The following is a 1153433-nucleotide window of genomic DNA, read 5'->3' as shown; positions in this document are numbered from 1 at the left end:
GCACGGTCTCCATCCCAAGTTGGGGTTTATCTCCTGTGGGGAGCTACTCCTTAGTCGCCTGAGTAGCTCATACTCTGAGGCACGTGCAGGCTGTGTTTCTCTGAGCTCCAGCTGCTTCTGGCTGAAACCCAGCTTCTGGACCTGGTGTGTTATTCTGTATGCTGGCTGTATTTTCCTGCCTTTGAAACCTGGACTATGGCAAGGGAGAATGGTGCAACGACCGGTTAAATGGAGGAAGAGGTGCTTGTTGCTGCTGCCAGGTGCATGCAGGAAGAGGGAGAGGAGAGAGACCCGGTCTCTCTGCAGTTGCATCGCCTGGCTGCCTTTCTGTTTATCGGCTGGGAGTGGAGCACGGGGCCGATTTTGGTTGGCCTGCTGCCGGGCTACAAGTGGAGGAGAACGGACTCGCTTTTGCAGTTTTGGACTGGATGGTGTCCGGAGACCGGATGCTGGAATTGTGAGAGCAGCAGGGCAGTGGTCCAATTGACTTGTACTGATGTTGGTTCTGTTTTATTGTTGGGGGATTGTATGGTTATTATTTTATTTTTGCATTTTTCTTGTGCATAGCGGCTGGGTGCTCTCCACTTGTGACCCTACTTCTGTGCAATGGGGGTTGAGGGGACCCTCCTGGTGCTAATAAGGGGGAGGAATGTTATCTCTCTCTCTCCTCAGCCGCGCATTGCCTGTCCATTTCCGGTGGATTCCGTTGCTTGCGGGCTTGTTTGTACTTAATTGTTTGTTGTGTTTCTTGTGGTTTTCTGTATTCCGTCTTGTTATTTGTAAATGGACTTTTTGCTCTCTCACTCTTCTGCCATGCCCCGTATAAGTGTATCATTTTTCAATGATCTGCCCGGCTTGTTTGGGCACGTTTCCATCAACGTGGGGCTGCTGTTTGGGAAGGGTGTCAGTTTATTCTTTTCTGGTGGTTTCTGCTGCTCACTTGGATGTCTTTCGACCGATGTGGGGTACCGTTGGGGAGGAGTGGAGGGGGGGGGGGGGGTGGAAGGTGGCCGTTTGCTGGCTTTGCTGCTGCTGGTTTGTTTAAAGGAACTGTTTCTGGTTGAATTCTGCCCCCTCTTGGGAAGGGAGGGGGTGTTTTCTCTTTCACACTGTGCCCTGCACCAGTGTGTCCTTTTCTGGTGGGTCTGTGCTGCTCGTTTGGGCGCCTTTCCGTCAATGTAGGGTTATCGTTGGGATCGGGTGGGGGGGGGGGAGGTGGATGTGTGCTGGCATGAGAGCTGGTGGGGGGGTTTTCGTGTCTTGTAAATGCTTTTAGCATATTACTGATTTTCATAACTGCTTTTAGCATGTTGCTAATTCTTTTGTATTCTTGAGTTGTTAATAAACTTATGATATGTGTAGGAGGGGAAGCTTTCTCTGAGATCCTGCTGCTTCTGGCTGTAACCCTGTTCCGGACCTGGTGTGTTATTCTGTATGCTGGCTGCCTTTTTCGAACATTGAAGCCTGGACTGCAGCAATGGTACGGTCCCCTATGACTGGTTGGATGGAGGGGAAGTTGCTTGCAGGGGAGAGAGAGGATAGAGCTCACCTCCCTGCAGTTTCCAGGCCTGGGACTCATATTTGTTACTTGTTACCATTCTGCTTCTCGGCTGGGAGTGGAACACGGGGCAGATGTTGGTTGGCCTGCTGCCGGACTGAAAGTGGAGGAAAATGGACTCGCTCTTGCAGTTCTGGACTGGATGGTGTCTAGAGACCAAATGCTGGAACTGTGAGAGCAGCAGGGCTATGTGTACTGCTTGTTTTATTATTGGGAGATTGTCTGATTATTACTGTATTTTTGTTGTGTTTTTTCTTTGTGCCTAACGGCTGGATGCTCGCCAGTTGTGGCCCTCCTGCTTCTGTGCATTGGGGATTGAGGGGTCCCTCCCTGTGCTAGTGTGGGGGCGAGGTTTTGTATCTCTCTCTCCTAAACCGCATGCTGTCTGCCCTTTTCTGATGGACTGTGCTGCTTGTGGGCACCTCTTCACTGACATGGGCTGTTGCTGGTGCCGGGAGAGGGTGGGGTGGGGGAGGGGGAGTGGTGCTGGCTTGAGTGCTGCCAGCTTTGCCTTGTACTTAATTGTTTATTGGGTTTCTTGTGGTTGCTCTGTATTCTGTCTTGTTTTTTCTTGTAAAGTGAGTTCTCTCTCTCTCCCTCTTCCGCCAAGCCCCGTATCGGTATGACCTTTTCCGACTGTGCTACTCATTTGGGTGCCTTTCCCTCAATATGGGGTTACCATTGGGGAGGTGTAGGGGTAGAAGGGGCCATATGCTGCCCTGCAGCTTTGTTTACAGGAACTGTTTTGGGTTGAACTGTGCCCCCTCTTAGGAGGGGAGGGGTGTTCTCCCTCTCTCACACCATGCCCAGCATCAGTGTGTCCCTTTCCAGTTGTCCCTGCTGCGAGCGGCTTTCTACGGATCTGGGGCTACCGTTGGGATTGGGGGTGGGGGGAGGGGGTGCTGGCTTGAGAGCTGATGGTTTTGGTTTTTTGGTGTCTTGTAAATGTTTTTAGAATATTACTGATTTTCATGACTGTTCTTAGCATTTTGCTGATTCTTTTGTATCCTTGAGTTGTCAATAAACTTAAAATATTTGTAGGAGGTGAATTGGATGCTATGCAAGTGTCGCCCCTGTGGGAGGGGTCATAACACTATCATTTAAGATTGCTTTTCAGATATACTGTAAGAAACAATTAATGACCAAACAAATTACCTTAAGTTTAAACTGACAGTCATTATTATCAGCTCTGGTCCTTTAAGAATATAAGTGTGTTTGCAAAGAGAACGGTGCCCTTTCCTGCAGTGACAGTGCCATTTTCTGGTTCCAGCTATTGGCTGATGAATATGTGACTAACACCTAGCAGTCGAGTAACCATGGTGAGTATGTGACCCTGCTTGTCTGAACCTGCCACGGCGTCTGAATATTTTCTAAATCAGGTCTTTCAAAGCCCAATATAATTCCCACAATCTTCAATTTTCAGAGTGAGAAAAATGTCAACCTCTTTGGTAACCATGGGCAATAATTTGACAAACCCGTCTTCAACTTTCATATGCATTCATATGTACTGATACATTTGGACCAAAATATTTAACTTTATTGGCTAAAGATGTGCCACTTTGCAAACTTTTTTTGATAAAATAATTGTGCATCTTTTGACATCGATGCCCACAGTGATAAGTAAACTGAGATAATTGGTATCTGGTCCCACACGGCATGGGCTGCAGCCTGCACAAAACAAGGGAATGTGATAGATTTTCATCTTCATAACTTGGCTGTACTAAAAGGCCCAAGTGTCTATCTTGGCTTAATCACAGCCTCGCAAACTGTCACCTCTGAATCAAACTGCACTCCAGGAACTTGAACACATTAATCCGGGCTGACGTTTTTGAGGTGCTGTCCTTCGAAGGACTATTAAATCAAGGGTCTCTCGGTCTGTCCCCACAGGTGGGTGTAAAAGATTACATAGCAGCACTTAAAGAAAATCATGGAAGTTTTCCCGGGATCCTCGCACAACATTTATTCCTCAGTCAACATAGAACCAATTATCTGGCCGTTTATCTCTTCCTGTCTGTTTGACCTTGCTGTGTGTACAAATTAGCTGCGGCATTTCCCGACAACACTTCATCCAATTTTAGGCTCCTGGCGACATTTTGAGGGCATTGTGGGTCTGTAACAATGGAAAACCTACAATGCTGGAAGGAAGCTTCCAGCATTGTGGTTGTCCAGCCAGAAAAGAGCGACCTAGCCTTATCTTAGTCGTGGAGACGGCACTTCAAGTGCTCATCCAAGTAGATTGTAAATGCAGCAATGGTTTTGGGTTGGTTTTAGGGCTGGTTTAGCTCAGTGGGCTAGACAGCTGGTTTGTAATGCAGAACAAGGCCAGCAGCGCGGATTCAATTCCCGTACCAGCTTACCCGAACACACGTCGGAATGTGGCGACTGGGGGCTTTTCACAGAAACTTCATACTTGTGACAATAAAATATTATTATTATTATTATGAGTTCCAGAGTCCCATCACTCTCTGACTGAAACAAATTCTCCTCAATTCCCCTTTAATTCTTCCACCAACTCTACACGCCCTAGTTATTGATTTCTGCGCAAAGAGAAATGGGGCCTTCCTATCCACTCTATGAGTAGCCCCTCATAATTTTATACACCTCAATTGTTTTCCACATAACCTCCTGATTCGAGAGTGCTACGAGTGAGTAAAGGTTGATGCTTGAGCACAGTATTGAATGACACTGTGCAGCTGGAGCTTGTTAATTAGTTAATTGGATTAGGCCAGTTTTCAGAGGCTAGAATCACAGTATAAAGGTGAGCCAGCTACAGTGCAGACTTTGTTTGCGCTGAGTGCTGAATTTGGGTGCATTTGAGTGCTATAGTGAGAGTTTGGTGACTGAGGGATTTAGGTGAGGAGGGAGCAAGGTGCTCCTTTCATTTGATTTCCTCAAAGAGCGAGAAGGGAGCCGGGAGTTTACAGAGAGTGCAGCTGACTGGGAGCAGAGTCGACGGGCTGAGTTCCAGTTGGTCCACAGGGCAGCTACATTCTGTAAGGTAAGAGGCGATGGAGGCTAGGGCAGTTGCATGCTCCTCCTGTAGGATGTGGGTGGTGAGGGATACCACCGGTGTCCCCGCTGACTATACCTTCGGGAAGTGCACCCAAATCCAGCTCCCCAGAGCCGTGTTAGGGGACTGGAGTTGCAGCTGGATGTACTTCGGATCATCTGGGAGGCAGAGGGGGTAATAGAGAAGAGTTACAGGGAGGTAGCCACACCCAAGATACAGGGCAAGAATAGCTAGCTGCGTTACAGTCAGGGGAAGGAAAATGAACGGGCAGACAGTGCAGGGATCCCTCGTGGCCATTCCCCTTCAAAACAAGTATACCGTTTTGGATGCTGTTGGGGGGGATGACCTACCGGGGGAAGGCCCTAGCGGCCAGGTCTCTGGCACTGAGTCTGGCTCTGTGGCTCAGAAGGGAAGAGGGGAGAATAGAAAAGCAATAGTGATAGGAGACTCAATGGTTAGGGGAATAGATAGGAGATTCTGTGGTCACGAGTGAGACTCCCGGAAGGTATGTTGTCTCCTGGGTGCCAGGGCCAGGGATGTCTCAGATCAAGTCTACAAGATTCTTAAGGGGGAGGGGGAGCAACCAGAAGTTGTGGTGCACATAGGCACTAATGACATAGCTAAGAAAAGGGATGGGGATCTAAAAAGTGATTTTAGGGAGTTAGGTTGGAAGCTAAAGAGCAGGACAAGCAGAGTAGTGATCTCAGGATTGCTACCGGTGCCACGTGCAAGTGAGGCAAGGAACAGAGAGCGAGTGCAGCTGAACACTTGGCTACAGGGCTGGTGCAGGAGGGAAGGCTTCAGATATGTGGATCATTGGGATATCTTCTGGGGAAGGTGGGACCTGTACATGAAGGATGGATTGCACCTAAACTGGAGGGGCACCAATATCCTGGGTGGGAGGTTTGCTAGAGCTCTTCGGGAGGGTTTAAACTAGTTTGGCAGGGGGATGGGAACCAGAGCTATGGATCAGAGCATAGGGTAGCTGTTGAACAGGCAGAAATAGTATGCAGCAAGTCTGTGAGGAAGGATAGACAGTTGATAGGACAAAGTTGCACTCAGTGGAATGGGTTAAAGTGTGTCTGTTTCAATGGACCGAGTGTCAGGAATAAGGGAGATGAACTTAGAGCATGGATCAGTACTTGGAACCACGATGTTGTGGCCATTACGGAAACATGGATTTCACAGGGGCAGGAATGGTTGTTAGATGCTCCGGGGTTTAGATGTTTTCAGAAGAATAGGGAGGGAGGTAAAAGAGGAGGGGGAGTGGCACTGTTAATTAGGGAATGCACCACAGCTGCAGAAAAGGAGGTAGTTGAGGAAGGTTTCTCTACTGAGTCAGTATGGGTGGAAGTCAGAAACAAGAAAGGAGCAGTCACTTTATTGGGAGTTTACTATAGACCCTCCAATAGCAGCAGAGAGATAGAGGATCAGATTGGGCGGCAGATCTTGGAAAGGTGCAGAAGTAACAGAGTTGTTATCATGGGTGACTTCAACTTCCCTAATATTGGCTGGAACCTCCTTACTGCAAATGGTTTGGAGGGAGCAGATTTTGTCAGGTGTGTACAGGAAGGATTCCTGACTCAATACATAGATGGGCCACTAGGGGGGAGGCCATATTGGACTTGGTGCTCTGCAACGAACCAGGTCAGGTGTCAGATGTCTCGGTGGGAGAGCATTTCGGTGACAGTGACCACAACTCCTTGACCTTTACCCTAGTCATGGAGAGGGATAGGAACACACAGTATGGGAAAGTATTTAATGGGGAGGGGACATTATATTGCTATTAGACAGGAGCTGAAGAGCATAAAGTGGGAACAATTGTTCTTGGGGAAATGTACAACAATAATGTGGGGATTGTTTAAGGAGCACTTGCTGCGAGTGCTGAATAGTTTTGTCCCACTGAGACGAGGAAGGAATTGTAAGGTGAAGGAGCCTTGGATGATAAGAGTAGTGGAGTTTCTAGTCAAGAGGAAGAAGGAAGCTTACATAAGGTTGAGGAAGCGAGGATCTGACTCCGCTCTAGAGGGTTACAAGGTAGCCAGGAAGGAACTCAAAAATGGACTGAGGAGAGATAGAAGGGGGCATGAAAAAGCCCTAGCGGAAGGGATTAGGGAAAACTCCAAAGCGTTCTACACTTATGTGAGAAATAAGAGGATGATCAGAGGGCCGATCAGGGATAGTGGAGGGAACCTGTGCCTAGAGTCTGAAGAGATGGGGGAGGCCCTCAATGAATACTTTGCTTCAGTATTCACTAGAGAGGGGGACCTAGTTGCCCATGAGAACAGTGTCAACCAGGTTAATAGACGCAAACAGGTTGATATTAAGAAGGAGGATGTGCTGGAAATTTTGAAAAGCATCAGGATAGATAAGTCCCCTGGACCTGACGGGATATACCCAAGGTTACTACGGGAAGCGAGGGAGGAGATTGCTGCACCGTTGGCGATGATCTTTGCGTCCTCACTCTCCACTGGAATAGTACCGGATGATTGGAGGGAGGCGAATGTTGTTCCCATATTCAAGAAAGGGAATAGGGAAATCGTGGGAATTACAGACCCATCAGTCTTACTTCTGTGGTGAGCAAAATATTGGAAAGGATTCTGAGAGATAAGATTTATGATTATTTAGAAAAACATAGTTTGATTAAAGATAGTCAGCATGGCTTTGTATGGGGCAGGTCATGCCTCACAAGCCTCATTGAATTCTTTGAGGATGTGACGAGACACATTGATGAAGGTCGGGCAGTGGATGTGGCGTATATTGATTTCAGAAAGGCATTTGATAAGGTTCCCCATGGTAGGCTCATTCAGAAAGTTAGGGGGCATGGGATACCGGGAAATCTGGCTGTCTGGATACAGAATTGGGTGGCCGAAAGAAGACAGCGAGTGGTAGTGGATGGAAAATATTCCGCCTGGAGGTCGGTGACCAGCGGTGACTTGGATGAGGAAGTGGATGGCTGGGTTAGTAAGTTTGCCGATGACACGAAGGTTGGGGGAGTTGTAGATAGTGTTGAGGGTTGTTGCAGGTTACAACAGGACATTGACAGGATGGGCTGAGAAGTGGCAGATGGAGTTCAACCTTAATAAATGTGAAGTGATTCATTTTGGAAGGTCGAATTTGAATGCTGAATACAGGGTTAAAGGCAGGATTCTTGGAAGTGTGGAGGAACAGGGGGATCTTGGGGTCCCTCAAAGTTGCCACCCAGGTTGATAGGGTTGTTAAGAAGGCGTATGGTGTGTTGGCTTTCATTAACAGGGGGATTGAGTTCAAGAGCCACGAGGTTTTGCTGCAGCTTTATAAAACTCTAGTTAGACCACACTTGGAATATTGTGTCCAGTTCTGGTCGCCTCATTATAGGAAGAATGGGATGCTTTGGAGAGGGTACAGAGGCGATTTACCAGTATGCTGCCTGGACTGGAGGGCATGTCTTATGAAGAAAGGTTGAGGGAGCTAGGGGTTTTCTCACTGGAGCGAAGAAGACAGAGAGGTGACTTGATAGAGATGTACAAGGTGATGAGAGGCATGGATAGAGTGGGCAGCCAGAGACTTTTCCCCAGAGTGGAAATGGCTGTCAGAAGGGGACATAATTTTAAGGTGATTGGAGGAAGGTATGGGGGAGATGTCAGAGGTGGGTTCTTTACACAGAGTGGTGGGTGTGTGGAATGCACTGCCAGCAGAGGTTGTGGAGTCAGAGTCATTAGGGACTTTAAGCGACTCTTAGACAGGCACAGGGACAGCAGTAAATTGAAGGGGTGTAAGTTAGGTTGATCTTAGATTAGGATAAATGGTCGGCACAACATCGTGGGCTGAAGGGCCTGTACTGAGCTGTACTTTTCTATGTTCTATGTTCTATGACACCCAGTATGTGTGCAACTAAATCACAGTTCAGTCAGTTCCTTGGAGAGAAGTGAGTGGAGAATGTAAACTTCAACCTGATTTTAGGTCACCCACCTATCGAAAGGAAGTTAATAGATTAAAACATAATGCAATAAATTTCACCATAAGAAATAACAGTGGTAAGTTATATCATAACATTGATTCTTGACCAAAAGAAAGGGGATTCCTTCCTCTCCTCAATTAGGATTAAACTTTTGGAGTTCTTAAATTTCCACAGTTCCATTTCTTTGACCAGGCTACACCTTCCCTCTAGAACATAGAACATACAGTGCAGAAGGAGGCCATTCGGCCCATCAAGTCTTCATCGACCCACTTAATCCCTCACTTCCACCCTATCCCTGTAACCCAATAACCCCTCCTAACTTTTTTGGACACAAAGGGTAATTAATCATGGCCGATCCACCTAACCTGCACGTCTTTAGACTGGGAGGAAACCGGAGCACCCGGAGGAAACCGACACAGACACAGGGAAAACGTGCAGACTCCGCACAGACAGTGAACCTGCGGGGAATCAAACCTGGGACCATGATGTTGTGAAGCCACAGTGCTAGCCACTGTGCTAACGTGCTGCTCTAGCATTCTGTCCAGTGGCCAACATCAAAAACAGTTTCCCATATTGACTGCAGAGTAGCTGCTCCCTGGTTCTCTCTCTCTCTCTGTTCAACGTCTCCAAGACAGTCTGCAGTAGTGAAAACATCCACTTCTGCCTTCATATTCTGATTTTATACCTGACACGTGCATTTCAATAGCACTTGACCTGGGCCCTTTAGTCCCACTGGCAACCAACCCAATAGGCCGGTTCTCAGTCAGAAGTCGTAGCAGATCTCATACTTCCCTTCATTACGCCATTTCCTTGAATTCAAGAAATTGTTTAAAACATAACCACCTTATAAAACCTCACATGCATAACGCAATAAACTTTGGCACAAATTAATTTGGAAAAATACCTTCTTGTGAAATAACCTTCCTGAAATGGGAAATGAACTGGAGCTTTGAATATTTCAATATCGTATTCTTTTAAATCAGTTTCTTGAGGCCGCACTTTGAGCATAAGCGTTTATTATGCACAACGTTCTCCCTGAAGCTATCCCAATTTGTCAGCGAAAATATCCCTGTCTCTAAACTATGCAGTTTAAGAATATTCCAAGTTTGATGTCCTGTCGATACGGAGTCACCTAATGATGGTTGTGCTGTAACAGAGAGATCACAGTAACTCTGGGATGGAAAAGGGTAAATTGGCTCGTGTTTGCTGATTGGTAGCATAAAGTTCCTCCTTTTAGGAATGTGGGGCTGGATTCTCCGCAACCCGATGCCGAAATCGTGCCTGGCGCCGAGGCGGAGAATCCACTTCCGCGCATGGAATCCGGATTGGCGCCGGGTCTACGATTCTCCAAGCCACTAAAAGCGGCGTGCGCTGCGTATCTCCTACCTGCGGCCATTGCTTGAGGCCTGCCTCGCCATTCTCCGGCCCGACCGGCCGAAGTCCTGACGGCATGGATCAAATGTGGTCCTGCTGTTCGGGATACTCGCATGGCAGCTGCAGACACAATCCGCGGTCGCCATGGGCAGGGGTGGGCTGACCGGAGGACAGGGGGGCCTCATACGGGACCGGGCTATTTTTGGAGGGCAGTCGGGGTTGGGCGCGTGGCCGATCGGGGACAATATTTTGGAAGACCAGCTCTGCGGTCTGAGTCCGCAATGGAGCATGGTGCGGCCGTTGGGGGCGGCCGCCATGTGCATGCGCAGCCTCTGACCCGGAAGTGCGGGGGCCCGGATCGGCAGCTGAAGCTGCGAGCTTCCCGACAGAGCCCTCTAGCCCCCTGCAGGGCTATGAATAAGCCAGGGATGGGAACATAGTCCCAAAAACGGAGAATTCAGCCCGTGAAGTACAAATAAAAATGGAATCTGGTTTGATTGCAACATCCTCTACAATTAAAAGGCCTGCAGAAACTCATTAATAAAGCCACCTTGGCGAGGCAACACCCACCAGTGAAATCAAACCTCAGTTAATAGCTTCAGAAGGATCGGCAGAAGGGAAAACCGGAGAATTAAAATAATTGCTATGTGAACAATCATGTGGTGATTAGAGCCGAGCTGTACAAAGTAATAATGGAGTAGCTTCTGCGAGGCACATTATAATCCTGAATTACCGCATTTTAACTCTTCGAATTCTCAAAGATCCGTGCGGTTGCATTCTCCGTTCCTGAGAGTAAGTGTTGATGCCAGGGCAGGATTCGCGGAGTTCTCAGAGAGCAAAACTGGCGCCACACCTGCACTGATTCAATGACCGTTGAGGGGCTAGCACCGGCACCACGTGGAACCCGATCGATGCCAATTAGAAGTCGTGTGGGATTAGCCGGGTCTATGATTGACATTCGGGAGGCTGGCAAGCTGCAGTCGCATAGACACACTGCACTCCCAACACACACCATCCCAGCCAACAAGTTGGCAGCGAGGAGAGCCATACCCCGTTTGATGAACGCTGAGCTTGAGACCCTGCTGGGCGCAGTGCAGGAGAGGCGGGCAATCCTGTACCCTGGCCCGGGAAGGAGTCCACCTGGGTCTGAGCCACACCATGTAGCTCATGTGCCACCACCTTCTGGGTTTGTGCCTCATCAGCCAGTTACTGCGCCATCTCCCTCTGGGACTGGGCCACCTCCCTCTGTGTTTGCGCCTCGTCGGCCACCGTGTCTGGGATAAGGTGGCTGTAAGCGTCATCAGCAACATCGTCCGGACCGGCCAGCAATGCTGTAAGAAACGGCATGACCTCTTCACGATGGCCAGGGTGAGTAGGCAGCACTGTGCATTGTGCATCTTGCCTTGTGTCTTGCAGGACCTCCTGGTGATGGGGCCGGCCCTTCTGGTGTCCCCCACTCCCAGCCACTGCCAGAACCCCAGGTGCTGACTTGTGATGAGGACACTGACACAGACGCAAGCCATAGACCCAAGACCCAGGACAACCCGGACCTCAAGTCTGACTTCCCGTCACAGCTGTGTCCAAAACCCTCCACCATTCCAGAGACACTCACTTCAGTTGGGCAGTTTAGTGAAGAGGCTCCTGGGACACTATCTGGTGCGCACTATGCAACTGATCCGGTACAGCAGATGGAGGTAGGAGCACCCGACGGGGTAGACAGTCGGAAGGCAGGCCGACCCCAGGGACTAGCTGCCATCCAGGCAGGTTTCCGGCTTCTGGAACGGACAGTCCCATCGATCGTGGAGATGCAATCTCAGAGCCAGGGACTGCATGAGGGTTTGTCAGCGAGCATCCAGTACCTGCAGGTACAGGTGGAGGTGTCCAACAGCCGCAGGAGCAGGAGGTGGTGCTGTCCATGCGTGCCACCCAGACCAACACCGTATGTCTGGCGTCCACGGTGGATGCCTTGGGGGCGTGGGTATTGGCTATAGATTAGCATGCCATAGGCCTGGGGCAATCTGTGCAGGCTGTGGCCGAATCCAAGGACAGGGCTGTCTTCTCACAGGCAGCCATGTGCCAGAGCCACCTAGACATTGCAGCGGCGCTCCTGAGCGTGGCCCAGTCACAGCAGGACATGTCTGGGAACGGCAGCGGCATTGCCCAGGTACTGGCCGACATGGCGCAGACACAGAGGGAGGTGGCCCTGCCCCAGAGAAAGATGGTGCAGTAACAATGTGGTGTGGCGCAGACCCAGACGGAAATGGTCCACTCCCTGCGCTACATGTGACTTACTGAGGAATACAGAACAGAACAAACAAAACGAATGCTCATAAGTCCAGTCTCTGAGGCTTGCGTATGATCCTCGTCGACCGCCGGAGAGGTGCTGGAGGGGATGACGGTGTCTTGACTGGCTAGTGGGAGGCACGATTGGTGGCCTCTGGTTCGAGGTGTCTGGAGGTGGCAATTCAACATGTGGAAATGGAGGGGAAAGTGGTTGTGGGCAAGCAACTTTTCGCAGTGCCCTTCGATTACTTTGCACAATGGAGCATTCAGCCATACGTATGACATAGGATCTGGGCGCGTCCCGAGGAACATCGACAGCCAGAGCAGACCACCCACCATCCGGTATCTTGATCCTGACCGTGTCTGCCAGGGATAGCACGTCCAGATCGGTGGTATGTGCGTCATAGCCCTGCTTCTGGCTGTCGCGAAGCTGCTGCATCTTCTGCAGCACCGGGAGGTGGTCAAGGTTGGGCAGGTGTATGACTGGAAGCGTCGTCCAAAGGTCCCTGTTCATCAGCAGTTGAACTGGCGACATGCCAGTGGACAAGGGAGTCGCCCGGTACGCAAGTAGTGCAAGGTGTATGTCGGAAGCGGAGTCTGAGGCCTTGCGGATGAGTTGCTTAATGATGTGCGCCCCTTTTTCGACTGTGCCATTGGATTGCGGATAGTGCGGACTGGAGGTGACATGCCTGAATTGTAGCTCTTGGCAAACGTGGACCATTCTCCACTGTGGAAGCACGGGCCATTGTCGCTCATGGCGGTGTTCGGGATGCTATGCCGTGAAAGTGTCTCTTTACACGCTTTGGTGATGGTCCGTGACGTGAGGTCAGGCAGCTTCAGCACCTAATGATAGTTCGAAAAGTAATCGATGATTAAGATATAGTCGTGACCATTCGCGTGGAATAGGTCAAAGCCAACTGTCATGTGAGAGTACCTTTAAGAAATGGGTGTTTATAAATGGATGTGTATATAAGTATCTCTAGTGAGAGTACCTTTAAGAAATGGGTGTTTAATACTGCAGTGATGTCAGAGAGTGGGTGGAACTGGGCTGTCTGTCAGCTTATTACTTTCGTTTTAGGCTGTTTGCTGCAGGCTGTGTTTTAGTTTCGTTTTCAGAGCTGGATAGCTGCAGTCACAGCCAGAAGGTTTATTAGAGTCTCTCACTGTAACCTAAAGATTGTAAATCGATCCTGGTGATTTAAAACTAATAACAGTAGTGACTTTAACCTGATGTGCTTCTGGTAAAAGGTGTTTTAAGTCTTATGGATGTTAAAAGGAAAGCTTAAAGGATTACTTAGTGTATTCGTTGGGGGGTTGTATTTGAATTAATGGTTGCTAAGATGTTCACTGTATGTTTTAAAAAGGTTAACTTGAGTTCATAGAATAAACATTGTTTTGCTTTAAAAAATACTTTTCATTTTCTGTTGTACCACACCTGTAGAGTGGGCCGTGTGCCCCCCATACCACAATCTATTAAACGTTGTGGGTCAGGTGAACTCCATGATACACTTTGGGGTTCTCTAAACTCTGGCCCACAACAAATTGGGGGCTCGAGATAAAAGTCTATCTATTGGATTGGCTTTGTGAACTTAAAGACAGTGAGGGGTGAGCATATTGTGGATGCTTTTCAGGTGTAGTGTGTTGTGGACAATGGCTCTGTCAGAGACTCAGAAGTTTTTGGAGGTGGAGACGGTCACACGCAGTACCTTACAGACAGAGACTAAAAGCAGACTGTTAGATTTGGCAAAAACATTGCAGTTGACGTTACCTGACAAAATGCGAAAAGGTGAGGTCATTATGGCGGTGGCTAAGCATTTAAAGTTGCGTGAGATACAGTTTGACTCATTGGAAATAGCAAAAACTCAGTTGCAAATTAAACAAATGGAACATGAGAAAGAATTAAAGCAACTTGAATACGAAAGAGAGAGAGGGGAAGAAGAAAGAGAAAGAGAGAGAGAGGAAAAAGAGAGAGAAGAAAGGAAAACAGAAAGAATAGCCCTAGCAGAACAAAAAGAAAGAGAAAGGGAGATACAGATCAGGGAAAAAGATAAAGAGAGAGAGTTTGAACTTCAGAAAATGGCCATGAAACATGACAATCAGTTAAAATTGGCAGACGTAAAGGGAAACGTACAGTTAGTGGATAGTGATGAGGATAGTGAGAAAGAGCGTCATAGTCGAAGGCTTGGTGAGAATCTATTTTAATATGTCCAAGCATTGCCAAGGTTTGGTGAGAAGGAAGTAAAAGCCTTTTTTATTTCATTTGAGAAGGTGGCTAAACAAATGAAATGGCCACAGGACATGTGGGTATTACTGATTCAAACAAAGCTGGTAGGTAGGGCTAGTGAAGTGTTTGCATCACTACCGGAGGAGTTATCTGAGACGTATGAGGATGTGACAAAATCCATCTTAGGTGCATATGAACTAGTGCTTGAAGCCTACAGACAAAGGTTTAGAAATTTAAGGAAATAATTTGATCAAACATACATGGAGTTTGAAAGGCTCAAACAGAGAAATTTTGATAGGTGGATAAGGGCTTTGAAAGTAGACCAAACGTATGAAGCTCCCAGAGAAATTATACTTTTGGAGGAGTTTAAAAATTTAATTCCTGATGTAGTGAGAATTCATATGGAAGAGCAGAGGGTTAAAACTGTGAGATTAGCAGCAGAAATGGCAGATAATCTGGAATTAGTTAATAAATCAAAGCTTGGATTGCAACATCAGTTTCAGCCTGTGAGGGATAGAAACTGGGGACATGAGAAATACTCAAGTGGTAAAGGTAAAGGTGATCTGATGGGAGATAATAAGGAGAGTGTACCTCAGTTTAAAATAGAAATCTAGGAGGATGGAAAAGAAATGAAAAGTTTCAAATGTTTTCACTGTAATAAACTAGGCCATGTAAAGTCACAATGTTGGTGGTTGAAGTAAAGCACAGGGATGGCTGATGTGGTAAAACAGGATAAGACAGTGGGGTTTGTTAAAGTGGTAAAGGAAAGCCCAAGTAAACCGAAGGAGGTGCAAAAGATTGTACAGCCTGAGCAAGAGGTGATTGATAAGAAGGTGCCAGATCTCTTTGAAGAATTTACTTGTGTGGATAAAGTTTACTCATATCTATCAGGAGAAGCAGGTAAAGAAGTCACAATTTTAAGAGATACTGGAGCTAGTCAATCTTTAATGGTAAGAGATGAGGAGTTATGTAGTTTGCGAAGAATGTTGCCAGAAAAGGTGGTAATATGTGGAATTCAGGGTGAGAGGAGTAGTGTTCCATTATATAAGGTAAAGTTGGAAAGTCCAGTGAAGAGTGGTGAAGTGGTAGTAGGAGTAATAGAGAAATTATCTTGTCCAGGAATACAGTTTATCTTGGGTAATGATATAGCTGGATCGCAGGTGGGAGTGATGCCTACTGTGGTTGATAAGCCAGTGGAAAATCAGACAACTGAAGTGTTGAAGGACGAATATCCTGGGATTTTTCCGGATTGTGTAGTAACAAGGTCGCAAAGTCACAGGTTAAGACAAGAGGAGAAATCAGAGAGTGAAGATAAAGGTGAAGTGCAATTATCAGAAACGATTTTTGATCAGAAGGTTAGAAAAGAACAGGCGGAGGATCCCGCCCGTGATCTCTGATCTGGCCCAAAGATGTGCAGGTTAGGTGGATTGACCATGCTACAAATTGCCCCTTAGTGTTCAATGATGGGCAGGTTAGGTGGATTGACCATGCTACAAATTTCCCTAGTTTTCAAATATGTGCAGGTTAGGTGGGGTTATGGAGCTAGGTGGGGGAGTGGGCCTAGGTGGGGGAGTGGGCCTAGGTGGGGGAGTGGGCCTAGGTGAGGTGCATTTTCAGAGGGTTGATGTGGCCTCGATGGGCCGAATGGCCTCCTTCTGAACTGACTCCCTTCATATTTTAAACTAGCTCTTGAATTCAAGGAAATGGAATAATGAAGGGAAGTATGTGATCTGCTCCAAGTTCTGACAGAACCGGCCTATTGGGCTGGCTGCCAGTGGGACTAACGGGCCCAGGTCAAGTTCTGTGAGAACAGCACCAAACTGAGTGGCAAACAGCCCTGAAATGGGAAGGGATTCGGTTTGGCTGAACTAATTGTGATCTTTCATCATCCCAGCTCAGCGATGGACTGCATTGCTATTCCAATTATACTTAAAAGTCAGGATGTGTATTTTTGAAAAAAGGTTACAGCTCAGAGAATCAAACCCACAGCCCTGCCCTGTAATCTGTAACATTTTCAGCATATAAAAGGTTACAGAATGTAGAAGCCAACTATTTTCTAATACACCTGATAGGTAAAAGATAGCTATTTAGCATAAATATTAAGCCCCAGTCTTTCTAAATACCCATTTAAAATTCACTCATAACCTCAGGTCATTTCAAAACATACAGCTTCAACAAAACAGCATAACACAGCATAATTCCATTATAGATTAAAACAGCACGTTTGCAAGACAGTTTGACACTATACTTGTGCTGTCGGATCAAGGACATAGCAACACCATAGCAACGCCACAGTAATATGAAGGCACCATTATTCATAATGGTGATAACAACCAAGTCAGCAGAAGACCAGTTTAAGCTGGTCGCGATAACAGCACAATATCGCATTCCATAACATGTACAAGAATTCAGACATGAAACAATTAAAGCCAATGTTGCACATTGAAGACTGACAGCTAACAGTCAAATCAAACTCATTTGATTCCAACCCAAACCAATTAGGATTGCATAGGGGTGTAGATAGATGGCTAAAGGCTGATATGATTTAGTATAACCGTGTGGGTCCGTACGGCCATTTTTATCCGGATCATTCTATACTTTGATCTAAACTATTCTCTATCTCTATACTTTCACTTTTCCACGCTAACTCTTGAAGTAAATGCAAGCTGTTTTCCGTAAGCAAGAAACCATTTCTGTATTATTTTGAAAGTTAAATTGTGTACAAGTTGCTTCTCTTTAAGTCCGTTTTGCTAGCCGGACTTATTAGAGAATAGGATTTAAGTGACTCTCAATTGTAATCAAAAAGAGGCAATAAACGATTCTTATTTGCACCTGAGAAGCTTTAACTCAAATTTCTACTGAGTTTTAGTGTTCGCAAGTGCCACTAAATCCACATGGTAGATCTCTTTCAATTGGCGTAGTTGGCAGGATGGGAGGAGCCAGCCAGGAAGAAATCAGAAGACCGAAGAAAGGCCAGAAGGACGAAAGACCGGAAGACCCAAAGAAAAACGGTTCGACTGGGGTAAGAAACATTTTTTTCACCCATTAAAAGTCTTAAAGCCGCATTAAGCAGTGCTTCGACCCCTTAGAAAGGACCTTTTTCAGACTGTGTTAATTCAATCGGGTGCCGGTCATTGAAACTAAACTAAAACGGGACTGAAAAAATAGTCGCAGTAGTGTACACAGATTACACATAGTTGACGACCAAAGATTTGGGTGTAAGGTTGAGTTTATGGCGGAAATGAATCCTAAAATAGATTCAGAACCTTCAAATGGGAGAGAAGTACTTCCCACAATGTCCAAGGGAGGTTGCGCTGTACCGGATGTCTCTATTGATGATATGTTGGGTGATCTTAGATCTTTGATTTGTAGACAATTGGACTCTCTGACGTTGCAAGAAAAATTGAATCAAAATATGATATCCCCAAAGGACGGTGGTCCCTTGATAATATCAAGAAGGCATGGGGAAAAACCACACGCTTAAATAGAGGAAAACATATGAAATGGTCTTTTGCAGTAATGGCACAGCTCCAAAAACATCAAGAGACAATCGCAAAAACTAAATTTGATCATGACCTTAAGTCCACTAAAGACCAACTAGCAGCAATTGTTGAAGAATTATGAGATGCAAAATCTAAACTTGAACAATGTGATCAGATTAAAACATTATTGGAAAATTAAACCTTTAAAGTTCAACAACAATCATTTCAAATCGGTGAATTACAATGTAAAAATACTGACTCAGAATCCAAACTTCAACAGTTAATATCAGAAAATGATGGTCTTAAAAGTCAAAATTGCCAGTTACTTGAGGAAAAATGTATTTTGGAAAGTGACATGGACACCATGAAATATCATAACAAATTACTGACAGACAAATTAACAGCTCAAAAGCCTTCAAATCTGTCTTTAAAAAATCAGCTGAACTCTCCAAAGCAAACAGCGCCACCAACGGGAAGAGTTGAAATGATTTTAACTAAAGCCCAAGATGTACCAGTGATATCTAAACCAAATCCTACATTATTGCAAGCTGCTACTGACATGAAAACAATGAATACACTGGTCGAATTTCCACAGGGGGAGTCTGGCCAAATGAATTATCTGTCAAGGACACTTTTACCCCAGAACAAACCGTTATCTTACTCTGAGACCGACCATGAAATGCCGCTGGCCCCGATCCAAAAGCCTCTCATGGCAGCTTTCATAGACTGTGAGATTTTTAAACAAGAAAAGCCTATTCGGTTGAGCAACGAGCCTCGTGGCAAATAAAGTGTAATACAACTTAACCCATTAAGCACCAAACAGCTTGAAGTTGAAGTGATAAAGACAACAGCCTGGGTTCTAAAACATTTAAAAGATCTATCAAAAACCCATTTTGTCACTGGTTTAAAACCAGAACTGTCTGCAGCTTTAAACTTGATCCTACCCAGACCTCAGTCCGAAACCAAAACTACTAAAAAAAGCACGTCAATCGTTGCCTCTCCTCCTCCGTTAACGACAAATCTGTCCAGAAGAGATATGAAATATGTTTCTCGTGTTGAAGATGGCCATTTTGTGAGTTTCATATTTCATGATTACAAACTGGTCTCCTACGATGAAGGCCCGCCTCCTGGCTACAGGGATATTTCCCAAGTCATGTATCGCTAAAAAGTTGCCAAGAACTGTTAACTTGAGAAAATTGTCATTATTTTGAATGTTGCTTTATTAATTTTAAGAAATTAGCATATCTTGTTAGCTGCGCTTCCTTTAACAGAGTCGACAAATTTATCTACAGAAAACCAAGTACATTCAGCGCAAGTTTGGTTCAATCATATATTCAATAAGTTTTTGTGTTTGATATTTCAAGATAAATGTTTAAAATTAGCTTGGAAATTAAAACTTCCTGTTTTTTAAAAAAAACACACAACTATTATTAGAAGCAAATCTATGTTCTAAGAGAACATATTGTTCTAAGACAATTGATAACGGGAATTTGGCAGCAATCCAACTTTTACTCCCAGTCCATTTGAGTGACTTTTTTTTTTTAATTTGAGAAAGATGTAAAATGGCATCATTCCAAGCTTGACACCTCTTCTGCAGGAAAATTAACCCTTTCAGCAGGCTTTTGTGTATAATCCAGAAGATGTCAAACACTTGGCAATTCACATCCAATACAAAGTTTTTTTTTAAACTTGACCCTTTGATTACACTCTTTGGCGTTGACTTTCCAATTGGTTGGGTGGTACAGAAATTAAACATCATTAAGGGACTTTTCCTATTTTCCTATTTTGCATATTTGGACTTATTTATGTACTAATGTTGCTGATCAGATACTTTAGCTAATGCGTGCCTACCCATAGTGCCCCACAGCTAGAACAAAGACGAAAGATTTTCATTTATATACCATCTACCTTGACCTCAGGATCACCCAAAGGGTTTTATAGTCAAGGAAGTACTTCTTGAAATGTAGTCACCATTCTAATGTCGGTAACCTATTTATATCCAGCATAGTGCCACAATAAGCAATGAATTCAATGTTCAGATCCGTCTATCTTTGTCGGTAATATTGGCAAAGCCATGAGGGAGAACACCGCCCCCCCCCCCCCCCCCCCGCCCCCCCCCCCCCCCCCCCACTACCTCTTAGCTTTCCATTGAAATAGTGCCATGGACGTTTTAACAAAACAATTGAGAAGGGTGGCAGAACCTCAATCAGTTTAAGTTAATGCAAATTGTCAGGGGATAGACCAAACTTTGACTGTCCCATTCATCCTTACCTAGGATTTTCTAGCTTCTTAGATATTTTCCATTAGAATTACATAATATTCTGAATAAAGTACCTGCTGCTGGCACGGCTGGCTGGTGGCGGGGGGGGGGTTGCACTGCCAGGGTTGGAGGGAGAACTGGGGGTTGATCAGGGGATGGGCTGTGACATCGGGGTGACCCCTGGGTCCAGTGTGTCCAGGCACAGACCGCTATTGCCAGGTAGCCACCTTGCTGTGCACCCCACTGACCACCCGCCTTGGCCCGTGGTTGCATAGAGCGACACCAGCCAGATGAGTGCATCCACCCCACCTCCAACTCTCCCTCCACCCCCTTCACCCCACCAATCTCCCCCCCACCCACAACTGGGCGCCAGCAAGTAGGGGATCATGGGTGGGGCATCATGGGGCCCACCCAAGGGCAACGCCTACGGTAGCTCCTATAGAAGGGTGCAGGATGGGGGCTGCGGAGCGTACGTCTGGCATGGGTAGCGCCAGCAATCGGTACCCCTTCCGGCAGGGATGGGTGCCAAGGCACAGATCCCCATGGTGCCGAGCACCAACAGGGCCAGGGGTGCAGTGCAGAGGGCAGAGTGCCAGGGGTGGGTGTGGGGATGGGGGAGGAGGGAGGGTGGGTGTGAGGGGGGACATGGGGGAAAGGGCTGCAGTGCAGTGTAGCCTGTTGATCCTGGTTGAACACAGGGGTATGTTAACATGTCTGCCTTTCACCCCCTGCAGACAATGGATTTTGGAATCCAACCAGGAATGGTTGCCACCACCCAAGTTGCCGCAGCCCTGGGTGATGCACTGAGGCTGTACGAGCAGGAGCTGCTGGGGGAGGGCTGTGCAGCAGTGGAGCCTGTCCCAGAGGAACAGGCGCCAGCCAGTGAGGATGGAGTGGCAGCCACCAATAGGCTGAGGAGGAGGTGGGATGAACGCCAGGCCTCGTCCGACGAGGAGGAGGCGAGGAGGGACAGGATGGGCATGGGGCCCGAGTAGGCACAGGAGGCTGCACAATGTGTGCACCAGGGCCGGCGCGCATGGTCTCCAATCACCTCCAGGTTCACCGATTAGGGGGCCTGGCCAACGGTGGCACGAACATCCCGTCCCAACCCCCCCCCCCCCAGACTACCACCATCTCCCATGTTCACCCTCCCTGCGCTCCTGTGTCTCGTCCCCCACTCCTACACCCCTCCGTGATTCTTACACAGCTCACTAAGAGGTGCAGGCCCTGGGTGGGCAGTAACATCATGGGATGGAGGATGATGACGACTCGCTCTGCGATGAGCACTGGTCCTCCACATCGTTTGACAATGTCTGACTCCTGCCCACGGTAACACTTTGCACCAACCACCTGGGTGATCCCTGCATGCGAGCTGGCCATTCCATCACACTGTCACACCAAACCCTTGGGGTGATGGACGTGGGGATGGGGTGCAAGGGGGGGGGGAATGGGGGCTGGGGGCTGGGTACCAGGTCGGTGGGGCCTTGTGTTTAACTTTCTGGCCTACGGGCCCTAACGCTATGTCTGGGTGGATCCCCAGGCGCTACATCAGTGGCAGGGGCGGCCTGCTGCAATTCCAGGCCTGTGACAAGGGTCCCCTTTGGCGGCCGTCCTCTGGAGTGCCCGGGCCTGGACGGGCCCGGCAGTCTCTTGGGCTCCCCAGGTGGAGTGGTGCCACCCTGTTCTGCCTGCTGCCCAGTCGCAGTGGATGATGGAAAGCAGAGCGCGTCCTTTTTATTCTGATAAACTTCAGCAGAGCCATTTAAAACTTCGAGCTCCGCCTTCAACAGCTGCATGTTGGAGGGTTGGGTGGGGGGCAGGGGCAGGGGGGGGGGGGGGGGGGGGGGGGGAGGGAGGGGGGAGTCCGAGGCACTGCAGTGTTCCAAGACCACCCCTGCGGGGGTCACTGGCACGGGCCCCCGGCTATCCTGGGACAGGGATGCGGCCAGAGCAAACTCGGGGTCTCCCCTGCCACTTTATGCTGCCAGTGCTGGAGGTCCCCTGTCATAATAATAATAATCTTTATTAATGTCACAAGTAGGTTTACATTAACACTGCAATGAAGTTACAGTGAAAAGCCCCTAGTCGCCACACTCCGGCGCCTGTTCGAGTACACAGAGGGATAATTCAGAATGTCCAATTCACCCAACAAGCACGTTTTCTTTGGGGGGGGAAACTTGTGGGAGGAAACCGGAGGAAAACCACGCAGACACGAGGAGAACCTGTAGTCTCTGCACAGACAGTGACCCAAGTGGGAATCGAACCTGGGACCCTGGCGCTATGAAGCAACAATGCTAACCACTGTGCTATCGTGCTGCTCATATTGACCGGGTCTCAATGCTCGTGCCATTGAACATAGGGACTGGGCCACCTCCCTCTGGGATAGTGCCACATCCCTCTGTGACTGCCTCAGGTAAGCTAGCACCTGGGCAATGCCATCGACGCCAGCAGCCGTACCGAGGCCAAGCACTGGAGCACCGCTGCAATGTCCAGGTGGCCCTGGTACATAGCTGCCTGTGACAGTGCAGCCCTGTCCTGTGCCTCAAGCACCACCCGCATAGAGTACCCAAGGCCTTGGACATCTTGCTCCATGGCCTATACGTCCCCGTCCCCAAGGCCTCCACCAGGGATGCCACCTGTGCAGTGTTGGGCTGGGTGGCATGCATGGTCGGCACTGCCTCCTGCCCCTGCAGGCGCTGGCTGGATGCTGACCATCCCTCATGTTGTTCCCAGCTCTGTGTTTGCATCTCCAGCATCAATGGGACCACCTATTCCAGAAGCCTGAGACCCGTCTGGACAGGAGCTAGTCCCTAGGGTCAGGCCGCCCTCTGACCATTCGCCTCCTCGGGGGTCCCTACCTCCACCAATGGAGCTGTCCGTGTGTGGTGCGCACCAGATAGTGCCCAAGGAGCTTCTTCACGAACATGCCCAACCGACTGTCTCTGGGGTGGTGGAGGATGTTGGAGACAGCTGTGATGGGAATGACCCTGGACTGGTGTTTTGGGGCATCGCGGGCTGGTGCTGGGGGCTCGCGTCACTGTCCATTGCTGCCGCATCCTCACTGTACATGCCCTGAGTTTGTGTCCGGGAGCGGGGGACACCAGAAGGCCTCGACTCGTCACCAGGTCATCCTTTAAACATAAAACTTGATGTACGGTTGGGTCGCGGGTTGAGGTGTTGTGGAGGTGGTGGGATTCAGGGGTTGGGGTGGTGCAGAGGAGGTGGGGTGCTGTGGGAGATGCTGGGGTATTGTGTAGGTTGCACGATGCGTGCCATAGGGACACCACACTCAGCGGGGGCTCACTTGGTTCATCGATGCTGACATCCACATGACAACTGCCCGCTCCACTGGCCTGCTGACCAGGTCCAGTGCCCACCGCTCCACAATGGTGAGAGGCCAAAGGGCTGGTGGACCCCTTCCAGTCTTCTCTCTCTCCCTGTGCCGCCTTCTGTTTGGAGTGGGGGGGGGGAGGGGGAGTAGAAAATGCACAGTGTTAGGCAGTCAGATGCGGGCAGTACAAGGGGGGGAACAGGGCAGCCGGCCATGGAGGGCGGTATGGGTGTTGCCATGTGGTGCAGGGTGGGGTGCGAGCAGACGGCCAGCGGGTGGGGTTTGGACACCCCCACCGGTTGGTGGAGGGGGTGGTTATGGGTGTGTGGGACGAGGGTTGGGGCGGGGTGCTGTCTACCCACCGAGGCCGCCCTGAGTACGTCGTGCAGCTACTTACAATACTGCTGGCCAGTCCTGGCAGTGGGGCCCACAGTGCTCATGGCCTCCGCCACCTGCGCCCAGGCCCGATGTACGGCAGTGGGTGGCTGCCTCCTTCCCACCCCGGGGAACAGGGTGCCAAGCCTCTCCTCCATGGCATCCAGCAAGTCTCGAGCTCCTCATCTACGAACCGCGGTGCCTCTCTTTGGACTGCCATCTTGTTGGCTTGAATGAGAGTGTGCAGGCTGTTGGGCAGCACGGTAGCACAAGTGGATAGCACTGTGGCTTCACAGCGCCAGGGTCCCAGGTTCGATTCCCCGCTGGGTCACTGTCTGTGCGGAGTCTGCACATTCTCCCCGTGTCTGCATGGGTTTCCTCCGGGTGCTCCGGTTTCCTCCCACAGTCCAAAGACATGCAGGTTAGGTGGATTGGCCATGATAAATTGTCCTCAGTGACCAAAAAGGTTAGGGAGGGGCTATTGCGTTACAGGGATAGGATGGACGTGAGGGCTTAAGTGGGTTGGTGCAGACTTGATGGGCTGAATGGCCACCTTCTGCATTGTATGTTCTATGTTCTATGAATGAGTGTGTGCAGGGTGTTGGCTGGAATGAGTGTGTGCAGGGAGTGGAGTCTTCATATGTGGCTGCAGATTGTCAGCCCCTCGAGTGCCAATCCTGACCCCAGCGAATTCATTGGAATTGCTCTCATTCCACGTGGCGCCGGTGCTAGCCCATTAATGGATCCTGAATTGCTCGGGATCAGCTCTGATTCCGTGGTCATAGAATACCACCAAATCAGTTCCGGCTGTAATGTTCTTGCCGGATGGCCTGATTTATATTACAAGAACACTTGTATCTAAAGCTATAAACGATTTATTAACATTATCTGTGGGTCAAAATAACAGATGAATAACAGTATTAACATGCACAAGCAAACCTCTCTCTTCCAGCTCTTCAGTCAGTCTGAGATTACCTGTCTCTAACATTCACTGAAATACTAATGAGACACCTAGTGGTCAGTTGGTGAATCGCAACACAACCATGATATCACGACACTGGCATCAGCACTTTGTCCCGGAGAGTCCACCCCTTGGTCTTTCAATCCGTGACACAGTCCATCACACCTTATTTCAGTTCTTTCAAAATGCTCAATTATAAATTCCATTCAATTCTGCCAAAGAATTGCTACAGTTGTACCCCGGGGAAAGAGAAAATGTTTTATATTTTAGCATAGTATGAAGGGGGTCTTGTGACGCAGTGGGTAGTATCTCTGCCTCTGAGCCAGAAGCCCCAGGTTCACGTCACAACCCAGGACACGATGGCCAAGGAAAGCAAAATAGTTGATGGTAAGAGCAGAAGAGACTTCTTGTCAGCCATGCTTGATGTGAAGTGGTGCTCCTCAATCTATAAGCCCCAAATACAGACTCGTGACCTGCTCTGGGAATGACTAATATGGAAACAGATGAACGTCTGCCTGAGTGCACCACTAGGTGTGGGAAGAGAATTGGATTGGACGGTATAAAGGTACAACTAAAGATACATTCTTTTGTATTCTTTGCACTCTTGCTCCAGTCCCGAGAACCAGCAGCCCAAAACCTCAGCGGATAAGATAAAGATAGATAGTTTTTTGAAGAATAAAGGGATTAAGGGTGATGGTGTTCGGGCCGGAAAGTGGAGCTGAGTCCACAAAAGATCAGCCATGATCTCATTGAATGGTGGAGCGGGCTCGAGGGGCCAGATTGCCTACTCCTGCTCTTAGTTCTTATGTTCTTATAACGACTTTGTACTTACTACCTTGAACACAACTGAGCTTTGAGAAGGAGACCACAGACACATTTCCCTTGTTCTTCAAAGCAGATCTGATCTTGCTTGTCGGAGGGAACTGCAGTTGATGGGATGGCCAGGACACGGACGCAATAGATGTGGGTGATCAAATCTGTCAGAGCAGAAGCAGGCTTTTGAAAAAGGGCCTGCTTGTTGCTCTGCAGAAAACATTATAACTGCACACTTGATAAAACAGAATTGCATTTACTTATATGGGCAAGGAGAACAGTTAATCACTTCACAAGCAGTTATTGAAAATAAGGGCTCCTTTTTCAAACAGGCAACAGCTAAAACTAAAGACTTCTAGCAACCACTCATGGTAAAGTAAAAATTCTTGATTATGAGGGTAATGGATGATCAGGATATTAAATTGCGACAAATAAACCTCTAGTTTTCAAGGAGCTTGACTATTTGGTAGCTAAACCTGAGCAGCATATCAAGTAAGGATCATATTAGATTCATTAGTCAATATTACCCAAAGGCTAAACACTTGACTCGATTTAATTGCATGTAAATTATTCCTATCCCCATAGCTGAAGAGTTAAGCTGCCTAGAAGCCAGGGATCGCACAATGGTAATTAAAATTTTATAGTGAGATTCCTTGATCATCACAACAGTCTCTGTAGCTCAATCATTGGGAAAATGACTGCTGATTCTTAACAAAGGAAAGATAATCCATTGGGCTTGACCAGAGGAGGTTAATAACCTTGAACTCTGGCAATTAGAGTATATGGAAATTTCACTCCAGATGTGGCTAGAAGCTAGCTTCAATGCATTCGGACCAGTCAAGACAGATGTTATCAGGGCAGCACGGTGGCGCAGTGGTAGCATTGCTGCCTCATGGCGCCGAGGTCCCAGGTTCGATCCCGGCTCTGGGTCACTGTCCGTGTGGAGTTTGTACATTCTCCCCGTGTTTGCGTGTGTTTCGCCCCCACAACCCAGAAATGTGCCATCTAGGTGGATTGGCCACGCTAAATTGCCCCCTAATTGGAAAAAATGAATTGGGTGCTCTAAAATTTAAAGATAAAAAAGAAAAAAAAAGACAGATGTTATCACTGCAACTCAGAGACTAGCTAATTAATTCCTGTTCTAATCACAAGATTTTATGGAATACATATTCTCACTTCGAAAGAAAAGGTAGCTGATAATTTTTTTTTAAGTGAATGGTGTCGACTCCTCTTACACAAAGATTGCCACTACAAGAGAGATATTAAACCTTTATCTGCAAAAAACCAGAAGCAAAATTACATCAAAGCTTTCCAGTCCAGCTCTAACCACAGCCATGTTGAATCCTCGAGGAATCCCATTTCTTTTTAATGTTACCTGCCAAAAATGTAGATGCACTTTAAAAAAAAATGAGCCTTCCTTATCGACTTGTGCAAGACGCAATTGTTCTTGTAACAATATTTAAAGAATATGGGGTTGCAGATTTAATTAAGCAATTAAGAGAACTATCCAACTGGATCATAAACTAAATGATCTGCTGTATACATCATCCCCTCATTTTCTCTGAACTTTTCTCTCTCTCAACTGTTTTAGTTGTATCTTTAAGTGGCAGTATTAATTCATTGGTGCGCTGTAAGAGTGGAGGGGAAAGTTTTTTTTATTCGTTCATGGGATGTGGGTGTCGCTGGCTGGGCCAATATTTGTTGCCCATCCCTAATTGCCCTTGAAATGGCTTGCTGGGCCATTGAAGAGGGAATTTAAGTGTCAACCACTTTGTTGTGGTTCTGGAGTCACATGTAGGCCAGACCAGGAAAGGACGGTAGATTTCCTTCCCTCAAGGACATTAGTGAAGTCACCAGATGGGTTTTTACAACAATCGGTAATGTTCATGGCCATCATTGGACATTTAATTCCAGATTTGTATTGAATTCAAATTTCACCATCTGCCATGGTGAGATTGGAACCCGGGTCATCAGAGAATTACTCTTGGTCTCTGGATCACTAGTCCAGAGACAATACCACTACGCCACCATCTCCCGATGGGTGAGGTAATAATCAAAAAAGAGATCTGAGTTCGACAAGTAAAAAAAGAATATCCTGTCATGTTACTGGGCAAAGTCTCAAAGTGCTTTGCACAGAGGGCCTTTGAAGTACTGTAACGGCTGCTATTTAGGGATTTTCATCTGCGAGACCAACAAACAACAAATGAGATGTAAAACCACTTGGAGCTGTTTGCGGCTCACATTGAAGAATCAGCCAAGATATTCCCCTGCTCCTTTCTAATTACTCAGATGGAATATTTATCAGCCAAAGTTTTAGTCGGGTACGGTGTCAAAAACAAACCCGGCCTGTTTGAACCTGCCCACTTCTGATTTGAATGGAGGCAGGATGGAAAACAACCTTGCCTTAGATTTGATCCCCATTCCAGCTTTTACACTGACCAGGTCTTGGGAAATCTGGAAGCTGAAGAAAGACAAAGAGGCAAGTGGAGAAGGTAACTGCTTTTCCAGCACTGCTTGTGGGTCAGGGACAAAAGAGTGCTTCCTCCCAGCCCAGTAAAGTAAGCTGCTCCCCTCCTATAAGTAGACACTACCCCAACAATATAATCCCCAGTCTCTGCCGCAATCTCTCTCTGAAGCCCCTGATCACCATTGCCTCTCCACACCATGCTGTACCAACACTCCATATCCACCACCGCCACAATAGACTCCTATGTATTGACTACAGCTCCGCCTTCAACACCATAATCCCAGCCAAGCTCATATCAAAGCTCCAAAACCTAGGACTTGGCTCCCCACTCTGCAACTGGATCCTCGATTTTCTGACCAACAGACCACAATCAGTAAGAATGAACAACAACACCTCCTCCACAATAGTCCTCAACACCGGCGCCCCGCAAGGCTGCGTACTTAGCCCCCTACTCTACTCCCTGTACACACACGACTGCGTGGCAAAACTTGGTTCCAACTCCATCTACAGGTTTGCTGACGATACGACCATAGTGGGCTGGATCTCGAATAATGATGAGTCCGAATACAGGAGGGAGATAGAGAACCTGGTGGAGTGGTGTAGCGACAACAATCTCTCCCTCAATGCCAGCAAAACTAAAGAGTTGGTAATTGACTTCAGGAAGCAAAGTACTGTACACACCCCTGTCAGCATCAATGGGGCCGAGGTGGAGATGGTTAGCAGTTTCAAATTCCTAGGGATGCACATCTCCAAAAATCTGTCCTGGTCCACCCACGTCGACGCTACCACCAAGAAAGCACAACAGCGCCTATACTTCCTCAGGAAACTAAGGAAATTCGGCATGTCCACATTGACTCTTACCAACTTTTACAGACGCACCATAGAAAGCATCCTATCAGGCTGCATCACAGCCTGGTATGGCAACTGCTCGGCCCAGGACTGCAAGAAACTTCAGAGAGTCGTGAACACCGCCCAGTCCATCACACGAACCTGCCTCCCATCCATTGACTCCATCTACACCTCCCGCTGCCTGGGGAAAGCGGGCAGTATAATCAAAGATCCCTCCCACCCGGCTTACTCACTCTTCCAACTTCTTCCATCGGGCAGGAGATACAGAAGTCTGAGAACACGCACGAACACTCAAAAACAGCTTCTTCCCCACTGTCACCAGACTCCTAAATGACCCTCTTATGGACTGATTTCATGAACACTACACCCTGTATGCTTCATCCGATGCCAGTGCTTTTGTAGTTACATTGTATATGTTGTGTTGCCCTATTATGTATTTTCTTTTATTCCCTTTTCTTCTCATGTACTTAATGATCTGTTGAGCTGCTCGCAGAAAAATACTTTTCACTGTACCTCGGTACACGTGACAATAAACAAATCCAATCCAATCCAATCCAATCTCTACCCTGGCAGCTGAAATTCTACCTCCTCCAGGGCTCTGATCTCTTCTGCAGTTATCCCCACCAAACAGGAAGCTAAGCCAGTCAATCAGAGTGGCTTTTGGGTAGGAAACCAACAAGAAAGATCATGCTCGCTGTGGAGTTAAAATTCTGCATTAATTGGAGAAACGCAGACGCAAACGCGTCCCAACTAGAAATACTCATCCCAGCTTGGAAATCTCATGCCAGTGGCTCAGTTTAATAATAATCATCTTTATTAGTGTCACAAGTAGGTTTACATTAACACTGCAATGAAGTTACTGTGAAAAGCCCCTAGTCGCCACATTCCGGTGCCTGTTTGGGTACACAAGAGGGAGAATTTAGAATGTCCAAATTATCTAACAGCACGTCTTTCAGGACTTGTGGGAGGAAACCGGAGAACCCGGAGGAAACCCACGCAGACATGGGGAGAACGTGCAGACTCCGCACAGACAGTGACCCAAGCCCGGAATCGAACCTGGGACCCTGGCGCTGTAAAGCCATAGTGCTAACCACTATGCTATCATAATCTTTCTATGAAGGCCATCATCTAGTAATGGAGCTTTCCTCCAATTTTGCTTTCGGATATCAGCAAAAGGCCTTATCTTGAAGTTGAGTCAAACTGACTCAGTGGTGAGAGTGCGACTAATCCTGTCAAGTTAATTCAAATGTGTAATCTGGTATGATCCCTAGTTAAGAAATTTTTCAGAGCTCTGGGTGAAAACAAATACTAAGCTGCAATCTGACCGAAAATAATCATAGTCTGTTCTGGGTGGGATTAGCAGGTCGTTCCGGGAGCTTCTAGCACCAGGAGCGACCCCGCTATCTAACAGCAATGTGTTGACATTTCAGCTTCTGGGAGGAAATGGCCCCCGGGGCTGCACTTAGTGTCATTTCCTACACTGAGGAGCGCCACTGATAGGAAGAGTTTGGGGTGCCATTTCTAAATAAAACTTTCATTAGTGGACAGTGACTTTGTAAAAGGTGACCTGTGCCATTGTATCCATCTTGTTTGCTGACCTTTTTTCACTTCAATTCTTTCAGTTAAAGGGCAAAATCGGAACTATGCAGTATACCTCCCCAGAGGGTCTCCCGCTTTGTTGTGGTCTGCTGTGGTCTCCACAACCTGGTACATCAGCGGCACAACATGCTGGAGAAGGAGGAGGAGGCAGACCGGGAGGGGTTGGAGGATGAACCCAGGGAGGAGCCGGAGGAGGGGCTGGAGAATGGAGGACAGGCAGTGTCAAGGGTCTGACTCACCCGGAGCTCCAGGGAGGCCCTTATCCTCACCAGATTCTCATAGGGCATGGTTTTGTTTGTCTGCTCACCCCTCCCCATTTTCCTCCTTCTCCCCAATCCCTGCTCTCTACATTTCCCTCCTTCCCCCCTCCCTCCATTTCCCTCTTTCCCCAATCCCCCGCTCCATTTCTCTCCTTCCCCCAATCCACCCTCACTCCATTTCCCTCCTTCGCCCCAATCCCCCGCTCCATTTCCCTCCTTCGCTCCAATCCCCTGCTCCATTTCCCTCCTTCGCCCCAATCCCCCGCTCCATTTCCCTCCTTCGCTCCAATCCCCCGCTCCATTTCCCTCCTTCGCCCCAATCCCCCGCTCCATTTCCCACCTTCGCCGCAATCACCCGCTCCATTTCCCTCCTTCGCTCCAATCCCTCGCTCCATTTCCCTCCTTCGCTCCAATCCCCCGCTCCATTTCCCTCCTTCCCCCTCGCTCCATTTCCCTCCTTCCTCCCTCGCTCCATGTCCCTCCTTCGCTCCGATCCCTCGCTCCATTTCCCTCCTTCCACCCTCACTCCATTTCCCTCCTTCGCTCCAATCCCCCGCTCCACTTCCCTCCTTCGCTCCAATCCACCGCTTCATTTCCCTCCTTTGCCCCAATCCCCCACTCCATTTCCCTCCTTCCCCCCTCGCTCCATTTCCCTCCTTCCTCCCTCGCTCCATGTCCCTCCTTCGCTCCCATCCCTCGCTACATTTCCCTCCTTCCACCCTCGCTCCATTTCTCTCCTTCGCTCCAATCCCCCGCTCCATTTCCCTCCTTCGCTCCAATCCACCGCTTCATTTCCCTCCTTTGCCCCAATCCCCTGCTCCATTTCCCTCCTTCCCCCCACTCCATTTCCCTCCTTCCCCCAATCCCCCACCCCATTTCCCTCCTTCCCCCAATACCCCTCTCCATTTCCCTCCTTCGCCCCAATCCCTCGCTCCATTTCCCTCCTTCCCCCAATCCCTCGCTCCATTTCCCTCCTTCCCCCAATCCACTCTTGCTCCATTTCTTTCCTTCCTCCAATCCCCTGCTCCATCTCCCTCCTTCGCTCCAATCCCTCGCTCCATTTCCGTCCTTCGCCCCAATCCCCTGCTCCATTTCCCTCCTTCGCCCCAATCCCCCGCTCCATTTCCCTCCTTCCCCCAATCCAGCCCCGCTCCATTTCCCTCCTTCGCTCCAATCCCTCACTCCATTTTCCTCCTTCACCCCAATCCCCTGCTCCATTTCCCTCCTTCCCCCAATCCCCTTCCATTCAATCCCCTCTCCCCGCCATTTCATCCTAACACCCAATCCCTGCTCTATCCCACCTCCCCCCGCCCCCCCCCCCCATCATCCTGCCCCCTCCCTGACCGACGTGTCCACCTTCCAAGAGTCTGTGTAACATCACTCCTAGGTGAGGGGCCTATGTTGACACTGTCAGCGGGTCCCTACACAAGGGAAGAGAGTGATGATCACTCGCTGTGATGAAAGCTCTGGTGCTCCTCACTTTCTGCAAATGTCTGACTCCTGTCTTCTTGCTGTCAGCACGCTCACACCCATCAACGGGTGGGGTACATACAGGCCACTGTGAAGATTAACATGACACAGGTGTTTAACGTGATTAATGTGACCTCATTATCAGGTGTTACATTTTTGAATAATGAACATTTTACATTTCCATTCCCCCTAACTACAGAGAGTGACCCCCCCCTCCCCCCCAGTGCTCCTCAATCTTATTGGTCTTTCATGGTCTACTGCTATGTTTAGGTGTGTTCCCAGAATGCACATCAGAGGTGGCCTGCTGCTTTCCAAGTCCTGTGGCCTTTGATGCTCTTGGTGGACATCCTCACAGGGCCTGGAGCTGAAGGGCCCCATCGACTTACTGGCGCCACAGTGTTGCCATGCCACTCTGTTCTGCCCTTGAGTATCTGTAGCGGAGTATTTGGAAGAACTGGACACGACCATCGTCTCCTTGGTCAAAAACCCCAGCTTGGCCTCCAGAGCTTCTTTTTGCTGATGGTAACCATAGGGCCCTCGGGAAGTCCATGGGATGGAGGGGCAGCTGGAGTGAGCTCCAGAGGTCTCTGTGTCATCTGGCTCTGCCAGCCCTGGTGGCTCCCCATTGTCTGCACCATGGTGTCACAGGTGTTTAACGCAATGGTCCACAATGGCTAGGCCATGCTCTGGAGTGCCTCGGCAATGTCCACCTGTGTCTGGGACATGTCCCTCAGTGACTGGGACATGTCCCTCAGTGACTGGGACATGATGTCGAGGCCCTCAGCCATCGTCATCACAGGCTGTGCCATGCCTTGGACACCACCACTCAAGATGCGTTTGTCGTGCTCTAGGTTCTCCACCGCAGTCATCTAGCAGTGTTGGCTTGGATGCCACACATTGTCGGCAACATCTCCTGCAACCGAACCCTACGGCATTCCTCCAATCGGCAATGCAGCCACAGGATTTTACCTGACATCCCCTCCTGAATGTCATGGTTCTGGTCTATCATCTGCATCAGCTCTGGGAGAACATTGTCCGGAGGCCCGGCAACTGACTGGGACTCAGCTGAGTCCTAGGGTCCAGCAGACCTCTGACTGTTGCATCGCTTGGATGTTTCTGCCTCCACCTGATGTGCATTAGCAACTATGTGGTGCTCACCAGATTGTGCCCCAGAAGCCTGCCCACTAACGTCGCACAGAGGTGTGTGTCTCTGTGCTGGTGGAAGGTGGGGGTGAGAGCTATGACATTGGCCTCTTCGTAGTACTCCTCTGAGTGGTCTCTTGATTGGCGGTGGGAGTGGGGGGTGGGGGGCATGAAATGACTGGAATGATTCCGGATGGCCTGGCCTCATCAGATGAAGATCCTGCGAGACAACAATGGACATGTGGTCCGTGAGAGGGCAGGAACATTTTGTCTACTCGCTTAAGTCAGGTCATCTGGGTGAAGGGGCAGTGGCTCCTCACCTCTGTGCCAACCTCACCTTCGCTGACCGCTCTCTTCTCAGTCAACCTCATGAACTCTAGGGCCCGTCCCTCATAGTGGGTGAGGAATCGGATCTCTGGGAAGTTTCCACCCCCCTGCCCCCTGCCTTGACCCATTCCTGCTTATGATGGGCTATCTTTTCCTGCTGGAACAAAGCGAGGGCATTGTGAGCCACACGCTTGATGGGTTAGGAGGGTCAATAGCAGGTGGCATGTGTGGGCACCGCACCTGGACACGAAGTGCATATGCTGCTGGGTGCTAGGGGGTTCTGAGGAACAAGCACGAAGATCGGATGTGGGGCTGGTGCTAGGTGTCAGTTAGTGATCTATGGGCGGGGAGGGGGTTTGGGAATTTGAGGGATGGCAGGCGGAACTGATGCCAGGACAGAGGTGGTAATGTACTCTTGCAGTTCGGTGGAGGTTGTTTGACTTCTTCCAACGTTGGACGGCGGTCCTCCTGGTCATGCTGCCCGCACTGATAGCTGCTGCCACTGCCTCCCAGGCGGCATTGCTGACCCTGCTACTGGTCCTCCCACCCCCTCAGAGAAACAGCACTCTCATCCACAGCGTGAAGAAGCCTGGTCAGGTCAGCATCCCCAAAGTGAGGAGCAGGTCTGCACGCTGCCATGCTTGTGTGTTGACTGGGAGTGAGTGGTGAGTGTAAAAGCAGGTCCTCCATGTTAGCGGCGGAAGCTGCGGTGCGAGACAGGCAAATCAAACGGCAAGATAGCCAGCAATGGCCAGAAGCTGGTGGGGGCTCATTTTTGGCACTGCAGCCATTGAGAAACACACTGCCAAACCCACCCAAAATGACATTTAGAAATGTTTCCATTGAATCGTGCCCAATTTGTTTTATGCTATTTGCAGTTTTGTGTATTTATGTTCTAACAATCTACATTGACCCAAATGTTTTGTAATGTCTTAGGTCACAATTTATGTTTTCAATGTTTAAATAGTCTAGCCCAATGGGCAGGGTTTAATCAAATTAGGACATGGTCTGCAGTCTAGGGGAGGGTTGGGTGTGGTCATGGAGTCTGACGCTTACAGAGCTCTCGCTTGAACCAACAAAGTAACACGTCATTATCTTTGAATATATGTAGATGCTTTTGTATGTTTTTCCTTCCCCTTGCACCTACTGTGTTTTTTTACCCCCTCAGACATTCACTATATGTATGGGCTTCGGGGGGCAATAAAACATCCAGAAGAAGACTGTTTAGCACAGGGCTAAATCGCTGGCTTTGAAAGCAGACCAAGGCAGGCCAGCAGCATGGTTCAATTCCCATAGCAGTCTCCCCGAACAGGCGCTGGAATGTGGTGACTAGGGGCTTTTCACAGTAACTTCATATGAAGCCTACTTGTGACAATAAGTGATTTTCATTTCATTTTTCAAGATTCGCGTTCATCCTACCTTCTTGCCAGCTCTGTATTGGAAGAGGTATTTTGAACACGCTGCCTGCAGTTGGTTTCCCACACTCGGGTAGTGGTGTGACACCACATAAAAACTCAATTTGAATTTGCATATTCGCAAGCTGTGAAAATAAGTGACCACTAGGCCCCTCTTAGATACTGGGCACACCACAAAATGCCCGGTGCCTTGACTTGGTGGCGTGTGTATTAGAAAGAAACCAAAGAAAATGATGAAATTATCTGACCTTCCTGAAGCCACATTGCTTGACTGGAAATAAAATTCCATGACCACTGAAGCCTGCAGATACTGAGCAAGTCATTAAGCAAGAAGATTAAAGCTCGCATGAGCAGTGGAGAGCTCTGAATCATTCGTGCACCCAGATTTGCATTTTTGTGAGTTAATGACTTAAATCTGATCAGCCGCTGTCGATTAATCTGGTCAACGCTCAGTGTAAAGTATGATCAAAGTTTAAAGTGCTCAGATCATCCAATGCCAACTTGGAGAATTAAAAGGAAAATTTACAGATTGAGCATCAGGTCTAATCTATTATGGCAAGCAACATTGTACAAAGTGATCCGGAGCATGAAAATAAACCTGATAAGAAATAATGATCCTTAATCCTTATTAAATATAGTGAGAAAGTGTTCCTTAATAAAATATATAAAGTTCATATTCTGCTTCAACACTTGAAAGGTCCAGTTTGATAGAACATTTGAGAGTGCTATTCAATTAGGGCTAAATATCATCAAATCTACTTGCTTGAACTAATGTATATTTACATATTAGAATATTGAGAAAGAACACATATGTTTTTTTTAAATTTTCCATTGGACATGAAGGTCGCTGCCAGGACCTGCATTGGCTGCCGTTCCCTAATGCCCTTGGGTAGTTAGTGGTGAGACATCTTGAGCTGCTACAATGCATGTGGTGGGGTACACTCAGAGTGCTGATCGACAGGGAATTCCAGGTGACAATAAAGGAACAGCAATTTACCTCCAAGTTAGGATGATGTGTGTGGTTGGGAGAGAAGCTTGCAAGTGATGGTTTTCCCAATAGTCAGTTGCCCTTGTCCTTCTGGATGGCAGGGGACGGTTATGGAAGGTGCTGTCAAAGGAGGCTTGGCAAGTTGTTGCAGTTGCAAGAGTCCATCCTGTTCATTTTCTTTGTTTCTCTTTCCTTTTATGTTATTTTATTATTTTGGTCCGTGGACCCATAATTGGAAAGTGCCTTTAAGATTAAGAGTTTTCAAAGTTAGAGAATCCTGCTTGTCAGGACATTGTGTTCCCAGGTTTTGTTTTTGGAAAGGAGACGTCGGACTTCCCGGCACTGAGGGGATCTTGGGAGCCAGGTTTAGATGGAGTGGGATTGATAGGTTGGCTAGCAATCGGTGGGTAGGCCAGGGACAGTGTTCTGCCTGATAATGGTCAGTGATTGGTTCCTGCATGGTGCTTTCTAAGAGAACTGAGCAGACGTGTTTAGACTTTAGAAGCAAAAGGAATGCTTTATCTCTCACCCCTGCTTGCTGAAGTAAAAGGACTGCTTTACTGTTCTGAAAGCAGTAAGTGCCTGGCACATCCTTTGCTGCAAACCTGGAGTGGTGCTGAGTCTGCAGAGAAGGTAGACAACCTTACCAGAGAAATCCACCTTGAACCTAGAAGGAAGAAGTCTCAAAAAAAAAAGCTGAACTACAGAAAGACACTAACTAAAAATCATCCCAGTGCAACAAATGACCTTATCCTTATATTTTTATTAATATTTTGTTTTCCTTTCCACCATCATTTCCCCTCTGTGTTGTTTGTCTGTGTGTGTGTGTGTGGAGAGTGGGGGTATTTATGAAAGGGGTGTTGGGAAAGGGACATAAGATAGTCAGTTATGTTTTCTGTCCACGTTGTGGAGGGGTGATCCATAATTCCCATGGTGGGGGAGAAGAATGCCCCTACTTATCAGCATGGGGGGAGAAGGATTTGCGTGGTAGGGAGAGGGGGGCAGCTTCCCAGACCTTGGTATCGGGCCATCCACTCAAAATGGCGGCACAATAGCGGGATTCCAATCTGAATCGTGCGAGCTCCCCGCCATGCATAAATGTACATGGCAAGGGAGAGCCAAACGCTCCTGGGCATCGCTCCTAGCTCCAGCACAGACCAGGCGTGATTCTATGCCAGTGGGAGAATTTAATCTCCCAATGGAGAATCCTGCCTAATATCGCAATTCCATTAATATAAATGTCCATTAAGCATCCATGGATCAAAATTATAACAGGAAAAAAACAGGGATACGGACGCAGGAAGTGCAGAAGATTTTAGTTTAGTCGGGCAGCATGGTCGGCACGGGCTTGGAGGGCCGAAGGGCCTGTTCCTGTGCTGTACTTTTCTTTGTTCTTTGTTCTTTTTAAAGTATGGGGATACAAGGGAATCAACAGGAAGGGCCCTTAAAAGGACCATTGCCTAAAACGAAGGCAGGGCATGAGTACATTCTTACGGTCATGGATATGACCACACGATTTCTAGAAGTTGTACCTTTAAGAATAATTACAGCTTAGGTAGTATGGAAAAGTTGACACAGTTCTTCACACACCATGGCCCATCCTTAAAAGTACAATCTGATCAGAGTTCTAACTTTATGTCTGAAATTTTCCAGGGCATAATTCACAGTTTAGGTATCAAACAACTAAAGCCAACTCCCTATCACCCACCACCTCAAGGAGGTTTGGAGAGATATCATCAGATTCTCAAAACTATGATGACAGCCTATTGCCATGAATATCCAAGAGATTGGGACAAAGGATTGGATTTTTTACTATTTGTCACCAGGGTATCTCCAAATGAAGCTATGTGGTTTGGCCCATTTGAATTGCTTTATGGCCATGAAGTACGGGGTCCATTAAAATTGATGAACGAGAAGTTTCTGAAACAAAAAGATAAATCCTCTATGCTGGATTATGTGTCCACATTTCTGGAAGGACTCACGGGAGCTTGTCAGGTAGCTCAAGAGCACTTAAAGCTTTCAGGAGCAAGAATGCAAATGTGGGCAAACAAACATGCCAGGTCCAGGACATTCCAAGCTGGCGATGAGGCACGGGTATTGTTGCCTTTGCAGGGTGAACCTCTGAAAGCAAAATTCAGTGGCCTCTTTAAGGTAATTAGGAGGGGGAGTAAAGTGACTTACCGAATAGATACTCCAAAGCGTAGGACGAAGGGACGATTGTGCGGCATAAATATATTGAAGAAATGTCATCATGGGGGGGAAGATAGGAAGGAACAAATGTTTCAGGTGGGAGAAGTAGTGGAAGAGGATAGAGATGGGAAGAATGAGGTAGGGGAAGCGGTCGCTAGTTCACAGAGTGACCCTCCTGTGGTATGACTCGCAAATACAGTCACACTAGAACAGTTAAATACTGAGTTTTCATACTTTTTAAAAAAAAAATTTAGAGTACCCAATTCATTTTTTCCAATTAAGGGGCAATTTAGCGTGGCCAATCCACCTACTCTGCACATCTTTGGGTTGTGGGGGCGAAACCCATGCGAACACGGGGAGAATGTGCAAACTCCACACGGACAGTGACCCAGAGCCAGGATTGGTCCAGGATCTCGGCGTCGTGAGGCAGCAGGGCTAACCCAGTGCGCCACCGCGCTGCCCCGAGTTTTCAAACTTAGAAGGAGAGCAATGAAAAGATCTCAAAAGGGGACTGCAAAAGCAGAAGATTTGTAGGGACATACCGGGGTGCACTCTGTTAACTGAACATGATGTAGACGTAGGTGACTCTAACCTGATAAAACAACATCCATATCGACTGAGCGGACAGAAACTAGCTCAGGTAGAAGTGGAAGGACTTTATCCAAAGGATAGGCAGTGCCTCATGCCTTTCAAAAATCAATTTGTTAAAGGGGTATTGGCAGGTTCCTTTAACGCACAGGGCTAAAGAGATATGTGCCTTCATGACTTCAAGATGATTGTAAGGTATAAAGTGATGTCGTTTGGATTTATAAATACACCAGCTACATTTCAACGACTCGAACATCAGGTATTGGCTAAGGTACCTAACTGTGTGGTCTATTTAGACGATGTTGTATTTTGGAATGGCACATGGAAGGAGCATGTAGGACAATTGGAGGGGTTAATTGAACAAGTGCAGTTAGCTGATTTAGTCATCAATTTGACCAAAAACGAGTTTGTCAAATCAAAAGTGACCTACCTAGGCCTTGTGGTGGGACGAGTGTTAGCCATGACAGCTAAAGTGAGGACGTTACTAGATTTCCCTGTTCCCAAAATTAAATGGGATATTATAAGGTTCCTGGGCATTTGTGAGTTCGATAGAAAATGTGTACCTAACTTCAGTAATATAGCAGTATCTCTGACTAATGTATTGTAGAAACAAGCAAACATGGTATGGTCCGCAGAATGCCAAGCCGCTTTTGAGAAATTGAGGGTCGTGTTGGTAAGTGGACAGTGTTGGCCGGCCCTGGTTTTTCCAAATCTTTTAAAATAATCACGGATGCCAGTGACCTGGGGGTGGGGGCAGTGTCACTACAGGATGATGAGTCAGGAATAGAGAGGCCGGTGGGATACTTTATAAAGAAACTAAGACTGTGCCAAAGAAAGTACTTCACCATTGAGAAGGAAGCCTTAGCATTGCGACTAGACTTTCAGCATTTTGAAGCTTATTCCGGCAAAATCATAAGCAAAGCCTAGTCTATACTGACCATTTAAATTAAATATAATTTCACCTCTTTTGCGACTCTGGGTCAAGTGGGGCTGGATTGATCGTGTACTAGCCCAAGGGGTCATGACACAGTACATCTTGTATTTGGTATATGTGCACATTGGTAATGGGAGTGAGTATTTCAAGTGGTGGATGGGATGTCTATCTAGTGGGTTCCTTTGTCCTGGATTGTGTCAAGCTTCTTGAGTGCACTCATCCTGGCAAGTGGAGGGTTCTCCGTCACAGCCCTGACTTCTGCATTGTAGATGGTGAACTTTGGGAAGTCAGGAAGTGGGCTGCTCCCCTCAGAATTTAGCCACAGTATTTTTGGCTGGTTCAATCAAATGGAAGAGATTGTGGTATAGAGGTAACATCACTGAACTAGTAATCCAGAGGCCCAGGCAAATGCTGTGCTGTTGTGCATTCAAATATGAATTCAATTAATAAACCTGGACTATACAGCCATGAAACCATAATTAGTTGTTATATCTTTGCACTAAAACCACAAAATAAATAGATTGAAAATGTACGTGGGTTGAAATCAATATTAACTGAGGTTTATTAAATAGGCCTTCACTGTACAAAGACTAGTACTGGACTAAGAGCAAAAACTCACAAAGTCATGTCACTTGACCTGGTTCTTGAAGAGACATAACTACAGTAACTGTTGTAAAAACACACCTGGGTCACTAATGTCCTTTTGGGAAGAGGACCTACCTTTACCTGGTCTTGGCACGTGACTCAAGACCCGCAACAATGTGGTTGAATCTTAACTACCCTCTGAAATGTTCAGTCAAGGATAATTAATGAGGGGCCATAAATGCTGGCTTTGCCAGTAATACCCACATCCCATAAAAGGATTAAAAACACCCAGGATTTTGATGGTGGAGTTTCACCAATGGTAATGCTATTTAACATTGAGGTCAGATGGTTAGATACTCTCTTCTTCAAGATGATCATTGGAATATCACATGGAGTGAATCAATTGGTTGAAGACTAGTATTTATAACCTCAGGGCCTCGGGAAGAGGCCGAGATGGATCATCCACTCAGCACTTTTAGCTGAAGATGGTTGCAAATGCTTCAAATGTATCTTTGTCACTGATGTGAAGGGGCGAAGGGGATCAAAGGATATGGAGGGAAAGCGGAACACGTTATTGAGTTTGATGATAAGCCATGATCACAATGAATTGCGGAGCAGACTCACAGGGCTGAATGGCCTCTTCCTGCTCCTATTTTCTATGTTTCTGTGTGCTGGGCTCCCACATCATTGAAGATGGCAGCACAGTAGCATTGTGGATAGCACAATTGCTTCACAGCTCCAGGGTCCCAGGTTCGATTCCGGCTTGGGTCACTGTCTGTGCGGAGTCTGCACATCCTCCCCGTGTGTGCGTGGGTTTCCTCCGGGTGCTCCGGTTTCCTCCCACAGTCCAAAGATGTGCAGGTTAGGTGGATTGGCCATGATAAATTGCCCTTCGTGTCCAAAATTGCCCTTAGTGTTGGGTGGGGTTACTGGGTTATGGGGATGGGGTGGAGGTGTTGACCTTGGGTGGGGTGCTCTTTCCACGAGCCGCTGCAGACTCGATGGGCCGAATGGCCTCCTTCTGCACTGTAAATTCTATGATCTATGATGGCGGATATTTGCGGAGCCTCCTCCTATGGTTAGTTGATTAATTGTCCATCACAATTATAACTAGAATATGGCAGGACTGTTATCTAAACCTTTGCTTATGGGGTCAGTCTTCTCTGTCTATTGTGTGCTGCTTCTGTGCAGTGTGAATGAGTAGAGTACATTCATGATTCTAAGGAACTTCTATGTACAACACACATTCTTTATTAGCCAATCAAATAAAGCTACGCAAACCAACTTTGCTATCCCCATAAAGAATACAGTCCCCCACTTCACAGAATCCACCCCAATACATTTTGGCTCCTACCCTGTAAGAACTCATCCAATGCTAAGATGCTTTTCATGAAATAAATTCTACTCTTCTATCACGCCCGAAATAAAGTTAGTCCATCTCCAGCCTTCTGCTTTACTCTAAACAGGGAGATTTTAGTGCATAATCAAATCCCAGGGGCAATTCTAAAGACCAGGGCATTTGTTTTGCACCAAAATTTCATTTTAAAATGTTTTTCCAATTAGGGGGCAATTTAGCATGGCCAATCCATGGTTGTAGGGGTGAGGCCCATGCAGACATGGGGAGAATGTGCAAACTTCACACTGACAGTGACTCGGGGCCGAGGCCGAACCTGGGTCCTTGGCGTTGTAAGACAGCAGTGCTAACTACTGTGCCACCATGCCGCCCCTTCCACCAACATTTCCCCCCCTCCCTTTTATTCTGGACCAAATTTGAAGGTTAATTTAATAAAATGTATTACATTTATTATAATTTAATCAAAGCAATAGGTAACACTGAACTTCTCATCCACCTTCTTGTATGTCATGTTTTTCCTTAATTAATAATATAATTGAATATCAGTGATCGATGAACCTATCATCCTTATAAAACCCTTAACCTGCAATCTAAATTTATATACATGGATTAGTTTGAAGCTGCTTAAGTCTGAATTCTTCATGGGACGCATTTTTATTCATTTTAGCACCGTCAGATCCTGGGTACCAAGTTAAAATGTCACTTTTGGCCCAATACTGCTATCTGTTGAGGCAATACCATAACAGGCCCTGCTATACAGAAACGTTGTCCTGGGCACTGATCTCCTTCATTGCTTAGATATGTGTGATTTGTTATGTTGTAGGTGTAACATAAGCAGCTTCCTTGTGGTGCACTTGACAAAGGAAGGTTCAGACGTGGAGATAACTTCAACACGTTTATTAAACTATTTACACTTCTATTACTCGGGTTCGACACTATTGCTAATCCTACTATAGCTACCCAGACTGACTAACCAGTTGCTGCAATCCACATGGTGGGTGTGATATTGAATCAACCCTGTCTCTGTACTCACTGACTGTCTCCACTGGAAAGAGGCAGGTCATGTGTGTGGTGTCCTTTATACATGGGTTGGTGTAATGCCCCCCTGTGGTCGTGTCACCTCCGTGTGTATCGTGAATATTCATTGGTCGTGTCCTATCTAACTGATCTATTGGTTGAGTGTGTGTGTGATGTCTCTTGTGCTCCCTCTAGTGTCTAGCAAGCCTACATGCATTTACATTGATGTGCATCCCCACATCCCCCCTTTTTTATATGTTACATATTTTCTGCACACTTTGAGAAAATTGAACAGAAAACAGGTAGATAGGTTAAGGTATATACAAGTCATGGGAACAGTGATTCAACAATAAGTCCAAATCATTCGTGTGAGTCCAAAAACCATCAATCATCATGGCCAAATGTCTCTCTTGGTTATGAACACCATCAACGTCCCTGTGCCACAGGAACCAAGAAGTGATCAAATCACTTCGCTGTCTGATTTGGAGTCTTTTTTTCGCCGTTTGTGATGGTGCTGTCGGATGGCATCTTGTAGCTGATAAGGTGTTGACGTTGAAGAGGTACCATCAACAGTATCATTCGATGTCATGGATGTGCCATATGTTGAAGTTGGATACTGGTTCTGGTCACATGCTGTGCAGGAAGGGTGATCCTGCTGAGAACCGTTGAAGCTTGTCGAATTGGAAACAGAATTGCTGCTCGCATAAATACCTTGTGATGGTGCGAAACTAAAATCTTGCATCTGATAGGGATATGTCGTCTGGCCAGGCTGGGGTGCAGCAAATCCTGGGCTGTAACTAAGGCATCCAGTCTGTAGTGCAGATTGCGCTTGCGGTAGTCCTCCTTCGGTCTTGATTCCATTAGTGGGCAATCCGTAGTGCTGGCTTGTTTGAGAATATGCTGTATAGACTGCTTGCTGCTGCATGCCTGAATACTGGGTTTGTCCAGCATGAGCTGTCATTGGCTGCACTGCTGGTGTGGAAAAAATGTGTGGATATAGCTGTGGTGAATATTGGTGTATTCCTCTTGGACTGTAGCCGCTGCTTGTTATTACTGACCCAGTGTAATTGTTAAGTGAGCCATCTCCTGTTGTTGTGGCGTCTGCTGTCACCCTGAGCGGCCATCAATGAGGTTGCGGCACTCCCTGTCTGGAGTAAAGTCCTGCTTACGTGAATCAGAGTCGGCGTTTGGTTGCTCCCCATCTGGAGTCTGGTCTGTTTTAATTGAGTCAGTGTTGGTTTGTTGATGCTTCCCGACCGGAGTCTTAGCAGGTTCACTGGAGTCAGCTGAGATTTCTTGAAGCTGCACGTCTGGAGTCGGAACATGCAGGAATGCATTGACTTGTGGAGAGATTCGAGCAAATGAGGGTGGAAGTATCATGGTGTCACCAGAGTCACCAGTGGTCTCACAGTGATCGTCGACTGCCTCTGTACACATTAGCTGAGGTCTGTCACTTTGCACATCTTACATGAGAAGTGGGATGCTGTCGTCACTCGTCTCACATACCGTGGGTAGATCCTCAGTAGCTGCTTGTTGTTCACTTGGGTTGGGTAAATTGTCAAGAGTCTTCATCTGATGGTGCAAACAATGTGGGTGGATTGTCATTGTCTTGCTGTTGTCCTTCATTTGGGTTTGGACTGTCATCGTCGCTTTGTTCTTCACTGTAGCATGATAGACCGTCATGGTCGTCCTGCTGTGCACTGGAGCGTGGTAGACTGTCATAGTCTTCTTGCTGTTCACTTGAGCATGGCAGACTTGCATCATCCGCCGCTAGTTGGTCAGAGGAGGTTGCTAGACCCTCATGGTCTTGTTCCTGCAAGGACTGCACGTCGGAGTCTTCCGTTGCTTCTATCGTGGAGACTGTCCACGAGCTCGCTGCGGAGGCTTGTGACACTGGAGTCACATCTTGTGTGTGCAAGGACTGCGGTGTGGAGTCTTGCGTGTCTTCTTTCATAGAGTCGGGAACCCTGAGCGGTGCATGGACCACGCTCTGTGTGGCAGCAGGCCGCTCTCTGTGGGCTTGTACCACTCTCTGTCTCTTGGTGTCAGGCCGCAGCATAATCCTGCACTCACGAGTCGGGATGTCATATCTGCTGGGCTGAAGATCCTCAAATCCGAAGAATTTGTCGTCGGGGTCGTCAATGTGCAACACATCTAGTCGTGGTTCGGGTTTGGTACTGGGGTAGCCTCCCAAGGTGAAAGGTTCGTCTGAGTCGTTGTCTTCTAGGACTATATCATCACTGTTTGCGTTGGAGCTATCATTGGGCTCGCGAGGTCCAGAGAAAACGTAAAGGTCGGTATCGAAGTATTCAAGGTCGGAATCATCGGTTTGGGAGTAGGTAACTGCTTGTTGCAGGGTTCTTCGGAGGTTAATTTCATTTTCTGGTTCAATTTGAGGCATTGTGCTGTCATTCCAGGTGAAGGAAGGTTGTTTTACGGCTTTAAAAGATTTTTTCTTTGATTTGGGACGTTTCCCCTTTAAATGGGCGTGGTCCGGGGCCTCTGACGTCATGACGCATGTGACGTAGCGCTTAGGAAGCGATTGCGCATGCGCAGATCGCGGTTCCTTTACTGATGGGCATTTTCGTGATTGTGCATGCACGACGTCTCGCGCATGCACAAACGGACCTTCCCATTCTGTGTGCTTCTCGCGCAACTGCGCTAGTGTAGTCCCTTTAGAAAGATGGCCGCCGATCAAAACTGTTCTCTGCTCCGGGATCTCGGCCTCGTGGTGAGTACTGGCGCTTCTCTTATCTTATTTGCTGGTTGGAGTGTGTTTTCCTCACAGTATTTGCCGAATTTGTCCAGGACTGCCTGGAAGTCGCTCCTGTTTTGCCCCTTGGAGAACTTGAATTTTTAAAAGATTTCTTCTGCTCTGGCACTGGCGATGGTGAGGAGAAGCTCTGTCTTTTCAGCATCGGCCAAGTCTTCCAGGTCGGCTGCTACCAAGAAGAATTCAAACATTTGCCGGAATACCCACCAGTTTTCGCGGAGATCTTCATGGCACCAGAGCTGCTGCGGAACCCAGATCTCGAACATCTTGCCTGGGCATTGCTGGTTGTCACTGTACGCTGAGGTATGGCTATATGGATTGAAACAGTTCAGTCCTGGTACCATGATTTGTTATGTTGTAGATGTAACATAAGCAGCTTCCTTGTGGTGCACTTGACAAAGGAAGGTTCAGACGTGGAGATAACTTCAACAGGTTTATTAAACTATTTAGACTTCTATTACTCGGGTTCGACACTACTGCTAATCCTACTATAGCTACCCAGACTGACTAACCAGTTGCTGCAATCCACATGGTGGGTGTGATATTGAATCAACCCTGTGTCTGTACTCACTGACTGTCTCCACTGGAAAGAGGCAGATCATGTGTGTGGTGTCCTTTATATATGGGTTGGTGTAATGCCCCCCCCCCCCCCCCGTGATCGTGTCACCTCCGTGTGTATTGTGAATGTCCATTCGTCGAGTCCTATATAACTGATCTATTGGTTGAGTGTGTGTGTGTGATGTCTCTTGTGCTCCCTCTAGTGTCTAGCTAGCCTACATGCATTTACATTGATGCACATCACCACAATGTGCATCTTGCTGAGAATACTTAACATTGTCTCTCTTCCTTGAATTGAGGCAAAACCATGATCAACTGGTACAGGTGACTGGAGAGAAGATGCAGTTCAAACTCCCACTCTCTACATATAAATAATGGTCATGTGACACAATGCAGCAAAATGGAAATTGCCCATTAAATGCCTTTTAACATTAAATTGAACTCAGGTTACTTAGTGTATGATGTACTGATCATCTGAGGCACATTGTATTAAAGTTGAAACAATTTAATTTAAATAAAACACTAAAGTTAGACATATTTGGGTTGATTCTGTGGTCGCTATTCAGTGGCAGGTACTAGCCCAGTGATTGACTTGCGTTTACCTGTTTGTGAGGTTAACAGATTGCCTTGCTGTATTCATGTCTTCCATGAACTGCACAAACACTGCCAGGTCTCAGTTTATGCTTGCGGTAGCCATTGAGGAACATCCGTATTTTGAGAAACGAAACAGTGCAGTTACATTAAACAGCCATGTCCTGCAATGCAGTGAGAAAAGAGATGAAATGTGACTCAAACAAGGATGTCATCAACAATGATCTCACTGGGTTGACTTTCAAAGAGTTCCTCAATTGCCATTGGAAAACCTCACGACCTGTGGAGATTCCATGGGGCACAAATATCTACCTATCGGAGACATGAATCATAGAATCATCGAACTTACAGTGCAGAAGGAGGCCATTCAGCCCATTGAGTCTGCAGGGGCCCTTGGAAAGAGCACCCCACTTAAGGCCATACCTCCACCCTATCCCCGTAATCCAGTAACCCCACCTAACCTTTTTTTGGACACTAAGGGCAATTTATCATGGCCAATGCACACAACCTGCGCATCTTTGGACTGTAGGAGGAAACCGGAGTACCCGGAGGAAACCCACGCAGACACGGGGAGAACATACAGACTCCGCACAGACAGTGACCCAAGCCGGGAATCGAATGTAATTAGTTTTGAGAATGCTGAACACCTTGGCATTTGGCATGTCTGCTATCACTGTTCTCCTGTCTTCATAGGGTGATACGGTCTGAGGAGAACTTTTTTCAAGAGCCATAGGTTAATGTATATCCTTACTGCGGCCACCATGGCTCGAACCTTTTCCATGGACTCGTCAATGGGAGTTATGACACCGAGTGCCATCATTTGATGCAACTCATTAATGACCGATACCCTTCTCAGAGCACAGACCGATGGTGGTACCGAATCATCAACTCTCATGTGGTAAACAACTTACCAATTATGTCACAGTTGAAGAGGTCTCCATATGCTTTCATCTCTGGGTTTGGAGTTGTACAGCATGCACCTCTAGACCAAATTGAATGAGCCCCAATGCAATGCTGTCCCAAAGCCCAAGTAGAGGCTTTATATTCTGGTCAACTATATAGGACTTGAGATTTGTGTGTGCAGTGGAGGGTTGCTACACCCTCAGTGTGTATAGTCTGTGCGCCTAAAGCCACAAGGTGCTTAGAGGTGCTGGAATCTGGTGCTATATATGGGTATACTTCCCGCAACCTATGGCAGGATAGTACATTGTCCTTCACTCCATTATCAATCTGAACTTTAAGCCTGGTGTTACTGTTAATTATGTTAAGAGTGGTGAAGATCTCACTCTTTCTTGTGACATTGTTAACACTGTCACAATAGAGTGTTGTTGGAGGCTCTGTGGCTTTACTACTTTGGTGGAAGTCAAATTCATTCACCTTACTGATGCTCCACCCCCTGGAGGATCGAGCTACTGCCATGTTGCTGATGGCAGAGGAGGGCTGCTGTGGTTTGGATCTATAGCATTTAGCAAAATGGTTCCATTTCCCGCATTTGTTGCATCTTTTGCCATGTGCAAAACCTGTTTGGTGGGTGCTGGCTGCTACAGTTGGTGCAAGGCACCTCCTGTACCGCAAATACCTCGGTTTCCCACCTAAAATCACTGCCTTGTTTCTCAGCTTGTTCGTTTAGCATGTTGGTCGCTGCTTGTAGCATTAAGTCTTTTTGTCGCAGCAGTTGTTTGTGGACTGAATCGCTATATATCCCACTGACAATTCAATCCCTGATTAAATCAGTGACAGTTCTGAACGCACATGTCTTTCCAATGTTTTTAGGTTGGCCGGGTAGGATTGTATTGACTCATCTGCTTTCTGGTTCTGTTAACGATTATGGGCAGGATTCTCCGTTTCTAAGACTAAGTAAGAGTTGATGCCAACGCAGAATCCGTGGACTTTTACGACAGAAAAACCGGCGCCGCCCCTGGACCGATTCCACTTCCGTTGAGGGGCTAGCACGGTGCCGCATGGATCACAATCGACTCCACTGAAAAATGATGCGGGATTCGCCGAGTCCGTGATCGACACTCGGGAGGCTAACAAACCGCAACCGCATATACACATTACACTCCCCACACACACTTATCCCAGCCAAAAAGATGGTACTGGTTGTGCTGAACCGTGCCCATACAGCTGATGGGTCAGCTGGGGCCAGAGGGCACCCAGGGGATTGCCCTGGGGGGGACATCTATACGACCAATGGCACTAGGTTCAAAGCGGGCTGTTAGCGGTTTGCACAGCTGCATAGCTGTCTTGCCGGCTACGGCAACGGTGTTCCGTGCCTGTCTACCCCGACACCACAGCCTACCTCCTGGCCACTCCCGATACTACCCCCAGCCCTGGCAGAAGGTCGCCCGCCAGCAGCACAACTGTCAGCAAACTCTGGCGATGTTGGACACTTTCCGTTCCCCCCTCTCTCTCCCTCAGCAGCCGCCATGCCAGTTTCACGATTTTTACAAACACAAGTTAACGGCGCCATTGGGAACTTGGCCCCTTTGTTTTGCTAGTGTCACACGGGAGGGTTTAAACTAGTATGGCAGGGGGTGGGTACCGGAGCAATAGGTCAGAAGGTGAAAACATTGAGAGAGAACTAGGGAATAGGGCCAGTATGGCTCTGAGGCAGAGCAGACAGGGAGATGTTGCTAAAAACAGCGGGACTGGTGGCCTGAAGTGCATATTTTAATGCAAGAAGTATAACAGGTAAGGCAGATGAACTTATAGCTGGGATTAGTACTTGGAACTATGATGTTGTTGCCATTATGGAGACCTGGTTGAGGGAAGGACAGGATTGGCAGCTAAACGTTCCAGGATTTAGATGTTTCAGGCGGGATAGAGAGGGGTGTAAAAGGGGAGGCGGAGTTGCGCTACTGGTTATGGAGAATATCACAGCTGTACTGCGGGAGGACACCTCAGAGGGCAGCGAGGATATATGGGTAGAGATCAGGAATAAGAAGGGTGCAGTCACAATGTGGGGGTTTACTACAGGCCTCCCAACAGCCAGCGGAAGATAGAGGAACAGATAGGTAGACAGATTTTGGAAAGGAGTAAAAGCAACAGGGTTGTTGTGATGGGAGACTTTAACTTCCCCAATATCGACTCGGACTCACATAATGCTAGTGGTTTGGACGGGGCAGAATTTGTAAGGAGCATCCAGGAGGGCTTCTTAAAACAATATGTAGATAGTCCAACTAGGGAAGGGGCTATACCGGGCCTGGTATTGGGGAATGAGCCCGGCCAGGTGGTAGAGGTTTCAGTAGGGGAGCATTTCAAGAACAGTGACCACAATTTAGCAAGTTTTAAAGTGCTGGTGGACAAGGATAAGAGTGGTCCGAGGGTGAATGTGCTAACTTTGGGGAAGGCTAATGATAACAATATTAGGCAGGAACTGAAGAACCTAGATTGGGGGCGGATGTTTGAGGGTAAATCAACATCTGACATGTGGGAGGCTTTCAATTGTCAGTTGAAAGGAATTCAGGACCGGCATGTTCCTATGCGGAAAAAGGATAAATACAGCAAATTTCGGGAACCTTGGATAACGAGAGATATTGTAGGCCTCATCAAAAAGAAAAAGGAGGCATTTGTCAGGGCTAGAAGGCTGGGAACAGCCGAAGCCTGTGTGGAATACAAGGAAAGTAGGAAGGAACTTAAGCAAGGAGTCAGGAGGGCTAAAAGGGGTCACAAAAAGTCATTGGCAAATAGGATGAAGGAAAATCCCAAGGCTTTTTACACGTACATTAAAAAGCGAAAGGTTAGCCAGGGAAAGGGTTGGCCCATTGAAGGACTGGCGAGGGAATATATGTGTCGAGCCAGAGGAATTGGGTGAGGTACGAAATTAATACTTTGCATCAGTATTCACCCAAGAGAAGGAATTGGTGGATGTTGAGTCTGGAGAAGGGTGTGTAGATAGCCTGGGTCACATTGAGATCCAAAAAGACGAGGTGTTGGGTGTCTTGAAAAATATTAAGGTGGATAAGTCCCCAGGGCTCAACCCCAGAATACTTGATGAGATCAACCCCAGAATACTGAAGGAGGCGAGAGAGGAAATTGCTGAGGCCTTGACAGAAATCTTTGGATCTTCACTCTCTTCAGGTGATGTCCCGGAGGACTGGAGAATAGCCAAAGTTGTTCCTTTGTTCAAGAAGGGTAGCAAGGATAATCCAGGGAACTACAGGCCGGTGAGCCTTACGTCCGTGGTAGGGAAATTACTGGAGAGAATTCTTCGAGACAGGATCTACTCCCATTTGGAAGCAAATGGACGTATTAGTGAGAGGCAGCATGGTTTTGTGAAGGGGAGGTTATGTCTCACTAACTTGATAGAGTTTTTTTCGAGAAGGTCACAAAGATGATTGATGCAGGTAGGGCAGTGGATATTGTCTATATGGACTTCAGTAAGGCCTTTGACAAGGTCCCTCATGGCAGACTGGTACAAAAGGTGAAGTCATTCGGAATCAGGGGTGAGCTGGCAAGATGGATCCAGAACTGGCTAGGTCATAGAAGGCAGACAGTAGCAATGGAAGGGTGCTTTTCTAATTGGAGAGCTGTGACTAGTGGTGTTCTGCAGGGATCAGTGCTGGGATCTTTGCTGTTCGTAGTATATATAAATGATTTGGAGGAAAATGTAACTGCTCTGATTAGTAAGTTTGCAGATGACACAAAGGTTGGCAGAATTGCGGATAGCGATGAGGACGGTCAGAGGATACAGCAGGATTTAGATTGTTTGAAGACTTGGGCGGAGAGATGACAGATCGAGTTTAATCCGGACAAATGTGAGGTAATGCATTTTGGAAGGTCTAATGCAGGTAAGGTATACACAGTTAATGGTAGAACCCTCAAGTCAGAGAGATCTAGGTGTACAGCTCCACAGGTCACTGAAAGGGGCAACACAGGTTGAGAAGGTAGTCAAGAAGGCATACGGCACGCTTGCCTTCATTGGCCGGGGCATTAAGTATAAAAATTGGCAAGTCATGTTGCAGCTTTATGGAACCTGAGTTAGGCCACACTTGGAGTACAGTGTTCAATTCTGGTGGCCACAATACCAGAAGGATGTGGAGGCTTTAGATATGGTGCAGAAGAGATTTACCAGGATGTTGCCTGGTATAGAGGGCATTAGCTATGAGGAGAGGCCGAATAAACTTGGTTTGTTCTCACTGGAATGACGGAGGTTGAGGGGCGACCTGATAAAGGTCCACAACATTAGAACAATAGAACATTACAGCGCAGTACAGGCCCTTCGGCCGTTCATGTTGCGCCGACCTGTGAAGCCAATCTAAAGCCCATCTACACTATTCCCTGATCATCCATATGTTTATCCAATGACCATTTAAATGCCCCTACTGTTGGCGAGTCTATTACTGTTGCAGGCAGGGCATTCCACACCCTTACTACTCTCTGAGTAAAGAACCTACCTCTGACATCTGTCCTATATCTATCTCCCCTCAATTTAAAGCTATGTCCCCTCATGCTAGCCATCACCATCCGAGGAAAAAGGCTCTCACTCTCCAACATATCTAATCCTCTGATCATCTTGTATGCCTCTATTAAGTCACCTCTTAACCTTCTTCTCTCTAACAAAAACAGCCTCAAATCCCTCAGCCTTTCCTCATAAGATCTTCCCTCCATACCAGGCAACATCCTGGTAAATCTCCTCTGCACCCTTTCCAATGCTTCCACATCCTTCCTATATTGCGGCGACTAGAACTGCACGCAATACTCCAAATGTGACAGCACCAGAGTTTTGTACAGCTGCAACATGACCACATGGCTCCGAAACTCAATCCCTCTACCAATAAAAGCTAACACACTGTACACCTTCTTAACAACCCTATCAAGCTGGGTGGCAACTTTCAGGGATCTATGTACATGGATACCGAAATCTCTCTGCTCATCCACACTACCAAGAATCTTACCATTAGCCCAGTACTCTGTATTCCTGTTACTCCTTCCAAAATGAATCACCTCACACTTTTCTGCATTAAACTCCATTTGCCACTTCTCAGCCCAGTTCTGCAGCTTATCTATGTCCCTCTGTAACCTGCAACATCCTTCCGCACTGTCCACAACTCCACCGACTTTAGTGTCATCCGCAAATTTACTCACCCATCCTTCTACGCCCTCCTCCAGGTCATTTATCTAAATAACAAACAGCAGTGGCCCCAAAACAGATCCTTGTGGTATACCACTAGTAACTGAACTCCAGGCTGAACATTTCCCATCAACCACCACCTTCTGTCTTCTTACAGCTAGCCAATTTCTGATCCAAACCGTTAAATCACCCTCAATCCCATGCCTCCGTATTTTCTGTAATAGCCTACCGTGGGGAACATTATCAAACGCTTAACTGAAATCCATATACACCACATCAACTGCTTTACCGTCGTCCACCTGTTTGGTCACCTTCTTTCATAGAATTTACAGTGCAGAAGGAGGCCATTCGGCCCATCGAGTCTGCACCGGCTCTTGGAAAGAGCACCCTACCCAAGGTCAACACCTCCACCCTATCCCCATAACCACGTAACCCCACCCTACACGAAGGGCAATTTTGGACACTAAGGGCAATTTATCATGGCCAATCCACCTAACCTGCACATCTTTGGACTGTGGGAGGAAACCGGAGCACCCGGAGGAAACCCACGCACACACGGGGAGGATGTGCAGACTCTGTACAGACAGTGACCCAAGCAGGAATCGAACCTGGGACTCTGGAGCTGTGAAGCAATTGTGCTATCCACAATGCTACCGTGCTGCCCCTAAAGAACTCTCAAAGAACTCAATAAGGTTTGTGAGACACAACCTACCCTTCACAAAACCGTGTTGACTATCCCTAATCAAATTATTCCTTTCTAGATGATTATAAATGCTATCTCTTATAATCCTTTCCAAGACTTTGCACACAACAGAAGTAAGGCTCACTGGTCTATAGTTACCAGGGTTGTCTCTACTCCCCTTCTTGAACAAGGGGACAACATTTGCTATCCTCCAGTCTTCTGGTACTATTCCTGTATACAATGACGACATAAAGATCAAAGTCAAAGGCTCTACAATATCCTCCCTAGCTTCCCAGAGAATCTTAGGATAAATCCCACCCGGCCCAGGGGACTTATCTATTTTCACACTTTCCAGAATTGCTAACACCTCCTTATGAACCTCAATCCCGTGTAGTCTAGTAGCCTGTCTCTCAGTATTCTCCTCGACAACATTGTCTTTTTCCTGTGTGAATTCTGATGAAAAATATTTATTTAACACCTCTTCTATCTCCTCGGACTCGACGTACAACTTTCCACTACTGTCCTTGACTGGCCCTACTCTTACCCTAGTCATTCTTATATTCCTGACATACCTATAGAAAGCTTTAGGGTTTTCCTTGATCCTACCTGCCAAGGAGTTCTCATGTCCCCTCCTGGCTCATCTTAGCTCTCTCTTTAGGTTCTTCCTGGCTAACTTGTAACTCTCAAGCACCCTAACTGAACCTTCATGTCTCATCATTACATAAGCCTCCTTCTTCCTCTTGACAAGTGATTCAACTGCTTTAGTAAACCACGGTTCCCTCACTCGACCACTTCCTCCCTGCCTGACCGGTACATACTTATCAAGGACACGCAGTAGCTGTTCCTTGAACAAGCTCCACATTTCAATTGTGCCCATCCCTTGCAGTTTCCTTCCCCATCCTATGCATCTTAAGTCTTGTCTAATCGCATCATAATTGCATTTCCCCCAGCTCTAACTCTTGCCCTGCGGTATATATCTATCCCTTTCCATTGCTAAAGTAAACGTAACCAAATTGTGGTCACTATCACCAAAGTGCTCACCTACCTCCAAATCTAACACCTGGCCGGGTTCATTACCCAGTACCAAATCCAATGTGGCCTCGCCTCTTGTTGGCCTATCTACATACTGTGTCAGGAAACCCTCCTGCACACATTGGACAAAAACTGACCCATTTAAAGTACTCGAATTATAGCGTTTCCAGTCAATATTTGGAAAGTTAAAGTCCCCCATAACAACTACCCTGTTACATTCGCTCCTATCCAGAATCATCTTTGCAATCCTTTCCTCTACATCTCTGGAACTTTTCGGAGTCCTATAGAAAACTCCCAACAGGGTGACCTCTCCTTTCCTGTTTCTAACCTCAGCCCATACTACCTCAGTAGACGAGTCCCCATCAAACATCCTTTCTGCCACCGTATTACTGTCCTTGACTAACAATGCCACCCCTCCCCCTATTTTACCACCTTCCCTGAGCTTACCGAAACATCTGAACCCCCGGGACCTGCAACAACCATTCCTGTCCCTGCTCTATCCATGTCTCCGAAATGGCCACAACATCGAAGTCCCAGGTACCAACCCATGCTGCAAGTTCACCCATTTTATTCCGGATGCTCCTGGCGTTGAAGTAGACACACTTCAAACCACCTTCCTGCCTGCCAGTACACTCCTGCGACCTTGAAAATTATGAGGGGCATAAACAGAGTGGATAGTCAGAGGCTTTTTCCCAGGGTAGAGGGGTCAGTTACTAGGGGGCATAGGTTTAAGGTGCAAGGGACAAGATTTAGAGGAGATGTACGAGGCAAGTTTTTTTCACAGAGGGTCGTGGGTGCCTGGAACTCGCTGCCGGAGGAGGTAGTGGAAGCAGGGACGGTAGTGACATTTAAGGGGCATCTTGACAAATACATGAATAGGATGGGAATAGAGGGATACGGACCCCGGAAGTGCAGAAGATTTTAGTTTAGACAAGCAGCATGGTCGGCACAGGCTTGCAGGGCCGAAGAGCCTGTTCCTGTGCTGTACTTTTCTTTGTTCTTTGTTCATTGGAGGCGAAGAATTGCTGAGGTCCCAGAGAATACTGGGTCAGGCCTGCTAATGATATGCAAACGGTGTCTACTGCGCATTCCGGAAAGCATTGATATCACTGTTGAGGTGCTGGAGCATTACGATTTGGCGTCAAATCGGTGTCTGCCGCGGTTTTGGCGTCGGAGCCGATTCTCCGCCCTATCGCCTTGCCCGATTTTGCCGTCGGCTAACGGAGAATCCTGCCCTATGTTTTTAATCAGGAGGCAAATGTTTTCGAATTGTTTCAGGATCATCTCGGGGTCTTCTTTTCCTTCCTCTGTCTGGAAGACAAACAATGCAAATTATTCGACAGCCTCAGGGCCCACAGGTTTAATGGGGTAAAAACCTTCACCTTCTCTGGTGTGTCTGAGAGTGCAGCACCGCAGTAAATACGCCACTCCTTCTGGAACTTTTCAAAACTATGTGCAATATTTTCATCAAAGACAAGTGAGTCAATGCAACAAATTCTTGTGTTATACTGCCAACACCATGCAGAAATTGTGGGTTCCTTAAATCAGCAAGATTAAGGACTTTCAACAAATGTAGTTTATTTCTAGACTCACAGCTACAAACAGCAATTGGGCTCGGCCCGAGATCCTGGGATAATTGCTTCCCGCGCTCCCACTACATGACCTCTTATGTAGCCTTGTCATCACATGACCACTCAATCTACAGAATAGACAGGAGAAATTATTATGAGGACGTGGCAGAGGGATTGAACAAATAATTTGTGTCTGTCTTCAGGCACAAGTTGCACTCTAGAAATAGACAGTAACCTAGTGGCTGATACAAATGAGGAAATTAAGGTAAATAATAATCCCAGAGGAAAAGGAGTAGGGAAACTTAAGGGACAAAAATCCAACAAATCCTGGGACCCAATGACCTACACGTATGGTTCCGAAAGAGATAGTGGCTGAGGTAGTGGGAGAGTTGGTCATGCTTTTCCAAAATTCCTAAAATTTGAGATCAGTCCCATCAGTTTGGAAGTTGGCAAATGTAACACAATTTTTGCAAGCAAGGAGGGGGAGGGAAAACAATGAACTACAGACCAGGTAACCTCACATCAGTTATTGGGAAAATTCTGGAAGCTATTATTAAGGAAGTCTTAGCAATGTACTTAGAAAAGTATGGTATGATTAGAATACATCAATATGGCTTTGCTAAAGGCAATTCCTGTTTGAAAAATGTATTAGAATTTTTTGAGGATGTGACTAGAAGAATAATGTTTCAACATTTTCTGATTATATAAAGCTGGGTGGAAATGTAAGGTGTGAACAGGTTAAGTGCGTGGAAACAACATGGCAGATGAAGTATAATGTGGGGAAGTGTGAAATTATTCACTTAGGTCTTAAAAATAGAAAAGCAGAATAAGTTTTAAGTATGAAACTTGTAAATGTTGATGGAAACATAGAAAATAGGAACAGGAGTAGGCTATTCGGCCCTTTGGCCCTGCTCCACCATTCATAATGACCAGGGCTGTTCATTCAACTCAGCAACATATTACCGCTTTCCCCCCATATCATAGAATGATAGAATCCCGACAGTGCTGAAGGAGGCCATTTGGCACATCGAGTCTCCATCAACCCTCTGATAGAGTATTCTATTCAGGTTCACTACCCCGTCCATGCCACAACCCTGTAACCTCAACTAACCTGCACATCCCTGGACACTAAGGGGAAATTTACCATGGCCAGTCCACCTAACCTCTGCATCTTTGAACTGTGGGAGGAAACCACGACACTCGAAGGAAACTGACGCAGACATGGGGAGAACGTGCAAACTCCACCCAGACAGTCACAAGGCTGTAATCGAACCTGGGTCCCTGGCGCTGTGAGGCACCAGTGCTAACCACTGTGCCACCATGCTGCCCATTGATCCCTTTAGCCCCAAGATCTAACTCCTTCTTGAAAATATGCAATGTTTTGGCCTTAACTGCTTCCTGTGGTAGAGATTTCCACAGGCTCGCCACTCTCTGGGTGAAGAGATTTCTCCTCACCTCAGTCCTAAATGGTTAACCTCATGTCCTCAGACTGTGACCCCTGGATCTGGGCTCCCCTGCCATCAGGAACATCCTTCCTGTATCTGCCCTGTCTAGTCCTGTTAAAATGTTATAGGTTTCAATGAGATCCCCCCTCATACTTCTAACCTCCAACGAATACAATCCTAATTGACTCAATCTTGCCTCACACATCAGTCCCACCCTCTCAGAAATCAGTTTGGTAAACCTTTGCAGCACTCCTATCCATAGCAAGAACATCCTTCTTCAGATCAGGACACTGAAACTGCCACAATGTTCCAGACACGGTCTCACCAAGGCCATGAATAATTGTAGCAAGATATCTGTGCTCCTGTACTCGAACCCTCTCGCTATGAAGGGCGTCATACTGTTTGCCTTCTTTACCGCCTGCTGCACCTGCATGCTTACTTTCAGCAACTAGCGTACAAGGACACCCAAGTCTCATTGCACATTCCCCTCTCTCAATCTATAGCCATTCAGATAATAATCTGCCTTCCCTTTTTGCTACCAAAATGGATAACCTCACATTTATCCACATTATACTGCATCTGCCATGCATTTGTCTATTCACACAACTTGTCAAAATCACACTGAAGCATCTCTGCATCCTCCTCGCAGCTCACCCTCCCACCAAGCTTTGTGTCATCTGCAAATTTGGAGATATTACTTTTAGTTCCCTCATCTAAATCATTGATATACAATGTGAATAGCTGGGGTCCTAGCACTCATCCCTGCCACTAGTCACTGCCTGCTACATGGAATTCAACTTGTTTATTCCTACTCTTTGTTTCCTGTCTGACAACCAGTCTCAATACACTACCACCAATCCAACACACTTTAATTGTACACGCTCATCTCTTATGTGAAACTTTATCGAAAGCCTTCTGAAAGTCAGAATAAACCACATCAATTGGCTCCCCCTAATCAACTCTATTAGTTATATCCTTGAAGAATTCCAGTAGATTTGTCAAGCATTATTCCCCTTTTGTAGATCCATGCTGACTGTCCGATCCTACCATTGTTTTCCAAGTGCTCTGCTATTCAATTTTTGATAGTGGACCCTTACATGTTCCCTACTACCAAGGTCAGGCTGACTGGTCTATAATTTCCTGTTTTCTCTCTACCTCCCTTTTTAAATAGTTGGTCACATTAACTTCCCTCCAATTTGTAGCAACTGTTCTGGAGTCTATGGAATCTTGTAAGATTACCACCAATGCATCTATTATTTCTAGGGTCACTTCCTTAAGTACTCTGGGATGTAGATTATCAGGCTCGGAGGATTTATGAGCATTCAATCCCATCAACGTCCCCAACACCATTTCCCTAACTGATTACCTTCAGTTCCTCCCTTTCACTAAACTCTGTGTTCCTCAACATTTCTGGCATGCAATTTGTGTTCTCCTATGGGAAGTCATAACCAAAGCATGTATTTCGTTGTTCAGCCATTTCTTTGTTGCCCATTATAAGTTCCCCTGTTTCTGACTGTCTTCTGTCTTCACCAAATGTTTTCTCTTCACGTACCAATAGAAACTTTTACAGTCAGCTTTTATGTTAATTAGACCAACATGTCTGGAGTTTAGAAGAATGGGGTGTAATCTCTGTTGCGATCCTAGTTGTTGTTACTACTGGACAGGAAGGCCCCAGAATGGAACCCTGGCACAGGAGACCATAATGTTTTACATTTTTTCAGAAAAAATGGAAGAATAAAGTCATAGGACTGCAAATTACTTTTTTGAAAAAGAATTTTTAAAAAATTAAACATGAAAAGTTTGATTAAAATACAACACTCCTTCATTCCCCTTATCTTCACCAACGTACACAGATTTGAAGAACACCCCACTCTGAAACCAAATGACAGATGTCGTTCAATCAACCTTCTGTAGATTTCTCCTCAGATTCCCTCAAGATGATTAGCACATGAGTGTTTCCAAAATCTAATCTCAAAAATACATCCTTCAAAATGTTATTTCAAATAAGGCTTTCCAGCAGCTGTTTTCATCAATAACCAACCTCCAGGTTTTATCAAGGATCTGCCTTTGAGAGTTCTAACTTTCCTTTCAGGATTCCCTTATCTTTAAGGTTTGTACACAGTCACTGAAATCCAGCCACCGATTGCTCCACAATTAGTTCAACTAATGTCTCACAAACAGTAATAATACATCACAAACTTTAGAACCACTTCAGATATCTTTCTGGCTTCTCACTAGTTGACACATTTCCAGCTCTGGCTGTGGCTTGAATGAACTATTCTAGTTCCAGTTTCCTCTGCTCCTTTAACCTCAAAATTCCTGGAAACTCATCTTCATTTATCCAGTTTCCTTAACTAACTCTTCTTTATTCTGGCACTTGCATTCTTTGTCCCTTGTTCCATGGTATGGCTTTTCTTCTAGAAGAGCTGAGAGAGCTGTTCCCTCCCTAGTTGTTGTAAGGGTCCTTCTTGTTTATTCCCTGTTTATTCCTCTACCCCTTTCTTTTATTTTTTGCCATTACATTGTTGCTTCAAGGATGATTAATGGACACGAGTCTTTAAGGCAGCTTGTATCTTTAATTCAAGCAGAGGATTTCATCTGCAGAAGAGATCACTGTGCTGGTTAAAACTAGAGCTATAGACTGACCAGCACCAATGACAGATATTGGCTAGTACTCAGTTTGATTGGCTTGTGGCCAATGAATTGGCCCAAATGCTGTGTTCTGCCCAGTAACAGGTGGTGATTGGACCTGATCCCACTGGAGTATTTCAGAGCTTCAAGGGTTTGACTCCTAGCAGCCCTGAGAAAGGTCTGCGATCCTCTCTCCTCTCCATTTCATCCCAGAAAGGCTGTGTTTCTGAACTGGCAGGGAGCGTGCGTGGATCTATGTACAGGAGAACCATTACAGGCTGTGAAGGCAGGGCAGAACATTCTCTAACATGACTAACATTATCTGCAGAAAAGACTGATGTGAACCGATCAACTTGCACTTCAGAAAAGGCAGGGGACTGGAAATAAACCACAAAATGAAAGCAAAGTTTGAGGTCAAGCAAAGGGACCTCTCCAGGAAAAGCTGTGAATAATACATCTCTAAACTACAGAGAAGATCATTACAGGCTGCAAACCAAAGACTTTAATCTACAAGCTGACCATGAAGAAAGAGTGCTGAAGAACCACTATCTGACGCAAAGACTCTTATCTTTTGATCTTCATTTTTATTTTTTCACACCTTTTCATCCCCCTCTGTGTTTGTCTTTCTCTGATGTGTGGTAGAGTGTAGGCCAGTTAAAGTTGGTATTATGTATTAACTTGACATTAACCAGCTGTATTTACTGCATATTTCATGATAGTTATTGGTATAAATAAACAGTAATTGTGTTAACATTTACAAACCTGGCAACTGTAATTATGAGGCAGCCAAGGACCGAAGACTTCGGGAATTTTTATAAGAATTATTGGTTAATTCGCTATGTGTTGTGACTCCGGGGCACAAGGGGCTGAAATTGATAGCGCACATGCCCAGGGTGGCGTAGCATTGTGCAGTTTCTACTCTTCTGGCTCAACTCAAAAAGTTATTTTTCCGAAAGGTTTCCTTGGTTGCTGGGAAATATCACTTTCCTTTTCCAAGCTTTTATTTACTTTTCACGCCATAAATTTCTTTGAGCACAATAAATTAAATACATCTAAATCTGTACCTTATTTCTAATATTTAACAAATACAAATATAGCTTATCTAAAATTACCTTTGTTTTCTTGACATCTCATTGAAACATACAAGATTTAGAAGGTGCCTGGTAGGGTACATGCTGCGATATTCTTTCCATTGCTCTGCAAACACCGGGCACAGTCTTTGGATAAGGGGTTCATCATTTAAGACTGAGATGAGGAGAAATTAGTTCATCCAAAGGGTTGAGAGACTCCCCACCCCTGAGGGTTGTAGATGCTCCATTGTTGAATATAGTTAGGCTGGGATAGAAAGATTTTTGTACTCCTGAGGAATGAAGGGATATGGGGAGTAGGCGGGAAGGTGGAGTCGAGGCTTATGATCTGCCATGAAGCGCAACAGTTTCGATGGACTGAATGGTCTACTCTTGATCCCATTCCTTATATGTTCCGGTGTGTGCTTGTGTGCTTCACCCCAGTAGAAAAGAAATGCCAGCCCTGCGCTCGGCAGTTGTTTGATCTCTCTGCACCTGCTGCTTTGGTACACAACACTTCAGGATAAGTCCCGTTCTTTGGCTGCTCAGCTATCACAACCTCTTGTGCATTTTTTATTGAAAAGGTGTCAATTAATTGAAACTTAATGTTTCAATCACATTGCTCTTCAAGGATAGGCTTCATGCTAGGGAACCGTGATTGATGTTAGGCTTGAAAGAAACATCATTTTTCCCCAAGAATGGCAAGAAGCTTGCTTCAAAATAAATTAGACACATCTATCCTTCCAATTATGTTTGGTCTTTGAGCCTCTGGGGTTGTGTTTTTGGTTTTACCTGTGCCAATCAGGAGAGCAGAGTGCAGAAAATCACAGAATGAGCAAACAGTCAATTTGCTAATGCACTGTGATCTTACAGACTCCTACAATTTGCATGCTAGAATGCATGCTCTCATTTTAAGCCTCATTAAGGCCCCTGATTTGATGCAAAAATATTTAAAATGACTCGTAGTACAAATGTGTCTTTCCCATTTTGTTAATTATCTCTTCAGCTCACAAACTCAAAACAACTTATGGGGTTATTTGAATAAAATGAAAAGGAATGGTTATCTGGAAGTAATTGCAGGACAGTAGCAGTAACCAGGGAAGGTTCAGATATGTCATGGGTCAGGGTTTAGAGAACCCCAAAGTGTATCATGGAGTTCACCTGACCCACAACTTTTAATAGATTGTGGAATGGGGAGCACGCGGCCCACTCTACAGGTGTGGTACAGCAGAAATGGAAAAGTATTTTTTAAAACAAAACAATGTTTATTCTATGAACTCAAGTTAACCTTTTTAAAACAAACAGTGAATATCGTAGCAACGATTAATTCAAAGATAACCCCCAAAGAATACAACACTAAGTAATCCTTTCAGCTGTCCTTTTAACATCCAAAAGACTAAACAACCTTTAAACAGAAGCACATCAGGGTTTACATTCAATACTGAAAACATTTAAATTTCTGAATTCACCAAATGATCAAGAGATAGTCCTTCATGGCAGAGAGCTCAACAGTACAGCTGCTTTGGCTGACTTCAGCTGCAACACACTGAAACACAAAACCAAAAAGACAGAGACACTCCCAAGCTTTTCTCAAAGTGAAACTAAAAAGCAGAACCAGAGCTCAGCTCCACCCACACTCTGACATCACTGCAATAACATGAGAAGCCAAACATTTTTTAAAGGTACCTTTTTTAAACACCCATTTCTTAAAGGTACTCTCACATGACAGATACTGCCATCAACCAAGACTGAAATTCAAATGGCTTATTACTTTTTTTTTCCATTTGATCATGGATTGTAGTTAAAGGTGGAAAAGCTAGCTTTATATTGCACACTAGGTGCCCCGTGAATATTGTAGTGGAGCTCCTACATAAACTTCGAGAAACCAAGGAATGAAGGAGCTGCCACAAAGGTCTTCGAAATTCCATAAATTTAGTCAGTGACTGTAAAGGATCAAACATATAGAAACAAATGACGGAATTTATATGTGGTAAAGGCTGTAGTGCTGGAAGGTGATGTTGAAATAATCTTGTTGAATTTCCATAGCTAATCCTGCAGATTATACATACTGTAGCAATAGTGACCCAGTGTAGGAGAAAGTGGGTATTGAGTACGTTGTCAGAGGCACTGATGAAGTGAACTGCTCTATCCTGGAGACCGCCACACTTCTTCAGTGATATTGTGGCTGTGCCCACCCAGATTTGTGATGAGTATTCTATTATCTTCCTAACTTGTTGATGGCGAGCTGGGGGAGAGCTGGAAAGAGTAGAGGCTCAAAGAGACTTGAGTGTCCAGGTACATGGATCATCAAAATGTCACAAATAGGTACTGGAAATAATCAAAAAGTCGACTGGAATGTTAGTCTTTACATCAAGGGGAATAGAATACAAGGGTGTAGAAAGTCATGCTGCATCTATACAAAGCCCTGATTAGGCAATACCTGGAATTATCCTGAGGAGCTCTTTGGAGGGATAACTAGATTTACCAGAATGATACCTGGATTCTAAGAATTAAATTCCAAGGAGGGATTATACAAACTAGGATAGTATTCTGAGTATCTAAGAAGTTAAGGGAGAAGTTTACAGGTATTAAGGGAAAAAAATAGAAACTATTTATGCTGGTAGGGAAGTCTAGTACAAGGGGGTATAGACTGAAACCTAGAGCCAGGACTTTCAGGACTGATATTAGGAAACACACCTACATGCAAAAGGTGATAGAAGCTTGGAGCACTCTTCCATAAATGGCAATTGATGTTATGTCAATTTTTAGTCCAAATGTATTAAGGAATATGAGCCATAGGTGGGCATATAGGTACTGATTGCAGATCAGCCCTGACTTTATTGAATGGCAGAATAGGCACAAAGATCCAAATGGCCTTCTTGTGTTTTTATTATCCTATGTTCATATTGTTACGGACAGAGGAGGAAAGATGAACTAAAAAATTAATTCCCTTAGCTTCTGCCCATGAGCACTGTGGTTTATCTTTGAAAAGGTAGATACATGAGTTTCCAAGTGCCCGTTAGTGTGTGGTCAATTTATTTGGGTTTCGTGAGTTTTAAATAAAGAGGATTGTTTATTCATAGTTTCATGTACCTAAGACATGGAAGAGATAATAAACTATTTCAATCAAACCTTACCTTGTTGCTAATTTTGTTTTTTTAAATGGCCGCTACAGGTCACATGATTCACAAGGTGGCTAGATGTTCTGGAAATTTCCAACAGCAGTTGCAGGACAAAAGCTCAATCCTGACCCTTGTGAAATCTCACACATCACATTGTGAGGTCACATTACAATCAGCGTTGCCAGGAACCTGGCAGACAACTATTCTCCCCAGCTTGGGCAATAAAGAGAGAGCCATTAAAACCCATTATACTTGTTGGTGTGCTAAAAACCACCATGCCCGAAGATAAACAATGGATTTTGACCAAAGGCATAGAAACTGCTTGTTCGCCTCCAATTGATTCATTCATGAGCAGCATCACATCGCCTAAGGTTCTGGCGTTTGGAAAGTTTTAATATTACATTTCTAGACTTGCAACTCAATCTGCTGTTTAACCTCCAGCCTGAAAACATGAAAACAGAACTCCAGGATAACCAACAGCCTTCATCATATCTAAGCCTCCTCGGAGCCTGTTTCTCTGGAAGATTCTGCCATCACCTGCTGAGCAGACCAAGGCTCTCAATACCAATCTCATCTTGCTGCATCACCACCAACTTTAAAGGAAACTTCTTCATCAGTGAGCTGAACACACCTGACCCCTAGCTGCTCCATGAAGAAACCTTCACTGGACTCTGACATTTTGAACTCTGATAATTACATGAACTCATATCCACATTTGTGGTGCTTTTTTAAAAAAGTTATTCATCATTGTAAAAACTCATCTTTCCTATCTTCATATTAAATGCTTGTGTATGTTTGAGGTTGTGACCATTCCCAGGTTTGAATGTGTGAGTAAACTATAACTCTGATTTAACCCGAAAGTGAGATTGCTGCAAGTCACTTTCAAGTTTGAGGATGCATGAAAAAGCCTATTTCAAAAAATAAAATACTTCTGCTTACATACAGATGGTGAGAAAATAAAGAAGGTCAGTTTTGCCTCTCTCCCCTGTCCGTAACAATACACTCACTCCAAAAATTCTAAATACTAATACAATCACACACCACGGCCGACATTCTACCCTACCCGGCAGGGCGGGGGGTCCCGGCGGGATGGAGTGGCGTGAACCACTCCTGCGTCGGGCCGCCCCAAAGGTGCGGATTTCTCCACACCTTTAGGTGCCAAGCACTCACCATGAGGGGCTAGGCCCGCGCCGGAGTGGTTTCCACTCCACCGGCTGGTGTGGAAGGCCTTTGGCGCCACGCCAGCCGGGGCCGAAAGATCTTCGCCGGGTGGCAGAAGTCCGTGCATGCGTGGGTGCATCAGCGGCCGCTGACATCATCCCAGCGCATGCGCAGGGGGGTGTCTCTTACACGTCGGCCATCGCGGAGGCTGCGGCCAAGGCGGAGGGAAAAGAGGGCCCCCACGGCACAGGTCCGCCCGCGGATTGATGGGTCCCGATCGCGGGCCAGGCCACCGTGGGGGCACCCCCCGGGGCCAGATCGCCCCGTGCCCCCCCAGGATCCCGGAGCCTGCCCACGCCACCTAGTCCCGCCGGTAAGAGAGGTGGTTTGATTCTCGCCGGCGGGACAGGCATGACAGCAGCGGGACTTCGGCCTATCGCGGGCCGGAGAATCGCCGGAGGGGGGCCCGCCGACCGGCGCGGCGCAATTCCCACCCCCGCCGAATATCCGGTGCTGGAATTGTATAAAATGTGGTTAGGCCACAGATAGAGTATTGTGTGCAGTTTTGCAATCCACGTTACAGGAGGGACATGATAGCACTTGATAAAGTGCTGAGGAGATTTGCCAGGATGTTTCCTGGGCTGGAGAGTTTTAGTTACAAAGAGAGATTCGATACACTTGGATAAAAGCAAATTACTGTGGATGCTGGAATCTGAAACCAAAGAGAAAATGCTGGAAAATCTCAGCAGGTCTCGCAGCATCTGTAGGGAGAGAAAAGAGCTAACATTCCGAGTCCAGTTGGATAGACTTAGATTGTTTTCATAGGAGCAGAGGCGCCTGAGAGGGGACATGATTGAGATGTGCACAAATATGAGGGGCATAGTGGGGCGGCACAGTAGCACAGTGGTTAGCACAGTTGCTTCACAGCTACAGGGTCCCAGGTTTGCTTCCCGGTTTGGATCACTGTCTGTGCGGAGTCTGCATGTTCTCCCCGTGTCTGCATGGTTTCCTCCGGGAGCTCCGGTTTCCCCCACAGTCCAAAGATGTGCAGGTCAGGTGGATTGGCCATGCTAAATTACCCTTAGTGTCCAAAAAAGGTTGGGTGGGGTTACTGGGTTACAGGGATAGGATGCAGGTGTGGGCTTGGGTAGGGTGCTCTTTCCAAAGGCCAGCGCAGACTCGATGGGCCGAATGGCCTCCTTCTGCACTGTACATTCTATGATAAGACAGGAAAAAAAAAATCCCCTTGGTGGAGGGATCAATGACCAGGAGCATAGATTTAAGGTAAGGGGCAGGAAGCTTAGAGGGGATTTTTCAACCAGAGGGTAGTGGGAGCCTGGAACTTACTGCCTGAAGGGGTGGTGGCAGCAGAGACCCATATAACATTTAAAAAGTATTTAGATGTGCAATTGCGATGCAAAGGCATACAAGTCTATGGGCCGAGTGCTGGAGAATGGGATTAGAATAGTCAGTTGGTGTTTTTGACCTGTGCAGACTGGACCGACGGGTCTTTTCTGTGCTGGAGATTTCTATGACTCTATGACTCATATGTAAAATTATGAATATGACACACCTTTACTGGGAATGACACTATGGGGTGAATGTTCCAGTTCCGCCTACCGCGGGAATCGTCGTGGGCTGGATGACAAATTTGACGGACTATTGAAAGGTCCGTTGATCTTGGGCTGGAGTTTACGGTCTCTGTGACAGCGTGATCGGAAAATCCCACCCTATGTTGCTATTTTGAGGAGTCAAGAGATGAACCATTCAGGTAACTTATACCTGTAGCCATGTTGTTTACATGGCTTTACATGATTTTACCACTTCCTTAAGTTTAGTGATCAAGAATGAGGATTGACGCAATCTCACACAATCTCACACTAAATTCAACAGTTTTATTAAGAATTAGAAACCAAACATTTTCAATTATTATCTTATTGTTACCCCTCAGGTGGTCAATCTGAGATGACTGTAGGGTCACTTAGGAGTGTTCTTTGATTGAGATATTCCTGCTTGGTTCACAAGGACTCTTCTCATTGATAGCTATTGTGATGAATGTGGGAATTTCAGATGTATTGTATTATAGGTATTTGGTGAAGAGAGGGTTAAAAATCTGGGTTAATGTGTGTGTGACTGCTGCAGTCATGTTTTAAAAGAATCCTGTTTTGAAAGGTTGGGAGCCAGGGGTGCTATTAAGGCATCGTAAAAAGCTTGGGCCAATGAAGTTTTGTTTTGATTAAGGGGGTTCCCTGTGGATTAATTAGATTTCAACATGGTAAGATGATGCAGTTAATGGGTGGAGCCAAGGTACGAGGCATTTTGCAGAAAAGCAAGTCAGTTAAGTTTTAGATGAAGCTGTTTAGTTAAAGATATGTCTGTAGACAGATTAGCAGTTTCTTTTCAAGCAGTTCAGAATTGTCTGATTAGAAGGTGAGCTGAGACAAGCTGAGAAGCATTTTCTGAAGAAACACAGCCAGAGTTTCTGCATGGTGCTGACAGGATTCTGGTCTTTTCTTTAAAGCAATGTCAAAAGATTTCTCCCTCAGAGTATCCAGACATCCCTGTACAGTAGGAACTCCTGAGTGCTAACTGTATTTAACAGTGGACTGAGACTGAGATTTTTTTTGTTGCTGTTTGCGTGGGAATAAAAATAGCAGTTAAGGGTTACAGTGCCCCTGCATTGATTAGTATTGTTTAAGGAGTAATTATAAGCTATTTACTGGTGTGATGATAAACATATTTAAATACTGTATTAGTAAAAAAAAGTTTGTTTTAATCTGCTATATCCCTAATTTTTCATGAAATTACTTCTGGAGGGAGGTATCCTTACCTCAGTCTTACAAAATTAAAATAAAATATTAAATATCCCAGTCATTGTTGGGGTCGGGTTTGGGATGGTAATATTCTATGTTCCTTCTTGAGTACACTCCTGTGGGCACCTTTTTCATGCGTTTGCATAAAAAAGACAGTTTTTGAAACAGCAGGTGCGCAATCCGCTACCTAATGCAGATTGAGAAGTTGGGGGTTTGATTATTTGTTTGTTGGTTGGTGTGTTCCCAAGTTATGTTCCTTTGACTTAGCCATATAAAGCTATATATATTTGTGCTTTCATTAATACCAGTGGTGGCCAACCTACGGCCCAGGGGCCAAATGCGGCCCATCTGGATTCTGAGTGTGGCCAATGAGACATTTTGTTGACCGTTGCCCACATGCAGGTTTGCCAAATTCTGCTGATGTCCACCTGCCTATTTTGTTTTCCACTGGTATGACTGAAACGATACGCACGTGAAGCAAGGACAAGTGAAGTGAGGTGCATGCTGATTATACACAACAGTGAATGTGAGAGCCGTGCACTCCTTCTGTGTCCATAGTGTAAATGCATCTTTTGTTTTTATCATTTGAAGTTGATGACAGTTCTAATACAAAAAAATGATTAAGCATTTCTATAATTCGTTATTAAATATTTGGTGTGTATGAAATATATTTAATCTTATTCATGGGGTCATGGTTAATGAACAAGCCTGATTTAAACCTTACGGTCCACTGGGGTGAAGGAGGGCCACTCATGCAGCCCACTCACTAGCCTAGGTTGCCCATCACTGATTTATACATTTAGAAGAGAATAATTTACAATGTTATATATCTTTATATGTTATATATCTTGACAACTATCTTACCACATGCAATACACAAGTTTCATTCCCCCTCACAGTGTCCAATCAACCTCACTAGTACATCAACACCCTGCTGAATTACACGTCCAGTTTAACATGTCAAATATTACATTTTGCAATGTTTTCTGAAAGACGTTTCTTACAGTAATTATGGTCCAAAGTTCTGCCTGCAAAGGAAGATTCCTCTTTGTATTGCACAGGTGAACTTTGAAGTTCAATCTTTAAAAAGCTCTGGTACTGATATCAGCTTTTGAACATTACTGGCCTCCATGACTGTAAATTTTTCATCGACAAAGAATATCTCAGTTCAGTCCATAGCTAAATTGTCTCCTTCTCTTTGGTTGTCGGCATATCTTCATTTTTAAGTTCATATTCTAGGTTCAAACATTTAAAGTTCTCATTTTGAGAAAACAAATTCAAAATGGCTTCTTTTTCTGCCAACAACTTGTTCCTTCTTTGATAAGAATCATTTTTGAATGCTCTTTATGTTCAAGCATAAATATTGTTGTTTTGTCTTATCTTGAAACAACTGGTAACCTTTCATGCTTTTCCTGATTACATTCAGCTCAAATTTTATTTAATTCTTTTTCGTAATATCAACAGCTTCCACATTTTGGACCTTGAATTTTCTTTCTAATTCTGTGAGTCTTCCACTCAATTCACAAATTATATCATTCCAATAATTTTGATGTTGTAACTGGTCTTTTGAACTTACTCCAGCTGTGTCAATTTTTGCAGCTGTGTCCTGGATCTGATCACTAACAGGCATTGTTATTCCTAGTATTGTCCCAGCATTGGCACAACCATTAACCTCAGGGCCACTCAGAGGTCTCAGTCCTTTCTGTGACAAATTGTAGTGGTAATGCTGACGGGGGCAGGTGATTATTGACAGGTGTAGATGTAATGCTGAAGGGGACAGGTAATTATTGACAAATGTAGGTGTAATGCTGAAGGGCTCAGGAGATTATTGACAGATGTGGATGTAATGCTGAAGGGGACAGATGATTATTGGCAGGTGTGGGTGTAATTCTGAAGGGGACGGGAGATTATTGACAGATGTGGATGTAATGCTGATGAGGACAGGTGATTATTGGCAGATGTGGGTAGACTGCTGAAGGATACAGGTGATTATTGACAGGTGTGGGTGTAATGCTGATGGGGCAGGTGATTATTGACAGATGTGGGTGTAATGCTGAAGAGAACAGGTGATTATTGACAGGTGTGGGTGTAATGCTGATGGGGCAGGTGATTATTGACAGATGTGGGTGTAATGGTGAAGGCAACAGGTGTGGATGTAATGCTGAATGGGAGAGGTGATTGTGCAACTAAAGGTCAAGTATGTTTGAAGGCCACATTCTTACTGTATTCCAACAAGGTCCACATGAGATGAGACTCTGCAGAGAGCGTGAGTGCTTTGACCTCTGCCATACCGCTGCCAGACGCTCCCAGTTCACTATCTTGTGCTCTCAGGAGAGTCCTCATTGCATCCCATCATCCTCCTCACAGAATCTTGCAGATACTAAACCTAGTCTGTCCAGCACAATGGCCTCATGGACTGCATCCATGGCTTCCAGGACCTCAGAGAATTCCTACAATGCAGAAGGAGGCCATTGGCCAATCGAGTCTGCGCCGACCCTTCAAAAGAGCACCGTACCTTGGTACAATCCCCACTCTAGCCCTACATCCCCACCCAACTTTTGGACACTATGGGGCAATTTAGCATGGCCAATCCACCTAACCTGCACATAGAATCATAGAATTTACAATGCAGAAGGAGGCCATTCGGCCCATTGAGTCTGCACTGGCCTTTGGAAAGAGCACCCTACTTTAGCCCCCACATCCACCCTATCCCCGTAACCCCACCTAATCTTTTGGACACTAAGGGGTAATTCAGCATAGCCAATCCACCTAACTTGCACATCTTTGGACTGTGCGAGGAAACCGGAGCACCCAGAGGAAACCCACCCAGACACAGGGAGAAAGTGCAAACTTCAAACAGTCACCCGAGGTCAGAATCAAACCCAGGTCCCTGGTGCTGTGAGGCAGCAGTGCTAACCACTGTGCCACCATGCCTCCCCTCATACTTTTCCTTCCCTTCCACCTCCTCCTCATTGGAGCTGAAATGCAGCTCCTCCATCTCTGCATAACTGAGGACCTCCCCCCATCTGCATTGTCAGGGTATGCAGTGTGCAACAAGCAATGAAAATATGTGGTGCTCTCTGGGGAGTGCGCTGCCGTGTTCTGCCAGATCTGTTGAGGTACCAGAACCTCATTATCAGTATCCTAATGAATGTTCCACCAAAGTCCACATTGCAGCATGAACCTCGTTATACGTTACCTCGCCCGGAGTCTCGCCCAACCGTACGAGCATCATCAACTAGGTCATCTGTGGATAGCCCTGGTCCCCGAGGATCCAATCCTGAAGCCTTTGCTTCATCCCTTGCACCCAGTACAAGGAACTGGTGAGTAAAGCATCCATTTTTAGCTGACTACTAATACAAGTATCGTGTAGCTGAGAATTCTGGCGGGGTGGGGGGGTCGACTTACACACCAAGTATATACAAAAACATGCTTTTAGTTGCCAGATAACAACGGGGTCACCTTATACCCCAGATTGATTAATATGGCGTGAACTTTAAAATATCAAATGTATCCCTGTCTGCTAATCAATCCTCCGCCCATGGTCCTATATTAAACGCACCACAGAGCCCTTATTTTGTACAAAGGTTTATTACATTTGCTATCTTTCATACTGCTGGGATCATTTCAGAATCTAGTGACTTCTGGAAAATCATAATCAGTGCATGCAGGGGCAGTACAGTGGCGCAATGGTTAGCACTGCCGGCTCACGCGCCGAGATCCCGGTTTCGATCCCGGCGCTGGGTCACATGCCATATGGAGTTTGAAAATTCTCCCGTGTCTGGGTGGGTCTCACCCCCTGAATCCAAAAAGATGTGCAGGGTAGGTGAATTGACCATGCTAAATTGCCACTTAATTGGAAGAAAAAAGAATAGGGTACTCTAAATTTATAGAAAAGTAATAATAATAATCGGTGCATGTGCTATCTCGTATTTAGAACCCTATGCTGTAGGCCACTAGTTCCTGGAGAATTGTCAGATTTTATTGCATTAAGTTTCTCCAATATTCTTTCTCTGCTGATATTAATTACCTTGGGTTTCTCATTTTGATCAGTTTCTTGGTTACAATCTGTTTTTGGGATGTAATTTGTATCTTCTACTGTCTACAGACGCAAAGGGTGGAATTTTACAGTCCCACAAGCCTCAGGGGGGACGGAAAATTAGACGGACCAATTCAAAGCCCGTTGACTTTGGTTTGCGGCAGGTGGGTCCAGAAAAGCTCCCCATTGTAAAAAATGGGGCTATGTGCGGCCTTGGCCGCGCATTCCCATTCAGGCCCCTTATTCCACACGGGTAGCGTTGAATATCGGGAGACAGGCGGCTAAGTGCGCTCGCTAGGGAACTTTGTTCTCTTTTGGGAAGATCACGCCCATTGTCTCTGCCATTTCTTCATCCCTCATAATTTCTGCCCTCTTTGCCTCCAAGGGAGCAATGTTTATTGCCCTTACTTTAAACTAAGCTGGCACCCTGTTAACACAGTCAGCTGTTACGGATATACTAAGATGGTTCAAATCAGCTTGTCATCCTTAATTATCTTGTGACCTTAATCAGACAAACCTGTAGCATTTCCACAAGCTCTTAGGGTGGAATTCTCCCATCTGGGATGAAGTCCCATGGTGGGGGTGGGAATGTGGAGTGTTTCCTGCTCTAGAAGATGGGGAAAACCACACCTTATTATCTTGCCCCGACCTCATTCATTATGCAACCTGGTCTTTCACACCGTTTTTCATGGCGGGGCAGCCCTGATGGCGTATAGTCCTCTGTATCTGGACACAGTATTGAAATGGTGCCCAACATCACTGATCTCCTCTTGAAGAAAGAAGATGCACCTCCTGATACTGAAGGAACACTCTGAGGCTGGAAGATGGATCTCTTCGATGCCAATGAACCTGGAGGATCTATCAGTAGATGTCCAGACCACCCACTGCTGTGGTATTCCTAGTTCCAGGATTGCTGGTGGCCTCAATCTGAACTCCAGAGGCAGCCCCAGACATGTTTCCTGTGAGTCCAGACATCTGCACGTCACGCTGTTCCAGATGTGTTTTGCACCTGTATGTTTTCCCATTGGCATTGCAGGGAATCAGGCATGGATCATAGAATTTACAGTGCAGAAGGAGGCCATTCGGCCCATGGAGTCTGCACCGGCCCTTGAAAAGAGCACCCTACTTAAGCCCATGCCTCCATCCTATCCCCGTAACCCAGTAACCCCACCTAACCTTTTTGGGTACTAAGGGCAATTTATCAGGGCCAATCCACCTAACCTGCACATCTTTGGACTGTGGGAGGAAACCAGAGCACCCGGAGGAAACCTACGCAGACACGGGGAGGACGTGCAGACTCCGAACAGACAGTGACCCAAGCTGGGAATCGATCATGGGATCCTGGAGCTGTGAAGCAACTGTGCTAACCACTGTGCTACCATGCTGCCCTGGAAGATTGAGGTCAGGCATTCATCTGCATCCATTAGCGGGATGCAAATCAGTTTCATGCTGGTCTTAAATGGGATTGCCGATCTGCCATGGGGGGCACCAGTGGAAGATCCTGTGGGAAATCCACGCTGGCGTGACACCAATTTTTGCACTCCTGCCAAATTCCCCTCCCCTACCCGGCATTGAACACACCGCGCGTCAATATCCAACAACATAGTTAACACTCAGGTGTTCAGACACAACCAGCACTGGTGATCACCTTTACCATTCCTTTCTGATGAATTGTTCTGCTTTATGGGAATAACTCCCAGTATTTTCAGATAGTTCATTTTATCTGTTAATCAGGAAAACAACCATTGATATGCAAAGCATGCGGCAGTATCCGTTCTAAAATTAGTCTAAGTGTTGATAAATATTTCTAAGACGTGAAGGAAGAACTGCACATTCTGTGATTAATCGACTATGTAGTGATATTTCAGCTCAAACATAGATGGAAGCTGGCTGCCCTTTCTCAGAATTGCTAAATAAGAAATTCAGAAACATTAATTACATAAAAGTTTGGTGCTGACGTCTTTCATAAATCTTAGGCCCGAAGAATCCTCAATATAAACTCTCTGGATACCCACAATACTGTGAAGTTCAGCGCTTCCAGAGTGATCAAACGTATCTTCACAAAAGATTTTCATTAACCCAATAAACACCGTGAAGCAGTGACGGGCAACCTAGACTTGTGAGATCTTCATCTCAATGGGCCACAAGATTGAAATTGGGCATTTTCACTAACTTTGAACCTTGAATAAGATTGAATACATTTGACACACAGCAAATATTTCATAATAAGTTATAGAAAATTCTTAATCATTCATAAATGCTGGGGGGTTTTCACAGTAACTTCATTTGAAGCCTACTTGTGACAATAAGCGATTTTCAAATGAATAGAACTGTTGTCAACTTCATGTGGGAAAGACAAAGGAAATATTTTCGCTACATTGAAAGGAGAGGGAGCACACATTCACTGTTGTGAGCAATCAGCTCGCACTTCACTTCACATGTCCTTGCTTTACGTGCGTATCACTTCAGTCATTCCGGTAGGAGAAAAGCTACGGAGAAGGAAACCAGCGGAATATGGCAAATCTGCTCGTGGGCAACGGTCAACAAAATGTCTCGTGGTACGTACTCAGAACCCCGATGGCGGGCATATGGTCTCCGGGCTGCAGGGTACCTGCCACTACCATGAAGCATAATTGTGCTCATATGAAAAAAAAACTATTTATTCTCTCCTCTTCTCTGTAGTTTGAACATTATATTGTTAAGAACTAACTTTAATCACAAAATTGAGCTTGTATCAGGAAATTCAGGTCAACAATTAAGGTCATTGTAAAAAATGGGATTCACAGTAACCTCTCCTTTTTTTTAAGGATCATAAATATAGACAATAGTTCTTGTGGCGCTCTCTCTCAGGATTGATGCAACATAACGTAAAGGAATGCAGCTCTGCACACTGCGGGTGGGGTTTTCCAGTCCTGCCTGGCCTGACACCAGAAATTGTCGCCTGAGGTTAACGGACCTTTCAATGGTCTGTCAAATAGTCCGTCCCACCCACGACTGGAGGGACCAGAAGATTTACCCCTATCAGTTCCCTGAATTCAATCGTGCCACTCTCAATTGTCAGTTGAGATTGCCCTGAAGAGAAGAAGGAAAATGGTGAGGCCATTTGTTTTATTGAATACATTATTAAGAGTTTTTAAGTTAAGAGACAGTAAAAGGATTTTTGAACCTGTTCGGCGCAAGGCAGCCACAAGGTTTTTAACCTGAATATTACAGGTCAGGAAGGTAACCCACCCTGATGTCACATTTTCTTATAGAAAAGTGATTTTCATACAGCACATTTTCATTTAAGATGAGTTTTCAAGAACAGATTATCATTGATAAATGAGGGATAGTTGCATTTCTATTTAAAGGGAAATTCAACTTGGCATAGCAATGTCACCTGACAGCACTCCATTGTGTCAGTCCACAGGACAGCAAAGTAGAAACAACATTGAAACCAGATGAAGAAAACATTCCACATCAGCAAAGACGATGGGGTGGATTCGCCACCACCCCTCAACAGTACTGGGGTTCCCGAATCAGCGGAGAATGAAGCATCGGGCAAATGACGGTGATCGCCGTACGCCACCGATCCCAATCCAATGCTCCAGTCATTTGAACCCATTTGCATCTGATTAATGGGCTGGTAGCCCACTTCTCCAACCCCCATGATGCCCCAGGCGTCGCAGCTGGGGTTCACGTGGCCGTGGATTGGTGCAGGTGAAGCGCGACCCTGACATGATGGGTCAAGGGTGTAAGTATTCAACATTGGTGCCCCCAAAGTCCATCAGGGAGCTCCTTAGTCCTCCACAATGCAAATTTTGTCCACCTCACCACTCAGCCCCCAGCACCCCATCAGACCTACAACAGAAACCCCCCATCAGAGATCCTCATATCAGAGGGCCCCATGTCAGAGACCCCCATATCAGAGACCCCTCCATCAGAGAGACCCCCTCCCACCATCAGTCACTCCTGCCTGGAATCTAAAGAGCAGTCCAAGCAGAAACAGTGGAAAACCACTGTCATTTCATTTACCAACTCTTACAACTACTGCCTCAGACAGAAGTGTTGAAAGCAGCAGCTGTTACTTCATAGAAAGCCAAAACATATCACAAGACTTTAAACCCCCTCAGATCCCTTAATCTGTGAGGTTTCTATTCACTTTCAAAGAGAAATAGCTTTTAGTAAGCTGTAACTGAGAGGGAAATGGCTTCCAGTTAGCCAGGTATCTGGGTTGTTTATTTTATTTCCCTTCACACTTGACTGCTTTGAAGCTACCCACAATGTTTATAAACATTTAGCTATGATTGACAGGTCCTGGCCACAGCAAAAGTAGTTAAGTGCTTTCTGCTGAGGAAAAGAGGAAATGAAAGCACTAGATGTTTATAAACATTGTGGCGAACCCTGCACTGTAATCCAATTATATAAATTGTTTCCTGTGTGTGATATTTTTTAATATCAGATGGATTATAACCTGGAGTACTTCAAGAGAATTAACTGGATATATGTTTATGGACATCTTTAGGAAATCCTTATTGGTGGGGCAGTGCCTGGGCTTGGAGCAGAGGGAACATGAAGCCAAACTATAAAATCAACAAAGTTAACCAAAGAAACGATAATCTGGTCAGGCTGGCAACCATCCTAGAAGAAGCTTTAGAAAGTATCTGAAGGAACAGCTGACGAACCAGCTCAAGCAATACAGAACTGCAAAAGGAGACTAGCATGGTCTAATGAGCAGGGGATTGTACCTGATGAATATCGTGAGGAAACAATACCTTCGTAGTCAGCTAAAATTAAAGTGACGGTGTTTATTACAATTACTGCAAAGCTTTAATGCTTTAACAGGAATTTGATCCACAATGCTAAAATGCTTGGCAAACATTGCAGTGCCTCTGAAAGGGATCACAGCTTGTCTGAAATACCGGAAACATTTGGGGCGGGATTCTCCGAACCCCCGCCGGGGAGGGGGGTGAGATCGAGTGCCAGGGAGGGGGGGAGAGTGCGAGTGCTAGGGGGCGGGGGGGGTGAGAGTGAGGGATGGGGAGGGGGGGGGAGAGTGCCGGGGAAGGGGAAGGAGTGCCGGGGAGGGGGGTGAGAGCGAGTGCCGGGGAGAGGGGTGAGAGCGAGTACCGGGGAGGGGGGGTGAGAGCTGGGGAGGGGGGGAAGAGTGCCGGGGAGGGGAGGTGAGTGCGAGTGCTGGGGAGGGGGGGGAGTGCCGGGGAGGGGGGGGAGAGTGCCAGGGAGGGGGGGTGAGTGCAGGGGAGGGGGGAGAGTGCCGGGGAGGGGGGAGAGTGCCGAGGAGGGGTGGTGAGTGCTGGGGAGGGGGGCGAGGGCAAGGGAGATCGTCCGCCTGGCCAGGTGCCTTCCTCCAACATGCAGCCCATGGCACCTGGCTGTGTGGGGGGGGGGGCTACGGACAATGATGACATGTTGTTATTTCCCCCCCCCCCCCTTTGCAGGCCGTCATGTTTTCTGATCAGCCAGCGATATTGGCCGCCATGGCGGCAGCCGCTATTCTACATGTTGCCCTGGAGGAGGAGCATGCCAGAGAGGCGGCGCAGGCTGCCGCAGAGGAGCATGCCGCAGAGGGGCAGGCAGCAGCCGCCCAGACTGGAGGGCCGCCCGCCCGACAGGACGAGCATGAGGAGGAGCAGAGGGAGCATGAAGAGTAGGAGGAGCACGAGGAGAGGGAGGAGGACATCGTGGCGCCACGGCGACGGAGACGCCGGAGGAGGCCCCGTGTGTACTGGCCCCGTTCGTCGTACCAGGACCTCACGGACCAGGAATGCAGGAGGAGATTCCGGATGAGCCGGGAAACCGTGGCACACATCTGCCACCTGATGGCACACCTGGCACCACGTGGCACTGGGGGAGGACACCCTCTCCCCGTGTCCGTCAAGATTACGGTGGCCCTGAACTTTTATCCCATGGGGTCATTCCAGGCGGCGAGTGGGGACCTGTCCAGCATCTCGCAGACATCGGTGCACCAGTGCATCCGGACAGTGACAGACGCCCTATATGCCATTGCGGACCGCTACATCCGGCTCCCTGTGGACCGGGCCAGCCAGGATGCCCGGGCGTGGGCTTCCCTGCCGTGGCCGGTTTTCCCATGGTCCACGGCGCAATCGATGGGATGCATGTCGCCGTGCGGCCACCTGCAGAGAACAGGGTCGTGTTCACCAATCGGAAGGGGACCTATTCCATGAACATCCAGGTGGTCTGATTATCCTGCACGTCTGCGCCTGGTACCCGGGAAGTGGTCATGACTCATACGTGTTGTATTACATCCCCGGCATGTTCGAGGGACGCCACCCCCGGCTGAGGGGCTGGTTGCTGGGCGACAGGGGCTACCCATTGCGGCCGTGGCTGATGACGCCTATACGGAGGCCACAGAATGACGCGAAGAACAGTTACAATGATGCCCATGCAGCGACAAGGGGTGTGATAGAGAGGTGCTTTGGCGTGCTCAAAATGCGATTCAGGTGCCTGGACCTCTCTGTGGGCACCCTCCAGTACCCGCCAGATATGGTCGGCCGCATCAATGTGGTGTGCTGCGTCCTGCACAACATAGCCCAGCAGAGGGGCGATGTGCCACAGGCAGAGGAGGGGGGAGTGGAGGAGCAGCAGGAAGAGGCGCAGTCCTCCCCAGATGAGGGGGATGGGGGCAATGGTGAGGGCAGACGGGCTAGACATGGGCGGGTGGCTGCCCACCGTTACTGGCTGGGCCAGCGGGCACTGACTAGGAGGCGTGGGAATCACCGAGTATGGCCACATACCGCACACCATGTCAACATCCGACCACCCTCACCCCCCTCACCCACCCAGCACCAACACCCTCACCCCCCTCACCCAACCAGCACCAATGCCCACACCCCCCCCCACCACCCAAGCACCAATACCCTCACCCCCCTCACCCAGCCAGCACCAACACCCTCACTCCCACACCCACCCACCCACCAACCACACTCACCCCACCCGCATGCACACCACCCCTCCATTGCAGATCCACCTGCGGCACGACGGGCCAGTCTCACACGGTTGCCGGTGGAAGCGTGTCTATTGCAGGCCATGGAGGATGACGACGACATGCTCTGCGATGAGCTCCTGGCTCCACATCGTTGGACAATATCTGACCCATGGCCACAGTACCATCATCCACCCAGACCATCCCTGCATGCAGCAATGACACTGCAGAGCACGGTCCCGTCCTCTGCCCGGGGGGATGACGAGGGCGGCCCAGGGGGAAGGGGGGCACACTCACCTGGGGCCGACATAAGACCACCCCTCACACACACACTGGCGCTCAACGTACATGACACCCCCGCACGCTTTGGACAGAGCACAAAGGCAGATTCTGTAGATGTGAAAGTGATTTTAATAACAAACAGTCCATACACGTGCCCTAGCCCCTAAAACTCGTCTGTGCCCTGTAGCCATGCCAACCTTCTCAGTGTCTAATTGTTTGGGCTTACGGGCCCTTTGACTATGCCTAGCTCAGGGAGTTGCCAATCCCTGTCTACGACCATGCACCGGCCAGCACCTGGGCAATGGCGCTGATGCCCTCAGCGATGGCCTGCTGAGACTGGGCCATGGCCTGCAGAGACTGGGCCATTGCCTGCTGAGACTGGGCCACGGCGTTGAGCGTCTCTGCCATCTGCCGCTGGCTCGGGCTCATGGCTTCCTGTGAGAGGGTAGCCATGTCCTGGGCCACACACGCCGCCTTCACGGAACGCCCCAGGCCTCGCATCCTGCTCCCCATGTCTGACACCGTCGCACCCATTGCCTCCACCGCGGATGCCACACGTGCAGTTTCGGCCTTGGTGGGACGCATGATCGGCACTACTCCCAGCTCCTGGACGCGGGCGCACTCCTCCACCTGCGTCCGCAGCTACTGCAAGCCAGCCGTCATCCTCTTCCTTCATCCCAGGTTCAGTGGCTGCATCGGGTCTATGGGTGGGTGAGATAACTCCAGCAACCCGGGACCCGTCTGGGCGGCAGACGTTTGCTTGCACCAGGATTCCCTTCGACCTCCCAGCCCCTCTGCTGCTCCTACCTCCACCTGCTGTACCGGTACGGCTGTGTTGTGCGCACCAGTGAGTGTACCAGACACCTCATCACTAAAGTGCCCAACCGAGGTAAGTGGCTTTGCGATGGTGGAGGGTGTTGGAGATATCAGTGGCGTTGTGTCAAGAGCATCGTCCGACTCAGAGTCCATGGTACTCTGGGGTGGAGGTTCGTCTCCACCCGTCCCCTGTGTGAAAGTGTCCTGTGTGTCGGTGTCCCGTATTTCGGTGTCATGTGTGTCGGTGTCCTGGGTAGGGCTGTCCTGGGTAGGGCTGTCCTGGGTAGGGCTGTCCTGGGTAGGGGCTGTCCTGGGTAGGGGTGTCCTGGGTAGGGCTGTCCTGGGTAGGGCTGTCCTGGGTAGGGCTGTCCAGGGTAGGGCTGTCCTGGGTAGGGCTGTCCTGGGTAGGGCTGTCCTGGGTAGGGCTGTCCTGGGTAGGGCTGTCCTGGGTAGGGCTGTCCTGGGTAGGGCTGTCCTGGGTAGGGCTGTCCTGGGTAGGGCTGTCCTGGGTAGGGCTGTCCAGGGTAGGGCTGTCCTGGGTAGGGCTGTCCTGGGTAGGGCTGTCCTGGGTAGGGCTGTCCTGGGTAGGGCTGTCCTGGGTAGGGCTGTCCTGGGTAGGGCTGTCCTGGGTAGGGCTGTCCTGGGTAGGGCTGTCCTGGGTAGGGCTGTCCTGGGTAGGGCTGTCCTGGGTAGGGCTGTCCTGGGTAGGGCTGTCCTGGGTAGGGCTGTCCTGGGTAGGGCTGTCCTGGGTAGGGCTGTCCTGGGTAGGGCTGTCCTGGGTAGGGCTGTCCTGGGTAGGGCTGTCCTGGGTAGGGCTGTCCTGGGTAGGGCTGTCCTGGGTAGGGCTGTCCTGGGTAGGGCTGTCCTGGGTAGGGCTGTCCTGGGTAGGGCTGTCCTGGGTAGGGCTGTCCTGGGTAGGGCTGTCCTGGGTAGGGCTGTCCTGGGTAGGGCTGTCCTGGGTAGGGCTGTCCTGGGTAGGGCTGTCCTGGGTAGGGGCGTCCTGGGTAGGGGCGTCCTGGGTAGGGGCGTCCTGGGTAGGGGCGTCCTGGGTAGGGGCGTCCTGGGTAGGGGCGTCCTGGGTAGGGGCGTCCTGGGTAGGGGCGTCCTGGGTAGGGGCGTCCTGGGTAGGGGCGTCCTGGGTAGGGGCGTCCTGGGTAGGGGCGTCCTGGGTAGGGGCGTCCTGGGTAGGGGCGTCCTGGGTAGGGGCGTCCTGGGTAGGGGCGTCCTGGGTAGGGGCGTCCTGGGTAGGGGCGTCCTGGGTAGGGGCGTCCTGGGTAGGGGCGTCCTGGGTAGGGGCGTCCTGGGTAGGGGCGTCCTGGGTAGGGGCGTCCTGGGTAGGGGCGTCCTGGGTAGGGGCGTCCTGGGTAGGGGCGTCCTGGGTAGGGGCGTCCTGGGTAGGGGCGTCCTGGGTAGGGCTGTCCTGGGTAGGGCTGTCCTGGGTAGGGCTGTCCTGGGTAGGGCTGTCCTGGGTAGGGCTGTCCTGGGTAGGGCTGTCCTGGGTAGGGCTGTCCTGGGTAGGGCTGTCCTGGGTAGGGCTGTCCTGGGTAGGGCTGTCCTGGGTAGGGCTGTCCTGGGTAGGGCTGTCCTGGGTAGGGCTGTCCTGGGTAGGGCTGTCCTGGGTAGGGCTGTCCTGGGTAGGGCTATCCTGGGTAGGGGCGTCCTGGGTAGGGGCGTCCTGGGTAGGGGCGTCCTGGGTAGGGGCGTCCTGGGTAGGGGCGTCCTGGGTAGGGGCGTCCTGGGTAGGGGCGTCCTGGGTAGGGGCGTCCTGGGTAGGGGCGTCCTGGGTAGGGGCGTCCTGGGTAGGGGCGTCCTGGGTAGGGGTGTCCAGGGTAGGGCTGTCCTGAGTATTGGTGTCCTGGGTAGGGGTGTCCTGGGTAGGGGTGTCCTGGGTAGGGCTGTCCTGGGTAGGGCTGTCCTGGGTAGTGGTGTCCTGGGTAGGGGCGTCCTGGGTAGGGGCGTCCTGGGTAGGGGCGTCCTGGGTAGGGGCGTCCTGGGTAGGGGTGTCCAGGGTAGGGCTGTCCTGAGTATTGGTGTCCTGGGTAGGGGCGTCCTGGGTAGGGGTGTCCTGGGTAGGGCTGTCCTGGGTAGGGCTGTCCTGGGTAGGGGTGTCCTGGGTAGGGCTGTCCTGGGTGGGGGTGTCCTGGGTAGGGCTGTCCTGGGTAGGGCTGTCCTGGGTAGGGCTGTCCTGGGTAGGGCTGTCCTGGGTAGGGCTGTCCTGGGTAGGGCTGTCCTGGGTAGGGGTGTCCAGTGTAGGGCTGTCCTGGGTAGGGGTGTCCTGGGTAGGGCTGTCCTGGGTAGGGCTGTCCTGGGTAGGGCTGTCCTGGGTAGGGCTGTCCTGGGTAGGGGTGTCCTGGGTAGGGGTGTCCTGGGTAGGGGTGTCCTGGGTAGGGCTGTCCTGGGTGGGGGTGTCCTGGGTAGGGCTGTCCTGGGTAGGGCTGTCCTGGGTAGGGCTGTCCTGGGTAGGGCTGTCCTGGGTAGGGCTGTCCTGGGTAGGGCTGTCCTGGGTAGGGCTGTCCTGGGTAGGGCTGTCCTGGGTAGGGGTGTCCTGGGTAGGGGTGTCCTGGGTAGGGGTGTCCAGTGTAGGGCTGTCCTGGGTAGGGGTGTCCTGGGTAGGGCTGTCCTGGGTAGGGCTGTCCTGGGTAGGGCTGTCCTGGGTAGGGGTGTCCTGGGTAGGGGTGTCCTGGGTAGGGCTGTCCTGGGTAGGGGTGTCCTGGGTAGGGCTGTCCTGGGTAGGGCTGTCCTGGGTAGGGGTGTCCTGGGTAGGGGCTGTCCTGGGTAGGGCTGTCCTGGGTAGGGGTGTCCTGGGTAGGGGTGTCCTGGGTAGGGGTGTCCAGTGTAGGGCTGTCCTGGGTAGGGGTGTCCTGGGTAGGGGTGTCCAGTGTAGGGCTGTCCTGGGTAGGGGTGTCCTGGGTAGGGCTGTCCTGGGTAGGGCTGTCCTGGGTAGGGGTGTCCTGGGTAGGGCTGTCCTGGGTAGGGCTGTCCTGGGTAGGGCTGTCCTGGGTAGGGCTGTCCTGGGTAGGGGTGTCCAGGGTAGGGCTGTCCTGCGTAGTGGTGTCCTGGCTCGGCTGCGACGGGGGCCTGTGGCTGCCCCCCTCATCGCTGGGTGTCACACGCCTGCGTTGCCGCACCCGCTCGAGGCGGGGTCGTCGTCTCCCTGTTGCACCAGGCCTGTCCTGCGGGCATTGCATGCCAGAGGGGCCGGGTCTCTCCCTCTCTCGTGGCCGCCCTCGGGCATCCTGCATGCGTCGCATGCCAGAGGGGCCGGGTTTCTCCCTCTGTCATGTCCGCCCTCGGGTGTCCTGCGGGTGGATGGGTGCCTCGACGTTTGGTCCTACAATACACAATACAGCATGCTTGGTTCGACATGCGGGCGGTGATCGGGGGATATGGGGGATAAGGAGGAGGGGGGATATGGGGAGGGGAGATATGGGGGAGGGGGGATATAGGGGATATGGGGGAGGGGGGATATGGGGGAGGGGGGATATGGGGGATAAGGGGGAGGGGGATATGGGGAGGGGGTAATGGAAGGGGGATATGGGGAGGGGAATATGGGGAGGGGGATATGGAGAGGGGGGATATGGGGGGAGGGTGGATATGGGGAGGGTGGATATGGGGGAAGGGGGATATGGGGAGGGGGATATGGGAGAGGGGGATATGGGAGAGGGGGATATGGGGTATATGGGAGGGGGGATATCGGGGAGGGGGATATCGGGGATATGGGAGGGGGATATAGGGCGTATGGGGAGGAGGGATATGGGAGATATGGGGAGGGGGGATATGGGGAGGGCGGATATGGAGGAGGGGGGTTTTGGGGAGGGGGGATATGGGAGATATGGGGGAGGGGGGATATGGGTAGGGGGATATGGGGAGGGGGGATATGGGGAGGGGGATATGGGGGGATATGGGGAGGGTGATATGGGGAAATGGCGAGGGGGGTTATGGGGAGGGGATATGGGGGAGGGGTGATATGGGATGGGGTATATGGGGATATGGGGAGGGGATATGGGCGAGGGGGGATATGGGAGGGGGATATGGGGGATATGGGGAGGGGGATATGGGGGATACGGGGGAGGGGGGAATATGGGGGATATGGGGAGGGGGTATATGGGGAGGGGGGATATGGAGAGGGGGCTATGGGGGAATGGGTAGGGCCATGGGTGGCTCACTTGCTGGTGGGCCCCCGACCTCTGCATCGGCAAACACCCGGTCCTCAGGTCTGCCTGCCAGTTCCAGGGCCCTTTCCGCATGAACGGTGAGTGGTCTCTCATCAGCTGGGCCCCCTCCAGTCCTCTCATGCTCCCTGTTGTTGTGTGCGCGCTTGTCCTGTGGGGTGGGGGGGGGGGCGGGCAGGTGTGTGGCAGCAGTGAAGGGCAACAGTGTTAGACAGGTATATGAATGCAGGCCAGCGGTTGCACGTATATTGGCAGAGGTGCGCAGCACATTAGAGTTAGGGTTAGGGTTAGGGTTGGTTGCACCTGGGGGTGTGCCGCACATCGGGGGAGGGGGGTACTAACCCTGGCTGCCCTGATGAGGTCGTTCACCTTCTTGTGGCACTGAGTGCCTGTCCTTGGTGTCACAGCCACAGCGCTGACGGCCTCTGCCACCTCCCTCCACAGGCGCCGGCTGAGGCTTGGGGCGACCCTGCGGGCATGGCCGGGTTATATGGCCTCCCTCCTCTCCTCTACTGCGTCCAGGAACGCCTCGATGTTGCGCTCCTGGAACCTAGTGCTGTGCGGCTAGTGGCCATCTTAGTGGGTCTTCCGGGGGCGGGGGGGCCGCATCTTTTGTGTCAGTGACGTGGCGCGTCCACGGTGGGTGACGCCGTCGCGAATGGCGTCACGCCGTTGCTAGCCCATTCGGGCCCGGAGACATTGCGCCGTTTGGGGGGGCCCGACGCCGGAGTGGTCCGCGTCGTTTTTGGCGCAGGGTCCCAGCCATCGTGCCGGTTTTCGCAGAATCCCGCCCATGGTAGTTGTTCGGAAAGCCAAATTAGTATGGAACAAAATAATTAGTAGTGTGTCCACTGGGATCAGTCCCCACAACATTGGTGTTTACAGCACACATACATGGCTTGGAAATGGGGACAGAAATAAATCTCTCCACATTTACTGACCACAGTAAATTGGGAGCAACTGCAAACATCGGGAGGCAGGCTGATCAAATATAGAAAAAGGTAGATCGATGGTGCAACTGAACTGATGAGTGACAGATGTAATTGAGTGTGATATCAGGAAAGGGTAATAAATAATAGCAAAGCCAACTGAGTGTATATTGCTCTCCAGCGCACGACACAGGGAGAGAGAGTTGTTAGTGCTGCTGCACAGCTCAAAGAAGCCATCTGCCTATGGCAGCATGAGATGCAGCAAGTAGAATTTTGGGTTGTATGGCCGGAGAGATGGAAGATAAATCTCAGGAAGCTATTTTCAGTTTGTACATGGTGCCCCTTTGGCCTTTTTTTAACAATGATATGTTGTCCTGTTTGTATCTGCCTAAATATTTTTCTGATGAGAAAGCTGGTGATTATGCAGCCAAGGAAAATAAATTTACTAATTCGGCATTTGAGCTATGAAGGGAGACCGGGAATGTTTACTGAAGTCTTCACGGGTATGGACAAGATAAACATCAGTGTTTGCAGATCATCGACACTCTATGAAGAGGTATTGTCTCAAACTTAGAAGGTTTAACAGTATTACATGGAGGACTGTAAACGTATGGAAAGGTTGCTAAGGCATTGGTCGCTGATTATGTTAGACAATTTAGGGCAGCATGGTGGCGCAGTGGCTAGCACTGCTGCCTCACGCATTGAGGTCCCAGGTTCAATCCCGACTCTGGGTCACTGTCCGTGTGGAGTTTGCACATTCTCCCTGTGTTTGCGTGGGTTTCGCCCCCACAACACAAAGATGTGCAGGGTAGGTGGATTGGCCACACTAAATTGCCCCTTAATTGGAAAAATGAATTGGGTACTCTAAATTATTATTTTTTCATTAAAAAAAAATGTTAGACAATTTAACAGAGTTCAAAAAAAAAATTTGACTGTGCATGTCATTTTTAGACATTTTGGTTATTTGGCCTGAAAGGATTTGGAGTATTAACAATTTAAATAGTGTTTCTATGAAGTTAAATAAATCAGATCTTAAACTGATAAAACTTCTGTAAGGATCCTTCTTGTTTATTCTCTTATTTCCCCTTTCTTTTATTTTGCCGTTATCATTTTTGATCCATGGGTGATTAATGGACATGCGTCTTTATGTCAGGCAGCTGAGAGGATAAGGAATTCAGAAGTTACCGGAGAGAACACTCTGCTAGTCTCTGCTAATTTGAACAGGAGCTTCAGAATTTCCGGCACCAGAGAGATGGCTGGGCTGGTATTCGGTTTTATTGGTTGGCTTGGGGGGGGGGGGGGGGGGGGGGCAATGAATTTGCCCAAATGGCTGTCCTCTGCCTGGTAGCAGGCGGTGTTTAGGCCCTGTCCCAGTGGAATGGTTTTCAGAGTCCCAAGGCGTTTTATGTTTGGCTCCTGGAAGTGGAGGTACAAGAATTCCCTCTCCTCTGTGTTTTCTCCAGAAAGGCTGTGAGTGCTGTATTCCTAAAGTTGCAGAGAACCTGAATGAATTAAGCTACAAAAAAACAATCACAGGCTGCAAACAAAGACCAGACTCTGTCTCTCTTCAGAAAGTCTGTGAATTCTATATTCCTGAAACCACAGAGACCTGAATGAATCTACAGTAAAAGCCTCAAACTGAAAGCAAAGTTTGAAGAGGAGTAAAATGCTAAAAACCACCATCTGAATCAAAGATTATTTTTCGTTTACTAATGTATTTTTACCCCTTTCTTCATCTCTGTCTTTGTCTGTCTTGTGTGTGTGTGTGTATGTGTGTGTGTATAGAGGGTGGGGGGCAAGTTAAAATGGGGAATTAGTAATAAGATAATAGTTAACCAGTTGTATTTGAAGCATATTTCATTACAGTTTTTGTTAGTAAATAAAAAGTAATTGTGTTTACATTTACAAACTTGGTGACAGGAATTATTGGTCAGCCAAAGGCCAAAGACTTTGGGTATTTTTCTAAGAATTATTGGTTACTTCGCCTCTGGGACGCGTGGGGCTGGAATTGGCCGTGCACTAGCCCAGGGTATCGTTACATTTCCAAGAGCATACAAGCTGTTCAGGACTTCTAAAAATTCATTCTGGGGATGTGCACATCACTGGCTAGGACAGCATTCATTGCGCAGCCTTAATTACCTTTAAGAAGGTGGAGAGCCAACTTAGTGAACCATTGTAGTCCCTGTGGTGTTAGTATACCACCTTGCTGTTTGGGAGGGAGTTGCAAGATTTTGACCCAACAACACTGAAAGAAGAGCGATATATTTCCAAGTCAGGATGGTGCAGCTTGGAGGGGTACTTGCAGCTGAAGGTGGCCCCATGTGTCTGCTGTCCTTGCCCTTCTAGGCATTAGACGTTGTGGCTTCAGAAGATGCTGTCGAAGGAATCTTGGTTAGTTGCTGCAGAGCATCTTGTAGAGGGTACGCACTGTCACTGTGTGTCAGTGGTGGAAAGTGAATGTTGAAGTTGTGGACATCGCTGAGGGTCTTCAGCTGAGGAACCAAATGAAGCAACTACCAGAATTACATCAGTTTGAAACAAGGGGGTAGGAAGTCATTAGTACATTCCAGTGATGACAGCACATATCATATTTATCAACTTTATATTTGGAGCTTTCAGCATGGATCTTAACTAAAAAGACAGTTGCTAAGATTCCTGAAAGGGAACTAGAATCAGATTCAGAAGTAAATTTTAAAAAGAAATTGGATAAAAACTTGTAAAACAAACATTTCCAAAGCAACAGGGAAAGGGTTCAGGAAAGTCCAAAGATGTGCAGGTTAGGTGGATTGGCATTGCTAAATTGGCCCACAGTGTCCAAAAGGCAAGGTGGGGTTACGGGGATAGGATATGGGCCCAGGTAGAGCTCTCTTTCAGAGGGTTGGCGCAGATGTGATAGGCCGAATGGCCTCCTCCTGCATTGTAGGGATTCTATTATTCTGTGATAGCAGATTTAGACTAATCGGTTGGCTCCTTAAAAATGCGGACACAGATACAATAGGCTGAAAGCCTCCATCTGTGCTGTTGAGATTTTACGGGCTGTATTTTGGGGGGGCAACAAGAATTCCCCACCAGCATCAAAGTCAGGGGTGAGCTCGCTTGTGCTTGGCTGGTTTGCCCTGCTTCCATTTGACAGAAATTGTGCCCTTAATTGGCATGAAGTGTGAGTTCTGCCCACATCCGGGAAGACGTCCCGTCTCTGAGCTGCCGGCCAATCAAATGGCCAGCAGCTCCCCTATCCAAGCTGCGCCACCGGGGATATCTTGCCATTGCTGGGACTACAGGAGGCCCTAAAGAAGAGGAGTCTTGGCACCCAGACTTACAAGGGGGGAGAGAGGACAGGAAACGTGGGAGGGGGAATACATGGGCTAGGGGCTCCAGTGGGTATGAGGTAGTGCCCAGCTGCAACATGTGGTGCTAGCCTCCACCCCATATGGGTAAAATCTCAGTAGAGGAGAGTCACAATGCCTCTGACATGGCACCCAATTTTACACACCCCTGCATCCCCCCCCCCCTCCACAGAGTGTGTAAAACTGCAGCCAGTGATTCTATGACCCCCTACACTAGAGCAGAAGTTTCCTCTTTCAAGGCAATAATTTTGACTATTAGCCAAGTGAGACAATCTCTGATGGATACCCGAGGGAGGAAAAAGACGTTTAGCTTTCTTCCAATGTAGAAACAGTCAACCTACAGGATACTTGAGTCTGAAACTATCAGTGAAGAATCAGGGCCTTATTATCTAAGCATTGTACCAGACATAGTTCCAAGATTCCTGACTGATAAAGTGAGTTTGGCCTGTTTGCATATATTCAACATTAAACAAATAAGCAGGTGATTAAAATTCGCTGATAACTGTGCTCTGCATGCAAATTAAACCAGTTAATAAGACCAATTTTTAAAAAACTGTTTATTTCTAGATGGATAGAATTGAAAAGCAGAGAACCTTGTAGAGAAACTTGATTAGATCAGATTTTTGAGTACTGTGGATAGCTCTGATCTCCATCTTACAGAAAGTATATGGAGGCACCGCAACAGGTACAAAAAGATTGATTAGAATGACACCAGCACTGAGAGGTTCTATCTATCAGGATAGTATAAACCCACTGGGGTTAGAGAAAAAGGGAAGACTGAGACTATCAAAGTGCTTGATAAGATTGTGGTAGTCGGTATTAGGGGTATTATGGTACCCAGGTTGATGCTGTAAGACCATTGGTGTGGGAGGTACCTGAGACAGCAATATCATTGGTGAAGCCTGCCTGCTGGTTCCGCCCACTAAGGCGGAGTATAAGAGCCTGTGTCTCCCTAGCAGCTGCATTCTATACCTGCGCTGCTGGGGGAAACATCTAGTCCAATAAAGCCTTCAATAGTCATCCAATCTCGCTTCTGGAGTTATTGATCGAGCATCAAAGATAAATGTAGAAAAGATGGGCTGGATATTACTGGGGGCTTTGGGTCCCTGATGATACAACCAAATGGGCTCCTGAGTCCACAATCTCTGGAAATATCCCCTCTGGGGCATCTGCCTGGAAACAGCCTCCTAATTGGCTGCTTCTGCATTCACCAACCAGGGCAGGGCCTCAGTTATGCCAGCCCAATCAGAGGGCGAGTAACTCTGGAACATAGCGGCACCACTAGGAGAGGTGGGTGCTGCTGGGGCAGTTCAGAGACTAGAGCACCTCAACACCCATTGAAAAATCAAACAATCGACAAAATAAACCATAGCCAGAGCTACTAGGCCATCATTGCAGAGGTGGTAACCCTTCACAGCTGGGCCTGTGGCTCAGCTGCAGCTCTTACAGCCTGCAGGATGCATACTGGACTGCTTCACAGGATGTTTCTCTGGCCCCACTCAGCCTGTGTTGGGAGGCTGTCAGGCTCCTAGCTTCAGGCCTTAGCCTCATTGGAGGCCTGTCCCCCATCTGAAAAAACCCAGATGTGAGCAAAGAATACCCTCAATTGGTCTGAATGGTTACCCGCGACTGGTGGGCAGGTTGCCATCAATCCCCAAGAACGGCTTCCCTGCCAATAGGCCTTGGCTGGAACATGGTGGAAAGAGATTCCTGCTATACGTGCTTCCAAATCCACCTTTGCCTCTATAGCAAAATACAGGCTGATGTAGGAGTAGAAATGGGAGCTGAAGTCGGCCACTTGGCCTCTCGAGCCTACTCCGCCATTCAATAAGATCATGGCTGATCTGATTGAGTATTTAGTTCCATTTTCCTGCCTGCCTCCATTTTAAACAGGAGGTCTTTTACTTTAAAACTATGCATTGGTCAGGTACCCCTGAGAATCTTATATATTTCAATAGGTTTGTCTCTCATTTCTCTAAACTTCAAAGAGTAGAGGCTCAACCTTTCCTCATAAGACAAACTCCTTAAACCCAGGAATTAACCCAGTGAAGCTCCTCTGCAGGTATATCCCTCGCTAAAAATGGAAACCAAGGGCTGGGATTCTCCATTGTGAGTCCTACCCGCTACCGCTGCTAATGAGGATGGAGATTTTTGCGCATCGTTCACTGGTGGCAGGATTCTCTACTCTCGCCACTTGTCAATGGGATTTCCCATTGAAGCCACCCCAAACACCGGGGAGACCCGTGGGCAGGGATACACTGCCGGCGGGACTAGAGAATCCAGCCGCCAGCGAACGGCTGAAGAATTCCACTCGAAACTGTAAAGTAGGTGTTTGGAGTGGAATTCTTCAGCTGTTCGCTGGCGGCGGGATTCTCTGGTTGTATATTACTTAGCAGGTGTGAGGCAGAGTAGGGGCCATAAATATAAGAAGTCACAAATGAAAGTTGGGGGAAGTCAGGTCGTAGGGCGAGACAGGGAGAGTTGGGTGGGAGTCAGATGACAGTGGCTAGTCGTGTCAGATCTAGGGGGAGCCGGGGTGGTAGGGAAGTGTCAGGAGGAGTGTAAAGTGACCAGGATTAATCAGGTTAGGGTGGAGGGGGGTGGTGAGTGGGGGAGAAGTTGGGGGAAGGTCAGGGGATCAAGGTTGTCAGGGGGTTGGAGGGGAGATGGGGGTCAAAGGGTAATCAGGAGAGCTGTAGGTGAAACATGGCAACAAAGGACTTAGGATCAAGAGTATCAAGAGTAGGTCTTCAAGCCTGCTCCGTCATTCAATATGATGGCTGATCTGGTTGTGGTCTCAACTCCTCTTTTCTGTCTGCGCCCCCAATTACCCTTGACTCCCTTGTTTGTCAAAAACCTAACTCTGCCTTGAATAAATTCCATTACCCAGCAGCCACTGCTCTCTGTGATAGAGAATTCCACAGACTGACGACTCTTTGAAAGAAAAGATTCTCCACATCTCCATCTTAAATGGTAGACCTTTTATGTTTAAATGTTTCCTCTGGTTCTAGTTTCTCCCAGAAGAGGAAACATCCTCCTGGTGTCCACACTGTCAAATCCCCTCAGGATCTTATTTGTTTCAATAAGGTCACCTCTCATTCTTCTGCACTCCTGTGGTTATAGGTCCAACCTGTCCAACCTTACTTCATAAGGCAAGCCCCTCACCCCAGGAATGAGTCCAGTGAACCTTCTCTGTACCGCTTTTTAAAAATAAATTTAGAGTACCCAATTCTTTTTTCTCCAATTAAGGGGCAATTTAGCGTGGCCAATCCACCTAGCCTGCACATCTTTGGGTTGTTGGGACAAGACCCGCGCAGACACGGGAAGAATGTACAAACTCTACATGGAGAGTGACCCTGGGCCGGGATCGAACCAGTGTCCTCGGCGCCGTGTGGCAGAAGGGCTAACCACTGCATCACCATGCTGCCCTCTCTGTACTGCTTTTAATGGAATTGTATCTTTTTTCAAATAACGAGACCAAAAGCTGTACAAAGATTTCCAAATCTGGTCCCACCAATGCACCGTACAGTTGCAGTAAAACCACCCGCCTTTTATGTTCAGGTGTCGGTTGCATAGTTACTCAGGTGTTTGACTAGGATTTTCCTATGAATTCCTGAGTAACTATGCAGGTAAATCCCACGGAGAGTACAAATTCGCTGATTCTAACTCAGGGTTGGAGCTTTTCCCAGGTGGTCCAGAGAGCAGGGGCACTGCCCAACGGAAGTTCAAACTTCCCGGGAAATTCCCATGGAGTCATTGCGTCAGGTCATCCGCAAGGTTCTGAAGTGTATCATGGTGGGGTACATCCGGGCACCACGGTTCAGAGACAGGAAGATCTGGGCCAGCATTTTCAAAATTACGCATTGGTGAACCGCTGACCGAAGCATTTGCAAACATTCCTCGCACCCTCACCACCCCCACCCCGCCTTCCCCCAAGTGCTGATTGGTTTGTGAGTTAACCAGCACTAGTATTGTTATAATCCTTGCCTTTTCCTCCAAGATAGCCAGATATGTAGAGTTGACAAAGAATATAAAAATAAGGAGTTTGAATCAAAACAAATGTATTTTACACTACTAAACTTGATTAGGTTTGCACACTTTACTAAGTAACAGATACTAAACTAATCATACTGAATCTGTAGTACAGTAATCAATATTCTCTCTAACTATTAAACTACACTATAACTTGACCTCGTGCTATATATCTACAATGAATCATCACTCTGCTCTCTTCAGCTTCTCATCATCTTCTCCCTATATTCCTAGAGATGCTACTTTATATATAATAACTTAGTAACGTCATCTAGTGTTTGATTTACACATAATGTCTGATGTTAACACTTTCCTACACTTACAGGTCAGCTGCTGCAGCAGCTGACTGAAAGCAGTGAGGACCTTGAGATATGTAACCGGGTCCTGGTAAATACTGCTGTTATGCTGAATAAACTTGTTCTTTGTGTATTCTTTGGACTTATGATAACATTGCCGTTTACTCCACACATCATTGTCACTGATGATAAACTGCACCAGAGGATGTTGACATTGCCATCAAATCCCAGGAGCGTAAAATGCTTGTCCTCCTTAGTTGTTTAGAAATTTCGATTTGAGGAAAACTGCCTTACTCTCCAAACCGTCAAAATGAAAATGGTCTGTGTTAAAATGCCAAAATCTTTCACAGCTGGCAGCAAGTGTGTTGCTGGCACCGATCGTCTCAGAGCGGGTTTCACAGTACTCTTTGCTCCTCATTTGGAACAAGGCAAGTCACTAGCTCCCTCAGCTGGTAAACTAAGAAAATGCTTAACTAATCAATGGGTAAACATTGGCAAGTCAACATGAAACCAAATATCAAATGAATTAATAGGCAGATGTTGCCAGAGGTTCAAACACCAAACTTTTGTGAATTACACATCGTGCGTCACTGGGAATAACGCTGTATATATTATATAATAACACACAGTGCATCACTGGGAATAACGCTGTGTATATTATATAATAACACACCATGCGTCACTGAGAATAACGCTGTATATATTATATAATAACACACAGTGCATCACTGGGAATAACGCTGTGTATATTATATAATAACACACCATGCGTCACTGAGAATAACGCTGTATATATTATATAATAACACACCGTGCGTCACTGGGAATAACGCTGTATATATTGTAGAATAACACTCCGTGCGTCACTGGGAATAACGCTGTATATATTATATAATAACACACCGTGCATCACTGGGAATAACGCTGTGTATATTATATAATAACACACCATGCGTCACTGAGAATAACGCTGTATATATTATATAATAACACACCGTGCGTCACTGGGAATAACGCTGTATATATTGTAGAATAACACTCCGTGTGTCACTGGGAATAACGCTGTATATATTATATAATAACACACCGTGCGTCACTGGGAATAACGCTGTATATATTGTAGAATAACACTCCGTGCGTCACTGGGAATAACGCTGTATATATTATATAATAACACACCGTGCATCACTGGGAATAACGCTGTGTATATTATATAATAACACACCATGCGTCACTGGGAATAACGCTGTATATACTATATAATAACACACTGTGCGTCACTGGGAATAACGCTGTACATGTTAAATAATAACACACCGTGCATCACTGGCAATAACGCTGTATATATTATATAACACACTGTGCGTCACTGGGAATAACGCTGTCTATGTTATATAATAACACAACGTGCGTCACTGGGAATAACGCTGTCTATGTTATATAATAACACACCGTGCGTCACTGGGATTAACGCTGTATGTATTATATAACACACAGTGCGTCACTGGGAATAACGCTGTGTATATTATATAATAACACACCGTGCGTCACTGGGAATAACGCTGTCTATATTATATAATAACACACCATGCGTCACTGGGAATAATGCTGTATATGTTATATAATAACACACAGTGCATCACTGGGAATAACGCTGTATATATTATATAATACCACACCATGCGTCACTGAGAATAACGCTGTATATATTATATAATAACACACCGTGCGTCACTGGGAATAACGCTGTATATATTGTAGAATAACACTCCGTGCGTCACTGGGAATAACGCTGTGTATATTATATAATAACACACCGTGCGTCACTGGGAATAACGCTGTGTATATTATATAATAACACACCGTGCGTCACTGGGTGTAACGCTGTGTATATTATATAATAACACACTGTGCGTCACTGGGAATAACGCTGTGTATATTATATAATAACACCGTGCGTCACTGGGAATAACGCTGTGTATATTATATAATAACACACCGTGCGTCACTGGGTATAACGCTGTATATATTATATAATAACACACCGTGCATCACTGGGAATAACGCTGTGTATATTATATAATAACACACCGTGCGTCACTGGGAATAACGCTGTATATATTATATAATAACACACCGTGCATCACTGGGAATAACGCTGTGTATATTATATAATAACACACCGTGCGTCACTGGGAATAACGCTGTATATATTATATAATAACACACCGTGCATCACTGGGAATAACGCTGTGTATATTATATAATAACACACCGTGCGTCACTGGGAATAACGCTGTATATATTATATAATAACACACCGTGCATCACTGGGAATAACGCTGTATATATTATATAATAACACACCGTGCGTCACTGGGTATAACGCTGTGCATATTATATAATAACACACCGTGCATCACTGGGAATAACGCTGTGTATATTATATAATAACACACCATGCGTCACTGGGAATAACACTGTATATATTATATAATAGCACACCGTGCATCACTGGGAATAACGCTGTATATATTATATAATAACACACCATGCGTCACTGGGAATAACGCTGTGCATATTATATAATAACACACCGTGCATCACTGGGAATAACGTTGTATATATTATATAATAACACTCCGTGCATCACTGGGAATAACGCTGTGTATATTACATGATAACACTGTGCATCACTGGGAATAACACTGTACATATTATATAATAACACACCCTGCGTCACTGGGAATAACGCTGTGCATATTATATAATAACACACCGTGCGTCACTGGGAATAACGTATATATTATATAATAACACACCGTGCATCACTGGGAATAACGCTGTGTATATTATATAATAACACACCATGCGTCACTGGGAATAACGCTGTATATATTATATAAGAACACCGTGCATCACTGGGAATAACGCTTTGTATATTATATAATAACACCATGCATCACTGGGTATAACGCTGTGTATATTGTATTATAACACACCATGCGTCACTGGGTATAACGCTGTACATATTATATAATAACACACCGTGCGTCACTGGGAATAACGCTGTGTATATTATGTAATAACACACCGTGCATCACTGCGAATAACGCTGCATATATTATATAACACACCGTGCGTCACTGGGAATAACGCTGTATATATTAAATAATAACACCGTGCGTCACTGGGAATAACGCTTTGTATATTATATAATAACACCGTGCATCACTGGGAATAACGCTGTACATATTATATAATAACACACCATGTGTCACTGCGTATAATGCTGTACACGTTATATAACACACCATTTGTCACTGGGTATAACGTTGTACATATTATATAATAACACACCGTGCGTAACTGGGTATAACGGCGTATATATTATACAATAACACACCGTGTGTCACACGTCATAACGCTGTATATATTATATAATAACATACCATGCATCACTGGGTATAACTGCGTATATATTGTATAATCACACAACGTGTGTCCTTGGGTATATCGCTGTATATATTATATAATAACACACCGTTCGTCACTGGGTAGAATGGATATATATATATCATTTAATAACACACCATGTATCACTGGGGATAACACTGTATATATTATATAATAACACACTGTTCGTCACTGGGTAGAATGGATATATATATATATCATATAACGCACCATGCATCACTGGGAATAACACTGTATATATTAACACACCGTTCATCACTGGGTATAACGGCGTATATATTATATAACACACTGGCTATAACACTGTATGTATTATTTAATAACACACCGTGCGTCACTGGGTATAACGCTGTATATTAATGTCAGAGGCCTGACCTCGCATGACTATTTTTTTCTAGCCAAGGATTATTAAGCGAAACCATTGCCGGTGGGATTATTATTTACCTTTCCTGAAATACGACGGAAATTCTAAGGGTGCAGAACTGTCATCGTCCCATGTTTGCTCCAGTTTCTGCCCCTTACCCACTCAGAGTACAGTGTTGGAAAACATCGCAGAGTTTCAATCCCAGCGTGTTTGCCATCTTGCATCTTAAACTCAACCTCCTGACTCAGAAGCAATCGATTCGAGCTGACTTGACACTTCCATGAATTGCTGAATGAAGATGGAAACAGACTTGATTCTATTGCAACTCCCTATTCCTTGGATTCAATAGCCTGACAATATGGTCACTACGTCAAGAAAAAGGTGAGAGAGGGCTGCAGGTATTGGTGGAGTCAAACCGAGTTAAGGGTAGTGCTTGATAATTGTTGAATCTGCGGTAAGCAGGATGCACAAATGAGAAGTAGAAATTAACGAACAAGGTTCAGTACATAACCTCTCCACTTCCCAAGGGTCTCCCGAGTGCAGGTCGGGGTTTCTATATGTGTTGGGGAGTGCCTTTTAAAGGGGAAGCCCACCCCATTGAAGGGGAAGTCTATATCCCGGGGAGGTCATGGGAAGCCGTATGGCCCTGATCCCAGGACCTCCATTGGGGTTATAACATTCCTCCCCACAAATCTGAAGCAAAGTCCATATCCATGGAAAAGCACGCCAGGCCTTGTAACAGTTTAGCCTGTGGATGGTGTTCAGGCGCAGACCTATATCGGACTGGGGAGTAGCGTTTGCGTGATGAGTGTCTGGGCGGTGATGGCGTTGCCGGTGCGGCCATGAGAATCGGCACGGGTGACTTTGGGGGTGGCAGAATGTCCATCTTGATTGCTGAGTGGAAGCACAGGAAACACACCTGAGGGAGAGAGACCGACAGCGGGTAAGGAAGGGCTGGGCGGGAACAAACGTTTCACTCGTGTTTCGATACCAGGACGAGGGAAGTGGCCATATTAATTGGCAGGACAGTTTCATTTACGGCACCGGGCACAGTGATGAACCCAGGGGGCGATTCATTATGGTTAGCCTGGAAGGGGCACCAGTAGCTTTAACAAATATATATGCCCCAAACTGGGACGATGCAGAGTTCATCATGAAAACAATGGCTGAAATCCCAGACTTGGACACCCACCGACTAATCATGGGGGAGCGACTTTAACTGAGTGCAACACCAAACATTAGACAGATCCAACCCCAGCACAGGTAATGTGTCAGGCTTGGCATGTGAACTGAGCGCCTTCATGGAGCAGATGGCAGAGGTAGACCCATGGAAGTTCCACCACCCAGGGAAAATGAATTGTCCTTCTTCTCCCACGTGCAAAAGGCTTACTCGCGGATTGACTTTTTTGTGATATGGAAGTGGGTGCTTACAGTGATAACAAAGGCTGAATACTCCACCATTGTAATCTCCGACCATGCGCCATATTATGTCAAGGTGTGGCTGGAGAAGGGGCAGGTCCAACACCCGCTATGGAGGCCGGATGCAGATTTCCTCGCCGATTGTGTGGAAGATTGTAGTTTAGTCGGGCAGTATGGTCGGCACGGGCTTGGAGGGCCGAAGGGCCTGTTCCTGTGCTGTACATTTCTTTGTTCTTTTTGTTCTTTGATAAGGAATTCAACACTAAAATATCCCCAAGCCATCAACGATTATGTATCCTGATCCAGAATGGGGAGGTGTCATCCTCCATGTTCTGGGAGACACTGAAGGCAGTAATCGGGGAGAAATCAAAGCTTATAGAGCCCTGAGGGACAGGAAGGAGAGGAAAACCAAGCAGCGGCTGATCGACTCCAAATTGAAGGTGGATCGGCAGTACTCCATGGCCACAACCATGGAACTTCTGCCGGAAAGGAAAAAACTGCAGATGAAATTTGACCTGCCCTCCACATGGAAGGCAGTCCACCCGCTCCGCCAGGCAAGGGGGGGGCCATTTACGAACATGGAGACAAAGCCAGTCACCTGTTGGCACACCAGGCTGAGAAAACAGGCTGCCACGAAAGAGATAACTCGGATCAGGGACAGTAACGGTAGGATGGGCCCAACGAGGTCAATAAGCCTTTACAAATTTTTGCTGTGGGCTATAGATCTCCGAGCCCCCGGAGGGGGTCTCAGGGACTGAACAGTTCCTCAATAGGTTGTATATACCGACAGTGGGGGAGTACAAAAATCAGGCGCAGGGAGCACCCCTAGGGCTGGGCAAAATTATGGATCAATTCCATGCAGTCAGGGAAAGAGGGCGGGACAGGATGTAGACTTTTACAATAAATTCTCAGCAGCGCTGGCCCCGTACCTGCGGGAGATGTTCAGTGACTCACTGTCTAAGGGGGCGCTACTGCCACGTTGACCCAGGCCTCCATTTCATTGGTCCCCAAAAAGGACAAAGACCTGACCTAATGTGGATCATACAGACCCATCTTTCTTAAACACTGACGCCACAATCATGGTGATAGCTCTGATGAGGCGACTGGAGAGCTGCCTGCCTTTTGTGATCTTGGAAGATCAGACTGTGTTTGTAAAAGGAAGATAACTAACAACAAACATCAGATGCCTCTTGAACGTAGTAATGACCCCACCCATGCGGGGAGAGGACCAGAGATGATTGCCTCGTTGGACGCTGAGAAAGCCTTCGATCGAGTAGAATGGAGATACCTCATGGAGGTTTGAAAGGTTTGGGTTCGGAAAGGGATTCACCACGTGGGTGAAGCTCCGTACAGCGCTCCTATGGTGAGCGTACGGACAAACGCCACCAGCTCTGAATATTTTCGACCGGACAGGGGAACGAGGAGGGGTGCCACTCTCCCCGCTCCGGTTCACACTTTCAATTGAGCCACTGGCTATCGCCCTTAGATCGTCAGGTTGGTGAACGAGCGTCCGAAGAGGGAGAACAGAGCATAAAGTTTCACTCTACATGGATGACCTGCTCCTCTACGTGTCGAACCCCCTTGCCAGTATTGGAAAAATAACCGGATTCCTCAGGGAGTTCAGCGTCTTCTCAGGTTAAAAGTCAATCTGGGTAAAAGGGAAATCTTCCCGGTAAACTCCTGAGAGGGAGGAGCAGAGCTGGAGGAACTGCCGTTTAATGTAACCCAGACCAAGTTCAGGTATCTGGGAATCCAAGTGGCCCACACCTGGGGAAGGCTCCACAAATGGAACCTCTCCAACCTGGTGGAAGAGGTGAAGAGAGACCTGCAAATTTGGGACTCACTCCCTCTTTCGCTAGCTGGATGGGTACAGATGGTTAAAATGAACGTACTGCCTAGGTTTCTCTTCATTTCTAGATTGCTCTAAATCTTCATCCCCAAATCCTTCTTCACCAAGGTGACAAACTAATCATGGCCTTTGTCGGGGGTGAAGAGTTCCAAGAATACGGGTGTCCATTTGACAATGGAGGCGGCACGTGGGGGATCTGGCCATACCAAATCTTCTCTTCTACCTCTGGGCAGGCAACGGGGAGAGGGTGAAGGGGGTAGCTAAGGGAGCTGGAGGCGGATCGGGTCCGGATTGAGGAGGCCTCCTGCATGGGGAGCTCTGTCTGAGCGCTGGCCACTGCACCACTCCACCCCCCCACCCCCCCACCCCCCCCCCACCCCCCCACCCCCCCCCACCACTACCACCACCACACACACTCCAGTTTACCGGTGATAGTGGCCACCCTGAGGACATGGAACCAGTTTAAATGCCATTTTGAATTGAGTCAGATGTCGACGGGGGCCCCCATCTGCAATAACGACAAGTTTGCACCGGCATGGATGGACGCTATCTTTGAGATGTGTGGAGTGGACGGAGAAACGCTGATTGTACAGAACATGTACGTGGATGACAAACTGGCAACCCTGGGGGAACTCACAGACTCCTGAAAGGAAACAAGCTCAGATATTTGCAGCTCCGTAACTTTCTCCACAAGGAGATGCATGAGTTCCCCCAAAGACCCATGCACACACCCCTGGACACGATGGGAGGGCTGGACTGGTTAGGGGAAAACAAGTGCTGTGACATATACAGGAGGCTCATAGAAAAGGTTAGGACTCCACTCGATGAGATCAGAGGAAATTGGGGAGAGGAATTGGATACAGAGATAAGGGGAGGACTCTGGTTCGAGGCACTGCATACAGTCTACTTCACGTCCTCCTGCGCCAGGATAAGCCTGATGCAGCTCAAGGTGGTGCACAGAGCAGACATCACCAAGACATGCATGATCGGGTTCCTCACAGAGGAGGAGGACAAGTGCGAAAGATGCCGGGGGGAGGGAGGGGGGCGGGGGGGAGCCAACCACACCCGCATGTTCTGGACATGCCCCAAACTCAGGGAATTCTGGACAGCCTTCTTCAAGGCTTTATCCAGGTGGGAGTCGAGATTGAGCCGTGCCCGTCTGTGGTGGTCTTCGGGCTGTCAGAGCACCCAGAGCTCTGGACAGGAAAAATGGTGGATGCCTTGGCCTTTGCCTCACTGATCGGCAGGACGGACTTCTGCGAGAACGGAAGTTGTCAGCACCGCCCTCGGCCTCGGAATGGCTCGCAGACCTGGCCGAATTCCTGGGGCTGGAACAAAATCTAATTGAAAATATGAGGGTCCAAGCAGAGGTTCAATACCACTTGGAGCAAATTCACAAACGTTTTCCCGGACCTGTTTCCAACCAACAGCCAGTCCGGCGGGGGGGGGGGGGGGGGGGAGAGATGGAGCGTCCAGGGGGATAGGAAAGGAGGGAGAGGAGGAGGAATAAAAAAGGGGGGTGAAGTGTTGGGTACTCTGATACACAGACGAACCAACACGGTTGCGAATGGTACAACGCAGTTTTATTTCAATCAACTATTAACATAGTAAACTCTGGTACTCAGCACATGGTGAATGTCTGAGTGTCTGGCAATGAGGTCTGTGCCCTGAGCCGTCTCCTGCTCCAGTGCCCAGGAAGTATCGTGTTCCCTGTTTTGTACTGTGTATGCTCTTGTCTGTGATTGGCTGTCGTGTTGTGTGTGTTGATTGGTCCGTTGATCTGTCCATCATTATGTATGTATGTATGTACTATTATGTTCACCTGAATATCATGACAGGGGGTAGGGATACAGAAAGAGGATAGCTACAGAAGAATAGGGGAGGAAGGAGGAGGAAGGTCATCTATTGAAGAGAGCTCAGGCCTCCCCAATATGGGGAGAAACAGGGGTAACAAGCAAACCAACCCGCTCTCGAAGGCCTAAAGACCAAGGAGGGAGGGGAACCTTCCCCACCAACAGAATGAAGGCTCAGACAAATGGGGGACACCCCAAACACACCGTGATACAGCAGGGGGAAACCAGAAACAACTCCTACCACTAAGCAACAGGGACCCTAATGAAATCCGACAGACTGTTCTGCAAATTGAACTTTGTTGTACAAATGTAAATACTATTCAGCATTAGAGCCCCAGACAGGGCTATGGTGACAGGAAGACGCCCAAGGTTGGCCGTTCAAACCTATGTCATTGTCCGATACTTTATATGTGAAATCCAGTTTTTTTTCTCTCGTCTTTTCTTGTTTACTCTGTGTAGCACACAAAGACTCCGAGAGACGAATAGAGTGAAGTCGATGAGGCTTTATTAAGCGTGACTGTTCCCCCGCAGTTCAGTAGTAGACTGGCTGCGGGGGAGGGCTCCTGGTTCTTATACTCCGCCTTCAGGGCGGAGCTAGAGGTCAACGGCCAACCAGGACCCGGGATCTGTCAGCCAATGACATCATGGCTTCACAGTCCCACATGACCCCTAATGCATACTACCACATTCACCCCTTGTTAAAAATGAACCCGGCGGGGTGATGCTTCGCATGGTGGTAAGGGTTTACAAGGCTGGTCCTGGGAGGAAAACTTTCACATGTTATTACAGTATGTACAAGGTTTTTTTTTTGTTTCGAACTATTTACAGTAATCGTCAGGAGAAAAATAACAAAATGTTCTCGTTAAAAGTCCACATATTGTAGTGTTAGACCGACGCCACGAGTCGGTCGGGCGGTCTGGTCATCCGTGTCGATCGCCTCAGCCCCGGTGGTGGTGGTGGTGCTTGTTCCGGTGTTGCCGTCTCCGGGAGCCTTACGGTTTCAGCTTGGGCTTTACTCCTGGTCGGTCCTGGGAGGAGGACCGATCCTCCTGGGAAGGGGGTGGTCGCAGGGTGCGGCGGTGGCAGGGAGGGGGTGATTGGTGTCGGGGGTGTGTGTGTGTTGCCGGCGGGCGCCAGATCTCGCAGGGAGACCGTGTCCTGTCGGCCGTCGGGGTACTCCACGTAAGCGTACTGCGGGTTCGCGTGAAGGAGGTGAACCCTTTCGACCAACGGGTCCGACTTGTGCGCCCGCACATGTCTTCGGAGCAAGATGGGTCCTGGGGCCGCCAGCCAGGTCGGCAGCGACGTTCCAGAGGAGGACTTCCTGGGGAAGACAAGGAGGCGCTCATGAGGTGTTTGGTTAGTGCTAGTACACAGTAGTGAACGGATGGAGTGGAGGGCGTCCGGGAGGACCTCCTGCCACCGTGAAACTGGGAGGTCCCTGGACCGTAGGGCCAGTAGGACGGTCTTCCAGACCGTGCCGTTCTCCCTCTCTACTTGCCCGTTCCCCCGGGGGTTGTAGCTGGTCGTCCTGCTCGAGGCTATACCGTTGCTGAGCAGGAACTGGCGCAGCTTGTCACTCATGAAGGAGGACCCCCTGTCGCTGTGGACGTATGCGGGGCAACCGAACAGTGTGAATATGGTGTTCAGGGCTTTAATGACTGTGGCCGCGGTCATGTCAGGGCAGGGGATGGCGAATGGGAAGCGGGAGTACTCGTCCACCACATTAAGGAAGTATGTGTTGCGGTCGGTGGAGGGGAGGGGTCCTTTGAAATCCAGACTAAGGCGTTCAAAGGGGCGGGAAGCCTTAATCAGGTGTGCACCATCCGGCCTGAAAAAATGCGGTTTGCACTCTGCGCAGATGTGGCAGTTCCTTGTGACTGTACGGACCTCCTCCAAACAGTATGGGAGGTTGCGGGACTTAATAAAGTGGTAGAACCGAGTGACCCCCGGGTGGCAGAGGTCCTCGTGGAGGGTTTGGAGGCGGTTAATTTGTGCGTTGGCACATGTGCCGCGGGATAGGGCATCGGACGGCTCATTCAGCTTTCCGGGACGATACAAGATCTCGTAGTTGAAGGTGAAGAGTTCGATCCTCCACCTTAAGATCTTTTCGTTTTTGATTTTGCCCCGCTGTGCAGTATCGAACATGAAGGATACCGACCTTTGGTCCGTGAGGAGAGTGAATCTCCTGCCGGCCAGGTAATGCCTCCAATGTCGCACAGCTTCCACTATGGCTTGGGCTTCCTTTTCCACTGAGGAGTGGCGGATTTCTGAAGCGTGGAGGGTTAAGGGTGGCCGCTAGAGCTACGTCGGAGGCGTCGCTCTCGACCTGGAAGGGGAGGGACTCGTCGATGGCGCGCATCGTGGCCTTTGCGATATCCGCTTTGATGCGGCTGAAGGCCTGGCAAGCCTCTGTCGACAGAGGGAAGGTCGTGGTCTGTATTAGGGGGCGGGCCTTGTCTGCATACTGGGGGACCCACTGGGCGTAGTATGAAAAGAACCCCAGGCAGCGTTTCAGGGCTTTTGAGCAGTGCAGGAGGGGAAATTCCATGAGGGGGCGCATACGTTCGGGGTCGGGGCCTATTATCCCATTGCGCACTACGCAGCCCAGGATGGCTAGCCGGTTGGTGCTAAAAACGCACTTGTCCTCGTTGTACGTGAGGTTCAAGGCTTTAGCGGTCTGGAGGAATTTTTGGAGGTTGACGTCGTGGTCCTGCTGATCGTGGTCGCAGATGGTTACATTGTCGAGATACGGGAACGTGGCCCGCAAACCATGTTGATCAACCATTCGGTCCATCTCTCGTTGGAAGACCGAGACCCCGTTTGTGACGCCAAATGGGACCCTTAGGAAGTGGTATAATCGCCTGTCTGCCTCGAAGGCTGTGTACTTGCGGTCACTTGGGCGGATGGGGAGCTGATGGTAGACGGACTGGAGGTCCACGGTGGAGAAGACCTTATATTGGGCAATCCGATTGACCATGTCGGAAATGCGGGGGAGAGGGTACGCGTCTAGTTGTGTGTACCTGTTGATGGTCTGGCTATAGTCTATGACCATCCTTTGCTTCTCCCCTGTCTTTACTACTACCACCTGTGCTCTCCAGGGACTATTGCTGGCCTGGATTATGCCTTCCTTCAGTAGCCGCTGGACATCGGACCGAATGAAGGTCCGGTCCTGGGCGCTGTACCGTCTGCTCCTAGTGGCGACGGGTTTGCAATCCGGGGTGAGGTTTGCAAACAAGGATGGGGGTTGAACCTTGAGGGTTGCGAGGCCGCAGATAGTGAGTGGGGGTATTGGGCCGCCGAATTTGAAGGTTAGGCTCTGTAGATTGCACTGGAAGTCTAATCCCAGTAATGTGGGGGCGCAGAGTTGGGGAAGGGCGTAGAGCCTGTAGTTTTTGAACTCCCTCCCTTGCACCGTTAGGTTAACTATGCAGAAGCCTTTGATCTGTACGGAGTGGGATCCTGCAGCTAGGGAAATCTTTTGTGCGCTGGGACGGATGGTCAAAGAACAGCGTCTTACCGTGTCGGGTTGGATAAAGCTCTCCGTGCTCCCGGAGTCGACCAGGCATGGTGTCTCGTGCCCGTTTATCAGCACCGTTGTCGTCGTCGTCTGGAGCGTCCGGGGCCGTGCTTGGTCGAGCGTCATTGAAGCCAGACGTGGTCGTAATGGTTGAGCGTCTTCTTCGAACCCCGTGGAGCCGTCGACACTGGGGTCCATTGTTGCCATCCAAGATGGCGTCGGGGGTGAACAAGATGGCTGCCCCCATGCATCGCACATGGCTGGGGGGTCACAAGATGACGGTGGGGTGGACAAAATGGCCACCCCCATGCGTCGCACAGGTCTGGGGTGGTCCAAGATGGCGGCGCCCCTCCTCCCTTCGTGGTGGCCGGGACCCAAAATGGCAGCGCCTGCGGGTCGCACATGGGGCGCTGGGGGGGTTGGGGAGCGTTAGGAATACGCAGGACTCCCTCTTCTCTGGGGACAGCGGTGGCCGGGACCCAAAGTGGTAGCGCCGGCGGGTCATACATGGGGCGCGGGGGGGGGGGGGGGGGGTAGGGGAGCGTAAACGGCGTGCAGGGCTCCCTGTTCTCCGGGGAGAGCGGCGACCTCCCGGGACCGGCACACAGCCGCGAAATGGCCCTTTTTCCCGCAGCTCTTACAGATCGCTGCGCGGGCCGGGCAGCGCTGCCGGGGGTGTTTCGCCTGGCCGCAGAAATAGCAGCGGGCTCCCCCGGTGCGACTTTGCGTTTGGACCGCGCAAGCCTGTGGGGTGTCCGGGGGGGGGGGTGGGTTTGTCGCGACGGGTGCGTACAGAGCCCAATGGGCTGCCGCGCGGTCGGGGCCGTAGGCGCGGGTGTTTCGCGCGGCCACGTCCAGGGAGGCTGCTAGGGCCCGTGCCTCTGAGAGTCCTAGCGACTCTTTTTCTAAAAGTCTTTGGCGGATTTGGGAGGAGTTCATACCTGCCACAAAAGCATCTCGCATTAACATGTCCGTGTGTTCATTTGCGTTCACCGGCGGGCAGCTGCAGGCCCGTCCCAAAATTAGTAGCGCGGCGTAGAATTCATCTATCGATTCTCCGGGACTTTGCCGTCTCATTGCGAGTTGATAGCGAGCGTAGATCTGGTTTACTGGGCGAACGTAGAGACTTTTTAGTGCTGCGAACGCCGTCTGGAAATCCTCTGCGTCTTCGATGAGGGAGAAAATCTCCGTGCTTAACCTCGAGTGCAGGACCTGTAGTTTTTGGTCTTCTGTGACCCGGCCGGGGGCCGTTCTGAGGTAGGCCTCGAAACAAGTCTGCCAGTGCTTGAAAGCTGCTGCTGAGTTCACTGCGTGGGCGCTGATCCTCAGGCATTCCGGGATGATCCTGAGCTCCATAGTCCTTTAGTCACGTTTAATAAATTGTAGCGCACAAAGACTCCGAGAGACAAATAGAGTGAAGTCGATGAGGCTTTATTAAGCGTGACTGTTCCCCCGCAGTTCAGTAGTAGACTGGCTGCGGGGGAGGGCTCCTGGTTCTTATACTCCGCCTTCAGGGCGGAGCTAGAGGTCAATGGCCAACCAGGACCCGGGATCTGTCAGCCAATGACATCACGGCTTCACAGTCCCACATGACCCCTAATGTATACTACCACACTCTGTAACTGTTATTTGAAATACCGATAAAAATATTTTTAAAGGAAGAGATGCTAAGAAGATTCCAAGAGACTGGGACTCACCTCAAGAAGGAGAAACATACTTTCCATGCCAATGAAATGGCTGTGGTGAATGTAATCACCATGGTACAAACTGTCTGTATAGTACTGTGGCCTATGGCCAGGAAATGGTAATACGATCTATCCTGTCTGTATAGTACTGTGGCCTATGACCAGGAAATAGTAATACGATCTACCACCATGTATTGTACAGGAGCCCCGGTGGGCTCTGCCCCTGGCTCCGCCACCCCCCCCCCCACCTCCCCCCCCGCGCCACCCCGGGGCTGTATATAGACCTGGCCACCTGTGGGCGGCACTCATTGTTACTGAACTCACAGGCAGGCAAGTTCTCTGTTAATAAAGCCTCTGTTCACTCGTTCTCATCATCTTGCAGTGAATTGATGGTACAACAATTTATTAACCGAAGACATCACCATGGAAGCCGCTCTAAAGCCTGATAGATCGACCTCGATGCACGAGCGACAGAAGATAAGGAGATCTTGTCCCACTGGCTCTGCTGTTTCGAGGCCTACCTCGACTCCTTTGAAACGCCTCCCTCTGACGCCGTCAAGCTGTGCCTCCTCCATGCCTGGGTGTGCCATCAATTCTATGTGATGATTAAGAAAGCCGACACGTACGATGAGGCTGTTGCGATGCTGAAGGAGCATTTCGGGAAGCCCGTAAACGAGGTGTTCGCGCCACCTTCTCACTATCCACCGTCAATGCGCCGGGGAATCGCTGGACGATTACCTGGAGAACCTGACCCTACTCGCCAGAAACTGCAACTATCAGGATGTGAAGGCCAAGGAGCACATGAAGCTGCAGATCCGGGACACCTATGTGGCTGGGGTCCGGTCTAACTACGTCAGGCAGCGACTGCTGGAAAATGGGGCTTCGGACCTGCAGGACACGGTAGAGGTGGCCTACCAGAGCCTCAGCGCGTTCCCCGCAGACCCAGCAAACCCCTCGTGGGCACCACCGACACGGCCCTCACCAGGTCCGACTACATCACAGGCCTGTGCTGCGCGGCTGCCCGTCCAGACCGGGGGTCCGCCGTGCTACTTCTGCAGTCAGAGCCAACACCCCCGGCAGCATTGCCCAGCCCGCACCGCGACATGCAGCGACTGCAGCAAAAAGGGACATTTTGCCATGGTCTGCCTGGCCCGACATAAAGCTCCGGAGTAGAAAAGACAGGGGGTCTCGTGCTCGTTGACCCGGACGACCATCGTTGAATTTTTCAGGTGCATTAGCTGCAACTGGTCGAGGGTGCTGCGCCGAGCTGTGGGTAGTCTGTGTGGTCGAAGGTATTGGAGTCACAAGATGGCGGCCCCACGAGTCGCACGTGTCGGGCTGCGTGAAAGATGGCGCCCCCCACGAGTTGCACGAGGCGAATGACATTGCAGGGTCTGTGGGCCTGTGAGTCCGTGGATCGGGCCTGGTACGCTTTAGACAAACCGCCCAATCCCTCAACCTCACATACAACAAGGAGAAGTGCGTTTTCCGCACAACCCAGCTAGCCATCCTGGGCTATGTCGTGGAAAACGGAGTCCTAGGGCCCGACCCTGACCGCATGCATCCCCTCACGGAACTTCCCCTTCCCCACAGCCTCAAGGCCCTCAAACAATGCCTGGGGCTATTCTCCTACTATGCCCAGTGGGTCCCCAACTATGTGGACAAAGCCCGCCCACTTATTAAAGCCACGATATTCCCCCTGACGGCTGAGGCCCGCTTGGCATTCAGCCGCATCAAGGCCAATATCACTAAGGCCGCAATGCACGCGGTGGACGAGTCCGTCCCCTTCCAGGTAGAGAGCGATGCGTCAGACATCGCCCTGGCCGCCACCCTCAACCAGGCGGGCAGGTCAGTAGTCTTCTTTTCATGAACCCTCAACACCTCCGAGATCCGACACTCCTCTGTCGAGAAGGAAGCTCAAGCATTGGAGGTACTACCTAGCCGGTAGGAGGTTCACCCTCGTCACCGACCAGCGGTCAGTCGCCTTTATGTTTGACAACGCATAACGGGGCAAAATAAAAAATGACAAAACCTTGAGGTGGAGGATCGAACTCTCCACCTACAATTATGATATCAAGTATCGTCCTGGGGAGCTCAACGAGCCCTCAGGTGCCCTGTCCCACGGCACATGCGCCAGCACGCAAGATGACCGACTTCAGGCTATCCACGATGACCTGTCACCCGGGGGTCACCCGGCTTTCCCACTTTATTAAGGCACGCAACCTGCCCTACTCCCCTACTACACCGAGGAGGTCAGGGCCATGACCAGTGTCATAATATACACCAGTATATCATGGTGCAGACACACACACTGATGGACACACAGTAAGACCAATCAACACACACACCACAGCCAATCACCAGTTAGAGCACACTCACTATAAAGACAGGGGGCATCAGAGTTTCCGCTCATTCAGGATGCAGCCTCTCAGAAGGACAGAGCTTACAGCACAGATCTTCACCATGTGCTGAGTGCACACACTGGTTAGGACAGGCATAGGTCTTTAGTTTAATCTAACATCCTGTTAACCCACAGTGAAAGTATGTTCAACAGTTTCTAACTTAATAAAATAGTGTTGTACTATTTTAAGTGTTGGTGGCCTGTATGTGTTCCACGGATCCAGAGCACCCAACACATCAACCAGGGACTGCCACGTCTGCGCAGAGTGCAAACCGCACTTCTATTGGCCAGACAAGGCTCATCTGGTAAAGGCCTCCTGGCCCTTTGAGCGCCTCAGTATTGACTTCAAAGGGCCCCTCCGGTCCACCAACCGCAATATATACTTCCTGACAGTCATTGACGAGTACTCCCGCTTCCCCTTCGCTGTCCCTTGTCCCGACATGGCCTCGGCCACTGTTATAAAGGTACTGCACAGCATCTTCACCCTGTTCGGTTTCCCTGCATACATCCACAGTGACCGAGGCACATCGTTTATGAGTGATGAGCTGCATCAGTACCTGCTCAATAAGGGCATCGCCTCGAGCAGGACTACGCGCTACAACCCGCAGGGAAACGGGCAGGTGGAGAGGGAGAACGCAACAGCATGGAAGGCCGTTCTTCTTGCCCTCCGGTCTAGAAGTCTCCCAATTCCCCGCTGGCAGGTGGTCCTCCCCGACGCGCTCCACTCCATTAGGTCGCTCCTCTGCACAGCCACGAATGAGACCCCTCACGACCGTGTGTTTGCCTTCCCTAGGAAGTCCATCTCCGGGGTCTCGCTTCCATCCTGGCTGACAACTCCGGGGCCCATCCTTCTCCGGAAGCATACGAGGAGCCAAAAGACCGACCCCTGGTCGAGAGGGTCCAGCTGCTGCACGCCAACCCCCGATACGCCTACGTCACGCACCAAGACGGACGTCAAGATACGGTCTCCCTACGGGACCTGGCGCCTGCTGGTTCCCCGGCCAATGTGCCCCTCCCGCTGCCTACCGCCACCCCCCATGCTCCTTGCGCCCTCCTGGAGCTCCTGTACTGTCCAGTGCCTACACTGCCGCCATCCACCACCCCCCTGCCTACCCCCTCCCCTCAACCGACGGCGGACTGAAGCTCCAGTCAACACGCTCTCGGAGTCATCAACTGCAACGCCCGCACCAGCCACACCGCCAGATCTGAGGAGGTCCAAAAGAACAATCCGGCCTCCAGACAGACTGAATATATGATGACCCCACTTCACCCCCACTGGACTTCATTTTTTAACAGGGGGTGAATGTGATGAATGTATTCACCATAGTATAAACTGACTGTTTAGTACTGTGGCCTATGGCCAGAAAATGGTAATACGATCTACCCTGTCTGAATAGTACTGTGGCCTCTGACCAGGAAATAGTAATGCGATCTACCACCATGTACTGTGCAAGAGCCCCGGTGGGCTCCGCCTCTGGGAACGATTTACCAGCCACGTTCTTCCAGAATCGGGACGGGACGCGGGCAGTAGATACCAAGAGGCTCCTCCCTGAATTCCTGACAGTTGTTACGCCTCGCAAGATCTAACCAGACCTCGTGAGATGTCGCAATCTGGATCACGGCCTCAATGGGTGGGACCCAGGCGCGCATAGTTAAGTGAGCTTAAAAGCCCATTTAACTGTGTTAACGCCGGATTGAATGGCACCCCAGCATCTACCGGCCTCGCTGAGGAGATCCCAGCTGGGTGCCATTTAGCACTGGCCCCCACATATGGGGACCAGGCGGAAAGGCACTTTGGGGGGTCTCCCAGGCAATCAGAGGACCCCAAGTGGTCAGCCTCTGGGCAGGGTGGCACCCTAGCTCTTCTGGTGCCACCCGGGCACTGTAATGTGTTGGCACCCTGGCTCAGGAAAAGTTTAGAATATCGTCTTGAAACTCAGATGCTGTAAGTGAATTGCATAAACTTTTCTGCCACAGTGTGACAACTGAAGCTCCAGATTGACGCCATAGCTCCCTTCATTTTTCTGTCTAGTTTTCAAATAATCTTCTCAGGGCCAATGTTAAGTGGTTTCTCGTGCGGTAAATACATTTTAATCTTTAGATAATTTCCTCCGCTCTCATTAGGAGTTTCAAAATGCTATGACACAGATAATTTAACTGACATTATCTTCCTCATGAAAACTGTGAAGTGCACTCCAATAGAAAGCACAGAATGAGCAACTGCTGTAGCGATTAATTCTGGATATTGAAAAGAAAGTCCTGTCTTGTCTGTCTGTGAATCCATGGGTGACCAACTCGAAAGTAAACAATGAAAGTAGTTACGAAAAATATCAGACGAACACAGTGGAGAAACCAAAGCAGATCCACTGGTAATATTTCAATCTTATAATTTGGATTAATTACTTAATTATTGAGACTGATGAAGCACTACAGCTGTGGAGAAAGTTGCTGCACACATCTCAGTTGTCAACATAGGTCCTTAGAAGCATTGGCTTAAATGTTTGAAGACAGTTAGAAAGCAACAGGAAATTTGACAAATGCTCATGATTAAAGTAAATGTCCTTCACACTTAAGTAAATATGTACTAATTGTATTCATGCTTGTACAACCCTCAGGTTGATTTAATTCAGAAATGATAAACAGAAGAACATACGAGTGTGTAATCACTGCCCAGTCTAATTACTCCAGTGATGTCAATGTACACATCATCTTTATTGTTTTAATCAGACAGAAAAATGTTTCCATCTGAAAGTTCAGAACATGGTTGTAGATAGCATGATGACGCAATGAATGACACTTAGTGAGAAAGGAAAGATCTATATTTGTAGGGGATATCACTGTTTATTGCGAGGCAAGTGATAAATCACAACTGTTAAATCACAACGGTGATTTATTTAACTGAGAAGCACTTTATATATCTAATAATACAACTACTCGACTCCCAGGCTTACTTTGAACAAACCTACAATATTCACGGGGGTCCCGAGAAGGATTAAACACATAGGTTTATTATGTTAAAGAAAAATAAGGCCATAACGCGGCATGCAATGTACCAGTCCCAGCTGGGACCATCCGAAGATGCCGGTTCCAATGCTGGCCTGCTTTCAACAATCCAATTCAACAAGCCCCACTGATAGGCTTCCACCCCTCAGCGGGGGAGCTCGCACTCCATGAGCCCCAAGGGAAGATCAATCAGATCATCCCCGTGGGTCTCGTGGGAGTTATTAAAATAACCCCAACAACTAGGGCTGCACACAACCACCTGATAGGCTAACGTTCGCACATTCTGTCCCCATAGGCTCCGGGCAGGTCAGGTGACCCATGAAGGATCGCCCCTTAAAGGGGCCACGGTACCACAATCACAGCTTTAAGAAATACTTCACATTCAATAAATTTAAACGGTAGTGACTGAATGACGGCAATATTTCCTGTCATGTGAGAGTAACTTTAAGAAATGGGTATTTATAAATGGGTGTGTATATAAATATCTGTAGTGAGAGTACCTTTAAGAAATGGGTGTTTACTACTGCAGTGATGTCAGAGAGTGGGTGGAGCTGGGCTGTCTGTCAGCTTTTTACTTTCATTTTTGAGCAGGCTGCAGGGTGTGTTTTAGTTTCGTTTTCAGTGTTGGAGTTGAAGCCAGACCAAGCAGGTGTACTGCTGTTCTCTCTGCCATCAAAAGACTATCTCTTGATCATTTGGTGAATTCAGAATTATAAATGTTTTCAGTAGTGACTTAAAGAAAAGCTTAAAGGTTTACTTAGTGTTGTAGTCTTTGGGGGTTGTATTTGAATTAATAGTTGCTAAGATGTTCACTGTATGTTTTAAAAAGGTTAACTTGAGTTCATAGAATAAACATTGTTTTGTTTTTAAAAATACTTTTCCATTTCTGCTGTACCATACCTGTAGAGTGGGCAGTGTGCTCCCCATACCACAATCTATTAAAAGTTGTGGGTCAGGTGAACTCCATGATATACTTTGGGGTTCTCTAAACCCTGGCCCATAGCATTCACAATATGTAGGGGGAGCAGCCCCAAGTCGTGGTCCACATTGGCACTAACGACATAGGTAGGAAAGGGGACAAGGATGTCAGGCAGGCTTTCAGGGAGCTAGGATGGAAGCTCAGAACTAGAACAAACAGAGTTGTTATCTCTGGGTTGTTGCCCGTGCCACGTGATAGTGAGATGAGGAATAGGGAGAGAGAGCATTTAAACACGTGGCTACAGGGATGGTGCAGGCGGGAGGGATTCAGATTTCTGGATAACTGGGGCTCTTTCTGGGGAAGGTGGGACCTCTACAGACAGGATGGTCTACACCTGAACCTGAGGGGCACAAATATCCTGGGGGGGAGATTTGTTAGTGCTCTTTGGGGGGGTTTAAACTAATGCAGCAGGGGCATGGGAACCTGGATTGTAGTTTTAGGGTAAGGGAGAATGAGAGTATAGAGGTCAGGAGCACAGATTTGACGTCGCAGGAGGGGGCCAGTGTTCAGGTAGGTGGTTTGAAGTGGGTCTACTTCAATGCCAGGAGTATACGAAACAAGGTAGGGGAACTGGCAGCATGGGTTGGTACCTGGGACTTCGATGTTGTGGCCATTTCGGAGACATGGATAGAGCAGGGACAGGAATGGATGTTGCAGGTTCCGGGGTTTAGGTGTTTTAGTAAGCTCAGAGAAGGAGGCAAAAGAGGGGGAGGTGTGGCGCTGATAGTCAAGAGCAGTATTACGGTGGCGGAGAGGATGCTAGATGGGGACTCTTCTTCCGGGGTAGTATGGGCTGAAGTTAGAAACAGGAAAGGAGAGGTCACCCTGTTGGGAGTTTTTTATAGGCCTCCTAATAGTTCTAGGGGTGTAGAGGAAAGGATGGCGAAGATGATTCTGGATAAGAGCGAAAGTAACAGGGTAGTTATTATGGGAGACTTTAACTTTCCAGATATTTTCCAAATATTGACTGGAAAAGATATAGTTCGAGTACAATAGATGGGTCGTTTTTTGTACAGTGTGTGCAGGAGGGTTTCCTGAAACAATATGTTGACAGGCCAACAAGAGGCGAGGCCACATTGGATTTGGTTTTGGGTAATGAACCAGGCCAGGTGTTGGATTTGGAGGTAGGAGAGCACTTTGGGGACAGTGACCACAATTCGGTGACGTTTACGTTAATGATGGAAAGGGATAAGTATACACCACAGGGCAAGAGTTATAGCTGGGGGAAGGGCAATTATGATGCCATTAGACGTGACTTGGGGGGGGATAAGGTGGAGAAGTAGGCTGCAAGTGTTGGGCACACTGGATAAGTGGGGCTTGTTCAAGGATCAGCTACTGCGTGTTCTTGATAAGTATGTACCGGTCAGGCAGGGAGGAAGGCGTCGAGCGAGGGAACCGTGGTTTACCAAGGAAGTGGAATCTCTTGTTAAGAGGAAGAAGGAGGCCTATGTGAAGATGAGGTGTGAAGTTTCGGTTGGGGTGATGGATAGTTACAAGGTAGCGAGGAAGGATCTAAAGAGAGAGCTAAGACGAGCAAGGAGGGGACATGAGAAGTATTTGGCAGGAAGGATCAAGGAAAACCCAAAAGCTTTCTATAGGTATGTCAGGAATAAGCGAATGACGAGGGAAAGAGTAGGACCAGTCAAGGACAGGGATGGGAAATTGTGTGTGGAGTCTGAAGAGATAGGCGAGATACTAAATGAATATTTTTTGTCAGTATTCACTCAGGAAAAAGATAATGTTGTGGAGGAGAATGCTGAGCCCCAGGCTAATAGAATAGATGGCATTGAGGTACATAGGGAAGAGGTGTTGGCAATTCTGGACAGGCTGAAAATAAATAAGTCCCCGGGACCTGATGGGATTTATCCTAGGATTCTCTGGGAGGCCAGGGAAGAGATTGCTGGACCTTTGGCTTTGATTTTTATGTCATCATTGGCTACAGGAATAGTGCCAGAGGACTGGAGGACAGCAAATGTGGTCCCTTTGTTCAAAAAGGGGAGCAGAGACAACCCCGGCAACTATAGACCGGTGAGCCTCACGTCTGTAGTGGGTAAAGTCTTGGAGGGGATTATAAGAGACAAGATTTATAATCATCTAGATAGGAATAATATGATCAGGGATAGTCAGCATGGCTTTGTGAAGGGTAGGTCATGTCTCACAAACCTTATTGAGTTCTTTGAGAAGGTGACTGAACAGGTAGACGAGGGTAGAGCAGTTGATGTGGTGTATATGGATTTCAGCAAAGTGTTTGATAAGGTTCCCCACGGTAGGCTATTGCAGAAAATACGGAGGCTGGGGATTGAGGGTGATTTAGAGATGTGGATCAGAAATTGGCTAGCTGAAAGAAGACAGAGGGTGGTGGTTGATGGGAAATGTTCAGAATGGAGTACAGTCACCAGTGGAGTACCACAAGGATCTGTTCTGGGGCCGTTGCTGTTTGTCATTTTTATCAATGACCTAGAGGAAGGCGCAGAAGGGTGGGTGAGTAAATTTGCAGACGATACTAAAGTCAGTGGTGTTGTCGATAGTGTGGAAGGATGTAGCAGGTTACAGAGGGATATAGATAAGCTGCAGAGCTGGGCTGAGAGGTGGCAAACGGAGTTTAATGTAGAGAAGTGTGAGGTGATTCACTTTGGAAGGAATAACAGGAATGCGGAATATTTGGCTAATGGTAAAGTTCTTGAAAGTGTGGATGAGCAGAGGGATCTAGGTGTCCATGTACATAGATCCCTGAAAGTTGCCACCCAGGTTGATAGGGTTGTGAAGAAGGCCTATGGAGTGTTGGCCTTTATTGGTAGAGGGATTACGTTCCGGAGTCGGGAGGTCATGTTGCAGCTGTACAGAACTCTGGTACGGCCGCATTTGGAGTATTGCGTACAGTTCTGGTCACCGCATTATAGGAAGGACGTGGTGGCTTTGGAGCGGGTGCAGAGGAGATTTACCAGGATGTTGCCTGGTATGGAGGGAACATCTTATGAGGAAAGGCTGATGGACTTGAGGTTGTTTTCGTTGGAGAGAAGAAGGTTAAGAGGAGACTTAATAGAGGCATACAAAATGATCAGGGGGTTGGATAGGGTGGACAGTGAGAGCCTTCTCCCGCGGATGGATATGGCTGGCACGAGGGGACATAACTTTAAACTGAGGGGTAATAGAAAGAGGACAGAGGTCAGAGGTAGGTTCTTTACGCAAAGAGTAGTGAGGCCGTGGAATGCCCTACCTGCTACAGTAGTGAACTCGCCAACATTGAGGGCATTTAAAAGTTTATTGGATAAACATATGGATGATAATGGCATAGTGTAGGTTAGATGGCTTTTGTTTCGGTGCAACATCGTGGGCCGAAGGGCCTGTACTGCGCTGTATTGTTCTATGTTCTATGTTCTATGTAGTATAACGGGTTAACGCGCCAAGGACCCAGGTTCGATTCCCAGCTTGGGTGACTGTCTGTGCAGAGTCTGCGCCTTCTCCTTGTCTGCGTGGGTTTCATCCGGGTGCTCCCGTTTACTCCCAGTCCAAAAATGTGCAGGTTTGGTGGACTAGCCATATTAAATTGCCTTTAGTGTTCAAAAAGGCTACGTGGGGTTACTGGATTACGGGCATGGGGTGGAGGGGTGGCCTTAAGTGGGGTGCCCTTTTCAGGGGCCAGTACAGACTCGATGGGCTGAATGGCCTTCTCTGCACTGTATATTCTATGATTCTATAAGTCCCGAAAGATGTGCTTGTTAGGTAAATTGGACATTCTGAATTCTCCCTTGGTGCACCCGAACAGGCCCCAGAATATGGCACCTAGTGGATGTACCACTGACACAAGTCAGTCATGTGTTAGATACTGAAGAATGAGTGAGATTTGAACACCATGCCTAGGAGCATCATACCTACATTGTAACATGTTTAGAAGTATTACTCATAAACAAATATTCAGCAATGTCTACAGTCCAGCGAAGAACCAAATCCCATGCCTAGAGTACAAGATAGAAGAACCATCTCACAACGCAATGTAGCCTTCTTGTTTGTATACACTCATCAACCATAATTTGAAAGATTATAAACAACTTCTCGTATTTTTGTAAGTGCTTCCAATGTAGTTAAATGCCAAATGTGCCTCACTAGAGCCTCATTGAACAAAATTTGATACTGAGCCACATTCGGAGATACTCGGACCAAAATGATCAACGTTTGTGTCAAAGAGAAAGGTTTAAAGGGGGAGAGAAAGTAAGAAAAATGGAAAGGTTTAGTAAGGGAATTCCGGGCTCAGGGCCTCGGCAACTGAAGGCACTGCCGCCTACAGTGGAGCGATTAAAATCAGTGATGCACAAGGGCCAGGATTGGAGAAGCACAGATGTCTCAAAGGGTTGTGGGGCCGGAGGAGTTTACAGAGGTAGGCCATGAAGCAATTTGAATACAGGAATGCGATTTTTAAAATTATAGCCATTTTCTGTACAGATTATAAAGTACCTCACTTAAAATTAAAAGTTGTTGATTATTACAATCCCAGACCAGACCCCAACAGTGGCTAGGATACTGAACAGAAACCCCAATATTTAATTTTAACATTGGAAGACCGTGCCGTGAGGAAAGAATACCAAACTCCAGGAGTGATTTCATGCAAAATAGGGATATGATATATTAAAACAAACTCTATTACTTACACAATATTAAAATATCTTGAACATCACACAAGAAAATAGTTTACAATTACCCTTTAAATAATGCTAATCAATAGTGATACAATAAGCCTTAACTGCTATCTTTATTTCCACTCAAACAACAAAACCATCTCAGATCCCAATCCACTTTTAAATACAGTTAGCACTCAGGAATACTTGCTGTAAAGAGATGCCTTGAATACTCCACTTTGAGAAAGGGAGATCTTTTGAGACTTCTTTAAAAGAAGAGACCTGTTACCCTGTCAGAATAATGTAAAATCGCTGGCTGTATATTCCTCAGAAACCTTCTCAACTCACTTTCCAGCCAAAAACTAACCCCAAAAACACCAACACCTGACTGACTCAACCCTTGTTCCTCCCATTAACAAAGTTGTTTTTGTCCCTGTATTGGGATCCAACTTGCAGGCTCTGAGGCTAGCTTTCAGATTGTTTACATATCTACATTTGAGATTTTCTATGGCACAGGTTCCCCTGCTCAGCTGGCTGCTGAGTACACCTTTGGTATGCAGGGGTCCTCCATGTGAGCCACATGACAGGCCCGCTAAACCGAGTTCTAATAGGCATGCTCTCAATGCCAGGTATGCAGCATTTTGCAAGAACCTTGGTGTTGGAGATTTTGTCCTGCCCCCTGACATTGCAAAACAATCCCAGACAGTGGAGATGGCTTGCTTCTAGTTGCTTTATGTGATGTCAGTACATTGCCCATGTCTCATACCAATTATGATTCCTGACCAGACCCCAACAGTGGCTACGACACTGGACAGAAACCCCTAGATTTAATTTTAATTTTGTAAGATTGCGAAGAAAGATTACTTCGCTCCAGGGGCGATTCAACGTAGAAATAGGATATGGTATATTAAGACAAACTATTACTAACGCAGTATTAGAATCTTTAACATCATACCAGAAAATGGCTCACAATTACCTCTTAAACAATACTACTCAATACAGTGACTACAATACCCTATTTGCTACCTTTATTAGCTGTTTCAACTGGCTTGTTTCAGCTTCCCCTTGTCCTCAGAAAAGTCTGCACTGCTTTAAAGACTGTTACTCTCTTTTAACTAAACTGCAGAGAGTAAAACCTGACTTGCGGTCCCAGCTTCAGCCAGAGCAGACAGAACTGAAATGCTTTCTCAAAAAGCCTGTGCCTTAGCTCCACCCAGCAATGACATCATCTCACCAAGCTGAAAATGATTAACTCCCCAGGGGATCACCTTAATCAAAACTAAATTGCACGGACCCAAGCTTTTACAATGATTAATTGCACCTCTGGCTCCTAAAAAGCTTTGTTGTCTTTTAAAGCAAAACTCTTTTAAAACATGACATCAGCAGCAAACACACTCTAACCCAGGCTTTTAACCCTTACTTCACCAAATACTTCTAATACGATATATCGGAAAGTCCTACATTTATCACACACCCAAAAAGAAAAGCTGAACCACTGCCTGATAGATTTTAATCTTTATTCTGAGACACATTCCTGCTCTGAGTAAATAAGGACATGTAGTGCCAGAATTCACCTGTAGGAGAAAAAGTAAACTTTATACTGACTTCTTTCTTTGAGGAAGAATCCGTTTCAGACTAAGAGGATTGACTTACTACCGAAAGTGAGGAGTATAATACTGACACTACTCCACGGCCTTTGTTATGACAAAATGTTGCTTCATCGATGCAGTGCACAAAGGAGGGTTAATCCATTTGACTCCAGGATCTGTAATCAAGTGACCAAACTCGAGTAATGCAATAGAAGTTGCAATACTGAACAACCCTTACAAAATATCTTCTATATTCAAATTCAGGCTTCTGGTGATCTGCCCAATCCTATTAGGGTAACTGTAGCGCAGTGATGAGGTTACTGGACTAGTAATCCAAAGGCCCAAACTAATGCTGTGGAGACTGAGTTCAAGTCCACATTGGCAACTGGGGGAAATTAAATACAATCAATGAATAAATCTGGAATTAAAAAGCTTGTCATGAAACTAACAGATTGTCACTGAAACAAACCTGGTTCAGTAATGCCCCTCAGAGGGGGGAAATCTGTCGTCCGTCCTCAGTCTGCCCTACTTGTGGCTGTGGATCCACTGTAATGTGGTTGCTTCTTACCTGTCTCTGAAATTGGATAGCAATCCAGTCAGTTGTATCCAAACTGCTACACAGAAATTGAATAAGAATAAAACTAGGTGGACTATTCAGCATCGACCCTGGTACTGGAAATGATGAAGCAACAAACTGTCCAGTCACCCCTGCAAAGTACTCCTCACTAACATCTGGGGCCTGTACCAAAATTTGGAGTGCTGTCATACAAACTAGTTGAACAACAACTTGACAAAAAGTGGCAGCAAAGTTAAACACAGTTGAGAGGGAGTCCTCAATATTGACTCCAGACCACATGAAATCTCAGTGCATCAGGTCAAACCATGAGCAAGAAAACCTCCTGTTGAATGTTACCTAACATCCCTCCTCCACTGATGAATCAGTTCTCCTCCATGTTAAACGCCACATGGAAGGGCACAGAATGTACTCTGGGTCGAGACTTTTACAATCATCACCAAGAGTGACTTGGCAACACCACAGCTGACCAAACTGGGCCTGGAGCCCGTGTTGAGGGAAAACTACTAGTCATCATCTTTGCCAGCTACCTGTCAAAGATGCACCTGACCTCATTACATACAGCCTTGGCCCAAGCATGGACAATAGCGCTTAACTCCCAGAGGTGAGAATGACTGTTCTTGACCATTAAAGCAGCGTTTGAGTGCAAAAGGAGTCAAAACTGAAGTCAATGGCATCAGGGGAAACATCTCCACTTTGAGTCATGCCTAGCACAAAGGAAGATGGCTGTGGTTGTTGGAGGTCAATCATCTCAGTCCCATGACATTTGAGGTCAATCATCTCAGTCCCATTACATTGGTTTGACGTCAAGGGCAGTCGCTCTCACTTTACCTCTTGAATTTAGCTCTTGTGTCCATGTTTGAAGCAAGGCTGTAACGAGGACAGGTGCTGAGTGGCCCTGGCAGAACCCAAAATGAGCATAGATGAGCATGTTATCGCTGAGTAAGTGCTACTTGATGGGACAATTCACACTAGCTTCCATCACTTTGGTGATGATTGAGAGTAGACCGATAGGGTGGTAATTCAACAGATAGAGTTTGTACAAATTATTTTGTGAACTTTCCACTTCATGTCACCTAACATCCTGATTGGGATCTTCAGCTCAAAGCTTCTGACACAAGAGATGTGAATACTGCAGTGACAGGCAGTTCACAGGGGCATTATAAGAAATAAAGCTTGCTAAGTCAAAAAAGGAGCTATGAGAAAAGGTGGCAAACTTGGTAAGGGGGGTTCCTCAAAGGTTATCTCAAAGGTGAGGTTCATAAAGGAGGAGAAGGAGTTGAAGAGGCATAGAAGTTAAGGAGGGAATTGCAAAGCATGAGGCTCAAGAATTGAAGATCATTACCAATGGTGGGGTGAAGGGTGGGGACAGGCACATTGGCCAGTTATAGGAACAGACTGTTCAAGGTAGCGTATGGGCTGGAAGAGACACATGATTAAAGGGTTAACTCTAATAAAAGATACCGAGCATGTCTGGAAGGAGTTATGTCATATTCATGTCACTCACTGAGAGGTGATGAGTGAGGAGCGCCTGTGACAGGAGCTGTAGAACTGTCCTGATGTTCTACATCTGAGTAAATAGCCTGTGATGTAAATAAAGGTATTTTGAACAAAAGACCATAGCCTCCCCAGCAAGATCTCCTCTGGAGTAAGAAACTAAGGCCGGAATTTTCAGGGTGGCGAGTGCTTGGTCCCTGCTATCCTGAGGGTCAGCGGGAAATGCATCCTCGCTCACTCCGACAGGCCCGCAGCCGTTTTACGTTTAACTAAGTGTTGGTTGGCAGCAGGCGGGACTTCAGTACGCCCTTGGACAGAAGTCCCTCCAGGTGCAGCAGTGCAGTGCCCAGAAGAAGTACCGCAGCACTGTGCTCGAGCCCTTGAGCCTAAGTACTGCGTACCACACTTTAGATAAGTACTTGGGGTCCCAGAGATGGCAGGTAGGGGTGAGGGGAGAGGTGCAGGATAAGGGGGTGGGGAAATCTCAGTGCCAGGATGGGTAGGCTGGGAGGGGGGTGGGGGAGCAGAATCAAGTCCCGAGGAAGGGCCCCTCCCCCACATTCACACACAACCCTCCTCCCCCCACAGATATTAAGGTTCTTAACTTTTTCTATTCGGTGCCCTGATCCAACTGGTGCCCTCCAGCCCATACGTTGAGGCTGGGCAGGAAATAGCCCTTTTGTGGACATTCAGTGGCTACTTAAGGACTTTAATACTTTAATAGGGGCAAGAGCAGTCTTCCCATCCGAGGCCCTGTCTGCTCTACCATGAATATGCATCTGGGCTGGGACAGGCAGCATCCTGGAGGGGATCCCGTACATGCATCTTTCCGCTCCCCGCACCACCATCCCTCCCGCCTTGGAATCTGCCTGCGGGGGCGGGAGTGTAAACCTCTGGCCCAAGTAATCTTGAGACAAACCCACCTGTGGTGACTTGAGAGAGAGCAGGCTGGAGACTTCCAGTAACAGAAAAGGGGGTTTATTAATAGGCAAAGGTAACTATGTACAGGCACAGAGCAATGATGGCTAGGTCTTAACTCTCTGGCTCTGGGGTTCACACTGCCGGAACCCTGCTACCATGGTTCTATGCTTTCTTACCATTGGTCAGGGTTCACAGGCTCATGGGGGATTGGACCGAAGTCCAGCGGCTGCTTAAGGAGGGTATTATCGAGGCCAGCAACAGCCCCTGGAGAGCCCAAGTGCTAGTGGTTAAAACTGGGGAGAAACACAGGATGGTCGTGGACTACAGCCAGACCATCAATCGGAACACGCAGCTCAACGCGTACCCCCTCCCACGCATATCTGATACGGTCAATCAGATTGCACTGTACCGGGTCTTCTCAACAATTGACCTGAAATCCGCCTACCACCAGCTCCCCATCCGGAAGTCGGACTGGCCATACACGGCCTTTGAGGCGGACGGCCGCCTCTTCCACTTCCTTACAGTCCCTTTCGGTGTCACAAATGGGGTCTCAGTCTTCCAAAGAGAGATGGACCAAATGGTCGACCAGTACGGTTTGCGGGCCACCTTTCCATACTTAGATAATGTCACCATCTGCGGCCATGACCAGCAGGACCACAATGCCAACCTTGATAAATTCCTCCGCACTGCCACTCTTCTCAACCTGACCTATAACAAAGAGAAGTGTGTGTTCAGCACAACCCGGTTAGCCATTCTCGGCTATATAGTCCAAAACGGACATCTCGGGCCTGACCCCGACCGCATGTGCCCCCTCATGGAACATCCCCTCCCCCACTGCCCCAAGGCCCTCAAACGCTGCCTGGGGTTCTTTTCTACGCTCAGTGGGTCCCAAACTAAGCGGACAAGGCCCGCCCACTCATTCAGTCCACCCAATTCCCCCTCGCAGCCGAGGCACAACACGCTTTCGCCCGCATCAGAGCTGATATTGCCAAGGCCGGGATGCGCGCAGTGGACGGGTCACTGCCTTTTCGCCAGCTGCAGCAGGAGGCCATGCATCTGACTGTAATAAACTGATGCACGATCAATTGCACAAAGACTAAAGTTGGGTACAACTGTGGCTTTATTACAGTCAGATGTGTGGCCTCCTGCTGCACCTGGCAAAATGGCAGGACACTGGAGGTCATGCATATTTATACAGTTCTCTGTAGGCAGAGCAAGCCGGCAGGAGCTACCGGCGAACCTGTAGTGCAGGTCCTACCTTACATCTCCTATTACAGTGGTTCACCACAGTCTGCTCAGGAAGGGGGGTTGTCGTCCCCCCCTCTTTTCACGTGATTGACATGCTTCCGCACTGTCCTGACATTCACATTTAGCGGCATGGTAGCACAGTGGTTAGCACTGCTGCTTCACAGCATCAGGGTCCCTGGGTCAATTCCCGGCTTGGGTTACTGTGCGGAGTCTGCATGCTTTCCCCGTGTCTGCGTGGGTTTTCTCCGGGTGCTCCGGTTTCCTTCCACAAGTCCCGAAAGAAGCCCTGTTAGGTAATTTGGACATTCTGAATTCTCCCTCTGTGTACCCAAACAGGCGCCGGAGTGTGGCGACTCGGGGATTTTCACAGTAACTTCATTACGGTGTTAATTTAAGCCTACTTGTGACAATTAAGATTTTTTTTTAAAATACAAGACCCGTTCCAGATTTGGACACAACCCTCCCTTGTAACCAGAGGCTAAATTTTCAACAAGATCCCAGTCATCCACCTAGAATGACTGTCACCTTTTTGTGAAGTATGTTAGTTCCTCTGGGAGGCCTGACATGCCTCGACCCTCCCCCTTAAATTTGTGAATATCAAGTCCAGACGAATCCGGAGGCAGCTGTCTATAAGAAATTCACCTGAAGTGATCCCTTTGATAGCATAGAGGATCATACTGTAGGACAAGAGTGATGCACGATCAATGACCACTAAAGCGAGGTTGTAGTCCAACTGAAGGCTTTAATAAGCTAGATGTTTCCCCCAGCAGCTCAGGTACAGAATGAGGGCTGCTGGGGCGGCACGGCTTCTTATACCCCGCCTATCAGGGCGGAGCTATCATACACTCTAACCAATAGCAAGCATACAGTTTCCACCAATGGTGCTTTAGCCTATCAGGTACCGTAATACCTATAATACCACAAAGAGAAAGTTGATCAACACATGGTGCAATAGGCTGTCTGATTGTTTCTTCATTGCATTTTTAAAAGTTTGGACGCCTCTTTCGCCAACCCATTTGATGCAGGGTGGTATGTTTTGTTTTGTTGAATTCATTTGTTTGAAGGAACTGTTGGAACTCCTCCCCAGTGTTGGACACAAGGCTGTGGCTGCCGAGGTCGTCGCTCCCATCTCTTGTCTGGTTAACCATTTGGAATGAGTGTCGAACAAGCCGAGGAACATCCTCCCCCAAAAAGGGTCTGCAAAGTCTTTGTGTACTCTGGTCAATGGACAACCCGGGCACTTCCAGCAGTGGAGATTAGTTGTAGGAGGCAACGATCATTGTCTGACAGGGGATGCACTGGCGGAGCATGTTTTCAATATTTTTATCTATCCCCGGTCACCAAACATAACTGCAAGGTAGCATTTTCATTTTCATCTGGCTCGGATGGGCACTGTGTAATTCTTGTAAAAGGGGTTCCCTCACTGGGGGTGGTACAATGATTCGGTATCCCCAGAGTATTACTCCATCCTCGCAGGTGAGCTTGTCCCTATGGGTGAGGTAGGACCTCAACTGTTCAGACTTCTCGTGGTGTCAACCTGTTTGTGCCATACGTTTAACCTTAGATAATACAGGATCTCGCTGAGTCCAATTTTGGTATATGCTCCCTGCCAACTCTGGCGAGGTGACAAAGAAGTTCAGCACCAAGACGATTTCCTGGGTTACTGGTGGTGGCGCCAGCTTTTTTGGCAAGGGGAGTCGACTCAATGCATTCACATTGCAGAACTGACTGCCTGACCAGTGTTGGAAAGAATAGTTATTTCCTGCTCGCAGCAAGGCCCATTGTAGCAACCTGGCAGAGGCAATTGAAGGTATTTCCTTCTCTTAGGAATGCCAACAATGATTTGTGGTCAGTTATTATTGTAAAGAGGCACCTGTAGACGTATTGGTGGAACTTTTAAATCCATAGATAATGGCAGATCCCTCCTTTTCAATTTGGGTGTTTTTCGCTCAGCGTCTGAGAGAGTCTTCAAAGCAAAAGCAATTTGCCTTTCTGATCCATCTGCCTTTTTATGGGAAACAACCACCCCAGACTGTACGGTGTTGCGTCTAGCACGATTGGCTTTCCTCGGTCAAAATAAAGGCTTGAAGATTGTAAAGCTTGCTTTACAAAGTGGAAGACTTGCTCTCCTTGCTTCTTCCAGGGCCAGTGTTGGTGCTAACTCAACAGCAGGTGTAGTGGCACCAATGTTGTGGCTAGGGTGGGGATGAACCTACCATAATAGTTCACCATCCCCAGGGAAGACCCCAACTCGGCCAAGCTCCTGGGTGCCAGGACCTCAGGTATGGTTCTAACTTTCTCTTCGAGTAGGTGCAGACCTGTGGCATCCACGCTGAACCCCAAATTTGTGACTTCTGTAGCCTGGAAAGTGCATTTCCCATGTTTAAGATAGATGCCGGCATCTGGGAATCTTTGTAGTACCTCTTCCAAGCTTGACATGTGTTCTACGTGTATTGTTCCAGTTACTGGTATCATGTGAGAGTACCTTTTAGAAATGGGTGTTTATTAAATAGGTGTAGTGCATGTACCTTTAATAAATGGGTGTTTATCGAATAGCTGCAGTGATGTCAGAGTGTGGGTGGATCTGGGCTGTCTGTCTTTCACTTTCGTTTTTGAGCTGTCTGCTACAGGGAGTGTTTTAGTTTTGTTTTGAGAGCTGGATAGCTGCAGGAAAAGCAAGCAGCTTCATAAGGATCTCTCTGCAATCTAAAGACTGTCTCCAGATCATTTGGGTGATTTCAAAGTGATAACTGCTCTCAGAAAAGAATTTGAAATGAAATGAAATGAAATGAAATGAAAATCGCTTATTGTCACAAATAGGCTTCAAATGAAGTTACTGTGAAAAGCCCCTAGTCGCCACATTCCGGCGCCTGTTCGGGGAGGCTGGTACGGGAATTGAACCATGCTCCTGGCCTGCCTTGGTCTGCTTTCAAAGCCAGCGATTTAGCCCTGTGTTAACCCCGCGGGGCGGGATTCTCCCCTACCCAGCGGGGCGGGCCATACCAGCACCAAGGAGTGGTGCGGAATCCTCCGCATCCTCAGGAGCTAGGCCGGCGCCAGCGTGGAAGGGCTTGCTGCCATGCCTACCAGCGCCAAAGGGCATCATCCCAGCGCATGCGCAGGGAGGTTCTTCTCCACGCCGGCCATGGCGGAGGTGGACTGCAGCCGGCACGGAGGAAAAGAGTGTCCCCATGGCACAGACCCGCCCGCGGATCGGTGGGCCCCGATCGCGGGCCAGGCCACCGTGGGGCACCCCGGGGCCAGATTTCCCCCGCACCCACCTGAGGACTCTGCAGGCCGCCCATAGAGCCAGGCCCCGCCGCTACGGACCTGGTTTGATTTACGCCGGTAGGACCGGCCGAAAACGGGCGGCCGCTCGGCCCATCGCGGATCGGAGAATCGCCGGGGGGGCCACTGCCAGCGGCCGCCAACCGGCGGGGCGCGATTCCCGCCCCCGCCAAAACCCCGGCGCCGGAAAATTCGGCAGCCAGCGTCAGGGCGGCTGGTCGGGATTCACGCCAGCCCCCCCGGTGATTCTCCGGCCCAGCGGGGGCTCGGAGAATCCTGCCCCGGATCTCTGTGTTAAAAAGGGTCTTTTGTCTTATGGATGTTGCAAGGAAAGATTAAGGGTTACTTCTAGAATATTGTATCTGTGGGGATGATTGGTGTTGATACTTGTTAAGATGTTTACTGTGGGTTTATAAAGTGTTAACTGGATTTATAAATAAACATTGTTTTAATTTAAAAGTACTTTAACTCTCTGTTGAACTACACCTGTAAAGTAGGCACATGTGTTCCCCATAACCACAATCGATTAAAAGTTGCGGGTCAGGTAAACTCCACGATACACTTTGAGGTTCTCTAAACCGTGGCCCATAACACTAGCACATATTTAGGTAGACCATCACTTTTGGGATACCTTGAAGTAGGTTCTCCATGGTGCAATGTAATATATTTCAGGCTGAGGAAATGGCGAAAGGTAGCCTAGTGTATTGGATTAAGCCCTTACCTGTGTTGATAATGGTGAACATTTAGGACTCTTCATCTAATTCCAGCTGCACGTACATGTGACTGAGATCCAGTTTTTGGAGTATTTATGACATCCCGCCAGCTTAGTGTAGAGGGCCTCGATTCTGGAAATTGGGTACTTACCTACTTGGGCTGCTTGATCAGTCGTAAACTTGTGGTCCACACATATCCTCATTGATCGGTCTGGCTTCAGTACGGGTACTATGGGGGCTGCCCACATGGAAAATTGTACAGATTTAATAATTTCCTGTTCCTCCAATCATTTGAGTTCAGCCTCCACCTTTTTGTTCAGAATGTATGGGACTGGCCTTGCCCTGAAAAACTTTGGCATTGAGTCCGGACCAACATAAATCTGAGCCTTGACTCCCTTTATCTGGCCTATCTCATTGTGGCGCACATCCTCGTATCTATACAAGATGTCCTGGACAACACTGCTTGAAATCTTACAAATCTCCACCAGTTTAGTTTAATTTGCTGCAGCCAGTCTTGTCCGATCAGCACTTGGTCTGTGCCCCTCCAAGATGATCAAAGGCAGCTGGGCCTTTTGTTTCTTGTAAGACATTGGCGTAATGGTAGTCCCCATAATCTTCAGTGTTTCCCCCGTATAGGTCGACAATCGACAACTTGGCCATCGTTTTGCTCAAATTCAGAGACTGCACCCCTTCTCGAATGTAGTCGAATGTCTGCTCCCCCACAACCAAGACCGACGCCTCGGTATTGACCTCCATCTTCAAGGTCTTCTATTCACTTGCAGGATTATTTTGATCGGGGCTGTCTTGTTCACTTTGTTGACATTTAGTCGGTACATGTTGTACACCTCATTAGAATTCTTCTCCACTTGGTTCAGTGGTGTCGCGACTTGCTGCTGCTTTTTTTTAATTGCCGATTTCTGCCTAGCATAGCAACGTGTCTGGATGTGGCCTCTTTGATTGCAAAGAAAACAGGCAAACTCGAGACAATGGCAGGTTTCCTGGGGATGGTCTACCCCCACATCGGTTGCAATCCACTTCATACCCGCTCTTGAACCCATTCTTCATACCCACCTCATCTTGGGCTGACAACTCATTTTTTTCTCAGTTCTCTGACTTTGATCCCATCCTGAGGACCATGGTTGGTTCTCTTCAGTGTCTGTCGATACTGATGCACGCCTCACAGCCATACTGCACCACAATTAGCTTACTTCCCCTTCGGCTATGCTTTGGAGCTCAGATGCACATTTTTCAACACATTCAGTCACCTGAGCTATCTCGATCGCTTTGTCTAATGTGATTTTTATTTCAGCTAGGAAATTTTTCTGGATGCTTAGTTTGTTAATTCCACATACTAAACAGTCACGCAGCATATCTCTGAGTACTGTACCGAACTCACAATGCTCTGTGATTTGGTAGAGCCTGGCTATGATATGGACTCTCTTGGGTCCCTTACAGCAGAGTTGAATTTGTACAGCTGTAAAATGATTGAGGGCCTGGGATTAAAATGCTCCTTGACCGATTCCACTAACTCGTCGAAGGTTTTGGTGTCCGGAACCTCCGGGATCATAAGGGTGCGCGATCTAACGGAAAGATTTCTAAGTGTCATTCCAGGCGGATGTGGCTGGGAATTTCTCCCCAGCTGTTGACGAGTTCCGCCTGCTATCTAACCACAACTCGTCACTTTTTCCAGCCATGGGGTGTTTCTCTCCGGGCTAGCCCATACTTCGAATTATTTTTATCACAGGGGAATTGAACTTGCTTGCCAGACCAGCTCCTCAGAGATCGGGCCACCATTTTGAAAGGGTGCCCCGATCTCTAAATGAGCTTGAGGAGCCCCTACATTCCCCCATCCATGGGCAAAGTCACCCTCCACACACATGGGCAATACCCCACACCCCCCAAAGTGAGGAAACACAGCTATGGGATTGCTGAGGGCTCCCCTCTTTCAGGCCTTCCACATCCCCCTTTTGGTCCCCTCTCCCTTCCAAGATCCCCATCCTTCATCCCCCAACTTTCCGGAAGCACATTCATACCCACTCTTGAACCCATCCTTCATATCCACCTAATCCCTTCTTTCATGGGCATGACCCCCCTCACGCCCTGACCTTTGGCACTGGGCACCTTGACACGGCCACTCTGGCACCCTGGCAGTGCTCCTGCCAGCCTGGCAATGCCACCCAGGCCACCTTGGCTGTGCCAGTGTGGAGTGCCGAAATGCTCAGGTGTCAGAGGGAGAGCCAGGATGCCACCCTGCCCTGCGCCTGACCACCCAGGGATCTCCAGTGGCCAAGAAAAAAAACCAGGTGCCGTGATGCCTGGCCCACGTTTGTGTGGACCAGCGCTAATTGGAGCCCACGTGATCTCTCACTGTGAAGCTGGTTAAATCACAGGAGGCCATTAGATTGAGTTTCCATCTCGCTAATGAGATGGAGATTGCCTTTAATTGGCCTCAATTAGCTTTACGCTTCATCTGGGCGGGATCGGGATCCTGCCGATGGAAGCAGGCCGGTTAGATCACAAACCGCTCAGCACAGTTCCCAATTTGGCCCTTTCCCCCCCCGATCTAACCGGCCAGCACGGAACCCCGCCAGACACAGCACGGCCATTAGATCGCAACCAAGATTCCTTATCAGGTTGCATGTTTGAAGCTCACAAACCATCAATAGCATCACCTTCTATTTGTTATTCTCTGCTGTTTCATTCGCTGTGAATAAGTAGCAGAAACAATCGATGTACTGGTTCCAGTTTTCAGCCCCCTGATCGAAAGGGTCTCACTTCCCTATTAGCGGCATATTCACTCATTCTTCTGCTGAAAATGCTTCACAATTTTTTTTTTGGTGGCTTCTCCCTTTCCCTTTGGAATGGCAAACTTCTGAGAACTAGCGATCGATCCGGTTTACACTTGTTGCCAATGTGGTGGCTTGAGACAATATACCAGAGACTTCCAATAACAGAAAAGGGGGTTTATTAACAATCGGCAAAGATAACTATGTACAAGCACAGAGCAATGATGACTATGTCTTAACTCTCTGCCCAAGCCCTTGCTCCCAGGTCCCCGCGCTTTCCCTCTATTGCGCAGGGTTCCCACACGATTGGCCCTGAGCCAGTCATGTGAACCAGAAGGCCTCCCCCCTTAAAGGGGCCACGCTACCACACCACCGTAACAGATTTATCTGCTCCAAATGTTCCATATGAAATTTTCTCAACTTTTCTTCAAATTCCTTGGGGGAAGGAAATGTCACCTCACATGCTAGGGAAGGGTATCTAAAGTCTTCTGAAATCTTTCCAAAATAGTCCACTCAGTTACTATCTGCAATATCCTTTACATTTCGGGGGAAATGTTGAAATGCAAGAAGTATGCAGAAATACAAGGCATTTCTTAGTGTGGTCTGTGTAAATAATCTTTGTGATAATCTGGCCATTTTGTATGCTGACTCTAAACCTAATTAAACATTGCATGAACACATTTTTGGAGTCACATCAACATTGCTGATAATTAGCCAACTTTTTTTCTCCAATTTTTACTCCTGGCAATGGTTTTCAGGGACCTTTATTCTTAAATGGTTGTTAAAATAACACTGCAATTGCACATGAAGGCAATGATGTGTTCATCTGAATCTATTGCACAACATAATTTCACCCCTTGTATCACTGACGGGAGATTCTGTTGTTTTCAAGGCGGTGAGGTTCCTGGTAAAATCCTAAGTATAGGTGTTTAATTAAATTCTGGAGCATTGCTTACTGCTGCTGACCATGATTAGGGGCATCAGAAAGAAACTTGCCACCAGTGAGACGAGTGTGGCAAGATAACCAAACAAATGGGGAGTGACCCGAACACCTCCCTCGCACACACACCTTTTGGTGATTAAACAGAGAGAGGCACACAGATGAAGATGAGTGAATAGGTCGAGTGTCGCTTGAGGGAAGATGGTAAAGGAGAGATTCATCTTTATTCATATATGGGATGTGGGAGTCGCTGGCTGCGCCGACATTTATTGCCCATCCCTAATTGCTCTGAGTGGCTTCTTCAGCCATTTCAGAGGGCATTTATGAGTTAACCAGATTGCTATGGGTCTGGAGGCACTTGTAGGTCAGACCCGATAAGGACGGCAGATTTCCTTCCCTAAAGGACATTAGTGAAGCAGATAGTTTTTAAACCTTTGTACTCCACAAATGAGTCCAGACCGAGTAGATTTATGAAAACTTGGTTTATTAACACGCACTTAGGGTGTCACTGCTGCCTCACATCGCCAGGGACCCGGGTTGAATTCCAGCCTTGGGTCACTGCCTGTGTGGAGCTTGTACATTCTCTCCGTGTATGCTTGGGTTTCACCAGGGTGCTCCGGTTTCCTCCCACAGTCCAAAGGGGTGCAGGTTAGGTGGATTGGCCATGATAAATTGCCCCTTAGTGCCCAGGAATGTGCAGGTTCGGTTTTGGGGTAACGGGAATATCGCGGGGTGGACATGGCTCGTTTCTATTTACAATATACGGCAGATCCCAAACAGGTCTGAGCTGTCGGTACCATACCTGGCCAACTTATATTGAACTTAACTATGGATGATTTAAGGTTCCCCGCCCCTTTAGTGGGGGAGATGTGGTGAGGTTGGGGGGGGGGGGGGTGGGGGGGGTGGTAGTTCTGATTCGGCGAGATGCACAGGGAAGTTGATTGCTCCAACCCTGTAGGTCTCATGCGGGTTATGGGTTATAACAACAATTGACAGTGGTTTCAAGGTCATCACACCATCTGCTGTGTTGGGATTCAAAGAGCAGTCTGTGGATTACTACTCCAGTGACAACACCATTACGCCACCGCCTTCACTGTGAAAGAGCAGCTTTTTTATTTTGTTGCATGATAATTGGCTGAAGAGTACTTCATCCAATCACATATAAAATGAAATGTGTATCATTATCTCGTGCAGCCTAACCTTTCTGATTAATGAACGTATGGTCTTACAGCAATTTCCGAAGCATGTAATGTACCCATCTCTACTTTCCCTATTATAGTTGTAAAACTTAGATTGCTATTTCTTCCGTGTGGAGCTGAACATTTGATTATGTTTAATTTTCCATTAGAATTATCATCTGCCCCTCGAAAGGTGATTGTGAATCGAAGCCATTCGCTGTAAGTCAGCTTGCCTCTTCAGGTTCCTTGGTTTATTATTTACGTCCACAAGCAAAATTTTCCAGATAATCTCGGCACATAAAAGCTTTCATTTGACTAGCTTAGAACTGCACAAGTTTTTTCGGAATTGCATTAAGTCTTTTGGCCAAAGCATGAATTTGTGAGCGTCTTCATGGGGGCCTCAAGGTATTTTGTTCTTTCAAAAAATTAATAATGTTCAATCTTATTATTTATTCTGTTCTTTTTCATTTCTTTCTAGATTTTTACCTATTTGTTCTCTGTGTGTATATTTGTATCATGCTCTCTTGGAGTAGTTCTTCATCAGTCAAAGTCTCATAACTGACTTTGTGTTTTCCATCTTCTAATTCACTTTTTTAACAAACTGGTATTACTTACTGTGATGAAAGCAAAATACTGCAGATGTTGTAAATCTGAAATAAAAACAGAAAATGCAGGATAAACCCAGCAGATCTGCCAACATCTGTGCAGAGAGAAGCAGAGATAACGGGAATGATTCTACCATCGCCCTGTACCAGTGAGGTCTCACCTGGGTGCCGATTAGTACTGGGCCAGGATTCTCCCTTCTGCGGACTAAGTCCCCACGCCGGCGGGTGAACCGGTGCTAACTGCTCCGGTGTCAACAGCCACCGAAAGTGCGGAATTCTCCGCATTTTCGGGGGCTAGGTGGGGGCCGGTGGGGTTGGCGCCGCTCCAGCCGGCGTCGAAGGGATGGCGCGATTTCACGCATGCGCGGAACTGCCAGCATTGTTCCGTGCATGCGCAGATCGGCCGGCATATTTTGGTGCCTGCGCAGGGGATTCGCTTCTCGCGCCGGCCCCTGTCGGACTCAGCCATGGCCGGCGCGGAAGGACGAAGTGCCCCCACGGAACAGGCCTGCCCGCAGATCAGTGGGACCCGATCGGTGGGCCAGGCCACCGTGAGGACCCCTCCCCCCACCCCCCCCCACCCCCCACCCTGGGGTCGGATCTCCCCGCGCCTCCCCGAGGACCGCCCCTGCCGACTTACCTGCCAGGTCCCACCGGTACGTGAGTTGAGTGATTCACGCCGGCGGGACTGCCGAAAAACGGACAGCCTGGAGAATTGCCGGGATCCGTCAGGGGGTCAGAGAATCCTGCCCCTGGTCTCTACAAGTGGGGACCAGGTGTGATGGCCACTCGGGGTCTTAGAGGCCATTGGAGCCCCCTGGGTGGTCGGGGACAGGCAAAATAGTATCCATGCACTCCCTCCGGCACCTGAGCAGTCTGGAAATGCCAACCTGATATTACCAGCGCATCCAGTTGGCACTACCCCAGGGTGCATGGGGCACTGTCTGGGTGCCAAGTTGGCAGAACCAACTGGGTTCCCAAGTGCCATGTTGGCACTGCCAAGGGTCGGGCCTGAGGGGGCCATGTCCATGAAAGGTGGCTGGGGAGACTGAAAAGGGGGTCCCTCAGCAACCATAGCAGGGTGTCCTCACTTTGGGACGAGGCAGGATATGCCCCTGTTGCGGGGGCAGCATTGTCCGTGGCTGAGGTTGTGGGGGACCCTCAAGCTCACTTAGAGCCCTTCCAAAATGGTCCCCCCATCTCTGAGGAGTTGGTCTCGCTGGCGGGTACAGCTGCCCACTGCTGAAAAACTTTCGAAGTGTGGGCTAGACCGGGGTGAAACTCCCCAAGGCCCAGAAAAAACAACAAAGGATGTGATTTAACGGCCCCATCGTGCTCTTGCTTAAGCACTACGCAGCTATTAGATCGCGAGAGAGGCCAAAATTGAAGACTGCCCCTGCCGTCAATCAGTTTGCAATCTAACTGGCTCGCTCGCGATGGCAATATCAGGATCCCGCTATGGTGTGGCGGAACACCAATAATCATCACTTACAGCCAATCTCCATACAATTAATGGGAAAGACCCCCCATCTAACGGCCTTCTGTGATCTAACCCTCTGCCCAGCAAGTGGTCATGTGGGCACCGATTAGTACTCCTCTTTAAAAACGTCAAGCTGGCAGAATGGCTCCTGTGGGGACCCAAGGAGGAGAGTAGCCATCTTCCCTCCCAGGCCTGGAAGAACTGGGGTTGCAGCCCCGGTGCTCTGAAGAGAACGGGGGCGAGTGAGCCCCCGGGGGTGGCCAGCCTCAGTTGGAGTGGTCCACCATCGTTGGGTGCGGTGGGGGAGCACTACTGTGCTGGGGAGGGTGGGTAGGTGTCTCAGCGCCCATGGGGCCGCCCTGCCACCCCCGTGAATCGTATGTACCCATTATGGGAGCAACCCATGCTCCTGCCTGTCTGTCCTACTGACAAACATTGGACGGGATTCCCTGCTTGCCAATGCCGATATCGCATTTGCCGATCGAGCGGAGAATCCCATTTGATGCCGTAATCGGGGTGGCGCCGGTTTTCAGAAGCTCGGTGTGTTACCGCCCCCAATGCTGCGCCCTGATGGGCCAACTTCCCAACGGCGTGGGACACATGAGCCGGGATTCTCCGAGCCTGCGCGGGGTTCAGAGAAACGCTGTTGTTGCCGAAAACTCCTGCCACGCCACTCTGAAGCCGGGACGCGATTCTCCGGCGACCGGAGAATTGGCAGCAGTCGGACGCACGGTCGAGTCAGTGCCGGTCGGGGCCGTTGAAAGAGGCCCCCGCAGCGATTCTTCGCGGCCGACTAGCCGAGTTCCGCCAGCGTGGTTCACATATGGTACCACCCGGCAGGAGCTCGGACCCGCGGCCGTGGTGGCCGTCCTGGTTGGGGGGGGGGTGCGGTCAGGGGGATCAGACTCAGGGGGTGGGCCTCTACGTCAGCCAGGCCTGTGATCGGGGGCTACCGATCGGTGGGTGCGTGCGATCTGGGGGGAAGACTACTCCCTTCCACACGGGCCTGCTGTGTCACGCAACCATGTTGTGCGGCACCGGTGCGGAAATGGCCATCACGCGCATGTGCCGATGTGGAAACGGCCACCACGCGCATGCACGGACCTGCGCCGGCAGTGCAGGGCAGCGTATTGGTGCTGGAGCAGCGCGGAGTTCTCCGGCGCCGTGCTGGCCCCCTGTGGGCCACTGAATCTCTGGGCCAAGAAGCCCATTGACACTGGTGTGAAACACTCCGGTGTTTACGCCGGCGTCAACACCATCAGGCCAGGGAAGGTTCCAGATAGGGAGGCCCGTGACGGCAAAAGGTGCACAGGTGTTGCTGGTCTTTCGAACAGATGATGGACAGCCTGTGTCGCAGGAGGCTTTGCCTCAACAAGAAGATGGACTTGGCACCACGTGGAGGGGGATTCCCGCTCCTGGTGGCCGTCAAGGTCACGCAGCCATTGTGGCAGCACAGTGGCGCAATGGGTTAGCCCTGCTGCGTCACGGCGCCGAGGTCTCAGGTTCGATCCAGGCTCTGGGTCACTGTCCGTGTGGAGTTTGCACGTTCTCCCTGTGTTTGCGTGGGTTTCGCCCCCACAACCCAAAGATGTGCAGGCTAGGTGGATTGGCCATGCTAAATTGCCCCTTAATTGGAAAAAATGAATTAGATATTCTAAATTTAAAAATGAAAAAAATGTCACGCAGCCATGAATTTTTATGCCTCAGGGTCATTCCAGGGCATGAGCGGGGAATTGTGTGGCATCTTACAAGCTACTGCTCACAAGTGCATCCGAGAGGTCACGGATGCCCTGTTTTCCCAGGGAAACTTTGACATGGACCTGACCCAACAAGATGCCCCAGCAGCAGGATTCTCCTCCATCGCTGGGTTGCCCCAGGACCGGGGATAATAAATGTTGCCTTTCGCACACCAGGCCATCAGGGAGTGCCCTATATCAACAGGGAGGCGTTCCACTTCTTGAATGTCTAACTCGTGTGTGGCTACCACATGAAGATCATGCACGTGTGTGCACGCTTCCCAGGAACCATGCATGACAGCTGTATCCTTGGGCAGGCGGACATCCCCGGCCTCTTTGAGGACCACCCCAGGATGACCGATTGGCTCTTGGGAGATAAGGGTACCCGCTGAGGACCTGGCTATTGACGCCAGTACAGAGGCCGGTGACCAAGCAATTGACCCGATACAACGAGGCCCAAGTGGCCGCCTGGGCTGTCATTGAGCAGTGCATCGGACTACTCAAATTGCGGTTCCGATGCCTCAACCACTCTGGTGGTGCATTGCTGTATACCTCCCAGAGGGTTGCCCGCTTTGTGGTGGTCGGTTGAGCCCTCTACCACCTGGCACAGCAGCATGGCGACATGCTGGAGGTGGAGGGGAGGAACATGTGGCCACCGAGGAGGAGGAGGACGAGGTGGTGTCGGACAAGGGAGGCTGGAGGACGAGCCCAGGGACTACCCACAGGACTAGCAGGAGGACAGAGCGCAGAGGGTCCAGCAAGCTTGAGGGTCAGGTAGGCCCTCAACCTCACCTGCTTCACATAGGACGTGGCCTCGTCCGTCAGCGCACCTCCTTCAACAGGTTGGCACCCAACACCCCATTCTTCTGGTTTGTGCCTATAAGGTCTTGGGATTTACTTCGGAATGGAGGGCAGCTGGATCGAGCCCCGGCTGCCCCTGCATCATCAGTCGTTGCCACCCTGGTGGCTCCTCAATGTCTGCAGCATGGCGGCGACGCCCTTGGCGATACTTCTCCATAAGAACATAAGAACTAGGAGCAGGAGTAGGCCATCTGGCCCCTCGAGCCTGTTCCACCATTCAATGAGATCATGGCTGATCTTTTGTGGACTCAGCTCCACTTTCCGGCCCGAACATCATAACCCTAAATCCCTTTATTCTTCAAAAAACGATCTATCTTTATCTTAAAAACATTTAATGAAGGAGCCTCTACTGCTTCACTGGGCAAGGAATTCCATAGATTCACAACCCTTTGGGTGAAGACTTTCCTCCTAAACTCAGTCCTAAATCTACTTCCCCTTATTTTGAGGCTATGCCCCCTAGTTCTGCTTTCACCCGCCAGTGGAAACAACCTTCCCGCATCTATCCTATCTATTCCCTTCATAATTTTATATGTGTATATAAGATTCCCCCCCCGCATCCTTCTAAATTCCAACGAGTACAGTCCCAGACTACTCAACCTCTCCTCATAATCCAACCCCTTCAGCTCTGGGATTAACCTAGTGAATCTCCTCTGCACACCCTCCGATGCCAGTACGTCCTTTCCCAGGTAAGGAGAACAAAACTGAACACAATACTCCAGGTGTGGCCCCACTAACACCTTATACAATTGCAGCATAACCTCCCTAGTCTTAAACTCCATCCCTCTAGCAATGAAGGACAAAACTCCATTTGCCTTCTTGATCACCTGTTGCACCTGTAAACCAACTTTTTGCGACTCATGCATTAGCACACCCAGGTCTCTCTGCACAACAGCATGTTTTAATATTTTATCATTTAAATAATAATCCCTTTTGCTGTTATTCCTACCAAAATGGATAACCTCACATTTGTCAACATTGTATTCCATCTGCCAGACCCTAGCCCATTCACTTAACCTATCCAAGTCCCTCTGCAGACTTCCGATATCCTGTGCACCTTTTGCTTTACCACTCATCTTAGTGTCGCCTGCAAACTTGGACACATTGCACTTGGTCCCCAACTCCAAATCATCTATGTAAATCATGAACAATTGTGGGCCCAACACTGATTCCTTGATGGACACCACTAGCTACTGATTGCCAACCAGAGAAACATCCATTAATCCCCACTGTTAGCTTTCTATTAATTAACCAATCCTATCATACATAGAATTTACAGTGCAGAAGGAGGCCATTCGGCCCATCGAGTCTGCACCGGCACTTGGAAAGAGCACCCGACCTACGCCCACACCCCCATCTTATCCCCATAACCCAATAATCCCACCCAACACTAAGGACAATTTTGGACACTAAGGGCAATTTAGCATGGCCAATCCACCTAACCTGCACATCTTTGGACTGTGGGAGGAAACCGGAGCACCCGGAGGAAACCCACGTACACACGGTGAGAACGTGCAGACTCCGCACAGACAGTGACCCAAGCCGAGAATCGAACCTGGGACCCTGGATCTGTGAAGCAATTGTGCTAGCCATCATGCTACCGTGCTGCCCCTATCCACGTTACTACTTTACCCTTAATGCCATGCATCTTTATCTTAGGCAGCAACCTTTTGTGTGGCACTTTGTCAAAAGCTTTCTGGAAATCCAGATATACCACATCCATTGGCTCCTCGTTATCTACCGCACTGTTAATGTCCTCAAAAAATTCCACTAGGCACGACCTGCCCTTTATGAACCCATGCTGTGTCTGCCCAATGGGACAATTTCCATCCAGATGTCTCGCTATTGACTGGGACATGCTCTGGAGCACCACGGCAATGCGATGACATGCTCTGCAGCACCTTGTGAAGGTTCACTTGGGATTGGGACACGTCCCCCAGCGACTGTGACATGCCGTCACTGACTGAGCCATGCCTTGGACACACCACTCGTACTGCCGACATCATGCACCAGGCTCTCCACTGCGGTCGCCACCATAGCAGAGTGGGCCTCGATACCCTGCATTGCCACTGCTATCTCCTGCGCCTGTAGCCTCTGGGACTCCCTCAATCGGCTATGGACCTGCTGGAGTGTCACTGACCCCCCTCTGAATTTCACAGCGACACTCTATCAACTGCAGCAGCTCTGGGTAAACCTGGTCCAGAGAGAGAGAGAGAGGGGGGGGGGGGTGGTGAGAGAGATGGGTAGTAGAGAGAGAGGGGGGGGGGAGAGAAATGGGTAGTTTGGGAGGGAAGGGGGAATGAGGAGTATGGGGACAGGAAGGGGAGGTCGCCTGGGCAGCACTGTTGGACACCGGAGCACGGTACGGTGCTGGATGGGGGCATGCCAGGGGCTCATTGATTTTCATTGGGTGCCGGTCCTCCTGGTGACACTCCCATTGGTCGCTGCTACTTTTTTCCAGGTGCCACTGGCTTCCCTGTGGCTGGCCCTCCAAGCCCCTTGGGGAAACAGGGCATCTAGTCTGGTCTCCACCGCGTCTAACAATCTGGCCAGGTCGGAATCCCAGACCCGTGGGACTGGTCTCCTTCGTGGCATGGCTGCGAGCTGTGTGGGGTTTACTCTGCAGGATTGGTTTAAGTGCTGCTGTCCCTTGTTAGCAGGGAGCTGGCAGATGTGGTCCTGGCGAATCAGCCAGTGGGACCATCATTTGCAGCGTGAAGCCCATGAGGACTTGTTAAGTGGACCAATTAACGCTTGATACTGGTGACATCTTTCCCAGGTCAAGTGCCCGGAAGCTCATAGAAGTTCCCGCTCACTACCAAACATTTTTTTCTCTTTATAAATTTAGAGTACCCAATTCATTTTTTCCAATTAAGGGGCAATTTAACATGGCCAATCCACCTAACTTGCACATCTTTGGATTGTGGGGGCGAAACCCACGCAAACACGGGGAGAATGTGCAAACTCCACACGGACAGTGACCCAGAGCCGGGATCAAACCTGGGACCTCGGCGCCATGAGGCAGCAGTTCTAACCACTGCGCCACCATGCTGCCCTCGCTCACTACCACACATAAATATTTCCATTAAATCGTGCCCTAAATGTGGTGGGTCCAAGTCTGGATTTCACCCAAAAGGCCAGTGGGGAACACCCTGTCAAATCTGCTCAAATTTACACTTAGAAATGTGTTGATTTAATCACACGCAATGTTTCAGATCTAAATGATCCTTCCTAAGAACCCAAGAAAGTTAGAAATGTGCAAAACTCTATAGGTGGAAAGGGGGCAGAGGAGGTGGGGCAGTATAAAATAAAAGGGATGGAAAAGGTTCAGGACGAATTTGTGAGGGACATAAAAAAAGGGGAGTGTTCATGGTGCCATTTTTGTATAAAGAGTGCAAATAGTGTCAAAAGGTCAGGTAGCAGAAGGTGATCATTGGTGTAACTGAGCAGCCAGGACTGGTGGCCAAGTGGGGAAGGGATGAGGTTGTGTTGGGGCAGGCCAGGAAGCTGAAAAACAACAGACAACACACTACAAATGGTGAGGGGGTAGATGGTTTAAGATAGAGGGGGAAGTTTACTGCATAAAGTTATTGTACTCAATGTTGAGTCCAGAAATCTGTAACGTGCCTAATCGGAAGATAACGTGTTGTTCTTCCAATTTGCTATCTCACCAGCTGGAACATCACCAACAGCTACACCATCACCAACAGCTACACCATCACCAACAGCTACACCATCACCAACAGCTACACCATCACCAACAGCTACACCATCACCAACAACTACACCATCACCAACAGCTACACCATCACCAACAGCTACACCATCACCAACAACTACACCATCACCAACAGCTATACCATCACCAACAGCTACACCATCACTAACAGCCACACCATCACCAACATCTACACCATCACTAACAGCAACATCATCACCAACAGCTACACCATCAACAACAGCTACACCATCACCAACAGCTACACCATCACCAACAACTACACCATCACCAACAGCTACACCATCACTAACAGCTATACCATCACCAACAGCTACACCATCACTAACAGCCACACCATCACCAACATCTACACCATCACTAACAGCAACATCATCACCAACAGCTACACCATCAACAGCTACACCATCACCAACAGCTACACCATCACCAACAGCTACACCATCAACAACAGCTACACCATCACTAACAGCTACACCATCACCAACAGCTACACCATCAACAGCTACACCATCACCAACAGCTACACCATCAACAACAGCTACACCATCACTAACAGCTACACCATCACCAACAGCTACACCATCACTAACAGCCACACCATCACCAACATCTACACCATCACTAACAGCAACATCATCACCAACAGCTACACCATCAACAGCTACACCATCACCAACAGCTACACCATCACCAACAGCTACACCATCAACAACAGCTACACCATCACTAACAGCTACACCATCACCAACAGCTACACCATCAACAGCTACACCATCACCAACAGCTACACCATCAACAACAGCTACACCATCACTAACAGCTACACCATCACCAACAGCTACACCATCACCAACAACTACACCATCACTAACAGCAACATCATCACCAACAGCTACACCATCAACAGCTACACCATCACCAACAGCTACACCATCACCAACAGCTACACCATCAACAACAGCTACACCATCACTAACAGCTACACCATCACCAACAGCTACACCATCAACAGCTACACCATCACCAACAGCTACACCATCACCAACAGCTACACCATCACAACAGCTACGCCATCACTAACAGCCACACCATCACCAGCATCTACACCATCACTAACAGCAACATTATCACCAACAGCTACACCATCAACAGCTACACCATCACCAACAGCTACTCCATCAACAAGAGCTACACCATCACCAACAGCTACACCATCAACAGCTACACCATCGCCAACAGCTACACCATCACCAACAGCTACACCATCAACAGCTACACCATCACCAACAGCTAGACCATCACCAACAGTTGCATCAACAATAGCTACACCATCACCAATGGCAACACCATCACCAACAACAACAATCCGACAGCAGCCTTCATCGCAGTCACATGCCATAAGGCAAAGGGATTAGACAAAGAACTGCAGCTCAAAGGAGGATACATTCCCAACACTTGCTGAGTCAGAGGAGGCAAAGATAGTTTTCCCAAAATCATTAGCAGGTAGGTATAACTGGTACTTGTGTAGTTGATGATGTCTTGGAGCATTTGTCCAATCAGGTGTTGCTCAAACCTTCTTCCATGCAGTATCACTGAAAGCAGGACATGTGCAAATACTTCCAAAAATCCAACAAGCATTAGGATTTTCTTCAACTCTTACAATCTGATCGTGTCATTTGTTCACATGATGTTTGTAAAGTAATGGGTTAATGAATATGATAATGATATGACTGTGGCGTCAGATGACCGAGAGAGCTTGGAGCAATATGGTCTGTCTCCTGTATATCCTGCTTACTCTGAGGTCTTTGTATATAGTTCTTAATAAAAGGTCTGAAGTTAAACTAATGCAGCTATCTCAAGTCTGCCAAAGGTTCGCTAGACCACAAAACATGGTATCTGTGAAACCTCACTAAAGCTCGGCTACAGCACCAAAGATGTCAAAACAGTGTTGGCCATCCCAGCATGGCTGCATTCATTGCCAATCCCTTGTTGCCCTCAGAAAGTGGTTGTGATGAGTCTCCTTGAACCACTGTAGTCCTTGTACAGGTAGTGCTCCCTAACAGTGGCATGCAACAAATTCGAGGACTTTCACCCAAAGAAGATGAAGGAACAGAAATGTATATTCAAGTCGGGTTGCAACTTGTAAGCAACCAGAACATGCTGGGGTCCCTATGATCTTGGTACTATTGTCTTTCATGGTGGTGGAGATCATGTGCAAGGAATTTTAGCCAAAGTAAACTTCTTGTTACGCTACACTGAAACCTGTAGATAGTATCTTGTTATGCTGCACCTATCAGTCATATGGTGAATGTTCAAGTTTGAACCTTGTAGATGGTGGAGAAATCTTCAGGGATCAAGAGGTGAGCTATTCATCATAGAATTTACAGTGCAGAAGGAGGCCATTCGGCCCATCAAATCTGCACTGGCCCTTGGAAAGAGCACCCCACTTAAGCTCACACCTTCGCCCTATCCCCGTAACCCAGTAACCCCACCTAACCTTTTTGGACACTAAAGGGCAATTTATCATGGCCAATCCACCTAACTTGCACATCTTTGGACTGTGGGAGGAAATTGGAGCACCCGGAGGAAACCCACGCAGACACCTGGCAGAACCTCTGACCTACTTTTGTAGGCATAGAGTTGATATAGCTCGTAGAGCCTTAATTATAGCTGGTCTGATTTGACGACCTGCAGATTTAAAAAAAAATATTTCATGGGGTGTTGCTGGCTGGGCCAACGTTTATTACCCATCCCTAATTTCCCTTTAACTGGGTGGTTTGCTGGGGCATGTCAGAGGGCATTGTAAGAGTCAACCACACTTCTGAGGATCTGTAGTCACAAGTAAGCCGACCAGATAAGGACGGCAGATTTCCTTCCCTCAAGGTCATGAGTGAACCAGCTGGATTTTCATGGTTATCATTAGATCGTTAATTCCAGATGTTTTCAACATAACATGAAACTCGTGCTTTATGTATTTGTTGATTTCTTAGCATTATGAATCACTTCCTGGATTCTGTGATGTAGTTTCCGAAATCAGCGGAACAATCAAATTAAGTGACATCTGCTGTCAGTGAGGCAAATAGTCTGTGTTAGGTTGGGCGCATAAATAATCAACATATAATCACACTATATTGTTCTAAACATGACCTTTGATCAAATAAATCAAAATTACATTTGAATCTTTTAATTAAAAATAAACTTTCCATTGGAAATAAAATTTGATGTAACAATCGTGCAGTATGCAATGGCCGTAGTGTTAAGGGAATGTTAGGGAAATGCTAAGATATAATTTAGGAACCAAGTTACAGTTAAAGTGATCAATTTGATGAAAGAACTAATGATATTTTTTGCCTCTAGGCCTCTTGTAACCAGTAGTAAGCGGTTCAATCCCAGTGAGGTATGGGTTAATGACTTCTTCAGAATTAATTTACTTTCTACAATCCTTCCTAATATTGTCCATTTACATGTTACAATCAGCCTGTGCAATGGTGCATAAATGAATTTCAAATATAATCTGTTGCAAATCTTAGGTTATTGTATAAGATTTAAATTATTTTCCTCATTGTTGCATGCACAGTATTGACAGAGTCTTTTTGCTAGAGATTGAGGCAGCCAGCAACTCTATGCCCGAGGAATGTCAAAGATTGCTAGGAAGAATCTTATTATACTTAATTTAACATCAAAATATAAATCAAATATATTTCCAAACTTCCAGTTGATTAGTAGATAATCTTTCATTCATTCGTCGTGGGGCTTTCAAGGCTGTCAATCACAATTATAACACTGTAAAATACATTCCTTTCAGGCACTGTTCAGCACTGGAAAGTTTTCAATCTTCCAGCACTCAATCAGATGCCAATGGGATTAACCTTCCTCCTCCTCCTCACAATCATCACACACACACACAAAAGTTCAGGCTTCCAATCAAGCAAGCCTTAGGTTACTGCAGCCCAATGCATGTGTACAAATGTCACAGTTCTGATTGACCAGTTCATAGTGAGACCACACAGGACTACTGAACTGCCTGCCATGATACAAAGAAACAAGCTACTGAAACCTGCCAAACCGTGTTTTAGCCATTGGTTGTTTGCTCATACGGAATTTTTTATATGTTCACTCTGAGATGAGCTATTTCTGAATTTCTCCATTACAAGATTTACTGCCCTGTGCTGCAAGCCGTCACTCCAATAATTAATCGTCTCTGCTGAAATTTAAGTTCCTTGTATTGTTCTCCAAGATAGCCAAAGTTGTAGTGTTGACAAAGTACATAAAGCCATATGTTTAAATCAAAACTAGTCTATTTTACACTACTTAAATTGGTTCACACACTCTACTGAGTAACATTTAACAAAATAATAGTATTGAATCTATGATACAGTAATTAATTATCTCTACCATATATAACCTACACTCTAACTCAACTTCACACTATCCTTCGACATCAACTTCTCCAACAGCTTCTCCCAGAATGCCTAGAGATACAGCCTTTCATAAGACTACTCAGTGATGCCATCTAGTGTTGATATACGTGAACATCATCTTGTTAACCCTTTACTCTCTTTAGATTATACATATCATTACAAACTTGTTACTCTTGAATTAGTCTAATGTGGTTCACATGCTGGTAAGGAATTATGGTGTCCTGCCAAAAATGTTGGTACGCAAATTTAACATAAGAGGTCAAGAGTACTGTGCATTAGCTAATAACTGGGTTCAACTCAAATTCACCATTTAATAGGGGGTTTTGAAAACTATACTGGCTAATCTAAAGAACAATGGAATATGAGGACTATAGAATGGCCAACATTTCTTACATCAAATAATTTCAAAATGGGATTTTAATAATTTATTTTGATAGAAGTGAAATGCTAATTAAGTAATTTAGCGAGGTGAAACAAAAATGTTTCACAAAATGGTGCAAATCTTCAGTAAAAGGTATTTGCCAAATCATCTTTTCTTTGATTGCAAACGCATGGTGCAAAAAACTAAATCACATTTTGCTACACCATCGTGTCTCCTGCATCTGATTATGTCAGATTACATTGAACATACAGCTAAGAAATGAGGCCATTTAGCCCAACAGAGTGTTTATACGCCACACGAGCCTCCACCCAGCCATCACCAATTAACCCGTGTGCATCTATATGTATCTACGCTATCCGCCTCAACTACTCCTTGTGTTAGTCAACTCCACATTCTTACCTTGCATATGGTAAAGTTCCTGTTGAATTCCTTATTGGATTTATTATTGAAGATATAATTACAATCTTTAGTTTTGGACTACTCGCAAGTGGGGATGATTTCTCTACCTCTACCCCAGTAAACCCCTTCATAATCATTGAGACATCTACCAGGTCAAACTCTCGATCTTTTCATTTGCATCACAAAAAATCTTAGCCTGTTCAGTCTTTCCCAATCAGTTTACGCTTTCAGTTCTGCTATTATCCTTGTGAATCTTTCTTTTACACCTTCTCCAAAGATGCAATGTCCTTTTATATGGAGACCGGAATTCTTCACATCATTCCAAGTGTGATCTAACTAAGGTTCTGTACAGGTTTAACGTAACTTCTCTGCTTTGCTATTCCCTCTCAACCTCAGGGGTTGCTTCTTTTTTTTCTCTATAACCTTATCAACCTACTTTCAGCGATTTGTGATGACAATGGTGCACAGCTCCTTCCATGATCAAAATGGGAGGTCTAAGAAATGCTACTGTTATGGGTCCGGGTTTACAGAACCCCGAAGTGTTTCATGGAGTTCAACCGACCCACAACTTTTAATAGATTGTGGTGTGGGAAGCACATGGTGTACTCTCCAGGTGTGATACAGCAGAAATGACAAGTAGTTTTTAAAACAAAACAATGTTTATTCTATGAACTCAAGTTAATTTTTTAAAACAAACACTGAATATCTTAACACCCATGACTTCAAAGATAACCCCAAAAGACTACAACACTAAATACTCTTTCAAACTGTTCCTTTAAACATCCAAAAGACTTCGAACCTTCAAAAATAGGAGCACATTAGGTTACATTCAATATATTTATAGTCTTTGGATTGCAGAAATCAACAGACCAACTCTGTGTTTCATCCTGCAGTTCACAGCAAAACACACAGACACTCCCAGCTGCCTTCTCAAACTGAAACTCAAAAAGCAGAAGTGAGCTCAGCTCCCCCCACCATCTGACATCACTTCAGTAATATGATCAGCTCCATTTCTTCAGGTACATTGCTTAAACATCCATTTCTTAAAGGTACTCTCACATGACACTACCCTTGTGATTAGATTTTAACTTTGTACGATGGTGTTAAACAGTGAACAGGCAGTTTGTTTTACATCTCCCCAATTTTTATTTCCATTGTTTCATATCATCGCACAAAGTCAAAATCAGCCCCATGAAGTCAGAGCATGTTTAAATGGATGATAATAATAAAGTAATTAAAGACTGCTGGTAGATTTCCTGCCCTTTCCCTGCCTTTTTTTGGGGCAAAGCTGAGGGAAGTCAGCACAAAAATGAGTGAAATACATGTGCTGACGAGTTGCCACCTAATATTTTTGACTAACATTCAGCTGGTGGCGCTAGGTGGCATACAAAAAGCCTGCCCACATATGGTACAGATATTGTAATAATTTTCAAATGACAGGGCAGCACGGTGGCAAGCACTACTGCCTCACGGCGCCGAGGACCTTGGTTCGATCCCAACCCCGGGGCACTGTCTGTGTGGTGTTTGCACATTCTCCCTGTGTCTGCGTGGGTCTCGCCCCCACTACCCAAAAATGTGCAGGGTAGATGGATTGGCCACACTAGATTGCCCCTTAAGAAAAAAAAAACTTTCAAGTGACGTAAGCAAAAAACATACACTTCCATCAGCACGGGCAGCACGGTAGCCTTGTGGATAGCACAATTGCTTCACAGCTCCAGGGTCCCAGGTTCGATTCCGGCTTGGGTCACTGTCTGTGTGGAGTCTGCACATCCTCCCCGTGTGTGCGTGGATTTCCTCCGGGTGCTCCGGTTTCCTCCCACAGTCCAAAGATGTGCAGGTTAGGTGGATTGGCCATGATAAATTGCCCTTAGTGTCCAAAATTGCCCTTAGTGTTGGGTGGGGTTACTGGGTTATGGGGCTAGGGTGGCGGTGTTGACCTTGGGCAGCGTGCTCTTTCCAAGAGCCGGTGCAGACTCGATGGGCCGAATGGCCTCCTTCTGCACTGTAAATTCTATGATCATTTTGCTACAGTAGTGCGAGGCAATGGTTACAACTGTTCACTCTTTTGCATCATTTTGCATGATTCCCGTAACAGCCTCCCCGAACAGGCGCTGGAATGTGGCGACTAGGGGCTTTTCACAGTAACTTCATTTGAAGCCTACTTGTGACAATAAGCGATTTTCGTTTCATTTTCATTTTCAGTTCATTTAAATTGATTTTTGAATCTTTCAAATTTAAGCAGAGCTATTTATTGACTTAGAAATAGCTTTAAAACAAAATAAAACTTTGCTAAAGAAAATGAACTGGCAGCTCAGTGACTGTTGGCTATGCTACTCCGAGACCTGCCAAAGCCAATCTCTCCTTTGTTCCCTCAAAGGGTGGACTCCTGCCTAAAGCAATTCAAACAACCCCAAGGGTAGAAAATTGGTCAGGGTCTGCAGCACGTCTTTATATTGGGGGTATGCTGAGAATGTATTTGGACGTACTGGCGCTGGAGGGTGTGCAGAGGAGGTTCACTGGATTAATCCCAGAGCAGAAGATGTTGGATTACGAGGAGAGGTTGAGTAGACTGAGACTGTACTCGTTGGAATTTAGAAGGATGAGGGGGGATCTTATAGAAACATATAAATTTATGAAGGGAATAGATAGGATAGATGCAGGCAGGTTGTTTCCACTGGTGGGTGAAAGCAGAACTAGGGGGCACAGCCTCAAAATAAGGGGAAGTAGATTTAGGACTGAGCTTAGGAGGAATTTCTTCACCCAAAGGGTTGTGAATCTATGGAATTCCTTGCCCAGTGAAGCAGTTGAGGCTCCTTCATTAAATGTTTTTTAAGATAAAGATAGATAGTTTTTTGAAGAATAAAGGGATTAAGGGTTATGGTATTCGGGCCGAAAGTGGAGCTAAGTCCACAAAAGATCAGCCATGATCTCATTGAATGGCGGAGCAGGCTCGAGGGGCCAGATGGCCTACTCCTGCTCCTAGTTCTTATGCTCTTATGTTCTTTTGAATCTGCAATAGCTGAAAATGTGGCTCATGAATGTTAATCGTGGTATCAGAAAACATAATGATCTAAATGAGATTTGATAAGGCATAAATATGAAACCACAGCAATTTGTAATTATGGTCTGAATTTCAGTAGGAGAGTACAGTTTTATTGTTGTTGTATTTTTAAAAATGCTATTTGTGCATTTTGACTTCAACTTTTAGGCACCATTTGCACAGCAGCTGGCTCTCCATACACCTAGCATGGTCAGTGTGGTCCTGACTTTGGTGTATATTGACATTCACCAAAGAGCACTGACGCCTTGTAACACAAACAAATAGACATGAAGAAGTGCTTAGCAGAACTTAGTGCATTCATTATGTGTTAGTCACGATCAATTGAAAGACACATAAGATAAAGGCATTTAATCTCATTGCAGTAAATTTGTTCTCTGGTAACCTAGTTACACATACACACAGTGCTTAAAGGATGGCTATGTTCAAAATGAAGGTTATAGATGAAAGACACAGTACAGAATGTTCCCAAATAATACAATTACTGTGAAACAATGAATTCTTATTGTTAGTAAAAGAACCTCACAATTTACAAGGAGATGGCTTTTTGGCTAGCCTACATTGACTGCCCATTACATAACATTACCAAACTTACACGGGAACCTTTTATACAATCAAAGTCCTATCAAAATGTTATGAGAATTAGGCTATATAAAAAATTATTCACAAAAAGAGTCACAGTCACGATGCTTACATTTACAGTGGAATTACTTTTTATGCTGAAAGCAACTATGTTAAAATAGATTATATCAGATGGCTTCTGTATCCTCACAAAAACATTATTATTAGTCTACATGTAAGTTAATGCTATCAAAGGACTATTCCTTGAAGAAAAAGGCAGGGCTTTTCTTAGGTTAAATTATTTGCCCATTCTATCTTGAAAACTAGTATATGAATATCTTGTTCCGGATTACTTAGGAATAATTCTGGCATTTTTCCTGATAAAGTGGTTATATCTTCTGCTTCAGCTTTAATTGTATCCGCATCCCAGACTAATATCCGTATTCAACCAGCATCTATTTAGGTAGCGTGAGCTAAACCAGACATGCCTCGCTGAAATAGTAGTCTTGATAACGTAAACTTTTAAATGGAAATAGTTTGAAAATAGTCTAAAACTGATGGGGCTGTGATTAGTTCCTTTGGCAGCTTGTTCCATTGTAGGATTTTCCTTAGGAGGAAAGATTGTTGTTACACTGTCTTGGAAACATGATTTTCTTAGTTTGTGTGGATCATTACCTTGTGTTCTGTCATTGCCAGAGGGCACCAGGTACCTTTTTCTGTCCACTCCATATTTTATAGTTCAGTCTCTTTTCTCACTCCTTTGCTGTAGTGCTTCCCATTCCAAATCTTTGATCAAGGATGTGACACTTGTATATTTTCCATAATGATCGGACTGACCTTAGTGATCATCTTCAGATCACTTCAATCTTATTCATATTTCTCACCATACAAGGATCCCGCACCTAACGTTCATACTCCAGGATTGGGCAAATAAATATTTGATAAGTTATAACTCTTGATAATTTTGTTGCAAAGCCAAAGATTCGTTTGGATGTTATCAGTTGAATGTGAAATCCCCATTGAAGATTACTCAGATTGTTACGATGCACTCCCAGGTATGATTCTGAATTTACCTGTTGGAGAATTTGACTAGAGAACTTAAAGCTATCTGTTGCTGGATCTTTTTGGTGAGTGATGAACATCACACAGCACTTTATGGCATTGAATGCCATCTCCAATTGGCTCTGCTATTTTTGCACTTCCAAAAGATTATCTTACAGTGAACTGATATGATCTTGAGTTTTCCTGATGCATAAACCACACAACCAACTGCAAAGAGTCACACCCTGTTCTTTAACTTGTCGGGAAGGTCATTTATGTACGTGAAGAGGAGTAAAGGTCCAACACAGTTCTCTGGGGTGCTCCAAAGAGTACAGCTCAAGGAGAGGATGATTCCCCACCACACAACAATCTTTGTCTTATGTTGGTAAGGGAGTATCAGATCCAATTTAATAAATATTTCCCCAATTCCATAGTAGTGGAGTTTAGACAAGAGCTTACGGAGGAACTTTGTTAAAGGCTTTTGAGAAATCTTGGCCGGGATTCTCCAATATTGCGGCCAAATGTTGACACCGGCGTCAAAACCGAGCTACGTTGGCGTCAACGGGCCTGCTGGACCAGTAATTCTCCTGTTCTTCGGGGGCGGCTAGAACGGCACCGGAGTGCCGTGCGCTGCTCCAACACTGAAAGCCGGCTCTGCACGGCTTGCGTGGGTCCACGCATGTGCGCAATGGCCATCTCCGTGCCAGCGCATGCGCGTGGTTGCTGTCTCCGCGCCGGCGCGGAGCAACATGTCGGCGACCGAACAGTTGGCTCACGTGGAAGGAGGTAGGCCCCCTCCAGATAGCACCAGCCCACCGATTGGAAGCCCCCGATTGCGGGCCTGAACCCCGTGGAGGCCCCCCCCCCTCCCCGAGTCAGATCCCCCCGCCCCCCACCAGGCCACATCGGCCGCGGGTCAGGGCTCCCGGCGGGTGGTACCAGATTTGAACCATACCGGGGGGAGTTCGGCCCATCGCCCGCGGAGAATCGCCGTGGGGGCCTGTTTCAGCAGCCCCCACCCTGCGCCGCGGCAACCATGCGGGTGTGATTGGCGGGTCGGAGAATCGGCAGCCCGGCATCGGAGCGGCGTGGCGAGATTCTCCCGAGCACCCCTCCCCCCCCACCCACCCCCCCGCCCCGCCCCGCCGATTCTCCGACCCGGCGATGGCTCAGAGAATCCCGGCCCCAGTATGGTCATCTGAGTAGTTCCATCTCTTTCGAGAATGTAAAAGCTATGTTTCAGCAGATTCTTTTTGCCTGGAAAACACGCTGACCACCTCCCAGAATATTCTGAGTTTCAAACTGTTTCCTGAATGAACAATTTGTTCAGCCAATTTGAAAATCTGGGGCGAAATTCTCCCCAAACGGCGCGATGTCCACCGACTGGTGCCCAAAACGGCGTCAATCAGACAGGCATTGCGAGCCCCAAAGGTGCGGAATGCTCCGCATCTCTGGGGGCCGAGCCCCAACATTGAGGGGCTAGGCCGACGCCGGAGGGATTTCCACCCCGCCAGCTGGCGGAAACGGCCTTTGTTGCCCCGCCAGCTGGCGCGGAAATGACATGTCGGGGCGGCGCATGCGCGGGAGCGTCAGCGGCCGCTGACAGTTTCCCGCGCATGCGCAGTGGGGAGAGTCTCTTCCGCCTCCGCCATGGTGGAGACCGTTGTGGAGGCGGAAGGGAAAGAGTGCCCCCACGGCACAGGCCCGCCCGCGGATCAGTGGGCCCCGATCGCGGGCCAGGCCACCGTGGGGGCACCCCCGGGGCCAGATCACCCCGCGCCCCCCCAGGACCCTGGAGCCCGCCCACGCCGCCTTGTCCCGCCGGTAAATAGGTACTTTAATTTACGCCGGTGGGACAGGCAATTTATCGGCGGGACTTCGGCCCATCCGGCCCGGAGAATCTAGCGGGGGGGACCGCCAACCGGCGCTGCCTGATTCCCGCCCCCGCCGAATATCCGGTACCGGAGACTTCGGTAACCGGCGGGCGCGGGATTCACTGCGGCCAACGGCCATTCTCCGACCCGCTGGGGGGTCGGAGAATGACACCCCACGTTGGTGAGAGATACCAGTCTGTAGTTTTCTGGCTGATGTAGATTCCCCATTTTGAATATGCCACAGCTGTTAGCTTGTCTCCATTGGTCTCGAAAGCAGCTGGTGTTGATTGACTCTTGCTCACTGAGATACCCTTAATTACGACTCAGGAGAGGAGTTTGATAATACAAAGGCTTTAATAACCAGAAAACCAGACAGCTGCCGAGAAGTGTGCTCACTGCACGTTGCCTACTGAACATAACCTTATATACAGCTTCCTGGGGGCGGAGCCAGAGGCGGAGTCCCCCAGGGTTCCAAACCCGGTCTTAAAGGGGCCTACGCATTAAAGGTACATATGTTTACAGATATCATTCATCAAATTCACCCCCGTTAAAAAAAAAAACGCATAGTCCGTCGGGGGTGAAGTGGAATTACAAGTTCAGTCTTTTGGGTGGTCTGATTGCCCATGTCGACCTTCTCAGCCGGCTGGGGGGAGGGGGGCGCTATGGGGGGGGGGGGGGCGCTGTCAGTGTGTTCAGACTGGAGTCCAGTTACTAGTGGTGTACCACATGGATCTGTTTTGGGGCCACTGCTGTTTGTCATTTTTATAAATGACCTGGAGGAGGGCGTAGAAGGATGGGTGAGTAAATTTGAAGATGACACTAAAGTCGGTGGAGTTGTGGACAGTGCAGAAGGATGTTACAAGTTACAGAAGGATATAGATAAGCTGCTGCGCTGGGCTGAGAGGTGGCAAATGGAGTTAAATGCAGAAAAGTGTGAGGTGATTCATTTTGGAAGGAATAACAGGAAGACAGAGTACTGGGCTAATGGTAAGATTCTTGGCAGTGTGGATGAGCAGAGAGATCTCGGTATCCATGTACATAGATCCCTGAAAGTTGCCACCCAGGTTGAGAGGGTTGTTAAGAAGGCGTACGGTGTGTTAGCTTTTATTGGTAGAGGGATTGAGTTTTGGAGCCATGAGGTCATGTTGCAGCTGTACAAAACTCTGGTGCGGCCGCATTTGGAGTATTGCGTGCAATTCTGGTCGCCGCATTATAGGAAGGATGTGGAAGCATTGGAAAGGGTGCAGAGGAGATTTCCCAGAATGTTGCCTGGTATGGAGGGAAGATCTTATGAGGAAAGGCTGAGGGACTTGAGGCTTTTTTCGTTAGAGAGAAGAAGGTTAAGAGATGACTTAATTGAGGCATACAAGATGATCAGCAGATTGGATAGGGTGGACAGTGAGAGCCTTTTTCCTCGGATGGTGATGTCTAGCATGAGGGGACATAGCTTTAAATTGAGGGGAGATAGATATAGGACAGATGTCAGAGGTAGGTTCTTTACTCAGAGAGTAGTGAGGGCGTGGAATGCCCTGCCTGCAACAGTAGTAGACTCGCCAACACTAAGGGCATTAAAATGGTCATTGGATAGACATATGGACGATAAGGGAATAGTGTAGATGGGCTTTAGAGTGGTTTCACAGGTCGGCGCAACATTGAGGGCCGAAGGGCCTGTACTGCGCTGTAATGTTCTATGTTCTATGTTCTAGAGTCGACCGCCGGTGCGAGGAGGGGAGCGTCGATGGAAGGGGGGGAGTCGGTGGGCGAGCCAGCGGGTGCCAGGTCTCACAGGGAAACGGTGTCCTGCCTGCTGTCGGGGTGCTCGACAAAGGCGTATTGAGGGTTTGCGTGTAGTAGTTGGACCCTCTCGACCAGTGGATCTGTCTTATGGCTCCTCACGTGCCTCCGGAGTAGAACTGGTCCCGGAGACGTCAGCCAACGTGGAAGCGAGACCCCAGAGGTGGACTTCCTGGGGAAGACAAACAAATGGTTGTGAGGGGTCTCGTTCGTGGCCATACAGAGGAGCGACCTAATGGAGTGTAGGGCATCGGCTAGGACCTCCTGCCAGCGGGTGATTGGGAGACTTCTTGACCGTATGGCTAGAAGACCAGCCTTCCAAACTGTTGCGATCTCCCTCTCCACCTGCCCGTTACCCCGCGGGTTATAGCTGGTCGTTCTGCTCGAGGCGATGCCGTTGTTGAGCAGATACTGACGCAGCTCATCGCTCATGAACGATGTACCCCGGTCGCTGTGGATATAAGCGGGGAAACCAAACAGGGTGAAGATGCTGTGCAGTGCCTTGATTACAGAGGCCGAGGTCGTATCGGGGCAGGGGACAGCGAATGGGAAGCGGGAGAATTCGTCGATGACAGTGAGGAAGTAGGTGTTGCGGTTGGTGGACGGGAGGGGCCCTTTGAAGTCCACGCTTAGTCGCTCAAAGGGCCCAGAGGCCTTTACCAGGCGAGCGTTGTCTGGTCGATAGAAGTGCGGTTTGCACTCCGCACAGATCCGGCAAGGCTTGGTCATGGCCTTGACCTCCTCGGTGGAGTAAGGTAGGTTGTGGGACTTGATGAAATGGGCAAATCGTGTGACCCCTGGGTGGCAGAGGTCATCGTGGATGGCCCGCAGATGGTCTTTCTGCGCATTGGCGCACGTGCCGCTGGACAGGGTATCTGGGGACTCGTTGAGCTTCCCCGGATGATTTGTAATATTGTACGTGTAGGTGGAGAGTTCGATCCTCCACCTCAGAATTTTATCATTCTTTATTTTGCCCCGCTGTGCGTTATCGAACATAAAGGCGACCGACCATTCGTCGGTGATGAGGGCGAACCTCCTACCGGCTAGGTAGTGCCTCCAGTGCCGCACAGCCTCCACTATGGCTTGTGCCTCCTTCTAGACTGCAGAGTGTTGAATTTCCGAGGCGGTGAGGGTTCGGGAGAAGAACGCTACCGGTCTGCCCGCCTGGTTGAGGGTGGCAGCCAGGGCAACGTCTGATGCATCGCTTTCTACCTGGAGGGGAATGGCTTCGTCCACCGCATGCATGGCGGCCTTGATGATATTGGCCTTGATACGACTGAAGGCCGACTGAGCATCAGCCGTTAGGGGAAAAACCGTGGTCTTAATGAGTGGACGGGCTTCATCCGCATATCTGGGGACCGATTGGGCATAATAGGAAAAGAGCCCCAGGCCTTGAGGCTACGGGGAGGGGAAGTTCCTTAAGGGGGCGCATGCGGTCGGGGTCTGGCCCTAGGACCCCGTTTTCCACAACGTAGCCGAGGATGGGTAGCCGGGTTGTGTGGAACACGCATTTCTCTTTATTGTATGTCAGATTGAGAGCCCGGGCGGTCTGGAGGAACTTCCTCAGGTTTTCGTCATGGTCCTGCTGGTCATGACCGCAGATGATAACGTTGTCCAAGTACGGGATGTAGCCCGTAAGCCGTACTGGTCCACCATTTGATCCATTGCCCTTTGGAAAACTGAGACTCCGTTTGTGACCCCGAAAGGGACCCTGAGGAAGTGGAAGAGCCGACCGGCTGCTTCGAAGGCTATATAGGGGTGGTCCTCTGGGCGGATAGGGAGTTGATGATAGGCCGATTTTAGGTCGACCGTGGAGAATACTCGATACTGGGCGATTTGGTTCACCATTTCTGCTATGCGGGGAAGTGGGTACGCATCGAGTTGCGTAAAGCGGTTTATTGTCTGGCTATAGTCCACCACCATACGTTGTTTTTTCCCGGAGCGGACTACCAGTACTTGTGCCCTGCAAGGGCTGTTGCTAGCCTCTATGACCCCTTATTTTAGTAGCCGCTGAACCTCTGACTTGATGAAAGTCACTTTAAAGGCACTGTACCGCCGACTCCTGGTGGCGACGGGCTTACAGTCGGGGGTGAGGTTCGCGAAGAGGGGGGTAGTGCAACTTTGAGTGTCGCCAGGCTATATACTGTGAGCGGGGGCAGGGGTCCGCCGAACTTCAGGGTCAGGCTTCGGTGGCAGCACTGAAAGTCCAGACCGAGCAGCAGGGGAAGTGGAAGTGGGGCAGAGGTGAGGGAGGACATAAAGTTTAAAACGGGCGTATTTGGCGCCTTGGATAGCGAGGTTCGCGACACAATACCCCGTGATTTGGACCGAATGAGACCCAGATGCGAGGGCGATAGTTTGGGATGCGGGATAAGTGCGCAGGGAGCAGCGTCTTACCATGTCTGGATGGATAAAACTCTCCGTGCTCCCGGAGTCAAAAAGGCAGGGGGTGTCGCGGCCATTGATTTGAACCTGCATCATTGAGTTTCGCAGGTGCTTCGGCCGAGATTGATCGAGCGTGATCGCTCCTAGTTGCGGGCAGTCAGAGTCCTCGGTTGAATCGGACTCGCAAAATGGCCGCCGCCATCGGTCGCACGTTTTGGGTTTTGAAGATGGCCACCGCCAAGATGGCCGCCCCCATGACTCACACGAGGCCGATGACGCGTTGGAAGTAGGCGTGTCTGGCCACCGCGCGGCCGCGTTGCGGGGCCTGTGTCCCGGGAGTTCCATTTCTGGGCCCGATGAGACTTTTGTTTCTGGCCTTTGGGCCCAGCCAGTCAGACCTTCGCGAAGTGCCCCTTCTTTCCGCATTCATCGCAGATAGCGGAGCGGGCTGGGCAACGCTGGCGTGAGTGCTGGCCTTGCCCAAAGAAATAGCATTGGGGGCCCCCAGTGTGAGCGGGTCGCCGCGCGGAGCAGGCCTGAAGCGTGGCCGAGTCTGGAAGGGATCGAGAGGGGTTCGCAAGGTCCGCGGAGTACGTGCGGAGATTATGGTGGGTCGCTTCCAGGGAAGAGGCGAGCGTTACCGTGCCTTGGAGGTCCTTCGCTCCGTCTTCTAGGAGCCGCTGCCGGATGTACGTGGATCGGATACCGGACACGAAAGCATCCCGAATATGTAAGTTCATGTGGACTTCTGCCGTCACCTCTTTATGGTCGCAGTTCCTGGCGAGCGCAGTGAGTCTCTCCAAGTATTCATGTAGCGTTTCCCCAGAGCGCTGGCGGCAGGTCGAGAGCAAATGTCTGGCGTATACCTCGTTTATCGGCTTTACGAAGCGCTTCTGTAGGATTTCAACCGCCGTTTCGTACGTCGTAGCTTTCTCGATCACGGAGGATAGTTGGTGGCCCACCCGGGAATGTAGTAAGCTCAGCTTGCGAGGTCCGTCAACTTCAGTCTCTGAGGAACTCCATTTGGCCTCAAAGCACCGGAGCCATACTTTAAAAATTTCAGTGGCTTCCGGTGACCGAGCGTCCAAATTGAGCTTCTCCGGCTTTAGACCGCTGTCCATCTTGATGTAGTCTGGTTATTAAATTGAGATACCCTCAATTACGACTCAGGCGAGGAGTTTGATAATACTCCTTTAATAACTAGAAAACTAGACAGCTGCTGAGAAGTGTGCTCACTGCACACTGCCTACTGAACGTAACCTTATATACAGCTTCCTGGGGGTGGAGCCGGAGGCGGAGTCCCCCAGGGTTCCAAACCCAGTCTTAAAGGGGCCTACGCATTAAAGGTACATATGTAAACACATATCATTCATCACAGTCACGATTGGAGCCAGTTCACCACCTGCTAACTTTAAAATTCAGGGAAGCATTTCATCTGGACCCAGACCTTTATTTGGATTTATTGCTGACAATATGTCTTGAATTTTAAAAACTCGCCTTCTTTTTAATGTTCTGTTCGATTATCATAATCCATTATTATGGGTGATGTGCTATTACTTGACACACTACTTGCCATTATGTCACTGCTCAATGTAACAGCCTGTAATGTTACAGCAACTAACTGTGATGTGGCAACTTTTAAAAGTGATTTTCAAGAGGGTCCCAGTGCTGAGAGAAGTGACCTCTGTGTAAATACATGAGTTACAATGAGAAAATGAACGCTGAAAGGTAAAAATACATACGTTGGTGACATTGTAAAAATAGCAACACTTTTCATATTTATTAGAATTTTTAAAACATTAAAGACAGGCCCATTAAGTCCAACTGCTTTGATCAACGTTTCCTCACATTTAAACGAATAATTCCTGACGATGTTTCTGCCTGGTTTCGAACCGAGGACCTTTGGTGATAACCACTATACTACAGAAACAGAGCACAAGCAATTAAAGAATTTGTACTGGCTGATTCATGTTGCCCAGTTTCATGTATTTGGCTTCCTTGTTAACTCAAGTGGGCTAAGTACATTCCAAAAAGGACGAAAGATAGAGAACCCAACCAGAACTATTTAGATGATGAGGTAAAATGCGAACATGATGAAACGGGGGGGGAAAAAAGAGGGTGTATGATACAAGTCAGATGAATTCTTCAAGTGAGAACCTGGTCAATCCAGTAAATTGAGATATGGATATAGGAATTTGGAACAGGAGTAGGCCATTCAGCCCCTCGAGTCGGCACTGCCATTTGTTAAAATCATGGCTGATCTGATTCTGACCTCTACTTTTCTGGCTATCCCCCCTCCCCATACCCTTTGACTCCATTGTTGGTCAAGAATCTATCTAACTCAGCCTGAAAATATTCAATAACCCTGTCTCCACATAAAATAGAAAATAAGATTGGCATGGAGAGAATATGAGAATAGCAAAGGAGTTAACATAAAGAGGAACCCAAAAATCTTCTACTGGCACGTGAATAGTAAGCTGATAGTAAGAGGCAGGGTGGGCCCTATTCGGGACAAAGAGGTTGATATATGCTGAGAGACACAGGGCAAAGCTAAAATAGTTAATGAGTACTTTGTATGCGTGTTTACTGATAAAGAGGATGCTGACAAAATATCAGTTGAAGCAGAGGTGGTAGAGGTATTTGATGGGATGAAAATTAATATGAAGCATGTACTGGAAAGGTGGCTACATTTAAAGTAGATGGTCCAAATAGCTTGCATTCCAGGTTGCGCAAGGACGTGGGAGCGGAGATAGCAGAAGGGTTTGCCATGATCTTCCAATCTTATTGTGGTACAAGGGAGGTGGGGGTGGGGTAGGTGCCAGAGGATTGGAGAGTGGAGAATGTGACACTTTTATTCAAGAAAACACATGGGAATATTCTGAGTAACTGCAGGCCTGTGGGTTTAACATCGGTGATGTCCAAGGTTTTAGATACAATAATCAGGGGGAAAAGATTAAGCACGTGGGGAGGTTTGAATTAATTAAGGATTAATTAATTGGATGGATTTGTTGAAGGTAGATAAAATGGATTAACCTAACTGAATTAAATTGTATTAATTTTTTGATGAGGCAACGGAGAAGGTTAAAGAGATGTCGAAAAAGATTTTAAATGCCGTTTGACCAAAGTACCACACAAAAGGCTAGATCAAGATTATGACAGGTTTAGTTAAATTAGACAAAGAAAAGTTAATCCCATTAACTGACCATATAAGGATAAGGAGAGACAGATTCAAGATTTTGGGCAGGCGATGCGAGGAAGAATTATTTTTATACTGTTAATAGTTAACAACCAGGAGCTTGTTGCCTAGACGGGGTGGGAACAGAGATGATCAATGATTTCTAAAGGGAATTGGATGGGCACTTGAGGGGAATAAACTTGCAAATTGACATGGGTAGAGCGGGAGAATAGGGTTGATTAGATTGCTCTTCAGAGAGCCAACATGGACCCAATGGGCTAAATGACTTCTTTCTTTGCTGTGAATATGACTCACGTTCATCTAGTGAGTAGCTGAGTCATACTAACCAGTAAGTTCACAAACTGAATCTCCAATCTCTGCTGAGTTAGTTAATCTCAGTGAGAGCAGCTGAAGAGGCACTGCACATGCCCTCAGCACTCCTGTGTAGGAAGAAATAAAATCAGCTTGAATTCTTGCTTCTGATCACTATTACCAAGTCTCGTTAGATGTGGATTGTGGGAAGGAAAGGATTGTCCCCTCCAGGTTGTACTGTGACAGTCTATTTTCAAATGCTTTTGAATATGCTTTGCTATTAACCTGATAACACAAACTGCAAGCTTAAAGAGGCCGAGGTAGGAGGTTCAGATTTGATATTACTCTGAAGCACATTTACTGCTTTGGAATTGTTTTGGGTGCAGCAATTAGTTTACAGATAAGGGATAATTGTAAGATTTGGTATTCCACTAGAATGCATTACACCTCCCAATGTCATGTCCATGCTTCACAGCTGATAGATGGCTGTTGGAGAATCGGCATGCATATGTTTGCAGCATTTGCAAGGGCACACCATGGCATTTACACAATATAGCAGCTCTTTCCGGAATTTGGGTTGTGTACATGCGTATAGGTACATGTTAATTGCCATATTGGTCAAGTCCAGCATAGAACCAATATCAGCAACAACATTAATGGTTTGCGAATAGTCTGCCCGGTCAATATCATAGTATGCGATACGCAGAATAAGCTGTGTGACTAGTCTCGTAGCACATAAGAGTGCAAAACTCATTGAAACAGTAATCAGGAGGACAACTGATTTCCTTTTCTGAGCCCTGAAATAAAGAGAACTTGCTGAGTTGCCCATTCCCTTCACTTTACTGGAGTGGTGCACCTTATTGCTCCGCGCAATTAGCCTAAGTGTTAAACCATTCAGTGTGAAAATAAGTATGAATGGAATAATGTAATCTAAAATTGTTTGAAACCACACCAGTCCATGAACAAAACAATGTGAAATGTTTCGTTTGTAAACACATGCATACCGAATTTCAAATGTCTCTGTTACATTGTTAAAAATCTGCATCGTTTGAGAGTGATTCGACCAAAAATACGGAATAGCGAGCAAATAACTTAAGACGAAAGTGAGAGTTATAACCATGATGGCACATCTTGAGGTACATAATTTAGTTTTGAGTCTAAAACCACTTATAGCAATGAAACGTTCAACTGTGAAGGTAACCACAAGCCAGACAGAAGCATTGTACGCACCATAATTTAAAATATCCCTGATAGTACACCATGGATCTCTCGCCCAAAATGGTTCAAGGATGTGGAACCTGAGAACTAGCTCAATTATTACAATGAGAAGAAGCACCAGGGTGTCCGCAACTGAAATTGCCATCAGATAATAAGTGCTTGATTTGGAAACCAGGCAGTTTCTTTGCCAGAATATTAAGAAGGCCACGATGTTTGCTGAAAAAAAAACGTAAAAATTAACGCTGTATTTAGCATTACTCACGATATTACAGATAAAGATTTCACAATACAGATATTAAGAATCATTGTTAAAATGTTCAAGACCGTAGATTCAAGCCCTTTTTCAATGGTTTGAGCACACAATTTAGACAATAGTCCCTGCGTTACTGATGGAGTACTGTATTGTCAAAGATGCATTCCTATTATGGGCAAATAAATTGCAGCTCTGGAAGGGATTCTCTGGTCCTCGGCTGCACGCCATTCGCTGGTGGCGGGATTCTATCTTCCCGCTGATTGTCAATGGGATTTCCCATTGTAACCACCCAACCCGGTCGCGAAATCCACTGCCAGGGCTGTGCTGCCGGTGGGGAAATCGCAACGATCAGAGAATTCCGACCTCTGTCTAGCCCATGTTAATTATTCAGATAGATATGAAGATCCTATAGCACTATTTGAAAAAGAGCAAGGGTTCACCCAGTAACCCATTGCTTACCCACATTCTCTCTTCTCCCAATACCAGCAAAAAAAAGATGTCATTCATCATATGACTGTTGAGGGATTTTTCTATCACAAAAAAATAGCTGTTGTTTTCACCTGGAGAAAGAAAGTCATACTTTGGTATGTCTTTGAGAGATGCGATAAGGAGAAATATAAGTGCAAGTCTGCAAGAATGACACTTTAATGAATTCTCTGTTGGCAAATTTACTAACTAGTGATAAGTACAAAATCTCATGAATATCTTGTGTCAGTAAAATTGGAATGACAATGGGATTTAATAGAAATAAGATTGCAGCCTGTGATGTGGTGAAACCTGTAGTTTATAGAATACAGATGAATAATTATAGCTAATAATAATCTTGAAAATATGAATAATCTTGAAGTATTTTCAAGGGGAATAAGTGGTATTTTCCGATGCCACATTCGGCCTTTTTGCAATGACAGCTGCAGGCACACTTATGAATTTTAATCATGTCTTTTGGTGAGTTTGTCTTTGATGAACATTACTTTAGATATGATCTGTTTTTGATCTGACATTTGAAGGCATCAGTACTTTTGGAAGTCATGACTGGAGTGGACAGAATGTAAAGGATGCCCTTAATGTATCACACAAAGATCCAATGATACAATCCTCTCATTTTGAACACTGTAATACTTGAAGAATTTATATATTTCCATATAATATTTTAAACAAAATAGTATTAACGGATTAATGCTGTAATACATGTGTAATTCATTCCAAAATCAATACAAATGCTTAAAATAACTTTTTACACACGAGTTCCCTGCTGAACCATGACTCCCAGACCTTTGAACATATTGAGAGAATAGCCTTCATATAATCTGAACCGCTTGGTTAATTAGGTTTGGTTAACATCATAATTTTACCCATTTGCATTAAAGATTTATTGTCTGGCTGAGTTCATTTTAAACCCCCAAAAACCTCTTCAAACTTTAAATAGTTTTAAAGGCCACAGTGTCCCCATATTGCTGAGTTTGCTGTTGAGGTAATACCCCAAAAAGCAGGCAGGGTTTAACCCCCAGCCCCAAACCCCAGCCGTGAAGCTGGTGTACGGGCTGCCTATGGAAGCCCATTTTGCGGCAGAGCAGCAATTTCAATGTAATTTTCTTGTTTTAAATTTTCATTTTCAGAATAATGATAAAAATGAATCAGCTTGTGGCACACTTAACAAAAGCGATTTGTCATTGCAAAGCCTGTCAGTGTTGCAAACCTTCTGCGTAAACATACCTACAAAGACACAGCGTTATGTTGGCATTGTGGTGTTAAATGAAGCTTATTTCACTGAAGTCTTCCAGGCAGGCATGTACTCACATGGAATTCCAATCACCGCAAGAAGAGGGTAGAAGACTTTCTGCAGTTTCATCATCCAGTGCTCTTCATCCATTTTTAATAACAGAGCTCCCAGCTTCAGGAAGGTCTGTTCAATGTTCCTGTAGACTTGTCATTGCTGATATCTTAAGACACTTTATTGCTTTATTTCATTTTGTCATTTCTCTCAGTAAACACAGCAGTGCTGGCTTTCGTTTTGGTATCTGCAAGTAATAGGCAGACAATATGTGAACTGAAGTGTTAATGATTACCTAGACAATCATTAAGGTGGACAATTTAATGCTGGATTTCCAATATAATGATATCATAAAGTTCTTCATGATTAAATTCACTCAAACTGTGCCACCTTCTCATTACTGAATATTCCTGGCTGCAGCTGTTGTGGTAATAAATTGGCTACTGTGTGTCTTTCAAACAATTTTGTTTATTCTGGCTTTATTTTTCAACCTCTTCTGCCATCTAACTTACTCCGGATATTGAAAGGTTAACTTTTATGAAGCCAAGTTACTTTATACTGTGGGTCACTGAAACTTAATAAAGGTCTGGGGCGGGATTCTCCGGTCGGAGTCTCCGAAATCACGTTCGGCAATCGGCCGGAGAATCCTCGTTTGCGTCGAAATCTAGGGCGGCGCCATTTTTGTGATGCTCCGTCCCCTCGAAAACGGCATACTCACAGAGTACGTCTCACGCCAGCCTCAGGACGTCACCTGAGGCCCTCCCTCAATGCTCTGCCCCCGATGGGCCAGTTCCCGACGCCATGGGTCACTCATGGTATATTTTTTTTGTGAACCCGGCGTGGCGGTTGCGGACTGTGTCCAGCGCCGCCACAGTTGGGTGGGAGCCATTCCGCGGGCAGGGGGCGCTTTGGTGGGGGCTAGGAGCATTGGTGGGTGGTGGTCCAGAGGTGGAGAGCCTGGTCAAAGGGGGGCGTTTTTTGGCAGGGCGGGTCCACGCACGGCCGGCACCATGTTGCATGGCGCAGCTGCCTCAGGCCGCCACCGTATACATGTGCAGCCACTGACCCGGCAATTCTCTGGCCATATCCACAAGTAAAGCCGGGGGCTTTCCGCTGCGTGGCTGCTAGCTCCCCACCCGAAGGAGGATCGGTGCTGCTTTTGCACTGTTTTTTTCTGGCATAAAACGCCACTGTTCCCACGCCGGCATCAGCACTTAGTTTGCAATCGGAGAATTCAGCCCCTGTCATATGAATCAGGAAATCTATGGGCCATTTTTCTTGTCAATAATGGAGTGCAATAATATCATTTTTAAGAAGGTATCCGATTCCTGAAGAAAATAGGTTAGTCTTCATGAATCTACTGGAGCGCGGGATAATTCAAGGGCAAGACATCTATTTGTAATTTCAGAATCACTCTGAAATGTAGCATTCTCCTCAGTCAAATATTCTTCACCGTACACAGTTGATATCCTGTGGCACTCATCTAAGACTCAAATTTAATAAAGTTGTGTGATTTTTCTCCTGCAACTGTTTCTCTGTCACATTGAATCTAATTCTTCATGTTTTTATTTCCGTAGGTATGTTTATTTCCCACACTTTCTATCTGCCTTTCTTTTCTCACAGACCTCTCTTTGTCATGTTTGTATGTCCCTGAAGCTTTCTCGCATGTTTTCCCTCCCTTTTCTCGTCTTCCTTCTGCACCCGCTCTCTGAACACATCCTACACGTTGCTTAAACGTCTACTTTGCTTTCTGTGTGAACTTCCCCCCCCCCCCCGTTTGCATGCTTCTCTCTCAATGCGCATTACTATTTTTATGTTACCGGTCCTGAAGTGTTGGGTACTCTGATACACAGACGAACCAACACGGTTGCGAATGGTACAACGCAGTTTTATTTCAATCAACTTTTAACATAGTAAACTCTGGTACTCAGCACATGGTGAATGTCTGAGTGTCTGGCAATGAGGTCTGTGCCCTGAGCCGTCTCCTGCTCCAGTGCCCAGGAAGTGTCGTGTTCCCTGTTTTGTACTGTGTATGCTCTTGTCTGTGATTGGCTGTTGTGTTGATTGGTCCGTTGATCTGTCCATCATTATGTATGTATGTATGTGCTATGATGTTCACCTGAATTTCATGACAGGTCCCAAACAGGTCTTTTCACAATAGTATGTGCACCGAATTGACATCAGGTTGAGAAGGTAATATTTAGTATAATTGTCCCTGTGAAATGTAGGGGCCCCAAACCAAATCTTTGCACAGGGCCTCCCACAAGAGTCTGTTGTATTTCCTATTGTCTGGCTTGGTAGACATCTGGTAGACATGTTGTGGACATTTAAGTCCCAGAGTTTCTGCATAATTCAACATTGACCTTCATAACACAAGAATAAATCGATGAGAAACATGACTTTAATGAAGTTGTCATCTCCTACAAATCTATGCTAATTCTATTTTGTCCCTTGTTTATTACTTTATTTGCCAGTAAACCAAATAAAGGTTTTACTTCATGTACTATTGTCAACTGCCTTATTTCCTTTCACTTCTTCAAATGCTCATTTTGTATTCCTCAACTGACTTTTGTATTGCTCCTGACTTTTCCATCCATTCATTAAACTAATTCTAATTGACTTGAACAAAAGTTTATTACAGCACACATCATGGGCGAAATTCTCCCCCAACGGCGGGATGCCCGCCGACTGGCGCCAAAGCCGGCACAAATCAGATGGGCATCGCGCCGGCAAAAAGGTGCGGAAGTCTCCGCATCTTTGGCGGCCTAGCCCCGACATTGAGGGGCTAGGCCGACGCCGGAGGGATTTCCGCCCCGCCAGCTGGCGGAAATGGCGTTTGTTGCCCCGCCAGCTGGCGCGGAAATGCGGCGCATGCGCGGGAGCGTCAGCGGCCGCTGTCAGTTTCCCAGTGCATGCGCGGGAGCGTCAGCGGCTGCTGTCAGTTTCCCGCGCATGCGCAGTGGGGAGAGTCACTTCCGCCTCCGCCATAGTGGAGACCGTGGCGGAGGCAGAAGGGAAAGAGTGCCCCCACGGCACAGGCCCGCCCACGGATCGGTGGGCCCCGATCGCGGGCCAGGCCACCATGGGGGCACCCCCCTGGGTCAGATCGCCCCGCGCCCCCCCAGGACCCCGGAGCCCGCCCACGCCGCCTGGTCCCGCCGGTAAATACCAGGTTTGATTTACGTCGGCGGGACAGGCAATTTCTGGGCGGGACTTCGGCCCATCCGGGCCAGAGAATCCAGCGGGGGGTCCCGCCAACCGGCGCGGCCGGATTCCCGCCCCCGCCCAATCTCCGGGAGCGGAGACTTCGGCGGGGACGGGGGCGGGATTCACGGCGGCCAACGGCCATTCTCCGACCCGGCGGGGGGTCGGAGAATGACGCCCCATGGGCGGGATTCTCCAATAATGGGTCTATGACCCCCATGCCCACAAGAAAACAGGCGCGAATCACTCCGGACATTTTTCAAGAAAGTCCGTGGCGATTATTTGTTTTTAAGGGGGCTTGCAGGGCCCCGGAGGGCTCCACGCAGCTCCGGCTGCCGATACGGGGCTCTGCACTTCCGGTTGCGGGACCGCGCATGTACGCGGTGGCCGCCTGTGGTGCCGGCCCCGCGCGACTTGGCAGACCCACACAGCGGGCCAGCACCGAAGACGTAGGTCCCCCCGCCCCCCACCAGGACGGCCATCGTAGCCGCGACCCCGAGCTCCCGCCGGGTGGAACCATACATGAACTACACCGGCGGGAACTTGGTCGGTCGTCCGCGAAGAATCGCCGCGGGGTCCTCTTTCAACGGCCCCCGACCGGCGCTGCGCGACCACGCATGCGCGACTGGCGGTGATTCTCCGGTCGGCAGATAATCGTGGGAAGGCATCGCGGGCCCAACGCTCCATTCTCCGCTCCCGCGCCGGGCGCGATTGTTGCGGAGAATCCCAGCCATCATGCCTTCTGGAGATCCCAAGACATTTAAAAACTTATATTCATGAAACACCTGCAACATAATAAAAGATGCCAGGAGCTTCTCAGGAGTGTTACCAATCAATATTTATACTGAGATACATAAGGAGATAGAAGGACAATGGCCAAAGGTCAGAGATGTAGGTTTAAGGAGCATCGTAAAAGAGGAAAAGGAATTAGAGAGAGCGTGAGCTTCAGAGGGGGAATTTCACACTTAATTTGTATTGATTAAGTCACCATTAAAAGTATGGTCAAAAATATGCGAGGAATTAACTTTCTTAATCAACCTTTGGTGTCTTACACCTTACTTTCTTTTGTTTTTTCCATGCACATATTTTCTTTCCTAACTTGGGAAGTCACGGGCCGTAACTTCCTTTCGGATCCCCGACTTAAGCACATGTTCGGCGATACAACCCAGAAGTGCGGAAGCATGGGCATGCGTGCTGGAAGTGCGTGGCATTCGAATTCCCTGCACGCTTTCATTAACAGATTGAACTCATGTGCTGCGTTGGACCTACTGCATTAAAAATTCAGGGACAGCACTAACTTGGTTGACATGCCCTGATGTTAGGTAAATTTTTACACCTTTTTATTTGCACATATATTTCTGGTTCCAGGATCATCGAGCAGAGGTAGGAGACAATGGGTGCCATTTGTTTGGTAAGTTAATGTTTTATATTATTAGTGTTTAGCGTGTATAATTATGTTTAAAAAGCAAATAAAGTGGAAGGAAGATTTCTTTTAAACTTTGGTTTCCCATGAGGCTGGTAATTCCATTAAAAAGATACTTTACTGTATAAAGTGAGTTTGGAGTCAGAGAAAGTGATTAACTTTGGTCTGATATGAGGATTATTCCATTAAAGGAACTATAATGGGTAGAACGGTGATCACTCGCTAATGGGTATGATCGTCCACCTAAGGTACAGTGTTACTGGCCATGGGTTCTGTGGGTCTTTGTCTGATTGATGAGCCCGATCCTAGAGCCGTATCTTCAATCATTCACTTGGCAGGAATTTCCAAAAGGTGATATCGGTCCTTGGACTCTAGGTCACGGGTATTCCTTTCTCAAGTTCCTTCTTCCGGTCTCCTCTAGCCGTCAGGTGTTCTCAAAGAATTGTGTCCCTTCAATCAGGAAGTTCCTCTAAGTAGGTCTCTTCTGAGCAAAGGCCTTGCAGGCATTGATGTCTATGTTCCATTTCTTGAGGTAAGCCTTCAAGGTGTCGTTGAAGAACTTCCTTTCTCCTCATGTTCAGGTTCCTTTCATGAATTGGGTGAAGGTTTGTTTTGGCAGTTGGGACTCTGATATCGTAAGCATATGGGCGGCACAGCGGAGTTTGTTCATTTCAGATGATCATGGCCTCGATACTGGTGCTATTTGACTCCTTCAAGGCCACTAGTGTTAGCACGCCTATCCTCTCAGCTGATTCAGAGCTAAAGTATGTTTGGATTTTGCAAAGTATTTAAGCTGTGTTGTCTAAGAGTCTCCCTGATGTAATGTTCATCCTTACATGCCTCAGTAAATGCTTTAACAAAATTTAATGTCTTAGTTGACATATACAAGCCTCCTGCAGGCTAATGTGAACTATCTGTCTGGCAGATATAGCAGAATGCAGTGCAGATTCAAAATCTGTGGTTATGCTTCACCTCCGCTGGGGCATCACACTCACAGTTTTGCTTTTTAAATCATTACACTTCTTTGAGGCACTGACACATGCGCAGGGATCATGAGAGAAGAGTCAGGCATCATCTCCGCCAGGTGATGCAAGGGGCATTTGAGATCACCTGGCAGCTGTTGCTTTCGGACATTGAGCTTGCAAAATTAACAATCAATTGGTCAAAAGCCTCCCTCCCCCCTCTCCCTCTTCCCTTCCCTCCCCTCCCCTTACTCCTCTTGCCCCTTCTTTCTTCCCGTCCCCTTTACAAATAGACAAAACCATTGTGTTTAAGTGAGAAAATACATTTTATTGCAAGAAATTTGCAAAAGTTGAGGTAGTTTTATGTCATTGTTCAGCTGATAAAGTTAAAAGTTAACTGGTTTCAAAGTTTTGTGTTTATAAAATTATTTTTGTTAATAAATGTTTTACATTAAACTTCACAAGCTTTGACAAATGTCTTACTGAAACATCAAAACACAACATTTAATTCTGAGATAATTATAAATGAATAAGATAATTGAAGTAAACAAGGCAGAAACATAATAACACAGTGGCACATTGATTAGCACTGCTGCCTCACAACACCAGGGACCCGTGTTCAATTCGGACCTTGGGTTACTGTGTGGTGTTTGCACATTTTCCCCGTGTCTGCATGGGTTTCTTGGATCCATAGAATTCTTACAGTGCAGAAGATGGCCATTCAGCCCATTGAGTCTTCATCGACCTTCTGAAAGAGTACCCTACCTGGGTCCACTCCCTCGCCCTGTTTCCGGAACCAAACCTGTACATCCCTGGACCCTAAGGGACAATTTAGCATGGCCAATCCACCCAACCTGCACATCTTTGTACTGTGGGAGGAAACTTGAGCACCCGGAGGAAACCCACTCAGATGTGGGGAGAGCATACAGACTTCACACAGACTGGGCGGCACGGTGGCTCAGTGGTTAGCACTGCAGTCTCACGGCACTCAGGACCCGGATTCGATCCCGGCCCCGGTCACTTTCCATGTGGAGTTTTCACATTCTCCCTATGTTTGTGTGGGTCTCACCCCACAACCCAAAGATGTGGAGGGTAGGTGGATTGGCCATGCTAAATTGCCCCTTAATTGGTTTAAAAAAAAAAAAATTGGTATTCTAAATTTTTTTTTTTTTAAACTTCACACAGTCACCCAATGTCGGAATCGAACCTGGGTCCCTGGCGCTGTGAGGCAGCAGTGCTAACCATTTTCCCCCCCTGCTGCCACCTTTGCCACTGTGTGTTTCAATTTCCTTCTGCAGTCTAAATATGTGCAGGTTAGGTGGATTTGCCTTGCTAAATTACCCTTTAGAGTCCAAAGGTTAGTGGGGTTACGGCGATAGGGTGGGGGTGTGGCCCTGGGTAGGGTGCTCATTCGCAGCGTTAGTGCAGACTCGATAGGCTGAATGTCTTTCTTCTGACTGCAATGATTCTATAACTCTATAAACAAAAATCATAAAAATATCAGATGTTACAAGGACAGTAGGACAGTGACAGCAAAAAACCCTGGGACGCTTTCAAAATCTTAAATTGAAACATACGAATACTTTTAAGCATGTCACATGTAAAGTTAAATAATAATATAGCGCAGATTTAAATAGTTCCACAGATTTAAAACAAATAACCAACCTATGCTCACTTATAAATAATCATCTTTGACCATAAAATATCAAATAAAATTTACTTCAAAAGAACCAATAGCAATGCAATGCCTGTTTAAAAGAAAGAGCAAAAGAACTCTTCTCCATACCTTTAAAACACTTGTCAAACATGTTGCTTGTTGTGTTCAATATAAATCTGCTGTTTAAATGCCTGCCCTCAAAGGACGTTCGAAAGCTGGCCTCGTCATAAGGAGGCAGAGCTGCACTCCTGCTGCGCCACAATGGAGCCTGAGCAGACCGGGGCGCTAGCGGCCCCTGGCTACTGCAGCGAGAGGACGTTTCTCTGCGATATCCAACCACAGGTAAGAGCGCATTTTTCAATTTCAAAATCAGCAGCCTGTGGCTTTCTGCCACTAGCCAGAAGTTACAGGTCATTGTTTGTGCAGATCTCCCCTATTTGTCCCCTAAATGACAACGTATGCAGATGCCGCAGCTGAAACTCATGCGCACTAACCCCCCCACTCCTTACTCAGCTTCTCATAGATGCATCCACTCTCCTTTCCGCTCGGCTTCTGATCTGACTGGCCTTCATCCTCTGATTTCAACATCCATCTGAGCTCTCCATCGAGATTCAAGTCTCCATCGAGATTCAAGGGTGGCACGTGGCACAGTGGATAGCATTGCTACCTCCGGCGCTGAGGACCTGGGTTCGAATCCCGGCCCTGGGTCACTGTCCGTGTGGAGTTTGCACATTCTCCCCGTGTCTGTGTGGGTTTCACGCCCACAACCCAAAGATGTGCAGCATAGGTGGATTGGCAACGCTAAATTGCCCCTTAATTGGAAAAAATGAATTGGGTACTCTAAATTTATATTAAATTTTTTTAAAAATGATTCAAGGTAGAATTAGACAGATTTTTGTTAGGTGAGGGGGAGTCAAGGGTTATGGGGGGAGGGGCAGAAAGGAAAGTGGAGCTGAGACCACAAGCAGATCAGCTATGAATGGTGAAGCAGGTTCGAAGGGTCAAATGTTCTACTCCTGATCCTATGTTGCTAATTCACTGCCTTCCTGTTCTCCGTAAACCTTTCCCTCAATATACACTCTTGTATCCGTATTTCCAACCACTCCTCGACCGTGCCATCTCTACAGTCTCTGTAATCCAAAGTTTTACAGACGTGCTAGGCCATTTCTATCTGGTTCCCTAATCACCCTACCCCCTTCTAATACCACTTCCCTCTCTACCCACTGCAGAATAAAAATCCTATCCCATTCACTTGCGATTATTTAGAGCCACTTCTACAACACCCTATTTTTTTCAACCAATCCATTATCTCCACTTTGATCCATCGCCAACAAAAACATTTACACTCATCTATCCTGGCCATTCCTCCTAGCATGGCCCCCAGTCTTGCTTCCTCAAATTCAGGGAACATTCAGCATATCTTGTACACAATTGGATTAGCATCCATCACCAGTTCTAACTGGATGATATCAAGTGCTACTGGCCCTCAGCCTCCTCTGACAAAACCACCAGCTACTCCAGGGTCATCCTGCAGGGCAAATATGACCCACAGATTATTTTCTACACTACCAACTGTTTCCTAAATATCGCTCCCCTACCTCTTCTACCCTCCCCTCCAATGATACACAGGATTTACAAATTCCTTGGTCCAGCTGCCTCCACCATGCCAAACCTTCCCTCAGGCATTCTTCACCAATCCCTAAGCCCAGATGTCTCCATTTTTTCCTAAATCTCCCCTCATGCCCAAAGCTCACCCGATCAATGCTGCTTCCTGGATTACCCCAGATTCATCACCGCTCCCTTGACACTATTCCCATTAAGTGCATTCTGAAAGGTATTATAGGTGATTAATTATCCAGATTTCAAATATTTTGGCCAGCAAGAAGCCATCAGAAAAATGGCATTGCACAGTATTAAGTTTGAAATAGGGAATGCATATGGAACAGAATTTTCCATTTTTGAGACTAAGTGCGGTGGCATACTGGTTTCACAGCACGTTTACCACTGGGAGGTATTTGTATGCCTGTTAATTATGAATAGCTGAATTTCTCTCCATATCACATGGCATGTCGGGCACTGATTCTCTCACCCCGCCATCACCTAATGGGCCTGAAGGCCTGGGATCTATATTTAAACGCAACCTTTGATAAAAATTGGGAGGCCAGACAAGTGTATTGGAATAGTCAAGTCTAGAGGTAACAAAGGCAGATGAGTCGAGGTAAGGATGGATTTCAGTGATGTTATCAATGTGGAAAATTGGCAGTCTGAGAGGTGATGATGCAAATCTTTAGTTGGTCACTTACCTTGGAGTCAAATAGAATGTTTCCACCATAGCTGGGACATAAATGGAGTTGGTGGCAAAGGAATGAAGTTTTCTATTCAGTCTTTCAGCTTGATCTTGTACTATTGCTGGTATGTTTTGTTTGTCACAAATAGGCTTACATTAACACTGCAATGAAGTTACTGTGAAAAGGCCCCAGTCGCCACATTCCGCTGCCTGATCGGGTATACAGAGGGAAAATTCAGAATGTCCAAATTACTTAACAGCACATCTTTCAGGACTTGTGGGAGGAAACCGGAGTAGCCGGAGGAAACCCACGCAGATACAGGGAGAAGGTGCAGACTCCATCCAGACAGTGGCCCAAGTCGGGAATTGAACCTGGATCCCTGGAGCTGTGAAACAACAGTGCTATCCACTGTGCTACCGTGCTAGTCACTTTAGTGCAATTTATCTTTCCTTATTCACGAGAAGCCCAGCGAATCATACCCATATGTTTTGTCATGCCCGGCACTACAGAGGTTTTGGATGGGGGTGACAAAGGTGCTTTCAAAAGTAGTGGGGGTCCGGGTCGAACCAAGCTGGGGGTTGGCTATATTTGGGGTTGCACAAGAGCCGGGAGTGCAGGAGGCGAGAGAGGCCGATGTTTTGGCCTTTGCGCCCCTAGTAGCCCGGCGCAGGATATTGTTAATGTGGAAAGAAGCCAAGCCCCCGGGGGTGGAGACCTGGATAAATGACATGGCAGGGTTTATAAAGCTAGAGCGGATTAAGTTCGTTCTAAGGGGGTCGGCTCAAGGGTTCACCAGGCGGTGGCAACCGTTCGTCGAATACCTCGCAGAAAGATAGATGGAATGGAAAAAAGAAGGCAGCAGCAGCAGCCCAGGATCGGGGGGGGGGGGGGGGGGGGGGGGGGAGGAACCAGAAGGACTCTCAGGGGTGTTAATATATACTGTATAATATGTATAGGTCGTTGCGACAGATAATTATATATTGGACTGTTAAATTATATTTTTGGAGAGTGTTACTTGTGATAAGGCAGTTGCCAATTAGGGTTAGTTTTCATTTTTGTTATTTATTATTTATTCATTTTTTGTTTATAAAATAGGTCATTGTTATTTGTGTTGTTATAATATTGTGTAAAGGATGCACAATGTACTGTGTTGGTTGACCAAAAATTTTCAATAAAATATTTATTAAAAAAAACACAACAGTTGGGATGGGATAACAGTCTGTTTGCACGGAGGAACTTTACCTTATTAGCTCTTGAATTAAGATTATAAATAGGAAACCAGGACCATATTTTAATATTTTATCTTCCTGTAATATTACAAGGGTTTCTTCAAATTAATATAGACGTGAATTATGTCACATTCATGCTGCATCAGAACATGTGGCACTTGTTCCAATGCTCTTCCCTTCCATGGTGATGATGATGATATCCTTTAGAAATGTTTTAAAGAATAATTACTTCAGAAATATATATTTCACCACCTTAAAGTTGTCTTTTAATCACCAAGAGCAGTGACCTTTCAGGAATCACTGGAGTCAGGGACGGACCAGAGCAGTGTTCTTCAAACTATTTTTCCGGGGACCCATTTTTACCAACCGGCCAACCTTCGGGACCCAACCTGGCCGACTTTCGCGACCCACGCCGGCCAACCTGCGCGACCCACCATTTTCTCTTGCCTGGTTTGCTGCTGACAAAAATGGAGGAAATGGTTTTGGGTCCCTTTGGCCCTTGTACACACTCCTCCGATGGAACCTGTTGGATGAAGGTGAAGCCTTCTGATGTCGGAAAGGATGGCGGATTTGGTTTTCTCCATTTGGAGAGATTCCAGACAGCCAGTCTGTAGCTTTAGGTGGTGCTGCTGACCGCCAGCCAAACAGGATTCTACGGCGGGCGATCAGGGAGACAAAGGCAAGGGCATCTGCCCTCCTCCCCAGGAATAGATCTGGCTGGTCTGAAACCCCGAAGACCGCCACTGTTACAAATTAAACTTAACAGATATGCAAGTACTTTTCAATTTCAGCTTTACAAAAATAAATCAGCACAATATACCATGCTGTATCCCGAGAGATGGAGAATAAGTAGCTATCTCTGGAAATAAAAGGAAGCAATTGACAAGATAGATGGGGAACAAGTCTTCCCTCTGCAAACCACTGAACACTGTAAAATTAGAGACAATGTAATTTTCCAAAAAGATGCAACGGCTGGAGTATGCACTCGTTAGCTATAAATAATGTAGCATCAACTGAATTGTTTAAAGTAGTAGTCAGCACATATTTGGGAGTATGGTGTGGCCATCTAAAATGGCCACCCGCAAAGGATAATGGGAATTGTGGTCAGGTTGGGACACAGACGATGCACAGCCCCTGTGTATTGTGTAGAGGAAAACCAGACCTGGACAGAAACTCACACCTGCTAAAGGTCAGTCACCAATTTCCCCAGGACAATGGGACACAGATTGAAACATAGCAGCAGTAACAGACTCGGGGGCGCCTAATTACCTTATTTGGGAGTGCATACGTGCCTTGGACAATAGCAGCTAGGGTCCGCCCAGCCATCGAGGTACCTGCCCCCAATTGGCCAGAATCGATTAAGGTGATCAAAACCCTATTGATCCATTGGATCCAGTTGGGACCGCCCAAAAGACCGGAGGATAAGAACAACTGCGCAAACAATATTCTGTCTCTTTTGGGACCGGCCTCTGCCCCTATCAACTGCAGCAGCTTGATCAGCCAAGTTCAATGACCCACGATCGCTACCTGAAGGACAAGCCGCAGCCTAGACATACCGGACGACTTCCAGCCGCCACACGTGGGGATTCAGACAAAGACCTTGTCTAACCTGCACAGAGCCAGTGACTTGAAAGTTAAGTAAAGGTCATTTAAGTTGTTAGGTATAGTTTAATGTTTAGCCGCGTGTAGATTATGCAAAGAACCACACCTGTGTTTAATAATAAACAATAATTGAACTAATATACTGGTTGTGTCCAATACAAGAAACATACTTGCGTCTTGTGGTTATTAACAAAGATAAAAGAGCAACAATGGTTAAGAGATTTGGATAAATGGCAGGAATGGAGGGATTAGGGAGCCAGTTAACTGTTGTCAACAGCATGATGCTTTCTAACTCTGGCCAAGTTCAGTCTCCTGACTGGCGGAGGTAGCTCTTGGGTGGAGAGCCATGATTAGCAACACTCAATGAGAACACCATGTGAGGAGACAGGGATCAGCAAGGTAGATTCCTCAGCTAATAAAATGACAAAACAGGTTTGATGGACAAGAGTTCTGTTCACACAGGTTGAGCAGCAATATATTAAATTAAAATCTCATTTACCTACCAATATCCATTCAACTCTTTTTTTTCTCTTCCTCAACCGAGACAATTCAATCTTGAATGGTGTTGATGTTTCTGTTTCAACCATTAACGCTAAACATTAATAACACCACCCACAGATGTTGGGCGAAATTCTCCCCCGACGGCGTGATGTCCGACGACTGGCGCCAAAAACGGCGCCAATCAGACGGGCATCGCGCCGGCCCAAAGGTGCGGAATGCTAGGGGCTAGGGGATTGAAGGGCTAGGCCGGCGCCGGAGGGATTTCCGCCCCGCCAGCTGGCGGAAATGGCGTTTGTTGCCCCGCCAGCTGGCGGAAATGGCGTTTGGTGCCCCGCCAGCTGGCGTGGAAATGCGGCGCATGCGCGGGAGCGTCAGCGGCCGCTGACAGTTTCCCGCGCATGCGCAGTGGGGAGAGTCTCTTCCGCCTCCGCCATGGTGGAGGCCGTGGCGGAGGCAGAAGGGAAAGAGTGCCCCCACGGCACAGGCCCGCCCGCGGATCGGTGGGCCCCGATCGCGGGCCAGGCCACCGCGGGGGCACCCCCCGGGGTCAGATCGCCCCGCGCACCCCACCAGGACCCCGGAGCCCACCCACGCCGTCTGGTCCCGCTGGTAAATACCAGCTTTGATTTACGCCGGCGGGACAGGCAATTTCATGGCGGGACTTCGGCCCATCCGGGCCGGAGAATTGAGCGGGGGGTCTCGCCAACCGGCGCGGCCCGATTCCCGCCCCCGCCCAATTCCCAGTACCACATGTAAATTAGGATAAGAGAATGGAGCAGATGAATATACGGCAGGAGAGATGGTATAGGAGGGCTTTTGATCTTCTTGGGGAGTTGGGACATGTACGGGCCAGATGGGTAACACCTAAACAGAGCCGGGACCAATTTCCTTGCAGGTGATTAGCGAGTGCTGTTGGGGATGGTTTAACCTAACTTGGCAGGGGTGTGGGAACCATGAGGTAATTGGGATATGTTGACTAATATTTTCTGAACACTTTTAAAGCATTCATTTACAATTCCAACTTCTGATTTTTTTAGTTCCAAATAACACAAAAGTCAGTTTGGTTGACCTATCCACATCATACTGCAGGTCCTCCGAATACACAGCCCCACTGAAAAAGTCTTTCAATAAATGTGATATTCCCTTTTTCTCAGAAAACAATCGCCTGTTCCATCCTGAAAATGTCAACATCCTTAAGTGGACAGTTCCACAGTGCCAGTCACCCTCCAGTATCCTGGCCAACTGCCTGCAGTTAAATCTTTGTATCTGCAAGTGCATTCACATCAAGCTCAACCTTGTCCATACCAAATATCTACACGTATACTCCAGACAAGATATAATGGATAGCAAATCAGACCAGAAACACCAACTGTCATGATATTCAAACACACACATCATGATGGACACACTAACAGGCAAATCAGAGTACACAACACCACAACCAATCACAGACAAGAACACCAACCACATAAAAAGCACGAGCACGACACCTGGAGGTCAGTAGGTCTGGGGAGAAGGAAGCATGAAAGAGCTGTTGAAACACCACAAGCAGGGAGCCCCCCACGTGCAGAGTGCAAAGACCAAGTTGTAAATAGTGAGTTTAAATAAACAAGTGTTGTACCATATGCAACTGTGTTGGCTCTTCTGTGTGTTAGAACACCCAACACCACATGGTACAGGAGTGGATCGATACCTGCCTACCAACCTGCCATTCTGGACATGGACCACACCGGCAAACCGCAGCCGATGCAAGTCACGGGGAACCTAGGCACCAACTGGAAGCTCTACAGGCAGCGATTTGACCTGTACATCCGTGCCACCGAAAAACAGAATGTCTCGGATGATTCGAAGATTGCAATGCTCCTCTTCTACGCAGGCCCCCACCCAAATGATGTCTTTAATTCACTGGTGTTCGAGGAAGGCGAAAACCAGGCCAAATATGACACGGTCATCCTCAAAATGGACCAGCACTTTCAAACTGAAGTAAACGAAACTTTCGAAAGATACATCTTTCAGCAACGCCTGCAAGGTAAGGAGGAGCTTTTTCAACCCTTTTTGACGCACCTCCGGATTCTAGCGCAGTCCTGCGGTTACGGCACCACCACAGAGTCCATGATCAGGGACCAGATTGTTTTTGGCGTTGCCTCCAGTGGCCTACGCCAGCAGCTTCTTAAAATAAAGAGCCTCACCTTAGCGTCTGCTGTGGAAGCCTGTGTCCTCCATGAAAATGCGACCTGCCGTTTTGCCCGATTCCAGGCGTCCGAGTTGGCACGGAGGGGGTCCCCAGCCGTCGAATCGGCAAGCCAGGCCGCCCACGACGTTGAACGCATCCAGGCCGTCGATTTCTTCCCGCCCCACGGCCCGGACGACAGCGGCCGCTTCCCGCGCTTTTCGCGGTCTCCCGCGCAGATGCGCGCCAAGAATAACGGCCACAACGAGGGACGCACTGCGCAGGCGCGCCCACCGCAAGATCGCACTGCGCATGCGCAGTGGCGCAACGAACGCCGTGACGTCATGACGTGCAGCAAGTGTGGAGGTCTACACTTAAAAGGGCAATGTCCTGCAAAATACCAACAGTGCAACAGATGTGCCATGATAGGCCACTACGCAGCCCGCTGTCGTGCGGCTCAACCCATGGATCCGGCGCATCCTCGACAACCTCGCACACGAGTCAGGACCGTCCAGCCCACGCATCAAGACTTCCAGTTAAGTGATGCAGATGACCAGGATGACTTCAGAGTTGCCGTCATTGATGTCAACAAGGTCAATGCCATCAATCCAGACGATGAGTGGTGTGCCACCCTGACGGTCAACCGATCGCGCGTCGCCTTCCGTCTGGACACCGGCGCATCCGCCAACCTGATTGCTTACTCTGCAGTCCAGGCCATGAAGGTCAAACCACTCATCACACCATCCCGGCTTAAGATGGTTGACTATAACGGGAACGTTATCCCGTCCGTAGGATCTTGCCAGCTACAGGTGACTCACAAGGGGTACACGGCCACACTCCCCTTCGAAGTTGTGGGCTCATCAAAGGACTCGTTACTGGGCGCACAAGCGTGTAAGGTCCTTCACCTGGTACAGCGCATCATGTCTCTCTCTCCAGATGAGATATCCGACTTCCCGGATTCTGAGTTCCACGCGAATCTCCATTCCCTCCTCGCTCACAACCAGGAGGTTTTTGAAGGCATGGGGACATTGCCACACACGTACAAGATTCGACTCAGACCGGACGCCATCCCTGTCGTTCACGCACCTCGCAGGGTTCCTGCGCCTCTCAAAGACCGCCTCAAGGCACAACTGCAGATTCTTCAGGACCAAGGGGTCCTATCCAAGGTCACGGAGCCCACGCCATGGGTCAGCTCCATGGTCTGTGTAAAGAAGCCCTCTGGCGAGCTCCGTATATGTATAGATCCAAAAGATCTGAACAACAACATCATGCGGGAACACTATCCCATCCCAAAACGAGAAGACCTCACCAGCGAGATGGCGCGAGCCAACATATTCACTAAATTGGATGCGTCCAAAGGATTCTGGCAGATCCAACTGGACCCGGCCAGCCGAAGACTATGCACATTCAACACCCCTTTTGGCAGATTCTGCTACAACCGGATGCCATTCGGCATCATTTCGGCATCTGAAGTATTCCACCGCATTATGGAGCAGATGATGGAAGGCATCGAAGGGGTACGTGTATATGTGGACGATATCATCATTTGGTCCACCACTCCGCAGGAACACATGCATCGTCTTCGACGTGTCTTCACCCGCATACGGCAAAATGGCCTGCGTCTCAACCGTGCGAAGTGTGCTTTCGGCCAGACGGAGCTGAAATTCCTCGGGGACCACATCTCAAGGTCCGGGGTCCGTCCCGATGCAGACAAGGTTAGCGCCATCACAGCCATGCCACGACCGGCTGACAAGAAGGCTGTCTTAAGATTCCTGGGCATGGTCAACTTCCTTGGGAAGTTCATTCCCAACCTGGCTTCTCATACAACAAACATGCGCCATCTCGTAAAAAAATCGACGGAATTCAACTGGCACCAGTCGCATCAGCAGGAATGGGAGGAGCTCAAGCACAAACTGGTCACGGCACCAGTGCTGGCCTTCTTTGACGCGACTCGCCCTACAAAGATCTCAACAGACGCCAGCCAATCTGGTATTGGAGCGGTACTCCTGCAAAAAGACAGCACGTCATCATGGGCCCCGGTTGCGTATGCCTCACGAGCCATGACCCCTACCGAACAGCGCTACGCGCAAATCGAAAAAGAATGCCTGGGCTTGTTAACTGGACTGGACAAGTTCCACGACTATGTGTATGGCCTGCCACGATTCACGGTCGAAACTGACCACCGCCCCCTGGTCAACATCATTAACAAAGACCTGAACGACATGACTCCTCGCCTCCAGCGCATCTTACTCAAACTCAGGAGGTACGATTTTGAACTGATCTACACTCCGGGGAAGGAACTCATAGTGGCGGACACTCTTTCCCGAGCAGTGAGCACACCACCAGATGCGGAGGGGTTCGTGCGTCAAATTGAGGCACACGTGACTCTGACAGCAGCAAATATGCCAGCTGATGATCCTTGTCTGGCCCACATACGCGCAGAGACGGCGACTGACCCTCTGCTGCAGCGAGTGATGCGCCACATGACGGAAGGGTGGCTAAAAGGGCAGTGCCCCCAGTTTTACAATGTGCGAGATGATCTCACCAATATAGACGGGGTCCTTATGAAATCGCATAGGATCGTCATTCCACACAGTGTGCGCCAGATGATTCTTCGTCAACTACACGAAGGCCACTTGGGTGTCGAAAAATGCAGACGAAGGGCCCGGGCGGCGGTATATTGGCCGGGTATTAATGAAGACATAGCCAACATGGTGCTCAACTGCACAACCTGTCAGAGGTTTCAGCCGGCGCAACCTCCGGAAACACTTCTACCACACGAGATGGTGACGTCCCCCTGGGCGAAGGTGGGTGTTGACCTATTTCACGCGCTCGGCAGAGATTACATTGTTATTATAGACTACTTCTCAAACTACCCGGAAGTCATGCCTCTCCATGATCTGACGTCGTCCGCAGTCATTGGGGCCTGCAAGGAAACGTTTGCTCGCCATGGCATTCCAAGGACTGTCATGTCAGACAATGGACCTTGTTTTGCCAGCCGTGAATGGTCGTCCTTTGCCGCAGCATATGGTTTCACTCATGTGACATCCAGCCCTCTGCATCCACAATCGAACGGGAAGGCTGAAAAGGGTGTCCACATCGCAAAGCGGCTCCTGTGCAAGGCGGCTGATGCCGGATCGGACTTTAACCTTGCCTTGCTGGCCTATCGATCGGCCCCGTTATCCACGGGCCTCTCGCCAGCGCAGCTACTAATGGGTCGCTCCCTCAGGACGACGGTACCTTCCGTCCTGGCACCGACAACAGACCATGAGGCGGTTCTTCGGGACATGCAACTGCAGCGTGATCGCCAGAAAGGTCGGTACGACACACGAGCGACGGACCTGCCCCCCCTGTCCTCCGGAGACAAAGTACGCGTCCATCAACCGTATGGTGGCTGGTCAGCACCGGCCGAAGTCCTCCGACAAGTGGCTCCCCGCTCGTTCCTGGTTCGCATGCCGGATGGTTCCGTGCGTCGCCGCAATCGGCGCGCCCTTCGCCGACTTCCACGTTCACAGCCACACAACACGCCAGATCCTCAACAGGCTTCCGAGGATGACTTTGTGGAGCTGCCGCACATCACGCCCTTTCCATCGCCACCCATGGCCATGCCTGCACAGCAGCCGGTGGTTCTTGATCCACCCTTAAGGCGGTCAACCCGAATTCGTCGCAAACCCATTAGAATGGACTTATAATACAGTTCATATGTTTAATAAGTTGGACAATTTTACATGATAACCTGTTGTTGTTTATCGTTCCAGATGTCGTCTGACTGGACAACTGTTCAAAATTTTTTTTCTTCTTCTCTCGTTCGCATTTCTGTTATGTTATGGTACAACTGGATTCATGTGACGCACTCGACATCGCCCCATGTACATAGTTCCGTCATAGACACATGCTGCACACGACACACACACACTCTTAGATGCACTCACGTCACGATCATATTTATTACCACGTAGGCACATATCTTTGTAAAAAGGGGGGATGTCATGATATTCAAACACACACATCATGATGGACACACTAACAGGCAAATCAGAGTACACAACACCACAACCAATCACAGACAAGAACACCAACCACATAAAAAGCACGAGCACGACACCTGGAGGTCAGTAGGTCTGGGGAGAAGGAAGCATGAAAGAGCTGTTGAAACACCACAAGCAGGGAGCCCCCCACGTGCAGAGTGCAAAGACCAAGTTGTAAATAGTGAGTTTAAATAAACAAGTGTTGTACCATATGCAACTGTGTTGGCTCTTCTGTGTGTTAGAACACCCAACACCACACCAACAATTTTCCTTCTCTTAAAGGAGTGCTTGTGACCAATTGGGATACCTCTACAGCACAGAGGCCCTTCAGCCCACCATGTGTGTGCCAGCATCAAGCACCCATCTATTCCAATCCCATTTTCAGCTCTTAGTTTATAGCCTTGTATGCGATGACGTTTTAAGTGGTCATCGAACTGTTTCTTAAATGTTGCGGGGCTTTCCGCCTCTACCACCCTTTCAGGAAGAAAGTACTAGATTCCCACTACCTTTGGGTGAAAAAGCTTTTCCTCAAATCCCCTTGTCTGCCCTTACCTTAAATCTATGCCCCCGGGTTATTGACCCCCCCCTCTACTCACCCCAAACAACACAAAACAAACTATGGGTACAATTTCCATTTTATGCGGGCAACCTTACTTAACCGAATAAGCTATATACTTACAACACCAGTTGCTCAGTAAAGCCTGTGTGCAGAAGCTCATTACTGGTTGGTTGGATTAAACGTTCTTCCACTTTTATTTTGAAAAAGTATACTTTATTCATAAAATATACAGTGCCTTGACTGGATATAAAAAAAATAGCAACAACTTAGATGGTACCTTTTAACATAAAACACCCACGACTTTTTTTTAAAAAAAAAAGTTTATTCAGAATTTTCCAACAAACATTTTCAACCATTCAACCCCCCCCCACCCCGGAACAAAAAGAAAGAAAAAAGTAACAGAGCAAGACATAAACATATCAATCCAACATAATACAGAACTTGTAAAATGGGTTCCTCCCGCACATATTGACTTTCCCATATGTTTATGTTTTTCCTTTCTCAAGTGCACCTAGGAAAAAACCCTTTCCCCGCCCACCCTTATACCCCCCCCCCCCGAAAGAAACCCCCCCCCCCTCCCTGGGTTGCTGCTGCTGCTGACCGACCTCCATCTAACGCTCCGCGAGATAGTGTACGAACGGTTGCCACCACCTGAAGAACCCCTGCGCAGACCATCTCAAGGCAAATTTAATCCTCTCTAGCTTGATGAACCCTGCCATGTCCTTTATCCAGGCTTCTACACTGGGGGGCTTCGCGTCTTTCCACAATAGCAAGATCCTCCGCCGGGCTACCGGGGACGCAAAGGCCAGGATACTGGCCTCTTTCGCCTCCTGCACTCCCGGCTCGTCCGCCAGTCCAAATAGTGCTAGCCCCCAACTTGGCTTGACCTGGACTTTCACCACCTTAGACATAGTCCTCGCAACACCCCTCCAGAACCCATCCAGTGCCGGGCACGACCAGAGCATGTGGACGTGATTCGCCTGGCTTCCAGAGCACCTCCCACATCTGTCCTCCACCCCAAAGAACCTACTCAGCCTCACCCCTGTCATATGCACTCTGTGAATAACCTTAAACTGTATCAGGCTAAGCCTGGCACACGAGGAAGAGGAATTAACCCTACTTAGGGCATCAGCCCACAGACCCTCTTCAATCTCCTCCCCCAACTCCTCCTCCTATTTGCCCTTCAGCTCCTCTACCAAAGCCTCCTCCTCTTCTTTCATCTCCTGATACATTGCCGACACCTTGCCCTCTCCGACCCATACCCCCGAAATCACCCTGTCCTGAATCCCCTGTGCCAGAAGCAACAGGAATTCCCTCACCTGCCGCCTCACAAACGCCCTCACTTGCATGTACCTGAAAGTGTTTCCCGGGGGTAGCCCAAACTTCTCCTCCAGCGCCCCTAGGCTCGCAAACGTCCCATCGATGAACAGGTCCCCCATTCTTCTAATCCCTGCCCGATGCCAGCTCTGAAACCCCCCGTCCATCCTTCCTGGGACAAACCGATGGTTATCTCTGATCGGGGACCACACCGAGGCTCCCATTGCACCCTTGTGTCGTATCCACTGCCCCCAGATCTTTAGCGTTGCCGCCACCACCGGACTCGTGGTGTACCTTGTCGGCGAGAGTGGCAGCGGTGCGGTCACCAGCGCCTCCAGGCTCGTTCCTTTGCAGGACGCCATCTCCAACCTCTTCCATGCCACCCCCTCTCCCTCCATCACCCACTTACGGATCATCGCCACGTTGGCTGCCCAATAGTAGCCACCCAGATTCGGCAACGCCAGCCCTCCTCTATCTCTACTACACTCCAGAAACCCCCTCCTTACCCTCGGGGTCTTGTTTGCCCACACAAAACCCATAATGCTCCTGCCTACCCTCTTAAAAAAGGCCTTGGTGATCATAATTAGAAGGCACTGGAACACAAAAAGAAACCTCGGGAGGACCATCATTTTAATCGACTGTACTCTGCCCGCTAGCAAGAGTGGCAACATGTCCCATCGTTTGAAGTCCTCCTCCATCTGCTCCACCAGCCGCGTCAAATTAAGTTTATGCAGGGCCCCCCAACTCCTAGCTATTTGGATCCCCAAGTACCGAAAGCTCCTTTCCGCCCTCTTCAACGGTATGTCGTCTATCCCTCTTCCCTAGTCCCCTGGACACCACGAAGAGCTCACTTTTCCCTACATTGGGCTTATAGCCCGAGAAGTCCCCAAACTCCCTTAGGATCTGCATGACCTCCACCATCCCCTCCACTGGATCCGCCACATAAAACAACAGGTCGTCTGCCTACAGCGACACTCTATGCTCCTCTCCCCCTCGGACCACCCCCTCCATTTCCTGGACTCCCTTAATGACATGGCCAAAGGTTCAATTGCTAATGCAAACAACAGGGGGGACAGGGGGCACCCCTGCCTCATCCCTCGATACAGCCGAAAATACTCCGACCTCCGCCGATTCGTAACCACACTCGCCACCGGGGCTCTATATAGGAGCTTAACCCAACTGATATACCCCTTCCCAAACCCAGAGATACTCCCACTCTACTCGGTCAAAGGCCTTCTCCGCGTCCATAGCTGCCACTATCTCCGCCTCTCCCTCCACCGATGGCATCATTATCACGTTTAGGAGCCTCCGCACATTGGTGTTCAGCTGCCTGCCCTTTACAAATCCCGTTTGGTCCTCGGGAATCACCCCCGGGACACAGTCCTCAATCCTCGTAGCCAGCAATTTTGCCAACAACTTAGCATCCACGTTAAGGAGCGAAATCGGCCTATACGATCCACATTGCAGTGGGTCCTTATCCCGCTTCAGGATCAAAGAGATCATCGCCTCAGACATTGTCGGGGGCAGGGTCCCCCCCTCCCTTGCCTCATTGAAAATCCTCACCTTCAACGGGGCTTAACAGGTCTACGTATTCCTGTAGAACTCAACCAGGAACCCATCTGGTCCCGGGGCCTTCCCCGCCTGCATGCTCCCCAGACCTTTAATCAGCTTCTCCAACCCAATTGGCGCCCCCAAACTAGACACCTCCTGCTCCTCCACCCTCGGGAACCTCAGTTGGTCCAAAGATCGTCACATCCCCTCTTCCCCCGCTGGGGGCTGAGATCTGTACATCTCCTCATAGAAGACCTTAAATGCCACATTTACTTTCACCGCACTCCGCACCGTAGTTCCTCTTCCATCCCTGACTCCACCTATCTCCCTTGCTGCCATCCTCTTACGGAGCTGATGTGCCAGCATCCGGCTCGCCTTCTCCCCATACTCGTACGTCGCCCCCTGTGCTTTCCTCCACTGTGCCTCTGCCTTCCCTGTGGTCAACAGGTCGAACTCCGTCTGGAGACTTCGCCTCTCCCTAAGTAGTCCCTCTTCAGGGGCCTCTGCATATCTCCTGTCCACCCTTAAAATCTCCCCCACTAACCTCTCCCTTTCCCTGCCCTCTCTCTTCTCCCTGTGAGCCCTGATGGAGATTAACTCTCCCCTGACTACCGCCTTCAGCGCCTCCCATACTACCCCCACCTGCACCTCCCCGTTGTCGTTGGCCTCCAAATACCTTTCAATGCACCCCCATACCCTCCTGCACACCTCCTCATCGGAGGGCGTTGGTCCCTCTCCTCTCCCAACTCCAGTTCCACCCAGTGCGGGGTGTGGTCTGAGATGGCTATGGCCGAATATTCCGTTCCCTCCACTTTCGGGATGAGTGCCCTGCTCAGAACAAAGAAATCTATCCGGGAGTAAGCTTTGTGTTCGTGGGAGAAAAAAGAAAATTCCCTGGCCAGGGGCCTGGCAAATCTCCACAGATCCACTCCCCCCACCTGGTCCATAAACCCCCTAAGCACCTTGGCCGCAGCCGGCCTCTTCCCGGTCCTAGATCTGGAACGATCTAATGCTGGGTCCAACACCATGTTAAAATCCTCCCCCCCCCCATTATCAAGCTTCCTACCTCCAGGTCGGGGATGCGCCCCAACATACACTTCATAAATCCAGCATCGTCCCAGTTTGGGGCGTATAAGTTTACCAATACCACCCACGCCCCCTGCAGCCTACCGCTCACCATCACGTATCGACTTCCATTGTCCACTACTATATTCTTGGCCTCAAACGACACCCGCTTCCCCACCAGTATTGCCACCCCTCTATTCTTCACATCCAGCCCGGAGTGGAATACCTGTCCTACCCATCCCTTTCTTAACCTGACCTGGTATGCCACCTTCAAATGTGTCTCCTGAAACATGACGACGTCTGCCTTCAGTCCCTTTCAGTGCGCGCACACTCGGGCCCTCTTAACCGGCCTATTCAGGCCCCTCACATTCCAAGTTATCAGCCGGATTGGGGGGCTTCCACACCCCCCCCCCCCCCCCCCCCCGCCGACTAGCCATCTCCTGTTTTAGGTCAGTCCCGTGCCCGCGCTACCCGCACCCTCCAGTCCCCCAGAGGGAACCCCCGCCCCGACCACATCTTCTGTTTTCAGTTCCCCCTCGGCCAATGCAGCAGCAACCCTATTTGCCCCCCACCCCCACCCCGCTAGATCCATATCTAGCTCTTTTGCTCCCCCCATAACACTCCCGTAAGTCAGCTGACCCCGGCTTCCCCCGCCTTCCCGTTGACCCCCCCCCTGTGGAAATCCCCCCCCCTCCTCCTCCCCAGCAATCGGTGTGCGCTCCTCCATCCCACCACCCCACCCCCCACCGTGGGAAAAAGCCCGCGCTTTCCTGAGCCAGCCCCGCCTCCTCTGGCGCAGCTCCTGTTGCGGCCTTATCCCAATTCCCCCATCCCCGGGCCACCCTTCCCTCCAGCACCGGCGCCCACATTCCCCACAGTCTCCCCATTAGATCTCTTCCCCCATCCATCGCCCCACCCGTGGAACATTCCTTATGCATAGTTAAAACCCTGTATACAACCGACAACTCCCCCACAACCACAGACCCTCAGTTTGAGTCCAATTTTTCACTTTGAATAAAGGTCCAAGCCCCTTCAGGCGTTTCAAAGTAGTGGTGTCGATCCTGAAATGTGACCCAGTCGCGCTGGCTGCAGCATTCCGAATCTCACCCCCTTCCTATGCAGCACCGCCTTGGCCCGATTAAAACCAGCTCTCTTTGCCACCTCCGCGCTCCAGTCCTGGTAGATTCGGATCACCGCATTCTCCCATCTACTGCTCCGCTCCTTCTTGGCCCATCTCAGGATACACTCTCTGTCCACGAAACAATGAAACCTCACCACTACCGCCCTTGGCGGCTCGTTGGCCTTGGGTCTCCTCGCCAGGACCCGATGAGCCCCATCTAGTTCCAGGGGACTCGGAGAGGCCTCCCCATCCATCAGCGAATGGAGCATCGTGCTCACATACGCCCCGGCATCGGCCCCCTCCACCCCTTCAGGGAGACCCAGAATCCGAAGATTCTTCCTCCTCGACCTGTTCTCCAGGTCCTCGAATCTTTCGGCCCACCTCTTGTGCAGCGCCTCGTGCGCCTCCATCTTCACCGCCAGGGCCAAGATCTCGTCCTCGGTCTCGGTGGCTTTTTCCTGCACCTCTCGGATCTCTGCCCCTTGGGCCTTCTGGGTCTCCTTCAGCCCCTCAATCGCCGTCAGCAGTGGCGCCAGCACATCTTTCTTAAGCTCCTCCATGCAGCGCCTGAGAAACTCCTGCTGCTCCGGCCCCCATGCTGCTCGATCTCCGCCCTCCGCCATCTTGTTTTTTCTCCCTCGTTTCTTTCGCTGCTCCAAAGCTGCTTTTTTTAAACCGCTCCACTCCATATACTATGGAAGGGAGACCTTGCTCTCACCGTCCCACACGGGAAGTCGTCGAAAAATTTCCGTTGGGGCTCCTCTGGAGAGCCCAAAAGTTTGTTCTAGGGGGAGCCGCCAAAATGTGCGGCTTAGCTACCGGAAGTCCCCCACCCACGACTTATTACAGCATTATAAAACATGACATTGAGCCACATGTTAAAGAAATGGAGAGATGTTGGGGGGGGGGGGGGGGTTATTCCAGAGTAACCAATGGTGGCAGGATTAATAATAGAAGACAGAGTAGCAATGGAAGGATGCTTTTCTAATTGGAGGGCTGTGACCAGTGGTGTTCCGCAGGGATCAGTGCTGGGACCTTTGCTGTTTGTAGTATATATATAAATGATTTGGAGGAAAATGTAACTGGTCTGATTAGTAAGTTTGCAGACGACACACAGGTTGGTGGAATTGCAGATAGCAATGAGGACTGTCAGAGGATACAGCAGGATTTAGATTGATGGAGACTTGGGCGGAGAGATGGCAGATGGAGTTTAATCAGGACAAATGGGAGGTAATGCATTTTGGAAGGTCTAATGCAGGTAGGGAATATACAGTGAATGGTAGAACCCTCAAGAGTATTGAAAGTCAAAGAGATCTAGGAGTACAGGTCCACAGGTCATTGAAAGGGGCAACACAGGTGGAGAAGGTACTCAAGAAGGCATACGGCATGCTCGCCTTCATTGGCCGGGGCATTGAGTATAAGAATTGGCAAGTCATGTTGCAGCTGTATAGAACCTTAGCTAGGCCACACTTGGGAGTATAATGTTCAATTCTGGTCGCCACACTACCAGAAGGATGTGGAGGCTTTAGAGAGGGTGCAGAAGAGATTTACCAGAATGTTGCCTGGTATGGAGGGCATTAGCTATGAGGAGCGGTTGAATAATCTCGGTTTGTTCTCACTGGAACGAAGGAGGTTGAGGGGCCACCTGATAGAGGTCTACAAAATTATGAGGGGCACAGACAAAGTGGATAGTCAGAGGCTTTTCCCCGGGGTAGAGGGGTCAATTACTAGGGGGCATAGGTTTAAGGTGAGAGGGGCAAGGTTTAGAGTAGATGCACGAGGCAAGTTTTTTTTTATACACAGAGGGTAGTGGGTGCCTGGAACTCGCTACCGGAGGTGGTGGTGGAAGCAGGGACGATAGTGACATTTAAGGGGCATCTTGACAAATATATGCATAGGATGGGAATAGAGGGATACGGACCCAGGAAGTGTAGAAGATTGTAATTTAGTCGGACAGCATGGGCTTGGAGGGCCGAAGGGCCTGTTCCTGTGCTGTACATTGCTTTGTTCTATATAGTCACAAGTAGGCTTACATTAACACTGCAATGAAATTACCGTGAAAAGCCCCCAGTTGCCACATTCCGGCGCCTGTTCGGGTACAGAGAATTCAGAATATCCAATTCACCGAACAGCACGTTTTCCGGGACTTGTGGGAGGAAACCGGAGCACCCGGAGGCAACCCACGCAAACATGATTAGCTCAAGAAGTCAGAATTAGAGTAGCAGATATCTCAGATAGTTAGGGGTTCGGAGGGTGCTACAGATAGGGAGGTTATGAAGGAATTGAAAACAGGGATGAGAACTTTTAAGCTCAAAATGTTGCTTATCTGGGACCCAATGTAGGTCAGTGAGCACAGGGATGAAAGGGGAACACGGCTTGGTGCAAGTTAAGATACAAACCGCAGTTTTGAATGGACTTGCGTGTATGGAGGGTAGAATGTCGGAGACTAGCCAGAAGAGCATGGGAATAGTCAAGTCTAGAGGTCACAAAGGCATGAATGAGGGTTTCAGCAGGAAATGAACTAAGACGGGGTGAAGTCAGGCAATGTCAGAGGTGAAAATTGGCATGACGGTGAGATTAGAAACTTATCCTAGGGTTAACCATGACACCAATGCTGCAAGCAGACTGGTTTAATTTCGGACTGTATCCAAGCAGGGGGATGGAGTAGGTAGCTAGGGAATGGATACGGGACAGGGACTGAAAACAAAGGGACGGATCGAAACGTGCATCTTCATGATTTTAAGGACGTCATTCACTGAACAAACTTGCTGAGCCATCACAAAACATTGATAAATTGAACAAGAACCTCCATACATTTTACAGCAATTGAATAATATTACCCTTTTTGCACCAAGTCCTGTTTCCCTTTCATCCCTGTGCTCATTGACCTACATTGGGTCCCAGATAAGCAACATTTTGATCTTAAAAGTTTTCGTCCCGGTTTTCAACTCCTTCATAACCTCCCTATCTGTAGCGCCCTCAACCCCCTAAATATGAGATATCTGTGCTACTCAAATTTTGACTTCTTGAGCTAATCGTGTCTGCGTGGGTTTCCTCTGGGTGCTCCAGTTACCTCCCAAAAGACGTGCTGTTAGGTGAATTGGACATTCTGAATTCTCCCCGTGTACCCAAACAGGTGCCATAATGTGGCGACTGAGGGCTTTTCACAGTAACTTCATTGCAGTGTTAACGTAAGCCTACTTGTGACAATAAAGATCAGGACAATATATTTCAGACTTGAAAATTTACATTCATGCAAATACCCATGTTAGTTGATTTGCTTTGATGTACAAGGCACCTAAACAATCTTTTACTTATGGGCTGTCCTTGGAAATATTTCAACAGAGCAACTATAAAATTGAATCTCAACTGGATTTGTAGAATATATACTCAGTAATATGGCAGTGTCTTTTTCCTCAATTCCCTTCAGAGGATACCTATACAGTATAGGATAAATTAAGTTGCAGTAGAAGGTGGAATGTAAGCCAAGCCATCATCGTCTTGAGCCAGGAAGATAATGTATTTGAAACTGTAGCAGTCTGCCACCTAGGGATCGCTTTCAGTAACTGATTATAAAATGTTTATTTAACAACTTCTACTTGTACAGCATCTTTAATGTATTAAAAGATCCCACTGTTGAGGGCATCCACAAGTTTACAGAAGACATTGAGGTCACCCCTGTTGTGGTATGTTCACATAAGAGCAGTACAAAATTAAGCAAACTTGTGCATTCAAATGTTTCTCTCGTTTTTACTTGAAAACATCCATTTTCCCTCCTTGGAAAATATGAAAAGTGCTTTCAAACAATAGTCTAAAGTGAAGAACAATATATTCCAGTAGGTTGCTGGCCCGAAAATTTGTCAACTAAGTTTCTTCGGTGGGGAATTGAGTTTGCCTCAGATACAATGTTGCCTGATGCTCTAGTCGGAGATGCATTGATAGTTCTTATAGCAAAGACGAAAGAATTTAAGCTTTTACGCAAACTTTATTGGGCTCATGAAATTGTACAGAGTAAAAATACAATCCATCTGAAAATGATTTAAGTTTTGCACAGAAGCATTTCAACTTGTGTAAAATTCAAGGTTTTACTTTTTTTTTTAAAAATTGAACATTAGAATCTTAGGTTATGAAAGAAACAAATTCAAAAATGTATTTCAGGCAATCATGCTCACTTGTCAACCTACATCAAAGTTAAACATTTACTTAAAGTCCAGTCGAAGGAGCCAGGATATATTTCAATACATTGGAGTGATACTTTACAGGACATTAGCAATACATTGCTGAAGTAGAACTAAACAGCTTGGAATATAATTCATTGATTTCTGCCTTGCTATAAGTCTTGCAGCATTGTTCAATAGTGGTACAATTTTGGTGTACACCAGTATTTTATCCCCGTTCGATTTTCTACTCAGTAGCACGCATTAAACATCAAATGTCAACAAGTTTACTCACCAAAAAAGGGCATTTTCTAAAAGTGTGCAAGTCTCAATTTTAAATGGTCAAGGGTATTGATAATCAACTTCCAACATTTCTACTTGCAACTATATTTGATGATCATATTTCATTACTTCCTCCAATGTCATCCCATCACTTTTAAGGGAAATGATGGCAGTGTTTTATGGCTATATAATAGGCAAGTCTCAACGCAAATGTCACAGCAGAAAAACTGGAATGCAGAATCACTGACATTTTTTTAAAGTTTCAATATATTCTCTTGCTCTTAATGCACCATGTAAGCCTGCATATATGACTGTACAACAAAAGCATTTTGATTCTGAATTATTAAAAATTTAGACAGTCTTCCTATTTTAACTGCAAAAATTGGATCAGAAAAATAATATTTATATTAAAAAGACATCTCAACAAAGCAATTAGGTTTTTGGGAAGAAACAAGTTCCATGTGAAAACTTGTTTGAATATATTGGACATGGTGCTACACTTGGGGCCCTGGCTCTGTCAATGCTTGCAAGTGGAATTGTCCAAATTATTTGGAACCCGTGCCTCACCCATCTCTGTAAAGTAGCTGCATGGGAGCAATCAACTACATTTCAATTAAAGCAAGTTTCTGACTCTCATGAACTTACAAAAGAAATTATTTTGCTTGCAGGAAATTCACATTTGAATACCTATAAAGTATAGGATAAATTAAATTACAGTAGAAGGTGGAATGCAAGCTAAGCCATCACAATCAGGAACTTAGTGCAGTAATTTCAAGAAGTCCATTTCGGTAAAATGCAGCAATGGCCAAACCTAAACCTAGAAAATCTGCATATTTAAGTACAGGCTTAAATACCGTGTCTGAACTTTTCTGCACATTCCACATTATTTTGGGACCACTGCATCTGTAATCTGTCCACAAAATCGTCTCTTAACATGCTGTGCTTTTGCATATTTAATGAGAAACAGCTTTAAGAGCACAAACTACATTGGCTATAAGACAAAAGAAACTCAAAATACTTGAACTTTTACATTTTCACACAAGTGTCCATTTGGGGGAAAGAAAAATATCACTTTGCACAAGCTTCAAGCTACACTGAAATATTTATGTTATTAGATCCAAGCAAGCCGAAATTGTTCTGTGCATAAATCAGTTTTGCTTTAGAGAGTAATGGCCTGTTGTATTCAAATTTCTCAACCTGAAATAGTAGACTCATCTGCATACATGATATTGTATTCAATGATTATTTTTGAATTTCATAATTCAAATCTCACAGTATTTGATCCCGTTTAGAAATGTAATGCTACTTTGAAATTTAACTTATTATTTTACTTCATTTAAGCAGCATGTCAGACAGCATTCCAGGTTAGATCATCACAATATTCAGTCTCGCCCTGTGTTTTAGTCTTCAGAGGACTCCGCCTGTGGTTTAAGTAGTGAAAACAAAAGTGTACAAAATACAGCTCAATAGACTTTCCCGAACAAACCGTGAACTGCACCAAGCTACAGGTTTGCAACGGAAACAAGTTTTGCAACTTTTTTAGATTCTGGAGTTCAATAATAATCAGCGTCTCTCTCAATTTGTGCACAGCTACCACTCACTGCAATTCCTGACCTGTGACGGCAAGTAAAATGTTTAAATTACATTTTTTTGAGAGAAAATCAAGGAAGATATTGTCGCCATCCACCACCTACAAAAATGTGATCAGACTATTTTCCAAAGTACCATATGTGGCAATGAAAATGGTGTTCCATAGACGTAATGGCCCAGACATGGAGCGGATGTGTTCAAGTTTACATCCTCACAATTCCAACTCATTTTGCTCACTTCTAAGGCTGACAACTAAGTTAGTGTCCCTACTCTAGGTACTGTCTGGCAAACACCGCTTCCCCTCAAGTTACACAAAACGAAAGCTAAGACACTATTTCATTTTATTCCATGTCTGATGCTTTAGAATTAAAATAGTGGAAGGAGTGAAAAGGGCAAAAAAACGTCAAATTTCAAAACAGTGTTCTTCAAATATTTTCTAGGGAATGAACTGACTGGGGACGCTAATTTTTCTTGCGATTCATGACGATCTGAGACACATTGTGGTTTATAACCTGAGCTACATTTATTGCCCTCAAAAGTAACAAAGCCTTGTTTCGAGGTGGTGCAGCAAATCAATTTCATAACAATCTTTAGTGGAAACATTACAAAAAGAACATTTTATATTGGTTGTCATTCGGACTAGAGAAACAAAGCCTATTGCACGAACGCACCCCAAGTGAGGGGATAATTGCGGGCTAGCAACTGTCCTACTCTTTGTACATCGGTTCAAGTGTTTGAGAAATAATTTCATTACATTCCAAGACATGAGAAAACTGGCTTACACCACATTTCAAACATTCTGAAAAGTTAATATAAAATAAGAACAGAGAGTTGTAATGTTGAGTGCATCCTTTATATAAATTCCATTCAGAAGGGAGACTGGTTTTCTCTTTCTCAGATCTGGGGTTCCAAATAGTGTTAACATTCCAGCTTTCAATTTTTACACTTCAGTTGCTAATTCTACCTTTGACATAACAGAAACATGAATTTCAAAATTCCATAAATCCTTGCTCTAAAAACTGAACTCATTTTCCATGTCTACCATGTAAAGCACTTTCCAGTGCCCAATTTTTGTCCAACATTTTCATGTTATGTTGCTCCAAAGGGAAATAGTACTAAATCTTGGCAGAAAAGGGATACTGTGGGTGCCACCAGTCCAGTAAACGCACACTATGCACAGGGTCCAAGATAACCTGGAGTCCTTGGTCCTTTTTCGGCTTCTTCCCATGTGGAAGTGGAGAGTCTTGGAACAGCATCCTGACACGGTGGTGCCTCATATCAGTGCTCACACTTATTGTAAACTGCAAGAGAAAAGAAAAGGACTTGCGATCTACAAGGTTTGTCACAATCTCATGATTACAGCCAAGTACCTTTGAAGTGCAGTCACTGTTGGAATGCAAAATAAAATGTGTAATCTGTCACATAATAAATAAATGACAGCGTTCTAATAAATTTTGGTGAATAGATTTTGGACTTCAGAAGCAATGCGATTATTCCTTCAAAGCAAAAAGAAATCAAGGGTTAAGATCTGGGCTTCCAGTTATTTCTCATGACCAACACAGAAGTCAGCTCAAATAAGAACCCTATGCTTCCCACAACTTGAAGGAACCATATAAAATCTGGGATAGCAAGTCCTAGATAAACAAGCAACCTCAAATTTCATGGAGGATTTCGATCATGGCCATTTCATAACACAAGATAAACGACCATCAGTCACTTTTTTCCCCACAGCAAACTAAAGCACAAAACTGGTTTATTCGTAACTTTTTTACAGAATTAAAATGATACCAATCGTCGAAGTCTGTTTAAACAAAACAACTTTGAACCATTTTATGCAATGGTTAAACAGAAAGGAAGTCAGTGAAGCTCCTTTCCGACTAGTCCAATTCTATATCAAAACACTGCAAGCAGTTCCAACGACATAACCGCAGGCCAGTATGTCATTTGCAACTAGATCTCCATAACTAACTGGAGCGGCTGCTTCTTATATCCATGAGAATCTTGAGAAATCAGTCTGGGAAACAGGTTGCTTTTATTCAATGAACAGTATGCCACACAGATTGTGCACAAAAGCATTTGGATGATATATTCAGTGCCTAACTGGTTGATTCTAGGGCTACCTTGATTACATACTAGTATGTTACTGAATAAGAGCTTAAGGACACAACCATTTTGAGCATTTCCGTGTGCTTGACATTTCCTGTTTGCAATTAAAAATGTGTTTTATCACCCTTGTACAGAGTTGAAAGAATTAAAGATATACGAAGTTTAAGAAATATAGTGCAAAGAGAGAATTCATAAATGTTCTCGAGTGTAGATGGGCTTTAGAGTGGTTTCACAGGTCGGCGCAACATCGAGGGCCGAAGGGCTTGTACTGCGCTGTTATGTTCTAATGTTCTGTAACCTATGGCAAATGTGATTCACACAATACACAAAACTTTAAAAATTATGAGCCAATAATTTTCAACTCCATCTGAACAATCTACAGGAATTTGAGATTTTTCCAGTTATCCCTCATCCTGAGAAACAATAGTTAAGCTGCAAAGGCGTGGACTGAGTGATTTAGAACAGAAAGTTGTCATTTCCCTCAATGATGATTTCTCTCTCTCTAATTGTTCCTGAATGTGTGGTCAGTTCACTCTTTCTGTGAACTGGGGTCAGAGGGAGGAAACAAAACAGTTCAACATCTCGCACACTATTTTGCTTTCAAATTCACCTTTGGAATGTTCAGATTTGCTCTTACCAATGCGAGAGTCATTCCCATAACCACTGGCGTGAAGATGAAATTGAGGGTAGTGATTTGCAACAAGTAGCAGTCTTGGTCAGGGTTCTTGTGTACCTGTTCATATTGCCTTGGAAACTGAAGCCCATTTCGAGAGCCATTCTTTAACTTGATAGACTGGAGGAGACAAATTGTGATATATACATATACTGAGCAATTTAAAACCGAATTGCTTCCATTCCAACCTCAACTCATTTATTGCAATACAACAAAGGTTCGACAGCAAATTTTGAAACATAAAACCAAAACATTTCAATAAGTATTGTTCTTACAAAGCTTACCAATGATTGGATATTTAATTATTTTGGTAAATTTCCTTTCACGTATCCTGAAGGTGTGAATACTTTATTGCATATGCGATTCACACGTAATCACCCTCTAGCAACATGTTGAAGAGCCTAATATGCACCGCAGCTTTAACAATAACATATTTGATTCTGAAGGGTATTAGAGCCAAGTTGTCCTAAACCAACGTCTTCTATTAAGGGAATCTGGATAATGATATGAAATTGGAATCCTGGCCAATTATTAGCTCCTAATCCAGCGGTGGCAAGGCCAAAAATAAGATTTATGTCAGCAAATTCTTGTCAAATCAAACACGGAACTTTTTTGGGATATTGGTCTCAGGTACTCCCTGCAAAAATCTGATCTACTTGGGAGGTGGGTAAAGTACTTAAAATATCTATTTGAAGTTAACAAAACAGTTCAGGATTTATACATAAGAACAGTCATATAGCAGGAGAACAGAAGCTGGAAAGTTAAGCAAGAGAAATAGAACTCTGTTCAGCCCATGACCGAATTTTGGCTCTTCCCATCACCACAAAATAGTTCACCTCCCCCTAAAATATACATCTCACTGCTCTGGCCCAAAAATCACCTCCCCCTAAAATATACATCTCACTGCTCTGGCCCAACAAAAAGACCCCAGGGAGCAAGTTGGAGCTTGCTTGGCATTTTCTAACAGTGCCATTACTGCAATTAGAAATTAAACAAACCTACATTCTATCATTTTGTGATCCACATTTCTGGGACCATGCCAGAATGATTCAGACATTTTGTAGAGGTGAAAAGTGGAAATACAGCTTCAAAATAGTACCATAATTTAATATCCTAAAGATTCTGAAGGAAGCACTATTACAACTGAGAACTCACAAAATGAAATGATACCATCTTTAGAACAAAGCAATAATCACAAACTTAAATTTTCAATTGCACACCTGTTTTTTGAATTTGTAGTTGAACTCCCATCTTTGGTCTGATCTATTCCCACTTCCCTTCTTGCACCAGTAGAGCAAGCACTAGAAACAGAATATATGAAATGCTCAGTCAGCTTAACACACAATGTGATTTATATCAGAGAAGACAGGAAAGAATGAAAAATTGCAGCCTCAATGACTACACAGTTTGTACAAACATGATAATGTTTTTCGTTAACCAAATCATTTAACAGGTGCAGTGAGCTTCAATATAGATTTGCACATTTCCATTGACAGCTTTTCTGAATTAGCAAACACATTTTTGTAGCCAGTCAGAAGAACACATATCACTTAATTTTGCTTCTTTTGCTGCACCGAAAATCTAAAGGATTGCCTCAAAACAAACCTACTTCAACGCATTTTAAGTTTCAACAAACCTTCAGCTTTAAAACAGAAATGTCCATGTGTCATTCTGTGAAAGCAAGATTTAGGAAATAGGTGTAATTTTAAAAAAGGCAAGCTTTAAAATTGCAAATTCAATTGGAGTATCAAAACTAAGTGTTAACAGCATTTGCAAAAGCATGGCCCAGTGATGGTTTTAAGCGTATCTTACAATGCACTTTCATCTACATTAGATTGTTATGCTTAGTATGGGGGGCAAAAATCTAGAACTCACTCCACAAGTTTTTGTAGTGGCAACATTGCAACATTAAAAAAAAAAATCAATTTTATTCCATTAATATCTTTCCAGTATGTTAGCTTTTAATTAAAAGTTTTCATAAACAAAACAATGCCGTTTTGGTAGCTACATACATAATGAAATCTTCTTTTCACAGTATTGTACAAAGTTAACACAATCAAGAGAACTTTCGATTCGGGTTTTAAAATCACAAGCGAAGATTTCTAATTTAACCAAAATGTACTGGTCTAAACAATGGGATATATCAAAGGATTAAGTTTCCACTTACACTACAGTTCTGTAATGTGTTTGGAGTAGACTCGGGAATTGCAGGTTTGTCTGATACACGAGCACGAAATGGTTCATACATGTGGTACAAAGAACGGATCACACAGGCACGCAGGGAACCCAACTTTCCTATGACCTCGCGTTGCAAACGTACAGGCAAGTACACATCTGAACAGTAGTACCTGTATATTGCGTATATTTATAGATCAGTTAAGTGAAAGCACAGCAAATATGACTTCAAAATTGACTTGTATGTTTAAAAAATAGATTCTTAATGTACACATAGTGAAACCTATATAAACAGGCACTCCCAAAAAAAGGACAGTAGCAAACAAAGACACTCAATAGGCCTAAATAACTTAAATGGTAAAATGTGCAGGAGGCACTCTGAAACCACATACAGTTGCAAATTATAAACTACAAACAACCTTCAACACACACCAGGCCCTTTGCAACCTAAAACATAGGAAACACATATTGCACAAGGTGGCAGCAGGTTATGTGAAATAATTGGCTTTTGCAGAATGCAAAACTCTTTACCCAGCGTCCTAGCAGTAGAGAATCTGCTCTATTGCTGGGACAGGATGCTTGCACAGCTCGAACCCAGGGAAAGAGCACTTACTCTGCCATGATGAATGTGGAATAAAAAATACTCCATTTGGCTGAATTTCTTTTGAACACTGAGGATACAATGATCATCTGGAACATAAAGATATCTGTCAAAAAACAGCTGCTGCCCCCAAAGCAGTTTGTAATTTATAGGTTTCACTATATCGTACAATTTAGTTCCTGGACAGATCAAGAATTTAGAGTGGCTAAAATTAGACTTATCCATTATTTCCATAACCAGCGGCCAAACTAGTCACTGTTTCTTTTTTTTTTAAATATATTTTATTCAAAATTTTTGGCCAACCATAACAGTACATTGTGTATCTTTTACACAGTAATATAACAATATAAATAATAATGGCCAGTTTTTTTTAAACAAGAAATAAATAATATATAAACATCAAAATTAAAAAAACAAAACTAAATGGCAACTGCCTTGTCCCAAATAAATACTCTCCAAAAATACAAGTCAACAGTCCAGTATACAATTACCTATAACAACAACCTATACATATTATACTTATACACTAACATCCCTGAGAGTCCTTCTGGTTCCTCCCCCCCCCCCGGGTTGCTGCTGCTGTCTTCTTCTTTTCCATTCCCTCTATCTTTCTGTGAGGTATTTGACGAACGGTTGCCACCGCCTGGTGAACCCTTGAGCCGATCCCCTTAGGACGAACTTAATCCGTCCCAGCTTTATAAACCCTGCCATGTCATTTATCCAGGTCTCCACACCCGGGGGCTTGGCTTCCTTCCACATCAACAGTATCCTGCGCCGGGCTACTAGGGACGCTAAGGCCAAAACATCAGCCTCTTTCGCCTCCTGCACTCCCGGTTCTTCTGCAACCCCGAATATAGCCAACCCCCAGCTTGGTTCGACCTGGACCTTCGAAAGCACCTTTGTCACCCCCACCCAAAACCCCTGTAGTGCCGGACATGACCAGAACATGTGGGTGTGATTCGCTGGGCTTCTCGAGCATCTCGCACACCTATCCTCTACTCCAAAAAATTTACTGAGCCGTGCTCCAGTCATAAGGTGTAACACCTTAAATTGTATCAGGCTTAGCCTGGCACACGGGGACGATGAGTTTACCCTACTTAGGGCATCAGCCCACAGCCCCTCCTCAATCTTCTCCCCCAGCTCTTCTTCCCATTTCCCTTTCAGCTCATCTACCATAATCTCCCCCTCGTCCCTCATTTCCCTATATATGTCTGATACCTTACCGTCCCCCACCCATGTCTTTGAGATCACTCTGTCCTGCACCTCCTGCGTCGGGAGCTGCGGGAATTCCCTCACCTGTTGCCTCGCAAAAGCCCTCAGTTGCATATACTGGAATGCATTCCCTTGGGGCAACCCATATTTTTCGGTCAGCGCTCCCAGACTTGCAAACGTCCCATCTACAAACAGATCTCTCAATTGTGTTACTCCTGCTCTTTGCCATGTTCCAAATCCCCTATCCATTCTCCCCGGAGCAAACCTATGGTTATTTCTTATCAGGGACCACACCGAGGCTCCCGTCTTTCCCCTATGCCATCTCCACTGCCCCCAAATTTTCAGAGTAGCCACCACCACCGGGCTTGTGGTGTATTTCTTCGGCGAGAACGGCAACGGCGCCGTCGCCATAGCTTGTAGGCTAGTCCCCCTGCAGGACGCCCTCTCCAATCTCTTCCACGCCGCTCCCTCCTCTTCTCCCATCCACTTACATACCATGGAGATATTGGCGGCCCAGTAGTACTCACTTAGGCTCGGTAGTGCCAGCCCCCCCCTATCCCTACTACGCTGCAAAAATCCCTTCCTCACTCTCGGGGTCTTCCCGGCCCACACAAAACTCACGATACTCTTCTCAATCCTTTTGAAAAAAGCCTTCGTGATCACCACCGGGAGGCACTGAAACACAAAGAGGAATCTCGGGAGGACCACCATTTTAACCGCCTGCACCCTCCCTGCCAATGACAGGGATACCATGTCCCATCTCTTGAAGTCCTCCTCCATCTGTTCCACCAACCGCGTTAAATTTAACCTATGCAATGTACCCCAATTCTTGGCTATCTGGATCCCCAAGTAGCGAAAGTCCCTTGTTACCTTCCTCAGCGGTAAGTCCTCTATTTCTCTGCTCTGCTCCCCTGGATGCACCACAAACAACTCACTTTTCCCCATGTTCAGTTTGTATCCTGAAAATTCTCCAAACTCCCCAAGTATCCGCATTATCTCTGGCATCCCCTCCGCCGGGTCCGCCACATACAACAACAAATCGTCCGCATACAGAGATACCTGGTGTTCTTCTCCTCCCCCGAGTACTCCCCTCCTGGAACCCCTCAATGCTATTGCCAGGGGCTCAATCGCCACTGCAAACAATAATGGGGACAGAGGACATCCCTGCCTCGTCCCTCTATGGAGCCGAAAATACGCAGACCCCCGTCCATTCGTGACCACGCTCGCCATCGGGGCCCTATACAGCAGCTGTACCCATCCAATATACTAATCTCCAAAGCCAAATCTCCTCAACACCTCCCACAAATAATCCCACTCCACTCTATCAAATGCTTTCTCGGCATCCATCGCCACCACTATCTCCGCTTCCCCCTCTGGTGGGGGCATCATCATTACCCCTAGCAGCCTCCGTATATTCGTATTCAGTTGTCTCCCCTTCACAAACCCAGTTTGGTCCTCATGGACCACCCCCGGGACACAATCCTCTATCCTCATTGCCATTACCTTGGCCAGAATCTTAGCGTCTACGTTCAGGAGGGAAATAGGCCTATAGGACCCGCATTGCAGCGGGTCTTTTTCCTTCTTTAGAAGCGATTTTGTTGCCTGTGACATAGTCGGGGGCAGCTGTCCCCTTTCCCTCGCCTTGTTAAAGGTTCTCATCAGTAGCGGGGCGAGTAAGTCCACATATTTCCTGTAAAATTCAACTGGGAATCCATCCGGTCCCGGGGCCTTCCCCGCCTGCATGCTCCTAATTCCTTTCACTACTTCCTCCATTTCGTTCTGTGCTCCCAGTCCCACCTTCTCCTGCTCCTCCACCTTAGTAAATTCCAGCTGGTCCAGAAAACACATCATTCTCTCCTTCCCATCCGGGGGCTGAGCTTCATATAATCTTTCATAGAATGCCTTGAACACTCCATTAACTCGCTCCGCTCCCCGCTCCTTCTCTCCCTCCTCATCCCTCACTCCCCCTATTTCCCTCGCTGCTCCCCTTTTCCTCAATTGGTGGGCCAGCAACCTGCTCGCCTTCTCCCCATATTCGTACTGTACACCCTGTGCCTTCCTCCACTGTGCCTCTGCAGTACCCGTTGTCAGCAAATCAAATTCTACGTGTAGCCTTTGCCTTTCCCTGTACAGTCCCTCCTCCGGTGCCTCCGCATATTGCCTGTCCACCCTCAGAAGTTCTTGCAGCAACCGCTCCAGTTCCCTACTCTCCTGCTTTCCTTTATGTGCCCTTATTGATATCAGCTCCCCTCTAACCACTGCCTTCAGCGCCTTCCAGACCACGCCCACCTGGACCTCCCATTATCATTGAGTTCCAAGTACTTTTCAATACACCCCCTCACCCTTAGACACACACCCTCATCCGCCATTAGTCCCATGTCCATTCTCCAGGGTGGACGCCGTTCTTTTTCCTCCCCTATCTCCAAGTCCACCCAGTGTGGAGCGTGATCCGAAATAGCTACAGCCGTGTACTCCGTCCCCCTCACCTTCGGGATCAACGCCCTTCCCAAAACAAAAAAGTCTATTCGCGAATAAACTTTGTGGACTTAGGAGAAAAACGAAAACTCCTTACTCCTAGGTCTGCTAAATCTCCATGGGTCTACTCCTCCCATCTGCTCCATAAAGTCCTTAAGCACCTTGGCTGCTGCCGGCCTCCTTCCGGTTCTGGACCTCGATCTGTCCAGCCCTGGATCCAGCACCGTGTTAAAATCTCCACCCATTACCAACTTTCCCACCTCTACGTCCGGGATACGTCCTAACATGCGCCTCAAAGTTGGCATCATCCCAGTTCGGGGTATATGCGTTCACTAAGACCACCGTCTCCCCCTGTAATTTGCCACTCACCATCACGTATCTGCCCCCACTATCCGCCACTATGGTCTTTGCCTCAAACATTACCCGCTTCCCCACTAGTATAGCCACCCCGCTGTTTTTCGCATCTAGCCCCGAATGAAACACCTGCCCCACCCATCCTTTGCGTAGTCTAACCTGGTCTATCAGTTTCAAATGCGTCTCCTGTGACATAACCACATCTGCTTTAAGTTTCTTAAGGTGTGCGAGTACCTGTGCCCTCTTTATCGGCCCGTTCAGCCCTCTCACATTCCACGTGATCAGCCGGGTTGGGGAGCTCTTTACCCCCCCCCCCTCTTGATCCAGCTCCTCACCCGGTTCCCACGCAGCTGTGTCCCCCCCAGGCGGTGCCCTCCCGCCCCGCCCACCCCACCCCATACCAGCTCCCCCTTCTCCCCAGCAGCAGCAACCCAGTAAATCCCCCCTCCCACCCCCCTCGCTAGATCCCCCACTAGCGTAGTTACACCCCCCATGTTGCTCCCAGAAGTCAGCAAACTCTGGCCGACCTCGGCTTCCCCCCGTGACCTCGGCTCGCACCGTGCGACGCCCCCCCCTTCCTGCTTCCCTATTCCCGCCATAGTTATCATAGCGCGGGAACAAAGCCCGCGCTTCCCTTTTGGCCACACCCCCAATGGCCAACGCCCCCAGCTCCTCCACCTCCCTCCCCCACAACCTGTGGGAGAGAGAAAAGTTACCGGGTCGCAGGATTAACAACATAAAAATCATCTCTCCCCCCTTTGTCCCCCCTCTTCGCCCCCCATATTCGCCCCACCACTTAGTCTCAAACGTTCTTTTTTAATAACCCACTTATTCCAATTTCTCTTCAACAATAAATGTCCACGCCTCATCCGCCGTTTCAAAGTAGTGGTGCTTCCCTTGATATGTGACCCACAGTCTTGCCGGTTGTAGCATTCCAAATTTTATCTTCTTTTTGTGAAGCACCGCCTTGGCCCGATTAAAGCTCGCCCTCCTTCTCGCCACCTCCGCACTCCAGTCTTGATACACGCGGATCACCGCGTTCTCCCACCTACTGCTCCGAGTTTTCTTTGCCCATCTGAGGACCATCTCTCTGTCCTTAAAACGGAGGAATCTCACCACTATGGCTCTGGGAATTTCTCCTGCTCTCGGTCCTCGCACCATCACTCGGTATGCTCCCTCCACCTCCAACGGACCCGTCGGGGCCTCCGCTCCCATTAACGAGTGCAGCATAGTGCTCACATATGCCCCGACGTCCGCCCCTTCTGCACTTTCAGGAAGACCAAGAATCCTTCAATTCTTCCTCCTCGCATTATTCTCCAGCACCTCCAGCCTTTCCACACATCGTTTATGGTGTGCCTCGTGGATCTCCGTCTTCACCACCAGGCCCTGTATATCGTCCTCGGCAGCCGTTGCCTTCACGACCCGAAGCTCCCGCTCCTGGGTCTTTTGCTCATCTTTTAGCCCTTCAATCGCCTGTAATATCGGGGCCAACAGCTCCTTCTTCATCTCCTTTTTAAGCTCTTCCACGCAGCGTTTCAAAAACTCGTGTTGTTCAGGGCCCCATATTAAACTGCCACCTTCCGACGCCATCTTGGTTTTTGCTTGCCTTCCTTGCCGCTGCTCTAAAGGATCCACCGCAATCCGGCCACTTTCCTCTCCTTTTTCCATCCGTATCCAGGGGGGATTCCCTTCTGGTTTACCGCACAGTGCTTTTAGCCGTTAAAATTGCCGTTGGGGCTCTTATTAAGAGCCCAAAAGTCCGTTCCACCGGGAGCTGCCGAAACGTGCGACCTAGCTGGTCATCGCCGCACCCGGAAGTCCACTAGTCACTGTTTCGAGGGATAGAAATGTAAAAGTGAAAGTAGTAATCTAATTAAGTCAAAGCTGATGATTGTGTTTAATTGTTCTCACCACTGCTGACAATCAATGAAAAAGCGTTGTGTTTTGTCTGTCAGATACATGTTTATACTTCTGACCCACTTTACATTGGGAAAAATAACTAGATTAGATTGTATACTTCAGTTTATAAGGAGCTACTACCATCAGTATCAACTGAGCAGTTTTGGAATATAGGGTATTAATGCTCACAGTAAACCATTTAAACCCACACGGCAAAAATCCTGATTTGAGCTGGGTGAACATATTCCGTTTCAAAGTTGCAGCCAATTTAGCTGGTATGTTTCAATAAAGAACCGGATAAAGATCGTACTGCAAGCAATCAGTACAGAATTTCAGTGTATTTGGAATGCTATACTTTTATGAAGTTCAAAGCTGTAAGCACACAGAACATAAATCACTGTTTGGGAAGTTCAGAGAATTCTGGCATCAAATAGACCAGTTTGCATGCACATCAAAAAATTCACATTCTCAAACATGACTTAACCTCAAAGAGAATGCTTGAAAATATACAAAATTTAAAAAGCTTTGTCTCAATTTACATTAGAGCATTTCTTACCTTGCACTACTATGGACGGTTTTGGTCCACCAATCATAGGGAAATTATTCCCTCAGAAAGAGCAAAGAAAAGCAACCAAAAGAGTTCCACGTATCAGAAATGTAAGTATCACAAGGAATAGGAAATTGTAAATGCTATCCTTATGGAAGAGTGAGGCTTCCGGATGACCAAATTAAATCAGAGGGTTTTTGAAATGAGTTAAGCACCCTCTGCGCCATATCATGGAACTGATCCTGATGTTTCTCCTTCTGCACACCTCCATTGTGTGTGTGGTTGCACCTCTGTTAGATGGTGCAAGCATCCAATTAGGCAGCTTTATTCAGCTCAACTGAACCTGTTTTGCTGTGGAAAATTCCAAATAAATTTTTAAAATATAAAATTCCAGAGAGGAAAATGAACATATACTGATATTATGAGGAAACTGAAAGATAACTGAAGGTTTGGTCAAACATACAGCATTTCTGAATGCTGTTAAAGACAGGAGTTTAAGAACTAGTTGCAAACAGTAGGGCTAAGAGTTGGTTCTTCCACTGAATGCAGAGGAAAGGCAATGGCGATCTAATGAATTCCATGGAAGGCTGGAAACAGCTGCAGAGCTGGGAGGGATGGGCTCATGTGACAGTTAAAGTTCAATAGAATGCAGATGGCGGGATTTTGAATGAGCTGAAATCTGTGGAGGGGTTTGGCCAGCAAGGAGAGAAATTGAACCTAGATGTGACAAGGCAAATTTTGGCAACAGTGGGTAAAGAAGTGCTGGATTCAAGCAAAGTTGTGAAGGTTGTGAAGAGCACTTTTAAATGAATAGGATACAAGATTTGAAACACAATTAAGGAACCAGCGCTACAGATTCTCACAGATTAGTTGTAAAGTGTATGAAGCCATGGAAAGTAAGGAGAGGTTTGGCTGATCAACAATTTGGTATCAGCCTTGAAGCAGAAGTTGTCATTGACACTAGGAAAATGTTAGAGGTGGAGAACTGGACATCTGTTCACTATGACTCCATTTATTATTCCAAGTACTTGATATGCAAATAAAAACTGAGGCAGACAATTTGCAAGTGCACTTGAAAATTTCATTTCATTTGTTTCATGAGTCTTTGATAAATAAGTATGTTTGCTGTTCTGAAAATACACTAAATTCCTTTTATAAAAAGAAAATCATCAAGCTCCTTTACTGCCTCTGTAAATAACTTCTGATATCAATCCCTACAGTTGGCAATAGTTTACAGAACAAAAAGTAATCAAAGCATCTCACCTCCTGTATAACCTGGTCCAAAATGCAGCAGTACAGGTAACAGTCCAGGCATTTTTACAAATTAGAGCAAACTTCGCAACATCCTCAGGTCGTATGTAGGATGCCAGAAACAACCAAATATCTATAGGGTACTGTTGTCCGCAGTGCTCTGCATTATCTATTAGGGAAGGGGAGGAAAAGATTCCAGCAAGTAGAAACATATGATTCAGTGATGCTGTAGCAAGGGGATAATATAGCACGCTACATTATAAAACTTCCTTTCCATAATGATGCACATGTATATGTTTAAAACATAATAATTTTGCCCTGGACAAGATGAGTTTAATTGTTTCACAGGCCTGACAATTGTAACCGACAGTCGCTTGGCATTTAAGACGATTCAGCTTCTGTACCAAAGGATCACTTTTGTTCAGTACTTTTTCTGACCTATGACAGGAATTTGAGCATGGTACTTGACTTGTGGGGAAAGGTCTGAAGGAGAGCAAATATAGCACACAGACTATTTTTATACTATTTGAGGTAGATATCGATCAAAGCATCTGAGAATTACAAATTATGCAACATTGGGATTTTACAATTACATCAATCTGCTTGTGTGATTGCACATCCATATTCCCCCGAATGCCAAGAATTTTCAATGATACTGTCAGCTATCAGCCTTTGTACAACACAGCTCGGAGTTGAAGGTGTTGGGACATGTTGGAGAAGAGTTAATCAAACTGAACTGTATAAACCATAACTGGTCACTGGGACACTAGGCTGTCTAGATAAGAGGAGAGATGGAAATGTAGGAATCTGCCTGTGAGCAAGGGGGAACTAATTATATTTAATTCCAGAATTATCAGCAAGGAAATAAGTGACTCAAACATTGAGCATTAGAGATGAATGTATAACTTGAGTGATAAATGTAACAAATATAAGCAGAGGGATCAATTAACTAAATTATAGAGTGGATCTATGTCATAATTTGGGTAAACAAGCAAGCCTTGGGAAGGTCTGGAGCAAAATCATAAAATTTGGACGTACTTAATCATGAAGGAGTTAGATAGGGTTATTTGTGAAATTTGAGTTTATCGATGAGATACACTTTGCAAGGCATATAAAGGAGAGTTTCCAGGGCTGGTCAGGTAGCTGAAGAGAGTGAAACCCAATGATATTCTTGGACTTCAGAGACTTCATATTCCATGCTGTGAAAAAAGTTGGTTTCTTATGCGCAATTGTCTTGTGCTTGCTCAATCTAATTCATGGTTCATGTTAATATTTCAGAAATAATTCTTAGTTCTCGGAAAATTAAAGTGGAAATGGGATAAATGCAACTAAAGCGGTTTGGAATCTATGACATCCAGAAGCTTGGGGACACGCTGACTTGGAGGGGTCGACAGCTAAAAAGGTAGGATCTTATAACAGCGGGAGAGCTTACTTAGCTGGTAATGTGATATCTACACTGCTTGCAAAACAGTGCAGCCTAGATGATTTTTTTTTAATGAAAGTTATTGCTGAATAAGTTTAAGAGCATTCAGTAAACCCTGGAAGGCTACATTGTCAAGATGGGTGGTACTTAAGAAGGTTCTATGGTTTCAATTTATCTCAGTGTTCTGCAACAGGGCAAGAGGCTCCATATTAAAAAAATGGACCGCCGTTCGCAAGCTTCAAGCAGTGAAGGAATGAGGAAGCTCTGGCGCCACTGTTACAGCTGAGGGCACCAGTTTCAACCTTGTGCGCTTTAGATGTTAGCAGGATCCAGCAGTTAGGGCTTATAGTCATGGGGAGCTGAGAAGGTGGAAGGTCACTGGTTTTGTGCCTGGCAGTCAGGGCTCAGAGAAGCCCTGGGAGCCATTTATGGAGAAGTACAGCCAGGAGACTGGAATACGGAGAAACACTGGGGCAGAACCAGCTTAGTGAAGCTCGTAGTCTGCAAGAGACTTGGTAGTGTGCTGATAAGAGATCGGAGTTCAGTGTGGCAAAATGGCCAACGGCCTGAATCTTAGGCCCAATACAGGATTGGACACTTAAATTAAAGCCAGTCAGAACCACAGACAGACCTGATGGGAAGTCAAACAACCAAAATCGAATTCACTGGACAGAGACAGACAATTTGGGCATGTCTGGGCTTGCGGAAGGTAATCAGCCCCATTCAAATGGATCAATTGTTGTGGATTGCGCAGATGAAACCAGACTTCCTGGCACCTAGACCATCTTATATGGGTTAAGATTACGCGCAGCCAGCACACCTAAGGATGGACCTTTGGGGAGAGTTCCTGGTGTCCTGCAGAGTTGCAACCGGCAACTCGATTGGGTGTTGCAAACCCCGCCCAGTGACCTCATGGCTGAGGGCCAGATAAGCTTCTGGAAGGGGGCGAAGAGGGGGATAAGAAGGAGGCGCCCAGAAACCATCCCCAGCCAAGACTCGATGCTGAGGCAGCGGAGAATTCTCAATGGTGGACTAGAGGTCAGAAGGAAGCAGCATACGAGACTCACCTTCGCAGACAAAGGCCATGAGATGACCGAGACTCAGAGGACTGGACCCACAGCTCGATCCAGTTTATCGGTACAGTTAGTATTAAGTTATATTATAAGGCATATTATAGTTGGGATAATTTGGGGAATAAACTGTTTTACTGTGTTTGAAAATAAACTTGGTTGAATTGTGAAACAATAAAAGCAAATTACTGCGGATGCTGGAATCTGAAACGAAAGAGAAAATGCTGGAAAATCTCAGCAGGTCTGGCAGCATCTGTAGGGAGAGAAAAGAGCTAACGTTTCTAGTCTGATGACTCTTTAACAGACAGAGAAAGTGGGAAATATTTATAATGTGGAGTGAGAATGAAAGATGAGTCATAGCCACAGAAACCCAGGGAAACCGGGTGCTAATGGCCACAGAAACCAAGGGGAAAGAGTGCTAATGGCAGTCCCCAGAGAGGACAAAAGATGTGAAAGGTCAAATAGCATGGAAACTAACATCAGAGGATGAACTGTAGTTGTGGGGGGTGGGGGTGGGGGGAAGGGGAAAGCAAAGGGGAGAAAGGTGGATAAGATTGGTGGGGAGGGGGGGGGGAATTAAATATATATATATTAAAAAATAAATGGTAAAAGACAGTTAAAATGAAATGAAAACAAATGGGTCGAGGTGGGGTAGAGCTGATCATCTGAAATGGTTGAATTCGATGTTCAGGCCGGAAGGCTGTAGCGTGCCTAACCGGAAGATGAGATGTTGTTCCTCCAGTTTGCGTTGAGCTTCACTGGAACATTGCAGCAGGCCAAGAACAAACAAGTGGGCATGGGAGCCAGGTCTTTTGTTAAATTGTGAATTGTGAACTTGTGTCGGTCCTTTGTTCATCTCGCAAAAAAGGGCTCCTGGGTAAAACATTTGAATAATAAACTGGTCGAAGAGTTTGAATTTTACAGACAGCATCAGCTTTGTGAATCCCATGGATTGCAGTCAGAGGAGAGGAAATTGAACAATCGGGAGGTGAACAGATATTGAGGAAATCCAAGTTGAAGCTGCTTTTCAAGGAATTCAGAAGCTAGATCATTGAAAATGAGAAGTTGAAATCTCATGTGAGGGAGCCAAGAGTTTTAATGTGATTCTGAGACTCACACTGGTCACTGACGTCTGGGTGGGTGGGTGGGTGGCTGAGAAAACCATGGGATCTGTCTACATCTGCCATTTAATGTGCAATGTGATGTGTTTAACCACAGTTTGTCTGTTAACCACATTTACCCCATGTTAATTCTGAATCTTTTAGAGTACAATGTAGATATTGTAGATTACAAATAAAAATCAACGTTTATTTTGTTTGTTTAAAACTGAATCTTGTGGCTTTATTTCCTTGCGGGTAAATGGGAATTTAAATTTTGTCTACTTTAAACAAACATTTATTGGTCCCGCAACATACGCATGCAGCATATAATCACAAGACAAGTAAAAAAAAAGGCAATAAAGTTAACTTGAATTGAAAAATATACCATCAAGCGTTTTGAACAAAGAACAAAGAAAATTACAGCACAGGAACAGGCCCTTCGGCCCTCCCAGCCTGCGCCGATCCAGATCCTTTATCTAAACCTGTCTTCTATTTTCCAAGGACCTGTTCCCCGCCCGTTCATATCTGTCTCGATGCATCTTAAATGATGCTATCGTGCCCGCCTCTACCACCTCCGCTGGCAAAGCATTCCAGGCACCCACCACCCTCTGCGTAAAAAAATTTCCATGCACATCTCCCTTAAACTTTCCCCCTCTCACATTGAAATCGTGACCCCTTGTAATTGACACCCCCACTCTTGGAAAAAGCTTGTTGCTATCCACCCTGTCCATACCTCTCAATTTTGTAGATCTAAATCAGGTCCCCCCTCAACCTTCGTCTTTCCAACGAAAACAACCTTCCAGCCACATTTACAATTTCCTTGTTGCAATATTAAGAGTGAATTACCTTGCTGTCTTTTGCTTTTCTTTTTCCTAGAAACTTTCAACTCATTTGAGTGGCCATCAGCGTCTACTTCATCACTGCTGTTACAGTCCAAATGATCGTCAGGAACAGAGGAAAGAGCCTCCTCTGTCACAGGGACTTGAGACGCTTCCAAACCACACAGCAACTTTACTAAAATAAAACCACTAAATTGTCAGTGTTTGCTTATCATTAAACTATACAAACCTGTAATTCTGAAGGGTTTACCACAACGAGTTATATTTCATGAAAAATATTTTAAAGTACAACTGATATAATTAGAGCTAGTGGTGTCACTAATATTTCAGTGATATATAAAGACAGTGTGTACATTTTTAAATTATATCCATATGAACTTTGTAAATCACCCAGGCAGTACAATTCTACACGATTCCCTCTCTTACTCCCGGGTTCAGTCTGGAAAGAACATCTTGAAAATACAACACCAAAGCTGTTAACATTCCAGAGGTTATAGGACAGGCACTGGTTGAGCATTAAATATGACAAACTAAAGGATATTGCACATTAAAAGGAGACTGGCTTGTGTACAATGTTTTCAAGGAATTTGGATACTGGCTTAAATAAACCCAATTATATACAAGATTGTATAAATTGTATAAATCATCCAGAATGGGTTGATTGTTGCCACTCTAACTATTTCAAATGCAATGTTATACAATAACCAGTTACCAGAGCTGCTAGAAAAAAATGCAATAGAAACTCTGTAAATTTATACTTAATAAAAGCATTGTAACAGATCCTTTCAGTTAACACAAGTTTAAAACAGCTGGATTTTATGTACCACTGCAAATAAAACTTTTGTTTCACATTTGTTCAGTGCCTGGTTTAGTTTTAGAGTCAATTCTACATGTAAAGAAAATTCTGAATGATTCCTCTGTAAGCCAACCCTTCCACAAAAGTAATGTCTGGCAAAACATTCAGCCACTGGAATACATGAATATACAAGGAGAAAATAGAACATTTTCAAATCCAAATTTATTTTAAATGAAGTATGATTGATGAGGCAAAGAGGGTTGAATTAGGGATTATTAAGGATATACATCTGGTAAAAAGCTCCTGAGATTAACCAGGTAAACTTAATTTGCCATGAATTGTTTCATTCAAATTGACCCAGCATAAAAATTGAGCCCATTTTCTAACACCAAAAACTGCTTTTGCCTATACTGGCATACAAATTGACCCTTCACAGTCACAACATGCCATATTTATATTAGTAGTCAGCCTCAATTGTTTTTTCCTCTATCTTATAACTGGGTGCAAGCAGGGTGGCACAGTGGTTAGCACTGCTGCCTCATGGTGCCAAGGACCCGGGTTCGATCCCGGCCCCGGGTCACTGTCCGTGTGGAGTTAGCACATTCTCAGTCTGCGTGGGTCTCACACCCACAACCCAAAGATATGCAGGGTAGGTGTATTGGCCATGCTAAATTGCTCCTTAATTGGAAAAATAAAAATAATTGGGTACTCTAAATTTATAAAAAATAAATAAATAACTGGGTGCAAGCAGGCAATATGGGCCGTGTTGCAAAGATGCACAGGAGCTTAGGACAAGCCCACTCTTTGCATTGGATGCCAATTACATTTCAACGTGGCAACCACGAACACCAGCGGTTCAATTTTCTACTCGCCGTAATAAGTCAATCCCCATAATGGAGAGATTTTTTGAGGTTTCAAAGATCGACTTATCAGCCAATATCTACAGTATCTATAACAAGCCTTGCTCATGTGTACATGCAATATTTTATTGAATACCCCTCTGCTCTGTCTCCCTCCCCTTTCCCTCAAATAATCTGTGCACATTCACTGAGTAACTTCAATCTATTAGGCTAGTTTTGCCGTCCTTATGCTTGCTTTAATTCTTCCACTATGCATACATAGATCACTAGATTACAGGCTGCATATGGAGAATGGAAGAATTGAAGCTATATATTACACAACTCAGGCACAGGGCAAGAGATCCCCTCCCCTATTGTTAAACTTCAAGGGCCTTTCCATGCTCTTTCCAGACCTGCTAATCAAGCAACAAAATACATTCTGCAGTTGGACGTCCAGTGGCGTTATGTACGGGGAAAACGTGCACGAGGTGGTTCCTGCTAGAGTACTGCACTTCTTGCCCTTTTCTCTTAGTTTAAGGGGCATCTTCTTTTGAAAATCCACAGAATTAATGGATAAGGATCCTATATAGGTGAAATGCCAGAAAAGCCAGGGGGAAAAAGGCAGACAATAGAAGTTCGTCAAAGGAATCTGAGGCCTCTTGGAGCTTGTCAGTAGATAAAATGGCAGAGGTAGCCTTTGGGGCTCTGGCCATTCCACTAACAGCCGGGGTACTTTCAAGTACCTTGGCAAAAGAATTCGATAAGCACTGGCGGGTTGTGTCGGAGGACTTCCGCATATCAATGGGAGATCTTGGCTCCCATCCTAGTGGCTCTGGAGAAGACCAACAAAACTGTGAAAGCCCACAGAGCCACGATAAAAGACATGGATGGGGCCCTTTCGAGACATAGTGATCAGATTGCCTCACTGGAAGTGGAGATGTCACTTGGTAGCCGAAGCGAATAAATCGCTGAAGCTGAGAATCGGCCCAGGAAGTGAAACGTTTGAATTGTGGGGCTGCTAGAAAGAATGGAAGGTCCAACGCCCACAAAGTACTTTTCAGAGATATTTGGAGAGGTGACGGGGGAGGGTGGATTCATGTCCCCTCCACCGTACACGCCAGCAAAGGCCTTGTCCAGAGGATCCACCGTGTGCAGTGAGTGAAGTCTCATAGCTTCAAAGAGAAAGAGCAGGCTCTGAGATGGGTGAGGGAGCATCATGATTTCAAATGGGAAGATAACGCCATCAGGTTTCACCAAGAAGCAGGAGCGGAGCTGGCAAAGAAGGGGACTGCGTTCAACAAAGCCAAGACTGCCCTGTACAAAGGTAGAGTCCGATCCGGTGTGGTGTACTTGGCGCGGTTAAGAGTGACTTTCACTGGAAAGGACTATTTATTTGATGTGCCGGGAGAGATGGACTCCTTTGTAAAGAAACACGGGTCGGGTGCTGTGTGATTGGGGTTGGGAGTGGGCATGTTGTATTGTTGGGGTTCCATGTTTATTTTTGCAATTTCCTGTTCTTGATGGGGTTGACGTTTTACAGATTGGGTTTAGATTTAGGGTTTACTTGCATGTGGAATTCTGCTCAGATTGTTATGAAAATATATAGCTCCCAGTTGGAGCTTTAATATTTTGTTGCTCGTAACCATTTTTCTTCACTCTAGTTGGGAACTGTCCTGCTAACTTGTGGGTTAGCTAACGGGCATGTGTTGAAGGATTAACTGCAGCGAATTACAATAGGTTTTTAGAAAATGAACGGGGAGTTCTTGTTTTGTTTAGGTTTGTTAGAAGTGGATTTTAGTTGTTTATGTTCACCTTGCTGCTATCCATATGTGTATTTGGGTGGGGCCGTATCAGAGGGCGAGAAAGGGGATAGTTTGCTGACGAGGATAAGTGAATTTTTCTCGGTGGTGGAGGATAAGTATGAGTGTTGCTCTTGGGGGCCGGCTAACCGCACTCATAAGTTCTGGTCTTGTCCCAAGTTGGTAAGCTTTTGGATCTCTTTCTTCAACACCATGTCAGAGATACTCAAAGTTGATTTGGATCCATGTCCCTTGGTGGCCGGTGCTTCAGACGGGGGGTGAAGGCAGACGTCCTTGCCTTTGCCTCGGTAATAGCGAATAGACGAGTTCTGTTTGAGTGGAGGTCTCATACTCCACCCAGTCTTCAGCTTGGTTGGGTGACCTCATGTCTTTCTTACATTTGGTGAAGGCGACGTACACCATTAGAGTGTGATGGAGGGGTGCTACCTAAGATGGCAGCCATTCATTTCCTTTTTTAAGGAGCTAGTCACCGTCAGCTGTTGGAAAGTTTAGTTTAGTTTTGGGGGGCTCAGTTAATATGTGCTTTTGCTTGTTGAATGTGTAACTTTGGTTAATTGTTTTGTATGATTTGGTTTATTATGAATTTTAATCAACTTTTTTTTAAAATTCTGCAGTAAATTATATAATCCACAATGGTGCTCTCTAAACACGCTGTTCCACAAATAGGAGACAGACCCAAACCCAGTGTGCCAAATGCCAGGAATCCCTAGTCTTGTTGTTTCAGACAGGAGGGCCCAAGCTATTTTTTAAACTGCAATTAGCTTAAATACAACAGTGGAATAAATTTGGAAATAGCATTAAGCAAATTGTGGAACCACCCAGATCACTCAGCAATGACTCAGTGGCAGCATTCCACCCAAGTCAGAAGGGATAGAGTTTAATCACAATCCAGAGTAAACCTCCTGCTGATTACCATGTACCAGCCACCATCAGCTGATGAATCAGTACTCCTCCATGTTGAACACCACTTGGAGGAAGCACTGAGGTTGGCAAGGGCACAGAATATGCTCTGGGCGGGGAACTTCAATGTCCATTACCAAGAGTGGCTCAGTAGTACCACCACAGATGAAGCTGGCCAGGTCCTAAAGGAAATAACTGCTAGTCTGGGACTGAAGCAGGTGGTAAGGGAACCAACAAGAGGGAAAAACATACTTGACTTCATCCTGACCAATCTGCATGTTGCAGATGCATCTGTCTATGACAGTATCGGTGACCACCGCATAATCTTCATGTTGAGGATACCCTCCATCGTGTTGTGTGGCACTCCCTCCCTCACAGCAGTGGGTGCACCTATACCTCAAGGACTGCAATGGTTCAAGAAGGCAACTCACCACCACCTTCTGAAGGTCAACTCGGGATGGGCAATAAATGCTGGCCTAACCAGCGACACCTACATCCTTTGAATTAATTTTTTTTTTTAATGTTTTAAATGCAAGGAGGAAAAGGGAGCTATCCCAGTGCTTTGGTCAACATATATTGCTCCACCAACATCAAAATAGATCTATTGTTGTCTGTGAATATTTGTTGTGTGTCGACTGGCTGCCATGTTCCCTTACTTACCACTGCAACAACATTTTTAAAAATGCTTAATTGGCAAGCACCTTGAGTTTGTGAATGATATATAAATAAAGGCTCTTCCTCTCTAGGTGACATTCTGAGTGTGTATGCTTCAACAGAATTGAACACTAAATGACAAGCATTTCACTCATCTGGAGGGGGGAAAAAATCTTCTCTCCAAAATGGCATTGTAGACAGCCTAGATATTGACAGACGAGGTTAATGGGCAAAATTGTGGCAGATGGAATTGAATGTAAGCAAGTGTGAGGTTATCCATTTTGGGACCAAAAATGGAAAGAGGTTAGGTACAGTGGATGTCTAAAGAGACTTGTGGGTTCAGGTACACAGATCCTTAAAATGACACAAACAAGTGCAGAAATCCAAAGATGTGTAGGTTAGATGGATTGGCCATGTTAAATTGCCCGTGTCCAAAAAGGTTAGATGGGGTTACTGGGATAGGGTGGATGTGTGGGCTTAGGTAGGATGATCTTTCCATGGGCCGGTGCAGACTCGATGGGCCGAATGGCCTCCTTCTGCACTGTAAAAATCTTTGAAATCTATGAAAATAATCAAAAAGGCTAATGGAATGCCAACCTTTTTATCTAGAGGATAGGAGTATAAAGACACAGGGGTTATGCTGCACCTACACAAAACCCTGGTTAGACCCCACTTGAGTACGGAGAGCAGTTCTGGGCACCACACCCGAGGAAGGATATTTTGGCCTTGAGGTTGCAACGTAGGTTTACAAAAATGATACCTGGATTACAGGGGTTGAGTTATGAGGAGAAATTACTCAAATTAAACCTGCTTTTGCTGGAAATTAGAAGGTTAAGGGGTGATCTGGTCAAAGTGTTCAAGATATTAACAGGGAAAGACAGGGTAGATAAAGATAAACTATTTCCACTGGTTAGAGATTCGGAAATTTGTTTACAATTTACATAGATGATCTGGAGTTGGGGACCAAGTGTAATGTGTCAAAGTTCGCAGGTGACATTAAGATGAGTGGTATAATCAAGTGTGCAGAGGACACTGAAAGTCTGCAGCGGGATATAGATAGTTTAAGTGAGTGGGCAAGAGTCTGGCAGATGGAGTTCAATGTTGATAAATGTGAGGGCATCCATTTTGGTAGGAATAACAGCAAAATAAATGGTAAAATATTGCAGCATGTGGCTGTGCAGAGGGACCTGGGTGTCCTTGTGCATGAATCACAAAAAGTTGGTTTGCAGGTGCAGCAAGTAATTTAAGATGACAATTGGAATTTTGTCCTTCACTGCTAGAAGGATGGAGTTTAAAAGCAAGGAGGTTATGTTGCAGCTGTGTAGGGTGCTGGTGAGGTCACACCTGGAGTAGTGTGTCCAGTTTTGGTCTCCTTCCTTGAGAAAGGATGTACTGGCACTGGAGGGTGTGCAGAGGAGATTCACTGAGTTGATTCTGGAGTTGAGAGGATTAGCTTATGAGACACTACGTAGACTGGGACTATACTCATTGGAATTTAGAAGAATGAGAGGGAATCTTATGGAAACATGTAAAATTGTGAAGGGAATAGATAGTATAGAAGCAGGGAGGTGGTTTCCACTGGTGGGTGAAACTAGAACTAGAGGCATAGCGGGGATCGGGTTGAAGTAAGGGCTTAAGTGGGTCAGTGCAGACTTGATGGGCCGAATGGCCTCCTTCTGCACTGTATGTTCTATGTTGTATAAGGGGGAGCAGATTTAGGACTGAGTTGAGGAGGAACTTCTTCACCCAAAATGTCGTGAATCTGTGGAATTCCCTGCCCAGTGAAGCAGTTGAGGCTACCTCGCTAAATGTTTTTGAAGCAAAGGTAGATAGATTTTTAAACAGTAAAAGAATAAAAGGTTATGGTGAGCGGGCGGGTAAGTGGAGATGAGTCTGCAAAACGATTAGCCATGATCTTATTGAATGACGGAGCAGACTCAAGGGACCAGGTGGCCTACTCCTGCTCCTAGTTCTTATGTAACTAGGGGGCACAGTCTGAAAATTAGGACTAGACCATTCAGGAGAGATGTTAGGAAGCACTTCTTCACTCAGAGTGGTAAAGGTTTGGAACTCTCTCCCACAAACAGCAGTTGAAGCTAGATCAGTTCATTTTAAATCTGAGATAGGTTTTGTTCAGCAGATATTAAGGGATATGAGCCAAAAGCAGGTATATGGAGTTAGGTCACAAATTAGCTATGATCTCATTAAATGGCGGGACAGGCTCGATGGACTGAATGGCCTACACCTGTTCCTATGCACAGAACCAGAGCTTTTGTTCACTTATGCACTTAAACTGAAACATTAAGCACATGACAGGAAAAATGTCAACAACTATACAGCTAATTTGCTTGTGGTTTTTTAAACTCAAACCAGATGACAAAGTCATTGATCAAGATAAAATTGAATAATTAATGGCAGAATGTAGCTAGCAGCCTTAAACTTGGGATTAAGAGAAATTAAAAGCTAGACAAAATATTTAAATAATATTTTGAAAAATATTCACAAACTAACCTTCTTTCTGAATTGCATTCGCTACAGCTTTCTTTACTCTACCAGACTTCACGATAGCGGGATCTGAATCGGCATAATCTGCCACAGTAACTGAAATAAAGGTTAAAGGTTTAAACAATAGCAAATTAATACAAAATAAAAAGGTGAAATTAAATATTATCTGCTGCCACTACAATGAGTTTGCAAGGGTGACTGGAGGGTCTGTGCACAGTAGAATGTGTGTAGAAGCCTAACAGAAACTATTTTTCTACGTACAAAGAGAGAACAAGCACAAGAAAAAAAATTCTACTGCATGTTTCCAAATCTCAACATACATCATACACCTTTACTTTCTTCCTCTGGATACAAACACTTAAAATTGGATAGACATCCCAAACTTATTTCACATAGGATGGCGAATGGCCTCTCTTTCATAAAAGGTGGACAAATGCATGGAGTTTCAGAGGAATCATGAAGAACTGGTCTGATGAGATTAAACACCACAGAAAAAGGAAATTAATTATTGTGGCAAAGTTATAAAATCAGATCACTGACAGCTCAGTTTTCAATTATGTAACACCTCCAAACCATCCGGTCAAACTACATAAATACTTAAAGCTAATTCTCCATTACAATCAAAAGCTGATAATGACTCAAACTGAATGCAGAAAAACTGTTAGAACAGGGAATACCAGCACACACAAACTTAAACTTTGCCCCTATTTTTTTAGGGCACCAGACCTTGACTCCGTCCCAACAATTAATTAAATTTACAGAATATGCATTATTAATGGACAGCATGGATTGTGGAGTCAATCGAGGATGATTTAATATTGGCATCACGGAAGATAAAGTTCCGCACACATGAGTACGGCCTCAACCGGGACCATGGATTCATGTCGCATTACATTCACCCCCCACCATCTGGCCTGGGCTTGCGAAATCCTACCAACTGTCCTGGCTTGAGACAATTCACACCTCTTTAACCTGGGGTTACCCCTATCTCTGGATCTGTAAAGACTTAATTACCTGCAAATGCTCGCATTCAAAGCATAGTCTTGCATCTTTGACTTTGTCTACATATATATGTTTCTGGAACATACCTCTTCATTCACCTGAGGAACAAGCAGAGCTCCAAAAGCTATTGTTTGAAACAAACCTGTTGAACTTTGAACTGGTGTTGTAAGACTTCTTACTGTGCTCACCCCAGTCCAACACTGGCATCTCCACATCAAAGATAAAGTTTGACAACTGTTCTGCCACATCATATGGGCGAAATGCACTGTTCCTAGAAAGTTTCTTGCTGTGCTACTTTCCTCACTATTCGGCAAACACTCATCTATAAAGCAGTACTGCTTTGTGTACGTCATGAATCTGCATTGCGATAGCGGTAGACAGTACTCGCAGGGCCTCGTTTGGTATGCATCTCTCCCGGTAACAAGGTTAAAGCAGCAGTTTAGATAATAATTAAGTGTGAATAGTTTATGGAGGACAGACAAATTATAGATGATTAGGAAGGTCCATGAGATAAGTTAATGTATAGTCGAATACAACTGAAAACACAGAACGCACAAGGTAAAGTCACCATAATCCCAGATTACCATAGGCTTCTTCCCCTTCGGGGGGGGGGGGGGGGGGGGGGGTGGCCTGACCAGTGGTGATATAACCCGAGGATCACCATACCTCAGGCAAGGGGCAAGGTTGAGAAGATGAGCCTTCATGAATAACTTCAGCCAATACAGAAATTGAACACGCCCTGCTGGCCTTGCTCTGCATCAACTCAGCCATCTAGAAACAAAGATATAATTGCCCAGACCCTGAGAAGCCACGAGAGGCACTTACAATCTAGCAGTCTCAGAAAGTGGACAGGCCAGTTCCCAGCCACCAAGCCTGAAGGATAGGTTTACAGTAAACAAGCATCTAAATCTTAGAGCCAAGACAGTACAGAAAACCTTCATAACAGCAGTTTTAAAATATCCTTGCTGGACCAGGAAAAAGGCAGTTCCCAGATTTGAGTATCATCCTTGCATTATGTGGGAACTACAGCTGGATATTCAATTTGGCTGTTGTTTGCTGAACACGGGAAGTCTACAGATACATTTATCTATCGTAGATACATTTTGTAATAGGTGTATGTCCAGTAGAAACTGTGTGTTTAGTAATTCATGGCATTAATTGCATGAGATTAGAGTAGTCTTGTTTTGGTATGTATTTGTCTTTCCTTTACTAAATAGTCTTTAATAACTGCTGCACGACGACTGGGCTATTTATTCTCATTGGGGTTTCACTCGTCTCCTCACACCAAAACAAAACTATATACCCCCATGAACTTGTGTTTCCAAGTTGGGATACCCTCACAGATAACACCAGCATGCTTCGTGACATACAGCAAGCTAAAAGTCAAGAATCTAAGTAAATTCAAACATGAATTATTTGCAGCTGCTCTCGAAAATTATTGACAAACAGCCACAGCTCAGGGCAAATCTCCGGAATGCAGGCATGTATTCAGTGCAACTTGTATGGTGCTTTCTTCCTAAATTATGTCACATTAAACAAGCCCAATCTCATTCTTAGCAGCCATGGGCAGGTAGCACAAAAGTTCAAAAAACAAATTACTACAGATGCCGAAAAAATGAAAAAAAATAGAAAATGCTAGAAATATTCACCATGTCAGGCAGCATCTATGAAGGGGAAACGGAGTTAACAATTCAGGCCTGTGACCTTTCATCCAACCTTCAGTTGTCACTAATTAACAGCACGTACCATGAGGTTGCAAGAATGGCTGATAAGAGAAATACCTAATTAATGCAGGAGAGAGGCATTCCTTTGCAGTTTGGAGATAAAGCATATTTTGAGAAGGTACTGCAGTGGGTTATCCCGACAGCTGAATTTCAGAAATACCACTGAAGCAGTACAGTATGCGCTGTCAATGTCAGTTAAGACTGTAAGAGAAATGGAATCCCTACATTGCAGGCCATTCGGCCCATTGAGTCTGCTTTGAACCTCCGAAGGAGCACCTCACCCAGGCCCACACCTTCAGCCTACTCCCATAGCACCACCTAATCCTTTTATTTTGGACACGAAGGGGCAATTTACCATGGCCAATCCACCTAACCTGCACATCTTTGGATTGTTGAGGAAAGTAGAGCACCCGGCGGAAACCCAAGCAGACACGGAGAGAACGTACAAACTCCATGCGGACGGTAACTCAAGGTCGGAATTGTATTTGTGTCTGGTGCTGAGGGGGAGCTGGTTTTTGACAAAGATCAGAAACTGGAAAGCAAACTTGCATCTAAAAGTCAGAGAGGAAACAGCTTTTTTTTGTTAAATTTTAGTGTACCCAATTCATTTTTCCAGTTAAGGGGGCAATTTAGTGTGGCCAATCCACCTAGCCTGCACATCTTTTAGGTTGTGGGGGCGAAACCCACGCAAACACTGGGAGAATGTGCAAACTCTACACGGACAGTGCCCAGAGCCGGGATCAAACCTGGGACCTCGGCGCCGTGAGGCAACAGGGCTAACCCACTGCGCCACCATGCTGTCTGAGATGAAACAGCTTTTGACCTTTTGTGTCCCACATTATAGAAGTTATTACTTTTCGACATTACATAGCCTCAGAACACATAATAATGGTGCTGGGTTGGGTAGCCTTTTGCAAAACGGCAAACAATCTTTTAATGCAGTAAAAAATCCCAAAGTCCTTCAAAGAAGCAATATCAGGGAAAATGTGATACAGTGCCTCATAAGGAGATATTAGATGGCCAAAAGCTTGATCAGAGATAGGTTTTAAAGAGTGCCAGGTTTTAAAGAGTGCTTGGAGTGCCTTGAGGAAAACAAATTAGAGAGAAATTTAGGGAATTCCAGAGCTTAGGACGGAGGCAACTGAAGGCACTGCCTGTAAGAGGTCAGTCATTTTTGGAAACATCAGAGGGTTGTTGGGCTGGAGAAGATTAGGGAGATACACAGGATTTGAAAACAAGGATGAGAATTTTTAATATTGAGTGCAACAGGATCAGGAGCCAATATAGGTCTTCAAGCATTTTTTTCAGGGGGGGGGGGCAGGGGGTGATGAATGTCTGGGACTTGAGACTCTAGATACAGAGCTTTGTATGAGCTCAAATTGCTTAATGTAAGGAAGGTGGAACAGAAAATGCTGTAAATAAATCAGCAGCCAAAGTAACATCTGCAGCGAAAGAAACAAAATGAACATTTCAGACCTTTGATCAGAACTGGGAAAGGTTAGAAATGTAAGGATGTACAGGTTGAGAATCCCTTAGCCGAAACTTGGAGATGCGAAAATCTCTGAAATCTGCACTTTTTCTTTTTTAGCACCGACTTGATGCCATGAGTGGCTCTGGGAAGGTGACGAATGTGATATAAAATAGTTACTTTAGAGTTACTAGTTAATGTAATGTAGAAATAAGCCACTTTGATTCTTGCAGTTAGGGACAAAGGAATTTGAGACCGCATGGAAAAAGCAGGAAGAGGTGGGTCTATGAGAGTGATGCTGCATTGATAGGGGCCAGAGAAAGGGATTGGAAGTGAGCCAATCAGAATAGATCTAACAGGTCAGGAGGGACATAGGCTGACCTATGTCCGTCGAGTATGTGAAACTTGATACCATTTGAATTGATTTTGCAGAGATCCCTTTGTCTTTTAGTTCAGTCGTTTTCTGGGATGTAAGAAGCTGGATGTCTCTTACATTTCTGTAAGATGATTCAAGCTTGCAAGCTAAATAAATAACTTCTGTTTACGTGCGAATCCGTCTCAACTTTTATTGAGGCCAGACTGACAGAGAAAGAAATTTGGAGATTTACATTTGGTGCCGAAAACCGGGATTTCTCTGGGCGATCCTGATCCAACTGCGAAATCAGAATTAGACTGATTATGAACAGGAAGATGGGGAACAAAGGGCCCTCAATGTAGAACTGGAAAACGACCGCGCATTGATTGTTCCCCTCTTCTTATCGTCTGATTAGTCTGGTCACTCGCGGTTGGCACAGAAAGACCGCCTCGACGAAATCACAGGTCAGTCTGGGGATTAGCACTTTAATTGATGGGATTTCATATTGTTGTTTCGGCTTGGGTTAGGGTTTTGGGCTGATGGGACTTTAATAATGAAGGTTCAGTCTATTATCAGGGTTCAGAGGCTGATGGGACTTAAATAATGAAGGTTCAGTCTATTATCAGGGTTCAGAGGCTGATGGGACTTAAATAATGAAGGTTCAGTCTATTATCAGGGTTCAGAGGCTGATGGGACTTAAATAATGAAGGTTCAGTCTATTATCAGGGTTCAGAGGCTGATGGGACTTAATTAATGAAGGTTCAGTCCAGTATAACTGTTTTTAAATCTGAAGATGGTTCAACTCTATGTGTGAGTGTTTTAAATATATAGTTGATTAAGCTAAAATTGTCTCCTTGGACTGTAAAGTTCCGAGGTCTAGTTGAGATTGTGAGGAATGCTGCATATTGGTTGAAGCAGAAGTCTCTCAAAGGGTTAACAGCAGCAGGCGGAGTTGAAAACAGACAGTGCTTCTCACTCAGGCTTTGAGATAACAGCAGCAGCCATAGTGTAATCGGATACCTTTCCTTTGAGTCAGTGAACACCAGCAAAGTTACGTTTTGAATTAATTAAAGGAAACCAGTGGGTTTCTCCACCTCTTTGATAAAAGTTATTATTTTCGAAAGCAATTGATTGAAATTGCCAGAATCTTAAATTTTACTTACTTGAAATAAGGTTTATCTCATTTTATCTGGAGATTAATAGAAACTTAAAGAAGATCATGGACACCATTTTAAAAAGTGTCAATCTGGAGATGATAGTTGATTTTGCTAATACTTGTGTATGTAACAGAAAAAAAACTTGTTAAAAGAAAAATTGTTAAGATAAAGAAATAATTAAGTTGTAAATGTTATACAAGTTTGTGTTAAGCAAATTGTAAATTTAGTTCTGAGTTGAGATCAGAGCTAAGCTTGCAAGTTGCAGTAATTCAATTTGAATTTTCAAACATTTTTAAGTTTAAAAAAAAAGAGAGCAAATAGAGAAAAGAAGGACACAGATCTTGAATGCGTTGAATAGCACATTTCAAAGGCCCATAAATCTTTCTGTTATCTTAGACCTAAAACCTAGGAAGATTGACGAGCCATAGGAATTTCTGGGGCGTTTTAATGAAATCTACCGGGGGCAGTCAGGCGATTTGCTGTATCAAAATGGTCAGAATTCCCCTCAATACTGTGCTATGTTAATGCATTGCCTACCACCTTCTGTGGTTACTGCTGTGAAATGTAATAACATGAATTGGACAGAGAACGACCCTTCCCAGATGGCAAGGGCAGTCAGATTTTACTGGAAGGAGGGTGTAGGCCAAGAAGGAGGCTCAGTTACAAAGGTTAAGACTGAGTATGTAATGAAAAAGGATGATCTGCGATCCCAACAAGCGGCAGAAATGGTAGTTTACCAGCAGGAGCTCCAATATAGTGACTTTGGGTGGGTGGATCAGCGAAGAGGAGGATGAGACAACAGTGCTATATTTCTATCACCCCCCAGTGGTGGACGTTAGACATTGAACAGTCACTGCATCACGTTACCCTGGCCTATGACAGAACTGGACGAAACAGGGAGTTGGAGGACAAATACCGGCCATTACTTGAGACCGAATGGCCAGTCAAGGTTACAGCCACAGTCACGGGAAAAGAAGGTACAGCCGATTTTGTTACAATATCACCACATTTATGGCCACAGTCAGCTTCGGTAAGCCCTCATATTACACGTCAGGTCCATAACCAGTACCATGCCAGGGATATGGGGCGAATGGTCAGCATCTTACCGCAGCTCGTCAGAATAGGTATGAGATATACCTTTTGAACAATCCACGTCTGACATTTAAATACTGTACCACTATCAATCCAGCCTGTTTTCTTAGTGGTCCCCCTGTCCATGAAGACGCACCTGGCCACGACTGTTTAGCCTTGATTCAGGAAACTACCACAATAAGGGGCGATTTGAGTGACATTTCGTCAGAACAACCTGACATGATTATGTGTGGTCAAATATCCCACCGGGGTTTAGTTAATGACCTACTGCAGGCCCTCCTTCTGCCAGCGCAGATTTCCGTTATTAAATGCGCTGCCCACACAAATGGTACAACCCCAGTTGACGTTGGTAATGAACGAGCAGATTGTGCAGCGCGCACAGCCGCACAAATTCAGCAAGTGATGGTGCCTAAAATGTTAAGTCAGACTAAACGATCTACTATGAATGTGTCTGCTTCTGACAAGCCAATGCCAGACGTCATAAGGTTACAGGAGGACGCTCCTGAGAGTGATAAACAAATGTGGAAACGGTTAGGTTGTACATATGATTCTGTTTCCTCTTTATGGACCACGCCTGCACATCAGACTTGTATGTCTGATGTACTGGCTTTATGGGTCATCGAATGTGTACACTTTGCAACTCATTGTGGGGCTCGAGGGACTAGTGATTTGTTGCTGGACACTTGGTGGCACCCTAAAATGCAGGGGTTGGCCCAAAGTATCAGTAATCGGTGTTTGATTTGTCAGCAATATAACACCGGAGAAGGTATCCCTTGTGGGAAGGGGCAAACCCCGTTGCCCAGTGGTCCCTTTGAGACGCTCCAAATGGATTACATTGAGTTGGAAAGGTGTCAATGTTACAAATATGTTTTGGTCATTGTGGATGTGTTCAGCAGATGGGTCGAGGCGTATCCGACTATCTATAGTAAAGCTGCTACTGTGGTTAAAGTCTTGATGAGGGAAATCATTCCCCGGTACGGTATACCAGCTCAGTTAAGTTCTGATAATGGGCCTCATTTTATTGGACAAATTAACAAGGAGTTTTGCTCCCAGTTGGGCATACGCCAGCAGTTACACTGTGCTTACAGACCGCAGGCAGCCGGGGTGGTTGAGAGACACAATCAGACCCTCAAAACTAAATTGGCTAAATTAAGAGCAGACACGGGACTGACATGGCTTAAGTTGCTCCCCGTTGCCCTCTTCCAGCTGCGGGTTACACCTGCGGGACCAGCCCGGCTCTCTCCCGCCGAGATTCTTTATGGCAGGCCTCTTAGAACTCCTTGGAGCCTGCAGGTTCCCAGACGGGTTCAGTTTCATCAGATGACTGAAGAAATGACCACCTATGTTCTAGCCCTTACGCAAGTGCTCAAGGAACTCCATGGCCCAGTCCGTGCGGCTCACCAGCCATTGCCCCAGTACCTAGCTCACTTTCAGTCCAGCCCGGTAGTTATGTCATGGTCAAAAAGTGGACTAGGAAGGGGTCGGAGCCGCGATGGGACGGGCCCTTCCAAGTTCTCCTTACCACCCCCACAGCAGTTAAAGTGGAGGGGCGAAGTGCTTGGGTCCACCTACATCACTGTAAATTGAGTCCATCTCCACTACTGTAAAAGGTCGGATACTAACCTGCCTCCCTTCTCCAGTGCTATTTTACAGGTGTGGAGCATGATGGAGTGGCTACGCATCGTCTGTCTGATATTTGGCCTCACTTCGCTTGGCGTGTTATTGGCGATGGACATGGAAAAGGGGAATATTATGTATCTGTGTAGCCCCAACCAATCTACAAGGATACATCACCTATGCAAAGGTGATGTTCTTCACTGCCCCCATATACGAGGACATGGTATCGACTCATGGAAGGTCATCAAAGTTAAGGAGAAAATGATTTTGGATGTGTTAAAAGTGGTACAATAAAGGTAACATCAGGCTGTCAGAAGAGTGTAGGAAGAGACCATGAGAAAGAGAAAGGGACTAGAGAGAGGACGGGGCGTGTGAGAAGGGAAGTACAGCTAGAACGTAGGTTACCGGGAGATGCACTTAAGTTAATTAAAGGCCAAACTGAGGAAAACCCGGGTAGTATGAATCTCTTCTACCAGATTTACCACCGTCTGTATGGCCAGGGACGGGTTGTCTGCTACCCAAACCCCGCAGCGGTGTCTAGGTTATTTTCTGTTTCACCGCTTTGGGGCACTCCCCAAACGGTGGTTCATTGTCAGCGTTCCGAGCCATTGCCCGAGCACGTCACTCTTCCTTACGATCCGGATTCAGCACCACCGGCTATTTGCCTTCCCCTCCCTCGGGATAATTCCCATTCACAGTACGATAGGCTGCGACGGTGGAGGGCGTACATACCTAGCCACTTCACTCCCAATAGGGATTCCCGGTCGTACGAGAATTGCTTCAGCAGTGAAGGATATGGCTGTTTGCTGGTAGAGGTGGACACAAATATAACATGTCTGTTTCCCACCTGTACGGACAGGAGGTGCCATATCACCCAGGCGTCTGGCCAATGCGTTTGTTATAACACCACTTGCGTTCCATTGAACGCTGGCCTCCAGCTCCTTTGTGGCTGGGCGAATGTCTCTCATATCACTGTTGGGAATAGGGCTTTCTGCATTGCTGGGCGGCCCGAATGGGCATTTCAAAATTGGATAAACTGGGCTACTGGGAGGTCCTTACGCAACCGATATGCTGATTGTGATGCTAGTCTCCACACGGAACAAGGATACTACTTTTTATTTAATGGTACGGCGACCAACGTTTTGTCACCCCATTTCCCCGCCGAATTGCTATAGGGACTCTAGTCCCTACCAGTCCCCTGCCCTTCGGCGTGGAACCTGCATAATCAGTTAGCACGCCGGGCAGTCTCTGCTGAATTTTGCGAGAACTGGAAAAAACCTCAGGTTCTTGCACCCAACCGGGGCCACTCAGCCGGGTGGGGCATTCTGAGCGTATTGACACTGGGAGGTGTGGGGGGTTCCTTGGCTGTTAGTGATCGGAATTATTTTATTTGCGGCCTTACCATCTTGGGAAATGAAACCTTGGGAGCCCTCGGGGCAATAACTAAGGAGTTGTCTCAGCTACGGTTGTTTGCAATGCAGAACCGGTATGCTCTTGACTATCTTCTGGCCCGTGAGGGTGGGGTATGCGCCATAGTACAGGGCAAGTGTATCATGGGTGTTCAGGACTTGACCGCTAACATTACTACATTTATGGATCGCATACGGGATCACTTGGACGGGATGCAGGATCCTGACTCTTGGGGTAACTGGGGATCTGGAGGATGGAAGGACTGGTTGATAAATATGGCCATGTATCAAGTGGTAGCTATCGGCTGCATCTTTGTGGGCCTGGCCATCCTTAAATGTGTGATGGGTAGAAAGCATAATACTGTTGAAATTGTCAAAAAGGTCTATGGGTAATAGTGAAAAGAAACAAAGGAAGCATTTGTGCACACAAAATCAAGTTATTGCAAAAACTTGACCATGGTGTGTGAGGGGTCTTAGTGAGTATGGTGTTGGAACGACCACCTTCTATGAACTGAAGAAAGTGAAGGACAAATTGTTAAAATTTTATGCTGAAAGTGATGAGCAGAAGCTAATGAAAAATAGAAAAACATTGCAGAAGGCGAAAAATAGAGATCTTGATTGTGTATTGAAAGAGTGGATTCACCAGCGTTGGAGTGAACATATGTCGTTTAACAGAATGCTCATCATGAAGCAAGCAAAGATCTATCATGACGATACTTAAAATTGAAGGTAACTGAATATTCAGCAGGCTGGTTCCAGAAATGAAAAGACACGGCATTAGATTTTCAAAGATTTGTCGTAATAACCACAATGTGCTGATCACGAGGCAGCAGAGAATTTCATTGATGAGTTTGCCAAGATCACTGATGGAAATCCAATGCCAGAATAAATCTACTAAGCTGATGAGACATCGCTGTTCTGGCATTATTGTCTCAAGAAGACACGGACTACAGCTGATGAGACGGCCCCTACAGGTGTTAAGAATGCCAAGGACAGAATGACTTGTGCTGGGATGTGCTAATGCAGCAGGTACTCAAATGTAAACTTGCTGTATAGGCAAGGGCATGCGTCCTCGCTGTTTTAAAAGGAGTGAATATCATTATTACACAAAAAGGGCATGGATCACCAGGGACACCTTTTCTGATTCACAAACATTTCGTACCAGCAGTTTCGTACTGCAGGGAAGGTGGGCTGGGTTGTCGACTGAAAGATTTTATTATTCCTTGACAACTGTTCTGCACTTCTCCCAGCTGAACTTTCCATCAAGAATAATGTTAATGCCATCTACTTTCTCCCCTCCCCCAAAAGTGACTTCAGTCATTCAGCCAAGGGCAGCACGGTAGCATTGTGGATAGCACAATTGCTTCACAGCTCCAGGGTCCTAGGTTCGATTCCGGCTTGGGTCACTGTCTGTGCGGAGTCTGCACATCCTCCCAGTGTGCGCGTGGGTTTCCTCCGGGTGCTCCGATTTCCTCCCACAGTCCAAAGATGTGGTTAGGTGGATTGGCCATGATAATTGCCCTTAGTGTCCAAAATTGCCCTTAGTGTTGGGTGGGGTTACTGGGTTATGGGGATAGGGTGGAGGTGTTGACCTTGGGTAGGGTGCTCTTTCCAAGAGCCGGTGCAGACTCGATGGGCCGAATGGCCTCCTTCCGTACTGTAAATTCTATGATAATCTATGATGTGACCAAGGTATCCTTACATCAGTGAAGAGTAGATATAAAGACTGCTTCTTTCACTGCATGTTGGCAGCAGTGAACAGAGTCGTTGTTTAACGTGAAGGATGCCATATATGTCGTTGCTAATGCATGGAACCACATGAAGTCGCCCTTGTGCATGTCTGGCACAACCGGTGGCCTAAGACTATGTTCAATGATGGTGATGAACAAAGTGATGAGTTTCAAGGATTCCGTGTGCCAAGTGAGGAAATGTTGATATCGGACGTCCTTGAATATGCAAACGGAATACCCTTGGATGCCATCAGGCTGGAGGAAATGGACATCGAAGAAGTTCTCAACATTGATAATGAGGCTCCAGTTGTTTGTTCAATGACTAATGGTGAAATAGCTGAAATGGTTCTGAACAAAGGTGATCGTGATGGTAACAGTGAACATGAAGATGACATTGTTAACAGTGGAAAAAGTGCCCATAGACGTTATGGTGAAAGTGTGCAACGGACTTATTGACGGGCTAGAACAGCGTGCTTTCACAATGGAACAAGAAATCATATCAGTTTATAAAATCAAAGAGAGACTGCTGTGACAAAAACCACTGTTAATGATGCAGAAGACTCTATAAGAAACATTTAAGAAAGCCATCCAACACAGTCCATCCTCATCCTTTTGCATGAAATTTGAATTTAATCCCCATAATGAATTTACTAAACCTTGCTTGATTTGAGATAAATAAATTATGGTTCAATGTACATCTTATTATTGAATAATTTAAAATATTGCATATTGAATTGTGGTATCTTGTTGAATCTGTAAATGAAATGTAAATGAATTTTGTGCTTAGACTTGGGTCCCATCCCCTTTGGGGTGAGCATTATATAGGTAATTACAGGTATTCCAAAATTAGAAAAATTCCAGAATCCGAGACACTTTCGGCCCCAAGTATTTCAGATAAGGAATGCTCAACCTGTACATGCAAAAGGTATTAAACACAGTCCCGCACAACACACTTATGAGAAAGGTTATAGCTCATGGAATAAAAGGAAGTTTATAAGAATGCTTCCAGGAATGAGGAATTTTAGTTATCATAGAATTTACAGTGCAGAAGGAGGCCATTCGGCCCATCGAGTCTGCACCGGCTCTTGGAAAGAGCACCCTACTCCATCCCCATAACACAGTATCCCCACCCAACACTAAGGGCAATTTTGGACACTAAGGTAATTTATCATGGCCAATCCACCTAACCTGCACATCTTTGGACTGTGGGAGGAAACCGGAGCACCCAGAGGAAACCCCGCACACACGGGGAGGATGTGCAGACTCCGCACAGATAGTGACCCAAGCCGGAATCGAACCTGGGACCCTGGAGCTGTGAAGCAATTGTGCTATCCACAATGCCACCATGCTGCCCGTTATGAAGTAAGAGGGGAGAAGTTGGGATTCTCTTCCTTGGAGAGGTGGCTAAGAGGAGATTTGATGTATTAAAAATCATGAGGGATTTGGATGAGAGTAGAGTAGATAGGATCAAACTGTTCCTGCTCATGGGCAGCACGGTGGCTGCCGGAGTGTGATGGAAACTGGTTCATTGGAGGCATTGATGGGAGCATTTGATGATTATTTGAAAATAAACAATTTGCAGTGTTATGGAGAACCGGCAGAAGAATGGCATTCTGCGAAATGCTCATTCCGGCAGCCGGTGCATGATGGGTCGGGTGGTCTCCTTCTGCATTGAAACAATTCTGTCAAGTAATAGAGAGCGAAGTTGGATAGAAAACAAACATAAAGGTCTGTGAAAAGACAGGAGACAGAATAGAACCCTCTTCCCCCCGCCCCTAAGGTAGCAGTTGCTCGTGGCGATTTTGTTTTTGTCATTTTCAGCTCCTCTTCGGTGCGGTTTTTGTCCCTCTACTTATCCCAGTGCCACTTTCAAGGCAAAAGTCTCGCCCCATCATCCTTCCTTTGCCGCTTGATTCCCGCTCCCAATCACCCCTACGCCGATTACCTCCAGAACGGGTGCGGCTGGAGTATTTGCGGCATTTTCTGTTGCCCTTTCAGATTTCCAACACGGCATTTTACTTCCCTGAAAAGGGGAGGTTGGGCCTCTCGGAGTACGGTTTGCCTAATGCGAGTGTATTTGTGCTTCGCTGCAAGCAGGCTTCACTCCAGGGCACCTCTCGGCACAGTTTGTAATGACAACGCTTCTATCATGCATCACTTCCCTCCCGCTCCCCGTTTAACCGATTACAGCGACCGGGAGAGACACTGAGCCGGAGTCCCAGAGTTCAGTGTCAAGACCGAGCTCAGAGCACCTAACTCAGAGCTCAGCTCCATGACTGACGCCTCCCTCAGCCAATCGACCGACGCGGATGACAATGGGAGTGTGGAACGAGCCAATGGGAGCGCGACATGGGGAAGCTCTGCCCCCTCCCGCGGCCAGCAGCAGGTTCGGCTTCACCTCGCCTTTTTCTTCTTTCCCCACCTGCTTCAGAAGAAATGTTTCCCCGGTATTTCAGCCGTTTTCTGTTCCCTTTCTTTGGCATTGCGACGACGACAACACGAAACCGAAACACGCTATCGAGAGTTCGTCCATGTTGCGGAACCGACAGGAGAAAGGAAAAGAGAAGGGAAAGCGATTGAGTGATTCAAAGTCACTCCCCCGGGATCTTCAGCCATATTGGATCTGAGCCTCCCATCAGTCCTCGCGCCTGCTGCAGGGCGCACGCGCGACACTCTGACGTCAACGCCATCTTCACCCATTAAAGGAACAGGACTGCAGCTAGAGTTGCATTTACATAGCATCCTTTGCTACCTCAGGACCTTCCCAAAATGACCCATGAACAGAACCCCAAAGGTTCACAACACTTTGTGTGGAGAAATGTCTCCTCATTCCAGTCCTAAAAGGGAGGAAGGGATAAACCAGGAAACTGCAGGCCAGTCAGTCTAACTTCAGTGGTGGGGAAAGTATTGGAAGCAATTCTAAGAGACAGAATTAACCCGCATTTGGCGAGGCAGGGATTAATCAAGAACAGTCAGCATGATTTTGTTAAGGGCAGATCATGTCTGACCAACTTGATTGAATTTTTCGAACAGGTGACGAGGTGTGCAGATGAGGGCAATGCATTTGACGTAGTCTACTTGGACTTAAGCAAGGCTTTTGATAAGGTCCCACATGGGAGATTAATAGTGAAGGTAAGAGCCCATGGGATTCAAGGAATTTGGCAACTTGGATCCAAAATTGGCTGAGTGGTAGGAAGCAGAGGATGATGGTCGAGGGGTGTATTTCTGATTGGAAGCCTGTGTCCAGTGGGGTCCCACAGGGATCAATGTTGGGCCCTTGCCGTTTGTGGTTTATATAAATGATTTCGATATGAATGTAGGAGGGTTGATCACTATGTTTGTGGATGATATGAAAATTGGTGGGGTGGTAAATAATGAGGAGGATATTCTTAGATTACAGTGTTATGGGCCAGGGTTTAGAGAACCCCAAAGTGTATCATGGAGTTCACCTGACCCACAACGTTTAACAGATTGTGGTATGGGGAGCACACGGCCCACTCTCAGAACCACCAAGGATCAGAGGGACCTTGGTGTGCATGTACACCAGTACCTTAAGCTAGCAGAGCAGGTGGACACAGTGGTTAAGAAGGCATATCGTGTACTTGCCTTTATTAGCCGAGACATAGAGTTTAGGAACTGGGAGGTTATGCTGGAGCTGTATAAAATGTTGGTTAGGTCATAGCTAGAGTATTGTGTGCAGTTATGGAATCCATATTACAGGAGGGATGTATTAGCATTGGAAAGGGTGCAGAGGAGATTTACCAGAATGTTAATGGGCTGGAGAGTTTTAATAATGAAAAGAAATTGAATAGATTTGGGTTGTTTTCCTCGGAGCAGAGGAGATTGAGGGGGGACATAATAAAATTATGAGGGGCATAACTAGAATAGACTGGAAGAAACTTCTCCCCTTGGTGGAGGGTTCAATAACCAGGGTCATAGATTTAAGGTATTGGGCAGAAGGTTTAGAGGGGATGTGAGGAAAAGCATTTTCAACCAGAGGGTGCTGGGAGTTTGGAACTCGCTGCCTGAAAGGGTGGTGGAGACGAGACCCTCAAAACATTTTAGAAGTGCACTTGTGATGCCAAGACATACAAAGTTGTTGATCATGTGCTGGAAAATGGGATCATTATAGGATATGGGTGGCCAACACAGACCCGATGGGCTGAAGGGCTTTTTCTGTGCATTTCAACTCCAGGACACGATTCTTTGCAAACGAGCAATAAATGTTGGCCTCTAGATTATTGTGACTTCTAGATTATTGCGAGACAGATTCAATATACCTTTATTATTTATTATAGCTCACTAGTGGTACGAACTTCATTTAATTAATCGTTATCCAATAAATTATTTTTGATTCAATCTAATGATTGGTGGTTTCTTTGTCATCAACTCATCGGACCATTCTGGATCAAAAGGCAAAGAACAATGACATATTACCACCATGGGTAATATAACATGCTTCCAGGGGTGGAAAGCTTTAAATATTAAGGTACCACGTAATAACATGGTACCAGGGTGTCGACTGTAGCTAATTAGATAGTTTAATGAGGATCTAGTATGAAAAACTAAGGCGCAATTCGAATTTCGAAGCACCAACCTGTTACTGCGGAACAATGACGAATCCAGGACTGATGGACAAAGCTTAAGCTCCACAACAACTCCAGATCACCGGTAAACTTGATGTTAACTGGAGAGTGTTCAAGCAGCAGTTTCAATTTTATTTAGATGCTTCAGATTTAACTAATGCGAGTGATGCACGTAAAATAGCTCTGCTTCTAACTATGGGTGGTCCACAAGCCATTGAAATCTATAACTCTTTTCAATTTGCTACGGATCAAGATAAAACCAAACTGGAAGTAATCAGAGCAAAGTTTGAACATCATTGCAAAATTCAGAAATGAAACTTTTGAGCCATTTATTTTCTTTTTAAAAAAATATTTCTTTATTCTCCTCCTTTTTCACATTTTCTCCCAAATATACACCCACCAACAATAAACAATAATCAGTAACAAACATGTCAATCCCCATATCAATAACAACGATCCCATCCTCCCACCAAACCCCAAACAGTAGCCCACATGTTCACATAATCAAATATCAAAAAGGAATCAGGACTCACCCATAGTCACCATTAACACACACAGCCCCCCTCCCCCCAACCCTCCCACCTCCCCCCCCCCCCCAAAACTAATGTTCGATGTTATCCAGTTCTTGAAAGCGCATAATGAATAATGCCCTTGAATTGTAGAACCCCTCCATCCTTCCCCTCAGTTCAAACTTAACCTTCTCATGAGTCAAGAATTCCAACAAGTCTCCCCCCCCCCCCACGCCAGGGCACAGGGTGGAGAGGCTGCCCTCCATCCCATCAGGATCCGCCTTCGGGCGATCAACGAGGCGAAGGCTACAACATCTGCCCCCGCACCAGTTTCCAACCCTGGCTGGTCCGACACCCTGAATATGGCCACCCGGGGGCCCGGGTCCAGTTTCACGTGCACCACTTTAGAAATTACCGACTTCTGGTTGCGGCTATGCGGAGCTAAGCCGCACATTTCAGCGGCTCCCGCTAGAACGGACTTTTGGGCTCTCCAGAGGAGCCCCAACGGAAATTTTTCGACGACTTCCCATGTGGGAAGGTGAGAGTAAGGTCCCCCTTCCATAGTATATGGAGTGGAGCGGTCAAAAAAGCGGTTTTGGAGCAGCAAAAGAAGCGAGGGAGAAAAAACAAGATGACGGAGGGCGGAGATCGAGCGGCATGAGACCCGGAGCACCAGTAGTTTCTCAGGCGCGTGGAGGAGCTTAAGAAAGAGGTGCTGGCGCCACTGCTGACGGCGATCGAGGGGCTAAAGGAGACCCAGAAGGCCCACGGGGTAGAGATCCGGGAGGTGCGGGAAAAAGAAGCAGAGAACAAGGACGAGATCTTGGGCCTGGCGGTGAAGATGGAGGCGCACGAGGCGCTGCACAAGAGGTGGGCGGAAAGATTCGAGGACCTGGAGAACAGGTCGAGGAGGAAGAATCTTCCGATTCTGGGTCTCCCTGGAGGGGGCAGATGCCGGAGCATATGTGAGCACGATGCTCAATTCGCTGATGGGTGGGGAGGCCTCTCCGAGTCCCCTGGAGCTAGATGGGACTCATCGGGTCCTGGCGAGGAGACCCAAGGCCGGCGAGCCGCCAAGGGTGGTAGTGGTGAGGTTTCATTGTTTCGTGGACAGAGAGTGTGTCCTGAGATGGGCCAAGAAAGAGCGGAACAGCAGGTGGGAGAATACGGTGATCCGAATCTATCAGGACTGGAGTACGGAGGTGGCAAAGAAGAGAGCTGGTTTCAATCGGGCCAAGGCGGTGCTGCATAGGAAGGGGGTGAGATTCGGAATGCTGCAGCCAGCGCGATTGTGGGTCACATTTCAGGACCGACACCACGACTTTGAAACGCCTGAAGAGGCTTGGACCTTTATACAAACTGAAAAGTTGGACTCAAACTGAGGGTCTGTGGTTGTGGGGGGGATGTCGGTTGTATACAGGGCTTTAACTATGCGTAGGGAATGTTCCACGGGTTGGACGATGGATGGGGAAGAGATCTGATGGGGAGACTGTGAGGGAATGTGGGCGCCTGTGCTGTAGGGAGGGGAGGCCCAGAGATAGGGGAATTGGGATAAGGCCGCAACAGGAGCTGCGCCAGAGGGGGCGGGGCTGGCTCAGGAAAGCACGGGCTTTTTCCCGCGCTAGGGAAGGACGGAGGGGGTGGATGGAGGAGCGCACACTGATTGCTGGGGAGGAGGAGGAGGGGGGATTTCCACACGGGGGAGGGTCAACGGGACGGCGGGGGAGGCCGTTGTCAGCAGGTGTCAGCTGACTTACGGGAGTGTTATGGGGGGAGCAAAAGAGCCAGATATGGATCTAGCGGGGGGGGGGGGGGGGGGGGGAGGGGTTGGTGTTGAAGGGGGGTGGGGGGAGTAGGGCTGCTGCTGCATTGGCCAAGGGGGAACTGAAAACAGAAGAAGTGCTCGGGGCGGGGATCCCCTGTCTGGAGGGTGCGGGAGGCGCGGGCACGGAACTAGCCTAGAAAAGGAGATGGCTAGTTGGCCGGGACCAAAACATATGAACGTGATTAGCAGGCCCCTCCCCCCCACAACGTTCACACACATCTTCTACTCCTTCAAAGAATCGGCTCATCCTTGCCCTCATGAGGTGTGCTCTGTATACCACCTTCAGCTGTACCAGCTCCAACCTCGCGCACAAAGTGGAGGCATTCACTCTCTGGAGCACCTCACACCAGAATCCCTCCTCCATATCCTCTCCCAACTGTTCCTCCCACTTTGCTTTGATCCCTTCCAGTGGTGCCTTCTCCTCTTCTAAAAGAGCTCCGTAAACCGCTGACACTACCCCCTTCTCCAGTCCCCCTGTCGTCAGGCCCTCCTCCAGCAATGTGGAGGCCGGCTCCTCCGGGAAGTTCTGTATCTCCTTGTCATGTATCTAAACATTTCCCCCTGCTCCAGCCCATACTTCACTTCCAGCTCCTTCAATCCTGCAAACCGACCCCTGAGAAACAAATCTTTCAGTGTCTTAATCCCCTTCTCCTCCCATTTCTGAAAATTTCCATCCCACCTCCCTGGCTCAAATCTGTGGTTCCCCCGAATCGGCATTTCCCTTGACCCTGCCCCCAACCCGAAGTGTTGGCAAAACTGCCTCCAAATTCTCAATGAAGCTATTGTTACCGGACTCCCTGAGTACTTCCCTTGGGCTATCGGGAGCGGTGCTTTCAATCCCGATGAGCGTTTTATTTTCAAAAGAAGAATGCAAAACAAAGGTGAATCAATTGATTGCTTTGTAACTGATCTCAGACTGTTAGCTCAATCTTGTAACTTCTCTGTGTTGAATGATTCAATGATCAGGGATCAAATTGTCTGCGGTATAATCGATGACAAACTCAGGGAATGATTGCTGAGACATAAAGATCTCATGCTTGAACACATGATTGAAATGTGCCGTTTACATCAATTATCCAAAAGTCAGTCTAATGAATTTTTTATCCGAGAAAAAGGTGCGAAAATGAACCTCGAGGTAGAATGTGTTAAGGCCGTGTCGCAGACGAAGAAAATGCACGTTTTGGATGGCAGCCATCTTGCACGCACGCATTCTAAACCTACACATGCGCACTTTGCTAAAAGATGCGAGACGGAAAAAAAACGATCTGCGCATGCACAAAGAGGTTTAGTGCGCGATGACATATACGTAATGATGTGTGGCATGTGTGGAATCATCCACCCGCAAAAAAAATGCCCTGCTCAAGGAAATATTTGCTCACAATGTGGCAAACACAACCACTTCGCTGGTCATTGCAGATCCACTCACACATTTAAATCTGTGAAGTCAAATTCAAAGCAGATTAATGTTAGAAGTGTGGATACAAAGGAAAAAGGTTTTGAAGAAAATTTTTCCAATGATTTAGATGCATATTCTTTGGAAAATTTGTTCTTCGTTGGCATCATTGAGAAGTGTGATAGAACCACAGAAGTCTCATCACCTCTCAAGATCGTTCACTCCATCAACACTGATGTGGAATGGAACACAGTATTACAAGTTAATAATTGTCCAATCAATTTTAAGCTTGATACTGGCGCTTCTGCCAATTTGCTCAATAGGCTTTACTTCTCAAAGCTGCAGCAAATTCCGAAAATCGATCAATCAACTTGACAACTGCGCGACTACAATGGCAATGTCATCACTTCAATAGGACCTTGCTACTTGTTAGGTACCAATAATGACATAGAGATTTTTCTAAGATTTGTGATTGTTGATTCAAACAAGTCTTCAGTCTTAGGTGCGCAAGCCTGCAAGGATCTACACTGAATTCAGAGGATTCATAGTGCGAGTTCATCTCAACCAATGATTCAAAGCGACATTCAAGGGATTCTGGATCGTTTTCCAGACGTCTTCGAAGGCATGGATACTCTTCCCTACCATTATAAAATTCAGTTACGACCGGATGCCAAACCTGCGATACACCCACCGAGAAGTGTTCCTGCAACACTTCGAGAGAGATTGAAACTTAAACTGGCAAGATTACAAAATCAAGAATCACAGAACCGACTGACTGGGTCAGCTCCATGTTTGTGTGAAGAAATCTTCCAGTGATCTGAGGATGTGCATCGACCCTAAAGATGTGAAGTGAAATTTGCTGAGTATGATGGATGAGTAACTTTCGGTATAAAGTTGGGGATTATTCCCAATGGTTTGGGTTTATTATATTTATATTGGGATGAGCAAGGAACAAAACTGCTGCAAAGATTTTGATCAAAAGAATGGGAAGATTTGAATGTTGCTTCTCTGCTGGTTGCTCATTATCATGAGTTGCTTATCACTGATTTCTTTCCCCCAAGAAATAGTAAATGTTTTTGTAAAATGGTGAAAAGAAGGAACTGTGTTTTACAAGTGGCAGCTTTTGATTGGTGTTTTTTTAATGATTAAGACATTAGATTTAATTAACTGTCAGTATTTTGGACACATTCTCATGCCTTATAGACAGTTGCCAGAGGCAAGATTCTTAATTTAAAAAAAAAAAATTTTCACTTTGAAAATCAAGCTTTATTAACAGATGTTTCACAGGGGAAAAGTAAGGCACAGAATTAGATTACAGATAAAGGAAGCAAACAGGACAACATTAAAGTTAGTAAAATGTAATACTCCTCTCCTTCCTCATCAACTTCAGCACTATCAGCACCAACTTCTTCATAATCTTTCTCCAGAGCAGCCATGTCTTCACGGGCCTCAGAGAACTCACCTTCCTCCATACCCTCACCAACATACCAGTGAACAAAGGCACGCTTGGCATACATCAGGTCAAACATGTGGTCTAGGCGAGCCCAAGCTTCAGCAACAGCTGTGGTGTTGCTCAGCATACACACAGCCCGCTGAACCTTGGCCAGCTCACCTCCAGGTACCACAGTGGGAGGCTGGTAGTTGATACCAACCTTGAAACCAGTTGGACACCAATCCACAAATTGGATGGTACGTTTAGTTTTAACAGTAGCAATAGCTGCATTCACATCTTTTGGCACCACGTCACCACGGTAAAGGGGACAGCAGGCCATGTACTTGCCATGGCAGAGGTCACATTTGACCATTTGGTTAGCTGGCTCGAAGCAAGCATTGGTTATCTCAGCTACTGTCAGCTGCTCATGATAGGCTTTCTCAACCGAGATAACTGGTGCATATGTGGCCAATGGGAAGTGGATACGGGGGAATGGCACCAAGTTGGTCTGGAACTCTGTCAGATCAACATTCAGGGCATCATTAAAGCGGAGTGAGGCAATGATAGAGGACACTATCTGGCTAATGAGACGGTTCAGGTTGGTGTAAGTTGGCCGTTCAATATCTAGGTTTCGTCGGGAGATGTCGTAGATGGCTTCATTGTCAACCATGAAAGCACAATCAGAGTGCTCCAGGGTGGTGTGAGTGATCAGGATAGAGTTGTAAGATTCTACTACTGCAGTCGACACCTGTGGAGTTGGGTAGATGGAGAATTCAAGCTTGGATTTCTTGCCATAGTCAACAGAGAGACGCTCCATCAGCAGGGATGTAAAACCAGAGCCAGTGCCACCACCAAAGCTGTGGAAGACCAGGAAACCCTGGAGACCTGTGCATTGGTCAGCCAGTTTATGGATTCGGTCCAAAACCAGGTCAATGATCTCCTTGCCAATTGTGTAATGCACACGGGCATAGTTATTGGCTGCATCTTCCTTCCCGGTGATGAGCTGTTCAGGGTGGAAGAGCTGGCCGTAAGTACCAGTACGAACCTCATCTATGACAGTTGGCTCCAAGTCCACGAACACAGTTCGCGGAACATGTTTGCCTGCTCCTGTTTCACTGAAGAAGGTGTTGAAGGAATCATCTCCACCTCCGATGGTTTTGTCATTGGACATCTGCCCATCAGGCTGGATGCCGTGTTCCAAGCAGTAGAGCTCCCAGCAGGCATTCCCATCTGGACTCCAGCCTGGCCAACATGGATACCGATACACTCACGCATTTTTTCACTTTTAGCTTTCTTTCAAATTTTCCACCAAGGAAAAAGAATCACTTTGACTCGGCGTCAACGCTTGGGCTCTTACACGCAGACGACAAGGAGTCGCTGTAAGAGATCTCTCACAAAACTCTCAATTATGCACATTTGTATTGGTTTCAAATTTGTAAATTCGTATCTAACAGACTTACCAGCATGTAATGTTTATTTATATCGCTATGTCTCGTAATTGCCCATGAAAAATTGAGATGACAGAGGACAATAGAACATAGAACATAGAACATTACAGTGCAGTACAGGCCCTTCGGCCCTCGATGTTGCGCCGACCTGCGAAACCACTCTAAAGCCCATCTACACTATTCCCTTATCGTCCATATGTCTATCCAATGACCATTTGAATGCCCTTAGTGTTGGCGAGTCCACTACTGTTGCAGGCAGGGCATTCCACGCCCTTACTACTCTCTGAGTAAAGAACCTACCTCTGACATCTGTCTTCTATCTATCTCCCCTCAATTTAAAGCTATGTCCCCTCGTGCTAGACATCACCATCCGAGGAAAAAGGCTCTCACTTAGCGGAGGAAGTGTTTTATTTGGAGGTGTCTCAATTCCTGTCCTTTGCTAGTTTCCACTTCCTTGTCAGTTCATCCAGTGTCGCTAGTCTGTGCCCTACATAGAAGTCCCCCACCGTCAATGAGCTCCCGTCCCGCCTCCATCTTTTGAAGGTGATATCCAACATGGCTGGGGGGAATCTGTGATTGCCGCAGATGGGGGCCATGGGTGACATTTTGGTTATCCCGAAGTGCGGTGTCAACTGGGTCTACGTTTTCAGTGTGGCCGGCTACCACTAGGATTGTTGTGTATCTTGTTGAGGAGGACGGGAGTGCTGCCATAGCCAGGGCCCGGAGGGTCGTTCCTTTACAGGATGCCTCCTCCATTTACCCCCAATCTGTGTCAGGTTCTTATACCCATCCCCTCACTCTTTCTGCCGTTGCTGCCCCGTATTGGCTGCTTAATGTAAGGCATAGGACATAATAAATCCCCGATTGCCCATGGAGGTTTCTATTCATGTTCAAACACTAAACAATGATAACATCTGAGAAACAAATGCCAATATGAATGTCACTACACAGTTTCTGAAGCTGCAGACTTATATTAAAAAAAAGAATATATAGTTGGCAGGTGCCACTAGACCATATAATGATGTAAAAATGTTCAAAACTACTTGAGAAATGAAGTACGAATGTTTGTATACCCATCTGGTGGCAAAGACATGACAATGATTTTTAGACCTCGTCTCAGAATTCTTTAGCCGATTCTGAGTTCAGGATCCAAACCTCTGCAAGTTGCTGCTCGTTGGCCATTATGTCTTACTCTCTACAGACCTTTGCAACCTCATGAAGGCCCATATCCACTTTCCTCATCATCAACAGGTGTAAAGTTCTGCTTCGTACAATGAATAGTTAGTATATTGCCTGGGGGGGGGGGAGGGGGAGATCTTGTGATACAGTGGGTAGTACCACTGCCTCTCTTGACCCCATGGCCTTGGAAGATTGTGGCGGGCATCGTCTGGCATTCCCAGTCCAGGGTGATCCCGAATAACTGAGGGTCTCCAGCACAAAATCAGGAGGGTCCTCTGTGCCACTGCTTTGGAGGGGTTCAAGTCACTGTCAAAGGAACTGGGGAGTTCCTATCAATGCTCAGAGTGCGTTGAAAGAAACCCTCAAGTATGTCAGTTTGTATCACCCTGGCCTCTCAGTGCAAGATGGCACCTGCCTGCTTCCATTGATTAAGGTGCACCTGGAGGGATGTCCAGGAAGATTGTCAACCTTTCACGAACATGAGACATCCACTGTGTGGTCCTCAAGGCCTCCTTCTCTATGATGGTTGTGAACCTCTTGATGGAAAAAGCAATGCGTTTACCGACCTGGGAGATGGGAGAGTTCATGGCCTGCGTTTACACTTCAATTACCCATGCATGGCTGCCCAAAGCCACAGGCAAATCTACTAAATTGTCCTGTTTCCCTCTGCAACACCAGGCCTCATCTGAGGCCCTTCATCATTCTTGGGCACAGCAAGGTCCTTGATTTTCAGTGGTCTGGACTCTCACAGCCTCTGATATATGCATTTGCTTACCTGTGAAGTGCTCACCAGTTTCTGACCCAGAACTGAGTTGTGAATTTCTCACCGAGCTGAGTGTATCTGCGCCAGTGCTGAGTGCAGGGGAAAGAGGTGACACTGTGCCCTCAGACGCCATTGGACTGTTATCATTTGAGGAGATCACCTGAGGCTGAATGGTGGACTGCTCATACATCTCTGCTGCAGTGGAACATGTAAAGGAAGCACAAGCACTATTAGATGAGTGAAGATTAAATGGTCTGCTCCCATCCATTGGTGCAGTGATCTATCTAGGCGGCTCCATGAATAACTGAAAATCCCTCTCACTCTCCATTCCAAATCTCAGCACATGAAATGGAGTGACTGCACTGTTCCCTGCCAGCTCAAGTGCCTCCATCTTGGCGGTGGTCAACGGTCTGATGTCTGGCAATCCTCCACCAACTTCATCCTCTCCTTGTTGTTTTGGGACCATTAGTGGTAGCCAGAATGAGGCAGACATCAAAACGTTAAGAGCCACAGTCACTTTGACAACCACAGGTAATGCATTCCATGCTCCACTTTGAAGTCCCAGTTATGACTACAGCAGATGGCAGCTTTCAGTTACAATTGCCTTTGTGAAGCAAAGATATCTCAAGCCTTTGACCACCCTGAAGTTGATATAAGAGAGGTTCCATTAAGTCTCTGGGTGGATATGACTTCCATGCTGGGAGCCCTTCACCTCCTCCCTCTTCTAGCAGCTTGTCCTGTTCTTCATGGTCTCTCTTAATTCTCCCAGATCTTTTGAATTACAAGAGGAATCCCTATCAGGCCACCCACATCTAGACACAACTAATTTCAGCACAAGAATAAAGATGACAAGAAAAGTACTTTTGTAACAGACAGGCCATTCCCTGTAGTCAATATTTTGCAAAGTATAAGAAAGCTCAAAAACCACACATAATTGCACCAAAAAACAGAAGAAATATTCCAACAACTAACACGGAAGTAGATACACTTCATGAACCCTTTAAAAAGCACTGGTGTAAGTAGTGCAGGGGAGGGTGCTCCATTCTATTTAATTTCATGTTCAACTATGAGACATTAAGACAAGGACTTGGTTTGTGCAGTTTAAAAATGGCAGTGGTGGTGTCAGATGAGCATTGCACACTGATTTGCATCATGATCTTCTTGCTCTGCATGTTACCAGTGGTTGTTAGATGAGCATAATAAAAAGAAACCTTTACTAAAGATGGCATACTGTGCCCTTCCGTGTGGAACTTTGCAGTGACCTTGAATTGCATTTTTGAATATGCAGAATCCAACGGATGAGATGAAGCAACGCATGGTAAGATAGGAATGACAAAGGTTTATTATCACAAAGCTATGATCACAAAGCTACAACTCCTCTCCCCAAAGGGCCATCCTCCCTGTCCTGTACCCAGGTCAGGGTTTTTATACTGAGATGATCCCTCTTGTTAAGGGGAAACCCTGCCCCCAAATATCTGGGTAGTTCATACTCTGAAATGAAAGGGGGAATCATATAGAGCACAGTCCTTGGCTCTCAAGGAGATCATAACAACTCTCCCCACACGTCCGGAGAAACATCCATGTCGTCTTGTCGAGGCCCTTTTGTTCGTTTGGGGAGCAGCGACTGTCCTACACCGACGGGAGAGATAACTATGTCGGGCAGGCCTGTGTCCATGTTGGACTCAGTTTTGGAGTTTTCCGAGGAGGCGTCGGACACCTCAGCCTCCTGGGTCTCGACGGGCCATTGTGATGGTGATCAATGTGGCAATCCAGGCGGTGCTTTTGGGGATGATCTAGGCAGTGACGGAGACCGCAGGCAGTCCTGGACTGGTGCATCCTGAGCCTGTTCTGGAGGTTTCTGCGTGCGGCGGCGGATGTGATCCAGGTGGCAGCTGGCTTCATGTCCCTGTGCCTGGGCTGAGTAGGAAACTGGACCAGTTGCCCGGAAATGAAATGAAATGAAATGAAATGAAAATCGCTTATTGTCACAAGCAGGCTTCAATGAAGTTACTGTGAAAAGCCCCTAGTCGCCACATTCCGGCGCCTGTTCGGGGAAGCTGTTACAGGAAAGCACCACGCCCGGGATCCACGTGGTGCTGTCACTGAAATTACGAATGTACACAGCGTCTCCCGGCTTGAAGTCACATAGCTGCCTGAGCCGACCAGTGGCCATCATCAGAGGTCCTGTTGCTGACAGATGCGAACACCTATGCCCGGAATGATGAGACTGAGACGATCAGTAACTCCACCAGTGTCATTCCCATATTGGCATGAGGGGTCATGTGGGAACTGAAAAAGAAACCACAAGACCATAAGACATAGGAGCAGAATTAGACATTCAGCCCATCGAGTCTGCTCCGCCATTCAATCATGGCTGTTACTTTTCTCATTCCCATTCTCCTGCCTTCTCCCCATAACCCCTGATACCCTTATTAATCAAGAACCTATCTATCTCTGTCTTAAAGACCTGAGGAAGGAGCAGTGCTCCGAAAGCCAGTGTTTGAAACAAACCTGTTGGACTTTAACCTGGTGTTGTAAGACTTCGTACTGTCTTAAAAACACCCAGTGATTAGGCCTCCACAGCCTTCTGTGGCAAAGCGTTCCACAGATTCACCAACGTCTGGCTGAAGAAATTCCCCCTCATCTCTGTTTTGAAGATCGTCCCTTTAGTCTGAGATTGAGTCCTTTGGTTCTAGTTTTTCCTAAAAGTGGAAACATCCTGTCCAGGCCTCGCAGTATCCTGTAAGTTTCAGTAAAATCCCCCCTCATCTTCTAAACTCCAAAGAGTACAGACCCAGAGTCCTCAATCGTTCCTCATATGACAAGCTCTTCATTCCAATTCTCATTCTTGTGAACCTCCTCTGGGCTCTTTCCAAGGCCAGCACATCCTTACTTATATATGGGGCGAAAAACTGCTCACAATACTCCAAATGGGGTCTGACCTTGTATAGCCTCAGAAGTACATCCTGGTCTTGCATTCTAGCCCTCGCGACATGAATGCTGACATTGTATTTGCCTTCCGAACTGCCGATTGAACCTGCATGTTAACCTTAAGAGAATTTTGAACAAGGACTCCTGATAGGATTCGACTATTTCCTGTTGATCTGATAGGTAAACGAAGGCTATTTAGTGTAAATATTAAGCCCCAGTTTTAATACACATTTTAAATTGAGGATTTCAGCACTCATAACCTCAGGTCATGATAAAATACATAGCTTCAACAGGGACACAATAAGCCTGACACATGCATAAACGCATTGGAGATTAAAACAACATTTTTACTAAGCAAAGATGAAAAAGCCATTGTTCTAAAAAACATATTTTCAAAGACAGCTTGACGTTAAAACATGATCTGTACCAGTAATCTTATCAAGGACGAAGCAGGCACCATAGCAGCATGAAGGCACTATTGTTCGTAATGTAGATAAAGCGAAGTCAGCAGAAAACCAGTAGAAACTAGTCTTGATAACAGCACAGAATCGCATTCCATAACATACACAAATATTCAAACATGAAACATTCAGAACTTATGTTGCACATTAATGATTGACAGCTAACCATCAAATCAAATATGTTTGATTCTAACCCAAACCAATTAGAATGACATAGAGGTGTAGATAGTCTGATAAGATTCTCCTTCAACATGATAGTCTATACGGCCATCTTTATCCAGGATCATCCTATACTTTGATCTTAGTACTCGCTATCCTTATTTTCATATTTTCACTTTTCCACTCTAACTCTTGAAGTAAATGCAAGCTGGTTTGCCGTAAGCAAGAAACCATTTCTGTATTATTTTGAAAGTTAAATTGTGTACAAGTTACTTCTCTTTAAGTCATTTTGCTAGCCGGACTTTATTGAGAATAGATTTAAGTTTCTCATAATTGTAATCAAATAGAGGCAATAAAGATTCTTGTTTTCATCCGAGATATTTAACTCAAATTTCTACTGAGTATTAGTGTCGCAAGACCTCACTAATTCCGCATGGTAGATCTCATCAACTCCTAAGTCCCTGTGTGCTTCTGATTTCCTAAGCATTTCCCCATTTAGAAAATAGTCTATGCCTCCATTCCTCCTTCCAAAGTGCATAACCTCACAATTTTCCACATTGTATTCCTTCTGCCACTTCTTTGTCCACTCTCCTAACCTGTCCAAGTCCTTCTGCAGCCCCCCTGTTTCCTCAAAACTACCTGACCCTCTATAGATCTTTGTATCACCTGCAAACTTAGCAACAGTGCCTTCAGTTCCTTCTTCCAGATCATTAATGTATATTGTAGGGGCAGCACGGTAGCATTGTGGATAGCACAATTGCTTCACAGCTCCAGGGTCCCAGGTTCGATTCCGGCTTGGGTCACTGTCTGTGCGGAGTCTGCACGTCCTCCCCGTGTGTGCATGGGTTTCCTCCGGGTGCTCCGGTTTCCTCCCACAGTCCAAAGACGTGCAGGTTAAGTGGATTGACCATGATAAATTGCCCTTAGTGTCCAAAATGACCCTTAGTGTTGGGTGGGGTTGCTGGGTTGTGGGGATAGGGTGGAGGTGTTGACCTTGGGTAGGGTGCTCTTTCCAGGAGCCGGTGCAGACTCGATGGGCCGGGTGGCCTCCTTCTGCACTGTAAATTCTATGATAATTCTATGAAACGTTGTGGTCCCAGCACCGACCTCTGAGGCGCACCTTTAGTCACCGGCTGCCATCTTGAAAAAGACACCTTTGTCCCTATTCTCTGCCTTCTGCGAGTCAACCAACCCTTAACACCATGGGCTCGATCGGGCCAGTTGCATCTCCCAAGATCCGGTGATCAGTTTCTTCATGGCGCTCTTGAAGGTTTGGACTGCCCGTTCAGCCAACCCGTTTAAGGTTGGGTGATGAGGCAGTCCGGTCAAATTCCATTTGAGGCTACAAACCACTCGCATTCCCTGCTGGTGAATACGGCACCCTTATCTTATCGGACACCAACACTTCGGGTACTCCATGGGTACCGAACGTGTGCCGCAGTGAGTCCACGGTTGCCTTTTGTGGTCATGATCTGCACCTTGTGGACCTCGAGCCGCTTTGAGTGGGTGTCGACCATGACGAAGAATGTCGCTCCTTGGAATGGGCCGACGAAGTCTCTGTGGATGCGGGAAGTTTTCCGGGCCACTCCTAAGAGTGCATCGGAGCAGCATGTGGGGCCTTCTGGTTTTTCTGGCAAGGGCTGCAGCGCTGGGCCACCTTCTCGACATCCGAGTCTATCCTGAGCCACCAAGCATAGCTGCGGGCAAGCATCTTCATCTTGGATACCCCCAGGTGTCCATTGTGGAGGTCTTGTAGTAAAAGCGCTCGACTATGTTCCGGGACGACCACCCGTGTCCCCACTACAAAACACCATCCTACATGCTCAGCTCTAGGAGGTTTGTTGTGTTGGACCACAGAACGTCAGGCAGGGCTCTGTGTTGGCCCCCGGCCCGGATCAGGGATAACTGCAGGTCCATCTGGGTCCACTCTTTAATGTGACCGGCCGTGATTGGTGATTGGCAAATAGTCCATGAAGTGGAGGGCCGCTATTACTTCTGCAGCCAAGGCGGATGCCAGCAGCCTCATGGAGGGGGCAGAGGCTCAGTGCATCAGCATGTGGAATCTGCGTGCCCTGGCGGTGTTCCAGTCTATACTTGTACGCTTCTAGGAGTAAAGCCCACTGCCGGACCCTGGCGGATGCGATTGGGGGAATCACTCGATCCTATCTGAACAGCCCATGCAGAGGCTTGTGGGCTGTATAGGTCATGAATGCATGGCCGTAGATGTACTGGTGGAACCTTCTCACACCCAACACGACAGCCAGAAACTCCTTTTCGATCTGGGCATAGTTCCGTTCGGCATCAGCAAGTGTGCGAGACGTGAAAGCTAACGACTGCTCTGACCTATCGGGCATTCTGTGTGCGAGAACGGCCTCCACGCCATAAGGGGAACCTCGGACGGTCTGAGAAAATGTTTTTCTGGGTCAAAGTGTGTTAGCAGCTTCTCGGCTGACAACCGCGGCTTGACCTCTTAGAACACCTTTTGGTGCGGGTGGGGTGCTCATTCTCACTGGTGTCCTTTCTTCAGCAATTGGTGGAACAGGCTAAACAGCATGGCTAATTTGGGGATGACGAGCTCCATGTCAATGGGGTGTCCATTCACCTTCAATACGATCCGGGGGCTGCAATGCAATGCAACTGCTGGTCGTTCTCCTGGGCCTCAACATAATATGCTTGGCCTCTAGGGGGGGGGCGGTAATGCCTGGTGGTTGGCAGCGAAGGTTGCGTCTGACGGGCCTGAGTGCAGCTGGTTGTTTTGGTAACCGGGATTCAGGACCGCCAACCTCTGCAACTCCTGAGCCCTGCACTCCACGCTCCCGGGAAATGGCGATGTCTACTCCCCATTGGAGGGTTAAGTGGGCCACCATAAGGAGGTTCCTCTGGGTGTCGGCATCTCAGAGTCCACAGATAAAACGGTCTCATAGAGATCTGGACAGTGCGTTCCCAAACCCACATGAGGCAACGAGCATCCTTAAACGTGCTAAAAAGTCGCCATTGGCTTCCCCTTGGGCCTGCGAGGCTGTGTGAAAACAGAGCCAGTGGACCATTATCGGGGTCTGTGGGTTAAGATGTGCCTTGATCAGGGGCACCAATGCGGCAAAAGATTTGGAGTTTGGGCTGTCTAGCTGGGTGAGGCTTTTGATGAGTGCATCGGGGGTCCCCTGACTGAGGTTCGTAGGACATCGGTTTGCTGCTCATTCCCAACAATTGCATTAGACCAAAAAAAATACTGCTCAACGTACTGGATCCAGTCAACGGTAGGAGCATTGAACTTTTCAAGTGTCCCAATGTGCGGCACCTCACCTTTTAGATTGGAGGCGTCTTTGAGCCTGGGCGAAGTGGATTGGTGATATAATGCATGATGGCTGCAGCAGCTCCACTTCACTCTCGTCGCCAATGTGGAATCCAAAGGAAAATGTAGGAACGCACAGGAAGGTAGGAGTGAACAAAGGTTTATTACAGTATAAACAAAATGACAAAGCTACATCTCCTCTCCCTGAAGGGCCATCCTCCCTGACCTGCACCCAGGTCATGGTTTTTATACTGAGGTTCCCCCTTGTTTAGGGAACCCACCCCCCTGCCAAAATTACTGAAGGGAGTTCAGGAGAACGACCAGCAGTTGCATTGCATTGCAGCCCCCGGATTGTACTGAGGTGAAAGGGTGGAATTGTATAGAACACTGTCCTTGGTCCCCAAGGGGGGTTGTAACACCCTGGTAAATGGCTGCTTTGCAGCTAAATACATGGGTGAGATAAAGCCCAATTTAACCTCCAACAGCATTGTCACAGCAAATGTAAAATATTGCAGAGAATTGATATGAAATTTCCATAATCTGAACCAATTATAATTTCACAATGAAGGAATAATCTGCCTTTTTCATTCTTCTTCATCCCGAAAATGTTCACCTCCACTTTATATATGTTTAGTGTTAAAAATGATTCCAACCATTGTTAACTGACACCGGTGCTGATTAAACACTTGGTTAAAACAGAAAACAGTCACATCTTTTTGTATTTTTTCCTGTGCAGATAGCAGATGATGCATTGAGATTTTCGGTCATCACTGTCACTGTTAGAGTGTCATCAAAGTTGACATTTTCATTATGAGAGTCTTTGCATCTGGGCAGTTTTGTGCTTGGCAGATTTCCTTCCCGGCATTTACAACTACCAGTTAGGCTGTGATTATTTTGTTGAATGAATGCTGATTTTTTAAATGATTAATAGGGCTGAGTACGTTAAGGGTATGGAGAGAAGAATTCTTTGAAATCAGTGATATTTTCCCTCAGGACCTAGTACTCACTTACCTTATGGTGATGAAATATTATTAGGTAAAGAAGTCAATTATTCTGATCTGAAAGCTGGTACTGGTTGGATAGTGTGCGTTCAGACAGAAGGTGGTAGGTAGCTTATCATAGGAAATTCTGTACAGCCTTCAGTCATGCTGACACTTGCTTGGCACTTTATAGTCCAAATTAATTGTCTATAAAAACAAGACCTTGCAAAATTTACGGGGAGTTTAAATAGGCTTTATTTGGTATTCATTGATGCCAATTACCAGAAAGAAATTTAAAATTTTGACAGGAGGCCGCCATAAATGCATCTTAATGGAGACCAGGAATGTAGGAGAGATTCTTCAAACATTTACCTTGACAGCAACACCTCAGTGATATGTAGGTAAGATACTCAAAGGAAACATATGTTTTGCTGTATGTGGTTACTTATACAGAGAAGGAGTCAGCAGGAGCACTCAACTGGAAAAGTGATTAGATTCATGGATGAGGGTTTCCACACAGATATAGTCCACCGGGCTTTTTGGAAAGTCTTTGGGCATAATTTAATTTTTTTAAAACAGAGCCCCATTTTGAGCACGTTTAGTCGGGTGTTTCCCAGAGCTTGCAGCGCCGAGAACGACCCTGCTATTACATGGCATTTTGTTGGACCCTGGCAAGTAACACTCTACCAAGGCCACACTTAGACTCATTTCTTGCACTAAAGAGCTCAGCTCGCCAGTGCAGGAAGAGATCGGGGCAATCTCTCGCCCCTTCCCCCCTGCAGCCTCTTGAATAACAGCAAAAGGGATTATTATTTAAATGATAAAATATTAAAACATGCTGCTGTGCAGAGAGACCTGGGTGTGCTAGTGCATGAGTCGCAAAAAGTTGGTTTACAGGTGCAACAGGTGATTAAGAAGGCAAATGGAAAGTTGTCCTTCATTGCTAGAGGGATGGAGTTTAAGACTAGGGAGGTTATGCTGCAATTGTATAAGGTGTTAGTGAGGCCACACCTGGAGTATTGTGTTCAGTTTTGGTCTCCTTCCTTGAGAAAGGACGTACTGGCACTGGAGGGTGTGCAGAGGAGATTCACGAGGTTAATCCCACAGTTGAAGTGGTTGGATTACGAGGAGAGGTTGAGTAGACTGGGACTGTACTCGTTGGAATTTAGAAGGATGAGGGGGGATCTTATAGAAACATATAAAATTATGAAGGGAATAGATAGGATAGATGCGGGCAGGTTGTTTCCACTGGCGGGTGAAAGCAAAACTAGGGGGCATAGCCTCAAAATAAGGGGAAGTAGATTTAGGACTGAGTTTAGGAGGAAAGTCTTCACCCAAAGGGTTGTGAATCTATGGAATTCCTTGCCCAGTGAAGCAGTAGAGGCTCCTTCATTAAATGTTTTTAAGATAAAGATAGATCGTTTTTTGAAGAATAAAGGGATTTAGGGTTATGATGTTCGGGCCGGAAAGTGGAGCTGAGTCCACAAAAGATCAGCCATGATCTAATTGAATGGTGGAGCAGGCTCGAGGGGCCAGATGGCATACTCCTGCTTCTAGTTCTTATGTTCTTATGCCCCCAATGCTCCAACTTACCAATTAGAGGGTCATTGAGCTCCCCCACACCCCACCTCAAAAGGGAAGGGCACACCCAGGCCCGATCCTTGGCACAGGCAACTTGGCACCCAGGCATGTTGGCACTACCAGTCTGACACCCTGGCTGTGCCCATGCCAGGGTGGCAATGCCAAGGTGCTCAGGTGGCATCAGGAGTGTCAGGATTCCACCCTGTCCAAAGGCTAACTACCCAGGGGCCTCTGATCACCTGGGAGACCCCCCTCCCCCAACGCCTGTCCCCATTTGTGAAAACCAGTTCTAAACGGCGCCATGGCAGGGTCTCCAAGGTGAGGAATTTGGATCCCGCACCTTGGGTATCTCCGGCCAGACATATTCACGTGAGACTAACATGAATATGCAAATTTGGATCATGCCCATTGAGGGTGCGATCCAGATCACAAAGTCTCGTAAATCTTGCAAGATTTAATGGCCTCGTTGCTTCCCGAGTGGGGCGCGACGAGGCCGGTAGCTCACGCCTTTGATAAGGTACTACACAATAGGAAGATCTTGGGGAATGAATGAAAAGCTGCTGCATTGGATTAAGAATTAGCTCCATACTTGTAGACAGAAAGTATTCAATCGTGTTCCCCGGGCCTAGGCTTTTTGTTATCCTTATTAATGGTTTAAATATGCGCATTGGTATGAATCATACATTTGCAGATGATAGAAAGATGAGTGTAAAGATGCAATGTGAACTCGATGAGTTAGGGGAATGCCTGAAGTTGGAAAACTGCATTTCGTACCTGAGGATGCCAGTGCCACACATTACAGAGAAAACAACAGAAGGTTGTGGAGAAAGAAAATTTTGCTGTCAGAATTCATAATGTCTGAAGTTTCATCAAAGCAAATGTGGTACTGGCTGCATTCACAGGACAATTTAATATAACATGAAACATACCAGTTTTCCGTTGGTTCGGCCTCATATAGAATTGTGGTGATATGCATATGCATAGCAATGTGTATAGTTGGATGTACGACCTCTGACCAGCAGGTTGGGACTGTGATCCACCATATGACTCCATAGATCAACAATTGGTAGTAAGTCGGACAAGAGGACAGTCGCATTAGAAGTAGCTCCAGGAGAATTCACTTATTCGTTACCATTTGTATTATAGCTATCTTTCCATGTGTTCATTTTATTAATAAACTATCTTACTAGTCAAAGAACTAGATGTTCTGTGTGCATCTTTACGATGGCCACAACACAGAACATAACATGGTACCAAGAGTGTTGAACAATTGAAGATAACTATGGAGAAGACGGGACGAAACAGACCGAAGAAAGAAAAAAGAAAATTCTTCCACCGACCTGGTAAACTACGGGCAACTGGAAATCAATGCACAGAAAGACTGTGAAGTTAGAGATGGAAGGTCTGAAGGCACCTCACCGAGTAATGTAGACATTGGGTGGTCAAGTCACCGGTAATGTAGATGAGAATTGCTGTGTTTTTAAGCAGCCATTCAAGCTCTAGATTACAGCCCTTGGCCTGCAGGCACAGCCTGATGACAGGCGTATTGCATTGCTGTTCATGGTAGCAGGTCCTCAAGCCATTGAAATTTACAATACCTTCGTGTTCAACAGCGAAGCAGAAAGCAAAACCTTTGATGAAGTAATAAAATACTTTGATCGACATTGGTCCCCAAAAAGAAATGAAACATTTGAGCGGTATCTCTTTTGCACGTATACTCAGGCGAAACTTTCTCATTAGTTTTCTAACCAACTTGTGGTTGAAGGCACAGTCGTTCAATTTTAGTACTTTTTAAAAAAAATTATAAATTTAGAGTACCCAATTCATTTTTGCCAATTAAGGGGCAATTTAGCATGGCCAATCCACCTACCCTGCAAATCTTTGGGTTATGGGGGCGAAAACCACGCAAACACAGGGAGAATGTGCCAACTCCATACGGACAGTGACCCAGAGCCGGGATCGAACCTGGGACCTCGGCATTGTGAGGCAGCAATGCTAACCACTGCTCCACCGTGCTGCCCCAATTTGAGCGTTTTAAAGTTGTTGATGATCCGCGATCAGATAATGTTTGGGATATCGAATGGGGTACGCGAAAGGCTATGGAGGGAAGAAGAGCTTTAACTGGAAAACGCTATCAATATTTGTCATCCCTGCGAGCTAGCTGCACAGCAGATTACGGCACTCAGCCTGAAACATTTTGGCGCCAATGTGGCAGAAGACGCCAGCAGCATAAGCACCGTGAAGCAGTCAAAGAAGAAACGTGGCCTCAGTGCGGGCTGCCATTTTAAGCGGGCGACCAGATCCACCATGATATGCTAGCGATGCGGCACTCAACATTTACCACGAAGATGTCCAGCTTTTGGACTTCTCTGTTCAAAATGTGGCAGACAAACCACTTTGCCTGGCTATGTCACTCCCGTTGGATGCTAGGGCAACCAAAACCTGTTCACTTGGTGGAGAAGACAGACAGCGAAATCCTGTGTGTTGTTGATGTGATTTTCAGTGAGCACAGATCAACTGCCACAGCCAATTGGTAACTGAAGGAATAATCCCCATTTTGGAGAAATTGGCTCCAGAAAAGTACAATTAATTATCCTATGCCCACGGAATGGTTCCATAGTGGATTTCCAAGTACTCGATGCCAGTTCATCAAAAAGCTTGCAGCAAGAACAGATGGATACATTTCCGTGCAGTTCTACAACAGACAAAGCATGTATCGATATATCAGATGAGGATGGGCCACTAATTGAGACTTAAACACAAAATGAAGAAGTAATGCCTAATGTTGAGGACATTGATCCAGCTAAGATACTGGAATACGAGGGTTTGCAGATCATTCCTGAAGTCGCAAACTTGCCTGCAACTTCGAAAGCATCCAAAAGTATGCCGACTTTGGATGCCTCACCAGTTGATGGACATGCAATACAGCGTTTGAGCGCAAGCACCATGGATCAACCAAAACTGCTCAATCCAACAAAGGCTCCAGAATCAGCTATTGTGGCAGAAGAGCCAGAAACAGCTTTCACAGCAGCAGATCTAGAGACAACTAGTAAAGTAGCAGATCCAGAAACATCTACCATAGCAGGCGATCCAAAAGCAGCTACTACAGCGGAAGATCCAGAAGCAGTATTGCAGCAAAGGCTCCAGAATCAGCAATTACAGCAAGGGATCCAGAAACAGCTAATCCCTTGGCCGAGACCAGTAGCAAGAATGATGCTCTAGGTGCATAGACAGATGTGAGTGTGAACCACACCAACTTCCCGGATGATGTCACTAAAGCAAAGAAGAAAAGGAGAAGGAAAGAGTTGATTATAAAAAAGAGAAGGAAGGGTAAAAGAAGAGTCGAGGATACAGTTGGTCGACCGAGTAGCAGCCACGACAGTGAAGATACAAGCATCGGCAATAAGGCCAATATACAAGAACGCACACAGAGTAGGAAGCATCGCTTCAAAAGGCTGAAAGAGTTGGTGACTCAAAGACCAACCGGAAAACCGGTCTTTCGAAAGATGAAACAAGATCACGTATTTGGTCAAGGTTCAGGAGACCAACAAGAAGATGCTGTCAACCTGAAAGACTGAACGTGTAATGAACTATGTACAAGGGATACTTTGAAATTGTTATGCATATCATGTCAAGCACAGTTATATTTGTTAAACATTCACATTTCCAAAGAAAGGGGATGTGGTGATATGCATGTACATAGCAATTTGTATAGTTGGATGTACAACCCATGACCAGCAGGTGGGAATGGTGATCCACCATGAGACTCCACAGATCAGCGATTGGTAGTAAGTCGTACTAGAGGACAGTCGCATTAGAAGTAGCTCCAGGAGAATTCATTGATTCGTTAGGTATCTCTCCATGTGTTAATTTTGTCAATGACCTACTGGTCAAAGAACTAGATGTTCTGTGTGCATCTTTACCACGGCCACAACACAGAACATAACAAGAATATTGTGTCACGTTCTGGTCTTCTCACACGATATTGAGACTTTGGAAAATGTTCAGTGGAGGGTCACAGGAATGATATCCAGTATACAACACCTTAGCTACCCCGAACTGGAACTACATTTTAAAGAACAAAAACTTGGGATGATTTATTGAAGTCTATCCCTTCCCTTGATGACACGGGCATGATGGAGCTGGTGTTTTTCCTTCGACACCTCTCTCAGTTGGACATTCTTTGTATGTGAGTCTCGACAGAGAACACCAAAAAGCAATTCAACTGGGAAACAACACAGCTAAACTCAAACAACTGCCCTATTCCACACCAGCTTGCCTTTATAACTTAGTGACACCTCTTGGCATCAGTGTAACATGCAAACAACATTTAAAGACATGTTTCCTCCAAAGTGTAAATAACTATTTGTGCTGTCAGTTTCATAGGGACATTCATAACGCTATTTTCAACAAATTCACAGGTCTGTAGACACACATAAATATGTCCTGAAGAGAGCATCATTGGACATGAGGACATCATTCAACAACATCATTAATCAGTTTCTGCTGGAATACCATCACAAGACTAACAAGATATACTAGCAGTAAATTACCCTTTTCATGGCCACCCAATGTCTCAAAGCACTTTCCGGCTAATGAAATGCATTTTATTCAAGGGTAGTAATGTAGGAAATGTGGCAGCCAATTTGCACAAGAAAAACTCCCGCAAGAAGCAAATGTCTTTTGTGTTGACTTGTTGTGCTCAAGCAGTAACGTTACCACCTGTATATTTTCAAATTCGAAGATTCAGGTCACCAGCGAGCTGCAAAGATCTATTTTTTTCCCATCCCCATCTATGTTTTCAAAGTTCCAACCTTTAAAGAGCGAAAGTGGCCTAAAGCACTGAGGGGGAAAAATAGTGTGGAAACATTGCTTTATTCTCATTAGTTGCAAGTGAAGCTCACAGAAACAAATGCAAATGACAAATTAAAATGGTCACCATAAGGCAAACTCGTGGCCGATGATTCAAGGACTGGTGGTCCTTGTCTGCAGAATAACATTTTATTCTTCCCTTTACACTCTGTCACTTGGAGGCAAATGGGGTGAGGGGTAGGAGTGGATGGGGAACCCTGTAAATACTGACCAGCACTGCCCATGCATACTGACACATTCCCGTAGCACCAAATTTTGAAAGTTGCGCATGTGTGGCCTTTTAGACATCACCACGTCCGTGCAACTCTGCGCGGGCCTTAAGTGCACATGTGCCAGGATGTGTGTGAGCGTTGCGGGGGGGGGGGGCACTAATCACGTTCATATGTTTTGGTCGTGTCCAAAGCTAGGGGAGTACTGGAAGGAGGTGTTTAGGGTAATTTCCAAGGTGGTGGGTGTGAAACTGGACCCGGATCCCCAGGAGGCCATATTCGGGGTGTCGGACCAGCCAGGGTTGGAAACAGGTGCGGAGGCAGATATCATAGCCTTCGCCTCGTTGATCGCCCGAAGGCGGATCCTGTTGGGATGGAGAGCAGCCTCTCCACCCAGTGCCCTGGCGTGGCGGGGGGACCTGTTGGAATACTTGACCCTTGAGAAGGTTAAGTTCAAACTGAGGGGAAGCTCGGAGGGGTTCTACAAGTCATGGGCACTATTTATTATGCACTTTCAAGAACTGGATAACATTAGTTGGGTGGGGGGGGGGGGGCGGGGGCTGTGTAGATTAAGGGTGACTCTGGGTAATCCCTGATTCCTTTTTGTCATTTGTTTATGTAAACATGCGGGCTGATGTTTGGGGGTTGGTGGGCGGGTGGGATTGTTGCTATTATGGGGATTGACATATCTTGCTGATTAATGTTTATTGTTGATGGGTGTAAATGCGGGAGAAAATGTGAAAAAGGAGGAGAATAAAAATTTATATTTTTTTAAAAGTGCACATGTGCCGATGTCTACCCATGCGCAGAGTGATATTGGCAGCTGATAGAATGGCATGGCATTACTTGACTTCCAAGCATGTGCAGACCAGTTCGCATGCAGAGACCGCCGCCATCTTACCGAGTTAGGAGACGCAGCGCTCTTCAAATTGGTGCCGTGGGATCTTTTACACCCACCCGAGCAGGCAGATGGGGCCTTGGATTAAGTTCATCAGTTCACAAGATATAGGAGCAGAATTAGGCCATTTGGCCCATCGAGTCTGCTCCGCCATTCGATTATGACTGATCTCATCCTGGCCTCAACTCCACCGTCCTTCCCGCTCTCCATAACCCTTCAACCCATTACCAATTAAAATTCTGTCTTACTCCTCTTTAAATTTACTCACGGTCCTGGCATCCACCACACTCTGGGGTAGCGAACTTCAGAGATTCGCAACCATTTGGGAGAAGAGGTTTCTACTTAAATCGATTTTAAATTTGCTACCTCTTATTCTGAGACAATGACCTCTTGTTCTAGAATGCCTCACAAGAGGAAGCATCCACTCCATGTCTACTTTATCCAGACCTTTTATCATCTTATATACCTCAATGTGATTTCCCCTCATTCTCCTACTCTCGAGCAGGCTTTTCCAAAGTGGGGGTCGCTACCCGTGAGTGAGTCGCAGGCGGGTGTCGGGAGAGTCACGGAGCCGTCCATCATGGCGTTTCCGATCGCGTGAATGCACGCCCAACAGCCGCAGCAGCCGACTTTTAACAATGCTGGCTGCAAACGGCTTTGAAAATGACAGCCGCGACCATATACAAAAATGCAGGCACACTGCGCATGTGTGCCTGCTCATCAGTGTGCATGCACGGCACTCAGCGAGAAGCACTGCCTCCTCCTGACGTCAGCGCACTGACGCAGGAGAAGATTGTTTTCTTCCTGCCTGAAGCGAGGCAGAGAGCAGGTCACGTGCCCCGAACGCTGACGTCATGTGCTTTGGGCGCGATTGCGATTCTTCCATTTTGTCAGCAGCTAACAAATAAAATTTAAAATGGATCATTTTGTTAGAAGGAAGAGAGAGCCAGAGACACAAACAGGCCAGGATCTCACAACTAACCCTGCTGGAGAGAGTGGCTCAGGAGAATCCACAGCACTACAAAGCAGTGCTGGTGTGAGCTCCAGGGCCTCTGGTGAACAGCCCATTAAGAAGAAGCTGATATCAGGCACATAGCCGTAGAAAGACAATTTTGTAAGGTATGGATTTATTAATTGTGCCAATGTCGGCCAGCGTGGGTCACGAATGTCAGCCGACATGGGTCGCGAAGGTCGGCCGGCATGGGTCCCGAAGGTCAGCCAGTGTGTGTCCTGAAGGTTGGCCGGTTGATAAAAATGTGTCCCCGGAAAAAAAGTTTGAAAAACACTGCTCTAGTGTATAGACCTAAACTGTTCAAGCTCTCTTCATACGACAAACCCCTCACCTCTGGAATCAATCTAGTGACTCTCCAGTGAACTGCCTCCAATGCCACTGCATCTTCCCTCAAACAAGGGGACCAAAAGTGTCCACAATATTCCCGATGTGGCCTCACCAATGCCTTGTATAGTTGCAACAGCACTTCCTTACCTTTATACTCTATTCCTTTAGCTATAAATGCCAATGTTTCATTCGCTTCCTTTATTAACTGCTGTACCTGCATGCTACTTTTCTGTGACTCATGAATGAGGACTCCCAGATCGCTCTGCAACAGAGCACCCCAAAATCTCTCCCCATTTAGATAATAAGTTATCTTCCCATTTTTCTAACCAAAATGCATGACCTCACACTTATCCACATTAAACTCCATCTGCCACATTTTGGCCCACTGTCCAAACCTATCTATATCCATTTCTAAGGTTCTTATTTCCTCATTGCAACTTACTGTCCCATCTATTTTTGTGTCATCTGTGAATTTGGCTACATCTTCTGTCCCTGTATCCAAGTCGTTTATGTAGATTGTAAATAGCTGGGGCCCAAGCATCGAACTCTGTGGCACCCCACTAGTGACATCTTGCCATTCAGGAAAAGATCCATTTATCCCAACTCTCTACTCCTGTGCGTCAGCCAGTCTTCTATCCAAGCTAATAAATTACCCCATATCCCATGTGATCTAACCTTGTTAATTAACTTGCTGTGCGGCACCTTATCAAATAACTTTCGGGAGTCCAGATATCTCAGGATCCTCATTATCCACTTTGCTTGTCACATCTTCGAAGAACAGCAAATTAGTCAAACATGATTTGCCCTTCATAAAACCATACTGACTCTGACAGGTGACGTTTTGACTTTCCAAATGTCCTGATATTACTACTTTGACAATTGATTCCAACAATTTCCCAACAACAGATGTTTAACTAACTGGTCTGTAATTTCCCACATTCTGTCTCCCTGACGGAATGGCAATATAGTTCCAAGTCAGGATGGTGTGCCGCTTCCAGGGGAACTTGCAGATTGTGGTGTTCTCATGGTGTTCTCAGTGCGGCCCATGTCCTTCTAGAATAAGAGACATCAAGAGGTTGGAAAGTCCTATTGAAGGAGCTTGCTGAGTTGTCGCAGCATATGTTGTAGATGGTAGACATTGCTGCCATTGTGTATCAGTTGTGAAGGAAACAAATGTTTGAGATGGTGGTCTGGGTGCCAACTATGCCGGCTGCTGTATCCTGGGTGGTGCTGAGCTTCTTGTGTGTTGTTGAGCTGCACTCATCCCGGCAAGTGCAGAGTATTCCATCACACTCCTAACTTCTGTCTTGTAGATGATGGATATGCTTTGGGGAGTCAGGAGGGGAGTTACTCTCCGTGGAATTCTAAGGCTCTGATTTGACTTTGTAGCCACTGTATTTAATTTGCATGTCTAGTTTAGTTTCTGGTCAATGGTAACGCCCAAGATATTGATGGTGAGGGATTCAGTGATTGCAATGCCATGATCTCATTGAATGGCGGAGCAGGCTAGAAGAGCCAGATGACATACTCCTGCTCGTAGTTCTTATGTTCTTATCAATGTCAAGGGGGGATGGTTAGATTCTCGAGTGTTCAAGATGGTCATTTTATTGCCTAAATTTGTGTGGCATGACTGTAACTTGCCATTTATCAGCCCAACCCTGAATATTAATCTCAGTCTTGCTGCATTTGAACATGGATTGCTGCAATATCTGAGGAGTTGCAAAAGATGCTGAACAACCATCAACAAATATCCCCACTTCTGACCTTATGATTGAGCGAAAGTCTCTGATGAAGTAGCTTAAGATGGTTGGACCTAGGACAAGACCCTGAGGTTCTCCTGCAGTGATGTCCTGGGACTGAGAAAATTGAGCTCCAACAACCACAACCATCATCCTTTGTCCTATGTATGACTTCAATCTGTGGACAGTTTCCCCAATTCCCATTAACTTCAGTTTTGCAGGGCAGCACGGTGGCGCAGTGAGTTGGCCTCACGGCGCCGAGGTCCCAGGTTCAATCCCGGCTCTGGGTCAATATCTGTGTGGAGTCCGTGTGGACTGTCCGTTTGCACAGTCTCCCCGTATTTGCGTGGGTTTCACCCCCACAACCCAAAGATGTGCAGGGTAGGTGGATTGGCCGCGCTAAATTGTCCCTTAATTGGAAAAAATGAATTGGGTGCTCTAAATTTATTGTTTAAAACTTCAGTTTTGCTGGGGCTCCTTGATGCAAAGGATGGGTCTCGAGAAAGGGGCAGCATGGTAGCACAGTGGTTAGCACTGTTGCTTCTCAGCATCAGGGACCCGGATACAATTCTGCCCTTGGGTGACTGTCTGTGTGGAGTTTGCATTTTCTCCCCGTGCCTGCGTGGGTTTCCTCCCACAATCCAAAGATGTGCAAATTAGGTGGATTGGCCATGCTTAAATTGTCGCTTAGTGTCTAGGGATGCAAAGTGAAAATTGGAATAGGAGAATCTGCTATTCTAACCTGTCATATAGCTTACCTCTCTTTTCTCCCCAACTCACCTTTCGCTGCCTCTGTGCTAGCATTAAATGTGTTACATCTCTAACGTTGCCTGGTTTTGTACAGATGCTGCCTACCTGTTGAGTATTTCTAACATTTTCTGTTTTTATTTCAGATTTCCAGCATCTGCAGTAATTTGCTTTTGTCTTACAAATTAACATATTTGCACCATCAAGACTGTCTGGCAGTGGCTAATTTCATGTGTGTTTATCTTAGTAAATGAATCAGAACTTCATTGGACATGCCAAAATTGTCAGTGTGTTGTGTCACTGCTTTGCTGAAGAACTCTTTGTGGGCTACATTATTGAAATTATTTTCCATGTCATAACTCTGCCATGGCAGCAATCAGAGATGCTTTTAAGAGTATTTGATTTGTACTACCCCTAAAACAATTATAAGACATGCACAGATATCGAAACAGCACAGAGTGTGAACATTGCTTCCCTATTTTCTTTACAGATTCTGCAAACCAACTTACAGGTTCAAAAACAAAAGCAACAAATTACATGTGCACAACCACTTTGACATCATAAAATGTACAAAGGTGTTTCACAGACAATCATGAAGAGGCTTGAAAGGGTATATACCAAGGAGTTTTTTCCCCCTTGTTGCGGAATTTAGAACAAGTATCAGGGTAAGGTAGGATTGCCAACTGTCATTATATGCATTTCTGGAGGTTTCTTCACAGAACATCCCCCCCGCCCCCGACCATCCTCCAGCCATTTGCCGGCCAACATCTCTACCCGACTGACACACTGCTTTGCACACCAATTGGAATGCAAAAAGACTCGTTATCTGATTGGATGACACTTGACTGTCAGCCAAACAAATCATTCCACCCCCTTTCCCCCTCCCCCATTTTCAAAATTTCCTAATCTGGCAACAGAACTGTTCAAAGAAAATGTAAAAAAAAAAACATTTGTTAATGTCCCAATGATTTTTCTCCAAGTTTAAAATGAAATCATTTCTGGGATGTGGGCGCCACTAATGATATCTCTCTAATTTATTCTACTCCTCGTACTGTACTCAGTCTTTCTCCTTTGCTAACTACCCAGCATTTCCTGAGGTCAGATATTTATACTGAGAACTGGTGGTGCCCTCTAGTGTTTGAATTACAAAGAGATGTAATAATTAACCCTTCACTGGCGTGCCTATATTGATATCATTACAAAGAGGACCCTGTTACAGAGGCAGCAGGGAGGGTTGGCGTTGCCAAACCTGTTACATTACTATTGGATGGCGAACATGGAGAAGGTGAGGCGATGTTTGGAAGGAGAGGGGGCAGAATGGGTTGGAATGGAGGAAGAATCCTGTAGGGGGTCCAGCTGGTAACGCCGGCATTGCCAAAGGCACCAATTAGATACTCGGAGAGCCCGGAGATGCAGTCCATGGAGAAGATCTGGAACCAGCTGAGGAGGCACTTTAGGATGGCGAGCTACATGCTGCTGGAGCGACTGCTGCTTCCGAATGTGGAAGGGGAGGGCAGGATCAGAGACATGTAATGGCTGGCTGGGAGAACAGGGAGATGAACGGGTGGTGAAGATTATGAGAAGTGGGAAGGGGAGCTGGGACGGGAGATAAACTGGGAGGTATGGAGTGAGGCACTGCAAAGGGTAAATGTGATTTCCTTGTGCGCAAGATTAAGCCTGATGCAGTTCAAGGTGGTCCACAGGGTACATATGACGCGGGCAAGAATGAGTGGGTTCTTTCTGGGGGTGGCAGACAAGTGTGAGAAATGTGGACGAGGACCAGCAAATCAAGCAAATATTTTCTGGTGCTGCGACAAGTTGGAGAGATTCCAGGCGGGAGTGTTTGTGACACTAACAAGGATAGTAATAATAATAATCTTTATTAGTGTGACAAGTAGATTTACATTAACACTGCAATGAAGTTACTGTAAAAATCCCCTAGTCGCCACACTCTGGCATCTGTTCGGGTACACTGAGGGAGAACTCAGAATGTCCAATTCACCTAACAAGCACGTCTTTCGGGACTTGTGGGAGGAAACTGGAGCACCTGGAGGAAACCCACTCAGATACAGGGAGAACGTGCAGACTCCGCACAGGCAGTGATCCAAGCCAGGAATCGAACCCAGGTCCCTGGCGCTGTGAAGCAACAGTGCTAAGCACTGTGCTACCATGCCTCCCATAGTGGGGGAGGCAGTTGAGCCGGACCCTTTGGTGACGATATGTGGAATATTGAAGAAGCCGGAGCTGATGGAAGGGAGGAAAGCCAATGTTGTGGCCTTCGCCTCTCTGATTACCCGGCGAAGAATTTTATTGGAGTGGCGGTCAGCAACGCCACTGGGGGTAGCGGCCTTGCTAGGTGACTTATATGACTTTCGTCGGCTGGAAAAGGTCAAATACAAGTTAAGGGGTTCAGCGGAGGGTTTCGAGGCAATGTGGGGGTATGTTCATGGCTGTGTTTGAGGAGTTGTTCATTACGGGGAATGTGGGTGAGGGGGAGGGAGGGGGGTGCAAAAGGGGGAAAAGCTGTACAAACTGTGTAGTTGTGTGTTGGGAAGTTTGTTCCCCGAATTGTTCATGTGTTGTAACTTTTTATATACGTTTGGAATAAAATACATTTTTTAAAAAAGTTGGTTGAGTAACATTAAAGAGATTTGCAGATAAAGAAGTTATATCAGAAAGTATTTACGGAAATGGAATATGAATGTACACTGGAATGTTATTACATTAGAAATATGTAATAATGAGGAAAGGAGACATTACATATTCAAGCAGATAATAAATGGGCAGAGGTTCATCATGTGATATAACCGGTGGGTTATAGAAAGGAGGTTTAGCGGTTATGCATGCGGTTCCGTAGGGGGTCATTTTGGGCTGAGGAAAACTCAAACAAAAATACAAAGACATTTTTATTGGCCTTAACTGCATAAGGATGTAGTTGAATGTTGCTGTACATGTCACACATGTCAGGTAATAGGAAAATCTCAGGCGATAATCAAACCGGTATCTTCAATACCCATTCCCACATTCGAGGAACCATTAAAAGTAAAATTTAATGGGCCTTGTCAGATCAAAAAGAAACTGAGTGAGGTGAATAATTTGATAAGAACGCCAGACAGAAGTAGGACTCACAGAATATGTCAGGTTAAAATGCTAAAAAGTTATTTTGATAGAAAAGGAAAGAAGGAGGAAGTGTTAGCCATGTAATTCAGGGGGAAGAGATAAATCCAGACAACTCTGAATTTGACATTCCTCAAATTAAATTGGCAATGAGGAAACATTCAAAAATTGGGATATGTTCTTGAGTTACCTTCCAGGGGAAATCAAAATGAGCCGAAAGAGCCATGACAGTCACATAAAGCTGTACAGGGGGATAACTTGGGATGTACAAAAGTAATTATGCAGGATGTAACTATCAGAAATGATGTTGCCATTAATCAACACCCATGCAAGCTCAATCCACTAATGACAGAACAGGTGCAAATGGAGATGGCTGATGTATGTAAATGAAAAATAGAACTCCTTGACAGAGTGAATGGAGAAAGGAAGGCTCAGAAGTAGCTGGCATGGGTACTTTATCCAGCAGGAGACATCAGTGATGGTTACAAGGAAGAGAAAGCTAGTCTGGAAAAGCAAATTCAGAAGAAAGCTGAGATTCAGCATCAGATTGCACGGGAACATCAGCATACCAGCAATCATCTGCATGAGATCGAAGAGGAGCAACCCCAACAAGGGAGAGAGCTACTCACAAGTCAGCAGATTGTAATGAAACAACTTGGGGTGCTGTGGATCTCCAAGACCAGCCAAATTCCTACCATAATGGTACCAGAAAATGTGATTACACTAGGATCCGGTCAGGAGGAACTGATGGATGACTAAAGCTGTCTCACCGTTTCATAGAGAGCATCGTCCATAGTGGAATACGGAATCTGGAAGCTGAAGAGCTGGTATAAATGCAGCCAGAATAGTCAGCAAACCTTTCAACATGAAATGACTGGTATTTGACTCTGCCCAAATACACCAGCTGAACCAATTATTTTTGGCTATCCTCAACAGACAGCAAAAGAAACAGAATCCAAAGCTATTGATAAATGTGACGGACAGATGATGAATGCTGCAATAGTAATCAACAATCTGTCATACGATCAAGTGGAAAATTCTGCTGGTAAAGGCAGGCAACTCACTCTCTCTCTGAGCTCCACCCAGTCCCTCAAACAATGGTTCGCTCAGCTTTCCAGACTCAAACCTATTATCAGGATCTTGGCTGATTGCACACTCCCGTTTTTATAAAAGAACAGAGCTATGTCATTCGTATGCAACTAACCTCCCGTTGATGGACATATAGGTCATCAAACTACATGATGGGATCATGTCTGGTCAAACAAGGGTGTTCTGAATGATAGTGGATCATCCTGGCTGAATGGGACATCGTGTGTAATCCCACTAACGAGGTTAAGGCTGAATGCATCAAGGTAACTCAGGCTGTGGGCATATCTCTCTGACTCTGCTGCAAACAATCTTTTCTCTCAGCCTGTTTAACCACTAAATTGCCTGGTACATCTTGGACCCCATTTCTGAACCCACGTTCCTAATATCTCCCTATCATGACATTATGCTGTTGATTTTTGCTGGATCCTAGCTGCAATCAGTTGGTATTGTACTCAAACCTTCCTTCTGATGTTCAGGTTGTTGCTCATAGGTAACTTTCATCTCCCCCTGTTTTGAGTGAGACATGACGTACTCCTGGTAGTATCGATGCGTGATGATTGGTCTACGCCCGATATCTGCTAGCAACGAGGCGACAAATCCCTGGGGAACTGCTGGAAGAATTCTACCGTGTGCTCCTGGTGTTGGGGAGAAACTGCAGCTGCCCTCAAGTTTCGGCGAGCGACCACACAGAAAGTTTGATCCGGGACGCTTTCATGGCAGGTATGCTGTCCTCCCAAATCCACCAGCGATTGCTGGAAAAAGACACATTAGGTCTCAAGGAGGCACGGGCCCTTGCAGGCTCCCTGAATGTGGCCTCTCGAAATGCCCGCGCTTATGTTCCCGACCGTGCGGCAGCCCCCTTGGCAGTGTGGATCCCTCCGCAGCCGACACCGAGACATCTCCCATCCCCCCACAAGCTTGTGCTGCAAGGCGGCCTGACAACCCCGGGGGGCCCCGCTGCTACTTTTGCAGGCAGACCAAGCACCCCCGGCAGCGCTGCCCGGCCCACGCTTCCACCTGCAAGGGATGCGGTTAAAAGGGCCACTTTGTGGTAGTATGCCAGGCCCGTGCAGTTGCTGCGGTCTCTGGTGGCGAATGCGGACCGCCACCACAACCCTCTCCACGGTCACCGTGCGGCCAGCGGGCACCGCCATCTTCTCCTCCAGGGCCACGTGCAGCCCCTGGGCGCCGCCATCTTGTCTCACGGACGCCACGTACGATGGATGGGCGCCGCCATTTTGTGCACCCCCTCCTTCAAGTCTTCTGGTACTTCACCCATGGCTAATGATGCAAATATCTCAGCCAGGGCTCCCGCAATTTCTTCCCTTGCCTCACGCAGTGTTCTTGGATATACGTGGTCAGGGCCAGGAGATTTATTCACCTTCATACATTTTAATACATCACCTCCTCTACTGTAATGCGAACTGTCCCCAATATATCGCTCCTAACATTCCTGGTTGAGCAGGTCTTTAAAGAAGAAAGCGCAGATGACGCAAGAAGAATAACAGAGCAAACCTATTTGGGAAGACTTTTACTAGGTCAGGCCATTCCTGCCTGCCATTAAGGTAGCCAGAAATTTCACACCAAAGAATTCAAGAAATCCTGTTAACTTCTGAGAATAAGAATTTGGTAGACAAAAAGAAAATCATTTGGAAGCTGCATAGACAATTTGCACATCAGGGGGCACAAAATCTGAAGGTTTACCATAAGATGCTGGAGTGCTTGATGAAGGATACGACGACCCTATTTAGCAAATCATAGATCAGTGCAAAATTTGCATAAAATATCGAAAGGCAACACCACCGCATCCTGCTGTGAGCTTGCCACAAACCAGGGTGTTTAATGATGCAGTGGCAAGAGATTTAAATGCATGGTACAAAGACAGGGGTATTTTTCTATTGTACTTTATAGATATGGCAACCAGAGTTAGCCTATCCATGGTAATACATGGTAAAGGACAAATGGACCATTATCAATAAGGTCATGGAGAAATGAGTGGGAACAGAATTAGAGACACTAGAGAACATCCTGAAAGATAATGGCGGGGAATTTGTCAGTGACGAATTTCGAGACAGGTGTGAAACTGGTACCAGTTATGATGTGTTGGAGATGAGTACTATGATGAAGCTTGCCATGGTAGTGGAAGTTCTGAAAGCAAACAAAACATTAAAGAAATTAAATTTGAAGGGCAGCATGTGACGCAGTGGTTAGCACAGAGACTGCGGCGCTGAGGACCCGGGTTCGAATCCCAGCCCTGGGTCACTGTCCATGTGGAGTTTGCACATTCTCCCCATGTCTGTGTGGGTTTCACCCCCACAATCCAAAGATGTGCTGGTTAGGTGGATTGGCCACGCTAAATTGCCCCTTAATTTGAAAAAAAAAGAAAAATAATTGGCTACTCTAAATTTATTTTTAAAAAGAAATTAAATTTGCAGAAATGCAGACTCAAGCTTCCAGCCCTGGGTGAACCAGATGATTTGAGATTGGTCATCTTTAGCGATGCTTCATAAGCTAATCTTCCAGATGGATATTTGTGCACCACAGGGTCATCATATTTTTGTTCGGAAGGAATGATAAACATTGCACTTTGGCTTGGGAATCCAAGAAAGTTAAACGGGTAACAAAAAGCACCTCAGCTGCGAGAAGATATCCATCCCGCTAGACCACACCTGTCAATATAAGTTCGCGTTCACATTTCAAGGGCAGCAGTATCCGTCTGTAGGAGTAGGTCGTCCACATACTGTATAAGGCATTCGGGGCAGGAAAATTTGGAAAGTCCGTTGGCCAATTGTTGGTGGAAAATGGAGGAGGAGTTGTGGAATCCTTGCGGGAGGCATGTCCACGTATACTGCCGCCCTTGAAATGTGAACGCGAACTTATATTGACAGGTCTTGTCTAGCGGGATGGACCAAAAGCCATTGCTGATGTCCAGCACTGTGAAGTACTTTGCTTGTACTCCCTGCTTGAGCATGGTCTCGGGACTCGTGTCAATGGTGGGAGCTGCTAAAGGGGTGACCTTGTTAAGTTCTCGATAGTTGATTGTCAGTCACCAAGAACCATCGGGTTTTTTCACGGGCCAAATTGGGGCATTATTTGTTGAGACTAATGACCGAATTACTCCTTGATCTAATATGCTATTGATGACTTTTGAAATCTCACCCTCGGCTTGCTGTGGGAAACCGTATTGCTTCTGTGGCTTAGGATCGGATCCTGAAATTGTGACCATTCCTGGGATCTTCCCACAATCGTGTTTGTGTTGGGTGAAGGAAGCTTTATGTTTTCTGAGGACCTCTCTAATTGTCTGGTCTGTACTAATTGTTTGCGGATCAAACCAATAGTCTCCTACTGAGCGAATCCTATGTTTGTAGTCCCTTATTGTGAGCGTAGGGGGGGGCTCTGCTGTGTTTGGACATTTTCCATACACATCTATTCACGGGATCAAAGGAAAGGTTGTGGGAGCTCATAAAATTGATTCCTAGAATGTGCTCGGCTGTTTGGGGCAAGTCGACTAAAATAACGGGGTGTCTGATGCTTATGGTTCCTATCTGAATATCTACGGGGGCTGTGATGTATCCCTGCTGTATGTGTCCGGTAAATCCACTAAGGGTGATGGTGTCTGTGGTGGGCCATTTGTCATGCTGGAACATTGTGAAGGAGTTTAAAGTGGTGCGGGACCCTCCTGTGTCCCAGAGAAATTCTACTGGATGTCCCCGGACTGTGCCTGTGACTACTGGTCTGCCTGATTTGTTCCAGAGTGCGTCACAGACCCAAGTTGGGGAGTCCGAACACCGTCAATCTGTGGTGTTGATTGCTGAATTATCTGAACGGGCACTAACACTATGTATGGGCTTAACATTGTTCCTAGGTGGGGGGCCTGGTTGTTTGTGGCATTGCTGGTTCGGGGGGTTTGTCAGCATTCGCGGGCATAATGTCCCGTGTGTCCACAATTGTAGTAACCTCGTAGTGCCTGTGCTCTGGGGTGCTGTCCTTCATGTGTACCCTCATTTATCCATGCTGGGTACTGGTTAGTCCTGCCTGGGTGCATATTTGCTTCTATCAGTTCCTGATCTGCCTTCCTGTGTAAGGATTGTTCCCAAGCTCTGGAGAGTCTCTTTAATACCCACACTTCATTGTGTGTGTGGCCTGCGGGGTCGTAATTCACACAAGCCTTTTGACTTGCTTCTGTGGAGTGGGAGACTAAAGTGCGGGACCATTTAGTGGTGTCGTCCTCATTTAATTGTGCGCGGTTCAAATCCCCAAATACTGCCTTAAAATGGATCAAAAGGTGACCTGCAAATGCGGTCGGATGCTCTCCCTTCTTTTGCCTACAGCGGTTTAAACCTTCTACTGGGTCTGCCTTTTTGTACCCGATCGCATCTAAAATGGCCGTTTTCATCTCCTGTAGGGTTCCTCCTCTTACATTCTGGGGTTCTGGCAAAGCTGAGCTGACAGACTGGTCAAGGCTCATTACTATAAGTTTAACTTCCTCCCTTTTGTCTAGACCGTACATAACCTTTTGCTGGCGTACTCTCTCAAAGAAATTATGCGGGTCTGCAGTGGGTTTGAATGGATCAATTTTAGCGCAGGCATCTCTCAATTGGGTGATGGATAATGGGGTGGTGTAAACGCAATCAGGCTCCTCCCGATCCGATGACTTGCGCTGTGTGGTGACCGGATTCATGGGTGTGTGTGCTGCCTGTGCAGTCGGTGGTGCGGGTGCTTTCCTTTTTGGGGCATGGGGGGGCTCTATTGTGATTTTCTGTGTCCTCCACATATCTCTGGGCGGTTTCATTTAGTTCTTGCCAATTGGGGGCACCTTCCTCATCTAAATTTTGTCCAAAGGTATACCTAAATCCATTTTGCACTGGAAGCAGTGACTGCAACTTCTCTATTTCTTGTCTACATTTCGCGTGGTCCACTGTGCTCTGTCTTTGTTCTGTAGTGGAGCTATGGTGCGCTCATAAAGCTGCCTTTAAATCCGTGCATTGACTCGATAACTGTGCTATCTGCTGTTCTGTCTCTTCTCGTACCAAGACTGCGCGCTGTGTATCTTGGTAGGCTTTATCGTACTGGGTCTGAAAGCTGCTAAGGTGAACTAAACAAGATTGGTGTGCCCGTTTGACATCAGCCATTTCCTTATCTTTAGCTGCCAACTGATCCCGGAGTTGTTCAATAATCTTTTCGCTTTCACTTTAGAACATAGACATAGAACATACCGTGCAGAAGGAGGCCATTCGGCCCATCGAGTCTGCACCGACCCAGTTAAGCCCTCACTTCCACCCTATCCCCGTAACCCAATCACCCCTCCCAACATTTTTGGTCACTAAGGGCAATTTATCATGGCCAATCCACCTAACCTGCACGTCTTTGGACTGTGGGAGGAAACGGGAGCACCCGGAGGAAACCCACGCAGACACGGGGAGAACGTGCAGACTCCGCACAGACAGTGACCCAGCGGGGAATCAAACCTGGGATCCTGGCACTGTGAAGCCACAGTGCTATCCACTTGTGCTATGATGCCGCCCCATTGTTTGCCTCATTCTTCTCTTCTTTCTCAACTAGCTGCCTGCGGAGCGTCCTCATGACGTCCTCTGTGCCTCGCAACTGTGCCAAACAGGACACTATTGCCATCAGCTTTCGCACTTTCGCTGCATTTTTCTTATGTAGGTTGTCCCACCAAGTTTGTCCTATGCTTCCTGGACCTGACTCGTTATTCACACAAACATTGGACCAAAGGGGCCATCCTTTCCCCTTTTAATACTTCCTCAACTCTTCTTCCCATATGGGGCACTGCTCTGCTCTGTTGGTCACTGTGGGTTCCTGTGGGTTCATTAAACGTTCCATCGCTTTTGTGGCCATTGCTTCTAATATCTCTTTTCCTACTGTTAATCTCTGTTTCCTCTCGTTAATTTGGGACAGGGGGATAAGGCGGCGATTTGAACTGCGGGTATGGCCTAAGCTATTTTCCAGTTCACAATTCCGTCGATAGTTTTGACACTATCTAACGAGTTTACCTTATATCCCTGTGAGTACGCTTGCAGGTTAGTACACACTTCCGGAATTCGGTGATTTGGTCGATATGGGCTTGCACTTGTGGTTCTTTCTCTTTCACGCAATTGGATTTCAAAGTTTGTGGGTTCTCTTGGAGTGACAAACTCACTTCTAATTCGAGTCCCAATAATGATGTCGCCAATAAAGTTGCCAATTAATAATGATGCTCTGTAGAGTCGCCAGGTATCAAATGATACCACCACAAGGCTTTACCGGATAGCAATCGAAGGACCACACAACCAGTTAGTCAGCTCAAGTTCAAAGATGGTTTCTTTACACACAAGGATTACTTCGACATGCAACACAAAACACTACAAGTTAAACTACACCTAACAACTACAATAACCTATACTTGACTTCAGGGCAACCGGCTCTAAGCAGATGGACAAGGCCATTGTCCGGATCTTGCGTGGCTGGGTGGAAGAAGTGGCTCTGTTTTTGCTGGGCTTAGCCATCTGGTAGCGATCTTTGGTCTTGAACTTGTCTGTCTGGTCGTTATGCTGCACTTGAGTTGGCATAGGCCGGGTCCAAGAGAGACCGAGCACATGGCTGTGTCTCTTCTTATCCCTCTGGGATTTTGCGCTCTTTGGGGCGGTCCTTAACGTGGACCCAATAATTCGACAGGCTTCGATCACTGCCTTCGATTTTGGCCAATAAAGTGGCGGGTGCCTTGATGGCTGGGCGTGTCCTTAGTGGTCATTGACTTTGGCTGTTTGGGCTCTCTGAGTAAAGGGAGTGGCGCCAATTAGTCTGTATCTGTATCGGTTACCTGAGTACAGTCCTTTTGTTCTGGGAAATGGGCCATTAGAATGCAAACGAGCGGGGGTTTCGATCGCGTCTAGCTATCTGGGTTGCAAATCCACACACAAGCTCTGAGTCTGTCTGAGTCCTGGGTTGGCCATAATTCCCATTGTCCTTTGCAGGTGGCCATCTGAGATGGCTACAAAAGCAAGAAAGGTTTGTCCATGGAGTGTTATGTTGATCGCTGATCCACGTGTGACATTGTCTATTCAATGAAAGGTGTCACTGAAAAAAGGCTAAGAATAAACCTAACTAGCATATAAGAAATGTTAGCGAGAAAGGAGATTCCTCAGGTATGATGGGTTGACACAAGTCACCAATTATCAGTTTGTTTTATGAAAAAAAACCTGCTCCAAACAATTGCTAAATATATTGGAAGAGGGGCTTATTTTGTCATGACGAAATGGAAAACAAATTTTTGCTTTGTAGTTATGTGTATATAAATATAGTTAAGGGAATGTGGGATCCAACATGGTAAGGCATTTCCATTTGTTTGGATTGAAAAAAATGTTCTCTTGAAGTTTTTTGTTTCTTTGGAGGCCAATCATCTCAGTTCCAGAACATTATTGCAGGTGTTCCTGAGGGTAGTATCCTTGGCCCAAATATTTTTAGCTGCTTCATCAATATGAAACTTCCTTCGATCATGAGGTCAGAAGTGAAAATGTTTGCTTAGGATTTCACAATATTCAGCACCATTCATGGGAGAACTGAGTTCTGGTTTGTGAGACATTGGCACCAACACTGGGGAAAGTGGGATCTGTACCATTGGGACGATCTGCACCTGAACTTTGCTGGGGCCAGTGTTATTGCAAGCCGCATAACTAGGAAAGTAGAGAGGGTTTTAAAATAAATAGTGGGGGCAAGGGATCAAATTTTCAAAGAGCAGAAACAAGGCAAAAGAGAAAGTTATTATTGCAGAAAACTTAATGTTGAGGGCCTGTCGGCAGCCAAGCAAAGCCTCATCGAAGTCTTTGCTGCTCAGCATTCCGTTGATAAAATTTGCCTGCAAGAAACCCACATCGGAACAGAAGAAGCAGACTGCTATTCCATCAAAGGCTACACCATCCTTCATGCCAAACACGGGCATGGCACTTTTTCCTGAACCAACATTGCTCAAGCAAATCATCTGGCAACCATTTTCTCTAACACCCTCATGGTTGATGGATTCCACATAGCCAATGTCTACATGCCGCCAAGCACCAGATAGGGGCAAGCAAGTCCCCCACCCAGCCATCATTCAGACTGGGGATACCCAGTACTGGACAGTGACGGTGAAGTGCTTGCAGAGTAGGCATCCAAAAATGATCTGACACTTATACCTGATCCCAAACAGTGAGGAATATTCCATTCAGCCAGACGGCATAAGGATTACTCTCCTCTCCTGTGTTGTGTGAGTTCTCTTAATGGGGCTCCTGCACAGAGCCTTGTGTTAGAAGATTTCCCACACATCCAACACCATCCTGTACTCATTCACATAGGCCTACGTGTTCCAGTAGTCAACAACCTCATGAAGATGCGATAGAACTTCTGGGAAGCCAACTAGACAAGGTACCGTGAAACCTTAGAACACAGAGCCTCAACAATCCCACTATGAAACATCACTGTTGACAAAGCGTACAACCGTCTCTGTGATGCCTCTACAAAGCTGCCTGCATGACAATTCCAGTAGGCTACCATCCCATCTATATCCCATGTTTAGATGAAGGTAGTGCTACCCTCCTAAACGCTGTGAAGCATCAAGGATCCCAGAAGTAGAAGACCAATGATCGAGTCCCTCATGTTAGGATCCCAGATGAGAACCCAACTATTTTACAATTTGTAAAACTGTGAGGAAAGGTGATAGCACCACAGGAGTGATAACACTGACCAATAGGTATCCTTTATGTCAAAACAAACTTTAATTTAAACACAGAATTAACCAAGCTAGCAGCAAAGAAATAACTTTACAAAAAACAGTTATAACAGTTCTTACATAAGAGGAAAAATCTTACATATTCCAATATATAAAACTTATATAGAACACCATATATTCCAATTAAGCAAACCAATATAGTTCAGATACACTGCTCAATAAAGTTAATAATCAGGTTTATTGGTTTTCTCTGTGCAGAACACTTGGAGAGAATCTATCAGGAGCAAATTGAAAGATAATTTTTGGTAGACTAAAATCCTATGGCAAACCAAAATTGCAGACAGACCTGGCTCCTCCCTTAATTACATAATCTGTACCCAAAGAATAAGGCATTCTTTTATATCCTCTCATAAGATGTCCTATGATCTAGTTATCCAGGCCCAAATACAATATTTCTCATAAATGATCTACCCCTCGGAACGTCCAAACAAAAAGAATATTCCATTAGGCACCTATCTGTAAACAGGTAAGTGCTCCTCAAATCTGACCAAGCAGAACAAAGCAGAACACCCCAGCTGCTAAACAAATGATTACCTCACTTTTACGGCCCATTAATCACAGCATTAGCAGACATACTATGCATTTCAAACCAGTTTTTAAAATAACATTACTGCAACAAATATAAAATATAACAATTTCTTACATTCATCACACTCAAGACCATGTGCCGCACCATGTGGGAGGAAACCATAGCAGAGTTAAACTTCACACATTGCAACATGAAGTGCTGAGCCTAATCCATCACCTTGGAGCATCCCAAAAGCCACCCACTCAAAACTACCCCTCAGTTACTCCCAATCATTTTTACCAGCCAACTGCTTGCCATAGCTAAGGCATCCCTGAACAAAACCACCAAAATAAACATCCAAAGTGAACTAAAACAATGCCATCAGCAACACAGAAGACATATGCCCCACTACCTTTGAGGTTGCAGAACTAAAGAAGGTCCTATAGGGCTTGTTGTGTGGTAAAGCAGCAGGATATGACAATATCGGCCAGAATTTATGCAACATCTGGGGCCCCGAGCTCTTGCTTGGGTGACTCAGTTTTACACGACGATCATAAATTCCAACACCATTCCAAAGAAATGACAGGGAGCAACGGTCATTGTTGTACCAAAACCTGGAAAACACACCATACTTGATGCTAGCTACCGTCCAATCTCTATCCTGTCAGATCCATAGAAAATTCTTGAACGCCCCCCCCTCAGTGCACATCACCAGTCGTAAAGTAATTCCTTAACGTCAACCAAGCACGGGGAGCAGGTACATCTGCCTCTCAACTCAAGGCCCCAACTGCAGCACCTTGGACCAAACCCTAAATGAGGACTTATCAAAACTTGAATAATACAGCAACACATGGCGACATAAGTCAAACCCTGAAAAACCAGCATCCAGCTTATTCCATCTTTACAATGCAAAATCCAATAAAGAGCTTAACACCCAAATAAATGGCTACAAATGGAAGCACAACACACCTCCAACATACTTCGGAGTGACCTTATGTAGGACACTGACCTTCCGGGTACATCTAAAAACAACTGCAGCCAAGGTCAACTCCATAAACGACTTGATTGCCAAACTAGCCAGCTCAGTGTAAGATGCTGGTGCCACCACCCTACGAATCTCACCACTCAGTGGCAGAATACTGAGCCTCTGTTTGGTCAAGATTATCAAACACACAAACAGAGTTGAAACCCAGCTGAATGCTACCATGGGTATCTGTACTGGAACACTATGGTGAACACCACTCCCGTGGCTCCATGTCCAGGCAAACATAATTCCACATATCTGCCGACTTGCAGCAACCCACAAAAAGTTAGAAAATGCTTGCAATGCCCATCACCTGTCACTTCATGCTGGTCTATTCAGCCCATCCAAGGTACGATGCCCATCAAGAAGGCCAATCTGGAAAAACCCTCCACACAATACTTCAATTCAAATTTCACCTGGAAAAATGAATGGGAATCATTGAACATCAAACCTAACCCAACAGCTGCCTTAAAAGGAAAGGGTGGTCCACCCTTAACAGGTTCAGGACCGGCCACGGTCCCTGCATAGCCAACCTCCACAGATGGAGTATTAGTGCCAGCCCCTCTGTGCCGGTGTGAGAGAGCACACTATGCAAGAATGGCTAATCCACAGACTCAGTGGAGGTCTACCCGCAGTCAACACAGCAGCACTGGAAGAAACTGCTTGGCTTAGGGACTTTGCATTCGCTTAATAAATAAACAGCAAACAGGAACCCGGGTTCAAATCCAGCCTCGGGTGACTGTCTATGTTTCTCCCTGTGTCTGCGTGGGTTTCCTCCGGCTGCTCTGGTTTCCTCCCACAGTCCAAAGATGTGCAGTTCAGGTGGACTAGCCATGCTAAATTGCTCCTTAATGTCCAAAAAGGTTAGGTGGTGTTACTGGGTTGCGGGGATGGGGTGGAGGCATGGACTTAAGTAGGGTGCTCTTTCAAAGACTGGTGTGAACTCTATGGGCCAAATGGCCTCCTTCTGCACTGTAAATTCTATGATTCTGTGAAATGAAAACCAGACTGTGATAGAAAGTACAAATTTAACCGCAAATCAACAGATGAAACTAGAGATTATGAAAAGAATAAAAAGATAAAACTAAAAGCTCTGTATCTGAATGCACATTGCATTCAATACAAAACAGGTGAACTGTGGAGAGCACAGATAGAAATAATAAGTATGATTTGATAGCCATTGCAGAGACATGACTACACAAGATCATGGATTGGGATATTAAAGGATATAATATTGAGGAAGGACAGGAAGCAAGGAAAGGTGGAGAGTTGGCTCTCTTAGCTAATTATAATCTTAGCACAATAGAGAGTGGAGCTAAGTTCAGGAAACCAGAATTTGGAAACGGTTTAGATTGAGATGAGAAAAAGTAATGGCAAGAAGTCACTTGTGGGAGTTGTGTATAGACCCCCTAACAGTAACCACATGGGAGGGTGGAGCATAAAGTAAGACTTTATTGGAGCTTATCAGAAAGGCATGGCAATAATCATGGGAGATTTTAATCTACATATAGACTGGAAAAGTCAGAGGGGCAAAGGTAGCCGAAGCGTAGTTTCTTGGAACAGCAATTTCTGGTGCCATTAACAATGTCGCAAAAACTATCTGGTTTACTAATGTCCTTTAGGAAAGGAAATCTGACATCCTTCCCTGATCTGGCCTACACGTGACTCCGATCCACAGCAACGTGGTGGATAATGTCCCTCGAGGGCAATTAGGGATGGGCAATAAATGCTGGCCTAGCCAGCGAATCCCACATCCCATGAAAGAATTTGAAAAAGCCTGTTCAATCTATCCTAATCTCTCTGTTCTGGCATTATGGTTTTGTGGTACCTTCTCTCATGTCGCTATAACCATTGTATAATATGAAGATCCAAATTATGAGTTCTGGTCACATGTGGTTTAATTAATTTATGTTAATGATTGACACTTGTTAATATCAATTAAAATATAATGAAATCTCCTTTGTTAAGGGAGCTCATACCAATGAACCATCACAAAACCATAAATTTGAAGGAACCAAGTGTGCTCTAACCAATGGTCTCTATAAACCCACCATAATAATACCTCTCTGTCTATTCCTCCTAGAAGCAAAATTCAGCCCTTAGTTTTCTTATGGCCAGTTAACCTGTGTACTTTGTATAATTGTGTCCCCCGGTTCCATCTACCCATGACCACCATTTTGACGCTTGCAGTAACTATCTCTTTATTTTCTTTTGATTCCACATGTACCAATGATATATATATATGTTATTGCAAATAAAGTTTTCTTCTGTTCTACAAACTCGTGCTGGTGGGCAGCACGGTAGCATTGTGGATAGCACAATTGCTTCACAGCTCCAGGGTCCCAGGTTCGATTCCGGCTTTGGTCACTGTCTGTGCGGAGTCTGCACATCCTCCCCGTGTGTGCGTGGGTTTCCTCCGGGTGCTCCGGTTTCCTCCCACAGTCCAAAGATGTGCAGGTTAGGTGGATTGGCCATGATAAATTGCCCTTAGTGTCCAAAATTGCCCTTAGTGTTGGATGGGGTTACTGGGTTATGGGGATAGGGTGGAGGTGTTGACCTTGGGTAGGGTGCTCTTTCCAAGAGCCGGTGCAGACTCGATGGGCCGAATGGCCTCCTTCTGCTCTGTAAATTCTATGATAATCTATGATAATCTTCGTGGCCGTCACAAAATTCTCAAAGTTTATTATTGTGTTTTATCGCAATCCTCTGCATTAACCATGCTCTCCAATTTAGTTTTATCTGCCAAATTTTGAAATTGTACTTCTCATTGCTTTGTCTGAGTTATTTACATACATTATGAATAAGAGCACCAACATTTATGGAACAAAACCTCACACCTGGCAGTCTGAGTTATTTTATCTCTATTGATTTGCAGTCAATTATCCATTTTTCTATTTGTCCAACATTTGCTGATCTGAAATCACCAATAAAGATATTCAACTATAGGGGTAGTACTTAAATGTTACGAAGTAAAAAATAATAATCTTTATTATTGTCACAAGTAGGCTTACATTAACACTTCAATGAAGTTACTGTGAAAATCCCCTCGTCACCACATTCCAGCACCTGTTCGGGTACACTGAGGGAGAATTCAGCAGTTACATTTACAGACATCATATAATTAATCCTCCCGAATAGCTCCATTGGAATTGGACACCATGCCTAGACTTGATCTTGATATCCCTCTAGGTATTTGTACATCTTCAATGAATAACACAAATATAAACAAATGAAGCTGTGTACATTTTGATTTGATTTGATTTTGATTTGATTTGATTTCATTTATTGTCACATGTAGTCACATGTATTGTCACAGCAATTTTTAAAACAAGATATACTTTTAAACGCAAATAAGTGGCTCCTTCACCCCTAAAAACAACTAATTATATTTTACTTTGGCTTGAGGCATTCCGCAATTTATGGACACAGGGTACACAAGATATTGTAGACACAAATTTTAATTTTGAAGTTTAATTGGTGTTCAATGTTCTGTGGCTTATCAAGCATATTATTTAATGTGATTCTTTAAAAAAATGTTCCATATTAATTTTTATTTTCCCTTTGGTGGCACTGTGGAAGTTGAGTGCCAGACTTGCAGGTCAGTCAATAAAAAGTCTCAACCAAGGCTTGGCACAGTGGGGCGGGGAGAAGGGAGCAGTGAGGCATGGGGATGCGGCGGGGCGTGGAGAAGAGGAAAGGCGGGACGAGGATAAAGGGGCGAGGACAAGGACGGGGCGGGGCTGGGGAAGGCGGGGCTGGGGAAGGCGGGGCGGTCCGTACTGTGGAAGGGGGCGGGGCCGTGGAAGGGGGGGTGACTGCGAAGGGGACGGGGCTGGTGGGGCATTGCCGTACATGTCCACAGTATTGTGGTGACGCATGGGCGAGGAGGAATGAGGAGGCGGTGCGCAAGCGCGGGGAGGAGTGGCTGGGCGCAGGCGTAGTGGTAGTTGGTGCCGGTCGAATCGGGGAGAAGCGCGAGAGGGGCTCTCGGTTACCGGAGTGAGTGGGAGCGGCGGCGCTGAGGAGTTGGGGGCGGGGAAGTAGGAACCGGCTAAATTCATGTGGAGAACGGGCCGGGTTTATCGCCATTACGCACGTATAGCTCATTAAACAGTGGGTTGTTTGATTTTGGAGTGCGGGTCGGTGAGGGAGGGAGGATGATGTGCGAGGTGATGCCCACCATCAGCGAGGACACCCTCACCCAGAGGGGCTCCCAGAACGGCGCCGAGGACGCCAATTTCGAGCAGCTGATGGTGAACATGCTGGACGAACGGGACAAGCTGATGGAGACCCTGCGAGAGACGCAGGAAACTTTGTCCCTCACTCAGGAGAGGATGCAAGAGGTGGCCCACGAGAGAGATCTGCTGCAGCGCCAGCTGAATTCAGCTTTACCTCAGGTAATGGTCGGGCCGGCCGGTTGCTGCTGCTGGATGACACCTTTAGTTTATTTTTGAATAAATTTCACTGCCAGCACCCCCCCCCCCCCCCCCCCACACACACAAAAAAAGAGCCAATCTTGCAAAGAAAGCAGAAACTGCAGAGTTCTGATACGGAAAATGGGATTGCAACTGGGTGCCGGGACCGCAAGGGAATTCTCCTGTTATTTGTGCATTGCCTCATTATATAACATTATGTTGCAGCACACAGTCTGTGAGCAAAATGGGACCATCGGTGATCAATATGCGTATTTATGGGCAGTGTTCAATATGCTAGAGCAGTGATTGCACACCTATTTTAATTGTAGCTGGAAATCTGGTTTGTAGGGGAGTTGAGCAGGAGAATGAGCTTTCTTGAGGTTTTGTGTTTCATGTTGAAAGCTGCCGAATCTCTGAAGGTGACTCATTTTGTGTCGTGCACCTGTCTTCAGGTAAATGAGTGAACCGAAGGGGACCTAACGGTTTTGAAACAATTAAATACCTGTCCGCAGTATGTCTTCGCGCTGCCACCAGGGGGCTGGATCTTAAAACAAGGACAGATTTGTTTGTGAAGATTGCAAATCATTATTTCCCTTTGAAAAGATTATGAGCACATTTTTATGTAAGTGTAGATCCAGCAATTTAAAAAAAATCTGACCTTGTTTTCGTCCAGGTTTAGAAATGATTATTAGTGTATCAGTACACCAATACCAAAGTGATCAAGTGACATTATATTGATCATAATGCAGTGTTATGTGTATACATATATATTCTTAATGAAATGTTTTGTGTGCAGTTCCTGGATAGGGATAGAGCCTAATACCTCAATAGATTGCACAATAGCTTATTTTTACTGTTACTTTGATAACACTCACACTATGTGTTGAACAGGAGCTATTTTGTAATGGTTTGCTTTCTTGAAAGCAAAATCTATTAGGATATCATTTTGACATGGAACACCATGTTGACAATGAATCCCCGATGATAACTCTGACCATATGGAGCAGCAAGACCAACTGAGGAGAAAACATTCAATACAATGAAACTAATTGCACAAAACTAAAGCAATGAAGTTTTAATGTGGGAAGTGATAAACAGTTGGGATTGTCATTAAGGTTATAGAACATCGATTTCAGATGATATCTAATTAGAGTGTGTTGCACCAATGAGTATATTCATTGTCTTTGAGGGGAAATTTTCCCATCGGATTGTTGTCTGAGACTAGCATGTCTTCTGTTAATACTGGACTCAACTGAGGATGAGCACCATATAATAAATATTCTGAAAGTGTATCCCCCCAAGAGTTTTAGAAAATATACATGGCCGATTTCCCCAAACACACATATTTCCAAGTAATAATTACTTTGATATAATCCCGAGCCAGTAATTTGTCCAAAACTCAATTGTCTGTCGTATCCTGTCCTAGTTGTAGCAGATCCATCCAGGTGCAGATCAGCCTTAGCAGTTACATATATAATACCCACCTGAATCCTATCAAATATCTCAGATGGTGAACCTGGAGGGTAAACAAGACAACTTTGAGATAAATGTAAGTTCTTGTAAAGTTAAATCGACTCAAGGCAAATAAGTACCTATGGTACTTACATCAGTGTGGGGTGGGGAATAGATACCGATGATGTGGACTATCATTGAGGAAGTCAGTGCAATTATGAAGAAGCCAATAGATTGGAAACAAGCCACCTATGTTGGCACTTTAATCCTGAATATTACATTTAATTTCATCCTGTCGATTTAGCCAAGTTTCTTGGGTTCTTAATACATCGCAGTTTCCTACTGGCATGATAGTTGGCGTCTTGTTTGTATGGTTTATCATTCACGTATGCACGATAATTTCCATTTGCATTCCAGTGTCTACCTAGTTGTCGTCCCTGGTCCATATGCTTCTGAGTATTTGTGTCCATACCTATTTCTTGACACCCTTCTATCTTTACGATCCTGTTTCCGTCCTGTCTTTTTCCTACCCGCCCTCCAGTCTGGTTTTAATGATGTTCAATTGTGTTCCTTAGATGTCAAGTATCATGATTAACACATGATTAATTATCCTATAAGTGTAGATTCATATGTCACCAAAATGTAAAGAAATTAAGTTTTATGCCAAGTTCCTTTTTAGCTTTGGAATAGAACATGGTCTTGATAGGATGCTGGAAAACGTAAGTAAAGATACATGATTTAAGAACAGCTGTCTGAGATTTTTGATATCATTTGTAGTTAATTATTCTCCTTGTATCTGTGTCACTTGCTTTTTTAGGCTTGTTCTCGAGTGTCCAGCAAGTGTGGGCACTGGTTTTGTCTGCATTTTCTAGGCCGCCGAAGTATGAGCAAAGTTGAAGCAGAAGGGAAAGATTCTTCCAATATGAATGCTTTCTTTTCTGCGCCTCCAAATTGCATAATGTTGCACCTCTGAGCTGTTGTGAAATAATTTGGAGTATTACACTCACTTGCCCCTTCCAACCTTCCTATCAAGACCTGAAAGGTCAGGTGCCCCCCTCTCCCCCTCCCTCTCAGCTGGGAACTGCTCTGATGGCACTTGTATGAATCCCTGTAGGGAACTATAGTGAAGAGTGTTACTTAGGTATGTGAGCCACAATAATAGACTTCTAGCCCAAATGCCTCAAAACTGGTCAGAAGGATGTTCAATGTAATTGCTTCATAAATCGGAGAGAAGGTTCAAAATAACAGGCCTCCATTTAGACTCCAGGGGGTGGATAGTTATGAAATTACAGATCAATTATACTTCAAGGAGATTTATTTCCATTAACAATGTTAGTTCAAGGAAAGCTGCTTTCTCTGTTTATGCTTTTGCTCCCACTTTATTTCACCTTTTATTTTCTTAATTGTGAAAATTTTAACAGGAAATCACTCCCTAGCTCCAAGAACTTCAGTGCCCATTACAATATATGCAAGTCACTAAATACATTTTCGAAAAATAATGCCGAATTAAAATAAAAAAAATCATAGTTCGCAAATTTGACTTCTTCAACATCATTTTTAAAGTAGGAGAATTTAACAGCATATTTATGTTGTACCTTTCATATGATAAAGCAGCCCAAGGGAGATCAGGAATACCCCATGATACAAAGTTCTGGAAGGTGACCAAATGAAAAACTGAGTTTTGAGGTGGAAAGTACCATGAAGGTGAAGAAGTTTGCTAAGCGAGAGTTCCAAAGACATTGGTAACTGAAGCAAGAGAGAGGGTTGCAAATGTAGGTTACAGTTAACAGAGTTGAGAAAATCAGAGACTGCAGGAGAGAGCATGGATAATTTGAGACTGAAACCTTTAAAACGGTTAGACTGGTGAATAAGGAGGCAGTGAAAGCTATCAAGAACGAGTAATGTGTGTGTGGCATACAAAAATAGAACAGAGTACTAACAGCCAACTTTTCAACAATAGGTTGAGGTTAAGGAGAAATGAGCCTTGAAGAGACAGGACCATGAGTCTTTGGTGACGAGAATAGGTATTTGGGGTTTAGCAACTATTAGGGTGATTTAAGGTTGGCATAGTTAAGTGTAATGATTAGTTCAGTTAAAGTGGGAATACATTTCATGCATCCACCCAGTCTATTAAAAGATTAAATTCTATTATACATCTAAAGCAGAAGCTGGTATTCCAGGCACATCATCAGAAATTGGTGATAAACTGACAAAGCAACAAAGCAAAGAACATTACAGCATGAAGAAACAAAGGAGGATGAGGTTTGTTGAATTGTTCAAATTGAAGACTTGACAAAAGAGCAATAGAAAGCAGCAGAAAACAGTCACTAGAAGTGGAAGTAAACATGTTGCCAATGAGATCTCGAAGTGAGCCCAGTGGGTCCAACCCATTATTCAGTATATAATAAATAAGGTAAATCAAACTGCATTCCAAGATTTCAGAGATGAAATCGGGTTTTCAGAGCTTTTTAATTCGTAAACCGTTGGACAGGGGAAAGGAATGAGGAGAATTATTGAATCCCTACAGCGCAGAAGAAGGCCATTCGGCTCATCGAGTCTGCACCGACCCTTAAAGAGCACCCTACCTAGGCCCACGTCTCCGCCCCTTTCCCGCAATGTCACCAAACTATTTGGACGTTAAGGGGCAATTTTAGCATAGCCAATCCACCTAACCTGCACATCTTTGGACTGTGGGAGGAAACTGGAGCACCTGGAGGAAACCCACAAAGGATAAAGGCATTATCACTTAATGCAAAGGCATTCGATTCATTTACATTGTGTGTACAATTACATCTGTGATGTCAAATCAGGAATTGCTTTTGAACTTGTTGTTCTGGGAGTCTGGTGTTGGGCATACCAATGGCATGTCCAGTCCAGTGTCATGTGAGAGAACCTTTAAGAACTGGGTGTTTATTAAATAGGTGTAGTGGATGTACCTTTAAGAAATGGGTGTTTATCGAATAGCTGCAGTGATGTCAGAGTGTGGGTGGAGCTGGGCTGTCTGTCTTTCACTTTCGTTTTTGAGCAGGCAGCTACAGGGAGTTTTTAGTTTTGTTTTCAGAGCTGGATAGCTTCAGGAAAAGCAAGCAGCTGGATAAGGATCTCTCTGCAATCTAAAGACTGTCTCCAGATCATTTGGGTGATTTCAAAGAGATGGCTGCTGTCAGTAGAGAATTTAAACCTGATCTCTGTGTTAAAAAGGGTCTTTTGCCTTATGGATGTTGCAAGGAAAGATTAAGGGTTATTGATAGAATATTGTATCTGTGGGGATGATTGGTGTTGAGAGTTGTTAAGATGTTTACTGTGGGTTTATAAAGTGTTAACTGGTTTCATAAATATACATTGTTTTAATTTAAAAGTACTTTAGCTCTCTGTTTGCATCACACCTGTAAAGTAGGCCGTGTGCTCCCCATACCACAATCTATTAAAAGTTGTGGGTCAGGTGAACTCCATGATACACTTTGGGGTTCTCTAAACCCTGACCCATAACAGTAGTGCCAACCCCCTGACATCTATTGCTTTGCAAAAATGCCCTACGAAACCGAGGGGTCTTACTCACCCAAACAAAAGAAGATGTTAACTTATTGACCCTACCAAACAAAGCCTTATAAAGAAAGACTAGGCGGCACTAGAACAACCCCCCTCCCTCCCAAAGGAAAGGTATCCCACCTCTTCAAATCAGCCTTCACCCCATCCACCAGATTAGAGAAGTTAAGTTAATTGGAGTGTTGCCCAGTCATTGGCCACCTGGATACCCAGATGCTGGAAGCTAGTTTGGGCCAGACAAACATCAACTTCCCCAGACCAGCTCCTCCTCCAACCAAAGGGGTTCACCGGAAAAAAATCACTCTTGCCCAGGTTTAAGTTTTTTACCCTGAAAAGGAACCAAACTCCCTGAGCACCTCTATTATGTCCCTCATATTGGAGAGATGGTCCGTAATGTATAATAAATTGTCAAATCGAACATTTGGCGGGGGATAGTAAGAGGTGGGGGTGGGAAATACAGTCCCGTTCTATGGACAATTTGCTCCTTTTATATAACAGACCCGTTGGGGGGAATTGCAGGAATTATGGGGATACTGGAGGAATTTGGTCGGTTCTCAGGTTTCAAACTGAATATGGGCAAGAGTGAGGTTCTTGCGATCCAGACAAGGGGGCAGGAGAGGAGACTGAGGGAGATGCCGTTCAAAGTGGAGGGAGGGAGTTTTAGGTCCCTGGAGATTCAAGTGGCAAGGGACTGGGGTCAGCTTCATAAACTAAATTTGGGCAGGTTGATTGGGCAAATGAAAGGGGACTTGCGTAGGTGGGACATGCTTCCGCTGTCACAGGTGGGGCGCATACAGACTGAAAATGACAGTCCTCCCGAGATTGCTGTTTGTGTTTCAGTGTCTTCCAATCTTCATCCCCAAGGCATTTTTTAGGAAGTTGAATGCGGCGATCTTCGGTTTTATATGGGCCGGTAGAGCCCCGAGGGTGAGGAATGTCCGGAGCGCAGGGAGTGGGGCTTGGCTCCGAATTTTAATCATTACTACTGGGCTGCTAATATATCAAGGGTTAGAAAATGGGTAGTTGGTGAGGGGTTGGTGTGGGAGTGAGTGGAGGCGGCATCTTGCAAAGGCACGAGTTTGAAGGCTATGTTAACGGCACCTGTGCCATTCTGTCCAGCGCAGCACTCCACAAACCCAGTGGTAGTGGCAGCCCTGAGTGTGGGGGCAATGGAGGCAGCACATGAGACTGGAGGGGGCATCGGTGTGGTCACCGATCTGTGATAACCACCGGTTTGCTCCGGGGCGGGGAGCTGGACGGGGGCTTCAAAAGGTGGCAGCGGGCAGGGATTGAGAGATTTTGGGACCTTTACATTGAGGACGGTTTCCCGAGCCTGGAGGAGCCAGAGGAGGAGTTTGAATTACCGGGTGGGAATGGGTTCCGGTACCTGCATGTACGGGATTTTGTCCGGAGGCAAGTCCTGAGCTTTCCTCGCCTCCCACTAAGGGAACTACAGGTTACGGTGTTGTCTGAAACAGGGGTTGGGGAGGGGAGGATCTCGGAAATATAAAAGGAACTGATGGAGTAGGGAGGTGTCCCAATTGGGGAGGTGAAGAGGAAGTGGGAGGAAGCCTTCATTATGGGGCTGGGAGAGGAGAGGGACCAACGCCCGCTGTGGCGGCTGGATGTGGGACTGCTGGCAGATGAGGTGGTGTGTGGGAAGGTGAGGGGGTGTATCGAAAGGTACTTGGAGGCCAACGACAACGGGGGGGTGCGAGTGGGGGTGGTATGGGAGGCGTTGAAGGCGGTGATCAGGGGATAGCTAATCTCCATCAGGGCTCATAGTAGAAGACAGAGGGCATGGAAAGGGAGAGGTTAGTGGGGGAGATATTGAGAGTGGACAGGAGATACGCAGAGGCCCCGGAGGAAAGATTACTGGGGGAAAGACGACGGCTCCAGACAGAGTTTGACCTGTTGACCACGGGGAAGGTGGAGGCACAGTGGAGGAAGGCGCAGGGGGCGACCTACGAGTACGGGGAAAAGGCTAGTCGGATGCTGGCATACCAGCTCTGTAAGAGGACGGCAGCGAGGGAAACGGGGGGAATCAAAAATGGAAGGGGAGCCACGGTTCGGAGTGTAACGAAAATAAACAAGTTATTCAAGGCCTTCTATGAAGAGCTGTACAGAACCAAGCCCCCAGGGGGGGAAGAGGGGATGAGACGATTCCTAGACCAACTGAGGTTCCCGAGGGTGGAGGAGCAAGAGGTGGCTGGTTTGGGGGCACCAATCGGGTTGGAGGAGCTGAGCAAGGGTTTGGGGAGTATGCAGGCGGGGAAGGCCCCGGGGCCGGACGGGTTCCTGGTGGAGTTCTACAGAAAGCACGTAGACCTGTTGGCTCCGCTACTAGTGAGGACCTTTAACGAGGCAAGAGAGGAGGAGACCCTGCCCCCGACAATGTTGGAGGCGACAATTTCCTTGATTCTAAAGCGAGACAAGGACCCACTGCAATGTGGATCGTATAGGCCGATTTCGCTCCTCAATGTGGACGCTAAGTTATTGGCAAAAGTGCTGGCCACGAGGATTGAGGACTGTGTCCCGGGGGTGATTCATGAGGACCAGACGGGATTCGTAAAGGGCAGGCAATTAAACACTAATGTGCGGCGGCTCTTAAACGTGATAATGATGCCATCGGAGGAGGGAGAGGCGGAGATAGTGGCAGCTATGGACGCGGAAAAGGCCTTTGACCGAGTAGAGTGGGAGTACCTCTGGGAGGTGCTGCGTAGGTTTGGGTTCGGGGGAGGGTTTATCAGCTGGGTTAAGCTCCTTTACAGAGCCCCGGTGGCGAGTGTAGTGACGAACCGGCGGAGGTCGGAGTGCTTTCGGCTGTACCGAGGAATGAGGCAGGGGTGCCCCCCCCCCCCCCCTGTTGTTTGCATTGGCGATCGAACTCTTGGCCATATCACTGAGGGAGTCTAATAAATGGAGGGGGTGGTCCGAGGGGGAGAAGAGCATCGGGTGTCGCTATACGCGGATGACCTGTTGCTGTACGTGGCGGACCCAATGGAGGGGATGGTGGAGGTCATGCAGATTTTGAGGGAATTTGGGGAGTTCTCGGGCTATAAGCTCAATGTAGGGAAGAGTGAGCTTTTTGTATTACAGGCAGGGGACCAAGAAAGAGGGATAGGGGACCTACCGCTGAGGAGGGCGGTGGGGAGTTTTTGGTATCTGGGGATCCAGATAGCCAGGAGGTGGGGGGCCCTACATAAACTGAATCTGACGAGGTTGGTGGACCAAATGGAAGAGGACTTCAAAAGATGGGACATGTTACCGCTGTCGCTGGCGGGTAGAGTGCAGACGGTCAAAAGGGTGGTCCTTCCGAGGTTTTTGTTTGTGTTTCAGTGCCTTCCCATCGTGATCACCAAGGGCTTTTTCAAGAGAGTAGGTCGGAGTATTATGGCGTTTGTGTGGGCGAATAAGACCCCGAGGGTAAGGAGAGGGTTTCTGGAACGCAGTAGGGACCGAGGAGGGTTGGCGCTGCCAAACCTAGGGAGCTACTACTGGGCAGCAAATGTGGCGATGATCCGCAAGTGGGTTATGGAGGGAGAGGGGGCGGCATGGAAGAGGATGGAGATGACGTCCTGTAAAGGAACGAGCTTGGGGGCATTGGTGACGGCACCGCTGCCATTCTCGCCATCAAAGTATACCACGAGCCCGGTGGTGGCGGCAATGTTAAGGATCTGGGGCCAGTGGAGACGGCACAGGGGTGCAGTGGGAGCCTCGGTGTGGTCCCCGATCATTGGTAACCACCGGTTTGTCCCGGGGAAGATGGACGGGGGTTTCCAGGGCTGGCATCAGGCAGGGATTAGAAGAATGGGGGACCTGTTCATTGACGGGACATTTGCGAGCCTAGGGGCACTGGAGGAGAAGTTTGAGTTACCCCCGGGAAATGCATTTAGATATATGCAGGTGAGGGCTTTTGCGAGGCGACAGGTCAGTGAATTCCCGTTGCTCCCGGCACAAGAAATTCAAGACAGAGTGATCTCGGGTGTATGGGTCGGGGAGGGCAAGGTTTCGACAATACACCAAGAGATGAAAGAAGAGGGGGAAGCGCTAGCAGAAGAGTTGAAGGGTAAATGGGAGGAGATCGAGGAAGGTTTGTGGGCTGATGCCCTGGGTAGGGTTAATTCCTCCTCGTGCCAGGCTCAGCCTGATACAATTTAAGGTGGTTCACAGAGCGCACTTGACGGGGGCGAGGTTGAGTAGGTTCTTTGGGGTAGAGGACAGATGTGGAAATGTTCAGGGAGTCCGGCGAACCATGTCCATATGTTTTGGTCATGCCCGGCACTGGAGGGGTTCTGGAGAGGAGTGGTGGGAGCAATGTCTCAGGTGGTGAAAGTCCGGGTCAAGCCAAGCTGGGGGCTAGCAATATTTGGAGTAGTGGACGAGCCGGGAGTGCAGGAGACGAATGAGGCCAGCATTCTGGCCTTTGCGACCCTAGTAGCCCGGCGAAGGATCTTGCTAATGTGGAAGGAGGCGAAGCCCCCTAGCCTGGAGGCCTGGATAAACGACATGGCTGGGATCATAAAGCTGGAGAGGATAAAGTTTGCCTTGAGAGGGTCTGCGCAAGGGTTCTACAGGCGGTGGCAACCGTTCCTAGTCTATCTCGCGGAGCGTTAGAGGAAGATCGGTCAACAGCAGCAACCCTGGGGGGGTGGGGGGGTGCGCGGGGGGGAATGGGGGATTGCTTGGGGGGGATGGATGAGCAGGAGATAACATGAAGGGCGGGGGAAACTGGCACGTGCGGGAGAGAGCCAGTGTATAAAGCTATGTAAATATACCATTTTGCCATGTATATTATGCTCAGTGCGATTTCGTGTTATTTTGTTACGGGGGTGGGGGGTGGGGGGTGGGGGGGGGGGGTTATTGTTCGTAAGGGGAAAAAATTGTGTTGGTAAAAAACTTTAATAAATATATTTAAAAAAAGAAGAAAATGCCATCATTATTACATTTTTCACCGATTATTTTGTGATAGAATGTGGCTGAGAAAGCACTATTGTAAACACATCACATTCCACGCGTATCCCAGTGAAATTCTATCTTACCAACTTCCTTAGATCCATCCACTGCCCTGATTTGTGTGTCTGCTTCAATATTGGATAAACAAAATAATTCGCCAAGTAAAAAAGTGCTGTGTCTTTGATCTGTGACACAAACTGTTTTCTTTCCACTGTTCCTAAAGCTCAGAAAGACTATGGTGTTTGACCCTGTGACGGCTTCTTTGAACTTACCTCCAGCCTGTACAAGCCTTTTAGATCTCTGGTGTCCACCAATTCTGACCTCTTACACAACTCTTATTTTAATTGCTTCTCCATTGGCTGACATGCTTTCAGCTGCCTAAGCCTAAAGCTCTCGTTCTTTTAGATGCTCCTCTAAAACCTCCTCCTTTTGGTCCTCTGCCTCTGTCTCCTGTTGGTGTCAAAAATATGAAATGCTTTTATTTATTTTTTTAAAAAAAAATTTTTTTGAGGTATTTTTGGCATTGTAAACCGTGACAATATACATTAGTGTGCAAATATCAATTACAAAAACATAGTGCAAATAACAGTTCCTCTCTCGCAAATAGACCCGCCTGTTCTCCCCCCCCCCCCCCCCCCCCCTACTCAGCACTATTCTACCCCCCCTCCCCCGCCCCCTGCTGACGATTAGTTCCCCGCGAAGAAGTCGATGAATGGTTGCCACCTCCGGGTGATCCTCGTAAGGCGAACTTGATCTTTTCCAAGCCGAGAGAACTTGCCATGTCCGACAGCCATACTCCGGTCGTTAGGGGCTTTGAGTCCCTCCAGGCCAACAGTATTCGTCGCCGGGCTACCAGGGAAGCAAAGGCCACAACGTCGACCTCTATCCCCTCCTGGACTCCTGGGTCCTCCGACACCCCAAAGATCGCCACCTCTGGACTCATCGCCACCCTTGTTTTCAGTACCCGGGACATGACGTCCGCAAATCCCTGCCAGTACCCCCTGAGTTTTGGGCATGCCCAGAACATGTGGACATGGTTCGCTGGTCCTCCCGCACATCTCGCACACTTGTCCTCCAGCCCAAAGAATTTACTCATCCGGGCCACCTTCATGTGGGCCCGGTGAATTACCTTGAACTGAATCAGGCTGAGCCTGGCATATGTTGCGGTTGCATTTACCCTCCTCAGAGCATCTGCCCATATGCCTCCCTCCAACTCTCCACCAAGCTCCTCCTCCCACTTGAGTTTCAGTTCCTCGGTCCCTGTGTCCTCCGCTCCCATAAGCTCCTTATAAATATCCGAGACTCTCCCCTCTCCTACCTCTCCCCTGGAAATTATCCTGTCCTGGATCCTCCTTGGTGGAAGGCGTGGAAAGGATGGGACCTGTCTACGTATGAAATCCCGCACCTGCAAGTACCGAAAGTCATTTCCCCTTGCCAGCCCGAATTTCTCCTCCAGCGCCCTCATGCTCACGAAGCTCCCTTTCAGGAACAAGTCGCCCATCCTTCCCACTCTCGCCCTCCGCCACGCTCGAAACCCGCCATCCATCTTCCCCGGGACAAATCGGTGGTTGTCGCATATTGGGGACCAGACCGACGCTCCCACTTCCCCCGCATGCTTTCCTCCATTGGCCCCAAATCTGCAGAGTTGCCACCACTATAGGGCTGGTGGAGTACCTGGCCGGCGGGAGCGGCAGAGGAGCCGTGTCCAGGGCTGCCAAGCTGGTGCCCCTGCACGAAGTAGCCTCCACCCGCCCCTCCAACCGACCCCGAACCCACCATCCATTTCCTTATCATGGCTATGTTAGCCACCCAGTAGTAGTTGCTGAGGTTTGGCAATGACAGTCCCCCCTCGCTACGGTTCCGCTCCAGCATCCCCCTCTTTACCACCGGGGACTTCCCCGCCCAAACAAATCCCAGGATGATTTTATTGATCCTTTTAAAGAAGGACCGCGGAATGAAAATAGGGAGACACTGAAAAATAAACCGGAATCTCGGGAGGATCGTCCTCTTCACCGTCTGTACTCTCCCCGCTTGTGACAGCGGGAGCGTATCCCATCTCCGAAACTCGCTCCTCGTTTGCTCCACCTGCCTAGACAAGTTCAACTTGTGCACCCTGCCCCAGTCCCGTGCCACTTGTATCCCTAAATACCTAAAACTTTCCCCAACCAGCCTAAACGGTAGCTCCCTCAGCCTATTCTCCTGACCCCTCGCCCACACCACAAACGTCTCGCTCTTTGCCATGTTCAACTTGTACCCCGAAAACCGGCCAAATTTCCCTAGGATTTCCATAATGCCGTCCATCCCTGCCACTGGATCCGACACGTACAAAAGCAGGTCATCCGCGTAGAGCGAGACCTTGTGTTCAACCCCCCCCCCCCCCCCCCCCCCCCCGACCATTCCCTTCCATCCCCTTGCCACTCTCGGAGCAAATGCCAGCGGTTCTATGGCCAACGCAAACAGCAATGGAGAGAGGGGGCATCCCTGTCTTGTCCCACGGTATAGTCGAAGATACTCTGATGTCATCCTGTTCATCCTTACACTAGCCTCCGGGCCTGATATAGCAGTCTAACCCAGTCCACAAAGCCTTCCCCAAACCCAAAACGTCCCAGCACCTCTCATAAATAGTCCCACTCCACCCGGTCAAAAGCCTTTTTGGCATCCATTGCCGCCACCACCTCCACCTCTCTGCCCTCCGGGGGCATTATAATCACATTGAGTAGCCTTCTTAGGTTGGCTACCAGCTGCCTGCCCTTTACAAACCCCGTTTGGTCCTCCACAATCACATCCGGTACATAGTCTTCGATTCTGGACGCCAGGATCTTGGCCAGTAGTTTAATGTCAACATTAATCAAGGAGATTGGCCCAGAGGACCCACATGCTTCCAGATCTTTATCCCGTTTTAATATCAGCGAGGTGGTGGCTTGCGACATCGTCGGGGGTAACAACCCATTGTCCCTCGCCTCGTTAAACCTCTAACCAGCACCAGCCCCGCTATCCCCGAGAACTTTTTGTAGAACTCCACTGGATACCTGTCCGGCCCCGGGGCTTTACCCGATTGCATGGCCTTCAGGCCCCTCATTACTTCTTCAGCCCTAATCGGGGCCCCAGCCCCTCTATCATCCCCCGGGCCCACCTTTGGGAAGGTCAGCCCATCTAAGAAATGCATCATCCCCTCTGGCCCCTTGGGGGGGGGGGGGGGGTTCCGAGGTATATAGCTTGCTGTACAAGTCCCTGAATACCCTGTTCAATCCTGCCCGGTCTCCAACCCGGTTCCCTGCCCCGTCCATGACTGTCCCTATTTCCCTGGCCGCCTCCCTCTTCCTAAGTTGCTGTGCAAGCATTCTGCTGGCTTTCTCCCCATACTCATACACTTTCTGAGCTGCTCTACCGCCTTCCCAGTGGATAGCGCCCCCAGCTCCACCTGCAGTCTCCGTCATTCCCTAAGTAGCTCTGCCCTCGGGGGACTCCGCATATTCCCTGTCAGTCCGTATCATCTCCTGAACCAGTCTGTCCCTCTCTGCCCTGTCCGTTCTGTCCCTATGGGCTTGGATTGAGATCAGTTCCCCTCTCACCACCGCCTTCAGCGCCTCCCAGAGCACTGCTGCTGAGACTTCCCCTGTATCGTTGACCTGCAGGTAGTTCTGCATGCATTCCCCCACTCTCTCTCACACCCCCTCATCTGCCAACAATCTCACCTCTAACCTCCATTGTGGATGCTGGTAACTTTCTTTGCAGACCTGCAGGTCAACCCAATGTGGAGCATGGTCTGAAATAGTGATCGCCGAGTATTCTGTATCCCTCACCCCCTCCAAAAAGTCCCTACTCATAATAAAGAAGTCAATACGAGAATAAACCTTGTGAACATGTGAATAGAACGAGAACTCCTTCCCCGTCGGCCGACTGATTCTCCAGGGGTCTACCCCCCCCCCCCCCCCATTTGTTCCATGAACCCCCTCAATTCCCTTGCCATTGCCGGGACCCTGCCCGTTCTGGGGCATGACCGATCCAGGTCGGGATCAAGGACTGTATTAAAGACCCACCCATAATCCGCTTGTGCGAATCCAAGTCGGGGATTTTCCCCAGCAGCCTTTCAATGAAATCTACGTCCCAGTTTGGAGCGTAAACATTCACCAGGGCCATCCTCACCCCCTCAAGCTTACCCTTGACCATGAGAAATCTACCACCCCAATCCACAACTGTGCTGTCTGCCTCAAATTGAACCCGTTTGTTAATCATGATCTCGACCCCTCTGGTCTTAGCGTCAAGCCCTGTATGGAAGACCTGGCTAACCCAGCCGTTCCGTAATCTAATCTGGTCCGCCACACTCATGTGTCTCCTGCAGCAACATTACATCTGCCTTCAGAGCTCGTAAGTGCGCAAACACATGTGCCCTCTTGACCGGTCCGTTTAACCCTCGAACATTCCAGGTGATCAGCCTGGTTGGAGGGCACCCTGCCCCCCCCCCCCCCCCCGGCGCCAATCAGCCATCCCCCTTGGGCCCGCCCACATGCCACACCCTCCCTGGTCCGCCTCTTGGCAGCTCCCACCCCCGACCGCTTCCCTGTTACCTGGTTCAGTTCCCTCCCTCGTCAGCAGATCATCATCTCTTTCCCCCCCCCCCCCCCCCCAGCAACAACCCCCTGTAACCTAATCCCTGCCATATACCGACTGTATACCCCCCCCCCCCCCCACCTCGCTCCCGTTGACGAGCTCAAAGCAGCTAGCCTGATGACTCTCAACTCCAGCACCGCCATGTCTCCCACCTATCGACCCCCCCCCCCCCCCCTGCCCATCAACACCACTTCCCTGTTCGAGCAATTGCTCTGGGACCGAAACAGAGAGAAAACATACAAAGAACAAAGCTCGCCCCCACAATAATGCAATTCAAACTGTGTAATGAGGTGGGCGCTACCACCCACCCCCCTCCCAACATTACCAGAAAAATAGCAAAATGAACCCGTACAGCCCCCCCAGCACCCAATAACTTAACCCTTAACTTTGACTTTGGCTTTAACTTTAAAACTTTCAAACTGGCAAAAACAAACACACGAATACCCCAAATTCTAAGTAAAAGAACATGCCGAACGACAGCGCTAACACGTAGGGCAATCCACAAACAAATGCAAACATCCCTTGAAACACTCTAACTTGAGTCCATGGGTCCTCAGTTCGGCACCAGTCCATGCCCCTTAGCGAAGGCCATCGCTTCTTCCGGGTCGTCAAAATAATATTGCTGTTCCCGGTATGTGACTCAAAGCCACGCCGAAAAAAGTAGCCCAAACTTGACCTTTTTAAACAGGATCTCTTTAATTTGTCTGTAGGCTGCCCTCCTTCTGGCCACCTCCTGGCTCAGATCCTGATAGATGCGCAGGACACTGTTGTTCCATAAGCAGCTCTTCGTGTTCTTGGCCCACTGTAGGACCCGCTCCTTGTCCACGAACCTATGGAACCTGACCACCAGCGCCCGGGGGGCCCCGCCTGCACACTGTGTGCCCTGTCCAGCTCCAACGGACGCGGGAAGAAATCATCCCCCACCAGCTTCTGCAGCATGTCTGCCACATACGCCGTGGTATCCACTCCCTCGGCCCCCTCCGGGAGCCCAATGATTCTCAGATTCTGCCGACGAGACCTATTTTCCAGGTCCTCCAGCCTGTCCATCAGCCTTGATTGTTGCTCCTTCAACTTTCTAATTTCCACGTCCGCTACCGTTTGGAAATCCGCCAGATCCTCCACTGTCTTCTCCAATGCCTGGACCTTCTTATCCTGGGCGTCCAGCCTTTGGTCCAGTCGCTCCACCGCTTTCTGAAGCGGTTCCAAATTATCCCGCTTCAGTGCTGCAAAGCTCTCCTTCATGACCTTCAGCATGTTGTCCAGTGCTGTCTGGACCGTGTGTTACGTGGTCCGTTCGTCGGCCATCTTTCCTCCCACTTGAACTTCTACACCACCTTTGTTCAGCCCCTTCTTCGCCTGTTTTCGCTACCTTCTACTCAAGTCTATAGAGAACTCTGCATGGATCCAGATCTACAGTGCTGTTATTTTCCCCTCCAGCGCTTAAAAGTTCGAAAAAGTCAGGGGAAAAGGTCTAAAAGTCTAACCGGAGCGAGAGCCACCAAATGCGCGACTTACTCCCTTATAGCTGCCACCGGAAGTCTCATGAAATGCTTTTATTGATGTACCTTTTTTTTCAAATGGACAATGTAAATGTAAGTTACATTCCTTTGTTTCCTTTTACATTATATAAGTATTTTATATTTATTTTTTTATAGGCTGGGGAGTCTAGAACTAGGGATCAGAGTCTCAGAATAACGGATCAGTCATTTGGAACGAAGGTGAGAAGTTTAGGGCCATCGAGTCATAGAATCATACAGCACAGAAAAGGCCCTTTGGCCCATCGTGTCTGTGCCGGTCAAAAACAACCACCTAACTGACAATATTGAATTCTTCACCTGTCAGTCTGGCCTCAATAAAACTCGAGGTGGATTTGTAGGCATAGTATTATTTATTTTTAACCAACTTGCAAGTCTGACTCGCTTCACAGAGACTCGGAACAGAGAAACTGTCTCCTGGACCCCTTGGAAACGAATGAGGTCGGAGACAAAGAGATCTCTGCAAATACATTCAAATGGCATCAAATTTCACATACACAATTCCCATAGGCCATCCTATACACCTCCTGACCTGGCCATATATCCTGATTGGCTCACTTCGCATTCCTTAACCCTGGGCTTCTTGTTACCCAGCATCCTTTTCCCATCCTCCACCAAACACCCCTCCCCCCTTCCTTGCCATGCTTTCTGAAATCCTTTGTCTGTGAACTCACTACTATTAGACTGATCACATCCACATTACTGTTAACTAATATTTGAACTATTTTATATCACATTCGTTTGTTCAATTCCTCATTCCCTCCTTTTATCATTTCATGATAACCTATCTGTCCAACCCGTAGCTATGGCCCCTCATGTAAGAAGATTCGTCGCTGCATTTCCAATTCCTGTTGCAGCACTCCGTCATCCGCTGTACCCTCGTAGATCCTAACAGCCAAGATTCTAGGGGCGTCTATCCGTTCCAGTACACCCTGCATTTTACCCATCACGCATTTAAGGATGGCCAGGCCCACAAAGATGCAGCCGAGTGCCACTGCTAAATACATGGCCATATTTATCAGCCAGTCCTTCCAACCTCCGAATCCTCAGTTACCCCAAAAGCCAGGGTCCTGCATTCCGTTCAGGTGATCCCGTATGCGATCCATAAATTTAGTGATGTTAGCGGTTAGGTCTTGAACTCCCATGATACACTTGCCCTGCACTATGGCGCATACCCCACCCTCACGGGCCAGAAGATAATCAAGAGCATACCGGTTCTGCGTTGCAAACAACCGTAGCTGAGACAATTCCTTAGTTATTGCCCCGAGGGCTCCCAAAGTTTCGTTTCCCAGGATGGTAAGGCCACAAATAAAATAATTCCTATTGCTAACTGCCAAGAAACCCCCCGCACCTCCCAGTGTCAAGACGTTCAGAATTCCCCATCCGGCTGAGTGGCCCCGGTTGGGTGCGAGAACCTGAGGTTTTTTCCAGTTCTCGCAGAATTTGGCTGAGACTGCCCGGCGTGCCAACTGATTGTGCAGCATCCACGCCGAGGGGCAGGGGACTGTGGTAGGGACTAGAGTCCCGATAGCAATTTGGTGGGGAAATGGGTGTGACAAAACATTGGTCGCTGTGCCATTAACAAAAGTATATCCTTGCTCCGTGTACAGGCTAGCATCACAATCGGTTGAGTAGGGATCCCCCAGTTGCCCAGTTTATCCAGCTTTGGAATGCCCATTCGGGCCTCCTAGCAGTGCGGAAAGCCCTAGTCCCAACAGTGATATGAGAGACATTCGCCCAGCCACAACGGAGCTGGTGGCCGGTGTAGTTTGGTTGGGGTTACAGATGTAGATGATATTTCCCTTTTCCATGTCCGTCGCCGATGTCACTCCAAGCGAGGCGAGGCCGAAGATTACACAGGCGGTGTGTTGCCACCCCATCATCTCCACACCTGTAAAACAGCGCTGGGGAAGGGAGGCAGGTTAATCTGTCCAACAAAATGAGGCCCGTTATCAGAACTCAACTGAGCTGGTATGCCGTACCGGGGATTGATTTCCCACCTCAGAACTTTAACCACAGTAGCAGCTTTATTATCGGTAGTCAGATACACCTCGGCCCATCTGCTGAACACCTCCACAATGACCAAAACATATTTATAACATTGACACCTTTCCAACTCAATGTAATCCATTTGGAGCGTCTCAAAGGGACCACTGGGCAACGGGGTTTGCCTCATACCACAAGGGATACCTTTGCCGGTGTTATATTGCTGACAAATCAAACACCGATTACTGATACTCTAGGCCAGCCCCTGCATTTTAGGGTGCCACCAAGTGTCCAGCAACAAATTACTAGTCCCCCGAGCCCAACAATGAGTTGCAAAGTGTACACATTCAGTGACCCATAAAGCCAGTACCTCAGACATACAAGTCAGATGGGCTGGCGTGGTCCATAAAGAAGAAACAGAATCATATGTGCAACCTAACCGTTTCCATATTTGTTTATCACTCTCGGGAGCGTCCTCCTGTAACCTTATGACATCTTGGATGGTTGGCATTGGCTTGTCAGAAGCAGACCTATTTATAGCAGATTGTTTAGTCTGACCGAACATTTTAGGCACCATCACTTGCTGAATTTGCACGGCTGTCCGCGCTGCACAATCTGCTCGTTCACTACCAACGTCAACTGGGGCCTTTAATTTGTATGGGCAGCGCATTTAATGACGGAAATCTGCGCGGGCATAAGAAGGGCTTGCAGTAGGTCATTAACTAAACCCCGGTGGGATATTTCCGTGCCGGCCAAGGTAAGGAGTCCCCTATTCTTCCAGAGCTGTGGGTTGGCTGAAGCCGAGTGTTAATCGTTTCAGGGACCTCAAAATATTTTATTGAAGTGCCGTCTGGCATGACTTGAAGTGCGTACTCTTTTGGATCTGAATGATCCGCTGCCCTCCTTACCATAGGCCCCAGATCCTTGGCATGGTACTGGTCGTGGACCTGATGTGTAATATGAGGGCCTACAGAAGCTGACTGTGGCCATAAATGTGGTGGTATTGTAACAAAATCGGCTGTACCTTCTTTTCCCGTGACTGTGGCTGTAATCATGACTGGCCATTCGGTCCCAATTAACGGCCGGTATTTGTCCTCCAACTCCCTGTTCTGTCCGGTTCTGTCATAGGCCAGGGTAACGTGGTGCAGTGAATGTTCAATGTCTAACGTCCACCACTAGGGTGTGGTAGAAATATAGCACTGTTGTCTCACCCTCCATGATTGAACCGTTACCCCTTCGTCTCCGCACTCTAGCTGTAGCTGGAAGATATACGGTAAATCTCGGGCCAACAAGTTACAGTCCAATCCAGTAGTCACCACAAACTGATGATCTGTAGACTTATTCTCATAAGTGACTGTCACAGGTTCAGAAATAGGATACTCGCACAACTGTCCTTGGGGCCCCGACAAATGCTGGGTGTGGTCGGATAGTGGTAGTCGAAGTTCTGATTGCACCGAAGACATGGCTGCTCCAGTGTCGATTACAAATGGGTAATGTTGATCACCTGTCTGCAGAGAGATAATAGGTCCCCTGTCCGATTGGAGAGTCCTTATGACTAAATTAGCTGGTGTACCTCTTCTGTCCTCCCCTTGGTGGGTAACCCCTCCTTTTGGGTTGGGTAGTCTCCTTCTGCTGCCTGTCTTTTAAAAGGGCATTCCTGATGCCAGTGATCTGTACGGCCCCAATTTAAACATGCATTGTTCCCTCTAAATCTGCCGCTGGTTGGGGTCTCAGATCATCCTTTTTCATTACATACTCAGTCTTAATCTTTGTAACTGAGCCTCCTTCCTGGCCTACCCTCCTTCCAATAAAATCTGACTGCCCGGGCCATCTGGGAAGGGTCGTTCTCTGTCCAATTCATGTTATTACATTTCACGGCAGTAGCCACGGAAGGTGGTAGGCAATGAACATAACATAAGAACTAGGAGCAGGAGTAGGTCATCTGGCCCCTCGAGCCTGCTCCACCATTCAATGAGATCATGGCTGATCTTTTGTGGACTCAGCTCCACTTTCCGGCCCGAACACCATAACCCTTAATCCCTTTATTCTTCAAAAAAACTATCTATCTTTATCTTAAAAACATTTAATGAAGGAGCCTCTACTGCTTCACTAGGCAAGGAATTCCATAGATTCACAACCCTTTGGGTGAAGAAGTTCCTCCTCAACTCAGTCCTAAATCTACTTCCCCTTATTTTGAGGCTATGCCCCCTAGTTCTGCTTTCACCCGCCAGTGGAAACAACCTGCCCGCATTTATCCTATCTATTCCCTTCATAATCTTATATGTTTCTATAAGATCCCCCCTCATCCTTCTAAATTCCAACGAGTACAGTCCCAGTCTACTCAACCTCTCCTCGTAATCCAACCCCTTCAGCTCTGGGATTAATCTAGTGAATCTCCTCTGCACACCCTCCAGTGCCAGTACGTCCTTTCTCAAGTAAGGAGACCAAAACTGAACACAATACTCCAGATGTGTCCTCACTAACACCGTATACAATTGCAGCAGAACCTCCCTAGTCTTAAACTCCATCCCTCTAGCAATGAAGGACAAAATTCCATTTGCCTTCTTAATCACTTGTTGCACCTGAAAACCAACTTTTTGCGACTCATGCACTAGCACACCCAGGTCTCTCTGCACAGCAGCATGTTTTAATATTTTATCATTTAAATAATAATCCCTTTTGCTGTTATTCCTACCAAAATGGATAACCTCACATTTGTCAACATTGCTTTCCATCTGCCAGACCCTAGCCCATTCACTTAGCCTATCCAAATCTCTCTGCAGACTTCCAGTATCCTCTGCACTTTTTGCTTTACCACTTATCTTAGTGTCGTCTGCAAACATGGACACATTGCCCCAACTCCAAATCATCTATGTAAATTGTGAACAGTTGTGGGCCCAACACTGATCCCTGAGGGACACCACTAGCTACTGATTGCCAACCAGAGAAACACCCATTAATCCCCACTCTTTGCTTTCTATTAATTAACCAATCCTCTATCCATGCTACTACTTTCCCTTTAATGCCATGCATCTTTATCTTATGCAACAACCTTTTGTGTGGCACCTTGTCAAAGGCTTTCTGGAAATCCAGATATACCATATCCATTGGCTCCCTGTTATCTACCGCACTGTTAATGTCCTCAAAAAATGCCACTAGATTAGTTAGGCACGACCTGCCCTTTATGAACCCATGCTGCGTCTGTCCAATGGGACAATTTCCATCCAGATGCCTCGCTATTTCTTCCTTGATGATAGATTCCAGCATCTTCCCTACTACCGAAGTTAAGCTCACTGGCCGATAATTACCCGCTTTCTGCCGACCTCCTTTTTTAAACAGTGGTGTCACGTTTGCTAATTTCCAATCTGCCGGGACCACCCCAGAGTCTAGTGAATTTTGGTAAATTATCACTAGTGCATTTGCAATTTCCCTAGCCATCTCTTTTAGCACTCTGGGATGCATTCCATCAGGTCCAGGAGACTTGTCTACCTTTAGCCCCATTAGCTTGCCCATCACTACCTCCTTAGTGATAACAATCCTCTCAAGGTCCTCACCTGTCAGCCTCATTTCCATCAGTCACTGGCATGTTATTTGTGTCTTCCACTGTGAAGACCGACCCAAAAAACCTGTTCAGTTCCTCAGCCATTTCCTCATCTCCCATTATTAAATCTCCCTTCTCATCCTCTAAAGGACCAATATTTACCTTAGCCACTCTTTTTTGTTTTATGTATTTGTAGAAACTTTTACTATCTGTTTTTATATTCTGAGCAAGTTTAGTCTCATAATCTATCTTACTCTTCTTTATAGCTTTTTTAGTAGCTTTCTGTTGCCCCCTATCGATTTCCCAGTCCTCTAGCCTCCCACTAATCTTTGCTACTTTGTATGTTTTTTCCTTCAATTTGATACTCTCCCTTATTTCCTTAGATATCCACGGTCGATTTTCCCTCTTTTTACCGTCCTTTTTGTTGGTATAAACCTTTGCTGAGCACTGTGAAAAATCACTTGGAAGGTTCTCCACTGTTCCTCAACTGTTTCACCATAAAGTCTTTGCTCCCAGTCTACCTTAGCTAGTTCTTCTCTCATCCCATTGTAATCTCCTTTGTTTAAGCACAAAACACTAGTGCTTGATTTTACCTTCTCACCCTCCATCTGTATTTTAAATTCCACCATATTGTGATTGCTCCTTCCGAGAGGATCCCTAACTATGAGATCCTGAATCAATCCTGTCTCATTACACAGGACCAGATCTAGGACCGCTTGTTCCCTCGTAGGTTCCATTACATACTGTTCTAGGAAAATATCGCGGATACATTCTATAAACTCCTCAAGGCTGCCTTGACCGACCTGTTTAATGTAGATTAAAATCCCCCATGATAACTGCTGTACCATTTCTACATGCATCTGTTATTTCTTTTTATTGCCTGCCCCACCATAATGTTGCTATTTGGTGGCCTATTGTGCATTAACATAGCACAATATTGAGGGGAATTCTGACCATTTTGGTACAGCAAGTCGCCTGACTGCCCACGGTAGATTTCATTAAAACGTTCCAGAAATTCCTCTGACTCTTCAGTCTTTTTAGCTTTGAGGTCTAAGATAGCAGAGATGTTTATGGGCTTTTGAAATGTGGCTTTCAACGCATTCAGGATTTGTGCCCGTCTATCATCGTCCAAGGCATGGGCTTGCTGAAGTGCGGCGTGGCTAGCATAATTCAAGTGGTTGAGGTAACTGCGGTGCTCTGCTGGGGTTAAAAGCTGCTGGACTCGGGCCCAGAGGTCCCTAGAATCAGCTTGATAAACTGAGATGGTAGTTCTCAGATAGTCCACGCAAGCAGCAGATTTCTTCCTGTCTGGGATTGCAGCCAGAATAGCCATTATCTCACTGGGTCTCCATGGGAAATAAACGTCTATCTTGGGCTGGGCTGCTGCTGTTGCAACATCAGGGTTGGGTATTTTCCTAATCGGCAACTGTCTCAGAGTCTCACTAGGGGGCGCTTTAGCGGATTCCTCTGGCTCTTCAAAGACTTCGACGCCCTTCCCGTCCTTCCCTTCCACTAGGGGGAGCTCCAGCACCTCAGAACCATTCCCATCCTCTTTCTTTGTTCTCGTACTTTTCTGTTCTACCATATCGGTCTTGAGGAATCTAGGTGGTATGCGTAATTGTTTCTGGATAGGATCAGGCCCCTCTCACTTTGTCTGAGATCGTGTCCTACAGCTAACTGGGCTTGTGGAACAGAGCTCCCCTTCTCTAACAGTCGGTGAAGGTGCAGAAATAGGGCCCAAACTATTAACCAAAGTGGCTGGAGAGGCTGGCAATGATTTGAATCTGGGAGCAGTGACTGGATATAAATTATGATACCCTGGTGGTTCCGGAATTAGTGCAGACCATGCTACTGGTGCAGTTGGGACTCTAGCCGACATGGTCCAATTCTCTAGGTCATCATCTGCATCTGTCAATGCAAGGCCAGCCATTGAACTACGTAGCCCATTTTTAAACTCCAGTCTACCCTCTCTTTACTTGCGCGTTTTTTGAATGCACACTCCTTTTTCAAGATCGCCAGAGTTTTCTGGTTTCCCCCCTTCACTAATTGGAATCTCCATTTTAAGGGCATTTTCTTGCCAACTTAATAACATGATCTTATGCCTCTCCTCTTGACAATATTGTCTCCATATGTTCCTGTCTATCTATGCCCATCATAATTTTACACATCTTAATCAAGTCCCCCATTAGTCTCCTCTGCTCCAAGGAATACAATCCAAGTCTATTATAGAATCATAGAATTTACAGTGTAGCAGGAGGCCATTGAGTCTGCACCGGCCCTTACAAAGAGCACCCCGCTCAAGCCCACGTCTCTACCCTATCCCTGTAACCCAGTAACCACCACTTAACCTTTTTTTGGACACTAAGGGCAATTTAGCATGGCCAATCTACCTAACCAGCACATCTTTGGATTGTGGGAGGAAACCGGAGCACCCGGAGGAAACCCATGCAGCCACGGGGAGAACGTGCAGACTCTGCACAAACAGCGACCCAAGCCGGGAATCGAACCTGGGACCCTAGAGCTGTGAAGCAACTTGTGCTAACCACTATGCTACCGTGCTGCCCCCGGGCTATCCAATCTCTCTTCATAACTAAAATTCTCCAGTCCAAGCAACATCCTGGTAAATCTCCTCTGCACCCTTTCCAGTGCTATCACATCAATCCTGTAATGTGGATTCCAGAACTGCACACACTACTCCAGCTGCAACCTAACCAACGTTTTATACAGTTCCAGCATAACCTCCCTGCCCTTAAACTCTATAAGAAGTCTTACAACACCAGGTTAAAGTCCAACAGGTTTATTTGGAATCACTAGCTTTCGGAGCACAGCTCCTTCATCCGACTCACCTGATGAAGGAGCTACGTTCCGAGAGCTAGTGATTCCAAATAAACCTGCTGGACTTTAATCTGGTGTTGTAAGATGTCTTACTGTGCCCACCCCCGTCCAACACCGCTGGCTAATAAAGGCAAGTATACATATGCCTTCTTAACCACTATCCACCTGCTCTGCTACCTTAAGGGACCTGTGTACATGCACACCAAGGTCCCTCTGATCCTCGATGCCTTCCAGGATCCTGCCGTTTATCATGTATTTCCTTGCCTTGTTTGTCCTGCCCAAGTGCATCACCTCACACTTATCCAGATTAAATTCCATTTGCCACTGATCAGGTCATCTGATCAGCCCGTCTATATCTTCCTGTAATTGAAGGCTGTCCTCTTCGCTATTTACCACCCCATCAATTCCCGTGTCATTCGCAAACTTACTACATTCATATCTAAATCATTTATGTAAACCTTTGGAATTCTCTGCTGCAGAGAGCTGTATGTAGATGCTCAGTAGCTGAGTGCATTCAAGTCTGAGCTCAACAGATGTTAGGACACCGAATATGAAAGGGATAATGCAGGAAGGAGTTACAATCTTACTGAATGGTGGAGCAAACTGAAGGATCCATGTTTCTCCTGTTTCTCATATTATATCCCTCCCAGCGTGGTCCACTGAATTTATTTTCACTTCTTGCATTTGTGTAAGCCTTTTTTTTTTAGTTTGAAACTGACTGGTGTAACTCGTTAATTTCTTAATCGCACAAGTGAAGTTATTGCTGTTCGGTAATGTGCAATGGGTTGGCTATCATATCTATACATTTTGAATACGTTTCTGATTTTGGTCGTTGGCTTACCTTAATCCGAAATGGTAGTCCAATTTACTGTGGTAAATTTATTTTTCACCCTTCAAAGCTTTTCATATCTAAAATTAAACCCCTCACTCCTCCCTTTTCTCTTGCTAAACTTGATATCAAGTTCAAACATATTATGGTCTCTATTCTGTTAAATTGTTTGTTATCCATCATAAAACCCAGTATGGCCTATTTCCCAACATGTTTTATTGCAAAGTGCTTCGCTGGTTTTTGAAATGGTACATTTTCCTCTTGACCCACTGTTGCTCAACAGGCTTGGAGGCAACTCTTATCAGAGCCTTGCATCCTTTGCAGCTTGTTACTTCTACACATTGTTTCCACTTCCCTGATCCCTGCATTGAAAGCTCTATCATCCACTGCTGTAATCCTGTCTTTCAATAATGACGCACACCTCTTCCTAATTTCCCTGTCCTTTCTAAAGATCCAACAGCCCAGAATATTAGTTGCCAGTCATGTTCATTGTATAGTTGGGTCTTTGTGATGGCTCGTTTAATTGTGCCCCTCAAACTAAATTTGGGCATCTAACTCACTTTTTTATTTCTTGTGCTAAGTGCATTTGTCCCATATTTCCAGATTATTTATTTCTCCCCCCCCCCCCCCCCCCCTCACTTTTTGACAAACACTTGGACTGTTCCTATGTGGTGTGCAATAATTTTTACGGTATGATTGAGTCAGGCATGAAAGATCATCAATTTAAGAGCACAAAGAATGAAAAGAGAAGCCAGGCAAGATTTTTATATTGGGTATCAGAATGTTAAATTTGTGATCGCTCTCCATAATATACAAGCATTCTTTATGGCGCAGGCCATGAATGAGTTATCAAGATCAGGTTCAGCTGTACCAGCAGATGGAGCTGCAGAGCATGCTGATCACGACTTGCTCATAACTGCAACCTGTGAATAAATTAATTTGACCTTTTTTAATAGTTTCATTTCAAGTTCTTATTCACCCCTATTGAAATAATCTCTGCAGCCTCGCATCTAGACTGGTGATAATGCATCCAGAAATCTCACACTCTGTTTAATATGATGTTGCTCAGATTTACCCTATTCTGCTGGTGCAGGCCACTTATCTGCTGACTCCTCCTGGCCAGACTCCCTTGTGTACTGAACCTACAACAACATTTTATGCCCCACTCGAACTTTAGATGGACCTCGTGAAGATATGCCGAGGAGCTGAAAGATTTTGCAAACTCATTTTGTAACATAAGCTGGTTCCTGCTCAGCCACTGCCCCACTCTTGCATTCTCAATTCCTGTTCAAATGTTTGTGCCCTGACAACATGTTTCCTGTCTCCATTCACTGTAATTCTTCCTTTAACAAATGTCCTTTGTTCTTAATAAAAATTGTGTCCCATGTTTGTCTTCTGAGGAGGTCAGTGTGTTTTATTTGCTGTGGCGTCCTTTCCCGGAGCGGAGAAACTACGACATCATCTTCACAGCCTTCAACACGTCATCGATGAAGATGAACATCTTGCCAAGGTCATCCCCACACCCCCACTACTTGCCTTCAAACAACCGCGCAACCTCAAACAAACCATTGTTTGCAGGAAACTACCCAGCCTTCAGAACAGTGACCACGACACCACACAACCCTGCCATGGCAATCTCTGCAAGACGTGCCAGATCATCGACATGGATACCACCATTACACGTGCGAACACCACCCACCAGGTACGCGGTACATACTGGTGCGACTCGGCCAACGTTGTCTACCTCATACGCTGCAGGAAAGGATGTCCCGAAGCGTGGTACATGGGCGAGACCATGCAGATGCTGCGACAACGAATGAACGGACATCATGCGACAATCACCAGGCAGGAATGTTCCCTTCCAGTCGGGGAACACTTCAGCAGTCAAGGGCATTCAGCCTCTGATCTCCGGGTAAGCGTTCTCCAAGGCGGCCTTCAGGACGCGCGACAACGCAGAATTGCCGAGCAGAAGCTTATAGTCAAGTTCCGCACACGAGTGCGGCCTCAACCGGGACCTGGGATTCATGTCGCATTACATTCATCCCTCACCATCTGGCCTGCAAAATCCTACCAACTGTCCTGGCTTTACACAATTCACACCCCTTTAACCAGGGGTTACCCCATCTCTGGATCTGTAAAGATTTAATCATCTGCTAATTCTCGTAGTACAAGCATCGTCTGGCATCTTTGAATCTGTCGAGACAGATGTTTCTGGAACATACCTCTTCATTCACCTGAGGAAGGAGCAGCGCTCCGAAAGCTAGTGACATCGAAACAAACCTGTTGGACTTTAACCTGGTGTTGTAAGACTTCGTACTGTGCTCACCCCAGTCCAACGCCGGCATCTCCACATCATGACTCTGAGTAAAGCACCTACTTCTGACATCTGTCCTATATCTATCTTCCCTCGATTTAAAGTGATGTCCCATTGTGCTAGCCATCACCATCCGAGGAAAAAGGCTCTCACTGTCCACCCTATCTAATCCTCTGATCATCTTGTATGCCTCAATTAAGTCACCCCTTAACCTTCTCTAACGAAAACAGCCTTAAGTCCCTCAGCCTTTCCTCATAAGATCTTCCCTCCATACCAGGCAACATTCTGGTAAATCTCCTCTGCACCCTTTCCAATGCTTCCACATCCTATAATGCGGTGACTAGAACTTCACGCAAGACTCCAAATGCGGCTGCACCAGAGTTTTGTACAGCTGCAACATGACCTCATGGCTCCGAAACTCAATCCCTCTACCATTAAAAACTAACACACCATACGCCTTAATAACAACCTTATCAAGCTGGGTGGCAACTTTCAGGGATCTATGTACAAGGACACCGAGACCTCTCTGCTCATCCACACTACCAAGAATCTTACCATTAGCCCAGTACTCTGTACTCCTGTTACTCCTTCCAAAATTAATCACCCCTCATTTTTCTGCATTAAACCCCATTTGCCACCTCTCAGCCCAGCTCTGCAGCTTATCTATGTCCCTCTGTAACCTGCAACATCCTTCCGCACTGTCCACAGCTCCACCGACTTGTGTCATCTGCAAATTTACTCACCCATCCTTCTACGCCCTCCCCAGTTCATTTCTAAAAATGACAAACAGCAGTGGCCCCAAAACAGATCCTTGTGGTACACTACGAGTAACTGAACTCCAGGCTGAACATTTCCCATCAACCACCACCGTCTGTCTTCATACAGCTAGCCAATTTCTGATCCAAACTGTTAAATCACCCTGAATCCCACTCCTCCGTATTTTCTGCAATAGCCTACCGTGGGGAACCTTATCAAATGCTTTACTGAAATCCATATACACCACATCAACTGCTTTACTGTCGCCCACCTGTTTGGTCACCTTCTCAAAGAACTCAATAAGGTTTGTGAGGCATGACCTACCCTTCACAAAACCGTGTTGACTATCCCTAATCAAATTATTCCTTTCTAGATGATTATAAATCCTATCTCTTTTATAAACCTTTCCCAAGACTTTGCCCACAACAGAAGTAAGGCTCACTGGTCTGTAGTTACCGGGGTTGTCTCTTCTCCCCATCTTGAACAAGGGGACAATGTTTGCTATCCTCCAGTCTTCTGGCACCATTCCTGTAGAAAATGACAACATAAAGTTCAAAGCCAAAGGCTCAGCAATCTCCTCCCTAGCTTCCCAGAGAATCCTAGGATAAATCCCATCCGGCCCAGGGGACTGATCTATTTTCACACTTTCCAGAGTTGCTAACACCTCCTCCTTATGAACCTCAAGCCCTTCTAGTCTAGTAGCCTGAATCTCAGTATTCTCCTCGACAACATTGTCTTTTTCCTGTGTGAATATTGACGAAAAATATTCATTTAGCACCTCTCCTATCTCCTCGGACTCCACGCACAACTTCCCACTGCTGTCCTTGACTGGCCCTACTCTTACCGTAGTCATTATTTTATTCCTGACCTACCGATAGAAAGCTCTAGGGTTATCCTTGATCTGACCTGCCAAAGACTTCTCATGTCCCCTCCTGGCTCTTCTTAGCTCTCTCTCTAGGTCCTTCCTAGATAACTTGTAACTCTTGAGCGCCATAACTGATCCTTCACATCTCATCTTTACATAAGCCTCCTTCTTCCTCTTGACAAGTGATTCAACTACTTTAGTAAACCACTGTCCCCTCGCTCGACCATTTCCTCCCTGCCTGACAGGTACATACTTATCAAGGACACGCAGTAGCTGTTCCTTGAACAAGCTCCACATTTCAATTGTGCCCATCCCCTGAAGTTTCCTTCCCCATCCGATGCATCCTAAGTCTTGCCTCATCGCATCATAATTACCTTTCCCCCAGATATATCTAATGTCCTGCGGTATATACCTATCCCTTTCCATCACTAAAGTAAACATAATCGAATTGTGGTCACTATCACCAAAGTACTCACCTACCTCCAAATCTAACACCTGTCCTGGTTCATTACCCAGTACCAAATCCAATATGGCCTCGCCTCTCGTTGGCCTATCTACATACTGTGTCAGGAAACCCTCCTGCACACATTGGACAAAAATGGACCCATCTAAAGTACTCAAACTATAGCGTTTCTAGTCAATATTTGGAAATATATAACAACTACCCTGTTACTTTCGCTCCTATCCAGAATCATCTTTGCAATCCTTTCCTCTTCATCTCTGGAACTTTTCAGAGGCCTATAGAAAACTCCCAACAGGGTGACCTCTCCTTTCCTGTTTCTAACCTCAGCCCGTACTACCTCAGTAGACGAGTCCTCATCAAATGTCTTTTCTGCCACCGTAATACTGTCCTTAACTAACTGCCACCCATTCCCCTCTTTTACCACCTTCCCTGAGCTTACTGAAATATCTAAACCCTGGAACCTGCAACAACCATTCCTGTCCCTGCTCTATCCATGTCTCCGAAATGGCCACAACATCGAAGTCCCAGGTACCAACCCATGCTGCAAGTTCACCCACTTTATTCCGGATGCTCCTCACTTTAAACCACCTTCCTGCCTGCCGGTACACTCCTGCAACCTCTCAACCTTACTCATGACCTGACTACTCTCAACCTCCTGTATACTGGAGCTACAATTCAGGTTCCCAACCCCCTGCTGAACTAGTTTAAACCCTCCCGAAGAGCATTCGCAAATTTCCCCCCCCAGGATATTGGTACCCCTCTGGTCCAGGTGCAGACCATCCTGTTTGTAGAGGTCCCACCTACCCCAGAATGAGCCCCAATTATCCAGGTATTTGAAACCCTCCCTCCTGCACCATCCCTGTAGCCACGTGTTCAACTGCTCTCTCTCTCTCTCTCTCCCTATTCCTTGTCTTGCTAGCACGTGGCACAGGTAACAACCCAGAGATAATAACTCTGTTCTAGCTCTTAAGATTCCACCCTAGCTCCCTGAATTCCTGCCTTACATCCCTGTCCCTTTTCCTACCTATGTCGTTGGTGCCTATGTGGACCACGAGTTGAGTCGGCTCCCCCTCCCCCTTAAGGATCCCGAAAACACGATCCGAGACATCACGGACCCTGGCACCTGGGAGGCAACACACCAACCGCGAGTCTCTCGTTCCCACAGAATCTCCTATCTATCCCCCTAACTATGGAGTCTCCAATGACTAATGCTCTATTCCTCTCTCTTTTCCCCCGCCCCTTCCCTTCTGAGCAACAGGGACAGACTCTGCGCCAGAGACCTGTAGCCCATGACTTACCCCTGGTAAGTCGTCGTTTCCCCCCCCCCCCCCCCCCCCCCCCCCCCCCACACCAGTATCCAAAGTGGTATACTCTTTAAAAATTTGTTTTTATTCAAAATTTTTCAATACATTTTACAAACCACTACAAAAAGAAAACAAAAAGCATGGTAATAATTAAGAAAACAACTTAAATTAGCCAAAGAAAGTGGGGTATCTGCCCTTTACAAATAAAATCTATTTCCCCCCCCCTGGTTTGCTGCTGCTGCTGACCTTCACTTAACGTTCTGCGAGAAAGTCAAGGAACGGTTGGCACCACCTGGAGAACCCCTGCAAGGACACTCACAAGGCAAGCTTTATCCTCTCCCACCTGAGATACCCAGCCATGTCACTGACCCAAGCCTCTACACTTGGGGGTTTCGCATCCCTCCACATTAACGAGCCGCCTCCGGGCTCCCAAGGAGGCAAAGGCCCGAACTCCTGTCTCTTTCGACTCCTGCACTCCCGGATCGTCTGACACCCCAAATATCGCTATCCCCCAGCTTGGTTTTACCTGGGTGTCCAAGACCTTGGGCATAGCCTTTGCAAAGCCTTTCCAAAATTCTAAGTGCTAGGCATGCCCAAAACATATGGACTTGGTTTGCTGGGCCCCCTGAACACCTCACACACCTGTCCTCCACCCCAAAGAACTGACTCATTCTCACCACTGTCATATGCGCCCGGTGCACCACCTTAAATTGAATCAGGCTAAGCCTGGCGCAAAATGAGGAGGAATTGACCCTGCCCAGGCCGTCAGCCCACAGGCCCTCATCTAGCTCCGCACCCAGCTGCTCCTCCCACTTGCCCTTCAGCTCTTCCCACCTAGGCCTCCTCCGCCTCCTGCAGCTCCTGGTATATGTCCGATACCTTGCCATCCCCTACCCACACACCCGAGACCACCCTGTCCTGTGTCCTCCGGGCAGGTAACGGAAATTCCCCCACCTGCTTTTTCACGAACGCCCGAACCTGCATGTACCTAAAGGTATTCCCTGGGAGCAACCCAAATTTCTCCTCCAGCGCCCTCAGACTAGCAAAGGTCCCATCAATAAACAAGTCCCCCATCCTTTTGATACCCGCTCTGTGCCAGCTTAGGAACCCACCATCTGTTCAACCTGGAACGAACCTGTGATTGTTCCCGATCGGGGTCCAGATTGAAGCCTTTGCCACCCCCCTGTGCCGTCTCCACTGACCCCAGATCCTCAATGTCGCCGCCACCACCGAGCTTGTGGTGTACTGTGTCGGCGGCAGCGGAGCCGTTGTCAATGCCCCCAGGCTAGTATCCCTGCAAGACGCCACCTCTAACCGCTTCCATGCCGCCCCCCCTTCCTCGACTACCCACTTCCGAATCATGGATATATTCGCTGCCCAATAAAAACTGCAAAAGTTCGGCAGCGCCAGCCCACCCCCACCCTGACTGCGCTCTAAGAACAGTCTCTTAACATGCGTGGTCTTGTTTGCCCACACAGATCCTGTAATAACCCTGTTTACCCGCTTGAAAAAGGACTTGGGGATGAGGATGGGAAGGCACTGGAAGACTAACAAGAACCTGGGGAGGACCGTCATCTTCACGGACTGCACCCTGCCTGCCAGGGAAAGCGGCAGCCTACCCCACCTCTTAAAGTCCCCAAACCAGCCCCCTCCAGTTTCTGGACTCCCTCAACGCCATGGCCAGCAGCTCGATTGCCAGGGCAAACAGCAGGGGGGACAGGGGGCACCCCTGCCTCGTTCCTCGATGTAACCTAAAGCACTCTGACCGCAGCGATTCGTCGACACACTCGCTACCGGGATCTGATGCAACAATTTAACCCACCCTATAAATTCCTCTCCAAACCCAAATCTGCCCAACACTTCCCACAGGTATTCCCACTCCACCCGATCGAAGGCTTTCTCCACGTCCATTGCCGCCATCACTTCATCCCCCCCCCCCCCCCTTCCGAGGGCATCATGATCACATTCAGGAGCCTCCGTACATTTGTGTTCAACTGCCTGCCCTACACAAACCCCGTCTGATCCTCATTGATCACTCCTAGTTGCAAAGATCTTGGCCAACATTTGGCATCTACATTAAGGAGCGAAATCGGCCTATAGGAGCCACATTGCAACGGGGCCTTATCTCACTTAAGGATGAGCGAGATCAGAGCCTGCAACATCGTTGGGGGAAGGGTTCCCTTTTCCTTAGCCTCGTTAAAAGTTCTCAACAATAGTGGACCCAACAGCTCTGAGAATTTCCTGTGAAATTCTATGGGATACCCATCCAGGGCCTTTTCCGACTGCATACGCTCCAACCCCATAACCAATTCCTCCACCTCATCGGGGCCCCCAATTCCTCTACCCGCCCCTCCTCCACCTTCGGGAACCTCATTTGGTCCAGGAATTGCTTCTCTTCTTCCCCCCCCCCCCCCCCCCCCCCCCCACCGCCTCGTTGAACCTTGCTGCGCTCAGCACCGTGTTATCCCTAATTCCCCCAATCTCTCTGTCTGCCTCTCTCTTCCGCAGTTGATGCGCCAGCATCCTGCTTGCCTTCTCCCCATACTCATTCACCGCTCCTTGTACCTGCCTCAACTGAGCCTCGGCCTTCCACATGATAAGCAGGTCAAACTCCGCCTGCAGTCTCCGGCGCTCCTTTAACAACCCCTCCGCGGGGGATTCCGCGTACCTCCTGTTCACCCTAAGTATCTCTCCCACCAACCTCTCCCTCGCCGTCCTATCCCTCTTCTCCCTGTGGGCCCTGACTGAAATTAGCTCCCCCCTGATAACTGCCTTCAGCGCCTCCCAGACTACACTCACTGAAACCTCCCCCCGTATCATTGGTCTCCACATAGCTTTGGATACACCGCCGAATCCGCCCACAGACCTCAGAATCCGCCAATAGTCCTACGTCCAGTCTCCACTGGGGGCGACGGCCTCTCTCCTCCCCCAGCCTCAACTCCACCCAGTGTGGGACATGGTCCGAGATCTCAATGGCCGAATACTCCACCCCTTCCATTCTCGGGGTTAGCGCCCTACTTACCACAAAAAAATCAATCCCCCCCCCCCCCCCCCCCACGGGCCCTCTTGACCGGCCCATTCAGGCCTCTCGTGTTCCACGTGGTCAGCCTGGCCGGGGGGCTAATTACCCCCCCCCCCCCCATATGCCAATTAGCCATCTCCTTTTTTAGGCCAGCCACGTGCCGTACAGAGAAAGAAAAAAAAACAAGGCACAATACTCTCAAACCCCCTAGCTTCGGGTACTGCCCCCACCATTGAGCGGATAAACCGCTCTCCCTGTCTGGGCCAACCCCACCACCGGTGACGCAGCTCTTCCCAACTGCAACCTCGCCCAAAGCATCGAGGGCCCAGGGCAAAGGGGCAACAAAAACACAAGCGAACACTGGGAAGACCCCAACATAACCTCCCACCCACCCTCCTCCTCTAACCTAATAATAAGATCCATTGGTGTGAGGTAAGTGCCATATTATATTATTATTAGCATTATTATATTATTAGCATTGCGCAGGTCAAGGAGACACAGCCTGAGTGAGAGAGATACAGACAGTGAGAATTTGGTAGTTTGGTGCAGCGAGGTAACCAGGAAAGGTAAGTGGTTAATCTAATTGTGCTGTTTTTCAGTTAAAAGTGCAGTGTAGATTAGTGTCTGATTGGCTGAAGCTGCCCCCACCATAAACTTAAATTTTACTAAATTAATTAGTGATGGCTGGGCAGGTGATGTGCTTGAGCTGCTTGATGTGGGAGCTGGCAGATCCCATTGCGAGCTGCAGCGACCACATCTGCAGTAAGTGTTGGCTGCTCTAAGAGCTCCGGCTCAGAGTTGATGAGCTGGAGTCTGAGCTTCAAACACTGAGGCACTCCGGGAGGGGGGGGACTTACCTGGACACTGTTTCAGGAGGCAGTCACACCTGTCAGAGTAAGTAGTTTAAATCCTGCCACGGCCAGGGACAGCAGGGTGTGACTGCAAGTCAGGCAGGTAAAGGGAACCAGCAGTCAGGAACTCTGGAGCCTCAGCCCTTGACTCTGTCCAACAGGTATGAGGCACTTGCTCCCTGTGTGGATGGTGAACAGGGTTGCAGGAAGGATGAGTCAGCTGGCCAAGGCATCATGGTTCAGCAGGCCATTCAAGGGGAGGGAGTAAATAGGCACGTTGTAGTTGTAGGGGATTCTATTATCAGGGGGATAGATAGTATCCTTTGTGAGCAGGATAAAGAGTCCCGCATGGTATGTTGCCTGCCCGGTGCTAGGGTGCGGGACATCTCTGGCCGGCTTGAAAGGATACTGGAGAGGGAGGGGGAGGATCCAGTTGTTGTGGTCCATGTCGGTACCAACAACATAGGCAAGTCTAGGAAAGAGGACCTGTTTAGAGATTATAAAGAGCTAGGATTCAAATTAAAAAAAAAACAGGTCCTCAAGGGTCATAATCTCCGGATTACTGCCCGAGCCACGTGCAAATTGGCATAGGGAGGCAAGAATAAGGGAAGTTAACACGTGGCTGAAAGAGTGGTGTGGGAATGAGGGGTTCCTTTTCATGGGACACTGGCATCAGTTTTGGGACAGGGGGGGACCTATACCGTTGGGATGGTCTCCACCTGAACCGAGCTGGGACCGGTGTTGTGGCGAAAAGAGTAAATAGGGTGGTCACTAGGACTTTAAACTAAAGATTGGGGGGGAAGGGAAAGTCCGGGAACCAAGAGGTGAAGTAATCAGCGGGGAGCGTAGCTGCTTAGGAATACAAAAAAACACTAACAAACAAAACTCAGGAGAGGTTACGATTGTCCCCATCCCACAAAATATGACAGTGTATGGAAAGGCTCAGTAAACCAAGGTCCACCACACTAAGAAAACAAAAAGGGACGGTCAATAGAGAATTAAAGGTGCTATATTTAAATGCGCGCAGTGTACGGAACAAGGTAGATGAGCTTGTGGCCCAGATTGTGACTGGCAGGTATGATGTGGTAGGCATCACAGAGACATGGTTGCAGGGGGTTCAGGACTGGCATTTAAACATCCAGGGATTCACAACCTATCGAAAAGACAGAGAGGTGGGCAGAGGGGGCGGGGTTGCCTTGTTAATTAGGAATGAAATTAAATCAATAGCACTAAACGACATAGGGTCAGATGATGTGGAGTCTGTGTGGGTAGAGTTGAGGAACCACAAAGGCAAAAAAACCATAATGGGAGTTATGTACAGGCCTCCTAACAGTGGTCAGGACCGGGGGCACAAAATGCACCACGAAATAGAAAGTGCATGTCAGAAAGGCAAGGTCACAGTGATCATGGGGGACTTCAATATGCAGATGGACTGGGTAAATAATGCTGCCAGTGGACCCAAGGAAAGGGAATTCATTGAATGCTTACAGGAGGGCTTTTTGGGACAGCTTGTGATGGAGCCCACGAGGGAACAGGCCATTCTGGACTTAGTGTTATGTAATGAGCCAGACTTGATTAAAGATCTTAAAGTAAGGGAGCACTTAGGAGGCAGTGATCATAATATGGTCGAATTCAATCTCCAATTTGAAAGAAAAGGTAGAATCAGATGTAAAGGTGTTACAGTTAAATAAAGGTAACTACAGGGGCATGAGGGAGGAACTGACGAAAATCAACTGGGAGCAGAGCCTAGTGGGAAAGACAGTAGAACAGCAATGGCAGGAGTTTCTGGGAGTAATTGAGGACACAGTACAGAGGTTCATCCCAAAGAAAAGAAAGGTTATCAGAGGGGGGATTAGGCAGCCATGGCTGACAAAGGAAGTTAGGGAATGCATCAAAGCAAAAGAGAAAGCCTATAATGTGGCAAAGAGTAGTGGGAAGTCAGAAGATTGGGAAGACTACAAAAACAAACAGAGGATAACAAAGAGAGAAATAAGGAAAGAGAGGATCAAATTTGAAGGTAGGCTAGCCAGTAACATTAGGAATGATAGTAAAAGTTTCTTTAAATACATTAAAAACAAACGGGAGGCAAAAGTTGACATTGGGCCGCTCCAAAATGACGCTGGTAATTTTGTGATGGGAGACTAGGAAATAGCTGAGGAACTGAATAAGTACTTTGCGTCAGTCTTCACAGTAGAAGACATGAGTAATATCCCAACAATTCTGGAGAGTCAGGGGGCAGAGTTGAATATGGTAGCCATCACAAAGGAGAAAGTGCTAGAGAAATTAAGAGGTCTAAAAATTGATAAATCCCCGGGCCCAGGTGGGCTACATCCTCGAGTTCTAAAGGAGATAGCTGAAGAAATAGTGGAGGCGTTAGTTATGATCTTTCAAAAGTCAGGGAAAGTCCCAGAGGATTGGAAAATTGCTGTTGTAACCCCCCTGTTCAAGAAGGGAACAAGGAAAAAGATGGAAAATTATAGGCCAATTAGCCTAACCTCGGTTGTTGGCAAGATTCTAGAATCCATTGTTAAGGATGAGATTTCTAAATTCTTGGAAGTGCAGGGTCGGATTAGGACAAGTCAGCATGGATTTAGTAAGGGGAGGTCGTGCCTGACAAACCTGTTAGAGTTCTTTGAAGAGATAACAAATAGGTTAGACCAAGGAGAGCCAATGGATGTTATCTATCTTGACTTCCAAAAGGCCTTTGATAAGGTGCCTCACGGGAGACTGCTGAGTAAAATAAGGGCCCATGGTATTCAAGGCAAGGTACTAACATGGATTGACGATTGGCTGTCAGGCAGAAGGCAGAGAGTTGGGATAAAAGGTTCTTTTTCGGAATGGCAACCGGTGACGAGTGGTGTCCCGCAGGGTTCAGTGTTGGGGCCACAGCTGTTCTCTTTATATATTAACAATCTAGATGACGGGACTGGGGGCATTCTGGCTAAGTTTGCCGATGATACAAAGATAGGTGGAGAGGCAGGTAGTATGGAGGAGGTGGGGAGGCTGCAGAAAGATTTAGACAGTTTAGGAGAGTGGTCCAAGAAATGGCTGATGAAATTCAACGTGGGCAAGTGCGAGGTCTTGCACTTTGGAAAAAAGAATAGAGGCATGGACTATTTTCTAAACGGTGACAAAATTCATAATACTGAAGTGCAAAGGGACTTGGGAGTCCTCGTCCAGGATTCTCTAAAGGTAAACTTGCAGGTTGAGTCCGTAATTAAGAAAGCAAATGCAATGTTGTCATTCATCTCAAGAGGCTTGGAATATAAAAGCAGGGATGTACTTCTGAAGCTTTATAAAGCATTAGTTAGGCCCCATTTAGAATACTGTGAGCAATTTTGGGCCCCACACCTCAGGAAGGCCATACTGGCATTGGAGCGGGTCCAGCGGAGATTCACACGGATGATCCCAGGAATGGTAGGCCTAACATACGATGAACGTCTGAGGATCCTGGGATTATATTCATTGGAGTTTAGGAGGTTGAGGGGAGATCTAATAGAAACTTACAAGATAATTAATGGCTTGGATAGGGTGGATGTAGGGAAGTTGTTTCCATTAGCAGGGGAGACTAGGACCCGGGGGCACAGCCTTAGAATAAAAGGGAGTCACTTTAGAACAGAGATGAGGAGAAATTTCTTCAGCCAGAGAGTGGTGGGTCTGTGGAATTCATTCCCACAGAGGGCGGTGGAGGCCGGGACGTTGAGTGCCTTTAAGACAGAAGTTGATAAATTCTTGATTTCTCAAGGAATTAAGGGCTATGGAGAGAGAGCGGGTAAATGGAGTTGAAATCAGCCATGATTGAATGGTGGACTGGACTCGATGGGCCGAATGGCCTTACTTCCACTCCTATGTCTTATGGTCTTATAACACCGCCTGCCCCCACCACCCCACCAGCAACCCCCACAACATACTACAGTCCATTAGCTCGAGCCCAGCTTCTCATTCTTGATAAAAGTCCGCGCCTCGTCCGGCGTATCAAGAATGTGGTGCCGGTCCTGATATGTAACCCACAGCCTCGCCGGTTGTAACAGCCCAAACTTCACCCCTTTGCTGAGGAGGACCGCCTTGGCCCGGTTGAATCCCGCACGCTTCTTGGCCAGCTCTGCATTCCAGTCCTGATGGAGACGGATCTCGGTGTTCCCTCACTTGCTGCTCCGCTCCTTCGCCCATCGCAGGACACACTCCTTATCGGTGAAGTGGTGGAATCTTACCACCATAGCTCTCAGCGGCTCGTTCGCCCTAGGCCTCCTTGCCAGGACTCTGTGCGTCCAATCCAACTCCAGGGGCTGCGGGAAAGCCCCGCGCCCATCAGTGTACCCAGCATCGTGGTCACATACGCCCCAGCATCCGACCCCTCCACGACTTCAGGGAGACCCCGAATCTGCAGGTTCTGCCTCCTTGACCTATTCTCCAGGCCTTCCAGCTTCTCCTGCCATTTTTTGTGCAGTGCCTCGTGCGCCTCCACTAACCGCCAGGCCCAAAATTTCATCCTCGTTATCAGAGGCTTTCTGCTGCACCTCCTTTATCGCCGTCCCCTGCATTTTCTGGGTCTCCACCAACCTCTCAATCGACGCCTTCATAGGGGCCAACATCTCCGCCTTTAACTCCGCCAAGCAGCTTCTCAAAAGCTCCTGCTGCTCCCGTGACCACTGTGCCCACGCTGCCTGATCCCCGCCAGCCGCCATCTTGTTTTTTCACGCCCGTTCTCCTCTTCTCCAAAGCCGCTTTTTTGATCGCCCCACTCATGGTCCAGTCCATACAGCACTGGGAGACCCTCACTGTTTCCTTCCCACACCGGGAATCGCCGTCAAAGTGCCGCTGGAACTCCTTAAAAGGGGCTAAAAGTCCATTATCGGCGGGAGCTGCCAACCGTGCGACCTACCTAGGCATAGCCGCAACTGAAAGTCTCCCAAAGCGGTATACTTGTTACTCAGGGGAACGACCACAGGGGATCCCTGTACTGACTGCTTCCTCCCAGCCCCTCTCACCGTCACCCATCTATCTTCATTCTTCGGAGTAACTGCATCCCTGAAGCTTCTATCTATGACCACCTCTGCCTCCTGAATGATCCGAAGTTCATCCAGCTCCAGTTCCCGAATGCGGTTTCTGAGGAGCTGGAGATGGGTGCACTTCCCACAGGTGAAATCAGCAGGGACACTGACGGCGTCCCTCACCTCAAACATTCTGCAGGAGGAACATTGCACTGCCTTCCTTGCCATCCCCCCCTAGATAAATGGTTGCTAGACGTTCCGGGGTTTAGATGTTTTAAGAAGAATAGGGAGGAAGGTAAAAGAGGAGGGGGGAGTGGCACTATTAATTAGAGAATGCATCACAGCTGCAGAAAAGGAGGTGTTCGCGGAGGGGTTGTCTACTGAGTCAGTATGGGTGGAAGTCCGAAACAAAAAAGGAGCAGTCACTTTATTGGGAGTTTTCTGTAGACCCCCCAATAGCAGCAGAGAGATGGAGGAACAGATTGGACGGCAGATCGTGGAAAGGTGCAGAAGGAACAGAGTTGTTGTCATGGGTGACTTCAACTTCCCTAACATTGACTCGAACCTCCTTCGTGCAAATGGTTTGGATGAAGCAGATTTTGTCAGCTGTGTCCAGGAAGGGTTCCTGACTCAGTATGCAGATAGGCTGACTAGGAGGGAAGCCATATTGGATTTGGTGCTTGGCAATGAACCAGGCCAGGTGTCAGATGTCTCGGTGGGAGAGCATTTCGGTGACAGTTGTCATGTGAGAGTACCTTTAAGACATGGATGTTTAAGCAATGTAGAAATTTAAGAAATTGAGCTGATCATATTACTGAAGTAATGTCAGAGGGTGGAGGGAGCTAAGCTCACTTGCTTTTTTGAGTTTCAGTTTGAGAAGGCAGCTGGGAGTGTCTGTGTTTTGCTGAGAGCTGCAGGAATAAACACAGCTGGTTTGTTGATTTCTGCAATCCAAAGACTATAAATATATTGAATTTAACCTAATGTATTCCAATTTTTGAAGGTTTGAAGTCTTTTGGATGTTTAAAGGAACAGTTTGAAGGATTATTTAGTGTTGTAGTCTTTTGGGGTTATCTTTGAAGTAATGGGTGTTTAAGATATTCAATGTTCGTTTTAAAAGGGTTAACTTTAGTTCATAGAATAAACATTGTTTTGTTTTAAAAACCATTTGTCCATTTCTGCTGTATCACACCTGGAGAGTAATGCCATGTGCTTCCCACACCACAATCTATTAACAGTTGTGGGTCGGTTGAATTCCATGAAACACTTTGGGTTTCTGTAAACACGGACCCATAACACAGTGACCACAACTCCTTGACCTTTACCATAGTCATGGAGAGGGATAGGAACAGACAGTATGGGAAGGTATTTAATTGGGGGAGGGGAAATTATACTTCTATTAGACAGGAGCTGAGGAGCATAAATTGCGAACAGATGTTCTCCGGGAAATACACAATAATAATGTGGGGGGTGTTTAGGGAGCACTTGCTGCGAGTGCTGCATAGTTTTGTCCCACTGAGCCGAGGAAGGAATGGTAAGGTGAAGGAACCTTGGATGACAAGAGAAGTGGAGCTTTTAGTCAAGAGGAAGAAGGAAGCTTCCGTAAAGTTGAGGAAGCAAAGCTCTGGCACAGGTCGAGAGGGTTGCAAGGTAGTCAGAAAGGAACTCAAAAGTTGACTTGGGAGAGCTATAAAGGGGCATCAAAAAGCCCTGGTGGGAAGGATTAGGAAAGCCCCAAGGTGTTCTACCCTTGTGTGAGGAAATAAGAGGATGATCAGAGTGAGAGTAGGGCGATCAGGGATAGTGGAGGTAACTTGTGCCTGGAGTCTGAGGAGATGGGGGAGGCCCTAAATGAATATTTTGCTTCAGTATTCACTAGAGAGGGAGACCTTGTTGCTCATGAGAACAGTGTGAACCAGGTTAATAGACTCAAACAGGTTGATATTAAGAAGGAGGATGTGCTGGAAATTTTGAAAAGCTTCAGGATAGATAAGTCGCCTGGACCAGACGGGATATACCCAAGGTTACTACGGGAAGCAAGGGAGGAGATTGCAGCACCGTTGGCAATGACCTTTGCGTCCTCATTCTCCACTGGAGTAGTACCGGATGATTGGAGGGAGGCGAATGTTGTTCCCCTGTTCAAGAAAGGGAATAGGGAAATCCTTGAACTACAGACCAGTCAGTATTGCGTCTGGTGAGCAAAATACTGGAAAGAATTCTGAGAAATAGGATTTATGATTATTTTGCAAAACATAGTTTGAATAAAGATAGTCAGCATGGCTTTGTGAGGGGCAGGTCGTGCCTTACAAGCCTCATTGTATTCTTTGAGGATGTGACGAAACACATTGATGAAGGTCGGGCAATGGATATGGTGTATATGGATTTCAGTAAGGCATTTGATAAGGTTCCACATGGCAGGCTCATTCAGAAAATCAGGGGGCATGGGGATACAGGGAAATTTGGCTGGCTGAAACAGAATTGGCTGGCCGAAAGAAGACAGTGAGTGGTTGTGGATGGATAGTATTCTGCATGGAGGCCGGTGACCAGTGGTGTCCTGCAGGGATCTGTTCTGGGACCTCTGCTCTTTGTGATTTTTATAAATGACTTGGATGAGGAAGTGGAAGGGTGGGTTACTAAGTTTGCCAATCACACAAAGGTTGGGGAATTGTAGATAGTGTTGAGGGCGGTTGCAGGTTACAACAGTACATTGACAGGATGCAGAGCTGGGCTGAGAAGTGGCAGATGGAGTTTAACCTAGATAAATGTGAAGTGTTTCATTTTTGGAAGGTCGAATTTTAATGCTGGATACAGTGTAAAGGCAGGATTCTTGGAAGTGTGGAGGAACAGAGGGATCTTGGGGTCCATGTGCATAGATCCCTCAAAGTTGCTACCCAGGTTGATAATCGTTTATTGTCACAAGTATGAAGTTACTGTGAAAAGCACCTAGTCGCCACATTCTGGCACCTGTTCGGGTAAGCTAGTACGGGAATTGAACCCGCGCTGCTGGCCTTGTTCTGCATTACAAACCAGCTGTTTAGCCCACTGAGCTAAACCAGCTATTAAGAAGGCGTATGGTATGTTGGCTTTCATTAACAGTGATTGAGTTTAAGAGCTCCGAGGTTTTGCTGCAGCTTTATAAAACCCTGTTTAGACCACACTTAGAATATTGTGTCCAGTTCTGGTCGCCTCTTTATAGGAAGGATGTGGATGCTTTGGAGAGGGTGCAGAGGAGATTTACCAGGATGCTGCCTGGGCTGGAGGGCATGTCTAATGAAGAAAGGTTGAGGGAGCTAGGGCTTTTCTCACCTGAGCGAAGAAGGTAGAGAGGTGACTTGATAGAGGCGTGCAAGGTGATGAGAGGCATGGATAGATTGGATAGCCAGGCTTTTCCCCAGGGCGGAAATGGCAGTCACGAGGGGACAGAATTTTAAGCTGATTGGAGGAAGGTGTAGGGGAGATGTCCGAGGTTGGTTCTTTACACAGAGTGGTGGGTGCGTGGAATGCACTGCCAGCGGAGGTGGTGCAGTCAGTCATTAGGGACATTTTAAGTGACTCTTAGACAGGCACATGGACAGCAGTAAATTGAAGGGGTGCAGGTTCGGTTGATCTTAAGATTAGGATAAGTGGTTGGCACAGCATCATGGGCCGTAGGGCCTGTACTGTGCTGTACTGCTCTATTTAATTAACCGATGTGTCCTGCTCAGGAGATCTAGTTCATATCTGAAACTGAGATTGGTGCTGCTGGACCTGCTGAGTACTGTAATTCAAATATTTTCTGTTTTTATTTCCGAATATAGAAGTGATTGGTTTTCTGAATTGTGTGTGCAGCTTTATGATGTCATTTCAGGTCTCTTCCAAATCATTATTTCCATCTGGCAGCTCTTGATGCCCTAACACTATTGATATCATGACATTTGACACACCAAGCAGATCAAGACATTGGCAGGATGTTTCAAATGGAGGCTGTACAGTCATCAGAGTAATGACTGTTGTATTCTTCATATTTCCAATCGTATGAGAAAATGAAATTGGTTGTTATTTACAGGACTGAAGAAGGGAGGCCATTCAAATCATTGAAAACCAATGAGAGCCCCATTCTCCTGCTAGTCCCTCATTCTTTTAATAAAAACTGTTCTTGTTGATATGTTAATAGTCTGGGGCTACCAACTGAGTGAAAGTAGTTTGTCAATGTAATTTTCAATATAATGGAGCAATATTAGAACTTATTTTAACTTTTATTTTGAAACTACTTCCAGTTTCTTGGTGCTTTTGTACAAAAAAACTCACACCTCTGGTAGTTTTTCTTCCATCTCATACCACCTTTCATCTCGTATAATATCAACCTGCAGTATTTTTATGCATCTTTATATAGTTGATGACACCTGTGTTGGTTTTTTTGTATGTAGTAAGTATGCTTATGTTAAAATGATGGCTCCGTGGTTAGCACTGATGCCTCACAGCGCCAAGGTCCCAGGTTCGATCCTGGCTCTGGGTCACTGACTGGAGTTTGCACATTTTCCCCGTGTTTGCGTGGGTTTCGCCCCTACAACCCAAAAGATGTGCAAGTCAGGTGGATTGGCCAACTAATTGTCCCTTAATTGGAAAAAAGTAATTGGGTACTCTAAATTTATAAAACAAAACAGCAACATACTGGATGACGTTCCATGTAGCCTTGATCGAAAAACAAAATTATACACCCATTGCAACTTGGTTAAACATGTTGCTCTCATAATTTGTATTGCTTGCATATTGGAAATAAAATCTGTCTCACCTGATGGTCAAATACTTGTTTTTCCTATGTACCATTATGTTCTATACATTTTTTTAAATTGCAGGACAATCTTTATTGCAGGGGAGCATGGTAGCATAGTGGTTAGCACAGCTGCTTCACAGCTCCAGGGTCCCAGGTTCGATTCCTGGCTTGGGTCACTGTCTGTGCGGAGTCTGCATGTTCTCCCTGTATCTGCTTGGGTTTCCTCCCACAGTCCAAAGATATTCAGGTTAGATGGATTGGCCATGCTAAATTGCCCTTAATGCCCAGAAAAGGTGAGGTTGGGTTGCTGGGCTACAGGGAATGGGTGGAGGCATGGGCTTAAGTAAGGTGCTCATTCCAAGAGCCGGTGCAGACTCGATGGGACGAATAGCCTCCCACTGTGAATTCTGTTGTTCAGGCCCAGTAGGCCCAAAGTAAGCTGCATGTTGGTTTCTCTGTCAAAAGACAAAATTACCAATGAAAAGCTCAGTGAAGAGATGGGGATAAGAAAAAGTGAAAGCAAATGTAGGAAGTTAATGAGGTAAATGAATAATACAAAAAAATGTTAGTAAAGGAAGATCTGGACAATGATGTAAAGAATCACAAACAACTTGGTTGTTTTTTAGGATATGGGCTCTTTTTCTCTTTGACCTTACCTATTCTGATTTTGCTGAGCTAGGTATTGTAACAATGCCATTTACAGTGAATTATATTAGTGTAAAATATGAAATAACTATTTGCTTCGACTAAATAATTATTTTGAAAATATTAGCAGAACTGAAAACTTACCTAATACAGCAAGGCGATGATCTTTGTGTATGGTTTTTTTTAAATAAAATTGAAGAAGTGATAAAACAGAATATTTTTTTAAAGGTGCTAGTTGAGCAAATGCAACAATAAAATCCATGTAAAATAAGTATATGGAACACGAGAGTGTCATTCCAGCGAACTGAATTCAGTTAGATATTGAATGACTGAGTTTGAAGTGTTCTTGCCCATGCCAATGCAAAGACTTAACCTAATACTTTATTACAGGGGATGTATTCAGTTCCTTTGTGCAATATTTTGTGAAGGGGAAAGGATGACTTTGGATATTCTGTTTTGAAATGATCTATACACCCTTTCCACTATATTTCTTCTTCCCGCTGCCCATCTCTAAATGCCATTCTGTTGTTGAGTATGCAACCTGCTTTTGGGCTTCATTGCCTCCCTGTAATTAACTTCAAGATAATGTGTGAAAATGTCCCAGAAAGATGCTGGTTCCTTTTTATTTATTCTTTTGTTGTGAACATCCTACAAGTTACCATTGACCAGAAACTGAACTTGACCAGCCATATAAATACTGTGGCTGCAAGAGCAGGTCAGAGGCTAGGAATCCTGCGGCGAGTAGCTCCCCTGATTCCCCAAAGCCTGTCCACCATCTGCAAGACCCAAGTCAGCGGTATGATACAGTGCCCTCCACTTGCCTTGCTGAGTGTAGCTCCAACAACAGTCAAGAGGCTTGATACCACCCAGGGTAAAGTAACCCACTTGTTTGGGATCCCAACCATAAACATTCACTCCCTCCACCACTGATGCACAGTGGCAGCAGTGTGTACCATGTACAAGACAGTACCTTCCAAACCACGACTCCTACCATCGAGAAGGACCAGGGAAGCAGATACATGGGAGCTCCGCCACCTGGAAGATCCCATCTAATTCACTCCCCATCCTGACATGGAAATCGCCGTTCCGTCACTGTCGCTCGGTCAAAAGCCCTGGAACTTGCTCCCTAACAGCACAATGGGTGTACCTACACCCCATGGACTGCCACGGTTCAAGAAGGCAGCTCACCAGCACCATCACCTCAAGGGCAATTAGGGATGGGCAATAAATGCTGGCCTAGTCAGCGACGCACACATCCCATGAATACATTTTCAAAAAATTATCATAGAATCATAGAATTTATAGTGCAGAAGGAGACCATTTGGCCCATCGAGTCTGCACTGGCCCTTGGATAGAGCACCCTACCTAAGCCCACACCTCTACCCTATCCCTGTATCCCAGTAACCCCACCTCCCCTTTGGGCACTACAGGGAAATTTAGCGTGGCCAATTCACCTAACCTGCACATCTTTGGACTGTAGGAGGAAACCGGAGCACCCGGAGGAAATCCACGCAGACACTGGGAGAAAGTCCAAACTCCGCACAGACAGTGTCCCAAGCCGGGAATCGAACCTGGGACCCTGGAGCTGTGAAGCAACTGTGCTAACCACTGTGCTACCGTGCCCCCCCCTCCCCCCCAATCACCTAATTTACGCTCCTTAATTAGGCCTACATGGAGAACAAGGGGTGAGGTGCTGGTGGGTGAGGTCATTGTTGCTGGGGAATTATGGATGCATGCTAGAATTTTGCAAGTGCTATATGATTTGCTGAGAGACCTCGGCGCCCACAATCATGTCTCTGCTGCAGGGAAGTTCAGTAATTATGCTGAAATGGGAAACCAGTTATAGATTTAAATTTTGAAACCAATGTACTGCACGCAACAGGGACTCCCATTGACAAAGGGATAACATTGATTGGTCACTAACAGTTAAGGCTAATGAACAATCATCTAAAAGTATGAGAGAATCATTAATGGTTCAAGTGCTTAAGTTTAATTTACACATGCAAACCAAAATAAAGTTGTTTCAGCTATCTTATGGCACCACTGACTAGTTGTCATGATGAAGATATATTTAAATGGCAGATTAGCAAGTGTTCGAAATGTGCATATGCATCACTATTCATTGCAAATGAATGAAGATCCATTGGAAAGACTAGTGACAAATGGCAGTGACAACTGTGTATGTATTGTTTTGAAAACAGTTAAATCTGCAACACATGTAGTAGAATGTTTGAAAAAGTGATTTTTTTTTTTGGCATGCACAGTAATTACTAAGCCAGACAATAGCTTCTGCATTGGCTAAATGGAGCTCTCAGCCCTCTGTTGAATTTTGTCAGAGAGTAATCTTCAGTGATGTGAGTCATTGATTGGGGTGCAGCACTACTGTAATCTGGGTTACCACTTATGCCAATTTGCTGCATAAAGGTCTTCGCCAGTTGGAAGCAATTGGCAAGTGCCCAATGTTGGTGTGGCAGGTTCAAGGTTCAAGCCAGGTGGATGGGTTGAGGACCTGTGATGAGTAAAAGTGAATCAGATAAGTTGTTCTCCTGTTGGCCTGGGCAGAGGGATAATTTCCCTGCTGCTCTTAAAATAATGTTGTGGGATCTTTTACAAGCCTCTCTGGGGATGTTGAGGTCTCAGTTTAATGTCTCATCTGAAAGACAACACCTCTGATATTGCACCCCCATTGCTGTATAGAAGTGTTGGTCTTGACTATTATCAAGTTGCTGAATTGGGATTTTTGCTTCTTATTGAGGTGATAGTGTAACTACCAAGTCAAGGATACTAAACTACTTTTCTTTTCCAGCAATTTCATGTGAAGCACAATAGCACACTAAACTATCTGATTTAGTCTTTTAATTTTTTAAATAATAAGTTGTCACTGACTTAGTTTGAATGTATTTTAACATTCAAATATTTGACCTAACCTAACAGGACCTTGTGTTTTGTTTATGTGCTGATCATGTGCTTTTTATGAATTTAAAATCTTCAAATTCTAATAAATATAGAGTTTAAGTACATGGCTTTACAGTTTATGGGAATCGCTAGCTTTCAGAATGCAGCTCCTTCCTCAGGTGAACCTGAGGAAGGAGCTGAGCTCCGAAAGCTAGTGATTCGAAACAAACCTGTTGGACTTTAACCTGGTGTTGTAATTCTTCTTTAATGGAGCAGGTATGCCTGTTGGATTTTAACCTGGTGTTGTAATTCTTCTTTAATGGAGCATACAAGGTCAGTTTTTCAAGGAAAAGATGTTTGCATTGAAGGAAATCCAGTGCACAAACCTTGAGTTAGACTGTGGAACTTAAATTTGGATATAGTAGTTGATTCGGGTACAAAAACCAGGGAGCAATAGAGTTTACATGTTCCACTGCAGCCTGAAAGGCCCAGCTCAACATTTCATTTTGTTTAACAAGAGAAGGTTGATGGACTCCGTTCCTAGAAACTTAGATTTCAAAAATCTAGAAAAGCCCTGGGGAGTTATTTGACTGATGAGAAATGAACTTTCTATAGACTGGCTAGATATTTTTCACTTTGCTGTTCTGCACAGCACTTGTTTAATATTATTCCTTTTATGATTGAATTAATTTCTAACAGCACAAATCAGTAGTTGTAGAATGCATCATCCCCTATCTTCTGGATTGAAAGGATACATATTGAGAACAATTGAGATTTTGGAGTGAAGTGTTACTGTTATGGAGGACCATTCGGTATATGTAGCCTATGTCTGGCATATATTCTTGATTTTCCAAGAGTGTTGGACTATGAACCTATGTTTTAATAAGTCTAAACTAAAAATAGAGAATTTTAAAATTAAATGGTTTGGTATTTCCTACTTCAGTTTTGTTTGGAATAAAGGAAACCTGGAATGCAAAAACAATTTGTTTCACCCAAGTTATTCCACCAACTGGATGGTTACAGAAGTCAGCATTCAATCTCTTCATACTTCAACCCCCAACGCGGCTTATTATTCACATCCTGCAATATGTTTTATGCTTGGATTGAACAAAAAATGTTCAAAGTGTGCATAGCAATATACATTGTGAACGTAGTAGTGCTTTCTTTATGCAAAAAGTCCCTTCTATATTTTTTATTGAAAAGTTGCTGGCTAATTAATATAACTTGGATTGATAACGTTGATTCAAATGGGGCACTATAAGAGAGTTGAGTGTAATTAATCCATTATTGGCCTGACTGCTTGTATGAGAGGTGAGGAACAATGGTTATTCTACCTACCATGCCGGAATAATGGTTGATCTCGTATAAAAGTGGATCTCTGACTTTTGGCCCAAAAATACGAACTGTTCGTACTTTATCATTCACTTAACGTTGAAGTCAAACTCTCCCTAGTGCCAGCCTACTGTTCAGCAACATGTGTCTGTAAACGTCAGCATGTGATGTCAAGACGATCACCTCACTGTATGTTGCATTCCTACCAACATTGCCCTCTAATATGGTAACATGGTATCAAGAAGGCACAGCAGATACACAACCCAGTTCAAACTTAGTCATTGAGATTGTAGAGCAGTGCCCTAAGCAGGCTTAATACCTCCTCATCGTGCGCCAGGCTTAGCCTGATACAATTTAAGGTAGTCCACCGGGCACACATGACAGTGGCTAGGATGAGCAGGTTTTTCGGGGTAGATGATCGGTGTGCGAGGTGCGCGGGAAACCCAGCAAATCATGTCCACATGTTTTGGGCATGCCCGAAGCTTAGAGGGTTTTGGCAGGGTTTTGCTAAGGCAATGTCCACGGTGCTAAAAACACGGATGGTGCCGAGTCCGGAGGTAGCGATCTTTGGAGTGTCGGAAGATCCTTGAGTTGAGGCGGCGAAAGAGGCCGACGTCCTGGCCTTTGCCTCCCTGGTAGCCCGGAGACGGATCTTATTAATGTGGAGGGACTCGAAGCCCCGAGTGTAGAGACCTGGGTTAGTGACATGGCTGGATTTCTCAGTCTCGAGAAAATAAAGTTCGCCTTAAGAGGGTCGATGTTAGGGTTCTCCCAGAGGTGGCAGCCGTTCGCCGACTTTCTCGGGGGAAAATTAAAAATGTCAGCAGATGCAGTATTCCAAGGGGGGAGGGGGGGGGAGGCGGGTGGATTGTTGTTGTATGGTTGAGGTGTGTGAAGATTGGGCTGGGGGGGGGGGAAATGTTTATTTTACCATGTTGATATTGTTTTGTTACTGTTATAAACATTTTCAAATACCTTAATGAAATATTATTTTAAAAAAGAGATTGTAGAGCAGACAAATAATTGTGCAGCAGTTGGAGAATTAACATATTGGAGGGGAACGTTAGAAGTTGCAGGGAGCACCCTACAGCTCAGGCAGAATAAATGTGCAAACAGAGCAAAACATAGTACGTGGCCACAGTTGGAAAATGAAGTTGCCAAATATGTCAATGAAAATTGTCAGAATGGACATTGTTTCTTATGGATCTATCTATCCGAATAATTGACCTGACACAAGGAAAAAAAAAAATTGGCATTGCAGATTTTAAAGTCAGCACTTGATTGCAAACCAGGTGAGGAGAAACAATTTTGGCCTGTGGCAGAAGATGAAGATTTTGCACATGCCTCTCAGCGGAACTTGGTGACCAGCTTATTGCATTCTAGTGGTTTATAATCAAACACCGACAAAAGAATGGATACAGATTTTGATATATTGGGAACATGGACAAAACACATCAGCATGTGGATCTGTCAGCCTGTCAAATGGTGAATCAGGTTGTAGAGAAAACAGTCAATGAAAACAACTAGTTATAAAGAGTAGATTCGCTGAGAGTAGATTCGCTGTTCTGTATGTCCGACAGGACAAAGCTAAAGCCAATGGTGATATTCAAGAGAAAAACCCTTCCAAAACAGCAATTCTCAAAAGGAGTCATCCAGAAAGGTGCCTTGAAAACATGGCTGAGGATAGCTTGGAGTTTACGACCAGAGGGAATGACGTAAAGAAAAAAGTTTCCTCATCTAGAACAGATTCAGATCATACCTTGACGATGTTGTTACCGAAGTTAGATTGAATGAAGTGATTCCTGGTGGTCTGACCAGGCGTGTTCAACTATTGGACGTCTTACTAAACCCTTCAAGGATAGCATAAAACAAAGTGGAATGACTGGATGATTGGAGGAGAAAATATATTCATCAAGGTAGGCAGCATACAGGATTCAACATTAGCAATGTGAATGGGTTGTAGAGGCCTGGGATGAAACCAGGATGGCGATTGTCGTCAAATCATTCATGAAATATGAAAGTATTTGGCAGAAAATGAAAACATGATTGCTGATGCTGATTATCCATGTGACGATGCCATTGAGGAAACAGATTGAGATGCATTAATTAGTTCTGAAGATGAGAAGGATGATTTTTAAGGATTTTAATAGCATGTTCCTTGCATGCTGTGCTGCTAAGTAGCGTTCTATGTTATGAAAAAAATGAAAATGTGTAAATTTGTATATATGGCTTGTGTTGCTTAAATTGTTAAATTTGATTTTAGCCTGCACAAATTAATGTCTGTCTCCATGGATACTACATATTTATAAATAATTCAATAACTATAATTCTTGGTTCTTTTGGGTGTGGGGTTGGTAAGAACAGTCCCTGATCTGGTAACTCTGCGATGGTGGGAGAGGGTGGATTTTGACCTCTGAAAACTATTGTAAGTTTTGACTCCCAACTTATTGGCTAAACATTTCATATTAGGAATTCGATTTTTATACGATTATATACATTGCCTGTGCTTGGCAAAGTTTGAGTTTTATTATAATGTGCTAAAAATGGATGAGTGTGCATATTTTTTTAAGATAAAAGATGCTCTCAGTTTTAAGCTCTTGAACATCTGTGGAAAATATGCTACGAAAGGTAGAATGATTGTTTTGGTTGCTTTCATGTACTGTACTTTTATACAGATAATTACGCTTTTAATGTTGTTTGCTCAAGACAAAACAGGAGGAGGAATTTTACTTTCTGTAAAGGAGTCCCCATTCAGTGACATCCAGTGGGATTTTTTAACTTAAATTACACTTCCGGTTCAACTGATTCTTTTCCGGATTGAGTTTTTCTTATCCAGGGGCTGGATTCGCCGAGCCCACGCTCGGTCGGAGGATAGGCGTTTACGCCGAAACGGCTCGCGACGCTGTTCCAACGCCATTTTCCGAATCTCCGCACCCAAAAAAAATTGCGCGATCGCGGCAGACGTGGGCCTGAAAATCGCTGGAGTTGGCCTGACGACCGATTCTCCGGGCCCCTAAAAGATGCTGCGCCCCGGATGGGCCACAGTTCGACGGAGTGTTCTGAAGTCACGACGGCGTGGTTCTAACTACCTATAAAAAAAATTGTCAGCCAGTCATGCTGGTTGATGAGGCATCTGGAGGAGGTAGGAGTCGGCGTGGGGGGGACCTGAGGCTCCCAAAACGGAGACGGCCGTAGCTGATGCGGAGCGGGGGGAACCATCCAGTGTCAGGGGAGTGTCGGGGAAGGTGGGGGGGACAGGCGGAGCGGCCGGGAACCACCCACCATGACAGGGCGATGCCCTCGCAACGGCCGCTGTTACGGTGGCCATGCCGATGGGCAGCCACACGGCGCTGGCCCATCGCAGGCATCGCGGCCGTTTGGGTTTTTGGCGCATCCTTCGCCGGCCACCCAGCCAGCGGTACCCACCGGGGGTGGAGATGCAGGGCTACACCCACGGCAGCCCCAGTGAGGGCTGTGCCATGGAATCGTGGCCCTGGCAGGAGGGATGGACGGCGGGTGCGGAGGCACCGATAGGGGGTGGGGGGTTGTGGGTTGGGTGGGCGAGCGTGGCTGGGGCGCACGGTGCCAACCGGGGCGACCATGTAGTCCATGGCATCTGGCTGTGGATGGCTGTATGCGCCATGATAACATTCCGTTTCCCCTCACCCCATGCAGATCATAATGTATGGCCACCACCCAGCGATGTTTGCTGCCGTGGCGGGGGTTGCTGCCCTGCATGACGCCCTGTGGGAGTGTGAGCCGGAGCAGCTCAGAGAGGAGATGGAGGCCGCAGCAAAGGAGCGGGCCGCAGGGTAGCATGTGCCAGCTGCTCGGGCTGCAGGTCCACCTGCCCGGCAGGCCGAGGAGGAGGAGGAACCAGGCGAGGGGGAGTTGCAGGATGACGATGGGGAGGAGGAAGAGGGGGAGAAGGAGGTGGTGATGCCACGGAGGCGCTAGATGAGGCCCTGTGTGTACCTCGTGTGGTCGGTGGTGGATGAGGTGAGTATGGTCGCTGATGAGGTGGTGCCGTGTTGTGGTGTCTGTACCCCTGCGCATCAGAGAACTCCCCCCTAGCCGCAAGTCGTTCCAGGATCTCCCAGACAGGGCATGCAGGAGGAGACTGAGGATGAGCCGGTAAACCATGGCCCACATATGCCACATGATGGAACACCTGGCACTGCATGGGACTGGGGAGGACAGCCTCTCCTGGTGGCTGTCAAGGTTATGGTCGCCTTAAACTTCTTCTGGTGACGGGGTTGTTCCAATCGCCGAGTGGGGACCTGCCTGGTATCGCCCAGGCATCGGTGCAGAGGTACATCCATGCCCTATCCACGCCGTGACTGACGCCCTGTGTGCCTTTGCGGACCGGTACATCCAGTTCCCCGTGGACCGCGCCCACCAGGATGCCTGAGCAACGGGGTTCGCTGCCGTCGCCAGGATACCCATGGTCCAGGGGGGGTCATCGATGGGGTGCACGTTGCCCTGCGGACACCATTATATAAAAGGCCGGTGTTCATGAACAGGGAAGGCTACCACTCCATGAACGTGCAGGTGGTGCCGTGTTGTGGTGTCTGTACCCCTGCGCATCAGATGCATCAGAGGTGGCACAGTCCCAGAGGGGGGTGGCACAGTCCCAGAGGGAGGTGGCACAGTCCCAGAGGGAGGTGGCACAGTCCCAGAGGGAGGTGGCACAGTCCCAGAGGGAGGTGGCACAGTCCCAGAGGGAGGTGGCACAGTCCCAGAGGGAGGTGGCACAGTCCCAGAGGGAGGTGGCACAGTCCCAGAGGGAGGTGGCACAGTCCCAGAGGGAGGTGGCACAGTCCCAGAGGGAGGTGGCACAGTCCCAGAGGGAGGTGGCACAGTCCCAGAGGGACGGACAATTGCAGATGAATCTGAACAATATTTCTCGCTGGGTGGAAACAGTAGGCGGAATATAATGGATATCAGTGAGAGATCTAACACGTTAAAAGAAAATAACGGTGAACATTGACTCAATTAATGGTGCTGATCAAGCTGGTGGTGAAGCTGAAGGAGCTCTGGGACTGATAGATTGCCCAGTTAATTGTGAAGTAACAATCAATAAAGGCAACAGTGCTGAGCCAAATTAGTGTATATGCTTAAATTGGCAGACTAAAACTGTCATTAAAGCTGCCAGAACTCACTATAGTAATTCCTATTAAGTTCCTTTTTTCTTTTTAATTCATTCATGTGATGTGCGTATCACTGGCTAGGCCAGCATTTATTGCCCCATCCCTAATTACCCTTGAAGGTGGTGCTGAGCTACCTTCTTGAACCGTTGCAGTCCATGTGGTGTAAGTGCACTCAGTGCTGTTCGGGTGGGACAGGTGAAGGAACGGCGATACATTTCCAAGTTGAAACGGCAACTTCCTGCAAATAGTGTACACTGCTGCCTACTGTGTCAGTGGAGGACAGAGTGAATGTTTGTGGACAGGCTGCCAATCAAACTGGCTACTTTGTCTTGGATGCTGTCAAACTTTCCTGTAGTCATCAGGCAAATGGCGAATGTCCCATCACACTCTTGACTTGGTGGACAGGCTTTGTGGTGTCAAAAAGTGAGTTACTTGCTGCTCTTGTAGCCATACTATTTATACGACTAGTCCAGTTCAGTTTCTGGTTAGTGGTAACCCGCAGGATTTTGTGAGTTGGAGGTTCAAAGATGGTAATGCCATTGAATGTCGAACCTTGATATTGTCCAGGTATTGATGCATTTGGACATGGACGACTTCAGTATCTGAGGAGTTGCAAATGTTGATGAACAATGTGCAATCCTAAGCAAACATACCCGCTTCTGACCTTCTGATGAAGAAAGGACATTGACAAAGCAGCTGAAGATAATCAAGCCTAGGAAATGTGTAACCTTAAGCAAAACTAGGTTTAGTGAGTCAGATTTTCCCATTAGCATTAATTCTTAACTGGTGTTGGGTTCCACAGCTGTGGAGTGTTTCCTGGATCCCCAGTGGGAGCCATATAAATGTATGAAATGAGAGAGGAAGGAGCCATTTAGCCTCCAGAACTTGCTTCGCCATTTCATAAGAGCTTAGCTGATCAGATTCCACATTCCCATCTGCCCCCAATTACCTAAGATTCTCGATAGGCAAGGGAATCCATCTACCTCTGCCTTAAAAATATTCAGTGGCCCCGCCTCCATTACGTTCCGAGGCAGAGTTCTAAAGCCGCACAACCCTCCGAAAAAAAAATTCTCCTCATCTCTCCTAAGAGGGCGACTCCTAATTTTAAAACAGTGCCTCCTAGGTCTGGACTCTCCCACAAAAGGAAGCATTCTTTCCACATCCATCTCGCCAACACCATTCAGGATCTTATGGACTTAATCGAGTCACCTCTCATTCTTCTAAACTGCAGTGGAAATAAGTCCACCTGTTTAACCTTTTCTCATGAGACCACCTGCTCATTCCAGGTCAATCTAGTAAATTTATCTTCTCCCTTAAATAAGGAAACTACATTTTATTCAAAATGTCGTCTCACCAGTGCCATGTATAACTGGGGCATAACATCTTTGCAGTTATGTTCAACTCTTCCCATAATGAAGGATAGCATTCCATTAGCCTTCTTAATTACTTGCTGTATCTGCAGACAAATGTTTTGTTGTTCCTGCACGAGGACACCTAAATCCCTTTGCACCTTGGAATTTTGCAGCCGCTTTCTGTTTCAGTAATACTCTGCTTTTTCTCCCTTCCTGCCAAACTGAAAAACTTCACATTTTCCTCCATCTGCCAGATCTTCGCCCACTGACTCAACCTATTTATATCCATCTGCCAACCTCCTCATGTCCTCTTCACAGCATAGTTCCCTTACCTATCTTTGTGTCATTTGCAAATTTGGCTACCTTGCCTTCACTCCGCTGATTTTAAAAAAAATTTAAAATTTTTTTTTTTAGAGTACCCAATTATTTTTTTTCCAAGCTAACTGGCTTACAATTTTGTTTTCTACTCCTTGAATAGAGTGATGGTGTTTGTTACTTTCCAGCCTGATGGAACATTTCCAAAATCTAGTGCATTTTGTAAAATTAACAACAATGCATCTACTAGTTCATTAGCCATGCCATTTAGGAACCTAGAATGAAGTCCATCAGGACCTGGAGACATGTCAGCCCGCAGCTCCTTCAATTTGCTTAGTACCACTTCCCTAATGATTGTCATTTCACCTTCTCTCCTCCACCTCTTAATTTAGTTATTACTGCAATTTTTTTTGTATCATCTATAGTGAAGCCAGAAAACGAATATTTGCTAATTTCATCCGCCATTTCCTTATTATCGACCATTAGCTCCTCATACATTTTCCTTTTTTCCTTTTGAATATCTGTAGAAGTTCTTGTACGTTTTTATATTTCTAGCTGGCTTCCTCTGATATTCTAATTCCTTTCTCCTGATTTACTTTTAGTCATTCTCTGCTGTTCATTATTTTCTGACCAGCCACTCATTGCACAGTTTTATACATTTTCCTTGCACTTAACCTCATTGACCACAGATGGTGGATCCTCCCCTTCACATTTGTCTATAGTAGGAGTACATTATTCTGAGTATCATGATAGGGAGATATTAGAAATGGGGTCCAAAAATGAAGCAGACTATTTCAAGGTTTAAACAGATTGAAGGAAATTTCTGTTCGCCTGACCATAAAGACATATGCTCATACCTGGTCTGCTCCATTCTAGACTTAAACTCTTTAGGGAATGCATAATGTGATTCACCAAAGACCCATTGTCTTTAGGGACACACCTGCATGACTGGCCATTATCCCATTAACAGAGTTTGATGACCTAATGGTCTATAAATGGGAGGTAGTTGTATATGAATGGCATAGATCTGTACGTTTGTGTACATGGGAATGGGCTATGAGACACATGAGAATGAATTCAAGTTTGACCACCTTGGGGGAGAAACCTTTTTTGAAGGGCTGGGCAGAGTTTAGAGAGAGAGAGAAATCCTTTTGGTAACAAAGGCTGAAGCAGATGGACAACCAAGAAGACCGGTCAAGAAACCTGGAAGCGGAAGACTGGAGAGCAGCCAATCAGGTCATGAAAATGTAAGCAGCCATGGAACAGATCATGGAAAACTTTGAAAAAGGATTCTGAAAGGGATGTCCTCACAGAAGAAAGATTGTTTCCTGTATCAAAGTGCTGCTTTTGTCTGGATGTGTAAGTGAAACCAGAGCTGTATTTTAACGTCAAGAGTTGTTTAATGGGACTGCGTGTGTTATAAAAGTTAAGAAACTGCACATAATCTGTTAGTCTCAGAATTGTGAAGTTTGAAAGTTTAAATATTGTTTTCTTTTGTTCTAATAAAATGTTGTTAATAAAATAAGCCCAATTTCTTAGATTATCACTTCTGGAACGAATCTATCTTTTCTGTTAAAAAACATTATTCGTCTGGTTCAGTATCTTAATTGAGGGCTGACCAGACGTCTGCAACACTGAATATTCTGAAACATCCCCTTAAATGTCTACCATGGCTTTTCTGTTGATCTATCATCCTAGTATCTCAATTCACTTCAGCCAATTCAGCTTTCATGACCACAGAGTTGCCCATATTTAAGTTTAAAAATACTTGTCTTAGACCCACTCTTCTCCCTTTTAAACTGGATGTAAAATTCAATCATGTGGTCGGTGCTACCGAGGAGTGCCTTTGCTCTCATCATTGATTAACCCAGTCATGTTACACAATGCCAACTCTAATATAACCTGCTATCTGTTTGGTTCCAGCATGTGCTGCTCAAATAAACTCTCTCAAAAGTATTCTGTGAACTTCTCATCCAGGCTACTGCTGTCAATCTGAATTTTCCAGTTTGTATATAGATTAAAATCCCCCACGATTATTGCTGTCCCTTGATCAAAGCTCCCAATATTTTTGTGTATATTTTGTCCTATATTGTGGTTACTGTTATTGCCTGTGTACCCTTCCCTACTATTCGTTATCTCCACCCAAACCGATTTTGTACCCTGAACTCCTGAACCAAAGTCATCGCTGACTATTGCACAAATGCCATGATCACCAGTGTCACCCCCTCCACTTTTATCTAGCTTTCTGTTATTTCTTGAATGTCATATTCAAGACCCAGTCCTTGTCATCTTGTAGCCAGGTCTCTGTAATATCGATCAGATCATATTTATTGACTTTATTGTGTATTGTCAATGAAGTTACCTTGTTATGAATGCTACACATGTGCAATACAGAGCCTTTACTTTTGTCTTTGAGATATTATTTCAACATCTAGTCCTGACTATTGTGGTATTCTTAGGATTTTCCTCTCTGTCCCTTCCTGCTATTCTAATACCCTCATTTCCCATTATCACGATTCTTCTGCATTTATCCAAGCTTGATCCCTCATTCCCCTTGATTAGTTTAAAATCCTCTCTACTTCCCTAGTTATGATTCGCAAGAACACTTGTCTGCAGGACCATCTCAATGGCGGAGCCTTTACTTAATAATAATAATAATAATAATAACAATCGCTTATTGTCACAAGTAGTCTTCAATGAAGTTACTATGAAAAGCCCCTAGTCGCCACATTCCGGCGCATGTTCGGGGAGGCCGGTACAGGAATTGAACCCGCGCAGCTGGCCTGGTTCTGCATTACAAGTCAGCTGTTTAGCCCACTGTGCTAAACGCTGCGACAACGAATGAACGGACATCGCGCGACAATCACCAGGCTGGAATGTTCCCTTCCATTCGGGGAACACTTCAGCAGTCAAGGGCATTCAGCCTCTGATCTCCGGGTAAGCGTTCTCCAAGGCGGCCTTCAGGACGCGCGACAACGCAGAATCGCCGAACAGAAGCTTATAGCCAAGTTCCGCACACATGAGTGCGGCCTCAACCGGGACCTGGGATTCATGTTGCATTACATTCATCCCCCACCATCTGGCCTGCAAAATCCTACCAACTGTCCTGGCTTGTCACAATTCACACCTCTTTAACCTGGGGTTACCCCATCTCTGGATCTGTAAAGATTTAATCACCTGCTAATGCTCGTATTCGAAGCATTGTCTGGCATCTTTGAATCTGTCTATATATATATGTTTCTGGAACATAACTCTTCATTCACCTGAGGAAAGAACAGCGCTCCGAAAGCGAGTGACATCGAAACAAACCTGTTGGACTTTAACCTGGTGTTGTAAGACTTCTTACTGTGCTCACCCCAATCCAATGCTGACATCTCCACATCATTATGCAGAACCTGTTTCTTGTCCTGCCTATGTCGCGGTTACCTCCATGGACAAAGACAACTGGATCCTCCCCTGCTACAAGTACTTCTCCAGACCTAAACAGATGTCCTAAGGCCTGACACTGGGCAGGCAATAAAGCCTTCTGGTCTTTTGCTCTTTGTTGCAAAGAGCAGTGTCAATCCCCTTCACAATACTGTCCCATACGAGCACTGCATTTTTGTCTGCTTCCCTGCTTTAATGATTTCCTTTACAATGGTACCAGGGCCAGCCTGCTCATCCATCCTGCAGATCTTGCTTTCGTCCACACAGGTTGTGAGCACCTCAAACCTGTTTGACAGTTTAAAAAGTCTGAGGCTCCACTACTATTGTACTTGATTCCTTTTATCTGCTCCATTCACAGTCACACCCTCACTCACAGTTACATCCTCCTGTCCCTCACTGCTGACCAAACAGACGACTCTATTCTAAGAGGCGTGACCATCTTCTGGGACAAAGTGATCATGTGTTCCCCCCCCCCCCCCCCAAACACTCACAGACACAAGTTACTTTGAAATATAGTTTATGCATCATTAGTGACTTAAAGAAACGGGGAAAGATTTGCATTTATATCGGGTCTTTTGGGTCCCAAAGTATGTACCAGCCGATATGTTACTCTGTAGTGACTTACTTTGTCTTGGGTGTGATTTATATGGTTACTTTCTGGGATAACACAGGCTGCAACTGTATGCAGCTTTAACCAAAAGATACTCCATACCTTGAAGTTAGTTTAGTCTGATTTATTGAAGCAGTAGCACAATTCTGAGTTCGACTCTCTGCTAACCTAAGTGTGGTTACTCTTGTCTGACTGAACCAGACTAGCTGTTGGCCATGTGCTGGAGGTGTGATACTGTAAATACACCCTGACTCACTCTGTAGATGTCCATCAGTGGAAAGAGGTGGAGTGAGTGCCTCGTGCCTTTTATAGTGAGATACTACCCCTGAGTGTCCTGCCTGCTCATTGGGCATGTCCTGTTCTCTGTGTTCATCAGCTGCCTGTCTGCATATCACTATCTGCATGTCTGCATATCATGACATCTCCCCTTTTTTAACTGTTTTGTTGGCATATGGGAACGTACTGACATGTGGTGGCATATATTAACATATTTACAAGCGGTGGCATATATGAACGTATTTACATGTGAAGACAGCTGTCTAATGTGAGAAAACAGAACAGAGCAAACAAAACAGATGTTCATAAGTCCAGTCTCTGGGGCTTGCGTCTGATCCTTGTCGACCGCCGGAGAGGTGGTGTCGGTGACGGCGGCGCCTTTACCGGCGGTATGGAAGCCTGACTGGTGGCCTCGTAGTTCAAGGTATCAGGAGGTGGAAAAACAACGGACGGAAACTGATAAGAAAGCGGTTGCGTAGGGAACTTTGCGCAGTACCCGTCTGTTTCGTCGCACAACCGAACCATCAGCCATACGTACAACATACGAGCGGGGCGCAGCCTGTCGAACAACGACAGCTGGAGCAGACCAGCCACCATCCGGCATCTTGATCCTGACAGGTGTCTGTTGGGGATAACACGGGCAAATCGGTGGCATGAGCATCATAGCCCCGCTATTGCTGGTTTCGGAGCTGCTGCACCTTCTGCAGCACCGGGAGGTGATCCAGGTTGGGCAAGTGTATGGCTGGAAGTGTCGTCCGCAGGTCCCTGTTCATCAGGAGTTGAGCCGGCGACATGCCAGTGGACAGTGGGGTCGCCCTGTATGCAAGCAGTGCGAGGTAGATGTCAGAAGCAGAATCCGCGGCCTTGCAGATGAGCTGTTTCACAATGTGCACCCCTTTTTCAACTTTCCCATTGGACTGTGGATAGTGTGGGCTGGAAGTGACATGTTTCAAATTGTATGACTTGGCAAACATTGGCCACTCGTGGCTGTTGAAGTACAGGCCATTGTCACTCATGACAGTGAGTGGGATACCATGCCTGGAGAACGTCTCCTTCCAGGCCTGGATGACGGTCTGAGATGTGAGGTCTGAGAGCTTCGCGACTTCAGGGTAGTTGGAGAAATAGTCAGTAATCAACACATAGTCATGACCATTCGCACGAAAGAGATCGATGCCAACCTTGGACCACAGGGAGGTCTCGATTTCATGCTGCTGGAGCGTCTCATTGCTCTGCGCTGGCTGGAAGCATTGACAGGTCGCACAAGTTGAGCACCATGTTCGAGATGTCCTGGCTAGCCAGTAGACAGCCTGCCTGGCTCTGCATCTGCACTTCTCGACGCCCAGGTGTCCCTCATGGATTTGGCGGAGCACCAATCTCTGGAGACTGAGTGGAATGACAATCCAGTCCAGCTTGAGGAGGATACCATCAATCACCGTCAGGTCGTCCTTTACATTGTAAAATTGAGGGCACTGCCCTTCCTGCCATCCATTGGCGAGGTGGTGCATGACACGCTGCAAGAGGGGGGTCTTTGACTGTCTCCTCGCGGATACGAATCACCTTCTCATCAGACGCCGGGAGGGTACTAGCACACAGCTGCACCTGTGATTCAATCTGCCGGATGATTTCCAGCGGTTCACTAGGCAAGGTGATAGAGCGGGACAATGCGTCAGTGATGACTAGCTCCTTGCCAGGCGTGTACACTAAGTCAAAGTCGTACCTTCTGAGTTTGAGGAGGATGCGCTGCAACCGAGGTGTCATGTCGTTCAGGTCCTTGTGGATGATGTGGACCAGAGGCTTATGATCCGTCTCGACAGTGAATGTCGGCAGGCCGTCGACATAGTTGTGAAACTTGAGAATGCCAGTGAGAAGACCCAGGCATTCCTTATCTATTTGTGCATACCTTGTTTAGGTGGGCGTCATGGCCCTTGATGCGTAGGCTACCGGCACCCAGGATGCAGTGGCATCATGTTGAAGCAGCACCGCACCGATGCCATCCTGGCTCACATCTGTTGAGATATTTGTCTCCCTGTCTGGGTCGAAAAATGCCAAGATGGGTGCAGTGGTGAACTTGGCTTTCAGCTCCAACCACTTTGCCTGATGTGCTGCCTTCCACTCAAAGGCAGTGGACTTTTTCACCAGGTTTCGTAGGGCCATGGTGTGCAAGGCCATGTTTGGGATGAATTTGCCCAGAAAAGTGACCATGCCCAGGAAGTGCAACACCGCCTTCTTGTCCTCCGGGACCTTCATTGCTTCGATGGCCTTGACCTTGTCTGTGTCTGGGCGTGCGCCCTGCTGAGAGATTTGGTCACCTAGGAACTTGAGTGTCGACATGCCAAAGCAACATTTGGTCTTCTCACTGGCATTCTCAAGTTTCACAACTATGTCTACGGCCTGCTGGCATAGCTTCAGGCCATTGGCATGGACACGGCGGAATACCTGCTGCAAACGGGAAACATGCTCTTCAGGGGTCGTGGACCATATGATGATGTCGTTCACGTACACACTAACCCCTTCAATGCCCTCCATCTGCTCCATGATGCGATGGAAAATCTCCGATGCCGAGACAATGCCAAAAGGCATGCGATTATAGCAGTATCTGCCAAACGTTGTGAAGGTGCAGAGCCTTCTGCTGGACTCATCCAGCTGGATTTGCCAAAATCCATGTGACGCATCTAACTTGGTGGAAAAACGTGCGTGAGCCATCTCACTGGTGAGTTCCTCCCGCTTCAGGATGGGGTAATGTTCACGCATTATATTCTTATTGAGATCCTTGGGATCAATGCAGATGCGCAGGTTTCCCAAAGGCTTTCTATAACACCATTGAGCTGACCCAGTCAGTCGGGTTCGGTTACCTTGGAAATGATGCCCTGTCGCTGCAGATTCTTGAGCTGTGCCTTCAGGCACTCCCTCAGCGGAACCGGGACCCGGCGTGGTGCGTGGACCACTGGCTTGGCATCAGGTCATAGCAAAATCTTGTATCGATATGGCAGCGTGCCCATCGCGTCGAACACATCCGGGAACTGAGCGAGGATGTCGTCAATGCCGGCCTGAAGATCCACATTGGAGGATGTCGTTGATTAAACCCGCTGCACGAGGTTCAGCTGCTTGCAGGCATGCGCGCCAAGTAGGGATGCCCTGTCTGGCTTGACAATTCCACAACGTAACCGTGCATGGGTGCTCTGGTTGGAGACGAGTAGATGGCAGGATCCCAGTGCCGTGATGGCATTTCCGTTGTAGTCCAGGAACCTGCAGGCTGCTGGAAGGGCCTTGGGGGTGGGGGGGGGTGGGGGGGGCTTCTTGATGCGTTTGAAATCTGCCTGTGAGAGGAGGTTGGCAGAAGCACCCGTGTCCAGCTTAAACTGGATGGAGCAGTGGTTGACCTGCATCACTGCACGCCATTCGTCTGCAGAATCCACAGCGAGGATGGATTGAATTTGTGATGAGTTGGATGTGGCATATTCACATTTGGTAATGATGCCCACACAGTAGGCGGAGTCCAGGCATTCTTCCTCTGGATCCGTTGTGCTGCCAGGATCAGAATCCTGTAATCGTTGTTGCACACTCAGAATGCGCCATCGTCTGAATTGGGAGCGCTGGTCCCTGTCGGAGGTGGTGCAGACCTGCACAAGGCTGCATAGTATCCCGGCTTCCCGCAGTTTAAACATCGTCGCCTGCCTCTTGCAGGGCAGTGTTTCTTTAAGTGGGCTTTGCCGCAGTTCGAGCACGTAATGACATAGGCATCCTGATGCTCCGCTCGTCATTGCACATGTGCAGTGCGGTCGGCAGACATCACCTGCGCGGTGGAATACTAACCACTTCTCGTCCTATAGCTTTTTTAAGGCAATGAATGAATGTGGCAGCATAAAGATTGCAACTAGATAATAATTTGGTAGATGGCCAGTACTTTTATTTCAAAAGGAGATGGTCGAGAATTGTTCTTGGATATATCTTTGCAAATTGACGCAAATGGGACGCAAACGTGTCTTGAAAGAGGGACTTCGACTTCCGGGTGCGGTGATGACCAGCTAGGTCGCAGGTTTCGGCAGCTCCCGGTGGAACGGACTTTTGGGCTCTTGATAGGAGCCCCAACGGCAATTTTAACGGCTAAAAGCACTGTGCGGTAAACCAGAAGGGAATCCCCCCTGGATACGGATGGAAAAAGGAGAGGAAAGTGGCCGGATTGCGGTGGATCCTTTAGAGCAGCGGCAAGGAAGGCAAGCAAAAACTAAGATGGCGTCGGAAGGTGGCAGTTTAATATGGGGCCCTGAACAACACGAGTTTTTGAAACGCTGCGTGGAAGAGCTTAAAAAGGAGATGAAGAAGGAGCTGTTGGCCCCGATTATTACAGGCGATTGAAGGGCTAAAAGATGAGCAAAAGACCCAGGAGCGGGAGCTTCGGGTCGTGAAGGCAACGGCTGCCGAGAACGAGGACGATATACAGGGCCTGGTGGTGAAGACTGAGATCCACGAGGCACACCATAAACGATGTGTGGAAAGGCTGGAGGTGCTGGAGAATAATGCGAGGAGTAAGAATTGAAGGATTCTTGGTCTTCCTGAAAGTGCAGAAGGGGCGGACGTCGGGGCATATGTGAGCACTATGCTGCACTCGTTAATGGGAGCGGAGGCCCCGACGGGTCCGTTGGAGGTGGAGGGAGCATACCGAGTGATGGTGCGAGGACCGAGAGCAGGAGAAATTCCCAGAGCCATAGTGGTGAGATTCCTCCGTTTTAAGGACAAAGAGATGGTCCTTAGATGGGCAAAGAAAACTCGGAGCAGTAGGTGGGAGAACGCGGTGATCCGCGTGTATCAAGACTGGAGTGCGGAGGTGGCGAGAAGGAGGGCGAGCTTTAATCGGGCCAAGGCGGTGCTTCATAAAAAGATTAAATTTGGAATGCTACAACCGGCAAGACTGTGGGTCACATATCAAGGGAGGCACCACTATTTTGAGACGGCGGATGAGGCGTGGACTTTAATTGTGGAAGAAAAACTGGAATAAGCGGGTTACTAAAAAAGAACGTTTGAAACAAAGTGGTGGGGCGAGTATGGGGGGCAAAGGGGGGGAAAGATGAGTTTTATGTTATTAATCCTGCGATGTGGTAACTTTTCTCTCTTCCACAGGTGGTGGAGGGAGGTGGAGGAGATGGGGCGTTGGCCATGGGGGGCGGGGCCAAAAGGGAAGCGCGGGCTTTGTTCCCGCGCTATGATAATCATGGCGGGAATAGGGAATCAGGAAGGAGGGGGCGTCGCACGGTGCGAGCCGAGGTCACGGGGGGAAGCTGAGGTCGGCCAGAGTTTGCTGACTTCTGGGAGCAACATGGGGGGTGTAACTACGCTAGTGGGGGAATCTAGTGGCGGGTGGGAGGGGGGAGTTACTGGGTTGCTGCTGCTGGGGAGAGGGGGGAGCCGGAATGGGGTGGGGTGGGCGGGGGGGGCGCCGCCTGGGGGGGGGACACAGCTGCGTGGAAACCGGGTGAGGAGCTGGAAAAAGGGGTTGGCTAATCGACAAGGGGGGGGGGTAAAAAGCCCCCCAACCCGATTGATCACGTGGAATGTGAGAGGGCTGAACGGGCCGATAAAGAGGGCACGAGTACTCGCACACCTTAAGAAACTTAAGGCAGACGTGGTTATGTTACAAGAGACGCACTTGAAACTTATAGACCAGGTTAGACTACGCAAAGGATGGTTGGGGCAGGTGTTTCATTCGGGGCTAGATGCGAAAAACAGGGGGGTGGCAATACTAGTGGGGAAGCGGGTTATGTTTGAGGCAAAGACCATAGTGGCGGATAGCGGGGGCAGATACGTGATGGTGAGTGGCAAATTACAGGGGGAGCCGGTGGTCTTGGTAAATGTATATGCCCCGAACTGGGATGATGCCAATTTTATGAGGCGCATGCTAGGACGCATCCCGGACCTAGAGGTGGGAAAGTTGGTAATGGGGGAGATTTTAATACGGTGCTGGAGCAAGGGCTGGACAGGTCGAGATCCAGGACTGGAAGGAGGCCGGCTGTAGCCAAGGTGCTTAAAGATTTTATGGAGCAGATGGGAGGAGTAGACCCGTGGAGATTTAGCAGACCTAGGAGTAAGGAGTTTTTGTTTTTCTCCTATGTCCAGAAAGTTTATTCGTGAATAGACTTCTTTGTCTTGGGAAGGGCGTTGATCCCGAAGGTGAGGGGGACGGAGTATACGGCTATAGCCATTTCGGATCACGCTCCACATTGGGTAGACTTGGAGATAGGGGAGGAAACAGAAGGGCGTCCACCCTGGAGAATGGTCATGGGACTAATGGCAGATGAAGGGGTGTGTCTAAGGGTGAGGGGGTGCATTGAAAAATACTTGGAACTCAATGACAACGGGGAGGTCCAGGTGGGAGTGGTCTGGGAGGCGCTGAAGACTGGTTAGAGGGGAGCTGATATCAATAAGGGCACATAAAGGTTACACGTAGAATTTGACTTGCTGACAACGGGTACTGCAGAAGCACAGTGGAGGAAGGCACAGGGTGTACAGTATGAGTATGGGGAGAAGGCGAGCAGGTTGCTGGCCCATCAATTGAGGAAAAGGGGAGCAGCGAGGGAAATAGGGGGAGTGAGGGATGAGGAAGGAGAGAGAGCGGGGAGCGGAGAGAGTGAATGGAGTGTTCAAGGCATTCTATAAAAGATTATATGAAGCTCGGCCCCCGGATGGGAAGGAGAGAATGATGTGCTTCCTGGACCGGCTGGAATTTCCTCAGGTGGAGGAGCAGGAGAGGGTGGGACTGGGAGCACAGCTCGAGATAGAGGAAGTAGTGAAAGGAATTAGGAGTATGCAGGCGGGGAAGGCTCCGGGACCGGATGGATTTCCAGTCGAATTTTATAGGAAATATGTGGACTTGCTTGCCCCGATACTGATGAGAACCTTTAATGAGGCGAAGGAAAGAGGACAGCTGCCCCCGACTATGTCGGAGGCAACAATATCGCTTCTCCTAAAAAAGGAAAAAGACCCGCTGCAATGCGGGTCCTGTTGGCCTATTTCCCTCCTAAATGTAGACGCTAAGATTCTGGCCAAGGTAATGGCAATGAGGATAGAGGATTGTGTCCCGGGGGTAGTCCATGAGGACCAAACTGGGTTTGTGAAGGGGAGACAGCTGAATACGAATATACGGAGGCTGCTAGGGGTAATGATGATGCCCCCACCAGAGGGGGAAGCGGAGATAGTGGTGGCGATGGATGCCGAGAAAGCATTTGATAGAGTGGAGTGGGATTATTTGTGGGAGGTGTTGAGGAGATTTGGCTTTGGAGAGGAGTATATTAGATGGGTACAGCTGCTGTATAGGGCCCCGATGGCGAGCGTGGTCACGAATGGACGGGGGTCTGCATATTTTCGGCTTCATAGAGGGACGAGGCAGGGATGTCCTCTGTCCCCATTATTGTTTGCACTGGCGAGTGAGCCCCTGGCAATAGCATTGAGGGGTTCCAGGAAGTGGAGGGGAGTACTCGGGGGAGGAGAGGAACACCGGGTATCTCTTTACGCGGACGATTTATTGGTGTATGTGGCGGACCCGGCGGAGGGGATGCCAGAGATAATGCGGATACTTGGAGTTTGAAGAATTTTCAGGATATAAGCTGAACATGGGGAAAAGTGAGCTGTTTGTGGTGCATCCAGGGGAGCAGAGCAGAGAAATAGAGGACTTACCGCTGAGGAAGGTAACAAGGGACTTTCGCTACTTGGGGATCCAGATAGCCAAGAATTGGGGTACATTGCACAGGTTAAATTTAACGCAGTTGGTGGAACTGATGGAGGAGGACTTCAAGAGATGGGACATGGTATCCCTGTCACTGGCAGGGAGGGTACAAGCGGTTAAAATGGTGGTCCTCCCGAGATTCCTCTTTGTGTTTCAGTGCCTCCCGGTGGTGATCACGAAGGCTTTTTTCAAAAGGATTGAGAAGAGTATCATGAGCTTTGTGTGGGCCGGGAAGACCCCGAGAGTGAGGAAGGGATTTTTGCAGCGTAGTAGGGATGGGGGGGGCTGGCGCTACCGAGCCTGAGTGAGTATTACTGGGCCGCCAACATCTCAATGGTATGTAAGTGGATGGGAGAAGAAGAGGGAGCGGCGTGGAAGAGATTGGAGAAGGCGTCCTGTAGGGGGACTTGCCTACAAGCCATGGTGACGGCGCCGTTGCCGTTCTCACTGAAGAAATACATCACAAGCCCGGTGGTGGTGGTTACTCTGAAAATTTGGGGGCAATGGAGACGGCATAGGGGAAAGACTGGAGCCTCGGTGTGGTCCCCGATAAGAAATAACCATAGGTTTGCTCCGGGGAGAATGGATGGGGGATTTGGAACATGGCAAAGAGCAGGAGTAACACAATTGAGAGATCTGTTTGTAGATGGGACGTTTGCAAGTCTGGGAGCGCTGGCCGAAAAATATGGGTTGCCCCAAGGGAATGCATTCCGGTATACGCAACTGAGGGCTTTTGCGAGGCAACAGGTGAGGGAATTCCCGCAGCTCCCGACGCAGGAGGTGCAGGACAGAGTGATCTCAAAGACATGGGTGGGGGACGGTAAGGTATCAGACATATATAGGGAAATGAGGGACGAGGGGGAGATTATGGTAGATGAGCTGAAAGGGAAATGGGAAGAACAGCTGGGGGAGGAGATTGAGGAGGAGCTGTGGGCTGATGCCCTAAGTAGGATAAACTCATCGTCCTCGTGTGCCAGGCTAAGCCTGATACAATTTAAGGTGTTACACAGGGCGCATATGACTGGAGCACAGCTCAGTAAATTTTTTGGAGTAGAGGATAGGTGTGCGAGATGCTCGAGAAGCCCAGCGAATCACACCCACATGTTCTGGTCATGTCCGGCACTACAGGGGTTTTGGGTGGGGGGTGACAAAGGTGCTTTCGAAGGTGGTGGGAGTCCAGGTCGAACCAATCTGGGGGTTGGTTATATTCGGGGTTGCAGAAGAGCCGGGAGTGCAGGAGGCGAAAGAGGCTGATGTTTTGGCCTTTGCGTCCCTGGTAGCCCGGCGCAGGATACTGTTGATGTGGAAGGAAGCCAAGCCCCCGGGTGTGGAGACCTGGATAAATGACATGGCAGGGTTTATAAAGCTGGAACGGATTAAGTTCGTCCTAAGGGGATCGGCTCAAGGGTTCACCAGGCGGTGGCAACCGTTCGTCGAATACCTCACAGAAAGATAGAGGGAATGGAAAAGAAGAAGACAGCAGCAGCAACCCGGGGGGGGGGGGGGGGGGGGGGAGGAACCAGAGGGATTCTCAGGGATGTTAATGTATAAGTATATAAGTATAATATGTATAGGTTGTTGTTATAGATCATTGTATATTGGACGGTTAAAACATATTATTGGAGAATATTTATCTGGGACAAGGCAGTTGCCATTTAGTTTTGTTTTTGTTTTTTATATATTATTTATTTCTTGTTTATAAAACTGGCCATTGTTATTTATATTGTGATATTACTGTGTAAAGGATACACAATGTACTGTGATGGTTGGCCAAAAATTTTCAATAAAATATTTTTTTTAAAAAAAGAAAGAGGGACTTCAAATTTAGCTTCCCAACTTAGCCCAAGCCTCTTTCTTACAAAAAAATACAGGTGAGCCATGAGTACATGGAAATTACAATGTATTTGTTTTCACAGTAGCAGAGGAAAATTGAATTGGACTCTATCTAAAAATGTGAGGATGTAGACTAGAGTTTTTGGCTAATACCAGTTGCTGCTCTATGTTGCCATGCTGATTGAGTGGGTAGGTGATGTGTTTATCACTTAAAAGTAAATAAGATTTAAAAAAATGAACCAAGTAAGATGTCGCATCTGTGAAAAATAGCAGGGTTGCAGTCATCTTCACACCTTGCCTACAATTACGTAGGTTGAAGTATTCATGGATTTTCAATTTAGAAAATCCACTTTCGATAATGAGGAGGAAACCAAATGGATGTCCAATATCATTGCAGAGACGCAGAAATTGCAGCACCGATGTGTTCTGAAAGCATGCCATGGCATCAGCACTGTATCATGGTAACTTAAACTTGTAGCTTGTTGTAATTCTTTTAGCCAATATATAATTTTGGGGGGAAGCGCAAGGTGACAAATTGAAGCTATCATTCCCAGTCAAGTTTATGTTTGAATTCAATTTGTCTTTTTGCTTGCATTAAATTTTTTAAAAGACCAATAATCTGGCTAATGTCCTAGAAACGTCAGGCAAGGTGGCAGTTAAAGATGGCATTAGATAAGTCACTGGCAGAAATTCACTGCTCTGCCTTTAGCTCCATGAAAACGGCATCTTGCTCTCTGGCTCCCCATTCAAATACATTGAACGGTCTGAAGTTTTTATGCATGCACGATATATGGCATAAGCTCGCCACAGAACGTTAAAGCAATTCAAGACCAACTCTTCTCTTTTAACAATGTGATGAGCATTCATTTCTATCAGTCAACCTCTGTAACATTGAAAATGAACTTATTTTCTTGAGATTTTGATTGTTGTAAATTTAAAGAAAAACCTTTTCAGTTTCTCTTTTTCTCTCCTGTGCTGTCTCTAATTGTTTTGACATTGAATCCACCATTTGAACTTTCACTTCCATGTTCATTTCATAAACCTTCTATCTGATTGGCTAAGGAGATAAATAGTTCAAACAGATTCTAGATGTTCCATAGAGGAGTACCATTTCCATCTCGTGAGTTCCAGCAACTTGCCGCTCAAAATATGGAGAATAAATGGACAAGTCTAAATGCTGGGTGTCTTTAATTGAATGGTCACAGGAGTTTTTGGACCAGTGCACACAAAGAACAATACAGGAACAGGCCGTTTGGCCCTCTAAACCAGTGCCAACCAGTGCCTGGCTAAACTAAAACCTTCCGCACTTCTGGCGTCTGTATCCTTCTATTCACATCCTATTCATGTATTTGTTAAGATGCCTCTTAAACACCCTTGTCGTATCTGCTTCCACCACCTTCCCCGGCAGCACGTTCCAGGCACTCAGCACTCTGTGTATATTTTTTAAAAAACTTGCCTCGCACATCTCATAGAGATTTATAAAATTTTAACGGGACGAGATATATAGATATGTCAGGAATAAAAGAATGACTAGGGTAAGAGTAGGGCCAGTCAAGGACAGTAGTGGGAAGTTTTGCTTGGAGTCCGAGGAGGTAGGAGAGGTGCTAAATGAATATTTTTCGTCAGTATTCACACAGGAAAAAGACAATGTTGTCGAGGAGAATACTGAGATTCAGGCTACTAGACTAGAAGGGCTTGTGGTTCATAAGGAGGGAGGTGTTAGCAATTCTGGAAAATGTGATAATCGATAAGTCACCTGGGCCGGATGGGATTTATCCTAGGATTCTCTGGGAAGCTAGGGAGGAGATTGCTGAGCCTTTGGCTTTGAACTTTATGTTGTCATTTTCTACAGGAATGGTGCCAGAAGACTGGAGGATAGCAAATGTTGTCCCCTTGTTCAAGAAGGGGAGTAGAGAGAACCCCGGTAACTATAGACCAGTGAGCCTTACTTCGGTTGTGGGAAAAATCTTGGAAAGGTTTATAAGAGATAGGATGTATAATCATCTGGAAAGGAATAATTTGATTAGAGATAGTCAACACGGTTTTGTGAAGGGTAGGTCGTGCCATACAAATCTTATTGAGTTCTTTGAGAATGTGACCAAACAGGTGGATGAGGGTAAAGCAGTTGATGTGGTGTATATGAATTTCAGTAAAGCGTTTGATAAGGTTCCCCATGGTAGGCTACTGCAGAAAATATGGAGCCATGGGATTCAGGGTGATTTAACAGTTCGGATCAGAAATTGGCTAGCTGGAAGAAGACAAAAGGGTGGTGGTTGATGGGAAATGTTCAGACTGGAGTCCATTTACTAGTGGTGTACCACAAGGATCTGTTTTGGGGCCACTGCTGTTTGTCATTTTTAGAAATGACCTGGAGGAGGGCGTAGAAGGATGGGTGAGTAAATTTGCAGATGACACAAGTCAGTGGAGTTGTGGACAGTGCGGAAGGATGTTACAAGTTACAGAGGGACATAGATAAGCTGCAGCGCTGGGCTGAGAGGTGGCAAATGGAGTTTAGTGCAGAAAAGTGTGAGGTGATTCATTTTGGAAGGAATAACAGGAAGACAGAGTACTGGGCTAATAGTAAGATTCTTGGCAGTGTGGATGAGCAGAGAGATCTCGGTGTCCATGTACATAGATCCCTGAACGTTACCCCCCAGGTTGAGAGGGTTGTTAAGAAGGCGTACGGTGTGTTAGCTTTTATTGGTAGGGGGATTGAGTTTTGGAGTCATGAGGTCATGTTGCACCTGTACAAAACTCTGGTGCGGCCGCATTTGGAGTATTGCGTGCAATTCTGGTCGCCGCATTATAGGAAGGATGTGGAAGCATTGGAAAAGGTGCAGAGGAGATTTACCAGAATGTTGCCTGGTATGGAGGGAAGATCTTATGAGGAAAGGCTGAGGGACCTGAGGCTGTTTTCGTTAGAGAGAAGAAGGTTAAGAGGTGACTTAATTGAGGCATCCAGGGTGATCAGAGGATTGGATAGGGTGGACAGTGAGAGCCTCTTTCCTCGGATGGTGATGTCTAGCACGAGGGGACATAGCTTTAAATTAAGGGGAGATAGATATAGGACAGATGTCAGCGGTAGGCTCTTTACTCAGAGAGTAGTAAGCGTGTGGAATGCCCTGCCTGCAACAGTAGTGGACTCGCCAACACTAAGGGCATTCAAATGGTCATTGGATAGACATATGGACAATAAGGGAATAGTGTAGATGGGCTTTAGAGTGGTTTCACAGGTCGGCGCAACATCGAGGGCCGAAGGGCCTGTACTGCGTTGTAATGTTCTGTGTTCTATGAGACGGTAAATGCAGGGAAGGTGTTACCAATGATTGGTGTCTCCAGAACCAGGGGACACAGCCTGAGGATTCAGGGTAAACCATTTCGGACAGATATAAGGAGACATTTCCTCACACAGAGTGGCGAGTCTGTGGAATTAATTACCACAGGAAGTAGTTGATGCTAAAAAAATTAATATATTCAAGAGGCAGCTAGATATAGCACTTGGGGAGAAAGGGTTCAAAGGCTCTGGGGAGAAAGCAGGATTAGGCTATGGAGTTGGATGATCAACCATGATCGTGATGAATGGCGGAGCAGGCTCGATGGGCCAAAAGGTCGTCTCCTGCTCCTATCGTCTATGTATTTATCTCCTCTAAACCTTCCCCCAAGTTCCCTAGTAATTGAGTTTTCCACCCTTGGAAAAAACATCTGACTATCCACTTTGTCCATGCCACATTATCAGGTCGCCCTCAACCTCTGTCGTTCAAGTGAAAATAATCTGAGTTTATCCAACATCTTCATAGCTAATACTCTCCAGACCAGGCACCGTCCTGGTAAACCTCTTCTGTACACTCTCCAAAGCATCCACATTCTTCTGCTAGTGTGGCGACCAGAATTGTGTGGCGACCAGAATTGTACGCAGTATTAAAAATGTGGCCTGATCAAGGTTCTGAACAGTTGCGGCATGACTTGCCAATTTGTACACTCAGTGCCCCGACTGATGAAGGCAGGTGTGCCGTATTTCTTCTTGTCTGCCTTCTCCACCTGCATTGCCATTTTCAGTAACCTGTGAACCTGTACACGCAGATCTCTCTGCCTGTCAATATTCTTAAGGGTTCTGCCACTTACTGCATAATTCCCACCTGTATTAGACCTTCCAAAATACATTACCCCTCATTTGCCCGAATTAGACTCCATCTATCATTTCTCTGCCCAAGTCTCCAATTGATCCATATCCTGCTGTATCCTCTGACAATCCTCTTCACTATCTGCAACTCCACTAATCTTTGTCTGCAAACGTCGAACCAGACCAGCTACATTTTCCTCAAAATCTCTTCTATATACTACGAACAACAAAGGTTCCAGCACTAGTCACAGCCTTCCATTCAGAGAAGCACCCTTCCACTGGTCCCTTCTGTCTTTGATGACCAAGCCACTTATGTATCTATCTTGTCAGCTTCCCTCTGACCCTGTGTGACTTCACTTTCTGTACCAGTCTGCCATGAGGGACCTTGTCAAAGGCCTTACTGAAGTCCATGTAGACAACATCCACTGCCCTTCTTTCATCAATCATCTTCGTCACTCTCAAAAAACTCGATCAAGTTATGGAGACATGACCTCCCCTTCACAAAACCATGCTGCTTGTCGTTAATAAGTCCATTTGTTTCCAAATATGAGAATCTTTTCCAATAATTTCCCTATCACTGATGTCAGGCTCACCGGCCTATAATTTCCTGGATTATCCCTTCTACCTTAAAGGGCAGCACGGTAGCATAGTGGTTAGCACAGTTGCTTCACAGCTCCAGCTCCCAGGTTCGATTCCCGGCTTGGATCACTGTATGCGGAGTCTGCACGTTCTCCCTGTGTGCCCGTGGGTTTCCTCTCTCAGTCCAAAGATGTGCGAGTTAGGTTGATTGGCCATGCTAAATTGCCCTTGGTGTTCAAAAAGGTTGGGTGGGGTTACTGGGTTACGGGGATAGGGTGGAGGTGTGGACTTGGGTAGGTAGCTCTTTCCTAGGACCGGTGCAGACTCGATGGGCTGAATGGCCTCCTTCTGCACTGTAAATTCTATGATTTACCCTTCTTAAAGGAACAATATTGGCTGTTCTCCACTCCTCTGGAAACTCACCTACAGCCAATGAGGATACAAAGATTTCTATCATGCCCCAGCAATTTCATCCCTTGCCACCCTCCGTAGTCTGGGTAAAGGACATCAGGCCTTGGGGACTTATCCACCATAATGCTTTTTAAGACACCCAATGCCGCCTCCTTTTTGATATTGACGTGACCCGACTATCTACATACCCTTCCCTAGACTCATCATCCGCCAAGTCCTTCTCTTTGGTGAATATTAATGCAAAGTACTCATTTAGTACCTTGGCCACTTTCTCTGGTTTCACACACACATTTCTTCCTCCTTGTCCATTGTCCTCTAGTAGACCTGGCTACCCTCTTGCTCTTTATATACATAAAAAATGCCTTGGGAATCTCCTTAATCCTGTTTGCCAAGGACTTTTTATGGTTTCTTTTAGCCCTCCTAACTCCTCAACTTCCTTTCTACTTTCTTTATGCTCTTCAAGGGCTTGTCTGTTTTCCGCCTTCTCGACCTTCCTTTTACTTTTTGACTAGGCTCAAAATATCCCTCGTTATCAAAGGTTCCAGAAACTTTCCATACTTATCCTACATCCTCACAGGAATATGCCGGTCCTGAATTCTAATCAACTGATGTTTGAAAGACTCCCACATGTCAGATGTTGATTTACCCACAAGCAGCCGCCCCCAAATTCCTGCCTGATATTGTTGTAATTAGCTTTCCCAAAATTTATGACCTTCAACCGATTAACTCCAAGTACCTTAACATGTATGGAATTAATGCTCCCCTGCTGAAACTTTGATCACCCGGCCGGGCTCATTCCCCAATACCAGGTCCAGTGAGGCCCCTTCTCTCGTTGGACTATTTACCTATTGTTTCAAAAAATCCTCCTGGATGCTTCTTACAAATCCTGCCCCAACCAAGCCTCTAGTTCGAAGTGAGTCCCAGCCAAACAGGGAAAATTAAAATCACCCACCATAATTTATGAAGGACCAGTGTTTCAAGTTGACCAGAAAGAGTATTAAACTAAAGCACTTGGATTAGAGTGTAACGTTTTTGTTAAGTAAGACTGTGGCCTGAAGTAGTAAAACATTTTTCAACATTGCCACCATAATAGTATGTTTGCTGGTTGAAGTAGAAATACTGGTGATATTTGTGGTTTAAATCAGTTTAAAAATATGTTACCATCATCAACAATTGTAATTCCAGCAATCTAGATTAGAACACGTAATGTCATAGAACCGCTACTGTGCAGGAGGTCATTCAGCCCATCGAGTCTGCACCGACCCTCTGAAGGATCACCTTACCTAGGCCCACAACCCCAACCAACCTTTTTGGACACGGGGCAATTTACCGAGGCCAATCAACCTAACCTGCACATCTTTAGACTGTGGGAGGAAACCCACGCAAACAGGGAGAGAATGTGCAAAGTCCACACACCGACAGTTACCCAAGGTCAGAATTGAACCGGAGTCTCGGGTGCTGTGAGGCAGCAGTGCTAACCACTGTGCCTCCGTGACTTTAAATTGACTGGTACTTTAAAGCACATTTTTACCTGTGCATTTTCCCATCGACCAACATTGAACCTCAAATTGTTTTGTTAAATTTTTTACTTTGCATTTTTTGTGATCAAAATAAGGTTAGCTCCAATGATCTGCACAGTGATCTTGCAACTATTATCACATTTTGTGCGATTCAACTGTCTAATACATTGCCTACTGTATGTGTTGCACAGGTTACTTGCAATAACTCTATGGAACTGAGGTGTAACAATACACAAAACACTTTGGCTTGTCTTTGGTGGGAATTATTGATCATTTTTGTTTTGGAGAATCTATTTTTCATTTGAGGAATCAACTGCAGCATGTATAGTGTGTTTTTTTTTGTTACTAGTTGCTAAAGTTTACAAGGACTACATGACCTGACTCCAGTTATTGAGAAATAAAATACAATGATCCATGCGCTGCAGTTTTCACAAGGTGCAATATATTTGTGAGTAATAACTGTCGTGTTGTTCACCCTGAGGTAACATGGATTGCACACAATGCAATTAACTGATCAAGTATACACCAAACGAAGGCGTTGGTTCAATAAAAGATTTATTGAACTCGAGCAACAAAACACACAGCTGCCTGTGGGTTGACTCTCTACTAAGTAAACTAAAGCTAACTATCTAGACCAGGCTAGCTCTGATCCACGTGTTGGAGGTGTTGAATGATTTGTACACCCTGACTATCACTATAGCTATCACCAGTTGAAAGAGGCAGAGTGCTGATGCCTCGTGTGTTTTATAGGTGTAAGTCCCCCTCTGGTGTCCTGTCTTGCGATTGGTCGTGTTCTGTTCTGTACTCACCTGGTTGTCTGCCTGCCTGCTTTTACCTCCTGATGTGCATGGGTGCATATTATGACATCCCCCCCCCCCCCTTTTTTTAAATAAATTGTTGTCAGCTGCTTAGAGCAGAAACAACATATTTACAAGAGTAACTATATACAAAATCGGTGAGTGGATGGATATGTACATGTAAGGTGTCTAGCGTGCAGAAACATAACATCATATATACAGGGAATTATTTATAAGTCCAATTGTTGAGGCTGTCGATGGATTCTCGTGGACCGCCTTTGGTGGAGGCGGAGATGATGGTGTCTTGACCGGTTGGCATGCAGCCAGGCTGGTGGCCTCATGGAGCGAGGTGTCTGGGTCGGGCAAAGTGACATCTGGGAAAGTGAGATCCGGTGGTGGGCATGCGTAGCGCCCTTCTGTTGCGCCTTACAATCGATCCACCCGCCATGCGAACCACGAATGACCTGGGAGCAGCCTGTCGAACCACAATAGCAGGAGCTGACCAGCCGCCACCAGGCAACTGAATGTGAAAAATGTCCTTCGGAGAGAGGAGCGGCAGATCCGAAGCGTGAGCATCATATGTGATCTTTTGCCTGGTTCTGATCTTTTGCAACACTGGAAGGTGATCCAGGTCAGGTACATAAATGGCCGGGACAGTCATCCGCAGGTTACGATTCGTTAGGAGCTGAGCCGGAGAAAACCCATTGGACAAAGGGGTTGCCCTGTATGCAAGAAGAGCGAGATTAAAGTCCGAAGCTGAGTCCGCAGCCTTCCAGAGCATTTGCTTCATGACGTGGACCCCTTTTTCGACCTTCCCATTAGATTGTGGGTAATGCGGGCTCGAGGTGATGTGCTGGAAGTGGTATTGCTTTGCAAAGTTGGACCATTCTTGACTGAAGAAACGGGGACTGTTGTCGCTCATGACCGTGAGCAGAATTCCATGCCTGGCGAATGCCTCTTTGCAGGCCTGTATTATGGTCCGGGATGTTGGGTCCGATAGTTTCACTGGAGGTAACTGGAGAAGTAATCAATTATCAGGACATAGTCACGCGTGAAAGAGGTCCACACCAACTTTAGACCACGGAGAGGTCATGAGCTCATGCTGGTGCTCGGAGCGTCTCTTTGGGCTGAGCAGGCAGGAACCGCTGGCATGTCATGCAGTTGAGGACCATATTTGAGATGTCCTCATTGATGTCGGGCCAATAGACAGCTTGTTGGGCTCTGCAGCTACATTTCTCAATGCCGAGGTGTCCCTCGTGTATCTGCGTGAGCACCAAGCTCTGGAGGCTGCGCGGGATGACTACGCGATCCAATTTCAGAAGGATCCCCTCGACAGCAGTTAGGTCATCCTTTACTTTATAGTATTGGGGGCATTGCCTTTTCTGCCAGCCATTCGTGTGGTGATGTATGACATGCTGCAGCAGAGGGTCCTTGGCGGTCTCCTCCCGAATGATGCCTAGTCAGTCGATGGATGACGGGAGGGTGCTGGCACACCGTTTCACCTGCGCCTCGATGTTGTGCATGAAGTCTACCTGTTCACATGGTGAGATGATGGCATGGGAAAGGGCATCAGCGATGATTAGCTCCTTCCCAGGTGTGTAAACCAGTTCAAAATCATACCTGCGGAATTGAAGGAGAATGCGCTGGAGCCTGGGTGTAATGTCATTTAAATCCTTGTGTATAATGTGCACCAGGGGTCTGTGGTCCGTCTCCACGGTAAAGGTCGGGAGACCATACACATAATCATGGAATTTCACGATGCCAGTGAGCAGGCCCTGGCATTCTTTCTCAATTTGAGCATAGCGTTGCTCAGTGGCCGTCATGACACTGGACGCGTAGGCCACTGGAGCCCATGACGAGGTGTTGTCCTTCTGCAGGAGCACCGCCCCAATGCCGACCTGGCTGGCACCTGTGGAGATCTTGGTCTCCCTTGCTGGGTCAAAGAAGGTTAGAACAGGAACGGTGGTTAGCTTCGCTTTCAACTCGAGCCACTCTTCCTGATGTGCGTGCGGGCAGCCACTGGAAAGTGGTGGATTTTTTCACAAGGTGTCTGAGGGCTGTGGTGTGTGATGTGTGATTGGGAATGAACTTCGCCAGAAAGTTCACCATCCCCAAGAGGCGGAGGACCGCCTTCTTGTCCTCTGGAGTCTTCATCGTGTTAATTGCCTGGACTTTGTCTGAGTCCGGCTGCACGCCCTGTTGTGAGATCTGATTGCCCAGAAATTTAATTGACGACATGCCAAAGGAGCATTTAGTTTTGTTGAGCTTCAGGCCGTTGGCATGCATGCGCCTGAAGACCTGCAGACGGGCAACATGTTCCTCCGGGGTCGTGGACCAAATGATGACATCGTCAACATAGACCCGTACACCGTCAATGCCCTCGAGCATTTGCTCCATTATTCAATGAAAGATTTTGGAGGCCGACACAATGCCAAATGGCATTCGGTTATAGCAATATCTCCTGAAGGGAGTGTTAAATGTGCATAGCTTCTGGCTGCATTCGTCCAGCTGTATCTGCCAGAAGCCCTTCGATGCGTCCAGCTTTGTAAAATATTTGGCATGCGCCATTTCACTCGTCAGCTCCTTCCGCTTCGGGATCGGATAGTGTTCCCTCATAATGTTGCGGTTCAGATCCTTGGGATCGATGCAAATGCGCAGTTTTCCCAAGGGCTTCTTGATGCAGACCATTGAGCTGACCCAGTCAGTTGGATATTATCCCTTGATCCTGGAGATCCCGCAGTTGTGCCTTCAGGCGGTCTTGAGGGGTGCCGGCACCCGGCGCGGCGCATGGATGACAGGCATGGCATCAGACCTGAGCAGAATTTTTCACGGTCGGGCAGGGTGCCCATCCATGTGAACACATCCGGGGACTGCAGTAGGAGCTCCTCAATGTTGGCTTGCAGAGTGTTGTCAGCTGAGGACATAGCATTTACACACTGAACTAACTGGAGGAGCTTGCATGCTCGGGCACCCAGCAGAGATGCTTTGCCGGGCTGGACGATCTCAAACTGCAAAGTGGCCTTGACGGCCCTGTTGGATACTTGCAGGTAACAGGACCCTAGCGCCGTGATGGCATTCCCATTGTAGTCGAGCAACTGGCAAGCCGGTAGGATACCTCCGGATGCGAGCCAGATCTGCTTTGGATATTAGGTTGGCTGAAGCACCGGTGTCGAGCTTGAACCGGATGCTACAATTGTTGACCTGTGCTGTGGCACGCCACTGTCCGCACCATCCACTTTAAGGATGGGCGTATGTGTTGGTGAAAGTGAGGAGGCATGGTTATGCATGGTGATGATGCCCACTCGATACGTGGACTGATGGGATCCGGTTCCAAGTCCAGCAGCCCTTGCTGCACAATTCAAACTCATTTTCGTTGGACCTGGTACCGCTTGCCCCCTATCGGAAGTGCAGATCTGCACAGAGCAGCATAATGGCTAAGCTTCTTGCAGTTGAGACATCGCCTGCCTCTCGCGGGGCATTGCCGCTGAAAATGGGCAATGCTGCAGTTGGGGCACGTCATTACGTCGACATTGTGACATTCGGTGCGTCGTCGCGCCTGCGCTGTGTGGTCAGCCGCCACTCGCACCTGCGCAGTGTAGTCTTTGCGCGCTTAATTTTCCCGACCATGGTGCGCATGCGGGGAGCCCTGGAAAAGCGTGCAAAATGGCCATCGATGCTCGGGCCCCGCATTCGGGCGATGGCCTCTACACTTTCAGCCTCGTGGGAGGCAAGTTGGTCCTGCTCTGCGAACTTCAGGCGGGAATAGCGACTTTTCGCCAGTTCGTGGACTTTGCATGTCTCGATGGCCACTGGCAAGGTCATATTTTTTATTTTTAGGAGCTGCTCCCGCAGGGCGTCAGAGTGGACGCCAAACACAATCTGATCGCTGATGAGGGAGTCAGCGGTGTCTCCGTAGTTGCAGGACTGCGCTAGAATGCGAAGCTGAGTAAGAAAAGACTGAAAAGGCTCGTCCTTACCCTGAAGGCGCTGCTGGAATATGTAACGCTCGAAGCTTTCGTTTGTCTCGACCTCGTAGTGACTGTCGAATTTTGCGAGGACAGTCTGGAACTTTGCCTTGTCCTCACCGTCTGAGAAAGTGAGCGAATTGAAGATTTGGATGGCCTGGTCCCCCGCAGTAGACAGCAGCAGGGCGATTTTTCGCACATCGGAGGCATTTTCGAGGCCCGAGGCCTTAAGGTATAGGCTGAATGTTTGCTTGAAGGCCCGCGAGTTGGCACCAAGGTTCCCGAAGATGCGGAGCTGCCTGGATCTTTTCCATGGCACAGGAAGGCAGTTGCTGGTCTAGAAAGAATTTTCAAAGGTAAATTACTTGGAGGCTGTAGCCACTTCTGGTATCATGTCGTGTTGTTCACCCTGGGGTAACACGGATTGCACACAATGCAATTAACTGATCAAGTATACACCAAACAAAGGCGTTGGTTCAATAAAAGACTTATTGAACTCTAGCAACAAAACACACAGCTGCCTGTGGGTTGACTCTCTACTAAGTAAACTAAAGCTAACTATCTAGACCAGGCTAGCTCTGATCCACGTGTTGGAGGTGTTGAATGATTTGCACACCCTGACTATAGCTATCATCAGTGGAAAGAGACAGCGTGCTGATGCCTCGTGTGTTTTATAGGTGTAAGTCCCCCTCTGGTGTCCTGTCTTGTGATTGGTAGTGTTCTGTTCTGTACATTGATTGGCTCATCTGGGTGTCTGTCACTGCCAACATTTACCTCCTGATGTGCATGGGTGTATATTCTGACAATAGCCAAGGTTGTGCTTGATTCTGTAAGCTTTTGGAAGAATGTTAAGTTTTCTTGAAGGAATGACACTAGTGTTATACAGATGATTTGCAAATGTTGAATGGGATAATGGAAATAGAGGTTCAGTATCTTTGAAAAAAGATAAATTTAATCTAAAAGAAATAGCGTTGAAGCTTTGAGTACTTGTTAATGTAGTTTATTTTACAACAGAAGGGATCAAAGTGGCATCAAAAACTAGCCAGCTGTCCTTCTCCAAATGACAGCAGCATTCTTACAATTTGGTGCCAATTGCTTTCTTTCATTATTCCCCGTTGTGATCTACTATTGATGATTGAACATCGCAGTTAAAGATTGGCAATCCAATTAAATTTCATAGCTGAAAAAATACATTTTGCCGAACCTTTTTTGTCTTGCACTCATCAGGACAATCACAAGGATACCAAGGGATTGTTGTTTCCTCTGACATTGGTATTCTCGAGAAGGATGACGAGGCATATTGGCTTTCTGACCATACGAACCTATGAATTAGGAGCAGGCGTAGGCCACTTGGTCGTTGCGACCTGTTCCACCATTCAATAAGGCCATGGCTGATCTGATTGTACCCTCCACTCCACATTCCTGCCTACCCCATAATATTTCACCCCCTTGTTAATCAAGAATCTATCGAACTCTGCCTTAAAAATATTCAATTACCCTGGTTCTTCTGTCTTTTGAGGTAGAGAGTTCCAAAGACTCATGACCTTCTAAAAGAAAATCATTCTCCTGTCTGCCTGAAATTAGCTCACTTAAATATAGGCGTAGGGTACAAATGCAAGGAAGGAATGTTAAGCCTCTTTAAAACACTGGTTAAGCCCCGTTGGAGTTTGGTTGCTGTTTCTGCATACGCACTCTGGGAAGGGCATCACGCCCTTGGAGAGAGTGCAGAGGAAATTCACCGAAAATGAACCAAAAGTGAACGATTTAAGTTGGGTGTAGATACAAGACAAACTGGGGCTTTTCTCCTTTGAGGTTTGAAGCTTAATGGGACTGGATAAATCATGAATAGTTTTGATGGGGTAAATAAAAATAAACTGTTTCCAGTGGCTGTGGGTCAGCAACCAGAGGACCCAGACTTAAGGTAATTAGCAAAAGACCTGAGGAGAAAAACTATATTCAGAGTGAACCATGTTCTGGAATAAGCTACCTGAAAAGGTGGTCGTGGATTCAGCAATAGATTTCACAAGGGAGTTGAAATATTGCTTGAAAAGGGCAAAAATTGCTTGGATTTGGGTATACAGCAGGGAAATGGGGCTAATTGGATAGTGCTATGAGAGAGCTGGTAGAAGCATGAAGGACTAAATAAATGGCCTCTTTGTGTAGGGAATTTGTGGATATTCTCCCTCCTGCCATTAATTGGTTAAATCTCCTAAAACAATGATTGAACATATGTTGCATAAATACATTAATCATTATTGCACTATTGTCAATATTAATTTCTAGTCTGTATTGCTCTTTTGTCATATTAAAATGGTTGATTGTCTTTTCCTGGAAATAAAAATCACTACATACTAGAATGATTTTGAAGAAAGGACCCTGAAAACCTGGTTTGTCAGACCAGACACGAGGCGCTGAATTTTGTTTTCACAAGTGGATCTGACTGCTCCTTTGTAGCCCATCATGCATACTCTCTCAGCTTAATTTATTTTACACTACAATTGAAGTTGCTGTAAAACTTGAATTATACCTTGCTTAGAATACAGTGGAAACCACTTCAAATTTCAACTGGAGAAAATTAACATCTATTTTGTACATACGCTGATTTCCATAAGGTGCCTTATTTCTTTGCTTACTGTGTTTGGTTTTATAACCAGGTGACCAGTCATGGCAATGTCTCAATTAGGGAAAGGACAGTTTTACTCCACTATGATTCAGCAAAAGTGAGCTGCAAGCTTGTAGGGAAATCGGTTTCCGAGAAATAGGAGGCATTCGAGAAGAAGATGGTGAGGATTCAGAGTTAATATATTCTCACAAAGAAAAAGGATGGAATTTCCAAATTTATAGCCCCTTGATGCCAATAAGCATCCAGGATCAGCTGAAAAAGGAAAGCATAGGTTAAATACAGAGTTTAATACTCTAGAATGGAGGATTGGAAGTACCGGAATGAAACAGAAGGAAATTAGGAAAGCAAAGAGTGGGCATGAAAAATGTAGACCAGGTAAATGACGGAAAACCAAAAAATGTTTTATAAATAGGTAAAAGAGCAAAAGGATAAATAACTAAGGCAGTCGTATGGACTATCGGAGACCAAAAATGTAGCCTGTATATTGGAAGGTGAGCATATTTTTCAGTGAATACTTTGCACCAGTCTTTGCAAAAGAGGGATGATGTAGTTGAGGGGAACTGTGAATGTTGAATGGGATAAGGGAAATAGAGGTTCAATATATTTGAAAAAACATAAATCTGTAGACCGAGATGAAATGTACATTCCTACTGTTCAGTTGTGCCCTGTTCTGATTCTTCCCTGGTCTTTTCTTGCTTTCTGTCTTCATTCTTGCTCCAGTTGCTCTGAGCTCACCTGCTGGTTGGTCTGCAACCTTTTCTGGACCATTGGTGGTATTGCTGCTATATGCCCTTGGCAAGTATTTTTCACAAGATGAAAGCCTGTTTAGGTGAGGGATAAAAAATATTGCTGCCTTTTGTGCAGTACCAGAAATCTAGGTTTTAAGTTAGAAAGTGGTGGGTGCAATCCCTTTTCCAAAATGTTGAACAGGTGTATATAGTTTCTTGTACTAACGGGCGTTGGTTATTTAGCATCTCGAGCGAGCTCTGACATTTAGTGAGATAGTGGCTGATCCACAGCCAAAGCAGCAGAGATTCGATAGATAGAAACTGTCCATTCCCCTGAATGTCTTAAAGTTCGATCAAATTGCCCCTTAACCTTCTTTGACTAACCTGTTAAAGATTTTTGAGGATGAAAGTCATGCGATAGGTAGGTTTGGGGGTGGGGGGAGCGGGGAAGGGAGAAATGATTGGATGTAGAATATTATTTAGCAGAATATGAAGAAATGTACTTCGGTTTGAGAAGCAAAAATGCAGAACATTTCAGAACAAAAATGGTGAGAAATTTGGAACTTGATGGCCAAAGGGACCTAGGCGTCCTTGTTCATAAGTCACTGAAAGCTAACCTGCAGGTGCAGCAAGCAATTAGGAAGGCAAGTAGTATGATAGAACATAGAACATTACAGCGCAGTACAGGCCCTTCGGCCCTCGATGTTGCGCCGACCTGTGAAACCACTCTAAAGCCCATCTACACTATTCCCTTATCGTCCATATGTCTATCCAATGACCATTTGAATGCCATTGGTGCTGGCGAGTCCACTACTGTTGCAGGCAGGGCATTCCACACCCTTACTACTGTCTGAGTAAAGAACCTACCTCTGACATCTGTCCTATATCTATCTCCCCTCAAGTTAAAGCCATCACCATCCGAGGAAAAAGGCTCTCACTGTCCCCCCCTATCCAGTCCTCTGATCAACTTTGTATGCCTCAATTAATTCACCTCTTAACCTTCTTCTCTCTAACGAAAACAGTCTCAAGTCCCTCAGCCTTTCCTCATAAGATCTTCCCTCCATACCAGGCAACATTCTGGTAAATCTCTTCTGCACCCTTTCCAATGCTTCCACATGCTTCCTATAATGCGGCGACCAGAATTGCACGCAATACTCCAAATGCGGCGGCACCAGAGTTTTGTACAGCTGCAACATGACCTCATGGCTCCGAAACTCAATCCCTCTACCAATAAAAGCTAACACACCGTACGCTTTCTTAACAACCCTCTCAACCTGGGTGGCAACTTTCAGGGATCTATGTACATGGACACCGAGATCTCTCTGCTCATCCACACTGCCAAGAATCTTACCATTAGCCCAGTACTCTGTCTTCCTGTTATTCCTTCCAAAATGAATCGCCTCACACTTTTCTGCATTAAACTCCATTTGCCACCTCTCAGCCCAGCGCTGCAGCTTATCTATGTCCCTCTGTAACTTGTAACATCCTTCCGCACTGTCCACAACTCCACCGACTTTAGTGTCATCTGCAGATTTACTCACCCATCCTTCTACGCCCTCCTCCAGGTCATTTCTAAAAATGACAAACAGCAGTGGCCCCAAAACAGATCCTTGTGGTACACCACTAGTAACTGGACTCCAGTCTGAACATTTCCCATCAACCACCGCCCTTTGTTTTCTTCCAGCTAGCCAATTTCTGATCCAAACTGCGAAATCGCCCTGAATCCCATGCCTCCGTATTTTCTGCAGTAACCTACCGTGGGGAACCTTATCAAACGCTTTACTGAAATCCATATACACCACATCAACTGCTTTACCCTCATCCACCTGTTTGGTCACCTTCTCAAAGAACTCAATAAGATTTGTATGGCACGACCTACCCTTCACAAAACCGTGTTGACTATCTCTAATCAAATTATTCCTTTCCAGATGATTATACATCCTATCTCTTATGAACCTTTCCAAGATTTTGCCCACAACAGAAGTAAGGCTCACTGGTCTATAGTTACCGGGGTTGTCTCTACTCCCCACAAGTAGCCTCGATTGCAAGAGAATTTGAATATAGGAGCAAAGAAGTCTTGCTGCAGGTGTCTACTGCCTTGGTGAGATTTTAACTCAGTATTATGTACAGTTTTGGTCTCTACCCAAGGAAGAATATGCTTGCTGTAGAGGGAATGTAACAAAGGTTCACCAGATTGATCCTTGGGATGGTGGGATTTTCCTACGAGGAGAGATTGAGGAGACTGGCCCAAATTTGCTGGAGTTTAGAAGAATGAGAGATTATTTAATTGAAGCATACAAAATTCTTATAGGCTCGACACGGTATATGAAGGATGGATGTTTCCCCTGGCTGGGAGTGAAGGTCTATGGCCAGGATACACATTCGCAGAATAAGAGGCCGGCCATTTGGGATTGAGACCAGGAGGAATTTATTCACTCAACGGGTCGTGAATCTTTGGAATTCACGAACCCAGAGATCTCTGGAGTTCATCATTGAGATCACCAAGACAGAGATTGATAGATTTCTCGATAATAAAGCTATCAAGCGATATGGCGGGTATGGGAAAAATGGTGGAGGTTCGAGATCAGCCATGATCCAATTGAATGGCAGAGCAGGCTCAAAGGGCCGAATTGCTTACTCTTGCCCCTATTTCCTATGTTCGTATAAATATTGGCCAGGGTACGTGAATTACTCCGTTGCTAGTCTTCAAAATAGTGCATGACTGTTAACACCTCATCCAAAAGTCAAGGAGTGTAGTCCTGTTTCAGTGTCAGCACACATCTGTGTTCAAGTCCACTATGGCACTTGAAGCCAGAACCTTGTAATTCAGAAGCAAGAGTATGGCCAACAGAGCCAGATGGACAGGCTTGTTTTATGAGATTAAGTTGACAGAGGACAGAAGGTGGAAGGCTAGTGAGAGAACATTTAAATGGGAATTGAGTCTGGCAATAATAAAGGCATGGATAAAGTTGAAGTGAAATATATAATGTGATCATGTAATACTCTTGCTCCTGGTCATGTATTTTTTTTTTTTGAAAGGAGCTTATATATCAGAGCTTAATAATTAGACTTCAACCTCTTCTCCAGCTCCATATCAGCACGGTAACACTTGCGTCACAGCTCCAGGGTTCCAGGTTCGATTCCTGGCTTGGGTCACTGTCTGTGTGGAGTCTGTACCTTCTCCCTGTGTCTGCGTGGGTTTCCTCCAGGCGCTCCGGTTTCCTCCCACAAGTCCCGAAAGACGTGCTGTTAGGTAATTTGGACATTCTGAATTCTCCCTCTGTGTACCAGAGCAGGCACCTGAATGTAGCGACCAAGGGCTTTTCACAGTAACTTCATTGCAGTGTTAATGTAAGCCTACTTGTGACAATAAAGACTATTATTATAGAATGATAATATGTCAGGTGAATTTTATGTTAAAATCTGATCTCTAAGATGTCTGCATTATGGGTTTTCAATTAAAATGGATATAACTCCTATTTTACTTGGGGATAGAATGCATTTCAGTGCCTTCTCGTCATTCCCTCCCCTCACTTCCTGCTTTGGTCATACTGAATGGAAATAATCAGACTTTGTTGCAATCCCAGTTGATATAACTCGATGGGAAGATTCCAGAATGGATCCCTGGCTCCAAAGACAGTGGGCTGGATTCTCCACCCTGCCATGCCACATTTCTGTTTCACCCCGCCGGCGGGATGCTCCGTTACGCCGGCTAGTGTAGCCACTTAAATTGGCCAACTCCCGATTTAAAATGGCGAACGGCAGAGGCTGATGGGAAAGTCAGCCAACAAGACAAAAACCAGCAGCTGCAGGTTTGCTGTGTATTTACCTCTGCAAAAACCAGACAACATCGATACTAGCGACCATCAGCATAATAAAGTGAACAGCCATCTGCATACTGATGAGCAATCCCCGGGAACAATAAGTAACATTTTGACACACACAGCAAAGCCAGACTCCTTGGCGCCAGCAGGAGCCAAAACAAAGGAGGTGAACGAGCACCTCAAGACCGCCCATCGATCAGGGAACCGCTCCAGTATTGGAGAAAATCGAACCAAGCGATTGGGACAAAGTCCAACCACTTGGGACCAGGTACAGAGTCCGCCCCGAAAGGTGGGAAGCCTCTGGGGACTATAAGAATTGAGCCCCAATTTCAAATCACGCTCTTCTTCACTTCTTCAGCTCTTCACTCTTCAGCTTCTCTTCAGTTCTTCTTCCTGCCCGGGTCACCCAGCAACAACGAACCAACATTGACCGTGACCGGTGCAGTAAAGACCGACACTCGTAAGTCTTAATTCAACGCTCGCTACGAGATAGGCGCTCCTAGCTACCAATCCGTACCAACTTCGAATCCCGCAGGCTCAGAACCCGAACGAAAGGCCATTTGTTCCCCCGACCTGGTGGGCCAGTTCAAAGTTAAGTATAGGCCTGTTAGTTGTAGAAGTAGCTTAGACGTAGAATTTGTGCATGAATAGCGATTACTGTGTATAATAAATGTGCTTTGATTTAAATCTTACTAATCGGTGTATTGGATCATTATTGATCATTACTCTGACTTGAACCTCGTGGCGGTATCATAAAGATACCTGGCGACTCGAGAGCAAAGGTAATAAAACAGAGCAATTGAACCAAGGAGAAAGTTAGCAACATTATTTGGCGACATCCTGGCGGGACCCGATCTAGAAGTGTAAAACCACTCCAGGAGAACCCAAGAATTTGAATTAGAGATCCAATTGGAAACAGAAAACCACAAGTGTTCAAGCAGTTCTGATCAATACTCATAATTCGGAAGTGTGTGTATGCATGCGTAACTAACAGGGCGATAAGGTAAAACTGATAGATTTTTTGTTGCGACAAAACTGTCGGAAGTTTGTAGTTTGGAAAGTAGCGAAAGCCGTACCCGTATTTACAGCACCGCCTTAATACCCCTGTCCCAAATTTGGAGAGCAGCATTCGGATTAATACCCCTGTCCCAAATTTGAAGAGCAGCATTCGGATAGGAAAGATGGCAATGCAGCGCCTCATGAACCCAGAGGAATTTGCGGTCGCAGCGACCAGCAGCAGTAGAGTGGGACAATGTCCCATTTGGGAGGAAGAGATCAGGAAATATCTCAAAGGGAAAGGATGGCCCCTTTGGAATGAATTCTGTGACAACGAGGAATCAGATCCCGGGAGTATAGGACATACTTGGTGGGAGAACCTGAGCGAGATCCACAGAGAGCTTAGGGAAAGCTCACAAGCCGATGGCAATCATGTCCTGCTTGGCACAATTGCGAGGCACCGAGGAGGTCGTTAGGACGCTCCGGAAAGAAGTTGAGGGCATACATCGAATGAGTAAGGTCGATGTAAATGAGGTAGAAAAGGAGAATTTGGAATTGAGAAGGAAATTGGCAGCAAAAGATGGAGAGGTGGAGGATGCCAAAAGGGCACACCAGTCTTCTCTGGCGCACCTAAGCAGCTTCCAGTCTCAATATGAAAAGGCCTATCAGGACATGCAACGTGCAGTCCTGGTACGTGAAGGAACAGAAAAGCAGGGAGAGGCATTACAGAGACAGTGTAGTGATCTAAAGGCAGCATTAAGAGCACTCCATGCTGCCTCCACAGAACTAAAGACAAAGCACATTAGATCATGCAAAGTGCCGGAAGCAGATTGCAGAGCTACAATCGCTGCTTTCCGTTCAGAAAGGTTTCCAGGAAACCTTTGGAGAAAAATTAGATCAGGAAGACGGTCCTGATTGGGAAGAGTTGAACAAAACAGCGCAGAGATATGTTCAGGGAACATGTGCGCAGGGAAAGCCACAAAAAAGGAAAGCGCCCCAACCCCCCACACAGCAGATAGTTCAAGCTCCAATGAACCCAGTAACCACCCACCGCACAGCCACATCGGACGATGCGGAATTTCTATACTCCACCCCCTTAACAGTGACCCAATTACGGGACGCGTGCGATAAGATCACACCGTTCCTCCCCATCTCAGACCCCAGCATTTCTTTGCCACAGTTAAGCATCAGGCGACCATGTACGGTCTGGATGAGAGAGAGCATGTAAAGCTCAGTTTTAAGTTTAGACCCTTCAGTAGCAGCAGCCCTTCCCGACCCACAGAATGTAGGAGGAGGCACCCTTGCAGAAATGCATACCACGATCCTGGATGCGATCGGGTATAATCGGGGTGACCCCGTAGATGGCCTCAACAAATGTAGGCAAAAGAAATCCGAGCACCCCACAGCATTTGCTGGACGCCTGTGGATCCACTTTGCAGCATTCTTTGGAGACTTAGACCGTGCCCATTTGTCCCCAGACAACATGGCCAAATGGACCCGCACCCTTATCTCCCATGCCACAGAAACAGGACAGAAAGCTTGCACGAGTTATGATCCCTCCGAGGAGGGCCATAACGAGAAGTGGCTAGTGAAAAGATTGTCCCGCGCTAGGGAGCAATCTATACAAAGCAAGCCCGCAGTCAAGAATCCCGAGGAAAAACAGGCGGCCGCAGATATACAGGCAGTAAAAACACACCAGAACCCCGCATGGGTGAATGAAGGAAAGAACAGCCCCCCCCCACCCAAGTCACAGGAGTGTTACAACTGCAGACAGTTGGGACACTTCGCAAGAGAGTGCAATGCCCCTAAAAAGCCACAGAGAGCCCAACAGACGGACACTTTGAGTAAGAAAAGGACAGAGCCCATATAGTGTGAGCACCCGTTCAGATCAGACAGACCTGACCGGAATGGACTGACTGTGTTCGGGCTCCCCCAGTTGGGTCTGCGACACCCTTTGGGATAGGTCCGGACGACCGGTAGTTACAGCGAAAATTCGGGGACAGCCCATCGAATTTCTCTGGGACACAGGAGGGTCCCGCACCACAATAAATTCCTCCACCCTGTTTCAAAAAGACAAGTGGCCCATTACAGCCACTATCACCCTCAGCGGCTTTACAGGCCACTCACAGCAGGGACACATCACAGCCCCTGTACCCATTCAAATCGGTACCATCACCACCAAGCACCCAGTAGTTTTAGTTGACCTGCCCCACACAGCAGAACACATTCTGGGAATCGATTTCATGAATTCCCACAATCTTTCATTTGATCAAGTCAACCAGTGTGTCTGGAAGATGGCAAAATCCGCAAGAGCCCCCGCAACGCTCGACCTAGGAGAGTACGCAAACAAAATTAGCGCAGTAGGCGAATTCTGGTTCAACCCGACCACGCTTAGTACGGACAAGCAGGTTAGGGCAGTTCTGCAAAAGAACAGGGCAGCATTCGCGACCCACAAGCACGACTGTGGACGGATGACTGGCTCCGTACAAATAACAGGACCTGACCCTAGACCCCAAAAACAGTATGGATTTCCTCAAGAGGCAGAGCAGAGGGAGAAATCTCAAAGGTACTAGAAAGCTTTTTAGAGCAGGGCGTACTTAGATCAGTAGCCTCCACTAACAATGCCCCGATTTGGCCAGTGCGAAAGCCCGATGGATCATGGCGACTGACCATCGATTACTGGGAACTCAACAGCAGCCCCCACAGTAGCCACAAGTCCCGAGACCATGCTCAAGCAGGGACTCAATTCCCGATTCTTTACGGTTTTGGACGTCAGTAATGGATTCTGGTCCATTCCATTGGCAAAGGTGTGCCAGTACAAATTTGCCTTCACCTTTAAAACACAGCAGTGCACGTGGACATGCCTGCCACAAGGATTCCACAAATCCCCCTCCATTTTCCACCGACAGCTGGCAAATGGTTCAGCCAAATTCTCTCGCCCCGAATGTCTGGTTCAGTACGTAGACGACCTACTACTGCAGACAGATACCAAGGAAGAGCACATTGAGCTTCTGTCTGAACTCCTGGAACTCTTACACTCAATCGGTTGTAAAGTCAACCCCAAAAAGGCCCAGATTTTGGAAGATAAGGTGATATATTTGGGAACAATTATCACACACGGTAAACGTGAGATCGAGCATAAAAGGATTGACTCGATTGCTAAATTGACCCTTCCCCAGAACGTTTCAGCCCTCCGGTCGTTTTTAGGACTGGTTGGCTACTGCCGAAACCACATTGACGGTTTCGCCAGCAAGGCAGCACCCCTCTCAGACCTCCTAAAGAAGGGAGCCCCCTGGGAATGGCTTCCGCAGCATACGGATGCTGTGGATGCGTTGAAGCAATCACTCATAGCAGCCCCCGCACCACAAGTTCCAGACCCGCTTTCCCCTTACGCCATAGAGGTAGCGACCACAGACCGCACCCTTTCGGCCGTGCTCCTCCAGGAGCGGCACGACCAGTTAAGGCCCGTAGCTTACGCCTCCAGACTTTTAGATGCTGTGGAGCAGGGATTTTCCGCCTGTGAGAGGCACCTGCTCGCAGTATTTTGGGCAGTGCAGTATTTTTCATATATTACCGGACTGAATCCCATCACAATTCTCACCGAACACACCCCCACCCAACCTTTACTGGACGGACGACTCCAGGACGGTACAGTAAGCCAGATGAGAGCAACTAGATGGACCCTTCTCTTGCAGGGACGGGACATCACTGTTAAAAGGACAAAGACGCACACCTTTTTAGCCGACAACGTACAGTACCCCGGAAACCCCCATGATTGCGAAATTATCTCTTCACACCACAACACAGGCCCCTTTATTGTGAAAACACCCCCCAGAAAGATAGGTAGTTCAACCCAGAGCCCCCAGCACACAGACACGTGTGAGCCCATAAAGATCTATGTGGATGGATCTTCCACAGTCTTGGATGGGAAGCGCATAACAGGTTGCGGTATATATGTTGAGGACGCGCAGGGACGCGCCCTTGAGGAAATATCGTTAAAACTTCCAGGCCACTTAGGCACGCAGGCAGCAGAGCTCGCGGCCATCGCATATATAGTGGAACACCCAGATTCCTTCCCCAGCCCAGCAGACATATATTCGGACACCCTCTATGTCTGCAACAGCCTTACGAAATTCCTGCCCCTGTGGAAAGCAAGAGGATTTGTTTCTGCAGACGGAAAACCCCTCCCCTCAGCCCCATTGCTCCGTCACATTTTAGAGCGAGTACAGAACAGGACTTTTGGGATAATCAAAGTTCGCAGTCACCATCGTTCCTCCCCCACCCCCCTGGAAATGTGAAAGCCGACGCACTGGCGAAGGCAGGTTCCAGGCGTGGATAATTTTGGACACCCCCCCGAAAGCGCACCAGTGAGTGCAGTTCAGGATCTAATGGAGGCCCAGAAGCAGGACAGCAATCTCAAGGAGATTGTAAAAGGAAAATATCCAGCTCCCGATGAGGTTCAAAAATGCACTGACCACACATGACGGTGTGGTGTTAAAAGACACCCTTTATGTGGTTCCTGAACAGGACAGGAATCAACTGATTTGTTTGTTCCATGACGGTCATGGACATCAGGGAATCGATCCCACTACAGCCCATCTCAAGCAGCTTTGTTGGTGGCCGAATTTAAAGGATGATGTAAACCATTACATCGAGAATTGTCTTATCTGCGCCCAGAATAATCCGGACAGATATGCCAAAAAGGCTCAACTCCGCCACACCCGACCCGTTAATGGCCCCTGGACTAACCTCCAGATTGATTTTATAGGACCATTGCCCCATTGCAGGAATGGCTATAAATATGTACTGGTGGTAATTGACACATTTACGAAATGGGTAGAAGCATTCCCAGCCCGCACAAACACTGCAAAAACCACAGCCAAGATTTTGACCCACCACATCCTTACAAGATGGGGGGACTCCCCCGCAGCATTGAATCCGACCAAGGCTCCCATTTTACGGGACGTGTCATGCAGAACGCCCTCACGATATTTGGCATCACCCAAAAATTCCACATAGCATACCACCCACAGTCGAGTGGTATCGTGGAGCGCATGAATCGGACCGTAAAATCCTCCCTCAGAAAAATGGTCCAGCAAAACAACACCACTTGGGACTCAGTCCTCCCTTTTGCACTGATGTTTTTGCGTAATACAATTTCTACTTCCACAGGTTACACCCCACACACCCTCATGACCGGACACCCCATGAAAGGCACAGAATATTTATTAGGTTTAGACTTGACCAGCCCCGAAGTGACGGCCATCACACGAGAAAGCAGTAGAGCAATTAGTTGAAAATGTTAAAACGGCTCAGCTAGCAGCCGCAGTAAAATTGGGCACCAGAAAGAAACAGAGCAAGGCTTGTTCCGACAAGACCGTGCATGCGACTGAGTACAGTATAGGACAGCAAGTTATGCTCTCCGTATATAACCCCAGCACGTTCCTGTCCCCAAAATACTCGGGTCCGTACTCCATTGCGGACAAAGTAAGCCCTTCTGTGTATAAAATAAAGTATCCCAACGGAAAGACTGCGTGGTTCCATATCAACCAGCTGAAGGCATATGGAACACAGTCTAACCACGCACACCACGTCATGCTCGACGCGTCACACCCCGCCCACAGCCAACGTAACCCTACCATCCCCCAACACGCCCAGCCACGGACTCAACCTCGACTCCACCTCGACTCCACCTCCTAAATGTACACTCAGCCTCGGAATGCCCACAGACTGCAGCAGCAGAGACAGCGACTGTGACTCGGACGATAGCCACAGCACGCCTCCCTACTATCCCTGTGCAACAGGACCCACACCCGGCGATTCCGACTACGATCCGAGTGATCCCTTCATGATCACTTTCCTAAATAAACCCCACCACCGACCACCGAACTACACTGACGATCCATATTCCGTCCCCACACAGCTAGACACCAACTATTGGCACTGAGATAACTCGTTCCGACTCGTCCGCAACGACGAGAGCAACCCCACCTCACACCATGCAGCCCTTTCAGCCCTCATACAATCAAGAGTTTGGCACCCGGGAGAAGATGACTACCTTGGGTCTGACTCCCAAACCGAGAACCCCTTTGCGACCCTGTTCGTAACCGAGAACTGAGGTGTCCAGATGATGTTTTAAAAGGAACCGCTTGGGAGAAGTGGTGTCCGTTCTGATGGAACCTGCAGCATGTTTTATGTTGTTTGTAAGTTTGTTAAATGTTGCATGTCCGACAGGAAAAAACATTTTCACGGCCCCACGCCTTTTCGGCTGAAACCGCTGAGGACTTACCCACAGAGACCCACTATTGCCAGACACTAGTTCAGCGGAACTAGCTTGTCTGCAGAGACTTGTTCAGGTACCAGACACCCGTTTGTAATTGCCCTTCTGGTTCGAAGGAAAGAGCCACTACGGCAGCCCCACCACAATGACTACATTTCTTGCCCGTTCTTGTCGGTTGTTCAGGCAGTGGAGAAACGGCTTGGGACCCGCCCTGCCTGGGAACCCCCCTCTGGTCAACTACGCTCGGGTAGGGGAGACACTGCATTGGTAGCCGTCCTACCCGGGGACTCCATCCAACTCTTACCCGTCGCGGCCCATACGCACCTCATTTTGGAAATTTTTGTTCAAAAAGTCTTGTTTTGTTTCAGGTAACCCTTAGGTTGCCAACCACATGCTATTTACATCCTGAAACGTTTGGATGGTAAATTGCACAGTCTGCGAGACGGGTCGCACTGGTTCATTAGTTGGAAGTGTGTCTTGTCCTAAAATTTGGTTTTTGAAGAAAAGAAATGAGGGAGTCACACATAGTGACCAGTTATAAAGGGAGTAATTGGCACTAAAGGACAGACAGACTATCGTACGAGATGTTAAACAAAGATAGTTACAGACACTATGCTTGTTTCCACAGAACTCCAGAAGCTCCAGGACCGGAAAAGAAAAGAAAAGAAGAAGCACCATGAGGACATCATCAGGATGGCTTATCTTTATGGACATTTGGTTGCGAGTGAACGCGAACCCCATGACTCCAAGCCCCGCAGCCGTTAATGTTTCACTTCCCCGCAGTACCCAGAGCCCAGTCACCAGCGACACCACACCATCTTGGTGTGCCAGGTTTATAACCTGGTACTCTCTGTCATATGTAATAGAAACCTTACTAGTACTGGCGATACTCTGCTGCATCGTGCAGACTATGCATCTAAGGAAATGGAGAAGGAGAGCCTACCGCGCTCGAACCCCAGTATATAGGATCAGATCCCCTATTTTCGGATACGACCACACCCCGACCCCCGCGATCTATAATAAAGAGCATTCATTTGCTGTTTTATTGTAAATAAAGAAATGTAAAGAACTGTTCATGAGCAAATTGTACGATCCTGAGCTTGACTGCCAAGCCAGGAAAAATGTGTATGAACTGCTATGATTTTGTTTGTATGGTTGAGGAAGTTAGAATAATGAAATGTTTAAGTGAGTGTAGTGTATTAAGAATAGTTAGAGGTTCCCAGTTTATTGTTTTGTAATGCATGTCCCTGTTTGACATAGCACCCTTAGAATTGTCAGTTAAAATCTTTTGCATAGTTATGGTCAGTGTAGAGGCCATGAAGGAAGTGCCCCCCCCCAGGTCAGGGAATGGAAAGCAACATAGTTATGTGATCCTTCACGCTTCGCGTTAGGATCACAAGGAGGGAATGTAGCCACTTAAATTGGCCAACTCCTGATTTAAAATGGCGAACGGCAAAGGCTGATGGGAAAGTCAGTCAACAAGACAAAAACCAGCAGCTGCAGGTTTGCTGTGTATTTACCTCTGCAAAAACCAGACAACATCGATACCAGCGACCATCAGCATAATAAAGTGAACAGCCATCTGTATACTGATGAGCAATCCCCGGGAACAATAAGTAACATTTTGACACACACAGCAAAGCCAGACTCCTCGGCGCCAGCAGGAGCCAAAACAAAGGAGGTGAACGAGCACCTCAAGACCGCCCATCGATCAGGGAACCGCTCCAGTATTGGAGAAAATCGAACCAAGCGATTGGGACAAAGTCCAACCACTTGGGACCAGGTACAGAGTCCGCCCCGAAAGGTGGGAAGCCTCTGGGGACTATAAGAATTGAGCCCCAATTTCAAATCACGCTCCTCTTCACTTCTTCAGCTCTTCATTCTTCAGCTTCTCTTCAGTTCTTCTTCCTGCCCGGGTCACCCAGCAACAACGAACCAACATTGACCGTGACCGGTGCAGTGAAGACCGACACTCGTAAGTCTTAATTCAACGCTCGCTACGAGATAGGCGCTCCTAGCTACCAATCCGTACCAACTTCGAATCCCGCAGGCTCAGAACCCGAACGAAAGGCCATTTGTTCCCCTGACCTGGTGGGCCAGTTCAAAGTTAAGTATAGGCCTGTTAGTTGTAGAAGTAGCTTAGACGTAGAATGTGTGCATGAATAGCGATTACTGTGTATAATAAATGTGCTTTGATTTAAATCTTACTAATCGGTGTATTGGTTTATTGATCATTACGCTGACTTGAACCTCGTGGCGGTATCATAAAGATACCTGGCGACTTGAGAGCAAAGGTAATAAAACAGAGCAATTGAACCAAGGAGAAAGTTAGCAACACTAGTCAATGGGGTTTCCCATTGTGGGTCAGCCCCACGCTGTTGGGAAACCCCCGGGCTGCTGGCAAAACAGAGCATCCCGCCGGCGGACAATCCAGCCCAGTAACTTTTATTTTTTAAATAAAACATGGAGGAACAGAGTCACAGGACCCCTAATTAGTGTCAACAGCAAGAAAAAAAACATTGGAAAAATTGGATTATAATACTCACTCACCCTTAGCTCAATAAAGACGCACAGATTTAAATGTTAATATGGGTTGCAAAGAACATCTTCAACTACCAAAAAGAAAATGCTGGAAAATCTTAAAAGTACATCTTAAACTACAATGGTCTCATTATTAAAAAGTTATTTTTGAGCACACAAAGTTTTACAAATGATACTTTCAAACAAAGCATCCGCTCCACTTCTAACAGTGAATCATCCAGTTCAGAATTTTACATCATTCCTTTCAGGATGCCTTTGTCTTATAGGCTTCTATACAAACTTTGAGATTCAGCCACTGATTTACATAGTTATTTTAACTTGCATTCCATTGACTGCAGTAAAATCTCTCGAACATGAAAATCATTTTGGATGCCTTTCTGGAGTCTCTGCCTTTCCCTTAACACTGTCGGTCTTCTTTACTGAACAGATCTTTGTTCCAGTATCTTTAATCTCTGACTTCTTGGAAACTTATTTTCATTTCTCCAGTTTCCTTAACCAGATGCTCATTATTCCGTGGTATGTTTTTTCTTAAAGCTGAGGGAGATGTTACCTCTCTAGTCTTCGAAATCAACTGCTTCTAGCAGAGCTGTGAGAGCTGCCTTCTCACTCTACATATCTCCAACTGCTCTGGCTTGCAGTTAAAACTAAGAACAGAGGAAAGTGGCCTCCTGTTACTACTATTTATTATTTTTTATAACAAACACTTTGTTAAGGCATTTATGGTTTTATAACAACAAAAGATACAAATACAAATGTGAACATAATACAGTGCGTAACAACCCCCCCCCCCTTCCATCTCTTCTCACTGTTCCCAACTAAATTGAACTGACCTAACTCCGCCTGTCCCCCTTAATCCCTAACCTCCTCCCCCCCCCCCCCCCCCTCCTTATTGAATCTGCTAACCGTTTAGTTTTCCCCGTCGATAAACGGCTGTCACCTCCGAAAGAGCCCTAACACTCATCCTCTTAGGGTAAACTTAATTTTCTCAAGCCTGAGAAACCCAGCCATGTCACTAACCCATACCCCTGATTTTGGGGGCTCAGAGTCCCTCCATGCCAATAAGATCCGTCTCCGGGCTACCAAGGAGGCAAAGGCCAAAACGTGAGCCTCACTCGCCCCCTGGATTCCCGGGTCTTCCGACACTCCAAAAATCGCTACCTCTGGACTCGGTGCCTCCTTCAATTTTAGCACCGTGGACATGACATCTGCAAATCCCTGCCAGAATTCCCCAAGCTTTGGACATGCCCAAAACATGTGGATATGATTTGCGGTCCCTCCTGCACACCTCACACACCTGTCCTCTACCCCAAAAAACCTGCTCATCCGGGCCACCGTCATGTGTGCCCTGTGAACCACCTTAAATTGTATCAGGCTGAGCCTGGCACATGATGAGGATGTGTTGACTCTGCTCAGAGCATCCTCCCACAGACCCGCCTCTAACTCCTTTCCGAACTCGTCTTCCCATTTACGCTTTATCTCACCTATCTGGGTTTCCTCCCACTCCATAGGCTCTTTGTAGATTTCCGATACCTTCCCCTCCCCCACTCCCATTCTAGAGACTACTTCGTCCTGTATCCCCTGTGGCAGTAGAAGCGGAAAGGTCGAAACCTGCCTTCGCACTAAATCGCTCACCTGCAGGTAACTAAATACATTCCCTCCCGGTAATTTAAACTCCCCTTCCAGATCCTCCAAACAGGGAAAGCTCCCATCAATAAATAGATCCCCCAGCCTCTCAACTCCTGCTCTCTACCACCTCCGAAACCCCCCCCATCCAACCTCCCCGGGACAAACCGGTGATTACCATAAATTGAAGCCCACACCGACACTCCATCCACTCCCATAGGCTTCCCCCACTGTCCCCAAACTCTCAAGGCCGCCACTATCACCGGGCTTGTGGCGTATCGGGCCGGCGAGAGTGGCAGAGGAGCCGTTACCAATGCCCCCAAACTTGTGCCCTTGCATGAGGCCGCCTCTACTCGCTCCCACACCGCCCCCTCCCCCACTACCCACTTCCTGGTCATGGCTATATTTGTCGCCCAGTAATAGTTCCTAAAGTTTGGCAGTGCCAACTCTCCCCCTCAGCCCTGCTCCAGCAGCACTTTCCTTACTTGCGAGGTTTTACGTGCCCAAACAAACCCAGAGATCACATTCACCCGCTTAAAAATGGCCTTTGGTATAAAAACAGGGAGGCACTGGAAAACAAACCAAAATCTTGGGAGAACCATCATCTTTATGGCCTGTACCCTCGTCACCAGTGACAACGGTAGCATGTCCCACCTCCGTAAGTCCTCCTCCATTTGCTCAATCAACTGGGCCAAATTAAATTTGTGTAGCTGCTCCCATCCCTGTGCCACCTGAATACCCAAGTAATGAAAACTCCCACCACTTAAACAGCAACTCACTCAGTATCCTCTCCTGCCCCCTTGCCTGGATCGCAAAAACCTAATTCTTGCCTATGTTCAATTTGTACCCCGAAAACCGGGCAAATTCCCCTAAGATCTGCATAATCTCTCCCATCCCCCCTAACGGGTCAGAAATATACAGGAGTAGGTCATCTGCATATCACAAGACCCTGTGTTCGATGGACTAGCCCCTTCCAGTCCTTTGACGCTCTCAGCGCCATCGCCAATGGCTCAATGCCCAAGGTAAACAACAGTGGGCATTCCTGCCTTGTCCCCTGGTGCAGTCTAAAGTAGTCCAAGCTCACCCGGTCCGTCCGCACACTCTCCACCGGTGCCTTGTACAGCAACAAAACCCAGTCAGCAAAGCCCTGCCCAAACCCAAACTGTCCCAGGACCTCCCACAGATAAATCCACTCCACCCGGTCAAAGGCCTTCTCCGCGTCTATAGCGACAACACCTCCACCTCCCTCCCCTCAGAGGGCATCAGAATTACATTCAAGAGCCTTCTAACGTTAACTGCCTGCCTTTGAGAAATCCCCTATCACCCTGGAATACAGTCGTCTATCCTCGAGGCCAAAATTTTGGCCAGCAATTTGGCATCATCATTTAGTGGGGAGATTGGTCTGTATGACCCCTCTTATTCTGGGTCCTTCTCCCGCTTCAGGATCAATGAAATCGAGGCCTGTGATATTGTTAGGGGAAGAACACCCTGTTCCCTTACCTCATTAAATGCCCTCACCAGCAGCGGGCCCAGCATCCCAGAAAACATTTTGTAAAATTCCACTGGGTAGCCATTCAGTCCAGGGGCCTTACCAGACTGCATGGCCTCCAATTCCTCTATTACTTCTACAATCCCGACCGGGGCTCCCAACCCCTCCACCAACACTTCCTCCACTTTCGGAAACTCCAAACCCTCCAAAAACTGCCTCATTCCCTCCACCCCAGCGGGGGGCTCCGACTCATACAACCAACTATAAAACTCCTTGAACACCCTGTTCACCCCCACTGGGTTCAAAACACTGTTCTCCCCTTCACTCTTCCTACCTCCCTGGCCGCCTCCTTTTTCCTGATCTGGTGTGCTCACATCCTACTGGCCTTCTCCCCATACTCCTATATCGCCCCTCTCACCTTCCTCAACTGCCCCAGCGCCTTTCCTGTAGATATCAGACCAAACTCCATCTGCAGCTTCTACTGCTCCTTCAACAGCCCCACCTCCGGGACTTGGGAGTACCTTCTGTCCACCTGGAATATCTCCCTCATCAGCCTGCTCATCGCCGGCTCCACCTTCTCCTATGAGCCCGCATCAAAATCAGCTCCCTCCTAATTACTGCCTTCAGAACCGCCCACACTGTTGCTGCCAAAATCTCCCCCGTGTCATTTATCTCCAAATAATTCTGGATGGCCTCCCTCACCCGCCCGCACACTTCCTCATCTGCTAACAGTCCTACATCCAATCTCCATTGTGGGCGCTGACTCCCCTCCCTGCTCACCCGTAGATCCACCCACTGGGGGGCATGGTCCGACACAACAATCGCTGAAAACTCGGCAGCTACCAACCCTGCCAGCAAAGCCCTGTTCAAAATGAAAAAAATCAATCGGGGAGTACACTTTGTGAACATGGGAGAAAAAGGAAACTCCTTTGCTCTGGCCTGTCCGAACCTCCACGGGTCTACCTCTCCCATATTCTCCATAAACCCTTTTAGTTCCTTTGCCTGTTCTTGAACTCGACCGATCCAACCTTGGATCAATGATCATATTAAAGTTCTCCCCCCATCTCCACCCCCCCCCCCCCAATGATCAGCTTATGCGAGTCCAGGGACAGGATGTTCCCGAACACCAGCCTCATAAGTCATCCCAGTTTTGTGCGTGAATATTTACTAATACCACCAGCATCCTCTCCAACTTCCCACTCACCATAACATACCTCCCTCCCGAATCCGCTACTCCCTACCTCAAAAGACCCGCTTATTGATCAAGATCGCAACCACCCCTAGTTTTAGAGTCTAGCCCTGAATGAAATACCTGCCCGACCCATCCCTTCCTCAGCTTAGTCTGATCCACTACCCTCTAGTGTGTCTCCAGTAGCATTGCCACGTCTGCCTTCGAACTCGTCAAACGCGCGAACACGCGAGCCCCCTTCACCGGCCCATTCAGCCCTTATACGATCCATGTGCTCAGCCTGGTCGGGAGGCCCCTGCCCATCAACCATCACCCTTCTTAGGCCAGCTTCCAGCCCGCGCCCCGTGCCTCCTCAGGCCCACCCTTGGGCGTCCACCGTCATCGACCTTCAATTTGTCTCCAAGTGGCAGTCCCTCCCGTGTCAGCAGAACAATTCCCCCCCCCCCTTCCTCCCCCCTGCCCCGTAACAAAATAGCAATCCCAACCCCCTCACAACAAACTTATCACCTGCTCGCCCCCCACTGCGCTTCTGTGAGGTAGCCCCACCCATGGTGCCAAGCAACCTACCCCTCACTGATTTACCCCCCCCGCTCGAACATACATATGCAAAACATAACAATCCCCAACGAACACAAAGAAGAAAATTTCACCTACCATCCCCCATTAAGAACAAAGTTCACCCGCATACAAAACTGAGCAACGGCCCAAAAAATTGGTACAAAAACAATACATGCAGGACCCAAAGAGAAAAGAAATTTAGCAGCATAGGTACAGAATTACTCGCCTCCAAGTTCAGTGTCCTCCATCACCTGCCAGTCCCCTGTCCTTAACAAAGTTCATCGCCTCATCCGGTGATCCAAAATAAAGTTCTTGGCCCTTGTAAGAGACCCACAAATGAGCTGGATACAGCTTGCCGAACTTCACCCCCTTTTTAAAGAGGGCCGATTTAACTTTATTGCAGCTCGCCCTTTTTTGCCAGTTCTGTACCCAAGACCTGGTAAATGCGCAGCTCATTATCTTCCCATTTGCAGCTCCTCGTCTGCCTGGCCCATCTCAAGATCTGTTCCTTGTCCAGCAACCGGTGCATTCGTACCACCATCGCCCTCGGCGGCACATTCATCCACGGTTTCCTCATAAGCGCTCTGTGCACCCTGTCCACCTCCAACACACCTTCCCCCAGCAGCTTCTTGAACATATGCACCACATATGCCCCTGCATCCAATCCCTCGCTGCCCTCCGGGAGGCCAACGATCCTCAGGTTCTGCCTGCGCGACCTGTTCTCCAGATCCTCCACTTTCTCTTGCAGCCTTTTCTGATGGTCCTTCATCAGCTCCATCTCTGCCGCCATCGTGGTTAGCTGGTCCTCGTGCTCAGTCACCGCCTCTTCCACCTTCTGGATCGCCTGGCCCTGAGCTTCCAATCTTTGCTCCACCTGGTCAATTCCCGTCTTTATCGAGTCCAGATACTCTTGTCTTTGCTTAGCAAAGCTCGCCTGCAGAAAGTTCACCAGCTGCTCCGTTGACCACTGGGCCGGCAATTCCAGTTCCTAAGCCCCCGCCATGTTTTTCTGTGCTGCAGACTCCATTCCCTTCTTTGACCAACAATCTCTCCTTTTCAGACCACTTCTGGTCTACGAATCCATACACTGGTGGGGAATTCTTCTCCTCTAGCTCACCAATCTCCTATTTTGCCGATCCAATCCCCCATAAGCCAGGGAAAAAGGTCTCAAAGGTCCACCACGAGCGGGAGCTACCAAATAAGCGACCACTCATTCCATGGCCGCCAATGGAAGTCACTACTATTTATTCTTAATGCCACTGCCCTCTCTTAAGCACAATAGAAATACATTTGAAACGTAACCAACCCCACACATATAAATACTCTTGACCAGCATGAATGTAATTCTGGGTTTTACCCTTCCAGGCACAGAAACTTTAAACACACCTAGAACTATACCTATATAAATCCCTTAAAATACCTTTGTCTTCCTAACACTTGGCTGTTAAATTTGGATTGATTTAACAATAATGCATTTATAGAGCAACTGTTGGGGTTGCACGTGCCATAAAGCTGAAGTACAAATCTAGACTCCTGCCTTGTTCTAACTCCAGAGAACACAACAAGATCCCTGGCGTTATCTCTCGCTGTTCAAGCTTTACATTGTACAGAATGAGGTGTCAAAATAAGTGCCCATTTGCTCATTAAATGTTGAATTTACAGGTTACCTAAATGTAAAATATTAGCTATTTTGAGCAAGAGCACTGCTTATGCTTGTACCACATAGCTTTCCCTTGTCAGAACTCATGCTCTCACATAGAATCATAGCATGGTTATAGCATAAAAGAAGGCTATTTGACTCGTGATGTCTGTCAGCGCTGCAAGAACAATTCAACTAGTCCCATTTCCCCTGCCCTTCCCACAGCCCAGCAATATTTTTCTCTTTAGGTGTTTATCCAATTCCTTTTGGAAAACCATGATCAAATCTATTTCCACCACCCTCAGGTAGCATGTTCCAAATTGAAACCACTCACTGCATTTAAAAAAAAAAAAAGGCATTTCTCTCATGCTGCCATTGTGTCTTTTGCCATCACCTAAGTCGGTGTCCTCTAGTTCTCAACCTTTGACCATTGGGAACAGTTTGCTAGTCTAGTACTCTCATAATTTCAAACAACTCTATCAAATCTTCTCCACTTTCTCTAAGGGGTGCTACCACAGCTTCCCCAGTCTGTTCACATAAACTGAAGTTTTTATTTCAGATTTCCAGCATCCGCAGTATATTGCTTTTTAAAAATGAAATATTGGTGTTAATGTGGTATTTTGATTGTCCTAATGTTGACTGAAATGGAACAATGGGTTATCTTTAATGAGGAGTTGGTTCAAATACAGTCATATACAATACATTCCCACGGGGAGGAAAGATGGGGCAAACATAACTCAAACTCCCTGGGAGAATTCATTGAGTATTCCTGGAACAGTATGCTGTGGATCCAACCAGGAATTAGGCTATCTTGGATCTGGTAATGTCATGAGGCAGGTTTAATAAACCATCCCAGTTAAATATTCCCTAGGAGATGGTGACCATAATATGGTAGAATTTAGCATTGAGTTTGAAAGTGAGAAACTTGGGTCAGAAACAACGTGCTGAACGTAAATGAGAGTGATTGTAAAGGAATGAGGGCAGAGTTGAGTGGAATGGACTGGGAAAGGAGGTTAGCAGAAAGGATGGTTGATCAGCAATTGCAGATGTTTTTGAAAATAGTTCATGACTCTAAAAGATATCTTCCAGTAAGGAAGAAGGATTTTAGGAAGGAGATAAATCAAACATGGTTAACCAAGGAAGTTGAGGATAATATCGAAAGAAATAACATACAATGTGCCAAGATTAGTGGCAAGACCACAGAGGATTGGGAAAGTTTTGAAACCCCCCCAAAAATGACCAAAAAACAATGATAATCTATGAGGGTAAACTAGCGAGTAATATAGTATAGTAACATATTGTATCTCTAAGGCCCCCTTGGAGAATGAACCAGGGGAAATAATAATGGGGAGCCAGGAAATGACAGAGGATTTAAATAAATACTTTGTATCAGTCTTCAGGATGGAAGACACTAATAACATTCCAAAAATACTAAAGAATCAATGGGGTGGGGGGGGGTGGGGCGGGGGGGGGGGGGGGGGGGGGGAGGGAGAGGGGGAGGGAAATAAATACAATAACTATTACCAAAGGATAAGGTACTGGGGAAACTAATGGTGCTAAAGTCTACTACGCCCCCTAGCTATTAAAGGAAGTAGCTGCAGAGATGGTGGATGCATTGGTAATCTTCCAAGAATTCTGAAATGTCCCATGAAATTGCCAATGTACCACTGTTATTCAAAAATGGAGGAAGACAAAAACATCTGTCATTGGGAAAATTTTAAGAGTTATTTATAGGAGACGATTTAGAAATGTATAATATAATCAAACAGAGTCAGCATGACTTTAAGAAGGGAAAATGATATCTGACAGATTTATTCGGATTCTGAGGTGGTAATGAGCAGGATAGATAAAGGGGAACCAGTAAATGTAATGTACTTGGATTTCCAAAAAGTGGTCGATATGGTATCGCACAAAAGGCTACTTAATAAGATAAGAGCACATGGTGCTGCGGGTACATTAGCATGGATAGACGATTGGCTAACTTTTAGAAGATAGAGTAGGGATAAGAGGGACATTTTCAGGGTGGCAACCTGTAACTAGTGTCACAGGGATCAGTGCTGGGGGCGGCAATTATCCACTATGTATTATTGAGTTGAATAAGGGAAATGAATGCACTATTGCCAAGTTTGCAGATTGCACAAATGGGCGAGAAGGCAAGTGGTGAGGATGGCAGAAAGAGTCTACAGAGGAATATGGACAGGTTAAGTGGGCAAAAACTTGGTAGATGGAATATAATGTACAAAATGTGAAGTCATGCATTTTGATAGGAAAAATAAGGAACTGAATATTATTTACATGGCGAAAGACTGCATAAAGTTGCAGCACAGAGGGATTTGGGAGTCTATGTGTACAAATCACAAAAAGCTAGCATACAAGATCAGGTTATAAGGAAGGCAAATGGAATGTTGGCCTTTATTTCAAAGGGAATGGAGTATAAAAATCGGGAAGTTCCTCTGAAACCATATAAGGCCCTAGTTCGACCACACCTGGGAATATTATGAACAGTTTTGGTCCCCTTATCTAAGGAAAGATATACTGGCATTGGAGGCAGTCCAGAGAACGTTCACTCGGTTGAGCCTGGGTGTGGATGGATTTTCCAATGAGAGGTTGAACCTGTACTCATTGGAGTTTAGAAGAATGAGGTAATCTTATTGAGACATGTTGGATTCTCAGAGGGCTTGACAGGGTAGATGCTGAGAGATTGTTTCCTCTTATAGAAGAGTCCAGGATCAGAGGGCATAATCTGAGTAAAGGGTTACTCATCCATTTAAGACCGAGATGCGGAGGAACCTCTTCTCGGAGGGTAAGGAATCTGTGGAGTTCTTTCTTGTAAAGGGCTGTAGGGACTGGGCCGTTAAATACGTTCGAAGCTGAGACATTTTTATCAGTAAGGGAATCTAGGATTATGGAGATAAGGTGGGAAAGTGGAGTTGAGGATTACCATCTTCGATCAGTGATGACCTCATTGAATGGCAGAGGAGACCGTAACGGCTGAGTGGCCTACTTTTGTTCCGGGTCTTGTGGCGTTGTGCACTTAAAGAGTGAATATAAAATAAAGCAGCAAACGGTGCACACAGCAGATATCTGGTGGATGATGCAAGTGTGAATCAGGCTGAATGTAAAAAGGGGGAAGTGAGAAAGAAAATGTGACAGAGAGTTTGAAGAGACTGGAAGCTCATAAAAGGGAATCAAGAAATCTTCCATCGGCATATAAATAGTAAAATGGAAATAATCTTTATTGTCACAAGTAGGCTTACATTAACACTGCAATGAAGTTACTTTGAAAAGCCCCCAGTCGCCACATCCCGGCGCCTGTTCGGGTACACAGAGGGAGAATTCAGAATGCCCAAATTACCCAAGCACGTCTTTCGGGACTTGTGGGAGGAAACCGGAGCACCTGGAGGAAACCCACGCAGACACGGGGAGAAGGTGCAGACTCCGCACAGACAGTGACCCAGGCCGGGAACCAAACCTGGGACCCTGGCGCAGTGAAGTATGAGTGCTAACCACTGTGCTACCAATAAAAGGAGATGCGATGGACCAGGGCCCAAAGAAAATGGTGCCAAAGCCAGTGAAAGAGAAAGTAGTTGGGATACTATGTGGGCTAAAAATAGATTTTGGAAATGAGATTTGGATAGGTTGGCTGTATTTAAAATTGGTACGTTGTTACAATCTGAAGGGATAATTTGGAGGATGCGGAAGGAAGGATGGAAATCGTGGAAGTATAGGCCATAATTTTCTAATCCTGAAATACCGGATTCTGCCAGAACATCCTTGTTCAAAAAAGGGCGCAGGCATAACCCCATCAACTTCAGGACAGTCAGTTTAACCTTGATCTTGGGAAGGTTTGTAGAAACAGGACACAATTAACAGTCACTTGGACAAGCAAAAATTAATTGAGGAAGGTGAGCATGGATTTGCAAAAGACAAATCATGATTAACTAATTTGATTGATTTATTTTTTGATGAGGTAACTGATGGTTGCTGAGGTGTACTTGGTATAGTGCCACATAATAGAATTGTCAACAAATTTGAAGCCATGGATTAAAAAGGAATGGCTGCATGGATGCAAAGTTAGCTAAGTAACCGGAAACTGGTGGAAAGGCTGATCTTTGGACTGGAGGGAGGTATATAATGGGGTTCCCCAGGTATCGGTACCGAAAACATTTACGAGAATGGACCTGAATGCAGAAGAATCATGGAGTCAATGTTAACACTTTCTCTCTCCACAGATGCTGCAAGACCTGTTGAGTTTACCCAGCATTTTCTGTTTTTTTTAATACCATCATACTTTAGCTTTGCGCCATTGTAATTTCTCTGGCAATTTGCTCCTATTTATTATTGTCACTGGCCTGTGAAAGTGTAATGATACCTCTTATTGTTTCTTATCTCAGAGCTATATAGATTTGGTCCTTGACATACTCTCTCTCCAACACTGTAATATTTTCCTTCATGACCCCCCCCCCTCTTTTTTTCTTTTCTTCCCTATCTTTCTTGAATATTTTGAATGCAGGGATATGTTGGTACCCAGTCCTCCCCCTTTTTGAATCAGGTTCTGTTATCACCACCACATGTCACCGTGTGGTTATTTGCACCCGCAGCTCATGAACATTATTTGCCGCACTTCCTGTGTTTACATGGATGCACTGTAGACATTATTGGATTCTCTGACTCCACCTAATAGCATACTGTTTCTTACTCTAGTACGAACTGTAGAGCTGGAACTCAAACTGACAGCCACAGTATAAATTACAAGAAAGAATTTATGATATGCAGGGGGAAATAATTAACATATGCGTAAGTGTAATGCTGTTGGAATGCTTTTTAAATACAATTGGTCATTTGTGCTATTATGACCAACTATTGAAAACATACTTAGCCAGCAGAATTTGATTAATGATCAGGAGTTCAGTTGCTTTTCAGAATCTATAGTTTGAAAATCCAAGAAATGGATTGCTCTGTCAAATCTGCTGGATACCTAATATTTTCAAATGGGTATTTTGCTTTTTACAGAAACCTGACTGAGTGGTATTCTTTTCAAAATTAACAGACATTACGTTGTCATTGACAGTATTGAAAAAATTATTGTTTGAAGACCAAGATAGCATAATTTCATGCATCAAAAATCTTAACGCAGCGATACTTTCAAAGTTTTCAAGTGATATATTTAGGCAAGTACTGGATTACACAGACACTCAATTTTGTGAGAATGCATTCCTATCTAGAAGGCATTCTCAGAAGTTCACCAAGAAAGCCTTTTGGCTATGACATAGCCTCCCAACCAAGGTCCAAGCATGTAGCATGAAATTGCAAAAGAGAAGGAGCTGATACAGATGGAAAACTGAAATAATTGAGTACTGATGAGAGATTTCGCAAGGCTCTTGATTTAAACCTGGATTAGAGATATTTCTAACCAATGTGTCCGTTTTCTCAAGTCAGATTTTGTTTGTGAAACCAGCTGAAAACGTATGAAATTAAGTATGTGTTGGTTAATGTTAATAGGATCATGAAGGTATTTTTCTTCCTTCAAAGATAGATTGATTTCGCAGCTGGACAATATGGCCTGAGATCTTTACCATTGTCATAAAGCGTGGACTTAATGAGCAAAGTGAGCTTCAGTGTTGTAATTTCTTTTGAGTGCTGTGTTGCAAATACTTACTAATATTATGTTTTTGTTTTTGAATCTTAAAGAGAAAATGTGCAGGATGTAAACCAGTTAGCAAATCTGAAAAGTGGCCTACGATTTAGAGTAGCATCTTGGTTCAAAAAACCAAGTTTAATAAGTGAATATGAAATTTGTCCATCAGACTGCATAAAACCACTAATTTCCCATCATTATTATGAAGTTTAACTTGAAACTAAAATGGGACAGAATGGAAATGGTCCCACCATCGCCTCCCCTTCTCCACCCAATAATAGTGCAGCAGGTTCTGGAGCGCCAACTCCCCTTTCTGTCTCTGCCTCTGTAGCGGGGGCCTCTTTACCCTCGACACTTTCCCTGTCCATATAAACACCGAAATCACTTTCTCCAATTTCTGGATGATGGCCTTGGGGAGAAAGATCGGTAGGGTCTGGAAAACAAACAGGAACCTTGGCAGCACATTCACCTTTACCACCTACACCTTCCCTGCCAGTGTCAGGTGTAATGAATCTTATCTCTTAAAATCCACCCCTAATCTCCTCTCCAACATTGTCAAATTCCACCTGTTCATCGTAGCCCATTCTCTCATCACCTGAATCCCCAAATACCTGAACTTTTCCCTCGCTACCTTGAATGACAATACCCTCAAGTTGGCCCCTTGCCCTGCTGCATTCACCAGAAACATCTCACTCTTCATTTAACTTATACCCAGAGAAGGCCCTAAACATTTCCAGTATTCCCTTCATCCTACCCTTATTCTCCAGTGGGTCTGGCACAAACAACAACCGGTTGTCCACATGACACCCGGTGCACCGTGCTCCCCCTCACAATCCCCTGCTACTCCACTGACCCCCTACGGGCCATCGCCAAGGGCTCAATCGCCAACGCAAACAACAACGGTGACAGTGGGCACCCCTGTCTCGTTCCCCTTTGCAGTCCAAAACTCTCTGAATTCATCTCATTTGTCCGTGCACTTACCACCGGGGCTACATACAACAGACACACCCATGCCACAAACTTTGGGCCAAATCCAAACCTACCCAATACTTCAAATAAATACCTCCACTCTACCCGATCAAAAGCCTTCTCAGCATCCATAGAAACGATAACCTTCAGCACCCTCCCCACTGACTGAGTCATAACCACATTTAACAGCCTCCTGATGTTACGAGAGAGCTGCCTGCACTTTACAAAATCCGATTGATTCTTAGCGACCTCTAGCACACTTCTCCATCGTCCCCATCACTAACTTAGCCAGCGCTTTCACATCTGTGTTCAACAACGAAATGGGTCTATACCCCCTTCTCCATCACCTCACTAAACATCCCCAACAAATGCGGTGCTAACTCTGCCGCAAACGCCTTACAAATCTCCTGCAGAAAGCTTCCCACTCTTGCCGCTTTCCCCAACTACATCCCCCTAATGCTGTCGATCACCTCCCTCGGTCTCAGCTGCTCCACCAACGCCTGCCTCCTTTCTTCCTCCAGCCTTGGAACCTCCAACCCATCTAAAAACCGTTCCATATCCCCTTCCTTGCCTCCATATTCATATTGCATCGCCCTCGCCCTCCGAAGCTGCCACACTGTCTTTCTTGTCGTCAACCTATCAAACTTCCCCTGCAACCTCTTCCTCTCTGACAACAGCTCTAAAGTGGGAGCCCCCCCGGGGCAGCACGGTAGCATTGTGGATAGCACAATTGCTTCACAGCTCCAGGGTACCAGGTTCGATTCCGGCTTGGGTCACTGTCTGTGCGGAGTCTGCACATCCTCCCCGTGTGTGCGTGGGTTTCCTCCGGGTGCTCCGGTTTCCTCCCACAGTCCAAAGATGTGCAGGTTAGGTGGATTGGCCTTGCTAAAATTGCCCTTGGTGTCCAAAATTCCCCTTAGTGTTGGGTGGGGTTACTGGGTTATGGGGATAGGGTGGAGGTGTTGACCTTGGGTAGGGTGCTCTCTCCAAGAGCCGGTGCAGACTCGAGGGGCTGAATGGCCTCCTTCTGCACTGTAAATTCTATGATAATCTATGATAATCTCCTGTCTACCTCAACTATCTCACCCAGCAATTGTCCATGCTCCTCCCTCCTCCTCCTATCTCTGCGCCATGAATCAGCGCCTTCAACGTGGCTCCTGACACCTCCCAGTTCTGATTAAGCTCCATGTAATCCCCAATCGCCGACCTCACCTTTTCGCAAAACCCTTCATCTGCCAAAAGACTCTAATCTAGCCTCCATCCCAGCCTCTGCATCTGCCCCAAATTAAGCCTCTAGCTCATGCGGTGCGTGATCCGAAATTATGATTCCCGCAGACTCAGCCCCACCCCCATCACCCCCATCAACGCCGCTCAACTCAGCACGAAGACGCGATTATCCCCTTACAAACTTCTAATTCCCAAAGAAAAATAAACCACCCTCCGGCAAAACAAAATAGTCAGAAAATCCAACTTTCAGTTCTCACCCAGTTTATGGTCCCTTATAAAGTCAATGGCCTCTTCTGGTTTTTTGAAATAATACACCCGGCCTTCGAATCTGACCCACGGTTTAGCTGGGTACAGCACCCCAATCGGAATCTTCCTTCTATACAAAGCCGCCTTGGCCCTGTTAAAATCCAGCACACTTCTTCACCAGCTCCGCACCAATGTCCTGATATATTCAGATATGATTCCCCTCCCATTCACAGTCTTGCTTCTCCCTGGCCCACTGCAGGACCTTCTCCTTCTCCATGAATTTGTGGAACTGCTCAATACCACCCGTGGCGGCTCCCCCGCTCTCTGCTTCTGTATTAGAGACCTGTGGCCCTGTCCACCTCTGGGGCCTTGTCCAGCACCTTCTCCTCCTCCAACCTGCCCAGCATCCTCAACACATATTTTGTGGCACTCGTTCCTTCCACACCCTCTGGCAGACCCAAAATGTTCAGGTTCTGTTGCCTGGACCTGTTCTTCTGCTCCTCGACGTACACTCTCAGCGACTTGCATGTGTCCCCAGGATCTCCACCTCCAGGTATACGATCCGATCGCTCTGGTTGGACACCATCTTCTCCACCTCTCATATCATCGGCCCTTGTGCCTCAAGGCACTTCTCGACTTGGTCTATCGATCTTCGCAGAGGTGCTACTGCTCCCTCAATGGCCTTTGACCAGTCACCATGCATCTCCTGATTTTGCTTTGATGAAAGCCATCAACTGCTCCAATGTGGGGCTTTCCCACTGGTGACGACCCTGCCCCCTCCGCAATTGTTGTTGTGCCACAGGTCCCCTCCAACCCCGTAGCCAACATTTTAACTGCTTTCTGCAGGTTCTGGTAGCCAGTAGACATGGGGAGAACCTCCCTCTGCTCCTTCTGCACCACTTTCCTGCCAGAGCTACCCCACTAACGGGTATAAAGTGCCCAAACCAATGGCTTTGAGCCAGATGCGCCCAATGTGCAGACCACTCACTCCATGGCTGCCATTGGAATCTAACCTCGATGTCTTTGGACACTAAGCGTCAATTTAGCATGGCCAATTCATCTAACCTGCACGTCTTTGGACTATGGGAAGAAACCAGAGCATCCGGAGGAAACCCACGTAGACGAGGGGGGTGGGGTGGGGTGGGGGGGGGGGGTGGGGGGGGGGGGAGGAGAATGTGACACATGGACAGACACCCAAAGCCAAAATCGAACACGTGTCCCCGATGCTGTGAGACGGGAAAACAGAATTTGACCCTCTCCCCTTCTAGGTCATTTTTGTTCATTACTCAGTATTTTAAATTTATTGTTTTGGCATTGCTTTATTTTTTTTTCTCAGGAAGTTGTTTCTTGTTTTCACACCTCAACACATTATTGAAATTTAATGTTGCGCCAAACCTTACCTTTTCAAAATTTGTTCATCGGACGCTGGAGTGAGCAAAAAATTGAAATGTGGCCCCTCGCATGAAAAGGTTGAACGAGCCTGTTTTAAGATAACAGGAACTACAAATACATTGCTACATTGATCCCTGTGCAAGAAAAGATGTTTGCACTGTCTGATCTGTTGTATTCACATTTGAATGTCAGTTCATTTTTTTTCAAGAGTAAAACAGCTAGGATTTTAAAAGCTTTCTGAAGATTGTGGTCTACATGCATTGCTTGTCAAAAGTCAATCAGCAACAATGCCTTTTAGGGCTGAAATCAGTAAGTTGTTGATAAGTATGGGAAAGTCTTCACGCGCATAGTGTGTAAACCTTGGTAAATCAATAATTTAGATAAACTTTGAATTCATTAATAATTGTGTTCATGTAAATTTGTCAGGATTACTTAAAAATCAAATTTAGATCAATGAATTTAAAAAGTAATTTGAAGTAGATAAAATGCTGCTGTATTTGGCTAAGGATCGAAACAAATAATCAGAATAGATGTTAGCTTATTTACTGCAGCTGTGCTTGTTAAGCTGTCAGCTGTGTGTTGTAATCATTTAATATTTAGCTTTCTATGTGTGAGTCAGTCTTTGAGGAATGGTTGTAAATTATATTAGTGCCAATACTTCTGTGAATCTGGGTGTCTCAAATGGCACAAAAACAAATTGTTTCTAACCGAACAGTATAAATGCAGTGGAACTTGTGTGAAGTAGTCATATTTTAACCTAAATCTCCATTTCAACTTCTGGTCAATTTGAAAGATTGAAAGTAAATTTAAAGTTCTAAACACAAATTGTTTCTTTCTGTTTTCCACCCTCGACATATATCTGGCTGGCAGGAAGTGTTATTCAGCTTCAAGTCCTTTCACATGTACCAGTAGGGGCAAACAGCCTCATCTGGAATGGTTATTGATGTGTTGGGTATGCGGGGTCTGCGAGGACTGCGTTTACCAGAGCAGTGAGAGAGACAGGCTACCCAACACTTGTAGAAGTACAACTCTATTTTATTTAGCTATGAGCTGTTAAACATACTTGCACTGTGGGTTGACACTATGTTAGGTTGACTGGCTAACCTGAGGCTAACCTGACCAGACTATACTGCTAGCACATGGTAGATGTCCGTGTTACTGATCACGGGCTCTGGCTGTCTCAGAGGCTGCATCCCGAATGAGCGGGAAAACTAGTGGCTATATAGTGGCCGTGTCCTGTCTGGTGATTGGCTGCTGTGTTCTGTGTGTTGATTGATCTTTCAGTGTGTCGGTCAGTGTCTGTCTCTGCACCATCATATATTTGTGTATATTATGACATCTCCCCCTTTTTGAAAAAAAAAACGTGGCAATAAACAGTGTGGTATGTGAATGTTCCGGACTATGTGGAGAATATGTGAGCATATTTACAGGACTATATACAAAAATTCTAACATATTAACACGGGAAGGTGTCTAGTGCAGATAGACTGTATGTAACAAAACACGGGACATGAATAACAATATGTACAAACTAACGAACAAATGACCAGGGTAACGAAACAATCAGTCCATGAGTTTAGAGAGTTCATAAATTCAGGCAGTTCATAAATTCAGTCTTTGTGGTGGGCAACGAGTTCTGGTTGACCGCCGCAAGGGTGGGTCAGGGGCCGCCTGCTCTGGAACGGGTGGGACTGTGTCAGTCGCAGAGGGTGGCAACAGAAGAGGCAGATCTGCGAGCTCTTTGATGGGCCTGTCCTGAAGGCGAGGCAGGGCATCACAATCTGGCGGTGAGTGTGGAAGGAGCAGCAGTGCCCGCCGATTTCGGCGAAGAAAAGAGCCACTTGCTTGATTACCACCGCGGCGGCAGACCAGCCACCTTCAGGAAGTTGCACACAAACCTGGTCATCAGGAACGAGAGCAGTGAGATCTGTCGTGTGGGCGTCGTACGCCAACTTGCGTTGGGCCCTAGGGTAGAGTGGGGGTACCTGTGGGAGGTGCTGAAAAGATTCGGGTTTGGGGAGGGGTTTGTCAGGTGTGTTAGGCTGTTGTATGAGGTCCCGATGGCGAGTGTGGCCACAAATAGGAGGAGGTCCGAGTACTTTCGATTGCACCGAGGGACGAGACAGGGGTGTCCCCTGTCCCCCCTGCTCTTCGCACTGGCGATTGAACCCCTGGCTATGGCACTGAGAGAGTCGAGGGGGTTGGTGCGGGGTGGGAGGAGCATAGGGTGTCGCTTTATGCGGACGACCTGCTGCTGTATGTGGCAAACCCGGTGGGAGGAATGCCAGAGGTAATGAGGATCCTTGGGGAATTCGGGGACTTTTCGGGGTACAAGCTCAATATGGGGAAGAGCGAGCTGTTCGTAGTTCAGCTAGGGGACCAGGAGAGGGGGATTGGCGAGCTCCCACTAAAAAGGGCGGAGAGGAGCTTCAGATATTTGGGGGTCCAGGTGGCCAGGAGCTGGGGGGCCCTGCATAGGCTTAACTTTACACGGCTGGTGGAGCAAATGGAGGAGGAGTTCAAGAGGTGGGACGTGTTGCCGCTGTCCTTGGCGGGTAGGGTGCAGTCAATCAAAATGACGGTGCTCCCAAGGTTTTTGTTCCTGTTCCAGTGCCTCCCCGTGTTTATCCCGAAGGCTTTTTTCAGGCGGGTTAACAGGAGTATAATGGGGTTTGTGTGGGCGCGAGGGACTCCGAGGGTGAGAAGGGTGTTCCTGGAGCGGAGTAGAGATAGGGGGGGCTGGCACTGCCCAACTTCTGTGGGTACTACTGGGCCGCCAATGCGACAATGGTGCGCAAGTGGGTGATGGAGGGGGAGAGGGCTGCATGGAAGAGGCTGGAGACGGCGTCCTGTGTGGGTAGGGTACGAGTCTCGGGGCGTGGCAACGGCGCCGCTGCCGCTCCCTCCAAGGAGGTATACCACGAACCCGGTGGTGGTGGCGGCCCTCAAAATTTGGGGGCAGTGGAGGCGGCATAGGGGGGGAAGTTGGGGCCTCGGCGTGGACCCCATTACGGGGGAATCACCGGTTCGCCCCAGGAAGAATAGGTGGAGGGTTTTCGGGGTGGCACAGGGCAGGGATACGAAAGTTGGGGGACTTGTTTGTGTGCGGGAAGTTCGCGAGCTTGGGTGAGCTGGAGGAGGAGTATGGGCTCCCCCCGGGGAACACCTTCAGGTACTTACAGGTAAGGGCGTTTGCCAGACGGCAGGTGGTGGAATTCCCACAGCTACTGCCACACACAGTACAGGACAGGGTGCTCTCGGGGGGGGGGGGGGGGGGAAGATCTCGGAAACTTACCAGGTGATGCAGGAGGAGGCCTCGATGGTGGAGTTGAAAGGTAAGTGGGAGGAGGAGTTGGGAGAGGAGATCGAAGAGGGGACGTGGGCAGATGCCCTAGGGAGGGTGAATTCTTCCTCTTCGTGCGCGAGGCTCAGCCTCATACAGTTTAAGGTGCTGCACAGGGCACACATGATCTGGACAAGGATGAGCCGGTTCTTTGGGGGTGAGGACAGGTGTGTTAGGTGCTCAGGGAGCCCAGCAAATCACACCCATATGTTCTGGGCATGCCCAGCGCTGGAGGAATTTTGGAAGGGCGTAGCGAGGACAGTGTCGAGGGTGATAGGATCCAGGGTCAGACCGGGCTGGGGGCTCGCAATATTTGGGGTGGCAGAGGAGCCGGGAGCAGGAGGCGAAAGAGGCCGGAATTCTGGCCTTTGCGTCCCTGGGAGCCCGGCGAAGGATTCTTCTTCAGTGGAAAGATGCGAGGCCCCCAAGTGTGGAATCCTGGATCAGCGATATGGCAGGGTTCGTTAAATTGGAGAGGGTGAAATTCGCCTTGAGAGGGTCGGTACAAGGGTTCTTTAGGCGGTGGCAACCGTTCTTAGACTTTCTGGCAGAACGATAGACATTGGTCAATGGCAGCAGCAGCTCGGGGGGGGGGGGTTTACTTTATTTTTGTTTATGTTATTTACACTGGAGGGTCTGAGGGGGTGTATACACCTGTTGTGTTAAGTCGGGATGTTAATTTATTATTTATGTACAGGGGGGGAGGGGTTTGGGGGTTGCTTTTTTAGATTATGTTTTGTACTTAACCCTGTTGGGTTCTTTTTTCTTATTTTGTTGTTGATATTTTATGAACACCTTTAATAAAAATTATTTTAAAAAGAAAACTTGTGTTGGGCCCGAGACAGCTGCATTCGACGCAGGACCGGAAAGTTGTCCATGTCTGGGGCATGTATTGCAGGCACCGTCATTCGTACTATGCGGTTCATTAACAATTGAGCTGGTGACAGGCCAGTGGACAATGGAGTTGACCTGTAGGCAAGTAGTGCGAGGTAAACGTCGGATCCCGCATCGGCCACTTTGCACAGGAGTCGTTTGACAACGTGTACCCCCTTCTCGGCTTAGGCATTCGACTGGGGGTAGTGGGGACTTGAGGTGACTTGCGTGAAATTATACCGCCGGGCAAAGTTGGACCACTCCTGACTAGCAAAACACGGGCCATTATCGGACATGACCGTGAGTGGGATGCCATGGCGAGCAAAAGCCTCCTTGCATGCACGGATGACTGCTGTCGATGTGAGGTCATGCAGCCTAACTACCTCTGGATAGTTGGAGAAGTAGTCCACTATGAGGACATAGTCCCGGCCTAGTGCATGGAAAAGATCAATGCCAACCTTGGTCCAGGGGGACGACACCAGTTCATGTGGCTGCAATGTCTCTTTTGGCTGAGCTGGCTGGAACCGTTGGCATGTCGGGCAGTTGAGAACATGCGTTGGCGATGTCATGGTTGATGCCAGGCCAGTACACTGCCTCACGAGCCCGCCATCGGCTCTTCTCCGCCCCCAGATGACCCTCACGGAGCTGCTCCAGGACGAGCTCCCGCATACTGCGGGATGACGATCCTGTCCAACTTTAGCAGAATTCCATCTACCACTGCCAGGTCATCTTTGATGTTGTAGAATTGCGGTCATTGGCCCTTGAGCCATCCGTCTGTAAGATGGCGCATGACGCGTTGGAGCAAAGGATCATTGGCTGTTTCACGCCGAATCTGGATGAGTCGATTTGCGCATAGCGTTGCTCGGTGGGCGTCATTGCACGTGATGCGTATACGACTGGAGCCCATGAGGAGGCATCGTCGCGTTGGAGGAGCACTGCTCCAATGCCGGACTGGCTTGCATCAGTGGAGATCTTCGTCTCCTTGGCAGGGTCGAAGAATGCCAATACTGGGGCCTTGGTGAGTTTCGCCCTGGGTTCACGCCACTCTTGCTCATGGGCAGGGAGCCATTGGAATTTGGTTGTCTTCTTCACCAGATTGCGGAGAGCTGTGGTGTGGAATGCGAGGTTGGGGATGAACTTCCCCAGGAAGTTGACCATGCCCAGGAAACGGAGGACCGCCTTCTTGTCCTCCGGTGTCTTAATGGGATTGATTGCCGACACCTTGTCTGCATCCGGCTGCACACCAAACTGTGATATGTGGTCGCCGAGGAATTTTAGTTCTGTTTAACCAAAGGAGCATTTGGCTCTGTTGAGGCGGAGGCCATGCTCCGGAAGACGAGTTGGAGGCAATCAATGTGTTCCTGCGGGGTGGTAGACCAGACGATGATGTTGTCTACATATACCCGCACCCCTTAGATGCCCTCCATCATCTGCTCCATTATTTGGTGAAACACCTCCGAGGCAGAGATGATGCCAAACGACATCCGGTTGTAACAAAACTGGCCAAATGGGATGTTAAAGGTGCATCCCAAGTTGTATCTGCCAGAAACCCTTGGATGCGTCCAGCTTTGTGAAAAATTTGGCGTGAGCCATCTCGCAGGTGAGTTCTTCGCACTTTGGGGTAGGGTCGTGTTCCCTCGTGATGTTACGGTTCAGATCTTTGGGGTCAATGCAGATGCGTAGTTCTCCGGATGGTTTCTGAACACACAACATGGAGCTGACCCAGTCGGTTGGTTCTGTTACTTTCGATATGATGCCCTGGTCCTGGAGGTCCTGCAGCTGCTGCTTGAGGCGGTCCTTGAGGGGCGCTGGTACCCGGCGAGGTGCATGAACCACAAGCGTGGCATTTGGTTTTAAAATAATTTTGTACATGTATGGGAGTGTGCCCATCCCTCAAACGCTGTGGTATCGAGTGATGATCTTCAGTTGTGTTTGAAAGTCGGCGAATGGTGATGCTGAAGCCTCAGCGGGTGACATGGAGTGAACCCTTTGGACGCCTGGGCAGCGAGCAGGGAAGCTTTAGTGGCCTCTACAATCTCGAAGGGCAGGGTGGCCTTTAAGGAATGGTGCAACACCACAAGCTGGCATGAGCCGCTGGCTGCAATGGCATTGCCATTGTAGTCGAGAAACTGGCAGGCGGATGGAAGGATGGTCGGCTTAATGTGGAGGCTGTCCAGGTCAGACCGCGCAATGAGGTTGGCTGAAGCGCCGGTGTCCATCCTGAATCGTATGCGAGATTTGTTGACCGTGAGGGTGGCACACCACTCATCGTCCGGATCAATGCTCATCACTGGGAAGGGCTTGGCTTTTTTCTTTTGAAGCACCATGTGCTTGGTGATGATGCCCACCCGGAATGGGGATTTGAGATCCTCGGTGTCAGAGTCAGGAACCATGTCGGAATCGGTGACCGGTTGTTGTACGGTTCGGACATCCCTGCGCTGCTGGTGGGAGCGATGGGAGGCAGGTGCTTGAACAGACCTGCACAGGGCTGCGTAGTGGGCAAGCTTGCCACACTGGAGACAGCGTCGAGATTTCGCAGAACATTGCCGCTTTAAATGGGATGAGCCACAGTTGTCGCACGTCGTGACCTCAGAAAGCTCAGTGCGCTACCCCGCATGCGCGGTGCGGTCGTACGTAGTGCGCGCCTGCGCAGTTCGGTCTTCAACCTCGCCGTACCCTCGGTCGCTGCGTGCATGCGCGGGAGCCCGGGATTAGCGAACGAAATGGCCGCCCTCATCCAGGCTTAGGCCCTGGATCTGTTTTATAGCCTGCACCCGCTCTGCTTCGTGGGGGCCTTCCGCGCCGCCTCTGCCGCTTGAATGCGCGAGTATCAGTTAGTGGCGTGCTCATGCAGAACGCAGGTTTCGATGCGAGGGTGAGCTGTTTAACTTTGAGGAGCTGCTGGCGTAGGGGGTCCGAGTGCACACCGAAAACGATCTGGTCGCGGATCATTGAATCGGAGGTGGAGCCGTAATTGCAGGATTGCGCGAAGGTGGGTGAGGAAAGATTGAAAAGGTTCATCCTTACTGTTGAAAGACGAAGCGTTCAAAACTTTCGTTGACTTCGATGTCACAGTGGCTGTCGAATTTGAGCTGGACTGTCTTGAACTTGGACTTGTTCTCACCTTCAGCAAATGCGAGGGAGTTGAAAATATGGATGGCGTGGTCCCCGGCCGTGGAGAGAAAGAGAGCAATCTTTCTGGCGTCTGAGGCAGCTTCCAGGTCGATAGCTTCAAGGTACAGTTGAAACGTTTGTTTAAAAATCTTCCAGTTCGCACCGAGGTTGCCGGTGATGCGGAGCGGCGGGGGAGGACGGACGGTGTCCATACTACCGGATGGTTGATCGCTGGTCGAAGGCCGATTATTTCAGGGTAGGTCCATCAAATTCTAACATCACGTACTGGTGCCATGATGTGTTGGGTATGCTGGGTCTGCCAGGACTGCGTTTACCAGAGCAGTGAGAGACAGGCTACCAACACTTGTCGAAGTACAACTCTATTTTATTTAGCTATGAGCTGTTAAACATACTTGCACTGTGGGTTGACACTATGTTAGGTTGACTGGCTAACCTGAGGCTAACCTGACCAGACTATACTGCTAGCACATGGTAGATGTTCGTGTTACTGATCACGGGCTCTGGCTGTCTCAGAGGCTGCATCCCGAATGAGCGGGAAAACTAGTGCCCTCTGGCTATATAGTGGCCGTGTCCTGTCTGGTGATTGGCTGCTGTGTTCTGTGTGTTGATTGATCTTTCAGTGTGTCAGTCAGTGTCTGTCTCTGCACCATCATATACTTGTGTATATATTATGACAGTTATCTCAGGACAGTTTCAGTTTCTGTAGTCGCAGTCAACATGATCGTGATCATCTCACTTAAACAATGTGAAAAAATGTTGGTAGCAGGTGTGGCGAATGTAAGAAATTGCTGTATATCAATTGTATTTTTATCTGTTGTAAAGTTTTTAGAAACCTGGCTAAAGATATATATTTGTTGTTGTAATATCATTAAAGAACCGAGGTTAGAGTCCAGACTCTGTCTCTTAAAGTTGCAATTAAGAGGTCATAAAAGGTGAGGTAATTTTAACCATTTACTTGTTTGCAGAGAGATGCCGAATGGAACGTTGTTATGATTGCTGGAGATTCCATGAACAGTAGATAATTTATGAGGGATTGTATATAGTCCTAACTAAGGTGATGGAACTTCATAGTGGGATAAAGATGGTGTAATTAATGGGAGGAGCCAAGTCTGTCTGTTTTGAATTTGATGTTGTATAGGTTTTGCAATCTGCTAAAAGTTTTTAAGTTTTTACAAATGCTGGTGGGCTGAGCAGAAGCTTCTGACAAGACAGAAGGATGATCAGCTTGCTCTTGAAAGGTTCTTTCTCCAAAAAGTCTTTACACAAATGAGCAAATAAACCTGTTTTGTTAACTTTATAAGTGGTATTTGAACTGTATTGGGTTGCTTGGTTGGAGTATTTATAGTGAAGGCATAAGTTTACGTTTTTCCTTCTGTTTAAGAACTGTTTAACTGATAACTGTAAAGCTATTTTATTTGATGTTAATGTAGTCAATTCTGTGTTTAAATTGAAGTTTGTTTTAACATAAAAGATAGCTATCACTCCTGGCATGAAGTATTCTTTCCTCACAGTTTTACAAATTAACAAAAAATGTTTGGGGTTCTTGCCTGCTGTCCGATTAAATGTTGGGATCTGGTCTGGGATCTTAACACCGAGATGGACTGCTTCAAAAAATGGAATAGTTTCCATAAGTACTTTTACTGAAAAGTGCTCTTCAATAGGAGGTACTGGAAAATGGAAAAATTGTTTTTGACACTTGCTGTCAGTGGCAGACGCTCATGTCATGGGGTGAGCACAGAAAAGCTCCCCCTACTGAGCTCAATATGCCTTCACTCAAGAACACTTCATACTGCACAATGTAACACTGACTTAATGGACTAGCTGGTCTTCTAGACTCGGCATGAATGACAATTTAATATTGCTTGGGGAAAACTTGTGGCATAGACAAAAACCTAAGCAGAACTGCTTGCACAGCCAAACTAATTTCATTAGGACTTCTGCAGTTGCTGAAGACTATCACAAGATTAGGTGAGAGTTATGCTGTGATGGTTGACAGAAATGTTAAGCACCTTGGATGATCCATTGCTATTCCACCACCTCCAGTACAATGCCACCACTTAGTAGATCTTCTCCCTCTCCTTGCAACATTCTGAAGAGCTTGTTCCTTCCAAGAGGCCCTCATCCGCTCAGTAATCCCCAACATCGTCTCGCCTCACATTCCCATGCAGGAGATGAAGAATCTGCTCTTCCAATACCACCCAAAAAACTCCCTTTTGAGGTGTAACATTGATTTTCAATTTAGTATCTGTATTTGCTACTCACAATGAAGACACACCTACATTGAGAGCAATTTCGGTTTGGGTGGCCCCTTTGAAAACAACTCTGTTCAGTCTACAAGTATGACCTGGAGCTTCGAGTCACCTGTTTTAATTATCTGTCCGACTCTCCCTCTCTTTCCTTTATCTGTTATGCTGTTAAAATGAAACTTGAGGAACAGCACCTCTCCTGGCACTGATTCTCGATTTAGCAATTTTAGATGCTCCATATTTTGGACAGCAGCTGTTGGTGATACTTGTGAGATAGCCTTTGTTCAGAAACCAAAGCAGACCCCAACTTTTGTTAGGATACTGGACAAGAACCCCAAACAATGTTTCTATTTGTCAAACTGTGAGGAATGATAATTTGGATTTGTTTATTGTCACCTATACCTAGGTACAGTGAAAAGTATTTTTCTACGTGCAGCTCAAACAGATCATTTAGTACATGAAAAAAACAATGTAAAAGGGCAACACAAGGTACACACTGTAAATACATAGACATCGGGTGAAGCATACAGGAGTGTAGTATTAGCCAGATCAGTCCGTAAGAAGGTTGTTTAGGAGTCTGGTAACAGCAGGGAAGAAGCTGTTTTTAAATCTATTCGGGTGAGTTGTCAGACTTTTGTATCTCCTGCCCGATGGGAGAAGTTGGAAGAGTGAGTGAGCCGGTTGGGGAGGGGTCTTTGATTATGCTGCCCTCTTTCCCAAGGCAGCGCGAGGTGTGGACAGAGTCAATGGATGGGAAGCGGGTTTGTGTGATGGACTGGGTGATGTTCATGACTCTCTGAAGTTTCTTGCGGTCTTGGGCCAAGCAGTTGCCATACTAGGCTGTGATGCAGCCAGGTAGGAGGATGCTTTCTATGGTGTATCTGTAAAAGTTGGTAAGGGTTAATGTGGACATGTCGAATTTCCTTAGTTTCCTGAGGAAGTATCGGGGCTGTTGTGCTTTCTTGTTCGTGGCGTCGGCATGGGTGGACCAGGACAGATTTTTGGTGATGTGCACGCCTAGGAATTTTAAGCTGTCAACCATCTCCACCTCGGTCCTGTTGATGCAGACAGTGGTGTGTACAGTACTTTGCCTCCTGAAGTCAATGACCAGCTCTTTAGTTTTGCTGGCATTGAGGGAGAGGTTGTTGTCACTACACCACTCCACTAGGTTCTCTGTCTCCCTCCTATATTCTGATTCGTCATTGTTTTTTTTTGAGAAAATATTTTATTGAGGCATTTATAATTTTAATGTTTGAACACTCTAAACACCAGAGCGGTCAAACACACGCAAAACCCCACAGTAACATACCCAACCTTCCCCCGCCCTAGCTACCCATATATTAGATTCCCTGCCCTTGTTCTTCACTTCCATGCCCCCCCCCCCCCCCCCCAACCCCAGCTGACAGTCCACCCCCCCCAGCTGACGATCAGTTTTCCTTAAAGAAGCCAATGAATGGCTGCCACCTCCGAGTGAACCCCTGTAATGAATCCCTTAAGGCGAACTTAATCTTCTCTAACTGAAGAAACCCTGCCATGTCAGTGTCCCACACCCCCGACTTTGGAGGCTCCGAGTCCCTCCACCTCTGGACCCGGAGTCACCCTCCCTTCCAGGACCTCAGACATGACTTCTGAGAATCTCTGCCAAATTCCCCTCGGCATCGGACAAGTCCAAAACATATGTACATGATTCGCTGGACTTTCTCCGCATTGTCCACACCAGTCCTATTCCTCCTCAAAAAACCTACTCATCTGGGCCACAGTCATCTGAGCCTTGTGGACCACCTTGAACTGGATCAGGCTGAGTCTGGCAAACGAAAGGATGCACTTTCCTCAGGGCCTTCTCCCACATCCTGACTTCCAACTCCCCTCCCAACTCTTCCTCCCACTTCCTCTTCATCTCTGCGATTGGGACACCTTCCAACTCCAACAGTTCCTGATATATTTCCGAGACCCTCCCCATCCCAATCCCTGTTTTAGACATCACCTTATCCTGTAGTTCCCTTCGAGGGAGGCGAGTGAAGCTTGGAATTTGCCTCCGGAAAAAATCCCATACCTGCAGGTACCAGAATCTGTTCCCACCCGGTAACTCAAAATCCTCCTCTAGCTCCTCCAGGCTCGTGAAACCTTCCTCAATGAAGAGATCCCCAAATCTCTCAATCCCTGCCCGCTGCCATCTCCTAAAGCCCCCATCCAGCCCTCCCCGGAGCAAACCTGTGATTATCACAGATCGGTGACCATACCGACTCCCACTCCAATCTCATGTGTTGCCTCCATTGTCCCCACACACTCAGGGCTGCCACTACAACTGGACTTGTGGAGTAACGAGTCAGCGAGAACCATAGGTGCAGTTAACAGAGCTTTCAGACTTGTGCTCTTGCAAGATGCCGCCTCCACTCGCTCACACACAGACCCCTCCCCCACTACCCATTTCCTAATCATTGAAATATTGGCTGCCCAGTAATAGTTAATAAAGTTCGGAAGGGCCCCCCCCCTCAAGAAGGACCTCCTTCACCCTGTGGGCTTTCCCGGTCCATATAAAACCCGAGATCGCCGTGTTTATCTTCCTAAAAAATGCCTTGGGATGAAGATTGGGAGACAATGAAACACAAACAGCAATCTCGGGAGGACTGTCATCTTCACAGTCTGTACCCTCCTCGCCAATGAAAGTGGGAGCACGTCCCACCTAGGGAATTCCCTTTCATTTGCTCAGTCACCCTGCCCAAATTTAGTTTATGCGGCTGACTCCAGTCCGTTGCCACCTGAATCCCCAGGTACCTAAAACTCCTTCCCACCACTTTGAACGGCATCTCCCCCAGTCTCCTCTCCTGCCCCCTTGCCTGGATCGCAAAAACCTCACTCTTACCCACATTCAGTTTGTAACCTGAGAACCGGCCAAATTCCTCCAGTATCTCCATAATTCCTGCAATTCTCCCCAATGGGTCTGTTATATAAAGGAGTAAATCATCCACTTAGAGTGAGACCTTATGTTCCACCCCCCCCTCTCACTATCCCCTGCCAAATGTTCGATGCTCTCGACGCCATTGCCAAAGACTCTATGGCCAGGGCAAACAGTAGTGGGGAGAGTGGACACCCAATTCACACATCCCTGCCCAAACCTTCCCAAGACATCCCACAGGTACTTCCACTCCACCCGATCAAAGGCCTTTTCTGCCACCTCGGCCTCGCACCCCTCCGCAGGCATCATTATTACATTTAGGAGCCGCCTGCCTAATGTTGGATGTCAGGTGTCGTCCCTTCACAAATCCCGTCCGGTCCTCTCCTATTACCCCTGGAACACAATCCTCTATGCGCAAGGCCAAGATCTTTGCCAGCAATTTTGCATCCACATTCAACAGGGAGATTGGCCGACATGACCCACAACTCTCCGGATCCTTATCCCGCTTCAAAATAAGGGAAATTGATGCCTGCGATAACCTTGGGGGGAACACTCCCAGCTCCTTGAATTCATTAAAAGTCTTTACCAGCACATCAACACTGCAATGAAGTTACTGTGAAAAGCCGCTAGCCACCACAGTCCACACCACTCCTTTAGTCACGTGTTGACTTCCCTAATTTTCTCATCCCTGCAGCAATTTTCACGTGGCTCGGGTAATAATCCAGAGATTATAACCGTTGAAGACCTGGGGCGAAATTCTCCGGTATCGGCGCGATGTCCGCCGACCCTCGCCCAAAACGGCAAAATCAATCGGGCATCGCGCCGCCCCAAAGGTGCGGAATCCTCTGCATCTTTGGGAGCCGAGCCCCAACCTTAAGGGACTAGGCCCGCGCCGGACTAATTTCCGCCCCGCCAGCTGGCGCGGAACTGACATCTCCGGGCGGCGCATGTGCGGGAGCGTTTAGCGGCCGCTCACGGCATCCCCGCACATGCGCATGCGCTGTGGAGGGAGTCTCTTCCGCCTCCACCATGGTGGAGACCGTGGCGGAGGCGGAAGGAAAAGAGTGCCCCCACGGCACAGGCCCGCCCGCGGATCGGTGGGCCCCGATCGCGGGCCAGGCCACCGTGGGGGCACCCCCCGGGGCCAGATCGCCCCCACCCCCACCCCCCCCCCCAGGACCCCGGAGCCTGCTCGCGCCGCCTTGTCCCGCCGGTAAGGTAGGTGGTTTAATATACGCCAGCGGGACAGGCATTCTAGCAGCGGGACTTCGGCCCATCCGGGCCGGAGAATCGCGGGGGGGGGGGGCCTGCCAACCGGCGCGGCGCGATTCCCGCCCCTGCCGAATATCCGGTGCCGGAGAATTCGGCAACCGGCGGGGGCGGGATTCACGCCAGCCCCCGGCCATTCTCCCACCCGGCGGGGGGTCGGAGAATCTCGCCCCTTTTCTTTCATTTAGTTCCTACTTCCTAATAATCCCCAAACAGTGGGCGGCACGGTGGCACAGTGGTTAGCACTGCGGCCTCACGGCGCCGAGGACCCGGGTTCGATCCCGGCCCCGGATCACTCCGTGTGGAGTTTGCACATTCTCCCCATGCCTGCGTGGGTTTCACCCCCACAACCCAAAGATGTGCAGGGTAGGTGGATTGGCCACGCTAAATTGCCCCTTAATTGGAAAAAATGAATTGGTACTTTAAATTTTAGAAAAGAAAGAAAAAAAAAAAAAGTCTTTACCAGGAGCGGCCCCAACAGCCCAGAAAACATCTTTTAAAACTCCACCAGGTATCCGTCAGGCCCGGGTGCCTTACCCGATTGTATCGCCCCCAATCCGTCTATAACCTCCCCCAGCCCAATTGGGGCTTCCAAACCCTCCACCAACTCTTCATCTATCCTCGGAAACTCCAACCCCCCCAGAAATCGCTTCATGCCCTCCTCCTCGGCTGGAGGTTCTGATTTATACAATCCACTGTAAAATTGCCGAAACACATCATTCACCCCCGCCGGATTCAAAACCACCTTCCCCCCTGTATCTCTTACTTTCCCAATCTCTCTCACTGCCTCCTGTTTCCTCAGCTGATGCGCCAGTATCCTGCTGGCTTTTCCCCATATTCATCGACCGCCCCCTTTACCCTCCTAAGTTGTCCCTCTGCCTTACCTGTGGACAGGAGCCCAAATTCCTTGCAATCTCTGACGCCCCTTCAGAAGCCCGTCATCCGGAGACTCCGCATACCTCCTGTCCACCTGTAAAATTTTGCCTACCAGCCTGTCTAACTCCACCCGCTCAGCCTTCTCCTGATGGGCCTGAATTCAGATGAGAACCCCCCAAATAACCGCCTTCAGTGCCTCCCACAGCCCCCCCCTCCCCAGCCAAAATCTCACCTGTCTTTGATCTTTCTATATGCCCGAATGGCCTCCCTCACCTGCTCGCACACCTCTCCTCTGCTAACAGCCCCATATTTAACCTCCACTGTGGGCGCTGGGCCTTTCCTTTGTTAACTTGTAGGTGTACTCAGTGTGGGGTGTGGTCTGACACCATAATTGCTGAATATTCAGCATCTGAAGGGGCTGGTTTAGCATAATGGGCTAAACAGCTGGCTTGTAATGCAGAACAAGGCAGCAGCGCGGGTTCAATTCCCGTACCAGCCTCCCTGAACAGGCGCCGGAATGTGGCGACTAGGGGCTTTTCACAATAACTTCATTAAGCCTACTTGTGACAAGTGATTATTATTAATTATTATTATTATCAACCATCTCAGCCAGCAGCATTTTGTCCAACACAAAAAAGTCTATCCCGGAGTACACCTAATGCACATGGGAGTAGAATGAAGACTCCTTACTCCTTGGCCTCCCAAATCTCCACGGATTAACCCCTCCCATGCGCTACATAAACCGCCACAGCTCCTTTGCCATAGCTGATACCTTCCCAGACCTGGCACTCGACCGTTCCAGCCTTGGATCCAGGACCGTGTTGAAATCTCCCCCCATAATCAATCGATGCGAGTCCAGGTCTCCCATGACCTGCCCTCGGGCAACTACCGTCATCAATCCTCCTTCTCCACCTTGAAAGGCCCCTCCCCGTCAGCAGTCAATCCCCCACCCACCCACCCACCATCACCACCACCATGAGTCTTCAGCGCTCACCCCCCCACTTTGCTTCCGTGAACTAGCCCGCCCAGCTAGCCTGGCAGCCCCCGCCCATGACGCCCAGCATCTTTACCCCCCACTGCCCCCCCCCCCCCCCCCCCCCCCCCCCCCAGGTCTTAGTGCAAACATTCGAAACAATCGAAACAAAGGCAAGAAATAAAAACAAACAAGCCATCCCTCCCAAGGTCCGAACCCAAAGACCCACCCGTCCTCTCTTAACAAAGAACTATATATCAGCTTAACCCCAAACAAGACCGCAGAAATATAAAGAAACAAGCAAAACCCCCAAAATAAATCCAATCAACGCAAACCCAAAGTATTTACAGAACATAGTTCAGATCTCCTCAGTCAAAGTTCAAGGTCCTCCTTCTCCTGCCAGCCTATTCTCCTTCATAAAGTCTGCTGCCTCCCCCGCCGAGCCAAAGTACAACTCCCGGCCCCCATAGGCGAGCTGGGTACCGTGGACCAAACTTTATGCCCTTCTTGTATAGGGTCAGCTTGACCTTATTAAAGCTTGCCCTCCTGTTCGCAAGCTCTGCTCCCAGGTCCTGGTACACCCAGATCTCGACATCTTCTCAAGTGCATCGCCTCGTCTGCCTGGCCCACCTCATAATATGTTCCTTGTCCAGGAACCGATACAATCGTACTACCATCACCCTCGGTGGCTCACCCCCCTGGGGCTTGTGCATCAGTGCCCTGTGTGCCCGATCCACCTCCAACAGTCGGATCAAATGCAGCTTCTCCAACATCTTTCCCACATATGCACCAGCATCCGATCTTTCGATTCCCTCTGGCAGACCCACAATCCGAATGTTCTGCCTCCGAGAACGATTTTCTAGGTCCTCCACTTTCTCTAGCAGTCTCTTCTGCTCGTCACGCAGCATCCCAATCTCTGCTGCCATCGAGGTGGACTGTTCCTCCTGTTGCCCCGCCTGCTCTTCTAACCTCTGGATCGCCTGTCCCTGGGCTGCCAGTCTCATCTCCACGTGTTCAACCACCGCCTTGATCGAGTCCACCGACCGGGCCAGGTCCGCTGCACTCTCCTTCCACTGTTGGGTGAACTTCTCATTTAAGAAGCTCACCGGCTGATTCATCGACCTCTGAGCTGACGGGGTCTGACCCTGTTCGTCCGCCATCACGCGCGTTGTCCGCTCCTCACTCGCCACCACTACCTAATTTGTTCTTTTCTGGTTACTTCTGGACCGCAGCTCCATAAAATAGGGGTCAATTTCTTCTGCTCTTTTGCACCTTTCCTCTACAAAATTCCTGCAATAAACTGGCGTAAAGGCCACAAAAAGACCACCATGAGCGGGAGCTGCCAAATGTGCGACTGCTCACTCCATGGTCGCTTCCGGAACCGACTGAGATCCGACCCTCTACTGTCGTGCCGTCAGCAAACTTGTAGATGGAGTTTGAGCCAGATTTTGCCACGCAGTCGTGCGTGTATAGGGAGTATAATAGGGGGCTAAGTATGCAGCCTTGCAGGGCCCCGGTATTGAGGACTATCGTGGAGGAGGTGTTGTTGTTTATTCTTACAAATTGTGGTCTATGGGTCAGAAAGTCGAGGATTCAGTTGCAGAGTGAGGAGCCAAGTCCTAGGTTTTGCAGCTTATATGCGAGCTTGGCTGGGATTATGGTGTTTAAGACGGAGCTGTAGTCAATAAATAGTTTGATGTAAGAATCCGTGTTGTCAAGATGCTCCAGGGAAGAGTGTCGGGCCACGGAGATGGCGTCTGCTGTGGAGCGGTTGCGGCGGAATGCGAATTGCAGTGGATCTAGGCATTCTGGGAGAATGGAGTTGATGTGCCACATGACCAACCTCTTGAAGCACTTCATTCTGATCGATGTCAGGGCCACCGGACGATAGTCATTGAGGCACGTTGTCTAGTTCATCTTTAAATGATGGTAGTATGATGGTAGTCTTCTTCAAACAGGTGGGGACCTCTGAGTCTGGAAAGGTTGAAGATGTCCGTGAACACATTTGCCAGCTGGTCCATGCAGAATCTGAGTGCTCGACCAGGGACCCTGTCCAGACCCGTTGCCTTTTGAGGGTTCACTTTCAGGAAGGCCGATCTGACTTCAGAAGCTGTAACGGTGGGTATGGGTGTGTCCGGTGCCGCCGTGGCAGTCAACAGCAGTTTGATGGTTTCCTGCTCGAACCGAGCATAGAATGCGTTGAGTTCATCGGGGAGGGGTGCGCTGCTGCTGGAGATTCTGCTCGGCTTTGCTTTGTAGCTTGTTATGTTGCCACAGCTGACGAGAGTCTGTAACGCTGGCCTGTGACTCTAGCTTGGTCCAATACTGTCTCTTGGCATCCCGGATGACTTTGCGGAAGTTGTACCTGGATTTCTTGTGTAGGTCAGGGTCGCCTGATTTGAATGCCTCAGACCTGGCCTTCAGTAGGAAGTCAATCTCCCAGTTACGCCATGGTTTCCGGTTGGGGAATGTGCGCACTCCTTTCTTTGGCACGCAGTCGTCCACACATTTGCTGATGAAGTCTGTAACGGTGGTGGCGGCATACTCGTTTAGCTTGGTCGCTGAGTTCTTAAATATGGACCAGTCGACTGACTCCAAACAGTCATGTAGGAGTTCTTCTGTTTCCTCTGACCAGCACTGCTCGATCTTCTTAACCAGATTCTCCCGCTTAAGTTTCTGTTTGTGTGCTGTGAGAAGGAGCACCATGTTATGGTCTGATTTTCCGAAGTGCGGTCGGGGGATAGAACGGTAGGCTCGCTTGATTTTTGTGCAGCAGTGGTTGAGTGTTGTCACCCCTGGTGGGACAGGAGATGTGTTGGTGGAATTTTGGCAGTACACTCTTAAGGTTGGCCTTGTTGAAGTCCCCGGCCACGATGAACAAGGCCTCCGGGCGTTCCTGTGCACAGTTCGTCCAGCGCCGCCTTCACTTCTGCCTGGGATGGGATGTCGACCACTGTGATAATGGCTGAAGTGAACTCATGTGGAAGATAGTACGGGCGGCACATCACGGTCAGGTATTCCAGGTCCAGGAAGCAGTAGGGCGCCAGGGTTGCCACTTCCAGGCACCAGGAGGGGCAAACCCCTCCACCCTCCACCCTTTGCTTTGCCTGATGATGCCATGCGGTCCATCCGGAGAATTGAGAAGCCTTCAGGCATGTTTGCGATTCGATCGGGTCCTGCCGTTCTGCGAGTACGGGAGTACCTTGCTGTGCGTTTAGGTCCTTGCGTGGGGTCTCCGCTGTTTTGGGCATCTTGGTTCACAGACAGGGGCTTCTTGAGTCGGGTTGGGCCGGGTCCCGTGTTCTGCTCCTTCCTTGGTTGCTCCTATGGTCGGGCCTTGGTGTAGGCCTGAACGGGCCTCCCCGTGGGTGGTTCTTTCCTCCATCCGTAGGCAAGTCAAGTCACTGGGCGGGTCTCTCCTGGGCGGGCCACTCTGGGTTAGATCGCTGGGTGGGCCTCTCCGGGTTGGGCTGGGTCTCGTGGTCAGGTGCTCCGGGGGTTGGCGTTGGTTTGTAGGCCGGGTCAGGCACTCAGAAGTCCCGGTCGGGTCGAAATCGAGGTTGGGGCCGCACTTTGGGTTAGAGCCTCATCAGCTTTCAGGTCGGGTCCAGTCGGTTCATCAGGTCCACTCCACGGGCCTCGGAGGATCTTCAAACCTGCAAGAGAAGATAAAAGAGAGAGGTTAGTGATAGTGTTAGTGTTAGAATAAGGTTTTAAGCGGTTAGTACGGTTATAGGAGATGTCGGAAGCGGATCTGTTTGAGAGAGTTCGCAGAGAGTCGCCACGCTTAAGTGCCATCTTTCTGTGATTCACACCAAGAGTGATGACTCTGACCAGTAGGTATCTTTTCTGTTGAAACAAACTTTAATTTAAGCACAGAATTAACCACATTGGCATCAAAGAAATAGCTTCACAATTATCAGTTAAACAGTTCTTAAACATAAGTAAAAACTTAAACTTACGTTCTATACTTGCTACTAATTTTAAGCAACCCAAACAGTACAGCTGCCACTTATAAATTTAACAAAATAGTTTACTTGCTTGGCATTGTAGAGACCTTTAGAGAGTGTTCCTTTCAAGCGCAGCCCAAAGTACACTTCTACTTAACCTAACAACATTTGGTAAAGCTAGTGTTCAACTTATCCTATATCAGACTAAAAAACTACAGACAGACTTGGCTCCTCCCATTAATAACATCTATATCCCACTAAGTTCCATGACTTGCTTAGCTAGAACTAAGCACCACTGTCTCATAAATTATGTACACTCCAGGGAATCTCCAGCTTTATCTGTAACCAACTTCACTCTTTTATGACTCCTATAATAATAATCTTTATTATTATTAATCGTTGACGCAAACTGGAGGAACAACATCTCGTCTTCCGGTTAGGCACACTATAGCCTTCTGGTCTCAACATCGAATTCAACAACTTCAGATGATTCGCTCTACCCTACCTCGACCCATTTGTTTTCATCCCATTTCATTTTAAGTGTTTTTTTACGATTTCGTTCTCTCTTGTCTTTCTTTATATTAACCCCCCCCCCCCATCTTATCCACCTTTCATTACCCTTTCTCCCCTTTGCTTCCCCGTTCCCCTCCCCCACATCTACATCTGTCACAGTTAACCCTCTGATGTTAGTTTCTCTGCAGTTTGGCCTTTCACACCTTTTGTTCTCTCTGGGGACTGCCATTAGCACCCTTTCCCTTGCTTTCTGTGGCTGTTAGCATCCTGTTTCCCTGGGTTTCTGTGGCTATGACTTATCTTTCATTCTCACTCCACAATATAAATATTTCCCACTTTCTCTGACTTTAGCTTTGACAAAGGGTCATCTGGACTTGAAATGTTAGCTCTTTTCTTTCCCTACAGATGCTGCCAGATCTGCTGAGATTTTCCGGCATTTTCTTTTTGGTACCATCTCCTGTTGATATGCACCATCAACCCATTGTCCTTAATCTCGTCTAACCCCCAACCTATTATTAGCCTTCCCTTTTGTTTCTTCCTCCCCCCACACTTTATTCACCTCTCTACTTGCTTAAAACCTGTTAGATCTCTCACTTTCTCCAATTGTGATGAAAGACCATTGTCCTGAAATGTTCAATTTGTCTCTCTTCAAAGATACTGCCTGATCTTAGTATTGCCAGCATTTTCTGTTTTTACTTAAGAACTTGTGAATTGTAAGTAATTTTGAAATTCATTAATGGAAACACAATTTTGTTTTTGTTTTTTGATGTTGGATGGAGTTGCAAATTGAGTACTTCAATCCAGTGACACAAATTGCTCCAGTGATGTAAACCCACTAATTGTACTTTTGTTGTGTCTGTGTTTATGATTGTATAGTACAGTGAGTTTGATACATAATTAGGAATTAAGTTGTGCTATTTTTTGTAACACATCTTGATCCTGTTTTTTTTAACGCCTTGCCGTTCTCTTGGCTCCTACACTCTTAGTCGTAATTGATTATAATAACTGGAATAAACAAATAGAATGACAAACAAAGCCCTGACCATATTGGTAGGACCACAGCACAGACCTTTTGGAGACCAAGTCCTGCCTTCACGCTGAGGACACTCCCTATCAGATTGTGTAGCACTACCACATGATAAATGGAATACATTCAGAACAGATCATCAGGACTTTAAACTAGTCACTGGTGGGGAGGACTCAGTTGGAAAAGATAGTATATATAATAATTCAAACTAACAAAACTCACAGTCATAATTTGTACCTTGGGCACAGCAGGTGAAAGGAAAAATAAAGCTGTAAAGTTATTAAAGCAGGAGAAAGAAATAGGAAACTTGAGTAAAATATTAGAGCAAAATGACAAGTTTGGTGTTCGGTCCAAAAAGGTGTTCTTGACACAAACGCACAGAGCATAAGGGACAAATTTAATGAATTGTAGGAACAAATTTAACTTGAAGTGTATGACATGGTAGCTACTCCTGACAAGTTTCAGTTCTGATGAAAGGTTATTGTCCTGAAATATTAACTCTGCTTCTCTGTCTATAGTTACTGCCTGACCTGCTGAGTCTTTCCAACATTTTCTGTTTACATAAGCTTCCAAATTTCGATTTGGACATTGTTCTTTTAGATTGGAAAATTGTGCACTATTTAAGAAAGGCAAGAGGTGGAAACCAGGTAATTATAGACCAGTTAGCCTAACATCTGTTGTTGAAAAATTATACGAGGCAAGAGTCTATAATTAAGAATAGAGTGACGGAATACCTTAAATTTTCAGCTGCTCAGAGAAAGCCAGCATGAGCTTATAAAGGATAGGCCATGCATAATAAACCTGATTGAATTTTTTTTGAAGAAGTTACTAAGAGGGAAATGCCTTTATATATGTAATTTAATATGGAATTCCAGTAGACGTTCAGTAGGGTCCCTCATAAGAGACAGTTAGCTCAAGTTGAAGCCCATGGAACTGAAAGTAAAGTATTAACTGAGTAGCAGGAGACAGACGGTAGAGATATTGAGCAGGTATTGGGAGGATGTAATTAATGGTGTTCCTCAAGGAGCTGTGTTGGAACATCAAACTATTCATTGCATTAGAATGGAAAGCCTCATATCCAAATTTGCTGGTGACAAAAAGATGGACAGCATTGTAAGGAGTTCAGATGGATGCATGAAATTCCAGAGGTTAAGTGGGAAAAATTGGTAAATGGATTTCAATCTATCGTGAAAAGGATAGAAGAGTGCTTTCTAAATGGTGAGAAACTAGGAGCAGTGGTGGCTGAAAGAAACTCGAGTCCACTATATAAATCATTAAAATGCCATGAATAGGTGCAGAAAATAATTTTAAGAGGGGAATGGAATGCTGGCCATTGGTCAGAATACAGGAGGTAAAAGCCGAGCTTGAGCTATACATAGCTCTCGATAAGCCACAGCTGGGGTACTGAGAGCAGTTCTGGGCACCACCTCAGGAAGGAGATGTTGGCCTTGGTGGATGTCTGGATTCCAAGTGTTAAGTTCTGAGGAGATTTTATGCAAACTTGGGTTGTGTTTCCTTGAATTTAGAAGGGTAAAGGGAACAGATCGGGTAGGGAGAGAGAAACCTTTACTGCTGATTGGGGAATTTCTGGGTAGAGCCAGACCGTTTCAGCAGTAAAATTCAGAAATGCTTATACATGCATAGTGGTAGAAGGTTGGCAGCAAATGGCAATCTATCCAAAGCTGTTGATGGATGTGGGACAATTTTTATTTTCTAACCATCTGAGAAGTTTGCAGCCATGAGCAGTTCCAGTGCTATCTCTGGTGCAATTGGAAATTCAAGAATCTTTGTAGAACTGTTGGTGTAGCGAACCTTGTAGGTAAATACATGCACACTTTTCATTGTACATAGAATGGATCTCTCAAATTTACTTTGTTTCATTTTCAGCAAACTATCCAGGGCCACTCAACATGCCTCTAATAGTGCCAGAAGTTAATGCATGTTCTCACTTTACAATAAATTCATGGCCATCAGAGAACCACTTGACATACATATCATCAGGGCCTTCACCGCCTCTATAGGTCCCCTCTTCTCCATTCATTTTTTCGAAAATAATGAGGTACCGATTTTTTTTAAAAAGCTCTTCAAACATTGAGTCATGTGCATTGGCTGGCTTCATGTCATGTTTGCGTAGCCTATTGATGTCCAGGCTCAGGTACAAAGAACTGCCACCTGTAGATCAGGAATCCGCGCCGGAAACCATGAGCTTATGAATTTGTTCAACTGATGTGGGGCTAATTGGCCTACTGCTGTTTAATGTCTTGATAAACTGGATTGCAGATAAAGGAGATATCACCTCATTTCACCATGTTGGAGGTTGCTGCCAGATTAGAATCTCAAGTGTCAGTGTTGCACATGCGATACAGCATTAATTTAAACACTAGAATAAAGATGTGAAATAAGATTCATTAAATTTGATCATGAAGTTGAATTAAGCAAGGCTACATCTTGCTTGTCCGAATAATTCTTGTGGATAATCTGAGCACAACTATTAGGAATTCCACATTAAATCATAAATAGTGTAACTCACTTTATTGGATTTTATATTCTAAAATGCTGACAAAAGACAACTAACATTGAATTATGCTTTTGTTAAATTGCTATGTTTTACTCAGCCTTTTGGAATAAGTAGTTATCTGACATCATGACTCTTGGGAAAACTTGGGTATTTGTCAAGAAACACTGATCTACTGCCTGAGAGTTTCAGCACCGGTTTTATCTATGCGTTGGTCGAAAGATTTTTCATCACTGACAGGTTCCACTTCATCAGAGGATTACCTTGGAACTAATGCATTGCCTAGAAACCTCCTTCTTTCATCTGAACATTGTGATGATCTGCATAAAGCAATTTGTACATAATATTATACATGACCTCCGACCATCAGGTGGCGGAATAAACCCACCATGTGACCCTGTGTCTGGGGAGTTGGAAGTAAACCGTGTTGGTGGATAGACATATTTTGCAATAGCTCTATAACAGTTAGTTAGTGTTAGTAGTTTGTTTTTTATTTATTCTAGTTATCTTTATCTTGCAGTTGTTTCATAATCAATTATTTAAACTAGAGGTTCTGTAGTGCATCATTCATATCGGCCAGTCGACAAAACATGTCAAATATATGACCAACTAATCCTCCTAAATAAGGCTTGTTACATGAGGGTTTCAACCTCTGACCTGTGATTTGCACTGATATTCTAAATGTAACATGGTGTTGAAAGTAATTTGGAAAGTCCGAATAATTGTAAATGTACTGCTCTGCTACCGCAACTCTGCCCTTTTATTTTAATATAGTATTATTTGTTGTGTCTTGAAATACTTTAAAGTTCCCATTTCAACAATGGCATATTTGCTTTGTGAATGGCATGATAAAATCTATGTAGGCTTGTGTACGTTTATTGCTTTAAAACTGGGAAGATAATCAATGCAGGATTACAAAAGTCTGGAACAATGCTCTCGTCAATGACATGGTGAAACATACTTCTAATATTAGGGGTAAACAGTGACAAGTGGTCGGCGGATCATTGAGACAATTCTTGTGGAAATTGTTCAATTAGAGCATTCAGTGCATTGCGAGAGGACGCGCTGGAAGCCGAAAAGTTGAAGGTTAAGCAACTTCTCAAAAAGCTCTTGCAGTTATTTCAATTTGAAAACTGGATTTTTATTGGGATATTAAAAGACTTGTTTGCTTTAGAAAAATCAGTAATTTAGTCACAAGGCTGCTATTTCTTGAGTTCCTGTGAGTCTCCATTATCTAAGCTCCTATACATCTGTGTAATCTACTTGCAATAAATATTGTTTGATCGATCCCCTGTCGCTTGTTCAATTGCTCCCCCCCGCCGCTCGTTCAATTGCTCACCCCCGCCACTCGTTTGATTGCTCCCCGCGCCGCTAGTTTGATTGCTCCCCCCAGCGGACGTTTGATTGCTCCCCCGCTGCTCGTTTGATTGCTTCCCCCGCCGCTCATTTGATTGCTTCCCCGCCGCTCGTTTGATTGCTCCGCCCCACCACTCGCTCGGCCGCTCCATTCGCCCCGCTGCTGGCTCGGCCGCTCCCTCCGCCCCGCTGCTGGCTCGGCCGCTCCCTCCGCCCCGCTGCTGGCTCGGCCGCTCCCTCCGCCCCGCGGCTGGCTCGGCTGCTCCCTCCGCCCCGCGGCAGGCTCGGCCGCTCCCTCCGCCCCGCGGCAGGCTCGGCCGCTCCCCCCGCCCCGCCGCTCGCTCGGCCGCTCCCACCGCTCCACCGCTTGCTTGTCCCTCTTGCCGTCCGAAGTTGCAAATTACATGGAAACCAAAAGACTATAATTTTGTGTGTTGGATTCGGTTATGTTGCATGCAGCTAAACATCATAACCCTGCATGTTCCTTTTTCCCAGATGCCATGTCATCTCCTGTGAGAAGAAAAAAGACTTTTGAAAGAAACTCTCGGCCAATTCGGGAGAGAAATTAAATGGAAAATTTCTTGTGACTCTCCAAAGGCAATCAACAAGAAGTTTCCAATGATAACAATTACCCCCCACCGCTCGTTTGATTGCTCCCCCCGCCGCTTGTTTGATTGCTTCCCCCCACCGTTCGTTTGATTGCTCCCCCCGCCGCTCGTTCGATTGCTCCCCCACCGATCGTTCGATTGCTTCCCCGCCGCTCGTTTGATTGCTCCGCCTGCCGCTCGTTTGATTGCTCCGCCCGCCGCTCGTTTGATTGCTCCTCTGCCGCTCATTTGATTGCTCACCCCGCCGCTCGTTTGATTGCTCCCCCGCCGCTCGTTTGATTGCTCCCCCGCCGTTCGTTCGATTGCTTCCCCGCCGCTCGTTTGATTGCTCTGCCTGCCGCTCGTTTGATTGCTCTGCCTGCCGCTCGTTAGATTGCTCCCCCCGCCGCTCGTTTGATTGCTCCGCCCCGCCGCTCACCCGGCCGCTCCCTCCGCCCCGCCGCTCGCCCGGCTGCTCCCTCCGCCCCGCTGCTCGCCCCGCCGCTACCTCCGTCCCGCCGCTGGCTCGGCCTCTCCCTCCGCCCTGCCGCTCGCTCGGCCTCTCCCTCCGCCCGGCCGCTCCCTCCGTCCCGCCGCTCGCTCGGCCCTGCCGCTTGGTTGTCCCTCTTGCCGTCCGAAGTTACAAATTACATAGAAACCAAAATACTATAATGCTTCTGCTGAATTTTGTGTGTTGGATTCAGTTATGTTGCATGCAGCTAAACATCATAACTCTCCATGTTCCTTTTTCCCAGATGCCATTTCATCTCCTGTGAGAAGAAAAAACAGACTTTTGAAAGGAACTCTCAGCCAATTCAGGAGAGAAATTAAATGGAAAATTTCTTGTGACTCTCCAAAGGCAATCAACAAGAAGTTTCCAATGATAACAATTACCCCACGCCGCTCGTTTGATTTCCCCCCCCCCCCGCAGCTCGTTTGATTGCTCCCCTCGCCGCTCGTTTGATTGCTCCCCCCGCCGCTTGTTTGATTGCTTCCCCGCCGCTCGTTTGACTGCTCTGCCGCCGCTCGTTAGACTGCTCTGCCGCCGCTCGTTTGATTGCTCTGCCGCCGCTCGTTTGACTGCTCTGCCGCCGCTCGTTGAATTGCTCCCCCCGCCACTCGTTTTATTGCTCCCCCTGCCACTCGTTTGACTGCTTCCCCCGCAGCTAGTTTGATTGCTCCCCCCGCCGCTCGTTTAGTTGCTCCCCCCGCCGCTCGTTTGATTGCTCCCCCCGCCGCTCGTTTGATTGCTCCCCACGCCGCTTGTTTGATTGCTCCCCCTGCCGCTCGTTTGATTGCTCCCCCGCTGCTCGTTTGATTGCTCCCCGCCGCTCGTTTGATTGCTCCCCCGGCGCTCGTTTGTTTGCTCCCCCGCCACTCGTTTGATTGCTCCCCGCCGCTCGTTTGATTGCTCCCCCCGCCGCTCGTTTGATTGCTCCCCCCGCCGCTCCTTTGTTTGCTCCCCCCGCCGCTCCTTTGATTGCTCCCCCCGCCGCTCCTTTGATTGCTCCCCCCGCCGCTCCTTTGATTGCTCCCCCCGCCGCTCGTTTGATTGCTCACCCCGCCGCTCGTTTGATTGCTCACCCCGCCACTCCTTTGATTGCTCCCCCCGCCGCTCCTTTGATTGCTCCCCCGCCGCTCGTTTGATTGCTCCCCCCGCCGCTCCTTTGATTGCTCACCCCGTCGCTCCTTTGATTGCTCCCCCCGCCGCTCCTTTGATTGCTCCCCCCGTCGCTCCTTTGATTGCTCCCCCCGTCGCTCCTTTGATTGCTCCCCCCGTCGCTCGTTTGATTGCTCCCCCCTCCGCTCGCTCGGCCGCTCCCTCCACCCCACCGCTCGCTCAGCCTCTCCCTCCGCTCCGCCGCTCGCTCGTCCGCTCCCTCCGCCCCGCCGCTCGCTCGGCCGCTCCCTCCGCCCCGCCGCAGGCTCCGCCGCTCTCACCGCTCGCTCGGCCGCTCCCTCCGCCCCGCCGCTTGCTCGTCCCTCTTGCTATCCGACGTTGCAAATTACATAGAAACCAAACGACTAATAATGCTTCTGCTGAATTTTGTGTGTTGGATTCAGTTATGTTGCATGCAACTAAACATCATAACCCTCCATGTTCCTTTTTCCCAGATGCCATGTCATCTCCTGTGAGAAGAAAAAACAGACTTTTGAAAGAAACTCTCAGCCAATTCAGGAGAGAAATGAAATGGAATATTTCTCGTGAATCTCCAAAGGCAATCAACAAGAAGTTTCCAATGATAACAATTACCACATCACCAACAAGAGCTGCAGCAGTTCAAGGAGGGACTGCCTGCCCCTTTCTCAGGATGTTTAGGGACGGGACATAAATAGCACCCTGCCTGCATCACCCACATTAAGAGAACACAAAAAACTTGTACTAACTTTATTTGAGAGTCGATTGAATAGTGCTCTAATGTTGACCTGCAGTTAAGTATATTCCAAAGTATTGAAGGGGGATGATCTCTACAACTAATCTTTTAATTTGGGTGTGTGTGTAATCTAACTGCCAAGTGGGAAATTGGGACATCATGGAGCTCCATCAGGAATTTACGTGCTTGATGGGCTAGTGAAGAATTCTGCTTCTTTCAGAACCTTAAATTAAGTTTTGAATCTTTGCCTCGGGGCCAAACTGTTGAGAAAATTAATTTAGTTTCTGGCTCTTAAGGAATGCGAAGGAGTCAAAATAAGGGAAAAGTGCATCTCATTCCCTAGAGAATCCGATGTGAGATTAAAGCTTTCTAGTTTTGCTACTTGCTCCACACCTTTTCAAAGCTGCACCTTTTCCATGGGCTGTGTTGCAGACTGGCATACTCTAAAGTCCAGATGTCCTGCTGAGGGATGCACTGATGGTTGGGGCAGCCATCATAAAGACCAAATACAAAAAGGCCACTGTCTAACTACAATAGCACAACAAGTGTACATAGAACACATTGGAACCTGTGTACAACCCTTTGGGCTGTATGCAGCAGGGAATGTTTTGGCATCAAATGTATATTGTAAGTTGTTACAACCTTCTCAGGTGAGATTCCGCTTAGTTGCAGATCAGGGCGCGACCCCTCAATTTGCCACCATCTGGCCGAATACCCCCAAATTGTTACAACCCCAGATGAGGAGGGTGGAACTGGTTCACTGCTGTTAAATCTTGTTGCGACTGCCAGAGGGGTTTGAATAATCAATAAAAGGTCCCTTTTCATGGATATGTATTTACCCAGGAGCCGATTTAGTCAGGCTTTCTTGAGTTCAAGGTGGTGAGTTTATTAATTATTAAAGGCGAAGACACGGTAAAACATGTGAAGATACATTCTTACAGATTAGCAGGGAGAATTAGTATCAAAGTAAATAAGTCATTTTTTACAAATGGTATACGAACAACCTTGTTGACTCATGGGGAGCGGATGATTGTACATTGCGATTCAAGATTCCAGTAGACCCATCTTCAATAGGCGAGTAGTTGGTTTTGTGGTTCCAGTATTCTGTAGATTTGTGGAGAAGCTTCCCAGTTCACTTTTCAACTGTGGTCTTTGCTGACTTGATTGGCTGCCACAGTCACAGAGAGATTCAGTATAAACTTGCAAAATGACAGTTGCAGAGGCACTGTGTCCCAGATTCGATTCCCGCTTGGATCACTGTCTGTGTGGAGTCTGCACGTTCTCCCAGTGTCTGCGTGGTTTCCGCCGGGTGCTCCGGTTTCCTCCCACAAGTCCTGAAAGACATGCTTGTTAGGTGAATTGGACGTTCTGAATTCTCCCTCAGCGTACCCAAACAGGTGCTGGAATGTGGCGACTAGGAGCTTTTCACAGTAACTTCATTGCAGCCTACTTGTGACAATAAAGATTATTATGATGTGAGTTCTTGCTGGCTTTTCTGTGTTCAACTTCCCGCACATGTTTTCACAGGACACACACAAACAGACAACTTGGGGCAGCTTTCAGCTTGCCTTTAGCCCATTCCTTGCATAGTCCAAGTTGGAAGGCAAATCCACAAAACCGCACCTGGGCATTACACGGGGAATCTCTTGATATGGCCATTATGCCCTTTTGTTTCCATCTGAGATGGCAATTAGCTTCTGGATGCTTTTCGAAGGACGTTGTCGAGTAACAGGGCTGGCTTACATTATCTCTTAGAGAATCACACTGCAGCAATTCAGCAGTGACTTGTGTGTGCCCATTTTTAAAAAGCCCGATATTTTGGGATATAATTCTGTGTTCTTTTCCTTCACTGCGACAAATATAGCATGTAATTGTATGTGAGGCACCTCAGTGTACCATGTGTTGTATTGAAAGAAACTAAACCGTCTTGGTACTTGCGTAATATCAACTTTGAATAGTTATGCAATGTATAAAATTTAATTAAATATATATTTTTTTAAGAAGAGCTTTACAATTTAATTCTGTAGGAACCTGCCTTGCAATTAACCAGCAAGTAAGATGATCTGACGCATTGATCTGATTAAAATTGGGGCGACAACTACATTGAGGCAAAGGAAGACTTCAAGACGAGATTAAGTCTGATGGCTGACATTTGGACATTATCTCCTCTTGTCCGCACTCCTACTTTAGCAACTTCCTAAAACGCATACTTTACAGTAAGTTGATAGCAGAGGTAATTTCCTCGACCAGGCTAGCTTTCAGCCTCTAAGTGATAAATTTGTCATGATACCGTCATAGGATCTCTTTAGCACAACTGTAATTTCTGTCTGAGAGGAGATGTACACTTGGGGGAGTTCGTGTCGGGTAGAAATTTGCCTTTCTTTGAATGAACAGCCTCCAAAGGGCATTCACCAACCAGAGAAGGAAAGGAGCATTTGGATATGTTTTTCAAGCAAATTTATGCATACTTCAAAATAATTGCTTCAAAAGGAGGAAGAGTACGATGGGATTAAACTAACTGGCTTGACAGCTTAAAAACACTTGTCACAGAGGGGTCAAATAGCTGTAACATTATGATTCTAAAAAAGCATCTTTACTGGAACTGTGGAAAGGTTGCGTAAGACCTGGAATAGGAGTGCATCAGCAGCTGTCCCATTAACCCAAAGAATCTAAATATATTTTGGAGGAAGATTTGAGTGACAAAAGCGATGTCAATCAGATTTGGGACTATTTTTCTTCAGTCAATACTGCACAGACTTCCGGTGGCACAGTGTTGATGATAATTCATGGAGAACACAGATCATGAAGATGAACGTAAGCAACAGCAAAGTCACCATTGCTTCCAGGTTTGACTGAATCATGATTACGGGTGTTCTGTATGGGAACAAGTGTTTAGAAATACCTTTTCAGTATTGTTGAGGGTAAACTACCTAATGTAATGGAAATTTTAACCAATTTTAAACCACCTGGAGGGAAATGGAGTATTCCTTTCTCAAAGATTCCTCCTTGGAACATGATCTTGATTACATTAAGATTTGAAGAATGGTGGTGGGAAAATGCAGCCACAGTTATTCATATTCCATTTATACAGCACAAGTTGTGTGAAATGATTTGTACAGCTGGGGAAGTATGCAGTGTTAAGGTATTAAGGGTGATGGTGTTCGGGCCGGAAAGTGGAGCTGAGTCCACAAAAGATTAGCCATGATCTCATTGAATGGTGGAGCGGGCTCGAGGGGCCAGATGGCCCACTCCTACTTCTAGTTCTTATGTTCTTATGTTATAGATTACAGTGTGACTTTTTCAGGATAATGAGTTTGGTGAGTCCAGGGGACTGGTTTACTGCCCATTTGTTGAGAGGAAAGGGAGTGCGGGGTACTGTCTGTTGATGAAGGTGGGGAGATTGGCTCCTGCTCATTGAGTGACAGGAATGAGAAATATTGCCCAGTGGATAAGTCTGGGGATAACTGTGCAGTAATGGCATCCTCTTGGAAGTTCTGTAGATGGAGCAGACAACACGGAAATGTCGTCCGCCAAGACTGTTTTGGACTTGACAGTCTTAAGAATCTTTGTTCTAACTGCCACGCTTTGGGATTGCCACGACTATACACAGTTTTTAACACTCACACTCATTGAAGTTATTGCAGTTTTTTATAAAAATGAATTTTATTCCGGAGGTTTGAGTCAGCTTTGGCTCGGTACCCAGATGCTGGCTAATGCTCATGGAACAAAGTCCAACAGAGTTCAGTACCTTTGGAAAGGGGTCAAAAAAGTTAGTTGAGAAAAGCTGGTCACAACCAACTTGTATATAGTGGGCAAAGGTACCAATATCCTTCTTGGTGAATGCTTAGATGCTAGTTGCAGCTGCAGGAAACATCTGTGCTAATCGTGCACTGCAAAGCAGTAATGTCGGGGGATCGGAGTTCTGCCTACTCCTCTGGGTCCCTTGCAGCCCCTGTCCCTACTGCAGAGGAAGGTGGGATCTTCACCAATTACATTAACCAGTCGCAGAGGCAGCAACACAATTTGTGTGACCTGTCTGAAATCGCATACCACCATTTTGAAAATAAGGACAGCTGAATTAAATATAGCTGTGCCAGTCATAAAATCGTTAAAAAATAGGAGCCTGCGGGGCGGCACGGCAGTGCAGTGGTTACCACTGCAGCCTCATGGCGCCGAGGACCTGTGTTCAATCCCAGCCCTGTGATGTGTTGGGTACTCTGCTACACAGACGAACCAACACGGTTGCGAATGGTATAACGCAGTTTTATTACTAACATTTATTTACAGCGGTAAACTGGTTACTGAATGTGGTAATACCAGGTATTGCGGTACCTGAGAGGTGGATGACCATTGGCTAGACCCAGGAGTCTACCATTGGCTGATGTACATAGCTCCGTCCTGAGAGGCGGAGTATAAGAACCGATGCCGTCCCAGCAGCCTTCACTTTCTGTATCGAAGCTGCTGGGGAACAGTTCTAGCAGATTAAAGCCTATTAGTTATGACTCACCTTGTCTCGAGAGTAATTGATTGCGCATCAATTTAATCTGCTACAACTTCAGTTGAAAGGATGGATCTCCGTATCAAACTGGAGTGCCTTCAGCTCAGCCCCCATGCGGAAACATTGGCTGGTGTGCTTTAAAGGCTACCTCGACACGGCCGCCGGCACCCCCACGGAAAGACAAAAGATGCACCTTCTATGCTCGTGGGTCAGCCCTGGGATCTACCCTCTGATCGAGGAGGCGGAGAATTATGCTGCAGCGATCGAGCTGCTAGAAGGACATTATATCCGCCCTGTGAACCAGGTCTACGCTCGACGCCTGCTGGCGACTAGGAGGCAAAGCCCAGAGGAAACGTTGGAAGACTTCTACCGGGCGCTGCTGGTGCTGGGCCGAAACTGTGGCTGCCCGCCAGTTTCGGCGAACGAGCACACGGAACTTTTGACCAGGGATGCTTTCGTGGCAGCTATGACCTCCCCCGATATGAAAATGAAATGAAATGAAAATCGCTTATTGTCACGAGTTGGCTTCAATGAATTTACTGTGAAAAGCCCCTAGTCACCACATTCCGGCGCCTGTTCGGGGAGGCTGGTACGGGAATCGAACCGTGCTGCTGGCCTGCTTTGGTCTGCTTTAAAAGCCAGCGATATCCGCCGAAGGCTCCTAGAAATGGACACTCTGGGACTTACTGAGGCACAGGCCCTGGCGGGGTCCATGGACGTTGCCTATAAAAACGCGCTAGCCTTTGCTCCCGGACGCGCGGCGGCCCCATGGGCTGTGTGGCACCCCGTTGCGGCAGCCCCTCAGACTTTCCCCCTGACCCTGCAAGCCTGCGCGGCGAGACGGCCCGCTACCGCCGCCGGACAACGCTGTTTCTTCTGCGGGCAGGCGAATCATCCCCGTCCGCGCTGCCCGGCCCGCACCGGCACCTGCAAAGAGTGCGGCAAGAAGGGCCACTATGTCGAGGTCTGCCAGGCCCGCGCCGTGGCCGCGGTCTCCAGCGACTATCGGCAGCCCCCCTTTCAGGCCCCGGCCACCCAGCGCTCACCGCCACCCCCCCTATCCTCAGGATTCGTGCGACCCGCGGGCGCAGCCATTTTGCCCCCCGGCCACCACGCTGGACGGGTGGGCGCCGCCATTTTGTCCCTCGCCGCCGCCATCTTCTTCATCCCCGGACTCCATGTGCGACCCATGGCTGACGCCATCTTTGATGGGGCCCCAGGCCCCCCAGCACAGCTGACAGCATGCTGCCCGACCAGAACTCTCCATTACTGCAGCTGGCCTCGGTGACCCTGGACCAGAGTCGGCCACGTGACGTCGTGCTTGATTGACTCTGGGAGCACGGAAAGCTTTGTTCACCCCGACACGGTAAGGCGCTGTTCTCTTGTCACCCATCCCGTAAACCAAAGGATCTCCCTGGCCTCTGGGTCACACGCGGTGGAGATGAAGGGGTTCTGCCTAGCAAACCTCACTGTCCAAGGCAGGGAATTCCACAATTTCCATCTGTACGTCCTGCCGCACCTCTGCGCAGCTACCCTCCTTGGGCTGGATTTCCAGTGCCATCTGCAAAGCCTGACTTTTAAATTTGGCGGCCCTATACCCCCCCTTACTGTCTGCGGCCTCGCGACCCTTAAGGTCGACCCGCCTTCCCTGTTTGCGAACCTCACCCCGGATTGCAAACCCGTTGCCACCAGGAGCAGACAGTACAGTGCCCAGGACCGGACCTTTATCAGGTTGGAGGTCCAGAGGCTGCTGAGGGAAGAGGGCATCGAAGCGAGCAACAGTCCCTGGAGAGCTCAAGTAGTGGTGGTAAAGACCGGGGAGAAACATAGGATGGTCATTGACTACAGCCAGACCATCAACAGGTTTACGCAGCTGGATGCGTACCCTCTCCCCCGTATAGTCGACCTGGTGAACAGGATTGCGCAATACAAGGTTTTCTCCATGGTGGATCTCCAGTCTGCCTACCACCAGCTACCCCTCCGTAATGGTAACCGCCAGTACACTGCCTTCGAAGCAGACGGGCGGCTCTATCACTTTAAAAGGGTTCCCTTCGGTGTCACGAACGGGGTCTCGGTCTTCCAACGCGAGATGGACCGAATGGTTGACCAGTACGGCTTACACGCAACGTTCCCGTATCTTGATAACGTCACCATCTGCGGCCATGACCAGCAGGACCACGACACCAACCTCCGAAAATTTCTCCAGACTGCGAAAATCCTTAATCTGACTTACAATAAGGATAAATGCGTGTTTAACACCGACCGTCTAGCCATTCTAGGCTATGTAGTGCGAAGTGGAGTCAGAGGCCCCGACCCTGAGCGCATGCGCCCCCTCATGGAGTTCCCCCTCCCTCACTGCCCCAAGGCCCTAAAGCGCTACCTCCGCTTCTTCAGCTATTATGCACAGTGGGTCCCCAATTACGCAGACAAGGCTGGACCCCTGATCCAGTCCACAACCTTCCCCCCTGTCGACGGAGGCCCACCAGGCCTTCAGCCGCATCAAAGCAGACATTGCTAAAGCCACGATGCGTGCCATCGACGAGTCCCTCCCCTTCCAGGTCGAGAGCGATGCATCCGACGTAGCTCTGGCGGCCACCCTCAACCAACCGGGCAGGCCTGTGGCTTTCTTCTCCCGTACCCTCCATGCCTCCGAAATTCACCACTCGGTCGAAAATTAGGCCCAGGCCATAGTAGATGCTGTGCGACACTGGAGGCATTACCTGGCCGGCAGGAGATTCACTCTCCTCACGGACCAACAGTCGGTTGTCTTCATGTTCGATAATGCGCAGCGGGGCAAGATTAAGAACGACAAGATGTGGCGGTCGAGGATCGAACTCTCCACCTACAATTACGAGATCTTGTACCGTCCGGGGAAGCTGAACGAGCCTCCTGATGCCCTGTCCCGCGGCACTTGTGCCACCGCACAAGTGGACCGCCTCCGATCCCTCCACGAGGACCGCTGCCACCCGGGGGTCACTCCTTTCTTTCATTTTATCAAGACCTGCAACCTGCTCTACTCCATCGAGGAGGTCAGGACTGTCACCAGGGACTGCCAAATCTGCGCGGAGTGCAAACTGCACTTCTACCGGCCAGAGAGGGGGCACCTGATAAACGCTTCCCGTCCCTTTGAACGCCTCAGTCTGGACTTCGAAGGCCCCCTCCCCTCCACCGACTGCAACACGTACTTCCTGAACGTGATTGACGAATACTCCCGGTTCCCATTCGCCATCCCCTGCCCAGACATGACCACAACCACCGTCATCAAGGCCCTCCAGGGTATCTTTACACTGTTTGGTTTCCCCGCATACATTCACAGTGATAGGGGGTCCTCCTTTATGAGTGACGAACAGCGTCAATTCCTGCTCAGCAAAGGCATCGCCTCGAGCAGGACGAGCAGTTACAACCCCCGGGGAAACGGGCAGGTTGAGAGGGAGAACGGCACGGTCTGGAAGACCGTCCTGCTGGCCCTACAGTCCAGGAATCTCCCAGTCTCCCGCTGGCAGGAAGTCCTCCCGGTGGCCCTTCACTCCATCCGGTCGCTGCTCTGTACTACCACAAATCAGACACCTCATGAACGTCTCCTTGTTTTCCCCAGGAAGTCCTCCTACGGGACCTCGCTCCCAACCTGGCTAGCGACACACGGATCCATCCTGCTTCAGAAACATGTGAGGGCGCACAAGCCGGACCCGTTGGTCGAGAGGGTCCACCTGCTGCACGCCAACCCCCAGTATGCCTATGTAGCGTTCCCTGACGGCCGCCAAGACACGATTTCCCTTCGGGACCTGGCGCCTGCTGGAGCCCCACGCGCACCCGCACCAGTGCCCCCACCCTCCCCGCAGCACCTGACCGAAGGGTCAGTACTCCCGCCGCCCTGCCTAGGCCCGAACAAGCACCGACGCCCCCTACAGGCACCCCCCCGCCCACTTTTCACCCCAACACCGCCACCTAGGGGTGCCAAAGCTGCCTGGGAGGACGACACCACGTTCCCGGAGTCGCAACCGCCGGGACCCCCATCAGGATCACCGCCGAAGCCCAGACGCTCCAGAAGGACGACCAGGCCACCCGATCGACTGATTGCTGCACCATGAACACTTTGCTATTACCCTCGACATCACGGCACCTCCATACCTGGTCCTACCATGCGAAAGGCGACATTAACGCTGGCCATCAGCCCGCCAGGCTCTTTTTTTTAACAGGGGTGAATGTGGTAATACCAGGTATTGCAGTACCTGAGAGGTGGATGACCATTGGCTAAACCCAGGAGTCTACCATTGGCTGATGTACATAGCTCTGCCCTGAGAGGCGGAGTATAAGAACCAATGCCATCCCAGCAGCCTTCACTTTCTGTATCGAAGCTGCTGGGGAACAGTTCTAGCAGATTAAAGCCTATTAGTTATGACTCACCTTGTCTCGAGAGTAATTGATTGCGCATCACTGAGGTTCGATCATAACCCTAGAACCTGTGGACTTATTCCTAATACTATATTGGAGTGGCACTCAACACATGGTGGATGTCTGAGTGGCTTGCTGTGAGCTCTGTGCCCTGAGCTGTCTCCTGCTGGAATGCCCGGGAAGTGTTGTGTTCCCTGTTTTGTAGTGTGTATGCTCTTGCCTGTGATTGGCTGTGATGTTGTGTGTGTGTTGATTGGTCCGTTTGTACCATGATGTTTACCTGAATATCATGACACCCTGGGTCACTGACCTTGTGGAATTTGCACATTCTCTCCATGTCTGAGTGGGCCTCATCCCCACAACCCAAAGATGTGCTGGGTAGGTGGATTGATAACACTAAATTGCCCCTTAATTGGGGAAAAAAGAATTGGGTACTCTAAATTTATATTTAAAATGTAAAAATAAATAGAAGCTGGAGCAGTGAACTGTTGAAAGCTGCTCCAGCGATCAACAAGATCATGTGACTGATATACCTCCACTCCACCTTCTCACACAATCTCCATATCTCCTAATTCCACGAGTGTCCAAAAATCTATTGACCTCCAGTATTGAATATACTTGACAACTGAGCATCCACAACACTCTACAGTAGAGAAAACTGAATTTTAGTTTATATAATGCCTTACATGAGCATAGTATCTCAATGCGTTTGAGAGCAAATTATATGTTTGCAGTGTAGTCACTGTATCGCACAGATTTAACAGAAACAGGCCATCGAATCTCACTGGTCTATGCTGATGTCCAGAAGTCTCCTTTCTTTCTCTAACCCCAACAGAATATCCTTACTCCCTCATGTACAAGTAACTTCACTTACGCTATTCACCTGAACTGCTCTCTGTGGTAGTGAGTTCTACCACTCTTTGGATAAAGAGGGGCAACATGGTGGCAATGGTTAACACTGCTGCTTCACAGCGCCATGGAACCAGGTTCAATTCGGGCCTTGGGCGATTGTCTGTGTGGAGTTTGCACTTTCTCCCTGTGTCTGCGCGGGTTTCCTCCAGGTCCACCGGTTTCCTCCCACAGTCCAAGGATGCGCAGGTTAGATGAACTGGCCATGCAAAATTACCCCCTGAAGTGTTCAAGAATGTCATTTACGTGGGGTTGCGGAGGGGGAGTGGGCCTAGGCAGGGTGCTCGTTCAGAGGGTTGGTGCAGACTTGATGGGCTGAATGGCGCTGTAGTAATTATATGGTTCCTAAATTGCAGATGAGATTTATAATCATTTTTTATATTTATGAACCATCGGCGGCGCAGTGGTTGGCACTGCTGCATCACGGCGCTGAGGACCCGGGTTCGATTCCGGGTCACTCTGTGGAGTTTGCACATTCTCCCTGTGTTTGCGTGGGTCTCACCCCCACAACCCAAAGATGTGCAGGCTAGGTGGATTGGCCACACTTAATTGCCTCTTAATTGGACATAAAAAGTTGGGTACTCTCCTTTTAAAAAAAATATTTTTATTCTCCTTTTTCACATTTTCTTCCAAATGTACACCCAGCAATAAACAACAATCAGTAACGAATGCAATGTCAATCCCTATACCAATAACAACGATCCCATCCTCCCACCAAACATTAACCCGCATGTTAACATAAACAAATGACAAAAAGGAATCCGGAATCACCATAAATTGGGTCCACTTTTTTTTAAATTGAACCGTCACTTTGCTCACCGCCAGCCCAACAGTTGGACACAACTTTTCCATCGACCCTATCAAACACATTTATAATTTTAAAGACCAATTAGCTCACCTCTCATCCTTCTCTTTTGTGTAGAAAGGAGTGCATGCCTGTTCAGTTCTTATGAATGTAACCCCTCGGTTCTGGGATCATCCTTGTGAATCCTTTTTGGACAATTATCAATGTCTGCAAAGTCCTTTATATAATACGGACTCCAGAAATGTGCAGGCTCGAAGCAAGGTAGGAAGGATCCATCCACTTTTTTAAAAAAGTGTTGATTTGTGTCCAGAAGTATCCTGTAATACTCATCACTGAAGTACAGAATTGCTGATTTTCAGATCCTTTATGGAAGCATTTGTAAAAAAGGACATGATTTGAAATTTAGCTGCTCACTGTTCCAGGTAGATTTCCAATTGAAAAATAGGCCAATGAATGCTGTTTTCAGCAGTTAAAATGTGAACGGAAATGTGAAATCTTTTTGACTCTTAAACCTGTTGATCTGGTGCATACTTTGATATGAAGCAAGGTTGACTATTCTGTGTCAGGGATGCCCGTGCCATTTAAAGTTTGTGGAGTAATTTCAAGCTTCCTGGTGCTCCCAAAGTCCTTGTTTATTAGAAGTTCCGCTTCATAAATGCATTTGTACGTGTCATAGAAACACAGAGCATGTACAGTGTATAGACTGGAGGAGTGGTTTTGGCTGTGCTATACATTAAAAGATAATGTAATAGTGTATGTGATCTGTCTGTAATAGGTAATGAGATCATATGGCTTTGGGCTACAGGTTCATGAACACATCATTCACATAGGCAATCTTACAGAAACTTGCTAATTATAAGCGGAGGATGGAAGAGCAGCAAAAGGTTTCAAATTCTTAGTTTTATGAGTAGGACCAAGTCCTTCCCCCCCGAGCAATAATCCTTTATACATGGAGCAAAGAATGATGTGTTTATTTTAGATTTTTTTTTTAAAGGCCTGATTTAGGATCCTGATGTACATGGTGTGGTGTTTTTTGTGTTGCTAATTTTAGGATAGTTGGCGTAGTATTCACAAAGACCACCAATAGCTTTCAAATTGAAAAATGCTATAAATTTATTGACACTACTTAATTGGATTCGACACTTACTCCAATATAATACAGTTGATAATAAACATATAATCTACACTCATCTACTACTAATATCTACACTATTACATTAACTATGATCTGCTCTCACTCACGCTATCTATCCTTTGGCCTGTCCTCTAGCTTTCTCCTCAACCTCTTTCCCACCCACAAGGCTTCGCTTCGATGCCTTATATAGCTGTACATCTAGCTACCTCTGGTGGTTGATTTAGATATTACATTAACCTTTACAGTTCCTTACATTTATGATAATGTCATACATGGCATACTAAATTTGCAATGATGTTGCTCAAATTTTATTTTTGATTTCCTCCAACCTCCTACTACCCCCACCAGCACCGTTGGGCTGTAGCTGCTGCAGCATCAAGTAGATTTTTAGTGCTTTGAATGGAGCTGGGTCTGGTTCAGACTGTTGATTGTCAGCCTGCATTGAGGGGGATAAGATGGTGTTGTTTACTTGGTCCATGCAGACAATAACTCTATGATAACTAATCACTTATCTACCATTTCTATTGGTGTTCTCTGGCGGTGTGGTCACTTTTTTATCAGTAGCATCTGGTTTCAAGCATTCAAATAGAAGTTAATTGTGTCTCTGATTTGTTAAAACTTTTTAAAAACTTAATTGATGTATTTGGGGAAAGTTAATCAGTGATTATATATGAATGACTTATATCAATGTTCCTTAAAGTGAGAGCAGCATGGTGGCACAGTGGTTAGCATTGCTGCCTCACGGTGCCAAGATCCCAGGTTCGATCCCGGTTCTGGGTCACTGTCCGTGTGGAGTTTGCACATTCTCCCCGTGTTTGCGTGGGTTTCACTCCCACAACCCAAAAATGTGCAGGGTAGTAGGATTGGCCACACTAAATTGCCCTTAATTGGAAAAAATTAATTGGGTACTCTAAATTTATATTTTAAAAAAATGTTCCTTAAAGTCCTGCAATTCTCTCATCTAACACGTTTTGGAGCATTTTGACCATACAGTGGTTCAAAGAGGAGACTCACCATGAAGGTGCTAGAGATAGACTACAAATGCTGGCCTTGCTGGTGGTGCTTGTATTCTGAGAGATTTTTAAAAAATTACAAGATTAATGGAATTCTATAATGTGGCGTCATCAATTTACTCTGGATGGTTAATAATCTGCTGGAAAAATTATTTAACAAAAATATTCCGCACTGCTATGGGAGTTATTTTGACTGGTGGTTAATTCTTGGTGGTTAACTGCAGGATGAATAGTTTAATATTTTAGTTCACATAACATGTTCATAATCTTTTAAGAAATGTTTAATTTCAAACCAGATTCTTAGCATTGCAACAATTTTGCATATTTTATGTCAAGTTGCATGTGGAAATAATTTACTACCCATTTTAAAGTTCTGTGTCTTTATTTTCTATATCTTTCCATTAATTTTTTCTCTTCATATTTGTAATGGAAACTTGTCATTCTGAAGTTACAGTTTCCCATCAACAGCGATTGCAGCTAGAAATTATACTTGAAATGTATCGAGCTTGCACGGGTAGTTTCCATTTGTTTATGTGGACATAATCTATAATGGGTGACATGGTAGCACAGTGGTTCGCACTGTTGCTTCACAGCGCCAGGGTCCCAGGTTCAATTCCCGGCTTGGGTCACTGTCTGTACGGAGTCTGTATGTTCTCCTGTGTCTGCATGGATTTGCTCCGGTTTTCTCCCACAAGTCCTGAAAGACATGCTGTTAGGTAATTTGGACATTCTGAATTCTCCCTCTGTGTACCCGAACAGGCGGCTGAATGTGGCGACTAGGGTTTTTTCACAGTAACTTCATTGCATAGTAAGCCTACTCGTGACAATAAAGATTATTATTAATTGATGACTTTGTCAATAAGTCGGCAAAATGCAGAAATTTAAACATATGACTAATTAATCTAGTGATGTTGTATTCAGGGGGTGGTGGTGGAATTTAGGATTATCATATCAGATCGATAATGATCTCATTGAATGTCCGAATGGCCGACTTTGTTTCCTACGTCATATGGGGTGACCAAGTAAATATTGCGGTCAGGTGTAGCTGGTTTAGACACTCTGGGACCAGGATGCACATAATAAACCAAACCGATTATTCACTCTCCATTTTAAAGTCATACCTTCTGTTCTTTCATTCAGAATTCCATAATAAATTCAAATATTGAGACCAAGTGACCCATCCTGGTGAGACTGCAGACTGATGTATAATTGGACAAGAGCTAAGACATGACCATAGTTCTAGAGTTCAGATGTGTGGTGGGGGGAGGGGGGAAGGGGAAAGAGTGGAAGACATTTGGGAGATGGTCTGCAGGAGACCATTAAAGGGCATTTTTCGGGGTAGAGTCTAGAAGAAATTGTATAACTGCAACTTGCAACAGTAGCATGTTGAGCTTGTCCGTAAGCAGAGATGGGGTTTGTGGGGAGTGTGATGAGAAGAAGAGACAGGGTGATCAGAGCATAAATTGGAATAACAGCAGTGTTGGGGTGGAGGTAAGAGAGGAGACAGGAGAGGAAGAGAAGCTAAATGTTGGGGATGACGTGAAGATAGGGGATGGGAAGTTGGTGGGTGGGGGATGTCTGTAACAACTTTGCTGTTGAATTATACCCAAAGGCAACGCTGTTTTTGACCCAATAGTTAAAACTTAACATGACTGTGCACTGACTATTATAACAGCGAGAATACTTTACTATAACCAATCACAGGAGTTGTGGGTATTACATGTACGTATTTTGTGTGTGTGTACATTAGGAGGGTTGAGCTGACTCCTCTGTCCTATTCCAGGGTTGGTTAAAGCAGAGTTTTAATTTAAAAAATAGTGACATTGCCAATTCAGTATGAACATAACTGTGAATAGCTCGGTGCAAGAATTAAGCCAATCGGATTCCCTGAATTAACCATGAGTTTGTTTTACTCACGTAAAGGTACAGAAATTAACACACCGGTTTAAAATGTAGAAATATGTCCAACTTCCCACTAATGCAATAAAAAACACAAGACACAATTTTCCCAGGCATGCTCAAAAAGAAATAAAACTACAGAATATCAGATGTTAAAACTTGGCCAGGTTAAAAAAAACGAGAATTCGTCTTAAGAGGTATTCACGGATTATCCAAATGCTTGGTCACAGCCAGAGAGTCACTTTCCACAGTGGCTGCTGCAGGGACTTGCGTTTCTCGCTAAAGCAGTCACTCTGGAGTTGTCACTCTGGAGTTGTGGCTGGTTGATTCTCTTTTCTCTTGAAGGTGTTGAGTTGGAGTCCTCATTACGAACTCTCGGTTTGGCTTCAGGTGGGTTTTCAAACGACAGACTGGGCTCAGCTTTGTTGAGAGAGGTTTCCAAGAGGAGGAGTAGGGAGGGAGTTAAGGCTGCTGCCTGTTAGTTCAAATCTAGTTTATTTTGCACCCAAGAGCTGGGCCACGTGACCTCACTCTGGTTTCCATCTGTGGCTTATCTTGGCATCTAAGAGTTCTGCAGACTGTCTCCATAAAGTTGCTTGTGGCATTTACAAATACAACTTAGCTGCTGTAGGCATATGACATTACAAATTAAAATCCAAATGGTACATCTTCGTAACATCTCCATGTAACTTGTGGGCATATTTCATGTGTGAAGAAATAATAATAATAATCGCTTATTGTCACAAGCAGGCTTCAATGAAGTTACTGTGAAAAGCCCCTAGTAGCCACATTCTGGCGCCTGTTCGGGGAGGCCGGTACGGGAATTGAACACGCGCTGCTAGCCTTGTTCTGCATTACAAATCGGCTGTTTAGCCCACTGTGCCAAACAGCGCATGTATACCAATTCACTTTTTAAGACTAATTGATACAGTTATGCTCTTTAGTAGTTTTGATATCCAGGTAATTGTGACTTGACTTAAATTCTGAACAAATCATTCAGCTATTATGTTGTTTTTCCCTGCAGTGTGGGTGACCTTTAAATGATGGGCTGCAATTGCAAACTCTCCCGAAATAGCCTGGCATTTTGGGTTTTGAACTTTTTCATAAAGTTTCAGGGATTGTGGTCTGTATATACCCAGAGTGTCTCTGTATCTGTAACAGACATATACTTCAATCTGTTTAAAAGCCACGAACAGTCCCAGGGTTTCCTTCCCCACAGTGGAATATTTATTTTGGTATCGGTTTAACTTTTATGGAGAAGTAGCCCAATGGCCTTTCCATACCTGACGTATCTTGGGCAGGAAAGGACCACCCACCAGGTGACTGGCTACCTTGAAGTGCTTATTGAGGTTTGAGGCGGCTAGCATTGGTTCATCGATCAAGATGGCTTTCAGTGTCTCAAAAGCTGTTTTGGAACTCTCCTGACAACACAACCCTTGCTTTCTTTCTGTAACAGGCCCATCAGTGGTGCGGCTACAGTGATAACGTTTTGAATGAACTTGTGGTAGAAGCTATGCATCACCATTAAACACCTCATAATTTGCATTTAGCCTTGAGGGTGGAGAAGTCCATCAATCCTTGCACTTTTGCTGATCTCGGCAACACCTCTTCCTGTCCCACAATATGCATTGGGTCAATTGTGCAAGTTTTTGTAAACTCGCTGCATAAAAATAAAATGCTGAAAAAACTCAGCATGCCTGGCAGCATCTGTGGAAAGAGAACCAGTTAGCGTGTTGAGTTTGCCTGTCTCTTCTTCAGAATCTTCTTATGGATTCTAAATGTTAACTCTGTTTCTGTTATATATGCACCTATATACTATACGACACATTGACTTGGTACAAGGGACTTTACGGCAAGTTCAGGAGCGTGGATAGGAAAGAACGGGGTGGGGAGGTAATTCTATAAGATACTTTGTGCATAGCTGTTATCTTAGTTAAGTGCACCTTTATTTGGTCTTGTGTTTTTTCTTTGGTGTTTTCAATTGAGTTACTAATCATTATTTTATTTGAATGCTTCAAGACTGGACCTTTTCTCACTGGTTTGCATAACTTCCATCACATTGTACCAAATCACAAAAGATATCTTGAAGAACTTGTGTTCCAAGTTACCATTTTAAGTTTTGGAATATTCTCACATCTAATATCTGCGGGGTTCTTAACGTGTAGTATGTTAACACGGTATCCTGCAGTTAGGGAGCCTGGCCGTTAACTGGTTCATTAGACTTTGAAAGGGTGCTGGAGCATTTCTTCGTCTGAGTGGTATAACTTGACATTGGAAAAATCCACCTGGGGTAACAAAAGGCTGAGATTTATTTAGCCCAGAGTATTAATGGAACCTGCCAGTATCACCTTAGAAGATCTACTTTTGTTATATCCTGTCAATACAGTCCCCCAGGTGAGGAATTGGGTAGAAGTCCACCCTGGTCACTGCATTGATCTTTCGGAAACCATTGGGTTTACGTATCAGCATGACTCGGAAGCTTCAGCTACTTTGACTGGATTAAATCAGGTTGTTTTCCAACGTCTACTGGATTTCTTCTTTCACCTGAATTGAACCCTCCTTTCCAAACTTCAATTTCTTATGGGAAAAAAATCCATGAGCGGCTGCATTTCCTTCAAACAGGTGGAGCTATGAACTGTTAAATAAAATTAGTTCATCTGTAGTTTAGGACACTGATCCTCAGTTTGATGAAACAAGCAATATGCAAACATTAACAGCTTTAGTATCGGGATCAAGCAGAGGTTATTGAACAGTGTAGATTTGAACGTAAATTGTCTGATCTCTGGATTTTGAAGGACTGATCTTTATGACTTCTGAAATACTTTTTGAAGAACAGTTAACCAGTTGGAATGATCCACTCGTTTTGAAGCAGCTGAACTATACAAAGACATTTAATTAAATAAAGTTGACATTTTGGAACAGAAATATCTCTACCAACTGTTATATATTTCAACAGGTTTGTTTTGAATCACTAACTTTTGGAATTCACCGGAGGAGGGAGCTGCGCTCCGAAAGCTAGTGATTCGAAACACACTTGTTGGACTTTAACTTGGTGTTGTAAGACTTCTTATTGTGCCCACCCCAGACCAACACCAGCATCTCTTTTGACCATACAGAACTTGAATATTTCTAAAAAAGAGAGATGTTAGTGAAGCTTTTCATCTTTTACTCATCAGAATATATGCAAGAATGCTAAATTTTAAACAATAGAAACAATTTATGCTACTGGAATCTCTACAGTGCACAAGGAGGCCGTTTGGCCCATCAAGTCTATACTGATCCTCTGAAAGAGAGCCCCCCCCAGGCCCGTTCCCCCGCCCTATCCCCATCACCCCACCTAACCTGCACATCCCTGGACACTAAAGGGCAATTTAACATGGCCAATCTATCTAACCTGCGCATCTTTGGACCGTGGGAGGAAGACGGAGCACCCGGAGGAAATCCGCGCAGCCACTGGGAGAATGTGCAAACTTCACGCGCACAGTCATCCAAGGTCGGAATTGAACTTGGGTCTCTTGCGCCGAGGCAGCAGTGCTAACCACTGTTCCACCCAAACAAAGGTGTTCAACAGGGCAACTGGCCGAGGTTCATACTAACTGCTGTGGTGAAATTAGTAAATGGTTTAGTACAACAAGGTAAGTCATTTTCAGTTAATTTACCTCCAATTAATCACAGGTGGCATGCAAGGCATGCTTATTAAAAATATTTACCTTTTGTGATAAAGCCATTTCCAGTTATCTATAATTTGCCAGGATAATAATCCCAAATGGCTTGCTTGTCGTGGTTGTTGGGCTTTCGGCCAAGTTTGTTTTTAAAATCCAGGATGAAAGTGATAAAACTGGTTCCTTTCTAAAAGTCCACTCAGGTTTTGAATTTGTATGCTTTTGGATTTTATGCTCATTTTTCACTGGCCTTTGACTTGTGCCATATTCGAAACAATTGAATTGGACAGATGCTCTCTTGAATGTAATAAAATCCAAATGTTTTGAATGGATAGAGGCACTGCTAAGGCTATTCCTTTTAAAGATGCCTTGCCTGCTTTGACAGCACTGTGCAATGCTGAATTCTTCTCAAGTATTGGGAGGAAATAATTGCAACATTTCTACTGTGCCACGATTTTATCCCCCCCTCAATGCTGCTGTGGAATTCTAGAAAGAAGGACAGCATTCCATTTAAATGAGATGCACATTACTGGTTTGCACTGCCAAATGGGACTAGTGGCTTTGTGGCTAAATAAACAAGCATATTAGGAATTCATCAGTGGATTCAAACATTCAAATTTAACCTGGAGGCGACATTTTCATTTTGTTTTCAGCGCCCCAAATCCATGCCCACCTTGTCTACAACTCCCTAGTTGCTTTCCTTAACCTCTCGTTTCTTAGATTGATGTTGTGCCTCTGCAAAAATTGCCCCAACAATTCATTGTATATTTTTCATTCAAATGGCCATTCAGGAGAGAAGTTAGAAAATAGTGAACACAAAAGATGGTCGAAATGTGGAATGCCTCCCACATAAAGCAATAAGTACTTGCTCAGTTAGTAATTTTCAATCTGAGATTGACTGATCTTTGCTAGAGAATTGTAAAAAGGGGTATTGTGCTTGGGATGTGGATGGAGTTGGAGTACGGATCAACCATGATCTCTATGGATAGTGGAACAAGTTTGAGGGGCTGAACTGTATCCCTGTTCCTATGTGACGTTTGCCTCATTGTTGAAATGAACGATGCTTGATTCGGTCCCACGATACACAGTCCTTTACTGGGCAGCACGGTAGTATAGTGGTCAGCACAATTGCTTTTTCCTGGCTTGGGTCACTGTCTGTGCGGAGTCTGCACGTTCTCCCCATGTGTGCATGGGTTTCCTCCAGATGCTCCGGTTTCCTCCCACAGTCCAAAGATGTGCGGGTTAGGTGGATTGGCCATGCTGAATTTCCCTTTGTGTCCAAAAACATTAAGTGGGGTCACTGGGTTATGGGGATAGGGTGGATGTGTGGGCTTGGGTCGGATGCTCTTTCCAAGGGCCGATGCAGACCCGATGGGCCGAATGGCCTCCTTCTGCACTGTAAATTCTATGATGATACTTAGCGAAAGCAAGATGAAGAATCTTGGTCAGGAACAATTCATAGTTACCCTCCAACCTGATCAAACAAGAAACACAACCGATGTGAACTTTCATACGCAGTGCATTGCAGCAAATGGCATGGGGTATCAAAAGACTAGAGAAACTTTCTTTCTCTCCCTCTCCCTGTAAAGAAGCAAAACTCTATTTCTTAATTCATTCACAGAAATAGCGGCTGTCCATTGGAAAGAACCTTGAGAAACCCATCGATTTCTGGGAGAAGGATCACAGAATTAAAAGGAAGGAAATTGTAAATTAAAAGTACTTCATTTCATCTCCAGGGTTGAAAGGGAGTTTTAATCCTGATGTAGTCCTTTCCATAAAATACTTTGGTTTCCACAAAATGTTAATTGTTTCCCCCTTTGTTTATAATGGTACATACACACACATCGATATATTGTAATGTCAAGTGCCAAGCAGTGATGTCAATGTGAAATTTAATTTTGTCCTGTGTTGTGTCAACTATGTAAACTTAACAGATCTTGCTGTATTATAAAATAAAATAAACGAACAGGCACAATTTAGTTTGCATTATATTGGCTCCAAACAATAGAAATAACAGTTTCAAAAATTGATGCTTAAAGAAATAGTAGCATGGGGCCAATTTACAATTTTTGCAGAAGAGGTCTGTAGTAGTGGCTGTCTGAGGCTAAATGTGTATTCATTCCAAGCTATCCTTGTACAGCAGACAGCTGTACACATGACCTTGGCATTGGTTTCATACTACCTGCTTCGTGTTATAATTATCTCAGACCAACAATAGAAGAATTAGTATTGGGACTTCCATGAGAATAGCAATAACTAGCAGATGGTGTTGATAATTTCCACTTTGGTCACAGGACAATGTCTGGTCAGTCTGAAGGACAGATTTATTTATATTCTTAGTACATGAAGCTGTATGACCTGAAATACTCTGTTTGAGATCCAACTGTAATGTGGTAAGACTATTAAATTTACTAATTACATTACCCAATGATAAGGACATTTAACCTGGATTCATCCAGAACCTGCATTCACTTCCACCAAGCTGCTGTTAGATTATAATTTAATACAAAATATGAATCAATGGAACATGCATTAATAATAGATTTTCTTGCTTGAAGGAAGAGTAATAATCAATGACTGTGCAAACAATTATCAATGTAAGAAGTCTCATGCAGGCAAGATTAGATGGCCAAGATCTCTTTCAGCTACAACTCTGAATTGGGCCACTTATTCAATGCCACTTTGGATAAAATCATTCTTCCTCCAAATGTTTTCTGAAACTTGGGCCTATTAACCTTCAGCTCACTTAAGATCAGATTTTGAAGCACATAAATTGAATTTTTGACAATAGATCCAGTTCTTGACTGCCTTGGCTTGTTTCTGCTCCACTTAACGTTATTGCCACATGCTGGTTGCCTGCAATCTATATTGTAAGTTGTGTGCTGGGTATTGAGTTTGTTTTATCCATGCTTTCAGCCAACTGCTGTTTTGCTGATGGAATATCAGACATTCACCAGCTCTACTCCCCTTTTAATGCAGTATGACTTCCTTCATAGACCACTGAGAATTGTTACTCATTCTACACAACCGAGGTGGTTTGCAAAGTTGGATGCTGTTATGTTGTAGTGATAATGCAGCTATGAAATTTTTGTCTGACTGCTTGGCTAGATGTGGCTTCAGATACCACTGGGCTCCAATCTCAAACAGTTCTGTGCTTTCCCAAAGCATTACCCAGATATTTCCTATTTTGTAAATTTTGCTGTAAGCATACTTTTCATATTGCAAATGGATGTATCTGTTTCTAAAATTATTTTTTGATTGACAACTCATTTCCACAAATTCAAGTCACAAAGAGCAGGAGAAAAGCAGCAGTGATATGAGTAGTTAGGAATAAAAGAAGGCACATTTCTCTTGACCCCTAGCTCTCAAGGCAATTTTAGCTTTTCACAAAATGCCCCCAATAAATCTTTGAGCTTTATTTGCTGCATTGGAAGTACTTCCAGTGTTTTGAGTCTTGCTCGATAACTGGGTTTTATCCATCGTATCATCCTTCTGAAACTTTGCTCTGGCTTCAGTGTCCTTTCTATAACTGAATTTTTATAACTACATTGAGAGGCAACTGGCTTATTTCATCGCTGTAAATTCAACAAGACTTCAGACTATGGTATACAAATCTGAAGAAATGTCATTAACCTGAGACATTTACTCTGTTCATCTATGAGACATTAACTCTGGTCCACAGATGCTGCCTGATCAGCTCAACATTTTGAGCGTTTTCTGTTTTTATTTTCTATTTCTAGTATTTGCAGTAATTTTTATTTTATTCAAAACAACCTGATTCATTTCTGCCCTATGAGAAATCACGGTTGAGAATTGTAAGAATCGGTTTTGGCTTAGTGATAACACACTTTGCGTCAGAGGATTATTGGTTCAAAAAGTGATTACTTTTTAAAAAATATTTTATTGGAGGTAATTTCAAATATATACAGAACAGAAATGGGCATACAACAGCAGCAATTAACTATGTGCAATTGCTCCTATTCTCCCCCATACCATCCCCTCTTTTTATACCCAGTCCCCCCAAACAGAACACAACCCCCCCCCCCCCCTCCCCACGCCGACATGCTACTGTCCCTTAAAGAAGTCGATGAACTGCCTCCACCTTTGTAGAGAACCTTTCTTCAGCCCCTCTTATGGCAAACTTGATTTTTTTTCTAGGTGGAAGAACTCTGCCAAGTTGCTCACCTGTGCCTCAGCTTTTGGCAGCTCTGAGTCCCGCCAGCACAACAAAAGGCTACCACGTCAGCCTCTCTCCCCAACTGAACTCCCAGATTCTCCAACACTGCACGGGCTTGGCGCCACCTCTACTCCCAATATCTTTGACATTACGTTTGTCGTGCGAGAGTGCTTTTAAGAACTGGATGTTTAAGCAATGTATCTTTAAGAAAACAGTGATGTTATAGAGTGGGTGGAGCTCAGCTCAGTTCAGCCATTTTGCAGTTTAGTTTCAGTTTTGAAAAGTGCCTGGCTGGTTTTGCTGAGAGCAGTTTAAAAGTGCCTGGCTGTTTTGCTGTGAGCTGATTAAAAGTAGAAAGCCAGTTTGAGACAGCAGCTTGAGAAGTTCTGGTTTGCTGTGATCTGCTCAGAAGGGAGAAAGCCAGGTTTGAGAAAGCAGCGTGGGTGTGTCTGTGGATTTCCAGAGAGCTGCATGAAGAAAGCAAGGTGCTGGAGCTGAAGTCACCCAAGCTACTATATCTCTGCCATTCTACAGAAAATATATATATACTTTAACCTGATGTGATTTTGTTTAAAGGTGTTAAGTCGCTTGGAAGTTTGAAGGAACATTTTAAGGAAGTATTTACTGTTGTAATATTTTCTGAGTTATCTTTGAAGTAAGGAGTGTTAAGAGATCCAATGTTTATTTAAGATGTTAAGTTGAGTTCATGGAATAAACAGTGTTTTGTGTTTAAAAACCCACGTGTCCATAATTGTTATCCCACACCTAGGGAAAAAGCCACGTGCTCGGAAAAGCAACAAATCCATTAAAGGGAGAGGTTGGTTGAACTCCATGATACATTTTGGAGTTCTGAAAACGCCTCGCCCACAACAATTGGGGGCTTGTCCGGGAAAAAAATATATCTATTGGATTGGCTTTTGTGAACTTAAAGACAGTGAAGGATTGTTGCTTTTCCGGTGTGGTATTTTAGTTTAAGTTGGGAGAGCGTTGTGAACAATGGCTCTTTCAGAGGCTCCGAAGTTTTTGGGGGTGGAGAAGGTAACACGTAGTACTTTACGGACAGAAACGAAACGCAGACTGTTAGATTTGAAAAGAACATTGCAGTTAACATTACCTGACAAAATGCGAAAAGCTGAGGTAATTATGGCGGTGGTTAAGCATTTAAAGTTGCCTTAGATAGAGTTTGACTCTTGGAAATGGCAAAAATTCAGTTGCAAATTGAACAAATGGAACATGAGAAATAAATAAAGCGGCTTGAATACAAAAGAGAGAGAGCGGAAAAAGAAAAGGAGAGAGAAGAAAGGAGAAAAGAAAGAATAGCCTGAGCAGAACAAAAAGAAAGGGAGATACAGATCAGGGAAAAAGATAAAGAGAGGGAGTTTGAACTTCAGAAAATGGCCATGACACATGACAATCAATTAAAATTGGCAGACGTAAATGGAAACGTACAGTTGGATGATAGTGATGAGGATAGTGAGAAAGAGCGTCATAGTCGAAGGCTTGGTGGGAATCTATTTAAATATGTCCAAGCATTGCCAAGGTTTGACGAGAAGGAAGTGGAAGCCTTTTTCATTTCATTTGAGAAGGTAGGTAAACAAATGAAATGGCCACAGGACATGTGGGTGTTACTGATTCAAACAAAACTGGTAGGTAGAGCTAGTGAAGTGTTTGCATCACTACCGGAGGAGGTATCTGGAGCGTATGAGGTGAAGAAATCCATCTTAAGTGCATATGAGCTAGTGCCTGAAGCTTACAGACAAAGGTTTAGAAATTTAAGGAAAGAATTTGGTCAAACATACATGGAGTTTGAAAGGCTCAAACAGAGTAATTTTGATAGGTGGATAAGGGCTTTGAAAATAGACCAACATATGAAGCTCTCAGAGAAATTATACTTTCGGAGCAGTTTAAAAATTCAATTCCTGATGTAGTGAGAACTCATGTGGAAGAACAGAGGGTTAAAACTGCGAGATTAGCAGCGGAAATGATAGATGATTATGAAATAGTTCATAAATCAAAGATTGGTTTCCGACATAAGTTTCAGCCGGTGAGGGATAGAAACTGGGGACATGCAAAATACTCAAGTGGTAAAGGTAAAGGTGATCTGATGGGAGACAATAAAGAGAGTGTACCTCAGATTAAAAAAGAAATCCAGGAGGGTGAAAAAGAAATGAAAAATTTCAAATGTTTTCACTAATAAACTAGGCCATGTAAAGTAACAGTGTTGGTGGTTGAAGAAAAGCACTGGGAAGGCTGATGTGGTAAAACAGGATAAGACAGTGGGGTTTGTTAGAGTGGTAAAGGAAAGCCCAAGGGAAGCGAAGGAGGTGCAAACGATTGTACAGCCTGTTCAAGAAGTAATTGTTAAGAAGGTGCCAGATGTATTTAAAGAATTTACTTGTGTGGGTAAAGTTTCCTCATGTGTTTCAGGAGGAGCAGGTAAAGAAGTCACAATTTTAAGAGATACAGGAGCTAGTCAATCTTTAATGGTAAGAGATGAGGAATTATGTGGGAAGAATGTTGACAGAAAAGGTGGTGCTATGTGGAATTCCGGGTGAGAGGAGTAGCGTTCCATTATATAAGGTAAGGTTGGAAAGTCCAGTGAAGAGTGGTGAACTGGTAGTCGGAGTAATAGATAAACTACCTTGTCCAGGAATACAGTTTATCTTGGGTAATGATATAGCTGGATCACAGGTGGGAGTGATGCCTACTGTGGTTGATAAACCATTGGAAAATCAGTCAACTGAAGTGTTAAAGGATGAATATCCTGGGATTCTTCCGGATTGTGTAGTAACAAGGTCGCAACGTCACAGGTTAAGACGAGGAGAAATCAAAGAGTGAAGATGAAGTGCAATTATCAGAAACGATTTTTGATCAGATGGTTGAAAAAGAACAAGAACAGGTGGAGGATGAGGCAGATATTTTTAGCTCAGGAAAATTGGCGGAGTTACAACAGAAAGATGTAGAAATAAAACGGATATATCAGAAAGCATATACGGAAGAGGAACCTGAGAGTATACCAGAGTGTTATTACCGTAAAAATGATGTCTTGATGAGAAAATGGAGACCTGTACATATGCAGGTGGATGAAAAGTGGGCAGAAGTTCATCAAGTAGTATTGCCGGTCGGGCATAGAAAGGAGGTGTTGTGAGTTGCACATGAGGTACCAGTGGGAGGTCATTTGGGAATAAGGAAAACTCAAGCTAAAATCCAGAAACATTTTTATTGGCCTGGACTGCATAAATATTGTCAATCATGTCACATATGTCAAGTGATAGGGAAACCTCGAGCAGTGATAAAACCAGCGCCCTTAATACCCATTCCAGCATTTGTGGAACCTTTTACAAAGGTCCTAATCGATTGTGTAGGACCGCTTCCTAAAACAAAAAGTGAGAATCAATATCTATTGACTGTAATGAATGTGTCTACTAGGTTTCCAGAGGCCATTCCAGTACGTAATATTACAGCTAAAAGGATTGTGGAGGAGTTACTTAAATTCTTTACTAGATATGGACTACCCACAGAAATTCAATCGAATCAAGGAACGAATTTTACTTCAAAGTTATTCAAAGAAGTTATGGATAGCTTAGGAATAAAACAACTTAAATCAACTGCGTACCATCCAGAATCGCAGGGAGCGTTAGAAAGGTGGCATCAGACATTAAAGACAATGTTGAGGACGTATTGTCAAGATTATCCAGAGGATTGGGATAAAGGAATCCCATTTGTATTGTTTGCAATTAGGGATGCACCTAATGAGTCTACCAAATTTAGTCCTTTTGAACTAATTTTTGGTCATGAGGTAAGAGGACCACTTAAATTGATTAAGGAAAAATTGTTGGTTGAGAAATCGGAAATTAAACTATTGGATTACGTGTCAAATTTTAGGGAACGATTAAGTAGAGCAGGTGAATTGGCTAGACAACATTTGAAAGTTTCACAAAATGTGATGAAACGGGTAGTGGACAAGAAATCCAAAGTTTGTAGTTTTGCCAGTGTGGATAAAGTTTTAGTGTTGTTACCAGTGGTAGGGGAGCTTTTAAAAGCTAGGTTTTCACCGTCACCCATCTATCTTTATTCTTCGGAGTAACTACATCCCTGAAACTTCTATCTATGACCACCTCTGCCTCCCGAATGATCCGAAGTTCATCCAGCTCCAGCTCCAGTTCCCTAATGCCGTTTCTGAGGAGCTGGAGATGGGTGCACTTCTCACAGATGAAATCAGCAGGGTCACTGACGGCATCCCTCACCTCAAACATTCTGCAGGAGGAACATTGCACTACCTTCCCTGCCATCCCCTCTAGATAAAAAAAGAAAAAGAAAGAGCTTACCTGTTATTCACTCCCCTTCTCAGCAAGCATGCACTCAGCAACCTCTGCGCCCCGCACGATAACACCTGAGGGAAAATAAAATAAAAACTACTTACCAGCCACCAGCCAATCCCTTACCTGCAGGTTGTGACGTCACGGTTCAAATTCTTTCTACTTCTACCTGCCCTCGAGCCTTCCTCTTGATCTTTACAGCGGTTGGGGTTTTTTTTGGTTAGAGGAGGGGGTAGGGAGGGAACACTGAAGAAGTGTTTCGGGTTTAAGTGTCACTTGACAACAGCTCCTCCACAAACCACCTTCAAGTTCGAGTGACCTCACCGGATGTATGCCAATTTTCCCCGCAACAGCCAATCAGCAGCTCCGCTCTACTGCCCTCTGCTGGATGCTTGCCTTCACTTGAACAGCTAGGGTCTCTTGCACAGGTACACATTCAAGTTAGAGTGACCGCACCGGACGTATGCAAATTTTCCCTGCATAAGCCAATCAGCAGCTCCGCTTTACAGCCCTCTGCTGGAATATGGGGATAGGGTGGAAGTGAGGGCTTAAATGGTCGGTGCAGACTTGATGGGCCAAATGGCCTCCTTCTGCACTGTATGTTCTATATTCACGTGAAACATTAGTCTCTTGAGAAGGACATTGGTAAACTGTCTTGATCAACTACACAGTGTCTCTTTCATAAAGGTGGAGAAGAATTCATTGCATGCGCTATTAAATGAATGATTCCTTTTAAATAAATTTGTCGAAGTTGCTGGAAAATATTGCTTGCTCATGCCTCTTTCCCCATCTCCCTACCCCACCTTTCAGTGTCTAATAATTAATGATATCAATTGGAATTTGAAAGTGAAGCTGGAAACCTCACGGCTCTCGTGAATTAGCGCTGCCTTTTCCACTCTGTTTCGAAATTCAGCACTGCTTGCATTCCTTGGAGATGGTTCTTACAAAGAACTTCATTAGAAACATTTGAGCCTTCCTGATTCACTCTGCTTCTGTCCTCAGCAGCTCGGGAATGTAGCTGCATTGATGTCTGTGAAAACTCTAAAGGTGTTGTGATGCAGCTGATTAACATAGGAAGAGAGTTTAGATTTAGAGCAAAGCTGGAGAAAATGGAAATCTTTCAATATTCTTGCATTTTCACTTCCTCTTTTTAAAAATATTTATTCATCGTTGCTCATCCCTCATTGCTCTTGAGAAAGTTCTGGTGAGTCAGCCACAGGTCTGCCCTTCTTGCTTTAATGTGGAGATGCCGGCGTTGGACTGGGGTGAGCACAGTAAGAAGTCTTACAACACCAGGTTAAAGTCCAACAGTTTTGTTTCGATGTCACTAGCTTTCGGAGCGCTGCTCCTTCCTCAGGTGAATCTGGAGCAGCGCTCCGAAAGCTAGTGACATTGAAACAAACCTGTTGGACTTTAACCTGGTGTTGTAAGACTTCTTCTTGCTTTACTTCCAGAAGATGAATCTGATGAGAATTTTCAAAATCAAGAAAATGAAATGAAAATCGCTTATTGTCACAAGTAGGCTTCAAATGAAGTTACTATGAAAAGCCCCTAGTCGCCACATTCCAGCGCCTGTTCGGGGAGGCTGTTACGGGAATTGAACCGTGCTGCTGGCCTGCCTTGGTCTGCTTTCAAAGCCAGCGATTTAGCCCTCTGCTAAACAGCCCAGCCCAAGATGTTGCTTGACTGGAAACCATTGTATTTTGGTGAGCACGGGTGAATGCAGAGTTGGATTTGGTGTGAGTTCGACATTTAGCAGAGTTTTGGATTACCTCAGTTTACAGAAGGTAGAAAGTGACAGATGATGTGTTTGACTCTTAACAGCCTTCTGAAATGGCATAGACAGCCACTCAGTTCAAGGGCAATTAGGGATGGGCAACAAATGCTGGCCCAGCCAGCAACACCCACATTCCGTGAATGACTTAAAAAAGCTGAATGCATTCAAATGTCGAGCCTAGAGGTAACAATGTTGGGGGGGGGGGGGGGGGGGTTAAACAGCAGATGAGCAGAGGTCAGGGTGAAGTTGGCAATGTTACGGAATTGGAAATAGGTGGTCTTGGTGATGGCACGAACACAAGGTCAAAATCTGTCAACTCGGGATCAAATGTGACGCCAAGATTGCGAATAGGCTATCTTAACCTCAGATTGCTGCCAGGGACAGAGATGGAGTGGGGAGCTCCAGAATGGGATTTGGAGTGTGGTCGGAAAACAGGCTTCAGGCTTCCCAATATTTAATTGAGGAAATTTCTGTTTCTCCAGTACTGGATGTTGGACAGTCTCATAATTTAGCAATGCTGGAGCACTCATGGGGGATGGCGTAGTCAGCGTACATGTGAGAACAAATGCTGTGCTTTCAGATGTTGCCGAGGGGTTACATGTAGACGAAACCAAGGGGGTGGGTGGGGCGGGCAAGACTCTGTCCAAGGGGACTATTAAGAGGCAACTGCAGGAGCAGGAAGAGAAGCAACAGGAAGTGAGTCTCTGGCTGCTATTAAATAAAAATGGAACCAGGTGCGAGCAGTCTGACCCAGCTGGATTACCGTGGAGAGGAATTTGAGGAAGAGATGTGGTCACCCATGTCAAAGGCCACAGACAGGAAAAGAAAGATGAGGAAGAAAAGTTTATCCTTGTCGCAATCTACCAATTTTGCGTGCTATTAAACTTCCTTTATAAACTTGAAAAGTATAGATTGGCCTTGGTGAAGGTTGAGTTCAGATTCATCGGAATGATATAGAGATTTGAAGGATCGAATTATGAGGATAACTTGTTTAAATTTGACTTTCCTTAAATTTCGTTTCAGACCTGATATAATTGCGGTGTTTGAATTAAAAAGATAACAGAATTCAATATGAGTAGATACGGAGTAGCGATTTCCTCTGGTGTGGGATTGCAGAGCAAGGGGCCAAATTTTAAGAGCTTGGCAATTTAGAAATGCAATGAGGGAACACCTTTTCACACACTAGTGGAAAGGTAGAATTGTCTTCCACCAAAAGTCATCTTGTTGAATCGTATGAATGCTGTCACCATTTCTCCCTCTGCTAAATCCATCTTTTGTTCCATTATTTGGCTCATTATCATTTTCTTTTGCCTTGCATCATCATCCCTTTTGTAATTTGATCTCTCCTGCCTCTGGCCTATGAGAAACCTTCCACATAATGGGTGGTATTCTCCTCCCCCCCCCCCCCCCCCCCCCCCCCCCGCCCCCCCCACCCCCATGCCGGGTGGGAGAATTGCCGGGGCGCCGCGCACGCCACGCCACCCCGACACCCGCACGCGATTCCCCCACCCCCTGAGACCAGCGCCGCGGGAATCGCGCCGGGCCGCTCAGATTTGCCGCAAACAGCGAGTGGCAATTCTCCAGCCCGGATGAACCAAGCGGCCAGCGAAAAAAATGACAGTCCCGCCAGTGCCGTTCACCCCTGGTCGCTGCCGGTGGGAAGTGTGTGGGAACGCTGGGAGGGGAGAGGGGGGGGGGGTGGAGGGGGGCTCCTTCACCGGGGTGGGCCTCCGATGGGGTCTGCCCCGTGATCGGGGCCCACCGATCGGAGGGCCGGCCTCTTGCCCCTCCCCCGTGCCTACCTCCTGCCCCCCCCCACGTGCCTACCTCCTTCCCCCCCGCCTCCCCCACCCGCCCGCCCACCTACCTCCTTCCGTGGCCGGTCCCAGAACCACGGCGCCATGTTGGTGAGGAGCCGACGCACGTAAGAAGTTCCTCGCGTGCATAAGAAGTTCCCCGCGCATGCGCAAGATGGCGCGGCCCAACTGCGCATGCGCAGGAATAGGCTGCCCCAACTGCGCATGCGTGGCCGGCGAAAAAAATTACAGTCCCGCCGGTGCTATTCACCCCTGGTCGCTGCCGGCGGGAACTGTGCGGGAACGCTGGGGAATGGCAGCCTGTGGAGGGAGGGGGCTCCTACACCCGGGGGGGGCCTCTGATGGGGTCTGGCCCACGATGGGGGTCCACCGATCGACGGGTAGGCCTCCCGCCCCCTCCCCCGGGCCTACCTCCTTCCGCGGCCGGCCTCAGAAGGCGGCATGTTGGTGAGAGGCTGGCGCCCGTAAGAATTTCCCCGCGCATGCGCAGGAATGAGCTGCCCCAACTGCGCATGCGCGGGTTGGCGGGGTGAGCCGTTCCAGCGCCGTCCCAGGTCGTGCCCGGGCCCTGTTCGCGCCGTCGTGAAACGCGATGGTGTTCACGACGGCGCGGGCACTTAGTCCTGGGAGCGGAGAATCCCGCCCAATGTGCTTCACTTACACTCATCAAAAGTGATATACGTTCAGAAGTAGGGACTGCTCATCTGCAAACAGAAGGAATATGTTCAAGCTTGGCACCTTGTTTTTAATTACCCGAGATCTTGGAAAGCTGTTAGTTCCTCATTTCTTTCTCCATGGCAATGCCTCGGCAAATTAGAATTGACTTGTCAACCAATCCTGTAGTATACATTTTTTGCGATTGTTTCAAATGTGGTATCCTTGAGTTTATCCTGATGAATGCAGGATGCAAAGCTTCAGCAACTTGTCTTTCCATTCAGCAAAATTCAAGTTCTGAACCACCAAGTGCTGTTTGGAGATCCTAACTGTTAATGGAAGGCAGATTTTGCAGACTGACTATTTGAGCTGAATTGTTTCGCTCAACTTTGCCATTCTCACAATGTCAAAGTTTTTGGATATATACAAGAGAACTTTTTCAAACTATACCAATTCTACACCTGCTGTAATGTTTGTTCATGTTCTCAGTGAAAAGATCAAATTGTATTGTTGCTCGTTTTAGCCTTAGTTTAATTGCTCTTATTCTGTCACCTTTGCTCTTGAGTCACCAGGTATCTTTCTGATACCGCCACGTGGTTCAAGTCCGAGTAATGATTAATAATCCAACACACCGCTTAGTAAGAGTTAAATCAACGCTAATTTATTATATACTGCAATTAATACTTATACATTAATTCTACTTCTAAGCTACTTCCTACAACTAACAGGCCAATACTTAACTTTGGAAATGGCCCACCGGGTCAGGGAAACGAATGGCCTTTCGAATGGGTTCTGAGCCTGCGGGATTCAAAAGCTGGTACAGGTTGATAGTCAGGAGTGCCTATCTCGTAGCGATCGTTGGAGTAAAACTTACGTTCTCTTGCGGCTGTTGTAGAGGGTCTCGAAGGGTGCAGCCGGGGGAAGAAGGGTCGATTTGAAATTGGCCCCTATTCTTATAGTCCCCAGGGGCTTCCCGCCTTTCGGGGCGGACCGTTAACCTGGTTCCAAGTGATTGGACTTGGTCCCAATCACTTGGTTCGATATTCTCCAATGCTGGAATGATTCCTTGATCGAGAGGTGGTCGTTTACCTCTCTTTGTGTCAGCTCCTGCTGGCGCCGAAAGGTCTAGGTTGGCTTTGTGTGTCTATTTTGTATCAATTGTTCCTGGGGATTGCTGATTAATATGCAGATTGCTGGGGTGTTGTTATGTTGATGGCTGCAGGTATCGATTCGGTCTGGCTTCCCCAGAGGCGAATACACAGTTTTACCTGCAGCTGTCTGTTTGAGTCCTGTTGGCTGATTTTCCCATCAGCCTCTTCCGTTCGCCATTTTAAATCGGGGTTTGGCCATTCTAATCGGGAGTTAGCCATTTTACATGGCTACAGTATATATGTATGACTGTTTTTAATCTTAAATTTGGACAATTTATTCTGCCATTGCCACCAGGCCTGTCTGGACCACATTAAAGTACTATTGATTCCTGGTCTCATCGCCTAAATCTAATCACAATTCCAAGATGTTCCTGGAATGAAAAATGCTCATTTTCTTTACTACAAACGTTTTCATAAATCCCTTTCCCCTGCCAGTGCCACCCTCGCCTCCAAAAACCAATGCAAGAAGCCCCTGCCTGCCTTCCCCTCTGTAGCAGCACCTTTATCATTCTGGCCACCCTCCCTCCCTATATGAATGAGGTAATCCTCCCCTCAATCTCTCTGAAAAAAGCCATTGGCAGGAAAATCGGTAGGCATTGAAAAATAAACAGTAATCGCGGCAACACATTCATTTTGACCGCCTTCACCCGACCCACCAGTGACAGAGGGAGACCATCCCACCTTGCCAGATCAGGTTTCACTCTCCCCACCAAACTAGAGATGTACCTGCGAAACGCCCCCCCCCCCCCCACACTCCCGGGCAACCTTCACCCCCAGATCCCTAAAGTGAGTAAGTGAGTCCCTGCCCTACGGAATGGCAGCCCCCCACCCCTGCCCCCACCCCCAGCCGAGACACCACAAAATAATCACTCTTGTCTAGATTCAGCTTGTACCCCGAGAAAGACACAAATACTCGAAGCAGCTCCAATGTTCCCCCTATCGACACACTCGGTTCCGACATGTATAACAGCAAGTCGTCGCCGAAGGACACCCTGTGCTCTATCACCCCCTGCACTGTTCCTTTCCTGCTCCCGAACTTCTTAATGCGATGGCCAACGGCTCAATCGCAAGTACAAACAGCAGGGGGGACGTCGGACATCCCTGCCTAGTCCCACAGTGGAGAGAAAAGTATCTCGAGCTGATGTTGTTTGTGCAGACACTTGCCCTCGGCTCCTTAAACAGTAGCTTTACCCAGTTCACAAATCTTGGTCCAATCCCAAATCGCTCCAGAACTGCCATCAAGTAACCCCATTCTACCCGGTCAAACGCCTTCTCAGCGTCCAATGCCACAACCACCTCTGTTTCCTTCCCCTCCGCCGGTGCCATAACGACATTCAGTACCCTCCTAATGTTCGAAAAGAGCTGCCTCCCTCTCACGAACCCCGTCTGATCTTCACCTATCACCTTCGGGAGGCACTCCTCCAGCCTACCCGCCAGTACCTTCGCCAATACTTTTGCGTCCATGTTCAGAAGTGATATGGGCCTATACAACCCACATTCCGTCGGATCCTTATCTTTTTTTAGTTTGTGGCAACACCCCCTTCCCTATTGCCACTTCAAACATCCCCACCATCAGGGGCACCAGCTTATCCTTGAATTTTTACATGAGAGCAAAATTGAAGTGATTTTTAATTTGCATGCTTAAAATTATTGAAATGTAAAATTACTTTTTGCAACACCTTTTCAGACTTAACTTGTACCATAAGGAATATCAGTTCTTACTGCTTTTCTTTTAGTGAACAGCGATTGATGTGTTCATTAGCACTTCACTTGCTTGGACAGAAGTGATAATGTACCAAATGATTTGAACAAGCAGTGATTTTTGTTTACTCTTGACAATAGGGAATTTTGTTTCTTGTATAGTTTTGCATATTTTCATATTTCAAATTTTAGGTATATTTCCATTGTTAAGTCCCCAATTCCATTCATGGGGCGGCACGGTGGCACAGTGGTTAGTACTGCTGCCTCAGCGCCAGGGACCCGGATTCAGTTCCAGCCTCAGGTGGCTGTCTATGTGGAGTTTGCACTTTCTCTCCATGTCTGCTTGGGTTTCCTCCGGGTGCTCCGGTTTCCTTCCACAGTCCAAAGATGTGCAGTTTAGGTGGAATGCCCCTTAGTGTCCGAAAGGTTAGGTGCGGTTACTGGGTTATGGAGATAGGGTAGGGGTGTGGGCCTAGGTAGGGTACTCTTTCCAAGGATTGGTGCGGACCCGATGGGCCAAACCGCCTCCTTCTGCACTGTAGAAATTCTATTCTATGCTCCTATGAAATTATAATGGTGCTTAAGATGTATAAATTGTACCTGACTGTACTGTAGAAAGGCACAGTTTAAATGTATACTCGAGATGGTTTGTTCCAAAGGATGAATAGCCCAGATTCTGTTGGGGGAGGACATATTGAGGCATATCTTTTCAGTTAGGTTTTTTCCCCTTATCTTTCCACTGCAAAATATTTTACCCTGTAAGTTGTTGAAAGTGCAAGGTGATAATGATGCAAAGAGATTGAAAGGAAAGGTAAAAAAATATGAAGTAAAATAATTTCAAATCCCAAAGAAGGATTCACTGTTACTGTGACACTACACAGTATAACTTGTTCCCTTTCTGGGCCAGAGAGGTTGAGCGGCAATACAGGAGCAGAACTCTCATTATTGAAATGCTACTTGCACTGTTAAATGCAAGCCCTAACCTTCATTAATTCAACTTCATGAAACTGACTGAAACGTTGAGTGTGATTTTCTGTTTCTGTGACGCTAATGAAAAAGTGGCAAAAATCGTCCAGAGACATGTGGTGATTCGTAATTCATGGGGTGTCTTTTTTGTCACGAGCTTCTGGATGATGTACCCTTCAGTAAAAATGGTAGGTGCCATTAAACTGTTGTTACATCTGGATATTGGTTTACTTATGAATTAACATGCAACTGGAGTGTAGCTCTTTTAAGAATTCTTTAAGAATTATTTTGTGTTTCAGTTTGTCTTTCCTTGGTGAATTACCAAGGCTGAATATCAACTCAAGTAGCTTCCAATTCCCGGTGGCATAAATATCTTGAATGTAATTTATAATAAGCATTGAGGCGACTGTGCCCTAAATTTTCCCTGTGTTGAAATCATTTTGGTTAGATGAAGCATGGAGAAGAGGAAGCATAATAATGACTGGTTTTTAAAAAGACACTGCAGCATCTTTCAAAAGTGTGTTTTTAAGATGGCTGATAGGTCATGTATGAAGTCTTCAGCATCTACTTTGCCTTGCTAATTCAGCAAGGAAAGGCCAACTGAAACACTAAATAATTCATGTAAATGATTTACTTTGAGAAAAACTTTGAAGGGGAAAAAAAAATTGGGACTCGTGTCCCACTTCAGTCGGAAGCTGTGATGCTTGACCTAAAAACTGACAATTACTTGTATCGCAAGCCTCCAATTTACACTAAGTAGGAATTGCTGAAAGACATAGACATAGAATTTACAGTGCAGAAGGAGGCCATTTGGCCCATCAAGTCTGCACCAGCTCTTGGAAAGAGCACCCTACTCAAGTCCACACCTCCACCCTGTCCCCATAACCCAGTAACCTCACCCAACACTAAGGGCAATTTTGTTCACTGAGGACAATTTAGCATGGCCAATCCACCTAACGTGCACATCTTTGGACTGTGGGAGGAAACCGGAGCACCCAAAGGAAACCAATGCACACACGGGGAGAACGTGCAGACTCCACACAGACAGTGGCCCAAGCCAGGAATCGAACCTGGGACCCTGAAGCTGTGAAGCAATTGTGCTAACCACTATGTCTTCAGGGGATGTCCCAGAGGACTGGAGAATAGCCAATGTTGTTCCTCTGTTTAAGAAGGGTAGCAAGGATAATCCCGGGAACTACAGGCCGGTGAGCCTTACTTCAGTGGTAGGGAAATTACTGGAGAGAATTCTTCGAGACAGGATCTACTCCCATTTGGAAGCAAATGGACGTATTAGTGAGAGGCAGCACGGTTTTGTGAAGGGGAGGTCGTGTCTCACTAACTTGATAGAGTTTTTCGAGGAGGTCACTAAGATGATTGACGCAGGTAGGGCAGTAGATGTTGTCTATATGGACTTCAGTAAGGCCTTTGACAAGGTCCCTCATGGTAGACTAGTACAAAAGGTGAAGTCACACGGGATCAGGGGTGAGCTGGCAAGGTGGATACAGAACTGGCTAGGCCATAGAAGGCAGAGAGTAGCAATGGAGGGATGCTTTTCTAATTGGAGAGCTGTGACCAGTGGTGTTCCACAGGGATCAGTGCTGGGACCTTTGCTCTTTGTAGTATATATAAATGATTTGGAGGAAAATGTAACTGGTCTGATTAGTAAGTTTGCAGACGACACAAAGGTTGGTGGAATTGCGGATAGCGATGAGGACTGTCGGAGGATACAGCAGGATTTAGACTTGGGCGGAGCGATGGCAGATGGAGTTTAATCCGACAAATGTGAGGTAATGCATTTTGGAAGGTCTAATGCAGGTAGGGAATATACAGTGAATGGTAGAACCCTCAAGAGTATTGAAAGTCAAAGAGATCTAGGAGTACAGGTCCACAGGTCATTGAAAGGGGCAACACAGGTGGAGAAAGTAGTCAAGAAGGCATACGGCATGCTTGCCTTCATTGGCCGGGGCATTGAGTATAAGAATTGGCAAGTCATGTTGCAGCTGTATAGAACCTTAGTTAGGCCACACTTGGAGTATAGTGTTCAATTCTGGTCGCCACACTACCAGAAGGATGTGGAGGCTTTAGAGAGGGTGCAGAAGAGATTTACCAGAATGTTGCCTGGTATGGAGGGCATTAGCTATGAGGAGCGGTTGAATAAACTCGGTTTGTTCTCACTGGAACGAAGGAGGTTGAGGGGAGACCTGATAGAGGTCTACAAAATTATGAGGGGCATAGACAGAGTGGATAGTCAGAGGCTTTTCCCCAGGGTAGAGGGGTCAATTACTAGGGGGCATAGGTTTAAGGTGAGAGGGGCAAGGTTTAGAGTAGATGTACGAGGCAAGTTTTTTATGCAGAGGGTAGTGGGTGCCTGGAACTCGCTACCGGAGGAGGTAGTGGAAGCAGGGACGAAAGGGACATTTAAGGGGCATCTTGACAAATATATGAATAGGATGGGAATAGAAGGATACGGACCCAGGAAGTGTAGAAGATTGTAGTTTAGTTGGGCAGCATGGTCGGCACGGGCTTGGAGGGCCGAAGGGCCTGTTCCTGTGCTGTACATTTCTTTGTTCTTTGTTGTTCTTTGATGGCCTGCACAGACACGATGGACTGAAGGGCCTCTTTTTGTCTTGTAAAACTGTATGCCTCTATTTGGTGTCAGGTTACCTGCAGGTCATGGAATAGACAATGATTAAAATGTTTAGTTTTTGTGTTAAACCTATTTCCAGCTGTATTCACAAGTTGCCACCACTCTTAAATACATCATGGAAGGTTTTTAAAGCAAAATCTAAAATAAAATGCATTCTAAAATGCTGCCTGATTGTGCTGGTTCATGACACTCTCTAATATGCAAATGAGCTTGAGTGGCAACCTGAAGAAACCAATCGCTCCAAGTCTAGTGCAATTGTGGGTTCAGGTGGCCAGTTGTGCCCAAGTCACGCACACTACCTCATGATTCACTGATCACAACTGAAAACCAACTGAGAATAGTTTCAACTCATTTAAATACTCAGGTGTTTTAGGGGTTAGAGTTTTAAGGCTCTCGGTGGCAGCAACTATTGAATTACACTCTAAAAGAAAAGCAAAATACTGTGGATTCTGGAAATCTGAAATAAAAACAGAAAATGCTGATAGAACTCAGCAGACCTGGTAGCATCTGTGGAGAGAGAAACAGAGTTAACATTTTGAGTCTGTACGGCTCTTTTCCAGACCATCTTTAGGTCTGAAGAAGAAGTCCTATGGACTCGAAACAACTCTCATTTCTCTCTCCACCAATGCTGCCACATCTGCTAAGTCTTTCTAACATTGCCTGTTTTTATGTCAAATTTAACTGCCAGCTGTACACATAACTAACCAAATTGCACAAATCTTTCAATGTGGCCCGGCACCTTTCTTCAACCGTTTTTTTCGAAAACCAGACCAGACTATCCTTGCAATATATAAGTATTCATTTTGCCTGGGAACATGGATTTCAAATGCAGCTGCTTTTTAAACACTTGTTTGCTCTCCCATTGACCGGCCTGTTGATCACTTTTTAACTTGAGTGTTTTGGATACTGGGCTCTATGCACAATGCTGTGTGTCTATGTACGAGAGCCCTCGCTGTGATGGTTGTGCATGGAGCGAAGGAAGCAAAAGAGAAGGTGCATTGAAGGCAGCTGTTAATGGGACACCACGCAATGTATACACAACCAAGCAACTCAACCTACCTGACCTGTGCTCTGCACGAACCTCCAGTGCTACTCCATTTCACTATTTCAACATATCTTTCTATTCCTTTCTGCATCATGTGTTTATTGAGCCCATCCTGAAGTACATCTGTACTACTTGTCTTGATTACACCATGCATAAATTCCACTCCCTAACCATTCACCAGGCAAAGACATCAATCATGGACTCCTGAGACGTCTCTCATGGACTCCTGTTTCATATTGATGACTCCAAGTTTTGAAGTCGCCTACAAATGGAAATATTTTCTCTGTCCAGCCTATCAAAATCAATTTCGTGCGTATGCACTGCCACGCTATGTTTTCCTTTTGACAGATGGACTGAAGTCATGGAGGAGCGAAGTAACTGAGTCTGCAACACTTGAGAGAACCTCTTTCCTAATCTACTGTGCCTTTGCTGATAAAGTACTTCTACCCCCTCAGGCTGGTATCATCCTTGTAAATCTTTTTTGCACTTTCTCCAGTACCTCTTTATCCTCCTTACAGTACTGAAAGAAGCACTGTTGTTCACAGCACTCCCAAGTGTGGTCTAACCTAGATTCCATACAAGTTGAACGTAACTTTCCTTTCAGAAACTAATCCCTGTATTGCACTTTTCATGATGTCTGTTGTTGCCGATTCAGACTACAATTTTGCAGTTTAATCAGTATCTCCTGAGGTTGGATTGTCCGACGTGTACAGACTATTGCTTTAGTTTTCTGGTTACATAGTTAGTTCAACGAATCTAAGTGTTAAAATACCACTGATCAACCTTTTGTATCTCCTGGCACATGAGCATAACAGCAGCAGATGAGTAGAATGAATTGTTACAACCATAAATAATGATCTCTTCCCCAAAGAAACATGCACGCAAAATTTACCTTTGCATTTCACCAGAGAAGATGTTATCTCTTGAAAGGATCCTTGATTTTCTTTTAGCTGAAGGCTACGCTTCATTAGATTACAACATCAAGTTGTCTCATTTCATTCAAGAATACCAATATTAGTCATCTTGTAGATAATTTATCGATATAGTGATTGTTAACTGTAACGGCATCTCTGTTAGTCATGGTTTGACATTTTATTGGTAGATGTCAGGTATGGTATTATTATCTGAACTAATCCACAAGCAAAACGCCCATTAGCCAATGATTCACTTTTTCTCACTTAGCACTAAAAATGAACAGAAGTATTAACATCTCATTCAAACTAGTCCGAACCTGTGATGTTGCCTCATCACTTTGTAATGTTTTAATGCATATGCACTGCCACGCTATGTTTTCCTTTTGACAGATGGACTGAAGTCATGGAGGAGCGAAGTAACTGAGTCTGCAACACTTGAGAGAAATTGCTTTCAGCTTAAAAGGCTGAATTGCTTTAATTACCAAAATAATGGAAAATGCAACAAGCCAGCGCCAACAAGCAAACTGCCCTGGAAAGGTGGTCCAGTCCCCTTGAAAATCAAAAGGCCCTTTTCAACCAGATCACTTTCATAAATTTCTACATTCGTAACTGCTGCTGCAGACTGCACAGTGGTGTTGTTGACCTGCAGTAAAGCAATGAAATGTCAAGTATTCCAGCTTTTAAATGGCAAGAAGTCCCCACTGCACAGAGCTATTTTACTTTATTCACGTCAGGTCTACTTGTTTACTTTTTTTTCCCGGATGCTTTTGGTCAGTGTTGGGTCAACAGTAAAACTAATCAGCTTTCAATCAACATAGCATTATGCATTTTTATTAACCAACGTCATAACAGGCTCAAGTATAATGGGGTTAACAAGTGAAAGAATCTCAACTGATTCAAAACAAACCTCGACTTTTCCTGTGTTGATGCAAAGCATACTTTCATCCTTTAAATGTGGACATTCTTTTCAGCAGATTGAACTGTACAGATTTTGATATTTATAGATGACCTCCTATGTATGTTTCTGGGTACAGAACAAAATAATCAGTTCCTTTGGGACTTAAGAACAGTGAAGGTGTTTTCAGTGGTGCAGGGTAATAACAGCACGATTTCTTCTAATGCAATTAATACACAGGGAACAAATGTATAACATCAACTGAGTGTTTAGGAACTGCTCAGTTTATCTTGATGCTCTTGCCACAGCTGATATGGTTTTAAAATGACTGGTTAAATTTAAGACATGCCTTGCGACTATTTGGTTGGCGGCTGAACTACATTGGGAAGTTGCTTTTCTGGGATTTGAGCGTGTTCAGCTTCCAGCAGGAACCCTGCATTTAATTTATGTTGTGGTCGGGATGTACAACTTAACCTTGTCAGTACCAAGCCAGGAAGGTAAGCGCAATATAAGTTTGCGAGCCAAAAACTTTGTAAGTTTTCAATCCCTGCTCAGTTTGTGTATTGATCACCAGGTTATTTTGCACATCCAACATACAACAAATACCTCAGTTTCATCTCCATTATAAACATTTCCCACAGTGGCCAAAAGGGCACAAACCCAGAGAGACGTGTTGAAACAGAAAGATTATTGAGGGATGATTTTTGTTTCATTTCGAGTACCCAATTCTTTTTTCCAATTAAGGGGCAATTTAGCATGGCCAATCCACCTACCCTGCACATCTTTGGGTTGTGGGGGTGAGTCCCATGCAGATACAAAAGTTTTTGTTAATGGAACTGTGCATTCACTCTCTGTGAATTATTTACTTTTTCTCAGACTGACTAAAGCCTGTATTCCTGAACATACTCAACAAATTAGTGTCATTTTGTTGGTCTCTGAACTCCGCTGGCTTTAATATTTCCCCTCCAGTTGCTTCTCTGCATCCAAGCTGTTCCCAGCAAAAAGACTGGGCGGAATTCTCCGAAGCCCCCATCAGAGTGTTCAATGGTGGGAAAGTCTGGGCAGGAGGTTTCACACTGGCGTGAATTTACAGCAAGATCTTCTTCTGCTGGTGCCTGCCATTCAGATCGGAAAACCCACGATTGAACCCCCCCCCCCCCCCCCGCCCCCGCCAGATTCTCCACAGTGCAGGCGGGAAAATATGCCCCTGTGAAACACATTCAGAAAAACGTGGAGTCCAGATGTCTGGACTCGCCGCAATAATTCTTTGGGCTGCCTTCAGGCTGGAGACCGCCTGTAGACCCTGGACCCTAGGTGTCCTGAAGGGGCTCCATCTTCCAGCCTCAAAATGTTCCTGGAGATCCATCTCAGTTTTCAAGGGGTCCATCTTCTTCAGTAGTGACCAGTGATGTTGGATGCATTTTCATGACAGCTGACATGCATCACCCAGGCCTGCCTCACCACTGAATATGGTAAAACCACCGGTTGCATAATTAATGAAGTTCGGACGGGGTGATTTTCCATGTTTTCCTGCCAGCTGCCACAGCGGGAAACGTTCCCAACCCCACCACAACCCTTAGCCAATCTTTGGCATTTTCAGAGATGATCCTCTCCATACAACATATTTATGGACACTTACGGAGAATGGATACTTCCCAGCAAAAGGCCAAGTCACTAACTGGCAAATTTACTGCTGAAGGAATAATGAACCTTAACGTGGATGAGATTTATTTTATTTCTTATTGGGCTTTCGATCAGTTTCACAATTTAAATTTAAAAATTAATTTTAGTACTCCATTGTTTTTCCCAATTAATGCGCAATTTAACGTGGCCAATGCACCTAACCTGCACATCTTTGGGTTGCAGGGGTGAAACCCAGGCAGACACGGGGAGAATGTGTAAACTCCACACAGACAGTGACCCGGGGCTGGAATTGAACCCAGGTCCTTCGTGCCATAGGCAACAGTGCTAACTACTGCGTCACCGTGCTGCCTTCAATTTCTTAATTTTAAATGACTGATTTTCCTAGCGGTGACACAATATCTTCGTTTCTGCAGAGCTTGATATGATTGCTGTCATCTCCATTCTCCAATGTTTTCAATTTACAAAATGGGACCGGACAGAAAAGAAGACTTTTAAAACTCAACCCCAAATTTACCCTTTCTTACATTTTTCAGACTCCTCAAGCTGAATGATGGTATGCCATTTCAACTGATTCTATTTTATTTTCTTGGTTAAGATTTAGTGCTCATAAAGATGAGCAATGTCAGTGGCAATGACAAATGACCCCCCCCCCCCCCCAAAAAAAAAATCAAGCATCGATTGCCTTCTTGGAAGAACATCTGCTTTACCTTTGTCGCATCTTTCATTTTGCACATTCTTGTAGGTCTGTATGCCATGTAAGCAATATTATGAAAATGCCCCTTCACAAAGAAATGCTTTGGGATTGCCCAAATAATTCAAGATCCTACAGCTGAGAGTGAGAGAAAGGAAACTTTCATCGACCATTCTCCTCACCCTCCCTCCTTGATTGGATCCAGGTATCACAAGCACTGTCTCATCCCATTGCCAAAGAGTAAGTTTAACCTACAGTTGTGACATAGGGAAATCTGATGACGCAGAGGAATTCAACAACTCCAACCGCAATTCAGCTGCTTCATAATGTTTATTTTTTTTATTCATTGGCACTATTCAATAATTGGATGTTCCCATAAAATTTTCCTGTTAACTTTTGATGTATGCATGCACTGGGAGGCTGGGAAAGATGAAGCTACTTGGAATTACTGTTCTTCATTTTATAAAATGAATGTCTGCTCTTTCTCATTGACTCCAAGGTGTTAATATAATATATAATATAATCTTATTGTCACAAGTAGGCTTACATTAACACTGCAATGAAGTTACTGTGAAAAGCCCTTAGTCGCCACACTCCGGTGCCTGTTCGGGTGCAGAGAGGGAGAATTCAGAATGTCCAAATTACCTAACAGAACGTCTTTTGGGACTTGTGGGAGGAAACTGGAGCACCCGGAGGACACCCACCAGACACGGGGAGAACATGCAGACTCCTCACAGATAGTGACCCAAGCTGGGAATCAAACTTGGGACCCTGGCGCTGTGAAGCAACAGTGCCACCCACTGTGTTACCGTGCCGCCATTATTTTTTTTTCTGTTTTTAAAAAAATAATCTTTATTTTACTGTATCATTCATGGTTTGAGAGGAACGGGATTGGACAGAGGTGATATGATTCCAGATTTTTGCCAGCCCTGTAGAGTAGTATTTGCACAAGTGTATCCTGGATTATTGCCTTGGTCTGGCCCAAATCATAAGCAGTATTTGGTCTGTGTAACAAAAAGTAAACTTTTCTCTTTTAAATGAGTTTATAATTCTATCAAACACAACACACAGATTGTAAACCTATTCTCAGATATCCACAGCCTGTGTTCCTTTAAAATTTAATTGTCGTGCCTGGCGTGTTTTTTTAGTGCACTGTCCCTCCAAACAATATGTGATGCACAGTACCTTCCAGGCTGCTGCATGTTGGGGTCCCCAAGCAGGGGCATTGTCTGTAGCACTCCATGTTGGAAGCCACCACACATGACAAAAATGTGATCTGATCTGCATTTTTAGCTTATGTTGGTGAATGCGCGGAATTAAATACCGCTCATTGTTTGGATTAATTCAGAATTAATAAATTCATGTTTTCACAGTTCAGGACCTGAAAAATGAATCTATCATGGGCAGGAAAATCATGTCATTAGTTAAGTCTCTTCTTTCTTTCTAGTTTCATTACTAGCAGGTAGTTGGGCACTAATTCTTGCTGATGTCATACTGTCAGAACTGCACATTAGAAGATCCTAAGCTGCTCAGAAGTATTAAACACAAAAAGCAGGCACAGAAGTAGCATTCTAAACTGTGTAAACAGTTCCAGCTGGCTGTAATTATTGTGATGATAAATTAGCGTTTGATACAACAATAAGTTATAGAATTGTTTTTTTTCTTGTTGCCAGCTTTCTGAACACACTAACTGTATTTCTGTTACCATACTCTTGCTAAGTTTTGATCAAGTTCCCTTTTGAAAAGCTGAGTTCTGCTTCTATCATTGTTTCTCGTAGGGTATTCCATATTCCAACAACCTGATTTGCCACCTAAAGGGATCCTGCACCCCTCTCACTTTGCTCATTCACTGGTGTGTTAACTTTGTGTGTCTGGTGACAGCGAAGGAGTGACCATGTTGTTCCAAGCTAGGGTGGTAAGTGGCTTCAAAGGGATCTCGCAGTTGGTGGTGTTCCATGCATCTTCTGCCCTTGCATTATAGAGTGGGCAGATTTGCAAGGTGCTGTCACAGGAGGCTTGGCGAGTTGCTGCAGTGCATCTTGTATATGGTGTACACTGTTGGTGGAGGAGGGACAGAATGTTTAAGGTGGTGGATAGGGTGACAATCCAGCAGGCTGCTTTGTTCTGTTTAACAGTCTGTCTTGTTTATTCCCTGACTATTCCCTTCTTTCCCCCTTTTATTTTTGCCATTACATTTTAAATCCATGGATGATTTATGACCATATGTCTTAATGCAGCCTGCCATTTTAATTCCAGCAGAAGAAAGCAGTGGCCTGTGCCTTTAATACAAATGGAAGGATTCAGAAGGCTATGCTGATTTAAAATGGAGACTGGCGTCGACAGAGATTGGCTGGTACTCAGTTTGATCAATTTGACTGGTGGTCAATGAATTGGCCCAAAAGGCTGTGCTCTGCCTGGTAACAGGAGGTTATTGGATCTGATCCCACTGGAATGCTTTTTTCAGAACCGTGAGTCTGCATTATGGTTTCACTTTTGATTTTGGCAGCACGGAGGTAAAAGATCCAACTAAATCCTCTCCAGAAAGCTGTTGCTAAGCCTCTTCAAAAAAGATCCAGCTAACACACTCCAATGAGCCTGTGGGTATTTCCTGAAAACAGGGCCTGAAGACAGACCACAAACTGAGAGAAAAATCTGATAAGACCAAGACTGCCAAACCAGGACTGTGATTTACAAGCTTACTGTGGAGAAAGCCTGAAAGGAACCATTATCTGAAGCAAAGACTCTCTTCTCTTTCATTTATGTTTTTTTCCTCCTCCCTTCCCCCTTCCTCTGTGTTTGTCTGTCATATGTGTGTATCGAGGGTGGGGAGGCAGGTTAAAGTAGTAGTTTATTTAACCAACTGTATCTGCTGCGTGTTTCACCATTATTCTTGTTATAAATAAATAGTAATTGCGTTTCAACTTACAAACCTGGTGACTGTAATTATTGGGCAGCCAAAAGCCAACTGCTTGTGGAATTTTTATAAGAATTATTGGTTAATTCACGTGTTGTGACTCGGGGCACGTGGGCTGGAATTGACCACACACTTGCCCAGGGTGTCATAAGACCTGGATGTTGTAAGCTTCATGAGTATTTATGAAGTTGCACTCGTCCAGGCAGATGGAGAGAATTCCATCAAACTCCTAACTTGTGCCTTGTGTATGGTGGACAGGCTCTGAGGAGTCAGGAGGTGAGTTATTCACTGCAGAAATCTTAGCCTCTGACGTGCTCCTATAGCCACTGTACTCCTATGGCTAATAAAGTCATGTTCCTGGTCTGTGGTAACCCCACGATGATGATGGTAGGGGATTCAGTTGTCGTAATTCCATCGAGTGCCAAGGAGATGTGGTTAGATTCTCTCTTACTGGAGATGCTTGAAATTTGTAACATTCGCACCTCACATCAGCCCAAGCCAGAGTGTCATTTAGATCTTGCTGCATGTGGGCATAGACTGCTTCATTGTTTGAGGTGTTGCAAATGGAGCTGAATACTGTGTAGGCATCAGCAAACTGCCCCACTTCTGACCTTCTAATAAAGGGAAGGTCATTGAAAGAGCTGAAGGTGGTTGGGCCTACAACCCTACTCTGAGGAGCTTCTGCCTTGGAAAACAACAATCATCTTTTTTGTTCAAGATATGATTCTGGACAGTGCAGAGTTTTCCATCTGATTCCCATTGACTTCAATTTTGCCAGTGCTCCTTGATCCCATATCTCAGTCAAATGCTGTCTTGTTATCAAGTTAGTCACTCATCCTAACTTTGGAATTCAATTATTTTAATCACATTTGGACCAATGCTTTAATGGAGTATCGAACTGAGTCGCCCAGGCAGAACAAAAGCTGAGCTTCAGTGAGTACATGATCGGTGATTAAGTGCTGGGTAATAATTGTCAGCTCTCATTCATACACTTTGCTTATGGTTGAAAATTGACTGATGGGGCAATCATCAGTAGGATTAGATTTGTCTTGCATTTTGTGGTCAGGGTATCTTTGGCAGTTTTCCACATTGTTGGATGGATGCCAGGGTTGTAGCTATACTGGAACAGCTTGGCTAGTTATGAATTCTGTTTTGGGGCACAGGTATTCAGCACTGATGCTTCAATGTTGTCGGGAACCATAACCTTTGCTATTTTAGTACACTCAACTATTTCTTCATGGCATTTGAAGTGAATAACATTGTCTGAAGACAGGCATTTGTGGTGTTGGGGATCTTAGAAGGCAGAGACTGACCCTCCATTGGCTGAAGATTGTTGCAAATGCTTCAGTCTTGCCTTTTATCTCACATTCTGGGATCAGGTATCAATCAGGATGGCTCCTCCTCTTGCTGTTAGTTTGGTTGGCCATCACCATTCATGATTAGATGTGACAGCAGCTTTGATCTGATCTGTTAATTGTGGGATTGCCTAGCTGTCTATAGCACACTGGTGTTGCTGTTTAATCTTCATGTAGTCCAAAGTTGTAGCTTCATCAGATTTCCAGCTCGTATATAGTTATGCCTGGTGCTGCTCGTGACAAGCTCTTATACATTTTTAATGAATGAGGTTTGGTGCACCGGCTTGGTTTGTGTTGTTAAAATGAGGGATATTCTGGGCTATGAGGTTACAGATTATGGTTCAATATAATTTTGTTGTTGCTGATGGCCCACAGGTCCTCGTGGATGCCCAGTTCTGAGCTGCTAGATCAATTCTGAATCTAAGCCATCTTGCATGGTGACTCAGGATGGAGGATGGCATGTGAACACAAGACCATAAAGACTGTGTGGTGACTACTCGTGCCAATATTGTTGTTGACAAATGCATTTATGACTGGTAGATTGGTGAAGAACTCCAGGAGGTGTCTCCCTCTTGTTGGTCCCCTTGCTACCTGCTACAGACCCAGGCTATTAGGTGTGTCTTTCAGGACTCAGCTGGTTCAGTCAACAATGGTGCTATTGAGTTTGGAAGGAAAAATAACTTAAATTGTGCTCTTTTAATATACCTGCTTCCTTATTCAGTTTGCAATCCATTAGAAAAAAAAAACCTTTCAGGTGGGAGAATGCATCAGACCCTTTATGACTTTCAGAATTCAAAGTATTTTTGTCTATCCTGAGTGTTCCATTGCATATCTAGTTTACATGTCTGAGAAGGACATAACTTGACACCAAACTCAAGGTATGCACACAGTTGAATCAACAGTCTAGTATAAAAGCAAAGCACTGGATTTTGGAGATCTGAAATAAAAACAGAAAATGCTGGAAAATCTCAGCAGGTCTCGTAGCATCTACTGAGAGAGAAGCAGAATTAATGTTTGGAGTCCAATATGGTTCTTCATTAAAACTCTGCAAAGGGGTCATGTGGAACTGAAGCATTAACTCTGATTCTCTGTCCTGTTGCTGAGTTTTTCCACCACTTTCTGTTCTTATTTCAATTCGCGTTCTTCTTGAGGTTAAAAAAAATGTTAACTTGTTGTCGCTTCCGATTCCAAAAATGATTTACTCAGAAGACCTGCTGGGACAGAGAAAAGCTGAAATCATAGAATCATAGAATTTACAGTGCAGAAGGAGGCCATTCAGCCCATTGAGTCTGCACCCTACTCAAGCCCACGTCTCTACCCTATCCTGTAACCCAGTAACCCCCATTTAACCTTTTTTTGGACACTAAGGGCAATTTAGCATGGACAATCCACCCAACTCGCACATCTTTGGACTGTGGGAGGAAACTGGAGCACCCGGAGGAAACCCACGCAGACACGGGGAGAAAGTGCACACTCCACACAGACAGTAACCCAAACCGGGAATTGAACCTGGGACCCTGGAGTGGTGAAGCAACTGTGCTAGCCACTGCTGCCGTGCAGCCCCAGTGTGCCAAAGCCCGAGGAAAGCATGGAAAGGCCATCACTTGTGTCTTGATTAGTTTCCAACTGTTTTTAATCTGGTCGACATTTTGAATTTTACATGCATCCAATTTATTTCAGATAGAAACTTCCAGCAGTTTGTCATTTCATCGTTATAATTTTAGTTTCAATTATTATTTTTGCCTCAAACTGATTAAAACTTGTAGCATTTGCATGTTCCAGATACATGGAGCAATTAACATATATACTGTGGCCACCTTTGAGTAATAGAGCATTATTTTCTACATCATGCATTCCACGCAAAATGGGGCTGTGATCATTTCTGGCCAGACGGCCCATCTCATGAATAATCTCGTGCTGCACCAGGTCCAGCTATTTTAATGAGAACTTATTTCTTCCTCTACTCTTCATGCTCAATACTTGTGTCACATTTCATTGCGACTCAGGTTTATTGTGTTGCCGATGGGCAAATATCTGCTGCAGCGGAGTTCAACATTGCAGAGCTGGTTTAGATGCAGTCCAGGGGAGTTTCTTTTATCCCTAAAAATCAATGTTTGGATCACTCTTACCATTGTGACTGCTTCAAGCATCTTTCTCCTCTAGAATACAATTACCTGGTGAAGATTGAGGTTGATTCAGTGGAGTCCTAATTAGAATTTAAATATTCAGGTTTCAGTCTGTCGAGCCATATAAATATTCAGCAAAATGTGGTTGTTCTAAAACTTAAATTTGTGCTTGATTTATAATTGCAAGGGAGCGGCATTTCAAAGATTGTTTTGTTATCTGTGCTTACGTTTTTATGTACCAACTTTAATGTTGTCTAAATGGATAATGGTGTACATTTTGCCATCTCGCCCACCATTCTCGCTGTTGCATAACAGATTTTCCTATCTCTCTAATTGGAATACGACTGAACAATGAGAGCAGAAAATTAGAAGCAATGCACTCAGCAATCAGCTGAATTATGGCCCACATGCAGTACATCAGATCAGATCTGTTCTATGCACATTGTTCAGCATTAGATTCATCCATTTTTGTATTTATAAGCCTCTGGAGTGCAATACGTTAACTGGCCTCTTGTGGTGTAGGTACATAAATCAGGAATGCACGTGGATTATAGTCATTTAAGAAGTCATCCCATCACCACCAGGACAATTGCGGATGAGCAATAAATGCCAGTGACTCTCGTATCTCTTGAATGATGGAAACAAATTAAGCGCTCCTCCACTGGTGAATAGTGCATTCGGTTGCCTCAGCCCCAAACCATGGAATTCCTCCCCCCCCCCCCCCCCCCCCCCCCAACCAAAATAAAAATTCTCCACTTCTACCACTCTCTCCTCTTTTAAGATCCTCTTTAAAACCATAGCCTCAGAGCTATGTAGAGATGACACACCAGTTTATATGTGTACACAAACTTTATTGACAAAGGCCTACTCCATTATTGCAGCTATGGCTTCTAGCTCCTTCTACAGTCCTGTTTACTTTTATTCTGAGTCCCTACCCAGGCGTAGCAACTCGAGCACATTAGTAAATAGATTCACACAATCAAACACAGAACAACTGAATACTACACCGCTGATCAAGATTTTTGTCATTTGTATAAATATCTCTTTTTGTGTCTTGGTGTCAAATTTTGTTAACTCCTTTGAAACACCTTGGGATGTCATGCCATACTAAAGGGGCTATGTGAATGCAAGTTGTTGTAAAGTAATTCCTTGCTCATCTAATGCCATCAGATTTTCAAAACCGATTCGGACATCCCGAGTCCAATACAGTATGGTAGATATTGCAATCAGTCCTCTGATCCAATGCCTTCCTGAAAATTAAAAATAAATGTTTGAACTTCCATTTAGTAATTTCTATGTTCAGATTAGCTCTGGGCACCGTAGAGTACATGATGATCTAATAGTGATGTTCAATCACATGACTGAGAAGTAGGAGCGATCTGGAAGGAGGAGAAGCTCCAACCTCTGTAGAGGTCCAAATGTGCAAATATTTGCTATAAATAAAGAGCAATGGTTTTGAGAAACTACCAACTGGAGCAGCATACTTTGGGAGAATAGATAATCCCCAAATCCCCCGTCTAGACCGCAACCATACTGCAACTACTGTTTTGGGGGGGGAAGAAAGCAAACTTGGATCATATGCAAGTCAGAAGTGACAGCTGCTGTGTTCAATTACATTGGTCGTGATTCCAATTACTTCCCTCCTGTTAATTCCTTTCAAAACATTGTCCTTAGCTCAAAAGTACGCAAAATGACGCAGTTTTGCTTCTTGGAACAAATTATTTAGATTTGCCATTCCATAGTTTGAACTGATGATGCAAAAAATCATGTCACTCTGAGAAATCCGGCACCAATTTGAGTCTAGATTGATAACTATATGTTAATCTTTATTGTCACAAGTAGGCTTACATTGCAGTGAAGTTACTGTGAAAAGCCCCTAGTTGCCACATTTCACACCTGTTCGGGTACACTGACGGAGAATTCAGAATGTCCAAATTACCTAATAACACGTCTTTTGGGACTTGTGAGAGGAAACCAGAGCACCCGGAGGAAACCCACAGGGAGAACGTGCGGACTCCGCACAGACAGTGACCCAGCTGTTAATCGAATCTGGGACCCTGGTGCTGTGAAGCCACAGTGCTAACCACTGTCCTCCCGTGCTGCCCCACGGGGGTAAACTGGGGGTAAACTAGCATTGAATCGGGGAATTAATCTTCCAAAAAGGGACAGAGCCATGCTTAATTTCAACGCAGCTCCAGTGAGCATGATGGTGCTTGGCAAATCCTAGGAAATTAAGACATTTCAGAAGTCACCTGTGTCATTATCCCTTGGGACCTTTGTGCCACAAGTAAAGCCTTATGACCAGGATTGATCACTGCAATGGCACATGTCCCCACAAAATCAGGGTCAGTATTGGTGTGGTGATTGTCCCTTTGAGGGCAACACAACAGAAAACGGTCACCTGGTTTGGATGACCAATTGGGACTTGGTGGGTAATCATCCCAAGGGGGTAGTACATCTTAGGCAGGCGATATGTAGGGAGCTAGGTGCAGCCATGAGGCTGCTATTTTCTCATTAATAAATCCTATTTGTGTTCACACATGAAGCATGCAAAAGTGCATCATTGCAGTTGGTTCCATTTCTGCAGTGTTTGAAATTAAGTTTACTTGCATCTTGTGCAATCAATTTAAAAAAGCCAATAACACCAGGAATGATCGGTGCTCTGAGCCAGTATTAGCATTTACTTGTGTTGATTGCCAACTCTCCTACATTTTAGCTTGAACCAGCATTGTAATTTAAATATGGGGGATATGCTGATAGAATTTATGTCCGTCGTAGAAGTGGCCCAATGGTTTAATGTGCTTTCTCCATTACTACCTTATGTAGTAGACAAGCTGGCAAACAGATGGCGGAAAAATAGGAAGAAAAACTCTTGTCAAACTGGGTCACTTTTGACTTGTTGAGAAACAATATTGAACTATTTCATTTCTAAGTAAATATGAAATTTATATGAAAATGACCGTTCCTCTTCCTCGCTTGGTTTCTGGAAGGCGTGCAGTTGATATAACCGCATTTGTTTTTAATGGTCCTTTTATAGTAGTTTCACAGCAGGGAGACAGCATAATCTTTCCCTGCATTCACCATCTTGTATTGCTCAAATCAGAAATCAAACTGGATGGAGGAATGTGCTCATGCGTGCTATCCAGGGCCCCAGCCACCTCTCCTACTGTCATTCTTTGACAAGACTGGCTGAATAACAGTAATTTTGCTGATTGCTACGTAAATGTAAAGCTTGCCTCTGCAAGAAAGGGTTTGCTGTAACAGCGTACCAATGCACTCTTCGTTCAGCTCCTGTGTTATATTTGAAAGATAACTGACATGTGGTGTGTGTCCTCCTGTTGGCTGTGGCTGACTGCTGAACAAATTTGAGTATTTTTGTTCACGTGGAGTCTTGTATGCATAAACTGCAGGTATTGATCATGTTTCTGTCAATATATATATGATACCCAGCCTCAAGTACATATCTGCGACAGTTCGGCACATGCAAGCAAACTATTGCTGAATGGATTTTTAAAAAATATTGTAGTGTAATCTCCCAGAAGCCAAATATTATGCTGATTTCTGAACCCACTTCACCACTACCTTTCTCAGCTCTCGTGACATACCATTTCAATTCACCCAAAAGTGATTTTAATTTGAGGTTTTGACAACAGGAGAGGAAGGCCAAAAGCTCGGTTGATCCCGGGTATGGATGGATTTTCTTATGGGGAGTGGTTGAGTAGGTTGGGCCTGCACTCAAGTGGCATTTAGAAGAATGAGAGGCATCCTAATTGAGACATGTAGGATTCTCAGGGGGGGCTTGACAGGGTAAATGCTGAGAGGTTGTTTCCTCTTGGAAGAGTCTAGAACCAGAGGGCATAATCTCAGCGTAAGGGGTCGCCCATTTAAAACAGAGGTGAGGAGGAATTTCTTCTGTCAGTAATGACTCTGGAATTGTTTACCATCAAGGGCTGTAGAGGCTGGGTCGTTCTCAAGGTTGAGATACGGATTTTCAATCAGTATGGGAATCGAGGGCTATGGGGATAAGGCGGGAAAGTAGAGTTGAGGATTATCACATGAGATCAATCATGATCTCATTGAATGGTGGAGCAGACATGATGGGCCGAATGGCCTACGTTGTATGGTCTGTCAGCATTATGAGATTGGAAAGAGAGGAAAATGATTTGATTAGCACAGTGAGGTGCTTCAGTGTGCTGGTGGAGGAAAACATTTCTTGGAGGTTGACTGTTTTTGTCCTTGTGAAGCTTGAACTAGCTGGAAGAGATCCTGCCATTGATATTAAGTTGCATGCCATATTTTAAAAAAAATAATGCTTTTACCCTGGATTTCATGGCACTAATTTGCTTTTTTTTCTCTTCCCCTTCACTGCTTCCACCTGACTGCTTCCAAAACTGATCTGCTGTCATACTCTCCACTGGGTTTCAGGTATGTGCCATCTTGTGAAAATTAAAGAGAGAGAAACAAAATCTGTGGAGTATATTTTTAACATAAGTTCTGGGTGAATGTTTTGGAAAAGGCACATTGTTCATAAAAGCATAGGGCCCATTAATAATTCATTGAATTTTTGGCACACTAGACCGTTTAATGTTGCTACACTTGTGTTTGACGAGTGAGGTGTGAAACTATGTAATATTGTAAATGTGTTGGGTTCACGATTACACTGCATTACCATTCCATCCATGGGAACTGATACATATTGAAAACACTTTGTGGAAGCACTGAGTGGGACTTCAGTGTCCCTCACCAATGTAGTTCAGTAACGCCACTCCTGTCCGAACTGGCAGAAATCTGAAGGACTGGGTCTGCGGCAACAGAACCACCACAAGGCCAAAAATCTAGTTGACCTCATACTCATTATCTTACCTGTCACAGATGCATCTGTCTATGTTAGTAATGGTAGTTGTCACAGTGTGGTGACAGCATGGTGCGAAATGGACTGGAGTCAGAACAAATCTAGCACTTTAAACTGGGCATCCAAGTCAATGTCGAAGCTAGCTCCCGTTTCTGTGAACCATTTGTTCGAGCCTGTGAGATTGGATGCCACGTTTGGCGTATGGGAAGGAAAGGGGCTGGATAGAGGGGTGAATTGTTCTTGGAGGGGTGGTCTACCAGTCTGGAGGAATTGAAGGAAACATTCGGCCTCTCGCAACCTGACTTATTCAGATACTTAGAAGTTTGAAACTTTGCGAAACGGATTTTCCTGATATCCCTCGTGGTGCCTCCAATCTTTCTGATGGAGAAGGTTCTTTCGCTGTCAGGGTCAGAAGAAGGGAGCACTTCTGGAATGTATGGACAAATTATGTCAGGATTCGGTGTCAGTTTAAGGCAAGGTGGGAGGAGCGGCTAAGGCCCATATTCGATGGCGAGGTGTGGAGTGAGGCTCTGCGTAGGGTGAACTTCATGCGCAACGCTTGGTTTGATCCAACTCAAGATGGTTTATGGGGCTCACCTGCCTAAGTCCAGACTGAGTCACTTTTTTGCAGAGGTGGAAGACCACTGGGAGCGCTGTTCAAGGAGTCCGACCAACATGGGCACATGTTCTGGTCTTGCCCCAAGCTTCTGGGTTTCTGAGTCTCCTGCACCATGTCGGCGTTTCTGAAAATTGAGCTGAAGTCCTGTCCCTTAGTGGCCATAATTGGGTGTCAGATATGCCGGAGCTGCAGACGGGCCAGAGGACTGATGTCCTGGCCTTTGCTTAGCTGATTACACAGAGGAAAATATTATTGGTGTGGAGGTCTGCCTTTCTGCCCATTGCCTCTGTGTGGCTGGGAAATCTGATGGAGTTCCTATACTTTGAGAAAGTCAAGTACACAATGGGGAGAGCGATTGAGGGGTTTTACCGGAGATGGCAGCCGTTCGTTGTTTAATTTAAGGAGTAGGTCACCGTTAGTTGTAAAGGGGCGGGCGGGAGAAGGGAAGGAGGGAGGGAGTAGGCTATGTTCTGGGAGCTTTATGTTTGTTCTGGTGTTTTTATTCTGTTTTGCTGTTTTGTATTATTTTGTAGTATATAAAATGAAAAATATGAATTAAAAATATATTCATGAGGTGTTGTGAGAGCCATCAGTAGCAGCAGAATTGTATTCCACTGCATTCTGTAACCTTCTGGCCTGGCATATCCCTCTCTCTAGTAATGCCACCAAGTCAGAGCCACCATGCTTCTAAGAGGTGTTTTGAAAAGCATGCCAGGAGTAGTACCTGGTGTATCTAAAATTGAGGTGCCAACCGAGGAAAGCGTGCAACACTGAACTCTGTGTCTGCTATAAAGCAGAAACTGTATGGTGTAGATAGAGCTAAGCATTCACACAAAACATTCAGGTCAAACTCCTGCCACATCCTGTCGAGAATGGTGGTAACCAATTAAACAGCTAATGGGAAGTGAAGGTTTCTTGAATTACCCTATCCTCAATGATGGCGGAGCCCAACATGTAAGCACAAACTGCCTAGCAGGAACATTTGGGGCTGTCTTCAGCCAGAGAGCTGCTGAGTGGAATGCCCACTTAGTTTGGCCTACTCATGAAGCCCCCACAATGACAAATGCTAGTATTTAGCCAATTCCGTTAAACTCAAAGTGACACAAAAGATGATTGAGCACACTGGATTCAGAACAAACTGTGCCTCTAGCCAAGCTGTTTTAGGACAGTGGAATTTACCCAGCTATGGCCTATCCACAAAAAGAAGGTAAAATCTAACCTGGTCATCAGTCTGCATTACCACCCAATCAGTCTAATCTCAATCTTCAAAGTGGGGGAAGGTTTGTTGAGAGTGCCATCGAGTGACCAATAACCTGCCTACCGATGCACAGATTGGGTTCTACCAGGAACAATTAAGCTTCAAACCTCAGTATAACCTTGGCCCAAACATGAACAAAAGAGCTGAATTCCAGATGAGAGTGACTGTCCGAAACATCAATGCATTATTTCACTAAGTATAGGATCAACGAGACCTTGTAAAATTGAAGTCGAGGAATCAGGATGGGGAATTCTTTACCGGCCAGAATCATACCTAGCACATAGGAAGATGGCTGTGGTTGTCGGAGGCTAATCATCTCAACCCCAAGGCATTGCTGCAGGAGTTCCTTACGCCCAAACATCTTTTGCTGCTTCATCAATGACCTTCTCTTCAACATGGGGTCAGAAGTGGAGACGCTCACTGATAATTGCAGTGCTCCATGTCATTCTCAACTCCTCAATACAGAAGTAATCAGTGCCCTGATGCCCAAGAACTGGACAGCATTTAGACTTTGGGCTAACGAGAGGCAAGCGACATTTACATCACACAAACGCAAAGAAATTACAATCAATACACAAAAATAAAACTGTCTGCCCATGACATTTCAGGGCAGACTGTGTCTAAAGCCTCCACCATTAATATTCTGGGGGCCCACAATTGGTCAGAATTTAACGGGAGCAGCCACACAAATATGGTGCAGAAGGACCAGGTCAGAAGCAGTGAGTAACTCGCCACCTGCCTGTCTAAAACCTAACTGTCATCCACGAGTCCGGCGTGCGATGGAATACTCTCCCCTTGCTTGGATGAGTGCAGCTCCAACAGAACGTCAGCAGTTTGATACCATTGAGGACAAAACAGCGTACTTCAATGGCACCGAACCTACCACTGTAAATATTCACTCCTTCCACCACCAGCACACCATGTCTGCAGCTTGTACCATCTGCAAGATGCACTGCAGCATCTCACCACCTTCAAAACCCACAACCTCTACCATCTAGAAGGTCAAGTTTCTCTTTGGGTTCAACAGTGCCCTGACTTAAATATGTGGCAGTTCCTTCAATGTCACTGGATTAGAATTCTGGAACTGCTTCTCTATAACAGCACTGCCGGTTTACCTTCGCTCCACAGACTGCAGTGGTTCGACATGGCAGGTCAACATTTCTCCCAATTAGTGATGGGAATAAATATTCTGGGTTTTCCAGCAACACCCAGTACCCATGAACAAATTAAAACCATAAAGCACTTTATACCTTTGAAATATGAAATGTCATCACATGTTACCAGGTGTGTTGTGTGTTGTATGACAGAAATGATCTGATGAGCAATCCTGTCTCGTTGCCAATCTTGATCAGTATATCTGAATTCTCTCTGCTTCCAACTGATTATTATTCACTCTCGTTTTTATCTAGCCATTGTTCCTCTGGCCAGTGTCGATTGTGCCTGAGTTGATAACACACTTCCTTCTGAGTCCGAAGGTTTTGGGTTCAAGTTCCACTCCAGAGGTTTGAGTACAAACATCTGGATTGACAATGAAGTGCTGAACTGAAGATAACATTTTCAACCTAGATGCCGACTGCCCCCTCTGGTTGATGTAAAAGACCCAGGGCATTATTTTGTAGAAGAACAACAAGAGATTTATCCCTGATGTCCTGGTTAATGTTTACCCTTCAGTCAACATTACTTAAAGAGATTATCTACTCATAGGAACTAGGAGAGATGTAAGCAATTCAACGCTTTGAGCCTGCTCTGCCATTCAATAGGATCGTGGCTGATCTCTTCCTGGTCTCAAATCCACCTCACTGCCTGTTCCGCATATCCCTTTAACCCATTTTTCATCAGAAATATATCTATCACCTTAACGATTCAGACTTCACTGCACTATGGGGCAGCGAGTTCCACAAATTCACCACCCTCTGCGCGAAGTAGTTCTTCCCCATCTCGGTTTTAAATTTACCGCCTCTCAACCTAGTGTGACCTTCTTGTTCCAGATTGCCCCCACAATCAATCTGCTGAATCTCCTCTGAACTGCCTCCAATGCCACCACGTTCTTCCTCAAATAAGGAGTCCAAGATTAGACATAATGTTGCCTCACCAACACCCTATACAATTGCAACAACATATCTCTACTTTGATACTCCAGTCCTTTTGCAATAAACATTACAATTCCACTTTATTACATGCTGTGTTCATGATCACACTTATTTGTAGGAGCTTGTTCTGTGCACATTGAGGTGTCCTGTTTCCTACATTCCAACAGTGACTACACTTCAAAAGTAATTCATTGTCTGTAAAGCTTGGTGGTACACCCGGGGGTCCGGCAAGGCATTATATAAATGAAAGTATGTCCTTTTTGATGATTATAGCTTCTTTGATCTTTGCTTCTCTGAATTGGGGTTCGGGAGGGAAGAAAGTGCCAAGTTCTCATCCTGTGCATTTTTCTCTCTCTGTACCTTGTTGAAATGTCTGTCTCTATGTTGAAATGTTGAAATCTAGGCTCATCTTACCTGAAAATCGTGAGATACCAGCAAAAGCTGATCTAGCTTCCAAAAAGCTGACAACTCACAATGCACCTATAATCCGTGACCTTTGAAAATAAATAGCAACATCTGATTTGTATCTTAGACTATAGTAGTGGTTGGGTAGGGGTAGCATGAGGATAGAGGTGCAGAGAAGAAGTGATGGTGCCCAGCAGGAACACACAGTGGATGCAACAACTCTTGCATTTATGTAGCATCTTTAACAGAGAAGAAAAAGATCCTATAGATTCTTGAGGGAAAATAATTCCAAGCCAAGGCAGAGATTAGAGTCGAGTTTGAAAGCTTAGTTAAAAAGATTGATTTTGGGCAAGTTAATGCAAGAAGACAAACTAGAGGTGAAGCATCCTTAAGATTGAAGCTCCAAAGAACAGGACTTGAAACCTGTGCCTCGAAGTGGAATGAAGTGAAGGAGTATGAGAAGGAGCCACCGATGTATGAGGCAGGTAGGGTAGAGTAAATCATGGGCAAATATGAGGAGAATTTAAAACTTAATATACTGGGGATTATATAGGTAAGATTGGAACCGTACAGGGAATGCAGTTCTACTGGGCTGGACAATGGATATGGGGCGTTGAAGTAGATTATTGTGGTTGGCAATGCCAAAAGCAGCAAAGAGGATGAGTGATGATGCACCACAGTCACAGGTTACCTGACCTCCGAATCCAACTCATCTGAATCTGGCTTTGATACCACTGGCGTGTGTAAATGGTGCTGGTCTACAACTGAGGGAGCGCATCTTTAAAACGTGCATTTCCTGATTGCACTATTAGATTGGTTTTGGCTGAATGTTTTCAGATGTGTGATATTATAGTGAATGTCTTATTGTACAGTGAAATTCAAAGACTGAGTAATTGCCCCTCTCCATCTCTTTAACTTTACAATAAGCAGTTTTCTCCTCCGGCATCGAGGAGTGAATTTATTCAAACAAATGTTATCATTTGAAGTCTTTTATGTCCCCTAATTTATTTTCTGTGGAATTTTAAATATGGTGACCAGCAGATGAAAAGAGCTTTCTCAACCTAACCCCTCACCCACCCACCCACAAACACACGCACGTCTATTTAATCTGCTGCATTAACTGCAGCAGCTATGTAGTTTTTGATATTTAAAGCATGGTTGAGTCATCCATTTCTGGTAAACCCGCTTCAAGCCATTTCCGGCATTCCTGTGGAGTAGAGGGAGCACAGTGAGAAAGCACCTCTGGCTCTTTGAGAATTGAAAGCACATGACACATTGAGCTCATGAGTAATTGTACAGCGCTACCTTGAATGAAAAATGCATTCTTCAGCTTTCTCATTTTAAAAATTAATGTTTCAACACCTGATGCGCAATTTTGTTTTTATAATCGATGGGGAGAAAGTTTGGTTGTTCGATTTTGCCCTTTTCCTGTGTGCAGAAAATGTACTCATGCCACTTGTGTTTTTTACTTTGGAAGCTTGATAAAGGCCAAGGTTACAATAGAAACAGTTGTGAAGTTTGACATTTCACACTGCCTTGAGGAGCTGGGGCCTATGAGCAAACTGTCCCACTGGACTCTCTGGTCCTTTTGTTTTTCTTGGATGACTCCCGGTTATGGGAAGTGAGTGTGTCCCAGGCTTTTTTACCCTTGGAAAAGTTTATGCTTTGAATGTGCAGCTTGAAGCCGTATCCGTGGTCATGAAAAAGGGAGCCACCCCTTCCAAAGGAGCATGTATGCTTTTTATCCCACGTTTTAAATTAGACTGCTTGCTCTCCATATTCCTTTGGATTATACTTCAGTATGATTTATTTTGGAAAAAGTATTGTTCTGGTTGTAAGGCACCCTATCGAACATGGCCTCTCCTGTTTCACTTCAGACTATTGGGCGGTTAGTGAGAGGTTACAGTCTCTTGGTACCCATTGGACAAGTGGATCAGGGAAAGAATGGGTAATGGTGCAGCTGATATTTGTTCACTCCAGCTCTGTCCACCTGTCAAATATTGAAAGTGGCCAGCTCGATGAAATGACCAGGTTTATTATTTTGCTTGACGTTAACTTTGGTATCATTTACGTTGAAGAATTTTGCATCTTGCAGTGTCCAGACCTCTATACCAGGTGACCCAAATGTTCTAGTCATTTAAAAAAAAGAATTTAAACCAATCAATTTTTGTCAAAATCAATAGTTAACCATCTCTTTTATAAAGACAATTTACTATAAAAGCAACCAATAAGTACAAAATAGTTGTTACCATGGAAACAATCCATCAAGTCCTGGAGAAAAAAGGGCAGTGACCTTTCTCGGCAGCCATGTTGGAAATGTGTTCGAAAAAAAAACAACCCACGAACTGTTCAATAAAATAGTTTGGGAAACTTAGCCATCCCATTTTATTAATTTGGCCCCACAATATTCTGACACTCGGCTAGGTGCATGTGACTCCTAAACGCTCTCGACCTTGAGTCCATTACCCTGGCCATGGATTGACCTGCTTCTGGTTGCCTATAATAATGAAAGCCTATTTCAAACATTGGTAACTTGGCGTACTTCTTTATGTCATGATTCTTTTTACTGACCCTTCAGTTTCCATTGCATTTGCTGGCAGCAGGTATCCTAACATGTTGGACCCTGCCTGGCAGTGACCAGTGCCCTTCACATTGTTACTGAGGAAGTGATATCACAAGTTTGAGTGATAAATCAAGTATTGAGAAATTAGAATTGACGTGTTTTAAATTGGCAGTCTTGGCAAAATTCTACTTATCAATTATACCAATTAAAGAGCACGGCAGTTTTACTAAATTTGGATGGATTTGTCTTTCTCCTCTGTTACTATGGAAATGCAATTTCTGGTGATTAGCGTTTAATGCACTGTGGTTGAGCTAAAGCTGAATCGGTTTGGTGGGTAATGTTAGCCGAGATGTAGCTTCCATGCAGCGCGACATTAATTACTGTGTTTGCATGTGTTAAAAACACTGAAGATGAGGAATCTGGGTCAGCACGTGCGCACAACAAACAGCTCATTGAGATATTCCAACAGCATATTTCAGTTACTGGGGTGTGGAAATTGGAGTCAGATGCTTTTTGATTGACCAGTGTTGACAACAGTTATACATTCATCAGTGCGTCTGGCTCCAAGTACAAAGTACAATGGAGCCAAATTGAAGATCAGTCGCCATCTACCAAAAATAAATATTTTGTCTTGAATTGACCTCAGTGTTTAGAATGGAAGGAGACCGTACCTTAACTTTGGCATTGCATGTGTTACGAAATAATTTTTTTAACACCCGCCATCAAGTCAGACCTCTGCTTGCTGAACGAATCCCTGAAGTCGTTATCCGTGCATGATGTTGTAGCCCCTTTGATCTGGCAGTGGAATAAACTCGAAATCATTTGACCCGATTTTCCAATACGCTTTGCTCCAAATTGTCGTCTTCAGCTGCACATCAAGAAACAAGTTATATTGCCTATCTATAATAACCTAAAGAGATTTGTCTGTGGGAACATCTTTGAAGTGCAGAGACTGCTAAGCAGGCAAAGATGGAAACAATTTTTTCAAACCTTTGATGCTGCAAACTTGGGGGAGGGGGGGGGAATGAAAGTTGACGGTCCTGTTTTGGTGGCGATGATTCAGAGAGGAATGTTTATTCAGACACGAGGGAGGTCCCTGCGTTTGTTTAATACCATGCAAACTTAACTGTCTTCTCAGCCACTCATGGGCAGATGGGGCAGTGAGTTATGTAGCATAACCTCAGAACTGCATATATCCGTCTAGATTTTGCTTTCAAATGTGGGACCTGAACTCTAATCTTCTGACTGAGAGACCACAGTGATACCAACTGAGCCAAGATGACATTGAGTAGCCACATCACATGTAAAATAACTCTGCCTGCAGGCAGATGAGTTGGAACGTGTTAGAATGACAAACAAATGTGATGTTTCTGAGGAGTGTTGATAAGCTTCTCCTGCATGAGGTCTTGCCACTGAATGTGCTCTCGACAGTGCACCAAAGAAATGATATTCTTAGATTTTAGTTTTTTTCCCCCTTTGGCCGGTGTAAAGATATGTTAATGTAGCTGTAGTGATGTGCATCAATGTAAATGTGTGTAGGCTAGCTAGGCACTGGAGGGAGCACCAGAAACATCTCACACACGCTCAACCAATAGATCAATTAGATAGGACAGGACCAATCGACATTCAGGATACACAAGGAGGTGACACGACCACAGGGGGGCATTACACCAACCCATATATAAAGGACACCACACACATGATCTGCCTCTTTCCAGTGGAGACAGTCAGTGAGTACAGACACAGGGTTGATTCAATATTACACCCACCACGGGGATTGCAGCAGCTGGTTAGTCAGTCTGGGTAGCTATAGTAGGATTAGCAGTGGTGTTGAACCCGAGTAATAGAAGTGTAAATAGTTTAATAAACGTGTTGAAGTTATCTCCACGTCTGAGCCTTCCTTTGTCAAGTGCACCACAAGGAAGCCGCTTATGTTACACCTGCAACATAACAAATCATGGTACCAGAAGTGAACTGTTTCAATCCAGATAGCCATACCTCAGCGTACAGTGACAACCAGCAACGATACCCAGGCAAGATGTTAGTGATCCAGGTTCCGCAGCAGCTCCAGTGCCACGGCGATCTCTGCGAAAACTGGCGGGCATTCCGGCAAAAGTTGGAAATCTCCCTGGTGGCAGCCAAACTAGAAGAAGTGACCGATCCTGAAAAAACAGAGCTTCTCCTCACTATCACCGGTGCCAGAGCAGAAGAAATCTTTTAAAAATTCAAGTTCTCCAAGGGGCAAAACAGGAGCGACTTCCAGGCAGCCCTGGACAAATTTGGCAAATACTGTGAGGAAAACACACTCCAACCAACAAGAAAAGGTAAGAGAAGTGCCAGTACTCACCTTGAGGCCGAAATCCCGGAGCAGAGAACAATTTTGGTCTGCTGCCAGTTGCGCAGTTGTGGAAGAAGTGCACAGAACGGGAAGGTCCGTTTGCGCATGCGCGAGAAGCCGCACATGTGCAATCACGAAAACGGCTGTCAGTAAAGGAACAGCGATCTGCGCATGTGCAATCGCTTCCTACGCGCTACGTCACATGCGTCATGACGTCAGAGGCCCCGGACCACGCCTATTTAAAGGGGAAACAGCCCAAATCAAAGAAAAAATCTTTTATAGCTGTAAAACAACCTTCCTTCACCTGGAATGACAGCACAATGCCTCAATTTGAACCAGAAAATGAAATTAACCTCCAAAGAACCCTGCAACAAGGAATTACCTATGCCCAAACCGATGATTCCGACCTTGAATACTTCGATACCAACCTTTACATGTTCTCTGGACCTCGCGAGCCCAATGCCAGCTCCGACGCAAACACGGATGATATGGTCCTAGAAGACTAAGCCTTGGACGAACCTTTCACCTTGGGAGGCTGCCCCAGTACCAAATCCGAACTGCAACTAGACGTGTTGCACATTGACGACCCCCGTATTGAATCCGACGCAGACGCGGATTCGTTCTTCGGATTTGATGATCTTCAGCCCAGCAGACATGCCATCCCAACTCGTGAGTGCAGGATGATGCTGCAGCCTGACACCAAGAGACAGAGAGCGGTACAAGCCCACAGAGAGCGGCCTGCTGCCACACAGAGCGTGGTCCCGACTCTACGAAAGAAGACATGCAAGACTCCAAAGCGCAGTCCTTGCACACACAAGACGTGACTCCAGTGTCACAAGTCTTTGCAGCGACCTCGTGGACAGCCTCCACGATAGAAGCAACGCAAGACTCCGACTCGCAGTCCTTGCAGGAACAAGACCATTAGGGTCTAGCAGCAACCTCTGACCAACTAGCGGCGGACGATGCAAGTCAACAGCAAGAAGACTACGAAAGTCTACCACGCTCCAGTGCACAGCAGGACGACCATGATGGTCTATCATGCCATGAAGAACATCATGAAGAACAAAGCGACGATGACAGTCCAAGCCCAAATGAAAGACAGCAGCAAGACAATGACAGTCCACCCACATTGTTTGCACCACCAGATGAAGACTCTTAACAATTTACCCAACCCAAGTGAACAACAAGCAGCTACTGAGCATCTACCCACGGTATGTGAGACGAGTGACGACAGCATCCCACTTCCTGTGCAAGATGTGCAAAATGACAGACCTCAGCTAGTGTGTACAGAGGCACTCGACGATCACTGTGAGACCACTGGTGACTCCGGTGACACCACAATACTTCCACCCTCATTCGCTTGAACCTCTCCACAAGTCAGTGCATTCCTGCATGTTCCGACTCCAGACGTGCAGCTTCAAGAAATCTCAGCTGACTCCAGTGAACCTGCTGAGACTCCGGATGGGGAGCATCAACAAACCTACACTGACTCAGTTAAAACAGACCAGACTCCAGATGGGGAGCAACCAAACGCTGACTCTGATTCACGTAAGCCGGACTTTATTCCAGACAGGGAGTGCCGCAACCTCAGTGATGGCACGCTCAGGGTGACAGCAGATGCCACAACAACAGGAGATGGATCACTAAACAATTACACTGGGTCAGTAATAACAAGCAGCGGCTATAGTCCAAGAGGAATACACCAATATTCACCACAGCTATATCCACACATTTTTTTCCACACCAGCAGTGCAGCCAATGACAGCTCATGCTGGACAAACCCAGTATTCAGGCATGCAGCAGCCTGCAGTCTATGCAGCATATTCTCAAACAGGCCAGCACTACGGATTGGCCACTAATGGAATCAAGACCGAAGGTGGACTACCGCAAGCGCAATCTGCACTACAGACTGGATGCCTTAGTTACAGCCCAGGATTTGCTGCACCCCAGCCTGGCCAGAAGGCATATTCCTATCAGATGCAAGGTTCTAGTTACGCACCATCACAAGGTATTTATGCGAGCAGCAATTCTGTTTCCAATTCAACAAGCTTCAACGGTTCTCAGCAGGATCACCCTTCCTGCACAGCATGTGGCCAGAACCAGTATGTACAGTCTTATCCAACTTCAACATATGGCATATCCATGACCTCGAATGATACTGTTGATGGTACCTCTTCAACGTCAACACATTATCAGCTACAAGATGTCATCCGACATCACCATCATAAACATCGAAAAAAGAAAGGGACTCCAAAAATCAGACAGCGAAGTGATTTGACCACTTCTTGGTTCCTGTGGCACAGGGACATTGATGGCGTTCATAACCAAGGGAGACATTTGACCATGATGATTGATGGTTTTTGGGACTCACACGAATGATTTGGACTTACTGTTTAATCACTGTTCCCATGACTTGTATATACCTTACCTTATCAACCTGTTCTTTGTTCAATTTTCTTAACGTGTACAGAAAATGTGAACATATAAAAAAGGGGGGATGTGGTGATGTGCATCAATGTAAATGCATGTAAGCTAGTTAGACACTAGAGGGAGCACCAGAAACTTCACACACACGCGCTCAACCAATAGATCAATTAGATAGGACAGGACCAATAGGCATTCACGATACACAAGGAGGTGACATGACCTCAGGGGGGTATTACACCAACCCATACATAAAGGACACCACACACATGATCTGCCTCTTTCCAGTGGAGATAGTCAGTGAGTACAGACATAGGGTTGATTCAATATTACACCCACCACGTGGATTGCAGCAGCTGGTTAGTCAGCCTGGGTAGCTATAGTAGGATTAGCAGTAGTGTTGAACCTGAGTAATAGAAGTGTAAATAGTTTAATAAACGTGTTGAAGTTATCTCCACGTCTGAACCTTCCTTTGTCAAGTGCACCACAATGAAGCCGCTTATGTTGCACCTACAACATAACAAATCAGTAGCCACTGATTCCAGGCTTTTTCGTTCTGGGATTCTGCAGTGAATTTTAGTGTCTTGCGGGGATGGTTGTGGTTTTAAGGGCAGGGAGCCTTCTATGGCGTGCTTAAGCACTTTAAAAAAAAAAAAAAAACAATTTGGTTTCACAGTGCACTGCAGTTCTAGCTGACGTGCTGTCAAACTGAAGTAGCATGAGGCAGCTTCCCTGAGGTGATCTCGCCACAGTTGACTTGGATTTCAGAACAGGATCTGTCTCCACAAGGGCAGCTGCTCAACTCCACCGATATGTTGGTGAAGTTTCCTTGCACCAGCAGGAAAATGGCGGCATAATTGCATCATTAAATTGTGGGGGGAGTGGGTCAATAATTATTTTTGCTTCCGAATCCAAGAATAACATAACAGGAATTAAAACCAAGCAGACGCATATAATGAGAGTGAGCTTTTTACCGTCCTTTGACATTTCTGATTTGTAAGGGAAAAAGAACGTGACTTTATCGTCCGATTTCCTTTTGCTCAGGCAGCTATATTTGGCATTTTCCCTTCAGTTCCAGATTGAGCAGTGCAATCACTTGGAGCCAGTCGTGAGCTTGTTCTGTTTTTTCTTATACACATACTTTGCCCTTTGGCTTTCATAATTACTTTGATGTTGAGAATATGTGATACTCCACATTTCTGTTAATGTTTTTCCAACGATGCAGATTTTAAGATAGCTACCTAATGGGACCACCTCATCAACTCGACTGCAGCAAGGTTTGGTTGTAGTGATACCAATTTTCTGGCACAAACAGCATTCAGCTATTTGCTGACGGGCTAATGAGGCTAGTAGTAAGCTCAGTTCAAGTTGAAATGGCTGTATTATTATCCCACTGTACTGTGTTCATGGTGAGCATATTAACAATCTTTCCTCCCAACCCAGCTCGTATACTTTGCAAATAGATTACTATTTTATGAGGAAGCACTTCAGAGGTGTTGTACCCCATTTACATGGCTAATTCACTTAGGCCTGGGACACCACATCCACCGCAGATGAATTATCATTATAATTATATACAGTTATAATTTCCCAGCGCTCAATATGTGGCTGTCCTTTTATTTATTCTTTCACAGTATGTGGGTATCGTTGACGAGGCCAATATTTTTCATTGCCTACTCCGAATTGCCCTTGAGAAGATGGTGGTGAGCTGCTGCCATTAACTGCTGCAGCCCATCTGGTGTAGGTACACCCACAGTGTTGTTGGGAAGGAGGTTCTGGGGTTTTGACCGAAAAACAGTGAAAGAATGCAATACATTTCCAAGTCAGGATGGTGTGCTGCTTGGAGGGGAACATGCAGGTGGTGGTGTTTCCCAGGCATCTGCTGTCCTTGTCCTTTCTAGGTGATTGAGGTTGTAGATTTAGAAGTTGATGTCAAAGGAGCCTTGGTGAGCTGCTGCAGTGCATCTTGTGGATGGTACCCACTGCTGCCACTGTGCATCAGTGGTGGAGAGTGTGGCTATTGAATGTGGTGGATGGGGTGCCTATTAAATGTGCTGCTTAATGACCTGTTCAGTGTCAAGCTTCTTGAAGGTTGTTGAAGCTGCGCTCTCCTAGGCAAGTGTAGAGTATTCCATTGTTGCTAACTTTTGGTTGGTTCAATTGGCTCTGTTTTATAACCTTTGCTCTCGAGTTGCCAGGTATCTTTATGATACCGCCACGAGGTTAAGTTCAAGTAATGATCAATAACTCAATACACCAATTAGTAAGATTCAAATCAAAGCACATTTATTATACACAGTAATCGCTACTCATGCATAAATTCTACTTCTAAGCTACTTCTACAACTAACAGGCATATACTTAGCTTCGGACTGGCCCACCAGGTCGGGGGAACAAATGGCCTTTCGTTCGGGTTCTGAGTATGCGAGATTCGAACGTGGTACGGATTGATAGCTAGGAGCACCTATCTCGTAGCGAGCGTTGACTTAAGACTTACTGGATTTCGGCGGCAGCTGAACCGGTCACTGTCAAGGGTTGGTTCGCATTGCTGAATGACCCGGTCAAGAAGAACGATTTGAACTTGCGGGCTTAACTTTATAGTCCCCAGGGGTTTCCCGCCTTTCGGGGCATACCCTGTACCTGGTTCCAAGTGATTAGACTTTGTTCCAATCGCTGATTTCTCCAATACTGGAGCGGTTCCCTGATCGATGGGCGGCCTTGAGGTGTCCGTTAACCTCTTTTGTGTTGGCTCCTGCTGGCGCCGGGGAGTCTGGCTTGGCTTTGTTTATCCCAAATGTTGCGATTGTTCCCGGGGATCATTTATTAGTATGTAGATGGCTGCTACATTATTATGCAGATGACTGCTTGTATTGATGCTGTCTGAGCTTTTGCAGAGTTTAATACACAGTAACTTGCACCTGCTAGTTTCTGCCTTTGTTGGCTGACTTTCCCTTCAGCCTTTGCTGTTCTCCATTTTAAATCAGGACTTGGCCAACCCAGGTGGCTACACCATCACACTCCTGACTTCTGTCTTTTAGATGGTGAACAGACTTAGGGAAGTCAGGAGATGAGTTGCTCTCCGCAAAACTCCCAGCCTCGGACCTTCTCTTGTAACTACAGTATTTCTATGGCTGGTCAATGGTGACTCCCGTTGTTGACAGTGGGTGGCGGGGGGTCGGTTTCAGCGATGGAAATGCCATTGACTCTCATGGGGAGATAGTTAGCTGGTCATTGCCTGGCACTGTCGCACAAATGTAACTTGCTACTTATCAGCTAAGCCTGAATGTTGTCAAAGTCTTGCTGCTCATGGACATTGACTGCTTCAGTATCTGAGGAATCATGAGTGGTGCTGAGCATTGTACAATCATCATATTAAAAAAGAGCCGGGGAGTTGTCCCCTTCGTCCAGGCCAATGCTTATCCCTCAATCAACATCTCAATAACAGACTAGTTGGTCATTATCATGTTGCTGCTCGTGGGCATGTTGCTGCTCATGGGAGTTTGTGAAAATTGCCGACTGTGTTTCCTTAATGACTGCACTTCAAACGCACTTAATTGGCTCTAAAGTGCTTTGAGGTGTCCAGTGATGGTGAAAGGTGCTGTACAAATGCACATCTTTTTCAAAATTCCAGTTGTGGCTGGTGAAGATGCAGTATATATTAAATCCAACTTTTCAGCGGTGGCACCATAGGGAAACCTGGATTAGTGTGCACCATCTGCTTCTGCACCCGATGAAGTCAAGCACACCAATCACCATGCATTCTGCATGAGTGGTTCACTTAAAAATAGCACAGTAAATAAAAGAAAGTGAGAATGGCATGTTATTTCTAAAAGTGATCTCATTTCTCCAGTGACAGTACGTGATATGCTCACTGGGAGGCATTTTGTTAAAATGCTGATGGCCAGATTCTGCAAATGACAATTTAATTCTGCCTGTTACTGGTAGCTGCACTGTTCTAATTAGTGCATGAAAACGTTGCATGCTCACCTTGCTGTTAATTATTGGTTGCAGCTGCTGTTTGATTTCGTTCAAGCAAGCCTCATGGGACCTGCTACTCCATTTATTGTACTGTGCTAGTCACACAAGAGTTGGTTGTTGTGTTTGATCAATGAAATAAAACCAATACTACTTATTCTTTCTGAGAGCAATTTAATTCACCTTCGCCGAGCAAAGGTTGTATTTTTTAACATTATGCTATGGTGGAGATTAATACAGGTAATCTATATTGAATAGCTTAAAGATATATTTCAATGAGCCACTTCTCCAAAATAAACTCACCAGTTGCATCTGGAAACAGGCATTAATTAACTAAATGTGTCTCATCAATGGATGGCATCACAGGACTCTATACATTTTTACCATCGGGTAGAGGAGCCTTTCTGAACTGCTATTGATGCTGGTGGTTATTTTTAATATCTAAAGCACTCTGGTTTATTCAAACATGCTCATCAGCTCAAAAGGTGAACAAAATGTTTGGTGTGCAGCAACAGGCTGTCCGCAAAGGTTTGAAAGTTCATTTAAAACTGACTTTGGTGAATGGTTGGGCAGGATAGGAGTCCAACTGTATGTGACAGTTTGTAATTTTCAACATTTAAATAATTAAACTAGTTAATGTTGAAATTACAGCTTTAGTGATGACGATGCACACCGATAAGACCAGTGCTGTACCCGGCCGGAATATCTGTGATAGCCAACAACAACAAAGCTTTTTAAAAAATTATTCACTCACGGGATGTGGGCGGCGCTGGCTGGGCCAGCATTTATTTGCCCATCCCAGAGGGCATTTAAGAGTCAACCATATTGCTGTGTATCTGGAGTCACATGTAGGCCAGACCAGGTAAGGGTGGCAGATTTCCTTCCCTAAAAGACATTCGTGAACCAGGTAGGTTTTTATGACAGTCGACAGTGGTTTCATGATCATCATTCAACCATGAGTTCAAATTTCACCATCTGCCATGGTGGGATTCAAACCCAGGTCTCCAGAGCATTAACTTGGGCCTCTGAAATACTAGTCCACCAACAATACCATTACATCACTGCCTCCCCATGCTACTGGGGATCAAATCCCTTTATGGAATGGAAATGGACATCTACCTCATCAGCTTGGATCAGGGAAAGGACTTTGACAAATATTGCATAACTATATAAGATCAAAATGGGGTTTGGTGAAGGAATCTGCAAATGGAACCAGCTGCTTTGCACAAACATCAGTGCCACAGTTTCAATCAATTGGTGGGAATCAAAGTTTTCCACTCAGATTTGGAGTCAGGCAAGGCTGTCTTGTTTGTGTATTGTGCCAAATCTCTTGTCAAATCCATCCAGAAGGGGGGTGACAATCTCAGGCAACGGTGTTGCTCAAGGCCCAGGTCTGACCCATATCCCACTTCTGCGCCTTGGGGGGTCACCCAAGCCATCTTCCATTTTATCTGGACAGAAGTGGACCATGTCAGCAGGAACACACTGCCACTACATGTTGAGGTTCCACCTGTCCATTGTGGAAAAGTTTCTGCAAAAGAAAACCTTTGATCACAAGTCATCAGGCAGTTGTCCGTATCCTCAAAGCCCTGTGAGAAAGGAGATGGTGGATCCTGATGGGTGGTTCCCTGAGAAGACTGTCAAGGTCTTTTGGCCGAATGCCTCTGCCAGAATTTTTAAACAAGCAGCAATATTTAGCTTGGCTGGTCATGAGAAAGGCCCTCGCCTTCAGATCCTTCCTGTATGCCTGCAGTCTTTCTGCTCCTGTCCTCGGAGCAGCTGCAGTGGAGAAGATACCATTGCCTTCCTCTATTCGGGATGTGCCTTTGTACAGAAGGTCTGGCAAGAGATGCAGTGGGTTTTGTCGAGGTGCAGCCCTGAAATGCAGGGCTTGGTGCTCTATGGGTTGTTTCCAGAGATGCACATCAAAACAATCATTAAATGCTACTGGAGGACTGTCAGCTTAGTGAAAGGTGCTCTTTGGCCTCATTGAAACATGCTAGTATTTCATACAAAGAGCTGTTAATGATTGAGTGTTGCAGACTGGCACATTCCAAGGTTCAGGTCTACATGCTGAAGAACACTTCAAAGCTTGGGGTAGCCACTGCAAAAGCTCAATTGGGAAAGGTCATAGAACCACAGAATTCCTGCAATGAAGAAGGAGGCAATTCGGCCCATCAAGACTGCACCGACCCTCTGAAAGAGCACCCTACCTCGGCTCATTCTCCTGCCCTATCCCCGTAACCCCACCTAACCTGTGCATCTTTGGACACTGAGGGGCAATTTAGCATGGCCAATCCACCTAACCCGCACATCTTTGGATTGTGGGAGGGAAGCGGAGCATCCGGAGGAAACCCATGCAGACACAGGGCGAAAGTGCAAACTCCACACAGACAGTCACCCAAGGCCGGAATTGAACCTGGTCAGTGGTGCTGTGAGTCAGTAGTGCTAACCACTGTGACGCCGTGCTGTCTCACCATATTACACTGAGGGTCTGGAACCTGTATAAAACCCCTCTATCTGTATGCACCAACAAATATTTGACATGTTAATGCACATTGTAAGTATAATCTGCAATGCCAAATGTAGTGAGGCACCTCATTTACTGATTGAATGAAACTGATCTGTATTGAACTGTTATGTAATATACTTATACAAATCTTCTGAGTAAAATATACATTTGAAAAATATATACACCTACAGATCCTGACTCACTTTTTGACACTGGATACAATTTTAAAAAGTTTTGCTCAATCTTTCTTGTCTTGGGGCCCAGCAGTGCTCCTGACCCCACAGTAGCTTACATATCATGTGTAACGCTGTCACTAGCCAGTGTCGGTAAAGGTTAGCAGACAATTACAAAATATAGAATGTCTTCGGACTGTTTCTGTTATGAAAGAAATTTATGTTTGGAGATGGGGCAAGTTGTGTTATTTCTAGTGTGACCCAGCCCACTGAATTTGAAACTGTTCAACAATTGTACTTAAAATAGACTGATTTCTGCCTGTATATGCCACACACAGACTAGTTTAAATTTGCAGCCTGCAACATTTTAACTCCGCAGTTTCTGTTTGATCTGAATTCAGATTTAGATTACTTTGGATTTGTAAATCACTAACCTCATCCCCCTTGTAATCTTTAATTATGCCATGTAAATTATCCCTAAAGAACTGTTTAATGGTACCTAATTAATGGCAAGTCATAAGGGATGTCTCTGTTTCTTAAGCCTAGAAATCTTGCTGAATTGAATTTACCGTGAAGTAAAGACAGGCAGACCGAGATAGTCAAAATTACACCGAGGGTCGGGCAGAAATAGGAAGCGACAGATGAAAAGAGCGAGCAAGAATGACTGGAATAGAGGGAAAATGAAGTATGGTGCCCATAGAGAAGGAGAACTACAGACAGTAACAAAGGAACACAGATGTCCACAAAGATCTATTCTCCTGTCTAAAAGTAAGTGGATAAAATGTTCCAAATTTAGCCATCTTACATGGACCTGACAGTATTGCCCAGGACATACATTGCTAGTTTCACAGGGAAGAGAAAGCGAGAGCCAGATATCAGACACACACACACACACACACACACAAAGAGAGAGAGAGTCTGAGAGGAAACCATAGTTACAGAGGGAACAAGAGAACAATGCATGAAACATGGGGATAGACAGAGCCAAAGATGCACACAGATACTTTGGGCACATATGTTTTATAATTTTTGATCAAAGATGGACTGATGACTTGAGCAAATTGCCAGTGAAGGTTGTCACAAAAGATAAGAATAAATTAGTTGTGTTTCATGAGACTGACTGAAGTGTGCCCTCTTTGGTTCAAGGTGTCAGTGTGTTTGCCAGTGACAGCTTCTCTGCCAGTCCAGTTGTTAAAAAGTACATTGAGTTATAAACTGTTATTGCCTTGGGGACATGTTCAACATACTATTCGTAATTGCCACCAGAAGCTGCCAGAATTGTTCGGTTGATAATATAATCACAAGCAGAAGACAGGCTTGTTAATTGCCTACGTTCCCATTTTACTACTTTTGGCTTGGTTTGCTGCTTGTTTCTGTCTGCCTTTCCCAGCTAGAGCAGGTGAATGGGCCTTTGGCCAGTTTGTGAAAGGCAGTTACTGTTGCTTTCACTTGGCTGTTACCGATTTAATTTTATGAATGTAAAAACATTCAGTGTTGCCCTCATCAACCTGCCAATGATGTGAGTCCTAAGCTTCTATTGGGGTGGCTTTTACTTTTGAGCTGTTGCCGCAGGCTAGCTGAAGTTAATTGCTGATGAACGGTGCAGCCTTTTTCCAGGTTTTCTGTTGGGGCAGGATTTTCATTGGTGCAACCAAATTGGGAAGGGTTCAAGGGGTTTCAGAATAAGGAGGGAAATCTGTTCTCCATGGCTTAAAAAACAAACCCGCATGACCCCGCAGTGGCTGGGGTGTTTTATCAACCCTTTTAATCATATTTTAGTTTGATGTTTCATTTGTGATTCCTTTTTGTTTAAGGCAGTGTTCCTATAAGAGCACAGTAAGAAGTCTTACAACACCAGGTTAAAGTCCAACATGTTTGTTTCAAACACTAGCTTTCGGAGCACTGCTCCTTCCTCAGGTGAATGAAGAGGTATGTTCCAAAAACATATATATAGACAGATTCAAAGATGCCAGACAATGCTTGGAATGCGAGCATTAGCAGGTGATTAAATCTTTACAGATCCAGAGATGGGGTAACCCCAGGTTAAAGAGGTATGAATTGTGTCAAGCCAGGACAGTTGATAGGATTTCGCAAGCCCAGGCCAGATGGTGGGGGATGAATGTAATGCGACATGAATCCCAGGTCCCGGTTGAGGCCGTACTCGTGTGCGGAACTTGGTTATAAGTTTCTGCTCGGCGATTCTGCGTTGTCGCGCATCCTGAAGGCCGCCTTGGAGAACGCTTACCTGGAGATCAGAGGCTGAATGCCCTTGACTGCTGAAGTGTTCCCCGACTGGAAGGGAACATTCCTGCCTGATGATTGTCGCGCGATGTCCATTCATTCGTTGTCGCAGCGTTTGCATGGTCTCGCCAATGTACCACGCTTCGGGACATCCTTTCCTGCAGCATATGAGGTAGACAACGTTGGCCGAGTCGCACGAGTATGTACCACGTGCCTGGTGGGTGGTGTTCTCACGTGTAATGGTGGTATCCATGTCGATGATCTGGCGCGTCTTGCAGAGATTGCCATGGCAGGGTTGTGTGGTATTGTGGTCACTGTTCTGAAGGCTGGGTAGTTTGCTGCAAACAATGGTTTGTTTGAGGTTGCGCGGTTGTTTGAAGGCAAGTAGTGGGGGTGTGGGGATGACCTTGGCAAGATATTCATCTTCATTGATGACGTGTTGAAGGCTGTGAAGAAGATGTCGTAGTTTCTCCGCCCCGGAAAGTACTGGACGACGAAGGGTATTCTGTCGGTTGTGTCCCGTGTTTGTCTTCTGAGGAGGTCGGTGCGGTTTTTTGCTGTGGCGCGTTGGAACTGTCGATCGATGAGTCGAGCGCCATATCCCGTTCGTACGAGGGCATCTTTCAGCGTCTGTAGATGTCTATTACGCTCCTCCTCGTCTGAGCAGATCCTGTGTATACGGAGGGTTTGTCCATTGGGGATGTCTTCTTTAATGTGTTTAGGGTGGAAACTGGAGAAATGGAGCATCGTGAGGTTATCCGTAGGCTTGCGGTACAGCGAAGTGCTGAGGTGACCATCCTTGATGGAGCTGAGTGTGTCCAAGAATGCAACTGATTTTGGAGAGTAGTCCATGGTGAGTCTGATGGTGGGATGGAACTTATTGATGTCATCGTGTAGTCGTTTCAGTGATTCTTCGCCGTGGGTCCAAAGGAAAAAAATGTCATCGATGTATCTGGTGTATAACGTCGGTTGAAGGTCCTGTGCGGTGAGGAGGTCTTGTTCAAACTTGTGCATGAAGATGTTGGCGTATTGGGGTGCGAATTTGGTCCCCATGGCTGTTCCGTGCGTCTGGATGAAGAACTTGTCGTCGAAGGTGAAGACGTTGTGATCCAGAATGAAGTGGATGAGTTGCAGAATTGCGTCTGGAGATTGGCAGTTGTTGGTGTTGAGTACTGAGGCTGTTGCAGCAATGCCGTCGTCATGGGGGATGCTGGTGTAGAGTGCCGAGACGTCCATTGTGACAAGGAATGTTCCTGGTTCAACTGGTCCATGGGTGCTGAGTTTCTGTAGGAAGTCCGTCGTGTCGCGACAGAAGCTGGGCGTGCCTTGTACGATGGGTTTCAAGATGCCCTCGATGTAGCCAGAGAGGTTTTCACACAGGGTCCCACTGCCTGAAATGATAGGACGGCCTGGTGTGTTGGCCTTGTGTATTTTTGGGAGGCAGTAGAGATCTCCAATGCGTGGAGTACGTGGGATGAGAGCCCCGCATTGGAGATCTCTACTGCCTCCCGAAAATACACAAGGCCAACATGCCAGGCCGTCCTACCATCCTATCAGGGCACTGAGTGCTAAATTTAGGACACAGTGGTACTCAATTGAACCATTTTATCCATTTACCTTTTGAAAAAAGAAATGAAATGAAATTAAAATTGCTTATTGTCTTCAATGAAGTTACTGTGAAAAGCCCCTATACGCCACATTCCAGCGCCTGTTCGGGGAGGCTGATACGGGAATTGAACCGTGCTGCTGGCCTGCCTTGGTCTGCTTTAAAAGCCAGCTATTTAGCCCAGTGTGCTTTGTTTCTGGAAAAATATCTTGGTGTTGGGGCTGGGAGGGGGGTGGGGTAGCCTGGGGCATACATTCCATTTTAACTTCCTTGAGTATAAATATTTTAAGCTTCGATCAATTAGCCATGTCCATAAGTGTCACACAGGAAAAACAGACCACTTTTAATAATCTCCAACAACATCTCTGTGCACAAAGTACGATTTTGTGACATTTATGCTGCGATACATCTGCAATGCTATTAGAATGCTCTGAATTGTTTACACTGCATCTGTTTTTTTAAGGTATGTCTGCCCACCAAAATCTGCTCTAGGACTATTCTCATCAGTGAACTTGGGGAAAAGTATGAGCATGTTTTTATTAGAAAGATTGCATGCAAATAATGCATCGATTTATGTCATCATAGATAATTGAACTTTCTATTCATTTAAAAACAGTTCCGAAGAAGTATCCCCTTGAAAACCTTTAAGATTTTAACAGCAACTTTCTTGCCTATATGTCTGATTCAGCATTGCAATTGCTTGTTTGTCCAGAGTGTGAGAAGGATTGTTCAACCCAGCAAATTGGCTCCAGTTGGATAAAGTCCTGGTAAACCTTGCAGATTGTTGAGTTCCCTGCCCAGCCTAAATGTCTAATTTGAAAACAGTCAAGCAGTGGTATTGCTAATGCTTCCATAACCCTTTTTACCGACCACTGCCTGTTCCAGTCATATGAAGGGGGAAAAATATCAGGTTTACAATTTCTATAGCTGTGAATTTGTTTTTGTTTCTTGTAGTCCTCAGTTCACTGTTCAAGTTCAGATACAAAAAAGCAATTCACTTGTACCTCCCTTTGATCTGTATCATGTTTCACCGGAGTGAAAGTAAGTTTCATGGCTTGAGCTTTCCTGTATAAATTGATCCTCAAACCCTTAGATTCTAAGGTTTGGAATTATCCTGGCCAGCTTCATAGAATCATAGAATCCCTACAGTGCAGAAGGAGGCCATTCGGCCCATCAAGTCTGCACTGACCCTCTGAGAGAGCACCCTAACCAGGCTCCCGCCCTATCCATGAAACCCCGTAACCCCACTTAACCTGCACATCCCTGGACTGTGGGAGGACGCAGAGGAAACCCACATAGACAAGGGGAGAAAGTGCAAACTCCACACAGTCACCCAAGGCTGGAATTGAACCTGGGTCCCTGGGCTGTGATGCAGCAGTGATAACCACTGTGCCATCTTCTCTGAATTGTCTAGAATACATCTATTTTTTTAAGGGAGGTCTGCCCACCAAAACCTACTCGAGAATTAATCTCACTAGTCCCAAGATGTGCCGGTTGATGGATTGGCCATGTTAGAATTGCACCTTCAGGTTAGATTAGGGATAGGGTGAGGTGGGCAGGGGAGTGGACCTGGGTAGAATGCTCTTTCGGATGGTTGGCGCCGACTCGATGGACCAAATGGCCACCTCCTAAACTGCAGGAATTCTACGGATTCCATTACTCAAATCATTTCCCCCATTACCTAATTTGCCTTATTGTTATGGGTGACACTGTAGCAGAATGGTTAGCACTGTTGATTAACTGCGGGTTCGATTCCCGGCTTCAGTTACTGTCTGCGGAGTCTACACATTCTCCCCGTGTCTGCGCGGTTTTCCTCCGGGCTCTCCGGTTTCCTCCCACAAGTCCTGAAAGACTTGTTTTTTTAGGTGAACTGGACATTCTGAATTCTCCCTCTGTGTACCCGAGCAGGCGTGTGGTGACTGGGGCATTTTCACAGTAACTTCAATGTAAGCCTACTTGTGACACTAATTATTATTATATCTGCTCCATGCTAAGCAGTTACCTTAGAACTATAATCAGGAATCATATCCACAACTTATTTATTTTGGTTTCTACCAGTGGCCTCTTTATGTCCCAACTATATTTATTGTTGCCTGCTTCTTTTGCATAAACTACATTTATCCATATTAAAATCTGTTGTACTTTAACTCATTTGGTGTTCCTAAATTCAACGCCTTCCTGCTTATTTCCTGCTCACGTAGCTTGGCGTTATCAGATTTAATCGAACCACAACAAATATTGTTTTACATCACTCACAAATGTTGCTACAAATGTGTGGATTTCTCATCACATCCTCTCAGCTGCTTCTCTCACTGTGAGCCAACTGATCTGACTGGAGCTCTGGCTTCCACTTGAGAGTTTCTAATCACCACTCTCAAAAGCACACTTTGAAATCTTCTCTCACATGAGGGATTCTCTCATGCCTTCACCAAGGATCCCAATCCAGGATTTCAAAGTCTCCTTTCAGTAATCTATGTCCTGAATTGCCACGTGCATTCAAGCTTCCACGCAACCTCACAGGTACCCAGACACGCGAACAGACCACTACTGCTTCTCAGGCTGTAAGATGTCACCAAATGTTGATTTACCTCTGATGTCTGGTTCCCACTTTAAATCTGGTTACTGCAGCTGTCTCTTGAACGCAGAGTGCATTCTCTGCTTTTTACTTTTACTTCACCCAACAGGACCTTGTTCAACTTCATGTTTTTTGTTCCTTTAATTTTGCTGAATTCCTTCCCCGACTCTGGGCTAAAAATTGCCAGGTTAATTTCTTCCAATATTTGAATATTAGAACTCCAAGTTACTGTTTGGTGCCTGATATTTATGGAACTCCTCATAAATTTTCTATTCCTATTTATTCTTTTTGAAACGGGAATGGTCTCTTTCCTCAATTTTAAATATATTGCATTTTCTTCTGTTGTGTGCAGACTGGATGGAGTCCATAAATTTACCCCCAGTTTGATTATTTTAAAATATTTCAATTCGACAGGGATTGAAAACAAGTGCAGATTGAATGAGGGGTGGTCAAGGGATAAAAGAGAAATGATTGCCAGCATTAATTGTAGGCAAGAGAGACAAATGCCAGTTTGAATTGAGAGTTGGATTGAAGGAATGAGTAAGCCAAGGAGAATTGGATAAGATGCAGTTTTTGATCAATTATGTACAGGACTGTGAGGTTGATGATGTGGGAGAATGAATTAGTCAGATGAGGTAATTCTTTGTAAAGTGATGATCCATCTGCTTGATTTGACAAAGATGTAATTTATTAGATTGAGAACTTATGAATTGTGAAGCGGGCGTGCCTAAAATTGACCAATATGCGTAATTTTTCAGTTTATATTTCCTAAGGTGGCGCACCCTTTATCGCCACTGCCCAAGAGGGCACCACAAATTTTATACATCCAACATTTCAATGGTTCCTTTAGCCGCTCATCTGATTGTGTCCTTTCTCACCTCTGTTTTGAGTGTTCAGTCTCTCTCTTTATGTAGCAGCTTGTTTTTTATAAAAATTAACGCATTGTTAACTTTTAGAGATGGATTTTAAATGGTGTCGATCAACTTTTGCTGGTTTTCTTTTGAACCTGCCATTTCTCTTCACCACCTCCCCCTTCTCTCTCGTCACATTGCTGTCTTTACCCACCGGCCCTCTTCCCTGCTCCACCTCCTGCTCACACACCCAACACCGACCCCCCCCCCCCCAAACCCGGATCACATTGTACGCTTTTTAAACGTTTTGCCTGCAGAAGGGGGAGGGGGGACCTCGAAGGGTGTATCTCTGGATTTTATCCCTGCATAACTGACATGGCCCACAAATGATAAATTATGCATGTTGATCTGATGTTAAATTTGAACAGTGATAAACTTCTATCCATTCTTGTTGGTACTGACGACTACGACAGGGATACAGTTCTGACATTTTACCTATCTGCCAGTCTGTCTGTAAGCCAAGGCATTACCGGAGCCTTTTAGGTTGGTTATGGGCAGCCCATCCTGCCCTTGAACATTTTCAACGTGTACTTTGCAAAATGATTCCTTGGAGGAATTGGGAGCAATGGGTGTTTTGTTTCTGTGTGAAGTAAATTCCAATACTGCTTTTGTACTGGGTGCGAGAGTCTCTTTTACAATCCTGTTCCCAGCAATGACTTTCACACTATAGCACAGAAAGGAGATTTGAATGTGCTTCTCACCGAAAATAAATGGCCAATAAATCATGGGCAGTATGCCCCAAGACTTAGACAAAAGCAAATTACTGCAGATGCTGGAATCTGAAAGAACAAAGCCCCCGCTGCTCCATTCCCCCCCCCCCCCCCCCTCCCAACAGTAAACATGTCATCCTATTTCCAGTTCCCTTTACCTTTGACAGGGTCATCCAGATTTGAAATGTTAGTTCTGCTCCCTCTCCTCTTTTTTTAAAAAAAACCTTTTTATTGGCGATTTCAAAATTATATACATTGCCATTCGCTTTCATTTATTATACAATACAAAAGGGCTTTTTCTTAAGTTTCTCTATTTACAGTCTGTGCAGCCCACCCCATGCCCTCCCTGATCGATCTGGGGGGGTGTTCCCCCTGCTCCTCGTTTCTCCTCTTTCCTCCTCTTTCCCCCCCCCCTTTCTTGTCTCCCTCTGTCGGCTTTGGCCGTGTCCATCTTGTGGATGGGGTGGGGAGGGGGGAGTTGCTCGGGGTTTCCCCCTCCCTCCCCATTGTTTCTTTTATCCCTCTCAGGATCTCTCTCTTCTCCCCCTCCCCCCTGCGTTGTGCGTCCCTGACGTTCCTCCTTGCCTTTCTTTTTTATTCTTAAACTTTCCAGTTTCCCCCTCTACTGGCTGTTGCTGGCTTCGACAGGTTTTGGAACAAGCCAACAAATTGCCCCCATGCAGTAAGGAAGCCTTCCTCTGACACGCGGATGGCATATTTGATCTTCTCCAGGTGGAGAAATTCTGCAAGGTCAGCGAGCCAGTCTGCAGCTGTGGATGGTGCTGCTGATCGCCAGCCGAGCAGGATTCTCCGGCGTGTGATTTGGGAATTGAAAGCCAGGGCGTCGGCCTCTTCCCCATTTGTAGCTTTGGCTGCTCTGATACCCTGAAAATTATCACATTTGGGCATGGTTTGACCCTCACCCCCACAACTGATGTGTTATATATGTTGGGTTAACATGGACTGCAACTCGATACAGTATCACTTGAAAACAGGCTTCCAAAACTGTAGACGGTTCAACACTGCTTTATTGAACTTGCCGAGTAATGTACATAGTTCGCTGTGGGTCGACACTCTAATGATCTAAGCTTGGTCTGGCTTGCCCAGACTTGCTCTGTGCCATGTGTAGTAGGTGCTGACTGTACATTGCACCCTGACTGTTGCTACAGCTATCACCAGTACGAAGAGGCCGAGCCTTCCTGCCTCGTGTGTTTTATACTGGTAATGTACCCTGTAGTGTCCTGCCTGGTGATTGGTTGTTCTGTATTCTGTGTGGTGATTGGTTCCTGTGTGTGTCCATCACTGTCTGTCTGTATCTCATTATGAACATGAGTGCATATTATGTCAACAACCTTGGACATTGCCTTGGAGAAGGCTGTCCAGAACCCAACATGTATGGGACAAACCCAGAACATGTGGGCGTTGTTGGCCAGGCCCCTCTTGGACTGTTCACATTTGTCCTCCACCTCCGGGAAGAACCTGCTTATTCGGGTTCTGGTCAGGTGTGCTCTGTGTATCACTTGAGGAGGTGGAGTTGGCCCTGCTCAGTGCTTTGCTCCAGTCCCCAACCCACTTCTGTCCCCAGTTTGCCATTCCATTTCCGTCTGGTCTCGTCCAATGGTGTTCGGGCTCTGTCCAGTAGCTGTCCGTATATTTTCCCACAGAGTCCCCCTTCTTTACTGTCCGCGTTCATCAGGTCCTCTAATAGTGTGGTCTCCAGGGCCCAGGGGTATCCTACTGTCTCTTTGTGGAGGAAGTGTTTTGTTTGTAGGTGTTTGTAAGTGTTTTATTTGCAGTATTGGTTTGGGGACTCTTGGATTCTTGTCCCCCCATGCAAATGGCATCATTAAGCTGCCTACGTTTTGGAAGAAGGCCTTGGGGATGAAGAACGATATGGATCTAAACAGGAAGAGGAACCTTGGCAGCACGTTCATTTTGATCGTCTGCACTCTCCCCACCAGGGAGAGTGGGAGCGTGTCCCACCTTTGTAGGTCTTTTCTAACTTCCTCCACCAGGCTGGTCAGGTTCCACTTATGGATCTGTGTCCAGTCTCTGGCTATTTAGATCCACAGCTATCGGAATCTATTTTGGGCTATTTTAAACAGGAGTCCCTCCAGCTCTGTCCCTCCCCCATTTGGGTTTACTGGGAATGCCTCATTTTTGCCCAGATTGATTTTGTAACCTGAGAAGGTTCCGAACTCTTTCAGGATCTGCATGATTGCTTGCAGTCCTTCCTGTGGCTTTGAGACGTACAGGAGCAGGTCATCCGCATAGCGTGAAACTCTGTGCCTCTGTCTCATCTTTGATTGCCCCTCCAGCTTTTCGCATCCCGCAGGGCTATCGGCAGGGGTTTGATTGCTAATGCAAACAGGAACGGGGGCTGTGGGTATCCCTGCCTTGTGCTTCTTTGTAGCTAGAAGTATAGTATTCAGAACTAGTGGTATTGGTTTGAACGCTCACCTTGGGAGTGTTGGACAAGAGTCCCACCCAGGCGGTGAATCCCGCTCCTAGCCCAAACCGTTCCAACACCTCGAGGAGGTATTTCCATTCGACTCTGTTGAAAGCCTTTTCTGCATCCAGGGAAATGATCTCTGGTATTCTCTCCCCAGAGGGATTCCTTATTACATTCAACAGCTGTCTGATATTTGCAGTGAGCTGCCAACCCTTGAGAAAGCCCGTTTGGTCTTCTGCGACCGCTTCTGGTACACAGCTCTCCAGCCTTTTAGCCAAGACTTTTGCGAGTATTTCCGCATCCACATTTAGCCGCGAAATGGGTCTATATGACCCACATTCCGTTGGCTCTTTGTCTTTTTGAAATTGTGGCCTGCACTAGTGTAGGAAGCAAAGTGCCCCTTGCCAGCGAGTCTGCGAACATGTGCAAATTCTATCTAGAAGTCCGCCGGGAACCCGTCGGGTACCGGTGCCTTCCCCGCCTGCATGGAGCTGATGCTCTCTGTGATTTCTCCCAGCACTATTGGTGCTTCCAGCTCCCCCCATCTGTCCTCCCCCACGACTGGTATTTCCAGTTCGTCAATGAACTGTTTCATCCCCGCATCCCCGTCGGGGGGCTCGGAGGTGTACCGCCCTTGGTAGAAGGTCTGGAATGCTCAGTTGACCTCTTTTTATTCCGCTACCAGGCTGCCTCTGCTATCTTTTGCCTGCGCTATTTCCCTCGTGGCTGCCTGCTTTCTCAGCTGGTGAGCCACTCGCCGGCCAGCCTTATCCCCGTGTTCATAGAATGTCCCCTGTGTCTGGCGGAGTTGGTACACTACTTTCCTGGTGGATAGCAGGTTAAAGTCCATTTGCGGCTTTTTACTCTCTGCCAGCAGCTCTACGGACAGGGCCTCGGTGTACTCGCTCCATTCTCTCTCCACAGACTCTTTCAGACCTGCTGAGATTGTCCAACATTTTCTGTTTTTACCCCAAGATTAACTTGTTTTTAAGGTGGCTGCTTGTAAATTCCGCTCCATGCTCTGCAGCCCAAAACTGCCCCGAGCGCGCTCAAATCTCCATTCCTCCAACTCACACCGTGCTCTCCTTCACATTGTCATTAGGGGCTGTGCCTTTAGCTTTATTGACCCTAAACTGAGGAATTACCTCACCAAACTCCTCTGTCTTTCCACCACTCTCTTCTTCAGGATTTAAAACTTTGCTTTTAACCTAGTTTAGACTGTTCTTCCTAATCTCTGCTCCTCTGGGATGACTTTCAGTTACGGTTTGATTACCTTTCTGAAGCACCTTTGAAACCTGTTTGTACGTTACAGGCATAGAATTTCAGATGTATATGAACCGAATACTCCAGAAGTGATGGACGATATATGCAGCTCCAGTCTCCTTATGGTTTAGGCTTGTTTTCTGTAAATTGTGCAGAGTGATGAGGTTGCTGGATGGGGAAGCTATCTTAATGTTTTAACATCCTCTTGTGGGTGAATGAAGTACTACAAGATTTCACTTTTTGACATTTCTCCCCCTTTCTGTGTGCTTGGCAGATGCCTGGTTCCAAATACATGCATTTTAGTTTGGGTTGGGTGTTGAACTGTTGGATGGAGGACATTCCTGTCTAATTTGCTTCTAACGTGTCATTATTAATGGGATTGAAACTTATCTATCACTTCTTGTTAATATTAAGAAAATTTAAATTTTTACTCTGGACGTAAGATAGCAAACTCCACTTGTAATATGCCTGCAAGGTACAAACATAATGTTTGTTATGGGTGGCACAGTGGTTAGTACTGCTGCATCACAGCACCAGGGACCCGGGTTCAATTCCGAACTTGGGTGACTGTCTGTGTGGAGTTTGCACACTCCGGATGCTACCGTTTCCTCCCACAACTCAAAGCTGTGCACGTTAGGTGGATTGGCCATGCTAAATTGTACCTTAATGCTCAAAAGGTTAAGGGGGGGATAGGGTGGGGACGTGGGCCTAGGTAGGGTGCTCTTCCAGAGGGTTGGTGCAGACTCGATGGACCAAATGGCTTCCTGCACCGTAAGGATTCTATGATTCTTCCCATGTCTGCGTGGGTTTCCCCCAGGTGCTCTGGTGTCCTCCCACAGTCCAAATATGTGCAGGTTAGGTGGATTGGCCATGCTAATTGCTCTTTAGTGTCCAAAGGTTAGGTAGGGTTACAGAGATAGGGCGGGGGAGTGGGCCTGGGTGTGGGGGGGGGCTATTTCGGGGGGTTGGTGCAGACTCGAAGGGCCGAATGTCGGGATTGTATGATTCTATAACCAAAGTCACATCACGAGGTAATGAGCCAGATGTTGAGTGACCGAATTATAAAATTCTGCATTCATAGTGGTTCAGCACACCCCAGCGATCACAATTTTGAGAGTCAATGTCACTTTTCCTCTGGACATGCAGCATTAAGTAATCAACAGGGTAGTACAGTACTGGCTACTGCTCAATTCATTGCATGGCAGGGAATGCTGACTGCACACTGATGCGATGCAATTCCCACATACCAGTGAAATCGCTGAGACAGACAGGAGTTTGGATGAAGAATTCTTTGTGGCAAAAAGATGACATCATGTTTGGCTGGCTGCCAGTTGCCATGGCAATTTGCTCTGAAGCTTGCAGCTCATCTTCCTCTGACAGAAACTATCTCAGTCTCTCGCTGATGGGCGGAAGGTGGTTCAAAAGAACACATTAGCTCAATTAGTGCTGAAGATTTCTGGGCAGGGGCAATGGGTATTTGGTGTCACTAAGTACCTGATGTAATAGGATGAGTAGAATTTAACCCAGAAGAACAGCATACGAGGTCAAGGCACAAGTATGGAAACCAAGTGCATGTTCATGATTATCCCCTCTCGTCCTTTCGTGAAGCTGTCCAATTCTTTTCACCATATAATGGTAAGGATATGGCAAGCCCCCTTCAAGTGTGAGACTAGGAAGCGCACAAAGCTGGTTGAGTGTGTCTGTTATTCTCTCAATTTCTATTTAAAATTGCCTGTGTGCAACTGGTAAGTTCCCTGCAGCACGGTGGCGCCGAGGTCCCAGGTTTGATCCCGGCTCTGGACCACTGTCCATGTGGAGTTTGCACATTCTCCCCATGTTTGCGTGGGTTTCGCACCCACAACCGAAAAGATGTGCAGGGTAGGTAGATTGGCCACTCTTTTGAGGTCCTTAATTGGAAAAATTAATTGGGTACTCTGAATTTTTAAAAAAATGGTAAGTTCCCCTCTCGCTGGGGAGAGTTTTAAATGGAATTGGAGTTGCAGTGAGGTTGACTGTTTTTTCTGAGCTTTGCAGTAAATGCTAGTATTGGACTAATGGCGAATGGTTGAGCTTTTCCCGGTTGGAAGCACAGTTGATGTCCTGGCTGTGTGGTGACAGACTGTCACTAATCGCTGATTGTGCGCTGAATTGGCCATTCCATTGGCAACACATTGACATCAGTGGAATCCGACTCAGCTGCAAATTCCTTCTCCAGTTATGTCATTGATGACCATGTCCTCGGCAGCCACACTTTGTGACGTGAAATGGGCTTGATTGAGCTGTGCTTCATGGTTTGGAGAACCTCTCGCCCTTCTCCACATTATCTTTTCTGCTTAACATTTCAACTTGTTTGCAACCATGCATTATTGTATTTACTTACCGAAAGCATGCATCAAGTGTGAGCTCAGTGGTTAAAAATAAGTCATTCTGGGAAGCATTGTCCTTCAGGAGTGGCATTATTGCATACTTTAACAAGCTTGAGGTTGGATTTTGCTTTGCGGTAAGAGTTCTCACCAAAGGCGGGTTGGAATGTGTTGTGTATTCATGTTTGTTCCCAGTTGGAACAGAGTAACGGTAAGAGTTTGATCATATGACATACTGATGACATAATTGGCAGTTTGGGCGGACTAACAGTCAGCCTACATCAGCAGCCTGTGTGACAACACCTTCCCAATAGAGCTCTTGTTTGTTTTGTACCTTTGTGGTCTGCAAGCTTCCCTTTTAAAATAGTAGAAATAAAACTGGTGGCAAGCAGGTCGGGCTGCACACTGAAAAGGAACTGCAGAAATCTGGTGGAGCAAGAAAAATTGCGGATCCATGCTGCAGTCAACCAAAAATGTTTAAGATGATAAAAATATCGCTGCGCCAAAGCTGCCAACAAAGGGGTGCTGAATAATACCCATTGAAGGAACCAAAATTTAAACACAGATTTTGGAGAAAACAGCATCAGAAAAAGAAGCCATGCTTGCCATGTGCTCTGCTGGAACGTTCTGGAACAGTGCTCCCCCTTCTGTGGGTAGCAAGTAAAGTAATACATTATTTGAGAGCTAGGGAAGTTTTGCAATACCCCTTGGAAAAACTTGGAAAGGAACAGGCTGAGCTCCGGATTACTGTTTGGAAAACAAAATGAAGGGAGATAGTGCTTCAAACTCGATGGCACGTTTGTGCTTTTGGAACACCTTCCCATAGTAAAAATGGCGGGAGTTTTTCACACCATCGGATCGTATGATGAAAGCACGGAGCACTGGAGCTCATACACTGAAAGATTCCAACACTTTGATCAGGTGAACAAAATTGAGGCAGATCTTGTAGTCCCAACTTTCCTGATTACAATGGGGAGGAAAAGCGTTCAACCTGTGAAGTCTGGTACAGCCAGAAAAATCAGGCTCGAAAACCTATGATGAGATTGCAGAGATATTTCAGGGCCATTTCTCACTTAAACCTTTGGTCATTGTCGAGTGGTTCAGGTTCCATATCTGTAATCAACAATTAAGTTTGAGGATTAAAATCCATAAGGCTGAAACCCGACACAGGTTTGAAATTGCCATTGATGTGCAGAAACTGGGCACACAGCAACTGATTGCTGGAATAAAGACGCAAAATGCAAAGTTATGCTAAAAAAGGGCACATTGAACTTGTGTGTTGGCAAAAGAAATCAGAGGTTTCAACCAAAAATTATAAAAAGTAAGAAATACATCAAGTGAAAAATCAAATAGAGGGAGAAGTATCCACGTGATACAAAAAGGGTGTCAAAAAGGACCAGAGTCACACTCGGATGACCAACTGTCCTTGAACGTATTGGACATTACTGGTTCAATGAACCATTACTGGGGCACCCCTTTACTGGACGGCTGACCAGTGAAGATGGAAGTGGGCACTGGCACCGCCATTTCATTGGTACCAGAAACTGTTTACCAAGAGAAACTACGACCTATCGCCTTAAAACCCTCAAAGTTGAAACTTAAAACATGTATTGGAGAAGTAGTGCCACTGAGAGTTCATATTGATGTAAATGTGCAGCTAAACGGACAGACCACAGACTTGTCCCTGCACTTCGTTAAAGGTAACTATCCAACCCTAATGGGGAGGACGTGGCTGGATAAAATCAAGCTGAACTGGGCCGAGGTGAATCTCATGTCAGAGGCCAAAGCAGGTCTACTGAAGATTTTAAAGAAACAAGCCGTTGTCTTTAATGAAGAGCTGGAATGCATGCAAGAATGCTCAGTCAAGCTAAAGATTAGGACAAAAGCAAAGCAAAATGCTTAAAGACGAGGTCCGTACCATACACCATCAGGCCTAAGGTCAAGGCAGAATTAGAGAGACAAAAACAGAAAATACTGGACAATCTCAGCAGCTCTGAAAGCATCTGTGGAGAGAGAAGGGAGCTAACGTTTGGCTGGGGAGAGCTGAAAATAGGGTCAGACTTGTACTGTTGTGGTGGGGGGCTGTGTGGAACGATGAGGCTGGATTGCGGGCCACCAGTAGGTGGCGATCGACAAAGATGCCATGGACAGAAAGACAAAGGGAATGTAAATGGGGGTGATCAAGGCTAAGAAATGTGCTGATAGTGGCACATTGAGATTGGAATATGTTAATGGCAGAACAAAGGTAAGCAGTGTGTTAAAGGACAACTGGGAACAGGGAAAACATGGCTCAGATGGGGTGGGGGGGACAATGGTGAGGGAAAAACAGATCGATGGAATAAATGAAAATAAATTGATATAAGTAAAAATGGGGTGTAGGTGGAGGAAAGAGTTCACAGCCTGAACTTGTTGAACTCTATGTTAATTCCTGAAGGCTGTAACGTGCCTAATCAGAAGATGAGATGCTGTTCCTCCAGTTTGTGCTGGGCTTCACTGGAACATTGCAGGAGGCCAAGGACGGACATGTGGACGTGAGAGCGGGACGGTGCGTTGAAATGACAAGCGAAAGGAAGGTCTGGGTTCTGCTTGCGGACGGGCCAAAGGTGTTCTGCAAAGCAATCACCCAGTCTGCGTTTAGTCTCTCCAATGTAGAGTAGACTGCATTGGTAGCAGCAAATGCAATAGACCAGATTGAAGGAGGTGCACATGAAACGTTGCCTCACTTGAAAAGAGTGTTTAGGCCCTTGGAAGCTGAGCAGGGAGGCGCAGGTGTTACACCTTCTGCGATTGCGTGGGAAGGTGCAGTGGGAAAAGGGGGGTGACAGAGGAGTGTTGGGGGTGACAGAGTAGTGAGCCAGGGTATTCTGGAGGGAATGGTCCCTGCAAAATACTGACCAAGGGAGTGAGGGGAAGATATGTTTAGTGGTGGAATTATGCTAGAGTTGGTGGAACTGGCGGAGGATGATTCTTTGAATTCGGAGGCTGGTGGGGTGATAAGCAAGGACAAAGGGGACCATATCCTGGTTCTGGGAAGGAGGAGTAGGGGTGATGGCAGAGGTGCAGGATATGGGCTGGACACAGTTGAGAGCCCTGTCGGTCACAATGGGTGGGAAACCATGCTTAAGACATGGCAGCAGCCATTTTAGAAAGTTGCATCATCAGAACAGATGCGACGGAGGCGAAGGAACTTGGAGAAAGGGATGGAGTCCTTCCAGCATATGGGGTGTGAAGAGCTATAGTTGAGGTAGCTGCGGGAGTCAGTGGGTTTGTAATGGATACTAGTGGACAGAAATTGAGATAGAAAGGTCAAGGAAGGGAAGTGTCAGCGATGGACCATGTGAAGTTGATAGAGGGGTGGAAATTGCAAGCAAAATTAATAAGTTTTTCCAGGTCCATTCAGGAACATGAAGTGACACCGAAACAGGCATTGATGTACCAATAAAAGAGTGTGGGATGAGGCCAGAGTAGGATTGGAACAAGGAATGATCCATAAACCTCATAAAGATACAGGCAAAACTGGGACCCATGTGGGTACCCATAGCCACACATTTGGTTTGGAGGAAGTGAGACGTGTTAAAGGAGAAATTGTTCAGTGAGGACAAGTTCGTCCAGGCGGAGGAGAGTGCTGGTGGATGGGGATTTTTCAGGAGAGAGGGAGCAATGCCTGCCACTCGTCTCCATCTCCCTCTAATGAGGCATTTCGCAGGCTTGCAACTCCAATTCCATTATACTGTCACATTCCTCCCTGATGTGCTGCCGCCCTGTCACCCTACTCCCCATCCCCTCTCCCCCCACTTTGTTCAGGATTGAGTGGCTGAGTTCCCTGCTTGGAGGGGGTGGCAGAGAGGAAGATGGCAATGTTTGTAGGAGGTGGGATCTGGCAGTCAGTTTCACTGTCCTGTCCCCTCCTATTCCCCACTCTTCTGCTGGGTCGTGCAGCAGTGTCCAATCTTAGTGTTGCAGTGGTTAAGCAGAAAGAAACCAGATTTCTGGTTCAGCACACCGTCGGGGTTCTCCGTTTCGCCAGCTGGTCAATGGGGTTACCCATTGTGGGGCAGCCCTACGCCATCGGGGAAACCCCTGGGCTGCCGGCAAAATGGAGAATCCGGACGGTGGAGAATTTAGCCCATTGCTTCTCTCTCGTTTTAGGAAGTAGAAATCCTCTATGTTCTTTTGACTCTCATTTTCTGGAGCTACTGCTAAATAAACGGAAGTAAAGTGTAATTTTCATCAGTAGAGTCAACATCAGGACTCCAGACATGCTGAACTGGCCATGCATTCTGATTATATCTGCTGCCCAACCTCAGAAAATTGTGCCACTTCAATTTATGGCCATTGTACTGGCAAACAGTTTTGCAACAAAAAAATTAATGTTGGTGAACTGCTTATGACTTGCTTAAAACTAAAGTTGTCTCCTAAGAATGGTGCATATTCAGCCTACCCTCTGGTTCACTTGACACAGAAAAGAGCCCAACTCCAAGCAGAAGCTCATTCATCCTATTGAATTAATTCCCTTCAAAATGTAGACTCCGCATGCTACATTGGTGGGAGTGCTACAGTTGAACATGCAATCCTACGGTGAGTTCCTGATCTCGGCCAGGTTTCTGTGGACAAAAGCAGATCTGAATATAATTCCATGATAATGGTGTATGAACCAACCATTTGAATATTGCTTTTGATCCCAATTTCCAACTGATTGTCAATCAAGAGGCGTTAGGAAACTCTTGGCGATTGTTAACTGAAAAGGAATGAGTACCACTGGCATTAATTCTAACTCTAAATTTCATTGCTGTAAATATTTCGTTCCTGTCTCTGATACTGAGGGAAGAAGTTGGAGCACCATTGAGCAAGAGTGCCTTGTAGCGAGATTGAATCCCGACAGTGCAGAAGGAGGCCATTCAACCCATCGAGTCTGCACTGACCCTTCGAATGACCACCCTATCGGGGCCCAATCCCTGCCCTATTCATGCAACACCACCCCAAGGGGGAATTTAGCATGGCCAATCCACCTAACCTGCACATTTTTGGATTGTGGGAGGAAACCGGCACCCCAGAGATGCATGTCAATATTTTCCACATTATAGGCTTTTTGGCTGCAAGGCTGGTATTGGGAGAGAGGTCACTGGGATGGTTAAAGTTATCCTTGAATTTGCATTCACTCGGCTCAGTGCTCTTTTCAGTACTGCTGATGTAGTGATCTGTACATCTGTACATACATCTGCACATACACCAGGGACTGCAGCACAGGTGTGACAGCCACAGCATCACTAGAGGGAGCATCCGAGATGGGTATAAAGGGTCGAGCCCAAGGCAGGATCCGCCTCTTTTAGAAGCACAGAGCTAGGGAGCAGCAGCACACGGAGAGCTTAGCATAGGCAGTTTACCTTAGTTTCACTGGTGATACCTCTTGACTGATTTACATCTAGTTGAGCTCTGGAAGCAGAACGAACCCTTTGAATAAAGTGTTTGTGTTAACTGTAAGTCTACAGTCGTTATTCAGAATTAGAGAATAACATAGCTGAGAGGCAGAGATCCTTATTCTTTTGAGGGAAAGAGTCGGTGCCGGTAAAGCCATCCCTAATTGCCCTTGAATTGATTGACCTAGGCCATTTAAGATTCAACCACATCGCTGTGCAGCTGGAGTCACATCTAGGCCAGATCAGATTTCCTTCTCTAAATAAGAATTAGTGAACCAGATGGGTTTTTATGACAACCGTTTCGTGGTCACTAGATTTTTTTCATTTTTATTTTTTATTCATTGAGTTTAATTTCCACCATGGTCTGATTTGAATCCATGTCCCCAGAACATTAGCCTGGACTCTGGATTACTCGTTCAGTGACATTACCACTATGTCACCGTCTCCACTACAGTGAAAGCTGATCACTAGGCAGGTATGTTCATTGTATAAACTGTTGTTTACTGCATGTGACTAGATACAACATTCCTTTCCGAGGAACGGGATTAATGTGGTGTGTAATCCGCCTCATTGCTGTCACTGCAGGTAGCCATTTTCAACATATCACATAAAAGTGTTCCCAGTGCTTCTGCAATGTGTCATCTTCATACAGCACTACGTAAAAAGGTCATCAGTACAAGTGGATTGCGAATGAAATCAATTAATTTCAATCCTCACATCGCCTGGGGATCTTTTTTTCATTCTCGGGATGCCCATCCTTAATTTCCCTCTATTTCAAAATGCATTTTTAAGAGTCAACCACTTTGCTGTGGGTCTGGAGTCAGGCCAGATCCGGTAAGGCTGACCGATTTCCTTCTCTAAAGGACATTAGTGAACTAGATAGGTATTTACGACAGTCGACAATAGTTTCATGATAATCATTAGACTTTTAATTCCAGATTTTTTTATTGAACTCAAATTTCACCATCTGCCCTGGTGGGACTTGAACCCAGGTCCCCGGATCTTGCCCTGGGTCTCTGGATTACTAGTCCATGGATAATACCACTGCACCACCGTCACCTGAATCTTTTGTGAAATATTGAAATTGTTCCAGTTAATTTGACTGATTAAGAATGCTCCTGGTCCAGCAATCACATGTTCATATGTTGGCAGAGTTACCTTTACCTGTCAACATTTTAGAGGTGTGTGACTGAGTACCTATTTAGTTGGTGTACTGAGAGGTTTGACTGAAGTAAAATTTGACGGGCCCTGGTTCAGCCACTGTTTGTGGGGCTGCATTGTGTTGCAATGTCAGGTGTATGCTAAATTTTGGAAGAATTCTCCTGGTGATGAGCTACCATTGCCCTGACAGCTGTGTCTGTTGTACTAAACCACATGGTACTAATGAAATTAATGGATGTTTTGTAAATCTCACCAGGATAATGTTCAGGCTGACACCTAATCTATTATGGTTCAAGTCTGGTTGCTTCTCCATGTAAGTCACAAGAATGATATCGAGGAGCATCTTCAGTTCTTGGATATCCATATTGTGCCCTCCAGATACAGAGATGATACCTAACCAGGTTCTATTAGTAAGCAGGAGCTTTATTACAATGATTTTAAAATGCTTTCTGTCTCAAGCTTTCATGCTTGGTTTCAATTTCTCTAACCACACCCACAGACTTTAATACCCAGCATAGTGTGTGTGTGCAATCGAGCATTGAATAATTGAAGGTACCAATCTTGCCCTCGTCCCCCAGTAAAACTAAAGGATCTTGTTTTAAATTAAATGATACAGTAGCACAGTGGTTAGCACGGTTGCCCCACAGTGCGAGGGACCCGGGTTCAATTCCAGCCTTGAGTAATTGTGTGAAGTTTGTACCTTCTTGGGTGGCGCTCCAGTTGCAGAGGGAGGAGCCAAGTCCTAGGGTTTGGAGTTTTGATGTGAGAAGTAGTAATAGGAAACAAAAAAATGTTAAAGGAACTAAACAGTTACTTTGCATCAGTCTTTACAGTGGAAGACACCAGTGGGATACCAGGAAAATCAGGGGGCAGAAGTGAGTTTAGTGGTCATCACTAAGGAAAAGGTTCTGGGAAAACTGAAAGATCTGAATGTGGGTAAATAACCTGGACTGGATGGACTACACCCCAGGGTTCTAAAAGAGATAGCTGAGGAGATTGTGAAGGCTTTCAGGAATCACTGGAGGCAGGGAGGGTCCCAGATGACTGGAAAATGGCGAATGTAACACCACCGTTTAAGACGTGAGTGAGGTAGAAGATGGGAAATTCTAGGCCGGTTAGCCTGACTTTGGTCATTGGTAAAATTTTAGAGTCCATTGCTAAATATGAGATTTCAGAGTACTTGGAAATGCATGATAAAATAGGACTGAGTTAGTACGGCTTCATCAATGGGAGGTCATGTCTGACAAATCTGTTAGATTTCTTTGAGGAGGGACTTCTGGTGGCAGCAATGGTGGTGAGTGGTCGCACACAGGACAGCTCCTGCTTGAAGGCGTAGAAAAGAGCTTTTTTTTAACCCGAAATCAGGTGCAACTTAGACGAAAAAGTGTAACTGAAGGTCGGAGTAGAAGTTCCCCTGGGAGTGTCTGCTGGTTACTGTGGTGAACTTATTGCTACTACAATTTACCACTGTATTGTATTGTATTATGTTGATGCCCTTGTGGGCTGCGCCTGTGGCCCTGCCCCCCTCAGGGGTGGCATATAAATCTGCAGCCTGGAGGCGGCACTCAGTACAGAGCAGTCGCAGGCAGGCACAGATCTAGCTTATTAAAACCACTATTCATTTCTACTAATCGTCTCGTGTGAATTGATGGTCGCATCAGTTACCAAAGAAGGTGAAGGACTTGATCAAGGAGTTGGAAGGGACCTGTGGCACAACAGCCAGTGGAAGGATGGCGGAAGGGGAAGGGTCAGTGCAAGTAGCAAAGTCCCAGATGGAACAGTTGATGGCCATCGTCAAGGAAGGGTTCTGCCAGCAGAGTAAGGAGATGCAGGAGGATCGCTCAAAGGCCATCGAAGGGGCTTTGGCACCCCTGAAGGGCTCTATGGAGTGGGTAGAGAAATGCTTGGAGGCACAGGGGTCGCAGATCCGATAGATTGAGATGGTGATGTCGGACCACAGCGATCGGCTGGTGGCATTGGAGGCAGAGGTGGGTCTCTTAGGAGACCTTTGCAAGATGTTGAGAGCAAAGGTGAAGGAGCAGGAAAGTAGGTTGTGAAGGCAGAATCTGCGGACAGTGGGATTGCCTGAAGGAGTGGAAGGTGCGAGTACCGTGAGGTACGTTTTGAGGATGCTGGCGGGGCTGATGGCAGAGGGGGTGCTGGATAAGGCCCCTGAGGTGGACAGAGCACACAGGTCTCTGAGGCAGAAGCCTGGAGCGGGGGAGTTGTCGCGAGCGATGATCGTGAGGCTCCATAAGTTCATGGAGAAGGAGAAGATTTTGCAGTGGGCCAGGGATAAGCGCAACTGTGAATGGGAGGGGAACAAGTTCCGAATATACCAGGACATTAGAGCTGAGCTGGCAAAATGGCTTGCAGGAAAACAGCAGCAGCCAGAGCAGTGGCACCACGGCTGGCTCTGATGTTCAGAAGGGAGGGTCAAAGCGCAGAAGAGTAATAGTAATAGGGGACTCTATAGTCAGGGGCACAGATAGGCGCTTCTGTGGACGTGAAAGAGACTCCAGGATGGTATGTTGCCTCCCTGGTGCCAGGGTCCAGGATGTCTCCGAACGGGTAGAGGGAATCCTGAAGGGGGAGGGCAAACAGGCAGAGGTCGTTGTACATATTGGTACTAACGACATAGGCAGGAAGGGGCATGAGGTCCTGCAGCAGGAGTTCAGGGAGCTAGGCAGAAAGTTAAAAGACAGGACCTCGAGGGTTGTAATCTCGGGATTACTCCCTGTGCCACGTGCCAGTGAGGCTAGAAATAGGAAGATAGAGCAGATAAACACGTGGCTAAACAGCTGGTGTAGGAGGGAGGGTTTCCATTATCTGGACCACTGGGAGCTCTTCCGGGGAAGGTGTGACCTGTATAAGAAGGACGGGTTGCATCTAAACCGGAGAGGCATAAATATCCTGGCCGCGAGGTTTGCTAGTGTCACACGGGAGGGTTTAAACTAGTATGGCAGGGGGGTGGGCACGGGAGCAATAGGTCAGAAGGTGAGAGCATTGAGGGAGAAGGAGGGAATAAGGACAGTGTGGCTCTGAGGCAGAGCAGACGGGAGAAGTTGCTGAACACAGCGGGTCTGGTGGCCTGAAGTGCATATGTTTTAATGCAAGGAGCATTACGGGTAAGGCAGATGAACTTAGAGCTTGGATTAGTACTTGGAACTATGATGTTGTTGCCATTACAGAGACCTGGTTGAGGGAAGGGCAGGATTGGCAGCTAAACGTTCCAGTATTTAGATGTTTCAGGCGGGATGGAGGGGGATGTAAAAGGGGAGGCGGAGTTGCGCTACTTGTTCGGGAGAATATCACAGCTGTACTGCGAGAGGACACCTCAGAGGGCAGTGAGGCTATATGGGTAGAGATCAGGAATAAGAAGGGTGCAGTCACAATGTTGGGGGTATACTACAGGCCTCCCAACAGCCAGCGGGAGATAGAGGAGCAGATAGGTAGACAGATTTTGGAAAAGAGTAAAAACAACAGGGTTGTGGTGATGGGAGACTTCAACTTCCCCAATATTGACTGGGACTCACTTAGTGCCAGGGGCTTAGACGGGGCGGAGTTTGTAAGGAGCATCCAGGAGGGCTTCTTAAATCAATATGTAGACAGTCCAACTAGGGAAAGGGCGGTACTGGACCTGGTATTGGGGAATGAGCCCGGCCAGGTGGTAGATGTTTCAGTAGGGGAGCATTTCGGTAACAGTGACCACAATTCAGTAAGTTTTAAAGTACTGGTGGACAAGGATAAGAGTGGTCCGAGGATGAATGTGCTAAATTGGGGGAAGGCTAATTATAACAATATTAGGCGGGAACTGAAGAACATAGATTGGGGGCGGATGTTTGAGGGCAAATCAACATCTGACATGTGGGAGGCTTTCAAGTGGCAGTTGAAAGGAATACAGGACCGGCATGATCCTGTGAGGAAGAAAGATAAATACGGCAATTTTCAGGAACCTTGGATGACGAGTGATATTGTAGGCCTCGTCAAAAAGAAAAAGGGCTAAAAGGCTGGGAACAGACGAAGCCTGCGTGAATATAAGGAAAGTAGGAAGGAACTTAAGCAAGGAGTCAGGAGAGCTAGAAGGGGTCACAAAAAGTCATTGGCAAATAGGGTTAAGGAAAATCCCAAGGCTTTTTACACGTACATAAAAAGCAAGAGGGTAGCCAGGGAAAGGGTTGGCCCACTGAAGGATAGGCAAGGGAATCTATGTGTGGAGCCAGAGGAAATGGGCGAGGTACTAAATGAATACTTTGCATCAGTATTCACCAAAGAGAAGGAATTGGTAGATGTTGAGTCTGGAGAAGGGGGTGTAGATAGCCTGGGTCACATTGTGATCCAAAAAGACGAGGTGTTGGGTGTCTTAAAAAATATTAAGGTAGATAAGTCCCCAGGGCCTGATGGGATCTACCCCAGAATACTGAAGGAGGCTGGAGAGGAAATTGCTGAGGCCTTGACAGAAATCTTTGGATCCTCGCTGTCTTCAGGGGATGTCCCAGAGGACTGGAGAATAGCCAATGTTGTTCCTCTGTTTAAGAAGGGTAGCAAGGATAATCCCGGGAACTACAGGCCGGTGAGCCTTACTTCAGTGGTAGGGAAATTACTGGAGAGAATTCTTCGAGACAGGATCTACTCCCATTTGGAAGCAAATGGACGTATTAGTGAGAGGCAGCACGGTTTTGTGAAGGGGAGGTCGTGTCTCACTAACTTGATAGAGTTTTTCGAGGAGGTCACTAAGATGATTGATGCAGGTAGGGCAGTAGATGTTGTCTATATGGACTTCAGTAAGGCCTTTGACAAGGTCCCTCATGGTAGACTAGTACAAAAGGTGAAGTCACACGGGATCAGGGGTGAGCTGGCAAGGTGGATATAGAACTGGCTAGGCCATAGAAGGCAGAGAGTAGCAATGGAGGGATGCTTTTCTAATTGGAGGGCTGTGACCAGTGGTGTTCCACAGGGATCAGTGCTGGGACCTTTGCTCTTTGTAGTATATATAAATGATTTGGAGGAAAATGTAACTGGTCTGATTAGTAAGTTTGCAGACGACACAAAGGTTGGTGGAATTGCGGATAGCGATGAGGACTGTCGGAGGATACAGCAGGATTTAGATTGTCTGGAGACTTGGGCGGAGAGATGGCAGATGGAGTTTAATCCGGACAAATGTGAGGTAATGCATTTTGGAAGGGCTAATGCAGGTAGGGAATATACAGTGAATGGTAGAACCCTCAAGAGTATTGAAAGTCAAAGAGATCTAGGAGTACAGGTCCACAGGTCATTGAAAGGGGCAACACAGGTGGAGAAGGTAGTCAAGAAGGCATACGGCATGCTTGCCTTCATTGGCCGGGGCATTGAGTATAAGAATTGGCAAGTCATGTTGCAGCTGTATAGAACCTTAGTTAGGCCACACTTGGAGTATAGTGTTCAATTCTGGTCGCCACACTACCAGAAGGATGTGGAGGCTTTAGAGAGGGTGCAGAAGAGATTTACCAGAATGTTGCCTGGTATGGAGGGCATTAGCTATGAGGAGCGATTGAATAAACTCGGTTTGTTCTCACTGGAACGAAGGAGGTTGAGGGGAGACCTGATAGAGGTATACAAAATTATGAGGGGCACAGGCAAAGTGGATAGTCAGAGGCTTTTCCCCAGGGTAGAGGGGTCAATTACTAGGGGGCATAGGTTTAAGGTGAGAGGGGCAAGGTTTAGAGTAGATGTACGAGGCAAGTTTTTTACGCAGAGGGTAGTGGGTGCCTGGAACTCGCTACCGGAGGAGGTAGTGGAAGCAGGGACGAAAGGGACATTTAAGGGGCATCTTGACAAATATATGAATAGGATGGGAATAGAAGGATACGGACCCAGGAAGTGTAGAAGATTGTAGTTTAGTCGGGCAGCATGGTCGGCACGGGCTTGGAGGGCTGAAGGGCCTGTTCCTGTGCTGTACATTTCTTTGTTCTTTGTTCTAGGGTTCAACAGGGCCAAGGCGGTGCTGTATCAACAGCGGATCAGGTTTGGGGTGCTCTACCTGGCGAAACTATGGGTGACCAATGAAGGCCGGGAATACTATTTTGCGACCCCAGAAGCGGCCAATGATTTTTTCAAGGAGCATTAACTGGGGGAGAACTGAACTGAACAATTTCGCGAGATGGAGGTGCTGGCACTTTGAAGTAATCAAAATCACGGGTAGAGTGGGGGTTGGAGGGAGTTTTTTTTTTTCCTTTCCTCCGATGTGGAGGGTTTTTTCTTCCTTTTACTGGCGGGTCGACAAAGCGTAGCAGGGGTGAAAAGTTTGTAAGGGGATGGCCGTCCCCACCCCACTCCTGCTACCTGGGCCTGTGTTTTTTCTTTTTGTTTATCTATGGAGGAGGTGATCTATGGATCAAGATGAGTCTTTGTTTGGGTGGGGGAGGGGGACGTCAACAGGGAGCCGCCTTCACAGAACAGAGAGGTGAGGGCGGGGGGGTCAGCAGGAGGAGTCTTTGGTGAGAGTTGTCACGCTGGCAGGTAATGCTAGTGAACGGAAGTGAGGTGGGGGAGAAGGCCGAGAGAGGTGGCCGAAGAGGGTGGTGGGGAAGGGGGGGTGATGCGACGAAGTGAGGTTGGAGAAGAAACATGGTCAGGGGTGGAGAAAGGGACCATTTTGTATAGGCCAGGTACAGGGTGAAATTAATGGGGGTAGAGCTGAAAGGTGAGGATGGCAGATGGTAGAGGGGAATGGAGGCGTAAGCCCCCGGTAGGGCTGATAACATGGAATGTGCGAGGGCTCAGTGGACCGGTGAAGAGATCTCCGTTCTCTGCGCACCTAAGGAGTTTAAAAGCCTAAAAGGTGGTCTTTCTGCAGGAGACACATCTCTGCGTGAAGGACCAGGTTAGACTAAGGAAGGGGTGGATTGGGCAGGTTTTCCTCTCGGGGTTTGATTCAAAGTCACTGGGTGGCAATTTTAATAAGTAAGAAAATGGGGCTTGTGATCACGAAGGAAGTGGGAGACGCAGGTGGGAGATATGTGATGGTGAGTGGGTATTAGAAAGGACGCCGGTGGAATTGGTGAATGTGTATGCACCGAATTGGGACGATGTAGGGTTTATGAGGGGGTTCATGGCAGCAATCCCCTCAATCTTGGCCACGCAAAAGTTGATTATGGGAGGAGATTTTAATTGTGTCCTAGAGCCGAAGATGATTGGTCGAGCCCCAGGTCAATGACTAGAATACGAATGGCAAAGGAGCAGGAAGGGTTTATGGAAAAGAAAGAAAAAATGTGTGGTGCTTCAGGATCCCAGGGGGAAGGTAGTATTCCTTTTACTCAAATGTATATAGGGTGTATTCAAGGATCAACTCTTTTATGGTGAGCCAGGTGGTTTTGGTTGGGGTGGAGGGGGAAGAATACGCGGGGATAGTAATCTTGGACCATGCGCCCCACTAGCTGGAGATTCGGCTTAGATCGGGACAGGAGCAGAAGCTGGGGTGGAGTCTTGATTCGGGGTTGTTGGTAGATAGAGGGTTTTGTGACAAAGTGGGGCTGTGATTAAAGATTATGTAGATTGGAACCAAAACGGGGGGGGGGCCCATTTTGGGAAGGGCGAAAAACGTGGTACGAGGGGAGATTATCTTGTTCAAGGCACATGCGGATAGGGAAAGGAGGGAGGAATATGAACGGCTAATAAACGAGATAGTGGAGGTAGATCGGGAGTACTCTAGGGCGCCCACCACAGAGGGATTGGCAAGGAGGAAAAAATGATGGGCAATTTGATAGGTTGACAATGGGGAGGGCTGTAGGACAGATGCGTAGGGCAAGAGGGGTGCAGTATGAATACGGGGAGAAGGCGTGTCGAATGTTAGCGCATCAGCTACGGAGACAGGCCACGTCCGGGAGATATTGAAGATACGGCCTGGGGCAGGGGATTACTATAAGGAGCTGTACAGGGCAGACCCGGGGGGTGAAGAGGGGACATGGGATGGTCCTCAGACGAACTGGAGTTCCCACAATTGGAAGAAGGGAAGAGGCAGGCGCTAGAGGAGCCGCTGGGGCTGAGGGGGATATTGGACAGTGCAAGGGGTATGAAGTTGGGGAAGGCCCCGGGCGTAATTCTGTAAGGAGTTTGTGATGGACTTGGCACCACTTCGCTTGTGGGCATTTAATGAGGCGTTCAAGAAGGGTGAGCTGCCGGAGATGATGACTCGGGCAACGATCACATCAATACCTAAAAAAGGGGAAGGACCCGTTGGAATCGGGGTCGTATAGGCCCTTATCGTTGTTAAATACAGATGTGAAAGTGCTGGCGAAGTTGGTGGCGGGAAGGATGGAAGGTTGTGTCATGGGGGTGGTTGCGGAGGGCCAAACAGGCTTGGTAAAGGGCAGGCAGCTTCCGAAGTAATATAAAGCGGCTACGAAACGGGATCATCACCCCATTGAGAGCCCAGGTGTCCATGGACGTGGAAAAGGTGCTCTCTCAAATGCAAGGACCACCTCCTGTCCCTCCATCACCTCCATAAAAGTACTATGCAACTCTTTGAAGCGAGCCCTGACAACTTGAACCGCAGAGCCAGATTTGCAGCCAAGTTAACATCTTCGCTGGCAGCCATCATCCGATGCATACAAAATCGCCCAAGTGAGGGCCTGCTCAATAACAGCTGTGTCACTGCAAACAAGGCCACGTTTAGGGTTTACCACTTCCCTTCTTGATTAATAGTACCACATTAGCTGTCCTTTGACCAGAGAGAATTTGAAAATTAGCATCAAAGCCCCTGCAATTTTCTTCCTTGCTTCACATAGCCTAGGATACATCTCTTCTGGGCCTGGGAATTGATCCACTTTTAAGCCTGCTGAAACGCAAACTTCCTTCATCTCAATGCTAATCTGTTCAATTATATCACAGTTCTTCTTCCTGCTTTCTATACTGACATCACCCTTCTTTTGCAATTTCTGCCAGATGTCGAATGACCCCATATTTCCTGAAGATTCCTGATTGAATAGCCGTGGGTGATGTGCCTCTTCAATGGACATAGCAAATCAGAACCATCTGTGGAACTCAGACCATTTGTTCGTAGATTTACCAAACCTGTAATTCAAGACACACTGCATCTGAGCTCAGTAGTTAACAAAAAGAAGCTGTGGAAAGCAGTTAATCATGAGTAGTCATGGATGGCCATCATGCATCTCCCATTGTGTGGCTATGGCTTCAAATGTGAACTCGTTCTGAGCAGACAATAGATGTATTGATCATGTGAGCAAAACTGGCCAGAGGAGTAATGAATCCTGCTCGCCCAAGTACCAGGGAGAAACCAGTTAGTCTGGAAGCCATCAGGGCAAGAGGGTCCACTCCTCCAGACAGAAGAACAGAACCCTGTCTAACAACCAGTTAGCTCAGTCGATCTGTGAGAGGGACTAATTTGTTTTATCCTCCCCAGAAAGATTTTCTTCTGCAGAAACTTAGCCCTAACCCCATTTGGAAATCAGCGACTTCCAAATTCCGTTCATCTTCTTTTGCTTTATATAAATTTAGAGTAGCCAATTCATTTTTTTTTTCAATTAAGGGACAATTTATCGTGGCCAATCCAGCTACCCTTCACATCTTTGGGTTGTGGAGGTGAAACCCGTGCATAAACTGGGAGAATGTGCAAGCTCCACATGACCTGTGATCCGGGGCAGGGATTGAATCTGGGTCCTCGGCACGTTCATCTTGAATGAACCATGAGAGGGAACCCATCCAGGCCTGCACTGTGTGCACTTAATAGAACTCAATGTAAATGCGATTTGCTTCTTGCATTCTGTTAATATTCCAGCTGCAAGCTTTGTTCTGTAGAATAATCATTATTTGTGTTTTGCCTGTGTGCATGAGGGAGTGCGTTTTTTTTTGTACATTTGGGATGTTGTGCAAATAAGTGTTATCCTGCCGCTTTAAACTTACCCGAAAGCCTGCTTCATGTCGATTAGTAAAAATAATAGACTCAAAAAATAAAACACTTGTTCCAAGCAGACATTTTGCAGACACCCGAGAGCTAAGGGGAAAGGTTATCCCGGCACCCACTTCTCCCCGTCTGAAACGTCATATTTCATTTTGAGGGTAGATCCTGCCCTGTGTCAAACTGATGAAGTCTTCACCAGCCCTGCACATCTTTGCAAAGTGATTCAACTTTGAGCTTGAATTAACGTTTCGTGTCTCCTCATAGAGCTGTGAATCGACGGGTACCTCCACAATTTGGTTAATTTCTGAGGGTACCCGAGTGTGACGGGGAAGTGCGCAAGCTGTGCCGCAATCTGGAGACTGAGAGTCCATTGGTGTTTAACCTCTTCAAAACCAAACATGGCAGCTTTAATTTGGACTGCTGCGGTTGCAGCTTTTGCCATTTTCCTCCTTGGGGAGGTGTTCCAAAATTCATGAGATTGAAGGCTTTTCCAGTAAGTCGGTCAAGAATTATATCGTTGGTTAGTATGCCAATTTTACACGTGGAAACTAATTGCCACAACACTGCCACATATTGTTCTATGGACTCACCATTTCCTTGGATCTCCGGCAGAAAGTACATTGTTTGATTATCATCTATGGTGCAAAGTATTCTTCGAGAGCCCTTCCACCCTATCAAATGTGTCTTTTGTGAGCTGTTTTTGTGAGTCCAAAGATGTACAGGTTAGGTAAATTGGACATCGTAAATTGCCTCTCAGTGTTCAACGGTCAGGTGGGGTTATGGGGATAGGGCAGGGGAGTGACCCTAGGCCGGGTGTTCATTCGGAGGGTCATTGCAGACAAAAGGGCCATATGGCCTCCTTCTGCACTCTAGTGATTCTATGATTCTATGTTGGAATTTTCACTGGCCTTCTGACCCAAGGCAATGAATGAGTATTGCGAGTTGCTGCTACCTGCAAACTCTCCACCCCCCTTGTGACCATGTCGGTCTTAGACATTAAAAATCCATTGAAACTGTGGCTTGGGTGGAATTCCCAGTGAAGAAAAGAAAGATGATGGAGCCGGCAGTTTAAACTATTCTATATTCATCCCAAGATCTTGTGTATTTTTAAAATAAATTTAGAGTGCCCAATTCATTTTTTTTCCAATTAAGGGGCAATTTAGCGTGGGCAATCCACCTAGCCTGCACATCTTTGGATTGTGGGGCGAAACCCACGCAAACACAGGGATAATGTGCAAACTCCACATGGTCAGTGACCCAGAGCCGGGATCAAACCTGGAATCTTGGCGCCGTGAGACAACAGGGCTAACCCACTGCAAGATATCGTGTTTTATACATCAGAGAAGTGCAATAATGACTCTTAAACGGGTTCAATGAATGAACAGGGGCTTTATTACAATGCTTTTAAAAGGTTTGCTGCCTCATGCCTATTGCTTGGTTTCAGTTTCTCAAAACCCATCCACATCACTCAAAACACACTGCACAGTGAGCAGTCAACAGAAGCATGCAATCAAACACCGATTAAAAACAACAGTCTCCACCACAATCCAACTGTTTCCTCTCGTAGCGGGAAGACCATCGACTTGATCACTGGCTTACCATCTAAAGACCATTCATTTGCCCACTCACTCAACTTGTCCAAATTGCACTGAAGCATCTCTATATTCTCCTCACAGCTCACCCTCCACCCAGCTTGGTGTCATTTGCAAATTTGGAGATATTACATTTAGCTCCCTCATCTAGATCATAGTTGGGGTCCTAGAACTGATCCCTATGGTACCCCACTAGTCACTGCCTGCCATTTGGAAAAAAAACTGTTAATTTCTACTGTTTGCTTCCTGTCTGCCAACCTGTTTTCTATCCATCTCCGTACACGATCCTCAATCCCATGCGCTTTAATTGTGCACACTAACCTCTTGTGTGGAGCTTTGTTGAAAGTCTTCTGAAAGTCCAAATAAACCACATCCACTGGCTCCATCTCGTCAACTCTAATAGTTACATCCTCAAAGAATTCCAGTAGCTTTGTCAAGCATGATTGTTGTGAATCCACGCTGACTCTGTCCGATCCTACCACTGTTTTCCTAGTGCTGTGCTATTACATCTTCTGTAACAGACTCTAGCATTTTCCCCACTACTGACATCAGGCTGACTGGTCTATAATTCCATGTTTTCTTTCCACCTCCCTTTTTAAATAGTGAGGTTACATTAGCTCCACTCAAATCTGTAGGAATTGTTCCAGAGTCTGTAGAATTTCAGAAGATGATCACCTGTGCATCCAATACTTTGAGAGTAATCTGGGATGTAGATTGTCAGGACGTAGAGATTTATCAGCCTTCAATCCCATCAATTTCCCCAGTACCACTTCCCCAGTAATACTGATTTCCTTCCGTTCCTCCCTCTCACTAAACCCTGTGTTCCGTAACATTTCTGTTATTTGTGTCCTCCTTTGTGAAGGCAGAACCAAAGCATATATTTAATATGTCAGCCATTTTTTTGTTCCTAATTATAAATTCCCCTGTTTCTGACTGTAAGGGACCTACTTATGTCTTCACCAATCCTTTTCTCTTCACGTACCTATAGAAGCTTTTATGTTCTCCACAAGCTTATTCTTGTATTCCATTTTCACCTTCATAATCAATCTTTGTCTTCCTTGCTGAATTCTAAGCTGCTCCCAATCCTCAGGTCTGCTGTTTTTTCTGGCCATTTTTTGTGCCTCTCCTTTTGATCCAATACTATTTCCCTAGGAAACCATGGTTTGGCCACCTTTCCCATTTTGTTTTTGCGCCAGGCAGGAATGAACAATTGTTGCAGTTCACCCATGTGCTCTTTGAATGTTTGCCATTGCCTATCCACCGTCATCCCTTAAGCAACATTCCCCATTTCATCATAGCCAACCTGTGCCTCATACCATCGTAGTTTCCTTTATGTAGATTCAGGACCATAGTCTAAGAATCAACTACACCACTCTCCATCTTGATCATAAGACCATAAGACATAGGAGCAGAATTAGACCACTTGGCCCATCGAGACTGCTCCGCCATTCAATCATGAAGAATTGTATCATATTTTGATCGCTCATCCCCAAGGGGTCTCGCACAACTCGATTGCCAATTGTTCCTTTCTCATTACACAATTCCCAGTCTAGGATAGTCCGATCTTTAGTTAGTTCCTCGGCGTATTTGTCCAGAAAACCATCCTGTACACACTCCAAGATTTCCTCTTCTATTGTATTGTGACTAATTTGATTTGCCCAATCTATATGCAGGTTAAAGTCACCCATAATTACATATGTTCCTTTATTACATGAGTCTCTAATTTCCTGTTTAATGCCATTCCCAACATCATCACTACAGTTTGGAGATCTATGTACAACCCCCACTAACATTTTCTGCCCGTTGGTGTTTCTCAGCTCCACCCATGCAAATTCCACATCGTCAGAGTCTTACATATTGGTTCCTTGGTCTCCATTGATGATCAAAACCTGACACAGGCTAAAAGGTCTCAAAACAAATAAAATCACCATCTGTGTAGAAGGAGACGAGATAGATGAAGGAGGCTCTGGTGACCTTTGAAATGCCGGGTACTGGGCAGCAACCAGTTAATTGGAAGCAGTCTAGTTTTGCATTCGGATTCACCAAGGAAACCAGACACTGGCATCTCCACTCTAAAAAATTATTACTGTCTCTATAATCTGAAGTTGACCTAAATTTGAAGGAATAGTAGCTCAGGGTCGATTAGAAGTTTTTAAAAGTTGGATTTCCTACAAATAAGCTTTCGTAGATGTTTATAGCACAGAAGGAGGTGATTTGGCCTATTGTAACTGTGCTAACCTAAAAAGAGCTGTCCAGTCTATCATCCCATTGTCTGGCTCTTGGTCTATCGTCTTGCCTGATACAACACTTCTAATGCACATAAAAGTATTTTTTTCAAATGCAGTGAAGTGTTGAGGGAGATAGATCCGCCTCTCTGCTCCGTCTAAATCCCTCATCATTTCTGAGACTTCAATTAAATCTCTCCTCAACCTCCTCTGATCTAAAGAAAACTATGCAGTTTACCCAGCCTTTCCTCATATTAAAATTCGCCATTCTTGGTAATATGCTCATGAATTTCCTCCATAACCCTCTCTCATGTGCTCACATTCTTCCTGAAACGTATTGATCAGAACTGTACGTAGTACACTAGCTGTGGTCTGACTAGTGTTTTCTAGAGTTCTAACATAAACTCCCTGTCTTGTATTCTATGCTGCAGCATATCCTATCCAGGAATGAGGTTTTAGAAGCGTTTTACGAGATATGGGAGCAATATGCTAGTGTTGGTCAGGATTGAGGTTTATAGAGGCTTTGTGGAATTTTGAAGGCTTTCTGCAAAGCCACAATTGACCATTTTGTCACTTGCTGTTGTCACCTGCCATTAGGTGACGATCTCTGGGATTCATTATCCTGACGACAATATGCTGTGGAATCAGACAAATCTATAATGTTTTTCTGAAGAGCCGCATGATGTTTTAAGTCCTGTCACGGCCAAGGGGAGAATGTTGCCTGTGTCAACTCAGCCAGTGAGCCTTACAGTCACTAGCTCGTGTCAATCTTTCTTGGGTACCTGCAGGCAGCTATGTGGATTAACCCTTTCTTGCCGCATCACATCAGATAACTAATCATGCACCATAAAGCCATTCTTCATGGCACTGTCTGAAACTCTCACGCATGACCTGCGATTGAGCCTTATTGCTGTGTGCCAATTTAATTTCGCACTGAGGTGGGACAATCGGAGATGGCCCAGTGTTTGTGTTCCTTTAATTGTGGATGCAGATTGTGGAGCAGCTTATTTACGTTATTTATGTTACTTGTAGTATCATTGCCCATGGGCGTTATAGTGAAAGTGTGTTTTCTCTGTTTATATACGTGTTATCTTTTAAATAATGGATCCATGATAGGTCAATATAATGTTCATGCTTTGAATTCTTTGTGGACTGCATGGATGGAGATGGGCCAGTGGGTTTGCAAAAAATACAAGAAACAGTGAATGGTTTTCACTCAAAAGGTCAAATCATCCAGTTTTCTGCTTATAATGTTGGAGAGTGCAACCTCCAGCTGGGTGCGCTGATGACTTTTTAAGATGGCAATTGTAAGTGGGAAGTACCTTTCACAATTCTTGGACCCCCTGCCTGACTCCCCCATGTGACCTTGTGCTCAATCTCGCAAGGCAGAACCTGCTGTCTGTACAATCTCTCTACATTTTCCTTTCACATCATTTCTAGAATAAATTTGCTGCGGGTCCCATAAAAGCCTTTTCAGTGCAAGCACCCCTGGGGAAGAGTTCCTGATGGAAGCTTGTTGAAGGATATCCTGGGTCGATTAGTGTTTATTTTTGTTCAGGCTGCAGAATCTACAATAGCAGCTTCTACCTTAAATGTATTGAAACGGCTCGGGGCTCTACACAGCACACCACTAGCCACATTATCAGACAAATATTAAGCGTGAGCCGCATAAGAACAGAGAATCATATAATGGCGCAGAAGGAAACCCACTGGATCTTGGTGAGAGCAACTCAGGTGGCCCCACTCTCTGTCTGCGTCCCCCGCATTGCCCTGCAATTTTTTTCTCTTTACATCATTAACCAATTCCCTTTTGAAAGCCATGACTGAATCTAACTCCAGCACCCACTCAGGCAGTGCATTCTAGAACCTAACCACTTGCTCCGTCAGAAAGATTTTCCTCGTTCTGCCTTTGGAATCTTTTGCCATTCACCTGCTCAGCCCACTACCACTCTGCCCTGACCCCTCAGGATTTGGAACGCCCCTATCAAATCTCATTTTAACTTTCCTCTCCTCTCTAAAGAGAACATACCAAGTTCTCCAACCTAGCCACTTAACTGAAATCCTTCATCGCCATGTGTGTATGTGTGTGCCTGTGTGTGTACGTGTATGTACAATGTTTGTTGGAAACGCCACGGTGAATCTTTGCAACCACAAGGCAACAATCCATAAAATAGATGATGAAATTTAAAAGAGCATTAGTTTGCCTTGTTGGGAATTGTAATTTGTAGTGATTTGTAATTTGTAGTTACGTGCGCGAGACAATGCCAGTGTTCTCCACATTGGACCAAATTACTTAACCAGTAATTAATGATTTTTTAATTGGTCAACTTACTGACCATTTCCAGGTAGTAAATTACTGCACGTAGTTCGGAATGTATATCTGTGAAAAATATTTCCGAGTTTTTACAATGTTGTGGCATGCAAAAAAAAAAAGAATAACTTTCACATCTAACCAGTTGGAAATATAAATTATTGGTGCAAAATGAAAACTAATTTTATTTGAAGAATAGAGCTGCTTCTTCTGTTAGCTTGCGTCCATTGTAATCGCAAGTGGATTCAGCAGAGGGTGCCAGAGACAGTGTTATGTGAGTACTGTAACCTTAATATCAACTTTGTGTAGTTAAACCCTGTCTTTCTCATTGCACATTGCTGATTCTTCTCTTTCTCTTGGCACGGATGTGAGTATAAAAGATTATTGTTATTGCAAATGATTTGTTTCAAACCAAAGGGACTGTGCAGCATTTATTTTATCAGCCACTTTCCCTTCTAATTTATTGGAGTATGGGCAAAGCCACATTTATGGCTTGTTGAGCAGGTAGCAGTGCTGTTGGGCTTTTTCAGCGAACTACTTCTGTCCTTGTGCTGATTGGGGGCCCCAGCATCGTTTTGGGGGAATTCCCCCAAAACGATGCTCATATTTCATATTATCTTGGAAGTCATGTATCCAATGCCTTTCGGACACCTGGCATGTCAGACATTGCATTTGTATTAATTTACTGCTTTTCAAAAGGTTATTCACCAGCAAACATCTCACTTTGAACTGAAACAGGGGCTGAATCAGTGGTTGATTCTGTTTTCCATTTCCGATGTAAAAGGATGACTCAGTGAAACTTGATCTCTGTACATTGCCAGAAATCAGCAGTGACTGTGACCTTAACTTGCTTTCCCCACAGTTATAACTTGCAGTGGCATTTAAATCTTATTATCCCATTCTTTAAGTTGCAAAGCCGATGCACCGAGTGACAGGGCAAGCCCTTGATCCATCTCATTGCTTGCTCCAAAAACCAATTCAAATTCAAATTGAATCCAATTCATGATCTCCACAAGCGAGACATAAAAGATCCAAACTGACAATAAAAGGGCATTGCACCCGATCCTGGGCTTCACCTGACCATTTGACCTTATACAAATAAAGTGGCGTTAATGACAACTGCCGATCTTGAGTTTTTAATGATTGGCCTGTGGAGTTATGGCCCTCACTGCAGCATTACATAAAGGTGAAAAATGAAAGCAGAATTCTGCACGTGTAATCTTGTAATGTATTTGTTCGGAAATTTCCAGGTCACTTTATATTTTAAAAAACAATCTGTTCGAAACCTTGTTTTGCCTCGTTTGATACAGAGGCACCACAGCTTTTACAAATGTATTCGTAGCTGAAATCAGAAAGGTTTGAGAGACAAGTGAAGCTGGTTCAATGTTCCCATGCCTCTTACCCTCTTCCTTCTGTTTGCAAAAAGACCCCATTGGCATAAATAGTGATTTTTTTTTTTACCCTGATAAAAATGCCAATGTGCACAATAATAATTCTGTTTCTGTAACCCAATTGATTTCTTGTACTTCACTTCAAATTAGTTACCAGTGGTCAGGTCTTGCTGGGGAAAGAGTGGGCAATTACATCGAGTTCGCAACTCAGAAATTGGCCAGTTGCCGCAACTTGTCTGTCCTCCACGTGAACCTCCCCCACAAATCTACTTCATTCAGTCTTATCTGCGTTCCATTCTTCCAAATGTACTTAATGGTGTCTAAGTTATTTGTCTCAACTACTCCTTGTGGTAGTAAGTCCCACCAGCAATTCTGGTGAAGGGGTTTCTCCTGAATTCTTTATTGCTCTTTACTTTGGAATAAGATGGAGAGAAGGGACATGACAAAACTTGGGTGGGGTCAAGAGGAAGGGAGAGCTTCCATTTCTTTCTCCGCTCTTTTCATCCAGCCCCGACAGAATGTTCGTGACTTGAGACAATATTGTGTTGATTTTCTGAGAGCTCGCAATGTACATCAGAAAATAACCAAATTGACAATTGGGGAAAAAGGTGGTAATGACCAGAGGTAATGGTGCTGAAGACATAGGGTAGAATCTTATCAGAATTTCGCAACGCATAAGGCTCAACTGAAAACTGGTGTTGAACTGTCCAGTTGCACTCTCCAAATATTGAGCCTCCTGGTGCTGCGTTTTTCAAACTCTTTCGCCTGGGACCCATTTTTACCAACTGGCCAACCTTCGTGACCCACGCCGGCCAATCTTTGCGACCGCGCTGGCCAATCTTTGAGACCCATGCTGACCGAACTTCGTGATTGACTTTTTTGTTTACCTTTAATGCGATAGGTGAGCCTGCTTTGTCCTCAAGATCTCACTTGCTTTGTCATTTAATGTTACATTTCTGCTAAGGATTTCAGCTGATGATTTAGGTTTTTGCTGCATTCTTTGAAAAAGATCACAAAGAGGTTTGGCCTCGAACTCGCCATGCTTTTGAAGTTTTGAAGGCTTAATCTTTTATTTGCCAGTACTTCCCTGCATATGACACACATGGGCATTGCAATCTAATTTGCTTTGGCACAATTAATAAAGCCATACCTCAAGAAATCATCTTTACACTGCTTTGTTTCCGATTTCAGCTTCTTAATGGGTTGTTCATCAGAGGCCCTGGAGCTCACACCAGCAGCACTGCTTTGTCCTGCCAAGGAATCTGAGAAGCTCTCTCCAGCAGATTCAGTTGTGAGTTCCTGGCCTGTTTGTGACCCTCTCTTCCGTATTACAAATTGATCCATCTTCAGTTATTTTCACACTCCAGTTGCTTGCTTGCTGGCAGCTACAAAATGGAGGAATCTCTCCTTCAGGATTTCGTGGCCAAAGCACAGATCGCGTGACATCAGTGTATATGCCTGGCGCATGACGTGTTCGCTATCACCACTTCAAGTGTGACGACTTTGCTGTTTTTAATAAGAAATTTATTCCTGGGACAACACACTGACGTTAAGAGGAGGCGGTACTAGGACAGCGCGCTGATGTCAGCAGGTGGCACTCTGCCACGCTGGGCACCGGGTTTGTGCTCTGCCAGATTTGCCTGAAGGGGCATGCATGTACCAGGATTTTTCCAACAAAGGGTCGCAACCTCTGTGTGCGTTGCGGATGGGTGTCTGGAGGGTCGCAGAGCGATCGGTCGTGGTGCTCCCGATCGCGTGAGGAGCACCCAACAGCCGGGACCGGCTTTTAGATTGAGAATGTCGGTCGGGTCTGCCAGCACTTTGCCCAATTGGCACCCTGATTATCCAATGAGTGATTAGCTTTCCTAACGTCACATCCAACATCTACTAGAGAATTAATTGGATCAGCCATATCTACAGACTCCTCAAAGTTTGTCCACCATCTACAAGACATAAGTTAGGAGTGTGACTGGGTACCCTCCCTTTGCCTGGAAGAGTGCAGTTCCAACAACATTCCTGAAGTTCAACACCATCCAGGACAAAGCAATCTTGATTGGCACTCTATCCATCACCTTCATCATTCACTCCCTCCGCTACCGCCACCCAGTGGCAAGATGCACTGCAGCAACTCTCCAAGGCTCCTCGGGTAGCACGTTCAAATCATGGGATCTCAGCATCCAGATTAACGAAGGCAGCAGATGCAAGGGAACACCATCATCTGTAAATTTCTTTTAGAGGGAAATTAAAGAAAAGCGATGAATGCTGGCCTAGACAATGAATCTCGTATCCCTTGAATGAAAGGTTACCCTCCAAGCCCCACACTATCCTGACTCAGATTGCCGTTCCTTCACTGCCACTGGATCAAAATCTTGGAACTCCCAAACAGCGGTATAGATATACTAACACCACGGGGACGGTAGTGGTTCAAGAAGGCGGGGCTATCAGCACTTTCCTGAGAGCCATTAGGAATGGGCATGGCTGTGCCAGCAATGTGCATATTCCATGAACAAATAAAAATAAACTTGTGAAAATTAATTTTATGTGCCAGAGAACCTTTTAGCAGCAATAACCCTAGACACTAAGGGGCAATTTATCATGGCCAATCTACCTAAGATGGACACCTTTGTTACCTGGTACGTCTTTATATATGATGTAGTTGACAAATCATGAGCTTCCAGTGTCCAGTTTCTTGGTGACACAATGAAGCGTTTGGAGATGCAGAGAATCTCCTTCAGCAACCTCCTGATTTCTGTATTTGAGTGCGCAACAGAATTTGCTATTCTGTTTACATTTCATTAACGATGAGCTCTGATAGCCTCACTGTTACTTTGACTGCAAACCCGGGTGCAGAAGTCTCTTGTCTTTTTCTTTTTGTTTGGTGTGTTTCTAATTTGACCAGTAGCTGGTGCTGGAGGACTAGAAATCTGCTGTGAATTTACTTGAATATAATTCTTTAGGAATTTACTGCTAAACCTAAACAGCGGCCAGAATTTAACATAATACTGGATGTTGCACCTCCTTGGTGTCCTAGCCACAACTTTTTATTAGCTGTAGGCTGTCAAAGGAAACTGGCAGGACATGTCAAACTATGTAAGATCATTATTGATATCATGCGGAGAAGTGTTTTAGAATCAGACAACACGACAGGGTTTCTGAAACTTGAAATAAATTGACTTTGCAAGGGCGCTTCCTGTTGATTCCCTTATTTACCATTTCTTTTATTTTGCTGTTATCATTTTTGATGTTTAATGGACATATATCTTTAAGTCAAGCAGAGGATGTAAGGAACTCAAAAGTTACAACATAGTACACTCTGCTAGCTTTTGAACAGCTGAACTCTGACTTTTTGACACCCGAGAGATCAGAGGGACACGATTCGATTGGTTGGCTGATGGCCACCATTTTGGCCAAAAGACCATATCCTGCCCGGCAACAGGCAGTGATTGGGTCCAACCCGAGTGGGATGGTTTTCAGAGAACCAAAGAAAGGACAGTCAGATCCTGGACACTCAGAGAAGAAGCAGTGAGTGTCTCTCTCTCGTCCAGAAAGCTGCATAGCTGCCATTTTCTGAACCTACGGAGAACCTGGATGAATCGACAGTGAAAACCATTACTGACTGAAAGCCGAAACCTCAAACTGAAAAGCTAGACCACAGGAAGGTCGGCTAGAAGATAACCATCTGAAACAAAGACTCTTATCCTTTTATTTTGATCATTATTTTACACCCCTCTGTTTGTTTGTCTGTCTTGTGTGTCTGTGTGTGTGTGGGGGGGGGGGGAGTTAGAGAGGTGGGTTAGCAATTAGATAATAGTTAACCAGTTGTATTTGCTGCATATTTAATTGTAGTTATTGTTATTAATAAAATTAATTGTTTAAATTTACGAACCTAGTGACTAGTTATTGGGTAGCCAAGGGACAAAGACTTTGGGTGTTTCTCTAGGAATTATTTCATCATTTCAATTGTGTTGTGACTCCGGGTCAAGTGGGGCTGGAATTGACCGGGGTAGGGGGCAAGGTCGTAACAACTTAATGAAATATTTTGCTCTGTGACCTGTGGAAGTGGCTGCAGTTTTTGTTTGAACCTTCATTCCCAAATATAGGCAGCATGATTAGGGTCCAGCTAGTGCATTCTAGTTTGTCTTTACTGATGGGTCCTCCACTTCTCACACATTTCCTCAACTAACAAAGCGATGTGCCCCTCATGGTTCAACCTGAACTTCTGTTTCACACCATGTTCCTTCTTGCCTCGAAACTAACTTTCCAATAGTTCAGATTGATGCTGATTGAATCTGTGGTTCTGTGGTAGCGTAGCCCCTTTAAGGGGGCGGGTTCCATGGACCACATGACTAGTTTAGGGTCAATCGCATGGGAGCTCGCAAACCCCATGCAATAAGGAGTTTGCGTGGAACCCATTGAGCAGGAACCCAGGCAGAGAGGACACTGAAGCCGAAGTGTTAAGACCAGTTTTATGGTGTTTTGTGCCTGTTACTTTACTGCCTTTGCCTTTCATCAATAAGCCCCTTTGTTAACTACTGGAAATCTCCAGTGTATGTCTCATGCCACCATATTAGCAACGAGGTAAAAGTTTCGATTGCAGCTGACAGACATTGTGAATTGAGGGGGAAGGAAGGATCAGTTGAGAAATTAGAGAAGCTCCAGATAGATTCGGGAATCATTAAACCGTGCATGAAATGCCTATATTGGTAAACTAGACCCATTTGACCGAGGGCGGAGGATTGGAGTATATCGAACGCCTCTGCTATTTTCTTACAGTGAACGGGGTCATGGGTGAGGACAAGCAGAAGGTGATACTTCTGACAGTTTGCGGGCCCCAAACATATAATTTAATTAGAAAACTCACGACCCAGAAGTACCCAACTCGAAGACCTTTGACCAGATGGTGAAATTAGTCAAAGAAAATTTCAACTCGAGGCCCTCGATTATCCTCCAATATTCTGTGTTTAACTCTGCAGTGAGGGATCATGAAGAGTCTGTCAGCTTTTATAGCCAGCCTTCATCAGCTTACTGAGTACTGAGAGATCAGGACTGTACTTGGTGACATGTTGCACAACCAGCTGGTCTGTGGGATCTATAACCTTAATATCCAGAAGAAGCCCCATGGCTGAAACCACCATAAAATTGGAAAAAACAATTGAGATAACTCGGGCAACGCACTGCCCTGAAAAAGGCGCCACTAAGCTCCAAAGCCAGGCTGAGGGGAAGTTAGCCAAGTATGGGGCGGTATGGCCACGATGTGTGCGGCAGGATCAACAGGCACAGTGGACAACCAAACATGGTCCTTGGGACCAGACCAGAGTCAAAGAACTGTGAAAAAGATGAGGCGTCAGTACATGTCAGAGGGGGACTGCTATCGTTGCTGGGGAGACAATCCCCAGGAGACCTGTCATATTCGAGAGCTTGTGTGTTTCTGATGCAACCAAATGGGGCACATTCAAGCACTTTGCTGTGCTTGGAAAAACGAGTCAATATAAAAGAAAAGAGCAGCAGCACCAGTCCACAATGCAATTGAACATGGTGGAGAAAAGCTACGAAGAAGAGCATGCAAAGTATTGGATGACTGCCGTCCAATGTATTAGGATGGCCCCGATTGAAATTGTCTTGAGGGTAAATGGCAAACCCCTTAAAATGGAAGTTGACACCGGGGCTTTGGTGGCCCGAGTGGGAGAGCAGACTTTCCAATATCTTTGTGTGGGAACTCTGCCTCTAAGATTAAAGAGTACCACAACCAAGCTTTCCATGTACACCAGGGAAACCTTGAAGGTCCTTGGAACCACCAACACACCAGTGGCATACAAAGGCAGGAGACCAATCTACCCTTGCTTGTCGTGGAAGGGCTTAGACCCAGTCTGATGGGAAGAGACTGATTACAGAAAATTAGGCAGTATAAGGGCAGTCTTTTCTCACAAAATGGGAAATGGATCTGAGCGCCTTGTCGCCTTTGGCTTGAGGACCCTTTCATAACAGTGTGCGCTGATGCCCAGATCAAGAAAGGGGCATAGCAGTTACATAAAGTGTGAAGAAATTCCACCAATATGTGTTTGGATGGCGGTTTGGGACAGTGATCGACCAGAAGCCGTTCCTGGACCTCCCCAAAGAGTCAGCCGTCAGAGCAGACCAGAGAGGCCACAGGTCATTCCGGGTGGGAGACCCGGTCTCCCTTGGTCCGCCTTGGTTAGCGGGATGTTGTGGCTCAGTTAGGGCCGGTGTCATATGTGGTCAACATCAACGAGAAGACTGCCAGAAAGCATGTCGTCCGCCTGTGGTGTCGGGAGTGGCGATCCCCAATTTGGAGTCTCCATGTCCCACCAGTATCGTAAACACTCCTGTAACTCCATCTGTCCAAGGGGAGCGTGGGGCTCCTGAGCCTTCTCAACCAGCTGCACCTGTCAAGGCCGGTGAGTCCCGTTGACGTGTACTGGAGGCGGTGCCTCCTGATGTGATGCTGATTGGTCAAAAGGGTGTCGAGCCTGTGGCAGGTTATGGAGGCCTGGGAGGAGCAGGGAGATGCCAGACCGACTGACTTGGTGATGGACTCTGTTACCTGTTGTCTCTTATAACATTTGTAACTTCTGTGTGTAGTTTTTTGGGGTAATTGTAATAAGAGACTTGAGGGGTCAAAGATGTGGTAGCATGGCCCCTTTAAGAGGGAGGGCTCCACAGCCCACGTGACCAGTCCAGGGCCAATCGCACGGGAGCGCATGACCCCCACCAATAGGAAGATTGAACAGGGCTTTGGGAGTAGTGGACAGTGGACTCTGTGGACTCTGGAGCCGAAGTTTTAAGACCAGTTATATTGTGTTCTGTACCTGTTACTTAACTGCCTTTGCTTTTCACCAATAAACCCTTTTGATAACTACTGGAAGCCTCCAATGTATGTATCGAGTCACCACAGGTTCCCTGTCCAGACGTTTAATCTGGGATGATGTTCCAGGTTGATTTCTTTTTGTATCCTTTACAATCTTTTACTAGGGTCTACAATGCAAATCTTCATTGACCTGTTTTCCCCAGTTTTTCTTCATCAGTTCTTTGATTTTAAAGATTAATCCAGTAATTCTTTGCAGCAGTTCTCAAAGTTAGACTGTCACCGTGTGCGTTTGTAACCGGGACTGATGCCATATTTAAGGTGTAGCTTGACTGGAGGACTACTAAAATTCAAGGGTCATTTTGTTTGATTGCATTTCACCGATTTTGTTACCTGGTGTAGTATATTTTCTCTCGTATTTTCTCTTGGTGTTGAGTTGTAATTATGGGATGTGCTGAGTGACTGCTTCAATCATGCTCCTTTAAATGTCACCTAAACTGTTTTCAGCATCATAATATTTTGAGTTCTTGGGTCAGTATAATTTTTTTCTTGGTAGTACTTCACACTAATATTTCCTTATTAAACTTGATCTGCCGCTGCTCTGCGAATTTTGTTGGAGTCTTTGTGATCAAATTAACAGGGATCCCAAACCAATCATCAAGTTACTTCATTCAGCAATTTTGCCTCCCCCTCAATATTGCCGACCTACCAAGTACCCATTACTTCCTCACTTGCATCTAATTGCTTCTCCCGGTTTTAGCATGAGTTCCCTTGTGCTTTATGGTCTTTGGTTTGGAACTCCATTGAAGCTCTTTTCAGATCAAGGGTACGCTGTCAGAACTTTCCTCGGTCACCTACTCAGAAGATATGAGGGATGGCCATTAGAGAAGGGCAGGAGAGTGGGAATAATTGGATTGTTAGCGCAGGCAAGATGGGCTGAATGGCCTCCCTCTGTTCTGTATTACACTATAATTTTGTAGGTTGGTCAGTCGGGATCTTCCTCTACCATCCCCTCCCCCCAACTCTCACCCCCAGATACCAATGACTAGATTGTCATTATTACAGACAATTACTTTTGCGTAATATATTCCACTATTTTATCTGATATTTATCAGTCTGCTATTAACTTTGTATTGTAATTCTTTTGAAAATGGTTGCCAGGTTAACATGTTTTCAATTTGGAAGGGGTTTCCAATGTGTAAATCTTAATGCTGAGAAGTATGTCAAGTATAGTTTGAACTTCACATCTTGCATAATGCAACTGAGTTCCATGGCTTGATAGGTGCCAGAGTATATAAATATTAAATGGATGAAAATGTAAAGAAAGGATGTTTCAAAAGCAACCTATAATGGCACAGCGCACTGAGAATGAAAAACCTAGTACTACAGAGTGAGGAAAGTTCTCTTGGCCCTCATGGCAAATTCTTTTCTTCATGAAGATTGCTGTGATCTGATGTGCATGCACCTTTAAGGGAGCACAACTTAAACTACTATTAGTCATAACACACTTCAACATGGTTTGGTGTATTAGCTCATTAATTGTTGCAGAGTAGAAGTCAGGTGTATGAAGCTCTTAGTGAACATTACCGGGTGCTCCAGTTTCCTCCCACAGTCCAAAGATGTGCAGGTTAGGTCGATTGGCCATGCTAAATTGCTCCTTAGTGTCCAGATAGGTGCATGTAAGGTTAAGGGGTTATTGGGATAGAGCGGGGAAGTGCTCTATCAGAAGTTCAGTGCAGACTCGATGGGCTGAATGGCTTCCTTCTGCAATATAGAGATTCTATTCTGTGATTACCTATATCTCGTTTTATCTTCAAATAAAGAACCAAAATTATTGTTTCACCAATCCATGTGTAAGGTTGGGACGGAGAAAAGAAGAGCGTTAAATGGTGGCAGCATAGCTTTTGAAGATTTGACAGCAAACAGTGCAACCCCTTGACCCCTTCACATCCAGCAGAAAAAAGAGCTGGCGTAAAAGTAAAACAATCATTGAGCCTCACTGTGTGTAAAGATTCTGCACACATAGTACCTTTATTCTGGGATCGTATCTCATTGCTGGCAGCAGGTGTTGAGCCCAGGTAAGATTGTTTGAGAGCTTAAATAATAAAAGTCCAACAACTGCAAAATTTAAGCAGGGAGCAGAAATTAAATAGCTGAATGCAGATGGTTTCACTTTAAGGAGAACTCCGCAGGCAGGAAAATTCATTGCTACTGAAGGTAAATCCTGCAGAATGGTCTGGACAGAAGACTCCATCCACTAACGTTTGCTAACTTCCAGAAGAATCCCGTTTTTGAAAAAAATGTTTGCTTTCACTTGGGAAGCTGTGCAGCAATTTTCCTGCTGAAATCAGTGCTTTGTGGATGGACCTTACAACTAAAATTGGGAAAAACCGGCCAGTGTTCAACAGCGCCATCATTGCTGTCAAACAATAACCACAGCTAAGGCAGTGGCCATTAAAGGTACTGTAACTCGGGGCTAATTCTAAGCTCCATGAGCTACAATAAATTTGTATTACTGTTGAAAGGTCCCGATAGCAAATCGCACAAAAAGCTAAAAGATGACCACAACATTTTCCATGCTCAATTAAAAACAGTGGACCACCTATCTGAGTTTACCTTGTTCCAACAACACACCAATCAATGTTTTTTGGACCTTAACAATTCTAAGCCAGATAAACAAGCCATTAAAATTAAAATTGCTATTGGCAAGGAAGGCTTCCACAGACTAAACATGCCAAGTCCGTCCAATACAGATAAAATATAGTCAACATTTGAGGATCAATTATAAGTAAAGCTCACCTTTAGCATGCACCATCTGGAATTTATGTCGACAGAGACCACTGACCAATTAATAAGCAGATGCGGAGACAAGGGGCGTGATTGTGACTTCACTGCAGCAGAGGGGCTGATAGAATAATCGAGCTTGTGATAGTATCTAGCACAGGGGAAGTGTGCCAAAATGACAAGTTGGCCCAACCCAAAGAGTATGTGAAGAAACTGGCAGCGAACAAATGTCACTAAGGTGCTAAATGAGTATATTGCATCTCTCTGTAGCAAGGAAGAAGATACAAGGACTAAGCCATGGTGAATGAAAAGGTCGTTGGGATACTGAATGGACTAAAAATTGTTAGAAGAGATATTAGGTTGGCTGTACTTAAGTTTATAAGTTACCAGGATCGAATGGAGTGCATCCGAGGATACTGAGAAAAATAAGGGTGGAAATTGTGGAGGTGGTCATAATCTTCCAATCCTCCAGGGATACGGGTGGTATTAGAGGATACAAGAATTGCAAATGTTTTAAACTCTTTTTCAAAAAAGGCTGTAAGAATAAGCCAGCAACTATAGGCCAGTCAGTTTAACCTCAGTGTGGGAAAGCTCTGAGAAGCAATAATCCATGGCAAATTAAAGTCACCTGGACAAGTGTAGATTCATTAACGAAAGCAAGCTCTGATTATCTTAAGTAAATTATGTTAAACTAACTTGATTGAGTTTTTTTGATGAGGTTATAGAGCATTGATGTATCGTTGATAAGGCTAATAACTGTTGCTGTGGTATAAATGGACTTCCAAAGGCATAAGATCATAATGAGTAGGAGAAAGAATTACTGGAGCCTGCTACGTTAGTGTTTTTTAAACCTTTTTGCCTGGGATCCATTTTTACCAACTGGCCATCCTTGGGGACCAAAGCCGGCTGCCCTTCGTGACAAATGCCGGCCGATCTTCCCGATCCACACCGGCCGCCCTTCCCGATCCACACCGGCCGCCCTTCCCGATCCCCAGAGACCGCTCTTCACGACCCACGCCAGCCGCCCTTCTTGACCCACGCTGGCCACCCTTCTTGATCCATGCTTGCTGATTTTCGCGACCAATGCCAGCCGACCTTTGCGACCCATGCCGACTGACCTTCGTGACCCACTCCAGCCAACCTTCGCGACCCACGCCAACCGATCTTCGCGACCCATGCCAGCTGACCTTCCGGACCCATGCCGCCCAAACTCCACACCCCACCATTTTGACTTACCTTTAATATGACATCTGAGCTGGCTTGGTCCTCATGATTCACTTGCTTTGTTATTCAGTGTTACATTTCTGCTAAGGACTTCAGCTGATGATATACGTTCTCACTGCATCAGTCGAAGAAAATCAAGAGGTTTGTCCTTGAACTCGCCAAGCTTAGTCGAATGCCTTTGAAGATTTGAGGATTTTAATCTTTTGTTTGCCAGTACTTCCCTGCATATGACATGCATGGGCTTTGCATCCTGATTTGCATTGGCACAATTAATAAACCTATACCTCAAGCAAACCTCTTTTACTGCTTTGTTCCTGATTTCAACTTCTTAATGGGTTGTTCACCAGTGGCCTGGAGCTCACACGAGCACTGCTGGCATCTCCAAAATGGAGGAATCTCTCTTGCGCTCAGAGCACATGACGTCAGTGAACGGGGCGTGCAACCTCCTTGCCGGCACTTCTAGAGAGAAGTTGCCATCGATTTTGAAAAAGAATCTGCTCTTGAGTTAGCGCAATGATGTCAGGAGGAGGTGGTCTGCCTCGCTGGGCTCCAGGCCTGCGCACTGCTGAGGGGGCACGCATGTGCGGGACGGCCAACGTTCTGAAGATCGGTAACAGCCGGAATTTTTAAAAGCTGGTCGCGGCTGTTGGACACCTCTTCCCACGATGGGTAACACCGTGACTGATCGACCTGCGACCCACCCTGACTTTGAAAATGACTGTGCTCCGCCATTCAGCCCTTCAAGCTTGCTCCACCATTAATTATGAACATGGCTGATCATCCAATTCAATAGCCTGATCGTACCTCTTCTCCCCCCCCCCCCCCCACCCCCCCCCACCCCCCCCCCCCCCACCCCCACCACCACCACCACCACATCCTTTGATCGCCTTTGTCCTTAGTGCTATAATCTAACTGCTTGTTGTGGCCTCAATTACCATCTGTGGTAATATTATCTGCTTATATTAGCTGTGGTATCAAATTCCACAGGCCCACCACTCTGAGTGAAGAAATGTCTTCTCATCTCAGTCCTACATTGTCTACCCCGTAAACTAATGACTGATCTGATTGTGATCTTAACTCCACATTCCTGTTTGCTCCCCATAACCCTTGCCTCACCTGCCGATCAAAAAGTTGTGAAACTCCGCCTTGAATATATTCAAAGCTCCAGCCTCCACTGCTCTACGGAGAAGAGAATTCCAAATCCTAATGACCCTCTGAGAAAAACAAATTCCTCCTCATTTCCATCTTAATTGGAGATCTTTTATTTTTAAGCGATGTTTCCTAGTTCTAGCCTGCTCCACAAGGGAAAATATCCTTGCAGTATGCACCTTTTCAAGTCCGCTCATAATCTTTTTTTATTCATTCATGGGAGGCGGGCTTCGCTGGCTGGGCTAGCATTTATTGTGCATCCATAATTGTCCTTGAGAATGTGGAGGTGAGCTGCATATTTGAACTGCTGCAGTCAATGTGATTTAAGTACACCCACATTGTTGTTAGATTTCTAAGATTTTGACCCAGCGACAGCAAAGGAATCCAAGTCAGGTATATGAGTGGCTTGAAGGGGCATTTCCAAGTGGTGGTGTTCCTATGTATCTGCTGTCCTTGTCCTTCAAGATGGTAATGGGTTTGGAAGGTGCTGTCTAAGGAGGCTTGGTGAGTTCCTGCACACAAGGCTATCACTGTGCTTCAGTGGTGGAGGGAATTAATGTTTGTGGGTGGGGTGCCAATCAGGGGGCTGCTTTGTCCTAGATAGTGTCAACATTTTTATGCATTGTTTGAGTTGCACTCATCCAGGCAAGGGGAGAGCATTTGATTGCACGCCCTAGACTTGTGCCTTGTAGATTGTGGACAGGCTTTGGGGAGTTAGGGGGTGAGTTATTCGTTGCTGGATTCTTATCCTCCGACCTGCTCTTGTAGGCACAGTACCTATATGGCTGGTCCAGTTAAGTTTCTGGTCAATGGTAACCCCCCCCCCCCCCCCAGAATGTTGATAGTGGGGAATCAGTGATGATAATGCCATTGAATGTCAAGGGGCAACGGTCAGATTCTCTCTTGTTGGAGATGGTAATTGCCTGGTATTTGTGTGGCATGAATGTTAATTGCAACCTATCAGTGGAAGGTTGGATATTGTCCAGATCCTGCTGCATTTTAACATGGACTACTTCAGTATCTGAGGAGTTGTGAATGCAGCTGAACATTGTGCAATCATCAGTGAACATATCCATTGCCAGGTAAATGCCAGTGTTGTAGCTGCACAATAACAGCTTGGCTAGGGGCATGGCAAGCTCTGGAGCACAGGTCTTAAGTACTATTGTCACAATATTGTCAGGGCCCTTAACCTTTGCAGTCTCCAGTGCCTTCAGCCGTTTCCTAATATGACATGGAGTGCATTGAATCAGCTGAAGACTGGCATTTGTGATGCTGGAGTTCTCCAGAGCAGTGTTTTTCAAAGTCGGGGGCGCGAATCGCGGGTGGGTGACGGGCGGGTGTTGGGAGGGTCGCGGAGCCGTTGTCAGCGTCGCTCCCGATCGCACAAATCCCCACGCAGCAGCCGGCTTTTCATAACGCCGGCTGCAAGCGGCCGTGAACATGTTTTTAAAAAAAATTGGCCGCATTTGCGCATGCGCGCTGATAATCGGGCACGCATGCGCAGTGCGGCTGCTATTTTTTAAAACGGTTGCAGCTTTTTGTTTTACAAGTTCTGTAGTGGTTTTTATTCATTTATTTTATTCATTTAATTTTGATTCTTTTCATTTATTTTATTCCTTTTTTTTTTACAAGTTGGGGGAGGTTTTATTCATTTTTTTCATTTATTTTACTCTTTTTTTTTTTTTACAAGTTCGGGGGTGGGTTTATTTGATAAAATTTTACAGGAAAAAAATTCAGAACTTTGGACAGATGGAGACTCCATACCTTCCGACACCAGAAGGCTTCACCTTCATCCAACAGGTTCCATTGGAGGAGCGTGTACGAGGGCCAAAGGGACCCAAAACCATTTCCTCCATTTTTGTCAGCAGCAAACAAGGTAAGAGAAAATGGTGGGTCGCGAAGGTCGGCCGGCGTGGGTCGCGAAGGTTGGCCGGCGTGGGTCGCGAAGGTCGGCCGGTGTGGGTCGCGAAGGTCGGCCGGGTTGGGTCCCGAAGGTTGGCCGGTTGGTAAAAATGGGTCCCCAGAAAATAAGTTTGAAGAACACTGCTCCAGAGGAGGCCAAACTGGATTATACAGATGGCTGAAGATTGTAGCAAATACTTCTGCATTAACTTTTGCACAAATGTGCTAGGCTCCCCCATCTTTGAGGATGGAGATATTTGTGGGGCCTCCTCCTCCAGTGAGTTGTTTAATTGTCCACCATGATTCATGGATGTAGCAGGACTACAGAGCTTAGATTGGATCCATTAATTTATCAAATTACTTAGCTTTGTCTATCACTTTCTGCTTACTCTTTTTGGCACACATGTAGTACTGTATTGAAACTTCACCAGGTTAACCTCTCATCTTAAGGTATGCCTGCTGTTGCTCCTGACATGTCCTCCTGCATTCTTCTTTGAACCGGAGTTGATTCCTGGCTTGGTGGTAATTAGTGTTGGAGGTATGCTGGGTCATAAGGTTACAGATTGTGGTTGAGTACAATTCTGATGCTGCTGATGGCCCACAGTCCCTCATGGGTGCTCAGTTTTGAGTTGCTAGATCTGTTTGAAATTTAGTCCATCTAGCACAGCGGTAGTACCACACAACCTGATGCCATGAGATTTCATGGGGTCCTAAGTTGATCTTATATATTTCAATAAGATCACCTAATCCTTCTAAACCCCTGTAAGGATTGACTTAAACTGCAGAACTATTCCTCATAAGACAACCCCTTGAACTCAGGAATCAGCTGAGGGAATCTTCTATGAACTACTTCTAATGCAATTATATTCTTCCTGAAATAAGGAGACCAATGCTGTACTCGAGGTGGGGTCTCAGCGATGCACTATTCAGCTGTAGCAACATTTGCTCACTTGTATACCCCATTCCCATTTCAATAGAGCCAAACTTTCCATTTACCTTTCCTTTCACTTGCTGTAGCTGCATGCATTCTGTAATGCAGCATGCTGCAGTCCCTCTATATTAAAGTAAAATGCTGCTTTTCTATCCGCCCTGCCAAAGTAGACAGGTTCGCAATTTTCTCACAGTATATATACTCGATCTGCCATATTTTTGCCTGCTCACTTAATCTGTATCCCTTTTCTGACTCTTGAGTCCTCTTCACAACTTGCTTTCCTACCTATTTTTGTGTCATCTGCAAATTTAGCTACCATACACTTGGTGTTTGATAACATGCTGTATGATGGCCTTAAAAATTGAGGCCTGTGGAATTAAAAGGACACTGGCAGCATGGATGCAAGGTTGGCTGAATGATAGTAAAGAGCGTGGTGGTTCAGCCTGGGAACAGGTATACAGAGTCGCCCAGGGTCAATATGAGAACCATTGCTTTTCATGATAACTATAAATGATTTACCCTTGCATGTATAGCACATAGTGTCAAGTTGTATGGATGAGACAAATCTTCAAAGTGTTGTGGATTGAGAGGAGAGCATTGGCCAGCTGATGGAATGGGCAGAAATATGTCAGGTTAAATTTAATGCAAGGTAGTGTGAAATAATATATTTTAGTTGGAAGAATGAGGCAAGGCCATATAAAATAAATACAATTCTAAATGAGTTGCAGGAGCAGAAGAACCTGGACTTGTGTGTACACAAATCATTGCAAGTGGCCAGGCAGATTGGGAAAGTTGGGTAAAAAGGGAACCTGGGCTTTATAAATAGAGATGTACAGCAGTAAGGCAGCACGGTAGCATTATGGATAGCACAATTACTTCACAGCTCCAGGGTCCCAGGTTCGATTCCGGCTTGGGTCACTGTCTGTGCGGAGTCTGCACATCCTCCCCGTGTGTGCGTGGGTTTCCTCCGGGTGCTCCGGTTTCCTCCCACAGTCCAAAGATGTACAGGTTAGGTGGATTGGCCATGATAAATTGCCCTTAGTGTCCAAGATTGCCCTTAGTGTTGGATGGGGTTACTGGGTTATGGGGATGGGGTGGAGGTGTTGACCCTGGGTGGGGTGCTCTTTCCAAGAGCCGGTGCAGACTCGATGGGCCGAATGGCCTCCTTCTGCACTGTACATTCTATGATATGCCCGAAAATGGCGGTCTTCGGGGTATCAGGCCAGCCAGATCTATTCCAGGGACGCCCTTGCCATTGCCTCCCTGATCGACAGCCGTGGTATCCTGTTCGGCTGGCGGTCAGCAGCACCACCCAAAGCTGCAGACTGGCTGTCCGACCTCTCAGAATCTCTCCAAATGGATAAAATCAAATTCGCCATCCGAGGGTCAGGCGACGGCTTCCACAGAACGTGGGAGCCATTCACCCAATTGTTCCGGGACCTGTTTGTGGCTAATGAACAAGCAGAAGAATAGCCAGGCAGCCAAGAATCAGGATAAAGTAGCTGAGGCGGGGGATGGAGGGATAGGGCGGGGGAGGGAGTAGCAGCTAAACCTAAGAGAAAAGAAAGGCGAACCACAGGAGAAGGGGAGGGGAACCAGTGAGGTTGGGGCGAGGCAAGGGAATGACAGCCGGAAGGAGGGCACGGGAAACAATAACAAACTTGGTATCTACAGGAGCAGAGAACAAGGACAATCCGGGCGAAAGACGGGACGAACAGCTGAAGCGGAGGTGATCGCGAGACGACAACGGCAGCGAAAACCGTCCGGGAGAAGCAAGCGACAACACCAACACCAGATCCATTCGCATATTGCCCTCTGTAATTGTTTCCCCGGCGCCCAGTGTACCCCCCCCCCCCTAGTTGCGTCAGGCTGAGCCTTGCGCGCGTGGAGGTGGAGTTGACCCTATGCAGTGCTTTGCTCCAGAGTCCCCACCCTATTTCAATCCCCAGGTCTTCCTCCCATTTCTTTCTTGTTGCGTCCAGTACGGTGTCAGCACTCTCTACCAGTCGGTCATACATGCCGCTACAGTTCCCTTTATCTAGGATGCTTGCGTCCAGTAACTCTTCCAGCAATGTCTGTCATGGCAGTTGTGGATATGTCCTTGCCTCCTTTCGTAGGAAGTTTTTGAGTTGAGGTACCTTAGTTCGTTCCCCCTGGCTAGCTGGAATGTCTCTGTCAGTTCGTCCATTGTTGCGATCCCGCCGTCCGTGTATAAGTCCCTGACTGTCAGTGTCCCTCCGTCCTGTCCCCACTTTTTAAAGGTGGCGTCAGTCAGCGCTGGTATGTTTGGGATCCTAGCATTCTTCCCCCCCCCATACTAACACCATGATTAGTTTGTCTAGTGCTTTGAAAAAGACCTTGGGGATGTAGATCGGGATGGATCTAAGTAGGAAGAGGTACCTGGGCAGCACGTTCATTTTGATCGTCTGGACTCTCCCCGCGAGGGAGAGGGAGAGTGGGAGTGGGAGTGTGTCCCATCTTTGCAGGTCCCTTTTTACTTCCTCTGTCAGACTAGTGAGGTTCCATTTGTGGATTTCTTTCCAGTCATGGGCTATTTGGATCCCCAGGTAGCGGAATTTGTGTTGGGCTTGTTTAAACGGCAGTCCCATTAGTGCTGCGCCCCCCTCCTTGTGGGTGTACCGAGAAGATCTCGCTTTTGCTCATGTTGTGTTTGTAGCCCATAGAAGGCGCCAAACTCTTTCAGGAGCGCGTTGATTCCGTCCATGCTGCTTTGTGGGTCCGAAATGTAGAGGAGCAGGTCATCTGCATAGAGTGAGACTTTGTGCTCTCTACCGCACCTTTGGATCCCCCTCCAACTTTTTGCTGCTCTGAGAGCAATTGCTAATGGTTCAATCGCTAGAGCAAACAGCAGCGGGGACAGTGGGCATCCTTGTCTGGTGCCCCTGTGCAGCTGGAAGTATCGGGAGTTGGTGTTGTTGGCCCGTACGCTCGCCATGGGAACGTTGTATGGAGTTTTACCCAGGAGCTGAACCCTGTTCCAAGCCCGAACCGCTCCAGTACCTCTGAAGTATTTCCATTCGACCCTGTCAAAGGCCTTTTCTGCGTCTAGGGAGACGATCACCTCTGGTGTTCTCTCCCCGGATGGGGTCATTATCATGTTTAGCAGGTGCCTGATGTTCGAGGTTAGCTGCCTACCTTTGACAAAACCTGTCTGGTCCTCTGCGACCACTTCTATCCTTTTGGCTAGGATTTTGTCCAGTATTTTGGCATCTGCGTTCAGCAGTGAGATGGGTCTGTATGACCCACATTCCGTTGGGTCTTTATCTTTCTTGGGTATCAGTGAGATTGAGGCCTGTGCTAGCGTAGGTGGCAGTGTGCTCCTCGCTAGCGAGTCTGTGAACATCTCCCGCAGGTGCGGGGCCAGTGCTGTCGCAAATGTTTTGTAGAAGTCCGCCGGGAACCCGTATATTCCCGGTGCCTTCCCCGCCTGCATGGAGTTAATGCTGTCCATGATCTCTCCCAGTGCTAGTGGTGCTTCCAGGCCCCATTTTATGCCGTCCCCCACGACTGATATGTTCAGTCCATCAAGGAACCATTTCATCCCAGACTCTCCCATTGGGGACTCTGAGCTGTACAGCCCTTGGTAGAAGGCCTTGAAGGTTTTGCTAATCTTTTCTGTTTCTGTTTCTAATGTGCCTCTGGTATCCCTGATTTGTGCAATTTCTCTGGTGGCTGCCTGCTTTCTCAGCTGGTGTGCTAACAGGCGGCTGGCTTTGTCTCTGTGTTCGTATAGGGTGCCAAGTGCCCAGCGGAGTTGGTGCACTGCTTTCCTGGTGGAGAGCAGATCCAAGTTCCTTTGTCGCTCTTTCCTCTCCACCAGGAGCTCTACGGTCAGGACCTCGGAGTATTTGCGGTCTACCTCCAGTATGGAGTCAACCAGCTGCTGCCTAGCTGCCATTTCCTCCTATCTCTTCGAGCTTTGAAAGCGATAATTTCCCCTCTTACTGCAGCCTTTTAGCGTTTCCCAGAACGTGAAGGGTGAGACCTCCCCGTTTTGGTTGTTCTCCGTGTACGCTGCTATGGCCTGTGATCTTTTCGTTGACGGTCTTGTCTACTAGTAGGGCAATGTCCAACCACCATGTAGGGCGATGGGCCCTGCCCGTCTCCAGCCTCACGTCCATGTAGTGTGGAGCGTGGTCGGATATCACAATTGCGGAGTATTCCTCTTTGTCTATCCCTGGAAGCACCGTTTTCCCCACCACAAAGAAGTCAATTCTGGTGTATACATTGTGCACTGGGAGAAGAAAGAGAACTCATTCTCCCCTGGGTGGGTGAGCGGCAGGAGAGGTAGGAGAATGCGGGGACCGAGCGAGGACCGAGCCAGCAGCGGGGACCGAGCCAGCGGCAGATGCTGGGTAACTTAGTGGGAGGAAAGCTTTCCCCAACCCACCAGAAATGGACCGAGCACACCGGTCGCTGCGCCCGAAGCCCAAGGCAGGGGATCATCCAAGGGCAGTTATAGCTAAACTGAATCAGGACAGGGAAACAATCTTGCACTGGGCCAGGCAAAACAGAACCTGCAAATGGGAAGGGCACTTCATTAGAGTCTACGAGGACATTGGGGAAGACCTAGCCAGGAGACAGGCTGAATTCAGTCGAGCGAAAGCAGCTCTTCACAAAAACGATGTGCGTTTTGGTATGCTGGGCCCAGCGAAACTCTGGGTCACATACCAAGAAAGAGAGTACTTCTTAATAGTCCCCGCCGAAGCAAACAAGTTTGTCGAGGAACACGGGCTGGAAAGCCGACAGCAAGGGTAGACATAATGGGCCCTTGGCAAGGGGCAACAGCACGCCAACAGGGGGGGGGGGGGGGGAGGTAACGCCAGGCCCCCTCCCCTGCCACGGCAAGCGCACCCTGAACAAAAAGCAAACCACTACCCGAGGGACCGCTTCAGGTGGGAGACCAGGCTCCAGCACGAGGGAACGAGAGTAGCGGAGAAGGGAGAGCAAGTGAGAGGAGTGCCGGGTAGGACGGGTGAAGAGCAGGCCGAAAACCATAGGGGTCGGGCAAGCGAGACAGTAGCCCCTGAGAGTGGGGCCACCGCACTAGCAGGAAAGCTAGCGCCGGAGGCATGCAACAAAATGTGCAGTTCTGGCCGCCACATTATAATGTGATTGCGCTAGAAGGGTGCAGAGGGCATTAACCAGGTGTTGCCTGGGCTGGAGCATTTCAGCTACAAAGAGCGGTTGGCCAGGCTGGGGGGTTCTTTTCCTTAGAGCAGGGGAGGCGCGGGGAGGGGATTGGTACAGAATTGAGTTGTACAAAATTATGAGGAATGTAGACAGGAAGAATCTTTTCCCCTTAGTAGAAGGATCACTAACCAGGGGGCATAGATTCAGTGTCAGGAGATTTAGAGGGATTTGATGAAAAGCCTTTTGACCCAGAGGGTGGCGGGAACTCACTGCCTAAAAGGATGGTAGAGGTGGAAACCTTCACAGCATTTAAGCAGCATTTGCGGATTGTTGGTTACCGAGTGCCCCAGCAGCCCATAACTCACCCATAACCACCATCACAGCTTCCAAAGTCAGATTGGCCTTCCTGAAAGTGAACCCTCCGAAGGCGACGGGCCGGATGGGATCTCTGGTCGTGCACTCAGAGCCTGCGCGGACCAGCTGGCAGAGGTGTTCGCGGACATCTTTAACCTGTCCCTATTCCACTCTGAGGTGCCCACCTGCTTCAAGAAGACTACCATCATACCGGTGCCAAATAAGAACCAGGCAACGTGCCTCAATGACTACCGTCCGGTGGCCCTGACTTCAGCCGTAATGAAGTACTTCGAGAGATTGGTCATGAAGCGCATCACCTCCATACTTCCAGAACGCCTTCATCCACTGCAATTCGCATACCGTTGCAACCGGTCCACATCTGACGCCATTTCCCTGGCCCTACACTCATCCCTAGAGCATCTCGACAACAAGGACTCCTACATCAGACTCCTATTTATTGACTACAGCTCCGCCTTCAATACCATAATCCCAGCCAAGCTCATATCAAAGCTCCAAAACCCCGGACTTGGCTCCCCACTCTGCAACTGGATCCTCGATTTTCTGACCAACAGACCACAATCAGTAAGAATGAATAACAACACCTCCACACTAGTCCTCAATACCGGGGCCCTGCAAGGCTGCATACCTAGCCCCCTACTCTACTCCCTGTACACACACGACTGCGTGGCAAAATTTGGTTCCAACTCCATCTACAAGTTTACTGACGATACAACCATAGTGGACCGGATCTCGAATAACGACGAGTCAGAATACAGGATGGAGATTGAGAACCTAGTGGAGTGCTGCAGCGACAACAATCTTTCCCTCAGTGCCAGCAAAACTAAAGAGCTGGTCATTGACTTCAGGAAGCAAAGTACTGTACACACCCCTGTCAGCATCAACGGGGCCGAGGTGGAGATGGTTAGCAGTTTCAAATTCCTAGGGGTGCACATCTCCAAAAATCTGTCCTGGTCCACCCACGTTGACGCTACCACCAAGAAAGCACAACAGCGCCTATACTTCCTCAGAAAGCTAAGGAAATTTGGCATGTCCACATTAATCCGTACCAACTTTTACAGATGCACCATAGAAAGCATCCTATCTGGCTGCATCACAGCCTGGTATGGCAACTGCTCGGCCCAGGACCGCAAGAAACTTCAGAGAGTCGTGATCACCGCCCAGTCCATCACACGAACCTGCCTCCCATCCATTGACTCCATCTACACCTCCCGCTGCCTGGGGAAAGCGGGTAGCATAATCAAAGACCCCTCCCACCCGGCTTACTCACTCTTCCAACTTCTTCCATCGGGCAGGAGATACAGAAGTCTGAGAACACGCACGAACAGACTCAAAAACAGCTTCTTCCCCGCTGTTACCAGACTCCTAAATGACCCTCTTATGGACTGACCTCAACACTACACCCTGTATGCTTCATCCGATGCTGGTGCTTATGTAGTTACATTGTATAACTTGTGTTGCCCTATTATGTATTTTCTTTTATTCCCTTTTCTTTCCATGTACTTAATGATCTGTTGAGCTGCTCGCAGAAAAATACTTTTCACTGCACCTCGGTACACGTGACAATAAACAAATCCAATCCAATCAAATCTAATGAATACTTGAAGCGCCAAAACATACAAGGCTGCAGACCAAGTGCTGGAAAATAGGCTTAGAATAGATAGGTGCTTGATGGCCATGCAGGCACAATTGGCCGAAGGGCCTCTTTTTGTGCTGTGAGACTCTATGACTTTAAAAGAATTACAAACATGGTTCTGGCATGGATGGACTTCTGTTGCCTGGATAGATTCGAGAAGTTGAGGCTGTTCTTAGAGAAGAGAAAGACCACAATTGTTACTGTGCAGAAGGAGGCCATTTGGCCCATCGTGTCTGCACCAACTAAAAGTTTATTTAAAATCCAATTCTCTTTCAGAAGTTACAATTGAACCTGTTCCACCACCCTTTCAGACAACAACTCAGAGTAAATTGAATTCTCAACTGCCTCTGGTTCATTTGCCAATTACTTTGAATCTATGATCTCTGGCCTCTGATCCCTCTGTACAGTTTTCCTCATGTACTCCATCAAATCCCCTCAATATTTTGAACACTCCATCAAATCCCCTCTCAACCTGCAGTGGAACTTGAACCTGGATCTTTCTGGCACAGAGGCAGGGTTACCACTTACTGAGCCACAAGGTCCCCTTTTGTACAGCTGAAGTGTGACTTCTACCTGCCACTCCTCCCCCTTGTTACTCTCAGCCACTAGATCCAAAGGCCATTATTCCATTATCTTATTTGATTAAGATGTGTTTAAACAGTACAGAAAATAATGATCCAGTATCGCAAGCCCAAAGGTGTTTTTCTAGTCTTCCACCATTTCTAGATTTTCACCATTTAGGAATATAACTGTTCTATCCTTCATAGAGTCAAAGTGGACAATCTTCGATTTGTCTACATTTGTTTTATCCATTCATGCAATTTATTAATGATCCCTCTGCAATTTTGTGCTTCCAGCTACAGTGCTCATAATGCTGCTTGCATCATCGGAAAATGTTGATATCATCAGCCAAGCTGTTGTTAATTGGTGAATAACTGAGGCCCAAAACAGATCCTTGCAAAACGTGATAAGTCACATCCTGCCAATTAGAGTCTGTCCATTTTCCCAACTCCGTTTATTGCCACTCAGCCAATTTCCTAACAGGACAATCATTTTCCTTCAATCTCATCTTCTCTAATCTTCCCCACTGAATTTCCTCATATCTGGTACTATTCTAATCAATCTCCTATGCAACCTCTAGTTGAGAAGGCCATTCCCTGCCCAACTTGCTTTTTCTGCCCACAATAAGTGGTTACTTCGCAGTGACCTAAACTTGAAAGTGAAAATACAGGGTTGGGGCAGTTGGGAGAACATTTGGTAAGGGATGGTCAAAGTAATGAGGGGTCTGGATAGAGAGATATTGTTCCAATTGACACAAAGGTTGAGACCATGAGGACACGGATTTAAAGTGATAGGTGAAAGGACCAAAAGCAACATGTGGAAAAACATACACCCGTAACTTCCACGGAATAGCAATCAGTGTCGCGTTACCACTTTGCTCCAACTTACTCACCTAGAAATGAAGCTGTTCCTATCTCACCTGACCTTCCAACTCGTGAGGACAGGGAGCAGGTTCCTGAGACCTTACGTTGAGGACATGAGAGTTGGAGGTAAAGGAAGTAACACCTTTTTTCACAGCACGAGCTGCCGTAAAGCAGATAAGTTTAAAGGTCCAATAGATTTGAGAAGTCAGGGAGAAAGTGAGTTTGTGACCTAAGGATTGAGCCGGGTGGGGGTGTGTGGTGGCGGGCAGTTAGTCAGTGGGAGTATCGGGTGGGCGGGGGTAGGGGAGGGTAGTTGGAGAGTCCCACCTTCTTCACTGTAGTGATTCTATAGGGAGGGGGATGAAGGATAGTTTTGTGGGGGCTATTGAGTGGGGCGGAGAGGGAGAAGAGTCCTGTGGGAGTATTTGGGGGGAGGGAGAGTTCCATGGGGAGTATTTGGGATTCTGAGGGGGGGGTTGGGTAGTTAGGGGGGCTGATGGGCAGTCAGGGACTCTTGTGTGGGAGTACTGTAGGTGGCAGTACTATAATTACCCAGAAGTTAGAAGTAGATTTAATTTTTCTATTTTCTCTTGGCAACTATTGCTCTAAAACATTTGGCACCATCCGAAGTTCCCAATTTATATCCTACTTTCGGATGGTTGCAATTGCAGGGCAATTGCCCAATGGAAGTTGTAAGTACGTGGGCAATTGCGGTTCAATCCTCTTTCTCCCTCTCCCCTCCCACCCCCAGTGTATCTTTAGGGTTCCCCTCTCCCATGCCTCTATCGGCCTCCCCTGCCCCGTGTCTCTTTGGTGTACCCTCCTCGTGCCTCTTTGGGGTACCCCCCCTCCCATGCCTCTTTGCGGTACCCCCCTCCCGTGCCTCTTTGGGGTACCCCCTCTTGTGCCTATTTGGGATACCCCCTCCCGTGCCTCTTTGGGGCACCCCCTCCTGTGCCTATTTGGGGTAACCCCCTCCCGTGCCTCTTTGGGGTAGCCCCCTCCCGTGCCTCTTTGGGGTACCCCCTCCTGCGCCTCTTTGGGGTACCTCCTCCTGTGCCTATTTGGGTTACCCCCTCCTGTGCCTATTTGGGGTACCCCCTCCCGTGCCTCTTTGGGGACCCCCTCCCGTGCCTCTTTGGGGTACCCCCTCCCGTGCCTATTTGGGGTACCCCCTTCCGTGCCTATTTGGGGTACCCCCTCCCGTGCCTCTTTGGGGTGCCCCCTCCTGTGCCTATTTGGGGTACCCCCTCCCGTGCCTCTTTGGGATACCTCCGCACTTTTTTGTGGTATCCCTCCTCCCGTGCCTCTTTGGGGTAAGCCCCCTCCAATTACAGCACCCTGGAGCTCAGAGGTTATGGGTCATTGTGTTCTGCAGTGGTGGTTGAGTTCTGGATGGACTGCCTGAGAAGGTGGTGGAAACATGTTCAATCATAGCTTTCAAATGGAATTGGGAAAGGCCTGATGAGAAAAACGTTACAGGGTTTGGGGTGGTGGGGGACCAGCAGAGTTGCTCTTGCAGAGAGCTGGCACGGACACAGCAGGCTCAATGGCCTCATGTGCTGTACCTATTCTTTGAGACGGTCTTATTGGATAGGTGCATGGATTACGGTAGAATGATATAATGTAGATTAATTTGTTCTTAAAGGCAGCACGGTAGCATTGTGGAAGCACAATTGCTTCACAGCTCCAGATGATAAATTGCCGTAAGTGTCCAAAATTGACTTTAGTGTTGGGTGGGGTTACTGGGTGATGGGGATAGGGTGGAGGTGTTGACCTTGGGTAGGATGCTCTTTCCAAGAGCTGGTGCAGACTCGATGGGCCGAATGGCCTCCTTCTGCACTGTAAATTCTATGATAATCTATGATTAATCTAGGACAAAGGTTCGGCACAACATCGTGGGCTGAAGGGCCTGTTCTGTGCTGTATTTTTCTATGTTCTATGTTCATTGCAAACCTTGAACCAGATGGAGCATTGCTAGTGTACATTTTGTAAACCCTCGACATCTGGGCAAATTGCACCTTGCAGTCTCATTAATGGCTCTTTGCTAAGCCTGGTTCCGAGTAACCTGTGACCATCTCTATCGACTTCACCAATAAGTAATTGGATTGAAAAGGCTCATTGTGCCTTTTTGAAAGAGCTTTCTCCTTAATCCTACTGTTTTGCCCTTACCAAATAAACACTGCACATTTCTCCTTTATACCATCGACATGTGTTTCTGTGAATCATGTCATTTTGCCATGCTTTCACATCTTCCCTTCTTTGATCAGGTGGCCAGTCAGAATCTTCTCTTACTGTGTTGGAAAATGGTTGTTTCGGTTGTGCCTTTAAAGAGGAGGCGCGCATGCTGCAGTATTCTGCTTCAGACGGGACCCCTAATCATCTGGCGAAGATCCATGCGACATTAAAAAGATAATTCAGTACCTTTTGTCCCGTCTGGACTAACTAAACTGATGACAACTGCCTGTCCCCATGACATTCATGTTGGCACAGCACCTAAAGCTACAGGACTGCCTGTAAAAGGGATTAGAATCAGATGCGTATTATGTGCCAGCACCGACGTCAATCAGTACGTCAGAAAATCTTGGCTTGCTTAATTTCCATTTCATTTCCCCCTCTGATGTTGAAGGGTTCATTTAAATTGAAAGCTTTAATTTTGTTTCTCTGTTTTGAAGAGAATGACATGGCAGTCATACCATTATGCCCATGTTTAAGCACTCAACAGTGCAGTGCTGTCATTATATTTGACAGTCAGCCTGATGGTGCTCTTCCACTTTCAGATAAATAGAAAATCCCCCAGTTTCTGGGAGTGAGCTCACAAATACCGTAATCTAAATCCTTTCTTAAAGTATAGCAGCTACTTTATAATTTCTGAGGGCAGAATTGATTAATTTTCGCCTTAATCTCGTGAGGATTCTTATGTGACCAAAATGCTGACTGTTTCACCAAAGCACCATTTTACCTGCTTCTGTTCGGATGTTATTACTTCAATATCAGAAAGGATTTACTTTCAGATCACTGTCCTACGTTCACAGTCACAGTTACAGTTGGCCGGCAATGTGTTTAAAAACCTGAGAGTCAGGCGGGTTTGATTAGCCTCATGAATAGCTGAAGGACAGTGGCGACATGAGAGCTTCAGGTATGTGCATCATGTGACTGGTGAGCACCATCTACATGATGCACTGCAGTAACGCATCTTCAACAGCACCTTCCAAACCCGCAACCTCTACCGCCTGGAACATGAGAGCGGCAGGTGCGTGGAACACCACCAGTTGCTAGTTCCCCTCCAAGCCCCACACCATCCTGACTTGGAATGTCGCCATTCCTTGGCTGTCGCTGCGTCCATATCCTGGAACTCCCTCCCTACCAGCACTGTGGATGTACCTACACCACATGGACTGCAGTGATTCAAGAAGGCGGGTCACCATCTTGAGGGCAATTAGAGATGGGCAATAAATTCTAGCTGATCCAGTGACGCCCGTAATTAAAAATGCGATTGGTGCTGTGGTAGCACCAGTTGTTAAGATGCTGGCAAATACATGGGTTTTTGAAAATTTCATCTGAACTAGATCCGGCTTAATGCTTTGGGTTTAATTTCATGGGCACTCACTACCCTGCCTAGTTTTGCCAACGTGATGTTTTTTCATGTGAACATATAACATTGGGTGCTATCACGCTGCCCTGTGGAAATCAATAGAGACAAAATTAGTCTACTCCTTCTCTGATGTCCCAACTTGTTCTCGCAGGGACATCTGGACAGTAGTTAGGGATAGACAATGTATTTTCATTTGTTCAGATTTGTCACAGAGTTCTACGACAGCAAAACCGGCGCCTCACCTGGGTCAATTCTAATGAGTCTAAACTTTCCCCGAGCGAGGACAGGCCACAACCTGAGATGCTCAGTTCAGACGAGGGAATATAATGGATTACCATGGAATCGATATCAGCGCTGTGATTGAGATTCTGTTTCACTCCATGTATTGATTCAAGAATTTTAATTACGTGTCCCATTTGTCACTAAAGAATCATTATAGCTCCAGCTTAATGGTTTAAAACAATTCTTATTCTACTGCATTGCAGATTACAGTCAAATAGTGGTTTTAGTTGGGGATGAAAAGTAAGAGATAGTTTTGGTCTTTTTCTCCCTTTAGTTATTGACAAAACATTAGCCTGGTTTCCTGCAGTAACTGCTAGTACAAGAAACACACTGGGTGCAACTTTCCCAAAGCTGTGTGAAACTTGCCGGCATCACAGTTGCCTTTTCTCTCCTGATTTAACAGCACTCTGTGCAATTTCAAAGCACTGATGAGGATCATAGAGCGAGCCTATACTCGGCAGCAAAACGGGGATTCTGAGATCAGGGTGCGCACTTTAAAGGGCACCCCAATCTCAATGTTAAATTTAAAGCCCTCCGTTTCCCCCGTGGAGATTGCCCCTCGCCATGGAGATTTCCCCCACCCCATGTAGATTGCCCACCCCCATGGAGATTGCCCCCCATAGAGATTGGCCCCCCCATGGAAATTGCCCTCCCCCCATGGAGGTTGAGCCCCCATGTTCAGAGATTGGGCCCCCCCATGGAGATCGGGGCTCTTCTCCCCCCTCCCCCACACATGCAGTGAATAGGGGCCCCCCCCATCTACAGAAATCGGGGCCCCCCACAGAAATTGGAACCCTCTTTGCACGGCTCTTTCTGGGTGTGAACCTGATTATGTCAACGGCAGGGAGAAGACCTCAAACTTGAGATTTTGCCGGCGTAAATCCTGTTTTTGGTTAACCGCAAGATAGTGGCCATTATAGGATTTGCGCCCCAGCTAACAGGGGTGTAAGATAGTGTCCAATGTTTTAAAATGTTTTTTGTGGACAATGAGGTAAACTATATGGAAGAATGACAGTGTGAATGTTGTGGGATATTCTCCTGAGTTTCTTCAGAAAAAAACATTCAAGTCTGCTGCTGCAGAAGTGTTAATTTAGTGCGGGAAGAAATGAAAAGTTTGAGACAGTCACTGTACCTTCATTTGTGACACAGGAGAAAATTTGAAATGATTGCCGGGCAGTAAATTGCAGGAACATTGAAGCTTGAGCATAACATTGGAAGTTCTAAATCCTTTTCTGCTCTCAATTTATTTTTTAACTTGTCACTTGTGCCTCATGGTATGAGAGAGTATACGGAGAAATCTGACCCAGAGAACTGATTCGCTCCTGAATCTTGTAGCCTCTGTATTGAGGATTTATATTGAATATTCTGTGCATGAGATGATTTGTAAAGGTCACCAGCAATCAGTAGCGAGAAAGCTTTTTAGATTGGAAACACAGTACTTGGTTTTTTTTTTCAAGCTCCGTGCCAGTAATTGATTCAGATAATAGAGCAGTATGTTTCACAGCTTGATCTTGAGGTGCTGTGAGCTTGATCAGTATAGGACAGGCCCTTTTCTTGGTCAACTTGTTTCATGCAATACATTGGTCCTTTTAAAATGATCTGAGCGCTGATATGCATTCCTAATTTTAAGATACCTTGCAGGTGACAATTCTCGCTGTGCGGATTCTTGCACTTTAATGATATGGAAATAAAGGCCACACAAATTATCTGATCACAAATATGGCTTCCCAGATTAAAGGTGCTGCCAAGAGAAAATATTCATATTTCTTTGCACTTTGGTAATAGATTTGTGACTATGAAATATCTGTGAATGCAGCACAGGCACTTGCATTGTATGTAGGTAGCTCTCTAATGGGCTACCTTCTGCAATTAAGTTTGAGTTCATGATTAATCTTGAAACTTACCTTAATTATTTTAGTGTTATTTACGCTTCATGCTTATGACCAGAAACCGAATGTGTGACTTATTTTCACTGCTCGTATTTTTACATTGTGTTTCTATCTAGATACAGGTGGTTATGTTGCTCATAAGGACCGATAGCTGCTGTTAAAAAGTTTCACAGCGATTATAAATAAAATGAGTGAAAAGATTGAAAGATGAGGGGATTTGCAGGTGCCTACACAGTTCAAGCTTTTCTTTTATCATAGAAAACATTCGACGAGTTCATGACTTGAGAAAGAATCTGGGATTTGAGATTGTTGGTATGGGCTGAGATTTGGTGTATGATAATGTCTATGGCTGGATGAGGCCAGAGCTTGGGCTATGGTTAAACAGTGGAAATGCATGAATAGTCAATACATCATTTTAATAGTTATGCTTGATTGCTATTGGGCATCTGGAAGTCGGTCTGTAAAATTACCCTCGAGGAGATGAAGTAGTCGGGTAGAGTCTGTGTGTGACAGGCTCAATCGTACATGGCTTGTCAAAGGATGAATAGGTCAAGCCATCTTTTCTTCTGTACTTTATAAGAAGCATGTAGTGTATATTTGAAAACATTATTCTCAGTTTCAAGACATTATGCAGTAAGTGTGTTTTACTTGCAACATTTTATATACTATCATTTATAAAATGGAAGTGTTGAATATTTCCAAAACAAAATGCATTATTTGTCATCTACGTTGACACCTAATAATAATAATCTTTATTATTGTCACAAGTAGGCTTACATTAACACTGCAATGAAGTTACTGTGAGAATCCTCTAGTTGCTACATTCCGGCGTCTATTCGTGTACACAGAGGGGGAATTTAGAATGTCCAGGTCACCTAACAGCACGTCTTTCGGGACTTGTGGGAGGAAACCGGAGCCCCTGGAGGAAATCCATGCAGACACGGGGAGAACGTGCAGACTCCGCACAGACAGTGACCCAAGCCAGGAATCGAACCTGGGACCCTGGCGTTGTGAAGCCACAGTGCTATTTGTAGCTGACTCTATTTTGGAATCCTGAACTAACATTCTAACGCTTAACACCAACTCTGATTTGTTTGTGGAAAAACTCTTAGAAGTCTGACAGATCTGTATGATGTAATTACCTGAATTTGGGACAATGTTTGGAATGCGATCTCATCAGTAGAGTACAATCTAATCCGTGCATTCCTGTCATCCACATTGGGCAAGCTAGGGTGAAGTGTTGCATCTGAAGGGATAGCGTTTGAAGGTTGCAAGACTGAGCTGATGATGAGCATTTACGTGTATTATCTTCCAAATGTTAGAACTGAGCTGTTTAGTTCACATCAAAACTCCAAAACCTTGGACTTGGCTCCTCCCTCTGTCACTGGATCCTTGACTTCCTGACCCATAGACCACAATCAGGAAGGATAAACAACAACACCTCCCCCACGATAGTCCTCAACATCAGGGCCCCGCAAGGCTGTGTACTTGCCCCATACTATAATCCCTATACACACACAACTGTGTGGTAGAATTTGGCTCCAACTCCATCTACATGTTTGCTGATAACACAACCGTAGTGGGTTGGATCCTGAACAATGATGAGTCAGAGTACAGAAGGGCGATAGACAATCTCTCCCTCAATGTCAGCAAAACTAAGGAGTTGGTCATTGACTTCAGGAAGCAAAGTATTGTACATGTGTCTGCATCAATGCTGCCGAGGTGGCGAAGGTTGACAGCTCCAAATTCCTAGGTGGGCACAATCTGTCCTGGTCCACCCACGTCGACACTACGCCCAAGAAAACACAACAGCACCGATACCGCCTCAGGAAACCAAGGAAATTTGTCATATCCACATTGACTCTTACCAATTTTTACAGATGCACCATAGAAAATATCCTGTCTGGCTGCATCACAACCTGGTATGGCAACTGCTCGGCTCAAGAATGCAAAAAACACTACAGAGTCATGAACTAAGCCCAGTCCATCACGCAAACACGCCTCCAATCCATTGATTCTTGTGTACAGTTAGGGGCAGCACAGTGGCACAGTGGTTAGCATTGCTGTCTCACAGCACTGAGGACCCCCGGGTTCAATCCCGGCCCCGGGTTACTGTCAGTGTGGAGCTTGCACATTCTCCCCGTACCGACGTGAGTCTCATCCCCACAACCCAAAAAAAGTGAACACTCTAAATTGCCCCTTAATTGGAAAAAAACCAATTGGGTATACTAAATTTATAAAAACAAAAAAAAAGACTGTCTACACCTCCCACTGCCTTGGGAAAGTAGGCAGCATAATCAAAGACCCCTCCCACCCGGGTTATCCTCTCTTCCAACCTCTTCCATCAGGCAGGAGATACAAAGGTTTTGAGGACACACACGAACAGATTCCAAAACAGCTTCTTCCCCGCTGTTACCAGGCTTCTGAATGATCCTCTTGTGGACTGAACTGATTTCTCCACGCATCTTCTCTACTGAGTAGCACTACACTCTGTATGCTTCACCCAATGTCAATATCTATGTAATTACATTGTGTATTTATTGTAGGCCCTATGTTTTTTATATGGAACAATCTGTCTGGACTCTACACAGAACACTGCAAAATCCAAATTTAGGTTAACTAGTACTGTGCAAATGAAGCTTTAATTAAAACTTGTATTCTCCCTTTTTCAGGTTTGAGAATTTTTATTACAGAAGGAGTTGCATATTTAAGATATTTAGAGATGATAATTTTGTGGTGCAGGACTGGGTGTTGTGGCTTTGTTGTGATGGCAGGGTTGAAACCTCAGTTACACATCCTACAATGCAGATCTCAAAGCTGCAGTAGCAATACAGTAGAGATGGTTGAATATAGTTCCATGTAAATGAATGGATTTTGAAATAACTGTATGGAAACATTTATATTATTATGGGCCAGGGTTTAGAGAACCCCAAAGTGTATCATGGAGTTCACCTGACCCACAACTTTTAATAGATTTTGGTTATGGGGAGCACAAGGGCCCACTTTGCAGGTGTGATGCAGCAGAGAGCTAAAGTACTTTTAAAACAAAACCATGTTTATTCTATGAATCCAGTTAACATTTTATAAACACACAGTAACCATCTTGGCAACTATCAACTCAAATACTTTCCCCAAAGAATACAGTACTCTATAAGTAACCCTTAATCTTTCCCAGCAACATCCAGAAGACAAATACCCTCTTTAACAAATGCAACAGGTTTAAATTATCACTTTTAAATTAGCAAGTGCTCTGAAGACATTCTTTTCATACAGAGAGAGACCGAACTTACACCTTGTTTGGCTGGATGCAGCTCCAACTCTGAAAACGAAACTAAACACACACTGTAGCTGCCAGCTCAAAAGCGAAAGTCAAAACAGGCAGACAGCCCTGCTCCACCCACACTCTGACATCACTGCAGCTATTTGATAAACATCCATTTCTTTTTTTTTTAGAAACAATTTTATTAAGACATTTTGGCACAATAAACAACAACAAAATAAAACAGTGTGCAAAAAAACAATCATTATAGTGCAAGACAACCAGCTCATTACCCTAACCCCCCCGCTGACGATTAATTTTCCGTGAAGAAGTCGATAAATGGTTGCCACCTCCGGGCGAACCCTGACAGTGACCCTCTCAAAGCAAGCTTAATTTTCTCCTGACCGAGAAAGCTCGCCGTATCTGATAGCCAGGCCTCCGACTTAGGAGGTTTTGTGTCTCTCCATGCCAGCAGAATTCATCGCCGGGCTACCAGGGAAGCAAAGGCCAAAACTTCAACCTCTCTCTCCCCCTGGACTCCCAGGTCCTCCGAAACCCCCAAAATATCCACCTCTGGACTCATCACCACCACTGTTTTCAGTACCCGGGACATAACATCCGTGAACCCCTGCCAGTACCCCCTGAGTTTTGGACTTGCCCAAAACATGTGGACATGGTTCGCCAACCCTCCCGAACATCTGGCGCACCCGTCCTCCAATCCAAAGAATTTACTCATCCGGGCCACTTACTCATCCACTGGTCCCGGTGGCCGACCTTAAATTGAATCAGGCTGAGCCTGGCGCATGTTGCGGTTGCGTTGACCCTGCTCAACGCCTCCGCCCATAAGCCCTCTTCCATCTCACCCACGACCTCCTCTTCCCACTTAAGCTTCAGCTCCTTGGTCTGTGACTCCTCTGCTCCCATAAGTTCTTTATATATATCCGAGACCCTCCCCTCCCCCGCCCATCCACTGGACACTACCCTGTCCTGAGTGGCAGACGTGGGAAGGATGGAATCTGTCTGTGTAGAAAGTCCCGCACCTGCAAGTACCTGAACTCAGTCCTTCTTGCCAGCCCAAATTTCTCCTCTAATGCCCTCATGCTCGGGAAGCTCCATTCCAAGAACAAATCCCCCATCCTCTCAATCCCCGCCCTCCGCCATGCTCGGAACCCACCATCCATATTCCCCGGAGCGAACCGGTGATTGTCGCAAATTGGGGACCAAAACGATGGTCCCACTCCCCCCACGTGCCTTCTCCATTGGCCCCAGATCCGCAAAGTCGCCACCGCTATGGGGCAGGTGGAGTACCGTGCGGCGGGAGCGGCAGGGGCGCCGTGACCAGGGCTGCCAAACTGGTCCCCCTGCACAAAGTGGCCTCCATACGCCCCCAAACCAACCCCGCACCCACCATCCACTTCCTTATCATAGCTATGTTGGCCACCCAGTAGTAGTTACTAGAGTTTGGCAGCGCCAGCCCCCCTTCCCCCTCGGTTCCTCTCGAGCATCACCCTTTTCACCCGCGGGGACATTCCCGCCCACACAAATCCCAAAATCATTTTATTAGCCTTCTTGAAAAAAGACCGCGGAATGAAAATGGGGAGACACTGGAAGACGAATAGGAATCTCGGGAGGATTGTCATTTTAATCGTCTGCACTTTCCCCGCTAGTGTCAGTGGGAGCACATCCCACCTCCGGAACTCAGCCCTCATTTGCTCCACCAACCGAGATAGGTTCAACTTGTGCAGACGGCCCCAGTCCCGCGCCACCTGTATCCCCAAGTATCTGAAGCTGTCCTCTACTAGCCTGAACAGCAGCCCCCTCAACCTACCCTCCTGGCCCCTCGCCTGGACTACAAACAACTCGCTCTTTGCCATGTTCAGTTTGTACCCCGAGAACCGGCTGAATTCCTTCAGGATTCCCATGATTTAATCCATCCCAGCCACTGGATCCGTGATGTATAAGAGCAAGTCATCGGCGTACAATGAAACTCTGTGTTCCAAACCCCCCCCCACCCCCGTACCAGCCCTTAGAAGATCTCAGGGCAATTGCCAGCAGCTCTATTGCTAGCGCAAACAGCAGTGGGGAGAGGGGACACCCCTGCCTTGTCCCACGGTACAGTCTGAAATAGTCAGATGGCATCCTGTTCGTCCTCACACTCGCCTCCGGAGCCTGGTACAGCAGTATGACCCAGTCGACAAAGCCCTCCCCGAACCCAAATCGTCCCAGCACCTCCCATAGATAGTCCCACTCAACCCGGTCGAAAGCCTTCTCGGCATCCATTGCCACAGCTACCTCTACCTCCCTACTCCCCGGGGGCATCATGATCACATTCAGCAACCTTCTTAGGTTGGTCACCAGCTGCCTGCCTTTGACGAACCCGGTTTGATCTTCCATAATGACGTCTGGCACACAGTCCTCAATCCTAGCCGCCAAGAGTTTTTAGCCAGTCTTTTAGCATCTACGTTGAGCAGAGAGATCGGCCTATAGGATCCACATGCCTCCGGGCCTTTGTCCCGTTTCAATATCGGGGAGATAGTGGCCTGTGACATCGTCGGGGGTAACACCCCTCTGTCTCTTGCCTCATTAAAAACGCTAGCCAGCACCGGCCCCACTATCCGGGAGAGCTTTTTGTAAAACTCCACCGGATACCCATCCGGCCCCGGGGCTTTACCCGATTGCATGGCCCTCAAGCCCCTCAATATTTCTTCAGTCCTGATCGGGACCCCTAAACCGTCTGCCAATCCCCTGCCCGCTTTTGGGAAGGACAGTCCATCCAGAAAACGCCCCATCCCCTCCCGCCCGGGGGCGGGGGGGGGGGGGGGGGTGGGTGGGGGGGGCTTCCAAGGTGTAAAGCTTGCTATAGAAGTCCCTGAACACCTTGTTCAGCCCTGCCGGATCCCCTACCAAGTTTCCCCCCCATCCCCGTCGACTACCTTCCCTATTTCCCTGGCCACTTCCCTCTTTCTCAGTTGCTGTGCCAGCATTCTACTGGCTTTCTCCCCGTGCTCGTAAATCGCACACCTCACCTTCCTAAGCTGCTCCACAGCCTTACCTGTGGACAACAAACTCAGTCTGTAGCCTTCGTTGTTCCCTTAATAGCTCTGCCCTCGGGGTCTCCGCGTATCTCCTGTCTGACTGTAAGATCTCCCTTACCAGTCGGTCCATTTCTGCCCTGTCCGTCCTGTCCCTTTGTGCTCTAATCAAAGTCAGCTCCCTTCTCACCACTGCCTTCAGCGCCCCCCAAAGCACCGCAGCTGAGACTTCCCCTGTGTCATTGGACTGCAGGTGGTTTTGCATACATTTCCTCACCCTCTCACACACCGCCTCATCCGCCAACAAACCAACCTCCAGCTTCCATTGAGGGCGCTGAAAACTTTCTTGCAGTCCTGCAGATCAACCCAGTGCGGGGCATGGTCTGAAATCGCGATCGCCGAATATTCTATGTCCGTCACCCCCGTAAGCAAATCCCTGCTCATGATGAAAAAATCAATTCGGGAACCTTGTGGACATGTGAATAGAACGAAAACTCCCTCCCCTTTGGCCGACTAGCCCTCCATGGATCAGCTCCCCCCCCATTTGCTCCATGAACCCCCTCAGTTCTTTCGCCATTGCCTGCACTTACCTATTTTTGAACACGCCCGGTCTAGGCAGGGGTCAAGGACTGTGTTAAAATCTCCTCCCATAATCAGCCTGTGCGAGTCCAGGTCAGGTATCTTCCCCAGCAGTCTCTTGATAAACTCCACATCATCCCAATTTGGGGCATATACATTGACCAAGACTACCCTCATCCCCTCAAGCTTGCCACTCACCATGACAAATCTGCCTTCCCCATCCAAGATTGTGCTGCCCGCCTCAAATCGCACCTGTTGGTTGACCAAAATCGCAACCCCCCCTGGTTTTAGTGTCCAGCCCCGAATGGAAGACCTGAATAATCCAGCCCTTCCTTAATCTGACCTGGTCAGCTACTTTCAGACGAATCTCCTGAAGCATTATCACGTCCGCTTTCAGCGCCCTCAGATGTGCGAACACACGTTTCCTCTTTATCGGCCCATTTAACCCTCTAACGTTCCAGGTGATCAGTCTGGTTGAGGGGCACCGTGCCCCCCCCCCCCCCCCCCGCCGATCAGCCATCTCCTTACTTGGGGCCGCCCACAGCCCCTGTGTCGCGCTTCCCCCGGCCCGCCTTCTGGCAGCCTCCGACCTCATCCATGATCCTGCACCTAAGTCCCTTCCTTGTCAACAGAACAATTACCCCTCTCTCCCCCCCCCCCTCCCCCCTAGCAACAACACCCTGTAACCTAACCCCTGCCATAAACTAACTAAATACACTCCCCCCCCCCCCCCCCCCCCTGGATCCGTACACAAAAAGCCCCCAGCACTACATATCTTAACTTCCCTCTTTTATCCAACAAAAACTCAAATACAGGAGGGAAATAGAAAAGCCAGGAACAGACAAAGAAAAAAAGAAACACAGAGCACCAGCAAAATGTGTAAACATCGCTCAGTGTCTTTTTAACACAAGTCCAAAAAGTCTTCAGTTCGGCACCAGCCCTTCTCTCTTGGCAAAGTCCATCACATCCTAGGGCTCCTCAAAGTAATGGTGCCATCCCTCGTGTGTGACCCACAGGCATGCCAGCCCAAACTTCACCTTCTTAAACAGAATCTCTTTGACTTACCTGTAGCCTGCCCTTCTCCTGGCCATCTCCACGCTCAGGTCCTGGTAGATGCGCAAGACACTGTTATTCCAATGGCAGCTCCACGTGCGCTTGGCCCACTGTAGCATCCGCTCCTTGTCCAGGAATCTGTGAAACTGGACCACCATCGCTCGGGGGGGGGGGGGGGGGGGGGGGGGGGTGTGGCTGCCTCGTCAGCGCCCTGTCCACCTCCACCGGGCGAGGGAAGACATCATCTCCCAACAGCTTCTGGAACATGCCCGCCACATACGCTGCGGCATCCTCTCCCTCAGCCCCCTCCGGGAGACCAACGAGTCTCAAATTCTGCCGACGAGACCTATTTTCCAGGTCCTCCACCTTTTCCAGGAGCCTTTTTTGTTGATCCTTCAGCCTCTCCATCTCCACCTCCTCCACTGTTTGGTGATCCTCCTGCTCCTCCAGCGCCGTTTCTAGCTTCTGGATCGTATGATCCTGGGCATCCAGCCTATGCTCGATAAACTTCCGAATCAGGTCTAAACTGTCCCGCTTCAACGCGTTAAAGCCCTCTTGGATGACCTTCAACAGATGCTCCGTTGTTGGCTGGGCTGTCTGCACCGGGGTCCGGACATCGGCCATATTGTCCTCAGCAGCAGCTTCTACAGTGCCCTTGTTTACCTCCTTCTTCAACTGTTTGTGATTCTTTCTGCTTCTTAATTCCATACACCCGTGTCTGGAGTCAGTGCCTGAGTGCCAATGCTTTCCGAACTAGCACTCAACAGTACAAAAAAATCGGGGAAGAAGGTCCAAAGGTCCGACTGGATCGAGAGCCACCAAATGTGCGACTTGCTCCTCCATAGCCGCCACCGGAAGTCAAAAAACACCCATTTCTTAAAGGTACATCCACTACAGCTATTTGATAAACATCCAATTCTTTAAGGTACTCTCACATGACAACATGGAAAGTAATACAAGTTGTTGCCTAAGTGTAGCCTTGGAATTATTATGTGTCTAGTTGAATGGAAAGTAGCAGCAACAGGTTAAAAGTGCGAAGGGAGTCGAAAACTAATTTAAATTGCAGAGAGCTCACATATCAAGTCTTGCATCATAAGAACATAAGAACTAGGAACAGGAGTAGGCCATCTGGCCCCTCGAGCCTGCTCCGCCATTCAATGAGATCATGGCTGATCTTTGTGGACTCAGCTCCACTCTCCGACCCGTACACCATATCCCCAAATCCCTTTATTCTTTAGAAAGGTATCCATCTTTTTCTTAAAAACGTTTAAAGAAGGAGCCTCAACTGCTTCACTGGGCAAGGAATTCCAGAGATTCACAACCCTTTGGGTGAAGAAGTTCCTCCTAAACTCGGTCCTAAATCTACTTCCCCTTATTTTGAGGCTATGCCCCCTAGTTCTGCTTTCCCGACCAGTGGAAACAACCTGCCCGCATCTATCCTATCTATTCCCTTCATAATTTTATTTGTTTCAATAAGATCCCCCCGCATCCTTCTAAACTCCAATGAGTACAGTCCCAGTCTACTCAACCTCTCGTCATAATCTAATCCCCTCAACTCTGGGATCAACCTAGTGAATCTCCTCTGCACTCCCTCCAGTGCCAATATGTCCTTTCTCAGGTAAGGAGACCAAAACTGAACACAATACTCCAGATGTGGCCTCACAACACCTTATACAATTGCAGCATAACCTCCCTAGTCTTAAACTCTATCCCTCTAGCAATGAAAGACAAAACTCGATTAGCCTTCTTAATCACCTGTTGCACCTGCACACCAACTTTTTGCGACTCGTGCACCAGCACACCCAGGTCCCTCTGCACAGCAGCATGTTTTAACATCTTACAGTTTAAATAATAATCCATTCTGCTGTTATTCCTCCCAAAATGGATAGCCTCACACTTGGCAACATTGAATTCCATCTGCCAGACCCTAGCCCATTCACCTAATCTATCCAAATCCTTCTGCAGACTTCCGGTATCCTGTGCACCTTTTGCTTTACCACTCATCTTAGTGTCGTCTGCAAACTTTGCCACATTGCACTTGGTCCCCAACTCCAAATCATCTATGTAAATTGTGAACAACTGCGGGCCCAACACTGATCCTTGAGGGACCCCACTAGTTACAGGTTGCCAACCAGAGAAACACCCATTTATCCCCACTCTCTGCTTTCTGTTAGTTAACCAATCCTCTACCCATGCTACCACTTTACCCTCAATGCCATGCATTTATACAGTAGCTGTCAACTCCTGCAGCAGCCACCTATCCCAAGGAATGGTAGTTTTGAAAATCATACCGAAGTGGCTCCAACAACAGACCAGAAGCTCAACGCCATTTAGGACAAAGCTCTATCTGCTTGTCTGACAGCCCATCCTTAAGCGCAAACATTTGTATTGAAGCTGTGTAATATAATGAAATCCTTGGGTCATTCTCGGTCTAACACACGGCGATTAGAATCACAGATGGTATCCAATGGAAACAGATACAAAGCAGCTCGAGGGTTGGAAGTGCTGTGGCTTCAGATGTGAAAAGATCCATTATACCACTGCTAATTTGAACAACAAACAAAGTTCTGGATGGAAAGTGGTTTTTTCCAATTTTATGCTCATTAAGATTTTTTTTGTTCTTTATTCTTCAATTGGATGTGGGAGTTGCTAGCCCAACCCTAATCGTCCTTGAGCTGAACTGCTTGCTAGGCCATTTCCAAGTCAATCACATTGCTGCATGGATCTGGAGTCACATTGGTTCATAGAATCCCTGCAGTGCAGAAGGACACCATTCGGCCCATCAAGTCTGCACCAACTTGCTGAAAGAGCACCCTAACTTTGACCCACTCCCCCTCCCTATCCCTGTAACCCCACCGATCCTTTGGGGTTGTCTAAGGAGCAATTTAGCATGACCAATCCATAAAAGCTGCACATCTTTGGACTGTGGAAGGAAACCGGAGCACCCGGAGGAAACCCACGCAGACACAGAGAACGTGCAAACTGCACAGACAGTTACCCAAGGCTGGCATTAAACCCGGGTCCCTGGCGCTGTGAGACAGCAGTGCTAACCTCTGTGCCACTTGTAGGACAGCAGATCTCCTTCCCTAAAGGACATTAGTGAACTGGATGGGTTTCTACGACAGTGATCATTCCCTAAAAGGGAATGATTGCTTAATGTGTGTTTGGGCACAAATTCATGGCTTAAAACTTCTGAATGCGGGGGTGGGGAGAGGGGGCGGTGGGAAAAAAATCAGATATATTCCAAGGTCACTAGCGACATGAATATTCAGGAGGAAGGAGTAATTAAATTAGTTCTGGAAGGACTGAATGGCATTTTTATCCTTGTGCGTCATAGACAAGGGAGGATGTTTAAATCTAAAATCTACAAACTAAGCTCATATTAAAGCAATGAAGAAAAAATCTCCTTCCAGGATTTCATTGCCTTTTAACTAATAGGAGAAAGCAATTATGCTACTACATTGTCAAGAGTTTGGCACTTTACACTAGCATTATCAATTTTGAGTCTTAAAACCCAAGTGAATGAATGCTCAACTTGGCTTCAAATTTCTTGCAGTGAAAAACTGAGGGTGGCTGTTGGATACAGTCCTCTGCTGAAGTATGTGTGCATGTGTCTACTCTTTGGGAATGGGGACATCTTAGAGGGGAAACTTTATACAGGGAATTAATAGCTTAAGTTGATCCATCTTCTGCGGGATACGGGGATTTAGGAATGAATTATTTTTAAATACTTGATTTTAAAATTGCTATTTTCCACAATTGTAAAGGCAATAAATGGGTTATAGCTACTGAGATAGTTTGCTTGACCATGCATTGAAGGTGTGTATTACAAGATTTTATACAATGCCTTTAACATGGCAATGCATCCTAAGGCGCATCACAAGGTAGTAATCAGATAAAAATTACACCAATCCAAAGGAGGAGATATTAGAACACATGACCAAGCACATGACCAAACATCTGGTGAGAAAGGTAGGTTTTACGCAGCGACTTAAAAGGTGGAGTGGTAAAGGGGTTTGGCTAACGTGTTTGGGGCCCAGTTCAAAATACAAGTGTCTATGGTAGCCCATAGACAATGGGGACAGGGGTAGCAGAACCGAGCTCTCTGGGGATTGTAGGGCTGGAGGAGATGACAGCTGGAGTGAGGTAAGGCCACAGAGCAATAATAATATAATACTTTAAATTGGGGAATTTCTGAAATATGTGTTGCTGCCCTCTGCTGGCATAAACCACTGACACAGACAAATTGACATTGACTGCAAGTTTGATTTACTTTAAAATACAGCCTCTATTTTCTCACTAAGCTTATTTAAACAGTTACATAAGTTTCAAGACTCGCAACTTGAACAAAACTACCACCCGGTAGAGAGAACCTGGCTAGGCTCACTCTGAATGTGTGCGCTGTGAGCTTCCAAGCTCAGGTCTTGTCTTGCGAGTGTTGATCCTGGAGTTATCACTGTTGAACCTCTGAAGTCCCTGCTATTTTCTAATGCATTAGCCTGTAGTTGATAGTTCATTCACATAAACAATCCTGTGACACACATAGGCCTAATTCGTCCTTGAAAGAGCCTTGATCTAGTTGTTCCAAAATAAAGTGTTATTCGCAAAATATCCAGTCCGTTCCCATGAAATTCAAACTGCAGAGAACTGCAATTTTCGCTGTTAGCCTCTTTAATGTTAACAATTATGATCTTTTACCATCATGCCTCATGGCATAAAGTTAGCCATCTTTCCTACTCAGCAGGAGTGAATGTAGGTTGGTGAGTATGTCTTAGTATGAGTTAAACAAACCATTTTATGGGCTGTCTTAGCTTAGAGCTCACTTCAAACAGAGAAATGTGTATCATTTGGTGGTTTTAAGCAGGCGGTGCTCTACTCACTTGGAAAATATTAGGGGATTTTTTAAAAGATTCTTCTGTCTGAATTTTGTTTTTTGTTCTCGCACTAAAAGTTTGGAGAAACTCACATTAGGCATGCATGGAATACAAAATATCCACTTCAATCATAAGGGAATCCTATTGTTACATTCCAAGGTTGTATTATTAGATATTGAGCAGCCTGTGTGCACTCACGGACTTTGGACCAGTTTTGGAAATTATCGACAACCTAGCTGAAACTTGTAAATCTTGCTCCTCCAAGTCAATTTGGAGATATAATTTATGGGCATTATCTCACGGGGTGTCTCTGTGTCAAAAGGCAGTCAATTGAATCTCAACGCAGCGCAGAGCACTGGAGCCTCCTCTGCTTCGAGGGAAAAAACAATTCACTTCAAGCTGGGTTTGAAAGTTTCCCAGTCTGCAAGGGTTTCCCAGGCCTCGGCAGCTCTTTGGCCACTCTTTGGCCAATAAGAATTTGTTGTTTCCTCTTTGAGAGCTGTAGCCACACAGCCATGGTCCTCATAACTGACTAGTATAGGGGCCCAAGAAGAGTTTAAAAACCCAATTTGAGGGTCCATGAGAATTGAAACTGACGCCACAATTTTATTTGATTATTTTTAAATATATAACATTTGTTATCCAATAGATGTATTTTTTGAAGGAATATCTTCACTTGAAGTATTATCGTGATTATATAGTTCCTTCCTTCCCTCCTCTCCATTTCACTTCAGGTCCATCATCCATGCTTTCCTCCACTGTAGTGGACTAAGATGAGTCACAGGTAGCTCCCAGATTACTGCCTGTGAGTTGTCTTAATCAATCAAAGTTACGCTTTGACTGATTTCTTCCCCGCCTTGCTCAAAAGTAAAGCTTACCACCAAGCCGCTGCTTCCAAAAAGAGATGTTTAGTATTTTACCAGGGAGGACAAGGAGCTTAGGCTTGGGTTCCACTGGAATGTCAGTGCCCTCCAGTTACAGCAAAGGACTACCCATAGAATTGAGAAATTTTTAATGTCCTGAAACAGAATTCGAAAAATAACCCATATATATTTATTAAAGCTTTTGGGCAGGATTCACCGTCCCGCCACGCCCTTTTTTGGTGTAGCGCCCCTCCCGACCGGGAGCGGGCCCCTCTGTCCCGTCAGCTGGTCAATGGGGTTTCCCATTGTGGGCACTCCCAAGCCTCGGGAAATCTGCGAGCGTGAATGCGCTGCCGGCGAAGGGGAGGATCCCGCCGTCGGAGAATCCAGCCCATTGTTTCTGGAGTTGATACCTTCTATTTTTTTCCAAGTATTTGGAGCTTCACAAATTAGTTTCTTCCACAAATGTTTGGCAAGGTGGGCAGCATCTGTGGAGAGGAGAACCAAGATCTGGAACTTTATCTTGCTCTCGCTCTCTCTTCACAGATGCTGCCTGGGCTCCTGAATATTTCCAGCATTTTCTGTTTGTAAGCCAGATTTCTAACATCTGCACATATTTTGCCATTGTCACCATTTATTCTACTTGATTGGATGAAGATCTTGTTAAAGGAGACTTTGACTGGCCTATTAATTTGAGTAATTTTCAAGAGCCTTGGCCAGGGTAAGCATTGCTATGAAATCCCACCTGATTTTACCTAGTGCATGCATTGTCCTCTCTTGCAATCAGCCGACAGGGCCTCTAAAACATGGCGAATGGCTATTGTGCAACACATAGCTATTGGAGAAAAAACTGTCAATGGGAGGATATGAGGAAGATGAAACACAACGCTTCGTTTCATGAAGAGAGCTTGTCTGACGCAGGGAATTTGTAGCCCCAAACATCTGATGTGACACTTCTCGAGCAAGTGAGCAGCTTTCAAGACTTGAAGGTGGTAGGTTGATGTTGGAGATCATTATTTAACAGCAAAACCTTATTGTGTTCTGTGCTCTATCTGTCTGCTGGACTGGATTATTGACTTAATGTTTGAACCGTGCCTTCTTTTCTCCTACCTATTAATTCCTGGCAGCTGAATTGTTGCACACTGAGCTTTAAGCCCTCGGCCAACATGGAGTCACTCAGCTCTGTATCTTCTGCAGCTTGCAGGATGCTCAGTAGTGCAGGTGCAATAGGTACGAAATCGCATTACATTCTTACCTTTCGGGCAATCTGTCTCTTACCTAACTTCCTAATTAACCATTTGTTGTCTTTTCCTATTGGTTTGCAAAGTTGAAAATTCTGTCAGTCTAATGTAGCGATTGCTTTTTAGCTTTGACCGCAGTTTGTTGGTTGGCAGCATGGCTACATTTGACTTGTAACTGCCAGTGATAATCTGGCCTGTCCTTAACTTGCTTAGTTCCAAAACTTTTTAAGGTGAACTTTGTGCAAGGCATTCCAACGTCAAGTTCTCACAATGAAACTTGTTTCAAAATGTTATCTTTTGTAAGCCAACACGGTAGCTAATTTGCAAGTAGCAAAATCCCACAAACAGCCAGGAACTAATGGCCTGTTAGATACATACAAGGAGCAGGAGTAGGCCATTCAGCCCCTTAAGCTTGCTCCGCCATTTAATAAGATCATGGCTGACCTGATAACCTCAAATCTGCATCCTGTCCACCCATGAAAACTATCGTCCATTTGCTTACCAAGAATCTATTCACTTCTGCCTTAAAAATATTCAAAGACTCTGCTTCCCACCCTTTCAGGAAGTGAGTTCCAAAGACTCACGACCCTCTGAGAAGGGTAAAATAATTTACAATAACTATTTTGTACTCTTAAGATTCAGGGTTAAAATGAGGTACATGTGAATTAACAGGTAAACTGTGGTTGAACACACCACACTGGAAAATAAACAGCTAATGCTACCAAAACAGATTCTGTGGATTTTTCAGCAACCCACCCAGCCATCATTAAATTCTGAGTCAAACAATCTCGCTAAAACTCTCTCTTCCTCATGAAGATCCAAATATTTCACTTTCGAACATCAAGCCTCTGAATTCTCTCAAAACCAATCCAACTTGGACTCTCTCAGGGTTACAATCTCATCTCCAGAAACTCCATTTCCCCTTATTTTCCAAGTCTGCACTCCAACCTCTACTTGTGCATTACCAGCTCTTTAATAGCAGATTAGATTCATTGGCTGATACTGCCCCTGGGTTTTACCAAACTCCAATCTTCCCAGCTATATCAAGTTATATAAAGTTCCAAGGGTTTTTTTCTGGGCCCTAAACCTTTCAGCAAGGGTCCAGTAATTGTCTTCCACCATTTCAGTCCCCAGGATTCTCCTGAGCCCCAACTACACAGAGCCGTCTAACAGCAACACTTTTGCTACCTGGATTCTGTTCACAACAGCATCTTTTTGGTATGGCATTTTCCCCTGCTGTCGAATGGCCGTTCCCCCAACAAACGCACCGCTATATTGAAACCGTAGAACCTTCTTAAGCTCCACCCCTCTCCATAACTACATCGCCTTCCAGAGCTCACTGAATGCTTTAACTAATTGTAGCCCACCCCTCAAAAGAAAACCACTCTCTGGGCTGTATGTCTTTGCAAGCAATGTAGATACCTCTGTTGTAAGATGTGTAGTTCAGTAGGTCAGATGTAGAGGTTTCGAGTCTTGCATAGTTCAACAGTAAGTGTTTATTAACTACTCAACTACCTACAGATATGCAGTGTAAGGTCTGAGCTGGGAGCTGTCTCCTTGCTTGTCTCTACACACGTCTTTTCAGTCCTCTAGACTCTGATCATGTGTTCCTTTACATTAATGGTCAGCACAGTTGCTTCACAGCTCCAGGTCCCTGGTTCGATTCCCGGCTTGGGTCACTGTCTGTGCGGAGTCTGCACATTCTCCCCATGTCTGCATGGGTTTCCTCCGGGTGCTCCAGTTTCTTCCCACAATTCAAAGATATGCAGGTTAGGTGGATTGGCCATTATAAATTGCCCTTAGTATCCAAAAAGGTTAGATGGGGTTACGGGGATAGAGTGGAGGCGTGGGCTTAAGTAGGGTGCTCTTTCCAAGAGCTGGTGCAGACTTGATGGGCCGAATGGCCTCCTTCTGCACTGTAAATTCTATGACTCTATAATTCTATGATCACAGTGTAAATGGTACTGTACCCAGTCCTATGTTAACCCTTTCTGTGGCAGAACCTTACACTGCAATCTAATCTCTAATTCTCCAGCTAAGAAAACCCATTTGTGTTTTATGATCTTGTCTTTCCAGCCCTTATGTGAATATGGCCCCAACGTTTTAAGTGTAATAGTCTTCAAGCTGCTTTAGTTTCCTCATCCCATTTTCTCCAGTTAAACTTTAATCTTTCCTAACCTAAAAATGATCTCTGCAATACTATGAGCCATGGACAAGTTATTTATAACAGCTTTTTTTGTTGAACTTGACAATTGTTTTTGTTTACATTATGAGCGGGTGAAGATTGGGGTAGAGGTGGAGAAGGCAAACAACATTGGCTTTTCATGAGAACTATCACTTTCATTGAAGACTCCCTGAAAAATTATGCTTCCCTGTCTACTTCATAAACCACTTTGGCTGTGCACTATTTAATGGTCACACAAGTCTCCACCCAACCTCTGCACCCAAAATTCACAGTGACACTTTTTTCTACCCACCTTGTTCACCCACATTCAAAGGAAGTCACGGCCACAGTGGGAGGGGAGACAATAGCTTGTGAATATATGTGCTGATTTCAGTTTGTCTTTTTTATTTTACTTTTTTGCGTGGTTTTGTAATATGTAACTTATAAGTCATGAATTACAAGATATGAAAACCCAATAAATTTTTTTTTAAAAAAACTGTTCACCCAACCTCTGCACCCAAAATTCACAGTGACACTTTTTCCACCCACCATGTTCACCCACATTCTCCATCCCCAACACCTCCCAACTGGTGTACTCTACCCCTCCAGCCCTGTATAGAAACATTTTTCTCTTTCAGCACCACCCTTGCCTCAAGTTGACATACACATTCTACTTTCTCTCACCCTCAACCCTGTTTAAAGCCATTCTTCCTACTTAACCCAGGTCCAGGTAAAATTTTGTGCATTACCTGTGCCCAGGTAAGTGACTGAGTTCACATTCAGTTCTTTGGATGAGTAGCAAAGGTTCGGAGCCAGAAATGAAGGTGAGGTGGAGGGGCTGGTAAGCATGTGCTGAATTTAATCCATGGACAAACACTTGCTTTCCTGAAAGTACTGACTGGATCCCTACACCTTTCAACTGGTAACCTAATGTGCCCTTGTTTAGGAAAAAAAATCTTTCTTCAGCACTTGGTTGTAGGATGACCAAGTGGAATTGGTTACAACTCATTGAGTTTATCTCGCGGGCAAGTAGTGATGGATCAGTGAAAGTATTATGCCTGTCCTTGTGATATATCTTCGGAGATGAGATACACTGCCATCACGGTCTCAGCTCTTCCTGTTGCCACGATGAGAGCAGATGCAACCTTCCACATTTACTCAAATATATTTTCTGTATTTTTTAATCAACCACCTATTGTCCTAGTAAAATACTGTCTTCCTGTCACATGATTTAAAAGGCACTTGGTGTGTGTAACTTTAATTCTGTGGAAAGAAAATTGGCAGTAAAATAGCTGGCTTTGCCCATTGAAGATTGCGCTGCTTGGAAAGAGGAATTTTCCATTTGTCCTGAAGTCTTCAGGCATTAAAAACTCCAGTCTGGAGCCACCTAACCACTGTTTCTTTATTTATCGTTTTGTCATATTCAACCTTCTTCGTTTTTTGTAAAATCAGCCTTGGTTCTTCACCTTGGCTTATGTATAAGGAAAACCCAACCCTCATGAATTGTACTGTCCCAAGGTCCTCATCATGTCATTTGTACTGTTGGATCCAGCTCTTTAGCTTGTGCTGGGAGCAGTTTGAGATAATTGATTAACAGTATTGATCAGGATACTTATTTGTTTTAGGCTGCCTTGCTGTGATATATTGGCACCTGCTTGTCAAACATGCCTCAACTAATTGAGCTGAGCTTTGGGGAAAGAAGCCAACCACATGAGTGGCCGTAATACCATCTCCCAATGGTACTACAAATTGTTGAATTGCCAGAACCTGGGCAGTAATAACCATCATGGCCTGGCCCCTCATCTATCCTACCTCCACTAGTGTTACAACGCTTCTAGGGTTTTGTACTCCTCCAACACTGGTCTCTTAGGCATCCCCCATTCCTTTCTACCCACTATTGGTGACTGTGCCTTCAGCTGCCTTGACCCAAAGCTCTGGCATTTCTTCACTGAACATCTCTCAACTTCTCTCTCATCTTTTAACATCTATCTCCAACTAAACTTGCCATCTCTCCCAATATCACCACCTTTGGATCAATGTCCGTACTTGTTTGAATACATGTGCCTTGAGGAATATTCTTATGTAAAATGCACATGCTCAATGCAAGGTATATTTCACAATTAATTGGGAATTTGTGCAAATGATTTTGCAATATCCTTTTCTGCTCTGTAACAACATTCTTGGGTTCTTGTGGAACAAAGGTTGGAGTAATGATTTCCTACAAAATGTTTCATTAAAGGGCATGTTCCAAAGAAAATAGAAATTACAGATGTGGATGTGGTCCTAAGACAAAAGGATCCGTGTTGGTGAGTTACCAGGATGGTAAACCAGCCTGGGCACTCGGATATGTCACTTTGTTGTTTCAATCAGCAATATTTGATGATGGTTGAATTCACAGTGGTGCAGTATCATTCGTGGTGGCTTTGCTGGTGTCTGATTCCACTCATGCTATATCATCAGGACCTTGGACAGCAGAATTCCACTGGTTTGCTCCATCAAAATCCACGATTGATTTTGCAGGGAAGCATCAAGATGGGAAAAATAGAGTGAATCTACTGGTAAATAAAGAAGTAGTGATTGATCAACTTAAGAAGTGGTTCTAAATCTAAAGATGATGTGATGGGGAATTCTGCAGGAGTGAAGTTCCACAATCCTGAGATGATAGGAAAATAAACATTCTGTGTGGATTTGATGACCTGAATGGCCAGTTCTTTGTTTTGTGTGTTCCTTTGTGGAGAAACACATTTATTAATGATTTATTGAAAATTAAGTATCTAAATAACTTGCAATGAATGCAGCATTAATTGGTATCACAGCTGACTTGAGTATCTGGGTGTCATTGTCAGATCCATGAACTCACTCCATTGAAACAGAATATGTACTGCCTGAAAAGATGGTTGATGGAAGAAATAATGTAATCAGACCAGGGAGATCCGCCTACTCTGAATATTGGAAGATGCCCAAAGACATCCTGGATATTATCCTTCCTGCTGGATTTTTTTCACCCCTCAATATATGGCCCCACCTATTTGTTAGCCCTCTGGATACTTCCAATGCAGGTCATCAACTTGTTCAATTCCAATCCATGGGATTTTTGCCAGGAAACATCACACCCAAAGAAAATGGAACTTGCTGCAGTTCATTACTGAGACACAACAATTTGATAACCATTTAATGATGGTATTAGAGACTGAATTTATAAATACCATTTGGATAAAGCTTTTAATGATGTGCCAAAGTTGACAATACCAGAAGTACGTATGGAGATCAAAAATGGACGAGGGAAGATCACAAGAGCACACTTAGCAGCATGCGGTATAGGTATGGGAGAATGAGAATCATGGGAGATTGGACTATAATAGGGACCAAAAATGACAAGAAAAATAGTCTTGAAAATTCAAATGTAGTTGCTTGTAAATTGTGATGAGCTAATTTGCAGAATCAGCAAAGGTATTTGTGATTATTTCATTACCAGATCACCTAGCTGTTGGGAATATCCCAATGAGGGCAGAGGACATTTTAATCAACTGATTTAAAATTCAATGAACAGCATGGTCATGCTTTCTGGGTAGCTTGATTGCCAAATATTGAGGCAAAAAGACACCAGTTGTACATGGACTGTTTGCACATCTTGCAATGTGATCTTGGTGTTGAGTTGTTGCTACAAACTTTCAGTTTGTGACATGCAGAATGTTTTTTGCTGTACAGATTTTATTTCCATGAAATGCACCCCCCATCGCCCCTCAGTTTCTCCCAACAATCTTTTTGCGTCTTCTCCGAGTGAAAGTCAGCTATGAGCGAAAACACCGCATGAACTCTTTTTGCAGTCTGTTTGAATAATTAATTGAAATTTATGTTATGTTTCACTGACCATGTCAGTAGAAGTGAACTTTTACCAGCTGTGGTTTACCCAGTATGACTTAGCAGATGACAAAACTTTATGCTCTTCTCCATGTATTTAATAAAACCTATGTGGTTGTTTTTGAGACTTGGTTTAACAGCATCACATGATGTTGTTGAGGCCTGCTGGTGTCTGACCAAAGCTTCTGCATAGCTCCACCTACTGTATGAGTTTGATTTTCATTTCTTCTTTTTAAAAATAGAAGTTTCGGCTTTGTTAGAAACCTTTGTGAGTTCACCAGAAGGAGTTCTCCTTGTCTTTTGTCAGACCTCCCAAGTGACGCAATGCCAATTTCCATCATCAATTATCAATGCCCAAATATCAGAAGTCCCCTCCTTAGGCTTCTCTGCCTCACTGCCTTGCTCTCATTCTTTCATATTCTGCTTCAAAACCTACCTATTTAAGTATTTGGTCACCTGCCCTAATAACACATTGTGGCTTTTGTGTTGAATGTTGTCGGATAATATTGCTGTGAAACACCTTGGGATGATTTTCTGCATTAAAAGTTATTGTAGCTGCGTGTTGTTTGGGGCGAAGGAATATAAGTCTGTTGGAAATTACATATCCGTGAAGACCAATCTGTACTGCAATGAAAGCAAAATAATGTGTTAAAATCCTGGATGAGAAACCCAACAATTTTCAATTTGTAAAACTGTGAGGAAAGGATACTTTGTCCCAGGGGTGATAACATTGACCAATAGGTATATTTTATGTTAAAACAAACTTTAATTTAAACACAGAATCAATCACATTAGCAACAACATAACAGCTTAAATAAAAAGAAGAGCTTTAACGTACTCCCTACACCTGTGACACTACACACACACACATATATATATTCCAATTAAGCAAATTAATATAGTTCAAAGATCTCTTAGAAATAAAGTTAACACCAAGGTTTGCTTACTTTTCTCTGTGCAAAGACCTGTGAGAGAACCTTCCAGGAGCCAGCTGAATCCCTGTCTTGTCAGACTAAAATCTTGTGGCAAACTGCAAAACCACAGACAGACCTGGCTCCACCCATTAATTACACCATAAGGGATTCTTCAGTTTCCTCCCACTGAGATGTCCCATGACCTGTTTATCGAGGACTAAGCACAACCCCTCATAAATTATCTGCAGCCCAGGGATCCACTTAAATCAAACAAATGTTCCATTAGACATCTATCCATAAAGAAGTAAACAGTTAAGACCAATGATTACCTCACCTTTATGATCCCTTAATCACAGCTTTAGTAGGCATACTACCTGTTTGTACCTTAAACCAGGTTTTTAAACAACAAATATAAAATGTAACAATTCCCTACATTCATCACTGTTGATTTTTGGAAATTTGAAATAAAAACAGAAAATGCTGGAAAAGGTCAACCGGTCTGGCAGCATCTGTGGAGACCAAAACAAATGTAATATTTCAGTCAAAGACCATTTGTATTTCCAGCATTTTCCGTTTTCATTTCAGATTTTCAGCATCTGCAGTACTTTGCTTGAGCAATAGTAAACAGTTGTGGTTCAGACGAGAGTGGCATTCCTCAGGGGTCATTTTGGGAAGAGTGCTCTTTTTGATATTTACTGATGTCCTTGACTTGGGAATAGAGTGTAAAATTTCAAAGTTGGCAGAGGACACAAAGCTCAGACATGGTGTCAACAATAGGAAGGCTAGTAACCAGAATTCAGAAGGACGTAGACCTTGGAGAAATGGGTAGATACGTGGTAGATTAACCTTAATACAGAAAAAGCGAGACAATTCATTTTGGTTAGAGGAATGAGGACCGACAATATGGACTAAGTGGTACAATGTTGAAGCACGTGCAGACACAGAAGCCTTTGAAGGTGACAGGACAAGTTACGGCTGTTTAAAAGGCCTTGGTTTCATAACTAGAGTGCAAAAGCAAGAGGTTTATGCCACACATTCAGAAAACATTGGTAAGGCACCAACTGGAGTAGAAGCACCATCTATCAGGAAGGATGTCCAGGCCTTCAGGAACAGGGGAAATTTACTAGAATGGACCCAGTGAGGAGGGACGTCAGTTATGTGGACAGACTGGAGAAACTGGCATTATTCTCTTTAGAATAGAAAAGAAGGTGATTGTGGTAGTCTGTGTAGAGGTATTACGGTACCTGGTAATGCTGGAACACCATTGGTAGATATTGTATGTTTCCTATTGGTCAAGCTGTATGGTAGCTCCGCCCTGCAAGGCGGGGTATAAGAGCCCATGCCGCCCCAGCAGCCTTCTTTCTGTACATGAGCTGCTGGGGGAAATATCTAGCTTATTGAAGCCTTCAGTTGGATTACAACATCGCTTTAATGGTCATTGAACGTGCATCAATTTAATAAGCCAGATTTAAAAGGATGGAGCTCTGAATCAAGCCTGAGTGTCTGCAACTCAGCCCCCACGCGGCGAATTCAGCGGCAACCTTCAAGCACAGGCTGGCGTATTTTAAAGGATATCTCGGAACAGCCAAAAACACACACACGGGAGAACAGAAATTGCAAGTCCTGCACTCGAGGGTGAGCCCGGAAATTTACACCCTCATCGAGGATGCGGACGACTTCAGTGCAGCAATGGAGGTGCTAAAAGAACATTATATTTGCCCGGTAAACCAGGTCTATGCCCAACATCTGCTGGCAATGAGGCGACAAATCCCTGGGGAATTGCTGGAAGAATTCTACCGTGCGCTCCTGGTGTTGGGGAGAAACTGCAGCTGCCCGCAAGTTTCGGCTAGCGACCACACACAACTCTTGATCCGGGACGCTTTCGTGGCAGGTATGCTGTCCTCCCAAATCCACCAGTGATTGCTGGAAATAGACACCCTAGGCCTCGAGGAGGCACGGGCCCTTGCAGGCTCCCTAGATGTGGCCTCCCGAAACACCCACGCTGATGTTCCCGACCGCGCCGCAGCCCCCTGGGCAGCGTGGAACCCCTCCGCAGCCGACCCCGAGACATCTCCCACCCTCCCACAAGCTTGTGCTGCAAGGCAGCCTGGTAACCCCGGGGGGCCCTGCTGCTACTTTTGTGGGCAGGACAAGCACCCCCGGCAGCGCTGCCCGGCCCGCGGATCCACCTGCAAGGGATGCGGTAAAAAGGGCCACTTCGTGGTGGTATGCCAGGCCCGTACGGTCGCCGCGGTCTCCGGTGGCGAATGCGGACCGCCACCACAAACCTCTCCACGGTCCCCGTGTGGCCAACGAGCGCCGCCATCATCCTCCTCCAGGGCCACGTGCGGCCCCCGGCGCCGCCATCTTGTCCCGCGGATGCGCATCGATGGATGGGCGCCGCCATTTTGTGCACCCCCAGCCATGTGCGACCAATGGGAGCTGCTATCTTGGATGGACTCCCAGGACCCCAGGTCGATTGACCGCACACCGCCTGAAGAGAACACTCAACTGCTGCGATTAGCCTCGGTGACCCGGGACCAGTCCCGGCCTCGAATACTCTTAATTGCTACAGCAACAGTACTCATCCACGGGCACGAGACGTCCTGCTTAATCGACTCTGGGAGCATGGAGAGCTTCATACACCCCGACACGGTAAGGCGCTGTTCTCTCCTTGTCCACCCCGTTAATCAAAAAATCTCCCTGGCCTCCGGTTCCCGCTCAGTAGATATAAAGGGGTTTTGTGTAGCAAACCTCACGGTCCAGGGAAGGGAGTTTAAAAATGGGCAGTTCTACCACTTCATAAGGGTTCCCTTCGGTGTCACTAACAGGGTTTCGGTCTTCCAGCGCGAGATGGACCGAATGGTTGACCGGTACGGTTTACGGGCAACATTCCCATATCTCGATAATGTCATCATCTGCGGCCACGACCAGCAGGACCACGACACCAGCCTCCGAAAAGTCCTCCAGACCGCAAAGATCCTTAACCTTACGTATAACAAGGATAAATGCGTGTTTAGCACCGACCGCCTAGCCATCCTCGGCTACGTAGTGTGAAAAGGAGTTATAGGCCCCGACCCTGAATGCATGCGCCCCCTTATGCAGTTCCCCCTCCCTCACTGCTGCAAGGCCCTGAAGCGCTGCCTAGGGTTTTTCTCTTACTATGCCCAGTGGGTCCCCAACTATGTTCAAGAAGGGAACAAGGAAAAAGATGGAAAATTATAGGCCAATTAGCCTAACCTCGGTTGTTGGCAAGATTCTAGAATCCATTGTTAAGGATGAGATTTCTAAATTCTTGGAAGTGCAGGGTCAGTTTAGGACAAGTCAGCATGGATTTAGTAAGGGGAGGTCGTGCCTGACAAACCTGTTAGAGTTCTTTGAAGAGATAACAAATAGGTTAGACCAAGGAGAGCCAATGGATGTTATCTACCTTGACTTCCAAAAGGCCTTTGATAAGGTGCCTCACGGGAGACTGCTGAGTAAAATAAGGGCCCATGGTATTCGAGGCAAGGTACTAACATGGATTGACGATTGGCTGTCAGGCAGAAGGCAGAGAGTTGGGATAAAAGGTTCTTTTTCGGAATGGCAACCGGTGACGAGTGGTGTCCCGCAGGGTTCAGTGTTGGGGCCACAGCTGTTCTCTTTATATATTAACGATCTAGATGACGGGACTGGGGGCATTCTGGCTAAGTTTGCCGATGATACAAAGATAGGTGGAGGGGCAGGTTGTATGGAGGAGGTGGGGAGGCTGCAGAAAGATTTAGACAGTTTAGGAGAGTGGTCCAAGAAATGGCTGATGAAATTCAACGTGGGCAAGTGCGAGGTCTTGCACTTTAGAAAAAAGAATAGAGGCATGGACTATTTTCTAAACGGTGACAAAATTCATAATGCTGAAGTGCAAAGGGACTTGGGAGTCCTCGTCCAGGATTCTCTAAAGGTAAACTTGCAGGTTGAGTCCGTAATTAAGAAAGCAAATGCAATGTTGTCATTTATCTCAAGAAGCTTGGAATATAAAAGCAGGGATGTACTTCTGAAGCTTTATAAAGCATTAGTTAGGCCCCATTTAGAATACTGTGAGCAATTTTGGGCCCCACACCTCAGGAAGGACATACTGGCACTGGAGCGGGTCCAGCGGAGATTCACACGGATGATCCCAGGAATGGTAGGCCTAACATACGATGAACGTCTGAGGATCCTGGGATTATATTCATTGGAGTTTAGGAGGTTGAGGGGAGATCTAATAGAAACTTACAAGATAATGAATGGCTTAGATAGGGTGGATGTAGGGAAGTTGTTTCCATTAGCAGGGGAGACTAGGACCCGGGGGCACAGCCTTAGAATAAAATGGAGTCACTTTAGAACAGAGATGAGGAGAAATTTCTTCAGGCAGAGAGTGGTGGGTCTGTGGAATTCATTGCCACAGAGGGCGGTGGAGGCCGGGACGTTGAGTGTCTTGAAGACAGAAGTTGCTAAATTCTTGATTTCTCGAGGAATTAAGGGCTATGGAGAGAGAGCGGATAAATGGAGTTGAAATCAGCCATGACTGAATGGTGGAGTGGACTCGATGGGCCGAATGGCCTTACTTCCGCTCCTATGTCTTATGCGGACAAGACCTGTCCCCTGATCCAATCCACAGTTTTTCCCCCGTTGATAGAGGCCCACCAGACCTTCAGCCGCATCAAAGCACACATTGCAGAGGCCACGATGCACGCCATCGACGAGTCTCTCCTCTTCCAGGTCGAGAGCGACGCGTCTGATGTAGCTCTGGCGACCACCCTCAACCAAGTGGGCAGACCCGTGGCCTTCTTCTCACGTACCCTCCATGCTTCCGAAATCCGCCACTCCTCAGTCGAAAAGGTGGCCGAGGCCATAGTAGAAGCTGTGCAATATTGGAGGCATTACCTGGCCGGCAAGAGATTCACTCTCCTCACCGACCAACGGTCGGTTGCTTTCATGTTTGATAATGCACAGCGGGGCAAGATAAAAAACGATAAGATCTTGCGGTGGAGGATTGAACTCTTCACCTACAACTACGAGATCTTGTATTGTCCCGGGAAGTTAAACGAGCCTCCTGATGCCCTGTCCCGCGGCACATGTGCCAACGCACAAGTGGACCGCCTCCGAGCCCTCCACGAGGATCACTCGCTTTTTCCACTTAATCAAGACCCGCAACCTGCCCTACTCCATCGAGCAAGTCAGGACAGCCACCAGGGATTGCCAAATCTGCGCGGAGTGCAAACCGCACTTCAGAGAAAGCACACCCGATAAAGGCTTCCCATCCCTTTGAAAGCCTCAGCATGGACTTCAAAGGCCCCCTCCCCTCCACCGACCGCAACACGTACTTCCTGAACGTGATTGACGAGTACTCCCGGTTCCCATTCGCCATCCCCTGCCCCGACATGACCGCAACCATCGTCATCAATGCCCTCCATTGCATCTTTGCACTTTTCGGGTTCCCCGCTTACATACATAGTGATAGGGATACTCCTTTATGAGCGACGAACTGCGTCAATTCCTGCTCAGCAAGGGCATCGCCTCGAGCAGGATGACCAGTTATGACCCCCGGGGTAACGGACAGGTTAAAGAGGGAGAACGGAACAGTCTGGAAGACCGTCCTACTGGCCCTACGGTCCAGGAACCTCCCAGTCTCCCACTGGCAGGAAGTCCTCCCGGATGCCCTCCACTCCATCCGGTCACTGCTTTGTACCACGACCAACCAAACACCTCACGAACGTCTCCTTGTCTTCCCCAGGAAGTCCTCCTCTGGGACCTCGCTCCCGACCTGGCTGGCAGCTCCCGGACCCATCCTGCTCCAAAAACATGTGCGGGCGCACAAGTCGGACCTGTTGGTCGAGAGGGTCCATCTTTTCCACGCTAACCCCCAGTACGCCTTCGTGGCGTACCCCGACGGCCGACAAGATACGGTCTCCCTATGAGACCTGGCGCCCGCCGGAATCCCACGCACACCCCAGCCACCAGTCCCACCCTCCCTCCCACCGGTGCATCTTACAGGAGGATCGGTCCTTCCACCGGCCCCGTCTACGCCCCCCCCCCACCCACCGACGCACCCCGCAGGCGCTCCCTTCCCAGTTCAACCGTTTTCCCCACCAGAGCCGTCTAGGGGTGTTGAAGCTGCCACAGAGATCGAGGCCATGCTCCCGGAGTCACAGACGCCTGAGCCTCCACTGGCGTCACCACCAAAGCTTTGACAATCACAGAGGACGACCAGGGCCCCCGTTCGACTGATTGCTTCATTTTAAAGTGTATATAGTTAATTGTGAATCTGTAAATAGTTACAAAACGCTGGACGGAGGTATTACGGTACCTCCATAACGATAATTTCTACCACGTTACCATGTTGTAATATCAAGCCACCACCCCAGCCGGACTCTCTTTTTAACAGGGGGTGCATGTGGTAGTCTGTGTCGAGGTATTACGGTACCTGGTAATGTTGGAACACCATTGGTAGATATTGTATGTTTCCTATTGGTCAAGCTGTATGGTAGCTCCGCCCTGCAAGGCGGGGTATAAGAACCCGTGCCGCCCCAGCAGCCTTCTTTCTGTACCTGAGCTGCTGGGGGAAACATCTAGCTTATTAAAGTCTTCAGTTGGACTACAACCTCGCTTTAGTGGTCATTGATCATGCATCAGTGATATTTCATAGAGGTATTACAAATCTTGAAGATATTTGGTCGAGTAAATAAGGAGTAACTGTTGCAAGAGGCAAAAGAGTCAGTAACCAATGCATGTGGATGCAAATAGAGATAAAAACTTCTGGGGTGATTTAGAGTAAAGGGTTAACATGAGAAGCATACATGAAGCTGATGTAATAATGATGTCAGATCACATCATCGAGAATCATAGAATTTTACAGTGCAGAAGGAGGCCATTCGGCCCATTGGGTCTGCACCGGCTCTTGGAAAGAGCACCCTATCCAAGGTCAACACCTCCACCCTATCCCCATAACCCAGTAACCCCACCCAACACTAAGGGCAATTTTGGACACTATGGGCAATTTAGCATGGCCAATCCACCTAACCCGCACATCTTTGGACTGTGGGAGGAAACCGGAGCACCCGGAGGAAACCCACGCACACACGGGAAGGATGTGCAGACTCCGCACAGACAGTGACCCAAGCCGGAATCGAACCTGGGACCCTGGAGCTGTGAAGCATTTGTGCTATCCACAATGCTACCGTGCTGCACATGACTGAGAAGTATGAGATTTGGAAGGCAGAGAAGCTCCAATCTCTTGGAGAAGTCCAATTGTGTAAATACTTGCTTTAAATAATGAGCAATGGTTTTGGGTAACTGTGGACTCGAGCAGCATACACTGGAGAATAGAAAATCCACAAAATACCTGTCTGGACCCTGACCACACAACGAAACAATGAAAGGGGACATCTTAAGATAACTGGCAAAAGAACCAAAGATGATATGAGACAAGCAATATAAGTAACAAGTTATGATCTGGACACATTATTTGAAAGAGTAGTGGAAGCAAATTCAATAATTTTAAAAAGGGAATTGGATAAATACTTGAAGTGAGAAAAAATGTAATGTTTTGGAGAAGGTATGGATCGCTCTTTCAAAGAGCTAGCAATGAATGAAAAACAGACTATATTAATGTACATTGTTGCAAGCATCAAGTTGACACGAAAACATTTTTAATTTAGAGTAAAATAGAAGAATGAAGGTGACAGATAGCCACTGATTTCTGCTGACTACAAGCCTGTGTGGCTTGTTTGTTAAAGGTTAAAAATCATGTTCTACTGGGAAGAAAATGTAAGGTAAACAATGGACAAACTGTGCTGATGGTGGCAAGTCCCAGGTTAGAAACGTCAAGCTTTGTAAATGGTTATACTTTAAACTGTATATTTAATTCAAGTTGAATTTAAGTTGGGTGTTCAGAAAATAGGCAATTTTCATTTCTGTCTGGATATAAGGCCCATGTGATTCACATTTTTGTGGAGATGGGCTTTGAGAGGGGAAGAGTCCATATGAAGCTATTACAGAATTGGATTGTTAGATTTCCTAAAATGTCACTGAACCCCAAAACATGTCAATCTGCAAGAATCCGAGAGAGAGGGAGACGGGAATTGGAGACAAGTCTCTGTTTTTCACCACACAATATCAGTGGGAGCCCATGGTTAGTTTGAAGAGATTACATTTGTGAGGTTCTAAACACGCCTGGAAGATTCACCTAGCTTTGGTTAGGGGGAAGAATCTCCAATTCACCTGCGAAAGCTAGTTCTGGGATTAGGAGTTACCTGGTTAGAAATTAAAAGAAGAAAGCCTTTGTAAGCTAAGAAACATCTTGGACTAGTTCATGGAAAGTGCAGTGGCTGCTTAACGGACAGAGTAAGGAATAACCGTGGATGGGATTTTCAGTCATTCTAAAAGTTAATAGCAAACTTTTCTGTGGTTTAGAATATAAATTGCCTACTGAAATTGTGTTTAGTCAATGTTTATTTTTGTCTGTTACAGTAAAATTCGTAAAACTTGAAATCTTGTGTTCCTTTCAGTCAGCCACTGGAAGATTGAATTTTCTTTTGAAAAGAGTTATCTGTCTCTACGGGAATTATAACACAGCATTGAAATAAATGTTACAATTCAATAAATAACTGCTAGATGTTGGTGGGTTTTGTCGTTCAAATCTGCATGAACTGTGAAGTCGCAGTTCAGTCTTATGGGATAAAGTTGAGTTGCCTTTGGAACTGCAGTTACCAATGGAATGGTTAAATTATGACATGCTCAAGCCACATGGTAGCAGATGGAGAATTTTACAGCTCACACTTTATGGATAGTGATAATAATGGTGAATAGTAATAAAATGTAACAAAATTAACGGCTGACATGCAGAGTTAATAAAAAAACTTGTTCGCAATTTTCATAGGAAATAAATTTAGATTCATTTTACTGTATCGTTGCTATTTATGTAGGTGACGATTAGCAGTCATTTGCATATCCCTATTAGAGATGTTAAGGGAACAAATATTAATATGATTTTATTTGCATCCCATGGATGAATTATGATTGTTGTGACTAGGACTCTGGCTGCACGCCGAGCAAGTACACAGCATTATGAGCTGTGTCTACATATGTTCCGTGGCTTGGTTGAGGCAAATTGGCCCAGCACTGCATTCTGAGCCTATGACTGCTGCAGACCCAAGTCACGCTTGACCCACATTTTGGTGCTGATGTAAACAATTGCTGCTCGGCTCAAAGCATTCTGGCTCGGCAGGGCCACTTGAAATAATCACACTGTTATTCTGTTTCCATCTCTGATGGAAGAGGCTTCTTCTGCCACTGGATTTAAAACTAAACTTTCCAGAAGTCTTGGAAAACGAACTGAATACTCGAGGGCTACAAGAACCCCCCCATCAATCAGCCTTAACCTATAGTAATTTTGTTTTTTCCCTCTCGATGAATCAGTTTTTGAATCTCTCCTTATCCTAGACCCTTCTCAATATAATAAAACGTAGAGCTGCCTCAGTACCTGGTCGTATCAAATTTGTGAAAGGAGCTTGATTATTCACCGGTTTGTTAATTTAACACAGCGTGCCTGTGTTTTCGGTGTGACTAATCCACGTGTAATCTGGACAGAGTGTGGCTCCTAATGCCTCTGTTTAAAATAAAATGCAAATCTGCCTTTTTGAATCTCTTAAAACCTGTGATCTGATGTGTGTTAGCCAGAGCAATGTTGTCAAAGTCAAATCCACAGCATCCAGGCGGCAATTAAACACCAAAGAGAGAACGAGAGAGAGAGGAGAGCTCGGTGATCATGTCTAAAGTCAGCTGTCAATCTGCCCCAGGTTTAATTAGAGCCTTGGCGATTTTGGGGGGGCGTGCGGTCAGTGGGTTCCGTCCCAGCAAGGCAGGGGTTGGGGTGTCCTGTGGCTGGCTGCCCGCTCCTTGAGGCGGGGGATGCAATCAGTCACCTGGCTGCTCTTGAAGGCATGTGACTATTCAGAGGGAGCAGATGGGCAGCCTCTTGTGCGCGCTGCGAATGCCTCGGCGTGACATGCTTGCCCTCTCTCGCCATCCTTGCCCCAGCTATCAGCTCCTCATGCTTCACCCTCCGTTCAGCGAGGGGCTGTTCTCCCAGTGGCCGGCCAGCTTATTGGCGGACTCCAGCTGAAGCTCACCCACGCTTGTTGGGAGTTGAATAACCGCCCCCCCCCCCCCCCCCCCCGCGACCATTCCGCTCCCAACTTGGAGAATACGGAGCGGCTTCGGTGGGATTCCCTCCGCGCGTTTTTGCAGGGAGGATTAAAGCTTTTCAACTCTGTCTTTCTTTTTTGTGGATTTGTCATTGCCGTGGTGCCTGAGTATGATATTTTGCGACATGAACTCGGGGGCTAACTCCATAAAGATTCAGCTGCAGAATGGAATCCGCTTCAGCACGTATCAGGTAAACAATATTTACTCCTGGAGCAATTGTGGATGGTTGGGGAGGGGATATATTTACTCCTGGAGTGGTTGGGGAGGGGGTATATTTACTACTGGAGTGATTGTGGATGGTTTGGGAGGGGGTATATTTATTCCTGGAGTGATTGTGGATGGTTGGGGAGGGGATATGTTTACTCCTGAACTGATTGGGGAGGGGGTATATATACTCCGGAGTGATTGGGGAGGGGGTATATATATTCCGGAGTGATTGGGGAGGGGGTATATTTACTCCTGGAGTGATTGGGGTGGGGGTATATTTACTCCTGGAGTGATTGTGGATGGGTGGGGAGGGGATATGTTTACTCCTGGAGTGGTTGGGGAGGGGATATATTTACTCCTGGAGTGATTGGGGAGGGGGTATATTTACTACTGGAGTGATTGTGGATGGTTGGGGAGGGGATATGTTTACTCCTGAACTGATTGGGGAGGGGGTATATATACTCCGGAGTGATTGGGGAGGGGGTATATATATTCCGGAGTGATTGGGGAGGGGGTATATTTACTCCTGGAGTGATTGGGTTGGGGGTATATTTACTCCTGGAGTGATTGGGGTGGGGGTATATTTACTCCTGGAGTGATTGGGGAGGGGGTATATTTACTCCTGGAGTGATTGGGGAGGGGGTATATTTACTCTTGGAGTGATTGGGGAGGGGGTATATTTACTCTTGGAGTGATTGGGGAGGGGGTATATTTACTCTTGGAGTGATTGGGGAGGGGGTATATTTACTCCTGGAGTGATTGGGGAGGGGGTATATTTACTCCTGGAGTGATTGGGGAGGGGGTATATTTACTCCTGGAGTGATTGGGGAGGGGGTATATTTACTCCTGGAGTGATTGGGGAGGGGGTATATTTACTCCTGGAGTGGTGGGGACGGGGGTATATTTACTCCTGGAGTGGTGGGGACGGGGGTATATTTACTCCTGGAGTGGTGGGGAAGGGGGTATATTTACTCCTGGAGTGGTGGGGGAGGGGGTATATTTACTCCTGGAGTGGTGGGGGAGGGGGTATATTTACTCCTGGAGTGGTGGGGGAGGGGGTATATTTACTCCTGGAGTGGTGGGGGAGGGGGTATATTTACTACTGGAGTGGTGGGGGAGGGGGTATATTTACTACTGGAGTGGTGGGGGAGGGGGTATATTTACTACTGGAGTGGTGGGGGAGGGGGTATATTTACTACTGGAGTGGTGGGGGAGGGGGTATATTTACTCCTGGCGTGATTGTGGATGGTTGGGGAGGGGGTATATTTACTCCTGGAGTGATTGTGGATGGTTGGGGAGGGGGTATATTTACTCCTGGAGTGGTGGGGAAGGGGGTATATTTACTCCTGGAGTGGTGGGGAAGGGGGTATATTTACTCCTGGAGTTGTGGGGGAGGGGGTATATTTACTCCTGGAGTGGTGGGGGAGGGGATATGTTTACTCCTGAACTGATTGGGGAGAGGGTATATTTACTCCTGGAGTGGTGGGGGAGGGGGTATATTTACTCCTGGAGTGGTGGGAGAGGGGGTATATTTACTCCTGGAGTGGTGGGAGAGGGGGTATATTTACTCCTGGAGTGGTGGGGGAGGGGGTATATTTACTCCTGGAGTGGTGGGGGAGGGGGTATATTTACTCCTGGAGTGGTGGGGGAGGTGGTATATTTACTCCTGGAGTGGTGGGGGAGGGGTATATTTACTCCTGGAGTGGTGGGGGAGGGGGTATATTTACTCCTGCAGTGGTGGGGGAGGGGGTATATTTACTCCTGCAGTGGTGGGGGAGGGGGTATATTTACTCCTGCAGTGGTGGGGGAGGGGGTATATTTACTCCTGCAGTGGTTGGGGAGGGGGTATATTTACTCCTGCAGTGGTTGGGGAGGCGGTATATTTACTCCTGGAGTTGTTGGGGAGGGGGTATATTTACTCCTGCAGTGGTTGGGGTGGGGGTATATTTACTCCTGCAGTGGTTGGGGAGGGGGCATATTTACTACTGGAGTGGTTGGGGAGGGGGCATATTTACTCCTGGAGTGGTTGCGGAGGGGGCATATTTACTCCTGGAGTGGTTGGGGAGGGGGCATATTTACTCCTGGAGTGGTTGGGGAGGGGGCATATTTACTCCTGGAGTGGTTGGGGAGGGGGCATATTTACTCCTGGAGTGGTTGGGGAGGGGGCATATTTACTCCTGGAGTGGTTGGGGAGGGGGTATATTTACTCCTGGAGTGGTGGGGGAGGGGGTATATTTACTCCTGGAGTGGTGGGGGAGGGGGTATATTTACTCCTGGAGTGGTGGGGGAGGGGGTATATTTACTCCTGGAGTGGTGGGGGAGGGGGTATATTTACTCCTGGAGTGGTGGGGGAGGGGGTATATTTACTCCTGGAGTGGTGGGGGAGGGGGTATATTTACTCCTGGAGTGGTGGGGGAGGGGGTATATTTACTCCTGGCGTGATTGTGGATGGTTGGGGAGGGGGTATATTTACTCCTGGAGTGGTGGGGAAGGGGGTATATTTACTCCTGGAGTGGTGGGGGAGGGGGTATATTTACTCCTGGAGTGGTGGGGGAGGGGGTATATTTACTCCTGCAGTGGTGGGGGAGGGGGTATATTTACTCCTGCAGTGGTTGGGGAGGGGGCATATTTACTACTGGAGTGGTTGGGAAGGGGGCATATTTACTCCTGGAGTGGTTGGGGAGGGGGCATATTTACTCCTGGAGTGGTTGGGGAGGGGGCATATTTACTCCTGGAGTGGTTGGGGAGGGGGCATATTTACTCCTGGAGTGATTGTGTATGGTTGGGGAGGGGTGTGTGGCCAATCGGGTGGATTTAGTGCAGAAAATATATCAAATTAAGTGCTTGGCTTGAAAGACTCTTGATCATGGATTTTCTTAATACACTGCAGACTTGGATCGTGTAGCTATGGAAATAAAATCCCTTCTGTGCAGTTTTTCTTCAAAGATGAGTTCCTCCTCCTTTATAAGGTGGTTATAGAAGGGCAGTGAGAGATCGTCATTATTTACGACTGTAGCAATGATTGTTCCAGGGGCAGTTTTCGAGTTAAGAGGGGAGATTGCGTAAAGCAGAATGGGACGTAACTGATTCACATTCGACCTGAGATGCTGTGGAGTTAAAACTAGTGCCAAATGAATGCGACCTCTGACCGTAGGAATCCCTTAGATGAATACTAAACTAACTCGAATAATTTCTGTAATCTGAATAGAAGCCAGTGACAAAGTGTATGGAGCATGTTACATTATGAGGATTGTTCTAGAATTTTAAAATGCTTTAATCTCAATTGTCTTTGGTACCAAGATTATTTCAACTCGGTGGCCAATTTCAGCTTGTCAAAAATAATGGATTTGACATTCAAGTGATTTAGATTAGCTTTGATGAGTTTCAAAGTAAATAAGAGTTGCTTAATATATTTTTAGTAAGGGAATAATTTTCTTTTAGTCTTTATCAATTGCTTCATTGGATCAAACTGTCTGTCCATATTTTTTACCATTTGCTTCATTTATTTACGACTTTATTTTACCTGGTATATCTTTTTTTTGCCTTGTATTTTGAAGTCCCCAAGTAGCCTTTTGGAGATATCTGGTTTGTTCTGTCAGGAGAGAGGGACTGGGGAGCGACTGCAGCCCACTGCTGAAATGAAGCTGGTGGCAGTGTTGCATCGGCTGTGATTGACACGGCAGCTTTGCCTTGAGTTCACCTAACAAAATGCTTAAACTAGGGAGCGTCTACAAATATTTAAAACAATTGTTTTATCTGAAAAATCTCTTGCTGATGAAAATGACTTGCCATCATCAGCAGATTTTAAAGCCTGAGAGGATAATGGGGAACTTGTTTATCTGACACACTTGGTGCATAATTAACAGAATAACTTTTATTTGTTGCTTCTCCGAAGGGGGCTGTTGAACCAAAGGTGATTTTACTGAGGAGGTAGAGTGGGTACTGAGGGCATGTATATTTGTTCTTAGATTGACTGATGAAGTACTGCTGGTGTGCAAACTTGCCAAACTCATGTTCATCAGTGTTTGTACACATCATTGGCACAATGCTGATGTTTCATCCCTATGCACTGACATCCCTGTTGCCCTTGACTCATTCTGCAAGGCTAACAATGCATTTAGCAATGCCGGCAGTGTGTTTTGCGCCTGGTAATCAGTGCAATGTTGGTAAGAAAAGGCCTGAGGGTCGAATCATTTTAATTGCCTTCACCCAGCTAACGGGATTTAGAATGCAGAGGTGAATCCATGCAAGAGTTTTGGAGAGTGAAGCTGTTATACTGAATGCAAGATAATTTTTACTTTATAATTTACTCATGGAGGCAATTTTCCTGCAGTAACTTTTTGAGTTGCAGTAAGGGCAAAGTCATTGCTAGGTTCTGTAGAAAAATATTTCCAAATGAAGTAAAATTGATGTAATATTATAATTTCATTTTTTTTTAAAGCACAAAATAGAAATAGCAAATATATGATCTCTAAATGCACAAATTATGAACAAGGGTTCAGTTTATTTGTTGTGCTTTCAGTTCCTTTCCATATTTCATTAAAACTTGAGCATTCTCTCATTTTTTAAACTTCATAGAATCAAAATCATAAAAAAAGCAAGTATCGTTCTGCAAGGGGTAGGAGGGTTTTTTGGTTTTGGATTGAAGGATAGATAAAAGGGACCAGAACAGTGTTTTGCAGCAATCAAGTCTGATGTAAACCTAAAAGACTTTTATTAGAGGTCGCTCACATTGTGATCTTCTGGGAAATTGATGTTGGAGACATATCTAAGAGGCGTAGAGCTTAACTTGTGTCGTTTGTAGGAGACCTTTTCTTAAAGGGTAAAGAACTCCAGTGTTGTCAATCATGTAGCTTGTCAGTCTGTTTGCTGATATTGACCCCTAATTTCTTGAATCATGATGTTGTCTGGTCATTCCAGACAGTCATTGAAATAAAATAAAACATATCAGGATTGTTGATTTAATTGGAAATTTAGCTGGGGGATGCAAATATGGTTGTAAACCCAACTGAAATAATTGAGATACCGGTGTAGGTTAAGGATTGTGGATTTTATTTAAAGACCTCAGCAATGGCCCATTTCCAAAGTCCGGAAGTGTTTGCTCCTTATTGAGAAAGGGAGTCTCCAGAGTGAGATTGCACCCTTGGTAGGCATGAGCGGTTGGTGGAGTGACACGTCTCTGTGATGTTCTTGTGATACCGTTAATTAATCAGAATTCTAATAATCACCACCTAACACCACAGAAAAGTCTTAACACAAGAAACTGATAATTATAGGTCTTTTCACAAATTTGTCAAGTTGCTACACATGGAGATTTATGAATAATAACGTTCAATGTGTGTGTGTATGTATATATATATATATATATATATATATATAGCCCGTGCAATTTTTCTCTGAATGAGGGCTCATTTTAATATCTTCTGTTATGCGTTGCTTCAAATGGTGAACTTGCTAAGTGGGGAAACACAGATATAGACCCAGACACAGCACAGTGGGATAAACAGCTGGCTTGTAATGCAGAACAAGGCAGCAGTGCGGGTTCAATTCCAGTACCGGCCTCCCCGAACAGGTGCCGGAATGTGGCGACTCGGGGCTTTTCACAGTAACTTCATTGAAGCCTACTTGTGACAATAAACTATTATTATTGTTATTATATTATTATACAATCTCAACCTGTTGTGATGTTCTGGTACACAATGCAGATTACATCTTTCTCTTCATATGAACTCATACTCATAGAATCCCTAACGTGCAAAAGGAGACCATTCGGTCCATTGAGTCTGCAGTGACCCTTCAAAAGAGCATTCTACCCATAATCAACTTGTCCACACCTAATCTGCACTCAAGGGGCAATTTAGCATGGCCAGTCCACCTAACCTGCACATCTTTGGACTGTGGGAGGAAACCAGAGCACCGGAGGAAACCCATGCAGACAAGGGGAGAACATTCAAACTCAAGGTCCTTGGCGTGTGAGACAGCAGTGTTAGCCACCTTGCTGTCCCTGTCTGGTGGCAGTAGCAGAGGTGGGTGTTAAAACGAGGAGCTGAAACTGACAGCCGAAGATGAGGTGAAACTGCCAGCGTTTTTATATTTCCTGTGCTTTTGCATGTTTACCATTTCTTAAGAATGAAAAGTTCGGTGACTTCCGGTGACGGTGGGAACGGCATTTTCGGGGCTTTAAGCCCGGTCCCAGGGTCCACGGAGGCGGCAGAAGCAGGGAGATGGCACGGAGGAGGCACAGTGAAGACACAGGAGGAAAAAAAACCCAAAGAAAAATGTCGAGGGTGAGCAACAAAAGGCCAAAAAAAAAACAGCTGAAGGTCTGTCGGGGAGTGGAAAGGTCACCGCGGGGTCAGCAAGGAAAATGGAGGCTGGAGCATCAGGGAAGGCCGCACTGGTTACGGCTGAAGAAATAACTAAGGTGATGGCTGTGGAATTTGAAAAGCAGTTGGCGCAGATTGCGAAATGCATGGAGACGGTGAGGAAGGAGATGAGGGAGGTTTTGAGTGTGCTGGTGGAGGAGGCGGTTTCCCCGGAGAGGACGGAGGTGGCGAGCGCAGTGGCGGAGGTGCGAGAGCAAGGGGAGGCGCAGAAGGAAGTGGAGGAGACGTTATTACAGCACGGTGATCAACTTGCCTCGATGGGGAAAGAGATGCGGAAGGTGATGGACACTAACAAGGATCTGCGAGGAAAAATGGAAGACCTGGAAAACAGATCCAGGTGACAGAATTTGAGGATTATGCGGCTGCCCGAAGGAGTTGAAGGACCGAAGCCGACTGAGTATTTTGCCGCGATGCTGGCAAAACTATTGGGGGAGGGGGCGGATCCCTCCCGATATGAACTGGATCGGGCACATCGGTCGTGGAGGCCTGTACCAAAGGCGAGTGAGCCGCCAAGGGCAGTGACTCTGTGCTTCCATAGGTACAGTGTGAAGGAGATGGTCCTGAGCTGGGCCAAGCAGAAGCGGGTGGTGCAGTGGGCTGGAGCTGGTCTATGTGTATACCAGGACTTTACGGTGGAGCTGGCAAGGAGGCGGGCTGCCTTCAACCGGGTGAAGAGGGCACTGTACATTAGCAAGGTGCGGTGCGGCATTGTATATCCAGCGAAGCTGAGGGTGACTTACAAGCTCAGGGACTTTTATTTTGGAACGGCGGAAGCAGCGGAGGAGTTTGCGAAAGCAGAAGGACTGTGGCAGAACTGACAAATTGAGGCATGGCCATGTGCTGATGTAACCTCATGACTGTATTTTCTTCTTTTTTGTATCACTGCCCGTGGGTGTAGAGATTAAAGGAGCCAATGTGGTATATATTTGGACAAGGGAAGGGACGGGACTTTCACTCAAAATGAGGGTTCTTTGGTGTGTAGGTGGATATGCGGGGTTTGTGTGCTAAAAGGGGATCTATGGGCTTTCCTAGGGCCGGGCAAGTGGGAAAGGGACCTGGGCGGGGGCCTCCACGCTGGCCGGGTTAAGCCGGCCAGTGAACGGGAGTGAGGTGGGGGGAGGGGCTGCGGCCATCGGAGCCTTTGCAGAACAGGGTCCGAGTGGTCTAGCCGGGGTGGAAAGTTGGGGGGAAGGAACCGAGGTTGGGAGGAGGAGTTTTACAAGAGGCAGTGCACGGGTGGAGCTGGAGACCTGGGGTGGGGGTGGGCGGGGGAGCTGTGTAAGATTAAGGGTGACTACGGGTAATCCCTGATTCCTTTTTGTCATTTGTTTATGTAAACATGTGGGTTGAGGTTTGGGGGTTGGTGGGTAGATGGGATCATTGTTATTATGGGGACTGACATATCTTGCGGATTATTGTTTATTGTTGATGGATGTAAATGTGGGAGAAAATGTGAAAAAGGAGAATTAAAAAATTTAAAATAAAAAAAAAAGAATGAAAAGTTACCCCCTCACACTTTTTTGAAAACTCTGTTCTGATCAGGCGCCTTAATTTCCATTGAGCTTTTGGGTAAAGACCTGCCCCCAGGTCTTTACCCATTAAGCTGTCACTAGTTCAGTTCGAGAAGATAGACTCTTTGATGGAGTATCTGTTCAACATGTGTTTTGTTGGGAGTTTGTCGGAGATGGCTGACCAGCTCCCCAGGGGAATGAGAACTCATCCTATCAAGTTCCCAGACAATTTTGCTACCCTCAACTGCACTTTAATTAGCGGAACAAAAGGAAAGAACAATGTAGCAATAAGTTGGTCGAAAAATCAGATTCTCCATTTTCCCCCTCCCTCATGGGAAACAAAAATTCCTAAATTTTGGTTGTTCAAATCATGAGGAAGAGGAAACCAGAACTAACCAAGAAAGTAAATCAATATTATTGTTCAAAATAAACTAAACCAGCAGAAGTGGCGAGTTTCGAAACTGGAATTGCTGTTTACAGTTTGCTACAGCTTTCAAAAGCAAGTTAATTCCATGTGTGACAGAATGCTCATCAGCAAAATCTGACGTTGCTCCCTCATTGTACTGGGCCGTACAAGTGTGGCACTCTCTTGAACCGTTTACGCTTCCCTGTCCATCAGAGCTGGATTAATATCCCTAACATTAAATAACCAATCACGTGAGGTGTATGAAATACGACTAACGGCAGCCAAGACCTGACTGACTGTTTTTGTTGTTGTTGGTAAAATGACGAAAACGCCTCTGGGCACTCTCACCCAATGGCAAGCTAAGTATTTTGAAGCATTTCTGCTTCAACAACCTGCAAGCTTTGGATTGTTACAGAATGTTCACTGGTCCATAGGACAGTGGAAATTTGTCCTATATCGTTTCCCTTTCAGAAGTTTTATATTTACCGGAATGAATGACCTTGGGTTTTAGTAATTGTCTTTCTGGTGGGCAGGACTACCTGAGGTGCTGCAATAATTTTTAATTTTTTTTTTAAAGTTTAGAGTACCCAATTCATTTTTTCCAACTAAGGGGCAATTTAGCGTGGCCAATCCACCTACCCTGCACATCTTTGGGTTGTGGGGGTGAAACCCACGCAAACACGAGGAGAATGTGCAAACTCCACACAGTCTTAAATGACGCTATCGTGCCCGCCTCTAACACTTGCGGCGGCAATGCGTTCCAGGCACCCACCACTCTCTGCGTAAAGAACTTTCCACGCATATCTCCCTTAAACTTTTCCCCTCTCCCCTTGAACTCATGACCCCTAGTAATTGAGTCCACCACTCTGGGGGAAAAAGCTTCTTGCTATCCACCCTGTCAATACCTCTCATGATTTTGTAGACCTCAATGAGGTCCCCTCTCAACCTCCGTCTTTCTAATGAAAATAATCCTAATCTACTCAACCTCTCTTCAGAGCTAGCGCCCTCAATACCAGGCAACATCCTGGTGAATCTCCTCTGCACCTTCCCCAAATCATCCACATCCTTTTGGTAATGTGGCGACCAGAACTGTACGCAGTATTCCAAATGTGGCCGAACCAAAGTCTCATACAACTGTAACATGACCTGCCAACTCTTGGGCTCAATACCCCTTCCGATGAAGGAAAGCATGCCGTATGCCTTCTTGACCATTCTATCGACCTGCGCAGCCACCTTCAGGGTACAATGAATCTGAACACCCAGATCTCTCTGTACATCAATTTTCCTCAGGGCTTTTTCATTTACCATAAAGTTCGCTCTTGAATTGGATCTTCCAAAATGCATCACCTCGCATTTGCCCGGATTGAACTCCATCTGCCATTTCTCCGCCCAACTCTCCAATCTATCTATATTCTGCTGTATTCTCTGACAGTCCCCTTCACTATCTGCTACTCCACCAATCTTAGTGTCATCTGCAAATCAGACCACCTATACCTTTCCCCAGATCATTTATGTATATCACAAACAACAGTGATCCCAGCACGGATCCCTGTGGAACACCACTGGTCACAGTTCCCCATTTTGAGAAACTCTCTTCCACTACTACTCTCTGTCTCCTGTTGCCCAGCCAGTTCTTTATCCATCTAGCTAGTACACCCTGAACCCCAAGAGATTTCACTTTCTCCATCAGCCTATCATGGGGAACCTTATCAAATGCCTTACTGAAGTCCATGTATATGACATCGACAGCCCTTCCCTCGTCAATCAACTTTGTCACTTCCTCAAAGAATTCTATTAAGTTGGTAAAACATGACTTTCCCTGCACGAAACCATGTTGCCTATCACTGATCAGCCCGTTTTCTTCCAAATGGGAATAGATCCTATCCCTCAATCTTCTCCAGCAGCTTCCCTACCACTGACGTCAGGCTCACCGATCTATAATTACCTGGATTATCCCTGCTACCCTTCTTAAACAAGGGGACAACATTAGCAATTCTCCAGTCCTCCGTTACCTCACCCATGTTCAAGGATGCTGCAAAGATATCTGTTAAGACCCCAGCTGTTTCCTCTCTCACTTCCCTCAGTAACCTGGGATAGATCCCATCCGGGCCTGGGGACTTGTCCACCTTAATGCCTTTTAGAATACCCAACACATCCTCCCTCCTTATGCCGACTTGACCTAGAGTAATCAAACATCTATCCCTAACCTCAACATCCGTCATGTCCCTCTCCTCGGTGAATACCGATGCAAAGTACTCGTTAAGAATCTCACCCATTTTCTCTGACTCCACGCATAACTTTCCTCCTTTGTCCTTGAATGGGCCAACCCTTTCTCTAGTTACCCTCTTGCTCCTTATATATGAATAAAAGGCTTTGGGATTTTCCTTAACCCTGTTTGCTAAAGATATTTCATGACCCCTTTTAGCCCTCTTGATTCCTCGTTTCAGATTGGTCCTACATTCCTGATATTCTTCCAAAGCTTCGCCTGTCTTCAGTCGCCTAGACCTTGTATATGCTTCCTTTTTCCTCTTAGCTAATCTCACAATTTCACCTGCCATCCATGGTTCCCTAATCTTGCCATTTCAATCCCTCATTTTCACATGGACATGTCTGTCCTGCACTCTAATCAACCTCTCTTTAAAAGCCTCCCACATATCAAATGTGGATTTACCTTCAAACAGCTGCTCCCAACCAACATTCCCCAGCTCCTGCCGAATTTTGGTATAGTTGGCCTTCCCCCAATTTCGCACTCTTCCTTTAGGACCACTCTCGTCTTTGTCCATGAGTATTCTAAAACTTACGGAATTGTGATCACTGTTTCCAAAGATATCCCCGACTGAAACGTCAACCACCTTGCCGGGCTCATTCCCCAACACCAGGTCCAGTATGGCCCCTTCCCGAGTTGGACTATCTACATACTGCTCTAGAAAACCCTCCTGGATGCTCCTTACACATTCTGCTCCATCTAGACCTCTGACACTAAGTGTATCCCAGTCAATCCCAGTCAATGTTGGGAAAATTAAAATCTCCTGTCACCACCACCCTGTTGCTCCTACATCTTTCCATAATCTGTTTACATATTTGTACCTCTATCTCACGCTCGCTGTTGGGAGGTCTGTTGTACAGCCCCAACATTGTTACCGCACCCTTCCTATTTCTGAGCTCTGTCCATATCGCCTCACTGCTCGAGTTACCATAGTGCCCTCCTTCAGCACAGCTGTGATATTCTCTCTGACCAGTAATGCAACTCCTCCACCCCTTTTACCTCTCTCTCTATCCAACCTGAAGCATCGATATCCTGGGATATTTAGTTGCTAATCATGCCCTTCACTCAACCAAGTCTCAGTAATAGCAATAACATCATACTTCCAGGTACTAATCCAAGCCCTAAGATCATCTGCCTTACATACTACACTTCTTGCATTACAACAAATGCACCTCCGATCACCAGTCCCTTTGCGTTCATCATCTGCCCCCTGCCTACTCTTCCCCTTAGTCACGCTGACTTCATGATCTAGTTCCTTACAGGCTTTAGTTACTACCTCCTTACTGTCCACTTACCTCCTCATTTGGTTCCCATCCCCATGCCACATTAGTTTATATCTTCCCCAACAGCGTTAGCAAAAGCACCCCCAAGGACATTGGTTCCAGTCTGGCCCAGGTGTAGACCGTCCAATTTGTAGTAGTCCCACCTCCCCCAGAACCAGTCCCAATGTCCATCAAATCTGAACCCCTCCCTCCTGCACCATCTCTCAAGCCACGCATTCATCCTGCCTATTCTTTAATTTCTACTCTGACTACCACGTGGCACTGGTAGCAATCCTGAGATTACTACCTCCAAGGTCCGACTTTTTAACTTGGCTCCTAACTCCATAGATTCTGCTTGTAGGACCTCATCCCATTTTCTACCTATATCATTGGTGTCTATATGCACCACGACAACTGGCTGTTCACCCTCCCCCTTCAGAATGTTCTGCAGCTGGTCTGAGACATCCCTGACCCGTGCACCTGGGAGGCAACATATCATTCGGGAGTCTCGTTTTCGACCACAGAAAACATCTATCTACTCCCCTTACAATTAAATCCCCTATGACTATAGCCCTTCCACTCTTTACCCTGCCCTTCTATACAGCAGAGCCAGCCACGGTGCCATGAACCTGGCTACTGCTGCCTTCCCCTGGTGAGCCATCTCCCCCAACAGTATCCAAAACGGTATACCTGTTTTGGAGGGAGATGACCGCAGGGGACACCTGCACTGCCTTCCTGCTTTTTCTCTGCCTTTTGGTTACCCATTCCCTTTCTCCCTCAGCAATCCTAATCTGTGGTGTGACCAATTCCCTAAACGTGCTATCTATGACCTCCTCAGCGGATGCTCCAAAGTGAGTTCATCCGCAGCTCCAGAGCCGTCATGCGGTCTAACAAGAGCTGCAGCTGGACACACTTCCCGCACTTGAAGGAGCCAGGGACATCAGCAATGCCCCTGAGCTCCCACATTGAGCAAGAGGAGCATAATACGGGTCTGAGATCTCCTGCCATTTTTAATCTTAAGCTTAACTTAGTCCAACTGTAATATCAAGTAATAGATAAATTAAAAAGAAAAAAAAAAGAAAAATTGTTTCCAATCCCATGATTAAGAAAAAAAAGAAATAGAAAAACCCTACCTTATCAAATGAAATGAAATGAAATCGCATATTGTCACAAGTAGGCTTCAAATGAAGTTACTGTGAAAAGCCCCTAGTCGCCACATTCCGGCGCCTGTTCGGGAGGCTGGTAGGGGAATTGAACCGTGCTGCTGGCCTGCCTTGGTCTGCTTCCAAAGCCAGCGATTTAGCCCTGTGCTAAACCAGCCCCAACACACCTCGGGGGAAAGAAAAACTACTTATCTCAAGTTAGCTTTGATCATGTGACCACTGAATCACTACGTCTGTTATCCACACAGATGGTACGATGTTAGAAGCTATTGCCACCCAATGACGAATGAATGGTAGTCGTTCGCACCTACTTTTGATAAGAATGGTTTCTTCAAACCCCTTTATATCAGGTTTCAGTTTTCAGACACTGAGTTTGGTGAAACATTCATTGTATTTGAGTTTCTGTAAACATCCAGACAATAGGTGCTGCAAATTCCCCAAGCGATCTCACATCTTCAATGTCTTTTCAAGGAAGGGTTCTTCATGCGAACATTTACATTTCAATGACTTTCCAGAGACATGAGTTAGCTTCTGTCTGTGCAGAAGTTGAGAGTTACTTTAACCCTGAGCTCCATGTTGGGTCAAAATTGTCCATGTTCTATTGCTTTTAAAAAAGTGAAAATGTCCATCGTCTTCATACATTCGCAGATATATAGAAAGGGCACAAGCTTTTCCCTCATCATGGCATGGCTTTGACATGGACCATGGTACTGTTGGTCCAGTTAAGCATCTGGCTGATGTTGAGGCTAGAAAATCTGATGTTAAAGGTCAGAAGGAAGTGACTAGTCTTGCTCTTGCTTGAGATGGCCAATACCTACACTTAGTTACGTGATGTGAATGTTATTATCCACCTGTCAACCCAAGTCTGGATGTTATCCAAGTCCTGGCATGGTCAGGTTAGATTTATCCTTGAATTTTATGGAAAATACCAGGCAGTCTTCCGCGTTGTCTTGTAGTTTGCAGTATCATGCACAGCTAGTTCTGAGACACTAAAATCAGAATGCCGTTGGCATGGTATTAGCTGTGTTTAGTGCACTGTTATGCAGAACAAACTAGTTGACTGTTATGGCATTTATGATGGTGGCCATCTGAGGAAGAGGCTGAGTGGGATTGTCCGTTTGGCACTTACGGCTGAAGTCACTCTCAAATATTTCAGCCTTGTCTCTTAGCTCAGGTTGCACTTAAGGATGGGGCTATTCATGCCCTCTCTCTTTTATTGGTTCCCTAATTTCTCTGCTATCACTTTTCTCTGACTGTGGCTCTGATCTGTTAGTTACGGAACTGTTCATCCGTCTTTAGCCCTTTACTTTAGATGTTCGGCCTACAGGTAATTTTACTTCTTTTGGTGCCTCATTCCAAATTTTGTCAATTGCTGATCCTGGAATTCCCATCTCTTCACTGTTATTAGAACCAAATTTGTTCTCCCAGCTTGATGGCAACAGACGAGCGAGGCTTCTTCCAGAATACAAGGTTACAATTCTGCTGATAGCCCACAGAGCCTCATGGGGGCCATTTAGATATCAAAAGGTAGAAGCAAATTACTGCAGATGCTGGAATCTGAAACAAAAACAGAAAATGCTGGACAATCTCAGCAGGTCTGACAGCATCTGTGGACAGAAAAGGGAGCTAATGTTTCGAGTCTGGATGACGCTTTGTCAAAGCTAGAGAGAACTGTACGGGCGGAAGGTGGAGTGGTGGGGCTGGACAGGGGCCAGCGATAGGTGGCGATAGGCAAAGATGTCGAGGACAGAAGATAAAAGGAATGTAAATAGGAGTGATTAAGGCGAAAAAGGGTGTTGCTAGTGGCACCTTGTGTGTTTGTATCCTTACCTTCCAATGCAAAGCGAGTTTGGCAGCTATGTCTTTCAGGGCTTCGTTAGTGATAGAATTCTTGGAGGTGAATGTTGCACCTAAAATGCATTATTTATCTTTACTTTCATGAGAACAGCTTCAAGTGACCAGCGAGGAAGAATAATGAGTTTGTTAGTTGGGAGGAAGGATGGGAGAGTGAAAGCAAATTTAAGAAGATTTATTTGATATTGACTTGAGGCATGAGACTTTGTGAGGTCCAATGTCAATATTGAGAGCATCAAGTGCCATTCCGACCTGTTTGTACACTGTTGTGTTCTCTGCTTTTGAGATTCTGATCTGGTGGGCGAGGACATATCCAGGTTGGTGATAGACTCGAGACTGTTGTTGCATCATGATTTATGGAATCATTATATATGTTGGGATGTTGGTTGACTTGTCTATTGGACAGTTCTCTCAACTTTAATACTTATCTCCAAGTGTTAGGCCACTTGGGTCTGTGGGTCCTCCATGCTAAGATTGCACAAATCTTATCTGGATACAATGCTTTGGATCATTCCCGAGAGACCTATTTGAATTTGAGTGTTGTTTTCAACTAAGGAGCTTCAAGTTTTCATGGTTATTTTTCTAGCACTGGTCCACAAATTACTAAATGTATTTATTGGCACAGTTTTGTTGCCACAGTGTGCACAGTTAGAAGGATGTACCCTTTTACAGCACTGCTACCTTTGTAATGATTCAACAATCTTCTTCCACTTTTGCCTATAATCGCCTTAGACACGTTCTGGAGCACATCATCCGAGATGCATTTGAGCAAAGCTTTTTTAAAAAAGAATACTGAGGTGATGAAGCTTGGGATGTGTTAAGAAAAAAATTGAAGACACTGGAGGACTGAACACACTTTTGCCCGTTGAACCTTCTCTCGTTCCTCAATTCCTTAAGCAGATAGAATGAATTGAAGACGATGTGGAGAGTGACACTGTTGGTGTTGCGTCGTCTTCAGCTCTTCAACCTCCTGGCTGTGAAGTGATTAATTATTTTATTGAAATGTCAATTAATCCTTGCACAGAGAATCATAATGATGGTTGTTTGAAGTACCTTTACTGTTCTACTTCCAGAATGTCTTAATTCAACATTAATTCATTTAGATTTATTTTGTAGAAGATGCAGACTTGCCCAAATCAAGGCTTTGTTTTTATCCTTGTATGTTAAATTGAAATTATTTTGGCTGAGGTAAATCGCTTTTGTCAATAAACAGCCGTTTCATAAACAACTCATCTTAATTAACGAGGCACTCTTTACTCTGAATTTAAACTTTTTTTTGTGCAGTCCTATTTGAAATCCCATCAAGTACCATGGGATTGCACCTTGTGCAACCATATGGACAAGGTTGGAAATAGGCATTGATTTACGATGTGAACTGGTAGAACTTAGAGGTTTACGAGGCAGAGGTGCTGCTTTCAGTCCAGAGAGCAATCCAAAATTAATCCTACTGCCTCAACTCTCCCAACAACCTTGAAAACTCTGTGCTTCTTATACTTATTAATTATTTTGTGAACAGTTGAAATATTCTCTGTCACAATCATATCATTGGCAAAGTATTTATGCTCCAACATAATTTTGCATAAAATATTTCTAAACCTTCTGCTTAATCTCTTGGCTACAATTTTAAGATTATAATTCTCATCCCTCTCACCCTCTCTCACCCCTGTCAATGATTCCACCACAAGAGGAAATAGAATTTCACTAAATCATCTAAGCTCTTAAATTTTTGAAACTTGTATTAAATCTTCTTGATATAATCTGCTTCAATAAAATTGGCTTTAATATCTCAAGTCTTCATCAATCGCTGGTATCATACTGCTTCATCTGTGCTGTAAGCTCCCTACCACTTCAATATACTCTGTCTTCTATATAATGGACCACCCAAAATTTCCTGTATTATGTACCTTAAACATTTCTGTACAACTCTACAATTACTTATTTACTCATCTCTGGCTATGTCTGCTTGATGCAGTGGTAGCTTCTGAGTCAAAAGATTGAATGTTTAAACCTGACTTCAGGAGTTGGGCACCGACTGTTACAGGACACTTGTGCATTATTTTTCCCCCTTTTTAAAATAAATTATTTTTTTCCAATTAAGGGGCAATTTAGCATGACCAATCCACCTAGCCTGTACATCTTTGGGTTGTGGGGGTGAGACCCATGCAGAAATGGGGAAAATGTGCAAACTCCACACGGGCCGGGATCGAACCTGGGTCCTCGGCAATATGAGGCATCTGTGCTAACCGCTGCACCACCGTGCTGCCCAACACTTGTTCATATTAAAGGGAAACTGTTCACGGGGCTCTTGGAAAGAACATGGGAATTGAATTAGTTGGATTCATTATAATGCACAAATGGCCTTCTGTGTCATTCCACATTTCGAGAGTGCTGCTTTGGTGTGACATCCTTTGGATATTTGGGTGGCACAGTGGTTAGCACTGCTGCCTCACAGTGCCAGGGACCTGGGTTCAATTCCGACCTTGGGTGACTGTTTGTGTTGAGTTTGCACAACCTCCTCTTGTCTGCATGTGTTTCCTCCAGGTGCCCCAGTTTCGTCCCACAATCCAAAGATGTGCAGGTTAGGCAGATTGGCCATGCTAAAAAAGAATTGCCCCTTAGTTTTCAAATATGTGCAGGTTCGGTGGAATTATGGAGATAGTGGGGGATTGGACCTATGTACTGTGCACTTTCAAAGGGTTGGTGCAGACTGGATGGGCTGAATGGCCTACACTGTAGGGCTTTTAAAATAAGACAGTTAACAGAAGTGTAGGTATGCTCAGGTGGAAGTAAAAGGTCCTGTGGATAATGGGCATGTCATTTTTCAATCAACAACACCAAAACACCAGGTTGATAGGGTTGTTAAGAAGGCGTATGGTGTGTTAGCTTTTATTGGTAGAAGGATTGAGTTTCAGAGCCATGAGATCATGTTGCAGCTGTACAAAACTCTGGTGCGGCCGCATTTGGAGTATTGCGTGAAGTTCTGGTCGCCGCATTATAGGAAGCATGTGGAAGCATTGGAAAGAGTGCAGAGGAGATTTACCAGGATGTTGCCTGGTATGGAGGGAAGATCTTATGAGGAAAGGCTGAGGGACTTGAGACTGTTTTCGTTAGAGAGAAGGTCAAGACGTGACTTAATAGAGGCATACAAGATGATCAGAGGATTAGATAGGGTGGACAGTGAGAGCCTTTTTCCGTGGATGGTAATGGCTAGCACTAGGGGACATAGCTTTAAATTGAGGGGAGATAGCAACATCGAGGGCCGAAGGGCCTGTACTGCGCTGTAATGTTCTATTGTCTATTGTAAAATGGATGGGCTGAATATTTATTTCATTGCTGTTTTTAAATTGACCGTCTACAAGCTGTTTGCTTTAAAGTAATGTGCGGTGACATCGGGAAGTATGAAATCGGGTTCTTGCTACTTTTAAATTTTTTCTTTCTCTAAAATTCATTGTGCTGTAGTTTGTTTTCTGTTTTACCTACCTATGCTTTCACTCTCAGGGAATTATGTTAAATCTCTTCGTTAATCCATGTTTTCAGTAACATTCCATGGAATATCGACCTCAATTCCTTAGCTTTTCCTCCTGAAACCTATCACTTTAGAGTTATCGATAGCAACAATAACTTGCTTTTATATTGTGCCTAAGATGTAGGAAAACCTTTCAGTGCTTCACAGTAGTATAATCAGTCAAACATTGTCTCCTTGATTGGCTTCATGTTGTTGATTTATCAACAGTAAATTTCACCTCCCATCTGTTGATCCATTTTTCTAGCCACTCTGTCTTTCTGAAGTCTTTTATCATCCTCTTCGCTTTGTGAAAAATCATACTTCAATGTCATCATTAAACTTCAAAGTTTACCCAAGTCCACATTGTCTTGGAACGATGAAATGTGGACCTGACATCGGCCCAGGGTTGGATCCCTTAAAGCCCTTTAGCAACCTGAGCAGTGTCCCTTTATTCAAACGCTGTTTCTTGTCTGTCCACCAACATTCAATCTATGTTGCTACACTTTCTTTGCGAAAGTAAACATGATCCTTTTTTAAAAAATCCCCAGGCTTTATTAAAAGCCTTCTGCTTCGCTGTCTTGGGACCACCCCCCCCCCCAAGACTTGGGTATATAAAAGGCTGAAGATTAAGTATTTCCTCATCCACAATAGGTGACACCGGTTTGTCCTTGGGTGGTATCCGACACTGAAAACTCAGCTCATTATACCTTCTCATTGTTATAAGTTGAAAATGAAATCTATTTCTGAAAAAATTGACTGAATTAGTAATGTTGCAGCCTATTAAGGTTTGAATTGTGTTGTGATATTCAGTCACATTGGCTTTCTCCTTTAAAGTTTAAAGTTCCTCACGCAGGAATTTCCATTTTTTTAATTGCCAAGTTTACAGCCAAGTAATAAACTGGAGTTAATTATGTCTGTGCTCAGAACCCTGTAAATAAAACTTCTGAGTAGACTTGCCTTAAAAACATTGGCTAGAATTTCCAAAATAATTGCTGAGATTTGTAATTCTGGACACCCGATGCTGCATTGCAAAGGACATTCCAGAAGTTAGGAAGAATCCCTATCATAGTTATATTTAAACAGGTTTCCACCCTCCAACAGGCTTTAGTATTGTTGAACATGGAGGCAGGAATCCATTAATTATTAGTAATACCCTCCTCATTAAACAGAGCAGCATGCGGCAGAACAGAGGCATTTGTTCGTCAGTGACTTTAATACGGTTCAACTCAGTACAGCTATATTGGGATGTATTATTGCATGTGACAAAAAATGGGAAGCGGGGGGGTGGGGGGCAGTCATGGGAAAGACCTTCTTTCTGCTTCTGTAGATCCCAAGGGCATCACCATTGCGATAGAATCACAATGATAGAATGTGGTAGAATGTGAGAAATTGGATAGAATTGAAATAGCAAATAAATTAAAATTGTGACCGGTCACACTATATCTGAGTCCTCACAATTATGGAACTTCTTACAGCCAAGTCATCATTTCCTCCTTCAACCCGGCAGGCTTTTGTGGCCACTGAAACTTGTCACCAACCAATCAAGACTTGCCGACTAATTGTTCCATGCTGCTTTTTTTCAACCTTTCCTGCGTTGTGCCTTTGGCCTTTCATCTATTTGTTTTAAAAATGTATTCTACCCAAAGTGAAAATGTCAATTTGCCAAATCAAGTAAATGAGCAGTGATGAATTATTTTTTTTTCAAAAATGCTGTTATTGAAGCATCCTGATGCGACTGCAGAATTTTAAGATGGTTATTAACTCCTGTTTCTCTGCACTTCTACTGTTTCTCTGCACTTCTACTGTATGTTTGAAGGTTTTTTTTTAATGAGAATTTGTCCTGAAGGTTTTCTTTGGACCTGGTAATAAGGTGATAATAAATGCAAGGGAAAGCTAGTTGAGGACAAGCAGAAGAATGGAGTAAAAGTTTATGCAGATAGGCTTAGATGAAGCAAGATGGAAGGAAGATTGTGTGAAGCATAAACACAGCGCAGACAGTTGGGCTAAATGTCCTGTTTATGGGCTGTAAATTTCATTAGTTTTTAAAATTCATTTATGGGATGTGGGCATTGCTTGCTAGACCAGTATTTACTGATGATCTCTTGTTGCCCTTCACAAGATGATGGTAAGCTATCTTCTTGAATGACTACAGTCCCTGAGGTGTAGAAGCACCCACAGTGCTGTTAGGGAGGAAATTCAAAGATTTTGACCCAGCAACGGTGCAGGAGCAGCAACATATATATTCAAGTCAGGATGGTGAGTGACTTGGAGGGAAATTTCCAGGTGATGGTGTTCCGAGGTATCTGCTGCCCTGGCTCTCCTGGATGGTAGTGTTCATGGTTTGGAAGCTGCTGCTATAGGAACCTAGGTGAGCTGCTGCAGTAAATCTCGTAGGTGGTACACATGGCTGTCACTGTTTGTCGGTGGTGGAGGGAGTGAATTCTTTGTGGAAGGGGTAGCATTCAAGTGGCTGCGTTGTCCTGGATGGTGTCTAGCCCCTTGGGTGTTGTTAGAGTTCATCCAGGCAAGTGAAGAGTATTCCATTACAAGCCTGACTTGTGTCTTGTAGATGGTGGACAGGCTTTGGGGAGTCAGGAGGTAAGTTATTCACCACAGGATTCACCACAGGATTCCTAGCCTTTGGCCTGCCCTGGTAGCCACACTAATTATATGGCGAGTTCAATTCAGTTTCTGGTCAATGGTAACCCCCCCGGATCTTGATTTTGGGGATCAAATGGAGGTAATGCTATTGAGTGTCAAGGGGCTGTGGTTAGATCCTCTCTTGTAGGAGATGGTCATTGCCTGGCACTTGTGAGGTGCGAAAGTTACTTGCCAGCCCAAGCCTGGATATTGTCCTGGTCTTTCTGTATTCAGACATGGACTGCTTCAGAATCTGAGGAGTTGTGAATGGTACTGTACTTTGTGCAGTCATCAGTGAACATCCCCACTTCTAATCTTGTGATGGAAGGGAGGTCATTGGTGAAGCAGCTAAAGATGGTTGGGCCTAGATCACTACCGTGAGTAACTCCTGCAGTGATGCCCTGGAGCTGAGATGATTGGCCTTCAACCACCACAACCATTTCCATTGTGCCAGGTATGACCTCAACCAATTCTGTGGAAGGATCGGATTGATTGTTTTATTAAGAGTTCCAGAGCTACCAGTTGTGATTTTTAAAAATTACGTGTCCAAATAAATTATTACTCTCTACCCTTGCCGCCAAAGTCACAGTTAATGCGCATAAATGCAGCTTGAAAGTCTGATTTGCAGGGTACCTGCTAGGTGCCTTCAAGTTACACTTGGAGAGAACTTGAGATAAACAATTGTTTCAATCCTGGTGTGCGGGTTGCCAAGGTTTATTCCTACCAGGTAATAAAGTTGTCGAATATTTTCTTCAAAACCACTTGGTTTGCAGCACAGATACAATTGTTGAAATCTTATCACTTGTATTGTTGCACAGACTCCCCAAGATTCAGTTGAGTCTCTAGAAGTTTTAGATGTTCATTAGGTATCTTCACATGGAGCAATAAACTCACTTCAGCAGTAATGAATTTTCCTGTCTCTGGAATTCTACTTTAAAGTGAGGCGGCCTGAAATCTGCTGTTAAAACTTTTGTTCCTGCTTTAGCTTTGTGGCATTTACTCATCTTTTACTCATTAGGGTCTCCCAAATTCGAACAATCTTATTAGGACCGTATGTCTGCTGGCTGGAGCATATTGCAATCCCAGAACGTGCACTGAATCCATACAAAACTACAGGTTCCTTTCACACCAGTTCTTTTCTTCTGTTGTGTGTGAAGGACTGAAGCTTGTATTCTGCTTGGTCAAATCTTCATCAACTGTACTGCCACCATATTATGTTCTTCAACTTAAATATAACAATCATAAAGAAGGATTTGTGAAACAAATAATATGAATTCTTTATTTGAAGACAAGACTACATACAGATAATGTTCTCTGGGAGACTGAAAGGCACACATCTGACCTCGATCACTGCTGCTTGCAAACAGTCAATAAATTATGGGACTAGTACATCACAGGTGCTGGCAAAAGAGACATGAATACCCTCAACATCAGTCATGATAAGTGGGAAGCTTCAGCTGACAATCAGTGCAAATGGTGACAGCAGCTCTGGACAGGAACTTGCCACCATGATGATATATGGTTTCAGAAGCTCCAAAGCAAACAAGGCATCAATAGAGATCATCCCACTTCACTGGCAAGGGCAATTTTGTGTGATACTTGTGGACTTCGCCTTTCTTGCATTAGCTTGTTTCAGCTGTCATCCAGTGAAATGCAGCAGATGATACCATCTGGATTCATCAGAGTTCTGGGGCTCTGCTCCCACCATCTCTCACAGATGTAAGAATGCCAGCCTTTCTATTTGCATAAGGCGACAGAGTTAACGCGGTAATAAGTTCATAAGCGCACAAAATGCAGAAATCTGATTCCCATGGGATACTTTTTGCTAACACCCAAAGGTCCGGTGATATCACTTTTAAGGCCAATGAGCTGAACATTGTTGAACCTGTGACCAGGCACTGAAAATTTCTGCTGCATTAAATGATGGGAATAGGAAGACTTATTTAGACTGATGCTGCAAAAAGTGTCCAGATGCAACTATAAAGTACCTCAGTATCAAGCACTGTGAGAGCCATATGATGAGAATCAGGAGTAGGAATTCAAGTTGATTTTCTTCCCTTCTTAGTCTAAGCCATACAGGTCAGTGATGCCTGTGCAGCTCTGGATAGGATGAGCGAAGTAATTTTAGGATTTCAGTGGTGGGTTTCAAATCTGACATTGTAATACAGTGGAAAGGAGTTAATTCCTCTCTGTTGATCATCAAATGAACCCAAGTCTTCCACCATTCATTCCAGCACTACTAGCTCAGTAATGTTAACATTTTAAATTTCACGCCTGTCTATAATTTTCCTCTGCATTCAGTGGCATTACTTACTTTGTAATATGGACCCTCTGTTGCCTAAGTTCAAGAGTTTGCCCCAGCTGCATAAAAATGAGAACTGAAGATGTAATATTGGGAACTGCCAATAATGGATACCATGTCCTTCTGCTGTGCTGTCATGTGCAGTTCTCCAATGTTGTTGAACTGTTCAACGGTATTTTGAAACATAGCCAGATACTAATTGCTGCTTTATTTTGCTCTACATGCTCAAATTGTACTGCAGTTTGCATCAATATAGAAATTTATACTCTTATCTCTTGCCCTCCTTTCCTTTGGCTTTATATATCCTCGATCTCTGTCCATTCTCAGCACCATCCTATTTTCCAGTATCTCAGTTTATGTTCTCGCCTGACTCCCTTACTCGTATCTGCTCCACTTAGATTAGATATCTTATTGACATGGGAATGTCACTTTAAGAAATGTTTTTCTTCTCAAGTGGCTGCAATGATATAATTGTGTGGGTGGAGCTAGGCTCTAGCTCTGCTTTTTACTTTCGTTTTGAGCTGGAAGCTGTTTTTGGCTCTGAGTTTTACTTTCGGTTTTCAGTTGGGGAGCTGCATCCAAACCAAGATGATGTATTTTGGTGTCTCTGCATGCTAAGGAATGTCTCCAGACCACGTAATAACTTCACAGTAATACCTGTTTCTGTAAGAAATGCAAACCTACTGTTTTTGTAGGGAAAAAAGGGTGTTTGGCTTATGGATGTTGTTAGGAAAGTTACTAAGGGTTACCTATAGAGTACTGTATCTTTGGGGGGTGGGGGGTGGGGGGGGGGGGGGGAGGGGGAGGTATCAGTGCTGGTAGTTGATAAGTTGTTTACTGTGTATTTATAAAATGTTAACTGGATTCATAGAATAAACATTGTTTTGTTTAAAAATACTTAAGATCTCTGTTGCATAACACCAGGAAAGTGGGCCCTTGTGCTTCTCATCACAAAAATATATTAAAAGTTGTGGGATAGGTGAACTTCATGATATACTTTGGTGTTCTCTAAACCCTGGCTCATAGCATTATATATCGCAAATTTATTTACAGTCCAAGAACCATCCAATCAGAGTTAAACCGCCAGCTGTTGCTTTCCACATGTCACGTCACGTGGTTAACTCAATTAAAGTCCTATTTCACGTAATTAAATCCTGTCATCAAAGTTGCACTGCATTGGTTTGGCAAAAAGCTGTTAGTGAGGTAGATTTTTAAATTTCAGAGAGCAGTTGATGACATTCTGTGGTCTGTATTTGAAGAGTTTCAATTAAAAGGAAAAGCAGTCATCATTGCACAAAAGTGTACTTCTTTTTGAAAACGAACGACCATAAAAGCATGGAAGAGCCTTTGTTTTTATTTGAGAATTCATTCGTGCTGAATGCAGCCTCAAATATAATGGTTTGGATTTTGTGGGCCAGTAGTGAAGTGACGGCACTTGCTGCTGACCTCCTCATAAGCTGCCCACAAAGCTCTCGCAATTTCTGTCTTCCCAATGTTAGTTTGCCTCTGGCACCGAGTCAAAGGAACCTTCGGGTGTCCAGCAAGCAGTTAATCACATTGAAGTATTCTCATGGATGATAAGCCAGGGTTTTTAAATGCACTGATTATGCTTTGCTTTTAATTAAATGTAAATGACCGGTAGATATTCATAGGAAATAGCATAAACAAGCTTTGAAAAATGTATTTCAAAATTATGTGGATTTTAAAAAATCAGAATACAGAAATGTGATATTCTACAAATATACAGTGATTTATTCCAGTCCAGAGATGTTTTTCAGAAGTGATTGTGCCCTTTAAAAAAATGCCGTTACACCCGCAACAACTTCAAATATTAATACTAGTACTACACCTGTAACTTCAAATAATAATAATAGTAGTAGGATAAAAGGGCAAGTTCTTATCAGTTTAGTGATTTCTGATTTATTCCAATGTAAGGGGTCATCAGGAATGCGCTCTATGGAGAAGTATGACCGCAACACCTGGATTTCTGCTTTAATCTAAGCTTATGGAATTTAAGATTATTGAAGTTGCTGTTAATTTCAAAGCCGTAATAACAATGCACTCTGTTAGTTTCATCACTATTCTCTCTCTCTTTCCATTGCTTTAGGTACCATGCACTAAGAAGGCATTGTCAGCCATGGACTCTGTGTTGGTATATGGTTATGCTTGGTCTGGTACTACAGTAGTTTTCCATTGCCTTCTGCAGTATTTTACTGACCAGGAGCCTCTCCTCTTACTGCCTGCTATAGTCGTATTGGAAGGATTTTCATGTTGCTAACCAATCTGTTTAGCCATGTTGTGAACACACCTTCTGGGGCCATCAAGTCCCAGAGTTCCTGCCCCAGAGGTAGGGACATTACCACTGCACCACAAGATTTCCTCTTTCATCACCATTGGATCGCTAGATTGGTTCCTGAGATGAGACTGAGAAAATTGTGTCCATAATGTCTGGAGTTCAGGAGAATGAGACTTGATCTCATTGAAACATAGAAGATTCTTTTTTAAAAAAAATCATTAAAGGGATGTGGGCTTCATTAGCTAGGGTAGCATTTGTTCTCATCCCTTAATGCCCTCGAGAAGGTGGTGGTGAGCTGCCTTCTGGGACCACTGCAGCCCTTGTGCTGTGTAGGTATTGTGTAGTGGTTTGGGAGTTCCAGGATTTTGATCCTGCTACAGTGGAGGAACGGCAATATATTTCCAAGTCAGCATGGTGAGTGACTTGGAGGGGAACTTGTAGGTTGTGGTGTTCTGAAGGGCCTTGGCGGGATAGAGATGTTGTTTCCATTGGCTGGGGAGTCGTGGAGGCACAGCTTCAAAACTATTAAGGAGTTGATCTTTTGGAAGCAAAATTTTAAAAAATATTTTGCTTAAAATCTTTGCGAATCGTTGGAATTCTGTATCCCAGAAGGTTGTGGATGCTCCTTTGTTGGGTATTTCCAAGGCTGGGTATGTGAAACGGACAGGAAAGTGGAGTTGAAGCAGAAGATCATTCCTCCGGATGCGCTGGTTTCCTCCCACAGTCCAAAGATGAGCAGGTTAGGTGGATTGGCCATGCTAAATTGCCCCTCGGGGTGGGATTTCAGGAATAGGGTGGGGATTGGGCCTAGGTAGGGTGGTCTTTCGAAGGATCGGTGTAGACTTGATGGCTGAATGGCTTCCTTCTGCACTGTAGGGATTCTATGATAGTATTGAATGGTGGCGCAGGTAAACTCCCGTTACTATTTCGTTTGTTCTTGTGATCATTGCAGCAAGATATATTTTTTTAAAAAGGTTCAAATCCCATCCTGATCAGTTAGATTTTATGAAAGCATTTTTAACAGTGCAAATATTTTGACAAACAGCAGTCGTATCAATCACTGAAAGAACTCACTGTGGGGAAACCTGCTTAATGGAATTTGAGGAAACTGCAGTCAGCCTGCACAATAAAGTATAATTTACAATCTCCACTCCAGAGGAACCAGTCTTCCTCAACGCTACGGTTTATTTTCTTTGCTCTTTTAATGTTACTCTACACAAAGCTTATTTGGACAATTATTCAAGTTCGTTTTTGTTGCTAATTAAAAGTGTAGTTTTTATCTTTTTGGGCTTCTTCCATTGTTACAGTGAAATTACACGTGGAAAATACTGGACCCAACAAAGGAAAATCTTTGCTTTGAACAAAATATTAATTTATTTGATTTGATTTATTGTCATGTACCGAAGTACAGTGAAAAGTATTTTTCTGCGGCCAAGGGAACGTACACAGTACGTGCATAGTAGACAAAAAAGAATAATCGACAGAGTACATTGACAAAGAGTACATAACAAACAGTGCTTGGTTACGGTGCGGAACAAGGGGCCTAACAAAACAAATACATGAGCAAGAGCAGCATAGGATGTCGTGAAAAGTGTTCTTACAGGGAACAGATCAGTCCGAGGGAGAGTCGTTGAGGAGTCTAGTAGTTGTGGAGAAGAAGCTGTTCCTATATCTGGATGTGCAGGTCTTCAGACTTTTGTATCTTCTGTCTGATGGAAGGGTCTTTAAGAAGGCAAAGCCAGGGTGGGAGGGGGTCTCTGCTAATGCTCTCTGCCTTCTTGAGGCAGCGGGAGGTGTAGACAGAATCAATGTGCAGGTAGCAAGCTTGTGTGATGCGTTGTGCCGAGTTCACCACACTCTGCAGTTTCTTGCGATCTTGGACCGAGTAGTTGCTGTACCAAGCTGTGATGCAGCCAGATAGGATGCTCTCTATGACATGGCAGATCTGTAGAAATACACATTCGGAAAGCTTTGAAACAAAACAAGGCAAGGACTTTAAAATAAATAATAATAATATCCTCAGACAATGACAAACTTGCCTGCACAGTTCACAGACACCATTTTTATGGTGCTTCTCTCTCTGCCCCTCTCACACACGTGCAATATGTGGAGCTGTTTATGATGTAAGCCAGCTGTGAACTCTGAGCTATATTATAGGCACCTCGCTGTTTTGCAAACAGTTACTACAAGCTCTCCCTCTGGTCTCCATTGAAATATTTGCTTTGATTGTGGTGACTACAAATAACAGTTGAAGTTCTTCATCTCATCTTGCCATCTCAGAAGATTAAAATCAGGTTTTAAAATTTGGAAGGCTGGTCATGTGGTGAGGATTCTCCTCCTACATCTGCCGAATTCATCTGCAACTTGATGTAAACAAAATGACTACATTTTAATTGTGTTCACCTCTGAACATTGCAAACACTGAAGATATTTCTATGTTGAGTGATGTAATCTTAGCCAGTTTTTTGGTGATCGGATTCAAAGACTGGATTTTTAAAAAATCGCCACATTAAAGCTGCTAAGTGGAGCCTTGTTCAAAAGACCATGTTATAAAATGGACAGCAACATTGATAGGTCAATGCACCTAAAGGCTAAAACAATTAGACAACTGAACAATCAGCGCAAGCATTTTCAGTGATATCAGTTAAACAAAATACTCAATGTAGATAATAAAGCATCTGAGGAGTAATGATGATTGACTCCATCTCGACACCTCTAAGACCGAGTGCAACCCTTTTGAAGATCATTTCATATGTGGCAGTGAAGATCTGCCTGAAGTGAAGTGACTTGTCCATTAACTGAAATGAACTGTTGAGTTACTGAAACACAAGACCAAAGAAGTCTCAGTAGGAATCCATAATCTAGGAAGAGATATTTGGCATTGGCACTTGGCTATGCCCTGCTGGTTTAGAGGTGGAAAGTCATTCAGGCTCCGGTCCTTAACTTGTATTCACAGCACCCTGCTGGGAAAACCTGTTCTTCAATTTCTGGTGAAGATGGAATTGTCCATTTGTGGCACCATTACCTCCATTCACCATGGACAGGGGCTATGTTAATGAAGTACCGGATGATGTCTGTGATACGATAGTCCGTGAGGAACCAAATGTTTCAGGATGGGGAGAAAACTGACAGATGATAAAATGAAAAGTGGAGAACAGCCAGCTGGGCATTTGGGCTGGACGAAGGGGGACAGTTCAATACCTTGCCTGTGTTTTCCTCTTGATGTAGTAACTACAGATGTTACTTTGCAAGAAAGATTTAAATGTTTGGACAGTGAAGCTGCCAGATTAAATATCATCATTAAATGTAATGGTTGCTATTATATAATACTGTACTGAGGTTTGAGAAGAACGGATGCCATAAGATGATGCCAGTTGGTAATTGTTGCTCCTATTTGGAGCAGTGTGAGAGCTCAAGTTTCACACGACATTAATCGTAGAACAATCCCAAAGGAGCAACAGAAAGCTCTTGGTACTTTCATAAGCTGCCACAATTCAGTACTAAGAAGCTGCCTTTGGGTGCATTGCTAATGGGTTTTCAGATCACGTTACTGTTGCTGAGCGATCTTGGAGCTTAAAGCTCAAAAACCTTGTTCTGTGTGAACAGGAAACATTCAAAGGCTACGGAAAAGGACAGGAAAAGACCAGTTGTCCCATCAAGCTGGTTACGTTGTGAGATTGTTCAACTTATTGCCATTATTATTTATCTTTTCCCCCCACAACCGCGCACACCCACCCATGGAAGGGAAGGGAAAACCTTGGACCATTGTACATTTTACAGCAAATGTATCTGATGCACAAAGGTGACAATGCAGTCTGTGTCAGACAGTGGTGACATATCAATAGTCCCAGTTAATTAATTTTGCTTAACTGGGGTGTACAAACATAAAGAATGGCCTGCTTTAGTACTTTATGACTTCATTTTATTGAATTCAGTGAATAAACTTCAACAGTCCAGATTTGTTGGCCTGGTAAGATTGGAGTGGTTTAATGACAATAAAAGCCATGAAAATGCTGGAAACTCTCAGCAAGTTACTCCGCATCTATGGAGAGAAAAAGAGAGAGAGAGAGATAAAGTTCCAGATTGATAAGTAATTGACCTGAAATGTTGATGCACAGTGGTGGTGATGGGCAGCACAGTGGTTAGCGCTGTTGCTTCACAGCGCCAGGGTCCCAGGCTTGATTCCCGGCTTGGGTCATTATCTGTGCGGAGTCTGCACGTTCTCCCCGTGTCTACGTGGGTTTCCTCCGGGTGTTCCAGTTTCCTCCCGCAAGTCCTGAAAGACTTGCTTGCTGGATGAATTGGACATTCTGAATTCTCCCTCCGTGTACCCGAATAGGCGTCAGAGTGTGACGACTAGGTGATTTTCACAGTAACTTCATTGCAGTGTTAATGTATGCCTACTTCTGACAATAATAAAGACTATTATTAGATTATTATATGTACTGCGCACAAGTATCATTGTGGCAGAACTTGTCAAAGTTCCTTCAATAGCACCTTCCAAACCATGACCGTGAACACCTAGAAGAAGGACAGCAGATGCCCGAGATCCCTACAAAGCCACGCATCATCCTGACCTGGAACTATATTGCTGTTCCTTCAAAGTCGCCGGACCAAAATGCTGGAACAACCTTCCCAACAGGCTGTCCTTACACCATGTGGACGACAAGAAGATGTCTCACTGTCACTTTTCCAAAGGCAGTTAGGAATGGGCAGTAAAAGTGCTAATTTTGCTAGAAGTGCTCTCTCTGCAAGAGCAAACTAAAAGAAATCTGTCAGACCTGCTGAGTACTTGGAGCATTTTCTGTTTTTAGTTCACATTCACTGATTTCATCACTGCTATTGGATGAAACTTTTTGTTAGCTGAAATTTGTTAAAACATGCAGCTTTTTCACGAAGAGAGATTTTGAAAATTACTATAGTGCAAACACAATGAAGAATTCTGAGTTCAGTGGAATTGCTGAAGGTGTGGAAGTAATGACACTCGTGCTGATTGGAGGTTTTAGTGCTTACCCTTGCAGATTTTGAGAGCAGACATACATAACACTGGTTACACTAGGACAATGTGCAATTTTATTGAAATTATATTTAATTCACGGTAAAGGTACAACATAGATGGGTACCAACAGAGGATACAGTTACAGCGAGGGGCATTACAGAAAGATAGAAAATGACATCCTGGGGTGCATTCAGTGGAGAAAGTCCATATTAAAGAAGATTTGGATCAAACTGCTTGATAGGTGGTGGATGCAGATTTAATAGTAACTATCAAAAATTGGAAAATGTTTGAAGTAGAAAAGAAAATACAGGGATATGGGGAAAAAGCAAGTGAAACGGAACAAACTGGGTTTCTCTTCCAAAGGACTGGCATGGACTCAATGGACTCAATGATGACATCTGTGCTTTTCTTTGAGTCTCTGATGTAATGCTCAACAAAGAAGTGTCCGCAAAGGCAAATAGTGAAAGAGGATTTCAACTGGCTGGCAATCTAATACCCAGAGCATAAATTCATATTTTGTACTAAAAATGAGAAGGGGTGTTAATAGGGTATTGTTCATGCAGAGGAATATTGGAGTAAGAGCATAGAACAGAAAGAAGCTGCAGAACTGGTTGCAACATATTCTGATAACTTCCCCACCAGAGCCTCCTGCCCTTGACTTGTATCTTTCCCCATACTCTGTTTCATTTCCTCCATGTTTAATGCCAGCTTAAATGTCCTGATGACCTGATTTCAACAGCTATTGTACAAATCTGCATCATAGCTCACTCTCTGCACGGTTGGAATGCTTGTTGATGGGCAAAACAGGCTCTGTACGTTGCATGTAATTTTCAATACAAAATGCATCCAAAGTATACTTCATTGGGGATTTGAACTGGATGAGATAGAAATGGGCCACATGCTTCAATAAGAAAAGACCAGGCAGAATTGTTGATGAGCGGATATAAACCGCCTCTGGGAATCTCAACATTGCAGTAACAGATGTGTAGCTTTAGGCAGTTTAGAAACATGGGAGCACTGCAGTGGCTGTAAGCCCAGTTTTTGTGTCTTCATTCTATGTGGCTGGAGATTATCTGAGCTTGCCAGCTCAACTCAGCAATTGTATATTTTTGTAGTGAAAAGGGGTGAATGATGTCTTCACATTGACTACTCTTTCTAACGTTGTTATCCTACACGTACCTGCTTAAGCTAACAAATGTACTGAGGTATAGAGCAGAAATAATGACCCTGAAGTTACTGTACCTTGGCTCCCCTGGTAATTTCAGCAATTATGTCAAGAAATACTGCTTCCTTAAAAGGAAGGGAGATCCTTGAAGTGTTTCTCCTACCTGTATATTATATCTTTAGCATTATATTTTTGTGTGTGTGAAATAGCTTCATTTGCGGGTGTGAAGTTGCCATTTTAGGCCTCTGTCTCAGTCTCTTTGGTAAGAATGATTCAATGTGTTTAGATACATTCGGGCCAATATGAGCCTGTTCTTTTGACGAGTGTAGGAGACAGTTTGGAAATGAGTCTTTGAGGGACTGTCTGTTGGGTCTGTAGTAGGACCAAGTTGGAAGTGATTTCATAGAACCATAGAATTGCAACACTGCAGGAGGAGGCCATTCGCCCCATCATGTCTGCACCGATGCTCTGAAAGAGCATCCTAGGTCCTATCCCTGTAACCCCACCTAACTATCCTACACATTATTGAATTGTGGGAGGAAACCGGAGCATCCGGAGGAAACCCATACTGCCACAGGGAGACAGTGCAAACTCCACACAGTTGCCCAAGGCCAGAATTGAACCCGGGTCCCTGGTGCTGTGAGGCAGCAGTGCTAATCTTTGTGCCGCCAAATTTTAGTCCAGGCTTTGCTAAAATGAGTGAAGCTCAAATGAGATGCATGTTACTCCATTACCAGTCAAGGAGAGAAATGGAGTCTCCCTGAGGCATCCAGATGATAATGAATCACAAGAGGTCTGCAGCATAAATAAGGCCCTTCGTCCCATCATGTCTATGCTGGTCAAAAACAGCCACCTAAATATTCAAATCCCATTTTCCAGCACTTGGCGATAACTTTGTATGCCGTTGCATCACAAGTGCACACCTAGATATTTCTAAATGTTAAGAGGGTCTCTCCCTCCACCACCCTTTTGCGCAGTGAGTTCCAGACTCCCAGACTCTGGGTGGAAGTGTTTTTCCTCACATCCCCTCTAGACCTCCTGCCCCTTACCTTAAATCTATGCCCCCAGTCATTGATCCCTCCACCAAGGGGAAAGGTTTCTTCCTATCTACCCTATCCATGCCCCTCATAATTTTATACATCTCAATCATGTCCCTCCTCAATCTCCTCTGCTTGAAAAATTCAACCCCAGTCTATGCAACCTCTCTTCACAGTTAACACTCTGAAGCCTAGGCATCATTCTGGCAAAATTCCTTTGCAGCCTTTCCAGAGCTATCATAACACTCTTATAATGTAGATTCTAGAATTGCATATAATACTCTAGCTGTGGCCGAACCAACATTTTAGATAGTTCCAGCATTACCCCCCTGCTCTTAAACTCTACACCTTGGCTAATAAAAGCAAGTGTACCACATTCCTTCTTAACCACTGTGTCTACCTGCCCTGCTTTCTTAAGGGACCAGTGTACATGCACATCAAGGTCCCTCTGATCCTCGGTGCTTCCCAGGGTCTAGTGTTTATCATGTAGTCCCTTGCCTTGTTTGTCTTGTCCAGGTGCATCACCTCACACTTATCTGGATTAAATTCCATTTGCCACTGATCTGCCCATCTATATCCTCCTGTAAACTAAGGCTATCCTCCTCACCTTACCACCCCATCAATTTTTGTATCATTGGCGAACTTACGGATTAACCCTCCTACATTAAAATCTAAATTGTTCATATAAACCAACAAAAAAGGTTCCAACCCTGAGTCATTTAACCTTTCTACCTCAATCCCCTTCAAAACATTCCTTAAAATCTACCCAGTTGACCAAGCTTATGATCTTGAAATATCGTTATGTGGCGAAATGCAGCATTTTGTTCGATCGTTCCTCATGTCACAAAATCGCCGAAATGTTGCAGCACAGAGGAGGCCGTTCAGTCCATCATGTGTTCACCAGTTCTCCAAATGAACAAGTGACCGAGTTACATTCTCCAACCTTCGACCCTTAACCCTGCGTATTCATTATTTTCAGATAGTCCATTTCTCTTTTGAATGCTGCAGTTGCAGTTGAACCTGCTCCACCACGCGTTCAGGCAGAGCATTCCACACCCTAACCACTGGCTGTGTGACAAATATTTGCCGCATGTCGCCATTGCTTCTTTCACTAATCCTTTCGGAACAGTTTCTCTCCATCTACTCTGTCCAGACCCCTCGTGATTTTTTGAAAGATCCGTCAAATGATGCGAAGAATCATTAAATATTTTATTACGTTAAAGGCAATATATAAATGAAAGTTATGTACATTTTAGGAGATTATTTGAACAGCAAATATTTTACTTTGGACTTCAGTACTGATATCTATTTGTAACCCAGAGTAGTAGTGGAGTACAGGGATACAGTTAGAGGATGACATTGCATCGACTCAGTGATTGCAGGCAGTGAAGAAGAAGTTAGGCCATGAATCATGCCACTCAAAGCTGGGAAACTGTAAAAAGAAATTGAACGTAGTTAAGATTGAATTTTCACAATGGTAGCAGGCAATATCTTGGGATCCAAAGAAGGCTGAAGCATGAAAATAGTTTAGACTCTTCAAAATTTCTCCCAATTGATCCATAGTGTTTTTAAATGTAAGATCACAGGAGACCATGAATGTAAAACATTGTCATACGCTGCTTCCAAATAGTTGGCAAAGGGACTGGCAATAAGAAAAGTAATTTTTCAACTGCTGTCTGATATATTTGATTGAATACTTATCTGAAATAATTGTTTTACCAATTCAAGAATTTGTGTTGTGATGTGCGATTTGAGTGTGCAAAGCCAGAAATCGAGAAAAACTGAATAAGGTTAGGTTCTCATTGTTTTCTTTTAATTCTTTTTACTTAATTCAGTTGTTAAAAGTTGTTGTTTTTGTCATGTGAGTGTCCCTTTAAGAAAGGTTTACTCTCATCTTGTTACGTGTAGCACATTGTGCTGTGGCTGTGAGGTGAGGGGGGTTTCAGTTTGACTGCTTTGGATTGCAGAAGGAAGAAGAAGCGGTTTCCCTGTTTTTCTCTGTTTTCATTTTAAAAACTGTTCCAGTAAAAAGCCCATTGGTTGTGGCTAACTGCCTTGGTAACTTTAAATATACAGTTGTTTTCCAGAAGGAGTTTGAATCTGCTGGTTGGAACTGGATCAGAATCTCTGACAGGATCAGTCCCATTCAAGTGAGAATATAGTGTGCTGGACCACTCCCTTGAAAAGGGGATTTTGTTTCGTTGGATTTTGTTATTGAATTGGATCAGCTAAGGGGGAATTCATTAAGTGTTCTATACATAGATTACTGCAGCTGTTGTGTTGTCTTTACATTTATAATTGATAAAAAAATTCTTTCTGTTTATTTTTCTATATATATGTTAACTACATTTTTAGAATAAACCTTGTTTTGAGTAAAGCTCCTAGGAAGTCTGATGAATCACACCTGAAGTGAAGGCTTTTGTGCTCACCCTAGCCAAATTCAACACAAAGGTTATAGGTCAGGTGAACTTCATAATACACTTTGGTGTTTCTAAGCCCTGGCCCATAACATTTCAGAGTTTAACATGTCGGGGTATAATTCAGCTGGCACTGGCTCAGACATTTGCTGAAATTACATATATTATGTGTTTATTTTCATGATCGCATTGTGAAACAGATTGCCAGGACAGTTTTCAGGTTGGAAATAAGACAGAACATCAAGCAAACAGTTGGCATTTTGTTGTTTTGAAGGAAATACCTTCTTTCTGGTCTCTTTTTCCCAATCACACATGTCATGCTGTATTTAGTTATCACTGACCGTAATTGTGAGAAACAGAATATAAATATCCTAACTCCCTAGTGTCCCAGCTATCCCCATTTATAGGTGTATGAGTACCCATCACCTATTTAGCCATGCAATTGCCATTATACCGTAACACTCTAACTGCCGTTAAGCTGTAACAATTTAATTAATAAGACATTGCCAACTCACTGGGGTTGTCTTAACTCTTCTAAATGACAGGACTATAAATCTAATGCAGTGTCAAGGTAGATTGACAAGTGCTCGGAGGATCTACGGGATATGTAATTTATCTATCAAATCTTAATTTAAATGCTTAGAGGACTCTTGTTCCCACACCAAACATACCAAGTTGAGCGTATGCATGTATCTAGTCAGGGTTTTGCCTGTTGGAGCCTGAGCTTCATTTACCAGTCTTGGGTCAGTTTTTCACAGCAACTTCATGGCAGTGTTAATGTAAGCCTCCATATGATACCAATAAAGATTATTATTATTAGATGAAATGTAAATAAATTGAGTTATCAATGAGCTGTCCATTGTGCTGAATGAATCGTAGAGTTTTACAGCACAGAAAGTGGCCCATCATGTCTGAACCGACCATCAAGCAGCAATCCATTCTAATCTCATTTACCAGCATTTGGCCCGTATCCTTGTATGCTATGACATTTCAAGTAATCATCTAAATGCTTCTTAATTATTGAGGGTTACCGCCTCTACCACCCTTTCAGGCAGTGAATTCCAGATTCCCACCCCACTCTGAGTGAAAAAGTTTTTCCTCAAATCCCCTCAAAATGTCCTGCCCCTTGCCTTAAAACTATGCCTTACAGTTATTGACCCCACTGCGAAGGGGAAAAATTCCTTATTATCTACCCTATCAAGGCCCTCATAATTTTGTATATGTCTATCATGTCCCCCCTCCGCCGCCTTTGCTCGAAGGCAAACAACCCCAGCCTAGCCAGCCTCTTTTCATAGCTGAACCACTCCAGCCCAGGCAACATCCCGGTGAATCTCCTCTGCACACACTCTAATGCAATCACATCCTCCCTGTAATTTTATGACCAGAACTGCACGCCATACTCCAGTTGTGGCTTAATCGGCATTTTATACAGCTCCATCATTAGCTCCCTGCCTTAAACACCTTATCTATTTGTGCTGCTGTCTTCAGTGACCTATGGACATGTACCCTAAGGTCCCTTTGGCCCACTGTATCTTCTCGGGTCCGACCATTCATTGTGTATTCCTTTGTCCTGTTAATCCTCCCAAAATGCATGCCCTCACACATTTAAGGGTTAAATTCCATTTGCCACTGTTCTGCCCATTTGACCAGCCTGTCTATATCAGCGTTTTAAAAACTTTTTTCCCCGGGACCCACATTTGCTAATTGGCTGACCTTCAGGAACCACGTCAGCCGACCTTTGTGACCCATGTTGGCCGACCTTCGCGACACACGCCACATTCACTTGCCTTTAATGCGAAAGGGGAGCCTGCTTGGTCCTCACGATCTCACTTGAATCGGGTTCAAAGGAGGAGAGGGCAATGCGCATATCTGGTGCAGACTTCAGCCAGTTCCTTTGTGCCGTCTTCATCTTTGTGAAAATGGAATATCCAACCTTGCACATGTAGGTCGTCATGAAGGGCAACAGCAATGAAATGCATGTTTTACTCAGCACTCGATACTCCTGAATTCTAACAAGCCCATGGGCTTTCGGTGTATTTTTAATGTGATATCACAGGTCAGGTATAGCAGTGTAGTCTTTTCATTTGGAGTCAGCAGTAAGTTAATAACTGATTCTGGGGTCTCAACCTCAAAAGCAATTTGTCACCCAACACTTCTCTTTCAAAATCTGAAACTTGTTCTCCCATTTGCCCTACATATGACACCACATGGGATTTGCATCCTTATTTCCTTGGGAACAATTGACAAAACCATGCCTCAAAAAATGTTCTTTGTACTGCTTTGTTTCCGAGTCAAGTTTCTTCTTTGTCGATGTTAACCAGCGGCCCTGGAGCTCTTGACAGAGCTAACATTAGATGTTCTCTGTCCTGCCCTGGACTGACCTGAGTAGCGCGCTCCAGATTCTGTTGTGAGATCCTGTCCAGCAGGTACGCTGCCTATTTGTGTCTCTGGCCTTCTCTTTCTTGTAACAAAATGATCCATTGTTACAGTCCTCTTAAACTTGCTTGCCAGCAGCTAGAAAATGGAAACTACTCTCCGCGGTGATTTGGCGCCAAAAGCATGTACATGCTAGGTGCTTGATGTCAAATGTGCAATAGGGCGCGTGACCTGCACACTTTAGCCGCTTCTGGCTGGGTGACTGCACACAACCTCATTTCTTTGAATTTACCACACCACCAATTTTCGTGTCATGTGCGAACTTACTGATCATACCTCATACTTTCACGTCAAAATCATTACTGTACACTATAAACAGCAATGGTCCCTGCTGCACACTACTGTACAGAGTCCTCCAGTCACAAAAGCAACCTTCTACCGTCACCCTCTGCCATCCGCCACTATCATTTTGCTTGGTTAGCTAACTGGCTTATTGCAGTTGGCATCTACTGACCAAGTGGAAAATGTCTCCTGTCCAGAAGAACGACAAATCCAAACCAGCCAACCATAGGTCTGTTCTCAATCATCAGCACGGTAATGGAAAGAGCCACCAACAATGGTATTTATTAGCATTTACTCACCAGTAACCTGCTCAAAGATGAACAATTTGAGTTTCGCCAAGACTACTCTGTTCCAGACCTCATATCTTTGGCCCAAACAAAGGCAGAAATGCAGAATTTCAGAGGTAATATGAGAATGACCAATGTAGACATCATGGCAGTCATCAAGGAGCCTGAGCTAAATTGAATTCAATGGGAATTGGGAAGAAACCCTCCACTGGGTTGGAATCATATCTAGCACAAAGAAATATGGTTGTGATGGTTGGAGGCCAATGATCTCAGCCCTGGACATCACTGCAGGGGTTCCTCAGGATACTGTGCTAGGTCCAACTTTTTCCATTGCTACACCAGTGACCACTCCATCATAAGGTCAGAGGTGAGGTTGTTCAAGGGCGGCAGGGTGGTGCAGTGGTTAGTACTGCTGCCTCACGGCACCGAGGACCCGGGTTTGATCCCGGCCCCCAGGTCACTGTCCGTGTGGAGTTTGCACATTCTCCCCGTGTCTGCGTGGGTCTCACCCCAACAACCCAAAGATGAGCAGGGTAGGTGGATTGGCCATGCTAAATTGCCCTTGGAAATTTTTTTAAAAGTGAGATTGTTCCTTGATGATCGCACCATATTCAGTGGCAGCTTCTCTGATGATGAATCAATCTGTGCTAGCATGCAGCAAGATCTGTCCAACATTTAGCTTGAGTTGTTAAGTAGTAGGTAACATTTGCATCACACAGATGCCCAGCAATGACCATCTCCAACAAGAGAGAGGAGTTGAACACGTGGCTACAGGGATGGTGCAGGAGGGAGGGTTTCAGATTTCTGGGTAATTGGGGCTCATACTGGGGTCAGTGGGACCTCTACAAACGGGATGGTTTACACCTGGACCAGAGGGGTACCAATATCCTGGGGGGGAAATTTGCTAATGCTCTTCGGGAGGGTTTAAACTAGTTCAGCAGGGGCTTGGGAACCTGAATTGTAGCTCCAGTATACAGGAGGTTGAGAGTAGTGAGGTCATGAGTAAGGTTTCAAAGTTGCAGGGGTGTGCAGGCAGGAAGGTGGTTTAAAGTGTGTCTTCAATGCCAGGAGCATCCTGAATAAGGTGGGTGAACTTGCGGCATGGGTTGGTACCTGGGACTTCGATGTTGTGGCCATTTCGGAGACATGGATAGAGCAGGGACAGGAATGGTTGTTGCAGGTGCCGGGGTTTAGATATTTCAGTAAGATCAGGGAAGATGGTAAAAGAGGGGGAGGGGTGGCATTGTTAGTCAAGGACAGTATTACGGTGGCAGAAAGGACGTTTGATGAGGACTCGTCTATTGAGGTAGTATAGGCTGAGGTTAGAAACAGGAAAGGAGAGGTCACCCTGTTAGGGGTTTTCTGTAGGCCTCCGAAAAGTTCCAGAGATGGAGAGGAAAGGATTGCGAAGATGATTCTGGATAGGAGCGAAAGCAACAGGATAGTTATGGGGGACTTTAACTTTCCAAATATTGACTGGAAACGCTATAGTTCGAGTACTTTAGATGGGTTCGTTTTTGTCCAATGTGTGCAGGAGGGTTTCCTGACACAGTATGTAGATAGGCCAATGAGAGGCGAGGCCGTATTGGATTTGGTACTGGATACTGAACCAGGACAGGTGTTAGATTTGGAGGTAGGTGAGCACTTTCGTGATAATGACCACAATTCGATTACGTTTACTTTAGTGATGGAAAGGGATAGGTATATACCGCAGGGCAAGAGTTATATCTGGGGGGAAAGGCAATTATGATGCGATGAGGCAAGACTTAGGATGCATCGGATGGAGAGGAAAACTGCAGGGGATGGGCACAATGGAAATGTGGAGCTTGTTCAAGGAACAGCTACTGCGTGTCCTTAATAAATATGTACCTGTCAGGCAGGGAGGAAGTGGTCGAGCAAGGGAACCGTGGTTTACTAAGTCAGTTGAAACACTTGTCAAGAGGAAGAAGAAGGCTTATCTAAAGATGAGGCATGAAGTTTCAGTTAGGGCGCTCGAGAGTTACAAGTTCGGTTGGAATGACCTAAAGAGAGAGCTAAGAAGAGCCAGGAGGGGACATGAGAAGTCTTTGGCAGGTAGGATCAAGGATAACCCTAAAGCTTTCTATAGATATGGCACGAATAAAAGAATGACTAGGGTAAGAGTAGGGCCAGTCAAGGACAGTAGTGGGAAGTTGTGCTTGGAGTCCGAGGAGATAGGAGAGGTGCTAAATGAATATTTTCCGTCAGTATTCACACAGGAAAAAGACAATGTTGTCGAGGAGAATACTGAGATTCAGATTACTAGACTAGAAGGGCTTGAGGTTCATAAGGAGGAGGTGTTAACAATTCTGGAAAATGTGAAAATAGATAAGTCCCCTGGGCCAGATGGGCTTTAATCCTAGAATTCTCTGGGAAGCTAGGGAGGAGATTGCTGAGCCTTTGGTTTTGATCTTTAAGTCATCTTTGTCTATCGGAATACTGCCAGAAGACTGGAGGATAGCAAATGTTGTCCCCTTGTTCAAGAAGGGGAGTAGAGACAACCCTGGTAACTATAGACCAGTGAGCCTTACTTCTGTTGTGGGGAAAATCTTGGAAAGGTTTATAAGAGATGGGATGTATAATCATCTGTAAAGGAATAATTTGATCAGACATAGTCAACACGGTTTTGTGAAGTGTAGGTCGTGCCTCACAAACCTTATTGAGTTCTTTGAGAAGGTGACCAAACAGGTGGATGAGGATAAAGGAGTTGATGTGGTGTATATGGATTTCAGTAAAGCGTTTGATAAGGTTCCCCACGGTAGGCTACTGCAGAAAATACGGAAGCATGGGATTCAGGGCGACTTCGCAGTTTGGATCAGAAATTGGCTAGCTGGAAGAAAACAAAGTGTGGTGGTTGATGGGAAATGTTCAGCCTGGAGTCCAGTTACTAGTGGTGTACAACAAGGATCTGTTTTGGGGCCACTGCTGTTTGTCATTTTTATAAATGACCTGGAGGAGGGCGTAGAAGGATGGGTGAGTAAATTTGCAGATGACACTAAAGTCAGTGGAGTTGTGGGCAGTGCGGAAGGATGTTACAAGTTACAGAGGGACATAGATAAGCTGCTGGGCTGAGAGGTGGCAAATGGAGTTTAATGCAGAAAAGTGTGAGGTGATTCATTTTGGAAGGAATAACAGGAAGACAGAGTACTGGGCTAATGGTAAGATTCTTGGCAGTGTGGATGAGCAGAGAGATCTCGGTGTCCATGTACATAGATCTCTGAAAGTTGCCACTCAGGTTGAGAGGGTTGTTAAGAAGGCGTACGGTGTGTTGGATTTTATTGGTAGAGGAATTGAGTTTCGGAGCCATGAGGTCATGTTGCAGCTGTACAAAACTCTGGTGCGGCCGCATTTGGAGTATTGCGTGCAATTCTGGTCGCCGCATTATAGGAAGGATGTGGAAGCATTGGAAAAGGTGCAGAGGAGATTTACCAGAATGTTGCCTGGTATGGATGGATGGAAGATCTTATGAGGAAAGGCTGAGGGACCTGAGGCTGTTTTCGTTAGAGAGAAGAAGGTTAAGAGGTGACTTAATTGAGGCATCCAGGGTGATCAGAGGATTGGATAGGGTGGACAGTGAGAGCCTTTTTCCTCGGATGGTGATGTCTAGCACGAGGGGACATAGCTTTAAATTGAGTGGAGATAGATATAGGACAGATGTCAGAGGTAGGTTCTTTACTCAGAGAGTAGTAAGGGCGTGGAATGCCCTGCCTGCAACAGTAGTGGACTCGCCAACACTAAGGGCACTCAAATGGTCATTGGTTAGACATATGGACGATAAGGGAATAGTGTAGATGGGCTTTAGAGTGGTTTCACAGGTCGGCGCAACATCGCGAGCTGAAGGGCCTGTACTGCGCTGTAATGTTCTATGTTCTAACCACTTACACCAACAGATCGGAGTGTAAATGTCTCCCCTGTCAACAGTGTTCAGCGTGCCACCATTAACCAGAAATTTAACTGAACCAGCCACACACATACTGTGGCTACAAGAGCAGGACTGAGGCTGGGGGTTCTACAGCAAGTCATCTCTTGACTCCCCATAGCCTTTCCAGCACTAAGTTAAAAATGTGATGGAATACTCTTGATGTGTCTAGATAAGAGAAGCTACAACAACACTCCACAAGCTTGACACCACGCATGACCACTGCTTGATTGACCCTCCATCCAGCACCAAAACATTATGGTTGCAGCATGTCCCATTTACACAATGCGCTGTGTAAGGGTCCTTCCTATTTCCTCCCTGTTTATTCCCTTATTTCTCCTTCCTTTTATTTTTGCTAAGCCATTTCTGATCCTTGGATGATTATTTGGCATGTCTTTTTGAGGCAAGAAGCCTGTATCTTTAATTCAAGCAGGAAGAATCCAGAAGGCTGTACTCGTTTAAACAGAAGCTGCAGACTGCCCAGCATCAGTGATGGAAAGATGGGTCAGGACTCAACTTGATTGATTGGCTGGTGGCCAATGGATTGGACTTAAAAGGCTGTGCTCTGCCTGATAACGGGGTGATTGGTTTCTATTACAGTGGGGTGTTTATCAAATTCCCATGTTTTTGAGTTTGTTTTCAGTTTTGATTCTGGCAGCACAGTGAAGGGTTCTAGCTAACTCTCTCCAGAAAGCTCCAGCTAACTCTGTTCAGAAGAGTTTTGAGGGCCAACTCTTTCTCAAGAAAGCCTCTAGGTGCTGTTTTCCTGGAACTACAGAGGCCTAAAGACAAACCATGAACTGAGAGCAAAGTTTGAAGTGAAAACAGTGCCTCTCGAGGAAAAGCTGTGAATAATGCATTTTTAACTATTGACTACCTGAATTAATGAATCTGCAAAGAAGATAATTACAGGATGCAAACCAAAGACTAAACTGTCATCTTACTGCAAAGAAAAGTATTCTAAAGACCATCATCTAAAACAAAGACTCTTTCTTTCCTCCGCTTATGCTTTTTTTTTTTTTAACCCCTTTCCATCCCTCTGTGTTTGTCTTGTGTGTGTAGAGCATGCGGGCAAGTTAAAGTGGGTATTGGGTATTAGCTTGTCATTCACCAGTTGTATTCACTGCGTATTTCATGATGGGTCTTGTTCTAAATAAACAGTAAAGGTGTAAACATTTACAAACCTGGTGACTTATTATTGGGCAGCCAAGGGCCAAAGACTTTGTCTATTTTTATAAGAATTATTGATTCATTCACTTTTGTGTTGACTCCAGGGCATGTGGGGCTGGAATTGACCACGCATTCGCCCAAGATGTTGGAACAACTGTAGTTCTGAGAAATTCATGTTTTAGTGATAAGCTGAAGGAAATTTGTATTCGTAGAAAAATGGCTTAGGGAGATTAATGGGATTGAAGGCAGATACATCTCCAGGGCCCAATCATCTTCAAACTAGAGCACTTAAGGAAATAGCCCTAGAAGTAGTACATCCATTGGTGGTCATTTTCCAAAATTCCTTGGACTCTGGAATGGTTGCTACAGATTGGAGGGTAGCAATATAAGCCCCCTATTCAAAAAGAGAGATAGAGAGAAAACAGGGAACTATAGATTAGTGAGCCTAACATTGGTAGTAGGGAAGTTGCCAGAGACCATTATCAAGGATAGATTTCATAGCACAACTTTTGGAAAGTAGTGGTAACAGTGCTAACTACTGTGCCACCCCCATATCTGTGCATCTGTAGAATTCACTAACACAAAAGGTAGTTGAAGTGAAAACAAACATTGTGTAATTTCAAAAAGAATTAGATATAGCTCTTGGGCCTCAAGGGATATTGGGGGGGGGGGGGGGGGGAGTGGAATGCGGGATCAGGGTATTAAACTGGATGATCAGCCATAATAATGAATGGCTCAGCAGGCTCGAAGGGCTGAATGGCCTCCTCCTGCTTCCCAAATCCAAAAATCCACAACCGTTACCACCTAAAAAGGACAAAGACATCCGGAACATCTAAACAACACCATCTTCAAGTTCCCCTCCAAATCACTTCCCATTCTGACTTGGAAAAATATCGCCGTTTCTTCATTGTGGCTGAGCCAAAGATTCCATAACAGCACTTTGGGAAGGCCCACAGCATAGGACCGCAGTGATGCAATTGGGATGGGCAATAAATGTTGGCCTCCCCATCTTTTGAATAAAGAGAAATTGCATGTGCTTACCCTTAATAACAGAATCTGGCTTCCTCAATCAGACTTTTTAAAGTATGTAAGTGAAAGGGATTGATCATTGGTAGAACAAGCTTCATTTTTATGGTAAAGGATCCGTTGTTTTATTCAGCCTGATCAGTTAAGTACGGTAAATAACAATCCTTATTATCACAAGTAGGCTTACATTAACACTGCAATTAAGTTACTGTGAAAAGGCACTTCAAGTTGTAAATAAACTTTATTCAGCAATGACTATCCAATATAAAACTATTCCCACCTGTGTATAATGAAACATGAGCTGTTTGCGTGTCAAGGAATTTAAGACCTTTAGATATTAAGGAACATGTAGGAAGAGAAGCTGTGTCGTTCATGATGTTTCATTTATCATAGTTATTTTTGCAATTAACAATTTTTTGTGCACAGTTGACTGATTGGACAGCTCCCATAAGAGTTCACTTTCCACCTACTTATGGAGTTATTAGATAAGCATGAGTGTATCAAATTAAACTCATTAGCCAAACTGGTTAGTTCTAGATATTTTCTGTGCAGCAGCAGCCTCTGCCATCCAGCTGTAATTAGTGGAGTTGCTTTAACAGAAATGAAATACAGGTGGTATCTTCTTAATGACCTAAAACACCAAGTATTCGACGTGGTTTTTCAGAGTGACTTTTACTTGGCTGTTCAGCTAATTAATCCTCTTTTAAAAAGTGTTGCATGATTTTATTCAGCAAATTGCATGGTGAGCACAGCTTCCTGAACAATGATACTCAATCGGTGCCGAGACTCTTGGGCAGACCCCAATGATGACTTGCTTCCACTCTGGTTTGATGGGTTCTGAAATGGCTGATGTGCATACTCTGCCACATGCAGGGCAAGTGGTGCTGAAAAGGTCGGGTAGATGAGGTGTTTGAAGATTTGTCCACTCTTTCCGATGTATCGACTTCCTCTGCACTTCCCTGATGAAGTGTTTGTATTTGATGCCTTGGCGAATGAAGCTTCTCCATTTCAGTCACAAGCCACCTTCTTGCAATGAATTAGCGGGAATATTTGGTCACTTCGGGAATGCTTTGAGGACATCCCTAAAGCATTTCTACTGTCCTCAGGACAAGGTTATGAGTAGAGCAGTCTGGTGTCAGGCCCATTAGTGACAGTGCTTGGACTGCTAAACTGTTGTGTATCGCTCATAAGCTTGAAAACTTCGTTGTAGCAGCACTAAAATGACGACTTGAATCGATCCCTGCTAGCTTGAGTTCTATGCATGGATTTGGAATTTACTCATAAAGGGAATGTGCACAATGTAAAAATACTATTTTGTAAGAATGAATGGCTTCCTGTGTTCATTTGTGAAAGCATATGGCTTAGCCTGTGAAATTCTCATGGGTGAGAACACTTCTGAGAGGTTGTAATCGTTTTTGTACAAATGTTATTTGTTGATAAGTTCCAAACATTTTGGATTTATGACAGTCACTGTGATGTATAATGTAGCAATCATTTTGGATGGTGCTGTCGGCATGACTTGCCTTAAAATTAATGTTACTTGTGATAAATGTGAATGAATCCTTGGTGATAGAAATGGTTTATTAGTACGAAAATATATTATGTATTATCAGTAACAAAATTACTTGGATCATGAAGATATTTTGACATCTGTATTTTGTTAGAGTGGGCTGAATTAGCTTTAAAATTGACACCAATGATATTGTTGGTCTTAAACTGACTTACCTATTGTCTTCAATGTCTTGTGGAATGGATTGATTAATTTGTATTGCCAAGTTCATAAGTGATTAGCGACTGATTGGTAATGGCTTCAGTTAATTAGCTATTGATGATATGAATTGGACAACGTTGAAATGGCAGTAAAGTGTTTGGTCATTAAATGAGTAAATAACACTAACAATTACCAAGATAAAGCCCCTGCTTGGGCCTACGGCCAAACTAGTCTGAAAATGCCCAGTCTCGTCTGATCTTGGAAGCTAAGCAATCTCGGGCCTGGTTAGTACTTGGATGAGAGACCGCCTGGGATAACAGGTGCAGTAGGCTTAAACTGAGGTTACATTCGCAGCCTGGTGTCCCTGAAGAAGGAGCATGCAGGGTTCACTGGCACCCTTAAGACCTTCCCTGCCTGTTTGTCACCGCAGGGGCTATATTGGCCCTGTTAACCACATTTTGGTTTGATGTTTGAAGTCTCATTTGTGATTCACTTTTTGTTTAAGCACGTTTCCCTTTGAGGGACTGTCCCTTTAATTTGTCCCTCAGTTAATTTGATTTAGCTTACTTGGTTATTTATGTTAATCAAAATAGTTGGACCTACTAACCTGTCACTGATATATGTGCAGAAGCATAAGGCTCTGGATTTTGTATCCCTTGCTGACCCCGAAGATCTTTGCCTGCGACTTCCGCTTGTGACCATGGAGTGATTGGTCACATAAAGGGCTGTTCCTGTTCAGAGTCACAGAAAAGTACCCTTTTTACTCAGATCCAGGTGGAATTTTGATGAAAAGGCGTGAGTGAATGTTAGAGGAGTAGTTTACCCCTGGAATGGTATGTCTTCTGATCACTGGACCTGGCAGAAAACAGTGAGAGGTTTGGCTGGAAAGTTGAAACAGTCTTGTGCTTCACAGACAGTCTTCCAGCATGCAGGCAGGGGAGGGGCAAGCTGTAAGGCCCCAGATACAGGAACTGATGACTTTTATCAAGGAGGAATTCCATAAATAGAGGAAAAAAATGCATGAGGATCATGCAAAGGCCATTGCAGAAGCTGTGGCACCCCTGAAGAGTACTTTGGAGCAGGTGGAGAGGTGTTTGGAGGTGCAGGGGTCACAGATTCAGGAGATTGAAGGAGTGATCTTGGACCACAGCGATCGTGTGGTGGCTCTGGAGGCGGAGATGGGGCTCCTAGGAGGTCTTTGTAAAACGCTGAGGGCAAAGGTTGAGCAGAAGGAGAATACCTCGAAGACGGAACCTGCGAATAGTGGGCCTGCTTGAAGGAGTGGAAGGTGTGAGTGCCACGAGATCCATCTTGAGGATGCTGGCGGGACTGGTGGCTGTAGGGGTGCTAGATAAGGCACCTGAAGTGGACCGAGTGCATAGGTCTCTGAGGCAAAAGTCTATAGAGCTGCGGAGCTGCCGCGGGCGGTGAGCGTGAGACTCCAAAAATTTGTGGAGAAAGAGAAAATTCTATGGCGGGCCAGGGAGAAACGTAGCTGCGAAGGGAGGGAAATGACGTCCGGATTTAACAGGACATCGGAGCCGAGTAGGCAAAATGGCGGGCAGATTTCAACAAGGCCAAGGCGGCACTGTACCGGCGGCAGATCAGGTTTGGGGTGCTCTACTCAATAGAATTATGGGTGACATTCGGAGGCCGGGATTACTATTTTGAGACCCCAGAAGCGGCCAAAGACTTCATTAAGGAGCTTAAACTGGGGGAGAACTGAGTGGACAATGTTCAACGCTTGGGAACCAGGGTGCTGGCACTATGTAATGATCGGGAGCATGTTTGAAGTGGGTGTAGGGATTGGGGGATTTTCGCCTTTTTTTGGGGGGGGGGGGGGTGGTTTCTGTTCAATGTTGAGATTGTAAGGAGTTGTAGGGGTGAAAAGTTTATGTGGGGATGGATGTTCCTATCCCCCCCCCCCCCCCCCCCCCCCCTCCTGTTTTATGGGACTGTTTGTGTTTAACATCTGTTTGTTTGCTTTTGGAGAAGGCTACCTGGAGTTCGGGAGAAGTCCTTGTTTGGGTGGGGGAGGGTAAGGCCAGCAGGAGGCCTTCTTCTTTGAGCTGAGGGGTGGGGGAGGGGTAGGTCATTAGGATGTGTCTTTGGGCAGGGACAGCTGCGCGACCAGGTTATGCTGGTGAACGGAAGTGAGGTGGTGGTGGGGAGAAAGGGGAAGTGGGGGGGGGGGGGGGGGGGAAGAACGCGAAAAGTGGGGGGGGGGGAGAAGAACGGGAAAAGTGGGGGGGGTGAATTTCTGCGATGCGGCAGGGGGTGAGAGATGACATGGTCAAGGGCGAAGAAAGGGGCCATCTGGGATGGGCTAGGTACAGAGTGGAAATAAAGGGGCAGGAGTTAAGTGGGGAAGATGACGGACGGTAGAGGGGATTGGAGGCGCAGGCCTCCGGTAAGGTTGGTAACGTGAAACATCCGGGGACTGAATGGGCCGATAAGGTTGCGGGTGTTCGCGCACCTCAGGAGCTTGAAAGCGGGGGTTGTCTTTTTGCAGGAGACACACCTCCGTCTGAAGGGCAAGGTTAGGTTAAGGAACGGGTGGGCTGGGCAGGTTTTTCACTCTGGGTTTGATTTGAAATCGAGGGGTGTGGCGATTTTAATGAGCAAAAAAAATGGGATCCGTGAGTGTGAAGGAGGTGAGGGATCCAGGTGGAAGATATGTGATTGTGAGTGGAGTATTGGAAGGGGCACCGGTAGTGTTGGTAAATGTGTATGCCCCAAATTGGGATGATGTGGGTTTTATGAGGGGGTTGCTGGCAGCAATCCCGGATTTGACCACGTACCAGTTGATCATGGGAGGAGATTTTACCTGTGTCCTGGAGCCGAGAGTGGATAGATCGAGCCCCAGGTCGATGGATAGGGTATGAATGGCAAGGGAGCTGGGGGGGTTTATGGAGCGGATGGGTATGGTGGATCCATGGCGCTTTCAGAACCCAGGGGGAAGGGAGTATTCCTTTTCTATAAGGTGTATTCGAGGATTGATTACTTTGTAGTGAGTCGGCAGATTTTGGTTGGGGTGGAGGGGGCAGAGTATGCGGGGATAGTTATCTTGGAGCATGCACCCCACTGGCTGGATATTCGGTTCAGTACGGGATGAGAGCCGAGGCCGGGTGGAGGTTTGACTCGGGGTTGTTGGTGGATGGAGGTTTTTGCCAGAAGGTGCAGTTGGCGATTAGGGATTATGTGGCGTTAAATCAGAATGGGGAGGTGTCTGTGGGCATTTTTTGGGAAGCACTGAAGGTCGGGGGAGAAATTATCTCATTTACGGTTCGTGCGAATAAGGAAAGGAGGGCGGAACATGACCGTCTAGTGAGCGAGATAGTGGAGGTGGCCAGGGAATATTCGAAGGTGCCCACCATGGAGGGATTGGCGAGGAGGAAAAGGTTGTAGGGCAATTTGACAGGCTGACAACGGGGAGGACGGTAGGGCAACTGCATAGGGCAAGAAGGGTGCAATATGAGTATGGAGAGAAGGCGAGCCGCCTGCTGGCGCACCAGCTGTGGAGGCAGGCTGCCTCCAGGGAAATATTGAGATCCGGACTGGGGCTGCGGATGTGGTGTCAGAGCCAGGGAAGATAAATGAGGCATTTAGAGAGTATTACCAGGAACTTTGAGGCAGACCCAGGAGGAGAGGAGGGGGACATGGGGTGGTTTCTGGACGAGCTGGAATTTCCCCAGGTGGAGGAAGCAAAGAGGCAGGCATTGGAGGAGCCCCTGGGGCTGAGGGAGGCGCTGGATAGTATCGGGGTACGATGTCGGGCAAGGCCCCTGTGCCGGATGGGTACCCGGCAGAATTTTATAAGGAATTTGCGGCGGACCTGGCACCACATCTGTTGGGGGCGTTTAATGAAGCACTGGAGAAGTGGGAGTAGCTGCAGACGATGAAACAGGCAGTAATCACACTAATCCCCAAAAAAGGGAAGGATCCGGTGGAATGTGGGTCGTATAGACCCATATCACAATTGAACACGGATGTGAAATTATTGGTTAAGTTGTTGGCGGAGAGGATGGAGCATTGTGTCCCGTGGGTGGTTGCAGAAGACCAAACCGGGTTCGTGAAGGGCAGGCAGCTCGCATAAGATGGCTGTTGAATGTGGTGATGAATCCGTTGAGAGCTCTGGTACTGGAGGTGGTGGTATCCATGGACACTGAGAAAGCATTTGATCGGGTGGGGTGGCGGTACTTGTTCGATGTTTTGGGAAGGTTTGGGTTTGGGCTGAGATTTGTGGCATGGGTGCGGTTGCTGTATGTGGCGCCAAGAGCGAGGGTGAGGACGAATGATATGAGCTCATGAAGCTTTGACTTACACAGGGGTACAAGGCAGGGGTGCCCGCTGTCACCGCTGCTGTTTGCGCTGGCCATAGAGCCATTGGCGCTGGCTCTCAGGGAGTCGGTTGAGTGGCAGGGGATAATGAGGGGACAGAGGGAGCATCGGATGTCGCTCTATGCTGATGACCTCTTGCTGTATGTTTTGGATCCGTTGGAGGGTATGGGAAGGATTATGGGCCTGTTGGGGAGGTTTGGAGGGTTCTCGGGATACAAGCTGAATGTAGGGAAAAACGAGATATTCCCAGTGAATGAGCTGGCACAATGGGCTAATTTAGGGGGGAATGCCATTTACGGTCCGAGGGATCGCTTTAGGTTCTTGGGGATTCAGGTAGCGAGGGAATGGACGGGGCCCCATAAGTGGAACTTAACGAAGCTGGTGGAGGAGGCCAGGGAGGATCTTAAGAAGTGGGATCCACTGCACGTAACGTTGGCGGAGAGGGACCAAGCGGTGAAAATGAATATTCCGGCCGAGGTTCTTGTTTATCTTTCAGGCTCTCCCGATCTTTATACCAAAAGCCTTTTTTCGGAAAGTGGACACAATCATCTCTGACTTTGTATGGGCGGGGAAGGTGCCGAGGGTGGGAGGACCCTGCTACAGAGGCAGCAGGGGGGGTTGGCTTTGCCAAATTTGCTTCATTATTTTTGGGCGGCGAATGTGGACAAGGTGTGGCGGTGGTGTTGGGAAGGAGAAGGGTTAGGATGGAGGAGGAATCTTGTACGGGGTCTAGTTTGAGAGCTTTAGTGACGGCAGCATTGCCAATGGCTCCGAGTAGGTATTCAGGGAGCCCAGTGGTGCAGTCCATGGGGAAGATATGTAATCAGCTGAGGTGGCATTTTAGGGTGGAAGGGATGTCGGTGTTAACGCCACTGTGCGAGAATCATGGGTTTGAGCCGGGGGGATGGATAGTGTATACAGGAGGTGGAAGGAAGTGGGGCTGGTCAAGGTGAGGGATTTGTATTTGGAGGAAGGGTTCGCCAGTCTGGAGGAGCTGAGGTAGAGGGTAAAGCTGCCGAGGGGTAGTGAGTTCAAGTATCTCCAGGTTAGGGACTTTGCACGAAAGGTCTGGAAGGGATTCCAAGATTGCCGGGATGCACCCTGCTGGGGCAACTGCTGCTTCCGGGTGTGGAAGGGGAGGGAAGAATTGGGGATATATATAAGTGGCTGGGGGAGCAGGGAGGTGAGCGGGTGGTGAAGATCAAGGAGAAATGGGAAGCGGAGTTGGGAATGGAGATCAATTGGGGAGTATGGAGTGAGGCACTGCGAAGGGTAAACGGGACCACCTCACGCCACCGAGGACCCGTGTTCAGTCCCGGCCCTGGGTTCCTGTCCATGCACATTCTCCCCGTGTCTGCGTGGGTCTAACTTCCACAACCCGAAAATGTGCAGGGTAAGTGGATTGGCCACGCTGAATTGCCCCTTAATTGGAAAAAACATGAATTGGGTACTTTAAATTTAGAAAAAAAACACAAATGTGAACTTCGTTCCCCAGGGGCAAAACGTTTCTGACTTAGTCACCACTACAAAAACTGTTAGTGCTCATTATTAAGACTCAAATTTTTCAAGGTTTTCTAAAATAATGAGAATAGGGTTTTGTAAATAATGAGAAGACGGCATATAGAATTCTTTAGGCATATAGAATTAAGTTCTCTCCAGTTCAGTGATTTCTCGAAGATTGCCATCAGCAGGGACTTTGAACAGTGCATTCTGCGACAGAGCAGGGAAATACTTGCAAACGACTCCTAGATTTATTTTTTCATGATACATGTGACTGTTGGAAGTTGCTGTTTATTTCACAAGGTAATGATGAAAAATACTGAGTTTCACCCTCATTGCAACCACCAAGTCTCAGTTATTTTCGTATCCAATAAGGATCATCATCTGATATGGTATTTATGCAAAAGTGAAGTAACTAGAAAATGTTATTTTAGGGATGGAAAAATTGAATGCCTAACGGTACATGTTTGCTGATCCAGCTCTCGTGCATGTTTTCTTCATCTTTGAGCATATGGTGTCAAATGAGAAGATTAGAGTCAATGGCTGTGTTCTATTGATGATGTTCGGTTACTCATAACGGATTTCAATTATTTATGCTGACAAGAGGCAAATAGAGAAACACTCTCATGGGGTTTTGGATGCACGTGATTTTGAATTGCTTGTTCCAATTTATTATTTAAGTATAGGATAGAGGTTATAGTTGGATTTAACTTGAATATCTTTCTTAAAATGTAAATGGTCATTTTCCTGCATTTATGTGATGTTGACTTTCAACATTACTCCTGCAGGTAGTTGTTTGATGAGAGTAATAAGGGTTTGCTGATCTCATTACAGTGCTAAATTGGATGGGATAGCTTATAAGACCAAATCTCCCGTTTCTGGATTGTCAGGAATTGCCTGGCAAGTTTCATAGAAACACAGAAAATAGGTGCAGGAGAAGCCCTTTTGGCCCTTCGAGCCTGCTCATCCATACATTATGATCATGGCTAATCATCCAACTCAGCAGCCTATTCCCGCCTCCCCCGCCCCTCCCATATCCTTTGATCCCCTTCAACACAAATGGTATATCTAACTGCTTCTTGAAAATATACAATGTTTTGACTCAACTACTTTCTGTGGTACCGAATTCCACAGGCTCACCATTCTCTGGGTGAACTCAATTTCTCCTCGTGCGTCCATCCTGCCATCCCAGGAATCAGTCTGGTAAACCAAAAGCAAGAACATCCTTCCTCAGATAAGGAGACCAAAACTGTACTCAATATTCCAGGGTGGCCTCACCAAGGCCCTGTTTAATTGCAGCAAGACATTCCTGCTTCTGTACTTGAATCCTCACTATGAAGGCCAAGGGGCGGCATGGTGGCACAGTGGTTAGCACTGCTGCCTCACAGCTCCAGGGACCCAGGTTTAATTCTGGCCTCGGGTGACTGTGTGTAGTTTGCACTTTCTTTCCGTATCTGGGAAGGTTTCCTCCGCGTGCTCCGGTTTCCTCCCACAGTCCAAAGATGTGCAGCTTTGTTGGATTGGCCATGCTAAATTGATGCTAGTGTCCAAAAGGTTAGGTCGGGTTACTGGCTTAACTGGGAGTGGGTGGAGGCGTGGGCTTAAGTAGGGTGCTCTTTCCAAGGCTGCTGCAGACTCAATGGGCTGAATGGCCTCCAGGTACTGTAAATTCCATGATTCTATAAGATACCATTTGCCACCTTTACCGCCTGCTGCCCCTGCATTCTTTCAATTTCCAGTGGGGAATTCCTCAGGACCTTCCATTCATGTCTTTGATTCTGAGTTAGAGTCTGAGACTTTGTCGAGTTCTGACTGACTTACCTGAATAATTATCCAGGAAATGTTAGACAGATTAAAATCTGGTCTCACATCTGTATAGCTGCATAACTGGCCCCCCACAAAAACCCTCTGGAGCTCCTAACAATCTTCTCACCAACCTGACTTAACCCCATGAACCCCTGTCTGTCCTCCTGACCCGACTGCCCCCTTGACCAGACGGCCCCTGTCATCAGACGCCCCTTTCACCAGAAAACCCACTTACCCACCTCACCACCACCTCATCTCACCCAATTTTCCATTCCCTGCCCTCTTACCCCCCTTCCTAACTCCCCTACTTACTTTCCCACAGCCCTTACTCACTCCACCTTACCCACTTCAACTCACCAGACCCACCTCTCCCTCACATCACCCACCCCACCTACCTACCCACCCCTTTATTCGCTAACATTCACAGTGGTCCTTTAAACCTACAATAAAGCAAGTAGTTCCATAAAAATGGGCTGTATCCTGTCTTCTTCTGACTCTACTTCAATGGAGACCCCCAGGAGATGCTGTGAAAATCGGGCTCGGATGATCCCAGTAGAAATGAGGCGCAATGTTGAGTCAGGGGAATTTTTGATTGCAGCAGTAATCTGCTGATCATTGGCACTGCTCGGAAGATCCAGGCCAATGTCCTTTTTCTTGTTGTATCACATACGAGGGGAAATAGATAATAGCTAATATACAAGAAGGAGAATCCACCTGAGCCCTGTCACTTCATGGTCAAGAATGTTAGGATGCCGATGGTACAGCACCAGCATTGTTTATAGAATTTACAGTGCAGAAGGAGGCCATTCGGCCCATCGAGTCTGCATCGGCCCTTGGGAAGAGCACCCTACTTAAGCCCACGCCTCTACCCTATCCCCGTAACTCGATCTAACCTTTTGGCTACTAAAGGGCCATTTAGCATGGCCAATCCACCTAACCTGCACACCTTTGAGCTGTGGAAGGAAAACGGAGCACCCGGAGGAAACCCATGCAGGCACGGGGAGAAAGTGCAAACAAACTCCACACACACAGTCACCCAGGCCGGAATCGAACCCAGGACCCACAACTGTGAGGCAGCAGTTCTCACCACTGTGCCACTATGCTGTTTAACAACATTTTCTTACTGATGCTATTTGGGGGCGCAGATTTTAATTAAAGAGGCTTAAAGAGCGAATGTTTGAATGCCGCAAGATGCAGTAAGTAACGTACCCTTTGTTTAACATGTGCAAAACAGTACTTGTTGAATAAAATGATTTATGGTGAAGCATTGTTACCTGTACTGGATATTGATGTTATTGGCGAAACAAATTATGAGACATATAATGAAGGAGGCCTGTAGTTTTGAAAGGTCTCGTTATTGCCATCTTCAGTGTCATTGCTATTTCTGTGACCAAGGCTCATTTTTATGAACCTTTCCAGATGGTGGTGTGCTTCGCTCCTGCTGGGCTTGTGACTGATGCACATGCAGAGTTTGACATAAAGCCATTGCAGCGATAATTCTAGTTTGCAGTCATGAATTGCAACTTCAATAACAGATATACATGAACAGCTTTTGGTTCTCGGTCTGACAGATTGGAGTATGGAGGCTGCTGGAAACTGAATTCCCCTAATAGGATATTGTTGCGTTTTGACAGGGACTAACTTCCCTCTTTCAGATTCAATTTTACCTTCCTCCTCTGTTGGTGCGTGAGGTGATAGAAGTTAAAATGGAGGCAGTGGACTTGGTGCACTGTCCCTGCTCTGCTGCTGTGCTTACCATGGCTTTTGCTGGGCAGATAAGGTGCCCAACCGAATACAGCAGGAGCTTCATTTGAGCTTCCAGGACGCACACAAGACCCCAGTGCATTGTGAAGTGTCTACAGGGTTCACTCATCCACATTTGTTGCCAGTCTGACGACTCCAAGAATTTAGAATTCTCATCCTTGGATTCAATTCTCACTGATTGCTCTTTCTAATTCTGTAACCACAATCAGCCTGAAGTACTCTGATCTCAGTTCTCCTCCAGTGCTGGCCTCTTGCACATCACCAATTTCTATCTTCCTCCACTGGTGGCCATGTTTGTAACTGTCTAGGTCTAAGCTCTTCTAACCTTTTTTCCTGAGCACCTCCAGCGCTCTGTCCTCCTTGAAGGCGATCCTTAAACCAACATTTTTGATCAAGCAGTTCATCTCCTGTCTGTATGTCTCCCAAAATACACGGTGTCAAATTTTGTCTGACACTCATGTGAAGCACCTCGTGGTGTTTTGCTATGTTAAAGGTGCTATATGAATGAAAGTTGTTGTTGGCTGGGAGTACGAGCCATAGATGTTCTGTTTAGTGAAATCTAGTGACACTACACATGGGGATCTAAACAGGTAGGCTGTATGATTTTTGTGGGGTTCAGAGGGGCAGAAGACTCCTCCAGACTTGGACATTGGGTGCCCTGGGTGTTGGCAATGACCCCCATTGTTTCCCAGGCTGAGTTGCTAATTAACCAACCAGAAGGCCCCGCTTTGACAGGGTTGTCAGTGTTTTGGGAACCACATGAGTCAGCATTTGCAGGAAAAACATGCTGGGAGCAATGGAGGAAGAATTTAATTGTAAACTCTTTGCTGATTTGCTCACTATTTCCTACACTCAACCTAATCTTTTAGGAATGGTTTAAAACAAACCAAAGGAAGAAACAAGATGAGACTAAATCAGAAAAATTGCATTATAATTTTTTGTCCAAGATTTGACTTTTTTCACAAAAGGTTTTGAAGGAGATGTTTTGTTTTAAATCGAGTTGCGTTCTACTTCATATCTGTACTCCTCAGCATTCAGAGCTTCTCAGAATAATGTTCTTGTGATGAAATTGTAAGCAGCAGCTTTTTTTCTTTATTGTAGCCCAACAAAGGCTGGGATTTTACTGGGTTTAAATTGCTGTAGTTAATTTTGTTTCAAATCATCAGATCGCCTGGAGGTCAGTGGCAAGAGCCATCAGTTAAATCATAGGATTGAGCAAGTGTAGCAGCAGAGTGGGAACAGGGAAGTAAGTCCGCTGCTGCCATTTTTAACATTTATCACCTCAAACACCAATGGAGGGAGGTAAAATTTCATCTGAAAATAAGAAGTTAGTCTCTGCACAGCAATTAGTGGAATTCAGTTTCCAGCAGCCTCCATGCTCTAATACGTCAGCCAGAGAACCAAAGGCCAGTTCAAGTGTATCTGTCGTCCCAGGGCATGAGTGTTGGTTTTCATCAAGAAATAAACTTTGTCAGAAAATGGCTGCTTTCAAAAACGATTTGGTCAAGTTAGCTTTTTTATTGTGACTAATGTTTTTGTGTCTTTTGGCAAAAGAAAATAAAGCGTGAAAATATTTAGTTTGCCGTGGACGTGCCAAACCATCTTATTGACTTCATGCTCTTGAACTTTTTAATCAAAAAAAACTTTGCAACTGTGCGCATTTTTTAGTCATCGCGTTTAGTCCCTGTGTGTCAGGTCCTGTCTTTTAATCTTGTCTATTAGGCTGTCACACCTACTGATGTCACTAGAAATTCAAACCGTTGTTATTCTTAAGTGTTGTCCTCACAACATGAGGTGCTGCTGCGGCATCAGGCATCCACCTATTTAGTTTCTTTACCCGGTTTTAATTTTTGCTCTGAATTTACACTGTTACATTTTTTTGAAGTATTTTTAGTCGCTCTTAATTTTTAAAACCCCCTCCCTCTGTTGCCATTGTTTTATGGGGTTCCATTTATTTATTGAACCTTGCTGCTCGACTCAAATGCTCACAGCCAGTTCACCTTCTCCTGTTACACTCCGAGGCTGTGGTACTAATTTACAGTATATGTCATTCTTGGTACACTGCAAGCAAAGTTAATTTTGTGTTGCCGGATTTGGCTTTATGAATCAAAATTAAGTAGTAAGGACTGACACCATTGAACATGGCAGCTATAACTTGAAGATGGTGTGGGCCTTGGAGCAGGACGTCCAGTCGTCTATTTAAGCAGTCCGCTGTAGCAGACAGCCCATTTATTGTGCAGGAAATCTAAAATAAAAACAGTATCTGCGGAGAGAAACAGTAAATGTTTTTTTTCATCAGAACCATTTTTCCATCAGAACTGAAGGAAGATAGTAATGTGCAGGTTTTAAAACCTGGGGAAGGGAGGAGAGGACAAGAAAGGAATAGGTCTGTGATCAGGTGGAGGGCAGATGCAACATCCAAAAATGATGCATCATCCAAAGAGAGTGGTAATGGACAATAGCAAAGAGACAAAAGTCATTTCTAGATGAGGTGTGAATGGCTACATAGCAACATGAAGTGTCAAAGGAAGAAACAAGACCAGACCCACCCAGCAAAACCTAAAACAATAAAGCAACGCACAAGATGAAAGCTGAGGTTATGATCTAAAATTATTGGACTCTAATGTTGAGCCCAGAAGGCTGTAGATTGCCGAGTTGAAAGACAAGGTGCTGTTCCTCGAGATTGTGTTGAGCTTCACAGGGACACTCTAGTAGGCCATGGGCAGAAAGATCAGCTTGGGAGCAAAGTGGAGGATTTACAACCAGCTCTATAACATGCAGTGAGTGGAGGATAGTTGCGTAATACAATTGCTGTCATAACAGTCACAGTGTCGTGTCCAGGTGGATTCACAAGTTACCCAATCATCCCAATTATGATCAAGACTTCTCTACATGCAGCCTTAAAAGGGGCTTTTCACAGTAACTTCATTTGAAGCCTACTTGTGACAAGCGATATTCATTTCAAAACTACCTGGGACGCTCTTGGCCTGTCTTTATTTATCTCTTTTTGGCTTGGATAATGTTTCAACTCAAATGTTATTTTCTTTTCTTTGTTTTTCTCAACCTATCTGAACCCCTGTTGGTCCAGAATCTTTTCAACCATTTTACTCCTTTCTCTACTCCCTAGTATCGCCGACTGCAGCTTCTGGATCATTCCATCCAGGTTTGTCCAATGTGAAATGTTGAGTGGCGTCTATTTTGTTTAGTGTCCATGTGGTTTGTGAAGGCCCCACTTACTGCAGAATGTGGTGTCCATTTGTCAAACTGAGGCACTATAATCCTCACTCTGAATGGTCAAGAGGTGCAATTTAGATAAGAATTTGAGTTATTTTATTTGTTGAATGAGTGGCACGGTGGCGCAGCGGTTAGCACTGCTGCTTCACGGCGCTGAGGACCTGGGTTCGATCCTGGCTCTGGGTCACTGTCCGTGTGAAGTTTGCACATTCTCCCTGTGTCTACGTGGGTCTTCACCCCCACAACCCAAAAAAGATGTGCAGACTAGGTGGATTGCCCTCGCTAAACTGCCCCTTAATTGGGGAAAAAAAGTGTGTACTCTAAATTAAAAATATGTATATTTGCCGAGCAAGAGACAAAACCTATCTTGCTGTCAGCATTTTGAAAGCAGACTAGTTGATGCAACTCCTATGCAGGTTGATGCCAGCGATAAGTGCAGTGACGTTTTCTAACTCAAAAAGGTGCTATTGTGTGGAGTGTTTGACCAGAGCTCCAAGCTGTGCCTGACAATTTTACAGCAGGCTTTCATTCTCAGTTGTTAAACTGAGGCATCCAGCTGAGGTGAGGCATCAAGCCGAGGGTGAGTTGCCTGTGTCTATAAATGGTTGCATGATCAGTGATCCAGTCACGTGTGAAATTTGCTCCCTTAACTTTTTTTTGTTGCAAGTTAAAAAGAAACAACATGCATAAAACAAAAGTTAACAGTGTGGTGCAGAGGTTGAGCCCCTACCGACCTTTCAAAAAAGACTCCAGAAGTAACGAGGAATGCCTTGGCCAGTCTGTGACATAGATACTATGGAGGCCCATATACTTTCCATTGCCCTTCATTACAATCTGTTTCCTTTATGTGAAATTAATTATCTTCGTCATCAGTGGTGGCAAAAATACACTTAAGAGCTAGTTGGGTTCTGTAAGCCACTGCCTGTGGGGATTGCAGGTCGGAAGTGTGTACTGCAGTCACAACTCGGTGATGAGGTCTCTGCTCCACATCCCTGACAAACAGTGCATTCATGAATGCTATTATGCAAATCAGACCTTTACGACTGCTGTTCGTGGCTTGTACAATGGTCCTAAATCTTTCTCGTACTGTTGTATTTGTGATAAGACTTCAAACAATATTGAAATGTTTCTATACATTATACTAACGTTCTGATCTGTTGATCTCATGAAAATCATCAATTGTAAAAATTTTTATTCTGTCAAGTGACAAAATGGGGTTGTGCAGTCAGATTGACTGATGTAAATAAAAAGTATACTGTGAAATTTCAGCTTTGCCAAATTCAAAAAATTCCTTTTAGCTGATTTTATCATAAAGTCCTCCAATATGGCCCATCTGATGCCTTGTGCTGACATGGAATCCTTGAATGAAGCTGATGTGTGCTTTTGACGTCTACAGGGTTCCAGTGATGGGCAGTGTCGAGTTCTGAATGTTTTCTATCTACAATTGTGTAATATGTAGACCTCTATGAATATCATTTCTAGGGTTACTAACTCTGCAAGAATGTCTTGGACATTCCAGGAATTAAAGATTTAATTTCCAGGGCAACAAATTCCAAGGAATGCCTAAGAAAAAAGTTCTGGATTTTCATTTTCTTTTTTAACAACTTGTTCATTAGTTCTAAAAACATTTGCAATAGAAAGAAAGGCTGTTCCATTGGATGGGGAGGGTAGACGTGGTTTTGCCCTGTGATGAAAATGTCCAATCAGAGTTGACCATGTTAACCAGGTACAGATATACTCAATGGCTTGGGATCCTCGATTCTGTTGGTTACTTTCTAAGCCGCTTGATTAAGAGTCCACATCTGTTAATTACTCTGTCCTCTCTCCAAATTCTGTCTGAACCTGCGGAGTATTTTCTGTTTTTTTTTATTCTTCTAAGATTCAGGCAGGGGTTTTCTTTCTTCACCCATGCTGCCACCATTCAATCATACTAAACGTACACTGTGTTATTATAGGTGTTACGGTACCTGATAGGCTAAAGCACCATTGGTGGAAACTGTATGCTTTCTATTGGCTAGAGTGTATAATAGCTGTGCCCTGATAGGCGTGGTGTAAGAACCCGTGCTGCCCCAGCAGCCCTCATTCTGTACCTGAGCTGCTGGGGAAACATCTAGCTTATTAAAGCCTTCAGTTGGACTACAACCTCGCTTTGGTGGTCATTGATCGCGCATCAATTTAATAAGCTAGAATTTTAAGAAGAAAGGATGAAGCTCCGAATCAAGCCAGAGTGTCTGCAACTTAGCCCCCACGTGGCGAACTCAGCGGCAATCTTTAAGCACTGGCTGGCATGCTTTAAAGGGTATCTCGAGATGGCCGAAAACGCACCCACGGGAGAGCAGAAACTGCATGTCCTGCACTCGAGGGTGAGCCCGGAGATTTACACCCTCATCGAGGAAGCGGAAGACTTCGATGCAGCAATTGAGCTGCTAAAAGGACACTATATTCACCCGGTAAACCAGGTCTACACCCGGCACCTGCTTGCAACAAGGCGACAAACCCCTGGGGAATCGCTGGGAGAATTCTACCGCACACTCCTGGTGCTGGGATGAAGCTGCGGCTGCCCGCAAGTTTCAGCGAGCGAACACACGGAACTCTTAGTCCGGGACGCATTCGTGGCAGGTATGCTTTCGTCAAAATTCGCCAGCACCTGTTAGAGAAGGACATCCTGGGTCTTGGGGAGGCACAGGCCCTTGCAGGCTCCCTGGACGTGGCCTCCAGGAACGCCCGCGCCTACGTTCCCGACCGCACGGCAGCCCCCTGGGCAGCGTGGAACCCCGCCACGGCCGACCCCGAGACTTCCCCGTTCCCCCACAGGCCTGCGCTGCAAGGCGGCCTGGCAACCCTGAGGGGCCCCACTGCTACTTTTGCGGGCAGGCCAACATCCCCACCAGCGCTGCCCGGCCCGCGCATCCACCTGCAAGGGATGCGGCAAAAGGGGCCATTTCGTGGGGGTATGTCAGGCCCGAGAGGTGGCCGCGGTCTCCAGCGGCGAATGCGGACCACAAGCACAAACTTCCCCATGGGCCCCGTGCGGCCAGCAGTCGCTGCCACCTCCATATCCCAGGGCCATGTGCAGACCCCGGGCGCCGCCATCTTGTTCCGCGGGTGCCACGTTGGAGTGATTGGCACCGCCATTTTGTGCACCCCTGGCCATGTGCGACCAATAGGAGATGCCATCTTGGATGAAACCCCAGGACCCCAGCTTGGCTGACCACAAACTGCCCGAACAGAACTCTCAACAACTGCGATTGGCCTCGGTGACTCTGGATCAGTCTCGAAATCGAACACACTCAACCGCTACGACGACCGTTTTCATCAACGGGCACGAGACGTCCTGCCTAATCGACTCTGGGAACACGGAGAGCTTCATACACCCAGACACGGTAAGGTGCTGTTCCCTCCTCATCCACCCTGTTAATCAAAAAATCTCACTGGCCTCCGGTTCCCACTCGGAGATAAAGGGGTTTTGTGTAGCAAACCTCACCGTCCAGGGAAGGGAGTTCAAAAATTTCCGTCTCTACGTCCTTCCCCACCTCTACGTCCTTCCCCACCTCTACGTCCTTCCCCACCTCTACGTCCTTCCCCACCTCTACGTCCTTCCCCACCTCTACGTCCTTCCCCACCTCTGCGCGGCTACACTCCTGGGTTTAGACTTTCAGTGTAACCTCCAAAGTCTGACCTTCCAATTCGGCGGCCCTATACCCCCCTTACTGTCTGTGGCCTTGCCGTCCCTGTTTGCGAACCTCACCCTAGATTTCAAACCCATTGCCACCAGGAGCAGACGCTACAGTGCCCAGGACCGGATCTTTATTATGTCAGAGATCCAAAGGCTACTGAGAGAATGGGTCATTGGAGCCGGTAACAGCCGCTGGAGAGCTCAAGTAGTGGTGGTAAAGACCGGGGAGAAGCATAGGATGGTCATCGACTACAGTCAGACCATCAACAGGTTTACGCAGCTGGACGCGTACCCTCTCCCCCACATATCCAACCTTGTAAACAGGATCACGCATTATAAGGTTTTCTCCACGGTGGATCTCCAGTCCGCCTACCACCAGCTCCCCATCCGCACTAGTGACTGCAAATACACTGCCTTCGAGGCAGACTTCAAAGGCCCCCTCCCCTCCACCGACCGCAACACGTACTTCCTGAACGTGATTGACGAGTACTCCCGGTTCCTATTCGCCATCCCCTGCCCCGACATGACCGCCACCACCGTCATCAAGGCCCTCCATAGCATCTTTGCATTGTTCGGGTTCCCCGCTTACATACACAGTGATAGGGGGTCCTCCTTTATGAGCAACGAACTGCATCAATTCCTGCTCAGCAAAGGCATCGCCTCGAGTAGGACGACCAGTTACAACACCCGGAGTAACGGACAGGTAGAGCAGGAGAACGGAACGGTCTGGAAGACCGTCCTACCGGCCCTATGGTCCAGGAACCTCCCAGTCTCCCGCTGGCAAGAAGTCCTCCCGGATGCCCTGCAGTCCATCCGGTCACTACTCTGTACGACCACCAATCAGACACCTCACGAACGTCTCCTTGTCTTCCCTAGCAAGTCCTCCTCTGGGACTTCGCTCCCGATCTGGCTGGCAGCACCCAGACCCATCCTGCTCCGAAAACACGTGCGGGCGCACAAGTCGGACCCGTTGGTCGAGAGGGTCCATCTGCTCCATGCTAACCCCCAGTACACCTACGTGGCGTACCCCGATGGCCAACAAGATACGGCCTCCCTACAGGATCTGGCGCCCACCGGAACTCCGTGCACATTCCAGCCACCAGTCGCACACTCCCCTCCACCGCAGCACCTTACAGGAGGATCGGTCCTTCCGCCGCCCCCATCTAGGGCCCCCCCCACCAACCGACGTCCCCCTGCAGGCGCTCCCTTCCCAGGTAAGCCGTTTTCCCCACCAGCGCCGTCTAGGGGTGACAAAGCTGCCATGGAGATCGAAACCACGCTCCTGGAGTCACAGACGCCCGAACCTCCACCGGAGTCACCACTGAGGCTCCGACGATCACAGAGGACAACCAGGGCCCCCGATCGACTGATTGCTTCATTTTAACTGTAATCTGTAAATATAAACCATCAAATGTACATAGCTACCAGACTTGTAAATAGTTGCTAAACACTGTACGGAGGTATTACGGTACCTCCATAACTAATTATACCATGTTGTTCTGTTTTGTAGTTTCTGGCCACCACCCCCGCCGGACTCTTTTTTTTTTTTTAACAGGGGGTGAATGTGGTATTATAGGTATTACCGTACCTGATAGGCTAAAGCACCATTGGTGGAAACGCTGTGCTTTCTATTGGCTAAAGTGTATAATAGCTCCGCCCTGATAGCCGAGGTATAAGAACCCATGCCGTCCCAGCAGCCCTCATTCTGTACCTGAGCTGCTGGGGAAACATCTAGCTTATTAAAGCCTTCAGTTGGACTACAACCTCGCTTTAGTGGTCATTGATCGCGCATCATACACAAAGGTCTGTTAAAAGCCACCACGGCAAGTGATGCGTCACTGAAGCCTGTAGCTCCCTTAGGGGCAAATAGTTTAAATTTCTGAATAATGACTGTCGACTGTCACAACTGTACATGGAAATGTCAGGAGATACCTGTTTTCTCATCTCTTCCCAGAGGTATTTCAGTGAACGACTTGCTTAGCGCAGTTTCCGCAATTTTTGCTTCAGCTTTTCCCACTCGAGATTACACAGTAGCAACTACCTTACTCGTGTTCCATCACCTGAATCTCTGCTGGCTGATGCCGGAAAAGAGAATTAAAACTAAGAAATTCCAAAATTCTGAAAAGGTTGAAAGAGGTTCTTTCGTTTTTTTGTTTGTAAACAGGGACTCTCCTGTGGCTGTTTCAGTGTGGGATCTGATGCATGCTTGTGACTTCCAGCTGTTTTCCTGGCCAGTACCTTTTTATGAGGTACTCACCTTGTGGAAGTGAAAAAACTCTGGGTAACTTGTCCATCATATCAATCATTGCTGGGCTTGTTAGACTGTGTTCTGGAGAGTAAGAATGCAGATTTGGATTCACTAGGGATTCTTTCTGTTATGGAAACTGCTACATAACCGTGAACGCACATACAAGTGTTGGCAAACAACCCAACAGTTAAAAGTGTGATGCTCTGATTCATCAGACTGACTATCCTCGTACAGGAATATTACAATTTGGAATGTAAAGACAGCTAATTAATGAGACTGGCTGAATATGTTTGATTTACTTATATTCAGTTAGGTTACGCATTGGAAGAGTTGAAAATAATTATACTGACTATTTTCTAATTGACAAGGATGAAAGAATGATGTTGACCAGTTTAAAATCACACCCCATCTCCAATGACATGTAGCTTGGCCTCAAGAGGCTGCATGGAGATGTGAGGCTGGTACTCATTTGAAAGTGAAAGGAGGCAAGTAATAAGCAAAGAATGAAAGCTATGGGTTAAGAGCAGCATCACAAGTGATTTAGGATCACTCCACTGCTTCATCCTGCCTACTTTAACTGTGTGCATGCTTGAATGCTGCATTTGTATCAATTGGCTCAACATTGAAGATGAGCGTCAAAGCTTTAGATGTTACTTCGGTTATTCTCCTACAGTCACACTTTACATTCAAGACATATAGCTAATCAATATAGTGAACCAGGCTTCTTCTTATCTGCGTCAGGCTGTGGGCTTCTGCGTTATCCTGCAGCAGGCATCCCAGTTCACATTGTTTCTATATGCCAGGTAACAAGTTCCTGCCAATATGCATCTCTCAACCAGCACCATAACTTACTGGCCATTGTCACATCAGTGTCAGAGGGAGTTTGCTATGTGTAGATGGGCTGTAATGTGACCTACATTATAGTGAAAATATTGAATTGACTGTAAAGCACTTTGAGATTTGCTGAGATTGCGAAAGGCACAATATAAACTCAGGTTTTATTCTTGCTTCAACCTTTATGTTCCAACGGTCATATTAAATGAGTGAGAGGCGGAAGAAGTATCATTCAATAGAATCCCTGCAGTGCAGAAGGAGGCCAGTTGGCCAATCAAGCCTGCACCAACCCTCTGAAAGAGAACCCTATCCCACCCCACCGCCCTATCCCATAACACTGTAACCCTGCCTAAGCTGCATATCCCTAGACTCGAAGGGGAAATTTTATCATGGTCAATCCACCTTACGTGCGCATCTTTGGACTGTAGGAGGAAACCGGAGCACCCGGAGGAAACTCCCACAGATGGAGGGAGAAAGTGCAAACTCCACACAAACACCCACAGTCACCCAAGGCCGGAATTGAACGTGGTTCGCCGGTGCTGTGAGGCAGCAGTGCTAGCCATTGTGCCATCAGGCAATCTGTGCAAGACGATTGATGGAGAGGCGTTGGCATGCCCAATGAGCAGAAGAAGAGTTTGTACAAATAAAACAAGCCTGGCTGAAAAATATATTTTTGCAGCCCAGCTGACTCATTACAGAAGAAAGTTGGAGACTGTAGTGGAAGAAAAACTGTAATTTAGCAAAGGCTGATGACTATTTGCCAATTGATAATGTAAGCTGATATTCCTGAGATCTTAATGGGTCTTGGTCTTCCTGGGAATCTTGAAGAGACAAAACGTCTGCAAACTGGCTCAGCTTCAAATCAGCATGTCTAATCTTTTTGCTTTCAAGCGCCGCATTGGTAGGTGTATCATGGAATTTAATAGCTCTGTGATAAAGCGGACATCTATTTTCCCCTTGGTTTACGCATTACTGAACTTACTGATTCTTGATGATGTAGCATTTAACCGTCAATGAGGGAATAACACTTAGCAGTTCTTTTCAAATCTTGAGATCCCCAAAACGCAAAGGCAAAAAAGTAAATACAATTATCAACAGATGTTGTCAGGAATGAGAACCTAGAGTTATGGGGAAAACTTGTGCTATTGGGACTGCAGCAGAGGAGGCGAGGAGGAAATTTAATGGAGAGTTTTGACCAGATAATTAGTGTTCAAGACATTTCCTCTGCTGGGGGGTGAATGGCCATCAATTTAAAATTAGAATTAAGCACCCAAGAAGGGTAGTGCAGAGCAATGATTTTACACAAAGGATTGTTGGGGTATGGAAATCTTTGTTATGGGAAATGGTTGAGGTGGAGACCATTACATCTTTTAAGGAAAAAGTGGGATAAATATTTGAATGTGAGGACAGTGATATAGGGAGAGAACAGGGCTATGGATTAATTTTACCATGGATTAGTTTTAGATTGATGCAGGATTATGGGTGGCAAGGTGACATCAGTCAGCACTGCTGCCTCAGAGCCAGGAACCCGGGTTTGATTCCGACCTCGGGTGATTGTGGAGTTTGCACATTCTCCCCGTGTCTACATGGGCTTCCTTTGGCTGCTCCGGTTTCCTCCCGAGTGCAAAGATTGCAGGTTAGATGGATTGGCCATGCTAAACTGACCCCAAGTGTCCAAAGGTTAGGTGGGATTACAGGAAAAGGGTGAGATATTGAGCCTAGATAGGGTAGTCTTATGATGGATAAAATAACCTCCTTCTGCTGAATATTGTGCAGAGATGTTTGGGAAGATGGTGGGGGAGCGTGAATTCACGTCCCCTCCTGTGTTGGACCCAGCCCATCGTACACTCCAGCAGAAGCCTCTGCTTGAGGAACCATTGTGTGCAGTAATCATGAAGTTTCATTGCTTCAAAGAAAAGGAGTGTGTCCTGAGATGGGTGAGGGAACGTTGCGACGACAAATGGAAAGGCCTCGCCATCAGGTTCTACCAGAATGTGGGAGCGGAGCTGCCGAGTAAGAGGGCAGCGTTCAACTAAGCCAATGCTGGGGACTTCCGGTGGCGACGGGTAGGAGGAAGCCGCATGTTGGAGGTCTCCCGCTCGAGAATTGATTTTTCGGCGTTTTGATGCCCCGTCCCAGGAGCAACTTTTGATTAAACAAGGGTAGGAAGGCATAGAGAAGAGAGATGTCCAAATCTCAAAGAAAAATGGCCGTGAATAAGGGGGCTAATTAAGGTCCGCCGGTGGGTGGAAAGGTCGGCTCAGGAACTGGAAGGAAGGCTGGGGTGGGGGCTTCGGGTGAGGCCGCACTGCTCACGGCAGAAAGGATGACCAAGGCAATGGCCGTGGAACTTGAAAAACAGTTCACAAAACATATGGAAGCGATGAACAAGGAAATGGGGCGATATTGAAAGTGCTGGTGGAGGAGGCGATTGCCCCAATGAGGGCAGTGGTATCGAGGGCAGCGGCTGAGGTCCGGGAGCAGGGTGAGACACTGAAGGAAGTGGAAAAGGCACTATCGCAACCCAGTGATCAACTCACCTCAATGGGAAAGGAGCTGCGGAGGATGATTGATTCCAAAAAGGATCTGTCGGCCAAAATGGAAGACCTGGAAAACAGATCCAGGCGCCAGAATTGGAGGATCGTGGGTCTGCCCTAAGGGTGGCAGGCCCGAGAGCGAAGGAGTATTTTGCCACGATGTTGACGGAGCTATTGGGGGAGGGGGAAGATCCCCCTCGATACGAACTGGATAGGGCTCATAGGCCATGGAGGCCTATACCAAAGGCGAGTGAGCTGCCAAGAGTGGTGACTGTTTCCGTAGGTACCGCGTGAAGGAGAAGGTCCTGTCCTGTGCAAAGCAGAAGCGGGAGGTGCAGTGGGCTGGAGTTGGTATACGTATATACCAGGACTTAGCGGTGGAGTTGGCGAGGAGGCTTACGGCCTTTGGCTGAGTGAAAACGGTACTGTATAACAGCAAGGTGCGGTGTGGTGTGTATTCAGCTAAGTTGAGGGTGACCTACAAATCCAAAGATTTTTATTTTCAGATGGTGGAAGCGGCGGAGGTGTTTGCGAAGGCAGAAGGGCTGTGACAGAATTGAGAAATGGGACTGAGGACTGGTCTTGTACTGAGGGTAGGGGGTTGGTAGGAGTGTATGTAGCTGTATGTAGCTTTATCTTTTCACTGCATGTTGTCTGTACTAAAGGAGTCGACGCTGTCTATTTGGACAAGGTAAGGGTTGGGACTTTCTTTGCAATGATGATTCTTTGGGGCTTGTGTGTTTATGTTGGGGCTGTGTGTTAAAGGGGTTTCCTTTGTTTTCCTGGGACCGGGCAGGGGGGGAAGGAGACCCGGGCGGGGGCCTCCACACTGGCTGGTTTAAGCTGGCCAGTGAACGAGAGTGAGGTGGGTGGAGGGGCGGCGGCCACCAGAGCCTGGTATAACAGGTTTCGATGAGCCTAGCCGGGGTGAAATGTTGGGGGGAAGGGACTGATACTGGGTGAGGTGGTTTTGAGAGGAAGTGGAGGGGAGAAGTATGGGGCAGGGTTTACAATTCAAGAGTGTCATTCATTATACACTTTCGGGGATTGGGTGGCCTTGAATATTAGCCGGGGGGGGGGGGGGGGGGGGGGGGGGTTGGGGGATGGACTATATATGTTAATAGTGACCATGGGCGATTCCTGCTTCCTTTTTTGGTTTTTTAAAATTTGATGCTTATATTGTCATGCAGGCTGTTGTGTGGGGGTTGGTGGGAGGATGGGATCGTTGTTGTTTATAAGGTGTTTGACATTGTATCTGTTTACTGTTTATTGGTGGGGGTAAATTTTGAAGAAAATGTGAACAAGGAGAATAAAAACATTTTTTTAAAAACCTAAGCAAATGCTGCTCTTTACAAAAGTGGAGTCTGGTTTAGGGTGGTGTATCCGGCATGGCTAAGAGTGTCTTTTGAAGGAACGGACTATTATTTTGATGCATCAGGAGAGGCAGACTCCTTTGGAAAGAAACACAAGTTGGGCGTGGTATGATTGAGCCTTTGGGTATTGGGGATGGGCATGTTGACTGTTGGGGCCCCATGTTCATGTTTGCATTTTCGCACAAATGCTTTGGGTTCTGGCTACTTTCCACTGAATCGGGGCACGAGGCAGGAATGTCCATCGTCTCCGCTACTGTTTGCTTTGGCAATAGGACCGCTTGCCATAGTGCTGAAATCTTCTGTTCAGTGGAGGGAGATAAACCGGCAGGGGTGGGGCATACAGTGTCCCCATACGCAAATGACTTTCTTTATATTTTGTATCTGCTATGGATGAGATAATGAAGCTACTTGGCAGTTTTGGCTCCTTCTCTGGGTACAAGTTCAACTTGGATAAGAGCAAAATGCTTCCTGGTTAACCCTCCCCCAGGGAGGAGAGCCCACCTGAGGATGTTACCTTTTCACCTCGCCAGAATTAGCTTTCGTTTTCTGGATATCCGGGTGGCCCATGATTGGGCCACACTTTGTAAATTAAATTATATCTGGTTAATAGTGTAAAATCTGACTTGCAGAAGTGGGACAACCTCCCCCTGTTGGCGGGTAGAGATTCAGACTATTAAAATGAATGTGCACTCAAGATTTTCTTCCTAAGTTCTTCTTTGTCAAAGTAAATGAATTAGTGTTCTCATTTATTTGGGTGGGTAAGACTCCAAGGATCTGTGGGTTGTTGCTCCAGAGAGATTGGTAATCAGGAGACTTGGCTACACCCAATTTATTATTTTACTATGGGGTAGGCAATATTCAGAAGGTACTGTTGTGGTTCAGTAATCCAGGTTCCATATGGGAACAAATGGAGGTGAGCTACTGCAAGGTTTTTAAACCTTGGTGCAATGGTAACTGCATTGTTGCCTTTCTATCCGGTATTTTTCCTGAACCCGGTAGAGCGGTGTCCACACTGAGAATCTGGAAGCAGTTCAGGGAGCATTTTAAGCTCTGTTCCATTTCTTCGCTAGCCCCCATCTGCAAAAATCACCTTTTTCTGCCAATGGATTTGGGCTCAAAGTTTAAGTCATGGGAGGGGAAGGGCTTGGAGAGGATTGGGGACCTGTATCTGGAGGCAAGGTTTGCCAACGTTTCGGGAGATGTTGGAGAAATTTCAACTGCTTGGTTCCAGTCTTTTCAGATTTTTCACGCAAGGCTTTTCAGTCTTTCCCCCTGGCCCTACCACCCTTCCTGTTGAAGAGGATTTTGTCTTTGGTCGGGTCTGGTGTGGGGAACGGGTCTCGTGGGGGACTATTTTGTGCATGTATGCCAGATTCCATCGGCGGAGTCAGCTTTGTTGAATGAGATGAAGGTGAAATGGGAGGGTGAGTTTGGCCCCATTCTGCATGGTGAGGTATGGAGCGAGGCCCTTCACAAAGTGCTTGGCTTTTTCTGTTCCAATTCAAGGTGGTGCACAGGGCGCATCTGATTAAAGTGAGGATGAGTGGATTCTTCTCTGGGGTGGAGGACAAATGTGAACATTGTCCCAAGTTAGTAAGCTTTTGGCCTCTTTCTTAAACACCATGTCAGACATACTCAATGTTGATTTGGAGCCATGTCCGTTGGTGGCCATTTTTGTGGTGTCGGACTTGGTGGTGCCCCAGGCGGGGGGATGAAGGTAGATGCTCTCGCATTTACCTCATTAATAGCCTGGAGACGAATTCTGCTTGGTTGGAGGTCTCCTGCTCCGCCCAGTGCCTCGGCTTCGTTGAGTGACCTCATGTCATTCTTACATTTGGAGAAGGTCAAATACACCATTAGGGGGTCGATAGAAGGGTTATACCCAAGATGGCAACCATTAATTTCCTTTTTTAAAGAGCTAGTCACCGTCAGTTGCTAAGGGGTTTAGTTTAGTTTTTGGGGGGTTAAGTTAATAGGCACATTTTCATGTTAATCCTTTGTGTTTATTGTGCAACTCTGGTTGGCTCTTCTGTACAGTTTTGTTTTTTATGAAAATTTTTAATAAACTTATTTAAAAAAAACATTGGAAAAGAACCGTGTTTATTTTATTTTTTTATTTGTTGATGGGATGTGGTCATCGCTGGCTGGACCAGCATTTATTGCCCAAGCCTGAGAGCATTTTAAGAGTCAACCACATTGTTGTGGGTCTGGAGATACATGTGGGCAGATTTCCTTCCCTAAAGGGACATTAGTGAACCTGATGGGTTTTTGCAACAAGTGACGATGGCTTCAAGGTCATCATTATACTTTTAATTCCAGATTTTTGTTGAATTCAAATTTCAACATCTGCTATGGCGGGATTCGAACATTTCCCTGGGTCTCTGGATTACTAGTCCAGTGACAATGCCACTACACCACTGCCTCCCCAATTATTGCCTGTAGTCCTCTTGGAAATGTTGTGTTCTATATCTCAGTTCTACAATTGTACATCAAGTATGTTATTTCCATTAAAAGCTAAAATCAAATGTACCATTGGCTGTGTTTTAAAAAAAAAAGAACTTTAGTTTTGGTTTACAATTTAATGAACAATCTCTTTCAGTCTGACTCGAGGTCACTTTTTGAAAAGTATTGCCAACAATTCAATTGCAACACACTAACATTCTGCGCACGCATTTTACTGGACCATGTGTATGAGTGTGATTGCCCAGCGATTGAACCCCTGACTGAGGTTAGAGAAGGTTACCAACCACATGAGAAAAAACTTGAAACCGAATAACTGCCAATGCTTGTCATGAGGTAGATGAAGATTCCAGATTGAGACCATGCGCTTTAAAAAGGTAATGACAGATAACTGGGTTTAGAAATGAGCTGTAAAAGTAGGATTGATGGAAAGATAATTTGACTTCCTCTGCGACTTATCAATACTGATAGCATATACTGATCCATCACTAAAGAGTGCCTTGGCGTGGTCTGATATCAGAAGGTGGTTTCTTCTGAGCAAAGCAAATTGCTCCAAATTGGTTACCATTACAAGTACCTTTTTATTTGGGACTAGAGAATGAAGTGGCCATTATTTTTAATTGATGTGCTGGTTATCAGGATGAATTGCGATTTTTATATTCTTTCTCACTTATTAGGATGGCACAAAAGGGGCCTGGTTTCTGACATCTATGGCCAGATGTGTAATCTGCATGTTGAATTAATTGAATTAATCAATGCTTTGTCTCATGCAAGACTTGTTCTCTTTAGAAGTGATCCTGTCCCCTTTATCGCAGGCTCATTCACGAATACTAACCGTCCATGCATCCAAACCCTGGATGACTTTCCAAATGGATTATTTGGCTATTTTGCCATGTTCCTTGAGCTCTCTGTCACTCTGTTCTGCAGCACCATTGACATTGGTCTGGAATTTATAGTCAGTGGTGAACGAGCTTGCCAGTGACCTCCCATAAAGATCTAGTGACCTCTGTGGCACGGAGTTCCCATTTGCCAAGGTTGGTTTCAATATGACGTTCCATCTGGAGCATCACCGGATGTCCAGCAACCAACAGGTTGAAGTAATTTCAGACGACAAACCAGGAAGTAATATACACCAATTAACCTTCACTTTTGACATTTTAGAGAGAGTGAAAATATGATTTGGACATGAGAATGGGATTAAAATACAATCTAAAATATCATGAACTGTTCAATTCTTTTTTTGCAAATATGTGTAATCTTTCATCATGGAGAAATTGCACACATGGTCAGAGAGGTTTTTTAGGCGTAATGAGAACCTGGTATGCCGTTAAAAATCTCATTTGATGTAACTTTTTCAAGGGTTCTTACAGTGAGATTAATTAGTCTAAAAGGGAAATTTCTCATCAATTCAGTGCCTTACCATTGATTGCAGTCTGCATGGATTTCAACAATGTACTCTCTGGAGAAGTGTTAAAACATTGCCAGCATTTTGGTTTCTGCATTTTAACTTACTGTTGTAAAAGAACTCCAGAGGTTGCTGTCAGTTGCTGTGGAGTAAAGCTGAATGTCATTACTCTGACAAAAACCAGACCATTCTCTTAGGTATCAAGTGTTTAATTCTTTAGTTTATAAATTCTGGTTCTTCATCTTAGACATGTAAATGTAAAAGTTGCTGTGTTCAGGTTGCTCTGCTAAATTGTTTGTGATCAGGCAAGAAGCTGTTGTACCTGAAATTGACCGAATTTTGTGAAGCTTTCTTGGGCACCGAATCCATGAGAAAAGTAATTTGGTGCCACCAAATTAAAAGTTATTCTGAACCTCAATATTAGTAACGACACCTTAATGAGCCAAAAGAGAAGAAAATTGGACAGATGCTGTTGGGCTGTGTGAAAGGAAATTTCTGCCCTACTAGATGGTGTGAGACTTGGAGAGGGATTTGCAGGTAGTGGCATTCCCATGTAACTGCCGGCCTTGCCATTTTAGGTGGTAGATGTGGTCGCTTTGGAAGGTGCTGTTGAAAGAGCTGTGGTGAGTTGATGCGATGTATCCTGTACACCGCTTACCATTGATTGCAGTCTGCGTGGATTTTAACAATGTACCCTATGGAGAAGTGTTGAAACATTGCCAGCCTTTTGGTTTCTGCATTTTAACTTACTGTTGTGCATCTCTGGTGGAGGGAGTAAATATTAGAGGTGCTGTATGAGGTGGCAACAAGTGGGCTGCACTATTCTTGATGGTGTTGAGTCTCTTGAATGCTACTTAAGCTTCACTCATCCAGGCAAGTTGGGACTATTCCACCATACTCCTGACTTAAGTCTTGTAGATGGTGACCAGATCTCTGGGGAGTCATGCTCACCGCATGATACCCAGTCTCGAACTTGTTCTTGTGGACACAACGTTTATGTCACTGGTCCAGTCAAACTCTGGTCACCCTCCGGGTGCTCTGCTCTGGTTTCCTCCCACAAGTCCCGAAAGATGTGTTGTTAGGTGATTAGAACATTCTGAATCCTCCCTCCGTTTACCCGAACAGGCGCCGGAATGTGGCGACTAGGTGCTTTTCACAGTAACTTCATTGCAGTGTTACTGTAAGCCTACTTGTGACAATAAAGATTATTATTATTACTGACTTCAAGGATGTTGGATTCAGTGATAGTTCAAAGCTGTTGAATGTGTCAGTGGCGATGGCTAGATTCTCGTTGGAGATCATTGCGTGGCATTTGTGTAGCACAAATGTTGCTTGCCAATTATGAGACCGAGTCTGAATGTTGCTCAGGTCTTGATGCCTGTGGTCATGGACTGCTTCAGTGTCTGAGGAATTATTAATGTAACTGAACACTGTACCATCACCAGTGAACACCCCCACCTCTTAGTTTATGGTGGAGGGAAGGTCACTGATGACGTTGAAGATGGCTGTGCCTAAAACAGCACCCTGAGGAACTCATGCAGCATTGTCCTCGGGCTGAGATGATTAACCTCCAACCAGCACTTCAGATCATTTTGAAGATTGAGAGTAGGTTTATGTGGCAGCTATTGTCCGGATTGCATTTTTCCTGTGTTTTCAGACATATCTGTGCCTTTTTCGATTCTTTTGGGTAGATGCCAGTGTTGTAGCTCTACTGAAACAGTTTAGATATGGGCGTAGCTAGTTTTGGAGCATAGATCTTCACTACAATCTGGATATTGTAAGGACTCAGTCTTCGCTTATGCGTTGACATCTTGTCACTTGCGCAACTTGGACCATGTCTTCAGTGAGTGCTTCTCACGGAGACTGAGGCTTGATTTTTGGACTTCACTGTGACCATAAATGCATTTAATTTTCTTCAACGAAGAATTAAGATAAATGCACAGCTTTAAATTTGTACCTGTTACTAAATTATTGGTTTGTTTAAATTAGACCAGGCAGCGGGGGCGGAGCAGGCATCTGCACCACCGCCTCCCGCTGTCACGGGGCCCCGGGAGCAGCCTGAGGAGATTCCGTCTGTCGATGATCCCGGTAGCGGGATCAAGGCAGGTCCTGGATTGGTTGGTGGGCCCGTGTCACCCCGCCACACTCAGTGTGGTGGAGGATTCGGGCCCAGAGGGCGATTGTCCGAAGGCTGTCAGCCGTCCAGTGTCGGGAGCGCAGGGTGCACAAGACGCTGTAGCAGAGTGTGGGTCTCACTCGTGCCTGACACTGTGTCGCGCCTCACCCCCTCTGGGGGACTCTCGGAACCTGGCACAACATATTTGAAGGTTCTTTTATTTTTCTACCTCCGTAGATAGTTTAGGCAGTGCCCTATTTCCCCCCCCCCTTCACCAACACTTCGACACCCTCCTTTCCCCACCATCCTCCTTTCCTCACCACCCTCCTTTCCCCTCTCTATTCCCCCCCTTCCTTTCCCCTCTCTCTTCCCCCCCCTTCCTTTCCCCTCTCTCTTCCTCCCCCCCCTTCCTTTCTCCTCTCTCTTCACCCCCCCCTTCCTTTCCCCTCTCTCTTCACCCCCCCCTTCCTTTCCCCCCCCTCTCTCCCCCCCCCCCCCCTTCTCCTCTCTCTCCCCCCCCCCCCCCCCCCCCCCCCTTCCTTTCCCCTCTGTTGGTACAGAGGTGAGGGTATCTGGTCACTCCAGCACAAAGTTTAGTGCTTATACCATTTGTTTTTTGTAGAAACGTGTTGTGAACTGTTTTAATAATCAGAGTATCCACCCCCACCTCCCCGTACATTGGTACTGAGGGGAGGGTACCCTGTTTCTCCAACACAAAATTAGTGTTTGTACCGTTTGGCCTAGTATATATTTTTTACTGTTTTAATAAAAAGATATGCAGTCTGATTGACTGGGCTGCACAATGGTAACTCTGGTGCAGATAATTAAGGGCCCCAGGAGTTTTTGTAACAGTTCCCTGTCAATCCTGACATGCCTGTTGCCTATACCAAGAATCTAATCCACTGCTAGCTTTTCTCAACAGTCTCGTAGCATGCAGGAGGTTCCATTCCATTTATGAGTTGACACTCCTGTGATTTTAGGAAGTAGAAGTTAAATTGTGCAACATTATTTTACTTATTGTACATTTAGCCAATTATTTGATGCCTATCTTAGGTTCATTTTTCTAAATTAAAAACAAAGCCATAAATGTGAAATGGTTTAAACATTACACATAACCAAAGAAACTTCACATTTAAGTCCAGATTCTCTCCTCTTTCTCTATTTTGAAATCTTTCTTCCTGCCTGTCTCATCCAAAACGGTTTTAACCCAGAGACTCCACTTTGGAAGTATTGTCTCACCAATGCAACACTGCAGTTAACTAACTGGATTCCAATTCTCTTCCTACTAAGGTAGACACTCGTCTACCTGTTTGGACGCGTTGTGAACGCACCTTCCTTGGCCTCAAGTACTGAGATGGGACTCGAACCCAGAGCTTCTGGCTCAGAGGCAGGGACCTACCAACTGCGCACCGAGCTAACTGGATAACAGCTACCAAAACATCTGGCAGAGGAATTCTCCAGCTCCTGGCATTAAGGATTCCTCGGATTCAAATGTGCTGTTCCTCTGACTCAGAATTAAGAATTGAGTCACCCAAAAGGCTTATTTTCAGGAGTTCTCAAATTGGACTTTTTACCCAACTCCTTATGATCCGTTCATTTTTTTTTTAGTATCCAACATCAAACATCAGGATAGTACTATAGGAAATAATTTGGTTGTTTTGAAGTCTGATTTCAAAATGTGCCCAAACTTTTCGGGAGAAGTCTGGCCAATAAACCGTTTTTAATGAATAAAAATGAAATGCAAGCATTTAAGAAAATCGGAACAAGAGTGGACCACTCAGTCCCTCGAGCCTATTCCGCCAATAAATTACACATGGTTGATCTTAAATTAATTTTTAAAAATTGTTCTTTCACGGGTTGGGGGCATTGTTGGGATCGGACAGCAGTTGTTTCCCTCCCTTAATTATGCTTGTAATACTTTGCTTCCAAAGCTTTTTGATTAACCAACACCTACAAAATAAAGGTGAACAAGGCCATCGACATCCGCAACCTATACATCGTGAGTTGGCAACAGTACAGAGCAAACCAATGAAAGAGGCAGCTCCAATGATAGTCACTGATGATTGATTAATTTATTTGTTGCCACATAGGTTCTTTAGCTTTAAATTATGTTTGACGATAAACTGATTTAAAAAGAGGATGCTGCAACAGGTTTAATGTGGCATGTACTGTGTCTTTAAAATAACCGGTTAGCTGAGGGAAAATACAGATTACTGGTTGGAAAAAATAAACTAGATAAAAGATGGTCTTGCTCAATGCTTAAAAAAAGTCCATGTGTCCATGTGATAATAACAGTAAATGTTTCATCTGGATATAGGTAGCTGTGAGATTGAAGAACTATTGAGGGTTGAGTGAAATCCTTCTCTAAGTTAATCTTTTTGCAAGCGAGATCAAAGTGAATGTGATCCGTTGGTGTCTGTCAAGATTTATTCTATCGAAGAGTAAGCACCCCTAAAGTGCAGGCCTCAGTAGTACATGTGTTTCGTGATATTTGTGGAAGCTGTACATTACGTGTAGAAGTAGAATTCTGAAGGATTGACGCGAGCAGAGGTTTGGGCTCTTGAACGTGGTGTAGCGAGGCTCAAGATCGATGACTTCTTATGTAAAGGCTTTTACCAGTGTCTGAAGAGAACATTGCAACAACATCATCTCACGTTTTATTCTTTATCTGTTCCCGAGTGAATAGAAATGTGAAAGAGGTGATGAGCAGCATGTATGTACAAAGGCTGTTCAGAAAGCTTAATTGCTAAATCCAATTACAAATATGAAGTGATTTGAATAGACTGTCTTGTGTTAACTTACTAAGGAGCCAACTTGGCCCAGTTGGAACCCCTTTAGGTAATTGTTGATGCAATCTCTGGTAAAGTAATGCAGCATACGTCTGCTAAGAGTAATATGAGGCTGTAGAAATAATTTCCAGGCTTAGCGGTTGAGGCAGAAACAATCATATTGTCAGAATGGCAGGAAACTGTGACTGAGTGAATGAAATCTACCATGGGCGGCACAGTGGTTAGCACTGCTACCTCACAGCACCAGGAAACCGGGTTCATTGTGATTGTGTGATGAGGACTATGTGGTGAATAAACGCTGACGTTAAAAGACTGGGCTGTTTGTTCTGTTGCTGTTTATGTTGTAACATCTATCTATTTCTCTGTGAGGGATTTCATAGTTAGGATAATTCCAAGGGCAAACATGAAGATCATATTAGTTAGTCATGTAACTGCTTATTTCCACAGGCCATTACATTAAGTGTTATACCAGGGAATTACCTCATTTTGATAGATAATTAGTTCTGTTGCAATGTTTTTAGAATAAGTTGTTATGTCTTACACAATGCTATGTCACAAATGATTCCAAATGAGCTCTTTGATCTCATGCAATCTGATATAACCTGTCGCACACATCTGTTTTGAAGAGGAAGGGTTGGTGGACACCTTGACCTCCCTTTCTCCACCATTTAAATAACATACAGTTTATACCCCAAATTCCTCAGTTACCACAATTGCAGAGTAAAGGGTCAATGGTTTTCTTAATTAGGCAATGATGTTAAGTGAGGTAAGCATGACATCGCTGTCAGATGAATTAAGACGCTTCAAGGGAGCAAGATACAGACTGTCTGTGCCCAGAGAACAATGTACTTGCTCACGAGGTCTTAGATGTAAATAGTTCTAGATAAATAGTTTCAAGAAAAGCTGAACACCGACTATCTCCAAGTCACTTGTACAGTAAGAGAAACCTCGACAAGTCAGAAGAACAAACGAGGAAAGGGCTACAAATGTAACCATGGTGACAGCCCAAAACAACAATTGCACCTCTGCTCTGGAAGCTTCTTGTTTTCATTAGCCAAAGAGGTGGTAGTGTGTTGGAGGAAAGACTTTCTCTATAAAACGGCTTTGGCTTTTTTCTGTATTATTATTAATTGCATAAAAAATTTGGCGAGTCCTGTACTGGACAATATCTGCTATAGATTGCAATAATTTTACAAATGACATTGCATGGGATGGACAGATTAACTTTTTCTCAGCCCATCATTTTGTTCTTCAGTGTGTAAAGCCTCCGGTGAAATTGTTTCTTTTGCTGTGTTTCTCATCTATCTTGAGCCCTAGTTTAATCATCTTTTTATTGTTTTTTTTTAATGTTCCTGCTGCCTGGTCCACATTTCAATTGCAAGATCCCTATTTGACTTTGATACAGCATCAAGGGATGCTATAAGAGTGGCTTTCACAGAGATGTGCACAGGGGACTACATTCGCACAAACCACTCATTCAGTACGAAGTTCAGGAAGGCAGCAGACTGTGGACTCAAACACATAATACTTGTTTGACTCTTGAATGTCATTAAGATATGAAACGATGGAATAGCTGGGTGAATGCAGAGTTGGTTTGATGACGTGTATCGCCAGCTTGCTGCAACTTGCTGTTAGTGGGAATGAATCCGAAAGAATCACTCATCGCTTGGGTCTGCTCCAATCGTCAAACAGTTTATTGTGTTACACCGGCAGGGAGCAGGTCACTGGGTAACCCCCTCGCCAAACAAAAAGAATCATCGATCTTTATACCATTTCAAACAGCTATTCAGCCCACCCCGACTGGACACAATCCAATCATAATGATTATAGATAACATATATTGACCTTTAGAGCCAACAAAATTGGCAACTGGGCAGCAAGGAACTGCATGATCATCTCATGTGAAATTAGGGGGGGTTACCCATGGCCTTATGACATCTTCCAGACCCCCTTATCGACCACCCTTGGATCTTATGCATATACAGTCTCCTTAATTTAATATTGTTACAGCCTGGTATCAATGTCAGCATTCCACAAGAGCAACTGTCTGAGGGCTGTTGATTAGGAACATTCTTGCTGAGTGTGCCTTTTTGTCTGTGTTTCTGGCGAAACAGCCCATATAAGGAATATAGTCAAGTTAGTTTGCTAAGTTCCCTGATGCCTTGCAAACATCTCATAGTGAGTTACAAATATATATATATATAACTCACTTCAACATTGCTATCTTGCTGACACATGAATTACCATTTGGATGAGTTATCCACTGATGTTGCTTTTTAAAATTCTCATCCTTGTTTTTAAATCCCTCCACGGACTAGGTCTGTATAACCTGCTCCAACCTTACAAACCCCCAAGACCTCTATGCATCTTCACTTCTCTGCTTCTTGAGCATCCCAGATTTTTATCATCCGACACATCAGCAGCAGAACCTTCATCTGCTCAGACTCCGAGCTCTAGAAACTTCTCCTTAAAGCATTTGTGCGCCTCTACCTTGTTCTCCAAGTTGTTTCTTTAATTTAACCTCTTTACCCAAGATACTGTTACTAGTATCTTTCTTTTTGTGGCTTAGTGTTGAATTGTGTTGGATCACACGTTGAGAGAAACTTGTGCCTTTTTCAAAACTAAGTGCTGTATAAAGGCACCTGCTGCGTTGAGGACTGCAAGCAACTGAAATAAACTACTCGCAGTGAGACTTGAGGTCTCCAGGAAAGTGTGTGTGTGTGTGGGGGGTGGGGGGGGGGGGGTTAGAATTGACTCAAAACTGAACAGTATTATTAGTTCAGGCTGCTTAAAGTCTTCACCGTCAAAATTTATGGCTTGGCGTTTTGAAACGGCTACCTTCACATTGCTTGTACTATGCATCTTTCGGGCTATATCTCTAATAATATACTGATGGATAGTTCCTCACTTTAGACTATACTTTTAGAGTTATATTGGTTGCCAAGAGAATGCTACATTAATACCAGAAGCATCATTAGTATTCTTTATAATTTGAATGTTCTGTTGGAGTGCACATTTCCTCTAGATATTTCAATTGCCGCTTAGCACTTTTTTCTGGTACAGTGTAATTTGAATGCCAGGCCAGCTCAGGATCAATACATCTACATTGATTGGGCTGGGAGAACTTTAAGGAAGTCCAGTGTTCAGTTTTCCCAGTGGATTCCCAGTTATTTCAGTTGAAGCAACTTTCTACATAGACTTCAATTTGACAATGGAAAATAATCCATGAATATCAACTTGCACAGCAACCGCTAAATAATTAATTATCCGTAACAGTGGGAAATGATGTTAACTTTCTTCCCTTATGAAATACAATCCAACTGTGCTCCAAGTCACTATTTCTATCCCCAGATTTTGATGAAATAATAAAGGCATCTATCTGAATGACAAATGGTGTTGCAAAAACCTGTGGTGAGGAAGAGATACCATGTAAGTTGCAAATCGCCACAAGTTGCAGGCTGATTTGTGTTGCTCTGGAATTAACTTCACCAAAACCGCATCTCACCCTTAACCACACCATGTGTTTCATGAAGTTGCTCCAGTTGCACGTTAACTGCCCATGGAACCTGCTATAGCAATACAAGTAGCAATAGGGGCTGGTTTAGCATAGTGGGCTAAGCAGCTGACTTCTAATGCAGAACAAGGCCAGCAGCGCAGGTGCAATTCCTGTACCGGCCTCCCCGAACAGCTGCCGGAATGTGGCGACTAGGGGCTTTTCACTAACTTAATTGAAGCCTACTTGTGACAATAAGCGATTATTATTATAAGTGTTATTTAACAGTCTAAGTACCCTTTTAACAAAGCGCTTATTGTTAATGACTACCAATCAATCTCTGAGGAAATGAACATTTCTAAGTATTGATTCTCATTCCTTAGGGTTATGAATTGTTTCAGAATATTTTTTAAATTATCCAATTTTTAAGTTTTCTGTTCTTTCTAACTTTTTCTATTCGCTTCTTTCTCTCCCTTCTGAATCTAACCTTTCTTTCCCTATCTCTCTTTTTGTACCTTAGTTGACTTTTAACTCACCAATTCTAATTCATCCTCATTCTCAACCCTTCCTCCGTTTGTTTCTCAATTGTTAAGCCTACTAGTTAAAGAGAGGTAGCACGGTCCTGATCACAAGATTCCAGATGCCCACTTGCCCTCACTACCCCTTTATCAAGTTACACTTCCAACCTAAACATAAGTCTCTCTAACTCTGGACCACTATCTTCAATTGATGTCTCACTGAGCCACTGCAGGATCTCTGTCCTGATATTTTGTTAGCCAGTGAAATTGTATCTATTATAATACAGTTCTGGTATTAATTGCTCTTCAGCCACCTCGTGCTGCTATTGAACGTCCAGGTGTGAAAAATCTAAATCCTACCAAAAATACACAGATTTTTCAAAAATAATGAACTATGTTTGTAGTATGATTGCATTCTTGCACCTTTTACTTTTCTTTCTCTCACCTTTGTTTTCCATACTTGACTTCACCTCTTGACAACTCATCTGGCAATGAGATTTGCCATTGTTTTCGTGATTGAGATAATGATAGAAATCGGCCTGTCCCAGCTGAGACAAAATGCAAATTTAAAGTAAGAAACTTGAGTTCTGCATTAAATATAAAGAAAATTAAATTGCATTATATGTTGCAGTGCAATGGGAGCAATGGCCAGAGGGTACAGATTAAAGATAACTGCCAGAAGAACCTGTGGGGAGTTATGATCAGGAATTAATTGTTTGAAAGGTTGGTAGAAGCCCATAAAAAAGATTGGGCACACGTGAAAAGGAGAAACGTTCAGGGCTATGAAGAAAGCAAAGGGAGTATGAATGATTGGATAGCTCTCTCAATTAGCTGTTACAGGCAGAAAGGGCCAAATGGGCCCTTTTAATGCAGTAAGATTAATCAAAATCTTGCATTTATGTAGTCGTTTTTAACACTAGGAAATATCACAAAGCACTTCCTTGGAACATTATAAAACACAGTATGATACGGATGAGGAAATAGCCGGTCAGGTGACTAAAAACTTATGGCAGGCACGTAGTTTCTTAGATGCGTTGACATTTTTAGTTGAGGTGAATGTCTTGTTAGCAGACGCTTAGTATGTTGTGAGGCTTCTTGGGGTTGAACTTTCAGGAGGTTGGTTACCTTGAATTTGCAACAGGTTGGGGAGAATCCTTTTTCCAAAGACGTGCTTGTTAGGTGAATTGGGCATTCTGAATTCTTCCTCCGTGTACCCGAACAGGCGCTGGAGTGTGGCGACTAGGGGATTTTCACAGAAACTTTGTTGCAGTGTAAATGTAAGCCTACTTGTGACAATAACAAAGATTCTTATTATTTTTGTACAATGGCTGTTCAGTTTTCTGCAGCTGGCTCAAGGACTTCCTGATAGTGGCTTTGACTCTACATAGCTGATTCTTGCTGTTTTAAAGCAGGAAGCAAACATGGCTGACTCACCCATGTAACCTGTTCCCAATCCGAATAAGGTGAGTGGTCAGGTCGCTAAACATTCTCTGTTGCCATTTGACACTTTGAATATACCCAGCCTGGGTTTAGATGAGGGACTATCATAATAAGAAGATAGAAGGGGACCTCTTCACATTCGCCTAGCGCACGTTGGGTTTTTCTGTGTCTTTCGTCCACGATGAACCAGAAACATGATTTGGCTGAAATGCTGTAGTCCTTTTGTTGACATTCCATCCTCAAACAAAATACGTATGAATTTCCCAAATGGCTGTGAATGTCCATATTTAACAAGTATTTGCTCGAGTCTCAGGAGTTTTCTGGAGTTGATACTGCCAAAGGTCACATGATTGGCGCTGGCAATTTTAAGCCTGTTATTGTTCAAATTTGTTTAAAGTATTGTCTGAAAGTTCATAATTTACCAGAGCATGACACTGCTTAAGATGCAGGTCCATAAACAAAATCCGTTTACAGTGATAAAATACAAGTTAACAAAGTGAATTGAAGAATGTAATTGAATCTTAGGATCTCTGATTTCGATGACTCCCTCAATTGGTCATGCTCAAAAATTGGTGTGATGTCTACAAAAGCCTCAGATTGGTTCAGTTTTCTAATTCCTCTTAAGCAACCATTACTACTTTTTTATTTATTCAAAGTGCTATAACTTATTAAAGGCTTGATATTCCATTTGTGTCTCGGCAGTGAATGTGAGCTTCGTTACGAAAGAAAGGTTCTACTGCAAAATGCGGAGGTTGACTGGCAGTGACTCAATATTAAATGTGTGAAAGGTCCTATTAATCGCTCATAATAATCGAGATCACCTTCACACACTACAAATCCATGGAGATGAAACAGCAGTACCACTCAACTCGGGTCACAAATATGAGCCATAGCTCACTGCTGCATATCGTGGTTAAACAGTCATTAATTTAGCTGTTTAAAAGTACCCAAACCCTGTCAAATTCACACCAAAGATTTTTTTAAGGCATTGAGCTAGTATCCCGAGGAACGAACGGTGATTTATTTGGGGATAAAATGTGGGCTGGAATTTTATGCTCTCCCGGATGTGGGTAGGTGGGCGGGGATGAGTAAAATTGGGCATTTTGGCAGAAGCCCCGTTCCCCCAACAGCCTACGTGGCTGCCCCTGCTCTGCAGGTATTTCATCCGCCGGGGGGGGGGGGGGGGGGCGGGGGGGGGGGAAGGGAGGCTGGTGCCTTGTGGTCACCTGGTGAAACTTGACGGACTTTGTGGCTGAGCTGGGGGCATGCAATGTTGCTTGGTTGGGGGAGGGGATGCCTTTTTAGTTGGGCACAGCATGTGCATAAGCTTTTTCAACCCGTCTGCAGTTTTTCTGTACCCGGCCCAGTTGATCTCTGCTTTTCCCACATCCTTGCTGGGGCTTACCAGCCCTGGCAAAACCGGACTCACCTGTAAGTCTGGCGTCCGTAATACTCCGCTTCGGAGACTGGCTGCAGTGGTGACCGCTAAAAGGAGAAGAGAGCTTCCGGCAGTGTGATTGGCCAGCAACTCCCAGAGATGGGACCTATTCTGCAATGAGGGTGGAAGGCCCACATCAAGCCAATTAAAGGCCCAATGACAGTGTGTGCTAATTCCTTTTTCTGGTCCTGAGGTTTACTCTAGGTATCAACAACTCAAGACTACCAACTTACTGTTTGCACAAAGCACGTTTATTCAGCATTCCAAAAATCTTGCACTCAGTAAAAATTATACTCGCGCATCCATTTGGATAAGATTGCTTGGGTTTGACCAAGAGTCGGAATGGAGCGAATGATCAGTTTGCGCCTTCTGGTCTCAAGTAGTTGGTCAGACTACTTTGTCCTGAGCCAGTTAGCTATTACTTCGGAGCACAATTTATTGTACCCCGTTCTGTGCATGCTGTCTGCATGATTGGCTCTGGATGGGTCGAACCTACCTCCTTGAGGCTCCGTGTTTGGCCAATTGTCTGTTTACAAATGTCGTGGCTGCGCATCGTCAGCCACGGTCAATCGACCTCTCATCATTTGCTTATTTTTGGCAGCCTCATCAAGTTTTGACCACCTTGCATAGGCTAGTTCCTTGTTACCGACCCATTACACGCTAAGAAGACAACCCATTTCCGCCAATTTCACAGTCTCCAAGCAAACAAACCATATGGTGCGCCAGTTACAAGCTTAACAAATGTGGCCATGTTGTGATCACCTTGTCGGTTTCATACATTCACTTTTCTTGAGCAATAGCACAGTTACACAACATTCCAGACTTGCCATATTCCCTTCTTCCTACTTCTAGACACTTGCTCACCACTCTGTTATTTATGTACACCATTTCCATGGAGGCTGGTTTAGCTGGGTTGGCTGGATAGCTGGTTCGTGATGTAGAATGAGGCCAACAGCATGTTCAATCCCTGTACCGGCGGTTATTCATTAAGGCCCCGCCTTCTCAACCTTGCGCCTCACCTGAGGTGTGGTGATCCTCAAGTTAAATCACCACCAATGTCAGCTCTCTCCCGCAAAGGGAAAGCAGCCTATCGTGTTCCAGGACTATGGTGACTTTGACACCATTTCCTCTTCGCCAGGTTGCATACAGTTCACCAGTTGGATAATAATAAAATCATTATTGTCACAAGTAGGCAATGAAGTTACTGTGAAAAGCCCCTAGTCGCCACATTCCAGCGCCTGTTCGGGTACACACAGGGAGAATCCAGAATGTCCAAACTATCTAACAGCCCGGGGGGGGGGGGGGGCGGGGGTTGCTTACAATGGCTGCAGAGCGTGCTGCCCAAGAATAAGCAGGTTTGCTTGCAAATTTTACACGGGGGCCGGGGCCCTGCTCCCAGCATAAAACATAATCCAATGAGGTATTAATGAGATGTTACCATGTTCCAGGCCTCCAAAACTGAAAGTATCCAGAAAGCAGTTTCATTTCTGATATCACTAACCCCAGGGCATTTTCATGCAGCTACAGGGGAGGTTGGGGGAAGACTTTGATGCAGCAAAATCTTGCTTACAAAGAATGCTTTTGCGCCTGTGGACATCTTGAAGAATTAAGATTAAATAATCAAACTGTCTTGTTTCAAAGTGGTGCCACAAGAAAGGATGGTTTATCTTCTGCAAATGTCTGAGTATTATTTGTAAAAAAGCATGTTCAATGAAACCAGTGACTGGGAAAACATTGACTGTACCTGATTGAAGTCTGACTTTAGTGGCTAGTGTAATGAAGCTTGGTAGAGGGATCAATTAACAAGAGTTTCAGAGAATGCATAGGGAGATATGTTATCAATAAAACTGCTCAAAGGTTTCAAGAAAAATAGGTCAGGAAGCCTTGGTTGTATAAAGTACCTTTGAAAAGCACAGCTAAGATTTTATGCAAATAGACGGTTCTCAAAGGATTCAAGAACAGATAAATCATGAGGTTTAATCTGTGATTTACACCATTTGATGCAGGAAAGCTAAAGTACATAAGGTAGCATGCTTTTAAAAATTGGAAGGATGGTGGCCGTAAAATCGCGGCCACGGTTTCAAATCCCACGATGGCAGCTGGTGGAATTAATTAAATGCAATTAATTCATAAACATTTGGAATATAAAGCTGGTCGCAGTATTGGTGACCATAAAATTATCATCATTTGTTGTAAAAATGCACCTGGTTCACGAATGTCCTTTCAGGATGGAAATCTGCTGTCTTTACCCGGTCTGGCCTACATGTGACTCCAGACCCACAAGAATGTTGTTGACTCTTCACTACCTTGAAATGGCCGTTAGCAAGCCATTCAGTTCAAGGGCAAATTAGGGATGGGCAGAAAATGTTGCAGTTGCCCACAACTCATGAAAGAATAAAAGAAATCTGAAAGGAGAGCTCAAAAAATAGAAAAAGCAAAAACTACTTGTATCAGTTGTTATAGGCCAGGGTTTAGAAAACTCCAAAGTATATCATAAGTTCACCTGACCTACAATTGTTCATTTAATTTGGTTACGATGAGCACGATGGGGCCTGCCTTTCCGGTGTTATTCAACAGAGGCCTTAAGCACTTTTAATCAAAAACAAAGTCTATTCTATGGATTTAGTTAACATTTTTATAAACACACACAAGTATTTTTATCAACTACCAACATAAATATCCCACACAGCTACAGTACTCTGTATATTCTTTAATTAATTTTCCCCTTAAGCTGTTCCAATTTAATAACAAGATCCCATAAACCACTGCGCCACTGTCCTATCCCTACCTCGCACAATGGTAAACACCTCACTTACAATGTTATATTAAAAAAAAGAAAACTCCTGACTGTCTTCTGACTTTTGTTTTCACCGTATTCCTTGACTTTTTTCTGGTTGCCACCTCATTAATATTTGGGATGGAGAATTTGTATGTTTTCTAAAGAAAGGATTTCCATGGCTGCCTGTCTAATGGAAAACTTTGATTGTTAAGGTTGGTACAATTTTTGGTTTAGAAACTTGGATTAAACCCAGGGTGTGCCGACCTCGGAAATTAATGGGCACCTTATCTGGAAGGAGAAACTGACTTCAGGCAGCATGAGAAGCTGGTATTAGTTCATGATGGACTTTGATAGTTGGTAAGAAAGAGTTAATGAATTCATCAGTAGCTTGTGTGGGTCCTGATGGGATGTTGGCAGTGATGTGAATGTGATTCAAGTTTTTTGATGTAATCAGAACCAAATTTGGGCATCATTCGGTCTTCACCAAAAATACAGTTGTGAACCCAGATCGTCCCTTGATGAGGATTTATTGTGAAGAGTTAAGGATTCGTCTCTAATGAATATTCGTCCATAATGAGCGTTCTTGTCAGGGTACAAATCAGTGTCATTACAAGTTCCAGCGTTTAGTAGGTTGAGAGTAATTCCTTGATTGTTTAAAAAAAAAATTTAACTTAGGGGGCCATTTTCTAAAGAGCAAAGCTGGGAATTATTTGTTGATTAATCAGCTGTGAGATCACTGTCCTTGGATGTTTTTAATATAAAAGTTTTTAGCTCTGTTGGACCACAGGGCCTTTTGCTCAAAGATATTATGTTGAAGTTTAATTGATGCCTTCATCCATGATTTTAACTAAACTGCCAACTGCACAATTTACATATTTGTATTCTCGCACAATGCAGGGCTCAGCCAGCACGCTCAAAGTGTGACGAGGAATGTACAGGATAATTTGGGGATTTTAGTACCATCAGGTGTAAGAAACAAATCGAGTCCTGCGGTGACCCACCGTCTCCCTTTTCTGTGTGTGCACTGACTATCTGATTTGTCTCCCCACGCTTGCTCTTCTCAGAAAAAAAATGTCATGGTTGCCAGGTTTTTGTCTTGAGGACATACCACACTAAATAAATGTGACCTTTTTCCAATCTGAGTCAATGGGGATATATTGGTAATGTCACTGAACTAGTAATCCAGAGGCCCAGGCTAATGCTCATGAGGGAATGGGTTCAAATCCCACCATGACACTTCGACTTCAATTAATAAAATCTGGAATTGAAAACCGGCCTCAGCAGGTCTAAGATATTTAAGAAATTAACAATTTCTTGCTGCTCAGGAAAATATGTTGCATGGTCAGCACCATGGTTCTGCTACTTTAGCACAAAAGTCATTTAAATTAGTAAAGTAGCCTTTTCATACGTCTGTGCATACATTTATTTGAAGAAGAGCTAAGTGTCATGTGAGAGTACCTTTAAGAAATGGATGTTTAAGCAATGTACCTTTAAGAAATGGAGCTGATCATATTACTGCAGTGATGTCAGAGGGTGGGGGGGGGGAAACTGAGCTCACTTCTATTTTTTTGAGTCTCAGTTTAAGAACACAGCTGGGAGTGTCTGTGTGTTTTGCTGTGAGCTGCATGAAGAAACACAGCTGGTCTGTTGATTTCTGCAATCCAAAGACTATAAATATATTGAATGTAACCTAATGTGCTCCTATTTTTGAAGGTTTGAAGTCTTTTGGATGTTTAAAGGAACAGTTTGAAGGATTATTTAGTGTTGTAGTCTTTTGCGGTTATCTTTGAAGTAATGGGTGTTAAGATATTCAATGTTTGTTTTAAAAGGGTTAACTTGAGTTCATAGAATAAACATTGTTTTGTTTTAAAACCCACTTGTCCATTTCTGCTGTATCACACCTGGAGAGTACGCCATGCGCTTCCCACACCACAATCTATTAAAAGTTATGGGTCGGTTGAACTCCATGAAACACTGGGGTTCTGTAAACCCAGACCCACAACATAAGATATAACAGCATTTGTATTTTTTCAAAGTTTTTTTGCATTTCTTGATGATTATCCACTAAGTATATTGGCTGGAGTTTTCTGGCTGATCTTGCCGGCGGAACCTTCTGGTCCTGCCGCGACGGTGTATCTTGTTGCGGGAGTGGAAAACCCCAGTGACAGCGGAGGGACTGGAAGATCCAATTAATGTGGCTGAACACCTCCACCGCCGCGACTCATGCCATGAGGGTGGGGCAGGGGGGTGGTGGTGGTGTGTGGATGTGGAGGGCAGGAAATCGCGCCCATACTCTGTACCAAAAGGTTTAATTCTAATTCCCTGGGCTTACTGCACCATTTCATTTGCATTCAACTCTAAATATGACACTGAATTTAACTGTGTAATGATGAAGTTGGTCCAACATTGGCAACAGTTCTATGCTGTAGCACAAACCTCAAACTATGGTGCTTAAAAAAAAAAGAAAACTTCACTTATGACTGTCCTACTGTCTCCATTTGCCATTTCTGGCTTTTATTTTAACCAAGTTTCTTTCTTGACATTTTTCTGACTCTCACTTATGTATTCAAGGTGGAGAATTTGTTTTTCTTTTTAAACAAGGGATTTCCTTGGCTGAAACCAGTTTTAAAGGCTGCCTGGTCTAACAGTTGGAATACTGAGAATGAAGATTGATATAATTTTTGATTTAAAGCTCGATTAAGCCCAGGGCGTGCTTACCATAGAAATTGATGGATCAGCCCGACACTCGCCTGAAGAAGCAAACCCATTGATGAGCCAACAGGAAGCTCATCGACAGTACTTTGAGGGTTAATTATGCTTTTTAATTAAGATGCTTTGCTTTGACACTTATCCTGCTGGAATCTGAGTTTTATAATTGTTAGCTCATTGGTGAGAAATTAGTGAAAATCAAGGAACCCATTCAATAAATGTATAATAATGGCTGCAGGATTGAGTTGGAGAACAAAGGCATTGCTATTCTACATCTGGGGAGCTGCTGGGCACTTCACAAGAATGGTTAAAATATATCAGAATATGAATATTAAATGTCAGCCTCTTCAGAGAAAAATTTAATTCCCATTGCATGCATTATAAATGGGAGAGAATTCTGTTCGAACAGTTGAAGGATCTTTTTTCTGTGTATTGGAAAGCGGACAGCATGTAGCATAAATGAAAATTTCCACACAAGCTGAAGTGACACTTGCTGCTGTTTAGTTTGAAGTTCCCGTGCTTGAACAAGCAGCTATTTTTAATTCCGTGCGAGAGGTTGGATTAAGATCGCACTTCATGTTGAAAACATTTTTTCAATTTCTGTGATTGAAGCTGAAAACCCAATTGTTCAATTCAAATTAGGCAAGAAAAGAAGACTTCATAAAAACATCATCGGCAAATCAGGTTTTATTTTACAAAGTGTACAATGTTGAGGTAAAGTTTGGTAGTTCAACTGGCGTTATTAATTCACAACATTATCTATTTTCTACCCAGCTGTTTCTTTTGTACTGCTTCAGAAATAGAACCTGAACAATGATTGAGAATTGATTTATGCCAATTGTGCACTTAATTAATATATTTTGTATCTACCTTCAACTTCTTTGGGCACAGAGTATGATCCCATTTTCCTGTCCAATCTGCATATTATGCAAACTTAATTACAGCAGCAGAGCACTCGATAATCAATTAAAAGAAACATCTTCTGGAATGTGAAACTGGACACTGTTGATTCTTTCCCATTATTGCAATGGCATGGGATAATATTCCTCACCATGGTCCCCTTTTCCCCCCATCTTTTCTCCCTTTGCTTTCACTTTCCGATCCTTGCTTCCTTTTCCCCTTCCTTCCTTCCACCTTATTATTCTTCTCTTAGTCCCCACCTCATCCTAGGTTCCAGAGTTGAATAACACGAGTAGGTAGATCAGATTTTATTTTAGTGTTTTGAGCGCATAGAACAAAATTGCCAAATTCATCATGTAAGGCAAGCTGGGCCTTTTAGACCACTGATACATGTCCTTTTCAAATGTATTTTAAATATCTCCAATGAACTATGGCTTTTGACTTTGATGCTTTACCTGTAGTCCATTTAGTTTGCACTTTGCAGGAATGCTGTTGTATGTAAAATATCTAACAGACATTAATGGAAAGCAAACCAGTTCCTTGTTTTCAGTAGACTTGTGGACAACCCAGTTATAGATGCTAATTTATCCGTAGTGTGATGAATGTAAGAAATTGTTATATATAATGTATTTTATATCTTTGGCAGTAACATTATTAAAAGCCTGGGTTAAGGTATCCAGACTGTGTGTCTGGTAAAGCTGTAATTAAGGTAACGCAAGAGTGAGGGAATCATTCATTCCAACCACTTACTTGGTTACAGATAAAGGGCTAATGTGTTTATATTTTGGACATATAGATAATTTGAGGGATTGTTTTAGTTCTAGCTAAGCAGGTCATCGGACATCTTAGTGTGATATAGATGATGTAATTTATAGGAAGAGCCAGGTCTGTCTGTAGTTTACAATTTTGCAAATGCTGTTAGGTTGACCAGAAGAGTCTGACAAGACAGAAGTGCACTGGATCTGCTCTTGAAAGGGTCTCTCCCCAAAAGGTCTGTACAGATCAGCAAGTAAACCTGTTTTGTTAACTTCATTTATAAGTGGCATTTGAACATTTGGGGTTGCTTGGTTGGAATATTTACAGTGGTGGTGTCGGGCAGAAGTTAATTTTTTTCCTTTAAGAACTGTTTAACTGTTAATTATAGAGTTATTTCTGTGATAATGTGATTAATACTGTGTTAAAACTAAAATTTGTTTTAACATAAAAGATACCTATTGGTCAGATTCATCGCTCCTAGGGTGAAATATCCTTTCCTCACAGTCCTACAAATTGAAAAGTTTCTCGTCTAGTATCCTAACAGTAGAAAGGCAGTGTTGACGAGCAAATCTATTTTGGAATGTTGAACAGCTAGGAAGGTGTTTTTTTTAATATAAAATGTATTTATTAATTTTTAAAATGTTATACTTTGACCAACAGTGAATGATCAATTTGTTGCATTGTAATACCTGGATCCATTCATCTATATTCAATGGGCTTTAATGAATAGGGAATAGTGAGCTTTGTAAGTAATGGCAGCTATATTCAGTGTGTCGTGTGGGATATATGTATTGGTGTGTGGCTGCACCCAATTCTTCCTAATGCAGCCACTATATTTCTCTGAGTTCTACCACAGAAAATGTTGTTAACACCAGCCATGTGATGCTGCACACCTTCGAGTATGGGTGCCATTATTCTGAAATATAGAATCATAAAAACTTCACATTGAATTGCCATGATGTGTGTCATAATTGAATTTGCCTTTTGAACAGCTCTTTTCCGTTTGAACAGCTCCAGAGAAATACCATCAAAAATTGTAGCAATTAAAAATCAAGCTGTTTTTTACATCAATAATGCTCTTGTTGGTGTTATGCTGTGAGAACCTGGAAGAGATTCAAAGTTGCCATCGAGCCCCTCATGATTTTAATTAGAAATTTTGAGGTAAAGTTTTTTTACATTAGGAAACATAGGCAGGTTCATGGTGTAAATATCTCAAAGTCTGAAAGGATAGGCCAGAACACTGGATGCCTGTGTTACTATGTTAGCAGTAATTTAGTTAGCCATATGGTCACCGAATCAGAGTTCCAGTCCATCAAACTGAGTTCATAATCTAGGTTGACACTCCAGTGCAGGACTGTGGACTTCTGCAATGTCGGAGGTGCTGTATTTCGGATGAACTTTTAAGCTGAAGCTCCAGGGACATGATTGCTGGCACTATTTGGAAAAAGTGGCAATATTTGTCACCCAACCAACATGTAAATACAGGTTGTTAGTCGGTCACATCTCCTTTTGTGTGCCTTGCTTTTTGCAGGTTAGATGCCACATTTCCTACCTTACAAAGGCGACTACGCTTCACCAGTGCATTTGTATGTGAAGTGCATTAGATTTTGGGCATCTGAAAGATGGCCTTAGTGCCAGATTTAATTTTGAAAGCCTGAAGATTATCAGAGAAATGGAAGGCCAAGGAAGTTGGGGAGCAGCATAGTTTTGAGGTCAAAACTATTGTTTGACTTGCTACCCACTGCTCCCCTGTATAACATGATCTTAGGTCCAGACATGTGAACTATGAAGACCGTGATTGGCGCAGCAATTAGGCATTCTTACACAATGTGCCTTGGAGGTATGAGGCTGGGTCATTATGATTCTCTAACTTCCTGTTTCAGGTTATAGATAGAAAAAAGAAAGGTGTGCATTTATTTAGTGCTTTTCAAGACCATTGGATGGCTCAAAGTTATTTACAGCCAATTAAGTATTTTTAACTGCAGCCAGTATTGCAGTGTAGGAAATGCAACTAGTATGCAGCCGGCAAACTCCCACAAACAGCAATGCGATAATGACCAGTCCATCTTTTTGGAGATGGTTATTGAGGGATAAATATTAGCCAGGGCGCAGTGAATATCTCCCCTACTTGTAGAAATGGTGCCATGGGAACTTTTGCATTCACCTGGACAGTGAGATGGGGCCTCAGTTTCGCATTTCTTCTGAAAGATGGCGCCTCCGACAGTGCAGCACTCCCCTCAGTACGGCACTGGAATGCCAACCTTGTATTTTGTGCTCAAGCTCTGGCGTGGGGTTTAACATAAGATAAGAACTGGGAGCAGGAGTAGGCCATCTGGCCCTTCGAGCCTGCTCTGCCATTCACTGAGGTCACGGCTGATCTTTTGTGGACTCAGCTCCACCTTCCCGCCTGAACACCATAACCCTTTATTCCTTTGTTCTTCAAGAAACTATCTATCTTTATCTTGAAAACATTTAATGAAGGAGCCTCAATTGCTTCACTGGGCAGGGAATTCCATAGATTCACAACCCTTTTGGTGAAGAAGTTCCTCCTAAGCTCAGTCATAGAATTTGAGTCATAGAATTTACAGTGCAGAAGGAGGCCATTCGGCCCATCGAGTCTGCACCGGCTCTTGGAAAGAGTCCTAAATCTACTTCCCCTTATTTTGAGACTATGCCCCCTAGTTCTGCTTTCACCTGCCAGTGGAAACAACGTGCCCGCATCTATTCCCTTCATAATTTTATATGTTTCTATAAGTGCAGTCCCAGTCTACTCAACCTCTCCTCGTAATCCAACGCCCTCAACTCTGGGATTAACCTAGTGAATCTCCTCTGCACACCCTCCAGCGCCAGTACATCCTTTCTCAGGTGAGGAGACCAAAACTGAACACAATACTCCAGGCGTGGCTTCACCAACACCTTATACAATTGCAGCATAATTTCCCTAGTCTTAAACTCCTTCCCTCTAGCAATGAAAGACAAAACTCCATTTGCCTTCTTAATCACCTGTTGCACCAGTAAACCAACCTTTTGTGACTCGTGCACTGGGACACCCAGGTCCCTCTGCACAGCAGCATGTTTTAATATTTTAACATTTAAATAATAATCCCTTCTGCTGTTATTCCTACCAAAATGGATAACCTCACATTTGTCAACGTTGTATTCCATCTGCCAGACCCTAGCCCATTCACTTAGCCTACCCAAATCCCTCTGCAGACTTCCAGTATCCTCTGCACCACTTATCTTAGTGTCATCTGCAAACTTGGACACATTGCCCTTGGACAATTATGTTGGACAACTGCTTCAATAATTGTTGCTGAGTTTGAACAATGTGAAAATCATCCTTCTGATGTTCAGATGAAGGCTCCACAACGGCCATAAAAGAAACATTTCAAGTTTCAATTTTCAGTTGCAAAAACTGACTTCCTTCACTGTTAAGAGTTCAAATTCCTGCCTTTGGCAAAATGGTGATGCAAATGGAAATAATAATAGCAGACAGTGGGCATAAGATACAAGCACCATGGTTGTGAAATCTGGTTTAACATATCCTGGTGAGATTTGATCATGTGACTTTTGATCATGTGACATTCAAACATGTGACACTACCCATGATATTCAATCACATGCCATTTGACCATAGAATCACTACAGTGCAGAAGGTGGCTATTCGGCTCACTGCATCTGCGCAGACCCTCCGAAAGAGCACCCTACCTAAGCCCATTCCCCCCCACTCCCCAGCGCAATCAAACAACATTTGCTCACTTTTTACAATTATTCTTGTAATTACCTTGAGTTTTTATTCATTCGTGAGGATGCAGGTGTTGCGAGTGAGGCCAACATTTATTGCCCATCAGGGCAGCACGGTGGCGCAGTGAATAGCACTGCTGCCTCGGGTCACAGGTTCAATCCCGTCTCTGGGTCACTCCGTGTGGAGTTTGCACATTCTCCCCGTGTTTGCGTGGGTTTCACCCCCCACAACCCAAAGATGTGCAGGGTAGGTGGATTGGCCACTCTAAATTGCCCCTTAATTGGAAAAATATTGGGTACTCTAAAGTTATAAGAAAAAAAAAACATTTATTGCCCATCCTTAATTGTTCTTGACAAGGTGGTGGTGAGTTGCCTTCATGAACCGGTGCTGTTCACGTGCTGTCTGTACCCCCATACTGCTGTTGGGGAGGACATTCCAGGATTTAGACCAGCGACAGTGAAGAAATGGTGATAGATTTCAAGTCAGGAGGGTGAGTGGCTTGGAGGGGAACTTCCAGGTGGTGGTGCTCTCAAGTGTGGTGTTTATGAGCAGGTTTGCTTTGTAGACTAATTTGGACAATGTGCTATCTTGTACAGTGAAGCAATTTATGAAACAAAAAATGTAAGTGTCGATATGGTGAATATTGCAGAATTTTTCCGAATGTAGAGAGCCCTGTCCTTTTTGTGCAATTTGTCATGTGGCTGAATGAACGTGGAAAGTTAAACATCGGAGCAAGTAATTAAATGAGCACAAGTAAAAAGAAAGTGCTGAATGTAGTGGCAGAATGCTGTAAAACTGATTAGTTTGATATTGGCCAATTGCCTAAAATAATTAAAACCTGGCTTCCAATTAAACAGCCCCTCTGATACCAGCCAAAGTAATTTTGACCAGAGTCCCTTTGGTTCATCACTTTAAATCCATCCCATTCCAACATGACCCTGAGCCTCTGATTACATCTCATTTTAGTTCTTCATCCCTCTCTGACCCCATCTGTCCTCAGAGCCTACACTGCGCTAATAAAGCGCAATGGAAGCTCGAGGAACAACACTAAATTTTAGATTTTTACGACCTTCTGGACTGGTTGATTTCAGTAACTTTAGTCATAAACACTGTCTATTTTTCTCAGCCAGAATCTCTGATCCTGTTGCTGCCATTTCCAGTTTCTCTCCATCCATCTTTTGTTTGTTGTCCCATTACCACTGCCCCCATTTTTCTTGCTCCATCATTTCTTTTGTCATGTAATCTCTCCTGCCTTGCATTCTATCACATACCTTTCCTTTTGTCCTTCCCTCTGCCACCCCCCCTCCCTTTTCCTGCCTTTGTGCATGCCTAAAACCTTGCAACTCTAACTTCCAGTTCTGATAAAGGTGATTGTCCTGAAATATTAACTCTACTTCTCTTTTATACAGATGCTACCTGACCTATAGCATTTGCAGTAATTTCAGATTTTTGACATCTGTATTAGGTATTCAGTTAACCTTTAAAGCAGGCATTGTCAAACTCGGGGGCGCGACCTGCGGGTGGGTCGTGGGCGGGTGTCGGGAGGGTCGCGGAGCCGTCCGTCGCGGCGCTCCCGATCGCGCAAATCTGCGTGCAACAGCCGCCTTCAAAATGGTCGCGAACATGTAAAGAAAATGCGGCAGCACTGCGCATGCACTCCTATGATCGGGCACACATGCGCAATGCGGCCGCTTTTTATTTTAAACGGTCGCAGCTTTTTGTTTTGCAAATTTGGGGGGGGGGGTTTATTCATTTTATTCATTTATTTTCAATTAATTTTTAGATTTTTCATTTATTTTATTCTTTTTTTTAACAAGTTCGGGGGAGTTTTATTTGATAAAATTTTACAGGAAAAAATGCAGAACTTTGGACAGATGGAGACTCCATACTTTCCGACACCGGAAGGCCTGTTGTTTTCATCCAACAGGTTCCATTGGAGGAGCGTGTACGAGGGCCAAAGGGACCCAAAACCATTTCCTCCATTTTTTTCAGCCGCAAACATGATAAGAGAAAATGGTGGGTCGCGCAGGTCTGCCGGCGTGGGTCGCGAAGTTTGGCCGGTTGGTGAAAATGGGTCCCCGGAAAAAAAGTTTGAAGAACACTGCTTTAAAGAATGCAAACTGTGGATTGGTCACATGAATGAAGCAAAATATAAGTCACAGCACTCTGATCAACACCTTGGTGAGAGACTGAAAATCTTTGCAGTTCGACAGTGTCGCTTAACCATGTGATGGTGCATCTTGTGAACCATCGGGTTTCTACACCTTTTGATATAATTAATTGGTTAGTTGGCATAAAGGTATTGCTGTTGTACACTAGGGGCTGTTCTTGCAAATGAAGTCAAGTGGAATGCTAGCCAAATTAGCAATTCATGTTCATTGTCAAGAAAGCAGATAGTTTGCAGTGTAATATTATAACAACGGAGAAGGAGGAAATGTACAAGAGGTCGAAAGAATGCAGACCTTTGAGGGGATGGAGGAGGTTACCAATATGGTGAGCAGGAGTAGCTTTAAACACCCGAATAAACATTTTAAACTGGAGTCGCTGGGAAATCAGGAGCCACTATAGCACGACAAGGGCAGGCATAATGAGTGCATGAGATTTTGTAGATCGGGATCATGTTTTGAATGGGCAGTATTTCAAAGGACATGGTGGTTGGACAGCTGGTCAGCAGAGCATTCAAATTGTTGAGTTAGGATATTGTTCTATGAAGGATAAATTCTATATGTGATATGCTATGAGACACTGCAGGTTATGCAGTACTCTCCTTTGTAGGCCTCATGGACAGATAAAGTCACTGAGATATTTCCATTAAAGGTAACAGTTTCCTTGCTTTAGTAGATTCCGGAACATATTCTGTGTTAGCACCATGAGACCAAGGTGGGGATTTTACAGCCGTTCTCACCAGAGAGATCTTCCAGTCCCACCGATAGCGAACCCCTGCCATGGGGTTCCCGGCGGCAGAGGGTGGATTCATTGGGAAATCAAATTGACAGCGGTGGGAGCAGAAGATCCTGCCGGGAAACATGTGCAGGGAGCCCCCAATAATATAATATGGTGGCAGCAAGTGAAAGAACAAGCATGGTAAAGTTTATGCCATTGCTGGAAAGTTTTTACCAAGTTAGAGGACCTCAGTTGAGTAGATGGATGGAAAGTGTAGAGCAGATTACTATGCATTCTGTGCACTGACAGGGTCTGAGCAGAGATATGCAATAATAGAGAAAGAAGCATTAGCTGCTATATGGGCTTGAGAAAAGTTTGCAGCTAATATTCTTGGTCTCTGCCTCAAGATGAGTTATGTTATGTTCTGGAAAAGCAGTAAACCACATCCGTTGCTTTGTCCTGTATCTAATGGTGACAAGACCTGAACAATATGATGTAGCCCTTGTCAAAGAGGTGGAAACCTTTGCATCGACAGCAACCATAACTCTATCAGCAATAACTCAGCAACTAAATTAAATTGGAGATGCACAGAAATCTGATGAAGAATGTGCTCAGGTCAGAGAATACTGCATAGAAGAATGGTCAGCATAGGCCACACACATTCTCTCACAATATTATGACAAAGGGGATGCCTCAGTGTAGTTGATGATTTACTCATCTCTGATAAGAGTTTGGCCATTCCGGGAGTGCTGAGACTCGATATACTGCAATGATTGTACCAAGGATATTTGGGTATCACAAAATGTTGAGTTAGAGCATAATATTCTGATTGGTGGCTGGGTATCTCAAGAAATTCGAAGAGATAATTATCAGACTGTATTACTTCTGCTAATCATCATCAGAAGCTGGGAGAACTGTTGATTTCATCTTTTCCATCAAGACCTTGGGAAACGTCTTAAGATGGATCTCTTTGACCACAGAGGTAAAATGGCCTTAAACCTTTCCAGCTGTGGAACCCCACACGTTCTTATCCTGTCAACAGCACGTTTTCGCCCCCTCCATAATGCCCCTCCCATGATTCCTCTGCCGAAGTCCTGCCCTGAATCTCTTGCCAAAGGCCCCTGCCCCAATGAATCTTCATCCAAGAGTAGATGTCCGATATTACGTAGGAAGTTACTGGATGGGTGGGGTACTGGGTGCCGGGAGAGGGACTGGTAAAGTCACAGTGGATAGGGACCAAGAGGGCCCCTGCATTCTCTCCTGCCTTCTCCCCTGCACCTTGTTTCCTCTTTCCTCACCTTTCTGTCAGCCAGTCATGTCACCTCTTATTTATTCCTTTGGATAATTTATCCCCCACAGCTGCTATAACCGATTACTTGCAGCTCTGTCTTCCTATTCTCACACTGCCATCTCGGAATTTAATGTTTATTTTCATAGTTTAGATCAACACTTTAACAATACACCAAAGAAGATTATACACTTAGAATAACAGAAATTACTATAATGGCCCAGTCATAACTTACAATTCGAGGGCGAGGACGCAGCCTATAATTAAATTGTCACAGCACTGAGAGCAGCCAAAGCTCTTTAGAGGGCCAAACTGCGTTGCAGAATCTTGTATGAAAGGAATTTTAAGAAATATTGTATCTGAGGCTGTCAATGGGTAGCTTTTTGTTCATTCACTTATCCCTGAAAAGATGGTGAACAGTCTGTAAAAATGCTCTGGTAGTTTGGTTCAAGGTCCACTCAATGACTACATTAGCTAAGCTGGGCTGGTAGCAATGCAGCCCTGAAGGAGTGCTGTATTGAGGCAGCTTTCCATTTGGTTGAAATATCAAACTATTTCCTGTCATTCAATTTCTGATCATTCCTTGGCCTTTAAGCAACAGTATCAAACTGAAATGAATGATTCATTCATCTTATTGCTGTTTGGTAACTTTCTAAGATGTAGTAAGTTGCTACATAAATGGTAATCTCTTTAACTTTGAGTGTTGTGTGCTGATGTTTTGTTTTTTGTATTTTGACACCAGTTTCAGAAAGAATGTTAAGGGATGGATGTTTGGGAGGTGCTAATTGAACATTGTGACCCTGAATTTTCAGTAGTAACAACAGCACTGACCGTTAACACTTTATAAAGCAGACAGCAACTTCTGCACATGCGCAGTTAAATACTTTTGTGAGGGCCACGAAGAATCCAGCACGTGTTTTAAGGATACAAAGTAATAACATTTATTTACAATAACATATATGTATAACAGCAGCAGCAGCAACTTCCCTTGCTGCACACTCCTTCCTCTGGTTCCAAATTGGCCAGCTTTATTTATACTTGGAGTTTACTAATGGTTTCTCCGCCCCCCTCATTGGGGAAGCTCATACTCCCACAGGATTGTAGGATTGTCATTAGTCCCCAGCCAATGGTAAGCAGGCAGGTTATAACAAATACAGAAATTGGGAAGTGGCTGTCCGTGATGCCCTGCTCCTCCGTAGGGTGCATTATTGCATTTGACTCCGAAGAAATCATTAGAAATTGTCTTTTCACGGATAATGAAAATGTCAACGTTTAGCCAATCAGGTTAAAGAACGATTTTAATGGCATATGATGTCGTCACTATTGCACAACTATTGGGTCTGCAGAGCTAATTTTATAAGTGTGGAGTCTGATTCCCTTCAAAAAACATTTAAATTGCCCATTTTTAACAAAATAATTAATTTCCTAAGTTTTTTGTTCTGGTAATGTTGTTCCCTTAACCGCGTGTATTTGTTGCAATCTTTATTTTGCTGCCTGGACAGTGATTTAAATGTGATTATTACTTTTAGCTTTGCTGTGTGTGATAATTCTATCTGATTTGGTAGGGAACCTTGCCTGTTTTATTGCTGGATTTCATCAATCCCTGGTTGATGATGCTAAATTAAGACTCGGATTGGAAAAGAGGAAGTCTATGCTGTTGAGCCCGCTAAATCTTTGTGAATGGCATTCTTGCCTTCATAGGACAGGGTGTCAAGTATAAAGCTCAAAAATTATGTTTACAATTATATGGAACGTTGGTTAGGCCACATTTGGAATACTGTGTCCAATTCTGGTCACCACACTACCAGAAGGACGTGGAGACTTTGGAGAGAGTACAGAAAAGGTTTACCAGGGTGTTGCCTGGCATGGAGGGTATTAGCTCTGAGTAGAGATTGAATAAACTGGGCTTCCCGAGTCGGCACTCCAGCACCAACTCACAAGTACATCTTCAGCTCTTTGGCCATGCCGAGCTGAAAGCTACTACTGCAAATGGTTACCTTCTATCTGACAGCCCACAGCATGGACTCACCAATCTTCTCCTCTCTTAGATTGCCAGGGTTGAGCTGTCTTTGACCGTCAGGTCCCCTCCTGGGCCTTCATCACTTAAAGTCTGCCAACAGCAGCCCTTTCACTGTTTGGAGTCTGTTTGTCTGCTCCTTTTTCTTTTTGACTTAACTGGAACCTCTCCTCCATCTCCCCTGTCTCTGTCCTCCTGACTGGGACTCTTACCAGCAATGACGCACAGCTCCTGGGTCACATGAGCTGGCTTTTGCACCAATTCGTTTCTTTTCCTCTTTTTTTACATAGGCACGCCTCTGTCTGAATGGGCAGGCCCTTTAACTGCCAGATTCCGCAGCACCCACTCTACAAGAAAATAAATTGTTTCACATAGCAGTGTGCGTCATCTGTTCTCCACTGTCTGCAAAATCTGCATCACCACATTTAAACATACATTCCAGTAAATCGTGTAAAGGAGCATATTTGTAGAAATGCATAACAGTACAATGGCTGCATCACCATTTGCCCAACTTTTCGTTTGGGCATAATGTAAGCCCAGGATAGTGAGTGCTCTTTCATGATGGCTCTTGACCATGGCAATAAAATGCTTTAGACCAGGAGACACAAATTGATATCAGCGTGGCACGTGTGCTTCTTGTGTTTACGGTAAATGCTTTGGGGCGTGTCAAGAGGCTGTCGGAAGAGGCACCACAAAAAAAGGTGGCATTTCAATATTAAAAAATAACTATGCAATTTTCAATCTCCAAATTAGCTGTGCTGCATTTTAGCCGGTGTAAAGCTGGTGTAGAGTATTGTGATGTTGGTGCACTGGTATAGATGGCCAGTTTTAATAATTGGGTAAGGCAGGAGGCACACTAGGTTAGAAATCAAAGAAAGGCCTTTATTGCCACTGTCCCTGACAATATTTTTTGTTCTTCATCAGAAGACCCTGAAATATTGAATCGACAGGGCATTGCCTTCTGTGAACTCACATTTTAATAAGTCCAGCAGTTATGCTGTCAACAAGAATGAGATGAATGCAGTTGGCAACTTACAGACGCAGTAGCAGTAACTTCAGAATTCATGAAGACAAATTGAACAAATAAATATACTGTGGCTTCCACTTAATGTCAATTCACTGCCCTTTCCTGCTCTTTTTCCATTTTTATCTGGAGGATCACTTTTTGTGGACAGAAGTGTAGATTCTTCTTCATTGGCCCCATGAATTTCCATCTGTCTTGATTCTGTTTTGCATGTATGATTACTCCACATCAGATGTGGTTGTGAAATAACCCTGAAATCATCGCTTCCATTAAACTGCAACCACAACAGTGGTATATGAAGACCCAACATTTTTCTTAAAGATTTTATTCGCAAATAGCTTCCTTCAAATTTCTCTCTTGAGGAAACTACTGCCAGTGCCCCCTTCTGCCTTTTCCTATTTACTGTTGGATTTCTGTGCAGGCAGGACAAAAGCAAAAATTATCAGTACTTCCTGCATATAGACAGCAGCTTTGTGCCCATTGCAGCAATTCTCATTCAGCACTCGACAAAGATGGTGTCTTTAGGAAGCATCTCTGCATCTGCAGTCCCGCTCATCATTTGCCCTCTCGAGTATCTTTTCGATCCGTTATTTCTTTCTGCTTCAATGTATCATCACCTTTATGGCAGAATCATTCATTGTTGAAGAGAGAGCTTTTCTCCTTAATCGTTTAATACAAAATCAGAGCAACAATATGGCTAGGCAGGAGGATTCAATGCGCATGTTTGATTAATAAGGTACGAAACATAAATCATGATTAGTACATCTGGATTTGTGTGCATAATCAAAATTCAGTTTGCCATTGAAAATGCTCTCTTGTTGGATGCGCTGAACTTTGGATTGGAGCTGAAGTGGAGCTCCCACCCACCTGGCGAAATGGCGAGGGTTGTAACCTCATTTGATGAGGGGGGGGGCGGGGAGGTGGCTTCTCTCTGTTCCCCTCAGTCCTGAAAAGGACACCACATGGTTATCACTATGATTTGTGAAACTGCTGCTGTGAAATGGCTGTCTTGTTTACCCACATAAATATCCATAAAGATTTATCATTGTGTGAACAGCTAGTGGTGATTTGCTGCGATGCAATATCAATGCAATTATTTTTTTGAAATCCAGCATTGTGGCAGATGATCAATCGCTAAAAGTTGCGTCATAGGTTAAACAGGGCCACACAAAAGCAAACCAAGCACTGGGCTTTATTTCCAAAGGGATAGAGTTGGAAAGTACGAGCTATGCTAAAACTGTATGGAACCTTGGTTAGACGATGGTGCTGCATGCAGTCCTGTTTGCCACATTAAAATTAATGTTGAGGTGCCGGGGGTGGTAGATTTCGAAGGATGATGCCCAGAATTGCAGGGGTGGACGTATCAAGAAAAGATTGATCGTCTGACTTCCCTTGAAAAAAGAAGGCTCTGAGTGACCAGTCTTGAAACTGATGATGGAGTGGATGCAGAGCGAATGTTTCTTCCTGTGGAAAAGAACATAACTGGAGGCTGAAAACATAAGAAACCTAAAGAGTTGTAAGAATGTGGAACCCGTTACCACAGGGAGTGGTTGAAGCAAATAACATCGATGAGTTTACGGGGAAACTAGACTAGTATTTGAAAAGCGAATGAATGGCTGCGGTGGTAGATTTAGATGAAAAAAGGTGGTACGAGGCTGGAGTAAATTGCAAACACTGGCATGAACTGGTTAGGCTGAATGGCCTGTTTCTGCAATGTATATCCAATGCAGTGCTATGTATTGAGAAAAGAGGAACAATAATTGTTTTTGTGTTTAGAGCATTGATCCTGTTGATCGTTGAACTCTCCATTAGGTATCTGAATATAGACACATCCTGCAGATAGAGAAACAAGTTGTTTCAAACTTCAATTAGTTACCAGTACAGCAGCCACTGCTCCAAAAGCTTTTAAGATGAAACATTACACTGGGTAAATTTCTGAGTGGTTTCTGTGTTTTGAAGATTGAAATTACATACTGAACCACTGAGTTTGAGAGGCAGTAAAAGTACAACAAATTATGGAAATATTACAGATGCAGCTGCGATATGAATTTGAAAAATATTTTTAAAAGCCTTTCTTATTACTGCCTTCCATATTTGTTCTGCTTTTCTGTATCGCCTTTACTTTTGCAGTATTTTTATATCTTTTCCAGAGGCTTTCTAATCCAATTTGCATTTTAATTCATGCAGATTTGATATCATGGTCATGGTTCAATTGTGATCCATGTTGTCAGCACAAAGGACATGTGTGGAAGGATGTCATAGCCTGGTGATCAAATGTTAGTAGCTTCTTGTGTGCATGTGAACAAACCCACTCAACACCCCTCCCAACCTCCCAATATCCTGACCTTAGGAATATTATTGTTTTGGCAAAACCATTGAGTGGAAACATAACTTCTCCTTGGTGGGTGGACCTTGGCAGTAGGGTCAGAAAGGGCAGCACAATGGTTATCACTGCTGCCTCACAATGCCAGGGACCCGGGTTCGATTCCAAACTTGTAATACTGTCTGTGTAGAATTCGCACATTCTCCCAGTGTCTGCGTGGGTTTCCACCAGTGCTCCGGTTTCCTCCCACAGTCCATAGATCTGCAGGTTCGGTGGATTAGCCATGTTAAATTGCCCCTAAGTGTCCAAAGGATAGGTGGGGTTACGGGGATAGGGCCTAGGTAGGGTGCTCTTTCGGAGGATTGGTGCAGACCCAATGGGCCAAATGGCCTCCTTCTGCATTGTCGGACTTCTCTGAAAGAAACCCATATTTTAGGTATGGAATGTACTAAAGCATAGGGTACTGGAGGAAATAAAGAGGTGGTAATGAGTAAGTGAATGCTTTGCTGTCAGAAAGACAATACCAAAATGTGTTTACTGAACTGGAACAAAAGGAATATAATATGATGGAATTAATTAGTAAAATGTCTAATTTATTAAAGTCCATTGTTAAGCTTTGCATGAGTGAGAACTATTTTATGCAGTGAATGGTGAGGCCTGGAACGTACTGTATTGCCTGAGGATGTGGTGGAGGCTGATTCAGTCGTGGTTTCCAAAAGGGAATTGGATAATTATTTGAAGAGAGAAGATTTGCATGGCTGCATTGAAAAGGCCGGAGACTGTGACTGGCTGAATAGCTCTCATAGAGAGCTGACGCAGACACATTGTGTTGAATGGCCTCCAATGATGTTGCCATTCTATGATTCCAAATGAGAGCATGCAGTTGTTAGTCATCTGTAAAAATACCTGGTGTTCCTCTGGATTAGAATGGACCCTGTTAATTTTATTCTCCAGGTTTAAGTCTCTCAATAAGGATATCACTTTGTAAATTTGGTTGAAATCAATCGGGAAATATTTCAACTCGCCATAAAATGGGGTACATGACACACAATTCAATACAAGTGATTGCAATTGTGAACTTAGGGTTGTAGCTGACTTCGTAGCTCGAGTGATAGCACCCTACTGGAATGTGCAGACCAAGATATTTCCAGGGTAAGTTTAAACAAAGCTCTACTCTGGAGTTGTACCTCCCTATCCTTTTTGGATGGATATCGTTGTGCAGCAGTCTAAATGAGTGGCTGTGCTACAGTTGGGGTTAAGCTCTGCTTTCTAATTGCTTTTAACTTTATAATACATGTAATGATATGTATATTGACTGGGATGTGGAGTTAACAAGTTAATAATGCTTCTTACCACTAGAAGGAACCACAATGCAGTCATATATGTATCTTGTGACTTGGGAATTCTGGGAGTAACGAGTTAGGAGAGAGCTGGTTAAGATAGTGAGGCATGAGAGAGAGCAGTTGTCCTTGAGAAAGTCTGCTAGTTAGAGATAGCATAGTTTAATAGAGAAACCTTCTACTTTAGGAATGTGATTGAATCTTAGTGTAATAAATTTTTAGTTTTGTTTGTTAACAAAGCTATGTGTTCTTTATTCAACACTCTGCACCCGAGTCATCCAGGTAAAGCAAAATAGAGAACGCGACAATACATAATTGCGAATTGCCCATGATTTTGCCCACAATAAATTGATGAATATGATTTTCTTAATACGTAGATAACAATGGAGTTAGGAATTACTTCAGAAAAAATCCTTCACAGCATCATAAATCTGCCAAGAGTATGCAATGAGGTTCCAGGCGGTTGTTTGCTTGCAATATTTCCATCCTTAATGTAGTAATTTTCATGTTGGGTATTGAGATAAAAATGCAAATTTTCATCATTCAAACCCATTCTGGTTCAATTCATTTGAGCTCAGTAAGAGTCGTAAAGGTTGGTGAGATTCCACTTTCTGGGGCGCGAAATAACTGAAAGGAGAGCGGACCCTCTTCTCCGGGTCAGCTCAACGCAACACGCTTGAGGGGACAATTTTGTGAAGCTCAAAGTGTTGGAATGGAGGATACTTGTTAATAGCTATTTTGTTTAAGTCCAGGAAGATGATTCTCTCACCTGGAAAAACGATGCTCATTATTGCATATTATCATTTTATTTATTTTTTCATGAAGATGAGCATTGCTGATTTGACCACCATTTGTTGCCCATCCCTAATTACCCTTGAGAAGGTGATGGTGGACTGCCTCCTTGAACTGTTTCTGTAGGTACTCCCAATGTGCTGTTTGGAAAGGGAGTACCAGGTTTAAACTAGAATCAGTGAAGGAACTTGAAGTACCAATTGAATAAAGTTAGTCTGGTCATAGCTTTGGTCCCCTGCTGTGTGTGTAGAGGAGAGGGTTGGGGGGAGAAAGCAAAAAGAAAATGTAGCATAAAATAATTTTTATCTAGCTCAGTTTTAAAAAGTGCTTTCTTGGTCTTCCTTCAAATGGATTGGCCGGCCACAAGTGAAAGGTACAAATACCTGCTTCTGATCACAAGCATGGACCATTACATGTCTAGATTGTGCTGTCATGTAGAAGAGTCTTAAACCTGAGATGCTCTGCTTGCTATGGGAATGGCTAATTCGACTATTCAATTAGTAATATTAAGGCAAGATTGGTACCAGGATTTTGTACCTTTCAAGTTTATACACTACAGGACAGCACGGTGGCGCAGTGGTTAGCACTGCTGTCTCTCGGCACCGAGGTCCCAGGTTCGATCCCAGCTCTGGATCCCTGTTTGTGTGGAGTTTGCACATTCTCCCCGTATTTGCATGGGATTCCCCCCCCCCAACAACCCAAAGATGTGCAGGGTAGGTGGATTGGCCACGCTAAAATTGCCCCTTAATTGGAAAAAATAAATTGGGTACTCTAAATTTAAAAAAAAAAAGTTTATACACTATAATCTAACATTTATTTTTCAGTTGTAACACATATACCTGCCACTTTGCCTATGAGACAAGTTAAGTTTGATGGGGGTTGGGAGGGAGGGATGTGGGGAGAGAAACCGTAAATGGTGTCTGCAAAAGAGAAGAGCAACAAAAGCGTAGTTCACGTTCATAAAGATTTTGCATTCTGGGAGATAGAGAATCTAGTGGAGTGGTGTAATGACAACCATCTCTCCCTCAATGTCAGCAAAACTAAAGAGCTGGTCATTGACTTCAGAAAGCAAAATACGTACACACCCCTGTCTGCATCATTGGGGACGAAGTGGAGATGGTTGACAGCTTCAAATTCTTAGGTGTGCACATCACCAACATCTGACCTGGTCCACCCATGTCGGCGCTATGACCGGGAAAGCACAACAGCCGCCTATACTTTCTTAGGAAACTAAGGAAATTCTTCATGTCCACATTGACTCTTACCAACTTTTACAGATGCACCACAGAAAGCATCTTATCTGGCTGCATCACAGCCTGGTATGGCAACTGCTCGGCCCAAGATCGTAGTCGTGAACACAGCCCAGTCCATCATGCGAACCCGCCTCCCATCAATTGATTCTGTCTGCACCTCCCGCTGCCTTGGGAAAGTGAGCAGCATAATCAAAGACCCCTCCCACCCAGCTTATTCCCTCTTCCAACTTCTTCCATCGGGCAGGAGATACAAAAGTCTAAGACCACGCAGTAACAGATTCAAAAACAGCTTCTTCCCCGCTGTTACCAGATTCCTAAACGACCCTCTTTTGTGGACTGAACTGATTTGTTCACACCCCTTTATCTACTAAGTAGTATTACACTCCTGTATACTTCACCCAATGCGTGTGTCTATCTATTTACGTTGTGTATTTATGTTTGTCCTATGTATTTCTCTCATGTATGGAATGATCTGTCTGAACTGTATGCAGAACAATTCTTTTCACTGTACCTTGGCACACGTGACAATAAACAAATCCATCCATCCAAATCCATCCCATTGTAACTTAGCTCATTAACACACTGAGCCACAGATTCATTGAAAGAATCAATGTCCTACATTTTTATCATCTTTTAGGATTTCCCATAATAATCCTTTCCAAATTAGATTATTCAAAAAATGCGTCAAAGATGCACATTGTTGCTGAAAACGTAATCTTATTTTTTGTGGAACAACCACTCTCAGTACTAAATGCTATGGCGATTGGTCCAAGTTTTGTGTTAAGGATAACAATGAGGTTAATAACGTTAATGGTTAGAATTGGACAGCAACTTGTTGAGTCTGCACATGTGGAGCTAAATGCAGAAATCTGGAAGTTGCAGATCAATTTGACTTGCTCCTCCACAAGCTTTGCTGTATTGCTACTAGTTGATGGACCTGCCGTTGAATGCTTATAAAGTTGCCGTGCTTGCCCACTCGTTACCACTAAACATGCCCAAAAATTGTTCGAACTGGAAGTAAACTTTTAAAGGTTTGAAAAGTTAAAAATGTTATTTTTCCTATATGGAGTCTCATTCCTGCAGAGTTTAATTATTGTTACAGATTTCAAGAAAAAGTAAATATAAACAGTTCTTGCTTTTATGTTCTTTCTCTCTTATCTCTCTAAACTCCGTTTCTGCATTTCTTTTCCTCTGGTTATAGGTTTTTGTTCATCATTTTACAAGGAATTAAATATTCTAATTTAGTTTAAACTCTTCCATCTCAGTGAGGAACCTTTGGTCTGATTTGAAAGGTAAAAAGGAAAAGAAAGTCTTGCTATCTTTGTACAGGGCTTTGGTGAGACCATATCTGGGTTACCTTCTGCAGTTTTAGTCTCCATATTTAAGGGAGGATATATTTGCATTGGAGCCAGTGCAGTAAAGGTTCACTAGATTGGTTCCTGGGGAGAGTTGCCCTATGGTGAGAGGTTGAGTAAATTGACCCACTAATCTCTGGACTATAGAAGAATGAGAGCTGACCATTTTGAAACATACAAGGTTATGATGGGCTTGAGAGACAATAGGTTGTTCCCTCAGGCTATGGAATCTCGAACATGAAGGCCCAGCCTCCGGATAAAAGGCTAATCATTTGGGACTGAGGTGAGAAAAAATTCCTTCATGCAAAGGGTTATCAATATTGGGATTTCTTCTCAGAGGGTCGTGAAAGCTCCATTGTGTCCCAGGAGTCTATATGATGCAGTATTTGGGGAGTGGGTAGGAAAATGGAGTTGAGGCCAAAGATCAACCCTGATGTATTGAATGCTGAGGGACTGTAAGGTGTACTCCTTCTACTTTTCATAGACCTTTCGCCAGCCTTTAAGAATGTGAACAACTATTAAAGTAATAACGCAAAATGCGTTCTTTCACCACTGACCACAGAATCTGTTTCTGTGATAGATTAGATTTCTGTCCATTTCCTGTCTTCTACCTCACACCTTCGCATATATATATGTGCAAGCAGTGATTCAGCATTTTGATCTGATTGAAACTTTTGGTCATCCCGGTACATTTTAAGGGATGTGAGTCAATCCGCCTCTGCCACCCTCCCAGCCAGTGCATTCCAGACCATTATCACCCTCTGGGTAAAAAGGTTTTTCCTCAAATCCCCTTAAACCTCCTGCCGCTCACCTTGAACTTGCGTCCCCTTGCGTCCCCTCGTTGCTGACCTTCAACAAAGGGGAACAGCAGCTCCCTATCCACCCTGTCCATGCCTCTAATAATCTTGTAAACCTCGATCAGGTCGCCCCTCAAGTCTTGTCTGCTCCAGTGAAAACAACCCAAGCCTATCCAATCTCTCTTCATAACTTAACTGTTCCATCCCAGGCAACGTCCTGGTGAATTGCCTCTGCACCCTCTCCAGTTCAATCAGATCCTTCCTAAAATGTGGTGACCAGAATTGCACACACTACTCCAGCAACCTCACCAAAGTTCTGTACAACTCCAACATGATCTCTCTGCATGTCCAATGCAAGGTTGGGTGAAGGTGAGCAAATATTGCCGCAACGTTAGGTGAAAAACTGTAATCGCTTCTGATGTTTTTTGCCCCATCTTTCTGTTCCCCCTCACTGAATTGTTAAGCTGTGCAGGACTTGTACAGTGAGCACAATGGGTATGCTTGCTGTCGTCGATTATGGAGACTACTGAACATGGTTGACTTAGATATAATTATGATGTAGGTCTGCTCACCTCGAGATGCTCTGACTTAAGTGGGCCATATGGTGGGTAATATTTTAAAAAGAAAGCTCATTTGTGTCCATTAATGTTCAATATTTAATGCATATGGTAAGCCAGACATGTCTTGTTTTTTTGAAGAAGAGGAAGACTGGGGTGTGTTTTGCGTCTGAACATTTTGTGTTAATGTGACGTTCACAGTGTGGAGCTGCGAACTGTGTGCTCAGCGCCTGCTGAATGCGAGCTGTTCAAATGGTGTATCCATCTCGCACCTTCTCTCCGCCCCCCCCCCCCCCCCACCCCACCCCACACCCCGAGAGTCAAACAAATTGTCTGACATGCAGACTCTACTTTTCATGCAGATCCTGAGCAATGTGACAGTAGAGAATCCCAAGAATGGAAAATATACATTTTTGTTGTTAAAAATGAAGAAAAAGCTTATAAAGCTGCATCTCAGTGAGATGTCATCAGTGAAGTTCAGGCAAAGAGAAATTATCTTGTTTTCCCCCTGCTGACGCAGTTGATGTTTTGGACAGATGCACAGGGGTTTTGGGGTGTTCTCATTTATTCTCAAGCTAGACAATTAATCTTTGCTCCTGATCATTATCCAGTGAACCTTGCTGGATAGAAGATATTGCGTAAAGACCGACATTGAATTTTGCTCTGCAGCCTTCTGAGTTGAATAACCTGTTGACAGTCTGCACCGGGAATCGATTGCCAGTCTGTCAGTCGGAAACATTCTTGCTTCTGAGTCAGAGGATTGTGGGATCAAGTCTTACTCCAAGACTTGAGCACAAACATTAAGGCTGACACTGGTATTGAACGGCTGCTGCACTGTCGAATGTAATTTCTCTCAGATAAGACTGAGGTTCCGTCTACTCAGATTAAAAATCCCATGGCACTATTTTGAAGAAACACAGGAGAGATATCCCCAGTGTCCTGAACAATATTTATCCCTCAATAAAGATCACAAAAGCAAACAGATTATCTTGCGATTATCACATTGCTGTTAGGGAGAGAATGCTGTGCGCAAATTGGCTGCCGTGTTTCTTAGATTAAAGCAATAACTACACTTGAAAAGTACTTCATTACCTGTAAAGCATTTGGAAAACGTTCTGTAAACATAAGTCTTTTTTGTCTTAATTTTCCTGCATGTTTTTTTGGGAAAGCTTAATTTTGTTTTACACCCATGTGGAATAACTTTTAATTTAATCAGTTTTCTGTTCGAATTGCCTATATTTATCTCACCTTGGTTGAAGAATGAAAATGGCCATTTCATAATGTTTTCTTTCATATCTCCTGTGATGTGGGAATTTCAGATACATATTGTGTTGTATGTATCTGGTACAGTAATGGTTAAATGCCTGGGATAGGATGCATACGTGACTGCCGCAGTCATTTTTTAAAAACCCTCGTTTAAAAGGCAGGCAGACACTGTGGCTGCAGAAGCGATAATCAAAGCATCATAGAAGTAAGATCATGATTCATACCTAAATAGGGCTAATATAATTTTGTTAATAGTTGGGTTTAGATTATGGTAGGGTTTTGGTTAGCCTTAGTAAGATGGTCATAACTCAGTTAGTGGGACAGAGGTGATGTGGTTAATGGGAGGAGCCAGGGGCTTAAACTGTCAGGTGTTGAGTTTCAGTTTTGATTTGGATGCAAACAAAACACAAGCTTTTTCCAAACACTAGGATGTTAAACAATCTGTGGGTGTTTCCTAAATCCATCTCCCTCTTTCCCTCCTCTCTCTCTCTTTCCCCCCCCGGCCCCCCCACCCCCCAGGGATGAATTTGATAGCTTCCAGCTCAGCTAAGAAGCAAGCCTTGACATCCCTTTGTTGTGATTGTTATGCTGAAATTGTGAGACTTTGCTCTCTGACCCTAGCCTCACCATAATCAGTGTGCTCAATGGGAGGCTAATCATTGGTCTAAGGCGCACCCTTAATGCCTGCCTTCCCCGGTGTCTATGAAAAGATTTGACACTGGTGTACGCTTTGGACGGGCTACCAGAGGCTGGTGGTTTGCAGAGTGGGGGTGGTTTCCAGCAGTAATCCAATCTGTTCCCTAATGAAGCAAATGAGATTAGCCAGATATTTCCAAAACCCAAGACTTTGAGTTTTTGGGAATCCAGACCACTTGCCGGAACTGAACCCCACCAATGGAGCTCACACATTTCCTTGTGTCGTGAAGTCTGCATGATTTTAATGCAGTGGTTACCATTAAATTGCCAGCTCTCGCGAGTGAGCCTGAGGAATGAGAATCCCTGACTTGAGGGTGTTCTCACCCCTCCCCTGCGCGTTGTTCAGTTTGTGGGGGATGGATGCCCCTGCCCCTTGCAAGATACTGAACGAACCGCAGTAAAAGGCCGAGACCATGCAACTAGGTCCACTCCATTTCTCTGGTGTCGATACTGCAACCTCTGCCAGTGATAGACTAATGGAACCGCCATGGAATCTTAGGCCCATCGTGTTTAAACTGTCTTGCATCAGATGAACAATTTGAAAGACAAACCAGTATTAAGCAGTAAATAACACTGGAGTTCACACAACAGAAACAAGGCAAATGAAATAGAACAGAAAATGCTGAAACTACCAAGCTGGGGAGGCAACATGTAGAGAGAGAAACAGTTTCAGATTGATGACCTTTCATTCAGGTTTCAACCGCAGGTCAGCTAAGGTAGGGAGGGAGTTGGATGATGTTACAGAGGGGGAAATAGGCAGCTTTAGTCATGGCACGGTTGATGGGTGGAGCTCACTTCAGGGTCAACTATAACACCAAGGTTACAAAGCAGTCTGGTTCAACCTCAGATGGATGCTAAAGAACACAATGGAGTGAGGGCTAAAGAACAGAGTTTGGGCCAGGGACCAAAGACAATGGCTTCATTCTCCACATGTTTAGTTGGAAGAAATATCTGTTCATCTCGTCCTGACATCGGATAAACATTCTGAAAATTTAGTGATGGTGGAGGGGATCAAGACAGGATGCATAAGTCAAAGTTGGGTATCGTCAGCATACATGTGGAAACTGACGTTTGTTTTTCAGATGTTGCGGCTGAGGGGCTGTATGTAGATTTAAGAGGGGGCCAGGATTGATCCTTTGGGACTTCAGACGTAACGGTGTGGGAACCATTGAAGAGGAGCCACTGAAAGTTACGACTGGATAGATAAGAATGGAACCAGACAAGTCCAGTGCCATCCAACAGGGTGAGGGAGGAGTGATGTGGAAGGAGGATGGTATGATCAAATGTGTCAATGGTTGCAGGAAAGAGCAAGAGGAGTGATAATTTATCTCCGTCACAATTGCATAAAATGTCATTCATGACTTTGCTGAGTGCCATTTTGGAACCACAGTGGGCAGAAACAGATTGGAGGCACTCAAGCCTGTGACCGCCGGCTCTGAATTTGCATGCTCTCTCCTTTCTATCCTGCGATAATCTCAAGCCCAATACCTGCTGTTCCCTCCCAGCGCCATGTCTGTCTTTTACTGAGCAATCTTAAGCTTGCTCTTCTGAATTCCTGGATCTGCTGAACCTGTTCTCATTCCTCAATGAGCCACTTATCCCTTTGTTTGTTTATAGTTTAACCTTTGCATCCATTTCCCTCCAAATCTGTGCCTTTTGCTACTCGAGTTATTGCTTTGGGGCTCCCTATTGGTTCCCCTTACTCAGTCCAAACCCCCACAATTCATAGACTTGGCTATTCACTCTCCTGAAGGTTCTTTCTCAAAAGTAAGGCTTTTTATAAAAATTAGAACTCTGATTTAATCACCGTTTTTGCTCTTGAATAAATGCAACAATTGAAGTGCATAAGAGTGGATTATTAAAGACCATGATGCAAGTAAACTTCAAAGCGATGCAAGAAATCATGAAAAAGGATTATTTGAGTACAAAGATCAACTGAATATAGGGAGCTGAATATCAAAGATAAAAAGCATTGGAAAATGAATTGATGTAGGGAAAAAAAAAAATTGGGGGATAAATTTATTTTTAATCTATTTAAATTATGCTTAATAGTTGAGGAATTGTCTAGTTGATATTTAAGGTTATTTGTGTATTTTTGCACTGTCGCAGCACACATTTAAAAAAAATGTGTTTGCGATTTTTCTACATGATTACAGCAGATTTTTGAATTTAATTGGTCTGATATGCCTAATAGCTCTGTAATCCATCATGTGATAATTATGTTTTAAAATAAGGTCAAAGTCTAATCAAATGGAATGTCATTTCTTGCATTCTGTTTTGCGTACCTGCAGTCAGGAGATGTCAGTTATCGAAAAAAAGGTGAAGCACGATAAACAAGAACCATTCAGCGCTCTTGCATGCAAATTTAGTGATTTCAAAATTACCCCAAAGCTGAAAGAAGTAATTGAAATGGCCAAGGCTGGAATGTCAATTGGTTTGTGTTGCAGCCATCAAACTATCCAGATGTGCATTGCATTTCTATGCTGCAGTAACAACATGCACTTTTAACCGCATTGGGCTCATGATTCATATATAATTGTGGGTTATGGATTTTTTTTTACATTATTCCCTTTTGCAACGTGTCAGCTGAGCTACTTGGAAAGTAAATTCCAAAGTAAATGTTCAAGCCCTGCTCAGTAGATCGTACTCACATTTGAATGTGTGTGGAGCAAGCACCCCTTCCACAAGCCTCTATTGTGAAGCAGGAAATTATGATCCAGCATCTTTCAACTGTGGAGCATATGAAAAGCTGATTCATACCCATCTCCTTAAAAAAATTTAGAGTACCCAATTTTTCAATGGAGGGGCAATTTAGCACGACCAATCCACCTACCCTGCACATCTTTGGGTGATGAAGTGAGACCCATGCAAACAGGGGGAGAAGTGCAAACTCCACATAGACAGTGACCTGGGCCCGTCCGGGATCAAACCCGGTCCTCGGCGCCGTGAGGCAGCAATGCTAACCACTAGGTCACTGTGCCACCCTACACACCCATCTACTAATGTTAACACTAGTTGTTCGAACAAGATAAACTTTGTCTACAAATTTTTCTCTGTGTAGGTGACACTTCATGCTATTAAATGTTTGTACTCGGTGTATCACGCGGCATTCTCCCATGTCCGGCGTTACTTCCTCACTGCCTTTCTCTTCCCTCCCTGCCTCTCTCGAAGCTGTCTTATTCCTGCTGGCATCGTTCCACTGCATTGCTGTGCATTGCAAATCCTATCCTAGTCATTCAAAGTAAACTTTGTGTTTCCTCGCATAAGCCACAGAATAATAATGTGAAGGGCAGCTTCGGTGAAAGGATAATCTTAGCCAGGTTTAGAGGCCAGAGTGAGGTTAAGAGATACCAGGTGTCTGGCAATCAAGTGCCAAACAGAAGTCAGATTATAATTCTTTTTATGCCAATTTGAGGATTGTGCTGAATTTCATTGTCTCTCCACACAAGTCTTCTGCGCATTGAGTGGATTTAGCTTCCAATCCCAAGTTGAGGGCAGGCACATTGGCTACATTTCGTCTTCACCATGAAGTATTGCAACAAAACCTGCCAAAACTACCCAGTGTTCCAAGCCCTCTCCCAACATTGCTCCGAGAGTAGCAAGATGTCAGTCACACTTTATTTTAATACACGAGCAATGCCATAGATTAATGCATAGAATCCCTACCATGCAGAAGAAGGCCATTTGGTCTATCAAGTCTGCACCGGCCCTCCAAAAGAGCACCCTACCTAGGCCATTCCCTTCCCTACCCCGTAACCCCACCCAACTTGCACATCCTTGGACAACAAGGGGCAATTTAGCATTGCCAATCCACCTATCCTGCACATCTTTGGATGAAGGTAAATCAAAACGTCATTTGGAAAATATATTCAAATGAAGAAACGGCAGTGTCATCAATTATAATGGGTGACAAATCATTCTGATTTCAAAGCTTCACTCATAATTCCCTTGCATAATCATTGTTTAAAATTGAAAATATCAAATCGAGCAACTTGGTTGTACAGTAGTAAAGCTTGCACATACTCGTTGACAAGATTTTAAAATGTTGGAAATCCGAGCAAACGGGAGAAAAATTGTACAATATACTAATTAGTATGTATTCATTGTAGACATGGAATGCAGAGTATAACCAAGAGAAACACCAGTCTTTTCAATTTCACATAATTTTTACGCATGTTTTAGTCATGATTGATAGTCTGGTGTACTTAATTTTGTTTTAATATGTGGGATAAAGGTGACCAACCAAGAGGCGGTAAATGTGAAAGCTTGGACAGAAACCCTTTACCTGCATTAAATAAATGCACTGCTTGATCATTAGTGGTTTTCCATCTTGATGAGGCTTCGAGATTTACTGGATAATAACTGCAGGTATTCAGAACTACGGTAATTACTTTTTAATGTATCTCGTTTCATCCACCCCAGAAGATTGCTTGTACATAAAGTCAGCCATCCAAGAAGAAGGAAATTTTGCTGGCCCTGTAGGAGCAGTCAAACACTCTTCCGAGTTCAGAATAGCAATTTTCGCAGTGCTTGGTATCAATGCGTGCACTGGAGTTCTTTACTTATTGATTTACTGTGTTGACGAATGTTTTTCATGCAGGAGGCAGCAATGGCTAATTTAGAAGGACAGATGGAATAGTCTGTGGAAACTTGTGTAAAGGCAAGAAATTACGAAGATTGTCCTGGACATGAACATTTGTTAGCCCCGTTTGCTTTCCAATCACAGCTTAAATGTTTTATTATAATAAGGAAATGTTACAACTATGCTGTATAGTGATTTTTTTTTTTGAAAATGCTCAAGCAAGTAATGGCAGTCATTTTCTTTGTGGTAGAATTTTTGGGTAGTATTACTGAAAGCTTGCTTAAACTGAAAACAATGCCCTATTTTCTTTGTACATTTAAAATCAGTTGATTAATTAGCAGGTTCCAGCCATGTATTCATGATAGCTACATTAAAATATGGAGAAACCGCAACTGATGATATGCTCCCCATCCCAATGCATCTTTATATGTTCCATGACATCCACAGATGTGCAAAATAATCCAGAAGCCTAGAAGTTGCAGTCAGTGATTCTACATTTCTGCAGAAAATTCGTTGTTGAAGTCCCTCTGGACTGCAACTCCAAAGCAATCATGAATTGACTAAAACTTCCACTCTTACGCTGTTAGTTTCACTCAAAGAACTCTTGAAAATGTTATACCGTCTTAGCTGCTAAACACTCCCACTGACCTTGAATCGGTAATTTTATGTTTATGCCATAATTAATTGCCATTAATAAATCCACATTTTTAAGAAGTTAGTTGTTAATGCTTTTAGCCTCTTATTCGAGATATAACCATTTATTTTGCTCTTTGAAATTTAAATTAAATTAAAAATGAATGAATTCAGTGCTCTTAGCTTTTTGGTTTCCTGTCTGTGAGAATACTTCATGGTGATTGGTTACATACACTACTTGTTGACATCACTGCCGCTGGATACCGAGAGATCTCCTTTGACTTGGCACCAGGTTCAAACTGCTGTCGCAAAAAGGGAGGTCAATGCCGCAAAGATTATTAGATGTTTGTACTGCTTTCTACCTGGTCGGCATCATTGTTTTCACTGCTTGACTGCAGAATCCAACTCACTGAAGGTAGGTTGAGGTAATATTTTTGCCCCTGTTAATCTGTCTGTAAAGAATATATCTAAAAAATAATTGAATGGATTTCAATGAAGCTTGATACTGTACAAGTCCTTCCTTTTATTTCCTTTGTTCACATTTCCTTTATTTTATTATTTTTGGTCTGTGGACCCTTACATGGAATGTGCCTTTTAGCAGAAGAATGCTTGCTAGGAGAGTGTGTTCCGAGGTTTCGTATTTTGGAGAGGAGAAACCAGGTTTTAATGCCGGTGAATCTTGGGAACCTATTTTGGAGGAGGTTGGTTTGATTGGCCAACAGGCAACCAGTGGGTTGGCCAGGGACAGTGTCCTGCCTGACAGCAGTCAGCAATTGGTTCCTGCATGATGCTTTCCGAGACAGCTGGCAGGAGCCTCTCGACCCTTGAAGGAAGAGGAGCTGTGTTTTCTCCCTCTCTCTGTTGCCGGTTCCATGCTATTTCCGTGAGTCTGCAGCGAAGATCATTAAAAGCTGAAGGAAAAGAAAGTACTCAAACGAAAGCCTAACTCTTGAGGAAGAAACTAACTGGAAGGCATCCATCTGATTCGAAGATCTTTTATACTTTTATTTAATTAATATTTACTTTCCCTTTCAACCACCCTTTCCCTCTGTTGCGTGCGTGTGTGTGTGTGTGTGTGTGTGTGTGTGCGCAGAGAGTGAGGGAGTTAAAAGAGGAGGTTGGGAAAGGGGTATTAGAAAGTCAGTTACATTTATCTGTAAGTTTAATTATAATTATTGTTAATAAAAGGTTATTTGTGTTTAAATTTACAAACTTGGCGACTGTAGTCAATTTAACTCAACAAAAGCCATGGGTATTAATATAAAATCTAATTTCACCTGAGTTGTGGCTCAAGTGGGGCTGGAATTGACCACATACTCGCCCATCATTTCGTAATACACATAGGGTATGGCCCAAGGAAGAAGGGATTAGATTTTGGCAAAGATGCGATTTGGATCCTGGACCTTGGTTGGCCTGAAACCTCTTCAGTGCATTGGAAGCTCTTCATAAAATTTTTTTTTTTTTAGCTTTGAAGTTAGAGAGCACCGCTAGGCAGGGAAAAGCCTCAAAGAAGAGCTGCGTAGTTGTAGAATGACTTGGAGTTTTGGAGGTTTGTGCCATTTACTGAGTGTCCCCAATACTGAATATACATGAAAGGCAAAAAGCCACTGTATGGTCTGGTTTGAAAGAACAGTATTGGATGTGTTCTCTAAGTCAAAAGGAAGATCCATGCACATACTTAGAACATAGAACATTACAGCGCAGTACAGGCCCTTCGGCCCTCGATGTTGCGCCGACCTGTGAAACAACTCTCAAGCCCATCTACACCCAGGTCCCTCTGCACAGCAGCATGTTTTAACATCTTACCGTTTAAATAATCCATTCTGCTTTTATTCCTCCCAAAATGGAGAGCCTCACACTTGGCAACATTGAATTCCATCTGCCAGACCCTAGCCCATTCACCTAACCTATCCAAATCCTTCTGCAGACTTCCGGTATCCTCTGCACTTTTTGCTTTACCACTCATAGAACATAGAACATAGAACAATACAGCGCAGTACAGGCCCTTCGGCCCACGATGTTGCACCGAAACAAAAGCCATCTAACCTGCACTATGCCATTATCATCCATATGTTTATCCAATAAACTTTTAAATGCCCTTAGTGTTGGCGAGTTCACTACTGTAGCAGGTAGGGCATTCCACGGCCTCACTACTCTTTGCGTAAAGAACCTACCTCTGACCTCTGTCCTATAACTATTACCGCTCAGTTTAAAGTTATGTCCCCTCGTGCCAGCCATATCCATCCGCGGGAGAAGGCTCTCACTGTCCACCCTATCCAACTCCCTGATCATTTTGTATGCCTCTATTAAGTCTCCTCTTAACCTTCTTCTCTCCAACAAAAACAACCTCAAGTCCATCAGCCTTTCCTCATAAGATTTTCCCTCCATACCAGGCAACATCCTGGTAAATCTCCTCTGCACCCGCTCCAAAGCCTCCCCGTCCTTCCTATAATGCGGTGACCAGAACTGAATGCAATACTCCAAATGCGGCCGTACCAGAGTTCTGTACAGCTGCAACATGACCTCCCGACTCCGGAACTCAATCCCTCTACCAATAAAGGCCAACACTCCATAGGCCTTCTTCACAACCCTATCAACCTGGGTGGCAACTTTCAGGGATCTATGTACATGGACACCTAGATCCCTCTGCTCATCCACACTTTCAAGAACTTTACCATTAGCCAAATATTCCGCATTCCTGTTATTCCTTCCAAAGTGAATCACCTCACACTTCTCTACATTAAACTCCATTTGCCACCTCTCAGCCCAGCTCTGCAGCTTATCTATATCCCTCTGTAACCTGCTACATCCTTCCACACTATCGACAACACCACCGACTTTAGTATCGTCTGCAAATTTACTCACCCACCCTTCTGCGCCTTCCTCTAGGTCATTGATAAAAATGACAAACAGCAACGGCCCCAGAACAGATCCTTGTGGTACTCAACTTGTGACTGTACTCCATTCTGAACATTTCCCATCAACCACCACCCTCTGTCTTCTTTCAGCTAGCCAATTTATGATCCACATCTCTAAATCACCCTCAATCCCCAGCCTCCGTATTTTTTGCAATAGCCTACCGTGGGGAACCTTATCAAACGCTTTGCTGAAATCCATATACACCACATCAACTACTCTACCCTCGTCTACCTCATCTTAGTGTCGTCTGCAAACTTTGCCACATTGCACTTGGTCCCCCAACTCCAAATCATCTATGTAAATTGTGAACAACTGCGGGCCCAACACTGATCCTTGAGGGACCCCACTAGTTACAGGTTGCCAACCAGAGAAACACCCATTTATCCCCACTCTCTGCTTTCTGTTAGTTAACCAATCCTCTACCCATACTACCACTTTACCCTCAATGCCATGCATCTTTAGTTTATGCAGCAACCTTTTGTGTGGCACCTTGTCAAAAGCTTTCTGGAAATCCAGATATACCACATCCATTGGCTCCCCGTTATCTACTGCACTGGTAACGTCCTCAAAAAATTCTACCAAATTAGTCAGACACGACCTACCCTTTATGAACCCATGCTGCGTCTGCCCAATGGGACAATTTCCCTCCAGGTGCCCCGCTATTTCCTCCTTAATGATAGATTCCAGCATTTTCCCTACAACCGATACAAATTATCACTAGTGTGTTTACAATTTCCCAAGCCATCTCTTTTAACACTCTGGGATGCATCCCATCAGGGCCAGGAGACTTGTCTACCTTTAGCCCCATTAGCTTGCCCAATACTGCCTCCTTATTGATTACAATCATCTCAAGGTCGTCACCTATCTTATCTTTATTTCCATCAGTCACTGGCATGTTATTTGTGTCTTCTACTGTGAAGACTGACCCAAAAATCCTGTTCAGCTCCTCAGCCATTTCCCCGTCTCCTATTATTAAATCTCCCTTCTCATCTTCCAAAGGACCAATATTTGTCTTATATATTTGTAGAAGCTTTTACTATCTGCTTTTATGTTCTGAGCAAGTTTACTTTCATAGTCTACCTTACTCTTTATAGCTTTTTTAGTAGCTTTCTGTTGTCCCCTAAAGACTTCCCAGTCCTCTAGTCTCCCACTAATTTTTGCCACTTTGTATGTTTTTTTCCTTCAATTTGATACTCTCCCTCACCTCCTTAGATATCCACCGTCGATTTTTCCCCTTTCTACCGTCTTTCTTTTTTGTCGGTATGAACCTTTCCTGAACACTGTGAAAGATCGCTCGGAAGGTTCTCCACTGTTCCTCAACTGCTTCACCATGAAGTCTTTGCTCCCAGTCTACCTTAGCTAGTTCTTCTCTCATCCCATTGTAATCACCTTTGTTTAAGCACAAAACACTAGTGTTTGATTTTACCTCGTCATCCGCCAACTGTATTTTAAATTCCACCATATTGTGGTCGCTCCTTCCAAGAGGATCCCGAACTATGAGATCATTAATCAATCCTGCCTCATTACACAGGACCAGATCTAGGACCGCTTGTTCCCTTGTAGGTTCCATTACATACTGTTCCAGGAAATTATCCCGGACACATTCTATAAACTCCTCCTCAAGGCTGCCTTTACCAACCTGGTTAAACCAATCGACATGGAGATTAAAATCTCCCATGATAACCGCTGTACCATTTCTACATGCATCCGTTATTTCTTTGCTTATTGCCTGCCCTACCATCCTGTTACTATTTGGTGGCCTATAGACTACTCTTATCAGTGACCTTTTCGCCTTAATCTTCCTGATTTCCACCCAAATTGATTCAACCTTGTCCTCCATAGCACCAATATCATCCCTTACTATTGCCCGGATGCCATCCTTAAACAACAAAGCTACACCACCGCCCTTACCGTCCATTCTATCCTCTCGTATAGTCTGATACCCGTGGATATTTAACTCCCAGTCGTGACCATCTTTTAACCATGTTTCAGTAATGGCCACTAAATCATAGTCATTCACGATGATTTGCGCCATCAACTCATTCACCTTATTCCGTATACTACGAGCATTCAGGTAAAGTACACTTATGCTGTTTTTTATGTCTTTGTTATGAATCCGAACACCTTGATCAGTAACTTTTCGCAAATTATTTTTCCCCTTATCCTTTCTCCTAATTTTCCTTGTCTTTGAACCCATATCTCTACATAACCTGTCACATAACCTGCTGCCTTGCTCTCCATTAACCATTATACTGTCCATAGCTTTACCCTTCCCTTCCCCCCAACTTGCTAGTTGAAAGTCCTTGTGACCAACCTATTTATCCTATTCGCTAGAACACTGGTCCCAGAATGGTTCAGGTGAAGACCGTCCCAACGGTACAGGTCCCTCCTGCCCCAGTACTGATGCCAATGCCCCATGAAATGGAATCCCTCTTTCCCGCACCACTCCTTTAGCCACGTGTTAACTTCCCTAATTTTCTCAACCCTATGCCAATTGGCACGTGGCTCGGGTAGTAATCCAGATCTTATAACCCTGGAGGACCTGTTCTTTAATTTAGTCCCTATTGTATGATAATCTCCAAACAGGTCCTCTTTCCTAGTCTTACCTATGTTGTTAGTCCCAACGTGGACCACAACAACTGGATCCTCCCCCTCCCTCTCCAAAATCCTTTCAAGCCGATCCGAGATGTCCCTCACCCTGGCACCGGGCAGGCAACATACCATGCGGGATTCACGATCTGGCTTACAAAGGATGCCATCAATCCCCCTAATTATAGAATCCCCTACAACTACCACTTGTCTTTTTGCTCTCCCCTCTTGAATGGCTTCCTGTACCACGGTGCAGTGGTCAGTCAACGCATCCTCCCTCTTCCCCATCAACGAACACCCTTTGTCTTCTTCCAGCTAGCCAATTTCTGATCCAAACTGCTAAATCACCCTGAATCCCATGCCTCCGTATTTTCTGCAGTCGCCTACCGTGGGGAACCTTATCAAACGCTTTACTGAAATCCATATACACCACATCAACTGCTTTACCCTCATCCACGTGTTTGGTCACCTTCTCAAATAACTCAAGGTTTGTGAGGCACGACCTACCCTTCACAAAACCGTGTTGACTATCTCTAATCAAATTATTCCATTCCAGATGATTATACATCCTATCTCTTATGAACCTTTCCAAGATTTTGCCCACAACAAAAGTAAGGCTCACTGGTCTATAGTTACCGGGGTTGTCTCTACTCCCCTTCTTGAACAAGGGGACAACATTTGCTATCCTCCAGTCTTCTGGCACTATTCCTGTAGACAAAGATGACTTAAAGATCAAAGCCAAAGGCTCAACAATCTCCTCCCTAGCTTCCCAGAGAATCCTAGGATAAATCCCATCCGGCCCAGGGGACTTATCTATTTTCACACTTTCCAGAATTGCTAACACCTCCTCCTTATGAACCTCAAGCACTTCTAGTCTTGTAGCCTGAATCTCAGTATTCTCCTCGACAACATTGTCGTTTTCCTGTGCGAATACTGATGAAAAATATTAATTTAGCACCTCTCCTATCTCCTCGGACTCCAAGCACAACTTCCCACTCCTGTCCTTAACTGGCCCTTTTATTCCTGACATACCTATAGAACGTTTTAGGGTTATCTTTGATCCTACCTGCCAAAGACTTCTCATGTCCCCTCCTGGCTCTTCTTAGCTCTCTCTTTAGGTCCTTCCTAGCTAACGTGTAACTCTCGAGCGCCCTAACTGAACCTTCATTTCTCATCTTTACATAAGCCTCCTTCTTCCTCTTGACAAGTGTTTCGACTGCTTTATTAAACCACGGTTCCCTTGCTCGACCACTTCCTCCCTGCCTGACAGGTACATACTTATCAAGGACATGCAGTAGCTGTTCCTTGAACAAGCTCCACATTTCCATTGTGCCCATCCCCTGCAGTTTTCCTCTCCATCCGATGCATCCTAAGTCTTGCCTCATCGCATCATAATTGCCTTTCCCCCAGATATATCTCTTGCCCTGCGGTATATACCTATCCCTTTCCATCACTAAAGTAAACGTAATCGAATTGTGGTCACTATCACAAGTGCTCACCTACCTCCAAATCTAACACCTGTCCAGGTTCATTTCCCAGTACCAAATCCAATATGGCCTCGCCTCTCGTTGGCCTATCTACATACTGTGTCAGGAAACCATCCTGCACACATTGGACAAAAACGGACCCATCTAAAGTACTCGAACTAAAGCGTTTCCAGTCAATATTTGGAAAGTTAACGTCCCCCATAACAACTACCCTGTTGCTTTCCTTCCGATCCAGAATCATCTTTGCAATCCTTTCCTCTACATCTTTGGAACTTTTCGGAGGCCTATAGAAAATCCCTAACAGGGTGACCTCTCCTTTCCTGTTTCTAATCTCAGCCCATACTACCTCAGTAGACGAGTCCTCATCAAACGTCCTTTCTGCCACCGTAATACTGTCCTTGACTAACAACGCCACCCCTCCCCCTCTTTTACCACCTTCCCTAAGCTTACTGAAATATCTAAACCTCGGCACCTGTAACAACCATTCCTGTCCCTACTCTATCCATGTCTCCGAAATGGCCACAACATCGAAGTCCCAGGTACCAACCCATGCCGCAAGTTCACCCACCTTATTCCGGATGCTCCTGGCATTGAAGAAGACACACGTTAAACCACCTTCCTGCCTGCCGGTACACTCCTGCAACTTTGAAACCTTACTCATGACCTCACTACTCTCAACCTCCTGTATACTGGAGCTACAATGGAGATAGAAGTTCAACTACTTAGACAAAGGAACATAAGAGTGGACTTAGTTCACATTGCCTGGTGAAGCATATGGCTATTTATGAAACCATTCATGCAGCAAATATTCTTCACTGCACTGTTTGAGCTCAATCGTGCAAATTAAATGTTTCAATATTTCTGATTATCTTCCACACTGCTCATTTGACTAATCTCCTTTTCATAGTGTAATTCTGAAGGCAAGTGAACTTTTGGGTATATTATAAAATACAGAATATTGATACACACCTTAAAAGGTGGAATAATTACCTTATCGGCTTACTTTGTATATCCCTCGAACCCCTCACTTCCATCAGCCATATTAAAGATTAACTTGGCACTTCCTATTAATTGGCAATGTTTATGAGAATCAGCACATGGTCAGTGCTCCAGGCCATTAACATTGAGCCAAATATTGTCACACTATTGCACAATTAAAAAAATGTGTATTAAACCCGATGCTGCCATAGTTCCAATAACCAAAGACCATGTATCAGCTATAAAACAAATGCATAGTTTATCTATTTCTTATGACTGTGATTCTGTTTCATGGAACTTAAATTCATCTTTGAACCCTAAAAGTAAATTATGGACACAATCCTCACTTCGCTGTCAAGCATATTATTTGATAGTTCAAAAATACGAAATAGAAACCGGAAATACACAGCAGTATCAGATTCTGATAAAAAGAAAGGCAAGTTAATACTTTGCTGAGATAGATCACATCTAAATCGTTAAAATGTTCTCTTCTTTCAGCTCCTGACCAATTATTGTGTATTTCTCACATTTTGTTCTGTACTTTTCCTCTTTGTCTTTGTGTTTCATAGTCTCTCAATGCTAAGCACCAACCAGGGCCAACAAAGTGGGTGAAGTCTGTCTAGCCCACTTGCACTCAAACACCAGCCAGGTTCCCTAAAGCAGGATTTTTTAAAGTCAGGGTCATGATCCACGGGTGTGTCACGGGCGGGTGTTGAGAGGTTTGTGCATTGATCGGTCCCACTGTTTACACTGTGGGGACGGGAGAAGCAGCCAACAGCCGCTACCGGCTTTTACATCGGGAATTGTGGCAGCCACCGCCTTTTGAATGCAGATATATTAAGCCGTGTTGAGTCTTCCGGCCAGAAGGGGCAGCAGAGAGCAGATCACGAGCCCTGCACATAAAGTTGACGTGAAACACCAACCAGGCACGTGCTTTTGGCGCCGAGGGAGCAGAGTTGTTTTGCTGTTGCAGCTGCTGGCAAGCAAGGCAAATGACCTGTGACGATCATTGGTTTTCTTAAAAAAAGAGATGGCCTGAGACTCAAAAAGGCAGTTTACCTATTTGACAGAATCTGTTGGAGAGAGCTGCCCAGGAGATTCCAGAGCAGTGGTAGTGTAGAGCTCTGGTTAATGGCCCTGTAAAAAGGAAACTTGACTTCGAACAAGAAGTATAAAGATGATTTCTTAGTTATGGTTATGTCCATTGTGGCAATGCAAATAAGGAGGCAAAGCCCATGTGTATTATCTGCAGGGAAGTACTGGCAAACGAGAGAAGTTTCAGAATTTGAAAGAGAAGTGTTGGACGAAAAATTCCTTTTCATGTTGAGACCACAGAATCAGTTATTAATTTAAAGCGGACTCCAAATTAAAAGAATATGCTGCTGGAGCTGACCTGTAATACCGCATTTAAAACGTGGCAAAAGCCCACGTGGCTGTCAGCATTCTGGTGTGAAATCTCCCAAGAATATCCAGTGCAGAGTAAAACACATATTTCTTAGCTATTACCCTTCACCACGACCTCCCATGTGTGAGGTTGAATTTTGCATTTTCATAAAGATGAAGATGGCACAAAGGAACCAGCTGAAGTCTGCACCTGATATACGCATTGCCCTATGGATCCTTTGAACCTGATTCAATAAGATCATGAGGATGAAGCAGGCTCCCGTTTCGAGTTTAAAATGTACGCAAACATGCTGTGTGTCGCGAAGGTCGGTCAGCGTGGGTCACAATGGTCAGCCAGGGTGGGTCCCAAAGGTTGTCCAGATGGCAAAAGTGGGAGAAAAAAAGTTTGAAAAAAACTGTCCTGAAGTAACACAGACGAGATCAAGAACTCAGTTGGATGGAAGATTAGACCATTCATTCGCTATTATATACTATTACCCAGAGCCATCGACAATTTCTTACAATATTTACTACAGTCTCACACATAAACTGTGTTGATGAGGGTTAAGCAGCTCCTGAAATACGAAATGTAGAGAAACCGAAAAGTTAATGTGATCTCATTACGGCAGACTAATTTCACAGGAAAGTATAATAAGCGAATTATTTTTGTGGTTCTAATGCAGGGTTATAACGGAATTAAGGTTTTCTTGTAATTACATAGAGTAATTGCTTTTCTAGAAATGTTTGAGTTTGGTAGAATCCTATTTTGCTTTCAGTAAGGTGGTGTCGCTGCCAAGTAGTTTGCATCTTTTAAGGAGGGGGGGGGGCAGCCTGGGAAATTTGAGTGTGGCCCTTTATCAAGTCACAGCAAAGAACTCCCAACAGAAAATCTTTCAAACCACCATTTTGTTGAGCATAAGTGTCAAGCTAGCTGCCTAAATATTTAAATGCATTTCACAATGTTGCAGTCAAAATAAAGCTTGTGATTTATTAGTAGATTCCACAAGTTGATGAGTTTCACTCTATACCAGTGCCAGTCAACCTGCGGCCCGGGGGCCACATGTAGCCCATCAGGGTTCTGAATGCTATCCACGAGACAATTTGTTGACTGTTGACCATGCACAGTGCTGCCACATTCCGCTGGTGTCCATCTGCGTAGCCTTTTTCCTACCGGTATAATTGATGTGTTACGCACATGAAGCAAGGGCAAGTGAAGTGAGGTGCATACTGATTGTACACAATATTGACTGAGAGCCGTGCCCTCCCTCTGCATCCAATCAAGTATAAATATGTCTATCATTTTTACCACTTGAAGCTGATGCAGTTGTATTAATGTATGAATGATTAAGCATGTTCTATAATTTATGAAATATTCGGTGCGCATTAAATGTATTCAATCTTATTCAAGGGTCATAATTAATTAACTTGACTGATTCCGATCTTGCAGCCCACTGAGATGAAAGGAGGGTCACTCATGCGACCCACTCACTAGACCAAGTTGCTCATCACTGCTCTATACCATGCTATTTTACCGATCCTCTGAAGTGCCCGCCCTATCCATCCCACCAGTTTTCATTATCCCCTGTCCAAATTTCTGCAGATATTCCTAAAGTGTATGTTCTCCTGTCTAAATGTAGGAAACGGTGGAAAATAATACTGTTATGTGGTCTACTGTTTCTTCAGACCACGTTGAAAGAGAGTCAGCAGAGAACAGTTAAGGATACTTTTGACTTTCAGGAACTTAGGTTTGTTTTGTATGAGAATGACTGAATTTACAATATTCCAACTTTCAAAGGGAGACAAGAAAACTGATCTAAGTAAATTGTTCACCGAGATCAAAGAACTAGTGGGAGTAAATTAATTAGGAAGATCATTGCAGTTAACAAATAATAATGGGGTTAAGGAACTATTGGATGATGAGCTGCATATTGCAGAGAATGTAAGTAGGTGGGAGTAATCTCAAGCAGCTTTAGTGGGTTTAATTGGGCTGGAATTGCTGAAATAACAATCTTATAAATGTGAAAATTGGCCATACGTTTCAGGGGGGTGAGTATTATGGCGTGTTTTGTTAATTTCCAGAACTTGCCATTGTTTTTTTTTTAAAATCAGGTGGGCAACGGCAACCCATCTCAATCCATCTAAAAAAAATAAAAATAAACTTAGAGTGACCAATTCTTTTTTTTCTAATTAAGAGGCAATTTAGTGTGGCCACTCCACCTAACCTGCACATCTTTGGGTCTTAGGAATCACCCAGGTAGGGAGTGCTGGATGTGAACCAGACAGGTACCAGCCCCACACCCTTTGAAGGCTCTGTGGAAAATTAGACAGCCCAAGAATGGGGTCGGTAATTGTGGAATCAAGGACCGCCAGCCGTTTGTATCGTGCCCTCGAGTCACCACAACCTGATGAAAATCCACGGCAACATGTATAAGACGGATGTGAATAGATCCTATCCACCTTCCATTGTGTTATAACAGTTTGCTCATCCAAACTAGATTGGGTGAATTTCAAGGTGTCAAACAACAGCACAGGATGATTGATATCAACATACCCATCACCCTTTTGTTTGGAAAAAGAACTTTGAACTTGTGGAAGTTGCATGATGAGGGAACCATTTTTGCATTCTGCTTTTAAACCTGGAAACTGCTTGCAGACAGAATTCCACTGAACTAGATGAAACTCATCTGAGTAACCAAGATAACAACCAGTATTACCTTGAAAGAGGATGACCCTAACAGAAATAAGGACTCCCCAACCTATTCTGGCTTGGGTTTGCCTCCGAATCAGCCTCCGAGAAATTTGACTTCAAGACGCCCAACACCTGCAGAGAATCCTTTGCTTTACCAGGACCTCACTTCAACTTTGAAGCATCAAATTCATCCAAGAAACTGCAGGCCTGCCACAGAAAGAGCGAGAGATAATTATATGCTGTAACAGTAATTAACTGTGTGAGAAATCAGTATGTGAAACATTGCGTTAAATTTGGGATAAGGGTGTGTTGCATCTGGCCAATTAGGATACTTTCGACCAGTTTACTTGCTTAAGATTTTACCTAGGTGTCTTTCATAGTGAGGGGAACAAAGGACAAACACATGAATTCAACAATCTGGTCGGTCGTCACGACGGTAGGTCTCACTGGCAGCTTCTTCCTTCTATCCTACTTGGTCAGTTCTTTGGATGGTCAAGGTCAACTACCACGTCGGGTCTTCACTATCGATGTGTCCCAGATATCTATTTTTATTCCCTTTTTCTTCATGCCCTTTTGCCACTTTCCTTGGCCTTCTGCCAATGAGGCCTCAGGAGGGGGTCCCAGCACCCAGTGATCCAATTGATGACATGTTGACAAGGCACCTTGGCCTGCCCCATGTGTACGTCTTCGAAAGTGTAGCTGCACGTAACCCCGTGGCTCATAAGGAAACGGTGGGAACTCAGGGTGCCGAGGAGTCTTGCTCAATCTGGGCTGCGGACAATAGGCTGGTGCGTATCAATTGGGTGCGATGATCTCTTGATGGGCGATTGACAGGGCAGGTCCAGGCATGCCCAGGCAGCTTGTCTGAGTTCTGTACATTCAAACTTGGCCAAGTTCTAATTCCCAGGAGACCGTTTGCTTGAGCTGATTGTAGTTTAATTTAAAGTGTCCAATTCTTTGATTTAGGATTCTTACAATACCAGGTTAAAGTCCAACAGTTGTGTTTTGAATCATTAGCTTTTGGAGCGCAGCTCCTTCCTCGGGTAGGAAGGAGCTGCGCTCCAAAAGCTAATGATGCGAAACAAACCTTTTGGACTTTAACCTGGTGTCGTAAGACTCCTTACTGTGCCCATCCCAGTCCAACGCCGGCATCTCCACATCTTAATTTAGGATATCCAGTTTTATTTGGGCTCAAATCTAGGCCAACTAAGTCACCACATGTGTGATAATAAATAATGGTCTTTATTTTTAGATCACAGAAATGTTTGCTGCTGGAATAAGTTAGTTGGGACACATTCTAAGTGTAAGAAAACATTCCAGTTCTGTACAACGGTCATATAGACTTGAAATATTAACTCTGTTTCTCTCTCCATAGATGCTGTCAGACCTGCTAAGTTTAGCCAGAATTTTCTCTGGATAAATCTGAGTTTACCCAGATTTCCAACATCTATAATATTTTGTTGATATTCCTTAATACAATTCTTAAGGGGCTTACTACAGTAGATGTTGAAAATATAGTTCCTTTGGCTGGGCAGTCTAAAACTAAGATGTCTCCGAATAAGTGGCTGATCATTTTGACTTGAGATGAGAAATTTCTTCTCACAGAAGGCTGTTAATCTTTAGACCTCGGAATGTTGGAATGCTGCAGGTACTCAGTTGTTGCAAATATTCAAGTCTGAGATTGATGGATATTTGGATGTTTGGGATTCAAGGGTAATGGAGGTAATGAGAGCCAAATGGTCTCTTCTCCATCAGGTTTTTGTGTCCCAACCATACCTCAACAGCAAGACTATTCTTGTCTCTTGCAGTCCAACATTTATAGTTGCTTCTCTTGCAGTCTGGAGTTCTTTGAATTGATTTTCGCACACTACGCATCAGTGCCTAAACTTTGCTTCCTCCTTTTCTGCTCTTTATTCTGATGTTAAAAGCTTGGAGGCATCCTCCCCCGCTAAAAGTCACTAGAGAAATGAAAATTGCTGCCAGGCAACCTTTATGGTAATGAAGAGGAAATTCTCTTGAGTTATCAGCAACTCAACTCCATGCAACTCAGTAGCGACTGAAGCTGTTGAGAAAGCCAAACTTTAAATTGGTCCTGGGCAAGTGTGCAGTCAGTTGATGCCTCTCTCCTTCAGAATAATGCATTTGTTGACATTGGGAAACACACGTAATTGAATTATTTCATTCCAGTGGGTTTCAGTTAACGTTCCTTATTCCCAGCGTTTCCAGAATTCCTTAACCATTGAACCGTATTGCAGCATGTTTTCATACAGGATGAATTCTTCAAAGCCTTCTATTTGACTTTGACATTAGGGACTGTTTTTAAAAAAAATTACTTTTATTAAACAGTTTGCAATTTGTTACCATTCTTTCTGGGGACATTGTCTGTAGCATATGACTCTTTGAGTTTGAAATGTTCCATTTCCAGCAGTGGAGCATAAGCTGATGAGAAGTCATTGAGCACATCATGCATCAAGGATGTTAGGGACATGATATTAACAATAGGCTGCTTTATACAGATTCATAAGGCAGCATGGTAGCATTGTGGATAGCACAATTGCTTCACAGCACCAGGGTCCCAGGTTCGATTCCTGCTTGGGTCATTGTCTATGCGGAGTCTACACATCCTCCCCGTGTGTGCGTGGGTTTCCTCCGGGTGCTCCGGTTTCCTCCCACAGTCCAAAGATGTGCAGGTTAGGTGGATTGGCCTTGATAAATTGCCCTTAGTGTCCAAAATTGCCCTTAGTGTCCAAAATTGCCCTTGGTGTTGGGTGGGGTTATGGGGATAGGGTGGAGGTGTTGACCTTGGGTAGGGTGCTCTTTCCAAGAGCCAGTGCAGACTCGATGGGCCGAATGGCCTCCTTCTGCACTGTAAATTCTATGATAATCTGTCTGAAGAAAATATATAAGGTAGTGCTGGGGAATTAAATACTTCCATTTGAGACCCGACCTGAGATATGGGTTAAGGTTTCTTGTATTCTGTTTCATCTGTTGAAGCAGATGCTTCATTTTAGTTTTCCATATCCGGCATCTTTGAGATTACTAATTTAGATCAAACTGGTGTGGAATTGGAGATGATTTTTGTCATCACAGAATAATATGGGTCTGTGCGCCCTAGAAACTAATTTACAATAGCTCAAATTAATTTTTACCAAATAACCTCAACTGCTCGAGAAAGAAGGCAATTATCCCATTAGTCCAAGTAAGAGTGATCCTTGGGCCTGTTTCTCTGACAGCCTTCTCCACTACCTCAATAATAGACCTGACAGTATTAAGGCTTCTTTGTTTTTAATATAGATATATCAACATTTTTCTGACGGCGTAATCACCTGGGTGGCAGTTTTATAACTGTTTGCTTTCAACTTGGCTATTATCTCATTTTCACTGTGATGTTTTCTACTCGTGTTTCTTTGTTAACCCCCATTATCACTCTGACATCGAGTGATAGTAGCTCTTTATCCAGGGAAAATTCAATGTACCTTTTACAAAAATGGCAGTTCCTTTTGTGTTTAACATAATTGCCCTGGTTATCATGATAAATGGAAATGATAGGTGATGTAACCGTTCAAATCTGTGTTTCCAACAAGAACAGGTCCAGCCATCTCCCCTTGACATTCAACGGCGTTCAAATACTCCACCGTCACCATTCTGGGGATCACCAGTGATCATAGATACTTAATTAGGTCAGCCGCATGAATACTATGGCTTCAAGAGGAAAGAAGAGCCTGGGTATTCTGCAGTAAGCGACTTGCCTCCTCACTCCCCTAAAGCTTTTCCACTATCTACAAGACACAAGTCATGACTATCATAGACTACTTGCTTGGATGAGTGCAGCTCCAACAACAGCCAAAGCTTGAAAAAGCGGCCCACTTGATTGGTACCCCATCCACAGCCCTAAACTCCCTTTACCATTGGGGCACCGAAGTGACGGTGTTTACCATCTGTAACATTCACTGCAGTACCTAGCCAAGGCTACTCAAACAGCCTATCCCAAACCCGCTACCACCTAGAAGGTCAAGGGCTTATAGATACCATCATCTGCAAGTTCCCCTTCAAGTCACACACCGTCTTCATTTGGAAATATATGGCAATTCCTTAAATGTCACTGAATCCTAGAACTCCCTCTCGAACATCACTGTATCAGTACATCACATGGACAGCAGCGTTTCAAGAGGGTGCACTGTCACCTTCTCACGGGTGATTAGAGATGGGTATGAAATGCTGGCAGAGATGCCTACAACCCATGAATGAATTGGAAAATGCAGATGGTATCTCCAGGGAGGCATGGTTGTAAATGCACACGCAGTTTGAATAGGAGCTTATTATTTTCAAATTCTATTATTTTTTAGATTTGGAATCAGCAGAGCAAAAACAAAACACTATGTTGAAAATCTGAAATAAAAACCGAAATTGCTGGAAATACTCAGCTCAGGCACATTCTGTCTGGGTGGGAGAAATAAAGTTTGCATATTTGTAGTTGTAGAAAGACATGGGAGGAAGAAAGTCAAGAATTATATTTTTTGCTCCTTTTCCGAGATATAAACTGGTCTTTTCTATGGCTGTGAGCTGAGAATTCACAAGCAGCTGCCAATCCAGAGGGTTAGGAAGCCAATAACGTATTCCTTCCTCCTGTGCCTCAGCAGGAAGACAAACATTGATGCTTCTGAGGTTTTCTTTAACAGTCAAATCTCCCTCAGCAACATCAGCTAGACTCCAAGTGGTCTCAAGATCTCTTTATTTACAGTACGACTCTAATTGGAAGTTTTTAAATGTTATTAAAAATACTTTTCACAGGATGTCGGTGTCACTGGCTAGGCCAGCATTTGTTGCCATTCCCAATTGCCCTTGAGAAGCTGCGCAAATAGGTGTGATTAACTTCTGTTACACTTGTTGTCCTGGCAGGAAGCAGCTAAGATTTGAAAACCACTCCAGCTTGGCAGCAGGAAACTTCCTTAAGATGGCAACTTTAATTCGATTCGGAAAGAGCTACATTCCTCATGTGATATTTGGTGCGTTGTGTGATACCTGGCTATAAGGGGCAGCGCAACCTCTGTCTTTATTATGAGAATGGGATTGGAGATCATCCAGTTTATTTAAGGTTACAGCAGCTGATAATAAAACAGCATGGCAGCTGGTAGTTATCTTAAATGAAAAGCTTCCAGGGGACAGAATAGAGTAGGCTGTTGTGAATCAGATGTGTTGCAGGAGCCTCAAGATAGCCATTGATATTGGGCAGCAGTGACCGAGTGTTTAATTTTTCAAAATACATTTTAAGAGTACCCAATTATTTTTTTCCCAATTAAGCGGCAATTTAGCATGGCCAATCCACCTACTGGGCACATCTTTGGGTTGTGGGGCTGAGACCCACACAGGCACAGGGAGAATGTGCAAACTCCACACGGACAGTGATCAAGGGCCGAGATCAAACCCGGGTTATCACATCGTGAGACAGCAGTGCTAACCACTGCACTACCGAGGATTTAATTGACAATATTTATAAACAGCATGATGGAGATGTGTTAAATCCATCATCCCTTGTAGCAGATTATGTGAGAAAGTGACAATGTTGGGAATTCATGTGTATTTTAAAACTGGGCAGATGAAAGCCCGGACAGAAAAAACAGGACATACTGCACAGTGACAATAAAAATAGTCAATGCGATTGATTAATGGAGGCACTTTTGAAAGTATGAGTCATGGAACTTGTTAACCATTGAAAGTGTCAATACAGTGTATGTCAGCCCTTTCTTGGGGGAAAAGGTGTTGTAGATACAAATGAATTGACCACCTAGCAATGCTGGCTTTTTTAATAGCTCATGGTACATCAAGTTCTGATGGCATTTCCACTTGGAAACTGCAAAGATTCAGAAAAATTGCAACCAAGATGATTACAGATTTCAGGTCATTCAGTTTCGAATTGAAGCTAAGAAACCTTATACTCAGTTTGTTTCAACAGAGATCATTAAAGGGCTGTGACTAGTTTTCTAACTAATGCAGCATTTGGATTTCTGGTGATATGACTCATTATGATTGAGTTATGAATGTGGTTTGATGGTTCATTGTGTAAAATAGAGCCACGCTAAGCACAGAGGAAGGAGTGAGATTTAAATGGAAGGTTAAAAAAGGTAGCCACCTAGAAAGTGAAAATCTGTCAGCATAAACAACTGTACTGTCAGTTTTGTTTCTTACATTAAACTGCAATGTATTCCTTATATATGTAACATGTTTAGCATTGTGGTATATAGGCCAGGTTGTGTGTTATTGAAAATTAAGCTTTACTGAGTATACCCATTGTTGGGTGCATTTTTGTCTATCAAAATTATATCAGAATTAAACTTTCAAAGTTCAACCATTTCTCCCTTTCTATCTGTAGAAGCTTGTCCATCTATTTTAGTCCATTTCCTTTTTTGTTTGAATCTTATTATTCATGCATTTTTTTGCCCAATGATTATGGGCAGGAATTGGTTAGTGTACAAACAGGTCAGAAATTTGTGGTGTGAAAGAGAGACCCTATGATTTGCAAATCACTACAAGGTACTGACCAATTTTGTGTTGCTCTGTGAACGCTGCAGCTCATCTTTAACCTTTGTTGCATTTGTACTTTAAATGTCCATTGAACTCATCATTGAAAGTTAAGCCTAGTAAGCGTTAGAAAAAGTACCTTTTTTAACAGTGTGAGCATTGTTATGATTCCTGACCAATTGTGACCCAGAAAGTGAACAATTGAAAGTGTGGTGACTCCTGACCAACCTCTATGGCCCAGAAAGTGAACAATTGAAAGTGTGGTGCCTCATTCCCTCAGGTAGTGCCCTGTGATTTTTAAAATGGCAAATCTTAAATTAACTTTTTCTCCTCCTTTCTGATCTAGTCTCTCTCAATCCAATATTTCTTTACCTCACTTTCTTTTTATTTTGATTCATTTTCTTTCCGTACTTGATATGACACTGTATCCTCCCGTTCTAATTCATCCTCCTCCTCAGTCCTTCCTCTCTATTTATTGCTCCTCAGATCACATCAGTTGAGATTTACCAGATGGGAATATATGGTATTTAGTCCTTTGGGAAATTCTGGTTCTCTTTCCTAAGAGTTCCCCTTTGTGCCGACAACAAGCTTACCCTCTTTACATTGTACTGACAGGGTCAATTCTAAAATTAAAAATGTAAACGAGAAGGGAAAAGCTTTTTCCTTTACGATTAAGCCACATAAAGGTATTGCCTGGCAACCAAACACAATTTTGAATTGTGAAAAGAAACCTCAGGATTTTCATCTATTACTCAGTTGATGGCTTAATGTGTATTTAGCTACAAAAGGGAACCTAATCAGGATATTTAAGTTGGCAAATTATTGTTAATTTAATGCAACACTTGTGTTTCCAGATGATTGAAGTTACTTCAGCTGTTTCAGAAGGAAATTGCCAATTTACTTTGCATAATACATTATTATACATTGGCATAAAGCTTGTAGATTTCCTTAAATATTGGATTGTGGGAGATTTAAGAAAATGTCTTTGAAAATCAGTCAACGTATGTGGATCTCAATGTGTGAGGAAGAAATTTGAAAAGAGTAGTGAATATGACACCATGGTTAGCACTGCTGCCTCACAGTGCCAGGGACCCAGGTTCAATTCCAGCCTTGGGAGACTGTCTGTGTGGAGTTTTCACTTTCTCCCCGCGTCTGCGTGTTCCTCTGGGTGCTCCGGTTTCCTTCCACAGTCTAAAGATGTGCAGGTTAAGTGGATTGGCCATGCTAAATTGTCCCTTCATGTCCAAAAGGTTAGGTGGGGTTACTGGGCTACGAGAATATGGTTGGGCCTGGGCCTAGGTAGGGTACACTTTCTAAGGGTCAGTGCAGACTTGATGGGCCAAATGGCCTTCTGTGCTGTAAATTCTATGATTCTATAATATTTAGCCCAATTTTTAACAGATTGTTAATGTTAAGAATACTGTAGGGGTACTGATTCTCAGTGTCTAGGGCAAAGACTGTTACTTTTACTGACACTGGTTACTTTTCTTGATACATGGTTAGTTTTCTTGACACTGCGCTGAACTAATGGAAAGTTCAAAACATAATGCCAAGGCACTCGGAGGGTAGTGAATGCAAATGATAATGCAATTACAGTGCACTGAAAGCCTTGTTATGAAACCGATATTAATGCCAAATCATTCCCTTATTTCCAAAAAAAAAAGCACAGGAGAAATGTAAATATGGCAAGGAGGATGAAATCTTGGACAAACTTTACCCAATGTATACGCAAGTTGTCTTTATCAGTCTTTGCTGGTAATTGTTTGAAGACTCTCGGAGGTGGTGGTAACAGCTGGGGTTGTGTGGGGTGGGGGAGGTGATAGTAACAGCTGGAGTGGGGGGGGGGGGCGGGGGGAGATTGGCTATCCATTTCTACCTCCTGATGGCCTTTTAGAAAAATCTATTTGGCCAATGCACAGACAATCAAGTTGTGTTTTAAGCCACTAACTGTATGCTGCACCAAACCTAGAAAAAACCATAGACACTAGGTGCAGGAGTAGGTGATTCGGTCCTTTAAGCCTGTTCCACCATTCAATGTGACCATGGCTGATCCTGTATCTCAATGCTGTATCTCAGAGCCAAAATCCTAAAGATCTTGGAAAGGATTAGGGTGAAACCTCCTCCAACAGGAATGCTCTTCTATCCCTTTTGCAGGATCAGTTTACAGCCCGTTACCAGGTTCGAGCATTTTTACAGTAACAGTTAGAATGCAAATCCATCTTTCGACAGAGAGGAAGTATAAAAAAGGAAACACTTTCATCCTGCGGTATGTCGTTGTGAGTTTTGCATTTAACACTCAAATGTTTAGGAATATTATATGCTGAGCATTTTATCATGGAGAGGTGCACTGGAACAGGGATGCTGCTCGTGTTGGAACATTGATTGAAAATATGTTGCCCGCGCCCCCCAAAAGAACATGCTTTAAATAGCCTCTCCCCCACGCGGCAAAAAATATTCAACTATTCCTTATTTACTTAGCATGGGATACTTCAATTTTGAAAAAAATATTGATCTTTTATCCCACTGTCGTGTGACATTAGGAACAAAGAAAAAAAATCTTCCATAGAAATGAGTTAAACAAAGGTAATTACATAGGCAGGAGGACAGATTTGTTTTTTGTGAACTGGGCAGGAAGACTAAAAGGTAGAACAGTTGATGAGCAGGGGCAATTGTTCAAGGAAATATTAAATTCCTCCCAACTAAAATATATTCTAGAGAAGAAGAAAGATGTAAGAGGGGGGAAAACATCCATAACTAAGCAAGGGAGGTAAAGACAACATAAAGACAAAAGCTAAGGCCAGTGGCAGGCTGTAAGATTGGGAAACATTTAAAGAGCAACAAAGAATTACTAAAAAAGTAATAAAAAGAGCAGAGATAAATTATGAAAGAATACTAGTGCAAAACATAAAAAAGGGCAGCAAAAGCTTCAATAAGTATACAAAAGGGAAGAGAGTAGCTAAAGTGAATGTTGGTCTATCTGCGGTTGAGACCAGGGAGTTAATCGTGTGGGACACACCAAAATGGTGGAGATGCTAAATCAGTATTTTGCCTCCCTTTTCACGGTGGAGGACAGTAGTACCATCCCAACAATAACAGATAATACAGTGGTAATAGAAAGGGAGGAACTTAGACAATCATCATCAAGAGGAAAAGAGTGTGAAACAAACTATTGGGATTGAAAGCAGACAAGTCCCAAAGGCCTGATGGTCTAGAACCTAGGGTCTTCAAGGAAGTGGCAGCAGAGATGATGGATCCATTGGTTATGATATTCCAAAATTCCCTGGATGTGGGAAAGGTTCCAGTTGTTTGGAAAAATGATAATGTAATGCCCTTGTTCAAAAAGGGAGGCAGAAAGTAGGAAGCTATAGACCAGTTAGTTTAACATCTGTTGTTGGGGAATTGTTGCAGTCCGTTATTAAGGAAGTGATAACAGGACATTTAGAAAGCTAAAAAGGCAGTTCAACAGATTCTGCTTTATTTTCTGAAGGATAATTCATGTTTGACTAATTTATTAGAGTTCTTCGAAGATGTAACAAGTCAAGTAGATTATGGAAATCCAGTCGATGCAGTATATCTGGACTTCCAGAAGGTGCAGCTGAAAAGTTAAATACACAAGGTAAGATCATATGGGATTAAGGGTAATTTATTAGCTTGGATGGAAGGCTGGTTAACCGACAAAAGCCAGAGAGTCGGGATAAATGGGTCTTTTTCTGGTTGGCAAGATCTAATTAGCGGGGTGCCACTGGGTTTGGTCCTTGGGGCCCCAACTATTTACAATATATATTAATGACTTTGATGTAGGGATAGTAGGTACTATAGCCACATTTGCAGATGACACTAAAATAGGTGTGATAGTAAGTTGCAATGAGGGCAAAAGAAATTTACAAATGGATGTGGATAGGTTGGTGGGTGGGCCAAAATTTGGCAGATGGAGTTTAACATGGATAAGTGTGAGGTTATCCAGTTTGATTGGCAAAATGGAAGGCAACTTATTATCTAAATGGAGAGAAACTTCATAATACTTTGGTGTAGAGGGATCTTTGTGTCCTCGTGCATGTATCACAGAAAACTAGTATGCAGGTACAGGAAGATAAATAGAATTTTGGCCTTTATAGCGAAAGGAATAGAGTATAAAATTATGGAAGTGTTGCTGCAACTGTACAAGGAATTGGTGAGACCGCACCTGAAGTACTGGGTACAGTTTTGGTCCCTTTACCCTTTATTTGAGGAGGGATGTAGTTGCATTAGAGGCAACTCTGAGGAGGTTTACTGAGATGAGGGGTTTGTCTTATGAAGAGAGATCGAACAGTTTAGACCTATATTCTCTCGAGTTTAGAAGAATGAGAGGAAATCTAATTGAGGTATATAATATGATAAAAGGTATTGACAAAGTGGAGGTAGAGTGAATGCTTCCTCTTGTGGGGAAATTTAGAACTAGACGTCATAGTTTTAGGATAAGGGGTAGCAGATTTAAAATGAGATTCGAGCATTTTTACAGTAACAGTTAGAATGCAAATGTAACTGCTTCTCTCAAAGGATCGTGAATCAGTGAAATTCACTACCCCAGGTGCAGTGGATGCCGGGACATTGAGTAAATCTAAGGAAGTGAAACAGATTTTAATTAATGATGCGTTGAAGGGCTATAGAGAATGTATAGGAAAGTGCAATTGAAGTTGAGAGGAGCTCAGCCATGATCATATTGAATGGCAGAACAGGCTTGAGGGGCTGAATTGCCTGTTCTTATGTTATGAATCCTCAGTTCTTATGTTCTTAATGCAATGGGTAGGTACAGCAAGAAACTTATTTTTGCTTGACAAATAGTAACAAAGAAGGGAGAGGTGAACAAGTGATAGAAATTAGGAGTACAAATATGCTAGCTACCTTCAGAAAATGATTTTAGTAAGCTGAAAATAGCTTTCAATTACTGAAAGAAGTAAACATTGATATCTGTGGGCATCAAGCTCATCTGGTAAAAGTTTATGACATAGCAACAATGCATGTAGTTAAGTTCTGTTTCAACATGCAAGGGAAGACAATGGAATGATGGCTCCCCTCAATGAAAATTTACAATACTGTTCCCTTTTGCTTCACTATGATAGAATACATATGAATCTGCATAATAACACCTTTCATTGCTTTAGGAAATGTCAAAATGCTTCATAGTTAATGAAGTACTTTAGAAGAGCAATCACTGCTCTGATGTCGGAAAATGAGGCAGCCAATTGACAAGTAGCAAGGTCACACACGTACAGGCGTTTTAAGTGTCCATCTCAACTCAAGATCATTGAAGATTCAGACAAATTGGAATGATGTTTACATTACAAATTGAAGTCCTGCGAGCTGCATAATGTTCAAGGGTCAGAAAATATCTTTTCCTTTTGGGTTGTGTTTCATTTGGATCAGTGAAGGAAACCAATGGAAGAATGTCTGAAACGAGGATGGGAGGAGGATTAGAAGAAACCAGCCAATGTAACGTCCAGATAATGCAGGCAAACAGATGGAGAAGATTAATTTTCTCTCCCCAATTTCTGTTTGAGGGCGGTGTGTTGCTCTTATTAGCCTTAGTTTATTACCTCTGATTATGTCACCTTTGCTCATGAATCGCCAGGTATCTTTCTGATACCGCCACGTGGTTCAAGCTCGAGTTATGATTAATAAGTCAGCACACCACTTAGTAAGATTGAAATCAACGGTCATTTATTATGTACAACAAGTAATGCTTACACAATAATGCTACTCTCTATCTAGAAACCTACCACTGCTGGCCCATACTTAACTTTAGGAAGGGCCCACCAGGTCAGGGAAAGGAATGGCTTATCGAATCGGATCTGGCCCGCGGGATTCAAAAGGCTGATACGGGTCGATGGCTAGGAGTCTCTATTGGGTAGCGATCGCTGGAGTCAAACTTACTGTTTCTGGTCGATGTTCTTGCGAAGGTCGCGAGCAGGTGAAGAAGGGAGAGCGAGAGAGATCTGAACTTGGCCCCTCACTTTATAGGGTCCCGGGGCTTCCCGCCTCTCTGGGCAGCCCTTGACCCTGAGTCCCAAGTGATTGGACTTGTTCCCAATCACTGGGTTCGATATATCCAATAACGGGGTGATTCCTCGATCGGGGGGGTGGTTGTTCACCTGTCTTTGTTTCGGCCACTGCAGGCGCCGACAGGTCTGGCCCGGCATTCAATTGCTAATATATTGCAATTGTTCCCGGGGATAGGCGATTAAACTGCAGATGTCTGGGTTGAGGTGCTGCTAATAGTCTTGAGTATCGATCTGGGCCGACTTCCCCAGAGCCGAATACGCTATTCTGTCTGCAGCTGTCCGTTTGTGTCCTGTTGCCTGCTTTTCCCATCAGCCTTTTTGGTTAGTCATTTTAAATCGAGTTTTGGCCAAATTAATAGGGAATCAGCCATTTTAGGTGGCTACAGGTGGGGGACAGTTGACTCAGGGTGACCAATATTGCCGTTCTATAAGTTTTATAAATGGGGTCAAAATGAAGATTTCCCTCCACAAAATTACAAAATGGAATATACTCAGATTGCAGGTGAGCAGATAAAATAAATCATTTGGATACCGTTAGCTGGGTAACCAAGTTTAAACCTTAATGAAGACGGCTTGACTGATGGCAATGCATGGAGTGTGCACAATGGATGAGGATCACTTTGTGTTCTATAATTACTCTGCTAAATCTTGGTTAATTATAAGTTAGCACCATTTTCACGGTTGATAGTTCAAGCAAAAATGATCATCTTCCACAGTGTGATCTTCCATCACAAAAAGGCCCTTACAACCCGGCTGATAATTTGTATGCACATACTTTTATAAATAACGCAGTGACCAGTTCTCTTAATTAATTCTTTGTCAGAGATCGTTTCCAAGTATTTGTGGAGAAAAACAGCTAGAATTTTGGAGGATGGAGGTTTTGTCATTGTAGTATAAGGATATTCAGCATAGCAAGATTTGATGTGGGACTGGAGAACGGTCATGCCCAGTATGATGTCGAGAGTCACATGACTGTAGACAGGCTAGCAAAGAGAAGTCAGCATGAAGATAGTGCCTAGTTAGGGTTATACCTTGGAGATATGCCTATAGTTGTGTTAACAGTGGACAGTTTATTTTCAACCGCACAAACCTCCATATGTCTTACTTTGACGCCACACAATCTGACAGTAGTGTGCATTCTTGTGTTCATTGTTTCAATGCACCTGGATTATATGTGACGAAGGCCACCTTGGCCACAGATGAGATGAATAAAGGCTATTTCTGAAGCTCTAAGTGGAGTCAGTGGTGCTTGACGGAATTCTTTCTCAATGCTACATTCAAAACACTAAAACCTCTGCTGAAATGAATATAGTATAACGAGCATTTCCTCATTAGCGAGCATTCTTATGCTTCTCTGTGCACTGCCTTCACGTAATATGAAATCCTCCATGCAGTGAAATGTTTCCTTGCAAAGGGAATCAAAGAAGTCAATTCAATGTAGTTGTCAAGTTGTCATGTGTCGACAGAACACTGCCCATTCAATGCATACTGTGTCCCCATGAGTGGAGATCTTTGTGGAGCTCAGTGATGTTACAGATGATTGGCTTGGTGAGTCTCTCTGAGGTCTGGGTTCTGAAGAGGATGTTAAATACTTTTAATTGATTCCTCACACAGAGCTAATGTCAGCCAGACCGCACATTGAATAAATTCAGATTTACAATGAGGGATGGTAAGTGCTGTATCGCTAATTTGTTTCTTCATTATCTAGACTCCATTTATAGCTTGAAGCACCACTATAGAATGACTGAATTGATTATTATTAAGTATATATTATTAATTACTGCTCTTTTATCCGAGGCATTTTTTTTATTTTGGAAAAACATGTTCCAACAATATGTTCTGTGCCATGAAGTTATTGAAATTTTATTTCTGTAGTTGTGTAATGTGGGTCTCTGCTTTCATGGATCAGAGTTTAGCTTGCTATTATTTCCTTGTTCCCATTGAGCTAGTGCAGCTGGTTGCAGGTCCAGAGGCTTGGGCTTTGTGTCTGCCTGTCCCGTGGCAGTGAGATTTTTTTTTTCTCTTTAATGCTGCAGAGAAATGTTGATCAAATGCCCCTCACCAACCACTGTCCTTATTGCTTGTTAATCACTCTTTATTGCAGTCATTTTCAAACCCAGGATCGCGACTAGTGGGTGGGTCACGGGCAGGTGTCAGGGCCATGCGTTGCGGTGTTCCCGATCGTGAGAAGTAGTGCCCAACGGAGTGACTGGATTTTTAAAATGCCGGCTGCGACCGGCTTTCAGAATGTCGGCCGTTCTGCGCATGCGTGCCCCTCAGCAATGCGCAGGCCCGGACTCCAGCGGAGTAGAACGCCTCCTCCTGATGTCAGTGTGCTGACTCAGAATCACATTTTTTTTTTAAATCGCTGGAGTCTTCCTGCCTGGAGAGTGGCAGAGAGCAGGTACACTGACGTGTTCTGGGCGCTAGAGAGATTTCTCCATTTTGCAGCTGTCAGCAGTGCTGGTGTGAACTCCAGGGCCTCTGTGAACAATCCATGAAGAAGAAGCTGAAAGCAGAAACAAAGCAGCATAAAGATGATTACTTGAGGTGTAGGTTTACTAATTGTGCCACTGCAAATCAAAATGCAAAGTTCATGTGTGTTATATGCAGGGAATGGCAAATGAAAGTTTAAAACCCTCAAAACGTCAAAGGTATTTAAAGACTAAGCATGGTGGGTTCGAGGACAAACCTCTTGATTTATTGGTGCTTAACGTATATTGCTCTTCGAATTACACCTTGCCTTTTATCCAAACCCATGCATTGCCTTAATTGATCTGTACCAGAACGAAATGACCCTTTTCTGATATTCTGGCAGGAAGTGTTTTTAACATTTGTTCTTGATAGTCTTAAAATTTATATGATGGATGCATTGCTGACAACAGGGTATGACTTTGTGTCTGTTTTGTAACAAGAAAAAATGTATTATTTGTTTGTAATGGAATGTAAACTCTTGAGGTGCCCAAGGAAATCGGAGGTGAACATTTGTCTTTAGTCTACATGGCCCCAGAGACAGAGTGAGATGAGATGTCTCACATCCCAAACCAATGGAAGAGGTGAATTTGGACCATTTCCAAATTATGGAGGAGGAACAATGAGAATTGGGGATAAAAGTTGGAAAACCATAGTTTTTGTTGGCACAGTGATACCAAGACTTCTGGGGTATGACTCTTCCGGCCACAGTTCAATATCATTTCAGAGATAGAGCTGGCAATGCCCAAGGATTCTGAGATCTTGAGAGATGTGGAGCTTGTGTGTTTTCTTCACTACTTCTTATCTATATACAAAATCTTGCTTAAAAAATTCTGCTTGATGCTTGTAGGTCAACTGAGGACCCTAATGTTAGAGATTAAGAATTCAGACCTTAAAGAGTTTTTAATTAGAAGGGTTTTATACCTTGAAACACTCAAATCTTACAAACCATTTATTATTTTCATAAGGAATGATCCATCACATCTCATTCAATTTATCGTGGGCCCTGTCCAAAGATCTGCTGGAACAAATAAGATCTTGAAATGTGATATCCGGAAGCCTCTTTATAATTCTAGCAAGTTTATTATGATTTTGCCACCTTGTGACATTGAGTGGTGAAGTGTTTTTCAAACTTTTTTTTAAAGGGACCCATTTTTACCAACCGGCCAACCTTCATGACCCATGCCGGCCGACGTTTGCAACCCACTATTTTCTCTTACCTTTAATGCGAGAGGTGAGCCTTCTTGATGCTGAAGATCGCACTCCAATCTGGTTCACAGGAGGAGAGGACACATATACGCTTATCGGATGCAGAATTCAGCCGGTTCCTTTGTGCCGTCTTCATCTTTGTGAGGACGGAAAATCCAACCTCGAACATGTAGGCTGTTGTGAAGGGCAAAAGCAACAAAATGCTTGTTTTACTCCGCTCCGGATACTCCTCAGAGGCACTACACCAAAATGCTCACAGTGTAATTGACTTGTGCCTTGTTTTTAATGTACTGGCAAAGCTGAGGCGCAGAAGTTCAGTCAGCTTCATTTGGAGTCGGGCTTTTTTACAATCCATTTACAGTTTCCTTACTAATGCTGTTTTTTTTCGATGTGTCGTAACAGTGTGGGGAACATGTAGTAATTTTAGCTTTGTACTCGCAATTGCGAAATTTTCAATGAGTTTTGGAAAGCTGCGATTTCTTCACAGTGCCGAAAGCAATCATCATCCTTACCTTGCAATTTGAGGTTCAGTTCATTTAGAATTGAAAAGATGTGTGCAAGGTAAGACATAGTTAGCATCCAAGTTTCATCAGGAAACTATTCAGCCAGAGAGGACAATTTCTCGAGGAGGAAAGCGTGGGTTTTGTACCTCAGTTCACAAAGTCTGAGTAGCTCGCCTGTTGACTGATCATTACAGTAACTCTTCAAGCAAATGAAGTCCACTGTCATAGGGATTGATTGGTCACTGTTTCGATTCAATGCTTTAATGTAGTCTAAAAGGTCAGCAAAAAACTTATAGCCACCCTTCAGTACACAGAGGGCAATGATGTGATGATTTTCCATGGTGACCCTCCCGACACCTGCTCACGACCCACCCGCGGGCCGCGACCCCCACTGAAAATGCCTGGAGTAGTGGATACAAAAATAGAAAATACTGGACAATCTCAGTAGGTCTGACAGCATCTGTGGAGAGTGAAGGAAGCTAATGTTTCGAGTCTGGATGACTGTTAAAGGTCAGAATTTTATGTTCATTTCAGATTCCAGCATCTGCAGTAATTTGCTTTTATCTTTGAGTAGTGACTACGTGGAGTAGACTCTTGGCAAATGAAGTCATGTACTCTGTTGGCAAACTCCTTTAAGAAGAGTTGAATGTATATCTCATTAAATCTGCAGGAATGGAGATGAGCTTTTTTCAAAATAGTGTGCTGCTCCATGGGAAAGGATGATGGGAGGAGAAGCTATTTTCCTATAGTATAGCAACACTGAGATGAGATGTTAAATGAGAATTCAAGATGATTTCTGCAGAAATCAATAGGTTTCTGGGGCTGACGGGGTGGATTACATGTGCTTTCTAAAATAAGGTCACGAGCTAGATTAAATGATCCTTCTTTGTTTCACACTTAATATTCTTCAATCATGGGAGCATTTCCATGTGACTTGGAACATACTTGTTTTTAAAAAGAAGTTGTTTCTGAAAGTGTTGGTCAATAAGTGCAACTACGATATAATGCCCATTTTGGTCTTGAGGCATCCAAAACTTCTCATTACTCTTTTACCTGCACTTATAATGTTGCTGTACATGCCAACCATCAGTGCTTTGGGGAGCCAGTCAACATGTGATGGCAAAATCAGTGCAGCCAGGTCCCCTCTATCCTTAACTCTCCTGAGGCTAGTGACAAATGCATCAAGACAGCTCCCTGTCTGCTCTTTGTGTTACTTCCAACAGTAACAGCCCAAACTGGCGCTTCTGTACTGTCGTTTAGAGAATGATGGTTCCTACAGTTCAGGCTATTAACGTTGGAAATAGAACAGAGAGAATGAACAGGTGGGGAGTGGTGTAGGGGAATGTGTGACATTGAAAGTAGAGGAGGAAAGGTGGAAGAAAAAGAAAGCTTGAATTTATATGGCAACTTTCAGGAATTTGGGATGTTTCAAGAGTTTTGCAGCCAAATAAGTATTCCTGATGCGTCATAATTATTGTATGCTCGGAAACTCCGCAGTCAATTTGTACACCGGAATCTTCCATCAATAGCAATATGGTGACAAAAATAATTCCTTAGTGATGTTGGCGAATAAATATTGGCCATGACGTAGGAGAAACTCTCGCTCTCTGAAATAATGCAGTGTGATCTTTTATGTCCAGGTCAGACAGGACATCAGTTTCAACTGAATGATGGGACAAAGAGATAGTGTTGAAGGGAAAGCAAAATAAATAAAAGTAAAGGAAAAATTGATAATGAATATGGTTTGTCTGTTAAGTAATTAATAGCTGCAAATATAGTTTGGTATCTATTTTGACCAGGTGCCTAAATAAAAGAATGTATTTAAAATTATTGATTTGAACCAGTACTCGCTGTTCAACAAATTAATCATTGATTGTTTTATTCAAATACATTCCTGAATGATAGAAGTTGTATTAAATACTGGTAATTGTGCTTATATGGTGAGAAGATTTGCAGTTCTCATGCAATTTGAAATTTCTTCCAAAAATCCAAAATCACACGTAATAATATGTGGGGAATAAAAACAACTTCAATTGCATTGTAAAATCATTCAAGTATCTACAATGGTACCGAAGTATTTTTTATCCAAATATAACTTGCATGTCCGCCCCTTCAATTGCAGTATAGTATTCAGCTATTGATGAGGATGCACTGCCATGCTGACAACCTAATATTGGCTGGTTACTTTCTCACTGGGAAGTGACTTTAAAAAAAATTAGCTTTTTTTTCCTGTTTAGTATTTCATCGATGTTTCCTTTGAAATTTGTGTCCATATATTTCACCTTTCCCTGAATGTTTTAAAACTGCTTCCGTTACATTTGTTCTAGTTTCCCACTTCGATATAGGTACCAGGGTCCAGTGGTAAATCGCTTTGATACCTAGCTGTATCGCCAGAGATGATAGGGGAAAAAAAACTATAAAATGAACAGGTCACAAATGAAAAAAGTATTGCTAACAGTGTTATGAAATGATTAACATGTTGGAGCATCCAGTCCTAGGCACATTGAGGCAAAGACCATTGTATCTTGAGTTTAGAAGAGTGAGAGGAGAATTCATCGAAACGTGTTAACATTCTAACAGGATTAGACCGGGTAGATTCAGAACAAATGTTCCTGATGGTGGGGGAGTCCAGAGTTGGGGATCATAGTTTGAGGATAAGGGGTAAAGCTTTTAGGACCGAGGTGAGGAGAAATTTCTTTCCCCAGAAAATGGTGAATCAGTGGAATTCACTGCCACAGAAAATAGTTGAGGCCAAAACATTGTGCAATTTCAAGAAGGAATTAGGTATAGCTCTTGGGGCTAAAGGGATCAAGGGATATGGGTGGAAGGTGGGATCAGAGTTTTGAACTTAATCAGCGGGATAGGCTCGAAGGGCCAAATGGCCTCCTATTTTCTATGTATGTTTTTATGCACCCTTTCAGTAAAATTGAGTAGGTATTCAAAGCAGATAAAATGCGGGGCTGTGGGGAGACAGTTGGACAGAGACTTTTGCTTTGCTTCAGCAACATGGCAGCATAGATACGATGAACTGAATGGTCTCTTGAGATGTGAAGTTATGCACTTCCTTGCAGTTTCATACATTTTTTTAATGCCCTTTTAAATAGAGTGTGACTCTAAACCTAACACATTTTGATTTATAAAGTGGATTTTATAACTGGTTTTCACCACTGCGTGCAGCTTGGATGAATGAAGTGTGAATTTAATCCCTAACTTAGTCCTCACTCCTCAGCTGGTGGCATGGTGAAATATGCTGGTACACTTTTTCTCCTCGAATTGGAAAGTGCCATTCTGTTGTTTCAGGGATATATGGTTGAGTTGATCAAGCTATTCTCTGGCATATTAAATGTGAAACTTTGCAGGCATACAACAATGACATATTTATATAGCACCTTTATTTATATAGCACCTTTAACTTAGTTACAATTTCAACGTGCTTCACAGGAATGTCAGAATAAAAATTGAACCAAAGAAGGAGGCAGCAGGATACGTGACCAAAAACTTGGTCAAAGAGGTAGATTTTAATGTTTGGCTTGAAGCGGGAATGTAAATGGAGAGACAGGTTGAAGAAGGGAATTCCAGCCTAGAGCTTACTGCCCTGGAAGGTATAGCCACCAATTGTCCGGGGGTCTGGCCAGCCTGAATTGGAGGAACACTATATTTCTGGAGAGTTATAGGGCTGCAGGATGTTATGAGGATGAGAAGGAGCAAGGTTAGAGAGGAATTTGAAAAGGGTGCAATTGTAAATTTGAAGTGTTGATATACTGAAAGCCAATGTAGGTAAGAAAGCACATGAGTAATGGGCGACAAGACTTAGTTGACTTAGGAAACAATCAACAAAGTTTCAGATAAGCTCAGGTCTATGGAGGGTAGAATATGGGGGGCCAGCCTGGACAACATCAGCACAATCAGGCTAGAAGGTGACAAAAACATGGGATAAGAATTTTGCCAATGGATTAGTTGCAGCAGGAGCAACAAAGGGCAATCTTGCTGATGGAGAGTTTATGGGATTGGAAGCTCAGCTTGGTGTCAATTAGGACCCTGAGGTTAAGAGTGGGCTCGTTTTGGCTAAAAGAGCGGGTGTCGAATGGTATTGGTGGTGGGGGCCGACAACAAATGAGTAAGACCTTCCCAATGTTTAACTGGGGAAAATTTCTGTTCATCCATTCCCGAATGTCAGATGAGCAGCGCGATACATCAGAGGCAATGGAGTGATTGAGAGAGGTGCCATTAGTGCACTTCTGGAACCTCACATTTTGGATCATATCACTGAGGGGCAACATACAGATGAGGAATAGTGGAGGGGGTAGGGGGAGGGGTAATGACAGAATCTTGAAGGCCTCCAAAGTCACTGGTGTGGGAGCAGAAATAGAAATCATAGAATCATAGAATTTACAGTGCAGAAGAAGACCATTTGGCCCATCGAGTCTGCACCAAACCCTGGAAGGAGCACCCTACTTAAACCACGACTCCATTCCCATAAACCAGTAACCTCACCCAACCTTTTTGACACTAAGGGGCAATTTAGCATGACCAATCCTCCTAACTTGCACATCTTTGGACTGTGGGAGGAAACTGGAGCACCCTGAGGAAACCCGGGCGGGTGGGGGGGGGGTGGTCAGTTGGGCAACCGAGGATAAGCATTGCTGGAAGGGTGATGTGGTCAACTCAAAAGCCTACAGACCAGTCAAAATAGATAAGGAGGTGACAGTATATCTTGATCATAGGCGTGTAGGAAGTAATTTGTGATTTTGGTTCAGTGGGGTGAAAACCGTATTGGAGAAGTCCAAACATGGAATTGTGGGAAGAAAGGGTGACAACATATTTGAGGACCTTAGAGAAAAGAGTGCTCTTTGAATGGTGTCATGCCCAGTATGGGTATGAAGATATTACAAATTTTAAAGATGTATTTTTTTAAATTAGAGACAACAGTTTTTTTAAATGGATGACGGCACATCATGTGACTCTGGCAATATCAGCTCCAGACACTGGAGCAAATACGTCATTAAAATATGAACAAACCCAGCCCCTTGAGAAATTCATAAGTTGTTTTGTAAAGATGGACCAGCAACCAGGACTATGATACCAGCTGATACCTTGAAAGAGAGAGAGGGAATCTTCTCCCCCCCCCCCCCCCCCCCCGCGCGCGCGCGCCCCCCCCCCCCCCCATCTGCTCCACCTTAAAGTTCACCTGAGAGTCGGCATCCTGGCAATTCAACTACAAGAACCTCAAAGCTTGCTGAGAATCCTCTGCTTTTACCTGACCTCCACTCCAGCTACAGCACCAGTTCAGCTAAGAAACTACAGGCCTGCTTGAAAGAGACTGAAATCATTTCAACTTGTAAGCGTATTTGTTTTCCTCAACTGATATTATGTTTTATGTTTCATAGTATGTAAGAGTGTTGCGTTAAAACTACCTGAGCAAGATTGTGACAATGAATCACCATTATTTTGAAATTTACAACACCATTTTGCTAGAAATTATTTAAATTAGACAAACCACTCTGGGTAAGAGTATATGCTAACCTGGTCCAACATTTTTATTATTTCAGATTTTTCAATGGTCCAACATTTTTATTATTTCAAAAGAATACATGCTAACCTGACACATTTCTTTAAAAAAAAAGCTTTGATCATGGACAATAATAAACATACAAACTGAGTCGGTGACAAAGGCCTTTATTGAACTGCCAGCAGATTTTCCAGGAGCCGTGTATGTGGTATCAAAAATCAAAGCATTTTGTGTTCCTAAATGCACGAATAGATAGCCATTGATCTGCTTGTTGATTTATACAAAGTCAGTTTTAAGAAATACTGGTGGATGTAGACTGGTATAAACAGTGGCGTGGCTGTAAATGCCTACCAATAGCGTGACTTGAAACTTTGCAACAATTGTGTGAATTAAGTAAAGCAAATTACTGCGGATACTGGAATCTGAACCAAAAGATAAATGCTGGAACACCTCAGCAGGTCTGGCAGCATCTGTAAGGAGAGAAAATAGCTAACGTGTCAAGTGCAGATGGCCCTCAGCTTTGACGAGGGTCTTCTGGACTCGAAACGTTAGCTCTTTCCCCTCACAGATGCTGCCAGACCTGCTGAGATTTTCCAGCTTTTTCTCTTTTGGTGTGAATTAAGTGGTGTGTTACTGTTGGCAAGGGCTAGTTTTGCCATAAGTACCATGATCAGAGGCGCAATTTGATTTTGGAAGATAATTGTGTTGGAACATGCTGACATCTGCACTTTCAACATTATATCTATTCACATTAAATAGAAAAAGCTGACCGCCCTGGACGGTCGGGACCACCCTAACATTCATAAATTCAGTCGTGTTAAAGAATTGATTGCCAATATATGTGGATCGGCAAAGCATTGTGTGTATTTTTAAACCCATTTCATACTTTAATGATTGAAAAGAGACTTGTAATTAACCAAATGGCCCCATGAGCCTGTTTTACTAAGTGAGATAACTATTTAGTGTGACGAACGCTATTTCTCTCTCCGCTTTCCCCTTGTGAATTCATGAATAAGAGCATTGAACTGAGGCAGTAGCTTTGTCACTAGTCTTCTCAATGTCTTATATGGGGAAAACCTGTGAAAGAATGTTTTCTCCCTGCCTGCCTCTGGGGATAGTTTCACCATTAAAAGGACCATGGATAAACTTTACATCAATCGTCATTGATAATGTTGACAATAGTATGCCGTAGGATGTGCTTCACCATTAGAGCAGCACCTTTTCCTTATCTATTTGCCATGCACCACACTGGTCAAATTATATTTTCCTGCCACAGCACAAGTCATTTTTCTGCATTGAGATTGATCTACCAACAATGGTGCTGTTTCCTTTTTCCAGTGGCGATGCACCACGACGGTATTTACCAAAAACGAGCTTTATTATCTTTACCCTTTTCCTTTTCAAATTGCAGGCGTTTTGAAATGTTAATGTTAAGTAATCATAGGATTAAAGTTTAGAGTTTATTTGTTCAATATATGGGTGTGGTTCTCCAAAGCAGAAATGGCGTTGCAAGTGCTGACTGTCTCATCCAGCTCTTCCTCTGCATGGTTGTAGAGTGGACAACACAAGTGTTGCTCTTAGCGTCAGATGTGAAAGGTAGGCAAGGAAAGGTTTGCCAATATACATGGCATCACAAGTGTTAACTGCGTCACCCAGCTTTTCCTCTTTTTGGACTAATTGTGGGTAATAGAATGTTGCTGTCAGCATCAAATGTTAAAAGGTAGCAAGGGACAAGTCCGTAACAGCTAAACCATAAACACCATATGCTTTGTGAACACTGCCCCTTTATTTTTCATGAAGAACGACTTTTGATGAAAAATTCTTTTAATGTAACATGATTTTTAAATTGAGGCTACAGATTGCCGAACATCTGTACAGCTTTAGTGGCAGCTAATGTGAAGTCAGGGATTTTAAAGTCCTGATTTTCAATATTTATGTGATGAAAGATCAAAAAGAATAATGTACCAGCTGGGACCTGTCCTCTTCATGTATCACATTTGTTTTACACAAGAAGTAGGACTTCCCGAATGTTGCTGAAAATAGCACAGGACACTTTCACATAGATCAGTCATGCATTGATCTACAAGTGTATTAATGTCAGGCAGCCCACAATAGGAACAGATGTTTTCTGATGTATTCCTGTTCAGGGAGCCAGTTTTACAGGTTAACTTGATAGGTTGAAATACCAATCCCTCTTCTACCTGATGGTAATCGGATTTTCTCGACTTGGTTTTTGCAGTTTGGAAATTTTGCTCCTGCTGGTATTTTTTTGCTGCAAGATGTGCTAGTTATAAGTATCTTTTGATTGTATACACCCATCGGTTTCCAAAAAATGGCCCGTATTTTGTGATAGAAATAAGTCAGGCATTCATGTTCTCTGTGTCTCCTGATTTACTTCACCTTGCCTTCTTTGCAACATTAATCGTGCCCTGTTTATTGCGAGTACAAACCACCTTGATGTCTTAATGTAAAATTATTTTGCAGTTTTTTTGCAGGTGTAGGACCCCAAGGGCTGGGGATGGAGTTGGAGATTGAGAGTTTGATATAAAAGTCAAAGCAGACGAGCTCAGGAGAACACCAGGAAATGTGCTTCATTCCCCCACTCTTGCTGTCGAATTTAGCAACTTTCAAGACCTTTTAATGTGTGGGGTGGAGGTGAAAGGAGGAAAAGAGCATTCACTGTGGCTCTGTTACACAAGGTTATAGGCATGATGGAGGACTGAGGGTATTTGTTTTGTTTTTAGGGGATTTGAAAATAAGTTTTTAAAATATAGGGGGGCACGGTAGCACAGTGGTTAGCACTGTTGTTTCACAGCGGCAGGGACCCGGGTTCGATTCCCGGCTTGGATCACTGTGCGGAGTATGCACGCTCTCCCCGTGTTTGCATACGTTTCCTCCGGATGCTCCGGTTTCCTCCCACAGTCCAAAAATGTGCAGATTAAGTGGATTGACCATGCTAAAATTGCCCTTAGTGTCCAAAAAAAAGGTTAGATGGGGTTATGGGGATAGGGTGGAGGTGTTGGCTGAAGTAGGGTGCTCTTTCCAAGGGCCTGTGCAGACGCGATGGGCCGAATGGCCTCTTTCTGCACTGTAGATTCTATGGTTCCAAGATAATACTAATCTTAGTTGGACTAGAATCTGTGGGAATTCTGGCAACCACCATCAGAGATTGGTCAGACATTTGATTACTCTTGTGCTCTTCATTTCTAGTATTCTTCTGCTTCAGCAAAATGAAAAAAAAAGGGATTTTGGAGGGTGTTTTTTCTTCCTGCCTTTAATGTTGAAGGACATTGGTGAAACTGCTTCGATTTTGAGCAGCCATTGGCCAGGCACAGCTATTGGTCAGTAAGCCAGACACACCACAATGTGGCAAAGATTTTTTAGGAAAAAGGATTTGACACGGTATCAAATGCTTTAATTCTGTCATGGTCTATAAAGGTTAAAAAAAGACCTGACACATCCCAGCTTAACATGATACCTTGGTTACGGATTTAATTTATCCTGTGTCTGATGGTTGATAGAAGAGCTAAGCCATTCAATTTTAACGGAGGCATTATGTATGATTTATTTGAATGTATTCCTGGCAGCATTTAAAAATATAAATTTTGAATCGAGTTGATCCTTATCACTCTTTGAAGGTATTTATGAACCTTGTGTGTAATCCAGAGAGCTCTGGGTGCAAGTCCCACTGTGGGTCTTGAGCACAAACATCAAGGCTGACACTCCATTGCGGTACTGAGGGAGTGCTGCAGTGTCGGAGATGCCGTCTTTCAGATGAGCCCATCTGCCCTCCAGGGTTGATGTAGCTGATCCATTGGTACTATTTCGAAGAAGAGCTGGGGAATTATTCCCAGTGTCCTGGCAGGTATGTATCCCTCAAACAACACAAAAAACATATTATCTGGCCATTATCATATTGCTTTTATGTGAGAGCTCGCTGTATGCAAATTGTCTGCCATGTTTCCTACATTGTAACACTGACATTTCATAAGTACTTAATTGGTTGTAAAAAAGCTTTGAGATGACCAGTGTGTGCGAAGAACGCTATATAAATGCAAGTCTTTCATTTCTCTTCAGGAAATCAAACTTGAGCAATATAAGTAGGGATAGGCAGATCAGACTGTTTTGGGAGGTGATAAGAAAAGAACAGACTTGCTTCTGAACATGAGCATCGTGGTGGGGTTCCCCCCCCCCCAGTGGTGTGTTTTCTGGTGGAGGAGGCAGCTTGCAATTGCCCGCCAGCAGGACCTTCTAATCTCGCCCATGTTTATGGTATTTTGTGTGGCTTGCCCATTCCTACCCCGGGGGGGGGGGGGGGGGGGGGGGTGCGGGGGCACCTTGGGCAGAATTGGAAGATCCTGCCGGCGGAAAGGGCTAGAAAATCCCACCCTTGGTATTTTCTGGTACATGAGGAGAAACTGGTTGTGTTATTGTGGCAGTTTGTTGCTGATTTGCAACATTTCTTAACTACGTCACACATTGGGTCTCTCTGATGAATGTACAAATTTCAGATATGTTGTATAGTATGTAGTCGATGCAGTAAGGGTTAACATCCTGAGATTGTATGTGACTGTTGCAGTCATGTTTATAAAAATCCTGGTATTTTTTGAGACAGGTGCAATTAAAGCATTGTATAATTTGGGCTAATGGACTTTTGTTTATGTAAAGAAAGTTCCCTGGGGAGTAAATAATTAGAAACGTTGTGTTTGGCCTTAGTAAGATGATGTAACTTGGGTGGCACAGTGGTTAGCACTGCTGCCTCATGGCGCCGAGGACCCGGGTTCGTTCCCAGCCCCGCGTTATTGTCAATGTGGAGTTTGCACATTCTCCCCGTGTGTGCATGGGTCTCACCCACACAAACCCAAAGATGTGCAGTGTAGGTGGATTGGCCACGCTAAATTGCCCCTTAATTGGAAAAAAAGAATTGGGCACTCTTAAGTTTATTAAAAAAAAAGGTAATGTAGCTTAAGATGATGTAACTAATGGGAGGAGCTGAGGCTGTGCCAGGTCTCTAACAGTCAGGCAGAGTTTAGTTTTGGCTGAAAAGTGACCAGAGAAGCAGCTGATCTTAATATCTTAAAAACCCGAGGAAGGAGCAGCGCTCCGAAAGCTAGTGACATCGAAACAAACCTGTTGGACTTTAACCTGGTGTTGTAAGACTTCTTACTGTGCTCACCCCAGTCCAACGCCGGCATCTCTACACCAAATCTTAATATTGTGAGTTTAGATCCGTCTGTGGACAGGGTAGAAACTTCTGGGGAAAAAAGTTCAGTTAAAGACTTGACTGGGGCCAGACCAGACAAGCAGCTGTTCTCAAGACAGTAAGTTAAAGATTTTCTTATATACAGGCCAAGAGCAGTGTCTCATGCTGGCACTTTAAACAGTTTAAGACAGGCAAGAATCTGCAAGCTGTTCCCTGGAGGATGTCTTTCTCGAAGTGGTTTATCCAAGACATATGTTCACAGTAATAATTCCTGAGCCGGCTCGCTAAACGTGGATTTTGACCTGAGATGGGTTTTGTTTGAGTGGAGATAATGATAGCAATTAAGGGTTATCATTTCATTCTTTTGTTAAGCATTGTTTAACTGGTAATTGAAATCTGTTGTCTTTATAATAAGTTTAGTAATACTGTATTAATATGCCATATCCCTATTTGTGCATGGAAATACTCCTTGAGCAAAGTATCCTTTCCTCACTATCTTACAAATTAACCAAAATATTGCGGTTTCTGTCTGGTTGTTTATCAATTGTTGGGGTCTGGTTCGGGATCACAATACTTCTTTGTTCTGAGGGGCACATGGATGGCATGATGCACAACATTTCTTAGGCACATCCTCTCTGTAGGTAGAGACAGTGAAACTTCTGATCTGCTGAAAAATCAAAGATTTTTGTTCCCAAAAACTAATTTCTGTGCGTGTATTTTTTAAACTAATCAAAACACTAATCGAAAGCCTGCCAGGCCCGACCTGAAGCTCTCCGATCCCGCAGTGTGGCATCGTGCCTGTCGGTACCACCCCCTTCTGACGCGCCACCCACCTCGTGCAGTCCGTGGGGGACGCCATTTTGTCCGCCATCTTTAACACCGCCCGCCACGTGCGACCCATGGGGGCTGCCATCTTCGACTCCATCTTCGACGACGCCCGTCATGTGCGACTCATGGAGGCCGCCATTTTGGGACCACCCCGCTACCACTGACCGGACCAGTCATCTGCAACTCGGCTCTGTTACACTCGACCAGTCCCGTCCCCATCACCTCAAGAACTCGTTGATGGCCGTCCGGGTCAATGGGCATGAGACGTCCTGCCTCTTCGACTCCGGGAGCACAAATAGCTTTGTCCATCCGGATATGGTAAGGCGCTGCTCCCTCCGGATTTTCCCCGTGTCCCAAACAATCTCCCTTGCTTCCGGATCACATTCCGTGCTGATCTGTGGGTAGTGTGTCGCAAACCCTGTGATACAGGGCGCCAAGTACGCCAACTTTAAACTTTACGTCCCCCGCCATCTCTGCGCTCCCCTCTTATTAGGACTGGATTTCCAGTGTAACCTCCGAAGCCCGACCTTGAAGTTTGGTGGACCCCTGCCCCCTCTCACCGTCTGTAGCCTCGCAACCCTTAAGGTCACCCCTCCCTCACTCTTTGCGAATGTCGCCCCCGACTGTAAGCCCATCGCCACCAGGAGCAGACGATACAATGCTCAGGACAAGGCCTTTATCAGGTCGGAGGTCCAGCGACTCTTGCGGGAAGGGATCATTGAGGCCAGTAACAGCCCCTGGAGAGCCCAAGTGGTGTTCGTCAGGACCGGGGAGAAGAACCGGATGGTCATCGACTACAGTCAGACGATCAACCGGTACACACATCTCGATGCGTACCCTCTTCCCCGCATATCAGACATGGTCAACCAGATTGCGCACTACCGAGTCTTCTCCACGGTAGACTTGAGGTCCTCGTACCACCAGCTCCCTATCCGCCCGGAGGACCGCCACTACACTGCATTCGAGGCAGACGGCCACCTCTACCACTTCCTCAGGATTCCCTTCGGCGTCTTCAGGACCAATGGGGTCTCGGTCTTCCAACAAACGATGGACCGAATGGTTGACCAGTACGGGCTGCGGGCCACATTCCCGTATTTGGATAATGTCACCATCTGCGGCCATGATCAGCAGGACCACGACATTGACCTTAAGAAATTCCTCCACACCGCCCAACTCCTTAATTTGACCTATAACAAGGAGAAATGCGTTTTCTGCAAAACTCGACTAGCCGTCCTTGGCTATGTCATGGAAAACGGAGTCCTAGGGCCCGACCCCGATTGCATGCGCCCCCTCCTGCAACCTCCCCTCCCCCACTGCCCCAAGCCCCTGAAGAGATGCCTGGGGTTCTTTTCCTACTATGCCCAGTGGGTCCCCAATTATGCGGTCAAGGCCCGCCCACTTATCAAATCCACCATTTTTCCCCTGACGGCTGAGGCCCGCCTGGCCTTCGATCGCATCAAGACAGACATTGCCAAGGCCACGATGCACGCTGTGGACGAGTCCATTCCGTTCCAAGTGGAGAGCGATGCGTCGGACTTTGCCCTGGCCGCTACCCTCAACCAGGCAGGAAGGCCCGTGGCTTTCTTTCCCCGTATCCTCCATGCCTTCGAGATTCGACACTCCTCTGTCGAGAAGGAAGCTCAAGCCATTGTGGAAGCTGTGTGACATTGGAGGCATTACCTGGCCGGCAGGAGATTCACTCTCCTCACTGACCAACGGTCGGTTGCCTTCATGTTCAATAATTTACAGCGGGGCAAGATTTAGCACAGGGCTAAATCGCTGGCTTTGAAAGCAGACCAAGGCAGGCCAGCAGCACGGTTCAATTCCCGTACCAGCCTCCCCGAACAGGCGCCGGAATGTGGCGACTAGGGGCTTTTCACAATAACTTCATTTGAAGCCTACTTGTGACAATAAGCTATTTTCATTTCATTTCATTTCAAGAACGACAAGATCTTGAGATGGAGGATCGAACACTCCATCTAAAACTACGATATCATGTATCGTCCTGAGAAGCTCAATGAACCCACAGATGCCCTGTCCCGCAGTACATGCGCCAGCATGCATCGAGACCGACTTCGGGCCATCCACAATGATCTCTGTCATCCGGGGTCACCCGGCTTCTCCATTTCATCAAGGCCCGCAACCTGCCCTACTCCACCGAGGAGGTAAGGACCATGACCAGGGACTGCCAAGTCTGCGCGGAGTGCAAGCTGCACTTCTATCGGCCAGATATGGCTCACCTGGTGAAGGCCTCGGGCCCCTTTGAGCGCCTCAGTGTCGATGTCAAAGGGCCTCTCCATTCCACTGACCGTAACATGTACTTCCTCAACATTGTTGACAAGTACTCCCGTTTTCCCTTTGCCATCCCATGCCCCAACATGACCTCGGCCACTGTCATCAAGGCCCTACACAGCATCTTCACCTTGTTCGGTTTCTCAACCTACATCCACAGTGATCGCGGCTCCTCTTTTATGAGCGCTGAGCTGTGTCAGTTCCTGCTTAGTAAGGGCATCGCCTCAAGCAGCTACTACCCCCGGGGAAATGGGCAGGTGGAGAGGGAAAAGGCTGTCCTTCTTGCCCTATGGTCTAGAAGTCTCCCAGTCTCCCGCTGGCAGGAGGTCCTTCCCGATGCGCTCCACTCCATCCGGTCGCGTCTCTGCACCGCCACTAACGAGACCCCTCGCAAATGTTTGTTTGACTTCTCCAGGAAGTGCATCTCCGGGGTCTCGCTTCCGTCCTGGCTGACAACACGAGGGCCTGTCCTCCTCAGGAAGCATGTGAGGAGCCATACGTCCGACCCCCTGTCGGGAGGGTTCAGCTCCTCCATGCAAACCCTCAGTATGTATAAGTGGCACACCACGACGGACGGCAGGACACAGTCTCCCTCCAGGATATGGCACCCGCAGGTTCCCCAGCAACCATCACCAACGCTCCCACCCCGACACTGCCTATCACCATCACTCGAATGTGGCGGGACTTGGCACCGGCAGCCCTCCCTGGGGCCGTTACCGCCACCCCTGCCCCTACACCGTCTCCCTCTCCATCAACACATCGAGATGAAGCTGCAGCCGACACACTCCCGGAGTCGAAGGTCCCGACACCCGTGCCCACACCGCAGCCGGGGCTGAGGCGATCACGGCGGAAGATCAAGACTCCCGTCAGACTCAATCTGTGAGTCCACTTCACCCCCGCTGGACTTTTTTTTAAACGAGGGGGGAATGTGGTGAACCACGTATTGCTACTATATATATATTTCGTTATTCGTCCTACTGTTATCCACCACCGTATATATGTTCACTGTTGTTCTTATTCGCTGTTACTTACTGTTGTTGTGTTGATGCTTCTGTTGGCTCTGTCTTTTGCTCCGCCCCTCGGGGAGGTATATAATTGGCAGACCTGTGGTCAGCTCTCAGTGCGGGAGCAGCAGCAGGCTGGCATACCTCTTAGCTTATTAAAACCACTGTTCTCTTCGACAACTCGACTCGTGTGAATTGATGGTCCATCAGAGTGGCATTGTTGTCTAGCTTCTTGGAGCTTTTTCTTCTCCCTCAATCTGTTTCTTGGCTTTTTAGGATTTTTCAGCTTTCTTGAAGATGGAGTGAGCGATTCTCCAAATCTTTGATTAGTTGTAAGTTCATTTTCATTACCTGAAACTACCCCGTCCTAACCCTTGTCCTATTCAGCTGACTGAGAGTTCAAAGCTGGAATGAATGCTGCTTTACAATGATCATTATACAAGTGGTTTGCTTTGATCTTGCTTGTCGTGATTTGTCCCTGGAGGATCGCTGCTGATTAAATTCATTCCTTTTTTATATTCATAGCTCTCTCCAGAAAAATTAGACTTTATTTTCTTTGATTTTAATTTTTTTTTAAATACGTAATGAGGTGCAGTGTGGTGGCTGCTCCAAATAATCTCGGCTTCATTCTATTGGCAGGTTTGAGACTCAAACTCAGGGGTTTATGACACTGGTAGACAACACATCAAGGAACGGCTTTCTGCTACTATCTTCAAAATGAATCTATCCCCAAAGTACACTCGAGTCAAGATACCATCCTCAGCATATTGGAATACTTCCAAAAGAGGCCACCTACAAGCTGTGGGCTTGAAACAGTTTGAAGATCTGCCAGCAGCCAAAATAACTGCTGGCTGGGAACTCTGAACAGCGTTTGTGCCACACTTTCATGTTTTGAGGCAGTTGCAGACTCGAGGCAGTTACAGACTCTATCTAGACGCTCTTTTTGATAACTCCGATCACCAGTGAAATATCCCGGATGTGATGACACAAGGCAGCGTTTTATGAAGCTCCATCAATATCCACATGGTATCCATGACAGCAGCTGGTGTCATTGGCCTCGCTTGTGAAGATGCACATGGGCAAGACTGGAGTTTGGAACCAGTGTGAAATAGGCTTTATCAATATTACTTCATCAGAGATCATGGATGCTTTCAAAACTGAACATTGTCTTCATCCGTGCAAAAGAAAAGGAAAGCTCGCATCCAGCCAGCAAGCATTCTGAAGTAGTAAAATGGTAAAAAATAATGAAGTATTAGGAGGTCTGCAGAGGCATTGATCACAGGCAGCCTAAGGCTTGATAATTGTTGATGTTTAGCTGCTGAGCTGTCACTCCCTTTAAGATCACTGTTCAAGTATTGCCTATATGAATCAAGATAATTGTGTCTGCCTGGAAACATGATGAGGTCAGCAACTGCCATGTATGTTTCACAAAGAACTCAGGATAAAATACATAGCTATTTTTTAAAAAGTTTAATTTGGATTTACCGAAGGCTGAAAATGGAGTGTAACGGACCTGTGTTCAATACACATTTTGTATATATAGATATTTCTATTCCTTGAGGTCAGTGATTTAAAGTTTCAAGAAAGGATTCTTGTGTTAAGATGTATTTAATCATTGGTCAGTGGCTCACTTCATGGGAATCAGTGATTTGTGAATTGTAATGCCAGTGGACAATGGCTCCTATTCTCCTATTTGCACGAGTTGCTCATAGTCTTCTGCTGTCTGTTGATGTTAACGACTCTCCTACACAATGGGTCTGATCCCATTTATTTTGACTGAAGGGCATAATAAAAGGAAAGGGTAGCTTGCATCATTGAGGGGACAGGAACAATATATTTCATGATGAAGTAAAAATTAATTGTTTGATAGACACAGAAATTTAATTTAAGTTGTGTAACATTCAAATTTCAAAATTTGCAAATGACACAAAACTTGGAATTATTGTGAACTGTGGGGGGAGGATAGAGATCCTCTTGAAGAGGACAGTGTTATGGGAATGTCACTTTAATGTTTGTCTTAAGTGGCTGTAGTGATGTCAGTGTATGGGTGGAGCTGAGCTCTGGCTCTGCTTTTTACTTTCGGTTTGAGTTTGAAGCTGTTTTTGGCTCTGAGATATTGTTTTCGTTTTCAGTTGGAGACCTGCATTCAAACCAAGGAGGTGTATTTTTGGTCTTTCTGCATGCTAAAAAATGTCTCCAGATCACTTGATGATTTCAAAGTAATACCTGTTTCTGTGAGGAATGCAAACCTACTGTCTTTGTTAAAAAGGGGATGTTGTGGATGTTGTGAGGAGAATTACTAAGGGTTACCAAAAGAGTATTGTATCTTTGGGGGAGTAACAGTGTTGGTAGTTGATGAGATGTTTACTATGTGTTTATAAAATGTTAATGGCATTCATAGAATAAACATTGTTTTTGTTTAAAAAATACTTTAAATCTCTGTTGCATCACACCCGTAAAGTGGGCCCTTACGCTCCCCATAACCAAAATCTATTCAAAGTTGTGGGTCAGGTGAACTCCATGATCTACTTTGGTGTTCTCTAAACCCTGGCCCATTATAAATTGGGGGCTCGTGGGGTAAAAGTCTATCTTTCGTGATTGGGTTAGCTTAGTGAACTTAAAGACAGTGAGGTGTGAGCATATTTGTGTTTACTTTTCAGGTGTGATATTCCAGTTTAAGTAGGGAGTGTGTTGTGGACAATGGTTCTTTCAGAGGCTCGGAGGTTTTTGGGGGTGGAGAAGGTCACACGCAGTACCTTACGAAAAGAGACTAAACAAAGGCTTTTAGATTTGGTAAAAACATTGCAGTTAGCATTACCTGACAGCATGCGAAAAGAAGAGGTACTTACGGTGGTAGCTGAGCATTTGAAATTGCCTGAGATACAGTCTGACTCATTAAAAATGGCAAAAATTCAGTTCAGATTAAACAACTTGAACATGAAAAAGAATTAAAACAGCTTGAATACGAAATGAAGGAAAAAGAAAGACTAACCCTAGCAGAACAGCAAGAAAGGGAGGTACAGATCAGGGAAAAAGAAAAAGAGAGAGAGAAAAGGGAAAAAGAGTGAGAGTTTGAACTTCAGAAAATGGCCATGAAACATGACAGTCCGTTAGAATTGGCGGATGTAAAGGGAACGTACAGTTGGAGGCCAGTGATGAGGATAAAGAGAAAGAGCGTCATAGCCGATGGCTTGGTGGGGATCTATTTAAATATATCCAAGCATTACCAAGATTTGATGAGAAGGAAGTAGACACTTTTTTCATTTCATTTGAGAAGGTAGCTAAACAAATTAAATGGCCACAGCACATGTGGGTATTACTGATTCAAACAAGCTGGTAGGTAGGGCTAGTGAAGTGTTTGCATCACGATCAGAGGAGGTATATGGGACGTATGAGGAGGTGAAAAATCCATCTTGGGTGCATATGAACTAGTGCCTGAAGCCTACAGACAAAGGTTTAGAAATTTAAGGAAAGAACCTGGTCAAACATACATGGCGTTTGAAAGGCTCAAACAGAGTAATTTTGATAGGTGAATAAGGGCTTTGATAATAGACTCAACGTATGAAGCTCTCAGAGAAATTATACTTTTGGAGGAGTTTAAAAATTCAATTCCTGATGTAGTGAGAACTCGTGTGGAAGAGCCGAGGGTTAAAACTGTGAGGTTAGCAGCAGAAATGGCAGATGGTTATGAATTAGTTCATAAATCAAAGCTTGGTACTTCCCTGGAGCGGAGAAACTATGACATCTTCTTTGCAGCCTTCAACACGTCATCGGTGAAGACGAACATCTTGCCAAGGTCATCCCCACACCCCCATACTTGCCTTCAAACAACCGCGCAACCTCAAACAAACCATTGTTTGCAGCAAACTACCCAGCCTTCAGAACCGCGACCATGACACCACACAACCCTGCCATGGAATCTCTGCAAGACATGTCAGATCATCGATATGGGTACCACCATTACACGTGAGAACACCACCCACCAGGTACGTGGTACATACTCGTGCGACTCGGCCAATGTTGTTTACCTCATACGCTGCAGGAAAGGATGTCCCGAAGCGTGGTACATTGGCGAGACCATACAGACGCTGCGACAACGGATGAACGGACATCACACGACAATTGCCAGGCAGGAATGTTCCCTTCCAGTCAGGGAACACTTCAGCAGTCAAGGGCATTCAGCCTCTGATCTTCGGTAAGCATTCTCCAAGGCGGCCTTCAGGACACGCGACAACGCAGAATCGCCGAGCAGAAATTTGACTTGGATTCATGTCACATTACATGCACACCCCACTATCTGGCCTGGGCTTGCAAAATCCTATCAACTGTCCTGGCTTGAGACAATTCACACCTCTTTAACCTGTGATTACCCCTCTCTCCAGTTGCTCTGTTTGGACTTGTAAAAATGTAATTACCTGCAAAGACTTGCATTCAAAGTATCGCCTTGCATCTTTGACTTTGTCTCTCTCTCTCTCTCTCTCTCTCTCTCTCTCTCTCTCTCTCTCTCTCTCTCTCTCTCTCTCTCTCTCAATATATATAATATATGTATGTTTCTGGAACCTACATCTTCATTCACCTGAGGAAGGAGCAGTGCTCCGAAAGCTAGTGATTCAAAAAAAAGCTGTTGTACTTTAACCAGCTGTTGTAAAACAGGATAAGTCAGTGGAGTTTGTTGAAGTGGTAATGGAAAGCTCAAGTGAAGCGATGGAGGTGCAAAGGATTGTTCAACCAGGGGCTGGTTTAGCACACAGCTAAATCGCTGGCTTTGAAAGCAGACCAAGGCATGCCAGCAGCACGGTTCAATTCCCGTACCAGCCTCCCCGAACAGGCGCCGGAATGTGGTGACTAGGGGCTTTTCACAGTAACTTCATTGAAGCCTACTTGTGACAATAAGCGATTTTCATTTCATTTCATTTTCAACCTGATCAAGAGGTGATTGATAAGAAGGTGCCAGATCTCTTTAAAGAATTTACTTGCGTGGGTAAAGTTTACTCAGCTGTACCAGGAGGAGTATGTAAAGAATTCACAATTTTAAGAGATACGGGAGCTAATCATTCTTTGATGGTAAGAGATGAGGAGTTATGTAGTTTGGGAGGAATATTCCCAGAAAAGGTGGTGATATGTGGAATTCAGATTGAGAAGAGTAGTCTTCCATTATATGAGCTAAGGTTGGAAAGTCCAGTGAAGAGTGGTGAAGTAGTAGTAGGAGTAATAGAGAAATTATCTTGTCCAGGAATACAGTTTATCTTGGGTAATGATAAAGCTGGATTGCAGGTGGGAGTGATGCCTTCTATGGTTGATATGCCAGTGGAAAATCAGACAACTGAAGTGTTGAAGGACGAATATCCTGGGATTTTTCCGGATTGTGCAGTAACAAGACCTCAAAGTCACAGGTTAAGACAAGAGGAGAGATCAAAGAGTGAAGATAAAGTTGAAGTTCAGTTATCAGAAACGATTTTTGGTCCGATGGTTGAAAAAGAACAAGAACAGGTGGAGGATGAGGCGGATATTTTTAGTTCAGGAAAATTGGCTGAGTTACAACAGAAAGATATAGAAATAAAACGGATGTATCAGAAAACATACATGGAAGAGGAATCTGAGTGTATACCAGAATGTTATTACCGTAAACATGAAGTCTTGATGAGAAAATGGAGACCTTTACATATGCAGGCGGACGAAAAGTGGGCAGAAGTTCATCAAGTGGTATTGCCGGTAGGGTATAGAAAGGAGGTGTTGCGAGTAGCACATGAGGTACCAGTGGGAGGTCATTTGGGAGCAAGGAATACTCGAGCTAAAATCCCAAAACATTTTTATTGGCCTGGACTACATAAAGATGTAGTTAGTGTCGATTATGTCACACATGTCAAGTGATGGGGAATCTTCAAGCAGTGATAAAACCAGCGCCATTAATACCCATTCCAGCATTTGAGGAACCTTTTACAAGGGTGTTCATTGATTGCGTAGGACCGCTTCCTAAAATGAAAAGTGGGAATGAATATCTTTTGACTATAATGGATGTGTCTATTAGGTTTCCAGAGGCCATTCCAGAATGCAATATTACAGCTAGGAAGATTGTGGAGGAGTTACTTTAATTCTTTACTGGATATGGACTACGACAGAAATAGAGTCTGATCAAGGATCAAATTTTTCCTCTAGGTTATTCAAAGAAGTTATGGATAGCTTAGGAATAAAACAATTTAAATCAACTGCGTACCATTCAGAATCGCAGGGAGCGTTAGCAAGGTAGCATCAGACATTAAAGACAATGTTGAGGGCTTATTGTCAAGACTATCCAGAGGATTGGGATAAAGGAATTCCATTTGTACTATTTGCAATTAGGGATGCACCTACTGAGTCAACCAAATTCAGTCCTTTTGAACTAATTTTTGGTCATGAGGTAAGAGGACCACTTAAATTGATGAAGGAAATATTGGTGAGTGAGCAGTCGGAACTTACATTATTGGATTACGTGTCAAATTTTAGGGAAAGATTAAATATAGCAGGTGAATTGGCTGGACAGCATTTAAACATTGCACAAAATGTGATGAAACGGGTCGCGGACATGAAATCCAAAGTTCGTAATTTTGCCAGTGGAGATAAAGTTTTAGTGTTGTTATCAGTGGTAGGTGAACCTTTAAAAGCAAGGTTTTGTGGACCTTATCAGACTGAAAGGAAATTAAGTGAGGTGAATTATGTGGGTTGTTGCCAATGGAGCTCACCCATAGTGATGGTACCGAAACCAGATTGCACCCAACAATTGTGTGTGGACTGTAGAAAGGTTAATGCAGTTAACGGACTCTTATCCTATCCCACGTTTGGAGGATTGCATTGAGAAAGTGGGACAATCAGCTTCTATTTCCACATTGGATTTACTTAAAGGTTACTGGCAGGTACCTTTATCCGAAAGGGCGAAGGAGATTTCAGCTTTTGTGACTCCACATGGTATATACCAATTCAAAGTTATGCCATTCGGTATGAAAAACGCTCCAGTCACATTTCAACGGTTAACGAACAAAGTTGTTTCAGGATTGCCCAATTGTGCGGTATACACCGACGATCTGGTAATTTTCAGTCAGACATGGAAAGAACATTTGAAACGTCTGATGGAGTTATTCGATCGACTTCAGGCGGGTTTGGTAGTAAACCTAGCCAAAAGTGAATTTGGAAAAGCCCAAGTCACTTTCCTTGGCCATACAATCGGACCGAGTCGAATGGCCCCACGGGATGTGAAAACAAACGTTATTGGGGAGTTTCCAATACCCGCGACACGAAGGGAGATAATGCGATTTCTTGACATGAGTGGATTTTACCGGAAATTTGTGCCGAATTTTAGCAATCTGGTTGCTCCACTGACGGACTTGCTAAAGATGCAGAGCAAAATTCAGTGGACAGCGGAGTGTCAACGCATTTGACTGCCTGAAGGCTGTGTTAACCAATGCTCCTGTGTTGGAGAATTACATGGGGCTCTGTGATCGGTTTGGTCTAAAGTATCTGACCTTAAAGAGAAATGCCAAAGCGTAGAGAAATGGATGGATCGTGCAGATACCTTCTTGTCCAAAGAGACTGTCAATCAAGAGGGATTCCAGTTGGAGGAAGAAGAACTAAAATGGGCTATGTTATTATAAATATTTGCGTGTTTTGTTTTGTTAAACAAAAAAGCACATTTACTGTCAATGTTGTTTAAAAGAAAGTGAAAAGGTGAAAAATGAAACCATCTTAAAGTTGATGGTTTATTTTTTTTCCTTGGGGGGGAGGTGTTATGGGAATGTCACTTCAGGAAATGTGGTTGCAGTGATGTCAGTGTGTGGGTGGAGCTGAGCTCTAGATCTGCTTTTTACTTTCGGTTTGAGCTGGAAGCTGTATTTGACTCTGAGTTTTAGTTTCGTTTCCAGCTGCATTCAAACCAAGGAGGTGTATTTTTGATCTTTCTGCATGCTAAAGAATCCAGATCACTTTATGATTTCAAAGTAATACCTGTTTCTGTAAGGAATGCAAACCTACTGTCTTTGTTGAGGGGTTTTGGCTTCTGGATGTTGTTAGGAAAGTTACTTGGGGTTACCTATCGAGTATTGTATCTTTGGGGGGAGTATCAGTGTTGGTAGTTGATAAGATGTTTACTGTGTTTATAAAATGTTCACTGAATTAATAGAATAAACATTGTTTTTGTTTTAAAAATACTTTAGACCTCTGTTGCATCACACCTGTAAAGTGGGCCCTTGTGCTCCCATAACCACAATCCATTTAAAGTTGTGGGTCAGATGAACTCCATGATATACTTCGTAGTTCTCTAAACCCTGACCCATAATAACAGAGGTTGTTCAATGGATGGACACCTGAAATTTTGTGTGGAGAAGTGTGAAGTGGTACATTTTTATCGAAAGGAGACGGCATGGCAGTATCAGATAAAGGGTACAATTCTTAAGGGGGTGTAAAAACACCTGTGGATGAATGGGCACATATTGTTGAAAGTAGTAGGGCAGGTTATTCGTTAATTTGTTTGGTGTTATGGATTCATAGAACCAAATACTCGTCTCCTGCGCTATAGCCATTCTGTGATTCTGTAGGATGATGTTACTATTCATGTATTTTGAGGAAGTGACATTCCGATTAATCAGTAGTCTTTTATTGCTCACATAATGCACACAATTATGCGAAAGTTGAGGCTGACTTGTTCAGCCAATAGAACGTCAGTTCCATAACTTGTCTGCATTGTTTGTGTAAATTGCTGTCCTGTTTCAAAATCAATGTGCAATGATGTTTTGCTGCATAGTGTGGGAAGTGTGAACTTGACCACTTTGTCAGGAAGCATAGGAGACTGTATGCTATTTAGATGGAGAAAGATTGCAGAGGGATCTGGGTGCCATAGTATGAATCACAACAGGTTAGTCAGCGGGTCCAGCGAGTGAATAGAAAGGCAAATGGAATGTTGGTGTTTATTACAAGGGGAACAAAATATAATGTAGGGAAGTCTTTTGCTGCAGCTTGGTGAGATCATGTCTGGAGTACTGTGATCTCCTTATTTGAAAAGGGATGTAATTATGTTAGAAGCAAGTTCAGAGAAGATTCACTTATCTGGAATGAAGGGCTTATCTTTAGAAAAATGGTCGCACAGGTTGGACCTATACCATTAGAAGAATGCGAGGTGATCTTATTGAAAAGTATAAGATTCTGAGGGGATTCGATAGGCTGGATACTGAGAGGATGTTTGCTCTTATGGGAGAGGCTAGAATTAGGGGACACTGTTCAAGAATAAGAGTTCTCCCTTATAAGACAGAGTTGAGGACTTTTATTTCCTCTTGAGAAAATTCTGGGGAATTCTCTTCAGTGAAAATTAGTGGAAGCTGGTTCATTTAATTTATTTAAGTCTGAGTTCGCAAGATTTTTGATGGATATGGGAGTCGAGGAATATGGTATGGTGGGCAGACAGCTCGGAGGGAGTCGCGGAATATGGTGCGCAGACAGCTAGGAGGGAGTCGAGGGATATGGTGAGCAGACAGCTGGGAGGGAGTTGAGGGATATGGTGGGCAGACAGCTAGGAAAGAGGAGTTGAGACTGCAGTCAAATTAGCCACAATCTTATTGAATGGTAGCGCAGGCTTGAAGGGCTGAATGGCCTCCTCTTCCCAAGTCCTTTGTTCCTAGTCACTCATTTTCTTGTTTATTGGGTACTGGAAAGCTTTGAAACGGAATAGGGTTGTTGATAATCAAGCAATATTTAATAAACAGCTCACTCGTTATTTACTTTCCAAGAGCTGGTTTATCCGTTGGTGTAGGTACACATATAGAGTACAATGAGTCAACTGAGTAACTTAACTTTTCATCAGCCTGCATAATGGTCAAATCAATCTGTCCTTTCTCGTCTTCCTACTCCTCCTCCCTCCCCCACCCCTGTTATGAATTTGTATTGTATGAAGTATATCAGTGCATTCTAAATCTGATCTAACAATAATCCTGTGAGCTGATGGTGCTTTGAAGTTTACTATTAAATGAGCTCTTTTTATGGAGGAATTTTAATAGAATTTTTAATAAAAGAAAGCTTAATTGGGCATGACACTAAAATTCACCTGCACTTAAAGATCCGAAGGATCAAATGCTGGGTTTTTAACTTCTTCGTAAAACACTGGAGCCAAAATTTAGTGCCTCATTCAATGCCATAATCTGTAGATGTCCATGATAGACATCTCACTGTTATGGTTATTTGATATTTATCTTGAGAGATTCATTTTGTGGCCAGTTTATCTGTTATATCTAATTTACAGAATGTAAATGTTACAAATGCAAGTAAGAAGTGAAGGTGGCTGACAAAAGAGAAGATCCAGAAACTTGGCTCCATCGCCCCACTGCAACTGGCACAACGGAGGCCAGAGGCCCTCAGAATGGCACAGACACATTTCCGGAGTGTCCCATACTGGGAAGAGCACTAGCCTGGATGTGCTAACTGCACCGGATGCATCTCAACTGGCCATATTGTGGCATCAAACAGCCATTCTGGCCAAGTTCATGTACATACTTGAAATTTGCAGGTACACTGATTCTACCCACTCACAAAAGCACGCACATTTAGCCGCAATAGAAAGCCTCCACTCTTGCTATTTAAAGGGACAGTCATGCAACTTGCAGAGAAGTGATTTAGTCTAATTGCAAATTGTGAAGTATTGTGGAGTGTTTCTGGCCTGGCTGACTGGCTGGTTCAGAGTCATCACTAAGGCCCAGCAAGTGCTGGAAGCACAAACACTGACTTTCTGAGAGAGCACAACAGGTCCATGCTCCATACAGCCACCGTCACTTCTGCGGGGTGACCTCTCAAAATTCCTAGCAAACTGTTGAGGAGCAGATTGCTGGACTGCAATAGGAACCTATATAGTGCATTTGATTGCTGAGATGACAGCAGCCTGAACCTGCATAACATTAATCTCATGATCACAATTTCAGCTTTCACTGAAACACTGAGACATTGAATAGCCTTTGCGGCAGTAAGTCCCCAGAATCTGCATCAGAGGAGGGTCCACAAATGATACGTCATGGAGTTGTCTGCCATTTTTGTAATGGAAAGAATGGTCTCGAATGAGCGCTGGCCTATGACGCATTGGAACTGGACATCACCATGCTTTTTGACAGTGACAAGAGGTTGACTCACCTGATTCACCTGAGGAAGGAGCAGTGCCCCAAAAGCTAGTGTTTGAAACAAACCTGTTGGACTTTAACCTGGTGTTGTAAGACTTCTTACTGTGCTCACCCCAGTCCAACGCCAGCATCTCCACATCAAGAGGTTGACTGGCAGACCTGCCAGGGCACCAAGTATCTCAGTACTCATCAGCGATCCCCTGTATGCTACTCATCGAAGTCTTGATCTGAGTCCCCTGCAGTAGAATTCATCTGTCACCTCCAGAAAATTGATGCGCACTATCCTTTCAGCCTGCAGCCCACTCGTACAGATCCCTATTCTATACCGTCTGCAGTTCATGCTGCACCACCATGTGAGCTGGTGGCTGTGAATGTCAGATCAAGTGCCTCTTCATCAATGTTCTGGTGTTGCTCTCTCTTCCTTCTGGGGCGGCAAGGATGGCAGTTGTTGGGTATCGGAAAGCAGAAAATCATAAGGGGAGGGTTTGAGTTGGCTGGATAGCAAGAGGTCCCTGGTCACATCATCTGCCACTTGCACATCACATCAGACAGCAGGATGACAGTAAAGTGGGAATTGTGAAGGGCCATTAAGCAGTAACATAGTGATCCTGAATGCTCTTGGCAATGCCAGGTGACACGGGCTCTGTCACAGTCAGGCCTGAATGTGCGGCATTATCTCCTGTATCGGGGTTTTGGATGAAGGAGTGCCAATCAGGCACCATGTCAATTTTGCTCGTTTCTATTGTCAGCAACCATGTCCAACAAGAGAGAGTGAAAAAAGCCACTGATTATGTTGTATTGTGTTTGGGTGATGTGCCTGCTATAGCTGAATAGCTGAAGTTGAAGCTGAAGCAATGGGAGGTGGGGGTGAGGCTGCTGTCATTGAAAAGTGTGTTCAAATTGAAGTAGACAATTTGTATGTTGCATCTATGAACCTGGGAGCCCTCTCTCTTTCCTTGTGCTTCAGTTGTGCAGCTCCTACTTGTAGTCAACAGTAGCTTTGTTCCTATTAGTTCAGCACCCCCCCCCCCCCCCCTCCCCATAAGTGGGCAGGCTGCCTTTAAAAGGAGCAGACGAGCTTCACCATCTGCTGTCATGCACTCTGTTGGACCCCTTGCTGAACACTCAGCCCAACCCTACAATCATTTAAATGTCAAAGCACCACAAAGTTTGCATACTGGCTGTCTTGACAGGAATAAATACAGGCAGATAATGAATAATGGCCTCCAGCTGAACTCTAAAAGTGGGTCTTCACAAGTCATTTTCCTCTTTTAAACTTAGCTGTGGTTCAGTGAGTTACTCATTGCCAGTGCCCGCGCCCCCCCCCCCCCCCCCCCCCCCCCAAAGGTCGGCGTGGCTTCAATGGAAAATCCCATTGAAAAGTAGCGGGAAGATAGAATCCCGCCGCCAGCAAACGGCACACCGCTGAGAAACACACGGCTGGGGAACCGGAGAATCCTGCCCTAAAGTTATTGCTGAAGAATGGAAGTAGTTCCCCCATCCCATGAAGGTCCCAGCTTCGATTTGGTTCAGTTTTGAGGTAGGTGATTTCAGCCAAATTGCCAATAGCTCGTTACAAAACTACGGTACAAATGTCTAAAATAACGCACTATCAAATGTGATTGGTGAAACAATTCCAATTGGTCCTGCTGTTCTTTGGCCAGGCAATGGGAAAGGTGTAGGATATCACAGAGAAGGACTTGTCCTGGAGAATATTCTCAGGAAATAAAGTAATTGAGGCTGCAATATCTAAAGAGTGAGATTTTGGTATTATTTCTCTGCAATTTCTAGCCTTTTTTCACTGAAGTGTTGCATATAGTTGGTGAGTAAAGCAGTGTGACAAGGAGCTACCTTGCTCAATGTTGTGCTGAATGCTGTGCTATAATTGCAAAGACGCAGCTGAATTTTTGGTTTTCTGAAGTACCATTGCTGTTTTGAATGGAGCTAGAAAAATGGTCAATTATTACACACTGGTTTGAAGTAACTCGTTATAAAACACCACCTCTTTAATCATTGTCCCATGTGTGCGGGCGCGTTACATCAGTGTGGATTGCTGAAGGATTCAGCCCAAATACATAGGTTATGTTTCATGAACTGAAGGACATGGATAAGACCCCCATGAATTTGAAGGTTTTGAAAGTCTTAATGGAAATTCAATGATTACAACCCCAGCAGGAGAAATTGTTGTTTAGAGTGGCAGTCGTCTAAAGAATGGACCATTTTTCCGGGATGTGGGGAATGAATTTAATTTCACCTTTGCTTTTGTCAGCCATGTGAAATTGCATGTCATTATTCAGGTCTAGTATTATGTGAAAGAAATTTAATTGAAATTTCACGCTTTGGTTGTGTCAGATGGCAGCTGAGCGTAATATGTAAAAGAAAGGGTGACTTACATTTATACCACACCTTTGATCCCAGGACATCCCAAAATTATTTACCATCTGTAAAATACTTTAAAGCATAATTACAAAATGAAATGAAGATAAGACAAACAGCAATGTGATGATGACCTGTTTTTAATGATGTTTGAGAGATAAATATTGTCGAGAGCACTAACTCCTCTGCCTCTTTAGAACAATCAACATCAATAGGGGAGTGGTACTCAACAAACTATTGGATTTGAAGGCAGACAAGTCCCCGGGCCTGATGGCCTAGATCGTAGGGTGTTGAAGGAAATGGCAGCAGAGATATTGGATCTATTGGTTATAATATTCCAAAATTCCTTGGAAATGGAAAAGGGTCCAGTGGATTGGTAAAATGCTAACGTAACACCCTTATTCAAAAAGGGAAGGAGGCAGAATGTGGGAAATTACAGACCAGTTAGTTTAACATCTGTTGGGAAATTGTTGGAATCAATTATCAAGGAAGTAATGTCAGGACTTTTGGAAAGTCAAAACTCAATCCATCAGAGTCAGCATGATTTTTATGAAGGGCAAATCATGTTTGATTAATTTGCTTGAGTTCTTTGAAGTTGTAACAAGCAAAGTAGATAATGGGGATCATGTAGATGTAGCATAGCTGGACTTTCAGAAGGCATTTGGTAATGTGTCGCACAGAAACTTAATTCACAAAGTTAGACCACATGGGATTAGGGATCATTTATTAGCTTGGATAGAAGACTGGGCTGATGGACAGGAGACAGAGAGTCGGGTGAATGGGTCTTTCTCTGGACGGCAAGGTGTAACTAGTGGGGTGCCACAGGGTTTGGTCCTTGGGTCCCAGCTATTTGCAATCCATATGAACAACTTGGAAACAGGGATTGAAGGTTCTATAGCCAAATTTACAGATGACACAAAAATAGGTGGGCCAGTACGTTGCAATGAGGAAATAAGAACATACAAATGGATATTGACAGGTTAGGAGAGTGGGCCAAAATGTGGCAGATAGAGTTTAACATGGATAAGTGTGAAGTCATCCATTTTGGTCAGAAAAATGGCAAGGCAACTTATTATGTGAACTGGGAGAGACTTCGGGGTAGTCCGTTGCAGAAGGATCTGGGGGGTCCTCGTTTATGAGTCACAGAAAACTAGCATGTAAGTACAACAGATAATAAAGAAAGTGAATGGAATAGAGAATAAAGGAAAGGAATTGTTGTTGCAATTATATAAGGCATTGGTGAGACCACATCTGGAGTATTCTGCATAGTTTTGGTCCCCTTATTTGAGGAAAGATGTAGTGGCATTGGAGGCAGTTCAGAGGAGGTTCACTAGGTTGATTCCAGAGACGAGAGGTTTGTCGTATGAAGAGAGATTGAACAGTTTAGGTCTATACTCTAGAGTTCAAAGAATGAGGGGAGGTCCAATTGAGGTTTGCAAGATAATAAAAGGTATGGACAAAGTAGAAGTGGAGCGGATGCTTTATCTTGTGGGGCATTCAGGAATGAGAGGTCATAGTCTTAGGATAAGAGATAGCAAATTTAAATCGGAGTTGAGGAGAGACTACTTCTCCCAAAGGGTGTTCACTATCCCAGAGTGCAGAGGATCCTGGGACAGTGAAAACATTTAAGGAGGAGTTAGACAGATTTTTAATTGGTCATTGGTTGAAGTGTTATGGAGAATGGGCAAGTTGGTGGAGTTAAGGCCAGGATGAGATCAGCCATGGTCGAATGTCGGAGCAGACTCGATGGGCCAAATGACCTAATTCCGCTCTTGTATCTTATGAATTTATGAACTTTTCAAAAGTTCAATAGGTTCTTTTATATACTCTTGACACAGCAGGCAAATAGAGCCTTGGTTTAACATCTCATCTGAAAGGTGGTGCCTCTGACAATGCAGCACTCCCTCATAGTGCACTGGAGTGCCAGTCTAAATTTTTGTGCTCCAGCTTCTGGAGTGGATCTTGAACCCGCAACCTTCTGACCCGGAGGCAAGAATGTTACAACAAAAGATCTGCAGTAGTATATTGCTGTTTTAGCAAAAGGAATTGCCCCAAGGTGCTTCACAGGGGTATTATGGAAAAAAATTGAACAACGAGGCACATAATATTGGGCGCGATTTAACTAAATGGGAACAAAGTCCTATAGCGAGCGAGTTTAGCCATGTGTTTCCCGGCAGTCGCAGCACCAAGAAACACAACATTATCAAGCATCCCTCGGGTTACATAGGGGGCCTCAGCAGGGAGCGCCCGGCCAAGGACGCATATCGCCCTTGCTGGACCTACATGCTCGTTTTCTGCACTGAAAAGCTCCGCTCGCCGGAACTCCTCTGTAGCCAGAAGTCGGGACGTGTCCTGATCTCTGATGCCTCTGACCCTCACCCCCCTCACCCTATTTGCATTAAACGTCATTTGCATTCATCTGCATTTGATGAATGCTCATTAAAACAGCGGCTCACTGGTATCCCGTCACTCCATTCAATCTAACATCATGCCGGCAGGCAAGCACGACGGCATCAAACCGAATTGCTGAAGAGTGGCATGCACATGATGGTCGTCAGGTAGCAAGAGACTTTGAGATGAAGCTTTCTGACATATAGCTGCACTGCTCCTCATGCGCTGTCCACCACTCGGCCAGGGTAGATCGATTCCTGTGGGTTAGCACTGCTACCTCACGGCGCTGAGGACCTGGGTTTGATCCTGGCTCCAGGTCACTGTCGTGTGGAGTTTGCACATTCTCCTCATGTCTGTGTAGGTCTCGCCCCACAACCCAAATGTGTACAGGGTAGATGGATTTGCCACACTAAATTGCCCCTTGAATTCCGCCCCATGTAAATTAGCGAGCATGAGTGAGCAGGGTTGGTTGCAAATTAGAACTCGGACAGTAGTGCTTTGAATGATCTGATGTTCATGAAGGATAGGATGTGGGGAACCAGCCAGGATTTCATCAAAATAATCAAGTCTGCAGGTAACTGAGGTATGGATGACGGTTTCAGCAGCAGGTGAGCTGAGGCAAAGTTGAAGCCAGGCCATTACAGAAGTGGAAATGGACACTCTTCGTGCTGATGTGCACGTGGGGTAGGAAGCTAATCTTAGGGTCAAGTATAAAACCATGGTCACGAACAGTCTGCCCCTGTGTCAGTCAGTTAACCAGGAGAAGGAGGGCACCTGTGGCTATAAACAGTTTGTCATGGGGACTGGAAATCGTTTTTGTCTTCCCAATATTTAATTGGAGGAAATTTCTGAGGCACACATGTATAGAATAATAGCACTAATGTTGTAGTCCTAATGCAACTCGTCCCAGCAGGCAATCTGGTTTATTCTGCCTGCTCCGTTCTCTCTGATTTGACGCCCACGGAGAACTGATTTATTTCTAATAGATTTTTTTGAAGTTGCAAGGAGTCACCTGTGGCATAAGAAAAATGACAGATTGATTGTGTGGCAGTACAACAACCTCGACTTGGTTCAAGTTGCCGAATAACTGATTTTTACCCAAGGTGTTTGATAATTTGAGATGACATGCTTAGGCTCTGTGTACTAGTAGGCAATAAAATGCGCGTGCTGGAGTTGCACAACAGACCAGTGAACATCACAGAAGGGAAAGACTTGGTAATATTCTGGCTGGAACTCTTCAAAAGAACACATCATCTATGCACAACCTTTAGAATCAAACAAATAAGGGAATCGAAGCTGTCTCAAAGCCTTTATGCATGCTTTAGGTGTGTTACCTGTTTGTACTGATAGTTTCACAGAATCTCATAAATTAAAAATGTCATTGCACAGTAAAATCTTTATTATTGGACATGTGTGGTGGAGGGTTTAATTTATCAATGGAGTCAATAATATTTGTAGCATGGACTAATATGCAGATGCTCAGGAGGTAAAGAACAGTACTCATTACTTTCAATCTTCAATAATGCGGTAAAACATAAAGTATAAAATAATACACTACACGTTTCAGATAACTCCTAGTTGATAAGTGATGATTTGTATTAAATTCCAGTTGCTACTACAGTATTACCCAGAACATCTCCTTTTTGCACTATGGGAAAGTTAACACAGTCATTTACCGACTACACGACTCTGGAGGTAATACCAGCAAATGTCTTCAGCTTTCATAAACCATCACAGATGTTACATCCGAGTGCTGAGGAACTCTTTTGCCTTGACATGTCTATAGCTGAAGACAGTGAATGCACACTTAACTTAGTCATCATTTCATCTAATAGTTCTGTGGCTGAACCCAGCCAACTGCACATCTCCTACACATCCACTTCAGGCGGCAGAAGTTTATACAGTCAGTGGCGTGTATTGGAGGAATGCACAAAATAATCAGTGTCATTGGAGCACATAATTTGCAACAGGAAGGGCAAGGGACCCATGTAGCTCAACGTCAAAGATAAATTAATTAACATATTACACAGAAGCAAAGTTATTGATTGGATTTAGAAGAAGCTGGTCATGGTTACATTGGTAATTAATTCAATCATGTAAGGAGTGCATGCTCAGTCGAGGGAAAAGGATGGAGCAATGTTCTGTTTTCCATTGCGTTAACCGTGTACTTCATTAAACTGAAATTATATTTAAAGAAGAACCTTTCCAATGGATATTTAATATTGTATATTATTTATGTCGTGTCTGTATATTTTTCTGTTGAAGTTACTCATTCATCCCTCTTCAACCACCATGTTGATATCACTTTGGTGCCAACAGTTTCAGACTTCTCGTATTTAATTCAATAGTTATTACTGAAGCATAATGTACTTTAATGGTGCACTGAACTGTCACTTCCCAAATAATGTTCTTTGTTGTAGAACATTGTATCCTCTCACGCAAATGTTTTCCCCCTCTATCTCGCTGGTCCAGTCATTTCTCCTTGAAATTGTTGATCAGTGAACCTTTTGTTTTTGACAGCCATGCAACACCACTCCGTTTCTAACCTAATTTCTTAGTGTGGGCTGAGTGTAATCAATGATGTGTTGGGTGTTCTGGATCACAAACAGGTCACCAACACTGGAAGTGGTGCAACTCTATTTTATTATAAGGTTAATTATATTAACATACTTGAACTGTGGGTAAATGTAATACCAGCTTAAACTGTTGACCCTTGCCTAGTCCAAACCAGGTGATGCACTCAGCACATGGTGAATGTCTGTGTTGCAGGCTGTGAGCTCTGTGCTCCGAGCTGGCTGATACTAGAAAAGAGCGAGAACTCTCCCGTCCCCTGTCTTTATAGTGCGTGTGCTCTCACTGGTGATTGGCTGTGGTGTTGTGTATGCTGATTGGTCCCACTGCATGTCCATCAATGTGTGTGTGTCTGCACCATGATATACTGGTGTATATTATGACAATCAATTTCCTCTCTGTACTTGTTGCTGAGTAATTAAGAAATTGCACAGAATTTTTGTCACAGATGTATATGATTTGGCCCAATAGGTCTCTGCAGGTATTTCTGCTTTCTTCTCCAGATGTGCCCCCTCCCACCCTGCTGCACATCACTCTGTCAATATAACTTTGGGTTCCTTTCTCCTTCATGCACTGATCTAGCTTCCTTCTAAGTGCATCCATGCTAATCATCTCAACCGCTCCTTTTGGGAGCAGCACCATATTCTGGCCAAAGACGTTTCTGTTGACTTCCTTATTGGGTTTATCGGTGACTTATATTTAAGACCCTTATATTGGACCCGCCAAAATCTACCCTTGCAAACACACAATTTTTAATACCTCTCCATAGGGTCATCCCTCAACCTTCCAACCTCTAGAGAAAAGAGACCCGACCTGTTTGTACTGATAGTTTCACAGAATCTCATAAATTAAAAATGTCATTGCACAGTAAAATCTTTATTATTGGACATGTGTGGTGGAGGGTTTAATTTATCAATGGAGTCAATAATATTTGTAGCATGGACTAATATGCAGATGCTCAGGAGGTAAAGAACAGTACTCATTACTTTCAATCTTCAATAATGCGGTAAAACATAAAGTATAAAATAATACACTACACGTTTCAGATAACTCCTAGTTGATAAGTGATGATTTGTATTAAATTCCAGTTGCTACTACAGTATTACCCAGAACATCTCCTTTTTGCACTATGGGAAAGTTAACACAGTCATTTACCGACTACACGACTCTGGAGGTAATACCAGCAAATGTCTTCAGCTTTCATAAACCATCACAGATGTTACATTTATTATCGCCTGGTATTTCACAGCAGCACAAATTACAATATCAGCTGCAAGAGGTTTGTTATGTTATGGAGGAACCAATTTTTACCCTGAATGTAACTTTTGTTTCTTTATGGGATATGAGTGTTGCTGGCAAGGCCAGCATTTATTGTCCATCCGAGCTGCCATAGAGAAGATATTGGTGAACTGCCATCTTGAACCTTGATGTGGAGATGCCGGCGTTGGACTGGGGTGAGCACAGTACGAAGCCTTACAACACCAGGTTAAAGTCCAACAGGTTTGTTTCGATGTCACTAGCTTTCAGAGCGCTGCTCCTTCCTCAGGTGAATGAAGAGGTATGTTCCAGAAACACATATATAGACAAATTCAAAGATGCCAAACAATGCTTGGAATGCGACCATTAGCAGGTGATTAAATCTTTACAGATCCAGAGATGGGGTAACCCCAGGTTAAAGAGGTGTGAATTGTATCAAGCCAGGACAGTTGGTAGGATTTCGCAGGCCAGATGGTGGGGGATGAATTTAATGCGACATGAATCCCAGGTCCCGGTTGAGGCCGCACTCGTGTGCGGAACTTGGCTATAAGTTTCTGCTCGGCGATTCTGCGTTGTCGCGCGTCCTGAAGGCCGCCTTGGAGAACGCTTACCCGGAGATCAGAGGCTGAACGCCCTTGACTGCTGAAGTGTTCCCCGACTGGAAGGGAACATTCCTGCCTGGTGATTGTTGCGCGATGGCCGTTCATTCGTTGTCGCAGCGTCTGCATGGTCTCGCCAATGTACCACGCTTCGGGACATCCTTTCCTGCAGCGTATGAGGTAGACAACATTGGCCGAGTCGCACGAGTATGTACCGCGTACCTGGTGGGTGGTGTTCTCACGTGTAATAGTGGTATCCATGTCGATGATCTGGCACGTCTTGCAGAGATTGCCATGGCAGGGTTGTGTGGTGTCGTGGTCACTGTTCTGAAGGCTGGGTAGTTTGCTGCAAACAATGGTTCGTTTGAGGTTGCGCGGTTGTTTGAAGGTATCTTGAACCTTGACACTCCATGTATTCTGGATGCACCCTCAGTACCGTTTAGGGAAGGAGTCCAGGATCTTGCAGTGAGAGTGGGGGAATGCCAAAATAGCTCCAAGTAAAGGTGTCTTCGAGGGGAATTTGCAGGTGACCCATACATGTGTTGCACTTATCCTTCTAGACTGTGGAGATTGCAGTTTTGAAAGGTGCTGCTAAAGCAGTCTTGCCAATCTCCTGCAGTGCATTTTGTAGATGATGCACACTGCTGCCATTTTGTGCCAGTGTGAAGGGAGTGCATGGGGTGCCGATTAAGCTGACTGCTTTATCATAGAAACCCTACAGTGCAGAAGGAGGCCATACGGCCCATCCAGTGCACCGACCCTCCTAGGTACACTCCGCCGTCTTATTATCCCTGTAACCTGACCTGCACATCTTTGGATACTAAGAGGCAATTTAGTATGGCCAACCCATCTAACCTGCACAACTTTGGACTGTGCGAGGAAACCCGAGAAAGGAGGAGACCCACGCAAACACGGGAAGAATGCACAAACTCCATGCAGACAGTCACCCAAGGCCATCATTGAACTAGGTCCTTGGTGCTGTGAGGCACCAGTGCTAACCACTGCCACCATGCCGCAAGTATCGTGGAAGTTGTCTAACTTAAAGAGTGGTGACGAAGGTCGGGTGTATGTAAACACACACTGTGGCGAGGTTTTGGGAAGTCGGGGAGTGAGTTTCCTGTAATAGAATTCTGCAGAACTCCAGTATCACTGTGAGTATTTGCATGATAATGTTCCTTTCAAAATCTTTTAAGTAAACAGTTTATTGCAAATCTTTGCTTGGAGGAAAGTAATTCAAGACAAATCAGTCTTCAGATGCTTCAGAGGAGAATGTCTGTTGTATGTAGAGATTTTGAAGATTTTAAATACTAAATTTAAGCAGTTATTAAAATAACGAATAAAGAAAATAACACCCGAATACACAAGAACACCTTTACACAGTTAGCAGTACGTCTATGCATAATTCCTAAAAATGTTGGCTTGCGCAAACTCAGAAATGAACCCGCTTTTGATATCAACAGTCCTCATAGACTTTTAATTTATATAATTTAATTTGTATAATAATTTATTTTCCAGTAATATTACCACAAAATGCCCTGCTGCTATAGGGGAAATCTTACAATCTCATTCAATACTGAATAGTCACAGCTTGTCTCAAAATCCTTGCAGACAAAAGTACATTTCTGAGGGTGGTGACAGCTGGTGTTCACAGGTCTGTCTCAAGCACTAATGGTCTTTAATATTTACTTAAATATGCTTTTTCTCTTTGATTTTTTACTCTGGTCTTTCTTCAGTCCTTTAGAATTCCTCTTCCCAGAACTTGCCAATCTTTATTGTTACTTTACGGCTACTTTTTAAAACTAAAAGTAAACTTACTACTTTGCCTCATTCATTTACCATCTCCCAATATGTTCCCTCAGAAATACAATAATTAACTTTGAATTAATTCTCTTATCTGCCTAATGTAAATGGCCTACTCCTCCTAATTTATGTGTTCTTGTGGAGAAGTTTGAATTAGATTTGGCCCTTATTCCCAGCTGCTACAGTTGCCTAACTGCTCCGCACACACTTAAAGTGAGTGATAGCCATGGGGTTCCATCTTGCATCTCTCGACAGGCTTGAATTTAGTTCATCTGTAACATTTAGACTGGGCATATGTCAAACTTCCAAAAGGTTCTTTTTTAATGAAACTTTTAATTTGGATGCTGGGAATAATGTGAGCTGTGAACAATTGGATTCCTCCATTTACCGCCCATCCCTCTATGCACTGTTGGCTTCTTTTTACTCTCTAATAGATTATAAGTAATAGTTGCTCAGTTGCAAGACTGAGATATTTTTATGACTGTCATTTAATAGGCCACACTATCATTTTTGGTGCACTCAATTATAGATTTCCACTCTTTATGTGCATTAATTCCAGTTTTTCAAGTTCAGTTGTGTCCTACAAGCAATGATTGATAGCCACATTAAGTTTGAAAAGTGGTGCGCTTGGCTGCCATAAAAAAGTAAATGTAAAGTATCTGTCTTAAGGCAGTGAAAGCTGTAGTTCTGCAGCATGCGTGTGTCAGAGAATGACTGCTATCTTAAATGAGACACTAAACAAAATAGCCAGCAATTTTCCAAATGTTTTGATTGCATACTTTTTTATGGAGCTAGGTTTTTACTTTCTCTTGAACTGATGAACAGTTTCAATATTAAACTGTTCAGTTGTAATCTCTCTGATGACTGCCTGGCGTGCAGTTACTTTACATCAAGTTGTTTTTTAGAATTGTTTGGTAATTATGTTTCAGAGGGCAGCAGTCTCCAGTGTGTGATCTCGTAGGGCAATGAGCAAGATTGTTAAGGCTTGAGTTTTGCCATTATGTTTCACTTGAAATACTGCTTTTGTGGTTGGCATGAAGAAGTACAATCCCCATTCTCACAGAAACACCCAGTGGTTGAAATCGTTTTCACTCAACCCTCCATTTTCAAAGAAAGTCACCCTGCTTTTAGGTGAAGTTCAGCAAATAAGTAGGTGCTGTACATCATCTGAACTTTGGACACAACCCAGAGGTTCAGTTCCCAAATGGTCCTTGCCTTCAGCTCCTTTGGTTATTCTGCCAGGTGCTTACAGGGCAACATCCTCGGACCTCATCATTGTCCACTTTGAAGGAGAAAGGGAATTGAGAATCTCACAGAACTGTCTTCAACCAGAGGTTATCATCGAGCACCACTGAAGACAGTCGGTGAGAAATCGGTGTCAGTCTTTCCACTATCCCAGTACAGAGATAATGGAAATTAAATCACATCATTTGTCTTCGGTGGGGGTAAGGGGGGGGGGGGGGGGGGGGGAAATGTGTAGGTGAGGTGAAGAATGGAAATTATTGAGAGAAAAATCAACCGCCTCAAGTATAACATGATGGCTTTTTATGGCTCCCAGAGGTCCACTGCAAACCTAACTGAGCTAAGACTGGCTTATCTGCTTCGCTCATGACAGGGAACAAGTTGCAAACATCATACATTTCCTCTATCGGAGCCATTGGCTGTCACTCTGCAGCTGATGCACGATTGTCTGGGTACGTATCTTGTTCAGATGCTGCAAAGATGTTCATCTAGAAGTCAGAAATGTAACCTCCAATAAAACGGAAAATGGAGGAAATACTCAACAGGTCAGGCATCATCTTTGGTGAGAGAAGTGGTGTTCATGTTTCATATCTGTGAACTTTCATGAGAACTGGATAAAGCTAAACATGTAACTGGTTTTAAGCAAGGACTGCAGCTGAGAAATGGGGGAGGGTCAGTAAAGGGAAGGTCTGAAGATTGGAAAGACTAAATGACCAAAGGGCTGATGGTGCAAAGTAAAAGGAGATGGCTGTGAGGCAAATACAGATGGGTTGAAAGGAGATTAAAATGTGAACAGCAGAATAATTACCATGAGCTGTTGTCTGGAAGAATGCTGAAGCAGTGGCGATGATCTGAAATTGTTAATGCTGGGTCAAGTCTGCAAAGGACTTAATCGAAAGGTGAAGTGGTGTTTGTTGTGCTTGATTGGAACATAGTAGGAGGTGAGAATTAAAATGACTGGCTCAGGTTTGTAGACTGAATAGAGGTGCTTTTCAAAGTGTTGGGCATCCCAAGATAGAGGAGGCCTCATCATGAGCAGCAAATGGATTCTCGAAAATTAAAGCAATCCCGATAAACCACTGCTTCACCTGAATGGCATGTTAGTTTCCTTGGATGATGTTAAGGGAGCAATTGTGCTTCCACTGGAGGATTCCATGGGAAGGAGGGGGGGGGGGGGGGGCGGACAATTCTGGTGGACCCATTTGTTTTGGGTCAGGGGTGCATGATCCCTACAGAATGCTGAAAGGGGAGGGAAGAGCAAGATGTTTTTGGTTGGAGGACTACACTGGCAAAAATGGAAGAGCATGATCTGCTGACCATGGAGGCTGATGTGTTGGAAGTTGAGGACAAGAGGAACCCTATCATGGCATTGATGGAGAGGGAAGGGCTAAGCAAACATGGAGCAGACACAGATAAGGGGCAATGAAGAATGGATATCCTCGGTTGATGAAAACAAGGCATGTAGGCTGCATTGTCAGAACGGCTGATACAGAAAGAGAGGAACTGGGAGAATGGATTAGAGCCCTTCCAGGAAGGGTAGTGAAGGTAGCTGTGGTGGAGTGGAAGCCTATCCCCAGGAATGAAGATAGAGAAGGCAAGGAATGGAAGTGTTGAAAATCGTAACCTTCTAATATAATCTTAAGTGTCACCCTCGTGAGTCATCAAATGGCTTTACTAGTAATTTTGCATTTGCTCATACTTCTGAAGCCTGTATTCTATCCCTCACTGTACAAGATTGTGTAACCCTCATTTATTATAAATCTTGTGCAGGAATATGCAATTAGCCATTGATAGCAGCTACAGATCACGCTGTTCAGAAATGCCGATGATTGTTCCAGTAGTTGCTGAATACATGTGTGAATCGTGATATAAAATATGCTTTCCATTGCTGTCGGGCTAATTGTGAATACTATTTGCAATCTAGTGCTCCTTAGCCTTGGAATGACTGCAGTGCAGAATGATACCAGGCTGAAAGGGTTAAATGATTAGGACAGGTTGCATGGACGAGGCTTGTATTTCCTTGAACACAGAAAGTATTGAGATATTTTAAGATAAAAGGATTTGATGGGATAGATAGAGTCAAACTATTTCCTTTGGTTGGGAGTCCAAAATAATGCAGGATAACCTTAAAATTAGCGCTCGACCTTGTTGTCAGGAAGCAGTTCTTGACATTGGAAAAGCAATTGGCTGAGACCGTATGGTTCAAATTTAGGAATGGGAAGATTTAAAACTTCAATGGGTGTTCACATGCCTCAAGATAGCAGCAAATGTCGTGTCAGAATACATTACGTCAGTGATTAAAAAGACTTGTAGCAAAAGCGGTGTTTTTTCAAATGGGAGATTCTAATTATGTGCCTACAAAATAGTTTTCTGGAGCAGTATGTTCTAGAACTGATGAGAAGGCAGACCTTACTAGATTCAGTATTGAGCAATGAACTGTGTTTATTTAATCTAACAGTAAGGGCATATGTTAGCTTTGAAAGGGAACACCGTAACACAATTAGTAGGATTCTAGATTTTGGTAAGGTTAATTAAAATGGAATAAGACATCCACTGATGGCGGTGAACTGGTCAAAACTGTTTTTGGGTAGAGATGAAGAACGGGCGGTGTTCAAAAGCGGATTTCACTTGTAAAGGTTGAGTGTTCACACAACTACAAGATAATACAGATGTGCAATACTGATGAACAAAGAAAAATGTAGATCCAATGGATTGGGAGGGAGATAAAGAAAACCAAGGGAAGATTTTATTTAAAATTATGCAAAGAGCTGCAAAACAGAAAATGAAAAGAAACTTGTGAAGGCTATCCAGATTTTTTTTTCCAATTAAGGGGCAATTTAGTGTGGCCAATCCACCTACTCTGCACATCTTTGGGTTGTGTGGGTGAAACCCACATAAACACGGGGAGAATGTGCAAACTCCACACGGACTGACCCAGAGCCGGGATCGAACCTGGGACTTCAGCGGTGTGAGGCAGCAATGCTAACCACTGCGCCACCGTGCTGCCCGCTATCCAGATTTATACACTTATATTAGACAAAAGAGTCGTCCTTGGTAGTGTTTCCCCTTTAAAAATGGATGAGGGCAATATTGCAAATAAATGTAAGGAAATTACAGGCTTATTGAATGATTACTTTGTGACAGTCTTTTTGGCAGAGGTAGAGGAACAATAAGCTTGACATTCCAGGGAAACCAGTAATCAATCAATCAAGGACCAGAACTGACTAAAGTTAAAGTAAGTAAGAAAACAATATGTTCAAAAATACTGGCACGAATGCATAAGCTTCCAAACCACTCTAGATTCAACTATTGACCCTTTTGGTTGAAAAACTGCAAATGTAACTCCATTATTGAAGAACAGGAGGAGAGAGAAACCAGTCTTGTTAGTCTGATATCAGTTGTGAGAAAGTTATTGGAACCTGTTGGGACAGATTAACTGAGCACTTGGAGGAATTTGAGTTGATTGGTGAAGGTTGGGTCATGCCTTTTAATTGATTTTCTTTTGAGAAATTAGCGATAGGAATAGACAGGGTAATGCCAATGGATGTAGTTTCCAAAAGGAATTTGGTAATATTTCACATCGGAGACTTTTAGGAAAAATTGAAGTTCTTGGGATTGAAAGTAAATTATTGAGCCGGTTAGCTTGTTGGTTAGGCAGCATAAAACTGTGTGCAAGGGTAATGGGAGTGTACTCAAATTGTAAGGAAGTGGTGCTCCACAAGGATCTGTTTTGTGGCTTCAACCATTTACTATATTTATTAAAATTTAGATATATGGCTCTCTGCTGTAAGCGTGCAGATTACACAAAGATCAGTGCTATCATCAATAATATGGAGAAATAATATGGCAAAACTGTGCCAGATGGATTTCAGTGGGAAAAGAAGGTTAAACTAATTTTTGTTTCAAATGACGAGAAGCTAGAAACAATGGAGATACAAAGTGATTGGGGGCCCTATGTACACAGATAACCAAAATGTTGTGATTACGTACAAAAATAATTGAGAAGGCTCCTGGATTGTTGGCCTTTATGTCATGAATGCTAGAATATAATGGGTAAGACGTTTTGCTACAACTATATAAAGCCCTGGTTGAACCACATCTAGATGCAGGATCCAAGGATAAAATTATAAGGAGTGATAACCTAAACTAGGCTTTTATTCCCTGCAATATGCAAAGTTAAGCCGTGAATCTATTGCGACGTTTGCAGTTTTGAAAGAAATTGAAAGGGTGAGAAACTGGAGAGCTGGTGGCATGATAATGTCACTGGACCAGTAATCCAGAGGCCCAGGCTAATGGATTAAATCCCACCATAGCAGTTGGTGGAATTTAGGTTCAATTAATAATTTGGTTGTACCCATGAAGTGATTGTTGATTGTCAGAAAAAACATTTTGGTTCACTAAATGTCCTTTCGGCAAGGATGTCTGCTGTCCCAGCCCGACATCAATGTGGTTGAATCTTAACTGCCCTCTGAAATAGTCTAGCCGCTCCGTTCAAGGACAATTGGGGATGGATAACAAATGCTGGTGTTGCCAGTGATGTCTACATCCCATTAAAGAATGAATTTTTAAAGAACTCTTCGGTGAAGGTGTTGAGGACAAGGGGCATAGCCGAACAATCAGAGCCAGACGATGCAAAAGAGCAGTTTGAGGAAGAAGTGTGGAACACACTCCCCCATAAAGCAGAAGTTTCTAACTCATTGAATCTAAAATAAATTGATTTTTGTTAGCCAAGGATATAAATATGGAGCCAAGCAGCGTTGAAAGAGTTGGGATTCATCAACAATGAACCAATTGTTGGGGGAACAGGCTCGAGGGTCTGAATGGCCTTCCTCTATTAATTCATTTTTGGTGCCCTACTTGTATATATCTAACACTTCCAAGGTCAGGGAACAAAATTCTCCCCACTTCTCTCCACTCTCCGATTATTTGCCTTGTGTGGGCGTCTGGCAGGGAGGAATCAATAATGAAGCTGGCTGCAGTTTCATGCGGAGAGATGGAGGACGTGGAGAAGTGCAACACAAATAAATAAGTATTATATCTTGAGGCAATTTTGGGCAAGGAAGAGTTTCGGTAGAAATGTGTTTGGTGCATTGCCACATCATGCTGAATAGTTCTAATGTACAGTGAACAGTTGCTGCTGTAAGTTGCTATGTTCATTTGCAGCAGTCTAGTTTTATGTACTCGCTGAAAATTTGTCTCAAGTATTTTGTTACACACAACTTTAGGAGCTATATACTTCGACAACGTTAATTCATAATTTTGAAGTTTATATATGTAGTGATTTGCATATTTAACTGTTAATATATTACATCAATATATTTATTTTGTGAACAGGTCAGTGCTGGAATTTTCCAAAGGCAATTATATAGTGAAATGTGAAACATTTGCATGGCTACGTGGAAAGAACTATTAGTTGCGACTAATTGTATATTCTTCATAGTCCGAACTGCCACAATTAGCTAAACGGGCTCCTTCTGTGTTCTAAGATCCCATGATTCCAAACTCCTAGAACTCCAATAAAACATTGTTTCGGTATCACTGATGGTTGTAGTTGGTAAATGGATTTCAAAGTTTATTTGAATTAATGTTGTTTAAGACATTGCTGACAACTATTATACTTGGTGGTTTGTGATGTTTTCCACGTTTTGTACCTGGGATATTGCTGATTGAAATTTCCATGTCTTCTATATTGTAAAGACATCCTGTATCTTTGACCCTACAATTTCCTCCGTATGCAAGGTGAAAGGATGTTGGACTATCCCCTGATTGTATGATTATCTTGCGAGCAAAATATTCCTGCAAGTGCCTTTTGAACTTTATCAATATTATCCATTGCAGTCCATATCTCCATTTAAAAAGCAAAAAAAAATTACAAGCAAGACTTCTCAGTCATGGATGAAATATGCAAACGGTGTCTTGAAACAGTGCATTGGCATCGATATGCAGTTGAAACAATAGACAGTGTCTTCATATTTTTAGCTCATCACTGTGCACCCTAGCATGTAATTGTGGCACCATGATGGTGTTAGTTAGAATTCAAGGCTGCTTGTTTAATCAAGGCTAAACGTCTTGGCATTGGATTTTTTAATATATATTCTGATTATATGGGAATTCAATAGCCCTGTAATTAATTATGGAATATTGAAGGCATTGAACACCTTAGTTTGGATGCAAGGGGAGGGGTTCTTTTCAGATAGGTTTGAAGGTACCTCGGGAGCCATTTTGGAAGTCCATTTTATTCATCTATCCTCCATAAACACTGAGAACATTATTACAATAAAGTATATACAACATATTTATGCAGGTCAACCACAGTACAAAACTCAGCTATTAGGTGAACTGTGAATATAATTAATTCCTTGTTTTACGTTTCATGTGGAAATGCAGAATCTTCTCAGACGATTCTGCTGATACATTTATTGTACTGAGCTGTCAGGCACTAGATATAGGTTGATGATATAGATGTTTAGGGATGCCTAGTTCATATGGCTGGCTTTACTGACACCTTTTTCATTGCTGAAAATAAAATTTATGGATATGACAAAAAGCGACTTGTTCAGGCTGACGCAGTCTAGATTAACAACTCATTCCCTTCAATGAAAATGAATAATATGCTTAAAGACAACTGCAAATAAATTTAGTAACCAGGAGCATGCTCTGCATTCTCACAGTATTTAATACTGGTGAGTGACCATTGGTGCCCTTGCTGCCAGAGATGAGTTGTGATTAAGTTTCAAGTGTAATTCCTTCAATGAAAACAATATATTTTTAATCTTAATTGCTCCCCAATGAATTTAAATGAACTCCTTATTAAAAATAGACTGGTTGCTAAGTCAGTGTTTTGTATCTCCACTGAGCGCTATTGCAATCACTGACAAACCATCACAATAGACGTGGCCAAAATTTTCATTTCACAAGATATCCTTCTGGATATATTATGAGATAGTAAATGCCTCCATTTTCTCACCAATCTGCTGACACTGTTGACGTGGAGGAGAAATGTGAATAGTGCAGGTGACCTGTTTCCATATTTCTGCCAATGCTACTTAGGACCCAGCTGCTAAAGAGGCATGGAAATGGCCTGGGAGTGAGTGTGTTCCTGATTTTTCCTGTGGTGAAGCATCTCACAACTGCAGTATAATTGAGGCAAAGGAAAACAATTTTTGTGCCTCGCAATAATACTTTGGGTTAATTCTCCAATTTGGCATTCTTATTTCAATGCTCTGGTTTATACAATTTTAGAAGTCCCACACATAGATTTTGTTAATTCTGGGTTAATTCGCATAATGCTACACAAGTCGTTATTTCAAATTACATATTTTTAGAAAACACCTGATGCGATATTTTCTAAAGCAATCCTACTGAATGCTGGAGGAGCGGAACTTTTGTCCCGACCCTGTGGTATTCCAGTTATGTGGTTGGTACCAGTCAGTTAAATTGCTTGAACCCAAGTATCAGATATGCATCTTCAAAATGCATGCCTTTATTTTCTGCAGTTGCTCCAGTTAACTTGTACGATAACGGACTTCCGGTTGCAGCTATGCCTAGGTAGGTCGCACGTTCTGCAGCTCCTGCCGGGAACGGACTTTTGGGCTCTCCAGAGGAGCCAACGGCAATTGTTCGACGGCTTCCAGTGTGGGAAGGTGACAGCAAGGTCCCTCCGACATTATATGGATTGGACCAGGAGTGGAGCGGTGAAAAAAGTGATCTTGGGGCAGCGAAAAGTGCGAGGGAGGAAAAGCAAGATAGCGACGGGTGGAGACCAAGCAGCATGGACGCAGTGGTCGCAGGAGCAGCAGGAGTTCCTCAAACGCTGCTTTGCAGAGCTGAAGACAGAAATGCTGGCGCCAATGAAGGCGCCGATTGAGAAGCTTATGGAGACCCAGAAGGCCCAAGGGGCGGTGATCCGGGAGGTGCGGCAAAAAGCCTCGGCAAACGAGGATGAGATCTTGGGCCTGGCGGTGAAGGTGGAGGTGCACGAGGCGCTGCACAAGAGGTGGCAGGAAACATTTGAGGACCTGGAGAATAGGTTGAGGAGGAAGAATCTTCGGATTCTGGGTCTCCCTGAAGGAGTGGAGGGGCCCGATGCCGGGGCATATATGAGCACAATGCTCAATTCGCTGATGGGTGGGAGCTTTCCCGAGGCCCCTGGAGCTAGATGGGGCTCATCGGGTCCTGGCAAGGAGACCCAAAGCCAACGAGCCGCCAAGGGCTGTCGTGGTGAGGTTTCACCGCTTTGTGGACAGAGAGTGTGTCCTGAGATGGGCCAAAAAAGAGCGGAGCAGCAGGTGGGAGAACACGGAGATCTGAATTTACCAGGACTAGAGTGCGGAGGTGGCTAAGAAGAGGGCTGGTGTTAACCGGGCTAAGGCGGTGCTCCATCGGAAGGGGGTGAAGTTCGGGATGCTGCAGCCAGCGCGATTGTGGGTCACGTTCCAAGATCGGCACCACTATTTTGAAACGCCCGATGAGGCATGGAACTTTATCCAAACTGAAAAGTTGGACTCAAATTGAGGGTTGGTCGTGGGGGGATGTTTACTGTGTTTATTGCGTTTGGGGAATGTTCTCTGGGTTTGAGTGCTGGGTGGGGATGGGTGAATGGATTTGATGTGGGAGAGTGTGGGCGTCGGTGTTGGCGGGGCAGGGCCCCACGGAGGAAGAGGGGGAGTGGAGGCGCGGGGATGGGGAGCTGCGCCAGAGGGGGGCGGGGCCGGCTCAAGAAAGCGCGGGCTTTTTCTCGCGCTAGGGAAGGATGGGGGTGGGGTCGGGGGGGGGGGTGGAAGAAGGGCGGTGCTGGAGGGGAGCGCACACTGACGGCCAAGGGATGGGGGGATTCTCATTGGGAGGTCGATGGAATGGCGGGAGAGGCCGGGGTCAGCAGGAGTCAGTTGACTTACGGGAGTGTCATGGGGGAGCAAAATGGCTAGATGTGGATCTAGCGGGGGGAGGGGGGGAACAGGGTTGCTGCTGCATTGGCCAAAAGGGAGCTGGAAGTAGGAGAGGTAGTCGGGGCGGGGGTCCGCCGCCTGGGGGACTGGAGGGTGTGGGAGGCGCGGGCACGTGGCTGGCCTAGCAAAGGTGATGGCTAGTTGGCAGGGGGGGGTGGGGGCGAATAGCCCCCCAATCCGGCTGATAACTTGGAATGTGAGGGGCCTGAACGGGCCGGTCAAGAGGGCCCGGGTGTTCCCACACTTAAAGGGACTGAAGGCAGATGTGGTTATGCTCCACGAGACACATCTGAAGGTGGCAGATCAGGTTAGGCTGAGAAAGGGGTGGGTAGGTCAGTTCTTTCATTCAGGGCTGGATGCGAAGAACAGAGGGGTTGCAATACTGGTGGGGAAGCGGGTGTCGTTTGAGGCAATGAATATTGTAGTGGATAATGGAGGTCGATATGTGATGGTGAGTGGTAGGTTGCCGGGGGTGCGGGTGGTACTGGTGAACGTATATGCCCTGAACTGGGATGATGCCGGATTTCTGAAATGCATAGTGGGTCGGATTCCGGATCTGGAGGTAGGAAGCTTGATAATGGGGGGGGGGGGGGGGGACTTCAACACTGTGCTGGACCCAGCACTGGACCGCTCTAGGTCCAGGACGGGTAAGAGGCCGGCTGCGGCCAAGGTGCTCGGGGTTTATGGACCAAATGGGGGGGAGTGGATCCATGGAGGTTTGTCAGGCCGCTGGCCAGGGAATTTTCCTTCTTTTCCCACGTCCATAGGGCCTATTCCCGGATAGATTTTTTCATTTTGAGTAGGACGCTAACCCCGAAAGTGGAGGGAACGGAATATTCGGCCATAGCCATCTCGGACCACGCCCCGCATTGGGTGGAGCTGGAGTTGGGGGAGGAGAGGGACCAGCGCCCGCTGTGGCACCTTGATGTGGGACTATTGTCGGATGAGGAGGTGTGCGGGCGGGTGCGGAGGTGCATTGAAAGCTATTTGGAGACCAATGACAACGGGGAGGTGCAGGTGGGGGTAGTCTGGGAGGCACTGAAGGCGGTGGTCAGGGGAGAGCTAATCTCCATTATGGCCCACAGGGAGAAGAGAGAGGAGAGGGAGAGGTTGGTGGGGGAGATTTTGAGGGTGGACAGGAAGTATGCAGAGGCCCCCGAGGAGGGGCTACTCCGGGAGCGACGGAACCTCCAGACGGAGTTCGACCTGTTGACCACAGGGAAAGCAGAGGCACAGTGGAGGAAAGCGCAGGGGACGACGTATGAGTATGGGGAGAAGGCGAGTCGGATGCTGGCACACCAGCTTCGTAAGAGGGAGGCAGCGATGGAGATTGGAGGAGTTCAGGATAGAGGGGGGAATACGGTGCGGAGTGCGGTGAGAATAAACAAGGTATTTAGGGATTTCTATGGGGATCTGTACAGGTCTGAGCCCCCAGCGGGGGAGGAGGGGATGCGACGATTCTTAGATCAGCTGAGGTTCCCGAGGGTGGAGGAGGAGGAGGTGGCTGGTTTGGGGGCGCCGATTGGGCTGGAGGAGCTGGTTAAAGGATTGGGGAGCATGCAGGCGGGGAAGGCCCCGGGGCCGGATGGGTTCCGGTTGAATTAAGAACAAAGAACAAAGAAATGTACAGCACAGGAACAGGCCCTTCGGCCCTCCAAGCCCGTGCCGACCATGCTGCCCGACTAAACTACAATCTTCTACACATAAACTACAATCTTCTACACAAATTCTACAGGAAATACGTGGACCTGCTGGGCCCATTGCTAGTGAGGACTTTCAATAAGGCGAGGGAGGGGGGGACCTTGCCCCCGGCAATGTCTAGGGCGCTGATTTCTTTGATCCTGAAGCGGGACAAGGATCCACTGCAATGTGGGTCGTATAGACCGATCTCGCTCCTCAATGTTGATGCTAAGATGCTGGAAAAGGTGCTGGCTACGAGAATTGAGGACTGTGTCCCGGGGGTGATTCATGAGGACCAGACAGGATTTGTGAAGGGTAGGCAATTAAATACAAATGTGCGGAGGCTCCTCAATGTGATTATGATGCCCCCGGTGGAGGGGAAAGCGGAGGTAGTGGCAGCTATGGACGCAGAGAAGGCCTTTGACCGGGTGGAGTGGGAGTATCTTTGGGAAGTGTTGCGGAGGTTTGGGTTCGGGGAGGGGTTCATCAGCTGGGTCAGGCTGCTATATCGAGCCCCGGTGGCGAGTGTGGCTACGAATCGGCGGAGGTCGGAGTACTTTCGGCTGTTCTGGGGGACGAGGCAGGGGTGCCCCCTGACCCCCTTGTTGCTTGCACTGGCAATTGCGCCTCTGGCCATGGCACTAAGGGAGTCCAGGAAATGGAGGGGACTGGTCCGGGGGGGTGGGAGAGAAACACCGGGGGTCGTTGTATGCTGACGACCTGTTGCTGTATGTGGCAGATCCAGTGGAGGGGATGGCGGAGGTTATGCGGATCCTAAGGAAGTTGGGGACTTTTCGGGGTATAAACTCAACGTAGGGAAGAGTGAGCTCTTTGTGGTGCATTCAGGCGACCAGGGAAGGGGATCGACGAGCTACCGCTGAAGAGGGCGGAAAGGAGCTTTCGGTACCTAGGGATCCAAGTAGCTAGGAGTTGGGGGGGCCCTGCACAAGCTCAATTTGACGCAGTTGGTGGAGCAGATGGAGGAGGATTTTAAAAGATGGGATATGCTGCCACTCTCACTAGCGGGTAGGGTGCAGTCGGTCAAAATGACGGTACTCCCGAGGTTTCTCTTTGTGTTCCAGTGCCTTCCCATTATGATCCCCAAGGCCTTTTTCAAACGGGTAAGTTGGAGCATCATAGGTTTTGTGTGGGCGAATAAGACCCCGAGGGTGAAGAGAGTGTTTCTGGAGCATATCAGGGACGGGGGAGGGGGGAGGCTGGCGCTGCCGAATTTGTGCGGCTATTATTGGGCAGCCAATGTGGCGATGATCCGTAATTGGGTAATGGAGGGAGAGGAGGCGGCGTGGAAGAGGTTAGAGATGGCATCCTATGTGGGCACGAGCCTGAGGATGCTGGCGACGGCACCGCTGCCGCTCTCGCCGACAAGGTACACCACTAGCCCGGTGGTGGCGGCGGCGTTGAAGATCTGGGTGCAGTGGAGGCGACACGGGCGAGGTGGGAGCCTCGGTTTGGCCCCCGATTCGGGAGAATCATCGGTTCGTCCCGGGAAGGATGGACGGGGGGTTTTGGAGCTGGCATCGGGCAGGGATTAGAAGAATGGGGGACCTGTTCATTGATGGGACCTTTGCCAGCCTAGGAGCGCTGGAGGAGAAGTTTGGGTTACCCCCGGGAAACGCTTTCAGATACATGCAAGTGAGGGCGTTTGTGAGAGGCGGCAGGTGAGGGAATTCCCGCTGTTCCCGGCACACGGGATTCAGGACAGGGTAATTCCGGGTGTATGGGTTGGAGAAGGCAAAGTTTTGGCGATTTACCAGGAGCTGAAGGAAGAGGAGGAGGCCTCGGTGGAGGAGCTTGGGGAGGAGATAGATGAGGGCCTGTGGGCTGATGCCCTGAGTAGGGTTAATTCTTCCTCCTCTTGCGCCAGGCTCAGCCTAATACAGTTCAAAGTTATTCACAGAGCGCATATGACAGGGGCGAGGTTGAGTAGGTTCTTTGGGGTGGAGGACAGATGTGGGAGGTGCTCGGGAAGCCCGGCAAATCACGTCCATATGTTTTGGTCGTGCCCGGAACTGGATGGGTTTTGGAGGGGTTTTGCAAGGACTATGTCCAAGGTGGTGAAAGCCCGGGTCAAGCCGAGCTGGGGGTTGGCATTATTTGGGGTAACGGCTGAGCCGGGAGTGCAGGAGGCGAAAGAGGCCGGTATTCTGGCCTTTGCGTTCCTGGTAGCCCAGGGGAGGATTTTGCTATTATGGAAAGATGCAAAGCCCCCTAGTGTGGAAGCTTGGATCAATGACATGGCATGGTTCATCAAGCTGGAGAGGATAAAGTTTGCCTTGCGAGGGTCTGTGCAGGGGTTCCTCGGGCAGTGGCAACTGTTCCTAGACTATCTCGCGGAGCGTTTGGAGGAGGTCAGCAGCAGCAGCCCGGGGGGGGGGGTCTTTTGGAGGGGCGTTTGGGTGGGTGGGTGGGGGGGGGGGCTTCCCTATTGGTGCTTTTAAATGACATATGGGGGGTTATTGTATATGGGGGAAATCCAATGTATAATTTTTGTATAATTTTTGATTGTTGTGTTCTTGTTTCTTTCTTTTTGTTGGGGGGGGGGGTGGGTTTGTTGAAAATCTGTTGAAAAATTTGAATAAATATATATTTTTTATAAACTTGTACGATAATGGATTTATGTTTGTCAAAACCTTGGGTAAATATACCGTTACAAATACAATGATATTTGAGTAACAACAACTTGCCTTAATATAAATCACTTGCCAGTTATAGTAAACCCTGAATTCTTTTGAAGTATCTTCACAAAGCCGTGGTATGTATCATAGGGACTCTAATCTCCAGATCCCTCAGCTATCGGTGTTCTTTCCTTAACTGGTGGTGTATCTGTTTTGTCTTGATGTAAAGCATGTTCTCCTTTACATTTTAGGACATCTACCTCTTTTGCTAAATAATATTTTTTTGTTCAGTGGCTCACTCTGTTAATTAATTTTTTTCCCCCATCTATCATGGTCTTAACTCCTTTGAAGGATAGGAAAGAATTTTTGGGTTTGTGGTATGACTAGTTTGCCTTGTTGAAACGTTGCTCCAGAATTTACTTAATATTTTAAGTGTGTTTCCAGGCACAGATAGCATTTAAAGTACAGTACAGAAAGCTTTCATTAACTATGATAGCACATAAATATTTTTTGCTATAAAGTATGAAGTGATAACATCTATCAAACTGGATACTGAAGGCTGTACTCCTCTGTGGCTGAAAGTGATTCAGTGTTGCTCTTCACAATCTGTCTCTTTTGGACCTCCCAAAAGCTGCAGTATGCATCTGTGGAATCCTTCCCAAGGATGAAAGCTTTAATCCCAGGAAGTATATTGTAAAGATAAATCCTTCATTTTATTTTCTCTCCTACCATCAGATTTATGTTGTGTGGCATCTCTAAATTTGTGGCTGGCTGGGAGCTTGCTTGGCTGAACCTCTAGCGCACAATTTAATTCCTGGCCCTACTTTTTATGCACATTGTTCAATGAAGATATATAGATTGTCCTTCTCCTGTTCCACAACATGGGCATACAATTCCTGTGGGTTTTATTTTGTGTATTTACGTACATGATGAAAGTGATACTGCGAACATGAGCTAACCACAACCCCCCATGAATAAGACTAAATACATTTAATACACACTGAATATTTCACAAGTTACAGAAAATGCTTAATTAACTGTGGTCAACTTCAAATGAATTAAAAACAAAAATATTTACGCTTTGATTGGCTGCAGCGGGAGCGCACGGCTCTCTCAGTCAATGTTGCGTGCAATCAACTCGCACCTCTTGCCCTTGCTTTACACGTGTATCACTTCAGTCATACCGGGAGGAAAAATAACAACGCGGTTGGAAACCAGTGGAATGTGGCAACCCTGCCCATGGGCGACAGTCAACAAAATGTCTTGTGGGCTGCACTCAGAACCCTGTGGGCAGCAGGTTGTCCACCACGGCTTAAAGCACGATTAGAGCTAAGAGTGTCCAATCCTTCTTGTTTCGGATCATTTATCAAGAAAGATCCCCTTTAGAGCCACCTTTTTAAAATATACATTGCACAAAGTTTCACTAATTCTGCATCGCAAGGATGGATTGATCTGTGCGGTCGAAACCAGTGGCAAGCTAATGTTGCAGCTGTTTATGATATATGTTTGTGCTTGGACTTGTGATAGAGCTGCTGTAAGATAGATTAGTGCTTGCAGTAGCTGGTTCTGATTGACAATTCACAATCTTGCTCATTACTTGTTGTTCCATGGATAGAATAGTGTACCTCTTCAGTGGACAGGCATTCATGTAAATATGATTGTGTTAAGGACAACATGCAGATTAGTTTTGAACATTTTCATTTATCATCAGGAAAATGTGGTTATTAAATAGAATGATTGTTTCTGTAGCTGCTAACAGCAAAATGAGGAGTGTTCTGTGAGATCTACAGAAAATTGCAGTCGGAAAAGGGTGTTTCCGTTGATTAGTATTTAAAATCTGTGAAATATGCATACTTACAAAACCGAAGTCACCGCCCTCCTAGTGCACAAATTGCTTCAGGCCGTGACCGCGTTATTTCTCCTGCATAAAACTGGAACAATTTTTACACATGACAGTAGATTAGATTCTCGTACGCCGTGATATCAAAAATGATAGCACTGTACCATGAACAGATGATAAACGCCCGAGAACCATTTGAAGTTGCCTCTCTACTGACCATGGGCCACATCAAAGCCGATAATTGCGGGAGAATATTTCTTTTAGAACTGCAAGTAAACTGATTGGAGTTTGCTGCAAGCCTCAGAAAATGACCCATGGAAAAATAAAATCGCTATTGAGGATTGTGGCCATCAGATAAAGTTGGTGTAACTCTGCCTTGCCCATTGGCATTTGACTTGCATAGAAAACGGGCACTTTACCCGACCTGATCCCCTTCAACTACCATATTTCAGATGTTCACGCCTCAGATGCATAATAGATACAACTATGTTTAGCTATCTGGAGGAGCTAAATGGTAACGCTGCCTCCACCAATAAAGCAGTGATCTTGCATGCTCGAAAGATGGAAAATATAGAATACAGGGGTTCATCAGTTTTCCTCCTGCCTCTGCGAATTGTTGTAGTTTTTTTACCCAGTGTTGTAACATTCTTGACTGGGTTAGAATACAGCTGCTCAACTGATTACTCATATTTTTGGGAAAGTTGGCTTCACAGTCTCAGGAAAAACAGGCTTCAGATCCCATTGTTGGTGTCAATTGGAATTTTATTTATTTGGGAATGTATTCTCTTTTGAGTCAGAGTACTGAACAAACCAAATACCTTATATGGCCTTTGACGCACTTTCTTCGGGTTTAATAATGGGTAGATTTAGTTCTCATTAGTGTTTTGGACAGATGGCGGGATAATTTAAACAGCCCTGGTTTTGGCCGTCACTACCCATCAATAAACGGAAAGTTATTTTGATTTTCTTCCCCCTTTATAAGTGGTGGGTTATTTCCCAACCCCCACCCACCCCCCAAAAAGCTTTGGTGTGATCCAATTTTCTATGAATAACCCCAGAGCAAACTTGTGATAGGATGAACTCTAAGGGTTAGTTTACTTGCATACCGTAAAATGAAGGGGGGCACAATATAGCCCCCTGTGCACTCATACAGTAAAGGGGGAGAGATTTACAGGGCAAAGGTCTCTGGGGGGGAGCGGAAAAATATGTTCAGAGTTCAGAATAATAACCAATGAAGTATTCCGTCATGGAGGTCCGCATGTTGAAAACTGATGCTGTGCAATTCACTTTGCCTTCAGACAAGGAGATGAGCACATATCAGTCTTGTAGGCAATGATACTCCAACAGAAATATTGTAGATTGGGCTAGGTATTCAATCTAGGCAGATTGCGCTGCTGCTTGTAGGTGTTAAAAATGGCAGACTCGGCTATCGGTACAGCAAGGCAATACAACTTTCTCCATCAGCTAGAGGTTGGTGTCTCTTGACTCCCACCTTTCCCTTCTAGCTTTGAAAAAGGGCGTTTATCCCTTTTCTGGGTTTGCGAGGCGGTTAAATATTCCAATCCTTAAGACTTGAAAAGAAGGGTGTGGGGTTCTTAGGCGAATAGGCTCCAATTGGCCAGGCCTGGTTTATGGAATGCAGGTGGCCTTTGTATAGTTCATGTTAACTTTAGTATCTGCTGCCCACAGTGGTCATTAGTGCCTTTTCAGCGATAATAAGATGCAGATTTCTGTAATCCTCTCATGGAAGCTCCTCTTGTTCAGGGTCACAAGCAGATATAACTGCCACCATTTTAGAGTCTATGTTCAGTTTTTTAAATTTTTGAAATTAACCACTAGGATATGTATTAAAAAATATATAGCGTGAGGTCTTAGTCCCCTGACATTAACAGTGATGGAAAAGTTATTATCCTTCTGTATATTAATCATTGGAATGAAACGTTAATGTAGTTATTTTGATTAGTAATTACTGATGATGATTACACAGAACTTATTTCTTCAGCCAAGACTTGACAGCATGTAGACTGAGGAACTGCTCATGGGAACTTATGTGGCATGAAAAATTTAATATCTTGAGAGCAGGGATTACTATTTGGAAATACTGTTTGGCATGAACGAACCTTCCATTGCCTTGCCTGCCCTGGTTACGTAAATTAATAATAAAGATATTGAGCTGATGTGTAATCATTTCAGGCCTGGAATATAAAGTTTGTTTGAAATGACTCTGATTTTAACTCAAATTTAACTGGAGTAGTTCAGGCTTGCAATTTGAAAATTAATTCTTGAAATTCTGCTTCAGAATTGACATCTCTGCTGATGGAGGCAGTACAGTGGTTAGCACAGCTGCTTCACAGCGCCAGGCATCTGGGTTCAATTCCACCCTGTTGGGTTGCCTGCCTGTGTGGAGTTTCCAATTTCTCCCCGTGGCTGCGTGTGTTTCCTCCGGGTGCTCCAGTTTCCTCCCACAGTCCAAAGATGTGCAGGTGAGATGGATTGACCATGCTAAATTGCCCCTTAGTGCCAAGGGATGTGCAGGTGAGGTAATGTTACGGGGTGGGCCTGAGTAGAGGGCTATTTCAGAGGGACGGTGTAGACATTATGGGCCGAATGGCCTCTTTCTGCACTGTAGGAACTCTACAGTTCTAACTTCAGTTTAGTTCAGTCTTAGTTTCACTTTGAACATTGCCTGAATTGTAATAAGGTTTTACAATCCCTGAAGCAAACTCAGGATTTAAAAAAACTAAGCTGTTGGATTTGGATTTGGGATTTTATTTATTGTCACTTGTACCAAGGTACAGTGAAAAGTATTTTTCTGCGAGCAGCTCAACAGATCATTATGTACATGAAAAGAAAAGGAAATTAAAGAAAATACACAAGGGAATACAATACAGTTCCAAAAGCAAGTAACAGGGCAGAGAGTAAAGAAATAGTCAGAAACCTAACTTTAGGAACTGCAGTTAATGGTAAAACTACAAGAAGTATCATGGTTAATGGGAACCAAAGCAACAGGTTAGCATGTGAGGAGAAGGTAGAAGTTAATAGGAGAAACAGACAGGGCCAGTCCAACGACGAGAAAGAAAATGAGGAAAATCAAAAATGTAAGATAACTGTGGGAGTCAAAGTTGGGGATGAGGCTGAGTGTTATCAGAAGTTAATAAAGGAGGTCAGAATAAGTGAAAAGCATAGTGCGTAAGAAAATCCTGCAAGGAAAGGACAAATCAGTAGGACATATTTAAAAACCTTGTATCTAAATGCGTGAAATTCAATGAGCTGATGGCACAAATAGAGACAAATAGGTATGATCTGATGGGGGATTACTGAAACATGGTTGCAGGAGGACTGGGAGTTGAATGTTCTAGGGTACTCTGTATTCAGAAAGGATAGACAGGATGGAACAGGAGGTGGAGTTATTTTTTTGGTTAAAGATGACATCAAGGCTGAATTAAGAAATGATATTGGCACGAAGGGCCAAAATATTGAATTGATCTGGGCGGAAATAAAAAACAAGTGAATAAACTTCTTGGTAGGAGTAATCTATAGCCCCCCCCACCTCCCTCCCAAGCAATACTTCCAAAGTGGGGCTTGGTATGAACCACTACCTAATGTTATGGGTCAGGGTTTAGAGAACCCCAAAGGGTATCATGGAGTTCACCTGACCCACAACTTTTCATAGATTGTGGTTATGGGAGCACAAGGGGGCCTTGCAGGTGTAGTGCAACAGAGAGTTAAAGTACTTTTAAATTAAAACAATGTTTATTCATGAAACTAGTTAACACTTTATAAACCCACAGTCAACATCTTAACCATCAACACCAATAAATCTCCCAAAGAATACAGTATTTTATGAGTAATTCTTAATCTTTCCTTACAACATCCATAAGACAAAAAAAAACTTTTTACAGAAGGATATCAGGTTTAGCTTCTCTACAGAAACAGGTATTATTTTTAAATAACCAAAGGATCTGGAGACAGTCTTTAGGTTGCAGAGAGATCCTTGTACAGCTGCTTGCTTTGCCTGCAGCTATTCAGCTCTCAAAACGAAACTAAAAACACACCCTGTAGCAGACAGCCCAAAGCAAACATGAAAGCAGTCAGACAGCCCAGCTCCACCCACATTCTGACAACACTGATGAACACCCATTTCTTAAAGGTACGTCCATTAAAGCTATTTTATAAACACCCATTTCTTAAAGGTACTCTCACATGACACTAATAAAAGCTTGTGAGAAGGGCACAATATTAAGTATGATTTTAACATGCATATTGACTTGATTAGTTAAATTGGCAAAGGCAGCCTCGAGGAAGATTTCATAGAGTGTGTAAGGGAATGTTCCTTCGAGCAATATGTTATGGAGCCAACCAGGGAGCAGGCTATATTTTAGTTTTAATAATACGTAACAAAGAACAGTTGATAATAGTCTTGTCGTTAAGGATCCTCTTGGAAGGAGTGAACACAGCAAGCTAGAACTTCAAATTCAGATTGAGCGAGAGAGGGCCGAGTGCCATACTAGAGTCTTAACGTTGGGCAGAGATAAGAAAAGAGGCCTAAGAAAAGAGTTGGATCAAGTAGACTGGGCACAAATAATTGAGGGTCCTTCTCTGGCTAGTGAACTGTAACTAGCGGGGTGCTGCATGGGTCAGTCCTTGGACATCAACTGTTTACAATTTATATAAATGATCTGCAATCAGGGACAGAGTGCAATATAGCAACACTTGGGATTATGTAAAATAGGTGGGAAAGCAGGCAGTGAAGAGGTGATAAAGAGTTTGCAGATGGATACAGATAGACTAGGAGAATGGGCCAAAATTTGGCCGATGGAGTTTAATGTGGATAAGTGTGAGGTTATCCATTTGGCTGAAAAAATAGAAAGGCAAATTATTATCTAAATGGAAAACAGATTCAAAATTTGTCTGGGCAGAGGGATCGGGGTGTCTTTGTTCATGAATCGCAGAAAGTCGATATGCAGGTACAGCATGTAATTAAAAAGGCAAATGGAATTTTAGTGTTTACTGCAAAAGGACTGGTGTATAAAAGTAGAGAAGTGTTGTTGAATTGTATAGGCTGTTGGTGAGATGACATCATGTCTAATTTTGGTCTCCTTGTTTGAGGAAGGATGTGGTGTCTTTGGAGGCAGTTCAGAGGAGGTTCACCGGATTGATTATGGGAATGAAGGGGTTGATGGACGAGGAGAGATTGAACAGTTTGGGCTTATACTCACTGGAGTTTAGAAGAATGAGAGATGATCTGATGGAGGTATATAAAATAGCAAGAGGGATTGACAAAGGCCAAATGGTTCCCCCTTGTGGGGCAATCTAGAATGAGAGGTCACAGATATAGGTCGCGAGGTGGTAGATTTAAAACTGAGAGGAGGAACTACTTCTCGCAGAATGTGTGGAACTCACTGCCCCATACTGCGGTGGAGTCTGAATCATTAAATGGTTACAAGAAGGAGATATGGGGAACAGGCAGGCAGGTGGATTTGATACCAGGAAGAGATCAGCCATGATCTGATTGAATAGCAGAGAAGGCTCAAAGGGCTGAATTGCCTACTTCTGCTGCTAGCTCCTGTGTCCTGCACCTGGCAGGATTCATTGCAGGCAGGATGGAAAATCTGACGGACTAGCCAGAGGTTCGGTGACTTGGGTCAGGACCGGAGTATCCTGACTGGATTATTCCTTTGTGGTGATTGGACAAGCAACTGCATCCTTATTTAGTTTCTCAGCTAATATGCTTTGTGGAAAATATCTGAATTTGCAGCAGAACAATTGTTCCTCTTCCATCCGGAGCAGACGTATGGCTGAGATTAATGGTCTCTGAATGAAATTGGCTTGATGAAATGAAGTATCATTACTCGTGCAATGCTTTCTGGTGTTCAGTATTATGTTTTACCTTTTCTTTAATTCAAGATGGTGTCGGCAAAATTTGGTTGTGCTTACCAGTAAGATCCCTTGTTGGGTTCTGTCCACATTGTTTCTGTCTGGGATGGGGGACATTGTTTATGTAGAGTGGATAAATTGGAATTGATCTCCTCCGAGCAAAGAAGGTAATGGGGAGATTTAGTAGAGGTGTTCAAAACTGTGAACTGTTTTTGAGTACATCAACAGTGCGGTAGATAACGGGGAGCCAATGGAAGTGGTATATCTGGATTTCCAGAAAGCCTTTGACAAGGTGCCACACAAAAGGTTGCTGCATAAGATAAAGATGCATGGCATTAAGGGGAAAGTAGTAGCATGGATAGAGGATTGGTTAATTAATAGAAAGCAAAGAGTGGGGATTAATGGGTGTTTCTCTGGTTGTCAATCAGTAACTAGTGGTGTCCCTCAGGGATCAGTGTTGGGCCCACAACTGTTCACAATTTACATAGATGATTTGGAGTTGGGGACCAAGGACAATGTTTGCAGACGACACTAAGATAAGTGGTAAAGCAAAAAGTGCAGAGGATACTGGAAGTCTGCAGAGGGATTTGGATAGGCTAAGTGAATGGGCTAGGGTCTGGCAGATGGAATACAACATTGACAAATGTGAGGTTATCCATTTTGGTAGGAATAACAGCAAAAGGGATTATTATTTAAATGATAAAATATTAAAACATGTTGCTGTGCAGAGAGACCTGGGTGTGCGAGTGCATGAGTCGCAAAAAGTTGGTTTACAGGTGCAACAGGTGATTAAGAAGGCAAATGGAATGTTGTCCTTCATTGCTAGAGAGATGGAGTTTAAGACTAGGGAGGTTATGCTGCAATTGTATAAGGTGTTAGTGAGGCCACACCTGGAGTATTGTGTTCAGCTTTGGTCTCCTTACTTGGGAAAGGACGTATTGGCACTGGAGGGTGTGCAGAGGAGATTCACTAGGTTAATCCCAGATCTGAAGGGGTTGGATTACGAGGAGACGTTGCATAGACTGGGACTGTACTCGTTGGAATTTAGAAGGATGAGGGGGGATCTTATAGAAACATATAAGATTATGAAGGGGACAGATAGGATAGATGCGGGCAGGTTGTTTCCACTGGCGGGTGAAAGCAGAACTAGGGGGCATAGCCTCAAAATAAGGAGAAGTAGATTTAGGACTGAGTTTAGGAGGAACTTCTTCACCCAAAGGGTTGTGAATCTATGGAATTCCTTGCCCAGTGAAGCAGTTGAGGCTCCTTCATTAAATGTTTTTAAGATAAAGATAGATAGTTTTTTGAAGAATAAAGGGATTAAGGGTTATGGTGTTCGGGCCGGAAAGTGGAGCTGAGTCCACAAAAGATCAGCCATGATCGCATTGAATGGCGGAGCAAGCTCGAGGAGCCAGATGGCCTACTCCTGCTCCTAGTTCTTATGTTATGTTCTTACGAAACCAGTTAATAGGCAGAAACAGTTTCCGCTGGCAGGGAGTCGATAATAAGACAATGAGCAAAAACGCCATAGAGAAAATGTGAGTTTATTTACCAAGTAAATTATTATCATTCAGAATACACAGAATGGTGAAAGCAGATTTAATTGTAATTTTCAAGGTGAATTGGCACAGGTGAGATTTTCAGAGCTGCGAGGAAACAGCAGAGGTCTGTGGTTAATTGGAAACCCCTTTCAAAAGCTGGTACAGATAAGATGAACTAATTTGCCGCTTCCCTTCTGTATGATTCTGTATAGCTTCAGAAAACCAGAAGCCTACAGCAGCAAGGTGTACCCAAATGTCCAGTTGAGACACAAATGTTCATCCTGATCGATATTTTCACACGAGACGATCAAAGTTATAACAAATGGCGAACCAGTGCTTTAATCAAAATGCATTTTGTTACTGCAGCTCTTGGAGGAGATCTTCCCCTCGAGCATTGCACAGCAACAGAGGATTATCTCACATTGAATGCCAATCTCTCGGGGCTCTTGTCACCCTTGAACAAACTATTATCCTGGTATTCTGTTGTACAGACAGACGCAGCCTGAAATTAATGTGGTACTAGTAGAAGGACTGAGCCTGACTCAAATCAAGGGACTAAACAAAAGCAGGGATAAAAGAGGAGAAAATAATAAATCGATAGAAATCAAGCCTAATTTTCTTCATTCTTCAGTGACTGGATTGAAGGGTTTTGTTTTGAATGGAACATTGGTTGATTGATGAGTGCACTGAGCAAGATGTAATGTCTTGAGCCTTGCCTTTAGCTCTTGTTGGCACTTGGGTTTGAGCTTGTGTGACAGGGATGCCTGATGTCTCTACTCAAGGACAATTACGTTTGAAATAAGCAGTAGTTTAGACTGCCAAGGAGCCTTTCAGACCGGAGGAAATGGGAACAGGAGTAGGCTATTCAGCCCCTCGAGCCTGCTCCACCATTCAATAGGATCTTGGCTGATTGTGGCATCTCAGAATGTATTTATGAGCACCTTTCAATTTCAAATTGTAATCCAAAACCATTCCTGTTTAAATAAAGTAAATTATGACCCCTGCACCTCTATACTGGAACAAAACCCTTTATATATTATAATTTTCTTTAGAATCTTTCCACACAAGCACCTTCATGAAGAAGAGTGTGGTGGTATCAGGTACTGATGGTGTTGCTCGTTTTCTTTAGCCTTAGTTTAATTGCTCTGTTTTGTCACCTTTGCTCTTGAGTCGCCAGGTATCTTTCTGATACCGCCACGTGGTTCAAGTCCGAGTAATGATCAATAATCCAACACACCGCTTAGTAAGAGTTAAATCAACGCACATTTATTATATACAGTAATCAATACTCATGCATAAATTCTACTTCTAAGCTACTTCCTACAACTAACAGGCCAATACTTAACTTTGGAAATGGCCCACCAGGTCAGGGAAACGAATGGCCTTTCGTTTGGGTTCTGAGCCTGCGGGATTCGAAGCTGGTACAGTTCGATAGCTAGGAGCGCCTGTCTCGTAGCGAGCGTTAAGTAAGACTTATGATTTGAGCGGTTGTTGCAGAAGGTCAGCAGAAGGCAGCAGGGGTTGCAGCAGGGTGAAGAAGGGCCCATTTGAGGACTCTGTACTTATAGTCCCCAGGGGCTTCCCGCCTTTCGGGCTGGACCCTGTACCTGGTTCCAAGTGATTGGACTTCGTCCCAATCACTTGGTTCAATATTCTCCAATGCTGGAGCGATTCTTTGATCGATGGGCGGTTTTGGGGTGGTCGTTCACCTCTCTTTGTGTAGGCTCCTGTTGGCGCCGGAATGGCTGGGTTGGCTTTGTGTGTCTAATTTGTTGCCCATTGTTCCCGGGGATTGCTAATTAATATTCAGATGGCTGGTGTTTTGTTGTGCTGATGGCTGCAGGTATCGATCCTGTCTGGCCTCCCCAGAGGCGAATACACAGTTTTACCTGCAGCTGCTTGTTTTAGTCCTGTTGGCTGATTTTCCCATCAGCCTTTTCCGTTCACCATTTTAAATCGGGGTTGGCCATTCTAAATCGGGAGTTAGCCATTTTAACTGGCTACAATGGTTCATTGGTTTTAGCTGGAATTAAAAAAATATATTTTTTTTTTCGTTCATGGGAGATGCTGGCTGGACCAACATTTATTGCCATCCCTAATTACCCATGAGAAGGTGGTGGCAGGTTGCCTTACACTTTTGCAGTCCATGTGATGAGCCTGGAAGGCAGTGCCAGGATTTCGACCCAGCGACAGTGAAGCAAAGCCAATATATTTCCAAATCCGGATGGTGTGTGGCTTTAGTGTGGGAGAGGTCACGAGTTTGAGTAACATGAGGCAAAATTTCAGTTCTTACTGTTATTTGTTGGGTTGTCCACTGATCCAGTGGTAATACTTTTAAAGAGAGCTGTACATTTCAGTGATCAACAGGTTTCTGGAATTTCTATCAAGCACACTGCTTGAACCACCTTTCTGGTTTTTTAAAAAATTGTTCATTTCACCCTCCTCCCTTCTTGACTTAACCTGTAACATTTACTGTCAGACATCTTACTCTTGACCGCCAAACTACGTACAGTACAGAAGTTGCCTTTATCACTCATAAATTATATCCTCTGTGACTGTGATCATTCCATCCTTATTCATCTTTGAGGCTTTGCTCTGTCTTGTTTAATTCTTATCTGTCCCATTGTGGTCATTACACCGACACAGATGTGTCTCCTGTAGCCACCCAAGCCACTTATGCAGGTCCATAGCCTTGTATGCTGTGGCACTTCAAGTGCCCATCTAAATCCTTAGAATAGAATTGAATTCCTACAGTGCAGAAGGAGGCCATTCGTTCCATCGCATCTGCACTGACCCTCTGAAAGAGCACCCTACCAACCTAAGAGCAAAGAAAAGTACAGCACAAGAACAGGCCCTTCGGCCCTCCAAGCCTCCGCCTATCATGATGATGCCTGTCTAAATTAAAATGTTCTGCATTTCCGAGGTCCGTATCACTCTATTCCCATTCTATTCATGTATTGTCAAGCTGCCTCTTAAAACATCGCTATTGTATCTGCTTCCACCACCTCCACCGGCAGCGCGTTCTAGACACCACTACCCTTGGTGTAAAAAAACAAAAAACTTCCTTGCACATCTCCTCCAAACGTTTCCCCTCGCGCCTAAATCTTTGTCCCCTAGAAATTGACTTTTCCACGCTGGGAAAAAGCGTCTGACTATTCACTCTGCCCATGCCACTCATAATTTTGGAAACCTCTATCAGGTCGCCCCTCAACCTCCGTCGTTCCAGTGAAAACAATCCGAGTTTATCCAACATCTCCTCCTAGCTAATACCCTCCAACCAGGCAACATACTGGTAAACCACCTCTGTACCCTCTCCAAAGCCTCCACACCCTTCTGGTAGTGTGGCGACCAAAATTCTACGCAGTATTCCAAGTATGGCCTAATTTAGGTGCTGTACAGCTGCAGCATTACTTGCCAAATTTTATACTCAGTGCCCCGACTGATGAAGGTAAGCATGCCACATGTCTTCTTGACTACCTTATCCACCTGCGTTGCCACTTTGTGATCTGTGGACCTGTACGTCCAGATCTCTCTGCCTGTCAATACTCCTAAGAGTTCTGCTATTTACTGTGTAATTCCCACTTGTATTATATCTTCCAAAATGCATTGCCTCACATTTGTCCGGATTAAACTCCATTTGCTATTTCTCCGCCCAAGTCTCCAACCGATCCATAACCTGCTGTATCCACTGACAATCCTCTTCACTATCTGCAACTCCTCCAATCTTTGTGTTGTCTGCAAACTTGCTAATCAGACCAGCTACATTTTCCTCCAAATCATTTATATATACTGTGAAAAACAAAGGCCCCAGCACTGAACCCTGCGGAACACCACTAGTAACAGCCCTCCATTCAAAAAAGCACCCTTCCACCGCTACCCATTGTCTTCTATGACCGAACCAGTTTGGTATCCATCTTGCCAGCTCACCTCTGATCCCATGTGACTTCACCTTCTGTACCAGTCTGCCATTAGGGACCTTGTCCGAGGCCTTACTGAAGTCCATGTAGACAACATCCACTGTCCTTCCTTCATCAAGCATCCTTGTCACTCCCTCAAAAATCCCGATCAAGTTAGTGAAACACGACCTCCCCTTCACAAAACCATGCTGCCTGTCACTAGTAAGCCCATTTGTTTCTAAATGCAAGTAAATCCTGTCCCTAAAAATCCTCTCAAATAATTTCCCTACCACTGACACAAGGCTCACCAGCCTATAATTTCCTGTATTATCCCTGCCACCCTTCTTAAACAAAGGAACAACACTGACTTTTTCCCAGTCCACTGGGACCTCACCTGTAGCCAATGAGGATACAAAGATTTTTGTCAAGGCCCCAGAAATGTCTTTCCTTGCCTCCCTCAGTATTCTGGGGTAGATCCCATCAGGCCCTGAGGACTTATTTACCTTAATGCTTTCTACGACACCCAACACCACCACCTCTTTGATATTGACATGACCCAACTATCTACACACCCTTCCCTAGACTCATCATCCTTGTCTTTGGTGAATACTGATGCAAAGTACTCATTTAATACCTCACCCATTTCCTCTGCCTCTACGCATAGATTCTCTCCTCTGTCCTTGAGTAGGCCAGCCCTTTCCATGGCTACCCTCTTGCTCTTCATATACGTGTAAATTCTTCTTAATCCTATTGCTACGGAATTTTCATGACCCCTTTTAGGCCTCCTGACTCTTTGCTTAAGTTCCTTCCTACTTTCTACATATTCTTAAGGGCTTTGTCTATTCTCAGGCCCACTCCCCCACCCTATCCCCATAATCACATAACCCCACCTAACCTGCAAATCTTTGAACTGTGGAAGGAAACAGGAGCACCCGGAGGCAACCCACGCAGTCACAGGAGAAAGTGCAAACTCTACATAGATGTCTTCCGGTGGCAACCATCGAGTGAGTGGTCAGACGTTTGGCACCTCCCGCTCGAGGCTATTTTTTCAGACCTTTTCCCCGTTTGTAGGGTGGATGTTTTGTGGAAAAAAGGTGCAGGAGTGACTGGTGAATGTTTAACACCACTGGTGGAGCAGGTGGATGGATCCACAGACCAGAAGTGGAGCGTGAAAAAGGGAGCTGCTGGAGCTAGAGAATCTTTGTGCGACTCAGGTCAAGAAGGCGGAGGATAATGGGTCTGCCTTGCCTGCCCAGTGGTCGACGGAGCAGCTGGTGGACTTAAATTATAAATTTATCTGGCAGAGGTGGGAGGCCCAGGAGGACCTAGCCAAGGTGGTGGAACAGTTATAAGCCGGAGCAGAGGCTGGAGTCCCAGGGCCAGGCTATTCGGAAAGTGGATGAGCACGAGGAGCAGCTCACCTCATCGGTGGCTGAAGTGGGTCTGATGCAAGAAACCCAGGAGAAGGGAGAACGTGAAGGGCCTGGAGAATCGATCACGGTAATATATATAAATGATTTGGAGGAAAATGTAACTGGTCTGATTAGTAAGTTTGCAGACGACACAAAGGTTGGTGGAATTGCGGATAGCGATGAGGACTGTCTGAGGATACAGCAGGATTTAGATTGTCTGGAGACTTGGGCGGAGAGATGGCAGATGGAGTTTAATCCGGACAAATGTGAGGTAATGCATTTTGGAAGGGCTAATGCAGGTAGGGAATATACAGTGAATGGTAGAACCCTCAAGAGTATTGAAAGTCAAAGAGATCTAGTGTCATGATATTCAAACACACACATCATGATAGACACACCAACAGACAAATCAGAACACACAACACCACAACCAATGACAGAAAGATATAAAAGCACAGACACGACCCCCGGTGGTCAGTATTAGCTGCAGAGGAGAACCAGGACACATCTATTGCCAAACACACTCCGGGAGACAGCACGTGCAGAGTATCCAGAACGAACTGTATTATAAGAGTTACAATAAAATAGAGTTGTACCACATACAACTGTGTTGGCTCATTTGTGCACCAGAGCACCCAACACCACATCTAGGAGTACAGGTCCACAGGTCATTGAAAGGGGCAACACAGGTGGAGAAGGTAGTCAAGAAGGCATACGGCATGCTTGCCTTCATTGGCCGGGGCATTGGGTATAAGAATTGGCAAGTCATGTTGCAGCTGTATAGAACCTTAGTTAGGCCACACTTGGAGTATAGTGTTCAATTCTGGTCGCCACACTACCAGAAGGATGTGGAGGCTTTAGAGAGGGTGCAGAAGAGATTTACCAGAATGTTGCCTGGTATGGAGGGCATAAGCTATGAGGAGCGATTGAATAAACTCGGTTTGTTCTCACTGGAACGAAGGAGGTTGAGGGGCGACCTGATAGAGGTATACAAAATTATGAGGGGCATAGACAGAGTGGATAGTCAGAGGCTTTTCCCCAGGGTAGAGGGGTCAATTACTAGGGGGCATAGGTTTAAGGTGAGAGGGGCAAAGTTTAGAGTAGATGTACGAGGCAAGTTTTTTACGCAGAGGGCAGTGGGTGCCTGGAACTCACTACCGGAGGAGGTAGTGGAAGCAGGGACGATAGGGACATTTAAGGGGCATCTTGACAAATATATGAATAGATGGGAATAGAAGGATACGGACCCAGGAAGTGTAGAAGATTGTAGTTTAGTCGGGCAGTATGGTCGGCACGGGCTTGGAGGGCCGAAGGGCCTGTTCCTGTGCTGTACATTTCTTTGTTCTTTGTTTGTTCTTTGACAGAATCTTAAGAATCGTGGAGATGTCTGAAGGCAACGAGGGAGCGGAAGCTGGTATGTATGTGGCCAAGATGCTGGAAAGGTTAATGGGGGAGGGGACCTTTGGCTGGCCCCTGGAGGCCGACCGAGTACACAAGGTGCTGATGAGGAATGGTGGTGTGTCTTCACCAGTTCCTGGATAAGGAAAGATATTGAGATGGGCTGTCTGACAATCCATTTTATCTGTTTTTCTGTGTGTCTACTTCCATTTGTCACTTGGTAAAGCATTCTGAAATGTCTCACGAGTGCGAAAGCACATTATAAATTTTAATTGTTAGCTGTATCATACAGTTTACCGGCAAATAATTTACTTGTGAATGCTTCTGTCGTCGATGTCAATGTACAAAATTAGAACAGCTGACTTCAGAACCTCCCAAAGCACTTCACAACTAATCGAAAAATTTTAAGTAATCACTGTGGTGTTGTAGGAAACACAGCAGCCAATCAGCGCATAGCAAACTCTCATAAAGGCCATGTGATAATGATATAATTTATTTTTTGTGATGTTGTCTGAGGGGTTAAATATTCGCCAGGACACTGGGGATGACTTCCCCGCTCTTGTTTGAAATAGTGCCATGGGATCTTTCATGTTCACCTAAGAGGGCAAATTGAGGCCTTCGTTCAATATTTCATCTGAAAAACAGCACCGCTGACAGTACAGCGCTCCCTATGCTGGAACAACAGCCTAGATTGTTATGCTCAAGACCTGGAGTGGGACTTGAACAGCAACCTTCGGACACAGAGGTGAGGGTGATACCAACTGAGTCACTGCTGAAAGCTAGCTTTGAGAGGCTGGGCTCTTTGTCCTGTCAGCTGCAAACAACATTCAATTGCAGTTCCTCAGATCCCACAGGAGGCGAAGAACAATTTTTGCAAGCTTGTTGAAGTCGCCCCATAAGCCACTGGACATCACATCTGCTGCGCCCGTGCCGGAAGAGGTGTTTGTGCCAGCCCCCAAAACAGCTGAATATTATCACGTGGCCTCAGAATATGTTGACAATCATGTGGAAGGTCGACTGTCTGCCACTATGAAATCCTAATAATCAGACAGGAAATGCAAGACTAAAACGTCTAGATCCTGTACGATCGGGTGAGGAGAGTCAAATGGCTCTCCTCTTTCCCCAATCCTTGTTTGGCTGCAACAGGTTTATTTTTAAGAAGGATGTACTTGCCAATTCAGTGAGTATTTAGCTGTTTGTGCTGTGACCAAATAAAAGACAGGCAGGTTTTTTTTAAAAAAGAAAAGAGAATAGTTTTTATTGTACTTAATCGAGCTAAGTAACATATTTTATTTTTAAGTTTCGGCTTTCACTTGCCCAGCAAGAAGTTGAGTGGGAGAATAGATTAAGTGATACTTTAAAGTCTAATAAAGATTGAAGTGTTACGGTTCTTGTCGGTTGATGACTTGGGTGGGTCCAGGCTGGGCTTGGTGGTCCTGATGGTTTTGGTGTCAAGGTGTAAACTGACAGTTTAGGGGAGATGATGACGCAGTGGTCACTGGACTAGAAATCCAGAAGCCCAGGTTAATGGTCTGGAGATGAGGGTTTGAATCCCACCAAGGCAGCTGGTGGAATTTAAATTAAATTAATAGCATCTGGAATTGAGGACAGTCTCAGTAAAAGTGAGCATGAAATCACAGTTGATTATCATAAAATTACAGCTCTTTACTAGTTTAGGGGAGGTAATCTGCCATCTTTATCCAATCTGGCCGACATGTGATCCCAGACCCACAGCAGTAGGTTGATCTTAAATTACCCACTGATATATTCAGTTCAAGGGCAGTTAGGGATGGGCAACAGTTGCTGGCTTCGCCAGTGATGCCCACATCTCATGAAAGAATGGAAGGTTCATCCATTCTTCTGGAGAGAGCAGCTGCTAAATTCAGTTAATTTTAAAAATCTCTATCTGCAGTACATGAATAGTCAAACAACAGACACAGCTCAAAACATGCAAGTAGGATAGAGAGAGCAAAAGAGAGAACGCACTCACTCAGTCTTGTTTCTTCAGTCTCTCATTGGCTTGTGACGCTGCCAATGGTTAGAACAGTTGCGTTTTTAAAAAGGGTCACATGACCAACTCCGTTCACCTGCCCAATGACCCAAATGTGGTCATGGCTAGTAAATTCCAGTTGCCCGCCTACATAATTGTAACTGCATTGGGGCACATTCTTTCCAAAGCCAGGGTCCCATTGTTCAAGGGAATACTGGTTAATCTCCACCCAGTTGACATCCAGCTCATTGTTATGATATTTTGCTAATGGGGTAGGGAATGGCTCCAATACATTCATAGTGAAGTAGGGGGTGGCTCCCATCCGTACCCCTTTAAGGTAATTGTTCCTGGTGAGGTTTGCGGACAAGTTATATCCATTTCAATGAATTGGAATGTAGAAACTGGTGTGATGCCAATATTCAGGCATCTTTGTGCCTGCGGTTTCAAGTCATCGGAATGTGGCCTCAGTTTTTGTTTGGAAAATAAATCCAATCCGTGATTTCCAGCCAATAAATTCATGTCATTTTTTATAAGATGTGGCTTTGCAACCTCTCCCAGTTGATGAGGTGCGGGGAGAGGGGGGGACTCACAATTGGCAGTTGATTCATTTGAGTTAATGTGCAATGTTGTGAATTTGGACAAATTTTCTTCAGTTTGGATTCAGGTTTGCCTCCTTATGTCCTCTGCACAACTTCCTTTCCGACCTATCTTTGTGTCACCGGCAAATTTGGCAACCATCCCTTCATGCAAGTCATTTATATAATTGTAAACACTGATCCCTGTAGTACACCACTCATTACATCTTGCCAACCTGAAAAAGACCCATTTATGTCTACTCTTTGCTTTCTGTTAGCCAGCCAATCTTCTATCCATGTCAATATATTACTCCCAATAGCAGTGACAACTGCACCAGTTTCTAGTCTCACTTCATAACTGGAGCTTCATGACCCTTTCAACACAGAGGATTTCTTTATCCACTCCAAGGACTTAACATCTTTTCTAAAGCCCTGTGCCGAGAACTTGACACAGTATTCAAATTGTAGCCTCGTAAATTGTTTTTGCATGTCTAGCAATATCTCTTTGTTTACACCCTTATTTACTAAACTATAATCTTATTAGCTTTTTTGCAGCTTCACGCGCCTCCAGTCCTTAAGCATTGTGCATCCACATTCACTACTGAGATTAGCAGGGTATATGTGACAATGTTATTTTATAACCTTAGGTTGGTAATGCACCAGCCTTTTACAATAATTTTTCAAATATGATAATTAGATGTTAATGATTGCTTTTTGGTTTTCCAGAGAGAAAGGGAGACAATCTTGAATATGATTTCATTAGTTATTGCTTGCCACGCGGAACAACTGTTATTTTGATAGTGAATGTATATGGAATGTATATGTATTAATGTAGGCCACAGGTCCCATGGCACTTCACAGGTCTATGATAAAGAAAAAATGACATCAAGCCATATAAAACAATATTAAAGCAGATGATGGAAAGCCTGGTCAAAAATTGAGGTTTTAATATATAATCTTTATTGTCACAAGTAGGCTTACATTAACACTGCAACAAAGTTACTGTGAAAAGCCCCTAATCACCACATTCTGGCACCTGTTCGGTACACAGAAGGAGAATTCGGAATGTCCAAATTACCTAACAGTACGTCTTTCGGGACTTGTGGGAGGAATCCCACGCAGACAAAGGGAGAACGTGAAGACTCCGCACAGACGGTGACCCAAGCCGGGAATCGAACCTGGGACCCTGGCACTGTGAAGCAACAGCCTTAACCATTGTGCTACCATGCCACCCTATGAGGAGTATCTTATAGGAGGAAAAGAGGTAGAGGTTTAAGAAGGAAATTCTGGACCTTCGAGCGTGGGCAGCTCCGGCCACCTGTGTAGAAAAGTTCAAATTGGGAATTCTCAAAAGATTAGAATTAGCTGAGCGCTGTTGCAATCTCCATCGAGACCATAACTTTAAAGCATATTTGAACTTTCAGAATTAGCTTAAAGAATGACATGATATTTTGCATTTTAAAACATTTACTCGAACAAATGACTAAAAAAAACTATTGATAAACTTTTTTTTCCTGAGTCAACTTATACTTCAAGCTGGAGAAAGTGGCATACTCTTTTTACCCTTATCATCTGTCACATTCTCCATAGAATCATTGTCCTTTTAGCAAATAGTCCACAGTTGGTCTCCGCTTTCTCAGTTTCTGTTTCGGTTCCTGTTTTGATGAATAGTAACTTCGAATGGTCATCTCCAGGAGTTATCTTCGGTTTTTGGAGTGTTTCTTCAATCCATCACCATAAGCAAAGCCTTCACCCTTGTCTTGCTAAGACGAATCCCCGCAGAGTCCTTCGGTGGCTGCAGGATGTTTCTCTTTGATGGGAGTCTATCTCTTCCCCGCCCCCCACAACTCAAACCCTCATCTGGACCTGATAGCTCACAAAGTCAAGCACTCTCTTTTCTGAGCTGACCACACAAATCTGTTATCTGTCTGTGATATTCATTGATTTGTAGGGAAGCCTGTATCCTGATCTTTAAAAAAAAAATGGTTTCCACGGCACCATGGCAATGTGAAACACACTAATCTTGCATGGAATTAGAAATGCTAATTCGCTATATTTGATCCCAACTCACTTTCATCTCAGAAGTAAATGGACATTTTGCAGCACAACTATTTACAATCTGATAACAAAAACATCTTTCTAGAATTTTAGAAGCCTCAGAATCTACTTACTGTAAACTCCGAGACTGCTGCCATTGCCTCAAGTATAAATATCTTCTTCTCAGTAAAGCAGCCTTCCTTTGATCTCTAACAATCAAACCACCCAGTTGGACTGTCTGGCAGACAATAGAACAGGTCACATGGTCCACTGCATTTTTCCTAAATTTAAATATTTTCTCCCAAAACGTAATCTTATCAACCTCACAATTGTTACAGCGCAAGTATCCTGTAGGATTGTGGAGCTGGAGGAGATTAAAGAGACAGGAAGGGACAAGGCCATGGAGGGGTTTGAAAACAAGGATGAGAATTTTACAATCAAAGTTGCTTAGCTGGAAGTAATGTAGTTCAATGGACACGGGTGAACCGAAGTTGATGTGAGTTAGGAATCGGGCAGCAGAGGTTTGGATAACCTTGAATAACAGAGGGTGGAATATGGAAGGCAAACCAGGAGCGTGTTGGTCAACTCTTAAAGGCCTTGGATGGGGGAGTTTTGGCAGCAGATGAGCTGTGAGGCAGGGTAGAATCAGACAAGATTATGAAGGTGGAAATCATTATTGGTGTGGATATGTGGTTGAAAACTCATATCTGGGTCAAATATAACATCAAGATCGCAAAACGTCTGACTCCATTTCAGACAGTTGTCAAGGCGAGGCATGGGCTCAGTAGTTAGGGACTGGCATTTGTAACAGGAACATACGGCTTTGACCTTCCAAAAATTTAATTGGAGGAAACTTCTGCTCATCCAGTTCTGGACAGGGCAAAATGATGATCATGTGAACTGTTGCATTTTGTGAATGCAATGACATTGTATCTGAACAGGAATAATCTTCAGACATGTTAAACAAGTGAAAAACGTGCTATTCAGTATGAGGCTGTCCAATTCATTTTGAATCAGTGCTGTTGTTGAGGTGGATATCTTGTTCATGCTCATCCAAATTTGTCTTCCAAATGCTGCAATTTAGAATTGGTGTTTAGAACAAATTGGAAGCTTGCAGTTGTGACCAAGATGAACTATAGAAGGAAGCACTTGAATGGCACGTAACTGAATAGCAGCTGACAATTTCACACATCTGACAAACCCATTATTCACTTGTTTGCATAGTGCTTCCTGAAACACCTTTCAGTCTCTGGTTGATCACCAATGCCCTGACAAGGCAAACAGACCATTGCACTTTTGTGGGATAACCCAGAGTCAGAAATGTGTTCTCAGGAATATTACACGATAATGCGAACCGACACCAAAACAACCCAATCCTCAGCTCAAAAAGCAATTCTGAGTAACTGAGCTCTCTTAGTCCCAGTCCTGTCTTCAGTTGCAAGTGACGGGAGTCCGTGATGTTTCAGGGTTCATTGCAAGACTTAATAATCTAAGCAGGTCTCCAGTCTTAAAAAGGTTTTCAGAATGAAGCATTCTTGCTTTCAATAAAATGTCACCGAGGGACGTGTGGCAGTCATTCGATTGCTGTAATTGAAATTCTTGAAGCAATAAAGTACATACATTGAACATGTTTGAAAGATGGAGGGGGTGAGGGAAGAGAGGATATTTCAATAGAAGGTACATTCAATTCAAATAATTATATTTTATCCTTTTTTGACTATAAACTTAACAAAGAAAATGGTGAATGGATTCAGATGTTCGGTTCGTTCCTGGAGGTTTTATATGTAATAAGGCAGCTCAGTTGAATGTTGTGGCCATGATGGTCATCAGCAGGAATCCAACCTTCACTGGTTCAATCTACTTTATCCTAAAGATATTAAAGCTAGCTAGATGTGAACAAATAAGCGTTCCCTTACATTACAAATTCTTAGTCAATAATTAGACAATGGCCATAAGCATCAGAGCAGTGCTAAAGAGCAGTAACATGACTTTAAAATTGCAAAAATACATTAACTGCCTAATGCTGAAAAATGAAATCATATTGCCCGGGATGGTTTAAGATTTAGCATTGCATGTTATTCTATGTAACAATAGCAAACATTGTGGATGCTTTATAATCTAAGGAAAAACTGAAAATGTTGGGAATACCCAGTATTTACATCTCTAACTTCTTCCAAATCCAGCTAAAGATCATCAACCTGACACACCAAATCTATTTCTCTCTCCTCAGATGCTGCCTGACCTGAGTAATTTCAACATTTTCTGTTATAGTTTTGAGTTGCATGGAAAGGGAGGGATTGTTCCTTTTTATGTAGTAATGTATCAAGCAGAAATAATATTTTTCTTGTCTACATCTACATCTTGAATGGCATTTTAAACATAATCGCCTTTGGTCAGCAGGCAGTTCAATTGTATTTTAACAAAAAATCTGTCTTGTCCTGTTCATTGTATCATCTGGGATACATTTCAAGCAAGTTATCTGAGGTTGCTTGCTGTTCGTCTTCAGTGTTTTAACTGCAAATTGGCATCATGAATTTAATTTATATCGGAATAGCTGTTGAGCATCTCTGAAGTTTACCATTGTGATAGGAAGATAATTGAATTCAATTGAATTTTAATTGAAATTAAATTTCACCATCAGTCGTGTTGGAATTTGAACCCGAGTCCCCAGTGCGTTACCCTGGGTCTCTGCCAACTTGCAGTTATGATGTGGAGATGCCGGCGTTGGACTGGGGTGAGCACAGTAAGAAGTCTCACAACACCAGGTTAAAGTCCAACAGGTTTGTTTCAAACACTAGCTTTCGGAGCACTGCTCCTTCCTCAGGTGAATGAAGAGGTATGTTCCAAAAACATATATATTGACAAATTCAGAGATGCAAGACAATGCTTAGAATGCGAGCATTTGCAGTTAATTAAGTTTTTACAGATCCAGAGATAGGGATAACCCCAGGTTAAAGAGGTGTGAATTGTCTCAAGCCAGGACAGTTGGTAGGATTCCACAAGCCCAGGCCAGATGGTGGGCGGTGAGTGTGATGCGACATGAATCCCAGGTCCCGGTTGAGGCCGCACTCGTGTGCCGAACTTGGCTATATGTTTCTGCTCGGCGATTCTGCGTTGTCGCGCGTCCTGAAGGCCGCCTTGTAGAACGCTTACCCGGAGAACAGAGGCTAAATGCTCTTGTTGCTAACTTTCCGGTTGGTTCAATTGCTCTGTTTTATTACCTTTGCTCTCGAGTCGCCAGGTATCTTTATGATACCGCCACGAGGTTCAAGTCCAAGTAATGATCAGTAACTCAATACACTGATTAGTAAGATTCAAGTCAAAGCACATTTATTATACACAGTAATCGCTACTCATGCACAAATTCTACTTCTAAGCTACTTCTACAACTAACAGGCCTATGCTTAACTTCGGACTGGCCCACCAGGTCAGGGGAACAAATGGCCTTTCGGTCGGGTCCTGAGTCTGTGGGATTCGAAGTTGGTACGGATTGGTAGCTAGGAGCGCCTATCTCGTAGCGAGTGTTGAATTAAGACTTGCTTCTTTCGGTGGTCACTGCACCGGTCACAGTCAAGGTTGGTTCGCGTTGCTGGGTGACCCGGGCAGGACAAAGAGAGTGAGTTGAACTTGGGGCTTAACTCTTATAGTCCCCGGGGGCTTCCCGCCTTTCGGGGCGGACCCGGTACTTGGTTCTAGGTGATTGGACTTTGTTCCAATCGCTTGGTTCGATTTCTCCAATACTGGAGCGGTTCCCTGATCGATGGGTGGTCTTGAGGTGTTCGTTAACCTCTTTTGTGTTGGCTCCTACTAGCGCCGGGGAGTCTGGCTTAGTTTTGAGTGTCCCAAATGTTGCTATTGTTCCCGGGGATTGCTCATCAGTATGTAGATGGCTGCTACATTGTTATGCTGATGGTCGCTGGTATCGATGCTGTCTGGCCTTTTGCAGAGTTAAATACACAGCAAACCTGCACCTGCTGGTTTCTGCCTGTGTTGGCTAACTTTCCCATCAGCCTTTGCCATTTTAAATCGGGAGTTGGCCAATTTAGGTGGCTACCCTTGACTGCTGAAGTGTTCCCCGACTGGAAGGGAACATTCCTGCCTGGTGATTGTCGCGCGATGTCCGTTCATTCGTTGTTGCAGCATCTGCATGGTCTCGCCAATGTACCACGCTTCGGGACATCCTTTCCTGCAGCGTATGAGGTAGACAACGTTGGCCGAGTCGCACGAGTATGTACTGTGCACCTGGTGGGTGGTGTTCTCATGTGTAATGGTGGTATCCATGTCTATGATCTGGCACATCTTGCAGAGATTGCCATGGCAGGGTTATGTGGTGTCGTGGTCGCTGTTCTGAAGGCTGGGTAGTTTGCTGCAAACAATGGTTTGTTTGAGGCTGCGCGGTTGTTTGAAGGCAAGTAGTGGGGGTGTGGGGATGACCTTGGCAAGATGTTCATCTTCATCGATGACGTGTTGAAGGCTGCGAAGAAGATGTCGTAGTTTCTCCGCTCCGGGGAAGTACTGGACGACGAAGGGTATTCTGTCGGTTGTGTCCCGTGTTTGTCTTCTGAGGAGGTCGGTGCGTTTTTTTGCTGTGGCGCGTTGGAACTGTCGATCGATAAGTCGAGCACCATATCCCGTTCGTACGAGGGCATCTTTCAGTGTCTGTAGATGTCTGTTACGCTCCTCCTCGTCTGAGCAGATCCTGTGTATACGGAGGGCTTGTCCATAGGGGATGGCTTCTTTAATGTGTTTTGGTGGAAGCTGGTGAAGTGCAGCATCATGAGGTTATCCGTGGGCTTGCGGAAAAGCAAAGTGCTGAAATGACCGTCATTGATGGAGATGAGTGTGTCCAAGAATGCAACTGATTTTGGAGAGTAGTCCATGGTGAGTCTGATGGTGGGATGGAACTTATTGATGTCATCGTGTAGTCGTTTCAGTGATTTTCGCCGTGGGTCCAAAGGAAAAGAATGTCATCCATGTATCTGGTGTATAACATCGGTTGAAGGTCCTGTGCGGTGAAGAGGACTTGTTCAAACTTGTGCATGAAGATTTTGGCATATTGAGGTACGTATTTGGTCCCCATGGCTGTTCCGTGCGTCTGGATGAAGAACTTGTTGTCGAAGGTGAAGACGTTGTGATCCAGAATGAAGCGGCTAAGTTGCAGAATTGCGTCTGGAGATTGGCAGTTGTCGGTGTTGAGTACTGAGGCTGTTGCAGCAATGCCGTCGTCATGGGGGATGCTGGTGTAGAGTGCCGAGACGTCCATTGTGACGAGGAATGTTCCTGGTTCAATGGTCCATGAGTGCTGAGTTTCTGTAGGAAGTCCGTCGTGTCGCAACAGAAGCTGGGCGTACCTTGTACGATGGGTTTCAAGATGCCCTCGATGTAGCCAGAGAGGTTCTCATATAGGGTCCCATTGCCTGAAACGATAGGACGGCCTGGTGTGTTGGCCATGTGTATTTTCGGGAGGCAGTGGAGATCTCCAATGCGGGGAATACGTGGGTTGAGAGCACGTAGGGTGCTCTGAAGGTCTGGATCCAAGGTCTTGATCAGTCTGTTGAGTTGGCGGATGTGTTCCTTGGTCGGATCTGCGGGTAACGGTCTGTATTGTTCGTGGTTGTTGAGTTGTCGGTATACTTCTTTGCAGTAGTCCGTTTTGTTCAGTATGACGGTGGCCTCTCCTTTGTCTGCTGGTTTGATGACGATGTTGCGGTTGGTCTTGAGAGCGCGGATGGCATTGCGTTGTGCTTGGGTGACGTACGGGGCCGTCTTGTGAATCTGGCATTGAAGTGACTCCTGACGGCCTGAGCATACGTGTCGAGTCTAGGGCAGCAGCCTTCCGGAGGGGTCCAATTCGACTCTTTCCTCTTCGGTTGCCGCACCGCAGATCTCTCGGTCTGCTGTTCCGGTTCATTGGTAGTCTCCTTGGGTTCGCTGGCGGTCTCTTGGGGTCTGTGGAAGAATTCCCGGAGCCTCATTCGCCTGATGAATTCCTCTGTGTCTGCCGCAAGACTGATGGGGTCCATTTTCGTGGTGGCGCAGAAATTGAGGCCTCTGCTGAGGACTTCGATTTCGTCTGGTTGAAGGGTGTAGTCCGACAAATTGACAATAGATTTCCCTGTATTGTTTTCTACTGTGGTACCGGGGAGGCTTGGTTGCTGCTGGTGGTGATGCTGAGTTTCTGAAGCTTTCTGTTCTTGGTGTGCATATAGGTGGCATAGTATTGTTGTCTCATCTGTTTGGAGGTGTTTCGCAGCTGGTCTGCTGAGTCCTGAGCGCAGGTTGAGAATATGGCCTCTATCTTGGTTTCCAGGTTGCGTCATCTGCTGTAGAGCTGGCGTACGAGGTGGTTGAGGAGTGTGAGAGAGGTGCGGCGGCAGAGTCTCTTAGCGTAGTCTGTGTTGTAGGCCGACTTGAGTGGGTTTGTGATCTGTAGCCCTTTCGGGACCTTGTCTGCTTTCTTGCATCTTTGTAGAAACTTAATGTCAGTGTCTATATGCGCAATCTTCCTGGAGATCCTCTCCACTTTGAGCTGGCAGTTTGCGGTGTCGATGGTAGCCATGATGTGGAGATGCCGGCGTTGGACTGGGGTGAGCACAGTAAGAAGTCTTACAACACCAGGTTAAAGTCCAACAGGTTTGTTTCAAACACTAGCTTTCGGAGCACTGCTCCTTCCTCGGGTGAATGAAGAGGTATGTTCCAGAAACATATGGAGGCTTTAGAGAGGGTGCAGAAGAGATTTACCAGAATGTTGCCTGGTATGGAGGGCATTAGCTATGAGGGGCGGTTGAATAAACTCGGTTTGTTCTCACTGGAACGAAGGAGGTTGAGGGGAGACCTGATAGAGGTCTACAAAATTATGAGGGGCATAGACAGAGTGGATAGTCAGAGGCTTTTCCCCAGGGTAGAGGGGTCAATTACTAGGGGGCATAGGTTTAAGGTGAGAGGGGCAAGGTTTAGAGTAGATGTACGAGGCAAGTTTTTTACGCAGAGGGTAGTGGGTGCCTGGAACTCGCTACCGGAGGAGGTGGTGGAAGCAGGGATGGTAGTGACATTTAAGGGGCATCTTGACAAATACATGAATAGGATGGGAATAGAGGGATACGGACCCAGGAAGTGTAAAAGATTGTAGTTTAGTCGGGCAGCATAGTCGGCACGGGCTTGGAGGGCCGAAGGGCCTGTTCCTGTGCTGTACATTTCTTTGTTCTTTGTTCTTTGTTCTATATATATAGACAAATTCAGAGATGCAAGACAATGCTTAGAATGCGAGCATTTGCAGTTAATTAAGTTTTTACAGATCCAGAGATAGGGGTAACCCCAGGTTAAAGAGGTGTGAATTGTCTCAAACCAGGACAGTTGGTAGGATTTCGCAAGCCCAGGCCAGATGGTGGGCGGTGAATGTAATGCGACATGAATCCCAGGTCCCGGTTGAGGCCGCACTCGTGTGCTGAACTTGACTATAAGTTTCTGTGCGGCGATTCTGCATTGTTGCGCGTCCTGAAGGTCGCCTTGGAGAACGCTTACCCGGAGATCAGAGGCCGAATGCCCTTGACTGTTGAAGTGTTCCCCGACTGGAAGGGAACATTCCACTGGAAGAGAACATTTTTGCCTGGTGATTGTCGCGCGATGTCCGTTCATTCGTGGTCGCAGCGTCTGCATGGTCTTCCCAATGTACCACGCTTTGGGACATCCTTTCCTGCAGCGTATGAGGTAGACAACGTTGGCCGAGTCGCACGAGTATGTACCGTGCACCTGGTGGGTGGTGTTCTCACGTGTAATGGTGGTATCCTCTGCGATGATCTGGCACGTCTTGCAGAGATTGCCATGGCAGGCTTGTGTGGTGCCATGGTCGTTGTTCTGAATGCTGGAGAGTTTACTGCAAACAATGGTTTGTTTGAGGTTGCGCGGTTGTTTGAAGGCAAGTAGTGGGGCTGTGGGGATGAACTTGGCAAGATGTTCATCTTCATCGATGATGTGTTGAAGGCTGCGAAGAAGATGTCGTAGTTTCTCCGCTCCGGGAAAGTACTGGACGACGAAGGGTATTCTGTCGATTGTGTCCCGTGTTTGTCTTCTGAGGAGGTCGGTGCGGTTGTTTGCTGTGGCGCGTTGGAACTGTCGATCGATGAGTCGAGAGCCATATCCCGTTCGTACGAGGGCATCTTTCAGTGTCTGTAGATGTCTGTTACGCTCCTCCTCGTCTGAGCAGATCCCATGTATACGGAGGGCTTGTCCATATCTGAATCCCATCTTTGAATTTGTCTATATATATATATATATATATATATATACTATATATATATATATATATATATATATATATATGTTTCTGGAACATACCTCATTCACCTGAGGAAGGAGCAGTGCTCCGAAAGCTAGTGTTTGAAACAAACCTGTTGGACTTTCACCTGGTGTTGTAAGACTTCTTACTGAACTTGCAGTTATAACACTGAGACACCGAGGGTGCCCAAATCTGTGGTAGTGTGGAGTAACGTAGACCCAAATTAGAAAAGGTGGCAAAGTAGTATGCAAACCGCCAGCCCAAGAAGACAAAAGCAGGCTTTCCCATTGCACTGTGTTGCAGTGGAAGATTGCAATCCGTCTCCCCTCTCCCTGGTTACATAAACTGGTTGTTTTGGGGGTCCAATATTCAGTCAAGGTTTGTGCCAAAATGTTGAGCAAAATAAACCTTTGTGTTTGGTTGCCTGCTGCTTCTGTAGCCATCTGGGATGGCCACTTCCCAATTACAAAATGGACACTCTGCAAAGATTGCAGGGAAAATGGAAAATACTAAGAAAGCAAGCAGGTGCAAGATTTGTCTGTTGATTGGAGCCATAGCTCCCAGACAAGACCAATACTGCAAACCATTTCCATACTAATGAACCATCCCCGGGTACAAAAAGGTAACATTTAAGTAAACAATACCAAGTCAGACACCCCGGCGCCAGAGTAGACCAAAACAAAGCAGGCCAACGGCCACCTAGGACACGCCCAGCAATCAGGGCACCCACCCCTCTATTGGAGGCAATCGATAGGAACGATTGGGAAATGGCCCAATTAATTGGGGCCAAGTGCTAGGCCCGCCCAAAAGTGCGCAAAGCCCCTTTTGGGTATAAGAAGAAGCCCCCAAGAGAGAATCGCTCTCTTGTGGCTCCGGCTCTCATCAAGGAGAGACCTGCCCAACAGCAACATCAGAACAAGTAAGTCCAAGGTCAACGCACGCTACGAGCCAGACGCTCCTAGCTGTTATTCCGTACCAATTCAACCCCAGCAGCCTCCGAACCGAACAACGGTCATTGTTCCTCTGACTGAGTGGGCCCGAAGCTAAGTATAGGCTTTAGCAGTAGTGATAGTTTAGTTTGTAGAGTTTTATGCATGAGTATATTTGACTGTGTGTAAATAAATGAGCATTGAGTTTGAACTTACTAACTGGTGTATCGAGTCTTTGATCAGTATTCGGTTTTGAACCTTGTGACGGTATCGAAAGATACCTGGCGACTCTAGAGCAAAAGTAATTAGAATTAAGAAAGGCAACCATATTGGCCGCCATCTTCAGAGCCAAATTAAGAGAAACACAATTAGCAACACTTCTTCTACACAATAATAATTTATAAGCTGGTAGACCTTGTTGATGACTTTGCGATTGCCACCATATTTCGCTGTATTCAGAGGCAGCTGATTGAATAATGGTTCCAAGAGAGCTTAGCTCAAGACTGTTGCTCAAGCTTCACAGATTTGGGAGATATGCTGCTGAGCACTCCTTTCAGGATGCCGAGCCAAGCTGACAATATTGTCACTGATGTCAGTGTTTAGGAATAATATTGTGGACACTCAGTCAGGAATGTTCCTGTTAATAGTGTGAATTCCATTGCTGTTAATGGGCTCAAAAATAGAAAATCTCCACTCAGATTTTCACTTAAATCCACCAAGTGTTTCACAGTAATCGGTGTGTTTCGTTGGTCAGTGTTGCAGGAACTGAATTGCGAATTCAATTTTCTTCTGTATAAATGGGTGTTCATAAAACCGGATTCAGGCGACCGAACCTCATTCCCGTGAATGGATTCGGGAACTTCTCGAGCTGTACATAACTCAAATGAGGGCACAGTTAATACAAAGGATGGGTGTGTAATTAATTAATTATTTCATTATGTCTATGTGTGAGGTGGTGCTTTTTCTCAAGAAGAATGAGGAGGCCAGCTATTACTTGGATATTAGTCGAAATGGGATCGAGGACCAAAGACACAAACAGATTAAAGTTTTTAAAAAACAAACTAGCACTGAATTTCATTTCCATAGGGATGGAATTGAGAAGCAGGGAGGTCATGTTTAACTTGTATAGAACCTTGGCTGGATCATACTTGAACCACTATGTTCCTGGCCTCCATTTTATAAAAAGGATGAAGGATGTAGAAGTACTGGAGAAGGTGCTAAAGATATTCACATGTATAATATCAAAATTAAGAGATTATCAGAATCAGGAAAGATTGAACAGATGGTGCTCTTTTCCCTGGACAAGAAAAGACTGAGGGGTGGCCTCTTGGAGGTCTTTCAGATAATATAAGGGTTTGGTAGGATAGATGTGAAGAAAACTTTTCCTCTTGTGGAGGTGGCCAAAACTAGGAACCATAAATATAATATAATCGCTCGTAAGTGTAATAAAGAATTAGGAGAAACGTTGTGACCCAAAAATGGGTCGAATGACTAATGCGTTACGACAAGGGGTAATTGAGGCAAATTGAATAGCTGCATATAAGGTGAAGCAAGATAAATACATGAGAGAAAAAGTAAAAGTGTATGCTGTTAGGGTTAGTTGAAGAGGGGTGAGAACAGGCTTGTGTGGACCATGTATCGAGTCACGGACCAGTTGGGTGCAATTCCCTGCTTCTATGATGTAAACTTAATGTAACTTGGCTTGTTGCAGAGGCCAGTGGTGGAAACCATCTTTTTGTAAATGGGCTGTACCAACAGCTGCCATTAGTGCATTGACGAGATTCCTTTGGGATTGTCACTGGCTGCAAGAAGCACAGGTTGGGAGCCGGTGTTACCTGAGAAGTCAGGTGCTTGTTGGAGTGATTACAAAACTGCTAGCCTTCTTCAAGATTAAGGATTATAGAAATGCAAATGGTTATCGACATAGTAATGTAAGGGCTCTATTTCAAAATAACCTCAAGTTAAATGGTACGTTATCTCCACAATAAGTGGTTGGATCATGAGGAATGAGCAAGAGATTGTATTTAGACTTTGTGGCTCGTGGAGGAAAAGACCCAAAGCAGATTTGAGTGGCGAAATAACTATTACAAAACTCTAAAATTCAGGGACTCTTTAAAAAAAAAAAAAATGCTCCGTTAATTGTTTTAATGGTTGTACTGTTGAGTGAATAACAACAGAAATACCACTATTTCATTTGCTTCTTGCAAAGTATTTAATAATTTGTTTTGAACTATATTTCTGCACTGTGGAAAGGACGTTTTTCCTCATTGATGTGCTCAGTCAAGCCAAACTGTACTGTTTATTATCTCCTGGCTAGCACTACTTCTGCTCAAGCAGAGAGCTTAATCTATCTGTGGTTACACCCATGTACAAAACTACTTTCCCAGTAGCTACATTTTACATGTTCAGATAGTCTCTGTGCCCATTTAAATTGGCTCCAATGCCCAGGAGGTACAAATGATTTTCAGATTACAGTTTAAACCTAGTTCCTAGTTTAGCTGCTTCACATCGATTTTGGAGCTATTTCCGATGTAACATGGCAATTCAACCGATATTAGGGATGGGAGCAGAAGAAACCATTTTATCCACTCGCTGCTCTGATAAATTATTTGTTGTGTGGTTGTGCAATAAGACAACCAAGTTAGCCAATATTATTATGGTACCTGTATTAGGAGTGGGGGGGTGGAAAAATGGAACTGAGTGTTCCACAATTAATTGGACAAGCATCGTCTTTGGATGTCTCTTGATCCTCAGGGTCACGAGTTTCTGATATGCCTCTGATCAGGCCAGTTCTCAACTGGCACATGGAGTAGAATGTCCCACAAGATAGTGAGCTCGGAGTGCAGGATTTGGTTCCTTTACTGTCTCATCATTAAAACATAGGCTACCAAGTGCTGGAAAATGGGATCAGAATAGATAGGTGCTTGATGGCTGGTGCAGACACAAACTGTGGTGCATAAATCCTATTCTGTGATGTAAAGCTCTATGACATAGTGACTGAAAGCATAATGCAGCTTAATGAACAAGTTACCATCATTCTGAATACTTGGTGTCAAGTTTTTTCCGATTATTATTGTTAATCATGCCGTTATTCAAGGAGAGTTTCGAATTTCTTCAAAGCATGTTCTTTGTCCTCCCTGCAACATTGGCTGTTTGAGAGATGAGAAAATAAATTGGGAGCAAGTTTTCAGCCATCCAGACCGAGTTGATTTTGCAGGAGTTTGCTTAAACATTTGTGGAGCTGGCATCATGATGAATATTAACATTCGTCCGACAGCCCTCATATTGAATCTGGAGTGAGTGGTGGAGGCATTTCTGATGGAACCTCTCCAGCACCTTGTGTGTCGCTGATGCACAGTCCAGCTCTCATTGCAATGCAGGAGTGTGGTGATCACAACTGCTTTGAGCACCAGGACTTCTGCTGGCTTGAGGAGGCTTTGGCTGTCAAACACTATGTGGTTTGCTGCAATGTTTTGTCGGAGGATGAGTTGGCACAAATGCTATTATTGGATCTCCTTGTCAATGGTGACCTTTTGAGAGAGGTGGATGCTGAGATATGGAAAGTGCTCAACATCTTCCAGAAACTCTCCTTCAACACTTGTGGGTGGTGGAATGTTTGGTTGATCAGATGTGGGTTGATGTGAATTTTGTTATGGTGACATTCAAGGACAGGCCATGTTTCTTGCATATAGAATTGGAGAGATCAACAGTGACTTGCAAATCTAGTGCAGGGCAATCCTGTACAACCATAGATACAACCATAGATCATGTGTGTCTGTGACAGTCGGTATTGTTTTGGCACCTAGGCAACTGAAGTTGAAGTATGTTCCTATCTTGGTGGTGTTTATACTGACACACCTGGTGGAGATTTTGAGCGTATTTATTTAGGATCTCCCACTCATGATAATTGCACTCATACCATCAAGAAGGATTGTAATTGTAATTGTGCAACACAGTATGACATTGTGCAGCCACAGTTGTGAAAATAAAAATACTGCACATGAATTTTGAAAAACCTCAGCTCTATGTTAATTATTTTGTGATTATGAACAAAACATATAATTCAGAACAAATATTCAACTTTTATTCAATGATCCCTTGGACCATTTGTGACACTCCCAAGTTTCATTCAGCACATTTTTAGCTCCGGTATTTCCCTATAAATTCTATTCGCCTGCCCCCAACGTATAGCTAAGTTATTTGTAAATCCATTGATTTGAGGTTTTGTCTGTTTTGTTAGTGTTTATGGTTGCAATTTGCATGTACATGTTAAGTTCCAGGGTACTATTATATTGGTTTCCACAAATCAATATTGCCCGCTGTTGTCTTGCCATTCACGACTCTCCCTCAACAAACCCATTTTGAGGGAGATTAAACTTGTTGAGATTATAAACTGCAATGTCTGCAGCAAAATTCTGGTCTCCAATGTACTGAGTTGTAAGGAAATCTTCCTAAATTCATACCACAAGTGCGTATGCATCAGCAAATTATATCAATATGCGTGCTCCCATTGACAGAAAATGGAGAAAGAGTGAGAAAATGGGAGAGTTAGACAAGGTGCACAAATTCTATTCCCTGAAAATGCTGTGTTTAAAAAGCAAAGACTTGCTGTGTTATAATTAACAACAACGAATAGTGCCTTTAAAGTAATAAAACATTCCAAAGTACTTCACTGGGGCACTGAGTCACACAAGCAGATATTAGGCCAGAGCCCTAATGAATGGCCAAAGATATGGTTTTAAGGAATGACGTATAGAAAGGTATCTAGGCCGAAAGATGTAACAAGGGAATTCCACAGCTTGGGCCCAAGCAGCTGAAAGCTCAGTCACCAATGGTGAAGCAAAGAAATTGGGCCAGAATTAGAGGAGTTCAGATAACTGGGAGGAATGGAGGGCTGGCGCAGTTTGCAGAGACATGGAGGGGTCAGGTCATGAAGGGATTTGAAAGCAATAATGAGAACGTTAAAATCAGGTTATGGTTTAACCGGAGCCACCCTGGGTCAGCGAGCACAGCTGATGAGTGCAAGGAATTTGGTGTTATTTGGGACATGGGCATCAGAGACTTGGAATACGTCAGGTTTACAGAGGATAAAATATCGGAGATGGCTGGGAGTGGATTAGAATATCCTAAGACCGGAAGTAACAAAGGTATGGTTTCGGATTTCAGCAGCTGAAGGAGCTTGATAATAATGTTATAATAATAATCGCTTATTGGCACAAGTAGGCTTCAATTAAGTTACTGTGAAAAGCCCCTAGTTGCCACATTTCGGCGCCTGTTCGGGGAGGCCGGTACGGGAATTGAACCCGCGCTTCAGGCCTTGTTCTGCAATACAAGCCTAACATGTGGTTGGAAGCTCATCACTGGGTCCGATATGAAACAAAGGTTTCGATCAATCTGATTTGGTCTCAGAATTGCCATGGAGATGGACGGAATCAGTGACGAGGGAGCAGAGCTTCTGGTGGAAGACGATGGTTTCAGTCTTGCCAATAGTTAATTTCAGGAAATTCTTGTTCCTGTAATACTGGTTGTGGTGATATGCATCACTGTAAATGCACAAGGAGTTAATGTAAACACACTAAGACTAAGACTAAGTAAACACCTAGAGGGAGCACCAGAGACATAATGACATGCAGACATATAGCTAATGAGCACATAGAATAGGACACGACCAATGGGCAGTAAAGGCACCCAGAGGTGACACTACCACAAGGGGGCAACCCATATAAAAGGACAGGCCACACACGCTCTTGTTCTTTCCACAGGCGACACTCCGAGAGAAGGACAGGGGCAGATCAGAAGCATCACACCCACCGCATGGCTTAGAGCAGACTGGTTAGTTAGACTGAGTTACTGTAGCAAGATTAGCAGGAGAGTCGAACTCAAGTAGGAGAATTGTTAACTGGTCAATAAATGTGTTAAACCTATCTCCAAGTCTGAACCTTCCTTTGTCAGACCATACATCAAGGAAGCAGCTTATGCTACATGAAGAAGCATAACACAAAACTGGCAGTCAGATGATCATTCTGACAATTTAGAGACTTTGGAGGAGTTGAGGGAGGAGGTGATAGAAAGCTAGAGCCCTGTGCCATTAATGTACATGTGGAAACTGAAGCTGTGCTTTCAGATGATGTTGACGAGGGGCAGCATGAGAAATAGGACGGACACAGGTTTTAGTTTAGACAGGCAGCATGATCAGCACAGGTCGGAGGGCGAAGGGCCTGTTCCTGTCCTGTACTGTTCTTTGTTCTTAACAGGAAACTGGGTGATTTTCAACAAGCATGTATCTCAGCTATAGTCGGGGCCTTTAGGAAAACTGGGAAAGAGAAAGCGAGAAATAGGGTACGTGACCAAATTGTGCATTAACATCCGAGCTGATGGTTAAAACTCCTTCGCAGCACTTGGGTGCATGCGAGTTCTCCATCTCTGAGCTGTCTACAGAACTGTGTATTTATTTGATTATTTTTAATTGCAGACCAATTCCCATTGGCATTATAGAAATGCATACAATGTAATATGAATGCGATTGAAAATCTATACTTAGTTGCTATTTTTTAATTCATTTTTACGGGATGTGGGCTTCTGTGGCTCGGCCAGTATTAGTTGCCCATCCCTAATTAGTTGCCTATGAGAAGTTGGTGATGAGCTGCAGTCCATGTGGTGCAGGTACACCCACTGTGCTATTAGAGAGAGAGTTCCAGCATTTTTACCCAGCGACAGTGAAGGAACAGCAATATATTTCCAAGTCAGGATGGTGAGTGACTTGGAGGGTAATTTCCAAATGGCGGGCTCCCCATGAATCTACTGCCCTTGTCCTTCTAGATGGTAGTGGTCGTGCGTTTGGAAGGTGTTGCCTTCAGAGCCCTGGTGAGATCCTGCAGTGCATCTTGGAGATGGTACATACTGCTGCTGTTGTGCGTCGGTGGTGGAGGGAGTGAATGCTTGTAGAAAGGGTGTCAATCAAGTGGGCTGCGTTGTTCTTGAGTTCTGTTGGAGCTGCACTCATCCAGGCAAGTGGTGATTATTCCATTACACTCCTGACTTGTGCCTTGTAGGGTGGTGGACAGAATTTGGGGAGTCAGGAGGTGAATTATCCACTGCAAGGTTCGTAGCCTCTGACCTGCTCTTGTAACCACAGTATTTATATGGCTAGTCTAGTTCTAGTCAATGTTAACCCCCAGGATGTTGATTGTTGGGGATTCAGTAATGGTAATTTCATTGAATATCAAGGGCCATGGATTGATTCTCTCGCATTGGTGATGGTCATTGTCCATGTCTTGCTGCATTTGCACGTGGACTGCTTCAGTGTATGAGGAGTCACTAAAGGTGCTGAACATTGTGCAATCATCAGCGAACATCCCCAAATCTGACCTTCTGTTGGAAGAAAGGTTATTGATGAAGCAGCTGAAGATGGTTGGGTCTAGTAAACTGCTCTGAAGTACTGCAGTGATGCCCCAGGACTGAGATGACTGATGTGCAACAACCACAACCATCATCATTTGCGCTAGGTATGACTCCAACCAGCAGAGGGTTTCCCCCCTGATTCCCATTGACTACGAATTTGCTAGAGCTCCTTGATGCCATACTCGATCAAAGGCGGCCTTGATGGCAAATGCAGTCGCTCTCACCTCACCTCTGGAATGCGACTCTTTTGACCATGTTTTAACCAAATGTGTGTAATGAGGTCGGGAGCTGAATAACCCTGACGGGTCCCAAACTAAGCATCAGTATTACTCTATTTAATCCAATTTATATTAGACTAGTGCTCCGTCTACCCACCTGTAGCTTGAGGGATTTTAGAATCCAATTGATGCAGTAAATACACCGTATTTCTTCCCGGTGAAGCATTGTACGGCAGTGGAGTGAGATTTGGAGTGGTCTACCCAGCGAAGCTGAGAGTGACTCCAGTTCAAAAGACTTTTATTTTGAGATGGTGGAGGCAGCGGAGGTGTTGGTTAAGACTGAAGGACTGGGACTGAGATGAGAGTTAGGATCTGGACTTGGTTTGTGGGGACGGGAACGTTTTTCTTATTGAGGGTTTCCTACTTGGATTGGAGGTTTTGTTTCTGTAATGTAAATGGGGGGGGGGGGGGAGTTATTTACATGTGTTCTTGTTTTTCCTTATGGGTGTGGTGTTTTTTGGTTTGAGGGAGGTGGGTTTTGGGCATGTGGGGCTGAGTTACTGAGAAGGGGGTGGGGAGGAGGGGGGGGGATCGGACAGGGGTTACCTCATTAGTAAACAAAGGTTGGCTAGTGAAAGGGAGTGTGGTGAGGGGAGGGTCGTGGTCATTAGCGCCTGGTTGAACAGGTTTCGATTGACCTGGGAGGTGTGAAGCCTAGGGGGAGGGGATCGGGGAAGTGTGTGTGGATTGGGGGGGGGGGGGGCGGTGAGACTATCGGTCAGAATGGTGATGTGGAACGTAAGTAGGTTAGAGGGACCGGTGAAATGAGCGAGAGCTTTTGCGCATTTGAGTTTAAAAGCTGATGTGGTGATGCTGCAGGAGACCATCTGAGGGTAAAGGACCAGGTGAGGCTTGAGAAGGGAAGAGTGAGCCACGTGTTTCATTCGGGTTTAATAGCAGGGCTCGGGGAAGTGGCGATTGTGGTGGGTAAGCGGGTGAGGGTCCAGATGGAGAAGATGGTGGGGGATCAGGGGGGCAGTAACGTGGTAGTTACTGGTGCGTTGGAGGGGAGGTTGGTGGCGTTGGTAAGCGTATATGCCCCCCCCCAGATGGGATGATATGGGGTTCATGAAGAGAATGCTGGCTGCCATTCCGGATCTGGATATCCATGAGTTGATAGTGGGGGGAGGGGATTGGAACACCGTGCTGGAGCTGAGGGTGGACAGGTCCCAGCCATGCTTGCTGACCCGGTTCGGGGGGAGGGGGTGGCAGAGTCGTTGGCCGGGCTAATGAGGGAGATGGGCGGGGTAGTTTGACCCATGGAGATTTTTACACGCGAGGAATAAAGGGCATTCATTTTTCTCCCCGGTGCACAAAGTATTCTCAAGAATCGAGTTTCTGTGGTGGGAAAAGCACTGTTGGCCAGAGTTAAGGGGGCAGAGTATTCGGCAATTATGATCTCAGATCACACTGCGCATTGGATTGATGTAGCACTGGAGAAGGGGGCAGCTCAGAAGCCGGGGTGGAAGATGGATGTGGGGTTATTGGCAAATTGGAACTTCTGTGACAAGATAGGGAAGGTGATTGAGGCGTATGTGGGGTTCAATTCCACGGGGGAAATTTCGCCATTGTTGGTCTGGAGGCTCTGAAGGCAGTGGTGAGGGGGGAGATGATCTTGCTTCAGGCCAAGGTGGATAGTGAAGAGAGGGAGGAATGCCAACAGTTGATAAAAGAGACTTTGGAGGTGGATGGGAGGCACGCAGAGGACCCAGACCCGGGGCTTCTGACAAAGAGAAAGGAGTTGCAGGCAAGGTTTGACCTATTAACCACGGGGAATGCGGTGCTTCAGTTGCGAAGAGTAAGGGAGGTTATCTATGAGTACGGGGTGAAGGCAGGGCATACGTTGGCAGGTCTGCTCCGTAGGGATGGTGCGGGACAAGACGGGAGTTGGTGATTGATCCACCTTAAAGGTGCGGCCATTAAGGTTGATTGGGAAGGATCAGATGGAATTCGGAGAGGGCAGACAGTTGTCATTGAATGTGAGGAGGCTGTCGAATGTGGTGCTTTCTCTGGCAGACAGAGGTGATGGTGGTGTTAGATGCAGAGAAGGCTTTTGATTGGATGGAGTGGAGTTATTTGATGGCAGTGTTGCAGAATTTGGGATTGGGGTGAAGTTTGTGGCATGGGTGCAGCTGTTGAATAAGGAGTCAATGGCGAGCCTGTAAACGAATAATATGAATTCAGGGTAATTTGCATTGCATCGGAGAACGAGGCAGGAGTGCCCTATATCCCCCGCCCCTTCTGTTTGCATTGGCTATACAGCCCTTGGCCATTGTGCTGAGGGGCACAGGATTGTGGAAGGGGATAGTGGGGTGGGGGGCTGTTAGCATAGGGTGGCCTTGTATCCGGATAGCTTGTTGTTGCATATTTTGGAGCGGAGGTCCTCGGTGGGAGACCTAATGGGTTTGCTTCAGAGGTTTGGGATGTTTTCAGGTTATAAATTGAATTTTGGGATAAGTGAGTACTTTCTGGTCTCTTCTCCACGAGTCATAGCGGGTTAGGGGGGGCGGGGGGGGGGGGGGTGGTTGCTGTTTCGTTTGGCAGCTTCTCACTCTATGTATCTGGGGTGCAGGTGGCCCGGAACTGGGCAGGGCTCCGGAAGTTTAACTTCGCTAGCTTGGTGGGGGAGAGTAAAGGCCGACCTGTTGAGGTGGGACAATCTCCCTCTGTCATTGGCGGGCCAGGTACAGGCAGTAAAGATGAATATTTTACCGCGATTCTTGGTTTTGTTTCAGTGCCTGATGGCCTTTTTGTCCAAGACATTTTTCAGGGAGTGTACAGGCTGACCTCATTTGTCTGGGTGGGGACGGTGGTGAGGGTAGGCAAGGTGATACTGCAGAGGGAACAGCAGGAGGGGGGGGGGTGGCTAGGCCTCCCGAATCCGTTGTATTATTGTTGTGCGCTAATGCAGAGAATGTTCAGAAATGGAATAAGAAGGCGGGGGCTTTGTGGGTGCGGATGGAGGCAGGCTAATGTTGGGAATTGGGGTTGTGGGCGCTAGCAACAGCGCAGTTCCTGATGGCCACGCTGAAAATCTGGAGGCAGTTTCCGCAGCATTTTGAGTTGAGAGTGGGGTCTGGGAGGATGCAGATCAGGGGAAGTCACGGATTTGAGCCAGGAAGGATGGATGCGAGGTTCTGGGGATGGGAAGAGAAGGGGATTAAGGAGATGAAGGATCTGTTTCTGGGTGGGCGGTTTGTGAGCTTGGAGGAGCTGAGCAAGAAGTTTGGGTTGGCACGGGGCAAAAGTTTTAGGTGTATGCAGGTGTGGGACTTTGCGAGGAAGGTCATCCCAACCTGCCCGATAGCGCCTGCCTCCTTGTTGGCGGAGGCGGTGCTATTAGCAGGGGGTTAGAGAAGGGGTCGTCTCGCCGATTTATGGGAGGATTTTGGGAGGACGATGGGGTGTTCATGGAGGGGATTAGGGCAAAGTGGGAGAAAGAACTGGGGTGGCTCTGGAGGAGGGATTGTGATGTGAGGTGCTGCGGACGGTAAAGATCTCAACATTGTATGCGAAGCTCGGGCTGATACAGCTGAAGGTAGTGTACATGGTGCACCTTACAAATTCTAGGATGAGCTGGCTGTTCTGGGGGTTGGAGGATGTCTACGAGCGATGTGGGAGGGGCCCTGCGAACCATGTACATCTGTCTTGGGCCTGCCCAAAGCTGGAGTGGTTTTGAAGGACGATTCTGTGTTCCATTTTGGGGGTTCTGCATGTGGATGTGGATTCCGGTCCCCTAGAAGCCATATTCCGGGGTGTTGGACTGGCCGGAGTTGCAAACGGGTATGGGGCAGACATGTTAGCCTTCAACAATTGTTCGCAGGTGGGTCATGAGGGTGGAGGTCAGCTTCTCCACCCTGTGTCTCGGCTTGATGGGGGGGAACCTGTTGGAGTTTCGCACTCTGGAGAAGGTGAAGTTTGCTCCAAGGGGGATGGGTTCTATAAGAATTGGGGTTTGTTCATTTTGCATTTTGGGGAGTTGGTTGCCGTTAGCTGCTGAGGGAGGGGAGGGGAGGAATCTGGTGGAGGGTGGGGGGTTTAATGTGTTGCGGGGGGGCTGTGCTTGTTATTTATTGTAAAAATTTGGAATAAAAATACTGGTGAAATTTTGATGTGCGCTGTCACCTTCTCCACCCGCAGCCCCAAGCCAAAAGCTGGGGGAACACTTGTTAAGCAGCCAACAGAGTCCTCCCAGTCTTCATCCAGTACTGAAGTCACAAGAAAAAATGCGCTTCTGTCTGCACAGGGGCATTCATCTCACTGTTCTGACCCTGTGTAACATTTGCCTGAACCTCAGCTGTTTGTGGGTTTTATTGTTGAAAATCATTGGCGAACTTGGTGGAATGAAGGTTTTCTAAATTTGTTTGTACATCCATTTGTCAATCAGTGATGTGGGAATCATGTAGATTTTTGATCTTTCAGCTGGTACACACTCATGTACTCAATGCCTCTCCCGTTTGATGTCGCTTTACTCTGATGTTCCTTTATTTCTGATGTTCCTCTTGCTTTCACTTTGGTCTGTAGTCTAATGCGCCTCTTGGGTTTGGTCGACTTTGACTGCCTTTTGCGTTTGATGTTGGTTGACTCTGTGCCTCTTGTGTTTAGAGATTGGTCTGTTCTGGCATTCCTCTTGTTTGTTTGATATGCTGCATGTTAAACCTTTATTCCTGTGATCATTCATTTCCCCCTCACATGACCCACAGCAGAGATGTGCCTTCATGGGGTCCTCCATGTGTTTCTGACCCTCTGATTTATAGCCCACTGAACGTGGAAACCAGGGTTCAAAGGAGGAATGGCAGGCTTAAGATTGTGCCCTTCACCAAAGTGTTACTGAGTGAATAATGTGCCTTGTGTGTTTATAAATATGCAGAGATTCCTGATTTGACCTGAATATCCAACATGATCAATATCCTGGGAATTACTGTTGACCAGAAACTGAACTGGACAAGCCATATTTATACTGTAGCTGCAAGGTCTGAGGTTGGGAGTACTGTATGGAGTAACTCACCTCCTGATTCCCCAAAGTCTGTCCACCATCCAAAAGGCACAAGTCAATAGTGTGATTGAATACTCTCCACTTGCCTGAATGACACTCACGAAGCTTGACACCATCCAGGACAAAGCAACCCACTTGATTGGCAACCCATCCACAAACATTCACTTCCTCCACCATCGACAGAGAGTAGCAGCAGTGTGTACCATCGACAAGATGCACTCCAGGAACTCTCAAAGACTCCTTAGCAGCACCTTCCAAACCCATGTCCACCTTCATCTAGAGGGACAAAGGCAGCAGATATGGGAATAAGTTCCTCTCCAAGCCTCTCACTATCCTGACTTGGGAACATATCTCTGTTCCTTCACTGTCGCTGGATCAAAATCGTGGAACTACGTCCCTAACAGCACTGTTAGTGTAACTACACCGCATGGACTTCACCTCCTCAATGGCAATTAGGGATGGGCAATAAATGCTGATTTAGCCAGTGACCTTCACACTCTGTGAATGAATTTTTAAAAAATTATCATCATCTCTTCAACCTGCTTCTGAGATCCCTGAAGACCTCCTTATTAGTTGGGGGACAGGTCATTGTGCCTTTATTCTCTTGCTTTCCTCATACTGGGACAGTCAGCAAGTGATTGAGTTAGAACATGAGGTGGGAAGCCTGGAACCCTTTCTCCTGCAGTCACAGGCTGACACTTCCTCTCCCCGAGCATGACAGAAACCCTGGGCCAAAGTAAAAGAGAACATCTTGGTTACTTGGGATGCAAGGATCAATAGTTTTTTTTTTTGCAGATTGAGGATACGGTGTGACACAAAGGTGGTTGGTTCAAATCCCACCATGACTGATTGTGAAATTGAATTCATTAAATTAGATAATTTGTGATTTAATACCAGAAAAGTAAACATGAAAACAGCTGTTTTATTGCAAAAGCCAGATTGGATCACTTAAGTCCTTCAGTAAGGAAAGCTCTCTGTACATTCCTCTAGTTTGGCAAATGGGGTTGACGACTAGATGCGGTAACAGAGGCAAAAAATAACATTGTAATTTGATACTTTGGTAAGGGGACTGTGGATCTATCTTTCCCATTGGGTGATCTCATAATATTCTTGCTTGTCTATGTATCCTACAGTACGAGATACAAATAGCCGAGTTAGAAATCATTGCAATTTAGTTATCCCTGTGGTGCTTTTCTGGAATTGTTGGGGAACCATTTCTTGTTGAGGAAGATGATTTATTTGCAGTTTGTTTTTGTATCATCATTCCTGATGGATGTGTTCAGTGAAATTGTATGAAGTGAAAGTGCTCGATACAGATGAGATATCTTTTAATTAAAGTTGCGTAACTAGACTGTATTGGGAGAGTGATTCCTGCTGAGCCATTTGACCCATCTCTCTGTGAAGCCCCATTACCAGTTGTGCAGTGGAACACCAGAATTCAGATTGGTAAAGTTCACAGTGCTGCGGCTTTTGTGCTCTTCAGTTCTTGCGTCACAATTCAGCTAAAACCAAGGCAACTGGGACAGTTCACAGAAGCATTGTCATCTCGCTCAGACAGCCCTGTTGTAAATGGAGCTGTTGGATGTGAATCTGACCTAGAACATTACACTGTAATGTCCAGATTCTGCAGCAATAACTATTCAGAATGAAAATCGTGTTCTTGGAGACGGTTGCCAGGGCCAAGCTTCACATTCTGGAATCTGCATTGTCTCGAATTCTTTAGCTCCTGATGTTTGTAAATGCAAGACAATAAAAAGAAGAATTGTTCAATCCTTCCTGCAGACATGTTTCTCATGGGCCTTGGCATTTTCGGTTCCCTGCAAGACTGGTGCAATTTTATTGTATGTATTCTTATTTATCAACTTTCCCCACCATTTGAGTTTTGTTTTCTGGCCTTCATGCTATGGATTCATGAAATACTTTGGTTTTTTACCTCTCTCTGCTTTGTGTTGATGTAATATGACATTAACACACTCCCAGTCTGAGAGCCTTGCTTTATCAAGTCTGTTGGATGATGTTTTGAGGGTCTACACAAACCTTTCTTCAGATATGTTGGGTTGCTGGTTGGACATTGCTATTAATTACGTGTACCTAGTTGCACTGATTTTAGTTTGTTGTTCCCTAGTTTTGTCACCCTTTCTCTTGAAGATAACAATTTATTTTGAAGAATTGGTCCCACGGGTGCTGGAAGCTTTCTTGTCTGCATATTTGGGCTCGGATATTAAGTGCCAACAGATTGCTGAAGTTGGAGAAGGCATTGCAGCCAAATCTGACACTCTTCTCATTGATATCCACATTTTCACTTTCCATTACTAGAATAAATTAACAACCAGAGTGATTTAAAAAAAATTAATTTATGGGATGTGGGCGTCGCTGATTAGATCAGCATTTATTGCCAAACCCTTCAGAAGGTGGTGGTGAGTTTGTAGCCATCGATGGGTAAAATGGACAAGCCAAGAATCAGGCAGGCCAAGATCCTGAAATGCATATTTGTCAGCAAAGTCCAGACGGCATCGAAACTCCGTCCCATTAGCATGTTAATCAGGCCGATTAGCAGGTGATGGCCCATCTCCCCCAACACAAAGGACTGGTACTCCAGCAACCAGGACAGTCCCGGACATTTCGGCATCACTCCCTGTCCAAGGGAGAAGCAAACAACGGGGTCAATGACTGCTTGGGACACGCCCAGCCATCCAAATCCCCTCCCACTTATTGGTTAAGGAATCGAACAGAGTGATCAGTGATCACCCAATTAGTAAGGCCCAAATCGAAGGACCGCCCAAAAGACCGCGAAAGCCCCCCCCCCCGGAGAATAAAGGAAGAGTTTGCCATATGTTCGCTCTCTTTTGGCCTTGGTACCCCGGTCACGGCCATTGCCAACTGCAGCAACATCAGAAGCAAGTTCGAGTTCAACGCCCACTACCAGACGGATGAGCCCAGCTGAGCAGCAGTTACCACTTCGAACCCAAGAGATCCAGAATTGAACAGCGGCCACGCTTTCCTGACCTAAACCAGGTCCCGAAGTTAAGTACAGATTGTCTTAGTAATAGATGTAGTTGACTAGTAGTATTTATGTTGCATGACTGATTGTGTGTAAATAAAGTTCCCTTGAACGAACTAACTGGTGTTTGGCTCTTTGATCGATAGCCGGTTGAAACTTGTGGTGGTATCATTCGATACCTGGCGATTCTCAGCATTCGGACATAGACAATATAGAAAGAAGGCAAATCTACTGATTGCCCTAATTGGAACACAGCCACAGAAAAGACCAAGTAGTAGAGATAAATTGACCACAGTTATTGGCCCCCCTGGTGGGATTCGACCCAGAAGTGACCGTGTCACTCCGAGAGAACCCACAAAAACATTTTAATTAGAATCCAAATTGGTAAAGTAAAGAAACCACAAGCGAGACCAGTATCGATCAAACCTCCAGAATTCAGGATATAAGGTAAACTCGATAGATTTTGTTGCGTGAAACTTTCGGGAGTTGCGTAAACCGAAAAATAGCTTGAGCCGTACCCGTGTTTGCACCACCGCTTTATTTCCCCTTGTTCCAAATTTCCGGTAAGATTCAGAAGAGTATTTGTACGGGTGGCCATGAAGGCAATGGAACGCCTTATGCATCCACAAGAGCCCGAGGTCGCAGCGACCAATAGATCAGAACAGTGTCCTGTATGGGAAGAAGAGATGAGGAGGTACCTACAGGGGAAAGGATGGCCCCTATGGTTTGAGTTTTGCGCGAATGAAGAGACAGGTCCCTGCAGCATAGGACAGACTTGGTGGGACAGCCCGACAGATCCATAAAAAGAGTTTGACTAAGGTTCGTAAGCCGATGGCAATCGTGTCCTGTCTGGCACAATTGCGAGGCACAGAGGAGGTCGTGAAGATGCTCTGCAAGCAGCTAGAGGAGAAAGAGAAAAGTAGAGAGGGAGTTTTAAGTGAGTGCGAGAAATTAAATGTACAGCTCCCGGAGCAGTGAGCAGCGAAGGACAAGGAAATGGATGATGTCAAGAGGGCACATCAATCCTGTCTCGCCCACCTTAGCAGCTTCCAAATCCAATATGATAAGGCCTACCAGGACACACAGCATGCTGTACTGGTAAGAGAAGAGACAGAGAATCAGGTACAGATCTTAAAGAAACAATGCGATGATTTAAAAGCAGCCCTGCGAGCCCTCCACAGTTCCGCCACGGAACAGAGGCAGAGTTCGGTGGACCATGCCAAATGCAGGCAGCAAATTGCAAGGTTGCAATCCCTGCTATCAGTTCAGAATGGGTTTAGAAACACCTTTGGCCCACAGCTAGACCAGGAAGACAGCCCCGATTGGCAGGAACTCAGTGAAATGGCCCAACGGCAGGTAAGCGAGACCGAGAATCAAAATAGAGCCCCTCAGGCCCCGACGAGAAAAGCACCCGCACCCTCGACTGCACAGGCAGCACCCAACCCAATGAACCCCATCACCACATAGCACAGGGTGACCACGGAAGACCAACCTGATTTTGTGTACACCACCCCATTATCGATCACCCAGTTACGAGACGCCCGAGAAAAGATAGATACTTTCCACCCCACATCGGACCCACATCACTTTTTCGAGTGAATAAAACAACAAACCCTGATGTATGGTTTAGACGAGCCAGAGCAGGTTAAGCTCATAGTCATATGCTTACACCCCTCAGTTAGTTCAGCCCTTCCCGACCCACAAAATGTAGGAGGACGTAGCCTCCAAGAAATGAAAACGGCCATCTTAGACGCCATAGGGTATAACATAGGAGATCCGGTAGACGGACTCAACTGGTGCAGGCAGAAAAAGGGAGAGCATCCAACAGCATTTGCTGGACACCTTTGGACCCATTTCACTGCAGTATTCGGTGAGTTAGCCCGCGCCCATTTATCAGCAGACAATACAGCCAAATGGACCCGTATGTTAGTGTCCCACGCCCCAGAGGCAGGACAGAAGGCTTGCGCCAATTATGACCCCTCAGACCCAGCGCACAATGAAGTGTGGGTTCTGAAACGATTGCCCAGAGCTTGGGAACAGTCGGTACAGAAAAAGACAGAACATGAGAGAGTAGACGCCACCGTGAACCCAGTAAAGGCACACCAAGACCCCGCATGGGTAAATGAAGGCAGAGGTACAGCGCAGCACCCCAAGACACAGGAATGCTACAATTGCGGACAGAAAGGACATTACGCCTGAGAATGTCAAGCCCCCCCCTAAGCAGCAAAGGAATCAGCACCCAAACGCACCCTCCGCCCAGAAACAATACCCGACCCAGTCACAGCGTTAGCGCCCGACCAGATAATTCGGCCACAAGTGGCACTGATTGACGGTGTTCGGGCTCCCCAACTTGGGTCTGCGATACCCTTTGGGATAAGTCCGGAATACTGGTAGTCGCAGGCATAGTCTGGGGACACCCCGTAGAGTTCCTTTGGGACACAGGAGGGTCCCGAACCATGTTAAACTCCTCCATCATGGTCCAGAAAGAGATTTGGCCCAGTACGGATGCCATTACCCTTAGTGGCTTTACAGGACACCTCCAGCAGGGACACATCACAGCCCCTGTGGACATACAGCTCGGTAATATTAGGACAAAACGTTTGGTTGTTTTAGCAGACTTGCCCCAGGCAGCAGAACACATTCTAGGTATCGATTTCATGAGTACACACAACCTCTCATTTGACCCAGTTAACCGATGCATCTGGAAAATGGCTAGAGCAGCACGAGCCCCTACCACGCTCACAGTAGGAGATTATGCCCATAGAATCAGCTCATAAGACCATAAGACATAGGAGTGGGAGTAAGGCCATTTGGCCCATCGGGTCCACTCCACCATTCAATCATGGCTGATTTCAACTCCATTTACCCGCTCTCTCTCCATAGCCCTTAATTCCTTGAGAAATCAAGAATTTATCAACTTCTGTCTTAAAGACACTCAACGTCCCGGCCTCCACCGCCCTCTGTGGGAATGAATTCCACAGACCCACCACTCTCTGGCTGAAGAAATTTCTCCTCATCTCTGTTCTAAAGTGACTCCCTTTTATTCTAAGGCTGTGCCCCCGGGTCCTAGTCTCCCCTGCTAATGGAAACAACTTCCCTACATCCACCCTATCTAAGCCATTCATTATCTTGTAAGTTTCTGTTAGATCTCCCCTCAACCTCCTAAACTCCAATGAATATAATCCCAGGATCCTCAGACGTTCATCGTATGTTAGGCCTACCATTCCTGGGATCATCCGTGTGAATCTCCGCTGGACCCGCTCCAGTGCCAGTATGTCCTTCCTGAGGTGTGGGGCCCAAAATTGCTCACAGTATTCTAAATGGGGCCTAACTAATGCTTTATAAAGCTTCAGAAATACATCCCTGCTTTTATATTCCAAGCCTCTTGAGATGAATGACAACATTGCATTTGCTTCCTTAATTACGGACTCAACCTGCAAGTTTACCTTTAGAGAATCCTGGACTAGGACTCCCAAGTCCCTTTGCACTTCAGCATTATGAATTTTGTCACCGTTTAGAAAATAGTCCATGCCTCTATTCTTTTTTCCAAAGTGCAAGACCTCGCACTTGCCCACGTTGAATTTCATCAGCCATTTCTTGGACCACTCTCCTAAACTGTCTAAATCTTTCTGCAGCCTCCCCACCTCCTCCATACTACCTGCCCCTCCACCTATCTTTGTATCATCGGCAAACTTAGCCAGAATGCCCCCAGTCCCGTCATCTAGATCGTTAATATATAAAGAGAACAGCTGTGGCCCCAACACTAAACCCTGCGGGACACCACTCGTCACCAGTTGCCATTCCGAAAAAGAACCTTTTATCCCAACTCTCTGCCTTCTGCCTGACAGCCAATCGTCAATCCATGTTAGTACCTTGCCTCGAATACCATGGGCCCTTATTTTACTCAGCAGTCTCCCGTGAGGCACCTTATCAAAGGCCTTTTGGAAGTCAAGATAGATAACATCCATTGGCTCTCCTTGGTCTAACCTATTTGTTATCTCTTCAAAGAACTCTAACAGGTTTGTCAGGCACGACCTCCCCTTACTAAATCCATGCTGACTTGTCCTAAACTGACCCTGCACTTCCAAGAATTTAGAAATCTCATCCTTAACAATGGATTCTAGAATCTTGCCAACAACCGAGGTTAGGCTAATTGGTCTATAATTTTCCATCTTTTTCCTTGTTCCCTGCTTGAACAGGGGGGTTACAACAGCAATTTTCCAATCCTCTGGGACTTTCCCTGACTCCAGTGATTTTTGAAAGATCATAACTAACGCCTCCACTATTTCTTCAGCTATCTCCTTTAGAACTCTAGGATGTAGCCCATCTGGGCCCGGGGATTTATCAATTTTTAGACCTCTTAGTTTCTCTAGCATTTTCTCCTTTGTGATGGCTACCATATTCAACTCTGCCCCCTGACTCTCCGGAATTGTTGGGATATTACTCATGTCTTCTACTGTGAAGACTGACGCAAAGTACTTATTCAGTTCCTCAGCTATTTCCTTGTCTCCCATCACAAAATTACCAGCGTCATTTTGGAGCGGCCCAATGTCAACTTCTGCCTCCCGTTTGTTTTTAATGTATTTAAAGAAACTTTTACTATCATTCCTAATGTTACTGGCTAGCCTACCTTCAAATTTGATCCTCTCTTTCCTTATTTCTCTCTTTGTTATCCTCTGTTTGTTTTTGTAGTCTTCCCAATCTTCTGACTTCCCACTACTCTTTGCCACATTATAGGCTTTCTCTTTTGCTTTGATGCATTCCCTAACTTCCTTTGTCAGCCATGGCTGCCTAATCCCCCCTCTGATAACTGTTCTTTTCTTTGGGATGAACCTCTGTACTGTGTCCTCAATTACTCCCAGAAACTCCTGCCATTGCTGTTCTACTGTCTTTCCCACTAGGCTCTGCTCCCAGTTGATTTTCGTCAGTTCCTCCCTCATGCCCCTGTAGTTACCTTTATTTAACTGTAACACCTTTACATCTGTGTAACACCTTTACATCTGCTCAGTAGGAGAGTACTGGTTTGATCCACAAACCATTAACACAGACAAAGCATTTCGGGAGGTCTTGAAAAGACAGAAGTCAGCATTTGCCCAGCACAAGCACGACTGCGGTAAAATCCCAGGTGTTGTAAACATTACAGGTCCTGATCCAAAGCCCCAGAAACAGTACGGCTTTCCCCAGTAAGCCGAGGGAGAGATAGCCAAGGTAATTCAAAGCTTATTGAAGCAAGGCGTGATTTGACCCATTGCATCGACAAATAATGCACCGATTTGGCCAGTAAGAAAACCCAATGGATCATGGCGACTGACCATCGACGACAGAGAATTGAACAAAGTAACTCCCCTAGCAGCCCCCACTGTTCCCATGCGTGACGGTCATCACGCATGGGAAGCGTGAAATAGAACTCAAACGGATTGATTCCATTGCAAATTTGCCCTTGCCCCAAGACATTACAGCCCTCCGGTCATTTTTAGGACTGTCGGAACCATATCGACGGATTCGCCACAAAGGCAGCCCCACTCTCCGATTTACTAAAGAAACAGGCACCATGTAAATGGCTTCCACAGCACACGGATGCCGTGGATGCATTAAAACGCGCCCTGAGCACAGCCCCCGCTTTGCAAGCCCCCGATCCCCACTCCCCATATGCGATAGAGGTAGCGACCACAGATCGCACCCTTTCGGCCGCACTCCTGCAGTAAAGGCACGATCGTCTTGGACCCGTAGCCTATGCCTCACGAGTCTTGGATCCAGTTGAACAAGGATTTTCAGCCAGCGAGAGGCACCTATTAGCAGTTTTCTGGGTGGTACAGTACTTCTCGTACATAACCGGCCTCAACCCAGCCACCATTTTGACCGAGCGCACCCCGACACAGCTTTTAATGGACGGCAGACTAAAAGATGGCACAGTAAGCCAAATTCGAGCAGCGCGATGGACCCTACTCCTACAGGGATGCGACATCACTGTAAAACGGACCAAAACGCACACGTTTCTGGCCGATAACTTGCATTATTCAGGGACTCCACATGAGTGCGAGATTCTAGCCCCAAAACACAGCACAGGACCCTTTGTTCCAAAGTTGGTACCAAGAAAGAGAGGTATGGGGCCTCAGCCCACAGACAAAGCCCTGAGAATTTATGTAGATGGATCCTCCACAGTCCTTGAGGGAAAAAGGATAACAGGCTGTGGCATTTATGTAGAGGGCGCGCAGGGACGTGCTTTGGAAGCGATTGCTTTAAAATTGCCTGAACACTTGGGTTCGCAGGCAGCCGAGTTAGCGGCCATTGCTTACATTGTCCAGCACCCCGATTCATTCCCCACCCCTGCAGACATATATTCGGACAGTTTATACGTCTGCAACAGCCTTACGGAATTCATACCCCTGTGGAAATCAAGAGGATTTATTTCCGCGGACGGAAAACCTCTACTCTCAGCCCCACTACTAAAACATATCCTCCAGACAGCTAAAGGCAGAGAATACGGCATCATCAAAGTACGAAGTCACCATAGTTCCTCCCCACCCGGTAATATGAAAGCTGACGCCCTAGCGAAGGCAGGCTCACGACATGGCCACTTTTGGCAACCCCCCGAGAGTGCCCCAGTACACGCAGTTCAGGTCTCACAGACCAACAGCCCAGGCACAAAAAGAAGACGAAGCATTAAAGGAGATTTTAAAAGGAAACTTCCCAGCCCCCTATGAAAAGTTCAGAAATTCTTTGACGGTCCATGAGGGAATCGTTTTAAAAGATGGAGTTTATGTAGTCCTCACCCAGGACAGGAACGAGATAATCTGTAAGTTCCATGACGGACATGGACATCAAGGGATTGAATCCACCCTTGCCCACCTCAGACCCCTCTGCTGGTGGCCCGAGTTGAAAACCGACGTGTCCCACTACGTTGAAAATTGTTTAATTTGTGCTCCAAACAACCCCGCTAGGTATACGAGAAAAGCCCAGCTCCGACTCACCCGTCCTGTAAATGACCCGTGGACAAACCTCCAATTGGATTATATTGATCCCCTCCCCCCCTGCAGAAATGGTTACAAGTATGTGTTAGTGGTGATAGACACATTTACGAAATGGGTCAAAGTGTTCCCATTGAGAATAAACACAGCCAAGGCTGCCGCAAAGATCTTAACAGAACAGATTTTTACAAGTTGGGGACTCCCCCGTAGTATTGAATCGGACCAAAGTTCCCACTTTATGGGAAGGGTCATGAAAAATGTTATGACAATATTTGGAATGAAACAAAAGTTCCACATTGCCTATCACCCACAGTCCAGCGGCATTGTGGAGCGCATGAATCGGACGCTAAAGGCCACCCTTAGGAAAATGGTGCAGCAGCACAATACAACATGGGACACAGTGCTCCCATTCACACTGATGTTTATTAGAAACACAGTGTCGAGCTCTACAGGATATACCCCCCATACCCTCATGACTGGACGATCCGTGAAGGGTACCGAATACTTATTCGGACTTGATTTGGCCAGCCCGCAGTCACCGCCCTGACCCATGAGAAAGCAGTCCAGCACATGGTAGAGAATATTAAAACAGCACAGCTCGCTGCAGCTGTTCGACTCGGTGCTAAACAAAAGCAGAGTTAGGCCTGCTTTGACAAAACAGTACACCCGACGGAGTATACAGTCGGACAGATGGTAATGATCACCTTGTACAACCCTAGTTCGTTCCTCTCCCCTTAATTTGCAGGACCCTATTCAATTTCAGACAAGGCCAGCCCCTCGGTTTATAAAATCACGTTTCTAAAAGGAAAATCAGGATGGTTCATGTAAATCAGCTTAAGGTTTATGGAACGCAGTGCAGCCACTCGCACCGCCTCTCATTGGCGATGGCAGACAATGAGGACCTGCCCACTGACAACCCGAGTTCCCTCTCCCCCAGCAGCAGCAGCACGTCCACAGACAGGACCTTGATCACGCCCCCAGAATCAAATTTCACCCTGACGCTTGATTCGGCTGCTAGCGACAGCACTACCGAAGCCCCTGAGAGACCTGAACAAAGATCCCTCGAACCAGGCCCCAGTCACTACAGGCCCAAACACCCTGACGACGATACACTCAGCCCCGATGAAACAATTTATCTGCCCAATCCGGAACCTGACCCGCCACCCGATGATAGCGACACCCCCCTTGACAACCTCCCTACGGACCATGAAGCACTGGCACCGTGACAATTCCTGTCACTTGACGAGAAATGACTAAATGGACCCCACATCGGCACACACCGCGTTAGCACGCAAACTCCATGATAGAGTTTGGCACCCAGGGGATGGTGACAGCTACGAATCTGACTCCCACCATGGTAACCCCTTTGCAAATCTTTTTGAAATAGAATCTTGAGGTGTCCAGATGATGAGAGTCAGGAACCGATGGAGATTTACGTTGTCCTGCACCCTGATGGAGCCTGCCCGTTTTTTTCTTTAATTTTTAACTGTTGAATGGTTGTTTATTTGTGCGACCACTCGTGTCGATCTCATTGAATTTCTTGATACAGTTTCTTCTTTCGGTCTCACGCCAAATTTCTTGATGCAGCCATAATTACTCTTCTGACGCCACATGGCAGTTAGTGAAACAAGTTTGTCTGCAACCCATATAGTTGCAAATTCGTACCGCTCTTGGAAAGTCACTCAGGCAGTGGAGTGACGGCACTGATCTCCGCCCTGCCTGGGGACCCCCTGTACCTTTCGTCAGCCAAGCTCGGGTAGTGGAGCAACAGCACTGATCACCGCCCTACCCGGGGATCCCACCCATTCTTGCCCTGCCGCGGATCATACGCACCACCCCATTCGACTACTTGGTTTCGAAACTCTTTTGCTGTTTTTTTTTTTTCGAGTCCTGTGGTTTAAAGAATGCTCTTGCTACTACTTTTGCCCTTCCCGGCAATCCTTTGGTTGCTGTTCCCTCACATACTATTTACATGTAAGAAACACTTGGTTGGAAAAAGTTTGCAGAGGACGGAGAAATTGTCCGCCCACTCGGCTCATCGACCACAGGCTGCGGGAGTGCTCGTGCTGTGACACAGAACGTTTTTGGGATGTCTTGTCTCCGCAAATGGTTGTTTTAAAAAAAAAAAATGAGGGAGTCACATGTGGTGACGATTATAATGGGAGAATTGATGTTAAAGAGACACAGACGGAAATACGAGATGTTAAACACGATGATAACAGATACTATGCTTGTTCCCTTAGAGAGATACGAAGACACTCGTCGGTGAAGGAAAACCGAAACAAGATGAAGACGACCCTGATGATCGGCATCGTGATCGTTGCTGGAACAGTCCAGTTGCGCACGTTATCCACTTCTATCCCCCTCACCACACAGGCCCCGAACACGACCACCCAACACAGCACCCCCAGCCTGGATACTACACCACACACACACCCAGCCACCGATACCCCCCACATGATGTGAGAACCTCATCAAGTGGTATTCACTGTCCTACACAATGGAACCCTTACTAGTAATACCCATATTGTACAGTGTCATTCAGACAATTAGATTGCGGAAATGGAGACGGAGGGCCTCCCGCCCCCCCCCCCAGTAAATACATTCAGAGCCCCTTTTCTCGGACTCCAGCAGACCCCACACTCTTTCTGCACCTTTTCCTAATAAATTCCGTGGTTGTTGTTTTGTGAATAAAGTTTATTGTTCTGTGTCTGTCAGTTATAGGAAGAAATGCAATGCTGCTATCAGATATTTTTTGTATTGATATGGAGATGCCGGCGTTGGACTGGGGTGAACACAGAAAGAAGTCTTACAACACCAGGTTAAAGTCCAACAGGTTTGTTTCAAACACTAGCTTTCGGAGCAATGCCCCTTCCTCAGGTGAATGACGAGGTATGTTCCAGAAACATATATATAAATTCAAAGATGCAAGACAATTCTTAGAATGCGAGCATTTGCAGTTAATTAAGTGTTTACAGATCCAGAGATAGGAGTAACCCCAGGTTAAAGAGGTGTGAATTGTCTCAAGCCAGGACAGTAAAGAGGTGTGAATTGTCTCAAGCCAGGACAGTTGGTAGGATTTCGCAAGCCCAGGCCAGATGGTGGGGGATGAATGTAATGCAACATGAATCCCAGGTCCCGGTTGAGGCCGCACTCATGTGTGCGGAACTTGGCTCTAAGTTTCTGCTCAGCGATTCTGCGTTGTCGCGCATCCTGAAGGCCGCCTTGGAGAACGCTTACCCGGATCAGAGGCTGAATGCTCTTGACTGCTGAGGTGTTCCCCGACTGGAAGGGAACATTCCTGCCTGGTGATTGTCGCGCGATGTCCGTTCATTCATTGTCTTGCATCTGCATGGTCTCGCCAATGTACCATGCTTCGGGACATCCTTTCGTATGAGGTAGACAACGTTGGCCGAGTCGCACGAGTATGTACCGCGTACCTGGTGGGTGGTGTTCTCATTAGTAATGGAGTGGCCACACATGAGTGCGGCCTCAACCGGGACCTGGGATTCATGTCGCATTACATTCACCCCCCACCATCTGGCCTGGGTTTGCGAAATCCTACCAACTGTCCTGGCTTGAGACAATTCACACCTCTTTAACCTGGGGTTACCCCTATCTCTGGATCTGTAAACAATTAACTGCAATTGCTCGCATTCTAAGCATTGTCTTGCATCTTTGAATTTATATATATGTTTCTGGAACATACCTCGTCATTCACCTGAGGAAGGAGCAGTGCTCCGAAAGCTAGTGTTTGAAACAAACCTGTTGGACTTTAACCTGGTGTTGTAAGACTTCTTACTGATTTTTTGTATTGTAAGATAAGTTTTGGATTGTAAATAGCAGCATGAGTGTAGTCTAGTTAGAGGTTCCCCTTTTACTCAATGTTAAATGGCCCCCTAGAGATTCTTAGACATCTGTTGTTTAGGGAAATTAGGTAAATGTTTTTGGATCCATAGGACAGAGTAGAATAGAACCTGTCCTTGGTTAAGGGTACCAAGCATCCCAAGAGAACAAAGAAGACCCAGTATGGTGATCCTTCACGCTTCGCGTTGATGATCAAGAGGACGGAGTGTAGCCATCTGGGATGGCCACTTCCAACTAGGTACAGAGCAACTCGCAAAAACTGATGGGTAAAATGGACAAGCCAAGAATCAGGCAGGCCAAGAGGCTGAAATGCATATTTGTCAGCAAAGTCCAGACGGCATCGAAACTCCGTCCCATTAGCATGTTAATCAGGCCGATTAGCAGGTGATGGCCCATCTCCCCCAACACAAAGGACTGGTACTCCAGCAACCGGGACAGTCCCAGACATTTCAGCGCCACTCCCTGTCCAAGGGAAACGCAAACAACGGGGTCAATGACCTCTTGGGACACGCCCAGCCATCCAAATCCCCGCCCAATTAGTAAGGCCCAAATCGAAGGACCCGCCCAAAAGAGAGCGAAAGCCCCCTGAGTATAAAGGAAGAGTTTGCCATATGTTTGCTCTCATTTGGCCTTGGTACCATGATCACGACCATTGCCAACTGCAGCAACACCAGAAGCAAGTTCGAGTTCAACGCCCACTACCAGACGGATGAGCCCAACTGTGCAGCAGTTACCACTTCAAACCCAAGAGATCCAGAATTGAACAGCGGCCACTGTTTCCTGACCTAAATAAGGTGCCCAAAGTTAAATACAAGTTGTCTTAGTAATAGGTGTAGTTGACTAGTAGTGTTTATGTTGCATGACTGATTGTATGTAAATAAAGTACCCCTGACCTTGAACTAACTAACTGGTGTTTGGCTCTTTGATCGATAACCGGTTGAAACTTGTGGTGGTATCATTCGATACCTGGCGACTCTAAGCATTCAGACATAGACAATATAGAAAGAAGGCAAATCCACTGATTGCCCTAATTGGAACAGAGCCACTGAAAAGACCAAATAGTAGAGATAAATCGACAACAAGTTGCCTTCGTGAACTATTGCAGTGAATTTGGAGTGAATCGTATTGGTGGAAGACTGACATCTGGGATCCTAGGGACCTCCAGAGGAAACCGAGATGGATCATCCACCCGGCACTGCTGGCTGAAGGTTGTTGCGAGCCTCAGCCTTGTCTTTTGCACATATGTGCTGGGCTCCTCCATCATTGAGGTTGGGGATATTTGTGGAACAGTATAGCAGCTATGTCCTTCAGGACCCAGCCAACTCAGTCTGTCGTGGTGCTGCCGAGTCACACTTGGTGCTGGACATTGAAGTCCCCTACCAAGAGCATATTCTGTGCCCTTGCCACCCTCAGTGCTTCTTCCAAGTAGTGTTTAACATGGAGGATTACTGATTCATGCACTGATGTTGGCTGGTATATGGTAATCTGCAGGAGGTTTCCTTGCCCATGTTTAACCTGAAGTCATGAGACTTCATGGGGATCAGAGTCGATGTTGAGGACTCCCAGAACAACTCCCTCCCAACTGTTTACCACTGTGCCGCCACTTCTGCTCGGTCTGTCCTGCTGGTGAGACAGGACGTACCCCCAGGAATGGTGATAGTGGTGTCTGGGACATTGTCTGTCAGGGATGATTCAGTGAGTATGACTGTCAGGCTGTTGCTTAACTAGTCTGTGGTTATGCAGAATCTCTACCTCTATCTCCTTATCCCCCACTTCTGCAAAGCTGAGGACAGTTATCCCAACTGCTGTCTCCCTATTCTTGACCCAATTCAGCTAAATCAGCATGGGGCAGGGAGAGATGATCTTGGTCTAGACAGCTCAGCACCAAGTGGGTGCATTTAGTCAATGGCTCATCCAGTGATATTGGACCTTAGAACACAAATGTAAAGAACTGTTTGTCAGGAAGCGGAGGAAGTTTTATGTGACTTATGTTTGTATTGTTGGACATTAGAAATAAGTTATAAATATAAGTGGGTTTAATGGAGTTTTTGTTTGTAAGAAAAGTAAAACTCCAGCTATAGTCCTGTTAAACAAACGTGTTTGCATGTATGGAGACTTTGGTTTTGGTTCAAACTGTCTCTATTGTGTTGAGAGAGTTTAAGGTGAAAGGTAAACAATAGCTTGGAGAAAGAATGAGCTATTGCTTGGCAATCGGGGGTACCTTCCAGCAAAATACCTTGTGGAAGGAGCTTATCAGCTAGAGAGCGAACAGCTCTCTCAGCTCTACCAGAAGCACGACTGTGGAGCAATGGGTAAGAAAGCAATTCCCTGAAACTTAAGGACATTTTGTTCTCGAAACCAGGGAATGAAAAGAGGAATTCCCTGGAACAGAGTAACTGGAATTGGAAAAGGGTACAGTGTATTGAAGTTAAAGTCAGATCTAAAAAGGGCAGACCTGATGAAGTTAGCTGGAGGAGTCAGCGATATCTGAAGCACACCTAAGGTTATTGATATCTTACAAGTCTTTGAAGTACAAGTTGAAGCCATTACGAAGCAATTTGTGCCAGGATATCTGAGAGATTGTGTGAAGTTTCAAAGCTCGTGGTTATTTGAGGTGAAGAAATATTGCAAGGAGAGTTGGACACCCTGGAATTACATCCTTGCTGGAAACAGTTGAGGGAAAGCATTGTTTAAAAGAAGATTCTAAGGCATGTATCTTCAATGTTGAAGCTGGAGTCCAGTGGGATATGTTCGCTCACGGTCTAATAATCATTTTGCAGGATTTGAGGAGAAATCCACAGAAGTTCGATTGGGTTGCATCTGCTACTTTGTTTCAGAGTGGGGTGTTGTCTGATGACAGCCTGTTGAGTTACAGGGACTGTGTTTACTGAGAACATTATAGCATAATATATATTTTGGAACTGTGTTATCCTTAAAATCTGTTATGGTTCCAGTTAGTGTTACTACTGGATGGGAAGATTCCAGAATGGAGCCCTGGCTCAGAAGACCGCAACTTTGACTTTTTTTTGTTGCAAACATTGATGAACAGTTACAGGACTGCCTTTATGAAGATAAATGGAAGTGAAGTAGTGTTATAATCGAACTCTTCATGTTTATTTTTTTTTCTGTTGTTTAAAAACTAATTGGCAATTCCTGTGACTGTTCATCTCCATTTTCTTAAATAAAAGTACATACTACAGTCTCCTGAGCCAGGGTTCCATTCTGGGATTTTCCCATCCGTAGTAACACCAACTTGGATTGTAATACGTTGGGCCTGGAAATATGAAATAGAAACAGAAGATATTCTACAGGTCAGGCAACATCAATGGAGATGAAAACAGTTCATATTTCAAGCCTGTGACCCTTTCATCGGTGTGGGACCTCAAGTGTGCCGACTGATCCTGAAATGCATTTCTTTGTCGCATCCGTTTCATCACCCTGACTGCCTTGGAAACATCACTCTTCTCTTTCTCTCTCTCTCTACCCCCCCCCCACCACTACCACCCTGTATTTCCCTCTTCCTCACTGTTGCTATGACTTTGTCACCTTGAGGCTTGAATTCTTCAATGCTTTATGTCATCCTCCCCACTTCCATTCTGCATAAATTGTCATTCATGTAGATTGTCAGTGCTTGTTGAAAGTCCTCTAATTCCATTATCCCAGCTGGATATCACCGGCTCCCCGTTAGCATTCGAATGAGTTTCATGTTGCTTACCTTTATTCTAAGGACGTTGGTATACTGTACCTCTGATGTTATGCCTTGTGTTCCAACTTGCCTATTTCATTGCTCAGACAGTGATCAGTTCCTCGCCCTGCTCCTCACACCAACACGGATGGGGATCTGCTTTTCTTTCTGTTGTTGCTATGTGATTCTCACATTTCTGATGTTGAACAGAGATCAGTGCTCTGACAGAGGAAGCTAGAGGTTCCTAAGATACTTCTCAGCTACAAGCAGCCTTCATTTTTCCGCAGTGAATTTAGGACGTTCAATCGACCCAGTTCGTGATCTGTGGAGGCTCCTCATAAACACTTAGGATAGGAGGGACACATTTACTGTACTTAACCTGGAACAGAGAATTCCTCACTCCAACAGATATTTTCAATTGCCATTGAATGATGAATATATTACATTGAATTATTTCTAAAAAGATGTGCCAAACTTCTGTTCCTTTTGCAGGAGTTTGCCGCACTAACAAAGGAATTGAATGCCTGCAGGGAACAACTTTTGGAGAAAGAGGAGGAGATCTCTGAACTGAAAGCAGAGAGGAACAATACCAGAGTGAGTAAGACCAGTGAATCCCATTTTGCAGGATGGGTTGAAGGGATAACTGTTGTGACTCAACTGAGAAAGACGTTGGCAGCAGTTTTAGACAAGTCTGTACAGGGAGAAGAAAGCCACCATAGATCAGAGGGTCTTGAATCTCTATTAAGTGTACGACTGATTCTGGCTGCTGTTATAGTGCATTTTATTGATGGTATTTTTACGCTTCCCCCTGCCGTGAAACAGACCTTGAGGGGTTTGCATAAGAAAAGGACATTAAAGGCATCTCCTGCTGATTTTTCCTTCTTTCCCAGTGTGCAAGTTTCTGAATTATATTCAGTACTCCCCAGAGTACCTGAGATCAGGCATTTGGTGGGTGCTGCTGTTGACTTGGTGCTCTGCAGCTTCATAAGTTCATAAGATATGGGAGCAGAATTAGACCATTCGGCCCACCGAGTCTGCTCTGCCATTCTAACAGGGCTGATATGTTCCTTATCTGCTACCTATGATGTTACGGACCAAGAGCTGGATTGTGAAATTAGCCAGAGCATCCCCTGCCTAGAACACATGACCTAGGAGCGGGAGAAAGCAATTTAGCCTCCCGAGCCTAACACTCTTCAACCCATTACCAATTAAAAATCTACCTAACTCCTCCTTAAATTTACTCACTGTCCCTGCATCTATCGCACTCTGGGGTAGCGAATTCCACAGTTTCACAACCCTTTGGGAGAACTAGTTTTTCCTCAAATCTGTTTTAAATTTGCTACTTATTCGAAGATAATGACTTCTTGTTTTAGAATGCCCCACAAGAGGAAGCATCAGCTCCACGTCTACTTTATCCATGCCTTTTAGCATCTTGTATACCTCAATTCGATCTCCCCTCAATCTTCTAAACTCTAGAGTATAGGCCTAATCTGATCAATCTCTCCTCATATGACAAAGCCCTCATCTCTGGAATCAACCTAGTGAACCTCCTCTGAACTGCCTCCAATGCCACTACATCTTTCCTCAAATAAGGGGACCAAAACTGTGCACAATACTCTGTGATACAGTTTAGCTTGTCCTCTAAACATTCCACCACCTCCCTCTCCATCTTGCTGATGACACTGTCTAATAATGTGGTAAAGATCTCTATGGATGCCAATAATTCTCAGTGATTGTGCGTCATGTGCGAGTCTTGATTACAAGTTACTTGATTTGGGAGAGTGATGTATCAGAGCCAATCTCAACGCTGTCTTCATTCAGCATTGAACCTTGCAGCAGGTTTAGGATAGTTCAAAATTGTGACATTTGTTTTTAGTTATTTGGCCTCCAATGACTCCTCAGCTGCCTTAATATACACGGAAGATTGAACTTCAAAGCTCCCTAGTTTGTGCGGTTCAGTATCACACCGGACAGAGAATTTATCCGTTGACCACTTGGATAAAGGGCAATGACAAAAATATGATGGAACTGACTAACTGGGTCAAGCGACCTATTTTTGTACTGTATATTCTATGTAATTCGAGCGAAATGCTTTGGAAAAGTTTGCATTATGCCGTGATCTACTCTGGCAACTAAATTGGAAAAGCGTTAGGTGACCTTTTCAATGTTAATTATTTCAGTTTCTTCAGGCAAAAAATCTGAAACATGTTGGCCTCTTCCTTGATCTCTACTACAACCCCAATGATGACTCTGAAGATTAAAGAGTAACTGTTTGTTCCTGCATGTGCTCAGGTTTTGCACATCACAGCAGCTGAACGACCATTTAAAAAAAAATGTATTTTATTACAAACATGTATCAAAACAGATTACAGCGAATAAACATACTTCCCAACAATCAACTATACAGTCTGTACAGATTTTTCCCATTTTTCACCCTTCCCTGCGACGAACAGCCCCTCAAATACGGTCGCAAACATCCCCCACCTTTCCTCAAACCCCCCTGAAGAGCCCCTTAACTCATACTTTATCTTCTCTAATCGCAGGAAGTCGTACAGGTCACCCAACCAAGCCATTACCCCCGGGGGTGAAGCTGAGCGGCCATTTAACTGTCTGCTCTAATTTGATAACAGCTCATTTTACCTGGGTCTAACGTATTGTTAAAAGTCTTTGGGTGGGATTTTCTGGCTCTTCCCGCTGGCTGGAACTTCCAGTCCTGCCGAAGGCAACCCACCCCCGTGATGGAGCAGGCAGGTGGGCGAGCAATGCAAATGGCCATTGACTTTGGCAGGACTGGAAAGTCTGATTTTGGTGCAACCGGAAGATCCCACCAACGATCAATGGTGTGTCACCTGCTTGGTGGTGGGGGGTGGGGGGGGGGTGGGGGGGGGGGGGGGGGTAATAATCCTGGCCTTTAACTTGTGACATCTTCAATATATTCTTTTAATTTCTTCTTCCAGTTTTTTTACCCATTGGTTTAAAATGAAAGCTTCTGAATTCATTTGCAATTATTGTATTATCAATTTTTCTGGCCCATAACATGATAAATGTAAGAAGTCTTACAACACCCGGTTAAAGTCCAACTGGTTTGTTTCAAATCACTAAGTTTTGGAGCACTGCCCCTTCCTCACCTGAGCAGGGGCAGTTAAGAGTCAGCTGCATTGCTGCGGGTCTAGAGTCACATGTAGGTGTTTTTTTAAAAATTTAGAATATCCAATTCATTCTTACCAATTAAGGGGCAATTTAGCGTGGCCAATCCACCTAGCCTGCACATCTTTGGATTGTGGGGGCGAAACCCACGCAAACACAGGGAGAATGTGCAAACTCCACACGGACAATGACCCAGAGCCGGGATCGAACCTGGGACCTCGGTGCCGTGAGGCAGCAGGGCTAACCCACTGCGCCACCGTGCTGCCACACATGTTGGGTTTTTAACGACAATCGACAATGGTTTCATAATCATCATTAAAGAGTTTTAATTCCAGATATTTTATTGAATTTCAATTCCACCACCTGCCGTGGCGGGACTCGAACCAGGGTGCCCAGATCATTATCCTGGGTCTCTGGATTACTAGTCCAGCGACAATACCACTATGCCATCGCCCCCCCCCCCCCCCCCCCCCCCCCCCTGAAGTAATGACCAAATAATGTATTTTAGCGATGTCAGCTGCGGAATAAATACTGACCAGGACACCAAGGAGAACTCCCCTTCTCCTTTAAGGTATGGTGCTCCGTGATCTTGTACAGGACCTCACTTTACCATCCCAGCTGGAAAACGGCACTCGTCCAGTGCAGCATCACTGCACTGGAGGGTAAGCCTCGATTTTGTGTTGAAGTATTTGGAGGGGGACTGCAACCTTAGACGCAGGGGCAAGAGTGCTTCCTCTGAGCCGAAACTAAAGAGCTAGAAGCACGTGGAAATAGGAAAGCTGGTGAGATGTATAGCACAAATGCCTAGAAGAAATATAGTAAGAAAATAAGAGGAGGAGGAGAATTAGGAGAGAAATAAAACACTTTTGCGAGGCTGACTGACCTTTGCATATTTCCATAATTCCCCTCGCATTTTGTACTCCTTTCTGTTTTTAAGATAAATTCTGCATCAATCACCTTGCCTTCTGCCTTGTTGGGCTTTACTGTACTTCTAATCAACCTCTTACATAAATATATAAAGTTGATATAATTGCTAAACCATTCCAGCTAATCCACTAATGAAAGCTTCATTGTCACCAAGGAAAGGGCATGGATGGTTAGTCTTTTTCTCTGTCTTCAATGGAAATTGTCATATTTTACTTAATCGAAGATAACTCCACTCTTTGTTAGCTGTCAAATTCTTGGACAACAGCAGCTAAAAAGATCGACTTAAACTCTCCTTTTTGTTTTACAATCTTCATATGCTACTGTATAAAACTTCCCTTTACTCCCCAGCTTTAATTATGTCTTCATTCAGCCAGCTATATACTTTGTGCCCTATTCCAACTGCTACTTTCAGCTTCCCCTACTAAATTGCTAATGATCCATTAATTAGTGTAATGGCCCAACTTCAGTCATTATAGTCATCCTTTTTACAAGGTGGCCAGGTTTCTTCTGAGCAAAGCCTTTGATTTATTGAAACCTCCCCTTCCGTATTCTCACTACTTATCTTTTCTAGCTCTTACAAACGAATGCGTTCCATTCCACCATCCCCCCGCGAAAAAAAATTATCTTGGATTTTTGTCCGTTTAAAAATTATGTTTATTTTCCTTCTCTCTCCAGTTCTCCCTGGGCCAGTTCCAGGGGAGGCCTGCTACCATCTGTCATGCTTCAGGCCGCCTTATTTCTTACTTCTGCCGGGAGACTTACCAATGGGTCAGTCTCCATTTTCTCCCTTTTCCACTCCTCCTCCTTACCACTAGATTTTGTGGAGCCGTTTTACTGAGCTGGGTGCCAGCTTCAACCACTTGGAATAAATAGACTCAGTTCATAGGCTTTCATAGAAGTTACAGTGTAGAAAGAGGCCATTCGGCCCATCGAGTTTGTATGGGCCCATGGAAAGAACCCTGCTTAAGCCCAGGCCATCCCAGCAACCCGCCCTAATTTTTTGGACACTAAGGGGCAATTTATCATGGCCAATCCACCTAATCTGCACATCTTTAGACTGTGGGAGGAAACCGGCGCACCCGGAGGAAACCCACGCAGACACGGGGAGAACGTGCAGACTCCACACAGACAGTCACCTGAGGCCGGAATTGAACTTGGGACCCTGGAGCTGTGAGACAGCATTGCTAACTGTGCCACTGTGCCGTTTGTGGGCACAAACGCTCGTTCTGCTATTCTCTGAGAAACAATATTGAAACACTTGTGTATTGTAACATCACTTTACCGAACCCACCGCAATTCTTAGCTTCACCCATTTCAATTTCACCCGTTTTGCCACCCTTCAGCCACCTTTCAACTATTGAAGTCAGCTTCACTTTTCATTGTCCATTGTCAGCAATCGCGTCCAGCTGGATCCCATTGCTGTTCTTTCACTATTTACCAGCCTTTTTTGCCATACAAAACAATTTTTTGTGCATTAGTGTGTTTTTACTTTCGTTCATCACAATGAATTTCAATATATTGGGATCTGAATGATTGCACTGTGTGTTAAAGGTATTAAATTGAAATCAACCAAATGTCCATGCATGGTCAGGATTAAAAGAGAGAAATCTATTGCAAGACAGTTTAATCTATTTATTTGTCTGTGTGGGTAAAATGTATGCTGGATTAGATACAAGTGATAATGGTCTTCATCCAATTTACTGCTATTCAATCGATACCCCTTCCATCTTGGTAACATTTCTCTGTTTCTAGACTGTCGCTCCTACTCGCTCTCTATATCTCTTCATGCTCTCCCTCGCTCCCATTCTCGTTCATTCTCCCTCTCTCCCTACTCCCCTGCCCCACCTCTCTCTCTGCTTGCCCCCTCTCTCTCCGCCTTCCCCCACTCTCTCCGCCTTCCCCCACTCTCTCCGCCTTCCCCCTCTCTCTCCGCATGCACCCTCTCTCTCTCCGCATGCCCCCTCTCTCCGCCTGCCCCCTCTCTCTCTCCGCCTGCCCCCTCTCTCCGCCTGCCCCCTCTCTCTCCGCCTGCTCCCTCTCTCTCTCTGCCTGCCCCCTCTCTCCGCCTGCCCCCTCTCTCTCTTCTCCTGCCCCCTCTCTCCACCTGTCCCCCTCTCTCTCCGCCTGCCCCCCCTCTCTCTCCACCTGCCCCCTCTCTCTCTCCGCCTGCCCCCTCTCTCTCTCCGCCTGCCCCCTCTCTCTCTCCGCCTGCCCCCTCTCTCTCTCCGCCTGCTCCCTCTCTCTCTCCGCCTGCTCCCTCTCTCTCTCCGCCTGCTCCCTCTCTCTCTCCGCCTGCTCCCTCTCTCTCTCCGCCTGCTCCCTCTCTCTCTCCGCCTGCTCCCTCTCTCTCCGCCTGCTCCCCCTCTCTCTCCGCCTGCTCCCTCTCTCTCTCTGCCTGCTCCCTTTCTCTCTCCGCCTGCTCCCTCTCTCTCCGCCTGCTCCCCCTCTCTCTCCGCCTGCTCCCTCTCTCTCTCTGCCTGCTCCCTTTCTCTCTCCGCCTGCTCCCTCTCTCTCTCCGCCTGCCCCCTCTCTCTCTCCGCCTGCCCCCTCTCTCTCTCCGCCTGCCCCCTCTCTCTCTCCGCCTGCCCCCTCTCTCTCTCCGCCTGCCCCCTCTCTCTCTCCGCCTGCCCCCTCTCTCTCTCCGCCTGCCCCCTCTCTCTCTCCGCCTGCCCCCTCTCTCTCTCCGCATGCCCCCTCTCGCTCTCCGCCTGCCCCCTCTCTCTCTCCGCCTGCCCCCTCTCTCTCTCCGCCTGCCCCCTCTCTCTCGCCCCACTTGCCCCCTCTCTCTCTCGCCCTGCCTTTCCTCTCTCTCGAGCCGCCTGCCCCCTCTCTATAGCCCAGCCTGTCCCCTCTCTATAGCCCAGCCTGTCCCCTCTCTATTGCCCCGCCTGCCACCTCTCTCTCTCTGCCTGCCCCCCTCTCTCGGCCCGCCTGTCCCCTCGCTCTCTCGGCCCGCCTGTCCCCTCGCTCTCTCGGCCCGCCTGTCCCCTCGCTCTCTCGCCCCGCCTGGCCCCTCGCTCTCTCGCCCCGCCTGGCCCCTCTCTCTCGCCCTGCCTGCCCCCTTTCTCTCTCTCGCCCCGCGTGCCCCCTCTCTCTCTCTCTCGCCCTGCCTGCCCCCTCTCTCTCTCTCTCCCTGCCTGTTGATGAAAGATGATACTGGAGCCAAAATTGACTTAATCTTACATTTATTTAGATTGAAACATTGCGAGCATATACCTCCTACCCCAACCACACCAGTACTTCAATAGTCTCTGTGTGTGCTCAAGTGAAGCCTAATTGGCACTCTCCACTTGCATACAATTAAACACACTTGATATATAATTAACATTAAGCTCTTTAATGTTCTCTCCAAACCTCTCTGCCCCGCTCCCATTATTTCCACCTTTAAGATGCTCCTTAAAACTTAATGCTTTGATCAAACTTTTGAACGCAAAATTTCCTCTGTGGCTCGGATATTATTAATAACTCTCTGGTGAAACGTCTTGTGTCGTTTTACTGAATTAAGGTGCTATACAAATGCAGGTTGTTTGTTGCTGTCACCAATACCTGAATTCCGAACCATATTGAAATATTTATGGCTACATGTAAAGGGATGTCCAGCATGTGCTGGGACATTTGATCACCTAATTGTAAATGTTGAACCCTTTTGTTTCTGATTAACTTGGTAACATAGTCGCAGTAACATCAAACTAATTTATGTTACCATGTTTTTTCAACAGCTATTACTTGAACATCTGGAGTGCCTTGTGTCGAGACATGAGAGATCGTTGCGAATGACTGTGGTTAAACGACAATCACAATCCCCATCAGGGGTTTCCAGTGAAGTAGAGGTTCTGAAGGCGCTGAAGTCATTATTTGAACATCATAAAGCTTTGGATGAAAAGGTGAGATGGGCGGGGGGGGTTGTGTGAAGCTTCTTTAAATACTTGAATAAAATGCTATTACCCATTTACTGTGGATTTGAACTGGAATTGACTCCGCCAAAGTCACAATGTGATTGACGGTCGCTGCATGTGACTTTGGATTTTAGCTGAATCTGGCCAAATACTGAGAGATGGCAACACCTGACATTATTGGCCCTAAATGTGAAAAGCTTTGCTGGTAGCTCTGAATGCCTCACCACAATTACGGAGACTTATAAATTGAATATTTGTTATATTGTGTTTATCTCTGTGCTGTGGTTTTCATTATATGTGATCTACCGCAAACCCATTTTGCTTCTGACATAAATACGATGGCAGTGGGAATACAGTGTTCTGTTGTGGTACTCCTTGCATATGAATGAGAATAAACAGAGCAGCATAAAAGAAAATATGGTTGCTCGAAGGGCTGACCTGGAATTTTGCATCTAATTCCTCAGATTTCCACTATTTTTATAAGGATTATGATTATAGATTTGTGTACTGAGGAATTCCTGTTAGAATTGATTTTGCTCTATAGCTGTAAACTGAAATTGAAATATTTAGATGTGGCTTTTTGAACACTGCTATCAGCTATTTACTGTCGACGCGAATAATGATTGGCCATCGAAGCCTTTGTGGTTGGCAGCTCCGAGTTACCACTTTGGTTTTTCACCTCATCTGCATCTACCCTGTGGTTAATTCCCAGTAAAGCTGGATTGCAAACTATAACCCACACGAGGCCTACGGGGATGGACCAATTAGCCTCCCCCTGAGCTTCGTACGGGTGAAAACATCCACACAAACCATATAGATTGGCATTGAGGATTTCACACAACCTATTAGGAATGTGAGTGCATCCAAAGTCAACTATCCTACTACAGGGAGATGACTGGATCAGTTACAACTGACACTGTGTGAGCATCAGCAGCGTCCTTACACAATATAGATCTGTAATTAAGCTTAAGAGAGCACATTTTAAAATTTGTATCTACACAAACAGGTCAGTGGGAACCAAGAGCACAGCTATTTCTTCTCTGTAGTTTGAAAGATTACTGGTTTCAGATGTTTATCGGAACTGGAAACCTTGTTTGTAAGTAAAAGTGTATTTTTACTTTAATCAATGGAATGACTATATTTACTTCCATTGCAATTCACAGTGTGGAAAGAGCCTGCGCTCGGGCAATTTAGAACTGATCCCCCTACTGTGCTGTCCCCCACGGCCCTGTCTCTATTGGTTTCAAATAATAGTGCTGTTTGCCTTAAAAGCTGCACAGCATCTTCATCTACTGTTGCCTCTTACAGATCTTTGCATGTCCATACGTGAAGACATTGCTCCTTTAGCCTCTCTTCCTTAGTTCATGGTTCTTCATTATCTGATTACTCTGGCATATAATCCTTCCCTATTAACTGTATTAAAACCTCTTTGTGATTTACAAAAGGAGCTCTATTAATTCCCCTCTTGGCCCCTCGGCTTCAGTGGAAATCATCCCAGTATCTGAAGCTTCTCCCTAGAACCGTAATGCCATTCTCAACATCATCCTTATTAAAACATATGCCATAGAACCACTATAGCTTTGGCGACCTCTATAATGTGGGTTTTAGCGACCTCTATAATGTGGCACTTGAGACTGCATACAGTGGCTTAATATTTTGTGGTGATCTACCATTTCATCTCTTTCTCTCAATCCATGACATTGGCCGTGATTCTCTGTTCCCGCTGCTAAGATCAGCGGGGCAGAATTGGGATTCTGGCAAATGGGTTGTGAGTCTCCGTGTCCGCCCTGCTGGCCATAGCGGGTTTCCCAACGGCATATGACCTGGCAGGACCATGCAAATAACTTATTAAAGCTATTTTGCATGTCATTGATGGGCAGTATGCACCATTCATAAGTCAGGTGGGGTGCTCCACCCACCCTCGTTCACGCCAGCCGAGAGTCCCACTACCGTGAATTGGTGTAAGTATTGAGGAGCGACGACCTGGCGGATTCCAGTCCGAGGGCTGGCAAGGTGGTAAATATCTTCCCTACAATAGCTGCCCAGGGTGCCGAGAGGGGTCCTTCCTGGGGGGTGGGGTCAAGGGGGCTTCTGCTGAGTTGGAGGGCTCAGGGCAGGGGTCTTCCCTGGGATGGGGTTCCTTTGGCTGCTCTCCCCAGCTGTATCCTTTAAACCTATTAAACATATGTAAAAGTAAAAGTTTTTCAATAATACTCCTATAGCATTTAAACAGTCACTCATTATCTCATAAACACACATCCATAATAATAAAGTGAAAATGATCTCATCTTCACCCTTAAACCCTTTAGAAACTATGTCAGTATGTCAAGTTTAAAGGTCTGTGAGATGAAGGTGAAAGAGTTATGCCTTTAAAGTGATGGAAACCTTTGAAGTGGTTTTCAGAGTGGTTTTCGCACTGTTAATTTCATTGCCTTATTGAAGGCAGTGTGTATGGCTCGGCAGCTGAATGCTTTGAACTGGATTGTTTACATTTAAATTCACACTCCATTGCCTCCTAAAAGCATCGTGATTGGCGGCTCGCTGGACATTCAAAGCGATGAATCTGATTCTTTATTTTTATAGTACCGCAAGGATCCATGAAGTCAGGGTAGCAGCTGTTTCTCTAACCCCAATTTGTTTAATGAGTCTGCCTCTTTGTTTTCGATTGCTTCATAGAAAGTGAAGTGGCAGCCCCCTACAACTGTTATTTCCTCGAAAACAAAGAAACAGACTCAGAAAAATTGTGTTAGAGAAACAGCTCCTAACCTGACTTAATATATCCCTGTAGAGCTATAAAAATAAACAATCTGATTCCATTCATCAACGCCCTTCAAGATCTGTCCTTCAGTCGGATGGTAAGGGGTGGCGCAGCGGTTAGCACGGCTGCCTCACAGGCCAGGAACCCGGGTTCAATTCCAGGACTTGATGACTGTGTGGCGTTTCTACTTTCTCCCCGTGTCTGCATGGATTTCCTCCGGGTGCACCGTCTTCCTCCCACAATCAAGAGGTTCAGGTTAGGAGGATTGGCCATGCTAAATTGCCCCTTAGTGTTCAATGGTAGCAGTATGAGGATGAGTTTGGAAGTTGAGAAGGGGTACAAGGAGAAAAAATCCGTGATCCTGACACAGTGACACGGGATGCCACGAGTTCTGTTGCAGCAGCGTTATGATGCAGAGAATCATGGAGCCCAGGAGATGCAGGCATCCTCATTACCTGCTGGTTCTGCTCTGCTCTGTACTATGTGTGGATCATGGCATGCATGAGAGAGGGAAGAATGTCACTGATTGTTCAGCTCTGTGTTTGGATAATGTGCTTGCGACAGCAGAATAACTGGAGAAAGGTGAAGCCAGCGAGAAGTGGATGTATGAATGTGTGTGAGCGAGGTGGGTGGTAACTGGATGGCAGATACGAGTCCTGAGTGCTAGAGACTGCTTCTGGGTGAGCGATGGGAATGCGGTATATTGAGCAACATGAGAAGTTGTTGGAGCGGTGGACCAGTGATGTCATTTGAAAGTGCGTTCGCTTGAATACTTAAAATCATAGAATCCCTACAGTGTAGAAGGGAAGGAGGCCATTCAGCCCATCGAGTCTGTGCCGATCCTCTGAAAGAGCACCCTACCCAGGTCCATTCCCCTGCCTCATCCCCGTAACCCCAAATAATCTTTGGACACAAAGGAGCAGGTTAGCATGGCCATTCCATCTTTGGACTGTGGGAGGAAACCGGAGCACCCGGAGGAAACCCATGCAAACACTGGGCGAATCTGCAGAACCCACAAAATCTCACAAGGTCGGAATCAAACCTGGGTCCCTGGCTCTGTGAGGCAGCAATGCTAATCACTTGTGTGGAGTCTTGGCATCGCTACCAGGTTGTTGAGACTGGACACTGATTTAACCTCCAAAGCTACCTGCTCCCATTCTCTTCTCAAAGTTGTGTTTCAAGATTTTCTGGCTCCTGCAGAACTATGCTTAACTTCCTGTATGCCTCCAGTACTCCATTTCTCTTCACTGCTGTTCCATTTTCCTTTTTTTTCACAATTGCAGGAATAATAATCAGCTACATCTTCCCGTAATTCATTGCAGCCTCCCTCGAAAAGGAAAGGCAGCCTTTAGGAACAGAAGGCTGGCTGCACCATGTGCGTTCTGCAAATGCTGCTCAGCTCCCTGCGGAGTGCAGAAGCAGACAGCAGTGAGGCAAATATTCAGCCTTAATTGTAAATGCTAGCCTGAAATGTAGGCACTGCCTTCATCTTTCAGAAATGACCGAGGCATTTTAATCCCGTCACCTGACAAATGGCCTACACCAGTTTTGAGTTCTATATTGCTAAGTTTGAATGTTCCCAGGACAGTTACCAAATTGTAACCTGGTGAGAGAGCATTATAAAATATAGAAATGTCAGGTTTCTATCTGCAGTTCTCCACATGATAAATTCAAAATCTGTGTATTTTTGGAGTGACTCCTGTCGTGATGTGACTCATGGAGAATATTAGCATTCTGCTTAAATTAATGGCTTCTTTATCTACCCACGTAAAGGTAGCCCAGAATAAAACTCCAACTAGTCTGCCAGCATATCAGAAACTTGACAATACAAGAAAATTGAAATGTGGCAGAAGAGATCATCAGAGAGTGACAGATAGCCATGCATATCAGTCAGTGTTCAGCAATGTGTATTAGTCTGTGTTGCTCACACAGACTGCCACTGGTCTCCAACTGTTAATAACACATGGAGCTTCCACGCGAGTTGAGAACATGCCTGTTTGTCATTATTATATTTTAAGGCGATTGGAACTCCCTATCCATTTTAACTACTGGGTCTGATTAGTTTATTGATGAGTTGGGCAATTCACTAAATGGGAGGTGGTTTTGTATCCTGACTGTGAATCTCAGTGATTTCTTTTGTTGCTGAGTTTTTAAATTGTTTTATTTTAAATTGTTCACACGTTTACCAATGATCCTTTTACCGCCTTGGGTATATTCAGAGTTTAGACCTTACCCTTGCCCTTCAGGATATGTGGCAGACTAATGCTGTGTTTGATTTATTCCAAAAGCTCTCATTGTCACCTGTTGATTTCCCCTTTAAAGAGCATCTGCTGCCATGCTGACCGTTTAAGAAGAAAAGCATAGTAGTGTCAAGATGAGCGTAGTTTTTTTTCTCCATATCTCTTTCCTGCTCTCCCAGCATCATGGCTAGCTCCGCATATAATTATTGTACCACATTTAGATCAGAGCAAAGCAGTCTCTGCTTCATGGAAAACTAGCATTATTATCTCTGGGGTCAGATTGACTCTATCGCACACATCAGCACAGGATTGCCAATGAAAGGTCAAATTTGTGCCTGCAATATACTGGGGATCTCTCATGCTTTTGGAGTTGCGGTTAGACCCATATCAAACATGCTGTTCCGTAACGGCTTTTGTTCTACAATATGGCAACACATTGATGCCAGATGTGCACCCATTCAGAGAGTGGAAATGAATGAATGAAGAATTAATGAATATCGCTTATTGTCACACGTAGGCTTCAAATGAAGTTACTGTGAAAAGCCCCTAGTCACCACATTCCGGCGCCTGTTCGGGGAGGCTGGTATGGGAATTGAACCGTGCTGCTGGCCTGCCTTGGTCTGCTTTAAAAGCCAGCGATTTAGCCCAGTGTGGGAATCACCAAATAGTTCACAAGTGGAGCAACGGTGAATACCCAGGTTGGTGCAATCATCGTGTTCTTGAAAATAAACATGCCTCCCATCCTAGTGCGTATTATAACCATACCCTAGCAGGTTGCTGTTCCCACAGCTTAATGGTTGGCTGCTGGGAAGTCATGTACCACACTGCTCCTCTGCACCCCCCCACCCCCACCATCCCCTTACAAACCCGTATAAGCACAGCATGGCTCGGGTATGTAATTTGTTATGCTAGGTTGTTATGAGTGTGAAACTGGGTGGTAGTGTTCGCTCAAACAACCTGCTGCACCAGTATTGTGCTGCTCTAATCCCAACTCGCTCTCCACATGTTCAGTTCTATTCATTTAACTGACGATGAACCACAGAGTGCTTGAATGCATTTCCTGTTCTTCTTCCTCCAGGTTCGTGAGCGTCTCCGAGTTTCACTGGAGAGAGTATCAACACTAGAAGAACAACTGTCTTCAGCCAATCAGGAGGTAGGACTGCAAATTTCTCTCCAGATTCTGTTTGTTGTGCGTCATTACAAGCACTCCAAAGAGTTTAATGATGTACTTGTGTATTGGTGCTAACTCAAGTCTGTTGAAGTGAATTTATGATTTTTGCGTATTTCAGTTTGGGCACAATTGACCTTGTGACATTTATGCTGCACAAAACTGTGGTGGGGAGGGGGCTTCATAGAGCTGGTTCAGAGAACCCTTTAAAAACAGTCCCCCGATCAACACAGAAAGAACCCCCCCCTCCCGTAGACTTGGGGGAACCACCCCCAAAAGCGCCAGGGCTCTCTTTCTTCCCCCACCCACAAACCCTGCCCCTAATGGGGCTCAGCAAAGGGTCACCCCTGACACTGACACAGGTAGCACTGTTGGATTGGCACTTACCTTTGTTCCCCCTCGACCGATTCATTTTTTAAAATTGCTATTGTAAACCTCGCAGACATGACGTGACACTGGTGAGGTTTGAATATTCAGTGTGGGGGCATCATGTGGCGGGGGGCTTGTTACTGATATTAAAATGTATGCAAAAGCATTAAGATGAGGTCCTTGCACTTTGTGGGGGGGACCCTCGTTACATCAGCAGCGAAGGGAAGGGAGATTACATAGATTACATAGAATTTACAGTGCAGAAGGAGGCCATTCAGCCCATCGAGCCTACACCGGCCCTTGGAAAGAGCACCCCCATTTTAAGCCCAGAACTCCGCCCCATACCCGTAACCCAGCAACCCCACCCAACCCCTTTGGACATTAAGGGCAATTTAGCATGGCCAATCCACCTAACCTGCACATCTTTGGACTGTGGGAGGAAACCGGAGCACCCCGAGAAAACCCACGCAGACACTGGGAGAATGTGCAGACTCCGCACAGACCGTGACCCAAGCTGGGAATCGAACCTGGGACCCTGGAGCTGTGAAGCGACAATGCTAACCACTGTGCTACCGTGCCGCCCTGAATTGGGAAATGAGATCTCGGAGGCGAGAATCCCGATTCTGGGGCGATTTGGCATTGCATCACTGTTCTCGCTGACGGCGGACACGGGTGCAATATCACCCCCCACAGCAACTATTTATTGTAGAATATAACAATGTATAGATAGATGTACAAGATAGTCGGCTTCTTCAGTCTAAGCCATGAGCATTCTCTACTCTGTCTACTATGAGTGAATTTTCACGAGCATCAAAGAAAGGCTGACCAATAATGCACATCTGGGTTGCCAGCTCTAGCTGGACATCCATGGAGATTTCGTCACATGACTTCCTGCCTCCAACTACGCCACCCAGGAAATTGTGGGGGTGGAGGTCAGGCCAGACCTAATGATGGCCATCTTTGGGGTATCAGAAATGGAGGGGAAGGGGGTCGATTTTGTGGCCTTTGCCTCTCTAATTGCCCGGCGAAGGATGTTGCTAAATTAGAGGTCGGATACACCGTTCTGCTCCCATGTCTTATGGTGGATGAAAGTAGCCATCACAGTTTGCTTGCACGCACGGATGCAGTCTTGTAGCTCCAGTCTTCACTATTGAGTGCCATGATGTAATCACACCCAGTGATCCGATGCCAATTGACTGGCTGTCCATTGTGACACCCATCAATGACAACGTTAAATAATCTCAGCAGAAATGGTTCCAAACACCACTTGAACGTAATAAAACCATTTAACTTTTGTTAACTTTTAGTTCAAAACTTAGTGCAGCAACTAATTTTATGGTGTAGAACTGGGAAAAATAGGCTTACCTTACATCCGACTCTTGAGGGACTCCTTTATTTTCTCTTCAGTTCCCCCTATGGTCATAAAACAAACGACAATAAAAAAAACGGATAAGTTCATCGGGACAGCTATCACATCAGCATTGAGAGTTGTTAGATTTTAGAATGTTTTCAACACAACTGACATGAAAGTGTCTCGTGTGCACTGTCGAAAAGTGGTGAGGCCCGCAACATTCTTTTGGGGCTTTTATGCTGACTGCAAATTAGCATCCTCCTTCTGGTGCTGAGGAACCAAATTTGGATCATGTTCTAGTCCTTTTCATTATGGCATAATATGGATAAAAGTGAGTTATTAATTTAATGCATTGATTCAGATAGTTTAGTGTTAAGCATGATTAAAGTATTTAAAAGTTCAGAGGATATAACCTGAGAATCTGATGCTCAGTTGGTTGATGATAAGAGATTTTCAAAATCAAGAGGGGTCTGGAGAGAGTAAATAGGGAGAAACTGTTCCTGTTAGAAAAAGTGCACTGGTTTAAAGGTGATTGGCAAAGAAGCAATGGTGAGCTACAGTGAATGGTTAGGATCCGGAATGACTGTGTGTGGGAGACAGAATCAATTGAGGCCATTGGATAATTGCCTGAAGCCAAGAATGTGCAGGGCACTGGGATGGGAGTGGGACAACTTGTGTTGGTCCTTCAGAGAGCTAGCACAAACATGATGGGCCAATTGCCATCCTTCTGCACCATAACCTTCCATGATTCTATCAATCTTTTGTTCTGTTGTGTGTTCAAAACGTATTGAAGCCGACATGGTTATTTTTATTACTTTCAAGCGATGCTCGGAACCATTTTCGTAGAGGTTAGTTTACCTCAGCTACTGATGGGTGTCACAAGGGCCAACAAGTCAAATAGAATCCTATTGAGTTTTCTCCCACTGTTTTTTTAAAAAAAATATTTTAATTTTTTTTTTTACATCTTGTACATAAAACAAAACAATCCCCAACGAAAAGAATAACAAATAACCCCCCACCCACCAACCCCATATAACCCGGAGAATAACCTCATCTGTCCCAGCCTCCCTCCCGAACCCCCTCACTATCAGTTGACGGTAACCCACTCGTTAAAGTGAAGAATAAGTAGACACACTCTCTTATGGAACCCCTCAATCACCCCCCTCAAGGTGACCTTCACCTTCTCAAGATACAGGAACTCCATCAGGTCTCCTAGCCACACTGAGGCATAAGTGGGAGAATCTGACCTCCACCCCAACAGGGCCTGCCTGTGAGCAATCAGCAAGAGAAAGGCTAAAACATCGGCCCCCAAGCCCCGACAGGTCCGACACCCCAAATATACCCCCCATCGACTGGGCACCAAGTCCAACTGCAAGATTACTGACATGGTGCTAAAAACTGTCTCCAACTTCAGGCAAAACTAGAATATATGTACATGGTTGGCCGGACATCCCTCACACCTCGCAAATATCCTCCACCCCCCGTAAACAACCGTCAGGTGCGCCCTGTGCACCACCTTTACCTGTATTAACCCCTGTCTTGCACACAAAGTCGAGATATTCACTCTCCGTAACACCTCCCAAAACAATCCCCCCCCATCCAGCGCTACCCCCAGCTCCTCCTCCCATTTGGCCTTAACCCTCCCCCCCCCCCCCATGGCACCATATCCTCTTCCAGAATCTTCCCATAAATCGCTGAGATTATCCCCTCCTCCAAACTCTGTCATCGACAACACCCTCTCCATGTAAATTCTATGATAATGAGGAAGGCGATGTCACCGGAAACGTCGGAAATACCTTCCTTGCAACGTCCCGCACCTGCGTATATCTAAAGTGCACCCCCCCCCAAACACCACCGTGGAATCCCATACTACCCCGTCAATTCCTCCAAGTTTGCAAACCGCCCCTCCAGGAACAAATCTTTCATTTCAACCACCCTCGCTCTTCCCAGCACCGAAACCTAGCATCCAGTCTCGCCGGCTCAAACGCATGATTCTCTCGGATCGGCATCAGCTTCGACCCCGCCTCAACTTGAAATGTTGGCGAAATTGCCTCCATATCTTCAGCGTGACCAACACCACCGGACTATCCGAATATTTCCCTGGGGCAAACGGAAGCAGTGCAGTTGCCAGTGCCCGCAACCGCGACTTCAACAAGAGCTTGCCTCCTTCCTCACCCACATCGCCTCCAGCTCCCTTCCCCAGCCCGCACCTTCTCAGCATTCACTGCTCAATAATAATACAACAAATTTGGCACCCCCCCCCCCCCCCCCCCCCCCAAACTGTCGCCGTCAACTTGCGTTTTCAATGCCTGTTATTAATCTAATGAACGGTGAATTTCCACTGATAAACTGGAGATGCAGCGCGATGCAAGGAAAGACCACTTGCTCACTTCCAGATATTATGGGTCACCTTGAGAATGCACACGGAACAAATTATATGCATTCTAATTATTTCAAACTCCTTCCTTCTGAAGACTTGCTTCTAAGTATGCAATCTATCTCATCAATATGGTTATCTCCAATTTGCTGTTTAATTGTTTTCAACTTCAGGTCCACAGGTGGCCAGCTGTGAGGGGATTGCTTTGAAGGCATTTTGAGGCTTTGCATACATTTTAAATGCTTTATAAAGATAAAACAATCACGAGTGGACCTTACTCCCTCAGCAGAAAATGAAGCTCGAGGCATTGTACAGCAGGAGAAAGCAAGGTCATGGCCCAGAATTCACTGTGGTAGGCATCAAAAGGTGTCTGTCTTTAGACTTGCCCCTGCACCCTTTAGTTCATAACATAGATTGTCCACAAAGTTGCTGCGAGTGCAAGCTGATAATGACAATGTGAAGGAAGCAAAGCACCTGGAATGTGATCAAATGCAGTATCTCCTTGACCAATGAAATGTTAAAGTGGCAAAATAAACGCATGAAGGACTGAGAAGGAGGTTGCATTATAGAGTGAGAATTCATTGCCAAATCAGGTACAGAACAAGAAATAGAGCTGGAACAAATTTTAGATTAGGAGAGGAAAGAAAGACAAAAGAAAAGTAAGAAAAAAGCTAAATTGTACATTTGAAGATATCTTTGAAAATTGAGAACCTGAAGAAATGACACTCCATTCAGCGAGCTTGTTGAGTCATTTGCAATTATCCTCTTGTTAAAAGGTATTTAGGCTTGCTTTGGGGTTTAAGCAATGTTTCCTCAGAGGGATTACCTTTCTGGAGTGACAGCTGAGAAGTGGGTGGGAGCAGGTAAATTTGAAGGGTCAGCACAGTAGGCAACTGTGAGGTCCTAGGGTGGGGTCCAGTGAAGCACCAGGCTGCATGGGCAGTGTGGGGGCTCTGACATGGGCTGGTGACCAACAGGACACTGACACAAAGGGCATGATGAATGCAGTCGCAGTGATCCCTCGGCCTCGGGCTTCAAAGACCAGCTTCAGGGCACGAGCTGCGTGGATGTCAAATGCTACTGGTCATCATGTCCAGGATCTCTGTGATGTAATCATGTGTGGCTGGCTGCTCAAGAAGTGAGATTCATTCATGAAGCTGAATGCAAAATGGAGTCTTGAAATGAATCAGATGAGCCTCGCCTACCACTGGGGCAAGCCACTTTTCTAATCACATCACTGATCCTTTCTTGACGTGTCAATTATGTCCATTTAGTCAGTATTGTAATGCATGATTGTGCCACTGATTGGCGCCCAATGTATTTATGTGCGACAGATATGAGATGCCGCACAGGTGCAGCCCTGAAATGGGCTTCTGGCATTGAGGTTCAGCGCGGCTCCTTTTTGGGAGCTGAGCTCTCCGAGCATTGAACTCCATGGCTTGCACTCACTTCTCCATAAAAGAGAGGTGACACAGATTTAACCCCGATGCATGTAAGGTGCAAAGGTAACACAGCTCATCAGTCAGCCCTGACATGACAAGTTTAGTGGCAATGTTTCAAGCCTCCAGGAAGTCAGCATGCAAGGCAAGTCAAAACACTCATGTGCCCTCAGTCCTCACCCTTGAGGGGTTAAGTGGGTCACTAAGGCTACCCATCTGTCAGCTGGAGTTGGGAAAGCTTTGTGTGGGGATATGGCCATTGTGTGAGAGCGGTGGGAGCGAGGCTCATTGGAAAGGCGCTCGGCGAGGAGAATGTGCACCGGTGGATGTCCCATATTTTGAGAGAGCTATTGATCAGGGCATAGTCAGGACTACTCATTGCTCATATTTCTGTTTGCTTCCTTTAAATGTTTGGATCACGAGGATTATGGAGCTAGTCGAGCTGGCAGTGCTATTGAATTAAATAGAGCAACAGCAATGACATCAATGTGCGGCTGTACATGGGTAGGTCCAGCGCCTTGTGGAGGAGAGAGTGGCAGAGCCTGCTGATTAACCGGGTGCAGGGCCACATATGGAGGTGGCTCAAAGGAGACACTAGCGGCCAGGGATCTACTGGAGGAGAGCATCGTATTTCCAGAAGTCGGAGATCCAGTGCCAGAGATGACTATATCTGTCCCAAGGAATGGTGGAGCACCTGTGCCAGGTCATGCAGCAGATGGGAACACATGGACTGGGAGGTCACCCACTGCCTGTGGCCCTGAAGGTTAGAGCCGTGCTGAACCTCGATGCCAGAGGCCCATTTCAGGACTGCACAGGTGACCTGTGCAGCATCTCATATCTGTCGCACATAAATACATATGTGAGGTGATTGATGTGCTATTTGTGAGTGCTCACCAGCACATCAACTTTGACCGGGACCAGGTGAGTCAGGACGTGAAGGCAAGGGCTTTGCCCGCATGACTGGAATACCCCAAGTGCAAGGTCTCAAAGACTGCATGTATGTGGCTCTACGTTCCCCACAGTATTATGAGGCGCCGTTTATAAACCATGGGGGATATCACTCCCTTCATGTGCAGATCGTCTGCGACAGTGCCATGCGCTCAATGCAGGTGTGTACCCGTTTCTTGGGGACCGTCCATGTTAGCGACATTCTTAGTCACTCACATATCCCAGCTGCATTCTAGGTAGTCTAGCAGCTGGAGGAATGGTCCCTTGGGAACAAGGGGTACACACTTATGCGCAGGCCCTAAACATCTGCAGAGACTTGTTACCATGACCATGAAGCTCATGCATCTACACGCATGCTGGTTGAGCAGGCCTACTCATGATACAGTTCCATTAGCTGGACCAGTCGGAGGCTGCCCTCCAGTACAGCCCCCATGGTGTGCTGGATACTGCACAACCTGGCAATGTAACAGGATGATGAGGAAATGCAGGAGCGCCACATCTCCTTGGAGGAGGAGGAGGAGGCCGAAGAGGGCCGCTTTGGGGATGACTGGGACTAGAGTGGCCCACACCCTGGGGTGTGAGGCCATTTCACTTGTATCCTGCCAGCAGGACATCATCGCGGTAATCGCTCCTTTCATGGCCAGGGCTCAAAATGGATATTACTGGATGATGAAGGAGAATGATGATGACTTGCAGTGGAGACAGAACGACGTCCCTCTTCTGTGAATGGTGACTCCTGCATGACAGACACCCGAGTATGACCTGTCACTGAACAGGGTGATCTGGAGGCGATGAGATGCTGAATGATAACATCTCAGCTGTGACAGCCTCCTCTGAAGTCAAGTTTCTCAGTGTGTGTTTCCACCTATTGAGGAGCTGTGCAGACGCTCACAAGTTTTTAGCCGATGGCTTCCTCATGACGAGAGAATGATGCTACAAATGAGAGGCCTGAGTGTTTCTCTGGGTGGCGGAGATGAGGGGGGGGGGGGGGGGGGGGCATCACCAAGATAACATCAGCATGACTACGTCGTCACAGTGGGAGGGTGGAGAACCATTTGAGCTTCCATCCTCTCAAAGCGAATGAAGGATGAGCCAGCATTGAGCGAGTGTTTCCAGAGCATACTGCAATGCCTTGAGAGTGGGGAGGCACTTTATTGGTGATAAACATGGCATTTATTAGATTAAATGGTGTTGACACTGGTGATTAATCGCTACTTGTGCCTATGTTCGCCCGTGCCCACACTATCTTTTCCTTGCCTTCCTCTACCCTCCTGCTACGCCTAGGTGTCTCCACAGGATCCACAGCTGACGATGAGGAAGCCTCCTGACTTCCACACCCTGCTGGCTGAGAGGACCTTGGCAGGCATTGCCGGGAGGGCCGGAACCATGAGAGCCCGGGCCTGCATTCGGGCAGCACGTGTGTTGTCATGCTACCCTCCACAGTGTGCGGGGCTGGAGATGATGCCGGTCACTGGATTCTCTCCGGTTTTCTGGCTGAAACCCAAGCTTGGAAAAATTATCAGGCAATTTGATCCCGTATCTTGCATCAGCAGTGCTTCAACAAATTCTTACAGCAATTTACTAGCTGAACATGTGTGCTTTGATTTTTCCTATTCTTTTATTGGATGCGGGCATCGCTTGCTGGCCCAGCATTTGTTGCCCATCCATAATTGCTCTTGAACAGGTGCCTTTTTGAATCACTGCAGTCCATCTGGTGCTGGTGTGCACACAGTGCAATTGGGAAATCAGATGGTATATTACAAAAGGATTGAAGCCGAAGAAGATATGATTGTGACAATAGCTATACAGGTTGCTGGTGAGATCGCACATGGAGTGCTGTGTACAGTTTTGATCTCATAATGTAAGGACAGATATTCTTGCCTTAGAGGGAGTGCAACAAAGGTTCACTAGGTTGATTTTCTGGACAGAGCGGATTGTCTTAAGAGGAGAAGCTGAGTAAACTGGGCACTCTGATTTAGAAGAATCTGATTGAAAAATAAAATTGTTACGGGGTTTGACTGGGTAGATACTTGGAGAATGGTGCCCTCAACTGGGGAGTCTAGAACTAGGGGTTCCAGTCTCAGAATAAGGCCGGGAATTTCCAGCCCACAAGTGGTGGGACCAGCTGAAGTGGGTACAGTGGGCCAGCCAAAGGTTTGTTGACTTTCAGCGAGACCAGAAAATCCCTGAGGCGGGCAGGACCAGAAAATCCCAGCCGAAGGGGCCTGCCATTTCCGAATGAGGTGAGGAGAAATTTCTTTCAAAGGGTTTGAAATCTTTGGCATTCTCGACTGTGGAGAGCTGTGGTGGCTGAGTCATTAAAGCATATTCAGGACAGGTTGGTAAATGTTTTGGGCACTCTGAAACTTAGGAACATGGGGAGTGTGCAGTAAGGTGGACTTTGAGGTTGATGATCATCTATGTTCTTATCGAATGGTGGACCAGATTTGAAGGCCAAAATGGCCGCCGCCTCCTATTTCACAAGTTGGTATATTTTGTTATCTTATGAAAAGTGACATTGCTTTATTCTGCCTAAACTACCACACTATATCCATCTAACAATAACAGCTATGAGGTATTGTAATCTGCAGTAGATGCGGAAGTTGGGATTTTACACATGTTGATCAAATACCACGGTAGTCGCCTGTTAAGTTTTAGCATCGCGGGTGTTCTTGTGATGGATTCTGTAATTATAGTCTTTCGTACTATGGTAACTGATTGTCCTTCTCTTCCTCTCCATTTGAAGTAAATGGAAAGTGTCTCTGGTATTTGAGAAGTGTGAAGTGTGATAAATTCTTTGTGAAGGTATGCCCCTGTCACTGAACAGTAATTATGGGTATTCTGACTTTAATCACACTCCATGGCCCAGGATTAAATGATTGTGCTTTGTTTGTCAGCCGCTGGCAAAACAAAACTGGGCAATCATTGTCAGTTTTAATAGCAGAGCTCAGGATTGTTGATCAGCGTATCTTTATATTGTCAGTTTATATTTTGGCCTGGATCATGTTGGGGAAGTGGTTGGCCTGACTCACAGCTTGATACTAAAGTCTGCAGATAACTTATACGTAGATTGCGTCCTGAGTGTCTTGAGTGTGTTGTGTGTGTTGCTCCGTAGTTATTTACAGATTTATTCCGTTTTTCTGATGATTGCAGCAAAGCTATTTTTCTGGTGATTTTATTTTTCTGAGCATTGCAAATTGGCATTCAACCAAAAATCTGATATCGGAAGAAATAATGTGACAAACCTTTAAAGTTGTTGCCATTGGAGGGTGAATACGGAGTGTTTTTCAAAACTTCAGGGATTGCCAAACAGGAAAACATTTTGCCAAACTGTAGACCAACCTCTTGTTGCTATGGATTTCATTATGTTTTCTACAGCAGGGGTTCTAAAACTTGTTGCCTCTGAAGTCCTCCACCCCCAACAAATATATTTTCTTTTTGAAAACTCTTCCAGCGCAGTTTGCCTTCACTATGCTATGTTATTGATGTAACTATAGTACCACTGCAGAATATAGACGTTCCCACCCTAACACCGCTTCCTCTATCCCTCCATGAATCCCAAACATCTGACCTCTCTCGACTCCCTCATCAACCATTCCTGGCATATCAGCCAATCTTGGTTCTCCACTTGATTGTCCATCAAATGGCCTTTAAAAAAACAACTACCCCACGCCCAACCTCCATCTCCAGTACTTTTTTGTCAGAAGTGTTCAGATTAATGTTGTCTAATGTCTCCAGGTTAATCCTGGAGGATTGAAATCCAGCTGGAGGCTGATGTTGGCACAATCCATGCTGCCTGTGGTACCATCCTCTGTAGTGTAAGGATGCAACTAGTCAAAGTATAGGCTTCCAGATAAAGAACAGAGTGGAGCACCAGAGGGCAGCCAATGTCCTTGTAACTTGTGACAGCAGGAGAGAAAATGGGGAAAATTATGCAGTGAAGAATATTTAAATGGGTTTGCAAATGTTCTCCATTTTTCTGCTAGTAATTGTTAATCCTAATTGTTTCAAAGTGTTGATATATTCTGCTGACCCTGAGCAGCTCCTTGCAGCTGCTGCCTTTTTCCTTGCCCCTTCCTGTGATTGACAATTATGACTGTGCAAATAACAAGAAGAGGACCGAGGAGCTCAAATGCAAAACAAAACTGTATATACTCCAGAGAGCCACTGTTGGCTGATTTGCATAATCATGGTTTTTTGGCATCAATGGTTTCTAGTTGCCACTGGTGACAAAAGACAGTGAGAGATAAAAGTAGAAGGAGTTAGCCTGGAGGAGGGGAAGCTGTAACCCACACAGCATGGCATAAGGAGGTTTACTGGCCCTTCCTGTTGATTCCCTTATTTCCTATTTCTTTCATTTTGTCATTATCATTTTTAGTCCATGGATCTTTAATGGACATGTCCCTTTAAGCCAAGCAGAGAAAGTGAGGAACTCAAAAGTTGTAAAATAGTACACTGCAATGAAAATTTAGATTTTGAACAGAAGGATTCACACTTTATGGCACTCGAGAGATTGGAGAGATTTGGTTCGATTGGCTGGCTGGGAGCCAATGGATTGGCCAAGGACTGTATTCCACCCGACAACAGACAGTTATTGGGTCCTACCGGTTGGAATGTTTTCAGAGAACCTGAGACAAAACTCCTGGACTCTGAGAGGAGAGGTTGTGTGTTGCTTTCTCTCTCCCTCTCTTCCAAAGGTTTTCTGTCTACTGTTTCTGAGTCTGCAGAGATGTCTCGAGACCCTGATGAATCTACAGCGAAAACCATTACAGATTGAAACCAGGAACATCCAACTGGAGGCCTAGACTGAAGGAAGCTTCTGTGGGCAGCACGGTAGCCTTGTGGATAGCACAATTGCTTCACAGCTCCAGGGTCCCGGGTTCGATTCTGGCTTGGGTCACTGTCTGTGCGGAGTCTGCACATCCTCCCCGTGTGTGCGTGGGTTTCCTCCGGGTGCTCCGGTTTCCTCCCACAGTCCAAAGATGTGCGGGTTAGGTGGATTGGCCATGATAAATTGCCCTTAGTGTCCAAAATTGCCCTTAGTGTTGGGTTGGGTTATGGGGATAGGGTAGCGGTGTTGACCTTGGGTAGGGTGCTCTTTCCAAGAGCCGGTGCAGACTCGATGGGCCGAATGGCCTCCTTCTGCACTGTAAATTCTATGATAAAAGCTCCAACAGTAAAACGTCCACCTGAAACAGAAACTCTTATCCTTTTACTTTGAGTATTTTCTTGCACCCTTCTTTCCCCTCTGTGTTTATCTGCCTTCTCTGTTTGTGTAGAGGGTGGGGTAAGTTAAGGGGGGGGGGGGTTAGGAATTAGATAATTAACCAATTGTATTTGCTGCCTATTTAAGTACAGTTATTATTAATAAAAGTTAATTTTTACATGGATGATGGTTGCGACTCCGAGTCAAGTGGGGCTGGAATTGACTGCGTGCTAGCCCGGGGTGCCGTAACAGATGAATTATGTGGGAGTGGAGTGGGGAAGATGTGATATGCAGCAGAACCTGGTTGGAGACCTCCTAGCTGGGAGAATGACTGTCGCATCTCTCTCTTCTCAGCCAGCAGAGGCCTGGTGTCAGTAGCAACTGCTGCCATCATCACACATTTCCAGAGAGGGCAAACAGGTCCAAACCAAAGGCACCAGTTTACTCCGTTCGATCCTGCATTTTGTGTATTGGTGTGTTTTTATTTTTTTTGACTTCTGGGATTCAAAATAAAATCAGATTTATTTAGTTGATCCCATTGGAAACTTCTCGCATGCCCCTAATTAAGAAGGCCCTGAACCTGGATGCTTGTAGAGTTTAGATTTGATCTTGAAATGATCTCCAGAGGGGGAATTGACCATAGCTGCCCAAAGTTACCTTTTGCCAAAGTTCATCCAGCGATCCTTGCCTGCAGAGCTTAATATTATTTGTGAGCAGTGCGACTTAGCTTGGAATCCAGCAATCAATGACATCAATTTGTCTATGTCCAGAATCCCATATATTTCCATTATTTAACTGTACTAATGAGGCCGTAGTGTTACAACCATGGTCTGTAGTTTGCACAATGTTTTGAATGGTGTGTCTTGGCTTAGCATTAGCATAAGCCTATTTAGCCTCTTCTGAAGACCTGGATCAAGTGTTTCCAGGCAGCATTTTCTTTTGCCTCTTGCCGTCAATCGCAAAACAATGATGGTCAGTTATTACTGTACGTGTAGGAAACTGGTTCACTCAGTCACTGCAGCGCTGTCACTTGATGGGGTATCTCAATCTGCAGACAGCTTGTTGCAACACATCTTTTAACTCATCATCCATTTCAGACCTTCTCTATTGCTTGTTTATTTTTCTTTCTTGGCCATCTTTCTTTTGAGCACAGATTTTTGCTCATTTACTAATGATGGTTTCACTTGGCTTCTCTTGTAATCTTTCTAAACCTGTCCTCTTGTGCTTTCACTTGAGCGAACTCCAACTGTTCATCTTCGTGTTTTGCCAAGTAGATTGTTTTGGGTCATTTTAATTGTATAACAGTTCTTTGGTTTGAGTGCCGTATTTAAGAGTTTGAGCTGTGACTTGCTTTCAGATTATGTGTGGTCACTTCATTCGCACCCACTTACAAAATGACATTGTTACCATATGATACACAGGATTCATCTCAGACGAGAATGTTCCATCTTCTCTGTGTCAATAACTTTGTGGTAAATTGCATGCTTTTCAAGTTGGAACTTTTCTTCTGCTGCGTGTTCTGCTGGCTTTGCACATTCATATTTGCGTCACTGTTTTACTGTTTGTCTGTCATCTGACATTTGGAATTGGGACATTTTGATGGAATTGCTGAATTGCAGTCAGATCCACCAATAAAGCGGAGTCTCACAGTGCATGTCCACATCCGGCAGCTCAACAGGCCTTGGTTTATGCCTCACAAAGCATTGACGTGTTTTGTTGGCATCAAATATTCATTGAGCTTCTGAACAGATACATCGAGTTATTCAACATTCCAGTTCTTAAAAAGAAATCATAGACTCCTTCCTCTCCATAAGATGACATTATGAGCTTGTCTAATGTTGTCTGTTATATCAAAGGCAGCCAGAAATCTTTCATTCAATCGACCCAGTTTTGTCGACTGATGGATATTGGACTGATCGGTGTCCTTCGGCATGCTTTTTTTCAGCAGCGATTGGCACTGTAGCAGGAAGCGCAACAGTTCTGAGTATTCAGCTTTTGTGAGTTGCTGTCACAATACTGTTAGTCTGCTATACAAGAGCTGAAAGGCATTGTTCAAAGTTGTCTTCTCAGTTGCTGTACGTGCTAACTGCTTCCTGCATAGATTACAGACAATATCCCAGGTACTACCATCACCAACCCTGTGTATGTCCTGTCTCACTGACGGGGCTAACCCACTGGAGATGGCAGCAGCACAGTCAGGAGAGAGTTGCCTTGGGAGTTCTCAACATTGACTATGAACCCCCACATAGTCTTTTGGCATCAGCTTAAACGTGGGCAAAGAAACCTCCTGCTGATTGCCTTGTCCTGCCATCCCACCCCAAATCTGCCTTAGCTGATAATTTTTATAAATTATTTCATGGGATGTGGGCATAACTGGCAGGGCCAGAATTTGTTGCCCATCCCTTATTGCCCTTGAATTGAGTGGCTTGCTGAGAAATTTCAGAGGGCATTTAAGAATTAACTGCATTGCTTATGGGTCCGGAGTCACATGTAGGCCAGAACAGGTAAGGACCACCGATTTCCTTCCCTAAAGGACAGCAGTGAACCAGATGGGCTTTTATGACAATTGATAAGAGCTTCATGGCACCACCTTTAATATTCCAGATTTATTAATTGAATTCAAATTTCACCAGTTGCTGTGGTTGGATTTGAACCAATGTTCCCATTAGAGCCAGCCTGGGCCTCTGGATTGCTAGTCCAATGACATTACCACAATGCCACCGTCTCTTCAATCAGCACTCCATCATATTGAACACCACTTGAAGGAAGCCACCACTTGAGGGTGGCTAGGGCACAGAATTTACTCTGGGTGGGGGACTTCAATGTCATAAAGAGGGGCTTGATAGCGCCGCTACTGACTGAGCTGGCCAAATCCTAAAGGACATAGCTGATAAACTGGATCTGCAGCTGGTGGTGAGAGAAGAACCTACTTGACCTCATCACCACCAAGCTACCTGTAGGATAAGCTTCTGCCCATGACAGTATTGGTAGCAGTGACCACCACGATCCTTGTTGACACAAAGTCTTGTCTTTACCGTGGGGATACTCTCGGTCTTGTTGTATGGCACTACCACTGTGCTGATGGAATAGATGTTGAAGAAATGTAGCAACTTAAAACTGGCCATCAATGAGGTGCTGTGCCGATCAACAGCAGCAGAATTGTATACAACCGGAATCTGTTACCTCATGGCCCAGCGTATCACCCACTCTACCATTACCATCAAACTGAGAGATCAACCCTGGTTCCATGAAGAGTGGACCAAGCATACCTATAATTGAGGTGTCAACTTGGTGAAGCTACAATATAGAACTACTTGCATGCCAAACAGCGAAAGCAGCATGAAATGGGCAGCACTGAGTGATTCCACAACTAAGCTCTGCAGTCCTGCCACATCCAGTCATGAATTGTGGAGGACAATTAAACAACTCACTGGAGGAGGAGGCTCCACAAATATTCCCCTTCAAAAGAGGGGGAATCCACCACAATTTTGCAAAATATAAGGTTGTCACATATTTACAGCAGTCTTCAGCCAGTTATGCCAAGTTGATCTACCTCAGCCTGGAGGCTCCATCATCACAGATGTCAGTCTTCAACCAATTTGATTCACTCCATCTGATATCAAGAACGGCTGAAGGTGCTGGATACTACTAAGTCTATGGGCCCTAATAAAATGCCAGCAATAGTAGTGATAACTTGTGCTCCAGAAATAGTTGCGCCCTTAACCAAGCAGATCCAGTACAGCTGCAATATTGGCATCTAATCGGCAATGTGGAAAACTGCAAAGGTATATCCTATATACACAAAGCAGAACAAAACAAACCCAACCAATTACCGCCCCATCAGTTACTCTCAATCATCAGTAAAGTGATAGTAGGGGTCATCAACAGTGCTATCAAGCGGCACTTAATCAGCAATAACCTGCTCACTGACTTGAAGTTTGGTTTCTGCCAGGGCCACTCAGCTCCTGCCCTCGTTACTGCCTTGGTTCAAACATGGACAAAAGAGCTGAACCCGAGGTGAGGTGATAGTGACTGCCCTTGACATCAAGGCAGTATTTGACTGAGTGTGACATCAAGGAACCCCAGAAAAATGGATATCAGTCAATTAACTCTCCACTGGTTGGAGTCACCTCGTACAAAGGAAGATGCTTGTGCTTGTTGGAAGCCAGTCATCTCCACCCCAGGACACCATTTCAGGAGTTCCTCAGGCGAATGTCCTAGTACCAACCACCTTGAGCTGCTTCATGAATGACCTTCCTTCTATCATAAGGTCAGATGTGGGGATGTTCTCTTATGATTGCATAATGTTTGCCATTCACGCTTCCTCGGGTACTGAAGCAGTCTGTGCCCATGTGCAGCAAAATATGGACAACATTCAGGCTTGGGCTGAAAAGTGGCAAATCACGTTTGTGTCACACAAGTACCAGCAATGACTATCTGCAACGAGAGAATTCAATGGCATTTCCCCACTGTCAAAATGTAATCGCCCCACTGTCAAAATGCAGGTTTACCATTGACCAGAAACTGAACTGGACCAGCCATTTAAATACTTTGGCTAAATCCTGCGGCAGGTTGCTCAGCTCCTGACTCCCCAAAGCCTGACAACCAGCTACAAGATACAAGTCAGGAGCGTTTTAGAGTACTCTAACTTGCTTCTAAGGGAATGTTCGCACCAGTTGCAGTGCGAAACTCGAGGAGTATGAGGCTACCCCTTCAAAGTGGCTTCTCAGTATTTGCTGAGAATTGAGCTGGCCTACTTCACTCCCAAGTTGTAATGTGATTTGTCCTGATGCAGAACAAAAGTCACTTCATTGTAAATTAATTTGCATCACTGAGTTATTAGTCATCACTGTGATATAACAAAATCTTGTGCCCGGAATGCTCTACCTGGAAGTGTGGTGGAGGCAAGTTCAATGGAGGCATTCAAGAGGGCATTAGATGATTACTTGGATTGTAACAATGTGCAAGGGTATGGGGAAGGTGCAGGGGAATGGCACTAAGTCACGATGCTTGTTTGGAGAGCCAGTGCAGACACGATCGGCCAAACAGCCGCCTCCTGCGCCATAACAATTCTGTGAATCAGATGCCTAATTTTTAAATTTGAAGACTCACAGTAAAATAAATCATATTCCACGTTAATAAAATGACAGAGTTCACCCATTACCCCCCCCGGCCATAAATAAAGCAAATTTTGGTTTATGGATGACATTCCGTGATGGTGCATTGCAGGGTGTGATTTTAAAAAGAAGATTTTCCCTTCACTGAAGGTATATGTGTCGCTGATTCTGAGGCAATCTTTCAATTTGGTTTTATTACCTACAGAAATCCGTGCAGCCAATATAACCTTGACAAGCAGTTTAGTTTCCTGTGAATGACTAATCTAAGGATGAGCTGCCATGAGCGAATCCGCCCACACAGCTTTTCAGAGACCTTAAAATTCTTGAATCCTGAAGTAGGATTACTATTGGAGATGTAAATGAGGCTCCAAAACATGTACGTCAGAGAAGGATGTTGGCTACCTATGTTAAATTTGCAACGGCCACCCCCCCCCCCCCCCCCCCCTTCAAAAGAAATTGCTTTTGCTGAATATTTTTGGAAACCTTTAAATAACTAATTTTCAAAAACAACATCGCCTTTTGGGTTGTCAGGTCTGTTCTGCAAAGCACAACACAGGTACCCAGCTAAGAGGAGACAGCTGTGGTGACAGCATTTTATCAGACTTTCACCACCGGTTCTATTTGCGGACTGAAGAGCCACATTTGGAAGTGCGTGTTTTAAAAAGGGTTGCTACTTTGGAAGACAATTATTCCATTTATAAACCGACGTGTTGCATCGCCATATTTGCAAACAAGATAATTTTAGTTTACTTGCTGTGAACTACATCACAATTTCAGATATTGCTTTTTCTGGGTCCACTATTAATGGAGCCACAGAATTGCATGGAGTTTTACAGCACAAAAATAGGCTTTTGGCTCCAATTGGTACTTTTGAGTTCTTTTCTTCAACCTCTGACCCTTATATTAAATGGCTTTTAGATTTCCTCAACTTACAGCTGATATTCTGAGATGATAGACTTTGAACAATCAATGTTCCTGCGGTGTCTGTGTCTGGTCCATGTGCAAATTGAGAAAATTTGAGCTTCCGATAGGTGATTTGATTTACTTTTTGATCATTTTTTTATTGAGGTCTTTGAAAGCTTTTATAACATTAACAAAAACAATAACATCCACATGGCAAAATGAACATTTACCCCCCCAGCCCAGTCTTCACACACCTCAACCAAACAACAATTCCCCCCCCCCCATGGAATACTGCATCTGCTGACATTTTAAAAATAGAGAAAATCGACGAACGGCTGCCACCTCTGGGAGAACCCTAACATTGACCCTCTTAAGGCGAACTTTATTTTTTCGAGACTGAGAAACCCAGCCATGTCACTAACCCAGGTCTCTACACTTGGGGGCTTCGAGTCCCTCCACATTAACAAGATCCGTCTCCAGGCTACCAGGGAGGCAAAGGCCAGGACGTTGGCCTCTTTCGCCCCCTGACTTCCGGATCTTCCGACACTCCAAAGATCGCTACCTCCGGACTCGGAATCACCCATGTTTTTAGCACCGTGGACATTGCCTTAGCAAAATCCTGCCCAAACCCTCTAAGCTTCGGGCATGCCCAAAACATGTGGACACGATTTGCTGGGCTTCCCGCGCACCTCGCACACCTGTCCTCTACCCCGAAAAACTTGCTCAACCTAGCCACTGTCATGTGTGCCCGGTGTACTACATTAAATTGTATCAGGCTATGCCTGGCGCACGATGAGGAGGTATTAAGCCTACTTAAGGCATCCGCCCATAGACCCGCCTCTATCTCTCCACCTAGCTCGCCCTCCCACTTGCCCTTAAACTCCTCAACCGGAGTTTCCTCCGCCTCCGAAAGCTCCTGGTAAATATCCGATACTTTCCCCTCCCCCACCCAGGTACTGGAAACTACTCTATCCTGTATCCCCCGTGACGGCAGCAGCAGAAAGGCCGGCACCTGCTTTCTCAGGAAGTCTCGCACCTGCAAATACCTAAAACCATTCCCTGGTGGCAATTTAAATTTATCCTCCAAAGCTTTCAATCTGGGAAAGCTCCCGTCTATAAATAGATCCCCCATCCTTCTGATTCCCGCCCCTTGCCACCTCCTGAACCCGCCATCTAGCCTACCCGGTACAAACATGTGGTTGTTATAAATCGGGGTCCAAATCGATGCTCCCTCCACTCTCTTATATCTCCTCCAATGCCCCAGATCCTCAGAGCCGCCACTACCACCAGACTTGTGGAGTATTGAGCCGGCGAGAACGGCAGAGGTGCCGTTACCAGTGCTCCCAGACTGGTGTCTTTACATGACGCCGCCTCCATCCGCTCCCATTTCGAACCCTACCCCACTACCCACTTCCTAATCATGGCTATATTGGCCGCCCAGTAGTAATTGCAGAAGTTCGGCAGCGCCAACCCACCCTCCCCCCGACTGCACTCTAGCAACACTTTCTTCACTCGCGGGGTTTTACTCACCCACACACAGCCCAAAATAATCTTATTCACCCGCTTGAAAAAGACCTTGGGGATGAAGATGGGGAGGCACTGAAAGACAAATAGAAATCTGGGGAGGACCGTCATCTTCACGGTCTGTACCCTCCCTGCCAGTGATAGCGGGAGCATGTCCCATCTCTTAAAGTCCCCTTCCATTTGATCTATCAACCGGGATAGGTTTAACTTGTGTAGTACCTCCCATTTCCGTGCCACCTGGATTCCCAGATATCGAAAGCTCGTCCCTACCATTGTAAGCAGCAGCTCTCCCAGTCTCTTTTCCTGCCCTCTTGCCTGGATCACAAACATCTTACTCTTCCCCATGTTCAATTTATACCCTGAAAAACTGCCAAATTGCCCCCAAGACTGGCATTGCTTCCCCCATCTCCTCCAACGGGTCCGAAATGTACAAGAGCAGGTCATCTGCGTAGGGCGAGACCCGGTGCTCCCCCCCCCCCCCCCCCTCTTCTGGACCAGCCCTCTCCAGTTCCTAGAGCTCTTAACGCCATGGCCAAAGGTTCTATGGCCAGAGCAAACAGTAACGGGGAGAGGGGTATCCTTGCCTCGTCCCTCGGTGTAGTTTAAAATACCCTGACCTCAGCCAGTTCGTATGCACACTCGCTACTGTTGCCTGATAGAGGATTTTTTTTTTTTATGAACAAATAAATTCTAGCGTCCTCATTTGAAATGGTACAAGTGTTTGAAGGATTTAATATTATAAAATGCTACTGAACCTTCATTCAAATGTACTCTGTTGGACTGAATTATTAAGAGTTTTGCCATGTCCAAAAATATAATCATCTTGGGTTTGTGATGAAAATAAGAAATGTTCATACTTTATCATTTGCGTTTTTGCATTAATATTATTAAAAGCTGGGTTATCATAGAATCATAGAATTTACAGTGCAGAAGGAGGCCATTCGGCCCATCGAGTCTGCACCGGCTCTTGGAAACAGCACCCTATCCAAGGTCCACACCTCCACCCTATCCCCATATCCCAGTAACCCCACCCTACACTAAGGGCAATTTTGGACACTATGGGCAATTTAGAATGCTTACCGACAGCATGCCTTCTAGAGACCTGTGATTAAAAGTGAAGTCACAGTGATTTATGCCGAGGAAGTGTTTTGCTAATAGACATTAAAAGCCATTTTACTTGTTTGCAGATAGAGAGCTAATGCAATGTTATAACGGCTTGAGTCTGGCTAAAATCAAGGTACATTTTGTAACAATAGACAAAAGAATGCTGTGTGCTTTGAGTGCAGCTGGTGTAGCTAATGGGAGGGGGTCAGGTCTGTCTGGCCAAAGGAGTTGCTTCCAGAACTCCAAGCTGAGCAGAAGGTTTTCAGCTTGGCCTTACAAAAAAGGTTTCTCTCTCCAACGTCTCTGCACCAAGATAAGCAAGTAAAACCTGGTTGTTAACTGTTATACATAAGTGGCATTTAAAATAAATGGGTTGCTTAATTGGACTGGAGAGGTAGGTTTCAAGAAGCAAGTTAAGATGTTGTACCTGTTAAATGTAAAGCTATTTATTTTGCTAATGTGCTTAATTCTGTGTTTAAATTAAAGCTTATTTTAATATAAAAGCTGTTTACTGGTCAGTGTTATAATTCCTCTAAAGTAGTAACATTTCCTTGCAGTTTTACCAAATGCAAATATTGGGTTCTAATCTGAGATCTTAACCAAAACTTGGGGACCTGGTCTGGACTCAAAGCAGGTTGGAAGATGTTTTCTCCACAGCGTTGAAAAATAGCAATGGGTCATATTGTTCATTCGCAAAGATTAACATTTGAATAATTGTTTATTTGCCGTATTACATTATTGTGCTGCCACTTATGCTGATCTTTACACTGCTGACAATGCTTCTGATATAAATGAATGTATTTGGTGGTGCAGTTTGCCATCTCAAGAGGACTTTTTCAACATACTGCAAGAGGGACAGCAAAGTTAGCAACAAGCAAACAGGTGCCGACTGAGGGATTGCCAGCAATTAAATGCTTACGTTGTTGATTACTGAGTAATGTTTGTGGCCATGACATGAGCTATTGCCATTGCAGTGCACTGTAGTGTAGATCCAGAGTACCAGGAGAAACAAAAAGGCATAGTACGTAGAAGTTTGCTGGTCAGTGAAATCACAAGATGTGCAGGTTAGGTGGATTGGTCATGCTAAATTACCCCTTAGTTTCCAAAGGTTAGGTGGGGTTATGGGCTTAGGGCGGGGAGTGGACCTAGGTTAGTGTGCTCTTTCAGAGGGTTGGTGCAGACTCGATGGACCTGTACTTTGCACTGTAGCGATTCGATGATTCATTGAAATGTTTTGTTAGAATGGAATCTGGCGGATATTCAATGTCAAGATTCTGGCCAATGAGCTAACACCTGGATTACAAATCACCTATACATTTTTGACAAGAACAGAGGATGTCGAAAAAATTCAGCAGATCTGCCAGCATCTATTAGGAGAGAAACCAGAGTTAACATTTCAAGTCCTGTTACTCTTCGGCAGAAATGAAGGGAGGGAGGATGTGTTGGGGCTAAAAGAGATTGCAACAAAAAGTAGCAACTTTAAGAACAAAATCAGATGGCCTGGTGTAGGGGAGATGGGGGGGGGGGGGGGGCGGGGAGAAGGCAGGATTGCATTAAGGCAATTCATGGATTTTTTAAAGTAAGAGGGTTTAAGATGGAGAACGAAGGTCACAATCTAAAGCTGCCAAGATCGACATTGAACGTTGAGTTTGGAGGGCTACCACTTTTAAGCCATTTGTGCATCATTAGTCAATTAATTACATGGGTGTCGAGCACAATTCTTGTCTATATTTCCAAAGCGCATTTCAAAAATTACAACCATTTAAAAGTAATAAAGCATAGTAAGTATTTAGATTTTGGAGGGGTGCCAGTGATGTGCAAGGCCCCATTTCAGTGGGAAAAGTCTAATATGGTCACGGGGAAATATTCTTTTTTGTGCTATATGTAACAAAGCTGGAAATGTGCTTGCAAAATGAGGGTTTATGATTTTAAGGAAAGTGGAATTCTTCCCCACAATTGTACGGGCAAGATAAGGAGTTCGACTTTTATTCTAATTAGCATCACTGCTAATTGAATTAATTAGCTGGTCTCACGAATGCATTAATTAATCTCCCGTGGCAATGTTCATAGACATAAGCAACCACAAAGATAAGGTACGGTTTGAATAAGAACATTTTTCTCTGTTGCGGGAGATCATAGACTGTATTGAGTCTGGTTTTGCTTTCTTGCAAGCACCCTGGGGTTTCTTCCTAGTGTAGACATTTTAGAGTATATTATCCGTAATTAGCATAATAATTATTACTGGACTTGTCCAGAGGCCTGGACTATTGAAATTCTACTATGGCCACTTGAGAATTTGAAATTGGTTTTCTTTAAATTTCTGCAAATAAAAATCGGATTCAGGTATCAGTAAAAGTGACGGTAGAAGTGTTGTTTTGTTGTTTTCTTTTTAAACTGGTCCACTAGTGCTCGGCCAGTTCTCTCCAGTCAGGCCAGTATGTGACTCCAGTGTGTCACCATTGCAGTTGACTCTTAACAGCTCTCTGAAGTAACCCAGTTAGTTGTACCCAAACCACTCAAAATGAAGACTGAGTATCGCAGCTTCTTCTCGAGGTCAGTTGTTATGAACAGTAAATGTCAGGAAATGGCTGTCCCAGTCAGAGGATAGTAAAAATAGGGAATAAACAATAGTAAATTAGAGCAGTCTTATGTAGCCAAGTCTCTCATCAATAATGAAGCATTTTTGGAAACTACTAGATAGCTCAAATTAACGGAAGAAGGGAAACAAGGGGAAAGAAATTGATATCTGCTCTGGTAAAATTATGTCATAGAATCATAGAAGTTTACAGCATGGAAACAGGCCCTTCGGCCCAACCAGTCCATGCCGCCCAGTTTTTACCATTAAGCTAGTCCCATTTGCCCGCACTTGGCCCATAACCCTCTAGACCCATCTTACCCATGTAACTATCTAAATGCTTTTTAAAAGACACAATTGTACCCGCCTCAACTACTACCTCTGGCAGCCCATTCCAGACACTCACTACCCTCTGAGTGAAGAAATTGCCCCTCTGGGCCCTTCTGAATCTCTCCCCTCTCACCTTAAACCTATGCCCTCTAGTTTTAGACTCCCCTACCTTTGGGAAAAGATGTTGACTATCTACCTTATCTATGCCCCTCATTATTTTATAGACCTCTATAAGATCACCTCTGAGCCTCCTACGCTCCAGGGAAAAAAGTCCCAGTCTATCCAGCCTCTCCTTCTAACTCGAACCATCTAGTCCTGGTAACATCCTAGTAAATCTTTTCTGCACTCTTTCTAGTTTAATAATATCCTTTCTATAATAGGGTGACCAGAACTGCACACAGTATTCCAAGTGTGGCCGTACCAATGTCTTGTACAACTTCAACAAGACGTCCCAACTCCTGTATTCAATGTTCTGACCAATGAAACCAAGCATGCCGAATGCCTTCTTCACCACCCTGTCCACCTGCGACTCCACCTTCAAGGAGCTATGAACCTGTACTCCTAGATCTCTTTGTTCTATAACTCTCCCCAACGCCATACCATTAACTGAGTAGGTCCTGGCCTGATGCCAAAATGCATCACCTCACATTTATCTAAATTAAACTCCATCTGCCATCCGTCGGCCCACTGGCCTAATTGATCAAGATCCCGTTGCAATCCTAGATAACCTTCTTCACTATCCACTGTGCCACCAATCTTGGTGTCATCTGCAAACTTACTAACCATGCCTCCTAAATTCTCATCCAAATCATTAATATAAATCACAAATAACAGTGGACCCAGCACCGATCCCTGAGGCACACCACTGGAGGTCACAGGCCTCCAGTTTGAAAAACAACCCTCTACAACCACCCTCTGTTTCTGTCGTCCAGCCAAGTTTGAATCCAATTGGCAACCTCGCCCTGGATCCCGTGAGTTTTAACCTTCTGCAACAGCCTACCATGGTTTAGTAAGCTGCACATGAAATAAGCATTCACCCTTCTCAGTGTAACTGATGTACGCTACAGCCTGATTTTGGTTTGGCACTTATTTATACTCACTGATGATCAGTTTTCAGCCCATTGTTATAACTTGCACATTGTACTTCACTGCAATGCTGAAACACAAGAAATGGAATTTACTGGGGATGGGAGTGATGTGCTGGGTGTTCTGGATCACAAACAGGTCACCAACACTGGAAGTGGTGCAACTCTATTTTATTATAAGGTTAACTATATTAACACACTTGAACTGTGGGTAAATGCAATACCAGCTTTAACTGTTGACCCTTGCCTAGTCCTAACCAGGTGATGCACTCAGCACATGGTGAATGTCTGTGTTGCAGGCTGTGAGCTCTGTGCTCCGAGCTGGCTGCTACTAGAATGAGCGGGAACTCTGATGCCCCCTGTCTTTATAGTGCGTGTGCTCTCACTGGTGATTGGCTGCGGTGTTGTGTATGCTGATTTGTCCCACTGCATGTCCATCAATGTGTGTGTGTGTCTGCACCATAATATACTGGTGTATATTATGACAGGGAGGAGGGACAGCGTTTACTCCAGTCTTTCAATTCTCCAGAGAAGATCAATGGATTACTTATAGTTTTCTTTTCCTTTTGTCAATCATCCTCAGCTCTCACCCGCCAAAAACCAGTCCTGCCTCTTGTCTAAACAATTTGGGGGATTATTTCATCTGAGAAGCAATAGTGTTCTTAATTTTAAAATAAAGCGCTGTTGTACTTTTATCGCACACCTCAGTCAATTATTAGCTTATTGTGGTCCAATAGTAGCTAATCCCATCAATAAGATTATAAACCATATAACTATTCGCAGTGCTTGGCCGGCTTTAGTACTTGAAATTCATCAACCAGTTTTATTTTAATGATGAGGCGACAGGTATTTTCACTGCAGACCGACAAGTAGTGTTGTAATAATTGACAAGTGTTCAATTAGTTTGTGCCCTTATTCCACCCTTTTCTCCTGGCGACATGGGGCGGTGTGTGTGTGTGTGTGTGTCGGGGAGGGGGGGGGTAGGTGTTAAAGAGAAGCATTTTCCCAACCCCTTGGAGGCGGGGGGCAGACAAGGAAAATCTGGGTAAAATGCATTGGACCAGCTCCCTGATGTTTTCCCATTTCTAGATGTTTTTCCTAAGAGCAGGCTGTGTGCCTGGCGGCAACTCACCCTGCGGGTGCTAATTAGCAAATAAGGCAAGCGGTGTACTGATTAATGGGTATTTTCCTCAGTACTTGCTTTTTGCCAGAGGTGCAAGGGAGCCCCTGTTGTGCCTGCAGCTATTCTCCTCATAGGAGCCTACTTGAAATATCTACCATTGAGTTATCGTTTATAAAAGCTCGAAAGCGATCAGTACTGATCTGACATCAAATTGTGTAATTTGGAATAAGTGTTCATAACAGATTATTGAAGCACTTGTAGCTTGCTTGTGGAAGTGATCATTCAGGTTCCGAAGTGATCATTAGGCATTCTAAGCATATCAGTTCCTATAGTTTTTCGGTAAAAGTAAATAAATCTTACTGCTTATTTTCAAATCTTTTCCCAAGAACTTCCCTCACTTCCATTTCAGCTGACGTGTTATTCCTTTGTCCAGACAGTTCTGGGCCCTCCCATTAGCTACACCAGCTGCACGCAAAAGCACACAGCATTCTTTTGTCCCTTGTTACAAGATGTGCATTGATTTGTTGAGCTAGACTCAAATGGTTACAGCATTACATTAGCTCTCTATTTGCAAACAGGCAAAATGGCTTTTAATCACAGCTCTAGCAGACATACTGCCTGTAAACATTTTAACCTAGGTTTTAATTTGGTGCAAAGATACAAACCACAAAGTATGATGCTTCCTCATATTCAGCCTAAAGAGGCGGGGATGGGGAAGGTGGGACTGGAATGGGAGGGGAGAGAATGGGAAGTAGGGACGGAGATGGGAGGGACAGGGAAATAAGAGAAGGGAAAGAAAGGGAATGGGAGAAGAAGAGGAGGGGAGGGTAAGGAGAGGAGAAGTAAGCGATGGGTGGGTGCCGGACTGGAGATAGTGATCATGTGGGGAGATTGGGATAGGGGTTTTGGGGGTAGGTGGGGCTTAGGGGGGTTTTTACGGGTGAGGAGGAGGAGAATTGGTGGGGGATAGGGATTGGATGGAGTTAGTGGGGTGAGAGGTTAGGAAGTGTCGTGTTGGGTGTTCCGATACACAAACGAACCAACACGGTTGTAGATGGTACAACTCTGTTTTATTATTCTGTACAATAATAACTATTAACTTCTGGCTGTGGTTCGTACTTCACCAGCCAACCTGTGGACCCAGCCCTAGCACTATCTTAGTGAGGCACTCAGCACATGGTGTATGTCTGAGTGGCACGCTGTGAGCTCTGTGCTATCTCCTGGTAGAATGAGCAGGAACTGTGGTGTTCCCTGTTTTATAGTGCGTGTGATCTCACTGGTGATTGGCTGCGATGTTGTGTGTGTGTTGGTTGGTCCAACTACCTGTCCATCAGTGTGTGTGTGTGAGTGCACCATGATATGTTAATGTGGATATCACGACAGGAAGGAAGATGGGAGTTAGTGAAAAGGGAGGGTAGGAGGGTTGGTGAGGTTAGAGGGTTGGCCTCTGGAGATAGGGGATGGGGTAGGAGTGAGTTTGTGGTTTAAGAAGGCATGTGTACGGAGTGGCATAGTGGGTAGAATGTGGGGTGTGGCTGGTAGGATGTAACAGTGCGGGTTGGGGCTGAGGTTGTGTGAGGTTAGGCTTGGGGGTAAAGTCAGTGGGGGTAGGATTGGTGGTAAGTGAGGTGGTAGGAGATAAGTTTGGGTTGGAAGGACCTGGAGAGGGCAGCAAGCGGCGCGCAGTGGTTAGCTCTGGGACTGCGGCGCTGAGGACCTGGGTTCGAATCCCGGCCCTGAGAACCTGGGTTTGCATCCCGGCCCTGGGTCACTGTCCGTGTGGAGTTTGCACATTCTCCCCATGTCTGCGTGGGTTTCACCCCCCACAATACAAAATGTGCAGGTTAGGTGGATTGGCCACGCTAAGTTGCCCCTTAATTGGAAAAAAAAAAATTGGTTACTCCAAATTTATTTAAAAAAGGAAGGACCTGGAGGCTAGGTGGTGAGTATCTGAGGTAGGGAGTGGGACGGGGTAGATCATTCAGGGGATAACTGAGGTGAGGGAACTGGATGGGTCATGGGGATTGGTCATAGGAGGAGAGTGGCATATAGGTGTGAAAGGGAGGTTGGGTGTAAGTGAGGTGACCTCCACTAGCCTTGTTTCTAGTCCATATTGTGTACCTGTGTCTGGAAAAGGGTTCAATATTCCAGTTGAATTCAAAGACATGAAGTACTTTATCTGTCTTTAATTAAATTCAGAGTTGTCCATCTATCGTATAATGGGTAAAAGATAAAGCCCCTTTCTGACTGTTAGCAAATTGTATCCATTTAGTCCATTCTAAAGTACAAGGTTCTATTTACATATGAATTCTACCTAATAATATGCCGCATGAAAGGATCTCTATTTTCCATGAGAACAGGAATTGAGAGGCAGATGTGTTCGCGACAACACCGTCCATTCCTAATTGCTGATACTTGTACTTAACCGCACTACGGGAACAAATTTCTAAGTAAGGGCTGCAAGAACTTAGTTAATTTCCAACAACAATTTTTATCTGTGCCACTGAAACAGGCCTATTTATTTGCTGTAAGCGCACTTGAAGCTAGCTGAGATCGGCATTCCATGTCAGTTCAACGTCAATGATGTCAGCTGTACGGTTACTCTTTGCAATTGATGCGGTTTCAATGTGTGCGGGCAAATGCATGTTTGCCATGATGTGGTTTCAGGTCAGTTCCTTCACTTGAGCGCTCTTGCATGTCAAATGATGCCTTAAAAAAATTACTTCTGAATATAGACTATCATATCTGTGTGGAAGTTAACACTGTTGTGCACAGAATTCTCTCAGACGTTTTCAGGTAGGGGAAGTCGAGAACGCAGCTGGAAGTTGGAACGGTGCAAAATGAAGGAGCTGAGTGATTTCTCCAGGGGCATATGGTTTTTAACTGCAAACAAATGCTTCCATGTGGATGGGACTCCCCTACAAATGGATCCGCCTGATAGTTCTGAGGTTTGGATTCTCTCTTGGTTCGAAAATTGGTTGTGTGCCTTGGCATGCGGCATCCTCTCCATTCACTTCACACCCAGTTATTTTGTGGGGCTGCCAGCTGCCGTACCTTTTGCCCACTCTGGCCCTCCAATTGAGCAGTGCCTCAGGAGATGGCTTTTTAATTGGAGACCTCCCCCCTCAAGAAAGATCGAACTGGCACTTGCACTGCTGACACAAGTGGGGTCACTACCTGGAAATGGCCTGGATGTGCAAAATCTTTAAAGTGGAGAAAATTTCAACTATTAACACCTCTTGGTTTAGTTGTACTGTGTCTGTTGGCCTTTGATCAAGTGATATCCATGTAAACCAGGAGATAGTGTGGCATCCTATTCTCGTTCAATGTATATACACACAGAAACACACACACTTTCCAGATATTGGATACTGACCATGAGCAGAAGCAGAAAATCTGGGTAATATTTTTTTTTCCCCCTCTTTGAGAGGACTATATTATCATTGGAAGTGTACTAACTGTTGCTCTGGCTAACTCAACAAATGCAAAAATATAGGCTTCTGGTCTGCGATGCTCAGTTATACACGTACCCAAAATATGCCATCAGAGAAGCCCTCCATGTGGTCTTTTGTTGAGGGCAGTCAGTGCACACTTGACATGGTTTCTGTCCACATGGCAGATAAACATTTGGAATTCTGTGAAATATTCACTTCGCAAATTTCTTGGCTACTTATTTGATAGCTCATTCTATCAAGCTGCTCTGTGAATTAAATTAAGGCTGTGCTCTCAAACCGTTGCTCTATCGCTTTACTTGGGTAGCTCTATGGAAGCTTTTGGCCAGAATCTAGCAAAGGTACTCAACCTTATTGCTGCATGGTAGGGCTGTGCTGATAAATTGTAACAAAGCAGAAAGTTTGTTTTCACTGCACTTTTAAAGGTGTGGGATTGCTTTGTTGGGATTTTTTTTATGGAAAGCCTTTTTTCTGGATCAGCTGCTTGGATTCCTGGCTTAGCTTTTGCAAAGTATTAAATATCATGGATTTTCAAGACATACGCTTCAGAATTTTAAAAAAATGTTAATAGCAGTCGGTATAAATTGCAATTTTCCAACAGTGGCACTGTCTGTCTGTGCCCTTTTCGATCTCCAATGTTGAAGGTATTCCTTCAAGGAAAAAAAATCACTCATCTCCACTAAATTGTCATCAGATGTATAACAGGTAACTCCAGATGTATAGGAAGGATCATAAGGGTAATTCTAGCTGCACTTGCAAGACTCTTTGTTTGAGGATGCTATCCTTTTAATGTGGCATTTGGATCGCTGAATGTTTCTGGGGAGCAGTTAGGGTTCAGATGAGGAAGGGGAAATACTGTTCAGAGATGAACAGAGAAAATATAACATTTTCCCCTTTTCGTGTACCCATTGTTAGGATTGAGTAACGCTTTGGTGAACTGCTTGAACTCGGGTCCTCAACTTACAAATATGGATGCTACTTGCTTTCTGTTCTTAAAATGAGGAGTTTGAACGACTTGTTTTTGTTAATTGTACCAAAAATGTATCCATCTAATGTAACCCCACTCTTCATTCCATTTCCACTGTTATTTTCTTCCACCACTTTGCCTGGAAGTCCATTCCTAGTATTGGTTACTCTCTGCTGATATTGGTTCTGATTTTACTGGTTTTACCCTGTTTAGCTTTGATAAGTTAAACTGAAGTCGTATTCCAGTTCGACTTTTTCCCGCACTGAGTAAAAAGAACACAGGACAGTACAGCACAGGACAGGCCCTTCAGTCCTCCAAGCCTGCGCCGATCAGGTGTCTTATCTCGACCAACTGCCTGTGTCCCTTTCTCCCCGGTCTGTTCATGTGTCTATCTCAATAAGTCTAAAAGGTCGCTAACGTATCTGCGTCAACCACCTCACTTGGCAGTGCATTTCAGGCCACCACCACCCTCTGTGTAAAAAAAACTTCCCCTGCACATCTCCACTGAACCTTCCCCCCCCCCCCCCCCCCCCCCCCTCATCTTGAATTTTTGCCCCCCCTTGTAATTGCTATTTCCACCCTGGGAAAAAGCCTCCAACTGTTCACCCTATCTATAACCCTCATAATTTTATAAACTTCTATCAGGTCGTCCCTCAGACTCTGTCTTTCTAGGGAGAACAATATCCCAGTTTATTCAATCTCTCCTAGCCAATACCCTCCATACCAGGCAACATCCTGGTAAACGTTTTCTGTACTCTCTACAAAGTCCTCACATCCTTCAGGTAATGTGGTGACGAGAATTGGACATAGTATTCCAAATTGGCCTGGGCAACGTTCTATATAACTAACATAATTTGCGAACTTTGTACTATTGTTATTACTTACATGTGCCGTTTCCAAGTGGAAAAGATCACAGGTTGAATTCTCCGCCGTCGAAATTCTCTGCTTTGCTGGCAGCCCGGAGGTTTCCCTATGGCGTGGGGCTGCCCACAATGGGAAACCCCATTGACCAACCGTCGAAATAGAGAATCCCGATGGGGATGGGGAAACCCACCCCCATCTCTCCAGTCTGTTAATGACAAATGAGACTCCTCACACCAGGTACCAGTCTTGGGCTCTTTACAGCACACTTCCAGCTCTCGAATGTTTTCCTTTTGTCGCAATGAGAATAGTGAACAGTATTCGACCTGCCCCAAGGATTCAATGGTGATGAGATATTCAGGCTTCTAATATAATATTTTGGATGTGTTTTAAAATATTCTGTTGGTTTTGTTGACAATCTATTGGCTGGGCATGTTAAAACTTATTTAGACCAGCGAAACAAGCCATTTGGTCCAACAGGCCCATGTCTGTGTTTATACTCCACATTAGCCTCCTTCACCTACCTCCAAGATACCCTTCTGTTCCTATCTCTCTCATATGCTTCCCCTCAAATGCACTTATGTTGTTCACTTCAACTACTCTTCATGGCAGTGAGTTCCACATGCTAATCACTTGTTAGGTAAAGAGGTTTCTCATACATTACTGTATACATCAGCAACTTTCTTATATTTCTGGCCTCAGGTTCATGCCTGTAAGCGGAAACAGCTTTTCTATATCTACCCATTCAGATCCTTTCAGTCTCTTTCGGGTCATCCCTCAGACTTAATTTTTTTTGTCAAGCAAAGCAACCCAGCCTGTCCAAACTTTCTTGATGGATATAACCTCTTGATACTGAGCGTCGCATTTGCTGACACAGCTGAATATGTATCATGTATAGAAAAAGTATCATACTTTTGTTTTCCACTTCCAGTGTATAGTATTTTACATTTCATTGGCCATTCTTTGATTTGTTCACCTTTTGTTTAGTATTGTTCTGTCATTACCAAACTGTCGCAGCTGATTGCACTGCCTCGTCTACTTGGTATAAACTCAAATTGAACAAATTTGTCCAAAGGGTTGATTTAAAAAAAAAAAAAAAAAAAAAATTAGAATGTGTCGTAGCCCCATTTCTGAGATCTGAGCTATCTGTTCAGCACTTCCCCATTCCCCATCCTGACAATCTTCCAGTCAAGCTTTTGCTCTGAATCCCTGCAGCTTCAATTTTAGCAAATAACCTTTCATGCGTAACTGTTATCAGTTACGTTTTGGAAGTTTAACCATGGTCAAGTTGGGTTGCCATTTCCTCCAAGAACTCTAGGAGGCTGGTCCAAAAGGATCTTCCCTGTACAAAGTTGTTGATTAACAGATAATTCTAAAATTTATTCTCCTGTTGACTCCATCAAAATTATTATTATTGCCTCACTAATGTCCTCCTTCGTCTCTCAACACTTGGAATAACTAAAAATAGGGCAAAATGATATAGGAACATGTTTTTGCTCACTTCAATTAAATCAAATTAGTTTTTTTTCACAGTTACAGTTTTACTGTGATACTGCCTGGATCTGCTCTAATCATTTACAGCTAATATAAGAATTGTTTTTATTTAAGCGTCACGATATAATATCAAAATGAACATAACTAGGAGGAGGATTAGGCAATGCAGGCCCATCAAGCCTGCTCTGCTATTCAATACGATCATGGCTGATCTCATCTCGGCCTCATCTCCACCTTCCTGCCCGCTCCCCATAGCCCTTTATCCCATTACTAATTGAAAACCTATCTATCTCAAATTTGTTTTGTGTACCAGTGTTCATTGCATTCTGGGGTAGTGCATTCCATTCATTCATGACCCTTTGAGTGAAGTAATTTTCCTCATTGCTGTTTTAAATCTGCCACCCCTTAGCCTCTTATTCTAGAACATCTAACAAGAGGAAACATCCCTTTACATCTGCCCTGTCAATCCCGTTTAACATCTTGTATTCCTCAATTTGATCTTCTCTCGTTCTTGTAAACTCCAGCGACTATAGGCCTAAACTGCTCAATCTCTCTTCATTAGATAAGTCCTTCATCCCTGGAACCAATCTAGTGAAGCTTCTATGAACTGCCTCTAATGTATTTCCATTGGTCATGGCGTTCCTGGAGGAGCACGGCCAAAAGGGTTCGGTCGGTGCTTGCAACTTTAATTGCGTACGGGGAAAGTGGATCTGGGACCTGTAATGCGGGGGCTGTGCTGAGTGCTCTTTTTAAAGCATCCACGGTATCCGTATGCTGTGGAAGCCATTCCCAAGGCGCCTGCTTCTTGAGAAGTTCGGAAAGGGGCGCTGCTTTAGTGGCGAAACCGTCAATATGGTTTCGGCAGTAACCAGCCAGTCCTAAAAATGACCGGAGGGCTAGACATTGTGGGAAAGGGGCAATTTGACGATCGAGTCAATTCTCTTTTGCTCGATCTCGCGTTTACCATGTGTGATCACTTCCAAAGTAAATCACTTTCTCTTTCAAAATCTGGGCCTTCTTGGGGTTGACTTTACAATCAATTTCTTTTAGGAGTCCTAGGAGTTTGGCGAGAAGTGAAATGTGCTCTCCCTTTGTGTCTGTCTGTAGTAGCAAGTCGTCTACTACTTGACCAGACAATCGGGGCGGGAAAATTTCGCTAATCCATTTGCCAGCTGTCGGTGGAAAATGGAGGGGGAGTTGTGGAAGGCACGTCCACGTATATTGTTGTGCCTGGAATGTAAAGGCGAATTTGTACTGGCATGCTTTTTCCAATGGAATGGACCAAAAGCCGTTACTAATGTCCAAAACCAAAAAATATTTTGACTGGAGTCCCTGTTTGAGCATGGTCTTGGGACTCGTGGCTATGGTGGGGGCTGCTGCTGGGGTTACTTTGTTCAGTTCCTGGTAATCAATGGTCAGTCGCCATGATCCATCCGGTTTCCTGACGGGCCAAATTGGTGTGTTGTTTGTGGAGGCTACTGATCTGAGTACGCCTTGATCCAACACACTCTCTATTACCTTTGAGATTTCTCCCTGTGCCTCCTGGGGAAATCCGTACTGCTTCTGGGGTCGGGGGTCGGGACCTGTAATGTTCACAAAGCCAGCCAATTTGCCACAGTCGTGCTTGTGCTGTGCAAATGCGCTTTGTGTTCCTGCAGGACTGCCCTAACCTGTTTGCCTGCACTAATGGCTCGAGGGTCGAACCAGAAGTCTCCTACTAGGTTATCCTGTTTACATACTCTCCTACTGTGAGCGTGGCGGGGGCTCGTGCTGCCTTTGCCATTTTCCAAACACACTTGTTAACTGGGTCAAAAGAAAGGATGTGGGAGCTCATAAAATTGATCCCTAGGATATGTTCTGCTGTCTGGAGCCGATCAACCAAACCTACGGGGTGCTTAGTTGTGATGTTCCCTATTTGTATTGTTAATGGGGCTGTGATGTGTCCCTGTTGTAAATGACCTGTAAAGCTTCTGAGTGTGATGGTGTCTGTTGTGGGCCACGTGTCTCGTTGAAACATCGTGGAGGAATTGAGTGTGGTGCGGGACCCTCCTGTGTCCCAAAGAAATTCTACGGGGTGTCCCCGGACCTTGCCTGCTACTACCAGTCGACCGGACTTGTCCCAAAGGGTCGCAGACTCAAGTTGGGGACCCGAACACCGTCAACCGGTGCCGTTCATGTCTGCATTCTCTGAACTGGGGCTAACGCTATGGATCGGCTTTGCCCTATTCCTGTTTAGGGTGCCTGTCTGTTGGCTTGTCTGCTGCTTTTGGGGTACTTGACACTCTCATGCAAAGTGTCCTAACTGTACACAATTGTAACATTCTTGATCTTTGGGCTGAGGTGGGCTATTCCTGCCCTCATTTACCCATGCGGGGTTCTGGCGCGCTTTAACTGGATTCATGTCTGCCTGCTCTTCATTGGGTTTTATAAATGCGGTTTTGCTTTGGACTGATTGCTCCCAAGTGCGGGTCAACCTTTTCAAAACCCATTTTTCATTGTGAGCCTCGTCTGAGGGGTCATAATTTGCGCAAGCTTTCTGTCCTGCATCTGTCGCATGAGACACTAGGATTCAAGTCCATTTGGCCATATTATCTGGGGACAAATGGGCGCGGGCTAACTCTCCGAAAACTGTTGTGAAGTGTATCCACAAGCGTCCAGCAAACGCTGTGGGGTGCTCTGTTTTCTTTTGCCTACACTTGTTTAGGCCTTCTACGGGGTCTCCTCTGTTATAGCCGATCGCATCAAGGATCGCTGTGTGCATCTCTTGGAGTGTGCCTCCTCCTGCATTCTGTGGGTCGGGAAGGGCTGCCACGACTGAAGGCTTAAAACTGTGAGCTACACTTGCTCCTTTTCGTCCAGGCCGTACATGGTAGCCTGCTGTTTGACTTTCGCAAAAAATTGTTGGGGATCTGATGTGGGAAGGAACGGTGTAATTTTTCCAAACGCGTCTCGTAATTGGGTCACGGATAACGGGGTTGTATAAAGGAAATCTGCGTCTCCTTCTGCTGCGGACCTGCGGTGTGTGGTTACAGGGTTCATGGGGGTGTGTTCTGCCTGGTCGGTTGGGGCGCTTTCCTTTTATGGGGTTTTTCCTGCGTACATGTCCCATGTATGTATCTATGGGCAGTCTCGTTCAATTCCTGCCAATCGGGGCCGTTTTCCTGATCTAACTGGGGTCCAAATGTGCTTTGAAACCCATTCTGAACGGAAAGCAGAGATTGCAATTCTGCAATTTGCTTCCGGCACTTTGCATGGTCTATGGAGCTCTGCCTTTGTTCCGTCGTGGAAGTATGGAGTGCTCGTAGGGCTGCTTTCAAATCATTGCACTGTTTCTGCAATTTTTCAACTTATTGCTCGGTCTCTTGTCTTGTCAACCGCGCGTTGCGTGTCCTGGTAGGCCTTATCATATTGCGTTTGGAAACTACTCAAATGCGCGAGACAAGACTGGTGTGCCCTCTTGGCATTGTCCACCTCTCTGTCCCTTGCTGCTAACTGCTCTCTCAAATATCTATTCTCCTTCTTTACTTCGCTCACATCTACCTCACTACTTCCGTCTCTCAACTCTATCACTCTCCGGAGCGTCCTAACGACCTCCTCTGTGCCTCGCAATTGTGCCAAACAGGACACGATTGCCATCGGCTTGCGAGCTTTCCCTAAGCTCCTCTTGTGGATCTCTGACAGGTTCTCCCACCAAGTATGTCCTATACTCCCGGGACCTGTTTCGTCATTGGCGCAGAATTCACTCCAAAGGGGCCATCCTTTCCCTTTGAGATATTTCCTGATCTCTTCTTCCCAAATGGGACACTGTCCTACTCTAATGCTGGTCGCTGCAACCTCGAATTCCTGGGGGTTCATGAGGCATTCCATTGCCTTCATTGCCATTTTCTCTATCTAGGTTCTCTTCTGAATTTGGAGCAGGGGGTGATAAAGTGGTGATGTAAACACGGGTACGGCTTACGCTAATTTCAGGCCTATAAAACTCCCGACAATTTTACGCAACAAAATCTCTCAGGTTTACCTTATATCCCTATTAGTACGCATGCATTAACACACTTCCGAATCTCGGAGACTTGATCAGTATTGTTCTTACACTTGTGGTTTTTCTGTTTCCAATTGGATTCTCAATTAAAATTTGGGTTCTCTCGGAGTGGTTAGGCTACTTCTAGGTCGTGTCCCACTAGAGTCACCAGTAAATGTTGCTAACTTACTGTTGTCTCTTAATTTGGCTCTGTTTAATTGCATTTGCAGGTATCTTTGGATACCACCACAAGGTTCAAAACCGAATACTGATCAAAGACTCGATACACCCATTATTAAGTTCAAAAGCAATGCTCATTTATTTACACACAGTCAAATCTACTCATGCATAAAACTCTACAACCTAATTTATCGCTATTACTAAAAGCCTATGCTTCGCTTCGGGTGCCCACTCAGTCAGAGGAACAATGGCCGTTGCTCGGTTCTGAGGCTGCTGGGTTGAGCTGTTTACAGGGTAACAACTAGGGGTGTCTATCTCGTAGCGTGCATTGAGTTGGAACTTACTTGGTCTGGAGCAGCTTTGGCGGGTCTTTCCTCACTGAGAGCCAAGGCCAAGAGAGCGATTCTCTCTTGGGGAATCCTTTTTATACCCAAAAGGGCTTTGCGTGCTTTTGGGTGCGCCTTGAACTTGGCCCCAATTAATTGGACTGTTTCCCAATCGTTCCTATCAATTTTCCTCCAGTAGAGGGATGGATTCCCTGGTTGCTGGGCGTGTCCTAGGTGGCAGTTGGTTTGCTTTGTTTTAGTCTCCTCTGGCGCCGGGGTGTCTGTCTTATCATTGTTTACTGAATGTTGCCTTTTGTTCCCGGGGATGGCTCATTAGTATGTAGATGGTTCTGCAGTACCGGTCTTGTCTGAGAGCTCTAATCAACAGACAGACCTTGCACCTGCTTGCTTTTTCGGCATTGTTCAATTTTCCCTGCATTCTTTGCAAAGTGTCCATTTTGTAATCGGGATGTGGCCATCCCAGGTGGCTACAGATGACCAAACCCTCTGGCATATCACTAGTTACAACTTGCCAACCAAAAAATTACCCACTTTCTGTTGGTTAGTGAATCTTCTATCCAAGCTAATATAGAATCCTAACCCTCAGGGATCTTTCCTTGTGTATTACACCTTTGTATGGGACCTTATCAAATGCCATCTGGAAGTCTAGGTACACTACATCTGTAGGATGCCCATTATCCACTTTCCTTGTCACATCTTCAAAGAACTCTAGCAAGTCGAACACGATTTACTCTTCATAAAGTCATGTTGACTCTGATGTGCTGTGTTTTGACTTTCCAAATATCCCATTACTGCTCCCTTGATAATGGATTCCAACAATTACACAATGACAGATGTTAAACTAGCTGGATTATGTTTTCTACTTTCTGCCTTGCTATTTCTTATTTCTACCCAGACTGATTCTACGTCTTGATCTCACTATCACTTCTCACTACAGCATTGATTCCTTCCTTTACTAACAAAGCTACACCACCGCCTTTTCCTTTCTGTCTGTCCACTGAGTACACTGGGATATTCAGTTCCCAAACCTGGTCTCCTTGTAACCATATCTCAGTAATCACTACCAAATCATACCCCTTTGTCTATTTGCGCTGTTAACTCATTGATTTTATTCCGAATGCTAAATGCATTCTGATACAAAGCCTTTTAAGTTTTCCTGTTATTACTTTTCTCTACAAGTTCCTGGTGTACTTTGTCCCTTCCCCCCAGCACTATTTAGTTTAAAGCCCTATCGACCTAAAAGCCTGATTCTTACAATAAGATGACTGTGATGCTGCACATAAAATGAGATATGCAATATGTGAATCGCTTACCCTTTGTGGTATGAGTGTGGTGGGGCAGAAGTCCGCTTTCTGCCAATCGATGTCTTTAGAGTGTGAAATGGAAATAGGCCTATTGGGGTCGGTGGGGTGGGGGGAGAGGCGCATTCCTTGCTGACTCTTCATCGGCCCCCTGCCATCCTGAAAATTCTGGCCACAGTCTTGACGGGGAAGAGATATAACGAGCTTCACACGAGGATGCTCTATTTTGGGACGTTTGATTCATTTTCTTCATGAAAATAATTTTATACCCGAGTTACATTTAAGCATTGCACTTTAAAACCAAGTGAATTGACACAGTTTGAAAAGCTCTGCCAGAGCTATGCAGGCATCAAGTAGTATGTAGAAACCAAATACATCAATTTGTTGAATATTGCAAGGCACAGTTGATTCCAGTGTGAGAACCAGTTGTCTTATTGCAGGAAGATTTTCCAAGATGCGCCATAGCTGAGATAAGCTAATTCAGTGTAAAGCAGGAATGGAAGCAGAGTTGTATGACTGAGTTACAATTTTCTGAGCCATTGCGCGCGGGGGGGGGGGGGGGGGGGGGGGGCTGTGTGTGTGTGTGTGTGTGTCCAAGGGTCATGCTATAGTTTGGAGTGACATATAAATTGTTTTTTATTTTTTCCTTCATCTTGAAGGACCTTATTCTTTCATACCGATGGATCAGCAGACTATGTTTTTAAAACAAATTGACATGAAGAGTTAAAGGGCTGCAAGATTTACCCAATGCGTTAAACATGTGGGCATGGAGAATTTTTGTGGAGTTTTAACTTTGGGAATCCTGCACCTATTCCTGCTTCTTTATTGCAAGGGGACAAATTAATTCGAGACAAGGGAAAAATAGCTGGAGTGGGTTTGATTCCGTTAGCAGAATAAGGTGGGCCTTGATGAACTCCTGAATAGAAGAATAAAAGAAATCAATATGACAGGGACCGACACAAAATGAATAATGCATCTGCACAATGTTATGCATAAGTAGCTGAAAGTCACCTCAAGATCAAAACATTCTTATACTGCATTAAACGAAGTAGAGGTGTCTGGGACAAAGCAAAGAGAACAATTTGACAGACTTTGTCAGTTTACAAACAAATATGGCATAACCTGCTTTTTCACCTTATATGGACTTTACTTCAATTTTAGGCAAGGGGGATGCATTAGTCAGACTGGCGGACTAGTGGATATAAACCATCTATGTTGCAAAACAGCTAAATGTTGTTGAGGCTGGAATAGTTGAAGAGCATGATAGAAGAGATTGTCTGTTATGACCAAGTCCTATGTAAAGCAAGAACAAACTTGCAATTTAAATTGCACTATTCATATCCTAAAGCATGACCCAACTATTGGGGTTACCTTTCCACTCTTGCCCGACGCCGGAATCATTGCAGGTGGGACAGAACATTTGGCGGATCATTTGACGGTCCATTGACCTTGGGCGAGAATTTCCGGTCTCCGGGCCAGTGCAACTGGAAAATCCCACCCATTGTTTTACAAACAAATCTGGCAACCTGTTTTTCACCTTGTGAAACCCCACAAGCAACAGCTGAGATGAATGACAAATTAATCTATTTTCCTTTGTAAATTGAGGAATGAATTTCGGCTCGGGCACTAGGAGAAATCTGTGCTCTTCAAATGATGTTATGTGATCTTTGTCCACCTGAGTCAACAGTCTACTCATTGGTTTAATGGCTCCTCTGAGAGACGGTGCTTATGATATATAACACTGCTTTAGTACTATGCTGACAACCCAGCCTAAAGTCCTGGAATCTTTAACTCTTAATTCAGAGTGATTAGCACTGCTGCCTTGCAGCACCAGGGACCCAGTCATTCCATCTTGGCTGACTGTGTGGAGGTTGCATGTTCACCCCGTTTCTGCATGGGTTTCCTCCCACAGTCGAAGGATGTTCAGCTTAGGTGGATTTGCCATGATAAATTTCCCCTTGGTGTCCAGGGATGTGCAGGTTAGATTACAAGAGAGGGGGAGCAGAGAGGAGAGGAGTGGACCTGATAACTGTGATCTTTCGGAGTGTGTATGCAGACTCGATGGGCCAAATGGCCTCCTGCATTATAGGGGTACTATGGATCACATAAACAGTTTGTCTGGCCATTACCCCATTGCTGTTTGCGGCATTTTTAAAAATAAATTTAGAGTACCCAATTCATTTTTTCCAATTAAGGGACAATTGAGCGTGGTCAATTCACTGACCCTGCAGATCTTTGGGGTGTGGGGGCAAAACCCACGCAAATATGGGGAGAATGTGCAAAGTCCACACGGACAGTGACCCAGGGCTGGGATCGAACCTGGATCCTCGGCGTTGTGGGGCAGCAATGCTAACCACTGCGCCACAGTGCTGCACCTGTTTGTGGAATCTTGCTGTGAGCAAATCGGCTGCCACATTTCCTACATTTTAACAGTAGCTGCACTCCAAAAGTATTTCATTGGCTGTGAAGCTCTTTAGGACATTATCATAGAATTTACAGTGCAGAAGGTGGCCATTCGGCCCATCGAGTCTGCACCGGCTCTTAGAAAGAGCACCCTACCCAACGTCAACACCTCCACCCTATCCCCATAACCCAGTAACCCCACCCAACACTGAGGGCAATTTTGGACATTAAGGGCAATTTATCACGGCCAATCCACCTAACCTGCACATCTTTGGACTGTGGGAGGAAACCGGAGCACCCGGAGGAAACCCACGCGCACACGGGGAGGATGTGCAGACTCCGCACAGACATTGACCCAAGCCGGGAATTGAACCTGGGACCCTGGAGCTGTGAAGCAATTGTGCTATCCACAATGCTACCGTGCTGCCCATTGTGTTCGTGAAAGACACATTAAATACAAGTCTTAAGTTTTCTCTTTTTCGAATGGAGTATTGACCCACAACCTTCAGATTGAGGTGAATGTGCTGCTCCTGAACCAAGCTGACACATTTTGACTAATTAATGTGAGCGTCACCTGGAGAAAGCCATATCATCAATGCAGTTGTATCCAGCAGTCAAATAATTAAAAAAAGAAGGAATGAAATAATATACTTCTTTCTGTCGACGGCATTGTAATAGACATTGATTGGTGAAGCTGAATAAAATGAAGTTATGTTGAGCTTCTCGGCTTGCTAGGTATATTTTCAGTAATAGTTTCATCCTGAGAGAGGCATAGTGTTGTTTTTACATAATTATTAACAAAACAATAAAATGGTTGAGCCCCAGAGTTGTTGAAAAGAGCAGAATCGTGCCACCTCAGCAGGTATGAGATATTTGTCAAGATCTTTGGCTTAATGAAAATGTCAAAATGCTTAGCTTCAGCCTACAGTAAGTAGTCTCCAGCTGTGCACCAAATAGTGATTAGTGTAATATTGTGAGATAGATTTCTCCCAATTTCTTCGACTGTACATGAAGAACATTTCAAGTGGGCATGGAATGGATAAATCAGCAGAAGAAAATTGTCCTGCTGCAACTTAACCTCGAAAAATGCGTCATAAATTTATCAAGAAATATTGTGGACATGTCTTAATATCTCTAAACATCAAGTAATTCAGGAATTCAATTTTTTAAAAAGCCAGTAGAAAAGGTTGAATGTGAAGTATTTCTTTTATGCAGAAGCAGTTTGCTTGAAAAAGCTGCTACTGTGCCTGTGTGAAAATCTGGGGCAGGGCCAATGGAAGTGGTCAAGAGGATCTGCTTTGGGACTGCATCAGTGATCTGGGTGCAAATTGCGCTAGTTTTCAGAAGATTATTTTGAGGGGGTCAAGATTAAACTCCCATTTCATAATGCCAAATGTAGCCTCTTTCCTGAACCAGCACAAGTGGGCAGCATTTTTAGAATGTGATTTTTTTATTTCAAATGCAAAATATTCCTTGACCTATTTAAGCATGGAAGCTTGAACTTTTAAAAAAAGCACAGCTGAGAATGGTTTATCACTTTTTAAAAAAAAAAAACATTTTTAATCCGGCAATCTAGTTGATCGCTGGCGAATAATCTAATCTTGAAATAAACTGGGGGAAAAAGTAAAGAAAAATAAACAAAACTGTTAGAGGGCACTCCATGGGCAGAGGCACCGGTTACTTAATATGTAACAAATACCAAATATGTTTGATGACTGTAACAATCAAGAAGCAAATGAGTGCTCGCTCTCAGGTTAAAACAACATATGCAAAGCATGGTGGGACGTGACCACATTCTGACTTGACCACATTCTGACTTGACCACATTCTGACTTGACCACATTCTGACTTGACCACATTCTGACTTGACCACATTCTGACTTGACCACATTCTTCAACTGCAGATTACACCATCCCACCCTGCCTGTTGACAAATGATTGGGTTATGATCATCCATGCTGGGCTGTTACGAAGTGTACAAACAATGAGGTTTATTTTTGTTCTTTGGAGAGAGCTCGGGGTTAGCCGGAGACTCGCTCCCCACTGGCATGACAAATAAACCATTTTGACTTTTGTAAAAGACCTGGGTGCCAAGTGATTCTTTCAGATTCATCGAGGCGAACAAAAAACATTTACTGGTTGTTTTGATGAGCAGAATTAGTTTTGTGGCAACATGCTTATTAGTGTCCTTGCCTCTGAAAAAGGAAAGCACCTTAATCTTTGGAGCCTCGGAGGCCGACAAACAGACACGGTTTGTGAAAACGCGACAGTTTTGAAGGTGGGGGCAGCTTCTAATCTGAGAGCTTTTTAAACTAGCGAATAAAAGGTTGCAGCAACTCGATTCGTGCCGGACATCCTTTGGTGTTGGTATTGGGAAAATTGCACTGAGAAAATAGTGCAACCATTTGTGTGCAACAGAATCTTTGGGTAAAGCATTGCGAATACAAAAACAATTGTTAAAAGGTAACTCTCAGTCATCTCCTGTCTTGCAAAGGTAACTGAGCAGAATCGATGGGCTGTCAACCCAAATCCTTCAGCTATTAGAATAATCTTTGACATGTTGCATTTCATTGAAATAGGCTAACAATAGCCAGACTTGAACTTAACTTAAAAGCCTCAGGGTCTTTTCAAAGGGAATCTGACATTAAGTGAGAATTTGTATGGATGGTTAGGCAAAATGACAGAAGAGGGAATTGAGGAGGTAGGCTTGAGGGTTTCTTCAACCAGTATGGAGTGCTATAAAGAGGCGGAAGGAAATTCCAAAGTGGAATGGTGTCATGACTGAAGGCTTTGTCATTGGTGCAAGTGGTGGTGAACAGGGTGATGCACGTTAAGAGTGGCAGGGGAAAACTGAGCTTCGAGTTGGGGAGATTCAAAAGTACAGCCGAGGGCAGTCATGGAGTGATTTGTAAGCAAAAATTAGGATTTTGAAGTTGGGAAGTAGATGTGGATAAGGGTGTTAACTAAGTAGGACTTATCAGATAAAATACAATTCTAGGTGAGCTGGCGTCTATGCATGTTGGAATCTCAGTGAGGAAAGTATTGAGGAAGTCAAATATGGAGCTAATGAAGATGTAGGTAACATTTTAAAGGAATTAGGTGGGACAGCGGGAGGAAACACTATGACAATGGAAGTCGACAGTCTTGGCATTTGACTGGATGTGGCTGTTGAAGCTGAGGTCAGAGCCAGATAAAATGCCAAATGTATGTAATGTCTGTTTTGGTCTAAGCAGGGAACTTGCAAAGGGTTAGAATGGCTTTAGAGTATTCCAAGTTATTCAGGACTTCAAGTTCAACAGCATTGCTGCAGATTGTAGAATGGTGGCAGAGAGGTAAAGTTGGGTGTCATTGATATACATTTGGAACCCAACTACATATTTGAAGATTATTTTACGAAAAGGTAGCTATTGTGGAATAGGAAGGGTCAAAGAATGGACCATTTGATCACAATAAAGGGGACATTAGAGAGGAATCTTTTTCAAGCAATGTGTCTCTTACTGTAGGATAAACAGACTCAAAAAACAGCTTCTTCACCGCTGTTACCAGACTCCTAAACGACCCTCTTACGGACTGACCTGATGAACACTGCACCCCTGTATGCTTCACCCGATGCCGGTGTTTATGTAGTTACATTGTGTACCTTGTGTTGCCCTATTATGTATTTTCTTTTCATGTACTTAATGATCTGTTGAGCTGCTTGCAGAAAAATATTTTTCACTGTACCTCGGTACACGTGACAATAAACAAATCCAAATTTGTAGATTTAAAAAAAACCATGGAACAATGTTAGAGTAGTGAATGAATTATTGAGAAATATAGTTGAAGGCAATTAAATTGGCACAGTCATTGTCTGTTGACGGTTGAAAGGGAATATTGATCAGAAATTCCGGAGGGTGCCGGTTGGGGTATAGTTGGATGAAGCTGAGGCATCTAAGTGAATAGCGTCAGGTTTGGAGACAAAGAAATTCACTAGATCCTTGATGTATGCAATCAGGATAGGGTGAGGAGTGCAACATTAGAACATAGGAAATAGGAACATGAGTAGACTAACAGACCACTTGAGCCTACTCTGCCATTTAACTAGATCATGGCTGATCTTCCACCTCAATGCCATTTTCCAGCACTATCCCCATATCACTTGGTATCTTTAAATCGAGCGACCTTTGTGTCGAATATACAATGACTAAGCCTCCTGAGCCCTTTGGGATAGAGAATTCCAAAGATTCACTATCCTCTGAGTGAAGAAGTCCCTCCTCACCTCAATCCTAAATGGCTTACCCCTTATTCTGAGACTGTGTCCCTTAGTTTCAGACACCCCAACATGCTTCCTGCGTCTACCTAGCCGAGCCCTGTAAAAAATGAGTATGCTTCACTGGGATCGCCTCTTGATTTTCTAAACTCTGGAGAATATAGACCCTGTCTCCTCAATCTCTCGTGATCGGACAATCCCAGCATTTCAGGAATCAGCCTGATGAACCTTTGTTGCAGTAACAGAGAGGTAGAAGAGAGACTGTTTGTGGTGCGGATGAGTTTGCAGTTGTTCTTTTCCTCTTGGATAGTCCTACAAGAGATGGAGGATTGCTGCTGAAAGGCGACAGCTGGTGCTTCTTCAAATTCTTCAACCATATTTGATATTTGGTGACTAAGTCAGCTATGTGCACTGAAAATTGCAGCCTTGGATTTAAGATTGCAATGGTGAATTTTGTACCATGGAGTAATGTATCGAAAATATGTCTTTGTGGGTCAAGATTTCATAAGTAAGAGGACTTTTGTAATGGCAAATCAAAGGCTACCATATGTGCGTTTGGAGGGAAGTGGTTAATTTGCAGAGTGAGATTTATTGAGGATAGGGAGGTACAGCAGTTAAGAGAAGTAAGGGGATTGAGGCAGAGATTCAGGTCACCAAGGGTGAGGATTCAGTGCAAAAGGCTAATTGATGTGGGAAGAGATTTCCGTGAGGAAGAAGTCACAAGCAATGCAAAAGATTTTGAAGTAGACATGGGAAGTGGCATAGAAAGTGAGATATTTATGGGAGAATGTCAATTATTGTGTACAGAAACCAGTTGTTAGATGTTTTAATGACAGGAACAGCTTCTTTGAAATGCTAATGTCTGAAGATATACAGACACTGATGTATTAGATACTCACTGATCATTGAACCATGAGCAACATCTATTAGAAGCTGTGAAACCTCGGCTGGAGGAAAATATATTTAGGAAACTGCAACCTCCATTAACACATCACCTCCCTCGTGCTACTAACATCTTTGTTGTAGAATCAGTAGCTTTAACATATAAGACATTTTTTAGAAATGGCAAAACTGGTAATCCTCAATTTTGATGTGGGGGAGCTGGGACTTGCATCATTCAACAACATGTTATCTTGAAGGTCTATGGAAGGTGTTGTCTGATTATTGATGAGTGGGTAAATGCAACAGTTAGTCTGGTACAGAGCCAACTCTCACAAACAGTCAAATGATGAATCACCAGTTAGTGTTTTTGATGTTAGATGAGGAAGAGGTTGGATCTGGCAGAAGGAGAAGGTTCTTGAAGTTAGCCAGGAAGTCTTTAATTTCCATCTGACCTATGAGAATGGGTAGACGTGAGCTTGATTTAAAGCCTCATACAAAAGACAATACCTCTGACAACATCAGCATGGATTATGTACTTAAATCCAGACAACTCCCCCTTTGTATCAAAGAAAAGCACTACACATCCGAGGGATCTACCCGCCCAAACAAAGGTAGATATTAACTTATTGACCCTGCCAAAGAAAGACTAAGAGACACTGAAACAAAAACAAAACGCTTGGAAGAATATTCATTTTCGCCATCTAGACTCTACCAGCCAAACTCAAAGGAAGGGTATCCAAACTGTTCAAATCAGCCTTCAACCCATCAACCAGACTGGCAAAGTTTAAGTCTGTGGAGCAAGGCCCAATCATGAATCACCTGAATTCCCAGATACCGGAAACTAGTCCTGGCTGGAGAAAGCGGTTGCCTCCCCCAGATCAACTCCCCTCCCCGGGAGGTTCACCGTAAAAAATTCACTTTTGCCAAGGTTTAGCTTATACCCCAAGAGGGAACCAAACTTCCTGAGCAACTCCATTATCTCCCCACATTGGAGAGAGGGAACATATTGTACAACAACAAGTCGTCCGCATGCAGGGACACTCTATACTCGCACCCTTCCCGATCTATCCCTCTCCACTTAGAAGACGATCTAAGTGCAACAGCCAGCAGCTCGATTGCTAACGCACACAGCTGCGGGGATAATGGGCGCTCGTGCCTCTGTACAATCGAAAGTACCCCGAGCCTAGGGCATTGGTACAGACACTCGCAGTGGGAGCCGTATACAAAATCCTAACCCAGGATATAAATTTCAGCCCAAAACCAAACTGCTCCATAACCACAAAAAGGTACCTCCACTCAGACAATCAATCCAGGCTTGGGTTGACAGTGACAAGTTACATTCGCGCCACACAAGTGCCAGGCAATGATAATCTCCTACAAGATTGGATTGGATTTGTTTATACAGTGAAAAGTATTTTTCTGCGAGCAGCTCAACAGATTAAGTACAAAGAAATGAAAAAGAAATAAACAAAAATACATAATAGGGCAACACAAGGTTCACAATGTAACTACATAACATCGGCATCAGCTGAAGCATACAGGGGTGTAGTGTTAATTAGGTCAGTCCATCAGAGGGTTGTTTAGGAGTCTGGTAACAGTGGGGAAGTGTGTGTTCTCAGACCTTTGTATCTCCTGCCCGATGGGCGAAGTTGGAAGAGTGAGTAGGCCGGGTGGGAGGGGTCTTTGATTATGCTGCCCGCTTTCCCCAGGCAGCGGGAGGTGTAGATGGTGTCAATGGATGGGAGGCAGGTTTGTGTGATGGACTGGGCAGTGTTCACAACTCTCTGAAGTTTCTTGAGCCGAGCAGTTGCTGTACCAGGCTGTGATGCAGCCAGATAGGATGCTTTCTATAGTGCATCTGTAAATGTTGGTAAGAGTTAATGTGAACATGCCGAATTTCCTTAGTTTCCTGAGGAAGTATAGGCGCTGTTGTGCTTTCTTGGTGGTAGCATCAACGTGGTTGGACCAGGACAGATTTTTGGAGATGTGTACCCCTCGGAATTTGAAACTGCTAACCATCTCCACCTCAGCCCCTTTGATGCTGACGGGGTGTGTACAGTACTTTGCTTTCTGAAGTCAATGACCAGCTCTTTAGTTTTTCTGGCATTGAGAGACAGATTGTTGTTGCTGCACCACTCCACTAGGTTATCAATCTCCCTCCTGTATTGACTCGTCGTTATTCGAGATCCGGCCCACTATGGTCGTATCATCAGCAAACTTGTAGATGGAGTTGGAACCAAATTTTGCCGCGCAGTCGTGTGTGTGCAGGGAGTATAGTAGGGGGCTAAGCACGCAGCCCTGCGGGGCCCCAGTATTGAGTACTATTGTGGAGGAGGTGTTGTTGCTTATTCTTATTGATTGTGGTCTGTGAATTAGTGAGTCTAGGATTCAGTTGCAGAGTGAGGAGCCAAGTCCTAGATTTTGGAGCTTTGATATGAGCTTGGCTGGGATTATGGTGTTGAAGGCGGAGCTGTAGTCAATAAATAGGAGTCTGATGTAGAAGTCCTTCTTGTCGAGATGCTCGAGGGATGAGTGTAGGGCCAGGGAGATGCCGTCTGCTGTGGACCGGTTGCGGCGGTATGCGAATTGCAGCGGGTCAAGGCGTTCTGGGAGCATGGAGGTGATGCGCTTCATGACCAACCTCTTAAAGCACTTTATTACGACTGAAGTCAGGGCCACCGGACGGTAGTCATTGAGGCACGTTGCCTGGTTTTTATTTGGCACCGGTATGATGGTGGTCTTCTTGAAGCAGGTGGGGACCTCGGAGCAGAAGAGGGACATGTTAAAGATGTCCGCGAACACATCTGCCAGCTGGTCGGTGAAGGCTTTTAGTGCCGACCAGGGATCCCGTCCGGACCGGTCGCTTTCTGAGGGTTCACTTTCAGGAAAGCTGACCTGACTTCGGAAGCTGTGATGGTGGGTATGGGTGTGTTATGGGATTCTGGGGCACTTGACAGCAGATCATTGGTTTCCACCTCGAACTGCTCGAGAGGATCTAACCATCGCCCCCTAACATTCGATGGCATTACCATCGCTGAATGCCCCACAATCAACATCCTGGGGGTTGCCATTAATCAGAAACTGAACTGGACTAGCCATATTAATACTGTGGCTACCAGAGCAGGTCAAAGACTAAGAATTCTACGGCGAGTAACTCATTTCCTGAGACCCCCCCCCAAAGCCTGTCAACCGTCTACAAGGCACAAGTCCGGGGTGTATGGAATGCTCTCCACGTGCCTGGATGAGTGTAGCTCCATCAACACTCAAGAAACTTGACACCATCCAGGACAAAACAGCCCACTTGATTGCTACCCCTTCCACAAACATGCAATCCCTCCACCACCAATGAACAGGGTTAACCGTGTGTACCACCTACAATTTGCATTGCAGGAACTCACCAAGGTTCCTTAGCCAGCACCTTCCAGACCCATGACCACTACCATCCAGAGGGACAAGATCAGATACCTGGGAACCCCACTACCTAGAGGTTCCCCTCAAACCACTCACCACCCAGACTTGTAACTATATCGCCGTTCCTTCACTGTTGTTGGGTCAAAATCCTGCACTGAGGGTGTGCCTGCACCTCAGGAACTGCAGTGGTTCAAGAAGGCAACTCACCACCGCCTTCTGAAGGGCAACTAGGGATGAGCAATGCATTCTGGCCTGACCAGCAACACCCACATCCCATAAATTAATATTTTAAAATAAGCTGAATCGGCAGCCCGACAAACTGTTTATAAAACTCTGCAGGGTATCCATCTGGACCCAGTGCCTTACCCATCTGCATTGGGTGAATACAGCTCACAATCGCTTCCTGCCCAATCGGCGCATCAAACTCCTGACTTGTATCCCACTCCACCTCCGGAAAAGTCAACTCATCTAAAAATTGTACCATTGTCGTTTCCTCCTCTGGTGACTCAGACTGATATAGCCCACAGTAAACGGTCTCAAGAACCTCATTGACCTTCTCTCGGGCAGAAACCAACCCCTCATTTGAGTCTCTGATCTGATCTATTTCTTTGTGCAATGAAACTGGCTCCCCACCGTCCCTGTTGACAACAACTCAAAAGTCCATCTGTGACTTATTGGTCTCTGCCAAAAGCTCTGGTGTTGGCGGTCTACCTCCAGGAGAAAGTCCACCAACCTCTGGCTCTCCACCCTCTCAGATTTATCCCTGTATGGCTTATGAAATTATCTACTCCTTCATAACTGCTTTCAATGTTTCCAAGAGCTGGAGGGCTCATCCTTATTCATCTTCATATACTCCCTAATGGCAAAGGATATCTGCTCGCAAAACCCCTTCTTCAGAAGCAACGCTGTGTCCAACGTCTACAGGGATCACAGAGCATCCTGCTCCGACAACACATCCACATAATGTGGGACATGATCCGATATTACTATCGTCGAGTACCCCACTCCCCTAACCCCGGGGACCCAAGACCTACCCAATACAACAAAAATCACTCCAGGAATAAATCCAATGAACATGGGAAAAGAAAGACAACCTCTTGTCACTTGGATGTTTAAATCTCCACGGTCTGTCACCCCCATCAATCGGTTCCACCCCCCCAAAAAAAAAAATCAGTTCCATGAACACTAACAGTTCCTTTGTCACCCCCGTTATAGTGAAGTACTTGGGACTCGACCTGACCAGCCCAAGATCCAACACACAATTGAAGTCGTTCTCTGCCCCTCCCTTCCCATAATACACTGATGCGTATCGAGATCAGGAATAGACACCGGAACCCTCTAAATAAAATCCCTGTCATCCTAATTTGGCACAATTACATTAACCAAAGCCACCGACGTGCGTTCTAGCACCCCACTCACTGTTAAATATCTCGCTCCTGAGTCCTGCAGAATGTTGACCGCCGAAAAAGCCACCCTCTTACCCTCTTCTTAATCAATACCGCAGTCCCCATGACCTGGCATCAAAGCTAGAGTGGAACACTTCTCCAACCCTTCCCTTCTGTAGCCTTGTCTGATCCCTAACTCTCAAATAGGTCTCTTGTAGAAAGACCATATCAACCCATAAACGTTTCAAATGACAAAACCTGGGACCTTTTAACTGGTCAATTTAACCCTCTCACAATCCGATTAGCCAACCAGACAGGGGGCCTCTGCTTCCCCCCACTCTCACCCAGGATCAGCATATCCATTCCGTGAGTCTTCACTATATCAGGACCTGCTCCTTAACCAGGTACATGTGGAACCGGACAATTATCACAAGTGGTGACTCTCCCTCTCTGGGCTTCTGTCTCAGTGACCAATGGGCCGCTCCAACTAGGGAAGGTCGAAAAGACCCCCACCAACTTCCCAAACAGCTTAAATACATAGTCCGTGGCACTTGTACCTTCCAGACCCTCCGGCAGACCAACGATCCTTACATTCTGACATCTGGAGCAGTTCTCCAGGTCATCGACTTTGGCCTTTAACATCTTTTGCTCCCCTGCTAACAACGCCATTACTGCCTCCAACGAGACAATCCGATCACTGAGGTCATTGAGCGCCTCCTTCACCTTCTTAATCATCATCCCCTGTACCTCCACTGCCTGATCCAACCTATCCAAGATCGCATGAATAGATGCCACTGCCCTCTCAGTCGCCTTCCACAAATTAACTGCAACTACTTGTCGCTGTTTCTTGAATTCCTCCGACAGAAATTCCACCAACTTCTCTGTCGTTCACTGAGGGGCGATGAAGCCACAGAGACCTCCGCCATTTTCTCCCCTTCAGAGGCTCGAGAGACTTCCGAAACAAACGTAGACCACCTTGCCCGATTTATTTCTAGTATTATACCCCTTCCACATCACTCAACACAGGGGGATCTAATTGTGTCACCCCGTACACTTTCGTCCGACAAAATAACCATTAAACAGGTCAAAAGGGCCAAACTAAATCCCCAATCAGGACCCACCTCGTGTAACTGCTCACCTCATAGCCACCACCGGAAGTCTTCTTAAAGTCTATTATATTCTGCTCCCATGATTGATTGTAATATTGTGTGTCGTAAGCTTCCAGACCGCATCTGTCACCCAAACCTCTCTGTTTGTTTATGAAGACTTTTTGAATTTATGCTCACGACTGACCAATTCAGTAACCATTGGGAATAATTCTGCTTGTTTTTGAATCATTGTGGAATGCTTTAACTATTAAAGAATGCTGAAGGCTTCTTTCAATGGATGCTCCAGTTTTCTTGCAGATATCCTTGTCACTTATTTACTTCAACATTTGACAAAGTCAGGAGCCTGAAAGCTTGTAACGGAAAAGACTTACTATCCTCATTGGGTAGAAATAAATGTCAAATTTTGTGGATCATCATTCAGCAGTTACTGACTTAACAATTCTGTGTTGAAAATAGCCTGTCACTGTCCAACCTATCTCTATCTGCCCGTGGTTATTTGGCCATTGTTACTGTTTGAAACAGCATTGCTTTTAATGTTATCCATCAGTTTGTTGGTGAAGGTGAGAAAGAGTGAAGTCATGTTGAGATAAGAAGAAAAACCATGAATCAAAAATGTGTTGAATCAGAAAGGCATGTTTTCAGTTAAGTGATTGATTAGACAAAGAGAGCAATAATAATGAGGTGAGAGAGACTGCCCTTGACATCAAGGCAGAATTTGACTGAGTATGCATGATGCATGATCAATTGAACAAAGACTAGAGTTGGATACAACTGGGGCTTTATTGCTCTGAGATGTGTGGCCTCCCACAGCAGCTGGCGAAATGGCTGCTGAATGGAGGACACGCATATTTATACTCTGCCTACTGGGCGGAGCCAGCAGGCAGGGACTACCGGCGGACCTGTAGTACAGGTCCTACCTTACATCACCTAATAAAGGTGTAACAGTGGTTTACCACATTCACCCCCTGTTAAAATTGAATCCGGCGGAGGTGGTGGAGAACTATATACAGCAATGAATCTATATTTATAGTATTTGAGCAGAAAAAAATGTCTTTTGAAATTGTGTGTGTGTGTGTGTGTGTGTGTGTGTGTGTGTGGTGTCCCCTGAGGGAGACAGTATCCTGTCGGCTGTCAGGGTACGCCACGGCGGCATACTGGGGGCGTGCATGGAGCAATTGCACCCTCTCCACCAACGGGTCCGTCTTGTGGAGTCAGACGTGCCTACGGTGCAGGACTGGCCCTGGAGTTGCGAGCCAAGTCGGGAGCGACACCCTGGATGTGGACTCCCTGGGGAGGGCAGAAAGACGTTCATGTGGTGTGTTGTTAGTGGCGGTGCACAGCAGTGACCGAGTGGAGTGCATCAGGGAGTACCTCCTGCCAGCGAGAGGCTGGGAGGTTCCTGGACCGTAGGGCCAGTTGGACGGCCCTCCATACCGTCCCGTTCTCCCTCTCTACCTGCCCGTTTCCCTGGGGGTTATAGCTGGTCGACCTGCTGGAGGCGATACCCCTGCTGAGCAGGAACTGACGCAGCTCATCGCTCATGACTGAGGATCCCCTGTCACTGTGGATGTAGGCGGGGAAACCGAACAGAGCAAAGAGTGTTTAGGGCTTTGATGACGGTGGCAGACGTCATACCGGGGCATGGGATGGCGAAGGGGAATCTGGAGTACTCCTCGACCACACTGAGAATATACATGTTTCGGTGGAGGGGAGGGGTCCTTTGAAATCCACGCTGAGGCGTTCAAAGGGGCGGGAGACCTTCACCAGATGCGCACGGTCCGGCCGGTAGAAGTGCGGCTTGCACTTCGCATAGACCTGGCAGTCCCTGGTGATTGTCTTTACTTCCTCGACGGAGTAGGGCAGATTGCGAGCCTTGATAAAATGGTACAACTGTGTGACTCCCGGGTGACAAAAGCTGTCGTGCAAGGCCCGGAGTCGGTCTACTTGTGCGCTGGAACAGGAACCTCGGGTTAGGGTGTCTGGGGCTCGTTGAGTTTGCCGGGGCGATACAAAATCTCGTAATTATAGGTGGAGAGCTCGATCCTCCACCTCAAGATTTTATTGTTTTTGATCTTGCCCCTCTGTGTGTTATTAAACATGAAGGCTACTGACCGTTGGTCAGTGAGGAGAGTGAATCTCCTCCCGGCCAGATAATGCCTCCAATGCCGCACAGCCTCAACAATAGCTTAGGCCTCTTTTTCGACGGATGAGTGCCGGATTTCTGAGGCATGAAGTGTGCGGGAGAAGAATGCCACGGGTCTGCCTGCCTGATTGAGGGTGGTGGCGAGGGCGACGTCCGATGCGTCGCTCTCTACTTGAAAGGGCAGTGTCTCATCTACTGCGTGCATCCCGGCCTTGGCGATATCGGCTCTGATACGGGCGAAGGCCTGTTGTGCCTCGGCCGCCGGAGGAAAGTGTGTGGACTGCATGAGTTGGCAGGCCTTGTCTGCATAGTTTGGGACCCACTGGGTGTAGTGTGCAAAGAACCCCAGGCAGCGTTTGAGGTCCTTGGGGCAGTGGGGAAGGGGGAGCTCTATGAGGGGGCGCATGCGGTCGGGATCGGGCCCCAGAACTCCGTTTTGGACCACATAGCCAAGTATGGCTAAGCAAGTCGTGCTAAACACATACTTCTTCTTGTTGTAGGTGAGGTTAAGGAGAGTGGCGGTTTGGATAAATTTGGCAAGGTTGGCATCGTGGTCCTGCTGGTCATGGCTGCAGATGGTGACGTTGTCTAGGTACGGAAAGGTGCCCGCCAACCGTACCGGTCGACCATTCGGTCCATCTCCCTTTGGAAGACCGAGAACCCGTTAGTGACGCCGAAGGGAACCCTGAGGAAGTGATAGAGACAACCATCCGCCTCGAAAGCAGTGTATGGACAGTCTGATTTACAAATGGGGAGCTGGTGTTAGGCGGATTTGAGGTCTACCGGTGAGAAGACCCGATACTGTGCAATTTGATTGACCATATCAGATATGCATGGGGTGGGGGGGGGAGGGGATACGCGTCGAGCTGCGTGTACAGATTGATGGACTGGCTATAGTCCACGACCATTCTGTCTTTCTCCCCAGTTTTAACGACTACCACTTGGGCTCTCCAGGGGCTATTGCTGGCCTCGATGATGCCCCCCCCGAAGCAGCCGCTGGACCTTGGACCTGATGAAGGTCCTGTCCTGGGTGCTGTACTGTCTGCTCCTGGAGGCGACAGGTTTGCAATCCGAGGTTAGATTTACGAAGAGAGAAGGCGGATCGACCTTTAGGGTCGCGAGACCGCACACAGTGAGGGGTGGTAGGGGCCCGCCGAATTTGAGGGTTAGGCTCTAGAGATTGCACTGGAAGTCCAGGCCTAGTAGTAGAGCAGCGCAGAGGTTCGGGCGGACGTAGAGGCGAAAGCCGCTGAATTCTACGCCCTGGACTGTGAGTGTGACCGTACAGTATCCCCGTATCGCGATGGAATGGGATCCGGAGGCCAGGGAGATTCTTTGGTTGGCGGGGTGTACCGCGAGGGAGCAGCGCCTTACCGTATCCGGGTGTATGAAGCTTTCGGTGCTCCCGGAGTCCAGCAGGCAAGAGGTCACATGGCCGTTGATTTTCACGCTGGTCGATGCGGTGGCCAAGTTGTGCGGACGAGACTGGTCGATCGTCACTGAGATGAGTCATGGTCGGTCGTCGCTGGCATCGGATGATGGTGAGCCTGGGGGACCCAGGTCCTGGAATGCTGTCGGTGTCCATGCCCCGTGGGGGAGACAAGATGGCGGTGCCTGAAGATCCTGCGGAAGACAAAATGGTGGCGCCCAAGGGCCGCACGTTGCGGGGTTTGGACAAGATGGCGGCGCCCATGGGCCGCATGTGGACTGAGGGCGAGAAGATGGCGGCGCCCACTGGCCGCGCATGGCCCGGGGAGATGAAAATGGCGGCGCCCATTGTGTGTAGATTAGGGGGGTGGGGGCGATAGCGTACTGCGCGGGCCTGGCACACTGCGGCGAAGTGCCCCTTTTTGCCACAAGCAGGGCTGCGCGGGCTGGGCAGTGTTGGCGAGGGTGTTTCTGCTGGCCGCAGAAGTAATATCGGGGACCCCCCCGGGGCGCGTGGGCTGGCGCGTGGCGCAGGTGTACTGGCAGGGTAAGGCTCCCACCGGGGTGGCCGTCTGTGGGGCCACTATGTGTAGGAGGGGTGGGCTGCGCGGCTTGGGGGGGGGGGGGGTAGGCCTGAATGTTGCGCGAGGCGACCGTCATCGACAGCGCTATCTTCTTTGTCTTAACTAGATCGAGTGTGGCCCCTTCTAACAGTCTTTGGCGTATGAGGTCCGACCCAATCCCCGTAACGAATGAGTCCCGCATGAGGAGGTTCGAATGTTCAGTGGCCGTAACGGCTTGACAGTCACAGTCCCAGACGAGTAGGATTAGGGCCCGCCAGAAGTCTTCTATGGGAAGTCTTCACCAGGGAGTTGAGAGCGAGTGGTGAGTACGTGTCTGGCGAAGAGCGTGTTTGTCTTCTATGCGTCGTTTTCTTTGAGAAGCGCCATGGCGTCGGCGTAGTTCGGGGCGTCCTGGATCAGCGGAAACACGTTGGAGCTCAACCTTGAGTACAGGATCTGTATCTTCTGAGCCTCCGGAACAGGGGTGGTCGCTGAGTTGATATACGCCTCGAAGCAAGCTAGCCAGTGATTAAAGTCCTTTTTGGCGTCACTTGATTGCGGATCACACACATACACGCTCTCTCATATATACAGACAAACATGCAAAATTACAATTTGTACAGTAGAAATTTACTTTCTGACTGCATTAAAATGTAATGCTAAAAGGTATAAAAATAGAGAGTTCACTGTTTGAGTACTTTGTGGATATCTGGCTGAATCAGAATTTTTCCACATTGGTCTTGAACACCCAGTGGTGTCGAAGCCCATGTAAACTACAATTTCTGGAGATAATCTCTTTTATAAATGTAATCCATCTATTCCAAAAGTAATTGATTGTGCATCTGATGTTCCTTTCAATGGAAATTCTCCATCTCTCTGTTTTTAAACTGTAACAGAGACAGGGTCTTAAAAAGTTGAGAGAGATCATCACTGCTTCATTGGCAACTTTCTTCTAGACTCCCTGCTTTAGTAGCTTTGGGTGTTGCAATAAGATATTTAAAAATACTTATTCTAGTCACAACCTCTTCCCATTATGATTTTAGAAGGCATTTGATTATCTCATGTTTGGATAGACCATGGCTACTGTTTTATTGCCGGGGTGATTAGATTCTGTAATGTATCCGCCATTAACTACTGAATGATCCTCAACCATCTTAATGAGATAAGAAAAATACCTCCCATATACTGATTGCACCGGAAAACCTTTTATCTCCTTTATATGTAGCTTCATAGAAATGCAAATGGTAAGGCCCTGTTCAGTTTCAGTAAATCTTTTGAAGTAATTCTAGACTTTAGCAGATGTAAAATTCCATGGAAGGTTGGCTTAGAATATCTTAATTGCAATTCACATTGGAACTTTCCAGATATTAGTTCACTTGTAACACCAGGTGATCTATGGCATCTGAAGCCAGTGTCTTTGCTTGCTTTTTAAAAATTCTCTAAGTTCAATATATCTTTGATCAGCTAATGAAATAAATGATTAATATCACATGCACAAGTCACATCATCATGACAACTGAAATATTAAGACTGCAACACCAAGGAAATGTCAGCCTTGTTCAGGAGGTCCGGTGGGGAGAGGTCAGTACAAGACAATCATAGAATTTACAGTGCAGAAGGAGGCCATTCGGCCCATCGAGTCTGCACTAGCCCTTGGTAAGAGCTCCCTACACGCCTGCACCCCACCCCTGTAACCCAGAATCCTCACCCATCCTTTATGGGCACTTATGGGCAATTTAGCGTGGCCAATCCACCAAAGCTGCACATCTTTAGACTGTGGGAGGAAACCGGAGAACCCGGAGGAAACCCATGCTGACACGGGGGGGAATGTGCAGACTCCGCACAGACTAGATTTACCCAGGATTTAGAATTGGTTTTAATCTATCTCACGTTTCCTGGGTAACTATTCTGCTAAACGGGTCGGAACCACTAGGACGGGTCAGAACCACACGAAGTGTCTGATTTAGATCAGAGTTTCCAATGATTTCTGGTGCAGGGAAATTGTCCATCAGAAGTTTAAACTTCCTAGGCAATTCCTGTGCAGTCCCTGTCTAGGGACCCCTGGGACATTTCTGGTCATTTTGTGTTATTTTACTGAAATGATAATTTTACAGAAGAACAGATGGACTGTTGCAGGATGAGACGTTTAATTGCTTCACTTTTAATGTTCCGTCACCTTCAACCTATTAAAATGGGAATGAAGTAGATAAACAGAATACTTTATGCCAGTATGTTTATTTTGGCAAGGAGTATGTAAATCCGGGGAGCATTAATTAATTAATATATTTCTTGAATGAGTTAGTACTGAAAGAGGAGTACAAAGCTGGGATGGCGATACTCTTAGCTGCTATATTATCCTTTAGTACAATATAACTTGTACCTTCTTACTGATGTTGGTTAGTTGGTTTACTCATCATGAGGTGTCCGGGGGGGTATTTACCGACCACCCCGCCATGTGTTTTGTGGAGGCAGCCTGCCAGCAGATCTACTGACCCCGCCGTTGTCAACGGGATTTCCCGGTGATGGCACCCCTCGTCGCCGGGAAACCCGTGCGGCAATGTAGAGCTGGAATTTCCTGCCGACGTGAACAGCCGGTAAATCCCGTCCAGGTATCATTCATATTTCCGATATGTACGAAGACAAAATTGGCCTGTAAAGATGCTAATTTGTGTTGGAACATGGTCCCACAAGCAATAGACACATTAACGTGCCTAAATGACATTCTTTATGCAAGAACCAATTGGCTGTTTAAATGTGGAATTTTTCATTTATTTATTCACTCACATCGTGTGGGTATCACTGGTGAGGCCAAAATTTATTGCCCATCTCTGATTGCCCTCGAGAAGGTACACCCACAGTGCCGTTAGGAAGGGAGTGCCAGGATTTTGATGCAGCGACAGTGAGGATGTGCAGGATGATGGGTGACTTGGGAGGGAACTTGCAGGTTGTGGTGCTCCCTTGTGTCTGCTTGTTCTTGTTCTTCTAAATGTGAGCAGTCGTGGATTTGGAAGGTACTGCCGAAGGAACCTTGGTGAGTTGCTGCAGTGCACCTTGCAGATGGTACACACGACTGCTACTATGTGTCAGTGGCAGACGGAGTGCATGTTTGTGGACGGAGTGCCAATCAAGTGGGCTGCTTTGCCCCATTATCACCATGGCTGTTTTGCTTACTTGACTTTGACTGAAAATCAAGATTGGAACCTTTCGGATCCGAATGTTGTTTTTACAGCCTGAACAAAAGGCCCATCAAGGGAGCTGAGTGGCTCCAAGATGGTGTTTAGTGGTGCTAAGGGGGAAGGATGTTTGTGAGCAGCATGTAACCAATCATTTTCATTAATTCTAACATAGTCGATATCTGGGACTTAATAATTAACTCCCTGTCTGTTGACTGCTTTTTATAAGGAACTTGAATCTGCTTTAAACACTTTGATAACATCATGTTAATCTGGGTTGGGGTAACCGACTCAAGTCAGACATGGTGTTGGGATTAGGGTTAGGGTTAGTTCGCAGTGATTTTGTACACAGGAAGAAGGTATCTATGGCTGAATGATGGATAACAGGAAAAAAACTGCCCATTCTTTGGGTTATGGAATGAAAGCTAGCAGGGGTAGGGCCAGGGCTGAGGAGAGGCGAGGAACGAAACTGGAGATTGAATTAATTCCTTGCTCTTGTTTCGCTGCAAGTGGTGGAGTTGGTGGACCTCTAGTGATGTTGTTCATTTCGGTAAAGCAGCTGATGCTGCATAGAACCATTGCTGGTGTACTGCACATGATGACAAATAATTGAACTCGTTGTGTAAAAGTTTCTGACACTGCTTCATTGAGTTAATTTGTTGTCCAACACCACTTCTAGCCCTTTAGTAATTCTCAGATGCAGCACAACATTCTTCTAACACCAGGCAAGATACAGGAATTTTTTTTGCTTTGATAAAACATTGGACATCTGTATTTCTCACTCATTAAAATTAATTTCCGACTTAAAATGGTGTTGATTAACAACTAGCCTGGGACTTAATCACATTCATCATCCAGCATTATTAATTATTATAAGCATTATTAATTATTATAAACATTATTAATTATTATAAACGGGCAGCACGGTAGCATAGTGGTTAGCATAATTGCTTCACAGCTCCAGGGTCCCAGGTTAGATACCCGGCTTGGGTCACTGTCTGTGCGGAGTCTGCGCGTTCTCCCTGTGTGTGCGTGGGTTTCCTCCGGGTGCTCCGGTTTCCTCCCACAGTCCAAAGGCGTGCAGGTTAGGTGGATTGGCCATGCTAAATTGCCCTTGGTGTCCAAAATTGGCCTTAGGGTTGGTTTAGTGGGGTTACTGGGTTATGGGGATAAGGTGGTGTGGACCTGGGTAGGGTGCTTGTTCCAAGAGCCGGTGCAGACTCGATGGGCCCGAATGGCCGCCTCCTATGATTCTGTGATCACCTTGGGCCATCTGCCCTATTATCACCTTATGTGGTTGAGTGTCCGATTTTAATCAATAATAGAGTTTAGGCGCTTTACAGAAGTTTTAAAGATTCAATTGGTTGTCCACAATTTTAATCACTCCACCATTGGTGGACGAGGCTTCAGTTGCCTTGTCTGTAAACTTTGGAATTTCCTCCCACAACCCCTCTGCTGCTCTAGCTTTCTCTCCCCTCCTTTAAGACGTTCTTTAAAGCAGACCTCTTTGAACACATTTTTGATCAGCTGCCTTAAAATCTCGTTGTGTGGTTTAGTGTCAATGTTTGTATGATTATTCCCCTGTGATCTACTTGGAGTCATTTTACTATTTTATGCACTCTATAAAATCAAGTTGCTGGTGCTTTTCAGTATCCTGGTTTGCAGTTCTGTGGTATTTTCACCCTCTTTCTTATTCGTTCATGGGGTGTGCCATCACTTTCTGGGCCAGCATTTGTTGCCCATCTTTAATTGCACTTGAGAAGGTGGTGGTGAGCTGCCTTCTTGAACTACTGCAGTTCATGTAGTGTAGGTACACCCATAGGATTTTGACCCAGTGACAGTGAAAGAACTGTGATATATTTCCAAGTCGGGTTAGTGAGTGACTTGGAGGGCAACGTCCAGGTGGTGGTTTTCTCCGGTATCTGCTGCCCTTGTCCTTCTGGATAGTGATGGTTGCAGAGTTTGGAAGGTGCTATTGAAGGAACTAACTGCAAATAATGACTGTGATGAAGATGAGTATATTTTGTTTAGTCCTGTGTCAGAAAGTTTTTGTTTCAAGTCGCAATCTACAAACCTGAAGCTGACACTCCAGTGCAATACTGAGTGAGTGAAAGAGGGTGAAACATTAGTGGCCCAGAACTTCCAGCCTGGGTTGGAATCTCTACTTCTGACCCACATCAGACAAACATTTGCCTACTTACCTTTCTACAATTGTCCCAGTCTGTTTTCCAATGAAGGGTCTTTCCAAATTCTCAAGAGGAGGCAACCATCATAGAAGCCATGCTCTTTATGCTCTAGCTGGTACGTAGAGAGTTCAGTCCAAAAGTCACTTTGCCAAGCTACGGCGAGAAGGTAAGTGTGTGAGAGGATAGGGTGATGACGACATGGGTGAGGGTGAAGGTTGGGTGTGTGGGTGAATGGGTAGGGTGGCAGGTAAGTGGATCTGCGGGTAGGCAGGCATCTGGGTGGGTGAGAGGTCAGTTGGGTGGCTAAGGGGGCAGGGTGGTAGGAGGGTGGGTCAGGAGACGGGGTGTTTGGAGAACGGGTGAGGGGGCAGGGTGGCTGGAGAGTGGATGAGGGGGCAGGGTGGGCGAGGGGGCAGGGTGGTCAGATGGTGAGGGGGAAGGGTGGCCGAGGGGTAGGCTGGCAGGTGGGAAGGTGAAGGGGCAGATTGGCAGGTGGGTGGGTGAGGAGTTAGACTGGCAGCTAAGTGGGTGAGGGGGCAGTGTGGGTCGGAAGGAGTCAGGAGAGGGCTAGTTATGTGGGCTAGTTGCAAGTTCCAGGGATAGTTGGAGGGTCCAGTGGGAAGCCGAGTGTTCAATAGTATAGTTACTCAGAACTGGTTTCAATCTTTTTTTACCTTTTCTGGGTACCTATTTAGATAAGTGAGTCTGAATTATCCAAAATCTCCAAATTTAATTCCGAGTTGGAGACAACTGGGTATGATCATCTGAAAATTGGAAGTTCTGTGCTGTTAAACTGAGGCACTGTTTGCCCGCTCAGATGGACATAAAGGATCCTGTGACGAGAATCCAAGGAAGAACAGGGGAGTTGTCACCAATCTCCTTGCAATATTAAGCCCTCAACGAGCAGCCTTTGAAATAAAATCTCAATATCACATTGCTGGTTGTGGGACCTTGCCATGTGCAAATTGGCTGCTGTGTTTCCTATATTGCAACAATGGCTATACATCTAAAATTCTCCATTGACTGTAAAGCAATTTCAAATGACCTTAGGTTGTAATATAATGGGGGATAAATGATGTTTCTAATAATACATGAACAGGCTGACATTTAGATTGAAATGCTGACTTACAGCTTAAACTATGATGGATGCATGTTGCAGATGGGATAAGTGAGTGGTGTCCAAAGTGAAGATCAGTGAACCATTGTAGAAGCTCTCTGAAAATATTTGCACTTACATGAATTTTTTTTATACCCAAAAGAGGAGACAGCAAAAGCTGTCAATGAAACAAAAAACATCACATTTTGCCACCTTCAACTGTGTCTTTTTCTCATAGCATAATATAATGATTAAGAGGTGCTAATTCTATAGAGGGTGACAACCGAAAAGGGAATTCCAGAGACTGTCTGGAGAGGGTGTTTATTATTCTCTCCCGAGAAACTATTTACTCTCCTTTCATTTTCTGTGGACCTGGCAGATAATTTGAAATATATCAGAATGGCATTGACTTTGTGGTGTCATGAATCCACCTCGAGACGGTATTAAAAGGGATTCAATTGATATGCATCTCTCCCGGCAATGAGCTTAGAATGGGAGTTTACATAATAATCAAGTGTGACTAGCTTATGGAGGAGAAACAGATTATAGACGATTGGGAAGGTCCCTGAGATATACATATGTTAATGTATAGTCAAGGAAGTTGATGGGGGCAGACAGCCGAATCAATAGAAGGCATAATCAAAGAACAACAAACGTATAATTAACCAGCCCCTGAGACGGAAGGGAGGCAGTTACCATCTAACAGTCTCAGAAAATGAACAGGCCAGTTTCCAGCCACCAAGCCAGAAAGCCAAGTTTACAGAAAACAAGCTTCTAAGTCTTAGAACCAAGGCAGTGCAGAAAACCTTTGTCACAGCAGTTTTAAAATACCTTCAAAGGACCAGGAAAAAGCCGGTTCTCAGAGTTCAGTATCATCCCTGTATTGTGCGGTAACTATAGCTGGTTATTCAATTTGGACGTTGTTTGGGGAACAGGGGAAGTCTTACCGAGTTCAGTATCGTCGATATATTTTCTAGATATATTAAGAAGTATGTTCTATAGAAACAGTATGTGTTTAATAATTCATAGATTTTAATAGCATGAGAGTGGAGTCGTCCGGTTTGTGGGTATTTGTCTTTAATAAATAGTCTTGATAATTGTTAGACAACAACTGGGCTATTTTATTCTCACTGGGGATTCACTTGTCTCCTCATACCAAAATAAAACAAAACTGTACCTCCCATGAACCAGTGTTCTGGGTCAGGATGCCCTCGCAGATAACATCAGTGTGCTTTATAAGTGATGGTATGCAGTACTAACCTTAAAAAGCTGCCCACCGGGATCTAGAGAGTTCTGTGGGATGGATTGCATCTTTCCCAACATTAATTTAGTTCTGATGCCAGCTTTAGGGGATCTCTGGAATCCAGCAATAGTATTGTCATCAAACAAGGTAAGCAGCCAATCCCAGTGATGAATCCACACTGCCAAGCAAAGCAGGAAATATAAAACATTGATTATCTCTGACTGTTTCATCATTTTGTGGGAGAAAAGTTACTTAATCGTTTTGCAGGGAGCGAAATAAAAATTGGGACACGTAAAAACAAGTGTTAACATCAGAAGCACATGATGTCGATGTAATAATGTCACAGCACATGGTTGAGTAACCTGGGGTGGAACATTTCTGGAGGTCCCAATATGTAGTGGCTGTAAATAAGGAGTAATTATTTTTAATAAAGTACAGTCTTGAGCCGCTTACTGAGGGAAAATAAACAAGTCTCAAAGACCCCATCATGACTTTGAGCACATGATGAAACGGGGGGCAGGATTCTCTATTTGGGAGTCGAGTGTTGCCGCCAGGACTGAATTGTGTGCGATTTGCGTTCCCTTCGGTGCCGTTATTTAGAAAACGAGTCAGGACATGCAAATAGGCTAGCACTCTGCCCGTGTGAATTCGGAACAACTCCCGGCCCAGCATGTGTTCTAACCGCTAGGGCCAGAGATGGCGCTAAAGAGCTTGGCAGCTGCAGCTGTTTTTAAGTGATCCACTTACCACATACTCACTGCAGCCACGAAAATGGCTCACAGAAGACCTGTCCCCCAAGCTCGGACTTCCAGTATTGATCCACAGCTTCATGCCAGTGAGGAGCGGAGGGATGCCCCTTCAGGGTGTGCCGCATGCTCGAGCCTGCCCTCCTGAACACCACCTGGGAGGTGGTGGCAGAGGCAGTCAGCGCTGCCAGCCTCACCAGGGGGAGACAACAGGTGATGTGGAGGGGTGACTGTCACTGGTAAGGCTTCTGCCCTGAGGTGGGGGCAGCTAACCAGGGAGGGTTCCAAAGGCCACGGTGCAAGTGTCCTCTGGTTGGGGTGAGCTCTGCTGATCCCCTGCTTCCTCTGCAGTGGGGCTGCACTTCTGAGGAGTGCCAACAGCTGGTGGGCCCCTCCATTGAGTTTGATCAGGCCAATCCCCTTGATGAAACAGCTGGGGTACGAGAGTGTCCAGTGGGGTGGCCTGAGTGGGCTTCGAGATGAGCAGAGGCTCCCTGAGGATTCAAAGAACACAGGCAGTACTCATACTCAGCAGTGTGAGCAGCCAGGATCCTGCAAGTAGCACCAAAGGGGTGCTTTTAAAAGACAGACTGCAGCAATGGCGATCTGAGCCAGGCCACCCTGATCCCGAGGGGGACACCCCAAGTCCATGGACTTGGCTCCAAGCTGCTCCCCACTACTTCCCCCACCCAGGCAACCAACCCTCAGCAAGCCCGACAATATTCAAGGGATTTTCACAGTTTCTTTAGCCTCCCGAACCCGCACCCCTCCCAGTCATGGCACCAGGCCCTGCTTGTCAAGACTTGCAATAATTCGTTCCTGCGTGACCTCTGCCCAAAACGGGTGTAGTATTGCGGGAGAGTGGTGTATACTATATCCAAACCGCTAATGAGGTTTAAATCCATTAAAATGATGGTTTTCCACAGACCCACCAGGGTGCAAACATCGATATTGATGCCAGTGAAGGGCTGGAGGATGGCGTCGGAATCGGCGGCAGGCGCAAGCCTCGATTTTTCAATTTTACACGATTCTCCGCCCAATCGCAATTCACCCTTCCAGAGTTGCGAAATGGAGAATTCAGCCCAGGATATGCACACGAGGTTAAGCTGGTAGCTGAAATACCCTAAATATTGAGAAATAAATAATTTTCATTTGAAAGATCGATGTTTTATAAAACTTGGAGAAATTTGCTATTCCACAAATATAAGATAAATTTTTAGTGTGCAGTAAAACACAGTTATTTATCAGTACAAGGCATAACCTTTTCAAGGACGTATGCAGCTAGTTCAATGTAAATGAAAGTTCAAGTTAATTCAAGTGATTTCTGTCAGCGAGGACATAAACAATGCACCATTTGGAAGAATCTGGAACCACTGACTGCACCCCTTTTGATTTGTACGTTTAATTGCACGTGTTTTTTAATTATATCACTGGATGTGGGCATTGCTGGCTAGGCCGGCATTTACTGTACATCCCCAGTTGCCTTTGGTGAGGTGGTGGTGAGCCACCTTCTTGAACCATTGCAGTCCACAAGCGATCCATGTGGTGGAGGTACACCCACAGTGCTGTTTGGAAGGGAGTTCCAGAATTTTGACCGAGCGACACTGAAGGAACGGCGAGTTCATTCCAATCGGGATGGTGAGTGGCTTGGAGGTGAGCTTGCAGGAGGTGGTGCTCCCATGCATCGGTTGCCTTTGTCCCAGATGCTAGAGATCTCGGGTTGGAATGTTCTGTCGAAGGCATCTGAAATTGCTGTCTGTTCACAAGTGTAATGTTGGTGAATGCTGACAATGCCTGGGTGTTTTTTTGTATTTTGGCCCTTTTACTATGCAAATAATGGCACGAAGAAGTTAACGGTGAAGGCCTTTCCCTCGCCTGTTTCTGATTGTGTTCCGATATTTCTGGATATATCTTTCCTGATTTGCTTTGAGCATGTCTGAATTTTTGTCTTTTTGGTTCACGTATTCATATTTTTATGAAATATGGCTAACAGAAAAAGACCCTCCATTCAGTACTATACAACTTGATAGATTGTAAATTGCAATATATTCAACCAAAACCAGGTGATCTTGGAGATTCCAAGACTCCACTTCCCCAGACATTCAAAAGGAGTCTTGGAGATCACTCTGGCCCTGATGTTTCTGTGCATTCCTTAGTTTTTGCATGAGGTGACCTCTGGCCCTGCTAAACTCCGGTTTTACTCTCGCTTGGAGGTATGTACTTTAATATCCGCACTGTAACTGGTCTCCTTTCTCCCAGCTTTGTTCACATATGCACACTGCAGTTTAGTGTCTAATAATGATGATGGGCAGCACGGTAGCACAGTGGTTAGCACAGTTTATTCACAGCTCCAGGGTCCCAGGTTTGATTCCCGACTTGAGTCACTGTCTGTGGGGAGTCTGCATGTTCTCCCCGTGTCTGCGTGGGTTTCCTCCCACAGTCTAAAGGTGTGCAGGTTAGGTGGATTGGCTATGCTAAATTGCCCCTTATTGTCCAAAAAAGGTTAGATGGGGTTACGGGGATAGAACAGAGGTGTGGGGATAGGGCGGAAGTAAGGGCTTAGTTAGGGTGCTCTTTCCAAGGGCCATGCAAACTCGATGGGCCGAATGGCCTCCTTCTGCACTGTAAATTCTATGAATGATACAACTTGGGGATCTGCATAATGCACACTGTTAATAGCCTTTCGTCGCATGGCTCTCATTGCACACTTCTTTTTACAGATGACTGTACTGAGGCAACAGACTGTACACGCACAAAAGAAAGCAGGAGCTGGCGAGCGTCCAGAAGAATTGCAAATTTCGGACGGCACAGAATCCACTCAGAAGACCGTGTGGAAGGTGAATGGCTTTAGCATTTTGTGCCATTAGTAACCAAAGTACAATCCCTAATTTTAATTCTTCTCCCAAGAGAACAAGGCAACATTTCTGACTCTTCATTCTTCAGAGTACTTGTAAAAATTACTCCTAGTATCATTCTCAGTTTAGGACAGAGAGTTCTTCAGATCTTTTCAGTACTTGACCACTGGATTAGGGGTTTATTTTATATTATGATGGTTACAAAAAATGAATTTCTCAAAGGGAATGAGAGCTTTCTGCCGCTCTTGAAGAAATACTCCTGCTGCGCAATAATACAACGTTTTCTCCACATTATGGTTAGCCTTCGATGGAATTAGTCACTTCATTAATATTCTTTTTCAATCGAGCTCCGAAGGAGAGGATAACTCTTTTTAAAAGCTGCGTGATTGTCATGCAGAAATTAGAAAGAAGGATCCCATTAGGACCAAATATCAGTCAAAAAACTCAACTTTTGTCTCAACATTTCAAGATAGAAGCCTCAGCACCTAAATTATTTTATTATAGAAATAATTATTTCACTATAATTAATTTAATTGCATGTAGAATGGAAACTTTTTGTGGTCAACTAAAGTGAAATATGGGACTAACAACGCAGCATCGAGCTCGATTGAATTAAAGAAGTAACCTTTTTATTTATCTTCCCTTGTGAAATAAAAGTCCATATCACAATATTCCCCTTATATAAAAGAGATTTAGAATCCTTACAGGGCAGAAGGCCATTTAGTCCATCGAGTCTATACTGACTCTCTGAAAGAGCACTCTTATCTAAGCCTACTTCCCCCTCCCTTTGCCTGTAACCCCGCACATTGATCATGGCCAATCCACATGCACATCTTTAGACTGTTGGGAGGAAACCGAAGCACCCGGAGGAAACCCACGCAGACATGGGGAGAATGTGCAAACTCCACACAGGCAGTCACCCAAGGCTGGAACCAAACCCGACTCCTTGGGGCTGTGAGGTGGAAGTGTTAACCATTGTGCCACCATAATACCAATTATGTTTTTCTGACTTTCTATCCACCATAGGGTTCGATCATGGTTGATCTGTATGGGGCTTATATTAAGGCCTCCCCTTGACATTCAATGGCATTATCATTGCTGAATCGCCCATGGTAATATTCTGGCGGATACCATTGACCAGAAGACTCCGATGTTGCCATAGACTCCGATGACCATAGGCTTCTCTCCCCTATGAAGGGGAGAGCTGACTGGTGATGGTTTAATCTGAGGATCACCATGCCTCAGGGGAATGTTGAGAAGGGGAGCCTTCAAGAATTACCTGGGAACACCACTACCTGGAAGTTCCCCTCAAAGTCACTCACCATCCTAATTTGGAAATATTTCACCATTTCTTCGCTGTCGCTGGATCAAGGTCTTGGAACTCCCTTCTTAACAGCACTGCGGGTGTACCTGCACCTCGGGGACTGCAGAGGTTCAAGAAGGCAACTCACCACATCCTTCTTATGGGCACCTAGGGATGGGCAATAAATGTTAACAGCGATGCTCACATCCCATAAATGAATTTTTAAAAATGAGGTGTGGAGTTGTTATAAGAGGAAAAGGCTTTGTTGCACAGTACGCACCTTTCCAAATCACCCCCAATTTATGTCTTTACTCCTTCCCAGCCGTTTGTTGGTTAAGCCAGTTCACCAACATTGAGATTGAGGAAGCTGATCGAAATACCTAATTTTCTCCTCCCAGTTTAGGTGCCAACAAAACCTCTTTCGGATGGGAGGTGATGAGATGAACGACAACAAGATAAGGCAAATAGGATTCTCAAATTCCTTGAGGACCAATGTGTTTTCCTCTCCCCACTATTCAAGAGAAACTTGGTTGAATATTTGTTTGCTAGCTCATATATAAAATAAATTGACTGGTACATCTTGCACAACCACACAATAGCCGAGGGTTCATTCAAATTACATTTGTGTGTGTATGTGTGTCTGTGTATAGCTACTTCTATATGATACTTAATGCAATAATGTACCAAGCCAACCAGATTAGAAAATATCTGAACGTAGGTGGGAAATCAAGTTTAGCACTATCAGTTGCATCTTATTACAGCAAGATAAATGGTCTGGTGCAGTTTATCTGTTAATTTCCCAAGACAGCACTAACACTTTCATATGTTTGAATGCTGCTGCTTTTATGAGATCCATTGGAACTCCTATTATGCAATAGGTCAGGAAGAATAAAAAAAAGAGCTGATTATAAATGGCTGAGAAAAATAAAACTCAGCATTTTGAGGACTGAAAAATAAAATATGCTGAAACTACACGGGGAGTTATTGGATATGAAAGATGAGAAAGACTGGGGGTGCAGGTAGGACCAAGTTGTTCATTTCAGCCCCTAATGAGAAATTAAACTATTTTTACGATGCTGATCAATATGCTGTGTATTTCCAATGTTTGATGTTGCTGTTTCATCTTAATAGATTTCACACAACTATGTGCACCATCTCTTTTGTGAGATACACAGTAAAATAAGGGCATGTTAGTTGTTACATAAGTCTCAGAACATTGAAAGGATGGTCTTTATTCTTTAGAGCTTGCTTTGGCGAAATTCAGTCAATGATTTTAATTCCCTTACCCTGGAACTGTACAGAATGCCTTCATGTAATGAACTTGCAGGGTAATTACATTGAAAAGCTGAGTGCTACACTTCCCTAACTACAGGAAATCTGCCATTGTGTACTATTAGCAGTTACAGAGATTGGGGGAAACCCCATCGCTACTTTAACTTCAGTTTTACCTTTTCAATAAATTCCTATACTATCATAACCCCGAAATTTTGCAGAAAATTTTAAAGGTTGCACCTAATTTAATTTCCTCCTCTCTTACCAGTCTCCATTTTGGAGGTGGTGTATCAATTGTTTATCAATTGTGTTTAATTATATACAGCTGGAGGGCATTAATTGTGGTTTCACTTATGCGGGGGACGCAATATCTTTTCTTCTTGTGGATTTTTACTGACTTCCCACTTGTGTGAAGGCTGGTTTCTCATCCAATCAAACCTCTGGATTCTAAAAACCTGTCTGCTGATTTTGCAGGAGTGCTGGAACATGTCGATGAGGTATTTCAGCATTGGCAAGCCTCGAAGAACCGCTGCCTATGAGTATTTTCGTCATTACATCTGCAATCCAACATTGCTTCGATGAGTAAATTCTCCTGCAGTGCACAGAATATTTCTGGTTAGCTGCACTGCAAAGGCAGTCAGAGGATTACGATCTTTTCTCTTTATCCATTCAACAGCATTCACAATAAATCAAACCAGGCAGCCTGTTCAAGTTCCAGAAACAGTCGGAGCTTTCAGTTTTTCCTGCAGATTTCTGGGTCTATCTATGAAGCCTTGCACACAACTCATTCCATTTGACTTTCTGTCTGTGTCATTTTGCAATTGTTTCCTTTCACTCTGCCTCCGCTCTGGTGAATTTTCTTTGGTTTTAGTTTAATTCATGCCCTCTACATCGCTTCCTGCTCCTGATAAAATGAAGTGTTCATGGCAAACGAATATATTTTGCTTTGAAATTGTTCTGCACAATCACATTGGTTAACCCGCGTTTAGAATGCCGTGTGCAGCTTTGGGCACTCCATTATAGAAAATACATTAAGGTCATAGAGCTTGTACAGTGTCTATTCTCTGGGAAATGGCCAGAGTGGAAAACTTACAAGTAGAAACTCAAAATATTAGGACCATTCCCACTGGAGAGGAAAAGATTTAAAGGGAATTGAATTGAGTCTTTCGAAATTATGGAAGATTTTGATGGGAAAGAGAGGGGAAAGGCTGTGGAAGTTCATGATGAAGAGTCCTCTATTTTAACTTGTTGCGAAGAGGATAAGAGAATATTTTATGAGGAATATTGCTTGGCCGCTGAACGTGTTGCACGAGCTTGTGATGATTGTACCTTATAAGAAAATTGAAGCAGGATTTAAGCAAAGGGAAATACAGGGCAATGGGGAGAGATTAGCCTGATGGGTTTAGGGTTGGATTTTGCTGTAGAAAGATGATGATGTGTTATGAACTTGAACGACACCAGCCTGCACTTACTGTAAATGTCTATCGAGGATGACACCAGAATGAAGATTCAAAAGGTTTTCTGAAAACCGAGAAGTCCAATTGGTTTGAGCCCTACCCTTCCAGTCTTGGAAGATGAATTTTGATGCAGTCCAGACGATTGGACGGAAGTCTGCCATTGATAACTGCCCTAAATAAAGCAATTTTGAATGCTTGGTTGCGGCACAGCGAAATGTACAGAATTCACCCCTGACAGATTCTAATCTTTCAAAGTTTGAAAGGAAAACATCCGCATTGGTGCTTCTGATTGAGAGATGTTTTTGACAAAATGTTACCCTGCATTACACCGGCCTGAGCCACTGACATTGGAAAGCAGTCATTCTTTGCTGGTCAAAATCCGCCCCCATCCCTCATCCAAAGGGCGGGCGGGGGGGGGGGGGGGGGGGGGGGGGGGGGGGGGGGGGGGGGGGGGGGGGGGGGCGCAGATCCGTAGGCATTACTCTTGCCAGGTTATCAGGATTTCTACAAATTTGGAGTATGCTAATCTTAATTTATTTCTGTCTAAAGGAACAGAATTTACCATCAAAAAATACTGAAAAAATTAAAGAAAGAAACTCTCCAATAAAGTTTCATCCACTGGAATAGTGGTGATTTCCAATTTCATGTTGATTTGACAATAAATGAAAAGGTCACACAAATAAGTGGGCTGAGATAGATTGCTAAGTCTTTAAGTAACTTTCAGAACCGTTCCTCAGTAATTTGCCATCGCAAAGTTGGAGTGCTTTGCTTTTAATCTTAATTAGCATCAACTCTGTATAAAATGAAGATTTTCTTATATTGCACGCATCATTTTCACCTTTTGTCATCTGGAGATCTATTTATAAACTAATTGCATAGCCTCTGAGGGTTAGAATGAGCCTGTTGTTTGAACTGCAAGTAGCTTTAAGAGTCTGATGTAGCATTCCTTACTTTAAAGCTGTCTCTAATTAATACTTTATTCTAACTCTAAGCTTAATCAATTTATTTTTGACAGCTATCGATCAACAAATCCACCTTTTATGTACAGATCAAATGATATCTGAAAGATGCAAATTACTCAGTAAAAAAATTTAATGTAAAATAGCCTCATTAGTTTTTAATTCAGCGATGTTAAAAGAAGACTATGTACGTTATGTTTGCCATTGTTCTATTTTGGACTCTTATTTTGTAGCTTTGAGTCTTGAATGGAGCTACTAATTTTCATAAATGCTAAAATGTTAGAAATTCATCCAGGAGAAAAATGGTACTGGTGAGAGTGATGGTTCGCCCAAGGAGAGCAGTTGAAGCCATGTCCATGGCAATACAGCTGTTCATGAGACAGGAAGAAGTTTGGGAAAGCAATAGTGGCAGGGGATTCCATAGTTAAGGGAGCAGACAGGTGTTTCTGTGGCCAAGGCTGTGAATCGAGAATGGCATGTTGCTTCACTCGTGTCAGGGTCAGGCAGGTCACTGAGCAGTTTCAGAACTCTGAGAGGGCAGAGTGAACAACCAGAAGTCGTGGACCATATTGGTGCCAACGACGTGGAAAGCGGTCCTTCAGGCAGCAAGCAAGTGGCAATCGTGAAGATGTGACTGAAGAGGACAAGACTGGGTATTAAATGTCGCTGGATAAAAGGTGTTCAGGCATCTTGGAGAAGGAATAAATGGAAGAGGAGTGGCAGTGTTGATTAAGACAAATAGAATAGTGCTAGAGAGAGACGATCTCCTCAGGGGCAGAATCTATTTGGTTGGAGGAACAAAACAACAGAGGTACTATTACACTGATTACTGTATTCTATCAGCCATCAGCTAGTGGGAAAGATACAGAGGAACAATTTTTCAAGGAAGCTATGGAGTAATTGTATTGGGGAATTTATTTATTCTGGAATACTAATAATAGTGCGAAGGGCAGAGAGGGAGAAGAGTTTTGAAGTGTACTCACGAGAATTTGCTAGATTAATAGATTCCCAGTCCAAGAAGAAAGGAGGCATTGGTGGATCTGGTTCTGGAGAATGAGGTGGGTCAAGTATTAGGAGGGAATGTTTAGGGGACAGTGGTCATTGTATCCAAAATGTTTAGGTTAACTATGGAAAAGGACAAGGAGCAATCCAAATGGAAAATAATTCATTTGAGGGTGCTCCCGCCACTTATTAAATTCTGCCCATGAAGTACAAAAGCAAGGAAATTATCCAAAGAACAAAGAATAGTACAGCACAGGAGAAGACCCTTCGGCCCTCCAAGCCTGCGCCGACCATGATGCCCATCTAAACTAAAATCTTCGACACTTCTGGGGTCCATATCCCTCTGTTCCCATCCTATTCATGTATTTGTCAAGATGCCCCTTAAACATCACTTTCGTCCCTGCTTTCGCCACCACCTCCGGCAGCGAGTTCCAGGCACCCACTACCCTCTGTGGAAAAAAAACTTGCCTCGTACATCTCCTCTAAACCTTGCCCCTCGCACCTTAAACATGTGCCCCATAGTAATTGATCCCTCTACCCTGGGAAAAAGCCTCTGACTATCCACTCTGTCTATGCCCCTCATAATTTTGTAGACTTCTATCAGGTCGCCCCTCAACCTCCTTTGTTCCAGTGAGAACAAACCAAGTTTATTCAACCTCTCCTCATAGCTAATGCCCTCCATACCAGGCAACATCCTGGTAAATCTCTTCTGCAACCTCTTTAAAGCCTCCACATTCTTCTGGTAATGTGGCGACTAGAATTGAACACTATACCCCAAGTGTGGCCTAACTAAGGTTCTATAAAGCTGCAACATGACTTGCCAATTTTTATACTCAGTGCCCCGGCCAATGAAGGCAAGCATGCCATGTGCCTTCTTGACTACCTTCTCCACTTGTGTTGCCCCTTTCAGTGACCTGTGGATCTGTGCACTTAGATCGCTCTGACTGTCAATACTCTTGAGGGTTCAACCATTCACTGTATATTCCCTACCTGTATTAGACCTTCCAAAATGCATTACCTCACATTTGTCCGGATTAAACTCAATCTGCCATCTCTCCGCCCAAGTCTCCAAATGATCTAAATTATGGTGAACTTTTATAAAACATTGGTTTGGCTTCAACTGGAGATTGTGGTCAATTTTGGACACCACACTATGGGAGTGGTGTGAAGGCACGAGAGAAGGTGCAGGGAAGATTACGAGAATGGGTCTCGGGGTGAGGGACTTCAGCTACACGGGGAGATTTATGAAGCTGTGTTGCTCTTTTTAGCCTTAGTTTATTCGCTCTGATTATGTCACCTTTGCTCACGAGTCGCCAGGTATCATTCTGATACCGCCACGTGGTTCAAGCTCGAGTTATGATTAATAAGTCAGCACACCGCTTAGTAAGATTGAAATCAATGGTCATTTATTATATACAACAAGTAATGCTTACACAATAATCCTACTATCTATACAGAAACCTATCACTACTGGCCAATACTTAACTTTAGGAAGGGCCCACCAGGTCAGGGAAACGAATGTCTTATCGAATCGGATCTGGCCCGCGGGATTCAAAAAGGCTGATACAGGTTGATGGCTGGGAGTCTTTATCAGGTAGCGATCGCTGGAGTCAGACTTACTGTTTCTTTGTTGATGTTCTTGCGAAGGTCTCGAGCAGGAAAAGAAGGGAGAGAGAGCGCGATCTGAACTTGGCCCCTTACTTTATAGGGCCCTGGGGCTTCTCGCCTCTCGGGGCGGCCCTTGACCCTGAGTCCCAAGTGACTTGTTCCCAATCACTGGGTTCGATACGTCCAATAACGGGGCGATTCCTCGATCGGGGGGTGGTCGTTCACCTGTCTTTGTTTCGGCCACTGCAGGTCTGGCCCGGCATTCAATTGCTAATATGTTGCAATTGTTCCCGGGGATAGCCGATTAAACTGCAGATGTCTGGGTTGATGTGCTGCTAATGGTCTTAAGTATCGATCTGGGCCGACTTCCCCAGAGCCGAATATGCTATTCTGTCTGCAGCTGTCCGTTTGTGTCCTGTTGGCTGCTTTTCCCATCAGCCTTTTCGGTGAGCCATTTTAAATCGTGTTTTGGCCAAATTAATAGGGAATCAGCCATTTTAGGTGGCTACAGCTGGACATGACATGAGTCAACCTTTTTATTCGGCGCGTTATTGGGATCTCGATTGGCAGTCGATTCAATTACGACTTTCAAAAAAAGAATTAGATGATTACCTGAAGAGAAAATGCTCCCAGGATTACGGGGAAAAGGCAGGGGACTGGAACTAGCTGGGTTGCTCTCAAGAGTGCCAGCACGGACACAATGGGCTGCACGGCCTCCTGCATTGTAACCATTCTATGATTCTATTTTCAAATAAGTGATTATGTAGGTTTTAAAATGCACTCATGGGTATTGAAATGTGCTACTTTCTCACCCGGTCCCACTGACATTAATAGTTCCCTCCTGCCAACAATTGGATGCAGATGCTTGGATACGGATATCTCCTCAGGAATTTTGTACCTGATTTTGTCTTGCCTCTTTTGCTGAAGTGTTTTCTTACTTTTCTCAAACCCCCTGTACTGAAAGTTTTGCTTTTTCTCCCAGATTTTGGGAATAATTCACAGCCCTTGACATCTACACAAAAGAATGCCTTTAACAACTGTCACAAAGCACACTGATGTTATCTGCGAGGGCATCCCAACATGGAACACCGGTTCGTGGGGGGGGGGGGGGGTATAGTTTTGTGTTATTTTGGTGTGAAACCCTAGAGAGAATAAATAGCCCAGTCGTCATCTAACAATTAGTAAACCCTATTTATTAAAGTGGAGAAAAGACAAATACACACAAACCGGATTTGTACTCTAGAGGGGCATAGACAGAGTGGATAGTAAAAGGCTTTTTCCCAGGGTAGAGGGATCAATTACTATGGGGCACATGTTTAAGGTGTGAGGGGCAAGGTTTAGAGGAGATGTACAAGGCAAGTCTTTTTTCCATAGAGGGTAGTGGGTGCCTGGAACTCGCTGCCGGAGGTGGTGGTGGAAGCAGGGACGGTAGTGATGTTTAAGGGGCATCTTGACAAATGCATGAATAGGATGGGAATAGAGGGATACGGACCCCGGAAGTGTCGAAGGTTTTAGTTTAGACGGGCAGCATGGTCGGCGCAGGCTTGGATGGCCGAAGGGTCTGCTCCTGTGCTGTACTTTTCTTTGTTCTTTGGATAATTGCCTTGCTTTTGTACTTCATGGGCAGAATTTAATAAGTGGCGGGAGCACCCTCAAATGAATTATTTTCACATTGGATTGCTCCTTGTCCTTTTCCATAGTTAAACTAAACATTTTGGATACAATGACCACTGTCCCCTAAACATTCCCTCCTAATACTTGACCCACCTTGCCCCACCTCATTCCCCAGAACCAGATCCACCAATGCCTCCTTTCTTCTAGTACTCTACTCTCACGCAGTTAAGACATATGAATTAGGAAACGCACACGTTTTCCACAGAACGTACCCCTTATTACCAAATATACCTAGGATACCTGAACTCTGTAATACTTCCCTGTTACCCAAACAACATCCAAATTGAATAACCAGCTATAGTTGCCACACAATACAGGGATGATACTCAAACCTGGGAGCTACCTTTTTCCTGGTCCAGCGAAGATTTTTTTAACGTGCTGTTACAAAGGTTTTCTGCACTGCCTTGGCTCTAAGACTTCGAAGCTTGTTTGGTGTAAACGTGGCCTTCAGGCTTGGCTGGAATCTGGCCTGTCTGCTTTCTGAGACTGCCAAATGGTAACTGCCTCCCTTGGCTTTTCAGAGTCTGGGCATTTGTACCTTTGTAATTCTTTGATTAGGGCTTCTGTGTATTCAACTGTCTGCCCCCATCAACTTCCTTGACTATTCATTAACATATGTATATCTCATGGACCTTCTGTATCAGCTATAATTTGGTTCTCCTCCTTAAGCTATTCACATGTGATTATTGTCTAAACTCGTTACTGGGAGTGACGCATACCATTTGAGTGCCTTTTGAATACTGTCGACTGCTGTCTCCAGGCAGGTTCATGACACAACTAATCCCTCGACTGCAACTACACTGCCAACCACTGAGAGACATTATTGAGAAACTCTCCCGGTTACCTGCGAGGTTAAGACTTGAAAGTGAAATTCTAATCCCTCCGCACGCCCACCCCCCACACCGCCACCAACGCTCACCAAGCTGTGCTACATATATAGAACATAAAGAGCCATCACATTTATATAGTTTAATCATGATTTTTTTTTTTGTCCTGAATCTGTCCTGTTCATACTGCAGGGTGGGCTCACCATCAACAGGGGTCACCATCATGCAGGTTTGTGGCAGGTGTCTGGACAAGAGTGTTTTCTGTTTTTAGGAGGATGTTCTGGCCAGGTCAGCTATGTGAAAATCTATTATTGGCCTTTGCCAGCAAGTTAAGAAGTGATCTGCATTTAAACGAGTTCCCACATTTTATCTGAAATTTTAAAAATCAGACATGCTGGCAATACTCAGAAACACTGTGGCCAGAGAAACAGAGTGAATGTTTAAGAAGTTAAGAGATGAAAGGGCTGAGTGAGGACAAGGGGAAGGTCAGTCATAGGGTGGAAGACAGATTGACAGAATAATTAGCCTTCCAAGGTTAAAGAGAATGGCGATGGGCCGAGAAAGAACTGCCTAAAGCTGGTGTGTTGCTGACTGAAAGCAAACATAAGAGCAAAGCTGAAAAATGCAAAGTAAATAAAGCAAAATAGGCCAGAGATTATGGTCTGACAAATGTTGGGTCTGAGCAGAAAAGAAAAGTGTTGCTCCTCGAGCTTATGTTGAGCTTCACCGAGCCAATGAAGAGATGTCAGCATGAGAACGAGGTGGAGAATTAAGTTGACAGGCCACTGGATGTTTGGGTCGTGCTTGCAGACTGAATGGAGGTGTTTCATCTGCACTGGCTGAAGACGGCCCCAATAGGCAGGAGGAAAAAAAGCACTTTGCTCCCAGAAGGTAAAGAATCAGTTCGGACCAGTATCCTTGCCTTTTCTGGAACAGGCACAAATAATTCAGGCTCTCGGTCTACCACTTTGGATACTTTTGCCTCAAATACAACACTAGCATTCAGTAAACAAGAACATAAGCTTTCTGGTGAGACATTTAAAATTTATATTTATCAATCAAAAATCTTACAAATGTGTTTAGGTTTTTTTGAAGTTCGTGCAAGTTGAACAATATTCTATCACATTTTGCTGTTAAGTGAAATCTTGCTTACTCTTCTTTGTGCTGTTTGTGAGGGGGTGACAACTAATATTCCCCCCTCATATTTCTTGTAATTGTGTTGTTTGAGTTCTGTAAGGCTATTTTCAACAAAGATATATAAAAAGAATGTGAAACATTTGCACTTTTCATTGGCGACTTAGGCTGTGACGGTCACAGTTTACATGCCTACAGAGTAGATCAGTTTGTATTTGAACCTGTATTGGGAGCCAAATATACCTGAGTTGATCATTGTCAGTATTACGCAAATTATATTGGATGATGTTTCACTTTCATATTCAAGATGATATCTCTTCATTATCAGGTCCACTATTTTGAATCCATGTCAAATCCCATGAACATAATTTCTGCTGTGCTGTCATTAACATTGCAGAGGCTTTCAAATGGCTCCATCGATCCCAATGATGAGGTTAGCCAGGTTGTGGAGATGCAGGAGCTACTGGAGAAGCAGAACTTTGAGGTGACACAGATGAAAGAGCGCCTCTCCACGCTATCGGCGCGAGTGGCGGAGCTGGAGGAAGACCTGGATACTGCCAGGAAAGATCTGATCAGATCAGAGGAGATGAACAGCAAGTACCAGAGAGACATCAGGGAGGTACGATTTGATCCTGTTCAAATGATTTAAAATGCTAATAATCTAAAAATGTTCTTGTCGCGTCTTCTTTTTAAAAAAAAGTATCGTTTCATCTGAAATGTGAACAAAATTTTACAACTGTTTGCATTATTTTAATTGGCCTGGTTGCTCCACTGTTTTGAATATCCAGAATCATCAGTGTGAAAAATTTTCACATTATTTGTGGAACCTGCAACAATTTATGATTGAGAGCTTTTCCTTAGTACCAATGCCAGTAGGGTCACAAAATGATTAAAACGTCTACTTTGACAGATGTTTGTCCCATATATGTCCTTTACTTCATGTTAATGGATGTTTAATGTGGCTGCCATTAAATACTAACAGGTCAAAGGTATTGGGTATTTTAACCTCCCCTTTACAATTATTTACCCACTACCTTTTATTGGGAACACCATTCCCATACCTGAAGAGTGACAGTCCTGATGGGGAAGAATTTCTGTGGGGAAGAATTTTCATATAGTGAGTTCAAATTTGGCATTCTTAGTGATCTTGAAGGTTTGAACACTATAACTCTGATTTTTCTTGACCTTTGCTTTTGCTTATTGCCCTTCTTGCTACAACCACCGCTCCACCATGGGAACAGGAAGGATCCTTTCGCCTGTGCCTCTGCTAAATGCAATTCTTTGATCAGAATGCATGAGCGCAGCCCAACAATTATTCCACCATCTGAAATAATTTCTGTTGAACAACTTCTATGGCACCCAGGTTAAATTTATGAAAATTAAGCTGAGATCAGGAACTTGACGTGGGCCAATATTTTCTCTGTCCTTTAGGTTTTGAGAAATTATAAGCATTTTACAATCTTGCTGCACCTGACACAGAAATCCAAATAGTACCAAATTCTACTGACGTTGTCTTTCAGCTGTGGGCATGCTCAAAGCTGAGTGCCTATTTAACCCAAACATGGACTAGTTGCTTGACAGTCTATGTCAGACTATTGGGCAGCACAGTAGCACAAGTGGATAGCACTGTGGCTTTCCAGCGCCAGGGACCCAGGTTAAATTCCCTGCTGGGTCACTGTCTGTGCGGAGTCTGCACGTTCTCCCCGTGTCTGCGTGGGTTTCCTCCGGGTACTCCGGTTTCCTCCCATAGTCCAAAGAGTGCAGGTTAGGTGGATTGGCCATGATAAATTGCCCTTAGTGACCAAAAAGGTTAGGAGGGGTTATTGGGTTACGGGAATAGGGTGGAAGTGAGGGAATAAGTGGGTCGGTGCAGACTCGATGGGCTGAATGGCCTCCTTATGCACTGTATGTTCTATGTTCTAAACTTGCGCTCACCATTTGAATACCAGGAATTATCATTGGTGCTTTGGGTCATAGTTCCCAATGACAGGAAGCAAAAACTTAACTGGTGTTGAGGTTTGATTGAGTTGAACCATTCACCCTGCTGGATGAAGACATTGCCATGTGATTTAACTGGTGTTGGTGAGAGTATTTGTATTTCATTTTCTCAGCCTTGACACCAAAAAAATTAAGATCACCTTGGCGCGATTGGCAAAACTTTTCAGTTGGACTCAGTGTTTTGGGGAGCTTTGTTGATTCTGAATCACCGTGTTAAACCTCGTAAAGAATTTGATCATTTCAGAATATCCCAAAGTGTTTCACAGCCAATAAGGTTTTATTTCTTTTGAAGTGCTTGTCTAGTTGTTATGCAGACAATTGCGTAGCGAGATCTCCAAGAGCAAAGTTACCAGTTTGCCTGTTTTATGTGGTATTGATTGAGGCATAGCATTGGTTCAGGGACTGGGGGAATTCTCCAGCTCTTCTTTGTATGATACTTTTGGAGTTTTTAACATCCACCTGATGATACCTCAGATAATAAAGTTATGCACTGACATGCCAGGTTTGACTCGAGAGTTTAAATGCACAATCTTCCGGCCAGAAGTGAATGTGCTCCTAACTGAACGAAGATTAAGTAGTGCTTTGTTGTGTCCGAGTATTAATTTAACACTCTTTTGTTGACTTTAGGCAATGGCACAGAAGGAAGACATGGAGGAAAGAATTACAACACTTGAAAAGCGATATTTAGCTGCACAAAGAGAATCCACATCAGTGCATGACCTTAATGACAAACTTGAAAATGAGCTTGCAAATAAAGAGTCTCTGCACCGCCAGGTAAAATGTTTTAGGTGATAAATCAGTTGTGGATGTAGGAGCAATGTTTTGGCTTTTCTATTTTCAATTGGTAATCTAAAATGACAGTCACTCCGACCATTTGGCACGTTTTCAGGGAAACATTCAAGGATTGCTGTATGAATAAAAAGAGTTTGCTAAGCAGATGATGCTGTTATAATACACAAGCACTGAAAGAGATTATGGTTCATTTTCAGATGGAGCCCGGAGGCAGTCTATTATTCTAAGATTTTTATTTCTATTCCCCCCTTGTTCAACTTTTGTATGTTTCTTCTACCTCATCACCGCTCCCTCTTCAATGCAGCGGGGGCTTGCTTGACAGCTTTTACAAGTGATTGTGTCCATGGGTAAGCTGGGGATTGGAAGCACACTCTATGATAAATCATTGATTTGATCCTATATCCTGCTGCGGCAAATTAGTACACTCACCTTCTGTAACACAAGCCTGATTAGGCAACAGCATTTATAATCAACAGGCCTCCACACCAGTGCTGTTCCACATAAATCTCCATGATGAATAGGGCAGCCAACTTGGGAATGTTGAGTCAGTGACACAAAATTCAGCCATTGGTGTGACTTAGATCTTTCCAATGTCACTAGGTTGCCATTACCATACTGCTCATTTCCTTTAATATGTTGACAGGAATATTGTATTTTTCGATCATATGGGATTTCTGGAAAGTGCACATTGGTGCAAGGTGGTTTTTAATGTCATTGTGCTTGTTTTTGAGTGTGATTTATGTTGATTTGGAAAGGTTGTCCCTCATGTTCAGCTGAGAATGAGACAGCTCCACCACTATGTCTTCTTATTGATATGGATCACTGTCCTGCCCTGTCAACATTTACAGCACTGATTCCTTCTGCTCCAATTGTCCCTTTCTGCTTCCTCCTGGAAAGCACTTGCAAATGGTGTTGAGTGGACCTGTAAGAACTGGTCCCAGACTACTTTTTATTCATAACAGCCCAGACAAAGGACAAATATCAGTTGTCCCATTGGTACTTAAGGTGCATATGTACATTTCATTATCCTATAGGTAGGTAGGAATTAAAACCCAAGGTGTCATGGTCAAAAATTATCAGCCTTTCGTTGAAAAGAACAATAATTAGAGAACAAACATGAAGCAACTGACAGAATAAACCATACTTTTGTAATCATTTAGATATATTTTCCTCTGCAAACGTAAATGGGGCGGCATGGTGGCCTCGCTGCGCCAGGGACACAGGTTCAATTCCTACCTTGGGTGACTGCGTGAAGTTTGCACATTCTCCCTGTGTCTGTGTGAATTTGCTCTGGGTGCTCCGGTTTCCTTCCACGGTCTAAAGATGTGCATGTTAGGTGGATTGGCCATGCTAAATTTCCTCTTTAGTGTCCAAAGATGTGCAGGTTAGTTGGGGTGCGGGAATAGAGCGGGGGCCTGGGTAGGATGCTTTTTTGGAGGATCGGTGCAGACTCGATGGGCCAAATGGCCTCCCTCTGCACCATAGGATTCTATGAAATGTGAAGTGTTATACTTTGCTTTCCACTGTAAGCTTTATCACTGTCAGTCATTTCAAATTATTAGACAAGATGCAAAATTTAATAACGTCAAGTTGCAGTGCAGGATTTAATGCTTACTGTTTTCCAATGTATAATAAATTAATTGACTAACTTAATTTAATATGGCCTTCATCTATTTCTGGTGATGAAATGCAAATGATGGTAAAATGCTCATGGTATATAAATAGCACAAGCTCTCCCATATTTTTCTTATGTTCAATTTTTATTCAGATGTTTGAAATGCAAATAATGCAAGTTATAGGACCTCTCATTTGAATGGTCATTCATTTTTGTTGCCTTCCATCTTCAAATAGAATAAAAAGAGATGAGTTCAGAGGGCTGGAGGTGGGGCATGCTAGCTGAGTGTTGCATGCGGCGCGGTTTCACTCTTGCAATTATTCTTTTCCTTTGACATCTATATCTCACCCAGATCTTGAAGCAGATGGGAGATCTTGGTGATTCTCTTGAGGGAAACAAGTGAAAATTGGAGTCCAGCTGACTCACAACAGATCACCACACATATTTAAATAGGGACATTTGCAAGTACTGAAGGGAAGGTTTCTAGTCCTGGACTCAGCAGATGATGATGCATGTTGCAGAAAGGAGGACAGCGGGAAGAAATAAGGAGCAAATGGTTTTGGATATAACTGAACAAAAACAAATGCTTGTTTTAGTTCTGCGCACAAGAACCATCTGAATCTAAACAATGCTCTCTCTCTATGTAGTGGAGTAGTCTTGAACGCTTGTAGTGCAATTATTAAAAATTAAAATGAAACTTTAGAGTGAGCTGATGCAAATGCTTGATGATCTCGATACTAGTTTAAGGAACTGGCCCAGGTGGTTGACAGAATGTGGGCTGTGGTTTGTTGCTAAGTGCTTCCTACGATTTTTGCAGAAAGGGAAATGGAAATGTTGAACATCTGTCAGCAGAATGAATGTTAGTGTGGCGCTCATGCATTTACGTCACCTTGCTGTTCTCTTTCATAAAGAGCGAAGAGAAGAATCGACATATCCAGGAACTGTTGGAGCTGGCTGAGCAAAAGCTGCAACAGACGATGAGGAAGGCCGAGACCTTGCCCGAGGTGGAGGCGGAGCTTGCACAGCGAGTGGCAGCTTTGACCAAGGTGTGTGCTGTCAGTGTTGTAATCGGTCTTCAAAAAAGAAGGGAAATCTCATAATTTAGTCTTTAAAAGCAACCTGTTAGCATCCTGATTCAGTTATGAGCTCGTCATCCCTCTTTCAAAAGATTTTTGCGTTTGTCTCTCTTGATTTTGGATGTGAAGTTGAAAAAGAAATCTAGTGACATGCTTGAGGATTTTGACATACAATTCAAAGGAAGAACACCTCGAGATATAAAGAAAAAGCACAGCTATGTTTGTAATATATCGTCCCTCATCTGAAGGTCAGAAGTTTAACTAATTAAGGCTTTGTCACTCGTGTCCCAGTTGACATAGCTATCGAGCATCACTTCAATCAATTCTTTAAAACACACTATTTTTCTGATTAATTTTAAACTGTCTATTTGAAGCTGGTTCCAGATATCTCGGCATGACTGAAGATGCAATGCCAAACAACCTTTATGGAGACATTTTAGCGGGAGCCTTCAATTCAGTGGTTAACACTTTTCAGTGACCATTTGTTACATCTCTGGACTTTTCTCACAATTGCAGCTCAGAGCAAAAAAGATCTGATTTAACCAATTGAAGGTGGATTGCTATCATTTGGAACTTGGTGCTGATTTACAACATCAAGCCGTACTAAGTGAACAGAAAAAAGTTTTGAAGACTCCCTTGCGATCTTTACTTCCATGCCAAAAAGTGATAAATAGTTGGGATATTTAAAGGAAACTCCCTCCATTTCCAGCTAGCTTTTCTGGTTGTCTCTACATAAAGATGACTCAGAAGCAGCCCTTAACAAGTAATTGTCAGCTTCCATTTAGCTGATAGTGCAAGCATCAGTGAAACCTGCAGGGGGCAGTACGTATGCTGACTTCACCATTGAGCCCCAGTTGTTAATCCTAATGCGGTAGTTCTGTCATTATTTTGCTTCCCTTTAGTTGACCCGTCTGCCCTTTGTCCCAAGAATGATGAAGGCAAGTTGTCTATTATTGTTTATGTTCCTTAAATCTCGGAAATGCCTTATAATTTATTTTCACCAAAGGATAGATTAGATAGTTTCTGAATGAGCGAGAACGCTATAAATTCTATGTTGAGTTGTGCTATAACGGTAGGTATAAGACACAGGTACTGGAGAGGCAGCCCTAAACAATGTGTTGTGGAGAAGGTCAGCAAGTCCCTTTATTCGTGAGGGTCATAAAGAGATGTGAATACTGGGATGCTGCAGTAAACAATATTATGATAAGAAAAGTAGAGGTTTCAAGAATTTTCATACTGTAATATTGGCCCTGCCCTACTAAATTGAACACAACCAATGTTTACGTGAGAATAGAATTCCTCTTCAGTACTTCTATTCGCTCCCCTTCCTTTCTCATTGGTCGTTTTGCATTTTAATTAATTTCACTCCTTCGGGGTGGCACGGTGACAGAATGGTTAGCACTGCTGCCTCATAACGCTAGGGTCCCAGGTTCAATCCCAGCTTGGATGACTGTGTGGAGTTTGCACTTTCTCCCCGAGTCTGCGTGGGTTTCTTCCGGGTGCTCCGGTTTCCTCCCACAGACCAAAGCTGTGCATGTTAGGTGGACTGGCTACACTAAATTGCCCTTAATGTCCAAAAAGGTTAGGTGGGGTTACTGGGTTATGGGGGTAAGGTGGAGTTGTGGGCTTGGGTAGGGTGCTCTTTCCACGGGCCAGTGCAGACTCGATGGGCAGACTGGCCTCCATCTGCACTGTATATTATGATTCTATGAGTGGACATAAGGTGTGTTTATTATTATTATCTAATTACAGGAAGAGTTCTGGTCACAAATTGTGGATTGAATTCAAGGGCTTATTCTTTGTTAATGAGAGTAGGTACCTGATTATTACCACAGATCTGTTGTGTATAATTAATAGCCAGTTGACTCTCTAACCCAGCAGTTCAAAGTGATCATTGTTAGCTAATTGAAGCTTTGGTTTGGATTGTTTCTCTTTATTTCACTTCTCAGATGTTTATATTCTTCTTTTCACTGTCATAGAATCATAGAATTTACAGTGCAGGAGGAGGCCATTTGGCCCATCAAGTCTGCACCGGCCCTTGGAAAGAGCACCCCACCCAAGCCCACACCTCCACCCTATCCCAGTAACCTCACCTATCCTTTTTTGGACACTAAGGGCAATTTATCATGGTCAATCCACCTAAGCTGTGGGAGGAAACCGGAGCGCTCGGAGGAAACCCATGCAGACACGGGGAGAACGTGCAGACTCCGCACAGACAGTGACTCAACCTGGGAATCGAACCGGGGACCCTGGAGCTGTGAAGCAACTGTGCTAACCACTGTGCTGCCGTGCTGTCCTGACATTGAGGACCTTGGAGTGCTGAATTGCATCAGGTGCATTTGGGTACCAAACAATGTGAAGAATCATATACCCACTCCAGGCTCATCACCTACCCAGTGTCAGATTTGAGGGTCCTGTTTTGGAGCAAGCATTAACATTTCTGTTGATAAACTGGAAGTGTACTTGTTCCCTTGTTTCTGGGTCAAATTCAGTAGAGACGTTGATTGTTGAGGTTATTAAGGTTTTTCTGATGAATCTGAAGGTCAGAAGTTTAACTAATTAAGGCTTTGTCACTCGTGTCCCAGTTGACATAGCTATCGAGCATCACTTCAATCAATTCTTTAAAACACACTATTTTTCTGATTAATTTTAAACTGTCTATTTGAAGCTGGTTCCAGATATCTCGGCATGACTGAAGATGCAATGCCAAACAACCTTTATGGAGACATTTTAGCGGGAGCCTTCAATTCAGTGGTTAACACGTTTCAGTGACCATTTGTTACATCTCTGGACTTTTCTCACAATTGCAGCTCAGAGCAAAAAAGATCTGATTTAACCAATTGAAGGTGGACTGCTATCATTTGGAACTTGGTGCTGATTTACAACATCAAGCCGTACTAAGTGAACAGAAAAAAGTTTTGAAGACTCCCTTGCGATCTTCATCAGCCATTGAGAAATTTACAAAGTTAAACAATGATTTTATTATTTTATGTTAAACAATGATTGCTGTCTTCTCCTGTCCCTGCCTGCTTTAGGGCTTGCAAAGATAACAGTCTTATTTTACATTGTTCCAAATCATTATGATTTTCTCATTCTGATGGAGAGAATAACTGTACTCAATTGCTTTTTAGAGGATAAAGTGATGTATATTGTGAAAATGAAAAGATGTTATATGTTTAAAATTCAAAATGGAATATAGTACATGCACATAACTTGAGACATGACTTAGGATAGGTATGACATGTTTGAGTGGTGACTTTGATACTATAATTTCCAAAGCTTTCCATGCCTCATGTCTCGATCTGTTGTTTAATCATTGCTAAGCGACTGGTTGCTGCGATTCGTCAGCAATTCCATTAACGTATCTATGATGATCAGAATGGTAAAAACAAACTAGATATGTTGGCAGATGGTCCCTCTATCTGTGAACCCTAGGCATGTTACTTGGCTAGCAAGCAGAATGTAGACATACTCTGGTATCTGCGTATCATTTGTTTATTATTAGTTATGGGAAGCAGGTTATGGGATGGGTATGTTGCTCCTGTGCATGTGTTCCAATCTCTTGAGAGAAAATCTTAAAACATGACTGACTGATTGATATCAGTGATATATCATCATCTATATCATACATTAGCATATCCCATCAGTAGATTCTGCTACATTATGGGCTATGGTCCTCTTCTGTTTAGCAATTCCTGTGTTCCTATGTGCAAAATAGTGAAGCTTTTTTCAGAGTGCAGGTGGAAGTTGGGCACAGTTCAAGCTCCTGCACTAATGGATCCCATGGTTTGGAGCAGCAGAGTGGAGAAATTGAAACTGTTTTGAAAAGAAATCACAATTTAACAGAAGAGTGAGAGGTCTTAAACATGAGTAACCTTCAAAGTGAGTAGATGCAGGATATATGTAGGGTACGTTTGCCTTGCTTTCTTCCAACAATATTGGCTCACCTTTAAGTCAAATAAATGTTCAGGTGAACAAATAATGCTGAAGGCAGTTATCCAGGTTCCATCTTATTGTACTACTGTGCAGCTTGTTGTGACTAAAATTGTCTTCAGTAACAAGGGCCAGTTTGGTATGATTTGGGGAATCATGCCTTGAAGACATGGTCAATTAGGGTCATTTGAGCCCCTCCAATCTCTACAAACTCTGCAGCAGGAAGGTAAAGCAACCTTATAAATGAATAATAACCTTTTCCCCATCTTCCTGTTAGGCAGAAGAAAGGCACGGGAGTATAGAAGAGCGCTTAAGACAACTGGAGAGCCAGCTAGAAGAAAAAAACCAAGAGCTTGGACGGGTAAGTTGCACATTGTTACTTACAGAAGGAAAAAAGTGGCATCTGCTGTTCTAACTGAAAATACCCTTGAGGAGATTTAGAATTGAAGTATAATACCTCATAATGTGTTAATCACTTGGCTGCCTACATATGTCAGTTTTTCATTGCTCATTTCCATTACGTTGATTGTGGTAGATTGGGGAATAAATATACTGATCCATTTACCATGAGGCAAGTTTTCTACTTTGAGATACAGTTCAAGGGGATAAAATAAAGATTGATTGGGGCCTCTGACCATTTTGAAGGAATAAGAACAAAGAAAAGAACAGCACAGGAGCAGGCCCTTCGCGCACCAAGCCTGTGTCGACAATGCTGCTCGTCTAACCTAAAACCTTCTACACTTCCGGGGTCGGTATCACTCAATTCCCATCCTATTCATGTATTTGTCAAGGCACCCCTTAAACATCACTATTGTACCTGCTTCCACCACCACCTCCAGCAGCGAGTTCCAGGCACCCACTACTCTGAGTAAAAAGCTTCCCTCGCATATCTCCTCTAAACTTTGCCCCTCACACCTTAAGCCTATGTCCCCTTGTAATTGACTCTTCTACCCTGGGAAAAAGCTTCTGACTATCCACTCTGTCCTTGCCCCTCATAATTTTGTAGACTTCTATCAGGTTGCCCCTTAACCTTCATCTTTCCAGTGAGAACAAATTGAGTTTATCCAATCTCTCCTCATAGCGAATAAGGTTTTTGATAGTTTTGTACAATTAGGTAATATTAGGGTCATCTGAAATGCTAAGTCACGCTGGTGAGCTTGATAGAACAGCTCGTCAGCCAGCACAATCTGTAACATTCACCTGAAGGCTGATCGCAAGTAGGACAATTTACTGCACCAATGTCAAACCTATAACTTGAGAAGGTACTGACTAATGGCAACTAGTTTTGCAAAGGAAAGAGGGGAGCAGAAATAATATTAACAGACAATCAGCAACCAAAGAGTTGCAGAAAGATGTGCTTTGGTGAATTAGACGGATGGACGCTTACAAAAATTGAACAGCAGGGTAAACAAAATGAGCAAGGATTTCAGTATTACTTAGAATAGAACACACAGCAGCTTCTGTACGAAAAAGGCAACACACCAGATTGTTGTTACCTCAGGTGGTCATACTGAGAGACTTGGTCCTGATGTCTTCATCCACGTCAATTTGCATTCCTACAATTTCCTTTTCCTCAAAGCTTTGTCGGGAGGGTGCTAGACGGTGAAGGAGGTGAATAGTAAGAAGTAAGTGAAGACTTTGGGGGAGATCGAAGATAAAATATGTTTTTTTGGGGAGTTTACTGAGACAGGGACAGAGTTAGCTTGAGTATTTAGTTTAGGAGACAAGTTCTCAAAAGCAACGTTGAGAGCTTTCATCGGTGATTAAAATTGTACCCTGAAGTAAGAGGATAGCTATGAGGGAGAGTTTTTTTCAGATTCGGATACAGCACGGTGAGTGGTGTTACATTGGGAAAACTCTCACTGTAATATTGAAGGGACGATTTTGAAACTTACCGATGATGTCAAGCGGAGGGATGGGTGTTACAAGTTGTCATAACACAGCTGATTGGCAGAATGAGCCAATGGAAGTAGGTTCAGTTTGAGTTGGAAACATGTGAAATAACAAATTTCGAGAATCAGAATAGAAAAGGGAAATCTTAATTGGAGTAGAGACACAAGAGATGCAGATGTAATTCAGTTATTTCACAGCAGTGCAAGGCAATAAGGTCACAAAAGGGCTGATGGAATTCTTAGTTTTGTTTGCAGAGGCATAAAGCACAGTCAGGGGTAATGCTGAATGTGTACAAGACCTCAGGGTGAAGATATAGTATTGTGAAGACTCTCCGAAAGGTTAGAAAAGCAATGTAAAAGACAAAATGTGGATTCACTCTGACGCTGTCAGAAATAGGAGCCACCATTATCAAGACTGGAGAAGGGACTTGTTTTCTCTTGAGCTGAGAAAAAATAGGGGTAATGTGAGGAAGATGGTGAAGAGTAAATTTGAACTTCATAGAGTTACCACGAGTTAGCTAACTGGTATTGAAAGTGTACAAATTCAAGATGGCCGGGAAAATAATTAAAAGACAGGTTAGAAAAAGAAGTTGTTTAGAGGGAAGTTAGAACATGAAATTCTCCGTTGCTGCTGTTAAATCAGAATTCTTAATTTCCATTAAAAGGCAAGTACATGCTGGAAGAGGAAAATTGAATGAAATGGAATGTGAGCAAGCATTTGGGTTAGCCTAGGTCATGTGGAGAAAATCACTGGAGCAAACCCGATGGCCTGAATGGCTAGTTTTTATGATGTAACTTTACGATTCATGAAGTTCCACAATTGAAGCATATTTTTTGGATTGCTTTTCAATTGGGTAGAACAGTGGTATGGATAAAGTGAGCTTGTCAAGGGAGTAACAGCATTTTACAATCTATCTGCTGTTATGCCAATTGTGGGCCAGATATCTTGGAGAAATAGGATTCCAGTCCCAAACTGCAGTTGAGAATTTGATCGTACTCACCATGTTACTCACTATCTCACATAATTGTTAACATGACCTGTAAAATACAAATTTGATACGTTTGAGATATATAAAAAAACAAATCACTGAGATTGCTGACTGAGTTTCACTCTACTTACATAGAAAATAGGGGCAGGAGTAGGCCATTCAGCTACTTGAGCCTGTTCCGCTATTTATTATGATCATGTCTGGTCATCCAAGTCAATAGCCTGCTCCCCCATATCCTTTGATCCCTTTACCCCCGAGAGCTATAACAAACTTCTTCTTGAAAACATACAACGTTTTGGCTTCAACTACTTTCTGTGGTAGCGAATTCTACAGGCCCACCACTCACTGGGTGAAGCAATTTTTCCTCATCTCAGTTCTAAATGATCTACCCCAGATCTTCAGACTGTGAGCCAGATTCTGGACGTCCACACCATCGGGAATATTCTCCCTGCACCTACCCTGTCTAGTCCTGTTAGAATTTTTATAGGTTTCTATGAGATTCCCCCTAATTCTTCTGAATTCCACAAGAATATAATCCTAACTGACTCATTCCCCGCCTCATAATCCGATCCGCCATCCCAGGAATAAGTCTGGTTAACCTTTGCTACTCTCCCTCTGTGGCAAGAACATCCTACCTCAGTTAAAGAGACCAAAATGCACACAATATTTCAACTGTGGACTCATCAAGGCCCTGTATAATTGCATCAAGGCATCGCTATTCCTTTTCTCGAATACTCTCGCTTTGAAGACCACCATAACATTTGCCTTCTTCAACGTCAGCTGCACCTACATGATTCGCTTCAGCGATTGGTCTACGAGGACACCCAGGTCGCCCAGGTCTCGTTGCACATTTCACTCTCTCAATTTATCGCCATTCAGATCTGCCTTCCTGTTTTTGATACCAAAATGCATAACCTCACATTTATCCACATTATATTGCATTTGTCCACTCAGTCAGCTTGTCCAAATCACTGAGGCATCTCTGCATCCTCCTCACGGCTTACCCTTCCACCCAGATTTGTGTCATCTGCAAATTTGGCAATATTGCATTTAGTTCCCTCATCTAAATAATTAATATATATTGTGAATAGCTGGGGTCCCGGACAGCACTGATCTCTAAGGTATCCCACAAGTCATTGCATGCCATTCTGAAAAGGACCTGTTTATTCCTATTCTTTGCTTCCTGACAGCCAACCAGTTTTCTATCCATATCAATATTACCCCCAATCCTACGTGCTTTAATTTTACGCGCTAAACACTTGTGTGGGACTTTCTCAAAAGCCTTCTGAAAGAAAGTCCAAATAAACCACATGAACCCGTTCCCCCTCTCAACTCTACGAGTTACATTCTCGAAGAATTCCAGTAGATTTGTCAAACATAATTTCCCTTTTGTAAATCCATGCTGATTCTGTCCGATCCTGCCGCTATTTTCTAAATGTTCTGCTCTTAAATCTTTTCTTTCGGACTCTAGATATTTTCCCACTCCTGACATCAGGCGGACTGGTCTATAATTCCCTGTTTCTCTCCCCCTCCCTTTTTAAATAGTGGGGTTACATTAGCTATCCTCCAATCTGTAGGAACTGTTCCAGTGTCTATATGATCTTGGAAGACGACCACGAATGCTTACACTATTTCTAGGACCTGACATAGCATGACCTCCTCCACAGATTCTGTCTCACTGGCTGAGCATTGTCAGAATTTTCTGTTTTTACTTCAAATTTCCAGTATCTGCAGTGTTCTGCTTTTGACCTATTCGCAATCTTGTTTGCTCAGGAAATTGTTTATAATTAAGTTAACAGAGAGACTGAGCAATAGGTTATTGTCAAGGCATTTCAACAGTAAACCATTACGAGGGAGACTGAGGCAATAGGTCATTCTCAGTTAACTTCAACAACAGACTGTCACACGCTAGGGTTTCTCTCAAAATCACTTTGTGAGTAGACTATTGAATGTATCATTATTCAAAAGTGAAATTAGGTGTTGGAACCAGTGCTTTTCATTTTAAAAGCGAAACAACTTTGGTACAACTTTGGTACAAACAATCCATGCTCCACTGCTGGTTTATTCCTCTGGGTGTATCTACTTCACAGACCTTTGAGCCATTTGGATAATCTCGATGATATGGGTTTCCTCCGGTTTCATCCCACAGTGTGCGGGTTACCTGGATTGGCCATGATAAATTGCCCCTTAATGTCCAAGGATGTGCAGGTTAGGTTATGGGGTTAGGGGAATGGGCCTAGGTAGGGCGCTCTTTCAAAGGATTGGTGCAGACTTGATGGGCCAAATGGCCTCCTTGTGAACCTCCTGTCCGAAGATCATTAACCTGGGCCTTTGGATTAGTAGTGCAGTGAGAATAACACTACGCCACTGTCTTACCACAAGACTGGAAAGACTTTTTAAATTTTGCTAAAACAGCATTTCTTCTTATTCTCTGGGTTAAGATTGCACTAAAAAAGCTACACCTGACTTTGCTACGATTTTATTGCGATTATGGTGTTTGTCAAGGATACAGCAGCATTGTCGTTATAGTATTGGACCAGCAGCCCAAAGCTGGTAGGTAATGATAAATTGTGAAGTTGAATTTATGAGCTTCTGCTAGAGTTGATAACCAAACGAGTTAACCAGCCAGGCTGTCGTGAAAACCATGTGAGTTCTCAGGGGAGAGTTGGCTTCAAAGAAAATTTAAGTATTGTTTCTTGGGTTGGTTTGGCTTGTATTTAACCACGCCTCTAATCTTGACCGCAGGCTCGGCAGCGGGAAAAAATGAACGAAGAGCACAACAAACGTCTGTCAGACACGGTGGATCGACTGCTGTCAGAATCAAATGAAAGGCTCCAGCTCCACCTGAAGGAGCGAATGGCTGCCCTTGAAGAGAAAGTAGGTGGAGATGGTGCTGAATTGGCCCAGTGTTGGAGGGTTGGGAGGGACTGATGAATGAAACATTGTTCTATTGTCAGAATCTGAAATAAATGCGGTTGGCAAGGAGACCTGTATTTTCAAAGTTGAGCATCAACGGCAATGTAAATATACATTTTTTAAAAATCACCACTTCAAGCTCGTTACATCCCTTGCGTTGATCACAATGCAAGGAGCAATTTTTATCTCCATTGGGGTGATGACAGTTTGGAAGTGAGCATCCTGCACTGACATACAAATAATACTATTTTAGCAGTGGAAAAACATATACAAGGAAAACAACAATGAATTATTTACCCCATGGATTTGATATTAAACATTGTATGGAGCACATTTGCTGGAAGCAGAATCATCAAGATTTGATGGATTGATTGATGTTCAGTCTGCAATGAATTGTGTTTGAATTCTTTTTTTAAATAAATTTAGAGTATCCAATTATTTTTTTTCTAATTAAGGAGCAACTTAGTGTAGCCAATCCACCTACTCTGCACATCTTTGGGTTGTGGGGGTGAAACCCACCAGACACGCGGAGAAAATGCAGACTCCACACAGGCAGTGACCCGGGGCCGGGATCGAACCCGGTCCTCAGCGCCGTAGGCGGCAGTGCTAACCAATGGGCCACCGCGCTGCCCTGTGCTTGAATTCTGAACCCTGTTTCCCCAGCTCTATATCAGTGGCAAACAACATTTTGCGTGGCCAAGGGCAGCGCTCAAAGTCTGACATGCTCTGGTGTAAAAGTATCATAGACATTGAGTAGTAACATACAGTTTGCAATGGTGTCATCCACAACACCAGGAACACAATTTTGTCTAGCTTGGGGAATGCCCCTGTGAATCTATATCATGAAGCCAGATTGAAAAGGTTTGTGATGGAAGCTTAGATATTTTATTTGACAGGCACCAGTTGCCATGATTAAGTCAGAAACACTCTTCATCAGTTGCTTAAGCATATCACTTCCAGATCCAGCAGCATTAGTGACACATGGCATCTAGTGGTCATATTACGGTACTGCAAATGCATGCCAATTCCAAAATCACAATGGCATTCCAATGTTGAAATCCGAGTCTAATGACAGCCAACTCTTCAAGAAAAAGTCAGACTTGTTTAACTTACATTGGAAGGCATGTATTTCAGATAATAGGGACGATCTCTTGAATACCCTTTGTAGCATAAATAATCTAGTCCCAATCAGATTACAAAGCAGAATAACTATCATTTTTACAGTATTGATCAATGGTGAGATCTGTCCTAGAGTATGAACTGCAGTTGTGAGTCCCCTTGCCTCATATAGGATTGAATTGCATAGTTCAGAAAAGAAGGAAAAAGAAGGGTAGAGGTGAAACGGGTTTTCAAAACAATGAAAGATAAAGCGGGATTAAAGTGCAGGCTATTTACACGACCGGCATATCTCAGATGAGAGAACAAGTCCAAAATTTGTGAGCTTTGAGCAAGATTGTAGGCTTGGCAAAAAAAAACCAAATCTTTTCAGACTCTAAGTGGCAGTGAGTATTTCAAGGTTAGTGATCGGTTCTGAGAGGGGAGCTGGGTTGATTACTGCTGAGAAGGAGGATAGAAGGTTATAAAGATATCGATTGTTCATTTTTTTGGAATGGTGCAAGAAGGAACTTGGTGGATTTTTAAAGAAGAGGATAAATGGATGATATCAGCTGTCCTGGACCCAGACTGTTGAATGCTTCCCATTCCAGATTTTATTAGCTTGTATTTAAAGTTAAAGGCTATCACCATTCTATGTCCCATGTGTTTTATTAACCCAGATTTCTCAGAATGTTGTTCACCTTATCACCCGGGCGATGGAGTTGGTATCATTAGCAAATTTATGTTAACAGAGGTGCTGTCAACCAAATACATTATGAATAATGATATATCTCTGATGGTCACACCTATCTTTCCCATCACCGACTGTCATGTTTCCTTTTTTATCGCACCAGCCCACGATCCAACTGCTAATCTCCTGTTAATTCTATTGGTTTAGCGCCATTTGATTCTCAAGCAAATTATATCCACTCATTTTGTTGCCTCGCTAAAAAATTCCAAGAAAGAAAAAGTGCACCAGTACATGCGAAAATACAAATTAGCAGCGGGAGTAGGCCACTCGGCCCCTCGAACCTGCTCTACCATTCAGTGAGATCATTGTTGATCCGCTTGTAACCTCAACCCCACATTCCTGCCTACCTATGATAACCTTTCATCGCCCCCTCTCCCTTAGCTTCCGGTGCTCCTGATACAAGAAATGGAATGGGTCCATGAAACACCAAAGCAGGGTTTAAATAGTAAGCACATAATATGGTACCAGGCACTAATATAGAAAACCCAAACTGCTTTCATCCCTGATTTATGATCATCTTTAAATTGAGACTGGTGGAGAGGGTGTTAGGTGCTGAATTGTACAGCCGTTTTCACACAGCTTGTATTTGGCCCACCCCTAAATAGCATGGACTTTAACTACATCCCATCAGCCATAGCAGGAATGAGCCATTTTAAGAAATTGACCACAGTGTAACATTCAGACAACAAAGTAAAGTATGTGCTGTTTTATCTCATTAAATGTAACCTGATGGCAAGTTTAGTAAACGGTAATCCTGTTTTGTAATCAAATAATTGTTGGTTCTCGAAGGACTGCTATGCTATCAACTAGAAACAGAGCCTTCTCCAGCTTTTGAAATATTGCAGCTACAGGTGGTGCTGTCAGCAGAATGATGCCCGTCAGAACAATTTGTGTGGGTCTGAACCTAGTGTAACACAGTGACGACCAAAGCAAGCCAATGTTACTCAGGAAGATCTCCGAGCTCCTCCACCTACATTGGGCAAGATTTTAGCTCTAATTCTAATTCTTTCCCCCTCCCCCCTTTCATTCCCTTAATTGAAAAGATACAGGAACATGCAGCATGCTGGAAGGATAATTTAACCTCAGTCACAGTTCCCACAGAGCAAAGATATGGATGGATATGTTACATTTTTTCCCACTTCTCCCCCATAAACAGAAATTTCAGATTTTAGCTCCAACTAAATAGTAATATTTTGGTCTTTAACATTTCATGAATGAAAATAATCAAATCCAACCAAACTTTTGGCTCTTAAATCCCTACCCTTCCCTGCCACCTCTAACCCATTCAGCAGGGTCTGGGCCCAGTTCCTCCTCTCCCTGAGGGGAAAAACTCTTGCTTCCCATCCCCCATTCATCCAATGAATGAAATTTGAAGTCTTTGCCCTTCAATCTCTTGCCGGTTGAATTTTCTCTTTCAAACCATCCACTGGCTGTGACTCCCCATGCTGCACACTGTGCACTCTGCAGTTACCAGTCCCACCCCACCTCCACTCACTCACTCCTCTTTACAGTAACCACCTTCTCACTTGACTGCATGTTCCAGCTGCATTATTTCTTTCCAATCCCGCATAAATAGCTGTCCCCTTACTTCTGCTAATATGAAATCCCCTTCCTGAATGATTCCTTCATTTGCCCCTCATTCTCTATTTCTATCCACTTTCCCTTACTCTCTTCCTCTTGAGTCACCCCTTCTTTTCCCTTCTTACTTAACTTCCATTCCACATCTCTTCCCCTTTCCCTTTCCTCTCCCCTGTTATTTCCATCCACATCTCACTTTGTCACCTTGCTTCCATTAACCCTATATTATAACACTACTCAACCCAAATGAAGTTTCCTTGACTGCAAAGCCATGGGAAATCGCCGTAGTTTGTTAATGGAAAAGTGAACTGCAAGAACAAAGTGTGATTGATTGACATTGCATGTATTCTTCATAAATGTCTTGTCAAATTTACGATTGACTGAGACTTATCTTTGGTCCTACCCTTCAATCTTTGAGGCTGCTTCTCCACTATGATTGCTCAGTGCACACATGCACATGGACGTTTAACAGCGAAAAATATCCTAAGACACTTTCCACGAAGCAAAAATCAAGGAGCCAGCAAAAGCATTATTAGAACATATGACCAGAGGGTTGGTTGAAGAGCTAGGTTATAAAGAGGGTCTGAATGAGGGAGCGAGAAAAGTGGAGGGCCTCAGTCTGGGAATTTCAGAACTAGACACCCAACGTGATGGCTATCATTGGTAGAGTAAAAAGGATTTCAGGATGCACGAGAGGCCAGGTTTGGAAGAACAGAGTTCTCAAAGAGTTGTAGGGCTAGAGAACATTCAAATATCAGGAAGGATGAGGTAATGAATAGAACTAAACATGAGGAATTTAAATTTGAGGTGTTGAAGGACCAGGAGATAATGTCTGTTTTAGCACAAAAGTGATGTGTGAATGGATGAGACCAAGGATACGAACAGCTGGGATTTGGAGTATCTAACGTTTATGGAAAGTGGAGTTTATGGGAGGCCAGTATTGGAATAGTCGAGTCTGGAAGTAACAAAGGCATGGTTGGAGGAGGATTTGGCAGGAATTAGTCAGAGGCAGGGACAACTATGGATCCAATAAGGGGGTAATGTCGGCAACCTTTATGAAAGTGCTGGAAAAACTCAGCAGGTCCGGCCGCATCTGTGGAGAGAGAAATAGTAAATGTTTGAATTTGAATATGATTCTTCATTGCTGTAGTTCTGAAGAAGTCATATTCGACTCCAAACATTATCCTTTTCTCTCTTTCCACAGATGCTGCCAGTATTTCCAGCATCCAGAGCATTTTTGGCAATCTTTATGAAGTAGACAATATGGGGCCAGCAACACTGTTAGTGTCAAGTAAGTTGCTCGCATTGCAAACAGTCTGCTTCACCCCAAGGCAGTGAGCCAGGAGGGGAGTACGATGGGTGGCGAGGGTGCTGATTTGGCAGCAGTGATGGAAGAAGATAGTTTGTGTTCCCAATATTTAACTTGGGAGATATGGTTTAGCCAGCAATGGATATCAGACAAAAACTTTCTTAAGCCTCTGTTGAGTCTCATGGACAAGGTGCGCTCAAGTGCTAAAGTAACTCAAAAGCATTGTGGATTTGAGGCTTAGGCAGGGAACTTTGAGGAAGGTTTGAAATGATGGGCAAGAGGAATGGAGGAAATATGGCACAGGCAGCTGTTAGGGTGATCTTGATCTTAGTGACAAAGACGATCCTCATATTTTGTTGTTGGAGGTGACAGTGGATTATCTTTGCTTTCCAGGAGCATCCTATATTAGGAATTTCCCATTACTGAGGTTAAAGGTTAGAACAGTTGTGATTGATTGAAATATATACTTCGATGTTTCTATGTCAATGAACTGATCGCACTGCCCAGTACTCCAGGGTACATAGCTGCTTACACAGCTGCTTACACAATGTGCTTAGACTCCAGTTAGATATACAATACAAATAGTCTAAAATAACTGTTTTCGGCAAACTGCCACCTCTTAAATTATTTTACTCCTTTTTTCCCCTTCCAGAACACACTAATACAAGAAGTGGAAAGTACGAGAAAACAACTCGAGGAATATCATCAGGACAAGGTGCAGATCGCAATGACTCTTTGGGCAGTCAGGACATGACAGTACTTGCATTTTGTTTTCAATATATTTTATTCTCTGTTTGCTTTATTAGGATAGCGTGGTACTATTAACAAGGTGACATACACACCTGAGGAACTCGGTGAAGTGATTTATTTTGCTCCCTTTGACTGCCACCAATATAGGCCACAAATGCTGAGCACCAAAGTGGCTGCACAAATGCCAACAGCTTGTCTTTAGATAACACTGTTAACATCGTTTGGGTCACTCCTTAATCAGGAGCTAAAGGGGTAATGGGCGACTGGGATTTTCTTTGACTTAGGACGTGGGCATTACCATTTAGTCTCTAGTTTCCCAGGGTAGAATGTGGGAGATTGGCGAGGAATGCATTGGAATAATCAAGTCTATAAATAATTAAATGCCTGGATGAAGGTTGCAATAATACATGAGCTAAAGCAAGGTGGAGTAGTATGATTTTATAGATTGGATACAGGAGACCGTGGTGATTATGGGATGTGTGGTTGGAAGATCATCTCATGGTCAGATATGACACCAAGGATGAGAACAATGTGATTTAGTGTCAGATACTTATTAGGGAAACTGATGGAACAGTAGTGGAGACCGAAGGCAATAGCTCAACCTTCCCAATATTTGGTTGGAGGAAATTTCTGCTCACTCTGGAAAATTGATAACAGCAGAGCCAAGTGAGATGGTAGTGAAGTTAAATTGGGTGTCGTCAATGTACACCTGGAAAGTGATGTTGTGCTATTGGATTATGCCACTGAAGGGCCGCATGTGGCTGAGAAATAGTATATGGCCAAGAATAGGCCCTTGTGCGAGACCTGAGGTTACAGTGTGGAAGTGGGAAGAGAAGCTGTTGCAAGTGCTACTTTGGCTACGATTAGTGACGTAGTGGTATTGTCGCTGGATTAGTAATCTAGAGACACAGAGCCATGCCATGGGGACCCGGGTTTGAATCCCACCATGGCAGATGGTGAAATTTGAATTCAGTAACATAATCTGGAATTAAAAAGTGTAAAGGTGATCATGAAACCATTGTCAATTGTAAAAATGCATCTGGTTCACTAATGTCCTTCAGGGAAGGAAATATCTTATCCTTACCTGGCCTGGCCTACATGTGACTCCAGATCTACAGCACTGTGGTTGACTCTGAAATAAACGCCCTCCGGGATGGGCGACAAATGCTGGCCAAACCAGCGATGCCCACATTCCATGAACGAATAAAAAAAAAGAACAAATCAGGTGAGTGCAGTCCACCCCAATGGACGTTGATGGGGGGGACATTGGAGGAGGAGGATGTGGTCAACTGTGTCAGAGGCTGCAAGCAGGTCAAGGAGGAGACTGAGGAATACTTTACTTTTGTCACAATCACATAGGTTGTCATTTGTCACTTTCACATAAGCCGTTTCAGTACGATGGTAGGGGTGTAAACCTGATGTAAATATTTCAAACATGGTGTCCCAAGATGGACATGAATAATGTGAGGAAACGGCCTAGTCAAGGACTTTGGAGAGAAGGGGGAAGTTAGGATAGGTGTTGACAGCAGATTTGAAGGAGAGGAGATCGAAAGAAAGGGAACTGTTAACTAACCCTTAGCAAAAGTTAACAATCATAGAATAGCTATGCTTGCCTACGGTCAATGTAAACCAGATCTATGCACAACACTCTCAGCTCCTGAAACTGGTTCGACAGTATAAATTGATACTACCCCCTGAAGCTGTTTATTAACAGTTACGATTTGTTGCTGTACTTTCAATGTAAAGTAATTCTCCTTGTAATCAAATTAGATTGGATAAAATAATATGACTTTCAAAACAATTTATACTTTTTTTTCCCCACAAAGTGCTAAAACTCTTGTCCTGAATGCTTGCTGATTCCGTATTCAGACAAAGAATTTAAATACATGGCCAGGTTTTATAAGCCATTAACCTTTCTTCAACTGGCATAGCAAGTGCATACTCACAGCCTTGAGGTGCTTTTGCTTTTTTTAGTTACAGATTAGTTTTTAATTATTGCCACTCGATTGCACAGAGAAAACAACAGGCTTGTATTAGCAGTACTGACCCTGACAACACAATGAGTGCAAACACTGATAATCTGAATCAACGCACAAGTAAAACTTAGCTAAATAAATCGTTTCAAGGAAAACACCCATTTCTGCACATTAATGTGTTCTCCCCTGCTGTTTCATTCTTGCACCTACTGAATGGCCAGTGAATCTCCTGAATTCACTGAGAGTTGTCCTGATTGAAATGTTGCAGGAGGTCACACTGAGTATGTTTTTTTATCCACAAGCTCTGCCATTTAAACCTTGTTTGAGCTGCCAAGTTGTAAATGGTACGTGGGCACCACTGGTGCCTCTATCTTTCACCTCTCCATTTTCGTTGATCAATATGGCCTTGTTTCCACAATCTCTATTTTGTTTCTTGGCTTTGCCAGTGACAGCCTGTTGAAAGTCACTTTTGATAAACCATATCATTACCACTAATGTTGTCTAATTTCTCTACTCTCCCTGCACAATAGTGCAGATACATTTAAAGCAGAGAGCTCTCAAGAAAAAGTTTTTTTTTTAAATTTGATAGCTAACTGTTTTGCATATGAATATTAATCCACTGAGAGAACACTGGGCATCAAGGATTAAAATTGGTACCTGCATTTTCATAAGAGCATCTGCACTGATGCCAACTGAGCATGAATCACTGCTCTCCCCTGAACAGTGTGCCTGCTTTCTCAGAGTAGGGGGGCACGCCATCATTTCTCCGTGCAGGTAAAAGGGGTTTATTATCACACGCAATCCATCCTTTAAACAGTTAACATTGGGATTATAAAAACAGTCAACATCACTTGGACACAAACTAATTTTGTTTGTCGTCAAAGTTTTGACATGAACCATTACAAAGATTAAATCAGCTTTTGTAGATTTGTTTGTCATTTTTATGAATCCCAAATTCTCATTAATCAAAGTTTTCAGAAGTTAGATGATTTGAAAAATTCTGGCCATCCTCACGGCACAAGGGGATCTTTGGTTGCAGTGCCTCAGTAAATACTTGTCTTGGTGTTTGGTGTTTTTTCTTTGCAGGTTTCCTCACAGCAATATCTAATGTGCATGTGTCTGACCCACACAGGAGCGGCTGGCAAATGAAATCGGCAAGTTAAGGACGGAAGTGGAGCAGCTGAAATTAAGGACAGGAGCATTTGCGGAAAGTGTGCATCCACGGTAATTACACAAACAATTTGACTCCTGATCTTGCGCCGGTCATGTCATTGGTGACGTTAACCCTGTTTCAGGGTACGTGGGACGTTCCAGCATGAACAACTACGTGCGTTAATTTGTGTTGGCAAGAGGGCGGCATGGTGGCAGAGTGGTTAGCACTGCTGCCTCACAGTTCCAGGGACCCGGGTTCAATTCCGGCCTGGGTGACTGTCTGTGTGGAGTTTGCGCTTTCTCCCTGTGTCTGCGTGGGTTTCCTCTGGGTGCTCCGGTTTCCTCTCTCAGTTCAAAGATGTGCAGGTTAGGTGGATTGCCCATTATGCCCAAAAGATTAATTGGGGTTACGGGGATAGGGTGGAGGCGTAGGTTTAAATAGGGTTCTCTTTCCAAGGGCCGGTGCAGGCTCTCTTTCGATGGGCCGAATGGCCTCCTGCACTGTAAATTCTATGATTTTATGATTTCCATTGATCATATCTATGTGAAGTTCCACCAAATACATTGCAGTGGAATGGCTGAATGGCCTAATAGTGCTTCTAGTTTCTATGCATGTTCCTGTGTATGTTTTGAGTGACCAGTGGAGTTGCCAAACAAACAAGCACAGGATTAAAAAGAAACCCACAGATTGTCTTTCTATCTAAGAAACAATGCAGCAGCACAGAGGAAATAGTTTGGAAAAGGGACCGCTTCCTCGAGTACAATATAAATTAATGGTGAAAATATGTCTGCTCACAGAAAAATGCTTCATAGAATCCCTGCAGTGCAGAAGGAGGCCAATCGGCCCATCCAGTCTGCACCGACGTCCTGAAAGAGCACCCTACCTAAGGCCAACTTCTCACCCTATCCCTGAAATCCCACCCAACCCTTGAACACTAAACGCCAATCCATCTAACCTGCACATCTTTGGACTGCACATCTTTCTCAAGAGAAACAATGGAAGTAAGTAAATGTCATATTTCTATCTTTGGTAAAAGGAAGGAACTCTCATTTATTGCACCGTTCATGCCTGCAAAGCACTTTACAGCCATTTAATAGTTTTGAAGTGTAATCACTGTTGTAATGTAGGAACTGTGTCTAAGAAAGCACTTTCAAGCAAAGTAGCACCCAGAGCTTACACATAAGGTGCTGTTTTCTTGATATGGCTTCCACAATCTCTCCTCCATCCAAGCCCTGGGCGAGATCCGCGCACACCAGACGTCCAGAAACTTTGCATTTGACTAGCAACCTCAAGTTCCAGTTCCACCATGGCCTGTTATACACATGGATTCAGTGAGGTAGCTTAATAGTGGGTTCGTATGAGAAGAATGGCCATGAAAGTTGCCTGATTTATTATAAACTGCAATATCCACTAATATGTACTTACGGGAGCCACTGCTGGTCAGTCTGCCCTACATTTGTTTCCAGTCCCACACCTTATGGTTGATTCTGAAAACTCTAAGGGCAACTAGGGTTGTACAATAATTACACCTTATCGGTGCTGCATTCAAGGTTTTGACATTGCTAATCAGCTCCTCAAGTTTCACAGCTATGGCTTCGTATCAGAATAACTTGGTTGAGTTATTTCCTTTTACTCACTCCCATCAAATGCTTAAAAACAAGATTACAGCAGCATTATCGCCACAGCTTAATGCATTGAACATTGTATCCTGCTAAACTCTGTGGCTCAGTTACTGACTGGCAGAACTCACAAACAGTCAGTAGAAAATTGAAGTGTATCTTGCATATTTGAGAGCACTTGAGCTATGTTTCCGGAAATGTGACATTGAGTTTACAGCACAGAAACAGACCATTCAATCCAACAGGTGTACGCTGTTTATTCACCATACTATCAGGACTCCGACTCTGTTTATTTCAACTTAATGTGAACATTAACACTCATTCCTTTACCCTTCTTGTGCTTGTCTCGCATCCCATTATGTGGATCTATGCTATTTGCCTCCGTCACTCCTTTTGGTGGCATCCGCACTGCTGAGAGAAGACAGTTTTCTTTGATGAGTGATTATCTTCTATTTATGGCCCATGATTTCAGACTCCCTCACAGATAGAAACATCTTCTCCATCCGAGAAAAGTATTTTACTCTCAATTTCTAATCCCACATTTCTCAGAATTGTGTAGGTGTATTGTGTTTGTAACTTCATGCTACAGATTAACATTCATTGGAAATTAGATGAACTTGGCAACACTTGATTTTATAATGACCCATTAACAGATATCAGTCGGAGGGGATTGTGAGTGCTGAACGAAGGGTGTTGTTTAACATTAGAATTTCTTTCATTTTCTAAACCCACTTTCACAGTGTCCTCACCGGATTGAACCTCACTGTCTTTTATTCTCAGTGGAAGTTCAAATGATCCAATCAAATAGAATATATGTCACCAAAGCCTCTGTGGTCATGTTTTGGGCAGTTAAAATGCTCTTTGAGGGAGGACAGGGAGGGTACAAGGAATGAAGACAACATCAGAAAGAGTAGGCTATTTCCTCTAGCACCCTTGATCCCGAATTCACAACACACAACTCCATGGAGTTTAGAGGGTTTGCGAAATAGGCCTCCAGTTGTGAGGCAGGTGCTTCACTGCCAATTGCTCATGAGCCTGACACGTTTGTGGAAACGCGTTTGAATGAATTGAAACAAATGATATCACCATAATTGAATGCTTCTTTGTAGATCTCACTTGGGCAGTGCAACAGACCTGAGGTACCCACTTGGTTCTGTGATAGAAGCACCGGCTGAACACTATGGGACACCAACAGTGCTGCGGCGAGCTCAGAAAGGACGCTTCACACCTCTGCGGGATGAGCCTACTAAGGTACAGAGATTGCTTGTTTTGAGCAATGAATGCAGGGTTTGATAGAATTTTTGCTTTTTATCATTGAAATTTCTGGTTCCCCTGTCCATCCTTTTATTTTCGGAGTCACTGTTCCTGTTGAGGGAATTCTTAGGCTGAGCCAGTTACTGGAATATCCACTGCTGTGCTGGCATCTTGGCTATAGTGATAAATGTGTACAGCAGAAGTTTCTGTAAATGTCGTGGTGAGATCATTTTTATTATCAACATGAGGATAAACAGAGTAAAATGCATGTATGCGGAGTGATATCAAAAGTATGGCCGAGGTAAGAGAAGTACAAATAGTTGGGTGAAAGGGAGAGGTTGTAGCAAGTCAGGAGGTGGAAATAAGGATGCAGCTAAGTATACCTTAGTCACAGAATTATTACAGCACGGAAGGAAGCCAAGTTGGTCCATCGTGTCTGCACCGGCTCTCCAAATGAGCAGTTCACATAGTGCCAGTCCCCTGCCTACTCCCCGTAACCCAACACATTTCTCCTTTTCAGAAAGCAGTTTTATTTCATTTACAGTGCGTCGATTGAACCTGTCTCCGTCACACCCTCAGTCAAACAGTACATTCCAGACCATATCTACTCACCGTGTAAAAAGCCTTTTCCTTGTTCCTTTTGCCTATTATTGTAAATCTGTGCCCTCCTGGTCTTGATCCTTTCGTGACTGGGAATAGTTTGTCCCTATCTGCTCTGTCCAGATCCCTTGTTACCTTGGATACCTGCATCAAATTTCCTCTCAGCCTTCTCCACTCCTAGCAGAACAGTCTCAACTTCTCCAATCTATCTTCATAGCTAAAGTTCCTCATCTCATAAATCTCTTACGTACCCTCTCCAGTGCCTTCACATCCTTCCTAAAGTGTGGCACGCATAACGGAAGGCAGTACCCCAGCTGAGGCTAAACTTGTGACTTGTACAAGTTAAACATAATCACATTGCTGTTGTGTACTGCAGGTTCCGGCTTGGGTCACTGTCTGTGCAGAGTCTGCACGTCCTCCCCGTGTGTGCGTGGGTTTCCTCCGGGTGCTCCGGTTTCCTCCCACAGTCCAAAGATGTGCAGGTTAGGTGGATTGGCCATGATAAATTGCCCTTAGTGTCCAAAATTGCCCTTTGTGTTGGGTGGGGTTACTGGGGTATGGGGATAGGGTGGAGGTGTTGACCTTGGGTAGGGTGCTCTTTCCAAGAGCCGGTACAGACTCGATGGGCCAAATGGCCTCCTTCTGCACTGTAAATTCTATGATAATCTATGATAATCTACACAACAGCCCCTATTAATAACACCAATGATGCTTTATTATCTGCTTTATTAACTGTGCTCTTAACCTGTCCTGCCACCTTCAATTATTTATACTCATTTACACCCTGATCCCTCTGTTCTTTCATCTCTATTAGAATTGTATCCTCTATTTTATATTAGTCTCTCCATGTTCTTCTGACCAAAATGTATTACCTCCTGTTTCCCCGCATTGAACTTCATCTGCCACCTGTCCGCCCATTCCACCAACTTGTCTATGTCCATTTGAAGTTCTACGCAATCCCCTTCGCAGTTCACAATGCTTAGAAGTTTTGTATTATCTGCAAATTTGGAAATTGTGCCCTGTACAACAGGTCATGAATATATATCCGGAAAAACAAGGGTCCCAAAAGTGACCGCTGGGGAACACCACTACAAACATTCTCCAGCCTGAAAAATATCCATTAACCATTACTCACTGTTTCCTATTACTCAGACAGTTTTGTATCCGTGGTGTTACTTTTCCTTTTAATCCATGAGCTCTAACTTTGCTCAAGTCTATTGTGCGGCACTGTATCAAATGCCTTTTGGAAGTTCCATGTTCACCACACCAACAGCATTACCCTCCTCTCTGTTGCCTCTTCAAAAGAAACTCTAGCATGTTGGTTAAATATGATTTTTCCTTCGGAAATCCACGCTGGCTTCCCTTAACTAACGTGCATTTGTCCAAGTTGACTATTAATTTTGTTCCAACTTATTGTTTCTGAACATTTCGCTGCCACCGAACTTAAACTGACTGGCCTGTATTGTGAGCCCTCTTCTTCTCCTGGCAGCTTGCTCGGCTGCTGCCTCCACTCCTGGCTACACCGGTGCTTCATCTCGTGACAGATTTTGGTCAGTGCAGGTTATTCTGGGATTTCAGTTAATACTTGCACTGACCGACTTCCAGAGGCGGCCATGGAGTGAGTGCTTGCACATAAGGTGGCTTCTGCCTGAGGTCAAATTATTTATTAATAATAATAATAATAATCACTTATTGTCACAAGTAGGCTTCAATGAAGTTACTGTGAAAAGCCCCTAGTCGCCACATTCTGGCGCCTGTTTGGCCCTTTTCGTCTGTTTTCCGGCCCTCAGCAGGTGGAAAAAGTGAGAATCTTAAAGATTGAGGTATTCTCCTTCGGTGGTTATTGTTGAAGAGTTATCAAACAAGGAGTGTGACAAATAAGGGGAACATTCGGACCAAGAGGACTTGTGTGGCGCAGCAAGAGAAAAGATGGCAGAGGGACCTGTGGCACAGTTGCCTGCACAGTGGTCACCGGAGCAGTTGTTGGCACTACCGGGGGGCTGAGTTCAAGCAGTGAAGGAAGGCAGCCTCAGAGGATCTAGCCTAGGTGGCAGAGCATATTTGGGCTGCCCTGGAGAGAGTGGAGCAGAAACTGGAGGTGCAGAATCTGTCAATCGAGAAGGAGGAGGAGGCAGTGGCTGACCATGAAGATCTTTTAGCCTCATTGGAGGCTGAAATGCTCATGATGGGGGACAGTCAGAAAAAGTTGAGGGAGGAGATCGATGACCTGGAGAATCGTTCAAGTGGCAGAACCTGAGGATTATGGGGCTGCCTGAAGGGATAGTGAAAACGCAGGCCACAAAGTATGTGGCCAAGATGTTTGAGCAATTGGTGGGGGAGGGGTTCTTGACCACTCTCCTGAATTGGATCGGGCACACAAGTAGCTGCGGAGGAGGCCAAAAACGGGAGAGCTACCGAGAGAGATCATCATGAGGCTGCATCAGTACTTGGATAAGGAGAAGATTCTGAAGTGGGCGAAGGAGACACGGGAGTGCACCTGGGAAGGCCATATGGTCATATCTGCCAGGACTTAGGAGCGGAGCTGGCCAAATGGCAGGCCTGGTTTAACAGTGTCAAGATGGTCCTCTACAGGAACAAGGTGCGGTTTGGTTTTCTGTACTCAGCTTGTCTGTGGATCATGGATGGGGGACAGGAGCATTATTTTGTCATGCCGGAGGAGGCAAGCAGCTTTTTGAGGGACCACAGGCTGGGGGACGCTTCAGGACATTGGTTTTTGATTGGGTTCATCTGCGTAACGGACTGGAGGTGTTGGACATGAGATAGGGGAAGTGTATGTTTTTGCGTGGGGTTATTTGGTTGGGTTTTGTTTTTGCTACCCACTCTGTACAGTTAATTGCGTACATGTAGAGTTTTATATCTTTTTCACCTCCCCATGTTGGGAGTACTGTGGTTTGTAATATAAAATGTGCAGGCTTGGGCAATGCGATGGTGGGGGTGTGGAGAGAAGGAGAGCAGGGCTTGGTGCGGCGTGGTGGTTGGGTGGGACAAGGAGGGTGGAAGGGTGCTTTGGTCCAGGGGGAGTGGGCCAGTTGCCTTGGGTGGGGGCCATCTTTCTATTAGGGAGTCTAGTTTAAAAAAAAAAAGGAGGGGAGAGGAGGGAAGCCTTGGTGGATTTATTCATTCGGAGAAAATTTAATTTGCCATTAGGGGATCAGAGGAGGGGTTCAATTTGAGATGGAGGCTGCTCATCACCTTCTTTAAGGAATGGTAAACATCAGCGGGGTCGAGGATTTGGGTTGTTATTTTTATTCTATTGTTGGTATTCTTTCGTATGTCTTGGATTAAATGGGTGCTTTGTGTTTTGTAAAAATCCAGAAATGCTTTGAATAAAAATATTTTTACAAAATAATTAAAATTGCACTGACCAACTTCAGTAACTGAATGGAGCCTGATTAATCTAAACATACTGTACAGGTACCTGTATGGTGAGTGCTATCTTTTATTGGCTACTGTATTGTATTTATTTTATATTTAGTGATGTATTTTTTATTTTGTAATGCACAGTGCCTGAATAATCTGCTCTTTGAAGGTAGCCCCTTATTCTGCTACCTTTATTTCCTGCCAACCTTTGACTCCACTTTATTTAGCCCAGATCCGTTCTCACCCCTTTGAAGCTGGCCCAGTTAATTATTTTTACTCTATATTGTTCTTTGGCCTTTTCCATAGCTAGCCCAAACCTTATGATATAATGATCACTGTTCCCTAAATGTTCTCCGACTGACGGTTGGTCTACTTGGCCGACAGAAATCCTGATTTAGACTTTATTAGCCCTTTCTCTGAACTCCCTATTATTTACTATTCCATTGCTACCTATGTCTCCCATTGTCCAGTGCACCTTGGAATGATTTACTGATGTTATTTCCTAGTTCCCATACCCCTGCCAAGCTAGTTTAAACTCTCCCCAATAGCACTAGCAAAACTCAGTCAAGCAGCTCAATTTGGGTGCAATCTGTCTGGCTGGTACAGGTCCTATCTCCCCCAGAGCTGGTTGCAAATGTCCCAAGAATCTAAAGCCTTACCTCCTGCACTATCTTTCCAGTCACACATTCATCTGCTTTATCCTCCTATTCCTATACTCGCTTACGGAGTAATCTAGAGATTCCTGGGATGGCAGTATTGAAGTACGAGGAGAGATTAAATCGGTTAGGATTGTATTGACTGGAGTTCAGAAGAATAAGGGGGGATCTCATAGAAACTATAAAATTCTAACAGGACTGGACAGGGGAGATGCAGGAAGGATGTTCCCGATGGTGGTTTGTGTCCAGAACCAGGGGTCACAGTCTGAGGATACGTGGTAGACCATTTAGGACAGGGAGGAGGAGAAATTTCTTCACCCAGAGAGTGGTGAGCCTGTGAAATTCATTATCACCGGAAGTAGTTGAGTCCAAAACATTGTATGGTTTCAAGAAGCAGTTAGATATAGCACTTGGGACAAAGAGAATTGAAGGATATGGAGGAAATTGGGATTAGGCTATTGAATTGGATGATCAACCATGATAATGAATGGCTGAGCAGGCTTGAAAGGCCAAATTGCCACCTCCTGTTCCTATTTTTTTCTATGTTTATATTACTACTTTTGGGGTTCTGGGCTAATTTCCTACCTAGCTCCCCTAAATTCTGACTCCAGGACCCCATCCCCCTCCCTCTGCAATTTGTACCAGCGTGGAGCACGATTGTTGCATGTTCACCATCACCACTCAGTAATTGGAGATCCTACAGTAGGTAGTTTTGGAGTGACTTGTACAGATAAAAATAAGACCACATATTTCTGGAGTGGGAAAATGGAATTGAGAAGTAAGGTGAGTTCATTTGTGGTTAAGAAGTTGAGAAATGTGGAGAAAACGTACATCAAGTCCAGAGATCTGGAGAACTAAATAAAATGGAATATTAAGATGCAGAGTGCAAATGGGATCCATCCTAGTGTTTACTGGGATAAATAAACATGAGCAGAATAGCTGACACCAATTATTATTTGTTTAAATGGTACACCAAGTGTCATGTGAGAGTACCTTTCAGAAATGGGTGTTTATAATTGGGGGTGTATACAAATATCTGTAGTGAGAGTACCTTTAAGAAATGGGTGTATACTACTGCAGTGATGTCAGAGAGTGGGTTGAGCTGGGCTGTCTGTCAGCTTTTTACTTTTGAGCAGGCTGCAGGGTGCGTGTTAGTTTCGTTTTCAGTGTTGGAGCTGAAGCCAGACCAACCAGGTGTACTTCTGTTCTCTCTGCCATCAAAAGACTATTTCTTGATCATTTGGTGAATTCAGAATTATAAATATTTTCAGTAGTGACTTTAACCTGATGTGCTTCTGATAAAGGTTTTGTTTTTAAGTCGTATGGATGTTAAAAGGAAAGCTGAAAGGATTACTGAGTGTTGTATTCTTTGGGGGTTGTATTTGAATTAATGGTTGCTAAGATGTTCACTATGTTTTAAAAAGGTTAACTTGAGTTCATAGAATAAACATTGTTTTGCTTTTTAAAAAAATGCTTTTCCATTTCTGCTGTACCACACCTGTAGAGTGAGCCGTGTGCTCCCCATACCACAATCTATTAAATGTTGTGGGTCAGGTGAACTCCATGATACACTTTGGGGCTCTCTAGACCCTGGCCCATAACACCAAGAAAGGATTATCTATAACTGCGGAAGCCATGTAGGTTCATTAGTCCACATTTAACCAGATGGGAAATACAAATATTAAGTAGCAGGGGCTATGTTGAAAGCCAGATATGACCTTCAAGGAAAAGTTGGGCAGGAATATTGTAGAGAATCAGATTACAGGAAGTTCATTAAGTGAAATCCTCATTGCAATTTTCACAGTTGGAAATTATACAAACATAGCAGATTCATTCAAGGATCTGAGTTCTCTAACCTATGAAGATATCAATGAAGTGAAGTATGTGTTCAGAAGAATCTCAAGGAATTAAGTGTCTCTCAGGCAGCGAGAGCAACCATGACTCCTCAAATATATGACTGGGTTAAAAGCTGAGGCCCCAGCTATTTTTAGGTGTTTCATGAATAAAAACTTATGATTTTAGATAGGAAATATGATATTCAGCAAAGGTGTGGAACAATGAATTGCATGGAACAATGGGACTACTGTCTAGTTAGCCTGACTGCGAACATGTAAATCGAGCAGCAAATGGGATTACCTTGCCGTATTACTCCTCCCTTTCTTGCCCCCATTCCCCTTCTAAAGTAAACATTTTTAAACAATTAAAACACTTGCATGTTCTGAATAGAAAGCACCAATTGTACAATATGTGGTATGTCCCCCACTCCTAGAAAGAGAGAATTTATATTCTCTTGTCATCCAACCTGACCCTTAATTGGGCAGAAGTCTAGGTGCCCTGGTTTTAGGGTCTTCGGAAATGTATTTTGACATTTCACACCTGGTGAATCACTGTTAAACTAGTCATTCATATGAGTAGAAGTGGTATACTTTTGCACTCAGCAAGATTGTACAAGGGAAAGATGTGAATTGGAAAATCTGATAATTATCTTCACTTCTTTTGGTTGAAACACAATGTTGGCCAAGATTGTGAGAGAATTGCTCATATGTAAATGATTGTTTATCTTCCGCGGTGCGCAAGGCAGGCTTTAATCTGTTCCACATAGTGAGGTTTTTCCTGGAATAGGTCACGAGCCTGTTGCCAGAGACTTAAAGCTTGAGGGGCGCCACTTATCGCCTGTCATTGGCATGCATTGAAAGGATTTGGCAGGTTGATACCTAATCTGTTTGGCCGCGTTATGGACATACCTTCCTTGGCCATCGGGTTCTGGGGTGAGACTCGAACCCATGGGCTTCTGGCTCATAGGCACGGATGCTGCCTACTGGCCACAAGACCTCCTTCATAAGTAGATGGTACTTCTGAATCTTTAGCACCTTCCTGAACCAATTGAAGAGATGGAGATGTCTTTAGTCTAACATCTCATCTAAAAGTTGGCATCTCTTAACAATGAAGCGCTCACTTGGTGTGGGACTGGAGGGTGTCAGTTTAGTGTGTGCTCAGGTCCTGGAGGTCTGAAACCTCAGCCCAGAACATCATTGGAGGTTGATGGAATCCAGGCCCATTTCAGTATTCTGATTTCATGCAGTGAGCGAAAGGATTTTATTATCATTCTTTTCAAAAGTTGTTAAGAATGGAGAATGCAGTAATCCTGCATAATGAGGAATTTCAGGTGAATCTGACTCGTGCGTGTTGTCGAATACAGAATAGTGTAATATACCTGAACTGAGGGAAATGTTCTTAAAAGGCCCTGTCGCAAATGAATTGGTGACCATCATCTTTTTATTTAACACTATTTGCCCAAGAAAATGACACGTTCTTCAAAATTCATTGTACTTTCTAATTATGCATTTTAATTCAAACCTTAGTTTCACTTGAAATTATGCATTTCATATTATTTCACTAGTCTGAGCAGGTTGATGATCTACTCCTCTCTAAGCCAAGTCGGCAGCAGGTATGTAGGACCACCCCTAAATGACTGACCATTTAATGGTTAAGTTCTGTAGTTTGTTTTTCTCCATTAGAGAGAATGCAACCAAGAACCAGTGTCTCAGTAAGAACTTTGTTAGCTCAGCAAAAAACAAAAGGGCTTTAATTTCTTTGACCCAATTCCTCCTCCTCTCTGGCACATAGAATTCTACTGAGAGCTTTTCAGTGCAGCAAATTTCTAGTTCTAAGCCCCAATCTGATACCCTGGGGGCTTGTATTCCATCGCAATGTAAAGGCGTTATCTTAAAAGACATATTGTTTTCGTATGAAGAAATACCTTCACTGTCTCAGGTGGTAAACACTGCTGTTTTGTAATGAGTCCAAAAAAGACTTGTGTTCGGAAGATCTCAATCCTCTTGTGTTAAATAATCTTTCTTCCTGGGTAAAACCATGTTGGTAGCTGTGTCTGGCTAGCTGATTAATTTCTCTCGTATTTCCCTTAATCTCAGTGATAGACTGGCATCAGATAATATAGCTGTACAATTATAACCTCTGTAACCTTTCTGCCTGTCGTAGATTCATATTGTGGTTTTGAGATTCACATCTTTTATATATTGGATAATCAATTCCCACCAGAAAGCAGACCACCTGAATTGGAACAAAGCTTTCTACTGAAGAAGTTTGTGTCAAAAAAGATGACCTTAGATAGGAAATATGCAGTTTAGGAGAGGAATAAAACAATGCTTTGGGATTATAATCTAGTCAATTTAACTATAATAATGTAAATCAAGCAGAAAATGGAACATTATTTGAGTCCTTGCAAAATTATTCCTTCCACATCACTCCTTCATTGCCCCAATTAACAGTTCAAAACGCAGAGAGCAGAATACACTAATTATACAGTGTTGATGTGTTCCATCAATTTATCTTTATCCTAAATTTTCAAAGAAACCTCCCCAGCCTGACCAATCTGAGGTGACACGTATGACAGGAGTTCAGTTCTTCTGTCATTAATCACTCACACAGCTCTGTAGAGAACTCCTGATCATCTCTCAGCCAATGCAGGAAGTGAACATAGCACTTTAATCAATCCCAATCGCTCTCTCCCCTTGCTCACTCGCTCTTTCGTCCTTTCTCCCTCGTCCTCTCTCACTCCTCTCTCGCTCTCTCTCGCTCCTCTCTCTCTCTCTCTCATACTCACTCACACGCACCACTCACTCACTTTCCTTCACTCTCTCACTTACACACTCTCTTGCTTCCCAGGTCTTTGACAATGGGATTACGTCCAGAAAAAACAGGACAACTTCATGTCTCTCTTAGCAAGCCACCTTCAGGCCCGTTGCCTTGTTGCTAGCAAAGATAGTTGTGTTTGTATCACTTTTAATTGTTTCATTAACAGTAGCCTTCTCCTTTTGTCATTGCCTGACTACAGAAATATTGTAGGGCAATTCTTAGGGCATTTCTCCTGCAAATATGTATCAGTGTCTGCCATTTTAGGGCATTTCTCCCACAGGTATGTATCAGTGTCTGCCTGCTTAGGGCATTTCTCCTACAGGTATGTATCAGTGTCTGCCAGCTTAAGGCATTTCTCCTACAGGTATGTATCAATGTCTGCCTGGTTTTGCTGGGTCATATTTGAAATCTTCTAGATTTATTTTCTCAAATTTAGGATTACATTTTCTTTCAAAGATTCCACATTAGTTTTCATCCTTTGCCTCAAAAATATTCCAAGCAGATAATTTTAGGCAGGCCACTACCTCCCTGTGTTGTAAACTGGACAATGTGTGAGGGATCACTGGATGATTCTTTCTTCCTTTAAGAATTTCATAGAAATTACAACTCAGCAACAGACCATTTGGCCCAATCAGAACATGTTGCCGTTAATTGAGTACTGTGTGAAGTTCTGGTCACCACACTCTGGTAAGGATCTGATTGCACTAGAAAGGGTGCAGAGGAGATTCACCAGCATTTTGCCTGGGTTGGAGGGTTTCAGCAATGAATACAAGCTGGTTAGACTGGGATTGCTTTTATTACAGCAGAGAAGACTGAGGGGGAATCTGATCGAGGTGTACAAAATTATGAAGGGCATAGAAGGGTCGATAGGAATGAACTTTTCCCATTAGAAGAGGGGCAATAACCAGGAGACAGATTTACGGTAATGGGGAGGGGATTTGAGGAAAAGCTTTTTCACCCAGATGGTTGTCGGAATCTGGAACTCACAGTCTGAAAGGGTGGGAGAGGCAGAAACCCTCACAACATGTTGGAAGCATTTTGATGAGCACTTGAAATGCCTTAGCTTACAAGGCTTATAGACCAATTCCAGGAAAATAGGATTCGACTACATAGGTGCTTGATGGTTGGCACAGACACGATGGGCTGAGGGGCCCCTTTCTGTGCTGTACAGACTATAACTCGTAATTCTCCACTCAAGCACAGTCCTAATCCCATGTGATTGCTTTTTCCCCCCATATTCCTACACCCTTCAACCATCTGTCCAACTTACTAAATGCTGAAATGTTCTCTGCCTCAATCACAAACAGTGTATTTCACATCTTTGGACTCATTGTGTTGGTTAAAAAAAAGTGGTCTCCTGATCACCATCCTAAATCACTTACAAACTCGGTTCACTTACGACTGCTGATCCACTGGAAACAGTGTTTCTATCTACCATTTATAACCTGGAACGTTGGATGGGATTTTGTCACTACTCCCCCTCTCTCTCTTTCCCCCCCCCCCCCCCGCCAACGGAGGGACCAATCATGTGCGCCCGATTCCACTATCGTGCTTTACCCCAATTCCAACACGGTTTCATTTATAGTGCTGTTGGTGTACATGGGGACATGTGCAATTCTGCAGTGGGGGAAGATTTAGTGTGGTAAAACCCACCGTCAGCTGGCAATGCCACAGGAACAGCCACGCTATAAGGGAGTGCCTTGGACAAACCGGGAGGCTCTGCATCGCAGCCAAAACCTCCCTGTGCCAACTCCATTTCCATTAACATAAGACCTATTGCGAGCACAGTGGCGGAATGGGTGTTTTTTCAAATTTAAATTTCACCAGTAAATGTCCGTCTTGGGGCAGCACGGTAGCACAGTGGTTAGCACTGTTACTTCACCGCTCCAGGGTCCCAGGTTCGATTCCCGGCTTGTGTTACTGTCTGTGCGGAGTCTGCACGTTCTCCCCGTGTCTGCGTGCGTTTCCTCCAGGTGCTCCGGGTTCGTCCCACAGACCAAACATGTGTGGGTTAGGTGGATTGGCCACGCTAAATTGCCCGTAGTGTCCAAAAAGGTTAAGTGGGGTTACTGGGTTACAGGGATAGGGTGGAGGTGTGGGCTTGAGTCGGGTTCTATTTCCAAGGGCCGGTGCAGACTCGATGGACCGAATGGCCTCCTTCAGAACTGTAAACTAAATGATTCTATGAATATTTCATATTACATTGGATTCACTTTAGTCGAGTAAGGACCATCGTAAATTGTTGAGACAAGCTTAGTCAGAGAGCTAAAAGGGCATGCCTAATGTTTTGGATTTATTGATGGTTACAGGGGAGTGAAAGACCCTGGGCGCAATTCTCAGCTCCCGCGCCGGTTGGGAGAATCGCCTGGGTCACCAAATTTTCCCGCGACGCCGGTCCGACGCCCTCCTGCGATTCTCCCAAGCGGCGAGATCGGCCTCATCGAGTTCCGCGCGGCTCAGGCCGGAGAATCGCCCGAGACACCCAAAATGGCGATTCTCCGGCACCCCTGTTATTCTCAGGGCCGGATGGGCCGAGCGGCCAGCCCAAAATGGTGGGTTCTCCCCTGCGCCGTCCACACCTGGTCGCTGCCGGCGGGAGCAGCGCGGGAGCAGCGCGGGAACGCTGGGGGGGGGGGGTCCTCAAATGGGGTGTGGCCTGCGATCGGTGTCCACCGATCGTCGGGCCGTCCTCTCTGAAGGAGGACCTCCTTTCTTCCGCAGCCCCGCAAGATCCGTCTGACATCTTCTTGCGGGGCGGACTCAGAGAGGACGGCAACCACGCATGCGCGGGTTGGTGCCGGCCAACCCGCGCATGCGTGGGTGACGCCAGTTATGCGGCGCCGGCCGCGTCATGTATGCGGCACCAAGGCCTGGCGCGTGTAAATGACGCGGCACCGCTCCTAGCCCATTATCGGGCCCTTAATTGGTCAGGATAGGGGCCGTTTCGCGCTGTCGTGAACCTCGACCGCCTTCACGGCGGCGCAAACACTCTGCCTCCATTTTGGAGAATCCCGCCCCCTTCCTTTATTGTGGAAGAAACAATGTTGTGTTTTTTGATCACTGTGGAATGTGCAGTGTCCCGTGTTGTCCTTGCCATGCTGTGGCATGTGGCAGGACTTGTTGGCTCAGCTGACTCCCCACTCTGTGCATTGGAAAGAAGATTTTCTGAAATCACTCTCAGCGGGGATAATTAAAATGTATGTGAACTAAACCCCTGTAAGGATTATGCCAGCCATCGCCCTGAGATGAACACATGTTTGGCCAATACTCATCCTGCCCTTTAAATCTCTTATTAACTTACCTTGACTGACTGATCCCACCGCTCACAGGACGTCAAGCCCTTCCCGCTTCACACTCCATGTCCCCGACCCCACCCTCTGTCCTACCATAGAACCATAGAATACCTGCAGTGCTGAAGACCGCCATTTGGCCCATCGTGTCTGCACTGGCCCTCTGAAAGAGCTCCTTACCTAGGCACACTGCCCCGTCCTAACACAGTACCCCATAACCTCACCTAACCTGGACATCCTTGACACGAAAGGGCAGTTTAGCATGGCCAATCCACCTTACCTGCACATCTTCGGACTGTGGGAAGAAACTGGAGCACCAGAGGAAACCCATGCAAATATGGGGAGAACATGCAGACTCCATGCAGTCACCCCAGGCTGGAATTGAACCTGGGTCCCTTCCTTGGACCCCTTATCCATTCCTCCAAGCCCAGACCCTAGTCCCTCCCTCCACCCACCCTATCTCCCTATCAGAAAATGATCTTTGCCAGTTTCCAGCCTCCAAGCAAGCTGCCATTCTCCTGCTCCCCTCGCTTATGCCATAGAGTTCAACAAGAAATACTGCTGACCTCAGACATAACTGCATGCCACCTTTAAAAGAACGTGAATCAGGCGGCAAGAGATTCCCATGCCCTGATGACTTGATCATGAAGATAGGGGGAAAAATGAGAATGAGTATTCATGACACACAAATGTATTACAATTGCGAACCCCCACCCTATAAAAAGATGTTTTTTTAGTGTTTTGTGAGCCCGAACCTCCAAATGGTTGTGTTCATCCAAACTGTCCAATGTTCCCTTTCAAGTATGAGTACTAATTCCTTTAAACCAAAACTCACCACATTTCATTTACAGACATATGAATATTCAATTGCCCTTTGGAGGTTTCATTGACCCAGGAATCATTTACGATGTTGCTCATTTTGGTATTATTTCCAAATTTTGACACCACTCCTGCGAGCCCTGTGTATCCCCCGATACTGTGGCCAAAGCAAGGTGCTTACATGTTTGGCATTGTGGGTATAAATGTAAATCTCAGAACCTCGGGGAAGAGGATTGACATGTTAAAGCTAAATTCAAACTGGGTAACCGAGATGCATAACAATTGTAGGTTTGCACCAGGAGGTGAGACTTGGTGACTGACTGCTACATTTACGCCCATCCAGATTCAAACCCTAAATGAGCAGGACTGGGAGTGCACTCCGCAAGCAAACGTTCTGGCCAGTATGACACACTCCTTTGAAAGTGACCCAGAAATGTCTGATGTTGATGACGAAGATGGAGAGACAATGTTCGGTTCGGCGAACCTGCTTTCACCCAGTGGCCACTCGGACGCTCAGACTCTGGCCATGATGCTACAGGAGCAGCTTGATGCCATCAACAAAGAAATCAGGCAAGGGAAAGACTGGACATGGAAACTTTCTCAAAGTTGGTGTGGCGTTGGCCAAAACAACAAAATACTTGCATTATGACTGATAATTTGCTGTGCATCATAAACATTTTCAACTTGCTTCGTACGCGAGTTTGTATACTATGACCTTTGGCAGATGCATGATGTTATTGCAATAATATAACTAGATCCTAGTTACATTAATTCATATTTTAGCTGGAATTTAAGGAGTCGTTCAGTTTATTATTGAGCAGTTTTGTAAGTAACCGTATATTATTTAAATAATCATTGAACTTGCAATTTGACTGAGACTTTTCTGTGCCAGAATGATCCAAGAGGAGAAGGAGTCCACTGAGCAACGAGCCGAGGAGATTGAGTGCCGTGTGGGAAGCGGAAGCATGGATGGGCTGAATTTAACCCGCATTCGAACAGGGACCTCCATTCCAACTTCCCTCACAGCCCTGTCCCTCGCCAGTTCTTCTCCACCAGTCAGTGGGCGCTCCACACCCAAACTTACTCCACGCAGCTCTTCCCATGACCTGGACCGGAAGGGCATCATGACATTGGTGAGTGCTGTACTGAATGAGAATGGGAGAGATGAGTTTTAGGACAGGTTCAGAAACAAACAAGTCAGCTCTAAACTTATTCTGAAGTGAAAAGGAATATAGGACATGTACCTACCAGTGCCAAATCTATGCTTTCAGATATTCTTGCTGTATGCAGGCAGTAGAAGCAAGCCACTCCAATTTATCAAATTGTGGCTAGCAGGTGGAGGGGCAAAGGAGTAAATGTCTTTATGGTTTCTATTTAAGAAAGTAATGTGAAATATATATATAATCACCATCTTGATGCAGTTATAATGAGAAGTAATTAAATAATGAAGTTCAGATTTTCATCAAATATTTCAGATCAGAAACACAATTTGTGTTGATACGTTGAATGTTTTTATTTAAATAGCACCGAGGAACCAAAGGAAAATGGCTTGTCTGGTTCACTGAGGTTAGCAATGTGAAGCAGATGAATTATCACTTGCATAAAGATCCACTAGCCCAGAATGCACCAGCCTCTCAGCAATTAGCCTTTCGACATGTCCAACTCTGCTGTTGTGCTTTACCCTTGCTATTTAAGCACAGTTTTAACAGTATTTCCACCTCAATAAAAACAGAATGTCGAAGTCATTTGCAACGAATGATTTGAAATCAAGGACTCGCCAAAAGGTTTTCAAGTAAATATGATATACATCCAGACACTAACTGTTTTGAGCTTTAATCCTTCCCTTTGATAGCTCATGCTTTGTGTTATAGGGTTAAATGTTGAATGCTCTGCATGCTGTCTCGAAATTGCGAGAGCAGCAGTACTGATGGGCAACTTTGCAGATTGAAAAGAATCTGAATTGGCTAATTGCTAACATATACTTTATCTAACTGATTGTTCATTGAGCTCACATTCCCTGATATTACTGCTGTCCTGCTGGCAGAGACTCCTCAGACTGGGAGTACATGGCACTGCACCCCTCCAATCAGTACCTATATATTCCTAGTCTGAGCTGATGTACTTATGTAATTTGAATCCCTTAATCACAGATTGTCTTTCTCTTCTTTCTCTTGCAACCGATGTTCAGCCTAGCGACTTACGGAAACACCGTCGGAAGGTAAATCGAACTGATGGGCACATTTATTGGTCGATTCCCACATGATTCATTTCATTCGTTTTTTGCACTCCTATCCCGTTGACTTATGTCGGGGTACAATTCTGCAGGGAGAGATAATTATTTAGCGGCAACCTCGCCCAAATGACCATGCATCTTAAGAAAATACAAGTTATTTGACTATGGGAACCTGACCGACCTTCCCCCAGCACCGTACATTCCAAAGATCAGTGGCTAACAGCTGAGAGTGTGAACATGGGTGATATTTAAAATTCTCCTCAGCCTGGAAACCTTGCAGGCTGTAGCCACTTGAGTTAACAAGCCACTCGGCTGATAAATAACAAGTAACATTCACACCACACAAGCCAGGCAATGACCATCTCCAGAAAGAGACAATCTAACCAATACCCCATGACATTTGAATGACATTACCATTGCTGAATTCCCCATTATCAAATTCCTGGAGTTTACCATTGACCTAAACTGATGACACCCTGGCCTAGGGCGTGGCCAATTCCAGCCCCCCTTGACCCAGAGCCGCAACACAATTGAATTAACAAATAATTGTTTGAAAAATACCCTCAGTCTTTGGCCCTTGGCTGCCCAATAATTACAGTCACCAGGTTTGTAAATTTAAATGCAATTAAGTTTATTAATAACAAGAACTATAATGAAATATGCAGCAAATACAACAGGTCAACTGTTATTTAATTCTTAATCCCCCCCCCATTTAAATTTGCGCCAACCTCTATATACGCACACAAGACAGACGGAGACAGAGTGGAGAAAAGGGGGTAAAATAATAAGTAAGAGTAAAAGAGAAGAGCCTTAGTTTCAGATTGTTGTTTCTGGCACACTTTCCTTAAAACCAGGCTTTCAGGTCGAGATTTCTGATTCCAGTCTGTAATCACTGTTTTCACTGTAGATTCATCTAGGCCCCTGCAGTTTCAGAAATACATAGCTTTTCTGGAGAAAACGCGAGAGAGAGAGAGAAGGTTGTTTCCCCTGAGTGTCCAGGGACCCGACTCTGCTTTCTTTAGGTCTCTGGAAATCATCCCACTTCGGCAGGGATCACCACCCGTTACCGGGTAGAATAATGCCTTTTGGCTAATTCATTGGCCACCAGCTGACCAAGCGAACTGAGTCCCACTCCATATCTCGGGTGCTACAAAGTCTGAGCTTTTTTGCTCGAAGACTAGCACCATATACTATGTTGCAAGTTTTTGAATTCCTAATTCTCTCAGGTGCTTGACTTAAAGATACTTGTCCATTCAGCAAGTAAAGGAAGGTGAAATTAGGGAATCAACTGGACCAATCCTATAAATACTGTGGATACAAGAGTAGGTCAGAAGTTGTGAATTCTGCAGAAAGTAACTCACCTTCAAACTCCACAAATTCTGTCCACCATCTAAACGGCACAAGTCAGGAATATAATGGAATATTCTCCACTTGCCTGGATATGTGCAGCTCCAACAAGAAGGTCAACAGGACAAAGCAGCCCACTTGATTGCTACCCCATCCACAACATTCAGCCCTTGCACCATCAATGCACAGTAGCCGCAGTGTGTACCTTCTACAAGATGCACTGCAGGAACGCATCAAGCCTTCTCAGTCAGCATTTTTCTAACCTACGACTGCTACCATCTAGAAGGACAAGGGCAGCAGAAAATGTGAATACCACCACTTGGAAGTTCCCATCCATGTCACTCACCATCTAGACCTTCCTGTTTATTCCCTCATTTTCCCTTTTTTTAATCTTTCCGTTCTTATTTCTGATCAATGGATGATTAATGAACATGTATCTTTAAGCCAAGTAGCAGAATTCAGAAGTTACAGGAGAGAGACCACTCAGCCAGTTTCTGCTGGTTTGAAAAGGAGGCCTCAGACTTGTCAGCACCAGAGAGAGTGGTGGAGTGGGACTCTGTTTGATTGATTGACTGGTGTCCAACGAATGGGTCTGAACGCCATAGGCTGCCCGGTAACAGGTGGTGATTGGATCATATACAGTGGAATGACTTTCAGATTCCCAAGGAGTTTTGTTTTGATTCCTGAAGGCACAGGGAGAAGACCTCTCTCTCTCTCTCTCTCTCTCTCTCTCTCTCTCTTCTCTCTCTCTCTCTCTCTCTCTCTCTCTCTCTCTCTCTCTCTCTCTCTCTCTCTCACCTCTGCTCTCTCTCCTCTGTGTGCTCTCTCTCCTCTGTGTGCTCTCTCTCTCTCTATGCTCTCTCTCTCTATACACTCTCTCTCTCCTCGGTTCACTCTCTCTCTCCTCTGTGTTCTCTCTCTCCTCTGTGTTCTCTCTCTCCTCTGTGCTCTTTCTCTCCTCTGTGTTCTCTCTTTCCTCTGTGCTCTTTCTCTCCTCTGCTCTCTCTCTCCTCTGTGCTCTCTCTCTCTCTCCTCTGTGCTCTCTCTCTCCTCTGTGCTCTCTCTCTCCTCTGTGCTCTCTCTCTCCTCTGTGCTCTCTCTCTCCTCTGCTCTTTCACCTCTGTGCTCTCTGTCACCTCTGTGCTCTCTCTCTCTCCTCTGTGTGCTATCGCTCTCCTCTATGCTCTCTCTCTCTCTCAATGCTCTTTCTCTCTATGCTCTCTCCTCTGTGCTCTCTCCTCTGTACTTACCCTCTCTCTGTGCTTTCTCCTCTGTACTCACTCTCTCTCTGTGCTCTCGCTCTCTCCTCTGTTCACTCTCTCCTCTGTGTGCTCTCTCTCCTCTGTGCTATCTCTCCTCTGTGCTCTCTCTCCTCTGTGCTCTCTCTCACCTCTGCTCTCTCTCTCTATCTCTCACCTCTGTGCTCTCTCTCTCTCTCCTCTATGCTCTCTCTCTATGCTCTCTCTCCTCTGTACTCACTCTCTCCTCTGTTCACTCGCTCTCTCCTCTGTGCTCTCGCTCTCCTCTGTGCTCTCGCTCTCCTCTATGCTCTCGCTCTCCTCTGTGCTCTCGCTCTCCTCTGTGCTCTCGCTCACCTCTGTGCTCTCGCTCACCTCTGTGCTCTCGCTCACCTCTGTGCTCTCGCTCACCTCTGTGCTCTCGCTCACCTCTGTGCTCTCGCTCACCTCTGTGCTCTCGCTCACCTCTGTGCTCTCGCTCACCTCTGTGCTCTCGCTCACCTCTGTGCTCTCGCTCACCTCTGTGCTCTCGCTCACCTCTGTGCTCTCGCTCACCTCTGTGCTCTCGCTCTCCTCTGTGCTCTCGCTCACCTCTGTGCTCTCGCTCACCTCTGTGCTCTCGCTCTCCTCTGTGCTCTCGCTCTCCTCTGTGCTCTCGCTCTCCTCTGTGCTCTCGCTCTCCTCTGTGCTCTCGCTCTCCTCTGTGCTCTCGCTCTCCTCTGTGCTCTCGCTCTCCTCTGTGCTCTCGCTCTCCTCTGTGCTCTCGCTCTCCTCTGTGCTCTCGCTCTCCTCTGTGCTCTCGCTCTCCTCTGTGCTCTCGCTCTCCTCTGTGCTCTCGCTCTCCTCTGTGCTCTCGCTCTCCTCTGTGCTCTCGCTCTCCTCTGTGCTCTCGCTCTCCTCTGTGCTCTCGCTCTCCTCTGTGCTCTCGCTCTCCTCTGTGCTCTCGCTCTCCTCTGTGCTCTCGCTCTCCTCTGTGCTCTCGCTCTCCTCTGTGCTCTCGCTCTCCTCTGTGCTCTCGCTCTCCTCTGTGCTCTCGCTCTCCTCTGTGCTCTCGCTCTCCTCTGTGCTCTCTCCCTCCTCTGTGCTCTCTCTCAAGAAAGGCTGTATTTCTGAACTTGCAGAGAACCTGAAAGAATCTATCTACAGGCCATACAAACCATTACAGGCTGCAAACAAAGACTGGAACCTGCTACCTAGCTCCAGAAGCGCTTCTGGGTATTTTATTCTTGAAACTGCAGAGACTTGAAGAATTCGTAATATAACCATGAACTGAAAGCAAGGCATGAAGAGGAGTGATATATTAAAAACCACCCTCTGAAACAAGTACTTTTTTTCCTTTGAGGTGCAAAAAGGACAACAAAGAGAAAACTGTTCCTGTTTCTTTGTGATATTGTGCCCTTACCCTCTGATAAATCCTGGTCACCTAACCTTTCCCTTTAGTCTTGCTGGGGATCTAGACAGAATGGGCCAATAGGAAGCCTGCTTACTTTGTTTCCCCATTGTTTGTACTGTTGCTATAAATTACTTTGCGTAGTTGGAATCTTATGTTTTAGTCTTAATCAAATAAAATGTTATGTTTTAAACAAGCTCAATGAAATGGAAATTCTTACACTAGAATCCTATCCTTAGCCTGTGAGCCTCACTGACCGTGACATCATGCTAATGGTTTAATTGACCGGTTGTTCCATTTAAAATATGCTTCTAGTTCTCTTGTATGAATCTGTTAGACTTTACACTGAGTAACCTCATACAAACATGGTTGCTTTAAGAAATAGCTTCCCATTACAGCAGGAAATACTCAGTGTGGGATGGGTATTCACAAGTACCCGCAAGCATGGAGCAGCACGGTTAGCACTGTTGCTTCACAGCTCCAGGGTCCCAGGTTCAATTCCCGGCTTGTGTCACTGTCTGTGTGCAGTCATCACGTTCTCCTCATGTCTGCTTGGGTTTCCTCCGGGTGCTCATGTTTCCTCCCGCAAGTCCCAAAAGACTTGCTGTTAAATGAATTGGACATTCTGAATTCTCCCTCTGAATACCCGAACAGGCACCGGAATGTGGCGACTAGGGGCTTTTCACAGTAACTTCATTGCAGTGTTAATATAAGCCTACTTGTGACAATAAAGATTATTTTTATTATTATTATTTTAATTTACAAATGTGTGGAAATAAAACTATTTATTGGTGTGAATATTCAATTTGCTGTATAAAAGTTGCAGGCTTCATGTTAACGACCAGCGGGCTGGAGTTGAATCCAAAGTTTTTCTTTTTTCTTTCAGATACTAACTTGCTGTGCATTTCAAGAATTTCTGTTTTCAACCTTAAGCCTGCAAAATTAGGATTTTCCTATCTCTTGAAGTGTTTAAGTTATAGTTTACAGCAAATACTATTTCAGTTGAGGTGTTTTCCCCAAGGGTCCCCACCACGTTTACATACTGTGTAAGGAAATCTTTGTCCTCATTCCCTCACACCCAACCATCTGCCCTCATTTAATTCATTCCTGTTCCTTATTAAATCTGTTCCTCTTGTCCTGAATTAGTTAGCTAATTACTGTGCTGTGGTTTGTAGATGCGGTTTGCTTATACGCACTTCACCCAAAGACTAATCCTTCATGCTCGAACCTTGATTTTGAACACAGGGAAAGTTATTCAAATATAATAGCCCAGCGCTGTACTCAAGCACTCCAGGAACATCCACTGTGCTGTTAAGGCGGGAGTTCCAGGATTTTGACCCCACAACAGTGGACAAACGGTGATATATTTGAAGGTGCAAGCAGTGTCTCTGGCATGACTCGGTGGGTGAGGGGGGCGGGGGGGGGGGCAAAGAGGGTAGGGGATGGCGAAGGGGGCCACCTGATTGAATTTGTATTTGCCTCACAGACACACAGATGCTTAGGTCACGTGTCCAGCCCCAAAATAAGCAATGCAGCACAGATTGGCAAATCATTCTGGACTTTAATAGGTCTGAGTGGATCAGCTGCCCATTGCTTACGCTTGCTGACCTTAGGGTAGAAATGTGAAGGTACATTGTTATTCTTCCATTAACTACCTCTACTCTATGCCAACCACTGTGCTGTCATATTGTGGATGAGCCAGACATTGGGGATCAAAGCCACAAAATCTGGCCATGGCAAAACGTTCTGAGCACTGTCTCCTAACTCCATCTCCTTCTCTGCTGAACGGGACAAAGAGTAATCTCATATCACCCAGTTTTGGCATTACTCACTCCATCACCACTGAAACCATTATTCAAATTTTCTTTGCTTCCAAACCTCTCCCATCCTTCCGTACTGTCTGCCAAGCTCCACTCAACACAAACTCCCATTAAAACCCCTCTGCCTGTTTCATGTCTCATTCTTGGTTGGATTGCCCCTTTGCTGTTATCTCCCTAAAAACCCAAATGCTCAAATTCCAATTTCAAAAGTCTCACCTTTGCTTACAAATTCATTCTTGGTCTCTCCTCACCCTGCCTCGACTATGCCCAGTCTGTGCTTTTTTCTTTGTCCCTCAGCCCCAGACATGTAATCTTTTTCTTTCAGCCATTCCGTTGCATGGGCCCTACTCTCTGGAATTCTCTCTTGAAATAATCCCACCATGACACTCATCCGCTTAACGTCACAGACACCGTAGTTTCAACCATCCAGGACAAAGCAGCCCGCTTGATTGCCACCGCATCCAAAAACATTCACTCCACCCACCAGCCAGGTGTATCATCTGCACGATGCACTGCAGGAAATCACCAAGGCGCCTGAGACAGCACCCTCCAAAGTCACGACCACCACCATCTAGAAGGATAAGAATCATGGAATCAACAGTGCAGACGGAGGCCATTCGGCCCATCGAGTCTGCATCAGCTCTTGGAAAGAGCACCCTACCCAAGGTCCACACCTCCACCCTATCCCCATAACCCAGTAACCCCACCCAACACTGAGGGCAATTTTGGACACTATGGGCAATTTAGCATGGCCAATCCATCTAACCAGCACATCTTTGGACTGTGGGAGGAAATCGGAGCACCCGGAAGAAACCCACACGCACACGGGGAGAATGTGCAGACTCCGCGCAGACAGTGACCCAAGCCGGGAATCGAACCTGGGACCCTGGAGCTGTGAAGCACTTGTGCTATCCACAATGCTACCGTGCTGCCCTATGGACATGGGAACATGTCCACCTTCAATTTCCCCTTCAAACCACTCACTATCCTGAATTGGAAATATATCGCCGTTCCTTCACTGTTGCTGGGTCAAAATCCTGGAACACCACCTTTTTAAGGGCAATTACAGAAGGTAAATAAATGCTGGCCTAGCCAGTGACACCCATTTCCCTTGAATATATTTGAAAAATAACATGCTTTTAAACATCTCTTCTGAGTCTTTCTACTACGGTGAAGAACCTTGTGGTGTTCTCCACGTTAACAGTCAGCTGCAAATTATTGTAACCCCTGCACCTCCACAGTTGTTCCAGTATTAAAGGGAATCTATATTGTTGGTTCGAAGAAATTATACAGAACTGGTTGTTTGAAAAGTGCTGTAATTCACCTTTTCTGTTATTGCTTTTGGATTATTTGACGAAGTTACCAGGGCAACAATTCTGTCACTACACTCCATTTACCTTTCAATATGTGCTTTAGTCACCAGTGACAAGGGATGACAACCGTGAAGATAAAACGACAATCAGATGCGAAACATCCCCTCCTTCATCACCGAGGACCATGAGGCTGGAAAAGCTGGCGCAATCACTTCAGTCAACCAGCCAAGAAGAAAGTCGAGGGTAAGGAGACTTACACATTGTTAAACCACGTTGCACGGTTTTAAAAAAACTATCTCTGAAGCAAATAAAATTGAAGATGCACAGGCAGTCTTCGAGTATGTGTCCCCGATTTCTCTCCACTGGAGTTATGATAGCCATATGACCATAAAATGCACAATCCGAATACATAATTTGTCTCGTGTGACACTAGTATCCAAGTAACCCAAGGAAGCTTCGGAGGGGATAGGGCGGATAGGGTGGAAGTGAGGGCTTAAGTGGGTCGGTGCAGACTCGATGGGCCAAATGGCCTCCTTCTGCACTGTATGTTCTATTTTTAAAAAAGACTTGACATTTATATAGGGCTTTTCACAATCACTAAACATTTCAAAGTGCTTTATAGCCAATGAAGTACTTCTGAACTGCTGTCACTGTTATAATGTAGAAAACGCAACAGCTAATTTAGACACCACAAAACAGTAATGGGATAGTGACCAGATAGGCTGATTCTGTGATGTTGATTGAAGGATAAATTTGGGCAGGACACAACTTCATTGCTCTTCTTCAAAAATAGTGCCATGGGATCTTTAACCTCCACCAGAACAGGCAGGTGGGGCCTCAGTTCAGTATCTCATCGGAAAGACAACGCCTCCGACAGTGCAGCACTCCCTCAGCACTGCATCAGCCTTTATTGTTGTGCTCGAGTCCGTGAACCTAGAAACCTGTGACTTGGTGGAGGTGCGAATGCTGATGACTGAGCCACGGCTGACATCCTCAGCCCTCGAAATAACTCTGCTTCCTCTATACCACAGACTGTTGTTGGTTTCTTATTCCAAAATGCTTTATTTACATAATTCATTCAGGTGCGAGTACAAGGGATAATTTCCTCCTCCAGTTAGTCTCAGGAAGTGCCTATGCATTCTAAAATGGTCTTTTAACAGCTTGTCACAGTCCAGCTTGGTGACATTTGAATTGTAAATAGATTTTAAAACCAGCATTTCAGGAAGGAAACAGAAACAACTTATGTTGATGTGGCCTCTTTAAACATAGTAAAACATTCCAAGGCACTTCACAGGAATGTTATACAGAAAATAAAGCAAATACTAAAATTGCGCCAAATACTAAAATTGGAATGGCATGGGGAAAGTAAGAATGGCATTCAATTCATAAGGTATTCAAGAAGAAAGTTGGAAGAGCCAGTGGCATAGTGGTATTGTCACAAGACTAGTAATCTGGAAACCCAAGGTAATCAACTGGGGACCGAGGTTCGAATGTCACCACGGCAGATGAAATTTGAATTCAATAAAGATCTGGAATTAAAAATACTGATTTTGCTGATTGTCATTAAAACCCCATCTGGTTCACTATAGAATTTCCCATGTGTTCATTACTTCTGGCTGTGTAGCATCTCCTAAAATCAATCCTAAATTGCTGGAACTTGTGTCCTCTTGTCCAACTGCTGTGATTTACATCCTGCCTGAAGACTTTATCCACCTTGCCAAATCCTGATGAATTTAGAAGACAGTTTCCCAGAGATTTGAGTTTTAATGTGTCTTTCCTCTCTCTTTAGATGGGGAGAGTGTTAATTGTGGGTCAAGTATCCATGTGGCCAGCATCACTGGGGACGATGCGGGAACTTGCAGTTTGTTACTTCAGCACAGGAGTAGACCAGTCATTCTATCGAGCTGGTTTCGCTATTCGACTAGGAAAGGGTGATAGATATGTACCTCAGTTCAGTTTGATTCCATATTCCTTCATAGCTTTGCCTATCGATCTCAGTTTTAAAATTTTCAGGTGCGTTAGCCAGGCCAGTTCTTTTGGGGCCAAGAACTCCAGATTTCCACCGTCGTTTGTGTGAGAAAGGTATTGCTGGCTGTCACTGAATAGACCAGCTCGATTTTTAAGGTTACACCCCGTTGTTCTGGACTTCCCAGCGGAAAGTAGCTTCTCTCTATTTATGCTATCAAATTCTCCAAGCGCCTCAGTGAGATAACCCCTTAATCGTTTATGATCAAGCCCAGCCCATACAATCTCGCATTGTAATTCAGCCCTGGTATCATTCTGAGGAATCTGCCCTACACCCTGCCCAAGGCCGATCCATCATTCCTGAGGAGCGGTGTTGACTCTGTGTTAGTTAGAACATGGACTGTCACAGACACCTGCGATACTCGGTGATCTCAGAAACTTAGGTTTTTAAGTGTCTTCTGGTTTCACTTCACTCCAGGTTCTGATAGGATTAACAATACTGAATGACAAACCTTTGGCTACAGAATGGAGTAAAAGTGGAAGCAGGTTATCAATACTTTCTGGTGTATAAGAGGCTTCCTCTCACGGTTATTTTTGATCACTTTTATGGTGGTTGCTTCTCAGCACGTTGACAGCCGAGGAGCTGGCTAGCAATCCCAGCAGCAACAACAGCAGCCAAGACTCGCTGCATAAAGCCTCAAAGAAAAAGGGCATCAAATCATCTATCGGCCGCCTGTTTGGGAAGAAGGAGAAGGCGCGTCTGGGCCAGCTCGGAAAGGAAATGGCTTCAGTCCATGGTATGTCCAACCGGTTTTCAAAAAATGTATTAAATGTCAAAGAATTCTGCGAGTTTTTTCAGTACATAACACAGTCAAATAAACCAGGAACGTTCAGTCTGATTGTAGGCAGTTCTCTTAGCCAGGAAGGTGGCAGTGGTATTCAGCTAACTTCTTGGTCATTGGATTCAGGAAGAGGAAACCAGCCAGGTTTCCTGCTCCTGCTTGGAATGTACACAAAATATCAGACTGCTCTAAATGTCTGGGCACCTGCTAACTCGATCTGACAAAGCACATACATGAATAATGGTCATCTGGGTGAAATACAGCAGGAACCTGGTATATCAATAAATAGAGACAGGAACAAGATTGGTGAATGTAAAGAGTGGCGCAGTGGTTCACATTGCTGTCTCACAGCGTTCGGGACCAGGGTTCAATTCTGGTCTTTGGTGACTGTCTGTGTACAGTTTGCATGTTCTCCCCGTGTCTGCGTGGGTTTCCTCCCACAGTCCAAAGATGTGCAGGTTAAGTGGATTTGCCATGCTAAATTGCCCCTTCATGTCCAAAGATGTGCAGGTTAACTCTGGTTACAGCGAAAGGGTAGGTGAGTGGGCCTAGGTAGGGTGCTCTTTCGGAGGGTCAGTACAGACTCTTATGAGCCAAATGGGCTCCTTCTGCACTGTAGGGATTCTATGAAGATTAAATTAAATGAGATGCTACCCTTTCAGTTCCTCCATTAATGTCGGACCTGTCCGTCTGTGTAAAACAAAAAAAAAAAAAATATTGGAGGGAGGGTGGCTGGCCAGGGAGGGTTAGGTTTTTCCCTCTGTAAGTAGCATTGTCAGGATGAAAGCCCTAAATAACAAATTCTAAGGACCACCAGGAAACTGAAGGAAAGTGCAGAATGGAAGTAACATGACTTAAATCTGACGAACCTTGACTCCGCCACGAATGGAATAATTTCTGATGGAGATCAGAATTGCACAGCAACTTATTTCCACTTTATTTTTTCCCTCACTCCATTAATAGTTGTATTTTCTGTGGGCATTGTTTCATGGTGCTGATATTTCCTCTTTTGCTTTTGGGCCTTTGGAATAATTTCATCAACTGACTTAGTTTTGCTTATCCCTAAGCTTAAGTGTTGCAGTAATATCAGGGCATCTATCTCTGAAAACGTAGGGATTTCCATCAATCCGATGGAATATTGATATTGAGGGATGGGCATGGGAAGGTGGTGTTGGTGTAACTGCTCTGATGGAGTACTTCCAACTTTTGGAATTTGACAACTGTGACCTTTCACACTTGTTCATATTAAGCTGTCCATGGTTTTACCCTTTTGCCCCCCTCATGGTGTGTACGACACTGGTACAGTTTTGTTGCACCTGTCCTCAGCTGCTTGAGAATCTTTGGGCAGCACGGTAGCATAGTGGTTAGCACAATTGCTTCACAGCTCCAGGGTCCCAGGTTCGATTCCCGGCTTGGGTCACTGTCTCTGCGGAGTCTACACGTTCTCCCCATGTTTGTGTGGGTTTCCTCCGAGTCCTCCCGATTTCCTCCCACAGTCCAAAGATGTGCAGGTTAGGTGGATTGGCCATGCTAAATTGCCCTTAGTGTCCAAAATTGCCCTTAGTGTTGGGTGGGGTTACTGGGTTATGGGGATAGAGTGGAGGTGTAGGCTTGGGTAGGATGCTCTTTCAAAGAGTCGGTGCAGACTCGATGGGCCGAATGGCCTCCTTCTGCACTGTAAATTCTATGAAAAAAAATCAAACTTTGACTTGTTCTTGGGCGCAGGCTTTATATTTAATGAAACGTTTCAGTTTTAAATGCTTTTTGCTGAATGAAATTATGAATTTTTACATTCATAGTTTCTGAGGTTAAAAATAGAGTCCAGTGTCAGAAAAATCACTGTCAGAAATTTAAAACAACATTTAATTCAATTCTGTATTAGAATACAGTTCCCATTTCATTATGTAAGCTGTTAAAACGTCTGACCTAGTTTCGTACAAATCTGTCTAGTTTTGTAACTTGGCACTGTTTATATGCCCTTCTTCTCTGCAATCTTTATCTTGCTCAAGTAGAATTATCACGTGCTCCGCTCCACCTCCCATGTGTTTGCCAATATGTTTAGGTTGGTGCAATGTGTTCGTTGTGACACAGGCATCAGTCACTGGCAAGTGTACAATACATTGAATGTGTCAGTGATTTATATTGCTATATGGGAACAGGAGATAGCCATTCACCCCCTTGAGTCAACGTCTTTCCACGAGAACATAAGAAATCGAGCAGGAGCAGACCATTCAGCTCCTCTCGTCTGCACTGCCATTCAGTGCAGGCATGGCTGATTTTCTACCTCAACTCCACTTTCCTACTTGCTCGCCATATCCCTTTATTCAACCAGAGACCAAAATTACGCTTACCTCAGCCTCCACAATGGAGCATTCACGAACTTCATGGAGAAATGCCAAGATTAACAGCCATCTCCGTGAAGAAACTTCTCATCACGTTCCTAAATGAGCCTGCGACGATGCACCCTTCTTCTAGCAGGAAAGAACAAACCCCATCAGAATTTTCTTTTCAAGGGACGTGGGCGTTATTGCTCGGCCAGCATTTATTATCTGTCTCCAATTGCCCTTGAGCAAGTGGTGGTGAGGTGAGCTGCTAGCTTGAACTGCTGAAGCCCATGTGGCGTAGGTACATCCACAGTACTGTTAGGGAGGAAGTTCCAGGATTTTGACCCAACAACTGTGAAGGCGATACCAAGTCAGGATGGTGAATGACTTGGAGGGGAACCTGCTGGTGGTGGTGTTGCCTTGTCCTATTAGTTGATAGAGGTCACCCACTTGGATGGTGCTGTCAAAGGAGTACTGGTGAGTTTCTGCAATGCATCTTGCAGATGATACACATTGCTGCCACTGTCCGTCGATGGTGGAGGGAGTGAATGTTTAATTGGTGGATGGGGTTCCAATCAAGCAGACTGTTTTCTCCTTGATGGTGGTGATCTTCTAGAGTGTTGTTGGAGCTGCATTTATTCAGACAAATGGAGAATATTCCATCACACTCCTGACTTCTGCCTTGTAGATTGTGGACACGCTTTGGTGGGGTCAGGAGGTGAGTTACTCGCCGCAGAATTCCAAGCCTCTGACCCATTCTTGTAGCCCCAGTATTTATTTGGCTAGTCAGGTTGTCCATGCGGGATTTAGCGATGGGAATGCCATTGACTGTCATGGGGTGATGGTTTGATTCTCTTTTATTGGAAATGGTCATGGTCTGACACTTGTGTGTCAGAAATGTTATTTGCCACTTGTCAGCCCAAGCCTGGATATTGTCCAGACCTTGCTGCACATAGACGAGGAATGCTTCTGCATCTGAAGAATCGGGAATGGTAATGAATATTATCCAAACATCAGCAAGCATTCCCACTTCCGATCTTATGATGGAAAAAAGATCATTGATGAAGCACCTGAAGATGGTTGGGCCAAGGAAACTACTCTGAGGATCTCTTGCAATGATGCCCAGGGCTAAGATGATGACCTCCAACAACCTCGTCCATCTTCCTTTGTGAAAGGTATGACACCAACCATTGGAGAGTTTCCCCTGATTCACATTGATTTTTGCTAGGGCTCCTTGATGCAACACTCAAATTCTGCCTTGATGGCAAGGACATTTTTCTTTTTGTGTACTTAATGATGTGTTGAGCTGCTCGCAGAAAGATACTTTTCACTATACCTTGGTACACGTGACAATAAACAAATTCAAACAGTCACTCCCACCTCACCTCTGGAATTCTGCTCTTTTGCCCATGTCTGGACCAAGGTTGTAATGAGATCAGGAGCTGAGCGACCCTGGCAGAATCCATATTGAGCAAAATTGAGAAGGTTATTTCATAGATTATCATAGAATTTACAGTGCAGAAGGAGGCCATTCGGCCCATCGAGTCTGCACCAGCTCTTGGAAAGAGCACCCAACCCAAGGTCAACACCTACATCCTATCCCCATAACACAGCAACCCCACCCAACACTAAGGGCAATTTTGGACACTAAGGGCAATTTATCATGGCCAATCCACCTAACCTGCACATCTTTGGACTATGGGAGGAAACCGGAGCACCCGGAGGAAACCCAAGCACACACGGGGAGGATGGGCAGACTCCGCACAAACAGTGACCCAAGCCGGAATCGAACCTGGGACCCTGGAGCTGTGAAGCAATTGTGCTATCCACAATGCTACCATGCTACCCTAGTCCCGCTTGATAGCACTGCCCACGATTCCTTTCATCACTTTGCTGATAATCAAGATTAGACTGATGGTATAGTGGTTGGATTTGTCCTACTTTTGGTGCAGATTATATATTTGGGCATTTTTCCACATTGTTGGGTAGATGTCAGTATTGTAGCTGTACTAGAGCAGCTTGGCAAAGGGCATGGCAAGTTCTGGAGCACAAGTCTTCCGTACTATTGCTGGAATATTGTTAAGGCCCATCACCTTTGAAGTAACCAGTGCCTTCAGTCGTTTCTTGATACCATGTGGGGTGAATTGAATTGGCTGAAAACTGGCATCTGTGATGCTGGAAACTTCAGAATCTGATACATTTCAATGAGATCACCTCTTAACCTTCAGAATACCAGAGCGCCTAGGCATATTCTTCAGCCTATCATTATAGGATGACCCTCTCCAATATAGCGAACCTTTGTTGTACCGTCGCCAAGGCAAGTGTACCCTTCTGTAGATTTGGAGACTAAAACTATGCAGAGTATTCCAGGTGTGGTCTCAACAAGCCTTGTACAATTGTAGTGATACTTCTTATTCTTGTACGCCAATCCCCACGTAATCAAGGCCAACATGCCATTTGCCTTCCTATTGGTTGCTTTCTGTACCTGCATGTTAACTCTGTGTTTCTTGGACTTCCGGTGGCGGCTATGACGGAGTAAGTCGCACATTTGGCGGCTCCCGCTCTGGTCGGACTTTTGGACCTTTTCCCCCGATTTTCTACCGGACTTGAATTATAAAACTGATGACAGAGGCAATTGTGTACTAAATTCCCACATCGGTGCATGGGGAGAAGGACTAGAAGTGCTCGTCGTAAAGGCAGAAACAGAAAGACAGAGAAGGCTTGGGCTGAAGCTGCAGCAGGAGACAGCATGGCGGAGGACCGGACCTCTGGTTTGTCGACCCTGCGGTCAACGGAGCAGCTGGTGCAAGTTATTCAGGAAGGCTTTGCTAAGCAGAACGGGACTGCTTGGACTCGATAAAAGAGTCAATTGAGCGGCTGGAGCTTAGATTGGACGCCCAAGATCGGGCGATCCAGAAAGTAGAGAAGGCGCTGGCTGAGCAGGAGGAACATCAAATTGCGGTAGAGTTGGAGGTGGGGATGCTGAGAGACCAGCAGAAAAGGCTCCTGGAGAAGGTGGAGGACCTAGAGAGTAGGTCCCGCTGGCAGAACTTGAAAATCATTGGGCTCCCGGAGGGGTCCGAAGGAGCGGATGCTGGGGCATACATAGCGGGTATGTTTGAGAAGCTGCTGGGCGAGGGGACATTCTCCCGACCTTGGAGGTGGACAGGGCTCACAGAGCGCTCGCGAGGAAGCCGCAAATGGGAGACCCCCGAGGGCAATGGTGGTGAGATTCCGCAGGTACTTGGATAAGGAGCGTATTTTACAGTGGGCCAAGCAGACACGGAGCTGTAAGTGGGACAACAGTATCCTGCGGGTTTACCAAGACCTGAGTGTGGAGGTGGCCAGGAGAAGAGCAGGCTTCAACCAGATTAGGTCGATCCTTTTTATCAAAAAGGTGAAGTTTCATCTGTTGTATCCGGCCGATCTCTGGGTCACGCACAAAGAACAGCACTTTTATTTTGAGTGGCCTGAGGACGTGCTGGACTTCGAGGAAAGGACTGGTGGTGGACTGAGAACTTTTGAACTTTGCTGCAACGTTCTTATTTTGCTTTTTTTGTTTATCTGTTCTTTTTTTTAAGTTTTTCGTTTTGTGGAAGCTGTTTGTAATGCCTTTTGCATTGATTTGGGACCAGCGGCCGAGCTGAGTGAGTTAAGGTTTTCATTTGCACTGTTGGGGGATGGAGGTGTGCTTGTTTAGATCTTGGTGTTTTTCTGTCGGGCAATTGTGTGGAGGTTGTTTGATGTTGGAGTATGTTTGTATGAGCGGGCGGGGCGGGGGTGGGAAGGGAACAATAGGTGGGAGACTATCCGGCACCAGGGATGGGGGCCACCAAGCTAGCTGGACGGGCTAGCTCACGGAAGCGCAGTGAGGGGTGTGCGTATGTTCGGTTTATTAAAGGGGTTGGGTTACAGAATGTTGTTAATGGGGGGGGGGTAAATGCTCTGCTGACGAGGGAGGGACTTGGGCTAAGGGACAGAGAGGAGGTTGGGGGCGGAGGCTGCCTGGGGGCAGACCGGTAGAGGCGCGGAGCATGGGCTGGAGGCAGGCCTAAAAAAGGGGATGGCTGATCAGCGGAGGGGGGAGGGGGGGGGACAATGAGCCCCCCAACTAGGCTGATCACCTGGAATGTTTGAGGGTTAAATGGGCCGGTCAAGAGGGCACGTGTGTTTGTGCAGCTTAGGGGACTGAAGTCATATGTGGTAATGTTGCAGGAGACACACCTTAGAGGAACTGACCAGACTAGATTGAGGAAAGGCTGGGTCAGTCAGGTCTTTCACTCAGGACTGGACTCAAAGACTAGAGGGGTCACGATCCTGACCAATAAGCGGGTGGTGTTTGAAGTGGGTAGAATAGTCTCCGATGTGGGAGGTCAGTACATTATGGTCAGTGCGAAACTGGAAGAGGGGCAGGTGATATTAGTAAATGTGTATGCGCCAAATTGGGATGATGTGGAGTTTATAAAGAGGATGCTGGGGAAGATACCGGACCTGGATTCACACAGGTTGGTCATGGGAGGGGACTTCAACACAGTTATTGACGCTGGCTTGGATCGGTCAAGCTCAAAAACGGGCAGGGTGCCAACAATGGCAAAGGAATTAAAAGGGTTCATGGAGCAGATGGGGGGAGGGGGGGTGGATCCATGGAGATTTGGGCAGCCGAGGGTGAAGGCGTTCTCCTTCTCCTCACATGTGCATAAAGTGTGCTCCCGGATTGATTTCTTTATTTTGAGCAGGACCTTACTGGCAGGGGTGGTGGACATGGGGTACTCGGCGATCACAATCTCAGACCGTGCTCCACACTGGGTTGACCTGCAGGTTAGTAAAGACAGTAACCAGCACCCGCACTGGAGGTTAGATGTGGGACTTTTGGCTGACGAAGGGGTGTGCAAGCGGCTGAGGAACTTTATTCAGAACTACATACAGGTCAACACGACACGGGGGAAATTTCAGCAGCGGTGGTCTGGGAAGCACTGAAGGCAGTGGTCAGAGGGGAGCTGATCTCGATACGGGCCCATAGGGAGAAGGTGGACCGGGCAGAGACGGACCGACTGGTAAAGGAGATACTACAGATCGATGGGAGGTGTGCGGAGACCCCAGAGGCTGGGCTTTTCAGGGAACGGCGGAGGCTACAGGTGGAGTTCGGCTTGTTAACCACAGGGAGGGCAGTGGAGCAGCTGAGAAAGGCAAGGGGGGCGATCTATGAGCACGGAGAGAAGGCCAGCAGAATGCTTGCACAGCAGTTTAGAAAGAGGGAGGCAGCCAGGGAGATCGGGAAAGTAAATGACTGAGATGGGAACCTGGTTGGAGATTCAGCAGGGGTGAATAAGGCGTTTAAGGATTTCTACAGTAGGCTGTACAGGTCGGAACCCCCTACGGGGCCGGAGGGGATGAGGCACTTCTTGGAGAGGCTGAATTTCCCAAAGGTGGACGGGGAGCTGGTAGAAGGGCTGGGGTCCCCGATCGGGTTGGAAGAGATAGTGGAGGGTCTGAAGGCCATTCATTCGGGTAAAGCCCCGGGGCCGGACGGGTACCCAGTGGAGTTTTATAAAAAGTGCTCTGGGATAGTGGGCCGGTGTTGATGAGGTTGTTCAATGAGGCAAGGGAAAGAGGGGTGCTCCCCCCGACGATGTCACAGGCCACGATTTCACTGATTCTGAAGCGGGACAAGAACCCGGAGTTGTGTGGGTCCTATGGTGATGTCTAGCATGAGAGGACATAGCTTTAATTGAGGGGAGATAGATATAAGTCAGATGTCAGAGGTAGGTTCTTTACTCGGAGAGTAGTAAGGGCATGGAATGCCCTGCCTGCAACAGTAGTGGACTCGCCAACACTAAGGGCATTCAAATGGTCATTGGATAGACATATGGATGATAAGGGAATAGTGTAGATGGACTTTAGAGTGGTTTCACAAGTCAGCGCAACATCGAGGGCTGAAGGGCCTGTACTGCGCTGTTATATTCTATGTACAGGCTGATATCCCTGTTGAATGTGGATGCCAAATTGCTAGCCAAATATTGGTCTCCAGGATTGAGGATTGTGTTCCGGATGTTATTGGGGAGGACCAGACGGGGTTTGTTAAGGGTAGGCAGTTGGTGACGAATGTAAGAAGGTTGTTAAACGTGATTATGATGCCCCCGGAAGGTAGGGAGGTGGAGGTGGAGATCGCAATGGATGCAGAAAAGGCTTTTGATCCGGTAGAATGGGACTATCTGTGGGAGGTACTGGGACGGTTCGGATTTGGGCGGGGCTTTATTGACTGGGTAAGGTTGCTGCATCAGGCTCCTGTGGCAAGCGTATGGATGAAGAGGACAACATTGGACTATTTTAGACTGCACTGAGTGACGAGACAGGGGATGCCCCCTCTCCCCACCGTTGTTCGCGCTAGCTATAGAGCCGTTGGCAAGGGGGGGGGGCGGGGGGCGCACAGAGTCTCTCTCTATACAGACGACCTGCTTCTGTATGTATTGGACCCAATAGAGGGATGGAAGAAATCATGAGGATTCTCGGGGAATTTGGCCGGTTTTCGGGGAATAAGCTAAATATGGGGAAAAGTGAGATGTTTGCTGTCCAGGCGAGGGGACAGGAGAGGCGATTGGGGGAGCTGCCGTTTAGATGAGTAGGGGGAAGCTTTAGGTACCTAGGCATTCAAGTGGCGCGGGAATGGGACCGGCTGCATAAATTAAATCTGGCCCAGCTAGTAGACCAAATGAAGGACGATTTTCCGAGGTGGGACACGCTTCCGTTGTCACTGGCTGGGAGGGTGCAGACGGTGAAGATGGCGGTCCTCCCGAGATTCCTGTTTGTATTCCAGTGTCTCCCCATCTTTATTTCGTGGTCCTTTTTTAAACAGGTCAACAAAGTGATCACTAGCTTCTTTTGGGCGGGCAAGACCCCGCGAGTAAGGTAGGTAATGCTTGAGCGGAGCCGGGGAGAGGGCGGGCTGGCGCTGCCAAATTTTAGTAACTATTACTGGGTGGCAAATATAGCCATGATCAGGAAGTGGGGAGGGGTCGGAATGGGAGTGTATGGAGGCGACTTCATGCAAGGACACCAGTCTGGGAGCGTTGGTAACTGTGCCTCTGCCGTTCCCGTCGGCACGGTACTCCACCAGCCCCGTGGTGGTGGCGGCCCTGAGGGTCTGGGGGCAATGGAGGAGACATGTGGGAGCACAGGGAGCATCGGTCTGGTCCCCAATCTGCAATAATCACCGGTTTGCCCCGGGAAGTATGAATGGGGGATTCCGGATATGGCGGAGAGCAGGGATTGAGAGGATAGGGGAGATGTTTATAGAGGGGAGCTTGCCGAGTATGAGGGCGCTGGAGGAGAGGTTTGGGTTGGCGAGGGGAAACAAATTCAGGTATCTGCAGGTGCGGGACTTCCTACGTAAACAGATGTCAACTTCCCGCTCCTACCGCTAAGGGGGATTCAGGACAGGGTAGTTTCCAGAGGGTGGGTAGGAGAAGGGAGCATCTCTGACATTTACAAGAAACGTAGGAGATGCAGTCTGAGGAGCTGAAGCGCAAGTAGGAAGAGGAGCTGGGAGGAGAGATAGAGGATGGTCTATGGGCGGGCACGGTGAGGAGAGTCAACGCGTCCGCAACATGCGCCAGGCTCAGCCTGATACAATTCAAGGTCGTTCATTGGGCTCACATGACAGTGGCCCGGATGAGCAGATTTTTTGGGGTGGAAGACAGGTGTGCAAAATGGGCGGGAGGACCAGCGAACCATGTCCACATGTTCTGGTCATGTCCGAAGCTTAGGAGATTTTGGCAGGGGTTTGCAGATGTCATGTCCACGGTGTAAAAACAAGGGTGGCACTGAGTCCAGAGGTGGCGATTTTCGGGATGTCGGAAAACCCGGGAATCCAGGAGGAGAAAGAGGCAGACGTTCTGGCCTTTGCTTCCCTGGTAGCCCGGAGACGGATACTATTAGCTTGGAGGGACTCAAAGCCCCCGAAGTCGGAGACCTGGCTATCGGGCATGGCTAGCTTTCTCTGTTTGGAGAAAATTAAGTTTGCCTTGAGAGGGTCACTGTAAGGGTTCGCCCGGAGGTGGCAACCGTTCGTCGACTTCTTCGTGGAAAATTAATCATCAGCAGAAGGGGGAGGGGGTAGTTTAGCTCAGAGTAGGGGGTTAACAAAGGTGGGACCTGTGAGGAAGGGAGACGGTTTTTGCGCTATGTTTATAGTTTCATGTACATTGTTTATTTTGTTGTTGTTACAATACCAAAAATACCTCAATAAAATGTTCATTTAAAAAAAAAGTGTTTCTTGTGCAAGTGTATCCTCGTCTCTCTGAACATCAACATTTAGAAATTTTATGTGACTTGAAAAATTATATTCTTCCTACCAAATCGAATAGGCTCACATTTCCTCGCATTATATCCACCACTTTGTTGCCCACTCACTTAACATGTCCGTAACCCGGAACGAGTCCATCAAGCGAAACTGCGTCCCCTCCATTGACTGAGTCTACATCTCCCGCTGCCTTGAGAAAGTGGGAAACATGATCAAAGACACCTCCAAGCCGGGTTATCCTCTCTTCCAACCTCTTTCATCGGACAGGAGGCACAAAAGTCTGAGAACACGCACTAACAGGTTCAAGAACAGCTTCTTCCCCGCTGTTACCAGACTCCTGAATGACCCTCTTATGGACTGAATTGATCTCTTCACACTTCTCCACTGAATAGTACTACACTCCCTTTGTTTCACCCGATGCCTGTGTCTATGTATTTACATTGTATATTTATGTATGTCCTATGCTTTTTCATGTGTGGAACAATTTTCTTGGACTGTACGCAGAACAGCACTTTTCACTGTACCTCTATACATGTAACAAATAAAATTCAATTCAAATTCATATCTCGTTGCAACCTCTTTGTGTGCTCCTCACAGCTTACACTCCCACCGAGATCCATATCCCTTTAACGCCTTATTTGACAAAAATCTGTCAATCTCAGTTTTGAAATATTCAACTGATATCTGCAATGGGATTTTATTCTGATCATTTTCCAATCCTGCCCCTTCTGTCTTTCTTTGATAAGCTGGTGTGCTACCCATCTTAGATTGTGATTCTAAGTGGCACAGGCAGGGAAGATTTCCGGTTAATTTTTTTGTGTGCTGAATTAACTGATTTCAGCTCAGATGATGGTAGGGAGTTAGAATTGGTTATTGTATTGTTTTGCTATGTTAGAAATCGGAAAATGTTACCAGGCTTTCCATTCCTGATAACTGTTGGGTGTTCTCCATTGGAAAATATACAGATGTGGATATGAAAGGATACAATTGCATCAAACTGTCTTGTCTTTCACAGTTGAATAGACCTGTATTCCTCACTGTCGTGATTTATACTTGGGGATGGTACTAATTAATAATGCATATTAATAGAAAGAGCATGGAAAGGGAATCGTAGGCAATATTGTGATGAGGAAAATGATTTTGCCAATGGTACCATGACCTGTAGGTTTCTCCAGTCATCATGTTGGACCTCGAGTACACCATGCATTATATTTGTTTGCATGAGTAAAATTGTATCACATTTAAAAGAATGGTTAAGAATTAAGCTGTATATATTGCAAATGACTAAAACTACAGACTGTTTTTTTTCTTCTTTCTTCATAGGATATGGATACTTTGGTAAGTAAGAACAATATAAACGGCCTTCTCTGTGCTTTCAATATTTTCTGTTCTTCTTAACAATTTAAATGAGACAGCCTGTGCATGAGCTTGATGGGAGAGAAGGGGTTTTAATTTGTTAAATGATGTATCTGAACTTATTTTGGTAATGATTGAAGGTGATGTAATAGGATAGCACAAGAATGTAACTTACCATTTGCTGCTACTGTTAAACGCTTGTTTTGACAATCGTAAGGAGGATGTGTATTTCCTGAGTACTCCAAAGTAACGACACCCACAAGAGGCCAGTCTTACTTGTTGGGAAAATTCTCTGGTCAGGTGTTTTCCAGTTAACCTGACGAGAGTTGTTTTCTTTTGGTTACTTTCTTTTTGGATCATAGAAGATTTAGTCTCCCTTTTTTAGGTCTCTCCCCGCGCACACACTGTCTATCACACTGTATAACATAAATTTTTGAAGAAAGGCAGCCTGCCTGCTGGCAAACCTCTTCCACTGACACTTAAGAGCCTTCTCGGAGATATGTAAGAATGGCATGGGCTAGTTGCCCTGAAAATTCGATCTTGATTTCTGACCTTCATTCAGCACAGTGCACTGACAGTATGCCTGAGGGAGGGAATGTGCTACCGCAAGAGTTGCGAGCGTAAATCCCTATCCTATTGGCAAGGTATATGGGCATCAACATCATCTACCACTGCAGTCTGGTTACTTTTGTAACATCAATAGGCTTAAGTAGGGTGCTCTTTCCTAGGGCCGGTGCAGACTCAATGGGCCGAATAGCCTCCTGCACTGTAGGGATTCTATAATTCTATTACCATATGTCCATTTTGTGTTTTATTCTGTCAGTTGATGTCTGACTCAGGCTTTCATTTTTTAATTATTGGAACTTGGATTAAAGTGAGAACAAGATTAATGGTTTCTTCAGTGTCCCTTTATTGTTAACTAGGTGGCATGTTGGACGCAGAAATGGGCATCCAAGACAATCTTACTCTTGGCAAACTTGGAACACAAGCGGAGAGGGACCGAAGGCTAAAGAAAAAGTAAGTTTTAAATAATTTTAAAGAAGTGTGAGAATCCTAGTCATCTGATTGTTTTCAAGATTTGATTATTTATTTTCAATGAGCCTAGAGGGAAACCTGCACTCAAACATATACCCTCTTCCTTTACCCATCTGCATCATATACAACTGACTATCCTGCAGTAGATAGTCAGCTGCCAGGCTCTACGGTTGCCAGTCTGTACTATGACGCAAGAGTTCTCGGTGCTTCTGTTACCTGGTGCCACCATTTTATCAGAACCCCTTCGTAGTCTGGTATTTGGGATCTATTGATGCCCCTTTGTATCCTAGTGATGGGTCCTAATGCCTTTTTGTCCTCTGTGCTGCATGGTACCACTCTGCCTATGCCTCTTTATAGCCTGTTGACATGGGTCTGCCTGTTCTTCACAACATAATTCCCGCAGTATTGCCATCTTCATGCCGCCTCATGTCATATCCTCTGATTCTTTACTCTTCTCTTTCTTGTCAGTGTAACCTAGGCATGGACTGCGACAAACCAACCAAGACTAAGGGGCCCATCACTAATGGAATCCTGATTGTAACATGTCTTCCACTGTATACATTATAGTGAAGGATCTTGCAACTCCCATTTTCAGTAATTTTTTATTAAGTGTTTAATTTAGGGATCTTGAATGAGTCAGCAAATTAAGGTTCTTGACGTTTTTATAGCTTCTCGTGTTCCATTTTCAAAATAGAATATAAATAGCAAATAACCTCGGCAGAAACGTAAGCTACGTGTTAGAATTTCTAATACAAATATGATTTGTTATTGGCTCAAACTTGCAGGGAGGCACAGTAACACAGTGGTTAGCACTTGCTTCACAGCGCCAGGGACCAGAGACTCGGGTTCGATTCCCGGCTTGGGTCACTGTCTGTGCGGAGTCTGCACGTTCTCCACATGTCTGCGTAGGTTTCCTCTGGCTGGTCCGGTTTCCTCCCACAAGTCCCAGAAGACGTGCTTGTTAGGTGAATTGGATATTCTGAAATCTCCCTCAGTGTACCCGAACAGGCGTCGTAGTGTGTTAACTTGGGGTTTTTCACAGTAACTTCATTGCAGTGTTCATGGCAGCCTCCTTGTAACACTAATAAAGATTATTATTATCAGGCGAACAACTACCATTGAGCAGTTAAGCCCAAACAGTAATTTCCTTAATTCTGCCTGTGTGGCCTGGTGTATGGTTTATTTTTGATCATTGAGGCAGCTTCTTGGAGTACCTGTGATCAATGTGTGTGACAGAGAAAAATGTAGTCCATTGAACTTTGCTTAAAAGCATTGAACAGAATCAGATAAATTCTGATGTTTTAATCTTTAGCTCCATTCCAACCATAAGGCTCAAAGAAAGAACAAAGAACAAAGAAAAATTACAGCACAGGAACAGGCCCTTCGGCCCTCCAAGCCTGCTCTGATCCAGATCCTCTATCTAAAACTGTCGCCTATTTTCTAAGGATCTGTATCCCTCTGCTTCCTGCCCATTCATGTATCTGTCTAGATACATCTTAAATGACTCTATCGTGCCCACCTCTACCACCTCCGCCGGCAATGCGTTCCAGGCACCCACCACCCTCTGCGTAAAGAACTTTCCACGCATATCTCCCTTAAACTTTTCTCCTCTCACCTTGAACTCATGACCCCGAGTAATTGAGTCCCCCACTCTGGGGGAAAAGCCTCTTGCTATCCACCCTGTCTATACCTCTCATGATTTTGTAGACCTCTATAAGGTCCCCCCTCAACCTCCGTCTTTCTAATGAAAATAATCCTAATTTACTCAACCTCTCTTCATAGCTAGCACCCTCCATACCAGGCAACATCCTGGTGAACCTCCACTGCACCTTCTCCAAAGCATCCGCATCCTTTTGGTAATGTGGCGACCAGAACTGTACACAGTATTCCAAATGTGGCCGAACCAAAGTCTTATACAACTGTAACATGACCTACCAACTCTTGTACTCAATACCCCTTCCGATGAAGGAAAGCATGCCGTATGCCTTCTTGACCATTCTATCGACCTGTGTAGCCACCTTCAGGGTACAATGGACCTGAACACCCAGATCTCTCTCTACATCAATTTTCCCCCGGTCTTTTTCATTTACAGTATAGTTCGCTCTTGAATTGGATCTTCCAAAATGCATCACCTCGCATTTGCCCGGATTGAACTCCGTCTGCCATTTCTACGCCCAACTCTCCAATCTATCTATATTCTGCTGCATTCTCTGACAGTCCCCTTCACTATCTGCTACTCCACCAATCTTAGTGTCATCTGCAAACTTGCTAATCAGACCACCTTCCTCCAGATCATTTATGTATATCACAAACAACAGTGGTCCCAACACGGATCCCTCTGGAACATCACTGGTCACAGTTCTCCATTTTGAGAAACTCCCTTCCACTACTACTCTCAGTCTCCTGTTGCCCAGCCAGTTCTTTATCCATCTAGCTAGTACACCCTGGACCCCATGAGACTTCACTTTCTCCATTAGCCTACCATGGGGAACCTTATCAAATGCCTTACTGAAGTCCATGTATATGACATCTACAGCCCTTCTCTCATCAATCAACTTTGTCACTTCCTCAAAGAATTCTATTAAGTTGGTAAGACATGACCATCCCTGCACAAACCAATGTTGCCTATCACTGATAAACCCATTTTCTTCCAAATGGGAATAGATCCTATCCCTCAGTATCTTCTCTTGCAGCTTCCCTACCACTGATGTCAGGCTCACCGGTCTATAATTATCTGAATTATCCCTGCTACCCTTCTTAAATAAGGGGACAACATTAGCAATTCTCCAGTCCTCCAGTACCTCACCCGTGTTCAAGGATGCTGCAAAGATATCTGTTAAGGCCCCAGCTATTTCCTCTCTCACTTCCCTCAGTAACCTGGGATAGATCCCATCCAGACCTGGGGACTTGTCCACCTTAATGCCTTTTAGAATACCCAACACATTCTCCCTCCTTATGCCGACTTGACCTAGAGTAATCAAACATCTATCCCTGATCTCAACATCCGTCATGTCCCTCTCCTCGGTGAATACCGATGCAAAGTACTCGTTAAGAATCTCACCCATTTTCTCTGACTCCACGCATAACTTTCCTCCTTTGTCCTTGAGTGGGCCAACCCTTTCTCTAGTTACCCTCTTGCTCCTTATATATGAATAAAAGGCTTTGGGATTTTCCTTAACCCTGTTTGCTAAAGATATTCCTCATTTCAGATTGGTCCTATATTCCCCATATTCTTCCAAAGCTTCGTCTGTCTTCAGTCGCCTAGACCTTATGTATGCTTCCTTTTTCCTCTTAGCTAGTCTCACAATTTCACCTGTCATCCATGATTCCCTAATCCTTGCCATTTCTATCCCTCATTTTCACAGAGACATGTCTGTCCTGCACTCTAATCAACCTCTCTTTAAAAGCCTCTCACATATCAAATGTGGATTTACCTTCAAACAGCTGCTCCCAATCCACATTCCCCAGCTCCTGCCGAATTTTGGTATAGTTGGCCTTTCCCCAATTTAGCACTCTTCCTTTAGGACCACTCTCGTCTTTGTCCATGAGTATTCTAAAACTTACGGAATTGTGATCACTATTCCAAAAGTAATCCCCGACTGAAACTTCAACCACCTTGCCGGGCTCATTCCCCAACACCAGGTCCAGTATGGCCCCTTCCCGAGTTGGACTATTTACATACTGCTCTAGAAAACCCTCCTGGATGCTCCTTACACATTCTGCTCCATCTAGACCTCTGACACTAAGTGTATCCCAGTCAATGTTGGGAAAATTAAAATCTCCTATCACCACCACCGTGTTGCTCCTACATCTTTCCATAATCTGTTTACATATTTGTATCTCCAACTCACGCTCGCTGTTGGTAGGACTGTAGTACAACCCCAACATTGTTACCGCACCCTTCCTATTTCTGAACTTGAGAATGTTTTGCAGCCGACCTGAGACATCCCCGACCCGTGCACCATTTGGGTGTCTCATTTTCGACCATAGAACCGCTTATCTACTCCCCTTACAATTGAATCCCCTATGACTAATGCCCTTCCACTCTTTTTCCCGCCCTTCTGTACATCCGAGCCAGCCACGGTGCCATGAACCTGACTACCTATGAAGGAGTCCCCCATAGTGCCCTCCTTCAGCACAGCTGTGATATCCTCTCTGACCAGTAATGCAACTCCCCCACCCCTTTTACCTCCCTCTCTATCCCGCCTCAAGCATCGATATCCTGGGATATTTAGTTGTCAATCATGCCCTTCCCTCAACCAAGTCTCAGTAATAGCAATAACATCATACTCCCAGGTACTAATCCAAGCCCTAAGTTCATGTGCCTTACCTACTACACTTCTTGCATTAAAATAAATGCACCTCAGACCACCAATCCCTTTGCATTCATCATCTGCTCCCTGCCTACTCTTCCCCTTAGTCATGCTGACTTCATGATCTAGTTTCTTACAGGCTTTAGTTACTACCTCCTTACTGTCCACTAACCTCCTCATTTGGTTCCCATCCCCCTGCCACATTAGTTTAAACCCTCCCCAACAGCATTAGCAAAATGTTTCCAGTCCAGCCTAGGTGTAGACCGTCCAATTTGTAGTAGTCCCACCTCCCCCAGAACTGGTTCCAATGTCCCAAAAATCTGAACCCCTCCCTCCTGCGCCATCCCTCAAGCCACGCATTCATCCTGCCTATTCTTTCATTTCTACTCTGACTACCACGTGGCACTGGTAGCAATCCTGAGATTACTACCTCCTGAGGTCCGACTTTTTAGCTTGGCTCCTAACTCCCTAAATTCTGCTTGTAGGACCTCATCCCGTTTTTTACCTATATCATTGGTGCCTATATGCACCACGACAGCTGGCTGTTCACCCTCCCCCTTCAGAATGTTCTGCAGCCAATCTGAGACATCCCTGACCCGTGCACCTGGGAGGCAACATACCATTCCGGAGTCTCGTTTGCATCCACAGAAACGCCTGTCTACTCCCTGTACAATTGAATCCCCTGTGACTCCCGCCCTTCCCTTTTTTTCCCGCCCTTCTGTACAGCAGAGCCAGCTACGGTGCCATGAACATGGCTACTGCTGCCTTCCCCTGGTGAGCCATCTCCCCCAACAGTATCCAAAACGGTATACCTGTTTTGGAGGGAGATGACCGCTGGGGACACCTGCACTGCCTTCCTGCTTTTTCTCTGCCTTTTGGTCACCCATTCCCTTTCGTCCTTAGCTATCCTAATCTGTGGTGTGACCAATTCGCTAAACGTGCTATCCACGACCTCCTCAGCATTGCGGATGCTCCAAAGTAAGTCCATCCACAGCTCCAGAGCCGTCATGCGGTCTAACAAGAGCTGTAGCTGGACACATTTCCCGCACGTGAAGGAGCCAAAGACATCAGCCACGTCCCTGAGCTCCCACATTGAGCAAGAGGAGCATAGCAAGGGTCTGAGATCTACTGCCATTTTTAATCCTAAGCTTAACTTAGTCCAACTATAATATCAAATAATAGATAACTGAAAAAGGAACAAAAAAGAAACATTGTTACCAATCACACGGTTAAAAAAAATTGAAATAGAAAGACATTACCTTATCAACACACCTCAGAGAAAAGAAAAATTACTTACCAGCCACCAGCCAATCACTTACCTGCTGGCTGTGACGTCACGGTTCAACTTCTTTCTACTTCTACCTGCCCTCGAGTCTCCCTCTTGATCTTTAGTCGGCTGGGATCCTTACAGTGATTGTTTTTTCTTGGTTAGAGGAGGAAGTAGGGAGGAGAACACTTAAGGAGTGTTTGGGGTTTAACTGTCACTTGACAACAGCTCCTCCACAAACCACCTTCTGGATACAGTGACCACAATGCACTGATGCAAATTTTCCCCGCAACAGCTAATCAGTGGCTCCGCTTTGCTGCCCTCTGCTGGATTATTAGCTGCCATAACCTTTCTTGATTTTTGCACCAGTATTGTTTGTTAATACCAGCTAGTAGCATGCATGTTTATATGTTGATTTTCCTCATTCCTTCATTCATTCTCTTTATCCCTTCATTCATTCATTTATTCCATCCACTTACCAACAGTTCTGGGTAAGTTCTGTTCAGAGTGCATTCAGATAAGGTGCGTTTTTCTTTCTCTTGCTGTTGGCTTCTAATTGTTGATTTTATGGAAGTGAGATTCTATTAATAACAAGCTGGCCGACAATCTTTCTGACGGATTGCACTGTGCGCTGGAAATCAAAACCCGGGTCTCATTGGGTGAATCTCGTCGAATGAGTGCAAGTTCTTCACTCTTCGCTTTGTTTACGGCTGACTAAATGCAGTGAGTTTCTTCATCCTCTCTGCAGGCTACTCTGCATCTTTCCTTGCCGGTATTATTCCCTGCCAGAGAACATGGATCAGAGCAACTTTCTTTCAAGCCTGCTTCCTCTGTTTTGAAGTGCTTACCCTCCACTCAATATCTTTCCACAGGGAATGAAATGAATGAAAATAGCTTATTGTCACGAGTAGGCTTCAAATGAAGTTACTGCGAAAAGCCCCTAGTTGCCACATTCCGGCGCCTGTTCGGGGAGGCTGGTACGGGAATTGAACCGTGCTGCTGGCCTGCCTTGGTCTGCTTTCAAAGCCAGCGATTTAGTCCTGTGCTAAACCAGCCCCTGACCTAATACGAATTGGGATTTTGCAGTTAACTGCAGTTGTTGCTGTTGTTCTAATATCCGAAATGCTAAATATCTCTTGACAAAATGAACTATTTCATTAGGTCCCTGGGAATGAGGCTTGTAGAAACTATAACCGTATATTAATGTGTACCCTGAGAAAGGGCCATGAGAAAGGAATATGAATGAGTCAGCCCATGGGTTACAATTGATAATCTGAGATTTGTTTGGGTTTGGGGATCTGTTGACAGTTGAAGTCCTCCAGCCTGAACCAGTGACTGTGCAGTGCCAATTTAGGACATGTCTTGTTAGTGTGCCATGTTATTTATTTGATTGTACTGATGCAGCATCCATATCTACTATGCTACATGCTGGGCCAAAGCCTGTTTGTTACACTTATTTAATCTTAATGGGTTAGGCGTCCAAATTGACTTTGAAGTTCCTCAATGCTGTCCTCAACGTCTTTCCCCCCTGCCCTGGATAAAATGCTATATGAATATGTGTAAGACCAGAATACATTCACAGAGTAAAATTATTCCAGCCTTCATTCCTGGAAGTCACCAATGTTCAAACTTAATAAAAGTGCAGAAGGCCAATCAATATTTGATAAGAGAAACAAAGGCCTGACATGTCAAGTGGAAGCCTTCGCCTTGAAAGGGTATCCCAATTCCAGTCTGAATCGGCTCTAAGTAAGGAAGGTCTGTTGACTTGGCCTTTAGCGTTATCAGCTTTCCAAAGCTATTTTCATCTCGCAGCACTGGCCATTCCATGTATTCTAATCCATGTTAATCTTATATTAGTCCCGTGGTTTGGTTTTTGAAAACAGAATTACAGCCTATCCTCAGTGCTGCGCAGGGTACCCTCTTAACACTTGCTTGACTTTCGACTTGAGGAAGTGTTTGGATTACAGTATTGATGTTTTGTGCTAAAATGTACTTCCTTTTGAACCTAAAATGTCTTTTCATGAAAGAGAACATCATCAAGACATTAATTAGAGGAACCTGTGACTTGTGTGGCCTATATAAGGCTTGCAGAATCACACTGCTGAAACCTCCTCAAATTTTAAATCCTACACCTGCAGTGTTGAGACAGTTTGAACCAGTAGGCTGCCAAAACTTGACTGCACAGTGTTTGAATTCCATTTACATACAAAATATAACTTGTGCAGGAAGCACTGCCTCTGACACTTTGTGACGCAATTGAATTTTTAAACTTGTTATCGTGCACACCAGTGATGATGGATTCAAGTAAAATCCTGTACTTTTACTTGAGTTTGAGAATTGAGTTTAATCTCCAGTCTCCACTGCAGTGGAATTTTCCTAAATGTTCCTTTTTTTTCCCCCCCCAATTCTTAAATTTGTAACGTAACTTAAGATTCCTGTTTGTAATACAGAAAAGAAAGAATATAATTTAAGATTATATGTTTGTTTATATGACTGATGTGTACCTAAAAAAAAAAAAATACTGCACTGAATCAACATCTGGTCTTTGGTTTTCCTTGTAGTTTCAATAAAAAATAACATTTCACATTTTAACGCCACGGGTCCTTATTTGGAGTTGATGGTTAAATCATGAACACGAAGAGAATATTGAGATTAAGTCGCTGGTTGTCAGTTTAGTTCTCGAGTTGTGGCCCATTATTTATAAATGGGAATACCATGCTCATTCCACCCTTTTTTGCTTGTGCCAGAGCAAACTGTTGCGATGCCCCAACCAACCCACAGACTGGCCCAGTGTTAAAGGAAATGCTTTGCAATAGGGCTAGGTAAAGGGACAGGTTTAGTGACCTGAGACACAAGATGGAGAGACAACTTGTTATGAGCAAGGACTTTGGGCTTCCTGGTTTTTGAAAGGATAGCGCAAAAAAATAAAATTCCTCCCTTTCAAGATGTTAGCTTTTCGCGGCTCAAATTTTGCAGTGAGCAATGTAGAAAGGCATTAAACAATCGCATCACTGACAGCTGACCAGAAAAGGTTGATCAACTTTTGAGCGAAGGCCTCTTGCTATAGGACTTCTTTTACCTCATGGCACCCTCTTCAGGAGATCTATGAGCAGTGCAAGTGACAGTGTGTGGCTCTTCAATCGATCACATTGACAGATCTTCACTGAGGCACGCGGAGTCCAAACTAGGAAGCATAAAGCAAGACATATGAATTAGATTTAAAAGACATAAATAAATGAAATAAATATTGGGAAATACAAATTGGATTAAGGGAGGGAGATATGAGACACAAACAGTTTTTTTTAAAGTGCATTTTAAAAAAATCTCCAAGACAATTTCTTTTCAGAAGGGATGAGACTCTGCACTTAAACAATTCTGTTTTTCAAGACGAGAGAGGCCGTTCACTAATTATCACATATTACATTATCAATAACCCCTGGATGATTTAGCTTAAAACGTGCAGCCGTTATTATGGCATTATTGGGTATTTATCCAGACCAGTGCAGTCATTTCAATGCTGAGTCGCATTCTTGAGCGAGAAGTATAACAAAAGCCCAGCGGAAGATCAGAGAATCCTGACAGCAACTTCCAGAATTCTGTGTTTAACCACAAATGTATGTACACCAGAAGTTTATTTTGTATTTGCTCCATAATAATGGGGAGAGCCAACAGACTCGCCATTACTGTCACAGCAAGATCCAGGTTGTTACCTTTGACGCTGCTTCAGAGATTTCCATATTTATTAAACCCTGCAAATTAGCATTTTGTGAGGTATTGAAGAAGGACCGTGATAAACCCACGTTCAATATAATTGTTTTCCAGGCATGAGCTGCTGGAGGATGCTCGGAGGAAAGGAATGCCATTTGCGCAATGGGATGGACCAACAGTAGTATCGTGGCTAGAGGTAAATTCCTAGAATTGTCCAGCATGGTATTATGACAGTCCGACCATTAAAATTGGGAATGCAGATATATTGTTGCTTCATATTTATTACCCAACTCTCAACCTCGACTCATATTCGCTCTAAACTGTAGCGCAATTTGTTAGATAGATTTTTAGATAATTAGAAATTCCATTTTCTTTCTTGGATTTCACTTTCCAGTTAAGAATGTGACCAATGACCTGAAAAATACTTTTAATTCAAGAAGCCATGAGACCAAATAAAAATTGTTCAATCTGATATTCAAAGCCATCACCTTTAGTCCCCACCACAAACCCCACTCCCTTGCCAGTGACTCCATTCCCATCTCCAGTGACTGTCTCAGACTGAGTCGTACTGATTGCAAGCTCCACATCCTCCTTGATCCTGTGTCCTTTTCATCTTTAAAAGTTACCTCTTTAACATCACCCATCTCCTTCATCTCAGCTCACCCACTCCTGAAATCATCATGTACAACGTTATCACTTCTGGGCTCAATTGCATAGATGCCATTTAGGTCTTCCATCTTTCCCTCCCCATAAATTGCAGCTTGTATTAAACTCTGCACTGCATCCTGCACAAGGTCCTGCTCACCTATTGCCTCTAATCTCTTTGACCTACAATGCCTCAAATTAAACCATGTTCGTAAATACCATGATTTCAGCTTTATTGTGTCCCTGCATTGGCAGTGCCTTTCCCCAACTCAGTCCCAAACTCTGGAATTCCTCCAATCTAAATGCCACCAAGTCTCCATCTTCTTGTATTCCTTTAAAAACCCTCCTTCTAATTTACCCCCATCCCCATCTGATCTGATCTCTCTTCCTCGGGATGCACATGCAAAATTTGCAAAGCAATGTTTTTCTATCTCAAAGATGCCTTGCAAATACACAATGTTGTCATTTTCGAATTCCCTTTTGTTTGTCCACCACAGCAAGTACCCCATTTTTTTTAACATGGCTTTCTCAGGCTCAAAAAGCTTGCTACATGTTATTGTAGAGATGAAGTCTACAGTTAAAAGCATTTGCTGAGCCTTTGGTTAATTTTCAGACATAGAATAGACAGGGAACCTGGATGTGATTTTTGGATAGATAATGTAACACCCAAGCCATGAGCTTGTGTGTTTCGACATTGTTCAGGTGAGTGTTTACAAGAAATCAAAAATGCTTTCTTTGGGAAATACATTTTATGGATCAGTGCCCCTGTCTAATATAAAGCAGGCTGGAAATGGTGAACTTCCTATCTGAGAAGACTGTTCCTTCATTTTTTCTACTCTCTGTGGGCTAGATGCTGTCTGGACCTTAGGTACAGCAAAGGGGAATGTCAGACTGTAGCCCCATGCTGAACAAAATTGCCTGGACAGAAAACCCTGTGGCATGTGTTGTCCTGGCTGTCCAACTTCAGGTTATGTATATTTATTGCAGTCATTAATTCAAAAGACCTGTACCAAGGCCAGCAAAGGGTAATCACTCCTCTTACCCAAACAATAATTGTAATTTAAGTTTTCACTACAGTCGGGCAGCAACAAAATAGAGCAGGAGGAAAACTGTCCAGCATATATAGTAGGAAGTAATGTTAATTTTCCATCTTTTCTGTAACATGAAACAGCTGTGGGTGGGAATGCCCGCCTGGTACGTCGCTGCCTGTCGAGCCAACGTGAAGAGTGGCGCCATCATGTCTGCCTTGTCTGACACAGAGATACAGAGGGAGATTGGAATCAGTAACCCACTTCATCGATTGAAGCTCAGACTGGCAATACAGGAGATGGTGTCATTAACAAGTCCATCAGCACCTCCGACATCCAGAACGGTAGGGGAATGGCATTAATTTGTGTTTTGGAAATATTAATTCAAAAGCTTGAAAAGATTGCAAACCAGGGTGAATTAAAAAATCTCCATATATGAATGGGCAAGGTGGATTCTTATTGAAAATATTCTGTGCTAGCAGAAGGAGGAAGAACAACAGCTGGATGCTTTAATCAGATTACGTTTTCCAATTGCTGATTAGAGGTTGGCGAATACAATTGTTGGCATGCAATTGCGTGCCAACTTGAACAACAAAGATGACTCCACAGCTCTCCAAATGCCATAATTAAAAATCTGGAGATGCCAGTCATTATTGGAATTGTTACTTGCCCCATACATGACTGGTTTGAAGTGGGAGAGAGTTATGATGACCTGCACCCCTTTATTTTCGATGTATACATGGTAGGGCTGAATAGGAAAGCTTGTACTGAGAAAGCGATGTTGAGACAAGGAGAAGTTGATTGATCAGACTTGTTAGTAAAGTGAAGGTAAATGTAAGGCAAACATATAAAATCACGCACTTCCATTGTTCGGGGTAGATTTAAGAATTTTATCATGTAGAATTTGTAAATAATAATAATCTTTGTTAGTTTCACAAGTAGGCTTACATGAACACTCCAATGAAGTACTGTGAAAATCCCCTCATCGCCACACTCCGGCGCCTGTTCGGGTACACTGTGGGATAATTCAGAATCTCCAATTCACCTAACAAGCATATCAAGGAACAGCTACTGCGCGTTCTTGATAAGTACGTACCGGTCAGGCAGGGAGGAAGGCGTCGAGCGAGGGAACCGTGGTTTACCAAAGAAGTGGAATCTCTTGTTAAGAGGAAGAAGGAGGCCTATGTGAAGATGAGGTGTGAAGTTTCAGTTGGGGCGCTTGATAGTTACAAGGTAGCAAGGAAGGATCTAAAGAGAGAGCTAAGACGAGCAAGGAGGGGACATGAGAAGTATTTGGCAGGTAGGATCAAGGAAAACCCAAAAGCTTTCTATAGGTATGTCAGGAATAAAAGAATGACTAGTGTAAGAGTAGGGCCAGTCAAGGACAGGGATGGGAAGTTGTGTGTGGAGTCTGAAGAGATAGGCGAGATACTAAATGAATATTTTTCGTCAGTATTCACTCAGGAAAAAGAGAATGTTGTGGAGGAGAATGCTGAGACCCAGGCTATTAGAATAGATGGCATTGAGGTACGTAGGGAAGAGGTGTTGGCAATTCTGGACAAGCTGAAAATAGATAAGTCCCCGGGGCCTGATGGAATTTATCCTAGGATTCTCTGGGAGGCCAGGGAAGAGATTGCTGAGCCTTTGGCTTTGATTTTTATGTCATCATTGGCTACAGGAATAGTGCCAGAGGACTGGAGGATAGCAAATGTGGTCCCTTTGTTCAAGAAGGGGAGTAGAGACAACCCCGGCAACTATAGACCGGTGAGCCTCACGTCTGTTGTGGGTAAAGTCTTGGAGGGGATTATAAGAGACAAGATTTATAATCATCTAGATAGGAATAATATGATCAGGGATAGTCAGCATGGCTTTGTGAAGGGTAGGTCATGCCTCACAAACCTTATTGAGTTCTTTGAGAAGGTGACTGAACAGGTAGACGAGGGTAGAGCAGTTGATGTGGTGTATATGGATTTCAGTAAAGCGTTTGATAAGGTTCCCCACGGTAGACTATTGCATAAAATACGGAGGCTGGGGATTGAGGGTGATTTAGAGATGTGGATCACAAATTGGCTAGCTGAAAGAAGACAGAGGGTGGTGGTTGATGGGAAATGTTCAGAATGGAGTTCAGTTACAAGTGGCGTACCACGAGGATCTGTTCTGGGGTCGTTGCTGTTTGTCATTTTTATAAATGACCCAGAAGGGTGGGTGAGTAAATTTGCAGACGACACTAAAGTCGGTGGTGTTGTCGACAGTGCGGAAGGATGTTGCAGGTTACAGAGGGACATAGATAAGCTGCAGAGCTGGGCTGAGAGGTGGCAAATGGAGTTTAATGTAGAGAAGCGTGAGGTGATTCACTTTGGAAGGAATAACAGGAATGCAGAATATTTGGCTAATGGTAAAGTTCTTGGAAGTGTGGATGAGCAGAGGGATCTCGGTGTCCATGTACATAGATCCCTGAAAGTTGCCACCCAGGTTTATAGGGTTGTGAAGAAGGCCTATGGTGTGTTGGCCTTTATTGGTAGAGGGATTGAGTTCCGGAGTCATGAGATCATGTTGCAGCTGTACAAAACTCTGGTACGGCCGCATTTGGAGTATTGCGTGCAGTTCTGGTCACCTCATTATAGGAAGGACGTGGAAGCTTTGGAACGGGCAGAGGAGATTTACCAGGATGTTGCCTGGTATGGAGGGAAAATCTTATGAGGAAAGGCTGATGGACTTGAGGTTGTTTTCGTTAGAGAGAAGAAGGTTAAGAGGAGACTTAATAGAGGCATACAAAATGATCAGAGGGTTAGATAGGGTGGACAGTGAGAGCCTTCTCCCGCGGATGGAAATGGCTAGCACGAGGGGACATAGCCTTAAACTGAGGGGTAATAGATATAGGACAGAGGTCAGAGGTAGGTTCTTTACGCAAAGAGTGGTGAGGCCGTGGAATGCCCTACCTGCAATAGTAGTGAACTCGCCAACATTGAGGGCATTTAAACATTTATTGGATAAACCTATGGATGATAATGGCATAGTGTAGGTTAGATGGCTTTTGTTTTTTGACTTCCCATGTCGGTGCAACATCGTGGGCCGAAGGGCCTGTACTGCACTGTATCGTTCTATGTTCTATGTTCTTTCGGGACTTTGTGGGAGGAAACTGGAACACCCGGAGGAAACCCACGCAGGCACAGGGAGAACATGCAGACTCAGCACAGACAGTGACCCAAGGCAGAATCAAGCCCGGGTGCTTGCCACTGTGAGGCAATAGTGTTAACCACACAGACCGTGACCCAAGCAGGGAATCAAACCAGGGTCCCTGGTGCTGTGAAGCAACAGTGCTAACCACTGTGCTACCAAATAAATGGGAGTTTTATTGGACACTTTTAATGGACACACATCGTTGCCCTGATTTTCGTTAGAGGCAGGTAGCTTGAGGTGGAAAATTTCTCACCTCGGCAGACTCTCTTTGGTTTTACGGGTCCCATTAGTCTCTGCTCATGCTGGGGAGGGGGTCTGGGACAGGGTCAAGCAGATTGGAAGCAGATTTGGGGCATGAATGCCGAAGTGGGATGATTTGAAGGCTCACCTTGGTTCTCTGGTATTTGTCCCAGTTGTTTTCAAAATTATTGGACCCTCCAGCCCCATATCTCCATCCACCACCATGCCAACTCATGCTGCCCATGCTGACATACCTCCACCCACTTTCATAACCCCTGTGTGCCAACTCATGCTATCCATGCCAACTCACATCTCCACCCATCCCCATGGCCCCTCAATGCCAACTCATATCCCCATGCCAACTCATACCACAATCTATCTCTTGTCCCCTCCATGCCACTTCCATATCTAGTCACCCAGTATCCACCATGGACAGATCCCAGGTGCTGTTTGCAAATGAAAAAAAATTGTCTCAATCTGATGTAGCTCTCACTCATACACATTTGACAGTGAAAAAAACTCCCATTCTTGAAGTCAGTCAAAAGCTTTTAAATGTCCTAAAGTGGTTAATCTGTATAAAAACAAACTTCTAGTCAAACCCCACACCAAAGACATCTGATCTTTAAATAACCTATTTAAACTGTTAATCAAACTGTGAACTCCAGACCTCCTGTTGGGATAATTGTAGCTTTTGAAACTAAGCCAACCATTCATAATGGCATAACAAGACCTCGGGAATTTCAATAAAGACATGAAAAAACCTCAAATGTTGGACGAACAGATGATTTTTTTTTCTAACATATACCGAATGGCCTGTCAATCAAAACATTCTAGCTGAGAATTCTTTTGACTTTCATTGGCAACTTAATCCTGTTTTTCCTCATGTTTAAACAGCAGGGGATTATATTTTTAAACTTCAGATCGCGACACTTAAATAGACCGCATCCAACATTCAAGAACATTTAATGTCTACTCCATCAATTTATGACTCCCACATTGCACATTAGCAGTTAAAATGGGGTCTCTGTGAATTCAACCCTAAGTTTAAATTTCCTGCTGAGTTTATATTTCCCTCCTGTGAGATTCATACCCCTTTCCACCAAAAATTAGATCTGTTGGAATGAGGGCAAAGCTTCTGCATCGGGGTTCCACCCATCATTTTTAAAGGTCTGCGGAGTCTCCCTGACTCTGAAAATCCAGCCCCATGTCTTTGGTCCCCTTGTAATCCGCCAAACGGACCACTCCAGAAAGAACAGGACTACAATTATATAGAAATTAACAATTATTAAATATATGAAAATGAAATGAAAATAGCTTATTGTCACAAGTAGGCTTCAATGAAGTTACTGTGAAAAACCCCTAGTCGACACATTCCGGCGCCTGTTCGGGGAGGCTGGTACGGGAATCGAACCGTGCTGCTGGCCTGCCTTGGTCTGCTTTAAAAGCCAGCTATTTAGCCCAGTGTGCTAAACCAGCCCCTATATAGTAGTATATATATTGGATGCAGTAAGTGACTTAAATTCTGACCTCTCAAACTTTGTGCAAAGTATTTTATTAAAGGTATGAATGTTTCCGGTTCAATAATATCCTTTTAAAAGAAAAGTAATTTTGTAATGGTGATCCTACTTCTGTACTTAAGAAAATAATAAAAAGGACAAACGTCCCCAGTGCAATTGAGGTTTGCAGTTATATTGTTGAAGAATATAATCACTGGAGTGGTTTGAAAACTGCGACGATGGTTATAAAGTGACTTCTAGTTTATAAAGTATGAATCCTTCAATTAGATTGTATGAATAATACAGTAATTGAAATACTTCTATTTAATATATTCAATCTATTTTAAAATGTTTTTCGTATGTATTCAAGTGTTTTATGCTCTTGTATTTATTAACACCAGTTTAGAATCATGTCAAACCAAACATTCATTAGACTTTGAATTCAAAAGGACTTGATAAGTCATAAAGGGGTCCTTCCATTAAGATTAGGCACATGTCTTGTTCTAAGGAGTAATCCTGTATCAGCATGCAAAGCAAATGGGCTCATCCAGCTGTATTGCCCATTCAGACAATGCAAATAGAAGGCAGTTTTAAACTTCTCTACAGCACTTCATTGTAATGAGCTGCACTGATGTATTTCTCACTGTGGGTTCTATTAGTGTTCTGAAGGACGTGGTGATGAAAGGTTCATCCTTTGGATTTGTCAATGCTGCAAAACGCAGTTTCACAAATTATATAGCCATGTGGCATCGGATTGCATTTACCAAAGCCCATCATCTGGCTGAGAGTTAATATGTGCCAAGTAACTGAAAGTGCCATCTGTGGTGATATGCATCACTGTAAATACACAAGGGGTTAACATAAAGACACTACACCAAGATAGACACTAGAGGGAGCACCAGTGACATGACACACAGACATTCAACCAATAGGTCAGTAAGATAGGACACGGCCAAACGGCAGTCAGGATACACACAGAGGTGACACTACCGCAAGGGGGCTACCCATATAAAAGGACACAGCACACATGATCTTTCTCTTTCCAGTGGAGACACTTAGTGAGTACTGACAGGGTTGATTGAAACACATCACACCCACCACGTGGATTGTAGCAGACTGGTTAGTTAGTCTGAGTAGCTATAGCAGGATTAACAGGAGAGTCGAATCCAAGTAGGAGAATTGTTAATAGTTTAATAAATGTGTTAAAGCTATCTCCAAGTCTGAACCTTACTTTGTCAGAGTGTACATAAAGGAAGCAGCTTATGCTACGTCAAGAGCATAATAAAACACCCTCTGGAAGTTTTGGTTAAAGGGGTGAATTTCTGGGACTGTGCGCCATTGATGAACAACACTGGAAAACCTACTGTTATCTATTTTTTTGATTTGCTCAATTATTCATGACTTGAAAGCTTGGCGTACAAAGTGAAAATGCGATACCATTTAAAGGAGGGGTGTGCCTTGTGTCGAGAGATTTAAACAAAACATTAATTACAATATATTTCCTAAAGCATTAGTGGAAGCCGAGTGTGGAGGAAGAGAATGGCAGCTCACAATTGATCGAGAAACAAATTGGTGTATATGGATAACAATGGAAACAGCATGCTTCGAAGCGAGGCGCCACATTGGTATTGCAGAGTATGCACTGATATTTGGGGCTTAACAGAGGAGAACAGGATTGTTTAAAATGATTTTTGAAAAAAATACCCATCACTGCCCTGGGACTGATGCTTTTAAACTTTATCTATTGTTCAATTTTCGATCTCCTTTCAATGTAGACAGTTAAAACTTTTTTTACATTTGCTCCGATGATGCTGTGTTGACTCATGTAGTTTAGAAAGATTTTCACACCCTGCTCAGCCCGAGTGTGGATACAAATCACAATCTCTCACCTTTGAATTACCTATGGAAGATCTCAGCCAGGCTGCTGAGGCAGGATGGTCTCCAGATTGGGAGCAGTCCTTTGTGGCGGGAGGAAAGACCATTTCTGACCTGTGGATCTGCATTTGCAGCTTGATGGGTCAGGAGTATTCTTGGAGTTGAGGCCTGCAGCTCAAACTCTTCATTGTAGATGGGAAGCACAGTTTGGGGGCTGTGGGGATCAACCTTGAGGGGAATGAGTGTTAGCGAGGCTCTGAAACTCTTATTTGTTTAGTTTTGTGGCATTTTCCTGGTAGCAACAATGCATGGAAAATGTATGTTTCAATGAACTATCTCTTGCTTCACTTCTTTCTTTTGTGTGACACTTTTCTCCTTTAACACTGCTTACTGGACTATCCTTGTGCTGTTTGGGCCTTCCACATAGTCCTCTGGAAATGTCTGGGTGACTCATGAGGAAATGGAAAACATGGCGGCTTCAGAAAAAACGGTTAGTCTATCCCTGTCCAAGTTTGTTGTGCTGCATTGAACAACCATGTCTCGATGAACATTATCTTCATTTAACCTTTTCGAACACTCTTTCATCCATTCAGAAATATTGAATGTAATTTGTTACCTGCAATGGATAAATTCTCATCTCCAGTGCATATTTGAATTGCTTTATAATCAAATAAATACTTGCCTACTTAAATGCAGCCACATCTGGCTTTACAATTGTAACAGATTCTGGAAAATGGAACAATGGGAGCAGAATTATTTTTAGAAGTGTGGAAACACCACAGATCATAACATTTAATTGACTTGAAGAAAACAAAACCTGACAAATGGTATGTTGATGACGGGGTACTTTTCATGCCTTTATATTGTCGAGTGATTCTTTATATTGGTGAGTGAAAGCTAGGTGCTTACCCGACATGGAGAGAGGGAAAATTAAAAGAATCATCACGAGCAGTTGGGTCAAGAGTGGTCTGAGCAGAAGCCAGGGAGGAATTCACTTTTCCACCATCATGGATTGATGCAGTTTAACCTGAGAAGCACCGAAAAATAAGTAACAATTCCTGCACAAACTCAGATGAAAGGTTCAATTGTTTCACCACGTCAAATTAAATGACATGGAAGTGTTCAACACTCAAGTTTTCAATTGGCTAACATGTTTGTGTAAAGTTGCTGAGACTTGGTGGCACAATGGATTGGAACATCATCACTTTTGCTTCACCCATTCGGTTTGGCTGAAGGAGGTCATTCCATCTCATCCTGTCAGTGACATCTTGGAATTTGGGATTGAATATTTGAACAATGTGCTGGAAATCACATCAGTCTGCCAGATGTTGGGTTCATTTTACCCTTCTTAATCAGAATAGTCCATAATTGTGTGATGAACTGCCAGCCACTAGATTCTTAGTTAAGGAGGGCAAGTATAAAAAATCTGTTTGTCAGAAAGTGCTGTTAATTGGGCTGAAGTTGAAGTGTGTTGCTGGAAGGATTTCGACTGTATCTAACACCTGCTTATCTGGAGTGTTTGATTCTGACGTGATTGAGCGACAAAAAGTGTTTTATTCTGTCACCTGAATATGTGCATCAAAATCATTTAAAGAGTTATTTGTGGAGTTTGAGATTTCTTCTGGTTGTTCCCATTGAAAGCAAGAAATGATTCCTTTAAACAGGATGCAAGTGGAGCATTTCAGCATTTCACCACGAGTAGGTTTAAGCACATCTGTTGTGTAGTGCTTTGCTTTGTTTCACCATTTGTTTTATTGTAATGGTAAGCACTTTCAATCCTTGTTATGTATAATTCATGGTGCATGTTTGCAGGCTCAGGAATTTCCAGTTAACCAATTTTGTAGACAACGGGAGTAAAGGAACATTTTCCTGTGGGTGATGCTGCAAAGTAAAGTGGTTGATACCTGACATAACATGATGCTGACAGGGACTTGATGCAAGTGCCCAACACAGAATTTCCTATGAAATCCCTACTACGTCACTTAGTATATTCGGGTAATGTAAGCCTCATCTAATTTGAAGTGGTTCTGGTGTCCATTGTAAATCCGGCTTCTGATAACATTGTTCAACGAGCAATCTTTTAGACTTAATGAAGCATGGCAAGGGGTATCTATCACAGGTGCTGCCTGCATTGAATTGAACCCTTTCTGTGATTTCCCCCTTAGAGAATAAGGCTAAATTTTTACAAGCTGCATTGTTAGACTGTACCTTAGCAGATATTTAATAGAGACAATTAATTTTGATTCTATAAGTATTTGAATGCCCTCCACAAAGTTTACAGTATTAATGAAAATCACAAATGTGACACAACCACATTGACTCTGAAGACTATTCAAACAGAATCATAGAATATTATTACAGGGGAAGAAGCCACTGTAAGTATTTAGCCAATTCCCTTTTGAAATGTATTACTGAATCTCCTCCCAACACTCTTCCAGGTAGTCCTTTCCAGATCATCGTAACACAGTGTAAATCTTTCACTTCAGTCTCCTCTAGTTCTTTAACCAATTACTTTATATCTATATAAAAACAAATTACTGCGGATGCAAACACAAACAGAAAATACTTGACAATCTCGGGAGTTCTGACAGCATCTGTTGAGATGGAAGGGAGCTCACATTTTGTGTGTGGAGGACTGTATGTCAGAGTTGGAGAGAACTGGAAATAGGGCCAGATTTATACTATTGTCAGGGGGGACATGGAGCAGTGGCGCTGGACAGTGAGCCAGCGATAAGTGGAGATTGTCAAAGATATCGTAGTCTGAAGTTAAAATCACCAAGAATTCTCCCCCGAACCAAAAAGAATCGAGAAATCACCAAGAAATCTCCCCCTCAACCACAAAGGGTCGAGAAATCACCAAGAAATCTCCCCCTAAACCAAAGGGTTGAGAAATCACCAAGAAATCTCCCCCTAAACCAAAGGGTTGAGAAATCACCAAGCAATCTCCCCCTAAACCACAAAGGGTCGAGAAATCACCAAGCAATCTCCCCCTCAACCACAAAGGGTCAAGAAATCACCAAGAAATCTCCCTCTAAACCACAAGGGGTCGAGAAATTCTATATGGTGAACAGGGATTCCCTTGTATCCCTCACTCCTAGACAGAGTTAGGTGGGCGCTATTCGGATCAAACTAATTTTTCAAGTTAATCACCGGTATAACCCATATCTTCCCAGAAGATTTCATTTACCTGTCACTTTATAGCTCTACTCACGGATCAGGCTTTTTAAGTAGAATAAGTAAAGTTTATAATTGGAATTAATAACAATTCTTACAGGTTTATCCAACTGACTGCCTTTCAACTGCCTCAACTGCTCTTAACTGCCGTTATTTTAAAAAATAACGGTAGCCGCGAGCGCTGCCTTTCCCAGCGCGTGCCCCTTTCCAATCAAAACTTTTTTTTTTTCCATAAACAACAAAAACTCCCATTGTGGTCGACTCCTCAAACACCCGCAGATAAAAATAGTGACCAACCATCTTTTTCGCTCCCCCGCAACATGGTCAAAGACTTGACATGATTTTTAATTGAATGGCAGGCAGATGAGCTTCAAGGCACTGACTGGTGACGTCCCGTTCCTCTAAAGACACCAGCACAAGTTGGTCATCTGCTCCCTTCGCCCAACATTGGTTCCCCAAACAAAAATCCCAAGTCCTCCCAGGACAACACCCACACGATAACTATTTGCTGTGTGTTCCACGATCTCCACTGCATATTACCTCCTCGGGATAACAGCACCGGAGAAGCCTCCTCATGTCCCAGTAAGCCACTCAATCCAACAGTGACCAAAAAGGTTGTTTACTTATTGCTGGTATGTTATTGTCTCATTCCTTTTGCCTCATTGGTCTCATGGATGACTATGTCATGTATCAACCACCTACACCCGTTCCCACTGCTAGCCCTGAAATAGTTAACACATCCAGAAGTTTGGTGTTCAACTCAATGGAACCCATTGTTTTCACATTGAACCATTACAAATACAAAGTCAAAGAAAGTAAGTCTTATCTTAACACATTGCTTGGTAATTAATCACACAAACAGCTTGTGTGTTACAGCTTTACACATTTCTAGCAATCCTCCCAACTTCAACAGCAAAAAAAACCCCAATATTTACACATATTTCCATGGTCTTACTAGAGTGCTTTATGAGCCGGCACTTATGATCATTAATCCAAATGTATAAACCACGCACGGTATTAACAAATCAATTAATAGGCATCTCTTATGTCAAGCCATGTTAAGTTCTTTTTCATACATACATAACAATTTTTAATAAGATATACAACGTTTTCTTAATAACTATCATAATGCCTCAAGGCAACTCCGTTTAACACATTGGTTGTAAATTTCCATCCGCAACATCAAACTTAAACAACAACAAACAAAATTTCTTCAATACTATTTTCTTTTTAAACTGTGGGGGTTCCTCGTCAATGACTGTTGCCTGCCGAGACCCTTCATTAAATCCATCACTTAGTACACGTGCCTTGGAGAACATAGATCATTCATCCACTGATATTCAGGTCACATGTCCAGTCAGAGATGTGTGACCGAAAGTTTCACTCTTCAGTAATAATTTTCAACCGAGAAGTTTTCTTCCTGACTTTGTCATTTACTCTCCTCTAATATGTAGCCAATTGTATAAATTTCCTATTAGTGGTTTTACTTTGTAATGCATTTCCTATCTGAACTTGCCCTTTCTCGGGGTACCATCAAATATCCCACTGTTTAAAATTTTCAATCTGTCTGATAGGTTCAGTCTGTATCCCATGCTGTTTGTAAGCACTCCCCACATTTTACTGAACATATTGTTACTGGCGCTCTCTCTTGATTCTAACATACTGTTAAGTTTTATCTCCTGTATGTCCTGAAAGTTCTTCTGTTAAATTTAAACATTTGTTTATTCCTGTTTTTATTATGTGTTCTATATGATTCAACCTTGTGTCTATCTTTCCATATCCCATTACTTCACCTGATATCCCTAATGCGATTAACCATACTAATATTACCAAACTAATTACTGTAATCCCCATCAAAATTGTTTCCGCCCATTTTAAACCACCTAGTTTACTCTTTGTCCCAATTACTTCCATTCCTTCTTCAACCCTAATTTCCCTCTTGATTGTAATCCTTGTTCTCCTTCCAAACAAATGGGTCTGTATCATTGTCATGTGAGAGTACCTTTAAGAAATGGGTGTTTAAGAAATGTACCTTTAAGAAATGGTGATTATAAATGGGTGTGTATATAAATATCTGGAGTGAGAGTAACTTTAAGAAATGTTTATTACTGCAGTGATGTCCGAGGGGGGGTGGAGCTGGGCTGTCTGTCAGCTTTTTACTTTTGTTTTAGGCTGTTTGCTGCAGGGTGTGTTTTAGTTTCGTTTTCAGAGCTGGATAGCTGCAGTCACAGCCAGAAGGTGTATTAGAGTCTCTCTCTGTAATCTAAAGACTGTAAATCGATCCTGGTGATTTAAAACTAATAACAGTAGTGACTTTAACCTGATGTGCTTCTGGTAAAAGGTGTTTTAAGTCTTATGGATGTTAAAAGGAAATCTGAAAGGATTACTTAGTGTTGTGTTCTTTGGGGGTTGTATTTAAATTAATGGTTGCGAAGATGTTCACTATGTTTTAAAAAGGTTAACGAGTTCATAGAATAAACATTGTTTTGCTTTAAAAAATACTTTTCCATTTCTGCTGTACCACTCCGGTAGAGTGGGCCGTTTGCTCCCCATACCAAAATCCAGTAAAAGTTGTGGGTCAGGTGAACTCCATGATACACTTTGGGGTTCTCCAAACCCTGGCCCATAACAAATTTAAGGGTCACACGCTGTACCTTACAGACCGAGACTAAACGCAGATTGTTAGGTTTGGTAAAAACATTGCAGTTAACATTACCTGACAAAATGCAAAAAGATGAGGTAATTATGGCAGTGGCTAAGCATTTAAAGTTGCCTGAGATACAGTTTGACTCATTGGAAAAGGCAAAAAATTTAGTTACAAATTAAACAAATAGAACATGAGAAAGAATTAAAGCAGCTTGAATATGAAAGAGAGAGAGGAAAAACAAAGAGGGAGAGAGAGCAAAGGAAAACAGAAAGAATAGCCCCAGCAGAACAAAAAGAAAGAGAAAAGGAGATACAGATCAGGGACAAAGAGAGAGAGAGTTTGAACTTCAGAAAACGGCCATGAAACATGACAGTCAGTTAAAATTGGCACACGTAAAGGGAAACGTACAGCTGGTGGATAGTGATGAGGATAGTGAGAAAGAGCGTCATAGTCTAAGGCTTGATGGGAATCTATTTAAATATGTCCAAGCATTGCCAAGGTTTGACGAGAAGGAGGTAGAAGCCTTTCTCATTTCATTTGAGAAGGTAGCTAAGCAAATGAAATGGCCACAGGACATGTGGGCATTACTGATTTAAGCAAAGCTGGTAGGTAGGGCTAGTGAAGTGTTTGCATCACTACCGGAGGAGTTATCTGGGACGTATGAGGAGGTGAAAAAATCCATCGTGGGTGCATATGAACTAGTGCCTGAAGCCTACAGACAAAGGTTTAAAAAGTTAAGGAAATAATTTGGTCAGAACACCGGCTCCATGTTGGTGAGGGGCCGGCATGTGTAAGACGTTCCCCGTGCATACTCAGGATGGCGCGGCCCAACTGCGCAAGCGCAGGATTGGGCTTCCTCAACTGCTCATGCGCGGGATGGGCGCCACGTAAGGACGCTGGAGCGGCGTGAACCACTCCAGCGCCGTGCTGGCGGCCACATAGGTTGTGTCCGGGCCCTGTTTGCGCCATCATGAAATGCGACGGTGTTCACGACGGCGCGAACACTTGGCCTCAATATCAGAGAATCGCCCCCTATACATTTGGAGGAGTTTAAAAATTCAATTCCTGATGTAGTGAGAATTCATGTGGTAGAGCAGAGGGTTAAAACTGCGAGATTAGTAGCAGAAATGGCAGATGATTATGAATTAGTTCATAAATCAAAGTTTGGTTTCCGACATCAGTTACAGCCTGTGAGGGATAGAAACTGGGGACATGAGAAATACTCAAGTGGTAAAGGTAAAGGTGATCTGATGGGAGATAATAAAGATTACCTCAGATTAAAAAAGAAACAAAATCCATACAGACTTAACCCTTTAAAATTGGCACAGGTTAACGAAGAGATTGAAAGTATGCTTAAAAATGCAGTAATTGAAGTGGGTTGCAGCCAGTGGAGCTCACCCATAGTGATGGTACCGAAACCAGACGGTACCCAACGATTGTGTGTGGACTATAGAAAGGTTAATGCAGTTAAAGGACTCTTATCCTATCCCACGTTTGGAGGATTGCATTGAGAAAGTGGGCCAATCCGCTTTTATTTCCACATTGGATTTACTTAAAGGTTACTGGCACGTACCTTTATCCGAAAGGGCAAAGGAGATTTCAGCTTTTGTGACTCCACATGGTATATACCAATTCAAAGTTATGCCATTTGGCATGAAAAACGCCCCATCCACATTTCAACGGTTAACTAACAACGTTGTTTCAGGATTACCCAATTGTGCGGTATGCCTCGACGATCTGGTAATTTTCAGCCAGACATGGAAAGAAGATTTGAAACATCTGATGGAGTTATTCGATCGACTTCAGGAGGCGGGTTTCGTGATAAACCTAGCCAAAAGTGAATTTGGAAAAGCCCAAGTCATTTTCCTTGGCCATACAATTGGACAGGGTCGAATGGTCCCACGGGATGTGAAAACAAAAGTTATTGGGGAGTTTCCGATACCCTCGACACGACGGGAAATAATGCGATTTCTTGGTATAAGTGGATTTTACCGGAACTTTGTCAGTAGTGTGGTCGCTCCACTGAGCGTAACAGTGGACACGGGGTGTCAACGGGCATTTGACGGCCTGAAGGCTGTGTTAACCACTGCTCTTGTGTTAGCCATCCCAAATTATACGAAACCATTCAAAGTGGTGGTTGATGTGAGTGATGTGGGTGTAGGTGCGGTGCTTCTACAAGACGACAACGAAGGGCTAGAGCGGCCTATTGGTTATTTTTCAAAGAAATTGAATTCTCACCAGAAAAAGTATTCGACGATTGAGAAGGAGACTTTGAGTTTGGTGCTGGCTTTGCAACATTTTCACATTTATGTGACCAGCAATCCGTCTGACCCCGTTATATGTACTGATCATAATCCGTTGGCATTTTTGGAGCGATTCCGGAATAACAATGCAAGGCTGTTTCGCTGGAGTTTACTGTTACAGCCATTTCCTTTAAAAATAGTACATGTGGCAGGACGAGAAAACGTGATAGCCGATGCTTTGTCACGAATGTGATGAATGGAAGCGGTTTCAGTTGGAGGAAGAAGAACGGGGAAAAAATGGACAATATTATTATACCTGTTTGCCTGTGTTGTTTTTTGAAACAAAAATGTATATTTACTGTGTGCATTTGTTAAAGGATAGTGAAAAGGTGAAAAATGAAACCATCTTGAAGTTGATGGTTTATTTTTTTTCTGGGCGGGAGGTAACATTTGAGAGTACCTTTAAGAAACGGGTGTTTAAGAAATGTACCTTTAAGAAATGGGTGTTTATAAATGAGTGTGTATATGAATATCTGTAGTAAGAGTACCTTTAAGAAATAGGTGTTCATTACTGCAATGATGTCAGAGAGGGGGTGGAGCTGGGCTGTCTGTCAGCGTTTTACTTTCGTTTTAGGCTGTTTGCTGCAGGGTGTGTTTCAGTTTCGTTTTCAGAGCTGGATAGCTGCAGCCACAGCCAGAAGGTGTATTAGAGTCTCTCTCTGTAATCTAAAGACTGTAAATCGATCCTGGTGATTTAAAACTAATAACAGTAGTGACTTTAACCTAATGTGCTTCTGGTAAAAGATGTTTTAAGTCTTATGGACGTTAAAAGGAAATCTTAAAGTATTACTTAGTGTTGTATTCTTTGGGGGTTGTATTTGAATTAATGGTTGCTCAGATGTTCACTGTATGTTTTAAAAAGGTTAACTTGAGTTCATAGAATAACCATTGTTTAGCTTTAAAAAATACTTTTCCATTTCTGCTGTACCACACCTGTAGAGTGGGCCATGTGCTCCCCATACCACAATCTAGTAAAGGTTGTGGGTCAGGTGAACTCCATGATACACTTTGGTGTTCTCTAAATCCTGGCCCATTACAATCATTCTCTCCATCTGAAAAATCAAATGAACAGGTCAAGGTTGGAGAGGGTCCTAATTCTTAATTTGCGTTTTCTAGTCTTGTTTAGATATTCAAGAAGTGCCCTCTCCAGAACTTCCAGATTCCCTTTGCCATCATCTCTTTCTTTTTTCTTTTTTAACTGGCTTGTTTTTCTGATCATTTATGTACATCATACAATTAAGGCCTGTTAAGCCCCCTCCTATTATCATTGCACCCCTGAGTAAGACTCGAAGAATCTCAAACTCCTCCTTTTTCTTTTGCTCATTGCCCATAGGTTGTCTGTGGAGTATCATAATTCCTTTTTTATTATTTAGTTCCAATACAGTTCCTTTTGCTCCAGACTCCATGCTTCTCTAACTGAACTGTATGATCCCCAAATCCTGAATGATCATGACTTTCTCTTTTACGGTTTCACTGATTACTTTTCCTGTGGTTTTAGTTGGTGGCTTCACCCACACTTCCTCTGCTACTTGGTAATGGCCTGATGCACTCGGCTCCTCTGGTCCTTTGAAGACAGAGGTCCCCAGGTTACTATTCAGATCAAACACTATTCTCTCAATGTCTTTATCCCAACTTTTATCATTCTGATTTTTGATTATCCAATCCTTTACTTTCCGTACAGATCCCTCAGCCATTCCATTAGTCTCAGCCGCATATTTCACTGCCCAGTTGATTTATTATCCCCCTGTATGCTGGTTTAGAATTTCTTCTATTCCCTGTTCTTTTTCTGGGTTTTATTTTTTTCCTCATCCTCTGAGGAAGATGATGATTCATCCTGTTCCATCAAAGGGGGTGTAACAATCCCATCTATGCTTTGTTCCTCCTCACTTTCGTGTGGATCAAAATAATCCAAGAAAGCTCCTTCTCTACATGTGTTAGATTGTCTAGGCCAGTTATCCTCTCGAGACTGTACTAAATCTGCGTACTGATGATGGTATCCTTCTGAAAATTCTTTAAAGGGACTCTTTGCTGTCTGGGGCACTGGGATGTATTTCTTCTGTCTCTTGACAGGGATGCTAGCACTTGTCCTAATTGTCCGTCAGATCGCTGCCTTTGTCCTGCTGTGTCTAAGAGGACTTGTGAACTTCCGATGGTGGCCATGGAGGGGGAGGTCGCACATTTGATCGCTCCCGCCTGTAATGGACTTTTGGACCTTTTTCCCCAGTTTCTTTTCGGATTTTATGGGATAAAGCAGTGAAGAGTGAGACAGTAAGGAGAAATCCCCCTCCGGTGTACGGAGAATTGGACCAGAAGTGGACGTGAGAGATGGCAAAGTCCTATAAGGGAGACGCAAGCAGAGCTGGTAACACGGGACAGCATGGCGGAGGGCAAGGGCCGCGGGTGACGGCACAGTGGTCGACGGAGCAGCTGGTGAAGTTTTTCGAGGATTGCTTTGCCAAGCGGAAGAAGGACACGCTGGACCCGATTGAGGCTTCGATTGATCAAGTGGTTCAGAATCAGGAGACCCACGGGAGAACGATCCAGGAGGTCGAACAAAAGTTGTCCGAGCACGAGGAGTATATAACCGTGCTGGAAAGCAAGGTGGGGATGATGAACGACCGCCAGAAAAGAATGCAGGAGAAGCTGGAGGACCTGGAGAATAGGTCCAGGAGGCAGAATCTCAGAATTGTTGGCCTCCCTGAAGGCAGTGAGGGATCGGATGCGAGGGCCTATGTGACGGACATGTTGGAGAAGTTGATGGGGGCTGGGGCATTCCATCGGCCCCTGGAATTGGACAGAGTGCACAGAGCCCTCGCGAGGAAGCCCAGAGCGAACGAACCGCATAGGGCCATGGTGGTGCGTTTTCACCGTTTCTTGGACAAGGAACACGTTTTGCGGTGGGCCAAGAAAGAACGGAGCAAGTGGGAGAACTGTGAGTTGCACATTTATCAGGACCTGGGAGCGGATTTGGCCAAGAGGCGAGCTGGGTTCAATCTGGCAAAAACTACCCTCTTTAAGAAGGGGCTGAAGTTCGGGATGCTGTACCCAGCCTACCTGTAGGACTTCGACTTTGAAACGCCACACGAAGTATGGACCTTTATTAAATAAATGAAGCTGGAGGCAAATTAAAAGACACTTAAGCCTTGGAGAAGCACTGTGGTCGCGATTTGCGGTGCTGGACTGTAAAAAGCAGTGGAACAGTGTCGGATCATGCCCCGCACTGGACTGTAGCTCTCTGTGAAATAATGGGCAATGTGGATGTTTAAAGGTTGATAGGTCTTGCAGAGACCTTGTTAGAGGGGGGATGGGCTTTGAATTTAGTTCTGCATTTTGGGTGACTATTTTTCTAAAGTGATTGTTTCTTCACTGTTTTTTTTTCTGTTGTTTGTTTACTGTGGAATGTGATGCTTTTAAAATGTTTATTCATGTGGGGGGAGAGAGGAGAGTTCAATAGGGAGACAGACTGCTTGGTGCCAGAGGCTATCGAGTCAGCATGGGTCAACTGACTCTTGGAAGAGCAGTGAGGGGTGGACAGGTATTAAGCTGGAGCTTGACTTGGGGGATTGGGTTTTTAGTGTTGTTGCTGGGGGGGGGGGCTGCTTTTCTGACAGGGGAGGAACTGTTACTGGGGACAAATGGGAGGTCGGGAACGGCGACAGCCCGAGTGGGGACTCGAGGAAGCGGAGGACGCGAGCTCGAGGCTGGCCTAAAAAGGGTGATGGCTAGTCGGCGGGAGGGGGGTTGGAAGCCCCCCGTCCAGGCTGATCACATGGAACGTGAGAGGACTGAATGGGCCGGTCAAGAGGGCTCGCGTGTTCGCGCATTTGAGGGAACTGAAGGCGGACATGGCAATGCTACAAGAGACGCACCTAAAAGTTACAGACCAGACGAGATTGAGGAAGGGGTGGGTTAGCCAAGTGTCCCACTCAGGACTGGACTCAAAGACCAGAGGGGTAGCGATCTTGATCAGCAAATGAGTGGAATTCGAGGCAGGGAGAATCGTGTCAGACAAGGGGGGTAGGTACATAATGGTGAGAGGGAAGCTGGAGGGGGTGCGGGTGGTACTTGTGAACATAGATGCTCCAAATTGGGACAATGTGGAATTTATGAGGTGGGTGTTAGGTAAGATCCCAGACTTAGAGTCACATAACCTGATCATGGGAGGGGACTTCAACACAGTCATTGATCCGGAATTGGACCGGTCAAAATCCAGGACAGGGAGTAGACAGGCTGCGGCAAAGGAATTGAAGGGTTTTATGGAACAGATGGGGGGAGTAGACCCATGGATGTTTGCACGGCCGAGGACCAAGGAGATTTCCTTTTTTTTTTTTAACTTGTCCACAAAGTATACTCTCGCATCAACTTTTTTGTTCTGAGCAGGGCGCTAATACCGAAGGTGGTGGATACTGAGTGCTCGGCAATTGCAGTGTCGGATCATGCCCCGCACTGGGTGGATCTACGGGTTAGTGTGGAGAGAGGTTAACGCCCGCTGTGGAGACTGCATGTGGGGTTGCTAGCGGATGAACCGCTCTGTGGGCGGGTTAACAAGCCCATCCATAACTACCTGGAAACAAATGATACGGGGGAGGTCTCTACAGCGACGGTCTGGGAAGCTTTAAAGGCAGTGGTCAGAGGGGAATTAATCTCGATTCGGGCCCACAGAGAAAAGGTGGAACTGGCTGAGAGGGATAGATTAGTGGAGGAGATACTCCAGGTGGACAGGAGATACTCGGAGGCCCCGAACGCGGGGCTACTGAGGGAGCGGCGGAGGTTATAGGTGGAGTTTGGGCTGTTGACCACAGGGAAAGCAGTGGAACAGTTGAGGAAGGCAAGGGGGGCGATCCAGGAGTACGGGGAAAAGACAAGCAGAATGTTGGCGCACCAGCTCAGGAAAAGAGAGGCGGCTAGGGAGATAGGTAAAGTAAAGATTAGAGATGGTAATACTGTCCTGGACCCAGCGGGACTGAACGAGGTGTTTAAGGACTTTTATAGTAAATTATATGAGTCAGAGCTGGGGTGGAGGGGATGAGGCAATTTCTGGATCAGTTGAGGTTCCCAAGGGTGGAGGAGGACCTGGTGGAGGGGCTGGGAGCCCCAATTGAGATTGAGGAAATAATCAAGGGGTTGGAGGGCATGCAGTCAGGCAAGGCCCTGGGGCTGACGGCTACCCAGTGGAATTCTATAAGAAGTTTTCACAGATATTGAGCCCACTGCTGGTGAGGACATTTAACGAAGCAAGAGAGAAGGGAGTCCTCCCCCCAACAATGTCGCAGGCCTCGATTTCATTGATCTTGAAACGGGAGAAGGATCCAGAGCAATGTGGGTCATACAGGCCGATTTCTCTACTCAATGTGGATGCCAAACTACTGGCTGGCCACAAGGTAGAGGACTGTGTCCCGGGGGTGATAGGGGAAGACCAGACGGGATTTGGTAAGGGCAGGCAACTCAAGGCCAATGTTCAAAGGCTTCTAAATGCTATTATGATGCCCTCAGAAGGAGAGGAGGCAGAGGTGGTGGTAGCGATGGATGCGGAGAAGGCTTTTGATCGGGTGGAGTGGAATTATCTCTGGGAGGCGCTGGGAAGGTTTGTGTTTGGTGAGGGCTTTATTGACTGGGCGCGGTTGCTCTATCAGCCACCAGTAGCCAGTGTGCGTACGAACCGGCTGAGGTCGGGGTATTTTGAACTACACCGAGGGACGAGACAAGGGTGCCCCCTCTCCCCGTTACTGTTTGCTCTGGCCATTGGCCATGGCGTTAAGAGCCTCTAGGAACTGGAAAGGGCTGGGGAGGGGGGGGGGGGGGTCTCGATGAACTGCTCTTGTACATTTCGGACCCGTTGGAGGGGATGGGGAAGTAATGCGAATCTTACGGGAATTTGGCAATTTTTCAGGGTATAAGTTGAACATGGGGAAAAGCGAGATGTTTGCGTTCCAGACAAGAGGGCAGGAGAAGAGACTGGGAGAGCTGCCGCTTAGAATGGTAGGGAAGAGCTTTTGATACCTGGGAATCCAGGTGGCCCGGAAATGGGAGATACTAAAAAAATTGAATCATTCCCGGCTGGTAGAACAAATGGAAGGGGACTTTAAGAGATGGGACAGTCTCCCGCTATCACTGGCGGGGAGTGTACAGACCGTGAAAATGACGGTCCTCCCAGATTTCTGTTTGTCTTTCAGTGCCTCCTCATCTTCATCCCTAAGGCCTTTTTCAAGCAGGTGAATAAGATTATGTCGGGCTTTGTGTGGGCGAGTAAAACCCCGCGAGTGAGGAAAGTGTTGCTGAAGCGCAGTCGGGGGGAGGGTGGGTTGGCACTGCCGAACTTCTGCAATTACTACTGGGCGGCTAATATAGACATGATCATGTAGTGGGGGAGGGGTCGGCATGGGAGCGAATGGAGGCTGCGTCATGTAAAGACACCAGTCTGGGAGCATTGGTAATGGCACCTCTGCCATTCTCGCCGGCGCGATACTCCACAAGTCCAGTGGTAGTGGCGGCTCTGAGGATCTGGGGCATTGGAGGAGATATAAGAGAGTGGAGGGAGCATCGATTTGGACCCCGATTTATAACAACCACAGGTTTGTACCGGGTAGGCTAGATGGCGGATTCCGGAGTTTGCAGAGGGCAGGAATTGGAAGGATGGGGGATCTATTTATAGATGGGAGCTTTGGAGGATAATTTTGAATTGCCAGCAGGGAGTGGTTTTCGGTATTTGCAGGTGCGCGACTTCCTGAGAAAACAGGTGCCGGCCTTTCTGCTGCTGCCGCCACGGGGGATACAGGATAGAGTAGTTTCCAATACCTGGGTGGGAGAGGGGAAGGTATTGGATATTTACCAGGAGCATTCGGAGGCGGAGGAAACTCCGGTAGAGGAGCTTAAGGGCAAGTGGGAGGACGAGCTAGGAGGAGAGATAGAGGCGGGTCTATGGGCGGATGCCCCAAGCAGGATTAATACCTCCTCATCGTGCACCAGGCTTAGCTTGATACAATTCAAGGTAGTCCACCGGGCACACATGACAGTGGCTAGGATGAGCAGGTTTTTCGGGGTAGATGATTGTGTGCGAGGTGCGCAGGAAACCCAGCAAATCATGTCCACATGTTTTGGGCATGCCCGAAGCTTAGAGGGTTTTGGCAGGGTTTTGCTAAGGCAATGTCCACGGTGCTAAAAACACGGATGGTGCCGAGTCTGGAGGTAGCGATCCTTGGAGTGTCGGAAGAACTGGGAGTTCAGGAGGCGAAAGAGGCCGACGTCCTGGCCTTTGCCTCCCTGGTAGCCCGGAAACTGATCTTATTAATGTGGAGGGACCCGAAGCCCCGAGTGTAGAGACCTGGGTTAGTGACATGGCTGGATTTCTCAGTCTCGAGAAAATAAAGTTCGCCTTCAGAGGGTCGATGTTAGGGTTCTCCCGGAGGTGGCAGCCGTTCGCCGACTTTCTCGGGGAAAATTTAAAGTGTCAGCAGATGCAGTATTCCAAGGAGGGTGGGGGGGGGGGGGGGGTTGTTGTTGTACGGTTGAGGTGTGTGAAGATTGGGCTGGGGGGGGGGAAATGTTTATTTTACCATGTTCATGTCATTGTTTTTGTTACTGTTATAAAAAATTTCAAATACCTGAATAAAAATATTATTACAATAAAGAAATAAATAAAAGGACTTGTGGCCATTGCTGTCTCCAGATCCTTATTATCTGACCTACTCTAGTAGGATTAGATAACGCACATGCCTTATTATTGTTCTTGGTGATGCCCTGGAGTTATTTTGGAATATTCCTTCCCCTAACAATGTCATATCAACATCTCTTCCTACATGATGTCTCAGAGTACCTCTCATGATTGCTTGATTGGTTGCTGATTCGTCTCCTGTAGTAAATTTTTGTCCTGAATTGTCTAGTGATACTACATGTATAATCTTTATCCCGTTGCTTAGGACTGTGGCTCTCGCTATCCGTTCTCTAAATTCACCTCCTTCTGCTATTTCTTCATCCATTTTTATCGGTAACTCTGGATTTAATTTGCGAGCTGATACCCCCGATATTCCTGCTCCTAATTTCCCCTCTTTATTGGAAGGATTTACCTGCACATTCCCTTTGGCATTTACAAAATCTCCTTCCACTAATTGTATCTGCTTTCCTCCTCGGTTTAGTATCTTTAAAATTCTCATCTGCTCCCATTTACCTTTGTTTTCATTCAGCGCACTTGCTTGAAGTTCTACTGTTTCTACAGTGTCATTGGATTCTAAAACTGATTCCTCATGCTCCTCTATTTTTAACGTTTCATTGTTTTGCAACTGTTTTCTATAATCTTTTGCTCTTTTTGACTTAATTTTGTGTTCACTAGGAATCTGTGTTATCTCTTTCATGTTTTCACAATCTAGGATTTTAACCATTCCAGAGCATACTTTGCCCACTTGAGCAGCCGCATGCTTCTGTCTGTGTACAGACAAGATAAGTGCTTCAGCTTCATTTTCAAATGCAAATTCACACAGTGCTTTTAAAATCCCGACTGGATCTCTTTGTTGCAGGGCTTTAGGTATTCTAACAAAAATTGAGACCCCTCTATTCTGATAAGTTTCTCTTATCCAGGAGTCTTTTGCCTCTTTAAATTTCTTCCACTCTCGTTCCATTGCTTCATCTCTCTTACCCGTATTCCAGGACAAGAGGACTACCCTAATTGCCATTTTTCGGATTTCTAACTTCTGTTCCTGGCGGTCCCTTTCAGGCGCGATCTGAAATTAAGGAATAAGTACCCGTCGTGGGCAGTTTTCACAAAGGTACCTAAGGCACTATCTTCCTGTTTTAGTTAAGGGTCGATTGATTGGTCTCTAAATGTTTCTAGGCGTCCCTATTTCTCTCGATTCTCCCTCCCAATCTGCCGTACTTCTACCAGTAATGGATGCAGGACACTCAATACTTGGCACTAAGATGTCCTTTCACTCAGGGTTAGTATTTTCCATCTCCTAACACTCGCACCCAACTGAGTTTTATGTCCCTCCCAAGCCACAGAATATCCTTCCCAAAGTCAATCACCCATGACTTTCTGAACTAAACTCGGCAGGTAAAGTTCGAACCACTCATAGACCAAAGATTTCCAATATTTTAGTCTAGATGCCGGCCAGCGATAAGTGGAGATTGTCAAAGATGTCGTAGACTGAAGTTAAAATCACCAAGAATTCTCCCCCTGAACCAAAAAGAATCGATAAATCACCAAGAAATCTCCCCTCAACCACAAAAGGTCGAGAAATCACCAAGAAATCTTCCCCTAAACCACAAAGGGTTGAGAAATCACCAAGAAATCTCCCCCTAAACCACAAGGGGTTGAGAAATTCTATATGGTGAACAGGGATTCCCTTGCATCCCTGACTCCTAGACAGACTTAGGTGGACGCTATTCGGATCAAACTAATTTTTCAAGTTAATCACCGGTATAACCCATATCTTCCGAGAAGATTTCATTTACCTGTCACTTTATAGCTCTACTCACGGATCAGGCATTTTAAGTCGAATAAGTAAACTTTACAATTGGAATTAATAACAATTCTTTCAGGTTATCAATAAATATAAATTTATTTTCAAAATTAAAAGACTAAAACTATTTTTTTAATAAGGATACAACAGATCTTTTTCTTTAGATGCTTTGGGCCAGTAGTTAAGACCTTCAGGTCTTCCTTGTCAATCATTATTCTTTTACAGTACGAAGTCTTACAACACCAGGTTAAAGTCCAACAGGTTTGTTTCGATGTCACTAGCTTTCGGAGCGCTGCTCCTTCCTCAGGTGAATGAAGAGGTCTGTTCCAGAAACACATATATAGACAAATTCAAAGATGCCAAACAAATGCCAAGCAACAATTCATAATGCATGAGAAAAGGGTGTGGATTGGTTGGCAAGTGGTCTCTGATTGGTGGAGGCATTGCCATGGAGATTGGACCAGAGAATAGTTGCTCCACCCACACTCAGCTTTTGTTTAGTTGAAAAAGGTGCAATGTCTGGACATGTTCTCTCTGTTTGCAAAGGCAAAGGGTTCTGCATCTGTAGCTTCTAGAAAGTGTAAGTGAGCCACATTGCAAGTCTGAGTGATTATCTTAAATTAGTCAACTTGCCTGGTTAGAACTTAAACTAAAACTTGGAGGATAATTGTTGTCTGGTGTATTCTCCATGACAACACCTCTACCAATCAGATCCCTCTTGCCAACCAATCAGTACGCTTTCTCATGGAGTATTAATTGTTGTCCCCTTTGGAATTTGGTAATCTTGAGAAACTTTCCTGATAAGTGTAAGTCAAAAAGCTTTGATAGCATGTATTTTTTCAGCAATACCTTACATCTATGTCCTCTGGTTGCAGACCCTACAGCCACTAGTAACCATTTCTTCCTTTCTAATCTATACCTCACAATTCTGAACACCTTCATCAAATTTCCCCTCAACCTTCCCTGCTCTGACAACAACTCCATCTTCTCTTATCTCTCCACAGAATGACGTCGCTCGCCCTTGGTACCATTCTAGTAAACCTCCTATGCACCCTTTCTAAGGGCCTTGACATAATTTCTAAATTATGGTACCAAATTGGCCGCAATATTTCAGCCGGGCCTAGTCCGTGTTTTAGAATAACCTGCTTGACTTTATACATTTATGGCCCATGTTTTCACAGAGCCATTTAATAGTGGTGGGCAGGACCTAATTTTGGGATTCCTGGCAGCCCTGCACACCTGAACTGCGGGCTTCATTGTGCTTCCTAGCACCCTGCAATTTTTCTGGAATCAGGCAATCCTGTCAATGACTCTTGGTTCACAGCCCCTCAGAGGCACCATGGACCATAGCCTGGATTTGGGAATCTTTTGAAAGGTAAATGAAAAGGTTCTTATTCCGTGCCCCCATCATATAATTCCTGCCTGTCTGCAAAACAGCTGCTCATCGCTACTCTCTACTCTCTAGGCAAAATTATATCCACGCAGTGACCTCACTTTTAATCCCATGAAGTTCAGTATTTCTAATACGTCTTTATGTGGTTCTTTATCAAACATCTTTGAAAGCCCATTCACACAACGTAGCCTGCACTACCCTCGTCAACCCCATTGAGTCCCCTTCCTTATTTCCATTGTTCAGAAGTTAACCAACAGGCTTTGTATTGTTCACTCTTAATTGCCTTGCCCTATTGTCCAATAGTGGGGAGGGGGTGGTCGCTCTTATTTTTCCAGTGATCGATTTGATTGTAATTTTTTCAGTAAAGTATAGTCAAGCACACCTGCCTTGATTAGATGCAGTGTCCTTGTCCGATTATATTTTTGACTGCCAAAGTGGCTAAGATAATGAAAATGCTGCTCGTGATGTTCAAACCCGTTGCGGAGTTTGAATTACTGTGGCTTCCTGCCCAACTCTACCTTGTGTTCATTTTGCAAAGTATATTGATGAGGTGAAATTATATTCTAGCCCAGCAATTTAGCTACATGGATTGAACTAATCAGAGTTTTTTTCATTTTCCTCTTTTCTGTTAATGCTTTTACTAACTTGCTAACCTGTTAGGAGAATGAGGAGGGCAGTTGGGCTCAGGTGAGTATGCAAGACATTCAAATATGTTTGAATTTTCGGTGATTATAATGTGTTAAGTCAATCTTTCCAAATGTCTACCATTGATGGTACCCATCTAGCCTCCCCAATACAGAACTTGCTCTTCAAACCTCTTCATTATTCTGACTCTTCCCCAACTGCAAGATTTTACAATATCCACCTCTTCAACAGCAATACCTGACCTTGATTAAAATGCTTTTACCATTAAGCCATGTGAATTTCACTGGAAAAAGAACAATTGTTACCTTAAAAGCATTCCTCAGCAGAACTGGTAAGATTTGATGTTTTTAGGCAGTGTACTTTGCCAGTCATCTGGAGGAATGGCTGCACCAAGTGAAAGAGGCAATTCTGTACATATAATGGAGGATGGAATTATGGGTGGGATCTTATTGCAGATTGGTTAGGTTATCGTGTTTGTCATAGGTCAGTACGTTTTAACAATCTTGCTGCTGACTGGTTGGCTGTGAGTATGGAGGTTAATGTGTTTCTTGAGTGAGAGTAGCCAGATGTCGCTGATGAGAAGACTTCCTAACCAGTTAGGAAAATGGCCTCTGTGATGCATCTTGCATGCCAGTGCGTGATGGGATGAGTTTTGTTGATAAATTCATGGGATGTGGGCATCACTGGCTGGGCCAGCATTTGTTGCCCATCCCTAATTGCCTCGGGAAGGACCATTGGATGTGGCAACTATTAATTTGAGCATGTTTGACAGTAGTTGACTTGCCCATTCACTGTTTTTGAAACTTTTGATATTCCTTGAGTATAGTAACCTGCAAATGTTTCCTCAAAGCAACAAGTCTGCAATCACATAATAGTTATAAATGCCTTGTTTATTGTGAGATGGTTTCTGCCTTTGTGGCTCTGAAGGGTGGAATGAAGCTTTTTAGATGACTAGTGCCAAACTTTTTTTTATCTGCTGACCTGAGAATGCATTGTCGCTGTGTGAGGTGGAACTAACGTCTGGGAGGCTGACTTTTGTCTTAATCCAAGTAATTGCTCTGGAGTGAGGAACAACTGGGCATTTGTTAATCTTGTGTGAAGGGAATCCATTGAGTTGAGTGTAGATATGGAATCATAGAATTTACAGTACAGAAGGAAGCCATACACCGGCCCCTGAAAGAAAACCCTACCTACGCCCACACCTCCAACCTTTCCCATAACCCAGCAACCCCACCTAACTTTTTTTGGACACTACGGGGCAATTTAGCATGACCAATCCACCTAACCTGCACATCTTTGGACTGTGGGAGGAAACCGGAGCACCCGGAGGAAACCCATGCACGGGGAGAATGTGCAGACTTCGCACAGACAGTGACCCAAGCGAGAATCAAACCCGGGACCCTGGCGCTGTGAAGCAACAGTGCTAACCACTGTGTTACCGTGCCGCAAGTATGGCAAACTTCTTGTAAATGTTTTAATGAATATGTTGAAAACTGATTGGAGGGTGGAGGGATCATGGAAAGATCGGCAGTGCAGCAAGAATGTTCCTCAGTACCAATCTATTACAGACCAGTTAACCTGACCAAGCAGTAAGATCCCACCCATATCCTCATCCTTCACTACATGTGACTAACTCTTTCACTTGTTGCAGTAATTCATTCAGATGGCAGGCAGGGCACACTGCCCAAAATATCGAAGCTTACCAGTTCTTCTGAGGAACTCTTTTAAGGTAACAATTGCGTTTTTCAGTGCAAAACTTACATGGTGTGACAGGGAAATCACCTTCCTCGATGTTACCGTTCTCACCGTTGAAGCGACTTCTTCAACATTACTTTGCAGTCCCTGCCCTTAAATAAAACACAAGACATCTTTGTTTTAAACCCCACCCCCCCCTTTGGTTTAAAGGTATTACAACAAGTGGTGACTGATCCACAAGATGTTTTTGGAGAAAAGTCTGAGAGTCAATCGATTTCACAATAAAATTGTACTCCTTTAAACAGGGACTGCTTTCCAAATCACTTGAATGTTTAGACTTAAGTGTCTGCAGGGAAATTAAATTGTGACATTGGCAAAGACTGGACATTGCGCAACCATGTGTGATTGAACATCATGCTGACACATTGTTTTGGAGTGGGATGGCAGAGTGAAATGTTACCCTAAAAACAGGCAGCTTAGGATCAGGTGAAGTGTTAAAATTTAAAAATACCTGAAGCCTGATGCCATCTGTCCACTTTTGGTTTTAATGAAGGTGGGGCAGCAGGTGCAGGCAACCAGCCTGCTCACAAAACCATAGAATCCCTACAGTGCAGAAGGAGATAATTTGACCCATCAAGTCTGCACCGACACTCTGAAAGAGCACCATCCCCCGGCCCACTCCCAGCCCCATAATCCCACCTAACCTATACATCTTTGGATTGTGGGAGGAAATCGAAGCATCCAGAGGAGACCCACACAGACACAGGGAGAATGTGTAAACTCCATACAGTCACCCAAGGCCGGAATTGAAGCTGGGTCCCTGGCGTTGTGTGGCAGCAGTGCCAACCACTGTGCCACCATCCCGCTCATGCAGGTGGCACAGGAGGAGGAGGTGTTGCCATTTTAATATTATAATGAGGTTGTATGCCTCAAAATTAACCACCATTTTAAAATCAACCCTGACCAACTGAGTGCAGGCCCGAGAAAACCCAACAGCTATAAAAAGAGGCGAGGATTTCTGGCTCCTTACTACTTACATGCTGAATCAAGTTTGACCTCTTCATCAACTCTTATGATCAGGCCCACGCTTCCATCCCTGTTACTTGTAATTTCCTCAATGCAAGGCCCCTGATCTCCCTCTCCAACCTTTCCTATCTCTTCTCCCCCCCCCCCCCCCCCCCCCCCCCCTACCACCCCAAACCTGGCCTCCAATCTCCCCAATGCTCCAGCAACCTCCATATTCCCCAGCTCCCTGACTACTACCTGGTGCTGAAGACCTGTCAGGCAGCCAGTCTATTAGCTGCATTCAGGAAACTGATTCTGGTGATCAGGCCCTGTTAGTAAATTCGGTGGAAAGTGTGGAAAAACCCATTCTTCCAGGTTTCCTGACTTCAAAACAGCCCAAGTATACTCTCCAAGTTAACATCCATCCCCGGTGCCAAAGCTTAAAAATGAAGAATTGGCACTTGAGTAATTGTAGCCGAGCTGGTATCTCCAGAGACAGCACTTCAGAGAGTTGTGAAAGGAGCCTTGTTCCAAAGGTGTTTTATATATTTTCTTCCACCCTTCTTAATGGAAGAGTGAAGCTGTGGAGTCTATGATCAATGGCCCTTGCTTGCTGTGTAGTAGCTCTGTGTGCCTTGAGGCCATAGTGCCTCCTGACTGCTGCAGAAACATCTTAGCTACAGTTTTGGGGCCTCAATTAGCTGACCCGTTCACTTAAATGAAATGCTGCTTTAATCCCTTGGGGGAAATTCAGAAGGTTGAAATCAGCTGTCACTGTCTGGCTCTCAGCCTGCATTTGGACGCTCGCAGTCAGCCCCGCGTCCTGTCCTCCCAATGGTCATTTTATTTTTTTGACATTTGTTCAAAAGGATAAGAACGAATAGCAGTTGTTCCACATGGGTTATTGCTGAGGGTGCTGTCAGGTTTTTCATTTTACCAGAAGTCTTCATTTGACGGCTTCACTAAATTGATCAATCAACATCCATTTATTTCCCAAAAAGAAAATGTCGAGCTGATCTTCAGCATCGTTGCTCACAGGTAGTCTGGAGCCTTTTTGTAATAAATAACCAATAATTTTCCACGTTGTTTTAATACCACTGCTCAGGTATGCTTAATGGTGGGGAGGATGTGTGATCGATCTAAATACATTCTCAAGCTAATTATCATCCTTGGCATGTTTCTCTGCATTGGTAGGTGACTGACACCTGACAAGCTGTTTAAATAGCAGGACCTAACAGTGTTTCTTTCTCTTGATAAACACCCCTCCCTAGAACCCCCCCTCAAAGATTTTTGAGTTATGATCTGTTGTTACCTTAACGAAAATAAGATACCCGAAGGTTGGTAAACACTTTCCAAATCTGCATGCAAAATAATACTTGAGCTCATAATCCTTCCTGCCCTGTTTATGCATTACTTCCAACAGTTTAATAATATCAGTTCCAGTATGCAACCATTTGAGGGAGGTCAGCCTCTCTTCTCAGCAGACAATGCAATATGTTTCCATCATAAATGACTTTATCCATTCTTCTCACCAGACTTTGGCTTATGGAGATATGAACCACGAGTGGATTGGTAACGAGTGGCTTCCCAGCCTTGGACTGCCCCAGTATCGCAGCTACTTCATGGAGTGCCTGGTAGATGCGCGAATGCTTGACCACCTCACCAAGAAAGACCTGCGAATGCATCTGAAAATGGTTGATAGCTTTCACCGGTGAGCTGTTGTGTTTTTGTTTGCAGTCTGATTGCAAATGCCTGCAATAGAGTGAGCCATTCAGCTGAGTAAACTTCTGGCTAAGATGTAGCCAGTCAGCGCATTAGCATGTGCAAAAGCAGAAAGATCCTGTGAAAAGGCTTGTTAATTTTGTTCTGAATTGCCATCTGCATGTGTGCCATTTCTCTCTTTTCCACTTGAACCCTTTATATCATTATAGGTACAGATATTTCCTGCATGTTGCAGGTTTCCATTCTAATACTGTAGTAACAAAAGTGCTGGTTTGAGACCAGTAATGTCTCAGAACGACATGGAGCCTGCAGATCTGAGTTATAATCCAGGATCTATAATGTTCCGCAGCTGAGAAGAGTTATTCTTTCTAGGTGTCTACTAGGTTATACTACAGTTTAAATGAAGGCGCTATTATGAAATCAGTACTTGACGAGAAAACTTCCGATTTTTAAAACAAGATTGTCTCTGTGCTAAAGTCTCTTTCAATTGTGATGTTTTTGGAAATTCATTATTCCTGCACATTCCCTGGATTGAGGTCCACTAAGTAAAGTTAAAAATAGACTGGGTTATGAAGAAAAGTGACTGTCCATAACTGAGTACTGTGTGACATACACTGCTAACGTAGAAAACGCTTGTGTGAATCTTGACATGTTTATTGCTAGCCCCGCATTAGGCAGCGAGGGAACGGTGTGGATTTTTAAGGCACTTTTATACACCGCTTACTTGTTGTAATAAATCCCTTTTAGCATCAATATGCAATTACAATGTGTATACATTGGCAGGAATTTAACAGCCGTTCTCTTCTGGTTCTGTCGACGGCCAATCCCCACCCTGGGTTTCCCGGCGGTGGGGTGGAGGGTGCAGCGTCAGGATCCGGCCAATAGCGGGCCACCTCCGTCTCCATGAAGCACACTGGGGGGTGCGAGGAAAATCATGTCCATTGTCCTTAGGCCTGCCTGCATTATGGCTAAAGAGGCTATCCCGACAATCTAATGTTGTACATTTACTCTATGAAATAATCAAGAGTGTGTTTGATTTTCATAAAACGCCTGCTTTTGAATCAACTGGTTTGTGTGTTTTGAGACCTGAAGCAAATTTGTCCCAGTAAGAAAGAACTTGCAATTTTATAGCGCCTTTCATGACCTCATACCTTTCATGACCTCTTAATGCCCCAAAACAATTCACAGTCAATGAACATAAGAGCTAGGAACAGGAGTAGGCAATTCAGACCCTCGAGCCTGCACCACCATTCAATAAGCTCATGGCTAATCTCCTCTCAGCCTCAACTCCACTTCCCTGCCCATTCTCCATAACCTTTCAACACATTACTAATTCAAAATCTGTATTTCCTCCTCAAATTTACTCAATATACTGGCATCCACCAGATTCTAGATTCACGACCCTTTGAGAGAAGTAATTTCTCCTCATTTCTGTTTAAAATCTGCTACCCTTATCCTAAAACTATGAAGTCGCATTCTAGATTGCCCCACGAGAGGAAGTATCCTATCTACGTCTACTTGTCAATACCTTTTATTATCTTATAAACCTCAATCAGATCTCCTCTGATTCTTCTAAACTTGAGAGCATAGACCTAAACTGCTCAATCACTCATCATAAGACGAAACCCCCCATCTCTAGAATTAATCTAGTGAACATCCTCTATGCAACTACATCCCTCCTCAAATAAGTGGACCAAAACCACACTGATCCAGGTGCTGTCTCACCAGTGCTTTGTACAATTGCAGCAATACTTCCCTGCTTTTATACTCTATTCTTTTAGCTTTGAAAGCCAAAATTCCATTTGCCTTCCTTATTACTTGATGTACCTGCGTACTGGATTTCTGAGATTCATGTACGAAGATACCCAGATAATAATAATAATCACGTATTATCACAAGTAGGCTTCAATGAAGTTACTGTGAAAAGCCCCTATGCAGATCCCTCTGTACCGAAGCACTCTGAAGTTTCTCTCCATTTAGATAAGTTGCCTTTCCATTTTTCCGACCAAAATGGATAACCTCACACTTATCCACGTTAAACTCCATCTGCCAAATTCTGGCCCACTCATCTAACCTATCTATATCCATTTGTAAATTTCTTATTTCCTCATTGCAACTTAATATCCCACCTATTTTAATGTCACCTGTACATTTACCTGTACCTGCTATCCCAATTAAGTCCTTCTGAAATGTAGTTAGTGTTGTGATGAAATGAGACAGCCAACTTTCCCACCACAAGATCCCACAAACAACAATGTGATTAGTTACAAAATAATCAATTATAGTGATGTTTGAGAAATTAATATTGGCTAAGGTACCAAGAGAACTCCCCTGCTCTTTGAAAAGTGTCATTGGATATTCTACACCCATGTGCGAGTGCAGACAGGGCTCAAGTTTAAGCACTTTGAACAGTGCAACATTCTGCAATGAAATGTTAGCCTAGATTGCATGACCAAGTCTCTAAAGCAAGCCTTGAACCTACAGCTTGCTGGCTCAAAGGTACTACCACTGAGCCAAAGATAACACACAAAAAAAACCCAAGGGCCTTTTTTTATATAGGTTATGCTGAATAATATCTGCCTTGTTTCCAGCACATGCTTACATTATGGCATCATGTGTTTGAAGAGATTGAACTATGACAGGAAGGAACTGGAGCGGAAGAGAGAAGAAAGCCAACATGAAATTAAAGGTTGGTTCAAAAGAAATACTGGTGTTTGATTCTCTGCTCAAATTCAAAATTGAAATTGGAAAACCTGGATATTAATTTTTACTTGTTCGCATAAATGTGTACAGCAGTCTATTTCTGTATTCCTTCCTGCCCCCTGTGACAATCTGACCAGGACCAATCCCAGGTAGAGAATAATCACTGTATTGCCCTGTGGTCGATGAGCAGCTTTTACAGGCGAAGCCAGGTGGGTCAGACATTGCTAATTCTTTCCCTTTGGAGAAAGAGCTGCTCAGTGCAGGGTCACTTTTGGTGCTGATGAAACACCTCTACTCTGATTGGGTGATGAACTGAATCTTATCCAGGTGGATTAGATCCTTTCGCAAATCTAAGAATTTCACTGAAGTGAAACCATTTGGGGATCAGGTGTCGCCTTATACCTTCTCTGATAGTGACTGACAGGCGATGATGTGGCTTTTAATATGTTTGCTAAGCTGGAGAGATGTACCTTCAAGGTGAAATGGTTCAATTGTTGTGAAGGATGCAGAGCCACAAATGTAGTTGCTGTTTGGCCAAAATATTTTTTGAATAGTAATGTTTTATCATTTCAAATTACAATCTGAGACGCCCAGCATTAAGTTAATGTTTTTTGAAGATTGTTTTTGTATCTGTAACTAAGTGTGATGTATATGCTATCATACACACACATACTAGAATTATATTGTATTATATTGATCACTGCTTATAATGATCACATACTTCTTGAAATTGTCTTTCTGAAGTCAAAACCCAGGCTACACTCTATTAGATCATAAGACCATAAGACATAGGAGTGGAAGTAAGGCCATTCGGCCCATCGAGTCCACTCCACCATTCAATCATGGCTGATTTCAACTCCATAATTGTATCAATTGTATACTTAAGTACAGTTCCATCACTTCAGTGGTCATGGTCCCCTCAAAGTTAATTACTTAAAGTATGATGCAGTTAATCTAGGATATGAATAGGTAAAAATATTAGTTATGATCTGGTGATTGATGAATTGTTAGAGGGTTTTGAGTATAGCTGCCCATTTTGCACACTGGAGCAGTGCTTTATTCAGAACCCGGAACAAAATAAAGGCTAAATTCAGCTTACTAAAGCTCTAACATGCTTGTAGCACTACCAATGTGAGCAGGATTTAATCACCTATTTGATGCTGGTTGATGCAGCAGTGCACCGGTGGTTTAGCAGTATGCAAATTGTGATAAAATATTGATCAGTTGAACCGTAGTGATCATTTGCAGTATTGGTCATATTAACTGCTGATGAGACCATTATGGAACAAAAGCCTCTATAGAAGCATTTTCTTTGGTATCAAATAACCCTCATGTACTTGGTCTATTTCCCATCTCGTTTCGAAACCTACAATTTAGTGAGGCTTTCTGCAGCATGGGGACCCGAGTCAGTTATGGTCTTTTCTTACTTAAATGTAGGTTATTGCTGTAAGAACTGTTAGGATGAAACATCCCCAGCAAGCTTTGATAATGATTGAGATTGCTGAGCCACCGAGTAGATTCGACTTCTCCGGCTGTGCATGGAGATCTGAAATGATGAGTCTGTATGGGGAGGAAAATGCCTCATTTGATAAAGAAATCTGAATAGAAGATTTTTTGAAATACATTTGAAGATGATTGTGGTGCCTCTGGGCTCTTATTTCCTGTTCAGTAATTAGTTTGCTTAATCTCCTCAGTAACTGAAGCTCCTTTATGGAGTTCCACAGTAATTTGACAAATTAATATGCTGAACCATGTCTCCTATCCTGTCTTATCTGATTTTTACTGTTCCATCTCTGAAGCATAGCTTCTAATGAATATGTTGAGTTTGTGAACAATTCAGAAGCAGTCTTCAGAACTTCCAATCACTGTCATTTTACCCAGACAGTCCTGCCGTGCTGAACATATAGCTGTGTAGGAAGCATGGCCTTTTCCAGAATTGAAGTAATTCCCTCTGAAAGAGTCATTCCTGTTTATTCCCTTATTTCCACTTTCTTTTAGTTTGCTGCCATCATCTTTGATCCATGGATGATTAATTAACATGCGTCTTTAATTCAAGCAGAAAAGCGGAGTGAGGAATTTAGACGTTACAGGAGAGAACACTCTACTCTGCTACTTTACTAAACTCTGCTGGTTTGGACATGAGATTCCAGACATTTTGGCACCAGAGAGAGAGGAGTGGGGGGGGGGGGGGGTGGTCTCACTTTGATTGATTGGCCAACAGGCTGCACTCTGCCTGGTAACAGGTGTTGATTGGCTCCTATCCCAGTGGGATGATTTTCAGATTCCCAAGGTGTTCAGTTTGACTCCTGGAAGCACAGGGACAAGGACCTACTCTCTCTCCTGTTTTCTCCAGAAAAGGCTGTGAGTGCTGTATTTCTGAAGTGACCGAGACCTGAATGAATCTACAGTAAAACCCCAAACTGAAAGCAAAGTTTGAAGAGGAGGAAGGTGCTAAAAAATCACCATCTGAAACAAAGACTCTTGTTTTTTCCTTTTATGTATGATTTTTACCCCTCTCCTCCCCTCTGTTTATCTGGTGTGTGTGTGTAGAGGGTGGGGGCACGTTAAAAAAGTGGGGATTAGGAATTAGATAATCGTTAACCAGTTGTATTTACTGCATATTTAAGTATAGTTCTTGCTATAAATAAAGAGTAAGTGTGTTTACATTTACAATCCTGACAACTAATTATTCGGCAGCCACAGGCCAAAGACTTTCTGTATTTTTTCTAAAAATTATTGGTTAATTCTCTTGCGTTGTGACTCTGGGACAAGTGGGGCTGGAATTGACTGAGCATTAGCCCAGGGTGTCGTAACAAAAATTCCCAGTTGGTGTGAGTAACATTTCTTGACTATGAAACAATGATATTTGTTTGAATCTTGCCTAGACGTGTTGGTGTGGACTAACGATCAAGTCATTCACTGGGTGCAGTCGATTGGACTAAGGGAGTATGCCAACAACATTGTTGAAAGTGGGGTACACGGAGCCTTGGTAGCCCTGGATGAAAATTTTGATTACAACAGTCTAGCGTTATTGTTACAAATCCCCACACAAAATACACAAGTAAGCTCAGTACCAATGTCTTTGTTTCCTGTGTCCATTTGATTTGCAAATAATTATAATAACTACTAGAGTTTAAAACGGATACTGACCACAATTTTTTTTAATAGGCAAGACAGGTCTTGGAACGGGAATTCAACAACCTGTTGGCCTTAGGAACTGAGCGGAAGTTGGATGATGTGAGTATTAGGGATTCACCCACACTCTCTTTGAGGAAAATCTAGATACCATCCTATCCACATTTGAGTGACCTGAATTATTGGCTCACATACGTCAAGGGCTGGATTCAAGGGAGAGGGGAGTCTGTTATCATATCAGAAAGAGCTGGGTTTGAATGTTATGTTGCATTAACCCTTCTTGTCCTTCTCAACCTCTCTGTAATGGTTGACGCAGTCATCTATTCCAACTTTCCATTGACTTTTCTTCATGGACCTACCCTTCATTGATTCCACTGTGAGCTGTGCGAATGCAAACAGCACATCTCCATCACTGGCTTAACAGCCCAATCCCGACTATAAGCATTCTGTTTGACTCCAACCAAAACCTCTCTGTAATCGTTCCAGTTACATTCCCCTCAAAGCTACTCACTCAGACTGAGCCCAGTCCTAATCCATCGCAAATGAAGCCAATTACTTCCTCCACTGCATCACTCACCAACAACCTTTCTTCATTACCAACTTTTTCAGCTTCCAAATATCAACCAAGACCAATCCAGTTTGCCAAAGTCTGTCTCCCACATACTATCTCACCATGACTGTTGCCCATCCTTTTAATCATACGGAATTAATTTGAAGAAAAAAAGATAAATTTAAATGGATATAGGGAAAGGTTAAGGAATGAAACCAAATGAATACCTCTTCATTTTCCTGTCTCTCCATGACTTTGGCCTTGGCCTGCCTTGCTCAACAACCTTCTTCAGCACATGTCTCCCACTTTTCTCTTAACCTGGTCCTCTGTGCTTTAAATTAGTCAATATTATTCTCTCCTCTTGGGCATGCTCCTCTTCCAATCTTTAAATCTATTCTGAAAACCTCTCTCTTCAGCCGTTCCTTTGACTGTCAACCCTATATGTTCATATCGGTCAGACTTTTTCAGATTTCTCTATATTAATAAGCCTATGTAGTAATAAACTAACACTGTCACTATCAGTAGATCAACCTATACTTTTACCAATATATTTGTTGATTTAACGTTGATTCTAATTATCTATCTTAAAGGATGGAAGTGAGGGATAGAGGCAGAAATATATGAGGGACTATATTCCAGAGCGTTGAGGTCTGTTATGGGCAAAGTTTAGATAGCTCTAAAGTATATTATGGAGTTCACCTGACCAATAACTTTTTGTTGAATTTGGGTAGGATGAGCACAAAAGCCTGCCTTTCAGGTGTTATTCAACAGACTTCTTAGGTGCTTTTAATAAAAAAAACAAGCTTTATTCTAAGAATATAGTTAACATTTGTATAAACACACACAGCAAGAATATTATCAACTACAAACACAAAGACCCCACACAGCTACAGTAATCTATGTATAACCCTTAATGAATTCCCCCTTAACTGTTCCAATTCAGTAACAAAATCCAAGTAAAACCAGAAACCCCTTTTCACACAGCATTCTCACTGGTATAAGACTTGTTATTGATACTCTATTCCCCTTTTCAAACAGCAGATTTGAATTCCTTCCAGAAAGCAATTATTTCTTGCAAGTTACCAAGCAGTCTGGAAATGAAGATAGAGAGGCACGTCAAAAAACATCTGTTATCTGTCTAAGCCCACAGCAGCCAAATGTGGAAGTGAAACCAAAACAACCTCACAGATGCAGCTCAGCTCCACCCACACAATGACATCACTGAAGCCATGTGATGAGACAAAAAAACTTTCTTAAAGGGACACTCCCATGACAGGTCTAAGCAACTGAAGATTTAAACATGAGTGGTGGAGCGTCAAGTGGCCAGAATTAGAGGAGTGCAGATATCTTGCAGACTTGAAAGGCTGGAGGATGTTATGAAGATAGGAGGGGGCGAGGCCATGGAGGGGCTTGCAAACAAGGATAGGAATTATAAAACGGAAGCATTGATTAGCAAATTGCACAGGTTCCTCTTGGTGAAGACATTTCTCATCTCCGCCCTAAATGGTCTACCCCGCATCCTGGGACTGTGACCCCTTGATCTGTACACCCCCCCCCCTCCCAAAAGCCAGGGGGAACATCATCCTTACATCCAGTCTGTCTAGCCCTGTCAGAAGTCAGAATTTTATTTTTTTCAATAAAATCACCTCTCATTTTCTAAACTCCAGTGAATACAAGCCCAGTCAACACAATCTCTCCTCATACAACAATCCTGTCATCCCAGGAATCAGTCTGGTGAACCTTTGCTGCACTCCCTCTATGGCAAGTATATCCTTTCTTAGGTAAGCAGACCAACGCTACACACAATACTCCAAATGTGCTCTCACCAAGGCCTTGTACAGCTGCACTAAGACATCCTTGCTCCTGTACTCAAAATGTTTTGCAATGAAGACCAACATACCATTTGCTTTCCTAACTGCTTGCTGTACTTGCATGCTTGCTTTCAGTGATTGGTGTACGAGGCCACCCAGGTCCTTTTGCAATCAACATTTCCCTTTCTATTACCATTTAAATAATATTCTGCCATTCTATTTTTCCTACCAAAGTGGATAACTTCACACTTATCCACATTATACTGCGTTTGCCATGTATTTACCCACTCATTCAACTTGTCTAAATTGCCTTGAAGTCTCACCAGAGGTGACTGTGCAGGAATGAGAAGATAAGCCACCAATGGTGATTCTTTGTCTGTGATTGTCTAGGTAATTCTAGTAGCGCCGCAGTTTTATTCCTTCTGGTATTACAGGGCGATGACAAAAACTTTAGGCGAGCACCATCATGGAGAAAGCGTTTTCGACCGCGAGAGATCCATAGCATCACCATGATGGCAGAGTCTACAGAAACGCTACCTGCAGGATTCAGGGTGACAGCAATGTCCAGCCCAGCTCCAGCAGTGCAGCCGAAGAAAATCCAACCAGAAGGTAAATTAAATCAATCTCTTACTGACTCTCAGCTACTGTCAATTACATTAGCAGAACTACCAATGTGCAAATTGATTCACAATGTGACTAATGTATGTGATGAGGAATCAATTGGCTACAGTGGCACAGTGAAAGTGAAGGTCATAGCTCGTTTGGGTGTTTCTGTATTCATCCTAAATATGCGTGACTGACAATTGACTGTGTTGCAGTGACATAACATTGAAGTGCATGAAATGGAATTAGAACCCAGACTTTCACAGTACCAACATAATATAGAACATTAATTGGCGTCATCAGAGACCGGAATATCAAACCTTTGTTATAATCTTAAAACCATACTGCACAAATTTGACTATCCTAACAAGACATTAATATGTGAATCCAATTGCATGCCATGAAATAACAATTCCGACAATGTAACATGTGTAACTGCCCTGGGTGATTTATGTCCAATGTTCAAAAAAAGATTTTTGGACATGAATTATTAAATTCTGAAAACGAAAAAGTGATGGAGCTTTCTCGCTCCTTCATTTCTTATTACTGTCCATTGTTCCCAGTTTAGTTTCCCGGGGAATAATGAAAACACACCCATATTACTTGATTCAGGCAGTCTTTCAGGTTCATTAGGAATCTTGCTGCTAGGAAAACCATGCTTAATAGTTTTTGATGTTTTAAGCTTTGGTTGTTTCCGTTGGAGCACAGAAGACTGAGGGGTGACCTGACCGGGCGGCATGGTGGCACAGTGGTTAGCAATGCTGCCTCACAGCTCTGGGAACCTGGGTTCAATTCCGGCCTCGGGTGACATGCCTGTGTGGAGTTTGCACTTCCTCCCTGGGTCTGCGTGAGTTTCCTCTGGGTGCTCCGATTTCCTCCCACAGTCAAAGATGTGCAGGTTAGGTGGATTGGTCATGCTAAATTGCCCCTTAATATCCAACGGTTAGGTGGGGTTACTGAGCTAGGGTGGAGGCATTGGTGCTCTTCCCAAGGGCCAATGCAGATTCGATGGGCCGAATGGCCGCCTCCTGCACTGTAAATTCTATGATTCTATGATCAAGGTGTACAAGATTATGAGGGGCATGGATAGGGAGCAGTGTTCCCCCTAGTTAAAGGATCAGTCACGCGGGGACACAAGTTCAAGGTAAGGGGTAGTAAATTTGGGGGGATTTGAGGAGAAAGGTTTTTACCCAGAGAGTGCTGATGGTTTGGAATGTACTGCCTGGAGGGTGGTAGAGACGGATTCCCTCACATCCTTTAGCAAGTAACTGGATGAATTCTTGGCATGTCATAACATTCTTGACCATCTACTGTCTGGACCTGTTAATGGCGATCCAGGCCTATTTATATCTGCTCCAAGTACTTAATAATACAATACCCTTCAGTTGTGTATCTTAATATATTAGCATGCTATTAGCAAGCTAATTAAGGCATTGAGTCATGGAGCCAGAGATCCTCAGTCGTCATGGAACAGAGATCCTCCGTCTGTGCTGATTTAGATTATCTCAACTAGGCCTACACCTTAGGTGAGGCATAACAATACCGGCCGAGCTCCCAGCAATCTTTACAGTTGTACAAACGTGAATGTTAGTGAGTGCAAGTATGCCTATGAACAAATCACCTGGAAACACTCACGTTCTAGGTTCAGTTGAACAAAAGCCTTTAACAGGAATGCCACTAAACAATTGGCACCAGGGAACTGATGCCTTCAGAAAGGGAGAAAATTGTCAGCCTAAAACAAGGAAGACAATAAGTAAACCAGTGAACCTAATGTGGTAATTTGCTAGAATTATTTTTGAAGAATATATTATTGATAACCTCCAGATTGTTGTTGTCAAAATCTCTAACAGTGATCCTTCCAGCCTTCCACGACCAGTGGGCTCTGTGGGGCTGGGGCGCATCATTTCCCATTTCATTTGTGTTTATTGATTTTTGTTTTGTTCAAAAGAGAGCTAAGTGAGTACCTGTCTGGAGCGTGATCCCTTTAAATCAGGGTCTGCGCGAAGGTATTAAAACCTTAATAACATTATCCAAATTCTGGAATATGGTGCATTCTCCTTTCCTTCACTCCTCTGTTGGCAGGCATGCCTACATCTGTCTGGGCTCTGAGCTGAGGAATTCTCTCCCTAAACCTCTCTGCCTTTCTCTCCTTCTTTAAGCTGCTCCTTGAAGCCCACCAGGCTTTCACTCACTTGTTCCAAAATCTCCTTCGCTCACTCAATTTTCATCTGATTATTCTGCTGTGAAGTGCCTTGGAATTTGCTTTCCTAGGTTAAAGGCACTATAGAAATGCAGGTTGTTGGTGCAAAACCAGTTGAGTGAAGTTGTGGCTCTTACACATACACACTACGCTCAGGTGGAGATTCTGACCTTGGCAACCACGTCGGAAGGAGTTGCTAAGGAAATGAAGCTCCTTATGAGGACTCTTTCAAAGCTCGACTCTCTAGCTTTGACAAAGAGTCATCCAGACCTGAAGTGTTAGCTCCCTTCTCTCTCCACAGGTGCTGTCAGACCTGCTGAGATTGTCCAGTATTTTCTATTTTGTTTCAGATTCCAGCATCCGCAATAATTTGATTTTAAGCTCCTTATGATGTTCCTTCCTCTGGAAGAAGGGAACATTGACGGATGAGCTAAGCTTGTGCATTCCATTATCTAACCTCAGGAAATTATTGGTTCAAGCATATGTGCTGTCTCATGGGGATTTTTATTTTTAATATAGTCCCCAAGTATTTACAATATTGTCTGTTTAAATGTTTATAAGAAGGGGCTGGTTGCAGATAGTTAAAGACAGCCTGCCAAGTGTTTATTTTTCCCTTCCAACTATCACATGATACTGGATATCGAAATCAGTGACATTCAGGAGAGTTGGGGAAAGGCAGAACAAAGGAGCTGAAGGTAGGAAAGGGCTGAACTCGCAAAGACTGTACCCCAGTCTGCCCCTTTTCACCCCTTCCCAATTGCAAGACAAAGCTTGGGAACTGACCAGCCTCGGAAAGGAGGGAAATGGAAAGTAACTGGAGAACATTTGTTTGAAGCTTTACTTGTATGTTTGTGCTAACTTACAGGCATGACTTGCTGTACTTACTTGCATGTTGTGTGTGTTTTTGTCATTTGACTGGAACATAGTTGCCACATCAGGGACACAGAGGTTAGACACATCAACAGTGCGCACCTACTCCTGCTGACAGCCAGAGCAGTCAGGGTGTCAGCAGTGATTACCAGTGAGTATGCAATTTTTACTTTCTGATGCTCATCACTATGTAGATGGAATAGAGAATTTGGAGAATTTAGTTAATCGTAGTAATACAGTGCATAATGATAACCAGGCTTCAATCTGAAAGTGCAAACTCATAATGTTGAAGAACATCAGTCCTGACAGCTTGTAATTTTCTCGAGCCTTGTGCAAGGACCAGTCTATCACATTCCTGTACAATATCAATGTTACTAACTTGTCAATGGCCAAAGTTATCAGCAGCCTGCAAAAAAAATGTTGTTATTAAAGATCAATCTAATTACTGAATATTAGCCCTTTTAATTTCTAAGTGGAACCTGCTAACAAACGTGCAAGCAGATGCAAATAGCGGCAGAGGAGATATGATCAGTTAAATAATTGATGGCCTTGCAAATCTGTGCTCAGGCCTAATTCTGCCCTCGCATGTAATGCACAAGTGGAAAATCGGTGCAATTCAGAAAAGGTCTTGTGTGTTAAATTGAGTGTTGTAATATTTCCCATGATGAACCAGCCTATTCTCATGACTGAGCTCAGTGATTGATGAATGTTGTTTATCTGACACTGCCTAGCAACAATATTCTCATGCTCTAGCCAAAAAGTTGAAAATGCCTGGGTTTTCAAGGACAACACATAAAATGGTTCATCCTTTACAGTGCCTGTGTGTAAGAACATTCATCCTTGAGAACATCACAGGCAAGGCTGATGATTACTGCCCCATCCCTAAATGCTCTTGAGAGTTACCTGACTGTGCATTCGTGAAGGACAGTACAGTAAATATTATATGAATTGTGACATTCCTCAGGGGGGTTTATTGTTCCACAGGCGATATCCATAGGCATTTTCCATGGCAGCTAGAAAAACATTGTTGTCGATGATCAAATCTTCTTTCTATGACTTCTTTAATCTTGCAAATTCTCCAGTACGCCAATGCCAATTCGTCATGCAATACTGTTACTTTTTTAAAATTATGTTCAGTCATCTCTCATGCACCACAATCTTATTCCCTTTCTCCAGAAATACATCTTCTGTTTTTCTCCCTTCCCTTACCATGTTTAACTTGGTAATTCACTGTTAAAATTCTCCTGCATTTGGAGGCAATATATTAAAACAATTCCGTGGAGATCTTGGGTACCATTCTTGTGCTTTCGGTTTTCCTCGAGGAGATTAATAACAGACAATGAAACTTGCAGACTGCTTTCTGGTTAGTAGCCAACACAAAGCTTTTACTAAATTGTGTAGTGTCACTCTCGACTAAAAGGTTTGAGAATAAAAAGCAAATTGGTTCAATGAATTGACTTTGGGTTATTGCCAAGGGCACTTGCAGTTACTCCTGATGAATGGACGTGACTGAACTTTGGTTCCCATCTGAAGACAATCTTATTTTTCAATCTAAAATAATGAGTTTTAAGGGATGCCTGATTCCAACTTTGAAAGCGTTTTTTGGGGGCAGTGTTAACGTTGTCAATACAATTTAACAATACAATAACATAATGTAACCTAATTTGAAAGTAAGTTTTAAATGGAGAACAAATCCCTTTTAAAGCAAAAAATATAATTAAAATGTAATTCAGATTGCAAACTTATCAAGTGCATGTCGGCCACCAGCAGCTGACATCACCGGGGCTAGCATGAGTTATTCAATATAGTGGAGCTGAATTCTTCTGAGATGAGAAGAATATTCTGTGTAGCATTGAATAATTCCCCCGTGAATAGCATGCACTGTTACTCCGAATCTCACCGTGAGAATGGCGGATTATTTCTGCCCATCCCCTCCTTTATTCTGGTGCAGAGACGTAATTTGTTAAAATTAGGTTGTACGTGCTGATCATCTATTGTCCCAAAAAACAATATTGGACTGATTTTCCTGGAGGGAAATCGCCCATTCAATTGCCCTTGGAACAGTCTTGAAAATTAATTTACAGTTCTTTTCCACATCCCACCCTTTTTTAAAAAAAAAAAATGTCCCTCTTCAGCAAATTTGAAATCTGGTCACCTTTAGGTAAGTGTATTTCTTTCACCACGATGTGTGAAAGCGCCTGTAGGTTGCAAGTATGTGACAGGTCTCTGACCAGACAATCTTACCAGTAAACCGTGAACTTACCTAGTGTATATTCAGGGCTTGCTAATGAGTGCTGACCAAGTTGTAAAAGTTCAGGCTTATAAGCCTCTTGGGCCAGCTGATTTTTAAAGAAAGACGGTGAAATGTCTTGTGTGTTGGGCAATAGGTATGAAGAATATATGCTGCGATCCCAGCTGCAGTGAAGCTTAACTTTGTACCTTAAAACAGAGATGCAAGGCTGATCATTGATGAGACAGCTGGAGCAGGAGTTAAGGCATTACAACTAGCCTCAGTGCCCCTGCGCTAAGGTGAAAAGAGAAAAAGCAACCAACAGCCAAGGTTCTTTCTGTGCTCCTTACCTAATGGCTCACCAACTGCACATGGAGGTCAGTTGAGGGTAGAATTGCACATTCAGGCCTCCCACATGAACAAGCTGCTAATATTTCCCATTCAGCCAGAATATGAAGAGTGGCCTCTTGGGAAAAGCAATGGTGTCTGTGGAACTGTTCTTCGCCCTGTCTCACACTCCCATCGGGCAGGCAGGGAGAAAGCAGGTTTGGGAAAAAGTATAATTAACAATTGGCACATTGTCTCTTCCAGTTCATTCCCACTACCTGTATGGACACATGCTGGCTGCCTTTCGGGAATAATCCACTACATCTCTGTGAGATCAACAATGGAGGTCAGATGCTGCTGCACAGTAATTGGAAAGGCACAGATGGTTCAGATGTACATTGAGTATAAATGGGCAATAGTTTACTTCAGAAACACAATCTTACACTATAATTTTATTTATCTAGTAATGACTTACTTTGTGGGATTATCCTTTACGAAGCTGGTAGAAAATTCTAGATATCCATTTTTGAGCTGTATTACTGTAATATTGTTCTGGTACAGTCAATAGTAAGTTCTGTCAACTTTTAACCTCAAGTACAGTTGTGGTTTCATTGGTTGTAGTAATTTTTCTCAAGTGTATCATACCTGCTGTATGTAAATGTATGGCCATGAAGTAATGCAAGTTTTTTAAATGTAAATGTATATAATATGGCTGACTGTAACAGCGTTTTTTAGATAATTTAATGGAATTTGAAGTATGTAGATTCAACCTAAATGCCGTCTTAATCATTGTTGTTGCTGCCACTTTTATCTTGCCAATACCTTTCAAGGACACCTTGTTCCATTTGATGAGGAATTATTCGTTTTCAACGAAGGAAGTGTGCAATTATTTGTCTGCCATGTTAATTGTAGCATAACATACGACTGGGTAGCTTGAATTATAATTATTTTTTGGCTGTTGTGGAAACAACAGAGGTTAAACAGACTCCTTCTGTGTGCATAAGCATTCAATCTCCGTTTGATGGCAGTTCCCAGCACCTGGAAACTCTTGCTCCACTGAACATTTTTGAAAAGATATACTGACTCCTCATAGTACTGCAACAGGTATTTAACTCGGTCTTGTGTCTACACAAAGGGTTTGTTTCCTTTATTTTCGCCTGATGAATCCCTGAGTCTTACACAAATCCTGTATCTTTTTTTTCTGGTTCCCTTTCCTAAGCCGTGTATCAGAACACTTTCATTCCTCATCATCTCATTTATTGCTGTACATGCAGCTCTGGTTACAAAGGATATTTTTAAAGGATTATATATAGTAGAAATATTATTTTGTTTTTATGACGCTGTAAAGCAGAGCAGCATCCAAAAAGTTTAAACCTTCAATGCTGCCGTTCAACTTTCTGATATAATAGTAATCGCCGATGTTGACTGAACAGTTTTGAAATGGGCAGCTTCTATTGCAAAATGTTCTTTAAATATTCTGTAAGAAAAAAAACTTAGCATTTTATCAAAAGGTGTCTTGTAATGTATCAACAAGGTATTTTCTCTTGTGATTTCCCAATTTAAAGTATGGCTTCCAAAACCAGAATCTGGGACATTTTGCCCTTTTCCCTATTTTTAAACGAATGTGACAATCTAATAGTAACTTAAAACAATGTGGCAGGTGTCTGCTGTTAAAGTAGCCATGCCCAATCTACCTGTGACACAGGAAACTGATTTCAGAAAGTTAATATCAAGCTGACACTTGCTTCAGCTTCTCCAGATTCCTGAGGAATTTAGCCAGGTTCCTTTTAAAAGTGGCTAAGCACTGGCACTTTTTTTGTTCCTCGAGTCTGTGTGACTGTTCCTTGAAAAATACTGAACTTCTTTGAGGATTGATGAAGTGTTGATCATGTTTTATAAATTCATTTTTAATAAATTGATATATAGTCCTTCTAAGTCAATGAAGGGTACATGGTTTTAATTCAGCACTTTGTGGGAGTGGTCAAAATGATTCTTGAACTTAAACTGTTTTGCAAGTGCAATAATTAAATATGCTCAGTAAAGAATTTTAATTCCCAAGTGCCACAAAGAAAAATATGCTGTAACTTCACAAATTTTACTTAATGAGTTTGGCATCATGCAATATGGAGGAACTGAATAGGACGACAGAAGAAACTTGCAGCTGTACCTGTAATTTGTTGTCTACGAAGGTTGGCATTGTACATTTAAGCCCAGACAAAATAGAAAGTCATAAATACCTATTTTAGTAACAGCTGCAATTTTGTCCCCCCAAAATTCAGCCATTTTGTCCAATAAATTTGGAAAATGTCATCAGCATCTTCTAAGTCCACTTTGCTTCTGCCTAATAAAATTGCAACTAGTCCCCACTTCCCTTTCTTGGAAGAAAGCATGCTGAATAAGAATGCATGAAAGCCACTTGGCTTAATCTTGGAAAGGCAAACACATTGAGGAGCTCGTTTTTGTCCCTTCATATTTCATAATCAAAATAATTAATCAAATGGCTGGATTTCCAAAGTTGCTTAAATGCTTTAACCGCAATTATTTTGAAAAACATTTTTAAATTATGTTGAACAAACATTGTGTCCACATTTTCCTCTCTGAAAATATTAGCCGTATCTGAAAAACATCTCTATTAATGAAGTTTATTGTCAGCATCATGCCTTGAGTGTTCTCTTTGCTGGTTTTAACCAGCAGTCACGTTAATTGAATTGTGTTTAAAAGGTGCCCAGTAGTTCCTTGTGGCAATACAGCTTAATTCATTCAACTGTTTTTTACTGGTCTTTATTGCGAAATAATCTTATTGCTGCATTTTAATGTTTGAATATATACTTTTCCAACATTCTTGCAAAGAAGTGGTTCAAGAAGTGTGCTGATCAGAGTTTTGAAAGTGATTAAATTATCCAGTTAAAATGAAAAGGGGCCAACACCACACCGCCTTGCATCTCTGCATATACACACACTCATTTACTCAAATACCATTGGCACCATTTAAAATCTCTTTGTACCAAGCACATTTTCTAACATAAACTGATTCTGTACTACTCCGTCTACCAATAGATTATGGTCATATTTAATTTACTGAAAGTTAAAAAAGCAAAGGATCTTCCTTTTATCTCTGTCATCAAATCCCCAGCTCATCAAATGCTTTACAGGCATTCTGTTTTTTTTTTCACATGTTCCTCTATTTCCTCTCCTTTGAGCAGTGATATTGTACTCCGTCCTTGGTTTTGCACTTTCATTTATTCTCGCCAAGTTTGCCTTGTCATGTGGTAATTGTCATTTTACCAAATGTACTAATTCGGAGAAAAGAACATGTAGATAAACTGACAAACAGTGAATGATAACTCTTGATTCTAATGTTGTTTAACTGTACAACATTTTGTTATTTATTGCCTGCTTTTTAATGATGAACATGTCTTCTGGGTGTGCGGTGATAGTGATGCATAGCTTTGTTAATAGACCTTAGCTAGCTCCATTTTTAAACAGCAACGCACTAATCGTGGGTGGGGTGGGGCTGGTGGGAGAGGGTGTGGGTGGGGAGAGGGTGTGGGAGGGGAGAGTGGGGGGGTGGGGGAGGAACTTTCATAGGTAGTTGACCAGAGATCAGTAATTACTATCTACCCTTACGTTAACCCCCATGTATGTTAATCCCATTTGGATCTATGGGATTCATCATGAGCTCTGTACAGGACACAATGGGTGAGATTGAGTTGACAGTAAAGCAAGGATACCTAATTGGAGATCATTCACTTTTTAATTAGTGGCAATAGGATAATTATGTTTATTGTAACAACAACTCCGAAGAAACATTTAAAAAAAACATGAGCCCAATGTGAAATGAACCAATCCCCTCACAACAAATCTGTATTTTTAGGAAGATTCGTTCTTGTTATGTCACTCAACAGAATAAAAAGTGATGCATTTACCACACATGCCTTGAAATATAAATGCACTTTAAAAACATCTTTAATATCTTGAAACGATCCATTGGACAAATCTGGGGAATTACCAGGAATATTTTGAGATCTTCCCTGATCATGCCATGACCGTGAACATAAACTGTTAGTGCACATATAACATTGACAGTTCAAATGTCACACTGTAGCACACAGATTATTTTTGATGGGTGACTATGTGCAACCTATTGGAGCTAATAAAGATGAGCGCTGTCATTTTATTTAAGGGACATTGTCATCTGAAAAGCGTGCAATGCGGCAGCTTGTGACACAATGCCACAAAATACCTGGTTGTGACAGTCCGAATGAAAATCAAGCAACAAAAAAAGCACAAGTCTGCTCTATAAAAATTGGCCCCGGAGCAGATAAAACAGCTGGGGCTGAATAAACCTGTCTCCACTACTTGTGTGGCTGAACTTATCTGTTTTTCCAAAATCTTCACTTGCTTGAGCTATTTCCTCCGTCTGACCTCTGTAAATTGGGGCATGACTGGTCAGTTGATGCCTTGACATAAAATATCTAATTTTATGCAGTTTTGTTAACTGGCAACATGCAAATGTCGCCTTTGTGCCCCTTTCCAAAGTCACTTATTTTTGAGGTATGACAGCTTCCTGCTGCTCTGGTGTCATGCTCTGTTCATATATATTCAACGCTTTGCTGCCACGCATCACTGACTTGTGTCCTTGCATTCCAGCTTCCTGGAGTGACAAATATGGAATGAGGGCGTGCCGTGCTAGCTTCCGACTGGGTTGCTCAATCTATATATCTCCTACCTTTCAGCTTATTTTAAGTTTTGGGAAGAGAAACGCAGCTGTAAAGCGTGTAGATTTGTAATTTATAGTTCTTGTAGCACACGCAGGATAACTGGAATGACACAAATGATGGTCAATAACACCACTTAAATCTTCAAACACTTCAATTAAAGGGATATTATCTATCGCATTTACTTTCGAACAGCCAGGAATATCCAGCTCTGGAAACTCCACTAAATGTCCTTTTACCCACATTGCCTGGTTGGTTTTATTCATAAGTGACCGACTCTATGCTGGGGAATGGCTGAGCTGGGGAAGAATGAATGGTGAATAGCAGCGCACATGTAATGTGTAGGGATAAAAGTTTTGCAAATGCAACTGCATTTACTGAACATGAGGAGATGATCTCTGATTCATGGGTTTCAGCAAAACATTTAGTTGTAAATCTGGTGAACTGCCGGACGCTCATCAGACAGTACCTGTTCAACACACAAATATTGAATCGCGCATATTTATCATCTACATTTTGACCATTGCTAATACAGCAGCCAATTTGTTTAATTTTGCTAATGCGATCTCTGAGCTGTCTAATTCTGATAGCTATGAAGACCCAATTCAAGTCACCTAACAAGTTATGCTGTTATAAGGAAGGTGAAGAATTTAATTTTAATGAACCGTTTGCTTGAATGATAGCCCAAAAATGATGGTAAACTGGGTTTGATTGTGTGGATTTAATCTTGATAATCAGCGTATACGTATAGTGAACGAAACGCATTTGTATGCAGTACATTTGGCTCAGTTCTCAGGGAGAACTGATTATTAAATAATATAATACTGAAGTTGCAGGTAAAACTATTCATTGGTAATCATTCATGGATTGGGGTTACTCAATTTTATGAAATTCATTTCTTCCACAAATTGGTAGTGATCTTGCGGTGCATTCTAAAAAAAAAAACCCTTGAAACTGATGAAGGATTAATCAGCATTTTAGAATAATATCTGCTGGTAAGTAATATCTAAATTGTGTACACAAAAAATGCTGTTGGTTTTCAACCATATTAACCCCTTGTACTTCATGAGCAGCCTTGGCCATTTCCCAAAATGACCCGATTATTAAAACAAAAAACGAATTGTTTTCTTCCATGGAACGGTTGTATCTATAACATCAATGTACATAATTTCATTGTCGTTTTATATTATATTTAAAACATAGCACTCAAAGTTTCCTCTCACATTCGACATTTGATCCAATATCAATGATAATGGGGAGCAAATAACATTGTATTTTTGATGGTGGACAGTCCTGTACATTTCAGCTCCATGCACGATGAATAATTCCTGCATCATTTTAAAGAACTACAAATGTTTGAAACTTGAAGGAGGAGGTGGGGTGGGGGGGCGGGGGGGCAGAGAGAGAGAAAGACAATCCTGAATTCAACCAGTTGAATAATTTTAAGCTGGAGTTGGTGCACACTTGGAAGGACATGTTCATCTGTGTCTGACTATGTGGTCTTCCTTTCTGTCGCTTACAGAAATAAACTATAATTGTTTGCAACTTTCAGTAGCCAACTGAGAACACAACATTGTGGTCTTTGCACTTGAAATGCTCTTGTTTTGTACAGTATATCCAAAACTTTTGTTTATTTTGTCACAGTATTATTTGTTGCCTGGTTTCAGTAGATACTAGAACTGAAACAATTATTTTCCACTGCCAATAAAATAAATATAAAAATTATATGTATTCTGTTTCATCCTTTTTTAAATATATTTCATCCTTTCAGCCAAACCATGGAATGAGACATCCTGTTTATCTTCCTTTCATTTCCTTTCTTGGCATTTTAAAAATCCAGTATTAATAGAAATGCTGACCCAGCAAACCAGAAATGGACCAGGTGCTTCCTACCCCACCCTCCTGAAAGGACGTATTTGTGTGGATGCACCCGTCCTCTGAAACTGTATTCCTCGAATGTGGTCTGAATAGTGAATATCGGCAAGCCATTCAACCAAGGAGAACATTTCAAGGAAGCCCAATGCCATCTTTATCCGATGGAGACATGGGGCAACATGCTCTCTCCTGCCCACGGCATGTTTCTCGGCAGCAAGAGGCGGCCTGCCGTTGGCAGGAATTTCTGGTCCCACTGCTGTCAATGGAATTTCCCATTGAACCCACCCCACGCCGCCGGGAAACCTGCGGCGGAGGTGTGCCGTTGGCAGGACTGGAACATCCCGCTGGTGTGAAGAGCCGGAAGATCTCGCCCAATGATTCTGCTAGATGGCAGTGGTTGTGGGTTTGGATGGGGCTGTCTGAGTAATGAACGGACACTAAAAGTCTGAAGATTAAAATTTCAATCCATTGGTTTGTTTACTTCCCATATAACATGGAGACAGTTTTTTTTAAAGAGGGAGTTACCATCCATCAGCAAAACAATTCTCAAAAGTCGAGCCATGATTCTGCATCCACCCACTCACTCCAGCGCCAACCTTTCATTGGCATCATGGAAAATTTTCAATGGGGACCCAGAACAGCTTTGTTGCAGAAAGGGGTTTGATCAAATGTTATCTGCACGACTTCAGGTAAGTGTTGCACCATTCTTTTTTAATAATGAATTAAACTAAGGCAGTTTAATCTTTCATGTTTGGTGCGATTTCAAGGGCAAACTTTTGGTGTGGAAAATGGTTTGGGATAACAGCCTGTGCACAACCAACTAAAAGCAATGTTGTTAACTATTGCATACTTTCCCAGCAAAATGTATTAATGGAAGGGAATATTAAAAGGTCGTCCTGAAATGACAGTTACCAAACCTTCTGCCTTGCTGCTTTTCATTACCTAGTTTGTAGGAAGTGGTGCTCCCCCATGATCACTGTCATCAATATTCTTTTGCAATTGTGTAGCAGTTAGAATACCTGCAGTGCAGAATGAGGCCAGTCGGCCCATCGAGTCTGCCCTCTGAAACCGCATCCTTCTTAGGCCCACTCCCCTGGCCTACCCTCGTAACCCAACCTACCTGCAAATCTCTGGACACTAAAGAGCAATTTTAGGTTGGCCAGTCTGCCTAACCTGCACATCTTTGGACTGTGGGAGGAAACCCATGCAGACAAGGGGAGAACATACAAACTCCACACAGACAGTCACCCAAGGCTGGAATCGAACTGGCGCTGTGAGGCAGAAGTGCTAACCACTGTGTTGCCCTTTGTGCCAGCGTGCCGCCCAGTTATGTCTGCTCTTTTTCTTTATAAATATTTTTCATTGAATTTTACATTTGTACACTGAAGGAGATGATTGAAATGGTTATTATTTACAATTTACATACTTTTCCTTTTTTGGCACTCCTGCGCTCCCCTTTTCTGCTATTTGTGTTTCATCTTAGGCCCTTTCTTCCACCGTAGATGTCATTGTCTATCACTCATCTTGTTTTTGTTCTTGTGGCTTTGTGGGGGGCTATCTGTCCCCCTCTTCGATCATTCCCTCGGTACCTTCCTGGTGTTTCCTTGGGTTCCTCCCTTGCTGCCCTGCTTCTCCCCAACCCCCCACACCCGGACCTGCCTGCCTTGTGTGGCCCTTGTGGTCCCTATTGGTCCCCCTGATCCCCTCCCTTCCTATCCATTATTGGCATCAAACCAGTCTTAGAACAGCCTGATGAATTGCCCCCACGCTTTGTGGAAGCCATTATCCGACCCTTGGATGACGTACTTGATTTTCTCCAGATGGAGAAATTCAGACAGGTCTGCCAGCCAATCTGAAGCTGTGGGTGACGTTGCTGATCGCCAGCAGAACAGGATTCTCTGGCATGTGGTTAAGGAAACAAAAGCAAGGGCGTCGGCCCTCTTCCCCATATGAAGGTCTGGCTGGTCTGATACCCTGAAGACTACCACTTTCAGGCATGGCTCCAGCCTCACCCCCAAATCCTTGGACATTGCCTCTAAGGAGGCTGTCCAGAACCCGACAAGTCTGAGGCAGGCCCAGAACATGTGGGCGTGGTTGGCTGGGCCATCCTGGCACCATTCACACTTGTCCTCCACTTCCGGGAAGAATCTGGTCATTCGGGTTCTGGTTAGGTGTGCTCTGTGCACTACATTAAACTGCTTGAGGCTTAGCCTTGTGCAAGAGGAGGTGGAGTTGGCCCTACTTAGTGCTTCCCTCCAGAGTCCCCACCCTACTTCCGTCCCCAGCTCATCCTTCCATTTCTGTCTTGCTCCGTCTAGTGGTGCTCTTGCCCTTTCTAAAAGTTGTCTATGTATGTCCCCATCGTTCCCTGTCTCCATACTGTCCATGTCCAGTAGCTCATCCAGTATTGTGCCTCTTGGGGCCCTAGGGTACCTTGTTGTCTCCTTGCGAAGAAAGATTTTGACTTGTAAATGTCAGAGCTCTTGTCCATTTGGTAGTTCCAATCGCCAGCGCCTCCCCCGTCCTGTTTCCATGTCTTAAAGATAGCGTCTAGCATGGCTGGTGGGAATCTGTGGTTGCCGCAGATGGGGGCCATGGTGGACATTTGGTTAAGCCGAAGTATTGTCTTATCCGGTTACAAGTTTTTAATGTTGCTACCGTCACTTTGCCAGCGGGGATGTGGCGAGGGCTCGGAGGGTCATGCGAGAGGCCTCCTCCAACCTCACCCATTCCGTGCTCCGTACCCTTACCCATCCCCTCACCTTCTCGGCTGCGGCTGTCCACTGGTGGTATTGCAAGTTCTGAAAGGCCAGGCCGCCCATGCTTGTTCTCCTCTGCAGTGTTGTGTTAGAGATTCTTGGATTCTTCCACCCGCCCCCCATACAAACGCCATAATCATTTTATCTATTTTTTTAAAAAAGGCCTTGGGGATGAAAACCTGTATGGATCTAAACAGGAAGAGGAACCTTGGCAGTAGGTTCATCTTGATTGTCTGCACCCTCCCTGTCAGGGAAAGTGGGAGTCCACTCCATCTCTGTAGGTCCTTTTTAACTTCCTCCGCCAGATGGGTCAGATTCCACTTGTGGATTCGCGTCCAGTTGTGGGCTATCTCGTTCCCCAGGTCGTGGAATTTGTTTCGGGCTAGTTTGAATAATCGGAGGATGCGCATAACATTATGTACAAACTTGCTTTATGCATATCACATCCCCTTTCCTTTGGAAAATGAAATTATTTACAGACATTAAATTACTTTTTTACATTTCTCCATGATTTTTAAAAATAAATTTAGACTATCCAATTCTTTCTTTCCAATTAAGGAGCAATTTAGCATGACCAATCCTGACCATCTTTTGATTGTGGGGGTGTGTGACCCATGCAGACACAGGGAGAATATGACCCGGGATCGAACTCGGGTCCTCGGCGCCGTGAGGCAGCAGTGCTAACCACTGCACTGCCGTGCCGCCCTAAATACATTTCACCGTGATATGCATAACTATTCACATGTTCAGAATTTTTTTTCAGCCTGTCACAAGTTCGGTCTTTCTGGCTTGCACCTTATCCATGTAGACCTTCTCAGTGTCTGCTGAACTGGCAAAGATTCTTCATGTTCTTTAGTGTTTGTTGCTTGAGTTTGATGTTCTTCGTGTATTGATGTGTCATCCTCTTGTTGTATTTGTTCCAGTTGTTCTTCAGATGTTTTGGGACTGTTGCATGCTTCTTCTGGTGGTTGCATCACAAACAGTTTGAGACATTTCATAGACTCAGCGGCAAACCACTTTGTGGATTTGGCTTGAAATCCTTTGCCTTTTTTTTTAAATGACAGAATGGTTGCCTTTCTGCTTCTGTATGAGCAGATTCTGGCAAACTTTGAACTGAAGCATTTTGCACCTTGTGCATTTTGTTTGCTTCCTGCACTATGTGCAGACGTTCACTCTTCTGCACCCTGTGCATTTTGTTTGCTTCCCGCACTGTGTGCAGACGTTCACTCTCCTGCACCACGTGCTGTTTGTTTGTTTCCCACACTTGAGTACAGATGTTCACTCTCCTGCGACATGTGCATTTTCGTCCATTATGTTGATACCCCGGAGGATGCCCGGCAAATAGACCACGTTTTCGGCTCTCTTTTTATACTTTTTCTTTCCATTGTGCTCTGCAAGCAGTTCGCTCAGAACCACCGATCTTAAAGATTTTGGAATTACTATTCTCTATTTTTCGCTGCAATACTCCCATCTGCAACACTCAACTCTGCTCTCACATTGTAGAAACTGGCGCAGGATTCTCTGGGCAATCTTTCGTGAATATATCTACTCACCTTCTGCAACATTGGGTCCTCCTCGGTTTCTTCTCTTAGTTTGACACCATCAATACAGGTCATCCACTGTGGAGGCTTTTTATTGCGCTTCTTTACATATACAATGGAATTAACCCAGTCTGTAGGGACTTCAGTATGTTTAATGACACCCAAGGCAGTCATTCTCTCTAATTTTGCCTTTAGTTTATCCTTTAATGGTGCCGGCACACGTCTCGGCACATGAATCACAGGCTTTGCATCTTCCTTTAATTGAATCTTGTACATGTATGGTAATGTACCAAAACTTTGGAAAATTTCAAGGAAATCATTCAGTATGGAGTCTTGAGGGATGAGGGCCTATTCCAGCATTGTCTGCAATATAGACCCACCCGACTAGCTGTAGCTCTTCACACACCTCAACTCCAATTAAGGACTCGCGGTCCACCGCCACCACAGAAAATTTCAACTTGTGAATTTTGTTTTTGACATTGACATCAAGCTCACATGCTCCTAGTGATGAGATTTTATTACCATTGTAATCCCTTAACAATACCGTTCTGGTAACTATTTTTGGTAGAATGGTGGCATGGTAGCACAGTGGTTAGCACATCACTTCACAGCTCCTGGGTCCCAGGTTCGATTCTCGGCTTGGGTCACTGTCTGTGCGAAGTCTGCACGTTCTCCCCGTGTCTGCGTGGGTTTCTTCCGGGTGCTCCGTTTCCTCCCACAGTCCAAAGAGTTAGCTGGATTGGTGCTAAATTGCCCTTGGTGTCCAAAAATGGTTAACTGGGGTTACTGAGTTATGGGGACAGGGCGGAGGCGTGGACTTGAGTAGGGTGCTCTTTCCAAGAGCCGGCGCAGACTCGATGGGCTGAATAGCCTCCTTCTGCACTGTAAAATCTATGATTCAAATTCTATGAATTCGCAGCTTTTTTACATCAGACAGGTTGATGAGATTGGCCCTCGCACTAGTGTCAAGCTTGACTGTTATCACTGCGCCATTTATCTTTAATGGCACTGACCATTTATCTTTATGATTATCTGCCTTCAATTCATTATCGCTGTAGATTGGTACAAATACATTGTTATTTGGTATGACTTGATCTCCGTGTCATCGCTGGAGATCATGTCTCCAAAGAATGTGTCCTCTTGGCACATTTCATCAATAGCGCTGATACTCTATTCAGGCCTTCTCCTTGAATAACATTGGGTTGCAAAATGATTCTTGCCATTACAGATGGCACACGTATTTCCATAAGCAGGGCATTGCTGTGGCAAATGCCGTTTGTCACATCGCGGACATAATGGAGGATCGGGTCGGCAGCCCAAAATAGCCACCTGCACTAGGCACACGTTTCTTATTGAGCTGTGTCACCACGCAAATGGCGTCTGCCGCCTCTTCTGCCTTTGTGCCAAAATGTTGAAGATTCAGCGTGCTGAGCTGCTTTGCCGCAAGCGAGCATGACATATTTGAATCCGCACTTTCAAGTTGCAGGTCTGTTTCCCGCAGAAGCACTTTACGCACTTTTTCATTGGAGATTCCAAAAACTATCTGATCGCGTATCATTGACGACTGGAGTGTGCTGAAATTGCACGACTGCGCCTTCAATCTCAATTCAGTGAGGAAGCTATCGAATGCCTCTCCTGCATTTTGGGTGCGGGTACAGCATATATAGCGCTCAAAGGCTTCACTTTTTTTAAGGGAGCAATGCTGATCTAATTATTTAAGCTCTTCAAAGTTTTTGCTATCAGCCTCGTTTTCAAAGACAAAAGTATTGAAAATTTCAATTGCTTGGGAGCCTGCTAGACTGTGCAGCAACGCGATACGCCTCTCATCGGGCTGTGCCAGCAGACCAAGGGCTGCAACATAAAGTGTAAACTGTTGCTTAAACACCCTCCAATTCTCATCTACATTACTGGTAATCCAAAGCTGTTGAGGTGCCTTGATGTCTTCCATCCCAGGCTTCGAAGTTTTACCACGTGTTGAGCACCAGATGCCAGTAGTTAGCACGGTTCGTAGCCAAGATGCGTTTTCTTCCTGATCCTTTAAAGTTATCTTTAGTGGTTCGGATTTTTTCATACAGAATCTTCGAGTTCTTAGTAAATCATCAATCCTGGTGCCGTCATGTTCTGTAGACTGGCCAAAGTGCATGATGAACTACAGAACATCTAGTTTAAATAACTTTTATATCCTGTCTTATGCTGTTAACAATCAGAACCCTGGGTGTATTTTGTTAACTGGATACACGCCGGTTGAAGTCAAAACTAAGACACAGAACCTTTACTTACAGAGTTTATAGACTTTGTTCAGTGTCAACACACCTCCCATTCACCCAGTGTCCCAGCTATCTCCAATTGATATGCTCTTTTGAGTAGAATAAATGATCAATGAAGTAAACAAATTAAAGATTGGTTACAGTCTCTGGTGGGGCACTATAGCTAAAACAAATGTTAAACAAGAAAACAACTATTTAGACCAAAATCTAATTTTCTGGAGTGAAGGTGCACCCCAGTCCCCACAGTGCCCACCGGTCATGGACGGCCTGAAGCCTGCCAGTGGACATTGCATACTCCCTCTCCAGAGCCAGCTGGCCACAAATATAGCCATGGTAGACATTCAAGTCGAACAACATCCTCGACTGCCCGCTGCCTGGAGCTATTGATGGCAACCTTGGCCAAGCCCAGGAGCAGGCCTGTGAGTAGAACTTTCTCCTTCCCAACCACCCTCTGAATCAGGTTGATTGATTGATTGATATTTATTGTCACATGTACCAGAAGTACGTACATGGTAGACAAAAGAATAATCAACAGAGTACATTGACACATGGCACATCAACAAATAGTGATTAGTTACAGTGCAGAACAAGGCCCAAGCAAAGCAAATACATGAGCATGAGGAGCACAGGTTGTCGTGAATAGTGTTCTTAAAGGGGACGGATCAGTCCGAGGGAGAATCGTTGAGGTGTCTAGTAGCTGTGGGGAAGAAACTGTTCCTATGCCTGGATATGCAGGTCTTCAGACTTCTGCATCTTCTTCCTAATGGAAGGGTCTGGAAGAGGGCAAAGCCTGGGTATGAGCGGTCTCTGACAATGCTGCCTGCCTTCCTGAGGTAACGGGAGGTATAGACAGAATCAATGGGAGGGTGGCAAGCTTGTGTGATACGGTGGGCTGAGTTCACCACACTCTGCAGTTTCTTGCGATCTTGGGCCGAGCAGTTGCCATACTAAGCTGCAGCCGAGTAGGATGCTTTCTACGGCACATCTGTAGAAATTTGTGAGAGTCAATGCAGATATGCCAAATTTCTTTGGCTTCCGTAGGGACATTGTTGGGGTTTCATGACTGTTGCATCAACGTGAGTGGACCAGGGCAGACTGTTGGTGATGGTGACCCCCCAGGAACTTGAAGCTATTAACCATTTCCACTTCAGAGTCATTGATGTAGATGGGTGGTGGTAGGAAAGCGGGGGGGGGGGGGGGGGGGGGGGTGCTTTGCTCCCTAAAGTCAATGATCAGTTCCTTGGTCTTTCCAACATTTAGAGAGAGGTTGTTTTCAGTACACAATGCAATCAAGTGATTTATTTCCCTTCTGTAGTCTGATTCATGGTTGTTTGAGATACGACCTATCACAGTCGTATCATCGCCTCTGGATATGTGTACAACATGTAATTGACATGAACACACCTTAACAATGTAATTGATGAGACATTGACATGTTTTTTTAATGATTTGTGCAGAGCTATGGTTGACCTTTGTTAATCATAGAATTTACAGTGCAGAAGAAGGGCAACACGGTAGCATTGTGGATAGCACAATTGCTTCACAGCTCCAGGGTCCCAGGTTCGATTCCGCCTTGGGTCACTGTCTGTGCGGAGTCTGCACGTCCTCCCCGTGTGTGCGTGGGTTTCCTCCGGGTGCTCCGGTTTCCTCCCACAGTCCACAGATGTGCAGGTTAGGTGGATTGGCCATGATAAATTGCCCTTAGTGTCCAAAATTGCCCTTAGTGTTGGGTGGGGTTGCTGGGTTATGGGGATAGGGTGGAGGTGTTGACCTTGGGTAGGGTGCTCTTTCCAAGAGCTGGTGCAGACTCGATGGGCCGAATGGCCTCCTTCTGCACTGTAAATTCTATGAATTTGGCCCATCGAGTCTGCACTGGCCCTTCGGAAAGAGCATCCCACCCCTCCACCCTATCCCCGTAATCCAGCAACCCCACCTAACCTTTTTGACACTAAGGGCTATTTATCATCGCCAATCCACCTAACTGCACATCTTTGGACTTTGGACAGGGTGGGACTGTGGGAGGAAACCGGAGCACCCGGAGGAAACCCACGCACACACGAAGAGAACCCAACACTCAAAATAAGAGCAAACTCAAATATTCTACATTAGCGATTCATGTAGAATTTGAGATCATCCCCTTGAGTTGGAACGTGCAGTTCTCGTTTTCAAAATATTATGACAAACATAATACTAGGAACTGTAGGCCCATTAGTCAAAGCAATCCGATAGACATTGGGAAATGTTATGATATAGCATGTGGTAAATGCCAGGCTACCCTCACCCAAAGGGAATCTAGGTGGGAATGAATCAAATCAAATCAGTAAGTCAGCTTCTTTTAAATTTCAGGAGTTTAAATTAATCTAGATTTGTGCAGTGTAGGTTAATAAGGGCTGCCCCACCCACTCACATAACAAGTTGGCAGTTACGTGTCAGCCACTTTAAATCTACCTTGATCTAAAAGCAGGTGGGGGAGGGGAGTCAACTCAGGCCAATTTAAAAAGAGCAACTTGTAAACTCACTCCCAGTGAGTTCTCCCAGTGAGCCAGAGAAGACACAGCCAGAGTGAGACAGCAAAGAGTGAGTTTGGGAATTTGAAACTAGGTGGGAATTCAAAGCTGGGTGGGGAGGAAGTGCTTTTTATCACTGGTAAGTGACTGGTAAGTAGTTTTTCTGTTTTCTTTTTCTTTTCATTGGTCTATTTATTTATTTTTTTCTTCTTTTTTTTGGGGGGGGGGAGAAATTGTAGTTGTTGAAGTTAACCGAAGGTTTAAGACATGGCAGGAGATCTCAGACCCATGTCATGCTCCTCGTGTGCGATGTGGGAGCTCAGGGACACGTCCACTGTCCCTGGCTCCTTCACGTGCAAGAAGTGTGTCCAATTGCCGTTCCTGTTAGACCGCTTGACGGCTCTGGAGCTGTGGATGGACTCACTTTGGAGCATCCGCGATGCTGAGGACGTCGTGGATAGCACGTTTAGAGAGTTGGTCACACCGCAGGTGAAAGGTACTGAGGGAGATAGAAAATGGGTGACCAAAAGACAGAGCAAGAGTAGGAAGGCAGTGCAGGTGTCCCCTGCAGTCATCTCCCTGCAAAGCAGATATACCGCTTTGGATACTGTTGAGGGAGATGGCTCACCAGGGGAAGGCAGCAGCAGCCAGGTTCAAGGCACCGTGGCTGGCTCTGCTGCGCAGCTGGACAGGAAGAAGAATGGCAGGGCTATAGTGATAGCGGACTCCATCGTAAGGGGAATAGACAGGCGGTTCTGCGGACGCAATCAAGACTCCAGGATGGTATGCTGCCTCCCTGGTGCAAGGGTCAAGGATGTCTCGGAGCGGCTGCAGGACATTCTGGGGGGGGGGGGGGGGTGAACAGCCAGCTGTCATGGTGCACATAGGCACCAACGATATAGGTAAGAAAACGGGACGAGGTCCTACAAGCTGAATTCAGGGAGTTAGGAGTTAAACTTAAAAAGTAGGACCTCAAAGGTAGTAATCTCAGGATTGCTACCAGTGCCACGAGCTAGTCAGAGTAGGAATGTCAGGATAGATAGGATGAATGCGTGGCTTGAGTGATGGTGCAAGAAGGAGGGATTCAAATTCGTGGGGCATTGGAACCGGTTCTGGGGGTGGTGGGAACAGTACAAACCGGATGGTCTGCACCTGGGCAGGACTGGAACCGATGTCCTCGGGGGGAGGGGGGGGTGTTTGCTAGAGCCGTTGGGGAGAGTTTAAACTGTGGCAGGGGGATGGGAACCGATGCAGGAAGTTGGAAGGTAGTAAAACAGGGACAGGAACAAAAGGCAGTAAGGGGGAAAGTGTAAGGCAGAGAAGCCATAGTCAAAAATCAAAAAGGGCGACAGTACAAGGTACAGTGACTGAGGGGAGCTCAGTGAATAGGACCAGGAATACTAAAAGGAATAAAACTGGAAGTAAAAACATTAATGGTAAGCATCGCAGCAGGTTGTTACATGAAGATATGGGTTCAACGACAAGGAAAATTAGGAGAAAAGTTAAGAGGAAATATAATTTAGGAGAGGTTACTGATTGAGGTGTTAAGATTCAGAACAGAGGTAAAAGAAAAACAACATAAATGTACTTTACCTGAATGCCCGTAGTATTCGGAATAAGGTAAACGAGTTGATGGCGCAAATCATCATGAATGACTGATTTAGTGGCCATTACTGAAACATGGTTAAAGGATGGTCACGACTGGGAGTTAAATATCCGAGGGTATCAAGCTATTTGGAAGGACAGAGTGGATGGTAAGGGAGGTGGTGTAGCTATGTTAATTAAGGATGACATCCGGGCAATAGTAAGGGATGACATCGGTGCTATGGAGGATAAGGTTGAATCCACTTGGGTGGAACTCAGGAATAGTAAGGTGAAAAAGTCACTGATAGGAGTAGTCTATACGCCACCAAATAGTAACATTATGATAGGGCAGGCAATAAACAAAGAAATAACTGATACATGTAGAAATGGTACAGCAGTTATCATGGGGGATTTTAATCTACATGTCGATTGGTTTAACCAGGTCGGTTAAGGCAGCCTTGAGGAGGAGTTTATAGAATGTATCTGCGATAGTTTCCTAGAACAGTATGTAATGGAACCTACTTGGGAACAAGCGGTCCTATATCTGGTCCTGTGTAATGAGACAGGATTGATTCAGGATCTCATAGTTGGGGATCCTCTCGGAAGGAGCAATCACAATATGGTGGAATTTAAAATACAGACGGAGGGTGAGAAGGTAAAATCAAACATTAGTGTTTTGTGCTTAAAGGAGATTACAATGGGATGAGAGAAGAACTAGCTGAGGTAGACTGGGAGCAAAGACTTTATGGTGAAACAGTTGAGGAACAGTGGAGAACCTTCCAAGCGATCTTTCACAGTGTTCAACAAAGGCTTATAGCAACAAAAAGGAAGGACGGTAGAAGGAGGGAAAATCGACCATGGATATCTAAGGAAATAAGGGGGAGTATCAAATTGAATGAAAAAGCATACAAAGTGGCAAAGATTAGTGGGAGACTAGAGGACTGGAAAATCTTTAGGGGGCAACAGAAAGCTACTAAAAAAGCTATAAAGAAGAGTAAGATAGATTATGAGAGTAAACTTGCTCAGAATATAAAAACAGATAGTAAAACTTTCTACAAATATATAAAACAAAAAAGAGTGGCTAAGGTAAATATTGGTCCTTTGGAAGATGAGAAGGGAGATTTAATAATGGGGATGAGGAAATGGCTGAGGAACTGAACAGGTTTTTTGGGTCGGTCTTCGCAGTGGAAGACACAAATAACATGCCAGTGACTGATGGAAATGTGGCTATGACAGGTGAGGACCTTGAGAGGATTGTTATCACTAAGGAGGTAGTGATGGGCAAGCTAATGGGGCTAAAGGTAGACAAGTCTCCTGGCCCTGATGGAATGCATGCCAGAGTGCTAAAAAAGATGGCTAGGGAAATTGCAAATGCACTGGTGATAATTTACCAAAATTCACTAGACTCTGGGGTGGTCCCGGCGGATTGGAAATTAGTAAACGTGACACCGCTGTTTAAAAAAGGAGGTAGGCAGAAAGCGGGTAATTATAGGCCAGTGAGCTTATCTTCGGTAGTAGGGAATATGCTGGAATCTTTCATCAAGGAAGAAATAGCGAGGCATCTGGATGGAAATTGTCCCATTGGGCAGACGCAGCATGGGTTCATAAAGGGCAGGTCGTGCCTAACTAATTTAGTGGAATATTTTGAGGACATTACCAGTGCGGTAGGTAACGGGAAGCCAATGGATGTGGTATATCTGGATTTGCAGAAAGCCTTTGACAAGGTGCCACACAAAAGGTTGCTGCATAAGATAAAGATGTATGGCATTACGGGGAAAGTAGTACCATGGATAGAGGATTGGTTAATTAATAGAAAGCAAAGAGTGGGGATTAATGGGTGTTTCTCTGGTTGGCAATCAGTAGTTAGTGGTGTCCCTCAGGGATCCGTGTTGGGCCCACAACTGTTCACAATTTACATAGATGATTTGGAGTTGGGGACCAAGGGCAATGTTTGCAGACGACACTAAGATAAGTGGTAAAGCAAAAAGTGCAGAGGATACTGGAAGTCTGCAGAGGGATTTGGATAGGCTAAGTGAATGGGCTAGGGTCTGGCAGATGGAAAGCAATGTTGACAAATGTGAGGTTATCCATTTTGGTCGGAATAACAGCAAAAGGGATTATTATTTAAATGATAAAATATTAAAACATGCTGCTGTGCAGAGAGACCTGGGTGTGCTAGTGCATGAGTCGCAAAAGGTTGGTTTACAGGTGCAACAGGTGATAAGAAGGCAAATGGAATTTTGTCCTTCATTGCTAGAGGGATGGAGTTTAAGACTGGGGAGGTTATGCTGCAATTGTATAAGGTGTTAGTGAGGCCACATCTGGAGTATTGTGTTCAGTTTTGGTCTCCTTACTTGAGAAAGGACGTACTGGCACTGGAGGGTGTGCAGAGGAGATTCACTAGGTTAATCCCAGAGCTGAAGGGGTTGGATTACGAGGAGAGGTTGAGTAGACTGGGACTGTACTCGTTGGAATTTAGAAGGATGAGGGGGGATCTTATAGAAACATATAAAGTTATGAAGGGAATAGATAGGATAGATGCAGGCAGGTTGATTCCACTGGCAGGTGAAAGCAGAACTAGGGGGCATAGCCTCAAAATAAGGAGAAGTAGATTTAAGACTGAGTTTAGGAGGAGCTTCTTCACCCCAAGGGTTGTGAATCTATGGAATTCCTTGCCCAGTGAAGCAGTAGAGGCTCCTTCATTAAATGTTTTTAAGATAAAGATGGATAGTTTTTTGAAGAATAAAGGGATTAAGGGTGATGGTGTTCAGGCTGGAAAGTGGAGCTGAGTCCACAAAAGATCTGCCATGTTCTCACTGAATGGTGGAGCAGGCTCGAGGGGCCAGATGGCCTACTCCTGCTCTTAGTTCTTATTTTCTTATGTACCCTCATCCCAAAGGGAAAATTGAATACACTACCACAACTATTTGCAATTTGTATGTTACGGGGAGGGGGAGATATTTGAAGTGGGGCAGCGCAGTGGTTAGCACTGCTGCCTTACAGCACCAGGGACCCAGCTTCGATTCTGGCCTTAGGTGACTGCTGGTGTGGAGTTTGCATGTTCTTCCCGTGTCTGCGTGGGTTTCCTCTGAGTGCTCTGTTTCCTCCCACAGTCCACAGATATGCAGGTTAGCTGAATTGACCATGATCAATGCGCCGGGATATGGCAGGGGAGTGGGCCTAGGTAGAGTGCTCCTTCGGAACACCAGTGTATTCTCAATGGACCCAATGGCCTCCTGCACTGTTGGGATCCTATGGATTCTAGGAAGTAAATTTCAGACCACTTGTGAAGATTTTAAACATCAAATTTGAACATTTATAAAAATAAAGGAGAAAAAAGGAAAATAACACTGAAATACACAAGAACCTTTACACAGTTAACAGTACTTCTACAAACATTTCCCACTATTTTGGCTTTAAGTAAACTTAGAGTTTAAACCCCCTTTTGATGAGAACTGTCCGCATAGATTTTTAAGCTATAAGAATATCTTAGTAATGTTACCACAAAATGCCTGTTAATGTAGGGCACTCTCACAAAGATTTTCCGTCCTATCTTGTTCAGTCGTGAGAATCCACAACTTGTCTCAAAAACCTTGCCCACAAAACGACGTATTTCCCTTTTGATCTTCCACTCTATGGTTTCTGCAGTCCTCTAGAACTTCCCCTTCCCAGAACTTACCAATCCTTCATGTTTCTTAATGGCTACTTTAAAAAAAAAAAAATTAAACTTGCCACTTTCTCCCAATTGTGTATGTTCTTTATTAAATACAGCAGTTAACATTAAATCACTTGTCTTATCATAATGTAAATTACCATTCATGCTTCTTCCCTGCCCACCATCTTAGTTCTGTTCTTTTCCACATCACCCACTTGCCTTCACACCCACCCCTTATTGCTGTTTTGAACCTTGCAGTGTTAACTGTCTTTAGTTCAATTAAACCAGTCACACCCACACCCTAACATACAAGCCTGTTTCACAGTGTATGACAATGGTGTTAAAGAATATGCAGAGAAATCTCATTTTACCTCAGGAATTTGTTCTGTCTGTGCTGTGTACATTTTTCAGTGTCAACAGCGCAAAGGAATGGCCAGCACACAATCTATGCAGGGTTTGACGTCACTGTTAAATTCATGGGGCCCATTAATTTAGATACACTGAGCAGGTGCCTAAAACAAGAATTTGACCACCTGAAAATATAAATGCGAAGCCAAAATCTTGTTAAAGGACTCCATTTAAAACTTCCTTAGCATGCTGAGTTGTCCCTGCCTTCTCCTCGTGATGACCTGGCAGAGATTGTGAATTTTCCATTTCAAACAGTCTGGCATCTTCATTAGCTGGATGGTCAGAAGAAAGGCCATGCAGAACCTGGAAAATGTCGAGGATAAAAGCCCTCCTGAGAGCCACTAAAAGTCACGTCTGTCAAGAGATGAGGACAGATCAGCAGATGGAGTGTGCCCGAGTTCTGGTAATTACTATTTGAGATGTGAGTGATGTTGATGAAACAGCAGTCAGCGAGTGGGAAAGAATATCCTTCTGCTCCCAAGTTCTTATACAGCTGCAGCTGTTGACTTGAATTCCATTGCTGCGTTTATTGAATAGAGGAAGGTCATTAATGAGTTTAAATTAGTCAGTGACTATTCTTTGTCGAATAGGGGCCACCTTTAAAAAGCTGATGGTGGCGGAGGTGCAGAGAGTGAAGGAATATTCAAAGACCATATCCTCGCATAATATATTAGACCATAACTTTAAAATCCATATCCTGATTTCACCGCGGATATTCTGTTTTAGATCGCAGTCTAGTGCATTACATAACTATTATTTTAGGTGTAATATCTTCAAGAATTGACTCCATCAATTCACTTGTAATGCACAACGATTACAAATACAAACATCTACTAACACAGTGCTTAAAATGGTCTTTCCGGACACAGCTCTAGGGCCCAACTGCTGGGACAAGTCTCAACACATCCCAGTGAAATCCCAACTCCATCCCTGATTGGACTAGAGGCTCACAAGATTCCTCCCTCGGAGAGGAGCTAGCTACTACATCCCTCCCCATTTAACTCCCTTTTTACACATTGGAATAATTCAATTACACAATTGCCAAAACAGTAACGAGAATGAATATTTTTACACTCATCATCAATAACTCAGCCTGACCTTCTTTCTCTTCGAGCAACGTAGCTCAAGTGACTGAGGTACCTCTATTGAGTTAGTTACTGTTGGCCTTATCTCACAAGGATTCGCTCCTTTTTCTGATGTTCCAGTTTCCTCTGTTTCCTGGGGGATAACATTCTGGTCTGTTACTTGCTGATCCGGCAGATCACTCCTCGGGAAAATCTGCACAACTTCCTACTGGCACAATTGGATCAGGTCAGCACTGGCTCTTGGGATGGCTCTCGCAAATGGCCCACGCTTCTTTAAAATCTTGCCCTGTATTTTAACCTCGTAGGAACCCAATTTGGTCCGATACCAAAATTTTTCCCAGCACTTGATCCTCTATCCCGAGTGCTCTTGCACTTTTAAATGAATCGTGGTTCCTCTTCTGGCTTCTGTCTACCCTCCCTGCTAAGTTTGTGCACACCAGGCTTAACCTGGTCCTCAACCAACAACCCAGCAGCAGCTCAGCTGGAGAAACCCCAGTAGTTGTGTGCGGGGGAATCCAATATGATCGCAGGAACCCTGTCAACACGGTGTTAATGTGGATGCTAGAATCTGGAACCAGATGTTCTAAAGTGATGTTTAAAGACGCAGATGGCTTGTTCTTCAAACTAGCCTTGAAAGTCCGCCTTGCCCTCTCGGCCAATCCATTGGACAAAGGATGGCACGGTGTCATTCAGATATGTTTTATTCTGTTAAAAGCCATACGTATCTGAAACTGTGCACCAGCAAAAGCTGTTCCATACTTTGAAACGAGGATCTCTGGTACCCCGTGGATTGTGAAACACTGATGCAGCTTTTCCAATGGTCCCACATAGTCGACGTGGACCGTAACCCATAGTCGACCTGCCCAGTCCCACGGATGTAACGGAGCTGCAGACGTAGCTTCTGCTGAAATTGGCACTGATTGTAGTGCTTTATCATCTTCCAATTGCAGCGACAATGCCAGGCCACTCCACGTAGCTTCTCGCTAGCATCTTCATTTTAAATACAGCTGGATGGGCACTTTGTAACACTTCCAGTAATAATTATTTTCTTGGCCGAGAGACAACCACTCTTGATACCAAGAGGATGGCATCTCTTGATGACAAGCTAAGCTTGTCTTTCCAGATCTGTTAAGGCTTCATTTCCTCTGACGCTATCTCATTCCGCCATCCATGCAATATCATCTGTTTCACCTTGGATAACAATGAGTTTCTGTTAATCAGCTGAGCCAACATTGGCAAAGTGTCCAGAAAATTCATGGCCATTCTTATCTCTTCTGCTAGTGTGGGGAATGCACCCGTCTCTGGCAAAGGAATACCACTCAGGGCATCAGCATTGGCTATTTGTGTCCCTGGGTAATGTTCAATGATATAAGCTGACAAGAGCAGCGCCCCACGCTCTATTCGGGCCGAAGCTATTGGTGGAATCACCTTATTTTCCTTGAATAAACCCAACAATGGCCTGTGGCCTGTCACTAAAGTGAAATGCCTGCCATTTAGATATTGATGGAACTTTTTGATGCCACAGACGTCAGGCCCCCCATTTGTGAATAGTCCTTTTCCGCAACTGTAAGGGTTCTCGATGCATATCCCACAGGTCTCTCCGACCCATCTATTCTGTGGGATAAAGCAGCCCAATGCCATATGGGGATGCATCACATGTTAGTATTATCTTCTTGGTGGGGTTGAAGTGCACCAGTAAACCCAATGACTGAAACACCTGCTGGACCTGGTAAATGCGCCATTTTGTGGTGCCTCCCCAACCCATCTCTGGTATTTCTTTAATAATACATGTTGTGCAGCTAATATCATTGTCAGGTTTAAGGAACCACCCATAATATTTAACCATCCCCAGAAAGGATTTGAGTTCTGAATTATTCCTAGGGGATGCTGCCTCCTTAATTGCCTTCACCTTGTTCTTCATGGGGTACAACCCTTGTGCGCCCACCCCATAACCCAGGTAAGCCACCTCATTTGCCTGGAAGGTGCAATTCTCTCTCTTGAGGCGCACTCCTGCTTCCTGGAATCTCCTTAATACTTCTTCCAAATTCAACAAGTGTTCATCTTCCGCAGGTCTGTTACTAATATTTCATTCAAGTACACGATACCCAGCAAACCTTGCATTCAATTCTCCATGGTTATGTGGAATATAGCACACTCTGATGCAACTCCAAAGGGGAAGCATGTGTACTGATACAATTCCTTATGTGTGTTTATGGTCACATGTTCCCTCGCGGCATCGCTCAGCTCCAGCTGCTGTAGGCATGGCTCATGTCTAACTTAGTGAACGTTTGACCTCCAGCCAGTTTCAGAAATAGATGTTCAATTTTGAGGATGAGGTACCTGTCCAGCTTCGCGGCCTGGTTCACCATCAGCTTGTAATTCCTGCAGGTGCGAATAGTTTTATCCAGTTTCATTACTGGCACAATGGGTGCTGCCCATTCTGCAAATTGCACTAATTAAATGATGCCTGGATCTTTGAGCCTTTTCAACTGTTTAGACTTTCTCCAATAATGCATATGGCACAGGTTTGGCCCTGAAAACCTTTGGGTGGATTCTGGGTTCACATGCATTTTCGCTTTTACTCCTTTTAGTTTTTCTAGTTCTTACTGGAAAACCCCTTGGTGCTTGCTAATGATCATGTGTGGGCCCCCTTCTTTGATGCTAAAAGTCTAGTCAATTTAATTTGATCAACTAGAGCCAGTCACACCACGACCAAAGGCAGCTGAGCAGATTGCTGTTGATAGCTCATTGGGGTCATCATGTATCTACTATTATCTTTATGGCCTCTTCCATATGTATCGTCAGCCTGGTCCCAGGTTTCTTCAACCCCAAGGGGTGAACCCTGTCTTGGAAGTATCAATAGGTCTGCTCCCTCACCGCAATGGCTGAGACCCCAGCCTATTTCCATCCATAACGTACTTCCATTTACCAATAACTCCACTGTGATTGGAGCCACTCTGTCCAATTTTATATTACTGACAGGCATAACTTTCCACTCGGCCTCAGGACCATCTTCCATGTGGTTCACTGGTGCTGTACCGTTTGACCTACTCATGCTAGGCAGGCTCTGCTTATACTTGCACTTATGTCTCAAATGTCCTTTATTTTCCCCACACCTGAAACATTCGGCTTCCCTAAATATGCATGTCTGGGGGGTGATTACCCCCACATGTAACAGTCTGTGCACTCTGGGTCTATCCTAGGCTGTGGGTTTAATTTTCTACACCTTCTGGGTCTTCCAGTTGCCATATTAATTTACTTGTTTGGTCCGGTGCATTCACTCATGCCGTCACTGCTGCTTACAGTTTCCCACTCTAACTGGTGGACTGCACTGTTCAGAGTGTTTTGTAGCTCCTGGGCGCCCTTCTCCACGCTCGCCATTGATAAAGTGCCTTTTTTAAATTTATGTCTGAGTCTCATGGAATTTACAGTGCAGAAGGAGGCCATTCAGCCCATCGAGTCCGCACCAGCCCTTGGAAAGAGCACCCTACTTAAGCCCCACTCCTCCACCCTATCCCCGTAACCCAGTAAGCTCACCTAACATATTTGAAAACTAAGGGCAATTTAGAATAGCCAATCCACCTAACCTGCACATCTTTGGACTGTAGGAGGAAACCGGAGCACCCGGAGGAAACCCACGCAGACACAGGGAGAACGTGCAGACTCCACACAGACGGTGACCCAAGCCGGCAATCGGACCTGGGACCCTGGAGCTGTGAAGCAACTGTGCTAACCACTGTGCTACAAGTCTGCCAAAAGCTTCTTTTGTATGGCTTCATCATTAACGACACACACTGCACAATCTGGTAGCATCTCACGGCACGGTAGCATAGTGGTTAGCATTGCTGCCTCACAACTCCAGGGACCCGTGTTCAATCCCAGCCTCGGGTGACTATCTGTGTGGAGTTTGCACTTACACCCCGTGTCTGCGTAGGTTTCCTCCGGGTGCTCCGGTTTCCTCCCACAGTCCAAAGATGTGCAAGTTTGGTAGATTGGCCATGCTAAATTGCCCTTAGTGTCCATAAAGGATAGGTGGGGTTACTGGGTTATGGGGATAGGGTGGTGGTGTGGCCATAAGTCGGGTGCGCTTTCCAAGGGCCGGGCAGATTCGATGGGCCGAATGGCCTCCTTCTGCCCTGTAAATTTTATGATTCAATGCAGTCCCAAAATTGCAATGCGCTTCAATCCTTTTGAACCTCGCCATGAAGTCTGAAATGGTTTCCCTGGGATTCTCCAGGTCGAATTAAACTTGAAATGCTGTAAAATTACTGGGAGCTTGGCGTGGTAGTGCCCTTTGAGTTAACTTTTATGATCTCTGCAAACCTTTTGGTTTCAGGGGCATCCGGAGTCATTAAGATTGTATGTCTGTGCACCACACGCAGTTTTAAAAATTACTCGCTCCTTTTCATCTCCCTCTATATCGTTCAAGGAAATTTTGTTTTATGCATTCCAGATACTGCACCCAATCTACTGCAGCAGGATCAAACAGCTCCAGTATTCCAAAAAGGCACTTTGACTGTTCTTTTCCTTGCTGGTTTAGCACAGTGGTTAACAGCTAGCTTGTAATGCAGAACAACGCCAGCAGTTCAGGTTCAATTCCCGTACCGGCCTCCCCGAACAGGCACCGGAATGTGGCGACTAGGGGCTTTTCACAGTAACTTCATTGAAGCTTACTTGTGACAATAAGTAATTATTATTATTATTATTGTAGGTTGGGCTTGTCTGGACTTGTTCTGCAGCTCTGCAATTGGACTGTTTTTTGTGAAATTTTACAATCAATGTAATAATTTCAAGATTTGGCTCCACCAGTTAACTTATAAAACACAATGATTTATTGCACCTATTTACAGAGTACTTAAAACAGTCTTTCCATACATCACTCCGGCATCCATCTACTGGGATAAGGCACAGTACAGCCCAGTGAAATCCCAACTCCATCATTGATTGGACTGAGGCACGATCAATTTGATTTAAAGACGAAAGTTGAATCCAAACTGAGGCTTTATTGGTATCAGATGTGTGGCCTCCCACAGCAGCTGGCGAAATGGCTGCGAGCTGGAGGACACGCATATTTATATCCCGCCTCCTGGGCGGAGCCAGCAGGCAGGGGCCACATGCGAACCTGCAGTGCAGGTTCCACTGTACAACCTCTAATATACGTACAGCAGTGGTTTGCCACATTCACCCCCTGTTAAAATTGAGTCCGGCGCGGGTGGTGGATAACTAAATACAATTATGATTTTAATATTTACAGAGCAAAATAAATGTCTCTTGGCGTCCGGTGGACCGGTCAGAGATTCAGCCGGTCCGGGGCCTTGATGGTCCTTTGAGAGTGACGAAGTGGTGATGGCGATGTTGGTGCTGACCTGGTTCAGGGTGACTCATGGAGTGTGCCGAAATCCTCTTCATTGACAGGTGTGGGGAGGCAGAGGATGGACGATCCTGGGAGGGGTGGTGTTGGGAGCGACGGGGGAGGGGCGGGTGACGGAGGTGGTGTGGGGGTGGAACCTGCTGGTGCCAGGTCCCTGAGGGAGACCGTATCCTGGCGGCCATCGGGAATGCCACGTAGGCGCACTGGGGCTTTGCATGGAGCAAGTGTACCCTCTCCACCAACGTGTCCGCCTTGTGGATTCGCACATGTTTACGGAGAAGCACGGTTCCCGGAGCTGTGAGCCAAGTTGCGAGTGCTACCCCAGATGTGGACTTCCTGGGGAAGGCAAAAAGACTTTCATACGGTGTACTGTTCGTAGCAGTGCAGAGTAATGAGCGAATGGAATGTAGTGCATCAGGGAGGACCTCTTACCAGCGGGCAGCCGGGAGATTTCTGGACGGTAGGGCTAGCTGAACGGCCCTCCATACCGTCCCATTCTCCCTTTCTACCTGTCCGTTTCCCCGGGGGTTGTAGCTCGTCGTTCTGCTGGAGGCGATACCCCTGCTGAGCAGGAACTGACGCAGCTCATCACTCATGAATGAGGATCCCCTGTCACTGTGGATGTAGGCGGGGAAACCGAACAGTGAAGATCGAATTGAGGGCTTTAATGACGGTGGCAGACGTCATGTCGGGGCAAGGGGTGGCGAAGGGGAACCGGGAGTATTCATCGGTCACACTGAGGAAATATGTGTGACGATCGGTGGAGGGGAGGGGGCCTTTGAAGTCCATGCTGAGGCATTCAAAGGGGCGGGAGGCCTTCACCAGGCGCGCGGTCCGGCCGGTAGAAGTGCGGCTTGCACTCCGCACAGACCTGGCAGTCCCTCGTGATTGTCCTTACTTCCTCAACGGAGTAGGGCAAATTTTGTGCCTTAATGAAGTGGTACAACCTTGTGACCCCTGGGTGACAAAGGCTGTCGTGCAGGGTCCGGAGTTGGTCTACCTGTGCGCTGGCACTTGTACCTCGGGATAGGGCATCTATGGGCTCGTTGCGTTTGCCAGGGCGATACCTAATCTCATAATTATAGGTGGAGAGCTCGATTCTCCACCGCAAGATTTTATCATTTTTGATCTTGCCCCGCTGTGTGTTGTTGAACATGAAGGCTACCGACCGTTGGTCAGTGAGGAGAGTGAATCTCCTGCCGGCCAGGTAATGCCTCCAATGCCGCACAGCTTCAACGATAGCTTGGGCCGCTTTTTCGACGGATGAGTGGCGAATTTAAGAGGCATGAAGAGTGCGGGAAAAGAATGCCACGGGCCTGCCTGCCTGATTGAGGGTGGCGGCAAGGGCGACGTCTGATGCGTCGCTCTCTACTTGGAAGGGCAGTGTTTCATCTACAGCGTGCATTGTGGCCTTGGCGATATCAGCTCTGATCCGGGCGAAGGCCTGTTGGGCCTTGGCCGTCAGGGGAAACTAGGTGGACTGGATGAGTGAGTGGGTCTTGTCTGCATAGTTTGGGACCCACTGCGCACAATATGAAAAGAACCCCAGGCAGCGTTTGAGGGCCTTGGGACAGTGGGGGAGGGAGAGCTCCATGAGGGGGGTGCATGCGGTCGGGATCGGCCCCAGAACTCCGCTCTGGACTTCGTAGCCGAGGATGGCTTAGCGGTTCGTGCTGAACACACACTTCCCCTTGTTGTAAGTGAGGTTTAGGAGAGTAGCGGTGCGGAGTAATTTAGCAAGGTTGGCGTTGTGGTCCTGCTGATCATGGTCGCAGATGGTGACATTGTCTAGGTACGGAAAGGTGGCCCGCAAACCGTACCGGTCGACCATTCGGTCCATCTCCCTTTGGAAGACCGAGACCCCGTTAGTGACGCCGAAGGGGACCCTAAGGAAGGGATGTAGATGGCCGTCTGCCTCGAAGGTGGTGTATGGATGGTCCGAGTTATGGATGGGGAGCTGGTGGTAGGCGGATTTCAGGTCCACCATTGAGAAGACCCAGTACTGTGAAATCTGGTTAACCATGTCAGATATGCATGGGAGGGGGTACATGTCGAGTTGCGTGTACCTCTTGATGGTCTGGCTGTAGTCCACAACCATTCGGTGTTTCTCCCCAGTTTTAACCACTACCACTTGATCTCTCCAGGGGCTGTTGCTGGCCTCGATGATGCCTTCCCGAAGCAGCCGCTGGACTTCGGACCTGATGAAGGTCTTGTCCTGGGTGCTGTACCGTCTGCTCCTCGTGGTGACGGGTTTGCAATCTGGAGTTAGATTAGCAAAGAGGGAAGGTGGGCCAACCTTTAGGGTCGCGAGACTGCACACAGTGAGGGGTGGTAAGGGTCCGCCGAATTTAAGGGTTAGGCTCTGGAGGTTGCACTGGAAATCCAGGCCAAGGATAAGTGCAGTGCAGAGGTTAGGGAGAACGTAGAGGCGGAAGCCGTGGAATTCTACGCCCTGGACTGTGAGCGTGACCGTACAGTACCCCCGGATCGCTATGCAATGGGATCCGGAGGCCAGGGAGATTTTTTGATTGGCGGGGTTAATCGTGAGGGAGCAGCGCCTTACCGTATCCGGGTGTATAAAGCACTCAGTGCTCCCGGAGTCCAGCAGGCAAGAGGTAACATGGCAGTCACTTTCACGCTGGTGGATGCGTTGGTCAGGTTATGCGGGCGAGACCGGTCGAGTGACATGGAGGCGAGCCTTGGTTGGTCGTCGGGTAATGGGGCGGCCGTTGAGTTCATATCTTGGAACGCTGGTGGTGTCCATGTGCTGAGGGGTAGACAAGATGGCGGCGCCCAGAGATCTTGGGGGTTACAAAATGGCGGTGCCCATGGAACGCATGTTGCGGGGGTGGAGCAAGATGGCGGCGCCCATGCAATGCACATGTTGCGCGGAGGGGAAGATGTGACGCCCACTGATCGCACATGGTCTGGGGGGGAGGAGAAGATGGCGGCGCCAATTGTCCGTGATTGGGGGGGGTGTGGGGATGACCACGGCCACTGAGCGGGCCTGGCACACCGCGGCGAAGTGGCCCTTCTTCCCGCAGGCTTTACAAATGGCAGCACGGGCCGAGAGCGTTGGCGGGGGTGCTTTTGCTGTCCGCAAAAGTAGCATCGGAGCCCCCGGGGTTTGCTGGCTGGCGTGTAGCGCAGGCGTATTGGGTGGGCAGTGCCCCCGCTGGGGCGGCTGCTTGTGAGGTCCATGAAGCGTAGGAGGGGTGGGCCGCGCGGCTGGGGGCATAGGACTGGACGTTGCACAGGGCGATAGTCATGGAGAGCGCTAGCGTTTTAGTATCTGCATGGTCGCGAGTGGCCCCTTCTAGGAGCCACTGACGTATGATATCTGACCCAATTCTGGTCACAAAGGCGTCCCTCATAAGGAGGTCTGAGTGTTCCTTAGCTGTAACATCCTGGCAGTCACAGTCCTAGACTAGTGGGATTAGGGCCCTCCAGAAGTCTTCTATGGACTCACCCTATAGTTGAGAACGAGTTGCGAGCGCGTGCCTGGCGAAGAGTGTGTTTGGCTTCTGCTCGTAATTGTCCTTGAGTCGAGTCATGGCTTCGGTGTAGTTTGGCGCATCCTGGATCAGCGGGAAGACTTTGGAGCTGAGCCTGGAATATAAGATCTGGATCTTCTGAGCCTCTGGAACAGGGGTTGGTGCCGCATTGATATACGCTTCAAAGCTAGCTAGCCAGTGCTGGAAGTACTTTCTGGCGTCGCTTGAGTGCGGATCCAGCTGCAGGCGATCTCGTTTAATACGGAGGTCCATCCTTTGAAACTGATACCAATAAATTGAGGCACGATCAATTTGACAAAAGTTGAATCCAAACTGAGGCTTTATTGGTATCAGATGTGTGGCCTCCCACAGCAGCTGGCGAAATGGCTGCGAGCTGGAGGACACACATATTTATACCCCACCTCCTGGGAGGAGCCATCAGGCAAGGGCCACGGGCGAACCTGTAGTGCAGGTTCTACCGTACAACCTCTGATATAAGTACAACAGTGGTTTACCACATGGACTAACAGGTCTTACGAGTCCTCCCTCAAAGAACATACCTTAAAGGGGCTAACTACTACAATAGGGTTTGTTTGTTCAAAGATTGAAACACTAGGGGGTATTTTCCACTCACGTTCTCGGGGGATGGGAACAGCAGCCGGGGCAGGGCGAGGGGGGGGGGGGGGGGGGGGGGGGTGCAGAATCGCATGGGAGTCCCAAAACGGCTTTAATGCTGGCTGGATTTCCCTGACCGATTATCCCCACTCCCCACCAATGATGTAATGGGAATCCAGACCTTAAAGTCAGGATCTCTATTTGCATACATTTTAACATAATTAGCTGGTAGAGGGTATGAAGATGGACTTTAGAGGTGGGATGTGTTGCCATTGTCATTGGCTGGTCGGGTCCAGATGGTAAAGATTACAGTGTTGTCGAAGTTTTTGTTTGTATTTCAGAAAAAAATAATAATATGAATAATATAGTCAGAATCAGGGGCAGCACGGTAGCATTGTGGATAGCTCAATTGCTTCACAGCTCCAGGGTCCCAGGTTCGATTCCGGCTTGAGTCACTGTCTGTGCGGAGTCTGCACATCCTCCCCGTGTGTGCGTGGGTTTCCTCCGGGTGCTCCGGTTTCCTCCCACAGTCCAAAGATGTGCAGGTTAGGTGGATTGGCCATGATAAATTGCCCTTAGTGTCCAAAATTGCCCTTAGTGTTGGGTGGGGTTGCTGGGTTATGGGGATAGGGTGGAGGTGTTGACCTTGGGCAGGGTGCTCTTTCCAAGAGCCGGTGCAGACTCGATGGGCTGAATGGCCTCCTTCTGCACTGTAAATTCTATGAAATAGTGTAATTCAGTACAAAATAATAGTTAAAATAAAAATTAAAGGTTATTAAAGGAGGGTTTCCTGACACAGTATGTAGATAGGCCAATGAGAGGCGAGGCCATATTGGATTTGGTACTAGGAAATGAACCAGGATAGGTGTTAGATTTGGAGGTAGGTGAGCACTTTGGTGATTACATTTACTTTAGTGATGGAAAGGGATAGGTATATACAGCAGGGCAAGAGTTATATCTGGGGGAAAGGCAATTATGATGCGATGAGGCAAGACTTAGGATGCATCGGTTGGAGAGGAATACTGCAGGGGATGGGCACAATGGAAATGTGGAGCTAGTTCAAGGAACAGCTACTGCGTGTCCTTGATAAGTATGTACCTGTCAGGCAGGGAGGAAGTGGTCGAGCAAGGGAACCGTGGTTTACTAAAGCAGTCGAAACACTTGTCAAGAGGAAGAAAGAGGCTTCTGTAAAGATGAGACATGAAGGTTCAGTTAGGGCGCACGAGAGTTACAAGTTAGCTAGGAAGGACGTAAAGATAGAGCTGAGAAGAGCCAGGAGGGGACATGAGAAATCTTTGGCAGGTAGGATCAAGGATAACCCTAAAGCTTTATATAGATATGTCAGAAATCAAAGAATGACTAGCGTAAGAGTAGGGCCAGTCAAGGACAGCAGTGGGAAGTTGTGAGTGGAGTCTGAGGAGATAGGAGAGGTGCTAAATGAATATTTTTTGTCAGTATTCACACAGGAAAAAGACAATGTTGTCGAGGAGAATACTGAGATTCAGGCTACTCGACCAGAAGGGCTTGAGGTTCATAAGGAGGAGGTGTTAGCAATTCTGGAAAGTGTGAAAATAGATAAGTCCCCTGGGCCGGATGGGATTTAACCTAGGATTCTCTGGGAAGCTAGGGAGGAGATTGCTGAGCCTTTGGATTGATCTTTAATCATCTTTGTCTACAGGAATGGTACCAGAAGACAGGAGGATAGCAAATGTTGTCTCCTTGTTCAAGAAGGGGAGTAGAGACAACCCCGGTAACTGTAGACCAGTGAGCCTTACTTCTGTTGTGGGCAAAGTCTTAGAAAGGTTTATAAGAGATAGGATGTATAATCATCTGGAAAGGAATAATTTGATTAGAGATAGTCAACATGGTTTTGTGAAGGGTAGGTTGTGCCTCACAAACCTTATTGAGTTCTTTGAGAAGGTGACCAAACAGGTGGATGAGGGTAAAGCAGTTGATGTGGTGTATATGGATTTCAGTAAAGCGTTTGATAAGGTTCCCCACGGTAGGCTACTGCAGAAAATACGGAGGCATGGGATTCAGGGTGGTTTAGCAGTTTGGATCAGAAATTGGCTAGCTGGAAGAAGACAAAGGGTGGTGGTTGATGGGAAATGTTCAGACTGGAGTCCAGTTACTAGTGGTGTACCACAAGGATCTGTTTTGGGGCCACTGCTGTTTGCCATTTTTTCAGTGGAGTTGTGGACAGTGTTGAAGAATGCTGCCAGTTACAGAGGGACATAGATAAGCTGCAGCGCTGGGCTGAGAGGTGGCAAATGGAGTTTAATGCAGAAAAGTGTGAGGTGATTCATTTTGAAAGTTGCCACCCAGGTTGAGAGGGCTGTTAAGAAGGCGTACGGTGTGTTCGCTTTTATTGGTAGAGGGATTGAGTTTCAGAGCCATGAGGTCATGTTGCAGCTGTACAAAACTCTGGTGCGGCCTCATTTGGAGTATTGCGTGCAATTCTGGTCGCCGCATTATAGGAAGGATCTGGAAGCATTGGAAAGGGTGCAGAGGAGATTTACCAGAATGTTGCCTGGTATGGAGGGAAGATCTTATGAGGGAAGGCTGAGGGACTTGAGGCTGTTTTTGTTAGAGAGAAGAAGGTTAAGAGGTGACTTAATTGAGGCATACAAGATGATCAGAGGATTAGATAGGGTGGACAGTGAGAGCCTTTTTCCTCGGATGGTGGTGTCTAACACAAAGGGACATAGCTTTAAATTGAGGGGAGATAGATATAAGACAGATGTCAGAGGTAGGCTCTTTACTCAGAGAGTAGTAAGGGTGTGGAATGCCCTGCCTGCAATAGTAGTTGACTCGCCAACACTAAGGGTATTCAAATGGTCATTGGATAGACATATGGACGATAAGGGAATAGTGTAGATGGACTTTAGAGTGGTTTCACAGGTCGGCGCAACATTGAGGGCCGAAGGGCCTGTACTGCGCTGTAATGTTCTATGTTCTAAAGTACCATGTAGGCTAGCTGTAAACGAAAAAACGTTCAAATTAAGGGTGTTTCATTCTAAATATATTTAAAACAAAATAATGATAAATAATTTAAAACGCTATTAACATTTATGACAGAAATACAAACAGTAGATGACGTGTCGTAACAAAAAAAGGGGAGCCCTTGAAAAGGCAATCACAATGCTAACATGAATTTTCAATGTGATATAGCACTCGTCATAGCAATCTAGACAAGAATTTTTTTCAATAAAGTGTTCATAAGGATACAATATTTTAATGACCCCTACTCAAAAATAAATGTTATATTTAGAAAAGTAAGGTAAGTAATAAAGGTGAAATAGTGTTAGATTAGCCTAAGCCTATTGTTTGTTTAACGGAGGTGAACAGTTGAAACAAGCTAAGCAATCACCTTTGAAGCCAGTGATGGTGCACAAACTGTGGGGGCTCTTCCTAGCAATATTCAACCCATTGTTGACGCTTTGGATACAGATGACGATCACAGTGATCAACATGAATGTACCGCGGAACAAGCAGAGACTGAGCAGAAACATGAATCAGGAAGCAAATTCAGTGATTTCAAAGAATACAATGACCTCGAAAACTGGCCCATAACAGTTGATAATGATTTCATACAGGATTGTTTAATGCAATTCATAAGTTTTTTTCAAAATAAAAAACCAGATGATGTATATACCGAATCAAGCAGGGTTTACAAGGAGAAAAACAGAAGTTTCTCAAACAAATATTTTGAAAAAAAATTGAAAAATGGCCAGACTGATGAGATCCTGGTTAGTTTACTCAAAGAGCAAAGGCTGTATATACTGTTTTGTTTGCAAACTCTTTTCTAAATGCCAAACATCACTTACAACAGGTGTGTTTTCTGACTGGATGAATGTACTCAGAACTCTGGAGAATCATGAAGACAGCATGGAACATAAGAGTTGTGTTGGATAACAAGAAAGTCAAATAAAAATACTGTGGATCAGCAACTTGAAGAACAGATGAGAGATACCATACAGTACTATTTTGAAGTACTGAAAAGAGTTGTTGCTGTTATAAAGTTTTTAAGTGAAAAAGGTTTGGCATTTGGAGGTCATGAGGAGAAGTGGGGCTCACCAAATCATGGAAACTTCACGGGGGCCATTGAACTTATTGCAGAGTTCGACCCATTTTTACATGAACATCTCGAGAAATGTAAAAATGAAAAAGTAAATGCTACTTAGCTATCCCAACCCGTGTATGAAGAATTGATAGAAATCATGGAAAATATGTGCAAGATGAAATTGTGAATCAAATCAACAACCTAGATACCAAATACTACTATTATTGTTGACTCTACGCCTGACCTGACACACGTTGACCAACTGGTAATTGTGGTTCGATACTGCTATAATGGAAAACCCTGAGGGAGATTTTTAATATTTTTACCGATAGAAAACCATTCATCCACGACATTGTTCAACAAAATACATAAAGTCCTGGGTGAACATAAGCTTTCACTTGAAAATATCCGTGGTCAGTCCTACGATAATGCATCTAACATGAAGGGCTCGGAGAAAGGGCTGCAAGCACTCTTTAAAAACATTAACAGGTACGCAGACTATGTACCATGTGCAGCCCATTCACTTAACCTTGTTGGAGAAAAGGCAGTGTCTACTGTACCTGAAGTTGTTGACTATTTTGGCATTTTGCAGGAGCTGTTTGGTTTCTTTTCTGGATTTCCACGAAGATGAAGGATTTTAAACACACAGGGCAATTTACATTTTTCTCTAAAGAGCTTAAGTGTAACTAGATGGTCTGCACACTATAAAGCAGTCTGGGCAATTAAACATGGCTATATGGGTATTTTACAAACTCTCAAACATTTTTGAAGACTCAGAAGAGAAGCCTGAATGTAAACGAGATGCAAAGAATTTATACCACAAGTTGGTAAAGCTGGAATATGTTATTTTAACAGTCGTTTGGGAAGAAGTGCTGGAGTGTTTCAACAAAACAAGTAAGAAACTCCAAACCCCTGGTTTTGATGTATTTGAAGGTTATCTTCTGCTATCATCTTTACTTCCGTTTGTTAAAGAACTCAGAGAAAATTCAGCCGTTAAGATTGCACTCTATGAATCAGAAGCAAAAGGTTTGTGTGAAGATATCACCTCAAGTTATTCTGATGCTTCCAAATGCATTGTTACAAGGAAATTTTCAGATGGAACAAGTGGTATTGCTTCTTTGAGAGGAGCTGACAAATTTAGGTTAGAAGTTCTATATCAACTCTATGACTGCTTGATAATCCAGTTACGCAAGAGGATTGACCCATATGAGCAAATTGCAAAAAGGTTCAAGTTCCTCTCAGAATTGGTGAACAATTCTGAAATTGATGAGGACAGTATTAAACTTATAATATCGAATTACAATGATGATATTGACCACAAATTAGTAAACGAGTGTTATCAGTTCAAAGAATATTTGCACCTTAGGAAATCCCAGAACACAGAAGAAAACACGCCATCTAAAATGCAATGCGCAAAGGTTCTTCAGCTTATTTGTGAACAACACCTAATTGAAGTGTTCCCCAATATTACTACTGCGCTTAAGCTGTACTTGACAATGCCTATCACGAGCTGTGAAGCAGAAAGGAATTTTTCAAAGCTATCATTTATAAAGAACAAATTTTGGTCTACCATGACTGAAGAGTGCTTAAATTCTTTATGCATATTGTCTCTAGAAAATGACATTGCAAGGAAGCTTTCATTTGACAAAACTGTACGTGAATATGTTGCTAGAAAAAACAGAAAAAAAGAGTATCTTTTAAAACGTGTTTCATGTAGTATTTATTCTCATAAGTGTCTAAATTAAAAGATTATATTGACTGTGGTCTTTTCTATGTTTTATTTCATCATTCTATGATGCATCATGCATGTATATAACATTTCCCTAATTTTCATCCCCCCATAACTCGAAAACTATAAGGCATAGGACATTTTTATTCACACCAGTGACTTTGACATGTGAGATAATCCAGTACAACAATTTTAATCAAAATCTGAGATGTAGTGGTTAAATTTTTTAAAAATTTGTGGTGATCTGTCGTGGAACAACCCCATTGAAGAAATAACAGTGGTTACCCAGACCTCGTTGCTGATTGCGAAGGAGCCCCCATAACAGTTCAAGCTTCAGGGCCCCAAAAATGTAGATCCGCCACTGTAGGAGGGTAGTGTTGGAGAGGGATCAACCGGGGTGGAGGGGGCGCTTAGCGTTGCCGAACTTGCAAAACTATTATTAGGCAGAAAATATTGCAATGGACAGGAAGGGGCACTGGAGGAGCAATTGGTATGGTGGGGATAGAGGCAGCCTCGTGTAAAGGGACCAGTTTGAGGGCATTAGTGCTGGTGCCCCTTCCATTCTCACCAGCCAGATACTGGTATCAGCATTGAGGGTGTGGAACCAGTGCCGATAGCATTTTAGAATGGAAGGCGTGTTCCTATGGTTGTCGATTTGCGGCAATCACCATGTCTCTATTTGAAAATGCCTCCAATGAAAATATATTTAAAAAATAATTAGCAGACCCCATTTTAAATTGTCCATTCATGGTGTGCCATCACGACAGGTCCCCCATGACATTCGGATGATGAGCAGAACACGACAGTAGTGCACAGGTGAGTACAGTCCCCACGGGGGGGAGAGGGTCATACCTGAGCAGTGCTAGGGGGGTATTCCGTGTGGGGTGGGTTCTGTTTCAGTGTGGGGGGGGGATGTTTCAAATTATATGCTTGTCAAGAAACCTAGATTTCTTGGTGGTGCCCACCACCGTTATATTGTGGTTTCTAGTTGAAGGCACAAACTAGAAGGTCCGATCCAACCGGTGGGTTTCAACGCTTTGCGTCCCGAGAAGATAGCCGACTACAGAGATTACAATCTCAGCAGTGAAGATACTCATCACTGATTCCCATTTTAATCCTCATTATTTTGATCCTTCCCTTCCCAACTGTGTGTGGGTAGAGGGTGGGGCAGTGAAAGGGGGAATAATCAGATTTGCAGACTGTTGTTTTATTAACGCCATTACATATTCATCTCTTTTCTGAAACAGTTATTAAGTTTTACTTACAAATATGGTGCCAGTAAGTCTTTGGAACAGTCAAGGGTCAAAGATCTCAGCAAATATATATGAATTATTGGTTAATTCACTTATGTTGGGGCATCAGGGCCTGTGGGGCTGGAATTGACCATACAGTAGCCCACAGTAGCCCAGGGTGTCATAACATCACAAGCATATCTGTTAAGGTGGAGTTGCTCTTCAGAGGACTTTGGTGCTTTTTGTTGTTGCTGAGTAAAGAGAGTTTTACTCAGTACCTAACACTGGTTATGCCTGGTTATTGAATGTGATAAAAGTACTGGGAATAAACAGTAGATGAGCATTCCTTTTTCTCAAACGATCATTCTCCATTGTGAGTTTAACATTCATTCCCCACTCGAAGAAAGGTTCAATGAATGCTGCTCAATAAAATACATTTGCTTATTTACTTTATCGTTGTTACCCTAAGGGTTAAAGTTGTACAAAATACATTGTGCCACAATAGGGTCAGTGCAATACATCCAAATTGTTCTTTTGTGGATTCAAAACTGAGCAAGCAGTGAACATTTAGCTCAATTTTTACAACACCTTCAGAATTAATTTGTAAACCATTAAATGGAGCGGAGAGCATGAGAAACCATCAGCAGTATTTTATTACTTTAGTGACCATGATAGAAGTAAATGCTGTATTTGGAAGAGATGCTGCTCTGGAAAAGATGCAGGTGAAACTATTTCAGGTCGTTCAATCTGGAGTCCAGTATCAATGGGCACAATTCTCCCAAAACATTTCTACGTTCATTTGTGGCAGGTTTTTTCAGGGAGTTCTCCGCCGACTCTGCCGGCAAGTTCCTCACCGCTATTCAATGACACTTAGTCACTTTTTTGGGTCCTGGGGTGTTTCTAACCGGTTTAGCTCACACTTTTTTTGCACTTGGGAGCTGATCTCAGAGATCTGGCTGCCATTTTGAAACTGAACTTGAAGGTCCCCCACACACCCCACCCATGGGCAATATCACCCCCCCCCCCCACACATGGGCACTATCCCACACCCTCTAAGTGAGGTCACCCCGCTACAGGGTCCCTGGGGGCTCCCCTCTTCTGGCCCCACACACCCACTTACAGGCCCCTCCCTTTCCAGGACCCCCACCTGTCACCCCTCTCAACCTCTAGGAGGCCTTTCTTTACCTGCCCTGCACACCATCACCCTTCAACACCCCTCCCTCCACCCTCCTTTCATGGACATGGCCCCCCCTTGAGCCTGGTAGTGCCACACTGGCACCTGGGCACTCTTGCACCCGGGCAGTGCTTCTGCCAGATTAGCAGTGCTACCTGGGCACCTTGACAGAGCCAGGGTGGAAGTGACAAGGTGCCAGCTGGGTAGTGCCAAGGTGTCCATGTTCCAGCGGAGGACCAGGGAACCACCCTGTAGTGACCCTGACCACCCAGGGGTCTTCAATGGCTCAGGAGACCATTCCGCCTGTGGACCAATACTGAATGGTGCCCTGTTGCAGCCTGGCTGCGGAGGCTGATGGATCCCGTAAGGCTGGTGGATATCAGGTACGTTCGCCGAAGTTAAAACTAGCTTTGTTTGTTCACGCCCCTTGTGGCCGTATTTCTGACTCTGACGCCTCATGGGACTTGGGTGGATCCCGCGAGGTGTGAAGACTGCCAGGAAGCCCACGTCAGGTCTCTCCCAGCATTCACCGACTGCACCGCGCTCAAGTGAGAGAGCAACGCGGCCGGTGAATCGCGCCCCAATGTTTTCACTGCAATAAAAAACAGAAAGCATTGGAAATACTCAGCAGGTTTGACAGCATTGTAGAGAGAGAGGCACCATTAACTTTTCAATTCTGTGACCTTACGTTAGAAATGATGATTTTACTGTTTTGTGATGAGTAATATCATTATTAATATGACAAAACATATTGAACTTAAATTATAAGGCAGCATTAGCAGTTCTGCATTTATTCTGCGGGTCCAATGGACAATTTTACTGCACAGAAGATCATTTCCCATATGTGAAAATCAAAATAATGCTTTTGACATGACTCTCAAGTGGAATAACAGCACACAGAATCACAAGTTTAATTTGGAGAGATTCTCTGGTTGTCCCAGGGTTGATGGCTGTATAATAAGCAGTTCCCTACCCCAATGTTGACGGGGTATTCTGGACCTTTTTTTCTATTCTTAGAAGTATTGTCACTCATTCCTACTCATGATTTTTGTTTTATTTATTCTTTTACGGGGTGTGGGCGTCGCTGGTTCGGCCTGCATTTATTGCCCATCCCTAGTCGCCCTTCAAAAGGTGGTGGTGAATTGCCTTTTGAACCACTGCAATCCTTCAGGTGTAGTACTGTGAAGGAACGGCGATATATTTCCAAGTCAGGAGGATGAGTGACTTAGAGGGGAACCTCCAGGTGATGGAGTTTCCAGGTATCTGCTGCTTTTGTCCTTCTCGGTGGTAGTGGTCATGGGTTTGGAATGTCCTGTCTAAGAACCATGGTGAGTTACCGCAGTGAATCTTGCAGATGGTGCATACGGCTGCCACTGTTTGTCGGTGATGGAGGGTTTGAATGTTTGTGGAAGGGGTAGCAATCAAGCTTTGTCCTGGATGGTGTCGAGTTTCTTGAGTGTTGTTGGAGCTGCATTCATCCAGGCAAGTGGAGAGTACCCCCATTGCACTCCTGACTTGTGCCTTGTAGATGGTGGACATGCTTTGGGAGGTGAGTTACTTGCCGTAGGATTCCTAGCCTTTGACCTGCCCTGGTAGCCACAGTATTTAGATGGCTAATCGGTTCAGTTTCTGATCAATGGTAATCCCCAGGATGTTGATTGTGGGGGATTCAGCGATGGTAATGCCATTGAATGTCAAGGGGTGGTGGTTAGATCCTCTCTTGTAGGTGGTGATCATTGTGTGGCACAAATGTAACTTGCCACTTGTCAGCCCAAGCCTGGATCCTGTCCAGGTCTTGCTGCATTTGGACACGGACTGCTTCATTATCCGAGGAATCGCGGATGGTGCTGAACATTGTACATCCACAAACATTCCCAATTCTGATCTTATGATGGAAGGGAGTTTATTGATGAAGCAGCTTAGATGGTTGGGCCGAGACCACGTCCCTGAGGAACCTCTGCAGTGATGTCCTGGAACTGAGATGATTGACCTCCAACTACCACAATCATCTTCCTTTGTGGCAGGTATGACTCCAACCAGCAGAGTTTTCCCCCTGATTCCCATTGACTCCAGTTTAGCTAGGGCTCCTTGACGCCATACTCGGTCAAATGCTCTCTTGATGTCAAGGGCAGTCATTCTCACCTCACCTCTGGCATTCAGCTCTTTTGTTCAGGTTTGAACCAAGGCTGTAATGAGGTCAGGGGCTGAGTGACCCTGGCGGAATCCAAACTGCTCTTAAATAATGTATCTGTGACTCAAACACAGAGTCTGGACTACTGTTGCTCCATCGCAAACTATATGTTCAAAGTTTAGTGGATTCACAGAACTGTTTCAGCCTTTGAATCCTCCCAGTGTTAGACACACGCCCTTCCCGATTCCCAGCGTAGTTATTTATTCCAATGGTGGAATCTCTTTTCCTTTTTTAACACGAGCTGAAAATGGATGAAGCACACAGTCAGTATTTGTAAATGAAAAGATGAGTCAATGTTGCAGCTCTCATCCTTTGTCAGTACTAAAAGCTGAAGAATAAGTAAGGACAGGTATGCTGGGCCAAATGGCCATCTCCTGTGCTGTCTCACTGTATAGTTCAGCAATTATCTTGTCATAGACAGCCACATACACTGACAGTAAATTACTAGAGTCTGTAATTAAGCAGACTGAAAGACAAATTTACCAATGATTTAAAGGATATTTAAAGTGGCATAAGTACAATTTTGGTTTTATTAATTGGACATGGGTGTCGCTGGCTGAGCCAGCATTTCTTGCCCATCGCCAGTTGTCCTTGAACTGAGTGGCTTGCTCGGCCATTTCAGACGGCATTTTAACAGTCACCCACATTTCTTTGTGGATCTGGGGTCACATGTTGGCAAGACCAGGTAACGATGACAAATTTCCTCCTTGAAGGGCATTAGTGACACCAGATGGATTTTTACAACAATAGGCAATGGTTTCATGGTCAACATTCGACTTTTCATTCCAGATTTTCTTTTTATTGAATTCGAATTTCACCATCTGTCATGGTGGGATTTGAAGCCAGATCTCAGAGCATTGTCCTGGGTCTCTGGATTACTAATCTTGGTGATGCCACTACACTATTGCCTCACCCAAATCAATAATAGTCATCATTATTGTCACAAGTAGGCTTACATTAACACTGCAGTGAAGTTACTGTGAAAATCCCCTAGTCGCCACACTACGACGCCTGTTCGGGTACACTGAGGGAGAATTCTGAATGTCCAATTCACCTAACAAGCAGGTCTTTCGGGACTTGTGGGAGGAAACTGAAGCACCCGGAGGAAACCCATGCAGACAGAGGGAGAACGTGCTGACTCCGCACAGACTGTGACCAAAGCCGGGAATCGAACCCGGGTCCCTGGCGCTGTGAAGCAACAGTGCTAACCACTGTTTTACTGCTTCCCAAGGGTTGGTTGAAAAATTAATGGTTGTGCTTTGAAAAGCTTGTTAGATGTTAGATGAAAGAGAGCGAGGATGAATGTGTGTTACCTGAATGCGAGGAGAGAGTGGTATACCCCAAGATTGCATGTTCGGTCCACTTTTGTTCTTGACATACTTGATTCGAATTTATAAAGAGGTACTGCCTTGAAATTTGAAGACCACACAGAAGTAGAGGATCTGGTGAGCAGCAGGAAGAAATATGAAAGACTTCAGGAAGACTTGAATGGCTTAGTAGAACAGGCAAGCTGATAGAAGATGAAATTTAGGGTGGATATATGTGGAAAAAGGAATGGTAGTGTGTACTCTGTGGAAAGAGTGCAGAGGTTCAAATAAACAATTCCTTGAAAGGTGCAGGTAGATAAAGCAAGAAAAAAAACCATGAGCACTTCGGTTTTTATAAGAAGAGGCATAACGCAGGAGTAAAATGTGTTTAAGCAACTGGGCCGTCTGTATAATTTTAGGTGACACATGATAGGCAAAAGATTAAAGTCTCAGAGGGCAAAGACTGATCAGGCAAATGGCATGAGGAGGGAATGGAGATAGGAGGACTATTCCCACTGGAGTAGAGAGGACTAAAAGGATACTTAACAGAAGATTTTAAAATTCATTATAATTATTTCCAACAGTTGGTTCTATTAGTTACTAAGGGATTGAAGAAAAAGATTAATGGAAGATTGTACATGGAGGGTTGTTGGAGAATGGAATACTTTGCCACAGTGAGTGATTGAGGATTATCCATTAAGTAAATATTTGAGGAGTATTTGAAGCAGAGAAGCTGGGGAACACCAGGAGATTATTACGGTTTGGGGTAAGGTTTTGGAAAGCTCAAGCAAAGAGCTGGCACAGATATTATAAAGCCCCCTCCCATGGTAGAAACAGCTATGAATCTATGATCTTGCTGGTAATAAGCATTAAAGGGAAAAACATACAAACATGGAAATTAGAGTGTTTCAGCAAGATGTCATTTGATAGTTAATAGAGTAAAAATTTGTGTGGGCATGTGTGTCTGTGCGCGAGCGTCTGTGCATGTGTGTCTGTGCGCGAGTGTCTGTGCATGTGTGTCTGTGCCTGTGAGTGTGTGTGTGTCTGTCAGGAGTTGGTAGACCATGGGAGTCAGAGTAATTGTGGCCAATAAGGCCTTTCAAGATGTTGTGGAACCTTTCCCTTCACAGGAAGGTTTTTCAAATATTCTTTGTAAATGAAATACCTTACAGATAATGGCCCATGCATCACCATAACCATCCCTGGGTATTTCCTGTCCCATGGGCAAGACAAACCCAGCAGAGGTTGCAGCACAGTGATATACAGTAAGGAGGGAGTTGCCATGGGTGTCCTTAACATCGACTCCGGACACCATGAAGTCTTATAGCATCCTGTGAGACATGCGCACGGTAACTTCTTGCTGGGTTACCAAGTACCCTTAAGCTGATGAATCGCTATTCCTCCATGTTGAACACCACTTGGAGGAAGCTTTCTGGTTAGCAAGGGTGCAGAATGCACTCTGGGTCGGAGTCTCCAATGTCCATCGCCACTACTGACCATGCTGAGTGAGTCCTAAAGGACATAACTGCTAGACTGGGACTGCGGAAGGTGGTGAGGGAACCAACAAGAGGAAAAAACACACATGACCTCACCCTCTCCAACCTGCCTGCTGCAGGTGCATCTGGCCATGACAGTATTGATGGAAGCGACCACTACACAGTCCTTATGGAGATGAAGTTCCATTGTTACATTGAGGATTGTGTAACTACAACCATGCTGAATGGGATAGAACAGATTTAGCAAATTAAGATTGGGCAAATTGTGGGCCATCAGTACGAGCAGAATTGTATACAACCACAGCCTGTAACCTCATGGCCAGACATATCCCCACTCTACCATTATCACCAAGCTCGGGGTTCAAACCTGATTCAATGAAAAGTGCAGGAGAGCATGCCAGGCAAAGCACCAGGCAGACCACAAAATTAGGTTTCAACCTGGTGAAGCTACAACACAGGACTAATTTCCTGCAACATTGCATAAGCAACAAGCGATAGAAAGAGCTAAACCACACATTCACACCACACAAGTGGATCCACTGGATCCACAACCAACAGATCAGATCTATGATCTGCAGTCCTGCCACATCCAGCCGTGAATGGTGGTGGAAAATTAAACAACTCACTGGAGGAGGAGGCTCCACAAATATCCCCATCCTCAATGAGGGGGGAAGCCCAGCACATCTGTGCAAAAGATAAGGTTGAATCATTTGCAACAATCTTCAGCCACAAATGATGAGTGGCTAATCCATCTCAGCCTCCACGGGAATTCCCCAACATCAGAGATGTCAGTCTCGGCCAATACGATTCACTCCACGTGATATCAAGAAACAGCTGAAGACACTGGATACTGCAAAGGTATGGGCCCTGACAATATTACGGAAATTGATTTGTGCTCCAGAACTTGCTGTACCCCTAGCCAAACTGTTCTAGCACGGCAACAGCCTTGGCATCTACCCGGCAATGTTGAAAATTGCACAGGTATGTCCTGTACACAAAACGCCGGACAAATACATCTTGGCCAAATACCACCCCATCAGTCTACTCTCGGATCATGAGTTAAGTATGGAAGGGGTCATCAACAGTGCTACCAAGTGGCACTTGCTTACCAATAACTTAGACTCACTTGGACTCAGTTTTGGCTCTGTCCGGTTCACTCAAATCAGGACCTCATTACAGCCTTGGCTCAAACATGGATAAAAGAGCTGAACTCCATAGGTGAGGTGAGAGTGACAGCCCTTGACATCAAGGCAGCATTTGACTGAGTGTGACATCAAGGAGCCCTAGTAAAATTGGAGTCACTGGGAATCGGGGAGAAAGCTCTCCACAGGTTGGAGTCATGTCCAGCAGAAAATAAGGTGTTTGTGGTTGTTGGTGGTCAAAGGTCAATCATCTCAGTTCCAGGACATCACTGCAGGAGTTCCTCAGGGTCGTGTCCTTGGTCCACCTTCTTCAGTGCTTCATCAATGATCTTTGTTCCATCATAAGGTCACAAGTGGGGATGTTCGCTGATGATTGCTCAATATTCCACTCCATTTGCGATTCCTCAGATAATGAAGCCATCCATGTCCAAATGCAGCAAGACCTGGACAATATCCAGGCTTGGGCTGAAAAGTGGCAAGTTACATTTTTGCCACACAAGTGCCAGGCAATGACCATCTCCAAGAAGGGAGAATCTAACCACCTCCTTTTAACCTTCAATGGCATTACCATCGCTGAATCCCTGCATATAAACATCCTACTGTTTACCATTGACCATAAATTGAACTGGATGAGTCATATAAATACTGTGGCTACAAGAGCAGGTCAGAGGCTAGGAATCATGCAGTGGTTAACTCACCTCCTGGTTCTCCAAAGCCTATCTACTATCTCCAAGACACATGTCAGTAGTGAGATGCTGTATTCTCCATTTGCCTGGATGTGTAGCTCCAACAGCACTCAAGATGTTCAACTTCATTCAGGACAAAGTAGCCCACTTGATTGGCATTCCAGCCACAAACATTCACTCCCTCCATGATTGACGCATAGTGGCAACAATGTGTACCGTCAGCAAGATGCTCCACGGAAGGTTCCTTAGACAGCACCTTTTAAACCCACAACCACTACCATCTAGAAGAACAAGGGCAGTAGGATCGCCGCTGGATTGCTAGCCTCTGACCTGCTCTTGTAACTAATGTATCTATATGGTTCAGTTCAGTTTCTGGTCAATGGTATCTCCCAGGATGTTGATAGTGGGGGATTCAGTGATGGTAATGCCATTGACTGTCAAGGGATGATGGGTTAATTCTCTCTTATTGGAGAACGTCATTGCCTGGAATTTGTCAGCCCAAGCCTGGAGATTGTCAGGCCTTACTGCATTTACACATGGACTGGTACAGTGTCTGAGGAGTCATGAATGGTGCTGAACATTGTGTAATCATCAGTGAACATCCCCACATCTGACCTTCTGCTGGAAGGAAGAGTATTGATGAAGCAGCTGAAGATGGTTGGGCCTAGGACACTACCCTGAAGAACTCCTGCAGTGACGTCCCTGGACAGAGATGACTTACCTCCAACAACTACAACCTTTGAGCTGGGTAGGATTATTTACAGGCCAGGGAAGACTGAGTACCATATTACCCGGAGGGCTGATGCTAAACTAATTTGTCTCTTTACACCAAGGAAAATCCTTCACCCACTCTTGGATAAAGTTGAGGGTGAAGTTGAGAACATGTTACAGCAATGGGTTATCTCACAGTAATTATGTTGACAAAATGGTGTTCAGGAATGGTGCTGATATCAAAACCAAATGGTTCAATTAGAATTTGCATGGATTTAACTCTACTAAACAAATTAATGGAAAGTGAGATCCACCCAATGGCCTCAGGTATAAGAGTCTTGCCAGATTTGGCAAGAGTACCCTATTCACTAAATTTGATGCAAACAATGGAGTTTGGTAGTTGCCTCTGGTCAAGGAATCCAGACTGCTGACCAACTTTACAACAGCATCCAGTCACTATTCTTTAATAGAATCCCATTTGAAATTGCGTCCATTCTATAAATTTTCACCTCAAACCCTAGAAGGCATGGAAGGAGTCATATGCCATATGAAGAACATGGCTCCATGAGAGAAGGGCATGACCATAGAATTAGAAGAATCCTGAAGGTTTTACAGGATGCAGGTCTAACATTGACTGAAAAAAGTAAGTTCACCAAAGCTATGATTAAATTTCTAGATCACATTGTACAAGCTTCTGGAAGAGCACTCGACCCACAAAAAATAAAGATGATGAGAGATTTTCCACAACCCAGGAACATTTCAGAGATTTCGTCAGGATAGTCAACCAAGGAGGCAGAAGCCAGCAAACCTTCAGAGCAGTTGTTGAGACAGGATCGACAGTGGCGCTGGAATGTGAACCAGAAAAATACTTCCAAGAAAATCAGAAATCTTCTAATTTCCTCGAAAATATTAGCATATTTTGACCCAGAACTACTGACCTTAGTATCAGCTGATTCATCATCTATAGGTCTGAGGGGAGTACTAGGTCTGAGGGGAGTACTATTTCAAGTCCAGAGAGATGGTAAACATAGAACAGTTACAACACCTCAAGGTCACTCATAGACATCGGGAAAATATATGCTACAATTGAGAAGGAAGCATTGGCAGCAACATGGACATGCAAAAAATTCTCAAACTACGTAATGGGATTGTGGTTCAAAATTAAAACAGATGTGAAGGAACCAGTCACTCTTTGCACATGAAAGAGATTGCAAAGATGCTGCCTAGAATTCAACGATTAAGATTAAGATTGAGCTATGACTCCATAGCAGAGTAGGTTTCAAGGAAGTACCAGATAACAGCAGATACACTATTGAGGATACCGGTTAAATGAACCAATCTAGAGGATTTGCATTTTATTGAGGAGAATGAATCATAAAACAAATCTCATTACTGAACACCTTCCAGCTGCTGAAAAAAGTTCCAGGAGATAAAACAAGCACAGCAGCAAGATGAGAAATGTGTCCAGAAACAAAAAGTGTTATCTTGAAAGATGGCCAGTCTATACTTCTAAAAATCCAATGCTATCAAATAGAGCAAGCATTTCACAGTCATGGATGGTCTCCCAGTTTTTAATGACACAATACTCATAGAAACATAGAATTTACAGTGCAGAAAGAGGCCATCCAACCTGCACCGGCCCCCTGAAAGAGCACCCCACCTATGCCCACACCTCCATCTTTTTTTTAAAATAAACACTTTATTGAGGTGTTTTTGGTATAGTAACAACAACAAAATAAACAACGTACATGAAACCATAAACATAGTGCAAAAGCCATTTACCTCCCGTACAGGTTCCACCTTTATTGACCCCCTACTCTTATCTAAACTACTCCCCCCACCCCCCCCCCCTCCATCTGCTGACGATTAATTTTCCGCAAAGAAGTCGCCGAACAGTTGACACCTTCGGGTGAACCCTAACAGTGACACTCTCAAGGCGAACTTGATTTTCTCCAAACAGAGAAAGCTAGCCATGTCAGATAGCCAGGTCTCCGACTTCGGGGGCTTTGCGTCCCTCCATGCTAATGATATCCGTCTCTGGGCTACCAGGGAAGCAAAGGCCAGAACGTCTGTCTCTGTCTCCTCCTGGATTTTCAGGTCTTCTGACTCAGCGCAACCCTTGTTTTTAATACCGTGGATATGACGTCCGCAAATCCCTGCCAAAATCCCCGAAGGTTCGGACATGTCCAAAACATGTGGACATAGTTCGCTGGTCTTCCCGCACATTTTGCACACCTGTCCTCCACCCCAAAGAATCTGCTCATCCGGGTCACTGTCATGTGAGCCTGGTGAACAACCTTAAATTGTATCAGGCTGACCATGGCACATGTTGCGGACGCGTTGACTCTACTCAACGCGTCTGCCCATAGACCATCCTCTATCTCACCTCCCAGCTCCTGCTCCCACTTGCGCTTCATCTCCTCGGTCTGTATCTCTTCTGACCCCATAAGCTCCTTATAAATGTCCAAGACGCTCCCTTCTCCTACCCACCCCCTGGAAACTACCCTGTCCTGAATCCCCCTTAGTGGTAGGAGCGGGAAGGTTGACACCTGTTTACGAAGCAAGAGGGTAGCCAGGGAAATGGTTGGCCCACTGAAGGATAGGCAAGGGAATCTATGTGTGGAGCCAGAGGAAATGGGCGAGGTACTAAATGAATACTTTGCATCAGTATTCACCAAAGAGAAGGAATTGGTAGATGTTGAAGAAGGGTGTGTAGATAGCCTGGGTCACATTGAGATCCAAAAAGACGAGGTGTTGGGCGTCTTGAAAAAATTAAGGTAGATAAGTCCCCAGGGCCTGATGGGATCAATCCCAGAATACTGAAGGAGGCTAGAGAGGAAATTGCTGAGGCCTTGACAGAAATCTTTGGATCCTCACTGTCTTCAGGTGATGTCCCAGAGGACTGGAGAATAGCCAATGTTGTTCCTCTGTTTAAGAAGGGTAGCAAGGATAAACCAGGGAACGACAGGCCGGTGAGCCTTACGTCAGTGGTAGGGAAATTACTGGAGAGAATTCTTCGAGACAGGATCTACTCCCATTTGGAAGCAAATGGACGTATTAGTGAGAGGCAGCATGGTTTTGTGAAGGGGAGGTCTCACTAACTTGATAGAGTTTTTCGAGGAGGTCACAAAGATGATTGATGCAGGTAGGGCAGTGGATGTTGTCTATATGGACTTCAGTAAGGCCTTTGACAAGGTCCCTCATGGTAGACTAGTACAAAAGGTGAAGTCACACGGGATCAGGGGTGAGCTGGCAAGGTGGATACAGAACTGGCTAGGTCATAGAAGGCAGAGAGTAGCAATGGAAGGGTGCTTTTCTAATTGGAGGGCTGTGTTCCGCAGGGATCAGTGCTGGGACCTTTGCTGTTTGTGGTATATATAAATGATTTGGAGGAAAATGTAACTGGTCTGATTAGTAAGTTTGCAGACGACACAAAGGTTGGTGGAATTGCGGATAGCGATGAGGACTGTCAGAGGATACAGCAGGATTTAGATTGTTTGGAGGCTTGGGTGGAGAGATGGCAGATGGAGTTTAATCCAGACAAATGTGAAGTAATACATTTTGGAAGGTCTAATGCAGGTAGGGAATATACAGTGAATGGTAGAACCCTCAAGAGTATTGACAGTCAGAGAGATCTAGGTGTCCAGGTCCACAGGTCACTGAAAGGGCAACACAGGTGGAGAAGGTAGTCAAGAGGGCATACGGCATGCTTGCCTTCATTGGCCAGGTTATTGAGTATAAGAATTGGCAAGTCATGTATAGAACCTTAGTTAGGCCACACTTGGAGTATAGTGTTCAATTCTGGTTGCCACAATACCAGAAGGATACGGAGGCTTTAGAGAGGGTGCAGAAGAGATTTAACAGAATGCTGCCTGGTATGGAGGGCATTAGCTATGAGGAGCGGTTGAATAAATTTGGTTTGTTCTCACTGGAATGACGGAGGTTGAGGGGCGACCTGATAGAGGTCTACAAAATTATGAGGGGCAAAGACAGAGTGGATAGTCAGGCTTTTCCCCAGGGTAGAGGGGTCAATTACTAGGGGGTATAGGTTTAAGGTGCGAGGGGCAAGGTTTAGAGTAGATGTACGAGACAGGTTTTTTACACAGAGGGTAGTGGGTGCCTGGAACTCGCTACCGGAGGAGGTGGTGGAAGCAGGGACGATAGTGACATTTAAGGGGCATCTTGACAAATACATGAATAGGATGGGAATAGAGGGATATGGACCCAGAAGTGTAGAAGATTGTAGTTTAGTCGGGCAGCATGGTCGGCATGGGCTTGGAGGGCCGAAGGACCTGTTCCTGTGCTGTACTTTTCTTTGTTCTTTGAAGGAAGTCCCGCACCTGCAGATACCTGAATTCATTTCCCCTCGCCAGCCCAAGCTTTTCCTCCAACGCCCTCATACTCGGAAAGCTCCCCTCTATGAACACATCCCCCATCCTCTCAATCCCCGCTCTCCGCCATACCCGGAACACCCCCATCCATACTCCCCGGGACAAACTGGTGATTATCACAGATTGGGGCCCAGACCAATGCTCCCACTGCTACCACATGCCGCCTCCACTGGCCCCAAACTCTCAGGGCTGCCACCACTACTGGGCTGGTGGAGTACCGCGCTGGCGGGAGCGGCAGAGGCACAGTTACCAACGCCCCCAAACTGGTGCCCTTACATGAAGCCGCCTCCATACGTTCCCATGCCAACCACCACCCCCCCGCCCCCCCAGCACCCACTTCCTGATCATGGCTATATTAGCCGCCCAGTAATAGTTCCTAAATTTAGCAGCGCCAGCCCGCCCTCTCCCCGACTCCGCTCAAGCATTACCTTCCTTACTCGCGGGTTGTTGCCCGCCCAGACGAAGCCCGTGATCACTCTGTTGACCCGCTTAAAAAAGGACCACGGAATAAAGATGGGGAGACACTGAAATACAAATAGGAATCTCAGAAGGACCGTCAGCTTCACCGTTTGCACCATCCCAGCCAGAGACAACGGAAGCGCGTCCCATCTCCGAAATTCTTCCTTCATTTCGTCCACCAGCCGGGCCAGATTTAATGGCCTTCAGACCCTCCACTATCTCTTCCAACCCGATCGGGGCCCCCAGCCCTTCTACCCGCTACCCGTCCACCTTTGGGAAATTCAGCCCCTCCAAGAAGTGCCTCATCGCCTCCGGCCCCGTAGGGGGTTCCGACCTGTACAGCATGCTGTAGAAATCCCTAAACGCCTTATTCACCCCTACTGAATCACCAACCAGGTTCCCTTCTCCATCCTTTACTTTCCCTATCTCCCTAGCTGCCTCGCTCTTCCTAAGCTGCAGTGCAAACATTCTGCTGGCCTTTTCTCCATGTTCCTAGATCACCCCCCTCGATTTTCTCAGCTGCTCTACCGCCGTCCCTGTTGTCAGCAAGCTAAACTCTGCCTGTAACCTCCGCCGTTCCCTGAAAAGCCCTGCCTCTGGGGTCTCCGCATACCTCCTATCGATCTGTAGTATCTCCTTTACCAGTCAGTCCGTCTCTGCCCTGTCCACTTTCTCCCTATGGGCCTGGATCGAAATCAGCTCCCCCCTGACCACTGACTTCAGTGCTTCCCAGACTACCGCTGCTGAAATTTCCCCCGTGTCGTTGACCTGCAGGTAGCTCTGAATACATTTCCTCAGCCGCTCGCACACCCCTTCATCCGCCAAAAGTCCCACATCCAACCTCCAGTGCCGGTGCAGGTTATTATGTTTACTAACCTGCAGGTCAACCCAGTGTGGAACGTGGTCTGAGATTGTAATCGGCGAGTACCCCGTGTCCACCACCCCAGTCAGCAAGGCCCTGCTCAAAATAAAGAAATCAATCCGGGAATACACTTTATGCACGTGTGAGTAGAAGGAGAACTCCTTCACTCTCGGCTGCCCAATCTCCATGGATCCAACCCCCCCCCCCATTCAGCTCCATGAACGCTCTTTGTTCCTTTGCCATTGCTGGCACCCTGCCCGTTTTGAAGCTTGACCGATCCAAGCCAAGGTCCATAACTGTGTTGAAGTCCCTTCCCATGACCAACCTGTGCGAGTCCAGGTCCGGTATCTTCCCCAGCATCCTCGTTATAAACTTCACATCATCCCAATTTGGTGCGTACACATTTACTCATACCACCTGCACCCCCTCCAGTTTCCCACTGACCATAATGTACCGACCTCCCATGTCCGAGACTACTCTACGCGCCTCAAACACCACCCGCTTATTGATCAGGATCTCGACCCCTCTAGTCTTTGAATCTAGTCCCGAGTGAAAGACCTGACTGACCCAGCCTTTCCTCAGTCTAACCTGGTCCGTTATTCTAAGGTGCGTCTCCTGAAACATTACCACGTCCGCCTTCAATCCCCTAAGATGCGCGAACACACGTGCCCTTTTGACCGGCCCATTTCACCCTCAAACATTCCAGGTGATCAGCCTAGTTGGGGGGCTCATTGTCCCCCCCCTCCCCCCTCCGCTGATCAGCCATCCCCTTTTTTAGGCCTGCCTCCAGCCCGTGCTCCGCACCTCCTCCGGTCCATCCACAGGCAGCCCCCGCCCCAACCTCCTCTCTGTCCCTCAGCCCAAGTCCCTCCCTCATCAGCAGAACATTCGCCCCCCCCCCCCTCCCCAGTAACAATACCCTGTAACCCAACCCCTTTACTCAACCAAACATATGCACCCCCCCCCCCCCCCCCCCACTGCGCTTCTGAAGACTAGCTTGGCCAGCTAGCTTGGTGGCCCCCACCCCTGGTGCCAGATAATCTCCCCACCTCCCCCCCCCGCTCATACAAACAAATTCCAACATCAAACAATCCCCACACAATTGCCCAACAGAAAAACACAAAGATCTAAACAAGTACACCTTCATCCCCAACAGTGCAAACGAAAACCGTAACTCACTCAGCTCTACCACTGGTTCCAAATCAATGCCAACAGCATCACAAACATCTTCCATGAAATGCAAAACGAGAAACTTTTTACAAAAACAGAGAAACAAAAAGAAAAAACAAAAACATGAACGTTGCAGCCAAGTTCAAAAGTTCTCAATCCATCACCAGCCCTTTCTTTTTCGCAAAGCCCAACGCGTCCTCAGGCGACTCGAAGTAGAAGTGCTGATCCTCATGCTTGACCCAGAGACGGGCTGGGTATAACAGTCCAAATTTCACCTTTTTCTTAAAATGGATAGACCTGATCTGGTTGAAGCCTCCTCTCCTCCTGGCCACCTCTACACTCAGGTCCTGGTAAACTCGCAGGATGCTATTATCCCATTTACAGCTCCCTGTCTGCTTGGCCCATTGTAGAATGCGCTCCTTATCCGAGAACCTGTGCTTGCCCTCTGGGGGGGTCTCCCATTCGCGCCTTCCTCGCGAGTGCTCTGTGAGCCCTATCCACCTCCAAGGGCCGGGAGAATGCCCCATCCCCCAGCAGCTTCACAAACATGTCTGCGATGTGTGTCCCAACGTCCGTTCCATCGGACCCCTCCGGGAGCCTGACGATTCTTAGGTTCTGCCAGCGGGACCTATTTTCTATGTCCTCCACCTTCTCCAGGAGCTTCTTCTAATGGTCCCTCAGCATCCCCACCTCGAACTCCACCGCAGTCTGATGTTCCTCCTGCTCAGCCAGTGCCTTCTCCACCTTCTGGATCGCCCAATCCTGGGCTTCCAATCTATGCTCCAACCGCTCAATCGACTCTTTTATCGGGTCCAAGCAGTCCCGTTTCTGCGTAGCAAAGCCTTCCTGAATGATTTGCATCAGCTGCTCCATAGACTGCTGGGTCGACAAGCCAGAGGTCCGAACCTCCGCCATGCTGTCTTCTGTTGCAGCTACAGCCAAAGCCTTCTCTATCTTTTTGTTAATGCCCTTATGAACACTTCTAGTCCTTCTCTCCATGCACCGAAGTGGGAATTCAGTAAACAATTGCCACTAACATCCGTTTTACAATTCAAGTCCGGTAGAAAAACGGGGGAAAGGTCCAAAAGTCCGACCAGAGCGTGAGCCACCAGATGTGAGACTTACTCCTCCAAAGCCGCCACCGGAAGTCCCCCACACCTCCATCTCATACCTGCAACCCACCTTGATAAGTGTGTATCTGTCAGGCAGGGAGGAAGTGGTCGAGCAAGGGAGCCGTGGTTTACTAAAGCAGTCGAAACACTTGTCAAGAGGAAGAAGGAGGCTTATGTGAAGATGAGACATAAAGGTTCAGTAAGGGCGCTCGCGAGTTGCAAGTTAGCGAGGAAGGACCTAAAGAGAGAGCTCAGAAGAGCCAAGAGGGGACATGAGAAGTCTTTGGCAGGTAGGATCAAGGATAACCCTAAAGCTTTCTATAGATATGTCAGGAATAAAAGAATGACTAGGGCAAGAGGAGGGCCAGTCAAGGACAGTAGTGGGAAGTTGTGCTTGGAGTCCGAGGAGATAGGAGAGGTGCTAAATGAATATTTTTCGTCAGCATTCACACAGGAAAAAGACAATGTTGTCGAGGAGAATACTGAGATTCAGGCTACTAGACTAGAAGGGCTTGAGGTTCATAAGGAGAAGGTGTTAACAATACTGGAAAGGGTGAAAATAGATAGTCCCCTGGGCCGGATGGGATTTATCCTAGGATTCTCTGGGAAGCTAAGGACGAGATTGCTGAGCCTTTGGCTTTGATCTTTAAGTCATCTTTGTCTACAGGAATCGTGCCAAACGACTGGAGGATAGCAAATGTTGTCCCCTTGTTCAAGAAGGGGAGTAGAGACAACCCTGGTAACTATAGACCAGTGAGACTTACTTCTGTTGTGGGCAAAATCTTGGAAAGGTTTAAAAGAGATAGGGTGTATAATCATCTGGAAAGGAATAATTTGATTAGACACAGTCAACACGGTTTCGTGAAGGGTAGGTCGTGCCTCACAAACCTTATTGAGTTCTTTGAGAAGGTGACCAAACAGGTGGATGAGGGTAAAGCAGTTGATGTGGTGTATATGGATTTCAGTAAAGCGTTTGATAAGGTTCCCCAAGGTAGGCTACTGCAAAAAATACGGAAGCATGTGATTCAGGGAGATTTTGCAGTTTGGATCAGAAATTGGCTAGCTGGAAGAAGACAAAGGGTGGTGGTTGATGGGAAGTTGGGAAGTGTTCAGACTGGAGTCCAGTTACTAGTGGTGTACCACAAGGATCTGTTTTGGGGCCACTGCTGTTTATCATTTTTATAAATGACCTGGAGGAGGGCATAGAAGGATGGGTGAGCAAATTTGCAGATTACACTAAAGTCAGTGGAGTTGTGGACAGTGCGGAAGGATGTTACAAGTTACAGAGGGACATAGATAAGCTGCAGCACTGGGCTGAGAGGTGGCAAATGGAGTTTAATGCAGAAAAGTGTGAGGTGATTCATTTTGGAAGGAATAACAGGAAGACAGAGTACTGGGCTAATGGTAAGATTCTTGGCAGTGTTGATGAGCAGAGAGATCTCGGTGTCCATGTACATAGATCCCTGAAAGTTACCACTCAGGTTGAGAGTGTTGTTAAGAAGGCGTACGGTGTGTTAGCTTTTATTGATAGAGGGATTGAGTTTCGGAGCCATGAGGTCATGTTGCAGCTGTACAAAGCTCTGGTGCGGCCGCATTTGGAGTATTGCGTGCAATTCTGGTCACCGCATTATAGGAAGGATGTGGAAGCATTGGAAAGGGTGCAGAGGAGATTTACCAGAATGTTACCTGGTATGGAGGGAAGATCTTATGAGGAAAGGCTGAGGGACTTGAGGCTGTTTTCGTTAGAGAGAAGAAGGTTAAGAGGTGACTTAATTGAGGCATACAAGATGATCAGAGGATTGGATAGGGTGGACAGTGAGAGCCTTTTTCCTCGGATGGTGATGTCTAGCATGAGGGGACATAGCTTTAAATTGAGGGGAGATAGATATAAGACAGATGTCAGAGGTAGGTTCTTTACTCAGAGAGTAGTGAGGGCATGGAATGCCCTGCCTGCAACAGTAGTGGACTCGCCAACACTAAGGGCATTGAAATGGTCATTGGATAGACATATGGACGATTGTGGAATAGTGTAGATGGGCTTTAGAGTGGTTTCACAGGTCGGTGCAACATCGAGGGCCGAAGGGCCTGTACTGCGCTGTAATGTTCTATGTTCTATGTTCAACCTTTTTTCTCACTTAGGGCAATTTTGCATGGCCAATCCACCTAACCTGCACATCTTTGGACTGTGGGAGGAAACCAGAGCACCCGGAGGAAACCTACACAGACACGGGGAGAACATGCAAACTCCACACGGACAATCACCTGAGGCCGGAATTGAACCCGGGTCCCTTGGTCATTCCAAGAGTATTTCAGCTTGCTATTCTCCGAAGAATTCACCAAGGTGACTAAGGGATGGCATAATGTTGAGTGAGAACCCAACAATCAGCCTAGTACCCAGGCATTACTTGTTCTACAGAAGGAATTATTTCTAATTGTCTTACATGTGCAGTGAACAGCTAGCAGCAAAGAGCACCACTGTCACCTTCTACTTTCCCATCAAGGCCGAGGGAGTGCCTGGAACTGTTTGAATTTAAAGGCAAGACATTCCTTATTGTTTTTGATTATTACTCAAGGTGGATTGAAGTGAACAGATGGCACAGGATCACAGCAGAAGCAGTAACTTAATTTCTGAAAATAATTTATGCAACACATTGTGATGTCTGACAATGGGCTGCAATCTACTAATGAAGTATTCCCAAACCATCTCCCCTCGATATCCCAAAGTGAATGGATAAACCGCGAGATGTGTATGGACCATCAAGGGGTGAATTCTCTAGCGGGCAGGGGTTCTCCGTTCCACCGGCAGCACATCCCCACCCGTGCGTTTCCCGGCGGCTTGGAGCGACCACAATGGAAAATCCCATTGGCCTGTGGCAGGAACGGAGAATTCCACTACCGAGGACGGCACACCACCAAGGTCCACGCGGCTGGGAAGTTGGAGATTTCACCTCCAAAGACTTCACAATGTAGAAAGACAATCTTAATTAGCTCTTCTGAGTTACCGAAATTCACTGCTCCCAAAAGGTTTCTCCCCATCAGAGATGTAAATAGGAAGGAAATTGAGAACCACTACTTCCAGTTTCGCAACAGAAACTAAAACCTAATCTCACCTTGCATGACCATGAGAAGGTAAAACTGCATGAGGAAGAAATGTGAAACAAACAGGCTCAAAACGTTAGCCCCAAACACAGAGCACGAGAGTTACCAGTGCTGAAGCCCAAAGGGAGAGAGTATGGTTATGAGAACAATGGAGAAAAGACATAATAATCAAAAGTGCTCAACAACCAAGATTATATGGGATTGAGATGGACCAGGGAACTAGTATGCTTGGAAAGAAAACCAATAGAAACTTAGGCTTACTACTTAGATCCTGATGTAGATGATGAAGAAGAAGCAAGACAGCGTTCCACAACCACTTACTAGAAGGACATGAATACCAACAGAAGGGAGAGTTCAGAATGTTGTTAAGGGAGTGGCTTATGGTAAATGACAAGTTGTTCAAATCCTCGAAGAGAAACCTGAAACAATTACCCTCAACTGTGTTTGCAATTTGTACGGTATGAGGAGAGGTATGAAATCCTGAAAATGATGTCCCCCAACTCCTTGTGATGATTTTAACAAAGTAAATGTTCATCAGGAAATAAAGAAAAAAAATAATCGAGAAGTACACTTAACTAAGACAATGACTTTACACAGTTCCAAAGAATCTTAACTTAACTCCTCCAAATCTGTTCTACAACATCTTATAAATTTTGAGATCTATAGAAATCCAGTGACCATGATCACACAATGCTTTTACATCTCCTGGGGTTGATTCCAAAGTTATGCAGCAGTTTGCTTTGAAAATTGGATTTCTTTCACGCACTGCTTCCTGGGAGGTAAATAGCTATTCTTGCTGTTGGCTGAGATTCAACGCAGTCCTTGTATAGGCTTCAGTCTCCCCTTAAATATGTGTTTCCCTTTGATTTCTCGCTTGTATTAATTTCTTTAAAACTGCACTCTCGCAGACTCAATTAACGTCATCTCCTTATTCTAGCTTTGAGAGTTTAAAAGAAAAGTAAACTCTCTTTATCCACCTTCGCTATGGTACTTTCCTTCACACCTTGCATTTCGTCCTTTGAATCCTTAACAACTTATTCAGATCTATTCATGTCCTGTACCCATTCTCATTAAATTGCCTTCGGTCAGTATCTATTTACAGTGTTGCAGCCTCATTAATATCTCAAATGCAGTTATGTTCACAAAGCCAATCTGGCACTGTCTTAATTATCTTACTCAGAAATTTCCACAGTTTCAAATATGTAACCAAAATATTACCAGCAAAATATATTCCAAAGTCTTGGATTTCCCAGATGTGTTTTAATGATCTTGGAATGAGACCAGAGCAAGACCAGGGAGATTGATCAATGCACCTCCGAGATTAATCCTGTGAAGTCTGAGATTTTGAAGGGGGCAATGTAAGAGGATGTAAATAATTGGGATGCGAGGGTGAGATATAGAGTAAAGGTCTCCAGTCAAAAGCACATGATTCTAATTTAATGATGATGTTATATCACATGATTGAGAACAGTGATCTGGATGGAGTAGAAGTTCCAATCTTGTGCAGAGGTCCCAATATGTATATAGCAGCTGTGGTTTTAACAAACTACAGTCTCAAGCAGCTTACTTTGAGAGAATAGAAAAGCCCCATAGAACCCTGTTGAGACCCCAACACATGGCAAAACATTACCTGCTGAGTATTTCAAGCATTCTTGGTCTTTCGTTTAGATTCAATATATGTAGTATATGCTTTTCTACTTGAATTTATTAGAATGGGCACAGTAATTGGCACTGTTCAATTCCATTCCAGCATGGGTTCAATTCCAGCTTTGGGTAACGGTCTGCTTGGAACTTGCACATTACCCGTGTCTGTGTGGGTTTCCTCCAGGTACTCCAGTTTCCTCCCACAATCTACTGATATGCAGGTTAGATGGATTGGCCATGCTAAAATTGCTCCTTACGTGTCCAAAGATAGATTTGGTGAGTTACGAGGTTATGGGGATAGCTGGGGCAGTGGGCCTAGGTAAGCTACTCTTTCAGAGGGTCAGTGTAGACACGATGGGCCAAATGGCCTCTTTCTGTACTGTAGGAATTCTATGGATTCTGCCTTTATTTTATCTTTCACAGTTAGATATTACTGACTCAAAAAATTTACTTTTATAAAAGATAATTTTGGCAGAGGTGGTGTTTACGCTGTGAGGCATCTATACAAGGAGGGAGGTGCGTGGTTTACGCTGTGAGGCATCTATACAAGGAGGGAGGTGCGTGGTTTACGCTGTGAGGCATCTATACAAGGAGGGAGGTGCGTGGTTTACGCTGTGAGGCATCTATACAAGGAGGGAGGTGCGTGGTTTACGCTGTGAGGCATCTATACAAGGAGGGAGGTGCGTGGTTTACGCTGTGAGGCATCTATACAAGGAGGGAGGTGCATGGTTTACGCTGTGAGGCATCTATACAAGGAGGGAGGTGCGTGGTTTACGCTGTGAGGCATCTATACAAGGAGGGAGGTGCGTGGTTTACGCTGTGAGGCATCTATACAAGGAGGGAGGTGCGTGGTTTACGCTGTGAGGCATCGATACAAGGAGGGAGGTGCGTGGTTTACGCTGTGAGGCATCGATACAAGGAGGGAGGTGCGTGGTTTACGCTGTGAGGCATCGATACAAGGAGGGAGGTGCGTGGTTTACGCTGTGAGGCATCGATACAAGGAGGGAGGTGCGTGGTTTACGCTGTGAGGCATCTATACAAGGAGGGAGGTGCGTGGTTTACGCTGTGAGGCATCTATACAAGGAGGGAGGTGCGTGGTTTACGCTGTGAGGCATCGATACAAGGAGGGAGGTGCGTGGTTTACGCTGTGAGGCATCTATACAAGGAGGGAGGTGCGTGGTTTACGCTGTGAGGCATCGATACAAGGAGGGAGGTGTGTGGTTTACGCTGTGAGGCATCTATGCAAGGAGGGAGGTGCGTGGTTTACGCTGTGAGGCATCTATACAAGGAGGGAGGTGCGTGGTTTACTGCACAGACTTAACACCCAAATCTTTCCATTAATTCAGCATTTCCATACTAACCTGCCATGCAGAAAATATATGCACTAGGCCGAAACCTCAACCTCAAGTAGGCTGACCAGCAATGGGAATGTGATACATTAGGGGCCTTGGCTGACATGAGAATTGGCTTAAATGCCAACTACCAATTGTAATTGCCATCAGTGTCAACCTGGGCTTAGTTGGTTGAGACCTTGGGCGTCATTCTCCGACCCCCCGCCGGGTCGGAGAATGGCCGTTGGCCGCCGTGAATCCCGCCCACGCCCCCGCCGAAGTCTCCGGTACCAGAGATTGGGCAGGGGCGGGAATCGGGCCGCGCCGGTTGGCAGGGACCCCCCGCTCAATTCTCCGGCCCGAATGGGCCGAAGTCACGCCCAGAAATTGCCTGTCCCGCCGGCGTAAATCAAAGCTGGTATTTACCGGCGGGACCAGGCGGCATGGGCGGGCTCCGGGGTCCTGGGGGGGTGCGGGGCGATCTGACCCCGGGGGGTGCCCCCACGGTGGCCTGGCCCGCGATCGGGGCCCACTGATCCGCAGGCGGGCCTGTGCCGTGGGGTCACTCTTTCCCTTCCGCCTCCGCCACGGCCTCCACCATGGCGGAGGCAGAAGTGACTCTCCCCACTGCGCATGCGCGGGAAACTGTCAGCGGTCGCTGACGCTCCCGCGCATGCGCCGCATTTCCGCGCCAGCTGGCGGGGCAACAAACGCCATTTCCGCCAGCTGGCGGGGCGGAAATCCCTCCGGCGTCGGCTTAGCCCCTCAATGTTGGGGCTCGGCCCCTAAAGATGCGGAGCATTCCGCACCTTTGGGCCGGCGCGATGCCCGTCTGATTGGCGCCATTTTTGGCGCCAGTTGGCGGACATCGCGCCGTTGGGGGAGAATTTCGCCCCTTGTCTCTTGAGTCAAAACTCCCACTCCAGAGCTCGAGCACAGAAACTTAAGGCAGGCATTCCAGCGCAGTGCTGAGATCCTGCTGACCTGTTGGCGTGCCATCTTTTGGATGAGATGTTAAAGTGAGGCTCTGCTCGGATGGATGCAAAGGCGCTGTTGCCAAGAAGAGCAGGGAGAGTTATCCCTCAATCGACGTCCCAAAAAAGGACTGTCTGCTATCTGTGGGACATTGCTGTGTACAGATTGGCTGAAGTGTTTCCTACATTACAACAAGCACTACACTTCAAAAGCACTTCATTGATTGTAAATTGCTTTGAGACATCTGGTAGTCATAAAAAGCAGTTTGCATCTATTTTTCCACTTTCTCCATCAGAACTGTGAATCTATCATTACTCTGGCCCCTGGTTGGCTTGAGGATGTATATAATTGCTAACTGCAATTTCAAACAATCAGATTGATTTCAAAATGAATCATTTTCTTCGGAACCAGCAGCCACAGACCATGCAAAATACAACGATCTTGACTTACTCAATTGGTGTCACAAGTTGTAGATCTGCTTACAATTGTAGACACATTTGTGACAAAAAGTGCATTCTTGTTTTAGCTTCTTATTCAGATTCTTTCTTATTAAACAGATCACATGGAAGATTAAAGATAGTCACAGCGCTCTATTTAAATGTTGATTCCTCAGCAGAGTGGCCAGATACAGAGCTAGTGAAAAGTGCCTTTTGAGTTTTTCTGTAAATGACAGGTGTATTTGTGTGAACAAACGCCCTATGTAATTGACAAACTGTGAAGGGCTGTTAACCTCCTGTAATTAAGACGGGTGTAGCTTTCTAACCTTCTTTGATTCTGTCTAACTTCAAAGGATGCTGAATTATCTCTCTCTGTCTGACTTTATTCTGGCTGTCAGTCATTCTGAACCCATTGGGAAAGATCAGGGACAGTTTTTTTGCCACATAGGTAGTGACTGTGTTTGTAAGATCAGTGTTATGTCGTGAGATAGCGCAGCAAGACATATGGGGCAGAATTCCCCGCCATTCGAATTCTCCGTTCCCACCGGCTGCTCGGGTTTCCCGTGGAGTGGCTTCAATGGGAAATCCCTTTGACTAACTGCGGGACTGGAGAATCCCGCCTCTGAGGAACACGTGGCTAGGGGAATAGAAAATCCCACCCATGTCGTTTTAGCATTTCAAGGAGATCAGTAAAGATTGTAAATATATTGCTCTATAGAATGCAGTTATTTTACCTCTTTTATTTTGAATAAATTATTCTGTAGGTTTTTAGCTTGAGCTTCAGTTTGATAAAATGTGCATTAATCTGCCGAGCGAAGTTCAGAAGATCATGTTGCAGTTCCTGACATGCACCATGGGTTCTCAATGCAATTTCTGGCACTTGTTACTGTTTTGTTATGCTCTTGACTAGCATAAGCTGCTTCCTTGATGTGCACTCTGACAAAGGAAGGTTCAGACTTGGAGATAGCTTTAACACGTTTATTAAACTGTTAACGATTCTCCTATTTGGATTCGACTTTCCTGTTAATCCTGCTATAGCTACTCAGACTAACTAACCAGTCTTCTGCTACAATCCACGTGGTGGGTGTGATGTGTTTCAATCAACTCTGTACTCACTAAGTGTCTCCACTGGAAAGAGAAAGATCATGTGTGCTGTGTCCTTTTATATATGGGTAGCCCCCTTGTGGTAGTGTCACCTCTGTGTGTGTGTGTCTTGACTGCCTATTGGTCGTGTCCTATCTTACTGAACTATTGGTTGAATGTCTGTGTGTCATGATGTCTCTGGTGCTCCATCTAGTGTCTATCTAGTCTAAGTGTATTTACATGAACCCTTGTGTATTTACAGTGATGCATATCACCACAGTTACATTACCAAGATACTGCTAATATAAAGACACATTTGAGTTTCTCGGAAACACAAACTTCACTTCGAGAGGCACTGACAATGAACTGGTCAAGGACAACTAATGTAAAAAAAAATTATAAATGAAGAACTTTAAATATGGTTTTACAATTTCTGTTTTCTTCATGGGTTTGAGGCAAAGATGTGTTTAGATCAACATTTACAAATTCAAATTTTATACTGAGCGATTGAATTTAGCCGTTCCTATTGCTAATATTGAATCCGCACCCTGTGACATCATTTTAAAAGTGTATATTCTTGTGAAAATCAAATTATATGAGGGATAATTTTCAGTTCAGTTGCCTGGGTGTTCTACCTGCCAGGGCTTCTCCCAGGTTATTACCAAGGTGAGGTTGATACTTTCCCCGGAAAAATTCAGGAAAATATCAAATTAATTTGCATAACTCCAAATGAATGTAACTAATGTCCCTTCTGTTAGCTGAGCTCAATAAGACGGAATTTTATAAATAATTTAAAAGACTAAAACATGGTTATATTTCAGACTTTGGAACTCCTTTCTAAACCTTAATAATGGTAATGTATTTTTTTCCCAGGATTTCTTTCCTATTTGTTCGTCCTTTATCTGTGTTTAATTTTGTTTTTGAGAAATGCAACAAGAAAAATGGTACAACTGCTCCATCTACAGGATTAGAAATGGCAAAATATCAAATGTCATGCTTCATTTGTCAAGAGTTTAATATTTAGCAGTTCACTCAATATGTAACGGAAGAAGTCAGGAGCGGTGTTTGACATTGTGAAAGGTGTACCCCTGAAGATCATCTCGTGCAGCAAGTCTGGCGGTAAATATGGACCTGCAAATGATTCAGGGTTCTGAAAATGATTTAGGGTTTTGAGGTAACAAACCTCAAATTGATGGAGATGTTGGTACTGACTTGGAAATGAGTGTGAAATGCCAGAGGAACTGGATTCACTTGGATCTCGAGGTGGAGTTGAAGATGACATAAAGATGGACATAGATTTCATCTTGGGTCCTTAACGTATGTTAATTGCTCCTGAAACAACAAACATTATGATGCAAGATGGTTTCTCTTTCTGGTGCGATTTAAAGGGTCACACACAAGTTACAGCTGAGGTGCTTTAGACTTGCCTATTCAAGGGCAATGCTTATGCACTGTCGCAATGAGTGGATTAATTTGGAGATTGCTGCTGACCATAGAAAGGGAGGGAACAAGCATTGACATGGGGACGGTTACTGCAGTGCACTTGAACTGCAATGTCAGAAGGATATGGTGAGAAGGAGACAGAGATGGGAAACTCTCAGAAGATGGGGGAGAATAAGGGCTCTCCATAGAAGACCCTGCCCAGTAAGTGTGTTCAGAGAGCACCCACCCGACTGAACACTGAATCAGGAGCAGTGCCTGAGGAGGCCACCAAGGAGCAGTGCCTCCCCCTTCACACTGACTGGAATCCACAAAGTTCACCGTCACGCTAACATTCTATCCGACACATCCGTCAGGAATTGCAGGTTGCCACACATAGATGCAGCAGGATGGTTAATGAGACAATGTACATCGAGCAGCGGAGATGTCATCATTTTCTCTCTCATTGGGAACACACGTCAATGCGGAGAAACATTGACATCCTGAGAGTTACCTCTCTCTGAACTTGCAGTTATTGTGCAACCACAACAAAAATGTATCTTGGTGTCCGTCTGTATTCCTGGCAGGACCTTTGATACTTCAATTCTGTCAATCCGCAATATTGATTGCTCACACCATTAGAGGAAGAGGCCGGGGATATGGCAAGGAAGGAACAGAACTGTGCCTGTGCTGAAGATGTGGGGCGAGATTCTCCACTCCCGCGCCGGTTGGGAGAATCGCCTGGGCCTCCAAAATTTCCCGGGACGCCGGTCTGGCGCCCTCCCGCAATTCTCCCAAGCGGCGGGAATGGCCCCGTCGGCCGGAGAATCGCTGGAGACACCCAAAATGGCGATTCTCCGGCACCCCTGCTATTCTCAGGCCCGGATGGGCCGAGCGGCCAGGCCAAAACGGCGGGTTCCCCCCGGCACCGTCCACACCTGGTCGCTGCCGTCGGGAACAGTGCGGGAATGCTGGGGGACGGCCTGCGGGGGGTGGGGGGGATCCGGGGGATCCTTCACCGGGGGTATACCTCAAATGTGGGATGGCCCGCGATCGGTGCCTACCGATCGTCGGGCCACCCTCTCTGAAGGAGGACCTCCTTCCTTCCACGGCCCCGCAAGATCCGTCTGCCATCTTCTTGCGGGGCGGACTCGGAGAGGATGGCAACCACGCATGCGCGGGTGACGCCAGTTATGCGGCGCTGGCCACGTCATGTATGTGGCGCCGCTTTTACGCAGCGACAAGGCCTGACGCATGTAGATGAAGCGGCCCCGATCCTAGCCCATTGTCGGGGCCTGAATCGGTCGGGATAGGGGCCGTTTCGCGCCTTCGTGAACCTTGGCACAGGAGTGGAGAATCCCGCCCGTGATTCCACTTCTACGAAGCCAGTGAGAATGCCTCCAGTTTGCAGTTGTCAGATGCTCCCACAGAGTTAAACATTGCTTTAACAAGGGAATCGCTTAGGCATGCACTGAATCCTTCTTTTCTCCATTCCAAGTGCCAGTCAGTAAAAGGGGCGGCAAACAAGGGAGACCAGCCACTGAACCAGTCCCAACGTCATCTCAGATGATGCACTGTCATGACATCATGTAACCTCCAGCAGCGCAGCGACATTCATCTCAGTGGCTGCACATTCTAAATTAGGCTCGGGGTCACAATCTGGAGGGTGCACCATTGGTCCGTGTCCACAGCTGACAGAGGAAGTGACAGCCAAGGTCTCTGACACTCGATGGACTGTTGGAGACCAGGCCCATGCTCAGCCCCAAACAGATGGAGAACCTCTGGACTCAGACCCTAAGAGACCAGATGGAGATGCTGAGACAGGCAGGGGAACAACAGAGAGAGAGGCCAGGTACAGACCGGACTGAAGGCTGGGGCTGGGGACGTTCATCCACATTTTATCTGCTGTCATGGTTCCTGTGCTCCATCACGCTAGCAGTGGATGCAGGGTAGCAGGGGCTGGGTGAGTGGGGCGTGGTACTCCATTTCTCTTGAGGATTCATGGAGATGCCATTGTTCACACAGAGAGGAGGATCACCAGTAAGGCACCTCAGTGGCTTCATTCCAGGACACTCTGAGGGTGCCCTGTTGCTCTACCTCCTCTTTGCCAATGGTCCCTTCGCCTCCAGCAGGTCAGGCGCAAAGAGGGTGCACCTGCGCCTTTGCAGGAGACCCTTAGCAGGCCGTGGGCCTTCTGGCTCCGGGCCACCATCAAACACCCACCAAAGTCCACATGGTCAACAGGGAATAGCTGTCAGCAGACTGACTGCACCACAGCTTTGGATTTCAAGGCTGCACCAAGGCACAACAATAGAAGAAGAAATATGAAGGCCTTTCGAAGGCCCTTCCCTGCCTCCCATGTCCCTGCACTTCCTCCCTGGCCCAGACAGCCTGCATCCCTCCCTGGCTCCCCATGTGACCCACACAATCTGGTTTCTTTGACAGCACTCCACTCTTCCCCACTGATTCTCCTTCCTGCATCCAACCTTCAGGCAGCTTGCCCTACTGGCAGCCGATCTCAAACATTGGGGTTGTGTTCATGAGAGGTCCCCAAGAAGGCTAAAGGAGGAGCTACTCACATGAAAGATGTGAAAGAAGTCAACCACGCCAGGTGCAGGCGACTTATTTGCAGTCAGAAATGTGAACTTTATAATTTCTGCTTGGTAGGGAACTTAATTCTTTAGATATGGCCTTTTAATGATCGTGCTAGCCATGCTAATACTTGCATAAGGATGCCGACTTCATCGGGACACTCAACCCAGCTTTAACCCACCTTTAACCCAACAATCTAATTGTAAAAGTTCATTTCCACCATCGGAAAACATATTTTTAGTCCCACGCCAAATTAAGTTACCCCCCCCACCGCCAGCCTCCCACCTGCTGGTGGGATATGAAAATTCTGATCAGATTATCCATTTCAGACTCCCCAACACAAATTATTCTTGGCCAATAAAGGCCAACTCCAAATATCTTCACTCACCAACCTTATTCTGCAAGACATCAATAAAAAACTGACGTAATCACCCTTGTCCACTCTCCTAGTGCCTGGCTTGCAGGTGACCTTGTCTGATCTCGTCCTTTTATGTCGATCTACCCAGTGCTGCAGTGTGACTGGTGGACGGCTGCTGCCTTCCATTTGGGGGGACTGCAGTTGTCCTCAAACAGCTCTGGGCCCTGAAGGCCCACAACCTGGACATTGACAGAATGGCAGTGGTGGGAACAAACACTCTCATCCTGCGCGAGGTTTGTGTACAGTTATGTCACTGCCAGTGTAATGAAGTGGTAATCTGAAGTACAGATTACTGGACTGTTCCATGAACCTGCATGTTGAAAACTGAGAGCTGCACTACGCGGCTGCACACCAGCATCTATGGATCTTGTAACCCCTGCCTGAGTTACCACTATAGCACTTTATCTTTTCCTGAATGGCCTTGGCAGTGCCACACAATCTGTGGTATTGTACCCAATGATTCTATCAACCATCTCTTCATGGGTGCTGAGGGGATGCAGGTATCCTGGCACTCTGCTGAAACCATGGGTTTCCAACCTCTTGGGTGCCACCTTCTGCAAATGAGAAGACAGAATCTCAATGGTCTGTGTACTAGTGTGCTTGGTGTGCCTGCTGCAGCTGTAGGCTGTAGAGGCATGAAGAGATGTGTGTGAGTGAGGTGGTATGAGAATGTTTGGAGTGAGACCTGAATGCTAGAGAGTGCTGCTGGGTGAATGAAGGAGGGCTGTATATTGAATAGCAACAGATACGGGTAGTGTGTTGGTCTGTGATCTACAGATACATTCACACACCCTGACCATCCATGTGAGATCATTAATTTGCTTTGTCACTGCTGCTATATCTTGAGTACGACATTCTAGGTATTAAAAGCTCTATCCACCTGCACTGGTATGTGCCTTTGGGCTGTGGGAAAGTGTGAAAATTGGAGTTTGGTGACAGAGGGAGTTCAGTGAGGAGGGAGTCAGGTGATCCTTTCCTTTTCTATCTTTCCTTGGAAAAAAGAGTGGCAGCCTTGCTGAAGAGGTCCTTAATAGACCCTAAACTCAGGAAATAAAAGTAAAGGGATTAATTTAAGGGTAAGCCATCGCAGGACAGCTTGACGATGTGGAAATGCTTCTCTTGTGAGATGTGGGAAGTCAGAGACATTTCCATGGTCGAAGGTGAAAACGTGTCCGGGAACTGTATCCAGCTGCAGCTACTGGAAATCTAGGATCTGGAGATGCAGCCGGAGTCACTGTGGGACATCCATAAGGTTGAGATCTTCATGCAAAACACATACAGTGAGGTGCTCATGCTGCAGGTAAAGAATGAATAGGCAGAAAGGAAATGGGTGACTGTCAGACAGAGTAGGTGGTGCAGGAGTCCCCTGGGTCCATCTTCCTCTCTGATGGGGTTTCTGTTTTGGATATTGTTTGGGGAGATGGTTTCTTTTGTAAGGGCCACGAAGAGTCCAGCACGAGTTTTAAGGATACAAAGTAATAACATTTATTTACTATAACATATATACAGAACAGTAGCAGTAACTTCCCTTGCTACCTACTCCTTCCTCCTGGTTCCTGGACTGGCCAGTTTATTTATACTAGGAGTTTCTCCGCCCCCCTCATTGGGGAAGCTCATACTCCCACAGGATTGTGGGATAGTCATTAGTCCCCAGCCAATGGTAAGTAGGCAGGTTATAACATCCCTCCCCCCCAAAGTCCAAGGAATCCACCGAAGACCCTGGCGAAGGAAGGTGTCGGACTCGTTTGGCAGCAGGCCGGACGCCATTTGCACGCGGCGCTGGATCAGGCGGCGTGTAACGAGACGGAGACCGGCGCTTCCGTGATGAACGGCGCGGTTGTACATCCACGGCCCGTGGACCCGAGGATTCCCCCTCTGATGCATCCTGTGTCTCCATCTCGGAGTCAGAGTCTGCTGCCTCCGTCATGTCAGCGTCTCTATCTCCATTCGGTCCCGTAACGACCTGCGCAGGCTTCGAGTGAGGCACCAGTGGAAGATTGTGAGGACTACCTTCCCTTGTCTCTGGTCTCTGCGGCTGTTGAGGTGAGCTCCGGGGGCGGGGAATCTTTTGAAGGGATGATCTTCTGGACAGATCGTGGTCTACATGTTTTCGCTGGAGACGACCCTGGGCTTGCACTTGGTAAGATATAGGGCCCGTTTGGCGAAAGATTACACCAGGAACCCATTGGGCACCACCAGCAAAATTCCGCATGAATACTGGGTTACCGGGCGCAAACTGCCGAATCGGACGATGCCGAGAAAATCCCTGTCCCTGCCGTTCTTGTGTACGGCGTACTTTTGCGCCAATGTCCGGGAAAACCATACTAAGGCGGGTGCGAAGTCTCCGGCCCATTAGGAGATCTGCGGGAGCTACCCCAGTCACTGCATTGGGGGTGGTCCTGTACGTAAACAAAAAGCGAGCCAGTCTTGTGTCCATTGATCCGGAAGACTGCTTCTTTAGGCCTCTTTTGAATGTCTGCACTCTGCCAACCCATTTGAAGCCGGGTGGTAAGGGGCAGTGCGGATATGGCGGATGCCGTTCATCTTTGTGAACCTAGCAAACTCCTCACTCGTGAATGGAGTGCCATTATCCGTGACCAGCACCTCGGGGAGGCCATGCGTACTAAACGATAAACGCATCTTTTCAATTGTTGCGCAGGACGTTGTCCCCTGCATCTTATGCACCTCTAGCCATTTGGACTGGGCGTCAATTAGTAGAAGGAACATGGATCCTTGAAAAGGGCCTGCGAAATCTGCATGCAAGCGTGCCCAAGGCCGCCCTGGCCATTCCCAGTGATGTAGGGGCGCGGCCGGCAGAAGCTTCTGATGCTCCTGGCAAATGGAGCAGTTTTGGGCCACCTTCTCAATGTCGGTGTCGAGGCCTGGCCACCAGACATAGCTCCGGGCCAACATTTTCATTTTGGTCACGCCTGGATGCCCATTGTGCAAGTCTGATAGTATCAGTTCCTGGCCTTTTTCCGGGACAATCACACGCGTCCCCCACAAGAGGATGTCGTCTTCCACGCTGAATTCTGACAGCTTGGAGGAAAATGCCCGCAACTCGCCTGGGAGCTGTCTATGCTGCCCACCATACAGGACTATGTGCCGAACCTTTGACAGGACTGGATCTGTCTGGGTCCACTCACGGATCTGTGATGCCGTGACAGGCAAGGTGGCCATAAAATTTAGGGTTGCAACCACCTCACCGGTCGTGGGGGTCGACATGGGGCCGGTCGATAAAGGCAATCGGCTCAGTGCGTCGGCATTTGCTATCTGCGTACCTGGTTTGTGCTCCAGAGAATACTCGTATGCAGCAAGCAACAAAGCCCAGCGCTGGATCTGTGCAGAACCAATGGGCGGTATTGGCTTATCCTCTCTGAAAAGTCCCAGCAGGGGCTTATGATCAGTCACGATAGTGAAATGGCGGCCGTACACGTACTGGTGGAAGCGTTTCACCGCAAAAACCACTGCCAGGCCCTCCTTCTCGATCTGCGCGTACTTTTTCTCCGCTGCAGTCAATGTGCGGGAGGCGAAAGCTATCGGTTGCTCGGCCCCGTTCTCTATCTTGTGGGACAGGACGGCCCCAATACCATACGGGGATGCATCACATGTGACGAGCAAAGGCTTTCCAGGATCATAGTGGGTTAGTAACCCAGACGACGACAATTGTTGCTTTACCCGCCGGAAAGCGGTTTCTTGCGGCTGACCCCAAACCCAGGTGTGATTTTTCTTTCTCAGAAGGTGCAAAGGGGCCAGCGTAGTTGCCAGATTGGGGAGGAACTTCCCGTAATAGTTTACGAGACCGAGAACGAAGATGCGAAGTGTCAGTCGGGGTGGGGGCATGTTGAATTGCACGCACCTTCTCTGCGACGGGGTGCAGACCTTCGCGGTCCACCCGATAACCTAGGTAGACTACTTCCTTTGCCTGAAATACGCACTTTGTGCGACGTAAACGGACTCCAGCCTCTGAAAGGCGTCTAAGGACAGCCTCCAGATTTCCAAATGTTCTTGCTCCGATGTCCCTGTAATCAAAACGTCATCTAGGTAGACAGCCACACGTGGTAAACCTCTCAAAATGCCCTCCATAACACGCTGAAAAATTGCGCAGGCAGAGGATACTCCAAAGGGCAACCGTGTATATTCATACAGGCCCCGGTGTGTATTAATCGTTACATATGGTCGGGAGGCAGGGTCCAGCTCCAACTGCAGGTAGGCGTGACTCATATCTAATTTTGTGAACGAGTGTCCACCTGCAAGTTTCGCGTAGAGATCCTCTATGCGAGGCATTGGATATCGGTCGAGTCGGGAAACTGTATTCACTGTAAGGTTATAGTCGCCACACAAGCGAACTGTGGCATCTGGCTTCATTACAGGTACAATTGGTGCTGCCCAGTCAGCAAAACGGACGGGCCTGATAATACCCAAACTCTCCAAACGAGTGAGCTCCCCTTCTACCTTCTCGAGCAAGGCGTAAGGCACTGGGCGCGCCCGGAAATAGCGCGGCGTGGCTCCTGGTTCAACTTGGATACGGGCTACGGCCCCTTTTATTTTCCCCAAACCAGGCTGGAATACATCTGGGTATCGTCCTAGTACCTCAGTCAACCCTTCAGAAACTGTTTGGAGGATGTGCTGCCATTGCAACCGCAAATGGCGCAACCAGTCCCGACCCAACAGGCTGGGCCCATGGCCGCGCACCACGATAAGTGGGAAACGCCCCTCCTGGCGTCCATAGACAACAGGGGTCATTGTAGTTCCTGCAATGTCCAGTGGTTCCCCCGTGTAGGTGGCCAACCTGGCCTGTGATTCAGTTAATGTAAGGGACTGTATACCCTGCTTGATGCGGTCGAATGTCCTCTGGGCGATCACGGAGACCGCTGCGCCAGTATCCAACTCCATCTCAAGCGGGTGGCCATTGACCCGTACTGTCACCTTAATGGGGGCGACACGGGGAGCTGCCACACAATGCAGCTGCAGGCAGTCGTCCTCCGTCTCCACGTCCTCAGGAGTAGTCGCCGCAGGTTCATCCACATGGAAGGTACGGCCTCTGGGCTGGTCCCAGTTATGGCCCCTGGGCTGGTCCCAGTTTCGGTCGGAACGACGACGCCTCTGGCGTCCCCAGGACCGCCTTCCGCGACGGGGTCGGCGCCTACAAGTCTGACACGGACATGGCTCCTCATCCATTGGCTCTGGAGAAGGCTCCCTTCGGGGAAGAATGTCCGGTGGCCACTGGCATCGGTCCGGACGTTACCTCGCACAAGGTATCGCAGGAGTGCGGGGAGACGTTTTTAGATGGAAAGGGTTGTGCCCCAAGGCATGTACTTCCATTCCCTGAAGCTCCTGTACTCCTCGCTCTGCGCTCTCTCGGGACAAGACTATTTGAATGGCCTGTTGAAAAGTCAATGTTGGCTCCGCTAACAACTTTATCTGGGTGGCTGCATTGTTAATACCGCAAACCAAACGGTCGCGTAACATTTCTGACAAGGTCTCACCATAGTCACAGTACTCCGCAATCCTGCGTAGCCTGGATAGAAAATCGGCAAGGGATTCTCCAGGGGTCCTCTCAGTGGTATTAAACCGGTAACGCTGGACTATCGTGGATGGGGTTGGGTTAAAGTGTTGCCCCACTATATTCACAAGTTCATCAAACGTTTCGGTGTCCGGCGCAGCTGGGTACGTAAGGCTCCTAATCACCCCAAACGTATGCGGGCCGCAGGCGGTGAGCAATATGACCACCTGGCGCTCGTTTTCGGTGATATTGTTTGCCCGGAAATAGTAACGCATCCGTTGTGTGTACTGATTCCAGCTTTCCAGCGCAGCATCAAAAACATCCAAACGTCCGTACAGAGGCATGGTATAATAGAAAACAACTTCCAACCTGTATCCAACAAAAATCCAGGGAGGTGGCTTCAGCAGTGTAGACAGCTATTCACTTTTACCTTCGTCGCCAGTTTTGTAAGGGCCACGAAGAATCCAGCACGAGTTTTAAGGATACAAAGTAATAACATTTATTTACTATAACATATATACAGAACAGTAGCAGTAACTTCCCTTGCTACCTACTCCTTCCTCCTGGTTCCTGGACTGGCCAGCTTATTTATACTAGGAGTTTCTCTGCCCCCCTCATTGGGGAAGCTCATACTCCCACAGGATTGTGGGATAGTCATTAGTCTCCAGCCAATGGTAAGTAGGCAGGTTATAACAGTTTCTTAGGGGAGCGCAGCAAGAATTAAGTCCGAGCGGCTCAGTATCTCGGGAGGGTGGGGGGGGGGGGGGGGGGGAGCGCGGTGGGGAGAGAATGGGAGAGCAACAGTAATAGGGGATTCTTTTGTAAGGAGAGAAGAGAGGCATTTCTGTGGCCGCAGATGTGACACCAGGATGGTATATTGCATCCCTGGTGCCAGGGTCAAGGATGTCACTGAGAGGCTGCAGGACATTCTGAAGGAGAAGGGTGAACAGCCAGAGGTTGTTGATCGACATGGGTACCAACAACACAGTTAAGAAGACGGATGAAGACCTGAAAGCCAAATATTGGGAGTTGGGAAATAAATTAAAATTAGGACCTCAAATTCTGAGATTACCACACTCTGCACTTACTCGGTCCGTTTCCCTCTATTTCCTCCCTAGTCATGTATCCATCCAGATGCCTCTTAAATGTTGCTAACGTGCCAGCTTCCACCATTGCTGCCTTTCTTTACCTATTGTAAATATGGCAGTCAATGAAGTTGCCCTTCTTCCTTTGGATCAATATTCTATTGCTCAGAGTTGCCAGGTATCAAATGATACCACCACAAGGTTCAACCGGCTAGCGATCAAAGAGCCAAACACCAGTTAGTTAGTTAAAGATCAAGGGTACTTTATTTACACACACAATTGATCATGCAACATAAACACTACTAGTTAAACTACACCTATCAACTATGACAACCTGTACTTAACTTCAGGCACCCAGCTTAGGTCAGAGGAACAGTGGCCATTGTTCGGATCTGTATCGGGTCTGTAGAAGTAACTGCTGCTCAGCTAGGCTCATCCGTCTGGTAGTGGGCGTTGAACTTGAACTTGCTTCTGGTGGTGCTGCACTTGGAAGTGGACTTTGCCGGAGCGCCAGGTCCAAGAGAGGCCGAACACATGGTGGACTCTCTTCTTATGCTTGGGGGTTTTCGCGCACTTTTGGGCGGTCCTTCAGTTTGGACCCGACTAATTGGGTGATCCCTGATCATTGCGTTCGATTTGAACCAATAAATGGGCGGGTGACATGATGGCTGGGCGTGTCGCAAGCCCCTAGTACAGGGAGTGGCGCCAAAATGTCTGGGGTTGTATCGGTCGCTCAATTATCAGTCCTTTGTCTGGCGGAGATGGGCCATCAAATGCTAATCGGTTGGGGGTTTCGATACCGTCTGGATTACTCACTCGCAAATATACATTCAGGCTCTGAGCCTGCCTGAATCTCGCATTGTCCATTTTTCCCGCTATGCTTTGCGACCTTCTCTGTTCCTGGTTGTAAGTGGCCATCCCAGATGGCTACACCACATCCTCTGGTAGCAGGTTCCAGGCACCCACCACTCTCTGCGTGAAAACTCCCTTAAACCTTCCCCCTCTCACCTTGAACCTCTGCCACCTTGTAATTGACACTTTCACCCTTGGAAAAAGCCTCTGCCTCCCAGAAAATCAATGGGCTACACAGAGGGGGAACAGTTCATGCCGGTTAAAACCTCTTCAATATTCTTTCCACAGCAATTACGTCCTCCCTGTAATTTGGTGACTAGAATTGCACACAATACTCCAGTTGTGGCCTCACCAGTGTTTTATGCAATTCCAACATTACATTTTTACTTTTATTTTCTATACCTCTGCCAATGAAGCAGATAATTCCATATGCTTACTTTACAACCTTGTCTATTTGAACTGCTGCCTTTAGGGGCCTGTGTATTTGTGCACTAAGATCTCTTGCTTCATCTACCCCTCTTAGTATATTCCCATTAATTGTTTAATATTGCCCCATGGTATTAAAACATATCAGGGGTGCTTTTTAGGCCACAGAGGCATAACCTGTTAGTTGCCTTGGCACTTCACTGGATTATTTCCCGTCCCTCTGTACCCTTTAGTCCCTCTGCACTTGCCTTTCCCACCCCCTCCCTGCCTGTTCTCTTCCCCCCCCCCCCCCCCACCCAGTTCATTTTTTAAAGTAACACTGAAATCAATATTATCAATTTCTTTTGTGTTGTCAGGATGTGTCGGCCCCCGACAGGTTGGATGAAGTGAAAGCAGGGTTTCATGGAGCATCTCTGTAAACAGATTTCAGCAAAACTGAAACCTGTTTTTAAGAAAATATTAAACAACTCTGTGTGTAAACAACAAACTGTGAGTGAATTCACCTATGCAGTTACATTTTCCAGTGACAACATGCATAAATTTGATTTAAAACTACAAAAATAATTGCACCATCAGCAGGAGCAAAGCGCATGCAGAGAAAACAAATAGAGTTAATCAGTTAGGCTCCAGGCGCCACCAAGGGATTTCAAGGGTTGTGATAGTTAGAGGTCACTGCTATTATCTCCATGCTGTTACGTAGTTACATTGCGATCATTAACAGAATGGAACAGGTCTAATCTCAAATTGCAATATGATCTCAAACTTTACTGTTTTTTGCGCATTCCAAATGTCAGTGAGATTGCTCATCGGGAAACGGCCTATTGACTCCTGATACTATAACTCATCTCCTTTTCTTCAAGTTGCAGAACCAAGGTGAACACCTATTGGAATGACACCATCAAGGGAGTAAAGAGAAAATATGAGATAAATCAGGGAGTAGTGATTCCTGAGGACCAAGGTGTGGTTTTAAAGGCCCTTGTGGGAGGAGCGAAAGGCCAGAGGCAGGAAAGGAATTCCCAGAGCCTGTCAAGCAATGTGATGGAATTGGAATGTAGTCTTATTTGTACCATAGGGCATTTAGGAAATCTGCACTTTTTGCATTCTAAATATGTAGAGAACTAAAATCAGTAATAAAACGGGATTGAGTTGAAATCTGAGTTTGACTTTTCAGATTCCAATATTTGATCATATTCTGAAATTATTGTATTTGAGTGGAGGTGCAACTTTGGAAATTATTGAGACCTCTTTGGCACACCCTCACTGGTACAATGTACACAGCGGTGGCAGCAAAAAGCTCACGGAGGGACGGTAGGAATCAATTAACAGTCAATTTAAGAAGTGTCATGTAGGCCTCAACATGAGCCACTGCAAGTATTTGGGCCTCGTCCATAAAGTCAACTGAGTAGCGTTATCAAAAAGCTTGTAGAAAGAAAGGCAGCAGCAGTACACTAACAATACACAGAACAATGATGTTTTGTGGATAGGTACAGAAAAACGTGATGTATGCTGTATTTGATTTAAATACATTTTTTCTGCTTTTATCCCGCTCCATACACTTTCAGTTTGTTATGGAAACTAATTCCACTAATTGGACGGCACGGTAGCACAGTGGTTAGCAATGTTGCTTCACAGCTCCAGGGTCTCAGGTTCGATTCCCGCCTTGGGTCACTGTCTGTGAGGAGTCTGCACATTCTCCCTGTGGGTTTCCTCCGGGTGCTCTGGTTTCCTCCAACAGTCCAAAGATGTGCAGGTTAGGTGGATTGGCCATGATATATTGCCCTTAGTGTCCAAAATGGTTAGGTGGGGTTACTGGGTTACGGGGATAGGGTGGAGGTGTGGGCTTAAGTAGGGTGCTTTTTCCAAGGGCCGGTGCAGACTCATGGGCTGGATGGCCTCCTTCTGCACTGAAAATTCTATGATTCCATGATTCTGTGATAATTGAGCCAATCATTTAAATAGTTTCTCCCAATTATGCAATGTTTGAAATGTTTTATAACAATAACTTTATTGTAAAAAGCAAAATAATTTAGCAAAAAATCCAAATAACAAACTCACTCAAAACAAATGAATAGTTAAAAAGGAGAAATGTATATTTACAACACTAAATTCAAACTCTTTAGTTACAAAAGCACACATTGGTCATACAGCTTTTTACAAAGGATTGGCCATTTTAAACAGGTTTAAGAATTAGGAATGATTATTTTTTACTAATAAAGCAACCCTTTTGAGTCAACAAACCCTATGCACATCACACATCAAAAATGTATAAAAATAAAAAAGCTTCATACTGTATTATAAAAAGGCACATGGAAAGAGCAAATGCTAGCGATCAGTTTGGGGTGTTGTCCTCCAGGAAGCTGTTTGGTGAATCCTCTGGTGTGATACTGTCCACTATAGAGGAGAGAGAGCACAAGCTGCCACTTCCAGAAGACTGGACCTTAGTCACAGATAGCAGGTGATCTAAAAAAAATTAATAACACCATAGGTAACAAACAACATTTGTTGATTAATTAATCTGAAATGTTACATCACGGAAACAGTGGTGTTTGAATTCTGACAATTAGAATGAGAGAATAAAAGATGCACTGGAGCCTGTGTCATTATTGCCGGTTGGAAGGTAGCCATTTCTTAAGAAATGCTATGATGTGGAGATGCCGGCGTTGGACTGGGGTGAGCACAGTAAGAAGTTTTACAACACCAGGTTAAAGTCCAACAGGTTTGTTTCGATGGCATTAGCTTTCGGAGCGCAGCTCCTTCCTCAGGTGAATGGAAGGAGGAAGGAGCAGCGCTCCGAAAGCTAGTGACATCGAAACAAACCTGTTGGACTTTAACCTGGTGTTGTAAAACTTCTTACTAAGAAATACTGCCAGACGTGGTACTAATGATGTAACTATTAAAGTCTGACCTGTTGTTCATGCCCAAAGAGAAGACATGTCTTCTTGGTTTAAAGTTTAAACAAAGCAATAAACCTTGATCAATTTGAATGACAATTGCCATGACTGACTGGGCTCTCCCTGCTCTCCCCGGTCTCTCTGTAGCCTTCGCTATGGTTGATCATAGAATCCCTACAGTGCAGAAAGGGGCCATTTGGCACATCGAGTCTACACAGTACCTCTGAAAGAATACCCTACCATGGCCCACTCTCTCGCCCTATACCCGCACCCCACCTAACCTGCACATCCCTGGACACTGGCTCTTCACAGTAACTTCATTGCAGTGTTAATGTAAGCCTATTTGTGGCAATGATACAGATTGTTATTATTATAATGGCCAATTTAGCATGACCAATCCACCTAACACACATATCTTTGGATTGTGGGAATAAACTGGAGCATCCGGAGGAAACCCACACAGACACGGGGAGAATGTGCAAACTCCACAGTCACCCAAGGCCAGAATTGAACACGGCTCCCTGGCGCTGTGAGGCAGCAGTGCTTACAACTGTGCCACTATGTTGCCCTGATCATCCCATCTTAGCCACTGCCTTTCTTGAAATAATTAATTTTACTGGTTCTTAGCTGGTGACTATGAGCTTGCTTCCCAGTGAGCTAGTCAAGGAATGTTGATGAAATCTATGCAGGGGTGATAATCTGGGCTGTTTTCCTCCTAACTGACCAGGGTGGTATGGACACTTTACAGCAGTCTTGTTAGCTTTACACACAGTTTTATGCGGTGTGAAATTTTGCCCTCTTTTAAAAGAATTCGAAAGGTTGCTGTGATGTGCGGAGAATGAAAAGCAAATTACAGCGCCTTATTAGAAAAGACAATGAGATGGTCGGCCATTGGATAGGAATGTGCCTCCTCGGACCCAAGCTAGCTCCAACCATGAAAGTGCAAATTATGTTTCCACTTCACTGATTTATTGGGGGGGATGGGGAGGGGTCTTAATGAACAAAATAACTCACAATATGGGATTTTTTTTCTACTTTGAGGTTAGCCATGAAACATCCAGTGTTGCTGGAGGTGATATAATTCTTCCTGTGGTTAAAAAAAAGAAAGATTTCCCCCACCAATCTCTCCTGGGCTGTACCTACCCCTGCGGTTGTTGTACGGGTTGTTGCAGTGATCAGAGGAGCTGTTCCACTCGGGGCTGCAGGAGGCGCTGTTGGATCCACACTCGCTGGGTACGCCGACCTACAATTGCAGGAATGGAAAAATGACCAGGGATGGATATAATTTACAAAGACTATTTATAGCAACACTCGAACTGCATTCGGATCTACAGTCTTCTGAACTCGCAGAGCCACAGTATTCCAAGTTTATTGTATCTTTTTTGTTTAAACAGTTGTTTGAAACACTCCCCACAGCCCCTGCGTGAAAGCTGCAATAAAATCAAGTGAATCGTTTCAGTTCCCTGAATGGAGCCTCTCGTGTAAATGGTGACATCCTGCCCCCCCCCCCCCGCTCCCCTCCACTGATGCACCTGCAGAATCTGTTAGCATCAATTATACATTTTGATCAACTTATTTCACTAAAATTACACAATGAATGTACTTTATTGGCGGTTAAAGCGCTTTGGGACTCTGCGGTGGTGGTGGCAGGCACTATAAAATGCAAGTCTTTCCCTCGCCCCTCGCCACGGGACACAGCCGTCACTTTGAGCGCCTTTTTAAACGAGTCTTTTCCACCCGCTGTCGATTTAAAATATTTGAGTGAATATTTCAAACTTGACCAAAACCCAGCAATCCTCCCATTTACCTATTTTGATATCAGTGTTATTCAAAGTAGCGGCGATGAGCTGATCGGGATCTGCATGCACAGTCAGGGACTGCAGAGATGAGACTTTGCTGAATTTTCAGAGCGGGGTTTCCAACATTACAGCAGTGGCAACACTTCAAGGATGGGGAGGGGGGAGTAGTTAATTTGGGTCGTGAAAGGCGCTGCATTATTTCTAAACTTCAGAAAGGAATGTTTGCCAGACAGCAGAACAATCATGAAGGCAAAGAAGGGACGCGCTATGCTTTAAACAAGAACAATTCACAATCCTGGGGATGGTGCCAGAGCAAAGCAGAGTGAGGAACTCCCATCAACTCATCCCAGACCATTGCCCAGGCTCCTGTCATCCCATCAACTGGGTGGCTTTGCTCTGCAGGGCTGTGAGGTTGACTATGCTGCTGCTTCCTGTGGCATTTTAGACTGGGACTGTCAGCTGCATCCGTTCAGTTGTGTGCGGGATACTTGCCACAAGGCGTGTGTTGCGGCTGCTCTCACTGTAGTGCAGCTTGTCCTGCTGGTTCAAGGTGCTGAGCAGGGCTTGGAGCCGCTCGATGTACTGGATGGCGCTGCGGAGGATCTCCACTTTGGGCAGCCTCTGGTTGGGGTTGAGCAGAGTGCTGCGCTTCAGAGCCTCGAACGCCTCGTTCACTTTCTTCAGCCTCCGCTTCTCCCTCAGGGTAGCCGCCTTCCTCCTGTCCAAGGTCACCGATTTCCTCTTGCAGCTTTTGCACGCCCACAGCAAGCACTGGCCGGGGCAGCCCTGCTGTTGCTGTTGCTGCTGCTGCTGTTGGAGCTCCGACACCGGGTACATGTGCTCTTCCAAGCCGGCTTCCAGTGACCTGCCATCGGCACACAAACCAGCCCCCAGCCGCTCCTGGTAGACCGGCTGCTCAAAGCCTTGCAAACGGGAGGGGAACAAATTTTCGTTGTCGAAAAAGCGTTGGTCTGTAAAGTAGTAAGGGTTGGTTTCGAATAGCTCCATTATCAATGGGGCTTTTTAGTCTCAAGTTATCTCAAGCACCAACTGCAGAAGAGTATGTCGACGCCAACTGTTAGGTGGCATTTAAAGTCTCAGCTGGCATGAAATCACTGAGATATATATAGAAAGCGCAGAAATTCTATCCCAACTCTTAGCTGTCGTCCTGCATCACAACTTCAATCTGATTTCACCTATTCCCAGGAGGGCGGGGGCGCACTGCCTCAAAGCTATGGCCAAATAAAAATAAAAAAGTCTTCGCTTTGGAATATATCAACACGCTCAGGTCGAAGTTGGAAACTCGCTTTGGTGGTTAAATAGCTCGTAATACAACACACCTGCCCAGGGCTTGTTCAAGTTTCCACGTGGAGGGATAAATGTCCTTCCTGACTCATCCGGGAGTAGATTTGGGAATTGCTGGAGAAGCTGGAATGGGTCAGGCGGGAGAGCCATTGCCTTTGGCTTAATGTTTAAACTCCCAGAAATAATAACACGGCCATTGTTTATTTACTGGAGAAACTGAGCGTGTATCGCTTATATTTCCTTTTCAGCAATAATCAGCATAGTTGGTCCAGTGGAACTGTTATCATAGTTTTCCAATTGCCCCCCTATTATGAACCTGTTGGAGATGGATTTTGCAGCATGCACGGGGGTTAACTGAATGGAATAGTTCGGAGCCGGCGCGGTAATGTTTGAAGTGCTCTCAGTGCTGAAATTGCTCTCTGAACATGTTTGGACGCACGTGGGTCTCGAGACACGGGCAGCAAAAGGTCAGCTGGAACCCGTTTTCACTTTCACCGGGCAGTCTTCACACCTTGTAAACTTTCACAGAAAGCCCCTAACTATTCCGGCGTCAGCATCCAGTTACCGCGCCCAGGATAGTCTTCATACGCACCAATCAAGAACTACTTTTTGTTTTCAAACCCTTTGCGATTCATTCCCTGCCCGAGGAGGATTAGATCCCTGTGATGCCTGGTGTCAAGTTAAACAGTGATGGATGATGGCGAATGTTAAAATAACACAAGGCCTCCATTGTGCCGATTATTAATGATGAACGTGTTGGAATCAGTCAGTCAGAGTCAGTCCCTGCCAACAGAGTGTTCCCTATTACTAGGGCTTCGAGCAGGCGCTGCTTTAATACACATCCACCATCTGACAACAGTAAATGTCTCCTCACAGCACAGGGGCAGACTTCACAACATCACATTCCTAAAAGTTTTGTGAAATCTATTTTTTCCAGTTCTGTCTTCTCCACTATTGTGTTTGCCTACACACCCACAGTCTGTGTCCTTCAAAGTCATTTATTGAATATCAGGCAAAGAAGTTACTGTAA

General features: G+C 45.4%; 4 protein-coding genes and 3 pseudogenes across 11 annotated transcripts; 2 read left to right on the top strand and 5 right to left on the bottom strand.

Moving 5' to 3' along the window:
- Window positions 1-159636: 159636 nt before the first annotated feature.
- On the bottom strand, window positions 159637-164277 carry LOC140393536 (probable G-protein coupled receptor 139). The gene is made up of 2 exons (XM_072479833.1): window positions 164164-164277; window positions 159637-162329 (listed from the first exon to the last, which is right to left on the bottom strand). The coding sequence occupies exons 1-2, from the start codon at window positions 164234-164236 to the stop codon at window positions 161365-161367; spliced, it is 1038 nt and encodes a 345-aa protein (XP_072335934.1). The 5' UTR covers window positions 164237-164277; the 3' UTR covers window positions 159637-161364.
- Window positions 164278-192778: 28501 nt separating this feature from the next.
- On the bottom strand, window positions 192779-234278 carry tmem183a (transmembrane protein 183A). Of its 2 annotated transcripts, none has more exons than XM_072480455.1 (8): window positions 234058-234278; window positions 220088-220177; window positions 212575-212742; window positions 208148-208304; window positions 199789-199969; window positions 198842-198922; window positions 197559-197741; window positions 192779-196143 (listed from the first exon to the last, which is right to left on the bottom strand). In XM_072480455.1, exons 1-8 carry the CDS (start codon window positions 234116-234118, stop codon window positions 195958-195960), a joined length of 1107 nt encoding a protein of 368 aa, XP_072336556.1. In that variant the 5' UTR covers window positions 234119-234278; the 3' UTR covers window positions 192779-195957. The 2 variants fall into 2 exon arrangements, with proteins under 2 accessions (XP_072336556.1, XP_072336557.1); XM_072480456.1 differs by having other exon boundaries at window positions 197586-197741.
- A 6914-nt stretch (window positions 234279-241192) lies between these two features.
- On the bottom strand, window positions 241193-242767 carry LOC140393881 (tubulin alpha-1C chain pseudogene; annotated as a pseudogene).
- Window positions 242768-282403: 39636 nt separating this feature from the next.
- Window positions 282404-1073439, top strand: ppfia4 (PTPRF interacting protein alpha 4). 7 transcript variants are annotated; one of them, XM_072480447.1, is made up of 31 exons: window positions 282404-282877; window positions 856638-856739; window positions 863939-864103; window positions 870192-870266; window positions 937090-937206; window positions 948858-949079; window positions 951086-951232; window positions 953777-953911; window positions 958152-958235; window positions 963501-963632; window positions 969057-969119; window positions 972263-972354; window positions 975012-975153; window positions 988902-989128; window positions 989451-989691; window positions 990747-990776; window positions 998003-998142; window positions 1000489-1000661; window positions 1012653-1012667; window positions 1013609-1013702; window positions 1023123-1023204; window positions 1024825-1025025; window positions 1031900-1031962; window positions 1051102-1051128; window positions 1055322-1055497; window positions 1058100-1058197; window positions 1061097-1061272; window positions 1061380-1061448; window positions 1064142-1064316; window positions 1067437-1067531; window positions 1070202-1073439. In XM_072480447.1, exons 1-30 carry the CDS (start codon window positions 282638-282640, stop codon window positions 1067493-1067495), a joined length of 3762 nt encoding a protein of 1253 aa, XP_072336548.1. In that variant the 5' UTR covers window positions 282404-282637; the 3' UTR covers window positions 1067496-1067531; window positions 1070202-1073439. The 7 variants fall into 7 exon arrangements, with proteins under 7 accessions (XP_072336548.1, XP_072336552.1, XP_072336550.1 ...); XM_072480453.1 differs by lacking the exon at window positions 282404-282877 and adding an exon at window positions 597032-597192; XM_072480451.1 differs by lacking the exon at window positions 990747-990776.
- Window positions 420219-420551, bottom strand: LOC140393534 (elongin-C pseudogene; annotated as a pseudogene).
- LOC140394575 (5S ribosomal RNA) lies at window positions 643482-643599 on the top strand (annotated as a pseudogene).
- Window positions 1073440-1148394: 74955 nt separating the features above from the next.
- On the bottom strand, window positions 1148395-1152217 carry myog (myogenin). The gene is made up of 3 exons (XM_072480446.1): window positions 1151591-1152217; window positions 1150443-1150542; window positions 1148395-1148868 (listed from the first exon to the last, which is right to left on the bottom strand). The coding sequence occupies exons 1-3, from the start codon at window positions 1152104-1152106 to the stop codon at window positions 1148738-1148740; spliced, it is 747 nt and encodes a 248-aa protein (XP_072336547.1). The 5' UTR covers window positions 1152107-1152217; the 3' UTR covers window positions 1148395-1148737.
- Window positions 1152218-1153433: the final 1216 nt, after the last annotated feature.

Source organism: Scyliorhinus torazame, chromosome 17, assembly GCF_047496885.1.
Source record: "Scyliorhinus torazame isolate Kashiwa2021f chromosome 17, sScyTor2.1, whole genome shotgun sequence".
Taxonomy (NCBI): Eukaryota; Metazoa; Chordata; class Chondrichthyes; order Carcharhiniformes; family Scyliorhinidae; genus Scyliorhinus; species Scyliorhinus torazame.
This window is presented reverse-complemented; position numbering and strand designations above follow the sequence as displayed.

What these genes read in the sequence shown, in the direction of transcription:
- LOC140393536 (XM_072479833.1), bottom strand. Translation starts at nt 164,236, where the DNA reads ATGGATGAAGAGCACTGGATGATGAAACTGCAGAAAGTCTTCTACCCT. An exon ending in TGCGGTGATTGGAATTCCAT is followed by an intron (nt 162,330 to 164,163) that starts GTGAGTACATGC and finishes TTTTTTTTTCAG; the next exon opens with CAAACATCGTGGCCTTCTTA.
- tmem183a (XM_072480455.1), bottom strand. Translation starts at nt 234,118, where the DNA reads ATGCCAAAGAAAGGGAACAGAAAACGGCTGAAATACCGGGGAAACATT. An exon ending in AAACATTTCTTCTGAAGCAG is followed by an intron (nt 220,178 to 234,057) that starts GTGGGGAAAGAA and finishes CCTTTATTTCAG; the next exon opens with TTACTGTGGCAGATTATGCC. An exon ending in TGGACCAGGTTATACAGGAG is followed by an intron (nt 199,970 to 208,147) that starts GTGAGATGCTTT and finishes CGCAATATACAG; the next exon opens with GTACTACTGTTCAGATGTGT.
- ppfia4 (XM_072480447.1), top strand. Translation starts at nt 282,638, where the DNA reads ATGATGTGCGAGGTGATGCCCACCATCAGCGAGGACACCCTCACCCAG. An exon ending in GACCGAAGGCTAAAGAAAAA is followed by an intron (nt 1,013,703 to 1,023,122) that starts GTAAGTTTTAAA and finishes ATTGTTTTCCAG; the next exon opens with GCATGAGCTGCTGGAGGATG. An exon ending in TCCCCACACAAAATACACAA is followed by an intron (nt 1,061,273 to 1,061,379) that starts GTAAGCTCAGTA and finishes TTTTTTTAATAG; the next exon opens with GCAAGACAGGTCTTGGAACG.
- myog (XM_072480446.1), bottom strand. Translation starts at nt 1,152,106, where the DNA reads ATGGAGCTATTCGAAACCAACCCTTACTACTTTACAGACCAACGCTTT. An exon ending in GCCGCAACACACGCCTTGTG is followed by an intron (nt 1,150,543 to 1,151,590) that starts GCAAGTATCCCG and finishes CTGCAATTGTAG; the next exon opens with GTCGGCGTACCCAGCGAGTG. An exon ending in CCCGTACAACAACCGCAGGG is followed by an intron (nt 1,148,869 to 1,150,442) that starts GTAGGTACAGCC and finishes AATTTTTTTTAG; the next exon opens with ATCACCTGCTATCTGTGACT.